Source organism: Chiloscyllium plagiosum, unplaced genomic scaffold (assembly GCF_037043375.1).
Source record: "Chiloscyllium plagiosum isolate Xiang-an unplaced genomic scaffold, Cpla_swu_hap1 HiC_scaffold_14, whole genome shotgun sequence".
NCBI lineage: Eukaryota > Metazoa > Chordata > Chondrichthyes > Orectolobiformes > Hemiscylliidae > Chiloscyllium > Chiloscyllium plagiosum.
In genome coordinates, this window is record NW_028270152.1 from 75,521,029 (window position 1) to 76,557,948 (window position 1,036,920).

General features: G+C 42.4%; 2 protein-coding genes across 5 annotated transcripts; both read left to right on the plus strand.

Annotated features, from left to right (window-relative positions):
- The first annotated feature begins 149,834 nt into the window (after window positions 1-149,834).
- Window positions 149,835-974,700, plus strand: cacna2d2a (calcium voltage-gated channel auxiliary subunit alpha2delta 2a). 4 transcript variants are annotated; one of them, XM_043708451.2, is made up of 39 exons: window positions 149,835-150,105; window positions 295,117-295,198; window positions 382,899-383,015; window positions 531,782-531,841; window positions 599,517-599,561; window positions 698,958-699,099; window positions 762,829-762,960; window positions 763,823-763,880; window positions 776,676-776,726; window positions 784,886-784,985; window positions 816,577-816,735; window positions 829,820-829,930; window positions 865,448-865,526; window positions 869,274-869,323; window positions 873,429-873,518; window positions 877,133-877,198; window positions 877,969-878,043; window positions 891,808-891,882; window positions 892,411-892,482; window positions 909,077-909,148; window positions 911,681-911,742; window positions 914,429-914,505; window positions 915,221-915,238; window positions 916,066-916,126; window positions 916,638-916,735; window positions 922,754-922,844; window positions 923,939-924,001; window positions 928,070-928,173; window positions 930,359-930,460; window positions 930,591-930,685; window positions 932,511-932,558; window positions 936,581-936,652; window positions 945,093-945,245; window positions 955,920-955,972; window positions 956,702-956,757; window positions 957,693-957,816; window positions 958,529-958,638; window positions 960,577-960,659; window positions 962,065-974,700. In XM_043708451.2, the coding sequence occupies exons 1-39, from the start codon at window positions 149,978-149,980 to the stop codon at window positions 962,191-962,193; spliced, it is 3,363 nt and encodes a 1,120-aa protein (XP_043564386.1). In that variant the 5' UTR covers window positions 149,835-149,977; the 3' UTR covers window positions 962,194-974,700. The 4 variants fall into 4 exon arrangements, with proteins under 4 accessions (XP_043564386.1, XP_043564387.1, XP_043564389.1 ...); XM_043708452.2 differs by lacking the exon at window positions 915,221-915,238; XM_043708454.2 differs by lacking the exon at window positions 816,577-816,735.
- A 23,664-nt stretch (window positions 974,701-998,364) lies between these two features.
- tmem115 (transmembrane protein 115) lies at window positions 998,365-1,022,210 on the plus strand. The gene is made up of 2 exons (XM_043708450.2): window positions 998,365-999,414; window positions 1,020,226-1,022,210. Exons 1-2 carry the CDS (start codon window positions 998,561-998,563, stop codon window positions 1,020,416-1,020,418), a joined length of 1,047 nt encoding a protein of 348 aa, XP_043564385.1. The 5' UTR covers window positions 998,365-998,560; the 3' UTR covers window positions 1,020,419-1,022,210.
- Window positions 1,022,211-1,036,920: the final 14,710 nt, after the last annotated feature.

Consider the following 1,036,920-nt stretch of genomic DNA (forward strand, 5'->3'; position numbering starts at 1 on the left):
TGCAAATTCACCCCATGAGCTTATATGTGAGTGGGCGTGCTTGAGAGAGAGAGTGTGTGTGTGTGAGTGTGTGCATGTGAGTGTGTGTGTGAGAGTGCGCATGAGAGAGTGTGTGTTTGTGTGTGTGCATACTTGGTAAAGTGTTTGTGAGTGTGATGGAATATAAGTCTGTCAGAGGGTGTGTGCGTGGGTGTGAGTGTGGGGGGGGTGAATATGTTTGTGTGTATATGAGATAAGCGTGTGTATGTATATGAGATGAGCATGTGTATGAGAAAGAGTCTGCATGAGTGTGTGAGTATGTAAAAGTGTATGTGTGTGTGTATGTGTATGTGTGTGTGTTTAGTGTAGTGGGGTCACTTGTACTGTGACATGAACCCAAGATCTTGGTTGAGGTCTTACTCATGGGTACCAAACATGGTTATCAGTGTCTGCTTGGCCACTCTGCATTGTTGCATATCCCATTTGCACCACTGAACTGGACTGTTCCCACCCATTCTTGGTCGGTCATCCACATTCTTTCGTCTGTGGACTGGAAGCATCTAAAACGTATTGTGTCTTCAATCAAACCAAGTCTTGTTCACCCATTACCTGTGTGGCCACTCACCTGCTCTGATTCCTGGATAAACAAAGGCTTGATTTTCAAATTCTAACCATTGGTTTCAAATTACTCCATGACTTCACCCCTCTCTCGCTCTGCAAACTCCTCCAGCCCTCAACCCTCTAAGATAGTTGCATCCCTCCAATTTTGGCCTCTTTCATGCCCTCCCAACTTTATTCACTCCACTATTGTTCACTGATGTCCAACAGCCAAAGTCCCATGCTCTGGAATTCCCTTCCTAATCCTCTCTGTCTCTCTTTCTTGATTTTAGATGCTCCTTAAAAGCCTATTTCTTTGAACAAGCTCTTTATCACCTGTACTTGTATGGTTTCTTGTAGTTTGGGATCAAATTTTGTTTGATACTGATTCTGAGAAGCATCTTGGATTATTCTATTTCACGAAAACTATATAAATTCAAACTATAGGTTGGTATTGTTATTGCAACCTCTTTTAATTGCCTTCACCCTGTTTTCTGCACTAGCAACACTATTGAACCTTCCGAACTGTTTCTTGAGAAAAGGAAGTCCTTTAGTAAGGCCAGTATTTATTGCTGACGCCTCGTTGCCTTTGAAAAGGTGGTGATGGGCTATTGTATTGAGCCATTGATTTTCATGTGGCGCAGGGTCACCAATGCAGATTTCAGGATTTCCAGGATTTTGACTCAGCGGCAACAAAGAAGTGATGATATGTGTCCTCAGAGCTGATGTGTACATTCATGTATTGCCTTCACTCTGCTATTTTTTGAGGTTGCAAGTTTGCGAAGTGCTGTTCAGGAAGTCTTGATCATTGCAAATTTTCAAGGACCATCATTTCTGTTAGCCAGATTGTTTTTGAGTGCTGTGGTTAGTTAGTTACTGATGATTTGGAGGCTTGCTCTGTCACATGAGGAAGAAGACAAAGCACAGGCTTATGCTATAGTGGTATCCCTCATGGGAAGGATGACAGTGCACTTTTGCTCATCACTACAGCATAGCACATGACCTGAGGGTATAAAGGTCTCACACCCCAGCACCTTGGATTATTTGGGGCATGACACTTGGCTGGAAATATACTGCTTTATTGTAGCTTGATTGTATAATAGCAGCCTAACCGAGTGGATTGTTTCTATGGGTGGGTTTAGAGTAACGTGTAGGCCACACCCAGATAAGGGTGTCAGATTTGCTTCTCTAATGCCCTGGGTGAACTCATTGAACTTTTTTATCATAGTCAACAATGGCTGCCATGAGGTGAACTTTTGATTCCAAGTTTTGTTGAATTCCAATTTCACCATTTCCCTCATCCGCTATGGTGAAATTTGAAGCAAAGCTCATTTCTCCCACGTGAACATTAACTTGGAGTTCTGTATTATTTGTCCAATGACATTATTGCTATGTCCACACCTCTGTCTTTCCTGTGAGGCCCAGCAGCACACGGTTGGTGATTTTGTGATATGCCTGCTCTCGCTGAATAGCTGGAGGTGGGTGAGGCTGACATCAGTGATGGATGTGTGTGGGTGAAATGGCATATCTAAATGTTAGCAAGAGCCCTAAGTGCTATTGAGTAGAGGGGTTGAGAGTGGGTGTACTGTTGAGCTTGCTGGTTTGGTAAATCAGGGATTTGTGCATCTGGAGATACAAACTACTTTTAGTGTCAGTGCTTAGTCCTTTCAGGTGTTGGCATGAGGGGTGTCTTGGACCTCCTTTAGAAACATGGATGCTATTGTCTCTGGTGTGCATCTGGAAATATTGGAGACCTCTCCTTACCCTCTTGTTCAGTGTCCCGTCACTTTCACTTCATGAGTTATTTTCAGTATTCAGTGATCCAGAGCAGCTTGGTTTTAAAAGGCACGGTCCACCTTTAAGATCTGCAGTCTAACTGGAACAGTTTAAAGGACTGAGCCATTCACTCCAGTATCTGTCAGCATTCATCCTTTAAATAACACTAACACATATTATCTGGTCATTTTCTCTCAATTTGTAAATTGGTGATTGTGTTTCCAACAATACAATAGTGACCAGACTTCAAAAATGCCTTGATTTCCTGTATTAAAAATAAAGGGGTGGCACAATGTTGAAGCTAAGTATATAGTAATCAATTTAGACTGGTATTCTGGCGATTGTCCTTGTTAAAAGCAAACCGATATGATTCCTTGACACTGAGTTGAATTAATTTCTGATGGGTCCTACCTTCCTTTGAGATTTTTCATAACAGGCACGGCTTAAAGTCTCCTCCTTTGTTTGGCCCAGGCAGGCTATTGATTAATAATTGGAAAACAATAAGTGATTTGTATTTTCCTTAACAAGGTGTGCCACAGGGATTAATACTGGGCTCAGAAGATATGTTTGTAAATTTTCTGATGAAGGAAGGAAAATGGTTTATTTTTAATTGGAGATAGTCTGCAAAGGAGCATGGACTGGTTAAGTAAGCAGGCTGAAAATTGGCAGGTGGAGGATAGTGTGAGAAAATATGAACTCCTTGAAGAATAAATAGAAAAACATCATATTTTGATGGAGAGATTGCTGAACTGATAGAGGGGTTCTTGTATTCTGAAACATGAATCACAAGCTGTTTGCAAGTAATAGCAAGTGATTAGGAAGGCAAAGCGCTTGCATTTATTTCAAGGGAAACGGAATTTAAGAATAGGGACACTTTACTGCAGTTGTGCAGGGAAATGCTGAGACCACATCTGGAGCACTTTGATCTCCTCACTGGGCGGGGAGAAAACCTCACAGGATTACATTTGAAGTATTTCAGAAAAGGTTCGCTTCATTGATTCCTGGGATGGAAAGTTATCTTAGAAGGAAAGATTGTACAGGTTGGGCCTATATTCATTGTCGGTCTTCTGAAGTTTGGATCTCGTGATTTTATTGAAATGCAAGTTTGACAGAACTTAACAGGTTGAAGATTGAGGGTGGAACAGACGAGAACTAAGGGACACTGTTCAAACAAAAAGGCCTCCCATTTAAGATGAACAGAAGTTTTTTGAGTCGACAGAATTCTCTTTCCCAGAGAGCAGTGGAAACTGAGTATTTTTAAGGTTGAACTATAGAGTCATTGAATCATAGAAATGTACAGCATGGAAACAAACCCTAGTCCAACTAGTCCAGGACAACCAGATATCCCAAACCAATCTCGTCCCACCTGCTAGCATCCAGCCCATATCCCTCTAAACCCTTCCTATTCATATACCCATCCAGATGCCTTTTAAGTGTTGCAATTGTACCAGCCTCCACCACTTCTTCTGGCAGCTCATTCCATACATGTACCACCCTCTGAGTGAAAAGGTTGCCACTTAGGTCTCTTTTATATCTTTCACCTTTCACCCTAAACCCATGCCCTGTAGTTCTGGACCACCCCACCCCAGGGAAAAGACTTGTCAGGTAGATATCTACGTGGAAATAATACCTGGGACCTTTCAATGGGTATTACCAGACTCTCTTGGCATACCAAATAACATTCTATCGACATTTTAGTGCCTGGATTCTATGGAGCTGACTGTGTTCTGCTGCTGATGCACCATTGCAGTATTGACTACCATTTCCACAGACTGATGGAACAGTTACTCGGCCAAGTTGGATTTGTCCTCTTTTCTGTGAAGGTATACCTGGGAAACTTTCTAGAGACATCTGACAATCTTGCAGTTGTACTGGAACATTTTGGCTAGTACTGAGAAATAATATTGTTCTTCTATTCTTCCCACCCAAAGTGAACAACTCTCACATTTTCCCACATCGTAATTCATCTGCCAATATTAAATTGGCTACAATATAGTCACCCAAGTCATTAATATTTTAAATATTTATGATCCCACACTAACCCCTCTGCAGCACTCTGCTAGTTAGCTTTTCAACTCAAAAATGACCTATTATTCCCTACTTTTTCCCAATGGTTAACCAACCCTCTATGCCAATAGATCACTCTGTCAAGAACTCCTACTATGCAGTAAGCTTTTACATGGCACCTTATAGAGTGCATCTTGTGAATCCAAATATATATCTACTGGTTTATCTTTATTCATGTTACTTGGGGAATTCTTAACAAATTCTAATAGATCTAAAACTTACCCCTTCTCCCAACTGTAATGGTTCCAACAGATTAAACTGAATTTCTTGCCATTGTCTCCTTTAGTAACGAATGGGAATTCTCCCAATGCCAGACTTTAGATTAACTGCCCTATGGATTTCTATTTTCTCCCCAGCCCCCACAGATTTTTTTATTTTCTGATCTGCTGAGATTTTGTCAGTATCTAGGGGTTTTTCTTTCTCTACTTTTCATGGGTGTAGATGTCACTGTCCAAACCAGAATTTAGCACTCTTTAAAGTGAGACATTTTATGAACTGCTCTAGTCAACACGCACAATGTTAGGGAAGTACTTCCAAGATTTTGACCATGGATGTTGTCCAAGTCCTGCTGCCTTTGGACATGGGCTGCTGGAGTATCTGCGTATGAATGGGACTGAACATTGTGCAATCATTGGCAAACATTCCCCACTCTCACCTCACGATATAGGAAGTGTGTTTGAAGCAGCTGAAGGTGGTTTGGCCGAGACATCTCACTGAGGAACACCTGCAGAGATGTCCTAGGACTGTGGGCATTGACCTCCAACAACCCCAACCATCTTCCTATGAAAGGTATGACTCGAACCAATGGTGAGACCCCCCCGATTCCCACTGACTTTAGCTAGGGCCCTCAATGCCACTGTCAAATGGAATGTTAATATTGAAGCCAATCTCTCATCACCTCAGGAGTTCTATTCTTCTGTTCATGTTGGGACTAAATCTACAATTAGACCAGCTCAGTGGCCCTGAGAAACCCAAACTGAGCATCATTGTTGTTAAGCAAGGGCTGCTTGATATAACTGTCAACAATATATATTCCATCATCTTACCGATTGATGGAGGAATAACTGGTGGAGTTATATTTGTTTTACTTTGTGTCTAAGACATACTGTTGGGTCGATGCCAGTATTGTAGCATTGTTATTGTATAGTAACAGGTAAAATCTTATGCATTTGTCCCAGACTACTTCCAGCGAGGAGGTGCTATACGTAATGGTAATTACCAATAATATGTTCTGATTCTCCCAAATCTCCTATATTTGACCACTGCATCTTTCCCTGTGGCTAAGTCCACAGCCAACTTTCATTTCACTCACTTAGCTTATCTCCCCACTTTCTCTCCCACTGAATTTACAGATGACTGTTGACACTGGGAATGATTTATCGTCCTCACTATGAATTAAATTGCTCCTTTAAACAATAGCATTTAGTGTACCTGCAGAGAAAATAGATTAGAGACAAGGTCTACAAAAGGTTGATGGGAAGATTATCTGTAATTTTACTGCAGAAATGTAGAAAGGCAACTCTGCTGAATTAAAACATGTGAAAACTCCAACTGTTGTCTAAGTATGACAAACTGGTGCATTAATGACCTCAAGCCAGTGTTGTTGATCCCTACTGTTGAGTGTGCAATCTGTTACAAGAAATGTTTTAAGTATTAATTAATGCAATGCAACCTGAGCTAACTGGAAAATCTGTTCTCTTCCAAACCAAGAAATGCACTTACTGATATTGAACAAGTGTACATTCAGACTATTTGCCAATGTTAAGTTACATTTTGCAGATCTTAGTCTTTTAGGAAAAATTAACGTATCTAATATTGAGTAGAAAATCTTAAATCAAACACAATTCACTTTTCAGTTTTCATGCAGAATTGGCTCAATCATTGATTCAGAAAGCAATATTAATTATTGTATGAATCCTCATAAAAGAACTTTTTCTCCATTCTTGAGAATGATCCCAATAGAGACCAACAAATTAAGCTGAAATTACCCATGGACAGATTTTCTCTCAACTTTTTACTTTTACAATTATACTAGTCAACAAACAAATCAATATTAGTCAAGATATTATAAATAGCACATTAAATGGTAGATTCAACAAAGCTGGATTTGACATTTACTAGGCAATGCACTGTATGTGTCACCTATTCAGCCACAGTCCTTCAAGACTAACCTTCTTTGTAAAAGATAACAGTTCTGAAGGAGTTATCTTGTATTTCAGTCTTTGGACGGCGAATCAAGTAATGTAGCATAATCTCTATGGAGACAGCCATGCTATCTCTCGCTCCTGATGGTTAGGATGATGCCTAACTAGTTGGTTGTACCTGTTACTAACATATAACAAACTGTCTTATGGAAGACATGTGATGCTTTAAGTTTCAATGGTCAATCCTCTATTATTAATAATGAGACAGGCCCTTGGACTCAGATCAAGCGTAGTCTGGATCACTTTAACATTTGATTCCTTTTATTCTGGACTGAAGTTGATTTTTGGAGGAGGAAAATGGAATAGCATCTTGGAAAATGGTTGTACAATAACATCTCTGAACAGGTTGTGTTTAAAAGAAAAATCTAGAGTAGGATTCTGCAATGCACTGTCTAACTTGATTAACATTTCACTGAGAGTAAGCAGAGGCTTGATAACAGCAAACTATTTTGTCCAAAGGGAACTAATAATTCATATACAAAGTTGAATGTGACAATCCTTAGGTAGGATTCCATCTCCATGTTTGCTTTCCTCTCTTCAAAGATTACATTGCCGATTGTCATCCAAAATAGTGTCCAATCAACCCAGGCTCCACAGGTTAAAAACTCAATGGCATAGCTCTCCAGAACCATCTGAGCTGTGCTAATGACCCATCTTTAGGTTGGCACAGTGGTTCATTGGTTAGCACTGCTGCCTCTCTTCCAGGGACTCATGTTCGACACCACCCTCAGGTGTCTCTGTGGAGTTTGCTCATTCTTTCCATGCCTGCATGGGTTTTCTCCAGGTGCCCTGGTTTCCTCCTGCAGTTCAAAGGTGTACAGGTTGGGTGGATTGGCCATGTTAAATTCCCCATAGAGTCCAGGGAGATGTCCAGCTTAGGTGGGTTAGCCATAGGAAATGCAGAGTTGGAGGGTGGGTCTGATTGGGAGGCCATTGGAGTCGCAACGTGGACTCAATGGCCCAAACGGCTGCTTTTGTACTGTAAGGATTCCATGATGTAGATCCATTGTTTAAGATCTAACCTTCAGTGATTGACCACTGTGTGGTCAAGTCTGGTCAGTATTTCAATTAACAGAAACCATGGTAAGACCATAAGACCATAAGACATAGGAGTGGAAGTAAGGCCATTTGGCCCATCGAGACCACTCCGCCATTCAATCATGGCTGATGGGCATTTCAACTCCACTTACCTGCACTCTCCCCATAGCTCCTAATTTCTTGCGAGATCAAGAATTTATCAATATCTGCCTTGAAGACATTTAACATCACGGCCTCCACTGCACTCCGTGGCTTTGAATTCCACAGGCCCACCACTCTCCTGCTGAAGAAATGTCTCCTCATTTCTGTTCTATATGTAATGATACCCTAGCACCGCGGATCACTGGTTGGCCTAGGATTACCGACTCCGGTCGGTGCGTAGAGCCATTCAATTCTGGTCTGGAGCATGGGCGCCGCCTTCTCCTTTAATCACACATCCTGTTCATGGGGAACCTGGTGCTAAATCATTCATAGGCAAGTCTAATTCTAGAGCGAATTATACAATGAACGGAAGAGCCTTGGGAAAAGTTGATGGGCAGAAAGATCTGGGAGTGCAGGTCCATTGTACCATGAAGGTTGCTGCACAGGTGGATAGAGTGGTCAAGAAGGCATATGGTATGCTTGCCTTCATTGGTCGGGGTATTGAGTGTAAGAGCTGGCAGGTCATGTTAAAATTGCACAAGACATTGGTTCAGCCACATTTAGAATATTGTGTACAGTTCTGGTCGCCACATTACCAAAAGGATATGGATGCTTTGGAGAAGGTTTACGAGGATGTTGCCTGGTATGGAAGGTGCTAGCTATGAAGAGAGGTTGAGTAGGTTAGGTTTATTTTCATTAGAGAAAAGGAGATTGAGGGGGGACCTGATTGAGGTTTACAAAATTATGAAGGGTATAGACCGGGTAGATAGAGATAAGCTTTTTCCCAGGGTAGGGGATTGAATAACAAGAGATCACACTTTCAAGATGAGAAGTGAACAGTTTAAGGGGGATAGACGTGGCAAGTACTTCACACAGAGGATGGTGGGTGTCTGGCAGGCATGGTAGATTCATTTAAGATGTGTCTGGATGGATGCATGAGTAGATGGGGAGCAGAGGGATACAGAGGGATACAGAATTGGGCGACAGGTTTAGACAGTAGATTTGGATTGGCTCGGCCTTGGAGAGCTGAAGGGCCTGTTCCTGGGCTGTAAATTTTCTTTGTTCTTTGTTCTTTGACCCCCTCTAATTCGAAGGCTGTGCCCACGGGTCCTAGTCTACTCGCCTAACGGACACAAATTCCCAGCATCCACCCTTTCTAAGCCATGAATTATCTTGTAAATTTCTATTAGATCTTGCCTTCTAAACTCTAATGAATACAATCCCAGGATCCTCAGCCATTCATCGTATGTTAGGCCCACCATTCCAGGGATCATCCATGTGAATCTCTGCTGGACATGCTCCAGTGTCAGTATGTCCTTCCTGAGGTGTGGGGCCCAAAATTGGACACAGTATTCTAAATGGGGCTTAACTACAACTTTATAAAGTCTCAGAAGCACATCGCTGCTTTTATGTTCCAACCCTCTTGAGATGAATGACAACACTACATTTGCTTTCTTAATCATGGGCTCAAACCTGCAAGTCAACCTTTCAGGAATCCTGTACTAGCACTCCGAGATCCCTTTGTACTTCGGTTTTATGAATTTTCTCACCGTTTAGAAAATAGTCCTTGCCTGTATTCTTTTTTCCAAAGTGCAAGACTTTGCATTTGCTCACCTTGAATTTCATCAGCCATTTCCTGGACCACTCTCCTAAACTGTCTGAATCTTTCTGCAGCCTCCCCACCTCCTCAGTACGACCTGCCTGTCCACCTAACTTCGTATCATCGGCAAACTTTGCCAGAATGCCCCCAGTCCCTTCATCCAGATCATTAATATATAAAGTGAACAAAGTAGACTGTAACAATCTTGTACTTGTCTATTGCCAGGTCCTGGATCCAACTCCCCCCTTCTCTAGCCTGCCAGCTGTTTCCCACCCCCAGTCCCACTACCCACTATGGATTCTGCAATTCATTCATTCCATCACAGGGGAAAAAGTGGGAGAGGAAACAGAATTACCAAGATAAAATAACAGGAGAGCAAAGTAAACAGCACTGACAGTGAGACCGTGTTCATTGCAAGGGGCTCATTGACCAATTTCCTGACCCCAGAAGACATTCTATAAAGATGCTCAATGTGCACTTTCAACCATAAGCTCTGGTGTATCCATGGCAACTCGACTTGAACATTCAGTGTACAAGCATGCAAAACCTTTTTTCAAATGCTTTATTAATGCATAAATTTCCAAACTAAATTTGAATAATTTATAATAAGCTACAATACAATGAAATACATCCCAATGGATTGGCAATGCATTCCCTTGGCTCCTGTTATTGCTATTCAACTTGTATGTTTTAATCTGGTATACCCACTGCAAATATAAATGCTTCTCTATCTATGGAATTAAGTCATCAAGCATGTCTGTTCTGTTTTAAGGCTTCAAACCTGGAAGTATTATAATTAAATATCCACAAGACAAAAACATCAGCTGTTGGTATCTTCAGTTGTGTTTTGGCGAATTGAAGCAGCATGGAAATCCATTATAACACGGTTCAATGCACCACAAATTCACTTTTAGCAGAGGTCTCTTGGCTCCCAATGAAAAATATGAAAAAACAGGTGGTTTATTCTTAACGTGATCCAGCTTTAATTTCTCTTTTTGAACCCCACCCCTCTCACCACCGCAGGCTGCTCACTGTATATAATTGTCTCAACAAAAAGCAAATCATAAGGAATAATGAGGCAATAGGAATACCCTGAAATAAAAGTCCATCTGTTGGAGATTGGGGTCACGTTAGAACTGAATTTTCCTCGCATTAATGGCAGTACAGTGGCTTAATGGGTAGCACTGTTACCTCACAGCGCCAGGGACCTGGGTTCAATTCCAGCCTCAGGTGACTGTCTATGTTGAGTTTGCACATTCTCTCCGGGTGCTCTGGTTTCCTCCCACAATCCAAAGATGTGGAGGTTAGGTGAAATGGCCACGCTAAATTGCCCATAGTGTTCAGGGATGTGTGAGTTAGGTGCATTAGTCAGGGAAAACCTAAAGTAATTGGGTAGGGGAACAGGTCTGGGTGTGGACTTGTTGGGCCAAATGGCTTTATTCCACACTGTAGGGGTTCTATTCTTTACAGCAGTTTGGGGACTAATAGTTGAATGCCATAATCAAAATGCACTTGTAGAAGCTAAACCATACATACATTAAGCACTCAAGCCCATGTAGAGGTAATTTTTCTGGAACTTTGTGTAATCCCTCTGTTTCAAGACATCTCTGCTATTCAAAAGATGCATCACGTCATACTTATCAGGATTAAATTCCATCTACCATTTATCAGCTGGTCAATATCAGACTATAGCTACAGATCATCCTTCCCAGTATCAACAAAACAATTATAGCTGATCTTAAATCCACTTTCCAATCTGTCATCTCCCGGCAAACTGACCAGTACACAAACAGGCAGAGAATAGAGGGATATGGACTGTATGGTTCAGGTGTCACACATCCAGGTTGTACAGGTCCCACCTCCCCTAGAAACTGCCCCATTGATTCAAAACTCTAAAACCCTCCCTCGTACACCATCCTTTCAGCAACGTTTATTAGACCTATCTTCCTATTTTTATTCAGTAACCCGTGGCACTGGAACTAATCTGGAGATAACAACCTTAGTAGAGTTCTTCTTTAATCTACAAACATAATTCTAATCTATTGCAACATTGGCTCTTTTCTTACCCAGGTCATTGCTACGAACGTGTACCATGATTGCTGGCTGTTCGCCCAACCCTTCAGAATACTCTGCAGCAGCTCTGAGACATCCTTGACCCTGGCACCAGGGAGATAACACACCATTTGACAGTCTTGTTTGCTGCCACAAATCCCCTTACAATTAAATCCCCTGTCATTAAAACTCTGCCAGGCTTTTCCTACCCTGCTGGTCAGCACAGCCAACTGTGGTACCACAAAGATAGCTACTGTTGCTTCCCCCAAGAGGCCAACCCCCAACAGTATCCAACAAGGTATATCTGTCTGAGACAGGAATGGCCACTCAAGACTGTGGCACTGCCCGTCCACCCTTCCTAATCTTCCTATTGGTCAGACAATACTTTTCTGCCTGAGTGGTCTAGTAAAACATCTCTGAACCGCTTCCAATACATTAACATCATTCTGTAAGTATGGTGACTGGTACTGTACACATCACTCCAGGTGTGATCACCTCAATGCCCTGTATGACTAAAGCATAACCTCTGTTCTCTTGTATTCCATTCCCCTCACAATAAGACATTACATTGAGTTTTCCCGATTACTTGCTGGATCTGCATATTAACCTTCTGCAATTCATGCACTAAGATACCCAGATCTCTCTGCATCCCTGATCTGCAACCTCTCACTATTTTCAATAATATGCTGTTTGTCCATTTTGGCAGAAAGAATAAATAATTTCACACTTTCCCTCATTACACTCCATCGGCCAGATCTTTTGCCCACTCAACCTATCTACTCTCACTTTTTAGGCTCTTTATTTCCTTGTCATAACTCATTTTCCTATCTATCTTTGGGTCATCAATAAATTTAGCTACCTTTAGTCTCTGCATCCAAATCATTTAAATAAATTGTAAAGAGTTGGCCCCTGTGGCACATTGTTTACAATATCCTGCTAGCCTGAAAAAGACCCTATTCTCTGTTTCCTATGAGCCAGCCAATCTTCAGTATGTTACCACTTACACCATGAGGTTTTCTTTTCTGTAAAATGATTTAATTTTTCACTTTTGTGGGAAAACAAACAAAAGCTTAGATTATTTTAATAAGGCATGTGCAAGATATTTACATATTGAGACAATGGTAGTAATCTCCAAGGAGCAATCTTCGATCCCTGGAGTTATAAGGAACATTCGTGCCCATCCCTAGCTGCCCTTGAATTAAATGTCTCGGTTGGTCATTTCTGTGAACCATGTTGCTGTGGGTCTGGAGTCACATGTAGGCCCGACTAAGTAAGCATGGCAGATTTTCTTTTCTCAAGGGTATTAGTGAATCATATATGCTTTTATAGCATTGACGATAGTTACATTTAAGGCATTATTAAGTGAGGTTTTTGCGTTTAACAGGAACCATTACTCGGACTAATCCAGATTGAATTCAAATTGCATTAGTTTTGGTGGTGAGATTTGAATGCATCCCCAGAGTATTGCCTGAATCTGGATTTCTAGTGCAGTGATATTACCACTATCCCACCATCTCCTCCCCCAATTCAGGCCCTCAAGTGGTTAATGAGTTACCACTGAAGGAACTCAACTTGACACTTCCCTGATTACTTGACTTCTGAGCAAACGTGAAATACAGTGACTAGGAAACCAGGCAATCCTGCCTATTGGATTGGTGGAGGGACTTTATTTCGTCCAATTTGCTACGCAAACTACGCACATAATCCTTGCCTCTGACTCTGCCCCCACCAACCCCCTTCTCTTGATGAGGAAGTCCAGAACTAGGGGTCACAGTTTAAGAATAATGGGTAAACTATTCAGGACTGAGATGAGGAAGGATTTCTCTCTCACCAGAAGCTGTTGGAGCCAATTCATTAGATACATTCAAGAGGTAGCTGGACATGGCTCTTGCAGCTGAAGGGATCAAGGGGTATGGGGAGAGGGTTGGAATGGGATACTGAGATTGCATGAGCAGCTATTGAATGGTGGTGCAGGCTTGAAGGGCCGAATGGCCTACTCCTGCATCTATTTTCCATGTTGTTATGAGACCCAAAAGAAAACAGCCTACTGTTTTGCCATTGGATCCCCTAAAGACCAGGGCTGATCTTTCACGCAGCGTCTGCTGACCTCATGCCAACAGCTTCTGGCAAGGTGGTATTTCAGCATTGAAGCCCATGATTCACTGAGAAACTCACTAGTTAGATCTGAACCACCTGACTGGAACTGTTGGAACAAATCTGAAGAAGGGTCATCAGACTTGACGTTAACTGCGCTTTCTTTCCACAGAAGCTGCCAGATCTGGTGAATTTCCCCAGATATTTGATTTTTGTTTTCCTTGATACCCTTACTGATTAAAAACGTATCGATCTGAGCCCTGAGTGTACTTAATGACCCAGTCTCAAAAGCACTCTGCAGTAAAGAATTCCACAGATTCTCTATCTCTGGAGAAAATAAGTCCCTCCTAATCTGTGTCAAAACTCTGTTCCTAGCATCTCCAATGGAAAACAACCCCTCAGTATTTACGCTGTCAAATCGTCTAAGAGTCTTGTCTTTCAATAAAGTCATCTCTCACGCTTCAAACTCCAGTAAGAACTATTCCAAGCTGCTCAATCTCCTCTCACCAAGATATTCATAAATGAATCATACGTGAACTGTTTAATTGTATGTAGATGGAAGGAGTTAACTAGGGAATTCTCTTTAGCAGGAGAAAGTGAGGACTGCAGGTGCTGGAGATCAGAGTCAAAACGTGTGGCACTGGAAAAGCACAGCCGGTCAGGCAGCATCCGAGGAGCAGGAGAGTCGACGTTTCAGGCATAAACCCTTCATCAGGCTAATTCTCTTCCTCCTCTACAAATGCTGGAGTTGTGAAGTAAAAGTTGTGTTAAATAAACCCCCCCTATAAACTCAGCAATCCAGCAGCGTCTGTGGAAAGAGAAACAGTTAATGTTTTGAGTCTGGTAAGGCTATTATGTGTCTTATTCTTTGAAGAGCTAAAGACAGCAAACAGCTGGAGGTTATACAGTGCAATGGATAGGATACAGTGGGGGAAACCAGGGGTAACATTGTGGGAGCAGGAACACAAGCCATTTCAGGCAATTGTTTAGATCTAATTTTAAATTTCTATGAATGGAACCAGTTGAAGCAGATACTCTCTCCCTCTCACACATCCCCCCCCTCGCCAACTGGATGACAGTGGTAATGGTTTGGAGGATGATATCGTGGTAATCCATGTCAATATCCGCAGACAGATCAGAAGGGCTGAGATGGGATCATTTACCTTTGTCACAGGCAGTTGGGATGTACTGTTTGAGACTTTGCTAAGTGTCATTTCGATACTGTGCGGCAGGGGAGGAAGCCTGGTTTGAAGGTTTGAAACATGGAGAAAACTCGTCAATGATAAAGGGATTTCAGGGACTTGAGAGAAGCAGGAGGTGGAACATGGAGCAGCAAGGGCAGTATTGGGGAAGAGCCCAGAGAGAGATTTTTAAGATCTTACTGTAGATAAAAGAAATGAGGGAGCTGAGCAAAACTTAGCAGAAGTTATCAAATATATACAAGGTGGGCAATAGTGAAGAATAATATCAGTTTAAAAAGCTTATTTGATCCATGTAAAGTGAGGCAGCAGTGGGTGGAGTTCTCTCACAGTTGGAAACCTCAAGCAAGAACTTGAACCCCTTACTAACCAAGCATCTATCTATCCCTGTCTTACCTGCACTCATTGACTTGGCCTTCACAGCCCTCTTCACAATGAGTTCCACTGATTCACCATCCTCTGGGTGAAGAAAATCCTCCTCAGTTCTAAAGAGTCATCCCTTCATGCTGAGGCTGCGCACTCGAAACCTAGTCTCTCCTCCCAGTGGAAACTCTCTTTTCTTCATGTCCAGTCCATCAGACCCATCAGTATTCTGTACATTTTAATGAGATCCTGCTTATCCTGGATGGAGGTTAGCTCGCTGAGCTGGAAAGCTCATTTTCAGATGCTTCGTCACCATACTAGGTAACATGTTCAGTGAGCCTCCAGACGAAGCACTGGTGGGTGTAGCCTGCTTTCTATTTATGTTTTGGGTTTCCTTGGGTTGGTGATGTCATTTTCTGTTCCTGCATCCAGAGGTTTACTGAAGATGTTACCTAGTATGGTGACGAAATGTCTGAAAGCGAAAGTCCCAGCTCAGCGAGCAAACCTACATCCAGAACCTCAAACTGAGCTACTGATGTTCTCAAAACTCACTAATGCTGCTTATCCTTCTAAACTCCATCGAGTACAGTCCCACAGTCCTCCAGTGCTCCTCATGAATGAAATCTAGATTCATTCTTGCAAATGTTCTCTGGAGCTCTCCTCCAGCCCAAGAATAGCAAATCCTTTCTTGGATACTGCTCACAATATTTCAAAAGCCTTTCTACCATCTACAAGGCAAAAGTCAGGAGTGAGATGAAATACTCCCCACTTGCCTGGACGGGTGCAGCTCTGACTATATTTGAAGCTTTGAAGAACAAAGCAGCCAGCTTGATTGGCACTGTATCCGCAAGCATTCAGTTTTTCCACCACTGACACTCAGTAGTAGCAGTGTACCATCTACAAGATGGACAGTGAATATTCACAAGTGCTCCTTTAAGTGACACCTTCCTTCCCTCTCGTAAAATAGGAGCAGCAGGTACATGGAACACTACCATCTGCAAGTTCCATCTAAGCCTCACACCATCCTGACTTGAAAACATTCCTTTAGTGTCGCTGGGTCAAAATCCTGGACTTCACTTCCTAATATATTTACACCCCATGGACTTTCAAGAAGGCAATATGTATACATGCCTCCTGTATTCCGAGCTCCTATCATTTTCGGAAGGCGGGTCACTGGAGCAGAAATGTTAACTTTGTGGCTTCTCTCCCCAGATGTTACCAGACCTGCTGAGTTTCTCCAGCAATTTGTTTTTGTTTAAAATTTGAAGCATCCATAGTTCTTTGTTTTGGAAGATAATGGCTGAAGGATCTGCAATTTCCTCAGCCACTTCCTTTAAAACTCTAAGGTGAAAGCCATCATCAGGGATCTACCAGTTTTTTTTCAAGTGTTTTCATGCATACGTTACCTTGCATTAATAACTGTCTTTGATTCATTTGGAAAACTGACAAAAATAATTTTCCCATTTCATTGTTTACATGTATAATATTCTTGTCTGGTTTTAACAGGCCTATATTATGATTGGCTTATATTTCTTCATATATAATGTCAAAGTTGTTCTGAATTTGATTTTCTTAGTCATGCAGTATTTTGGGGAAACTTTGCAGGGGAGTAAGTTGGAAGAGGAAGAAAATCATTGCGTCCTTAAGTTGTCCTCACTCACTAAGGCTGTTCAGTGGCTACAGAATTCTACCTAGCAATGCTTCTTCTTACCCTGAAACCACTCTGAGACAGCTTTACCTGGTGTAGGAGGCACCATGTTTCTGCCTACAAATGCTGACTTTTTAATATGTATGAGGCATTCACATTTCACACGTCTCCCAAAACCGTGGAATTAAAATAGCAGTCAGCCCCAATATGGCACAGACAGAATTAATCACCACTAATTTAACCTTCTGGATGCTCCACATTCATTGAGCAGGTTAAGTAAAAGTCAGGGTTAAAGGTTTTAATACAAAAAAGGCATTAAACTGTAGTTGATTCAGGAGAGATTTCTTAATTTCTTAAAGTGATGATGGACTAAATGCAGTCCATAAGCAATTTTTTTTTCAACTTCATTAAACTACACAGGACTGGTATTATTCCTATTGCTGTTTCTCATTAGAACGTTGTGTACAATGGCTCTGTTTGAGGTATTCATACATTTACATGGAATCAACAATACGGGGCTGAATTTTTGCCATATTTCCTGCTGTCAGCTCTGGCAATTTTTCTCATGCTATTGTCCTCAGCAGAGACTACACTAGCTGACCCCTTGGCAGGATCTGTATAAGATTCAGCAGCACGCTCTGCTGAGCACATCACTGACACATTTCCACATTCGGTTAAGGAAGACATTGCTGGCACCCAGGATCGCCAGAGACCAGGTGCCTGCTCAACCCAGACAGGAGAAAACCCATGCTGTCAGCATTGAAACCAAATGCACTGACTGTCGCCATGACTGCAGAAAGGTTGGTTGGAGATACTTGATAAACTGGATTGAAGGTTGGAGGCATCTATTGACTTGTTCAGTGCCACACTAGCTCCACAACATGCATTTGGCTCTCCATGGACCGCTGCCAGGGAGAGCAAGTTCCAGAAGAACGTTCAATGATCACCACAGATGCTCACAGACCTGCCCTCCATTGCTTTAGCAATTGGTGCTGAGCATCAACAGCAAGTCACAGGGACAACGACCTCAATCCAGGTGCCCCTTTCTCTTGAGGAGACAGGGTAATGCAAGCAGACACTCAGACATGAGAGGAGTCCCACACAAGCCCCTCAGATGTATCGGGTCTTTCCCCTCCATCCTGCCTGCAGTTTCCCCAATCCTCTGGAAGCTGAGGAGAGTGTGCCTGTGTCCATAAAGAAAATTGTCAGCATCTCTGGGCTCTCCAATCAAAGCCTCCAGGTGTCATCCATCCAAACAAGGTCAATAGACTCCACTGTGAGGCAGCCTCCTCCTAGACGCCAAACTATCATTGGACACAATGACAGACAGAGAAGGGAAAAAGAAAAGTGATTGGCCATTTCGCCCATCCATCACCTGATGAATTTTCATTATGACTGTAGTACTGTAACACTTTGCTTTTTATCTTCTCCTTTAAGAGGTGTACTTTGTCCCGTATTTTTTGAGGTTGAGACAAGCGCTGGGCAGTCTGCTCAAAGTCAGGACCAGCTTGTGGGAGTATTTGCAGACATCCCCAACCTCTCCTTACTACAATATGAAGCCCTCACCTGCCTCATCCCAGTGCCAAAGAAAAATCATGCAGTGTGCCTCAATGACCACTACCTGGTGGCTCTGACATCATAATTATGATGTGGAGATGCCAGTGTTAGACTGGGGTGGATCACACAACACTAGGTTATAGTCCAACAGGTTTATTTAGAAATACTAACTTGAGGAGTGCTGCTCCTTCATCAGGTACCTGTGGAGCAGGATTATAAGACACAGAATTTATAGCAAAAGATTACAGTGTCATGTAACTGAAATGATATATTGAACAACCCTAGATGGCTGTTAAATCTTTCATCTTTTAGGATGGGTCGCAGGTTTCGGTTCATTAATATGTAAATCCCAGAACCTCTTTGAAGTCACATTCTCGAGATAACTCGAGGTTTTATATAAAAAAAGGTGACATCTCAGCCCAGACAATGCGTTAAAGGTGTGAGGTTAGAGCCTGTCTGTATCCCAGTCTTGAGTCAGACTGGTTCTATTTCCAAAGTAGGAATTTATAAAATATTGCAGGATTGACTGCCTGCAGATTGTGTGCTTTTTGAGCAAAATAGAATGTATCTGCAAATATAATTCTGCAAATACAAATTCACTCCATAGACTTATATGTGTGCGTGCATGAGAGAGAAAGAAAAAGAGAGTGCATGCATGTGGGTGTGAGCATGTGAGTGTGAGTGCACATGAGAGAGTGTGTGTTTGCATGTGTGCATGTTTGGTTGTGTGTGTGTGATGGAGTATAAGCCTATGATAGGGTGTGTGCGTGGGTGTGAGAGTGGAGGGTGTATGTGTACGTGTATGAGAGAGAGCGTGTGTATGTTCAGAGAGGATCTGCGTTAGTGTATGAGTATGTAAGAGTGCGTGTCTGTGTATGAGAGAGAGTGTATAGTGTAGTGGGGTCACCTGTAGGGTGACATGAACCCAAGGTCCCAGTTGACGCCATCCTCATGAGTACCAAACTCAGCTATCAGCCTCTGCTCGGCCACTCTGTGTTGTTGCGTATCCTGAAGTCCACCTTGAAGGATGGTGACCTGAAGATCAGAGGCCGAATGTCCCTGACTGCTGAAACATATTATTTTAGTTGCATGACACTGTAATATTTTGCTATAAATTCTGTGTCTTATCATCCAGTTCCACATCTACTCGATGAAGGAGCAGTGGCCCAGAAGCTAATGCTTCCAAATAAGTCCGTTGGAGTATAATCTGATGTTGTGTGACTTTTAACTTCATCATAATTATGGAGTGTTGTGAGAGGTTGGTCATAGCTCACAACTCCAGCCTCCCAGAGTGCCTTGATTCCTTGTAATTTGCCTCCCAGGTTCATGGCAGACAGTCTCCCTGGCCCTACACTCATCACTGAAACATCTGGACAGCAGGCTACATCAGGACTACATCAGGCTCCTACTTATTGACAATAGCTCCACCTTCAACACCAGAATCCCAAACAAACTCCTCTCCAAATTCCAGGGCCTAAGTCTCTGCTCCCTGCTTTAACTGTATTCTTGTCTTTCTGACCAAAAGACTGCAGTCAGGTAGGGGATAGGCAACAACACCTTCTCCATGATAATCCTCAACACCAGTGCCCTGCAAGATTGTGCACTCACCTCCTGCTGTACTCATACACATAGATTGTGTGGCCAATTTTCACACCAACTCCATTGACAAGTTTGCTGACAGTACTGTTGTCGGTCAGATCTCAAACAATTAGATTAGATTAGATTAGATTACTTCACAGTGGGGAAACAGACCCTTCGGCCCAACAAGTCCACACCGACTCGCCGAAGCGCAACCCACCCATTCCCCTACATTTACCCCTTTACCTAACACTACGGGCAATTTAGCATGGCCAATTCACCTGACCTGCACATCTTTGGACTGTGGGAGGAAACCAGAGCACCCGGAGGAAACCCACGCAGACACGGGGAGAATGTGCAAACTCCACACAGTCAGTCGCCTGAGTCGGGAATTGAACCCGGGTCTCTGGCGCTGTGAGGCAGCAGTGCTAACTGCTGTGCCACCGTGCCGCCCACTTGCAGTGCATGTTCCTCCTCTGAGAAATGTGGTTGAACGCTCTCTCCACTTTTCTCACCCTGCTCTGTTAAGAAATTAAGCACCTATACTTTGCCCCTGCGCTAGTGGTGCAATTGACATTAAGAATGTACAGTGTTTAAAATGACTGTAAACACTGTCATTGCTGTTACACTATACTATGGCTTGACGAGATGGAATACAGGAAAGAAAGAAAGAAATGGCATGGCAAAAGACAACAATCTTTCCAATGTCAGCAAAGCAAAGGAGCTGGCCACTGACTTCAGGAAGCCAAGTGGAGGGCGTATCCCTGTCTGCACCAATGGTGCTGAGGTGGAGGTGTTCAAGTGAGTCACTCCCAGGAATTTGACAATCACCAATAATCTCTCCAGGTCCACCCACATTGCCACGATTGTCAAGGAAGCACGACATGTCTCTACTTCCTCCTGTAGCTGAGGAAAACTGGTAGGTCCACAAAGACTCTTACCCATTTTTATAGATACGCCAAAGAAAACATCTAATTTGGATGCATCATACTTGGTTTGGCAACTGCTCTTTCCAAAACCAAAAAAAAACTAGAGTTGTGAACAAAGCCCCGTCCATCACACAAACCAGCCTTTTGTCTATTGACTACATCCATACTTCCTATTGCATCAGGAAAGTAACCAACAGAATCAAATACTCCCCTCCCTCCCTGTTATACTGCAACACATCCCATCCACCTGGACACCCTGTGTTGGTCTCTTACCTGCCTTTGAATTCTTCATTTCCAACTGCCACCATGACATAGATCACCTCAGTTGGTCCACCACCCTCCCCCTCACCCTTACAACATGCAGCCCTCCACTCCCTCCCTCCACTCTAAGCTGGCAAAAGTGAGGACTGCAGATGCTGGAAGTCAGAGTCTAGATTAGAGTGGTGCTGGAAAAACACAGCAGGTCAGGCAGCGTCTGAGGAGTAGGAAAATCAATGTTTCAGGCAAAAGCCCTTCATCGGGAATGAAGCATCTTTCCATCACGAAACCATCATCTCACAGACCATCCACAACCTCACCACCTCAGGGGATCTCCCGTCCACAGTCTCCAACCTCATCATTTGCAAACCCCGCACCACCCAATTCTACCTCCCAACCAAGATTCACAAACCTGACTGCCACAGTCACCTCCCTCCCCTTCTGGGGCATTCCATCTGCATCTTCGGCGACCAACTAACCACGGACATCTATGTCAAACCCACTGACTCCTACAGCTACCTGGACTACACCTCCTCCCACCCTGCCTCCTGTAATAGAGCCATCCCTTGTTCCCAATTCCTCTGCCTCAGCTGCATCTGCTCCCAGGAGGACCAATTCCACCATAAAACTTCCCAGATGGCCTCCTTTTTCAAAGACCGCAATTTCCCCTCCCTTACACCCCACCAACCTCCATATACATCACATTATCTTCTGCCACTTCCGCCACCTACAAACAGACCCCATCACTAGGAATATATTTCCCTCCCCCACCCTTACCTGCGTTTTGGAGAGACGATTCCTTCTGCGACTCCCTTGTCAGATTCAGGCTCCCCCCCCACCCCCCGCAAGAAGTGCAAAACCTGGCCCACATGTGCCCCCTGACCTCCACCCAAGGTCCCAAAGGATCCTTCCACATCCGACAGAAATTTACCTGTACTTCCACAAATGTCATCAACTGTATTAGTTGCACCCGATGTGGTTTCCTGTACATCGTGGAGACAGGATGCTGAATTGTGAATTGTCTCAGAAAGCATCTCTGGGACACTGCACCAACCAACTCCACCACCCCATGGATGAACACTTCAACTCCTCCTCCCACTCAGTCAAGGACATGCAGGTCTTGGGCCTCCTCCATCGCTAAACTCTAACCACCCGATGCCTGGAGGAAGAACGCTTCATCTTCCACCTTGGGACCTTGCAACCACACAGGATTAACGTGGATTTCACCAGTTCCCTCATTTCCCTTTCCCCCTCACACCTTATCCCAGTCCCAAGCCTCCAACTTGGCAATGCCCTCCTGACCTGCCCATTTATCTTTCCCACCTATCCATTCCACCTTCCTGTCCGACCTATCACCTTCTCCCCCCACCTTGGTCTCCTTATCACATTCCCAGCTACCATCACCCCATCCCCAACCCTCTCCTAATTATCTCTCAGCTCTCCCTGACCCACAAACCTCATCCCTGATGAAGGGCTTATGCCCAAAATGCTGATTCTTCTGCTCCTCGGATGCTGCCTGACCTGCTGTGCTTTCCAGCACCCCACTCTCGACTCTGATCTCCAGCACCTGCAGTCCTCACTTTCTCTTCATTTGACCAATTAAATTATATCTGGAATGCAGTGCCTCACACTTAGGGTCTACATTGTCTTAATATATTTTGAGGGGGCTTGCTGTAGTCCACCACAGCAGCTATCGTTCTATAATGCATATAACATTTGAACTCTGAATGAAGAAGTGCTATTCCTCCCCTGACACCCATCATGACACAACATGTTGCCATAGATGCTGTGAAGGTTTCAAACTATTGTTAACATTAGCACTTATTAAACAACAGGAAACAAAGTTGCATTTGATTCTGGGGCAAAATGGGGTCTGCTCACCCTTTGGGGGAACATCGAATCTGCAGTCAGCAAATGTCACTTAACCCTGCTCTCCTCAAAGTCCCAGCTGGATTGTTGCATTGAACACTGCATCACTTTCTATTGTGCAAAAGGGGATATTCCTCCTGCTCACTGTTCTCATCTTGCTCCTCAAAAACTGCTGCTTCTCTCCCAGCTGTTCAGAGTCCATCTCTTATGCAGTGCACGGCATCTGGACTGTACGCTGAGGTCCCGCCCCACCTCCTCCCAACCAATCCAAGCATCAGAAGCTCATCGGCCCTCGTGGAAGAATGGACTACATGATTGATGCTTGGCCTTGGTCAGGGATTGCATCATTGAGTTATCAGCCCTGGTGAGAAGGTACCCCTTGTGTCTCAATAACTGACCTTGTCAGGCATTCCACCTTTGGAATAGAGCTGTGACTGTCGAAGTACAGGGTAGATGAGAAACAATTTTTTAAAAATCCCTTCTTCAAATAGAGAATCCAAATCGATGACTAACTATATAGAAGGCTACAGCAGTTATTCAATCTTGCTGGAGAAGGATTTGAGTTTCCCTTCTAAGTTTAATGAAAGCGAAGTGGGGTGGGGGGGTGGGGGGGGGGTAGGTGCAGTGGAATTAGAGTTCATTTGGAATGTGACTTCTTGGGACTAGTGGTGGTCAGGCTAGTTAAGAAATTCCATGTGGATGGTGTTTATTTACTTTTGGAGAATGATTTAGTAAGAGTGAAAGATATAGGTTCACCTAAATCAGTTCATTAGGTTAGATTCCTTACAGTATGGAAACTGACCCTTCAGTCCAACAAGTCCACAATGACCCTCCGAAGAGTAACCCACCCAGACCCATTCCCCTACCCAATACTTACCCCAGACTAATGCACCTAACACTATGGGCAATTTAGCATGGTCAATTCACCTAACCAGCACATCTTTGGATTGTGGGAGGAAACCAGAGCACCCAGAGAAGACCCACGCAGACACGGGGAGAATGTGCAAACTCCACACAGACAAGTTCCCGAGGCTGGAATTGAACCATGCTATGAGGCAGCAGTGCTAACCACAGAGCCATTGTGCTATCCCAATCCTTCTCCAGCAAGATTGAATAACTGCTGTATTCTTCTATAGTTAGTCATCGATTTGGATTCTCCATTTGAAGAAGGGATTTTTAAAATTATTGTCTCGCATCACCCTGTTCATTGAGGCTGAACAATTACAGGAACAGGATCTGGGTATTTTTCCCAGTGTGGTGACCAGAGCAATGGCTAAACAAAGTCCAGGGTCAGAGCTCACAATGATACCACAAGCAGATGATAGAGTTTCATCTACTTCAAAAGAAGTGTTTGTCACTTTTTTGTTAATTCAAGTTCAGGAATCAGATCCAGAATTAAGTTGGGTGGTAAACACACTGAAGCTGATGCTGAAGGGTTTCTGGAGTGGCGTTATATTAAAAACAGTTCTGATGAAATATTCATCAAATAGTGCCACCATTCAATCCAGCTCTCCAAATGGTTTACTCAGCCCATTCCTGGGATGAAGGGTTTTCGCTTAAGAATTATTGAACAGGCTGGACCTTTACCTGTTGATGTTGCTCATGGAATTTCTTACGAGCAAAGTCTCCTTTTTAAGATGGAGACAAGATTTATTTTCTTTCATAGGGTTGTTGGTAGAGACTGTATTATGTAATTTATTCAAGGCTGGATTAGATCAATCTTTGATAGACAAGGGAGTCAAGGATTAAGTGGGAAGATGGGAAATTGGAGTTGAAAGCATAGCCAGATCATCATGACTTTATTGAATGGAGCAATCTCAAATGGTCAACTGGCCCTCTCCTGCTTCTAATTTGCATGCTCCTATGTTCCAAACAAGTGCAGAACATTCCATCACAGTCCTGACTTGTACCTTGCAGATGATGGACAGGTTTTGAGGAGTCAGGACGAGGTTTACTCGCAGCAAAATTCCCATTCTCTGACCACATCTACATACCCTTCTCTTTTCACTGGTTTTAAGTGTAATATAATCTGCAATATTTCATTTTGCCCTATCTGTGGTTGTTTCAATTATCCCCGTTAATGCTATTTTCCTTTTGACTCTGATTGTTGCTGATGCCCAGTACATTGTTATAAAACAAAATTTACACACCCCTACTTTTTGCCAGGTATTTCATTATCACCTTCCATAACCTTTCCTGTTCCATCAACACTTTGCTATCTTTACCTTTGCATTCTGAATTTTTCTCTTGTCTTTTTTCTTCCCATGTTATTTATGTTCATATTGCATTCAGAAACTGAGAATTTAAAAGACATAGCAGCATGGTGAGGGTGAAGCAGCAACATTTCAGCATATGTATCTCTCTAAAAGTTTCTTACTGCTTTATTGTAATAGCAGAAGACATAATGTTTTAATACTTTTACAATATTCTGTTTGACAGTTCTTTAGCTAAATTACTGACCCTGTAGGTTTATGTCTTCTTTCTGTGGAGAAATTCCTCCACTTACTAATGTTTTAAAAAAATCAAGATTAAAATATGGATTATTTTAAGACATTTCGACATCAGTATGAATCACCACTGAGGGTAAAGTCTGCTGTCCTATCCTCCCCATTGATGATCGTGCCCTCACGCAACATTTAAAAACTGCACATATGTTGAAGTGTTCATTGAGTTTTCCAATGAACAACGAAAATTGAGATCTGGGCACTTTTTCAATGTTCAGTATCAATTGTGAGACTTGGTTGCAATACCAGACTGAGATACTTGTTTCAGATTTTAATGCATTTAAGATGTTCTGAGGTGATTGTTTTGGTTGTGTTGATAAATGAAGGATTCAGTTGCAGTAGGATTCTAATTGCAATCTATAATGAAGACAAATCCTGTCTCAAGCTGAATACGAGTGTTGAAAGCTTCAGGATTACTCTGTATTCTGATCGTTTAAAATCAGTTTTTAAAAAAAGCATGATGGGGATTATTTAGTATTCCTGTGCAGTCTTCTCTGCCTGACAATGTTTTGCCTGAAACAGAGTGTGTTCCTTTCAAACACACCACAACCTAATTAAATGGCAGAAGAAGCTGGAGGGGCTGAATGGACCTAATTCATGCCCCCATGTTCCTGTTAGCTCCACACATGATTAGAGTTTATATATGCATCCAGATAAAAGAACACTGTCAACAATTACTTGTTAAAGAAAATCTGATGTAAAACACGACTTGTCTAAACAATATTTAATAAGGCAAGTGATCTGACTCAATAGCCTGCTGAGTTATAGTCTCACATCACAGACCAGAAGAACCCAGTCTTGAATTCTAATCTGGACAGTGATTTCTGAATTAGGTTTGTCGGGGCAGGCAAGAGGCAGATGACATTTAATACAGAAAAGTGAGCAGAGGCATTTTGGCAGAAAGAGAGGGGAGATTAGAAGCATGTGTACAGGACAATAACAGGATTGGCGAAGATAGGCAAAGGAAAGTTCCCATTAGCTGGTGTAAAGTCGAGGAGATTGATATTTAATGCTGTGGCTGGGGCAATGTGAAGAAACCCTTTGTACAGAGTGAGGCATTATGACCTGGAGCTGACCGTCTTTAAGCATGGTGAAATGGGAGATGATGAACGATTTCAAAAGGGAATTGAGCAGCAGTTGAGTGAAACACACATGCCCTGTGAATGCAACCCCAACACATGAACTGTTGGCATATTTCATTGCAACCGTGAGGCTACAAGTGGGTCCCAGGTCCTTGTTATATATATAGGGTGCACTACAATGCACACTCTTGAGGATATCATCCATCATTTTCTCTTCACACAACCTACAACTCCAGAGAAGAGCAGCACTGGAGCCAGAGATGGACACTGAGCCACATCCTCAGAAGAAGAGGATGAGCATGAGAGATCTCAACAGCTGCTAACAATGAAGGTAAAGCTCATTGGCCAGTGATGAGCTTGGCTGAGAGATTCATGCTTCTGATCAAAGGACATCTCACTTGAGGTCAAGGCACCAAAACAAGATGTTCTCTTTCATCAGAAACCCTTATTTTCCTGTACCTGTTAGTACTCTATACCCCCTGCCAACTCAGACACTTAGGGTCTCTCTCCTTTATACACCATCCATATACATATATTTAATTCCACATCTGATCACTATCAACAACTAAAGCACAAAAATAAATGCTTGAGTCCTCATACATTGACTGGCAAGATGTTTAGCCATCACCCAGTGAAACAGGTGCCAATCCATCCATCCAATCACTTATGTTAACTTTTCCGGGGAGTTGCCCCTGTGCCTGGAAACAGCCTGCTGTCTTTCTTGCTCCTGTGTACAAGACAGATACAGATGTTGCCATCTGGGTCTCTGAGTCTCCCTCACTCAGGTACACCTATAACCATGCAGGGGTGGCCTCAGTTACACAGATCAGCAGGCAGTATTGCAGTGTCACTATCAAAGAGAACCTGGATTGGCTTTCAGCAACCAAAGTATCTAGAGAGGAGTTACCATTGCCCAAAGCTTGTCCACCATCTACAGAAATGTGATGGAAAACTGTCACTTGCCTGGGTGGATGCAGCTCCAACAACATTCCAAGTTTGACACCTCCCAGGACAAAGTAGCCCCCTTGATTGGTACCACATCCACAAACATCCACTCCCTCCACCACCAACGCTCAGTAGCAGCCGTGCATCTACAAGATACACTGCAGAAATCGTTAAAGATCCTGATTCAACACCTTTCAAACCCATGACCACTTCCTTCGCAAAGAACAAGGACAGCAGACATATGGAACACCACCACCTGCAAGTCACTCACTGTCCTGACTTGGCAATATACCACTATTCCTTCAGTGATGCTGAGTCAAAATCCTGGAAATCTTTCCCTCAGGACATTGTGGGTCAACCTACTGCACATGGACGACAGCGATTCAAGAAAGCAGCTCACCATCATCATCTGAAGGGACGTCAACCAAGGACTGGCAATAAATATTGGCCAGCTGGCTTTCCTCACATATCAAGAGTGAATTTAAAAAAATCAGGGCTGATACTCCCATCACTGCTTGCTGAGGTGTCTACAACCCAAGCTCAGACATTTTAAATTGATTTTTTCACAGGCGGTGGACTGGCAATGTAATTTTAATATTCATTTTTGTGATAAACTCACTTTCAACTGTATTACTCAAATGTTACCATTATTCAATACATCATGGAATATTTTTAAAAGCAAAGCTTTGGAAGCACTGTTCGTGGCAGGTATTGCTTCTGGCAATTTAGAATGGCTGAATGGAACCTGGTGTACTAGAGGAGAAAATACTTGCCAGAACAGGTGCAATTTGTTCTGAATTCTCAGCTAAAGCCGAAACTTTAACTCTGTGTTCAGTTCAAGAGCGAGCGACTTGGGCTGTTTTTCTATGTTAAAGGTACCCTATTAATGCAAATGGATATCATTTTATAACGGCTGATCGGGTCCAGACTCCACCGAGTAGTGGAGATATTAGGTTAGGATAACAAAGAATCATAGAATTGTTACAGTACAGAAAGGGGTCATTTGGCCCATCATTTCTGCACCAACTCTCCAGGCATTTTAACCTTGTGCTAATCTCCTGTCTTTTCCACATAACCCGGCATGTTTTTTGGATTTAAAGAATCATCTAATGACCTCTTGAATACATCAATTCTACCTACTTCTGCAACACTTTCCAAAGCAAATGTTCCTTCTCCAAAATGCTGTTACAGTGTACCCTTTGATACTCTTTCCTTTTACAAGCAACAACAGTTACTCCTTATCCACTTTGTCCAGACTCCTCATGATTTTGATAAACTCTGTCAATCTCCTCTCAGCCTTTTCCTCTCCAAGGATAACAGTCTCAGCTTCTCCAATTTATCCTCATAACTATTCCTGGAAACATTTTTTTGTCATGCACTTCTTTGCTCTGTCTCTGTCTCTCTTGCTCTCTCCCTCTCCAGTCCTTTCATACTTTACCTGTAGTGGAGCAGTCAGTTCTGGACAGAGTGCTCTGGCTGATGTCTAACCTGAGTACCATAAATGTTGAGCATAACCACTCTGCATTCCCTACTAGTGAAGCCTAGAATACTGTAGGCTTTCTTAACAGCTCATCGACCTGTCCTGCCGCCTTTGATAAACTTGTATACTTATATACGCAGGTTTCTCTACTCCTGCACAACCTTTAGAATAATATCTTGTATTTTATCCTGTCTCTCAATGTTTTTTGCACGAAAATGTATCACTTCATATTCCTCTTCATTGAACTTCAGCCACATACCTGCCCCATTCCACCAACTTGTCAATGTCTTTTTGAAGTTTCTGCTCATAGTTAACAGTTCTTCCAAGTTCGATGTTGTCCACAAACTTTAAATTGTCTCCTGTACACTAAAGTCTAGACCCACACGTGTTAGGAAAAGCAAGGGTGTCAATTCCAACTGCTGGGAAACGCCCAAAAAATACCCATTAACCACAATTTTTAGATATTAGATATTAGATTCTCTGCTTCCTATTGCTCAAGCAATTTTCTACTCACTTTGCTACTGTACTCTTTATTTCATGACCTATTATTTCAGAAACATTGATTTAGGAGCAAGAGTAGGCTTTTCTGCTTCTTCATTCACCATCATTCAACATGATAACAGCTGATTCTCTATCTCACTCTCTCCCAATACCCCTTGACACCTTTAGCCTCTGGAAATCCATTTATTTATATATTTCTTAAACATATCCACTGAATTGGACTCCACTGCCATTTTCGTTTTGGTGGCGAATTCCACAGGTTCATTAATCTTTCAGTGAAGACCGTCCTCTTCATCTCAGTTCAAAATGGCCTTCACATATTGTGACACCATGACTCCTTGCTCTGGAGGGAAACATCATCCCTATGTTCAGTCCATCCTCAATGTCAGAACTGTATATGTTTCAGTATGATCCCCTCCCATTCTTCTAATGAAGACAGGCCCAGCGACCCCAATCACTCTTCATAGGAATTGGGAATATGGGATGGTTCGGTATTGGAATTGGTCCTCCTGGGAGCAGTTTGGTATTGGAATTGTACCTCCTGGGAGCAGTTCGGTATTGGAGTTGGTCCTCCTAGATCTCTCCATTTCTATCTCGGGCGACCGACTCAACAAAGACATTTACTATAAACCGACCGACTCCCACAGCTACCTAGATTGCACCTCCTCCCACCTTGCCCCCTGTAAAAACGCCATCCCATATTCCTAATTCCTTCGCCTCCGCCGCATCTGCTCCCAGGAGGACCAATTCCAATACCGAACAACCCAGATGGCCTCCTTCTTCAAAGACCACAATTTCCCCTCAGACGTGGTTGACAATGCTCTCCACCGCATCTCCTTCACTTCCCGGTTCTCTGCCCTTGAACCCGCCCTCCAATCGCCACCAGGACAGAACCCCACTGGTCCTCACCTACCACCCCACCAACCTCCAGATACATCGGATCATCCTTCGTCATTTCCGCCACCTCCAAACGGACCCCACCACCAAGGATATATTTCCCTCCCCTCCCCTATCAGCGTTCCGGAAAGACCATCCCTCCACGACTCCCTCGTCAGGTCCACACCCCCTACCAACCCAACCTCCACTCCCAGCACCTTCCCCTGCAACCGCAAGAAATGCAAAACTTGCGCCCACACCTCTCCCCTCATTTCCTTCCAAGGCCCCAAGGGATCCTTCCATATCCATCACAAATTCACCTGCACCTCCATACACATCATTTATTGCATCCGCTGCACCCGATGTGGCCTCCTATACATTGGGCAGACAGGCCGCCTACTTGCGGAACATTTCAGAGAACACCTCTGGGACACCCGCACCAACCAACCCAACCGCCCTGTGGCTGAACGCTTTAACTCCCCCTCCCACTCCGCCAAGGATATGCAGGTCCTTGGCAACATGACGCCTGGAGGAAGAGCGCCTTATCTTCCGCCTAGGAACCCTCCAGCCACAAGGGATGAATGCAGATTTCTCCAGCTTCCTCATTTCCCCTCCCCCCACCTTATCTCAGTCCCAATCCTCGGACTCAGCACCGCCTTCTTGACCTGCAATCTTCTTCCCAGCCTCTCCGCCCCCACCCCCTCTCCGGCCTATCACCCTCACCTTAACCTCCTTCCACCTATCGCATTCCCAACGCCCCTCCCCCAAGTCCCTCCTCCCTACCTTTTATCTTAGCCTGCTTGGCACACCCTCCTCATTCCTGAAGAAGAGCTTATGCCCGAAACGTCAATTCTCCTGTCTCATAAGTCCCAAATCAGCTAATTTCTGCACCAAATCCAATTCTCACCTTCTCTGAAAAATTTAGATGGTGCTCATTCTTACACAAAAGTCTGAGTGGGTCCCTGATAGTTGTAGTTCACTGCTTGCTTGGACTAGCCTTCAGCACGGAATCCCTGATGTGCAGAAAGAGACTATTTGGCCCATCGAGTCTGCATCCCACCCACACCCGGACCCAAACTCAAATCCCCACCCTCCCCTGTGACCCAGCATTTACCATGGCTAATCCTAGCCTATATACCTTTGGACTGTGGGAGGAAACGGAGCACCCAGCAGAAAATCACGCTGGGAGAACATGCATACTCCACACAGACAGTCAGACAAGGCTAGGATCAAACCCCGGCATCCTTGGTGCTCTCTCTCTCTTTTTTAATGTATGCATAAAAACTCTTGTTGTTTGTTTTTATATTCCTTGTCAATTTACTTCTTTGATTCATGTTCTTCCACTTCATTAGTTTTTATTCATCGCTGCTGGTTACTAAAATATTCCCAATCCTCTGCCTGCCACCAGTTTCTGCCACTTTGTTTACCTTAGATTTTGATTGGATACATTCTGTGACTGTCTTTGTTAAGCATGGTGGTTCACCCTTCTTTTTAACCTAAATAAATTTTCACTGAACACGACGAAATATCCAGTCACTGTCCATTCCCTGACTTTTCTCTTAGTCTATTTTCCAAGTCCACTTTAGAAAACTCTTTCAACACACCTCAGTAATTGTCCTTATTTAAGCTGAGGACATTGGTTTGAGATCAGAGTTGCGCTCTCTCAAACTGCATATGACATTCTATTATGTAGTGATCATTAACTACACGATCAGAAGGGGCTAGAAGGAGAACTCGGATATTTTAGCATTCCAAAAGTTAGCATCATTTTCTGTCCTCATTTCAGACACGTTCCTGCTGCCGCACATTGTTACACTGTGGCCAATGAACTCATGAGAACAGCAATTAATACATCTTCGATATTAGTGAATCACTGCTCCATGATTCTTCCTGGCTGATCCAGAGTGGCTTATCTCCACACAATTTTCAGGATGCACCATGTGGTTTATTATATAAAGATTCTCCCTGCTGGTGCACTTTTACTTTTGTTATCGGCTCCCTTCTTAGAATTCAGTGCTGGCAGATGTTTCACTGTCTGGTGATGCTGAAATGTCAGCGTGCAGTCTAGAGGGAGAATTATCACATTACATGCATCAGGCAGTTTTGTTAAACGGAGCATTTATTTTGCCCTGAACCTCTCCAAAGGTCCGAGTTACAACACAATCCGTGCAGTGCAGGTAGAGGTCATTTGGCTCATCAAGTCTGCATCAACCCTCCCAAGAGCATCCACCCAGACCTACTCCATCACCCTGCATTTAATCACATCTAATTCACCTAGTCTACACATCCATGGATACGACAGGGCAATTCAGCATGGTCAATCCACCCAACCTACACATCTTTGGACTAAGCACCAAGTGGAAAACCTTGAGAGAATATGCAACTTCACACAGAGGGTCACCCAAGGTTGAATTAAACTCAGGTCCCTGGTGCTGTGAGGCAGCAGTGCCAGCTACCATGCTGATGTCAGCTCTTATAGAGGTATCCGGTGCATGGTATATTGAATGGATATTCATGGCAAGCATAGCAGACGATAAAAGAGTAAATACAAGTTGCTTAAAATGTTACATCTATGACATACTATGTTACATTGCTCAGTTTGGCAAGATTCCTTCAAAAAAAGTTCGAGATACACGAGGTGTTGGTTAGGTTATTGACATTGATGTCACCCTAGCCATTCCTGTTCTAGTTGGAAAAGAAGAATTTTTCTGTGTCCTATATAACGTCATGCAGTCATGTTTCCAACACAACAGGAAGCTCAATGCCTGTCTTTTTAAAACACAGCAGAGACAAAACTTAATTATACAGATGGATGTGATGTAAATTGCTGTCAAGGTTCACAGCTCATGAGAATTTCAATTCTGTACGTTTAGTTTTTGTTTGGTTAAATTAGTTCTATCATGGAGGTAAATGTCTCTCAATTTTCATTAAATATTAAAAAGTGCCTCATGGTTATTTTGGCTCATGTAATTTTTTGATGTATCTGATATTATGAAATTTTTATATGTAACATAAACTGAAGTTTTGTTATGTTGCAATCCAAATGCCATAACTATGTCCCTCTCAGGATATTTGACCATACATTGATATTAAAACAACAGCAGGAAATCTATTGGTTTTTAAAAAATGAATAGGATTTTTGTAATCATGACCTTTTCACGTTAAATGACTTAAAAGTGACTTCAAGACTGACATTTACAATTTTCACGAATGGAGAAAATAGTATATTTTTATAATTCATTGATACAGATTCTGTTAAAACACATTGGATGAAAATTCCGCTTGGACAGCGGTGCAAATACATATATTGGCTGCTTGTTTTGTCCTGTGAGCCAAGATGAATTATTCCTCCTGCAAATCTAGTATTTGGGGTTTTCACATTTCTCTCAAATCAGTCTCTTAAGTTCTTTCAATCTGACATCGATTTCCAGGTTACATCCATAAATTCTGCTTCTAAAATTGGTTTAATGTGTATTTATAAAAAGTAACTATTGTGAATATTGAAGACTTGATTATCTTATTGATTATTTATCTTGGGAATTCCAAGCCAAAGTTGGGTTATATCAGGTAAGGCAGTGGTAGTTAGTGTGAATATTAAATTAGACAACTTGCACCAATTCTGACTTGGGTGGGAAGTCTTACCCTCCAGTTCATCAAACATATGGTATACTTTTGATGCAAATTGGCTTTACAAATTTATGCTTAATGAAAGCTTTGGTGTATGATTTTCCTCATAGAGTCGGAGTCTTGGGCATTGGACACCTCCTAACCAGTAAAAGACAGTAAAAGTTTAGCCTCAGTTATGTTGGATTTGTTTATAATGTTCTGAGATGATATCAGAGTGCCTTAAACAAAGTTTCACAACTAGTTCAGCCACATCTTAATCTCATGGGTACAGTATTGTTGTGATTCATTTACTGTGTGAATAATACAAAGATTAAGAGTTCAAATCCAACTCTCGGTTTTGGAATTTGAACGTAGCTTTCGAAAACAATCTGGAATTAAGAGCTGTTATCAGTAGAAGCAGTTAAACAGCTGTTAAATCATTGTAATTGTAAAGCAATTCTGAAATGTCATTTTAGGGAAGTAAACTTAATATCTTTACCCAATTTCACCTCTACATAGTTGACATTTAATTTCTTCCAATTTCCCTCTGCTTTGTGGGGCCTGTCCCCTGCTCTGTACACTTTTTTTTAAAATTGCCATATGATTGCACAATTTGTGAATCTTAAAGGGAACACCTGCCCAGCATTCCTGAATAGTGCAGGGTCACAGATATGCACATCTCAGAGGGAGCATTACCTCTTTACTATCCGTGAAATGTCTTTGCAGTTTATCAAACCATTACAACAATGGTTCAAGAAGGTAGTCTTCCTGTCATCTTCATAGGGCGCCCAGGGAAAGGCAGTAAGTGTTGACCTAACCAGCAACACTGCTCTCCTGAACAGAAATAACAAGGAAAACATTGTCCAATGAGACTTCTACCCAGAAAGATTATGATTTGGAGGAAAGCTCCTCGTCAGCAGCTATTTACCAGAGTGTTTAGTAACTGTTTAGTACCTGACTACTTAAAGTGACATGTTAAATTTGTTCTCATCTACAGTCCACAGTGATTTAGAAAGAGGTAATCATCAAGCAGTGTGCATTGTGTTAATGAAGTATAAAATGATGAATAATTCCAAGCATTATCTCAAAATAGATTTCTTCTCTCTGAATTTCCTCTGATCCTCTTCCCAAGTGGGTAAGGACTTTGATGTGCTCATTGAGCCTTCAATCCGGTCTCACATTCTCGGGTCGAGGGCATTTAAACATTTCAGGTAAGCCACTGTCATTTCAAGCGCAGCTGGACCCAGCAGTTTTGAAGGACGTTTTTAAAAAAAAAACAGATTAAGTGAACAAGACCGAAAGTGGTTTTTCAAATTTGTATCTCCCGTCAAATCCCAAGCAATGTAGGATGCACAAATGGATAGGTATCCGTCGAGTCTACTGTTGTTAGTGTACAAATGCTGCAAACTACCTTGCATGTAGTACCATAAAGCATGCACCTAAATGTAGAGGGGGGGGGGAAGGGTGTCATTCCATGCATAATCATAAAACAGAGAAATTTAAATCGGTGGTAAAAGGCCTGGCCATGTATTTTTGGTGCTAGGAATATTCAGGATAGTGTATTTAGGATAGTTTCCTAGTACTATATGTTATGGATCAAACTAAGGATCGGGCTATTTTGGATCTGGTAATGTATAATGAGCAGGCTTAATAAATGATATCAGAGTAAAAGATCCCCTAAGGAAGAGTGACCGTAACATGGAAGAATTTGGCATTCAGTTTAAAAGTGAGAAGCTTGGGTCAGGAATAACTAAACATGCGTGCAAAACATAAATAATGGAACAAGGGCAGAGTTGGTGAGACTGGGAAAGGAGTTTAGCAGGAAGCACAGTTGAGGAACAATGACAGACGTTTAGGACGACAGTTCAAAGATCACAGCAAAGAGAAATCCCAGAGAGGAAGAAGCATTCTGGAAAGGGAATAAATCAACCATGGCTGACCAAGGAAATTAAGGACAATGTCAAACTGAAACAAAAAGCCATACAATGTGACAACAATTCATGGTAAATCAAAAGATTGGGAAAGTTTTAATAGCCTACAAATGATGACCCAAAAACAATAATGAGGGAGAAAATAAACTATGAGGTCAGACTAGTAAATAACAAAAATAAAGATGGAAAGACCTTCTTTAAATATATAGAAAGGAGAGGGAATGAAGATAAGCCCTTTTGAGAACAAGATTGGGGAAATAATGAGAAGCTGGGAAATGGTAGAGGACACTAACACTCCAAAAATACTCAGTAATCAAGGGGCTAATGGCAAGGAAGGAAATAAATGCAGCAAATAAAGTAAAAAATCCTAGCGAAACTAATAGGGCTGAGGGCCAGTAAGTTCCATCGTAGGATTTTAAAGGAAGCAACTGCATATATATTCAATGCACTGATAGTAGTCGTCTAAGAATCCTTTGATTCTGGTGAAGTCCAGAAGGTTGCAAAGCTGCCAACGTAGCAACCTTATCCAAAAAGGACATGGACAGATGACGGAACAAAACAGGTAACTATAGGCCAATTAACCTAACATCTGTTACAGTCTATTATAAAGGATGAAATAGCAGAGCATTCAGAAATAAATACTTTAATCAAAGGTTCATGAAGTCAAAATCATACTTGACAAATTTATTACAGTTCTTTGAGGAGGTAACAAACAGGATAGATAAAGGGGAATGCATAGATGTAATACATTTGAATTTCCAAAACATGTTCAATAAGGTACCATACATTAGGCTGTTTAATAAGATAAGAACCCATGGTATTTGAACTATATTAGCATGGGTAGAACACTGGCTAACTAGTAGAAGATAGACTGCCACAGGGATCAGTTCTGGGGTCACAATTATTTACAAAATATATTAATGACTGATGACAGAGGTGAATAAACTATAACCATGTGAATAACACAAAAATAAGTGGGAAGGCAGGTGATGAGGAGACACAGAGTCTACAGAGGGAAGTAAACAGGTTATCTGAGTGGGCAAAAATTTGACGATGGAATATAATGTGGGAAATGTGAGGTTATACACAGAAGGAAGAATAGAAGAGATGAATATTAATTAAATGTAGAAAGACCGTTTAAAGTTGCAGCACCCTACCGAAATTCATGCGATTCTTAGGGGGCTTGAAGGTTAGATACGGAGACGTAAATTCCCCAGAGGATATTAATCTCAGAATAAGGGATCATCCATTTGTCAGTGGTGGCACGGTGGCTCATTGGTTAGCACTGCTGCCTCAAAGCACCAGGGTCCCAGGTTCAATCCAACCTCAAGTGACTGTCTGTGTGGAGTTTGCACATTCTCCCCGTGTCTGCGTGGGTTTCCTCCGGGTGCTCCGGTTTCCTGCCACAGTGTTAGGTGCATTAGTCAGAGCGAAATGGGTCTGGGTGGGTTACTCTTCGGAGGGTCAATGTGGACTTGTTGGGCTGAAGGGCCTGTTTTCACGCTGTAGGGGATCTAATCTAATCAAACCTTTGACCCCCTTGGCAATCAAGAACCTATCTATCTCTGTCTTAGATATACTCAATGACCTGGCCTCCACAGCCCTCTGTGGCAACAGATTCACCACTCTCTAGCTAAAGAAGTTTTTCCTTATCTCCATTCTAAAGACGTGCTCTCAGGTTCTCATCTCTCATGCCAGTGGAAACATCTTCCCAAAGTCCACTCTGTCCAAGCCATTTAATATTCTGTAGGTTTCAATCAGATCTCCCAACATCCTTCTAAATTTGATTGGGTAGAGTCCCAGAGTCCTCAAACATTCTTCATATGTTAAGCCTTTCATTTCTGGGATCATTCTCGTGAACCTCTTCTGGATCTGCTCCAGCGCCAATATATCCCTCCTGAGGTATGGGGTCCAAAATTGCTCACAATACTCTAAACGTGGTCTGATCAGAGCCTTATAAAGCCTCAGAAGTACATCCCTGTTTTTATATTCTAGTCCTCTCAAGATGAATTATAACATTGTATATGCCTTCCTAATTACCAACTCAACCTGTAAGTTTACCATAAGAGAATCGTGGACTAGGGCTCCCAGTCCCTTTCAAATCCAAATTTCTGAATTTTTTTCCCTTTTAGAAAATAGTCCCTGCCTCTATTCTTCTTACCAAAGTGCATGATTTCACACTTTCCCACAATTTTCTATATCTGCCATTTCCTTGCCCACTCTCCTAACCTGTCCAATTTAATCTTTCTGCAGCCTTCTCACCTCCTCAATACAATCTGTCTCTTCACCTATCTTTGTATCATCTGCAAACTTAGCCAGAATGTCCTCAGTTCCTTCATCCAGATCATTAATGTATAAACTGAAAAGTTGTGGTCGCAACACTGACCCTTGTAGAACATCACAAGTCACTGACTTCCACTCTGAGAAGGACCCTTCTATCCCCACTCTCTGCCCTCTGCCAGTCAGCCAGTCAGCCAGTCTTCTATCCATGCTAGTACCTTGCTTTGAACACTATGAGCCCTTATCTTACTTAGAAGCCTCCTGTGTGGCACCTTATCAAAGGGCTTCTGGAAGTCCAGATAGCTAACATCCATTGGCTCTCCTTGGTCTAACCTGCTTGTTATTTCCTCAAAGAATTCTAACAGATTTGTCAGGCATGACCTTCCCTTGATGAAACCATGCTGACTTTGTCCTATTTTACCATATGCTTTCCAGTATTTATAAATCTCATCCATCACAATGGATTCCAGGATCTTACCCACCATTGAGGTCAGGCTAATCAACCTATAATTTCCAGTTTTTTGCCTTACTCCCTTCTTAAACAGGATGGTTACATTAGCAATTTTCCAGCCCTCTGGGACCCTCTCTGACTCCATTGATACAAGAAAGATCACTACTAAAGGCTCCACTATCTCTTCAGCTATCTCCTTCAGAACTCCAGGGTGTAGCCCATCTGGTCCACTTTCAGACCTTGCAGTTTTCTTGGACCTTCTCTTTGGTAATGGCCCCCAACTCTCTTAAATGTTTGTGATATTATTCGTGTTTCTGCAGCTCACCAAACCTCAAGAAACTCATGTTATCAATAAATAAGATCCTGACTTTTATTTTTGGGATTACTTGGGTCTAGAGTCCTGGTGCTGACCACAACCATCTTTCTTTGTCTCAGACATGACTCTAACCACTTGACAGCTTTTCCTCAATCCCTATCAACATATTTAATCAGATGCTGCCTTGAAGACTTATCTCCTATCACCACACTGCTGGATTCAGCTCTTTTGTCTATACATGTAGCAAGGTATTTCTGCAGTTGAGTGTTGTGATGAAACAGAACGTCACTGAGCAGTTATTGGTGTTGCTTGAAGCTGTGAGAGTATATTGATCAAACAGTAATTGGTTGGATTGAATTTGCTTTGCATTTGGTGGATAAGCTGTGACCGGGCAATCTTCCAGCGTTGTAACTATATTGGAACAGCTTGGCTGTGATACAGCTTGTCCTGGAGGATAGGTCTTCAGTGTTACAGCTGGGATGCTGTCAGGAGTTCTGGAGATTATGGGTAGTGCTTCCTCGAACATCCACATAGCTATAGCATGATTATAGACAAAGTTTTATAAGCAGAGTTTTTGTGTGGCATGGTGTTGCCTCACAGTGCCAGGGACCCAGGTTCAATTCCATCCTCAGGCGACTGTCTGTGTGGAGTTTGCACATTCTGCCCGTGTCTGCATGGGTTTCATCCAGGTGCTCTGGTTTTCTCCCCCAATCCAAAGATGTGTAGGTTCGGTGAATTAGCCATGCTAAATTGCCCATAGTGTTCAGGAATGTGTATGTTAGGTGCATTAGTCAGGGGTAAATGTAGAGTAATAGGTTAGGGGAATGGGTCTGGATGGGTTATTCTTTGGAGGGTCGGTGTGGATTTATTGGGCTGAAGGGCCTGTTTCCACACTGTAGGGATTCTGATTTTGTAATCCAAAGCGGGGGTGTGGAATGGAACATTTATGGGTGGCACGGTGGCACAGTGGTTAGCACTGCTGCCTCACAGCGCCAGAGACCCGGGTTCAATTCCCGCTTCAGGCGACTGACTGTGTGGAGTTTGCACATTCTCCCCGTGTCTGCGTGGGTTTCCCCCGGGTGCTCCGGTTTCCTCCCACAGTCCAAAGATGTGCAGGGTCAGGTGAATTGGCCATACTAAATTGCCCATAGTGTTAGGTAAGGGGTAAATGTAGGGGCATGGGTGGTTTACGCTTCGGCGGGTCAGTGTGGACTTGTTGGGCCGAAGGGCCTGTTTCCACACTGTAATGTAATCTAATCTAATCTAATCTAATCATAGGGAAACCTACTGGGTAGCTTTAGTGGGAAAGCGATTTCCTCATGGTCACAGTTTTGAAGGCTGCTTGAACCTTCTTGAGTTTATTACTGTTAGAATCATAGGTATGGAAAGGGTAAAAATGCCACCATCAATATGATCTTCTGAGTTTCTGTGCAACAAGGGAAATGCTGTGATCAAAGAATGTCACTCCATATTCCCTTCACCGATCTCTTCAAAACCTTTAACCAGGTAAGCATAGGTGGTCTATTTAAGCTGCTGAAGAAAATTGGCTGTTTGATGAAGCTGTCAATGGGACCTCCTCTGACCATGTCAATGTGTTGGATACGTTCAGCTATGATGGGACAAGATCAGAACACTCTGACATCTGCAGTTGCATCAAACAAAGTTGTGTCTTGGTACTGACATTGCTTAGCACATTGCTGCCTTTGCTGCTGTCATATGCGTTCAGTTTCTCCGCAGAGGGTGGCTGTTTACATATGATCTCAGAGAAAGATGTGCAGCCATGGTCACCTGAGTCCATACTAGCTAGTTCCTCTCTGCTACTGATTCTGGGATAACATTTCACACTGTGGAAAACCTGCAGCTGCAAATGGACAGACTCACTCACATCTGCCTGACCATGACCATCAGGAAGACAAATGAGTAGCCCAGCATGTTGCCATTGCGGCATCTATCAGCATTGATAATGTGACACTGAAGGTTGTTCAATAGCTTCACATATCTAGGCTCTACAATCACTAGCAATCTGTTTGGTGATACTGAAATCAATACAACATTACAGACGCTGCAGATGGTATTTCTAAGCTGAGTAAGAGACTGCGGAACAATTTTTCTAAGAAGAGCAAACTGGTAGGTGCATTCCATTGGTACTCCTGTATAGTAGCCAGACCTGGGCAACATCTGCTTCATTGGAGATTGCCACGTCAGAGCCACAAAGCATAACCTCATGACATGGAAGACAAACCTAAGTACCACAAGGAAAGATTCATTTATTGAATCTTTATTGAACATGCATGCAGATGTTTTCCTAAATTGCAAATTTGATCAACATTGTGGAAAAGATGACAGCGCTGATTGGAATGACTGCTCATTGCACACTTCGAAGACATCTCTAAACTTCATTCTGCGTTCCAATAATTCTGGATTACCTAAAGAATCCCACACTCGGGGGAAGAAGAAAGCAGCACACGAGTTATATAAATTCATTACTTTTTTGTTATGCTGTTTGTGAGACCATAGTTGTAGATGTAGCTACCTAGCCTTGACTGAAGGAGGTGCAGTTTGGTATTTAAACCATCTTTTGAAAAGTTTGACCACAAGATAAGAGTTTTGCGAATGTTATGAGCATGGATAGAGGATCAGTAAGCTCAAATCAAACCGAGGATATTCTTGCCTTCGAAGCAGTACAGAAAGGCTGACTGCTACAATGAATAGATTACCTCAAGAGGAAAAAGTAATCAGGTTTGGCTTCCTCCTTGATGTTTAGAAGACTGTGAGATGATCTTATTGAAACATAGAAAGTTCTGAGTAGCTTAACAGTGTAGAAGGTGTGATGAACTGTTCCATTTATAAGCATCCTTTATGCAGTAGAAGCCAGAATTCTACTGATACGTTATGGGTTTTATTTTGGCTAAGTGCAAGCTTTGCAGGTTTAGCAGAGTGATCCTCACTGCAAGGCTGAGCAAGTTTGTTCACTATATCTTACCAAAGATGTGCATTAGTTGTCATTCTCCCCATTATGGTGTGTACCATATCCAATTTCTGTCCCATCGTACCATACATTGTTCCTGAAAGAACTCACCACTCTGTGGAAATTCAGTGAAGACCAGCATTCCTTGCATCTATACCATCTTTGAACACCTGCCACTTACCTGGAGGAGTGTTGACATTTGCCAGCTGTCCTGCTCAGTCTTGCAAGCAGAGAAATGACAGAGAAAGGAAGGCTGGCACTGTGTTTCCCTGAGACAAACCTGGAGGTTCTGCTGTATGGGGTGATGCAGTGTCTTGCTAGAAGACCATCAGAGGAGGCTGTGCGACCAGGCGATGCCAAATGATCAGAGATGCCAATCTGAGCCAGTGCTACCTTGAAGGTGTGGAGGACTGGTTCACCATGCAGGCCCTGATCAATGGCCTTCTCTGTTTTGCCAAGGGGTCAGTGCTCTCTGCTTCCTCACACTCACTCCAGCTCTGCCACTGCACCTTCCTCCCATTAAGACACATGCCCTGACAGCCCCTCTGTTGCCTATAACACTTACCTTCACTAGCTCCCTGATCCCCAATCTCCCACACTAATTACCCTCCAAGCCCTGTGCACTGCCTCCTCACTTCCTCGGTACACCTCAACACCTTGACCCTCACATGTACCAGCATTAACAGCTGTCAGTAACACTAACAATGTCTGCTTACATCTTACTCTTCATGTCATTGCAGAAAAAAATACCCCCTATAACCAGCGGGGGAATTCCAGGCATCTGTGTCCTAGTCTCCTACACGGAGAAACTTCTTGTCCTGAAAGGAGATGGGCGGGACCACTCCTGCAAGCTCCAACAGCCAAATAAGGACCACACTGACATTAACCATGGTGTCAGTGCCCTGTGAAACATCTAACTACTGGCCATAATGCCAGGATGCCCAGCACCCCAGGGAGATGCTAGGGAATCGCCCACTCTGCTGCCCCAGACATTATTCCTCAGGACCGAAGGTAGAAAGGGGAGGGCACTAGGAGTGGTAGCAGGGAGTCTCGATTCCAGTCTAGGTGCCAGGTCCTCATACGCAGGCACCCAGCCAGACATGGAACCATACATAGGCATCCCAACCGTTTCCACTCAGGGCATTGCAACTCCACTTCCACTTTCCTAAGCCTTGGAGGTTCAGCCTGAGAAGGGGCATCATACCCTGGCGCTAAGATCCTCTACCCAAGTGGCCCAGATCTCCTGACCAAATTCCAAGGCCTCTGGGTTTCACAATGACACAGGATTCTACCAGCTGTTCATGTGCCTTGGTGTTGGTTTTAGATACTGCCTTGCTATATCATTCCTTGGGCAGTAATGGGCACAGTGGCTGAGGGTCTATAATAAGCGCCAACTAAATCATGTAGGACAGGGGTAGCAATGCCTGCACATGGCATTGACACACTCTAATATGGGGCGCGCACGCACACACACACACCTTCAACATTTCCCACTGCGGAGCTGCCCTGTGTGGACAAGTGACCCAAGTGACCCACAAGTGACAAATGGTGCCAAAGAGGTGTAACACATGGAGAGGGCCAATGCTGCAAGATGGCCAGGGTTGCAGAAATATCATGTGTTAACGGGCTGCTGTTCTTCTGCTGTGAACGCCCATTGAACAGTTGTAGATGCATTCACCTCCCTCACATGTCAGCTCACTTACCCCACTTACTGACTTTCTGTATTAACCTTCCACTGATACCAATGACATCACCCTCTCCTTCCGAGGCGCCCATTCTGTGAATCCCACAGGGTTATCCCAAGTCATTCCCCAATTTCTGTGACAGAGACACAATGGAATAGGTTAGTTGGATGGGCAAAGCAGTGTTAGATGGATTTTAATATAAACAAATGTGAAGTTATCTATTTCAGGTTGAAGAAAGGATTTTTTTTTAGAAGGCACAAGTTAAATACAGTGGATGGCCAATGAGATTTGGGGATGCGAGTGCACAGCTCTTTAAAATGTCATGAACAGCTGCAGAAAGTAGTCAAGAAAGCTAATGGGATGCTGGCCTTCATATCTAAAGGGGTGGGGCATAGGATTGCAGATATTATGCTGCAGTTACACAAAGTCCTCGTTAGATCCCACTTGGAATCTGTGAGCAGATCTGGGCACCACACATGGGGAAGGGTGATTTGGCCCTGGAGGGGGTTCAATGCAGATTTACAAGGATGAGATCTAGACTTCTAAGTTATGGGGAGAGATAATACAAACTAGACCTTTAATCTCTAGAATTTAGAAGGTTAAGGAGTTATCTAATCAAAGATATTAACAGGGAAATACAGAATAAATAAGGATAAACTATTTCCACTGGTTGAAGATTCTAGAACCAGAAATCATCGTCTAAGAATTTGGGCCAGGCCATTCAGGAGAGATCCGACCTTTCAGGCAAAAGCCCTTCACTTGATTCTCCTGCTCCTCGGATGCTGCCTGACCTGCTGTGCTTTTCCAGCACCACACTCTCGACTCTAATCTCCAGCATATGCAGTCCTCACTTTCGCTATTCAGGAGAGATGTTAGAAAGCAAAGAGTAGTAGAGGTTTTGAACTGTCTTCCTCAAATGGCTGGCAATGTTAGTTCAACTGTTAAATTTAAATTTCACATAGACAAGTCTCTATTAAACAAAGGTATGAAGAGATACGGGTACAAAGCAGGTATATGGAGTTAGGCCACAGATCAGCCATGATCCTCTTGAATGGTTGAGCAGGTTTGAAGGGCCGAATGGCTTATTCCTGTACCTAATGCCTCTGCCCCACCCCCTGGCAGTGACCTGACATGCCTGCACCAGCAAAGATGACTAGATCCCTGACTGATAGTCACTATTGTTCCTGACTGTGACAGAACCCAGCTCCCCCACCCACATCCAGACTAGCCCATATGGAGACAGAGGACTCACCGTTATGTATACAAGGTAATGAGAGGCATGGATAGAGTCAATAGCCAGAGACTTTTCCCTAGGGCAGGATTGACTTGGACAAGGGGTCATAGTTTTAAGATATTAGGAGGAAGGTATAGAGGAGATGTCAGAGGTAGGTTCTTTACGCAGAGAGTTGTGAATGTATGGAATGCGTTGCCAGCGGTGGTGGTGGTAGCAGAGTCATTAGGGACATTTAAGTGACTGCTGGACATGCACATGGATAGCAGTAAGTTGAGGGGTGCATGGGTAAGGTTATTTTATTTTACAATAGGATTCATGCTTGGAACAACATCGTTGGCCGAAGAGCCCGTTCTGTGCTGTACTTTTCTATATTCTATGTTCTATGTTACCCATTTCCTCTAGCAATGAGGCATGGAACCCCTGTACAAAGCCACACGTGACTGAAGCCATTGCTGGTACTGGAGACTCCCCTGACTGATGGGGACCCCCCTGTAGATTTCACTGCGGACTAAGATTTCAGACATCTCAGACTGCTGGCTGCTGGTGTCATGTGTTTGCCATGAATGTTATTGCCACCTGGTACAGGTGCTAGTCTGACCTAGCACAATGATATGCAACAAGATACATATGCCATTGACCAAAGACTGCTACATATCATGGCCATCTACCTGCCACGGCAGTAGAAGGTTTGGTCTGCATGTTACAGGCGTGCTAGTAGGCACCAAACGAATGCGCACTGAAAAAGTAAAGAGCGATCCTAGTGGGCAGCCTGATCCATGTCATGGATTGGGAGACTGTTCTTGTCCAGTGGAGTCATAGAATCATAGAGAGGTACAGCATGCAAACAACCCATCCATGCCGACCAGATATCCCAACCCAATCTAGTCCCACCTGCCAGCACCCGGCCCATATCCCTCCAAACCCTTCCTACTCATATACCCATCCAAATGCCTCTTAAATATTGCAATTGTACCAGCCTCCACCACATCCTCTGGCAGCTCATTCCATACACGTACCACTCTCTGCATGAAAAAGTTGCCCCTTTGGTCTTTTTTATATCTTTCCCCTCTCACCCTAAACCTATGCCCTCTAATTCTGGACTCCCCGACACCAGGGAAAAGACTTTGTCTATTTATCCTATCCATGCCCCTCATAATTTTGTAAACCTCTATAAGGTCACCCCTCAGCCTCCGACGCTGCAGGGAAAACAGCCCCAGCCTGTTCAGCCTCTCCCTGTAACTCAGATCCACCAACCCTGGCAACATCCTTGTAAATCTTTTCTGAACCCTTTCAAGTTTCACAACATCTTTCCGATAGGAAGGAGACCAGAATTGCACACAATATTCCAACAGTGGCCTGACCAATGTCCTGTACAGCCACAACATGACCTCCCAACTCCTGTACTCAATACTCTGACCAATAAAGGAAAGCATACCAAACGCCTTCTTCACTATCCTGTAAATGTACAAGATGCAGCCAAACCCTGCTGGTGCTATTGGGTCATGCGAGACAAGTCTATGCTTACAGAGGACACTCTCAGTGCATCAGATATGTGCCAGGATGTTGACCGTAGCTTCATAAATATCTACTGTCAGTGTCCATAGTGGAAGGGTTCAAGCAACTGGTGCTCGTAGGTTATGCCCTCCTCTTCAGTTTGGCTGTGGGCAAGATGGAGGCTGTTTGAAGCAGGCAGTGAACTGGATGCACCCAACACCCACTCTAATTGCCACATTGGGTTTTTCTGACAACTACTTTGTTTTGTGGGTTTGTAAGCTCACAACTGGAATATTAATGAGGCTAAATTTTGGGAAAAGTTTTGAAGCTGTGCCAGTGGGGAGGGCTTGAGAAAAGCCGTCTGCCATTAATAGTTCAGCGTAATTGAGAGCAACGGCGAAGGAAGGGCACAAGCAATATTGGCTTTGTGCAGCTGAACCAGATTAGAGATCAGAGAAAAGCAGGGCCTTGCAGTCTGTGGATATGGTCTAGTTCTTCTGGTGAGTAGTCTCTAGAGTGTGGTTTTGGAGTCCAGGGGAGTGCAGGCCCAGAAAAGGAGGGTTAATGACAAGAATGGGAGCAGTTGCCTCAGGCCATCCATGATAGATCAGCTCTTGAGAGGGGCTCAGAGAACAGATCAGCAAAGTGAAAAATTGCAAGCCCTTGTGAAGTTTAATGAGGTTTGATGACTATGTTAGTAACATCTGGAGGAATTATTGAAAAATCTATTTCATCTGTTCTGATCACATTTTCCATTTTATGTGTGTTGTGGGATGTTTGATCACAGTCTATTACACATATTTATGACACATTAGTTTTGTGTGTTAGAATATAAGTTGTACATGTATTGAAGATTTTATTACTGTTGTAATACTACATAGTAAAGTTTATTATTCTTTGTTTGAAACCATTCAATCATGTGTCTTTATTGACATGGTGAGTCATAGAATTCCTACAATGTGGAAACAGACCATTAGGCCCAACAAGTCTATACTGACTCTCTGAAAGGTAACCCACCCAGTCCCATTCCCCTATCCTATTACTCTACATTTGCCCCTTACTAATGCTCCTATTTGACACATCCCTGAGCCAATTCACCTGACCTGCACATCTTTGGACTGTGGGAGGAAACCAGAGCACCTGGAGGAAACCCACGCCGACACTGGGAGAATGGGCAAACTCCACACGGACTGTCGCCCGAAGCTGGAATCAAACTCAGGTCCCTGGCACTGTGAGGCAGCAGTGCTAACCACTGAGCCACTGTGCTGCTTCTGGATTTCATGCGGTGTCTACTTTAAACTAACTAGCCCCTAGACAGTTTGTAATGTAATAGTAGACAAACAGGAGGCTAGAAGAACACAGCAAGCCAGCAGCATCAGGAGGTGGACAAGTCGACATTTCGGGTCGAGACCCTTCATCAGGATTGGGGGGGCAGGAGGGACAGCAGAAATAAATAGAAGGAGTGCCGTGGGGCTGGGGGAAAGGTAAGTGGGATAGCAATAGGTGGATACAGGTAGGGGTTTATTGTCATGGGTCAGAGGGAAGGGTGGAGCAGATAGGTGGGAAGGAAGATGGACAGGTAAGGAGGCATGGAGGAGAGTAAGGGCTGGACATGAGATGAGGTTAGGGGTGGGGAGATAGTGAAGCAAGTGAGACGGGAGGTGGAATGGAAGGGAGAGGGTGGGACTGGAAAGGGAGATTTGGGGATGGTTGGGAAGGCTATTTGAAATTGGAGAAATCAATGTTAAGTCTTCTGGGCTATAGGCTGCCCAAGTGGAAGGTGAAGTGTTCCTCCAGTTTGCGGTCTGATTCACTGTGGCAATGGAGGAGGCTGAATATGGACTTGTCACAGGGGGAGTGGGAGGGAGAATTGAAATGGGCAGTGACTGGGTGGTCAGGCTGGCCATTGAAGACCCGGCAATGATGATCGGTGAAATGGTCAACTAGTATACGTTTGGTCTCACCAATGGACAAAAGGTAACATTGGGAGCACTAGGTGCAGTAGGCTAGGTTGGAGGAGAAGCAGTTGAAACTTTATTGCTGGAACAGCACAGCAGGTCAGGCAGCATCCAGGGAACAGGAGATTCGACGTTTCGGGCACAGGCCCTTCTTGGATGCTGCCTGACCTGCTGTGCTCTTCCAGCAATAAAGTTTCAACTTTGATCTCCAGCATCTGCAGACCTCACTTTCTCCTCCGAGGAGAAGCAGGTCAACCTCTGTCTCACATGGAAGTACCTGTTTAGGGCCCTGGATGGAGGTGAGGGAGGTGGAATTGCCTCTTTTTCAGTTACTCTGGAAGGTGCTGAGGGCAGTTTGAGGGGTCGGTGGGGGAATGAGGCGCGAACCAAGGAGTGGCGATGGGAATTGTCCTGGTGGAAGGCAGAGAGGGGTGGGAGGGGAAGATATTCAGAGAGGTAAGATCTAATTGGAGTTGGTGGAAGTGTTTGAGGATGACATGTTGGATGCGGAGGCTGGTGAAGCGGAAAGTGAGGACAAGGGGGACAGTATCTTTATTATGTTTGGGGGCTGGGTTTAGAGCAGTGGAGTGGGAAATGCTGGCGGTGTGATGGAGAGATGTCTGAATGAAGGCAGGGGGGTTAACAACGTTGATGAAAATAGGCGCACATGCAGGCCACATCCAGAACCGGGCTTCTCCAGTCCAATACCACTTCCAGTTTGGATGCCGTTTACAGTTCTGGTCTGTCACTTAGGCCACCATCGACTGGGACCCACAGGAACTCACCTTTAACCCCTGATTGCACTTCAGCTGACTCCTTGAACGCTGGCCTAAATTCCGTCAATGAAATTCCACCTCCACTCCGGACTCTACTCACTCTCCAATCAAGACACGGACTGCGATGCCCAGAGTCACTCCCGGGTCCAAGTGCCCACCTGCAGCTAGTTAGCACACCTCTCCCTCCTCACATGTCCACCCCACAACACACCCATCCTTCCACCTCTCCTCCCTCCTCTTTACCCCATCTCCCCCACATCCCTCCCCACATCTAATCCTCCATCTTATCTCCCAGCCCACCACCTCCCACTCTCCTTTACCCTCCCACAACTACTCCCTCCCACCGCACCGCATCCAACGTTTACCCATCACATATTATCGCACTTCCTGCTCCCCTTAGCCTCCTCGAGAAACCCCAACCCCAACACCCCACGCCTGAGCCTTGCTGCATATTCCCCATCCCCCCACCACAAACTCTCTGAAGCTGAACGGTCTGTCCTCAGGAAAGGGCTCACGTTCTTGCCCCTCCACCCCCAATGAATTCTGTGCCTGCCACAACATGGAGCTCTTCTTCCACTGCCTTCTCCTTAATGCTTCCTTCTTCAATAAAGACTCCCAACCATCCTTCATTGACCCATTCTCCCACCTCTGACCTTTCACTTCCTCTTGGAGACCCGCTCCTGGCCTTTTACCCATCCTAGACCTTTTTATTGCTGACAGCCAACATGACAGAAACCGTCTCGATTTCTCTATCCAACCACCCACTCCAACCCCACCGCATCAACCCCCCCGTTTCACCATCAAATCCCCTGACAAAGGGGATAATCTGGAGGACGGACCTCTATGTCACAGAGGCCAAATGCGAGCTCTCCAACATCATGTCCTACCTCCCCCTTGCCCACAACCCCACCATAGCCCACCTAGCCACTATCTCACACACTGTCTGTAACCTCATCGCCTCTGGTGATCTCCCCGCCCACAAATTCACTTGGTCCATCTCAGACACCTTCCTCCCCTTTCTTGACCTCTCCATTTCCATTTCTGATGACAGTTTACGGACTGACGTTTACTATGAACTCACAGACTCCCATAGCTACCTGGACCACATCTCCTCCCACTTTCTATCCTGCAAAAGCTCCATCCTGTTTTCCCAATTCCTCCATCTCCACCGCATCTGCTCCGACAAAGAGACGTTCCAAGACCGAGCATCCCAGATATTCTCCTATTTCCAACAACGTTCTTTCCCCTGCTTCATCCAGACAGCCCTCCACTGCACCTTCACCATTCCCTGCTCCACAACTCGAAACTCAACCCCCAAACATAATAAAGATAGGGTCCCCCTTATCCTCAGCTTCCACTCCACCATCCTCCACCTCCAACCTAAAATCCTCAAACACTTCCATCAACTCCAATTAGACCTTACCACCCAGAATATCTTCCTCTCCCCACCCCACTCTGCCTTCCACAAGGACCGTTTCCTTCGACAGTTCTCACCACACACCCCCACCTATCCCTCCAACCACACCCCCCCCACACCTTCCCCGTAACCAAGAAAGATGCAACACCTGCCCACACACCTCTTCGCACACCTCCATCCAGGGCCCCAAACAGTGCTTCAACATCTCCAACCTGGTCTACTGCATCCAGTGCACCAATGTGAGCTTCTCAGCATTGGCGATACCAAACGTAGACTATGTGACTGTTTTACCGAGCACCATTGCCGGGCCCTAAACAGTCAGCCTGACCTCCCGGTCACTGCCCATTTCAATTCCTCTTCCCACTCCCCCTCTGACATGACCATCCTCAGCCTCCTTCATTGCCATAGTGAATCAGATCGCAGATTGGAGGCACAACACCTCATCTTCCACTCCTCCAGCCTGCAGCCCGGAGGACTTAACATTGTCTTCTCCAGTTTTAAATAACCTTCCCACCCATCCCCCATCTCCCTTTCCAGCCCAGCCTTCTCCCTTCCATTCCAGCTCCCACCCTAACAGCTTCACTATCTCCCCACCCCCAATTTCATCCCATGTCCAGCCCTTACTCTCCTCCCCACCTCCTTGACCTGACCTTACCTGTCCATCTTCCATCCCACCCAACTGCTCCAACCTTCCCTTTTAGCTATGACAATAAACCCCCACCTGAACCTATCGCCAAACCACCTACCTTTCCCCCAGCCCCATGGCCCTCCCTCTATTTATTTCTGAGCTCCCTCCCCCTTCCCCAATCCTGATGAAGGGTCTCAATCCGAAACGTCGACTTCGCCATCTCCTGGTGCTGCCCGGCTCGCGGTGTTCTTCCAGCCTCCTGTTTGTCTACTTTGGATTCCAGCATCTGTAGTGTTTTTGACTCTAACCAAGCTTGTAATGTAAACTTGTTAGCTTGCTTCAGGATTGCAACAATGCTGAATCAGTATTTTTCATTTTAAGGGAAACATAGAACCTAGAGGCACAATTTCAAAAATAAGAAGAATTTATTTCCTTAGACGACTTCTGATCTTTGAAATTTTCTTTTCCAGAGACAGGATCACGGAATATAATCAAGACTGAGTTCAAATGGTTTGGGTTCTACAAGGAAGTTGAGGGCTATGGTGAGACAGGCAGGAAAATAGAGTCAAGACTACGATTAAATCAGTCACCATTACAATGAATAGCAGAGCACACTCAATGGGGCCAAATGGCCTATTCCTAGCTCTTATTATCTTATAATCTGGAGACCAGTGAAGTCCAATAAGACATTTTATCTATGTCCTGGTGTGTGAAAGTTGTCAGCATGATTCCCCCTCAGCCTGATTCTGTTGTGACTGGTGCTGTTTGCTTTCTGACACATCTATTAGCACTTGCACAGAGATGCCTGATGGACCAGATGCAGTGTTTATTTGAAAGACAGCTGTCTTATCTGTTCCTACTCGACATGCTCCTGCTGGTAAACACTTGCATTAGCACGTCATGTAGCCTGAGAGCAGCAATGAGATCTTTGAATCCTTGCCTGAAGGTTACTTGTGGTCATACAGCACAGCAGAAATCGGGAAAGTGGCACTAACTGGATTGTTCTCTGAAAGAACTAGTGCTGAATCGATAGGCTGAATGGCCTCCACCCTGGGCTATATTATTGCAGGCCTTTGTGTTAAAAAAAGGAACAACTCTACTAAAATTTGGGCTTCATGCCTTTGTAATTTGTAGCAGCCTTTATGAAAATATTCCCACTGCATCAGTCAGGCAATTACTGCAGTTGGCACACGTTATGTGAGGCACTGCAACAGAACCATTTTCCCGTGGTTAAGGTGGTGCAGCTTTCTCATATCCTCAGTCACACATGCATTTTTCAGGGACACAGATGACATGCAGACAATGGTTCCTCTAATTTCTTCCTCAATGTGAGACCCAAAACCAGAAGTCATCATTATCACACTGAGCAGAATGAGTGGAACCTTGCAGTGTCTGTGTGGCACACCGCTGTGCCACTTCGAGGGAGTGTTGACTGTAGATATTCCTTCAGCCTGCAGCATCTGAAGTTTAGTTACTACAGCAGATAAAGGAAGCTGAAAATGTGTTGCTGGAAGAGCGCAGCAGGTCAGGCAGCATCCAGGGAACAGGAGAATCGACGTTTCTGGCATAAGCCCTTCTTCAGGGCTTATGCCCGAAACGTCGATTCTCCTGTTCCCTGGATGCTGCGCTCTTCCAGCAACACATTTTCAGCTCTGATCTCCAGCATCTGCAGACCTCACTTTCTCCCCAGCAGGTAAAGGAACCCTACTACATGACCAACAAACACCTTCAAGGCTGAATTAGACAGATTCTGGATTGAAAAGGGATCAAGGGTTAGGAGGGGTTGGATTTGGGAAGGGCAGTAAAGTGGACCTGAGATTATGATCAGACCAGGAAGTAGATAAAATGTCTGCATTGGACTTCACTGATCTCCAGATTATAAGATAATAAGAAATAGGAATCCTATTGAATGGCAGAGCAGGCTCCAAGTGCCAAAGAGCCTACTTGTGCTCCTATATAATATGTTCTCCTGTAGAGCCGTGTTAGTGTGAAGGAGAGGAACCGCAAAGGATGCCATTTTGTTTCTGGTTTGTAGCCATTGTGAGAAGCGAGATGGGAGTGTAGGGAGGATGAGAAAGATTAAATCATAGGACCTGCAATCTCGAGACTGACGAAACTTGGTGTATATCTTGGAAGGAACAATTCCGATTGCGTGTCCTCTCGGACTTGCAATTTGTGTTTTTATTCATTCAAGGGATGTGGGAGTCTCTGACCATTTATTGTCTCTGCCTAATTGCCCAGAGGGCATTTAAGAGTCAACCACATCGCTGAGAGTCTGGAGTCACAGACTTCCTTCCCCAAAGCTTATTAGCGAACCAGAGGGTTTTCCCAACAACTGACAATGGTTTCATGGTCATCATTAGACCATTACTTTCACATTCTTTATTCAGTTCAAATACCAACATTTGCAATTGCAGGATTTGAATCCAGGTTGCCAGAACCGAGTTTCTGGATGAACGCCAGCTCCAACACCACCAGGCCATTGCCTCCTACTTTCAATTTATGTCTGCATGCAAGGTAAGGAAGAGGTTGAATGGTAAATAGCTTCTGGGAATGGGCTGAAGCACAGACGGGAGACATGTATCATGAAACTGAAAGGTGGCTTTGAGGTGGAGGACACACAGGGACACACAGCCGACATCTTGTTTACCAAAGATGCTATTCACCAAAGAGGGTGTACCACCACGGACTTTGCTTCCTGAAAACGTTGGAATAGTGATCTTGTTGACGATTGTTCTTCTCCAGGGAAAAGATGACCGAACTGCACAACCATGATGGCAGAGGATCTGAGTGCAATAGAGAGTGCTGGGGTACCTATTGCCTGTGAAGTTGAAGGTCATGCTAGTGCTGAATGTTTATGCCTTGGGATCATTACAAGGATCTTCTGAAGAGACCTGTGCAGTTTCCCAGCCTGCACTTCATTGCTGTTTCAAAATGGTTGTGATTAAATATACAATAAACCCAATCCAGACAGACAGGTCGAGAAGTTTATTGGTCATTATGGATTTCTCCAGTTTCCTGGCATTATTGATTACACACATGCAACCATCCAGATTCAAGATCTTCCATAGATCAGACTGCAGCCTCCATCAACAGGAACGGCTTCCACTCCTGAGTTTTTTAGTGTTTTGTAAACATCATCAAATATTTCTTTCATGCTATGCAGAGTTTGCAGGGAACTGTTAAACATCTTCAAGTGATGGCAATCCCAGGTGCTTAAGCTTTTCATACTCCCTGCGCATCTTTTAGGGCTGGATTCTGGCTGATGATGACCACCCACTGAAGACATGGCTCCTCGTTCCTGTGCAAAATCCCAGCACAAATACAGAGTGAATGTACAACAGCTGTCATGTGACAACTGCAATGGCCATTGAGCAGGTTGTAGGGACCTGGAAAATGCAGAATGGACACTGGTTCAGATCTGTTTGAGGCCTTCATTATTTCCCAGCCAAGCACTTGCACATTGTGGTAGCAAGCTGTACTTTGCATTTTTGGTAGTATAGAGAGGAGAAAAGTTCAACAATGAGGACTTCTTAGTGCACACCGACTCCCTCAAGAGTGAAGCTTTAGATGGGACAACTGATCAGGTGGAACACAATGAAAGAACAATGGAATACATGCACAGGAGGCTTAATGGTAAGGTCCTCGGGAGTGTTGCCAAATGACGAGACCTTGGAGTACAGGTTCATTGTTCCTTGAAAGTGGAGTCGCAGGTAGTCAGGGTAGTAAAGAAGGTATTTGGTATGCTTGCCGCTATTGGTCAATGCATTGAATATAGGAATTGGGAGGTCATATTACAGGTCCACAGGACATTGGCTAGGTCATCTTTGGAATATCACATTCAATTCTGGTCTCCCTGCTATAGGAGAGATGTTGTTTAACTTGAAAGGGTTCAGGTTGCAAGTGTTGGAGGGTTTGAGCTATATGAAAGAGGCTAAATAGGCTGGGATTATTTTCCCTGAAGTGTCGGAGGCTGAGCAGTGACCTTATAGAGGTTTGTAAAATCATGGGGGCATGGATAGAGTCTTTTCCTGAGGGTAAGGCAGTTGAAAACTAGATGACATAGGTTTAAAGTGAGGGGGCAAGATTTAAAAGGGACATAAGGGACAATGGTTCCTCCAGCAATTCATTCCCTACATGAACCACCCACAACATAGAGGCTGGTATAATTATAACATTTAAAAGGCATCTGGATGGGAATATAAATAGGAAGGGTTTAGAGGATATGGGCCAAATGCTGGCAAAGGGGACTAGATTAATTTCAAATGTCTGGTCAGCTTGGATGAGTTGGATCGAAGAGTTTGTTTCTGTGCTGTGCATTACAAGGTCTTTATTAATCACATATATAAACATGTTTCTAGTGATTTTTCCTTAGACACCCATATAAGCAATTAAATCCTCTACCTTCAATAGTCTTGTTGCTCTCCTCTTATCATCATGGCATAAGGCCAATGCATGGACAATACATTGACTAAATGTGATTTGGATCTTCTCACCACACCCTTTGCAAAAGCAATCAAACTGTTAATGGCTCACTGGTGCAGAAGTAAATGATTCATTTTTGGTCCAGTATATCAGAATTCATTAAGGCCATTCAACAACAAGGTGTCAACAAACCACACACCAATTCCCTGTAAAACTCAAATGCAGCTAGATGGATTATCTCAAATGCCTGTGAGCTCTCCAAGATAGTGCTGCTTTGGTGTTGTCAACTGGGGTAGAGGCAGACTGCTTACCTGTCTGTTCAAAGGATTCTGGTGGATGTGGTGGCTACCTCAAGTTTCCTAAGGCCTAGAGAGCCTAGAAAATGTTGCTCCTATGTGGTAGCCACCTTTGATTTCATGGCTGTATTAGGGTGTCACCTTTAAAGGGGAACATAAGGAATACAAGAGCAGAACAAGTAGGAGCCAGGATAGGCCATTCAGCCCCTCAGGCCTGCTCCAGCATTCATTAAGGTAATGAATGATCTCACTGTGGCCTCAATTCATCCCTCTACCTCATAAACCATGACTTAGGGCTCTGGAAGTCTAGGGGTGGGGGGGGAGCAAATGAATTGTAGGCCATAATCAAATGATCCTGATCTTATTGAATGGTGAAGCAGTTTGAAGGGGCAACATCCTCTACTTTTATGATCCAAAATTTGTATCGACCTTGAATATAATCAATGCCACTGAATGCCTGTGGAACTCTCGACCACAGAAAGCAGTTGAGGCCAAAATGTTGAATGTTTTCAAGAAGGAGTTAGATATAGTTCTTAGGACTAAAGGCTGAAGAAGACTGGAAAGAAAGCATAACAGCTTACTGAGCTTGATGATCAGCCATGATCATGATCACATTTAGTTGCGGAACAGGCTATAAGGGCCAAATGGCCAATTCCTGCTCCTGTTTTCTATATTTCTATCTCTAGGTTTGAGAATTTCAAAGATTAACAAGCCTTTGAGAGAAGGAATTCCTACTCATCTTTGTTTTAAATGATGGACCCCTTATTTGAATCAGTGTCTTGAGTGTGAGCCCGAAATACCTCAGAATTTACCGTCCCGAGCTTTTTCAAAATGTTTCAAAAAGAACACGGCTCATTCTTCCTAACCTCAATAGGTATCAGCCCAACTTGCTCAATCTTTCCGTTAAGGTAACCCCTTCATCTCAGGAATCAACGTGGTGAACCTTCTCTGAGCTGCTTCCAATGTAACCTCATCCTGCCTTTAGCAAAGAGAATAATACAGAATGCTACGCCAGGCCAAGGTCTGCAGTGGTTTCACCAATGCCCTATATAATTGTGCAAGACACTTCTATTTTTATGTTCCATCCTCACTGCAATAAGCGCCAAATTCCATTTGCCTTGCTGTACTGATATGCTCCTATTTTTGTGATTCACGTGCAAGGATACCCAAATCTCTCAACACTACAGCATTCTATAGTCTCTCCCCCAATTTAAAAAGTCACCTGTTTTTCTATTCTTCTTGGCAAAATGGCCAATCTCACATGGTCCCAAGTCATATATTGCTTGCTATCTTGACATTTCTATATCCCAATGCCCACTGTCCTCCTCATAACATTTTGGACTACCTAGCTTTGTATTTGCTAGCAAGTTTGGCTAAAATACAATCGGTCCCTTTATCAAAGTCACCTCAGCATTAATAGCTGCATTTAATTAGCTACATTTTGCTACTTTATTAGCTACATTTTGCCAATTTGGAAAAGTCCCATTTATTCTGTGTTACTGGTTAGCTATCCAATCTTCTACTGATGCTAATATATTACCCTGCAGACCGTTTGCTTTTATCCTGGATGGTAAGCTTTAATGGGCACGAATCAAATGTGTTTTGGAAATCTAAATACACTACTAATCTCCCTTTATTCACTTCACTCATTAATCAAAGAACTCTAATAAAGGAAGATGCTGATACTCTGATGAAGGGCTTATGCCTGAAGTGACAATTCTCCTGCTCCTCAGTTGCTGACTGACCGACTGTGCTTTTCCAGCACCACATTCCCGCCTCTGATATTGTTGCTGAATTAGTAATCTAGAGATCCAAGTAATGATCTGGGGACCAGGATTTGAATCCCACCAAGGCAGATAGTCAAGTGGTGGAATCTGAATCCAGTAAAATCTGAAATTAAAAGTCTAATGATGACCATGAAACCATTGTTGGTTGGTGTAAAAGCCCAACTGTTTCACTAATGCACTTGAGGGAAGGAGAACTGCTGCCTTCACCCAATCTGGGCAACATACAGCAACATACAGAATGCTATATTGTGTCTAGGTCTCCAGTGGTTTCACAAATGCCCTATATAATTGCCCTATGTAAGACTCCACATACAGTGCCCTTTGAAATGCTGACAAAGCTTTCAGTTATTATCAAAATGCTAGAAAGTCTCAAAAAGGAACAAACGTCATGTACCAGCTGGCATCAAGCTCGGCAACAGAAATGATAACAGCAAACTCAGTCCTAACAACTCTGCAAAATCCTTCTTACCAACATCTAGGGGCATGTGCCAAAATGTTCAGAGGTGTCTCACAGAATGGTCAAGCAATGGCCTGACATAGTCATGATCACAGAATCACATCTTATAGTCAACACCATCACCATCCCTGGGTATGTCCTGATCCATCAGTTGGATGGACCAGCAGAAGATATAGGAAGATATATGGAAGATATAGACTGTAGGGAAATAGATGGTGACATCTTGCAAAATGTCCAGATTACAGAGGAGGAAGTGCTGGATGTCTTCAAACGGTTAAAAGTGGATAAGTCCCCAGGATCTGATCAGGTGTAGCCAAGAACTCTGTGGGAAGCTAGAGAAGTGATTGCTGGGCCTCTTGCTGAGATATTTGTATCATCGATAGTCACAGGTGAGGTGCCGGAAGACTGGAGGTTGGCAAACTTGGTGCCACTGTTTAAGAAGGGCGGTAAAGACAAGCCAGGGAACTATAGCCTGACCTCGGTGGTGGGCAACTTGTTGGAGGGAATCCTGAGGGACAGGATGTACATGTATTTGGAAAGGCAAAGACTGATTCGGGATAGTCAACATGACTTTGTGCGTGGGAAATCATGTCTCACAAACTTGATTGAGTTTTTTGAAGAAGTAACAAAGAAGATTGATAAGGACAGAGCAGTAGATGTGATCTATATGGACTTCAGTAAGGCGTTCGACAAGGTTCCCCATGAGAGACTGATTAGCAAGGTTAGATCTCATGGAATACAGGGAGAAATAGCCATTTGGATACAGAACTGGCTCAAAGGTAGAAAACAGAGGGTGGTGGTGGAGGGTTGTTTTTCAGACTGGAGGCCTGTGACCAGTAGAGTGCCACAAGGATCGGTGCTGGGCCCTCTACTTTTTGTCATTTACATAAATGGTTTGGATGTGAGCATAAGAGGTACAGTTAGTAAGTTTGCAGATGACACCAAAATTGGAGGTGTAGTGGACAGCGAAGAGGGTTACCTCAGATTACAAAGGATCTGGACCAGGTGGGCCAATGGGCTGAGGAGTGGCAGATGGAATTTAATTCAGATAAATGCGAGGTGCCGCATTTTGGGAAAGCAAATCTTAGCAGGATTTATACTCGAAATGGTAAGGTCCTAGGGAGGGTTGCTGAACAAAGAGGCCTTGGAGTGCAGGTTCATAGCTCCTTGAAAGTGGAGTCGCTGGTAGATAGGATAGTGAAGAAGGCATTTGGTATGCTTTCCTTTATTGGTCAGAGTATTGAGTACTGGAGTTGGGAGGTCATTTTGTGGCTGTACAGGACATTGGTTAGGCCACTGTGGAATATTGCGTGCAATTCTGATCTCCTTCCTATCAGAAAGATGTTGTGAAACTTGAAAGGGTTCAGAAAAGATTTACAAGGATGTTGCCAGGGTTGGAGGATCTGAGCTGCATGGAGAGGCTGAACAGGCTGGGACTGTTTTCCCTGGACCGTCGGAGGCTGAGGGGTGACCTTATAGAGGTTTACAAAATTATGAGGGGCATGGATAGGATAAATAGACAAAGTCTTTTCCCTGGGGTTGGGGAGTCCAGAACTAGAGGGCATATATTTAGGGTGAGAGGGGAAAGATATAAAAGAGACCAAAGGGGCAACGTTTTCACACAGAGAGTGTTACGTGTATGGAATGAGCTGCCAGAGGATGTGGTGGAGGCTGGTACAATTGCAACATTTAAGAGGCATCTGAATGGGTATATGAATAGGAAGGATTTGGAGGGATATGGGCCAGGCGATGGCAGGTGGGACTAGATTGGGTTGGGATATCTGGTCGGCATGGACGGGTTGGACCAAAGGGTCTGTTTCCATGCTGTACATCTCTATGACTCTATGACTCTATAAGTATCAGCACAGTGGTATACAATTGGGAAGGACTTGTGGGGGAAGTCATTCATGTTGACTCCAGACACCATTAAGTCTTACAACATCAAGTCAAACACATAGGTAATGAAATTTCCTGCTGATTACCGAATAATTACCCACCCCACCATCACACAGTCATTTGGCTGATGAATCAGCACTCCTCCATATTGAACATGACTTGGGGATGCCCTGAGGGTGGCAAAGATAAATAATGTCCTGTGGATGGGCAATTTGAAGGTCCAACACTAAAATTGGCTTGGCAGAAGCACTGCCGACTGAGCTGGTCAAGTCCTGAAGGACATAGCTATTCAACTGGATCTGCTGCTGGTGGTGAGAGAAAAAAATAGGTTCTCATCCCCATCAATGTTCCTGCTATTATGTATCTGTCCATGACAGCATTAATAAGATTGACCACTAAGCAACCCTTGAGGATACGGAGTCCTTCCTCACAATGAGGATGCCAGCTATTTTGTTGTGTGACACTATCACTGTGTTAAGTAAAATAGACTCTGAACAGACCTAGCAACCCAAGACTGAGCAGCCATGAGGGTCTGTGGTTCATCAGCAACATTGGAATTGTATTCAAACCCAATGTGCAACCTCATGGGCCAGTATCTCCCCCTCTGCAATTGCCATCACGTCAGCAAGTTAACCCTGGTTCAATGCAGAATGGCATGCTTCCAGCAGCACCAGGGCATAACTACAAATTAGGTGTCGACCTGGTGAAGCTACAATACAGGACTATCTGCATGCCAGACAGTGGAGGCATAGAGTAATAGACAGTATTAGGCAATCCCACAACCAATGGATCAGATCTACACTGTGCAGCGCTGCCACATCCAGTCATGAGCAATGACGGACAATTAAATAACTCACTCTATGCTGCTTTAATATTTTCCCTGAAAATGTCATTCCCACCAATGTGTACAATTAAACAACTCACTGGAGGAGGAGACTCCACACATATTCTCAAGCTCGATGCTGATCCATCTTGGCATCCTCCACAGGTCCTCTGGATGACAGACATCAGAGTTCAGTCAATTTGACTGACTCCATGTGATGTCAAGAAATAGATGAAGTCTAATAGATGCCAAGGCTACAGACACTGACAACACATCAGCAGCAATACTGAAGATAGGTGCTGTGAATTTGATGTGCCCCTGTTATTCTAGTACAGCTACTACAATGCTGTATACCCAATAATGTGAGAAATTCCAAGCAATACTGAAATAACTCCACACAGGCTGGTGCCCCTTTACTGAAACATGAGAGTCATTGAGTAGATTCCCAACAGTGTGGAAACAGTTGACACTGATCCAGATCTCTCAGAGCCAGTTCTCAGAATGAGTAGAACCTCTGACACTCCTGTTTACACCTATCAGCCAGGGCTACCTGACTGAACCAGATTAACAGCCTCAATTAGGGAACTCATATTCTATGAGGTCTACCTGGCTGACCTCATTACGATCACTACATCCCTCCCCATTCTGAGTCCGACGACATAGGCTAGTTCCTTTTTTTTGTGCTCCTCTTCGGGCATTTCAGCACCAGGTCAGGATTCTCCAATTCTGCCTCTGATACGGGTGGCATGTAATGCACAGTCCCTCACCTCTTGCACCAAGGTATCTTAGAAGAGATTCATTTTCCTCTTCAGGTGGCAAAGGCGACACTTGCTGTGTCCACCTCAGATTCCCTGGCATCTTCAACACTCAACAGAGACGGAGAACCCGTGGGTTCCCGAACAGTCAGAAAGATGGTCGAGGAGCCAGGCACGTTTTGTTCCTGCACCGTTTGCGAGTTAAAAGCTTTTATTTGGTCCACGTGCTTGTTCAGGAACAAAGCACTCACCTGAACTCTCACTGAGCAAGTCTCCGATGGCAGGATCAAATGAGTCAAGCTTCCCAAATAACGGCGTGATGCCAGAAATTCTTACCTCAACTCAAACACACCTGCTGTGAGTGAATTTCTTCCGGAGTGTGTTTTTCTCTCACTGCCACTGAAACAACCCCACAGAGGTTTGTGTCTCATCACAAAATCACTCAGACGTGGAGAGCCCTTGACACTGATCCAGCTCTCTCAGCGCCAGCTCTCAGAATGAACAGAACCTCTGACAGTCCTGTTTATATCTATCAGGCAGGGCTCCCTGACTGAACCAATACAAAAAGCAGGACAAACACGGGAAGGATATTCCGGATGCTTGGAAAGTCCAGAACCATTTAGTGACATGGGGAAGACCATTTAGGATTGAGAAGAGAAGTCTCTTCACCCAGAGAGTGGTGAGCCTGTAGAATTCTGTGTCACAGAAAGTGGTTGAGGCCGTGATATTGAATGATTTCAAGAAGAAGTTGGACATTAATCTGAGGGCTAAAAGCATCAAAAAGTATGAGGAGAAATACGAAACAGGGTACTGAGTTAGATGATCAGCCACGATCATATTGAATGGTGGGTGGAAGAGGCTCAAAGAGCTGAATGGCCTCTCAAAGTATCATAGAGTCATACAGCACGGAAACAGACCTTTCGGACCAACCAGTCCATGCCAAACATAATCCCAAACTAAATTATTCCCACCTGCCTGCACCTGGCCCATATCCCTCCAATCCTTTCCTATTCATGGATCTATCCAATTGTCCTTTAAACGTTGCAACCGACCACTTTCTCAGGGAGTTCCTTCCACACAAACCACCCTCTGTGTAAAATATTTGCCTCTTATGATTTTTTTAAATCTCTCTCCTCTCACTTTAAAATATATCCCCCAGTCTTGAGATCCTCTATCGTACGGAAAAGAGACCAACCATTAACTCTATCTATACCTCTCATTATTTGATAAACATCTATCACATCACCTCTCAACCTCCGATGCCCAGTGAAAATGTCCCAGCTTATCTAGCCTTTCTTTATAACTTAAACCTTCCAAACCCAGCTACATTCTAGTAAACCTCTTCTGAACCTCTCCAGCTTATACCCTTCCCTTTCACTGGGCAAATAGAACTGGACACTTTTTAATTAATTACTTAATTATTTTTAAATCTTCTACCTAACCTCTTAAATTCACTCTGTACTGCTTTAATCTTTTCCTTAAAAATGTCATTCCTACCAATGTGTACAATAATTACTGCTTCTCAATCTCACCTTTAACAATATGCTTGAAACATTTAGGTAAAAACAATGACTGCAGATGCTGGAAACCAGAGTCTAGCTCAGAGTGGTGCTGGAAAAGCACGGCAGGTCAGACAGCATCCGAGGAGCAGGAAAATCACCATTTCGGGCAAAAGCCCTTCATTCCTGATGAAGGGCTTTTGCCCGAAACATTGATTTTCCTGCTCCTCGGATGCTGCCTGACCTGCTGTGCTTTTCCAGCACCACTCTAATCTTGAAACATTTAGAGACATCCTTAATTCTAGCACCAGGAAAACATCCTAAATTTACGCTCACTGCCACAGAATTTCTGTGCCCGACAGGAGACTTTCTGATCACAATAATTCTATTAAATCTTGTCAAATGCTGCCTAACATAATAAGCATTCAAGTGGCCAATAACTGACTGTCCCTTCCATTTTCTTCAGAGCGACTATCCCCTTCAACAGTTCTAAAAACTGAATATTTATTTGATAGAGGAAAAGCCACTAGAGACATTTGAACTACCTTGTTCCCTTTCCCAACAGTCACCCATCTATCTGAGTGATCCTACAGTGTAATAAGTTTCTAAATCTACTAGCCATCTCACTCAGTATTTCACTTATGCCCTTTATAATAAGCATTTAAAAATTCAATAACCCCAATATATAAAATAAGCTGCCTCTCATTACCTACAGAAAATAATGTTAAATTGAAAAAAATTTAAAATATGAATCAAACATATAAAACTTAAATAAAATTAAATGCTTAGTTGATAAACTGAATAAAAACTGACTCCTATTTAATACATTCATAAACTATAGAACATAGAATAGTACAGAGCAGTACAGGCCCTTCAGCTCTTGATGTTATACCGACCTTTTATCCTACTCTAAGATCAAACTAACCTACATACTCTTTGTTGTACTATCTATCATCCATGTGTCTATCCAAGAGTCACTTAAATGTCCCCAAAGTATCTGACTCTACAACCACTGCTGGCAGAGCATTCTATGCAGCCAACACTTCCTGTGTATAGAATCTCCCCTAAATCTTCCTCCAATGACCCTAAAATTAAGCCCCCTCATTTCCGCCCTCGGGAAAAAGTAACTGGCTATCCACTCTATCTAGGCCTCACATCATCTTGTACACCTCTATCAGGTCACTGTTTATCCTTCTTCACTCCAGTGAGAAAAACCTTAGCTCTCTCAACCTTTCTTCACAAGACATGTCCTTCACTCCAGGCAGCATCCTGGTAAATCTCCTCTGCACCCTCTTTAAAGCTTCCACATCCTTCCTATAATGAAGCGACCAGAACTGAACACAATATTCCAAGTGTGGTCTAACCAGGGCTCTATTGAGCTGCAGCATAACCTCGCAGCTCTTATACTCAATCCCCTGCTGATGAAAGCCAACACACCATACACCTTGACAACCCTATTAACATGGGTGGCAACTTTGAGGGACCTTGGATGTAGACCCCACGATCCCTCTGTTCCTCCACACTGCCAAAAATCCTGCCTTTAACCCTGCATTCTGAATTCTGAACTCAACCTTCCAAATTGAATCACTTCACACTTTTCCAGGTTGAACTCCATCTGCCACTTCTCTGCATCCTGTCAATGTTCCGTTGCAACCTATAACAGCCCTCCACACTATCCACAATTCGACCAACCTTCATGTCATTGGCAAACTTACCAAGCCACCCTTGCACTTCCTCATCCAAGTCTTTTAAAAAAATCACAAAGAGCAGAGGTTCCAGAACAGATCCCCATGAAACACTACTGGTCACTGAGCTTCAGACTGGATACTCTCCACCTACTACTACCCTCTGTCTTCTATGGGCCAGCCAATTCTATATCCAGACAGCCAAATTTCCCTGTATCCCATGCCTCCTTACTTTCTGAATGAGCCTACCTTATCAAACGCCTTGCTAAAATCCATGTACACCACATCCACTGCTCGACATTCATCAAATAAAAGAAGTTTTCTCCAGAGCCAACCACATGCAGGACTCTCCAGAACAAAAACACAACTCCTTACTTTAAAAAGAATTGTCTGGATTTTCAAAAAACAAAACCCTTTGCAATGTAAAACAAAAACCTCTGAACACCTATAGACATTTTTAACTTCTGAATTTTAAATTTAAAAAAAATCTCAGGTGTTCATTGTAGTCCCTGGAAAGCTCATTTTTTAAAAAAAATCTCTTTAAAAACAAATCATGATTTTTTTTGTTCGGATTATTTGTTTTTTTTTGAATGTTAATGAATCAAGATGAATACAATTCTTATATTAGTAACCTATAATGACTGTACTAACTTAAAAAAAACATTATAAATCTTTAACTAAGCTTGCAATCCCAGGAGCAGCTGCAAGATCAATGCTGCCTCTCTTGATGAACAGTCATTCATAGAATTTAGGAAAGGCCTTTATGAGCTTTCAGAAGCAATTTGTCTATCTGAGGGACATCCTGTTCAATTTTTTTTTCTATACTTCTAAGTTTCTAACAGACAGAAAAGAGACAGTAGGAATAATTGGGTCTTTCTCACATTGGCAAGCTGTGACTAGCCATGTACCTCAACAATCATTACATAGACCCGACGTGTTCCCAATACCACTGTGCACAGCTACAACACAGACATCTACCCAACAATGTGGAAAATCACCTAGATATGTCCTGTACACAAAAAGCAGGAGAAGTTCAACTCAGCCAGTTTATATCCCATCAGTCTTCTCTCGATCAGCACTAAAGTGATGGAAGTATTACCTACTGTGCTATAAAGCAGCACCTGCTCAGCAGTAACTTGTACAGTAACACCAAATTTTAGGTTCTGCCAGGGCGACTCAGCTCCTACCTTCATTACAGCCTTGGATCAAATGTGGAGAAAAGAGATGCATTCCAGAAGTGAGGTGAGGGTGACAGCATCAGGGAGCCTGAGCAAAACTGGAGTCAACGGAACTCAGGGAAATCTCTCCAGTGGTTGGAGTCATACCTGAAACATTGGAGGATGGTTATGATTGTTGGAGGTCAGTTATCTCAGCTTCAGGACATCTCTGCAGGAGTTCTTCAGGATAGTGTTCTATGTCCAAACATCTTCATTTGTTTAATCAATGACTTTCCCTCTACCCTAAGGTTAGACTAGGGGATGACTGCACAATATTCAGCACCATTTACATCTCCTCAGATACTGATGCAGTCTATATACACTAAAACCTGGGCAATATCCAGGCTTGGGCTGACAAAGGACAAAGAACAAAGAAAATTACAGCACAAGAACAGCCTGCACCAAACCAGATCCTCTATCTAAACCTGTCGCCTATTTTCTAAAGATCTGTATCCCTCTGCTCCTTGCTCATTCATATACCTGTCTAGATACACCTTAAATGATGCTATCATGCCTGCCTCTATCACCTCCGCTGGCAACGCGTTCCAGGCACCCCCATCCTCTGTGTAAAGAACTTTCCATGTTTATGTCCCTTAAACTTTGCCCCTCTCACCTTGAACCCGTGACTCTTAGTAATTGAGTCCCCCACTCTGGGAAAAAGCTTCTTGCTATCCAATCTGTCTACACCTCTCATGATTTTGTAAACCTCAATCAGGTCCTCCCTCAACCTCCATCTTTCTAAAGAAAATAATCCTAATCTACTCAACCTCCCTTTATAGCTCAGGCCCTCCATACCAGGCAGCATCCTGGTGAACCTCCTCTGCACCTGCTCCAAAGCATCCACATCCATTTGATAATGTGGCAGCCAGCACTGTTCGTAGTTCAGGTTATGTGACAAGTGCAAGTAATATTCATGCCACACAAATGCCAGGCAATGACAATCTCCAGTAAGAGATAATCCAAACTCCACCCCTTAATATTCAATGGCATTACCATCACTGAATCTACCATTATCAACACCCTGGTGGTTACTGTTGACCAGAAAATGAGGCTGCCAATACTGCATTGAGTAACTCACCTCCTGACTTCCCAAAACAAATCCACCATCTTCAACGCACAAATTAGGAGTGTGATGGAATACTCCTGACTCGCCTGGATGGGTGCAGCTCCAACAACACTCAAGAAGCTTGACACCATCCTGGGCAAAGCAGCCTGCTAGATTGACACCACGTCCGCAAACATTCACTCCCTTAATCACTGATGCTCAGTCATAGCAGTGTGTACCATCTACAAGATGCACTGCTAAAATTCACTGAAGCTGCTTAACAGCACCATTCAAAACCACCACAAACTGGAAGGACAAGGGCAGGAGATATATAGGAACACTACCATGTTCCATTCCAAGTCACTCAACATCCTGATTTAGAAATGTATATAACATTGTCATTGGGTCAAAATCCTGGAACTCACTCCCAAACCCTATCCCATTTTAGGGGTACTTACAAAATGTGAACTGCAGCATTATTTTTCACCACAATCTACTCCAGGGCAAATACCAATTGGTAATGAAAGCTGATCTAACCAGTCGCTGCTACATCCCATTAATGTCTTATCGAAAATAAACTTGTCAACCATAATTTCCCTTTCATAAATTCATGTTCCCTCTGTCTGATTATATTTTTTAATAGTTGATTGAATAATTTTCCCTGTGACAGGTGTTAAGTCAGTTGGTTTACAGTTTCCTGTTTTGTCTCCTTCCTCACTTGAATTGTGTTGTACATTTGCAGTTTTCCAAATCATTGGGTTTATTTCAGAAGCCATGGAATTCTGGAAAATTATAATTAATGCATCCACTACCTCTACAGTCACTTATTTTAAAAGTCCATGATAAAGGTCATCAGAGTCAGGGAATCTGTCAACTTTCAGGCTAATTAATATATGTAATTATCATTGACTATCCTAAATTCACTAATAATGGCTTCTCAGAGTTGTGAGCTTCTGCCATTGGTCTTCAGGAGCCTGAACAGACTGATTCACAACCAGCAGATCATAGAACCCCTACATAGTCTTTTGGCCCTACACTGACCCTCCAAACAGCATCCTGTTCCTGTAACTAACATGTGCAATCCACCTAAACTGCACAACTTTGGACTATAGGAGGAAACCAGAGTACCTGGCAGAAGCCCACACAGCACAGGAACAACATACAAACTCCACACACACAGTCACCCAAGTCCCTAGCACTGTGAGGTAGCTGTACTAACCACTGCATCACTGCTGGTTTTTGACCTCTCCACTCTCCTCTGCAGCACACATGAACCACTCTTTAGAATTATATTTTCTAATAGCCAACACAACACACATTATAAATAGAGGATTTTTACTTCCAAACTCAAATTTCATGTTTGCTTTTGAAGAAATGAACTCAAAATTAATGAGGAAATAATCACTCTCTCTCTTATTCCCACAAATATAGACACAAAACCCATTCCTACTTTTATAATATCATTCAGTTTAAGGGTGACTTCAATAAAGCTTCAGATGATGTTTCAGATAAATACTTCCTTTTTGTCTGCAAAGAATGCAGATCCAAGAGGCAGCACACACTTTGTTTAATTTGCTAACTGATTAAAATAATAGAGTCACACTTTCAACTTCAGTGTGTGAACTGTAATCTGGTGAGTAGATCGGCAAGCTGTACTAGTTGACTTTGGTTGACCTGTGTGCCGCTGAACTAAAACCATGTGATCTTTTCAGTCATATTACCACCCATGTGGTGAAGAACCTCATGCTTCTGAAAAATAGTGAGTAGAATTTGCAATACTCTCGGCAGGCAAGGCTCCACACTGGGAATACAATTTCATAAAATGACCCTTTAATGGGGGATAGAGGGTTTGGAAATCTGAATCAGTAGCAGCATGCCAGCTGCATAAAGACACATTTTATGTTCAGTTTGCCTCATGCAGAGGTCTTGGATAAATGATACCGACAAAAATAGAATTCTTACTTCAGTTGGCTTTTGAATTTAAAAGGCAACAGTAAAGTTGCTTACACCACAGCTTTTATAAAAGATGGGATTTTATCCAATTTTTTTTTGAGTACTACTGCTAATCTTTGCAAATACACGATTAGCCAATAGAGTCTTCTGTTTCACTGGGGCCATGTTGAAAAGAAAAATGGTCCTGGCAACCTTTGTTAGAAACTGAGTTGCACACTGAGCAAAAGGTGGCACAAGGCTCCTCATAATTGCACATATTCACAAAAGGTATGTGTTGTTCTGGATGCTTTGTAACAACATATTTTGGAATACATTTTCTCCCATATAAGTGCTTATAAGAATTTGGTCAACACTTAACAGAAGAGTTTAGGGGTTATTAATGTTGCAAGTCTTGACTTAAGTATTACAGAATCATCAGGTTAATGGAGTTGGAGCCTGTAAGAGGATTAATAGAAGTCATCTCTTTTATTCTAATTTGGATAGCCAAGATTACTTTAAAGGATGCCTTGTAGAGGACCAAAGATTTGATATGCAGCAATCACTAATGATACCACTGTGGGATATGATTTGAGTACCATACAAAATTGCCAAGCACTCAGCAGATTCAGAGCAGAACCTTCAAACTGACCAGGGACTATTTGGGAGGTTCATCAGATTAGATGCAAAAACATTGAAATATAAACTGTCATAATTTGTAAGTGTTAAGAAAAGATTATTTTCTAATTTTGTTGAAACTCGATAGAATCCCTGTTGTGTGGAAACAGGTCCGTCCACACCAACCCTCTGAAGAGTAGCCCACCCAGACCTATTCCTTGACATTTACCCCTGACTAAAGCACCTAACCTACACGTCCCTGAACACTATGGGCAGTTTAGCATGGCTAATTCACCTAACCTGGACATCTTTGGACTGTGGGAGGAAGCTGGGGTGCCCGGAGGAAACCCGCACAGACACGGGGAGAATGTGCAAACTCCACCTGAGGCTGTAATCGAGCTGGGGTCCCTGACGCTGAGTCAGCAGTGCTAACCACTGTGCCACCGTGCCACCCCTGTTCTCTGGCAGGTTATGTTGGGCAAATGAGGTTGAGCATTTGTGGGAGCTGATGGTCAAATACACTCAATGGATGGAAGGATTTTCTTATGCAAGAAGTTAAGAACATTATTAAATGTTATACCCTGCTGGAAAAGATCATTATTAAAATGTTTGTGCTATTAAATCATGTCCAATGATTGAAACAGATTTTGAAGTTCATCCAGCCAATAATTCTGTTCCCTTGTGTTTAATCTCATTTTTATTTTGCCAGCATAATTCTGCCTTTATTTTCCAAGTAGTTCCATTAGCATTTTCTACATTACAACAGTGACTACATTTCAAGAGTATTTCATTTGCTGTAAAGTGTTTTGGGATGTCAGTGAAATGTGCCATATAATTAGACCCTTTCTCAGGTCAAATTTTTAAGCACAGCAGCCAGATGGGCTATGCAGAAGTAATGAGCTATAATGCAGAAACCTCTGGTCACTTCAGCAATGTAGCTTTCAGGCGAGACCATAAGTTCTGCAACGAATCCAGTGGATGCTTGGCAATTTTGTATCTTTCCTGCACTCCAATCAGATACCACGTTGGTAACACGAGTGATGGCTGTAAATCAAATCTTTGGTCCTCTAAAATACATCCTTTAAAGTAATCTTGGCTATCCAAGTTAGAATAATAGAGGTGATTTTCATTAACCCTTTCAGTTTATGATGTAGTTTTTGATTCAATGCTTCTTTCTCCTAATGCACTTTCTTCATTCTAACCTGGTAATTCTTCCAAGTGATCCCTTTAAGGACCAAGGAAGTGGCGTATGTCTGTGGTGTATCAGTATTGTTAGAAGGCGTGAAAGACAGCATCACAGCTTCTAATGAAGTGGCTGTGCTAATATGAGTTAGTGTTTAGGTGAATTAGAGAAGTGCTATTTTTCCAAGAGACAACGTCATTATCCATACTAATGTAAGTGATAACTCTGCCACATACCAATGTAGGGGGTAATTCTGGGCAACAATGGGTAATTAATGTCCTTCATAATGACTGTCTCAGTTTGATCCTTCAACATGGTTACTCCAGAGGATGCTATTTGTTACAGACAAATGCTCAAGATCTTTGAAGTCAACTTGGCTATCCAAATAAGGATAATTGAAGTTAAATAGAAACAAAGAAAATAGGAAGCAGGAATAGGCCATTCCATATTTTGAGCCTGCTCCACCAATCAGCACAGGTCGTTCTGTTATAACACGCGTTTCATCAACGCAAATTCGCTGTAACGCGATTGACGAATTGGGGACGTTGCTTCTAAAGTTCAAACTTTTAAAATGTGTGTTGGCTACAATGTGATTACAGTGCCAACAATTTTAAGCGCTGTTTCTAAAGCACGATTTTTCTATAATATAGGGTTATACAAGATTGTAACCATTGTGTTATTGAAGAACTGGCTGTATAATCATGGTTGATCAACCCTGCTCCCACTTTCTTTTCATACCCTTTCAACCCTTTAACCTTAAGATCTACATCCAACTTCTCCTTGAAAACATTTAATGTTGTGGCGTTAATACTTTTTGTGGCAGTGAACTTGACAGATTCACCACTCTCTGGGAAAAAAAATTCTCCTTATCTCAGTCCTAAATGATCATTCTTGAATCTTTGAACTGTGACCCCTGGTTCTGGACTTCCCCTCATCATCAGGAACATCCTTCCTATATTTATCTTGTCTAGTCCTGTTAGAATTTTATAGGCTTCTCTGAGATGTCCCCTCATTCTTTTGAACTCATGTGAATATAGTCCTAAACAACCCAGTCTCTCCTCATACATCAGTCCTGACATCCAAGCAATCAACCTGATAAACCTTTGTTGCACTGCTTCCATAGTCAGGACATTCTTCCTCAGGCAAGGAGACCAAAACTACCCATAATACTTCAGGTGTGGTCTCACCATGACCCTGTATGATTGCAGCAAGACATCCCTGTTCCTCTACTTGAATCCTCTCACTATGAAGGCTAACATAGCATTTACCTTCTTCACTACCTGGGGCACCTGCATGCTTACTTTCAGCGACTGGTATACAAGGATACCCAGATGTCATTTCACATTCCCTTTTCATAATCTATCACTATTCAGATTATAATCTGCCTTCCTGTCTTTGTTACCCAAGTGAATAACCTCACACTTATCCACACTATACTTCATCTGCCATGCATTTGCCCACTCACTCAGTTTATCCACTTCACAACAGAGCATCTTTGAAACCTACTTACAGTTCAACCTTCCACCCAGCTTTGTGAGATCTGCAAAGTTGGATATACTAGATTTAATACACTCACCTAAATTATTAATAGAATGTAAATAGCTGGTCTCAAAGTTCTGATTCCTACGGTACCCTACTAGTAATTGGTTGCCGTTTGGAAAATGACCAGTTTATTCCTAATCTTTGTTTCCTGTCTGCCAACCAGTTCTCTGTCCGTGTCAGTAGAATACCCCCAAATCCCATCCAATCAGTTGATAGAATAATGACATCGTCAGTCATTTTGGACAGAAAACAGTTTAGTCTAACGTTGCTGCCTGCAGAGTGAACACCTCCTTAGTAAAACTCCTGCCGTTCAACACTTTGGCCTCCTGGTTCTTCCTGGGAACTTAACACAAGAAGAAAACTGGCAACTGCTTCAGGATCCACCCAATTAATCCACTAATTTATCGAAGAGAAATGAATCGCAGTTCTTACTGCAAATCTTGGTGGTGATTTGATAAAAAGAGGAAAAGAAAGCAAAACGATGCTATTGCTGCAATGAAGCAGGTACAGTGAGCAAACCTTTAGAAAATTTCACCCCAGTGAAGAAACGAACTGCACAGAAAAAGCTCACTGTGTGCTCCCTGCTGAAGGATTACTGGGAGTTTTGAATACCCTACATGGAGAGATATCTTGAGCTAGACTTGGAATGAAACAGGCAGCTTCAAGAATACCTTCATTTAAACAAGAGAAAACAGCAAGGTAGTGATAAAGATTTTATGACACATTACATTTCTAAATTTCTTTCCATTTTAAAAAAAAGTGAGAAATGTTGGTGCTGGGGAACCTTATGATGATAATACAGACAGTTGGAACTCCTGCACGGAGAGATTCTATTATTTTGTTCGGGGCTACAAGATTGAAGAAGATACAGTCATTCCTGATAAAGTTTTAACTTCCTGTGGAGTCTGGTACAACAAGAGAAGTTGGGTTCCAAAACTTACAAAGAACTAGCAGGAACCATTTTGCACCAAAACCATTGGTGATTGCCGAAAGGTTCAAATTCCTCAAACACGATTCAGCATGATGGTGAATATATCTCCTAGTTTGCAGCAATTTTTAAAAAGTTAACAGGATTCTGCAAATTTGGAGACAACTTAAGTGATGGTATCAGAGACAGGCTGGTGTGTAGTTTAAGCTGTGAAGCAGCCCAGAAGAGATTACTGATGGAAAGAAACCTAGACTTAAAGAAAGACTGGTATAAGCAGTCTCAAAATAACTAGAGATTGACAGGGTAGTTACAGGTGAGATATTTACCCTAGTTGAATCGAGAACAGGTGATACAACTTAAAAACGCCTAGATGAGGTGAAATACTTTTACTCAGAAGATATGACCCTTTGAAATTCTCCACCATATCAAGACTGTGGAAGTTCAGTATTTCAGTACAGTTAAAGTTAAGATTGATGGATTATCCGTGGTACACAGAGTTATGGGGATGAGGATAAAGTGGGTAAAAAGCACTGAAGAGCTCGATCAGCAATGACCTTACTGAATAGTAGGACAAGCCTGATGGGCTGAATGGTCTGATCCAGTTCCTATGTTCCTGTGGATAAAGGAGAGCCTGTTGTCATAATATCTTCGAAGACATTTGATAAGGTGCCACATCAAAGGTCATTGAGGAAACTAAAAACATGTGGCATTGACTATACTATATTAGCATGGATTGAAGCTTAGTTTGCAGAAAACAGAGATTATGCATAAGTGGGCACTTGTCTGATTGGCAGGATGTGATGAGTAGTATCCTAATGGGGTCTCTGCTGGATCCTCAACTTTATCTAATTAGATCAATGACTTAGATAAGGGGAATGAAGGCATGGCAGCTATATTTGCAGAGGACACAAAAATAGGTAAGAAAGCATGTTTTATCGATGACGTAAGAAAGATGCAGACAGATGTAGTTAAGGTGAATGAGCAAAATTGTGTCAGATGATGAACCAATGCAAACTTCCAAGGTGCAGAAGGATCTCGGTGTTCTAGGTGCATGAGTCACAAGTTACGTAGGAAAGTATACTGTGAATAACATAAACAAGTTTGCAGCTAGATATAGATAGGATGAGTGAGTGGGGGAGCGCCTGGCAGATGGAGCATAATGTGGGAAAATGTGAAGTTGTTCATCTTGGCAGGAAGGATAAAGCATAAAAATTGCAGAATGAAATAAACTAGATCATTAGCAGCTCAAGAAGGCCCACTGGAATACAAAACCAAAACAATGCAGACACAAAGTCATTAATGATCCAACAAAAAAATTATAATGTATACTTAAGAATAAAGGCTTAACGAAAGGAATATTCCTTCCTAGCAGTGCATGATTTCTACAGCCTGTCTCTCATTTCCATTGCTGGGAGGTTTCCTCATTTAAATTAAATTGTAAGTTCCAGTGAACCTTGCACAGTTCGTACAAATCCTCCATAATATAGCCATCTGGATACATCAGATGCAACACCAGACTTCTGCATTACTGTTCATTAATAGGAAAACTTCCTTCCCTACAGTAACATATTGTATTATTGGGCTCTGTATTTAGTGAAGAAAAGCACCTGGAATCCGAAGAGGTTATTGGTGTAAGCTTGTAGGAGCAAATTATTGCAGATGCTAGAACCAAAAATGGTGGAGATCACAGCAGATCAGGCAGTATCCATGGAGAGAAAGCACGCTAACATCTCGAATCTAGATGACTAGATGACATTATGATGAAGAGTATTCTAGACTTGAAACATTAATTTGCTTACTCTGCATGGATGCTGCCTGACCTGCTGTGATCTCCAGCATTCTCTGTTTTCATTGGTGTAAGCTTCTTGGATAGTTTGTTTCTATCTAGTGTTTTTATTCCTAAAAAGATTAAATTAATGTCATCTGGACTGCTTCTAGGTCTCATATGTAGTATGCTGTGCTGTACAATATTTTGGCCGTATTCTTCTATAAATCATGTATTTAATTGTAAATTCAATTAGTAATTGTCAGTATAAAGTCAGTATAGATTTCTGGATTGCTGAAAAGTTACTGTGCTGTACAATATTTTGGCCTTATTCTTCTATAAATCATGTATTTTATTGTAAATTCAATTAGTAATTGTCAGTATAAAGTCAGTATAGATTTCTGGATTGCTGAAAAGGTTAACTGAATAAAAAAAGTTTCAGATTACAGAGAAAAATATGGTGTGCATTAGAGAAAATGTTATCAGGCTGCTTGAGTGAGGAAATGGCATTGGGAAAATCTTCAAGTATAATAAGACACCTGCTAAGGATTTCAATACAGTTAGGAAGAATAGCACATTTTTACTGTATTCTGTTCTCTAAACTAAATTGTTTGGAAGTACAGTCTTTAAGCACAAAGAACAACATATACAGCCTGCCCCACTGGATACCAGTAAGACAGAGAATAAAAATGTTGCCATAGAAATCGAGATAGAGAAGGAAACCGAGAAATAAAGAGAGAGAGAGAGAGAGTCAGGAGATCAAAACAGGAAGGGAGAAACAGAAAGTAAGAGATAAAGATAAAGAGAGAAAAATAAATAGAGAAAGAGGGGGAGAAATAGTGAGAGAGGAAGCAAAGTCTTAACTAATTAGAGTCTAAGTCAATGACTTGGATGAAGGGGTTGAAAGTATGATTGACAAATTTGCTGATGACACAAAAATAGATAAGAAATTAATTTCTCAAGACAACTTTAAAAGGCTTACAATGGGTTATAAATAGATTAAGGAGAGGGCAAAAATGGCAGACAGAATACAATGTGGGAAAATGTGAACTTGTCCACTGCAGCTGGAAGAATAGAAATGCTGTATATTACTTGAATGGAACAAGACAGCAGAAATCTGCTACAGAGCGATATGTTCGTCCATTTATGAATCACAAAATGTTGGTCTGCAGGTGGAGCAATTGATAAGGAGGGCAAACATTCCAACGGCCTTTTGATTATTGTCTTTACTTGTTGATGACATTTAAATAACCTGCGCACCAGGACATACAGTCTTTTGGGATCTCCGCTGTTTCTGGCTTCCCACCATTTAGAAAGGATTTCATGCTGTCTATTTTAGGTTTTCACATTTGCCAATATTGAAATCTAGTTCCCATGGTTATGCCCATTTAAATAATTTATGAACATCTCTTTGTAACTTTATGGTCCCATTAGCACTGCCTTCCAAGCCACCCAACTTGGCATCATAAGCAATTGGCATCATAAGCAAATTTGGATATGTAGATTCTATCCCATTATTTAAGCCGTTCATAAATACAGAAAATAGTTGAGTCCAGAATACTAATCCTTGAGGTATACCATTAGACACATCCTATTAAGTTGAGTACCTGACTATTGTCTTTAGTACTTATCTCGAAATGCTCAACCAATTTCAAAATAGCTCAATAACCTTCAATTCCATGGGTTTCTATTTAGCCTCTTATTACACACCTTCCAGACGCCCATATAGGTGATTTTCCTCTGTCCACCAGACATTTTCAAGATGTTCAGTCACTCTATACATAATGAAAGCAATGTACAACTTTCCAGCAATAGATGTTATGCAAATTAATCTGATTTCCCTCTGTCACCTTCTGTAAATAATGGAGGGAAAAGCACAATTTCCTAACCTAAAGGAACAGCTCCCAAATAAAGAGAACTTCGGAAGAATATAATTAAGGCATGTGCAAGACCTTCTTTCTTTTAAATTCTGAAATGTCATGCCATCATTTTCTTTCTTATTATTGCTTAGCTTACATTAATTTTGGTGAGTTGCATGTACTACTTATTTCTTGATTTTCATAGTATCTCTAACAGGCTGATTGTTTCCTCAATAGTACATATTGGTATTAATAATTATTAAACATCTCCTCCATTCCTTATTCAGTAGCAATGTCACTGTCATCAGCAGAACCAAATTTCCACAGACCACTCTCTTACTCCTAATACAATTGGAAACGATTTGTCCAGGTTTAGATATCACTTGCAACTTTCTTTACATACCCATTTTTTGTAGATCATCCTGTTTGTTTTGTCCTGTTTTGCTGTTTGCATTTCGTTTTACTCATTATTGAAAATTAAGAAGATTGGCAAGATCAACATTTGTTGCCCATCCCCAACCAACCTTGATAGAATCATACTCTTGAACTCCTACAGTCCATGTAGTATATGTACACTCTACTAGGGAGGCAGTTCCATGTTTTTAATCCATCAACATTGAATGAATATTGATATTGTTCCAAATCAGAATGGTTTGGGGCTTGTAGAGGAACTTAAAGATGGCGGCATTCCATTGCATATGCTGCCCCATGATTTTCCTGGTGATGTAAGTCATGATTTTGGAAGGTGCTGTTAAAGGAAGCTTGGTGAGTTGCTGCAGTACATCTTTTAGATAGTACACACTGATGTTGATGGTGAAATGAGCAAATTTTTAAGGTGGTGAATAGGGTTCAGAGTCATAGAGTTACGTAGCATGGAAACAGACACTTCGGTTCAACTTGACCAGATATCCTAAATTAACCTCGTCCCATTTGTCAGCATTTGGCCCATATGCCTCTAAATCCTTCCCATTCATATATCCATCCAGATGCCTTTTAAATGTTGTTATTGTACCATTCTCCACCACTGCTTTAGACAGCTCATTCCACGTTGGTTGCTTTGACCTGGATAGCATTGATTTTCTTCAGTGTTGTTGAAACTGCATTCATTCAGGCAAATGAAGAGTATTTTGTCATATTGCTGACATGTGGCTTTTAGATTGTGGACAGACTTTGGGGAGTTAGCCACATAATTTCAAACCTGTGACTTGCTCTTCAGAGTAATTAAATGGTAATTCTAAGGATAATCCCCAGGATATTGATACTAGGGTTCCAGCAAAAGCAATATTGTTGAATATTAATGGGAGATAATTGCTTCTCTATTGTTAAAAGTGGTCACTGGTTACATTTCTATGGCACAAATGTTACTTGTAACATATCAACCCAAGGCACAATGTTTTCCAACTCTTGCTGCATGTGGGCATCAACTAGTATGGGGTCTGAGGTGATACTGAACATTGTGTAATCGTCAGTTGACATCCTCACTCCTGGCCTTATGATGGGGGAAGTCATTGATGAAGGTGGTTTGGCTGAGGACTGTGTCATAAGGAACACCTGCAGTGACGTCCTAGGACTGATATGGTTGATCTGTGCCTACCACAATTCCTCTGTGACAGGAATGACTCTAATCAGTGGAGAGTTTTCCCTGATTTACACTGAATTCAATTTTATTAGCTCTTCATGAAATCTGTTTGGTCATAAGTTGCCTTGGTGTCAAGGGCAGTCATTCTCAACTCACCCTTTGAAATCAAGCCTTCTGTCCAAATTTGGATCAATGCTATGATATGGTTTGAAACTGAATGGTTCCAGCAGAATCCAAATTGAGCAGTGGTGAACAGTATTTGTTAGCACTGTTGACAACACTTTCCATCACTTTGCCAATCAATGAAAGCAAGCAGATGGGATGGTATTTAGATTTCTTTTAGATTAAATTTGCCCAGCTTTTACTGTGCAGAACAAACCTTTTGTATTTTATTTTGTATTGTATTTGATTCAGGAAGGGGCATATTGATGTTTACCAAACAAAAGCATGTAGGGCAACCATTTTGATAATGATACCCAGAGTGGGGCAGGATGGCACAGAGTATAGACAAAAACAGCAGAAAATAGGCTTAAACGGGGAAACAATGGTAAAAGGGCAAGAATAGTGGCTCTACATAGTATTCAGAATAAAACAAAAGAGTTACCAGCTCAAATAGAGTTTAATTAGTCTGAGCTTATAGCTACAGATACACAATCCTTTATACAAAATCCTTGGGGCTAGTTGTTTTTGGAATTTGGAATTTTTTGGATTTCAGAATAAATGACAGTTTCACAGTGAAGTAAAAAAACTTATCTCAGAGCAGATACATGTGTGAATAGTACGAACACTGAGACTCAATTGACGCCTGCCATTGCTGGGCTACACTACCATGTCACATCCGAGTGACGTGGTTCAAGTGGGTGTGGAGTTGGGTCATCTGTTCACACATCAAAATGACAAAACACCACACTCCACGAGAAAAAAATATTGGATTTCAGAGCTTTTCGGATTTCAGAATTTCAGGTAAAGGATTGTGGACCTGTATTATGGACAAAATCAAAAATCACACGACACCGAGTTATAGCCCAACAGGTTCATTTGAAACTATAAACTTGCAGACCCCCAGTCCTTCTTCAGGTAGCTCCTAAAACTTGTAGTTTCAAAGACACCTGTTGGACTATAACCCGATGTTGTGTGATTTTTGACTTTGTCCAACCCAGTCCAACATCAGCACCTCCACATCATAACTATCATGGAAACATTATTACAAGAAGATTGAAGTTAAGCACTAAATATTTAGAGTAAGTGACTTTTTAAAAGTACAGGCAGGGAGGAAAGGGAGGCAGGGTAGCTTTGTTAGTATGAGATGGAACTAGAACGATAAAAAAGAAATGATCTTGCAACACAATATACATAATCATTTAGATAATTTTATTATGTAGAGTCCATATAGAACATAGAACAATACAGCTCAGAACAGGCCCTTCGGCCCTCGATGTTGCGCCGACCTGAGAACTATTCTCAGCTCGTTCCCCCTACACTATCCCAAAATCATCCATGTGCTTATCTAAGGATTGTTTAAATCTCCCTAATGTGGCTGAGTTAACTACATTGGCAGGTAGAACATTCCACGCCCTTACCACTCTCTGCGTAAAGAACCTGCCTCTGACATCTGTCTTGAATCTATCACCCCTCAATTTGTAGTTATGCCCCCTCGTACAAGCTGACGTCATCACCCTCGGAAAAAGACTTTCACTGTCTACCCTATCTAATCCTCTGATCATCTTGTATATCTCTAACAAATCCCCTCTTAGCCTTCTTCTTTGTAATGAAAACAGGCCCAAGTCTCTCAGCCTTTCCTCATTCATTCCCTCCAGACCAGGAAACATCCTGGTAAATCTCCTCTGCACCTGTTCCAATGCTTCCACATCCTTCCCTAAATATGGCGACCAGAACTGTACACAATATTCCAAGTGCAGCCGCACTAGCGTTTTGTATAGTTGCAGCGTGATATTGCAGCTCAGGAACTCAATCCCTCTACAAATGAAACCTACCACACCGTATGCCTTCTCAACAGCACTATCAACCTGGGTGGCAACTTTCAGGGATCTATGTATATGGACTCCAAGATCCCTCTGCACATCCACACTACCAAGAATCTTTCTATTGACCCAGTACTCTGTTATTCTCCCCAAAGTGTAATATGTAATGAGGTAGGTTTAATAAATGATCTCAGAGTAAGAGATCCCCGAGTGACAAATAAAAAAAATTCAGTTTGAGAATAAGAAACTTGTGTTAAACATAATTTCTTATGTTTTTCCATCTGGATTGATTGGAGTGGACTGTATTAGCATGGATTGAGGATTGGTTAACTAACAGCAAAGAGTGGGGGTAAATGGGTGCTTTTCTGGTTGGAGATCAGTGGCTAGTGGTGTGCCTCAGGGATCAGTGTTGGGACCATAATTGTTTACAATTATATAGATGATTCAGAGTTGGGGACCAAGTGCACGGATGATACAAAGTGTGCAGAGGACACTGAAAGTCGGCAGAGGGATATAGATAGGTTAATTGAGTGAACAGAGATCTGGCAGATGGAGTACAACGTTCGTAAATGTGAGGTCATCCATTTTGGTAACAATAACAGCAAAATGGATTATTATTTAAATGTGAAAAATTGCAGCATGTTTCTATGCAGAGAGACTTGGGTGTCATTGTGCATGAATCACTAAATGTTGGTTTGCAAGTGCAGCAGGTGATTAAGAAGGCAAATGGAATATTGTCCTCCATTGCTAGAGAGATGGAGTTTAAGATAGAGAGGTTATGCTGCAGTTGTATAGGTTAAGGGTAAGGCCACACCTGGTGTACTGTATACTGTTTTGGTCTCCAAAAGGAAAGGATGTACTGGCATAGGAGTGCTTGCAGAGAAGGTTCACTTGGTTGATTCCAGAGTAGAGAGGGTTGGCTTAGGAGGAGAGATTGAGTAGACTGGAACTATACTCATTGGAATTTAGAAGAATGAAGGGGGGGATCTTAGAGAAATGAAAATAATTATGAAGGGATTAGATAAGATAGAAACAGGAGGTTGTTTCCACAGACAAGTAAAACCATAACTAGGGGCATGGCTGATTTAGGACTAAGTTGAGGAAGAGGTTCTTATCCCAGAGGGTTGTGAATCTGTGGAATTCCCTGCCCAGTGAAGCAGTTGAGACGACTTCGTTGAATGTTTTTAAGACAAAGATAGATAGATTTTAGATCAGTGAAGGAATTAAGGGTTATGGTGAGTGGGCGGGTAAGTTCACAAAAAAACCCACCAATGGTCTTATCGAGTGGGGGAACAGGGTCAAGGGGCCGGAAGGCCTACTTCTGCTTATGTTCTTATGTAGAAGCACTGAACGTTATTTAAATGAAAGAGACTGCAGAAATCTGTAGGACAGAGGGATATTGGGGGGAGGGGGTGGTGGTCTTCATGTATTAATCATAAAAGGATCCAAAGTCAGCAGATAATAGAGAAGACAAATGTATTGCTGGTCTTTATTTCAAAGGGAATTTAATGGGAAGGTCTTGCTACAACAATACAAGGCACCAGTCAGACCAGATCTGGAATATTGTAAACACTTTTGGTCCTGTTATCTAAGGAAATATTTACTGCCATTGGGCGTAGTTTAGAGAATGCTCACTAGGTTGATTCTGGGTAAGGGGGGGGGGGGGTTTCATATGAGGAGTGATTATGTAGATTAGGCTTGTGCTCATTGGAGCTTAGAGTAAGACTGGACTTATTGAAACATGTACGATTCTAAGCAGGTTTGACAGAGTACATATGGAGAGGTTGTATCTCTTGAGGGACAGAAAGGAACCGGAGGGTATAATTCCAGAGTAAGGGGTCACCCTTTTATATCAGAGATGAGGAGGATATTTTTCTCTCAGAGTAGTGAATCTGCAAAATTCTTTACTATGGAGGGCTATTGAGGCTGGGTTATTAAGTACTTTCAATAGGATAGACAGACAGATTTTTAAATCAGTCAGTGAATCAGGCTGGAAAGTGAAATTGAGTATTTTCAGATCATCCATGATCTCATTGAAAGGTGGAGAAAATGGGCTCAATGGTCTGCATCCTACATCTTATGGTCTTATTTTATTTATATGTTAAACCTTGGTTTGCTCTCAGATTTTTTTGTTTCCTATCCAACAATTTGCACAAATCATTAAAATACTGAACACATTGATTGCTAACAGAGATAAGCAAAATGACAGAGGGGATGCAGATATTGTATTGTGGCATTTTTGGCAAGGCACCTTTGGCTGTGCTCTGGAATGATCGAAACTTGCGCATATGTCTTAGCTCCAACAGAAATACAGTAACTGCATTTTGATTGCGTATTTGAGGTATTTCGATCCTGATACCTGACAAAATGACATGTAATTTTAAGATAGTTTTTGACTCTTACTAGTCCAGTTAGGACTCTTACAGATGCTCTCTTGCATTTGGAGTTATCATATTCCTAATGTCTGATTGGAATTCTGAACAGATAATTCTAATTAAGGTAAGTAAAGAAAACATCTCCACTAATTCTCATTGTCCTTGAACTGTGGAACCATGTGCCTTTTCAAGAACCCTCTCATTGTGATGACATCATATTAGTTGATATTGACCTCATTTAATACTCTTTACCTTCGGATGTAAAGACTGTTTTACTGCTCAAAACTTACTTTCAATGAAAATCCGGACCATACAACTGTAATACCTGATCAACTTAATACACACTCTCACCTCCTAGATCCAAGACAAAGTATGTTGGAGCTATAAAATAAAAGTCTGTCTCTCTCTGTCTAGTTGTGATCATCAATGTTTCAGAAATAGAGATGACAGTATCCATCCAAGAACAGCTTTTCTGTGTTGTTTCATTTTAAATTAAGTAAAAGGATAAGTAAGCAAATATTTATAGGCTATTTCAGGAGTGACAAGACTCACTATGTGGTAAATGTACTCTTCACGATATCCCTAATGTGAAAATCAACAACAGCTGTGCCTGTGCCTCTTCAATTATTAATACACATTGCCTGGATATTATCTGTGCATTTGTCCCATACTGGTTATTATGACTTTGTTTAACCCTCCAATGACCTCCCTATAAAGAGAATAAATGAAGTAATCAGCGATGCTGTCAGGATAATTGTGCCTCATCGATAATAATTATTGTGAGACTCTTAAAGATTGAAAATATAATTTTATCGATAGAGTTATAGACAGTGATTCTGTACATGGGATATCTGATGGTTTTGGTTGCGTGGTGATAATGAGCTGGTGTGAAATGTAAAGGCATTCCAACAGGGCTCCCCCATGTACATAGAAAACTTACCCATCACAGTTCACCAATAATAACGTCGCTTTCATGTTTAAATGGTGAATATTTTGTTCAGGCTGTGGAGCTTTATAACTGTTCAATGTGTAAACAGATGTTCTGTCTGAAATAAGGAGGTTTTAACAACAGAGCCAATTTGAGGTCATGCTGCAGGACTGTATTCTTTACATGCTGTGCTTGTAAATAGAGCTAAAGATTAACTCCTGCTATACAGTGAGGTCAGTTAATTTTTGTAACTTTGCAGCAATCCTGGTGCACATTGGATAATAAATTGTGAACCCACCTGGGTCAGCTTCTAAAGCCATACTGAAGAGGGAGAAATAGCCCCAGGAGCTCTTGTTCACAGTCCATCGCAAAAAGCTGCTTTTGTATGAAGCAATAGGTATAACCTTTGTCAAAAAAAAATTAGACTACTGACTTTAGTAAATATATCATTAAGTGAAGTGATCACGGGGGCAGGCAAGGAAGAAATTTGCAGGCAATTCAAAAGGAGCCACATTCATCAGTTATACCTATTAAGCATGTCTACAGGACTTCAATATAAAGCAGCGTAGCAGTTTAAGCAAAGACTGCACTCTGGATGCTGTTCATTTATTTTCCAAGTGCACAGATGTATCCATGATTCTGCATTGGCACCACACAAGCCAGGATAGCAATGCACAATGTTAATATAATTTGAGGAGAGGCTACTCCAAATTCTGGGTATGGAGGCATTAGAAGGAGGGAGAGAGGGATAGGTCGATGCCTTCGCCCAAGCCCATGTGGCCCTCAATGTTGTGCCGACCTGTGGAACTAATCTGAAGCCCATCTAACCTACACTATTCCATTTTCATCCATATGTCTATCCAATGATCATTTAAATGCTCTTAAAGTTGGCAAGTCTACTACTGTTGCAGGCAGAATATTCCACAGCCCTACTACTCTCTGAGTAAAGAAACTACCTCTGACATCTGTCCTATATCTATCGCTCCTCAATTTAAAGCTAGGTCCTCTTGTGCTGGCCATCACTATCCAAGGAAAAAGGCTCTCACTGTCCACCCTATCTAACCCTCTGATTATCTTATACGTCTCTATTAAGTCACCTCTCCACCAGCAGTGATTAGCACTGCTGCCTTACAGCGCCGGAGATCCGGGTTCAATTCCCGCCTCAGGCGACTGACTGTGTGGAGTTTGCATGTTCTCCCCGTGTCTGCGTGGGTTTCCTCCGGGTGCTCCGGTTTCCTCCCACAGTCCAAAGATGTGCAGGTCAGGTGAATTAGCCATGCTAAATTGCCCGTAGTGTTAGGTAAGGAGTAAATGTAGGGGTATGGGTGGGTTGCGCTTCGGCGGGTCGGTGTGGACTTGTTGGGCCGAAGGGCCTGTTTCCACACTGTAATGTAATGTAATCTAATCTAATCATCTTCTCTCTAATGAAAACAGCCTCAAGTCCCTCAGCCTTTCCTCATAAGACCTTCCCTCCATTCCAGGCCACATTCTAGTAAGTCGCCTTTGAACCCTTTCCAAAGCTTCCACATCCTTCCTATAATGCAGTGACCAGAACTGGGCACGATAATCCAAGTGTGGTCACACCAGAGTTTTGTACAGCTGCAGCATGACTTCATGGCTCCGAAACTCAATCCCTCTACCAATAAAAGCTTACACACCGCCTGCCTTCTTAACAACCCTATCAACCTGGGTGGCAACTTTCAGGGATCTATGTACATGAACACCAAGATCTTTCTGCTCATCTACACAACAAGAATCTTACCATTAGCCCAGTACTCTTTATTCCTGTTGCTCCTTCCAAAATGAATCACCTCACACTTTAAACTCCATTTGTCACCTCTCAGCCCAGCTCTGCAGTTTATCTATTTCCCTCAGTAACCTGAAACATCCTTCGGCACTATCCACAACTCCACTGACCTTCGTTTAATCTGAAAATTTGCTTACCCATCCTTCTACGCCCTCATCCAGGTCATTTATAAAAATGACAAACAGCAGTGGCCCCAAAACAGATCCTTGCGGTACACCACTAATAACTGAACACCAGGATGATCATTTCCCATCAACCTTCACCTTCTGTCTTCTTTCAGCTAGCCAATTTCTGATCCAAACCGCTGAATCACCCTCAATCCCATGCCTTCGTACTTGTGCAATAGCCTACCGTAGGGCACCTTATCAAATGCTTTACTGAAATCCATATACACCACATAAACCGCTTTACCCTCATCCACCTTTTTGGTCACCATCTCAAAGAACTCAATAAGGTTTGTGAGGCACAATCTACCCTTCACAAAACCGTGTTGACTATCCCTAATCAACCTATTCCTTTCTAGATGATTATAAATCTTATAACACTTTCCAACACTTTACCCACAACCAAAGTAAGGCTCACTGGTTTATAATTATCAGGGTTGTCTCTACTCCTCTTCTTGAACAAGGGAACAACATTTGATATCCTCCAGTCTTCTGGTACTATTCCTATAAACAATTATGACATAAAGATCAAATCTAAAGGTTCTGCAATCTCCTCCCTGGTTTCCCAGAGAATCCTAGGATAAATCCCATCTGGTCCAGGGGACTTAGCTATTTTCAAACTCTCCAAAATTGCTGACACCTCCTCCTTGTGAACCTCAATCCCATCTAGTCTAGTAGCCTGTATCTAAGTATTCTCCTCTACAATAGTGTCTTTTTTTACAGGGTGAATACTAATGAAAAATGTTCATTTAGCGCTTTTTCTATCTCCTCGGACTCCATGCACAACTTCCCATGACTGTCCTTGATTGGCCCTAATCTTACTCTAGTCGTTCTTTTATTCCTGATGTACCAATAGAAATCTTTAGGGTTTTCCTTGATCCTATCTGCCAATAACTTCTCATGTCCCCTCCTGCCTCTTCTTATCTCTCTCTTTAGGTCTTTCCTGGCTAGTTTGTAACTCTCAAGTGCCCTAACTGAGCCATCACATATCATCCTTACACATACTATGTGCTGAAAATGTGTTGCTGAAAAAGCGCAGCAGGTCAGGCAGCATCCAAGGAACAGGAGAATCGACATTTTGAGCATAAGCCAATGGACATACTATGCCCATACTATGTGCCCATGGACATTGGCATCTGAAATGCGCCAGGGACTATGAACCTTCATGGCACATCTCCAATCCACTAACAGGATTTTTTTGCACTTCAGTTGGCAACTATCACTGTAATGTTACAAAATGGACTTCCTACACTCAGGGGCATGCACTCAGGAACATGCAACGGATCAAGGTGCACCTTCTTCACTTACTCTGATTGTGCTCACTCACTCTGAGCCTGCCTGGATGCTCCCTGCCTTACAGTGCCTTGTTATGCATTTTTGTGCTGTGCCTTCTCAGCCAGAAACACCAGGCTCAAAACAGACACAACTTAGACACAAAATTAGGATGTTTGCATAGTGGGCAGCAGGCCTCAGTCCAGTGAAGCAAATAATCTTTGCACAGTATCAAGTCAATGGCAGCCTCCACTACCAGTCTAGGCCCTGTGGACAAATTCAAGATCCTCTGCACAAAAGTGGAGAGGAACCAAATGATAGTTAGCAAACTACCCACCTTGCTTCTTTCTGCCTTTTGTGGGCTGTTTTCCTCCCAGAATGAGACAGAAGCAGGTATTACGGGAGAGGAAAGTGGGTGGCCCGGTTATTATTGTTGGTGCAGGTGGAAAGGTGTCTTGATTGAACGAGTATGCAGTGCAGAGGACATGCAGGATAAGGTTGGGTTGGGAAGGGTGAGAGCAAGAGGGGAAGATGTTGTACGCAATAGTGAGAACGGTAGAGCGCAAGCCTTGGGAGGAAGTAGGTCAACAGCAGAAATCGAGTGAGCGTGAGCTATCGGAGAGAAGATGGTGGCACTTATGCTGCTGAAGCAGAGAAGGTCACTGACCTTTTTCCTACAGCGCTGGACTTTCCTCAAGGTGGCTGAGAACAGTGTGTGGTAAACTGGCAGGGAAATCAGATGTGAGAGATGCCATAACTGGACGGTAGATTATTAATGAGGTGAGTTTAGAAAGATCAAGTGAGAAATCATGCTGGGCAATAAGCCTGCCAAAAAACCTGACTACTCAGAGAAAAGAGCTGACGTTTCGAGTCTAACTGACCCTTTGTCAAACAGTCAATTAGACTCGAAACGTCAGCTCTTTTCTCTCCTTACAGATGCTGCCAGACCTGCTGAGATTTTCCAGCATTTTCTCTTTTGGTTTCAGATTCCAGCATCCACAGTAATTTGCTTTTATTCTGACACTACTCAGACTTAGCGAATGTCGTAAGATTCAACCCATAATCTTTTTGACATGTTTTAACAAGTGTATCACTTTTAGCTTTGGAAAACAATATTCTTTAGGTGCCGAAGAGGAGACCCTGCCTTCCACAAACTTTTTTTAACTGTTCGCTCTCTGTTACAGTGGGAGTCAGAGCCCATGCCGAACATGGAATTCCAGACACCTTGAATTTTGAGTTTGTATCAGTTTGTTTGTTGTCCCCTTTTACTTTGAGTAGTTCAACTTAAAAATAACCAGTGGCACAGCTTTATGTTTTAAACAAGATAAAAGGTTAGTTTACTGTGCAATTATTGTTGAAAGTTGTTTAAATGGGAAATAATAAAATTATTAGCAAAAATGCAAAGATTTAAAGTAAGGATGAGGGTGAAAGTGCAATCAGTACTAACTATTGTTGCAGGCTTGACTTGCTTGAAGATTCTCTTTCCGAAGTAAAGGGGTGACAATCCTAGAATTCAGCAACTGTGATGGCTTTTGTAGTAAAATTCCTGGAGGTTGCTCCTACAGAACAAGATGACAGTAAGCAGACTCTCCATTGCTTTGGGCTTTGATAGCACCACGTGTTGTGGATCTTGCTAGCCTTGTTCGGTTCAACAGGCCTGGATACCCTCCTCCTGTCTCCCTGTTGAGAAGCAGTGGCTGCTTCAAGATATTTCTCGCATGATCTCCGTGCACAAGTGGTTGCTCACAGCCAGACTTTTATACAGATCAAACCTTAAAATAGTTGCTATCTCCAAACTGTTGAATCATACTTTCATATTAAGTATTGGTTTATTTTAGTAGGCTGGGGTATGAACCTATCTCTTTTCTTTTAGTCAAGGGAATTGACCATCTGAGCCATTAGCTCCACGACTCCAGGGGAAACCCCCCTCAAGGGATTTGTTTACTCTTGGAACACTCATTGACTTTCAAAAGGTCTACTGTGATTTCTTGAGAGAATTACTCACTGGTACCTATATCAATTTCAACCTTAAGGATGTTCATATGACTTCTGAGAAAACAATATTCTTTAGGTGCCTAAGAGTGACCCTGCACAGTTAACTAACCGTTCATCACAGAGTTTTGGGGGGTGGGGTTGGGGTGTCTGTTAAGGTGGACGACAGAGATTCCAAGGAAGCAGGGGAGTGAGTGAAGAAAGAGGCTGCAAGCAAGGTGGGTAGAGGCTGCAAGAGGGGAAGAGAAGAAGCAGGAGTGGTGGGGAGATAGGAGGAATCTGCAAAAGGGATGAGAAGAGGGAGAGAGAGGCCGCAAGGAAGGTGGGACAGGAGGCTGAAAGGTGGGGAAAGGAGGCTGCAAGAGTGAAAGAGAGGATGATTGCAGGTAATAGGAGGGAGAGGTAGGCATGGAGAGAGGAAATCACAAAGGAGGGAGATATGTCTTAAGTAACTGTCTGGTTAAAATGTCCCAGTATTGAGCATATATGGCAAAAGTGCATTAACTGTGATCTCGCCAGTCTGTAGGAGGCATGCTTAAGACAATGACTTTATCTCTATCAAAATGGGTGTCAATAGGATTGAAAAACTTTTGTCTGTGCCAATTTAAGTACCATGGTATCTCAGAAATTAATTCTTTCCGTATGTCTTGTGAACTTAATTTTAATGGATAGTTCATTATTTTGAGGATATTGATAATTCCTTCTGCTTTTGCTTCAAATAACCGGAGGTATTTTGACTGTCACCGCATCACCCATGAGTTAGTAAGAATGAAAATGGAGGCCCTGAAACCCAGAACGTAGACCCAGGAAATCAAAATGTAACCCTTTTCAAAGAAATCTCAAGACGAGCCCTCAGGGAAAAAAAACATTCCCCCGCCACTCAGCCTTTCTGCAACCGCTATTTGGATTGTTGGAACTACAGAATTGGACAGCATAGAGGGAAGCTGTTTGAAAGAACTATCCTATATGTCCCACATCACTATTCTTTTCCCACAGTCTTGCTGTTGTTTCTCCTTCAGAACATCTCCAGTTCTTGTATTGAAAGTTACTGTTGTATCTGCTTCCACCAACCCTTTTTGAGCAAATACATTCAAGATCATGATTGCTGCATAAAAAGGTCTGCAGACCACTGGCTCCTATACACTTCCACTACATTGCCTGCAGCACCACAAAATTATATTATTTGACCATTCTTTGTAGCAGGGTATCAGCTCACAACATTTCAGGTGCACATATCTAAGTGCAGCAATTAAACTTCACTACTATGAAGCTGCATTATCCACTTTTTTGCTAATACATTATTGTCTAAGGATTTCAAAAGATCTGTACAATCATTAACCAACTCGGAATGGGCAACATTTTGTTTGCAGTTTTCTTATATTGATTTCACACTGAGAACAAGAATAGCAGTAAAGGTCAATTATTGGTTTCTAATGATCATTTTTCATACTAGTTTTCTTTGGATTTGCATGCAGATGTGTCTCAAACTATTTTTTCGTATGTCATCAGTTGCTTGAAAAAACAATCTGTGTATTTATACTCACCATCAGGAAGAACAAGCTGTAGCCATGGCAACTCCCTCAGACTGACTGCCCCAAAGCATTCTGCAGCATTAACAGTGCAAATACTACAATGCACTAAACATTTAACCTACAAAAATATGTTTACCATCACAAGATGTTCATATAAATCCCATTGAAAGCCAAAACAAAAATTAATAACTCCAGCTTTATAAACAGCACAAACAGGCAATATTCGACTCTTTTATGTTCCATTTAGTCAGCTCACATGAGCTCATTTACTGTCTATTATTCCTAATAGCTAGAGTCTAGTCATACCTTTGCTGTCTCTTGTTCTTAATAGGTAACACATATGTACTCATTCACTGTCACTTCATCTTAATAGCCAGTGTCCATATTCATTCTTCCCATTATATTATCAGCACGTAAAATCATTGTGTCCCAATTCTAATGGTCAGTATCCATATTAATTTCTTTCCTATATCCTATTTCTAATAGATAACAGACATCAACTCATTTGCTGCATCCATTTAGTTATTGCTGATAGTCACTTTCTTTTGTTTATTTGTTTTCCTATTCTTAGTAGTCAGGGAGCCAGGTATCAAATTTGAGGATTAATAAGAATAGTGTAGGAGTAAACCACACATTTCCAAAACAATAGTATGTTTTGAGTGGAGTGATGTAAAATTAGTAGTTGGTCCTCAGCTATTTACAATCTTTACCAGTGACTTAGGTTAAAGGTCTGAGTGCTATATCCAAGTTTGCTGATAGTGCAAAAGGGGTGGGAAAATAAGCTGTAGAAAGGATGTGAGAAACTGTTAAAAAAAAACGTCAGTGAAGTGGTTAAGCAAGAAGATAGCAGATTAAGTATAATAAAATGAAATGTGAAATTATCTATTTTGGTAGGATGATTGAAAAGACAGATTTTTTTTCTAAAAAATGAAAGATCCATATATACATACAGACAAAGAAGGACACCATTTTGATTGGGACAACACACACATCCTAGAACACGCGAAACAAAGACACGCACAAGAATTCTTAGAGGTATGGCATTGTAACCAGAACTCCATCAATAAACACATCAATTCAGATCCTATTACCTTCCCTTGAAAAAAAGAACTGAAAATGGCATTGCTCACCATAAGAAACCAAGACCTATAAATAGAGAGGCAGGACGTACCACCAGTGCTTCACCAGAGACTCTTACTGATGATGTTACCTAGTATGGTGATGAAACGTCTGAAAACAAATCTTCCAGTTCAGCGAGCTAACTTACAGACTGATGAAAGATCCTTTAAGTTCCATTAATGAAAATTTTAAAAGTTGGTATTCAGATGAATTTGGGAGTCCATGTACTCAAACACTGAAATTCATTTGTCGATAAAGCAAACAATTAGGAAGACATGTGACATGTTCACATTTATGATATGGGGAGAAAATATAAGAATAAAAAGTCTTGCTGCAATTACATATGGCGTTGGGACTCCTTGTTGTATAATGGTACAAGTGTCTGAAAAAGTTAATACTGAGAAGTACATTAAGCACTGCCCAATAAAATGATGTCACATAGACCCAGGGTGGAGAATGTTTGGACCTCAAAAGGAGTAAGATCTAACACTGAAGTATCCCTCACATTTCCAATGACAATATCTATCATCTAATGGAACATATACAAAGTTGCTATCATGAAACAGACTGCTTCATTTTAAAGACAAGAAGCTCTTCTTGAAAGATTACCAGGTGAATACCGTCTTGCCACGAGACCAAGCTGGTCCCAAAGATCCCCACTAGGAAAGATAATGGTGGTAAAAAATCGGTCAAATGGATCTTTTCTATGTTGAGCTGTAATGAGGATTGGTCTATAATATGGAGACAAGCAGAGTGGACTTCATTTGGCTATACCAAACAAAACACTGGAGCCTGTGGAGCTCAGAAGATGTCTTCAGACGTAGCTTTAACTGGCTACTTAAAAGCAGACAGTCAACAGATCAAAGTGTTGAGGAGTGTAGGAGAGGCTTTGCACCCCAGGAACAAGTCTGGTGAATTTTTGTTGCACTTCCTGTATGACGATAATATCTTTCCTCAGACAAGGAGACCAAAACTCCCCATAATATGCTAGGTGCATCGTAACCAAACACATATACAACTTCACTACTCCTGTTCTCAAATCTTCTTGCAATTAAAACTAACATTCCAGTTGCATTTTTAGTAGGTTGCTAAACCTGCTACCTTTACTGACTTATCAATAAAAAATCTAGGTTCCTTTGTACATCTACAATTTCCAACCATAATCTGCACATCTGTTTCTCCTACCTCACACTTTTCCACATTATATTCCTTTTGACAGGTTCTTGCCCATTCACTAAGCCTGTCCGAATCCTCCTGAAAAGGATCCTTCAAAAAACAACTCCAAGAAATTCATCAAACATAGTTTAATAGTTGCAAATCAAAGGTGACTATGCACAATAAGATCATTATCAACCAAGTCCTTTGTAATGGGTTCCTAGGAGTTTTCATACTATTGATTTAAGGTGAACATGTCTGCAGTACCCTTTTTTCTCTCTCACTCCTTTCTTTTTTTTTAATAGATATTTTTATTAGAAATTTAACATTTTCACAAGTTTACAAAAATAAACAAAACTCTCAGATATAAACATTGATATACAATTAGCTCAAATATACAATAGCCAAAATTTGACAAAAAAAACCAAACAACAAAAAAAAAACCCAAAAAGAAAAAAAAACAAACAAACAAAACTCAACTATCTACTAATCTAACCTACAACTAACTAGGGTGTATATTTAAGTCTCTTACATGCTCGGGATGTATTAGCATCAGATATAATAAAACCCGTATTCGTGCGGGATTCCTCCCCCGAGGGGCCGCGGACCAGCCAGGTTTGTAATCTCAATTAAATAAAAGCCCTTGTTAGGATAGCCGAAATATCTGTATTTATGTAATTCAAAAAGGGCTGCCATATTTTATAAAATAATTCGGTCTTTCGGTGCACCATATTTGTAAGGAAGTCAAGGGGAATACATTCCATAATTAGTCTGTGCCAATTTGAAAGTCCAGGGGGGCCCTCCGCCGCCCAGTTCACCAAAATATTTTTCCTTGCACAGAAAGAAAGAATAGAAAATATTCTCTTCCCATACGTGTCCAGGGAGGGAAAGTTCGAAAAGCCCAAGAGGAGAGATACGGGGTCCACTTTTATTTCCGTTCCTAAAATTTCTGTCAGGGTACTTGCTACTTTAGTCCAATATCTACGGATCTTATGACAGGTCCATAGGCAATGTACAAGAGTGCCCACCTCTATTTTGCATTTAGAACACATTGGAGATGCTCCTGGCTTAAATTTTGCCAGTCGAACCGGTGCTATATGGGCCCTATGAAGTATCTTCAGCTGGATAGCCTGGGTTCTGTTACAAATAGTAATTCTTCTCTCACTCCTTTCTTAAATAATCGCCAGTGCATTGACTATCTCGACAAAACTTCAAAACTCTGAGATGTAGATCTTAAGATCATGGTATTTATCATCTTTCAGACCCATTCATGTGTCCAGAAACCTCCTACTAATACTAATCTCCTTCAACTCATCATTCTCCCAACTACCTTGAATCTCTAGTTCTGGGAGATTTCTTGTGTCTTCCTCAATGAAGACAGTCACAAAGTAATCATTTAGCTTCTTTGCCATTTCTCTATTCCCCATTACAAATTCTTTTGACTCTACCTGTCATCCATTTTACAGACTTATACATGCTTTCACGGTTCATTTTGATGTTTTCTGTTAAATTACATTCAAATTGTATTCTTTCTTATCAGTTTCTTATATTCTAAAAACATCCCAATCCTAAAATTTACTGCTAATTCTGTCAACTTTATAGGCCTTTTTTTATGACCTTATACAATCCTGAACAGCCTATGCTAGCCATGGTTGACTGATAGTTTTTGAGTTTATGCACCTTGAAGGAATGGATAGTTGCTGTAATTTATGTGATAGATTTTTTAAAGACTATCCATTACCAGTTCAACTCCCCTTCCCACTCCACCAAGGACATGCAAGTCCTGGGCCTCCTCCACTGCCAAATCCTAGCTACCCTCATCTTCCGCCTTGGGACCCTCCAACCACATGGCATCAATGTTGATTTCATCAGTTTCCTCATCTCCCCTCCCCCCACCTCATCCCAGATCCAACCCTCCAACGCAGCACAGCCCTCTTGAACTGTCCCACATGTCCATCTTCTTTCCAAATTATCTGCACCACCCTCCACTCCAACCTAGCACCATCACCTTCATCTACATCTACCTATCACTTTCCAAGCTAGCTTCCCCCAGCCCCACCCCCTCCTATTTATCTCTCAGCCCCTTCCCTCCACCTCCCCCCCGACATTCCTGATGAAGGGTTTATGCCCAAAACATCGACTCTCCTGCTCTTCAGATGCTGCTTGACCTGCAGTGCTTTTCCAGCGCCACACTTTTCAACTCTGATCTCCAGCATCTGCAGTCATTGCTTTCGTCTATGTATAGTCATGTCTTTTAACATATTTTCCCAATCTGATTCAGTTAATTAATGGGTGGCACGGCCACACAGTGGTTAGCACTGCTGCCTCACGGCGCCAGAGACCCGGGTTCAATTCCCACCTCAAGCAACTGTCTGTGTGGAGTTTGCACATTCTCCCCATGTCTGCGTGGGTTTCTTCTGGGTGCTCCAGTTTCCTCCCACAGTCCAAAGTTGTGCAGGTTAGGTGAATTGGCCATGCTAAATTGCCCGTAGTGTTAGGTGAAGGGGTAAATGTAGAAGAATGGATCTGGGTGGGTTGTTTTTCGGCGGGTCGGTATGAACCTGTTGGGCCGAAGGGCCTGTTTCCACACTGTAAGTAATCTAATAAAATAAAAATCTAATAAATTTGTGTGTTGTGGTTTCATAACTTGTCTTATTCAAGCTTTAGAATGAATTACAATCACTTTCAAAAATAATGTGAACTTTGAACATATTGTGGTCTCTTATCCCAAAAGGTTTATTTGAAAAAACAAGATTGCTCATTCATCTTTTTTCATTACATAATTCTAGATCTAAAATAACATGTGCTCAACATACTGCTCTAGAAAGCATAATAGAGTCCAGAAACTCACCTCCACAGCTTTAGCGCTTGATTGATTTTTCCAGTCTATCTGCAGATTAAAGTCACCATGATAACTGTGTTGCCCATGCTAAATATATTTCTTATTTCTTGATTAATACTATGCCCCAATGCAAGCTTTACTATTTGGTGGACTATAAATATCTCTTTTGGTGTTTCTTAGGTGTACCCAAACAGATTCCATTCTTTTCAGTGGTGTTGATCTTACATTTTTTAAGCAGGGTGAAAAAGAAAATGAATGATCTGCTCGCTTCCACTCCTACCATTTCAGCATCGTGAATTAAACATTGGACAGCCAAGTAGTGGCTGCCCGTTTGGAAGGCTACCAATTCAGGACATGGATAATTTTCATTTAGGAATATTTGATGTTTTGGAGAGATAGATGGGATGGAAAAGTTGGTGGCGTTAATAGAAATTAAATGAGGACAGTTGAGAGAGATGATCTAGATCGGGTGGAGGCAAAAAAAAAGGTAAAGATGATATTGATAAGAATATGAAGGGTTTAGAGGGATATGGGCCAAATGTAGCAATTTGGACTAGATTAGTTTAGGAGATCTGGTCAGCACGGAAGAGGTGGACAGAAGGGTCTGTTTCCATGCTATACATCACTATGACTCTTTGATCTGAGATCTTCTCTTCCTAATAATGTACTGTACTGATCCCATCCCTTATTATCGGCACATGTGCACCAGATATGTTTCTCTTCACGTCTGTCTTTCTTAAACATCGAACATCATGGGATGTTTGGCTCCCAGTCCTGGTCAGAATGCAGCCACATTTCTGTAATGGCAATTATATCTTAACCTTTTACCTCTTCAGACTTTCAATCTTGTTGAGAATTCTGGTGCATTCAGGTGCCTTGTACTTAACTTCGTCTTTTTGACATCATTCTGCATTCAAAGCAGAGTCAGTGCTTGGCTATGTGTTCTCCTGTCTGTTAATTTCCCTAACATTTTTTCAACCTCCTGTGACCAACTTTATATCCTTCCAATTTTGATTACCCCATGATCCCTCCCTGACAAACTAGTTTAAAACCACCCTGACAATACTAGCAAAACTCCCTGTGAGGATCAGTCCAAGTCCTTTTAAAGTGTAACCTGTCCAGCTTGTACAGGTCCTGCCTGCCCTGAACTGGACGAATTCCTTAAAGGTTTAGTGCCTTCTCTACTACACTACTTCTCTAGCCACATGTTTAATCAATCAATCCTACTTTTCTTATGCTCACTAGCACACAATACTGGGAGTAAACCTGAGATTACTGCTCTTGAGGTCCTGCTTTTATTGTCCTTCCTAACTCTCTGAAATCTACCTTCAGGACCTCAACCCAATTTCTACCTATATTGCTGAGACCAACATGTACTCTGACCTCTGTCTGAATAACTCTCCCAAAAGGAGATTGTGCAGCTAATCTGTGAAATCCATGACCCTGGCACCAGAGAGGCAATCCTGGAATCAAATTTAATGCCACAGAAATGCTTGCCTGATTCCCTGACTATGGAGTCCCTCCTAACTATTGCTCTTCCATTTTTCTTCCTCCACCCTTGTACGCCTAGGTTGCCTGTGGTGCCATAGGCTCGGTTCTGACTGCACTGCCCTGAGAAGCCATCACAAAGTTCCAAACTGGAATACTGATTAGGAAGCAAGATAGACTCAGGGGACTCCTGCACCACCTGCCTGGGTTTCTTAGTCTGCCTGGTAGTCATCATTCCTCCTCTGCCTGAATGCTTTTATTCGAATCTACCTGTATGTGCTATCCACATAGTTCTCTGCATCACAGACACACATCAGTGACTCCAGCCACCAATCAAGTTCCAAAAAACTGAACTCAACGTAATGAAGCCAGTGACTTCCTGCTGATCTGTTGATCTGGGTTACATGATAATTCCATGATTTCAGACAACTTGCAGGATGCACATAGTCCTTCTGACCTACCGTCCTGTAACTAAAAAATTATTTGTTAACCTTAGAATAAATGTGAACTTAGTACGAAAACTGAAAATGTTATTTCTCAGAAAAAAACTACTCTCCAATAAGTTACTTTCTTAAGATCATGATATCACTTTGCCCTTGGTCTCAGTGGAAACAGGCCTCTCCATCTGCACTAAATTTCTCTCTCACTCACCAGGCTATATTTCTTCCAGTCATCCTTAATTGAAGCACTTCTTGACCCTTCTACCATGAAATCCCATTTTGAATAAAAATCTTAGATGCTCGGTCTCTGTCTCACTCTGGCAAAGTTTCCCTCACTCTGACCATGCGCTTTGACCAATCACTTTGAAATAACTACACAGACTATATCTTTTCTCCAAGGCACCCTTTATTTACACATGGAAAGTCCTTGATGCTGATCCAGCTCCATCAGAGGAGAAAGTGAGGTCTGCAGATGCTGGAGATCAGAGCTGAAAATGTGTTGCTGGAAAAGCACAGCAGGTCAGGCAGCATCCAGGGAACAGGAGAATCGACGTTTCGGGCATAAGCCCTTCTTCAGGAATGAGGAAAGTTTGTCCAGCAGGCTAAGATAAAAGGTAGGGAGGAGGGACTTGGGGGAGGGGCGTCGGAAATGTGATAGGTGGAAAGAGGTCAAGGTGAGGGTGATAGGTCAGACTGGGGTGGGGGCGGAGAGGTCGGGAAGAAGATTGCAGGTTAGGAAGGCGGTGCTGAATTTGATGGATTTGACTGAGACAGGGTGGGGGGAGGGGAAATGAGGAAACTGTTGAAATCCGAGTTCATCCCTTGTGGTTGGAGGGTTCCTTGGCGGAAGATGAGGCGTTCTTCCTCCAACCGTCGTTTTGTTGTGGTCTGACGATGGAGGAGTCCAAAGACCTGCATATCCTTGGTGGAGTGGGAGGGGGAATTGAAATGTTGAGCCACAGGGTGGTTGGGTTGGTTGGTCCGGGTGTCCCAGAGGTGTTCTCTGAACCGCTCCGCAAGTAGCCGGCCTGTCTCCCCAATATAGAGGAGGCCACATCGGGTGCAGAGGATGCAATAGATGATGTGTGTGGAGGTGCAGGTGAATCTGTGGCGGATATGGAAGTTTCCTTTGGGGCCTTGGAGGGAGGTGAAGGGGGAGGTGTGGGCGCAAGTCTTGCACCTCCTGCGGTTGCAGGGGAAGGTGCCGGGAGTGGAGGTTGGGTTGGTGGGGGGTGTGAATCTGACGAGGGAGTCACGGAGGGAGTGGTCTTTACGGAATGCTGATAGGGGAGGGGAGGGAAATATATCCTTGGTGGTGGGGTCCGTTTGGAGGTGGCGGAAATGACGGCGGATGATGCGCTGTACATGGAGATTGGTGGGGTGGTAGGTGAGGACCAGTGGGGTTCTGTCCTGGTGGCGGTTGGAGGGGCGGGGCTCAAGGGCGGAGGAGCGGGAAGTGGAAGAGATGCGGTGGAGGGCATAGTCGACCACGTCGGGGGGGAAATTGCGGTCCTTGAAGAAGGAGGCCATCTGGGTTGTGCGTTTTTGGAACTGGTCCTCCTGGGAGCAGATGCGGCGGAGTCGAAGGAATTGAGAGAATGGGATGGCGTTTTTACAGGGGGCAGGATGGGAGGAGGTGTAGTCCAGGTAGCTGTGGGAGTCGGTTGGTTTGTAGTAGATGTCCATGTTGATTCGGTCGCCTGAGATAGAAATAGAAAGGTCGAGGAAGGGGAGGGAGGAATCTGAGACTGTCCAGGTGAATTTGAGGTCGGGGTGGATATGCAGGCCCCTCCCCCAAGTCCCTCCTCCCTACCTTTTATCTTAGCCTGCTGGACAAACTTTCCTCATTCCTGAAGAAGGGCTTATGCCCGAAACGTCGATTCTCCTGTTCCCTGGATGCTGCCTGACCTGCTGTGCTTTTCCAGCAACACATTTCCAGCTCCATCAGAGTCAGCCAACAGGGCCATCTCCATTCAGGGAACTCATACTCTATAAGGTCCACCTGGCTGACCTCATTACAGACACTACACACTTGTGATACATTGAGCTCAGATGAGTCACTGTAACCTTCGGCTAAGGTAATCAAAGCCTAATTCAGACAAAGAATTTCAGGTATATGATCAGATATTGCCTGTTGAACTAAACTTTTTTAACATCCTTAAAGGCTATTGGTTCTGGGTCTAATTCTGAATTTTACTCTAAATCTAAACTTGCAAATGATTTATCAGTTGCATTTGACCCAAATAATCACAGTCTCTGTCTCACTCAGCGAGGTCTACCTCAATTTCACTGTGCAACTTACACTGACTATGTGGTTTGAACAACACTTCTTCTATAGAGCGTTCTGATGAGTCACTTCTCTTTCTTAAATTCCTGCTATGTAACACCATGTCGATATTGCTGTGACCGAGAAGCTATAATTAAAGCAATAAAGGGGAAAATTAGAAGTCCAGACAGACAAAGACTAAAGGAAGAAGAAATTTGTCTTAGTAGTGTCTTAGACCACAGAATAGGCAGGAGATAATTACTTCAACCATGTTAAAGGGTCATTTCTTTAAACCCATAACATTGCGACTCATTCAGGACAACAAAAAAAATCAGGGGAATTATTAATAGTGTCACAAATATCAGGAATCATCCAGGAAAATCTGTTAAGGAATTGGGATTCATATTATAGTGTTACAAAGAACAGGACTGATTCAGGTATTGTGATTAAAAGTAGCATGATTCATACAGTAAAGCTGAGAAGAGAATGGGAAACATTTATTAAGGTTGTGACGAATGAGATTCATCTTGAGAAACTGCAGAAGAAGGGGGAAAAATCATCTATTTCTCTTTTATTTTATTCATTTGTGGGACATGGTAGTTAGCTCCCTCCTTAAGCCACTGTTGGTTGACCCACATGCATATAGGGAGGGAATTCTAGGATTTTGACCCAGCGACAGTCAAAGATCGGCAAAATATTTCCAAGTCAGGATGGTGAGTGGCTTGGAGGGGAACTTGCAGGTGGTGGTGTTCTTGTCATTCTAGGTGGAAGTGATCGTAAGATTGGAAGATGCTGTCTCAGGATCTTTTATGAATTTCTGCAATGCATCTTGTAGATATGATTTGGAAATGTCGGCGTTGGACTTGTGTGTACATATCTTGTAGGTAGTGCACACTGCTGCTACTGACCATTGGTGGTGGAGTGAATGGACACTTGGGGATATAATGCCAATCAAGCGGGCTGTTTTGTCTTGGATGGTGTCAAGCTTCTTGAGTGTTGTTAAAACTGCATCCACCATGGTATGTGGGGAGTATTTCATCATGCTTATGACTTGTTATAGAGTCATAGAGTTCTACAGCACCGAGACAGGCCTTTGATCCAAACTGGTCCATGCTGACCAATGCTGGTCAATGCTAAATCCATTTCCCTGCAATTAGCCCATATTCTTCTAATCCTTTCCTATCCAGGTATTAGTGCAAATGCCTTTCAAATGTTGTGAATGTACCCGGCTCAACTACTTTCACTGGCAGCTCATTCGATATGTGTACCACCCTCTGTGTAAAAAAGTTGCCCTACAGGTTCCCCTTCATTCTTTCCCCTCTAACCTTAAACTGATGCCCTCTGATTCTCGATTCCCCAATTAAAATGGGAAAAAGACTGAGTGCATTCACCCTACCCATGGCTCTCATGATCTTATACCCCTCTATAAGGTCCACCCTCAGTCCCCTGTGCTCTAAACAAAAAACGTCCGAGCTTGCTAAATCTCTCCCTATAACTCAGAGCATTTAGTACTGGCAATATCCTTGTAAATTTCTTCTGCACTCTTTCCAGTTTAATAACGTCCTTCCTATAGAAAGGTGACCAAAGCTGAACACAAGTGCAGCCTCACCAAAGCCCTGTACACCTGGAATATTACTTCCCAACTTCTGAACTCAGTGCGCTGACTAATGAACAAGGCCAGTGTGCCAAAAGCCTTCTTCACAGCCCTGTGACTCCACTTCCAGAGAACTGTGAACCTGAACTCCAAGGTCCCTCTGTTCCACTCCACTCACCATTCACCATAAAACTTCTACTTGATTTGACTTTCCAAAATGCAAGACCTCACACTTATCTATATTAAACTCTATTTGCCATTTCTTGACCTACTTCCCCAGCTGATCAAGGTCCTGCTGCAATTTCTGGTAACCTTCCTCACTGTCCTCGATACTGTCAATTTTAGTGTCATCTGCAAATTTACTAATCATGCCTTGTATATTCTTGTCCAAATAACTGATATAGATAACAAACAGAAACAGCACTGACTTCTGAGGCACTCCACTAGTTACAGGCCTCCAGTCCTTCCACTATTACCCTCTGCTTCCTACCATCGAGCCAATTATGCATCCAATTTGCCAGCTCCACCTGGATTCCATGCGATCTAACCTTCCAGAGCAACCTACCATGTGGAACCTTATCAAAGGCCTCACTGAAATCCATATAGAGTACGTCTACTCCTTGCTCTCATCAACCTTCCCGGTCACTTCATCAAAGAACTCTAACAAATTTATGAGGCATGATCGCCCATGCATAAAGCCAAGCTGACTATTTCTCATCAAACCCTGTCTTTCCAAATACATGTATATCTTATCTCAGAATCTTTTCAAGTAACTTACCCACTGCAGATGGCTTACTTGTGTACAGTTCGGTTTTTCTTTGCAGCCATTCTTGAACAAGAGCATAACATTCGCTATCCTCCAGTCTTTTGAGACATCACCTGTGGCTAACAATGATGCAAAAATATCAGCCAGCGCCCCTGCAATTTCCTCTCTAGTCTTTTGCAGCGTTCTTGGAAATATCTGGTCAGGACCAGGAGATTTATCCACCGTCACATATTCTAATACATCCAACACCTCCTCTACTGGGCGGCATGGTGGCACAGTGGTTAGCACTGCTGCCTCACAGCGCCCTGAGACCCGGGTTCAATTCCCGCCTCAGGCGACTGACTGTGTGGAGTTTGCACGTTCTCCCCGTGTCTGTGTGGGTTTCCTCCGGGTGCTCCGGTTTCCTCCCACAGTCCAAAGATGTGCAGGTCAGGTGAATTGGCCGTGCTAAATTGCCCGTAGTGTTAGGTAAGGGGTAAATGTAGGGGTATGGGTGGGTTGCGCTTCGGCGGGTCGGTGTGGACTTGTTGGGCCAAAGGGCCTGTTTCCACGCTGTAATGTAATCTAATCTAATCTACTGTGATATGGACTGTCCTCAAGACATCACCACTAACTTTCCCAAGTCTTCATAGCTGAAAATGTGTTGCTGGAAAAGCGCAGCAGGTCAGGCAGCATCCAAGGAGCAGGAGAATCGACGTTTCGGGCATGAGCCCTTCTTCAGGACATGAGCCCATTCCTGAAGAAGGGCGCATGCCCGAAACGTCGATTCTCCTGCTCCTTGGATGCTGCCTGACCTGCTGCGCTTTTCCAGCAACACATTTTCAGCTCTGATCTCCAGCATCTGCAGTCCTCACTTTCTCCTCTCCCAAGTCTTCATGTCTTTCTCGGTAAAGACAGAGGAGAAATATTCATTGAGGACCAATTGTGGTTCTATACATATATATCCACTTTGGTCCTTGAGAGGTCATATTCTTTCCCTAGTTAGTCTTTTTCCTTTAATATACTTAAAGAGCCTCTTTGGATTAATCCTAATCTTGAACCGAGGTCTGAGGAAGGGTCACCAGACCTGAAACATTAACTCTGATTTCTCTTCAAAGATGCTGCCAGATCTGCTGAGCTTTTTCAGCAATTTCTGTTTTCGTTTCTGATTTACAGCATCTGCAGTTCTTTAGGTTCCCATTGACTTCAGATTAATTAAGGTTCCTCAGTGCCACACCTAGCCAAATGCAGCCTTTCACCTCACCTTAGAATTGAGCACTTTGTCCATGTTTGAACCAAGGGTTGTAAAGCGGTCAGGATTTGAGTGGCCCTGATGGAACCCAAACTGAGTTTCAGTGAGCAGGTTACTGCTGTGCAAGTACTGCTTGATAGTGTTGCAGAGGACACCTTCCATCACTTTACTAATGCTTGAGAGTAAACTGATCAGGCAGTAATTGGGTGGGTTGGGTTTGTCCTGCTTTTTGTGTACAGGACTTACCCAGACAGTTTTCCAGATGTCAGGTAACTGCCAGTATCACTGTACTGGAACAGTTTGGCTAGGGACGCAGCAGGTTCTGAAGCACAAGTCTTCAACACATTTGCTGAAATGTTGTCAGGCCCATAGCCTTTTCAGTATCTAGTGCCTCCAACCATTTCTTGATATCACATAGAATGAATCAAATTGGCTGAACATTGGCATCCAAGATGCTGGGGACTTCTGGATGAAGCTGGGATGGATTGTCCACTCATTACTTCTGGCAGAAGGTTGATGCAGTTGCCTTATCTTTAATACGGATGTACTGGGGTCTCCCATCATTAAGGATGTGTATATTTGTGAAGTCTCCTCCTCCAGTGAGTTGTTTAATTATCCATCAATATTCACAACTTGATGTAGCAAGACTGCAGAGCTTAGAACTGATCTGTTCATTATGAAATCACTTAGCTCTGTCTACTTATAATTCTTGGTATCCATGGAGTCCTATGTTGCATCTTGACAGGTTAACACCTCATTTTGGGATGCTCTTCTGCACTCTTTGAACCAAGGTGGATTGTTTGACTTGATTGTAAGGTAGAGTGGCATAAGCCATGAAGTTGCAGAATATGTTGGGGAATAATTTGGTGCTCTTGATAACTTCAAGGATGCCCAGTCTTCAGCTGCTAGATCTGTTCAAAATCTAGCCCATTTAATACTGTGGTAGTGCCACACAACAGGTTGGAGAGTATTCTCACCATGAAGACAGGGCTTCACGATAAGGAAAAAATGCAGTGGTCACTCTTACCTATACCCTCATGTTCAGATGCATCCTCTCAGGCAGACTTGAAAGGATGAGGTCAAATATGTTTTTCCCTCTTGTTGGTTCCCCCACCACCTGCTGCAGATCCAGACTAACAGCAATGCCCATTAGGATTCAACTTGGTCAATGGTTTGCTGCTATTATTTGTGTTGGAGTTACTTGTGAATATTGAAATCCCCAACCCTGAATATATTTTGCGACTTTGTCACCCTCAAAACTTCCGCCAAGTGGTTTCCAACATGGAGGAGCACTGATTCCTCAGGACCGGGTGGACAGTATGTGGCAATTAGCAGAAGCTTCCTTGCCCATGTTTGATGAGATGCCATGACACTTCACAAAGTCTGCAGTCAATGTTGAAGACTCGTACGATAACCCCTAACTGACTATATAGCACTTTACCCCACTTCTGCTGAATCTGTCCTGCTGTTGGAACAGGACATAATTAGAAATGGCGATGTAGAACATAGAACACAGAATATTGACCATTGAATATAGAACATTACATAGAACAAAACAGTACAGGCCCTTTGGCCCTGTGGAACCAATCTAACATACGCTATTCCATTTTCATTCTTATGTTTATCCAATGATCATTTAAAATGCCCTTAAGGTTAGCGAGTCTACTACTATTGCAGGCAGTGCATTCCACTACCTTACTAATCTCTGAGTAAAGAAACTACCTCTGACATCTGTCCTATATCTATCACCCCTCAATTTAAAGCTATGTCCCCTCGTGCTAGCCATCGCTATCCGAGGAAAAAGGCTCTCACTGTCCACCTTATCTAACCCTCTGATTATCTTAAATGTCTCAATTAAGTCACTTCTCAACCTTCTTCTCTCTAATGAAAACTGCTTCAAGTCCCTCAGCCTATCCTCATAAGATCGTCCCTCCATACCAGGCAACATCCGAGTAAATCTGAGTGCGAGCAGCAGCTAAGGTAAGACAGTTTGTTTTAAAATTACTTATCGGTAGCGGGCAGCGGTGTGTTTTTCTCTCTTTACAGAAAGAGCGGGAGCAGCAGGGGGAAGTGACGAAGACCGGAGGGGGAGCCGGGAAGGAAAGCAGTGAGTATAAATACTCACCCTTCGACGCCAACGGTCACTTTGAGAGCGAGCAGCAGCTAAGGTAAGACAGTTTGTTTTAAAATTACTTACCGGTAGCGGGCAACGGTGTTTTTTTCTCTCTTTACAGAAAGAGCGGGAGCAGCAGGGGGAAGTGACGAAGACCAGAGGGGCAGCCGGGTCGGGTTTTTTTCCCTTTTCTCCCTTTAAAAGCGCGCAGGAGAAGAACCCGAGGCACTACAGAGGTAGTGTCTCCCACCCGCCCTCCTCCTCTAACCTAAATAAGAAGACCCGTTGTGGTAAGTAGGTAAGTGCTGCATTTTGCTTGTTGTATTCTTTAGACCCAGTTTTTTTTTTATAAAACGTTACTTTCAGAGGGATGGCAGTGAAGGCAGTGCAATGTTCCTCTTGCAACATGTTTGAGGTGAGGGATGCCATGGACGTCCCTGCTGATAACACTTGCAGGAAGTGCACCCATCTCCAGCTCCTCCAAGACCGCGTTAGGGAACTGGAGCTGGAGTTGGATGAACTTAGGATCATTCGGGAGGCAGAGGGGGTCACAGATCGGAGCTTTAGGGAAGTAGTAACTCCAAAGATTGCAGACAGATGGGTGACAGTGAGGGGGACTGTGAGGAAGCAGCCAGTGCAGAGACCCCCTGCGGCCGTTCCACTCAAGAACAAGTATACCGTTTTGGATACTTGTGGGGGGGACGACTTACCAGGGGTAAGTAACGGGGCTCAGGACTCTGGCACGGAGTCTGTCCCCGTTACTCAGAAGGGAAGGGTGGAGAAGAGCAGAGCAATAGTAATTGGGGACTCGATAGTTCGGGGCACAGATAGGCGGTTTTGTGGGAACGAGAGAGACTCACGTTTGGTATGTTGCCTCCCAGGTGCAAGGGTACGTGATGTCTCTGATCGTGTTTTCCGGGTCCTTAAGGGGGAGGGGGAGCAGCCCGAAGTCGTGGTCCACATTGGCACCAATGACATAGGTAGGAGGAGCGCTGAGGATGTTAGGCAGGCTTTCAGGGAGTTAGGTTGGAAGCTCAGAGTTAGAACGAACAGAGTTGTTGTCTCTGGTTTGTTACCCGTGCCACGTGATAGAGAGTCGAGGAATAGGGAGAGAGAACAGTTAAATGCGTGGCTACAGGGATGGTGCAGGAGGGAGGGATTCCGGTATTTGGATAACTGGGGTTCTTTCTGGGGAAGGTGGGACCTCTATAAACAGGATGGTCTGCACCTGAACCTGAGGGGCACCAGTGTTTGCTAGTGCTCTTGGGGGGGGTTTAAACTAACTCTTCAGGGGCATGGGAACCCAGACTGTAGCTTTAGGGTGCAGGACCTGGAGTGTAGGGAGGTTAGGAACACGGCATCAATTTCAAAGGAGGGTGCAAGTAAACAGGAAAGTGCTTTGAAGTGTGTATACTTCAATGCAAGAAGTATACGAAATAAGGTAGGTGAACTTGCAGCGTGGGTTGGTACCTGGGACTTCGATGTTGTGGCTATTACGGAGACATGGGTAGAACAGGATTGGCTGTTGCAGGTTCCAGGGTTTAAATGTTTTAGTAGGGTCAGAGGTGGGGGTAAAAGAGGGGGAGGTGTGGCATTGCTTGTCAAAGATAGTATTACAGCTGTGGAAAGGACGATGGATGAAGACTCGCCATCTGAGGTAGTTTGGGCTGAGGTTAGGAATAGGAAAGGTGAGATCACCCTGTTAAGAGTTTTTTACAGGCCTCCTAACAGTCCTAGAAACGTAGAAGAAAGGATTGCGAGGATGATTCAAGAGAAGAGTGAAAGTAATAGGGTGGTTGTTATGGGGGACTTTAACTTTCCTGATATTGATTGGGAAAGCTATAGCTCAAGTTCGTTAGATGGGTCAGTGTTTGTCCAATGTGTGCAGGAGGGTTTCCTGACACAATATGTAGATAGGCCAACAAGAGGTGAGGCCATACAGGATTTGGTTCTGGGTAATGAACCAGGCCAGGTGTTAGAATTAGAGGTAGGTGAGCACTTTGGGGATAGTGACCACAATTCGGTGACTTTTACTCTAGTGATGGAGAGGGATAAGTGTGCACTACAGGGCAAGAGTTATAGCTGGGGGCAGGGAAATTATGATGCTGTGAGGCATGACTTAGGATGTGTGGCCTGGAAAAGTAAGCTTCAAGGCAAGGGTGTAATTGATATGTGGAGCTTGTTCAAGGAGCAACTATTGAGTGTCCTTGATAAGTATGTACCCGTCAGGCAGGGAGGAAAGGGTTGTGTGAGGGAGCCGTGGTTTAATAAGGAATTGGAATCCCTTGTTAAATGGAAGAGGGCGGCCTATGTAAAGATGAGGCGTGAAGGTTCAATTGGGGCGATTGAGAGTTATAAGGTAGCCAGGAAGGACCTGAAGAGAGAGCTAAGAGCAGCAAGGAGGGGACATGAAAGGTCCTTAGTTGGTAGGATTAGGGAAAACCCTAAGGCTTTCTATAGGTATGTCCGGAGTAAAAGAATGACTAGGGTAGGAATAGGTCCAGTCAAGGATAGTAGTGGGAAGTTGCGTGTGGAGGCTGAAGAGATTGGGGAGACACTGAATGAATACTTTTCGTCAGTATTCAATCAGGAACAGGACATTGTTGTCAATGTGAGTACTGAGTCACAATTAAGTAGAATGGATGACTTTGAGGTATGTAGAGAAGAGGTGTTGGAAATTCTGGAAAGGGTGAAAATAGATAAGTCCCCTGAACCTGATGGCATTTATCCTAGGATTCTCTGGGAAGCAAGGGAGGAGATTGCAGAGCCATTGGCCTTGATTTTTATGTCCTCGTTGTCTACAGGAGTAGTGCCAGAAGATTGGAGGCTAGCAAATGTGGTTCCCTTGTTCAAGAAGGGGAATAGGGATAACCCTAGTAACTATAGGCCGGTGAGTCTCACTTCTGTTGTGGGCAAAATCTTAGAGAGGATTGTAAGGGATAGGATTTATGAACATCTGGATAGGAATAATGTGATCAAGGATAGTCAGCATGGTTTTGTGAAGGGCAGGTCGTGCCTCACAAACCTTATTGAATTCTTTGAGAAGGTGACTAAGGAGGTGGACGAGGGGAAAGCAGTAGATGTGGTGTATATGGATTTTAGTAAGGCGTTTGATAAGGTTCCCCATGGTAGACTACTGCAAAAAATACGGAGGTATGGCATTGAGGGTGAGTTGGAGGTTTGGATTAGGAGTTGGCTGGCTGGAAGAAGACAGAGGGTAGTAGTTGATGGCAAAGGTTCATCTTGGAGTGCCGTCACTAGCGGTGTTCCGCAAGGATCTGTTTTGGGACCATTGCTGTTTGTCATTTTTATAAATGACCTGGAGGAGGGTTAGAAGGTTGGGTGAGCAAGTTTGCGGATGATACGAAAGTCGGAGGAGTTGTAGACAGTGAGGAAGGATGTGGCAGGTTACAGCGGGATATAGATAAGCTGCAGAACTGGGCAGAAAGGTGGCAAATGGAGTTCAATGTAGCTAAGTGTGAGGTGATTCACTTTGGTAAGAGTAATAAAAAGATGGGGTACTGGGCTAACGGTCGGATACTTGGTAGTGTGGATGAGCAGAGGGATCTTGGTGTCCATGTACACAAATCTTTGAAAGTTGCCACCCAGGTAAATAGTGCGGTGAAGAAGGCATATGGCGTACTGGCTTTTATTGGTAGAGGAATTGAGTTCCGGAGTACTGAGGTCATGTTGCAGTTGTATAAGACTCTGGTGCGGCCGCATTTGGAGTATTGTGTGCAGTTTTGGTTGCCATACTATAGGAAGGATGTGCAGGCACTGGAACGGGTGCAGAGGAGGTTTACCAGGATGTTGCCTGGTATGGTAGAAAGATCGTATGAGGAAAGGCTGAGGCACTTGGGGTTGTTTTCATTGGAGAAAAGAAGGTTTAGGGGTGACTTGATAGAGGTGTATAAGATGATTAGGGGTTTAGATAGGGTTGACAGTGAGAATCTTTTTCCACGTATGGAGTCAGCTATTACAAGGGGGCATAGCTTTAAATTAAGGGGAGGTAGGTATAGAACAGATGTTAGGGGTAGGTTCTTTACTCAGCGAGTCGTGAGTTCATGGAATGCCCTGCCAGTAGCAGTGGTGGACTCTCCCTCTTTATGGGCATTTAAGCGGGCATTGGATAGGCATATGGAGGATAGTGGGCTAGTGTAGGTTAGGTGGGCTTGGATCGGCGCAACATCGAGGGCCGAAGGGCCTGTACTGCGCTGTATTTTTCTATGTTCTATGTTCTATATAAATCTCCTCTTTCCAAAGCTTCCACATCCTTCCTATAATGCGGTGACCAGAACTGTATGCAATATTCTGATTATCTTATATGTCTCTACTAAGTCACCTCTCACCCTTCTTTTCTCTAATGATAACAGCCTCAAATCCTCAGTCTTCCCTCCATACCAGGCAACATCCGAGTAAATTGCCTCTGAACCCTTTCCAAAGTTTCCACATTCTTCCTATAATGCAGTGACCAGAACCTTATGCAATACTCCAAATGCGGCCGCACCAAAGTTTTGTACAGCAGCAACATGACCTCGTGGCTCTGAAACTCAATTCCTCTACAAATAAATGCTAACACACCATATGCCTTCTTAACAACCTTATCAACCTCGGTGACAATTTTCAGGGATCTATGTACATGGACACTGAGATCACTCTGCTCATCTACATTACCAAGAATCTTACCATTAGCCCAGCATGCTTTATTCCTGTTGCTCCTTTCAAAGTGAATCACCTCACACTTTTCCACATTAAACCCCATTTGCCACCTCTCAGCCCAGCTCTGCAGGTTATCTATGTCCTCTGTAACCTGCAACATCCTTTCACACTATCCACAACTCCACTGACCTTAGTGTCATCTGCAAATATACTAACCCATCCTACTACGCCCTCATTCAGGTCATTTATAAAAATGACAAACAACAGAGGCCCCAAAACAGATCCTTGCGGTGCATCACTAGTAACTGAACTCCAGGATAAACATTTCCCATCAACCACCACCCTCTGTCTTCTTTCAGCTAGGCAATTTCTGATCCAAACTGCTAAATCACCCTCAATCCCATACCTTTGTATTTTGTGCAATAACTCCTTACTGAAATCCATATTCACCACATAAACCACTTTACCCTCATCCACTTGTTTGGTCACCTTCTCAAAGAACTCAATAAGGTTTGTGAGGCACAACCTACCCTTCACAAAACCGTGTTGACTATCCCTAATCAACATATTTCTTTCTAGATGATTATAAATCCGATAACCCTTTCCAACACCTTATGCACAACTGAAGTAAGGCTCACTCGGCTATAATTACCAGGGTTGTCTCTATTCCCCTTCTTGAACAAGGGGACAACATTTGCTATCCTCCAGTCTTCTGGCACTATCCGTGTAGACAATGATGACAAAGGATCAAATCCAAAGGCTCCCCAATCTCCTCACTGATTTCCCAAGAATCCTAGGATAAATCCCATCCAGTCCAGAGGACCTATCTATTTTCACATTTTCTAGAATTGCTCACACCTCCTCCTTGTGAACCGCAATCCCGTCTAGTCTAGTAGCCTGTATCTCAGTATTCTCCTCGTCAACATTGCCTTTTTCCAATATGAATACTGATGAAAAATATTCATTTAGCAATCCTCCTACCTCCTCAGACTCCACGCACAACCTTCTACTACTGTCCTTGATTGGCCCTAATCTTTCACTAGTTATTCTTTTATTGCTGATATACCTATAGAAAGCTTTAGGATTTTCCTTGGTCCTATCTGCCAATGACTTCTCATGTCCCTTCCTGGCTATTCTTAGCTCTCTTTAGGTCCTTCATGGCTAACTTGTAACTCTTAGATCTTTGTGTCTGGGACATTGCGTGTAAGGTATAATTGCATTACAATGACTGTTGGGCTGTTGCTTGACTTGTCTGTGAGGCATAGCTCTCAATTTTGGGACTGTCCTCCATATATAGATTGTAACAAGATCTGCCAGATGGTCCTCATAGAATAAGAGTTCCTTGATTGGGGCTGCTAATCTAGGCCAACTAGGGACCCCTAGCTGACAGATTTTAACAGGAATGTGGGTTGGAGGGTGCTGCACGCAGCAGTCCCCTGCAACCGCAGATTGCAGTGGTTCACGGACTCCCAGCCCAACTGCTTGTTCTGTGGCGCTGTGGAGTCCGTGGACCATGTATATATGGGTGTGGGTGTTTGCACTCCCTTTTTGATTTTCTGAAAAACCTCCTCCTCTGCTTTTGGTTGCACTTCAGTCCCACGCTCCTGATCTTCGGGCACCCGGTATGGAGGAGGGAGGGCAGGTCTGAAGACCTTCTCGTGGGTCTGCTCATGGGCCTGGCCAAACTGGCCATCAACAGGTCCAGGCAGCGGGCCGTGGAGGGGGTCGTTAGGGCCGACTGCCTGCCCCTCTTCCGCGGTTACGTCAGAGCCCGGGTGTCCTTGGAGAAGGAGCACGCGGTGTCGACCAACACCCTGGAGCTGTTCAGGGAGAGGTGGGCGCCACAGGGAGTGGAGTGCATTATTTCCCCCTCCAACTCTATTTTGATTTAATCCCTACACTCCCCTTCACTGTTTTGATCACACAGCGCTGCCCTTCGATGTGAAGGGCAGTGTTTGTCACTGGCCACCCGGGTGTTTTCCTATCTTCCTGGTGGCGGAAATTGAATAATTATTCGTGCACTTTGTGTCTTTCACTGTGTCTCACACCTGCACACACACACTCCAAGGGTGCTGGGGAAAAATAAGCATTACCGCGGTTAGGCGGTAGTGTGGGGGTTAAAAAAAAATAAAAAAATAAAAAAACAGAAAAAAAAGAAAAAAAATGAACAGGAGTGCTATCACACAGCATTGCCCTTCGATGTGAAGGGCACTGCTTGTCACTGGCCACTAGGGTGTTGGCCTATCTTAAGAGTTGGAGCAGTGTGAGTGAGTGTGCACACGTGCAAGGACTCTCCTCCTTGAAGGGGACTGTCCCTGGATAAAAAAAAAATTAACAGGAATGTGCCGTGTACTCGGCAGCGTCTTCCGCTAGGATCAACTGGGCCAAATGTTCCTGACTACTGGTCGGTCCGTGGCAGGTGGACTCTCTGCCGGAGGAGTTACTGGGGTTCAGCTGGAGTACCACCCATCTCCTCTACCTGGGGGTCTACCTCAGCCCGGCTGAGGAATCCTGGCCGGCCAACTGGCAGGAGCTGGAGGCCAAAGTCTCAGCTCGCCTAGGCCGGTGGACAGGACTGCTCCGAGTGCTATCTTACAGGAGTCGAGTGCTGGTCATAAACCAGCTGGTGGCTGGGTCGCTGCACTGGGTCGCTGCGCAGATTCTGAGTCTCCCTATTGAGGAGGGCGGTCAGTCGCTGGTGTGCGTCCGCACCCAGGTCGCGACGTTCCGCCTTCAGACACGCAGCTCCTGTTCATCGACCGTGACGGTTTGGAGGTCGCCCTCAAGACGCTGCCTGTCTTTTACCAGGACCTGATCACTGTCTGGAACATGGTCGGATCGCGTCGCGCCTACCCTCCGGTTGGAGTAGCGGCTGTCGTCAGGGAGCCGTTGCTCAGGAATCCGCACCTCCCTACTCGCGGGTTCGAGTGGCTGTCGGAGGGGAGGGCCGTGGCGGCGAGGGTGACCAGGGTCGGGGACATGCTGGGTGCTGGGGGCCTGGGCTGGACGCTGCCGCAGGACATAGCGAGCAGGGCAGCGGTCACTGCCATCCGACGCCTTAAAACGGCGGTGCTCGGACCCGACATAGTGCACCAGTTGGAGGACACTCAGGTGTGCGGTGGGACCCCGTCCGCGCTCACCCCAGCCCGGACGGAATTTCACATTGGCCGCAAGGTCCCGTACTTCCCACGGGAGCCTGTGCCCCACAACCTGAGCCGCCTCCGGAATTGTAATTTTGTTCCTTTCCAGGCGGTTAAAAAGCCTGGCCCAATATAGACTGCTGCTGCACACCATCCACCTCTTCTCCCTCATCCACCATCCGGACACGCCTTGACGTGCCCATTTGCCACCGGGCGGTGGGCATCCCCAGTGGAGGGCTCTCTACGCGGGAGTCCTCCCCCTTTCTCTCGGGGATCTGCAACCGCAGATTGCGGTGGTTCACGGACTCCCAGCCCAACTGCTTGTTCTGTGGCGCTGTGGAGTCCGTGGACCATGTATATATTGGGTGTGGGCGTTTGCACTCACTTTTTGATTTTCTGAAAAACCTCCTCCTCTGCTTTTGGTTGCACTTCAGTCCCACGCTCCTGATCTTTGGGCACCCGGTACGGAGGAAGGAGGGCAGGTCTGAAGACCTCCTCGTGGGTCTGCTCCTGGGCCTGGCCAAACTGGCCATAAACAGGTCCAGGCAGCGGGCCATGGAGGGGGTCGTTAGGGCCGACTGCCTGCCCCTCTTCCGCGGTTACGTTAGAGCCCGGGTGTCCTTGGAGAAGGAGCACGCGGTGTCCACCAACACCCTGGAGTTGTTCAGGGAGAGGTGGGCGCCGCAGGGAGTGGAGTGCATTATTTCCCCCTCCAACTCTATTTTGATTTAGTCCCAACCCTCCCCTTAACTGTTTTGCTCTTTGATATGAACTTGTCACTATAAAAAGAAGAAGAGGAAAAAAAAATTAACAGGAATGTGCCGTGTACTTGGCAGCGTCTTCCACCAGGATCAACTGGGCCAAATGTTCCTGACTACTGGTCGGTCCGTGGCGGGTGGACTCTCTGCCGGAGGAGTTACAGGGGTTCAGCTGGAGTACCACCCATCTCCTCTACCTGGGGATCTACCTCAGCCCGGCTGAGGAATCCTGGCCGGCCAACTGGCAGGAACTGGAGGCCAAAGTCTCGGCTCGCCAAGGCCGCTGGACAGGACTGCTCCGAGTGCTATCTTACAGGAGTCGAGTGCTGGTCATAAACCAGCTGGTGGCCGCCATGCTGTGGTACCGGCTGGTCACTTTGGTCCCTTCTCCTGGCTTTGTCGCTGACATCCAGAGAACATTGGTCGACTTCTTCTGGGACAAAAAGATGCACTGGGTCGCTGCGCAGGTTCTGAGTCTCCCTATTGTGGAGGGCGGTCAGTCGCTGGTGTGCGTCCGCACCCAGGTCGCGACGTTCCGCCTTCAGACCTCGCAGCGATACCTTTATGTCGAGCCTCCTCCTAGGTGGTGCGCCTTAGCGACGTATTTTTTCCGCCAGGTGCGTAACCTCAACTACGACACGCAGCTCCTGTTCATCGACCGTGATGGTTTGGAGGTCGCCCTCAAGACGCTGCCTGTCTTTTACCAGGACCTGATCATTGTTTGGAACATGGTCGAATCGCGTCGCGCCTACCCTCCGGCTGGAGTAGCGGCTGTCGTCAGGGAGCCGTTGCTCAGGAATCCGCACCTCTGTACTCGTGGGTTCGAGTGGCTGTCAGAGGGGAAGGCCGTGGCGGTGAGGGTGACCAGGGTCGGGGACATGCTGGGTGCCGGGGGCCTGGGCTGGACGCTGCCGCAAGACATAGCGAGCAGGGCAGCGGTAGACGTCCGGTACGTGGCCACTGCCATCCGACGCCTTAAAACGGCGGTGCTCGGACCCGACATAGTGCACCAGTTGGAAGACGCTCAGGTGTGCGGTGGGATCCCGTCCGCGCTCGCCCCAGCCCGGACGGAATTTCACATTGGCCCCAAGGTCCTGTACTTCCCATGGGAGCCTGTGCCCCACAACCTGAGCCGCCTCCGGAATTTTAATTTTGTTCCCTTCCGGGGGTAAAAAGGAGGGCCTTCTATAGACTGCTGCTGCACACCGTCCACCTCTTCTCACTCATCCACCGTCCGGACACACCTTGGCGTGCCCATTTGCCACCGGGCGGTGGGCATCCCCAGTGGAGGGCTCTCTACGCGGGAGTCCCCCCCCTTTCTCTCGGGGATCTGGGGTGGAGGGTGCTGCATGCAGCAGTCCCCTGCAACCGCAGATTGCGGTGGTTCACGGAACCCAGCCCAAATGCTTGTTCTGTGGCGCTGTGGAGTCCGTGGACCACGTGTATATTGGGTGTGGGCGTTTGCACTCTCTTTTTTTTCTTAAAAACCTCCTCCTCTGCTTTTGGTTGCACTTTAGTCCCAAGTTCCTGATCTTCGGGCACCCGGTACGGAGGAGGGAGGGCAGGTCTGAAGACCTTCTCGTGGGTCTGCTCCTGGGCCTGGCCAAACTGGCCATTAACAGGTTGAGGCAGCGGGCCATGGAGGGGGTCGTTAGATCCGACTGCCTGCCCCTCTTCCGCGGTTACGTTAGGGCCCTGGTGTCTCTGGAGAAGGAGCACGCGGTGTCCACCAACACCCTGGAGTTGTTCAGGGAGAGGTGGGCGCCGCAGGGAGTGGAGTGCATTATTTCCCCCTCCAACTCTATTTTGATTTAATCTCTACCCTCCTCTTCACTGTTTTGATCACACAGCATTGCCCTGCGATGTGAAGGGCAATGTTTGTCACTGGCCACCTGGGTGTTTTCCTATCTTCCTGGTGGTGGAAATTGAATAAAGATTCGTGCCTTTGTGTCTTTCACTGTGTCACACACCTGCACACACACACCATGGGTGCTGGGAGAAAAAATAAGCACTACCGCAGTTAGCCGGTAGTGTGGGGGTTAAAAAATATATAACCAGGAGATTCACACAGCATTGCCAAAAACAAAGAAAGAATTAACAGGAATGTCAGACATCCTGACACTGAGAGCTGGCTATGACAGAGTTGGATCAGTGTTGTGGGATCATGTTCAAGTAACAATTGAAAACGGTGAGTAGCGAATATAGCCTCTTTATTCAGCAACTGCAGTGGTACAGTTCAAGGTGGTGATAGAATTCCAAAATGCAGTTGTTATAGTAGCTTCTTTATACACAGTTCTTACATACATTAAAATTCTACCACTAGGGCCCCCCTGGACTTTCAAATTGGCACAGACTAATTATGGAATGTATTCCCCTTGACTTCCTTACAAATATGGTGCACCGAAAGACCAAATTATTTTATAAAATATGGCAGCCCTTCTTGAATTACATAAATACAGATATTTCGGCTATCCTAACAAGGGCTTTTATTTAATTGAGATTACAAACCTGATGGTCCGGGACCCCTGGGGGGAGGAATCCCGTACGAATACGGGTTTTATTACATCCGATGCTAACCCATTCCGAGCATGTAAGAGACTTAAATATGCACTCTGGTTAGTTGTAGGTTAGATTAGTAGATAGTTGAGTTTTGTTTGTTTTTTTTTCTTTTTCGGTTTTTTTTTTGTTTTGTTTTTTTTTGTTAAATTTTGGCTATTGTATATTTGAGCTAATTGTATATCAATGTTTATATCTGAGAGTTTTGTTTATTTTTGTTAACTTGTAAAAATGTTAAATTTCTAATAAAAATATCTATATATAAAAAAATTCTACCACTATGCTTTTACATTGTTTTATCTATTATATACAAAGGTTTGCATGACCTTGGTGCTGGGGAAACAGGAGATGGTTTGAACATTTGTTAAATGGCAGCTGATACAGTCGGTTCTGCTATAACACGTGTTTCTTCAACGTGCATTGGCTGTAATGTGATTGAAGAATTTCGACTGCTATTTATAGAACATGAACTTTCCTTACCTGCCTTGGCTATAATACGATTCTGGTCCCATTGCTTTAAATGGCACTGCTATTATGTCGATTTTTTTTATAATGCAGGATCGCATGGGAACAGAACTATCGCGTAACACTATAACAGACTGTACTTCTGATGTGATTAGAATATCTGTCCGGTCTGAATTTGCATAATTAAGAGTCGTTAGTCCTTTTCTCTTTTAAGTTAGTAAATGTTAGTAAAAGTACTAGACATATATGCTCTAAATAAGTTAAAAATTATAAATGTACTTAAGAAAAGAATAAAGGATATTAAACTGATGACGGCAGCTGGGTTGTGAGATTTGTTTATTATTTGCTGGTGTGAGTTTCATTCATTCATGCAGTTTCACGGAAGTGCTATTTTGACAGTAAAGAGGATAGCGGCCCTGTTTAATATATTTAGTAAGTACCCACAAGTCGGGGAAACTGTTTGATATTCAGGTTCTGAGAGACGGTTGGTAAGGGCTGATTAATATTATAATCTTGCCATAGTTTTGAGTGGGTCGTGGGACCCTATGACGGTGACGGTATTGTTTCTGAGTAGGTTACTAGTCTTTGATATTTATTCAGAGATAGCTTTTGATGGAAATAGATCTGATAAGGGTTGAAGGTGTGAAGGAGCAGTAATGGATTTGGAAGTAAGGTTTTAATTTAGTCTATATTGCAATAGTAAAATGCACTACAAAAACACCGTCTTATGAATGAATCAATGAAAATGCATTATCATAAACAACAGATTAGTAAAGGGTTATGAATGAGTGAATGGGAACACCCTATTAATGAATATCGTGAGGTGGTGAGTGAGTTAGTAAAAATACCTATAACACAATATCTCACAGTGTCAAGGACTCTCCATGAGTAAATAAAGGATGACTTGGTGCCAGGTTACTGGCCTCCGTAGACTTATTTCAGTACTGAGAGCAAAGCACACTCCTGAAGAAATTCATTTGCAAAAGTTGTCTTTGAGTTGAAGTAAGCTTTTCTGGCATCATGCTATTATTTAGGAAGCTTGACTCATCAATCCCACTGTCAAAGACAGGGCTCAGGGTATGGAAAGAATAAGTTATTTTCTCCAGGCAAATGACATTGGGGCAGATGAAAAGCAAGAGTAATTCTCCAACAGCTTGTGGACCTATAGCTTTCTCAGTTGTTAGGAGCCTTATTTTGTCTGAGGCAGCAGATAACAAAACATTTCAAGAGTTGGCCAATTTACTTCAGGAAAATTATGAGCCCAAGCTGCCTCTAATTCTGAGCTGTTATCATTTTTACTCAGCAATTCCAGAACCGATGGGATCCGCATCAGGATTTACGACTAGGTTAAGATGACTGGCAGAGGCTTGTGACTTTGGTTTAACCCTTGAGATGCTGAGAAACCATTTTGCATTTGGGATTAATAATGTAACTATGCAAAAGCACCCCCTAGCTGAACCCCAACTGGGCTTCAAACAGGTGCTTCAACTGGCTTTATCATTGGAAAATGCGGCAACTGGAGCATGTGGAGCAGGGTATTCTGATGGAAGTGGACACCCCTGTAAGTCCCACTGAGCTTCCAGAATACAACTTGCACGAAAGCAATTGCATAGCCTTTTCTATTGGTACATACCTTTATCGGTATTAATTGGAGCATATGTCTGGGATTCCTCATCTAAAAGCAAGTGCAAGTATACATGGCTCATGTCTAGCTTCATGAAGGACAGCCCTGTGCCGGCTTTATGTGGAAAACCTCTATGCAAGGATTGTATATTTATCCAGCTGCAGAAAATGGGTTGCCACTTGTTTAAAATCCCCACAAACTTGAACGGATCCATTTGGCTTCACAATAGGTATGATTAATGCTGTCCATTCTGCAAAACGGACATGCTTGATGGTTCCTTCATTTTCCAGCCTTCTGATTTCTGCCTCTACTTTTGTCCATTAGTCAAATGGCACTGGGTGGGCTTTATGATCTTTCGGGTTTCCAAAATGGATATGTTGGCGCAAAGTTAAGTCTTGTTGCCAGGATTGGATGGAGACATAGCTGCCAAGGTGCCCAGAGTGCTGACAAGGATAAAATTACTGCCAACAGCTCCCCCACATTCATGGGAATGGCCGGTTAAACCCTGGACTTGGTTACACATCAACTATGCAAGTCCTTTCGTGGGCTCAATATTTTTAGTCATGGTGGATGCCCACTCAAAGTGATTGGATGTGCATAGAGTTCAGTCATCAAACACGGGGATGACGTTAGAAGAACTGCATGCATCTTTTGCAATACTCAGACTCCCAGAAGTGTTGGTCACAGATAATGGGCTGTCACTTATCAGCAGAAATTTGAGTAGTTCTTAAAGTCAAATGGTATTCAGCATATGTGGGCGGCACGGTGGCACAGTGGTTAGCACTGCTGCCTCACAGCGCCAGAGACCTGGGTTCAATTCCCGCCTCAGGCGACTAACTGTGTGGAGTTTGCACTTTCTCCCCGTATCTGCGTGGGTTTCCTCCGGGTGCTCCGGTTTCCTCCCACAGTCCAAAGATGTGCAGGTCAGGTGAATTGGCCATGCTAAATTGCCTGTAGTGTTAGGTAAGGGGTAAATGTAGGAGTATGGGTGGGTTGCGCTTCGGCGGGTCGGTGTGGACTTGTTGGGCCAAAGGGCCTGTTTCCACACTGTAATGTAATCTAATCTAATATAAGGACAGCTCCATCCATCCATCGTCCAATGGTCTAGTGGAAAGAGCAGTCCAAAATTTGAAGGCAAGCTTAAAGAAACAGCCTACAGCTTCACAAGATACAAACTGTCCCAGCTCCTTTATGATTCAAGGACCAGCCCTCATGCAATGACAGGGATAGCTCCAGCAGAGTTGCTAAAGGGGAGAAGACTTTGCACCAGGTTCAATCTGATCTTTGCTGACCTGGGCCAGAGGGTGAAACAGCATCAGGAATAACAATGCTGGACACAAGACTCCATGAAGTGAGGGAGGATGTTTGGTGTAGGAACCATGGGATGGCCCTGCATGGATAAGAGGCATGGTTGACGTGAGGCCAGGTCTCGTAACATAAAGTTCAGGTAGGTACAATGGTCCTGAACAAATACGTGGACCATCTGAAAGTTGCCAACTTGCAAAACAGGATGGAAGCAAAACCTGCCCAGCTTCTCAGAACAGTCAGAAAGGTTAGATGAATCCATGGGTTCTCCCACTCTGTCAAGCATTGAAGAGACCTTGGAATCTGAGATGGACACAGTGGATGTTGCCACCTGAAAAAGAGAATGAATTTCTTCTGCAACACTCCAGACACAAGAGGTGTGCTACCTTGCCCGTAGCCGAGGCAGAGTCATAGCAACCAGCCTATGTCCTCAGACTCCAAGGGGGAGGGATGCAGTGATTGTAACCATATCAGGCAAGTGGACCTCATAGAATATGGGTTCCCTGATTGTGGCTATTATTCTGCTTGAATCAGGAAGCCTTGGTTGACAGAGAAGGACAAGAGTGTCAGACATCCTGTTCACTCTGAGAACTGGCTCTGAGAGAGCTGGATGGATGCCAAGAACTTTCTACATGAAAATGAAGGGTGACTTGGAGATGGCATACTCTGTGAAATTATTTCACTCCAGATGTTAGTAAACAGGACATTGTAAGGTCAACAGGGTTGTCTGCTATGATTGTTTTCAGTGCCTTAGTTGATGTCAGATTTTTTTTAGTTTCTAGCAGTTGATAAAACTTTAGTGACTTGTTAGGACATTTCAGGGACAGTAAAGAATAGGTCTGGAGTCACATTTAGTGTAGAATAGATGGCAGTTTCCTTCCCCAAAGGGAATTAATGAAAAAGATTAAATTTTACCACAATAATCATTGGTTTCCGGGTCTTTTTAAGTCTCTTTAGACTTTTAAATCCAGATCTTTTATTGAATTCAAATTTTACCATCTGCATGGTGGGATTTGAACCTGAGTACCCAGGCCCCGAGTAATAATGTCATTAGCCATCAACTCCCCATTGCTTCCAAACTAAATACAAAATCATTAGATAAATAAGGCATAATTTGTTTGAGCCATAATGTTATTATCTATAGTTCCAACAAATGCTAAAAAAAGTAACATACTTTTGATCAAATTCTGCAAGCCTTTGATGATTATTTTCAATTCAGTACAAAGTATTGAAGAAACAAAATTCAAAAGATGAGTTCTCTGTTCATCACTGGAATAGTGGGAATATGTGTAGTGATAATAGATTACTAATATAATATAAAGCCCTGCCGTGTTTTCACCATCCCTCCAGAACTACCCCTCTCTGAGGATGAAAGATCAGTCCTCAGCAGAGGCCTCACCTTCATTCCCCTACGCTCTCGGATCAACGAGTTCAACACGCAGTGAGACATCGAACAATTCTTCCTCCGCCTTCGCCTCCGTGCCTACTTCTTCAACCAAGATTCTCGCCCACCCTCTGACGACCCCTTCTCCTGCCTCCAACACACCCCATCCACCAGGACACCCAGGGCTGGCCTCTTACCTGCCCTCGATCTCTTCATAGCCAACTGCCGCCGTGACATTAACCTCCTCAACTTCTCCACCCCTCTCACCCACTCCAACCTCTCACCCTCGGAACGTGCAGCCCTCCACTCCCTCCGTTCCAACCCCAACCTCACTATCAAACCAGCAGACAAGGGAGGCGCGGTAGTAGTTTGGCGCACCGACCTTTACACCGCTGAGGCTAAACGCCAGCTCGCGGACACCTCCACCTACTGCCCCCTTGACCGTGACCCCACCTCCCACTACCAAACCATCATCTCCCAGACCATCCAGAACCTCATCACCTCAGGGGATCTCCCATCCACCGGCTCCAACCTCATAGTCCCACAACCCCGCACCATCCGTTTCTACCTCCTGCCCAAAATCCACAAACCTGACTGCGCCGGCCGACCCATTGTCTCAGCCTGCTCCTGCCCCACCGAACTCAAGTCTGCATACCTCGACACGGTCCTGTCCCCCTTAGTCCAAGAACTCCCCACCTATGTTCGGCACACCACCCATGCCCTCCACCTCCTCCATGATTTTCGCTACCCCGGTCCCCAACGCCTTATCTTCACCATAGACATCCAGTCCCTGTACACCTCCATCCCCCATCACGAAGGACTTAAAGCCCTCCGCTTCTTCCATTCCCGCTGTACCAACCAGTACCCTTCTACTGACACCCTCCTTCGACTGACTGAACTGGTCCTCACCCTGAACAACTTCTCTTTCCAATCCTCCCACTTCCTCCAAACCAAAGGAGTAGCCATGGGCACCCGCATGGGCCCCAGCTATGCCTGCCTCTTCGTAGGATATGTGGAACAGTCCATCTTCCGCAGCTACACTGGCACCACCCCCACCTTTTCCTCCGCTACATCGATGACTGTATCGGCGCTGCCTCGTGCTCCCACGAGGAGGTTGAACAGTTCATCCACTTTACCAACACCTTCCACCCCGACCTCAAATTCACCTGGACCATCTCAGACTCCTCCCTCCCCTTCCTAGACCTTTCCATTTCTATCTCGGGTGACCGAATCAACACGGACATTTACTATAAACCGACCGACTCCCACAGTTACCTAGACTACACCTCCTCCCACCCTGCCCCCTGTAAAAATGCCATCCCATATTCCCAATTCCTTCGTCTCCGCCGCATCTGCTCCCAGGAGGACCAGTTCCAAAAACGTACAACCCAGATGGCCTCCTTCTTCAAAGACCGCAATTTCCTGCCAGACGTAGTCGACGATGCCCTCCACCGCATCTCTTCCACTTCCCGCTCCTCCGCCCTTGAGACTCGCCCCTCCAACTGCCACCAGGACAGAACCCCACTGGTCCTCACCTACCACCCCACCAACCTCCATGTACAATGTATCATTAGCCATCATTTCCGCCACCTCCAAACGGACCCCACCACCAGGGATATATTTCCCTCCCCTCCCCTATCAGCGTTCCGAAAAGACCACTCCCTCCGTGACTCCCTCGTCAGGTCCACACCCCCCACCAACCCAACCTCCACTCCCAGCATCTTCCCCTGCAACCGCAAGAAATGCAAAACTTGCACCCACACCTCCCCCTTTACTTCCCTCCAAGGCCCCAAGGGACACTTCCATATCCGCCACAAATTCACCTGCACCTCCACACACATCATCTATTGCATCCGCTGCACCCAATGTGGCCTCCTCTATATTGGGGAGACAGGCCGCCTACTTGCGGAACGTTTCAGAGAATACCTCTGGGACACCCGGACCAACCAACCCATCACCCCGTAGCCCAACACTTTAACTCCCCCTCCCACTCCACCAAAGACATGCAGGTCCTTGGACTCCTCCATTGCCAGACCATGGCAACACGACGGTTGGAGGAAGAGCGTCTCATCTTCTGCCTGGGAACCCTACAACCACAAGGGATGAACTCAGATTTCTCCAGTTTCCTCATTTCCCCTCCCCCCACCTTGTCTCAGTCAAATCCCTCGAACTCAGCACCGCCTTCCTAACCTGCAATCTTCTTCCTGACTTCTCTGCCCCCACCCCACTCCGGCCTATCACCCTCACCTTGACCTCCCGCCACCTATCGCATTTCCAAAGCCCCTCCCCCAAGTCCCTCCTCCCTACCTGTTATCTTAGCCTGCTGGACACACTTTCCTCATTCCTGAAGAAGGGCTTATGCCCAAAACGTCGATTCTCCTGTTCCTTGGATGCTGCCTGACCTGCTGCGCTTTTCCAGCAACACATTTTCAGCTACTAATATAATCAGTAATTGTCACATTTGTAGATGAATGTATGCTTTGTCTAGAATCTCTTCAAACGGCAAGAGTTAAATAAGTTAAAGTCATCAAACCACTGTTCAAAAATAGCAAGTTAGGGAACAACTGGTTGAGGAACAGTCAGGGAGCAACAAATTTTCATTTGTACACAATCCTTGGTTCCAGTTCATTTGCAACTAGACCTTCCCCTAATACTTGCCCAAACAGCTTTGCAAATCCTGCCTCAGGCGACTGACTGTGTGGAGTTTGCACGTTCTCCCCGTGTCTGCGTGGGTTTCCTCCGGGTGCTCCGGTTTCCTCCCACAGTCCAAAGATGTGCAGGGTCAGGTGAATTGGCCATGCTAAATTGCCCGTAGTGTTAGGTAAGGGGTAAATGTAGGGGTATGGGTGGGTTTCGCTTCGGCGGGTCGGTGTGGACTTGTTGGGCCGAAGGGCCTGTTTCCACACTGTAATGTAATCTAATCTAATCTAATGTAATCTAATCTAATCTAATCTAATCAAATAGCTTTTACAATGAGTGTCAGGTAACTTGCTTTTATAAAATGCAGCAACGCTTTAACAATCCTTGGCTTTAAAACCACTCCTTTTCACATTTCTGTCCAAAAATAAACTACTGAAAAATAAAGATGCAGACTTTATATTTTGTAGACTATGGTTAGCATGTATCTACCATCACTTCTGGTAAGCCTTTTCTTAATAGAACAGAAATATAGATTACAGTAATATAGATTATAGCACAGTTCTTGTACCCATCTATTAATTTGCTGTATAATCTCCCAAGTTTCAGATTATCCAAAGGAATCCCTATTACCCCCAGCCCCAAAACCCAATCTTTTTTGTTTCCTTCTAATACGTTTTTCAATACACGTTTCTGAGCTCTCTCAGCATGTATCCAATTCAATTGATTTTTCTTTTTCAGATGGAAAGCTATGTTACTCTTGCAATATTGCTAGCACTTCCTCAATCCACTTTAATTTCTGCATGCATCTTCAAAAGCACATGTCAAAGATCTCTAGATGCTCAATTTTCTCTTTCCAGAGTCCATCAGCATTGTATAGCACCACACTCTTTTTTTATTCACTTGTCAGTTGTACAGAAAATATTCTCTCCAATTAAAAATAATTTTCTTCTTGAAATCATAACTCCTCTCGTGGCACGTCATTTTCTAATATTATACTTCGCAAGTATTTAAATTCACACCTGATCCAAAAACTGATTTAATTACCAAAATTTGCATTTTTCAGTTATATTATTGGAAATCTTTATAATCAATTGGTTATGATTTGCTGGAACGGACCATTTCACAACATAGTTTTTTTCTGCACTTGTTCACTAATATTATTAGATTACATTACATTACAGTGTGGAAACAGGCCCTTCGGCCCAACAAATCCACACCAACCCGCCGAAGCGCAACCCTGGGGCGGGAATTAAACCCAGGTCTCTGGCACTGTGAGGCAGCAGTGCTAACCACTGTGCCACCGTGCCGCCCACTAGTTATGGTGCTGTGTAAGTTATTTGAAGCAAGAGGAAGGTCTAACAGGAAGGTGAATTCAAGGGTGGGTGACTTCAATGTCAAATCAAGTAATGAAAGGAAAATAAAGTGGAAAGACTGGATTAAGAGAAGGGTAAACTGTTGAGACAGAACCAGCATTTACAAAGATTCAGCATATAGTCTTTGCTTTTTTACTCTCTCTCTCTATTTATAAAATCTAAGATTCTGCCTGCCTTTGTGACCTTTATTCAACCTGCTTTGACACCTCTAAACATTTGTTCATATGTACCATCCAGGTCTCACTGTACTTGAACCCTTTAATTTATATTTAAGTTCTTTCTTCTTATCAGAATTTATCATTACGCATCTCCCTAAATTAAAATGCCATGTTTCTACCCATTCCACAAGCCTGTTTGTATCGAAACCTCCTTACAGTTCAAAATACTACCAAGTTTTCTGTCATCTGCAAGTATTGAAATTGTACCCCAGGTCATTAAAAAATCAAGAAGAACAGCAATCTCAGCACCAACCCCTGGAGAACACAACTATCTACACTCCAATGTTTTTTTCCTATGACTCTCTACAATCGCATAGCACATTTTGAATCACCATTGTCCCGTTCCCTTGTTTACCATGACCTTCAACCTTGCTGGCAAGGCTACTGTGGCATCTTTCAAAGACCCACATCAACTGCATTTCATCAGAACGTAAGAAACTGGAGTAGGAGTGGGCCATTTGGGCCTGAGCCTGCTCTTCCATTCAAAGATTGTGGCTGCTCTGAACTTGGCCTCCTCTAAACCTCCCTGTCTACCCATCATATCCTCAACCTCCTTGCAGATCAAAAATATGTTTCACTGAGCTTTGATCATATTTAATGAGCCAGCTTCCACTACTCACTAGGTAAGAGAAATACAAAATGCTAATAATCCCGAAGAAAGTAAATACATAGCCATTTTCAGCTTAAATGGAAGAATCCTTACTCTGAAATTGTACCTGTTAGTTCTATTCCTTCAAAGAGGAAGGAATCAGCATCTATCTTGTCAAAAATACTCAACATTTTATATGTCACTTCACGATCATTTCTCATTCTTTGAAATTCCAATGTGTATTGGCTTGCAATGCTGAATCTTTCTTCATAAGACAAATCTCTTAATCCCATGAATTAACCCACAGTGACCCTTTTGTGAACACCTTTCAATGCAAGTATATCCACCCTTAAATAGGGAGTTCAGGGGGAATCCAAGATGGCGGCAACACAGCAAGTCTGAGTCTACAGTGCTCCCCCCAAGACTTGGGTAAAGTGGGTCACCCACCCCCACCACACTCACCAAATCATTTAAAATAGCTGTTTAATTTAATTAATTGCTTAGTATTAAATTTAAACAATCTAATCTTTAGTAAAAATGACCAAAGGGAAGGGAGCCCACAGCTCTCAGCAAGCAGGATCCCCTCCCCCACCCTCTCCAGCTGCAGCAGAGGCGTCCGCAGCCGCCCCGGGGGACTTACCTACAGTGGCAAGCCTCGTGGAAATCATCTCTAAACTCGATGCGAAGATCGACGCTTTCATCGAAGAATCCTGAAGTCGATGGGACTCACTCTTGGCCGAGCTGCAAAAGCACGACCGAGACATTAAAGAAATCGAGCGCCGAGTCGGAGAGGCGGAGCTAAAGGCCGCGACCTCCAAAACTACAGCACAATCGGCCGTGGATCAGGTCCGGACTCTGGAGCAGCGAGTCCGGACCTTAGAGAATCACATTGACGACCTCGATAATTGAGGTCGTCAAAAAAATATTTGTTTGCTGGGCCTTCCGAACGGGAAGAGGAAGGCCAGCTTACAGCGTTCCTCGAGGAGTGGCTGCCACAGCTTTTAAATCTGGAAGCTGGATCAGGCGAGGTAAGGGTAGAATGAGCCTACCGGGTTGCAATACGTGGGCCCGGCTCGAACCAGCGTCCCCGCCCGGCCCTGTTCCGGCTGCAGAGCTATAGGGAGAGGCAGATATTCCTAGAAGCTTCTAGAAATCTTGGAAAAGATTCCCAAGCTATGATCTATAAAGATCCAAGATCATGTTATTCCAGGACTTTTCTCCAGCTCTGGTCCGAAAGAGGAAGGCATTCGATGAGGCGAAGAAGCGTTCAGTATTCCTTACGCTACCCAGCGACGCTACACTTTAACCATGAAGGATCCGTGTATAACTTTGGACCGTCAGAAAAGGCTAAGGAATTTTTGGACTCTCTTAGATAAATTGTAAGAGATAATGGATGTTGGTTTGCCTTTCCCCCACTCCGGTTTATATCCCCCCCCTTTTTCTTTTTTCTTACCTTACTGTTTAATATTATCTTGGGGAGTGGGGAGAGGGATTTATTTATTTGTTCTCTATTTAACGATTTTCTCCTTGGGGTTTTTTTTTATTATTCTATGTATTATATATATATATAAGCAGGGGGTTTAGTTAATGTTGGTGGGGGGAGGTGGTTACCTTATTCTATTTTACCTCTGTCTCTAGGAGCAGGGTTGTTTTCCCTTGTTATTTTGTATTATTATATTTAATTATTATTTGTTGAGGCTGTAATTTTATAGTTATGTATGTTTATACATGGTATTAACATTACCAAATATATCCAGGTGTTGGTGTGGGGGGGGGGGGGGGGGCGTGGGGGTAGGGTGCTCACTGTTAACTCTAGCTTTGTATTATATCTGAATTCTTCTCATCCTATTGAGGAGTGCCTGGGTCAAGGGTGGGACATAGGTTGGGAGAGGATACGATGGACCTTTGGAAAGGAAGTGACACCCCCTGGGAACAAGAGTTGATATAGCTCTCCTACAGGAGGCACACCTGTCGGATAAAGAACACTTGAAATTACGACAGGGTGGATTTGATCAGGCCTTTTTTTCTACTTTTAGCTCAAAAAGTAGGGGAGTTGTTATTCTTGTTCGGAAGAATTTCCCTTTCAAAATCCTAAATCAGATAAAAGACAAATCTGGACGATATATTTTGATTAAAGCCCTTATAAATGGAGAGGAATATGGGATTTTAAATTTGTACTGCCCTCCGGCACACCCCTTTAAATTTATAAGGGAAGCCTTTTCAAAATTGATGGCTTTTGGTGCCCGTCATACAATTATAGGGGGAGACTTTAATTGTATTATGGATCCGGAAATAGATAGGATTCCCAAGAGTACTGCAGGAGTATCTCCCAGATCTCGGCCTTTTGGCTAAGATCAAGTGTAGTATCTAGACAATTGGTGGATCCGAATAAAGAATTAGGATTAGTAGATGTATGGAGATGTCTTCATCCACAGGGCAGAGATTTTTCTTTTTACTCCAATCCACATAAATGTCATACCAGAATTGATATGTTTTTTGCCCCCTCGATTTTTTTAAATTCCATATCATCCTGTAAAATAGGTAGTATAGCAATTTCCCACCACGCTACTGTATATATGGAAACCAAGGCGAGGAACAATGGGACATCCCCTCGGCATTGGCATATGGACCCCTTCCTAATGAAAGATAGTAAATTTGTAAAGTACTTCTCTCAAGAATTTAAAACTTTTTTAGAAATTAATTTAGGTACGGTTAGCAACCCATCAATGATGTGGGAGACCATCAAAGCTTACGCGCGAGGTTTGATCATCTCCTACTCAGCGACCCAGAAAAAATTAAAGGGAGAACAACGGAGTCTGCTCGAAGCTCGCTTAAAAGCGGCTAAAACAGCATACGCTGATAGACCTTCTATTATTAAATTGCAAAGGATTACGGCCCTTAGGACAGCTCTAAACACTACGCTTACCCAAACGGCTAGAAGGGAAATATTATTTGCAAAACAAAGGTTATATGAATTTGGCGACAAACCAGGTAGATACTTAGCATTTCTTGCAAAGGAAAAAAGGCCCCTCAAACTATTACGTCTATCAAGGAAAGTACGGGTATTTTGACTCATGATCATAAAAAGATTAATGCAATCTTTAGAAAATTTTATTCTGATTTATATAAATCGCAGGATTGTGAAGACAGGACTAGGAGGATGCAATCATTTTTTAAAAATTTGACCTTTCCAGGCCTAACTCCGGAACAGGTTTTGGTCTTAATTGCTCCCCTAACAGTCCAAGAAATACTTGATGCAATTAGGCAACTTCAGAGCGGTAAGACACCGGGCCCAGATGGTTTTCAAGCTGAATTCTATAAAGAATTTACAGAAATATTGGTTGGTCCACTTATGGACATGTATAACTATGCATATAGTCAGGGCTGTCTCCCACTTCGCTGAAAGAGGCAAATATCTCTCTTATCCTTAAAAAAGGAAAGGATCCAGAAGATTGTACATCATATAGACCAATATCCTTGCTAAATGTAGATTTTAAAATCCTTTCTAAAACGTTAGCATTGAGACTAGAAAGGGTACTGCCACATATTATAAAGGAGGATCAGACGGGGTTTATTAAGGGCCGTAGATCATCCAATAATATTAGAAGGTTTTGAATATGATTCAAGCCTGCCATCAGGGAAAGATACCAGGAGTAGTAGTTTCATTAGACCCGGAAAAGGCATTTGATAGGGTTGAATGATCATATTTGTTTTACACATTTGAAAGGTTTGGCGTTGGAAAGGTGTTTACCAAATGGGTCTCAACATTGTATAGTGATCCCAAAGCAGTTGTGGTTACCAATGGATTAGGTTTGGACAGCTTCAGTGTGGGTAGGGGCTGCCGTCAGGGATGTCCTCTCTCGCCATTGTTATTTACGCTAATAATTGAACCACTAGCAGAAGCTATACGAGCTGATCCTAATATAACGGCTCTGAGGATTGGTACAGGTAAATATAAAATCACCCTTTATGCAGATGATGTTCTTCTATTCCTCAGTAATCCTCTGATGTCCGTACCTCGCTTAATCCAAGTTATTAATACATTTAGCGCATTCTCAGGCTATAAAATTAATTTCTCAAAATCGGAGGCTATGCCAATGGGTGGCCTTGCTATGATACCCCACTTAGTGGATGGATCCCTTTTTCCCTTTCATTGGTCCCTGGAGGGTTTCTTATATTTAGGCATTTTTATTACCCCAGTATTTGGTCAGTTGTACAAGGCTAATTTTGTGCATTTACTGGAAAGGATAAGGCAGGACCTCCAGCGATGGGGAGACCTCCCAATTTCCTGGCTGGGTAGAATAGTACTAATTAAAATGAATGTCCTGCCCCGTCTCCTATACCCTATGAGAATGCTTCCGGTGATGTTGCCGAGACTGGCACTACGTAAATTATATGGCTGGTTGGGTTCCTTTATCTGGAATCATAGACGACCCCTCATTAAGCTGAAGAAGCTACAGCTTCCACAGGCAAGGGGAGGATTGGACTTCCCAGATTTTAGGAAATATCAGTTAAGTTCCCTATTAAGTTACATAGCTGATTGGGTCTTGTCTGATCCACAATCAATCTGGCTGGACATCGAGGCTTCTCAAGTAAAATACCCACTTATTAACCTTTTATTTTCAGACAAGAGGAAAATCATTACGGATCACTGTAAAAACCCTATAATACTAAACACAATTAAAGCTTGGAATATAATGCGGCAAAATGAAGGCAACTCACATAAAACATCCCCCTATGCGCCGATAGTGGGAGCATGGGGATTCCAACCGGGTTTTACAGATGCCAGTTTTAAACTCTGGAGATCCAGGGGTATCTCATGTCTAGGGGACCTATTTAAAGATGGGGTTTTGATGTGTTTTGAACAGCTGCGTCAGAAATTCGGATTACCTAATGGAGACCTCTTTCGATACTTCCAAATTCGAGACTATATACAGAAGAAGACTACGTTATTAGATAATCTTTATAAATCAGATAGAGAATGTAGAGTGCTACGACCAATGGGGGTATCTTCCGACAGTACTATTTATCATTTACTACATGATGAAGTATCAGGAGATATGGACAATCTGCTTAAAACATGGGATCAGGATTTGGGACTAGAAATCTCTATAGAAACATGGAATGATATTTGGGAAAACGCTAGAAGAATTACCATCTGTAACAGAACTCAGGCTATCCAACTGAAGATACTTCATAGGGCCTATATAGCACCGGTTCGATTGGCAAAATTTAAGGCAGGAGCATCTCCAATGTGTCCCAAATGTAAAATAGAGGTGGGCACTCTTGTACATTGCCTATGGACTGTCATAAGATCGGTAGATATTGGACTAAAGTAGCAAGTACCCTGACAGAAATTCTAGGAACGGAAATTAAAGTGGACCCTGTATCTCTCCTTTTGGGCTTTTCGAACTTTCCCTCCTTAGACATGTACGGGAAGAGACTATTTTCTATTCTCCCTTGCTGTGCAAGGAAAAATATTTTGGTAAACTGGGTGGTTGAGGGCCCCCCTGGACTTTCAAATTGGCACAGATTAATTATGGAATGTATTCCCCTTGACTTCCTTACAAATATGGTGCACCGAAAGACCGAATTATTTTATAAAATATGGCAGCCCTTCTTGAATTAATAAATACAGATATTTTGGCTATCCTAACAAGGGCTTTTATTTAACTGAGATTACGAACCTGGTTGGTCTGGGGCCCCTTAGGAGAGGAATCCCGCACGAATACGGGTTTTGTTACATTTGATGTTAACACATTCCGAGCATGTATCTCACTACCCAATTTCTATGTTATCTGTTGTTTTGTTTTTGTTTTTGTTTTTTTTTCTCTCTCTCTTATTTGAATAATGTAAGAGACTTAAATATACACTCTGGTTAGTTGTAGGTTAGATTAGTAGTTAGTTGAGTTTTGTTTTTTTTTCTTTCTCGGTATTTTTTTCTTTTGTTAAATTTTGGCTATTGTATATTTAAGATTTAATCGTATATCAATGTTTGTACTTGAGAGTTTTGTTTATTTTTGTAAACTTGTAAAAATGTTAAATTTCTAATAAAAATATCTATAAAAAAAGGGAGTTCAAAACTGTACGCAATATTCTCAGGATGGTCTCATCAATACCCTGTACAATGTTGAGATTATTGGTCGGTTTGTCGACCTGGTTGATTTTTCATCACCCGATTGGATGACATCTTCAGTGCTGTGCAGCCTCCATGCTGTTGTTGTGACACGATTCTATCTGTGAAGACAGGTGGTTCTATTTCCAGTTTTGTGCTGTAGTGGTCTATTGATGGGGTATTTTTCAACATGTTTGCTTATGGAACCAGTGCATGAATACCTGGCCTCCAGGAATTCCCGAGCTTGTCTTTGTTTTGTGTGTCCCAGTATCGTAATGTTGTCCCAGTTGTATTGATGTCCTTCATTGTATTGATAAGAAAAAGAACTGGTCGTGTTGTTTTGTTGCAAGCTGATGCTCATGTATTCTGGTGGTGAGTTTCCAGCCCTTTTGTCCTATGCAAGTTTCCCGCAGTTGCTGCATGATAGTTTGTATACCACATTAGTCTTGCATGTTGTGGGTATGGGGTCTTGGATAGTAGCTGGCGAAGTTTGGCTGTTGGTTTGTGTGCTGTAATTATTCTTAGCCTGCGACAAAATGATACGACCAGTTCTCCCTCAAATCGAGGACACCAATTCACCTGGGACAAAGTTATGATATTGGGATTCGCAAAACAAAGACAAAGCCGGGAATTCCTGGAGGCCTGGTACTCATCCACTGGCTCCATAGACAAACACGTTGAAATAGACGTCATCTACAGATCACTACAATACAAAACCAGAAATAGAACCACCGTCGTGACAGATAGAATGGGATAAATTCTGGGCAGATCAAAACAACAGCGCTTCATCTAGAGGCTACGCAGCACTGAAGATATCACCCAGTCAGGAGATGTTTGCAGAAACATCAACCAGCTCGGGGAACCAACCAACAACTTCAACACCCCAACCCTAGCTGCAGATCTTCACAGAAACCATAAATCTGTACAATATAGCAAGACTTCCCTATTTTCATATTTCCTCTTGCCTGCAACAATGATCAACATTCCATTTGCTTCCTAATTATTTGTTGTACCTATATTGTACCTTTTGTGATTCATTGGGAAAGATGATCATTTAATGGCAACGCTTTTGGATGACTAATCTATAATCCGAGGCCAGCAAACACAAAAATTGCTACAAACACTCAGCAGGTCTGATGGTATCTGTGGAGAGAAAGCAAAGTTAATGTTTTGGGTCCAGTGACCCCTCTTCAGAACACCTGGCCAATGTGTTTTGGACATGATTTCAAATCCACCATGGCAGATTAGTATGTATTTGTCACACATTTGTTCTTTTCTCCTCCTTAGTTGCTGAATTTTTTGCTGTTTTTCTATCTTCTACAAACATTTTCTATCTCTCTTGGTCCCCATTGTTTCTCTCTTCCCATAGATGTTTTGTTTTCCTCACTGACTTATTCCTTACATATTTGCTTATTCTTAATCTTTCACTTTGTTCCCCCTTGCTCCTTGTTTCTCTTGAATGTGGAAAGTGAACATTAATTGGTTCCCAATGTGAGAAGCCACTGTGCGTATCCGAGACTGTGAAGAACTATGGCAGAGCAGGCTTGAAGGGCTGAATGGCACATGGCTGTTCCTAGGTTTTATGGAACTCGTCTGTGAAAACCTATTGTGAAATAAAATCTGGAGAAGGCCTAGCTGGGACCATCTTCCATAGTGCAGAAATGCTCGATGCAACAATCCAAACATTTACGAAAGAACACTTTTAATTTTCCTCCCAAATTTCTCTCTAAGTTATGTTTTATTTTTAGCCTTGCTTCTAATGTTTCTCATTTAGAACTCACTTTCTGTGCCATTTCCTTTCTCTTTCTAAATAATTATCTTTTTCATTGTATCTTATAATTTCTATTTGTTTGACGTTCCTTTTTTCATTGTCTTTCCCTCCACTTAATTTCTTTTTGTTTTTCTACTTTTCATGTTTCTTTTCTGATGCCCCTACTCCTCCTTTCTTGCCATTCACTTATTCTCTATGCTGTCATCCTCTCTATATCTCACCAAGTTTCTTAGTTATTTTTTCTCTGCCACTTATTTTCTATCTTTATTTCTGTCTTTTGCTATGCTGTTATGGCTTTCTCTTCCCTCCTTCATTCTCTTTTCTGCTGGCACTGCTTTCCTATTTCTTGCACTTCCTTTTACTTTTCTTTCTGTCCTTCAATAAACCTAAAGAGGTACTTTAAGAATATTAATGGAAAGAGAGTAACTAGAGAGCGAGGAGGGCCCCTCCAGGACCAAAGTGGACGTGAATGTGTAGAACCGCAGGAGATGGGCAAGGTCCTCAATGAATATTTCTCCAATGTGTTTAATATGGTGAAAGACATGAAGACTTGGAAACTTGGGGAAGTTAGTGGTGATATCTTGGGGTAGAGGAGGTGTTGGATGTATTAGAATGTATGAAGGTGGATAAATCTCCTGGTCCTGACCAGGTATATCCAAGAACATTGCAAGAGGCTAGAGAAGAAATAGCGGAGGCCCTGGCTGAAACTTTTTATATCATTGTTAGCCACGGATGAGGCGCGGAAAACTAGAGGGTAGTGAATGTTGTTCATAATTCAAGAAAGGCTGCGAAGAAAAGCGTGGGAACTACAGACCAGTAATCTGTGGTGGGTAAGATACTTGAGAAGATTCTGAGGGACAAGATATACATGCATTTCGAAAGACAGGATTTGGTTCGGTGTAGTCAGGATGGATTTGTGCGTGGGAGATCATGGGTCTCAAATTTATTAGAGTTCTTTGATGAAGTGACCATGGTAGGGTGGTAGAAGTAGTCTATATGGATTTCAGTAAGGCCTTTGATAAGGTTCTACATGGTAGGCTGCTCTGGAAGGTTAGATCACATGAAATCCTGGGCAAGCTAGCAAATTGGATACATAATTGGCTTGATGGCAGAAAGCAGAGGGTAATAGTGGAAGGATGCTTGTCGGACTGGAGGCCTGTGACTACTGGTGAGCCTCATGGGTCGGTGTTGGGTCCATTACTGTTTGTTATCTACATCAAAGATTTGGAAGGGAATGTACAAGGCAGAGTCATTGGGGACACTTAAGGGACTGCTGGGCATTAACATGGATAGCAGTGAGTTGAGGGGTGCGTAGGTTAAGTTGCTATATTTTACATTAGGATTAAATCTTGGCACAACATCGTGGGCCAAAGGGCTTCTCTGTGCTGTACTTTTCTAAGTTCTATGTTCTATGATTAGTAAATTTGCTGATGACACAAAAATAGGCGATATCGTGGGCAGTGAGGAAGGTTGTCAGAAATTGCAGCAAGATGTTGATCAGCGGGGGAGGTAGGCTGAGAAATGGCAAATGGAGTTTAATATAGATAAGAGTGAGGTCTTGCATTTTGGAAAGTCGAATCAAGGCAGGAGTTTCATTGTGAATGGTAGGGCCTTAGGAATGTAATGGAAAAGAGGTATCTTGAAGTTCAGGTTCACAGTTCTCTGAAAGTGGAGTCATAGGTAGACAGGACAGTGAAGAAAGCTTTTGGCACATTTAATCAGTCAGGGCACTGAGTATTGAAGTTGGGAAGTTATGTTGCAGTTGTACAAGACATTGGTAAGGCCTCACTTGGAGTATCGTGTTTAATTTTGGTCACCTTGTTACAGGAAGGATGTTATTAAATTGGAAAAAGTGCAGAAGAAATTTACAAGGATGTTGCCGGCACTCAACGATCTGAGTTATTGGGAGAGGCTAGACGAGCTAAGACTTTTTTCTTTCGAGCATAGGAGACTGAGGGGGGACCTTATAGAAGTGTATAAGGTCAAGGCAGGCATGGATAGGGTGAATGCACTCAGTCTTTTTCCCAGGGATGGGGAATCGAGCACTAGAGAGCATCAGTTTAAAGTTAGAGGGCAAAGAATAAAAGGGAACCTGGGGGGGTGTCTTTTTTTACACAGAGGGTGGTATGCATATGGAATGAGCAGCCAGCAGAAGGCGGAGGCAGGTATATTAACAACATTTAAAACGCATTTGGACAAATACATGGATAGGAAAGGTTTAGAAGGGTATGGGCTAAATGCTGGTGAATGGGGTTGGTGTGGACAGACATTTTGGTCAGCATGGACCAATTTGGGCAAAGGGCCTGTCTCCGAGCTGTAGGACTCTATAACTATAATTATTTTGTGTTTCACTTGCCTCTTTTCATTCTATTTCACTCCCTATCCACTTCGTTGAAACTTTCTTACAGCCACTGGGGCAGATTCATAGCAAAAGTTAAGGAGCAGATGAGAAGCCTCAATTCTGATCCTTTCTAAAAGCAGCAACCAAAAAAATATATTCCCCAGCCTTTTTGTAAGTGCTACCTGAAGCTGGGGAACTCTTCCAATAGAATGAGACTTCTGGGGATATGGCCAGATGACAAAGGTGGCAGGAGACTGTAGGAGAATTTAATTTCACTCAGTCAAGTAGAAATACTTGGAATTTATTCAGAAAGCTGGGAGCCATTTTATCCACTCAGTATTAATTTTATGAAAAGTCAGCTAATGCTATTTCTTCTAAAATGCTATTTCTTCAACTCTAACCTTGTCTCAGTGAAGGAAGCTTGCCATAAAGTTTGGAGGGAATTCTCCAGGACTTTTCATCATCTCTTCCCACATCCCTGCTCTCTTCTTCCTACACTAGAACTGACAGGCTTTTCCTTCACTCAAGCAAGGCTGCAAGAATCGATGACATCTGTCTTGAATTGCTGAAGAATTTGGGATCCAATTGACTTGACTGGTTGGCTTTGCTCTTTACTGAAATCTGTACACTGGTGTAATTCCATGAATCTATAAACAGGCTAAAGTCATTACTATTCTCAAGTCAGAGAAACCTGCTGATCCAGCTAGTCAGAGGCCGATATTTTTGCTATGTATCTCTTACAAACTGTAAAAGACTCTTTCTGTGGAGGAGCCCAAACTTCAAACTGGTTTCAGGCATTGTAGAGTCATGTTAATCAAGTACTCATATTCACCACCCGGATAGAGACTGGCTGCCAATGCATGCCCAAGCCCGATGTTATGTTCATGAACTTCTCATCAGCATATGATACCATGTGGCAAAAGTTTTTTTTGTCGAAAGCTTTTATATGTTTTCATTGTCAGGCCAAATTGTATGTCTTTTCTTCAATGCTTAGGAATTAAAGGTATGAGGTTTCAGTTAGAGAGTAAACAAGTTCCATAGCCTCAAAAGGTGGACTTCTCCAGGCTCTGTTTGAGCTTCAGTTTTTCCTCTATGTGAGCAAAGTACCTCCCATTACCTTTCAAAGTACACCGGTGCAGATGATCTGGCTCTTGTGACCAAGCAACCAACCTCGAGGCCCATAGCAGCAGCTTGTCCCAAGACCTTAAAAACAACTGGAATTTTCATCAAATCCAATTACGATTGTGTTACTGTTTTCCATCTCAGCCACTGACCAGCATATAGCAAACTCCAGATCACCTTTTGTGGCAAATCTATCAAGAATGAACCATACTCAAGGACTTTGGATTGCAGCTTCACGTACTGCAAGCTTTTGAAAAAGGTCACAGAAAAAAAACAAGACCAGAACAAACATCGGGGGTGAGCTGGAGATATACTGTTCAGATTATTGTTAGTCAGTTCTATTGTCTACAGCAAAATACTGCTCCCGTGTGGGGGAGTTACCACATAAAATGTTTAGATACCATCCTCAACACATCAATTTGGATAAATAATGATATACCGAAATCAACAGTTGTACACTGGCTCCCAATCCTGTCCAATATCCCACATCTTGATGTGTCCCAGAAAGCAAAAATTGTGGATGAGTTTAACTACATTAAAATCAAATCAAATCCCTCGAACTCAGCACCGCCTTCCTAACCTGCAATCATCTTCCTGACCTCTCCGCCCCCACCCCACTCCTGCCTATCACCCTCACCTTGACCTCCCTCCACCTATCGCATTTCCAAAGCCCCTCCCCCAAGTCCCTCCTCCCTACCTTTTATCTTAGCCTGCTGGACACACTTTCCTCATTCCTGAAGAAGGGCTTATGCCCGAAACGTCGATTCTCCTGTTCCTTGGATGCTGCCTGGCCTGCTGCACTTTTCCAGCAACACATTTTCAGCTCTGATCTCCAGCATCTGCAGCCCTCACTTTCTCCTCGAAGATTTTAACTACATTAAAGCCAACCCAGAACTGCTAATCCATTGAGATCTACGAAATCTACCAAATATGTGACACAATCATGAAAACCTTTCAGGACCTCTGTGAATATTTCGAATGGTACAGATTTGGACAAAAAGGATAAGAGCACATCCTCTGGGCTGATGCCAATATCACAAAGATTTGGTGAGCAATCCAACAATAGAGTCTTTAGGGTTCAACTTTACTTGAAAAGAGCAATGTACTGTCATAAGGAACCTGCATTCTCCATGCCAGGACATAATACCTCTATCTAGGAGAAAGTAAGGACTGCATATGCTGGAGAGTCAGAGTCAAAACGTGTGGTGCTGGAAAAGCACAGCAGATCAGGCAGCATCTGAGGAGCAGGAACATTGATGTTTTAGGCGTAAGCCCTTTATCAGGAATGTGGAGGGGAAAGGGGGCTGAGAGATAAATTGGGGAGGTGGGGGTAGGTCTGGGGAAAGGTAGGTAGGATGATAATAGATGGATGTAGATGGGAGGTAATTGTGATAGGTTGGTGGGGAGGGTGGAGCAGATAGGTGGGAAGGAAGATGGACAAGTAGAATGGGTCAAGAAGGCGATGCCAAGTTGGAGGGTTGGATCTGGGATGAAGTGGTGGAGGGGTGATTTGGAAACTGGTGAAGTCATTGTTGATGACATGTGGTTGTAAGGTCTTGAGGCAGAAGATGAGGCGTTCTTTCTTCAGTTGGCAGGTGGCTTTGATTTTCTGGTGGAAGATGCCCAGGGTTTACACATCCTTGGAGGAGCTGAAGAGGTTAGCTACAGGGTGGTGGAGTTTTTTGGTGTGTGCAGACCAGCAATATTTCCTGAACCACTCCACGAATTGGCATCCTGTCTCCCCAATGTAGAGGAGACCACATCTAGAGCAACGGATGCAGTAGAAGAGGTGGAAAATGTGCAGGAAATGATCCTTTAGGGCCTTGGACAGAGGTGAAGGGGTAAGTAGGGGCACAGGTTTTGCACCTCGTGCAGTGATGAGGAAGGTGCTGGCTGTAGAGGGTGGGTTGGTGGAGGAGCGTGGACCTAGCGAGGGAGTCTTGGAGGGAATGGTCTCTGCGGAACACAATTAGGGGTGGGGAGGGAAATATATTTTTGGTAGAGGGGTTTGACTGTAGGTGGCAAAAATGGTGGAGGATAATATTGTATCTGGAGATTCATGGGGTAGAAGGTGAGGACCGCGGGGTCCTATTCTTGTTGGAGTGGGAAGGCTGGGGTTCAAAGACAGAGATGCAGAAAGTGGAGCAGATGCAATAGAGGGCATTGTTGATCACACGGGAGGGGAAATTGCGTTCCTTGAAATAGGAAGACATCCGGGATGTCCTGGAGTGGAATTGCTCCTTCTGGGAGCAGAAATGGTGGAAGTGGAGAAATTGGGAGTCAGCGATCACATTTTTACAAGCGGGGGGAGGGGGGGTGGGAGGTGGTATAGTCAAGGTAGCTGTGGGAGTCATTGGGTTAAAGTAGATGTCCATGTTGAGTTGGTCGCTGGAGACAGAGGCGGAGAGGTCCAGGAAGGGAGGAAGGGGAGGGAGGTGTTAGAGATGGCCCATGTGAACTTGAGATCAGAGTAGAAGGTGTTGGTGAAGTTGATGAACTGTTCAACCTTCTTGTGGAAGCACGAGGCGGTGCTCATACAGTCATCGATGTAGGGAAGGAAAAGTTGGGGGATGGTGCTGGTGTAACTCTGGAAGAGGGACTATTCCAAATAACCTACGAACAGGCAGGCATAGCTGGGGGCCATTCAGGGGCCCATGACTACCCCTCTGGTCTGTAGGAAGTGGGAGGATTTGAAGGAGAAGTTGTTGAGGGTAAGGACCAGTTTCACCAATTGAATGAGTATATCTGTGGAGGGGCACTGGTTGGCTCAGTGAGATAGGAAGAAACAGAGGGCTTGTCGGCCTTTGTCACGGGGGATGGAGATGTATAGGCACTGGATGTCCGTGGTGAAGATAAGGTGTTTGGGGTCAGGGAATTGAAAGTCATGGAGGAGGTGCAGGGCATGGGTGTTGTCCAAGATGTATGTGGTGAGTTCATGGACCAAGTGGGACAGGATGCAGCCAAGATTATGAAGAGATGAGTTCAGTGGGGCAGGAACAGGCAGAAACAATTGGTCAACTGGGGCAGTCAAGTTTGTGGATTTTGGGTAAGAGGTAGAACTGAGTGGTGAGGGGTTGGGGGATAAATCCTGGGCCTCTTCCACTGCAAACTCAAAGTCACCTGCCAACTGGAGAAAGAATGCCTCATATTCTGCCTCGAGACCTTACAACCACACGGCATCAACATTGACTTCACCAGTTTCCAAATCTCCCCTCCCCCTACCACATCGCAGATCCAACCCTCCAACACGGCACTGCCCTTTTGACCTGTCTCACCTGTCCATTTTGCCTCCCACTTATTTGCTCCACCATCCCCAACGACCTATCACAATTACCTTCCACCTGCATCCAAATATCACCATCCCATCTAGCTTTCTACTCAATTTCTGCAATTCTTTCCAGTGTTTTGGTAATTTTTGAGAAGGTAGGAGAGAGGGTTGATTGCAATGTTTAAAGTATCAGCGGCATCATGAAGACAAAATTGGCTAAATGAAAGAAAACAGATTCTTGGGAAATGATTGTTCTTTTTGGAAATGAGAGTTTTCAGGTGGGTTCCTTAGGATCATTGCCTTTTCTTGCAGAGAATATTAATGACTTAAAATTGAATTAAAAGGCACAATTCAAAATTTTCAAATATTACAGAACTCAGAAGTATTCTGAAACAACAAGGAAATTAGTTATATTCACCAAGTGGACACAGATTGTGTGAATGGGTGAACGGGAAACAGATGATGCAAAAAGAATGCAAAGTGTTATATTTTGACAGGAAGAAGCAACAGAAACCAAAGGGTACAATTCAGTTGCCCTTTCTCCACATCCTTTTACATTCCATTTTCTTTTCACTGAATTGCTATTTCTTTATCTTTTTCATCATTTAGTTTCACTGTCTCTCACCTTTTTTCCTTTTAGCTCACTCCTTTTCCGAACAATTATCAATTATATCGTCTTTAACATAGGAAAACCTCCCAGGATGTTTCAGAGGAACAGTGTCAAACAAATCTTTTGGCCTAGTCCTGATTTTTTTTCCCTTCAATCAATGGTTGTATTTTCTCATTTTTCTGAATCTCGATCTCTTATTTTCTCTTTGGCCTTTGATCTTTTTCTCTATCTCTCTACCTTGTTGCTCACTCATTTAATATTTCTCCACTTTGTGTGACAATCTCTATTTGACATTTTTGAACTTTCACCCAGTTATTTTCTTCCGTGGTTTTGTCAACCATTTTTTTCAATAATTTTATCTCCAGGTCTCTATCACATTCTAAATCTTTCTACTTTCCACTTATCATCTCTATTCCTCCTTTTCAATATCTTTCACTTTTCTTTGCTCCATTTTAACTCACTTATTTTCTTACTTTTTTTTGCAGGGTATTACTCCTATTTTCCCTCTTACTCCATTCATTTCTCATTCTTCCTTTCTCATTCTTATGGAAGTCCTTCTCCCCTTTTATTTCCCATTTTCTCATTCCTTTCCTTTCTCTAGATAGATTTCCATTTTCATAATTTTCTTCACTCGTTTATTTTTGTTTTTCTTTCTTTTATGTGTTCATTTTCTCATTGATTTGCTGTCATCCTTTGGTTTCAACTAATCTTACTCCAATGCAATCTGGCTCTTGCACTTTTTCTGTTTCACACTTCTCTTCTATTTCCCTGTCCCACTTCTGCTTTGCTAATTAGTTGTATCTTCCAACAGAGTCACAGAGAGCTGTACGGCAGGGAAACAGACCCCTCCATCCAACTCATCCATGCTGACCAGATATCCTAAATTAATCTAGACCCATTTGCTAGCATTTGGCCCATATTCTTCTAAGCCCTTCCTACACATATACCCACCCAGATGCCTTTTAAATGTTGTAATTGTACCAACTTCCACACTTCCTCTGGCAGTTCATGCCGTACACACACCACTCTCCTCTCACCTTAAACCTATGCCTTCTAGTTTCAGATTCTGCTACCCTCAGGAAAAAGATATTGGTTATTCACCTTACCTATGCCCCTCATTATTTTATAAACTTCTATAAGATTACCCCTCAGGCTCTGACCCTCCAGGGAACATAGCCCCAGCCTTTTGAGCCTCTCCTGATAGCTCAAACGTTCCAACCCTGCAACATTCTTGTATATCTTTTCTGAACCCTTTTGAGATTCACAACATCACAACATTCACAACCCCTCTCCCAAGTCCCTCCTCCCTATCTTTTATCTTAGCCTGCTGGACCAACTTTCCTCATTCCTGAAGAAGGGCTAATGCCCGAAACGTCGATTCTCCTGTTCCCTAGATGCTGCCTGACCTGCTGCGCTTTTCCAGCAACACATTTCCATCCCAATACCTATACTCAATGCACTGACCATTAAAGGCAAGTGTACCAAATGCTTTCTTCACCACTCTGTTTGGCTGTCACTCCAATTTCAAAGAATTATGAACCTGTACCTCAGGTTGTCTTTGTTCAGCAACACTCTCCAGGACCATACCATTAAGTGTATATGACCTCTCCTGATTTGTCTTACCGAAATGCAACACCTCACGTTTATCTAAACTCTATCTGCCACTCCTCAGCCCATCTGATCAAAGTCCCACTGTGCTTTGAGATAACTTTCTTTACTGCCCACTACACCATCAATTTTGGTATCAGCTGCAAACCTATCAACCAGTCCTCTTATGTTCACATCCAAATTATTTATATAAATGACAAAAAGAAGTGGACCCAGTTCTTATTCTGGCAGCACATCGCTGATCATAGGCCACCAGAACAAAAAAAAACAACCCTCACCACCACCACACGCCTCCTATCTTTTATCCTATTTCATACCCAAGTGGCTATCCCTCCCTGGATTCCATATGATCTAACCTTGCAAATCAGTCTACCAAGTAGAACCTTGTCGAACACTTTGCCGAAGTCCATACAGGTGTTTACCACTCTGCTTTCATCAATCTTCCTACGTTGACTATCCCTAATCAGTCCTTCCTTTTTGAAATACGTGTAAATCCTGTCCCTCAGAATCCCACCACACAACTTACCCTGGTGTCACTACCTAACACTGGCATCAGGCTCACCGTTCCCTGGCATTTCTTTACTACCTTTCTTAAGTAATGGCACATTAGGCATCCACCAGTCTTCTGGCACCTCACCTGTGGCTATCAGTTATACAAATATTTCAGCAAGGGGCCCAGCAATCACTTCCCTAGCTTCCCACAAAGTTTGGGATACACCTTATCTGACCCCGGGGATCAATCCACCATTGTGCATTTTAAGACATGCAGCATATCGTCCTCTGTAATATGGATACTTATCAAGATATCACTATTTATATGTCCAAGTTTTATAGCTTCCATATCCTTCTTCACAGTAAATACTGACGTGAAATACTCGTTTAGTATCTCACCCATCTCCTGTAATCCAACGTGGATGGCTTGTTGATCTTTAAGGGGCTGTTCTCTCCTAGTCACTCCTTTGTCATTATTGTATTTGTAGAATCTCTTCAGATTCTCCTTGACACTATTTGTTAAAGCTATCTCTTGTCCCCTTTTTGCCCTCCTGATGTTCCTCAAGTGCATTCCTACTGCCCTTACACTCTCGGGATTTACTCAGTCCCAGCTGTCTATCCCTGACATTTGCCTTCTCCTTTTTCTTGACCAGAGCCTCAATTTCTCTAGTCATCCAGCATTCCCTACATCTACCAGTCCTGCCTTTCACGCTAACAGGTACATACTGCCTTCTGAGTCTTGTTATTTTTGAAGGCCTCCCACTTTTTAATTGTCCCTTACCTGACAATAGCTTCTCCCAATCAACTTTTGAAAGCTGTTGCCTAATACCGTTAAATTTGGCCTTCCTCCAATTTAAAACTTTAACTTTTAGATCAGATCTATCTTTTCCATAACTATTTAAAAACTAATAGAATTATGATCACTGGCTCCAAGGTGCTCCCCCACTGACATCTCAGTCACTTGCCCTGCCTTACTTCCCAAGAGTGAGGCAGCGGCTGAAGGCGTGGATTGAGATTGTGGCAGTCTGAGATGCCAGGAGCAAACCCAACACAACGATGGAGGTTCCTCCTACATCTGCAGTGAAGACGAGAGCATGGGGGATCAAGCCAGTGTGGGGAAAGCGTGCCAAAGTGGAGGAGATCAATGCCCTTATACGAATTGCAGTACAGCTGAGCACTTAAGAAAGACCGTAATGTTTAACTTTTAACTTGATTTCTTTTTTTTAAAAAGTTATACCAAGAGTGACTATAATGTTTTTAACTTTTAATTGTGTTCCTTATTTCTTTCTCTCTAGCTCTTAAGTTTTTGTATGCAGGTACTTGTACCTAAGATGGAGCGGTGTATGGCAACATCGAAAACTTCTCACTGTACTCCCATACTTTTGTACTTGAATATGCTACTCAAGAAAGTCTGAATTGAAATAGTTTTGCTCCTTTCCTAGTGGGTATACACACATGCTGAATAAGAAATTTTCTTGTATATACTTAACAGATTCCTCTCCATCCAAGACCTTAACACCATGGCAGTCACAGTCTTTGTTTGGAAAGCGAAAATCCTCAACCTATTATTCTTATAGATATTTGAGATCTCCTTTCAAATTTGCTTCTCAATTTCCCACTGACTATTGGGGGGCATATAGTACAATCCCAATTATGTGATTATCTGTTTCTTGTTTCTCACTTTCACCCAAAACCTTCACTGGACAATCTCCCAGGAATAGCCTCCCCAAGTACAGCTGTAATTTTATCCCGAACCAAAAACGTTACTCCCCTTCCTTTCGTGCATTCCTTCTATTCTCCTATATCATCTATACCCTGGAACATTAAGCTGCCAGTCCTGCCCTTCACTGAGCCACATTTCTGGAATAGCTATGATATCCCAGTTCCATGTTCCCACCTATGCCCTGAGTTCATTTGCCTTACCTGTCAGACTTCTGAAATAAATGCAGTTTAATTTGTAAGTCAAATCAGGGCAGGACTTGTATACTTAATGGTAAGGTCCTGGGGAGTGTTGCTGAACAAAGAGACCTTGGAGTGCAGGTTCATAGTTCCTTGAAAGTGGAGTTGCAGGTAGATAGATAAGTGAAAAAGGCATTTGGTATGTCTTCCTTTATTGGTCAGAGCATTGTATATTGGATTTGGGAGGTAATGTTGCAGCTGCACAGGACATTGGTTAGGCTACTTTTGGAATATTGTGCACAATTCTGATCTTCCTCCTATCGGAAGGATGTTGTGAAACCTGAAAGGGTTCGGAAAAGATTTATAAGGATGTTACCAGGGTTAGAGGATTTGAGTTATAGGGAGAGATTGAATAGGCTGGGACTGTTTTCCCTGGAGCGTCGAAGGCTGAGGGGTGCCCTTATAAAGGTTTATAAAATCATGATGGGCATGGATAGGGTAAATAAACAAGATCTTCTCCCTGGGGTGGGGGAGTCCAGAACTTGAGGGCATAGGTTTAGGGTGAGAGGGGAAAAATTTAAAAGGGATCTAAGAGGCAACTTTTTCACACAGAGGGTACTGCATATATGGAATGAGCTGCCAGAGGAAGTGGTGGAGGCTGGTACAAATACAACATTTATGAGGCATCTGGATGGGTATTTGAATAGGAAAGGTTTAGAGGGATATGGGCCAAGTGCTGGCAAATGGAACTAGATTAGGTTAGGATATCTGGTCGGCATTGACAAGTTGGACCGAAGGATCTGTTTCCGTGCTATACATCCCGATGACTCTAAGTCCTGTCTCTTTCTCTGCCTTGCTCTTGACTATTTGACTTGCTCCTGTTCTCAACTGCACCAGCCTTAAAATTATCTCTTTTCTATCTCTTTGGGTTCCCCCAGCCCCACTAGTGTAAAGCTTCCCGAGTAACACTAACAAATCTCTCTGCCAGGATATTGATCCTCTACCAATTCAGGAGCAACCTGTCCTTTTTATACAGGTCACATCTGTCTCACAATAGATTCCAAAGATCCAAAAATGCAAATCCTCACACCAGCATCTCAGCCACACATTCATCGGCTCTATCATCTTATTCCTACTCACTGGCATGTGGCACGTGTAATCCAGATATTACTATCCTTGAGGACCTACTTTACAACTACTTGCCTAAGTTTCTATATTCTCCCTTCAGAATCTTGTCCCTTTCTCTTCCTGTGTCATTGGTAACAATGTGCACAACAACCCCTTTCGAAATATTCTGCACCCTCTCCAAGACATCCTTGACACTGGCACGAGGGAGGCAACACAGCATTCTGATGTCCGCTGTCAGCTGCAGGAACATCTACTTGTGCCTCTGACTAGAGTTCCCGATTGTAATTGATCGCTTGGAACTTGACATACCCCTCATCACAGTAGAGCCAGTCTCAGTACCAGAAACATGGTTATCAGTGTTACATTTCCAATAGTCCATCACCCCTACATTTTCCATATATGCATACTTGTTTGAAATGGGGATAGCCAAAGGAGACTCCTGCATTACCTGCCCATCTTTCCTAGAAGTAACCCATCTATTCGACTGTGCCTGCGGTTTTTCTTCCTTCCTGAAACTGCCATCCATCACATCCCCTAGCTCCTGTAAATTCCTCATTGTCTATAACTGCTGATCCAAACAAACTATGTGATTCAATAGGACTCACAGCCAAACACACTTCCCACAGACATAATCATCATGATCTTTTAAATTCTCCCTAATCTCCCACATCCGACAGGAAGAACATCTCACTCTAATAAAGGCTATCTCTGCACCTTAAACAATCAACAGACTCAGAAAATATACTCTCATCTGCTTCTTCTAATTTCTCCTGTGCTTTTCCCTTGCTCCTTTTGTCATTCATATTCTATTCTTCCTATTGCTTCACTTTCTTTATTTCATAGCCCTTTCTTCTTTTCAATCATTATTTATCTCTGTCCCACCCCCTTACTCATTCTTCTCCTGTTTGTGCTGTTTCACTCTTCCAGAAAACATTTATAACCTCACATGTCATAAACAACTTTACAGCCAATTATGTAATTTTTAAGCAATTGCTTTAATGTAGGAAACGTGGCACACAATCTACACACAAGACACTCCCATTTTTAGTAATATTGGTTGAGGAAGGAGTATTGGCTAGGACACCAGACAATTCCTTCTTAGCCTAAAAGGGGGCAGATGAGGCCACAGTTTAATTTCTCAACCAAAAAGGTATCTCCAACAGCTTTGCACTCCCTGAAAGTTTTACTGGGAAGTCTGTGATCAAGCCTCTTTCGTGGGACAGAGACTCTCAATCTTCTAACTCAGGGCCAGCACCTGAGTCAGGGCTGATAAAGGTCCTGCTGTCTGTCTCAGGTTCTCTTTCTCTTCCATTCTCACTTGCCCTCCCAGCCTCTCATTCCTCCTTTCTTCTCTTTCATTCCCCCTTCCTCTCATTTTCCACTTTCTCCCCTTCTTATTCCACATTCCCCACTCACTCCCTTTCTTCTTGCTGTCTCTTCCCATCTCTTCTCATCTCGCTTTCTTCCATCACCATCTCATACCCTTAATCCCTTTCCCTCTTATATCCCCTTCCCCTCCTTCCACTCTTATTCTCCATTCCTCTCTAGATGTCTTTTAAATGTTGTAATTGTACCAGCTGCCATAATTTCCTCTGGCAGCTCGTTCCATACATATATCTCTCTCGACTAGAAAATGTTGCCCCAGAAGTCCTCACTCTTTCTTGCCATTTGAGCCCTTGCTCCTTCTTACCACGCTTCCCCTCTCATTCCCATGGTCCCCTCACCATCCCTCTCATTCATCTAATCCACCTCCCCTCTCCTCCCTCTTTGCCCCAAATCTCCCTTCCCTCCCTGTCGCTTCACTCCCTCCCTCTACAGATGTTTATTCCTCATGCCTCTTACTCTTCACACTCTTCCCTCTCCACTCCCCCTGATCTCACCCTCTCACTTTCTAGCTACCTCCATCCTCACTCCATACTCTCAATCCCCCACCCTTCCCCTTCACACTCTGCTCTTCACTTGCACTGCCATTTCATCCCTCCCCATGTATCACTCATCCCTCCTCCTTTCCCTCACTCATTTTCTGCCCTTATTTCTTGCTCACCTACAGCCAAACCCCTCCCTCCTGGACTCCATTCTTCCCCACTGTCACTCATCCCATTTCTCTTCCCTCATTCCTGTACTCACTCCCTTATCTTTTCCTCCCTCCCTCTCTCTTCCAAGGCTGCTCCTGCTTCCACCCTCACCACTTCCCTCCCTCTGTTCCTATTCTTCTCCCAAATGAGCTCCCCTCCATCCCTCCCCTATCCCTTCCTCCCTCAACATCTCTCATAACCCTTCTTCACTCGCCTCAGTCACCTATACCTTCCGCACACACTCAATTCCCCAACTACCCCCACTCACCCCTTCGTCCATCAATACTTCCATCTCTCAACACCTTTCACCCCCAGCCACTGCACCTCCCAAAACACCTCTACTTCCAAACCTCCCTCACACCATACCCTTATAAATGCTCTGTCCTCACCCCCTCCCCCACACTAACTTCACCCCCTTCACACTAACCCTCAACTTATTCATTCAGCACTTCCCTCAGACCCTTCGCATCAACTCATCCCCTCCCTCACACTAACCCTCAACTTTTCCTCACTCTCTAACATCAACCCTCATCACCTGCTTCATCCCCTTAACACCAAGCCTCATCCCATCCCTTGCCCTCTCCACCAACCCTCATCCAGTCCTTAATACTTTTCACAGCAACCCTCACTTTCTCCCTTACCCTTTCACGCTAACCCGTCCCCCTCCCTCACACTAACCCTCTCCCCATAGCCTCACCACCTTCATACTGACCCTCATGCCCCGCCGCCCTCACTGTCTTCACACTGACCCACCCCCCCGCCCACACTCTCTTCACAGTAACCCTCACCCTCCTTCACACTGATCCTCATCTCCCTCCCTCAGCCTCTTAAAACTGACCCTCATCTACCTCCCTCATCCCCTTCACACTGACCGTCATCTCGCTCCCTTATCCCCTCCACATTGACCCTCATCTCCCTCTTTCATCCCCTTCACACTGACCCTCCTCTGCCTCCCTCATTCCCTTCACACTGACCCTCATCCCCTCACCCTCACTCCCTTCACACTAACCCTCATCCCCTTGCCCTCACTCCCTTCACACTAACCCTCATCCCCTCGCCTTCACCCCAACCCTCAACACCCCCCCCCCCCACTCCCTTCACACTGACCCCCACCCCCCTCCAACCTCACTCCCCATACCCTCCCCTCCCCGAACACAGACGGTTGCTGACCAATCAAGTTGTGGGGGGGGGGGGGGGGCGGTTGGAATGGCACACACGGCGAACGGCCGCTCGTGTCAAGTGGGCACGCGCACTAGCTGGTGTCCGTGCCGCTTGCCCCTCGCGCGCAACCACAGGTGGGCACGCGCGCTGGTCGGTATCCGCGCCGCTCGCGCCTCGCACGCACCGACAGGTGGGCACGCGCGTTGGCCGGTGCCCGCGCAGTCCCTCTCCCTGAGCCTGAATGGAGCGCTCTGTCCCTCACACTCAGGGTGTGGAAATGGCGGCGGTTGGCAGCGCCGTGTGTGTGGCGGTGCTGCAGCTCGTGTTGCTGGACGGAGTCGCCTCTTACAGCTTCCCGGCGAATTACACGTGAGTAACCGGGGGGGGGGAAGAAGGTGTCCAAATAACGAAAATGATCTCAGTGTGGGTGGGGGGCGGTGAAACCGAGATTCGCGCAGTTTTCAGGAGGGGTCTGGCCCCGGTCTCGGAGCGGGGCAACTGCTGACAGATTGCCTCCTTGCTGCCTGAGATAACGGGAGAGACGAGCAGGCGGCTCTTCGCATCCCCGCAGGTGGCTGAGGTGGTTCCGGCTGCTGCTGCTGTCCCGTTCCCGGAGAGGGGACTGAGCCCGGGAACCCTGTGTGGGTAGACCCCAGGGAGACAGACTCTCATGCGCCGAGGATTCCGGGGCTCAGACACCCGCCTCGCCCTCTCTACCCCCCCCCCCCATCTCCCTTCTACCCCCCCCCCCCCCCCCCCATCTCCCTTCCCCATCTCCCTTCACTTAGTTTAACGGCGACTCGGGAACTTTCTCCGTCGCGAGCGGGTTCCAGTGGCCGAGCCAAGGCATCCCGCCGGAGTCGGGGGTCTCCTCTACGCCGCACCTCACTCCCCTCACGTCTGTTCTCCTCCCCCCCCCCCCCCCCGGGTCAGGATCTCTTCCCTCCACCCCCCACCACCGGGGTCAACATCATTCACCCCCCCCCCCACCTCCGATCAGGATCTCTTCCCCCACCCACCCCATCCCAGCGCATGGAACTGTGCCTCCCCCCTCCCCTCGGATCTGGATCTCTTTCCCCCTCCACCTCTTCTCCCCCCCCCCGATCTGGATCTCTTTCCCCCTCCACCTCTTCTCCCCCCTCCCGATCTGGATCTCTTTCCCCCCCCCCCACCTCTTCTCCCCCCCCATCTGGATCTCTTTCCCCCCCCCCTCACCTCTTCTCCCCCCCCGATCTGGATCTCTTTCCCCCTCCACCTCTTCTCCCCCCCCGATCTGGATCTCTTCCCCCCCCCACCTCTTCTCCCCCCCCCATCTGGATCTCTTCCCCCCCCCCACCTCTTCTCCCCCCCCGATCTGGATCTCTTTCCCCCCTCCACCTCTTCTCCCCCCCCCCGATCTGGATCTCTTTCCCCCTCCACCTCTTCTCCCCCCTCCCGATCTGGATCTCTTTCCCCCTCCACCTCTTCTCCCCCCCCCCATCTGGATCTCTTTCCCCCCCCCCACCTCTTCTCCCCCCCCGATCTGGATCTCTTCCCCCCCCCACCTCTTCTCCCCCCCCGATCTGGATCTCTTCCCCCCCCACCTCTTCTCCCCCCCCCCCGATCTGGATCTCTTTCCCCCTCCACCTCTTCTCTCCACCCCCCCACGATCTGGATCTCTTTCCCCTCCACCTCTTCTACCCCCTCCCGATCTGGATCTCTTTCCCCCTCCACCTCTTCTCTCCCCCCCCCCCCCCCACGATCTGGATCTCTTTCCCCCTCCACCTCTTCTTCCCCCCCCCTCCCCCCCGATCTGGATCTCTTTATCTCTTTCCCCCTCCACCTCTTCTTCCCCCCCCCTCCCCCCCGATCTGGATCTCTTTATCTCTTTCCCCCTCCACCTCTTCTCTCCCCCCCCCCCCCACGATCTGGATCTCTTTCCCCCTCCACACCCCCCTTCCCGGATCTGGATCTCTTTCCCCCTCCACCTCTTCTCCCCCCCCCTCCCCCCCGATCTGGATCTCTTTCCCCCCCCCACCTCTTCTACCCCCCCCTCCCCCGATCTGGATCTCTTTCCCCCTCCACCTCTTCTCTCCCCCCCCGCCCCCCCCACGATCTGGATCTCTTTCCCCCTCCACACACCCCTTCCCAGATCTGGATCTCTTTCCCCCTCCACCTTCCCCCCCCCCCCCACCCCCGGATCTGGATCTCTTTCCTCCTCCACCGGGTCTGGATCTCTATTTCTCCTATACCCCCTAGTCTGGATCTCTCTCTCTCTCTCCCCCTGGATCTGCATCTCTTAACCCCACTCCCCTCCCCATCTCCCTAGTCTGGATCTCTTTCTTCCCCCGGTAAGGATCTCTTACGCCCCCGTCCCGGCAGGTCAGGATCTCTTTCTCCTTTCTCATTCCTTCCCCCCCCCCCACCCAATCAGGATATCTTACTCTCCCCCACTCCCCCAAGCAGGATCTCTTTCTCTGCCCCCGGGTCAGGATCTCTTTTCTCTCTCTCTCCCCCCGCCACCCTGGTGCGGGATGTATTCTCTTGCGGACTGTGCTGGCCCCACCGCGCTCGGAAATGCTGTGCCTTGTTATGTTCGGTCTTGTTGAGTTTGTTATCTGGAATACCTAGGCTCTTCGTGCCCTGTCCTGAGCTTTTACTTACAGCCTCTGGCAATGCTGGGTTGGGCTGATCGCCACCCAAGCTTGAGGTTGGAAACACCAGACTGAAGTCTCCCGGCTTACTGGGGACGTGCCACCAGGTTTTGAGAGTCGATCGCAAGCTGTCAACAGTTTGTACCGGCGCTATGTGCAGTGAGCTGTGCAGAGCCTTATGGCAGCTCTGTGCAGCCTGACCTACTCACCTAAACCATGGGGATCAGGAAAATTATCTGCCTGCACATAAATTTCAACTTTTTGCGACTGAGTGGCCATTATCTTAGATTCTCAAGTCACTTAATGCTTTGTGGTTACCAGTAATTGTTCTTTATAATTAATTACCTAATGTTTTAAAAATATGGTCAAGATCAACATGTAATGCAACCAATATGAACAGTAGTGAGAACTGAGATTATGGGGTTTGTGAGCTCAATTGGCTGCAGATTTCAGCAAGGACACAGCATGGCGTCAGATGCACAGCTAACAAACTAGCTGAGGAAATAATAAAGGAGGTAATATAGAACAGGCACTAAAGCTTTCAGTGAGGGAGGAGGGAGACCCTATTGCTGGGGAGTTGGTATGACCCTGTGGGAAGATGACTGCCCTACGAGGGGGATTGAACATACTAAATGGAGGAGGGGAACCAGGAGCTCTGCTAAGAACTGTCGGGGGGAGAAAAGCAGTTCCATGAGAGGAGTTTGGGGTTAGCAGTGGGATGGGGATAGATATGGGGTGGTGCATAGGCAAGAATAGGTGCACCAGGAGTGGGCTACAGGACGACTCCATGTTTTGGTTAAAATGGACCCCTATGAGGAATAGAGAAGGCAGGGAGACGCTGAAGGAGCTTTACTCTGATATTAATAACAGAAGTATATCCAAATGCTAGAAATAGAAATTGAAAGTGGTGCAGATATTCGGGCTATTTGTGAAGTTATATGGATTTGTACCCCCAAATATTCACCTGACATTTGCAGTGTTAAAAATCTGCATTATACTTGTAGCATTTTCTGTGCGAACACAGCAAGTGAGAGCTGAGCTCATATTTTGATGAGATCAGTTTTAGATGTTCTCTACTTATGATCTCTGGTCACCAGAGTCATAGAGTTATAGTCAAGGTAACTCATCCATGCCAACCAGACATCCCAATCTGACCTATTGCCATTTGCCAGCATTTGGCTCATATCCATCTAAACCCTGGGTTAGAGTGGTGCTGGAAAAGCATAGCAGGTCAGGCAGCATCCGAGGAGCAGGAAAATTGACGTTTTGGGCAAAAGCCCTTCATTTCCTGATGAAGGGCTTTTGCCCGAAACGTCGATTTTCCTGCTCCTCGGAATGCTGCCTGACCTGTGCTTTTCCAGCACCACTCTAATCTAGACTCTGATTTCCAGTACCTGCAGTCCTCACTTTTGCCTAGTCCATCTAAACCCTTCCTATTCATATACCCATCCAAATGCCTTTTAAATGTTGTAATTGTGTTTTAAGATTAGATTAGATTCCCTACAGTATGGAAACAGGCCCTTCGGCCCAACCAATCCACACCGACCCTCCGAAGAGTAACCCACCCAGACCCATTTCCTTCTGGCTAATGCACCTAACACTATGGGCAATTTAGCATGGCCAATTCACCTGACCTGCACATCTTTGGTCTGTGGGAGGAAACCAGAGCACCTGGAGGAAACCCATGCAGACATGGGGATATTGTGCAAACTCCACACAGATAGTCACCCAAGGCTGGAATCGAATCTGGGACTTTGGTGTTGTGAGGCAGCAGTGCTAACCATTGAGCCACTGTGCTGCCCCTATTTTTGGCACTTGGGCATCTCTGAAATAATATGGAGAGAAGAGAGGGGGTGTCTTCGAGGGCAATCTGCACTCTATATTGAAAAGCACACAAAGTAATGCTAGTGAGAGGTCCTGCTTAAAGTACTTGTTGTTTTCCAAGAACTTTTTGTTACAAAGTTTGGATTAACCTCACAGGCATCTCATTCACATTATACCTGTATCTCTCTGCATTTATCTGCCTGTGGACTTGAGTACCTGATGGCTGTTTCTGATCCTCAGCAGCTTACTTTTTACAATGTCAAAGGATTCTCTGTCCCTGATTGTGTCAGTAAAGCAGCAGTTAGAGACACAGGGGGCCCCATAATGTGACACTATTACCTGTGTTAGTGTACAACCTTTATCACTTTCCTTAAACAGCTCCAAAGAGCAGTGAATAACAGAAGTAGAATTTTCTGTAACTGGTGCATTGCTATCTCCAAGTCCTAGAGGAGAAAGTGAGGACTGCAGATGCTGGAGATCAGAGCTGAAAATGTGTTGCTGGAAAAGCGCAGCAGGTCAGGCAGCATCCAAGGAACAAGGATCCAAGGATTCCTGAAGAAGGGCTTATGCCCGAAACGTCGATTCTCCTGTTCCTTGGATGCTGTCTGACCTGCTGCGCTTTTCCAGCAACACATTTTCAGCTCCTATTTCCAAGTCCTACCCAAAGTCTACCATTTCTAAATCTGTAATTTTAATAAAAGCACCCCACTCTAAGATTGGCAACACTCCATTAATATTGATCACACCCAATTTAAGAGGTGTTCTGCTGGGGTTATGGATCTCTTAACAGCTATCTGAAACCCTGCCACTTCAATTCCACTATTACATAATGGATGCTGCATGCCAGCTTCTCTGTTTCATACAATGGGTGTTTTGTAAATTATCACAAGGCTGAATGGATTGGATTTCTTTGCACTAAAGGCAACTCCACATTTAGAGACATGACTTCTTAATTTGTGCGTGTGAGAAAGAAAATTCAGAAGCCGATAGGCTCTGTTTTGTGCAGTTTGGGTGTAAATTTACTGCAGTACGTTTTATTGTCAGCCCCAAGCCAGTATCTACATTATTATCTTTTCCTTCATATGCTAGTTTAAATACAATGCCATTCTTTTACTTTGACACTGTTTTATGTCTAGAATTCAATACTGGAAGTAACTTGCCATTCATTGTAATTTTCTATAATTTTGCATCCTAAGTCATTTGTGGTTGTGTAGATATAATGTCACAGGAAGAAAGTGGGCCAGTGGATCCAGGAGCAAAATTCCATTGTTTATAACAGGAGAATGCTTGCTTTTCCGCATAATAAATGCCACCATGTCCACTGAAACACCCCGCTCCCCCGCCTCAAACAAATCATAGAAGTTTCTGTTTATTGTTGTTGCATTGGGAAGCTGTGGAAGTTGGATGTCTAGCCAGTTTTCTTCATAATCTAAAGGAGTGATTGAAATTGTCTTTGCAGTTAGAGAAATGGAGTTAAAGATGGTATATCCTTCATCATAATTACGAGTCCTCTTTCAACATTCCTATGAACCTGATATCAGGTTGTGCAGTCGAAACCTTTGGGCCAGAAACTTTGGGCAAGTTCACGTACAATATCAGGACTCGATAGCAATGAATCCACTGCAGTACTTTGCCAGTTGTAGACCAGTCCAATTGCAGCCAATGACAGTTAACAGTTACTTAAGGTTTAGTACTTATAGAGAAAGAATGGGTAAAGTGCTGGTGGTGCTGGACAAACAACCTAGACATTGGTGATTAACCGACAAATCATGAAAATCAATGAATAAATCTGTTAATTTGTGACTAGTGTCATAAATTTTAAAAAACTATGAATATTGATGGAGTTTGAGGAAAAGGTAATCTGCTAACCCTGCTGGGTCTGACCTACTTGTAAACATGTAAACCCAATATTGTGATAGTTGACTTTCATGTTGTCTGAAGGGGCGAAGCAAACAGCTCAGCTGTAAAAATGAATGTGCTTCTTTGGGTTGCTAGGGATGTCAGTGAAGCCTATCTTTGTTGCTGCTTTTCTCTCACAATGCAGTCTGGTGAATGATGTGCATCTGGTGCTAAATCCTCTGGAACCTTGTATAACATTATGTTCTTACTTTGGCGCCTTTGTTTTATCCTTCATTTGCTCACTTGCAGTGCCCTTTTTTCACACTTCAACAATTTTCATTTATATAACATTTTGATGGTAGTAAAATGTCCCCCATGGCATTTCACAAGTACATTTGTCAAATGGAGCCTTCTACTTGGCAGACAATCAAAATTTTGAGGAAAAACTGTGGGGTTTTAAGGAGCATGTTAAGGGAGAAGAGAAAGGCAAGTGGGTCTGGGGAGGACACTTACAGAACTTAGATCCATGGTCATTGAAGGTAGTGGATATTGGTGGTGGTGAGATTAAAATTGGAATGCACATAGGGCAGATTTGAAAGAGTGTAGCAAACTCAGATGGTTGCAGATCTGGAGAAGGCTGCAAATGTAAGGAGGAGTTGAGACCATAGTGGAATTTGAAAATAAAGATGAGAATGTTAAATTGAGACATTATCATTGTCGTTTAGAGCAAGCACAGATAATGCATAAATGTATCATGATTTGGGATATGGGCTGCAGAGTTTTGGATGAGTTCAAATTTATTTTAGGTGGATGATGGGAGACTATTTAGGAAAATGTTGAGAGTCACAATGAAGCTTGAAGATAGCAAAATCATGGATGAGGATTTCAGCACCAGATGAGCTGAGCCAGGGGAGTGTTGGGTGACGCTACTGCCATGGAAGTACCGGATTGGATTTCTGTTTGGAATCCAATCTGTGTATCAGTTATAGATATTGCCAATGGTCTCAAATAACTGCTGGGGAGAAGTCCACAGTCAATGGCTAGGGAATGAAGAGGCAATTACTTCAGTCCTCCTAAGTTTAAATTGGAAGAAATTTCAGCTTACCTCCTGTATGGCTGTTAAGCAGATATATCAGACGTTGAGAAGGCCAGAAAAGTGGTGTTGAGGTAGAACCATTAGTCGGTGTATGGAACTTGAACATTTTTTTTGTTTAAAGTTTTTGCATAATTTCAAAGAGCTCTGTGTCGATGTGGAAGGGACACCAGAGGTACAGGTGCAGCAATGAAAAGAGAAGCCATGGTAGTTGATTCTCTAAGTCTTACTAAATAGAGTAGTTGCAAGTATAATCCCACTAGCTGGATGACAGAGAGAGGCTTTAGAGGAAGATGGTGTGACCATTGTGTCAAAGGCTGCAGCCAAATAAAAAAGAATGAAGAGGAAAAGTTTACCTGTATCAGTCTCATAATGATTTGTGACTTTGTCCCTGGGAAATCATGGAGGGCGGCAACGCAGAACTAAGAAAGTTAGACACACAGTGAGATTAATTTTCAGCTGTCAAATGTAAGATCTAACTGTATTATTAATTCGTGAAATATTCAGTATTGCCTCCAAATGAACGTTGGAGAAGCAAAGCCATCTTAATTAATCTCTGACAAAATTCGTCTCCCACTTGAGAAACTCCCTCTTGCTCTGGTTGTGATCTATCAGTACATTCTGTCTGATTCTGAGCTGAAATTGAAACGTCGTTGTCTTTAATTCCAAAATTTTCCAGTGCCATCTTTGTTGCTCTCTTGATCTCTATATGATATAAACTCTTAATTGTCCAAACCTGCCCTTGTCTCACATTAAGCATGTTGGACCAGTATCTCTGTTCACACTGACTGCACTTGATTTCTGTCTTTTCACTGTTGCTTACAAATGTATTCACTTAGTTCTATGGGTTTGGCACATTTTATCTCCATAATCTTTTCCAGCCTCTCATTTGCTTTTGCTGACTTGCTTTGTGTTTTCCTCCTCTCAGCCTTGTTTCATATTTTATTAGTCAGGACACATGGATAATTCCCTGCTGTTTTTTAAAAATTCTGATAAAACTTTTGCATTCACTTTCAAGGAAAGACAGTCTTTTTGAGGTTTAAGGTCTTATCCATAAGCTAACTCCTCTGATGGTGCCAATCCCTTGATACCAATCTGGAGTGTCAGATTGATTGAGATTTGAACCCACAACTTTCTGATTCAGTGATGTGAATGCCATGAATTGTGCCACAGCTGATGCTAAAGAAGAATGGGAGTTTGAAGTGAGCTACTGGTCTTTTGATTCTGCTTCACCATTCAATACAATCATAGATTATGTACTTCAGCTTCAATGTGCCACACTGTCCCCATTCCCCCTTAATTCACATAAATTTAAAAATCTATCTACCTCTGCCTTGAATGCACTGAATAATCGACTAAACATTCACTGCTTTCAAATTGAGAATTCCAAAATTCACAACCCTTTTGAGTGAAAAAATTTCTTCTCATTCATGTTCTAAATGGTTACTCCTGTCCAATTTTAGACTCCCTCGAGGATGGGAACAGCTTTTCCTATGTAATTCTTGCTGTAGCTTGATATATTTCATATCATGTTTATATTCCTATTATCCTCAATGATGCCTTAGTTATGATAATTACCATTCATGAACTTAAGTATGACTCTAATCTTTCCATGTTAATGTCTTCTTTATTTAACAATCTATGTGAACATTCATGTACTCCTTGTAATTCTCACCATCTCGCTAACATACTGCGGCTTCCCAGTTTACATTTCTGGGTTCCAGCTGGCAGCTACACATCTCTGTTACTTTGCAAGACTCCGATTGCTATTTTCACTGTACATAACACATTCAGATTGCAGGTCCCAGCTGCACTGTGTATGTAGTGTTAGTAGACACATGACTGTTCCCTCAGGCCAATCAGAGGCACCATTAGAGCTCTAAATTACTACATTTAGTGCACCCTGTATCTTTGCCCTTGTCCTCAAGCTATATTTGGTACATTTTAAATGAAATTATTGAGAAATGTAGAGCATTAAATTCTTAGCGATCTCCACAGCCCACTCAAAACCATTATCAAAGGTGTAGAACTCTACCTAGTACCACAGTATGCAGTTCAGCCCTTTCATCTTGTTCTTTTATTCAGTTGGATCATTCTGTACCTTCTTTACATTCTGTTGCTCCAGATTCCTGATATATCTACCCAACAAACATCTATCAATTTCACTTCTCAAAATTTAATTTGCTTTCCAGCATCCACAGTTTGTCATGAGTGGAGTAAGATTAGATTAGATGATTAGATTACTTACAGTGTGGAAACAGGCCATTCGTCCCAACAAGTCCACACCACCCGCCGAAGCACAACCCACCCATAACCCTACATTTACCCCTTACCTAATACTACGGGCAATTTAGCATGGCCAATTCACCTGATCTGCACATCTTTGGACTGTGGAAGGAAACCGGAGCACCTGGAGGAAACCCACGCAGACACAGGGAGAATGTGCAAACTCCACACAGACAGTCGCCTTAGGCGGGAATTGAACCCGGGTCTCTGGCGCTGTGAGGCAGCAGTGCTAACCACTGTGCCACCGTGCTACCCAGAATTCCAAAATTCCACTCTACTGTGGTGAAAAAATACTTCTGATTTTGATCCTAAATTGGCCTAGCTCTAAATTTCTTCTGGATTTCTCTTGAGAGGAAATAGTTTCTCTGTACCTATCCTATAAAATGTTCATTTTAAAGTCTCAATTATTACTGCCTCTCAAGGGAATACACTCCAAAGTAATGTGACGTTTTCATAATTTAGAACTGAAAAGTGTGTTGCTGGAAAAGCGCAGCAGGTCAGGCAGCATCCAAGGAGCAGGAGGATCGACGTTTCGGGCATAAGTCCTTCTTCAGGAATGAGGAGGGTGTGCCAAGCAGGCTAAGATAAAAGGTAAGGAGGAGGGGCTTGGGGGAGGGGCGTGGGAATGCGATAGGTGGAAGGAGGTTAAGGTGAGGGTGATAGGCCGGAGAGGGGGTGGGGGCGGAGAGGTCATGAAGAAGATTGCCGGTCAAGAAGGCGGTGCTGATTCCGAGGGAGGGGAAATGAGGAAGCTGGAGAAATCTGTATTCATCCCTTGTGGTTGGAGGGTTCCTAGGTGGAAGGTGAGGCACTCTTCCTCCAGGCGTCATGTTGCCATGGTCTGGCGATGGAGGAGGAGCACCGCCTTCTTGACCTGCAATTATCTTCCCAACCTCTCCGCCCCCACCCCCTCTCTGGCCTATCACCCTCACCTTAACCTCCTTCCACCTATTGCATTCACAACGCCCCTCCCCCAAGTCTCTCCTCCCTACCTTTTATCTTAGCCTGCTTGGCACACCCTCCTTATTCCTGAAGAAGGGCTTATGCCCGAAACGTCGATTCTCCTGCTCCTTGGATGCTGCCTGACCTGCTGCGCTTTTCCAGCAACACATTTTCCAGCTCTGATCTCCAGCATCTGCAGTCCTCACTTTCTCCTAGTCTTCATAATTTAACCTTCTACGTTCTAGTATTATTTCAAGGAATTTAAGCTGCATTGCAATGTAACCTCCTTGAGTTGCAGTGCCGAAGACAGAGTGCAGTATTGCAGATGGCGTCTGCTCAAGACGAGTCATGATGCTCAGTTACTGTAGTGTCTTCCAGGTTTTTGTGGACGTACCTAGTAGAATAGATTGAGGGAGAACCAGTGGATGTGGATTTACATTTTCAGAAATTATTTGATGAATTATGAGAATAGTGTGCAAAATCAAAACAAAAAAAAAACCATCATGAATTGAGAATTGGTTAGTAGCTAGGATATTTTTTGGAATGGTAATTGATGACAAGTGCAGTATTTCAAGGATTTATGTTTGAGCTCAAACTACTCAAAATATATGCTGAAAATGTGTTGCTGGAAAAGCGCAGCAGGTCAGGCAGCATCCAGGGAACAGGAGAATCGACGTTTCGGGCATAAGCCCTTCTTCAGGAGTTAATTTTCAGCGAGTCAGGTCTATACATCTTTAAAGAAGGGCTTATGCCCGAAACGTCGATTCTCCTGTTCCCTGAATGCTGCCTGACCTGCTGCGCTTTTCCAGCAACACATTTTCAGCTCTGATCTCCAGCATCTGCAGACCTCACTTTCTACTCAAAATATATATCAAAGATTACCTGATGAAGGAGCGGCGGTCCGAAAGCTCATGTGCTTCCAATTAAACCTGTTGGACTATAGCCTGGTGTTGTGTGATTTTTAACTCTGGAATTAATGTAATATTAAAGAGTTAAACTGCGCTGTCTTTGGGTGGGGACGAAAGCCATGAAAGAATGCGGATGACTATCCATTGTAATTTCAACTTCATTTAGACATTACTCCCCTGCAGTTGTCAAGTTAAACTATCAATTCAATCTCTTCCATTCAGAAGTGCTTTCTGGCCAGAGGTATGTTGCACCTGTATTGTCTTGGAATCACTGAGTCAGGAAATCGTCTGCATTATGGTTCCCCAGGATTAGGACATTAGCATTATCTCCGAGGATGATCTCATCCTGCCATTGTTACTGGGGTAACAGGTGACTGTGAGTGACAGGGGGTTGTCTAGCATGGCTTGTGACTGTGGGGGAGCGGCTAGAGTATCTGTCAACATTTTCTTTGTTGAATACTTCACTTTGACCAAATTTCGCATGAGGGGCTCACCTTGCTTGTACAAGCTTTAATAAATTTTAACTGTTTCCTTTGTTCAGAGAGAGCTTTTTGCCACGACCCCGTAAGCTCTGCAAGGTGTGTTAAAGGTTCCTCCAGAAAGCCTGTACTGTGTTTAATAAATTTGGTTGCTTGTGTGTAAGAAACTCAGGAGTAAAAGAACTTAACACAAGTTTGCTGACAAATTCACAACTAGGTGGGAATATGAATGATGAGGATGCAAAGAGGCTTCCAAGGAATTTAGAGTGGGCAAGTACGTGGCAGATGCAGCATAACGTGAAGTTCGATTAGATTAGATTCCCTACAGTGTCCTTCGGCCCAACAAGTCCACACTGACCCTCCAAAGAGAAACCCATCCAGACCCACTTCCCTCTGACTTAAGCACCCAACACTATGGGCAATTTAGAATGGCCAATTCACCTGACCTGCACATCTTTGGACTGTGGGAGGAAACCGGAGCATCTGGAGGAAACCCACGCAGACTTGGGGAGAATGTGCAAACTCCACACAGTCACCCAAGGCTGGAATCGAATCTGGGTCCTGGCGCTGTGAGGCAGCAGTGCTAACCACTCAGCCACCGTGCCGCCCCTTCGGTAGGAAAACAAAATGATAGTATTTAAATGATAATAGATTGGGATAGGTTATGTACAGAAGGATCTAGGTATCCTTCTGCACAGGTCATTGAAAGCAACCAAGCCAGTGTAGCAAGCACTTAGGAAGTCAAATGATATATTGGCCTTCATTGTAAGAGTGTCATTCCATTTCCCTACCCTCGTATCAGCCGAAGCAAATACTCAGAGACACAGTATGGCTTAATCTCCTCCATCTTTATTCTGGGCCTTGGAGAGAGAGAGAGAGAGAATGATCACACATGTGCACAGAGATACAAGTTCTCGGTCTTCTCTCAAACAGCAGATTCTTAAGGAATTATGTAGTCACTTACAGGGAGCAGCATCCAAATAAGGCAACATCTATATTGACTGGGTGACTGTTAGAATCAGCGAGCATCAACAGTCAAGATCAAGCCATCTGGCATTATACAATGGATGTTCTTAACCTTGTTAACTGGCATTACACAATGGATGCTTTTCACCTTGTTAACTGGCATCATGTAATGGATGCTTTTTTACCTTGTTAAACCACTACCCTTGCCTTCAGCACCTCATTGTTTACTGCAAGTTCTTATCTGGTCAAAATCGTGCTAGCTGAGCCTTTGTCACACAACCCAAACTTAACTCTTTCCCTACCTGCTCATACCTTATACACTTTCTCATTCCCTCCTTTTATCATTTCATGATACCACCTAGATGGCACTACCAGTTTTCATAAGACTCTGATAGCCAGTTTTTAAGCAAATTATTGACACACTGCATACCATGATTATAACAACAAAATTACTAGTCCATGCAGTAAATAGAATTTCTAGGATTCTCCCACATGGGAAATAATTCACCAGTAAAATTCTTTAAATCTAGGGTCCTTAGTGACTACTGCATTTCCTCCAGGTCAAGTGGAAATGAGCTAGTTCTCCAAAATCTCCTTCAGTAAAGTTTAACCTGAAAACAAAATCCAGTCTGTCCTTCTGCATAATTTCACGGGGAAATCTGAATTCATAGAAAAGGGCCGTTAAATATTTAACAAAACTGACGAGACTTCCATCCTTCCGGAGATGCTTCAGATGGAGGATACAAATGCATCTGAGTATGCAGCTGCAGCAGCAGGCTAAGTGAATGCAGCATTCTTTGCTGTTTCTGCTCCCGCTCTGCTGTCAAATGTAACAAAGTGAACTGACTGTTGTGGCGTTAGCTTAATCAGTGAACCTTCATATCCCTTAAATGATTGAAAGGGAAGGTAAAGCTCACGTGGGTTAATGTCCATAGGAAGGCAACTGACAAAAAGTGTACAGACCTCCTCTTCACTATTGTATGTTTCTTCACTTTTCGTGCTCATGACTGGGGAGCTGATTGAATCCGTTGGATCAGGTTGTGGAGGGGTGGGTAGTGGTCCGAAGGCATGCTTTACCTGCAAATGGAGAAACTCTAGAGGAAATGTTAGCTGTTGAAAGTATCTTTGCATTTCTTCTCTCCTTCCTTCCATGCTAAGGTGGTTATCAGTATGAAGACAGTCACACATTTGACCACACGAAATTGTGTTTGCCTATTTCAACATTCTTAGTCATCTTGAAGTTTATTACTCTGTTCACTATTTATGACATTATCTAGATTTATACAATCTATAAAACGTCTAAATTGTACTGCCCAAACAATTCAGTCAATTATAAACAACAATCAGCGGACCTCAAATCAAACCCTTGGGGGACCCTATTCAGGTTATTCAAATATTATTTTCCTTTAACAAATTAATATCTGGCTAATGTGAAAGCTGTCAGGAAAGATATTTCTAAAATCTAGAACAGCACAAAAACAACAAAATGTTTCCTTTTTCTCTCGCAATTGAAGAGCCAGTTTCAATTCAGATTTAAATCTCAAATATTCGTGGGAAACAATGCAGAACATTTTAAAATATGTTCTCCAAATGAAACATCCCAAATAAAACATTCGAAATTACATTGGCGATTTTGGTAGAGATGAAACAGTCTTTGAATTTGCATTATGAAGGGGGCCAATGAAGTCTTAACAATAATTGAAAGAATTTAAGCAGTTCAGCCTCAAGTCGTAATATTCTCTAAAATCTTAACAAAACTTCAAACTAAAAATGCACTGTTCTTTTTGTGAAAACTCTGCATTAAAAACACAGCCGCAAAGACATTTTAATACAGTAATCTCATCTGCTAAAGCATGAACACCAATCCAATTTTTTTTTAAACAGGCATTGTAGAATTTCAAACAAATCAGAGGCTCAAGGTCCTCAATCAATTTGTTTAAGGTTACAAGTTTGATAATTTTAAAAAGGACACCATGTTATACAATTTCAATGTAAAAACAAAATCTGCCCCATTACATAGCCCACAGAATACATTGAATCGAGATCCTGATTCGAATAAGGCAAAACAGTTACTTAAAAAGATTTTCTGAACCAGAATTTTAACAAACCACAATATTTAAATATCAAACACTCACAGCATGGCACAATTTATATTGAAACTTCCTTTTCTGACCCACGTATTAGTACAACCTTAATTGCAGCATTTATAGAATCATAGAATTCCTATTTCTCATTTTCTTTTCACATTCTCTCAATTAAATTACACTTATAAAATGAGAGAGGCCTCACAGCAGACCACATGGTGCCGTGGTCCATGCTGCTCTCTTCCCCTAGAACAAGGACTCGCAGAGTCAAGTTCACAGCACAAAAACCCAAACAAAGCTTCCCCAGCAGTCAGTGCACTTTACTGTTGGGACCCGAGCAGACTGGCTCCACTTTCTCCTCCTTTTCCCAGTGATGCCATGTTGTCTCAGAGTACTTCTAAGGGGAGGTGTGGGGGACAAAGGTGATAACTTTAAGTACCAAATTCTACCTTTTTCTTTGGAGTCTCAAATTTTGCCACTCAGGGATGTTAACCCCCTTTTTACCGAGGCCCCCCTTTCTCACTTGACTTCTCACTGGAACTCAAACCCCTTTTCTTACTCTGTATGTCCGGGAACTTGAACCCTGATTAAATCCCAGGGGACTCAAACCCCAATTAAAACCCAGGGGACTCGAACCCCTGTTTGTCAGGATGTTTACGAACCTGTGTCTTTTGACTGATTTAATGACCATTCAAGGAGTCTGTAAACTAGAAAGTGATTGAACGAGGGGACTGTTTCCGACATGGGAATATTGCGAAGGACCAAGGTTTAAAATCTTACCATGTGGGCCCATATGTCTCACGATACCGGTGTTCCCAGCGATCACTGACACTGTCCGATCGTAACTATTTGTTTGGACTCCTGCCTGACTCGCCATATTGTCGTCCCATTTCTCTATCCCCATATCAGTCGAAGCAAACACTCAGACACAGTATGGCTGTATCTTCTCCATCTTTATTCTGGGCCCTGGAGACAGAGAGAATAATCGCCCATGTGCACAGAGATATAAATTCTCGATCTTCTCTTGACAGCAGATTCTTAAGGAATTATGCAATTACTTACAGAGAGCAGCATCCAAATAAGGCAATATCTATATTGATTGGCTGACCGTTAGAATCAGTGAGCATCAACAGTAAAAATTAAGCCATCTGGCATTATACAATGGATGTTCTTAACCTTGTTAACTGGCATTACACAATGGATGCTTTTCACCTTGGAGCAATCTTACTCTAGCACAATAAGGCTTTGCTGAGACCACTCCTGAATTATTGTGTGTGATTTTGGTTTTCTAACTGAAGAAAACTGGGCCTGTATTCACTGGAGCTAAGAACAATGAGAGGAGATTTCATTGAAATATGTAAAATTCTGACATGGCTGGATAGAGTGATGGTCCCCTAGCTACAGGGTCCAGAACAATGTATCTTGGTGTCAAGGTTTATGGTAGGCTATCTTAGACTGCGCAGAGGCAAAATGTCTTCACTTGGATATTGGTGAATTGATGGAATTCTCTACATGGCTGATTGTGCAGGCTGAATGAATTAAATAAATAGATTTCTAAAAGTCAAGGTGTATGGAGAAAGAGTTGGGAGTATGGCATTGAGATAGACGATCAGCTGTATTCGTGCATCTGTTTCTCGAAGATTAAAAGTAAGTTGGATGGGGTCTGTTGCATTTCTAAGCAACTGATGACCAAGTTGTACTGATTGTAATGTCAGCTATCTGGAAATCATAGAATATGAGTTCACAAACAAAAACACAAATTCCTGGAAAAGCTCAGCAGGTCTGGCAGGATCTGTGAAGAGAAATCAGAGTCAATATGACCCTTCAGTCTGGCAACCCTTCCTCAAAATATGAGTTCCCTGATTGGACAGTTATTTGGTCCAATTAGGGAGCTCTGCCTGCCAGATAAAAAGGGGAGTGAGAGAGATACTACCATTTTGATAGCTGACTCTGAAGAGGCGGTACTGTTAATGTTTATATAAAGGGTGACTTAATGATGGATATCAGCCTTTGTGGATTTATTTCAGTGGTGACGAGAGTGTGTTTAATGATGTAACTATGCAAAAACTAGCCTACGAGCTGAAGCCCAACTGGACTTTAAATAGATGCTACAACTAGCTTTATCATTGTAAAGTTTGGCAAGTGAAGCATGAGAGTTTCAGAATATTCCCTTAGAAATGGACACTCTTGCCAGTCTGATTGACCTTCAGATAAACCACTTGAGTGGAGGTCATTACATAGCCTCATTCAGGAAATATCCTAATCAGAGGGACTTCATATCAGCCCACAGTGAAACCCCTCAAAACAAAAAGCCAAGCCTTGGCCAAACGGTTGAAATTTTCGTCAGGATTCTGACCGGCAAACCATTGTAGTTGCAGCAGGTTTGCAGATTTGAGACAGCAGAAGAGATCTACTGGACCTAAACTAAGAAAACTCATAGGTTGGTGTCCAGGAGAGTTCATACCATAGTAAGTCCACCAACATCAGATTTGGAATCGTTAAATTGCTTAGCAGCACCTAAATCGGAGCCAATCAAAATAAATGTCTGGTTAAATGGCTATCTGGTTCTATTAGATATTGATACTGAAGGGCTCATGCCCGAAACGTCGATTCTCCTGTTCCTTGGATGCTGCCTGACCTGCTGTGCTTTTCCAGCAACACATTTTCAGCTCTGATCTCCAGCATCTGCAGTCCTCACTTTCTCCCAGCAGTATCAGTATTCGCTTGTGGTGAAACGGTTAAAAATTATGTCCCAATACATGTGTGAATCTAACCGGAATGGAGGTGTTGCTTAGTCCCGTGTGAATCTTATTACACACCTCCCCGTGTGAATCTTCTTATCTGTATGTAACCAGAATGGAATGTGTTTTTTAGCCTTGCTCTGCTGTTCACATGAATGTTTATATCTGGAAAAGAGTATATCAGCTGGAAAAGTCTCCAGTTCGGTGAGTCTGCTCCGGGGTTACGTTTAACCGCCGAGCGTGGGTTGTTGGCAACCGCTCTACGAGAACTGACGGCTCCCAGTTCCGGTAACATGTAGAGTGAGTATAAGCCAGACCCCGTGAGTCTGCTCCGGGGTTACGTTTAACCGCCGAGCGTGGGTTGTTGGCAACCGCTCTACGAGAACTGACGGCTCCCAGTTCCGGTAACATGTAGAGTGAGTATAAGCCAGACCCGTTGTAAGTATGAGACCTGGTTGTGGCGACGCTGCGGGGAATAAAATGCTCATATTCTAGCAGACTCGCCTCTTGGTCGTTTGTTCTGTGTCAGACTACTCTCCTACGAACCTGACCTTGAGAATTTTTTAAAACATTTGGCGCTGCGAGCAGGGTCAATCGCAATTGAGGAGAGATTTTGATACAGAACAATGTTTTGGAAAAAGACTAAGAAACCAGAAGAACAAACTGTGGAGGTCCCGACCGTCCCGGGATGGCATGGACCGTGGCATGACGTGGCAGTTTGTTTGAGAAATGGTGGGGGGCGACCGGAGGAACCCCAGGGTCGCTGCTGTCCACCCTTGAGAGGATCCCAGTCCTGCCGAAGAACCCCTTGCCTGGGGTACAGCGGAGAATGTGGGCATGTCCAAAAAGCTGAAGCGGAGTTAACAGAATTGAATGGGATTGAACTGAACTGAACTGAGTGGAACTGAAGTGAATCAAATTGAACGGAACAAAATGGAACTGAGCTAAATTGAATTGAAATGGACGGAACTGAATTGAACACAATTGAATTGAACTGAACAGACCTGAACTGAGCTGAATTGAACTACACTGAATTGACTGAACTGAAATTAACTGAAACGAATTGAACTGAATTAAGCATAATGTAACACATGTATTGGGCCAAGCAGTGGAATGTGGTGTAAAATTATGTCCCAATACATGTGTGAATCATAATGTAACACATGTATTGGGCCAAGCAGTGGAATGTGGTGTAAAATTATGTCCCAATACATGTGTGAATCATAATGTAACACATGTATTGGGCCAAGCAGTGGAATGTGGTGAAACGGTTAAAAATTATGTCCCAATACATGTGTGAATCTAACCGGAATGGAGGTGTTGCTTAGTCCCGTGTGAATCTTATTACACACCTCCCCGTGTGAATCTTCTTATCTGTATGTAACCAGAATGGAATGTGTTTTTTAGCCTTGCTCTGCTGTTCACATGAATGTTTATATCTGGAAAAGAGTATATCAGCTGGAAAAGTCTCCAGTTCGGTGAGTCTGCTCCGGGGTTACGTTTAACCGCCGAGCGTGGGTTGTTGGCAACCGCTCTACGAGAACTGACGGCTCCCAGTTCCGGTAACATGTAGAGTGAGTATAAGCCAGACCCCGTGAGTCTGCTCCGGGGTTACGTTTAACCGCCGAGCGTGGGTTGTTGGCAACCGCTCTACGAGAACTGACGGCTCCCAGTTCCGGTAACATGTAGAGTGAGTATAAGCCAGACCCGTTGTAAGTATGAGACCTGGTTGTGGCGACGCTGCGGGGAATAAAATGCTCATATTCTAGCAGACTCGCCTCTTGGTCGTTTGTTCTGTGTCAGACTACTCTCCTACGAACCTGACCTTGAGAATTTTTTAAAACATCGCTGAACCAACTTTTAACAAAATATGATATGAATAGCTTTCTCTAATGTCAGGCCTGCTTTGGTCTGTGTTTTGAAGACTTGACTGGCCTAGTTATACAACTACCTCTTTAGGATAAAAAGCTTAAGTTGGGTGGGAGCTGTTGACTTTGGAAGCAACTGATGACCAACTTGTAGTGATTGGAATGAGGTCAGCCAGCTGGATATCATAGAACATGAGTTCCCTGATTGGGCTGTTAATCTAGTCCATCCCTTCCCCACTCATCGATTGTACTCTATGCTACTTTCTCCCCACCCCCACCCTCCTCTCACTTATCTCTCCACCCTTCAGGCTCTCTGCCTGTATTCATGATGAAGGGCTTTTGCCCGAAACGTCGATTTTACTGCTCCTCGGATGCTGCCTGAACTGCTGTGCTCTTCCAGCATCAATAATCCAGAATCTGGTTTCCAGCAGTCATTGTTTTTACTTTGTTAATCTAGTCTAATCAGGAAGCCCGGCTGACATAAACAGGGGACTGTCAAAGATGATGACGCTGTCACATAGACAAGCCCTAGCTTTTGGTGGAATAAAGATACAGTTGTCATCCTGTAAGATGTTGGCACGCTATGATCCTAAGGAAGATTAGAATTAGCTTTATTGTCGCATGAGTGCGATGAAAATGTTACAAGTCACCATTTATGGCACCACCTTGGGTACAAAGGTACCCAGGTAGAGATTCATAAATGCAGATTCTTAGGAATAAATTAGAAAAATACAAAATCATAGGAATGAAACAAAAATAATTGGATAAAAAGTTCAGAATTACAGTTCTTCCATCCCAGTTTAACATAGGATACCTCTCTGTATTGCATTGGGGTTGAATTAGCTTATAGATGGCCCAATGGAAAGGAACGCCCAGGACTTTGGCTAATATAGACCGTAAATATGACCATATAGAGAAAGAAGGATTGGCGGTCATGTTTGGAGTCAGGAAGTTTCACCAGTACCTTTTATGGATGAATAATTTGTGATAATCACAGATCACAAACCCCTAAATGATCTGCTTAAAGAAGACAAGACAGTGCATTGTATAGCTTTGGGCTGAATGAATACTAAATGCTTATAATTACAAGTTGGAACACTGGGAGGATGAATAGCGAGTGTCGATCATTGAGCCGCTTCCCATTAGTAGATACACCACTGGTGGTATCACCAATGGAAGAGTCTGTAATGATATTACATTTTCTGGACAAGCTCCCAGTCACAGCTGACAATATTAGACTTTGGACACAGAAAGATCCAGTCCTTTCAAAATGGAAATTACTGGTGGTGATGGGGGAAACCTCTCATCATTACGAAAATTGCAAAACGGCATTAGGAGCACCAATACCAGACACAAGACTCCACCAAGTGAGGGAGACGGTTTACACGAAGCTTGTTGTAAGAATCACAGAAATGGCCTTGCATTGGTAAGAGGTTTGATTGACATGAGGTCAGAGGCTAGTGACATATAAAGTTTGGGAAGTGTGACAGTCTTGAACAAGAAAAAGTTGAGCATGTGAAAACCAGAAATTCACGAACGGTGCGGGAGCAAAACATGCCCTGTCCCTTGGAACAGTTTGAAAGGCTGCCGGAACCCAGAGTTCTTAATGTCCTTCAAGGATTGACAAGTCTGGGAATTGGAGACAGACGTGACAAATGTAGTGCATTGGCGCCTTTGCTGCTGGAAGAAGAGAGTAAAATTCTACCAAGGCATTGCTGCTGCAAGAGGTAAGCTCCCATGTATTACATGGTGTCTATATAGGACGCTGACTTTGAGGAACCTGACCTGGTGCTAAAACGCCCTAGGAGGTTCTTGAAGAAAAATGACCAGCCTATGTCCTCGGACTCAGAGGGGGAGGACTGTAATGAGGTCAGCCAGTTGGACTTCAGTATGAGTTCTCTGTTTGGGGCTGTTAATCTGGCTGACATAAAAAGGGAGATTCCGCTGTTCTGATCGCTGACTCTGAGTACTGAAGTGAAGGACTATTCATGTGTAAATAAATGGTGTCTTGGTGACGGGATACCAGCCTGTGTGGAGTTATTTCACAGACAGGCTCATTATGATGATTAGAATTGCTGTGACATGAACCTGTAGTGTATGCTAAGAAGCTACTTTGTTGATATAGATACACAACCCTAATTTTCTTTTCTGATTTCTTTTCCTCTTCTCCTTTGAAAGCATTGCACCCTGCAAATGTATGGTACTGCGAACCAAGTGGAGACTGTATTGACATGTCTTATATGGGTGAGGCATTGCTGCAGAACCCATCCTGCTCTCCTCAGTTATCCATCCAGCTCGTTTCTGTGAGGATAGTGACCAGGAGTAAGAAACCAGGCTGGTTTCCTCTTCTTTAACTTAGCCATATGTTAGATTGTGACTGAGATTGACTGGCTCAGCATGGCAAAATATCCTCAAGCTCCTTAACAAGGTGAATCTAATCAACTCAGTTCATTGCACCAGCTTCTCTTTCCTTCAAGCATATATTTGTAGATGACGATGAGATATTGACTTTTATTATGTGTTAGACCAGCATGCTGAGTTGTCAGATTACTAACACAGTTGTGCTTGCTTGGAATATGGAGTATAGCATCTCTTTCATAGTAGTTTATTAATGGTATCTTTGCAGACTGGACTTCACAGGAATGTGAGATGGAGTGATGTCGCTGGAATGATTCCCACCTCATTTGTTTAGCCAGCTGTGGGAGTTAGGGCCTCTTTCTCTGGAAAGTGGTTCTGTTTCTTATTCATACTTTTACTTGACTCCTATGGAGAAGGTCCATACCTCCATGCAGGAGAATTAGAATTAGATTTTATTGTCACGTGTACTCTCATGAGTATAGTGAGAAGTTTACAAAGTCACAATTTAAGGCACCATCTTAGGTACAAAGCTACCTAGGTACGGGATCTTAGGAATAAAATTAGAAAAATAAATAAAAGGTTCAGCATTACAGTCGTTCAAGCAGACCTCACTGGGCCTCACCTCTAGTCCATATCAAACTTAACTTTATACTGCATAAAGGATGTTGCCCTACTCCAGGCACCAAGCTTCAGCGTAGGCAATGACCCGCCAAGCATATTTACACTGCTGCAGCTGACAACCCATTTGTCCCTGCTGTTGGAATGCTGCAGACCAAGTACAGGCTTTGAACCTACTGAAGGCAGGAGTCCTCGATCCAGGCACTGCCACCGCTGCTGATGACTCTTCAACGTGGCTTCCCCACGACATTAGAAGATGAAAGGAAAGAGAAACAAAAAGACAGAAATGGAAGTCATTCGGTACTCATTTCCCTACTTTAATTTACTCTTTGCCTTGATAAATTATACTTAGAAGTCAATACGTTACATTCCTTGCTGTGATGTAGTGCACACACTCCTCCCTCACCCATTTTTACACATCTATCTTACACAATTAAAAAGTTGCTTTTTGCGGAAGTAGAGTTGAGAGCTCAAGTGAGATTTTGGAGCTGTCAGCTGATATTTATTTTCCAAAGGGCAGTCAGAAATGGAGATTGCAGGATTCCAATGAAGCAGCAGCATGCTAGGACATCTGACAGCATTCTGTAAGTTAAACCAAACAAGATATGACCATGATTAGGACATTCAGTGTTTGAAACCTGTTCCTGCTGTAGGTTCAGTTATGGCTGATCTGTACTTCAACTTTTTTATATTCCTTAGATTACATTAGATTCCCTACAGTGTGGAAACAGGCCCTTCGGACCAACCAGTCCAAACCGACCCTCCGAGGAGTAACCCACCCGGACCCATTTCCCTCTGACTAATGCACCTAACACTATGGGCAATTTAGCATGGCCAATTCACCTGACCTACACATCTTTGAACTGTGGGAGGAAACTGGAGCACCCAGAGGAAAGAGCTGAAAATGTGTTGCTGGAAAAGTGCAGCAGGTCAGGCAGCATCCAAGGAGTAGGAGAATCGACGTTTCGGGCATGAGCCCTTCTTCAGGAATGAGGAGAGTGTGCCAAGCAGGCTAAGATAAAAGGTAGGGAGGAGGGACTTGGGAGAGGGGCGTTGGAAATGCGATAGGTGGAAGGAGGTTAAGGTGAGGGTGATGGGCCGGAGTGGGGGTGGGGGCGGAGAGGTCAGGATGAAGATTGCAGGTTAGGAAGGTGGTGCTGAGTTCGAGGGTTGGGACTGAGATCAGGTGGGGGGAGGGGAAATGAGGAAACTGGAGAAATCTGAGTTCATCCCTTGTGGTTGGAGGGTTCCTAGGCAGAAGATTAGGCGCTCTTCTTCCAGGCGTCGTGTTGCTATGGTCTGGCGATGGAGGAGTCCAAGGACCTGCATGTCCTTGGTGGAGTGGGAGGGGGAGTTGAAGTGTTGAGCCACGGGGTAGTTGGGTTGGTTGGTCCAGGTGTCCCAGAGGTGTTCTTTGAAACGTTCCGCAAGTAGGCAGCCTGTTTCTCCAATATAGAGGAGGCCACATTGGGTGCAGTGGATGCAGTAAATGATGTGTGTGGAGGTACAGGTGAATTTGTGGCGGATATGGAAGGATCCCTTGGGGCCTTGGAGGGAAGTAAGGGGGGAGGTGTGGGCACAAGTTTTGCATTTCTTGCGGTTGCAGGGGAAGGTGCCGGGAGTGGAGGTTGGGTTGGTGGGGGGTGTGGACCTGACAAGGGAGTCACGGAGGGAGTGGTCTTTTCGGAACGCTGATAGGGGAGGGGAGGGAAATATAACCCTGGTGGTGGGGTCCGTTTGGAGGTGGCGGAAATGACAACGGATGATACAATGTATATGGCGGTTGGTGGAGTGGTAGGTGAGGAGCAGTGGGGTTCTGTCCTGGTGGCGATTGGAGAGGCAGTGCTCAAGGGCGGAGGAGCGGGAAGTGGAGGAGATGCGGTGGAGAGCATCGTCGATCACGTCTGGGGGGAAATTGCGGTCTTTGAAGAAGGAGGCCATCTGGGTTGTTCGGTATTGGAACTGGTCCTCCTGGGAGCAGATGCGGTGGAGACGAAGGAATTGGGAATATGGGATGGCGTTTTCACAGGGGGCAGGGTGGGAGGAGGTGTAGTCTAGGTAACTGTGGGAGTCGGTCGGTTTATAGTAAATGTCCGTGTTGATTCGGTCGTCCGAGTTAGAAATGGAGAGGTTTAGGAAGGGGAGGGAGGAGTCTGAGACGGTCCAGGTAAATTTGAGGTCGGGGTGGAAGGTGTTGGTAAAGTGGATGAACTGTTCAACCTCCTCGTGGGAGCACGAGGCAGCGCCGATACAGTCATCGATGTAGCGGAGGAAAAGGTGAGGGTGGTGCCAGTGTAGCTGCGGAAGATGGACTGTTCCACATATCCTACGAAGAGGCAGGTATAGCTGGGGCCCGTGCGGGTGCCCATGGCTACTTCTTTGGTTTGGAGGAAGTGGGAGGATTGGAAAGAGAAGTTGTTCAGAGTGAGGACCAGTTCAGTCAGTCGAAGGAGGGTGTCAGTGGAAGGGTACTGGTTGGTACGGCGGGAAAGAAAGAAGCGAAGGGCTTTGAGTCCTTCGTGATGGGGCATGGAGGTGTACAGGGACAGGATGTCCATGGTGAAGATAAGGCGTTGGGGGCCAGGGAAGCAAAAATCATGGAGGAGGTGGAGGGCGTGGGTGGTGTCCCGAACGTTGGTGGGGAGTTCTTGGACTAAGGGGGACAGGACCGTGTTGAGGTATGCAGAGATGAGTTCGGTGGGGCAGGAGCAGGCTGAGACAATGGGTCAGCCGGGGCAGTCAGGTTTGTGGATTTTGGGCAGGAGGTACAAACGGACGGTGCGGGGTTGTGGGACTATGAGGTTGGAGCCGGTGGATGGGAGATCCCCTGAGGTGATGAGGTTATGGATGGTCTGGGAGATGATGGTTTGGTAGTGGGAGGTGGGGTCACGGTCAAGGGGGCAGTAGGAGGAGGTGTCCGCGAGCTGGCGTTTAGCCTCAGTGGTGTAAAGGTCGGTGCGCCAAACTACCACCGCACCTCCCTTTTCTGCCGGTTTGCCCGATGTGGCCTCCTCTATATTGGAGAGACCCCGATGCGGCCTCCTCTATATTGGAGAGACCACGATGTGGCCTCCTCTATATTGGAGAGACACCTCCACACACATCATTTACTGCATCCACTGCACCCGAATGTGGCCTTCTCTATATTGGAGAGACCCCACAACCCCGCACCGCCCGTTTGTACCTCCTGCCCAAAATCCACAAACCTGACTGCCCCGACCGACCCATTGTCTCAGCCTGCTCCTGCCCCACCGAACTCATCTCTGCATACCTTGACACGGTCCTGTCCCCCTTAGTCCAAGAACTCCCCACCTACGTTCGGGACACCACCCACGCCCTCCACCTCCTCCATGATTTTTGCTTCCCCAGTCCCTGTGTGGAACGTGTACATTCCACACAGACAATTGCCCGAGGCTGGAATTGAACCTGGGACCCTGGTGCTGTGAGGCAGCTGTGTTAACCACTAGGGGCGGCACGGTGGTTCAGTGGTTAGCACTGCTGCCTCACAGCGCCAGGGACCAGGGTTCCATTCCTTAATATCCAAACACCACAAAGATCTATCTGGAGAGAAATAATGGGAATCCTGAAAATCTTAAAAGCTGAGAATGCTGGTGATATTGAACAAACCTGAAAGCATTTATAGAGAGAAACAGAGTTAATGTTTCATATCAGTGATATTTGGTCAGATTGGATTACAATATTAAAATTTTCATTTCACTTAATCTCGTAACATTTTACAGGAGAGGGAATTAAATTCCAGTACCACTCCACTACAGGAAAGAAAATCTGCCGGGTATGCACGCCTGCATATCCTTTACCTAATTTTTAAGGTTATTCTCCATTGTACTAGATTCTCCTAGCAATGGACAAAGCTTTTTTGTATCTGCTATATTGAATTCCTTTACGATGTGACTCAATTGGGAAGTAAAAATTGCTAATTGAGCACTACTACTTCACAAGCCATCTTAAATGCATAACTACCCAATTAAACCACCAAGATGATCAATTTGCCTTATTGAGGACAAAGTTGATTCACATACGAGGTTTCATTATTAACAGGAAAATAATTCTAGTTATTGTAAACAAACATTTTCTTTAACAAATGGCAAAAGAATTACTTCATTACTACTGTATTATGTAAACTATACTACTTTACAACCTGCACAAACCCATTCAATAAAACAGACGAAATAGATGATTTGACAAATTTAATGGATGGAAAATTTAACCAGGAATCTATACATCAAAAGTCCAGACTATTAGGGTGGAGAATTATTTTTCAGTTCTTTTGCTTTTTGCATTGATGACATGATGTCATTTCTGGAGTGTTACTCAATCTTCACTGAGATCTTTTGAGTTAGAATTCTTTCTTTTAAGTCTCTGGGTTTCTTTTCTCACTCGCAGAGAAAGGAGAGACAGAGAGCGAGGTTCACATCACTGCACTCGCTTGTTGCTTAGTAGTTTTTCCATAACTCAAAGACTGCTAGTCTCACCTCACTGCTGCAAAAATCAATATTGTGTTGTATAGCTAAAATGTGTACCAGGTGATTCCTCTTGATCTTCATGTTGCAGAAAGAAGAAAACTTTTGCTTATCCAGTACTACATGTTGGATAAGACATCTGATAATTTAGCAACAATGAAGGAGTCAAGAGATGTGACAGTGTGGTGGAACTGGGCTTTATCAGTGTTCTTTTGGAAACATACTGTGCTGTCGCTAAGGGGACGCATTTTTGTGAGGAGTAGGACAAGGCAAAGCATAATCTTTGGGAAACAGCAGAAGTAATGTTATGGGAGGTGGAAGAGAAGCCATTGCTGGTGATATTGTGCTAAATAGCAAATGAGAATGGAACCTGAGCAGTGCAGTCCCATCTAGCTGAACAACTGTGGAGAGGTGTGGCAGGAGGATGCATTGTTAAATGTGGCAAATGTGGTTTTACAAGAATGGAGAGGGGATTCTTTTTCTCACAGTCACTAACAATTCTGACAGTGAACTGTTTTGAGCAGAAGTCTGTTTGGAGAGATTCATGGAGTTCAAGGAAAGGCAGGCACAAGTTAATGCGATGACAGCACCTTTAAGAAAGGAAGGTTCAATATTTGTAGGCATGATGGGATCAGGGATTTTTTTATCTAAAGAGAATTGATGACAGCAGATCTAGAGAAGAGAGGACTGGTGCTTGAGAGTTGAAAAGATTATCCTGACTTTTTCTTCCTGGGTCCAAAGTGTCAATCTCCATTTGCCAAAAATGTGATTACTCACTGAGTCTTATTTATATAAAAAAAAACTTTTTTATTCAGTTGCAGGACATGGGCTTCACTGGCCAGGCCAACCCTTATTGCTATTCCAAAATGATCAAAGGTCAATTAAGAGTCAGCCACATTGCTGTGTGTCTGGAGTCACCTGTTGGTCAGTAATTGACAGTGGTTTTATGATAATCATTGTACCTTTAATTCCAGATTTTTCCTGAATTCAAATTCCACCTGTAAGAACAGAAATTGCTGGAAAAACTCAGGTTTGGGCAACTTTTACGAGAAAGCAGAGTCAGCATTTCAGACCTCATGACCCTTCCAGAATCACTGGACCTGAAATGCTGACTCTGCTTTATCTCCACAGATGCTGCCAGATCTGCTAAGTTTCTCCAGCAATTTCTATTTTTGTTTCAGGTATCCGAAATCCACTGTACTTTGTTTTTTAGTTTCCACAGAAAGTCTGTAGATCAAATGTCTAGTGATAATATCACTGGGCCTTTACCTCCCCCGTCAGTGTTCCTTTTCCCATTTACACGTCATAGTGTGCTGTTACCTGAATGATGTCAGCAGGGCATTAGGTCCAGATGAGTTTTATCAATAGATAAATATACCAGTGCTGATATTGATGACCCTATGTGATGTAGCAGCCTGGTTTCGACTTGGTCAGAACATAATATGTTAGGACATAGAACATAAAAAAATACAGCGCAGTACAGGCCCTTTGGCCCTCGATGTTGCGCCGATCCAAGCCCACCTAACCTACACTAGCCCACTATCCTCCATATGCCTATCCAATGCCCGTTTAAATGCCCATAAAGAGGGAGAGTCCACCACTGCTACTGGCAGGGCATTCCATGAACTTACGACTCGCTGAGTAAAGAATCTACCCCTAACATCTGTCCTATACCTACCACCCCTTAATTTAAAGCTATGCCCCCTCGTAATAGCTGACTCCATACGTGGAAAAAGGTTCTCATGGTCAACCCTATCTAAACCCCTAATCATCTTGTACACCTCTATCAAGTCACCCCTAAACCTTCTTTTCTCCAATGAAAACAGCCCCAAATGCCTCAGCCTTTCCTCATACGATCTTCCTACCATACCAGGCAACATCCTGGTAAACCTCCTCTGCACCCGTTCCAGTGCCTCCACATCCTTCCTATAGTATGGCGATCAAAACTGCACACAATACCCAAGATGAGGCTGCACCAGAGTCTTATACAACTGCAACATGACCTCAGGGCTCCGGAACTCAATTCTTGTACCAATAAAAGCCAGTACGCCATATGCCTTCTTCACCGCACTATTTACCTGGGTGGCAACTTTCAGAGATCTGTGTACATGGACACCAAGATCCCTCTGCTCATCCACACTACCAAGTATCCGACCATTAGCCCAGTACCCTGTCTTTTTGTTACTCTTACCAAAGTGAATCATCTCACACTTACCTACATTGAACTGCATTTGCCACCTTTCTGCCCAGCTCTGCAACTTATCTATATCCCGTTGTAACCTGACACATCTTTTCTCACTGTCAACAACTCCACCAACTTTCGTATCATCCGCAAACTTGCTCACCCAATCTTGTAGCCCCTCCTCCAGGTCATTTATAAAAATGACAAACAGCAGTGGTCCCAAAACAGATCCTTGCGGAACACCGCTAGTAACTGCACTCCAAGATGAACCTTTACCATCAACTACTACCCTCTGTCTTCTTCCAGCCAGCCAATTCCTAATCCAAACCTCCAACTCACCCTCAATGCCATACCTCCGTATTTTTTGCAGTAGCCTACCATGTGGAACCATGTTATTGACCAATTGATCTTCCAATAGCCTTTCGATGAGAGGAGGTGTGCTTTGCCTATCTTTTTAGTCTGACTTTAGCAACATGCCAAACTTTGATTTCCTAGTTCTAGTTGCAGTGGAAAACAAGGCAAATCCATAAGTGGAAGTGTCATATTTTATGTAGCAGTCTATCAAATGATTTGGAATGATTTGTTGGACATTGAGTAAGCTGCCTTCGATTAACAGAACTGATCAAAACTGCTATTGTCATTTATTAATTTGGAACCTAACTCCTCCTCATTGACTACAGTTCCGCCTTCAATACCATAATCCCCTCCAGACTGATCTCAAAGCTTTGAGACCTAGGTCTTGGATCTGCCCACTGCAACTGGGTCCTCAGCTTCCTGACCCATAGACCAGTGAAAATAGACAACTATACCTCCTGCACAATAACTCTCAACATTGGAACACCCCAAGGATGCATTCTCACCCCCTACTGTACTCCCTGTACACCCACAACTGTGTAGCCAAATTCCAAACGAATGCCATCTGCAAGTTTGCTGACAGTACCACCGTGGTACTGAAATCAAATGGACAGATATCAAACAACGATGAGTCAGAATACAGGAAAGAGATAGAGAGCTTGGTGTCGTGGTGCAATGATAACAACCTCTGTTTCACTGTCAGCAAAACAAAAGAACTGATCATTCTTTTCAGAAAGAAAGGAGGAGAACACACACCCTTCTACATGAACGGAGTGGAGGAAGAGAGGGTTGAGAGTGTCCAATGAGTGACGGTAACTGACAGCCTGTCCTGGACTTCACATGTAGATGTGACGGTCAAGAAGACACAACAACTTCTCTTCTTCCTCAGGTGGATCAGGAAATTTGGCATGTCCATATAGATCCTCACCAAACCTTTACAGAAATACCATAGAAAGCATAGTATCCAAGTGCACAATGGCCTGCTGTGGCAATTGCTTTGCCCAGGACCATAAGAAACTACAAAAGGTTGTGTGCACATTCCAGACCAACACGGAAGCCAACCTTCCATCCATGGAGTCCATTTACACTTCTTGATGCCATCAAAGACCTCTCCCAGCCTGGTAATACTGTCCTACAACTCTTCTGTCAGGCAGATGATACAGAAGTTTGGACCAACAGGTTCAAAAACAGCTTCTTCCCTGCTGTTATTAGACTGATGAATGAACTCTCTTACTTCAAATAATGTTGATCTTGCTTTGCGCACTTTCAGTGCAGTAACCTGTATGCTTCATTCTGTGATCTGTTTGTCCTTGCTTTCTGTGATCTGCCTGTCCTGCTCGCAAACAAAGTTTGTGACAACTTAAGTACATGTGACAACAATAAATCAAATCAAATCGAATAATCCAATCATGGTTGATATGCTCCTCACCCTCATTTTCCTGCTTTCTCTTCAATGTCCCTTTACACCATGACCAATTAAAAATCTGTCTAACTCCTCAAGTTTACTCATTGTCCGAGCATCCAATGCACTTTGGAGTAGTGAATTCCCCAGATTCACAACCCTTTGGGAGGAGTAGTTTCTCAATTCTGTTTTTAATTTGCTGTCCCTTATCCTATCACCTCCCATCCTAAAATGCCCTTTCAAGAGGAAGCATCCGCTCTATGTCTATTTTATTCACATCTTCTATCGTCCTGAATACCTCAATTTGATCTCCCCCATTCTTCCAAATTCATGAGCTTGTCGGCCTAAACTGTTCAATCTCTCTTCATACGACAAAACCCTCATCCCTGGGATTAATTAGTGAACCTCCTCAGAACTGCCTCCAATGTCACTACATTTTTCCTCAAGTAAGGGGACCAAAATTGTGTACAATACTCCAATTGCAATAATATTTCTGACCTTTATATTCTGTTCCTTTAGCTACAAAAACCAACATGCCATTCACTTTTTTGGTTATCTGCTGTACCTGCATGCTAGTTTTCTGTGACTCATGAACAAGTACACCCAGATTCCTCTGGACTGGAGCACCCTGAAGTCTCTTCCCATGAAGATAATAGGTTGCCTTCCCATTTTTATGACCCAAATGCATGACCTCGCACTTATCCACTTTAAACTCCATCTGCCACATTTTGGTCCACTCTCCTAACCTATTTATATCCATTTGTAAAGTTCTTATTTCCTCATTGCAATTTACTGTCCTGCCTATTTTTTGTGTCATTTGTGAATTTGGCTAAAGAGCCTTCTATTCCTGTTATTAATGTAAATTGTAAATAGCTGGGGTCCAATGATTGAATCCTGTGACATCCCACTAGTTACATCTTGCCATCCAGAAAAAAAACATTTATCCTAACTCTGTCTTCTGTCCATCAGCAGTCATCTATCTAGACTAATAAATTATCCCTCATCCCATATGGTTCAACCTTGTGAATTAACCCATTTGTGCGGCACCTTATCCACCTGATATTGCTTCCTTGATAATTGATTCTAACACTGTTCCAACAATAGATGTTAAACTAACTGTAATTTCCCACATTTTGCCTCCCTCCTTTTTGAATAAGCACATTATATTAGCCATTTTCCAATTCACTACAATCTTTTCTGTGTCCAAGGAATTTTGGAATATTGTAACCAATGGATCTACTATCTCTGCTGCCACTTCCTTTAATACCCGAGGATGTAGGCCATCAGACTTGGGGGACGTGTCTGTCCTCACTCCTATAGCGAGTTTTGAGAAGATTTGTAGCTCAGGTTGAGGTTCTGGATGTAAGTTTGCTCGTGAGCTGGAATGTTCGTTTTCAGATGTTTTGTCACTGATGAAGGTGGTATGGCCCACTTTTTAATTTGTGTTTGTGTTTCCTTGGGTTAGTGATGCAATTTTCCATGTGATGTCATTTCCTGTTCTTTTTCTCAGGGGGTGGTAAATGGAATCCAAGACAATGTGTTTATTGATAAAGTTCCAGTTGGAGTGCCATGCTTCTAGGAATTCTCACACGTATCTCTGTTCGGCTTGTCCTAGGATGGATGTGTTGTCCCAGTTGAAGTGGTGTCCTTCCTCATCTGTATGTAAAGATACGAGTGAGAGTGGGTCATGTCTTTTGTGGCTAGTTGATGTTCATGTATCCTGGTGTCTAGTTTTCTGCCTGTTTGTCCAATATAGTGTTTGTTATGTTTTTTGCAAGGCATTTTGTAATCCAGTGGCTCCTAATAGCTTGCTTCGTACCTCTTCCCTGTCGATGTTGATTGTTCTAAGTTCTACCTTATCTATTGCCTCTGACTTGCCTGTTCTAACAGGAATGGTATTATTGCCCTCACCCGTGAAAACTGAGGCAAAGTATTAATTCAACATCTTTGCCATCTGTGTTCCCCATTATTAACTCACCGGTTTCATCTGTCAAGGGACCAACATTCACATTAGTGGCTCTCTACCCTTTTATATACCGATAGACATTTTTGCTATCCTTCTTGATATTTTGTGCTAGTTTTCTTTCATAATTTACCTTGGCTGTTTTTAATAATTTTTTTTAGTAGTCCTTTGTTTATGTTTGAAAGAGACCACCGTCACAGACTTTATCAGCAAGTGTGTGAAGGACTGCATACCGAGGAAGTCAATCCTGGTGTTCCCCAACAGGAAACCCTGGATGAATCAGTACGTCCGTAACCTGCTAAAAATCAGGGGTGAGGCCTTCAGATCAGGGGACCCACTCAAAAATAAGGAATCCAAGTATGACCTTCATAGGACCATTAAGACAGTCAAGGACCAATGCCAATCCAAACTAAAGACCTGGACAGACACCTGGTGACTGTGACAAGAACTGAATGACATCACAGGTTCTAAAAAGAGACAGTACAAGATAGCAGACGATGACACATCCCTCCCAGATTGGCTCAACACTTTCTATGCTCACTTTGAACAGAATTTCAGCGGATATGTAATACCTATTCCGACAAATCCTGACGAACCTATTCCAACACTCACTGCATCAGAGGTCAGATCAGTTTCCCTTTGTGTGAATCCAAGGAAAGCGATGAGACCAGACGGAGTACCAGGCTGTGCACTTAGGGCATGCACAGATCAACTGGCAGAGGTCTTCTCGGACACCTTCACCTCTCCCTGCAGCAGGCCACTGTCCCTGCCTGTTTCAAAAGGGCAAACATCATCCCTGTGCCGAAGAAGGCTCATGCAGCATGTCTCGTTGACTACCGCCCAGTGGCCCTAACTTCGGTGCTCATGAAGTGCTTTGAAAGGCTGGTCATGGCATTAATCAACTCCAGTTTCCCCACTACTGTTGACCCACTCCAATTTGCCTATTGGACCAACAGATCACATTCCTCCCGAAAAACATCTTGACACCAAGAACAGCTACATCAGAATCCTACTCATTGACTATAGTTCAGCCTTCAACACTGTTATCCCCTCGAGACTGATTACTAAACTTAGTGATCTCGGACTAAGCCCCACACTCTGCAACTGGATTCTCAGTTTCCTGTCCCACAGGCTGCAATCAGTGAAGATTAGGGACGATAATTCATCATCACTAACACTCAACGCTGGAACCCCCCAGGGGTGCGTACTCGGCCCCCTACTGTACTCACTGTGTACCCATGACTGCATTGCCAAATATCAGACTAATGCCAATTACAAGTTCGCTGATGACTCCACCATAGTCAGTCGAATCTCAGATGGCGACAAAACAGACTACAGATGGGAGGTGGAAGACCTGGAAAAATGGTGCACGGAACGAGTGGAGAGTGTCAAGCTTCTGGGATTGGTCATCTACAACTTTCATGGACTCTTCATGTGGGCACACTGGTTACAAAGGCCCAACAACGTCTCTTCTTCAAGCAGCTGAGGAAATTTGGCATGACGGTGAATACCCTTGCCAACTTTCATAGGTGCGCTATTGAGAGCATTCTGTCTGGATGTATCACTACCTGGTAGGGCAACTGTATCTTTCAAGATCGGAGACAGTTACAGAGAGTGGTGAACTCGGTCCGGACAATCACAAATGCCAACCTCCCATCTATAGAATCTATCTACCAGGCCTGTTGTCAAGGAAAGGCTGCCAGCATTCTCAAACATCCATCCTACCCTGACAATGCTTTTCTACAAACTCTGCCATCGGTAAAGAAGCCTGAACACATGCACCAGACGGTTTCAAAATAGTTTCTACCTTACTGTTTTTAGAATACTGAATGGCCTGACAAACTCTTAACATTTGCCTGTACCTATGTTTTTCTTTTTGCTACTGTTTACCTATTATTTACTTATCTATGCTACTTAACTGTATTGCTTACAAGACAAAGCTTTTCACTGTGCCCTGGTACACGTAACAATAAATTCAATTCAGTTCAAGTTTCCAATCTTCCAATCTGCCAGTTGCCGTTTTATTTTTGTTTAGCCATGGATTTTTTTTACCGCCCCCTTACCACCTTTCTTTCTCCAGGCAACTCTGTACCCCTCCTTAATGTATTCAGATGTCTACATCTCAGACTTGGAATTAACTCGTTTACACTAACTCTTACACGCAATCATGGGATGCCATATGTCCCGTCTTTCTTATCTATACTTGTTTCATATGTTTATTTAAGCCTTTTATTAAATTTGTATTACTCATAGGACATAGAACATTATAGCGCATTACAGGCCCTTCAGCCTCGATTTGTGAAACCACTGTAAAGCCTATCAAAACTACACTATTCCATTATCATTCATATATTTATCCAGTGACCATTTAAATGCCCTTCATGTTGGAGAGTCTGCTACTGTTGCAGGTAGGGCATTCCACACCATTTCTACTCTCTGAGTAAAATATATAATATATTATATATATGACAGATTTCAGAGGTAGAGAGAAGAAGGTTAAGAGGTGACTTAATAGAAGCTTACAAGATGATCAAAGGATTAGGCGGGGTGGACAGTGAGAGCCTTTTTCCTCATATGGTGATGGCTAGCACGAGAGGACATAGCTTTAAGTTGAGGGGTGATATATTTTATATTCCAGTTTTGTTCGGCTGCAGCATGACCTCATGGCTCTGAAACTCAGTCCTTCTCCCAATAAAAGCTAACACACCGAATGCCTTCTTAACAACACTATCAATGTGGGTGACAACTTTCAGGGGTCTATGTACATCGACACTGAGATCTCTCTGCACAAGCACACTACCAAGAATTTTACCATTGTCTTTATTCCTGTTACTCCTTCCTAAATGAATCACCTCACACTTTTCTGCATTAAACTCCATTTGCCACTTCTCAGCCCAGCTCTGCAGCTTATCTATGTCCCTCAATAACCTGCAACATCTTTCCACACTGTCCACAGCTCCACTGACTTTAGTGCCATCTGCAAATTTACTAACCCATCCATCGATACCCTCATCCAGGTCATTTATGAAATTGACAAACAGCATTGGCCCCAGGTACCCCACTAGTAACTGAACTCCAGGATGAACATTTCCCATTAACTAATTAGTTCATCTAATTTAGTTTGTTGGTCTAATAGCTTCCCAATTCTTGAATTGAACCAGGTTTAAAGATCAGAAAGAGGAAACATCTAGCTGCTTTCCTGTCATAATCCTTGATGATGTTTTATCTCCACTCCTCCTTTTATCACCCTTGGTCGCCTGATGCTTTCTTGCTGTGTTCTCTGAATTCCAATTCTATTTACAGTGTTCTGCTGATCCTAGTTGCTATACTTTTTTTCTCTCTCATTTTGTTCTCTGGCTGCCCTCGGTAGTGGTCACTCTCTTGCTGTTCTTTCCTTTGGTGGTCCTGCTCTTGCTATGTTATCATATGCCCACTTTTCCTTCCTGTTCCCCCTTCTCGTTGTGCTGTGGGTTTCTGGTTGTGTTCTTGCTGTGTTCTTGGGCGGCCTCTGTTGATCACTGGTATGGCTTATTTTTAATTAAGTTATTATATTTGCTGTTTCCTGCATTCATTTTAAATAATTTCATTTCAAGCATTTCTTATTCTTTATTGATTTGCAGTCCTATTACTTGGCTGGACCACTGGAGAGCATTCTGAATTCTGGACATGCAGTGCTAGGAGCTTAACATATGCTAAACTCTTACATTAGCTGGTGTAAAGGGTAGGATGGAGCTTCTGTTAAAATTAGCTGGGTTATTTTGTGATTTTACAGGGAAGTATGTAAAAGATTTCTTATTAAAAGGTTTGAATAAGAGACAGTGGGGAGATAAACCAAAGTGGTAAAGTTAAATTTAGTATGAAGAAATATGGTGTAGCTATTCTTACACTGTAGCAATTAGTACCAATTCTTTGAGAAAATCTAGGACACCTATCATTAAAATTTGACATTAATATCAGGTATGGTCCACTTACCTAACCATATTTGGAAATTTCTAACATTAACCCTTAGAATGCCTGCTGCATTGTGGTACTTTGTACCCTTGGTCTTTGTAATAATTGCAGACCATCTGTGCCAGTAATTATTGTGATTAACCAGTGCCACCCATTATCATAATTGGAGAACTGAAGTGTTATAATTGACTCTTCTCATTATTAAAATATTAGTGTAATGTATATTACGAAAATCTGCAGACTGTTAACATCTGTGTGACTTGGTTTTTGTTCCCAATCTGTTGATAATTCTTCCTCAAAAGTTCCTGAATGCTCAGACATTAAAAGCGTTCAAGATGGAGATTGATAGATTTTTGTTGGGTGAGGGTAATGCAGGGGTTGGAGCAAAGTTTGGAAGGTGGAGATTGGGTGCAGATCCATGAGAAGTTAAACAGGGTCAAACAGCTGAATGATTGTCTCTTGTTCCTATGCAGCATCTACCACAGTGCAAAGCGCATGTTGTGGGTTTGGGAGCAAAAGACTATCAGAGATTTACAAGGGTTTGACTATAAATCTGTAGTTTAGCACAAACATCAGCCTTGCCCTTTCCAAATCCAAATTTCAGTGGGGTCTGTTGAATAGTACTCAATAGTTAGACTACATATTTAGTAGCGAAACATTTCTTGAGTAAATATTTTAGTAAATTTCATCGGAACCCACTGAAATCTCCAATTGCCCAGCAATTATTGATTACTAATTAAACCTCCATCAGACCCCTTACACTCCACAGACCCTGCTAGACTCTAGACCTGTGTTTATGGGTTAAATGATGCTTCTCGGGTGTGGTATTTTTAAATAAGTGTAATTTTGTTAACAACCGATTGCTGATTTTCTATTGGCATTATATTGGAAAATGTTTGAGCATGTTTATGATGCTTTTCTGTGGGGATCGTATAAAAGACTTTGAAGAAGAGATATACAATTGAACTAGAAGAGAATTTAAAATTGGCAGTCAAGTAATAGTGAGAATCTGAGTTTTTTAATGTATGTATTTATCCTTGCATAATTTTGTTTTCTTAAAAGAAATGTAGTCAGTCAGAGTTAGAAATGCATGTCCCTTTAAGTCTCCAACAGAACAACTCTAAAATTCTTTGTGTGAGAGAGTGATACTGATTGGATTTTGTATTAGAGGCTCTTGTGGTGCAGTGGTACTGTTCCTACCTCTTGTTCAAGTCTTGTCTGCTCTGGAAGCATATGATAATATGTTTGAGAAGATGTGTAGCTCAGGTTAAGGTTCTGGATATACGTTTGCTCCCTGAGCTGGAAGGTTCGTTTTCAAATGTTTCGTCACCATACTAGGTAACATCATCAATGAGCCTCTGGATGAAGTGCTGTGGTATGACCTGCTTTCAATTTATGTGTTTGAGTTTCCTTGGGTTGGTAATGTCATTTCTTGCGGTGATGTCATTTCCTGTTCTTTTTCTCAGGGGGTGGTAAATGGGCTCCAAGTCAATGTGATTGTTGGTGGAGTTCTGATTGGAATTCCATGCTCCTAGGAATTCGCGTGCATATCTCTGTTTGGCTTGTCCTAAGATGGATATGTTGTCCTAGTCGAAGTGGTGTCCTTCCTCATCTGTATGTAAAGATACTAGTGAGAGTGGGTCATGTCTTTTTGTGGCTAGTTGATATTCATGTATCCTGGTGACCAGTTTTCTGCCTGTTTGTCCAATATAGTGTTTGTTATGGTTCTTGCAAGGTATTTTGTAAATGACATGAGTTTTGCTAGTTGTCTGTATTGGGCCTTTCAAGTTTATTAGCTGCTGTTTTAGCGGGTTGGTGGATTTGAGGGCTACCATGATGCCAAGCAGTCTGGCAGTCATTTTGAAGATGTCTTTGATGTAGGGGAGAGTGGCTAAGGTTTCTGGACATGTTTTGTCTGCTTGTTTGGGTTTGTTGCTGAGAAATCGGCAGACTGTGTTCATTGGCACCCTTTCTTTTTGAATATACTGTATAGGTGATTTTCCTCTGCTCTTCGCAGTTCCTCTGTGCTGCAGTGTGTGGTGGCTCATTGAAATAATTTTCTAATGCAGCTTCGTTTGTGCTGCATTAGAACATTATTTCAATGAACAACCACAAACAGCAGCGCAGAGGAAAATCACCGGTACAGTGTATTCAAAAAGAACGCATGGGTTCAAGACCCACTTGCTTTAGAGATGCGTAATAGCATCTCAGAACATATTAATTAGAAAATGTCTAATAGGCTCTTATGGTGCAGTAGTAGTGCCCCTGCCTCTGAGGTTAGAAGCCGAGATTCAAATCCCACCTGCTATTTTCCACAAAAGAGGGGAGCTTCTCAGTTTTGAAATTATTCTGCTCGAGGCTCCCACAGAAATATGGAACCGTATTTCGTTTTCGACAATTGGTTTGTAGCATTGAACATTTTGAGGAAAGCAAACCTCCTCCCACTTTTCACAGCAGTCAGCTGCCATATACAGTCATGGAGATGTACAGTATGGAAACAGACCCTTCGGTCCAACCCGTCCATGCCGACCAGATATCCCATATCCCTCCAAACCCTTCCTATTCATGTACCCATCCAAATGCCTCTAAAATGTTGAAATTGTACTAGCCTCCACCACTTCCTCTGGCAGCTCATTCCATACACGTACCACTCTCTGTGTGAAAAAGTTGCCCCTTAGGTCTCTTATATCTTTCCCTTCTCACCCTAAACCTATGCCCTCTAGTTCTGGACTCCCTGACCCCAGGGAAAAGACTTTGTCTATTTATCCTATCCATGCCCCTCATAATTTTGTAAACCTCTATGAGGTCACCCCTCAGCCTCCGACGCTCCAGGGAAAACAACCCCAGCCTGTTCAGCCTCTCCCTGTAGCTCAGATCCTCCAACCCGGGCAACATCCTTGTAAATCTTTTCTGAATCCTTTCAAGTTTCACAACATCTTTCCGATAGGAATGAGACCAGAATTGCACACAATATTCCAACAGTGGCCTAACCAATGTCATGTACACCACAACATGATGTCCCAACTCCTGTACTCAATACTCTGACCAATAAAAGAAAGCATACCAAACGCCTTCTTCACTATCCTATCTATCCGCGACTCCACTTTCAAGGAGCTATGAACCTGGACTTCAAGGTCTCCTTGTTCAGCAACACTCCCTAGGACCTTACCGTTAAGTGTATAAGTCCTGCTAATATTTGTTTTCCCAAAATGCAGCACCTTACATTTATCTGAATTTGCCACTTTTCTGCCCATTGGCCCATCTGGTCCAGATCCTGTTGTAATCTGAGGTAACCCTCTTCACTGTCCACTACACCTCCAATTTTGGTGTCATCTGCAAACTTACTAACTGTACCTCTTATACTCGCATCCAAATCATTTATGTACATGACAAAGAGTAGAAGATCCAGCACTGATCCTTGTGGTACTCCACTGGTCACAGGCCTCCAGTCTGAAAAATAACCCTCCACCACCACCCTCTGAGCCATTTCTGTATCCAAATGGCTAGTTCTCCCTGTATTCCATGAGATCTAACCTTGCTAATCAGTCTCCTGTGAGGAACCTTGTCGAATGCCTTACTGAAGTCCATATAGATCACATCTACTGCTCTGCCCTCATCAATCCTCTTTGTTACTTCCTCAAAAAACTCAAACAAGTTTATGAGACATGATTTCCACGCACAAAGCCATATTGAGTATCCTTGATCAGTCCTTGCCTTTCCAAATACATTTTACATTTTTTTTTTACATTACATTACATTACAGTGTGGAAACAGGCCCTTCGGCCCAACAAGTCCACACCGACCCGCCGGAGCGAAACCCACCCATACCCCTACATTTACCCCTTACCTAACACTACGGGCAATTTAGTATGGCCAATTCACCTGACCCTGCACATCTTTGGACTGTGGGAGGAAACCGGAGTACCCGGAGGAAACCCACGCAGACACGGGGAGAACGTGCAAACTCCACACAGTCAGTTGCCTGAGGCGGGAATTGAACCCGGGTCTCAGGCGCTGTGAGGCAGCAGTGCTAACCACAGTGCCACCGTGCCGTACATGTACATCCTGTCCCTCAGGATTCCCTCCAACAACGTGCCCATCACCGATGTCAGGCTCACTAGTCTATAGTTCCCTGGCTTGTCCTTACCACCCTTCTTAGACAGTGGCACCACATTAGCCAACCTCCAGTCTTCCGGCACTTCACCTGTGACTATCTATGATGCAAATATCTCAGCAAGAGGCCCAGCAATCACTTCTCTAGCTTCCCACGGAGTTCTAGGGTACATCTGATCAGGTCCTGGGGATTTATCCACCTTTATGCGTTTCAAGACATCCAGCACTTCTTCAAGGAAAAGCTCTTGTGTGTCCTCGATAAGTATGTACCTGTCAGGCAAGGAGGAAGCTGTAGAGCGCGGGAGCCGTGGTTTACGAAGGAAGTGGAATCTCTTGTCAAGAGGAAGAAGAAGGCTTATGTTAGGATGAGATGTGAACGCTCAGTTAGGGCGCTTGAGGGTTACAAGGTAGCCAGGGAAGATCTAAAGAGAGAGCTCAGAAGAGCCAGGAGGAGACATGAGAAGTTGTTGGCGGATGGGATCAGAGTAAACCCTAAGGTTTTCTATAGGTATTTATGGAATAAAAGACTGACGAGAGTAAGATTAGAGCCAATCAAGGATAGTAGTGGGAAGTTGTGTGCGGAGTCAGAGGAGATAGGGGAAGCACTTAATGAATATTTTTCGACAGTATTCACTCCAGAAAATGACAATGTTGTCGAGGAGAATACTGAGATACAGGTTATTAGACTAGATGTGATTGAGGATCACAGGGAAGAAGTATTAGAAATCCTGCAGAGTGTGAAAATAGATAAGTCCCCTGGGCCGGATGGGATTTATCCTAGGATCCTCTGGGAAGCCAGGGAGGAGATTGCCGAGCCTTTGGCATTGAACTTTAAATCGTCATTGTCTACAGGAATAGTGCCAGAAGACTGGAGGATAGCAAATGTGGTTCCCCTGTTCAAGAAGGGGAGTAGAGACAACCCTGGTAATTATAGACCAGTGAGCCTTACTTCAGTTGTTGGTAAAGTGTTGGAAAAGGTTATAAGAGATAGGATTTATAATCAACTAGAAAAGAATAAGTTGATTCGGGATAGTCAGCACGGTTTTGTGAAGAGTAGGTCATGCCTCTCAAACCTTATTGAGTTCTTTGAGAACGTGACCAAACAGGTAATGAGAGTAAACCGGTTGATGTGGTGTATATGGATTTCAGCAAGGCGTTCGATAAGGTTCCCCACAGTAGACTATTGTACAAAATGCGGAAGAATGGGATTGTGGGAGATATAGCAGTTTGGTTCAGTAATTGGTTTGCTGAAAGAAGACAGAAGGTGGTGGTTGATGGGAAATGTTCATCCTGGAATCCAGTTACCAGTGGTGTACCGCAAGGGTTGGTGTTGGGTCCACTGCTGTTCACCCTGGATGAGGGCGTAGAAGGATGGGTTAGTAAATTTGCAGACAACACTAAGGTCGGTGGAGTTGTGGATAGTGATGAAGGATGTTGTAGGTTCTTGGTAAGATTCTTGGTAGTGTAGATGAGCAGAGAGAACCTTGAAAGTTGCCACCCAAGTTGACAGGGTTGTTAAGAAAGCATATAGTGTTTTAGCTTTTATTAATAGAGGGATCGAGTTCCGGAACCATGAGGTTATGCTACAGCTGTACAAAACTCTGGTGCAGCGGCACTTGGGCTGTTGTGTACAGTTCTGGTCACCGCATCATAAGAAGGATGTGGAAACTTTGGAAAGGGTGCAGAGGAGATTTACTAGGATGTTGCCTGGTATGGAGGGAAGGTCTTACGAGGAAAGGCTGAGGGACTTGAGGCTGTTGTCGTTGGAGAGAAGAAGGTTGAGAGGTGACTTAATAGAGACATATAAGATAATCAGAGGATTAGATAGGGTGGACAAGAAGAGCCTTTTTCCAAGTATGGTGACGGCGAGCACAAGGGGGCTTAGCTTTAAATTGAGGGGTGATAGATGTAGGACAGATTTCAGAGGTAGTTTCTTTACTCAGAGAGTAGTAAGGGTATGGAATGCTTTGCCTGCAACAGTAGTCGATTTGCCAACTTTAAGTACATTTAAGTTGTCATTGGACAAGCATGTTGGCGTACATGGAATAGTGTAGGCTAGATGGGCTTCAGATTGCTATGACAGGTCGGCACAACATTGAGGGCCGAAAGGCCTGTACTGCGCTGTTAGGTTCCATGTTGTGTAATTTGGACATTTTGCAAGGTGTCACCATCTATTTCCCTACGGTCTATATCTTCCATATCCTTTTCCGCAGAAAATACTGATGCAAAATACTCGTTTGGTGTCTCCTCCATTTTCTGCGGCTCCACACAAAGGCCGCCTTGCTGATCTTTGAGGAGCCGAATTTTCTCCCTTCTTACCCTTTTGTCCTTAACGTATTTGTAAAAACCCTTTGGATTCTCCTTAATTCTATTTGCCAAAGCTATCTCATGTCCCCTTTTTGCCCTCCTGATTTCCCTCTTAAGTATACTCCTACTGTCTTTATACTCTTCTAAGGATTCACTTGATTTATCCTGTCTATACCCGACACATGCTTCCTTCTTTTTCTTAACCAAACCCTCAATTTTTTTAGTCATCCAGCATTCCCTATACCTACCAGCCCATTATTCTTAATGCTGAGATCTCCTTACAAATTTATTTCTCAATTTCCCTTTCACTATTAGGAGGTCTCCAATACAATCCCAATAAGGTGATCATCCCTTTCTTATTTCTCAGCTCCATCCAAATAACTTCCCTGGATGTATTTCCAGGAATATCCTCCCTCAACATAGCTGTAATGCTACCCCTTATCAAAAATGCCACTCCCTCCTCCTCTCTTGCCTCCCTTTCTATCCTTCCTGTAGCATTTGTATCCTGGAACATTAAGCTACCAGTCCTGCCCATCCCTGCCATGTTTCTATAATTGCTATGATATCCCAGTCCCCTGTTCCTAACCATGCCCTGAGTTCATCTGCCTTCCCTGTTAGGCCCTTGCATTGAAATAAATGCAGTTTAATTGATTAGTCCTACCTTGTCCCTGCCTACCCTGACTGTTTGACTCGCTTCTGTTCTCAACTGTATCAGTCTCAAGTTGATCTCTTTCCTCACTATCTTCCTGCTTCCCACCCCCACACCTTACTAGTTTGTTTTTATATAGGTAGAAAAAAGGAAATTTTTAAAGGTTTTTTTTACAAAATTTCAAAAGTAATACAAACAAGTATAAACACCAATATAAAATTAAGTAAATAAAAAAGAAAAAAAAATAACCGAAACAAGAAAAAGAGAAAAATCCAACTACTGATCTATCCTACAAACAACCAAAACATATAATAGGATGTCATACATTACTAGCGATAAACAACAGAATAATTAAATAACTAAGTACATGCTCAAAATAGATTTGCATCAAGTCAGAATGAAACTCGTCTTTATACGGGATTCCTCCTTCCGGGAGTCCCCGGACCAGTCAGAACCACTACCACAGCCAGACAAAAGCCCTGGACAATATGGCCGAAATATCTGTGTCGATATAGTTTAAAAAGGGCTGCCGTACTTTATCGAATAATTCAGTTTTTTGGTGCACCATATTTGTGAGGAAGTCAAGGGAGATATATTCCATGATTAACCTATGCCAGTTCGAAAGTCCTGGAGGGCTTTCAGCTGTCCAATTCACGAAAATATTTTTCCTTGCACAAAAGGAGAGAATGGAAAATAGTTTCCTCCCGTGCACGTCCAGGATGGGAAAATCTGAAAAGCCCAAGAGTAGAGACACTGGATCCAATCTGATCTCCGTACCCAAGGTCTCTGTCAAGGCATTCTGTCCTAATACGTGTGGATCTTATGGCATGTCCATAGGCAATGCGTGAGAATGCCAACTTCTATTTTGCATTTAGGACACATTGGGGCTGCTCCTACTTTAAATTTTGTCCAAACTTCTGGTGCAACTGCTGAAAAGACATCATAACCTCCCCATCGAACAAGTCCCCCAAGCAAGAGATACCTCTGGACTTCCAAGTTTTAAATGTAGCGTCTATCAGCCCTGGCTAAAATCCCGATGCTGCCACTATAGGAGCAGGTTACCCTCATCTTGTCGCATTATCCTCCAGGTTTTAATTGTATTTTATACAATTTTTTTAAGTAGTCCATAATAGCTCTCATCTTATCCATAAATAAAAGATTGATGAGGGGACACTTTGCGTGGGAGGTCTCAATGTCTAACCAAATTGATTGTGGGTCACAAGAGACCCAATCAACTACATAGGACAATAAAGAGCTCAAGTGATACCTCCTAAAGTCTGGGAAGTTCAGTCCTCCCCTTGCCTGTGGAAGCTGCAGCTTTTCTAATTGTATAAGGGGCCGTCTATGATTCCAGATAAAAGAACCAAGCGGTGGAGCTTACGCAATGTCAATATCGGCAACATCAGAGGGAGCATTCTCATAGGATATAGAAGACGAGGTAGAATATTCATTTTAACTAGGGCTACTCTGCTTAACCAGGATATTGGGAGATCTCCCCAGCGTTGAAGGTCCTGCGTTATTTTCTCTAATAGGTGCACAAAATAGCTGACCAAATACTGGTTAAGCCCGGAAAGGCCAAGCTTTTAAAGAAGTACTCCATCTTCTCAGTTCTATCCTTGCAGTCCTGCGATTTATACAGTTCAAAATAGAACTTTCTAAAGGCTGTATTGATCTTTTTGCGATCACAAGTCAGAGTATCAGCACTTTCTCTAATGGACGTAATAGCCCTAGGAGCCTTTTTCTTTCTAGCAAGATATGCTAGGTATCTGCCAGGCTTATCGCCATATTCCTATAATCTCCGTTTTGTGAATAATATTTCCCTCTTTGCTGTTTGAGTAAGTGCGGTATTCAAAGCTGCCCTAAGGGCTGCGATCCTTTGTAGCTTAGTAATAGAGGGCCTATCAACATACGCTATCTCAGCTGTCTTCAAGTGAGCCTCAAGCAGGCGCTGTTGTTCTCCCTTTTGTCTTTTCTGGGTCGCAGAGTATGAGATGACCAAACCTCATGCATGAGCCTTAATGGTCTCCCACATCGTCGACGGGTTACTGGCCGTACCTGAATTAATTTCCAAAATGGTTTTGAATTCCACACATCTATTAGCCCTAGCTCCTCAATCAGATCTGCCAGTTGTCGAGATCTAAGAGATATGACGATAGTGCTGTTATGTATCCTATCTGTCTCTGAATCCATAATACAGTTAAAATCTCCTCCTTTAATTGTATGACGGACCCCAAAAGCCATCAACTTAGAGAACGTTTCTGTTGCAAATTTAAAAGTGTGTGCCGGGGGCAATAAAGGTTCAAAATTCCATGTTCCTCTCGATATGTTCAGGCTTTGATCAGTATGTACCGTCCAGACTCATCTTTTATCTGACTTAACATTTGGAAAGGAAGATTCTTCCGAATGAAAATGACTACTCCCCTACTTTTTGAATTGAATGATGAGAAAAAAACCCGATCAAATTCACCCTGTTGCAGCTTTTAGTGCTCTTTGTCACGCAGATGTATCTCCTGTAAGAGAGCTGTGTCAACCCTTTCTTTTTTGAGACTTGATAATATCTTTTTCTTTTTGATTGGTGAATTACTCCTCTTGACATTCCAGGTGTACCACCTAAGTGAATGGCTAGCCATGATCATCCAGGCAAGCCAGAGACCTCCCAGGAGGAAGAACCCCACCCAAAACACCTTGAATAAAACCATAGAAAATTCACAAATGCAAAAATTCTTTAAAACAATTACACCAACACAATTAAAAACTATTCCTAAGTTTAAAAAAAACGCAAAACACATTTGAAAGGAGACTTTCCCCCTTGCTCCCAGGGGGCGTGACTACCTGTCAGTAACCCCACAATAACCTCTCCTAACTAGGGCCTTGCCCTCAGCCCAGGCATTATAGAATGGAGTAGACAAATTCAAGTATTCTATAAAACCAGAGTTAAAAGTGAGTGACCCCCACCCTAACACAACGCCTAGGTGTGTTTAGCAAGCATAATTTAAAATATAAATATATAAAACTACAAAGTTACAATCCCAGCAAGTATTAGGTAACTAAGTAAAATGACAAAAGATGAAAACCCCGCTCTAAAGAGAGGTAGAACAAAACAAAACCCCTTTCCCACATAAATCGAATAAGCCGCACGACCTGTAAAGAAGAAACCAAAGAGAAAATAAAGAATAAGCCCCTCCCCACCCCCAGGGAAAGATAATAGAAAAGAGATGAAGAAGGAAAAGAAGGGTAAACAAGGGGGGGTAGTATGGGGCAAAATAACATCATTATCCATACGGTTTAAGTCCCGCAGTCTATTTAAGAGAGTCCAAGAATTCTTTAGCTTTTTCTGGTGATCTAAAGTTATATATGGATCCTTCATGGCTGAAGCGCAGCGTTGCTGGGTAATGCATGGAGTATTGAATATTTAGGTCTCTTAGATGCTTCTTCGCCTCATCGAGTGGCCTCCTCTTGTGGACTACGGCTGGAAGAAGTCCTGAACTAACATTGTCCTGGAACCATTGAGCATCATGGCTTGGGGATCCTTCCCCAGGACTCTGGAGGCTTCCAGGAGCATTTGTTTTTCTCTATAACATTGGAGTTGGAATAGAATGGGGGAGGGGCGCTGGTCCGACCTGGACCTGCGTACAGCAACCCGGTCAGCCCATTCCACCTGCATCCGGCCTGGTCCTGACTCCGACTTTAATATTTGTGGTAGCGATCGCTCCAGAAAGTCTACAAGCTGGCCTTCCTCTTCCTGTTTAGGAAGGCCCAGCAACCGAATATTTTTTCGATGGCCCTGATTGTTGAGGTTGTCGATGTGCTCCTCCAAAATCCAGGTTTGCAGCTCGAGAGCCCGGACCCGACCCACGGACGACTCGGCAAGTCTCCGAGACCGCGGCCCGTTGCTTCGCCCATCTGACGCGCTGTTCAAGTTTTTCAATTTCTTGGTCGTGCTTCTGCAGCATGACCGAGTACTACTCCCACCTGGACCTGGACTCTTCAATAAAGGCGTTGATCTTCTCTTGAAGTTTGCTGATCTCAGAGATCAGGCTCGTCTCCGCAGGTAAGTCCCCCGACGTGGCTGCGGACATCTCTGCTACTGTGGGAGGGTGTGGGGTAGGGGTCTCTGCAGAAGTTTTTGCCCTTAGTCATTTTAAAAACAACACCAAACTGTCCAAGTTTGATGTAAAATGACTAACTACGCTGGGCAAAAGCTATCTTAAATGATTTAAAGGATGTGGTGAAGGCGGGTGCCCACTTTGCCCGAGTCTTAGGCAGAGCACTACAGACACAGACTTGCTGGGTCACTGCCACCTTGGTAGTTTAAATCCTCCCAAGCAGCTCTAGCAAATTTCCCTGCCAGTCTCTTAGTCCCTTTCCAAATTAGGCACAATCTGTCCTTCTTGGACAGGTCTCTTTTACCCCAAAAGAGATTCCAATGATCCAAAAATATGAATCCTTCTCCCATACACCAGCTCCTCAGCCATACATTCATCTGCTCTATCCTCCTATTCCTGCCCTCACTAGCTCGTAGCACCGGGAGTAATCCAGATATTACTACTCTCGAGGACCTCCTTTACTCTCTGTAATCTCCCTTTGGACTCTCAACCTTTTCTCTTCCTATGTCGTTGGTTCCAATGTGGACAATGACCTCTTGCTGGCCCTACTCCCCCGTGAGAACATTCTGCGCTCTCTCTGAGACATCCTTGATCCTGGCACCAGGGAAGCAACACATCGTTCTGATTTTTCACTGCTGGCCACAGAAACGTCTGTCTCTACTTCGGACTAGAGAATCCCCTAACACAACTGATCTCTTGGACCCCGACGTACCCCTCGTTGCATGAGAGCCAGTCTCAATAACATAAACTTGGCTGTTCGTGCTATAATCCCTTGATAATCCATCCCCCCGCTACATTTTCCAAAACAACATACTTGCTTGAAATGGGTATAGCCACAAAAGACTCCTGCACTAGCTGCCTACCTCTCTTACTTTCCTTGAAGTTAACCCATCTATATTTGCCAGGGATTGGTGTTGGAGAGACTGTTAGGTCTGAAGGTTGATAAGTCCCCGGGGCCTGATGGTCTACATCCCAGGGTACCGAAGGAGGTGGCTAGAGAAATCGTGGATGCATTGGTGATTATTTTCCAGAGTTCAATAGATTCGGGATCAGTTCCTCCGGATTGGAGGGTGGCTAATCTTGTACCGCTTTTTAAGAAAAGTGGGAGAGAGAGAAAGCAGGAAATTATAGACCAGTTAGTCTGACTTCAGTGGTGGGAAAGATGCTGGAGTCTATTATAAAGGATGAAATTACGACACATCTGGATGGTAGTAACAGGATGGGTCAGAGTCAGCATGGATTTATGAAGGGGAAATCATGCTTGACTAATCTTCTGGAATTTTTTGAGGATGTAACGCTGAAGATGGATGAAGGAGATCCAGTAGACGTAGTGTACCTGGACTTTCAGAAAGCTTTTGATAAAGTCCCACATAGAAGGTTAGTGAGCATAATTAGGGCGCATGGTATTGGGGGCAAAGTACTAACTTGGATTGAAAGTTGGTTGGCTGACAGGAAACAAAGAGTAGTGATAAATGGCTCCATTTCGGAATGGCAGGCAGTGACCAGTGAGGTGCCGCAGGGATCAGGGCTGGGACCGCAGCTTTTTACAATATATAAAACTACAAAGTTACAAAGTTTCACAGCGCCAGAGACCCGGGTTCAATTCCCGACTCAGGCGACTGACTGTATGGAGTTTGCACGTTCTCCCCGTGTCTGCGTGGGTTTCCTCCGGGTGCTCCGGTTTCCTCCCACAATCCAAAAATGTGCGGGTCAGGTGAATTGGCCATGCTAAATTGCCCGTAGTGTTAGGTTAAAGGGGTAAATGTAGGGGTATGGGTGGGTTGCACTTCGGCGGGTCGGTGTGGACTTGTTGGGCCGAAGGGCCTGTTTCCACACTGTAAGTAATCTAATCTAATCTAATATTAATGATATAGAAGGTGGTATTAGTAATAACATTAGCAAATTTGCTGATGATACTCAGCTGGGTGGCAGGATGAAATGTGATGAGGATGTTAGGAGATTATAGTGTGACCTGGACAGGTTAGGTGAGTGGTCAGATGCATGGCAGATGCAGTTTAATGTGGATTATCTACTTTGGTGGCAAGAACAGGAAGGCAGATTACTACCTAAATGGAATCAATTTCGGTAAAGGGGCAGTACAAAGAGATCTGGGTGTTCTTGTACACCAGTCAATGAAGGTAAGCATGCAGGTACAGCAGGTAGTGAAGAAGGCTAATAGCATGCTGGCCTTCATAACAAGAGGGATTGAGTATAGAAGCAAAGAGGTTGTTCTGCAACTGTACAGGGCCCTGGTGAGACCACACCTGGAGTATTGTGTGCAGTTCTGGTCTCCAAATTTGAGGAAAGACATTCTGGCTATTGAGGGGGTAGGTTCACGAGGTCAGTTCCTGGAATGGCGGGACTACCTTACGCTGAAAGGCTGGAGAAACTGGGCTTGTATACCCTTGAGTTTAGAAGACTGAGAGGGGATCTGATTGAGACGTATAAGATTATTAAAGGATTGGACACTCTGGAGGCAGGAAACATGTTTCCGCTGATGGGTGAGTACTGAACCAGAGGACACAGCTTAAAAATACGGGGTAGACCATTTAGGACAGAGATGAGGTGAAACTTCTTCACCCAGAGAGTGGTGGCTGTGTGGAATGCTCTGCTCACAGAGGGCAGTGGAGGCCCAGTCTCTGGATTCATTTAAGAAAGAGTTGGATAGAGCTCTCAAAGATAGTGGAATCAAGGGTTATGGAGATAAGACAGGAACAGGATACTGATTAAGGATGATCAGCCATGATCATATTGAATGGTGGTGCAGGCTCGAAGTGCAGAATGGCCTACTCCTGCATCTATTGTCTATTGTATCTGAGACTTTTCCCCCCTTCCTATAAGTGCCATCCATCACATATTGTTGCTGTTGCAAATTCCTCATAGGTTCTAACTGTCTTTCCAACCGATCCATTCGATCTGATAAGATTCGCAACCAACAGCATTTATGGCAGATATAATCTGCTGTAACCCTTAAACTCTCTTTAAGCACCCACACCTGACAAGAGGCACATATCACTCTACTAAAGGCCATTTTTGCTTCTTCACAATCTACAGACCCAGAAAATAACACCCATCTTATTCCTCTACAAACACTGCCCCAGGTTAAATTAATAGTTATGGCTTATATTTTAAGTTTAATAAAGATACATATCTCCAAAACCATATAATCAAGAAAAAACCCACTCTACTCACTACTGCAAACTTTCTGTAGGTCACACTTAAATCAACAATACACTTATCTGATTCTGTGCTGTGAACTTCACCCAATAGTTCTTCCAAGATTTGTTGTGAATTTCACTGTTTGTTAATTTTCCCAGACGCACTCCGATGTACAGCGATACATGAATTCAAACAGCAAAGGCAGTGTCAGTTTCTTTCTTTCTTTCTCTCTCTCTCTCTCTCTCTCTCTCTCTCTCCTGCACTGACCTCATCATGTGCTTCCTTTGTCTGTTCTTCTCCCTTTTAAAACTGCTGTCGTTTTGACTTTTTTTCCCCAACGTTCCAAAACAATGCAACAGCATATAAAACAGTAATTGTTGCTCCTGGAATTTGAGGAAATCACCTCCAGCACCTAAGATACCTCAAAAAAGGAGCAGCTGTTACAGCCAGAAATTTTTCCTGTCCTCAATTTTGGATTACCCAGAAACCTCATTCTGAAATTTTAAAGGTTCTGACAGCCATTTTGACAACTGTTGTCAAACTGTAGGTTACATAAGGTAAGTGTGATGTCAGGGTGCTGGGAAGATAGGGTGTCAGAGTAAAAAGGGTGCCAGGTCAGGAGTAAGTAGGATGCCAGGGATAAAGTGCCTACAGGACCTGACGCTTCTCTAATCTCTATCTTTGCCTACATATCTCTTTATGCCTCCAGCTATCAACCAAGCATTGTCCTTGTCCTTTTTCATACAGATCCACTTACGTGATACAACAGGTTGATCACTATCATGAACTTCTGAATACTGTATACTAACTGATATTAGCTACAAAACACCAATTTCCAATTCCCCCCACACCCCCAACTATCTGTAATGAGTTTTTTGCATGTATTGTTGATGCAAGCACAATTTGTAATTTACAGTGAAGCTAATCTATCAGTATTTTGTGCACCATCTTGGCTTCTTTTGCACAAGCCATTGCTGACTCTGCAGCAGTATGTATTCTTACAATATTTAAGTTTTTACACATCCCAATATCATTCTCGAATTTGCCTCCATTATCCATTAAAATTTCTTTGTTGGTTACTCAAGGTCTGAACCACTTTTCCATGACTTTGTCTCCTATTGTCTGTCTGTTGTCATTGTTTTCATGTGGATATGTTAAACCTGGTTATCATATTTACAAAACGTAATAGATGGGTATTCCAATCTCTATCCCATATCTTCAGATTCATTCATTAAATTTCCAAGAACGCTTGCAACTTGGCATGGTTGTTTGCATTGATATTTAATACATGTCACATTGCAGTGCTCTCTTTACTACAAGAGATTCTGTTCTTTATTGATAATTCTGGCATCTTTTAATAGTAGTGTTAATTTTTCTGAGGAGATTAAGAAAATTGTTTATTCAATTTGCATATAAATCTCTTATCAGCCAGGTTCCTATCTGTAGAGTTCAATTACATTTCTTGGACCCCTGAACAAGAAACTCTGTTACTTCAATGGAATATAACAATGTTCAGATCCTGTGAATTGCAAGTTTACCACTTTTCTGAATATAGATGGTTTATCATCCTCATGTCCAAAGATAGTTTTGTTTTTTTTTTATCAAAGACTAACTCAGTAATAATGGAATTCTCTGGATGGCATCAGTGTTTATGAAATGGTACAATCCTGTAATTTTGGGGGAGATGGAATCATTGTTTTAATGATGGTAATGAATTATCATTCCTGAATTGAAAACAAATAGAGCTTTTATACTCTTTGACCCTATTTTTGTTTGAATTGTTCAGGGTTTCCAAATAACAGTTCTACCAATTGCTCCACACACTGTTGAGGTGCATCCACGTTCAAATTCGTATCATATTCGTATTCAGAACCAGCTTGACTTTCTTCAAATACTTGACTCCTTATCCTTGGGAAAACCCCATGAAGTCTCATGGCTTCAGGTTAAACACAGGCAAGGAAATCTCCTGCTGATTACCACATACCATCCTCTCTCAGCTGATGAATCGATACTCCTCCATGTTGAACAACACTTGGGGGAGGGAGAGCAGCCAGAAGTTGTGGTACACATTGGTACCAATGCCATACCTAGGACAAGGGATGAGAATCTGAAAAGTGAATATAGACAGTTGGTTGGAAGCTAAAAGGCAGGACGAGCAGAATAGTAATCTCAGGATTGCTACTGGTGCCATGGGCTTGTGAAGTTAGGAACAGAGAGTGAGTGCAGATGAACATGTGGCTGCAGAGCTGATGTAGGAGTGAGGGCTTCAAATATATGGATCATTGGAGTCCCTTCTGGGCGAGGTTGGACCTGTATAAGAAGGATGTGTTGCACCCAAAATGGAGGGGCACCAATTGGGAGGTTTGCGAGAGCTCTTCAGGAGGGCTTAAACTATTTGGCAGGAGGATGGGAACTGAAGTTACAGGTTTGAGGATGGGGTAGCTAGTGAACAGCCAGATACAGCATACAGCGAGTCTGTGAGGAGGGATAGATATTTGTTAAGGTAAAATGCAGTCGTGTGATTGATTGAAGTGTGTCTATTGTGGGATTATGTTCAAATAACGACTGGAATCGGTGAGTGGTGAAAATAGCCGGTTTTATTCAACAATCACAACACAAGTTCGAGATGGCAATAGAATTCCGAAATACAGTTCTTACAAGTCAGTTTATATAGAGTTCTTACATATATTAAAATTCCATTACTAAGGTGTTTTTTTTTATTGGTAGTACACAAAGGTTTGAAGGCCTACTGTCCTGGGAGACAGGAGATGGGCTAAATGCTGGCTGCTACTTCTGATGGGCAACCTCTCAGCCGGCCCTGCAGAGGCCGACCGGACCTCCTAGTCATCGTCCATTTTAATTCCCCTTCTCACTCCCTTTCCGACATGATCATCCTTGGCCTCCTTCATTGCCACAACGAACAAACTGCAAATTGGAGGAACAACACGTCATCTTCCTGGACAGCCTACAGCCTGGGGGCCTCAACATTGAGTTCTCCAATTTCAAATAGCCTCCCTTCCCACCCCCCGACTCTCTTCCCAGTCCCTCCCCCTCCCTTCCACTCCTCCCAGCTACATACCGGATTAATTTCTCCCATTGACCAACCAGGTCGTACCCTCTGCCTGTCTTCACCTCACCACCCTGCCCCCGCCACCTCCTTTATCTTCTGCTCCCCTTACACCCACCCCAGTCCTGAGGAGGTGTTATGCCCGAAAAGTCGACTTCTCCACCTCCTGATGCTACCTAGCTTTTCTGTGTTCTTCCAGCCTCCTGCCTCTCCATTTCTGATGGGATGTGTGTCTGCCTGGTCTGCTTGGTGTTAGCTCTTGTTTTTTAAGTTAGTAAGTGCTACTAAAAGTACTAGGCTTATGTGGTCTAAAAATTGTGCCTATACTTAAAAAAGAATAAAGGATATTAAACTGATTACTGCAGCTGGGTTGTGAGATTTATTTACTATTTGCTGGCATGACTTTCATTCATTCTTGCAATTTCATGGAAGCGCTTTTTTGTCAGTTAGTTTCGTAAAGGGATAATGGCCCAGCTGAAAGGTATTTAACAGGTACTTACTAATTGGAGAATCTATTCAGGTCCAGGAGATGGTTGACAAAAGCTAATTAATATTATACTATTTTGTGTAGACTTGATGGGGATCTTGTTTTGTATGCTACACTTATTCAGAGGTAAACACTGCTTGTAGCAAGGGCAGAAAAGGTGTGAAAATGTAGTAATGTTTGAAAGGGCTGGTTTGATTAGAAAGGGTTGTTTTAAATTTGGATAGTAAATATACTACAGGATCGCAGTTTTATGAATAAATAAATGAAACCATATTGTAGTAAATAATGGGGTCAAAAAGCGTGCTGCTGGAAAAGGACAGCTGGTCAGACAGCATCCGGGGAGCAGGAAAGTCGACATTTCGAGCATAAGCTCTTCATCAGGAATGTTGGGGGAGGGGGAGGGGGAGGCGGGGGCAAGGGAGCTGAAAGAAAAATGGGAGGGGGTGGGGCTGAGGGAAGATAGCTGAGAATGCGATAGGTAGGTGAAGGTGGGAGGGTGATGGTGATAGGTCAGAGCGGAGGGTGGAGCGGATAGGTGGGAAGGAAGGTTAATAGGTAGGACAGTTCAAGAGGGTGGTGCTGCGCCGAAGGATTGGATCTGGGATAAGGTCAGGGGAAGGTCATGAGGTAACTGGTGAAATCGACATGGGTCCTGTGTGGTTGGAGGGCCCCAAGGCGGAAGATGAGGTGTTCTTCCTCCAGGCATCGGGTGGCTAGGCGGTGGAGGAGGCCCAGGACTTGCATGTCCTTGGCAGAGTGGGAGAAGGTTTTGAAGTGTTTGGCCATGGGGCGGTGGGGTGTTTAACGGGTTAATAAAAGGTTATGAATGAATGAACGGGAAGCTGGTATTAATGAATATAGCGAGCTGGTGAGTGAGTTAATAAAGATAACCTGTAACACAATATCTCATAACACAATACCTCACACTATTTTAGCGCAAGACGTATAAGGAATAAGAGTAATGAACTTAGAACATGGATCAGTACTTGGAACTATGATGTTGTGGCCATAGCGGAGACTTGGATATCACAGAGGCAGGTATGGTTGTTGGATGTTCCAGGGTTTAGATATTTCAAAAATAATAGCTGGGGGAAGTAAAAGAGATGGAGGAATGGCATTTCTAATCAGGGATAGTATAACAGCTGCAGAAAGGGAGATCGTCAAGGAGGGTTTGTCTATTGATTCATTAAAGGTGGAAGTCAGATACAGGAAAGGAGCAGTCACTTTATTGGGAGTTTTCTACAGTTACCTCCAAAAGCAACAGAGACACGGAAGAGCGGATTGGGAGGAAGATTTTGGAAAGGTGCAAAAGTAACAGAGTTGTCATGGGTGACTTCAACCTCCCTCATGTTGATTGGCACCTCCTGAGTGCAAATAGTTTGGATGGATTTTTGTCAGATGTGTCCAGGAAGGATTCCTGACTCAATATGTAGATAGGCCGACTAGAGGGGCGGCCATATTGGGTTTAGTGCTTCGCAACGAACCAGGCCAGGTGTTAGATCTCTCAGTGGGAGAGCATTTTGGTGATAGTGATCACAAATCCCTGACATTTACTATAGCCATGGAGAGGCACAGGAGCAGACTGTATGAGAAAATATTTAATTGGGGGAGGAAGAATTACAATGCTATGAGACAGGAACTGGGGCGCCTAAATTGGGAAGAGTTGTTCTCAGGAAGATGCATGACAGAAATGTGGAGGTTGTTTAGGGAGCACTTGCTGATAGTACTGGATAGGTTTGTCCCACTGAAGCAAGGAAGGAATGGTAGGGTGAAGGAACCTTAGGTGGCAAGAGATATGGAACATCTAGTCAGGAGGGAGAAGGAAGCTCAATTAAGGTTGAGGAGGCAAGGATCAAACAAGACTCTCGAGGGTTACAAGGTAGCCAGGAAGGAACTGAATAATGGACTTAGGAGAGCTAGAAGGGGGCATGAGAAGCTTTGGCGGGTAGGATTAAAGAAAGCCCTAGGGCATTCTACAGTTATGTAAGGAGGAAGAGGATGGACAGAGTGAGGGTAGGGCCTATCTGGGATAGTGGAGGGAAATTGTGCGTGGAGTCGGAGGAGTTAAGAGAGGTCCTTAATTAATATTTTGCTTCAGTATTCACTAGTGAGAGAGACCTTATCATTTGTGAGTACAATGTGAAACAGCCTGATATGCTCAAACAGGTTGATATTAAGAAGGAGAATGTGCTGAAAATGTTGAAAAACATAAGGATAGATAAATTCCCTGGCCAGATGGGATATACCCAAGTTTTCAACAGGAAGCAAGGGAAGAGATTTGGTGATGATCTTTGCATCCTCACTGTCTACTGGAGCAGTGCCAGATAATGGGATGATGGCAAATGTTATTTACATGTTCAAAAAGGGGAATTGGGATAATCCTGGGAATTACAGACCAGTCAGTCTTGCGTCTGTAGTGGGCAGATTATTGAAGAGAATTCTGAGAGACAGGATTTATGATTATTTGGGAAAGCATAGTTTAATTAGAGACAGTCAACATGGCTTTATGAGAGCCAGGTCATGCTTCACAAGCCTTACTGAATTCTTTGAGAATGTGCCAAAACACATTGATGAAGGTAGAGTAGTGGATGTGGTGTACATGGATTTTAGCAAGGCATTTGTTAAGGTTCCTTATGGTAGACTCATTCAGAAAGTAAGGAGGCATGGGATACAGGGAAATTTGGCTGTCTGGGCATAGAATTAGCTAGCCCATAGGAGATAGAGGGTGGTAGTGGATGGGAAGTATTCAACCTGGAGCTCGGTGACCAGTGGTGTTCTGCAGGGATCTATTGTGGGACCTCTTTGTGATTTTTATAACTGACTTGGATGAGGAAGTGGGTTAGTACGTTTGCCGATGACATGAAGGTTGGTGGAGTTGTGGGTAGTGTAGAGGGCTGTTGTAATGGGGCATTGACAGGATGCAGAACTGGGCTGATGAGTGGAAGATTGGGTTCAACCTGGAAAAGTGTGAAGTCTTTCACTTTGAAAGGTCGAATTTGTATCCAAATAACAGGGCTAAAAGCAGAATTCTTGGCACAGTGGAGGAACAGAGGGATCTTGGGGTCCATGTCCATAGATCCCTCGAAGCTGTCACCCAAGTTGATAGAGTTGTTAAGGCGTATGATGAGTTGACTGTCATTAGCAGGGAGATTGATTTTGAGCCACGAGATTATGCTGCAGCTCTCTGGAGCCATGGTTAGACGACACTTGGAATAATGTGTTCAGTTCTGGTTGTCTCATTATAGGGAGAATGTGGAGTGCAGAAGAAATTTACCAAGATGCTGCCTGGACTGGAGGGCATGTCATAGAGTCATAGAGATGTACAGCATGGAAACAGACCCTTCGGTCCAACCCGTCCATGCCGACCAGATATCCCAACCCAATCTAGTTCCACCTGCCAGCACCCGGCCCATATCCCTCCAAACCCTTCCTATTCATATACCCATCCAAATGTCTCTTAAATGTTGCAATTGTACCAACCTCCACCACACCCTCTGGCAGCTCATTCCATACATGTACCACCCTCTGTGTGAAAAGGTTGCCCCTTAGGTCTCTTTTATTATCTTTCCCCTCTCACCCTAAACCTATGCCCTCTAGTTCTGGACTCCCTGACCCCAGGAAAAGACTTTGTCTATTTATCCTATCCATGCCCCACATAATTTTGTAAACCTCTATAAGGTCACCCCTCAGCCTCCGACGCTCCAGGGAAAACAGCCCCAGCCTGTCCAGCCTCTCCCTGTAGCTCAAATCCTCCAACCCGGGCAACATCCTTGTAAATCTTTTCTGAACCCTTTCAAGTTTCACAACATTTTTCCGATAGGAAGGAGACGAGAATTGCACGCAATATTCCAACAGTGGCCTAACCAATGTCCTGTACACTGCAACATGAACTCCTGTACTCAGTACTCTGACCAATAAAGGAAAGCATACCAAACACCTTTTTCACTTTCCTATCTACCTGCAACTCCACTTTCAAGGAGCTATGAACCTGCACTTCAAGGTCTCTTTGTTCAGCAACACTCCCTAGGACCTTACCATTAAGTGTATAAATCCTGCTAAGGTTTGCTTTCCCAAAATGCAGCACCTTGCATTTATCTGAATTAAACTCCATCTGCCACTTCTCAGCCCATTGGCCCATCTGGTCCAGATCCTGTTGTAATCTGAGGTAACCCTCTTTGCTGTCCACTACACCTCCAATTTTGTTGTCATCTGCAAACTTACTAACTGTACCTCTTATACTTGCATCCAAATCATTTATGTAAATGACAAAAAGTAGAGGGCCCAGCACCGATCCTTGTGGTACTCCACTGGTCACAGGCATCCAGTCTGAAAAACAACCCTCCACCACCACCCTCTGTCTTCTACCTTTGAGCCAGTTCTGTGGCAAGTGGCTAGTTTTCCCTGTATTCCATGAGATCTAACCTTGCTAATCAGTCTCCCATGAGGAACCTTGTCGAACGCCTTACTGAAGTCCATATAGATCACATCTACTGCTCTGCCCTCATCAATCTTCTTTGTTACTTCTTCAAAAAACTCAATCAAGTTTGTGAGGCATGATTTCCCACGCACAAAGCCATGTTGACTATCCCGAATCAGTCCTTGCCTTTCCAAATACGTGTACATCACGTCCCTCAGGATTTGGGAAAAATTTCTGCTGCTCATTGTTTTGAGGTATTTTGAGGTATTGAAGTATTATGGCTTCTGACAACACTCTGGCAATAGTATCGAAGACCTATTCTCCAGAACCTGCTGCTCCACAAGCCAAGCTGTTCCAGTACAGTTACAACACTGACATCTACCCAGCAATGTGGAAAATTGCCCAAGTACATCCTGTACATAAAAAGTAGGACAAATTCAACCCAGCCAATTACTGCCTCCATCAGTCTAGTCTTGAACATCGGTAAAGTGATGGAAGGTGTCATCAACAGTGCTATCAAGCAGCATCTGCTCAGTAATAACCTGCTCAGTGATGCCCCTATTGGATTCCTCCAGGGCCACTCAGCTCCTAATCTCATTACAGCCTTGGTTCAAACATGGTTATTCTCATTGTGAAGGCAGGACTTTATCTCCACTAGGAGCTAAATCCTAGAGATGAGATGAAAGTGACTGTCCTTGACATCAAGGCTGCATTTGACCCAAGTATGGCATCAAAGAGCCCTAGCAAAACTGGAATTAATGGGTATCAGGGTAAACTTTCTAGTGGTTAGAGTCATACTTGACACATAGAAAGGTGGTCACGGTTGTTGGAGGTCAGTCATCTCAGCTCCAACATATCTCTACAGGGGTTCCTGAGGATGGTGTCCTAGGCTGAACCATTTTCAGCTGCTTCATCAATGACTTTCCCTCCATCATAAGTTCAGAAGTGGGGAGGTTCGCCAATGATTGCACAATGTTCGGCACCATTTGCGACTCCTCAGACACTGAAGCAGTCCATGTACAAATGCAGCAAGGTTGGACAATATCCAGGCTTGGGTTGACAAGTGGCAAGTAACATGCCACGCAAATGCCAGGCTATGACCATCACCAACAAGAGACAATCTAACCACATCCCCTTGACATTCAATAGTGTCACCACCACTGAATTTCCCCACTCTCAACGTCCTGTGAGTCATCATTGATCAGAATCTCAATTGAACTCACCACATAAATGCAATAGCTACAAGAACAGATCAGAGACTAGGAATATCTCATTACTCCTGAAAGCCTGTCCACTACCTGCAAGGCACAAGTCAAGAGTGTGAAGGAGTACCCCTCAGCCTGCCTGGATGAGTGCAGCCCCAACAACACTCAGGAAGTTTGACACCATCCAGAAAAAACAGCCCGCTTGATTGGCATTGCATCCACATTTCGCCATTGATGCTCAGTAGCAGCAATGTGTACTATCCACAAGATGCACTGAGAAGTTCACTAAAGATCGTCAGATGGCAACTTCCAAACTGACAACCATTCCCACCTAGAAGGACAGGGGAGCAGATATGTGGGAACACACCACCTTCAAGTACCCCTCCAAGCCACTCACCATCCTTCCTGACTTGGAAGTATAGCGCTGTTCCTTCACTGTTGCTGGGTCAAAATCCTGGAATTCCCTACCTGATGGCATGGTGGGTCAACCCACATTAGGTGGACTACAGCAGTTCAAGAAGGTAGCTCACCACCACCTTCTCAAGGGTAACTACGGACAGGCAATAAATGCTGGCTAGTCAGCGACCTCCACATCCCACTAAAAAGTGAATAAATAAAAAAAAAGGTAATATTATAAATATTTATTAATTATTCCCTATGCATTTCTGGGATTCAATCATTGTTGGCTGTCATCACAATCTTGCATTTGCCCTTGATGTAGAAATGCATGAAAGGTACCATCCTCATCTGCAATGATCTTGAATGGCGGAGCAGGCTTGAGTGGCTGAATGGCCTGTTCCTATGTTTCAAACAGAATAGATGGGCAAAAATTACACAGGGTTCATTACCCTTCTGAACCATGTGCTGGTAATGGATGTATTGGTGTTGAATCAGAACAAAGCTAGGCTTGGTTGTGATAGTTTGCACAATTGAAGCTCCCATCCGAGTTTACACTGAGAAATAGCCATTTGGATGAAGTGCTGGAAGTCTGCTGCCAATGTTTTGGATGCATTGCAACATCATGCTTTCAGAGTGGATAAAGTAATAATAATTTTATTCTAGTGTGATTGCACGGCAGCTGGATAGTGACCACACAATATGTTTATAAGTAGAATAATGACTTTCTGAATGCTACATGAGCAGTCTTGGGTAACCTAGCAACCACAAATCGATTTCTGAGCCATATTACACTTCACATTTTTCTGATCTATAACAATTTTATTAGGAATGTTGGATGGTCTACACCTGGCCGGACTAGAACCAATGTCCTTGCAGGTCCTTTTGCTAACGCTGTTGGGGACTGTTTAAACTAATGTGGCAGGGGCATGGGAACCAAATGAGGACATTAGTGGATAGGAAGGAGGTATTAACTAAAGCCTGTAAGGAACTAGATAATGAAGTCAGCGTATTAAGGGGGAAGAGTAGGCAGGAAGCGGCGGATGAACGCAGAGGGACTGGTGGTCTGAGGTACATTTGTTTTAATGCAAGGAGTATAGTAGATAAGGCAGATGAACTTCGGGCTTGGGTTAGTACCTGGAAGTATGATGTTATTGCTATTACTGAGACTTGGTTGAGGGAAGGGCATGATTGGCAACTAAATGTCCTAGGATATCGATGCTTCAGGCGGGATAGAGAGGGAGGTAAAAGGTGTAGAGGAGTTGCATTACTGGTCAAAGAAGATATCACAGCTGTGCTGAAAGAGGGCACTATGGAAGACTTGAGCATTGAGGCAATATGGGCAGAGCTCAGAAATAGAAAGGGTGCGGTAACAGTGTTGGGCCTGTACTATAGGCCTCCCAAACGCGAACATGAGATAGAGGTACAAATTTGTAGAGAGATCATAGAAAGATGTAGGAGCAACAGAGTGGTGGTGATAGGAGATTTTAATTTTCCTAACATTAACTGGGATTCACTTAGTGTTAGAGGATTGGATGGAGCAGAATTTGTAACGAGTATCCAGGAAGGTTTTCTAGAGCAGTATGTAAGTAGTCCAACTCAGGAAAGGGCCATACTGGACTTGGTGTTAGGAAATGAGCCCAGCCAGGTGGTTGAAGATTCAGTGGGGGATTACTTTGGGGATAGTGATCACAATTCTATAAGTTTTAGGATGCTTATGGACAAAAACGAGAGTGGTCCTAAAGGAACAGTACTAAATTTGGGGAAGGCCAACTATACCAAAATTCAGCAGGAGCTGTGGGATGTAGATTGGGAGCAGCTGTTTGAAGGGAAATCCACATCGATATGTGCGAGGCATTTAAGGAGAGGTTGATTAGAGTTTAGGAGAGATATGTTCCTGTGAAAATGAGGGATAGAAATGGCAAGATTAGGGAACCAGGGATGACAGGTGAAATTGTGAGACTAGCTAAGAGGAAAAAGGCTGCGTACATAAAGTCTAAGCGACTGATTCCTCTATTCCTGAGGAAGGGCTTTTGCCTGAAACGTCGATTTTCCTGCTCCTCGATGCTGCCTGAACTGCTGTGCTTCTCCAGCACCACTCTAATCTGGAATCTAAGCAACTGAAGTCAGACGAAGCTTTGGAAGAGTATTGGGAATGTGGGACAAATCTGAAACGAGGAATTAAGAGGGCTAAAAGGATTCATGAGATATCCTTAGCTAGCAGGATTAAGGAAAACCCCAAAGCCTTTTATTCTTATATAAGGAGCAAGAGGGTAATGAAGGAAATAGTTGTCCCACTCGAGGACAATGGAGACAGAGGGACATGCTGGATGTTGAGGTTAGGGATAGGTCTTTGAATACTCTAGGTCAAGTCAGCATAAGGAGGGAGGAAGTGTGTATTCTAAAAGGCATTAAGGTGGACACATCCCCAGGACCGGATGGGATCTATCCCAGGTTACTGAGGGAAGCGAGAGAGGAAACAGCTAGGGTGTTAACAGATACCTTTGCAGCATCTTTGAAGTCTGGAGGTCCCAGAGGACTGGAGAATTGCTAATGTTGTCTCCTCGTTTAAGTGTAGCAGGGATAATCCAGGTAATTACAGACCTGTGAGCCTGATGTCAGTAGTAAGGAAGCTACTGGAGAAGATACTAAGGGATGGGGTATATACCCGTTTGGAAGGAAATGGGCTTATCGGTGATAGGCAGCATGTTTTTGTGCTATTCGTGTCTTACAAACCTAATAGAATTCTTTGAAGAGGTGTCAAAGTTGATTGATGAAGGAAGGAATGTCGATGCAATATACATGGACTTTAGTAAGGCATCTGATAAGCTTCCCCATGGTACGCTGATGAAGAAGGTGAAGTCGCATGGGCTCCAAGGTTTTCTACCTATATGGATAGGGACTGGTTGGACAAAAGCAGACAGAGAGTAGTAGTGGAAGGGAGTTTCTCAAAACGGAGACCCACAGAGATCAGTGCTGGGACCACTGTTGTTTGTGATATACATAAGTGATTTGGAGGAAGGTGTAGGTTGTCTGATTAGCAAGTTTGCAGATGACACAAAGATTGGTGGAGTAGCAGATAGTGAAGGGGACTGTGAGAGAATACAGCAGAATATAGATAGATTGGAGAGTTGGGCAGAGAAATAGCAGATGGAGTTCAGTCCCGACAAATGCGAGGTGATGCATTTTGGAAGATGCAATTCCAGAGTGAACTATACAGTAAATGGAAAAGTCCTGGGGAACATTGATGTACAGAGAGATCTGGGTGTTCAGGTCCATTGTTCCCTGAAGGTGGCAATGCAGGCCTGTAGACTGGTCAAGAAGGCATACAACATGCCTTCATCAGACGGGGTATTGAGTACAAGAATTGGCAGGTCATGTTACAATTGTATAAGACTTTGGTTCGGCCACATTTGGAATACTGTGTACAGTTCTGGTCGCCTTATTACCAAAAGGATGTGAATGCTTTGGAGAGGGTGCAGAGGAGGTTTAACAGGATTTGCTTGGTACGGAGGATGCTAGCAATGAGGAGAGGTTGAGTAGATGAGGATTATTTTCATTGGAAAGAAGATGGTTGAGCCTTAAAAAATCATGAGCGGTGTAGACAGGATGGAAAGCAAGAAACATTTTCCCAGAGTGGAGGACTCAATTACTAGGGGTCACAAGTTCAAAGTGAGAGGGGAAATGTTTAGGGGAGATATGTATGAAAAGTTCTTTACATAGAGGGCGGTGGGTGCCTGAAATGCGTTGCCAGCGGAGGTGGTAGGGGTGGGAACGATAGCGTAATTTAAGATGTACCTAGAAAGATACATGAATGGGTAGGGAGCAGAGGGATACAAATCCTTAGAAAATAAGTGGCAGATTTAGATAGAAGATATGGATTGGCCGTGGCTTGGAGGGCTGAAGTGCCTGTTCCTGCACTGTAATGTTCTTTGTTCTTTGTTCTTGTTCTTGTTCAATACTTTTTGACTGGCTTAGGAAAGCAGGAAACAACTTGCTTCACTGGCATCAACTTTGCTTAATTGCAATCCCACTGGTTTATGTCACTTCACTAAGTTTAGGATTGCTCCTTGAAGCCAGTGTATCTCCTGTGTCAGTATGCAAAGAAAGGTAGATGATGTCTAGGAATTGGATTTCGAAACCATGTGCTGCAGATTGCATATTTTGAATGCATCTCTTTATTAATGTTGATCTCTCTCTGCACCTTCTTGGTAGCTGTAACATTGTATCCTGCACTCTCTTCTGTTACCCTGATGCACTTGTTTAGTATGAACTATCTGTAAAGCGGGTAAGACAACTTTTCACTGTACTTTGGTACACATGACAGTAATAAATCAAATCAATCATTGACCTATCTGAATTCATCAAGTAAATGCCAGTTACAATAAATCCTGAAGCTGTGAACCACAGACTTTGAGAGAAAAGTGTTTGAGGAATTTAAATGTAGTGAAATACGTAAATAGTGTTAACACTCATAAAGTAACAAAGATGGTTGTTCAGCCCATTATAGCTCTTTGAAAATATTATCCAGTTATTTCCATTCATTTATGGTTTGCTGAAAGCCCTGCAAATTTCCTCTTTGAAAGTTTCTACCCAATTTCCTTTTGCAAACTACTATCAATAATGAGAGGGCAAGATGAATTATGTTACCTGTTCTCCGTGCAATAGAGGTGTTTTTAAATTTGTGTTTTTCTTCCCTTTTTAAAAAGTAGATGGTGGTGTATCTCCCCAAACCCTGTATATAAAATTCAATTAAACCCTGTATATAAAGTTCAATTAAAGAATTATCCACTGAAAATTAGGATTAAAACAAATTAGGCTTTATTAATACATTGAAAACTTAAGGAATGATTGTGATGTGCACGCGCGCGCACACAAAAAATACAGGGAAAAGCGAAGAGAAAGGAAAGTAAGGTATGAATAGTAATTACAAAAAACACACTGACATTAATTTACATGAATTAGATTCTAGAAAATCAATATATAGTGAAGTTTTAAAGTTGTTGGGTCTGGTAGAATTTCTTTTTGCAGGAGCTCAGTTCCAAATGGATTGCAGTTGAAGGTGTTGTGATGTAGTTTTGTATGCTGGGAAATTAGTTTACGTAGCTGGTTTATCTGCAGACAAGTTTTGACAAAGGTTGAAACTGGATGCAGCCTTTCAGCTGAGCCTTGATCTGCTCTTGCTGGTTTTTAGTCCTGTTATAAAGAAAGACTAGAGAAAGACTAATTGAAGGCTATACAAACAAACCAGCAATTTCAGTCACCTGAAGGTGTATTTGTGAAAGTGCTACTTGGAGTCCGATCATATGTTATAATGAAGTCATTAGCTGTTTTCTATAGACAAACAGTGCTCTCTAAGCTTGTCTGTATGAACATCTCCATAATAAATCTCTTGCTGTTTAATGCTTGGCCTCCTGATTCTTCTTGGAACTTATCAGGCTTTCACTTCAGCCACGCAGTTAGTAAGGGGATTTTCTGTCTTTTGACAGAATTATTTGTATTTTAGGAAATAATTTCAGAGGCTATTAACTCTATTTCTACATAATGCATTTAAAAAAAAATCATTCATGAGAATTGGGCATTACTGGCTGGGCCAGCATTTATTACCCATCTCTATTTGTTCTTGAAAAGATGGTAATGAGTTGCTGCCTTGAACCACTGCAGCCTGTTGAGGGTAGGTAGATCCACAAAACCCATTTGGAAAGAAGTTCCAGGATTTAAACTTAATAACTCTGAAGGAACAGATATATATTTCCAAGTTACGATGGCAAGTGGCTTGGAGGAGAATTTGCAGGTGTCCCCATAAATCTGCTGCCCTTGTCTATCTAGATGGTAATGGTTGTAGATTCGGAACATGCTGTCCAAAGCAGTGATGAATTTCTGCAGTATATCTTGTGGATGGTACGATTTGCTCTTAATCAGCGCCATTGATGTTGTGAGTGAATGTTTGTGGATGTGGTGCCAATCAAGTGGGCTGCTTTATCCAGAAAGGTGTCAAACTTCTTCAATGTTGTTGGTGCTGCACTCATCCAGTTGTGTGAGGAATATTCCATCAGAATCCTAATTTGTGACTTGTAGATGTTGGATAGGTTTTGGGGAGCCAGAATCCTACTGTTGCAGGATTCATAGCCTTTGACCAGCTCTTGTATGGCCAATTCAGTTCAGTTTCTGGTCAATGGGAACCCCAAGGACGTTGATGGCAGGGGATTCAGCAATGGCATTGTTAAGAGGCGATGGTTACATTTGCACTTGGAGATCTTCTGCAATTTTCCAGCCCAAACCTTGACATTATCTAGATCTTACTGCATTTGGGGATGGCTTGCTTCACTATCTGGGAAGTTGCTAATTGTTCTCAACATTGTGTACTCATCTGCAAATATCCCCACTTCTGACTTTTATGATGAATGAAAGGTCATTGATGAAGTAGCTGTACATGGTTAATCACAGAACATTACCCTGAGGAACTTAAGGCTCTTATGGCTGTGTGGTAGTGTTCTGGCCTTTGAATCAGGAGGCCTGGGTTTAAGTCCCACTTGCTCCAGAGGTGTGTAATAACATCTCGAAACAGGTTGACTTCAAAATATATACTGTGGTGAAATCCTGCGGAGATGAACTGGAGCTGAAATGACTAACCTTCAACCACCATTACCATCTGCCTTTGTGTAAGATATAACTGCAAACAGCAGTGAAAACTCTCTCTAATTCGCATTGACTCCAGCTTTGTTCTTGATATCATACTTGATCAAGTGCCTTCAATGTCAAAGACAGCACACTCACCTCACCTCTGGAATTCAGTTCTTTTGTATATGTTTGAACCAAGAATGTAACGAGTCAAGAGCTGAGTGGTCCTGGCAGAACCAAACTGAGCATCACCGAGCAGGTGATTGCTGAGAGCAGGTACTACTTGATGATACTGTTGATGACGTCTTCCATAATTTTACTGGAAATCGTGAAGACTGGAATGGTAATTGGGCAAATTGGAATCATCCTGCTTTTTGAGCACAGGACATAAACGGGCAATTTTCCACACTGGTGGATGTCAGTGTTGGAGCTGTACAAGAGCAAGGTCTGGACCAAAATGTATTTAGTCGAGTGTTGGAAAACCCATCTAGTTCGCTAATGTCCTTTAGGGAAGGAAGCTAGTGTCCTTACATGGTGTGATCTACATGTGATTCCAGATCTAGAAAACTGGCTAACCGGTCGAAGTCAGAGAGTGGTGGTAGATGGTAAATATTCAGCCTGGAGCCCAGTGACAAGTGGAGTTCCGCAGGGATCAGTTCTGTGTCCTCTGCTGTTTGTAATTTTTATTAATGACTTGGAAGAGGGAGTCGAAGAGTGGGTCAGTAAATTTGCAGACGATACGAAGATTGGTGGAGTTGTGGATAGTGAGGAGGGCTGTTGTCGGCTGCAAAAAGATTTAGATATGATGCAGAGCTGGACTGAGGAGTGGCAGATGGAGTTCAACCCTGTCAAGTGTGAGGTTGTCCATTTTGGAAGGACAAATAAGAATGCAGAATACAGGGTTAACGGTAGGATTCTTAGTAAGGTGGAAGAGCAGAGGGATTTTGGGGTCTATGTTCATAGATCTTTGAAAGTTGCCATTCAGGTGGATAGAGCTTGTAAGAAGGCCTATGGTGTATTAGCGTTCATTAGCAGAGGGATTGAATTTAAGAGTCATGAATAGATGTTGCAGCTGTACAGGACCTTGGTTAGGCCACATTTGGAGTACTGTGTGCAGTTCTGGTCGCCTCACTTTAGGAAAGATGTGGAAGCTTTGGAGAGGGTGCAGAGAAGATTTACCAGGATGTTGCCTGGAATGGTGAATAGGTCGTACGAGGATAGGTTGAGACTGCTAGGCCTTTTCTCATTGGAACGGGAAAGGCTGAGGGGTGACTTGATAGAGGTTTATAAGATGATCAGAGGAATAGATAGAGTAGACAGTCAGAAACTTTTTCCCAGGGTACAACAGAGTGTTCCAAGGGGACATAAATTTAAGGTGAAGGGTGGAAGGTATAGGGGGGATGTGAGGGGTAGGTTCTTTACCCAGAGAGTGGTGGGGGCATGGAATGCGCTGCCTGTGGGAGTGGCAGATTCAGAATCATTGGCGACCTTTAAGCGGCAATTGGATAGGTACATGGATGGGTGCTTAAGCTAGGACAAATGTTCGGCACAACATCGTGGGCCGAAGGGCCTGTTCTGTGCTGTATTGTTCTATGTTCTATGTTCTGTCTACAGCAGTGTGGTTGACTCTTAACTGTTTTGTGGCAATAAGAGACAATAAAGGCTGGCTGAGCCAGTGTACTTCTTTTGAATGAATAAAAAAAAGTACTACGGCCAAAATGTTGTTAGGGCCTGTAGCCAGAGTCCAGAGCCGTGTCCAGAGCCTCCAGTTGTTTTTTGATATCAGTGGAGTGAACCAAATTGGCTGCAGATTAGCATCTGTCATGCTGGGGACCTGCGGAGGAGTCAGAGGTCACCCATTCTGCACTTCTGCCTGAAGATTGTTGCAAATTTAGGATGTGCTGGACTCTCCCAATATTGAGGATGGAGGCTTTATTTTTTGTGGAGCGTTCTCTTTAGTGAGCTAGAATCATAGAGACGCACAGCACGGAAACAGATCCTTCAGTCCAACTCATCCATGCCAACCAGATATCCCAAATAAATCTAGTTCCATTTGCCAACATTTGGCCAATATCACTCTAAATCCTTCCAAGATAACCTTGGCTCAGATGTTTAGGGTGAATCCAAAGAGGCTCTTTAAGTATATTAACAGAAAAAGAATAACTAGAGAGACAATATACCCATCCAGATGCCTTTTAAATATTGTAAATGTACCAGCATCTACCTCTGGCAGCTCATTCCATACACACACCACCTCTGCATGAAAAAGTTTCCCCTTAGACCCCTTTTAAATCTTTCCCCTCTCACCTTAAGCCTATGCCCTCTAGTTTTGGATTTCCCCACCCCTGGGAAAAAGCCTTGCCTATTCACATTATTCGTGCCTCTCTTGATTTTATAAACTTCTTTCAGGTCATCCCTTGGCCTCTGACGCTCCAGGGAAAATAGCCCCAGCCTATTCACAGCCTGTCCACAGGTTCAAGTTCTAAACTTGGGCAAGGTGAGTTTTGATGGAATTAGACAGGAGCTTGCAGGCGTTGATTAGAGTAGTTTGCAGGAAAAGGGATCTTTGGCAAGTGGGAGGCATTTAAAAATGAGATAGCTAGAGTTCAAGGTCTATATGTTCCTGTGAGGGTGTAAAGCAAGGTTGGCAGGAATAAGGAACCCTGGATGATAAGAGATATTGAGGCATGGTTCACATACAGGCAGCTGGGATCAAGGGAATCCCTGGAGGTATAGATGGTATACAGGAGTTTACTGAAGAAGGAAATCAGGAGGGTGAAAAGGGGGCATAAGATAACCTTGGCTCAGATGTTTAGGGTGAATCCAAAGAGGCTCTTTAAGTATATTAACAGAAAACGAATAACTAGAGAGACAATAGGACCCCTGAAGGACTAAAGTGGGTATGTAAGTGCAAGAGATGGGTGAGGTCCTCAATGAATATTTCTCCTCTGTGTTTACCGTGGAGAAAGACATGAAGACTTGGGAACTTGGGGAAGTTAGTGATGATATCTTGGGGACAATCTATATCACTGTTGGATGCATTAGAATGTATGAAGGTGGATAAATTTCCTGGTCCTGACCAGATATATCCAAGAACACTGCAAGAGGCTAGAGAAGAAATTGCAGGGGGCCTGGCTGATATATCTTTGTATCAACGTTAGCTACGGGTGAGGTCCTGGAGGTAGTGAATGTTATTCAAGAAGGGCTGCAAAGAAAATCCTTGGAACTACAGACCAGTAAGTGTAACATCTGTGGTGGGTAAGTTACTTGAGAAGATTCTGAGAGATAAGATATACAAAACAACCTCGATTATCTGAATGAGACGGGCGTGTGTATTTGTTCAGATAACTGATTGTTCGGGTAACTGATCCAATGCCTCCTGTCTGGGACTCAAGAGTTTTCTGAAATTTCCTTTTTCCTCTCTCAGCCTGCCTTACTCCCTCTCTCTGTCTCAGGGTTTGTTCCTGAGCAGACGCAGACAGGCAGACACAGAGACACACGCACACATACACAGAAAGTGGTAGGGGTGTCTCGAACCCTAGAAAGCCCCAAGAGCTTGCTGTGACCTCCTGGTTAGAGAGAGCCGCTGTGTTATCTTAAAAAAAAAGCAATGTTTGAAAACTCGCCTCCTTTCATATCTGGAGACTTCAAAGGCGCTGTCGAGAACCTGGAAAGTACAAACCGAGCCAGGGAATTCCAGCCTCTGGTGTTTTATTTTCCATTTGTTTGCTGCTCAGAGGCATGTGTCGGAGTGGTGTGAATCAAATGGAGATTTTTGTAAAACCCATCTTCCTATTTCCTCAGAGAAAGCTGACAGTTTTCACATCTGCCAGTTGCAAAGTTAGGGGACTGCAGCAAAGCTGCTCTGGGTGTGTGGCCCAGGTATTCGTTTTATTTCCTTTTATTCCTGAAAAACTCTGATAAAGAACAAAAACAGTTAGCTTTTAGTGTTCTTGTGAGGGCAGGCCTGTTATTTTCGAAAACTCGGATGTGAAGCCGGTGTGTTCTTTATTTGAGAATATTCAGCACTCTGAATTTGCCCAGATTGTCATTCTAGGAGAAAGTGAGGACTGCAGATGCTGGAGATCAGAGCTGAAAATGTGTTGCTGGAAAAGCGCAGCAGGTCAGGCAGCATCCAAGGAGCAGGAGAATCGACGTTTCGGGCATGAGCCCTTCTTCAGGAATGAGGAAAGTGTGCCAAGCAGGCTAAGATAAAAGGTAGGGAGGAGGGACTTGGAGGAGGGGCATGGTGGAAGGAGGTTAAGGTGAGGGTGATAGGTCGGAGTGGGGGTGGGGGCGGAGAGATCAGGAAGAAGATTGCAAGTTAGGAAGGTGGTGCTGAATTCGAGGGTTGGGAATGAGACAAGGTGGGGGGAGGGGAAATGAGGAAACTGGAGAAATCTGAGTTCATCCCATGTGGTTGGAGGGTTCTTAGGTGGAAGATGAGGCGCTCTTCCTCCAGCCGTCGTGTTGCTATGGTCTGGCGATGGAGGAGTCCAAGGACCTGCATGTCCTTGGTGGAGTGGGAGGGAGAGTTGAAGTGTTGAGCCACGGGGTGGTTGGTTGGAACCCTACAACCACAAGGGATGAACTCAGATTTCTCCAGTTTCCTCATTTCCCCTCCCCTCACCTTGTCTCAGTCCCAACCCTCGAACTCAGCACTACCTTCTTGATCTGCAATCTTCTTCCTGACCTCTCCGCCCCCACTCCCACTCCGGCCTATCACCCTCACCTTATCACCCTTACCTTAACCTTCTTCCACCTATCGCATTTCCAATGCCCCTCCCCCAAGTCCCTCCTCCCTACCTTTTATCTTAGCCTGCTTGGCACACTTTCCTCATACCTGAAGAAGAGCTCATGACCGAAATGTCGATTCTCTTGCTCCTTGGATGCTGCCTGACCTGCTGCGCTTTTCCAGCAACACATTTTCAGATTGTCATTCTGTCTGTCTTTGTTTGAAGAGTGAGAGAGAGAGAGAGAAAGGGAGGGAGGGATGTTAGTCATTTAGAGAGGGTACCTGGGCTCCCATCGATGTCCAGGACTGTTTTTGGCAGAATTTCAGTAATCCAAATTCACTTTTAATCATTGTAAACAAAATTGTTGCACCAGTGTCAGTAAAATCTCTTTGATGTAACCTTTTTCTGGGACCTTGAGATCTTATTTGGATAATCCGAAATTTGGATAATTAATGTTTGGATAAGTGAGGTTGTTCTGTATATATATTTGCAAAGAGAGGGTTTGATTAAGAGCAATCAGCATGGCTTTGTGCATGGGAGATCATGCATCACAAATTTGTTAGAATTCTTTGATGAAGTGACCAAGAAGGTTGACGAGGGCAGGGCAGTGGACATAGTCTATATGGGCTTCTTTATTAGGTCCACACCCCCCACCACCCACCCTCCACTCCCTGCACCTCCCCTTGCCACTGGAAGAGGTATAAAATCTGTGTCCTCACCTTCCCCCTCACCTCCATCCAAGGGATCCTTTCATATCCAACAGAGATTTTCCCACACCTCCACACACATCATCTGCTGTGTCCATTGCTCTCGATGTGGTCTCCTTTACACTGGGGAGACAGGATGCCAACTTGCGAAATGTTTCAGAGAACGTCTCTGGGACACACGCACTAAACAACCCCACTGACCAGTGGCCGAATACTTCAACATCCCCTCCTACTCCGCCAAGGATATGCAAATCCTGGCCCGCCTTCACTGCCAAATTCTAGCCACCTGACGCCCAGAGGAAGAATGCCTCATCTTCCACCTTGGAACCCTCCAACCACGCAGGAACAATGTCGATTTCACCAGTTTCCTCATCTCCCCTCTTCACACTTTATCCAAGATCCAACCCTCCAACTCGGCATTGCCTGTTGTATTGTTCTACCTGTTCATCTTCATTCCCACCTATCTGCTCCACCCTCCACTCCGACATGTCACCATCACCCACCACCTTCATCTACCTATCGCATTCCCAGCGACCATCCCCACCCCCCTCCCATTTATTTCTTAGCCCTCTTGGGCTCCCCCACATTCCTGATGAAGAGCTTATGCTCAAAACGTCGACTCATCTGCTCTTCGGATGCTGCCTGACTAGCTGTGCTTTCCAGCACCTCACGTTTTGACCCATAGTCTATATGGGTTTTAGTAGGGTCCACATGGTAGGTTGCTCTAGAAGGTTAAATCGCATGGAATCCAGGGGGAGCTGGCGAATTGGATACAAAATTGGCTTGATGTTAGGGAGCAGAGGGTAATAGTGGAAGGATGCTTATTGGACTGGAGGCCTGTGGAGTGCCTCAGGAGTCAGTGTTGAGTCCATAGGAGAAAGTGAGGACTGCAGATGCTGGAGATCAGAGCTTAAAAATGTGTTGCTGGAAAAGTGCAGCAGGTCAGGCAGCATCAAAGGAACAGGAGAATCGACGTTTCCAGCATATTTCCTGAAATTTCCTGAAGAAGGGCTTATGCCCGAAACGTCGATTTTTAAGTGTTGGGTCCATGGCTGTTATCTATATCAATAATTTGGAAGAGAATGTACCAGGCATGATTAGTAAGGTTGCAAATGGCAGTAAAATAGGTGGTATTGCGGGCAATGAGGCAGGTTCTCAGAAATTGCAGCAGGACCTTGATCAACTAGGGATGTGGGCTGAGAAATAGCAAATAGAGTTTAATATAAGTGTGAGGTCTTGCATTTTCGAAGGTCAAATTAAGGTAAGAGTTTCATGTTGAATGGTAAAGCCTTAAGGAATCTATTGGAAGAAAGGGACAGTGGAGTTCAGGTGTACGGTTCTCTGAAAGTGGAGTCATAGGTAGACAGGGCAGTGAAGAAGGCACACTGGCTTTCATCGGTTAGGACATTGAGTATTGAAGTTGGGAGGTTATGTTGCAGTTGTACAGGATGTTGGTGAGGCCGCACTTGGAATATTGTGTTCAGTTTTGGTCACTTGCTATAGGAAGGATGTTATTAAACTGGAAAGCGTGCAGAAGAAATTTACAGGGATGTTGCCAGGACGCAACAGTCTGAGCTATATGGAGAGATTGGACAAGCTAGAACTGAGGGGGAATCTTATAGAAGTGTATAATATAAGGAGAGGCATGGACAGGGTGAATGCACTCAATCTTTTTCCCAGGGTTGGGGAATCGAGGGCATCAGTTTAAGATTAGAGAGGAAAGAATAAAAAGGAACCTGAGGGGCAACTTTTTTACACTGGGTGGTACACATATGGAATGAGCTGCCAGTGGGTGTTGTTGGGGCAGGTACATTAACAACATTTAAAAGGCATTTGGACAAATTCATGGATGGAAAATGTTTAGAGGGAAATGGTGTTAGCAAAGGTGGACGTTTTGGTCGGCATGGACCAGTTCGGGCCAAAGGACTTGTCTATGTGCTATAGGACTCTATGACTCTATCTTTCTATTTAGCCTCTCCCTATATCTCAAACCCTCCAACCCTGGCAACATCCTTGTAAATCTTTTCTGAACTCTTTCAAGTTTCACATCATCCATTCTGTAGCAGGGAGATCAGAATTGTGTGCAGTATTCCAATAGTAGCATAACCAATGTCCTGTACAGCCACAACATGACCTCCCAACTCCTATAATCAATGCACCTGACCAATAAAGGCAAGCATACTAAAAGCCGCCTTCATTATTCTGTCTATCTTGTTTAATTGTTTACTGCCATTCACAACTGGATATGGCAGAACTGCAGAGCTTGGTTGTAGAATCACTTAGCTCTGTCTCGCACTTACTGATTATGCTGTTGATGTGTAAGTGGTCCTGTTGTGTAACTTCACGAGGTTGACACCTAATTTTTAGTTCTGTTTGATGCAGCTTCTGACATGCTCTCCTGCACTCTTCATTGCACCAGGATTGATCCTCAGGCTTGATGGATGATGGTAGAGTGTAGAAAATGCCAGGTAGATTTGTATCAGAGTGTTTGAATGCTTTCCTTTTTTTTGCGAACTAGTTGAGGATAGACATCTTTTATGTGGTTCCTTAGTCTTGATTTGATCGGCATACTTATTCATTGTAAGGAGTATGGTATTCCAGAAGGATGATGTAAACTTTTGACCTCTGGTTACTGCATATCTTTGCGTAATTAAAAATCATGGTCAGCTGGTATTAGGTGATCGGTGGCAGGCATTTTGTCACGTCCAGTAATGTTTCAGTTTTAAAGAAAATTTAAAACTATATTTTTACAGGAAAACAATCTCTTTATGCCTCCTTTGAAGTACAGGGCAAGAAATTATTGCTGCCGTTTCATTGACACGTTCAAGATGAGGTGAGGTCAGGAAAGTTGTAAGAGCAGTCTCATTTCCGCTATGGTATGAAATCCTTCATGAAACTTGCAAAAATCGACCCAGACAATTTCTAATTAAACTTTAGCCCCACGTTTCTCTAATGTTAAAACAAAGAACAATGTAGCACAGGAACAGGCCCTTCGGCCCTCCAAGCCTGCACCAACACATTTTGCCCTTCCCCATACTAAAACTGTCTTCCCTTACAGGATCCATATCCCTCTATTCCCTTCCTATTCATGTATTTGTGAATTCTGCTATTGTGTCTGCTTCCATCACCTCATCTGGCTATGCCTTCCACGCACTCGCCACCCTTTGTGTGAAAAATGTGTCTTGCGCATCTCTTTAACTCCTCCTCCACCCCCAGCCCACCCAACCCCGTAATTGACTCCTCCACCTTGGGGAAAATGCCTCATACTTTCCGTGAAGGCTAAGGTTAAGAAAATTTGCTGCAGTTGAGTTTCTGTTTTCAACATAATTTCAGAAAATGTTTCTTTCCCTCCCTTTGCTTCTAGTTATTAATTTTTCTTAGGAACTGATTCGAGTTTGTTTCTTAAATTTGGTCAGATTTTGTGCACTTGGGTCAAGTTTGGTTCATTTTAATGACTCTATCCTGAACAAGCTATCCACAAAATTATTTTACCATTCTCTTCTGACTGTAACAAGTGTTTTCAGCATGTTTCATATTTCTTTTAACTTTTAAAAAAATACTGTGGTGTTTCCTGAAACTCTGTTTGTAAAGTACAATTTAAATTGACAAAGCAAATTCTTTAAAGTTGAAACACAAAATTTACTAGTGCATTCAGAATCTGGAGGAATGGTTCACAACATACTTTCTCACTCAAGCACGCAGGAAAGGAAGAAATGATAATGAAGAAAGTAAATTGTAATTATGAATCAATTTTAAAAGAACAAAAACTGATTTTGGCATTAATTCATATGGTTTTGAGGCTAATAATTGAATGACCAGTGAAGTTTTCCTGTTTATTGATCTGTTAGTATTCCTCTTGATGGAAACTTAGATGCAGGTGTGTTGCAATTGAAGGCACTATAATACAATAATGAGAAATTAGGAAATTAATTCACTTTCCTGGCAAAATATAGCATTGGTCACTAAAAGATGTCGAGACTAGCTAAGCCTGGAGCTGTTTTCTTTATCCTGATTTTAAAAGCAAACTACAGAAGAGAAGTTAAAACTGTATAACTAAACACTTAAGAAAAAACTAGTTTCAGTAATGTGGGCGGTACGGTGGCTCATTGATTAGCACTGGTTAGCACTGCTGCTTCACAGTGCCAGGGACCCAGTTTGATTCCAGCCTCTGGCGACTGTCTGTAATGAATTTGCACATTGTCCCCATGTCTGCGTGGGTTTCCTCTGGGTGCTCTGGTTTCCTCCCACAATCCAAAGATGTGCAGGGTAGTTGAATTGACTGTGCTAAATTGCCCATAATATTCAGGGATGTGTGCGTTAGGTGCATGAGTCAGGTGGTAAATGTAGAGAATAGGGTAGGAGAATGGGTTTGAGTGGGTTACACTTCAGAGGGTCGGTGTGGACCTGTTTGGCCAAATGGCCTGTTTTCCACATTGTAGGGATTCTATGTGACTTCGGTTCCCAGTTGAGCCATTCAGTTAATGAGGTAGATTTGATATAGTTTATCCAAATCATTTTGTCTTGTAGGAGGTAATGGCAGAGACCAATAGTACCATTTCATGTTTCAGAGATTTCCTTTTTTCCTGGACAGACTGAACATTGGCATTTCACCTAATCTATGTTGTTACGAATAGAACATCGATATATTGCACGGATGGTGACATTTCAGGAGACTCATATAAAGTTTTGTCCCATAATTCATTTTAAAATTCATTTGTGGGATGTGGGTGTTCGTGGCTGGCCGGCATTTATTGCCCATCCATAGATGCCCTTGAGAAAGTGGTGGTGAACTGCCTTCTTGAACCACTGCAGTCTACCTATTGAAGGTTGATCCACAATGCTATTAGGGAGGGAATTCCAGGATTTTGACCCAGCGGCACGGCAATATATTTCCAAGTCAGGATGGTGCGTGGCTAGGAGGGGTACTTGAAGTTGGTGTGTTCCCATATATCTGTTGCCCTTGTCTTTCTAGAAAAAGTGATCGTGGGTTTGGAAAGTGCTATCTAAGGATCTTTGGTGAATTTTGCAGTGCATGGTGTGGATAGTACACACTGCTGCCACTGAGCATCGGTGGTGAGTGGAATGGATGAGTGTGAATACAATGCCAATCAAGTGGGCTGCTTTATCTTGGATGGTGTCAAGTTTCTTGAGTGTTCTTGTGGCTGCACTCATTCAGGCAAGTGGGGAGTATTCCATCACATTCCTGACTTGTGTCTTGTAGATGGTGGCTCAGTTTTCAGGAGCCATGAGGAGAGTTACTCATCGCAATATTCCTAGCCTCTGACCTGCTCTTGTCGCCACTGCGTTTATGTGGTGAGTCCAATTGAGTTTCTGATCAATGATAACTCACAGGATATTGATAGTGGGAGATTCAGTAATGCTAACACCATTGAATGTCAATGAGTGGTGGTTAGATTGTCTCTTATATGCCTAGCCTGGCATTTGTGTGGCACGAATATTACTTGCTACTTGTCAGCTCAAGCCTGGATTTGTCCAGATCTCGTTGCATTTGAACATAGACTGCTTCAGTATCTGAGGAGTTGCAAATGGTGCTGAACATTGTGCAGTTATTGGCGAACATCTTCACTTCTGACCATATAGTGGAGGGAAGGTCATTGATGAAGCAACTGAAAATGGTTCGGTCTAAGACACCATCCTGAGGATCTCCTGCAGAGAGATCCTGAAGCTGAGATGACTGACTCCCAACAACTATGACCATCTTTCTATGTGTCAAGACTCTAACCACCAGAGAGTTTGCTGCTGGGACCCATTGATTCCAGTTTTGCTAGGGCTCTTTGATGTCATACTCGGTCGAATGCAGCCTTGATGTCAAAGGCTGTCACTGTCACCTCACCTCTGGAATTCAGCACTTTGTCGATATTTGAATCAAGGCTGTACTGAGGTCAGGAGCAGAGTGGCCCGAGAGGAACCCACACTAAGCGTCACTGAGCAGGTGCTGCTTGATAGCACTGTTGATGACACCTTCCATCACTTCACTGACAATCAAGAGTAGACTGATGGAGCAGTAATTAGCTGGGTTGAATTTGTCCTGCTTTTCATATACATGACATACCCTGGCAGTTTTTCACATTGTCAGGTAGATTGTCAGTGTTGTAACTGTACTGGAACAGCTTGTCTAGATGACTGGTAAGTTCTGAAGCATAAGTTTTCAGTACTATTGCCGGGATGTTGTCAGGCCCCATAGCCTTTGCAGTATCCCGTTTTTTGATATAATGTGTAGTGAATCGAATTGGCTGGGGACTAATGTGGTGGACCGAGATGAATCACCCATAGTTAGAGATGATCATAACTTTACAATAGCATTATTTGATTAGCAACAATCATATTGTCAGTCCAGCCAAGTGTCTATTTAGAAGAAAATTGACAAGTAAAAGAGTTTAGGACTTCTCTTGGTGCCTTCTGAGCATGACCGTTAGTACCTTGTAAGAGGTGAAGATTATGAAACTTGAAGAAAAGTGTATTTAGAGGTAAGGTTTAAAATTTCCCTTCTGGAATAAGGTCAAAAAGGTTGGGAGCAAACATTTACCATTGTGACAACAGATAACTGCCATAGAAGAATTGAATAGGAAATGTAGATATGTAATTTACAATAGCAAAAGATAACGCAAAAAATGTGACCAAGAAACTTGACAAAATGGAGGTAATGAGTCGAGAGTGTGGTGCTGGAAAAGCACAGCAGGTCAGGCAGCATCCGAGGAGCAGGAGGTGCTGCCTGACCTGCTGTGCTTTTTCAGCACCACACACTCGACTCTGATTTCCAGCATCTATGGTCCTCACTTTCTCCAAAATGGAGGTAATGCTGTAGACAGACTGTATGTACAGATGTAAACTAATTTATGTCCATGTATATGCCCTGCTGTATTGCTACTTTTCATACAATTCTGTTGAGTTGTTGTTATTCTCCTAAAAAGACAGAACAGACCAATAATATCTGAGAGAGGGAAATAGTGAGGATTTGTAGTGTGACTCTTCATTTGAACCTGACAATTGACTAAACTGCTGAGCATTTCTGGCATTTTTGCTTTTTATTTAAGAATAATATTTTCAACATGTGCTGAACCAAAAATTGATGTCTCTGTGAGCACGTTGGGAATAAACGGCATGAAGAACTAATGGGATAAGAAGCATGAAGAGGTGACAATACAGGGTCTGTGCAAGTATACCAAGTATACTTGCTGAATAGACAATCAAAAACTGAATTGGAGGTAAGACTGAGGTTTGCGGTGAGGTACTGAGTGAAAGAGTGCTGGTGACACTGGCAGTCTCGAAATTTTATAACAAGTGTTGTGTGGTTAAGTTGTTTTTTTTTTACCCAAGTACAGAGAAAAGTAAACTCTCATGTTGGTCAAAAAGCAATTAGAATTATTTTTGGCATATCTGGTTGCATTTCCCCAACTGAAATCTGCAAAGTTGGGATATAAGCAAATGGTGAGGGCAGATATGGTATCTGAAAATATTAATATGGATTTTCAAAATTTGTGATGTTTTTGTTTAGCTCCATCACTGACACATTGAATTACTTGTTAGTGTTGCAAAGTCTGACCACGAGCCCATTCCTATGCCTTCATATTTTCTTTGTATTGCATTATATGCTGTGATAATCACTGTAATTACACAGATTTCTGCATTAGAACTGTATTGACACCAATTTTTGTTCTTGATTGTGTTGACACAGTTTCTACTGTCTTGCTATCTTTACTGAATTTGCTGTGCTCGCACTGTACATACTGCAGTTGCAGTGCTCACACTATTCCTGCCAGTCTCCTCACTCGCATAAGTTTTTGTGTCCTCACTCTGTTTTCACAAGTTTCTGCAATTTGGTTGCATTTATACTAGTTTCTGTATTTTTGTTCTTTTCACACAGGCCATTTGGTCGGTTAGAATAGAATAGAATAAAATATCCTTTCGTTTGTGCCTGGAGTGACTATAAATGAGCATTGTGACTTATTGCCATTTTTCTCATACCTCTGAATATTGTTTCCATTTGAATAATCATCTATTGCTCTTTGGACTGGCACCGTTGAACTTGGCTCCATTGCACATCCAGGGAGTGCATTCCAAAGCCTAATTACTTGGCTTCTGAAACAGTCCTTTTTCACATCACATTTGCTTATTTTACAAATTTCTTCATATTTGTGCACAGAAACTCCATTGCAAACCTTCCTGCAGCCCAAAATGTATCCATCGACTATTATTCAATTCAACAGCTTGTTCTTGCTCTTGCTATGTCCTTTGATCCCTTTAGCCTCTCTTGCTATATCCAACTCTTTCTTGAAATCATATGATATTTTGGCCTCAACTGCTTTCTGCAGTAGTGAATACCTCACCTCTCTCTGGGTGAAGAAATTTCTTCTCATCTCAGTTCTATAGCACAGTTCCCCCTTATCTTCAGACTGTGACCCCTGGTTCTAGACTCCTCCACCATTGGAAACATCCTTCCTGGGTTTACTGTGTCTAGTCAAGTTAGAATTCTGTAGGTTTCTACAAGATCCCCCTCATTCTTAGCTCCAGCAAATGCTGGATGATTCTATCTATTTTATAAATATAGTTCTAACCGACTAAACTTCTCCTCATATTTCAGTCCTTCCATCCCAGTAAACTTTTGCTGTACTTTGTCTATAGCAAGACATCCTTTCTCCGGTAAGAGGCCGCTAACCTTCAAGTTGCACAAAAATCTGGTACGGTCACATTCAACTTCTATTTTCCAACTTTCAAAAATATGCGATCCCTTACAATCCATGGTTAATTTTCTAATTGAAAACCTCTTGAGATAAATCTCAGTAACACCAAAATTCATATTTTAGTACTTCCTGTATTTTAGTGACAGATGCATTTGGCATGTCATAGCAAAGCTGTTAGTGTTTGAACGGATTAGTGAGATTAAGGCTAGTACTGTCTTAAACTTGGCAAGGATCCAAAATTGACTAAGTTTGGTCTCTGTCTGCAGTTGTTTTGGGGTTCCATCATACTGTTAGGGGAGGCACTGCTTATTGCTATACTACTAATCCAGTGACCTAGATAACGTTCTGGGGACTTGGTTGGAATCCTGCTGCAACAGATGGTTGGAGTTTGAATTCAATAAAAATTTGGAATTAAGAGTCTAATAATGACCAATTGCTACTTGTCAGGGAAAAACCTATCTGGTTTGGGGAAGGAAATTGCCATCCTTACTTGACCTGTTCTGTGCCTCTTAATTGCTCCTTGGAATGGGCAGGAAATGCTGGCTGAGATGATGATCCCCTCAGCGAATGAATACGTAAAAAAATTCTTTGTTCTTGGGTATGAGAAGGCCTACAAACTCTGACAGTACATTTTCCACCTTTGCTAGCAGCATTCCTTGTTTGTTCTGTCAGCCATCTCTTCAGTTCTCTGGAATGAGGGTGAGTTTGGCATAGTTGAATGGTAATAGCAACAATTTAGGAGATAACTGCCTCACTCTTACCTCCTCTTCCTTTGCCAAATCCAGCTGATAACTAAGGATCCATATGGGGAAAAAGAAATAGATATGGAATGAGCTGTCAGAGGAACTGGTGGAGGCTTGTACAATTATGACATTTAAAAAGCACCCGGATGAGTATATGAATAAGAAGGGTTTAGAGGAATATGGGCCATGTGCTGGCAAATGTGACTAGATTAATTTAGGATTTTGGTTGGCATGGAGGAGTTGGACTGATGGGTCTGTTTCCGTGCTGTGACTCTGACTCTAATTGCAAGGTCTGTTGTCCAAGGCTTCCAGTTTATTTCTATCACATTCTACTCTGTTAAAGCAATCTCATCAAACAAAATTAATGTAATTAGCCTTGGAATGAAAATTGAAATAACAAAATAAATTGATCTAATTTAAATCCCTGTCCCTTTCTCAGCTGGCCAGGAGGCCTTCCAAAATTTGTAATTTTTAAATCTCAATTGTTATCATGTTATCTTTGAGCATGCTTGTATCTGTCATTTGGACCTTTTCCCCCTAGAACAGGAAATCTTTTGCAAATCATTGTTAAGTATTTTGAGAAACATTAAGTAGCATTTTGCTTTAATGGCACCAAAGCGACAATAGCAAGTGACACAAATATTTTCACAGCAGCTAGCCCAAGGACTCAAAATAGCAGTCTTTACAGTCGTTGAAAAAGTGTAAGGGGGGTATAATCAAGAATATTTCAGATGATGTGAAAATTGGTAGGGTCTTAAATCATGAAGAAAATGGTTGTAAATTGCAGAAGAATATCAACAGACTGGTCAGCTGGGAGAAACAATCAGAATTCAACCTGGAAAGGTGAGAGGTAATACATTTAGGATGGATAACAAGGCAAGGGATTACACTATGTAGGAAAATACTGAAGATCAGAGGAAAATTAGTGTGTGTATCCATAGATCCCTGAAGATAGGAGGTCACGTAGGTAAAGTGGTTACAAAAGGATATGAGATTAAACTTATTAAACTGGGCATAGTAAACAAGACCAGGGAGATCTATTTTTTAAAAATTGGTTAGTCCACAATTGGAGTTCTCATAGAGTCATAGTCATAGAGATGTACAGCACAGTGTGTGCAGTTCTGGTGACCACCTCAGAGGAAGGAAGAGGTAAAAGGTTAAGAGGAGAATTTGGTTTCATTTGGAGGTTGGAAGTCTGGGGCTCACCGTCTGAAAGTGAAGCTGAGTAAAAACTCTTGTAATGTTCAAGTAGTACACAGATATTGACCTGAATTGCCCTAAGCTCAAGGAATATGGGTCAAAAGCCATAGAATTGGATTTATGTAGTCACATCTCTGTTGACTCACACAGACATGATGGAATGAATAGGCTCCTGCTGCACTTAAATGTCTATGAGGTGTCAACTGATGAAGATACAACACAAAACTATTTGTGCACCAAACAGCCTAAGCAGCAAGTATTGGACACGGATAAACAAACCCAAAACCAACAGATCAGACCTAAGTTCTGCAGTACTGCCACGTCCAATCGTGAATGATGGTGGACAATTAAACAACTCACTGTGGCATTTTGGAAAATCAGATCACAACATTGTGTTCCTCTTCCCGCCTTACAAGCAGAAATTGGAACATGAGAACCCAGTACAGAAAACAGTGCTATGTTTGTCTGAGGCAACAGAAGGGCTCCTACAGGACTGCTTAAAGTTGGTGGACTACTCGATATTCAAGAACTCAGTGGCCAACCTAGATGAGTATTCCGCTACCTTAGTGGACTTCATTAGTAAATGTGTAAAAGACTGCATGCTGAAGATGTTAATTTTACTTTTCCCCAACTGAAACCATGGACGAACAGGAGATCCACTCTCTCCTGCAGTGCAGATCTGAGGCATACAAGTTGGGCAACCCTGACCTATACAGGAAGTCCAGGTACGACCTTCGCACGGCCATCAGAGATGCCAAGAGGCCACGTTTGAGATCCAGACCAACCACACAGACACCTATAGTTTGTGACAAGGCTCATATGACATAACTCGCTACAAAGCGAGGTCTAATGGAATCATGGGCAACAGTATATCCCTATCTGATGAGCTCAATGTATTCTATGCTTGCTTTGAACAGGTCAGTGAAATGATGAAATCTATCCCAACAGCCTCTGATACACTTGTATACAGAGTCACTGCTATAGACCTTTGATCAGCCTTCTTGATAATGAACCTACAGAAAGCAACTGGCCCAGATGGAGTCCCCGGCTGTGCACTCAGATCCTGTGTGGACCAGCTGGTGGGAGTACTTACAGACTGTATGGTAGGTGCAGGGAATGCTGGATGACTAGAGAAATTGAGGTTTTGGTCAAGAAAAAGAAAGAAGCATATGTTAGGTATAGACAGTAGAGATCAAGTGAATCCTTAGAAGAGAATAAAGGCAGTAGAAGTATACTTAAGTGGGAAATCAGGAGGGCAAAAAGGGGACATGAGATAGTTTTGGAAAATAGGGTTAAGGACTTAGTGAGTTTTGAGAAGATTTGTAGCTCAGGTTGAGGTTCTGGATGTAAGTTTGCTCGCTGAGTTAGAAGGTTCATTTTCAGACATTTCATCACCATACTAGGTAACATCATCAGCGAGCTTTCGGTGAACATAGAACATAGAAGAATACAGCGCAGTACAGGCCCTTTGGCCCTCGATGTTGCGCCGATCCAAGCCCACCTAACCTATACTAACCCACTATCCTCCATATACCTATCCAATGCCCGCTTAAATGCCCATAAAGAGGGAGAGTCCACCACTGCTACTGGCAGGGCATTCCATGAACTTACGACTCGCTGAGTGAAGAACCTACCCCTAACTTCAGTCCTATATCTACCCCCCCTTAATTTAAAGCTATGCCCCCTTGTAATACCCGACTCCATACGCGGGAAAAGGTTCACACTGTCAACCCTATCTAACCCCCTAATCATCTTGTACACCTCAATCAAGTCACCCCTAAACCTTCTTTTCTCTAATGAAAACAGCCCCAAGTGTCTCAATCTTTCCTCATACGATCTTCCTTCCATACCAGGCAACATCCTGGTAAACCTCCTCTGCACCCGTTCCAGTGCCTCCACATCCTTCCTATAGTATGGCGACCAAAACTGCACACAATATTCCAGATGCGGCCGCACCAGAGTCTTATACAACTGCATCATGACCTCAGGACTCCGGAACTCAATTCCTCTACCAATAAAAGCCAGTACGCCATATGCCTTCCTCACCGCACTATTTACCTGGGTGGCAACTTTCAGAGATCTGTGTACATGGACACCAAGATCCCTCTGCTCATCCACACTACCAAGTATCCGACCATTAGCCCAGTACCCCATCTTTTTGTTTTTCTTCCCAAAGTGAATCACCTCACACTTAGCTACATTGAATTCCATTTGCCACCTTTCTGCCCAGCTCTGCAGCTTCTCTATATCCTGCTGTAACCTGCCACATCCTTCCTCACTGTCAACAACTCCTCAGACTTTCGTATCATCCGCAAACTTGCTCACCCAACCTTCTAACCCCTCTTCCAGGTCATTTATAAAAATGACAAACAGCAATGGTCCCAAAACAGATCCTTGCGGAACACCGCTAGTGACGGCACTCCATGAAGAAACTTTGCCATCAACTACTACCCTCTGTCTTCTTCCATCCAGCCAATTCCTAATCCAAACCTCCAACTCACCCTCAATGCCATATCTCCGTATTTTCTGCAGTAGCCTACCATGGGGAACCTTATCAAACGCCTTACTAAAATCCATATATACCACATCTACCGCTTTCCCCTCATCAACCTCCTTCGTCACCTTTTCAAAGAATTCAATAAGGTTTGTGAGGCACGACCTGCCCTTCACAAAACCATGCTGACTATCCTTGATCATTCCTATCCAGATGTGCATAAATCCTATCCCTTACAATTCTCTCTAAGGCTTTGCCCACAACAGAAGTGAGACTCACCGGCCTATAGTTACTAGGGTTATCCCTACTCCCCTTTTTGAACAAGGGAACCACATTTGCTATCCTCCAGTCTTCTGGCACTACTCCAGTAGACAAAGAGGACATAAAAATCAAGGCCAATGGCTCTGCAATCTCCTCCCTTGCTTCCCAGAGAATCCTAGGATAAATGCCATCAGGCCCAGGGGACCTATCTATTTTCACCTTTTCCAGGATTTCCAACACCTCTTCTCTACATACCTCAAAGCTATCCATTCTACTTATTTGTGACTCAGTATTCACATCGACGACAATGCCCAGTTCCTGAGTAAATACTGAAGAAAAGTATTCATTCAGTGTCTCCCCAATCTCTTCCGCCTCCACACGCAACTTCCCACTACTATCCTTGACTGGACCTATTCCTACCCTAGTCATTCTTTTATTCCTAACATACCTATAGAAAGCCTTAGGGTTTTCCCTAATCCTACCGACTAAGGACCTTTCATGTCCCCTCCTTGCTGCTCTTAGCTGTCTCTTCAGGTCCTTCCTGGCTACCCTATAACTCTCAATCGCCCCAATTGAACCTTCACGTCTCATCTTGAGATAAGCCGCCCTCTTCCATTTAACAAGGGATTCCAATTCCTTATTAAACCACGGCTCCCTCGCACGACCCTTTCCCCCCGGCCTGACAGGTACATAATTATCAAGGACACTCAATAGTTGCTCCTTGAACAAGCTCCACATATCATTTACACTCTTGCCTTGGAGTCTACTTTTTCAAGCCACACATCCTAAGTCATGCCTCACCGCATCATAATTTCCCTGACCCCAGCTATAACTCTTGCCCTGTAGTACACACTTATCCCTCTCCATCACGAGTGTAAAAATCACCGAATTATGGTCACTATCCCCAAAGTGCTCACCTACCTCTAATTCTAACACCTGGCCTGGTTCGTTACCCAGAACCAAATCCAGTATGGCCTCACCTCTTGTTGGCCTGTCTACATATTGTGTCAGGAAACTCTCCTGCACACATTGAACAAACACTGACCCATCTAACGAACTTAGAACATAGAACATAGAACATAGAACAATACAGCACAGAACAGGCCCTTCGGCCCACGATGTTGTGCCGAACTTCTAACCTAGATTAAGTACCCATCCATGTACCTATCCAAATGCCGCTTAAAGGTCGCCAATGATTCCGACTCTACCACTCCCACGGGCAGCGCATTCCATGCCCCCACCACTCTCTGGGTAAAGAACCCACCCCTGACATCTCCCCTATACCTTCCACCCTTCACCTTGAATTTATGTCCCCTTGTAACACTCTGTTGTACCCGGGGAAAAAGTTTCTGACTGTCTACTCTATCTATTCCTCTGATCATCTTATAAACCTCTATCAAGTCACCCCTCATCCTTCGCCGTTCCAACGAGAAAAGACCGAGAACTCTCAACCTATCCTCGTACGACCTCCTCTCCATTCCAGGCAACATCCTGGTAAATCTTCTCTGCACCCTCTCCAAAGCTTCCACATCTTTCCTAAAGTGAGGCGACCAGAACTGCACACAGTACTCCAACTGTGGCCTAACCAAAGTCCTGTACAGCTGCAACATCACTTCACGACTCTTGAATTCAATCGCTCTGCTAATGAACGATAATACTCCATAGGCCTTCTTACAAACTCTATCCACCTGAGTGGCAACCTTCAAAGATCTATGTACATAGACCCCAAGATCCCTCTGTTCCTCCACCTGACTAAGAACCCTACCATTAACCCTGTATTCCGCATTCTTATTTGTTCTTCCAAAATGGACAACCTCACACTTGGCAGGGTTGAACTCCATCTGCCACTCCTCAGCCCAGCTCTGCATCATATCTAAGTCCCTCTGCAGCCGACAACAGCCCTCCTCACTGTCCACAACTCCACCTATCTTCGTATCATCTGCAAATTTACTGACCCACCCTTCGACTCCCTCATCTAAGTCATTAATAAAAATTACAAACAGCAGAGGACCCAGAACTGATCCCTGCGGAACTCCACTTGTAGCTATCCCTGCGGAACTTGAGCTATAGCTTTCCCAATCAATATCAGGAAAGTTAAAGTCCCCCATAACAACCACCCTATTACTGTCACTCATCTCCTGAATCACCTTCCCTATCCTTTCTTCAATGATTCTAGGACTATTAGGAGGCCTGTAAAAGACTCCTAACAGGGTGACCTCACCTTTCCTATTCCTAACCTCAGCCCAAACTACCTCAGATTGCAAGTCCTCATCCATCGTCCTTTCCACCACTGTAATACTATCTTTGACAAGCAATGCCACACCTCCCCCTCTTTTACCCCCACCTCTGACCCTACTAAAACATTTAAATCCTGGAACCTGCAACAGCCAATCCTGTCCCTGTTCTAGCCATGTCTCCGTAATAGCCACAACATCGAAGTCCCAGGTACCAACCCACGCTGCAAGTTCACCTACCTTATTTCGTATACTTCTTGCATTGAAGTATACACACTTCAAGCCACTTTCCTGTTTACAGGCACCCTCCTTGGAAATTGATGCCATGTTCCTAACCTCCCTACACTCCAGGCCCTGCACCCTGAAGCTACAATCTGGGTTCCCATGCCCCTGCAGAGTTAGTTTAAACCCCCCCCAAGAGCACTAGCAAACCTCCCCCCAAGGATACTGGTGCCCCTCAGGTTCAGGTGTAGACCATCCTGTTTATAGAGGTCCCACCGTCCCCAGAAAGAACCCCAGTTATCCAAAAACCGGAATCCCTCCCTCCTGCACCATCCCTGTAGCCACGCATTTAAGTGTTCTCTTTCCCTATTCCTCGAATCTCTATCACGTGGCATGGGTAACAAACCAGAGACAACAACTCTGTTCGTTCTAACTCAGCTTCCAACCTAGCTCCCTGAAAGCCTGTCTAACATCCTCGGCACTCCTCTTACCTATGTCGTTGGTGCCAATATGGACCACGACTTCGGGCTGCTCCCCCTCCCCCTCCAGGACCCGGAAAACACGATCAGAGACATCACGTACCCTTGCACCTGGGAGGCAACATACCAAACGTGAGTCTCTCTCGTTCCCACAAAACCGCCTATCTGTGCCCCTAACTATCGAGTCCCCAATTACTACTGCTCTGCTCTTCTTCACCCTTCCCTTCTGAGTAACGGGGACAGGCTCCGTGCCAGAGACCTGAGCCCCGTTACTTACCCCTGGTAAGTCATCCCCCCCACAAGTATCCAAAACGGTATACTTGTTCTTGAGGGGAACGGCCGCAGGGGGTCCCTGCACTGGCTGGTTCCTCCCAGTCCCCCTCACTGTCACCCATCTATCTGCCATCTTTGGAGTTACTACCTCCCTATAACTCTGATCTATGACCCCCTCTGCCTCCCGAATGATCCGAAGTTCATCCAACTCCAGCTCCAGTTCCCTAACACGGTCTTGGAGGAGCTGGAGATGGGTGCACTTCCTGCAAGTGTAATCGGCAGGGACGTCAATGGCATCCCTCACCTCATACATGTTGCAGGAGGAACATTGCACTGCCTTCACTGCCATCCCTCTAAAGCTAACTTTTATTTTAAAAAACTGGGTCTAAAGAATACAACAAGCAAAATTCAGCACTTACCTACTTACCAAAACAGGTGTTATTATTAGGTTAGAGGAGGAGGGCGGGTGGGAGGCACTACCTGTGTAGTGCCTCGGGTTCCTCTCCTTCGCGCTTTTAAAGGGGAAAAAAACCTACCCAGGTAAGCTTACACTAACTGCTTCCGGGTCTCGGCTGCCCCTCTGGTCGTCGTCACTTCCCCCTGGTGCTCCCGCTCTTTCTGTGAAGAGAGAGTGAAAGAGAAAAAAAAACACCGCTGCCCGCTACCGGTAAGCACTTTTAAAACCAAACGGTCTTACCTTCGCTGCTGCTCGCACTGGAACTGACCGACCGCTTCGAAGGGTGAGTATAAATACTCACTGCTTTCCTTCCCGGCTGCCCCTCTGGTCGTCGTCACTTCCCCCTGGTGCTCCCGCTCTTTCTGTGAAGAGAGAGTGAAAGAGAAAAAAAAAACACCGCTGCCCGCTACCGGTAAGCACTTTTAAAACCAAACGGTCTTACCTTCGCTGCTGCTCGCACTGGAACTGACCGACTGCTTCGAAGGGTGAGTATAAATATTCACCGCTTTCCTTCCCGGCTGCCCCTCTGGTCGTCGTCACTTCCCCCTGGTGCTCCCGCTCTTTCTGTGAAGAGAGAGTGAAAGAGAAAAAAAAACACCGCTGCCCGCCACCGGTAAGCACTTTTAAAACCAAACGGTCTTACCTTTGCTGCTGCTCGCACTGGTGTTAGCAACCCTCTTTCAATTTATGCCTTTAGGTTTCCTTGGGTTGGTGATGTCATTTCCTGTAGTTATGTCATTTGCTCTAGTGACATCATTTCCTGTTCTTTTTCTCAGAGGGTGGTAAATGGGGTTCAAGTTGATGTGTTGTTGATAGAGTTCTGGTTGGAATGTCATGCTTCATGGAATTCATGTGTATGTCTCTATTTGGCATGTCCCATGATGGATGTGTTGTCCCAGTCAAAATGGTGTCCTTCCTCATCTTATGTAAGGATACCAGTGAGCAGTTGGTTTGAGTCTCTGCGTTACTGCCTCTGGTAAGAACTCTGATATTGGAGATCCCATGAGTATTCTGTTGGTTTGTCTGGAGCTTTTGTTATTGAAATTGAATTGGGTGATAAGGCATAAGTCCACTAACTTGATGATGTTGCCCTTGCTGGTGAAGTTGGTGGTGTTTGGTGTATGTGTCTTTGGTTCTTTTAATAGTACAGTCAGTGATTCCTTTGCCAGGTTGATGGTGTTGGATGTGAATAGGCATGTTATGTCAAAAGAGACCATTATTTCATCCTCTTCTATCTTAGTGTCTTTGTTGTTCAGGAATTCTTGGAGTGGCGTGCGTCTTCTCCTCAGCCTTTTAGTCTTTGGTATAGTACCTTGGCTAATCTGTACATTGGTGTTCTAGGTAGCGAAACTGTGGGCCTGAGAGGGGCGTCCAGGTTTGTGAATTTTGGGCAATCCATAGAGGCGTGGTGTGTTTGACCCATCTGGTTTCATTTTTTGGAAATTTGTTTTATTTAATTCTCCAGATTTCTGAAGTTTTTTGAGTAAAGCTGTGATTTGGTTTTCTAGTTGTGGGGTCAGGTCTGTCGCCACTGTTGGAAAGTGTCGATATCTGCAAGCTGTCAAGCATCCATAACAATTTCACTTTCAATAACGAAACCTACAGACAAACCAACGGAACACTTATACATTCTCCAATGTAAGGGTTCTTAGCAGAGGCAGTAATGCAGAGACTCGAACAAACTGCTCTGCCAACCATCCAAGCCAACCTTTGGGTCTGCTACGTGGATGACACCTTTATCATCACTAAACAAAACAAATTAGAGGAAACCTTCAAGACAATCAATAATATCCTTAGTGGCAATACAATTCACCGAAGAGGAGGAAAACAACAACAAACTGCCATTCTTAGATGTCACAGTAAAGCGAATAGCCAATGGGGAACTTCAAACCAGTTTCCACAGGAAAACAACACATACAAAACAGATACTGAATTACAGAAGCAATCATCCCAACATCCACAAACGAAGCTTCATTAGAACATTATTTCAATGAGCCACTACACACAGCAGAACGGAAGAACTACAAAGAGCAGAGCAAAATCACCTATACAGTGTATTCAAAAAGAATGGATACCCAATGAACACAGTCTGCCGATTTCTCAACCCAAACAAGCAGACAAAATGCATCAAGAAATCCTAGCCACTCTCCCCTACATCAAAGACATCTCTGAAATGACTGCCAGATTACTCAGACCACTTGGCATTATGGTAGCCCTCAAACCCACCAATACACTAAAACAGCAGCTAATAAACTATACAGACAACAAGCAAAACTAATGTCATTTACAAAATACTTTATAAGAGCTGTGACAAACAGGCAGAAAATTAGACACCAGGATACATGAACATCAACTAGCCACAAAAATACATGACCCACTCTCACTAGTATCTTTACATACAGATGAGGAAGGACACCACTTCGACTGGGACAATACAGCCAACATAGGACAAGCCAAACAGAGACATGCATGCGAATTCCTTGAAGCATGGCATTCCAACTGAAACTCTATCAACAAACACATTGACTTGGACTCTATTTACCACCCTCTGAGAAAAGGAATAGCAAATGACATCACTACAGCAAATGACATCACCAACCAAGGAAACCTAAATACATAGATAGACAACAGGTCACTAACATCAGTGCTTTACTGGATGCTCAATGATGATGTTATCTAGTGTGGTGACAAAACATCGTGACAAAACGAACCTTCCAGCGCAGCGAGCAAACTTACATCCAGGATTAAGCAGAATCCAAAGGGACTTTATAAATATATTAAGGAAAAAGGGTAACTAGGGAGAGAATAGGGCCCCTCAAAGATCAGCAAGGCAGCCTATAAGAGATGGGGGAGATGCTAAACGAGTAGTTTGCATCAGTGTTTACTGTGGAAAAGGACATGGAAAATATAGAATGTGGGGAAATAGATGGTGACATCTTGAAAAAAATGACCATTATTACAGAGAAAGAGGTGCTGGATGTCTTAAAAAAACACATAAAGGTGGATAAATCCCCAGGATGTGATTAGGTATACCCTACAACACTGTGGGAAGCCAGGGAAGTGGTTGCTGGGCTCCTTGTTGAGATATTTGTATTTTTGATTGTCACAGGTGAGGTGCCAGATGACTGGAGGTTGGGTAACGTGGGTGCCACTATTTAAGAAAGGTGGTAAGGAAAAGCCAGGGAACTATAGACCAATGAGCCTGCCATCGATGGTGGGCAAGTTGTGGAGGGAAGCCTGAGGGACAGGATTTACATGCATTTGGAAAGGCAAGGACTGACTAGGGATAGTCAGCATGGCTTTGTGCATGGGAAATCATGTCTCACTAACTTGATTGAGTTTTTTGAAGTAATGAATAGGATTCATGAGGGCGGAGCAGTACATGTGATCTATGTGGACCTCAGTAAGGAGTTCAACAAGGTTCTTCTTGGTAGATTGGTTAGCAAAGTTAGATGTTATGGAATATAGGGAGGACTAGCCATTTGGATACAGGTCTGGACTCGAAGGTAGAAGACAGACGGTGATGGTGGAAGGTTTCTTTTCAGACTGTGCCACAAGGATCAGTACTGGGTCCACTGCTTTTCATCATTTTATATAAATGTTTTGGATGTGAAATAGGATTATGGCTAGTAAGTTTGCAGATGACACCAAAATTGGAGGTGTCGTGGACAGAGGAGAAAGTTACTTTGGAGTACAATGGGATCTTGATCAGATAGACCAAGGTTTGACAGATGAAGTTTAATTTAGAAAAATGGGAGGTCCTGCATTTTCGGGAGAAATTAGGTCAAGACTTGTACAATTAATGGTAAGGTCCTGGGGAGTGTTGCTGAATGAAGAGACCTTGGAGTGCGGGTTCATAGTTCCTTGGAAGTGGAGACACAGGTAGATAGGATAATGAAGAACGCATTTGGTATGCTTTCCTTTGTTGGTCAGAGCATTGAGTCAAGGAGTTGGGAGGTCATTTTGCGACGGTACAGGACATCAGTTAGGCCATTTTTGGAATATTATGTGCAGTTTTGGTTGCCATCCTATAGTAAGGATGTTGTGAAATTTTGAAAGGGCTCAGAAAAGATTTATGTGGATGACGCCAGGGTTAGAGGGTTTGATCTGCAGTGAGAGGCCGAATAGGCTGGGGCTGTTTTCCCTGGAGCATTGGAAGCTAAGGGATGAACTTAGACATTTATAAAATCATGAGTAGCATGGATAAAGTAAATAGACAAGGTCTTTTTCTTGGGGTGGGTGTGTCCAGAGCGAGAGGACGTAGGTTTAGGGTGAGCGGAGAGATTTAAAAGTGACCTAAGTGGCAATGTTTCACACAGAGGGTGGAATGAGCTGCCACAGGAAGTGGTGGAGGCTGGTACAATTACAACATTTAAAAGGCATTTGGGTGGGTACATGAATCAGAATGGTTTAGAGAGATATGGGCTAAATGCTGGCAAATGGGATAAGATTAATTTAGGATATCTGGTTGGCAAGGAGTTGGACCTAAGGGTTGGTTTCCATGCTGTACATCTCTATGCTTCTATGACATCTTTAACTTCTCCTTACTACAGTCTGAACTCCCAAACTGCTTCAAGAAAACGACCATCATCCTGGTGCCAAAGAAAAATAAGTAAATAGAAAGATAGGTGAGGACGGTTCTGAATCTGAAAAGAACAAGTTAATTAGCAAAGACAGATAAGAGTAAGTCAGAACACAAAGTTACGCTGAAGAATTAAACTGCATTGATTTTGATGCATGGGGTTTTACAGGTAAGGCTGATGACCTCAGGGCATTTTTGGGATCGTGGGATTGGGACAGCATAGCTATAACCAAAACTTGGCTGAAGGATGGACAGGATTGGCAGCTTAATATTCCGGGTTTCAGATGCTGCAGGAAGGATCGAACAGTAGGCAGGGAGTGGTTGGCATTTTAGATAAAGGGAAACATTACTGCTAGAGAAGATATTTCGAAAACCTCATCCAGTGAAAGTATATGCATTGAAGTTAGGAAGAAGAAATGAATGATCACCTTGATGGGATTGCATTACAGCACTGCCCAACCCCCCATAGAAGGGAAATTGGGGAACAAATATGTAGGGAGATCTTAGATAAAGGTATAAACAATAAGGTTGTACAGGTGACTTTAATTTGTAGGGAGAGGCTGAATAGTTTGAGGCTGTTTTCCCTGGAATGTTGGAGGCCGAAGGGTGATCTTATAGAGCTTTATAAAACCGTGAGGGGCATGGTTAGGGTAAATCAACAAGGTCTTTTCCCAGGGTTGGGGAAGTCCAGAACTCAAGGGCCTAGGTTTGGGGTGAGAGGGGAAAGATTTAAAAGGGACCTAAGGGGCAACTTTTTCATGCAAAGGGTGGTACGTGTATGGAATGAGCTGCCAGAGGAAGTGGGGGAGGCTGGTACAATTAGAACTTTGAAAAGGCAACTGGATGGGTTTATGAGTAGGAAGGGTTTAGAGGGATATGGGTCAATTGCTGGCAAATGGGGGACTTAGAAAGTCTGAGGAAGAGTCACTCAATCCGAAATGATATGTCTGATTTCTCTCCACAGATGCTGCCAGACCTGCTGAGCATTTCCAGCAATTTCTGTTTTTGTTTCTGATTTACAGCATTTGGAGTCCTTTCAGTTTTTAATTAGAATGAAGGATAAGGCAGATAAGATTAGGGAACAATGGACGAATAAAGATATTGAGATTCTAGTCAAGAATAAAAATGAATCCGACATTAGTGATAGACAACTAGGTTCAAATGAATCTCTTGACCAGTATAAAGAGGGTGGGGACTTTCTTAAGAGGAAGTTTAGTAAGGCAAAGAGAAGATATGTTTAGCGTTGGCAGATAAGGTCAAACATAATCCAAAGAGATTCTACAAGTACATTCCAACTCTTGGAAAAAAGTGCTGACCTTCAACTCTATCTATTTATCTCGTTATTTGATAAACTTCTTTCATGTCTCTCTTTAGCCTCCGCTGGTCAAGAGAAAACAACCTGAGTTTTTCAAGCATCTCCTTATAGCTCTTATGCTCTAATCCGAGCAGCATCCTGGTAAACCTCTTCTGCATCCTCTGCAAAGCCTCCATCTCCTTCCTGTAATGTGGTGACCAGAGTTGAATGCATTACTCGATAAGTGTAGTCTAACCAAAGTCTTATAAAGCTTCAACATGACGTCCTGACACTGCACACAATTCCATAATCAATAAAGGCATGCATGCCATATGCCTTCTTTACCATCCTACAACTTGCGTGGTCACTTTCAGTGAACTATGGACTTGGACACCAAGATCCTTCTGTACAGCAATGAAATTCAGAGTCCTGCCATTAACTATATACTTTTCCTTAACATTTGATCTCCCAAAGTGCAGCACCTCACACTTACCTGGATTAAATTCCATCTGCCATTTCTCCGCCCATATCTGCAACTGATCTGTATCCCATTGTATCCGTTGGCAAACTTCTACACTATCCACAACTCCATCGATCTTTGCATCGTATGCAAACTTACTAACCACCCATCTACATTCTCTTCTAAGTCATTTTTATTTATTATATTTTTCTATATATATATAGATATATATATATGAGTGTTCCTAATTAGATCATGTTTTTCCAAATATACATAAATTCTATCCCTAAGAAATTTCTCCAAAAGTTTCCCAACCACTGATATGAGACTCACCTGTCTAACTTCCAGGATTATCCCTATTTCCCTTCATGAACAAAAGATCATCATTAGCTACTCGCTAGTCCTCCGGGACCTCTCTCGTGGCTAGCGAGGGTATAAAGATCTTGGTCAAGGCTCCAACAATCTCCTCTCTTGCTTCTCTCAAGAACCTGGGCTGAACACCGTTAGGGCCTGGAGACTTATCGAATGCTCTTCAAGAGATCCACTTCTTTCTTGATCTCAAAATGCCCTTGTATGTTAGCATGCTCCATACAAATCTCACTATCCTCCATATCCTCCTGCCATTTAGGATCTCACCCACTTCTTCTGCCTCCAAGCACAAGTTCCCTCCTTTATCCTCGAGTGGTCCTACTTCTTGCTGGTTATCTTCTTGTATTTTATGTATGTATAGAATGCCTTGGGATTCTCTTTAGCCTTATTTGCCAACATCATTTCATGGCCCCTTCTTGCTCTCCTAATTCCCTGTTTGAGTACTTTCCTGCTTTCCTTGTATTTCTCACGTGCCCTGTCCATTTTTAGCGTCTTAAACCTTACATGTGTTTTTTTCCTTTTGATAAATTCACAACCTCCCTCGTTATCCAAGGGTCCATTACGTTGCCATCCTTGTCCTTCCTCCTTATTGGAACATGCCGGTCTTGAACTCTCATCAGCAGGTCTAAACAGTTTCCACATGCCAAATGTGCACTTGCCTGATATCAGCTCTTCCCAATTAACACTGCCTAGCTCCTCCTAATACTGACGTAATTTGCCCTCCCCCAATTTAGTATCTTCCCCCAAGATCCTGACTTATCTGTGTTCGTAGCTATCTTAAAACTTAAGGAGTTGTGATCACTGTTTCCAAAATGCTGTCCCACTGAAATGTCAGTCACCTGGCCAGGCTCATTAGCCAATACTAGGTCTTTTATGGCCCCTCTTCTGGTTGGACTGTGTACACACTGTTTCAAGAAACCCTCTTGAATGTACTTAACAAATTCTGCCCCTTCTAAGCCTCTTACTCTCCGGGAGTCCCAGTCAATATTGGGGAAGATAAAGTCACTGTTTTTAATTGCACCGTTCAATAATCTGCCTATGTATTTGTTCCTCAATCTCTTGGTGGTTATTGGAGGCCCTAATTTTATCAGAGTCATTGCACATCTTATTTTTGAGCTCTCTACCCATATTACTGCAGTGGATGAGCCCTCCATCATGTCCTCTCTAAGTGCAGATGTAACATCCTCCCTGATTAGTAATACAATTCCTCCACCTCTTTTACCTTTCTTTCTGTCTCATCTAAAACAACAAAGCCCTGGAATGTTGAGTAGTCAGCCCAGTCCCCCTGGCAAGCAGGTCCCACATAGTGATCCAGGCTCTAAGCTCATCTGCCTTACTCCTTGCCTTGAAATAAACACACTTAAGCCCATTAGTACCATCATTTCATTTACCTGTCTCAACCTGTCCTTTCTTTGTGATTTACTGATCATAACATCTACCTTCCCTTCCATCCCTCTACTTGCTGACCTGCTGCTCTGATTCCCAGCCCCCTGTTGTTGAAAGGCATCCCTGCTCCTGTACTTTAGTCCAGTTTTTGCTATTTCACTATGTTGGCACCAATTTGTGTTGTCTCACTATGTTTACACCGGTTTCTGTGCTGTCTCTGTAATTGCACTAATTTCTATGCTCCCTTTATAATTGCAGTACTTTGTATGTGTCATTGTATTCAGGCCAGTTTCTGCTGTTATTGCGTCGACATCATTTTCTGCACTCGCACTGTTTTCATACCATTTTCTGCACTGGCACTGACTTGGTGCCAGTTTCTGCTACTTTGCAGTGTTCATGCCAACTTCTGTTATTGTATTGATGCCTGTTTCTCTACTTGTGGTATTCAAGCCTGTTTCTGTATTTATACCAATTTCAGTGATCTGACCATATTTGCACTGCACTTTTGACATTGACATCAGTTTCTCCGCATTACCAATAGTTTATGTTGCTTTTGCTGTATTTACACCATTTTCTGCACCCTAACAATAATTATATCAGTTGTGCTATATTATTGTAATTGCTCACATAATTGACTTCACCTGACGAAGCAGCAGCGCACCGAAAGTTTGTGGTTTCAAATAAACATATTGGACTACAATCTGGTGTCATGTGACTTCTGACTTTGTATTAATATGGCGAGTCTTGTTTAGATTCTGTATTCTTGATTATTTGACTATTATTTGAACAGTAAAGTATTGTAGTATATTGCTGTGCTGAGGGACCTGGGTGTGCTGAGGGACCTGGGTGCCCTTGTGCATGGTTTGCAGAAGTTGGTTTGAAGGTGCAACAGATAATTAAGAAGGTAAATGGAGTTTTGTCTTTCATTGCTAGAGGGATTGAGTTTAAAAGCAGGCAACTTATGTTACAACTGTATTGGGTGCTGGTGAGGCCACACCTGGAGTACTGCATATAGTTTCTCCTTACTTGAGAAACGATGTACTGGCATTGGAGGAGGGTGCAGAGGAGATTTACTAGGTAGATTCTGGAGTTGAGAGGGTTGGCTTGTGAGCAGAGACTGAGTAGACTGGAATTACACCCATTGGAATTTAGAAGAATGGTAGCGGGAGGATCTTATAGAAACATAAAATTATCAAGGGAGTAGATACAAAAGAAGCAGGTGTTTCCACTGTTGGGTGAAACTAGAACAAGAGGACCTAGCCTTAAAATTAGGGGAAGCAGATTTAGGAATGAATTGAGGAGGAACTTCTTCTCCAAAGAATTGTAATCTGTAGTTTTCCCTGCACAGTGAAGTAGTTGAGGCTTGCTCATTGAATGTTTTTAAAGCTAAGATAGATAACTTTTTTGAACAGTGAATGAATTAAGGGTTATGGTGACCTGAGGCCACGAAAAGATCAGCAATGATCTTATTGAATGGAGGAGAGGGCTCAAAGGGCCAGATAGCAAGCCCCTGCCATTGGTTCTTACAGAGTTAAAGAATCTTAGAGATGTAAAGCTTGGAAGCTGACTCTTCGGTCCAACTCAACGATATCCTCACCTAATCTAATCCCATTTGCCAGCACTTGGCCCATGTCCCTCTAAATCCTTCCTATCCAGATGCATTTTAAATGTTGTAATTGTACCAGCCCCCACTGTTTCCTCAGGCAGTTCATTCCATACGTGCATCACCCTCTGCGTGATAAAGTTGCCCCTTAGGTCCCTTTTAAATAATTCCCCTCTCACCCTAAACTTGTGGCCTCTAGTTCTGGACTCCCCCACCCCAGGGAAAATATCTTGTTTTTTTACCCTATACATGCCCCTCATGATTTTATCAACCTCTATAAGATCATTCCTCAGCCTCTGACGCTCCAGGGAAAACAGCCCCAGCCTATTCAGCCTCTCCCTATAGCTCAAACCCTCCAACCTTGGTGACATACTTGTAAATGTCAGCACGGTGGCACAGTGGTTAGCACTGCTGCCTCACAGAGCCAGGGACCCGGGTTCAATTCCCGCCTCAGGCAACTGTCTGTGTGGAGTTTGCACATTCTCCCCGTGTCTGTGTGAGTTTCCTCTGGGTACTCTGGTTTCCTCCCACAGTCCAAAAATGTGCAGGTTAGGTGAATTGGCCATGCTAAATTGCCCATAGTGTTAGGTGAAGGGGTAAATGTAGGGGAATGGGTCTGGGTGGGTTGCTCTTCGGAGGGTCGGTGTGGACTTGTTGGGTCAAAGGGCCTGTTTCCATACTGTAAGTAATCTAATCTAATCTAATCTAAATCTTTCTGAACCCTTTCAAGTTTCACAACATCTTCCTGATAGGAGGGAAACCAAAATTGTGCACAGTATTCCAACAGTGGCCTAACCAATATCCTGAACAGCCTCAACATGACCTCCCAACCACTATACTCAATGCTTTGACCAATAACTTCTGCGTTTGCACAGCATGTATAATAACTTCTGTGCTTGTACTTCATTTATGCCAGTGCTCTCCCTATATTCACACATGTTCCTGCACTCTGTATTCACACCATTTCTGCTTTTATTGCAATGACACAGGTTTTTGTGCTCTGTCTCTCTCTGTCTCCCCATTACCACCAGTTCCTGCAATCATGCATTCCCATCAGGTTCTGTAATCATGCTGTTCTACCTACCACCCGTTTCTGCAATTGTGTTGTATTATTACCAGTGTCTGCAACCACTTTGCATTACCACAGGTTCTGTTAACTCGCTGGTTCCTTCACTTGTACTGTATTTGCGCTGGTTTTTGTGCTCTCATTGTATTTCCACCAGTCCTTGCAATTGCACAAAGAATGCCCAAATTTCAATGAACAAGCTGTATTAGTGCTGGTTCTTGCTATCTCCTTGTGTTCACATCAGCTCAGAGACTCAGAATTGTTATGTTGCAGGGGAGGCCACTTGGGCCATTCTGTCTGCACTGACTCTGTAAATGAGCACTGCAAATTTAGTGCCATTTTCCCCATAATACTGAATTTTTTGGTTCCATTTGAATAATGATTGAATGTCTTTGATTGCCTCAATTTTACATGCCTCCACCACACACTCGGCTAATTACCTTATATCTTTGGCAAATTACCTTGTATCTGTGTTTCCTCATTCTCAATCATTTTATGAGAGCAAATGGTTTCTCTACAGTATCCAGTACCTTCATAATTTTGAAAACTACTTTTGGATTTCCTCTTGGCCTTCTTTTCAAGGAGCACGCCACCAACATTTATACTCTACTTTCATAACTGAAGTGTTTAATCCCTGGAACAATCCTTGTATATGTCTTCTGCACTCACTCAAATATTTTCACATCCTTCTTCACCTCTCTGTATTTACATTAATTTCTGTTAATTCAGTATTTACATCAGTTTCTATATGCACAATGTATTGGCGCCACTTTCTGCTGTTATGAATATCTATGAGCTAGTTATTAATGAGCTCCATATTATGGAGTCATACAGTATGGAGAACTTTCAAAGAGAGTTTACCTGGCCCAGTTTATAGGTGGAATAAGACTATTGCATTTTTTATTAGAAAGATTAAAGACCAACAGCTGACCTTTTCTCTCTCTTTGCAACACTTGTTAAAAATGTGTAACCGCTGAAAACCCACCAGAAGTTATCTTTATCACGCAGGGAAGATTTCTGGGGAGGATTACTTGGAGTCTACCCCATTATTTGAAGAAAAGTGAATTCAGTCAGTTACATCTATTTCAATGTGTCTCCAACCACCTGTGTATGCAGAGTAACTCCAAATTCAGATTGGGATATGCTTTGATTTATCCTTTTGTCTTGAGTTTAACTATTGCTTGACTGAAGTGGTTTAGTAATGTTTTCAATTTCGTTTCTCTTCAGACTTGCATGGATGTGTGCATTGGCTTCTTGGAAGGATAGATATGTTTGCATAATCAAAAGTGGTTTGCATCTTTGAGTCAATTTGTTTTGTGGTAATAAACAAATAAATCATTTGTTGACTATAGAAATCTGGTGAACTTGTTTTTAACACTGATGCTGGCACAATCAGAGATTTACATGATTGGCCATGTAATTAACCTGATTGCATTTAATCATTGTTGTTGCCAGTAGAGGAGTGGGAGAACAGAAAGAACAAATGCACCCTTCCAACATCTGTTTAAACATATGTATTGGGTGCCTGTTTAACACTGAACCCACAGACAAATGTTTATTTGGAAGTCAGCTCTTTGTTTTTAGGAAATGAAGATGTTGGTACAGGGTCCCCGATTTATGAACATCTGACTTACAAATGTGACCTCGTACAGGGGTATAATTTTAAAGATCTGGCACATCAATGTTTCCTTTACTTAATGAACAGCTCCTTTATATTGTCTTGCATTGTGTTCTGACTTGCATACAAATCAACTTGTGAATGAAACCCATTCGCAGCCTGAGGATTACCTGTACGTGTTTCTTGTACTTTGGAGTAAAGAATATACTAACCAAGATGTCTAATATTGAAGCAAGTGTGTTTCAGCAGTATAGAATATATTTTAGTGTTTTAATGGCATTGTCCATGAGCAAAGTAAAATCTGTGGTTGTGATGTTGAAGACAGTTTTAGTCTAAGATCTAAGAAATAGGGAATTATCAAACTAATAGCCAATGATCTGGGTATTGAAGGAGACCAAGAGGGAAGTGTACAGCTGGATGTAGACAATAACACCAGCAAAGATGCAGTTAGAATAAGAGAGGCTATTAAGGTGCCTCACACCTTAATATTTAGCTGCTCCACTATCAGAGTTGTTACAGATGGAAATGACGATAGTTTGGTCAGGGAAGGGCCAAGCATCTTTTTAGAAGTTGAAAGCTATTTTAGTCAATGAACCATTGCTGGCTGCCTCAAATTTCACTAAGCTAGTCAAGGTTGTGATTGATTCTAGTGACCTGGGTTAGGTGCTTTCTTTCTATGACTTAAGCATGGAAACAAACGATGTTCTCCTAAAAGATATCTTGATAATAAGAAGAAAACCCTTGGTCTGATACTGGCTCTTAAAAACTTTGCAACATGTGTCCATCATGTTTACAGGAAAACACTGGTATAGACTGATCGTAACTCCCTAACGTTTGTGGAGAAACTCAAAACATACTGCCAGACTATTTTGATGGAATTTTCTATTGCAGCCTTATCACTTAAAGATTATTCACATAATAGGGAAAGCAATATGATAGCTAATATTTCGTTCCAAATTGCCTAAATGCCAAGATGAGATAAAAGCTTAACTGTATTAGATGAACTTTGAGCGTGTGGAATATATTTCCTATATTTTTTATTCCCTTATGCTTTGACACCTTGTAATGAAATGTGTCTGATCCATATTTAATTTTTTCTAATGGTGGTGATGCTATGAAGATACATGATCCAATTTATTTTAGAATATTGTGTGATCTCATATAAATATATCTTGAACTTTTAAACGAAGGACACCTTGCAAAGGAAATGGAGCAAAGAGCTCAGACAGAGTCAAACAGTCTGAGGACCTTTTAGGAAGAGATCACAGTGTAGTTTGTGGTGGACGAAGACAGTTGCATTTTAAGCTCTACGATAGAGGATTTGACCTGATAGAAGAGCAACAATGAGTTCCCTCTCTCTTTGTAACTCTTTTCAGAAATGAATGTGAGCTGAAAACTCATTAGAAATAATCTGTATCACTCATAGTGGATTCTTGGAGAGGATTTATTTGAACCTATCCCACCATAGGAAAGAATGTGACTTAGTGCTAACAGCTTGTATATGCATAGTAAATTTGGAATTTGAATACAGTTTAGGACAACCCATGAATATCCTTTCTTCATGAGATTAACTATTACTTGGCCGAAGCCTTTTAAAGTTAATACTGCAGAGTTTGCATTGATTTATTTTCATTTCTCCTCAGGTTTTTGTGTGTTTTTTTAAGTGTAGACAGGGCATACTCCAGAACAGAACAAACAAAAACTCCAGATGTTGGAGATCAGAAACAAACAAAAACAGAAATTGCTTGAGAAACTCAGTTGTATCTGTGGAGATGTTAATCTTTCGAGTCCAGTGAGTTCTGAAGAAGGGTCACTGAGTGACTGGAAATATTAACCCTGTTTTCTCTCCATGGATGTTGCTAGACCTCTAAGTTCCTTTCTGAAAATGTGTTGCTGGAAAAGCACAGCAGGTCAGGCAGCATCCAAGGAGCAGGAGAATCGACGTTTCGGGCATGAGCCCTTCTTCAGGACATGAGCCCATTCCTGAAGAAGGGCTCATGCCCGAAACGTCAATTCTCCTGCTCCTTGGATGCTGCCTGACCTGCTGCGCTTTTCCAGCAACACATTTTCAGCTCTGATCTCCAGCATCTGCAGTCCTCACTTTCTCCTCTAAGTTCCTTTAGCAGTTTCTGTTTTTGTTTGGTGAATAATCCAAAATGTTTGTCAATAACCTTGCATATTTGTTCAAGTTTGTTTTTGGTGATAAATGAGCTATTTGTTGACTTAGGAAGCCTGGCTGGTTTGTTCTCAATACTGAACCTGGCACAGTCTGAGACCTGTATGATTAGCTATTATCATAAAGCTGATTAAATTTAATATTTGTTGGAATCAGCGGAGGAGGGGAACCAAAAGAGGAATAGTGCACTCATCTAACCTCAGTCATAATATTGCCCTCTTATTATATTTACACCAATTTGTGTTCTTGCAATAATTGACCTCCAGTTGCTAAGTTTCTTCCTTTCCTCTCGTTTTAAACAGGACTGTAACATTTGCACCACTTCCATATCCAAACAGGATTTAAATTTTGTGGTCAGAGCTTCTGTCTTCCATCTTGTTTTTCCACAGTTATCTAGGATGCATTCCATCTGAACTGGGTGATTTGTTAACTTAGTGTGAAGTCAGTCTTATTACCACCTCCCTTCTGTCTATTTTGATCTAATCTAACATCCCTCTTTTCCCTTCACTACCACAAAACTTTTGCAAAGACATGCAAATTACTCAGTAATTCCTCAGTCTCACCCATTGTCTCCTCAAGGACACTTACCTTGCTGTTCTAAACAGCTTCAATATCATTCAAACTATATTTTGCCTTCAAGTTTTGTATTATGTTTACCAGCTAATTTTTCACATAGTCTAGCTTTGTCCTCGTACCTTCTTTGCATTTTATCCAGATTGTAAAGGAGAGAACCAAAACATAATCTTTCCACGTTTCTAAGAAAATTATAAACAGCACCTCCAAGCTCAACAATCACAGTTTCACACCGTTCCTTTTACTATTTTATGATTTCATGGTATAAAGCACAGAAGGAAATCATTTGACTCTCTGCATCTGTTCCCCTTCCTCCATTATTTCCATGTAGCTCTGTAATATTTTTCTCTTTGGGTGTTTTTCAAATCCCCTTTTAAAACTGTAATTGACTCTGTGTATCTAAGACATCCTTGATCAGAATCACTTGTGTTAAAAAAACTCACATAATCTTTGTTTGTTTTGCTAGCCACTTTACATTATTGTCCTCTTGTTCTTGATCCTTCTCCCATCTAACCCATCTCTTCTATCCTAATGATGTCAAATTTTCAATTGTCAAATCTTCTTTCAGACAATTTTGAGTGCAACCCTAGTTTTTCACATACTGAAGTTCCTCATCCCTGAAGTGATCTTATAAATGTTTTCTACACAGCCTCTTAAGTCTTCACAATAATATTAAAGTGCTGTATACAGAATTGGACAAAATATTCTAGTTGAGGTTGAATCAATATTTTATAAAGGTTCATCATAATTTCTTTGCTTTGGTACTCTATGCTTCTGTTTATGAAATCCAAGATAACCTCATGCCTTTAGATTGGGGACAAGTGAAACCTCAGTTAATACCTAAAATCTAAATACAATTAAGCATAGTGAACTTTCACTGGCAATAACTTCCCAGATTTTGTGTTGTATTTTGCACTGACTTTTGTCAGATACCTTTTTCAGTTTTATTTTCATCTCCCTTTCTTTTGTTGCTTAGAAAAACCCATCATTGTTCCTCACGGAAATGTGCTTGTTTTGTACTTGCCTTAGTTTTCAATTTGAAGGTCTACCATTGATCACAAACTGTTTCCTGGTCTGTCTTTGACCCCTGTACTAGCAACCTTCCCAAATCACTGAAATTGGTTCTCTCCAAATTGAATATTTTCACTTGGTAAAGTAGGTACGTTTGCAGCTATTTATGACACTGACCATGTAATTCTCCATGTCAGCTGCATTTCCACAGTTTCTTACGCTTTCATGTGAAACTGAATGTCCCTCAGTGATGTGAATTTATTCTGACACCACTTCCCCCAAGGTGTCATCACCCTTGCTGCTATTCAGCACTGGTTACTGATGTGAGTTCTACATTGCCAGGGATTCCTGCGATGTCTGTCTGTTTCTCAAAGTCTACCTGGTGGTTACCCATTGTCTCTTTTCCTGAAATCTTCGTAACTGTGGAGTGATAAGCCCTTGGCATGAGCTGCCCTGTCTCATGGATGAGTGCTGGGAAGAATTAAGTAATCATTGCTGATCCTAATTATACTCAATTGAAACCAAATTTCAAGTGGTTCCACTTGTTAGATCCCTAAGCAAGGAATCTGAAACAGTAGGAGTAGGTTAAGCAATGGCAGTTAATTCAGCACCAGCTTGGTAGTGAAGTCAGGCAACTTTACACTTATTTGACTCAGATTGGTTGCAACTGGCTGGAGTGAGAGTGGGATTGTGAGAGTGCTTTGGCTTTTGTGTTGTAAGCCTCACTTGTTTGTTCCTAGTTCTGCAAGGGAGGAATTTCAGATGAGACCTCTTTGTAGGGGGAGATGTTCCCTTTAAATGACTAAAAACGCTGTTGTAGCAGATAGAAAAATAACCTGAGCTGTTTCAGGCTGGCAGGGGCACTTTTAATGAATATGGTGCAGAGAAGGTCTCTGTTAGAATCATACAATCATACCATACAGAAGAGGCCATTCGACCCGTTGAGTCTGTCCTGCCAAAAATATATCACCACTTCATCCAACTACTATTTAAAGTTTGTGAGGCTTACTGCCTCAACTATCCTCTCAGACAGTGCATTCCAGACCCCAACCACACTCTGGGTGAAAAAGGATTTTCCTCAAATCCCCACTAAGCTTCCTACCTTTCACTAAAAACTATCCACCCTTGTTACTAACCATTTGACTAAGGAGAACAACTGCTTTCTATTCACCCACTCCATGATCCTCATAGTTGTATTTGCTTCTCAATCTTCTCTGCTCCAAAGAAAACAACCTGAGCTTATCCAGCCTTTCTCCATGTCTGGATGTTAACAAATGGGAGCATTTCTCTGCTCTTTTTGTTGCATGAATGCTGTACTTCTGTTTCATCGTTAATTAGTACTGAGTTATGAACCTGGTTCCTTACAAATCTAGTCTTTTATTAGATTATAGTTGGTATTTTGAGTCAAATATTTGTTGCTGTATCAACCTGAGGTACTATAGGTACATAAGTAGGCCATTCAGCCCCTTGAACCTCTTCTGCCATTCAGTGTGATCATGGTTGATCTATGGTCTAACTCCTTTTACCTGCCTTTGACCCATATTCCTTAATAATTTTGCTTGACAAAAATGTATCTACATCAGATTTAAGATTGACAGCATTCCAGCATTCACTGCTGTTTGTAGAAGAGGGTTCCAAACATCTAGCACACTTTGGTGTGTAGAAGTGCTTTCTGACATCTGTTTTGAATGGTCTGCCCCTAATTTTCAATCTGTGTCCCCTGGTTCTTGAATCCCCAGCAGTGGATAAAGTCAGATCACCTCTTGGTGTTCAGTTACCCCATCATTATTATAGACTCCAACAACTTCCTCACCACAGATGTTAGGCTACCTGAACCGTTCTTTCTTGCACAAAAAGTGAAGATACTGAAAAGCTTGTTTTTGTGTGCATCTAATGAAAGTGAATTAACAAAGCCAAGAAGAAGAGATACCGGGTCCATCTCCACCTCCATCCTCAAGGCCTTCTCTATTTCGCCCACCACAGTGCTCCAGCATGCCCACAGTCTGTGGCAGGACCAAAGACAATGAGTAAGTGTGCCCATGCTCACTTTACATTTAGGACACATTGGAGATGCTCCTGCTTTAAATTGAGCGAGGCAGTCTGGGGTCAAATGGACCCTGTGGAGAATCTTCAGTTGCAAGGAGTGGATCCTGTTGCAAATCCTTCTTGCATTTTCCCAGATATCCTCCCATATTTCAGAAGAGATCTTAATGTCCAGCTCCCTCTCCCATACCTTATAGACCTATTCAGTCTCGTCCGAGGGGCCCTCTCCCAATAGATGATAAGCGTTGCTAACAGATAATGTACCCTCAGCATTCAACACCCTCTTCTCCGTAGGCGAAAATGAGGACTGCAGATGGTGGAGATTAGAGTTGAGAGTGTGGTGCTGGAAAAACACAACAGGTCAGGCAGCATCTGAGGAGCAGGAGATGAAGGGCTTTTGCCCGACCCTCTTCTCCATGTTGGACCTATAACAATCAGTTTGAAGTGTGGTCTATTTTTGTATGAAATTTCAAATTTGAAAGAAATGAAAGAGGTAACGAAAGAAACTGGGCAATTCATATTTCCAAGCCAGCTGGTCAAAGGACATCAATGCGTCCCCTTCAAATAAATCACCCAGGCAAGACGTGCCCCTAGCTGCCCATAGTTTAAACCTAGAGTTCGTCATCCCTGGCTGAAAGCCCGGCATACCAACTATGGGTGTCAAAAATGATGTTTTGGCAATAATGCCCTCACCCTGACATTGCCCTCCATACCTTGACAGTATTAATGACTATTGGGCTACAGCAGTATTCTTTAACTGTTCTCATTTTGTCTAAGAACAGCAGGCTAATAAGGGGGCATCTTGCCTGAAATGCTTACATGTCCAACCAAAGTGAGTGAGGGTCCTCCCCGGCCCCAATCATTCACGTAAGATAGCAATGAGCTTAATTGGTAGTTTTTGATATCTGGGAGGCTCTTTCTTAACTGCAGTTTAGTCAATTTAATTATGGTTGCTTGTAATACCAAATAGGAGAACTGAACCAGCTGTTCAGTCTTCTAAATATTTGCTTAGTAAAAGGTAGAGGATACAACAGGTGGGGTAGAATGTTCATTTTAATGAGGGCTAGCTGACCGAACCAAGAGATCGGAAGCGCCTCCCATTACGAAGGTCCAGCTTGATTCTATCGAATAAATGGGAAAAATTGACTTTAAATAACCGATCAAAAATGGGAGTAATAATATACCTAAGTAGAGAAAGCCCTCCTGCGACCATCTAAAGGGAAACTGAGATGCACCCTCGGGATCAGGCACTTTCTGGAGACCACCCATGGGTATGGCCTCTGATGTCCCAAAGTTGATCTTATTACTCAAAATAAATCGATGCATTGTATCAGGTGTGGCACTGAGACTGTTAGATTTGATAAGACAAGAACATCATCCGCATACAATGCGATCTTATGTGACTTTGTCCCCACTTCTGGAGCGGTTATATTGGGATCTCTATGTATTGCCTCCACCAGTGGTTTGACCACCAATGTGAAAAGCAATGGTGACAAGGGACAACCCTGTCAACTGGCCCTATAAATAGTAAAATTGCTTGATCTTACACCATTGGTGAGGACCGTGGCAAGAGGATCACTATACAAAACCTCCACCCAGCTGATGAAGGTCTTGCCCAGACCAAACTGCTTTAACGTATATGAAAGATATGACCACTTGACCCTGTTAAAGGCCTTTTCCGTATCTAAGGAGATCACCAATCCCTGTACCAATTGCTGTTGAAATAATTGGAGCATGTTAAGTAATCTCCTGACATTATCCCTCGATCTGTGACCTTTTATGAACCTCGTCTCGTCCTCCTTAATGATGGAGGGCAGTATAGTTTCTAGCCTTAATGCCAGAGTCTGGCATAGGATTTTGAAGTCGACATTCCGGGGTGAAATGAGCCTATAGGAAGCACAGTCCTCCAGGGCTCTCCCTTTTTTTATGAATGAGAGAGATGTTTGCCTCTCTTAGAGATGGTCATGACTATGTGAGTGATTAAACATACTAAGCATCGGCCCTCTCAACATACTTATAAATTCCTCAGAGAACTCACTGGGGAGCCCATTAGGACCTGGCATCTTTCCATTCTGGAGCTGTCTCACAGCCTCCTGCACCCCTTGCTCTGACAACGGGGCATTGAGGAGAAACTGTTGTTCAGGGATCACTCCTCTAAGGTCCAAATCCTTAAAAATAAACTCCATCCTAACCCACCCACTCTCACAGCTTTCAGATTGGTATAGTCCAGAGTAAAATTTCTGAAATGCTGCATTCATCCTTTTTGAATCTTAGGTTTAATTTCCAGTGTCCTCTCTGATCGAGGTAATGGTTTGGGGGGCACTTCTTTTCCTGGCAAGGTATGCTAGGTACGTGTTGGGCTTATCCCTGTGCTCAAACAGCCTTTGACTTTCTAATGTAGGTTCCTTCTTGGCTGTCTGTGTGAGCATGGAGTTCAGCACAGACCGAACTGCTGTGATCCTCTGCAGTTAAACCAGCGAGGGTCTGTCAAAGTATGCCTTTTCAGCTCCTTTCAGACGCGTCTTGAGCAAGCGTTGCAGCTCATCCATCTGCTGCTTCCTACTGACTGAATAGGAAATAACCAACCCCCTAGCATAGGCTGTAGCTGTTTCCTAAAAAAATGGATGGGCTTCTGGCTGAGCCTAGATTAATATCTAAAAAAGCCCTGAACTCCGTAGAAAAGAATTCAATAAACTTGCTATCCTTGAGGATGAATCGCCAGTGCCTTGAGCCTACCACAGTATCCTTACTCTTAACCATTAAATACATGGGGGTGTGATTGGAAATAGTGATATTGCCAGATGTAAATGACACCACCGAGCCCAGATTTGCTGCTGGGGTCAGAAAAAACAAATCAATCATGGGATGGTATTTATGTGGGTTTGAAAAGAACTTGAAATCCCTGCCAGTAGGGTGAAGCTGCCTCCAAACATCTACCAACCCCAGTTCAGCACACAAATCCCTTAATTCTTTAGATTGCAAAGAAGATGTCGGTGGGCCTTTGGGCAACCTGTCTACCGTAGGGTCTATTAGACAATTGAAATCCCCTCCATCGATTATATGTTGAGATGCAAGATTAATCAGTCTAGAAGGTGCGCCTCAAGAATTTAAGGGGGTGAGCCAGGGGACAGTAAACATTTAAGATCCTGTATTCTTCCCCATGTATCAAAACTTTAAGGATTACAAATCTCCAGCGCGTGTCTTTAATGCATTCTAATAACGTAAATGGGAGATTCTTTCTAACTAAAATGGCCACCCCTCTACTCGTATCGAAAGATGAAAATAAATCCAGTCATACCCATTCCGTTGCAGCTTCAAACGTTCTGCATCATCCAAGTGTGTTTCTTGCATTAAGGCAACATCCACACTCTCCCTTTTAAGACTGGAAAGTACCTTTTTCCACTTGACAGGAGAATGACTCCCCTTAATATTCCAGGTGCACCGCTTAAACACATCCTTAACCATAACCTTCTATAGCACCATTTAGACTCCAGAGAGGAAGAACCTGAACTTCAGATTGCTGAGCTTAAATGCAAAAGAGTCCACAAAACCCAAAAACTACACACTAAAATAACTATAGCCAAAAATCTACAAAACTTACAAAAACTATATGTAGCAAAAACAAGAAAACCAAAAAACAATCGCCAAAGGCTCTGATTGGTGGAATTTACCCCCATTTAAAGGGGGTACCTATACATCCCACAATCCTATTAACCATCCCAACCATTCTCTTAACTCCTACCAGTTAGGGTTGCGCCACATACACCAACCACTTGGTAGAGAAAACAACACCAAGAGCAAGGTAAGGACTGTAGACAAGTAATCTAAAAATAAATATGTCATCCATTCCCTAACATAACTTCGAGATTAAAGATAAATACTCTATCCATCTCAGACGTCATTTCACGCAACTAATTACCAGAAAGGAGACTCCACCAAGTCTTCTACGCCTGTTCGGCTGTTTGACTGAAGTCAATGTGTCCACAAAGTTCTTCGTTTTCTCTGGTGAGTCGAACAAATGTATGGATCCATTGTGATTGATTCGAAGCACCACTGGATATCTCAGAGAATACTGGATCCCAAGCTTTCACAATCTCTTCTTAATGCCATCGTAGAACTTCCTTTTCTGGACCACTGCTTCCGAGAAGTCTTGAAAAAATGACCCTGGAGCTGCCACATACCAACGCCCTTCGGTCCCTCCCTGGGCTCTAGAGGTTTCTGTGACCCTCTGTGTGTCTTTATAATGATGGAACCTAACCAGGACTGGGTGTGGGTGCTGTTCTGCAGCTGGCTTTCGTGTCGCAATCTGGTGGGCTCTCTCATTGTTATCCTTCCCTTCTCAGCCTCTAAACCAAGGAATTCCAGGAACCACTTCTCGGAGAACCCCACCGGCTGCTCACCTTCCGTCCCCTCCAGTATGCCAACAACACACAGGTGCTTTCTTCTGCCCCTGTTTTTGAGATTGTCTACCAGATCCAACAGGAGAAAGTGAGGGCTGCAGATGCTGGAGATCAGAGCTGAAAATGTGTTGCATGGAAAAGCGCAGCAGGTCAGGCAGCATCCAAGGAACAGGAGAATCGACTTTTTGGGCATAAGCCCTTCTTCAGGCCCGTACCAGATCCAACAGACCACCGACCTGTGTTTCCAGGGATTCAATCTGGCTCATGGAGGAGTCAGTCTCTGCCTTTATCCCTGCAGCCTGGCGCTCAAGTTTATCGGTCCTTTTTCCCAGGTTCTGCAGCATAGCAGATACAGGAGCCAGCTTCTCTTCAATTTTATTCCATGATCTGCACCCGCAGGAACTCGTAATATTTGGTCAGCTGCTCAATCAGGGTCTAGTGAGTAAGCAAGCCCACTGCTTCAGTGGGCTGTACCATGGCCCTGGCCCTGGGCAAGTTTCCTCCTTTTCTTCGGCATTCTTCAGCTGCAAGGACAAAGGTAAGTCGATTTTTTTTAGGTTTCTAGCTCCTTTCCTATATTTTTACTCACAGTAAAGTGTATGGGATGGGTTCTAGCTCTGTTGGGTCTGTGTTGCAGAGCCCAGCAAACATGATCCTAACAGGACGCCGCTGCCTTGGATTCCCCCACCAATACTTTTTAAAAAACAAAGAACAATTCAGCACAGGACCAGGCCCTTTGGCCATCCAAGCCTGTGTCGACACCTTTTGCCCTTCCATGCTAAGATTGTTTTACTTTCATGATTTGAATCTCTCTATTCCCTTTCTATTCATGTATTTGTCCAGGTGCTTCTTGAATGCTGCTATTGTGTTTCTTCCTTACATTAATTTCATTCAGTCTTTGTCCCCAATTTGCTACCAGTTTCCTTGGGACTTTTGGCAAGCGATCCTCCTTTTCTACTGTAAATACTGAGGCAAGGTCATTATTTAACATGTCTGCCAACAGCCAAATGATTCAACATGTCTCTAATATAGGGTACTGTTAACATACTGCTTAATCCGTCTACTTATATACAACACCAACTTACTTTTGTTAAAAATCAGATTTTGCCAAAATATTTCACCTGTCACTAATAAATGAATTATATTTGCTACTTTTTAGCCCATTTTGGTATTACCTGCAAATTCTGATACCACTTCCTTTAGGACTATGGCCAAATTATTAATTTATATATTCACTGAACGACCATCTTTACATTACCATTCCCTGCATTCATGTTAATTTTAATTTCTTCCTTGTGCATGTCTTAGTTTCCCTTCCTTAGCTTTGTTGTTTTGGCATATGCTGATGTTCTTTTCCTCCCCATTTTAGCTGAATAGTGTTCTCGTCTGCTGTTCGTCAACCATTTTGTAGTCTTGGTTGTCATGGTGACAAAATTGATGATATTAACTTATTCCTCAAATTGCATTCAGTAAATGTTTAAGCTTATATGAGTCACGTTTAATGAGCTGCCTCCCTGGGTAGTGATTGATGGGAAAGATGTGGAATACTTTGATGAATATAATCACTATTTTATGAAGTTCTACATTTGTAGGCTAACAGTAAATATTTATGGGTTTGTTGTGACCTGGGGATGCTGTGGTACCATGGTACCTGTTAGACTTGATCGTGCAGTCACGTACAAGAAAGTTCATGCCTGATGCACTGCATCTGATTGGGATATGGCATTCTGTGTTGCAACAAGCATTCTAATTTGTTATATTCTTAGTAAAGAAAAAATAACTGATATAGCAGGGGTACCACATTTTACCTCTGTACTACCTAATGTGCCCAGTAACAGTGTATTAGTCAACCAGCCTCATGGAGAGCTGAAAAAGTGTAAAGCTCTGGTGTTTTGAATATAAAGTGTGTTTATTTGTATCTTATCGCAACCAGAAGACATAACATAGTGGCAGCGTATGTCTAAGAGGAAGAACCCAAGCATTTTAAGCAAATCTAATGCTGAATTTGCTTGAAAAATCAATCCTAATTAGCCTTGCAGAGACAATGAATACTGGAATGAAACATGCAAAAATAAAGTGGCTGCTACCACATAATAAAGACATGGCTCTAGTTTGTGGTGAATTGGGAGGCTGATAATATTGTAGAGGCATTTAAACAAGAGTACACTGCTGACTTTCAGGGCAGAAAGAAAGAGCTAAATCTGTTTAATAGCTTGTATGTAAAAACCCATATAAAACTTGAAAAAAATCCAGCACACACCTAATCAAAGTCAACTATTATATCCACCTATTTAAATTACAATACCTGAGACACGGATCAAATGAGCATGTCATAAATTTCATTAGATTGAAAAATGCAGCCAGAAAATGTAAAAATAGGGGCACAGATTAAAGATTGCGAGATGAACTTACTTAGGGGTCGGCCAGGTCGTGTTGGACTCAAGGGTCTGTTTCTGTGCTGTACATCTCTGTGACTTTGACATTCAATTGTCATGCCACATCTGGTTGAGAATGGTGGAAAATAATTAACTAAGAGAAGGAAGAGACTTTCCAAACATTCCCATCTTCAGTGATGAGAGGAGCCCAGTACATCAATAATAAATGAAAAGGTTGACGCATTTGCAACAACCTTCTGCGAGAAGTGCAAAGTGAGTGATTTTTTTCAGCGGCCTCCTAATGTTACCAGCACTATTGATGCCTGTCTTCAGCCAATATGATTTGGTCCGCATGATATCGAGGAATGGCTGAAGGCTTTGGATATTGTAAAGGCCAAGAATCCTGACAATATTTTGACTGAAGACTTGTGTTCTAGAACTTGTCATACCCTTAGCCAAGCTGTTTCTGTACAACTACAATGCTGGCATATACCTGGCAATGTGGAGAATTGCCCAGGTATGTTCTGTTCACAAAAAGCAGAACAAAATCCAAACTGGCAATAACTGCCTCATCAGTCTATGTCAAAGAAATACAGTTGATGAAATTCCAGTATCTGAATCCAAATGTGATTTTTTAAAACTTTTGGGAACCAAAAGACATAACACGGGTAAGTACTCAGCCTGGGAACTAAGTAATAGTTAGGTTGACCTGTTCTGTATAATATAGACCACAAGAACTTCATGTTTACAGCATAGAAGGCCGCCCGTTCAGCCCATGATATCCACACTTGTTAGGAAAGATAAAACTATACTAATTCTATTTTTGATTTTTAATCTGTAGCCCTGGAGGACATGGCAGCACAAGTGAATATTTAAATGTTATTTAAATGTGACAAGAGTTTGTAATTCAATTACCTTTTCAGGTAGTGAGTTCCATAACCCATCCATCCTTTGAATAAAAATATTCTTCTCAACTTTCCTCTTAGCTTTTTGCCTCTTACCTTAAATTAGGGCTTGTTGTTCATCTCCCCCCTGCCCAATTGGGTCATCGGTACCACTGCATAACATAAGAAATAGGAGCACATGTGCCCTGCCATTCTGTAAGATCATGACTGGGCTGCTCGACTCCTCTACTTCTCTTTATGTGAGGCTGCAACTCCTCTAATTCAAAACTCTACCTTTTCTTTAAATACTTATAGTAATCTAGTCTTCACAACTCTCTTGAATAGAGAACCCAGACATTCACTAACCTCTGGGAGAATAGAATTCCTTCGTATCTCAGTTTTAAATGAGTGCCCTCTTATTCTATAACTATCTCTGATAGTCCAAGATTTGCTCTTGAGTCACCCCCTTCATCCAAGGAGTCAGCTTAATGAATCCTTTTTGAACCATGTCTAATGTCAGTTTATCCTTTCTTAAATATGGGGACAGAAACTAGACATAGTGTTCATATTTGGCGTCACCAACAAACTCTACTGTAGTAACAAACTTTTTATTTTCAAACTCAAACCCCCTCGCAATAAAAGCCAAAATTCAATTTATCACCTTAATTGTTGAGATTTGGGGTCCTCATGCATGGATCGCCAAACGCTAGTATCCAGGTTCAGCAGGTAATAAGGCAAATGGAATGTCTTTATTTCAAAGGGAATGGAGGATAAAAATAGGGAATTTTTTGCTGAAATTGTAGCAATTGTCCAGACTGCAGCTGGATAATGTGAAAAAAAATTTCATAGGTGGCAGTCTAGAGAAGGTTCACTAGGCTGATACTAAAGTATGGAAGGATAATATGGAAAATGCAGTAAAATGAAGTTGAGGATTATCAGATCAGCCCTGACTTCATTGAATGACAGGACAGATTTGATGGACTGAATGGTCTACTTTTGTTCCTATGTCTTATGGTCTTATTTACTTCACCTATTTTGTGTTTCATGCACTGATTTCTCTCTGCTGCACTTTTTGGAGTCTCTCTCATTTATTTAAGTAATAGTCTGCCTTTTGATTCCTTCCGCTGAGGTGCATGACTTCTCATTTTTCTACATTAAACTCCAATTTAGTAAGTTATTGCTTATTAATTCGATCTTGCAGATTCCGTATATCCTCAAGACCGTATGTTGTCCCAACAGAGTTCTCTTGAATGATTTTTTTCTGTTGTGCAAAGCTTTTGAGGCCAGTGTAAGACAGCAGCTTCTGGAAGCAGAAACCAAAGTGTTGGCCTGCTGATTTATCCCAACTGGTTTACACACACAAGACAATCTTCAATCAATCCCCAATAATTCCCAAAATCATGAACTCCTAACTTGTGCAACAATCATTATTGAGGTGCCTTCTGAAAATCCAAATGCACTACACCTAACAGTTCCTCTTCATCAGCTCTGCTTCTTATATCCTCACAGGACTCGAACAAATTTGATAAGTGTGATCTCTCTTTCACAAAACTGCGTTGACTGTCTTTGCATTAAGCTTTTCTTGGGACTCAAGTTACTTTCTTTCAAACTGAATTTCAAATTCTATGCCTGTTGTAATTGCTAATTATAGAGGATCCTTAACTGAGATATTTTCTTAATCCTTACCCATTTCTAGATCTAAAATAGCCTGTTGCCAGACATGTTGTGCAATATACTATTCTAAAAATCAATCCATGATGCATTTTATAAATTAATTTCCGTGTTACCCTTGCCTATCTGATTTGTCTAGCGAATATGCAGATTAAAAACACCCATAGCAACTGTAGTTCTATACATTTTTCACACATGTCCATTATTTCCTGATTTCTACTGCACCCTGCAATGAGTCAATTCCTCCATAGCCTATAGATTAGATTAGATTAGATTAGATTAGATTACTTACAGCGTGGAAACAGGCCCTTCGGCCAAACAAGTCCACACCGACCCGCCAAAGCGCAACCCACCCAGACACATTCTCCTACATTTACCCCTTCACCTAACACTATGGACACTTTAGCATGGCCAGTTCACCTAACCTGCACATTTTTTGGATTGTGGAAGGAAACCGGAGACCCGGAGGAAACCCACACAGACACGGGGAGAATGTACAAACTCCACGCAATCACACTCCTTGTACCACATCAATTTAAAGGACACAAAACCAATTGTTTCTATTGTTGCCCACAGAAAATTGTTCCAAATATTTATTCGTCATTGATTTATTAGTTCTGCATATTAGTTATAAATGCATCCTTCTTCAAGCCTAGGCCAAGTCTTTGGCTCTACTTTCAGGTCAAGGTGAAACAGGAGAATTACTAAGATACTCCTTGAGCTGAAGGATCAAAACTATAAAGGAAAGATTGGATAGGATAACATCTTTTTCTGGGGATCAACAAAGGTTTACAGGAACCTGATAGCGGTATATAAGGTTTTGAGGGATGCAGAGGGTGGATAGGAAGATACTTTTTCCAATAATACTTCATTAGTAGCTCAATAATTGAATTGAACTATGTTGGGATTTGTGTCCTAGAGAATTGTATAGCTAGGAGTATTGATAGAGCTTTAAGCTTGAGTGAGTGAGTGAATGCATGCATGTGTGTGTATGTGTGTGTGTAAGAGAGAGAGAGAGAGAGAGATCAGAACAAACAAGAAAACAGAGATGTAAGATAGTGAAGAGGTAAGCTGTGATCAAAGTGCCAAGGAAAGGGCAGAAAATAAAAGCTGAAAAGTGCAGCAGAAATTAGAATCAGAATCAATAACAATAATAATTACAAACTCAATATTAAAGAGTATTTATTTTCCAGAAAAATAGGCAAAGAAAAGCATTGTTAATAAAGGAAAGTAATGTGGTGGTAAGCAGTGATACAGATGCAATAGACTAAGCTGTGGAATTGGTTTGGATGGAAATAAGGAAAGCAAGGAAAGAAGTCGACTAATAAATCAATGATGAATAAATATTTGGGACAATTTTCTGTGGGCAACGATAGAAACAATTGGTTTTGTGTCCTTTAAGTTGATGTGGTACAAGGAGTGTGATATGTGACATCCTCTGTGGAGTATCTTGGGGAAAAATAGGTGACATTTGACTTGTAGTTTCCAAAGTTCTTCACCACTGAGGTTTTTCCACATGATAAACTGGAATAGCATGAGTTGGGAACCCTCAGCAGGGTGACAAGGTGAAGAGAAACAAAGACACTAACAAAAGAAAGAACAGTAAAATGCAAAAACAATCAGGTTATTCAAAGGAGAGAGGCAAATAGGCTCAGATTACAAGGAAAAGTTCGTATAATGAAAATGGCAAGAAAGCAAACCTAAAAATTTTTTACCTTAACACATGAGACATTCAGAATAAAATAGATGAACTGACAGTGTAAATCAGGGAAATAGATATGATCTCATTACCATTATGGATACATAGTTAGAAGGAGGTTGGAATTGGGAAATCAACATTCAGGGATACTTAATTTTTTTGTAAAAACAGGAGGGAAGGAAATGTTGGTGGGGTTGCGCTAATAATAAGAGTTGAAATGACGACCATGGTGAGAGGTGTTCTAGACTTGAATGATGGTAGAGTCTATTTGGGTGGAGGGAAATAACAGTAAAGAAGACATTAGTGGGAGTATTGTATAGTCATATGAGCAAATCAACAAATAATAGCATGTAAGAAGAATAGAGCAATAATTATGGGTGACGTTTTTTTGGGTCAATAAATAGAAAATAAACTACGAGGGCAAACTAGTGAATAATATGAAAACTGACAAGGCGAGCTTTTTTCAGTAATATAAAGGGGAATAGAGAGATCAAAGTGAATGTAGACCCCTCCAAAAATGAATCTGGTCAGATAATTATGGGGAAAAAGGAAATGGTAGAGGAGTTAAACAGATATTTTGTATCAATCTTTAAGGTGTGAGATACTTCAAACACCCCATTAATACTAAAGAATACTGTGGAAGAATTAAGTGCCATCACTATATCAGAGAAGGTATATTCAACAATTTAATGAGACTAAAGGCAGTTAACTCCCTCGGTACCTGATCGTTTGCCTCCTAGAACCTTCAGTTTCAGAATTAATGAATGCATTGGTTACAATTTTCTAAAAATCCTTAAACTCTGGAGAAGTACCAGAAAGCTACTGGAAAGCTGCCAATGTGACACCCTAATCAAAAAAGGTGGGAGGCAAGAAACAGATAACTACTGGCTGATTAACCTAACGTCTATTGTTGGAAAAATGTTTAAATCAATTATTAAGGAAGTAATAGCAACACATTTGGAAAATTATAACCTGATCAGCCAGAATCAACATTGCGCCATGAAAGGTTAATAGTATCTGAGTAATTAGTACAGTTTTTCAAGGAAGTCTCACCCATGTTGGATGTGTTGTATTTCGCTTTCCAGAAGGCATTTGACAAAGTACCTCACGAAAGGATAAATCATAACGGTGGCTCAGTGGTTAGCATTGCTGCCTCACAGCACCAGGGTCCCAGGTTCGATTCCAGCCTCGGGCGACTGTCTGTGTGGAGTTTGCACATTCTCCCTGTATCTGCGTGGGTTTCCTCTGGGTGCTCCGGTTTCCTCCCACAGTCCAGAGATGTGGAGGTTTAGGTGAATTGGCCATGCTAAATTGCCCATAGTGTTAGGTGCATTAGAGGGAAATGGATCTGGGTGGGTTACTCTTCGGAGGGTTGGTGTGGACTGGTTGGGCCAAAGGGCCTGTTTCCACACTGTAGGGAATCTAATCTAATCTAAGAGCCTGTGGTATTGGAGGTAGTACATTGACATGGATTGAGAATTGGCTAATGTGCATGAAACAGTGAGTGGGTGAAGGGGTTCTTTTTCAGATTGGCAATCTGTAACCAGTAGGGTTCCAAAGGGATCAACTCTGGGATCACAAATGTTTACGATATTTATTAATGACTTGGAGGAAGGAAGCAAATGTATTGTAGCCAAATTTGCTGATACCACAAAAATAGATGGAAAAGCAAGATGCGAGATGGATACAGTTTACAGAGACATATTGATAGGTTAAGGAAGTGGGGAAAAATGTTGGCAAATGGAGTATAATGTTGGAAAATGTGAAGTTGTTCATTTTGGAAAGAAGAATAAATGAACAGTACTATTAAATGGGGAAAACCACAGAGAATTGCAACATGAAAGGACTTGGGGGTATTTGTGCATGACACTGAAAGCTAGCACACAAGTGGAGCAGGTAATCAGGAAGGCTAATGGAATGTTGACCCATATTTCAAAGCAGTTGGACTATAACAGTAGTCTGACTGCAATTATATAAGTTGTTGGTGAGATTGCATCTGGAGTACTGAGGGTAATTTTTGGTCCCCTTATTTTGGGGAAATATAGATCATAGAACACCACAGCGCAGTACAGGCCCTTCGGTCCTCTATGTTGCACCAACCTGTGGAACTAATCTGAAGCCTGTCTATCCTACACTATTTCATTTTCATCCATAAGTTTATCCAATGACCATTTAAGTTGGCGAGTCTACTACAGTTGCAGGCAGTGCGTTCCATGTCCCTACTACTCCCTGAGTAAAGAAACAACCTCTGACATCTGTCCTATATATTATTTCATTGGAAGCAGTTCAGAGAAAGTTGGCTAGGATGATCCCTGGTAGGAAAATCAGAGGTGATCTCATTGAAAATGTTGAATTCCTAAGGGGCTTGACAGGGTAAATCCTGAGAGGATGTTGCCCCTCATGGGAAGACTAGGGCCAGGGACCATCATGTTAGAATAAAGGAGTGCAAATTTAAGACAACAATGAAGAGAAATTCTCTCAAAGAGGATTGAATGTCTTTGGAACTCCATGCCACAGAGAGCTGTGGCAGCAGAGACCTTGTAGATATTTAAGGCCTAAATGGATTCATGATCAATAGGGGAATTAAGAGCTCTGGAGAAATCAGAGGAAAGTGGATATGCGGAATGTCAGATAAGCCATGATCCTATTTATTGGCGGAGGAGGCTCGAGAGGCTGAACAAGCTACTCCTGTTCATATTTCTCTTGGTCTCTGGAGCTACCATCAATTAATTCATGAAGATTGACCGTTTATTTGACATAACGGTAGGAAAAGAACATTGGAACAGGAGGGTGCAATTTGGTCCCTTGAAACTATTCCACTACTTAGTGAGATTGTGGTTGATCTGTGACCTAAAAGCCCAGGTCTAAAGTAATTTATTCCTCCCCAGCATGCTATTCTTGCTGCAATTTCAAAGTTTACAAAATTGTTATATATTAGGACAGTATTGTTAAATTCAAAATGAGTTCATGAGGGTCTTGCAACCTATTCTGCAGTCTGCCTGATTATGCACCTGGGTCATTTCCTTGAATGTCAAAGGTAGACCAATGTTGTTTTACTGAGAAGGAGGAGCAAGGTATTCGTACTTGGAAACAACAGCAGCAATCTCTGAATTTGCAATGAATAGACTGACAGTCCCCACAGTCCTAGCAAAGGATTGAGAATGTCAGATTGTAAACAGTTGTCCTTTAAGCTTTCAAGAAAAAAGGAAGTTAACGTCAACGTAGCTAATTAGCATTTATACCTGGACACCAGGCTAGTGTATCAAAAAAGAACCTTCCAGCTCAGCAAGCAAACCTATATCCAGAACCTCAGCCTGAGCTACAAAGCTTCTCAAAACTTGCTACCAGGCTAGTGTATTTCATGTTTCCATAGACAAGGGAGCAGAGATCCCATTTATGAGATCAAATATAGGCTTCAGTAGGAATTCATACATACCGCAAACTGCAAAGTCATTATGGTTTGTTATGGACCAGACCAAATTTCTTCAAAATACATTAAGAAGGAAGTCTGGACCCTAACTTTATCTTATTTTAAAGGTAAGGCATTGTGTTCTGGGTGAAATTTGATTGGTCAAACTATCTGCTTGAAACAAAACACACTTTATTCATACACAATAACTAAAATACAGACTAGATAAAAATAAAAGAACTGGCTTAATTGTAACTCTATCAAAATACTTAACAAAGTAGTATATATTAACTGCTTCTCATTAACTTTTCCAATATAGTAAAATCCTATAAACACACCCTTGGCAAAGACAAGTTCAGTAAAATAGATTGTCTTGCATGCAATTCTAGCAATAGGAAGAGAACCGCCACTTTTAGTTGTAACAGAGAGAGGAATAAGAGCTTTCACATACAGCTTCAAGATCCCACCAACTGCTACTGAAGGCTAAAACCAAAACAAAATCCTGATTCTGCGGGAGCTTGACCCCACCCATTCAAGCTGGTCCTATTATTCCAATTTTAAAAGAAAACCCCTAGACTTCACAAACTGTTCACTTTATTGGATTTGAAGCAGACTATTTGACACTTCTGTCTCCATCTTTCTTTCATAAAACAAAACCAGGACAAAATACACCTCTTCAAGCCATAGTATCATCACACCTCCTCACCCCACCTTTACAAAAAAACCCATCAATATACGAAGATGGCTTCATTTTTGCAAAGCATCAGAATTATTCTATTAGTACATTACAATACATATGTATTACATTGATTCTAAGCATGAACACATTCACTACTACGGGCCACTTCATTCCATTTTTTCAGCCACTGAATGCCTTTGTCGCCCTTCATCAAAGTGGCGACAATGCATTAGTAATTATGTTCTCTCGTCCTACCATTTGTATAATTTTCAAATTGAATGGTTGCAAAAATAAGCTCCCAACTAAACAGTCTGATGTTTTTATCCTTAAATTTTTTCCCAAAACTTTAAGTGGTTATGATCAGTATATACAATTGTCTCAGTCACAAAAGTTACATTCGAAACGTCGACTTCTCTACCTCCTAGTGCTGTCTGGCTTGCTGTGTTCTTCCAGCCTCCTGCCTGTTTACTTTAGATTTCAGTATCTGCAGGTTTTTTTTGTCTCAGACACGTTACTGGCAATCTAAATGTGGAAATTTTGCAACACCAACACAAACCCAAGGTCTCCTTCTCAATCGTGGTTTATTTCTGTTGATGATTATTCATTATTCTGGAAAAATACCTAATAGATCTTTCTAACTTCCCAACATCATATTGCAAGAATACAGTAGCGATATCGACATCACTTGCATCGATAGCCACCTTGAATGGCTTTGCATAATTAGGTGTGGCTAACACTGGGGCAGTGGTTAACACAGCTTTCAGACTGTCAAATGCCTTCTGACAATCTGCCGTCCACTGAACTTTTCTGACTTCTTCAACAAGTCAGTCAGTGGAGCAACCATGCTATGAACTTCGGATAAAAACTACTCAGTGCCAGGAAATGTAGTACTTCTTTCTTCATCAGTGATATCGGAAACTTCCCAATAACTTTTGTTTCCGTGTCCAGTGGGGCCATTTGTCCATGAGCAATAAGATGGCCCAGGAATCTGCCTTGGGCTTTTGAGAATTTACTCTTAGCCAGGTATATTACCAAGCCCACCTCCCAAAGTCAGACGAACAATTCTGATAGATGCTTCAAATGTTTTTTCCATGTGTGACTAAAACAATCACCAGATCATCATTGTATACCACACAATTGGGTAATCCAAATTGACCTTATTGGTTAGTCTTTGAAATGTAGCTGGCATATTTTTCATACCAAATGGCATGACTTAAAACTGTACAGTTCATTCGGCATCATGAAAGCCAAAATTTTCTTTGCTGTTTCAAATAAAGGTTCCTACTAGTATTCTCTGAATATCTTTAGAAATATAAGTTGCTTGTCCCACCTTCTCAATACTGTCTTCCAAATGTGGAATAGGATATGAATCAGATTTTGTGACTGCATTGACTTTGTGATGGACGACGCATAATCATTGGATACTATCTGGTTTTGGCACCATTACTATGGGTGAACTCCATTTGCTGCAATTAGAGTCGTAGAGATTTGCAGCACAGAAACAGACCCTTCGGTCCAACTTGTTCATGCCGACCAGATATCCCAATCTAATTGAGACCCATTTGCCAGCACTTGGCCCTTATTCCTCTTAAACACTTGCTGTTAATATACCCTTCCAGATGCCTTTTAAATGTTGCAATTGTACTAGTCTCCACCACTTCCTCTGGCAGCTAATTCCCCCACCCCAGGGAAAAGATCTTGTCTATTTATCGTATCGATCCCCTCATGATTTTATAAACGTCTATGAGGTCACCCCTCAGCCTATAATGCTCCAGGGAAAACAGCCCAAGCTTATTCAGTTGCTCCCTATAGCTCAAATCCTCCAACCCTGTCAAAATCCTTGTAAATCTTTTTGGAACCCTTTCAAGTTTCACAACATCCTTCACACAAAAATGGCATAATCAACATTCTGTACAGCCGCAACATGACCTCCTAACTCCTATACTCAATGCTCTGACCAATAAAAGAAAGCAAACCAAATGCCGCCTTCTCTATCCTATCTACCTGTGACTCTACTTTCATGGAGCTATGAACCTGCACTCCAAATTCTCTTTGTTCAGCAATACTCCCTAGGACTTTACCATTGAGCGTATAAGTCCTGCTAAGATTTGTTTTCCCAAAATGCAGCATCTGACATTTATCTAAATTAAACTCCATCCGCCACTCCTTAGCCCATTGGCCCTACCTTATATTGTCCTTGAGCATACATTCAGTCTCTTTTCGAACCTGTGCCAGCTTTAGGGTTAAGTCTATAAGGGTATTGCTTAATGGGAACTGCATTTCCTATATCTGCATCATGTATAATCAGATTAGTCCTTCCCAGCTTTTTTGTACATATCTCCCCTTGTGTTTGTAATAACTCTTTCAGGTCATTTTGCTTTTCCTCTGGAAAGTAATTCAATAATTTATCTGAACTTTTGAGAACTTTCTCATTGTCCAATTTAATTTCAGGAATGTCCAATTCAGAATCCTCTGAACTTCATTCATTGTTGTAAACAGTAACACATTCTCCTTTTGCTTTCCTTCTCTACCAAAATACCTTTAGAGTATATTAACATGACTCATTATGAAAGATTTTTTCCTATCTGGCATTCTTATTAAATAACTTATCTTGCTTAATTTTCTTTTAATATGATAAATCCCAATAAACCTTCTGGATGTAGGCTTGCTTGCTGAGCTGGAAGGTTCATTTCCAGATGTTTCGTCACCCTACTTTCTATTTATATGTTTGGGTTTCTTTGGGTTGGTGACATCATTTCCTGTTCTTTTTCTCAGGGGATGGTAGATGTTGTCTAACTGGATGTGTTTGTTGATAGAATTCTGGTTGGAATGCCATGCTTCTCGGAATTGTCATGCGTGTCTCTGTTTGGCTTGTCCTAGTATGGATGGATCTGTAAGGAAGGATAGGGAAGGATACCACTTTGACTGGGTCAACACATAGATCCTGAGGTTTTCCAATTACCTGACATATATCATGTCCAGCAAAATTCAACCAATCCTTACACAGTTTAGGCCAATAAAAATATTTTTGTACTTTGGCTTGAATTTTCCTTACTCCCAAATGATCTATTGGAAATGCATGTGCTACCCATAACACCTTCTTTCTATAACCCACCAGTAATACAACTTGATTAACTTCTTCCCATTTTTCATCCACTTGAATATGTGATGGTCTCCATTTCCTTATCAAGACTTCATTTTTAAGATAGTAACATTCTGAGATACATTAAGATTCTTATTCTGTGCATGCTTTTTGATATAACTGCTTTAGTTTTTCATCTTCCTGTTGTAACTCAGCCAATTTCTCAGAACCAAAAGTACCCACTATATGCTCCAACTGTCCTTGTTTTCTGTCAGCCATTTGAACATAGTTTCTGATAATTAAATTTCAACTTCCTTAACTTTATTCTTTGATTTCTCCACCTGCAGTTTTGTAACCTTCTATCACACAGTCAGGGAAACTCCTAGGATATACTTCCTGTAACACTGCAGTTGCTTGATGTTCCACTGGCTTTTCAATCACAGTAAACATCACTCCCACCTGTGATCCAGCTTTATTATTACCAAAGATAAATTGTATTTCCAGAACCGAGAATTTCTCTATTAATCCTATCACCACTTCTCACCGGACTTTCTAACCTCATTTTATATAATGCAACACTTTGAATTCCACATATTACCACTTTTCCTGGCATTAGTGGGCGGCACGGTGGCACAGTGGTTAGCACTGCTGCCTCACAGCACCAGAGACTCGGGTTCAATTCCCGCCTCAGGCGACTGACTGTGTGGAGTTTGCACGTTCTCCCCGTGTCTGCGTGGGTTTCCTCCGGGTGCTCTGGTTTCCTCCCACAGTCCAAAGATGTGCAGGTCAGGTGAATTGGCCATGCTAAATTGCCCGTAGTATTAGGTAAGGGGTAAATGTAGGGGTATGGGTAGGTTGCGCTTCGGCGGGTCGGTGTGGACTTGTTGGGCCGAAGGGCCTGTTTCCACACTGTAAGTAATCTAATCTACTCCGTGTGAATTACATACGTCCTCAATTTTCACCATCAAAGGTTGACTTCCTCCAGTATCTCATAAAGTCTTAATTTCTTTATGTAATCTTCCTGGTTTACATGAGTAAACCGTACTCATGTACCTCCTCTGATAGTGATACAATTATCTCACTACCTCTACCTACCAATTTTGTTTGGATCAACAATATGCACATGGTCACTGGTCGTTTCATTTGTTTAGCCATTTTTTCAAATGAAATGAAAAAGGCTTCTACATCCGTCTTGTCAAATTTTGTCAACACTTAAACATATTTAAACAGATCCCCACTAGGTCTTTGGCTCTGATGGGATTACTTTCCATCACTGTCCTCATCACTCTTCCTACTTTTCACCCCTACCTCTGCCATTTTAAGTTGACTTTGAGTTTTCAGTTCCGATAATCATAGATGTCAAGCTATTACTGCAATTACCTCCCCTTTTTGCATGGACAAGAGCAATCCCAACTCCAACCTATCTGCCAATTGCAAATGCTTTGCCTTGCTAACTTTATGTAAAACCCCCGAAGGGACTTCTTCCACCCCCAGGAAACTCTTTGTAACTGAAAGAGCCATTATTACACAAGGCACAGACTGCTTAAACTAAGTACCCAAACACCCAAAAGATTTCAACACCCAAAAAGAGAACACCAACACTCACCACTTACTGTCGACTTTGAATCCAATAAATTTGAACATGACCTAAAATTAGAGATTTTGATTCTAACAAGAGCCCAATTTGTTACGGACCAGACAAATACCCTCAAAATATATTAAGAAAACATTCTAGACCCTAACTTTTTCTTATTTTAAAGATAAGTGTAAGGCATTGTGTTCTGGATGTCAGACTACTAGATTTGAAACAAAGCACACTTTATTCGTACACTGTAATTAAAAATCAGACAAAATAAAAGAATTAGCATAACTGTGACTCTACCTAAATGCTTAAGAAAATAATATATATAAAATAACTGCTACTAATGAACTGTTCCAATATAGTAACATCCCACTCTTAGCAAAGGCAAATTCAGTAAAATAGGTTGTCTCACATGCAATTCTAGCAGCAGGAAGAGTACCCCAGCTTTTGGCTGAAATAGAGGGAAGAGTAAGAGCTTCTACGTTCAGCTTCATGATCCTAGAAACTGCTAGAGGGCTAAAACTAAAAAAAAATCCTTGTTCTGTGGGAGCTTGACCCCACCCATTCAGGTTGTTCCTATTGTTCCAACTTTTAAAAACATCCCAGGGGATCTAAGATAACGGCGATCTGAGAGGTCTGCTTTGCTGAACTCTGCTTTGAACCTACAAACCTTACATAAGTTCTTTTACAAAGTCTGCTTGATCAAAGAAACATGATTAGAGGTAAAGGCTCCAGCAAATCCCAATACATGGGACACTCACCTGAAAAGTCGGACACGTCCATGCTGCAGCTACAGTTCCCTCTACCAGTCCATCAGAGTCGTTCATTCAACAAGCCCTGGCTGCGGAGTTTGCAATGTTGTGGGAGATGAGCGAGTTGTCGATTGAAGAGAAGTTCTGCACTAGACTGGACCCGGTCACGGGCCATGTTGCACAAGCACGAGAAGCAGTTGGAAGGCCTAGGATGCAGAACAGAGGAAATTGAAAGGAGGACCGTGGCTTCAGGAACCAAGATAGATTTTTCAAAAGGAAGAATTCAAATACTGGAGAAGTAGGTATTTACCTTACAGGAGCAAGGTGACGACCTTGAGAATAAAGGTAGGAGGAAGAACGTCTGCATTGCGCGGCTGCTGGAGTGGGTAGAAGGTGACCAGCCAACGAGCCTGTATGAAAGCTGGTTATCTTGATTTCTAGGCCTAGAGGCTGCATTGACCGGGTAAAAGTTGAGAGGGCCCATTGAGTTGCGATGCGCAGGCCTGGCTTAGATCAGTGCCCTCACGTGGTCCTAGTGTGATTCCACAGCTATTGGGACAAAGTTTAAAATTATGGAAGCCTCGAGAATAAAGGGAATAGGTCCTCAGGCCTTTACTTACCAAGGCTCCGAGATTATGTTCTTTAAGGACATCTCATGCAGCTGTAATTTGTAAAAGGAAGACCTTTGATGAAGCCAAGAAAAGACTGAGAGACCTTGGTATCCAGTATTCCCTGAAGTATCCCGGCAGTGCTTCGCTTTATGTATGATGGGTCTGTGCGCTTTTTTGGCTCTTCAGAAAAAGTTAAAAACTTTTTGGACACTTCAAAACAGATCAGATAACTTAAAGGATGTGGACAATAGTGTTTGTTTATCCTTTTTCTCTCTTCTTTGTTTGTTTAGGAAGAGATTGCTGAAACATTTTTTCTGATATTGATGAGTGATAATGTGTATTTGGGATGGGTCAAGTGTCTACTTTTAATTTCCTTGTTAAGATTTTTTTAATGTCTCCATTTTTTGGCCTGAGTCTGCGTTGCAGCTCAAACTGGAAGGAGATATGAAGGTGTTTTTGTGATATGTTAGTACTCCCTGTGGGCAGGGAGTAGAGCCCCGTGTTAAGTGTTTTGTATTTGGTTTAGTCTGTTGGTCTTTTGTAGATGTAATTATGAGAATGTTAGATGTAGTAGTTTTAGCTTATGTATTTTTTAAGTTTTGTGAATTTTTTTTGGCGATACACAGCAGTTGATGAGTTGAATTCTTCCTTTTTGAAGATTAAATAGAGAGTCATGGCTAATTCTGTCCTCAAATGATGTCCCTGGAATGTTAGAGGGATCCATTTGCCAGTTAAAAAGAGAAATGTGCTTTCTAGTCTCCGAAAGGAGAGGGTGGACATTGCCCTTTTGCAGGAGACTCCTCTCAGTGATCAAGAACATTTAAAATTGCAGCAGGGTGGGTTTGATCGGGGTGGGTGTGGGGGGAGAGGGTGGGGGGGGGGAGGGTGTGGGGGGACTTCTCTTCCTTTAATACTAGGAGCAGGGGTGTGGCCATACTCGCTAGAAAGAATCTTCCATTTAAGTTGCTAGAAGAGATTAAAGATGAGTATAGGTGGTTTGTCATTCTTAAGACCTCAGTATATGAAGGAAAGTATGGTATCTTGAATGTATATTTTTCCCGAGCACATAGAGTCATAGAGATGTACAACACGGAAACAGACCCTTCGGTCCAACCCATCCATGCCATCAGATATCCTAACCCAATCTAGTCCCATCTGTGAGCACTTGGCCCATATCCTTCTAAACCCTTCCTATTCATATACCCATCCAAATGCCTTTTAAATGTTGCAATTATACTAGCCTCCACCACTTCCTCTGGCAGCTCATTCCATACAGGTACCACCCTCTGGTGGAAAAGTTGCTCCTTAGGTCTCTTTTATATCTTTCCCCTCTCACCCTAAACCTATGCCCTCTGGTTCTGGACTCCCCCACCCCAGGGAAAAGACTTTGTCAATTTATCCTATCCATGCCCCTCATAATTTTGAAAACCTCTATAAGGTCACCCCTCAGCCTCCAACGCTCCAGGGAAAACAGTCCCAGCCTGTTCAGCGTCTCCCTATAGCTCAGATCCCCAAACCCTGGCAATATCCTTGTAAATCTTTTCTGAACCCTTTCAAGTTTCACAACATCTTTCCGATAGGAAGGAGACCAGAATTGCATGCAATATTCCAACAGTGGCCTAACCAATGTCCTGTACAGCCGCAACATGACCTCCCAACTCGTGTACTCGATACTCTGACTGATAAAGGAAAGCATACCAATCGCCTTTTTCACTATCCTATCTACCTGCGACTCCACTTTCAAGGGGCTATGAACCTATGCTCCAAGGTCTCTTTGTTCAGCAACACTCCCTAGGACCTTACCATTAAGTTTGTAAGTCCTGCTAAGATTTGCTTTCCCAAAATGCGGCACCTTGCATTTATCTGAATTAAACTCCACCTGCCACTTCTCAGCCCATTGGCCCATCTGATCAAGATCCTGTTGTAATTTGAGGTAACCTTCTTCGCTGTCCACTTTCCCTCCAATTTTGGTGTCATCTGCAAACTTACTAATTATACCTCTTATGCTCGCATCCAAATCATTTATATAAATGACAAAAAGTAGTGGACCCAGCACTGATCCTTGTGGCACTGCACTGGTCACAGGCCTCCAGTCTGAAAAATAACCATCCACCACCACCCTCTGTCTTCTACCTTTGAGCCAGTTCTGTATCCAAATGGCTAGTTCTCTCTGTTATTCCGTGAGATCTAACCTTAGATCTCCCATGGGGAACCTTGTCGAACGCCTGACTGAAGTCCATATAGATCACATCTACCGCTCTGCCCTCATCAATCCTCTTTGTTACTTCTTCAAAATCCTCAGTCAAGTTTGTGAGACATGATTTCCCATGCACAAAGCCATGTTGACTATCCCTAATCAGTCCTTGCCTTCCAAATACATGTACATCCTGAGCCTCAGGATTCCCTCCAACAACTTGCCCAACACTGAGGTCAGGCTCACTAGTCTATAGTTCCCTGGCTTATCCTTACCACCTTTCTTCAACAATGGCACCACGTTAGCCAACCTCCAGACTTCCGGCACGTCATCTGTGACTATCGATGATACAAATATCTCAGCAGGAGGCCCAGCAATCACTTCCCTAGCTTCCCAAAGTGTTCTAGGGTACACCTGATCGGATCCTGGGGATTTATCCACCTTAATGCATTTCAAGGTGTCCAGCACTTTTTTCAAGGTGTCATAATCTATTTCCCTACATTCTATATCTTCCATGTCCTTTTCCACAGTAAATACTGATGCTAAATACTCGTTTAGTATCTCCCTCATTTTCTGCGGCTCCACACAAAGGCCGCCTTGCTGATCTTTGAGGGCCCTATTCTGCCCTAGTTATCCTTTTGTCCTTAATGTACTTGTAAAAACCCTTTGGATTCTCCTTAATTCTATTTGCCAAAGCTATCTCATGTCCCCTTTTTGCCCTCCTGATTTCCCGTTTAAGTATACTCCTTCTGCATTTATACTCTTCTAAGGATTCACTCGATCTATACCTGACATATGCTTCCTTTTTCTTAACAAAACCCTCAATTTTTTTAGTCATCCAGCATTCGCTAAATCTACCAGCCTTTCCTTTCACCCCAACAGGAATATACTTTCTCTGGATTCTTGTTAGCTCATTTCTGAAGGCTTCCCATTTTACAGCCGTCCCTTTACCTGCGAACATCTGCCTCCAATCAGCTTTTGAAAGTTCTTACCTAATACCGTCAAAATTGGCCTTTCTTCAATTTAGAACTTCAACTTTTAGATCTGGTCTATCCTCTTAAATATTTGATAGACGCATTTTCCAAATTGATTGCTCTTGCACCGCGGCAGCATGTTATAAGGGGAGACATTAATTGCCTTATGGAGCGAATGCTTAAAGGCCCCTCAGCACATTCTCCACAATCTAAACAGCTGGCGGTCTTATGTGTGGAATTGGGATTGGTGGATGTTTGGAGGCATCTTCACCCCACCGTTTAGGATGTTATGTTCTTTACTAATCTGCACAAGGGCCAAACAAGGATTGATCTTTTTCTAACCCCTGCATTATCCTTGGATTCACTAACATCCTGTGTAACTGGAAATATTACTTTCGGATCATACTGCACTATATCTAGAGACTGAGGTGAAGGGCAGGTTCTCGGCACTGGTGGATGGATCCCTTTATTCTTAGGGACAGTAAGTTCATTGAGTATTTTCTCGATGAATTTAAGGCATTTTTATCCATCAATTCGGTCACAGCCAGCAACCCGCCTACTCTTTGGAAGATGGCTAAGGCTTATGCCAGGAGGATAATCATTTCTTACACTGCTAATCAGAAATGACAGAAGGGGAATCAACAGCACCTGCTTGAGGCATAGTTAAAGACTGCTGAAAAGGCGTATTTTGATAAGCCATCATTGATTACGCTGCAGCAGTTTACGGCCCTTTGGTCCACCTTGAATTCTGTGCTTACGCTGACAACAAGGAAGGAACTTCCCTTTGTGAACCAACAACTGTTTGAACATATTGACTAGCTGGGCAGGTACCTAGCACATCTTGCTAGAGGAAAGAATGCCCCCAATCCATTACCTCAGTTAGGGATGGGACTGGATGGTCACTTGTGACTCTAAAAAGATCAGCATTTTGGAAATTCTGTTTTGAGTTATACCAGTCTGAGTTTTGTGAGGGTAGATGGGCTAAGACGGAGTCCTTTTTTTAAGAAATTGGATCTTCCAAGTGTCACTTCTGAACAGGCATCTTTCCTTAATGTCCCTTTAACAGTACAGGAGGTGCAGGAGGCTGTGAAACAGATGCGGAGTGGGAAAGCACCTAGCCCTAATGGTCTTCCCAGTGACTTTTGCAAAGAATTTTTAAGTATACTGTTGGGACCAATGTTAGACATATATAATGACTCATATAGCCATGATTGTCTCCTGCCATCCCTGAGAGAGGCTAATATTTCTCTCATTCTTAAGAATGGGAAGACTCCAGCGGAATGTGCTTCCTATAGGTCCCTCTCCCTTCTGAATTCTGATTTCAGGATTTTGTCTAAGACTCTTGCGTTAAGCTTGGAAGCTGTGCTGCTTTCCATTGTTAAGGATAACCAGATTGGTTTTATAAAAGCCTTCTAATAATGTCAAAGGTTGCTGAATATGATTCAAGCTTGTCAGCAGTAGTTAGTTCAGGGATTAGTTGTTTCCTTAAATGCAGAAAGGGCATTTGATTGGGCCACATGGCCATACCTTTTTTACACCCTTGAACAATTTGGACTGGGGGGGGTGTTTATTTAGTGGGTGAGGGTCCTTTATGCTGATCCTCTAGCGGCTGTTCTCACCAGTGGTGAGGTCGAGTTACTTTGATATTTGTAGGGGCAGTCGGCAAGGATGTTCCTCTCGCCATTACTTTTCATGTTGGTGATTGAGACGCTGGCAGTGGCAATCCATAGGGATCCTAATATAGCCGCCCCAAAAGTAGGTTCTAAATCGCATAAGATCTCATTATACGCAGATGATGTTCTGGTTTTTCTGTCGAATCCACAGGTCTCTGTATCCCATCTTACATAATGCATCAACCCATTTGACTCCTTTTCGGATTATAAGATTAATTTCTCAAAATCAGAGGCCATGCCTATGGGGGGTGTCATAGGTGAATCACGGTTCCCCTTCAAATGCTCACAGGAGGGTTTTTTTAACCTAGGCTTCTTTGTTACTCCTGTCTTTGATCTGTTGTTTAAGGCCAATTTTGCCTATTTGCTTGACAGGAGTAAGCTAGATCTTCAGCGATGGGAGGCACTTCCAATATCCTGGCTAGGCCCAGTATCTTTTGTCAAAATGAACGTTCTCCTCCTGTATGCTCTATTCTATACGAATGCTCCCTTTGATTTTGCCTAGGCAAACATTCCAGAGCCTTAGTGGATGGTTTAGTTCCTTTATGTGGCTTTGCAGGCATCCTTTTATCAAGCTGTCTAGATTACAGTTGCCTCATGGGTTGGGGGGAATGGATTTCCCGGATATTAAAAGATACTAATTAAGTTCCCTTCTATCTTTTGTTTGTGATTGGACATGTAAGGACGCGGCATCAGTGTGGGTAGATATTGAGGCCTCCCAGGCAACATGCCCCCTCATTAGTCTCTATTCTTAGATAAAACGAAGACAGTCATGGAATATTGCCATAATACGATAATTATTAATACTGTTAAGGCATGGAGGGTACTGCGGCAGAGGGAGGGTATTGTGTCCAAAATGTCCTTTCTTACCCTTTAGCAGATATGTCTGGTTTTCATCCTGGAGTTCTGGACCCTGGATTTAAGCTCTGGACAGCTAGGGGAAACTCCTGTTTGGGTGATTTATTTGAAGGTGAAATAATGATGTCCTTTTACCAAATAATCCGTAAATATTATCGAGCTAGCAAAGACCTTTCTCACTTTTTTCAGGTCAGAGATTTTATTCAGAAATGGACCATGCTTTTGACTGACTCCTGCATATCTGTTATGGAAAAGAAGATGCTTCATGCTAAAAATACTTCCTCTATTAGTATGCATTATCATATGTTAGGGGGTGATCTTTCAGAAGATGCTGAGCGGCTTTGCGGGGTCTGGGAGAGGGAATTAGGGTTGAAATCTTTATGGAGGCAAGGAGGATATTTGCGAGAATGCGAGGAAGATCTCGATTTGTAATAGGACCCATGCCATGCAGCTAAAGATTTTGCATAGGGTTCATCTGGCCCTAGACCATCTCTCAAAATTTAAGGTGGAAGTATCTTCCTTATGCCATAAGTATAAAATAAGCATTGGTATTCTCACTCATTGTTTATGGTTTTGCCGCAGGCTCCATATGTACTGGAGTTCTGTGGCAAGGATGAAAGAGAGGGTCTTGGGGGCTGAGGTTAAGATGGACCCTATTTCTTTTCTCCTGAGCCTATCCAATATATCTTCTCTGGTTGCTCATGGGGAAAAAAAACTTTTTAATATTCTCACATTTTGTGCAAGGAAAAATATTCTAATGTGTTGGGTTTCTGAAATGCCGATGACCTCCCCCTCCCCACCCGAAGAAAGGCTTCTTAACTGTTATCATAACCTACTATCGATTGCAGGAGATATGTCCCAGCATGTCCAGGGGGAGGAAGAATTGTTGAAACAGGCTTTAATGCTTGCAGTTGATTTAAGAATCTGTAGAAATGGAATAAACATTTGGAGATGGTTTCTTGAAGTTAAATCTTGATGAAGCAGACACAAGAGAATCCATGAGAATTTGGATTGTCGGCTATAAAGACTGTATATTTCCCAGTGTGTGACTAGTTTCAAATGGGATTTTTTAAAATTTCAGTTTAATCTATAAGCTCCCTCCAAGAGTCAAGTACCATCATTAAGCATTATTTTGGTAAAGTTTTGAAACTTGAAAGCTTGCCATATCAATCAGCTATCAACTGGAAGTTTGAATTTTTAAAAAAGTTACGGTTGTTGTGAAGATGTATGTATGTGTCTGTCACATATCAAATTACTCATTCCCTGTTTATTTAAGAGATCGTGGATGAAGTAATGATTCAATGAGGAAGACTATTTACCACTCCCCTTTCCAGTATCAGTTATTATTTCTATTGGAGAAGTATAAACTCCCAACCAAGATGGCAAGCTTTTTCGTGTTTTTAGTCCTGAAAGACCCAATTCTAACTATTTAATTATATCCCTTATCCTGGACTCCTAAACCAGCGAAAAGAATTTTGAGTCATACAGCAGTGAAACAGACCCTTCAGTCCAACTCAGCCATGCTGACCAGACATCCCAATCTGACCGAGTCGCATTTGTCAGCATGTGGCTCATATCTCTCTAAACCCTTCCTAGTCATATACCCATCCAATATACTTTTAAAAGTTGTAATTGTACCTGTTTTCATCACTTCCTCTGGCAGCTGGTCCAATACACGTACCATGCTCTGTGTGAAAAGGTTGCCTCTCAGGTCCTTTTTAAATCTTTCCCCTCTCATCTTAAACCTATGTCCGTTGGTTTTGGACTCCATCACCCTAGGTAAAAGACCTTGTCTATTCACGCTATCTATGCCCCTCATGATTTTTTAAAACCTCCATAAATTCACCTCCTCAGTTTCTGATCCTCTCTATTCCTGATGAAGGGCTTTTGCCCGAAACATCGATTTTCCTGCTCCTCGGATGCTGCCTGACCTGCTGTGCTTTTCTAGCACCACTCTGATCTAAACTCTGGTTTCCAGCATCTGTATTCCTCACTTTTGCCTTGCAAACCTACTAACCATACCTCAGTATTAACATCCAAATCATTTATATAATTGACAAAAAACAACGGACCCAACACTGATTCTTGTGACGCATCACTGGTTATGGGTCTTGAGTCCGATAAACATCCCTCCACCACCACCCTCTGTCTTCTCCGTTCAGGCCAATTTTGTACTTAATTGGCTAGCTCCCTCTGGATTGCATGTGATCTAATCTTACCAACCAGTCTACCATGCAGAACTTTGTCAAATGCTTTACTGAAGTCCAAGCAGACAACGCTAAGCCTCTACCTAATCAATCTTCTGTATCACCTCTTCAAAAAACCCAATCAAGTTAGTGAGACGCGATTTCCCATGCATAAAGCCATGCTGACAATTCCTAATCAGTCCCTGCCTTTCCAAATGATGTAGATCCTGTCACTCAGAATCTCCTCCAACAACCTACCCACTGCTGACGTAAGGTTCTATTGTTCTCTGGCTTTTCCTACCCACATTTCTTAAATAATGGCACCACATTAGCCAACCTCCAGTTTTCAGCTCCTAACCCAGGGCTATCATTGATAAAAATATCTCAGCTAGGGACCCAGAAATTTCTTCCCAAACTTCCCACAAAGTTCTGGGAAACAACTGATCAAGTCCCATGGATAACATGGAATTTCCTCAGTGGACACTCATATTTGTTAGTGAGTGATCACTGCCTCTGCTGATAACATTGTAAACTTCACATTCAAGGTAGTGGAGATTAAATTGTAACCCTGTTGCAGTCTATTTGAGTAAACACAACTTTATTTTATGTGCACGCTGGACATATGAGTATTTTAGTCAGCTATACTGAGCACTATACTCTTGTTCCACCCCAGGTTAGAAGTTTGTATTACTTTCATACAGTTGCTCAGGTTATTTTGGCTGGACATTTTTTTTACACCGTACAACTAGACAATCTATCATAGCTGGACACACCCACATGCCCGCATGTGATAAGACCGTCGTTTTCTAACTGCTAAATTCTAGGAGCAGTATTCCAGTGTTCCAACAAAATTGTCTCTGCCAAGCCTTGAAAATGTACAGTCTATCTCCTTCTTGAGATCGTCCAATTTCTTCTCGAAATGATGGTACTGCTTTGTGCTGTCATACAAGGAATTCTTTAGAGAGACTGAGACACAGTCAGAATTGCAGATGCAGGAGAGTCAGAATTGAAAAGTAGGATGCTGGAAAAGCTCAGCAGGTAAGGTAGCATCGGAGGAGCAGGAGAGTTGACGTTTGGGCATAAGCCCTTCATCTGGAAGGGGTGGGGGGGGGGGGGGGGAGCGTGTGTGTGTGGCTGAGAGATAAATAGGAGAGTGGGGATGGGACTGGGGGGAAAGTAGCTGGGAAAGCGCTAGGTGGATGCAGGTGGGGGACTGATTGTGATAGGTCAGTGGGGAGGGTGGAGCGGATAGATGGATCAAGCCAAGAGGGTGGTGCCCAGAGATGTACCCTGAAACATTCTACAAATTGGTGTTCTGTTTCCCCACTGTAAAGGAAACCACATCGAGAGCACTGGACACTGTAGATGAGGTGGGTGGATGTTGAAGAAAATTTCTGCCGAATGTGAAAAGGTCCTTTTGGGCTTTGGACTGAGGTGAGGGGGGAGTTGTAGGCACAGGTTTTATACCTCTTGTGGCAGCAAGAGACGGTGCTGGCTGTGGAGGGTGTGTTGGTGGGGGGATGTGGGTCTAACGAGGGAGTCACGGAAGGTATGATCTTTGTGGAAAGCAGATAGGAGTAGGGAGGAAAATATGTCCCTGGTAGTGCGATCTAATTGTAGGTGACACATTTCTGGGTACACGCACCCAACAGTCCCACTGCCCTGTGGCTGACCACTTCAACTCGCCCACCCTGTCCGCCAAAGACATGCAAGTCCTGGGCCTCCTGCACCCCCAAATCCAAGCCACCCGACGTCTGGAGGAAGGACTCCTCATCTTCTGCCTCAGGACCCTTCAACTACTTGGCTTCAATGCCGCATTCACTAGTTTCCTAATTGCCCCTCCCCCAACTTCATCTCAGATCCAGTCTTCCTACTTGACCTGTCCTACTTGTCCATCTTCCTTCCCACCTATCCAATCCATCCTCCCCACTGACCTATCACAGTCCCCCCCACCTGCATCCATCTATTGCCTTCCCCACAGCCCCACCTCCATCCTCCTAATTATCTCTCAGCCTCCATTCCCCTACCACATTCCAAATGAAGGGCTTATGCTCAAAACATTGACTCTCTTGCTCCTTGAATACTGCCTGACCTGCTGTGCTTTTCAAGTGCTACATTTTTCAACAAGGAATTGTTTAGGTCTTCCAAATCCAGTCTTACACAGGGATTGATGCTGCTATGTTCTCTTCATTTTCCTCCTCATCTGTTTTTATCTAATTTGTCATGTTTGAGTCTACCATTTTCCTAGAATGTATGTCAATTATTTGGGCTTTTCCATTACCAATAAGTACTGTACTTGAGGGGCGAAGCAGAACTTTGGCTTTGATATATCACAGTTAGTTTCCCATATTTAAACTATCTTCCACTTTTCAGCCAATTCTCTAACCAGGTTAATGATTTGCCTTCAGTTCTTTGAGCTTCAGCTTTAACTAGCAGCGTGTTTTTTTGATTAGATTCCCTATAGTGTGTAAACAGGCCCTTCGGCCCAACAAGTCCACATCAACCCTCCGAAGAGTAACCCACCCAGACCCATTTTCCTCTGACTAATGCACTTCATACTATGGGCAATTTAACATGGCCAATTCACCTGAGCTGCACACCTTTGGACTGTGGGAGGAAACCGGGGCACCCAGAGGAAACCCACGCAGACACAGGGAGAATGTGCGAACTCCACACAGTCACCTGAGGTTGGAATCGAACCTGGGACCCTGGCTCTGTGAGGCAGCAGTGCTAACCACTGTGCTACTGTGCCGCCCGAATATGAAGGAATTTATCAAATATCTGTGGAAGTCTATAACTAACATCCTCATGAAAAATAAATATTTTTCAGCCAACTAATTTTACCTTTCCAAAGGCTCAAGAGCCCATGACTTACTGTTTACAAATAAATGTTTGGTCTCTCTGATCAGCTGAAAATTCTCAAGCTGTTCAGTCAGTCTAACCTTAATTCTAGGAATTACCCAACAGTGGATATTTGTTAAACTGCTTTATTGTTCCTGGGTTTTGGCCTGTCATTATTCTAAAATAGTATGTTAGAACAGTCAGCTTGAGTACTCTGTGCAGTCTAGTTACTCCACAGGAAGGATATGATTTCACTGGATAGGGTGTAAAAGACATTCACCAGGATGTTACTCAGGCTGAGGCGTTTCAGCTTTGAAGAGAAATTGCAGGGATTAGGGTTGATTTCCCTGGAATCAAGAAGGCTTAAGGAGCACCTGCTTGAGGTCTACAAAATTGAGGAGCACAGCAAGAGTCAATAGGGATAAAGTTTCCCTTTGATAGAGAGTTCAATTACTACTGTGCATAGGTTTCATTTAAGGGGCAAGAACTTTAGATGGGATTGAAGGAGAATAACCTTTTCAACCAGAGAGTGGTGAGTATTTGGAATTCATTTCCTGAAAGGGTGGTAGAGATGTGAATCATTACAACATTTAAGAAATATTTAGATGAATGCTTGAAATAATATCTTACAAGATAGCCAAGTGTAAGGAAATCCACAGGGTTATCCAGTTCAGTTGGAAAAACTGTGTGGTATGGTATTATTTAAATGATGATAGACTGGGAAATGTTCATGTAGAAATTTCTTGAGGGTCCTTGAATACTGGTCATTGAAATCAAACATGGGAGAGGTGATAGCCGAGTATTACTGCTGGACTGTTAAGACCCTAGTTTTGGGGGACCAAGGTTCACATCCTGCCACAGCAGATGATGAAATTTGAATCTAATAGAAATCTGGAATCAAAAATCTTGCAATGGCCATGAAATCCATTGTCAATTGTTGAAAAAATCCATTTGGTTCACTGATGTCCTACAGGGAAGGAAAGTGCCATCCATACCTGGTCAGAGTAGACAGGCAGGAGGCTGGAAGAATATAGTGAGCTAGGCAGGATCGCGAGATGTAGACATCGATGTTTTGCGTGTAAACCTTCTGGACGGGGGGTGGCCTACCTGGTCTGGCGTACATGTGACTCCAGACCCAAATGAAGTTGAGTATTAACTGCTCTCTAGGCAATTAGGAATGGGTAATAAAAATTAGCCTAGCCAGAAATGCCCATAACCTGTGAAAGAACTAAACACAGGCATAGGATGGTACTGCATGGATCAGTAATTGGGGCTACGATGTTGTGGCCATAACGAAGATGTGGGTTTCACTGGGGCAGGAATGGTTGCTTGATGTTCCAGGGTTTAGAAAATTTAAAAAGAACAGGGAGAGTGGAAAAAGAGACAAGGGTGTAACATTGCTAATCAGAGAATGCATCAAAGCTACAGAAACAAAGATTGTTGAGGAAGGTTTGTCTACTGAGTCAGTATGGGTGGAAATCAGGAACAGCAAGGGAACAGCCACCTCATTTGGGGTTTTCTACAGACACCCTAATAGCAGGAGAGTGATTGAAGAACTCATAGGTGGGCACATTCTGGAAAAATGCAGATGTAGCAGGGTTGTTGTTATGGATGATTTCAACTTTCCCAATATCGACTGGAACCTCCTAAAGTGCAAATGGTTTAGATGGAAGCCGTGTTTTTCAGGTGTGTTCAGGAGGGTTTCCTTACTCACTATTATGTAGACAGACCGATGAGGCAAGAGGCCATTTTGGATTTGGTGCTCAGCAATGAGCCCAGGACAGGTGTCGGATCTCGCATTGGGAGAACACTTTGGTGACATTGATCATTTACCATAGCTTTGGAGAGGGAAAGAAGCAGTTACCGGGGAAGATATTTAATTGGGGAAAAGGAAATTATGATGCTATCAGATAAGAGTTGGGAAGTACAGACCGGGAGCAGTTGTTCCACAGAAAGGGCACAGCAGACATGTGGAGACTATTTAAGGAGCAGTTGTTGTGAGTGATGCACAAATTTGTTCCTTTGAGACAGGTAAGAAGGGGTAAGATTAAGGAACCTTGGATGATGAGAACAGAGGAGCTTCTCGTCAAAAGGAAGATGGCAGCTTACATAAGGTGGAGGAAGCAAGAATCTAGCACAGCTTTAGAGAATTATAGGCTTGCTGGAAAGGAGCTCATAAATGGACTGAGGACAGCCAGGAGGGGGCACGGAAAAAGCTTGGCAAGAAGGATAAGGAAGAACCCAAAGGCATTTTACTCATACGTGAGGAATAAGAGAATGATTAGGGAGAAGGTAGGGCCGATCAGAGATAGCGTAGAGAACTTATGCATGGAGCCTGAGCGGATAGGGGAAGCCCTAAATGTGTTTTTTGCTTCAGTTTTACTAAGGAAAAGGGACCATGCTGTGATTGGAACTTTGAGGAGCTGCGATACAGTCTTGACCAGATCAAGATTGAAGAAATTGATGTGCTGGAAATTTTGGAAAACATTAAAATTGATAAGTCCCCAGGGCCAGACCAGATTTATCCTAGGCTGCTCTGGGAAGCAAGAAAGGAGGTTGCTAAGCCGCTGGCAAAGATCATTGCCTCCTCACTCTCTGGAGGATTGAAAGGAGGCGAATGTTGTTCCTCTTTTCAAGAAGGGTAATAGGGAAATCCCTGGAAATTACTGACCAATCAGTCTTACGGGGAGAATGCGGGTAAATGGCGTTGATATGCCCATCAGCCATGATTGAATGGCAGAGTGGATTCGATGGGCCGAATGGCCTTACTTCCGCTCCTATGTCTTATGGTACGTCTGTGGTCAGCAAAGCTTTGGAAAGAATTCTGAGGAATAGGAATTATGACTATTTGGCAAAGCATAGAGTGATTAAAGGCAGTCAGCATGGCTTTGAGAGGGGCAGGTCATACCTCACGAATCTTATTGAGTTCTTTGATGAGGTGAAAAGACAGGTCGACGAAGGTCGTGCAGTCGATGTGGTGTATTTGGACTTCAGCAAGGCATTTGATAAGGTTCTGCATGGTAGGCTCATTCAAAAAGTCAGGAAGTATGGGATATAGGGAGATTTGGCTATCTGGATTCAGAATTGGTTGGCTGACAGAAGACAGAGAGTGGTTGTAGATGGAAAATATTCTGCCTGGAGTCAGTGTTGAGTGGTGCCCTGCAGGGCTCTGTTCTTGGGCGCCTGCTGTTTGTGGTTTTTTATAAATGATTTGGATGAGGAAGTTGAGTGGTGGGTTAGTAAATTTGCAGATGACACAAAGGCTGGAGGTGCAATCGATAGTGTCGAGGGCTATTGCAGACTGCATCATGACGTAGACAGGATGCAGAGCTGGCCTGAGAAATGGCAGATGGAGTTCAACCTGGACAAATGCGAAGTGATGCATTTTGGAAGGTCAAACTCGAATACTGAATATAGGATTAAAGACAGGATTCTTGGCAGTGTGGAGAAACAGAGGGATCTTGGTGTGCAAGTACGTAGATCCCTCAAAGTTGCCACCCAAGTGGTTAGGGTTGTTAAGAAAGCATATGGTGTTTTGGCTTTCATTAACAGGGAGATCAAGTTTAAGAGCCGCGAGGTTTTGCTTCAGCTCTACAAGTCCCTGGTGAAACCACACTTGGAATATTTTATTCAGTTCCGGTTGCCTTACTATAGGAGAGATGCAGAGGCTTTGGAGAGGGTGCAAAGAAGGTTTACCAGGATGCTGCCTGGACTGGAGGGCTTGCCTTATGAAGAGAGGTTGAATAAGCTCGGACCTTTCTGGAGAGAAGGAGGAAGAGAGGTGATCTGATCGAGGTATACAAGATATTGAGAGGCATGGATAGAGTCAATAGCCAGAGACTTTTCCCCAGGGCAGGATTGACTGGTACGAGGGGTCATAGTTTTAAGATATTAGGAGAAAGGTATAGAGGAGATGTCAGAGAAAGGTTATTTATGTAGAGAGTTGTGAATGCATGGAATGCGTTGCCAGCTGTGGTGGTGGAAGCAGAGTCATTAGGAACATTTAAGTGACTGCTGGACATGCACATGGATAGCATGAGTTGAGGGGTGCTTAGGTTAAGTTATTTTATTTTACATTAGAATTAACCCTTGGCACAACATTGTGGGCCAAAGGGCCTGTTCTGTGCTGTACTTTTCTATGTTCTATGTTCTATGTAGCAGGCAATTAAAAAGATAAGTTGTGTGTTGACCTTCATTACAATAGGGTTTGTATACAGGAACAAGGAAATTTTACTGAAACAGTAAAGGGCCTAGGTGTGAGTAACAAAACCAAATATAACATCTTTCTCACACTCTCTTGACTTGGTGTGAACAGTGCAGTTGATCAGCCCTGTTTAAGAGGTCCTTAAGTCTGGTGTCACTTTTATTTCTCTCCACAGGTGCTGCCTGACATACTGAGTACTTCCAGCATTTTCCTTTTTATTTCTGATTTTTCAGGATCTGCAGTACAGTATTTTGCTTTTTTGTTGCTGATTTAAATGCTGCTTTGCTGTGATCTGCAACATGGTGTTACAACCATCGATGGAAAAACAGTAAAGGGAAGAGCAAGGAAGACATTTCAGAGACATACCTTGCGAGGAGTACTGTAACCTCTATCCACCTGTCAATCCAGGAGCTAGGGTTTAAAATAACTCGCTTGCCATGTTTTAATGGAGATGCTACAGATGATTCCATACCTATTTAGGGAAGAGGTTACTAATTTTCAATTTTCTCAAAACACTAAAACCCGAACCTAAAACCGCACACGTTTTACTTTCTATTACATTCATTATTCTTCTAAAAATGGGAACTTTAGTTGTCTCTCTGGCAAGTTGTCTACCCTTTGTACTAAACTTCTAAGGTACACTATTCAGAATTTTTCAATCTTTGCTTTTACCAATTTATACTTTGGCACTCTGCTCTTTCTTTAATTGCAATATGTTCCGTTGGAGAAAAGGTACACTCTGATTAGGCAAGCTGAATCTTCTCTTTACAGTCGACTGATTTATAGGCTTTTACATATGATTGGAATTTTTTAAACAACTGTAATATTTCATTTAATGTGCTTCATTGTATGCGAGCAAACTGAACTAAAATTGCTGGCCGAGGTTAGTCGTATTGTGATAATACTTGATGACTTAGTCACAGTCTTGGTCAAAGTGTGAGGTTGATTAAACCACTGCAGTTTGGCGTTTAATACAGTTTGAGTATAGTTCTGAAGAAGATTGTTAAAACACTAAAAATTGCCACTTTTCTCTTAAAGAACTGAAGGATTTTTTCATTGCTAAATTATAGTGCTTTGCATAATTAGATTCTTATTGTTACAACTTTGTTTTCTCATCTTAGGATTCAGTACTGGGCAGGGAGGATTGAACAAGAGCTGGATCGAGTAGTGCGACAAGTCAGTGGGATTCAACAGCTCAAAGCAGTAAGTGTCATAAATTTAACACCTGTACTGGGTGGAATGTTATGTGGTGTGTGATACCCACATTAAACCAGAGACTATACGTCAAAATCACTTTTTAACTGAAAGGCATATATAACTACTAAAACAAACAAAATAAGAAATTGCTTGAGAAACTCAGCAGATCTAGCAGCATCAGTGGATTAGGGAAACAGAGTTCTGAAGAACAGTTACTGGACTTGAAACATTAACTCTGCTTCTCTCTCCACAAATGTTGTCAGACATGCTGGGACATGTCGTCATAAATTTCTGTTTTTATTTGTTTCAGATCGCTAGCATCCACAATGCTGTTTTTTTTTTGGAAGTATATGAATACTAGTCTGACTTCCTTTATATTGGCTAGCTTGTCAAGACATTTTGGCTGAAATATGAACTGATGTATGGTGGCTGGCATTGTGGGTACTGAATGCTGACTGAGGCCACGCAGCAATTGTCTGTTTGGCCAATGTGATGGTTTTTGTGTATCACTACAGCATATTATAGATGTACTATAATTACATAATTAGTGAATATTAGCTCAAATAACTTCTCTGCTTTTACATTATTCCAAGATTTAAGTCATGAACTGTGTCTTTTCTCCAGTGAAATGCAGTTATTTTGAGTCTTCCCTCTTTAAAGCACTGAATCAAGAAAACATCATTGCCTTTATGAGGAATCTCTTCAATGTATCATTCTCCTTTCAGTGGCAAGGTGCCAATGATTTCTCATAAGGCTCACGTTTCACCTAATAACTATTTATATGTAAATATCTAAGTGGATAGATATAGTTTGAATGGTCAGAAATCATGCCTTGATCTTTATCTTCCACTGTTAATGAAGTAGAGTAAGAAATGATCTTTGTCTATTCACTGAAAGTTTTAAGTTCTTCACTTGTCTTCAGTTCATCATTCGTGAACACATTCATACTTAAATCCCATATGCACATACATATCCCCAAGCACATTTGCATATCTACTTTAACATTCATTTGCCATTGATCTGTTTGCTTAATTAGTTGAGATGCTGTTAATTCATTGAGATGCTATTAATTAATTTACAATGCTCACCTGGTCACTTAGCTTGATTTAGTATGATAAATAAATGTTTCAAGATTGCTGGAAGCCACCATAGCTTCTATAGTCACTTCTAAAGAAGATCTCTGCAGAAGTCCATTGCTCTCTATTTTGTATATACACAGTGATTCATGAATAGATAGCAGAGAATGATGTGAATGCATAAGCCTTTTTTGAACAAGTTGGCTAAACATTATTGGCAATAATCATTTAAGAAACTTTATCAAATAAATTATCTGGTTCATGTTACATGGTCCCAGGTGATACTGACAGGAGGTATAGTGATAGGAATATGAGTCAATATGTTCTTAGTTGCTGCACACTTTGATGCATGCTCAGATACAGCCACACATAGCACAGATTTTATATTGCTAGTGGGTGTGCAAACTGGTGGCTTATCCTATTTCTCCCAACTTTGCCAGCAGCTCTATCACCATGACTTCAACTTGCTGATTCAACATGCAGTAGATGAAGACTTCCAGGTCACCGTGCATTAACCCACATTAGGAAATTGTGCTATCTATGCTGGCAAAGCAAAGATAGTTGCCATCTGCTATAGGTTTACAGATGAAAGATGGTCTCTCAGTGGGATCTGACATTTGCAGTATGAACACCAAATGTTATTGCATTTAAATATCTTCACCATTAATTATTGTGGAATGTTTCCCTTGTATCTTATTAATGTGTACTTGCTGATGGGCTGCTGATTAACAACTTATCTGATTAATTAAATACCCAATGTTATAAAACTCTCAATTGGGATTATGGTTGTGGATATTTACATACAACAAACACCGTGCTTTTCATCTTCACATGTAAATCTATCTGCTTTCAGAAGTAGAAGTTCTAAGATGCCATCCTAATATTTAGTGTTCCAGTTCAAGTAGCCTTTTTCTGTTTTCCCTAATGCTCCTGCAATGCACTGTTGTAAGATTACGTATCTGTGATCCGAAGACCAAGGACATATGCTCAAAAGATATGAAAGTTCATATCTCACCATGATGGTTGAGGAACTTATGGTCAATTAATAAAATAAATCTGAAATAACAGCTAATTGGTAATGGTGACTATAATGTTAGTAATTTGCTTTTGTTAAAACAATGTGCAACTTGTTCACTAATATCCTTTGTACGGAGAAAACTGCTATACTTTTCTCATATGACTTGTATGTAATACTAGATGTGTAGCAATGTCACTCATTCTTAATGATCTTCTGAAACCTTTTAGGAAGTGACACAGTTGCACTGTAAAATCAGCTAACAATGTCGGAATATCTTCACCACATCGTTTGCAGCAATTTAAGAAGTTGGCTTACTGTTACCTCCTCAAGGGTCGTTTTGGGTGGTCATCAAATGATCTTGCTAATGATGCCCATATCATATGAATTTAATAAAATGCACTGACTGAGTTTATGGATCTTTCAGTAGTTTGGCTCAGTCACAGAATATATAGAGGGAAAAGATGGAAGTCAGCTCAACCTTCAGGATTATTTGCAACTTTGATTGGCCAATCAGAGGTGATGGATTTTGTTTTCTAACAGAGGTAGACTATTCATATCATTGAGCTTGCACTTATTCAGTTAGATTATAGCATTATTTGAATTCCCTCCAGCTGCTTTGGTAACCCTTATTACCATTACTTACCAAGAATTTGAAATTTTTAGCCTCAGCAGTTTATTGAGGATAAGTGTTCCAGATTTTCACTAAAATAAAGGAAAGAACTGCGGATGCTGGAGATCTAAACAAATGAAAATAGAGAAACTCAGCAGGTCTGACTGCATTTGTGGTGGGCAAAACAGAATGGAGGATTCTAGTCCCGTAATCCTCCTTCAGAACTTTCTGAATAAGAGCCACGTGTCTGGGAAAGCTAAGTGTTTTTTCTCCGCAAATATGTGCTGAGTTTCTTCTGCAATTTCTATTCTCGTTTACTCCAGATTTCCAGTACCATTTGTGTAAAGTTGCTGACCTCAGCCCAGAACAGGCTGGCTAATCTTAGATGTAAGCCCTTGTGCTAGTCACCCATGAAAGGATGGATCACCTTCTGTCTGGATGGTGTTCTGCCTCAGTAAAATGACCAAACTGATATATGTAAGTTTCTTGATACTCAAAGCTAGGAAATTGACAATCCTGACTGATGTCAGAATTTCTGGTGTGCAGTAACTCCTTGAACTTTTGCAAAATAAAGTGATGATTGATGATAATTAAATCTGATCACTGGCATTGGATATGTATAGCAGGCTTTTCAGGCACATGGTCCTAAGGTCATTGCTCATTGCTTCTGATCTGAGACTGGATAAAATATGGGCAGTACAACTCTACTTGTCTTCATATAGGAAAGTTGACCAGTATTTATGATTTTAGTTCGGCCACATTTAGAGTATTGTGTTCAGTTCTGGTCGCCAATTATTGGAAGGATGTGGAGGCTTTGGAGTTGGTGCAGGGGAGGTTTACCAGGATGCTGCCTAGATATGAGTGTATGAGCTATAAAGGAGAGGCTAGAAAACTCGGGTTGTTTACTCTGGAGCAGTGGAACCTGAGGGGAGACTTGGTGTAGTCAAAAAATTATAAGATACATAGATAGGGTTGACAGTTAGAATCTTTTTCCCAGAGTTGAAATGTCTACTACTAGGGGGCATGCGTTAAAGGTCAGAGGGGGATGTTCAAAGGAGATGTGAGGAGCAAGTTTTTTTTATACGCAGAATGGTAGGAGTCTGAATCATGTGCTGGGGTGATGGTGAAGGCAGGTATCATCGGATGTTTAAGAGACTTTTAGGTAAGCACATGAATAGGCAAGGAACGGAGGAATATGGACCATGTGCAGGCAGAAGGGATTAGTTTAATTTGACATCACGTTTGGTAAAACATCATGGGTCGAAGGGTCCATTCCTGTGCTGTATTGTTCTATGTTCTATGATTTCTAACCTGTGATACTTGGTAAAAGTTTTGTGTGTGGCGGATGTCAGGTGAGGACAAGATAAGATCTTGTTCTGAAAATACCTGTGGTCAAATAGGCTGCAACGCTTGCTATAGACATTTGCAAATGTTAACTGGTTGGTTAGCTGAGATCCCATGGATATATCCACTGAATTTTAACAATCAATTTAAGAAAGGCAGGGGAGGAAATTCCCAGGAAAAGTTCCTCAGAAGATAAAACTTGATGCCAAAGCAAAAGTGTGGTCCTCAAGCTGCCACTTACAACATGCAGAACCTTGAACTTGTGTTTGCACGCTGACCTTGCAGATTGCTTCAATCTTATTTGTTACCTGCACAGATGCTGCTGGCTGCCTTGAAATATGGCCCATGTTATATTGCTGTACAACCACTACTGATGTTGAAATGAGGAAACCACAAGAGCTTCCTTGTCGCTCTTGTATGTCGTCGCAGTGAGAGTCATAAAGTCATAGAGATGTACAGCATGGAAACAGACCCTTTGGTCCAACCCATCCATGCTGACCAGATATCACAACCCAATCTAGTCCCACCTGCCAGCACCGGCCCATATCCCTCCAAACCATTCTTATTAATATATCCATCATAATGCCTCTTAAATAATTGAACAGTCTTACCACTCGTTTTGCCAGATCAGGTCTTACATAAACGCTGCCACTTCTCAATAGTTCTGCTAAACCTTGGACATTTGAGTTCAGTAGCATCTGGCCACTAACTAGGCAAGTCAGGTGTGTCTGGAAGTGGCAGCATGTAGCAGATGGCAGATTTTTTCTGCCTGGTCTGTTAATTTAATGATTCAGTGATGATCTCCCTTGCTGTTGCTCACTAAGCTGCTGCTCTATGCAGTATCAGATTCTCTTCAGTCTGGCAATAAACCAGTGCTAATATGTCTAGAAAAGCTTGTACACCAGGCTGCACCTCAGTCACTCTACACATGCAGCATGCCACTGCTATGTACTCTCATGTTTTTCTTCAGTGGTCATATGTATGTTTCTGTTACTGTACCTTTTGCTCCAGACATGTGAACACAAAATCTCTGCACTGTTGTGCAGTGCTGAATACTGTTTGATAGTGGAAGTATTCCAGGCAGTTCTAATCCTTTCAGCTCAGTTCAACAAACAAGCACCTTTACAGATTCTCCAGATAGCAGTAAGGAGCAGGAACCCTTGGCTGACTTTAACACTGAACTACTCTCCATTGCATAGTGTCTGCAACATCCCTTTTACTGTTCTGACCAGGATCACATAAATCAAGTGCAAACTTGCACTTAAAATTGGACCATGTCAGTTTGTGTGGTTGAGTATCTGATTTGCCTGCTGGGTATCTCTTGATTTGTATGCTTAATTCAACACTTGCACAGTTGGTTAAACTATTTTCAAAAATGTTCACATTTACAGTGGTTTAATTACATCTGTGGTAAGTTTTAGAATTCTCTTCCTAACCCTCTCTGACTCTGCTCCTTTAAGAAACTCCCGAAAATCTACCACTTTGAAGATTCTAGTTACTTGTCTCAATACTTCCTCCATGGGTTCTTGAATCAATATTTGTATAATTACAATCCTGTGAATCGAGTTAGAATGCTTTATTGCCATACATATGTAAGCCTTCTTGGGCTTGAAATTCTGATTGTACTTTAACAGAGAAAAATTATGGGTTGGTCAGCACAGAATTGAATTTTTTTTTAAGCCAATGATTTCTTGTTTGTAGTTGGAGTTTTGGTTAATTGCAGTACAGTCTGCAGATTTGAATCAGCTGGCTAATGGTGAGTGACTGTGCACACAGGCTCGTAAAAGGGGACGAGAGGTGGTGGCACAGTGATAGTGCCACTGGACATGTAATCCAGAAGACTGTTATAATGTTCTAGCGAAAGGAATTCAAATCCCACCATTTTACATGGTGAAATTTGAATTTAATAAAATCTGGAATTAAAAGCTGTCCAAACAGTGACCACGTTACTAATGCCATTGAGGGACGGAAATCTAGTGTCCTGACCTGATCTGGCCGACATGTGACTCCAGACCCACAGTAACATGGTTCATTCTTAACTGCCTTCTGAAATGACCTAACAAACTCAGTTCAGGGCAAAAACAGAAGATGCTGGAAAAGCTCAGCATGTCTGGCAGCATCTGTGAAGAGAAATCTGAGTTAACGTTTTGGGTTTGGTGACCTTCTGCAGAACTGGAGTGTCACTGGACCCAAAACGTTAACTCTGATTTCTCTTTGCACATGCTGCCAGATCTGCTGAGCTTTACCAGCAACTTTTGTATTTATTTTTGATTTACAACATTTGCAGTTCTTTTGGTTCTCACTTAGTTCAGGGAATTTGGGGATGAACAATAAATACTGTCCCAATCAGTGACACCTGCTTTGCATGAATAAATAAAGAAAACCATAAGTATTATTGCCAGACTGTTAATCCAGAGATCCTGGTAATGTTCTGGGGACCTGGGTTAGAATCCTGCCATGGTAGATCACCATTTTAAAGGGCAGCACGGTGACTCAGTGGTTAGCACTGCTGCTTCACAGAACCAGGGACCTGGGTTCGATTCCTGCTTCAGGCGACTGTCTGTGTGGAATTTGCACATTCTCCCTGTGTCTGTGTGGGTTTCCTCCAGGTGCCTTGGTTTCCTCTCATAATCCAAAAAGATATGCAGGTCAGGTGAATTGGCCATGTTGAATTGCCCAAAGTGTTAGGTGCATTAGTTGAGGGTAAATGCAGGGAAATGAGACTGGGTGGGTTACACTTCGGAGGGTCGGTGAGGACTTGTTGGGCTGAAGGGCCTGTTTCCACACTGTAGGGAATCTAACCTAATCTAAAGTTCAGTCTCTCTGTCTCTCTCTGTTGAGATTGATTGATCACCTTTTGGTTTGTTAATACAATTGCAGCACCGCTTTGCCACTGAAAGGAAAATTAGATAAGGTTCCTGCTCCCAATTACTTTCCTGCTGGCGTTGCCAGGAACATGAACAAATCTGCGTTGTTAGGAGACAAAAGAAAGATTCTACAAATCCCAGTTAAAATACACTTGCATGGTCTGTGGTAGCCAGGGATTGAAGAAAACCTCATGCCTCCCCACTTTTCTTCTTCCTATTGCAGTGTTGAGAGGATTAAACAGGGTTATATTGAGTAGAATATGCATAGAAATACAGACTATGTAGGAACACTGACAGATGGAAAGCAGCAGGAAGCATAAGCTGCTGTGTATCACAGCTACATCAAGTGAGAACTACTTAAACCAATTAATTAGATCATCTGTCAGTCTCTTTGTCCCCTTGGATCATGTTCTAACTCTGGATTCAGGTTCCTGCTTGTGTAGGTGTAAGTGAGAAAGTAAACATACTCAAGTGGTAGTGAGCTACAACAGCTCCGTCCTTCTGCTGTTTACCATCTGGATCTTACATAATACTCATTGCAGTCCAGCAGTGAGGTTGCCTTTGAGACACCCAATTGAAATATCTGTTGCAGGGATATCAGGAAAGCACAGTTTGAGAAATGTTAAAATCTGAGAGCTGGTATATAGATGTGATTTGCACAGCAAGATCAATAGCTGGAGAGGCTTGACAGAACTAATGGGTGATGCAGGCTCTGGTGCTGGGACTTTGCTTAGGAGTATTCCCATAGTAACAAGCATTCAGTCCAAGGGCAGTTAGGGATGGGCAATAAAAAAGTTATCTAAGGAATGTTAGTACATCTATGACAATCTATGTGTCACCATTTGAATAGTTTTTAATTCCAAATTTTATTGATTTGAAGTTTTGCCATCTGCTGTCTTGGGAGCTGAACCCCTGTCCCTGGAACATTATATGATGATTGGTCAGAGGTAAGTCAGTTCATATGGTTTACTTGAACTTGCAGAAAGCTTTCGATAAGGTCCCATTTAAACAATTAATATGCAAGATTAAAGTGTATGGGATTGGGTTAATGTAGGCATGAATAGAGAACTGATAGCAGTCAGGAAACAAGAAATATAGGAATGAATGAGTCTTTTTCTGAACGGTATCCAGCAGCTGGTGGCTCTGTAGAGATTACTGCTTGGACCCCAGCTATTCATGATATAGAATCATAAAATCAAACAATACCTACAGTGCAAAAAGAGGTCATTTGGCCCATTGAGTCTGCATGGCCTGTCTAAAGAACATCCCACCTAGATCTACAAACCCACTCCATCCCATCCTTGTAACCATGCATTGGTTCTTTTTTTTTACCATGGCTAACCCATCTAACCTGTACACCTGTGGACACTACAGGGCAATTTTTAGCATGGCCAATCCACCTAACCAGCACATAGGAGTTATTACAGGACAGAAACGGACCCTTTGGTCCAACTTGTCCATGCTGACCAGATATCCTAAACTGATCTAGTCCCATTTGCCAGCATTTGGCCCAGATCCTTTGAAACCTTTCTTATTGATGTACTCCTACAGATGGCTTTTAAATGTCATAATTGTAGCCACTTCCACCACTTCCCCTGGCAGCTTGTTCCATACACGCACCAGCCTCTGTGTGGAATAGTTGCCCTTCAGGTCCCTTTTAAATCTTTTCCCTCTCACCTTAAACCTGTGCCCTCTAGTTTTGGACATGCTACCCTGGGAAAAGACTTTGACTATCACCCTATCCATGCCCCTCATGATTTTATAAACCTTTATTAAGTCACCTCTCAGCCTTTGGACATTTTTAGATGAGGGACTAAGAATAATTTCTACATGTTTACAGATGACACAAAACTAGGTGGGAGGTTGATTTGTGAGGAGGATGCAGAGATATTTCATTGTGATGTGGACAAGTTGAGTAAGTGGACAATGCTTGGCAGATGAAGGATAAAGTGGATGAATGTGAGGTTATGCAGTTTGGTAGCAAAAACAGGAATGCAAATTATTATCTGAGTGGCGATAGATTAGAAAAGGGAGAGTTGCAATAATACCTAGCTGTCCTTGTACACCATTATCCCTTCCTGATGAAGGACTTATGCCTGAAAAGTTGATTCTCCTACTCCTTGGATGCTGCCTGACCTGCTGTGCTTTTCCAGCACCACTTGACTCTCGACTCTGATCTCTCGCATCTGCAGTCCTCACTTCCTCCTGTACACCAATTGCTAAGTAGCATGCAGGCATGCCAGTTTTCATAGTGAGTGTATTCAAGAACAGGAGTGGAGATGTCTTACTGCAAATGTACAGGGAATTGGTGAGACTGTATCTGGAGTGTTGTGTGCAGCTTTGGCCTTATCTGAGGAAGCATGTTCTACCTGTGAAGGGAGTGCAATGAAGGTTTACTAGGCTCATTCCTGCGGTGGCAGGACTAACATATGAAGGGTGACTGGATTGGTCAGGATAATGTTCACTGAAGTTTAGAAGAATGAAGGGGCAATCTCATAGGAATCTATAAAATTCTCTAAGGACTGGATGTTCCAGAAGACTGGGGAGTCGAGAGGCAGAGTGACAATATAAGAATATGTGTGGGTCATTTAGGACTGAGCTGAGGAGAAATTTCTTCGCCCAGAGAGTGGAGAACCTTTGGAATTCTCTGCCATAGAGTTGTTGAGATCAAATTTTGAATATTTTTAAGGAGTTAGATTTATTCTTGGGCCTAAAGGGATCAAAGGGTATGAAGAGAAAGCAGGGACAGGTACTGAGTTGGATGATCCGCCATGATCATATTGAATAGTGGAGCAGGCTTGAATGACTGAATGGGTTCTTACTGTTCAAATTTTCTATTTTTCTGTCTTGCGTGCATCACAATAATTCACAAGAATGTCAGTTGATGGGAAAAACCAATATTTATGTTGCAGGAGAGGAGAGTGCTGATTATTTAGCATTTGGATTCTGTTTGGTAGATGCATTGGTATGGAGAACCAACCAATTAACTTTTAATCATTAATTAGTCTGTTTCCATGGCAGTGCTTCTACCAATCAATCCACTTGTCAACCAATCTTCTGCAGTGGGAAGGTTGACTCTTCCCCTTGAATTGATTCTTACAAAATGTCCTGAAGTGTAGTAAAACTTCAATAAACTGTATCTTTTTTCAGCAATACTCAATTTCTGTATTATCAAACAAGTTGTTGATATTCTTTTTGTGAACTTGTTCAGATGTGTTATATGAGTCAGATGGAATCTGAACCAGGACTTTTTGACCCAGAGGTCGGGGCACTATCATTGTGTCACAAGAGGCCTACAGCCGTTTTCCCTAGAGAGAAATGAATCTATGGAATTCCCTGCCCAAGGAAGCGGTAGAGGCAGTTTCATTAAATATATTCAAGACACACAGTTGGATGGGTTTTTACATGGTACAGAAATTAAGGGTTATGGGGATCATGCAGGTAGGAGGAGCTGAGATGATGATAGTTTAGCCATGATCTTAATGAATGTCAGAGCAGTCTCGATGGCCAAATGGCCTACTCCTGCTTCTATTACCATGAAACTATGAAACTTCTATTGGCAGCTCATTCCATATGCATACCACCCCTTGTGTAATAAAGTTGCCCCTCAGGTTCCCTTTTATTCTTTCTCCTCTAACCTTAAACTGATCCATCTAGTCCTCGATTCCCCAACCCTGGGAAAAAGACTGAGTGCATTTACCCTATCCATGCCTCTCCTTATCTTATATACTTCTATAAGATTCCCCGCTCAGTATCATACGCTCGAAAGGAAAAAGTCCTAGCTTGATCAACTTGTCCCTTTCATGCAGACCGTTAGCCCTGGCAACATCCTTGTAAATTTCTTCTGCACTCTTTCCAGTTTAATAACATCCTTCCTTTTACAAGGTGATCAAACTTTCAGAGAACCGTGCACCTGAACTCCGAGGTCCCTCTGTTCCATTACACTCCTTAAGGCCCTACCATTCACCATGAAACTCCTACCTTGATTTCATTTTCCAAAATGCAACACCTCACATTTATCTTTATTAAACTCCATTTGCTATTTCTTCACCCACTTACCCAGCTGATCAAGGTCCTGCTGCAATTTCTGATAACCTTCCTCACTGTTCACGATACCACCTATTTTAGTGTCATCTGCGAACTTAATAATCATGCCTTGTATATTCTTGTTCAAATCATTGATATAGATAACAAACAGTAATGGATCCAGCACTGATCCCTGAGGCGCACCAGTGGTCACAGGCCTCCAGTCCGACAAGTATCCTTCCACTATTACCTTTGGGTTCCTACCTTCAAGCCAATTGTGTATCCAATTTGCCAGCTCCCCCTGGAGTCCATGCGATCTAACCTTCCAGAGCAGCCTACCATGTGGAACCTTATTAAAGGCCTCACTGAAATCCATATAGACCACATCTACCGCCCTGCTCTCGTCACTTCATTAAAGAACTCTTTAAAAGATTTATGAGGCATGATTTCCTCTGCACAAATCTACACTGACTACTCCTAATCAAACTCTGTCTTTCCAAATGAATGTATATCTTATCCCTCAGAATCTTCTCAAGTAACTTACCTACCACAGATGTTAGGCTTATTGGTCTATAGTTTCCAGGTTTTTCTTTGCAGCCTTGAATAAGGGGACAACATTCGCTACCCTCCAGTCTTCTGGAACGTCACCCATGGATAACTCTGATGCAAACGTTTCAGCCAGGGTCCTGCAATTTCTTCTCCAGCCTCTTGCAGTGTTCTTGGATATATCTAGTCAGGACCAAGAGATTTATCCACCTTCATACGTTCTAACACCTCCTTGAATGTGACATAAACTGTCCCCAAGATATCACCACTAACTTCTCCAAGTTCCCAAGCCTTTACGTCTTTCTCCATGTTAAACACAGACGAGAAATATTCATTGACAACCTCGCCCATCTCCTGCGGTTCTACACATCCATGTCCACTTTGGTCCTTGAGGGTTCCTTTTCTGTCTCTCGTTATTCTTTTTTCTTTAATGGACTTAAATAACCTCTTTGGATTCACCCTAATCTTCTCAGCCAAGGCTACCTGGTGCCCCCTTTTGCCCCCAGTTTTCTTCTTCAGTAAACTCCTGAATCCCTTATACATGTTCATGGATTCCCTTGATCCCAGCTGCCTGTACCTGAGCCACACCTCCTTTTTTCTGGTCATTGCCTCAATTTCTTGTCATCCAGGATTCCCTATTCCTGCCAACCTTGCCCTTTACCCTCATAGGAACATATAGACCTTGAACTCTAGTGATCTTATTTTTAAAGGCCTCCCACTTGTCAGGGGTTCCTTTGCCTGTAGACAAATTACTCCAATCAACTCCTGCAAGCTCCTATCTAATTCTGTCAAAATGTGCCTGCCCCAGTTTAGAACTTGAAGCTGTGGAGAAGTTTTGTTTCTTTCCATAACAATTTTAAAATTAATAGAACCATGGTCACTGGTCCCAAAGTGCTCCTCTACTTTCACCTCCATCACCTGTCCTGTCCTATTTCCCAAGCGTAGGTCAGGTTTTGTCCCAATCTGAGTAGGACGGTCAGTATACTGCTTGAGGAAACCTTCCTGAACGCATTTAACAAATTTCACCCCATCTAAACGCTTAACGCTCTGGCACTCCCATATTAGGAAAATTAAAATCCCCTGCAATGACGACCCTATTGCTCCTGCAAGTCTCCCCAATCTCCCTACATATTTGTTCCTCTAATTCCTGTTGATTATTTGGGGCCTATAGTACAACAACAATAACGTCACTATCCCCTTCGTATGTCTTAGCTCCGAACACAAAGCCTCACTGGATGATCCTTCAGTTATTTCATCTCTGGGTCCACTGCTGTTTGTTATTTTTATAAATGACCTGGGTGAGGGCGCAGAAAGATGGGTTAGTAAATTTGCAGATGACACGAAGGTCGGTGGAATTGTGGACAGTGTGGAAGGTATGTTTCAGGTTACAGGGGGACATGGGTAAGCTGCAGAGCTGGGCTGAGCGGTGGCAAATGTGGTTTGATGTGGAAAAGTGTGAGGTGATTCACTTTGGAAGGAGTAACAGGAGTAAAGAGTACTGGGCTAATGGTAAAATTCTTGGCAGTGTTGATGAGCAGAGTGATCTCGGTATCCATGTACACAGATCCCTGAAAGTTGCCACCCAGGTTGATAGGGTTGTTAAGAAGGCATAATATTGGTAGAGGGATTGAGTTTCAGAGCCATGAGGTCATGTTGCAGCTGTACAAAACTCTGGTGCGGGCGCACTCGGAATATTGCGTACAATACTGGTCATCGCATTATAGGAAGGATGCAGAAACATTGGAAAAGGTTCAGAGGCAATTTACTAGGATGTTGACTGGTATGCAGGGAAGGCTGAGGGATTGAGGCTGTTTTCATTTGAGAGAAGGTTGAGAGGTGACTTAATAGATATATAAGATAATCAGAGGATTAGTTAGGGTGGGCAGTCAGAACCTTTTTCCTCAGATGCGATGGCTAGCACAAGGGGACATAGTTTTAAATTGAGGGGTATTAGATATAAGACAGAGGTCAGAGGTAGTTTCTTTACTCAGAGAGTAGTAGGGGTGAGGGATGCACTGCCTGCAACAGTTTTAGACTTGCCAACTTTAAGGGCATTTAAATGGTCATTGGATAAACATATGGATGAAAATGGAATAGTGTAGGATAGATAGGCTTCAGGTTGGTTTCACAGGTTGGCGAAACATCGAGGACTAGAGGGCCTGTAGTGCGCTGTAATTTTCTATGTTCTATGATTACTGCTTGTGATACTCGCTTTAATCAAAATGTAACTTCTCCTCCCCTCCTCTGACCACCTCTGTCCTGCCTAAAGTATCTGTGCCCTTGCACATTAAGCTGTCAGCCCTGTCCCTCCCTTCGCCTTGTTTCTGTAATGGTATAATGTCCCAGTCCCATGTACCAATCGATGCCCTGAGTTCACGGCCTTACCTGTTAGCCCTCTTGCCTTGAAATAAATGCAAGTTAATCCAACAGTTAATCCCTGCATTTAACCTGTCTAGTCCTTTTAAAATTTTATAGGTTTCTACAAGATCCTCCCTTTTTCTTTGAAACTCCAGTGAATACAATGCTAACTGACTCAACATCTCCTCATATGTCAATCCTGTCTACCTAGGAATCAGTCAGGTAATCCTTTGTTGCACTTCCTCTATAGCAAGAGCACTTTTCCTCAAATAAAGAGACCAAAACTGCACATGGTATTCCAGGTGTGGCCTCACCAATTCCCTGTCTAATTGTAGCAAGGTATCCTTATTCTTATACTCAAATCCTCTTGTTATAAAGCAAGTAGACAGTTTGCTTCCTTTACTGCCTGATGCATCTGCACACTTACCTTCAGTGACTGGTATACAGAGACACCCAGGTCTCGTTGAATATTCCTTTCTCTTAACTTGTGGCCATTCAAATATTAATCTACCTTCCTTTTTTTTTATCAAAGTGGATAATCTCACATTTATCCACATTGGGCAAATGCATGACAGATGCAGTACAATCACTCAACCTATTCAAATCGCACTGAAGCATGACTGCCTCCTCCTCACAGCTCCCCCTTCCACCTAGATTTGTGTCATCTGCAAATTTAGTTCTCTCATCTAAATCATTAACACACATTGTGAATAGCTGGGGTTCTGTGGTATCTCATTAGTCAATGCATGTTATTCAGAAAAAAAACCTATTTATTCCTACTTTTTGTTTCTTGTTTGTTAGCTAAATTTCTATCCATCTCAACACACTGCCCCTAATCCCATGTGCTGTAACTTTGCGCATTTATCTTTTATGGGGACTTTGTCGAAAGCCTTCTGAAATTCCAAATAAACTGCATTCACTGGCTCCCCAATCAACTTTACTCGTTACATCCTCAAAGAATTCCAGTAGATTTGTCAAGGATGATTTCCTTTTTATAAATCCATGCTATTTGATTCTATTACTGTTTTCTAAGCATTCTGCTATAAAATCCTTGAAAGTGGACTGTAGCATTTTTCTGATTAATGCTGTCAGTCTCATTGATCAATAATTCCCTGTTTTATCTCTACCTCTCTTAAATATTTGGGCTTCGTTAGCTAACCTCCATTCTGTAGGAACTGCTCCAGAATCTAAAGAATTTTGGAAGAAGATTGCCAATGCATCCTCTGCTTCTCGGGTCACTCAGTTATGGTGAGATATTGGACAGTCTTGGGCTGTTTTCCTTAGAGCAGAGGAGATTGAGAGGGGACATGATTGGGATGTGTAAAATTATGAAGGACACAGGGTAGACAAAAAGAAGTGTTTCCACTTGTTGGAGGGAAGGTATAGGACAGAAGGTTTATAGGAGATGTGAGCTCTTTTTCACCCAGAGATGAAAGGAATTTGGAACTTAACTGTTGTAAAGGTGGGAGAGGCAGATTAGAATTGTTAATGTGATTATTTTTGACAGGTGGGGACATAATAGGCTGAAGGCCCATTTTCTGTGCTGCAAATCCTTACGGCTGTTTGGCATTAAGGCTTTGTTACAATTGGGCCAATGTCTCAGTAAATGCAAAATGTGTTCTAGTCTTCCAGCCTTGCTACTAGCTGCATGCATTGATGCCTCAGTTCTGCCTCCAGATTTTGCAGGCTTGATTTCATCTTGTTTTGCCTCTGTGAGGACCTTTTCAGAAAGTTGGATTTGCTGAGTCTCAAAGTCTTCCTACTCAATCTTCTCGCCTCCTCCACAAGAATCAGACCTTTAGTTCAGATAACTGCTGCCACAAGTGCAAGAAGAATCCAGCAGCCGTGTATGATGCAAACTGTGGGATTTATGTGTATAATTTGTAATGACATTTGAGTTGTGTCTGGGTCTGATTTTTGAGTTAGGATCTGGTTTTTCAGTGTCTGAGATTTATAGTTAACTTGTAACAACTTCTGTAACTATGCCAATTTCTTTGAGAAATAGTTTGTGAAGCCTTACTTGAGTTTGTGCACTACATGAGTTTGTGCATACTTACATGAGTTTGTGCACTAATGAACTTTTGTTTATTTTAGATTATTTGCCACCTAGCATAATAAATATTGAGTATATAAGATTTGTTAGTGTGTATTCTGGAATCTGTTTTCTTTTAGATGGGGGAAAGCATCCTTGGTTGAATGAAAGAAACTCTTGGTTTCACTTGTTTTAACTTGGTAGTTGGTCCTGGGAAGATCTTGGAACAGGATGGCTGTATTAGAAGGGACATTTTTGAATTAGATCTTCGGATTGAGAAAGTATTATTAGTCTTACACCAAAAATGTTAGAATGAGAATTTAGAAAAAGTTATTTAAGATGAGTACATTGAAACTCAGATATATGATAACTCCAGGAAGAAGCTATTGCAGTTCCAGTTTAACAATTAAAGTACCAAGTGACTAAATTTAACAAATATTAGTTACAAGGATATTGGTGTGAGTATTAGATGAGTGGTGTTTTGAGAACTACCAGAGTGCTTTGGGTACTGTGCAAACCTGTTTTTTTCTCAATTTAAAAAAGTGTGTTTTGGGATTAATGGAATTATACACTTACTCAGTGTTTAAAACAGTCGAATTTGTGTTAAGTGAATAGTTTGGATTATTGCATTTTATCATGGTTTCTTTTGCAATAAACCTCTGTTCTGCTATTAATGCAAAATCTGCAGCATTGCATGCTCAATGTTTCAGCAAGGGACAGTTTTGTTAAAGCTAAAATAGATAATGTTATGATCTAGCCAGGTTCTTGTCCAGCAATCAGCAGGGATTGCAACAAATGCATTTGTTGGTGAGATTTTGACTAGATGGTTGACGCAGTTATCCTTTTTTGTTAACATTTAGCCGGTGTGTCTAATTTAAAGCATTATTTTATAGCTTCGGTATAACATGTTTCTCCCACTTAGGTTTTTGACTGAAACAGTGCGATATTTCAAGAGCAAGTTTTCTACTGTGATAACAAGTAACCTACCTATCTGAGTTACATTTGCTCTACATTACAATAATACAGTACTCAGGCACACTGCTATCTCTGAACCTTTTAAGGGCACTCACCTTCTGCAGTATTTGATACCATTCATTAATATCCAGAACACTTTTTACAACTGCATAAATGTCACAATATTTAATAGTCTCCGTACCAATGGGCGTCATCTTGAATTATGAGTAAAATAATTATGCAAATATATCTACTGATCCTTTTACCAGAGTTTAATGCAGCCTGTAATTAATATCAATTCACAGCTTTTATCCACTTCATCTCCTATTCATGAGAGAAAATAGTGATCTGCGTTCTTGGATAGACATTTTGTGACATTCCGAATACTTTTTCCACTTTCTACAATGTTTTAAAAAAATGATTTCAGTACTTTCTCTGAGAATCATTCTGTTCACATAATTCATTTTGAAAGCATGAAAAGTAAGCAATATAAACCTTAAATAGTCTGGTCAACCTCTCAGGAGGAAAAATTCTGCTTGAGCCACGAGTGCAGTTATGTCTGTCTGATTTGTCACTGTCATGACAGTGCCTTTGGAGCCATGCTTACTAATGATACGGGCCATACGGCAGATAATCGTGTGCAGTGCATATTCAATAAGAGACCATGAATGAGATAGAATGAATGGTGGAGCAAGCTCAAAGGGCTTGCGTTCTATGTTTATGTTTTTATAAACACCACCCACAATCCCTCCCTACTGGAATAATTCTGATATATCCCATCAACCCTTCTCAAGAACCATGATAACTTTTATCATGTGGTGACCAGAATTGATGAAATATTCTAGTTGTGGCCTAACTCAAACTTTATACAGGCTCTAATAACCTTCCCTGCTTTTGCGCATAATACCTCTATTCATTCTTATGAGCCTATCCTAATTGTTCAATGTATGCTCATCCTGTCTCTTGGGCTCTGCTATTATTAATTACTAACCTGCAAAAATTGGAGGTTGAAAGCTGCTGGGAAAAACAAAAGTCTATCTGAGTTGCTCACCTTGCCACGGTTGCCTGAAAAATACACACTTTTCCGTTATGCTCACCATCTGCACTCCTCTATGCACTTTTGAATAAATGTCAAACTTTCATTTGAACTCACTTAGCGCATACTAAGTTGGTGCATTCTCAATGCTGTTGTGTTATTTGTGTGATATACAATACCTTCTTCTGCTCCCGTGGTCTGTGAGGGGAATTTACATGGTGTTCCCAAACACCTGTTGTCCTCATCTTTCTAGTTGCTTGAGATTGAGGGTTTGGAAGATGATGTCAAAGAAACATCTCGTGAGTTGCTGCAATGCATCTTGTAGATAATAAACAGTGATGTCCACTGTGCACCGGTGGACGAATGTTAATGGCTGTGTATAAGATGCTAATGAGCTGAAAATGTGTTGCTGGAAAAGCACAGCAGGTCAGGCAGCATCCAAGGAACAGGAGAATTGACGTTTCCGGCATGAGCCCTTCTTCAGGAATCCTTCAGAAACACATTTTCAGCTCTGATCTCCAGCATCTGCAGTCCTCACTTTCTCCTCCTATATGATGCTAATGAACTAGACTGCTTTGTACTGGGTGATCACAGGCTTCAGGAGTGTTGTTCAAACTTTTTATTTTCTTTGTTCATGGGGGTGTGGGAATTGATGGGCTAGAATTTGTTGCCCCTCCCTAATTGCCCAGATGCAGTTAAGAATAAATTTAATTGCTGTGTGTCTGGAATCCCAAATAGGCCAGACCAGGTCACAATGGTAGTTTCCGTCTCTGAAGGACATCAATGAATCGCAGGGTTTTTTTTGACAATTGACAGTGGTTTCTTGGTCATTGTTAAATTGTTCATTTCAGATTTTTGTTGACTATAAATTCTACCATGTGTCATGGGTCCACAGAACGTTACCCGGATCGCTGGAGTAATGGGCGAGCGATAAAAGCAGCAATTCATCACTTTCCCATCTAAAAAATAGTGAATGTCCCATTGAAATTCTGATCTTTACCTTGTAGCTGGCCAATGGTCTTTACACATTTTGAAGGTGGCTTGCTTAACGATGAATGTCTAACCTTTCACCTGTTCTTACAGCCACTATTTATACGCTATTCCAGTTACTGGACAGAGAGGCCTGTTTCTGTGATGTGTGACACTGTGACTGTCTCTTGAAAATGATAACCCCAGGAAGATTATAGGAGATTCAGTGATTATAATGCCATTAAACATCAAGGGATTTTGGTTTGATTTTCTGTTGTTGGAGATTATCGCAAGAGGCTTGTGTAGTACGCAAGTTACTTGCCACTCATCAGCCCAAACCTGGATGCTGTCTAGGTCTTGCTGCAGAATGGATACAGATTGTTTGAGTATCTCAGAAGTTACAAATATTGTTGAACATTGTGTAATCATCAGCTAACATCCCCAATTCTAACCCTATCATGGAGGAAAGCTCATTGACCTGGTTGGGCCTATGCTTAAGGGCTGATGAGATGGCTGAAAGCTTAAGGAGATAGACTGCTAATCCATTGTGCTTTGGGGCGGTACAGTGGCTCAGTGGTTAGCACTGCTGCCTCACAGGGTTCAATTCCAGCCACAGGCGACTGTCTGTGTGGAGTTTGCACATTCTCCCCTTGTCTGCGTGGGTTTCCTCCTGGTGCTCCGGTTTCCTCCTACAGTCCAAAGATGTGGAGGCTAGGAGAATTGGCCATGCTAAATTGCCCATAATGTTAGGTGCATTAGTCAGAGGGGAATGGGTCTGGGTGGGTTACTCTTCAGAGGGTCGTTTGAACTTGTTGGACCGAAGGGCCTATTTCCACACTGTAGGAATCTAATGTAATTTAATCTAAAAGTATCCTGAGGAAGTCCTGTCTCAATGACCTGAGAATGAGATTAATGGCCTTGAACAACCAAATCTACCTTCCATTGTCTTAGGATTGACTGTGGAGATTTTTCATTTGATTCTCATGTACTTTGGTTTCACAAAGGCTCCTAGATGGCACACATGGTGTGGTGGCTTGATATCAAGGACTTGATATCAAGGCTTGATGTTCATAGCTCACCTCTTGAATTCAGCTATTTTATCCATGTTTGGACCAAGGGAGTAATGACGTCAGAAGCTGACTAGCCCTAGCAGGATTCAAACTGATATCAGTGAAAAAGTTAATGTTGAGTAAGTACTGCTCCATGGCACTGTTGACGACCTCTTCCAACATTTTACTTGTAGCCAAGTATGGTCTAATATGGCAATACTTAGCTGAGTAAGATCTGTTCTGCTTTTTAAACACAGGACACTCTTGGACAACATTGCATATTGTCAGGTAGTTTTGTAGCTCAGGACAAGTCTGGTTCTGAAACACAAGTCTTTGGTGATATTACCAGAATGTTGTCAGGATCCATAATCTTGGTGTGTTCACTATTCACTAACTATTTAACCTCATGGCGTAAATTAGATTTGCTGAAAACTAGCACTTATGATGTTGAAGATCATGAGAGGAAATTGAGATGCTTTTTAAAAAGAAATCACAGGGTTTTTTTAGCATCACTGGAATTGGATGGAAGCTTATAGATATTGGTATCCCCATGCACCTGCTTCCTCTGTTTGAAATCTGTAGATTTCGAAAATTTAGAAGGTGCTGCTAATAGATGGCACACAATGCTGCCACTGTGTGTCGGTGGTTGAGGAAGTGAATATTGAAGGTCTTAGATGGGTGCCACTCAAATGGGCTGCTTTGTCTTGGATTATGTTGAGCAGCACAAGCATTGTTGAGCTGCGTGTATCTCGAAAAGTAGAGAGTTTTCTATAATACTGTTGACTTGTTGTCCACTTGACAGTTATGACTGTAGATGGTTGCAAATGTGACTTTTTTTTTGGCACAGGTGTGCTGGGGTCCCTGATCATTGAGCCTGGAGATTTTCATAAAGTCTCCTCAACCAGCTTAAATCTTCTATTGTTGCCATTTCAGAGACATGAATAGAGCAGGGACAGGGACAGTTGTTGCATTTCCAGGGTTTAGATGTCTCAGTAAGAACAGGGCAGATGGTAAAAGATGTGGCATTGTTGGTCAAGGACAGTATTACAGTGGCAGAAAGAACATTTGAGGGCTTGTCTACTGAGGTAGTATGGGCTGAAGTTAAAAACAGGAAAGGAGAGGTCATCTTCTTGTGAGTTTTCTACAGGCCTTCGAATAGTTCCAGAGATGTAGAGGAAAGGATAGCAATGATGATTCTGGATAGGAATGAGAGTAACAAGGCAGTTGTTACGGGGGTCTTTAACTTTCCAAATATTGACTAGAAATATTATAGTTCAAGTACTTTAGATGGGTCAGTTTTTGTCCAATGTGTGCAGGAGGGCCTCCTGACACACTATGTAGACAGGCCAACAAGGGGCAAGGCCACATTGGATTTGGTACTGGGTAATGAACCTGGCCAGGTGTTAGATTTGGAGAGAGGTGAGCATTTTGGTGATAGTGACCACAATTCGGTTATGTTTACTTAAGTGATGGAAAGGGGTAGGTATATACCACAGGGCAAGAATTATTGCTGGGGGGAATGGCAATTACGATGCGATTAGGCAAGATTTAAGATGCATAGGACAGGGAAGGAAACTGCAGGGGATGGGCACAATTGAAGTGTGGAGCTTATTCAAGGAACAGCTACTGTGTCTCCTTGATAAGTATGTACCTGTCAGGCAGGGTGGAAGTTGTCAAGCAAGGGAGCCGTGGTTTACTAAAGAAGTTGAATCTCTTGTCAAGAGGAAGAAGAAGGCATATGTAAGGATGAGACATGAAAGCTTAGTTAGGGTACTTGAGTGTTACAAGTTAACCAGGACAGACTTGAAGAGAGAGCTACGAAGAGTGAGGAGGGGATATAAGAAATTGTTGGCTTCTCGGATCAGGGAAAAACATGATGTTTATCAGGAATAAAAGAATGACTGGATTAAGATTTGGGCCAATCAAAGACAGTAGTTAGAAGGAGACAGGAATCAGAGGAGACAGGAGAAGCACTAAATGAATATTTTTCATCAGTATTCACATTGGAAAAAGACAGTGTTGATGAGAATACTGAGATACAGGCTAATAAACCTGGAAAAGCACAGCAGGTCAGGCAGCATCCGAGGAGTAGGAAAATCGACATTTCGGGCAAAAGCTCTTCATCAGGATTGCAAATCAGGAGGATACCCTTCTTCAAGAAAGGGAGTAGAGACAACCCTGATAATTATAGACCGATGAGCCTTACTTCGGTTGTGGGTAAAGTGTTGGAAAGGATTATAAGAGATGGGATTTATAATCATCTAGAAAGAAATATGTTGGTTAGGAATAGTCAACACGGTTTTGTGAAGGGTAGGTTATGCCTCACAAACCTTATTGAGTTCTTTGAGATGGTGACCAAACAGGTGGATGAGGGTAAAGCAGTTGATGTGGTGTATATGACTTTCAGTAAGGAGTTTGTTAAGGTGCCCCACGGTAGGCTATTGCACAAAATACGGAGGCATGGGATTGAGAGTGGTTTAGTGGGTTGAATCAGAAATTGGCTAGCTGAAAGAAGACAACGGGTGGTGGTTGATGGGAAATGTTCACCCTGGAGTTCAGTTACTAGTGATGTACCGCAAGGATCTGTTTTGGGGCCTCTGTTGTTTGTCATTTTTATATATGACCTGGATGAAGGCATAGAAGGTTGGGTTAGTAAATGTTAGTGTAGATGAGAAGAGAGACTTGAGTGTCCATGTACATGGATCCCTGAAAGTTGCCACCCAGGTTGACAGGGCATACAGTGTTTTATTGGTGGAGGGATCAAGTTTCAGAACCATGAGGTCATGTTGCAGCTGTACAAAACACTGGTGTGGTCGCACTTGGAATATTGCGTACAGTTCTGGTCACCGCATTATAGGGAGGATGTGGAAGCATTGGATAGGGTTCAGAGGAGATTTACTAGGATGTGGCCTGGACTGGATGGAAAGTCTTATGAGGAAAGGCTGAGGGACTTGAGGCTGTTTTTGTTAGAGAGAAGAAGGTTGAGAGGTGCCTTATTTGAGACATAAAAGATAATCCGAGTGTTAGATAGGGTGGACAGTGAAAGCCTTTTTTCTCGGATAGTGATGGCTAGCACGAGGGGGCATGGCTTTAAAATGAGGGGTGATAGATATAGGACAACTGTCAGAGGTAGTTTTGTACATCTAGACCCCTGGGAGGGGCCTCTCGCTTCCATGATCAGTCAAGTAAATACTAGCAGCTCGGTCTGATTTCAGCAAGATTTAACAATTTATTATGACGCCAGGCATAGGTAATCCAGCAACACAGGGGTTAAGCACCTCTGGAGTATCCTGGAAAAGCTGCACACAATCTTAAAACACAGGCAACTTTTATAGGTCTCTTAACAAACAGAACAGCCTTAATTGCAAAATTAATCCAGTAAAATGAAATGATATGGCAAATAGACATAAAACTAAGCCAATGATATTTCCTGGGAACTAACTTGTTTCGCATTTTTATCTCTTGTCACCTGGTTTCCAAGGACAATTTGAATACTCTAATAATGTCCTATCTTGCTTAGTTAATTTATACTATGAACAGGGCATTGTTTGCTAATCTCTTTCAATTAGTTAAAGAATGCAGTTTTCAGCAGAGTTAGATGCCATTTTAAACAAAATTGTTAATTTGCTCCAAGAAGCCATTTTGTTATATTATTTTATGTTATTTGCATTAAGAAACCATTTTGTAGTTCGTAAAAGCATGCATTAAATGGTTGCTCCTGACGACAGCCTAAATCCAGATTTTACATCCTCTGTTTCTTCACTTTGAGAGTAGTAGGGGCGTGGAATAACCTGCCTACAACGGTAGTAGACTTGCCACCTTTAAGGACATTTAAATGTTCATTAGATAAATATATGGGTGAAAATGGAATAGCATAGGTTAGTTGGGCTTCAGATTAGTTTCACAGGCGACATCATGGGCCGAAGGGTCTGTACTGCTCTGTAATGATCTGTGTTATATATAAATGTCCATCATCATTCATAGCTGGATGGGGCAGAACTGAGGAGATCAGATCTGAACATTTGATTGTGGTACTGCTTAGTTCAGTCTACTGCATGCTTTCTTCTGCAGTTTGATATGTAAGGAGTTCTGTGGTGTAGCTTTGCCAGGTTCATGTTTCATTTTTGGATATTGCTGTTCTTGACATGCTCTCCTGCATTCTAAATTGACAGAGGCTTAATTTTTGCGACTGATAGTAGTTGTAGAGTCAAGGATATGCAAGGTGATGAGGTTACAGATTGTGTATCAATACTGTTCTGCTGTTTCTTATAACGCACAGGATATCATGGATGTCCATTTTTCAGTTGCTAGATCTATGTTGAATCTACCCTATATATCATAGTGATAATACAGTTATCATTATGACATGGAGGCAGAGCAGAAGAGTCGGACATCGCACAGAGCCTTGGTAATAGGGGACTCCATAGTGAGAGGAACTGACCGGGGTTTTTGTGGCAGCAGGCAGGACTTAAGGATGGTGTGTTGCCATCCTGGTGCCAGGGTTAAAGACATCACAGACAGAGTGCAGGACATCCTCAAGGACGAAGGTGAAGAGCCAGAGGTGGTGGTACATGTCGGCACAAATGATGTCGGGAAGAAGAGGAAGGAACATACTACAGCGGGACTTTGGAGAACTAGGAAGAAGGCTGAAAAGCAGGACATCCTGGGTGGTTATCTCCGGTTTGCTTCCAGTTCCTTGGGCTGGTGAGGCCAGAAACAGGGAGATAATGGACTTGAACATGTGGCTGGGGAACTGATGCAGGAAGCAAGAATTTAAATTCTTGGATCACTGGGGTATGTTTTGTGGTAAGCATAAATTATATAAGAGAGACGGTTTGCACCTTAATAGGTTAGGGACCAGCATTCTGGCAGGCAGGTTTGCTACTGCAACACAGCTACGTTTAAACTAAGTAGCGGGGGGGGGGGAACAAACTGGATGTTTAAGAAGGAAATTGAAGGGAAAGTTAGAACAAGGGAAGTCAAGAAAGACAACTATATCAATGAGGCAGAAAACTCAAAAAGGGATTATGCTGTAAGGTTGAGTGAAATAGGAGTTGATGAGAAGGGTGAGGGCAGTAACAAATTAAAAATACTATACATGAATGCATGAAGCATTAGAAATAAGATGGATAAGCTTGAGGCTCTTTTGGAATTGGCAGATACGATATTGTGGGGATAACAGACGTGGCTTCAAGTGGACGGGGCCTGGGAAATGAATATTCAAGGCTACACGTGCTTTTGTAAGGACAAACTGACGGGCAGAGGGGGTGGGGTGGCCATGTTGGTAAGGGATGATATTCAGTCCCTTGCGCGGGGCGACCTAGAATCAGAGGATGTAGAGTCAGTGTGGATAGAGCTGAGAAATTCTAAGGGTAAAAAGACCTACTTGGGAGTTACCTACAGGCCCCCAAACAGTAGTCTGGATGTCGGATGTCAGTTGAATCAGGAGCTGAAATTGGCCTGTCGCAAAGATGTTACTACAGTTGTTATGGGGGATTTCAACATGCAGGTCGACTGGGAGAATCAGGATGGTATTGGACCTCAAGAAAGAGACTTTGTGGAGTGCCTCCGAGATGGATTCTTAGAACAGCTGGCGCTGGAGCCGACCCGGGAGAAGGCAATTCTGGATCTGGTATTGTGCAACGAACCAGAATTGATCAGGGACATCGAAGTGAAGGAGCCATTGGGAAGTAATGACCATAATACAATAAGCTTCAATCTGCAATTTGAGAGGGAGAGGGTACAATCGGAAGTGACAATATTTCTGTTGAATAAAGGGAACTATGGAGCTATGAGGGAGGAGCTGGCCAAAGTTCAATGGTGCAATACCTTAGCAGGGATGACAGTGGAGGAACAATGGCCGATATTTCTGTGTATAATGCAGAAGATGCAGGATCAGTTCATTCCAAAAAGGAAGAAAGATCCTAGGAGGAGGCATGGGATGCCAGGGCTGACGAGGGAAGTAAAGAAACATATAAAGTTAAAAGAGAAAAAGTATAACATAGCAAAGATAAGTGGGAAAACGGAGGACTGAGAAGCTTTTAAAGAACAACAGAGGATTACTAAGAAGGAAATACGCAGAGAAAAAATGAGTTACGAAGGTAAACTGGCCAAAAATATAAAGGAGGATAGTTAAAGCTTTTTTAGGTATGTGAAAGGCAAATAAATGGTTAAGACTAAAATTGGGCCCTTGAAGACAGAAACAGGGGAATATATTACAGGGAACAAAGAAATGGCAGAAGAATTGAATTGTTACTTCAGATCTGTATTCACTGGGGAAGACACAAGCAATCTCCCTGAGGTAACAGTGGCTGAAAGACCTAGAACATAGAACATAGAACAATACAGCACAGAACAGGCCCTTCGGCCCACGATGTTGTGCCGAACATTTGTCCTACCTTGAGCACCCATCCATGTACCTATCCAATTGCGGCTTAAAGGTCACCAAAGATTCTGACTCTACCACTCTCACAGGCAGCGCATTCCATGCCCCCACCACTCTCTGGGTAAAGAACCCACTCCTGACCTCTCCCCTATACTTTCCACTCTTTATTTTAAATTTATGTCCACTTGTAACACTCTTTTGTACCCAGGGAAAAAGTTTCTGACTGTCTATCTATTCCTCTGATCATCTTATAAACCTCTATCAAGTCACCCCTCATCCTTCGCCGTTCCAATGAGAAAAGGCCTAGCACTCTCAACCTATCCTCATACGACCTATTCTCCATTCCAGGCAACATCCTGGTAAATCTTCTCTGCACCCTCTCCAAAGCTTCCACATCTTTCCTAAAGTGAGGCGACCAGAACTGCACACAGTACTCCAAATGTGGCCTAACCAAAGTCCTGTACGGTTGCAACATCACTTCACGACTCTTGAATTCAATCCCTCTGCTAATGAATGCTAATACACCATAGGCCTTCTTACAAGCTCTATCCACCTGAGTGGCAACTTTCAAAGATCTATGAACATAGACCCCAAAATCCCTCTGCTCTTCCACCTTACTAAGAACCCTACCGTTAACCCTGTATTCCGCATTCTTATTTGTCTTTCCAAAATGGACAACCTCACACTTGGCAGGGTTGAACTCCATCTGCCAATCCTCAGCCCAGCTCTGCATCATATCCAAGTCTCTTTGCAGCCGACAAGAGCCCTCCTCACTATCCACAACTCCACCAATCTTCGTATCATCTGCAAATTTACTGACCCACCCTTCGAATCCCTCATCCAAGTCATTAATAAAAATTACGAACAGCAGAGGACCCAGAACTGATCCCTGTGGAACTCCACTTGTAACTGGGCTCCAGGCTGAATATTTACCATCTACCACTACTCTCTGACTTCGACTGGTTAGCCAGTTTTCTATCCAATTGGCCAAATTTCCCTCTATCCCATGCCTCCTGACTTTCCGCATAAGCCTACCATGGGGAACCTTATCAAATGCCTTACTAAAATCCATGTATACTACATCCACTGCTCTACCCTCATCCACATGCTTGGTCACCTTCTCAAAGAATTCAATCAGACTTGTAAGGCAAGACCTACCCTTCACAATTCCGTGCTGGCTGTCCCTAATCAAGCAGTGCCTTTCCAGATACTCATAAATCCTATCCCTCAGTACCCTTTCCATTACTTTACCTAGCACCGAAGTAAGACTAACTGGCCTGTAATTCCCGGGGTTATCCCTATTCCCTTTTTTGAACAGGGGCACAACATTCGCCACTCACCTGCACTTAAGGGAATTTATATTTGCCAGGAATTGGTGTTGGAGAGACTGTTAGGTCTAAAGGTTGATAAGTCCCCGGGGCCTGATGGTCGACATCCCACAGTACTGAAGGAGGTGGCTCGAGAAATCGTGGATGTGTTAGTGATTAATTTCCAGAGTTCGATAGATTCGGGATCAGTTCCTGCGGATTGGAGGGTGGCTAATGTTGTACCACTTTTTAAGAAAGGTGGGAGGGAGAAAGCAGGAAATTATAGACCAGTTAGTCTGACCTCAGTGGTGGGAAAGATGCTGGAGTCTATTGTAAAGGATGAAATTACGATACATCTGGATAGTAGTAACAGGATAGGTCAGAGTCAGCATGGATTTATGAAGGGGAAGTCATGCTTGACTAATCTTCTGGAATTGTTTGAGGATGTAACTCTGAAGATGGACGAGGGAGATCCAGTAGATGTAGTGTACCTGGACTTTCAGAAAGCTTTTGATAAAGTCCCACATAGAAGGTTAGTGAGCAAACTTAGGGCGCATGGTATTGGGGGCAAAGTACTAACTTGGATTGAAAGTTGGTTGGCTGACAGGAAACAAAGAGTAGTGATGAACGGCTCCATTTCGGAATGGCAGGCAGTGACCAGTGGGGTGCCGCAGGGATTAGTGCTGGGACCGCAGCTTTTTACAATATATATTAATGATATAGAAGATGGTATTAGTAATAACATTAGCAAATTTGCTGATGATACTAAGCTGGGTGGCAGGGTGAAATGTGAGGAGGATGTTAGGAGATTACAGGGTGACCTGGACAAGTTAGGTGAGTGGTCAGATGCATGGCAGATGCAGTTTAATGTGGATAAATGTATGGTTATCCACTTTGGTGGCAAGAACAGGAAGACAGATTACTACCTAAATGGAATCAATTTAGGTAAAGGGGCAGTACAGAGAGATCTGGGTGTTCTTGTACACCAGTCAATGAACGTAAGCATGCAGGTACAGCAGGTAGTGAAGAAGGCTAATAGCATGCTGGCCTTCATAACAAGAGGGATTGAATATAGAAGCAAAGAGGTTGTTCTGCAGCTGTACAGGGCCCTGGTGAGACCACACTTGGAGTATTGTGTGCAATTCTGGTCTCCATATTTGAGGAGAGACATTCTGGCTATTGAGAGAGTGCAGCATAGGTTCACGAGGTCAATTTCTGGAATGGCAGGACTACCTTACGCTGAAAGATTGGAGCCACTGGGCTTGTATACCTTTGAGTTTAGAAGACTGAGAGGGGATCTGATTGAGACATATAAGATTATTAAAGGATTGGACATTCTGGAGGCAGGAAACATGTTTCCGCTGATAGGTGTGTGCCGTACCAGAGGACACAGCTTAAAAATACAGGGTAGACCATTTAGGACAGAATGAGGAGAAACTTCTTCACCCAGAGAGTGGTGGCTGTGTGGAATGCTCTGCCCCAGAGGGCAGTGGAGGCCCAGTCTCTGGATTCATTTAAGAAAGAGTTGGATAGAGCTCTCAAGGATAGTGGAATCAAGGGTTATGGAGATAAGGCAGAAACAGGATACTGATTAAGGATGATCAGCCATGATCATATTGAATGGTGGTGCAGGCCCGAAGGGCAGAATGGCCTACCTATTGTCTATTGTGTAATGGAGGATATCTTGATTAAAAAACAGGACTTCATCTCCATAAAGACTCAGCTGTGTTCACTATTGCCAGTCGTTGAAAAGCTTATGAATGGAACGTAACTCTTCTGCTTCTTGGATGCTGCCTGACCTGCTATGCATTTCCAGTGCCAGCCTTTCGACTCTGACTTTCCAGCATCTGCAGTCCTGACTTACTCCTCGTCACTGTTCCCATTACTGTTATGATACATGCAGTTGCTACACATAGATTGATGACGAAGCGAAGTTGATTTTTCCCTTTTGTTCGCTTACCAACTGCCACAGACACAGAGTAGCAGCTATGGTCAGTGGGGATGCTCGATGGTGCAAGTCCCTATTCAGAGTACATTCTGTTCTCTTATCGTCCCCCATGCTTCTTCCAATTGGCCTTAAACATAAAGGAGCATTGATTATGAGCTGTTGGGGGTGGGGGATAGAGGATAATCAGCAGGTGGTTCTTTTGCCCTTGCCTGAAACTTTGTAGGGTCTGGGGATCCAGAGAACTTGTAGGTCAACTTGAATGAAATGGGAAGAGTATCTGGCCCCTTGAGCCTGCTCCACCATTCAATAGGATAATGGCTGATCCTGGATTGTTTACCACTGTGCTGCCACCTCTGTTAGATCTATCCTGCCAAAGGCACAGGACATACCTGGGGACGGTGATTGTCCAGAATATTGCCTGAAAGTATGTCTTAGTTACTATGATTATGTCATGCTTCTGCTCTCAATTTTGTCATAAGATCTCAAGTGTTAGTAAGGGGATTTTACAGGGTGGATTCGGGTGAGTATGCTATTGTCATGTCCAGTGCCCAAGCTGATGCTACGTATTCTGTCCAGTTTTATTTCATTTTGACTTTCATGCAGTGATTTGGTAAAACTTGGTGACTTACAAAGGGCACTTATGTGTTGTGCATATTGTTATTGAACAGAGTCACATCTAGGCCAGACTGAGTAAAATTGGCTGATTTGGTGCCTCAGAAGGACAACAGTAAAGCTAACTGTTTTTTTACAACAACTTTCTCACGAGGGCAATGTGTGTGTGTTTGCACCTGAGAATGGAGGAGTAAGTATGTGCATGTGTAAATGTGTGTGTGTGTGTGAGCACATACGAGCATGCACTGTTATGGGAAGACTTAGATTTTTACAGTATTTTCCACAACTGCAAGCACTTCTGAAAATATTTTATAGCTAATGAAAAACAAAAGGAGTGTTGCTGAACAAAGAGAACTTGAGGTGCAGGTGAATAATTCTTTGAAAGTGGAGTCTCAGGTAGACAGGGCAGTGAAGAAGGCGTTTCGCATGCTTGCCTTCATTAGTCAGTTCATTGATTATAGCAGTTGGGACATCTGTTGTGGCTGTACAGGACATTGGTGAGGCTGTTGGTTTTTTCTCTGGAATGTTGGAGGCTGAGGGATGACCTTGTACAGATTTTATAAAATCATGAGGGGCATGGATAGGGTGAATTACCAATGTCTTTTTCCCAGGGTAGGGGAGTCCAAAATTAGAGAGCATGTATTTAAGCTGAGAGCAGGAAGATTTAAAAGGGACCCGAGGGGCAACATTTTTCATGCAGAGGGTGGTACACGTATACAATAATTTGCCAGACGAAGTGGTGAAGGCAGGTACAATTACAATATTTAAAAGGCATCTAGCTAGGTTCATGAACAGAAAGGATTTAGAGGGATGTGGGCAAAATGCTGGCAAATGAGTCTAGGTCAGTTTAGGATATTGGCATGGATGAGTTAGACTGAAGGGTCTGTTTCCATGCTGTATAACTGTATAACTCTATAAATCAGAAATTGCTGGAAAAACTCAGCAGATCTGTAGAGAGAAAGCAGATTGGGTTTTGGGTTCAGTGATCCCTCCTCAGTACAGTTTTATATCTATACCTAATGAAGTAGTTTAAAAGTAAGATTGCTGACGTGGTGTAAGAAATGCAGCTACCAGTTTGTACAGTCAGTGCCTATGCATTGAGGTGTTATTTGAAGGATAAACTTTGACCCAAGAAAAGAGGAATATATGCTTCTTTTAGTGCCAGATAATTCTTAACATCCACCGATGAGAGGTGACTGAGCCTTGATTTAAAGTCTCATCCAGAAAATGATACCTCTGCTGGAGTAGCACTCACTTCATTGATAGTGCTGGCCTAAATCTCAGGATCACTGAAAAGGGCTTTCTGGCCTATTGTGTTTCTGTGCCAGCTCCGCAAAGTAGCACTTTACCCAGTGTCACTCCCTTTTGCTTTCTGTCCATAGCCCTGCACATTCTTCCTCATCAGATAATAATCCTTTTGAAAGGCTCAATTAAACCTGCCTCCACCATATTCTTCAGCAGTGCATTTCAGATTCATTTCTCCCACTGAATGAAAACATTTTTCCTTGTGTAACCATTGCTTCACTTGGTAATTACATTAAATCTGTACTCTCTGGCATTCCACCAATGGGTGCAAATTCACCTTAACTATTCTGTCCAGACCCCTCATGAGTTTAAATATTTCTTTCAAATCTATTGGTAGGTAGGGTTTATCTCTGGCATTTGCTTAGCATTTATCTCTCTCTCACCTTATCATCACCAACTCTTTCCTTGCCTATCCTTTCCTTCTCTCCTCTATCTCTCTCTCACACACACATACACACACACTCTCCCTATCTCTCTCTCTTTCTCTCTCTCTCTCACACTCTCTCTGGGCCCTTCTCCATACACTTTGTTCCCCCCCTCCACCACCACCACCACTACCAACCCAATCATCAGCATAAATAACAGTGTTCTCAGCTATTTTCCATTCTAGTAAAAAGTCACTGGAGTTGAAATTATAATTCTGTTTTTCTCTGTACAGATGCTGCCAGAGTTTCTCTACTAGTTATTGTTTTGATTCACACCCCTTAGCTGTTCAGCCACCTAGGAGTTAATCACATAGTTGTCGGGAGGGAGAATAATCAATAGTTTGTCATAGCCATGTCACAATCTAACTTGTTGCTGGCCAAATCTCTGTTTGTATATAGCTCCATGGCTCCAATTCGCTTTCCTTCTTGCTTGAACCAAGAACCTATATAAATAATGCCATGAAGTGTTAGGTAACTTGCTTTTAAACTGTCCAGAAATCTTTCAACAATCCTTGGCTTTTAGACTAGTCCTTTTCACATTTTAATCCACAATCAAAAATACGGAAAAATAAAAAAGATACTTCATTTATAAAATTGAGAACTAAATTCCTGTGTTCCAACCATGATATTTTTGCTATCACAGAGACATGTTTGAAAGAGAGACATGATTGGCAGCTTAACCTTCGCGGATATCGATGTTTTAGATGAGACAGTGGAGGAAACAAAGAGGCGGGGGAGTTGCATTACTGGTTAGGGAGCCTATCACAGCTGTGTTGAGGGAGGATGCCCTGGAAGGATCTTGCAGCAAGGCATTAAGGATGGAGTTTAGGAGTAAGAAGGATGCGATCACAATGCTGGGATTGTACTGTAGACCTCCCAGCTACCAGCAGGCGATAGAAGAAGACATCTACAGTTAGATCCTGGAAAGTTGTGAAAATAAAAGGGTTATTGTGGTGGATGAGTTTAACTTTCCTGACATTGACTGGGATTCCCTTAGTGCTGCGGTTTGGATGGGGATCAATTTGTTAGGTATGTCTAGTAGAATTTTTTGAAACAGTAAATGAATCATTCAGTGGGGGGCGGGGAGTGCTATACTGGACCTGGTATTGGGAAATGAACCTGTCCAGGTGATTACAGTTTCTGTGAGTGAGTATTTTGGGAATAGTGATAATAATTTTGTAAATTTTTGGATACTTATGGATAAGGACAAGAGCGGAATTCAGACGAAGGTTAGGGGGAGTCCAACCTTAACTGAATTAGGCAAGAATTAGCGAATGTGGATTGGGAGTATCTGTTTGAGGGTAAATCTGCCGACTTGAAGACCAGGTTGGCGGCATTCAAGTCAGCTGACCCAGATCCATTCAGAAAATCCAGGTTTACCTGTGCAAAGCCATCAGATATGCCAAGAGGCAGTCATCCACCTGTGGCAAGGCCAACACAATGTAATGGGATACATAGAGTCATAGCAAGATAGCAGACAAAAACACATCCCTCCATAATGCATTCAATGCTTTCCATGCTTGGTTCAAGCAGAATGCAAATAGGTTGGTGTTATCTCCCCTGACAGCCCCGGACACACCTGTTCCGTCTGTCACCACTGCAGACATGATGCGGAGGAACCGGTGTTTACTGGGTTTGACAAAGTTAAAAATCACATAACACCAGGTTATAGTCCAACAGGATAATTTGGAAACATGAGCTTTCAGAGCGCTGCTCCTTCATCAGGTAGCTGTGCGTCAGCATCATAAGATACTGAATTTATAGCAACAGATTACAGAGCCATGCAACTGAAATGATATATTGAACAAACCTAGATTACTGTTAAGTCTTTCGTCTTTCAGAATGACTTGCAGGGTTTGGTTCATTAATATGAAAATCACAGAACTTCTTTTAAGAAACATTCTCAAGATAACAAGGTTTTATAGAAAAAGGTGACATCTCAAATTAGACAATGCATTAAAGGTGTGAGGTTAGAGCCTGCCTGTATCCCAGTCTTGAGTCAGACTGGTTCTATTTCCAAAGTAGGAATTTATCAAATATTACATGGATTGACTGCCTGTATTCACTGCCTGCAGGTTGTGCACGTTTTGGCAAAATATCTGCAAATATAGTTCTGCAATTGCAAATTCACCCCATAGACTTATATGTGTGTGTGAGACTGTGTGTAAGAGAGAGAGAGTCTGCCTGAGTGTGTGTGTATTTGTGCATGTATGGTGTGTGAGAGAGAGCGTGTATAGTGTAGTTGAGTCACCTGTAGTGTGACATGAACCCAAGGTCACGTTTGAGGCCATCCACATAGGTTCTGAACATAGCTATCAGCCTCTGCTTGGTCACTTTGCTTTGTTGTGTATCCCAAAGTCTGCCTTGGAGGATGGTCACCGAAAGATCCGAGGCCGAATATCCCTGACTACCGAAGTGTTCCTCGACTGGGAGGAAACACACCTGTTTGGCAATTGTTGCATGGTGTCTATTCATCCGTTGTCATAGCATTTGCTTGGTCTTGCTAATGTACCACGCCTCGGGGTATCCTTGCTTGCAGCGTATGAGATAGTCAACATTGGCCAAGACACATGAGTACCTGCCGCGTACATGGTGGGTGGTGTCCCCATGTGTAATGATGGTATCCATGTCAACACTCTAACATGTCTTGGAGTGGTTGCCATGACACTCATCCCTGGAATAGCTGAATAACAAGGACATCTACATCAGGTTCCTACTTATCAAGGTAAAAAGGGATATAGCAGTTTACTGAAGAGGGGAATCAGGATGGCAAAAAGAGGGCACGAGACAGCTTTGGCTGAAGAGGTGAGATGAATCTAAAGAGTTCTTTAAGAATATTAAAGGAAAAAGAATAACTAGGGTGAAAAAATAGGACCTCTCAAGGACCAAAATGGATAAGTATGTGTGGAACTGTAGGAGATGGGTGAGGTCCTCAATTAATGTTTCCCCTCTGTGTTTGGAGAAAAATACGAGAACTTGGGGAAGTTAGTGGTGATATCTTGGGGCAGTCCATATCACAGTAGAGGAGGTGTTGGATGGTCTTCGAATCTGTGAAGATAGATAACTCTCCTGGTTCTGACCAGATATATCCAAGAACAGTGCAAGAGGCTAGAGAAGAAATTGCAGTGACCCTGGCGGTATATTTTCATCATTGTTAGCCATGGGTGATGTCCCAGAAGACTGAAACGTAGTGAATGTTGTGCCCTTATTCAAAAAGGGCTGCAAAGGAAAACCTGGAAACTATAGATCAGTAAGCTTAACATCTGTGGTAGGGAAGTTACTTGAGAGGATTCTGAGGGATAAGATATACATGCATTTAGAAAGTCAGGGTTTGATTAGGAGTAGTCAGCATGGCTTTGTGTGCAGGAGATCATAGCTCGCAAATTTGATGGAGTTCTTTGATGAAGTGACCAGGAAAGTTGATGAGGGCAGGGCGGTAGATGTAGTCTATATGGATTTCAGTAAGGCCTTTGATAAGGTTCCACATGGTCGGCTGCTCTGGAAGGTTAGATCACGTGCAATCCAGGGAAAGCTGGCAAATTGCTTGATGGTAGGAAACAGAGGATAATAGTGAAAGGATGCTTGTTGGACTGGACGCCTGTGACTCGTGATGTGCCGCAGAGATCGGTGCTGGACCCAATACTGTTTGTTATCTGTATCAATGATTTGGATGAGAATATACAAGCCATGATTAGTAAGTTTCAGATGACACTAAAATAGTTGGTATCATGGGCAGTGAGGAAGGTTATCAGAAATTGCAGCAGGATCTTGATCAGCTGGGAAGGTGTCTGAGAAATGGCAAATGAAGCTAAGTTGTGAGGTGTTGCATTTTGGAAAGTCAAATCAAGGTAAGCATTTCATGGTTAATGGTAGGGCCTTAAGGAGTGTATTGGAGGACAGGGACCTTGGAGTTCAGGTGGACAGTTCTCTGAAATAGTTTGGATGGAGCTGACTGTCAGGTGTGTCTACGAAAGATTCAATTTGTAGATTGGCCAACTAGAGGGGAGGCTATATTGGATTTGGTGCTTGGCAATGAACCAGATCTGGTGTCAGATCTCTCGGTGGGAGAGCATTCAATGGTAGTAATCACAATTCTCTGACCTTCACTAGAGTCAAGGAGAAGGATAGAAGCAGATGTTATGGGAAAGTATTTAGTTGGGAGGGGGAATTACAATGCTGTTGGCAGGAACTGTGGAGCATAAATTGGGAACACATATTCTCAAGGAAATGTACAACAGAAATGTGGAGGTTGTTTAGGGAGAACTTGCTGTGAGTGCTGGATAGGTTTGTCCCACTGAGGCAAGGAAGGGATGATCTGATGAAGGAATTAGATTACATTACAGTGTGGAAACAGGCCCTTCGGCCCAACAAGTTCACACCGACCCGCCGAAGCGCAACCCACCCGTACCCCTACATTTACCCCTTACCTAACACTACGGGCAATTTAGCATGGCCAATTCACCTGACCCTGCACATCTTTGGACGGTGGGAGGAAACCGGAGCACCCGGAGGAAACCCACGCAGACACGGCGAGAACGTGCAAACTCCACACAGTCGCCTGAGGCGGGAATTGAACCCGGGTCTCTGGCGCTGTGAGGCAGCAGTGCTAAGCACTGTGCCACCGTACCGCTGGATGACAAGAGATATGGAAGATCTAGTCAAGAGGAAGAAGGAAGCATACTTAAGGTTGAGGAAGCAAGGATCAGACAGGGCTCTAGAGGGTTACAAGATAGCCAGGAAGGAACTGAAGAATTGGCTTAGGTGAGCTAGAAGGAGGCATGAAAAAAGGCTTGGTGTGTCAGATTAAGGAAAACCCTAAGGCTTTCTACACTTACATGAGGAGGAAGAGGATGGCCAGAGTGAAGGTAGGGCCGATCGGGGTAGTGGAGGGAACTTGTGTGTGGAGTTGGAGCATGTAGGGGAGGGAGGTCCTTCATGAATCTTTTGCTTCACGAGTGAAGCAGGTTTTTAGTTCCTTGAAAGCGGAGTTGCAGGTAGATAGGATAGTGATGAAGGTATTTGGTATGCTTACCTTTATTGGTCAGTGCATTGAGTGTAGGAGTTGGGAGGTCATGTTGTGGCTGTACAGGACATTGGCTAAGCCATTGTTGGAATACTGTGTCCAATTCTAGTCTCCCTGCTATAGGAAGGATGTTGTGAAACTTGAAAGGGTTCAGAAAACATTTACAAGGATTTGTCAGTGTTGAAGGATTTGAGCTCTAGGGAGAGGCTGAATAGGCTGGGCCAATTTTCCCTGGAGCATCGGAGGCTGAGGTGTGACCATACAGAGGTTTATAAAATCACGAGTGGATGTATAGGGTAAATAGACAAGGTCTTTTCCCTGGCATGGGGCAGTCCAAAACTAGAGGGCATAGCTTTAAGGTGAGAGGGGAAAGATTTAACAGGCACCTAGGGGGAAGCTTTTTCAGGCAAAAGGTGGTGCGTGTATGGAATTGAGCTGACAGAGGAAGTGGTAGAGGCTCGTATAGTTAGAACATTTAAAATGTATCTATATACCGGGTGCTCCGGTTTCCTCCCACAATCCAAAAATGTGCAGGTTAGGTGAATTGACCATGCTAATTTGTCCGTAGTGTTAGGTGAAAGGGTAAATGTAGGAGTAAGGGTCTGGGTGGTATACGCTTCGGCAGGTCGGTGTGGACTTGTTGGGCCGAAGGGCATGTTTCCACACTGTAAGTAATCTAATCTAATCTAATCTAATCTAATATTTGAATTGGAAAGGGTTAGAGGGATATGGGTCAAATGCTGGCAATTGGGACTAGGTTTATTTAGGATATGTGATCGGCATGGATGAGTTGGACTGAAGAATCTGTTTCCATGCTGTATATCTCTATGACTCGATGAAAGTGGAGTCACAGGTAGACAGGGCAGTAAAGAAGGCTTTTGGTACACTGGCCTTCATCGGTCAGGGCCTTGAGTATAGAGTTGAGAAGATATGTTCTAGTTGTATAGCACATTAGTGAGGCCGTGCTTGGAATATTGTGTTTAGTTTTGGTCACCTTGTTATAAGAAAGCTGTTATTAAACTGGAAGGAGTACAGAAGAAATTTACAAGGATGTTGCCAGGACCCAACTGTCTGAGTTAAAAGTTGAGATTGGACAAGCTAGGACGTTTTTCTTTCGAGTGTAGGAAACTGAGGCGGGATATTACAGAAGTGTATAAGATCAAGAGAGACATCGATAGGGTGAATGTACTCAGAGTTGGGGAATCGAGGGCTGTAGGGAATCAGTTTAAAGTTAGGGGGAAAGAATAAAAGAGAATCTAAGGGGGATCTTTTTTCCACAGAGGGTGGTACGCATATGGAATGAGCTGTCACCGGAAGTGGTTGAGGGGGTACATTAACAACATTTAAAAGGCATTTGTACAAATACATGGAGAGAAAAGGTCTAGAAGAATATGGGGAAGTGCAGGGAAATGGGGTTCACATGGATGGACATTTTTTTATCTGACCATGGAAGATGGTGGAATTGAATTTTAATAAAAATCTGAAATTGAAGGATTATCATAAATACATGTAGTTCTCTAATGTCCTTCATGTAAAGAAGTTTGTTGTCCTTACTGAGTCTGGCTTTCATCTGCACCCAGACCCATAGCAATGTGGTTAACTGTTAACAACCCTCTGGAATGACCCAGTAAGACATTCGATTTATCAAAACTACTAAAAAAACACTTGAAGGAATTAAACCAGATGGACCATCAATTTAGGCACTGGAAATGACCATGGCAAACTCAAACCTGTTCATCCTGTAAAGTCGTCCTCACTAAGATCTAGGGGCTTGGATGATAAAGTGAGAAATCTGTCTCTCAGACAGTAATTGAGCAATAGCCTAATGTTGTCAGAGTCCTTTTCAGGAAATCATGCCTTAGACACTGTCTGGATAGACCCAAAAGTAGTGGTAGACAGCCAGGAGGAAGTCGGCCTGGGAGACCTCAGTGCTGACTCCAGACACCATGAAGTGTCAGGTATCTCGTAGCATTTGGTCAAATATGGACAAGAGAGCCTACTAGAACCTACATCTCACTCTCATTTACTCTACTTTCTCACCAGCTCCTCAGATAAAAAAAAAATGGCCTCCCAAGCTCATCGAGGAAACAGAACACCAGTTGGCAGAGCATTTCTCTGTACAAAACAACCCACTGTCCTATGGCCGACTACTTCAGCTCTTCTTCCCCTCCCTCCCCCCCAACACCCCCAAGCTCGTGCAAGTCCTGGATCTCTTCCACTGCCAAATCAAAGCCACCTGCCAATTGGAGGGTGAACTCCTCGTCTTCCACCTTGGGACCCTTCAACCACACGGCATCAACATCAACATCACTAGATTCCAAATCTCCCCTCCCCCCATCTCATCCCAGATCCAACTCTCCAACTCGGCACCGCTGACTTGACCTGTCCTACCTGTCTGTCTTTCTTCCCACCTATCCTTTCCATCCTTCCCATAAACCTATCACAATTACACCCCACCTGCATCCACCTATCTCAGCTATCTTCACCTCCATCTCTAATTTATCTCTCAGCCCCCTTCCCCCTCCACATTCCTGATGAGGGCTTATGCCTGAGATGTTGAATCTCCTGCTACTCCTGATGCTGCCTGACCATGGAGGATCTGAGTAGCAGGAGAGTCAACATCTCGGGTATAAGACCTTCATCAGAAATGGGTCACACTTGTTGACGCTAAAGAATGAAGTACTACTCTATGTTAAGCACTACTCGGAGGATGGCATGTATTCAGGGTGGTTGACTTAATGTCTGTCCCCAAGAGTTGCTCAACAGTATCGTTACCGACTGATCTGATCAAATCCTGAAGATCATAGCACGAGACTGGGTATGCAGCAGGTAGAGATTGAACTAGCAGGAGTGAAAAAAACATGTTTGACTTCATTCTTATTAAACTGCCTGCCATAACTGCATCCATCTATAACAGCAACGGACCACTCCACAGTTCTTGAGGAGACAAAGTCATGTTCAAGTTCACATTGAGGAATATCCTCTATCATATTCTGTGATATTACTACCATGCTAAATGGGATAGATTTTGAAGAGACCTAGCAACTCACAAATATGTATCCATAAAAAAGAGCAAGGATTCCAATTTCATAAACAACACGAGAGAGTGTGGTCAGGAATTCACAAGCAATATGGGAGCACAAGAAGAGCAGTTATATAAAGAGAAAAACAGGTCTGCATGAGGAGGTCAACAGTAATGGAAGATAAGAACTGGCAGCAGGGAGTCCCTTCAACCTGTTTCCAACTGACACAACTGATACATCACACTGTGATGTGTAATGTCACAGGAGAACACAGGTGATTATTGGGTATTTCTTCTATGTCTCTTTTAAACTGAAATGATTTAAATCAGGAAACATTATTGCAGCTAAAGAGTGCAGTTAAGGAGTTGAATTTTAAAATACTTATGTTCAAATTTGTTAATTAAATAGAATGGAGACGGCAGGGCAGTCAATGTCACAGTTGTAGCAAGTGGAAACTGATGGATGCTAGTGCTTTCCATGGTGACCACAGCTGCAGAAAGTATTGGATGCTGGGGGAACATTGGCTCAGGATTGATAAGACCATATGACATAGGATCAGAGTCAGGCTGTTCAGCCCATCGAGTCTGCTTCACCATTCAGTCATGGCTTATATGTTTCTCAACTCATTTCCTGCCTTCTCCCCATAACCCTTGATTTTCTTACTAGTCAAGAAACTATCTATCTCAGTCTTAAGTACAATGGCTTGGCCTCCACACCCCTCTCCGCCAAATTCCACACATTAAATACCCTTTGGCTGAAGAAATTTCTCCTCATCTCAGTTCAAAAAGGTCATCCCTTCATTCTGAGAATATGCCCTTGGGTCCTAGTCTTTCTCTGAAGTGGTAACATCTTTTCCACAGTCCATTCTCTTCAGGCCTGTCAGTATCCTGTAGGTTTCAATCAGATTTCTTTTTTACTCCTCACCCGTTACCCCCATCCCCAACCCCAACCCTTCTAAACTCCACTGAGCACAAACCCAGAGTCCTCAGCTGCTCCTCATATGACAAGCCCTTCATCCCTGGGATCATTCTTGTAAGCTTCCTCTGGATCCCCTCCCGCTCAAGGGCATTGAAAATAGATCAAACACATCTTTTAGAGAGATGATTATTTTAGGGGAGTTCAAAAATTCACTTCCTGAAGTAGTGAGAACTTAACTATAGTTTCCAACATTGTTGACACTCCAACAGCAACTAATGTTGAATCTCAAAGCTAAAAACGAAAATCTAGAAATCCTGATCTGTGAGAACTGACTGCACCCATCCAGACTGCTTCTTTTGGCCTCACAAGTTGTTTACTAGCTTTCCAACTAGACAGCTATCTACTTCTGTCTTAAAACCTCTCTTTAAAAAAAAGGACAAAATAATTTCTTAAAGCCACAGCATCGTCACACTCGAGTTATTTGAGAATGTAACAAACAGGTTTGAAGAAGGAGAACCAGTAGATGTGGTGTAGTTGGATTTTAGAAGCAATTCAGTAAGTTTCCACATAAAAAGGTATTCCACAGGATAGGAGCCCATAGTATTTAGGATACTGTATTAGCATTGATTGAAGATTGGTTCATACACATGAGAGAGAATCGGGATTAATGGATCTTTTTCAGGTTGGAGTAGGATGGAATGCCACAAGGATCAGTCTGAGGGTCTCAATTATTTAGTGTCCGTATTCATGATTTGAAGAAAGAAGGCATGTAATGTTACCAAATTTACTGCTGATACAAAAAAAATAGATGGGAGGGCATGTTGTGGTGAAGACATAAAGGAATTTGGAATGGATGGTTTTTCTTCTGAGAACTTGGACAGGCTAGGCTTGTATTGCCTAGAGTTTAGAAGAATAAGAGGCAACTTGATTGAAGCATATAAAATTCTGAAGGGCCTTGGCAGGGTAGATGTGAAAAGGATGTCTCCTTTTATGTGAGAATTTGGAACTAGGGATCACTATTTAAAAATCAGGGTCACCCATTGGAAACAGAAATTTGGCATTTCTTTTCCTGAAAGCTGAGAATCTTTGGAACTCATTGCTTAAAAAGGTGGTGGAAGCAGAATCCTCGAATATGTTTAAGGCAGAGGTGGATAAATCCTTGATAAGCAAAGGGTTGAAAAGTTATCAGGAGTAGACAGGAGAGTGAATTTGAGATTATCAATAGATTAGCTATGTTCTGATTGAATGGTTGAGCAGGCTGAAGGAGCTGAATGTCCTACACTGTCAGGGATAGTCAACATGGCTTTGTGCATGGGAAGTCATGTCTGAGTAACTTGATTGAGTTTTTTGAAGAAGTAATGAAGAGGATTGATGAGGGCAGAGCGAGTGATCTATATGGACTCAGTAAGGTGTTCAACACGGTTCCTCATGGTATACTAGTTAACAAGTTTAAATCACATGGAATACAGGGAGAACTAGCCATTTGGATATAGAATTGGCTCGAAGGTAGAAGACAGAGGGTGGTGGTGGAGGTTTGCCTTTCAGACTGGAGGCCTGTGACCCGCAGTGTACCACAAGGATCGGTGCTGGATCCACTTACTTTTGTTATTTATGTAAATGATTTGGATGTGAACAGAGGTGGTCTGGTTAGTAAATTTGCAAATGACACCAAAATTGGAGGTGTAATGGACATGGAAGAAGTACCACAGAGTACAATGGGCTGTTAATAAGATGAGCCAATGGGCTGAGGAGAGGCGGATGGAGTTTAATTCAGATAAATGTGAGGTGCTGCATTTTGGAAAGGCAAATCAGGGTAGGACTATTATACACTTAAAGGTCCTGGGGAGTGTTGTGAGGAAAGAGAACTTGGAGTGCAGGTTCATAATTCCTTAAAAGTGGAGTCGCAGGTAGATAGGATAGTGAAGAAGGTTTTTGGTATGCTTTCCTATATTGATCAGAGCATGGAGTGTAGGTGTTGGGAGGTCATGTTGTGGCTGTATAGGACATTGGGGAAAAACAAAGCTCCAACCGGATTTCTTCCATTTCTTTTACAGAATGATAAACGCATACCCAAGCACAAATATTTATACATACTACAATTGTTTAAATTAGGTTAGTTTGTCCACAAAGTTTCTTGCCTTCTCCGATGTGTCAAAGAGATGCATGGATCCATCTAAGGTGATCCGAAGCACTCCCGGATATCTCAGGGAGTACTGAATCCCGAGCTCCTTCAGTTTTCTCTTGACACCATCATACGAATTTTGTTTCTAGATCACCGCTGCTGAAAAGTCCTGAAAAAGCATGATCTTAGACCCCTCGTAAATTAGGGCCTTTGGCTCCTTCCCCTGGAGTCTGGAAGCCTCCATGACTTTCTCCTTATCCCAGAGTACCTGGGCTAGGGAAGTAGAAAGGTAATGATGGAACCACACCAGGAAAGGACAAGGGCGTTGACCCAGACCCGAACTCCGTGCTGTGACCCGGTGAGCTCTCTCTATCTTCAATCCTCTTATGCCAGTCTCCAAGTCAAGGAAGTTCGGAAGCCAATCTTCAACAAATTCCGCAGGCCGCACACCTTCCTTACCCTCAAGCAGACCGATGATCCGAATGTTTTTTATCCTGCCCCTGTTTTCAAGATCATCCACTTGGTCACCTAAATTACGAACCTGCGAGTTCAGGGCTTGGATCTCTCCTTTGAATGAACCGGCATCAGCTTCCACCACTGTGACCCTGTGCTCCACCTCATCCATCCTCTTCTCCAGGTCTCCCAGCTGCTGCTCATGCTTCTGCAGCATGAGAGAGACTGGAGCCAGCTTCTCTTCAATCTGTTTCCCCAACATCTCGCGAGATTTCGAGAGCTGGTTCACCAGGTCCTAGAGAGTAATCGGCTCCAAGGCTGCTGCTGGCTGAGCTGCAGGCCCGGCCTCAAATGCTCCTCCTCCCTTTTTAGGCATTTCTGAACAGCTGAAAATACAGGTAAGTCAATTTTTAAATGTTTCTTGGGGCTTCACAATCTTTCCAACGTCCCAAGAAATCCTGATGACTGGGGTTGGGTGGGTTAAAGAACCGTCCTGCTCCTGCAGTGTGATCTTCTCAGATCGCCGTCATCTTAGATCCCCTCCTGTGTATTTTTTAAATACTGGATATTACATTAAGCTTGTGACCCTTCTCTTCAAACCTTAAGATCAACAACCATGTGAGATGACCAAAACAGACAATAGTACTCAAGTAAGGCCTGATGAAGATCTTGTACAGGGAGGAAATAGACTTGTAATACAACTTCCTATGAATGCAGCTCAAAGTTCTCTTTGCTGTAGCTATCACTTCATGCCATTGCTAGTGTAACTATTGATATCTAACCAGTAGAGCACCAATATCTCCTACTTTCTTCATTTGTCATAGTGCTTTTTCTGAGAAGTGTATATCTGTTGAGTATTTTCTCTCTCACATGCATGGCACTGTATCTATTCAAATAAAACTTCATTTATTAGTTATTAATTTAGTTTCCATCTGAAATATACCAGCATCATCTGTTGACCTTATACTTACCACAGATCGAAAACTTGTGGGTTGTGTCTATACCATCTACGTTCATAGATTAAAAATAGTAATTGATAAAAATAGTGACAGCAACAGTTCCAACAAATCACAGTAGCTCCATATTGTGATGTAACTATTCTTTGCCTACATCCTTGTCAGTTCTCAGTCCAGTTCAACATATTACCGTAATTTTGTGGAGAAGCCTCTTATACAGTAACTTTATTAAAAGCTTTATGGAAGTCAAAATAAAGAATTTCTCTGGAGCTGTCTTCATCCAACATCTCAGTAAACTGTTCAAAATATACAATTATATTTGTAAGACATGACCTTTCCATAAATCCATGTTGGGAGTCCCTAATACTCTGTTGCTTAATATTCAAGCAACTACAGATTGCATCCCTAGAGAATCACTCAATCATCTTTCCCATTACTGATGTCAAACTGATAGAACAAAAATAGAAATCATTGGAAAAGTTCGAGTAGGTCTGTGGAGAAAAATCAGTGTTAATGTTTCAGTTCCAGTGACCCTTCCTCAGAAATGATGGAACTACACATGCCTGCATTTGTCCTTGCATCTGTTTAAAGAATGTGGATTACGTTGGCTTCCTTCCTGTGTGAAGTTTATAGGAACCATCCCAGTGACTTATCAAAGATATGGACTAGACCTTTTTAAAGCATATATCATATTTTAATGAGATTTATCCAGTGCATAGCATCCACATCAGTTGGGATGCTCAATTGTGTTCAGAGTACCTGGGCTAGGGAAGTAGAAAGAATCAGACAGAATTCAATCCCTACCCAGTGATCCATAGTTAGAAAATATATGTATGTTGGATGAAAGTAGCATTGGCTGCATATTCAAATAGTCTTTAAACACTTGTACATTAAAAAAAAGGCAGTTACTTTGACATGCTCATTGGTTACAGCACTCATCATGTTGTATCCAGACGTCAGGCAGCACCTTCAGGAGAGAAAGTGAGAACATTTTTGAAAATCCTTCTTGCTCTTGTCAGAGAATGGAAAGAATAGTTTATTTTACTTGTTCTGCTACATAGAAGTGAACTCAATCAGTGTTGTGCTCCAAGGGGCAATACTAATTAGCAATCTGCTAAAGCCCTTGGAAAGTTTTGAATTTCAAATATTACTCCTGTGCCCTCGCTGAATCACTCCAGGGAATTTTTTGAAAGTTCTTCAAAGCAATTTTGAAAAGGTTCATTTCATCTGCAAAGGGTGATTTGTCCCTTTAGCACTAAACTAAAAACACTCAGACTAATATTCCAAAGCAGCAAAATTCTTTCAGGTGTGATTAATCTTTCTATGATTACCTTCTTTATGATGCTGGACAACAATTCCTGTGTGTTTAATGAGTAGCTACACAGCAGGATTATTGATATGCGGAGTTAAAGTACATGTAGGTTCTCACAGGCCCAAAGTAATATTTGGACCATGAAACCCAATACAACCCATTCTTCACACAGTTACCCTCACACTAACCAACCTATTCTTTATCTTAAACAATCCGATCTCCCACTACCAACTAAACAACCCCATCTCCAACCCATTACCCTTAATGCCTCAATCTCCAACCCCCAGGCCCTATAATGCTTCGCTCTCCAACTCTCCCACCCTCTCACACCCCGTTCTCCAACTCCCTCTCCTATAATGCCATGCTGTCAAATTCCATTGCCACAGAACACTCTACTCAACAACGCACCTGCCCTAAACGCCCCCTGTCCATCTCCCCAGACCTATAAAACCTTGATCTCCAACTCACCCACTCTATAACACCAGGCTGTCCAACTCCCCTGACCTATAATACCCCACTTTCCAATGCCCCCAACCTATAACACCCTGACTGCCAACTCCCATGCTGTAAAATGTTCTCCACCTTATAACGCTCCACTCACCGGTCCTAAATGCTTCGCTCTCCAACTCCCCTACCCTTAAATCCCCTGATCGCCAGCTCCTGTGCCCTATAACTCCCTGCTGTCCAACTCTGCTGCCCTACAGCACTCCAATTACCAATTCCCCCGCCCTAAATGCTTTACTGTCCAACTCCCCTGCCTTATAACACCCTGATCTCCGAATCCTCCACCCTAAACATACCAGTTTCCAACTTTGTATCCTAAACATCCCGATCTCCAACTCCCCACTCTATGAGCCGATTCATCGCCCCTTCTCTCCATCCATCCACTCTACATGACCTAGTCTCCAGCTTCCCTGCGCCCCCCCCCCCAACTCTAAACAATCAGATTCCCAAACCCCATTCTAAATGATTCAATCTCCAGCTTTCCATTCTAAATGAGTGGTTCGCCAAACTCGTACTTCAACTCCCTAAACAACTTGGCATATGAAGGTGCAAACCAATGGTGACATCTCACATCACACATGAACGTCACACATGAACGTTTTAAATTTGAGTTGTTGTGGAATTCAAAGTCAATGTTTGTGACTGGTAGCACGGTTACTGAGTTTATGGATTGTGTTACAAGAATGGATGGATGCAGTACGTTACTGGAACCTCTGACTCCTACTGCTGTGACCCTTTGACTCCACCCTGACATGATCAAATTCTGCCCACACCCCATTATATCCAGATTACCACAGCCTCTTCATGACTGCTCCCTCTGACAATCCCCTGTTCACCCCATCTGACCCAGAACCACCGGATCTGACTAACCCATCTATGTCTAGCACCCGGACTAGTCTATATCACCTGACACCATTGATATCCCTTACTATTCATCTGACCTGACTCTACTCCATGCCACTACCTGATTATTCCCCTAATTCTCCTAATTCCCCTAACCACACTATTCCCTCAGCCATTTGTTACCCTAATCACAGCTGGTCAGCTGAGAGGGAGTGGAAGAGCTAGGAACCCATCTCATTCTTTCTTGATCTCTGCCACTCTATCTCCTTACCTTCCTGCTGCCATACCTCCTTACCTTGCTGTTGCCTAACCTGCTGTATCCGCCATCTTACTATCACACCTTACCTTTGTGCTACCCTTATCCCCTCTTATCCTACCTGGTGTGAGGCTTCCTATCTTGCATCCATTCTACGGAATCCTCAAGCAGATCAACAAGAAGTAAGTATCTTCTCGTTTGATCTGCTCAGTAGTGATGAATTCAGCCTAAGTAGCAGATTTAGACCAAACTGTCAGTGTTTCTTTATTAATGCTGATTTGAAATCCTCGCGCTTCCTATTGAAAAGTATCGTGTGACTTCTATTCATGAGAAAGTTTAAATCACTTTAGCCCTAGAGGGTCATAGGACTGCTCTCTCATTCGAGAGAGACGACTGGTGGGTGTGTTTAACTTGAAGGTCACTGTGTCAGGGGCGAGATTGAGAAGATCAGTGTGGGAATTGGTTCACTGTACAGGCTGCAGGGAAATGAAAATACTCACAAAAGCCATTTTAAGTAAAATTTGGATATGTGATTTATGGTGGCCTTCCTGGTAGCATCACCAAATCCCAAACATGTATTAAAGGCAATTTCATTGTTTAGTTTGAGGGCTTTATAACTATGCTATTTAAGCAGAATAATAGTATGGAAGCAGTGGATGGGCTGGGAGATGTTGTAGAGAGCTGATTGGAGTGGTAAAGATGTACATGCGGAACTTGACCACATTTGTGGTCAATAATGATTGATTTAAGATCATCTTATGATACCATCTGAAACTCTGATGTTTTACTCATCTTTGACAAAGCATCTTTGAAAGTCTGAATCCAGGATTTACCTTCTTACCATTACTTGCTCCAACTTCTTGACAACATCATGATGTGATGGTCAGAAATCTGACTGAAATTTGTCTTAACAATATGCAGATTTTTCTTCAAGACAAACAGGTTGAATTGTGAGGCCCACTGCTCGGTCCTGTTTTGAAATATTTCCTGATATCAGCAATCAGCTGGCAATTTCTAACTGGGGAGTCAGGAGGTGAGGTATTTGCTGTAGTATTACCTTCCCTTGTAGCCACAGTATTTGCAAGGCTAGTCCAGTTCAGATTCTGATGACTGGTAACCCATATGATGTTCACAGTGTGGGCTTCAGTGATGGTAATGCCATTCAATGTCAAAGGACAAAAGTTAGATTCCCTCTCGTTGGAGATTGTATTGCCTAGCATTTGTGTGGCCTGAATGTTAGATTAGATTACATTACAGTGTGGAAACAGGCCCTTTGGCCCAACAAGTCCACACCGACCCGCCGAAGCAAAACCCACCCATACCCCTACATTTACCCCTTACCTAACACTACGGGCAATTTAGTATGGCCAATTCACCTGACCCTGCACATCTTTGGATGGTGGGAGGAAACCGGAGCACCCGGAGGAAACCCACGAAGACACAGGGAGAACGTGCAAACTCCATACAGTCAGTCGTCTGAGGTGGGAATTGAACCCGGGTCTCTGGCGCTGTGAGGCAGCAGTGCTAACCACTGTGCCACCGTGCCGCCCAAATTGGTTACTTGCCAGTTGTCAGTCCAAGCCTGGGTGTTGTTGAAGTCTTGCTGCAATAGCCTTGGTGATATATGAGGATTCACGATTAGTGCTAAACTTTGTACAGTCATCAGTGAACATTCCCACTTCTGACCTTATTACGGTGGGAACATCATTACTGAGGAAGGTTGGGTCTAGAGCTCTACTTCAGGAACTCTCTTAGAGATGGTGAGCTAAGATTTGTATCACCGTAGCCACAAGTGAGATGCTGAAAGACTGGAGGTTAGCTAACGTGATGCCAATATGTAAGAAAAATGGTAAGGAAAAGCCATTCAGATCAGTGAACCTCTCATCCCTGGTGGGCAAGTTGTTGATGGGGATCCTGAGGCACAATATTTCCATGCATTTAGAAAGGCAAAGACTGATTAGGAATGGTCAACATGGCTTTACACATGGGAAATCGTGTCGCACTAACTTAATTGAGTTTTTTGAAGAAGTAACAAAGAGGATTGATGAAGGACTTCTGTAAGGCATTTGATAAGATTCCGCATGGTAGACTGGTCAGCAAGGCTAGATCTCATGGAATACAGGGAGAACAAGCCGGATAAAGAATTGGCTTGAAGGAGGCTTGCTGTTAAGACTGGAGACCTGTAACCACAAGAATTGGTGCTGGCACCACCACATTTTGTTCATGTTTATAAATGATTAGATGTGAACATAGGTGGTATGGTTAGTAGGTTTGCAGATGACACCAAAATTGGTGCTGTAGTGGACAGCCTAGAAGGTTACCTTGGAGTATAGCAGGACCTTGATGAAATGGGCAGGTGGGCTGAGGAGTGGCAGATAGGGTTTAATTTAGATAAATATGAGATGCTGCGCTTTTGGAAAGGCAAATCAGGGCAGGATTTATACACGTAATTGTGGAGTGCAGATTCATAGTTCCTTGAAGATAGAGTTGCAAGTAGATAGGATAGTAAATAAAACATTGAGTGTGCTTGCCTTTATTGATCCGTGCATTGAGTATAGGAGTTGGGAGGTCATATTGCGACTGTACAGGACATTGGTTAGGCAACTTTTGGAATATTACATGCAATTCTGGTCTCTCTTCTATAGAAAGGATGTTGTGAAACTTGAAAGAGTTCAGAAAAGATTTACAAGGATGTTGCCAGGATTTGAGCTACAGGAATAGGCTGAATAGGCTGAGGCTGTGTTTCCTGGAGCATCAGAGGCTGAGGTGTGACAATATAGAGGTTTATAAAATTATGAGGGGCATGGATAGGGTGAATAGCCAAGGTCTTTTCCCAAGTGTAGCAGAGTCCAAAACTAGGGGGCATAGGTTTAAGGTGAGAAGGAAAAGATTTAAAAGGGACCTGAGGGGGTGCAGAGGGTGGTGTGTGTATGGAATGAGCTGCCAGAGGAAGTGATAGATGGTGGTACAATTACAATATTTAAAAGGCACCTGGATGGGTATATGAATAGGAAGGGTTTAGAAGGATATGTGCCAAGTGCTGGTAAATGGGACTATATTAGTTTAGGATATCTGGTTGGCACGGAGGAGCTGGATGGAAGGGTCAGTTAATGGTGTACAGCTGTATGACTCTAAGATAATTGACTTACAACAACAACAGGGATCTTCCTTTGACCTCGGTATGAGATAAACCAACAGAGCTTTTTCCCTGATCTCCACTGACTCTGATCAGTCCTAGCTGAAAATGTGTTGCTGGAAAAGCTCAGCAGGTCAGGCAGCATCCAAGGAACAGGAGAATCAACGTTTCGGGCAATAAGCCCTTCTTCAGGAATGAGGAAAGTGTGTCCAGCAGGCTAAGATAAAAGGTAGGGAGGAGGGACTTGGGGGAGGGGCGTTGGAATTGCGATAGGTGGAGGGAGGTCAAGGTGAGGGTGATAGGCCGGAGTGGGGTGGGGGCGGAGAGGTCAGGAAGAAGATTGCAGGTTAGGAAGGCGGTGCTGAGTTCGAGGGATTTGACTGAGACAAGGTGGGGGAGGGGAAATGAGGAAACTGGAGAAATCTGACCTCCACCTATCGCAATTGAACTCAGATTTCTCCAGTTTCCTCATTTCCCCTCCCCCCACCTTGTCTCAGTCAAATCCCTCGAACTCAGCACCGCCTTCCTAACCTGCAATCTTCTTCCTGACCTCTCCGCCCCCACCCCACTCCGGCCTATCACCCTCACCTTGACCTCCCTCCACCTATCGCAATTCCAACACCCCTCCCCCAAGTCCCTCCTCCCTACCTTTTATCTTAGCCTGCTGGACACACTTTCCTCATTCCTGAAGAAGGGCTTATGCCCGAAACGTCGATTCTCCTGTTCCTTGGATGCTGCCTGACCTGCTGCGCTTTTCCAGCAACACATTTTCAGCTCTGATCTCCAGCATCTGCAGTCCTCACTTTCTCCTCTGATCAGTCCCAATCCACCATTGTCCTTCTTTGCCTTGCTGAAGTCATTCTTAAGTTGAGCAACTTCTCCTTTAACTTGTCTCACTTTCTCCAAGTCAGAGGTGTGGTTTTGTGTATCCACATGGGTTTCAGTTATGCTTGTTTCTTTGTATGTGGAACATTCCTTGTTGTAGTCCTGCACGCATCCCCACGGCACCTTCCCATGTAAATGGAGAAGGTATAACATTTGTTCTTTTATCTCCATCCTTCTCACTGTCCAGGATCCCAAATGCACTTTCTAGGTGAAATGGTAATTTACTTGTATCACTTCCAAACTAGTCTACTGTATTCAGTGCTTAGCAAAATCTCCTAGAAAGTGGTGAGACCAAATGTAGACTGCATGACGTGTTGCCGAATACCTGCGCTCTCTCCGAAAGAGTAGTCCTGACCTTCCAGTTGCTTACCATTATAGTGCATTGTTTTGCTGTCATGCTAACATATCTGTCCCATGACTGGTGCAATGCTCCAGTGAAAGTCAGTGGAATCTGGATGAACAGCACATCATTTACTGCTTAAGCACTTCACGCTCAACATTGTATTTAAAAACATGAACACTGCCTTTCATTGTGATTACACATGCTCCCTCCATTATGTTGTTTGCATGGCTTTGCTGTCAGTAAAGATGATCTGTTTTCAACTAATCTCACCCATAATTAAGACTCGTTTTGCATCATATATCTTTTATCAGAGTTAGCACTCCCTCTGGCTCCGGGAACCCTCACCATCTGTTCCACTTGTCCTTCCTCCCACTCAAGAGTAATTCTGTTTCATCTTATTGACTCTAGTTTTGATAGTGTTCCTTGATGCCACACTCAGATAGATGCAGCCATGAGCAGTCAAGAGCAGTCACTCTCACCTCACCTCTGGAATTCAGCTGCTTTGTCCATGATTGAACTAAGGTAATTATAAAATTAGGAGCTAAATGCCCCTGAAGAACCCAAACTGAACACCACTGAGTATAAAGTTAAAAATCACACAACACCAGGTTATAGTCCAACAGGTTTAATTGGAAGCACACTAGCTTTCGGAGCGTTGCTCCTTCATCAGGTGATAGTGGAGGGCTCAATCCTAACACACAGAATTTAAAGCAGAAATTTACAGTGTGATGTAACTGAAATTATACATTGAAAAATTGATTGTCTGTTAAGTCTTTCATCTGTTTGAATACCATGATAGTTTCACTTCTTTCATGTGTAAATCACAAAACCTTTTTTTAAAAAGTTGCTTTCTCAGGTTAGCTGTTAACAATGATGATAACTAGACAATATGTTGAAGGTGTTAGCTCCCTGTGTTCTCTGTCTATGCCATTATGTTTAGGTTGATTCTAATCTAAAAAGTGAGATAACGGAGTACTTTGTACTTTGTATTACATTGTACTTTGCTCAAAAACTGCATGAATTCATGTAAAACTCCGTTATAACACACGGGTGTCTCCGCTCACTAGCATACCTCTTTTTATGAGAAGAACCAGATTTGCAGTTGTTTTTGACTCCTTTTGTTCTATTCCAAAACACAAAAGAAATGTCTGCGTGAGGTATTTTACTGTTGGGAGGGAGTGTACAGTTGGCCCCCTTATTATTCCTTCTCTCTCTCTCTTTTTTTCTCTTGGTGTCTCTCTCTCTTTAAATATGTGTGTATAAAATTTCCTAGACACTCTAGAGGTGCAACATTCTATGGATCCCACACTTTGCCAGACAGAACTGAATTTATATCCTCAGTCTTTTTTGTTTGTAGTTTTTCTTTAAAGACACAGTTTGGAATTAGAAGTGAAAAGGGTCACTGGACCTGAAACATTAACTCTTGTCTCTCTTTGCTGCCAGACCTGCTGAGCTTTTGCAGCAATTTCTGTTTCTGTTTTTGATTTCCAGCACCTGCAGTTCTTTTGGTTTTTATTAATGATATTCAATAGCTTTGGGAGTGTGGCTATTAGGTACCTTCAAGCCTTTGGATCAATGCATACTCTCATCTTTCCAAGTTGTTTCGCTGTTACCATGTTGTTTATCCATTCTGTAAGAGTATAACTTAATTCATTATTGTTTCTTTTCCAGCTCTTCCATTTTGACTTTGAGGCTGACCTTGAGGGCAGCTGGAACTTCCCTCAGCAGATGCTGAATTGGGCTTCCATCCCATCTACTTCATGATGGGAGACATCTGGACATTACGAAGACGCCCTAACTTGTAAACAAATCATTATACTCCTCTAGTGTCTATTCTGCAATCAGTGATTTACTCTGCTTCAAACACTGAAAATATCTTGCAGCATTTCAAAAATTACCAGGCAAAACCTTAGAATTATTTTAGTTGAAATGAGTGGCTTTTGCTTGCCATTTATAATAAAACTCAGAGCTTCATTCTTGTCATTGCATTGGGCTCATAGAGCAGTTTGCTCTCTTGGCATGAGTATTATGCCATCATAAAACTTCAGTTTTACTTTTGAAGCCTTCTTTTTCAGATAGGCACATTCATACACAGGTCTTTAAAGTTCATGATGTTGCCTGAAGCATTGATGTCTGTCAACACTTCATGTTGACCTGATGTTCTCATTCTGCAATCACCATTTGAGCAAACGGTTTTCCAGCTTTAATCTGTCTGAACCAATATGTTGTATTGTGATTGGTCAAAATCTTTAGCTGATATCTCTTCAGTGACAAAGTATACCTTCTTGTTGTACCTCCTTCTGGTCATTTTGTGTGCAAAATGATTCAGTTTCTTGCAGTGGGAACATTATTTTCCACATGCTGAACTTGCCTTCTAATCTGTTGTGTGATGTCTTCTGCAGTATTTGTATCCTGTGCTTTGCCTGTGATTTTTCTCCCATTTGAACTTGGAGTATTTGTCAGTGTAATGCATGACATGGTTCTATATGCCATGACTGTCATCCAGCTGCTGATTTACAAACTTAGCAGTTTTGTATATGTCAAGTATTTTCTTGCGAGGCAACGGCATCCTTTCTCAGATGTGCTATTACTGTGGGATCTTTTATGTCTAATATAATTCTGTCTTTAATTAGATCATCTTATACTTGCTCAAAGTTACAAGATTTTGAGAGCTGAGTTCATGAAGTCACGTTAATTAAAGGATGGCTAGTTCAGTTGGCTAGGCAACTACTTTGTGACGCAGAGTGACACTACCTGCATGGATTCAATTCCCACACCATCTGTGGTTTCCATGAAGGACCTATCTTCTCAACATCTCTGCTCATCTGAGGCATAGTGACTCTCAGGATAAACTGCCATCAGTCGTTTCTCTCTCTGATGAGAGAGCAGCCCAAAGTCCTCTGGGACTAGGGTGACTTTACATTTTCTTGCTTTTTTTAAAAGCACACTTTGCTTATTTTCATGAAGTTCAAATAGTCCCTTAATTGTGAAGGGAACTTTTAAAATGTATTTTCTTTCAAGGATGACCAATTAGAATCGAGAAAATTCTTCCCTGATTGAATTTTGAGCATCAGCCGGTGTATAAGCTGAAATTCCAGAGATGCCTGTCATTTTTCAGAAGTGAGAACTCATTTCTTAGATCATTTACAACAACCTGTGTAGTTTTTCAAATTGGTTCACATAAACTGAACCCTTGCTGTGTTCTGTTGTGATTTCAGCAAAGCCTGTTAGTTTATGTGTTTAATTTTATTTGCTGGCACTGTTGTTGTGTAAAATGATTTAACAGCCGTTAACTGACAGTCAGTTTACAGTGGCATCTAGCCATGGAATAGTGTCACATAAGTAAATGTGGGGGAGGTTCATTTGTATTTGAAGATGGTCTTTTTTAGATGTGTTACCTTTTATGATGCATGCATTGTGCCACACATCAGAAGCACAAGCTGATGAGCCCCATTAAGCAATGAAATGAATGTCTTTCCATCATAGCTAATGTACAAGAATAAAGTGAACTGCTTGAGGACAGGTTGTTATTCACTGCTGAGCATTTTCCACACATGCTATTTAATTGGGTGAAGTTCTTTCAATTGTTTGCCAATGACAGTGATCATTAAAAGTCTGCATGTCTTTACTCACACCTGAGTTATATTCATAGTACTAGTATATTAACTTGAAACACTGGTAACCTGACCCTCAAAGTTCTGCCCAGTCCTGTTTGCACTTGTATTTATTTCTTGCTTCATCTGTCTGAGAGACTGGCAGTTTGGAAGATGCATTGGATGATTCCAGATTAGAGATATTGATATAAATGTTTGAGGGACACAAGTCAGTAGATACATGAACTTTAAACTTTCAAATAAAAGCAAAAAAAACTACTAATCTAGAAATCTGAAACAAAACCAAAAAATGCTGGAGGAATTCAACAGGTCTTGCAGCATCTGTGAAGAGAGAAACAGAGTTACTGTTTCAAGACTGATATGCCTCCTCTTCAGAACTGAATGGAGGCTAGAAAATGGTGGCTGAAAAATACTGTTGACAGAGCAACTGTGTTGACTAGGACTAATTGACTTCATTTCCTCATATTCTGCTTCCTGCAAGGACTCCATCCATTCTCTTCATCTCTGTTGGCTGTATTCCACTGATCAGCCATGTCCTCTTTCTTTCCGCGGGGTTGATGAGGTCATCAGTTCCATTTTTTCTGCTTGTATGGCTTTACTCACAGCAGTGTGACCCATTTTCTCTTTTCACTCTTATATTGGCACACATTTTACATGTCAGTTGCTCTGTTGCCACCATTAGCTTTGTCTTTTGCTCTGGGTACCCTTAACTTCTGTTTCTTTTCCCCTTGAACAGCAGCATTTCTAGCCCCTTTCAATTCTGAAGAAGAATCGAATAAGATTTGAAACATCTGTTTCTCTCACCACATATACTGCCAGATCTGCTGAGTTTTCTGAGCATTTTCTGTTTTTGTTTATTAATTTAAGATTTATGATCTCAATATCTGACCTATGTACCTCTGCAACCGACAAGGATATAATGCATATGTAACGCAGATTAAACATCCTTGCCAATAACAACTGTTTAAATTCATGTAATTTTTCAATCTATTCAAATGTGCTAAGACGATCAAAGCAATGTCAAAGGAAGTCAGGATGATGAGTGGCTTGTAGGGGAACTTGAAGGTGGTGGTGTTTCTATATATCTTCTGCCCCTGTCCTTCTGATTGGAAGCAGTTATGGGTTTGGAAGATGCTGTCTGAGGATCTTTGGTGAATTTCTGCAGTGTATCTTGTAGATACTACATAATACTGCTTTGTCCACAAGACAATCCCTTCCTATCAGCGATCATCCTACTGAAACTTCTCTGTGTTCCCTGCACTAAAATGATATCGTTCCTTAAACAAGGGGAAGAAAATTGCTCTCAGTGCTCTAGATGTGGTCTCATCAGCATCTTATGCATTTGCAGTAAGACTTCCCTACTCTCGCATCCCAACCATGAAATGAGGGCCAACAGTCCATGAGCCCTCCTGATTGCCTGTTGCATTTGTCTGTTAGCTTTCTGTGTTTTGTGCACAGCTCCCTCCAAGTCCCATTGTGTTGCAGCTGTCTGCAGATTTTCTCCATTTAAATAATATTCTCTTTTTTTTGTTCTCCCTTCCAAAATTAACAACTTCACATATTCCCATTTACCAAAATTTAGCCATTTCCTTAACAACTGGCCTTTTCACCTGTTTTAGTGTGATGTACAACATTTATTTCCTTCAAGTATTTGATGTACATTGTAACCAGTTTTGATTCCAGCTCTGATCTCTATGGAACCCCATTGGTGACAGGGTCACCAACCTGAAAAAGAATCCCTTATCCACACTCACTGTTTCATGCCAATCAGCCAATTCTGTATCCATGCCAAAATATAACTTGCAACAACTATGGGCTTTTATGATAGCTTTTTGTGAGGTAGCTTGTCAAGCATCATCTAGAAGTCCAAGTACAACACATCTGGTTCCCCTCTATCTGATTGAGGTATCATTGGAAAGCTCTAATAAAGTAGTCAGGCATGATTTCCATTTCGTGAAGTCATGTTGACTCTTTTTGATTAGGTTATGATTTCCAAATGTTTTGCTGTTACTTCCTTAATAATAGATTTCAATACTTTTCCAACAATAAATGTTAGGCTAATTGTACTATAGTTACCTGCTTTAGCGTCTTTTTAAATAAGGGTGTCACATTAGCAGTTTAGTATCCAACCCTCAGTATCCAGTGAGTTTTGGAAAATTATACCAATGTATCCACTGACTTTGTAGCTACCTCTTTTAGGAATCTGGGATATAACCCATGGGGCCAGGGGACTTATTTGCCTTTAGCCCATTAGTTTATCTAATACCACTACTTTAATGATAGTACTTTAGTGATTCCCCCCCTTACACAATGATTTTACTTTTAATTGCATTTACATGATAGTAACCGTTATGCAAAAATGTATTTATGTATGCATACACACCCTCCAATGTATATGTTAGGACTCTTGCCTGTGGATGTTGATGGGATCTGATAATACTCTTCTGAAACAGCATACTCTTCCGTACCGACGATATGATATTGAGAGAATACTGAACTGTTGGAGGTGTCATCCTTTGGATGAGATCATCAAAAGAATGATCAAAGGTGTTGTATCGATTAACATTTCCTTGATAATAACTTGTTCAAGTACACTCAGTTTGAACCACTTCACCTCACCAAATAAGGACCAAAGAGCTGAATTCCAGCGGTGAACTAGAGTGTCTGGTCTGGACATCAATGGGATATTTGACATATGGCAGCAAGAAGTTCTTGTAAAATTAGAATAGGAATCCAGGTGAAAACTCTTCACAATCTGGCATCAACCTTGCTTAAAGGAAGGTTCTTAGAATTATTACAGGCCAGTCACCTCTTTGCTGTTGGAGTTTCTCAGATTTCCACAGCCCAATTATCTTCATGCCAATAATTGACAAAGAGATGAAGGTAGCTGAAGACCTGGATAGACAAGTCTCCTGGCCCTGATGGAATGCATCCCAGTGTCGTCCCGTTACCCCCTCAGTCGAAGCAAAATGCTCAGAGACACTGTATAGTTTCACCTCCTTCATCTTTATTCCAGGCCCTGAATGGAGAGAGAACAATCACCCATGTGCACAGAGACCATGAGTTCATGGTCTTCTCTGGAATAGCAGTCCCTTAATGAATTTTATAATCATTGTACAGGTAGGAGCATCCAGATAAGGCAATGTACATATTGATTGGGTGACCGTTACAATCAGTGAGTGTCAACAGTAGAGATTAAGCCATCTGCTGTTGCACAATGAATGTTCTTAACCTTAACTGGCTTGACATAATGAATACTTTTCACCTTGTTAACTGACCTTGCATACTGAATGCTTCTAATATTGTTAAATGGTTCTACATAATGAATGCTTTTCTACCGTGTTAACCCATTACCCTTCCTTCAGCACCCCATTGTTAACTGCAAGTTCTTATCTGATCTCAGTTATGCTCAGCTAAACCTCCTGTTTCACAAAACATAGAACTTAACTCTTTCCCTACCTGCTTATACCTTATACACATTTTCATTCTTTTCTTGTATCATTTCATGATAACCAATAACATTACCAGCTTTAATAAGACTCTGACAGCCCGCATCCAAGTAAGTCATTGACACACAGCATTCAATGATTATAACAACAAAAATTACTAGTCTGTAAATACAGTAAATAAAGATTGAAGAATCCTCCCATATGGAAAAAAATTCACCAGTAAAGTTCTTAAATCCACAGTCCTTAGTGACCACTCCATCCCCTCAAAGTTGAGTGGAAATGAGCTAGTTCTCCAAAATCTCCTTTAATAAATTCCAAACTGAAAACAAAATTCAGTCTGTCCTTCTGCATCACTCCTTGGAGAAGTCTGAATTCTCGGATAAGGGCAGTTAAATGTTTCACAAAACTGTTGAGACTTCCATCCTTCCGGAGATGCTTCACCTGGAGGATATCAGCGCATTATCAGTGTGCAGTGCAGCAGCTGCAACTGCAGACTAGGTGAATGCAGCATTCTTTGCTGTTTCTGCTCCCGCTCTGCTGTTAAATGTAACAAAGCCAATTGGCTGTTGTGATGTTAGTTTGATCAGTGAACCTTCATATCCCTTAAATGATCGAAAGACAAGGTAAGGCTCACGAGGTTTAATGTCCATAGGAAGGCCACTGACAAAAAGCATACCGACCTTCTCTTCACTGTTGTTAACTTCTTCACTTTTCATGCTCATGGCTGGGGAGTTGAGGAATCCATTGGATTAGGTTGTAGAGGGGCAGGCGGTGGTCCGAAGGTATGAATGGAGAAACTCTAGAGACGATGTTAGCTGCTGAAAGTATCTTTGCATTTCCTCTCTCCTTCCTTCCTTGCCAAGGTGGTTATCAATATGAAGACAGTCACGCGTTTAACTACAAGAAATTGTGTCTGCCTATTTCAACATTCTCAGTCATCTTGAAGTCTGTTATTCTGTTCACTATTATCAAGTTTTATACAATCCATAAACTTCTAAATTGTACTGCCTAAACAATTCAGTCAATTATAAACAACAATCAATGGTCCTAAAATCAAACCCTCGAGGGACCCTATTTAGGTTATTCAAAAATTATTTTCCTGTAACAAATTGATACTTGGCTAATGTGAAACCTATCGGGAAAAATATTTCAAAAATCTAGAACAGTAAGAAAATAACAGAAGGTTTCTTGTCCTTTAGCAATTGAAAAGGCAGTTTCAGTTCAGATTTAAATCTCAAATATTCGTGGGAAACAAATGCAGAACATTTAAAAATATTTTCTCCAAATGAAACTTCCCAAATAAAACAGTCGGAATTACAGTGGCAACTTTGGTAGAGATCAACATTCTTTGAATTTGCAACATGAAAGGGGCCAATGAAGTCTTAACAATAATTTAAAGAGTTTAAACAGCTCAGCGTCAAGTTCTAATATTTTCTAACATCTTAACAAAACTTCAAACTCAAAATGCACACTTCTTTTTGTGAACACTCTGCATTAAAATGACAGCAGCCGCAAAGATATTATAATAATACTCTCATCTGCCTAAAGCTTGACCACTGACCCAACTGTTTCTTTTTAAACAGGCATTGAAGAATTTCAAACAAATCAGGGGCTCAAAGCACTCAATCAATTAGTTTTAAGGTTACAAGTTTGATCATTTTAAAAAGGATATTATGTTGTACAATTTCAATGTAAAAACAAAATTTGCCCCACTATATCGCCCACAAAACACATTGCATTGAGATCCTAATTCAAACGAGGCAAAACAGTTAGTTAAAAGGATTTTCTGAACCAGTATTTTAACAAATCAAAATTTTTAAACATCAAACATTCTCAGCATGGCACAATCTACATTGAAACTTTCCTTTTTCAACCCAAGTATTAGTACAACCTTAATTTCAGCATTTCTCATTTTTCTTTTGCATCCTCTCAATGAAATTATACTTAAAAAAAGGGAAAGCCCTCGCAGCAGACCACATGGCGTCGCAATCCAAGCCACTCTCTTCCCCCAGAACAAAGACTTGCTGAGCCTCAAATTTTGCCATTGGGGGTTTATTCCCTTTCTCACTTTACTACTCATGGAGGCTGGAATCCCACTTAAACACAGAGAACCCGAATTCCGCTTAAACACAGAGAACCCGAATCCCAATTTAACACAGAAAACTGAGTCCCAATTAAATACAGGGAGCTCAAACCCCAATTAAACACAAAACTTGAACCCCTTTTAAACACAGAGAGCTCAAACCTTGCTTAAATACAGAGAGCTCAAACCTCATTCAAACACAGGGAGCTCGAGCCTCACTCAAGCACTGAGAGCTCGAACCCCAGCACAGTGTGGAGGACTCGAACCTCATTTACCCTCCCAGGGGATTTGAACCCTACTACTGCGCAGAGGACCTGAACCTCAATTAACCCACCCAGGGGACTCAAACCCCAATTACACCTCCCAGGGGACTGCAACCCTAGTACTGCATAGAGGACTCGAACCTCAATCAAACCCATCCCTGGGGACTTGAACCCCAATACCACACAGAGGAATCGAACCTCAGTTACAGCCCCCTCCCCCCAATGCGCTGCACAGGACTTGAACCTCTGCCTGCCAGCGCTCTTGTGAAACTGTGTATCTTGTCTGAGCTCATTACTGTTCGAGGAATCCGTAGAATAGAGCGCAGTCAAGCGAGGGGACCATCTCTGGCACACAGGAATATCGAGAGGGACCAAGATTTAAAATCTTACCTTATATGCCCGTCCCTCTCAAGATACTGATGCTCTGGGCAGCTGCTGACACTGTCCGATCGTAACTATCCATTTGGATCCTGCCGACCACACCGATATTATCATCCCGTTTTCCCCCTCAGTCGAAGCAAAACGCTCAGAGACACAGTATAGTTTTATCTCCTTCATCTTTCTTCGTGGCCCTGGAGGGAGAGAGTACGATCGCCCATATGCACAGAAATATGAGTTCAGGGTCTTCTCTGGAATAACTGTTTCTTAATGAATTATATAATCATTTTACAGGGAGGAGCATCCAGATAAGGCAACATCTATATTGATTGGGTGACCGTTATAATCAGCGAGCATCAACAGTAAAAGTTAAGCTATCTGCTGTTACACAGTGAATGTTCTTAACCTTAACTGTTTCACATTATAAATACTTTTCACCTTGTTAACTGAGCTTGCGTACTGAATTCCTCTAATATTGTTAAATGGGTATACATAATGAATGCTTTTCCACCTTGTTAACCCATTATCTTTGCCTCCAGCACCCATTGTTAGCTGCAAGTTCTTATCTGATCTCAGTCATGCTCACCTGAACCTCCTGTTTCACAAAACTCAGAACATATCTGCTTATACCCTATGCACGTTCTCACCAGGGTACTAAAAGAGGTGATGGGAGAAATAGCAAGTTACTTATGGTAATTTTTAAAAATTTGCTGGACTCTGGGGTACTTCCAGCAGATTGGAAAACAGCAAATGTGACACCACTGTTTAAAAAGGGCGGTAGATGAAAGATGCAAAATTATAGACTAGTTAGCTTAACTTTCTGTTGTGGGGAAGATGCTTGAGTTTATTATCAAGGAAGAAACAGCAAGGCATTAAGATAGAAATTGCCCCATTGGGCAGATGCAGCATTGGTTCATGAAGGGCAGATAATGCTTAACCAATCTTTTGGAATTCTGTGAAGATATTACAAGCACAGTGAACAACAGGGACCCAGTGGATGTGATGTACCTAGATTTCCAAAAGGCCTTTGACAAGGTGCCGCACAAGAGGCTGCTGCATAAGGTAAAAATGCACAGTGTTATGGGTATTGTATTAGTATGGATAGAGGATTGGTTAACTAACAGGAAGCAAAGAGTGGGGATAAATAAGTGCTATTCTGGTTGGCAATCAGGAACTAGTGGTGTGCTGAGGGATCAGTGTTGGGACCACAATTATTCACAAATAGATGATTTGGAATTGGGGACTATGTTATGGTGTGTCAAAGTTTGCAGATGACACTAAGATGAGTGGCAGAGCAAAATGTGCAGAGGATTGTGAAACCTTGCAGAAGGACATCAATATTTTAAGTGAGTGATCAAAGGTCTGGCAGATGGAATACGATGTTGGTAAATGTGAAGTCATACATTTTGCTAGGAGTAAAAAGAACTATTACTTGAATAGTTCAAGGTTGCAGCATGCTGCTATGCAGAGGGACTTGTGTCCTTGTGCATGAGTCACTGAAGGTTGGTCTGCAGGTGCAACAGGTAATTAGGAAGACAAATGGAATTTTGTCCTTCATTGCTGATGGGACTGAGTTTAAAAGTAGGGAGGTTATGTTGCAGCTGTATAGAGTGCTGGTAAGGCCACATCTGGAGTACTGCATGCCGTTTTGGTCTCTTTACTTGAGAAAGTATATGCTGGCACTACAGGGGGTACAGAAGACATTCACTAGGTTGATTCTGGAGTTGAGGGGGTTGGTTTATGAGGAGAGACTGAGTAGACTGGGATTATATTCATTGGAATTTAGAAGAATGAGTGGGGATCTTATAGAAACATATTAAATTATGAAGGAAATAGATAAGGTAGGCATAGAGAGGATGATTCCACTGGCAGGTGAAACTGGGACAAGAGGGTGTAGTCTCAAAATTAGGGGGAGCAGGTTTAGGACTGAATTGAGAAGAAACTTCTTCACCCAGATGGTTGTGAATCCATAAAATTCCCTGTGAAATAGTTGATGCTACTGCAGTAAATGTTTTTAAAGCTAAGATAGATTTTTTTGAACTATGAAGGAATTAAGGATTACGGTGAGAGGGTGGGTAAGTGGAGCTGGGTACACGGAAAGATCAGCCATGATCTTATAGAATGGTGGAGCAGGCTCGAAGGGCCAGATGGCCTATTTCTGCTCCTAGTTCTTATGTTCAGCTGTTTTTCATTCTTTAATAGTTTTTCGGCTGTGGGCTAGACTGTTTAACAGAGTTGCTTGTTTAGCTATTTTGGAGAACAGTTAAGAGTCGACCATGTTGCTATGTATTGGAGTTGCACCTAGACCATACCATGTAAGAACGGCAGATTTACTTCCCTAAAGGATATAAATGAACCAGTTGTTTTTTTCTCACAATTGATTATACTTATTACTAGCTTTATATTCCAGATTTGTACCAGATTTTAATTTCCATCATCTGACGTTGATATTTAAACCAATGTTTCTAGAGCATTAGTTCGTATCTCAGGATGACTGTTTTTGATGAAATCACAGCAATGTCGCCATTTTGCCATGTTTCATCAATAACCTACCCTCCATCGTGAGGTCAGAAGTGCAGATCTTCACTGATGATTGCACAATGTGCATGTCAGTTTACACCACCTCAGGCAATACAGTTTATGTCTGCATGCAGGAAGACTTTGCAACATTAAGGCTTGGCCTGTTAAGTGGTAAATAATATTTGTGCCACAGGGCCATTTCCAACAAGAGAGAGTCTAGCCATGTTACTTTACGACCAATTTTTGAACAATGTAGAATTCAGTGGCAAAGTTGTTCTAAATGCTTCATTTAATATCCTAAAATTGTGCTACATTATTTCATTAAATTGTGTTTTATTGAGATCTTTTCTCAGTCCCTATTTTGCAGAAACTTCTGTCACACTGTGCTAACGTAGAATCCATTGATACCAGTGCTGGTTTGTGACTGTCACATCAGATAAATGCAGATCGCATTTACTAATTTTCTACAAACGCTGATTACTGAATAAATGATTGGGACTTTTTTGGAACAATAGGTTTTTCTTAAAAATACAATTTGATTTCAATCTGTCAGTAATTCAAGAGAATGAATTTCTTTATCAGCACACATTCAAGTTTAGATATTGACTGCTTTCCTTAGAAATCACAGGCCCATATTTATGATGGTTATGTGGTTCGTTATGCATGGCGAGTTTCTACTTCCTGCAGTTACATTGACCCTAACCTCCGGAATTTGCTTCCTAAAACTCTGCCACTGTATATCACCTACATTCTTTAAGAGGCTTCCAAAAATGCAAATGTTGGGAGAAGTTTTTGGTCACCTGTTCTCATATGCCTTCTTGTGATTCTGTGACAAATTTTGTTCAGTAATATCTCTTTGATTTGCCATGGGGCATTTTTCTCTTTTATGAATGCTATAAAAATGCAAATTGTTATTATTGTACACCAATTGTAATGAACCGTGAATGTTTGGTGGCATTTTTCATCAGTACAGGCGAAGATTCTCTACTAAAACACTAACCTGCTGTTTACTTTCCATTCCTATTATTAATTTTTAGCATTTTCTGTTTTAAATACAGATTTTCATCTCATTTATTCCTGCCTGCTTTGTTCTAGTTTTGTTATGAATGCTTTATGTAATTAAGACCATAAGACATAGGAGCAGAAATTAGGCCATTCAGCCCATTGAGTCTGCTCCACCATTCAATAATGGCTGATAGGTTTCTCAAACTCATTCTCCCATTTGCTCCTGTAACTCTTGATCCCATTTATGATCAAGAACCTATCTCAGTCTTGAATATACTCAATGACCTGGCCTCCACAGCCTTCTGTGGCAATGAATTTCATAGATTCACCACTCTCTGGCTGAAGAAGTTCCTCTGTATCTCCGTTCTAAAGGGTCTTCCCTTTACTCTAAGGTATTGTAATGAATTCTGGGCATTCCACCTATATTGCAAGAAGCACATCATTAAATTCCATGATTCAGCACAAATTGACTCTGTGTCTCAAGCTGCTGCGATCTTCCTGAAAAAACTTCAAATCTTTCCTATTATGGCTATATGAGATGAGTCTGCCTGAGTGTACGATCTTAATGTTAATGCTATATCTGTAGTGGGCTTTGTGCTTTTATAACAGATTATTCCTTTCTCTTTGCTGCTATTTTCACATTGTCTGTTATCAATGCGCTGCAGTTTTCTGCAGTGAAATGAGGTGGCAGGATAATGTGGGGCTCTGAGGAAGCGATGTCTGATTGTACCTGCTTGTGCTGCATTGTTTGGTGTGTCGGAGACAGCTGTTTGTGATCTCTGCATTTTACGTGTGCATTGCAAAGAGATTAAAATGCAGACTTTGTTTTTCTTTTTACATTTGTATTTAGATGGACTATCATTGTTTTGCTAATCTGCTGCATTCCGCATTAGATTCTTCTGCAGAATTGACCTTTGTTGGAGGTTAGAGATAAAATGAGCAATCAGAGTATGTAGGGCAGGGTAAGAACAAATTAATCAGCCCAGTGTTCACAAGATAAACTCAAAGGCTCATCTATTGAAAAAGCCCTTACTGTAGCCACAGTGCTATTCTAGTTATCACAATACAACACATTCTTGAATCTACTATTGGTATGCTGGAAACTTACTTTTAAAAGAGAGGACCCAAACTCCATTGGACTTGTGCTTCATGGGTGCACCTTGTGGAGTTGTTCAGAGGTGGGTATTCTGAGCAAGCTGTTCAATTTCTGACTCCCAAAACCTCTCCACTATTTAACAGACATAAGTTTGGAACATGAAGGAATGCTGTCCAATTTCCTGGATGGAAATTGTGTGACTGCAACAGTACTCAATACCAACAAAGTGTTGTTTTTTGGACAACACATCTATTTCCTCAACACCCCACTCCATCCACCACTGACCTATAGCATCTGCATCTATGAGGGTGCACTGCAATAACTCACCAAGGCTTCTTGTTAGTACCTTCTAAGTCCTCTTTTTTTCAAAATCTAGAACAATAGGTACAGCTGTAATAGAAATGCTACCTTAAGACCATAAGGTTTCGGAACAAAGTTAGGCTATTTGGCACATTAAGTCTGTTCCACCATTTGACCATTACTGAGTTGTTTCTCAACCTCATTCTCCTGCCTTCTCCACATAATCCTTGATTCCCTTACTATTCAAGGACCTAGCTATCTCTGTCTTAAATACACTCATTGACTTGGCCTCCACAGCCTTCTGCAGCACTGAGTTCTACACATTAACCAGTTGAAGAAATTCCTTCTCATCTGAGTTCCAAAGGATTGTCACTTCACTCTGAGACTCTGCCCTTGGTTTCTAGTTCCTCCTACTAGTGGAAGTAGTAGGAGTTCACTGTGTCTACAATATCCAGGCCTTTCACTGTTCTGCAACTTTTAATGAGATTCCCCTTCACCCTTCATCTCAAATTCCCCTTGAAGTCTTATGCTGTTCTGACTTACAAATATATGACTGGAGAAATCCTGGAAGCCCTTATAGCACAGTGGGAGCACCTTGGCCATATTGTCTACAAAGGTTCAAAAAGAAGGTTGACCATTGCCTTCTCACAGGTAACTGGCCACAGCAATGTATACAGGTCTTGCAATTGATTTCCACATCCTCTGAATTAATAAATTGAACAGAAGATATTTTCTACAAAGTTACATGCAGTATTTTGCTGTGTGTCTCCCAAATGATCCAGAGGGTGATTTTTGATTTCTGCAACCCTAGACATGGCTGATATGGGCTCTCATTGATGCGATGGCAAGTGGTATGTCACCTGAAAGTCAGTTCTATCGATTTTCATCATTGGGTTTAAATATATTCATTATGTTATGAGATTATCTTCTCTCTATCATAGTTCTGTTCTGCACTGCCAGTTTTGTCTCTAATCCTAACTCCCAAATGACTCAGTAAGTCTTACAAGTAATTAGTTAAATCATATGGACAATCAAGATTCCTAGTTCAAGCTCCAGTTTGTGCTTTTTAAGCTCAGAGGCAAAATCATTAAGTTTCCTAAATGCTTATCCTGAAAGCTGCTGTTATGTGTGGCTGTATCAAGATCCTTGGTTCACAAACACTAAATGCCGTGTTTCTACCTGTCCCATCATTGTGAAGGATGGGTCTGGCCATGTTGCTGCAGAAGGTTCCATTCAGGTGGACATACTATGCCACCCATTCCTCATGAAAAAGACAAACATGCTTGACCACTAGTCCTTCAGGCAGTGTATTGCATATAATATTGTCTGGGTTTGCAGGAAATGATGATCCTGTTGAGTGGTTCCCTGTCCACACTGTCAATCATTTTATAGAATGCTTCATCACCAGAACTTGGAAAAGAGCACCAAGGCATAACTTGGCTGATGCTAAGAAGGGGCCACCTTTCAGATCCTTCCACATTATCCAAATCTCATCCCCTCTGCATATTTCCTTTGAGGGAGCTGTAGTATAAAAAAGATCATTGTCAACTTCCTGTTAGATTGTGTCTTTTCAGAAGACGTCTGTAAGATGATGTAGTGGATTTTGTTGGGGTTCATCTTGACACAGGACTCTGCGCTAAATGATGTTCTTGGGGGACACACTAAAATAAACAGCAATTACTGTTGGAAGACCATCATCTGGTGAAAGGTATGCTTTGATCTACCTGAAGTGTTTTTTGTCTTCCAGCACAAAAAGTCATCCGTGACAAAGTGTTGCAAGTCCTCACATTCCAAGATCCAAGATCACATGCTGGAGTATGTACTGGAGCTTAGGGCAGTTGTACAAATGTGGAATAGCCACCATGAGGTCTTTTAATGTATGATCAAATAGTCAGACATCGATGGCAGGAAGATGGGTGCATTTTGCATTGGAATCATTTGGAGATGCCTGTGTTGGACTGGGGTGTACAAAGTTAAAAATCACACAACACTAGGTTATAGTCCAACAGGTTTAATTGAAAACACACTAGCCTTTGGAGGGCTGCTCCTTCATCAGGTGGTTGTGCCTGGTGAAGGAGTGGCACTCCGAAAGCTAGTGTGCTTCCAATTAAATCTGTTGGACTATAACCTGGTGTTGTGTGATCTTTAACATCAAAAGTTAGACATTCCTGCAGCTCGGGAATACGTCATCAGATAAGGTGTTGTGGAAATCTGAAATACTGTATCCCTGTTGTAGTTACTGCGTTAATTGAAGTTTCAAAGACAGATAATTTTGAAATGAAGATATTTAATGATACGTAGAAAGGATAGACAGACTGAAATAATCCATGTTCAAATGTGACAAAATCTGGACAATATCCAGGCTTGGGCTGAAAAGTGGCAAGTAACATTCGCACCATGCAAATGCCAGGAAATGATTTTCTTTAACAGGAGACAATCCACACATTGTCCCTTGACAGTGTTACCACCACTGAAATCCCCTACCATCAACATCTTGGATACCATTGACCAGAAACTCAACTGGACTTGCCATATAAGTGCTGTGCCTACAAGAGCAGGTCAGAGGCTAATACTGCAGCAAATAACTGAACTGAAAACATTTGTCAGGACACTGATTGAATACTCACTACTTGCCTGGATGAGTGCATCTCCACCAACACTCAAGAACTTGACACCATTCAGGATAAGCACCACATACTCAGTCATCTGCTCCCTTCACCACCAACACTCAGTAGCATGTGCATGCACTGTCTACAAGGTGTAGAAATTCCCCAAAAATTCTTAGGCAGCACCTTCCAAACACCTGACCATTTCTATCTAAAAGGAGTAGAGCAGCAAATACATGCAAACACCACTACCTTCAAGATATCCTCCAAGCCACTCATCATCCTGACTTGGAATTATATTAGTTCTTCACTGTTGCTGGGTCAACACTCAGGAACTCCCTCCCAATGTGCATTGGGGGTTTACTTACAGAATATGGACTACAGTGGTTCATGATGGCAGCTCACCTTCACCTTCCAAAGTCAAAATGTGTGGTGCTGGAAAAGCACAGCTGGTTAGGCAGCATTTAGGAGCAGGAGCGTTGATGTTTCGCGCATGAGCTCTCCCTCAGAAATGTGGGGGTGGGGGTGCACGGGAGCTGGGAGATAAATGGGAGGGGGTTGGGTTTGGGATGAAGGTAGCTATGAATGCGATGGATAGATGAAGGTGGGGTGTGATGGTGATACGTCGGAGTGGAGGGTAGAGCGAATAGGTGGGAAGGAAGATGGACAGGTAGGACAGTTCAAGATGGCTGTGGCGAGTTGGAGAGTTGGATCTGGAATAAAGTGGGAGGAGGGGAGATGAAAGTGGTGAAATTGACATTGATCCCGTGTGGTTGGAGGTTCCCAAGACGGAAAATGAGGACAAACATATAAATAGAAAGCAGGAGACAACAGCTTTGCTTCACTTGGAGGTCGCCACTGATGATGTTACCTAGCGAGGTAATGAAACGCCTGGATAGAAAACCTACAGCTCAGCGAGCAAGTCTACACCCGGAAAATGAGGTATTCCATCTCCAGGCGTCGGGTGGCAAGGATTTGGCAGTGGAGGAGGCCCAGGACTTGCTTGTCCTTGGCGGAGTGGGAGGGGGAGTTGAAGTGTTCAGCCACAGAGCAGTGGGGTTGATTGGTGCATATGACCCACAGAACATCTCCAGAACATGCAAGTCCTGGGCCTCCTCCACCACCAAATCCTAGTCACCCGACGCCTGGAGGAAGAACTCCTCATCTTTCACTTTGGGACCCTCCAACCACATTGGTTCAATGTTGATTTCACCAGTTTCCTCATCTCCCCTCCCCTCACCTTATCCCAGATCTAGCCCTCCTACTCGGCACCACCCTCTTGAACTGTCCTACCTGTCCATCTTTCTTCTTTCCCTCCCACCTACCCGTTTCACTCTGCATTCTGACCTATCACCATCACCATCACCCCCCCACCTTCATCTACCTATCACATTTCTAGGTACCTTTCCCCAGTCCCAACCCCCTCCCACTTATCTCTCAGCTCCCCCCACAATTCCTGATATCGAAATGTCGATTCTGCTGCTCATCGGATGCTGCCTGACCGGCTGTGCTTTTCCAACGCCACACTATTTGACTCTGATCTCCAGTATCTGCAGTCCTCACTTTATCCAAGTTGATTATCACCTTCTAAAGGATAACTAGGAATGGGAAAGAAATTCTGGCCAGCCAATATGTTCTATGAGTGAAATTTAAAAAAAACGTAAGTAGGATAATATGGTTGGCATGCAAATCAACCATAATCTAATTGATTGATTGAAACATTCTTGAGGGCCAGAATGTCTACTCACATCCAAATATTTTCTTTACTGTTAGGCATATCACTCTCGCTTCTGTTTTGCTTGTCTTTTCTAAATGTTATACTTAATTTTCAAACTTAGTCATCATGCAGTCACATCTCTGTTATGGCGGTTGGATTGATTCCATTTGTGTACTTTTTTTACCATTCCTTTGTAACAGGCTTGAAGTACTGGTTGACTTTCCCTTATTTTTGTGAGAGACTCATGGGATTGAACAGCCTCCCCTTATTCTTATATGGTTAAGGGCTAAATGGGCTCCCCTACTCATTTGTAAAAGACTTCAGATTCAAGGGTGGCACAGTGGTTCAGTGGTTAGCACTGTTGCCTCACAGCACCAGGGTCCCAGGTTCGATTCCAGCCTCAGGCAACTGTCTGTGTGGAGTTTGCACATTTGCCCTGTGTCTGCGAGGGTTTCCTCCTACAGTTACAAAGCTATGCAGGTCAGGTGAATTGGCCATGCTAAATTGCCCATAGTGTTAGGTGCATCATTTAGAGGGAAATGTGTTTGGGTGGGTTACTCTTCGGAGGGTCGGTGTGGGCCGAAAGGCCTGTTTCCACACTGCAGGGAATCCAATCTAATCTAAACTGCCTTCACTCCCAGTTCCTATGTAAAAACTTTCAGACACTTGAGTGTCTGAAAAATCTATTCTTTCTTCTCTGGTCATATGTTTTGCAGATTTATAGTGCAGTTCTTACATGTTTTACTGGAGGAAACCTGAGCTAAAGGATGTGCTCTACACTGTATGAAGTGTCTTCTACTGATACATAAGCCAAACTGAAAAATCTGTGCCATTGACTGTTATCTGGACAATGGGAGATGACAAGAGGTCCACTGGCAGTGAAGAAGGTGTTGAGAAATCTGTCAAGACTGATCTGTGAGATGAAATCTTAGTCTGTTCTGTTCAGCAAGCAACTGAAGGATTTTGAATAGATATCTATGGGCCAGACTGCCTTGTGTCTACGCCAGTATGTGGTCTACATTTTTTCTTGCGGAAAAAATGTAGCATGAGCCACTGTTGTTATGACAACTGAATCCTTGCCCATAAGCATGCTCAACAAAAAAGAAAATACTGAAATATTTGGAAATACTTAAAGTTTGATTATTTATTTGATTCCACTTGTAAACTGACTACATATTGTCTCACACAAATCCTAAGTTTTGCCATTAATGTGGAATGTGAGGTTTGACTAAGCCTTTACGACATGTTATTTAGGATGCACTGCAAAATGTCTGACTATTCCATTTGTCTATTTGATGCTTTGATTGCAATATAAATACATAATTTGTGTTTAAAAAGCACATTTTGACAAGAATACATAATTAAATGGAATTAAGTATTTATAAAGTCAGACTCAGTTCAGTTGATAGAATAGTGTAGAATATGATGTAGGCCTTGTTTCACGAACTTAGCTTGGAATTGGAAATTAACATTTGGCTGCTAACCAAAGTACTTCTGTTTGTATTTTACATTCTGTGTTCTAAGAGCAGTTTGATACCTGTTTGGATACACATTTAGCAGCTGATCGTTTTAGTGATACTTCACAATTGAAAATGTATCCACTTATCAAAGATAAGTCTGTTTAGTCATTTTTCGTGCTCAAAGTCAGCTTGTGAGCAATAGAGGTGTATTACAAAGCTTAATTTAGAATTACAGTTTAGAATTAGAAAGTTATGTGCAATAAATAATTTCGCTTTCATCCTGGAATTTCAGCATGAAGAAGGATGGAAAAGTCCTGAAAAGGCTGGAAACAGTTCAGCAAATCATGATAATGGCAAAAGAGTGGCAATATCAGCAGAAGGAGATGGGAGTTTTTTTTAACTTTTCTGATACTAACATGCCTTGCTGTGTATTCCTAGCACTTTCTACCATCTTTTCATGTAGAATTCCACATTTGAGCTTAACAGCAATGATGAGTTGACTACTGAATCTATTCCCCCCACCTCCCCTAACACACACACACAAACTCTCACTGTAGCCAGCTGCGCAGTTTGGAGTCTGACCAATATTGTGCAGAGATCACTAATTTATTCAGTTTTCTATGCACACAGTTTAGATTATATTGCTGAATAAATTATGCCACAAACTAGAGAATAAACATTTACAAATGGCCTATTTTTATCTGCAGTTAATAGAAATCCTGAAACCAGCCCATATTTCGATACAAACCAATAGTGTGTTCCTGAAAATTCAGCTGCAGCATTAAGCAATCTTTAACTGGATTGGGAGGCGTCACTAGTTCATCTTTTGCATTCTTATCTGATCATAGTGCTAGTTAGTGCTTTTCAAAATCAATAAATGCCAGAGGAACTCAGCAGGTCTGGCAGCATTCGTGGAGAGAGAAAACAGTTAATGTTTCAAATCCAAAGACTTTTTTTGGAACTGGAACTCTATTAATGTTCAAACATGCAATTTCTGACTGCAGAAATATATCACTGTACAGTAATTAAACATTTCCCTTGTGGCTTTTTCTACCTGACATTACAATAGAGCCAGTCATGGGACCAGAAACCTGGCTGTCAGTGCTATATTCACCTGAGAGGCCATTCCTCATCACAGTGTCCAAAATGGCATATGTATTTGAGATGGTGATGGTCACAGGAGATCCCTGCACCACCCAGTGACTTCTCTTGCTATTCCTAGCGGTCAACCTAGGAACCTAGATACAATCTAACTATATCTACATTTTTTCCACCTTCCTGAAACTGCTATCCATCGCTCTCCCTTGCTCTTGTAAACTCCTCATTGTCTGTAACTGCTGCCACAACCAATCCTTGTGGTCTGATAGAATTCGCAAATAAGCACACTTCCTGCAGACATAGTCTTCACGAACATTCAAATTCTCCCTGATCTCCCACATCCTATTAAAAGCTATTTCTTGCCCCTTTAACAATCTACAGACCCAGAAATTACCTAAAAACAATCATAATGCACTTTGCTGAAAAACATGGCGTTAGCATATTCCTTCTGATCAAAAACTCTGCCCTGGGATAACTGAATACTGATTCCTAATATTGAAAGTGAGTCAAGAGAGATCAAAGTATAAGCATAAGAAAAAAATGCTCTCACATTACTTTGTATTATAGATTTTTTTAAAAATTAAGATTTAGAAGTTTTGTAAGTCTTAAAATCAAACACTTCACTCATCAGGCTCAAAAACCAAAGCTGACCTCTTCCTCTGTAGTATCAGGCAGTGATTTAAAAACATTAATACTACCTCTGCAGCTGCACCTGAAGCTGGATATTAGACTTCCCACATCAACTATGAAATTTCAATGCTTGTTTGTTATTTCAGTGAAACCTCATTTATCAGGCCAGATTCCTTTCTGGGACCTGACTTGTCCAGTGGCACAATCGGCTGGGGTCATAATGCTGTAGTCTCTGGTCAATAACTAATTTCTTAAGTCATTCATATTGTAATTGTGCCTGGTCAGGATGTTTTTTGAGTGTGTGGAATGTTCTCAGGTGAGAGAGTTTTTAAAAAGATTCTGTCATGGGGTGTGGGCTGAGCTGAAGCTTTTGGAGTCACAGAGATGTACAGCATGGAAACAGACCCTTGAGCACAACTCATCCATGCCGACTGGATATACTAACCTAATATAGTCCCATTTGCCAGCACCCGGCCCATATCCCTCCAAACCCTTCCTATTCATATTGCATCCGGATGCCTTTTAAATGCTGCAATTGCACCAGCCTCTGGCAGTTCATTCCATGCATACATCACCCTCTGTGTGAATAAGTTGCACCTTAGGTCTCATTTATATCTTTCTCCTCTCATCCTAAACCTATACCCACTAGTTATGAACTCCTTTACCCCAGGGAAAAGACTTTATCTCTTTACCCTGTCCATGCTCCTCATGATTTTATAAACCTCTATAAGGTCACTCCTCAGCCTCCAACATTCTAGGAAAAACAGCCCCAGCCTATTCAGCCTGTCCCTGTAGCTCAAACCCTCCAACCCTGGCAACATCCTTGTAAATCTTTACTGAACCCTTTCAAGTTTCACAACGTGTTTCCGATAAGAGGGAAACATGAATTGCACGCAATATTCCAAAAGTGGCCTAACCAACATCCTGTACAGCCGTAACATGACCTCTCAACTCCGATACTCAGTACTCTGACCAATAAAGGAAAGCATACCAAACGCCTTCTTTATTATCCTATCTACCTGCAACTCTACTTTCAAGGAGCTATGAACCTGTACTACAAGTTCTCTTTGTTCAGCAACACTTTCTAGGACCTTACCATTAAGTGTATAAGTCCTGCTAAGGTTTGCTTTCCCAAAATGCAGCACCTCGCATTTATCTTTTTTAAACTCCTTCTACCACGCCTCAACCTGTAGCCCATCTGATCAAGATCCCGTTGTAATCTAAGATAACCTTCTTCACTGTCCACAACACCGCCAACTTTGGTGTCATCTGCAAACATATTAACTATATCTCCTATTTTCACATCCAAATCGTTTATATAAATGACGAAAAATACTGGACCCAGCACTGATTCTTCTTGCACTCCACTGGTCATAGGCCTCCAGTCTGAAAAACAACCCTCCATAATCACCGTCGGTCTTGTACTTTTGAGCCAGTTCTGTATCCAAATGGCAAGTTCTCCCTGTATTCCATGAGAGCTAACCTTGCTAACAAGTCTCCCATGGAGAACCTTGTTGAACGCCTTACTGATGTCCATATAGATCATGTCCACCGCTCTGCCCTCATCAATCCTCTTTGTTACTTCTTCACAAAACTCAATCAAGTTCGTGAGACTTGATTTTCCAAGCATAAAGGCATGTTGACTATCCCATACCAGTCCTTGCCTTTCCAAATACATGGAAATCCTGTCCCTCAGGATTCCCTCCAACAACTTGCCCACTATTGACCTCAGGCTCACCGGTCTACAACTTCCTGGGTTCTCCTTACCACCTTTCTTAAATAATGGTACCATGTTAGCCAACTCCAGTCTTCCAGCATCTCACCTGTGACTGTTGATGATACAAATATCTCAGCAAGGGGCCCAGCAATGATGTCCCTAGGTTCCTACAGAGTTCTAGGGTACACCTGATCAAGTCCTGAGGATTTATCCACCTTTATGCGTTTCAAGACATCCAGCAGTTCCTCCTCTGTAATATGGTCATTTTGCAAGATGTTACCATCTATTTCCATCCATTCTATATCTTCCATGTCTTTCTCCTCAGTAAGCACTTCTGTAAAATACTTGTTTTGTATCTGTCCATGAGCTTTGGTAAGATACATGGACAGTCACAGAGTCAGAGTAAGTGGTGGCTTTGAGAATGTGAAATAGCAGAGAGAAGGTGGTGGCATTTATTCTTGGTGTATAGAAGACCACTGACCACCTTCCTTCACTGCTGAGCATTGGTCAAGACTGGCTGAATCTAGTGGCATGGCCTCATTTGCTAGTCTGCAGGAAAAAGCATAGCCTTCCTCATAACCATTCACCAGTGCCTTCAGGTCTCTGTTGTTGAATTGAGGAGCTAACTTGCACATTCTGAGTCATTTCCTTTGGGAAAACAGTGCAGGACCATAGTGTGAAGGGCAAGTCCTGGCTTGCAGTGTCTGAAGACATATGGAGCTACGGCTTAAATATGGTTCCAGCAGGGTGAACATTTTTCCTGTATCTTGCTGCAAGATTCTAAGAACCAGATGCCTTGGTGGCCAGTTAATTAATGAGAGGAAAATTTTGTGGGAAAAATCGACATCAGCAGTGGTGGGCGGCTGCGATGTGAATCTTATCAAGAAGAACCCTTGACCAAAAAAAGGGAAATATTCAAGTTCCATATACTGACTAAAAGAATGGATCCAGAGGATTCAGTGATTCAAAACAAGATTTTTTAATGATACAGTAATAAACCTACATAAATACTAAAAACTATCTCTCCTTTATTTTAAATCACAAATTAACACGAGTGAAATGTGAAAAGTGGGAAACTTGTGGTTGAATATAAACTCTGCATGCAAATGGCAGAGAAATTGCCTCAGCAGTTCACTCAGATTTTGTAGATCACACTCAATCACAAAGTCGTTCAAACCTCTGTCTTCCTTTGGAAGAATTTCTGCTTCTCCTAGGAGCCTAGTATCTATATCATGATCTTCACCCTTCTGTCGGACCTTTCCAACTCACTCTAGGTAGAGTATATCCACAATGTTATCTTAAAGCAGCAGAAACAGTTGCAGCAACTTTTTTGCAGCTCCTCTTCTGGACTCTGCCTTCTTCGGTTTGTCTGTTCTGCACCAGTGCGTTGCTTAGCTTGGATTTGCCTGAAATTTATACTTTTTAAGTCAGTCCATTCTGCCAGATGTTTTTGTTTCCAAGCCTGTTTGATTTTGTTTCGGTTAAAACTTGGGAGGTTGGGTTTGCTTTCTTTGTTTACCTGTTCTTGCCCTTTCTGTTTTGTTTCTGTTTTAGTTGGGGTCTGCCTCAAAAACTATGAATTACCTTTAACGATACAGATTCCCCCCACCTTTCCCCTTAATAGGTAAAGCTTCACAGTTCCGGAAGTTTCTTAAAATCACTTTGTAATACAGTGTTACGACACAGTGGTGAACCCTTCAATTAATTAAACTAAACACCCAGAAAAGCACACCTCGCCTCGTAATCTGTTAAAATATAAGTGACAGAGAACTCCCAAATTCCACTATTTAAAGAAAATAATATCAATTTATTTCTTTATCTAAAAATGAACATTTAGCAACAAGTGCTCACAACTCTAAGCCCCCCTTTGTTTTAACTGCTTGTTATCTGCCTCCATCTCTATAACAATATACTATTCCAATTTAAAAAAAACTTTTACAATTACATCAACTTTATTTCAAAACCATACTGCAGCTGTCATCTTCGATGTCTGTCTTCTTTTGGCTGAAGATCTTCCTGGGTCGTCTTTTCTTTTACTGCAAAAGGTATGAAAAAGGTACCTTTATATTTGGATGGCAGTTACTCTCTCGATGGCAGTTGCTCTGTCTGACTTTCTTTTATACCCCAACATCAGATTGTCTCATTGGTTCGATGTTGACAAAAACAATAAATTCAAGCTCAACTGGGTTTTAGTATCCTGGAACATAATTTAAACTGATTAAATTCCAATTGTTGTCAAAACAGCAACCAACTCAGGTATCTATTTCACCGCCAAAGGTTCCATATTTTCAATTTTCCAGTACACTCTGAGACTGCTAGTTGACAGGTGCTTGTCAGCTCTCAGTTCAGAAAGCATTCACTCTCTCTTAAAGGTACAGTACATGCCTTCAACTTCAGAATAACAGTAAATTCTTACATTAATAAACATTTTGGCAAATACCTTATTTCATACTGGTCAGACGGTCTTTCATATTTCACAACTGCACAAAATGTATGTGTGAAGTTAACCAAAGTCTGTGGCTTAACTAAAGAAAAGCCAAGACAATGTAACAAGTAGGATATGAACATCATAGAATTGTCATACCTCAGATTTCCATTACTCCATATGTTTTCCTTAAACTTTGGATAGAACATTAGCAATTACCAGTGTATTGTTTTACTGGCTCAATTTTTATGCTTCAGTATCATCTCCAGTGAAAGATCCAAAGATTCTTTATTTGGAACTTTTCCAAAGACACTGGTAGATTATGTTCAGTGTAACATAATTCTCTCTTTCGTTATTCAACACTGTTCCAGAAGGTAGTCACACTCCTTAGAGCAGGGCCTTCTGACATGGTCACTGACCAGTGAAAGGAGGGTGCTACCACAAGTGAGGCAGTTAAAGGGAATCAGAGGGCAGGCATGTAAGAGCCTCAGATTCTGCAATAACCCAATGATTTTGAGGTTCTTTCAGCTTATATGAATGATGGTGACAGCTGCATGGAGAATGAATTATCTGACCATTGTACATAAAGCCATTCAAAGTAAGTGGAGCAAAAAGGAATATACTGATAGTAGTGGAAAGGGTAGTGATGAGGATTGATATTGTCCTCTGCAGCAAAGGTTGAGAGTCTAGAAGATTTTTTGCCTACCAGTGCCAGCATTTGGGACATTTGCACAAGTTGCAAAGGAACAGAATGAGGAAGGATTGGTCATCATGGTCTATGGAAGTATCAACAACGTAGGCAGGACGAGGATAGAGGTTCTTCAGTCAGTATGAGGAGCTAGGTACCAAATTAAGAAGCAGAACCTCAAAGGTAATGATGTCTGGATTATTACCTGACCAATGTGCAAATTGGAATATGACAAATAGAAAATATTAGATCAAAAGAGATCTCGTCTAATGTTGCTGGGGGAAGTAGCTAGCCTGAGGATTGACAGCAGTTCATATTTCAGCAAAGTAGGTTGATCAAGAGATTAATTAAGAGGATAAAAATCAAGTAAGAGGTAAATTTGGAAGAAGCATAAAAGTGGACTGTAAAATCTTCTATACTAATGTAAAAAAAATGGTTAGTGAAGACAATTATTGGGAAATTGATAATGGATGACAAGGAAGTATTTGAGCAATTAAACAATGACTTGAATTCTTTCTTCGTGTAAGAAGATTCAGATAATTTTCCAGTAATGCTGGGGGGGCAAGGATCAAATAAGGAGAAATTGAAGGAAATGTGTATTCGTGAAAAAAAAGAGAAATCAATGGGATTAAAAACCGATAAATACACAGGGCCTGATACTCTCCATCTCAGGGTACTAAATGAGGACCATAGAAATATTGATACATTGGATGGAATCTTCCATAGTTCTGTAGATTCTGGAACAGTCCCAGCAGATTGTTTGGTGGCAAATGTGACACTGCTATTTAAAAAAGTTAGAAGGAGAAAACAGGGAATTACAGACTGGTTAGCTTAATATAAGTAGTAGAGAAAATGCTACATTAGAATCCCTACAGTGTGGAAACAGGCCCTTCGGCCCAACAAGTCCACTCCGACCCTCTGAAGAGTAACCCACCCAGACCCATTCCCCTACATTTACCCCAGACTAATACACCTAACCTACACATCCCTGAACATTATGGGCAATTCACCTAACCTGCATGGAAACAGACCCTTTGGTCCAACCCGTCCATGCCGACCAGATATCCCAACCCAATCTAGTCCCACCTGCCAGCACCTGGCCCATATCCCTCCAAAACCTTCCTATTCATATACCCATCCAAATGCCTCTTAAATGTTGCAATTGTACCAGCCTCCACCACATCCCCTGGCAGCTTATTCCATACATGTACCATCCTCTGTGTGAAAAATTGTGGGAGGAACTCCATACAGACAGTTGTCAGAGGCAGGAATTGAACCTGGCTCCGTGCTGCTATGAGGCAATAGTGCTAACCACTGATCCACTGTGCTACTAGAGTGTTTTACTTGTTGATTTATTTATTCATGAGATATGGGCAGCACTGGCTATGCAAGAATGTTTTAATCATTCCAAATTGCCAAGAGGGCAATTAAGAGTAAACCACACTGCTGTGGGTCTGGAGTCCACATGTAGGTCAAACCAGGTGAGGATGACGGATTCCCTGCTCCGAAGGATGCTAATGAACTAGGTAGACTTTTAAGACAATCAATAATGGTTACATGGTCGCCATATTAAATTAGCTTTTTAATTCAAGGTTTTTGTTTGATAGAGTTTGAATTTCAATATCTGGCATGGGAGGATTCAAATCCATGTCCCCAAAGCATCAGTTTGGCATTCTGCATTACTGGTCCAGTGGCATTAACATAATGCCACTGCATCTCCCTATGAAGATTGTGATAACAGGATACTTTGATATTTTCTATAGGATAAATCAAAGTCAATATGAGTTTATGAATGGAAAATCATGTTTGACAAGCCTGCTTAATTCCTTTGAGATGGTAACTAATACAATAGATTCATTAGAACCAATCAATGTGGTGTATTTGGATTTTTCAACAGCTTTAGTTAAAGTCATATATGAAAAGTTAGTGTATAAGATCAAAACAAGTGGGACTGGGATAATATCTTCGAGGAGAAAGTGAGGACTGCAGATGCTGGAGATCAGAGCTGAAAATGTGTTGCTGGAAAAGCGCAGCAGGTCAGGCAGCATCCAAGGAACAGGAGAATCGACGTTTCGGGAAGGGCTTATGCCCGAAACGTCGATTCTCCTGTTCCTTGGATGCTGCCTGACCTGCTGCGCTTTTCCAGCAACACATTTTCAGGACTGGGGTAATACACTGGTATACGTTGAAAATTGATTAGCAGACTGGAAAGAGAAATCAGAATTTAAATCGGTCATTTTCAGTATGGAACGTATTGCGGTAGCACAGGCAGCAGTGCTTAGATCTGAGCTTTCGCAATATATATCAACAGTATGGATAAGGAAACCAAATGCAATATTTCTAAGTTTGTCAAATCTAGATAAGATTGTGAATGGTGAGGAGGATGTGATAAGTTGGAAGAATGGGCAAACAAAATATATGGGAAATGTAATGTAACATGGACAAGTTATCCACTTTGGTAGAAAAAACAGAATGGTAAAGTACTATTTAAACAGTAAAAGATTGGGAAGTGTTGATTTATAATCAGACCTGGATGTCCTCATAAACCAGTCACTGAAAGCAAACAAGCAGTTAGTTAGGTAAATGGTATGTTAACCATGATTGCAAAGTAATTTGAGTACAAGGGCAAGAATGTTTTACTGCAGCTGTACAGGATCTTTGAGAGACTACAACTGGTGTATTGTACCAATTTTAGTCTCCGTCTATGACAAGGGTGTACTTGTCATAGACGGAGTTCCGTTAAGGTTCACCAGACTGATTCCTGGCATGACAGGAGTGTCACATCAGGAACAGATTGGGTTGACTCAGTCTCTGTAGACTGGAGTTTAGAGGAATGAGAAGGTATCTTATTGAAACATTTAAAATTCTGACAGATGGTCAGACTGGATGCACGGATGATGTTTCCCCTGTCTGTGATGTCTAGAATAAGATGTCAGGATACGGCACTGAGACCTGAAATGAGGAGAAATTTCTTAATTTAGAGGCTGGTGATCTGTGGAATTGTCTACCACATAAGGCTTTGGAAGCAAAATTACTGAACATGTTCATGCAAAAATAGATAAATTTTGAAGAACTAAAAGAAAATCAATTGCTAATAGTTATGCATCTGAAGGGCTATGCATCTGAAGGCATGTAGCATTTGAAACAAAACAGATGAACGGATGAAAATAAAAATACAGAAGTACAGTTTTACAGCAGTACAAAAACATGGCTACAGAATGACCTAAATTGGGAACTGAATATTGAAATGTGTGGGACATGTGGAAAGGTCAAGAAATTAGGAAGAGGAGGAGGTTTGGCTGTTAATTAGCACAATACAGAAGGTACTTAAAGTTCAGGAAGTAGAAGTCATTTGGGCAGATATGAGAAATGCTGAGGACAAGAAGTCACTTGTGAGAATAGTGTACAGGCTCCTTAACAGTAGCCAGGTTGGATGGAATATAAAGGAAGGAAAAAAAACGAGAGGATGTTGAAAAAGACATAGAGCATTTTAATCTCCAGGTAGACTTGCTAGGAAGAACAGATGTACAGAATATTCTCAAGTAGTAGGAGGCTGCAAAATATACAAGGAAGCTAGATGTAGTTTTTGATGACACTGCAGGCTAAAATGCAGGCAAATCAGGGATGCTAGAAAGACAAATGGAATGTAAGCCTTGATTGCAAGAGGATTTGAGTACACGAGTAGTGATGTTTTACTTCAGTTGTGTAGGAGCTTGGTTAGCTTACAACTAGAGTACTGTATGCACTTTCGTTTTCTCATCTCAAGAAAGATATTATTGCAGTAGAGGGAGTACAACTAATGTTCATCAGACCTGTTCCCAGGGTAGTGGGACTGTTTTATGAAGAGAGATTGGTCAAAATATTCTCTAGAGTTTCAAAGAATGAGAGGTTTTATTTAAACTCACAAAAGACTTAAGACTTACAGGGCACAATTTAAAAACAACACAGATGGCACTTACATTTGAGATGAGAATTTATTTACTCAGAGGGTCACAAACCATTGGAATTCCCTGCCAAAGAGAGCTGTGGAAGCTCATTCTTTGAATATGTTGTTACACTTGCCGCACAGTGTGTTTTAACTTTTATATCTAACAAAAGGAGTGCAAGTCAACTCGTAATAATAATAAACAATAATATTATTTATTTAACAATTATTACTATAACAACAAATTACACTATAAACTAACAATTTACGTTATAAATCTATCTTATGCTTTAACTTAACTCTGGTTGATCATGTACCACCACTAGAACTTGGCTGTGCTCCATATGGTGATGTCATCTGGTCTTCTTCTCCTCATGGTCTCAGGGGTACCTTCTCTTCTCAGCGGTTGGTCTCGAGTTACCGTGTTCGAGTTACTGCCCTGAGCGTGGTGTTGCGGCGATTCTTATACTCCAAAGTCCTTGTACCTTTTTGGGAGGGTCTTCACCATTCCCAATGGATCGATCAGGCTTGATTACCCTGATCAATCAGATCCAATCAGGTGTTGGCATGTTGATGGCAGGGTGGCCCTTAGGCATCCATTCCTGGAGTTGCTGGGAGCAAGTAACCTCCTCCACATAAGGGTGTGAGATGCCTCCATGTCTAGTGTACACCTCGATGTTTCTGAATGCCCTGAGCATAACATTTCATTGACTCCATTCAGACCCAAATTTGGTGTGTTATGTAGGGTCTGCAGCTACCGGGTTGATTGCAAACTGTCTGTTGGTAGCTGCAGCCTGCAGTATATTTATTAGCACAATTATTTTGGTCAAGGCTTGCCTTAGTTTCCCAGCATCCCTTATTCATTGTCTAATCTTTGTAAATCCATCATAAACTCATCAATTTGAGTGGCCTGTCTGGCCATAAAGTTTAAGATAGAGATGGCTAGATTCTGATTACCAATGGTGGTACAAGCTTATGGGAATGAGGTGGGTCAAAGGCATTGAAGTGTTTAATCAGTTATACTGAAAGGCAGACAGGCTCATCAGGCTGAATGGCCTGCTCCTGTTCATTGTTTCTAAAATATTACTAAGTGGAGTGACTTTCAGTAAGAGCATAATGTATCATTAAGCCAGGAGATCAAACATAGCTCAATGAATAGTGTAGGTGAGCTTGTCAGGAGCACCACCAGGTATATCTAAAATTGAGATGTCAACCTTGTGAAGGTACAACACAGCACTGTTTACATGTTAAGAAGCAAAAGCATCCTGGAGCAGATAGAGCTAAGCGATCACATAATCATGAATCAGTTCAAATCTCTGTTCTACCACAACGATTAACCAACTGGAAGAAAATATTCTACAATATTTCCATCTTCAGTGAGAGAAGCCCAATCTGATGCATTGCTGAATGAATGATCTATCTCACTTTCCTTGTGAGGTTCTCAGTATCATAGATGCCAATATTAGTCAAGCCATTTTATCTCACATGATGTCAAGAAATGGCTGAAGGCAGTGGATACTGTAACGGTTAGAGCCCAACATGCCTGAACTGGTTCTGTTACCTAGTGTAAATCTCCTACCTTTTCCCCATAAGCATATGCACCGTTTCTATCCAAATAATCATTCATTGTTCTCTTGAATGCCTCAATTAAACCTGCCTCAACCACATTTCCAGACAGTGCATTGCATGCTCTAATTACGCATTGTGTGAATAAATTATTTTCTTTCATTGCCCTTGCTTTGTCTGCACATCTCTTTAAGTCTGCCCTCTCATTCTTTTTTCTTTTATAAGTGGGAAAAGCCTCTCGTTTCTCATACCTGGAACCATTATGTTTGATGAAATGGGTACTGGCATGAGAATGGCTGAATCAGAGGAGCACTTGATGTCAGCACTTCGCAATGTTCATTGGGAGTCTTACAAGTGGTGATGGATGTTCTCTCTCTGTCTAATGATTAATTTGGATTTATTTTCATCTGTTATGGATGTTGCTAGCTAGGCCAGCATTTATTGCCCAGCCCTAATTGATAAGAGAGCAGCTAAGAGTCAACTGCATTACTGCTGGTTTGGTGTCATATTTAGGCCAGACCAGGCAAGGACAGCAGATTTCTTTCTTTCAATGACATTATTGTAATAGCAGACATTGTAAGATCAAAAATATAACACCGCTGTTCAAGAAAGTGGGAGGGAGAAAGTGTTGAATCACAGGCTTGTTAACTTGGCATCAGTCCTTAAGAAAGATTTTGGAATCCTCTGTTAACCAAATGGTAACAGCAGCCTTAGAAAATCATATTATGATGAGACAAGGTCGATGCAGTTTTATAAAAGAGAAACAGAGTGCCCTTGAACATGAAACAACGAGGATGAACATAGATGAGTAGTCAAGAAGGCAAATGATATTTTGGTCTTTATTGCAACATGGTTGAAGTGAAGAAAAAGTAGCTTTGCTGAAGTTGGTGCAGGGTTTTGGTGAGACTTGTCAAATCACAGACTTGTTATAGTGCAGAAGAAGGTCATTCAGCTATCATGTTTGCATCTGCTCTCTGAATGAGCGTCATAACTTAGTGTTATTCTCCTGCCCTTTGCTATAACCTTGCATATTATTTCTACTTAAATAAACATCAAATGCTCTTTTCATGCCTTTATTGAAGCTGTTTCCACCACACTTCCAGATGGTGCATTTCAGAACTGAATGATTTGCTGTATGAAATGTTTTTTTGTCGCGTCATATTTAATTCTTTTGCAAATCATTTTAAATCTGGCCCTTTTGTTCTTGATCTCTTTCAGAGAATGTGAACAGTTTATTCCTGTCTACTCAGTTCAGACCTCTCTTGATTTTGAAAACTTCAATCATTTCTCCTCTTGGCCTTTTCGTGTCCAAGTCCCAAGTTCTCCAAAATATCTTCATAACTTGGACCCTTCTGAACTCTCTCCATTGTTAAGTACAGTGCTATACTCTAGCTGAGGTTTGATGAGCATTTTATGAAGATTCAACATAACCACCCTGCTCTTATACTCTTATGCAATTACTAATAAACTCTGGAATACTATGGTTTATTAACTGCTCCCTCCACTTGTCCTGCTACCTTCAATAACTTAAGCAAGTGGACAGTTGAAACTTTATTGCTGGAACAGCACAGCAGGTCAGGCAGCATCCAGGCAACAGGAGATTCGACGTTTCGGGCACAGGCCCTTCTTCAGCAAGTGGACATCCAGGTGTCACCATTCCTGTGCACTCTAAAAGAGTGGTGCCTGTTATTTTATACTCTTTGTTCTTTCTATCAAAATGTATCATCTCACACTTCTCCAGATTAAACCTCTTCTGCCACCTATCCATCCTATATGGATAGATTTTGGTCTCCATGCCCAAGGAAAGATATATTTACCTGAGAGCCATTGATAGATTGAGTTTTGGATTGAGAGTGGATTGTATGAGAGATTGAGTATAATGGCGTATATTCTGGAGTTTACAAGAATGACATGATTTTATTGAAACATGCATAATTCAGAAAGGAAACTGAGAAACTGTTTCCCATGGTGAGTGTAGAATCAGGTCATATATTTTTAAAGTAAGGTTACAGCTATTTCAGACTCTGATGAGGAAACTTTTCCACCAAATGGTGGGCTCTGAATCTTTAGAATTCTCTCTCCCCAGAGAGCTATAAATCAAGTATATTCATGGCTCATATTAATAAATTCTTATACTCAAAGTTATTGTTAAGGATTTGAGAATCGGGTGAGAGAGTGAAGTTGACATTCAAGATCAGCCATGATCTTGTTAACTGATGGAGTAGGCCCATGCAGCAGGGACTGTACGGACTACTATTTTTTTTTTCTAATCAATCTGCTCAGAGATGTTATTACACACCTCTGCAGTAGGTGTGACTTGAACCTGGGCTTCTGAGTTCAGGGGTAGAAGCACTACCACTGTGCCACAATAGGGCCCCAAAGTTGAATTCACATTTCACCATTTGCCATGGTGGGATTTGAAACCAGCTCCCCAGAATATTACTTGGATCTCTGATTAATATCACTAGGCCATTTCCAAAGACAACGAGAATTTTAAAATCAAGGTGTTGTCTGTTTGAGAGCCAATATAGATTGAAAGGCACACGGGTGATGGGCGAATATCTACCTTTACACAAATACAATAAAGTAGTCTAAAATCATCATTAAATACTTTTTACATTCGCATGTTATATTAAAGGCATTCTTACTTCTCAACACCATGCATGACAGCTTCAAAGTAGTTTTATTCATAGTGTAATAGAAGCAGAACTAGTTACAAATATCGCCAGCAATTGTTCATACATCTCCTTGTGTCTGAGAATGGCAGAGAAATTTGTGGAACAATAATCAATAATGGAAAAAGAGGGGATGACTTTTGAATCACCAAGATTGGTAATTTTATGGGGTGCTGAAAAGAAATTAGTGTTGGTAACAGCTCATATGATTCCTCCCAGCATATTATCATACACTAAGTTACATTTTAGGAAAATGCAAATACTTACAAGACAAACAAATTTTTAATATAGATTGATATTTACTGCTGAGCTCTTTTAACCTCTCTCTGCAGAGAACTGTCATTTGTTTCTCCCGTCCATTCCTGTTTTCTGCTTCCCTGAGATTACACTTTAAAAGAAATATTCTGCCCTGATTTCCCTCCTTACTTATTTATAACTACTGTCCCGCATAATTCAAAGAGTTTGCCTTCTTTCAACCTCCTTTTTTGTCTTGTGTAGTTGTATGCTTGAAAATTGTCATTGGAACCCTGCTATCCTTGATCAGACCAGGATCTCTGAATCAGTCAGTTCTAGTATTCCAGTTGAAACTTCAGTTGAGCTCTTGTAGGCAGAAAACTAAGCTCCTGAAGATCTCAAATCATTAGTTCTCTATTTGGTTTCACTGCAAGTTCCTCTGACTCTGCTAGTGATGGAGACTGGGCTGTTTTGTTGGTTGAGTCCTCAGTTCTTCCTTGTTTATTAGCTTTGTTCTGTCTGCATTACAGTTGGCTGGGGTTATTTGTCAATGTCTGTGATTTAGTCTCTGAAAATGTTCCCTTGATTCATCATCTCCATTCATTTCTCCCATCAGCTGTATGATGACCATAAACATCTATTTGATATCAAAGAGAACATGGCCTCCACACTGGTGGAAAGAGTGGCTGGTGATATCGAGAAGCTCTTGGACAAGAAAGTGGAAGCTCTGGAGGTAAGGATTTTTGGATACTATCTTCTTCAGCCTCAACAAAACTTGTTTCATTTATTAATTAAGAGTTTTTAGTGTGTTGTGTAAATTTGAGAGTTGGTGATTCGGACAACCTGTGACATTTTGAGATCAAAGTCACTGAGTGGTTCATAGGAAGATGGTGGACTTTGGTTTGTGGTGAATTCTGAACAATTCTTCCCTGGAGGCTCACATTTTACAATCATTCAGAATTTTCTTTATATTAACAAGTTACAAAATGGAGTCAATAGCCCATCAGAGTTTTGAAGTCTTTTAATTGTCTGGAGTGCCTGTAATTCTCTTTGCTGGCATGTAAATGTACTTGCATTGGTTACTGCCTTGAATACTTTTCAAATGCAGATGTGCCTGTTAATGATGATCAAAGACTATTGGATGTATGTGTAACAGAATAATGATAATATGTCCTCGGCATGAAATGCTTGCTAATCTTTTTAATCTTCCATTACCTGTTGAGGCAAATATTATTGTTTATTTACTCCTATCACCTTGTCCTGATTGAATTTTCTTGACCTGAATGCTTGTGACAGCTTGAATATTTAGAGGTATGCGATTCTGTTTATAGCTGGTTGTATCTTTCTGGGGTTGGAGAGACTCATTTGAAGCATAAAATATTTCTGGACAGGAAAGATGTTCCAAGTGCTTGGAGTTTCTATTGCAGATTTAACATCTGATTTTAGAAGACCTTTTATTTCTGTAACCAACACCTTCAGATACTCTCAGTGGTCCTGAAATTTCTCTTGGGGTCTTACTAACCCTCACTATAATTCCACCAGGGATTTCACAGAAATGACAAAGAGCCAGGTTGTTTCTATTAGTTCCTGCATTGGCTTTCCATTGCTTCTTAGAAAGCAATTTATGGTTAGTGTATGAGAACGGAATGGGGGTGAGGAATCCCTAAACTGGGAGTTCTTTGCCCTGGCCATAGAAAGGTAGCCAACTGTTTAATGGCAGCCACTACATTCAATACAATGTACCTTAGCCTCACTTACAAAGGCAAACGTGGGCCCCATTGACATGCTTTAGGTCAGACAAATAACTCAAGGAAACATAGAAAATTGGAGGAGGAGTAGGCCGTTTGGCCTGTTGAGCCTGCTCCACTATTCAATATGATCATGGCGGATTTTCCTACTCAGTATCCTGTTCCTACTTTCACCTCATACTCTTTGATCCCTTTAGCCCTAAAAGCTACATCAAACTCCTTGAAAACATCTAATGTTTTGGTTTCAACCTTTTTTTTATGGCAGAGAATTCCAGAGCTCACAACTCTCAGTCCTAAATAACCTACCCTGTATCCTTAGACTGTGACCGGTGGTTTGGACTCCCCAGTTAATGCAAACATCTTTTTTGTGTTTAGACTGTTTTGTCCTGTTAGAATTTTATAGGTTTCTATGAGAACCCTATATTCTTCTAAATTCCAATGAATATAGCCCTAATAAATCCAATCTCTTTTCACACAACAGTCCTGCAATTGTTGTACTACCTCTGTAGCCAAAGCATTGCTCCTCAAAATAAGGAGACTAAAAACTGCAAACAATACACCAGGTAGGGTCTTACCATGGCCCTGTACAATTGCAGCAAGGCATCCTTGCTCCTGTACTTGAATCTTTATGCTACAAGGCCGACATACCATTTACCTTCACTGTACCAGCATGCTTACTTTCAGCAACTGGTGTACACTCAGGTCTTGTTGCTTCTTCCCCCTTCCCAATCTATTCCTATTCAGCTGAGAACCTGCCTTCTTGCTTTTGTCAACAAAGTGGTCATCCTCACATTTATCCACACTGTATTCAATCTACTATGCATTTGCCCACTCGCTCAACTTAGTCAAATCACAATGAAAGCATTTCTGTATCCTCCTCACAGTTCAAACTCCCACACAGCTTTCTGTTGTTTGAAAATTTGGAGGTATTACGTTGACTTCCCTCATATAAATATTTAGTGAATAAATAGGGTGCAAACACTGACCCCAGAAGTACACCAGTATTCACTGGCTGTCACATGGAAAATTACCAGTTTATTCTTTCTTTTGTTTCCTGTCTGCCAGCCAGTTCTCTACTAGTGTCATTGCAATACTTCCAATTCCATTTGCATTAATTTTACACACTAATCTATTATATAGGATCTTAGTAAATAACATCCCAGTAGTTTTCCCTTATCAGCTCTGCTATTTACATCCTTGTAAAATCCCAGAAGATTTGTCAAGCATGATTTCCCTTTTGTTTATCCATGCTCACTCTGACCAATCCTGTCACTGTTTTGCAAGTGCTCTGTTATTAAAACATGGCTGTAGATTTTCCTGACTACCAATGTCAAGCTAACTGGTCTGTAATTCTCTCTTTCTTTTTACCTCTTCCTTTAAATTGTGAGATTATATTAACTATTCTCCAGTTTATAGGAACTGTTCCAGAGTCTACAAAATCTTGAAAGATGACCACTAATGCATCCACTATTTCTAAAGCTGCTTCCTTAAGTATTCTGAGATCTACATCATTGGGCCCTGGGGAACTGTCAGCCTTTTAATCCCATCAATTTCCTCAAGACTCCACAGCAACCTTGGTTATCTGAACATCAATTATCCGAACTTCGGATTATTCGAACAAGATCTCAAGGTCCTGTAAAAATGTTACGTCAAAAAGATGTTACCAACACTGGTATAACAATTGTGATCGGGAAATCTGAGTGCATCAGCAAGGACGGTGATGAGTTGACTGCAACAGTGTATGGGATTTTAAATGGTCTAATGTTTATCGAGTAGGTCGGGTGTGTGGTCAGGACAGCGTTTCAGTAATCAAATAAGATTGCAAATGAATGGATAGGATTTCACCTGATCTGAAATGGTGAGAGTGTTGTCAGAATTGCGATGAGAATTTTGAATGATGTTTCAATTTAAAAGCTGGTGAATGAAATGAAATCAGGATGAGTGTGGAGTTTGTATTAGGTGATGAAAAGACTGGTTTTGGTATTTCCAGTGCTTAAATTGTAGGAAATTATGGCTAAGCAAAATTGCCAAAAATATCCATATTTCTCAGTTGTAACTACTTTTAAGATAGTAAGTATTTAAAATTAAAAATTACTTAATGTTAGATATAATTATTTTAACTCTTATACCTGCATAATTCTGCGTCTAAAGATATATTCGCCCAAGATTGATAAAATTGACACCAACAATGTATATTTAATAGATGCTTCATTTGAAGCTGTGATTGGAGTAGTGGAACAAAGAAACTCAAGCACCTCAAGCAACAGTGACTGGATAGCTTCCTTTGTTTACGATCAGATCGGTTATCTGAATAATCAGTTAACTGAACAAAATACTCCCCACCCGTCTCGCTCGGATAATCGAGGTTGTTCTGTATATCCCTGGAAATACTGATTTCCTCCAGTTCCTCCCTCCTACTAGGCCCTCTATTTGCAACAGTTTTGTGGCATTATTTGTGTCTCCCTTTGTGAAGGCAGAACTAAAATATGTATGGTTTTCAATGATAACCTCCTGTTTCTGACTGTAAGGAATCTACATTTATCTTCACTAATCCTTTCTATTCACATTCCAGGAGAATCTTTTACAATCAGTTTTTGAATGTTCCCCGCAAGCTTACACATGTCATTGAGATGTACAGTACAAAAACAGACCCTTCGGTCCAACTCGTACATGCCAACCAGATATCCCAACCCAATCTCATCCCACCTGCCAGCACCTCCAAACCCTTCCTATTCATATACCCATCCAGATACCTTTTAAATGTTGCGATTGTCCGAGCCTCCATCACTTCCTGTGGCAGCCCAAATACTCTATTTATTCCAAGTTTGCAGGCACTAATTGGTGTAGTATTCCAAGATCACTACTATTTATAATCTATATTGATGCCTGCACTTCAATACTCTGTTTCTTTGTCTACGTTTGTCAATGGTATCAAGCAAGATTGGATTGCAAATGGTGAGGAGGGCTGCAAAGACACTGCGTTTTTTTCACTAAACTAGTAATGCAAAGACCAAGGTAAATCTGAGCACCTTGGATTGAAATCCACCACAGGTGTCCATTCTTAACTGGGAAGAAAACTTCTATCCTTATCTAGCCTGCCATACATATGACCCCAGACCTAGAGCAATACAGGATTGAAACTGGATGTACTACAGTATCAACTAAAGCACTAGAAACAACGGTCTGACAGTCATACTTTTAATCACACCTTATACACTACGTCCCAGACACCAACACCAGTGGCGGTGTCACTGAAGTATTTTAGTCAAGGGAGTAGCCCTGGAAGCCCTCAACATTGTCTTCAGATCCCATAAAGTCTCATGGCATCTAGTTAAACATGATCAAGGAAACCTCCTGATTACTATGCATATTCCTATCTCCTGATGGATAGATAATGTGGAGCAACATTGAGGTAGCATGAAGGGTGACAAGAGCACAATGTTCTCTGAGGTGTGGGATTTTAATGTCCATTGCTAAGACTGGCTTAGTACCTGTACTGACCAAGCACAAAATGGCATAACTGTTAGGTTGAATCTGCAGCAGGTAGTGATGGAACCAAGAAGCAGGAAAAACATAATTGACTACATGTTCAATGAACTGCCTTACATAAATGCAAACGTCCAAGACCGAATGGCTAAGAGTCACTATCTCCACAAGGATTAGAAAGTGAGGGAACACTCCATGTTGTTTGACACTAACACCACGCGAAATTCAAACAGATTGGGCAACTCACGACTGAGCATCTATGGGGCCTATCAACAGCAACAAAAAACTCCAATCTATAACCTCATGGCATTGCATATCCCACTCTACCAACATCATCAAGCCAGGGGATCAGCCCTACTTCAATGAACAGTGCAAGAGAGAATGCCAGAAGGAACACCAGACACACCTTAAAAAAGGGTTGTCAGCGTGCTGTCATAGCACAGTGGGAACGCACTGATCTTTGAACTAGGAAGTCTGGGTTCAATGTCTCACCTGCTATAAAGGTGTGTAGTAACACCTCTGAGCAGGTTAAACAGGTGAAGCCATAAAGAGGCTACTACTTGTATGCCAAATAGCAGAAACAGTAAATGATAAGTAGAGCTGAGCAATTCTGCAACCACTGGATCAGATCCAAGCTCTGCAGTTATGTCACATCAATGTACTCTATTATTCCCCGTCTTGATCAGTCCCTTTGTGCTTCTTTGCTGAAATCTAAACTGTTCCCAATCCTTAAGTCTGTTGTTGTTTTTTGCCCAATTTGTATGTCCCTTCCTTGGATCTTATGATATACTAATTTCTCTTGTCAGTGATGGTCAGGCCAACTCTCCTGTTTTATTTTAGTGCCTGACAACAATCTTTTTTAAATGTTTGTGATTGCCTATCACCATCATCCCTTTAAGTAACATTCTTCAATTTATCAGAGCCAGCTTATGCCTTTTACCATCTAGTTTTCTTTATTTAGAATCTGGACCCGAGTTTTGGAATCAACAGTCCCTATTGTTTTCTGCCCTTTGGTGTTTCTAACTTCTATCCGTACAGATTCCATTTTACCAGAGCTAACATTCTTTCTCACTATTGTATTAATGTCCTCTTTAACCAACACTGCTATCTCCTTTTCCTCTTTGTCTGTCCTTCCTAAAATCTAAATATCCCTGCATGTTCAGTTCCCATCCCTGGTCATTCTGCGGCCACCTCTCTGTAATCCCAACCATCAGTTTGTATTTATTGTGTGAAAAATCCATGCACTTTATTGTGATGCTCAAAGCACGTTAAGTCTTGACATTTTCAGTTCCAGTCACATTATTCTGTACTGTGGCCCTTATACTAAATATCATACTAAAAGAAAACTACTTTCTATTTTCTGTAAGAAACCAATACTCAGTCTGTGGGAATAGATTACTCTGTAATATCATACACTTAACTAAAACAAAATGATCTCTTGGTAACACCTTAAGAGTGCTTTTAGAAAATACTCAAATACTTTATCTATAGATTCCCAGTTGTCTAAGTTTTATCCTCATAACATTGAGCAGTCAGAAATCTTGGTACACATTGGTAGCGAGGAAAGCGGATGACGACCTGAAAAGTGATTATGGGGAGTTAGGTTGGAAACTAAAAGGTAGGATGAACAGAGTAGTAATCTCAGGATTGCTATTGGTGCCGTGGGTGAGTGAGGCAAGGAACAGAGAGCAAGTGTTGCTGAATGTGTGGCTGCAGAACTGGTGTAGGAGGGAGTGCATCAGATATGTGTATCATTGGGTTACCTTCTGGGAGAGGTGGGACCTATACCAGGAGGATGGGTTGCACCCGAACTGGAGGGGTATCAATATCCTGGGAGGAAGATTTGCTAGAGTTCTTCTGGTGGATTTAAACTAATTGGCAGGGAGCAATGGATCAGAGGATGGAGAAGCTGATGAGCTGGCAGATACAGCATGCAGAGAGTCTGTGAGGAAGGATACAGTTGAAAGGGAAAAGTTGCAGTCAGTGTGATGGGGTGGTGTGTGTCTATTTTAACACAAGAAGTGCCAGGAATAAGGGTGATGAACTTAGAACATAGTTTAGTACTTGGAGCTACGATGTTGTGGCCATTGCGGAGACTTGGATATCGCTTGGGCAGGAATCGTTATTGAATATTCCAGGGTTTAGGTGTTTCAAAATTAATAAGGAGGGAGATAAAAGAGGTGGGGGAAATGGCATTGCTAATCAGGGATAGTATCACAGCTGCAGAAAAGGATGTCATCTGGAAGGGTTTGTCTACAGAGTCAGTATGGGTGAAAGTCAGAAACAGGAAAGGAACAGTCACTTTACTGGAGCTTTCTACAGACAGCCCCACCTCCCCTCCCCTCCCCTCCCCCACAATAGCAACAGAGACAGGGAGGAGCAGATGGGAGGCAGATTTTGGAAAGGTGCAGAAGTAACAGGGTTGTTGTCATGGGTGATTTCAACTTCCCTAATATAGATTGGAACCGCCTTAGTGCAAATAGTTTGAATGGAGCTGATTTTGTCAGGTATGGGAAAGTATTTAATTGGGGGAGGGGGAATTACAATGCTATTACGCAAGAACTGTGGAGCATAAATTGGGAACAGATGTTCTCGAGGAAATGCATTACAGAAATGTGGAGTTTGTTTAGGGAGCACTTGCTGATAGTGCTTGATAGGTCTGTCCCACTGAGGCAAGGAAGTGATGGTAGGGTGAAGGAATCTTGAATGTCGAGATGTGGAGCAACGAGTTAAGAGGAAGAAGGAAGCAAGAATCAGACAAGGCTCTAGAGGGTTACAAGGTAGCCAGGAAGGAGCTGAAGAATTGACACAGGAGAGCTAGAAGGAGGCATGAGAAAGGCTTGGCAGGTAGATTTATGTGAGGAGGAAGAGGATGGCCAGAGTGAGGGTAGGGCCAATCAGGGACAGTGAAGAGAACTTGTGTGTGGACTCAGAGGAGGTAGGGGAGGGCCTTAATGAATACTGTGCTTCACAGGTGCAGCAGGTTCATAGCTGCTGGAAAGTGGAGTCGCAGATAGATAGGATAATGATGAAGGCGTTTGGTATGCTTGCCTTTATTGGTCAGTGCATTGAGTATATGAGTTGGGAGGTCATGTTGTGGCTGTACCAGGACATTGGTTAGGCCACTGTTGGAATACTGTGTCTAATTCTGGTCTCCCTGCTATAAGAAGGACATTATGAAACTTGAAAGGGGTCAGAAAGGATTTACAAGGATATTGCCAGGGTTGGAGAGGCTGAACAGGCTGGGGCTATTTTCCTTGGAGCATCGGAGGCTGAGAGGTGACCTTATAGAGGTTTATAAAATCATGAGTGCCATGGATAGGGTAAACAGACAAGGTCTTATCCCTGGTGTTTGAGGTGAGAGGGGAAAGACTTAAAAGCCAACTAAGGGGCAGCCTTTTCAGGCAGAAGGCGGTGTGTTTGTGGAATTGAGCTGCCAAAGAAAGGAATAGAATCATAAAGATGTACAGCACGAAAACAGACTCTTCGGTCCAAATTGTCCATGCCAACCAGATATCCCCACCCAATCTAGTCTCATTTACCAGCACCCGGCCCATATCCTTCCAAACCCTTCCTATTCATATACCCATCCAGATACCTTTTAAATGTTGCACTTGTGCCAGCTCCACCACTTCCTCTGGCAGCTCATTCCATACATGCACCATCCTCTGCATGAAAAGGTTGCCCCTTAGGTCTCTTTTTATATCTTTCTCCTCTCACTCTAAACCTGTGCCCTCTATTTCTGGACTCCTCCACCCCAGGGAAAATACTTTGACTATTTATCCTATCCATGCCCCTCATGATTTTATAAACCTCTATAAGGTCACTCCTCAGTCTCCGACGCTCCAGGGAAAACAGCCAAGCCTATTTAGACTCTCCCCATAGCTCAAACCTTCCAACCCTGGCAACATCTTTGTAAATCTTCCTGAACCCTTTCAAATTTCACAACATCCTTCTGATAGGAAGGAGACCAGAATTGCACGCAAAATTCCAAAAGTGGCCTAACCAACGTCCTCTACGGCCGCAACAAGACGTTCCAACTTCTACACTCAATACTCTGATCAATAAAGGAAAGCATACCAAATGCCTTCACTATCCTATCTGCCTGCGACTCTACTTTCAAGTAGCTATGAACCTGCACTCCCAAGATCTCTTTGTCCAGCAACACCCCTCGGACATTACCAGTAAATGTATAAACCCTGCTCTGATTTGCTTTCCAAAAATGCAACACCTGACATTTATCTAAATTAAACTCCTTCTACCACTCCTCAGCCATGGCCCATCTGATCAAGATCCTGTTTTAATCTGAGGTAACCTTCTTCGCCGTCCACAACACCTCCAATTTTGGTGTCATCTGCAAACTTACTAAGTATTCTTTCTATTTTCACATTAAATAAATGACAAAAAGTAGTTGACCCAGTACCGATCCTTGTGGCACTTCAATAGTCATAGGCCTCCAGTCGGAAAAACAACCCTCAACCACTACCTCTGTCTTCTACCTTTGAGTCAGTTCTGTATCCAAATGGCTAGTTCTCCCTGTATTCCATGAGATCTAACCTTGCTAACCAGTCTCCCATGAGGAACCTTGTCAAATGTCTTACTGAAGTCCATATACACCACGTCCACTGCTCTACCCTCATCAATCCTCTTTGTTACTTCTTCAAAATACTCAATCAAGTTCGTGAGACATGGTTTCCCATGCACAAAGCCATGTTGACTATCCTTAATCAGTTCTTGCCTTTCCACATATGTGTAAACTCTGTCCTTCAGGATTCCGTCCAACAACTTGCCCACCACCGACATCTGGCTCACCGGTCTATAGTTTCCTGGCTTATCCTTACCACCTTTCTAAAATAGTGGTACTACGTTAGCCAACCTCCAGTCTTCTGGCACCTCACCTTGACTATCGATAATACAAATATATCAGCAAGGCGCCCAGCAATCACTTCCCTCGGTTCCCACTAGTATTATAGAAGGGAAAGTAGAAGATAGGTTAGAGGAAGGAGTTGTAACTAGTTGTTGGTTAATTATTCTCTGTTATACTTTAAGAAATAAAGTTGTTAATTTTTGCTTTAAATAGTTCTTGGCCTATTGGATTTTCATAGATAACTGCATGGGATAAATCTTTTCTGTGTTGCTGGTTTAAATTAAGCAGGGGTTTTACCCGTGTTGTAACACATGTCCTTCTCCACAGTAAACACTGATGGAAAATACTTGTTTAGTATCTCCCCCATCTCCTCCAGCTCCTCACAAAGGTCGCCTTATGGATCTTTGAGGGTCCCTATTCTCTCCTCAGTTACTCTTTTGTCCTTAATCTATTTGTAAAAACCATTTGGATTCCCCTTAACCCTATTTCCCAAAGCGCTCTCATGTCCCCTTTTTGCCCTCCTGATTTCCGTCTTACGTATACTCCTACTGCCTTTATACTCTTCCACGGATTCACTCAATCTATTCTGTCTATACCTGACATGTGCTTTCTTCTTTTTCTTAACCAAACTCTCAATTTCTCTAGTCATCCAGCATTCCCTATACCTACCAGCCTTTCCTTTCACCCTAACAGGAATATACTGTCTCTGGATTCTCGTTACCTCATTTCTGAAGGCTTCCCATTTTCCAGCCGTCTCCTTATCTGCGAACATCTGCCCCAAATAAGCTTTTGAAAGTTCTTGCCTTATACTGTTAAATTAGCCTTCCTCAAGTGGTGGAGGCTGATAAAATTACAACATTTAAAAGGCATCTGGATGGGTATATGAATTGGAAGAGTTCAGAGGGATATGGGCCAAATGCTGGCAAATGGGACTAGGTTTATTTAGGATATGTGGTCAACATGGACGAGTTGGACCGAAGGGTCTGTTTCCATGCTGTATATCTCTATGACTCTGAGTGTTCATGAGTGAGAGGGAACTTGCCATTTATGAGCACAGCATGAAATAGGCTGATATGCTGAAACAGGTTGATTAGAATTAGAATTACTACAGTGTGGAAACAGGCCCTTCAGCCCAACAAATCCACACCGACCCTCCAAAGAGTATCCCACCCAGACCCATTTCCCTCCCCTACATTTCCCCTGGCTGATACACCTAACCTACACATTCTTGAACACTATGGGCAATTTCACTTGGCCAATTTACCTAACCTGCACATCTTTGGACTGTGGGAGGAAACTGGAGCAGCCGGAGGAAACTTATGCAGACACAGGAAGAATGTGCAAACTCCACACACACAGACAGTCGCTGGAATCGAACTTGGATCCCTGGTGCTGTGAGGCAGCAGTGCTAACCACTGAGCCACTGTGCCGCCCACTGTTAAGAAGGAGAATGTTCTGGAAATTTTGAAACACATGAGGCTAGTTAAGTCCCCTGGACCAGATGGGATATACCCGAAGTTACTATGGGAAGCGAGGAACAGATTGCTGCACCTTTGGCGATGATCTTTACGTCCTCACTGTCCACTGGAGTAGTACCAGCTGATTTGAGGTGGTAAATGTTATTCCCTCATTCAAAAAAGGGAATCGGGATAACCCTAGGAATTATAGACCTGTGAGTCTTACATCAGGATTGCGCAAATTATTGGAGAAGATTCTGAGAGACAGGATTTGTGATTATTTGGAAAAGCATAGTTTGATTAGAGATAATTTAGCATGGCTTTGTGAGGGGCAGGTCATGCCTCACAAAGCCTGAATTCTCTGAGGATGTGACAAACACTTTGATGAAGATAGAGCAGTGGATGTGGTCTGTATGGATTTTAGCAAGGCGTTTGGTAAGGTTTCCCACGGTAGGCTTATTCAGAAAGTAAGGAGGCATGGGATACAAGAAAGTTTGGCAATCTGGATACAGAATTATCTTGCCCATAGAAGACAGAAGGTGGTAGTAGATGGAAAGTATTCAGCCTGGAGCTTGGTGACCAGTGGTGTTCCACAGGGATCTGTTGTGGAACCTCTGCTCTTTGTGACTTGTATAAATGACTTGGATGAGGAAGTGGAAGAGTGGGTTAGTAAATTTGCTGATGACATGAAGGTTGGTGGAGTTGTGAATAGTTTGGAGGGCTGTTGTTGATTGCAATGGGACATTAATAGGGTGAAGAGCTGGGCTGAGAATTGGCAGATGGAGTTCAACTTGGAAAAGTGTGAAGTGATTCATTTTGGAAGGCCGAATTTGAATGCGGAATACAGGGTTAAAGGCAGGATTCTTGGCAGTATGGAGGAACAGAGAGATGTTGGGATCCACGTCCACAGTTGATAGGGTTATTAAGAAGGTGTATGATGTGCTGGCTTTCACTAGTGTGGTATTAATTTTAAAAACTGTGAGGGTATGCTGTATCTCTGAAAAGCCCTGGTCAGACCACACTTGGAATATTGTGTTCAGTTCTGGTTGTCTCATTATAGGAAGGATGTGGAATCTTTAGAGAGGGTGGAGAGGAGATTTAGTATTATGCTACCTGGACTGGAGGACATGCCTTATGAAGAAAGGTTGAGGGAGATAGGGCTTTTCTCATTGAAGCGAAGAAGGATGAAAGGCGACTTGATCGAGGTGTATAAGGTGATGAGAGGCATAGATAGAATGAATAGTCAGAGACTTTTTGCCAAGATGGAAGTGGCTATCACACGGGGGCATAATTGTAAGGTGATTGGGGGAAGGTTTAGGGGAGATGTCAGAGGTTGGTTCTTTACACAGAGAATGGTGGGTGCGTGGAAGGAATTTTAGCAGAAGTCGTAGAGTCAGATACATTAGGTACATTTAAGCGACTCTTGGATAGGCACATGGATGAGAGTAAAATGAAGGGTATGTAGTTAGTTTGATTTTAGAGTAGATAAGAGGTCGGCACAGCATTGAGAGTCGAAGGGCCTGTACTGAGCTGTACTGTTCTATGTTGTAAATGTAAACCTTGTAAAATTGAAAAGTATCTTTGTATTTGGAGTACCGTTTATTTGTTAATTCATGTTTAATTTATGACATTTCTGATTCCTGATAAAATAACAGTTACAAAAAGTAATTTTTGCTGGTAATTTCTACTTCGAGGTAATTTGTTAAACTTGATTATTTTGTTTTATGGCTCCCCACTACGTGGATAATAACAAAATTGAAGGCTTCAGTGCAGAATTGAATGCGGATGGTGTAAAACGTGTTCACTGGAACTTTCTAGTGTTTCAACAAACAATATTTAACATGTGGTTTTGCTGTATTTTGTTGTGAAATTAAGATGGGTACCTTTGAGGATTGGCTATCTAACAGAAGGCAGAGAGTTGGGATAAAGGTTCTTTTTCAGAATGGCAGCCGGTGACGAGCGGTGTCCCGCAGGGTTCGGTGCTGGGGCCACAGCTGTTCGCATTATATATTAATGATTTGGATGAGGGAACCGGGGGCATTCTAGCGAAATTTGCCGATGATACGAAGTTAGGTGGACAGGCAGGTAGTACTGAGGAAGTGGGGAGGCTACAGAAGGATCTAGACAGGTTGGGAGAGTGGTCCAGGAAATGGCTGATGGAATTTAACGTGAGCAAGTGCGAGGTCTTGCACTTTGGCAAAAAGAATAAAAGCATAGACTACTTTCTAAATGGTGAGAAAATTAATAAAGCCAAAGCAGAAAGGGATCTGGGAGTGCTAGTCGAGGATTCTCTAAAGGTAAACATGCAGGTTGAGTCCGTGATTAAGAAAGCGAATGCAATGTTGTCTCTTATCTCAAGAGGGTTGGAATATAAAAGCAGAGATGTACTACTAAGACTTTATAAAGCTCTGGTTAGGCCCCATTTGGAGTACTGTGTCCAGTTTTGGTCCCCACACCTCAGGAAGGACATACTGGCACTGGAACGTGTCCAGCGGAGATTCACACGGATGATCCCTGGAATGACAGGTCTAACATATGAGGAACGGCTGAGGATACTGGGATTGTATTCGTTGGAGTTTAGAAGATTAAGGGGAGACTTAATAGAGACGTACAAAATAATACATGGCTTGGAAAAGGTGGAAGCTAGGAAATTGTTTCAGTTAAACGAGGAGACTAGGACCCGTGGACACAGCCTTAGAATTAGAGGGGGTCATTTCAGAACAGAAATGCGGAGATATTTCTTCAGCCAGAGAGTGGTGGGCCTGTGGAATTCATTGCCACGGAGTGCAGTGGAAGCCGGGACGCTAAATGTCTTCAAGGCCGAGATTGATAGATTCTTGTTGTCTAGAGGAATTAAGGGCTACAGGGGGAACGCTGGTAAGTGGAGCTGAAATGCGCATCAGCCATGATTGAATGACGGAGTGGACTCGATGGGCCGAATGGCCTTACTTCCACTCCTATGTCTTATGGTCTTATGAAGCTGAAGACTTTGTAGAGAGAGATGATCAAAGATTTGAAATTATTGAGAAAAAGATGATTAAGAACCACTAAGAGGAGAGAAATCCTTGAAGAATTGGCTAGGCACCTGTGACTTGAGGAAGAAAGGACCAGTTCCATTTATGTTTGAGCACAACCACCAAGAGTGGAAAAAGAAATTGGAGTGATATGGTGGCTCAGTGGTTAGCGTTGCTGTCTCACAGGTTCAATTCCAAACTTGGATGACTGTCTGTGTGGAGTTTGCACATGTTCCCCGTGTTCGCATGGGTTTCCTCCAGGTGCTCTGGTTTCCTCCCACAATCCAAAGATGTGAAGGTTAGGTGAATTAGCCATGGTGAATTGCCCATAATGTTCATGGAGGTGTAGGTTAAATGCATTAGTTAGGGGAGTGGGTCTGAGTGGGTTACTCTTCAGCGTATTGGTGTGAACTTGTTGGGCCGAAGGGCCTGTATGCATACAGTAGGGATTCTGTACTCTATTAAAATGGAACCAAGGACCAGATGGGCTTCATAAAGGACCGCAGATCCTCCAATAATTTTAGGAGGCAGCTTAATGTAATTCAAGCATGTCAACAACAGTCAATGCAGGGCTTGGTGATTTCTGTAAATGCAGAGAAGGCATTTGATCGAGTTGAGTGGCTGTACCTTTTCTGTACACTGGAGCGGTTTAGCTTGGGCGAAGTCTTTGTAAGTTGGGTAAAGGTTCTCTACAGCGACTCTATCAGTGCGGTCATCACCAATGGGGTGCGATCCAGGAATTTTAACATTTTTAGGGGCAGCCGGCAGGGCTGTCCCCTTTCGCCACTGCTTTTTACATTGGTGATTGAACCATTGGCAGAGGTCATTCGTAGGGATCCTAATTTATCATCTCAAGAAGTGGGGTCAAAATTACATAAGATTTCGTTGTATGCGGACAATGTCCTAATTTTTTTGTCAAATCCGGCAGTTTTGGTGCCTCACCTGACACAATGCATCAGTGCGTTTGGTGCCTTTTTGGAGTATAAGATTAATCTTGCAAAATCAGAGGCTATGCCTGTGGGTGGTCTTATGAAGGTGCTAGGTCTTAAAGGCGAATATTGATTCCGATTTAAGTGATCATGCTGGGTTGTGTGTATTTGGGCATATTTATTACTCCAGTTCTGGATCGGCTGTTCACAGTCAATTTCGTTCAATCATTTGACAAAATCCAACAAGGCCTTCAAAGATGGGAGGTGCTTCCGGTCTCATGGTTGGGTCAGGTAGCGCTTATTAAGATGAATATTATCCCCCGTTTATTATACCCTATACGGATGCTCCCCCTGATTTTCAATAAGCAAACATTCAGGAGACTGAACGGCTGGTTCAGCTCTTTTATTTGGCATCATAAGTGACCCCTCATTAAATTAGCTAAACTGCAATTGCTTCACAGATTGGGTGAGTGAATCTCCTGGACATTAAAAGGTACCAACTAAGCTTGCTTTCATCCTTGATGAGTGATTAGGCCTGTGGGGACCCTCTTTCAATATGGTTAGATATCGAAACCTCCTAGGCAAGGTGCCCCATTACTAGCTTGCTGTTTTTGGACAAAATGAGGATAATTAGGCAATATTGCCATAACCCAATTGTTATCAATACTGTTAAAGCATGGAGGGCAATTCAGCAGAGGGAAGGCAATATTGGCAACACATCTTCTCTTACACCTATAGTGGGTATGCTGGGTTTTCAACCGGGGATGATAGATTCAGGATTCAAACATTGGGCAGCTAGGGGTGTGTCTTGCATGGGCGATTTATTTGAGGGAGACACAATGATGTCCTTTGACCAGTTAGCATGGAAATATGAGCTATCTAATAGGGACGGCTTTCATTTTTTTCAAGTTAGGGATTTTATTGACTGATCCCTACAAATCCGACATAGAGAGGAGGGTGCTCAGTGCTAAGTGTACACTTTCTGTCAGCTCTTTATATCATCAATTGGAGGGTGCCCCCTCAGATGAGTACAATCGACTCTGCAGGATATGGGAGAGAGAGCTAAGTGTTGAGGTCTCTTCAAAGGCATGGGAAGATATTTGGGAAATGCAAGAAAGATATCAATTTACAATAGGACCCATGCTTTACAGTTGAAGATCCTCCACAAGTTCCACTTGGCTCCGGACCGTTTGTCAAAAATTAAGTCAGGGGTATCTTCAACATGTCCCAAGTGCAAGGTTTGTATGGGCGTTCTTACCCATTGTCTCTGATCCCCTGGTAGGCTTCAAACATACTGGAGTGCTGTGGTAGGTGCAATGGAGAGGATTTGGGTGTAAGGGTGGAGAATGACCCGATCTCTCCTCTTCTTGGCCTGCCCAGTGTGTTCCCTGCAGATGTGCATGAGAAAAATCTTTTCAATATCCTCACTTCCTGCGCAAGAAAGAAAATCTTGCTAGGTTGGGTAGCTGAAAACCTCCCTGGGCCGGTCGGGTTGGTGGAAGATTGTTATGGAGCATATCCCCTTGGATTTTCTCACAAGTATGATACATCACAAAACTGAGGATTTCTATAAGACATGACAACACTTTTTGGAATACCTGGACACAGATTTATCTGCTACACTAATAAGGGCTTTTATATAGCTGTAACAATTGTAATTTACCAGTCCAATATCCAGGGAGGAGGAATTGTGAATGTATGATTTTCTTGTTTGGCTGAGTTGAGTTATTACTATCTATTAGTTTGTTGTTGGTTATTATTTATTTAGTTAAATAGTTCATTGGGTTTTTTTATTCTGTATTTTTCTATATATATTTATACATTTGTACATGAGGGCGGGTTGGGTTTTTAAACTTTTTTTGTGTTCTTTCTTTGTATTGTTTGAATTGTATTGTTTTGTATTTATTGTAAAGTTTAAAAAAATTATTTTTTCAATAAAAATATATTCCTAAAAAATGGAACAGAGAAAGGTTGATTTAGAAAGAGAGAAATTAGCAAAACTTAAATTGGGGCATGAGTTGTGATTATGCAAACTTGAGTTGATGAGGGAAAGTACGGATGACTCTTATCGAAGACCAACTAGATTTGGTCTTGAATTGCCAATAAGTTGCCTAAATTTAGTGAGGTTGTAATGGAGTTTCACTTTGAGAAATTTTCTATGAATCTGAATTGACCGAAAGGCCATTGGACTACACTTCGATGACATGATTTTACAGGGTAGAAAAGTTCTGTATATATACTTATCTCCTTTACCAGGACACTTTGTGATTTCAAGGATGTAAAGAGTCCTGTGTTCGATGCTTATGGGTTGGTACCAGAGGTCTATAGGCAGAAATTTAAGAATTTGAGGAATTTAACAGGCCAGATTATGGTCGAATTCGCAAGTGAAAATGATACAACATTCGATTGATCAATGAAAATGGAACAGATTTGATGTTTATGAAATAAGTCAAAGTGGTGTCCCTTTTCGGGTACGGTCTTCTGCCATGGCAGATGATTATGAGTTAACTCATAAGCTTGATTAATGACAGGCCTCTTGTTAGAGCCTTGCACAGAGACCAAAATGAGAGGAAGGTCAATGATGAGCAAATGTCAGGTCTTGCTGAGAAAGCTCTTGCCAGGTTGGTAGAAGTGAGGATTTGGTTTCCCTCAAGGGAATAACTAACCTACTGTAGTACCAAGAAAATGTACATTGAAGTTGAATGTTAGGACTTTAAAGATATGTCCATAGTGTTATGGCAGTTAGACGGTCGTTCCACCAGAAAGGGATTATGACAAGCAGATAGTTTGCCTTATATTTGTGAAAGACAGTGAATCAAGATTTTTTTTTAAGTTCACTCACGGGATGTGGGCATCGTTGACCAGGCCAGCATTTATTACCTATCCCTAATTGCCCAGAAGGCAGTTCAGAATCAACCATATTACTGTGGGTCTGTAGTCATATGTCAGCCAGACCTGGATGACACATGTTTTTCTCTAAAGGGCATTAGTGACCCAAATAAGTTTTTCTGACAATCGGCAATGGTTTCATGGTCATAATTATCCCCTTAATTCCAGATTCTTTATTGAATTCAATTTCCACCATCTGTCTTGTGGTATTTGAACCCGAGTCACTAGAACATTAGCTGAGTTTCTGGATTAATATTCTCGTAATAATACCACTAAGCTATCGCCTACTCCGATGTAGAAAATTATAGGCATTTTATCCTTGAAGGTAAAATGCGCCCCCCTTCTATATAGTGAGGCAGGAAATCTATTGTTACCCTTAGGAATCTAGGTATGTGATGGTCACTGATGTTCAATAACATGACTTTCCTCTCCCAGATGGATTGATAATCAGTTTGGCTAATAAGAGGAATATACTAAGTGTTAGGTAATGACTGACTCCCAAACAAGAGAATCATACCAATGTCTTTTGATGTTCAATTGCATTACCATTGTGAATCCCCCAGTATCAATGTTCTTGGGGTTAGATCAAGACCAGAAACTGAACCAGCATATAAACATTGGCTACAAGACCAGATCAGAGGCTATAAACTCTGCAGCATGTAATTCACCTCATGTCTGTCCAATTCCGCAGTATCTGGCCATGACTAACTTTCTCCTACATGATCTGTAAGAGACAAATGAGGAGCGTGATGGAAAATGTTACTTTCCTGCATGAGTGCAGCTTCAGCAACACTCAAGAATCTTGCTACCATGCAGGATAAAGCAGCCAACTTGATTGTCACACATCTTTCATCTTGGCATTCATATTGCATATTATCAACGCATAACTTCCATCACCTGGAAAGACCAAGGCAACAGATACATGGGAACTTGCATCGCCTGCAACTCTTGTCTGAGCCACTCGTTATCCTGACTTGGGATCTTTGCTTCACTATCACTGGACTAAAGTCCTGGGGCTCTCTTCCTAAAAGCACAAAAAGGACTGCAGCAGTTCAAGAAGCAGTACCTGCAGCGAAAATAGGGATGACCAATAAGTTCTGGTCTAGCCAGCAAGACTCTCATCCCATGAATGATTATAAGAAAAAACAAGGTATTAGTTCAAGGATCAAAAGAAATTGAACTGTGTTTATTTTTATTATTTTCTTTATTTTGACATGGGACATGGGTGTTGTTGGCTGGCCAGCATTTATTGCCTGTTCCTAGGTGCCTTTGAGATGGTGGTGCTGAACTGCTGCCTTGAACCGTTGCAGTCCATGTGCTGTAGATAGATACACAATGTCATCAGGGAGAGAATTTCAGGATTTTGACCCAGTGACAGTGAAGAAACAGTAATATTTTTCTGAGTCAGGATGGTGAGTGGCTTGGAGGGGAACTTGCAGGTGGTGGTATTCCCATGTATCTACTGCCCTTCTTCCTGTAAGTAGAAGTGGTCGTGGGTTTGGAAGATGCTGTCTAAGGATCTTTGAAATTCTGCAGTGTTTCTGTTGATAGTACAAAGTGCTGGTACTGAGCGCCTTAGGTGTAGTGAATGGATGATTGTGAATATGGTGGCAATTAAGCGAGCTGCTTTGTCCTGAGTGGTGCCAAGTATTTTGAATGTTGTTGGAGCTGCACTCTCTTTGTAAATGGGGAATATTCCATCACATTCCTGATTTGTGCCTTGTGGATAGAGGGCATGGAAATAACTCCATAGAAGTCAGTATTCCAACACCAAGTCACCCTTGATTTACACATGGACAATCCTTGACACTGATCCAGCTCCTTCAGAGCCAGCTCTCAGAAAGAACAGATGTCTGATGTTTCTGTTCTATCTGTCACTCAGGGCTCACTGATTGGGGCTGTTGTTCTAGTTCTTTCAGGGAACTCCTATTGAATGAGGTCCACCTGGCTGACCTGTTACTACTTCCCTCCCTGTTTTGAGTCCGAGGACATAGGCTGATTTTAAAATTTGTAGCTTCTCCTGGGGTGTCTTAGCACTGTGGGTCAGTTCCTTCAGCTCTGCCTCTGATAAGGGTGGTGTTTACGTACAGTAGCTCACCTCTTGTGCCCTGTCTGTCTCAGGGCAAGACGAAATGTCTTCATGCTTGATAGAGAGGGAGAGCCTGTGGGTTCTGGAAAAGTTGAAAAGGCAGTTAAGGAGCCACGCACGTTTTGCTCCCACACCATTTGCAAGTTTGCAGCTTTCATATCATCCGTGTGCTTGTTCAGGACCGTTGCACCTACCCAAAACTTATACGTCATTGGACCTGATTTCGTGTTAAACATACCTCTTATCCAAGCAGTGCCATTCCTGTGATTCCTATGCCAAACCTGCCTTCTGAACTGTCTCTCTTGCTTAGTGTAGTCTTGTGTCCAGCATAGGCATGTCCACCACCACCCTCCGCAATCAGGTCTGGGAAGTTCAAATTTAACCTGGTGTGAAGTGTTCACTCCATTAACAACGCTGCTGGTTTATCCCTGTAATTTCATGAGGAGTGGACCGATAATCAAATAGGAACCAGGATAATTTTGTATTTACTGAAGCTTTAGGCTGTTTCTTTAAGCCTGCCTTCAATGTTTGGACTGTTCTCTCTGTCAGACTATTGAATGATGGATGGTGTGGACCTGTCCTTATATATTGAATACCATTCAACTTCATGAAATACGCAAACACCCTCCTGATAAACGATGTCCTGTCATCTGTGACCAACACCTCCAGGAGTCCGTATATTGAAGAGATGTCTGCAATTTTTCTATCATCGTCCCCGAGTTTAACAAATGAACTCTGTGCACATCCAACTACTTTGAGTGGGCATCCACAATGACTAAGAGCATTGAGCCCCTAAAAGGATCTGTATAATCAACGTTAACCAAGTCCATGATTGACCCAGCCAATTCCATGCATGTGAAGAGCAGCTGGCAGTAACTTTTGTCATTGTGGATACTTTTGCCCCACCATCGCAACTATGTCTGTATCCAGTCCTGGCCACCAACATGCTTTTCGTCAGCATCTTCACTTTGGAAACCCTTGGATGACCTTGGTGGAGTTCAGCTAGTATCCAGCAGCGACCATTGCTTGGTACAATCATTCTTGCTCCCATAATAATATACCATCCTCTACTATGATCTAATCTCTCCGGGTCCAAAAAGGCTTCAATTCTGGTTGTGATGGCCGTTTGGTTTTCTCTATTACCACGAGCTGTTTCAGTTTTGCTATGACTGGATCTTTCTGTGTCAGCCATGACTGGAAGTGTGACTAAAAATTTAAAACCACTACTCTTCCAATGGCAATACCGCCGATTGTGTGTGTGCGAGCAGGAGGTGCATCCAAATTTGCTACTTGGCATCCTGGTGTTCCAACTTGTAATTATACACACTTAGTATTAGAGCTCACTGCTGAACTCAGCCTGAGACTATGGGCGACATCAACTTGTCACCTTTAAGTAAACCTAGCAGGAGTTTGTGGTCTGTTATTATTGCAAATTTACATCTGTAAGGGTATTGGTGGAACTTCCTGACTCCCAATAAGACCGCCAAACCTTTCTTCTGCATCTGGGCGTATTTATGCTATACATTAACCAAAATCCTCAATGCATATGCAATTGGGCGTTCCTCTTCATTGGGCCATCTATGAGCTAATACTACCTGACTGCTGTACGGGAGGGCATCACATGTCAATACCACATCTTGCTTGGGATCATTGTGTGCCAACATTGTAGAGGATGATAGCTGTTTCTTCAGTTGCCTAAGAGCTATTGCTTGTTTATGTGATCATTTCCAAGGCTGAGCCTTTTTTAAGAGTTGATGCAAAGGTGCCAGTATGGAGGCCAGGTTCTGTATGAACTTTCCATAATAATTAACAGCCCAAGGAAAGACCTAAGCTCTGGTACAGATGTGGGAATCAGGCCATTGATTGCCCTCACTTTATCTTCCAACAGATGTAACCTGATCTTGTTAACTCTGTAGCCCAAGTAGGACACTTCTGGCGTCTGGAACACATTTTTTCCCTTCTATTGCTCATGCCAGCCAAAGAGGAACATCTAAGGACTGTGTCTAAGTTCTCCAAGTGCTCCTTTGTGTTCTTCTCTGTTATTAGCACATCATCTAGACAAATGGCGATCTTGTAACATGTTCTCATTGAAAAATTGCATAGGCTGGCGATACCCCAAATGGCAGTCTCGTATATTGGTACAAACCCTTATGGGTATTAATTATAACAAATGTCTGGAAATCCTCAACTAACCGCAATTGTGAGTGTGCATGTCCAGCTTCATGAAGGACAGCCTTTAGAATGAACAGGATGTTTGACACTCCTGTTCCTATCTGTCAGCCAAGGCTCCCTGATTGGAGAAGATTAACTCATATTTTGAGTCCACTTGGCTGACTTCATTACAGTCACTACCGATATGCTTTGAGGTGACTTACTCGTTGCAATCTTCCTAGCCTCTGACTTGCTTTTGTAGCCACTGGGTATGTATAGTGAGTCCAGCTGAGTTTCTGATAAATGGTAACCCCTTAGGGTGTTGATAAGTGGATTTATTGATGGTAACATCATTGAATGTTAAGGATTAGATTGTATTGTATTGGTTATGGCTATAGCCTGGAATTTGTTTGGTGCAAATGTTATTTGCCATTTATTAGCTCAGGTCTGGTAATTGTTTAAGTCTTGTTACATTTGAGTATGGGCTGTTTCGGTGTCTGAAGAGTAACAATTCAGTAACTGATTTCAGTTTAGCTAGGGCTGTATGATTTTACTCTCGGTTAAACGCGACCTTGATGTCAGGGGCAGTCATTCTTAGCTTACCTCTGGCATTGAGCTCTTGTCAGGCTCTAAGCAAGGCTGTAATGATGATAGGAGCTGAATGACCAACTGGTCAGCTTTGTATTAAGGTAATATGCCTCACTGTAATTTTTAGTGGTATTTCTAATCTGACTATTGATGGTGTAAATTATTTAATAATTAAATGCCTTGGCTGACAGAATGCATGTAGTCCTCACCTTCCACCCCATCAACCTTCGGATATAACGCATCATCCTCTGCCATTTCCGCCACCTACAAATAGACCCCATCACAAGAGATATATTTCCATTCCCACCCCTATCTGCATTCCGCAGAGACCATTCCCTTGTTAGGTCCATGCCCTCCACCAACCCTTCCTCCACTCCCAGCACCTTCACTTGCCACCAAAAGAGGTGTAGCACCTTAGCTCACATCTCCCCATTCACCTCCATTCAAAGCCCCAAAGGATCCTTCCACATCCGACAAAGATTTTCCTGCACATCCACACGCGTCATGTACTGTGCCTGTTGCTCTCGATGTGGCCTCCAACGGGGAGACAGGACACTAACTTGTGGAACGTTTCAGAGAATATCTCTGGGACACACACTAAACAGCCTCACTGCCCTGTGGCCAAACACTTAAACTCCCCCTTTCGCTCCGCCAAGGACATGCAAGTCCTGGGCCTCCTCCACTGCCAAATTGTAGGTCCCCTGACACCTGGAGGAAGAATGCCTCATTTTCCGCTTTGGGACCCTCCAACCACACAGGATCAATGTTGATTTCACCAGTTTTCTCATCTCCCCTCCCCCGACCTTATCCCAGATCCAACCCTCCAACTCAACACCGCCCTCTTGACCTGTCCTACCTGTCCATCTTCTTTCCAACCTATCTGCCCCACCCCCCGCTCCGATCTATCACCATCACCCACCACCTTCATCTACCTATCATATTCCCAGCAACCTTCACCCCCAGCCCACCCCTCTCTCCCATTTATCTCTGAGCCCCCTTCAGCACACCCACATTCCTGATGAAGAGCTTATGCTCGAAATGACGACTCTCCTGCTCCATGGAGCAGCCTAACCAGCTGTGCTTCCCGAGCACCACACTTTTTGAACTTAAAAGAATACAAAGGAATTTTTTTTGAATCTCGTGGTGAAGGAGCAAAGGAGAAGCAATAACTTCTTGGATTCCAGTTCTCAAATGACAGCACATGGCTTGCCACCAATCAGGAAAGTTGTTCTTGACGCAGTTGACCAAATAATCCAAATTGTAGGACTTTTGGTCACATCGAGAATGTTAATTGAGATGATACAATATAGGTCAAAATTAGGCCATTCAGCTCATTAAGTTTTCTCCAAAATTTGATTATCATAGAATCATAGAGTCCCTACAGTGTGGAAACAGACCATTGGGCCCAACAAGTCCACACCGACCCTCTGAAGAGTAACCCACCCAGACTTACTCCCCTAAATTTCTCTTAACTAATGCACCTAACCTGCACATCCCTGAATGCTATGGGCAATTTACCATGGCTGATTCGCCCAACGTGCACATCTTTGGACTGTGGGAGGAAATCGGAGCACTGAGACAAAATCCACACAGACCCGAAGAGAATGTGCAAACTCCACACAGACAGTTGCCCGAGGCTGGAATTGAATTGGGTCCCTTGCAGTGTGAGACAGAAGGGATGCCCTTGTGCTGCCGTTATGGTTGATATGTTTCTTAACTCCAGGGCCAAACTATTCCAGAATTGCACACAATCCATTACAGGTTTTCAAAACAAATATGAAGAATGCAAAACCACAATATTGGTCTATCCATATCATAATGCTGATGTTTCTAGAAAAGTTCAAAACCAAAAACAATGGCTAGTTGCAGTGAAGTTTAATGCTGCAGCAATCTACACTGAAATTTGTGCATATTGCCAACTAAAATGAAATGATTATGATTGTCTAATTAACAGTTTAAAGAAAATGAAGCAATGACAATTTCTTAAAGCTAGGTGAGTGTGATGAGTTTTATGTAATTAAATTCAAATTTTACACTGAAGAGGCAATTGCTGTTGCCTGAAAGGAATCACTCAAAGCTAAAATTCCATAGCAATAAGAAATGCAAGAAAATCACAAAAATTAAAGATTAAAGAGTAAATTAGTTTTATTGCAAAATAAATCTTATTGTAATGAAATTATTTTACACGATGTTTCATGTTATTTGTACAATATGTAAAATGCTAGCTACTAAAATATATATCATATTAAGAACGTGCTGTAATTTGAACATTTGTTTCCAGGATGGTTGAGCCCAGATACAACACAGTAAAGCAATTTGTAATGTCTTCAACATTTGTAGAAAGTTATGTTTTAAAACGACTTCAAAGAAGTTGTGTCCATTGTAAAGGTATCAATTGCACGTTTTTGGTTAATAAGAAATGCTGTTTAATGTGGCCTGGCCATCCTTGGCCTGGAGAAGGTATCAACAGGAATAAAGTTAAGATGGTGTGCAGGAGAGAAAGTGTGTGATGTGTTGATTTTTATTCTCTGTCCAACTGTGTGCTGGTTATTTCTCCTTATTCATGTTTTTCATTGAAGATGTTAACTCTTCATTGGGATAGTTTCTCAGTAAAAGTTCTCTGCACTTTAAGTGTCAATTTCCGGGAACGGAACTTCAGTTTGCTATGTGCTTGTTGTGATATTTCATACCGGGTATTATAGATCTAAATTGCATTCAAAAATTTATTCAAACCTCTATTTGAAGGTTATCTCTGACATCTATTGTCGTTTCACCTAATGTGTGTTGGTTACTCCTGTGGTGCTTTTTAAAATAAAAACCAATACTTTCAACTGTGGACAGGTTTACTCTTTGTTTCTCATTGTTTTCTCCCACTTTACTATTTATGATCGTAGAATCCTACTACAGAATTTGACTTGTGTGATCAAACAATTCGTAGCCAGCATTTCAAAAAATCACATGCAGACGTTTTCACTGACACTTCCTGGTTTTGTTTCCTCCCACAGAATCACAAAAGGCTCGTCTCTTGCCAGTTGTTAATCCCTAAACACCGTTGGCATGGAAAGGGATTATTTTGTAAAGCATAATACGTAACACCCCTGCCACACTAAATATAAACAGTTGTTATTAAATGCAGTAAATTAATTTCCAATACTTTCCACCTTTTACATTTTTTGAGTAAAGCACACTTGACCTGGACTATCTGTCAATCGTTGGCCCGTGAATGCTGAGATAGATTCTACTGGTAGTAGGGGAGTCCAGAGTTATGAGTAATGGGCAGGAAAGTGATATGAGGAACGTTAGATCAGCCATGAATGGTGGTACCTTCTTGAGGGCCCAGATAGCCCACACCTCTTCCAATTTTTTCCAATATTACATCTTTCCTTAGGTAAGGGCCCAAAACTGTTCAAAATGTTCCAGCTGTGATTTAACTGGTTCTTAGACCCTTTGACTCAAACTGGTCCATGCTGACCAAAATGTCCATCCATGTTAACCCCATTTCCCTGCACTTGGCCCATATCTATCTAATCCTTTTCTATCCATATGTTTATCCAAATGCCTTTTGACTGTTGTTAATGTACTTGCCTCAACCACTTTCACTGATAGCTCATTTCATGTGCATACCACCCTCTGTAAAAAAAAAAGTTGCCTCTCAGGATCTCTTTTATTCTATCCCCTCTAACCTTAAACTGATACCTTCTAGTCCTCCATTCCCCAACACTGGGGAAAAGACTGAGTGCATTCATCCTATCCATGTTTCTTATGATCTTTTACACTTATTTAAGATCCCTCCTCCGTCTCCTACACTCTAGAGAAAAATTCCTAGTTTGTCCAACCTCTCCCTATAACTCAGACTGTTGAGTTCTGGCAACATCCTTGTAAATTTCTTCTGCACTCTTTTCAGCTTAATAACATTCTTCCTAAAGCAAGGTGACCAAAACTGAACACTATACTCCAAGTGCCCCACCAACGTCTTGTACAGCTGCAACATAATGCCTGACTTCTATACTCAGTGTCCTGACCGATGAAGGCCAGTGTGCAAAAAGCCTTCTTCACTGCCCTGTCTACTTGTGACTCTACTTTCAGAGAACTGTGCACCTGAACTCCAAAGTTTCTCTGGTCCAATACATTCCTTAATGCCCTACCATTTACTGTGAAACTCCTACCTTGATTTGAGTTTCCAAAATGCAAGACCTCGCATGTATCTATACTAAACTCCGTTTGCTATTTCTGAGCTGATGTCCTCAGCTGATCAAGGCCTTACTGCAATTTCTGATAACCTTCCTCACTGTCCACGATACTGTCTATTTCAGTGTCATCTGCAAACTTTGTAATCATGCTTTGTAGATTCTCATCCAAATTATTGATATAGATAACAAACAGTAACAAACTAGTCACAGGCCTCCAGTCCGACAAACCACTATTACCCTCTGCTTCCTACCATCAAACTAATTGTGTATCAAGTTTGCCTGCTCTCCCTGGGTTCCATGTGATTTAACCTTACAGAGCAGTCTATCGTGTGGAACCTTATCAAAGGCCTTACTGATATCCACATAGACTACGTCTACTGTCCTGTCTCATCAACATTCCAAGTCACCTCATCAAAGAACTCTAAGCATGATCTGCCACCTACAAAGCCATGCTGACTGCTACTAATCAAACTCTGTCTTTCCAAATGCATGTATAACTTGTATAGTTTTAGCAAACCACCCTACTTTTATAAAAACTGCAAATCAGAAACAAAAACAGAAATTGCTGGAAAAGCTCAGCAGGTCTGGCAACATCTGTGGAGAAAAACCAGAGTAAACATTTTGGGTCCGGTGGCTCTTCTTCATTATCCAGTTCTGAGTAAAGGTCACTGGACCCATAAGATGTAGAAGCAGAAATTAGGCCATTCAGCCCATTGAGTCTGCTTCACCATTGAATCATGGCTGATAAGTTTCTCAGCCCCATTCTGCTACTTTCTCCCCATAATCCTTGACCCCCTTTACAAACAAGTGCCAATCTCTGTGTTAAATATACTCACTGACCTGGCCTCCACAGCCTTCTGTGGCAGTGAATTCCATAGATTCACCACTGTCTGGCTGAAGAAGTTTTTCCTTATCTCTGTTCTAAAAGGTCTTCCTGTTAAGGCTGCTGTATAGAAATAGGTGGACCTGGATATTGTGTAAAAATGAGTCGGGGAGTCAGAGTCGAACACATTGTTGATCTCCTGAAAAGTTAGAGGCCAGCCTGGTCTTAAACCTTTGAAGGATTGGTGACTTGCCGCAGGACCGTGCTCCTCAACTATTAGCAATGCCACTTTAGTGGTAAATAAACTAATTGATTGGAACGTAATTCCATCTCAATACAAGTAGAAAGCTTACAGGTAATGAAACGCTTAATAAAGTATGACTGTGCACAGGTCCCTGCACAGTAAATCTTATCTTCAGCACTCCAGCCCTGCTCTGTGCCCCCTTGACCTCTGTCACCTGATTTAAAGTCTGGCTCAGACTGTTGGGTTGAGAGTCTCCGTCTGCTGCCTACAAAGGTCTAATGTGGAATGAGTTTGAGTCATAGTCTCATTGTTAATGGGCCCATGGGTTCAAACATAATTAAGCACTAAATATGCAATTGCACTCTGTGAGATGACAGTTTTGAATGGAATGGGAAATAGAAAATGTTATTTTTGTGCAGCCAGCATGTCTTCTGAACTACTGACTGACCTGTCTGGTTAAGGTGGAGCTGAGGAAGCTTTATTTTGCTACTAATCTGCCATAACTGAAATAGGAATACATGATGCTTTGGAATGTTTTTGTTTTTCAGTACTGAAATCACTCACTGTGAGAAGAAAAAAGGTGCACAATAACCAAAAAAAACCAAGGCTGGTGAGCAGTTTTGAATAAAGATAACTCAACCAGTGTACCATGTTATGAAGATGTTACCGAAAGTCTTCGCATGTATTATCATTGACTGGACTAATATATATCTTGAACATTTTCACAAAGAACACATAAAGCAAAAGACACTGGCTACATAACCAACAGTGTTGCAAAAAACCAACTGCTTCAATAGAGGCATTGAGACTAATACTTTGAGAAAGCCAGTTTGTGGCTGTTAAACAGAGCATTGGTTTTGAAAAGAGACAAAGAATTCGCCACAAAGGAAACAAACTTTGCCTTCTATCTCTTCTTTGAAATTGCTTATCAAAGTTTGTTTTGAAATCCCATTGGAAGGCTTTATTTCCAAAAGAAATCTGAATTTACTGTACACTGTCTGGAAAAAAAGAATTCAAAATCTGTGTTCTTATCAAGTTGTTCAGAGATGTTTTACACATTTCTAAAACAGATGAGACTTGAACATGGGCACCTGGCTCAGAGGTCGGGACATTACCACTGCACCACAAGAGACCTTTTTCCCAGCAGTACAGTCCCAAAGACATTTTAGTCTGTCATAACTGATCCAAAAGCCCAGTACCAACAAGTTGTCTGGAAAATTACTTCAGCTGCAGACCAGCATTTTGAGAAAGTTAATATTTTTAAAAATGTGACTATTACTTGGCCAAATTACTTCGAAGATAACTTCTAACCTCCTCTAGCCTTGGAGGTTAGATTAGATTATTTACAGTGTGGAAACAGGCCCTTCGGCCCAACAAGTCCACACCAACCCTCCAAAGACCAACCCACCCAGACCCTTTCCCCTACATTTACCCCTTCACCTAACATTTCGGGCAATTTAGCATGGCCAATTCACCTAACCTGCAATTTTTGGACTGTGGGAGGAATCCCATACAGACACAGGGAGAATGTACAAACTCCACACAGACAGTTGCCTGAGGCAGGAATTGAACCCGGGTCTCTGGCGCTGTGAGGCAGCAATGCTAACCACTGTGCCTGTGTAGTTGTGTGGGTTATCTTCTTTAACAGTTGAAGTTGACTATGTATGATTATTTTAAACCTTTCATTAATGAACTTTGCTTAAGTTTTTTCGAATAAAGTAGTTTATTATTTGCAATCGTCAGGAAGCCGATTGACTTGTTTCTGATGCTGGGCTGTATTCTGTTGATTAATGGCAATATCACTTTACTTTTTAAATTCAAACTTTGTTGTTGTGGTTAGTGGATGAGTGGTATAAGAAAAACAATTGGTCCATCTGTCCTAACTAGGTCGGAACAACTACTGAATGAAACAATATTCATGTGAAGGTATATTGCTTCAATATCACTAAATAAATTGAATACTTCTTCATTAAAGATCCTTTTATTTAAGACACAAGAATGCATGCAGTACCGTGGGAGTATAGTGAGATTACCATTTGTCATGAACAATCTGCATCTACATCCAGTGTTGCACCAGTGTATTGTGAGAACCCCACAGAATCACTTCGCTCATGTGCTTAGTATGGAATTGATTACAAATGCACCTTCTGTTATCTTTGTTCCTCAAGAGTCAATTCACAGCATCACTTCATTTAGAAAAATGGATCCATCTAGAACCAAACAGCCTCATAGAGACAGTGAGCCAGGAAGTTACCAAGTTCTTAAATGGCCATCTTACCAATCCTTATGCGACTTCAAACTGTACATACCTCTTATGACAGATCAACACACACACGCACTCACACACACACACCCCTGCACCCACTCCTGTAGTGGAGAAGAAAGAGAATGTTCAAGCCGAACTGGATCAGGAATCAGGAGGCTGAATGGGCTTGCATCACTTTTACAGATCTAAGATCATTACTTCAATAAGTCATGTGGAGCCAAAGAAATTTGCTCTAAGTATTCTAGCACCTTTCGTCCTGTGCTAAAAGATGGAGGGGCACATAGATTGCTTGGTGAGTGTAAGGAGAATCCTGGTGTCTGAGTGAAGAATAATGGAGAAAAGAGAAGAATGGAAGGAACTGGTGCGGTTTTGGATGGACTTAAAGCTGAGAAGCAACCGCCTGAGAAAAAAAAGGAAAAGAGGATTGCTCACTTTCAATCCTGGTTTTATAAAATATTTGAATTTGTCTACTCCATTCTATAATGCCTAGGCTGAGGGCAGGGCCCTAGCTAGGAGAGGTTATGATGGGGTTATTGATAGGTAGTTATGCCCCCTGGGTGCAAGGGGGAAAGTCTCCTTTCAAATATGTTTTGCGTTGTTTTTTTCACTTAGGAATAGTTTTTAATTGTGTTGGTTCAAATGTTATAAAGAATTTTTGTATTTGTGAAATTCTTATGGTCCTTATTCAAGGTTTTTTGAGTGGGGTTCTTCCTCCTGGGGAGTCTCGGGCTTGCCTGGACGATCGTGGCTAGCCATTCGCTTAGGTCGTGCACCTAGAATGTCAAGGGGAGTAATTCACCAATCAAAAGGAAAAAGATATTATCGAGTCTCAAAAAAGAAAGTGTTGATGTAGCTCTCTTACAGGAGACACATCTACTTGACAAAGAACATTTATGATCAGGCTTTTTTCTCATCTTTCGGTTCAAAAAGTAGGGGAGTAGCCATTCTTATTCGGAAGAATCTTCCTTTCCAAATGTTAAGCCAGATAAAAGATGAGTCTGGACGGTATATATTGATCAAAGCTCTAATACATGGAGAGGAATATGGAATTTTGAATCTTTATTGCCCCCCGGCGCACCCCTTTAAATTTGTAATGGAAGCTTTCTCTAGGTTGATGGCTTTTGGAGTCCGCCATACAAATATAGGAGGAGATTTTAACTGTATTACGGACTCAGCGACAGATAGGCTACCTTAGAGCACTACGGATATATCTTTGAGATCTAGACAACTGGCGGATCTGAATAAGGAGCTTGGGCAAGTGGATGTATGGAGGTGCCTTTACCCCTAGGGTAGAGACTTTACTTTCTACTCTAACCCACACAAGTGCCATACCAGAGTTGATATGTTTTTTGCCTCCACGACCCTTTTGAATTCTATACTGTCTCGTAAAATAGGTAATATAGCTATTTCTGATCATGCCGCAGTATATATGGATGTCAAGATTAGGGACGATGGGATAGGCCCCCGATATTGGCGTATGGATCCCTTCTTTTGAAGGATGGCAAATTTATAAAGTATCTTTTGCAGGAATTCAAAACCTTTTGGGAAATTAACTCAGGTACGACCAGTAACCCGTCGATGATGTGGGAGACCACTAAGGCTTATGCGCGAGACTTAAACATCTCATATTCTGCAACCTGGAAAAGGGAAAATGGAGAGTAACAGCATCAGCTCGAGGCTCACTTGAAGGCAGCTGAGACAGTGTATCTTAACAGGCCTTCCATTACTAAGTTACAAAGGATCGCAGCCCTTAGAGCAGCCTTGAATACCGCACTTACTCAAATAGCAAAGAGGGAAATATTATTCGCAAAGCAGAGACTATAGGAATATGGCGATAAGCCTGGCAGATACCTAGTATATCTTGCTAGAAAGAAAAAAGGTTCCTCAAGCCATTACGTCCATTGTAGAAAGTGCTGGTACCCTGACTTGTGATCGTAAAAAGATCAATACAGCCTTTAGAAAGTTCTATTTTGAACTAAGTTAAAAATCACACAACACCAGATTATAGTCCAACAGGTTTAATTGGAAGCACACTAGCTTTCGGAGCGACGCTCCTTCATCAGGTGAAGGAGCGTCGCTCCGAAAGGTAGTGTACTTCCAATTAAACCTGTTGGACTATAACCTCGTGTTGTGTGATTTTTAACTTTGTACACCCAGTCCAACACTGGCATCTCCGAATCATAACTATTTTGAACTGTATAAATTGCAGGACTGTGAGGATAGAACTAAGAAGATGGAATCTTTTTTAAAAAATCTGACCCTTCCGGTCTTAACCTCGGAACAAGTGCCGATCTTGAATGCCCCCCTGACAACCCAGGAAGTTGTTGACGCGGCAAAGCGCCTGGACCAGACGGATTCCAGGTTGAGTTCTATAAAGAACTTATAGGGGAACTGGCCAGGCCACTCATAAATATGTATATTTATTCACATAGTCAGAGCTGCCTCCCATCTTCGTTGAGAGAAGCAAATATCTCTCTTATTCTTGAAAAGGGAAAGGCCCCAGAAGATTGCTCATCATATAGACCCATATCCTTACTAAATGTGGATTTCAAAATTCTTTCTAAAATGTTAGTATTAAGATTGGAGAGGGTCTTACCATAAAAGAGGACCAGACGGGGTTTATAAAAGGCCGCAGGTCAACTAATAATATCAGAAGGGTCTTAAATATGATACAATACCGGGTTTAGCTGTCTCCTTGGACACAGAGAAGGCATTTTATTGGGTAGAATGGCCATATCTTTTTTATACACTAAAGGTTCTGTGTTGGAGAGTTATTTAGTAAATGGGTTTCAGTGTTATATAATGATCCCAAAGCAGCGGTGATCACTAATGGTCTAAGTTTGGATAGCTTTAGTGTTGGCAGGGGATGTCGTCAGGGATATCCTTTTTCACCATTATTACTCATGTTAGTGATTGAACCACTGGCAGAAGCTATACGTACTGACCCTAATGTAATGGCTCCGAGGATTGGATCGGGCAAACATAAAATCACTCTATATGCGGATGATGTCCTCTTCTTAAGTGATCCTTTGATATCTGTGCCCCACCTAATCCAGCTTATTTGGTATGTATAGATCAGAGTGGTGCTGGAAAAGCACAGCAGGTCAGGCAGCATTCGAGGAACAGGAAAATCGACATTTCGGGCAGGAATCCTGATGAAGGGCTTTTGCCCGAAACGTCGATTTGCCTGCTCCTCGGATGCTGCCTGACCTGCTGTGCTTTTCCAGCACCACTCTGATCTAAACTCTGGTTTCCAGCATCTGCAGTCCTCACTTTTGACTTATTTGGTATGTTCTCAGGCTATAAAATCAATTTCATGAAATCTGAGGCTATGCCATTGGAAGGTCTTGCCAGTGTATCTAATTTACCGGACGGATCTTGTTTTCCCTTTCGGTGGTCACTAGAAGGTTTTCTGTACTTAGGTATTTTTATCACCCCAGTATTCGCACAGCTGTATAAAGCTAATTTTGTGCACTTATTAGAGAAAATAAGACAGGACCTTCAAAGTTGAGGAGATCTTCCAATATCCTGATTAGGCAGAGTAGCCCTAGTTAAGGTGAATATCCTATCTCGTTTTTTATATCCTATGAGAATGCACCCCCTGATGCTACCAAGACAGGCATTGCATAAGCTTGACGGCTGGCTCAGCGCTTTTATTTGGAATAATAGACAGCCCCTTATTAAATTAGTAAAGCTGCAGCTTTCATAAGCAAGGGGAGGATTGGACTTTCCAGATTTTAGGAGGTGTCAATTGAGTTCCTTATTGTACTATGTAGCTGATTGGGTCTCTTGTGACCCACAATCAATCTGGCTAGATATTGAGACCTCCCAAGAAAAATGCCCCCTCATCGATCTTATATTTATGGACAAGAGGAGAGCTATAATGGACTATTGTAAAAACCTATTGTATTAAATACAATTAAAGCCTGGAGGATAATGCGACAAGATGACGGTAACCTGCAAAAAACCTCTCCTTATACTCCTATAGTGGGGGCATGCGGATTTCAGCCAGGGGTGACAGATGCTACATTTAAAACTTGGAAGTCCAGAGGTATCTCCTGCTTTGGAGATCTGTTCGATGGGGAGGTTGTGATGTCCTTTGAGCAGCTATATCAGAGGTTTGGATTGCCTAACAGGGACCTTTTTCGGTATTTCCAAATATGAGACTATATACAAAAGAAGACCACACTGATAATTAACCCCTACAAATCGGATAGGGAAAGGAGAGTGCTATGGCTGATGGCAGCCCCCCCCCTCGGTTAGTCCTCTTTATCACTCATTATATAATAAAGTATCTAAGGACATGGAACGATTATTTAAAACCCGGAATCAAGAATTAGGGTTGGAAGTCTTATCAGAAATGTGGGAGAACATCTGAGAAAATGCCAGAAAGATCTCTGTTTGTAATAGAACTCAGGCTATTCAATGAAAGATACTCCACAGGGCTCATATGGCACCTGAACGACTCGCAAAATTCAAGGCAGGAGCATCCCTAATGTGTCCTATATGCAAAATAAAAGTTGCCACTCTCACGCATTGTCTATGGAAGTGCCATAAGATCCGGAAGTATTGGGGATAGAGTAACGAATGTCTTGACCGGGATCTTGGGTATGCCGATTAGATCGGATCCAATGTCTCTGCTTTTGGGCTCTTCAGATTTTCCCTCCTTGGATGTGCATGAGAGGAAATTATTTACCACTCTTTCCTTTTGTGCAAGGAAAGATTTTAGTGAACTGGGTAGCCCTCTAGGACTCTCGAACTGGCACAGGTTAATCATGTAATATATCCCCCTTGACTTCTTTACAGATATGGTGCACCAAAAAACTGAATTATTCTATAAAACATGGCAGCCCTTTTTGAACTATATTGACAAAGATATTTCAGCCATACTGTCCAGGGCTTTTGTCTGGCTGTGGTAGTGGTTCTGGCTGGTCCGGGGACCTCCGGGAGGAGCAATTCCGTATAAATACAGGTTTTATAATGACTTGGTGTAAATCTATTTTGAGCATGCATCTAGTTATTTAATTATTTTGTTGTTTATTGCTGGTAATGTGTGATATTCTGTTTTATGTTTTGGTTTGTAGGATAGCTTTGTAGTTAGTTGGATTTTTCTTTCTTGGTTATTATTTATTTATTTTTTAATTTACTTAATTTTATATTGATGTGCATACTTCTTTGTATTACTTTTGTAATTTTGTAAAAAATCTTTAAAATGTTCTTTTTTCAATAAAAATATCTATTAAAAAAAAAGACTTGAAAATGTTCTTTGTTCAAAAGTTAGGTCAAGAATCTGTGTTGGATCATCACATATGAGATTTGTAACATGGAGGCTACAGAAATAGATGCAATTGAGAACCTCTATTTTAATAAGCAATAACTGTGGGAAACATGAGGAAGCTTCTTGGGTTACTACTGTTAATGCAGTTCTAACTTCTCAAGCATTGCTAATATTCTGTACCAACTGCAAAGAAATCTCACAAAGCATTAAAAAGGCACTCCTGCCAATGATGACAAATCTTGGGGAAAGGCAGTGAGCCAACAATCAAGTTCCATCATACCAATGCATCAATTGGATAGAATTCCTGTAAAAAATGACTCGAAAGATTTTGCTGAACCACCTTATATGGATTTCTTGTTACCAATGATCAGAACAAAGGGTAATACAAGTCCAACTATATTATCTCGGGGAGTGTCCTGACTACCTGATCTTTAAATATAAAGGTCCAATCTCTGCTCCCTAACCATGATTCACCTGGAAGGAGATAAGGGAGATAAGGGACAAGATCCATTCGTCATTGTCTCAATACTCATGGCAAAATTGCAGGGTTCATCCATCAATATGATTGGGAGACATGGATTTCTTGAAAGGCTATCAAACACCTTCATGAAGAGGAAGCACTTAGAAGTTGATTATAATGACAACTTACAACATGAGCTCTGGAAAACCATCTACAACCAATGCATCCAGCTGAATACCAAAATCTTGTCCTTCAACAATATGATCAAATAGGAGACCTCTGAGCCAACTAATTTGTTTATACTGACCACAGAATGCAGCAAAATATCAGTTATCTTTCTTAAGCTAGTATCCATCTAAAACAACAAAAAGCTGAAACCCCTCCAAAAGCTTCCTTTAACCCAATTTTCACTGTGGATCCCTTCAACCCTATCTCAAACATTTTTCTATCGGGAGATTTATTGTCAAAGAGCAATTATAGTTCTCTTCGGAAGATAAAGTATCAATTTTGAATAATTTGTCGAAATTGGGACAGGTACACTTTTACAATCGCTTGTCAAAACTGGGGTCATTCTTGATTTATATGCTATAAAATGTGAAGTACAGACAATGTCAAAGATTAGTGCCAAACATGTTAATATTTGGGATGCTTCACCAGTTTTTCCTGGGTCCCTTCTAATATGTGGAGGTAGTGACCAAAATATGGTAGAATTTAGCATTCAGTTTGAAAGTAAGAAACTTCGGTCAAGAACAACTGTTTTACATTTAATTAGGGCTAATTGCAAAGAGATGAGGGCAGAGGTGGCTGGAGTGGATTGGGAAAGGTGTTTAGTAAAAAAGGCAGTTGATGGATAATGGCAGATGTTTAAATAGTTCATGGCTCATAACAAAGATATACCTTAGTGAGAAGAGGGATTCTAGGTTGAAAGAAAATCAATCATGTTTAAGCAAGTTAATGACTGTATGCTTTCCATTTCAACTTTGCACTATGTGGCAAAGATTAGTGGTAAACTAGAGAATTGGGGGTGAATATTTGTGGATATGATACTAATCGAGCAGACGGCTTCATCCTGGATGATATCAAGCTTGTTGTGTGTTTTGGAGCTGTACTTATTTAGGCAAATGGAGCGCATTGCATCACCCTCCTGACACAAGTCTTATAGATGGTGGACAGGCTTTAGAGAGTTCAGGAGGTGAGTTACCCACTGCAGTATTCCTAGCCTTTGACCTGTACTTGTAGCTACAGTATTTATATGATGAGTCCAGTTCAGTTTCTGGTCAATGGTAATTTATGAATAGTGTTAGACATTGAAAGTACCCACATCTGATTTATGATGGGGGGGAAGGTCCTTGGAAACAACTGAAGACACTCAGGCTAAGGACTTCCCCGAAGGACCTCTGGAGAGAGGTTCTGGAGCTGAGATGACTGATCTCCAACAAGCATAACTATCCTCTTTTTAGTTGGGTATGATAGAGTGGAGAGTTTTCCCGATTCCTATTGACTGGAGCTTCACTAAGCCCTCTTTATGTTACACTTGGTCAAATAGTGTATGGACGCTAATAACAGTCACTGTCATCTCCTTTGTGGAGTTCAGGTCTTCTAACCATATTTGAACTAAATCTGTGTTGAGGTCAGGAGCTGAGTGGCCCAGGCAAAACCTATGTTGAGGAGTCATTGAGTATGTTATTACAAGGCAAGGGCAACTTGATAGCACCATTTATGACTTCTTCCACCACTTCATTGATAATCAAGAGTAGACTTTTGGGACAGTAATTGGCTGGGTTGGATTTGTCTGATCTTTTGTGTGATTTGTGTGCATTTTGTCAGATTATAACCAGTGTTCTGGCTATGCTGGAGTGGCTTGGCCAGGAATGAGGCAAGTTCTGTCTCACAAGTCTCTGTTCTATTGTTGGAATTTTGTCAGCCCATAATAATAATTGTTATAAAGAATTTAGAATTAAGAATTATTATTATTATTCCCAAACTGAGAATAAACTTCTGTTCGGTTGGGTACCAAAGGCCATGGAATTATAGTGGACAGATAGGGTTAATGTATAAAAAAAGACAGCCATGATCTAATTGAATAGTTAAACAGATTTTTGCTTAACATGTGACATTAGGAAAATGATAGAGCTTAGTATTCAGGAAAAAAAAGGACATTCAGGAAAAACATAACACAGTCCAAATGAGTGAACATAGTTTTGTGAAAGGGACATCATGTTTGCAAAAGTTTCTAAAGTTCTTTGAAGATGGAACAAGCAGGGTTGTTAATGGGAAGCCAGTAAATGTAGCATATTTGGATTTCAGAAGGCATTCAGTAAGGTATTGCACAGGATGGGACCTCATGGTTTTCGTGCAATGTATTAGCAAATTGAGGTTAACAGAAAGAAGACAGAGTCGGGACTAATGGATCTTTTTCAAGTTGGAAAGATGTAACTAGTCGGGTGCCACAAGGATCAGTGCTAGGTGCCCAATTATTTAGTCATAGAAACTGCATCACAAAAAAAGTCTGCTTGGCCCATCACATCTGCGCTGGCCAAAAACAGCCACGGAACTATTCTAGTTCCATCTTCCAGCACTTGGCCCATAGTCTTGTATGCCTTGACTTCGCAGATACACATTTATATATTTCTTAATTGTAATGAGGGTTTTTGCCTCCACAACTCTTACAGACAATGACTTCCAGGGTCCCACCATCCTCTGAGATACAAAATAATTTCTTCTTCCAGACAGTACTAAATGTCTGGAATTCTCTATACTAGAGAGTTCTGGAGGTTAGATTGCTAAGAGAAATTAGATCTTTGAAATATTGGGGAGTTGACGTTTATGACTTCTTCCACCACTTGAGTTGGAACAGAAGAGAAGTTTTAGGCCTTGGGTAAATAAGCCATCATCTTATTAATTCGGGGTACTAAATGGGCCTCCTGCCTGTCCCGTTTCTTATGTTATTATGTTTGCTCTCATTCTAACTTCCTTTATTACTAAGCTCAGTAGAGATAGTTGTGAAAGTGTGACAGGGGGAATGGTACAGTCCTCTAACTTCACTGCAGTCATGGTGACAACTGAGAATCAAAATGACCTGTGCAGGAGCTTGAGACTGTCACAGAGTAAGCTAGTGTGAAGCTTTCATGCTGCAGGAAGGTCAGCTTGAGGAGACCTGTTTGTTTATTGACTATGGCTAATGAGTTGCTGAGGATTTAGGCTGCCAACACAATTTCACGCTTAATCACTTGTTAGACTTCTGTATCGGGAGAATGGTTCCATGGACCCTATTACTGTGGGGAAGGGGCCCAGTTTGAGCTATAAATTAATCTGAGGGTGTTCACAAAGGACTGGAACCAGCCGCCCAGCTCCTGAATGCAGTACATTTTCAATGTGTCAGTACTGTCAAGAGTTTCATTAACTTAAACGAGGCCATTTACTCTGCAGCAGAACCAGTTAACATTTCTTACATTTATGTGGTGGTAGCATAGAGATGAGGTAGAAAAGCGGAGTCATTTATTTATTCCACTCACTTAAGTGGCACACCTTCTGGTAAATGAGTGTGAGATGTGATTTTTTTCAGTGAAAATCATTTTGCACTGACTAGTTCTTCCAATAACAAATGTTTACTGCAAATTATAAATTGCCTATTAACAGGGAAATTTGTTTCCTTGGCATTTGATAATTATGTCAAATGAATTGAAATTAAATATGTATCATTTTAATTTGATCAGTAATGCAGTGTGGGTAGGGTGGGGGGTTGAGGCAACTTTGGTGAAACTGGTCTCTGCCAAAATTGGCAGCAGTGAAGTGGCAGTGTATTTTATATTCCTGTGCTCGCTGTTGAGGTCAAGTTGTCTTTGCTTGCTCCATATCCCAAAACTAATTTAATCCCTAAGGTAGATATTTGTTTTTGTCAGTGCATGAATGTACCACCTAGACAGTTGTTTCTCAGATGGCAAGGCTTCAACTAAGTGCTGTGTTCCCCTTCTAATAATTTGTGTTGCTCACTGGAGGATCATGCTGTAGCTGCGGGAACGGCTGCTTCCCTTTTTAACCATTTTTATTTTATCTTCAGCAGCTTCAACACACTTCAACAAAATGAATTGCTAAATGATGAATTTAGAGGACTATGGAGATAGGGCTTGAGAATAGTACAAGCTGGGCAGCTTTTTGGGAACCGGCCTCTTGTACTGTAAAATTCTATGATTCTATAAGTGTTGCTACTAACACGCATCATCCTCTGCATTTAATGAGAGCTGTCATTAAAACTCCATTATTTTTTGGTTACTGTTACTGACTGCTGGATTAAAACTTCAAGATACTCTGCTGTTACTGGAACTGTCATGAATATGCCAACATTCTCTATTATCAGTAAATGCTGCTGCGACCAAGTCTGGTCATTAATTCTCCAAAATTCTCTTGTTGTTACTGAACACTGAGATAAATACTCCCAACGTTCTCTACATTCAAATGTTCAAACATCCACTCTTGCTATTGAATGTTCTTATTAACTATCTTACACTCTTTGCCAAATAATGAGTGGCATCATTATTTGTCCATATTGTCTGCTGCTTTTAGTGAGTGCCTTCATTAATATTAGCTAATATTCTCTGCTTTTTTTTGAGTACTCCTATTGATACGCAACATTTTCTATTGTCTCTGTATGCTGTCGTTAATAATCCAACACTTTCTGTTACCACGCACTACGTCATTAATACTCCATTTGCTGCTATTTCTTAGCACTGTCATTAATGTTGTTATCATTGTTTTGCTGAAGTCTGTCATCAATGCACCAGCATCCTCTGTTACAATTGCATCATGGCATCATTAATTATTTGCTGCTTTTAATGAGTGCTGTATTTGATATCCCAAAAATACTAAGTTACACTGAGCCCTGTCATTTATAAACCAAAAATGCATGCTTGTTATTAGTTTATAACAATATTACTTATCTTTTGGGAGAGGCGAGAAACCAGACCTGTGGGAGACAGCTTAATTCAGGAGCAGATAAAAGAGAGGGTAAGACTCCAGTGTTTCATTTGCCTTGTGGAAGCAGAGGCAACTGGACCTGAGGGTGAAAGCTGTACTTGGAATCATTTTGAAGCAAAAAAAAATCAGTGAAACATTACAGAAAAATCATAAGTTAATAGTGAAAAATCTACCTGTAAGGGGTATCTTTGAATAGCTGAAAATGAGAAAAGTATATTATTTTTGAAGAATTACTGATTAGAGTGACCATGTGGCATAGGAGTAGAAGTTCGCCATTCGGCCCATAGAACATAGGACATTACAGCGCATTATAGGCCCTTTGGCCCTCGATGTAGCGCTGACCTGTGGAACCAATCTGAAGCCTATCTATCCTACACTATTCCATTTTCATCCACATGTTTATCCAATGACCATTTAAATGCCCTTAAAGTTAGCAAGTCTACTATTGTTGCAGGCTGTGCGTTCCATGCCCCGACTACTCCTGAGTAAAAAAACTATCTCTGACATCTGTCCTATTTCTATCACCCCTCAATTTAAAGCTATATCGCCTTGAACTAGCCATCAGCATCCAAGGAAAAAGGCTCTCACTGTCCACCCTATCTAACCCTCTAATTATCTTGTATGTCTCTATTAAGTCACCTCTTAACCATCTTCTCTCTAACGCAACAAGCCTCAAGTCCCTCAGCCTTTTCTCATAAGACCTTCCCCCATATCAGGCAACATCCTAATAAATCTCCTTTGCACCCTTTCCAAAGCTTCCACATCCTTCCTATAATGCAGTGACCAGAACTGTACACAATACTCCCAAGTGCAGCTACACCAGAGTTTTGTACAGCTGCAGCATGACCTCGTGGCTCCAAAACTCAATTCCTCTACCAATAAAAGCAACATGCCTTCTTAACAACCCTATCAACCTAGGTGGCAACTTTCAAGGATTTACGTGCATGAACACAGAGATCTCTCTCTGCTCATTTACGCTGCCAAGAATCTTACCTTTAGCCCAGTACTCTTTATTCTTGCTCCTTCCAAAGTGAGTCACTTCACATTTTTCTACATTAAACTCCATTTGCCACCTCTCAGCCAAGTTCTGCAGCTTATCTATGTCCTTCTGTAACCTGCAACTATCCACAACTCCACCAACCTTACTGTCATGTGCAAATTTACTAACCCATCCTTCTATGTCCTCATCTACGTCATTTATAAAAATAATAAACAGCAGTGGCGCCAAAACAGGTTCTAGTAAGTGAACCCAGGGTGAATATATCCCATTAACCATCATCCTCTGTCTTCTTTCAGCTAGCCAATTTCTGATCCAAACTGCTAAATCACCCTCAATTCCATGTCTCCATATTTTGCGCAATAGCCTACTGTGAGGCATCTTATCAAGCGCCTTACTGAGATCCATATACTCCACAACACCGCTTTACTCTCATCCACTTGTTTGGTCTCCATCTCAAAGAACTCAATAAGGTTTGTGAGGCACCACCTACCCTTCAGAAAACCTAATCAACTTATCCTCTCTAGATCATTACAAATCTTATGTCTTATAACCTATTCCAATACTTTACCCACAACCGAAGTAAGGCTAACTGGTCTCGAATTACCAGGATTGTCTCTATTCCCCTTCTTGAACAAGGGAACAACATTTGTTATCCTCCAATCTTCTGACACTATTCTTGTAGACAATGATGACATAAAGATCAAAACCAAATGCTCTGCAATCTCCTCCCTGGCTTCTAGGAGAATCCTAGGATAAATTCCATCCGGCCCAGAGGACTTATCTATTTTCACACTTGCCAGAATTGCTAACACGTCCTCCTTGTGAAACTCAATCTCCCGTCTAGTCTTGTAGCCTGTATCTCAATATTCTCCTTGACAACATTGTCTTTTTCCAGTGTGAATACTGTCAAAAGATATTCATTTCATGTTTCCCCTATCTCCTCGGACTCCACGCACAACTTCCCACTAATATCCTTGATTGGCCCTAATCTTTCTGTCGTCATTCTTTTATTCCTGATATACCATCTAGGCTGCTTTGTGAATTCAATCAGATTATGACTCGTTTGATAATCTTCAACTCCACTTTCCAGTTTTTTCCTCTGCTGATTCCCTTACTGATTACAAATCCGTCTATCTCGGCCTTGAACACACTTATGATTCAGATTTGACAGCCCTCTGCAGTAAAGAAATACACACATTCACAATCCTCTAAGAGAAGAAATCCCTCCTTATCTCTGTTTTCAAGGGGAAGTTTTGAGATGATGCCTTTGGCTGTATGCCCTCCCATGAGTGGAAACAACGTATCTGCATCTGACCTGCCAATCTCCTGAAGAATTTTATAATTTCAAGAAAGTCATCTCATTCCTCTCACTCCATTGAGTACAAGCTCAACTTATACAACCTCTCCTCATGAGAGGATCCCTTCATATTCAGATTAAATTAATAAATCTTCTCTGGACTGCCTCCAATGCCAGTATATCTTTCCTTAGATAACAGAATTATTCATGGTATTCTAGGTGTGGTCTAACTAGTTCCTTATACAGTCTTGGCAAGAATTTCTTGTTATTGCAATCCATTCTGTTATGGAGCAGGTCAGATTCCCTCAAAATATTTTAAGGTAGCTGAGACCCTAACTTTCTCGTTTTTAAAAGGTAGATGTGAAGTAGGTGTTTCACTGGGTGGTGCAACTGGTTAAACCGTTCGGCTTTAACCAAAACAGAATTAGTTTAAACACTGCATTTGAAACACAAACAAAAAGAAGTGGAATTTAGAATAACTTAATTGTTGGCATACTTAGCTGACCCGATACAGCTACTTTACTAATTAACTGTTCCAATATAGTAACATCCCAGAAACACACTCCTTGGCAAAGGTAAGTTCAAACACAGATTCTTATAGACAGGAAGGAACAACATCCACAGAAATTTCAGAGAATCCTTTACTGAAGCTTGCAACCCTCTGGACTCCAATATCTTGTGATTGCTACAGCTCAAAAAAAAAACTAGAAAACTTTGAACTGGGAGAACTGGCCACTCCCCTTCCGTTCAACTTTATTAGCTTTCTTGCTCCGTAGACTCTTCGGCACTTCTGCCTTTACAATTTCTGTCAAAAAAACCAGGATAAAATAACCTTTTTAAAGTGATAGTATCGTCACAATTCCCTTGAAAATAAAGACCAGCATTCTACTTATTCCCCATCTAACTCGTGCTGGCTTTATGCAATGTCTGCATGAGGATTCCCCAAATCCCTTTGTGACACTGCTTGCTGCAGTCTTTATCAATTTAAGTAATATTCAGTGTCTCTATTCTTCCTGCCAAAGGAACCTCACATGTTCTCACATTATTTTACATGTTCCAAGTTTTTACTCATTCACTTAACCTATCAGTGACCCTCCATTGACACTTACAGTCATCATCATCACTTGCCTTTCTACCTATTTTTGTGTCATCTGCAAACTCAGCGAAATTAGTGCATTCAAAGTAGTGCATCCAAGTCAGTCATACATATTGTAAATAATCGTGGCCTCAGCACTAATCCCTGTGGCACTTCATGAGTTACAAGTCACTATCTTAAAGATGGCCCCTTTATCTCAACACTCATGTTTTTCATAAGCTAGTCCTCTAACCATGGTAGCACACTATGCCCTACACCAGGGGCTCTGATCTAATTAAGTAACCTTGTGTTCAATAAGGTACTGTGCACTTTTTGGAAATTCAGATATGAGTACTAGTTGCTTTTATCTATCTTGCTTGTTAATTTGTCAAGGAAGTCCAATAACATTTTCAGGCATGATTTCTTCTTCATGGAACAATAATAACTCTACTTGATTATATTTTGTATTTCTAATTGTTTTGCAATCCTTTATCATAGATTCTAAAATTTTCCTGATGACAGATGAAGTGCACGATCTGCAAGTTACCTTTTTTTGTCTCCTTCTGATTTTGGATAAGGTGTAACATTGGCAGTTTTCTAATCATCTGGACCTTTTCCAAATTCTGCGGAGTCTTGAAATATTACTACCAGTGCATTCTCTGTCACTATGGCTACTTCTGTTAATATCCAATGATAAACCCATCTGGAGCAAGGGGCGTATTGGAATTTTGCGCTATTAACTTCTCTAGAACTTTTTCTTAAGTAATATATTAATATTCCCACATTAATTCCCTGATTATTTAGTACATTTTGAAGGCATGTCTGCTGGCATGCTCAACTGCATCAACTGTTCATGTGTGCTAAACCAGAAATGCTTATGTGCACAGTTCCAGACTCAATATGTCATTGTGTAAAATTTTTGAGATGTCCTTCACAACGTCTGCACTGTACATTGAAGTAATGTTTTCAAATGGAATTCAGTGGCAGTGAGTTTGACTTGGGGGAGAATGGGAGACAGTGTTGGGAAAGGGGAGGACCTACCCAATCACTCCTCCTCCCACTTCCCCCATTTTCCTCTTCCTCTGCGGCGTACCTTGCTCCCCAGGTATCCCTCCAGCCGCTGTCAAGCTGAATACTAAATTCTACTGTATTATAGTCATTGTTTCCTCAGATTTTTTATTTAACTCTGGGATCATTCATTAAACCAGCCTCATTACACATTAGTTGCTTTGAAATCTCAATGTCCCCACTGGCACTCAATGCTGGCATCCTCCATTAAATTACATTGCACTTCATAGCACATTGAGATAAATTAGTTTCTTGCCACTCTTTCATTTTGTTTTGGGAAGCTTTCAGATGTTCCTGTCGAACCCTACATATTCCTGTCAACCTCTTTAGAAATGTGACGCTTAGTCTAACATTGAAGGTTCATTTTTCTCGGCTTAATAATTTAACTCCAATAACTTTTATCAGTCCAGTAATTTCATGACCACTGTAGTGATTGCAATGAGCCCAGCCAGGTGGACCTAATAGAATATGAGTTCTCTGATTGGGCTGTTAATCTCCTCCAATCAGGGAGCCCTAGCTGACAGATATAAACAGGAACATCACACAGCATTGCCCTTTTGTGAAGGGCACTGCTTGTCACTGGCCACTCAGGTGTTTCCTATCTTCCTGGTGGTGGAAATTGAATAAAGATTCGTACAACTTGTGTCTCTCACTGTGTCTCACACCTGCAACACACAACATGGGTGCTGGGGAAAAAATAAGCACTACCGCAGTTAGGCGGTAATGTGGGGGTAAGAAGAAAAAAAAGAAAAGAGAAAAGATAAAAAGATAAACAGGAACATCAATGGTTCTGTTCACTCTGTGTGCTGGCTCTGAGGAAGCTGGATCAGTGTCAAGGACTCTGACTTGGTAATTGGATACTGGCCTTTGTGGAGTTGTTTCAACCGTAAACTAATCCAAACGGGCTAAAGCCAATAGATTTATTTGGAAAATCTCTGCTGACAGATAAGAGAAAATCTAATTCTTTTCCCCAATACTTTGGATACTGTAAACAATAGGCTTTGATCATGGTTTTCAGAGATTGATGATACCTCTCCAAAGTACCTTACGTCTGTGGATGGTACACAGACGATGTTAGTTGTTTAATCTCCAAGCTACTGATAACAATGTCCTGAAAAGCTTTTGACTAAAATTTGATACTTGACTGACTGTTCTTCCATTAGCAGGCCATACCGGGTGAAAATTAGTGTTAATTTTTCTACTACCAATTTAGCTCTGATTGTTCTTGAGGAATAGCTTCTGGGAATTGAGTGGTCATATCCATAACTGTAAGAATATGGTCATTTCCAGCTTTTGTTGTAAGTAATTGTCCTACAAGTTTAAGTAATACATGACTGAATGATTCCTTAAAAGCCTGTCTGGGAATAGCGGTGAAGACATAAAAGTGCTGCAGATCACAATGGGTCGGGCAGCGTGACCTGCTGTGATAGCCAGCGTTTTTTGTATTCCATATAGATTGCAGCATCTGCAGTAATTTACTCCCAAATGAGAATAGGAATGCCAGTTTAATTACATGTTGAAGTTTGTCAACAACTTTACAAGTAAGCTTTACAAAACTGCACAACATCTTTATGCAGTTTTGGCCAGGTTAATTACCTTTTTACAGACAAAAACGGAAAGATAGACTGAAAGAAAGACTAACCAAAGGATAGACTAACCACCAACATCCACTATAAATCCACCGAGCTACCTGGACTATACATCCTTGCACCCTGTTTCGTGTAAAGATTCCATTCCGCTCTCCGAGTTCCTTTGTCTCTGTGGCCTATGTTCCGATGAGGCGAACTTTGATAAGGGAACCTCCTAAATGTCCACCTTTTTCACCCGAGAATTCCTCAGCACCGTTGTCAACAGGGCCCTAAACCGTGTCTGACCCATCTCCCACACTTCCACCCTCAGTCCTTTCTTCCCTCCCACAACAGCGATAGGGTTCCCCTTGTCCTTACCTACCGTCCCATCAGCATCCACATCATTAGCAGCCATTTCAGCCCACCTCTGGCGAGGTGCCACCACCCTAGACACATATTCTTGTTCCCTTCCTTGTCCGCCTTACGCAGGGGCTGTTCCCTCTTGGGCACCCTGGTCCACACTTACTTCACTCCCAACATCCACCCACAGTCCCGCAGCACTTTCCTCTGCAACCGCCGAAGGTGTAATACCTGCCCATTTGCTTGCACCCTTCTCAGTATCCAAAGGCCCAAACACGCCTTCCTGGTGAAGCAGTACCTACCTACATTTCTCACAATCTAGTCTACAGCATTCACTGTTCACAATATGGTCTCCTCTACACTGGGGAAACAAAGCGTAGACTCAGTGACTGCTTTGCAGAACATCTACTTTCTGCCCACAAAAAAGACCCCGAGCTTCCAGTTGCCTGCCACTTTAACACACCACCCTGTTCCTTGGTCAACATCTCTGTCTCAGGCTTGCTGCAGTTTTCCAGTGCAGCTCAGCATAAGGCGGAAGAAGAACACCTCATTTTCCGCTTGGCGAACCTGCAGCCCTCTGGCCTCAATACCGGGTTCAGTCATTTTAGGGCCTGAACTTCCCTCATGTCCTAGCCCCCTACCCCACACACCAGGTCTTGTTATCACATAGTCTGCCATTACACATTACCCATTGTTAGCCACTAACAGTCTCCATTCACAGCAATTCACTCTCAGCAAAATCATTATTGACTCCTTTGTCCAATTGTTCTTCTTTCTCTATGGGCTCTATCCATACCTATATTTATTCCATACCATGTTTCCCCGCTGCCCTCATCCTATCTTCTGCATATAAACCGATATTTTCCTAGCTACCATCAGTTCTGAAGAAAGTCACCGGACCTGAAATGTTACCTTTGATTTCTTTCACAGATGCTGAAGTCAGACCTGCTGAACTTTTCCAACAACTTTGTTTTTGTTACCTTTTTATGGATGCCTGAGTGTTTCAGGTCTCCACATCCTGTATCGGAATTTCATGGGCTATTTGCAATATTTCTCTACAATAGTTGGATGATGCCACTGTTTACTGAACAACAATCCATTCTTCATCATCTCTGGATATGAGAGGGGATCACCACTTCCTTTTAATTGCTGTATTGTCAAGGTTATAGCATTCCAGAACTCCTTCGGCCTCCACCTACAAATATATCTGATTTATTTAATTCATGATCTGATTTCTGAATCTTGATTAGTGATGTCCTACCAAATACTCTGACTGTATTATCTTCTCCTTTCAGGAAAGATTCTGCAATCCTTCAATTTTTTTTGTGGTGTCATATCAATGTTTATTGATCGATTTTGTCTAAAGTTTTGTCTGGTTACCATACCTGATGGGAAAATACCTAGAACCTGTTCCTGCAGTTTCTTTTTCTTGGGCCTCCTTTTGGAATTCTGTAATGATGGACAAAACTTTGATCTTTAGTCCCGCCAAATTGTTACCCAGAAGTAAGTCTACTCCATTGATAGTCTAGCAAGTTTCTTTTAGTTTTTTCATTTCTCTACTTAACTTCTGAAGGGAGCTTGCTTGTGGGGGCAGCAGCGGTGACAGTAGTGGCTGGGGGCTTTGGCGGTTGACCAGAAGGCCATTGGTGTGCCTGCGCAGAACTCTGGTGGTTGACAATGTCACAGCTTTTTTGAAGTCCACAGTGGGAGTGCAGGATCAGACAGCCCAGGGTTGGCTGGTGGCTGGAGCGGGAGTAGGCAACCTGGGGCAACTAGCTATGAGAGCTGGAACAGGCAACCTGGGGCAGGTGGTGGCGAGAGTGGGAGCAGGCAGCCTGTGGCAGCTGGCTATGAGGTCTGAAGCAGGCAGCTTGGGATGGGTGGTGGCAAGAATGGGAGCTCTGTCAGTCTTTCTGTAGTAAAAATGATTGTGTAGCCCCGGCATCTCTTAATATGGTTCTGGGTTTAACTAACTCACTGAAAGAAAAAGGAATCACCCTCCCTTTCAATAGAAACCCAGTACAGAGTCATAGTAATTGAATTATAGAGATCTACAGCACAGAAAAAGACTCTTCAGTCTGCTCTGCTTATGCCGGCTACCAGCTGGCTACCAGCTAACTATTCTAATCCTGTTTTCCAGCAGTTGGTCTTGTATACCTCGGCATCTCAAGTGTACATCTAAATGCTTCTTAAATGTTATTAGGTTTTCTGACTCTACCACCCTTAAAGCATTGAGTTCCAAATTACCAATGCCCTTTGGGTGAACACATTTATCCTCATATCTCCTCTAAACCTTCTGTCCTGTACCTTAAATCGCTGCCCCCAGTCATTGATTCCTCCATTAAGGGAAAAGTTTTCTTCCAGTTTGCCCGATCTGTGCTCCTCACAATTTTATATATTGCAATCATGTGTCCCTGCAATCTCCTCTGCTTGAAGGAAAACATTTCCACTCTGTCCAATCTCTGGCCCATGCTACATTCTGGTAAATCTCCTCTGTACCCTCTATAGTGCAGTGACACCCCTCCTATAATGTGGATTCCAGAACCTCACACAATACTCCAGCTATGCTTCATACTGTTCCAGTATAAAACCCCTTGCTTCTAAACCCGTTTCATCAAGTGTTCCACACACCTTCTTAACTAATTTATCCATCTGTCCTGATACCTTAAGGAACAAGTGGGTATGCACACCAAAGCCCCTCTGACCTTTGATTCCTCCCAGGGTCCGATACACAAAAACAGAAATTGCTGAGAAATTCAGCAGGTCTGGCAATGTCTGTGGAGAGAAAACAGAGATAATGTTTGAGTCAAGTGACTGTTCTTCAGAACTCTCAAATGCTGCCAGACCTTTTGAGTTTCTCCGGCAATTTCTGTGTTGTTTGTTTCAGATCTCCAGCATCTGCAGTTCTTTGTTTAATTCAATTGCTTTGATATTAAATCAATAATGACTGCTCCTTAATTCACTCAGGCAATTGTGTTTCTATTCTGCCAGTTAACTCTATCAATTTAGCTTTAGCTATGATCTACAACATATGGATATTCACCAACATCTTCAAACCCTCCCTCCTACAAGAAGTCCCCATCTGCTTCAAGAAGACCACCAATATCCCTGTACTTAAGAAGGTTCTGACCTCAATAATCATGAAGTGCTTCGAGGGGCTGGTCATAGCCCACATTAACTCCAGTCTCCCAGCCTGTCTCAATCCCCTACAGTTTGCCTACCAAAGTAACAGGTCCACAGCAGATGCTATATCCCTAGCCTGCAATCATCCCTGGAACAGCTGGACACCAAGGACACCTACATCAGACTCCTGCTCATTGACCAAAGCTCCGCCTTCAACATCATAATCCCCCCCAAGACTTCAACATCATAATCCCCCTGAAGAAGGGCCTGTGCCCGAAACGTCGAATCTCCTGTTCCCTGGATGCTGCCTGACCTGCTGTGCTGTTCCAGCAATAAAGTTTCAACTTTGATCTCCAGCATCTGCAGACCTCACTTTCTCCCCCCAAGACTGACCTCAAAACTCCGTGACTTTGGTCTTGGCTCTGCCTTCTCCAACTGGATCCTCAGGTTTCTGACCCACAGACTGCAATTGTGAAGGTAGGTAACTACATCACCTCCACAATACCCTCCCCCGCATTCGATGTCAGCCCCCTACTGTACTCATTGTTCACCCACGACCCTGATCCCAAATTCCAAACAAACACCAACTACAAGTTCACTAATGACACCACCATGTAGGGAAGGATATCTAATAATGACCAATCAAAACACAGAAGGGAGATAGTGGTATAACGGGAACAACCTGTCTCTCAATGTTGGCAAAACTTAAGAACTGATCATTGACTTCAGAAAGAAAGGAGGAGAACATGCTTCCATCTATATCTCCACCTCTGAACTGAAGTTCAGAGGTGGAGAGCGTCAAGTTCTTCAGAGTGATGATAACCGATAACCTGTCCTGGACTTCCCACATAGATGTGATGGTCAAGAAGACTCGACAATGCCTCTTCCTCAGGTGGCTCAGGAAGTTTGGCACGTCCATAAAGACATTGAGCATATTGTCTGGGTGCATAATGGCCTGGAATTGCAACTGCTCTGACCAGGACCATAAGAAACTATGGAGGGTAGTGTGCATAGCCCAGACCATCACGGAAGCCAATCTTCCATCCATGGACTGTACGTACAAGGCTCACTGCCACAGAAAGGTTGCCAACACAATCAAAGACCATTGCACCCTGATAATGATCTCCTACAACCTCTTTTGTTGGACAGGAGGTACAGAAGCCTGAACACAAACACCAGCAGGTTCAGGAACAGCTTTGTCTTGCCTGATATTAGATTGGTGGATGGACTCTCGAGCGTCAAATAATACTGACTTTGCTAATGCTGATCTTGCCTACTGCACACCCTGTACAATGTAACCTGTACAATGTTCCAAGTTCCTGGATGACAAGACCTCAATTAAGTCATGACACAGGGATTGCAAGCCAAAACAAATGAGCCTCACAATTACTGAATGTTTTAATTTAACTTTATTATGAATCCAATGACCCTGAAACTGACTATTTTTCCCCAACCAGACCTTATGAATGATAGATCTTAGCCACCAAGTTTATAACTTAAACAAAAAAAAGTGACTCTTAGTAGAACACAGATGAATAACAAGTAATTTAATTAATATCTATGATTAAAGCATCTAAAATTAGTCTTTGACTTTAATCTCTATGTCCTTAAAGACAGACAAATACAGTTAAGGGATGTGATGATGCTGCCCCTTTTGCAAGGTTATTTTGCCCTTGTTTTCTTCGAGAGGGGTCATAAAGGCAGAGACACTGATATATCTGAACTGGCTACTTTAGTAACGGCTAACAGATACTGCCTAAGACAACAATCAAAAGAAAAGGCTTTTAGGTTTGTGTTTTTTTAAAACACTTATACAATAAAATGGGTGTCTTTCTGACATCTCTCGTATAAGAACCTGTCTTTGAATTTACCGTTTCGCTAAGGGTGTGTTTATGGGATGTTGCAGGAAATTGGAACAACTCTTTGTTAAGTTGCAGGGGTATCTTGTTGGTTGGGTTTTCAGGTAGTTGTTATTTAAAATTCTGTTATCTTTTGCTTGTGTTTCATTCGGTGTCTGTAAACAAGTTCTGATTTATTTAAAAATGAGTTATTTGACCAGATGCATCACTCCTAGATTATCCACCATAAAGCTGTTTCAAACAACTAGAAATGTTAGGTCTGGGCTACCTTCTGGAGATGTTTTGAGAGGGTCTGGTCTGGTCCATAACAGGAATAAGTTTAAAAATAAGAAGATCAGTGATTTGCCAGTTCAGTAATTGATTTCCAGTGATTGATAATAGCCTTTCACAAGATCCTTGGAAAACGGTTGTTTATAGGCAAGTAGAAATGAATATCTTATTTTAATTCCAAAGTTACTCAGTTATTTTTGCAGTTTTTTATTGGCCTATTAAAGATCTGGATTCTTTGTGTGATTAAAAAGGCATTTAGCACGCTTACATTCATTGCTCAATACTTTGAGTATCGGAGTTGGCAAGTCATATTGACGTGTTACAGGTCATTGCTGAGCCCACTTCTAGAGTATTGTGTCCAGTTCTTGTTGTCCAGTTATAGGAAGGATATTATTAAGCTGGAGGGGGTTCAGAAGAGATTTACCAGGATGTTGCTGGGTTTGGAAGGTTTGATTTATAACGAAAGGCTGGAACTTCATTCACTGGAGCGTAAGAGGTTGAGTAATCACCTTAGAGGAGACCTTATCATGAAGGGTATAGACAGGGTTAATGGTAGCTGTTGTTTTCCGAGAGTGGGGAATTTCAAGACAAATGGGCAAATGTTTAAGGTGAGAGAAGAGAGATTTTAAAAAAGGCATGAGAGACAAATCTTTTTCACAGAAGGTGTCTCAATATGGACTGAACCTACTGAGGAAATGGTGGATGTGGGGACAATTACAATGTTTTAAAATGGGTACAATTACAATGTTTGGATAATTATATGAATAGGAAAGGTTTCGAGGGAAATGGGCCAGGAGCATGCAAGTTTGGAGTTATGTTTGGCGTGGACTAGTTGGACTGAAGGGTTTGCTTCCATGCTGTATGACTCTGATTAAAGCTGATGTTTTGAGGCTGCTTGATGATCAAATCCTGTTGAGGTAAAGTATTTTAACATTACTTGAGGAAGACAGAGTTGTGAAGGACTTTATGACTGCATGTGGTGCTAAGCATATGCTAAGGGAACTGCTAGTAAATCAGTGAAATTTGTTGTTGTATCAGTTAGTTATAGTTTCTGTTGAATATAATTTGCTTGTTCATTCATGAGTAGTTTATGTTGATTTTGCTTTGATGGCTAAAGTAAAAATTATAAAAGTGAAATCTTGTTCATTGATCAGCCCCATGGGATCATTTTTTGCAGTTGCTGAGTATCGATAGTAACACTCAATAATCTTGATTACTAACTGCGCGTTAACTCCAGAATTTCTAATATTACTATGTGCAGTGATTGTACAGTTTTGTTAATAATTCAACATTTGCTGTAATGACTAAGTTGTCATTAATATTCCAGCTTTATTTGCTGATGTTACTGACTCCTACTTCATTGTGTTGTTACTGACTGCTGTTATTAATACGTCTACATTCTCTCCTGTTGTTATTGATTGCTGTCAATAGTTCTTCAGCACTCCTTGCTGGCTATTGGAGTGCTGTCATTAATTGTGCTACATTTTCACTTGCTATAGAGTACCTTTAATAAGAACTCTACATTTCCTATTGCTCCTAAGTGTTGTTCGAAATATTCTAAATATTCTGCCGATGTTATTTAACATTGCACTTGTTGCTTCAACATTCTCTGCTAATAATGAATGAAGCCATTAATTCTGCAACCTTTGCTATAGCCACTGAGTGTTCTCAATAATACCGCAACATCTCTACTATTACCAAACAGCAGCTGGAATCTCCAGGACTCAGCAGCACCAGTCTTGGAGGAGGCCATGACTGTAGTCAGTAATCCATCATCCAGGTTCCCAGGATGGAGGAGTGATAGCATAAAACACAGATTTGGTAGTTGTAGGGGGTTGGAAGCACATGGGATGGGGAGCAGGGAGTAGAGATTCATGGGAGTCTGAAGCAATACCAAAAGTTGGCTGTCTGTTGCCTTCACCCTGTCTAACTCCTCAACCATGCACAATTAGTGCAGATCGAGGGAACTCCTAGCAACTGACATGGTGTCTGCCCTCACCGGTCGGTTAGTCCAACAATTTTTCATCCTGCGTGGAATTGAAATAATTGCAGCCTAAGAGGGGATATTCCAGTAAATGGTCATTAATTGAACCACGTATAAGCCTCAACCAGTGGTGAGGCAAAAAGATTGAGCTGAGCTTTCTCACTCGAAACTTAATTCAGTCAGAGGTTGGAATGCAGTAGGGTTTTGATTTGCTACAAGTCCACCTGATTAACTTTGCTTCCTGCCTTTGGACCTAAATGAAATCTAGAAACATTGGAAATAGGAGGCCATTGGCTCTTTGAGCTGCTTCTCCATTCAACATAATCATGATTGATCATTCAACTCAGTACCTGTTCCTGCTTTATCCCCATACCATTTGATCCCTTCAGCCATAAGAACAATGTCTCACTCCTTCTTGAAAATATTCAATATTCTAGCCGCAACCGCTTCCTGCGTTTACTCTGGTTCATATAGTTTAAAATTTTATAGATCTCTATGGGATTCCACTTTGCTCTTCTAACCTCCACTTTCTATGGTGCTAACTGATCCAGTCTGTCTTCATATATCAGTCTTGCCATCCTTAGAATCAGTATGGTTTTGTTTCATTTCTGCTCAGTCTTCATAGCTGTATACTACCTATCAAATATCATTTCTTTTTCTGTACTGAATTCTGAAAAAGTCTGATTTTGTTTCTTCCTTAAATTTTAAAACTTTTGCTTGTAACCTTCTGAGACAAGCTAAGGGGCATATCATTGTTGTCACTTCATTGATCATGGTTTAAATTGAGAGTTGCCATACCTCAGGTGAAGGGAGAGGTTAAGAAGGAGACCTCAGCTGGTGTGGGAATTGTATGTTGCCATCACTGCGTATTGCAAACCAGGTGAAATGTCAGTCATTGTAGCTCCAGGGTATCACTGCAGGCGTTTCTCAGAGTTGTGTTCAAAGTCCAACCATCTTCAGCTGCTTAATCAATTATGCTCCCTCTACTATAAGGTTAGAAGTAGGAATATTCGCTGGCAGTTGCACCATTTACAACATCCCAGATATTGAAGAAGTTGGTACTTATATGCAGCTGGAGCTGGACAGTATCAAGGTTTGGGCTGATGTGTGGCACACGTTATTTGTCACTTAAGTGCCAGGAATGACCATCTCCAATAAAAGAGAATCTAACCAGGACAAATTAGTGCCTTCAACACCTAATGAAGCACAATGTCACCAGTGTATACCATCTACAACTTGCACTGCAATAACCAAGACTCTTTAGACAGTACTTTCAAACCTGCAGCTCTACCATTAAAAGGACAAAGGCGGCAGGTGCATGGGAACACCTCTACCTGCAAGTTCCCCTTCAAGCCATACACTACCCTGACTTGAAACTGTATTGCTATTACTTCATTGTCATTGGGCCAAAATCCTGGAACTCCCTCACTCAGAGCACTGTAAATGTTCCAAGGACTACAGCATTTCAAGTTTGCAGTTCATCACCCCTTCTCCAATGCCAATGCAAGGATAATGAATGCACGCCCCATGGTTGAGAGTTTTAAAAAATTATATGTTTGAGAAGCAATTCTGAGTCTTTCATTCACTGGGAACAGAGTGTCAACTGGTGCTCCCCAGCCCTCTTCTTCCAATAAACAATCAAAATGAGCCCATTATCAAGCAGCTGCTCTCTCTACTGTAAGTTACAGACAATTTGTCATAGATATGTACTTGACTAGTTAATTTATTACTTCTAAAATAAATAAAACAGTCTAGATTGTGCAGTCACTGTCCGCTATCTAGTCAGGTAGATTCAGTTTTGTGCTTATTCCATTTGCTACTCAATACCATCTCTGTCACAGCCAGCTATTATTTTCGCATTTATGTTGAAGTGTTTTGAACTCAGATCTTCTAAAGCTGCTTTTGATTCTCAAATTTTAAATCTCAGCATGCCAAATACCATAGTGTCCTGATTTTGGTGAAATGTCTAACTGATATTTAGTGCTCCAGTGGGCAATATGGTTGAATATTTCTAAGGTTTGACAGTGTCTTCTCTAACATTAGATCCCAGTGAAGAAGTGATGGCTGAGGTGGTCAAAACGTTACAACAGATTGCAAACCAGCATCACTCTTTGGTCCTTTGTCTGGGCTTTGCACAGTGATTGTTGCCCTCTACCAAATTTATGCCAGTGACAACGCTTCAAAAGTATTTTATTCATAGCAGAGCTCTTTTAGATAGCTGTTGGGAATGAAAAACAGTACATAAAAGCAAGTCTTTCTTGTTCTTTACTTTCAACAGGTTCCTGATCCTCTTGCCTTGTTTCTGACAAACTTTTCAGCCACATAGGCAACTCAATATTATTTGGATTTGAGTCCGGATAAACAGGATGCTTTTTTCTTGCAGCCTGGAGCCATTAAATTGTAGACGCTTCCTTTGTCCATCTTATTGGTCAATTTGTGTGTGGCCAGCACTTCCCACCACCCACAGCTGATCATTGCTGCTTTACATTTATTAACATTGGAATTTTAGATAAGGAAATACTATACAACTCATAGAAAAGGCAGTTACTGTGGTGTATCTTGTGTCTGGTACACACTGCTACTACTGTGTCCTGGCGATGGAGGGAGTGAATGTTTAAGACAGTGGGTAGTGGCTAATCAGATGAACTGTGTTATTCTAGAAATGTACTTTTGATTTTTGTTAGGCCTACTTGTGTCCAGGGAAATGGCAAGTATCACATTCCTGACTTGTACTCTGATAGACAGCTTTTGGGGTATCAAGGGGTTTTCTGCTCCTTTGATCGTGCCTTTCAAATTCAGGACCTCAATTATGTAGATATTTATGCTATGAGATACCACTGAAACAGGTGAGACTTGAATCCAGAGCTTCTGGCCAATCAGTAGGGACACTAACAGAGCACCACTTCTATGTATGAAAACAAAGGCAACAGCCAAACAGTAGCAGCACCACCTCCAGGTTCACCTTATATGCTTACTTTATCTCAAAGTTAAGGGGAAGTAATAAATGCTAGCCTTGTCAGTAATACCTACACCCCATTAGTATTTTTGAAAAGGTTATTGAGGCTAAAATTCCACTCTGGTATTAAGGGAGTGCTATGCTGTTGGAGGTACCATCTTTAATATGCAAGATTAAATTGAGGTCTAGCCTCATATGCAGGTGTTAATAAATGATCCCATCAAACTTTTTAATGTGCAGGTAGATTCATATTTATTCCTCAGCTAATTTCCCCGAGAGAACATCATTTATATCACTTGCACTATCTTGGGAGTTTGCTGCACACAAATTGTCTACTGATTCTCTGCTGAAAAATAGCACAGACAATTCTGAAGTTGATTATAAAGCACAAAGCTGAATATATGGAAAGATAGCATAAATGCAAGTTCATACTGTGTCTTTATTTTTCATGAAAAGTTGCCAAGTGAAAGACTCTTACAGTTTTACACTGTCTTAAACATGTGTACATTGCAGAAGATCTTATGATTATTATTTCAAATGAATTAATCAATTTGCTAAATGAAAAATATTATGGAAAAAACATATGGATGTTAGAACTACAATGAAAGTTGGAGCAAGAATTTGTTATCAAAAGGGTAATCAAAGTGTAGGCTAATGATCTTAGTTTTTAAGAGACCACATATTTTATTTTTGTTGGATTATGTTGGAAAAGGAAATTGGATTGCTCTATAACTGAAAATCAAATTTTTTGAGCTGTGTGGTACCTTGTGAAGACTGTGTGGCGCAGAGATTTTTCTGAGTTAGGGAAATTCTGCCTGGTGACCGCCCTATGGTTGAGCTGCAGGGTATTAGAAACTAAATGTGCCATCACAATAAGGGGATAAAGAGCTTCCAAAGCCTGCAAAAGAAATCATCTAATTCTTCTTTCTTTCTCCTGAAAGGTAGAGAAATGCAGAATAACAAATAAAGCCTAAAAGATAGACTATGAATAAGAAGAGACCTGGGTCTACCTGATCAACTATCTAACTGAAGAATTACAATCATTCTGGTGTGGCACAGTAGCACTGTGGTTAGCACTGCTGCTTCACAGTGACACGGACCTGGGTTTGATTCCACCCTCGAGCAACTGTCTGTGTGGGTTTGCTCCGGTATTCTCCCACAGCCCAAACATGTGCAGATTAGGTAGATTGGTCATATTGCCCATAGTGTCCAGTGATATGCAGACTAGGTGGTTTAGCAATAGGGAAATGCAGGGTTACAGGGATAGCGTGCATCTGGGTGAGATGCTCTTCAGAGGATCAGTGTGCACTCAATGGGCTGAATGCCCTGCTTCCACACTGTAGGTGTTCTATTGTATTCTGTTTAACCTTCCTTTGAAATCTGGACTTGAGATCTATGGATTATTTTTTCAACTTTATCTCTATTTTCTTCCCGGTTGTTAATATCTGTGTCAATGGTTTCTCTTTTCTCTGCCTTAATTGTGAATTGGGTGTGCAGGTATTGGGGTTTTGAAAGGATATTAGTTGTTACATTGTGATAGATTAAAAATCCTTTCTTTTCTTTCCTTTTTGATAAAGCAGTGTGCTATAATAAATATTTTTTCAGTTAATGCTGAAATCTAATGAGAGTGGCTTTTGTCCTCAATAGCAGTCAGTCAGGCAAATTGGTCATTTTGGTGGTCTGGTTGAGATTTTATACATTTTGTGACAGTTATGGAATAGTGGTGGAAGATTATTGGCACACTCTTCTCAGTTAAGTCATAATAAAGTGAATAGTAACATAGATAGGGTCAGAATTATACATTATTGAGACTTCTAGCTTTTGAGAGTTTTTTTGGCATTGCAGAGTTGAGTTCCAACCGGGCTAAAATGTACTGGTGAAAGTATGAAGTTAGTTACTGGCTAGATAGGGCCAAGAGGCAGCGATAAACTGTTGGCGGCTTCATTTTTCATGACACAAATCTACCTTTTTGTTTATTAAGCAAAATTCTGAGGACATGATATAAACATATGAATTAATGAAGTTGACCATTCATTCGTGTCAGCCGGATCCATTCAGTAATATCATTATTGATCTGTTTGTGTTTTGAATTCCACATTGCAATCTACCCAATAATCTTTGATTCTCTCTTCTAAAAAACTTGCCTAATTCTACCTTAAAATTATTCAGTGACCCTGCCACCACTGCCTTCAGAGGCAAAAAGTTCCAAAATTGAACTAATCTGTGAGAAAAGAAAATTCTCCTAATTTCTTTTTTGAGACTATGATCCCTAATTTTAGAATAGTGCCCCCTAGTTCTCACTCACAAGAGTAAGCATCCCTCCTATGTCCATCTTGTCAAGACCATTTAGGATCTTATAAACGTCAATTGAGTCTCTCTTTGGTCTTCTAAACACAGGTGACAACAACTACAGCCTGTCCAATTTTACTTCATAAAACAACTGGCTGATGCCACTTATCAATCTAGTAAACCTCTTCTGAACTGCCTTCAATGTATTTACATTCTTTTAAATGAGGAGACCAAAACTCGATACATTATTCTTTTAAAAACTTACCTCGTAGGATTAGCAACCTCAATTTTTGCAGCAGCAACGGAGTGCTGAGAGCGAGGACTGGAGGCTGCCGGGAAGATGAATTAATCCTTTAATAACTTACCTTGTGAATAGATGGAGCGCACGCTGAGCAGGAGCGGACACAGGACTGCTGAGTAAGTGAGGTAATATATTTGGGCGGTTGCTTTACGCGAAGCATTATTTAGGTGGTGTCTCCCATCCATCCTCCTCCAGCAAAAAAAAGGTTCTGTGCACCGATTCAGTAAGGTTACTATTTTTTTTCAATAGTTTCTTATGGAAATCAGAACAGTGGGAATGGATGTTAGGGCGTTTGCATGCTTCTCCTGGAGGATGGGATGTAAGGGTCACCACTACTGTTGCCGCTGACTTCTTCTGCGGGAAGTGCACCCAACTCCAGCTTGGAAACTTTAGGGAACTGGAGCTGGATGAACTTCAGATCTTTCGGGAGGTAGAGAGGGTAATAGAGAGGACTTCTAAGGAGGTTGTCTCACCTCAGGTACAGGAAAAAGGTAGATGGGTTACAATTGGGACAGAACAGGAAGAGGCAGACAGTGTGGCTGTTCCCCTCTAATAAGTATAACGTTTTGGATACTGCTGGGCCCTTCTGCTAATTAAACTGAATGCCCATTACTTCGCCTTGTAATCTGTTAAACTATGAGTGACAGAGAACTCGCAGATTCTACTATTTAACGAAAAATAATATCAATTTATTCCTTAACTCTAAAAGTGAACATTAAACAACAACTATTTACAACCCCCCCTTTCTCTTAACGGCTTGTTATCTTCCTTCAGCTCTATAACAATACACTGTTCCAATAAAAACCCATATTAAAATTACATAAACTTAATTTCAAAACCACACAGCGGCTGTTGTCTCCGGCTTCCTCCTCTTTTCGGCTGAAGATCTCCTCGGGTCATCTTTCTTTTACTGCGAAGATGTTTCATATGAAAAAGGTACCTTTGGTAGAGAGCTTTTTTTGAATGGTAGTCTTTCTCGATGGCGGTTACTCTCTGTCAAAGACAGTTGCTCTCTCTGACTTTCAAAATGCCTTTTTTTTATACCCCAAATATCAGATTGTCTCATTGATTCAAAGTTTGCAAAAAACAATAAATTCAAACTCGATTGTGTTTTAGTATCCTAGGGCATAATTTAAACTGATTAGTTAAATTCGAATTGTTAAAACAGCAACCAACTCAGGTGTCTAGTTCATAGCCAAATGTTACATATTTTCAATTTTTCAGTACATTCTGAGACTGCTAGCTAGTCATCACAGGAGCTTGTCAGCTCACGGTTCAGAACAGTATTCACTCTCTCTTAAAGGTACGGTTCACACCTTCAACTTCATAACACCTCCCCCCCCCGAAAGAAGAAATGAACCATCATTATGAAAAGAAGACTTCATTTTTTTCTAATTCTTAACCCCATTGCAATGAAATGCATAGGACATTAATCTAACTTCATATTAATTTCTGCACACATATACAGAGGAACTTCGATTATCTGGCATTTGATTATCTAAATGTCAGATTATCCGACAAGATCGCAAGGTCCCACTGCTTGGGTAAACTGTTATGTGGAGTTCGATTAACTGAATGAAATACTCCCCGCCCGTGTCTTTCCGATAATTGAGGTTTCTCTGTATATATAAAACATTGATATCTGTTCAGTCTTAGCTATACTTCATTCTTTAAATCTGTGATATCTGCTATCACATTTTTATGACCCGCAGCATGTACAGTTTGTAAATTAAAAGTATGTAACATAAGACTCCAACGAAATGGCCTCACATTCTTGTCTTTAAATCGTTCCAAGAATGTAAGAGAATTGTGATCTGTGTACACAACTGTCTCCGATACATTGTTTGTCACATAAAATTTAAAATGTTCTAAGGCCAGTACAAAACTCAGTAATTCCTTTTGATGGTAGAGTATTTTCTCTGGTTAGTGTTGTTTCTTTGAAAAATAGCCATTTGGCTGTTCAATTCCATCATCACCTTCCTGTAGCATTACAGCTCCAACTCCTATATTGCTAGCATCGATTGCAACTTTGAAGGGTTTCAAAACATTTGGTGGAACTAAAACTGGTGCAGTGGTTAATACTGCTTTTAACTTGTCATATGCCTCCTGGCATGGTTCTATCCACCGAAAGTTTGTGTTCTTCTTAAGTAAATCTGAAAGCGGTGCCACAACACTGCTGAAGTTTGGCACAAACTTCCTTGTAGAATCTGCTTAGTCCCAAACCTCGAAGTACCTCTTTTTTTGAGGATGGTTGTGCAACTTCCTCAATGGCATTCGTCTTGACATTCCTTGGGGTCAACCGTCCATGGCCAATGTTATTTCCCAGGAAAGCTATCTCTGCCTTCGCGAATTCTGTTTTCTGTAAGTTTATTACCAGTTTTGCTTCTTGCATTCATTCAAGGAGCTCTGCCAACTTTCCATGACTTGCTAAAGATCACTACAGCATACACATAAAATGCACAGTTTGTTAACCCAGCCACAACTCTGTTCATGAGTCTTTGGAATGTGGCTGGTGCGTTCTTTGTTCCAAAAGGCATCACTCTGAATTGGTATACCCTATTTGGGGTTACAACTGCAGAAACTTCTTTCACTTTTGCTAATAAAGGTATCTGTCAGTAACCAGACAGTAAGTTCAACTTTGTGATGTGAGTGGCTTGTCCAACTGTCATTCCGTTTCCCCCCGCAGTAGAAGTAAAACGCTCAGAGACACAGTATAGTTTTACCTCCTTCATCTTTATTCCGGGCCCTGGAGGGAGAGAGAACAATTGCCCTTGTGCACAGAGACATGAATTCAAAATCTTCTCTGCAATATCAGTTTCTCAATTAACTATATAGTCAGTTTACAGGGAGGAGCATCCAGATAAGGCAACATATATATTAATTGAGTGATTATTACAATCAGTGAGTGGCAGTAGCAAAGATTAAGCCATCTTATGTTTCATAATGAATATTCTTAACCTTGTTAACTGGATTCATACAATGGATACTTCTCCCCTTGTTAGCTGACCTTGCATACTGAATGCTTCCAATATTGTTAAATGGCTGTACATAATTACTGCTTTTCCGCCTTGTTATCTGATCTGAGTCATGTTCAGCTGAATCTCTTGTTTCACAAAACTCAGAACTTAACTCTTTCCCTGCCTGCTTATATCCTATACACATTCTCACAGCTTTCTCTATACAGTCCTCTAATCTTGGTATTGGGTATGAGTCTGACTTTGTTACGGCATTGACCTTCCGATAGTCCACACAAAATTGTTGAGTCCCATCAAGTTTGGGAACTAACACGATCAGTGAACTCCACTCGCTCTGGCTGGGTTGAATGATATCTTTGCTGAGCATCACATCCACTTCCTTCTGGAACTGTGTGGCTTTGAAAGGATTAAGCCTGTAGGGGAGTTGTTTTATCAGACCAGCATTCCCTACTTCTACCTCATGCACAATAGCATTAGCATGTAGGGGTATGGGTGGGTTGTGCTTTGGCGGGTCGGTGTGGACATGTTGGGCCGAAGGGCCTGTTTCCACACTGTAATGTAATCTAAAAAAAAAGTCCTCCCCATCTTATTCCTGCATATGTCCTCATACTACTGCAACAAACCTTTAAACTGGGTTCTTTGCTCCTGGGGCAGATAGTTCACCAACCTATCTCGCGCCTCAAGGAATTCCTCATTGTTTAACGATTCTTGAGGCACATCAAACTCCATGAGATCTGGATTTGATTTGTCACTCTGCGGGGCAGTAACTAACACCTGTTTCTCCAATTCCCTCTCTCTATTATGATAAGGTTTCAACATATTCACATAACATACCCTATACAGATTTCTTTCTATCTCATGGATAGCTTACCTGACTTAATTTTTTTTCTCAATTTGATAAGGACCACTAAACCTGGTTTTGAATGGATCTACTAATATGTCATCCCCACAGGAAAATGTCTGAATTTCAGACTTTTTTTTTGCCACCTGCTTCATTTTATGTTGTGCCCTCTTCAGGTGCTGTTTAGCTAACTCACCTACTCAATTTAATCTCTCCCTCACCTCAGATACATAATCCAAGTGTGAGATCTCAAACTTTAGTCCTTCAATTTCTGTTTAATTAATTTTAAGGGCTCTCTCAAAGGAGCATCTCTAATGGCAAACAATACAAATACGTTGCCAGCAGTGGTAGTTGACGTAGGCATGGTAGATTCATTTAAGGTGCATCTGGACAGATGCATGAGTAGGTGGGGAGCAGAGGGATACAGATCCATAGGAATTGGGTGATAGGTTTAGATAGTGGACTTGGAAAGGGCTTGGAGGGCTGAAGGGCCTGTTCCTGGGCTGTAAATTTTCTTTGTTCTTTGTTCTTTGAATGGGATACCTTTATCCCAATAATTTAGGTAATCCTGACAGTAACCTCTCAACATGGTCTTCAAGGTCTGATACCACCTTTTCAAATCTCCCTGGAATTCAGGATGATATGGACTTGATTTAAAGTGCTGTATGCCTAAACTATCCATGACTTTCTTAAACAGCCTAGCAGTAAAATTAGACCCTTCGTCTGATTGAATATCTCTGGTTAGCCCATACTGCATGAAGAAAGCTACTAACTCCTCTACCACCCTTTTTGCCTTAATACTCCATAATTAGAGTGAAAGGAGCCTTTCACCTCCTTTCCACTCCGTTGGGCTTCCTTTTCTACCTGTGGTAAACTGTTACCAGTGTGCTCTAATCTTTGTTTTGTGGTGTAGGATGTCCCCTTCTCCCAATTTCTATCCCTCATACGATGCAATTCTTTCTGGAAGCTACATTTTGCCTTATGAACCAATGCATATTCATCTGCCATCTCTGCTGCTCTTCTCACTTCTTGAACTTTCTGTTCATCCACATGGATTCTTATCATCTCAGGAAATGACTTTTTAAATTCCTCCAGCAGAATAATCTCTCTTAGAGCCTCATAGGTCTTATCTATTTTTAAGGCCCGCACCCATCTATCAAAATTATTATGTTTAATTCTTTCGAACTCAACATAGTCTGACCTGGTTCCTTCTTTATATTTCTGCACCACTGTCTGTATGCTTCTGGTACCCATTCATAAGCACTCAAAATAGCCTGTTTGACATCTGCATCATCTCTTGACCCCTCATCTGACAGCACTGCCAATACCACACTAACTCTGCCTACCAGCTTAGTCTGAACTAGCATTACCCACAAGTTCTGTGACCATTCCATCTGCCTAGCCAATTTTTCATGCAAAATAAATAAGGCTTTGACTTTTTCTAATCAAAAAGTGACAATGTTTTAACATATTGTATAGATTACTACTTTTTCTCTTCATCTCCATCCTGTTAACTTGCCTTTCCTGACTAATTCACAACTTCTGAAGTTCAAATTCTCTCTCCCTTTCTCTTTCTCCTTTTTCTCTCTCTCTTTGCTCAGCTAAGAGCAACCTTTTCTCTCTTTCTTTTTCCTCTTTCACTCTTTCTTTTCTCTCTCTTTCCTTTTTCTTTCTTTCTCTCTCTCTCTCTCTCCGTTTCTTTTCTCTCTCTCTCTCTCCTCTCATGGCTGTTCTTTCCCTTTCTTTATTTTCTAACTTCATTTTCCTCAATTGTAATTTAAGTTTTTCTAACTCTACTGCACTTGTCTGTTTCTCTGATACACCTAAATACTTGACTAACTCCCTTACAATGTCACTTTTCCTTTTGTCCCTGGTTAAACCTAATTCTAACCTATTTGATAATTTTACATGTATGGCCTTTCTCTGTCTTTCTAAGCTTTCTTGGCAAATTTGGGAATCATCTTCAAACCCCAGAACCTCTTTAGCAATTTTAAGAGCCATTTCTCTCACTTTTAATTTAAACAAACACAAGTACCCGAAATTAAACAAATTGTCTCACCTATGTTTTATTTAAAGATCTAGGACACTAATTGGCAAGTGTTTAAATTTACTGGGATCTTTTGTACTTCAAATCTGTCTAAATCTCAGACTGGATCTGTCTAAACCTGTCCAAATCAAGGACCTGAGCCCTCAAACAGATATGACACGGAGGTCAACCCCTCTGTTAATTAAACCAAGCACCCAGAAAAGCTCACCTTGCCTTGTAATCTTTTAAAATATGTGTGACAGAGAACTCCCAAGTTTAAAAAAAAGTATCAATTTATTCTTTAACTCTAAAAGTGAACATTAAACAACAACTATTCACAACTCTAAGCCCCCCTTTATCTTAACTGCTTGTTATCTGTCTCCAACAATATGCAGTTACAATAAACACTTATTAAAATTACATCAACTTAATTTCAAAACATATAGGTGCTGTCATCTCCAGTGTCTTTCTTCATTCGGCTAAAGATCTCCCTGGGTCATCTTCTGTCTTTTACTGCAAGGTGTTTCATATGAAAAGGTACCTTTGATAAAGAGTGTTTCAATCTTTTGGGTCTCTCTCTCTCTCTTTCTCTCGGTGGCAGTTACTCTGTTTGATTTTCAAAATGTCTTTTTTATACCCCCAAAAATTTTACATATTTTCAAGTTTCCAGTACTCTCTGAGACTGCTAGCTAGTCTCAGAGGTGTTTGTAAGCTCTCAGTACAAAACAGCATTCTCTCTCTCTTGAAGGTATAGTCCACAGCTTCAACTTCATAACACCTACCACCACTACATACCTATTTGATCCCCCCACTCCCTTCCTATTTCCTCATTTTCCAGCACTTGCTGCTAATCTCCAACCCTAGATTTGAGGGGAAGATCTGCTATTGATCTGTTAAGTATGTATTTGCCCATGACGTGATTGGCCCTCCTCATGCTGATTCTTGAGATGTCGGCTAGGAGCCTGCTCTTTTCCTGGATCAGTGGTGCTGGAAGAGCACAGCAATTCAGGCAGCATCCGAGGACAGGCAAAATCGACGTTTCGGGCAAAAGCCCTTCATCAGCCCTGATGAAGGGCTTTTGCCCGAAACGTCGATTTTGCCTGTCCTCAGATGCTGCCTGAATTGCTGTGCTCTTCCAGCACCACTGATCCAGAATCTGGTTTCCAGCATCTGCAGTCATTGTTTTTGCCTGCTCTTTTCCGCCTGGTTTTGCCCCATGGTTTCCACATCTGATACATACTCTGCTCTTTGAAGGCTCCAACCTCTACCAAGCAACTGAGGCTGAATTCGACTATATGCAAACATGGTGTCGTATTGTCCCTATGTGAACCTCCATCTATATAGTCACATCACCAATGTCTTCCAATTTCCACCTAAGTAACATTGGCCTGCTTTGCTTCTGTTTATCAATTCTTGAAGCCCTCATCCGTTTCTTTATTACTTTAGCTTGGCTGTTCCCTCGCACACTTGGATGGTCTCCTGCTTTCTATCCTCCATACATTTGATCTTTGTTTACAAATCAACCTTGTGCTTGCTGACCTGTAATGGCTCCTAGGTAAGGCCTAGGTTTACAATTTTTGATTTCATATTGCCACTTTTATCTCTGTAATCTTCTTCACCCCTTCAATTCTGGCCTCTTGATCATATAATTGTTTTAAACCTTTTAATTGAAGGGGGAGGCAATGGCCTAGTTGTAGTATCTCTGTACTGTTAATTCAGAGACTCAGGTAATATCCTGGGAACCTGGGTTCGAGTCCCACCATGGCAGATGGTAGTCATGATTTGGAGATGCTGGTGTTGGATTGGGGTGTACAAAGTTAAAAATCACATAACACCAGATGGTCCAACAGGTGTATTTGGAAGCACTAGCTTTCAGAGCACTGCTCCTTCATCCAAATAAATCTGTTGGACTATAACCTAATGGCAGATGGTAGGATTGGAATTCATTAAAAATCTGGAATTGAGAGTCTAATGATGACCATGAATCCATTGGCAATTGCTGGAAAAAAAACATCTGGTTCGCTAACGCCCTTTAGGGAAGGAAACTGCCATCCTTACCTGGTCTGGCCTGGATAGAGTAATCGAGGCCTACAGTACGGAGACAGGCCCTTTGCCCAAATGGGTCCATGCTGAACAAAATGCCCATTCACGCTAACCCTATTTCCCTGCACTTGGCCCATATTCTTCGAAACTTTTTCTATCCAATTATTTGTCCAAATGCCTTTTAAATGTTGTTAATGTACCCGCCTCAACCACTCACACTGGCAGCTCATTCCATATGCGTACCACCCTCTGTGTAAAAAGGTTGCCCCTCAGGGTCCTTTTTATTCTTTCCCCTCTAATCTTAAACTAACCAGATATCCTAACCCAGTCTATTCTCATTTGGCCCATATCCCTCTAAACCCTTCCTATTCATATACCCATCCACATACCTTTTAAATATTGTAATTGTACCAGCGTCCACCACTTCCCCTGGCCGCTCATCCTATGCATGCACCACTCTCTTTGTGAAAATGTTGCCACTTAGGTCCCTTTTAAAATTTTTCTCTATCACTCTAGACCTACGCCCTCTAGTTCTACCCCAGGGAAAGGACCTTGTGTATGTCCCTTATGATTTTATAAACCTCTATAAGATCATCCCTCAGCCTCCAACGATCTAGGGAAAGCAGCTTCAGCCTCTTCAGCCTCTCCTTGTAGCTCAAATCCTCCAATCCTGGCGATATCCTTGTAAAGCTTATGGACAATTTGGACCGAAGGGTCTGTTTCTGTGCTGTATAACTATAACTCGATGATGTCTTCGATTCCCCAATCCTGGGAAAAAAACTGCATGCATTTACCTGATCCATGTCTTTCATGATCTTATACACTTCTATAAGATCCCCTCAGTCTCTTATGCTCTAAAGAAAAAAAATCCGAGCTTGTCCAACCTCTCCCTTTCACTCAGGCTGTTGAGAGCTGGCAACATCCTTGTAAATTTCTTCTGCACTCTTTCCAGTTTAATAGCATTCTTTTTGTAGCAAAGTGACCAAAACTGAAAACAATACTCCAAGTGTGGCCTCACCAAAATACTGTACAACTGCAATATAACTTCTCAACATCTATACTTAATGCCCTGACTGATGAAGGCCAGTGTGCCAAAAGCCTTCTTCACTGCCCTGTCTATCTGTGACTCCACTTTGAGAGAACTGTGCACCTGAACTCCAAGGTCCCTCTGTTTCACTGCATTCCTTAAGACCTGACCATTCACCTTGAAACTTCTACCTTGATCTGACTTTCCAAAATACAAGAACTCGCACTTATGTATATTAAACTCCATTACGCTCGGCGCATTTCCCCAGCTGATCAAGGTCCTGCTGCAATTTCTGATAACCTTCCTCACTGTTCATGACACTGCATATTTTAGTGTCACCTGCAAACTTATGAGTCATACCTTGTCTCATGCAAATTATTGATATCGATAATAAACATCAATGGGCTCAGCACCAATCCCTGTGGCATACCATTAGTCACAGGCCTCCAGTCCAATAAGCGTTCTTGCACTGTTGCCGTCTGCTGCTTACCATCAAACCAATTGTGTATCCAATTTGCCAGCTCCGCCTGGATTCCCTGTGATCTAACTTTACAGAGCAGGCTACTATGTGGAACCTTATCAAAGGCCTTACTGAAATCCATATAGACTACATCTACCGCCCAGCCCCCGTCAACCTTCCTGGTCACTTCTGGGACATCATCCACGACTGATGATAATGCAAATTTGTGCTGCATGATCTCCCATGCACAATGCCATGCTGACTATTCCTAATGAAATCCTGTCTTTCCAAATGCATGTTATCCCTCAGAATCATCCCAAGTAACTTACCTACCATAATTGTTAGGCTTACTGGTTTGTTGTTCCCAGGTTATTCTTTGCAGCCCTTCTTGAGTCAGGACACAACATTTGCCACCTTCCAGTCTTCTGGGACATCATCCGCGACTAATGATAATGCAAAAATATCAGCCAGGGCCCCCACAATTTCCTCTGTAGCCTCTTACAGTGTTCTTGGATATATCTGGTTAGGACCAGGAGAATTATTCACCTCCATAGATTCTAAAACATCCAACACCTCTATTGTGATATGGACTGTCTGAAGCTGTCACCACTAACTCTCCCAAGTTTTCATGTCTTTCTCCACAGAGGAGAAATATTCATTGAGAACCTCGCATATCTGCGGTTCTACACATACAAGCATACTTTGGTCCAGATATGTGACTTCAGACCCATAGCAATGTGGTTGATCCTTAACTGACCTCTGGGCAATTAGGGATGGGCAATAAATGTGGACGTAGCTAGCAACGCCCTCATCCAAATAGCGCATTTTTTAAAAAATCCTCCAGAGGTAGGATTTATTCCCTTTAACAAAGAAGTTGGTAAGCATGGGACATGGAGTTAAAATATGTGAGGGATGGATGAGAGGGAGAAAATGTTAAAAATTCTGATTGTCATAGCGACCTGGTATCAACACCTGAAAAGGTTGAGGCAAGAAAGCTTTGTCATATTTAAGAAGGCTTTGCGCTTGAGTGCTGTAATCTACAGGTCTAGAGCAAGATTTGCAAAGTGTAAGTAATCATGGATTTTCAGCTGGATTGAAACAACTGAGAACATGAGGGGCCTTGATAGGCTGATGTGGCAAAGATGTTTTCCTGTGGAGAATCTAGAACTATGAGTTCCTCTTTAAAAATTAAGGGTCACCATTTAAGCCAGCGATGAGGAGAACTTCTTTTCATCCAAGGGATTGAGTGCCTTTGGAACTGTTCTTCAAAACAGAGTGGAAGAAGTATTTTTGAATATTCTTAAGGCAGAGATAGCTGCATTCCTGATGTGGTACAAATACTGACTTTAAATTGCACATGCTCACATTCTGTGAATAATTTTTTTGTAAAAGAGCTTTGAAAACTTTTATACAAGTGTAAAAAATGGGTGGAGTAGACTGTTCAGCACTCCACACACACTCCGTCATTCAATGGTCATGTCAGTACCAATTTCCTGCAATATCCACATGTCGCTTGATAATTTTAATATGTAAAATCTGTCAATCTTAGTGCTAAATATACTGAATGACTAAGCCTCCACTGCTCTTGCGGTAAAGAATTCAAAAGATTCATCACTAAGTGAGTGAAGAAATGACTTCGCATCACAGTTTTAAATGGCCTACATCTTATTTTGAGACTGTGTCCCTTGGTTCTAGTTCCCACAGCCAGAGAAAATATTTTTCGGTATCTACCATGTCAATTGCTGTACGAAGTTTGCATGTTTGAACGAGACAATCTAAAGTCATCTAAATTCTGGAGAATATGAAACCAGTCTATTTAATCTTTCCTCCTGGGGTATTTCTTCTCTCCCAGGAATTATTTTGGTGAACTTCCTTTATACTCTCTCTACTGCAAATGTATCTTTGCACAGGTAAGAACGTCAGCACTGCACCATGATACGCAAGTTGCGCCAATCCTTTATACATTGTAGCAAGATATTCAAATTTCAATAAACTCAAACAGTTTCAAATTAAAACAAAGTGTTATATAAATTCTTTTCTTTTGGTTTTAATTATTTATTCTGTCGCAAGATTGCTAGTCATTTATGTTTAGAATCTGTGAATTCCTGCTAATGTATTTTTCAAAATTATTGAAGATAAGCGGGAAAATAAATGTTTAAAACTGTATTCAGATAAAATGTATATGTTGTGCCTGTAAATATGAGTGAAGAAGAAAGCATGTGAAAATTAACATAAGACCTGTTTGAGGTTTTTATAAACCCTTTTGAGGTTTTGCTGTGAGTTCGGAGGGAACAGTAGACTTGAGAGGGTTAGATTCATTGGGGCAGAGTTCCTTTGGAGTTGCGGTGAATATTGTCAGCCACTTGTGAATCAACTGAAATTCCACAATACTGTGAGCGTGGTACAGCATGGGCAGTGAGGGTATAATGTTAAAAGATTACATTGTACTATTTCTTTGGACATTAATGTAATGTTAAAGGGTTAAACTGTACTTTGTCCAATAAGCTGAACAGTCTGGAAGTGGATGGGGGCAACATGCAGGAATATGGATGACTCACACTTCATTTGGGCTGCCATTTATTACTATTCTACTGCTATTATCAAATTAAATTCTCATTCAGTCCCTTCCATTCAGCAATGCTTTCATAACCATCTCCCGAAGCTAGGACATATCACACCTACATTGTCTTGGGGAATCACGGAGTCAGGAAATTGTTTGCATAATGATTGCCCAAGATTAGGTCATTTACATTAACATTATCTTTGAGGATGTCCTCATCCTACCATTGTACCTGGGGTAACATGTGGTTATGTGGGGGAGTGGCTGGAGTACCTGTGAGCATAACCAACCGACCTGTATAAAGGGGATGTTTCCTTTGTTTGGGGCCTCTTTTGTCTTGACTTCGCACGCTTGCAAAGAGTGTCAAAGGGGGTCGCCTAGCTTGTACAGTCTTTAATAAACTTCAACTGTTTGCAGAAGCTGGTGTGCGCGAATTGCATCTCATGCGTAAAACCTTGGGAAAAGAACCTAACATGGGGAAGCAGCCCCAGTGCATCGTACAGGTGGCAGGTTCTGGGCAGAAATCAGCATGAGGGAGGTAGTCCTGGCACGTATCTTATCAGCTGAGTGTCTGTATGGACCGATCTGTATGGGGCTTGGAGCGGGAGTGGAGATGGCTATTGGACTGGGGTCTAGTGCGGGTGGTCAGACCACGTATGAGGCTGTGTGCTAAGCTGTTGCACTGTAAAATACTTGAAACTTTCTACCTTGCTATAATGTCAATTCTTGAATGTTGTCCTATTTTCAACTTATTTTTTAACTCTCTAAATAATACTTTTATTCTTCTGTATCCCCAAGAATTGTGCCTGGGTACTTGTGTCTAAGATGTTGCCATAAGAAGGCAAGTCATTGTAAAAGCTTTTCACTGTACTCCTACAATGGAGTACACGTGACAATAAAAGAATATTGTATTGTATTGTAAAATTGTGACCCATTCCTGTGGTTGTGAAGAACTATATAATATGTATGAGATTAAAAAAACTGCATATGCTGGAATCCAAAGTCGACAAGCAGGAGGCTGGAAGAACACAGTTTCGGGTGTTGACTTCTCCACCTCCTGATGCTGCCTGGCTTGCCTGTTCTTCCAGCCTCCTGCTTGTCTACTATATAATATGCATGACAATCTTTCAGAGTGAATTCAGAGTGTCTGACTATAAACTTGTAAGCTGCAGTGGAGCAGTTAGGGCAGCAATGAAAAAAGCTTGCAAGGTGATGTTCAAGATCAAAGATCATGAAAGAAAATTCAGTTTCTCAGCAAACTCATCAATGAGTGGGCACTAGTAGAGAAGGGCTACTGGGGTTGAAGAAAGCCTGTAGAAAGCCCTCTGCTCTGATGGAAGGCTTTTAAAGCCTCTGTCGCTGTACATTTATCTTCTACTTGATCATTCCAGGAAGCAGGAATATTTCAGCCTAAAAGTTTTTCACATCCTGATTTTAGAAAATAATTAGTTGAGCTTTGAATGAAGCAGACATGGTGAGTGACACTTGAGAGACATGGGGTGAAGGAGGGGGAGTCCTTCATTCCAATTTGTTCTTTTCTTTCAAGTAAAGATTAGATTAGTCACATTTTGAAAGAAGATATAAAAGCCTGTAATCACCTGTGTTTTGTTAATTAGAGCATTTACATTTCTTACAGCTGGGAAAGTGAAAGACGATCATCAATAGACACAGATGTACCTATCCAGGTACCAATTAAAAAAAAGTCTGAGTTTTTCCAAAGGCCGGTTAGAAAAACCCATATTGCTAGACGTGGAATTCTGAGTTTGTGCCCTAGTCTACCCTCTACTCACTGCAGCCAGACCCATTCTTCACCCTCAGTTATATAAAACCCTTGTTAGGCCACATTTAGAGTATTGTGTGCAGTTTTGGTTGCCACACTACCAGAAGGAGGTGGAAACTTTGGAGAAGGTTCACCAGGATGTTGCCTGGTCTCAAGGGCATTGGCTATGAGGAAAGGTTAAACCTTCTGCTCTTATTTGGTCCGTATTGCTTTCACTGGATTGCTTTCACTGGAAAGATGGCAGCTGAGAAGAGCTCTGATAGAGATCTACAAAATTATGAGAGGCATAGAGGGGGTGGATAGTCAGAGGCGTTTTCCCAGTGTTGAAGTTTCAATTACAAGGGGAAACAGGTTCAAGAGGAAAAGAGATGTGCAAGGGAAGTTTTTCATGCGGAGATTGGTAGGAGCCTGAACCACACTGCTAGAAGTGGTGGTAGAAGCAGGCTATTCAGCAACATTTAAGAGGCATCTGGATGGTTACATGCATAGGGAGGATATAGATGGATACGGACCAAATAAGAGCAGAAGGTTTAATTTTTAGTTTAGTTAGGGCATGATGATCGGCACAGGCTTGGAGAGCTGAAGGGCCTGTTCCTGTACTGTATTTCTCTTTGCTCTTTGTTCTTTGTTCTCCCATCCATTTCTGTGGCTACTGATAGATTCCAGGAATACACCAGTTCCACTGCAGTAACGTCGAATACCCAATTTGCAGTTACATCAAACACAAGCATATTTCCTAGCGTTCACAAAGCCAGAATTGTCACACTTTGACAATGACAGGTTGCCCCTCCCCTACCAAATCTCATTCCCCACCCTTCTCAAGTAAATCGCATTCAATTCACCAATGAGGACATTTTAAAATGTAGTTACTTGTAATTAAAGAAATGCATGGCAAATTTGCACTCAGCATGCTCCCACACACAATAATATGACAATGCACAGGACTCCTATAATAAGTCAGGAAGCCCGACTTGGAAAAAGCATAATTTATTATTGAATACTGTGGCATTGTGTTCAGTAACGACCAAGATCAGTGAATGGCAAAAATAGCCTCTTTATTGAGCATCTGCAGTAGCACAGTTCAAGGTGTTAATGGAATCTAAAGTACAGTTTTACAGTAGCCTCTGCTATACACAGTTTTTACGTAAAGTAAAATTTTAGCATTGTGGTGTCACATAGTTGTATCTATTGTACACAAGTTTATGTGACATCTGTTCTGGAGATGCAGGAGATGGTTTCAGCACTTGCTAAATGTTACTCCTGATGGGATTAGAATGTCTGTCTGATCTGAATTTGCATAATGAAGAGGTGTTAGTCCTTTTGTCTTTAAAGTTAGTGATGTTAGCAAAAATCCCAGACCCGTATGATCTAAATAAAAGTATAGAGGATATTAAATTGATCTCCTGGAGCTGGGGTGTGAGATTTCATTTACTATTGCCAGTTTTGACAGTTCTTACACATTCATGCAGTTTTATAGAAGCGATGTTTTGATAGAAGGTTCCTTAAAGGAGGTTGTGGTCCTATTTAATGTGTATTTAAAAGTTATAAATCTGTACATTAGTACAAGATGGTAGTCCTAAATAAAAGTTAGAAATAGGTACTACAGTGTTATAGAAATAGGTAGTGTATAAGGAAATTTCAGAGAGTAAAATGCAGCAGATTCTAGAGACAAGCTCGTGAAGGAAACTGTTTGATGTCCCACAAGCTGTTCAGGTCGAGTTGCTTTATAGTGAATTTGCATTAATGAAACACGCATTATAGCAGAACGACCTTTATTATAATCTTTCCATAGTTTTGAGTGAGTTGTGGAGACACAATGGTGGAATTGGCATTGTTCTGAGTAGACTACAGTATTAACACTATTCATTTGAATAAATCCCATCTATAGAATCCATCTACTAGGACCGATGTCAAGGAAAGACCGCCAGCATTCTTAAAGATCCATTCCACCCTGGCAATGTCTTTCTACAACCTCTACCATCGGGGGAAAGTACAGACGCCTGAACACACGCACCAGCCGGTTTCAAAACAGTTTCTACCCTACTGTTGTTAGAGTACTGAATGGACTCACAAACTCTTAACATTCGTCTGTACCTGTGTTTTTGTTTTTGCTGCTGTTTACCTATTATTTACTATCTATGCTACCTAACTATGTGACCTGCCTGTATTGCTCGCAAGACAAAGCTTTTCAATATGCCTCGGTGCACATGACAATAAATTCTATTCAATTCAATTGATACAGAAACAGCTTTAAAAGTTCCTTGCAGCTTGGGGCCAATATAAATTGAAAATTATAAAGAAACTGTAATAGATTGGAAGGGATGTTTGATTTAATTCATCTTGTAAGAGTAAAATGTACTACAAAAACACGGTTTATGAATGAGTGAATGGAAATGTGATATAGTAAACATAGAGTGCTTGCACGTATAAAGAGAATCATGATACAATACCTCACAATCCCAAATTAGAGCCGCTACTTGTGGTATAAATGGGCTAGTCCCAGCTTGGGACAGATAGTTCTGCAGATCCATTCCTGCTTTATAAAGGACTCAGGTGATGAGTTCAATGTCTGTTACCAAGAGAATTCATACTCAGTGAATTTCATAGGGAGATTAATTAATAATTTCCTGTGGGCTTTAAAAGAGTTATCACATCCCTCTCCCTATGAACGTGAGGGTTCCCCTGCACTCCTGGGAAAATGGGGCCTTTTGCATCGTTTCACCTATGGCCCCATTCCTGTTGTTTTACAAGTCTATTCGAGGGGTGTACAATAAAAAGCTTTTGGTGAAGACCGATGAAAGATCACTGCAGAGTGCTCTCCTGTGGAGGATTCCCAGCGCGGATGTTTGATATGTGTGTTTTTTTTTGCAGGCTTCTTCCCAGTTTTGACCATATGCTATAAAAGATCACCTTTCTTTACTAGGATAACTTCCGGGATCCATGGAGAGCTGTCACTGAAGTTCCTTATATTCCCCCAGTAATTGTTGAAACCTAGGAAAAACTTGGACTTTGATGTGTTCCTTGGGGTGGAGCTCCTTTTTATAGCTGACATCTTCTCTTCAACAGGGAATAATCCATCCTTGTCAATCCTGTACCATAGGTATGTTACTTTGTTTATCTGGAACACACATTGTTCTTTTTCAAAGCCAGATGCCAACTTCAGAAAAGCACTGTAAACCTCATCCAAACTCTCTTCAAGTTCCTTTACAGTCACTTCTGAGTTTAAAACGTTATCCAGGTAGACTGCCATTCTGGATGTCCCATGGATGTTCTCCATTACCCTTTAATGGCGGAACCTGAAAATACTCCAAACAGCAAATGAGTGCAAAGATGTGCGGGTTGGATGGATTTACCATAATAAATTGCCCTGTTGTATTCAAGGATGTTCAGATTAGATGGATAAGCCATGATAAAATGGGGGTTATGGGGTAGGGTTAGTGGGGTGTTGTGGGTCAGGGTTAGGGCGGGTTTTGTGGGTCAGGGTGAGAAGCTCTTTGGAGGGTTGGTGCAGAATTGATGAGTCGAATGACCTCTCTGTGCTCTGTAGAGATTCTGTGATTCTCTGATTATACTCATACAGTCCTTTGTGAGTATTTATAGTAAAATACTTGCTAGATGACTTCTCAAGCTTCAGTTAGAGGTAATTATGGCTCATATTTAATTTACAAGATATGTGACCCCCAGCCAGGTTTTCATACCCTATGCCATGTGTAGAAGACTTGTATCTGTCTGAGCAGGAAACTCTGTTTCTGTCAGCTAATAATCCTCAAAGAGATGGACTCAGTGCTCAGGTTTTATAACTGGGATTACTGGCATGGTCCAATCAGCACATTGCACCTAATGCAAAGTTCCTCTTATATGTTCCAATTTGGCCTCTAATTTGGCATGTAGGGTATAGGGAACTGGCCGTGCCTTGAAATATTTAGATCGGGCCTCTAGATCTACATAAATTTTGATCCCTCCTCCAGAGGTCCTCTTGAACACTTTGGGATACTTACAACACTTTGTATGGATCGATGTTATCTATTTTAAAGATCTGTTGCCATTGCAGGAATTTTTTTTGTAACCAGTCCAATTCAATAGGTTGGGACTTGGCCTTTCCAACATCATTAAGGGAAATCAGACTGTTTGCTGTTGTAACTGGGGTTGTAGTAGTTCTAGTAATAGGTGAAGTCTCCCCAGTGCATGTGGCCAATCTAGCCCTGGTACCAGAACTGGACAGGAGATTTCTCCTCAATACAGTGAGGAGCAAGAACATCCATGCAACATTTGTGGTCAGAAGGTTCACCCCAGATAAGGTGTCAAAACAGGCAAATACGTACCGCCAGGCCAAAGCGTGAAGTAACCTCAAGACAGAGATTTGTAAATAAATCAGCCCGAAGATGAGGAACAGCTAAATTGCATTTCTACTCCCAAAGTGGTAGCAATTAAGGCAAGACTCCAGGTAAATGGCCACGCCTAGACATGGAGGTAGACACAGGTACCATTATATCTACTGTTGGGGAGCCTGTCTCGGCACCCTTGTCTGGGGTGAACCCTCTGATCACAAATGTGATATAGATGTCCTTGCTCCTCACTGTATTGTGCAGAAACCTCCGGTCCAATTCTGGAACCCAGCGATTTATGACTCTGATTGCCCTTCCCCGGCTACCAATGGGAGTTATGAGTACTGTCTGCTGGGGACTCGATTCTGTGGTATGGCAGTATCCCAAAGCTGAGAATGGAACTCTTTTTGGACCCCTGAAGCGTCAGAACCCCTTCTTCTGTGTTTTCACAGGAAATGGTCATTTCTGTGGTCCAAACCTGATTTGTTCAGCAGCTTCCTTCGGGATGCAATGAAGCCCTTACTTGTACCACTAATTTCTACAGTCTGATCAAGAATTCAATAACTGCTTCCAGGAAGTATAGAATAAGTAAAAGAAATATAGTATAAGTGTTAAACCTGTAACGCTGCAATATAACAGATCTTTTGGGGTCATAGTGGGCCGTTATCATATCTAACAGTTCGTCAATAAATTTTGACTCTGGGGTTGCCGGGTAGTTTAAACAGTTCGTGAGACTGAAAGTCAGGGCTGTGAGGAAAGTGATTTTTTTTGTCAGTGGTCCCCTTTTTTCGCATTTGCTTGAAAAATATATACATTAATTTGGCATATTGGGGCCAATCTTTCAGACCTGCATCATTGGTTTCTGTTTCCCAAATAGCAGCATTTCCAGTATTTCTCTTACCGGGTTCATTGAAAGGCAAGGCTGTCTGAAACTCCTGACTTTTGTTGCCAATGTGATAACTCATGAGACCTGATTGGAAAGGAACATCATTTATTGTTCAAAATAGAGCCACTACTTCTAGCATACATAGATTTTCCCCAGCCTAGGATAGACAGTTCTGATCGATCCTAGGTCTGCTTTATTTATTTTTATTACCCAGAAGTGCTATCACACGCAATCAAACAATTTTTCTATCACTAAGTCACTGACTTTTTTTTGTTTTTAACTACTAACCACTACCACTCAATCACTTGTGTGGCCAATTTACTGTTACAAGCAATGCAAACCATCAAAGGTGAAGACGAAAACAGAAAGGGACTAAATCAGGATGGTGTTAGATGGAAAATAAAGCACCTCTCCAAGGCACCAAGAATATTGATGATATAACCACATGCTCCCTCCTAAAGAACACCTGGGCACAAATGTAGCAGCAGAACAAAGGCAGACAGTCAGCAGAAGCAAATCCCTCCACAATCCACTTCCTAGACCTGTTAATACTGCGAGAAGGTGAGGACTGCAGGTGCAGGAGATCAGAGTCAAAAGGTATGATTCTGGAAAAGCACAGCTGGTCACGCAGCATCCGAAGAGAAGAGAGTCAATGTTTTGAGCATAAATTCTTCATCAGGAATGTCTGGGTCTGTTTGTTTTTTAATATCCAGAAGTGTTCTTACACACAAATGAACATTTTTTTTCCCATCACTGTGATTTTTGTTTCTAACTATTAACCACCACCAGTGAATCACTCGTGTAGCCAATTATTTACCATAAATGAAAAGCCCGTTAAGGGCAATTTAATGGTCTGCTTTTTTTATATATCCAGAAGTGCTCTTACACACAACCAAATGGCTTTCCCACCAACAAATGTGTCCCCTTTTTTTGTTTTTAACTATTAGTTGCCACCAGTAAATTACCCGGACAGCCAATTAGAAATTTAAATGCAAAGGCCATTAAAGGCAATGCAAATCATCGCAAGTGAGAGAGGGCTAGGGAGGGTGGGAAGAGTTAAATCAAAATGGAAAGGGTCTGATTTATTGATTTTATTTTTTAATCAATATGTGCAGATTTGTTACAATACACCTCTGGAGCAGGTGGGACTTGAACCTAGGCTTTATTGCTTAGAGGTAGGGACACTACCAAAGGTCCTCTAAGGATCTCCTTTGTTTTCAAAGATGTTATTACACATCATTGGAGCAAGTGGGACATAAACCCCGACCTCTGGCTCAGTTAGGGAGACTACCACTACACAACAAGAGCCCTAACAGTTTGCTTTGCATTTTTTGATTTTGTGATCTATAAGTGCTCTTAAAGTCAACTGAACAGGTTCCCACCACTAAATCACAGTGAGTTTTACTTTGCTTTTAACAATTAGCTACCACCAGTAAATCACCTGTGTAGCCAATCAGACATTTCCATGCAAAGACCATTATGGGCAGTACAAAGGTCTTTGTGGACGGCACGGTGGCTCAGTGGTTAGCACTATTGCCTCACGATACCAGGTTCGATTCCAGCCTCGGGCGACTGTGTGGAGTTTGCACATTCTTCCCGTGTCTGCGTAGGTTTCTTCTGGGTGCTCCGGTTTCCTCCCACAGTCCAAAGATGTGCAGGTCAGGTGAATTGGCCACGCTGAATTGCCCATAGTGTTAGGTGCATTAGTCAGAGGGAAATGGGTCTGGGTGAGTTACTCTTCAGAAGGTTGGTGTGGACTGGTTGGGCTGAAGGGCCTGTTTCCACACTGTAGGGAATCTAATTTAATTTAATTTATATATCCGAAAATGTTATAACACACAACCAAGCAACACTTGCATGACCAAATCGCAGTGACTTTATTTGCTTTTAACTGCTAACCACTACCAGTAATCACCTGTGTAGGCAATTAAAAATCTGGGTCTGCTTTTTTGATCACATACAATTGAATGACTTTTCCAGTACCAAAATCACTGTGACTCATTTATGTTTATTTTTTTGTTTTCCTTTCTAAACATGAACCACCATCAATAAAACATTTTTGTAGTCAGTTAAATATTTATAAACATAGCCCATATGGGCAGTGCAAGCTATCAAATGTAAGGGGGTAAGGAGAGAGGGAAGGGGCTAATCAAAATGGAGTTAGAAGGAGAAACTGAGTCTGTTTTACATCTATCACACATAATTGAGCAACCTTCCCTTCAGTAAAATTATCTTAACTTTTTTTTTGTTTTCTAAACATGAACCACGACGAGTAAAGTAACCTTGTAGCTAATTAGAAGCTTACATGCAAAGCCCAATGTGAACCATTAAAAGTGAGGGGGTGGCAGGGAGAAAAGAAAGGGGCTAAATCAAAATGGAGCTGGAAGAGGAGATAAAACACTGACTCATGGTGATCACCTCTTTCTAGAGGTATCAAGAGCATTGATGGACAATGCATGCTCCCAGGCTATGCTTTACAAAGGGCTCAGGTGATGAGGTCTTCCAGGGTAGGCCATTCCCTGTTACTAAGGGAACTCATATTCAATAAACTCCACAGGAATATTACTTAGTGATTCTCCATGGGATTATCACAACTCCCTCGCTCATTTTTAAATTGAGCCACAGGATCTTTCACATCTGCCTGGTTGGGTCAATAAGGCCTTGTACTTAATGTCTCATTCAATAGATGATATCTCTAACATTGTGAGAGGTTATGGATATTGCAGATAGCTGTGGTAAGGATTGGCAGGAATACATATATCTAAACTAGTTGTTAACAAAAACAGAAAGTGCTGCAGAAACTCAGCAGGTCTGGCAGCATCTGTGGAGAAAGTAACATAGTTAACATATTGAGTCCAAAGACTTTAAAACTGAAAGGAGCAGGAAGTGGAAGTTGTTAATGCTGTTTACTGGAGGGAGCGGGGAGCTCAAATGGAACAGTTGATGAGGGTGTCCGGAGCAAGAGATAAACTTACTATCTTTTCCACTTGCTCCTCCTCCATCTTTGTCAGCAGCATATAAACCATTATTGAAGGAAAGTCTTCGGACTCAAAAGATTAACACTGTTTCTTTCTCCACAGATCCTGCCAGGCCTAATGTGTCTATCCATCATTTTCCATTTTTATTTCAGATTTTGGCTAATTGTTGTTTTTCCACTATTCTGAAAATATTGACTCATTGCTGGGTCCCATGTGCATCACCCAAGTAACTATTATTCATGTTTGAACATTAATAATTTCTGCTAACAAATGATTTCAAAGCAATTTGCATTGTATATTGCAGCTTTATAGAATAAATGCCCCAGAATTCTTCATGTTAAGTACAAGCAGTGGTTTGCTGCAACAGGATTAGAACAATGAGAAAAAGCGTAGAAAAATATCTAAATTTTGAGAGAGCTGTTGAAAACAGCAAAAAAGTAACATGCTGAAGAGCTTCAAACAGGCAGATGTAGAGAACAAAACATAGTGTGTGTTGGAGAAACTCAGCAGGTCTGATAGCATTTGTGAAGAGAAACATCAGAGTCAATGTTTGAGTCTGATATGACTTTTGTTCAAATGCAGAGAGCAGGCTGGAGTGTCTATGTAAAGGTAAAGTTGTCATTGTCTCAGCACACCATAGGGTTGCTCTCTAATTGGAGAGAGACAACTGGTAGTGCGTTTAACCTGAGGGTCACGCTTCATCTGAGGGATGAGGTTGAGAAGGCAAGCCTGTCGTTGTAACCTCATGGAGAGAGGGGAATTTGATAGGAAGCCAGACTTTTTGTACTCTAATTTCCTTTCAGTGGTATTCTGCCAACTGATAATCTACTTCAAGCTTTTGTTTGCAATCGTTGGCCTGTGCTACAATGTTCTACGTATAATTATACCTCACTGTCCTCTGTTATGCATTCTGTAATAATTTCACTTTATTCAAGTCTTGAGCCTATGATGTTCCTTTTTTCCAAACTTTAATCACTACTATAATTATGTGCTTTACTTCAATCATATTACTGTAAAACTTTATTCACTGTAATCCAAACTCCTGCCTATAATACTGTCACACTGTACTCCAATCTCACTCCTAATTTTGTGCTTAATAGTGTGTTTTATTTAACATTTTTTCCTTCAGAACTAAAAAAAATTGAGTTGAATTTTGAAAGTAAACCGATATGTCCTAATTATCATATGCTTTTGTTGATAATTAAAATGTTTGCATTTTATTACAGCTGAGAGCCAGTCTCATAGAGCCAGGACTAATTATCAAATAGCAAGTTTCATGTTTAGAGATCTTATAGAAAGTTACAAGCCAATGTTTCCAGAGGTTAGATCCATACACATATTAGATAAGTCATCTATTTTTCCACAAACTGTTGGCATGCAACTTCATGCCCAAACTTTGCTTTCCCTTCCACAAGGAAAGTAGATCGAAGAAAGCACTCATCTAGCCATGAGGTACTGTCCAACTCCAGGATTCCCACCCCAGTTTGTCGAATCCCAAAACATTCCCGAATGCCTCACTAGTCTGGGACATTTAACATATGTAATTAAAGCCACCTCTGTTCCTCATCCTCAATCCTGCTGAATACCAGGGCCGAGAGATTCCGACTAGTTTAAATCAGAGTTTAAAAAACTCTTTAATGACGTCTGGTCTGGAGATTCCTTGACTGGATTCCTGCTCCAGACCTTTCCATGAATCCTCAAATCCAGCAATACAGAAGATCATTGTAAAAACTATGCCACACTTTACTTCGCTGAGTACCATATTCTGCAGTTTAAATGGCCAGCAAATGCTATGACAGCGACTCGGAAATGATAAGCATGTAAGGCAATTGGAAAGTTAGGGTGTCAGGTGGATGATGGGAGAAGGGTGCAGCCAGGTGGGTGGAACGTTAGAGCTTTGAAATTCTCCGAATTTAAGAGGCATTTTTGGATGGACCCAGATTTGAAATGATTGCTGTTCAGAATTTTCACTTCCCTGGTCATATACCTTGTAGACAGCTGCATCAGATTTCTGCATAATTTCAATGTGCAACTCCATAATCTATATTGCTGGCATGAGTTTCTGGCCATTGGAACATCAGGGCCATTACCTAGCTCCAATTATTATACCGTGTGCTTCATCCTGTCAGTTTTGAGTTTAGTAAGGGATAAATATTAAAAATATAGTTAAAAGAGAGGATCTCATTCATTATGGAGTCATGGAGGTGTACAGTGTGGAAACAAGTCCTTCGGCTTAACTGATTCATTCCAAATTGGATTTCTATCCAAATGTCTTTTAAATATTGTAATTGTACCCACATCTACCACTTCCTCTGGCAGCTTGTTCAAATACGCACCAGCCTTTTTGTGAAAAAGTTGCCCCTCAGGTCCCTTTTAAATCTTTCTCCTCTCACCTTAAACCTATGTGCTCTTATTTTGGACTCCCTGACCTTGGCACCTTATATGCACTCCTCTTGATTTTATAAACCTCTATAATGTCAGCCTCAGCCTCCAGTGCTCCACAGAAAAAAACATCTCCACTTTGCAGTTGTGATGGCTACCTCTGATTTGCTTGCTGGAACAGAGGAATCCAATTTGGGGGACTATTTCCTGAGGAACATGCAATAGGCTTGGAAAGTTTTCAACTTGTGCTCCCCTCTGTGGAAATCTGATGATAAACCTTAAGAATACCTACTTCCCACATATACCCACACTGCTGGGACCTGAGGTAATTTGCTGTGAAAACCTTCACAAGTTTTTATGTTGCTGTTCCAATACCTGTCTGACATCCCAGCCTCCATAAATGAAACTAAAACTTTACTGTCTTCATCCTTACTTGCACCCATCATAGCTGAGCTCACTGATTTATACTGGCTACAGGTTAAGTAATGCCTTGATTTTAAAATCTGCATCTTTGTTTTCAAGTTCCTCTATGGCCTTGGTCCTCCCTATCTCCATGATTCTCTCCAGCTTCACAGCTCTTCAAGGTATTGTTATGAAGTTGAAGGCATGTACTGTACCTTTAAGTGAATGCTGTTCTGAACTGAGAGATTACAAACATCTATGTATACAACTGGATGGCAGTCCCAGAATGTCCTGGATAATTGAAAATCTGTATCATTTGGTTGTGAAATGGATACCTGGGTTTTGGTTGCCGTTTTGACAACAATTCAAATTTAACCAATCAGTTTAAATTATATCCCGGGATACAAAAACCCAATCGAGTTTGAATTTATTGTTTCACCAACATCAAACCAATGAGACGATCCGAAGTTGTGGGTATAAGAATCCGGACATCTTGAAAATTGCTCGGAATGCAACTGCCGTAGAGAGAGAAACTGCTGGAGAACTAACTGCCAATCTAAAGTCTTTCTCTGAAAGAAATTAGAAAACACTCTTTATTGAAAGTACTTGTTCATGTGAAACATACTCGCAGTAAAGGAAAGATGACCCAGGGAGATCAGCAGCCAGAAGAGTGAAGACATAGAAGAAGACAGACACTGTGTGGTTTTGACCCCCAAACTGTTATAAAGCAGAAGGTCGAATCCCTCTGTTAATTAAACCAAACATCCAGAAAAGCTGATCTCGCCTCATAATCTGTTAAAATGTGAGTGACAGAAAAGTCTCAAATTCCACTATTAAAGAAAAAATATCAATTTATTTTTCTAACTCTAATAGTGAAATTTGGGAGTTCTCTGTCACTCACATTTTAGTAGATTACAAGGCAAGATGAGCTTTTCTGGGTGTTTAGTTTAATTAACAGAGGGGTTTGATCTTCCGTGTCGTAACAGTTTGGGAGGCTTGTCCAGAATTTGGACAGATTTGAACCAATTTGGAGTACTAAAGATCCCAGCAGATTTAAACACTTGGTGGTTAATGTCCTAGATCTTTAAATAAAACTTAGGTGAGAAAATTTGTTTAATTTCAGTTAGTGGTTGGTTAAATTGATAGTGAGGGAAATTGATAGTGAGGTTCTGGATTAGATTACCTACAGTGTGGAAACAGGCCCTTCGGTCCAATGTTTGGTTTAATTAACAGAAAAGGTTTGCTTCCATGTCGTAACAGTTTGCTCATCTAACTTATGCCTCTTGAACATTTCCAATTGTAATTGCTCCACTGTTGATGGCCGTGTGTTCAGCTGCTGAGCCCTAGGTTTCGCGTTCCCTTTCAAATTGTCTCTGAATACTTCTCCTTCTTCCTTTAGGACACTGATAAAAACCTAATTCTTTGTCCAGGGTTTTGACTAACTGTCTTGGCATTGCCTTGTGTGACTTTATTTAATGTATTGCCTAGTAATGTTCCTGTGAAGCACCTTAGATCATTTTATTGTGCTGAAGGTTCTATATAAATATCAATTGTCTTTATCTCAACTGATTTAAACAACTACCCATTTTAAGCATGAATCTTTTGAAATGATGGAGCTTCTTTTATACTCTGCATTCATCACTCTGGATTCCTCAAGTCAATATCGCACTGGTTAACATTTTTGTAATTGGTTAACAGGGTTCAGCAGACAAAGATTTAATGCTTTGTCAGAATGTATATTCCTGTGTGCCTGTGTGTGCCAAGTTCTTGTCATGGAGATGAGTCTTGTTATTCAATCAACCTTGTCTGGATCTGATGTTTCATATTTTTCCAGATCTTCAGGGTGACGGCACTGATCCATTCTGCTGTCTCCTGAAGAGTGTCACCATAAATTCTTTAAATGGTTGCCCTCTTTTCTCTCACCTGTCACAGAATCACATCCAGTGGCCGGTTTGTCGATCATGCAGAATCACTACCTTTCTCTGCTTTGTGCTACTAAAGGAGTTTAAATGACTGCTTAGTGCTGTTTACAGGTTTTGGTTTTCATTGTTGATATATTGCTCCATCAGCTAGGTGGCACAAACAAATTAAAGCATACATTATTATTGCTATATGTTACTGTGAAATCTTGGATTAATTAGTGACCTTATTAATTCTCAGAAACTATAAACAATACTGCATTAATCTTTAACTGAGGCTGAATTTCCAGGGTTGAATTCTCCCCTTTTCCTTCAAAAACATTTGGCCTCTCCATTGTGGCTTGAATGGCCTAGGAAAGAGTTGGACCCATGAAGGACCACAACTGTAATTTGATCGTGGAGCTAGAGGATACAGGTGGGGTTTTAAATGAACACTTTGGGGTGGTGTTCATTAGTGAGAAAATAATTGACAATTGATAAAACTAGCACAACCAGAAGAGGTTCTGAGTGGTCTGGCAGGCTTATAAGTAGTCAAATCGCCAGGGCTGGATGAAATGTATCCTAAATTGTTGAGTGAGGCATGGGAGAAAATAAAAAGGGTGCTTGCAAAAGCGTTCAGTTCCTCTATGGCCACAGGAAAGGTGCTGGAGGACTGGAGGATAGCCAAAGTGATACCAGTATCTGAGAAGTGACCAAAGGGTATACTATGAAACTACAGGCCAATTGGTCCAACCTCAGTGGGAAAGTATTGGAAGCAATTCTGAGGACAGAATTAATCTGCAATTGGGGAGGCAGGGATTAATTAAGAAGAGTCAGCATGGTTTTGTGAAGGTGAGGTCATGTCTGACCAACCGATTGAATTTTGCGGTGGTGACCAGTTGTGTCGATGAGGACAATGCTTTAGATGTAGCCTATTTGGATTTCAGCAAGGCTAATGATAAAATCCCACATGGGAAATTGATAGAAAAGATAAAAGCTCATGGGTTCCAAGGATATTTGGCAAGTTAGATGCACAGTTGGTTGTGTGGTAGGCAACAGAGGGTGATGGTTGAGGGATGGTTTAGTGACTGGAAGCCTATACCCATTGGGGTTCTGAAGGATCAGTGTTAGGCCTTTGCTATTCAAGGTATAAATAAATGATTTAAACTTAAATGTAGGAGGATTGATCAGCAAGTTTGCGGATGATATATAAATTGACACGTGCTGAACAATGAGGAGGATATGGATGGGCTGATCAGTGGCAAATGGAATACAATCCAGATAAATGTGAGGTGATGCACTGAAGGAGGAGAAACAAGGCAAGGGAATTATTTATTAATTGTACTGCAGATATTCATCCTGATCTGTGTACCCACATTATCCCTCTCACTAATGATCACTGACCCAAAGATGTACAGGTTAGGTGGATTGGCCAAAATACATTTCTGGAATCCATATCCATATCTGACAGCAGTGGAGAGGGCATAGAAGGAATTTACCAGAATGTTGCCAGGGGCTGGAGAGTTTTAGTTATGCAGAGAGAGATTAGATAGACTGTCGTTGTATTGCTGAGAGCAGAAAAGAATAAGTGGGGAGCAAGATTAGAACATCGAACATTACAGCACAGTACAGGCCTTTCGGCCCTCGATGTTGCGCTGACCCGTGGAACCAATCTGAAGCCTATCCATCCTACGCTATTCCATTTTCATCCATATGTTTATCCAGCGACCATTTAAATGCTTTCAAAGTTGTCGAGTCTGCTACTATCGCAGGCGGTGCATTCCACGCCCCTACTACCCTCTGAGTAAAGAAACTACCTCTGACATCTGTCCTATATCAATCACTCCTCAATTTAAAGTTATGTCCCCTTGTGCAAGCCATCATGATCCGAGGAAAAAGGCTCTCACTGTCCACCCAATATTACCCTCTGATTATCTTACATGTCTCAATTATGTCACCCCTCAACCTTGTTCTCTCTAACGAAAACAGCCTCAAGTCCCTCAGCCTTTCCTCACAAGTTCATCCTCCATACCAGGCAACGTCCAAGTAAATCTCCTCTGCACCCTTTCCAAAAACTTCCACATTCTTCCTATAATGCAGCGACCAGAACTGTATGCAATACTCCAAGTGCGGCTGCACCAGAGTTTTGTACAACTGCAGCATGACCTCATGGCTCCAAAACTCAATCTCTCTACCAATAAAAGCTAACACACCGTATGCCTTCTCAACAGCCCTATCAACCTGGGTGGCAGCTTTCAGGGATTTATGTACATGGATACCGAGATGTCTCTGCTCATCTAACTACCAAGAATCTCACCATTAGCCCAGTACTCTTTATTCATGTTGCTCCTTCCAAAGTGAATCACCTCACACTTTTCCACATTAAACTCCTTTGCCACCTCTCAGCCCAGCTCTGCAGCTTATCTATGTCCCTCTGTAAATTGCAACATCCTTCAGCAATATCCACTACTCCACTGACATTAATGTCATCTGCAAATTTACTAACGCATCCTTCTACGCCCTCATCTAGGTGATTATAAAAATGACAAACAGCAGTGGCCCCAAAACAGATCCTTGTGGTACACCACTAGTAACTGAATTCCAGGATGAATATTTCCCATCAACCACGGCCCTCTATCTTATTTCAGCTAGCCAATTTCTGATCCAAACTGCTAAATCACCCTCAATCCCATGCCTCCATATTTTGTGCAATAGCCTACCGTGGGGAACCTTATCAAAAGCCTTAGTGAAATCCATATCAACCACTTTACCCTCATCCACCTACCCTTCAGAAAACCATGTTGACTGTCCATAATCAACTTTTTCCTCTCAGGATGATTATAAATCCTATCTCTTATAACCTTTTCCAACACTTTCACTGACAACCGAAGTAAGGCTCACTGGTCTTTAATTACCAGGGTTGTTTCTACTCTTCTTGAACAAGGGGACAATACTTTCCACTTGCTATCCTCCAGTCTTCTGGCACTATTCCTGTAGACAATTATGACATAAAGATCAAAGTCAAAGGCTCTGCCATATCCTCCCTGGCTTCCCAGAGAATTCTAGGATAAATACCATCTGGCCCTGGGGACTTTTCTATTTTCACACTTTCCAGAATTGTTAACACGTCCCCCTTGTGAACTTCAATGCCATCTTGTCTTGTAGCCTGTATTTCAGTATTATCCTCAACAGCATTGTCTTTTTTCCAGTCTGAATATTGACGAAAAGTATTCATTTAGCGCAAATCCTATCTCCTCGGACTGCACACACACAACTTCCCACTACTATCCTTGATTGGCCCTAATCTTTCTCAAGTCATTCTTTTATTCCTGAAATACTTATAGAAAGCTTTAGAGTTTTCCCTGATCCTATCTGCCAACGACTTCTCGTCCTCTCCTGGCTCTTCTTAGCCCTCTCTTTAGGTCTTTCCTGGCTAACTTGTAGCTCTCAAGCATCCTAACTGAACCTTCATCTCTCATCCTAACATCAGCCGCCTTCTTCCTCTTGACAAGAGATTCAACTTCTTTAGTAAACCACGGCTCCTTTGCTCAACCACTTCCTCCCTGCCTGACAGGTACATACTTATCAAGGACCCGCAGTAGCTCTTCCTTGAATAAGCTCCGCATTTGAATTGTGCCCATACCCTGCCATTTCCTTCCCCATCCTATGCATCCTAATCTTGCCGAATCGCATCATAATTGCCTTTCCCCTAGCAATAACTCTTGCCCTGCAGTATATACCTGTCCTTTTCCATCACTAAAGTAGACATAACCGAATTGTGGTCACTATCACCAAAGTGCTCACCTACTTCCAAATCTAAAACCTGGCCAGGTTCATTACCTAATACCAAATCCAATGTGGCCTCGTGTGGTGTAAAATTCCAAGCAGTGGAATGTGGTGAAACGGTTAAAAATTATGTCCCAATACATGTGTGAATCTAACCGGAATGGAGGTGTTGCTTAGTCCCGTGTGAATCTTCTTATCTGTATGTAACCAGAATGGAATGTGTTTTTTAGCCTTGCTCTGCTGTTCACATGAATGTTTATATCTGGAAAAGAATAAAAAGCTGGAAAAGTCTCCAGTTCGGTGAGTCTGCTCCGGGGTTACGTTTAACCGCCGAGCGTGGGTTGTTGGCAACCGCTCTACAAGAACTGACGGCTCCCAGTTTTTGTAACATGTAGAGTGAGCATAAACCAGACCCGTTGTGCGACACTGCGGGGAATAAAATGCCCATATTCTAGCAGTCTCGCCTCTTGGTCGTTTGTTCTGTGTCAGACTACTCTCCTACGAACCTGACCTTGAGAATTTTTTAAAACATTTGGCGTAGTCGAGCAGGGTCAATCGCAATTGAGGAGAGATTTTGATACAGAACAATGTTTTGGAAAACGACTAAGAAACCAGAAGAACAAACTGTGGAGGTCCCGACCGTCCCGGGATGGCATGGATGTGGGCATGTACGTGGCAGTTTGTTTGAGAAAGGATCCCAGTCCTGCCGAAGAACCCCTTGCCTGGGGTACAGCGGAGGATGTGGGCATGTCCAAAAGGCTGAAGCGGAGTTAACAGAATTGAATGGGATTGAACTGAACTGAACTGAGTGGAACTGAAGTGAATCAAATTGAACGGAACAAAATGGAACTGAGCTAAATTGAATTGAAATGGACGGAACTGAATTGAACACAATTGAATTGAACTGAACAGACCTGAACTGAGCTGAATTGAACTACACTGAATTGACTGAACTGAAATTAACTGAAACGAATTGCATAATGTAACACATGTATTGGGCCAAGCAGTGGAATGTGGTGTAAAATTCCAAGCAGTGGAATGTGGTGAAACGGTTAAAAATTATGTCCCAATACATGTGTGAATCTAACCGGAATGGAGGTGTTGCTTAGTCCCGTGTGAATCTTCTTATCTGTATGTAACCAGAATGGAATGTGTTTTTTAGCCTTGCTCTGCTGTTCACATGAATGTTTATATCTGGAAAAGAATAAAAAGCTGGAAAAGTCTCCAGTTCGGTGAGTCTGCTCCGGGGTTACGTTTAACCGCCGAGCGTGGGTTGTTGGCAACCGCTCTACAAGAACTGACGGCTCCCAGTTTTTGTAACATGTAGAGTGAGCATAAACCAGACCCGTTGTGCGACACTGCGGGGAATAAAATGCCCATATTCTAGCAGTCTCGCCTCTTGGTCGTTTGTTCTGTGTCAGACTACTCTCCTACGAACCTGACCTTGAGAATTTTTTAAAACACCTCGCCCCTTGTTGGCCTGTCTACATACTCTATCAGGAAATGCTCCTGCACACATTGGACAAAAACTGACCCATCTAAAGTACTTGAACTTTCGTATTTCCAGTCAATATTTGGAAAATTAAAGTTCCCTATAACAACTACCCTGTTACGCTCTCTCCTATCCAGAATTATCTTTGTTATCCTTTCCTCTACATCTCTGGAACTACTTGGAGGCCTATAGAAAAACTCCCAAAAGGGAAATTGAGATACATAAAATTAGTGGAGTGATCGGGTAGACAGGAAGAAGTTTTTTGCCTTGGTGAAGAGATTAGTGGTTGGGGGGGGGGCGGTGCATAGACTTAAGATAAGAGACAGAGGTTTAGAGGGGATATGAGGAACAATATTTTCACCCAGAGGTTGTGGGAATTGGAACTCACGGCCTGTAAGTATGGTAGAGGCAGAACCTCTCATGACATTTAAGAAGTGTTTAGTTGGGCACTTACACAATCTTAAGAAATAGCAATTTGGCTTCTCAAGCCAGCTCCATCATTTAATACAATCATGATCTTACCTCGGCCTCAACTCCACTTAATTCAAAATATGTCCCAGCATCCACTGCACTATAGGGAAGCAAATTTCACAAATTCATGACCCTTTGAGAGAAGTAATTTCTTCTTCTTCTATCTGTTTTAAATATGCATGACCTCGTTTTAGATTGTCCCAGAAGAGGAAACATCCGCTCTCTATCTATTTTGCCAAACTCATTGAGCGTTTTCTATACCTCAGTTGGATCTCCTTTTGAAATTCTATAGAGTACAAGCCTGAACTGCTCAATCTCTGTTCATAAGGCAAACCCCTCATTTCTGGAATCAATGTGGTGAACCTCCTCTGAACGCCCTCCAATGCAATTATGTCCCCCCTCAAGTAAGGTGCCCAAAACTGTACGTAGTATTCCAGGTACTGTTTCACTAATGGCTTGTACATTTGCAGCTTTATATTCTCTTTTTTAGCAATAAATGCTAAAATTCAATTTGCTTTCCTTATTACCTTCTTCATCTGCATATTAGTTTTAGAACATAGAACATAGAAGAATACAGCGCAGTACAGGCCCTTTGGCCCTCGATGTTGCGCCGATCCAAGCCCACCTAACCTATACTAACCCACTATCCTCCATATACCTATCCAATGCCCGCTTAAATGCCCATAAAGAGGGAGAGTCCACCACTGCTACTGGCAGGGCATTCCATGAACTTACGACTCGCTGAGTGAAGAACCTACCCCGAACTTCAGTCCTATATCTACCCCCCCTTAATTTAAAGCTATGCCCCCTTGTAATACCCGACTCCATACGCGGGAAAAGGTTCACACTGTCAACCCTATCTAACCCCCTAATCATCTTGTACACCTCAATCAAGTCACCCCTAAACCTTCTTTTCTCTAATGAAAACAGCCCCAAGTGTCTCAGTCTTTCCTCATACGATCTTCCTTCCATACCAGGCAACATCCTGGTAAACCTCCTCTGCACCCGTTCCAGTGCCTCTACATCCTTCCTATAGTATGGCGACCAAAACTGCACACAATATTCCAGATGCGGCCGCACCAGAGTCTTATACAACTGCATCATGACCTCAGGACTCCGGAACTCAATTCCTCTACCAATAAAAGCCAGTACGCCATATGCCTTCCTCACCGCACTATTTACCTGGGTGGCAACTTTCAGAGATCTGTGTACATGGACACCAAGATCCCTCTGCTCATCCACACTACCAAGTATCCGACCATTAGCCCAGTACCCCATCTTTTTGTTATTCTTCCCAAAGTGAATCACCTCACACTTAGCTACATTGAATTCCATTTGCCACCTTTCTGCCCAGCTCTGCAGCTTCTCTATATCCTGCTGTAACCTGCCACATCCTTCCTCACTGTCAACAACTCCTCCGACTTTCGTATCATCCGCAAACTTGCTCACCCAACCTTCTAACCCCTCTTCCAGGTCATTTATAAAAATGACAAACAGCAATGGTCCCAAAACAGATCCTTGCGGAACACCGCTAGTGACGGCACTCCATGAAGAAACATTGCCATCAACTACTACCCTCTGTCTTCTTCCATCCAGCCAATTCCTAATCCAAACCTCCAACTCACCCTCAATGCCATATCTCCGTATTTTCTGCAGTAGCCTACCATGTGATTCATGCATGAGGACGGCCAGATCCCTTTGTTCTAAGGTTTCTCTCCACTTAGATCATAAGTTATCTTTCTATTCTTCTGATCAAACAGTAACCTCATACTTATCCATTTTAAACTCCATCTGCCAAATTTGGCTCATTCACCTAACCTATCCGTAAACTTGAGATGGGCATGTTCCCATATATCTGCTGTCTTTGTCCTTCGAGATGGAAGTGTTTGTGGATTTGGAAGGTGCTGTCTGAGGATCTTTGGTGAATTTCTGCAGTGCATCTTTTACATGCTGCTGATCACCAGTGGTGGAGAGAGCGAATGCTTGTGGATGTAGTGACAATCTAGCAAGCTACTTTGTCCTGGATGGTGTCAAGCTTCTTGAGTGTTGTTGCACTCATTCAGGCAAGTGGGGAGTATTCCATCACACTGCTGACTTGTGCCTTGCTTTAGACAGGCTTTGCGGAGAGAGCAGGTACATTACTTGCCGTAGTGTTACTCGCCATAGTATTCCTAGCCTTTGACCTGCTCTTGTAGCCACTGTGTTTATTTGGTGAGTCCAGTTAAGTTTCTGATCAATGATAACTCCCAGGATGCTGATGCTGGGGTATTTGATGATGGTAACACGATTGAATGTCAAAGGACAGTGATTAGATTGTCTCTTATTGGTGATGGTCATCAACTGGCATTTGTGTGGCACGAATGTTACTTGCCATTTGTCAGCATGAGCCTGGATATTGTCCAGATCTTGTTGCATTTGGACATGGACTGCTTCAGTCTCTGAAGAACCGTGAATGGTACTAGACATTAGCAATCTTCGACAAACACCCCACTTCTGACATTATGGTGGAGGGAAGGTCATTGACGAAGCAGCTGAAAAAGGTTGGACTGAGGACAGTACCCTGCAGGAACTCCTGCAGAACTTCTGACCTCCAACAACCACAACCATCTTCCTGTGTGTCAGGTATGACTCTAACCACCAGACTTGATGCCAAAGGCTGTCACACTGACCTCACCTCTGGAATTCAGCTCTTTTGTTAATGTTTGAACTCAGGCTATAATGAGGTCAGGAACTCAGTAGTACTGGCAGAACACAAGCTGGGTCTCACTTAGCAAGTTATTGCTGAACATGTGCTGCTCAATAGCATTGTTGATGACACCTTCCATCACTTTACTGCTGATGAGAGTGGACTGATGGGGTAGTAATTGGCTGGGTTGGATTTGTCCTGCCTTTTGTGTACAGGACATACTTAAGAGCAATTTTCCACATTGTTGGATAGATGCCAGTGTTCTAACAGTACTGGAGCAGCAAATTCTGGAGCACACGTCTTCGATACTATCGCCAGAAAGTTGCGATGACCTGCAGCCTTTGAAGTATTCAATGTCTCGAATCATTTCTTGATGTCACGTGGAGTGAATCGAATTGGCTGAGGACTGTTATCTGTAATGCTGGGGGCCACTGGAGAAACCTGAGGTGGATCATCCACTCGGTACTTGTGACTGAAGGCTGCTGCAAAAGCTTCAGCATTATCTTTTGCACTAATGTGTTGGGCTCCCCTATCATTGAGGGTAGGGATATTTGTGGAGCCTCCTCCTCCTCCAGTGAGTTGTTTAATTGTCCACCACCATTCAAGACTGGATGTCGCAGGACTGAAGAGCTTACATTTGATCTGTTGGTTGCAAGGTCGCTTAGCTCTGTCTATCATTTGCTGCTTATGCTGTTGGCATTCAAGTACAGTACTTCTGTTTGGTAGCTTCACTAAGTTGTCATCTTATCTTCAGGTATGGCGAAACTGAGGACTGTAGATGCGGGAGATTAGAGTCAAGATTAGAGTGGTGCTGGAAATGCACAGCAGGTCAGGCAGCATCCAAGGAACAGGAAAATCGACATTTCAGGCAGGAGCCCTTCATCAGGAAACCCTTCATAGCCGTCCTGATGAAGGGCCCCTGCCCGAAACGTCGATTTTCCTCATCTTGTGCTGCTCCTGGTATGCTCTCCTGCACTCTCCATTGAACCAGGGTTGATACCTGGCTTGATGATAATAGTTGAGTGAGGGATCTGCTAGGTCATTGTGGTTACAGATTGTGTTGGAGTACAGTTCAGCTGCTGTTGATGGCCCACGGCGCCTCATGGATGCCCAGTCTTGAATTGCTAGATCTGTTGTAAGTCTGTCCATTTAGCATGGTGATAGTGCTTCACAACCATGATGGAGATCATTCTCAACATGAAGGTGGGACTTCGTCTCCCTAAGGACTGTATGGTTGTCACTCTTACTGATACTGTCATGGACAGATGCATCTGTAGCTGGCAGATTGGTACGGATGAGATCAGTTATGTTTTTCCTTATTGTTGATTCTGTCACTATCTGCTGCAGACCCAGTCAAGCAGCGATGTCCTTTAGGACTGCATCAGCTCGATCAGTAGTGCTGCTGTCAAGCCAGTCTTGGTGGTGGACATTGAAATCCCGCACCCAGAGTACATTTAGTGCCCTTGCCATTCTCAGTGCCAAGTGTTGTGCAACGTGGAGGAGTACCACTTCCTCAACTGAGGGAGGATGGTATGTGGTAATCAGCAGGAGCGTTCCCATGTTTAACCTAAAGCCTTGGCACTTCATGGGGTCCAAAGTCAATGTTGATCAGTCTTAGGACAACTCGCCTGTGACTGTATACCACTGTGCTGCCCTCTCTGCTGGATCTGTCCTGCTGATAGGACAGCACATATTCTGGGTTGGTAGTGGTGGTATCTGGGACGATGTCTTAAGATATGATTCTGTGAGTACGGCTATGTCAGGCTCTTGCTTGACTAGTCTGTGAGACAGCTGTCCCAATTTGGCACTAGCCCCCAGAGGGGAGGACTTTGCAGGGTCGATAGGGCTGTTTCGGCAGTTGTCTTTTCTGGAATCTAGGTTGATGCCAGGTGATCTGTCTGGTTTCATTTTTTTTGAGACTTTGTTGTGATTGGTACAACTGAATGGCTTGCAAGGCCATTTCAGAGGGCAATTAAGAGTCAACCACATTGCTGTGGGTCTGGAGCCACATGTAGGCCAGTTCAGGTGAGGATGATAGATTTTCTGGCCTGAAGGACAATTGACAATGATTTCATGGTCATCAGTAAATTCTTAATTCCATTTTTTAAAATATTGAATTCAAATTCCACCGTTTGCGGAGGCTATTACCTTCCCTTTATTGTAACACCCGACAAGTATCTCCTTTGACCACTGAGATCTAGAACTATAAAATATCAGTGGACTTTGTGTGCAGGATTCTACTGAGGATGGTGACCATCACATTGTAGGACTACGTGGGGACACATTCAGTGTAAGAAAGCCTAACTCAACTGTAGAATAAATTCAAAAAGAAATCATAGAACAGGGCCTTAGTATACTCTGTGGTTCAATGGGTATGCTTGCCTTTGATTTAGAAGGTCAATGCATCAATCCTATTTGAGACACTTGACCACGCTAATGATGCTCCTGTGCAATTCTAAAGGAGTATCACTGCCGGGACAGTACAGTAGGAGACTGAAAACCAACAGAGCATTGTTCTGTTGAAGGTGTTATATTTCAGGTGAGATTTAAACTCAGGCTCCCTGCTCTTTCAGATGGATGTAAAGTATCTCACAGCCCTAGTATGATGGCATTAATGTTATTCCCAATGTTCTGGCATATATTTCCTCACTAAAACAGATTATCTGGTTATTATCACAGGACTATTTGGGGTATTTGTAGTTCCGTGACAATTATAGAACCTGACAAATAGTGTTCATTCATGGTGGCTCAGTGGTTAGCACTGCTGCCTCACAGCACCAGGGTCCCAGGTTCAATTCCAGCCTTGGGTGACTGTGTGGAGTTTGCACATTCTCCCCGTGTCTGCGTGGGTTTCCTCCGGGTGCTCCGGTTTCATCCCACAGTCCAAAGATGTGCAGGGCCATGCTAAATTGCCCATATGCCCATAGTGTTAGGTGCATTAATCAGAGGGAAATGGGTCTGGGTGGTGTGGACTGGTTGGGCGGAAGGGTCTCTTTCCACACTGTAGGTAATCTATTCCTGAAAATATCATTATTGACAGCATTAAGAAGAACTGAAATGAAAACAAGTTAGGGCTTAGTAGTAGCACTTTCACCTTGTAGAAGATACTTGTTGAAACTCCATTGAACAAGCTTGAGACATAATCTAATACAACTCTGCATTGTAATCCTGACGGAGTACTTTACTGAGGGAAAACTCAGGGAACACTGTCAAAGCTGCTGTCTATTGAATTAGATCTTAAAGTCCAGCCCCATCTACCTTTTTGAGTGGATGTTAATGATCCTATAATTCTGTTTGAGGAAGAATAGGGGCATACTCCTCCAAATCCTGCCTAACGTTCATCCCCTCAAACAACCTTTGAAAAGATGATCTGGTCATTTATTATTTCGCTATTTTTTAGACTTTGTCTCATTTTGGCCACCACTTCTCCTGCATTACAATAGTGATTATGAGATTCTGAAAGATGCTATACTGATGGAAGTTTATAGACTCTACTTTGTATTCACTGTGCAGTTCTCATATTTATCACCATTGCTTCAATACAGATTTATCATTTAGGTACTTAGTTCCTCCTTATGCTCAGCTCTTCTACTGTTTAACCCTTCAGTTGGTAATACTAGCAAATTATACGATTTATGTGACTCTGTGTTAAGTAATATTGAAGCAGACCTGTACAGTTTTTAAGCTGCTGGTGATATTATCTCCCTATATGAAGCTTAGCAAGCTGGAGGTTCTCAGGCTGTATTCTTGTTGTAATTGAGACTCATTGCCATCATGTTTACTCGTTACATGTGGGAAAAACTTGGAATGGATCCGGTTAAACAATTAATACGCTGAAAGCAAAGAGCAAACCATTACCCGCACAGATTAATGTTTCTCTGGAGAATGACAGAGTGGAGCTGAAGTGCCTGCGTGAATGGAATTTTTTTTGCACAAATGCAGTGAATTCTTTTCATCCTCAGTGCCTGCTTAGTAAAGTCATGTTGAGCTGACAGCAACCAGCCGTTTAATGAAGAGTATTTAAAGGAGACTGTTTGTAATCAGGACAGCACACTTCCATTTCAAATACATGTACTAGACTGCTGATAAAAGGCTGCAATTTGCAGCAGTGGTAAGCTGCCATTCTTTAGAAAGCTTCTGTCTGGAGAGCTGCCTCATTTTCAGCTGAACACTTTCTGCTGCTGCTCACTTGTTCTTGGAAGAGTAGACTCTGTATTCAAATGGGAATTTGTTGGATTCATGTTTCTTGATCGTTCAGTAAACAAAAGCTTGCTTGAAATCAGGAAAGAAAAGGGCACTGTTGAGGCTGGTCTCTGTCTTCTCTGTGGTTCCCGTTCTCTCTGGTCTCTGTCCTCTCTTACCTCTGTTCCCCTTTTGGCCCCTGTTCTCTTTGGCCAAGCCCTTCTGCCTACTGTCGTATCTGCACTGGCCACTGACCCTGACAGCAATTAACAACCTTGTCAATATTTGAAAAATAGTTGAAAATTATAGTTTGTGTCATTGTATTTTTCTTAATTTTTATGATAGTATTTCCAAATTTGAGCTGGAACAGTGAATTTCCTGGGCCTGCAACAGTGAATTTCCATATGAAAGCAGGGACCAATTGCTTTGACTACCAGAATGTGAAGCCTTTTTCGTACATTAGCCTCAAGCTCTCCTTCAGCTACAGGATTCAGTATCATTTAGTTTGCTACAAGGAATAGACTTGAAAGTCATGCAGTTTGATTGTGTGAGGGAGAACGTCACGGGTCATTTTCTCATCCCAATTCAGTAGCGTCACTCAGTATGGCATAACATGAACTCCTGATGTCAACACTGTCAGATTTATTTTCCTCAATTAAATCCCACAAAGCATAATCCATTGTGAGTGATGTGTAACATTTTTCATGAATATTCAAAACTATATAACAAGAAAAGGATAGCAAAAAGCAAAACAACATATAATCCACATTTAAATAAAATGCCATTTAGAAATGCAAACATAATACTTTGAAGAACTAATGTGGTAGATTTTGTTTGTGTACTCTGTCAGTCTAATTGTTGTGTGATAACTCAAATTCTTCACATTTAAGTAACTCCATTAAATGTTATTGTTATGATGACTATTGAGATCAATGACTTAAAACAAATCAAGTTGCAGATACTAGCTGAAAGAATGAAATGTCAGAATTTCACATTTTAAGATCTTTACTGTAATAAGTAACTCTCTATTAACCGAACACGGAGGGAGACAAAAAGTGGTAACTATAGGCTCGCTGTTTCAGTACAGCTACAATACTGGCATCTGTCCAACAATGTGGAAAATTGCCCAAATCTGTCCTGTGCAGGACAAATCCAACCTGGCCAATTACCACTCCATTAGTCTATTTCGATCATCAGTAGGGATAGAAGGTGTCATCAACAAAGCTACAAACAGCACTGGCTTAGCAATAGCCTGCTCAGTGATGCCCAATTTGGGTTCCACCTGACTCCCCAAAGTCTTTTGACCAAGTTAGGAATGTGATGGAATAATGACATTTAGCTCTGCCTGCAGCACATGGACTGCAGTGGTTGAAGAAGACAGCTCACCATAATCGTCACACTTGCCTGATAAGTGAAGCTCCAACAATACCAAAATGTGTGACACCATCAGGCCAAAACAGTCACTCGATTGGACCCACATCTATAAATAGCAATTTCTTCCATTCGTGGTGCTAAATAGCAACAGTGTGCACCATCTACAAGATGCATTGTAGAAATTCACCAAAGCTCCTAAGATAGCACATGCCAAACCCACAACAACAACCATCCAGAAGAACAAATGAAACTCCACTTGCAATTTCTCCTACAAGTCACTCACCGTCCAGACTTGGAAATGTATTACTGTTCCTGTAACATTGCTGGGTCAAAATCCTGGAACTCCATCCCTGACAGCATTGTAGGTTTACCTGCGGCACGTGGACTGTTGTAATTCAAGGCAGCTCAGCACTTCTCAAGAGCAAAAAGGGATTAGCCAATAATGCCCAGATCCCATGAATGAACAAACTAATTAGCTTACCATCTGTTATGATAAAATGTTCGAGTCATTTATAAAGGATTTAAGAACAGAACATTTAAAAGTACACAATATAATCAAGCAGAGTCAGCATGGCTTCATGGAGGGGAAATCATACCAGTCATACTTATCAAAATGTTTTGAGGAGATAACAACAGGAAAAGTAATGAAGAACTAGTAGATGCAATATTTCTGGTTATATGAGACATTTAATAAAGTACCATACCTAAGATGACTTAATAAGATAGGATCCCGTGACAGGCACGGTGGCACAGTGGTTAGCACTGCTGCCTCACAGCGCCAGAGACCTGGGTTCAATTCCTGCCTCAGGCGACTGACTGTGTGGAGTTTGCACGTTCTCCCCGTGTCTGCGTGGGTTTCTTCCAGGTGCTCCGGTTTCCTCCCACAGTCCAAAGATGTGCAGGTCAGGTGAATTGGCCATGCTAAATTGCCCGTAGTGTTAGGTAAGGGGTAAATGTAAGGGTATGGGTGGGTTACGCTTCGGCGGGTCGGTGTGGACTTGTTGGGCCGAAGGGCCTGTTTCCACACTGTAATGTAATGTAATGTAATAAAAAGGCAACAAGAGCACATGAAGGCAACCCATGCAGACAGTTGCCTGAGGTTGGAATTGAACACTGATCCCTTGTGGTGTGAGGCAGCAGTGCTAACCACTGAACCACCATGCTGCCCCTAATAACATGGACCTTGTATCTAGGGTGCTAACCCAAACAGTTAAAGAAGGGACTTTCTAAGCGATGTGACTTGGAAAAGAACTTGCAACAAGTGTTCCCAATCATTTGCTGTTCTTTACCTTTTGGTAGTAGAGCCTGTGAGTTGATTTAAGGAGAATATTGATGCATTCTGATTTTGTAAATCAGAATGCATCAAGTAGATGGTTTATTCTGTTGCGATCATGTATTGGTGGTGGAGGGAGTGAATGTATTAGATGTTAGAGGTGGAGCCAATCAATCATTGGTTGGTGTCATGTCTCTTGTGTGTTGTTGGGGCTGCACTGATCATTGCAAGTTGGGAGTATTCCATCACATTGCTGACTTGTGCTTTATAGATGGTGGACAGACTTTAGTTAGTTCAGTGGGTGAGTTACTCACCACAGAATCCCAAGTCTCCAACCTGCTCCTGTAGCCACAGTACTTGTTTGGCTTATATAGTTCAACTTTCGGTCAGTGATAACCCTTAGTGTTCAGCCATGGTAGTACCATTGAATGTCAAGGTAATGGCATTGAATGTCAGTGATTGAATTCTCTCTTTACAGAGATGGTCACAGCCTAGCACTTGTGTTGCGCAAATATTACTTGCCACTTATCAGCCAAAGCCTTGATACTTTCCAGGTGTTGCTGCATTTGGGCATGGACTACTTATGTGTCTGAGGAATGACAAATAGTCCTGAATGTGTGCAATGATCAACTACTTTCAAACTTTATGATGGAGAGACAAGTCACTTATGGTGAAATTGAAGATGGTTGGGCCCAGAACTTGTGCAGCAATGTACTAGGGCTTAGATGAGTATCTCCCATCAACAACATATATCTTCCTCTGTACTAGGAATGACTCCAACCAGCATAGAGTTTTCATTGATTCCAGCAGGACCCTAGTACCAGCTTCTGGAACCAATATGAACTCTGATACAAACCAGCATGACTCAATCTTCTTGACCAACTAGACTTTTGTAGGAGTACCCAGCCACAGTCAGAATTCAGAACCTATGATAACAGACACTGACCCATGATAACTCAACCTCACGATGCACCAGTTATAATCCCTGTTGCTTCCAATATTATATTGAAGGAAAAATCTCAATTTGACTTTTTTTAACCAAAGAACATTGAGGAAAGGTTTATTTGTAATCAGATAACATTATTATTTTGTCCTGAGAAAAAAACAACTTTGAATTAAAGGATTTTATTTTATTCTGAATGGAATGGAGCATTGCTGGCAAGACCTATCATCTCTAACTGCTGTCATGGAGATAGTTCCCCATCTTCTGGAACCGCTGTCCCTCTGGCAACTGTAGCAGGTTGGTGCAACTGAGTGGTTAAGAGTCAACAATGTTGGTGTGGATCTGGAGTTACATGTAGGACAGACTTCCATTCCTGAAGGACATTAGTGAACCAAATGGGTTTTTTCCAACCTATCACTGATTGTTTCATGGCATCAGTAATTAGACTACCTTTCAATTCCAGTTTAGTCTAAATTCCACCAACTGCCAGAGTAGGATTTGAACTCTTGGATTTCTGGATTACTTGTCAAGTGATATATCCCACTTGATTTAGGGTGCTAAGATTCAAGAGTGTGGATCATAGGGAATGTCTCCTGAACTTATTTCTTTATTCATTCATGGGATGAAGGTGTCACTGTTTAGGCCAGCATTTATTGCCCATCCCTAATTGCCCAGAGGGCAGTTAAGAATCAACCACATTGGTGTTGGAATGTGGAATATGAACTGATGGAATATGCCTTCAGAATACACTCTCATGCTTAGAAAGGCTTTTCTGATTAAATATTTAACAGTGTCCAAGCAAGCTCCCACTCTGATTATGGCTGACTCTCAGGTTAGAGTGGGCTAATTAGAAAAAAGATTCTCAACAAACAAGACTGAGTGTTAGAGAGGAGATACAGCATAGATTCTCAGGTCCCTAATGAAGTACCAGCTAATCAGTAAATTGTAAATGTCCTGATTGTTGATTAGTACTAATGTAATGAGATTCCAAATCTTATTTGGAAGTGGCATTTCAATTTGATGAGAGCGAAGGTTGTGTGCAAGGAGTGCCATGAATAGATGTAATTAGTGTTGGTGGTGAGAAATCAGGTGCAGTTTTTCTGCACAGTGATGATTATAATGCTTATTTATATAATTTCAAAAATATTGCCATCTTTCCCAACAACTTTGACCCTGTAATACTATTTATGGCTAGTTGGTAGCTAATAGAAATATAAATAACATTTGTTCAATAATGGCTGTGAGCTGTTGTGAAAACAGTAAGTGAAAGGTTTATTTAAGTTTTAGCTGAATCCAACATTAAGATCTGTACCCACTATTATTGCAACCTAAATTGCTATACTCTGTACCCCAGTGTTAAATGGTATCAGATCTGCTCAAATACCATGTGCCCATATTATAGTTTAACAGACCACCATTTCTGTACTGTAGTGCTTTGTGTTCATATATCAGAAGTTGAGCAGTACAGTAACCCATGTTACATAAAGACTGGTGTATTTTCATTATTCTCCCTTTACAGAGTTGTAGAGTGACAACCTGCATCCATCCACATGTTAAGGGAAAATTGATAGATTAGGAGAAACTATTTTTACTAGTTAGGCAGTCGAGGAGTAGGACAAATACTCAGAAAAGGAGAGTCTGACCTTTCTGGAGTAAAATTAGTGTTCACTTCTTCCTAAATATGTCGGTATATATTTGGAACTCTTTCCTGCAAGTATCAATTGACACTCATGTTGTACAGCAATATGTATGCTTCAGAGCTATTACTTAATATTGTACAGGGATCTATCTGTACCAAGCAACACTGTACTTCAGTGTTGCATAATAATCAAGTTAATCAGTAATAATGGGAACTGAAATAGTGAACAGAGAATGCCCATTGGAGGTTATCTATATGGACTTGCAGAAGACCAAAAGTCTTTCACAAGAGTCAATAAGCTAAAATTGAAGCTCTTGGAATGAAATGTAAGTTATTAGAACATAGAAAAATACAGCGCAGTACAGGCCCTTTGGCCCTCGATGTTGCGCCGATCCAAGCCCACCTAACCTACACTAGCCCACTATCCTCCATATGCCTATCCAATGCCCGTTTAAATGCCCATAAAGAGGGAGAGTCCACCACTACTGCTGGCAGGGCATTTCATAAACTCACGACTTGCTGAGTAAAGAATCTACCCCTAACATCTGTCCTATACCTACCACCCCTTAATTTAAAGCTATGCCCCCTCATAATAGCTGACTCCATACGTGGAAAAAGGTTCTCATGGTCAAGCCTATCTAAACCCCTAATCATCTTGTACACCTCTATCAAGTCACCCCTAAACCTTCTTTTCTCCAATGAAAACAGCCCCTTGTGCCTCAGCCTTTCCTCATACGATCTTCCTACCATACCAGGCAACATCCTGGTAAACCTCCTCTGCACCCGTTCCAGTGCCTCCACATCCTTCCTATAGTTTGGCGACCAAAACTGCACACAATACTCCAGATGTGGCCACACCAGAGTCTTATACAACTGCAACATGACCTCAGGACTCCGGAACTCAATTCCTCTACCAATAAAAGCCAGTACGCCATATGCCTTCTTCACAGCACTATTTATCTGGGTGGCAACTTTCAGAGATCTGTGTACATGGACACCAAGATCCCTCTGCTCATCCACACTACCAAGTATCCGACCATTAGCCCAGTACCCCATCTTCTTGTTACTCTTACCAAAGTGAATCACTTCACACTTACCTACATTGAACTCCATTTGCCACCTTTCTGCCCAGCTCTGCAGCTTATCTATATCCCGCTGTAACCTGCCACATCTTTCCTCATTGTCATCAACTCCACCGACTTTCGTATCATCCGCAAACTTGCTCACCCAACCTTCTAGTCCTTCCTCCAGGTCATTTATAAAAACGACAAACAGCAGTGGTCCCAAAACAGATCCTTGCAGAACACCGCTAGTAACTGCACTCCAAGATGAATCTTTACCATCAATTACTACCCTCTGTCTTCTTCCAGCCAGCCAATTCCTAATCCAAACCTCCAGCTCACCCTCAATGCCATACCTCCGTATTCTTTGCAGTAGCCTACCATGGGGAACCTTATCAAACGCCTTACTAAAATCCATATACACCACATCTACTGCTTTACCCTCATCCACCTCCTTAGTCATCTTCTCAAAGAATTCAATAAGGTTTGTGAGGCATGACCTGCCCTTCACAAAACCATGCTGACTATCCTTGATCACATTATTCCTATCCAGATGTTCATAAATCCTATCCCTTACAATTCTCTCTAAGACTTTGCCCACAACAGAAGTGAGACTCACCGGCCTATAGTTACTGGGGTTATCCCTACTCCCCTTCTTGAACAAGGGAACCACATTTGCTATCCTCCAGTCTCCTGCCACTATTCCTGTAGACAACGAGGACATAAAAATCAAGGCCAATGGCTCTGCAATCTCTTCCCTTGCTTCCCAGAGAATCCTAGGATAAATGCCATCAGGCCCAGGGAACTTATCTATTTTCACCCTTTCCAGAATTTCCAACACCTCTTCCCTACATACCTCAAAGCCATCCATTCTAATTAATTGTGACTCAGTATTCAGATCGGCAACAATGTCCTGTTCCTGAGTGAATACTGGCGAAAAGTATTCATTCAGTGTCTCCCCAATCTCTTCAGCCTCCACACGCAACTTCCCACTACTATCCTTGACTGGACCTATTCCTACCCTAGTCATTCTTTTATTCCTGACATACCTATAGAAAGCCTTAGGGTTTTCCCTAATCCTACCAACTAAGGACTTTTCATGTCCCCTCCTTGCTGCTCTTAGCTCTCTCTTCAGATCCTTCCTGGCTACCTTATAACTACCTTCAATCGCCCCAATTGAACCTTCACGCCTCATCTTTACATAGGCCGCCCTCTTCCCTTTAACAAGGGATTCCAATTCCTTATTAAACCACGGCTCCCTCACACGAGCCTTTCCTGACAGGTACATACTTATCAAGGACATTAAATAGTTGCTCCTTGAACAAGCTCCACATATCAATTGCGCCCTTCCCTTGAAGCCTACTTTTCCAAGCCATGCATCCTAAGTCGTGCCTCACCGCATCATAATTTCCCTGCCCCCAGCTATAACTCTTGCCCTGCATTGCACACTTATCCCTCTCCACCTGGTTAAAGAATTCACTTGGAAAAAACAAATGTATTAATAACGAGCAGGTAAACTATCTAATTGGCTAGAAATGACAAGTGTGGTCAGCAAGGATTTGTGCTCAGTTTTCAGATTTTCACTGTTTATTAACAAAATTGGTAGGATAGGATGCTATACAGTATATCTAATATTGCCAGTGAACAAAAATAGATACTATTGTAAATTGTATATGGAAGTGTAAAATTACAAAGCGATATTGATGGATTAAGTGTACAGACAAAGCTTGTAAATTAATTTCAATGGAGGAGAACAGATACAAATTTTGGCAAATGTGAAATATTAATCTTAGATCATGTTCTGGTCTTTGTAGGTGGTGAAATTTTAAAGATGTTGGAGATCCAAAGAGAAAGGGATGAGGGTTCAGGTGAGCAGTTCTGGATTCACTCTTTAGGAAGGAGAAAATGCAGCATAGATATATCCTAATGATCTTCTGAACTCTTGGTTTAATGAGTGACTAAACAAAATATTCCTCGGAATATAGAATGTGAAGGGGTGATTTAAATGAAGTCTTCAAAATATTAAGAGAAAATTAACTGATTGAGAGAAACAATTTTCACTAGTGAGGCATTCTAGGAGTAGGACAAACATTCAGAAAATGAGAGTCTGACCTTTCTGGAGTGAAATTAGTGTTCACTTCATATATATGTCATGGAGTCATAAGAGTCATAAGATGTACCGTATGGAAACATACTGTTCGGTCCAACTCGTCCACGCCAACCAGATATCCCAACCTAATCTAGTCCCATTTGCCAGCACTTGGCCCATATCCCTCCAAACCCTTCCTGTTCATATTCAGTAGATGTTTGGAACTCTTTTCTGCAAATAGCAATTTATGTTTAATCAGGTTTTACTTTTTAAATGGACATTGATAGATCTTTGCTATCCTTAAATTATAAGAGATATGGAGCAAAAGAGGAATATGGAGTTAAGTCTATAATTGCCCATAACGTCAATGAATGACAGGATGGGCTCAACAGCCTAACAGATGTGTATGACTGGACTACGTGACTACATTCTAATGCTTGCATTTCACCCCTATTTTTAACTACATAAAACCCAATACTTTCCCACCTCTCAAATTATGAAGAAGAGTCATATTGGACTTGAAACTTTAACTCTGTTTCTCTCTTCACCGATGCTGCCAAACCTGCTGAGTTTTTCAGTACTTTTCCTGAAATGAAATGAAGTATCCTATATAGCATCTTGACCACCTTATTTATCTATCCTATGACCACAGGGAGATGTAGACGTATTCTCCAAGGTCCCTCTGTAACTCTACATTTCTCAGAATATTGTGTTGTCTCATTTATTATTCCTGAAATGCATAACCTCACATTTTACCAGATTGAATTCCATGTGACAATCTTCTGCCCACCTGATTCGGCTATTAATATCCTGCTGCAACTTTCAGTTTTCTTCCTCACTATTAACTACAGCTTTTGTATCAACTTCAGATTTCTTAATCATGCCGACAATTAAGTCAATGCTATTGATAACTATGATGGTCAGTGAGGAAGTTCTCAGGAATGCCCTGAAGATATTTTCTAATCAAACTGTTCAGAGATGTTATTACACAGTTCTGAAGCAGGTGGAACTTGAACCTGAGTCTCCTGGCTCAGAGGTAGGGGCACTACCAGTGCACCACAAAAGCCCCAACGCTCCCCATTGGAAATAACCTGCCAGTCACAAAAGCACCTTTTCATAGTTGTTCTTTGCATGCTGTCACTTAGCCAATGTTGAAGCTGACTTCCATTTTTCCTGGGCTTCCATGAGATTTACTAGGCTGTTCCATTGGAACTTGCCAAAATCTTTACTAAAATCCATATAGATCACCTCAAACACTCAACCTTCATTGACCCTCAATGTTAATTACTCAAAAAGTTCAATCAACTTAAATAGACATTTACTTTCCTTAACAAAACTGTGCTGACTACCTTTGATTAACCTACATCTTTTCAAATGATGATTTATGTTCTCAGAACATTTTCCAATACTTTGCCCATCACTGAGATTGACCTGAGAAGTCTGTAAGTACCTTATCTATCCCTTTTTCCTTTTTAGTGAATGGTACAATGTTGACAGTCTGCCAGTAACCAGAGAGGATTTGTAAATGGTGACCAGAACTTCCATTATTTCTTCCCAGTCCTCTTTTAGCACTCTGGTATACTTTTCATCTACATCTGGTGATCCACTTACAAGGGTACAAAACATCTTAATAATTCTTTGTTCGCAATGTTTATCCCATTTGATACTTCACATTCTCTTCCTGACCTACAATGATTGCTTCATCACTTTTCTTTTGTAAATATAGGTGTAATATATTCATTAGAACCATGCCCTCTTAGCACATAAGTCTTTTTTTAGGTTTTCAATTGATGCTACATTTTCCTTAGTTAGTCTCGAGTGCTTAAAGTATACATAATAAGTTTAGGTTTTCATTGATCTTGCTAATCCTTTTATGTCTTCACTTTGTCATTCATCCTTCTGATCTTTTGTCTTCAACCTGGCTACCAATCTCCTTCTTCTCTGCCCATCCAATATCCTGTCCTCTTGCCCATTCCTTTTCTCTCTGCCAACTTCCTAAAATTCTGTCCTCTTCATATCTCCAATTTCCTGCATGCCTGCACCACCCCCCCCCCCCCAACTTTGTCTTTTCCCATCCTGAACCACAATTGGCTATCTGTGTTGGGATAAATGGTAGGAAACAGCTGATTACAGGCATTAATTAAACTGCATAATGTTATCATTTTAAATGTATCAATAGGCAAAAAGAAATTCTTGAAGGATTAGACCCTAAAACATTGCTCCATTGCATCTGATCCTGGCAGATCTTGCTCATGAGTTTGAGTAAAAACATGAGATAAACATACTCCTCAAGATTAGAACAATCTACATTGAATGTTGCACTTGGATGGCGCTTGCACTAAAGTAAATATTCTACCCATAATCGTAGGGGCTATGTCCAGTTTAGCCTGATATTCCAAGCATAATTCCAGCCAGTAGATGCCCATCCAGATTCCAGAAGACATTGAGCCATCATGGAATACTGTCTTCAAGTCAACCATCATACAGTGTTCTATTCCAATGAACAAAGTTAAAAATCACAGGACGCCAGTTCAACATGTTTATTTGGAAGTTCAAGCTTTCGGAGAACTGCTCCTTCGTCAGATAGCTCGTGGAGTAGGATCATATGACACAGAATTTATAGCAAAAGATCATAGTGTCATACATTGATGCAATACATTGAACAAACCTAGATTGTTGTTAAGTCTTTCATCTGTCAGAAGAGGTTCCAGGTTTTGATTGATTAATATGTAAATCCCAGAACTACTTTCAAGTCACATTCCCGAGATAACTTAATGTTTTATTAAAAAAAAGGTGACATCTCATCTCAGGCAATTATTAAAGTTGTAAGGTTAGAGTCTGCCTGTATTCCAGTCTTGGGTCAGACTGGTTCTATAGCTTGTAAGTTTGCTCACTGAGCTGGGAGATTTGTTCTCAGACGTTTTGTCACCATGCTAGGTAACATCAACATTGAGCCTCTGTTGAAGCTCTGGTGTACTATCCCACTCTCTATTTATGTATCTTGGTCTGTCATGGTGGGTGATATCACTTCCGTTTTTTTTTCTGAGAGGTTGGTAAGTGGGATCTGAATCGATGTGTTTGTTCATGGAGTTCCGGTTTGCATGCCAAGCCTCTAGGAATTTCTGTGTGTGTCATTGTTTAGCCTGTCCCAGGATGGATGTATTGTCCCAGTCGAACTGGTGTCCCTCATTGTCTGTGTGTAAGGATACTAGTGATAGTTGGTCATGTCTTTTGGTAGCTATTTGGTACTCATGTGTAGCCTGGTGGCTAGTTTCCAGCCAGTCTGTCCGACGTAATGTTTGTTGTAGTCCTTGCAGGGTATTTTGTATATGAAGTTTGTTCTGCTGGTTGTTGGCACAGGCTCCTTTAAATTCATCAATAGCTGTTTCAGTGTGTTGGTAGGTTTGTTGGCTACCATGATACCAAGGGGCCGGAGTAGTCTGGTCGTCATCTCCGAGATATCTTTAATGTATGGTAGTGTGGCTAGAGTCTCTGGGTGTGTTGTGTCTTCTTATTTAGGTTTGTTGTGCAAAAATCTTGTACTTATTGGGTACTCATTGTTCTTGAATACATTGTATAGGTGTTTTTCTTCTGCATCTCGCATTTCCTGGATGCTGCAGTGTGTTGTGGCCCGTTTAAATAATGTCCTATTGCAGCTTCATTTGTGGATGTTGAGATGATTGCTCCTGTAGTTGAATATCTGGTCTCTGTGTGTTGCTTTCCTGTAGATGCTGGTCTTCAGCTCTCCATTGGCTTTTCGTTCTACTGTGATGTAGGAAGAGGAGTCTGTTGTTGTTTTCTTCTCTTTGGTGAACTTTATACCAGTAAGGATGTTGTTTATGTGTTTGTGGGTTTCTTCTAGTTTGTTTTATTTCATGATGACAAAGGTCTCAGCCACATAGCAGATCCAAAGCTTCAGCTGGTTCGTGGCGAGGGCTGCTCATTTCAACCTTTGCATAACTTCTTCTGCCAAGAATCCTGATGTTGGTGATCCCATGGGTGTTCCATTGCTTTCTTTGTAGGTCTGGTCATTGAAGGTGAAGTGGGTTGTGAGGCACAGGTCTACTAGTTTGAGGATGCTTTCCTTGCAGATGAAGTATGTGCTGTCTGGTGTTTGTGTCATTGGTTTGTGTAGTACTGTGGCCAGTGTTTCTTTGGCCTGGGTGATGTTTATTGATGTGAATAGGGCCACCACATCGAAGGAAATCATGATCTTGTCATCCTCCACCTTGGTGTCTTTGGTTTTCAGGAATTCCTGGGTGGAATTGATGGAGTAGTATGAGTCTTCTACTAGGTATTTCAGTTTGCTAGCCTGTATGTCGGTCTGCTGGGAGGTGAGACTATGGGTCTAAGGGGGGGGCCCTGGTTTGTGTACCTTTGGTAATCGAAACAACAGGGTGTGTTGACTCCTTCAGGTTTCATTCTTTGGAGGTCTGTTTTGTTAATTTCACCTATCTTGTGGAGTTTCTTCAGTGCTACTGTAATACAGTTTTCGGGCTGTGGAGTCGAGTCCATCGCCACCTGTTGGTAGGTGTTGGTATCTGCAAGTAGTGGTTTGCTTTTTCCGTGTTTTGTGTTCTGTTCAGGATGATGGTCATGCACCATTTGTCTGCTGGTAGGAATACGATATTTCTGTCTTTTGTAAGTACTTCCAGGGCTTTCCTTTCCTGTGTGTTGAGGGTGTACCCTTCTTTCTTTCTGCTTAGTGTTGGTGCTACTGTCTGTCTGATGGCCTGCTAAGTTTCTTCAGTAAGTCTGTTATCTTTGAGGGTTGATTCCAGTGCTGCTAGGAAGTCCTTTTTGTCCCTGTCCCTGTGGTTGACGTTCATCCCTCATACGAGGACGGCTTTGTCCGTGTCTGTGACTGGCGGTCCAACAGGTTCTTTATCCAAGCTTCTGTGTGTGTGAGCTTGTCCAGTTTTTCTTGTAGGGCAAGTCTTTTCTTTGTCGTGGTCCACTGTTGTTCAGTGTTGATGGTGCATTCTAGAGTGCTTGTCCGTTCATGGTCAGTCATGTTGGTGTACAGAGTTTTTTGGCACGAAATTTCCCGTTCGTATTTTTGGAGTCGCTTGCGGGCATCATTTAGCATTTCTCATCATATTCTGTGACCATTCTGTTCTGCTGTTCTTCTGGCTTGTGGGGTGTTGAGAAGTGTTTTGTGGTAGTATCTGTTTCCTGAGGCATTCGTGTAGGAAGTACTGCTTGTGGGTGGCACTCAGTCAGGACAGACTGGCAGGAAACTACCCACCTGGATACATGAGCACCAATTAGCCACCAAAAGACAGGATCAACTATCACTCATATCCTTACATACATACAATGAGGGACATCAGTTCAATTGGCATTCAATCCAGAACTCTATCAACAAACCATCGATTTGGACCCCATTTACCCTTTCTGTCAGAGAAAGAACTGGAAGTGATATCACCCACCACAACAGACCAAGACACATAGAGAGTGGGACAGTACACAAGCGCACCAACAGAGGCTCACTTATATTGTTACCTAGCATGGCGACAAAACATCTGAGAACAAATCTCTCAGCTCAGCGAGCAAACTTACAACCTGAACCACAACCTGAGCTACAAATCTTCAAAAAAAATTGCAACAGACTGGTTGTATTTCCAGAGTAGGAATTTATAAAATATTACATGGATTATAAAAAATATTGACTGCCTACAGATTGTACAATCTGCATGTGTGGGACACAATTCTGCAAATGCAAATTCACCCCATAGAGTTATATATATATATGTGTGTGTGTGTGTATGTGAGAGAGAGAAAGTTTGAGTGTGTATGTGCACATGTTTGTTAGAGTGCGTGCATGAGTGTGATGGAGTATATGCCTGTGAAAGGGTGTGTGCATGAGTATGCGTATGGAGTGTGTGTTTGTGCCTGAGAGAGAGTGTGTGTATGATCGAGGCTCTGCATGCATGCATGTGTGTGTGTGTGCGCGTGCGTGTGAAAGAGTGTATAGTGTAGTGGGGTCACCTTTAGTGTGACATGAACCCAAGGTCCCGGTTGAGGCCATCCTCATGGGTACCGAACTTGGCTATCACCGTCTGCTTGTCCACTCTGTGTTATTGTGTATCCCAAAGTCTGCCTTGGAGGACAATTACTCAAAGATCTGAGGCCAAATGTCTTTGACCGCTGAAGTGTTCCTCAACTGGGAGGAAACATCCTTGTCTGGCAATTGTTGCGTGGTGACCGTTCATCTGTTGTCGTAGTGTTTGTTTGGTCTCGCCAATGTATCATGCCTCAGGGTACATTTGCCTGCAGCGTATCAGATAGATAATGTTGGCCGAGTCACATGAGTACTTGCTGCGAACATGGTGGGTGGTGTCCCCGTGTGTAATAGTAATATCCATGTCGACTCTCTGATACGTCTTGCAGTGGTTGCCATGACAGGGTTGTACGGTGTTGTGATGGATGTTGTCCTGAAGGCTAGAAAGTTTGCTTCGAACAGTGGCCTGTTTAAGGTTTGGCGGTGGTTTAAAGGTAAGAAGTGCATATGTGGGGAAGATCTTGGACTTCTCACAAGCATTTACCCCATCTCACGCGCACACACACATATAAGTCTATAGGGTGAATTTGCATCTGCAGAATCATATTTGCAGATACATTCTATTTTGTTCAAAAAGCACGTAATCTGTTGACAGTCAATATTTTTATAATCCATGTGATATTTTGTAAATTCCTATTTTGGAAATAGAATCAGTCTGACCCAAGGCTGGCATACATACAGACTCTAACCTCACACCTTTAGTGCATTGTCTGAGTTGAGATGTCACCTTTTTTTCATAAAACATTGTTATCTTAGGAATATGACTTGAAAGAAGTTCTGGGATTTACATATTAAGCAACCAAAACCTGCGCCCATTCTAAAAGATGAAAGACTTAACAGCAATCTAGGTTTGTTCAATATATTGCATTAGTGTATGACTCTCTGATCTTTTGCTATAAATTCTGTGTCCTATGATCCTATTCCACTAGCTATCTGATGAAGGAGCAGCTCTCCAAAAACTTATACTTCCAAATAAACCTTTTGATATAACCTGGTGTTGTGTGATTATGAACTTTGTCCACCCCAGTACAACACCGGCACCTCTATGTCTCCTCTAGTGAGTGCTCTCCTTTAATGACCCATCATACAGTGTTCTGTTGCAGTGAGCCAATAGACATTGCTGTCCTCCATGCGACGTTAAAGATCCATTAAGGCATTGTTTGGTACGATGAGGTGCTGATATCTAGGAATTATTGCATCCAATAAAGTTAACTAGGAAATCATCACCACAAGGCAGCAATAGATGATTTAGATCTTGTTACAGTAGCTGTTGAGGACATCCAGGCTAACCATTTGACAAGGCATCTGCATGTCGTATGATGGTCAATTATTTTTCTTATTCAGTGGTGAATCAAAAATGGTCAATAACTTGGAGGCATTGGAACAGACATGGCATAAGTGATGATAATATGTTAAATTTTGAAATAATTATGAGATTAACATGGTAAAACAACAAGATGAACACGACACAATTCAAAAGTGGTTGCAAACAGGAGAGGAGCTGCAATTATAAAGCTGGTTTGATGATAGTAAACAGCTGTGAATAAACTTCTGACAAAGATGTAACAAAGTTTTCATTTGAAAAAATATTGAGACTCAATTAATATTGAGACGTCAGGTTAGAATACATTGAAGAGTGATAAGACAATGAAAATGCTACACATCACCAAGGTACCCTTTATTTACACATTAACAGTCCTTGACAGTACTGTTTCTTTGAGAGTGGCAGTATCTCTGACATTCACCATTTTTTTTCTTTTTTTTAAGTTTGTTTTTACCCCCACCCTACCTCCTAACTGCAGTAGTGCTTATTTATCATTCACCATTTTTATATGTCAGTCAGGGCTTCCTGACTGGACCAGATTAACAATCCCAATCAGAGAACTTATTCTATGAAGTCAGGCTGACTAACTTCATTATAATCAGTATATTCCTCCCTCTCTGAATCCACTGATATAACCTGGTCCTTTTCCTTGGAGAGCCTTCTTTGAGCAGCATGTAATGCTTGGGAGCTCACCTCTTGTTCTAGGAGCACCTCAGCAGAATTTTACTCTCTTCTTCCGGTGGCAAAAGCATTGAAGCAGCTACTTCCGTTATATCCATCTCGAATTAACAGGACATGACAACACTTGAAGAAGAGGGTGAATCCACAGCTTCCCGCGGTATTTTCAAATATACCGAAGAGTAGGACACGTTTTGCACCAACTCAGAATTCGTGGCTTTCTTTTGGTCCACATCCTTGCTCAGGACCATTCCAACGACCCAAACTTTATGTTACTTGTCCTGACATTGCGTCGACCATGCCTCTTACGCATGTGGGGGCATTTCCATGATTCTTACTCCAAACCTCCCCCCACCTCCAGGTCCGGGAGGATCAGACTTAACCTGGTGGAGAATCTTCTACCCATTAGCATCTCTACCAGTGCTATCCTTCAAGTTGCATATGGAGTGGTCCGATATTCAAATAAGAAACATGGCAGCTTCGTATCTAGTGAACCTCTGGGTTGTTTCTTCAATTCAGCCTTCAAGGTTTTGTGGATCATGTTCAAATAAGAACTGAAATTGGTGAGTGGCGAAGAAAGCCTCTTTATTCAGCAACTGCAAGGAGCACAAGTTCGGGTGGCAATAGAATCCTGAAATACAGTTCTTGCACTAGCCTATACATGCAACCAAGTCTATATTAAAATTTCATTACTATGATGTGACTTTTTTTATCTATAGTACACAAAGGTTTGAGGGGCATCTGTCCTAGGAGACAGGAATTGGGTTAAAACATGTGCTAAATGCTGGCTGCTACACATAATAGGATTAAGAGTGTCTGTTCGGTGTGCTTGCAGAATTAAGGGGTGTTAATTCTTTTGTCTTTTGAGTTAATAAGTGTTAGTAAAACATACTAGGCCTATATGCTCTAAATAAGTTAAAAATTGTACCTGTACTTAATGAAAGAATAAAGGTTATTAAACTGATTACCGCAGCTGGGTTGTGAGATTTGTTTACTATTTGCCTGTGTGAGTTTCATTCATTCATGCAATTTCACATAAGCGCTGTTTTGACAGTTTCTTAAAGGGATAGCGGCCCAGTTAAAAGGTATTTAACAAGTACATACTAATTGGGGAAAATGTTTGGTATTCTACTAGATTACCTGGTAATCTATTCAGGTCCAAGAGACGGTTGGGAAGGGCTGATTAATGTTATAATCTTTCGTGGAGACATGATTGCAAAAAGGTATTGTTCTGACTATGTTACACTTATTCAGTGGTAAATAGATCTAAACACTGCTTGGACAGGGGCTGATAAGGTGTGAAAATGCAGTAACAAGTTTGAAAGAGTTGTTTTACTCAGAAAGGGTTGTTTTAAATTGGTCTATAATATACTACAGAACTGTGGTTTTACGAATGAATGAGTGAAATCATGTTATGGCAGGGAGTTATTAATGAATGAAATGGGAACATGGTGTTCGCTTGTGAGTGGGTTCGTAAAGGAGTTATGAATGAATAAACATAAAGCACTTGTGAATGGGAAATATAAAGTGTTTGTGAGGGGACCTAGAATGCAATTTGTCACAGTTTGGATTGCTGTTTCTGCTAGGCCATTGGATGATGTGAGATATGGAGCTGTCCTTATAAGTCGAATCCCATTAGCCTTTAAGAAAGAACTAAATTCATTGCTGGTAAACAATCCTGTTACCTGTGACCTGCACTTCTGAGAGTTTGTGTATTACAAAGGATGTGCATAGTTTTTCTAAAGTCATTACCATGTTTGACAAATGCACCCTTTGTACATCCACACATTTTGAATGGGTGTCTACAATGTTGAGCCCATGAAAGGACCTGCACAGTTGACATGCAACCAAGTCTAAGGTTTACCTGGCCATTCCCTTGGATATGGGGGAGTGCTGGTTGTAATTTTTGTCCTTGATGACATATTGCGCACTGCCACACCAACGCAGCCATGTCTACATCCAGGCCTGGCCACCAGGCATACCTTCTCACCAACATCTTTTTTTCGAGACTTCTGGATGGCCCTGGTGGAATTCAGCCAGTATTTGAAGGTAACCTTTGGTTGGGTCAATAACTGTCACTCCCCATAACAATATGCTATCCTCTATCGTGAGTTGGTCTTTCCAGGTCCATAAAGGTTCCAGTTCTAGTTGTGAGGGCCCTTTTGGTTTCTTGCTTTAATACCAGTTGTTTCAGTTCTGAAAGGATTGGATTGTTCTGTGTCCACAGTCTGATATTGTCAGCAATGACTTGGAGTGTGTCCAGAAAATTTAATATCATTGCAGACTCTGCTAGTTGGGGGACCACCAATGCTATTACTGCTAATAGGAGGTGGCTCAAAGCATCCACATTCACTACACGTCCTCTGGATGGTGTTCTAATTTATTATATTAAATACTTTGTATTAGAGCCCAGTGCTGAATGTGGCCTGAAGCTATGGGCAATACTGCCTTGTCTTCTTTAAGCAAACCTAGTAGGAGTTTTTGGTCAGTTCATTATCACAAATTTTCATCCATAAAGATATTTGTGGAATGTCTAGACTCCAAATATGACCAGCAGTCCTCCTTGTTTGATCTGAGCTTATTTGTACTCTGCATTTACCAAAGTCCTGGATGCATATGCTATTGTGTGTTCCTCTCCATTGGGCCATCTATGAGTTAATACCAACAGAGGCATTGCATGTCAACACCAGATCTTTCTTGAGGTCATTGTGTGCCACACCTTAGAGGATGATAGCTCTTTCTTTGCTTCATTGAAAGTAGGGCTTGTCTATATGACCATTTCCAAGGCTGACCCTATTTTAGGAGTTGATGCAAAGGTGCCAGGATGGATGCCAGGTTAATAATGAACTTTCTGTAATAATTTACCCGAGAGATTACCTCAGATTCTAGGCAGATGTGGGAGCTGAGACACCTTTGATTGCTTTCATTTTACCTTCCAACGGGTGCAACCCGGTGTTGTCAACTCTGTAGCCCAAGCACTTGGGGGGCCTGGAAGACACATTTTTCTCTTCTTAGGCGTACACCTGCCTTGAAAAAGATTGCCTTAGGACTATGTCCAAGTTCTCTAAATGTCCCTTATTAGTTTTCTCTGTTTTTAGAATGTTATCTAAATAAATGGCAACCTGAGGTAGATCTTACAAAATGTTCACCATCATCCCTTCAAAAATTGAACAGGCTTACAATACCACAAGTGGCAATCTCAGATATTGATATAAGACCTTATCAGTATTAATTGTATCATAGGGAGTCCTGGTCCAAATGCAATTGAAAATACGTATGTCTCATGTCCAGCTTTGTGAAGAGCAGTGCCACCTGCCAGCTTTGCATATAAATCCTCTATCTGGATTAGGAATTGATGCAAAGGTGCCAGGATGGATGCCGGGTTATGTATGAACTTTCTGTAATAATCTACCAAAGAAATTACCTAAGCTTCTAGGCATCCATGGTAATTTATACGGAGACCCCTAGGCACCTAATCCAGCTGTGAAAATCAGTTTACTCTTTGTTTAAAATCCCACAAAGGTGAACTGACCCGTCAAGCTTCAAAATCGATATATTCACTGCTGCCCATTCTGCAAATTATAATGTTTTGATTATTCCTTCACTTTCCAGCCTTCTGATTTGTGTCTCTACTTTTTCCCAGTAAGGCACTGGGCGGTCCTTGCAAAATCATCCAACTGCTTCCTGGTCAATATGCATGGTGGCTTTGACTCATCTGATAGTCCCTAGATGTACCTGGAAGACTCTTGGGTATTTAGTTAGGAATTCACTCATGCAGCCGTTTTCCAATTGGAAAAATGTTGACCCAGCTAGGTGAATTTCTCACAGACAATGTCGCCCTATCAATCTTGGGCCAGAGCCTTTCACTACAAGCGGTAGTAACAGAACTAGCTGCTTTTCATAAAGACCGGAACCAAAGTTGGACCCTTAATCTGTAAATGTTCCCAGTATAGGTTCTCAACCTGTCTTGGTCAAACTTAAGGACTGGATTCCAGAGCAAACTTTATTGAACCTTGTTCTGCAATCACTGGTGTAGCCATGCCAGTTTTGACCTCCATTAGAACCGATGATCATATAATCAGACATTTATCTTGTTTGGTTATATTTTGATGTTGCTAAGTGTTTAACTGTTCCACAGCAGATGTAGGTGAATCTTTCAGGACATGAACTCTCTTGGCCTATGAGTCACCTTATTCAATTTAGGTCTAGTAGGACTCTTTTGATGTATTGAGTCTGCTTACTGGCAGCAACTACAATGGCTTGGGCCAACCTTGAAATGTTCTGATCCGATATGTCCTGAATGGCTCTGCAACTCAAATGGTTTTCCCCAAACTCATTTGGACTGGTGAAAGTGTCCACTTCCATCGGAATACCTTGCAAATCATATGCTCCACTTGCTGCATTTGCCAATGATAAAGCCAGTTGTAGCAACTGTTTGAAGTCAGCTTTGGCTAGTTGGTGATTTTGCATTGTTATATCATTAATCAGACGGTCCCTCAACATCAGATTGAGGGCTAAATCAAAGTCCCCGATGTGTATTGCGCTGGTTCTTGAATTGCTGAGTAAAAGCAATTGCGTCTCAATTAGAGGAGGTTTTGGGATCGTAATACGCCTTAACAATGTATGTCAGTTCTTGAAAGGTTTTAATATCTGGTGCCTCAGAGAAAGTTATGCTCCTAATGACAGAAAAAGCTGTGGCTCCACAGGCTGTCAGCAGAATTATTCATTTCTCGTCTGCAGCAATGTCGTTTGCCCGGAAAAAATAATCCATAATTTCCACGTATTGGGCCTAGTCCTCGATGGCAGCATGGAACGAGTGAAACTTCCCAACCAAAGGCATGATGTAAGAAATGCTTACCCCAATTCAGAGAGACTGTTGTGAGTGGGTTTCTTCAGAATCATGCTTTAATAACATCACCACTAAAATAACTCACCAAGTCACCCTTTTTTTTACACTTGAACAGTCCTTGATTATAGTACTGCCTCATTCAGAGCAAGTATGAGAGTTGTCAGTATCTTTGACACTCACCATTTTCATATGTTGGCCAGGGCTCCCTGATTAGACCAGATTAACAACCTTAATCAGGGAACTCATATTCTATGAAGTTTAACTGGCTGACCTTGTTACAATCATTACATTAAACACTGAATAGAGCAATATGATTCAATAAAGTAACTGGTCTGTTCTTGATCTGAGTTAGAATTGTAACTGAATCTGAATTTATTTTTTTTAAAACGTGCCTCTCTTGTTATTTCTTGAAAAGAATGTGTTTACTTGAGCAAAAGGTGGCTTGGAATGTTTAGAGTAGATTGGGTACTGATGATATCATGGAGCAAATTCATATTCTTCTAGTTCGTCGAGTGATGGCTCAGTGGCTTCCTGTATTCTTCCACATATATTCAATACATATCAAACAGATCCCCTTTCAAAACTCACCGAGCACTGCATCCTAAGATCTTGTTCCACAGAGAGATCCTGCTGTACTCTGACATCCTATTCTAAAACAAATATTATTTCATAGAAATGTCCTGTTTTAAATTCATAGAGTGATCCGGTTCTTAATCCACCCTCCGCTCCATACTGAAATGTGATTGCAGGCATGTTTAGGCATTGGTTCCAAGATGGGCAAGCACATTTGTGGCTGCCACTATCATTGCTGCTTGGTCTTCAGTGTTTCTGTATCTGTCTGAGCATTGGCACATAATGTATCTTAGCTTTCTGTCTGCAATGCATATTTGCAATGCAGGTCACTGGTGCAATGTTTGCCCAGGAAAATGAACACACGAGAAACAGGAACAATGTGTAACAGTACTACGTTTTTATTGTCTGGAATCTCCAAAATACATTAATGGTGATATATCATCCTCTCTGTGGACAAGAGGATTTCATTCTTGAGTGTATAACTTGTCTGTGATTGCTAGTACAGAGGTATGCACGTAGATACCTGCCACTTTGGCAGTTAATATGATTCTATCATGTTATGCCAGTTTATGGTGTACCTTTTGAGACCATGGAGAATGAAAGAGTGGCTGACTGGGATGGAGCTGTGACTATTGTTATGGACCGATAAGACCCTCTCAAAATATTTTAAGAAAGTAGCCTGTACTCTAACTCTTCCATTATTTTAAAGGGAAATGTGAAGTGCTGTGTTCCAGCTGCAAGTAGGAATTTATAAAATGTCACATAGACTGACTGCCTGCAGATTGTGTGCTTTTTGAACAGAATAGAATAAATCTGCAAATGCCATTCAGGTCCTGACCTTATAATAGCCTTGATTCAAACATGGACAAAGCAGCTAAATTCCAGAAATGAGGTGAGGGTGGCATCAAGGCCACATTTGACTGAGCATAGCATTAAGCCATAGCAAAACTAATGGGAATTAGGGTGACAACTGTACACAGGCTGTAGTCAAAGGAAGATGGTCGTGGAGGTCAGTCATTTCTTCTCCAGTAAACCTCTGCAAGGAGTTCCTTAAGGTAGCATCCTAGATCCAACCATCTTCAAGTGCTTCGTCATAGACCTTCCCTCCTCTTTCAGGTCAGAAGTGGGGATGTTCACTGATGACTGCACAATGTCCAGCATCATTCACAACTCCTCAGGTACTAAAGCAGTCCATGTTCAAATGCAACAAGATCTAGACAATATCCAGGCTTAGGCTGAAGTGGCAAGTGACATGTGTAGCACGTAAGTGCCAGGCAATGACCATCTCCAACAAGAGGCGATCTAACCATTGTCCCTGAAAATTCAATGGCATTATCATCACAAATAACATCCAGAGATTACCAATGATCAGGAACTGAAATGGACTAGCGGCATAACGGGACTTGTGGCTACTTGTGGAACAAACATAGAAAGCTAGCACACAGATGCAGCAAATAATTAGGAATCCATGTCATGTATATGGATTTCAGTAAGGTGTTTGATAAGGTTCCCCACGGTAGAATATTGCAGAAAATATGGAGGCATGGGTTTGAGGGTGATTTAGTGGTTTGGATCAGAAATTGGCTAGCTGAAGGAAGACAGAGGATGGTGGTTGATGGGAAATGTTCATCCTTTAGTTGAGTTACTAGTGTACTGCGAGGATCTGTTTTGGGGCCACTGCTGTTTGTCATTTTTATAAATGACCTAGATGAGGGCGTAGAAGGATGGGTTAGTAAATTTGCGGACGACACTAAGGTCGGTGGAGTTGTGGATAGCGTCGAAGGATGTTCCAGGTTACAGAGGGACATAGATGATCTGCAGAGCCGGGCTGAGAGGTGGCAAATGGAGTTGTATGCGGAAAGTGTGAAGCGATTCACTTTGGAAGGAGCAACAGGTATACAGAATACTGGGGTATTGGTAAGATTTTTGGTAGAGTAGGTGAGCAGAGAGCTCTCGGTGTCCATGTATACAGATCCCTGAAAGTTGACACCCAAGTTGATAGGGTTGTTAAGAAGACATACGGTGTGTTAGCTATTATTGGTAGAGGGATTGACTTTCAGAGCCATAAGGGCACGTTGCAGCTGGTGCGGCCACACTTGGTGTATTGTGAAAGCTTTGGAAAGGGTGCAAAGGATATTTACTAGGATGTTGGGAAGGTATGGAGGGAAGGTCTTATAAGTAAAGGCTAAGGTACTCGAGGCTGCTTTCGTTAGAGAGAAGAAAGTTGAGTGGTGATTTAATTGAGACATGTAAGATAATCAGAGAGGTAGATAAGGTGTACAGTGACATCCTTTTTCCTTGGATGTTGATGGCTAGCATGAGGGGACATCACTTTAAATTGAGAGGTGATAGATAAAGGACAGATGTCAGAGCTGGTTTCTTTACTCAGAGAGTAGTAGGAACATGGAACGTTCTCCCTGCAACAGTAGCAGAATCGAAGGGCTCATGCCCGAAATGTCGATTCTCCTGTTCCTTGGATGCTGCCTGACCTGCTGCGCTTTTCCAGCAACACATTTTCAGCTCTGATCTCCAGCATCTGCAGCCCTCACTTTCTCTCGCCAACTTTAAGGGCATTTAAATGGTCATTGGATAAACGTATGCATGAAAATGGAATAATCTAGGATAGATAGGCTTCAGATTGGTCCCACAGGTCGGCGCAACATCTTGGGCTAAAGGGCCTGTACTGTGCCATAATGTTCTAAGTTCGATATATTTTATTTCCAAATGTTGGAGTATAAGAGTAGGGAAGTCTTATTGCAACTGTACAAGGCATTGGTGAAATTACGTCTGGAGTATGGTGAGTGATTGTGGACCCCTTATTTAAGGGAAGATATTATTTCATTGAAGGCTGAGAGTTTAGAATAATGAGAGAGAATCTCATTACGACCTATAGGATTCTTAAGGGGCTTGACAGGGTAATGCTGAGAGGATTTTTCTGCTAATGGGAGAGTCTAGGGCCAGAGGGCAGAGTCTCAGAATAAAGAAGCACTTGTTGAGGAGTTTCTTTTCTCCACATTTGAGAGAACTTGGAGTTTCTTGCCACCATGAACTGTCAGGACAGAGTCCTTCTGTATTTTTAAGGTTGATATAGCTTCTTGATCTGTAGAGCAATCTAGGATTATTGGGAAAGGGCAGGAAAGTAGATGTGATGAATATTGGATCAACCATGATGCTCTTGAATGGAGCAGGCTTGAGAGGCTGAACAGCTTACTTCTATTCCTATATCTTATGTTCTTATTCTAAGAACTGTGGGTATAAGAGCAGGTCAGAGGCTAGGAATCTTGCAGTGAGTAAGACTGATATGCACCATCTGCAAGACACTTGTTTGGATGAGTAAAACTTCAAGATTAAAGAAACTTGGCATCATCCAGCTCAAGACTTCTCACTTGATTGGCACCACATCTGCAAATATTCATTCCTACATCACCAATGCTCAGTAACAGCAATCTGTACCATCTACAAGATGTACTACATAAATTCATCCAGTCTCCTTATGCAACACCTTTCAAATCCATGACCACCACCATCTAGAAGGACCAGGGCAACAGATACAAGGGAACACCACTATCTGAAAGTTCCCCTCGAGCCACTCAACATCCTGATTTGGAAATATATCACTGTTCCTTCAGCATCACTGAGCCAAATTAAGGAACTCCCTACGTCACAGCACTATGGATCTGTCTGCAGCATATGGGCTGCCATGTTCAAGAAGGGAGCTCACCACTACCTTCTCAAGGGCAACTACTAATGGGTAATTAATACTGGTCCATTCAGTGATGTCCATACCCCTTGAATGAAAACTAAAGGAAAGAGTGTTGGTGAATGGGATTTGGTATAAATTTTGGTATTGCAGAGTTTGAGATGAGCTAGATTTATGTGAGTCAGTAGATGGATGGAAAAGTGAGAACATATTGTATGAATTAAATTGAGAAGCTACAAATATTGTCATAGTCCATTGGTCTACACCAAGACCCATGAATACAATGGCCTTATTTCCTAGTATCTAATTTTGCCTCATACCAAATATATTTGACTTGTTAGCCCAACTTCATTCAGCTTAACAGTGCAGAATGAAAGTGTGTTTGACACCCAACATATGTGATTGTTGCTTTTTTAATTCTTTTGTTTCTATAATTAACAATTAGCAACTAAACTGCAGCTGTGGACGAGCCCAGCATTCTGATTAATAGAGCTTAGTAGTTGAAGAACATCTTGAACTGGTTACTTATCCAGCAGGATTCAGTTATTTCAGTTGTACTTGTGCTGACTTCTCCTCAGGTGTGCTATATTTTCCACTAACTCATCAACAAATATTATGGAATTAATATCAGTATGCACTGGGCTTTGCTTTGTGTTTAAGTGTTCTAAGTGTTACTGTTTATTTGTGTTTGAGGATCAGTGTATATTTTTTCAGAGATTTGATGTGTGTCTGTCTGGTTTGGAGGTTAGGATCGTAGAATGGCAGTAGCATATGAGGCTATTAAATTTTGCTGGGCAAAATCCTCACAGCCCCTGAATGACATGGGCTTTCCTAAAAAAGTTGGGGGCAAATGTTCACAGATAAATGAATGGCTAGAAAATGGAAAGCCTTTAGAAGTGAAATAACGAGAGTCCAGAGGTAGTATATTCATGTTAGGGTGAAAGGAAAGGCTGGTAGATGTAGGGAATGCTGGATGATGAGAGAAATTGAAGGTTGGGTTAAGAAAAAGAAGGAAGCATATGTCAGGAGAGACCGAGTGAATCCTTAGAAGAGTATAAAGGCAGTAGGAGTATACTTAAGAGGGATATCAGGAGGGCAGAAAGGGGACAAGATTGCTTTGGCAAATATGACTACGGAGAATCCAAAGGGTTTTTACAAATTCAGTCAGAACAAAAGGGTAACTAGGGAGTGAATAGGCCCCTCAAAGATTAGCAAGGAGCCGCCAGAGATGGGGAAAGATACTAAATGTGTATTTTGCTTCAGTGTTTCCTGTGGAGAAGGACATGGAAGATATAGAATCTGGGGACATAGATGGTGACACCTTGAAAAATGACCGTATTACAGAAGAGGAAATGCTGGATGTCTTGAAAAGCTTAAAATGGATAAAGTCCCAGGACTTGATCAAGTATACTCTAGAACTCTTTGGGAAGATAGGGAAGTGATTGCTGTGCCCCTTGCTGAGATATTTGTATCATCACTAGTCATAGGTGAGGTACCAGAACTCTGGCGGTTGGCTAATATGGTGCCATTCTTTAAGAAAGGTGGCAAGGATAAGCCAGGGAACTATAGACTGGTGACCCTGACATCGCTGATGAGCAAGTTGTTGGAGGGAATCCTGAGGGACAGGATGTACATGTATTTGGAAAAGCAAGGACTGATTAGGGATAGTCAACAAGGTTTTGTGTGTGGGAAATCATGTCTCACGTATTTGATTGAGTTTTTTGAAGAAGTAACAAAGAGGATTGATGAAGGCAGAGCGGTGGACGTGATCTATATGGACTTTAGAAAGGCATTCAACAAGGTTCCCCATGAGAGACTGGTTAGCATGGAATTTGGGGAGAACTAGCCATTTGGATACAAAACAGCTTGCTGGTTGCTAAAACCAAATGAAGTCAGGGTAAAACTGAGCTGGGAGAACTGGCCACTCCCCTTTCATTGTATAAGTGTTTTTTTTTAACTTTTAAGTCTTTTGCCTGAAGCAGTATCTGTTAGCTATAATCAAAATGCCCCTAAAACCCACCCGAGCCAGACCTCTTGGCAACTCTCCATTTATGATCCCTCTGAAATAAACACCAAGGGCAACAACCTTGTTGAAGGAGAGCATCATTGCACTCAGGGTCTCTGAATAAAAACACCAACATCAATAGGTTCCACTGTAAGACACACTCCCTCCACCCCAGTTGCAGCCCCTCTTCCGCACCAAGACACAGCAAAGGGAAGAGATGACAGCAACTTTCTCAGGGAACATAGGTTGTATGGGTGCTACTTCATTTTAAATACATTCCTCCTTTAGTAAATATATGTTCATTATTCAGTTTCTGGATTAGTGGTGCTGGAAGAGCACAGCAGTTCAGGCAGCATCCAAGGAGCACCAAAATCGACGTTTCGGGCAAAAGTCCTTCATCAGGAAGGGGCTTTTGCCCGAAACGTCGATTTCGCTGCTCCTTGGATGCTGCCTGAACTGCTGTGCTCTTCCAGCACCACTAATCCAGAATCTGGTTTCCAGCATCTGCAGTCATTGTTTTTACTTCATTATTCAGTGTCAGTTATGTGAATGAATGCCTTTCTAGCCACAACTACAAGAATAAAGATGCAGACCCTTGCCATCCTTCACCCAATATGACAGGGCATACTGTTACTGCCCTGTTTCCAATTAAGGAAGGGCACCTGGAGTGAGTTCAAGATCCCTTGTCTCCCTGTGACCTTGTTTTTGTTGCTAAGCACCAAAACAAGAAATGGAATGCAGATATATTCAGCAGACCTGACTCTCCATGGGTCTGGTAACTTCCTTATGGAGGTAGTCAGATATATGCATGCCAGTGGCAGCGTAGTACAAACAGCATAGGTACAAACTATAGGTCAGTTGCCTTATGCCTTTGTCAAACCTGCCAGCTGCTGTTGTGTTTCCTAGACAATAGCAAAATAGGTGGCGTAGTAGACAGTGAAGAAGATCTCAGAGTACAACAGGACCTTGATCAAATGGGCCAGTGGGCTGAGGATTGGCAGATGAGTAGCATTTTGGTAAGGCTCAGTGGTTAGCACTGCTGCCTCACAGCGCCAGGGACCTGGGTTCGCTTCCAGCATGGGGCGACTGTCTGAGTGGAGTTTGCACATTCTTCCCTTGTCTGCATGCGTTTCCTCCAGGTGCTTAAGTTTCCTGCCACAATCCAAGGATGTGCAGGTTAGGTGAATTGGCCATACTAAATTGCCCACAGCGCTCAGGGATGTGTAGGTTGGGTGCATTAGTCAGGAATACATGTAGAGTAATAGGGTAGGGAAATAGGTTTGGGTGGGATACTCTTCGGGCGGTCGGTGTGGACTTGTTGGGCTGAAGGGCCTGTTTCCACATTGTAGGGACTCTATGATTCTATGAAACTAAAGCAGGATGTATACAGTTAATGGTAGAACCTGGACAGTGTTGCCAAACAGAGACTGCGGGGTGCAGGTGCATAGTTCCTTGAAAGTGGAATCGCAAGAAGACAGGGTGGCGATGAAGGCATTTGGCATGTTTGCCTTCATTGTCAGAATACTGAGTATAGGATTTGGGATGTCATGTTGCTCCTGTACAGGACATCGGTGAAGCCACTTTTGGAATACTGCATACAGACCTGATTACCCTTCTATAGGAAGGACATTATTAAACTTGAGAGAGTGCAGAAAAGATTTACTAGGATGTTGCGGGACTGGAGGGTTTGAGTTATATGGAGAGGCTGGGTTTTTTTTCCCCCATCGCATTGGAGGCTGAGGGTTGGCCTTATAGAATTTTATAAAATCATGAGGGTATTGATAGGAAGTATAGCCCTTTTTCTAGGAGGGGGGGATTCCAAAACTAGAAGACATAGGTTTAAGGTGAGGGGGAAGAGATTTGAAAAAGACCTGAAGAGTAATGTTTTCATGCAGGGGGTGGTGCATGAATGGAATGAGCCACCAGCGGAAATAGTAAGGCAGGTACAATTACAACGATTAAAAGGCATCTGGATATATGAATAGGAACAGTTTAGTGGGATATGGGCCAAATGCTGACAAATGGGACTAGGTCAGATTGGGATGTCTGGTCAGTGCGGACGAGCTGTCTGTTTCTGTGCTGTATGACTGTATCAGTCTATTTGTATGGAGTTCTGAATTGCTGACACCATGGGGTCCTCTATCTGTGGGATTAAGCAGGTGCCAGACATCTAAGGTATTTCTTCTTTCATCAGCTGTGGAAACAGGGCAGTAATATGCTCATTAGCATGCCCTCCTTATTCCAGTTTAGCACACACGACTAACAAGGTATCAACATCTGAACTGGAGGAAGGTGAGCTTGTTGGTGCATCCTTTGATGGCTCTGTGACTTTCCCTTAGAGGTGGAGGACAAGGAGTCTTGAGGAGCCAACCTCTTGGCTGCTGAGACCTTACAGATGCCACTTATTAATGCAGGAACAGAAGAGGGAAAGTTTTTCAAGCAAGTGGCAGATTCAGAGAGGCACTAATGGGTGAGTGACACAGCAATGGGCAGTAATTCTTACTTGCCTGCCACAGCATAGAGGTTTTAGCTTCACCATATGAACAGTCATGGTACTTACAAACCAAGGCCAGGAGCAATGGGCCAAATGTTGAGCAACCCACCACCGATCTTGCCTCTTCTCACCCTATTATGATATTTTTTTCTGAAATCAGACAAAGGGGAGGATTGAGTGAGATGAAAGTGACTGACACAGCTGTTAGTTTGGCTGGAGGTGGGGAAAGGTGGTGAGGTGATTTGTCTGAATGAGTAGGCAGCAAGAAGCCAGGCAGAACTAGTAGTGTGGAGGGATTGGGTGGAAGAGAGTGACTGAGGGAAAATGTTTGGAGATGGGTGTGGTAGCTGAGTTACAGTGAGTGTGAGATAGCAGAGAGAAGAGGATGGCAGCGGAGGAGATCACCAACAATCTTGTGGTATTATGGGGCATTCCTCTGGACCATGGATACCACACTGACTTGAGTGACAACCTCATATCAGGTTGTCAGGGTCTGGTGGTATGATCTCCTCAGCTGGTCCTAGAGGAAGAGGATGGCCCTCCTCTACACAACCCTGTCCAAGACCTCCAGGTCCCTGTTGGCAAAGTGGTGTGTCAACTTCCCTTTTTCCAACATGTCATCTGGGCCAATTGACAAGAATCACACTGGGTGGCTCTGACCTACTGGGGCTTGATCTGGTTGTACAACTTTGTATTAAATATGGTGCTTTGGCTGGGAATCCCAGTTCCAAGCAGCGGCAAGTACTGATGTCTGCAGAAAGTGGAACAGTGCATAATAAGGGAGTGGTACACAGCTAAAGAGGCGAGTTTGCAAATAGGCATGAGAATTCTCACTAAGCCTCATGGACAGAAATCCCCCATGAAACTTGGCAAAATTGACACTTTGCTAAATTCCTATAAAAATCAGCAAGTACTGCCTGTGTCAGCTCACCACAAAAGCAACTCAGCTAGTGTCACGTTCTGCCCTTTCCCCATAAACCTATGTTTTTTTTCTTTTCAGGTGTTTATCCAAATCTTCACTGAAGCCACAATTGAACGTGGCTCTACCATACTGTCAGAAACTGCAGGCGACATCCCAACTGCTTGCTTCTTAAGAATGTTTTTCTTAGTGTGTCTTTGCTTCCTTTGTCAATCGCTTTAGCATTTTCTTAACCAAAGTCCAGATCATTTCTGATATTGAATTCTTTCTGACTTCCTTGGTTCTCTCCATGTCTCATGACACAAGGGCAGACAAAGCAGATGTTTAGAGTTTACACACCAGATTTCTCCTTCAGTCACCAGCCTACCACCAGCTCGAGGGGCACAACTCCACAAAAGCATGGCTGAGAAGACTTTCCCACTCTTACTGCCTGTCATAAGAAAATTGAAAGTATAATGTTATAAATGTATGCTTCTTGCTCATTAAGCCCCAGACTGGCAATAACATTCAGAGCTTCTGGCTCAGAAGAAGAGACATTATCCACTGTGCCTCAAGACTCATGGCTTTGAAAATCATGATTGAGTCCTCTGTTTACCTGTAATCTCTACTGCTCTTAACTGTCAGCTTTTAACAGTTTATCCATATGCGTTGAGGCACATAGGTCTGAATAACTTAATTAATTGCACTGTCAATGAAAATATCAGAGGGACAATGACAGCCCCTGTTAGTAGTGTTTTGGAAAGCTTGGTGATTGGAGCTGAGAATATTTTCAGTCTGATTCAGAGACAGTAGGAGCTACACAGATTGCGAATCCATCTGTCTCTGCTATCTCACTTCAGCCTAAGGAAAACCGTGGAATAAAACATGAGAGAACTGTGAAGGGGTGAGGGAGATTTGTCAGCACAGTGTCACCTCAGGCAACATTAAAATTCATTAGAAATGGGGCTTGGTTGAGTATTTGGTTTTCTGTCCTTTGATGTTACGTTGACTAATTTGAACATGATTCGTTTCACAATGTGCATTCATACACAATTACCTATCGTTGGGTTTAGATTGAGGAATGTGAGTTAAATTTCTGAATTGTGCTCATTATTAACACATAAGTTTCTGTAGTGAGTCTTCCCAGTACATGCTGCCTTCCTGGATCCGAAGACATCAGGTAGTAACCATGGCCGTCTGGCTAGCTCCTGTTTGGGCTAGAGGTTGACTTTTACCTGAGCAATGTGATCACTCAATGAAAAAATGCAAACTAAGGGGAGCTCTGAAAGAAGGGTTCAAATTCTGAGGAGTTTTGAAAAGTCAAGCACAACCATTTCCACTTGAAGCAGGACCATTAACTAGACATCTGGGATTTAAGATAATTAGCAAAAGAAGTACAAGAGAAATATCATTACAATGGTTTTCTTTTTTTTAATTTCAAAAATATACTTTATTCATAAAATGATTTTGATATCTGTACAATTGGTAATGCCATACACACGCATACATTCCATTTCTTTACATACAGAGATCGGAATTAATCATTTGTATGTGCAAATCTTTACATTGACTATCCAGATGTTCTGCTGAGGCGTCAGCGGAGCCCAATTACTGGGTGGGCCTCCTGTTCTTCTTAGGCAGGCAGACCTTACACGATAGTCTTTCCCCATCGCACCTTGGCAGCAGCTGCCCCAAGCCCGTCCCTCTGCACCTAGTCCTGGACCTTGGAATGTGCCAGTCTGCAACACTCAGTCGGGGTCAACTCCTTCAGCTGAAAATCAACAGGTTTCAGGCAGATCAAAGAGCGTCCTTCACCGAGTTGATAATCCTCCAGGCACAGTTGATATTCGTCTCTGTGCGCGTCCCGGGGAACAGACCGTAGAGCACGGAGTCCCATGTCACAGAGCTGCTCGGGATGAACCACGACAAACACCACTGCATTCCTCTCCAGACTTCCTTTGTATAGGCACATTCCAGAAGGAGGTGTGTGACAGTCTCGTCCCCTCCACAGCCGCTTCGAGGGCAGCGTGCAGTGGGGTAGAGAGTCCGGGCGTGCATAAAGGATTGCACCAGCAGAGCCCTTCTCACCACCAGCCAAGCCATGTCTTGGTGCTAGTTGGAAAGTTCTGGCGATGAGGCATTCTCCCAAATGACTTTGACAGTCTGCCCAGGGAACCGCTCAATAGAATCCGCCCACTCCTTTTCCCGAAGGGTCTCAAGGACCCGACGTGCTGACCACTTCCTGATGGACTTGTGGTCAAAGGTGTTTTACTTCATAAATTTCTCCACGAAGGACAGGTGATACGAAATGGTCCAACTACTTGGAGAGTTCCGCGGCAGCCAGGCCAGGCCCATCCTTCGCAATACCGGGACAGGTAGAACCTCAGTACATAGTGACACTTGGTGTTTGCGTACTGGGGATCCACACACAGCTTGATGCAGCCACACACAAAGGTGGCCATCAGAGTGAGGGTGGCACTGGGTGTGTTTTTCCCCCTGTTGCCAGATCTTTGTACATTGTGTCCCTTCAGACCCGGTCCATCTTTGATCTCCACATGAAGTGGAAGATGGCCCGGGTGACTGCAGCGGCACAGGTTCTGGGAATAGGCCAGCCCTGTGCCACATATAACAACACTGACAGTACCTCACACCTGATGACCAGGTTTTTTCCTGCGATGGAGAGCGACTGTTGCTCCCATCTGCCTAGTTTCTGCCTCGCTTTCCTGATTCACTCCTCCCAAGTCTTGCCGCTGCAGTCACCCGGGCCATCTTCCACTTCATGTGGAGATCAAAGATTAACTGGGTCCGAAGGGACACAGTGTACAAAGATCTGGACAACAGGGGGAAAAACACGCCCCAGCCCCTCTGAACCAAATACCCAGCACATTCAGGTGGTCAGGCCTGACGTTGAAGGGGATCGAGGATTAGTCAGCCCAGTTCCCGAAGAGCATGGCCTCGCTCTTGCCTCGGTTGACCTTGGCTCCAGAGGCCCGTTCGAACTGGTCACATATACATATGAGTCTGTGCACGGACAGCGGTTCCGAGCAGAAAACGGCGACGTCATCCATGTACAGGGAGGCCTTAACCTGTAGGCCCCAATGCCAGGAATAGTCACCCCGCTCAGCTCGCATCCTTCCTGATAGACTCGGCAAATGGCTCTAAGCAGCACACAAACAAGGCAGGAGAGAGAGGGCAGCCCTGCCTGACTCCAGATCTGATTGAAAAGCTGATTGGGAATCTGATTCCCACCCATTGATTGAGACTGCACTGACAATATTGGTGTACATCAGTCTGATCTAATTGCAGATTCCCTCCACAAAGCCCATTTTGGAGAAAACTGGTCCAGGCTGATGAGGCAGGTGTCCAACCCCCTGTCCTGCACATAGGCGATCGTATCCCTGAGGAGTGCGAGACTCTCAGCGATCTTGCTGCCTGGTACAGCACAGGTTTGGTCAGGGTGGATCACCAATCCCAGAGCAGACCTGACCCGGTTGGCGATGACCTTTGACAAGATTTTGTATTCCGCGCTTAATAGTGAGATTAGTCTCCAATTTCTGATTTCCTCCCTATCCTCCTTCCGCTTGTAGATGAGGGTGATGATGCCTTTCCTCATGGATTCACTCATGGTACCTGCCCGAAGCATACTGACATACAACTCCAGCAGGTCCTGGCCAATCAAGTCCCACAGAGCGGAATAGAGCTCGACCGGTAAGCCGTTGCTTCCGGGAGTTTTATTCTTTTCGAAGGACTCGAGGGCCTTGGTCAGCTTATCCAGAGATAACGGCTGGTCCAGCCTCTCCCGTGTTCTGTCGTCTAAGACCTCCGTGATAGAAGACAGGAATGATTGGGAGGCTGTGCTCTCATATGGCTTCGAGTCATACAGACTGGCATACAAGGATTTGCTGATTCTCATGATGTCAGCCTGAGATGACGTTACCGAACCATCTTCTTCTTTCAGTCTGCTGAGCACGGAGCTCTCTTTGTGTACCTTCTGGAAGAAGAAACGTGAGCACGTCTCGTCCTGCTCCACCGAGCGGACCCTAGACCAGAAGATTATCTTGGAGGTCTCCGGGGCAAAGAGCGAGGCTTGCTGGCCCTTCACCTTCTGGTGGTCCTCCGTGATATCGACCCCCATCGTCTGCAGCAGGAGCAGGTTCTGCATATTTTCCTGGAGTTAGGACAGTTTTCCCCACCTCTCTCTCACCTGAACACCTTTGAGGATGATGAACCTCTTGATGTTCCCTTTTACTGTTTCCCACCAGTCCGCTGGAGACTCAAAGAGAGGCGTTGCGGTTCTCCAACCTGCGTAATCCTTCTTGAGCTCCTTAATGTTTCCTGGGGTCAACAGCTTGGTGACAGTCAGCCAGCAGGAGGCAGTAGTCAGAGAAGAACACCAGCTTGACGTCGGTGGATTTGACGGAGAATATTCGGGACACGAACAGGTAATCTGTCCTTGAGCAGGCAGTACTTTTTTTTTAATTTCAAAAATATACTTTATTCATAAAATAATTTGATGGTCTGTACAGTTGGTCATGCCATACATACGTAAACATTTGCATACAGAGATCAGAATTTATCATTTATATATACAGGTCTGTACATTTATCAATCATATGTCCATATATTTAGCAGGTCCTGCAAAAGATTGCGTGGGCGCCCTGTTCCTCTTAGGCAGGCAGATATTACACAGTGGTCTTTCCCCACCTCGCCTTGGCGGCAGCTGCCCCAAGCTTCAGCGCATCCCTCAACATGTAGTCCTGGACCTTGGAATGTGCCAGTCTGCAACACTCAGTCGGGGTCAACTCCTTCAGCTGGAAGATCAACAGGTTTCGGACTGCCCAGAGAGCGTCCTTCACCGAGTTGATGATCCTCCAGGCACAGTTGATGTTCGTCTTGGTGTGCGTCCCGGGAAACAGACCGTAGAGCACGGAGTCCCGCGTCACGGAGCTGCTCGGAACGAACCTCGACAAACACCACTGCATTCCTCCCCAGACTTCTTCTGCATAGGCACATTCCAGAAGGAGGTGTGTTACAGTCTCGTCCCCTCCACAGCCGCTTCGAGGGCAGCGTGCAGTGCGGCTGAGAGTCCTTCGGGAAAAGGAGAGGGCGGATCCTATCGAGTGGTTCCCTGAGCAGACTGGCAAAGCCATTTGGCAGAATGCCTCATCGCCAGAACTTTCCAACAAGCACCAAGACATTGCTTGGCTGGTGGTGAGAACGGCTCTGCCTGTGAGATCCTGATGGATCAGTACATGTTTATTTTTATTTCAAATATCTCCTTTATTCATAAAATAATTTGATGGTTTGTACAGTTGGACATGCCATACATATGTAAACATTCCATTTCTTTGCATACTGAAGCAGAGTAATCATTCCTATTTACAGGTCTGTACGATTACATTTTTAGCTGAGGCGTCAGCAGAGCCCAAATGACTGCGTGGGACCCCTGTTCTTCTTTAGGCAGGCAGACGTTACACGGTGGTCTTTCCCCACCGCACCTTGGCAGCAGCTGCCTCAAGCTTCAGCGTGTCCCTCAACACGTAGTCCTGGACCTTGGAATGTGCCAGTCTGCAACACTCATTCAGGGTCAACTCCTTCAGCTGGAAGATCAACAAGTTTCAGACCGCCCAGAGAGCGTAGTTCACCGAATTGATGATCCTCCAGGCACAGTTGATGTTCGTCTCGGTGTGCGTCCCAGGGAACAGGCTGTAGAGCATGGAGTCCCACTTCACGGCGCTGCTCGGGACAAACCTCGACAAACACCACTGCATTCCTCTCCAGACCTCTTCTGCGTAGGCACATTCCAGAAGGAGATGTGTGACAGTCTCGTCCCCCCCGCAGCCGCTTCGAGGGCAGCGTGCGGTGCGGCTGAGAGTCCGGACGTGCATAAAGGATCTCACAGGCAGAGCCCTTCTCACCACCAGCCAAGCCATGTCTTGGTGCTTGTTGGAAAGTTCTGGCGATGAGGCATTCTGCCAAATGGCTTTGCCAGTCTGCTCAGGGAACGGCTCGATAGGATCCGCCCTCTCCATGTCCTGAAGGGTCTCAAGGACACTACATGCTGACCACTTCCTGATGGACTTGTGGTCAAAGGTGTTTTTCTTCATAAACTTCTCCACGAAGGACAGGTGATACGGAACGGTCCAACTACTCAGAGCGTTCCGCGGCAGCGAGGCCAGGCCCATCCTTCGCAACACCGGGGACAGGTAGAACCTCAGTACGTAGTGACACTTGGTGTTTTTGTGGATCAGTACACATCTGCTGCATCAAACCCACAGCACTCGAGCAGAATCTTCTTGATGAACACTGCCCGATCGATGGTGTATGCTCCTCCACCTTCTTCACAGTAACCCTGACTATGTTGTGAATGCCCTGGCCTGCGCTGCGGGCGGGTGCTGAGGCCATAGCTCCTAGGATGGCTGGTCCCTGAATTGGCATTAGACCGAAGCCAGCATGAAGATCCATCAAGAGCAGGTCAGCACAACCAAACGATCCTCCAACTTCCAATCATGATCCAGTGATCTTACAGAAGGGGCACTAGGTGAGCAGACAATTTATAGGTGGAAATGTCCGAATGTGTTTTGCCTGCTTCTGTATATGCACTGGTTAGTATGAAAAGGTTAGTGCTATGCTGTGAGGTTGGTTAGCTCAGTTGGCTGATTCGAACTGAAAATGTGTTGCTGGAAAAGCGCAGCAGGTCAGGCAGCATCCAAGGAGCAGGAGAATTGACGTGAGCCCTTCTTCAGGAGCCCTGGATTTCTCTAATGAGAAAGCAGACCTCTGGAACTATGGCGATTTATCTTTGCAATGACTGTAGTTCACACCCCTGCAGATTGCTTAATTTTGGAGCCATACTCTGGACATAACAGGAATGAGTGACAAAGGACTTATGTAAGATTTGAGAGTTTGTGATCACATTTACTTAATATTACCATTTGTAAGGAAATTTCATAGTTTGAGTTTGTTAGATAGCAGCAATTTAGATATGATGCATTAGTCAGTTAGACAAAGTATATAGTTCACTGAAATCTGAGGATAGACAGGCTATGGGCAGAGAATGTGTCTGTCTTGTTAAACTTGTGAGGGCAGCATCCTGCTTGCCAGTTCAAGTATTAGAGAGCTCTTCCAGGGGTCTTCCTCCTCCTCTTCATCTTCCAAATGGAAAAGACAGTTCCTCAACAAGGAGCGCTGCCCACAACTGCCTAATGAGAATTGCCCTCTGCCCCTGAGCACTTGCTGGCATACCCCATTTCTAGCAGCTGGTAGCTTACACTGTGTCAAACAGTTGTTTGAATCCTTGTAGCGAATGACAATGGGCACCTACTCATAACATTGGGTGACTTTTGTCCATTTGAAGGTTAGTTTTCAATTCTTCAATGCTTTCTCATATTAGAGTAATGTGGTGCCTAGTGAATCTTTTATTTGTAACAATTAAATAAGATCTCACGCTACACTGGAAATACTAAACCTGGATTACAAAAATAACTCAGTTTTAAAGGGACAACAATTTCCAAGACTTCGGCTTCATTAAAGGGATAGATAGGCTAGTTGCAGGTAAGATATTGCCCAGGGTTTGAGAGAGGCTATAGGATGCTACTTAGGTCTGATGAGGAGAAATTATTTCACTCAGGTGGTGTGGAACTTTTGGAATTCTCTACCACAAGGGGTTCAGTCATTATGTATATTTAAGGCATAAGTTAACAAACAGGTTTCTGATTAGCAATGATATACAAGATTATGGGGAGAGAGTGAGTAAAGGGCTTTGAAGTGTTCGATCAGCCATGATTATACTGAATGGCTGAGCAGACTTCTGTTATGTTTCTATATACGAAAATGCTAAAGTAACCCCAAATTAATTAAGTATCTAAAATAGTGAAACAATCTTCGGCATATACACACCGTGTCTCCAACTTTACATGTGGAGTTGGGAGGCGGAGGAGATCTTTAGTCAGTCACTCCATCAGTGTCCCTTCCCTCTGTATTCTTCAGTGGTTGACTTTTGACCCTTCAACTGCAGCAGCACATTGGAAGCAGTAAGCCTTGAAGCCAAATTTCTGGCTCCATTCCAGCCTTTCAAATCTCCCATCCCAAGTTTCCCAAACTATAATTTTTGAACAAAGCGTATGTCTCTGTTGCTTTCCAAAAATCTCAGATTGTTAATCCATCCTTGATGACGTCTCAAATGTATACTATCCATCAATCCAACTCTATCTCATTGATTGCTCCATTTAAAACTATTCAATGTCCTGTGTAATATAAGGGTCATTATGGTTAATACAATAAAGGACAATTGTTCTTTTTCAAAAAAAAAAAAGAGTTAAAAAAAAAAAACAAAACTTTGGCATAAACATTTAGGGGCAGAACAGTATCCAGCCAAAACACAGATATCCTTGGGAAAAGGACTAAAATCTGTGGCTTTAAAACACTGCTACTAAGTACATAATTGATGAATTTTGACTTAATCAAAGTGCAGTTCCTCTTGGGTCGAAGTTAAAGTTTACAAAGTAAGAATCCATTTCAAGTTTATTTAAAGATTAAGACAAAGCTGAAATGGGATATGAAAAAGATATAATTGCAAAAAAATTAGTGATTTCTGCTGCAGGCTTCCCCACTATATCTACTCCAAATGTTTAATCAGCTTTTGACTGTGTCTTGAAGTATTTCACTCATTACAGAACTAATATAGCTGGATGTATCATAATGTGTGTAAGCAACGTGAAATTAGCATTCAAGAAGACAGTTGCCAGAGTTTTACCACATTGTCTTGAAAGCTGTTGCAAACTGCTTGGATTTTAATGAGTGAAAGCATTATTTATTTATTGAAGACTGTCAGGTGCAGACTTCCTGCTACCTCAACACTACTGGTCCCTCCACCTACCTTTGTGTTATCTGTAAAGTTAACAACAATACCTTCTATTCCTTCATTCAGATCGTTAATGTGTGATATGAATAGTTGCATACCACTGACCCCTGTGGAACTCCACTAGTCACTTTGTCATCCTGACAAAGACCACTTTATCCCTACTCTGCTTTCTACCAGTTAGCTAATCCTTTATCCATATTGGTATCTTGCCCCTAACACCATGGGCACTTACCATATTTAGCAGCCTCCTATGCAGCACCTTGTCAAAGGCCTTCTGGAAATCCAAATAAATGTTGTCCATTGGCTATCCTTTGTCTTATTGCTCATTACCTCCTTAAAGGATTCTAACAGATTTGTCAGGCATGACCTCTTCTTGAACAAGCCATGCTAACTCTGCCCTATTTTACCATGCACTCCCAAGTACTCTGCAATCTCATCCTTAATAATGGACTCCAATCTTACCAATGACTGAAGTCAGGGCTAACTGGTATCATGTGAAATTTCTTTGGCTCTCCCATAAGAGGTGCTGGATGACTTTATGTACTGCCCATGTAATCCAATTTCAAGTCCTACCCGGCAAAAACGACCCAGGTTAATGAATTCTGGGTGTTTAAAAAGGCAGCTGTAAATTAGTGCCACTATTTGAGCTGAGGTCCTACACATTTAATCTCTAACAATGATAATGAAATGTACCTGGACAATGAAGAACCTCATTACAAGACTTTAGTCAATCTTCTATGGACCTTCGGACTCTGCTGCTTCATGTCTGCTGATAGTCTGGGTTTGCTAATCTGTACACTGGCAACAGAAGTAAATTTATGAGCTTACCATTGTTAATTGGACTTGAAGTATTGATGATGCTGGCTTGTACAGTTTAGAATGAAAAATCAATTGGAAAATATTTGCAATGCACCAGTTTAAATCTATAGACCCATCATTATGTCATAAATAATGAATACTGAGCCCTATGTAATTGACTCAGAATGTTGTAGCATCAAAACCGACTGATCAAATCTCCAACAGTCTGCTCCCTGCAGGAGTTCTTGTTTGATCCCATAATCTTTAATGTGCCTTGTTTTCAATTCACAACTTTAATCTCTTTTAAAACATTTTATTGCAGCTTCTGCCTCAACACTCTGCCACCTGGGAAGGGAAGTAGATATACGTTTGGAATAATGGAAGATGTAAGGGTTTGAATTATTGCACCAGAGTTTGGTGGGCTGTACAGATTTCCTTTCTAGATCTGCTCTTCCACTAGTAATAAATTTTAAATTGAACCAGGGTGATAATATTATAATTTGCCTTTGAGAAGATGCCTATTTGAAGTACGCTGTCCATGTGCTATGGGTCAATTCATATTGATGTTATGGCAGGAATCCTGGGATTTTGATGCAGTGACACTGAAGGAACAACAATATATATCCATGTCAGGGTGGTCAGTGTCTCTGAGGGAAACCTGCCAGGTGATGGTGTGTTCCCCTGTATCTGCTGTCCTTGTCCTTCTAGATGGAAGTGGACTGGAGTTTGGAAGGTGCTGTATAAGAACCTTGGTAAATTCTGTAGTGCATCTTGTAAGATGGTACATCATACTGGTACTGAATGTTACAGTGGGAGGAGTGAATGTTTGTAGATGTGGTACTAATCAAGTAGGCTGCTTTGTCCTGGATGATGTCAAGCTTCTTGAGTGTTGTTAAAAATGCTGTCTTTCAGACAGGTGGGGAGTATTTTATCACACTCCTAGCTTGTACCATGTGGATAGTGGACATTTGGGGAGTCAGAATGAGAGTTATCTGCTGCCCAATTCCTAGCCTCTGATCTGCTCTTGTAGTCACTGTATTTATATGGCTAGCCCAGTTGAATTTCTGGTCACTGGGAATCCCCAGGCTGTTAACAGTGAGGGATTCAGTGATGGTAATGACTTGGAACATCAAGGGATGATGGGTGGATTTCCTTATACTAGGGATCGTCATTGCCTAGCAGTACAAATGTTACTTACCATTATTCAGCTCAAGGCTGGATATTGTCCAGGTCTTTAAGTATACGAATGTGGATTGCTTCAGTATCGGAGGAATTGTGAGTGGTGCTGAACATTGTAATTCTTGGTGAACATCCTGACTTCTGATGTTACTACAAAGAGAAGATTGTTGATAAAGCAACTGAAAAGGGTTAAGCAGAGAGTTTTCCTGCTGATTCTCATTGATTTCAGTTTTGCTAGGGAACCTTGATGCTATACTTGATCAAATATGGCCTTCATGTCAAGGTTAGCCTTTTTGTCACTTAATCTCTTGAATTCAGCTATTTTGTCCAGGTTTCAAGAAAGACTGTAATGAGCATACTGTATGCTTTACTTACTGCTCTCTTTACCGGTCCTGCCACTTTAGATTTTTGCACATTTGTACCCAGGTTCCTCTGCTCCAGCACCCCCTTTATAATTGTTCTTCCCACTAAAATGCATCATGTCTGCATTGATATTCATCTGTCACTTATTTACCCACTCTGCCAACCTTTATGCCTTTCTGGAGTTCTACACTGTGTTCCTCGCAAAGTACAATTCCTCCAAGTTTTGTGTCACCTACAAGCTTTGAAATTATCTTCTGCACACCAAACTCTAGATCACTAATAAGTCTGAGGAAAAGCCAGAGTCCCAATACTGACCATTGGGAACTCTACTACATGCTTTTCTCCAACCTGAAAAATTATCTATTGTCCATTATTGTCTATTTCCAATCACTCAGCCAATTTTGTACCCAATGTGCTATTGACCCTGTTATTCCATGATCTATAACTTTCCTCACAAGTCTATTGTGTGGCACTGTATCAAATACCTTCTGTAAGTCCTTGTACACTATATCAAGAGTGCTACCCTCAACGACCCTTCCTGTTTTCTTCAAAAGATTCCAGCCAGTTTGTTAAACTTTACCCTTTAGAAATCCATACGGACTCTTCCTAATCCACCTACTTTTTTTCCATTAAACTACTGATTCTGTCCCGTGAAACTTCCTCACTTCCAAAGTTAAACTGACTGGAGTGTAATTTCTGGGCCTATCCTGAAAACCTTTCTTGAACGAGTCTATAATATTTACAATTTTCCAGTCTTCTGGCACCTCCCCTGAGTCTAGGGAAGATTGAAAGATTGAGGCTAATCCCTGTTAGTTTCCACTTTCACTTCCTTCTAAATCCTTGGTTGCATCTCATCCTGTGTCTTTTTAATGCCTTGTCAACTTTAAGAACCAAAAGTCTATCCAACACTTCTCCCCAATCAATTTTGGACCTTTTTAGTGACCGAGTCCCTCCTGTGTCACCTAGGCCTGGGTAGTATCTCTCTCTTTGGTAGAGACAGATGTAAACTGTTCATTTAACACCACGGCTATGTGCCCTGCTTCCAGGTATCAATCGATTTTTTGGTTCTTCATCAGCTCTTCTTCCCCTTTTACCGCCATTTGAATAGTTGTGTAGCTGTAGAAGACTTTGAGACACCTCTTTGTTGGATGCTAGTCTTTTCAAATAATTCTTCTTGACTTGTTTGCTCTATCATCTCATCTTTGAACCTCCAATATTCCTCTTAATTGTATTTTCTACCTGGCACTTGTCATAAGCACACTTTTTCTTCATGTTAATGTCTGTATATTAATTTCTATCTCTAAACTGTGCCAAAATAGATTTTTGTTTTAATATCACAGAATTAACATAAGGCAAATACAGGTAACAGACAAACTATGATCAAACACCCCACCGCTTCCTATGGAAATTCTTTCCACACATGAAATACTGTGAAAAAGTTGCACCTCATGTTATTTTTAAATCTTTCTCCTCTCACCTTAAAAATATGCCCCAGTTTTGAACTCCCGCACCCAAGGGAAAAGACTTCTGTCCTTCATCTTATCTATGTCCCTCATGATTTTATAAACCTCAATATGTTCACCCCTGAACCTCCCAGTCTATTTTTGTATCTCAAACCCTCAATTTCCAGCAGCATCCTGGTAAATCCTTCCGGAACCTTCTCCAGTTCAACAATATCCTTCCTATTACAGGGCAACCAGACCTGCACGTAGTACTCCAGAAGAGGTCTCCCCATAACCTGTACAAACTCAACATGATGTCCCAACTCCTTTGCTCAAAGGTTTGTTCCTGGAAGAGCAAAACAAAGGAGGAAGTGCCAAAATTGGGAGAGTTCTCACACAGATGAATCAAGCAGCAGTCTGACATAGTCATACTCAGAATCATACCTTAAAATGGTGAATATCCCAAATACCACCATCACAGACTGACCCAGTAGAGTTGCAGCACAGTGGTATACAGTCAAAAGGGAGTTGCTCTGGGACTCCTCAACATTGACTTTGGACCCCATGAAGTCTTATGGATTCAGGTTAAACATAGGCAAAAAAAACCTCCTGCTGATTACCACGTATCATCCTCCCTTGACTGATGAATCAGTACTCCTCCAAGGAATGAATAACGAAAAGTCACCTCTGATACACTATGTAGATTATCAAATCCAGACAAGAATACAGAAATGTCACTAGACTTAAAAGTGAAAAGTAATGGACATAGGAGTGGAAGATGTACTTTAAGTCAGTCTGATGATTTTTGGTCAGCACCAATGAAATGAAGTTCAGCAAGAAAGAGCAAGTGATCCACAACTGAATTCGCAATGAAATGTTATCATTGAAGGATGGCTTGACATTGAAAGGTGCCAGGAACACTCAGATGTTTTTGACTCTACAGAGTGTAAAGACCATGGGGCCTTTTTATTTTTAAGTGGTTTTGATTGTGAACTGAAGTTAGAAAAGAATTTTCTCAAAAGCCATCATTGCTAAAGGATTAATGAAGATTTAAAAAACAAGTAACCTGGTATTCACTAAGCACAGCTGCTAGGTCAAGCAGTAGCTGGAGTGTTGTTTGCAGATAAGCTGAGAGGTATGTACAATTGGAGATTCATCTCGCAACAAGTAGCTGATTGGTTTGTTTACTAGTGACTAGTTATTGATGACAAACACCTTCTGTCTGCAAACAACTATGTGATCAGTTCCTAGGTAGCGTACAAGCTTAGAGCTGTAAAGAAGATAGGGAGAAGCTTTCAGATCTCCACTATCTCAGGAGCTCTTTCTGTTCTCTTCAGTAAAAGCTATGTTAAGTATGAAGAAAGCCACTATACTTTTCTTTGAGCAGTTGCTAGAAGTTGTGATGTTTAATTTGTAAATCAGGAGTCTCTATCAGGAGGAACCAGTCACCTGTGCCTCCCACAAAGAAGTGAAATTTTCTGGAAAAAGAAGATCAAGAAACAGTGCTTTGGTCAGAAAGGGATCACCTCAGTAAATCCTGTTGGCAAGGATCACTGAATTGCTTTCCCAGAATTATCCCTAACCCATAACATTTTTTTTCAATGCATGTTTGACTATGTCTGTCTGTATTCATTTGAAGAAGTGAAGAACTTGACATGAGTCAACCTGGAACAAAAAGACAGGCAAATTGTGGAATTCAGTGTATAATTTGAAATCTTTAACTTTAGTGATATTGTGGGAACAACAGAACTTGTTTTCCCCAGAAAAGTACTACAGTGACTTGTGACAATAGCCATACTGACCCAGTATGTTTCTATAAGGTGCACACACTGATCCATTACTGTGGAATGTGTCACTTGAACTCAATGCAGTACACCAGAACAGAAAGACTGATTGAATACATAGCTGCAAAACAATACAACTTAACCTAGTATACCCTTATACAATGCAGTAGAACGGCCCAGTACGTTACTCTAGAACACAAAGCTATTGATCCAGCACTTTAATGTGAAACCTGCCACACAGACCCTACATTACAAAACACTAGACACAAATGCTGCATTTCTCAGTAAACCATACCACACTGACCCTGCACTTTACTGTAAAACAAACCACAGTGATCCTGCATGTTTATGTACAACACACCACACTCTCAGGGTACTTTGCTGTGAAACACACCACACTGAGTTTACTTTGCAGGGAAACCTGCCACACTGGCCAAGTATTCCCCTGTAAATCACAGCAATCTGACAATGTGCTACAATGTACAATGCACCAAACTGGCCCAGAGTACACCATATTAAACCTGAACTGCAACATAAATACACACGACACCCACCCCACACTAGTGTAAAAACTGCACACTGACCAAGCACAACTGTAAAACACATAACTGACCCTGCATTCTAATATACAAAACACTATACTGACTTTATACTTTACTGTAAAACACACTGCACTTACCCTATATTATGATATAAGCACATCACACTGACCCTGCACTGAATTGTAAAACACAGTATTCTTATCCTGCTGTAAAATGTAAAACACAGAGCACTGACACTGCACTGTTCTATAAAATAGAGTTGAACCCTGCACTTCTATGTAAAATCCACCCATACTGACGCTGCACTCTACTATAAATCAGACCACACTGATCATACACTGTAATGTAAAGCACAGTATAATGAACCTACAGTATAATGTAAAACAAAGAATACTGACACTATATTGTAGTATAAAACACACTATACTGAGCCTACATACTAATGTAAACAACACCACACTAACTATGTATTCTAATGTACAAAAGACCACATTGACCCTACACTTCAATGCAAAACACACTTCACTTACCCTGCACTTGACTGTTAAACAAACCACAGTGACCCTGCATGTTAATGTACAACAGACTACACTAACTTTGCTGTGAAACACACCACATTGACCAAGCAATCCACTGTAAAATACAACAAAGGACCCAGTACCACTTTGTAAAAACACCATACTGATCCTAGAGATTAATGTACAACACAGCATACTTACCCTGCACAATAACATCAAATGCATTAGGCTGACCCTGCACTTTAATGTAAAACATACCACACTGACCTTGCACTGTGATATAAAATGCACTACACTGACCCAATTGATGTACATTTGCTTGCTGAGCTGGAAGGTTCATTTTTTTTGAGACATTTTATCACCATACTAGGCAACATCTTCAGTGATCCACCAAATGAAACACTAATGGTGTAGCCTGCTTTCCATTTATATGTTTCAGTTTCCTAGGGTTGGTGATGTCATTTCCTGTGGTGATGTTATTTCCTGTTCTTTTTCTCAGGTGGTGGTAAATGGGATCCAAGTCAATGTGTTGGTTGATAGAGTTCAGGTTGGAATGCCGCGTGTCTAGGAATTCTCATGTGTGCCTCTATTTGGCTCGTCCTAGGATGGATGGGTTATCCCAGTTGAAGTGGTGTTCTTCCTCGTCCGTATGTAAAGATACTAGTGAGAGTGGGGCATGTGGTTTTGTGGCTTGTTGATGTTCATGTATCCTGGTGGCTAGTTTTCTGCCTGTTTGTCCTGTTTACAGTTCTTGCAAGGTATTTTGTAAATGACGTTAATTTTACTTGTTGCCTATATAGGGTTTTTCAAGTTCATTAGCTGCTGTTTTAGTGTGTTGGTGGTTTGTGGGCTACCACGATGCCAAGTAGTCTGAGTAGTTAGGCAGTTATTTTGGAGATGCCTTTGATATAGGGGAGAGTGGCTAGGGTTTCTGGGTGTGTTTTGTCTGCTTGTTTGGGTTTGTTGCTATGAAATTGGCATTCATTGGGGACCCATTCTTTTTGAATACACTGTATAGGTGATTTTCCTTTGCTCTGTGTAGTTCTTCTGTGCTGCTGTGTGTGGTGGCTCGTTGAAATGATGTTCTAATGCAGCTTCGTTTGTGGGTGTTGGGATGATTGCTTCTGTAGTTCAATATTTGGTCTGTGTGTGTTGCTTTCCTGTAGACACTGGTTTGAAGTTCCCCATTGGCTGTTCACTCTACTGCGACACCTATGAATGGCAGTTTGTTGTTGTTTTCCTCCTCTTTACTTAATTTTATGCCAGTAGGAGTATTATTGTGAAAAACAAAAAAACTGACAATGTGCTGCAATGTAAAACACAACATACTGACCCTACATGTAACGTAAAACACACCACATAGGAATTTATATCTATGGGGGACATAGATATAAGGTAAGGGAAAAGAGGTTTAGATGGGATTTAAAGACTTGTGTTTTCATTCGGAGGATGGTGGGTATCTGGAACTCACTGTGTGCAAGGGCAATGGAGACAGAAACCTTCACAATATTTAAGAAGTAATTAGATGAATACTTGAATTGCTGGTGTATGCAAGGCCAAGTGCTAGAAATGGGATTAGAGCTCAATAGATACTAGATGACAGACGTGGACACAATAGGCTAAATGACCTCTTTCTATGCTATAATATGGTATGACCCTGTACCAGTATGTCACTGTAAAACACATGACTGGCTCAGTACTTTGCAGAACATTACATTAAATATTACATTACACTGAATACATATTTTGCTGAATACATACATTGTTGCAAAACACTGGCAACTAACCCAGAGCATTACTGTAAAAAACAACACACTGACATAGCATTTTATTGTAAAGCACGCAGAGTGACCCAGCACAACATTGTAAAGCATGCATACTAATCCAATACATTGCAGTTGAACACACAAACTGACATAATACATTATTATGAATCACTCTTTCTGACTCAATAAACAATTCTCCCTCGTCATGGTTTTTTGAGCCAATGCATAACCCACCATGGAAATATTATCTCATCCTATCCAACATGGTGTACTTTGTGGCCCAGTCAAGTGTTTTTATTAGGTAATTTATTTCTCATATGTCCAGTTGGAAATATGCAGAAATGTTAATTGATATATGTAATTTTAAAAAATTAAAACAGGAATGGAAATTATAAATTCCCATTATTCCAAAATTGTTTGTTTACATATCAGTACAAACAGATGCATCTTGTATTTGTAGTAAATTATATCTGAAAATATAGAAGGTGTTAAATTGAACTTGTAAATTTGATCACATTCAGAAATTTTTCACTTTTCTTAACATCTTGTGCTCAAATTGTGGAAGACATCAGTTATAATTGTAACCTTGGAGAGCTAAACTACATCAATAGCTTTGTGTTCAAATATATGGTTTGTTTTATGCTGTCCTGTTACATTGCCCGTTAACTATTTCAGTAAGAAATATTTTCCTGCTTGAAACAATATGATCTGATCTATTTTTGGTTTTATAACTTTGTGTAAGGACAAATGCTGTGTCATAATATGTAATCTCAAAATTTAAAATTCAAAATTCACTTAGTAATTTCTTACAAGTGAGGCCACAAATCAATAATATACAGTATATTGTGCATTAAAAATGTTGAAGTCTGGCTATACTTGTCAATTTCGATGTGCTCACATTTTTATTGGAAACCATGAGCATAAATTTAACTTGCTATTGTTACTGTAGTGCCAGGGTTGTTTGGGAGGATGTAATTACAGCATGACAGGTTTATGTTTATGCACTAACTGTTGATATAGGAATTTGACAAAGAACAAGAGCTTGATTTCTTGGCACTAGAAGGTGCCAGCATGTTTCAGAGCCAGTAAATTGACATGCAGTCATTGTAATGCTATCATTGAACTTTTCACTGCTTTTGTTATCGTGCCTTCACTGTTCACAGTTCAACATTTCTGTTACTAACTTGTGTTCAAGTCTTCCCTCAAAATTCTAAGCTCGTTCTCCAGTATAATACTGCAGGAGAGCTGTCCAATTGGGTGTGCCATCTTTCAGATGAGATGTTAAACTGAGGGCCATGAACTATTTTCAAGAAGAGGAGGTGGCAATTTTCCCTGGTGTCCTGAATATTTATCACTTAATAGTAGTCACTTAAAATAGATAAGCTTGTTATCATCATGTTGCTGTTTGTGGTAGTTCTTAGTTCTACTTTATGTATCTGATTGTCAGTCCTCATTCTGAATCTTTGTTTTCCTGTAGAGACTGGCCAAGGCCGCAGAGCAGTTTCAGAAGGAGCACCGTTGGCAAGATGACATTAAGGTATGATCCTTTCAGTTTTACTTGACTGCTGCAAGGGATCTTGATGTCCTAGTTTACTTTAAGGGTGATTAGCACCTCACATCCAGATAGGTTTATCCAAAGTGAAAGCAATTGCTTTGCGTGTTAAATGGATGTAGACATGTTGTTTAAGAGTCGCTTTATCCAGTATTACAAGGACCAGGACAAATGTGTGGCAACAGATTTATGGCAGAGAATGAAATAAGTCATTTGTTTTGAGTGCTGATGATTTTTGCCAATGTTTTCTGGCATTTCTCACTATTTCCCAGTGAGTGCTGGTGTTTGTCAGTTGGATTTGTTGCCTTCAGGTTCAGTTGTTTTCTTTTTATGAGGTAAAGGTCATTGCATTATTTTCTACACAGAACTTGGTAGCTGTAAATATTTTTTAGCAGAATATTGAAAATTGTTGCTGTATTTAGCAGTCAAAACTATAGCAGTCTTCCTATATTAATGTCACAAGTGCAATATACTTTCAATAATTAAACGATAACAAAGGTTATTCGGTTGATATGCAGTTGCTGTACTCTGCTATCTCTCTCTAATTTAGATTAGATTCCAAATCATAATTTAGATTCAGCACATCAGGTACTGAAAACAGAATCTAATCTCTTTCAGAGCCAGCATTAAAAAGACAAACAACAATTTTCAATTCGAGCTTCCTCATCCTTCATGACAAATTCTCAAAGCACAAATTTACCTGTATAATGCAAATACCTGTATATGCATAGGTCTATCTTTGGGCACAGACTCTGATGCAGGATGCTACTAAATCAGATGGAATGGCATAGAAAGAGGAGCCTCTTGTCTTTCAGATTCCACCCCCCCCCCCCCGTTATGTTCAGGATGGTGGAGCCAATTAAGAGCCCAAAGAAAGCTGTAAAGCTGTCAGTCAAGGACCTGATTGTGCTGCTGGTGATGGTACAGTGAAAGGTAGTTGTCTGCCGGCTGGTTGTGGGAAGGAACTAATCGGCTGCCCAGTGGGCAAGGAAAGGCCCTGCTCATGGCAAGACTTCCCCAAGGAAGACATCCCAGCTGTTCAAGTTGACGCTTCAACTCCAACACCCCTCCACTCTCCGACTGGTCCCAGTGAGACAGGCTCACTCGCATGGGTCCCACCACTTTCAGTTCCTGTCCTCCTCTTGAATGTCCTATGTTCCCTCAGTGGTTCTTGCTACCAGCGGCACTGATGATAATCATCAGATCATAAGAAATATGCAGCACTAGGCCACTCTGCCTTTTGAGCCTGCTCTGCCTTTCAATGAAATCATGGCTGAATGAATGTGGCCCCATTATCATTTTTTTTCTCATAACCCTTGAATCACTTGTTAAATCAAGAATCTACAGGAGCATCCTGAGAGGAGCTCACTGACACACGTGTTATCCCTCCCTGCTCAGCTGAACAGCATGATCACCTGGCAATGTCTCATCTCCCTTTTGCTCAGCCATTACTTCACAAAACTCGTGAATGAATTGATATATTGTGAAATACGCTAGATGTAGTTATCCAGTGCAAGCAATCTCTCGATGTAGGAAATATTTAAAAATAACACCTCCTCTGCCCAGCTCAGTTGCAGAAAAAGTACAGTGCCTTAACTTGTATCCTATCAACGTCCTGGGGTTACCATTGACCAGAATCCTAAACTGGACTAGCCATATAAATATTGTGCCTTTAAGAGTAGGTCCAAGGTTAGGAATCCTCAAGCAAGTAGTCACCTCCTGACTCCCCAATGCCTGACCACTATCTATTCCATCTGTGATGGAATACGTTGCATTTGCATGTGTGCAGCACCAAGAAGCTTGACACCACCCAGGAAAAAGCAGACTGGTTGGCATCAAATGCACAAACATTCATGTTTGAGTGATACTATGGTCCCAGTGGCAGCCACTTAATGAGTCACTGTCAGAAAAACATCTGCCCTGAGTGGTGCTGCTGGACAAAGCGAGACCTCCTTGTACTTTCATCTCAGAGATTTCTGCCATTCTGGAAAAATCAGTCCATAATGTTTAATACTCCTGTTATTTGTTTTAGGTTGTACATTTAAATTAAATATGAGAATTTTATTTTTTCCTGTTGAAAAAAGTCCTGTAGCAAGATTGTTGGGTGAACTTGGAGTGATCACTTTAAAACTTCATAATCCATTTAAATTCCATCTTATCGCCCAAACACCTGTGGCCCCACCCCACTGCCGGCCAAAGAGGGAGTGACTCTTATCAAAGAGAAAGAAGCCATCAAACTATGCTGGGGGAGACCTCAGAGACCTCCTCAACCAGGGCTGTATCATCGATCCGAGTATCCTTGACCGTATCCCACAGTACACTGCATGCCACAGGCTCAGCAGTGCCTCAGCCCCAAACAAAGTAGAGAAGACCATCCACCAGCTCAAGAACAACGGGGTTGCTGGAGCACAGAGTGTCCCCACTGAGGCATTGAAGTGTGAAGGCAAAGAGCTCCTGTTGCAGTTACACACCCTTGACTGCCTAATCTGGAAGGAGGAGAGTAACTCGGGAGGGCTCTGAGATGCTACAGTCAAGAGCATTTTAAAACAAGGAACAATATAAGAAAGATATTGTGAAACTTGAAAGGGTTCGGAAATGACTTACAAGGCTGTTGCCATGGTTGGAGGGTTTAAGCTATAGGGAGAGGCTGAATAGGCTGGAGTTGTTTTCCCTGTAGCTGCAGAGTGACCTTGTAGAGGTTCACAAAATCATGAGGGGCATGGATAGGATAAACAGACAAAGTCTATTGTCATGAGGGAGGGATAGGAGCAGACAGTATGAGCCAGTATTTAATTGGGGTGTGGGAATTGCAATGCTATTAGTCAGGAACTGTGGAGCATAAATTTGGAGCATAAATTGGGAGCAGATGTTCTCAGAGAAATGCACTACAAAATTGTGGAGGTTATTTAGGGAGCACTTGCTGCTAGTGCTGGATGGGTTTGTCCCACTGAAGCAAGGAAGTGATAGTAGGGTGAAGGAACCTGGGATGACAAGAAATGTGGAACATTTAGTGAAGAGGAAGAAGGAAGCTTACTTAAGGCTGAAGAAGCAAGGATCAGGCACTGCTCTAGAGGGTTACAAGGTAGCCAGGAAGGAACTGAAGATTGGACTTGGGAGAGCTCGAAATGGGAATGAAAAAGCCTTGGCGGCGAGGACTAAGGAAAACCCCAAGATGCTCTACATTTGTGTGAGGAACAAGAGGCTGCCACGAGTGAGGGTAGGGCTGATCAGGGATAGTGGAGTTGGAGGAGGGAGGGGAGGTCCTTAATGAATATTTACTTCAGTATTCACTAGTGAGAGGAACCTTATTGTTTGGGAGGACAGCGTGAAACAGGCTGATACACTCAAACAGGTTAATGTTAAGAAGGAGGATGTGCTGGAAATTTTGAAAAACGTGAGGATAGATAAGTCGGCTGGGCCAGACAGAATATATCCATAGTTATTACAGAAAGTGAGGGGAGAGATTGATTTGCCTTTGGTGATGACCTTTGTGTCCTCGTTGTCTGCTGGAGTAGTTCCAGGTGATTGGAGGGTGGCAGATGTTAGTCCTTTGTTAAGGAAAGGAATAGGGATAATTCTGGGAATTACAGACCAATCAGTTTTACTATGTCGATGGTGGGCAAATTACTGGAGAAGATTTTGAGAGACAGGATTTATGATTATTTGGAAAACCACAGCTTCATTAGAGATAGTCAGCATGGCTTTGTGAGGGGCAGGTCATGCCTCACAAGCCTTATTGAATTCTTTGAGGTGTGACAAAACACTTGGATGAAGGTCGAGCAGTGGATGTTGTCTATATGGATTTTAACAAGGCATTTGATAAGAATTGGCTGGTGCATAGAAAACAGAGGGTAGTAGTGGATGGAAAGTATTCAGCTTGGAGCTCGGTGACCAGTGGTGTTCTGCAGGGATCTGTTCTGGGACATCTGCTCTTTGTGATATTTATAAATAACTTGGATGCGGAAGTGGAAGGGTGGGTTGGTAAGTTTGCCGGCGTCGCGAAGGGTAGTGCAGTTGTGTATAGTGCGGAGGGCTGTTGTTGGTTGCAATGGGACATTGACAGGATGCAGAGTTGGGCTGAGAAGTGGCAGACGGAGTTCAACCTGGAAAAGTGTCAAGTGATTCATTTTGTAAGGTCAGATTTGAATGCAGGTTACAGAATTAAAAGCAGGATTTTCATCAGTGTGGAGGAACAGAGAAATCTTGGGTCCACATCCATAGATCCCTCAAAGTTGCTACCCAAGTTGATAGGGTTGTTAAGAAGGTGTATGGTGTGTTGGATTTCATTAGCAGGGTAATTGAGTTTCAGAGCCATGAGGTTATGCTGCAGCTCCATAGACTCCTGGTTATACCACACTTGGAATATTGTGTTCAGTTCAGGTCACCTCAATACAGGAAGTATGTGGAAGCTTTAACGAGGGTGCAGAGGAGATTTACCAGGATACTGACTGCATTGAAGGGCATGTTTTATAAAGAAACGTTGAGAGATCTAGGGCTTTCCTTATTGGAGTGAGGGAGGATGAGAGATTACTTGATAGAGGTGTACAAGATTTTGAGAGGCATAGATACAGTGGATAGCCAGAGACTTTTTCCCAGGGTGGAAAGGTTTATCACAAGGGGGTATAATTTTAAGGTGATTGGAGGAAGGTTTAAAGGAGATGTCAGAATTAGATTAGATTAGATTAGATTAGATTAGATTAGATTAGATTAGATTAGATTAGATTACTTACAGTGTGGAAACAGGCCCTTCGGCCCAACAAGTCCACACCGACCCGCCGAAGTGCAACCCACCCATACTCCTACATCTACCCCTTACCTAACACTACGGGCAATTTAGCATGGCCAATTCACCTGACCTGCACATCTTTGGACTGTGGGAGGAAACCGGAGCACCCGGAGGAAACCCACGCAGACACGGGGAGAATGTGCAAACTCCACACAGTCAGTCGCCTGAGGCGGGAATTGAACCCAGGTCTCTGGCGCTGTGAGGCGTCAGAGGTAGGTTGTTTACACAGAGAGTGGTGGGTGAGTGGAATACACTGCCAGCAGTGGTGGTAGAGTCAGATACATCAAGGACATTTAAGCGACTCATGGATAGGCAAATGGATGATAGTAAAATGTAGGATATGTAGGTTAATTTGACCTTAGAGTAGGATAAAAGGTCAGCACAACATCGAGGGCCGAAGGTCCTGTACTCTTCTGTGTTCCATGTCTTTTCCCTCGGTTGGAGGAATCCAGAACTAGAGGGCATAGATTTAGGGTGAGAGGAGAAAGATTTGAAATTGACCTAAGGGGGCAATTTGTTCATGCAGAGGGTGATGCAGGTTTGGAAAGAATTGCTGGAGGAATTGGTGGAGGCTGGGACAATTTCAGCATTGGGAGAAAGTGAGGACTGCAGATGCTGGAGATCAGAGCTGAACAATGTGTTGCTGGAAAAGCGCAGCAGGTCAGGCAGCATCAAAGGAACAGGAGAATCGACGTTTCAGGCATAAGCACTTCTTCAGGAATGAGGAGGGTGTGCCAAGCAGGCTGAGATAAAAGGTAGGGAGGAGGGACTTGGGGGAGAGGCGTTGGGAATGCAATAGGTGGAAGGAGGTTAAGGTGAGGGTGATAGGCCGGAGAGGGGGTGGGGGGGGAGAGGTCGGGAAGAAGATTGCAGGTCAAGAAGGCGATGCTGAGTTTGAGGGCTGAGTTTGAGGTGGGGGAGGGGAAATGAGAAAGCTGGAGAAATCCGCATTCATCCCCTGTGGCTGGAGGGTTCCTAGGCGGAAGATGAGCCGCTCTTCCTCCAGGCGTCGTGTTGCCATAGTCTGGCGATGGAGGAGGCCAAGGACCTGCATGTCCTTGGCGGAGTGGGAGGGGGAGTTAAAGTGTTCAGCCACGGGGCGGTTGGGCTGGTTGGTGCGGGTGTCCCAGAGGTGTTCTCTGAAACGTTCTGCAAGTAGGCGGCCTGTCTCCCCAATGTATAGGAGGCCATATCGTATGTGGAGTTCTAAGTATATGGAGCTCTCCACCGCATCTCCTCCACTTCCCGCTCCTCCGCCCTTGAACCCCGCCCCTCCAATCGCCACCAGGACAGAACCCCACTAGTTCTCACCTACCACCCCACCAACCTCCAGATACATCAGATCATCCTTCGTCATTTCCGCCACCTCCAAACGGACCCCACCACCAAGGATCTATTTCCCTCCCCACCCCTATCAGCATTCCGGAAAGACCACTCCCTCCGTGACTCCCTTGTCAGATCCACACCCCCCACCAACCCAACCTCCGCTCCCGGCACCTTCCCCTGCAACTGCAAAAAATGCAAAACTTGCGCCCACACCTCCTCCCTCACTTCCCTCCAAGGCCCCAAGGGATCCTTCAATATCCATCAGAAATTCACCTGCACCTCCACACACATCATTTACTGCATCCGCTGCACCAGATGTGGCCTCCTATACATTAGGGAGACAGACCGCCTACTTGTGGAACGTTTCAGAGAACACCTCTGGGACACCCGCACCAACCAACCCAACCGCCCCGTGGCTGAACACTTTAACTCCCCCTCCCATGCCGCCAAGGTCATGCAGGTCCTTTTCCTCCTCCATCGCCAGACCATGGCAACACGACGCCTGGAGGAAGAGCAGCTCATCTTCCGCCTAGGATCCCTCTAGCCACAGGGGATGAATGCGGATTTCTCCAGCTTTCTCATTTCCCCTCCCCCCACCTTTTCTCAGTCCCAGCCCTTAGACTCAGCACCGCCTTCTTGACCTGAAATCTTCTTCCCGACCTCTCCGCCCCCCACCCCCTCTCCGGCCTATCACCCTCACCTTAACCACCTTCCACCTATTGCATTCCCAACGCCCCTCCCCCAAGTCCCTCCTCCTTACCTTTTATCTTAGTCTGCTTGGCACACCCTCCTCATTCTTGAAGAAGGGCTTATGCCCAAAACGTCAATTCTCCTGTTCCTTTGATGCTGCCTGACCTGCGCTTTTCCAGCAACACATTTTTCGGCTCACAATTACAGCATTTGAAAGACATCTGGATGGGTGTATGAAAAGGAAGGGTTTAGAGAGATATGGGCTGACTGCTGGCAAATTAGACTAGATTAATTTAGGATATCTGGTCGGCATGGACATGTTAGACCGAAGGATCTGTTTCTGTGCTGTACATCTCTATGACTCTCTGACTCTAAGTATGTGGTTGTTATAACTAAACTTCTGATTTTAATTTACTGCATGCTTCTTGTTCTCTTTCCATCTGTGTGTCCTTTCTCAGACTTTTCAGAGTTTATTTGTTCAAAATCTTTAGTTCAGTGGAATGTGATTTTTGACAGTTTGAATGAATTTGAAGAGCTGAGTGTTCTTTTTCTTAAAAGCGTTCTATTTGTGCTGTCTGAACAAAGACAAACACTCTGCTGTCCTAGTTGTCAGCTGTTACTGTCATCAGATGCCCTGGTGAAAAACAGCCAGGAGGCCAGCCAGGACAGAATTGCAATACCCAGTCTGCTGGTAGCAAAAGAACAGATAATGGTGACAGGGAGGAGAAAGTGAGGACTGCAAATGCTGGAGGTCAGAGTCGAGAGTGGGATGCTGGAAAACCACAGCAGGTCAGGCAGTATCTGAGGAGCAGGAGATTCGACATTTCGGGCATAAGCCCTTCATCAGGAATGAGGCTTGTGGGTCAGGGCTGAGAGATATTCGGCAAAAAAAAGGAGCGGCACGGTGGCTCAATGTTAGCACTGCTGTCTCACAGCGCCAGGGACCTGGGTTCAATTCCCGCCTCGGGCAACTGTCTCCCCGTGTCTGCGTGGGTTTCCTCCAGGTGCTCCATTTTCCTCCCACAGTCCAAAGATGTGCAGGTCAGGTGAATTGGCCATGCTAAATTGCCCGTAGTGTTAGGTGCATTTGTCAGAGGGAAATGGATCTGGGTGGGTTACTCTTCGGAGGGTCGGTGTGTACTTGTTGGGCCAAAGGGCCTGTTTCCATACTGTAGGGAATCTAATCTAATCATAAGTGGGAGGGGGTGGGGTTTGTGGGAGGTGACTGGGAAAGCAATAGGCGGATGAAGATGAGGGAGAAGGTTATAGGTCAGAGGGGGCGGTGATATACGGGTCCGGAGAGGGATGCCGAGTTGGAGGCTTGGGACTGGGATAATGGGAGGCTTGGAGGGGTAATGAGGAATCTGTTGAAATCCATATTTATCCCGTGTCAGCACAGAAAGAACTGACGCGGGGCAGGGCATTGAGCAGGGGTGCACAAACCACCAGATCTAATCAACCAGGAAAACAAAGGTACACCAGAACACTAGAAAGTATAGATAGCATCAGAATAGAGATTAGTAAAATATTTAGATGGTGGAGATCAGAATAAGGGCGAATGTAATGAAGTCTAAATCGGGGTATTGTGTGTGTGTATGGAAAAGCATGAAGTTTGTAAATAGGACTGGTAAGTTGCACGGGCAGAGTACCAGGTTTAGGAATGATAGAACAAAGAAAATTGCAGCACAGGAACAGGCCTTTCGGCCCTCCAAACCTCCGCTGATCCAGATCCTCCGTCTAAATCTGTCACCTACTTTCTGAGGGTCTGTATCCCTCTGCTCCCTGCTCATTCAAATATCTGTCTAAATACATATTAAATGACGCTATCGTGCCCGCCTCTACCACCTCCGCTGGCAACGCGTTCCAGGCACCCACTACCCTCTGTAAAGAGCTTTCCATGCATATCTCCCTTACACTTTTACCCTCCCACTTTGAACTTATGACCTTTAGTAATTGAGTCCTCCATACTGGGAAAAAGCTTCTTGCCATCCAACCTGTCTATACCTCTTATGATTTTGTAGACCTCAATCAGGTCTCCCCTTAATCTCGGTCTTTCTAATGAAAATAATCCGAATCTACTCAACCACTCTTCATAGCTAGCATCTTCTATACCAGGCAACATCCTGGTGAACCTCCTCTGCACCCTCTCCAAAGCATCCAAATCCTTTTTGGTAATGTGGCTACTTGAACCTTATGCAGTACCTGTGTTCCAAATGTGGCCAAACCAAAGTCTTATACAATTGTAACATGACTTGCCAACTCTTGTACTCAATACCCTGTCTGATGAAGGAAAGCATGCTGTATGCTTTTTTGACCACTCCAACAAGCTGAGTTGCCACCTCAGGGTAAAATGGATCTGAACTCCCAGATCTCTCTGGACATCAATTTTCCCCAGGACTTTTCCATTTATATATAATTGGTTAAATTATATAAATTGCAATGCCTCTCATTTGCCCAGATTGAACTGTTATCTGCCATTTCCCTGCCTGACACTCCAATCTATCTATATTGTGCTGCATTCTCTGACAGTCCTATTCATTATCTGCTACTACACCAATCTTGGTGTATTCCGCGAACTTGCTGATCAGACTACCTATACCTTCATAGAATAGAATCATATAATCCCTTCAGTGTGGAAACAGGCCATTTGGCCCATCAATTCCACACCGACCCTCCGAAGAGTAACTCACTCTGATCCATTCCCCCACACTATCACTGTACATTTACCCCTGACTAATGCACCTAACCTACACATCCCTAAACGCTCTGAGCAATTTAGCATGGCCACTTCATCTAACCTACACATGTTTGGAGTGTGGGAGGAAACCAGAGCACCCGGAAGAAACCCACGCAGACGCTGGGAAAATGTGCAAACTCCACACAGTCACCGCGGTTGGAATTGAACCCGGGTTCCTGGTGCTGTGAGGCAGCAGTGCTAACCACTGAGCCAGGTTGAAACTTTATTGCTGGAACAGCACAGCAGGTCAGGCAGCATCCAGGGAACAGGAGATTCGACATTTCGGGCACAGGCCCTTCTTCAGGAATCTGTGCCCGAAACAGGCCTGTGCCCGAAACGTCGAATCTCCTGTTTCCTGGATGCTGCCTGACCTGCTGTGCTGTTCCAGCAATAAAGTTTCAACTTTGATCTCCAGCATCTGCAGACCTCACTTTCTCCTAACCACTGAGCCACCATACTTTCCTCCAGATCATTTACGTATATCACAAATAACAGTGGTCCCAACATGGATCCCTGTGGAGCACCACTTGTTACAGTTTTCCATTTTGAGAAACTCCCTTCCACTACTACTCTTTGACTGCTGCTGCCCAGCCAGTTCTCTATCCATCTAGCTAGTACACTCTGGATCTTCACTTTCTCCATCAGCCAACCATGGGGAACCTTATCAATGCCCTTACTGAAGTCCATGTATATAGCATCCACAGCCCTTCCCTCATCAGTCAACTTTGTCACTTTCTCAAATCATTTTATGAAGTTGGTAAGACATTACCTTCCCTGCAAACCATGCTGCCTATCACTGATAAGCCCATTTTCTTCCAAACGTAAATAGGTCCTATCCCTCAGTATCTTCTCCAGCAGCTTCCCTACCACCGAAGAAGGGCTTATGCCCGAAACGTCGATTCTCCTGCTCCTTTGATGCTGCCTGACCTGCTGCACTTTTCCAGCAACACATTTTTAAGCTTCCCTACCACTGATGTCAGGCTAACCAATCTATAATTATCTGGATTATTCCTGCTACCCTTCTTAAACAAGGGGACAACATTAGCAGTTTTCTAGTCCTCCAGGACTCCACCCGTGTTCAAGGATGCTGCAAAGATGTGCATTAAGGCCCCAGCTGTTTTCTCTCTTACTTCCCTCAGTAACCTGGGATAGATCCCATCCAGACCTGGGGACTTGTCCACCTTTTAGAATACCCAAAACACTTCCTCCCTCCTTATGCAGAATTAACCTAGAGTAATCAAACATCTATCCCTAACCCCAACATCTGTCATGTCCCCCTCTTTGGTGAATACCAATGCAAAGTACATATTAAGAATCTCACACCTTTTCTCTGACTTCACGCATAACTTCCCTACTTTGTCCTTGAGGGGGACAACCCTTTCTCTAGGTACCCTCTTGCTTCTTATATACGAGTAAAAGACTTTGGGTTGACTTCCTTAACCATGTTTGCTCAAGATATTTCATGACCCCTTATCGCCCTCTTAATTCCTTGTTTCAGATTGATCCTACTTTCCTGATATTCTTCCAAATCTTCATCTGTTTTCATTTGCCTAGACTTTACGTATGCTTCCTTTTTCCTCTTAGCTATTCTCGCAATTTCACCTGTCATCCATGGTCTCTAATCTTGCCATTTCTATCCATTATGTTCACAGGGACATGTCTGTCCTACACTCTAATCAATCTCTCTTTAAATGTCTCACATATTTCAAATGTGGATTTACATCAAACAGCTGCACCCAATCCATATTCCCCAGCTCCTGCCAAATGTTGCTATAATTGGCCTTCCCCCAATTTAGCACTTTTCCTTTAGGGCCACTCTTGTCTTTGTCCATGAGTATTCTAAAACTTACGGAATTGTGATCACTATTCCTAAAGTAATCCCCTGCTGAAAGTTCAACAACCTGACCGGTCTCATTCCCCAACATCAGGTCCAGTTTGTTGCCTTCTCGAATTAGACTATTTGCATACTGTTCTATATAACCCTCCTGGTGCGTCTTACAAACTCTGCTCCATCTAGACCTCTAACACTAAGTGAATCCCAGTCAACGTTTGGAAAATTAAAATCTCATGTCACCACTGCCCTGCTGCTTCTCCATCTTTCCATAATGTGTTTACATATTTGTACCTCTGTCTCATGCTCCCTGTTGGGAGGTCTGTAGTACAGGCCCAACATTGTTACCGCACCCTTCCTATTTCTGAGCTCAGCCCATATTGCTTCACTGCTCAAGTCCTCAGTAGTGCCTTCCTTCAGCACAGCTGTGATATCCTCTCTGACTAGCACTGCAATTCCTCCACCCATTTACCTCCCTCTCTAACTCACCTGAAGCATCTATCTTATGGGATATTTAGTTGCCAATCATGCCCTTCCCTCAACCAAGACTCAGTAATAGTAATAACAACACAATTCCAGGTACTAATCCAAGCCCTAGGGTCATCTACCTTACTTACTACATTTCTCGCATTAAAACAAATACACTTCAGACCACCTGTCCCTTTGCGTTCATCGTCTGCTCCCTGTCTACTCTCCCCCTTCGTCATGCTGACTTCATTATCTAGATCCTTTCAGGCTTTAGTTATGACTTCCTTACTCTCCACTAACCTCCTCATTTGATTTTCATCCCCCTGCCACATTAGTTTAAACCATCCCCAACAGCATTAGCAAAAGCACCCCAAGAACATTGGTTCCAGTCCTGCCCAGGTTTTTTACAGTTCAATTTGTAGTAGTCCCACCTCCCCCAGAACTGGTCCCAATGTCCCACAATCTGAACCCCTCCCTCCGACACCATCTCTCAAGTTACTAATTCACCCTGCCTATTCTTCCATTTCTACGCTGACTATCACGTGGTACTGGTAGCAATCCTAAGATTATTACCTCTGAGGTCCTACTTTTTAACTGGCTCCTGACTCCCTAAATTCTGCGCATAGGACCTCACCCAGTGTATTATAATAAAATAAAGAAAAAGAATAAAACAAGGAAGAGGATGTCCTAGAGGGTCAAGGACAGAATTAATTGGGTTAGAGCTATGGAACAAGAAAGGTGCAATCATATTGCTCAATATAGGCTGTTGGGCACAACCAGTGTGAAGAATATAGAAGAACAAATCTGCAAGGGAATTACAGAGGTACAGAATTATGGAATATGTTTAATAGGGGACTTTAATATCCAAATATAGAATGAGTTGGTGGTTGTGTAAAATACAAAGGTGGATAAGAGCACCTTGAGTGAAATTTTCTGCAGATGTCTGTTTACAATCAAGTAAAAAAGACTCTGGTTATGGACTAGACCTAAGCTCCTCAAAATATATTAAGAAGATAGCATAGACTTTTATCCTTTTCATGTTTTAAAGATAAGTGTAAGGCGTTGCATTCGTGATGCAATTCGATTGGTCAGACTACTCGATTTTAAGGTAAAATACAAAAAATAAAAATAAAAGAATTGTCTTAACTGTAATTCTATTGAAATATTTAATGAATAATATATCTAAACTATGACTAATTAACTGCTCCAATAGAGTAGCATCCAATACTATATAGGGGACAAAGGCAAATTCAGTGAAATAGATTGTCTGACATATAATTCAACAGAAGGAAGAGAACCCTAGCTTTTAGTTGTAACAGAGAGAGGAAAAAGAGCTCCACATCCCAGCCTCAAGACTCCAGCAAACGCTGAAAGCTAAACCTAAAAATCCTGGTTCTTTTGGAGCTTGACCTCATACATTCAGGCTGCTTCTATTGTTCCAACATTAAAAAAATCTGAGGGCCTCAGAAGCTGTTCACTTTGAGCAGACTGCTCTCCTCCTCTGTCTCATCCTTTCTTCTTAAAATAAAAGGACAAAATACACCTCTTAAAGCCATCGTATTGTCATACATTATTACATGTGGTTCTTGAGAATGAGCGGCCAACTAAATGAAGTATCAGTGGAGGAACATTAGGGAATAGTGATCACTCTATCATAACGTTTGGGGTAACTATAGAAAAATAGAATGAACAATCCAGAGTAAGAATAATTAATTAGTAGAAAAGAAACTTCAATGGAGTAAGAATAAATGTGAATGAAATAAATTGGAGTCAAAAGTTGGTTTAATAAACGGTAACTGAACAACAGACATGTTCAAAGTATATTTCCTCAAAAGTGAATGTTGGACAAACAAATCCAGAGTTTCCTGGATAACAAATGAGATGAATAACAAATGAGGTAGAAATGATGCTAAAGAAGAACATGTGGTTAAAACAGATGTTGGGTCAAAAATTCAATTGAGAACCCGGGCTGAAAATGGAACATTCGGACAGAAGATGTAACAGCAAATAAAAGGAGGAAAAATAGAAAGTGAAAAGAGACTAGTAGCTGACATGAAAGAGAATTCCAAAATCTTTTATATGCATACAATTAGTAAAACAATGATAAAAGGAGTAATAGGCTATTTAGGGACTAAAAAGGTGTTTTACATGTGACAGCTGAGGGCATGGCTATAGTATTAAATGAATAGTTTGTATCTGTCAATACCACAAAGGATATGACACCCAGATCATAGTGAAAGAGGAGGAAATTCAGTGGCTAGCAGGGTTTAAAATTGATAAAGAGGTATTAGATAATCTGTCTATGCTGAAAGTTGACAATGTACTAGGACTGTAGAATACATCCAAGGATACTGAAGGAAATGAGAATGGAAAATTCAGGTCCATGTCAATAATTTTTCTGTCTTCCTTTGTCTATGAAGTGGTACCAAAGGAGTAAAGAATTGCAATTGTCATGCCCTTGTTCAAAAAAGATTATAAGGATAATGCAATCAACCACAGACTAGTCAATTTAACTATGGTGGTTGAGAAATGTCTGGAAGTAATATCTCGAGACAAAATAAATGGTGACGTGGACCAATGTGTGTAAATACTTTAAGGGGAAATCATGTTTCTGACTTACTGTGGCTTTTTGATGAGATTTAAAAAAGAGTTGATCAGTATGCTCATGAACCTCCAAAATGCCTTTGACCTAGTGCTGCAACACAGACTTGTGAGCAAAGTGAGAGCTCATGGAATGAATTGGACAGCAACGTGGATACAAAATGCAAAATTAGCTAAGTGTTAACATATAGTATTGGTAAGGCATTTTTATTTGGTAAGGCTGGGGGAATTGAGTTTCCAAAGTTCATTGTTGGGATCCTTGCTTCGACATACAAAGGACAATTTCAAAATTTGCATATGATACAGAATTTTGAATTGTTGTAAACTGTGAGGGTAGTTTGGTACTTGAAAAGAACTAAAGTAAGTTGGTGGACTAATGAATATGTGGCAGATGAAGTTCCATGCAGAGAAGTGTGAGGTGATATATTTTGGTAGGAAGTACATGGACAGTCTATTAAACTAAAGGATGCCACAGTAAAATTGTTACAGGAGAACAGATATCTAGATGTATACATGCATAGTCGTTTTAAGTGCAGATGAACCCATGGCTGCAGGGCTGATGTAGGAGGGAGGGCTTCAGATATGTGGGTCATTGGGATAACTTCTGGGGAAGGTGGAACCTATACAAGAAGGAGGGGTTGAACTGGAGGGGCATAAATATCCTGTGTGGGAGGTTTGCTAGAGCACTTCAGGAGGGTTTAACGTAGCTTGGCAGGGGGCTGGGAACCTGTGCTACGGACCAGACGATGGAGTAAGCGGTGAACAGCGTACTGAGAGTCTGTGAGGAGGGATAGGCACTTGATAGGGTAAGGATGCAGTCAGTGTGTTGGGTTGAAGTGTGTCTATTTCAATGCAAGAAGTATCAGTTTTAAATGTGACATACGCAGAGCATGGATCAGTACTTGTAAATTTGATATCCAAGTCTCCATAATGGCCACAATATCACGGGCAGGAATAATTGTTAGATGTTTCAGGGTTTAGATGGTTCAAACAGAATGGGGGAATGTAGAAGAGGTGGGTGAGTAGCGTTGCTCATCAGGGATAGTATCACAGCTGCAGAAAAGGAGATCATTGAGGTAGGTTTGTCTACAGAGTCAAAATGGATGGAAGTCAGAAACAGGAAAGGAGCAGTCACTTTATTGGGAGTTTTCCACAGACTCCCCTCCCCCAATAGCAACAGAGACACTGAGGAGCAGATTGGGAGGAAGATTTTGGAAAATGTGTAGAAGTAACAGAGTTGTTGTCCTGGGTGACTTTAAGTTCCCTAATATTGATTGAAACCTACTTAGTTCAAATAGTTTGGATGGAGATTTTTTTGTCAGGTGTGTCTAGGAAGGGTTCCTGATGCAATATGTAGATAGGCCAAATAGGTGGAATGCCATATTGAATTTGATGCTTGGCAATGAACCATGCCAGGTGTCAGATCTCTCGGTGAGAGAGCATTTTGGTGATAGTGATCACAACTGCATGACCTTTACTGTAGACATGGAGAGGGATAAGAACAGACAATATGGCCAAGTATTTAATTGGGAGAGGAGGAATTACAATGTTATTAAGCAGGAACTGGGGTGCCTAGATAGAGAACGGATGTTCTCAGGGAAATGCACAATAGAAATGTGGAGGTTGTTTAGGGAGCACCTGCAGATAGTGCTGGATAGATTTGTCCCACTGAGGCAAGAAGGAGGGGTTGAACTGGAGGGGCATAAATATCCTGTGTGGGAGGTTTGCTAGAGCACTTCAGGAGGGTTTAACGTAGCTTGGCAGGGGGCTGGGAACCTGTGCTACGGACCAGACGATGGAGTAAGCGGTGAACAGCACTGAGGCAAGTAAGGGATGGTAGGTTGAAAGAACCATGGGTGACAAGGGATGTGGAACATTTAGTCAAGAAGAGGAAGGAAGCTTACTTAAGGTTGAGTAAGCAAGGATCAGATGGCTTTAGAGGGTTACAAGGTAGCCAGGTAGGAGAGCTATAAGGGGGGCATGAAAAAGCTTTAGCGGATAGGATTCAGGAAAAACACTGAGGTGTTCGGCACTTATGACAGGAGCAAGAGGATGGCCATAGTGAGGATAGAACCGATTATAGATAATGGAGGGAACTTGTGCTTGGAGGAAGTAGGGGAGATCCTTAATGAATTCTTTGCTTCAGTATGAACTACTGAAAGGGACCTTGACGTTTCTGAGGACAGCATGAAACAGACGGATATACTCGAACAGGCTGATGTCAGGAAGGAGGATGTGCTGAAAATTTTGAAAAACATAAGGATAGATAAATCCTCTCTGCCAGATGGGATATACCCTAGGTTTCTACAGGAAGCATGGGAAGAGATTGCTGTGTCTTTGGTGATGGTCTTTGCATCCTTTGTCCACTGGAGTATTTCCAGGTGATTGGAGGGTGACAAATGTTATTCCTCTGTTCAGGAAAGGGAAGAGGGATAATTCTGGGAATTACAGACCAGTCAGTCAGACATCAGTGCTGGAGAAAGTATTGGAGAGGATTCTGAGAGACAAGATTTATGATTACTTAGAAAACCATAGTTTGATTAGAGATAGTCAGCATGACCTTGTGAGGGGCAGGTCATGCCTCACAAACCTTAATTGGATTATTTGAGGATGTGACAAAACACATTGATGAAGGTATAGCAGTGGATGTGATGTATATGGATTTTAGCAAGCCATTTGATAAGGTTCCCCATGGTCAGCTCATTCAGAAAGTAAGGAGACATGGGAAACAGGAAGATCTGGCTGTCTGGATACAGAATTGGCTGGCCCATTGGTGGTTTAAGATGAAAAGTATTCAGTCTGGAGCTCGGTGACCAGTGGTGTTCCTTAGGGATCAGTTCTGGGACCTTTACTCTTTGTGATTTTTATAAATGACTTGGATGAGGAAGTGGAAGGGTGGATTAGTAAGTTTGCCAATGACACAAACACCGGTGGAGTTGTGGATAGTGTGGCGGGCTGTTGTAGGTTGCAACAAGGCATTGACAGGATGCAGAACTTGGTAAATGACAGATGGAGTTCAACCTGAAAAAGTATGAAATTATTCACTTTGGAAGGTTGACTTTGAATGCAGAATACAAGGTTAAAGGCAAGATTATTAGCAATGTGGAAGAACAGAAGGATCTTGAGGTCCATATCCATAGATCCCTCAAGGTTGCCATCCAGGTTGACAGTGTTGTTGAGGCTTATGGTGTGTTGGCAGGGGGAATTGAGTTTAAGAGTTGTGAGGTTATGCTGTAGCTGTATAAAGTCCTGGTTAGACCACACATGGAATATTGTGTTCAGTTCTGGTTGCCTCATTATAGGAAAGATGTGGAAGCTTTCGAGACGGTGCAAAGGAGATTTAGCAGAATGCTGCCTGGACTGGAAGGCATGTCTTATGAAGAAAGGTTGAGGGAGCTAGGACTCTTCTCATTGGAACAAAGAAGGATGAATGGTGATTTGATAGAGGTGAACAGGATGTTGACAGGCATAGATTAAGTGACTAGCCAGAGACTTTTTCCTATGACTGAAATATCTATCATGAGAGGACATAATTTTAAGGTAATTGGAGGATGGTTTAGGGGAGGTATCAGAGGTAGGTTCTTTACACAGAGTGGTGGGTGCATGGAATGTACTGCCAGCAATGGAGTGGAGTCAGATATATTAGAGACATTTAAGCGACTCTTGGATAGGTACATAGAAATTAGTACAATTAAGGGTCGTTTGATCTTGGAGTAGGATAGAGGTTGACACAACATCGAGGGCCGAAGTGCCTGTACTGTGCTGTACTGTTCTACGCTCTAGATGAATGCAACAATTGGCTCTTAAATGGATACCTGAGTTTTGGTTGCTATTTTGGCAACAATTCAAATTTAGCCAATTAATTTAAATTATGCCCAGGATACTAAAACCCAGTGAGTTTGAATGTATTGTAATGGCAACATTGGACCAATGAGAGGGAATGATGTTGGGGGTATGAAGAATACAGGCATTTTGAAAATTGGTCAGAGCAACTGCAGAGGGTGTGGTGGTAGCTAATTCATTCAATGCATTCTGGAGAAAAGCATGCTGTCCAGACAACTCCGTCTGACAGCACCTCAATGGAGCTAAAGTTATGTGTCACAGCATGGAAGTTGATCGCAGATCTTGATGATTTTGTCAATTTGCAAAGGAGGGCCAAAGATTAATTAATGATGCTGTTGGGAGAAAATGCAAGAGGCCATTCACTCACTCTGATCAGGATTGAAGATTGCAACCAACAGTGGAAAACAGCTGTTATAGAATGATGATGCAGCCGACCACGTTAAAATATGGAGGCACCATAATCTATGACTTTACTTAGAATGGTTTTGTGCTGTTGGATGAATGGAAGCTTATGAAGAATTCAAGCAGCAAGAAGCATTAGATACAGGCTCAGATTTGTGAGGTGGTAACGTGTTCCAGAATACGGAACAAGATAAAGAGATTGGAGATAGGGCTGGTGTGAAGAGAGAGAGAGTGAGAGAAAGAAAGAAAGAAAGAGTGTCATGAATGTAAGGAAGAGTCTGCAGTTTCTGTCTGGGAGATTGTGTGTGTGTTTGTGTGCATGTGAGAGAGCTTAGATTATCTCCCAACTGTAACACTAATAATGTATTACATTGATTAATCTCAGCACTATGCTTTCAATGTCTGTATACCAGTATCCTCTACACCAACAATGACCTCTCTGGTCATTGCTGCAAAGTTGGACTAACTCTCAGCTATAATAATAGTTATATTTTATTTACATGGTGACAACAAACATTCCTGAGATATCTACAGAAGATTTGACTTGCAACATTTGTACTACACAAGTTGCATCTAAACAACAAATCTGGAATGTACATGTTATAGGTTTTATATTCAGATCATATGATCAGAAGAAATAGGTACGTTTGGCCCCTTGAACCCGCTCTGCCATTCAATAGGATCACAGCTGATCCAGTATTCCTCATATTCACTTTCTTGCCCTTCCCCATAAACCTTGATTCCTTTACTGGACTTTGTCCCCACAGCTCTCTGTGGCAAGGAATTCCAAAGATATCAAAGCTACTCAACCCTCTAAGAGAAGTTCCTCGTTATATCAGTCTTGCTCCAAACTTTGTTCCCCAACCACCAAATCCATTCAAGGTTCAAATCATAGGTACACAGTAATTAGGAGCGGCAATAGACAATTCAGCCCTTCGGGCCCCTCCACTATTTAACATGGTCATGGCTGATTTTATTTTGGTTTCAACTTCACTTTCCTACCTGTTCCCCAAATCCCTTTATCCTGCTTTTCATCGGAAACATTTTGATTTCTTTCTTGAGTTTGTTGATTCTACTTTCACTTCACACTGGGGCAGAGTTCCACAGATTCACAACCCTCTGAGAGAAGTAGATTTTTTTTTTGTCTTGGTTTTGAGCCTACCTCCTCTCATTCTACATCTGTGAGCTCTTTTCAAGACTGTCCCACAAGGAGGATCATCTGTTTAACATTCAGCTTATCAATCCCCTTTAGCATTTTATATACCTCGAATCAGACCCTCCTCTCATTCAGCTGAACTCCAGTGAGTATAAGCTCAAGGTATTCAACTGCTCCTCTTACGATAGCCCGTTCATCCCTGATGAACCTCCTCTGAACTGCCCCCATTTCCACCACATCCTTCCTCAAGTAAGGAGACCAAAACTGGACACTGTATTCCAGATGTGGTCTCACCAATGCCTTATATAATTGTAGCAACACTTCTTTACTTTTATAATCCAATCCTTTTGCAATAAATGCAGGGTTCCATTCACAATCTTGGTATCATCTTTCTTTCTTATTTCTATGAATATGATGTGTAAGTTTTCAACTCTGTTAGACAATACAACAGAAACTTCTCGATTTTACAGTTCTCAAAACTCCAGTATTTCCAATGGTTGCATGAATCTTACAGTTTGAAACCAACATTTCTGAATCTGGTTTCACTCATGATTTTGTGATTATTTTTGGCAATTTTTAAAACTCTCCCTACATACACGCACACAATACACACCACACTCTCCCCTAAAACAGATACAGGCACACTGTTCATTATACATACATACAGCCACAGACCAGCCACCCTGAAACCCATACACCCCTACACAAATTTCTCACACTTTGCAACCCACACAATACTCCAGTCCTCACACACTGCCCCCCCCCCCCCACACACACACACACACACACACTTCTCACACACTCCTTATGCACGCACACACTTCCACACCCCCCAATATAATCCCCTGCACACAACACACTGTTCTACACGCACGCTTGCTTGCACACACCTCACAACTCCCCCAAACCCCTCCACACACACCCTCACACACTCTCATCATATACTCCACACATAACAAACGCCACACTCTCCCTATCCATGTACGCCATACTCTCCTGCACATGCCCATGCACTCCCCTATAAGTGCACACCACAAGTTCCTCATACATACACACCGTACACTCTCAGACACAGTCCTCCTACACATACACCACACACTCATCTCACATGCATACATACGAGACTCGTCTCATGCACACCCCACAAGCTCCCCTATGTGCACACCACAATATCCCCTACACGTATGCACCTACACCAGACTCTATCCTCCACACACATACATACCACACTCTCCCCTAGACACATGCACACGCATATATGTATAAACAGACACACCCCTCACACAAAAACGGACGCTCAATACACTCTCCCCTACACACAGGCACAATCACCTACATACTGTCACCTACATGTTCTCTCCACACACCCCCATACATACCTCTCCACACACACACAAATTCACATGTGCATAAGCACACATATTAACATGCACATCTCACTTTATACACACACACACATATAAATCTCCACATGCAGTTTTTCCTGCTGTCTACATACACATACTGTCTCACCACTTAACCTTGAAATACAAAAACATTTTAACATTGCTTCTATCTCTCACCTCACAAAGCAGCCCCAAAGCAGATTCCCACACGCAACAAAACTCACCAAACATCTCCCCCATACACCATGTCATTCGTGCACATAAAATCACACCCAATATTCCCCTCAAACACTGCCTCAACCACCACGCACACATATGTTCATCATTCTGTAAGCACCGTGCCATGTTATTTTACTGTACTTTTAATTATAAACTGAAATCAATGAAGAACTGACTTAAAATCAAGAATTGCTCAAGGATTCCTGCATTATATAAAACAAGTAACCTGGCAGTCATTATGAACACTGATGGTTCCATCAGTATTGAGGTATATTCTGACAAGCTACAGTCAAAGGATTGTGTACAAATGGTTTGCAATAATTAATTGATTAGTCTGTGGACACATGATCAATTATCCACAAACACCACACACGCACACACAAAACACTCAACCCCCTCCCATATACACACACCACAAACTCCCCTACAAATACCTTATGCCTGCCAATAACTTTGAGGTTAGCTGTCAGATCTCAGGTAGTTGACCGGCTTTGGGCTGTGAACAGGGTACAGAGATGTCATTAGATCTTCACCAGCTCTGGTGGTGCTGTGTCTGCTCTCTGCAGCAGAATCCACTGAAAGCCTGGATAGAACCAGCTTTTTTTTCCCCTCACCAGTTGCTGTAAGCTGTGATGTTTAATTTTTAAACCTGAAACATTTAATAAATCTGAATGAGCCATGCCGTGCCTCTTGGGAACCAGAGAAAATACCAGGAGAAGGAGTATCAAGAAGCAGCATTCTGATTACCACAAGAACTGTCTCAACCAATCCTGTGAATAAAGACCAGTGAACTGCTTTCCCAGTTTTTCCCTCTGTTCATAAGAACAGTTTATTTTTCCTCCTGTGTGTGTAATGGGGAGTTTATAAAGCGATTCAAATTTTAGCTATTGACGTAATTGTTTATCTGCAGATAAAGTCTATTTACTTGGCATGAATTCATCTTAAGTCCAGAATCCTGGCTCAAATCTGGGTCAAAAAGAAAAGTAAATTCAAGAATCCTGCATACATTTTAAAAATATTTAACTTTAGAGATGACTCCAGGAATAAGGAGGCTATCTACCCCAGTAACACTGCTGTGTGGGGATAAGAGGCTGCTCTCTTGCTTAGGTGGTGTTGACATATATTGTTTTGAAGAATGAAAGAACACAGACATGCTTTACTGCTTCAGAGTCAGGTCAGTGTGTACTTGGCAAGAATTGTGTCTCTGTATCCTTTATATGACAGTGTGTTCACTCTGAGTTGAGCAAAGTATCTGTCACATCCAGTACCTCTCAGGAGATTTTGATGCTTGTCTTCAGTTTGCTCAATCCTGTCATTTTTGAAGTTTGCATTTAACAAAAAAATGAACACGCAACATTTACAGTGAGACACTGAGGAGTTGATTGCATTTGTTTTGTTTCATTTGTTTTTCTTCATTCTATGAAATAAACATTTAAAAATTAATCTGAAGAATTCTAGCTATTCAAACAAAACACCGTTGTCTATCTCCTATACATTAGTCCTGTACAAATGTCACTTCTGTCTTGGTTGACCTACATTGAATCAACAAATAAGTGTAAAGCCTGCATCCCCATATACAAATCATTTTCTGGCTGTATCCCAACTTAGTTCTAAACCTCCTTTGGCCCATTTGTTTTCTTATGCAATAAAAAGAATTCCCACCATTGGAAGTTAATTAAACCCTAGGTTCTGCAATTCTCTTTCTAAACTATATTCCATGTCAATTCCCACATTTTCTTTATAACCACCCTTAAAATGTACTGATTTGACCAAATTAATAACCTTCTTTGGCTTGTTAATTTTTGATTGATTATTAATCTCTCTAGAGCCACAGATTTTTCTCTGTGTTAAAGAGACTTCTGTCAAATGCCTACTTACAAGGCCCCAGGAACATTTTACCAAAAATTATATCTGTTTATGATTGGTTGATCTATAGGTGACTGCATTCGCTGCTTTTTCATGGAGTATTTTCTATATTCCAGCTCAAAGTACTTTCTTGAAACAAATTTGGCCATCCTGAGATTGTGAAAGGTGCTATATAAATGTTCATGTGTTAATACTTTTGTATTGACTGGGCGCTGTCTTTCTGGCTTACTGTCATTGGACATCAGTGACCTTCTGTAATTGATGGATAGTAATTGGTCATTAGATATCTATGTTTGTCACTTGACTGTTCGGTTCATGTAACTGGATGATTGTTATGATATCTTTTAGCAATTTACAAGACTGGATGATATGGGCACTGTATTCCGCAGGACTAAATGGCACAGTAGCTCAGTGATTAGCACTGCTGCTTCATAGTGCTAGGGACCTGGGTTCGATTCTACCCTTGGGGGTTTGTCTGTGTGGAATTTGCACATTCTCCCATTTTCAGTGTGGGTTTCCTCTGGGTTTTTACAGTTTCCTCCCACAGTCCAAAGATGTGCAGATTGGATTGATTGGCTATGTTAAATTGCCCAGTATTGTTTAGGGATGTGCAGGCCAGGTGGGTTAACCATGGGAAATGCAGGGCTACAAGGATAGGTAGGGGCTGGGATACTGTTTGAAGGTTGGTGTGCACTTGTTGGGCTGAATGGCTTTCTTCCACACTGTAAGGATTTGATGATTCTGTAAACAATCAGAAACAATATTCAGACAGGGTTGAACAACACAGGCACTGTACTTCACCAGGACTGAACAGTGTCACTAGTCAACAGCCCAATCAATATGGGCACTACTTCCACAGGACTAAACAATACAGAAACACTAGTTTCACAAGAGTAAACAATACAGAAACACTATTGAAGTATGACTGAAACATACTCACATTGTACTTAGGCAGATCAGAACAATACAGAAGTAGTATTAACACAGGACTGAATAATAATGTACGGTACTTAGAATGGAACATGTTGGCCCTATCTCCATTTTGTATCTTTCTCCACTCCCCTTAAAAATATGCCCTCTAGTTCTGAACTCCCCAGCCTGATTCATTGATTTATTTATTGTCACACAAACTGAAGTACTGTGAAAATCTTGGTTTACGACCAGTACAGGCAGATCATTGTAAGCAATGATATACAGAACAAAAAATTTAGACAAACGCATACAGGTAACATTGCACAGGGCATACAAGAGAGATTAGCGTTAGCAAGATCAGCATTATTTGAGGCTAAAGAGTCCATTCAATAGTATAAAATCCGGGAAGAAGGTGTCCTTGAACCTACTGGTACGTGTGTTCAGGATTCTGTATCTTCTGCCTGACAGAAGAGGTTGTAGAAGATCTACCTAGGGAGAAGACCCTTATTATTCTTCTTATCTATGCCCCTCATGACTTTATAAACCTGAATAAAGTCACCCCTTAATCTCCTACGCTTCAGTAAAAAATGTTCCAATCTTTCCAGTTTATTATTATATTTCAAGCTCTTCATTCCTGGCAACATCCTGGTAAATCTTTTCTGAACCCTCTCCAGTTTAATAATATCCTTCCTATAACAACCTGACTAGAACTGCACACAGTATTCCACAAGAGACCTTACCAATGTCCTGAATAACTTCAACATCAGGACTGAATAATACTGATACTGCACTTACACAGGACTGAACAATAGAAGAACATTGCTAACAGAATTGAAAAGTATTGATACTGTATATAGAGAATTGAACAAAAGAGAACCGTTACAATAACAGGGCTGAAAAATACTGACATTATTTATATTACACAGGGCTAAACAATAGTGACAATACAGTTACTCCTAACACAGAACAGAACACTATTGGCACCGTGTTAATACTGGATTGAACAATACTGACACTGTAGCACATGACTGGATAATACTGACACTGTAGGTGCACAGCACTGACATGATGCTTACACAGGATTGAAAAACTTAGAATCATTATTAATAGCAGACTGAACAACATTGATACATTCACAAGACTGATCACCGCAGAAACACTGTATTGAGTAATACTGATATTGGGTTTACACAGGACTAAACAATAATGAAACATTATTAACTGAACAGTGCTGACATTGTAAATAAAAAAAGACAAAATAACAATTATACTGTGAACACAGGACTGAACAAGACTGACATTTTAGCAACACAATATTGTGCAATACAGAAAGACTCTTACCGAATTCCAGAATAACATTGACACTCTTAATGCAGGACAGGACAATATTGACATTGGAGCTACATAGTACAGAATAATCCTGATAATATGTTGCAAAGGACTGAACAATTCAGGAACACTAATCAAACAGAAATGAACCATACTGATGTTACTAACATACAACAGTACAGTATTAATACTGTACAAACTGAGATTGGACAATATCAGTACTGTAGAATACAGGTGTACTGCTAACATAAGACTGAAATATACTGTCACAACATACATAGGACTGAACAAGACAGATTCAAACTAAGACAGGACTGAAGTATACTTTTACACTGTACTTACACAGGACTGAACTATACTGATAATGAACTTACACAGGATTTAAAAATACTGGTTTTGTAGTTATAAAACACTGAAAAATACAGAAATCTTATTAATACAGAACAGAAAGTTACTATGTTAACATAGTATGTAGTTATACCTTCCTCCAATCATCTTAAAATTATGACCCTTCATGACAGCCATTTTTGCCCTGGGGAAAAGTCAGTGGCTTTCTACTCGATCTATGCCTCTCATTACCTGGTACATCTCTATCAAGTCAACTCTCTTCTTTCTCTCCAGTGTGAAAAGCTCCAGCTCACTCAACCTCTCTTCATAAGACAAGCCCTCCAGTCCAGGCAGCATCCTAGTAAATCTCCTCTGCACCCCCTCTAAAGCACCTACATCCTTTCTACAATGAGGCGACCAGAGCCGGACACAATATTCCAAGTGTGGTCTAACCAGGGTTTTAAAGAGTTGTAACAAAACCTCGGGGCTCTTAAACTCAATTCCCCTGTTAATGAAAGCCAAAACACCATACGCTTTCTTAACATCCCTATCAACTTGGGTGGCAGCTTTGAGGGATTTATGCACATGATCCCGCTGTTCCTCCACACTGCCAAGAATCTTGTATTTAACCCTGTATTCAGCATTCAAATTTGACCTTCCAAAATGAATCACTTCACATTTATCCAGGTTGACCTCCATGTGCCACTTCTCAGCCCAGCTCTGCATCCTACCAATGCCTTGTAGCCTGCAACAGCCCTCGACACTATCTACAACACCACCAAACTTTGTGTCATCGGCAAACTTACTAACCCACCCTTCCACTTCTTCATCCAGTCATTTATAAAAACTACAAAGAGCAGAGGCCCAAGAACAGATCACTGCAGAACACCACTGCTCACCAACCTCCAGGGATTTCCCTATTCCCTTTCTTGAATTACTTTTACATATCACCCCATGTGATAGTAATAACCCTTTTTTTGGTCATTTCGATTTTTCGCTGGAAGGTAACTCAATAATTTGTCCCAATTTTTGACAACTTTCAAATTTTCCAATTTAGTTTGAGGAATATTCAATTTCAGAATTCTCTGTACTTGGTTATTCACTCTATGTTGTAACCAACAACAGTCTCCTTTTGTTTTCCTTCCCTGACAGGATACCTTTTGAGCATATTCACATGATACACTTTGTGAGGTTTCTTTCTGTCTAGGGTCCTTATCAAATAGTTCACCGCACTCAATTTCCTTTCGATTTGATTAGGTCCACTAAACCTTGCTTTTAAAGGTTCACCTATCACTGGAGGTAATGCTAACACCTTATCTCTTGATAGTGAAATTGTGGGTTTTTGATATCTTTCTTGCTTCCTGTTTCATTGTATGCTGTGATACTTTTAAGTGCTGTCTAGCCAACTCCCCTGTTCTATTAAATCGTTCTCTAACATTGAACATATAGTCCAAATATGTGGTCTCAGAATTCTGACTTACCAATTTCTCCTTAATCATTTTTAGTGGTCCTCTCACGTCATGCCAAAAAATTAACTCAAATTTACTTAATTGGGTTGATTCATTTGGTGCACCTCTGATTGCACAAAGTACAAAATGAATTCCCTTATCCCAGTCATCTTGATAGTCTTGACTTGAAGCCCTCAACATGGTCCTTAACATCTGATTGTATCTCTATGGGTATACAGCATATCTAGTGAAAGATTTGAGTAACTCCTCTACGATCCTTTTAGTTGTAATACTGTGTAATGGAATGGCATCTGGAAATCTAGTGGACAGGTCCATTATTGTTAACAAATACGGATTCCCACTTTTTGTTTTAGATAGGAGTCCTACGTAATGAATTAAGACTCTTTTAAAAGATTCCTCAAATACAGGAATAGGTATTAAAGGTGCGGGTCTGGCAAAATTCAGCTATATCGTTGTGCAGTACAGGCCAGTAAAAATGTTTTGTGTTTTAGCTTGGGGTTTTTTTTAACCCCTAAATGACCCTCTAGCTCATGTGCCACTTGCAACACCTCCATTCTATAACCCACTGGCAACATGACTTAATGAACTTCTGCCCATTTCTCATCTGCCTGAATATGTGATTGTCTTCCTTTCCTCATTAAGACATCATTGTTCAGAACGTTCAAAGAGAGAGGAGTTGGGAGGTAAATTTCCCACTTAAAAGGAAGTTGCCTCGAGAGTCAAGCCTCCATTTTTTTGGGAGCAGCAAGGTGAGAGGGAGAGGGGCTGCCGGGAAGGTAAATGGCAGCTTTAAAAACTTATCTCGTGAATAGGCAGAGCGCATGCTGACCAGGAGTGGATGCGGGACTGCTGAAGTCATATATTTGGACGGTTGTGTTACCTGAAACATTACTGAGGTAGCGTCTCCCACCCATCCTCCTCCACTAACCAAAAAAAGAGGTTCTGTGTGCCATATTGGTAAGGTGACTATTTTAAAAAATTCTTTATTTTTCAATAGTCTCTTACGGAATTTAGAATAGTAAGAATGGTTATTAGGGCAGTTGAAGGAGGGTATAGGAGGGTGGGTTAGTAAACTTGCAGATGATACTAAGGTCGGTGGAGTTGTGGACAATGCCGAAGGATGTTGCAGTTTACAGAGGGACTGCAGAGGTAGGCTGAGAGATGGCAGATGGATTTTAATATGGAAAAGTGTGAGGTGATTCACTTTGGAAGGAACAACAGGAATAAAGAGTACTGGGCTAATGGTAAGATTTTTGGCAGTGTAGATGAGCAGAGAGATCTCTGTATCTATGTACATAGATCCCTGGAAGTTGCCACCCAGGTTGATATAGTTGTTAAGAAGGCATATGGTGTGTTAGCTTTAATTGGTAGAGGGATTGAGTTTCAGAGCCATGAGGTCATGTTGCAGCAGTACAAGATTGTGGTGTGGTCACACTTGGAGTATTGCGTACAGTTCTGGTCACTGCATTATAGGGCGGCACAGTGGTTCAATCTCACAGCGTCAGGGACCCGGTTCAGATTCCAGCCTCTGGCGACTCTCTCTGTGGAGTTTGCACGTGGGTTTCCTCTGGGTGCTCCGGTTTCCTCCCACATTCCAAAAGATGTGCAGGTGAGGTGAATTGGCCATGCTAAATTGCCCATAGTGTTAGGTGCTTTAGTCAGAGGGAAATGGGTCTGGGTGGGTTACTCTTTAGAGGTTCGGTGTGCACTTGTTGGGCCAAAGAGAGTGGTGGCTGTGTGGAATGCTCTATCCCAGAGGGCAGTGGAGGCCCAGTCTCTGGATTCATTTAAGAAAGAGTTGGATAGAGCTCTCAAGGATAGTGGAATCAAGGGTTATGGAGATAAGGCAGGAACAGGATACTGATTAAGGATGATCAGCCATGATCATATTGAATGGTGGTGCAGGCTTGAAGGGCAGAATGGCCTACTCCTGCACCTATTGTCTAATGTCAAATGGCCTGTTTCCACACTGTAGGGAGTCTTTAAAAAAAAAAGGGAAGAATTTGGAAGCTTTGAAAAGGGTGCAGAGGCGATTTACTAGGATATTAGCTGGTATGGAGGGAAGGTCTTATGAGGAAAGGCTGAGGGACTTGAGGCTGTTTTTGTTAGAGTGAAGAAGGTTGAGAGGTGACTTAATTGAGACATATAAGATAATCAGAGGGTTAGATAAGGTGGACAGTGAGAGCCTTTTTCCTCAGATAGCGATGGCTAGCACGAGGGGACATAGCTTTAAATTGAGGGGTGATAGATATAGACAGATGTCAGAGGTAGTTTCTTTACTCAGAGAGTAGTAGGGCTGTGGAATGCCCTAACTGCAACAGTAGTAGACTCGCCAACTTTGTGGGCATTTAAATGGTCTTTGGATAAACATATGGATGATAATGGAATAGTGTAGGACAAGTAGGGTTCAGATTGTCCACAGGTCAGCGCAACATCGAGGGCACTGTAATGTTCTATGTAAAGATACATTTAGATTATTTTTCTGTGTATGCTTTTTTGATACGATCACTTTAAATCTTCACCTTTCTGTTTTAACTCAGTTAATTTATCTGAGCTAAAGATGTCTGCTTTGTCATCTGTCTGCTAATTCCACTTCAGCTTTCTTATTTATACTCTTTGATCTTCCTTTTTCAACTGATCACTTTTGGACTACCACACAGTCGGGAAAAATCTCAGGATATGTGTCCTGCAATAGTTAAGTTGCCTGAGTTTAGAGTGGCTTTTCAACCACAGTTGACAGCACTCCTACCTGTGAACCAGCAATATCGATAGAGCTGACAGTTTTTCTAGTAGTCCGATTGAGACTTCTCCATTCTTCACTGGACACTTTTACCACACTCTACTGGGTGCTTCTTAGCTCACCATGAATTCCCGTTACTCATACCTTTTCTGGCAATAGTCCTTCTTGAGGTACACATCTCCTCATTTTTCAACCTTGTTAAAGGAGCAGCATCATCACACTGGCCGTGCACCTCATAATCTTTTACATAGGTCCCTTCTCTGCTCCAAAGAAAACAACCCAAGCTTATTCAGACTCTCATTGTAGCTGAATTGCTCCCTCTCAAGCAATATCCTGGTAAATCTTTTTGCATCTCCTTCTGTTCAATCAAATCCTTTGTATAGTATAGAGACCAGAATTGCACACAATACTCCAGCCATGGCCTAACCAAAGTTCTATAAACGCCAACATACCCTCTGTGCTCTTGTAATCATTGCTTTGACTGTTGAAGACAAGCTTCCTGTATGTCTTCTTACTACGCTAATAACCTGTCCTGTCACCCTCATGGATTCTTGGATAAGCACCTGTTATGACACAGATCAGACAGCCCAACCAAAACTGGCCTTTATACCTCTGATTTTGCAACACAGTAAAATTCAAATTTGAAGACCTCAATAGTTATTTCCAATAATTCGTAACCAGACTTTTGGATAACTAGTCCCAGACTTTGTTGATAATTCCAGTTTTTAATCTTAATATATATTAAATATGTCTGCATTGTAACAGAGGAAAATGAAACAAAAGGTAATCTTATTAATGTCTATGCTTTAAACTTGAAACATTTGTTTCCAGCTCCCATTCACACAAAAGACAGACAAATGAACATAGTCATAGAGTCATAGAGATGTACAGCATGAACAGACCCTTCGGTCCAACCTGTCCATGCCGACCAGATATCACAACCCAATCTAGTCCCACCCGCCAGCACCCAGCCCATATCCCTCCAAACCCTTCCTATTCATATACCCATCCAAATGCCTCTTAAATGTTGCAACTGTATCAGCCTCCACCACATCCTCTGGCAGCTCATTCCATACACATACCACCCTAAGTGTGAAAAAGTTGCCCCTTAGGTCTTTTTTATATCTTTCCCCTCTCACCCTATGCCCTCTAGTTCTGGACTCCCCAACCCAGACTTTGTCTATTTATCCTATCCATGCCCCTCATAACTTTGTAAACCTCTATACTGTCACCCTTCAGCCTCCGACACTCCAGGGAAAACAGCCCCAGCCTGTTCAACCTCTCCCTATAGCTCAAATCCTCCAACCCTGGCAACATCCTTATAAATCTTTTCTGAACCCTTTCAAGTTTCACAACATCTTTACGATTTGTGCGTGGGAAGTTATGTCTCACAAACTTAATTGAGTTTTTTGAAGTAGTAACAAAGAAGATTGAGGGCAGAGCAGTAGATATGATCTATATGGACTTCAGTAAAGCTTTCAACAAGGTTCTCCATGGGAGACTGATTAGCAAGGTTAGATCTCATGGAATACAGAGAGAACTAGTCATTTGGATACAGAACTGGCTCAAAGATAGAAGACAGAGGGTGGTGGTGGAGGGTTGTTTTTCAGACTGGAGGCCTGTGACCAGTGGAGTGCCACAAGGATCGGTGCTGAGCCATCTACTTTTTAGTATTTGCATAAATGATTTGGATGCGAGCATAAGAGGTACCGTTAGTAAATTTGCAGATGACACCAAAATTGGAGGTGTAGTGGACAGTGAAGTGGGTAGATGGGCCTATGGACTGAGAAGTGGCAGATGGAGTTTAATTCAGATAAATGCAAGGTGCTGCATTTTGGGAAAGCAAATCTTAGTAGGATTTATACACTTAATGGTAAGGTCCTAAGGAATGTTGCTGAACAAAGAGACCTTGGAGTGCAGGTTCATAGCTCCTTGAAAGTGGAGTCGCAGGTAGATAGGATAGTGAAGAAGGCGCTTGGTATGCTTTCCTTTATTGGTCAGAGTATTGAGTATATGAGTTGGGAGGTCATGTTGTGGCTAGACAAGACATTGGTTAGGCCACTTTTAGAATATGGCGTGCAATTCTGGTCTCCTTCCTATAAAAGGAATAACAATACTGGCTGGATTTCAGGACATATTATTTCACAGGCATAAATGTGGACTCTTTGGCTGCTTTTCTGGAAATGCCAATTTGAGTCACCTTCTCAATTCACATAGGTTCAAGTCGTAATATTTCTTTCTTAACTTTTTCTCTTTGGGCTTCCATAAGCTGAAGAGAGAGATTAGGCAGAGAGCTTTCAAGTATTCATGCTGTGACACCTGAACTCACCACTCCTGAGAAAATAGTTCAAAAAACCTACTTCAACTAGGACCTGTCCTGATAAGCTGTCTGTCTTTTCCTGTGGACTGAATTACCATTTAACATCTACCATCTTCTTGGTCAGAGGGTATCTTCCAGAGTTGCAGAAACAAATTCCTAGGTACTGACCTTGATAATAGACAATTTCTTCTATCTGTACACAGTAAACATAATGCTGTGTTCTTCCTTGGTTGCTGTGTCTGTAGGATCCCTTCTATTTAAGAATCAGCCCGCAGTTAACCTCTAGACCAGGCCTAATAAACAAACAAAAGTAGTTGAGTTGTGAACTATGACAGCATGTCGTAAAAGGAATAGAACAGAACAAACAAATAGTTCACAGATCCAAACTAAAATTGATAAAAGAATAAAATTAAAATAATAAAAAATCAGTGAAAGTTCTAACAATCTCAAGATCCCTCTGCTCCTCTGAGTTTTCTAGTATCCTGCCATTCATTGAGTATGCTCTTATCTTGTTACTTCTTCCAAAATGCATCACGTTACATTTATCACGGTTAACTTCCATCTGCTACTGACCTACCCATTCGTTTATATCCTCCTGTAGCCTAAGCCCTTCCTCCTCCTCACTGCCCAATCTTTGTATCATCCATAAGCTTACTTCTCAACATCCCCCATCTTCCCTCCATTTCTCATCTCTATTATCTATTTACATCAGAGAAAATAGGGGACCCAGCACTGGTCCCCTACTTCTACTTACATGAAGACCTTCTGCAACCACCCTCTGTCTCCAACATGAAGCCAATTTTGCATCCAACTTGTCAAGTTACTGTGGTTTCTGAGGTTTTGCATCTCTATCAGCTTCCCATGTGGGACATTGTGAAAGGCCTTTCTGAAATTTATATTAACCGCAGCACCTCCTAATCCTCATCCATATGCTTGGTCACCTCCTTGAAAAGTTCTACTAGATTAGTGACCTTCCTCTGACAAAGCCAAGCTGACCTATCCTTGATCAAAACTCACTTCTCCAAATTGAGATTAATTTTTTGTTTCATTATTTTCTCCAATAATTCCCTAATTGCTAATGTTACACTCAATAATCTTTTTAGTTACCTGGCCTGTCATTACCACCCTTCTTGTAAAATGGAACTTTATTAGCTGTCCTGCAGCCCACTAGTACCTCCCCTGTGCCCAGAGATAATTCAATAATTGGGATCAAGGTCTCAGTAATTTCCTCCCTTGTCTCCCACAGCAGCCTGAGATACAACTCATCAGGACTTGGGATTTGTCCACTCTTAAATCGATCAAAACCTCTAGGAGTTTGTATGTTAAAATCAAAATGCTTTCTTTTCCTCCCCTAAACTGAAGTGGATATTCCACTTCAGTACTCCAGTAGAGCCTCGCCTGTCCACCCTTGCCTCATAAGGCAATCCTCTCCTTCCAGGTATTAGCCTGCTAAACTCTCTGAACTGCTTCCAATGCATTTAAATGCATCCTTAAATGAGGTACCGATTCTGACCTCCAGATGTGGTTTCACCACTCTTTTGTACAATTGATGCATGATTTTTGCATTCAACTCTCCTGAAAATAAATGATAACTTTTTCTATCAGCTTTTGACTGTAAAAATGTCTGCATAATAATTTTTTTGTGATATATACTCCAGGACACACTGATTTCTCTGCATCTCAGGTCTCTGCAATCTCTCTCTATTAAAATATCTTTATTCTTCTTGCCAAATTTTACATATTCACACATTATGCTCCATTTGCCATATCTTTTTCCCCAATCACATAACATATCTGCAGCCCTCTGTATCATTCTTACGTCCTCTTTACAACTTAGTTTAACATTTAGTTTTATGTCATCGGCAAATGTAGCACAGATACCATCCATTCCTTCATTCATGCCATTTATCTAAATTGTAAACACATGAGGATCCAGCACCGATCCTTTTGTCACATCACTTGCCACATCTTGCGAACCTGAAATAGTCCGAATTATTCCGACACAGGGCTTCTTGTTAGCCATCCAATCCTCTGTCCATGTCAATATGTTATATTCTACACCCGAGGCTTTCAGCCACTGTGTGCGCCGCAGTATGGTGAGAAGTGTGCCATGAAATTCGCAGGAAGAAGCACTGCTTTGTATAGGGTTCCAATACCACGCAAGCACAGGAACATAGCACTTTGCACAGCTGTGGGCATTTGAGACAGCGCATGCATGCAAGATGAGAAATTACTCATTGTGCAGCTTATTTACACATCTGCAGGCCCAAGCATTCCATCCAAGCATGCACAATGATTTATTCTCCTGTCTGGGATGAGAAGAAACTGTACAGCATGCGCAATAAGTACCAGGGTCCAGGTTCGATTCCAGCCTCAGGCGACTGTCTGTGTGGGATTTGCACATTCTCTGCGTGGGTTTCCTCCGGGTGCTCCGGTTTCCTCTCACAGTCCAAAGATTTGCAAATCAGGTGAATTGGCCATGTTAAAATTGCCCATAGTGTTAGATGCATTAGTCAGAGGGAAATGGGTCTGGGTGGGTTACTCTTCGGAGGGTCGGTGTGGACTTGTTGGGCCGAAGGGCCTGTTTCCACACTGTAGGGAATCGATTCTTAAAAAAATAAGGACATTCACAATTGTTGGATGACTCAAACTCACCTGCTGGACATGTTAGCATTGATTTTAAGGGGAATGTATTTAGAATTTCTTGTAATTAAGCCCTGATCTAAGTCTTAGAATAGATTTTAAGAAGAAATGATACATTCCTTGTCAAAAGAAGCGATTCCTCTGCTACTTCTATTGATGAAACCTTTGAACCTGAAGCATAAAAAGCATAACTGTTGAGTTGAACAGATATTGTGAATGTGACTGTGTTCAAAGTCAAAGATGGTGTATTTTGCACTATGTTGCAAACCTTTCTAGTAAAGCCATAACCATTATACATGCAAGTAAAAATGATGTTTATGAACAAACAGTTCAGAAAAAGTGGGTGTACTGTGGAATTGTTTGTATTATTGAAGTTGGTCTTGATAGTACAAAGGTTGGGAACCACTGCTTTACACTGTGAGCTTTTGTTCTCTGCAATAATCTTTGATGTGTCACTTAATGAAATACTTTCTGGAAATCCAGATTCAGTACATCCATCGGTTCTCCTTTTTATCCACAGCACTATCAGTGGTCCTAGTACAGTCCCAGGTTTGATTTCTTAGACACTCGGTATGCAGATTAGAGTACACACAACTCTCAGATGTTTTTAGCATCCATCACTACATTTGGTTAGACTAAATGAAGGACTAGAGGACCTCATTCTTCTGTACCAAAATACTCAGTATTCCAGAACCTGCTTGCCGTCAAAGATAATTTTTGGTTTCCTTTCACTAACAATTTCTACTATCCAGTAGTAAATGTAAGATCATTGAGTTTTTTTTCGTTTCCAAAATTTAGATCACCGATTCAGTTACCCTTATTCAGCAAACTTTGTTTTAATCAGCACCTTATGAATTGGCATTTTTGAGAAACCAGCAAACATTATGTACCTCAAATACCTTGAAATTTACTGTATTATCATGATCTCTATGATGTCCAATCATCAATCGAAGGTGCAATTGAAAAGGCTGTCGGCTGGTAAGTTTTATTCAATGCAAAGTTGCATTATTATTTAGATTAGATTAGATTAATTAGATTCCCTACAGTGCGGAAACAGGCCCTTCGGTCTAACCAGTCCACACCGACCCTCCGAAGAGTAACCTATCCAGACCCATTTCCCTCTGACTAATGCACCTAGCACTATGGGCAATTTAGCATGGCCAATTCACCTAAGCTGCCACATCTTTGGACTGTGGGAGGAAATCAGAGCACCCGGAGGAAACCCACGCAGAGACTGGGAGAATGTGCAAACTCCACACAGACAGTCACTCAAGGCTGGAATCGAAGCTGGGACCCTGGTGCTGTGAGGCAACAGTGCTAACCACTGAGCCACTGTGCCACTCCAGCATAAGTGATTTATGCTATAAAAAATATATAACAGTGATGTGTATACTCTCTCTATATCAAGTTTCTATGAATTAATGTGTGTTTCTACATTGATTATATGGACGTCTTCATCAACTGGAATATTTGATCAACCTGCACACTCCAAGTTCCATAGGTGTCGGTCAATAAAAAGTTTGCTGTCGTTTCCCCCATCTTCATTTTCCATTCTAAGTCGTTTCTTTGTCTTCAGTACTAGCCACCACCTCCTTTAAATCACATCATCCCACCTTGTTTAAACTCTACTGCTACTCCTCTAACCTTATGATGTCAGCTACATTTCTGATTTTCCCTTCTCCAGATTTGTTGAGTATATTTTTGCCTCTGAAATATGTGTTCATTTTTCTTACAACTCACTGTTTGTATTTCTCTCAATTGAATTCCGTCCATATCACAGTTGTCTTAACTATAGTGAAACCATTCTGAGATTATAGATGGAAGCAAGGTCTGTCCTCATACCCGTGAACAACAATGTTTATCAACTGTATTACAGTATATACGTAACTGGGTGGGAGAGATCATTCTTAACACGCTGCAGGCTCAGTCCTAGCTCCAGCTATCACCAGCAGGCATCATGGATTATGTCATTCATTATCATATTAGGACTCACCCTCTGTTCTAAATTAACCAGATAGATTCTGTCTCTCCAGTGCCGTTATGGTTCTTTGATGAATCCTACTGTTACAATCATGTTAAAAATGGACTACCAATTTTCATCATTTGACTTTAATACCTGGCACTTCCATGGACTGAAGAAAGAGTTGCAAAATGGCTGCAAAGATCACCTGGCTAGGTTGAACAAACTTATCATGAACCCTTCAGGAAACAAATGGCAGACTGGGCCAAAATTAACATAATTATAAAAGAACATTGAGACTCAAATCCAATGTATTTCTCAGTTGATTGATACTTTTCTGATTGTTAACACTTTGAGATGAAAGGCTGTCTGCAGAGTAAAGGTATTTAATTTGGGAATATGCAAATCCACTTTTATCAATAGCTGCTTCTGGGAGCAGCATGGGAGATGGTGGAAAATGGATCTGTGGACAAGAATTGGATGACAATACTTATATATGTCTGTCTCTCTCTCAATCTCCCTCAAGCTCAATATTACCCAATGCAAAGTAACTGAACAATAATAAACATTCATTGCCATAACAAAGGAAACAAGACAACAGCTAACATTGGACTCGTCTTTTCATTATACTCTTCAAGAGATTCAATTGATCCCAGTTGTCTATACCTAGTATGATTCCTTCTTATTCTTGACCAGAACCTCAGTATCTTTTTTCATCCATTGTTCCCCACTCTTACCAGCCTTACCCATCACTCTAATAGAAATGTAATGTTTTGAACTCTCGTTATCTCACTGTTGAAAGCCTCCCACTTGCCAGTTGCCCTTTTCCAGTGAACAGTCAACTCCAATCAATTTTTGAAAGTTCTACTCTCTTACCATCAAAATTTGCTATACTCCAATTAAGAACTTTAACTTTTATACGAGAACTATACTTTTCCATAACAATTTTAAAACTTAGATAATTATGATCACTGGTCCCAAAGTGCTCCCCCACTAACCTTTGTCAAATTCTAAGCAGTCTTTACAGAATGATGTAATTTGGCAAACCTTTATAAGCAGCTTGAAGCACATGATTACTTGTAAATGAATGCATAACATTTTTGATTCCTAATCAAACAAAATCAACATTTTCTAAATGATTTAAGTGAAAAATTGTCTTTGAGATGATGAGAACGTCCAGTTCTTAAATTCCTCAATTATGAACTCAATTGAGCATCAAGTTTCCAAAGTCATATGATTACTAAAGAGAAATTGTCAGTAAAATTTCAGTATTTTCATTGGAAAGGCGATGACTGAAATATTGCCATAACAATACCATGTATTAAATTTCTGAAATTATGACATTTTTATTCTTCGGATTGAGAGGGAGGTTAACAATAAGTCCAAATTGATAGTGATAATTGCTTGTTGTCACTTGACGCACATCGCTGTCCATCGCTGAACTCTTTATTACCAGATGTAATAGGAACACCATTTTTCATATTGGCAGTCAACCCAGTAATAGTGCGCATATGGACATTTTTCAGTAAGTATTCTTCACTAGCACATGCACAAGTGACTTCCTAGAGCATACTGCGCATGCTTCTTGGTGTCAGCAAATGCAGCCATTTTCTAAGTCTGTCCAGATTGGAAATTCAGGACAGTCATCTATTTACCTCTACACTACCTTTCTTCAGATGGTTCTATTCCTATTGACTGCATGGATATTCTCCACTTGGCCACTTATTCCAAAGGCCAAAGTGGCCTGAAGAAGGGCCTGTGCCCGAAACGTCGAATCTCCTGTTCCCTGGATGCTGCCTGACCTGCTGTGCTGTTCCAGCAATAAAGTTTCAACTTTGATCTCCAGCATCTGCAGACCTCACTTTCTCCTCACTTATTCCAAACGTCAAAGAACTTAACTTCATAGTTAAATAGCAGCATTTTCTGTCAGCAATGTAATAATACTGCTGCACCAATAATTCTGTATTTAGCAAAATCATTACATTTCTAAGGTTAAAAGAACTAAATTACGAGGACTGATTTCATAGACAAGGCAATTAGATAATTAAGGAGTAGTAGAATTGAAGTGTTTAAGGTAATTAGGAGGAGTTCATACGGTGGATAAAGAGAAAGTTCGTGGGGAGTCCAAACAACAGGGCATAAAATTAGCTTGTTCTGAAAAAGCATCATTAAAGTGACATGTTAACTCTTCTTCTCTACAGAAGTTCTGCCAGACATGCTGAATATTTTCAGCATTTTCTGTTTTTAAGCTATAAAATTAGAGTTGGGCCATTCAGAGGTAACGTCAAGATGTATTCTTTCATTCAAACAATAGTGTTCCTGCCCCCACCGGGCTACAAAACCATGAAACATCTGAAGTTGAAGGTCAGTTGAAAATTTCAGAACTGACATAGATTATTTTTAGGAAAATGTATTAAGAGCTGCAGACCAAAGGCAGTTATATTAAGTTAGTATACAGGTCAGCTAATTGAATAATAGTACAGTCTCAAAGGGACTGGGTGGACAATCTTCCTATACTCTTGGAATCCTGACTGTTGTAAGGTAATTTTCTGCCTATCAAAGCACTCAGAGCAGCTCACATTACTAGCCATGTGAGAAGTGTGAAATCAAAATGCATCTGTTCCATTGTGCCACATGAAAATTATGATCGTATAACCTGTTTTTGAAGTGATATTTGATTTCCCACCCCCCAAATGTCAGCCTTCCATTTTCTCCCTTGAACACTCGGGATTTTGTTACTGATCTCTGCACTCTCTACAAAAAACCAATACTATATAACGTGATAAAAATGTGTTATTTTTCTATTTATTTCCCTTCCAAACTACATATGCATGATAATTAAATGGTGTTTGCTGAAATGTCAAATACAAGCAATCTGTATTAGACTATTTAGCTTGGCAGTCACAAATAATCAATAAAGAACATCAAATGGAATAGCCATGTGGCTGCTAGCTATATGGGACATGGATAAGTGATATAAAAGCAAAATGCTGCCAACACTGGAACCCTGAAACAAACACAAGATTGTTGGAAGCTCAACAGGTCTGCCATATTTGTGGAGAGAGAATCAAAGTTAACATTTTGAGACCAGTTTGACTCTTCTTCACAAATGGTACTGAAAGGCACAAGAGGCTTTTAGATATTAGGAATGTAAGAAGTTGCCAATTGGATGGTAGTGTTTTCTCTGTCAGATATAAGCTACACCTATATGGTTAAAACTGACAACTGGCTAAACTTGTTCCTTTGAAATACTTTATTCTAGTTGTTTTCCTGTCAAATATTATTTTTTTTGACATCAATTTAGATTGACAGAACTATTGAAGGAGTTCTGTGGAAGGATTGTTCTGACAGTGGATTGTAAATGAGAGACACTGCCCTGTAATTTATCCTCCATTTTGTGCTGATTTACAGGCTTTAACTACAGAACCTTTTGCCCTGGGATCCCAGCCAACTTTCAGCAACATCTTCAATTAGGTTGTCCACTCTTCAGGATTGTCCTGGTGTCTGCAGGATTTAAAAATTAACCTTTGGTTAATCTGTTAGCCTTTTTGATCTGTCTGAAGTGCCAATACGCTAACAGGCAAGGCATGACATGGATGTTGCAAATATGCAGGAAAACACTAAGTACTCGAGGTGTAAAAGAACAAGCAAGCAGCTTTGAGAGGCAGCCTGGTCCCATCCATGAGCTGGATGCCTGTCCCTATGTTCATAGTATCCTTTCAGCCCTACTTGATGGGTTCCTGAAAATGGTCTCAATTTCCTAAGTGACCTGCAAGTTTATTCAAGACATACCATGAGGCTTCTGAAGGTTTGATGATTATGGCACGTGAATATCACTGGAGGAGGGGGTACGATTGCTTGGTATCATGGATTGCATCCTGAGGAACATGGCGACTCTTCGCAGTTAGCGGTCAGCCTAAGTCACTAGCTGCTTATTGCAGATTTTCAGTGTCTACTGTGTTTTTTGCATGTGATACAATTGGGAGTTGCTTATTAATGAGACAGTATGCATTTAATAGGTTGTTAATAATTAATAATCCCCTTTAGTAGTCAGCTCTCCGCTTTCTAGAGAGAATCTCACCTTGACACCTGGGACTTACTTAGAAGATGCAACCAGTTGTTCACAATGTCCAGATAGGCCTTGGAGAATTTTTAATTGTTCCACATTTCTTGCCATAGCCCATGACCTTCAGATACCTATTAGATTCTGCCTATCTCTTTGAGATGCCAAAAATGGAGAAAGTGAGGTCTGCAGATGCTGGAGATCAAAGTTGAAACTTTATTGCTGGAACAGCACAGCAGGTCAGGCAGCATCCAGGGAACAGGAGATTCGACGTTTCGGGCACAGGCCCTTCTTCAGGAATGAGCAGAGAGTGTTCAGCAGGAGAAGATAAAAGATAGGGAGGAGGGACTTGGAGGAGGGGCGTTGGAAATGTGATAGGTGGAAAGAGGTCAAGGTGAGGGTGATAGGTCGGAGTAGGATGGAGGCGGAGAGGTCAAGAAGAAGACTGCAGGTCAGGAAGGCGGTGCCGGGCTGGAGGGATTCGGCTGAGACAAGGTGGGGGGAGGGGGGATGAAGAAACTGGTGAAGTCCAAGTTCATCCCCTGTGGTTGGAGGGTTCCCAGTCGGAAGATAAGACGCTCCTCCTCCGACCGTCGCGTTGTTGTGGTTTGGCGGTGGATGAGTCCAATGACCTGCATATCCTCGGTGGAGTGGGAGGGGGAGTATGCAGGTCATTGGACTCATCCACCGCCAAACCACAACAACGCGACGGTCGGAGGAGGAGCGTCTTATCTTCCGACTGGGAACCCTCCAACCACAGGGGATGAACTTGGACTTCACCAGTTTCTTCATCCCCCCTCCCCCCACCTTGTCTCAGCCGAATCCCTCCAGCCCGGCACCGCCTTCCTGACCTGCAGTCTTCTTCTTGACCTCTCCGCCTCCACCCTACTCCGACCTATCACCCTCACCTTGACCTCTTTCCACCTATCACATTTCCAACGCCCCTCCTCCAAGTCCCTCCTCCCTACCTTTTATCTTCTCCTGCTGAACACTCTCTGCTCATTCCTGAAGAAGGGCCTGTGCCCGAAACATCGAATCTCCTGTTCCCTGGATGCTGCCTGACCTGAGATGCCAAAAATGCCTATTACATTCCCAACTATCTATTTTCAAAAAATAATATTTGAACCACTTTGATTCCCAATGATTTTCAAATAACTTAAGTCACTTAGGCAGCAGCAGGTTGGTGCTACTTAATTTTTTTCCTGTCTCAATGAGTGAAATTACTTGTTTAAGTGATGTATGTAATGGCGCTGCAGTGATTGTAATGAGGTCAGCCAGATGGACTGCATAGACTGAGTTCTCTGATTGGGGCTGTTAACCTGGTCTAATCAGAGAGCCATGGCTAACAGACATAACCAGGAATGTCAGACATCCTGTACCTCTGAAAGCTGGTTCTGAGGAAACTAGACAAGTGTCAAGTATTATGCATTTGTAAATTAAGTTAAAAATCACACAACACCAGGTTATATTCCAACAGGTATATTTGTCAAAACTTGGTGTTGTGTGATTTTTAACTTTGTTCACCTTGGTCCAACACTGGCATCTCCACGCCGTGTAAATTAAGGGTGACTTGGTGACAGGGTACTGCCTCTGTTCTGTTATTTCAGGCACTTACTATGTCAGTGTATGAGGAGCACAGACCAGCTAATCACTCATAGCTGTCTAATACAAAACTTGCATTTGTCCAGCATATTTAGAATAATAAAATTCCCAAGATACGTCACAGTAGCATTATAAACCAATATCTTTATAGAGACATAAAGCAATATTAGGTCAGATGACCAAAAGGTTTCTCAAAGAGACAGAGCTTTTTAAATGAAGAAAATGAGGTTGAGATGTAGAGAAGTGCAAGAAGGGATTTCCCTCAGTTAGGGCCCCAGAAACTGAAGGTATGGAAAAATTAAAAAATACTTAGAATCTGAGTTAAATAGACACACATATCTCAAAAGGTTCTGGGATTAGAGGCGTATACGGGGATAGGAAGGGGCAAAGCCATGGATTTATCTGAACAAAGAATAAGAATTTTGTAATTACAATGTTGCTTGACCAGGAGCCGGTATAAATCAATGAGCACAAAGTGATTGGAGAATATGACTTGGGGTGATTTTTAAAACAAGCAGCAGATTTTTGGATGACTATAACATAACAAAGAGTCAAATGTGAGAAACTGACTGTAAATGTTGGAATAGTTGATTCTACAGGTGACAAAGGCATGAATGAGGACTTTCAGTAACCCAGACAGGCAATGTTTCAGAGGTTAAATAGTCACTATGATTAATGAATTAGCTGGTTCCCCCACTGAGGCCTCTTGATGTTCAGATCCCAGCTGAAATATTGACTTCAATTCTGAGCAAAACACTCCTATGAAATAGTGCAGAATAGATTTACCGGTGCCAGGGTGAGGTTTTCTGACAAGATGGGAGAACCTGGTGTTCTTCTTCTTAGAACACAGAAGTTTCTGATTTGTCCTGGACAATGTTGTTGAAGTGGCTAGTGTTAAATATGCCATAACATTTCTGGCTTGTGCCTTGTAGATGGTGGACAGGCTTTGGGGAGAAGTAGGTGAGTTACTCGTTGCAGTATTCCTAGCCTCTGAACTGCTCTTGCGGTTGCAGTGCTTACTCATCAGATACTGTTCAAAAGTAGTAAGACCTGGATAAAATCAAGACTTGGACTGATAAGTGGCAAGTAACATTTGTGTCACACAAGTGCCAGGCAATGATCCATAGAGTCATAAAGATCTCCAACACAAAAAGGCTCTTCACCCATCTTGTATTCACTGGTTAAAAACATCATCTAACTATTGTAATCCCATTTTCCAGCACTTGGACCATATCCTTGTATGCCTAGGCATTGCAAGAGTACATCTAAATGCTTCTTAAATGCTATGTATTCCCTTGCCTTGTTTGTCCTGCTTAAGTGCATCACCTCACATTTGTCCGGATTGAATTCCATTTGCCACTGATCAGGCAACCTGTTGTTGAATCATCTGTAAAATGATTAATAAATCCTTCTACATTCAAATCTAAATTATTTATATAAATCAAACAGCAATGACCCCTGTGGACCCGCATTGGATACAGACTTGCAGTCAGAAAAAGACCACTCAACCAACAAACTCTACTTTTTGCCACTCAGCCAATTGTGAATCCTTTTTACCAAATTTCTTTGAATCCCAAAAGCTCACTATGCCTCATAATCTGTTAAAGTATGACTGACAGAGAATTCCCAACTTCCACTATTTAAAGAAAAATAATATTAATTTATTCCTTAACTCTAAAAATGAACATTAAACAACAAATATTAACAACTCTAAGCCCCCCTTTCTCTTAACTGCTTATTATCTGCCTCCAACCCTATGACAATATACTGTTCCAATAAAAACCCGTATTAAAATTACTTCAACTTAATTTCAAAACCACATTGCGGCTGTCGTCTCTGATGTGCTCCTTCTTTTGGCTGTATCATCTTCTGTCTTTTACTGCAAATATTTTTCATTTGAAAAAGGTACCTTTGATAGAGAATGTTTTTTGATTGGCAGTCTTTCTCAATGGCAGTTGCTTTCTGTCAATGACAGTTGCTCTCCCTGACTTCCAAAATGCGTGTTTTTTATATACTCCCATCATCGGATCATCTGATTGGTTCGAGGTTGGCAAAAACAATAAATTCAAATTCTATTGGGTTTTAGTAACCTGGGGCATAATTTAAACTGATTGGATAAATTTGAATTGTTGTCAAATCAGCAACCAACTCAGGTATCTATTTCGCAGCTAAATGTTACATATTTTTAATTTTCCAGTACACTGAAAACTCTCAATGCAAAAGAGCATTCACTCTCTCTTAAAGGTACAGTACACACCTTCAACTTCATAACATTTACTATCAGTCTCCCATGTAGGACATTATCAGATGCCTTGCTGAAGAACAAGTAGACCATGTCAAATGTGTTGCTATCATCTATATACTTGGTCACTTCTTCAAAAAATTCAGTCAAGTTGGTCAGACATGACCTCCACTTAACAAAACAATGTTGATTGTTTTTGATTAATCCCTGCCTCTCCAATTGCAAACTAATTCTGTCCCTCCATTAAGGTTAGACTAACTGGCCTGTAGTTTCATGGTTTATCTCTTACTCCCTTCTTGAATAACAGTACTGCATTGGCTATCCTCCAGTCCTCTGACACCTCTCCTGTGGCCAGAGAGGAATTGAAAATTTTTGCAAGTGCCCCTTGCCTCTTTCAACAACCTGGGATGCATTTACAACAGCCCTCGAGATTTTTGTACTTCTAAGCATACCAGACTGGTCAGAATCTTATTTCTGTCTGTGCTAATTTTTTTGATTGTATCAGAGACCTTCTTCCTGATTTCTATACCTATATCATCCCTCTCACTAGTGAATATTGATCCAAAGTATTTATTTAGAACCTGACCGACATCCTTTGGATCCAAACACAACTTACCACTGTGGTTCTTAATGGTCCCTACTCATTCCCTCGTTATCCACTTAATATGCTTACGTACCTCCGACTTGAAATTCAATAACAGTACTATCACGGATTCTTTTACTATCAATGTTGTGGGATTGCCACTTAACAAGAATTAAACTGGACTGACCATCAATGCTCCTCCGATTTCTTTTTTCCTATGAACACTAACGAGTTCTGTTCATAGTTTGTTTAAATGGAAACAGAAATCATACATTGGAGGATGACTGATTGTGTGCTTGGTTTACCCACAGCAGTGGGACTGCGCAGTTTGCAGGAATGTTGCTCATCAACACTGTGGGTCCAAGATAAGGTCAAAGTCAAGGTATCTCACAGAAGGTAATTCACATCCTGACTCCGCAAAGTCAGTCCACTATCTACAAGGCACAAGTTTGGAGTGCGGTGGAACACTGTCCACCTGTCTGGAAGTATGAAGATCTAACAACACTCAAGAAGCTAGACATGATACAGGATGAAGCAGCCCACTTGATTGCCACTGCATCCACAAGCCTTCACTGCTGCCATAGACGCTCAGTACCAGTAGTGTGTTTTACCTACAAAATTCACTGCACATATTCACCAAACTCCTTAGATAGCACCTTTTAAATCCTTGACCACTGCCATCTAGAAGGACAAGAGAAGCTGATATTTGGGAACACACCTTTCCTTCAACGTCCTATCCATGCCACTCATCATCCTGACTGAGATATTTCACTGTTGCTTCACTAGGGCTGGGTCAACATCCTGGAATTCCTGAAGAAGGGCTTATGCACGAAACGTCGATTCTCCTGTTCCCTGGATGCTGCCTGACCTGCTGCGCTGTTCCAGCAACATATTTTCAATCCTGGAATTATATTATGGGTATACGTCCACCAAATGCACTGCGGCAGTTCAAATTGGCAGCTCACCATCAGTTTTTCAGGAACAATTAGGGATGGGCAATAAATATTAGCCTATCCTGCGCAGTCCACATGATTGGAGTTAATTAAAATTAAAATATATTTATGTTTTTGGTGAATATATGCAGAAGGGGAGGTTGGTGAGGAGGGTTTGTCTACAGAGTTAGTATGGGTGGAAGTTAGAAACAGGAAGTGTGCAGTCACTTTATTGAGAGTTTTCTACAGGCCCCCTAATAGCAACAGAGACATGGAGTAGCAGATTGGGAGGCAGATTTTGGAAAGGTGCAGAGATAATAGGTTTGTTGTCATTTTGGGCGGCACGGTGGCACAGTGGTTAGCACTGCTGCCTCACAGCGCCTGAGACCCGGGTTCAATTCCCGCCTCAGGCGACTGACTGTGTGGAGTTTGCACGTTCTCCCCGTGTCTGCGTGGGTTTCCTCCGGGTGCTCCGGTTTCCTCCCACAGTCCAAAAGACGTGCAGGGTCAGGTGAATTGGCCATGCTAAATTGCCCGTAGTGTTAGGTAAGGGGTAAATGTAGGGGTATGAGTGGGTTTCGCTTCGCCGGGTCGGTGTGGACTTGTTGGGCCGAAGGGCCTGTTTCCACACTGTAATCTAATCTAATCTAATCTAATCAGATGACTTTAACTTTCCTAATTTGATTGGAACCTACTTATTTCGAATAGTTTATATGGAGCAGTTTTCGTCAGCTGTGTCCAGGAAGGGTCGCTGATGCAATATTTAGATAAGCTGACGAGAGGGAAGGCTGTATTGGATTTGATGCTTGGCAACAAATCATGCCGGGTGTCAAATTTCTCGATGGTAGAGCATTTTGGTGATAGTGATCACAACTCCCTGACATTTACTATACTCATGGAGAGGGATAGGAGCAGACGGTATGGGCAAGTATTTAATTGGGGGAGGGGGAACTGCAGTGCTATTAGGCAGGAACTGGAGCACCTGAATTGGAAACAGATGTTCCCAGGGAAACTCACGACATAAATGTTTAGGAAGTACATGCTGATAGTGCTGGACACTGAGGCAAGGAAGGAATGTATTTTGAAAGAACCTTGGTTGACAAGGGATGTGGAACATCTAATCAAGAGGAAGAAGGAAACTTAATTAAGGTTGAGGAGGCAATGATCTTTGTGTCGTCACTGACCACGAGTGTAGTGCCAGATGATTGCAAGGGGGCAAATGTTATTCAAGAAAGGGAACAGGCATAATCCTGGGAATTACAGATCAGTCAGTCAGTTGTGGGCAAAGTATTGGAGAGGATTCTGACAGACAGGATTTAGGAGTACTTAGAAAACCGTAGTTCGATTAGAGATAGTCAGCATGGCTTTTGAGGAGCAAGTCATGCCTCACAAACCTTACAGAATTCTTTGAGGGTGTGACAAAACACGTTGACGAAGGTAGAGCAATGAATGTGGTGTATATGGATTTTAGCAAGGTGTTTGATATGGCTCCCCATGGTAGACTCATTCAGAAAGTAAGGAGGCATGGGATACAGGGAAATCTGGCTGTCTAGATACACAATTGGCTTGCCCATAGAAGACAAAGGGTGGTGGTAGATGGAAAGTATTCAGTCTGGAGTTCAGTGACGAGTAGTGTTCTGCAGGAATCTGTTCTGGGACCTCTGCTCTTTGTGATTTTTATATATGACTTGGATGAAGAAGTGGAAGGATGGGTTAGTCAGTTTGCTGATGACATGAAAGTTTGTGGAGTTGTGGATAGATTAGATTAGATTAGATTAGATTAGATTACTTAGTGTGGAAACAGGCCCTTCGGCCCAACAAGTCCACACCGCCCCGCCGAAGCGTAACCCACCCATACCCCTACATTTACCCCTTACCTAACACTACGGGCAATTTAGCACGGCCAATTCACCTTACCTGCACATCTTTGGACTGTGGGAGGAAACCGGAGCACCCGGAGGAAACCCACACAGACACGGGGAGAACGTGCAAACTCCACACAGTCAGTCGCCTGAGGCGGGAATTGAACCCGGGTCTCTAGCGCTGTGAGGCAGCAGTGCTAACCACTGTGCCACAGTGCCACCCACTAGTGTGGAGGGTTGTTGTAGGTTGTAATGGGACATTGACAGGATGCACAGCTGGGCTGATTGGTGGCAGATGGCATTAAACCTGGAAAAGTGGTAAGTGATTCATTTTGGAAGGTCGAATTTGAATGCAGAATATGGGGTTAAAGGCAAGATTCTTGGCAGTGTGGCGGAACAGAGGGATCTTGGGTCCACATCCTTAGATCCCTCAAAGTTGCCACCCAGGTTGATAGGGTTCTTAAGAAGGCATATGGCGTGTTGGCTTTCATTGGTGGGGGGGGTTGAGTTTAAGAGCCACGGGGTTATGCTGCAGCTCCTTCGAGCTCTGGTTAGACCACACTTGGAATATTGTGTTCAGTTCTGGTCGCCTTATTGTAGGTAAGATGTGGAAGCTTTAGAGAGAGTGCAAAGGAGATTTACCAGGATGCTGCCTGGAGTGGAGGGCATGTCCTATGAAGAACATTTGAGGGAACTGGAGCCTTTCTCATTGAGCGAAGAAGGATGAGAGGTGACTTGATAGAGGTATACAAGATGTTGATAGGCATAGATAAAGAAGATAACCACAGACTTTTTCCCATGCCGGAAATGTCTATTATGAGGAGGCATGTCTATTAATTTTAAGGTAATTAGAGAAAGGTTGAGAGGAAATGTCAGAGGCAGGTTCTTTACACAGTGATTGGTGGGTGCGTGGAATGCCCTGCCATGCAGGGCATTGGTAGCAGAGTCAGATACATTAGGGACGTTTAAGTGACTCTTGGGTAGACACATGGAAGATAATACAGTGAAGGGTATGTCGGTTAGTCTGATCTTAGAGTAGGATAAAAGGCCAGCAAAATATCAAGGGCCAAAGGGCCTATACTGTGCTGTACTGTTGTGTTCTATGTTGTGATGCATTCATGGTTGTACAGTGATCTATTGTTGACTGCATTGGTGATGGGTTTATGCTCATATGCTGATTGTGAGGCTTTGTAGTTCACAGGTTGGCAATTAAGATAAAACCCATGTCAGTTTTTAAGAATAGGTTAGCTACATGATTGAAGGAATGGATTTTTGAGAATAGGAACGGGATTGTACATAGGATCAGAATACAGCTTATGGAGAAGGTCTGTCAGCATTGATTGTAGGGCCAAATTTCCAAATTGTTTCTACTTTAACTTCAATGCAATTCATTTTCTCCATCCTATTTTATATTCTCTTTTTTCAAATACAAAATCAATTGTTTTCAAAATTATTTTAAAGTCTTTCCTCAGTAATCCCTTGTTGTAAAGCTTTCTTATAAACGTCCACCAACAACAGTCCCCAGTCTCAGTCCCCTTATTACTGACTCATTGTTTATTTATTTCTTTCATAATCAGTGCACATCTCTGTTACATTCTTTCCTTAGCCTTCCATGTTCCATCAAGGCCCAAATGAGAGTCCTTCACTCCTGATCACCATCTACTTGAAGATACGCACATGGAGATTGATTTGATATACTTGGAAAGTCTGTGTTGTGAATTTATCAATGCTAGCTAGCCAGGTTTTCAGATGAAATGAGCACACTTTAATGGAGACAGAAAGATGTCTCAAATCTGTCAACTGAACCATAGAATCAGCAATAGTCAATATCCCACAAAAGGAGAGAATGGGAAATTTGTCAATAGTTTATTTTAAAATATCATTTCAGATATTGTTTGTTTCAGCTATATTTTGAGCAGAGAAAAGGATTCGCCACTTTCTAGAGGATAGGAAGTGACCAAAATTGTATGATACAGCAGGGCATCCTAAATTGCTTCTCCACCTGCACCTCCACACACATCATCTACTGCATCCGCTGCACCCGAATGTGGCCTCCTCTATATTGGGGAGATAGGCCGCCTATTTGCAGAACATTTCAGGGAACACCTCCGGGACACCCGCACCAACCAACCCAATCACCCCGTGGCTCAACACTTCAACTTCCCCTCCCACTCCACCAAGGACATGCAGTCTTTGGACTCCTCCATCGCCAGACCATAGCAACACGACGGCTGGAGGAAGAGCGCCTCATCTTCTGCCTAGGAACCCTCCAACCACAAGGGATGAACTCTGATTTCTCCAGTTTCCTCATTTCCCCTCCCCCCACCTTGTCTCAGTCCCAACCCTCAAACTCAGCACCACCTTCCTAACCTGCAATCTTCTTCCTGACCTCTCCGCCTCCACCCCCACTCTGGCCTATCGCCCTCACCTTGACCTCCTTCCACCTATCGCATTTCCAATGCCCCTCCCCCAAGTCCCTCCTCCCTACCTTTTATCTTAGCCTGCTTGGCACACTCTTCTCATTCCTGAAGAAGGGCTCATGCCCGAAACGTCGATTCTCCTGCTCCTTGGATGCTGCCTGACCTGCTGCGCTTTTCCAGCAACACATTTTCAGCTCTGATCTCCAGCATCTGCAGTCCTCACTTTCTCCTAAATTGCTTTACAGCCAATTAGAATACTATGACTCCAAGATTTAGATTACTTTACTTACAGTGTGAAAACAGGCCCTTCAGCCCAACAAGTCCACAACGACCCGCTGAAGCGTACCCACCCAGACCTATTCCCCTACACCTAACACTACGGGCAATTTAGCATGGCCAATTCACCTAAGACTCTGACTCTATGATAAATGATAATCTTTTCCAGTGATGTTGGTTACGGGACACAGCAGTCAGGAGACCATAGAGAACTCTCTTGAACCTTTATAAGTTTATTAATGTTACTCAAGAGGGTAGACAGAGACTTAGTTTAATGATTCACTCAAAAGACTGCACCTCCGACAGTGTGATCATCCCAGATTATGAACTGAATTCCATTGAGTGGGATTTGAAACCAGGACTATCTCACATAAAAAAACAAGAATGCTACCAAGTGAGCCAAGTTATCATCAGGTACTGTAAAGAGACCATGTGAAAGTGACACATTGTAGATCATTCTTTATGGTAATCACAATGCCCAAACAACTGCTAATAGCAGCTAATCCAATATTATGGATAGTTAGCAGAGTTACAATATTGACAATCCTTTTTTTTTCCATGTTTCTACTGTTCCAACCATAACTTTACCAACCCCATAGTTATTTGCATCAATGACACTAATATTTCTCACTAGCAGAATTAAGGGTATTTTCAGTTTAGAATTAAATACATTCACCAACCTACCATTGCTTTAAACTGCTGAATGTTTGATTAGGCACTGAATTAATGTATTAACATCTCTGCAGCTATGTAATTCAAACATATTTCTTTGCTCCCTGGTGATCCTCTTCAACTACTTGCTACAATGGCTTTGCTTAATTGTGTGATTCTAAGTGATTATTCACTAAGACAATATGGAATTGAACAAATCAACATACCAGTAAAGCTAATCTTAACAATTTTCATATAGGTTAAGACAGCAACCAGGATTTTTTTGTGTGTGTGCAGATGATTTAAGTTTGCAGCCCCTTATTTCCTCGTGGTGATCGGTTAATCCGATGGTCGGGGAGATGCAGCAGCATCCAGACTGGATTTATGTGTCAAGAATGTGGAATTCCAGATGCAGCAGACCTAAAGGGAATTGCCCAGTAAAATTGAAGATTCCAATGAGTAATTTCACTGCATCTGAACACTCTGTAAAAATCCCTTAACAAGAGAGAATTCAGCGAGTTCAGCTACTATTAAGTTTTGACAGCTAAAATCCTAGCCTAATTCCAGGGTAACTATTAATCTGAAATCCAACTCACCATGCATACCCTCACATCTTAAACCACAGTATCTCTGATTAAACTGCCCGCTAACCCACCACAATCCCATCTACCAAGGGGACTGACACCACTCCTGTCTCTGGCCTGAACCCACATGACCTGACCACTGCCCTGCTTTCTTGGCTGGTCACCCCTGCTGGCTCTGACACCACTCACTTGCCACCGCTGCCAATCCCTATATTCCTATCCCCTCCCCTCCATCTTGACCTACCCTCGGCATTCCGAAATTTACCTGGCACTCTACTTATTCAATACCCTAACCCCTTAACCATCTGGCACCTTAATGCCATATTAGCTAACATCCATTTTTGCAACAGCTATTGAAGTGATTATGCTGCTGGAAGAATATAGTATATTTCAAAGTGCAGGGTGTGGTTTGACTTCTCCCAACTATCCTGTACTATAGGGGAACTGTTGATTTAACACTCTACATTTCTGAGGGAGGCAGAATTCCTGGCTAGAAATGCAGATCTCAGTATTAATGTAAAAAAAAATTAAAGGAGTAGTAATCTGACTATAGTTGCTATAGTGATTGTGGGGCCACTCTTCCCAGTCTGCCTCACTGTGATGCTGACTGCGGGATTCTCTTCCCAGACTCACTGCACTAAACACATGAAATTAGAATGCATGTCTTTCTTTTTCATTTCTTTTCAATCCACTTGCCAACAAAGCCCTTGCTGACTATTTCAGAGAATCTACAGCCCAAGATTTCTGTTTTGCTAGGGATTAACTCGCCTCCTATCCTCCCAAAGTATGCCCACTATGTACAACGTTCAAGTCAGAATTGTGGTGGAAACTGACTTCAGCAGCCCTGTCCGGGACAAATCAGCCCATTTGATTAGCATCACATCTAGCACCTTCAAGATTCATTCCCTTCACCACTGACACTCGATAGTAGCAGTGTGTACAAATTACAAGATGTATTGTACAAATTCCCCAAGTCTCCTAAAAAAAGCACCTCCCAAACCTGGGGCGGCACGGTGGCACAGTGTTTAGCACTGCTGCCTCACAGTGCGGAGACCCGGGTTCAATTCCTATCTCGGGCAACTGTCTGTGTGGAGTTTTCACATTCTCCCTGTGTCTGCATGGGACTCCTCCGGGTGCTCTGGTTTCCTCCCACCGTCAAAAGATGTGCAGGTTAGGTGAATTGGCCATGCTAAATTGCCTGGAATGTTAGGGGTAAATGTAGGGGAACGGGTCTGGGTGGGTTGCTCTTTGGAGGGGGCCTGTTTCCACACTGAAAGTAATCTAATTTCTAAAACAAACCCAACGACCACTTTCATCTGAAAGAACAAAGGCAGTAGATACGCAGGAATATCATCAACTGCAAGTTCCCTGCCAAGCCACTCAGCATTCTTTCTTGGAAATATACTGCTGTTCCTTCAGTGTTGATGAGTCAGGTTCCTGGAAGTCCCTTCCTAATGGCAGTTCATGGTGACAGTTAACCACCACTTTAGAATTGGGCAATAAATGCTAGCCTTGCTAGCAATACCTACAACCCATGAATAATTTAAAAAAAAATACTCATGTTCAAGTCATTAATGTATTAAATTTTCTCTTAACCTCTGTGTTCTAAGGAGAACAACCCCAGCTTCTCCAACAAAGTGTCACAAAACCTCATCCCAGACACCATTCTGGTAAATCCAATCTGCACCATTTTCTACAAGTGTCTGGCTCAGAATTGAAGACAATACTTCAGCTGGGGTCTAAACATCAAGATCCAAACTGGGGCATCAGTGGTGGAACCAACTAATTAATTATGGTGTTCAAACTGCCTATTTACGCCTACGAGATATTGTTGGAGCTGCACTCATTCAAGGAATTGAGGAAGACCTCCGGAACAGGTTGTGCGGATCATCCACTTGGCACTTGTGGCTGAAGGTTGTTGCAAATGCTTCAACCTTGACTTTAGTACTTGATGTTGCTGGGTTCCTCCATTATTGAGGATAGAGGATATTTTTGGCAATTCCTCTTCTAGTAAGTTGTTTAAATGTTGGATTCATGACGGATATGACAGCTCTGCAGAGCTTGGGACTGACCCATTGTTTGTAAAATTGCTTAGTTATATCACTTGCTGTTTATTCTGTTTTACATGCATGTAGTCCTGTTTTGTGGCTTCATCAGGTTGACACTCACCATAAAATTGCCAACATATCAGCCATCCATGCAACATAATATAATCACGAACAAATTATCTTATAATCACCATCACATCAATCTTGCATCATCAGCCACATCACCATCACATAACCACATCATTATCAACTCACACATTTTAGAAATACAAACTCATTACCACAGAATCACTACAATGTGATAGAATAAAAATACATCACTTTAAGCTTATTAACACAACAACTGTATAATCGTCAACACATAAGTCAGTACGCCATAAAAGGAGACCATTTGACCCATCAGGTTCATGCTGACTTGCTGTAGCATAATCCAGTCAGTCTAATTTTCTTGCTCTTCCCTGTAGCTCTGCAAATCTACTTTCTTCAAGGGCCCATACAGTCTCTTTTATAAATAAGTTACTGTGACAAGAATGGTGGAATGGAAACAATGCATTGAGGTCATTACCACTCAATATGTAAAAAAAAGTTCATTCTTGTAATTTTTCCTGCATCTCTTGCCCCAGATTTTAAATCTATGACCCCTGATCCTTTTAAATCTGACAAATGAGAATAGTTTTTATCAAATCTCCTCCAAATTTCATCTGGTCTAAGGGACCAACCTCATCTTTTCCAGTCTAATATTGTAGCTAAAATGTCTCATCCTTGGAATCATGACAAATTTTTTTTCTGCACAGCCAAGGATCATCATTTCTTTCCTATACTGGATGCAATGCCATTGTTGTAGCCTAAGCAGAGTTTTATAAGATAGATTATAACCTTAATAGTTTGGTACTTGATACCACTGTTATGAAGCCCAAGATTCCACAGCGTTCCCTCAGCGTGCCACTCCTCCTCTGTCCCTGTATGCTGTTTAATATATTTTATGCCTTTTTCATGTTGCCCCTCCCTATCCTTTCTGCCAAAATGCATTATCTCACAATTCTTATTAGCATAATCTCTACCGTCTGCCACATCTCGTATTGTGGTATCATCAGCAAATTTTGAAATTTTACTCTCTATTCCAATATTTAAATAACTTACATACATCAAAAACATGAGTGTCCTAGCACAGAACCTTGGGGAAACACCATCCACCGGTCTGAAAGCAACCACATAAAATGACTTAGTTTTCCAATGTTATGTTAATTTCTTATCCAACTTGACAAACCTTCCTATTTTCATGAGCCTCAATTTTGTTAACCAGTTTTTTATGTACCACTTTGCCAAACATGTTCTTAACACCTATGTGGCCAACTTAATTGCTTTGCCTTCTTCAACCACTGTTTACCTATTATTTACTTATCTATGCTATTTAACTATGCAATCTGCCTGTATTGCTTGCAAGACAAAGCTTTTCACTGTGCCTCTGTACACGTGATATAAATTCAATTCGATCAAAAATTCCAAATCGATTAGACAAATATGATCAGATACATTCAAATCCATGCTAGATATCCGTTATTTATTCAACTCTCCAAATTATTTTTCTTTCCCCTTGATCATTGTTTCTAACAGCTTATCTGCCAGTGATGTTAAATGGCCTTGGGCTCTTGTTTTTGAGTAATGGTTTAATATCTGTCACTCTACAATCTTCTAGCAAGCCACCTAAACCAGGTGGTCACCAGTCTAGGCATTCTCAGTTTTGAAGAAGGGTCATATTCAACTAAACTGTTTGTCTCTACAGATACTGTCAGACTTGCTGAGTATTCCTAACACTTACTATTTTTAGTTCAGATTTTCATTGTCTGCAGCATTTTCCTTAAATTTCAGTGTAGCCAGCTTTTCCTGTACCCCTGCTCTCCACTTTCACCCTGTTCATTACCCCTACTACCCCCACTTCTGTTGATATTTTCTCAGTTTTCTCTTTGCTAGTAAAAACTGATTCAAAGTAGTCATTAGGTAGTTTGGCTAGGGGACATGATTTAGCTTTTTAGGAAGGCAATGCAAAGGGAATGTGAGGGAAAACTTTTTTTAATGCTGCAAGTAGGGATAATCTGGAACTTGCTAAGTTAGGGGGTGCTGGAAGCAGAGACAGTAATGATTTTGAAAGTAAGTTTAAATGGACTATAACATAGAACAGAACAATACAGCAAAGTACAGTACAGGCCCTTTGGCCCTCTGTTGTGCTGGCCTTTTATACTACTCTTAAGATCGCACTAACCAACATATCCTTCATTGTACTAATTTCCATGTGCCAATCCAAGAATCGCTTAAAAATGTATCTGATTCTGGTACCATTGCTGGCAGTGCATTCCATGCACCTACCACCCTCTGAGTAAAGAACCTACCAGTGACAACTCCCCTAAACTTTCTTCCAATTACCTTAAATTTTTGCCCCCTTGTGATAGACATTTCCGCCATGGGGAAAAGTCTCTGACTATCCACTCTATCTGTGCCTCTCAATATCTTGTACACCTCTATCAAATCACTTCTCATCCTACTTCACTCCAAAGAGAAAAGGCCCAGCTCCCTCAACCTTTCTTCATAAGACATGCCCTCCAGACCAGGCAGTAGCCTGGTAAATCTCCTCTGCATCCTCTCTAAAGCTTCCACTTCTTTCCTCTAATGAGGTGACCAGAAGTGAACATAATATTCCAAGTGTGGTCTACCAGGACTCTATAGAGCTGCAACATAACCTTGTGGCTCTTAAACTAAATCCCCAGCTAATGAAAACCAACACACAATACACTCTTTTTAACAACCTTATCAACCTGGGTGGCAACTTTGAGGGATCTATGCACATAGACCCTAAGATCCCTCTGTTCCTCCACACTGCCAAGAATCCTGCTTTTAACTCTATATTCTGCATTCAAATGTGACCTTCCAAAATGAATCACTTCCCACTTTTCCAGGTTGAACTCCATCTGCCGTTAACCAGCCCAATTCTGCATCCTGTCAATGTCTCGTTCCAACCTGCAACAGCCCTCCACACTATCTACCACTCCACCAACCTCTGTGTAATTGGCAAACTTACTAACCCACCCTTCCACTTCTTCATCCAAGTCACATATAAAGATCACAAAAAGGAGAGGTCCCAGAACCGATCCCCGCGGAACACCACTAGTCACCGAGCTCCAGACTGAATACTTTCCATTTACCACCACCCTTTGTCTTCTACGGGCCAACTAATTCTATATCCAGACAGCCAGAAATTTCCCTGTATCCCATGCCTCTTTACTGTCTGAATGAGCCTACAGTGGGGAACATTATCAAACACCTTGCTCTAATCCATGTGCACTACATTCACTGCTCTACCTTCGTCAATGTGTTTTGCCACATCCTCAAAGAATTCGATGAGGTTTGTGAGGCAGGACCTGCTCCTCACAAAGCCGTGCTGACTGTCTCTAATCAAACTATGGTTTTCTCAGTAATCATAAATCCTGTCTTTCAGAATCCTCTTCAGTACTTTCCCCACCACTGACATCTGTAATTCTCAGGAATATCCCTGTTCCTTTTCTTGAAAAAGGCAACGACATTTAGCAACATTTAAAAGGCATTTGGATGGGTTATGAATAGGAAGGGTTTTGAGGGATATGGGCCGGGTGCTGGCAGGTGGGACTAGATTGGGTTGGGATATCTGGTCGGCATGGACGAGTTGGACCGAAGGGTCTGTTTCCGTGCTGCACATCTCTATGACTCTATTTGCTAATCTCCATTCATCCCGCAGTACTCCAGTGAACAGTGAGGACTCAAAGATCATTGGCAAAGGCGCAGCAATCTCTTCCTTCGCTTCCTGTAGAAACCTAGGATATATCCTGTCTGGCCCATGGGATTTATCTATCCTTATGTTTTTCAAAATTTTCAGCACATCTCCTTCCTAACAACAACCTGTTCTAGCATATCAGTGTTTTTCACACTGTCCTCAGAGGGACTTCAAGTTCCCTCTCAGTAGTGAATACTGAAACAAAGTATTCATTAAGGACTTCTCCTACCTCCTCCAACTCAAGTTCCCTCCACTATCCTTGATCGGTCCTACCCTCATTCTGGCCATCCTCTTGTTCCTCACATAAATGTAGAATGCCTTAGGGTTTTCTTTAATCCGACCGTTAAAGCTTTTTCATGCCCCCTTCTCGCTCTGCTAAGTCCTTTCTTCAGTTCCTTCCTGACTACCTTGTAATCCTCTAGAGCCCTATCTGATCCTTGCCTCCTCAACCTTAAGTAAGCTTCCTTCTTCCTCTTGACTCGATGTTTGACATCCCTTGTCACCCAAAGTTCTTTCATCCTACCATTCCTTCCTAGTCTCAGTGGACCAAACCTGTCCAGCACTATCAGCAGGTGCTTCTAAACGACCTCCACATTTCTATTGTGCATTTCCCTGAGAACATCTGTTCCCAAGTTGGGTGCCCCAGTTCCAGCTTAATGACGTTGTAAATCTCCCTCGCCCAACTAAATACTTTCCCATACCGTCTGCTCCTATCCCTCTCCATGACGATAGTAAAGTTCTTGGAGTTGTGATCACTGTCACCGAAATGCTCTCCCACCAAGAGATCTGACACCCGGCATGGTTCATTGCCAAGCACCAAATCCAATATGGCCTCCCCTCTCCCAAGAAATGAACTTGCGGGGGAATGGAACTGTTGGGGATGATATACAGAGAACTGGCATGGAGTCAATGTGCTGAATGGCATTATTCTATAAATTACTGACTTAATAACTGAATGATTAGGTCTTGCTTTCATCACATTGGCGTGATTATTCCAAAGCTCTCACAGCTGGTTCCTCCCCACACTATCCTTTGTAGACTTGTAGTCATCCAAGACACTGATACCCGTGCCATCCTTTAGACCAATCTTGTCCTATCACCCCTCTATTTGCTAACCAATATCGTCTCCAAGTCCAACAACATTTTGATTTGAACATTCTCATGCTTGTTTTCAAAATGTACCCCCACCCAATCCATGGTCTTGCTTTTCCTTATCTCTTTAATCTCCTCCAGCCCCACAATGCTTCAAGATTTCTGCCCTTGTTTAGTACTTGCCTGTGGGCAGAACGGTGGACATGATCTATGTGGACCTCAGTAAGGCATTCGACAAGGTTCCTCATGGTAGACTGGTTAGATCACATGGAATGCAGAGAGAACTAGGCATTTGGATACAGAAGTGGCTTGAAGGTAGAAGAGGTGGAGGGTTGCTTTTCAAACTGGAGGCCTGTGACCACTAGTGTGCCTTAAAGATTGGTGCAGGATCCACTGCTCTTCATCATTTATATAAATGTGAACATAGGAGTTATAGTTAATAAGTTTGCATGTGACACCAAAATTGGTGGTGAAGTGGACTGCCAAGAAGGTCATCTCAGAGTACAATGGGACCTGATCAGATGGGCCACTGAGCTGAGGAATGGCAGATGGAGTTTAATTTACATAAGTGTAAGGTGCTGCAATTTGGAATGGCTCACACACTTAATGATAAGATCCTAGGGAGTGTTGCTGAACAAAGATTCCTTCGAGTTCAGGTTCATTGAAAGTGGAGATGCAGGTAGACAGGATAGTGAAGAAGGCGTTTGGTATGCTTGCCTTTATTGGTCAGTGCATTGAGTATAGGAGTTGGGAGGTCATGTTGCGGCTGTACAGAATATTGGTTAGGCCAGTTTGGGAAGACTGCGTGCAATTCTTGTCTTCCTGCTATAGGAATGATGTTGTGAAACTTGAAAAGATTAGAAAGGATTTGCATAAATGTTGCCAGGGTTGGAAGGTTTGAGCTATAGGGTGAGGCTGAATAGACTGGGGCTATTTTCCTTGGAGCGTCGGAGGCTGAGAGGTTTATAAAATCATGAAGGGCACGAATAGGGTGAACAGCCAAATTCTTTTCCCAGAGTCCAAAACTAGAGTGCATGCATTTAAGGTGAGAGGGATAGGAGTTAAAAGGGACCTAAGGGGCAGTCCTTTCACACAGAGGGTGATGCATGTATGGAATGAGCTGCCAGAGGAAGTGGTGGAGTCTGGTACAATTACAGCATTTAAAAGGCCTCTGGATGGAGATATGAATAGGAAAAGTTTAGAGGAATATAGGCCAAATACTGGCAAATGGGACTAGATTAATTTAGGATATCTGGTGTGGATGAGTTGGACCAAAGGGTCTGTTTCCATATTGTACAGCTATTTGATTCTATAACTCTATCTCTGAATCTGATTTCTGTACCATAGGTTGTCAAGACTACAAGATCTGGAATCAGTGCATGCACTTCTCTATCTTTCTAATTTGCTTTCTTCCTGAGACACACTTATTAAAACCTCAGAGAAAGTGAGGACTGCAGATCTAGAGAATCAAGGTCGAAAAAGGCTAGAGCTGGAAAAGCACTGCAGGTCAGGTAGCATCCGAGCAGCAGGAGAGTCAATGTTTCAGGCATAAGCCCTTCATCAGAAATGTGGCGGGGAAAGAGGGATGAGAGATAAATGGGGGACTGGGGGGGGCAGCTGAAGGAAAGATAGTTTGGAAGGCAAAAAGTGGATGCGGTGGGGATAATTGTAATAGGTTGGTGGGGAGGGTGGAGTGGATCAATGGGAAGGAAGATGGACATGTAGGACAGGTAAAGAAGGTAGTACCAAGTTGGAGAGTTGTATCTGGGATGATGTGGGCAGAGAGGAGATTTGGAAACAAGTGAAGTCAATGTTGATGCTGTGTGGTTGAAGTGTCCCAAGGTAGAAGGTGAGATGTTTTTCCTCCAGTTGGCAGGTGGCTTTGAGTTGGCAGTGGAGGAGGTCCAGGACTTGCATCTCCTTGGGGGAGTTGAAGTGGTCAGCCACAGGGCAGTGGCATTTTTTGGTGCTTGTGTCCCAGAAAAGTCCCCTGAACCAGTCTGCAAGTTGGCGTCCTGTCTCCCCAGTGTTGCGGAGACCACATCGAAAGCAACAGATGCAGTATATGAGGTGGGAGGATGTGCAGGAAAATTTCTGCTGGATGTGAAAAGATCCTTTGGGACCTTAGACGGAGGTGAGGGGGGGGAGGAGGGGGTGTGGGTGTAGGTTTTATACCTCGTGAAGGTGCCCGGTATGGAGGATGGCTTGGTAGGGGTGCGTGGACCTAATGAGGGAGTCGTGGAGGGAATGATCTCTGCAGAACGCAAATATATCTTTGGTTGTGAGGTCTGACTGAAGCTGGCAGAAATGGCAGAAATGTGCTGCATCCAGAGAGTAGTGGGTAGATTAGATTAGATTAGATTCCCTACAGTGTGGAAACAGGCCCTTCGGCCCAACCAGTCCACACCGACCCTCCAAAGAGTAACCCACCAGTTACATTTCCCTTTGACTAATGCACCTAAAACTATGGGTAATTTAGCATGGCCAATTCACCTGACCTGCACATCTTTGGACTGTGGGAGGAAACTGGAGCACACAGACACGAGGTGGGAGAAGAATGTGCAAACTCCACACAGACAACCACCTGAGGCTGGATTTGAACCTGGGACCCTGGCGCTGTGAGGCAGCAGTGCTAACCACTGAGCCACCGTGCTGCCAGGTGAGGACCAGGGAGGGTTCTATCCTTGTTGCAGTTGGAGAGTTGGGTTCCGAGGGCATAGGTGTGGGAAGTGGAGAAGATGTTTGTCATTTTTATCTGTTTGTCATTTTTATAAATGACCTGGAAGAGGGGTTAGAAGGTTGGATGAGCAAGTTTGCGGATGATACGAAAGTCGGAGGAGTTGTTGACAGTGAGGAAGGATGTGGCAGGTTACAGCAGGATATAGAGAAGCTGCAGAGCTGGGCAGAAAGGTGGCAAATGGAATTCAATGTAGCTAAGTGTGAGGTGATTCACTTTGGGAAGAATAACAAAAAGATGGGGTACTGGGCTAATGGTCGGATACTTGGTAGTGTGGATGAGCAGAGGGATCTTGGTGTCCATGTACACAGATCTCTGAAAGTTGCCACCCAGGTAAATAGTGCGGTGAGGAAGGCATATGGCGTACTGGCTTTTATTGGTAGAGGAATTGAGTTCCGGAGTCCTGAGGTCATGATGCAGTTGTATAAGACTCTGGTGCGGCCGCATCTGGAATATTGTGTGCAGTTTTGGTCGCCATACTATAGGAAGGACGTGGAGGCACTGGAACGGGTGCAGAGGAGGTTTACCAGGATGTTGCCTGGTATGGAAGGAAGATCGTATGAGGAAAGACTGAGACACTTGGGGCTGTTTTCATTAGAGAAAAGAAGGTTTAGGGGTGACTTGATTGAGGTGTACAAGATGATTAGGGGGTTAGATAGGGTTGACAGTGTGAACCTTTTCCCGCATATGGAGTCGGGTATTACAAGGGGGCATAGCTTTAAATTAAGGGGGGGTAGATATAGGACTGAAGTTAGGGGTAGGTTCTTCACTCAGCGAGTCGTAAGTTCATGGAATGCCCTGCCAGTAGCAGTGGTGGACTCTCCCTCTTTATGGGCATTTAAGCGGGCATTGGATAGGTATATGGAGGATAGTGGGTTAGTATAGGTTAGGTGGGCTTGGATCGGCGCAACATCGAGGGCCGAAGGGCCTGTACTGCGCTGTATTCTTCTATGTATGTGCTGGAGGGCATTGTTGATCACGTGTGAGGGGAAATTGCAGACTAATTAAAGCCTACCTGTTTGACCAAGCTTTTGGTCATCTGACCTAATATCTCTTTATTTTGCTTGCTGTCACAATTTGTTCTATAATGCTCTTGCAGTGCACTGTTGGGGCTCTTTATTGTGCTAAAGTTGCAACATAAATATAAGTTGTTGTCCTAGAATAACTATAACACAATTGTAATAACTGTTTTGAGTATAAATGGAGGGGGACATGTGACCCATTCTGCAATCTGCCTGGCATTAAATCTGGGTGTTTTGATTGTTAGGGATCAAAGGACGGCTTAGATTTATTAAGAAGGAGCAAGCTATTTTTGCATGCAGTCAACAATCATTAAGTCCACTCGCTGAAAACGCTGTCTCCCAAAATTCCAGAAAAGTATTGTTGGTATTATGTTGTCAACAGTGGTTCTGTAAATGGTCCATTTATGCCTCAATGAAACAGAATTGGGATTGAATTAGCATCTCGACCGCGATGCAGAATTATTATATTTCACTTTGCCACTGGAGAAAAGAGTTGAGGCAGTTACTTTTGAGATCAGGTTACAGAGCCTTCAAATCACTGGAATATCACAGCAGAGCTTCTGTGTGGTCAGCAGAGGATAGGCAAGCTACCACAGAGGTGAAAATGAGGACAGCAGATGCTGGAGATTAGAGTTGAGAGTGTGGTGCTGGAAAAGCACAGCAAGTCAGGCAGCATCCAAGGAGCAGGAAAATCGACTTATTGGGCAAAAGTCCTTAATCAGGAATGAAGTGCTTTTGCCTGAAACGTCGGATTTCCAGCTCCTTGGACACTGCCTCATCTGCTGACCATGACAGATGCAAATGAGACGATCTCCATTGCAAGAGACACATCCTGCAACCATCTAAGGATTCTGGGTTATTCAACCTGGAATGGGCAGGAGGGAGAAAAATAACTGCAACATTGGAATTACTGCTGGCGGTGAATTTAAGGAACTATCTGAAAACTGAGGAAAGCATTGGGAGCTGGTCTCTTGAAGTTAAGACTCAGCAAAATGGGGAAATAAAAACCTGTTGGCAGCTGAGAGTAACAATGAACTGTTTGCAAAGAAGGCTGGAATTCTATGGAGAGTGCAGTGGGTTACAAGTCAAAGTCAGGGATTTATGGTGCACAGAAAGGCCCTTTGGCACAACCATCGAACTATTGGAATTCCATTTTCCAGTCCTTGGCCCATAGCCTTGTACCCCTTGACATCATAAATGCACATCTGAATACTTTTAAATATAAAATTTCTGCCTCTACCACCCTTGTAGTGAGTTCCAGATTCCCATCACCCTCTGGGTGTAAAAGCTTTTCCTCACATCTCTTCTAAACCTCCCGCTTTGCCTTAAATCTGTACCCCAATCATTGATTCCTCCACCAAGAAAAAAGTTGCGTCTTGTCTACCCGATTTTTGCCCTTCTGATTTTGTACATCTCAAATAATATCTCCTCTCAATCTGTTTTCACACTGAAACTCCCTCTCAAACAACATCCTTGTAAATTTTCTCTGCACCCTGTCCAGTGCTATCACAATCCTCCTATAATGTGAAATCCAGAAATACACACAGTACTCTAAGTGTGGCCCACAGAGAACATTCCACAGTTCTAGCGTAATCTCTCTGTTCTTAAACTCTATGCCTTGATTAATATACCATATGCCTTCTTAACCACTTTATCCACCTGCCTTCTACCTTAAGAGATGTTAAGTACCTCTGTTCCTCGGTACTTCCTAGGGTCCTACTATTCATCATATATTCCCTTGCTTTGTTTGTCATGCCCAAGTGCATCACCTCCCATTTATCTGTTTTGAATTAGCATTTGTCACTGTGGAGTTTGCACATTCTCCCTGTGTCTGTGTGCTCCGGTTTCCTCCCACAATTCACAGATGTGCGGGTCTGGTGAATTGGCCTTGCTAAATTGCCCATAGTGCTAGGTGCATTATTCAGGGGTATATATAGGGAGGGGAAATGGTTGGGTTGCTCTTCAGAGGGTTGGTGTGGACTTGCTGGGTCAAAAGGCCTGTTTCCATACTGTAGGGAATCTAATCTATCTATATCTTCTTGTAATCTAAAGCTATCCTCCTCACTGTTTACCACCCCCATCTTTGTATTGTGTGCAAACTCCCTGATCAATCTTTTTCCCCACCATTGAGGCTAGACTGACAATGGGCAAGTGTACAAGGGGAATGTTGCTCTCTGTATTTTGAATTATAGTTGCCTACAAAAAGAAAATAATGTTTAATTTTTGTTACAATAAAAGTTTAAAATATGAAATCCTGCAAACCGATCAGTGAGAGTTCAAATCTCTTTAAAAGTTGTCACTCTCAACAGAGATCACAACATAGTTATGGTTGATTATACTTTGGTGATTATATGGTAATATATTATGATTACGTGGTGTGATTCTTGATAATCATAAAGTAATACTTTGATAGTTATATGGTGGTTGTGTTTGTGATTATATAGTGGTATATTGCTGATTATGTCACTGGTGTGTTGGTTACAGACATTCCGGCAATGTGTTGGTGATGATATAAGTCTTAGTAATTAGATTAGATTAGATTCCCTATAGTGTGGAAACAGGCCCTTCGGCCCAACCAGTCCACACTGACCTTCCGAAGAGTAACCCACCCAGACAGTTCCCTCTGACTAACACCATGGGCAATTTAGAACGGCCAATTCACCTGACCTGCACATCTTTGGACTGTGGAAGGAAACCGGAGCACCTGGAGGAAACCCACACAGACGCAGGGAGAATGTGCAAACTCCACACAGACAGTCGCCCGAGGCTGGAATCGAACCTGATGTTGTGAGGCAGCAGTGCTAACCACTGTGCCACCTTCACAATAAGCTTGGAGGTGGCATTACATTAGCTTATTCCTTATAGGTTTCTGCATTCTCTTAAACTTATGTTTATTCTTCTGTTTGAATGTAGCTTTGAAATTAATTTATATTGTTGATAAAATTAGTCACAAAGCAGAACAGATTTAGTAGACTCTTCTACAAGGAACTTTGAACTTCAAACTTGTTTGATTGAAAGTAATACAACATGCTTACTCAGTGTTGTTTGTAAATATTCAAAGGTTAAGTATTCAATTATTATTTATGAAATGCTGTTTTACTGAATTAAATCACTCTACCACTAATAGCACTCTTCTATACATATGTATATATAATATATACACTGACCACATTCAAATCATTTGTTGAAAAGCCTAATTTTATAATAATGCTGAAATATTTTCAGATCTAAGCAGGTGAGTTGGTAATTTTGGATTCATTGTTGTCCACAAGTTAGCACACTTACTGAGGGAGCTCCAAATTTCCAAAATCAACACACGGACGCAGAAGGAACATGACAGACTCATTCTGAGGAAACCCTGACACACTCACACTGGGGGACCCCTAATATATTGACTCGGAAAGGAACCCTGACACACTGAGACTAGGGGACCCCTGACATACGCACTCTGAAGGGAACCTTGACACACTCCGACTGGGGGACTCCTGACATATTTATTCTGAAGGGAGTCTGGCACACTCACTCTGAAGAGAAACCTTACACACATGGGGGAGTACAGACACATGCTGGGGGAGCTCCTGACACACTGATACTGGCATACCCCTGATGGGGCATGGAACCTCTAGCATCCTCACTGTGAGGAAACTCTGACGCACTCAATCTAAGCTATCCCGATACTCATTCTGAGGGAAGTTTGGCACACACTCACACTGAGGGACCTCTAACATACTCTGAGGGAGCCCTGGCATACTCACTTTAGGACACCCCGACACACCGACTCTAAGGGAACCCTGAATCACTTCACCCTAACGCACCCACTTGAGGGATCCCTGGTGCATTCTCACCGAGGGGCCCCGGCACTCTCACACGGGGAAACTGGTACAATCACACTGAGGGACCCCAACCTCATGCGAGGGAAATTTGGTGCATCATTCAGCAGCAAGCCATGTAACAATAACATGCACCCTCTTATCTCCATTTCTCTTTAATATGTACTATTACTTTTCTGACCTGCAGTCAGAACATTAATAGTGTCTGTTAGTCTATTAGTTTTCCTTCTAACAGCAATTAACTGTTAACTGACCTTATGATCTCCAACTTGTAAAATTTAGTTTGTTGTTGCAAAGGAACAAGCCTGTACAACAGCTGGATATCTACTCAATTTTCCATATTGCTACTGAAAAGAAAATAAATGGACATTTTAATGTTACCTATTAAATGTAACAGAAAGTGATATTGATGTTACACTTACCAATAAAAGGTAGGTGTACTTACTATCAAAAAATTACAGAATCATGGATTAATCTTGTTGTAAAATGGCGCATCCCCTTAGTTCCCTGGAGGAATGCCATGATGAATTCAGATATTCTGGTTAAAGCTATTCTGCACTCTGCTGGATATTCACTGCAGGACAATATTTCACAAAGTGAAAGATCTAAACATTTAAACTTAGCTGAGGACTAACAGGAAAATAAGAATTTGGTTCAGGGTGTGAATTCTCATTGTAGGGTGGTCTTGGTTTCTGATCTTGAAACAAAAATGTAGCATTAATGGGTGGTGAAGCTTGTTTCAACTGCATGTGACTTTGGAAATGCAGCTTTCTGTTAGAGCTGTTGAGTGCAGGCACAATCATTGTCGCTTTGATATCAACGTCCAAACTACAATTTGGCCATCAATGGCAAGGATACACTAATCTGAAGCCTCTTCTTTTATTTATTTTTATATTTTTTTTAGGAGCGAGACGTTTTATACTTTGATGCAAAAGCAGGAACATCTGATGTAAGTCCAGAAGTTGAATATTCATTGCATGTTTGACTTATTCAACTTTCGGCTGTTCTGTTTGTGTCTTTGCTGTTGTACCAAGGTCCTGTCTCATTGTGATGAGGGTAGCTGAGAAATGCAAAGAAATGAGTGGGGCAAATTTCATGGTCATTTGTGGCTAGGAGCTACAATCACTGCATGGTGATTTAATGGGAAGAATCAACTGGGATCATCTGGCCCTGTCTTCCCAACCTTAGCAAAACTGCTAGCTCCCCAACCCACCTGGGATGTGCTCACCCAGTTTAGTTAATGATTGTGCCATACACACCAATGAAGTTATTCCCCTGTCTGTGTCAGTTTAGCTGATCTCATCTTCAGTAGCAACAGGACTAAATAACCTCAGTGCCACTGATATAGGAAGGTGTAAATCAGGGAGGATGACCACTACTAACACTAAATATGAATACTCAGCTGGTAGCACGTGTGTTGGGTGTAGTGAAAGCTCATAAAACTTGATAATTTGCCAACGGTTATAGCTGAGGCTCATATATCTCAAGCCTGACCTGAGTGGAGCATAAGAGACTGGCTGGGATCTGGCAAACTCTATCCCAACAAGGAGTTGGCATCCACACAAAGATAATAGGGTTATATGTTGAATGAAACCATTTGAAGAATCCTGTCAAATTTCAGCTCCATTAGGAACAGTCATCCTAATATGAGAGACAATGGATTGGAATGGAAAGGTAATACAGATAAGATATAAGATTGGAGAACAGGGTAAGACAGCTGGTCCATTGAGCCAGTCCAATGCTAGGTGACTGTGGTTTATATATATCAGTGCCCCAATAACTGTCTTCCTATAACGTACCAACTGTCATGCAATCCCCTAAGGAAGAAAAACACGCTAGACAAATTTAGGATTAAAATCCTGGGAGATTCCTTCTCTGCCCCCCAAAACTGTAATTCAGTCTACAGGAGACTACAGTTGTGATGGCATATTGTAGTTGGTGTGTGTTGTATGCTTTTGTGCTATATTTACTGTTGTGTGTTTGTATTGTGATAGTTCCCTACAATTAAACTTTCTTCCACATTGAGAATACCATAGAAATGTCACGTGGTCCTGTTACTTGAAAAATGTAATGTCTGCATTGTCATGCTAAAGAAATTACTGTTTAAGGTCATTTTATTTGAAAAGAATTTCACTGGCCTTCAAAGTAAGAAGTGTTTGAACACATTCCATTCTTGGCACTCATTATTAGCATCAAATATTCCCTGATCAGGCACTGTATGAAGGAAGTACAGAAAAATCGCTCCCTTTGTCCACTGTTCCAGCTCAAACATGAAAACCACTTTGCTGTTTGATTCCAATTCCCTGGTTTCCTTAGATTCAGTTTCAGCTCTCTTGGACACACAGTTTCGAACATTGTAAACCATCTATGTGAAAACCTTTGTGCTCGTCTCCGTCATAGATAAGCCCTTTGCCTATGTCTCCATTTTTTAGAATCTCCAGCCAAGAGAAACAGTTTCCCAGAATCTACTTTGTTAAGCCCTTGCAGACTCTTACATACTTCAATGAAATCGTTTCTCATTTTTCTGAACTCCACAAAATATAGGGCCAGTTTACTCAATCTGTCCTCATTGGACAGCCCTGACATTCCAAGACTACTTCTTGTTGTTGTACTCTTCTAAGTATCACCTTCCTTAAGACTGAATGATAAAATTATGCACACTGCATGGTCTTAATAAAGCCACGTGCAATTGCAGCAAAACTTCAATATTCTTTATACTCCAAATTCATTCCAATAAAGACTTACATACAATTTATCTACCTAATTGCTTGCTGAACCTGCATGTTAACCTTCAGTGTTTTATAGTCAAGGATACACAATTCCACTGAAATATTCGTCTGAAATTCAGATATTCATCTGAAAACAATCGAGGTATTCACCATTTAGAAATTCTCCTAACTTGCTAGTCGTACTCTGGAACTCTGCCTGTAAGGGTGGTAGAGGAAGAAAACCTCATAATATTTAAGAAGCATATTATTGTGCATTTGCGATGCCAAGGCATAAAGGCTATGAGCAAAGTGCTGAAAAATGTGATTAAAATAATTAGGTGATAGTTTTGATCAATGTGGACTTGATGGGCTGAAGGGCCTTTTTCTCTCCTCTGACTCTCGTAGCCTTCACCACAATCCATTACTGCCATAGGGCTTGGGCTGTGCATCAGTGACTTATAAGAGCACGAGAGAAATTTTATCAGCAATATGTCTGCAGCATCCACAGGAGTCGATGGAATAATCACTGGTCTCCTGCTTCAAGCCAGTTCCATGGTATTCAGGCAAACCTCCTGTAAAATTAACTATGTCTGAATGGCTGAAAAGCATCTTTCCACCAAATCAATTTTCTTATCTCTCAAATGGCCAGTGTACCAGGGAAGATAAACAAAACTGCTTCAAAGGCACTTTGAAGAAAACCTCGAAGCATGGCAGCATTGATATTGATGAGTAAGCTGAGTATATAACCTACCATTAAAGATGGTGACAACATTTCCATTAAGAGGCATCACACTTTGTAGGCCTTAAGGATGAGACAGAGCAGTTGCAGAAATGGAAGGAAAAAGAAGCAAGATCTACACCCCAGATCGAACAACTTCATGAGATCTCCTGCCCATGACTGTAGAAATCTATTAGTCAAGAATCTGGTACATAGTCACATGGAACCCATTGACAGAGGTTCATGACCTTGAGTAGGTGCCAAAACTGAATTGACAGCAGCTAAGGACAATGACAATAACTCTATCTGCTACTGCCTTCCGTATTCATGTAACCTATCAATGTTCCTTTGCAGTCTCTTTGTGTCCTCTTGCAGTTTGCTTACCCACCTAGTTTTATACATATTTATAAGCAACCCATTCAGAGATATAATTACACACGTCTACAGCAGGTGGAACATGAACCCCCGACTCCTGACTCAGAACTGCACCACAGGAACCCCTCACCTCGCTTTATATCAATAGTGAACTTTGACACGTTACACTCAGTCCCTTTATTCAAGTCATTAAAATATATTACAAATATCTGTCTTTCCAACAGGAGCCTATTACTAATAGCCTGCATCCTGAAATTAACCTATTTATTCTTATTCTTTGCACTTTGTCCTTTAACCATTCATCAATCCATGCTAATATAGTATCCTCAACCACCTGCACTGTTGTGCAACAACGTAGCAAAATGAACACCATTCTTTTATCAATCCAAAAAGATACATGCTTGAAAAACTCTTATTTATCAAACACTTTCCCTCCCACAAAGTTGAATTAACTCTGCCTAATCACCATATTATGATCTTCCTAGTGCCCTGTTGCCACCTCCTATGCCAGCATTTTCTTGAGAGCTGAGGTAAGTTACAAGATTTGTAGTTTCCTGTTTTCTTTATCTCCCTTGTTTCTTCAACAGCAGGTTTACTATTTTCCAATCCACTGGAACTGTTGCAGAATCTACGGAATTTTGGAAGATCCTTTTTTTCATCACCAACATCTTTACAATCTTAGGGTGCAGACTGTCAGATCTAAGGGATTTTTGTCTTTTAGTCCTAATTTTTTTTCTTTAGCAGTAGTAATCCTCCCCAGAGGAACAAATCAGTAAAAAGAACAGCATAAGTGGGAAATGAATGCACTCAGTAGTCGTACTGAAATTCCATTTTCAGATATAGAGGTTATGTCAGACGAGCATGTGTAACTTTCAACTTTTATTCTTTTAATTTAAGCATATTAGACTCTTAAACTTCTCTATTATTGCCAATATAGTTTTTGTGTTTTCTACAGTAGGTACAACAGAAAATATTTGTCTTTGCCTTTTTTAATCTCCTTGATAATTTCTACTGTTTTAGCTTTGAAGAAGTAAGGTTACCACAAGCAAACTTCTGCAAATGCTGAAAGTCTGAAACAAGCAGAGTACTGAAGAAACTCATCAGGTCTGTCAGCATTTGTGGTGAGAGAAACAGAACTGTTTTATAAAAGAGTCACACCAGACTCGAAATGTTAACTTTGTTTCTGTCTCCACAGATGCTGCCAGACCTGCTGAACTTCTCCGGCACTCTCGGTGTTTGTTTTGCTTTTCTTATTGTTTCTTTACACATATTTGCGGAAGCTGTTACTATTTCATACAAGTGTACCCTCATATTCTTCCTCTTTGTCAACTTTATGATCAGTATTTATTTTGAAACTTCTCCCAATTCTCGAGCCAATTATTAATCTTGGCAACATTGTAAGCTTTTTCTTCTAATGTAGTACTACCTGTAATCTCTTTGGTTAATAACACTTGGCCTATGGGGGTTTTTTTTCTTTTACAAGGGAATGCATATTAGTAGTTGTTTAGTGATATAGAATTTGAGTATTGCTAAAAAAGAACACATTTTATTGAAATTGTTCATCTTGCACTTGTCAGGATATTTCACAAGAACACAGAGTTCAAGAACCAGATCAGCAGTGTTCTTGGATGAGCAGAGAGTGTTGATTCATTAGCAAGTGGCCTCTGATTGTAGAGGTGTGTAATGGAGGATGCGCCCATTAATGCTGATTGATAGTTAACAGCCAAGCCTTGTTTAAGTTTTAAACCAGACAATTTAACTCACACTTTAGTCAGTCAGGATTTTCTCTGGGTCTGGTTTAAAGTACAAAAAGCCAGGCTGTTAACTATCAATCAGCATTAAAGGGGAGCATTCGCCATGACACACCTCAACAATCAGAGGCCACTTGCCAACAAATCAGGAAATACAAATAAGCTACATCCACCAGCTCCGCTTTATCAACGCTATTAGCTACATCCTCCGAAGAATCCATGCTGATTCTGACAGATCCTCAAGCTGTTTTCTAAGTGCTGCAATTAAAACCTCTTTCATATTCTCTGCCATGTATAGCAAAATATGATAAGGAACAGAGTAGATCACTCAGTCCTGCTCCACCATTCAACAAGATAATGGCTGATTTTAAGTTCAACTCCATATTCCTAATAATATTTCATTTCTTGGTAATCAACAATCTATCTACCTCAGCCTTAAAAATATTTAAAGATTTTGCATCCGCTCCCGTTTGAGGGAGTTCGAAGACTCACAACCTTCTGATGGAGAAAGATGTTTCCTCATCTGTATTTTAAATGGGTCCCTCCTTATTTTTAAACTATGATGCCTACTTCTAGATTCTCCCACAAAAAGAAATATCCTTTCAGCTTCCACCTAGTCAAGTTCCTTTAGGAACAAAAACAGAAATTGATGGAGAAACTCAGGAGATCTGGCACTGTCTATGGAGAGAAAGCAGTTTCGAATCAGTGAAGTTTTATAGAAGCATTTTCTGTTTTTGTTTCAGATCTCCAGCATCTGTATTTCTTTGTTGATTCACATTTGTTCAGGATCTTCTGTGTTTCAACTAATGTGTGATTCATTTAAATTTCCGAGTATACAAGCTTAACCTGTCTAGCCTTTCCTCATATGGCAATCCAATCACTCCGGTTATTAATCCATAAACCTTCTCTGAACTGTTTACAACTATTACTAAAATTCTATATGTACAGTGACCAGTACTGTACATGGTACACCAGATGTGATTTTAATAGTGCACTTTATAACTGAAGTATAACCTCCCTACTCCTGCACTCAGTGTCCCTCGCAACAAATCATACAATTCTATGAGCTTTCCTGATTACTTGCAGGACCTGTCTACTAACCTTCTGCAGTTCATTCATTAGGATACCTGGATCTTTCTGCATGTCAGAGCTCTGCAACCTCTCACAAATTAGATAAAATGCTTCTTTTTTATTCTTTCTGCCAAAATGGGCAATTTCACACTTTCCCTGATTGTATTCCACTTGCAAGATTTTTTCCCAAGCACTTAACCTATCTATATTAGAAACAAAAACAGAAATTGCTGGAAAAATTCAGCATTTATGGAGAGAAAGCAGAGTTAATATTTCAGGTCCAGTGACCCTTCTTCAGAACCAGTTTTAGCTAGGAAATACAGTATATCCACTGGCTCTCCTTCACCTACAGCACAAACTACTTTTTAGAAGAACACTAATTAATGAATTAAACAAAGTTTCCCTTTTACAAGGGAAATTTTACTCTGTCTAATTACCTTGAACTTACCTGAGTGCCCTATTATAACATCTTTAATAACAGCTTCTAATATTTTCCATATGACGTCTACTGGCTTGTAGATTCCTGCTTTCTGCTTTACACCCTTTTTGAAGAAAAGGAGTTGTGTTAGTTATTTTCCAAAGGAACTTTGCCTGAATCTAATGAGTTTTGGAAAATTTAAATCCAACGCATCAAATCTTTCACTGATTGTTTCTTTTAAAACCTTAGGATGAAATCCATCAGGAATGAAGAGTTATATACTCGCAGTTCCAACAACTGATGCATTCCACTTTCCTCATTTTCTTGAGTTTCTCTCTCTCTTTTTTTCAGTTGTGGATTCATAAGTGCTTTTATCCTTTTTCATGAAGACTAATACAAATTACTTGTTCAGATACTTTCGTGTTTCAGATCTTCCCCACTACTAATGTACGATTAACTGATCTAAAATTCAGTTATCTCCTTTGGTGGGATTGTATTAGCTACAGTCCAATCCATAGGCCCTGCCTTAATAGGTGTATTTTCCATTGTATTGCCTCTACCGAGCAGAAGTCACACGTCCTCGGATTATAGTCCAACAGGTTTATTTGAAATCACAAGCTTTCAAATACCGGATGAAGGAGCAGTGCTTAGAAAGCTTGTGATTTCAAATAAACCTGTTGGACTATAATCTGGTGTTGAGTGACTTCTAACTTTGTCCATTTAGTCCAACAGTGGCATCCCCAAGTCATGTCTACCAATCAGAGTCAATACTCCGATGTTCTACCATGTTACGCTCACTCTTCCTAAGAGAATCCTTTACTATTGCATTACTAACTAACCCTGTCTTATTGCCCAAGTTAGTCTCTTTTCTGGCAGTCCTCTTGAAAAATATGGCAAGTAATTTCATGAACTCATCCACCAAAGTAATTTTACCAATTTAATTTATCTTGTCTACATGAAGATTAAAATTATTCACAATTATTTAACTGTCTTTGTTCCTTTTAATTCCTATTTATCCAGCTGTACAGCTACATTAGGGGGTCAGTAAACTTCTTTGACCAGTGTTTTCTATGCCATCTTATTTCCTGTCTCCACCCATACTGATTATACTACCTGCTTCTCTGAGTCAACATCCTTCCTTATAATTATCCTTGTGTCATCCATTATTATCAGTGGAAGCCCCCAAAACTTCAAGTACCTGGACCTTTCCCCTAACTTTGGTCATCTTGCAACCATGTGCCTTTAACTGCTGTAGGATCAAACCTGGTTATCTCTCTCTTGATATGCCTTTAATTCACCCATCTTGTGGAGAATGTCTTCTGTATTCAAATAAAGTACTTTTAATTTTTCCTAATTAACCTGTATCTGTCAGCAGTACGGTTTCAGTTCCTGTCATCTCTGCTTAACCTTACCCAAGATACTACATTGGTCTATAACTTTGTCCTTTCTCATTAAATTTCGAATTGTCCCCTCACCTGAAACCTTCCACATTTACATACTTATTAGTTTGAAGTGTATGTTATTTGATTCATAGCACACTTATTCCAGCTTGCTTAAATTAAGCATGCCCTAACATGACAACTCCCTGATTCCCTAATATTGGTGCCTGTGATTTATGACTCTAAACCATCATCTTCCATATCACACTCCAAGCTACGTATTCAATTCTTTCATGTGTTTGGCCTGTGCTAAATTATGTGTGACTTGAGGTAGTAATCCATAGGTAACTACCTTTTGAGGTTTTGCTTCTTAACTTAAACTCTAGCTCCTCAAACTACCTCAACAGAACCTCAATCTTCATTCTACCTATATAATTGGAACATAGGCGGATTATGATATCTGAAATCTTCCCTTTCCTTGCTAAGTTCTTGTTCAGCCATGGGGGCAATATCCTTCAGGTACCACAACCTTCAAAATTCTCTGTCTCTCTTGCGAAGAACAGAATTTATTCCCTTAAGTATGGCTTGTCAAAGCGTTACCATGTTCATTTCCACTCATTTCACTAATTGGCCTCCTATACTACAATGCTATGTTTAGCTCACTCACTGCAGATTTTGCTGCCATCCATACAGGAAGCTAGTACCTATTGTAAAGTAAAAAAGCTAGGGATCCTGCAGCACGATACTTGATAAAATCCTTGGCTGTCTGACTGACAGTCGTGCCCTCCTTGTATTACCATTAACTAACACTTCCTAACCTAAAGGAACAAAATGGCTCTTGGAACAAAACGTCACAGTAGCTGTCCACCTCTTCGAAGCCTTGGAATCCTCCAAAACGTTTCCAATCCCTACGTAATTTCCAATTGCAAGTTGCAATTCGCCATCCTTTCATCTTGATTTTAAAAAGTAGCTTATTCATTTTGAGGCAATTATGTATGTAATTCCTTTTATATTATGATCATTTTATATTTTTTCCTCAAACCAAACTAATCAATGGTTATTTATTTGAACTTAAAATCGCTGATATCTCAAAGGACTTAAAAATAGATATCTAAATACTTAACCTCTAGACTAATTTCAGCATCCTCCCATTCTGTGACTATACGTTCTGTTTATCGTCTATTCTGATTGCGACTCATCCAGTGTCAATGGAGAGTAAAGAAGTTAAGGGAGGAAGACCCTCTTCCGATTTGTCATTCATATTTGCAATTTTGGGAACAAGAGGAAAGTGTTTGGAACACATATAGTTAAGGAATATCAGTGGATGGAGGAAATGAGCAGAGCTATAATAGAAACAGAGGTTGCAGAGAAAAGGTAAGACAGAAATCAAGTTATGAGTTTTCTCTTGTGCCCTCATCGGTGAGGAAAGGACATTCGAGGACTCTTTGCAGATGCAAACTGATGTCTCCCAGACCTTGCTTGTACATGGCAATTATAGGGCCTTTGGTGTCCATCTGTTATTGCTGAAAATGTGTTGCTGGAAAAGCGCAGAAGGTCAGGCAGCATCCAAGGAGCAGGAGAATCGACGTTTCGGGCATGAGCCCTTCTTCAGGAATGAGGAGAGTGTGCCAAGCAGGCTAAGATAAAAGGTAGGGAGGAGGGACTTGGGGGCGGGGCGTTGGAAATGCGATCGGTGGAAGGAGGTTAAGGTGAGGGTGATAGGCCGGAGTGGGGGTGGGGACGGAGAAGTCAGGAAGAAGATTGCAGGTCAAGAAGGTGGTGCTGAGTTTGAGGGTTGGGACAGAGACAAGGTGGGGGAAGGGGAAATGAGGAAACTGGAGAAATCTGAGTTCATCCCTTGCAGTTGGAGGGTTCCTAGGCGGAAGATGAGGCGCTCTTCCTCCAGCCGTCGTGTTGCTATGGTCTGGCGATGGAGGAGTCCAAGGGCCTGCATGTCCTTGGTGGAGTGGGAGGGGAAGTTGAAGTGTTGAGCCACGGGGTGGTTGGGTTGGTTGGTCCGGGTGTCCCAGAGGTGTTCTCTGAAACATTCCGCAAGGAGGCGGCCTGTCTCCCCAATATAGAGGAGGCCACATCGGGTGCAGCGGATGCAGTAAATGATGTGTGTGGAGGTGTAGGTGAATTTGTGGCAGCTATGGAAGGATCCCTTGGGGCCTAGGAGGGAAGTAAGGGGGGAGGTGTGGGCGTAAGTTTTGCATTTCTTGCAGTTGCAGGGGAAGGTGCCAGGAGTGGAGGTTGGGATAGTGGGGGGTGTGGACCTGACAAGGGAGTCACGGAGGGAGTGGTCTTTTCAGAACGCTGATAGGGGAGGGGAGGGAATCCCTGGTGGTGGGGTCCGTTTGGAGGTGGCGGAAATTAGCGCCTCATCTTCCGCCTAGGAACCCTCCAACTGCAAGGGATGAACTCCGATTTCTCCAGTTTCCTCATTTCTCCTCCTCCCACCTTGTCTCAGTTCCAACCCTCAAACTCAGCACCGCCTTCTTGACCTGCAATCTTCTTCCTGACCTCTCCGCCCCCACCCCCACTCCGGCCTATCACCCTCACCTTAACCTCCTTCCACCTATCGCATTTCCAATGCCCTTCCCCCAAGTCCCTCCTCCCTACCTTTTATCTTAGCCTGCTTGGCACACTTTCCTCATTCCTGAAGAAGGGCTCATGCCCGAAACGTCGATTCTCCTGCTCCTTGGATGCTGCCTGACCTGCTGCGCTTTTCCAGCAACACATTTTCAGCTCTGATCTCCAGCATCTGCAGTCCTCACTTTCTCCTTTTGTCCATCTGTTATTCCAAAACTATGACTGTTTTTGCAAGTATGTTAGCAAGCCAATACTTGCTGATGTCTGATTATGTTGGAGCAAGTGCTCCATCATTCTGAACAAAATGTCCAGTTGTCAGCAAAAATAATGCAATGTATTTCATCCAATCAGGTTTATGTATTAAAATATTCCAGAATATTTATAAAATAATTCTGTTTGACCTGGATCAATTATGATCCCTGGAAAAGCAGCATTTATAATATAAGTAAGTTTGGTTAGGGATATTGATTGCTGTTAAAGCATTTTGCCTTTGGCACCAAATTGTGTCTCGTTTAGAATTATGTGAGATCAGGTTGGAATTTCCTCTCAAGTAATCCCATCTTCTGCAGGTTTTGAGATGACAAATGGAATAAAATGAGCTATATATCTGTATCAGAGCTGCCCATGTAAGTATATGCTAGATTATCCTCATAAAAGAAGATACTAGTGATCGCAGGTGTTTGACCTGCCCTTGTTTAAATTCTATCAAGTGAGTGAAGATAGCTCTTCTGCCTATTGTTCCCAGCTTTTGGTACATGTTACTGTTGTTACACTATTCCTGTAACCACTTGTATAATAAGGCGCTGCATCGAGGAGATCATTTCATTTGAAAGCTTTCCTACATTTGGTAACTTGTACATATTTACGATATGAGATTTTGATAGTTTTATAAGGGCTACAGCTTTGATTTGGGAATGTGTATTTCTCAGCGACAATTGTTTTATTCCTATATTATGAAGCCATGATGTGGAGGAGCTGGTGTTGGACTGGGGTAGATAAAGTTAAAATTCACACAACACCATGTTATAGTCCATCAGATTTATTTGGAAGCACTGATGGTGGTTGATGAAGGAGCAGCGCTCCAAAACCTAGTGCTTCCAAATAAACCTGTTGCACTATAACCTGGTGTTATGTGATTTTTTAATTCTATTATGAAGAGGGTTGAGGCACATCAATTCTCTGAAGACACTGGAGAATCTGCATTGTTGACCTTGTAATGGAGAAGTTACAGAGAGATTAGATTGAGGCAGTCAATCGTATATGTTTTAATAGAGCAAAGAGGGAGAATTATTTTTTGTTTGTAGTAGAACAGACAATTGTGAAAAAACCAAAGGGGATGTGAATTTTTTTTTAATGCAATGATCTTGAATATTCCACCTTGAAATGATGGTGGAAGCAGACTGAGTAACAACTTTTGGAAGAAGATCAAGGATATATGTGTAAAAGAAAAAAAAAGTCTCGGGAGGAAGACCATAGAAAAGAATAAATTGGAATAATTTAGAATGAGACTTTACAAACCATGTTTGCTTCCCACATATAGCTATCTACTCAACAGATCAAGGTTTTGACTCAAAGCAATATCTGCCTGCCGAAAACAACTGGAGGTATATATTAACTGCCAGCAGTCTATGTCCACCAAAGTGTCATTGGTATCAGTCACGGATACTATTCCTATAAATTCTTTGTTGCTAGATCTTTCCAGGCTGCATTGGAGATCTTTTGTGATTTGACAAGCTGCACCCTGCCATTGTGCACATGCTGCGCAGTTCTTTACTGTATCAGTAGAGTCAGACAGATTGACAGGATTCTGCAAGGAGCAATTAACAGAACATGTGCACCACTTTAAACCTTAATGAGAACCCCCTCAATTCCCTGAATAGGAAAGGCTTTCAGTCTGTTAATGTGCACCTATTATGCTTTGCCAATTATCTAATCCAGTGCATGAATGTTCACCAGGTTAGAAGCTGCCATGATGCTTTTATATATATTCAACCATCTAAGCATTGACTCAAAAATCCACATAGCAAAATGATTAACTAGCATTATGTTAATGCTTATAAATGTAACAGCTGCAACAAATGCAAAAAGCAGCCTTTAAGCTTCTGAAATTTTACCACATATACTTGAGCAATAGGTAGAAGTGAGGACTGCAGATGCTGGAGATCAAAGTCGAAAAGTATTGTGCTGTACTTGAGAAATATTCAATTTCACATAAAATTCGATCCCCAACTTTTGGTCAAAATAACCTAAATTTTTCATATATACATATATAATTTGATTCTTTACTTGTATTGGAGGGATAGCAGGGGTAAATAAAATCTATAAATAGAAACTCTTTGTGGAATTAGTGGTCAGGAAGATAATTGAAACCATAAATTTAAAACTGCATCGAATAGAAACAAGCTTGAATTGAAGTTAATTATTTCATGGCAATAATGTGATGATCTGCTGATTTGGGAATTTGAATTGAAATACATCAATGGAAATGAAATGTGCGTCATTCACCCGGAATAATAAGTAATAATGCAAAAACACGCCATGGATGCAGAACGACAAGAAGAAACTGGAACATGAAAGAAAAGCTTCCAGCAGTAAATGTTAATGGAAATCTTTAGCACTCACTGTTACTGTTGCTCTTCTCATGAGCTCTGTCCATCATGCCATTCAGCAGCACCCTTAGGGGGAAATCTCTATGTTTACAGTAGAGTCTGTTTGGGTTCTTGAATGACTTGACAGTCAACAGGCTTGTGCCAGCATCAGGAAGGGTGGTCAAAGAAGTTATAAGTTGGATGGAGGGTGAGGAGATGGATGGAGCATCGGTAGAGGGAGAGGGAAGCTGAAGACAAACTAAGGAGAGTGAGGAACCAAGCAGGAATGAGGAAGGAAGTCTCAGGAACCAGGTGACACTGCTCCAAAATGGCACCCAATTGGATCATGCACACTGCACTGACCCTACTGCCAAACGATGCTAAAGTGAAGGTCACAAAATGCATCATCATACTCAAGAATATGTATGGCTTTCAGCCCCTCAAATACAGTACTCCTAACCTACACCCCTCCAAAACTAGCTGCCATGTCTCCCTACCACCTTCCTGCAAGCCTCCTTCCCTTTCTTGACAAACACGAATTGTTTCATTCAGTTATGGGAAGTGGGAACAGCAAGCATTTAATCTCCATTCTCAATGCGTTTGTGAGTCACTGTTTTACAGCACTGCCATCTAGAGATAAACCTTGATGTTTGGGAAGGAGTTTTCTGGATTTTGATCTGGCAACAATGAAGGAATAGTGATGTAGTTCCCGGTCAGGATGAGTGTGTAAATTTGAGGGGAGCTTGCAGATGGTAATGTTCTAATGTGCCCTCCACCATTGGCTTCCTGGTTGTGGGTTTCAGAGGAGTGAATTGGATTAATTAAAGATGGTCTTTAGGTGGGGATCTCAGAATGCCTGATTTTTTTTGGCAGGCTCGCTCTAGCTTCCTACGCATCTCCTGCCTATTCTGACTGGGAGATGGAGCAGCATCATTTTAATGGGAAGGTAAAATTACTTGGGTAATTTTCTACAGCAAGTAGTGAGTTTCTAACTGGTTGTTCTCCCAGCTTTAATACTCAGTGATGATCATGGAAAAACAAGTTCCTTTGGAATGAGAGAACACAGATTTCCTGACTCATGAATCGCAACCATGAATCTTTGAGAGGTAACAGTTTTTGATTCATTTAATCAAATGTCGTTGAACAACAGCAGAACTTCCTTTTGATAGGCATTGAGAATTGTTGAGATTGTTTGGAATAATTAATATGTTTAAATGCCTACAGAGGTTGTTATTTGAGATCTTGACACCAAGATGGTAAAAGAGAAAATATGGAATAAACGGTGGTGAGTGAAACAGTATGAGTGGTGGAGATTGTGTATCCATACCCGTGCCTTGACTTAACTTTGTCACCAATGATCTGGCCGACCTCTCTTTCTCTCGAAAAATAGATGGTTTGAGTGTCTCTGATTGGGTAGATTATTCTTATTCCACTGATGAAGCATCTCTGACTGGTGAATCACCAATGTCATTCTGGATGGGTGAGTTACCTATGACTCGCTGGCTGGATATATTATTATGGTCTCCCCGAGTTGAGTGACCATTCCTGCCTCTTTGGATGGTTAGGTCCCCATGTCTCTCAGGTCTATTACTATTGTCTCTAGTCAAAAGATTATTCATCTGTCTCTTTGGTCTGTGATGTAACTTGGTTTAATTTGAGAGGAGTTTTAATAGATAGTAACTCGCTCATTCATTTCAAGATTATACAAACTCAATGCAATCTGTTCAATCTCCCAAGCCCACAACCTACATAGTTCTCTTCAAAGTCTTAGCCAGCCTAACATATACCACCATTCCTTCATCTTCACTGTTTCAGCAACCTTGAACTTCTATCTACACTGCATAGATGACAGTAATGCAATATATGTAATAACAGCTGGGGTGAATTATTTGAACCTTTGAGCCTGTTCTGCCATCGTCTAAGATCATGGCTGGATCTACCTGGACAATATCCCCATATCCCTTAATTTCTCCTCATCCTGTCTCTCCACATCATCGATAACTGATCATCCACAGTTTTCACAGAATTCCAAAGTTTCTCAAGTGACAACATTTCTTCTCAATTCACTACTTAATGGTCCAATGTCATATTTTAAGTCTATGACCATATTTTCTACATTCTCAAGCCAGGAGAATCATTTTTGCATAATCTACCCTGTCAGCCCCTGAGAAAATTTAGTGTTTTTCAGTCACATCACCTCTTATACTTCTAAATATAGGCTTCGTCAATTCTCTTCATAAGGCAATTGTCTTATCCCAGGAACTAATCAAGTGAAGCTTTGCGACATCCCTCTCGGGCATATATGTCCTTTCTTATCATCACCACCTTCCTCCGGGGATGATCAGGAAAGGCAATAAATTCTTGTCTTGCCAGTAATGCTCACATCCCAAGAATGAATAAATAACAAAAAAGCAGCAGTATGTATTCAAGCATGAGAGTATGAGGGAGCCCAGGGAAGCATTAACCTCCCAACAGTTTGGTGCCTGGGAGTGACAGGTAAATAGAAATGTCTTGGTTCTGGGAAACTGCACATCAGTTGCTGCAGGTTAACAGGATGTCTGCCAATATATCAGTGAAGCAATTTGTGAGAGAGCCCATGGGGCAACCGTGCAGCACTTAACTAATGAAACTTGCAAACACTCAGCACTCAGCTTATTTAGGCAGCAGTGTTTCACAGGTTCACAGTATAGGCCTGAACCAGTGTCGATAGAGAATCTTGGACCTGTATCTGTGTTGCATTTACTGCACAATTTCTTATCTAAAGTTTCCTGGTAGATGTGACTGAAAGCTTCAGTACCTAGTATTAAGAACTGCAATCAGTTCCATTGTAAGCACAGAGTTAGATAGGCATAAAGATACATAGAGATAGAGAGATAGGCGCAATGACAGAAGCTGCCAGAGCAATAGAAAGATAAGAGTATGCGGATACATGGCAAATGACAGAAACAGACTGAGAGCTATAGAATGAGAGCCATGTAGAGTAACATGCAAAAAATGCAAAGAATAAAACAGAGGTCGCTAAGAATGATTGATAGGGGCAGGGGCAGGCACAGAGGAATGGGCAAAATAACATTAACAGAAATAAGTATGAACAATGATAGTCACTGACAAATAGAGAGATGAATATAAATTAGCAGAGAAATGGACACAAGTAAATGAAAACAGTGTTAATAATGAGTGTAAAATTCTGATGTAAACAAATTTGTACGCACTTTGAAAGGGATTTCACAGAGAACAAGGAATGAAGGACTTAAAAAGCAAAAGTCTAAGGGATGAATGGTGAACAGGTGTTTAGAAGCTTTTTAAAGATCAAAAAAAGCTGTTAGTGCTCTTGTAGTGGATTGAACAGGTTGGGGGTGAAGGAGTAGAAGATGCCATGACATCTTCTCTCTGTCGCTTACAGATGCCTATCTACTTCCCATCATTTTCTTTCTGACCTTAACTGCTACATTGAACAGCTACTCAATTTTCAATAATGCACATACTGCTTGCTGACAGAGCTGAATTGGGAAGAGGTAATTAATTTTGGTGTGATGACCTTTTAATGAGCATGCGTATCATAAAAATGCAAACAAAAGGGCTTCTCGCTATTTGGTGTCAGGACCTTTGACTTGCCATTAAATTCCAAGTGGATCTTTGAAGGAAAGACCATTACCTTCCTACCCTTAGCATACTTCCAGCATGTGGATAACATGTTTGCATTATTTCAGTCCGCAGTGCTGAATAAATTCCATCCTGCACTCAAATTTAGTGTGGAAATAGAGCAATCAAATGAGCTTCCCTTCCTGAATATATTAATTGAGCTGTTGGAAAATAGATTCCAAACTACTATCCACCAAAGGGCTACTCTCTAACATCAATATACACATTGGAATTCCTACAGTTACATGGCTTAAGATCAATTTTATTGGCAACATTGTGAATGGAGCCCTAGCTACCTGCTCATCATGTAAGCATGATGCTGAGATTGGATATATCAAAATTATTCTGTGCGATAACAAATTCCCTGATCAAATCATCACTAACTGTGTATTTCACAAACTCATAAAAGGGCCTATACCCACTACTTCTGGTGCTGAATGATGCCCATTCTACCTCAGATTACCTCGGATACACGCCGGTGAGATGTCAGGTATGTAGATTGTACATCCCAATGTCTGGAGGCCATGGAATACACTTAATATAACATAACTACAGGATAGCACAATGGGATAACATGTATAGAATAGATACATTCCAAAGAAAGAAAAAAAATTCAAAGGGGAGGACCCAGTATCTGTGGTTAGATAAATGTTAAAGATAGTTTCAAAATTAAAGAATAAGCATGTAATTGTACAAGGAAAAGTGGACAAGTAGAAGGTTAGAAATAATATTTAAAAAGTAAAGAATTACTGAAATATATATAGTGAAAGAAACATTGGAGTATGAGGAAAGCTAACTAGAAATATAAAAGCAATTAGTAAAACTTTCAATGTGTATTTAAGAAGAGTTAGCACACTAATTGTTAGTTCTATAGAAAGTGAATCCGGGAAATTAATAATGAAATATAAAAACATGCAAGTGAATTGAATATTGCACATTAAACAGCACAATAGAGGTTGCAAGTAACATCCTAGAAACAATACTAAATCATGAAATGGATGTGGAGAGGAACTTGAGAAAATTAAAATCACCAAAGAAGTGGTTCTGAGTACCTCCTTGGAGCTGTGGACTGACCAGGGTCCAGGTCCTCATAGAGTTCACCTGAAGATCTTAAAAGATGTAGCTTGTCATGATGAGATAGTTGATTTTAATATTCCAAAATCCCCTAGATGTGGGAAATCTTCCATTAGATTGGAAAATAGCAAATGTAACTTTGTTATTCAAAAAGGAAGAAAGGCAGAAAACATGAAATGATAGGCCGGTTAACTTAATGTTTGATATAGGGAAGATGTTAAATGCTATTATTAAAGATGTTATAACAAGGAACTTAGAAACATTGAAGGTAATCAGGCAGAATTAACATGGCTTTGTGAAAGGAAAATAATGTATAATCAATTTATTGAAGTTCTTTGATGATAAGGCAGAACCAGTGGTTGTACTGCACTTAAACTTCCAAACGGCATTTGATATTATGCCACATAAAGTTTTTTTGCGAAAAGTAAAAGCTCATGGTAAGGGGGGAAACATATTGTTATGGATAGAAGAAAGTGAGGACTGCAGATGCTGGAGATCAGAGCTGAAAATGTGTTGCTGGAAAAGCGCAGCAGGTCAGGCAGCATCCAAGGAACAGGAGAATCGACGTTTCGGGGATGAGCCGAAATTCCTGAAGAAGGGCTCATGCCCGAAACGTCGATTTTCCTGCTCCTTGGATGCTGCCTGACCTGCTGCGCTTTTCCAGCAACACATTTTCAGCTGTTATGGATAGAAGACTGGCTAGCTAATAGAAAGCTGAGACTAGGCATAAAGGGTCATTTTCTAACTTGAGTATAGCTCGTATTTAAAAAATGTTATTTGTATCATGTAATAATGAGCACAGCTGCAAAGCAGTATCTCAGTTCTCATAAATATATCCTGCCTGTCTGTTGCATTGACACCACAGCTTCACGCTATCTGACTTCAATAAATAAGTCGCAAAGCACAGAGCTCTCAAAAAAAATCTTCAAATACATGGCTCTTTCTTTTTTAAAGTATGAAAACTTCCTGTACCACTAGCTTCAGGTGTACCCTTTCACTTTGCTACTCTTTCGGTACAAGACCCTCACCTTATGCCTTTCAGTGAGGGAAGTTCAATAACATGGCAGTGCCATTTCAAGAAGGTGTGACTTTAAGCTAGCTTTTTAGTGAGATTTTCCCAGTTTGCTTGCTGATTTCGTATTTTGAGTTGTGAACACTTTCCATTGTTCTTGTTACTCATTCACTAGTCAGAGAAAATTTCCAAATAGTCCCTTCCAATGCTATTGTTTTATCTGTGAGTATTAACTAGCAGCTGTCAATCATCTTGCCTTTTCCTCTTCATTGCTTATCAGCCAGAGCAGTCTTCATTTCCCATCATTCACTGTCGCTTCTGGAAGTAATCAGTAAGCAAATACTGATGTGCTTCGAACTGGAGCCTTTTCTGTACTATTACTTAAGGAAAGCTTCTAATGCAGGCTACAATTTGAAACAGGTTCAGGGCTGATTGGACCATGTTGAACTTGGCTCAGTTGCTTGGAAAAGAAGAGCTGATTCTGATTGCTCAATTTTCTCACTCACTGGCACACATAATAGTGAGGTTAAGGAATGGGAATTATACCAAGGGGTTGGCTATTAAATGACAATGAGATGTCAAGGTGACTTGCTGAAAATGCTTGAAAGTTCTGAAGGAAATCAACAAAGTTGGTCAAGGTGAGTTGTTGATTATGGTGATGGAATCAATTATAGGCTTGAAGTGAAGAAGTTAAAAGTCAAAAGTAGAACAGAGCCAAATCCATTTCAACCAAGAGAAATAATATATTATTTATATAATTGATTTGGATGTGAGCATAAGAGGAATCTTTAGTAAGTTTGCTGATGACACCAAAATTGGAGGTGTAGTGGACATTGAAGAAGGTCACCTCACATTACAACGGGATCTTGATCAGATGGGCCAATGGGCTGAGATGTGGCAGATGGAGTTTAATTTAGATAAATGCGAGGTGCTGCATTTTGGGAAAGCAAATCTTAGTAGGACTTATACACTTAATGGTAATGTCCAAGGGAGTTGCTGAACACCGAGACCTTGGAGTGTAGGTTCATAGTTCCTTGAAAGTGGAGTCGCAGGTAGATAGGATAGTGAAGAAGGCATTTGGTATGCTTTCCTTTATTGGTCAGAGTATTGAGTACAGGAGTTGGGAGGTCATGTTGTGGCTGTACAGGACATTGTTTAGGCCACTGATTGAATATTGCATGCAATTCTGGTCTCCTTCCTATCGGTAAAATGTTGTGAAACTTGAAAGGGTTCAGAAAAGATTTACAAGGATGTTGCCAGGGTTGGAGGATTTGAGCTATAGGGAGAGGCTGAACAGGCTGGGGCTGTTTTCCCTGGAGCATTGGAGGCTGAGGGGTGACCTTATAGAGGTTTACAAAATCATGAGGGACATGGATAGGATAAATAGACAAAGTCTTTTCCCTGTGGTGGAGGAGTCCAGAACTAGAGGGCATAGATTTAGGGTGAGAGGGGAAAGATATAAAAGAGACCTAAAGGGCAACTGTTTCACTCAGAGGATGGTATGTGTATGGAATGAGCTGCCAGAGGATGTTGTGGAGGCTGGCACAATTGCAACATTTAAGAAGCATCTGGATGGGTATATGAATAGGAAGGGTTTGGAAGGATATGGGCCTGGTGCTGGCAGGTGGGACTAGATTGGGTTGGAATATCTGGACAGCATGGATGAATTGGACCGAAGGGTCTGATTCAGTGCTGTACATCTCTATGACTATGACTCTACAATAGCCTGTGCACAATGATTCACAGGAATGATACTGTGGAGAGTTTGAGATGTAAAGAGGTGGATATTAAGTGCGACAATGTGAAACATCTCTCCTGATTTTAAATCCTATTGACTTCAATTTAAATAAATGTCAGCAAACATGCAAAATATGCTTCTGGCTCACTCACCCATTTTACAGTATCACATATAAGTTATGTCTATCCCATGTAGTCTAGAGAACGATGCGACTAAAAGGCTGATTGCACTCATGGGTAGTTAGAATCGATGTAATAAAATTCAACTTGAAGTTTGTGCTATTGAATACTACTCTGTACTGGAATTGCTGATTAAGCTTTGTGAAATAAAATGATTTGACCTTGGTAGGATAAGCATCATAACATGACTTGTTTGAACTGAACGGCATGTGCATTTATTTAAGGCTGAACAGCAATGTCTATTTGTGCAGCGCAAGTGTGATCTCTAACATCTGATCGCTTCATCAACACCTTTTCGATGCCAGTTTATTTCAGGGTTTATTATGGCACATTTATCCAGTGCCATCTCCAAGTGTAACTCTTACACCTTGGGCCAAAGCAGAATCCTGAAAATTTATCTCAGACCAAAAAGTCCCCTCAAAAACCTGAGCTGTTCTGTTAGTAAATGCTGACTGTAAATAGTTCACTGTGATTTTTCACGTCCAGTCCCATTCATCAGCTTTCCCATCCACAATACTTATAATATAGAGATGGTGTAGGCTGAAGCACCCTCTGACTGTCCCACCACAGTTTCCTGAAGTGAGTATACAATCCTTTTCTAGTTGGATTTCATTCAGTTTTGTTTTAACATTGCCATCACTACCTGTTTCAACACCTCCCAAGATCTGCTGCACAATACACAATACTTTAAATAATTTCATGGTAAAAACAATTTGACTAAATTTTCTGTTTTCTTCTTCTAGTTTTTAACTTTAAGCTGTACAGTCTTAGAGCCATAGAATCCTACAGTACGGAGACAGGTCCTTTGGCTCAAGGTGGTCCATGCTAGCCAAAATGTTCATCATTGCTAACCCCATTTTCCTGCACTTGACCCATATCCTTCTAAACCTTTTCTATGCATGTATTTGTCCAAATGCCTTTTAAATGTTGCTAATGTACCTGCCTCAGTAACTTCCAATGGCAGCTCATTCTATATGCGTACCACCGTCTGTGTAAAACTGTTGCCCCTTAGATTACCTTTTATTGTTTCCCCTCTCACCTTAAACTGATGCCCTCTAGTCCTCGATTCCCTAACCGTGGGAAAATGACTGAGTGCATTCACCCTATCCATGCCTCTTATGAGGGATCCCCCTCAGTCTCCTACGCTCTAAACAAAAGGGTCCTAGCTTGTCCAACCACTCCCTGTTACTCAGACCATTAAGTCCTCGCAACATCCTTGTAAATTTCTTCTACACTCTTTCCAATTTAATAACATTATAGCAGGGGAGTGGTGTTTTTGATAAGGGATAGCGATTACAGCTGTGCTGAGGGAGGATATTCCTGGAAATACATCCAGGGAAGTTATTTGGGTGGAACTGAGAAATAAGAAAGGGATGATCGCCTTATTTGGTTTGTATTGTAGACCTCCTAATAGTCAGAGGAAAATTGAGATACAATCTTGTAAGGAGATCTCAGCTATCTGTAAGAATAATAGATAGGGTGGTTGTGGTGGGAGATTTTAACTATCCAAACGTAGACTGGGACTGCTATAGTGTTAAGGGTTTAGATGGAGAGGAATATGTTAAGTGTGTACAAGAAAATTTTCTGATTCAGTATGTGTATGTACCTACTAGAGAAGGTGCAAAACTTGACATACTGTTGGGAAATAAGGCAGGGCAGGTGACTGAGGTGCCAGTGGGGGAGCACTTTGGGGCCAGTGACCATAATTCTATTAGATTAAAATAGTGATGGAAAAGGATAGACCAGATCTAAAAGTTGAAGTTCTAAGTCAGAGAAAGATCAATTTTGACGGTATTAGGCAAGAACTTTCAAAAGCTGATTGGGGGCAGATGTTCGCAGCTAAATGGGCGGCTGGAAAATGGGAAGCCTTCAGAAATGAGATAACGAGAATCCAGAGAAAGTATATTCCTGTTAGGGTGAAAGGAAAGGCTGGTAGGTATAGGGAATGCTGGATGACTAAAGAAATTGAGAGTTTGGTTCAGAAAAAGAAGGAAGCGTATGTAAGGTATAGACAGGATAGATCAAGTGAATCCATAGAAGAGTATAAAGGCAGGAGGAGTATACTTAAGAGGGAAATCAGGAGGGCAAAAAGGGGACATGGGATAGTTTTGACCAATAGTATTAAGGAGAATCCAAAGGGTTTTTACAAATACATGAAGGACAAACGAGTAACAGGAGAGAATCGGGCCCCTCAAAGATCAGCAAGGCGGCCTTTGTGTGGAGCCCCAGAAAATAGGGGAGATACTAAATGAGTATTTTGCATCAGTATTAACTGTGGAAAAGGATACAGAAGATATAGACTGTAGGGAAATAGCTGGTGACACCTTGCAAAATGTCCATATTACAGAGGAGGAAGTGCTGGATGTCTTGAAACACATAAAGGTGATAAATCCTCACGACCTGATCAGGTATACCCTAGAACTCTGTGGGAAGCTAGAGAAGTGATTGCTGGACCTCTTGCTGAGATACTTGTATCATCGATAGTCACAGATGAGGTGCTGGAAGACTGAAGGTTGGCTAATGTGGTGCCACTGTTTAAGAAGGGTGGTAAGGACAAGCCAGGGAACTATAGACCAGTGAGCCTGACGCCGGTGGTGGGCAAGTTGTTGGAGGGAATCCTGAGGGACAGGATGTACATGTATTTGGAAAGGCAAGGACTGATTAGAGATAGTCAACATGGCTTTGTGCGTGGGAAATCATGTCTCACAAACTTGATTGAGTTTTTTGAAGAAATAACAAAGAAGATTGATGAGGGCAGAGCAGTAGATGTGATCTATATGGACTTCAGTAAGGCGTTCGACAAGGTTCCCCATGGGAGACTGATTAGCAAGATTAGATTTCACGGAATACAGGGAGAACTAGCCATTTGGATGCAGAACTGGCTCAAAGGTAGAAGACAGAGAGTGGTGGTGGAGGGATGTTTTTCAGACTGGAGGCCTGTGACCAGTGAAATGCCACAAGGTCGGTGCTGGGTCCTCTACTTTTTGTCATTTGCATAAATGATTTGGATGTGAGTATAAGAGGTGCAGTTACTAAGTTCGCAGATGACACCAAAATTGGAGGTATAGTGGACAGCGAAGAAGGTTACCTCAGATTATGATTTGGAGATGCCGGCATTGGACTGGGGTGTACAATTGAAAGTTTTACTAATTGCTGCGCTTTTACAGCAACACATTTTCAGCAGTAAAAAATCACACAACACCAGGTTATAGTCCAACAGGTTTAATTAGAAGCACTAGCTTTCGGAGCTCCGCTCCTTCGTCAGGTGGTTGTGGAGGACACAATTGTAAGGCACAGAATTTATAGCAAACGTTTACAGTGTGATGTAACTGAAATTATGCATTGATAAATACCTTGATTGTCTCTTGAGTCTTTCATCTGTTCGAATACCATGATAGTTTCACTTTTTTCATGTGAATATCACAAAACTTTTTTTTAAAAGTTGCATTCTCAGGTTAACTGTAACAATTGGTGTTAGCAAAAGTTTACAGTGTGATGTAACTGAAATTATACATTGAAAAATTGGCGTTAGCTAGATAATATGTTGAAGGTGTTAGCCCCCTGTGTTCGCTGTCTGTGCCATGATGTTTAGATTGATTCTAATCTAAAAAGTGAGATCAGAGTTTTACATGAATTCATGCAGTTTTTGAGCAAAGTACAATTTGTACTTGCAGAGTTACATTGTACTTTGCTCAAAAACTGTATTAATTCATGTAAAACTCTGTTATCTCACTTTTTAGATTAGAATCAATCTAAACATCATGACACAGACCGAGAACACGGGGGCTAACACCTTCAACATATTATCTAGCTAACGCCAATTTTTCAATGTATAATTTCAGTTACATCACACTGTAAACTTTTGCTGTAAATTCTATGCCTTACAATTGTGTCCTCCACAGCCACCTGATGAAGGAGCGGCGCTCCGAAAGCTAGTGTGCTTCCAATTAAACCTGTTGGACTATAACCTGGTGTTGTGTGATTTTTTACTGCTGAAAATGTGTTGCTGTAAAAGCGCAGCAATTAGTAAAACTTTCAATTGTACACCCCAGTCCAATGCCGGCATCTCCAAATCATAATCTGAGGTAACCTTCTTCGCTGTAAAAGCGCAGCAGGTCAGGCAGCATCCAAGGAGCAGGAGAATCGACGTTTTGGGCATGAGCCCTTCTTCAGGAATTTCGGCTCATGCTCGAAACATCGATTCTCCTGTTCCTTGGATACTGCCTGACCTGCTGCGCTTTTCCAGCAACACATTTTCAACTCTGATCTCCAGCATCTGAAGTCCTCGCTTTCTCCTTGTGTGATTTTTAACTTTGTACCTCAGATTACAACGGGGTCTTGATCAGATGGGCCAATGGGCTGAGAAGTGGCAGATGGAGTTTAATTCAGATAAATGTGAGGTGCTGCATTTTGGGAAAACAAATCTTAGCAGGACTTATAAACTTAATGGTAAGGTCCTAGGGAGTGTTACTGAACACCGAGACCTTGGAATGCAGGTTCATAGCTCCTTGAAAGTGGAGTCGCAGGTAGATAGGATAGTGAAGAAGGCGTTTGGTATGCTTTCTTTTATTGGTCAAAGTATTGAGTATTGTAGTTGGGAGGTCATGTTGCGGCTGTACAGGGTATTGGTTAGACCATTATTGGAATACTGCGTGCAATTCTGGTCGTCTTCCTATCGGAAAGATGTTGTGAAACTTGAAAAGGTTCAGAAAAGATTTACAAGGATGTTGCCAGGGTTGGAGGATTTGAGCTATGAGAGGCTGAACAGGCTGGGGCTATTTTTCCTGGAGCGTTGGAGGCTGAGGGGTGACCTTATAGAGGTTTACAAAATTGAGGGGCATGGATTGGGTAAATAGACGAAGTCTTTTCCCTGTGGTGGGGAAGTTCAGAACTAGAGGGCGTAGGTTTAGGGTGAGAGGAGAAAGATATAAAAGGAAACCAAGGGGCAACTTTTTCACGCAGAGGGTGATATGTGTATGGAATGAGCTGCTAGAGGAAGTGATGGATGCTGTTACAATTGCAACATTTAAAATGCATTTGGATGGGTATATGAATAGGAAGGGTTTGGAGGGATATGGGCTGGGTGCTGGCAGGTGGGACTAGATTGTGTTGGGATATCTGGTCGGCATGGACGGGTTGGACCGAAGGGTCTGTTTCCATGCTGTACATCTCTATGACTCTATAACTGAACACAATCCTTCCAAGTGCAGGCTCACCAATGTACAACATAACTTGCCAACTTCTATATTCACTGCCCTGACTGATGAAGGCTAGTGTGCCAAAAGCCTTCTTCACTGCGCTGTCTACCTATGACTCCTCTTTCAGAGAACCATGCATCTGAACTCCAAGGTCCCTCTGTTCCATTACACTCCTTAAGGCCCCACCATTCACCATAAAACTCCTACCTTAATTTGACTTTCCAAAATGCAAGACCTCACACGTATCTATATTAAATTCCATTTGCCATTTCTCGGCCCACTTCCCCAGCAGATCAAGGTCCTGCTGCAACTTCCTCACTACCCACAATACTGCCTATTTTAGTGTCACCTGAAATTTACTAATCATGCCTTGTACCTTCTCCTCCAAATCACTGATTTAGATAACAAACATCAATGGGCCCAGCACCTCCACTGGTCACAAGCCTCCAGTCCAGCAAGCACCCTTGCACTATAATCTGCTGCTTCCTCCCATCAAGTGTATCCAGTTTGCCAAATCTCCCTGGATTCCATGCAATCTAACATTCCAGAGTAATTTATTATATGGATCCTTATCCAAGGCCTTACTGAAATCCGTATACACTACATCTACCACCCTGCCCTCATCAACCTTCCTGGTCACTTCATCAAGGAAATTTGAGACGCATGATCTCCCATGCGCAAAGCCATCAAAACCTGTCTTTCCAAATGTTTGTATATTTTACCTCTCAGAATTGTCTCAAGTAACTTACATCTCAGATGTTAGGCTTACTGGTCTATAATTTCCAGGTTTTTCTTTGCAGTCCTTCTTGAATAAGAGCACAACATTTGCTATCTTACAGTCTTCTGGGACCCTCAACCGTCGCTAACAATGATGCAAAAATATCAGTCGGGGCCCCCACAACTTCTTCTCTAACCTCTTGCAGTGTCCTTGGATATATCTGGTCAGGACCAGGAGATTTATCCACCTTCAGACATTCAACATCTGCTGTACTGTAATGTGGACCAGCCCCGAGACATGATCACTAACTTCCCCAAGTTCCAAGTCTTCATGTCTTTTTCCACAATAAACACAGGAGAAACATTTATTAAGGACTTTATCCTTGAAAATAATGTTATTGAATGCAAATAATGCTTTCACCTCAGTCAATTACAGCATGCTTGCCAGGAGGGGGTGATGTTGGATTTGTTCCCAATCATTGGGGATTTTCTTTCCTACATGTGCTACAGATTAATTGCTTGAGATTCATTCCTCTGGTTAGTCAACAACTCTGTTACTTTTGTTACCAGGTGAACTAGATGGGCCTTGGACCTTCCTCTTCCTTCATGTCATCATGCCCCTATCATTATGTTTTCAAGGAAACTAAGCCTAATGCAGTGGTGTCATAGTTTCCACTTCCATGAAAGTAACACAGCCAAAATTATGCTTCCAGAAAATTTTATTTTCTACAGTTTTGGTATCCTTACTTCCCTTTACGTAATTTGCAATAAAGGTTTTTAGATTTAGATTACTTACAGTGTGGAAACAGGCCCTTCGGCCCAACAAGTCCACACCGACCCGCCGAAGCGCAACCCACCCATACCCCTACATTTGCCCCTTACCTAACACTACGGGCAATTTAGCATGGCCAATTCACCTGACTTGCACATCTTTGGAGTGTGGGAGGAAACCGGAGCACCCGGAGGAAACCCACGCAGACATGGGGAGAATGTGCAAACTCCACACAGTCAGTCACCTGAGGCGGGAATTGAACCCGGATCTCTGGCGCTGCGAGGCAGCAGTGCTAACCACTGTGCCACCGTGCCGCCCACATAAATTGATTCTGGAATGTAGAGGATGGTGCTATTTTCTCTGACTTTTCTTTGTTTAATGGGTCAGTTGTCACCAATCCCTGGTTTTCCTTTTTACTGAGTAGCTGGCCATACCAAAGAGTCGACCTAATCATAGGTAGCCTGGGTAAAGATGGCAGATTTCCTTCTTTAAAGGACATTAGTGACCCAGATGGATTCTTACCATGAGATGAGTTTTATGACTCCACATGTATTAATTAAATTTAAATTCCATCATGGTAGAACTTCAACATAGATCCCCAGAATATTGGCCTGAGCCTCTTGATTGCTGGTCTAGTGACATTACCACTATGTCACCATCTCTCTCTGGAGCATTGAAGAATCAGAGGGGATCTTGCACAGAATGTTTAAAATTGTTCTGATGTTTAAACTAGGTATTGTTTAGAGGTATTGTTTCCCCTGGTTGTAGATTAGGGATCATAGTCTCATGATAAGAGGGCAATTCAGAGAGTTGTGAACTTTCGGCGCTCTCTCCCATAGAGAACTGTAGATGCTCAGTCTGTTGATTCCTCCACCTATAACGATGGAGCCACACCAAGTTGTAGAACATTGTTAGTCCCACTAATTATTTCCTAATCTTCTCAAAGTCTTGATTCAAATCACAACTTGATTATCAGACACGGCAGGAATCAAAGTTAATTTTCTGAGGTTCTGTTGCAACCTTTTGAAGGCATTTCTAATTATTCTCAGTGCGATCTGCTTTGTGTTTTCAGTTACTTTGAATATATTTTTACAGCATTCGTGTAACTCTTATTAAAAATGGGAAGCCACCCTGATTGCAACTCCTTATTAACATGCTATGTTCAATTTGCATGAGTGGTGTTTGACTGATTTGAAACTGTAATTTTCATGCTTAGAGGAGCAATGTATTGGTGTATGTTCAGCGCTGTCCTTGAGCTTTGATTATTTGAGCTGATTTCTACACATTTTTATGTTTTACGGTTGTATAATGACAATGTGAATGCAACTTAGCATTAACTGTGGGGTGACCACAGTTTTAGGCGAACTTCAGGTTGGAATCAGTGGAGAGAAGTCCAAGTTCAGTGTTTTGTTGGAGGCTGGTAGCCAAAGAGAGACAAGTCTCACAAGCCACCATTTGAGGTTGTAAAGACATCTTAGTCAAGGGGTGCATCTTGGACAATGAGAAGAATCGGTCAAAAATCTAATTTTAAAATAAAAGAATCAGCCTCACAGATGGATGCTGACTGGAGTTTAGAGGGGTAATGGTAGCTCTGGGATACTCCCCACATAAAGACAAATGCACATAATACAAGTGTATCAGGCCAGTGGCAACAGTGAATAACTACACATTAATGTTTCAGTTAACTGAGATGTTTGTTCACTGCCTTTGCAAACTGCTAAGGGCTCAGCACTGGAGGCAGCAGCAATTGAAGTCCGAGTGACCAAAGAGAGATAGAGGGTCTCTGAGTTTCAAGGCTAGATTGCTTTGACAGCCATGCAGGGATTTGCAACATATAAAGGGACTAAATACCTTGATACAGATCCTTGTAGAAGTCTACCGTGGATAATATAATTTCTGTTCTGATGGGACGAAGGAGATATGACTTGGCAGATTGCTACTGACTTGTGTCTGAGTGAACACGCGCCATTGCTTGTTGTCTAAGACTCTTCCAACCCAACTCCCACTATCCACATAATTTGTAATGCAGACAACAAACCACTGTATGTGATTACAATAATGGAAAATATATGACAGCTACTTACCACAGAGAGTAGTATGAGTATTCTAGGCTATCCCACATGAACACCTCCAAGGCATAAGAAGAGTAAGACTGTCACTTTCTTCCATCATTAGTTCAAAGAGAATTTTAACCTGTGAATGGTAGAGATCACAATCTGGGATTTTGACCTGTTTTCTAAATTGTCAATGATGCTTTATCGTCATCTTCGTGCTTTATCACAGATCGTCGACTGAAGGTGGTGTAATGGATTTACTTGAAATGTCCACTGACTGCTGACACTAACTCACTGGAGCCCTCCAAGAAAAAGGCAGGAGCCTGATAACTCAGGGGCCTGACATCTTGGCCATCTTCTGATTACTAATGACTGGACTGGACTACCCATGTAAAGGACTGGACTACCCATGTAAATACTATGAGTCAAAAATACAAAGAGCTGATCAGACTCTGGTGAATAACTCATCTCTTGCTTTCTCCCACTGTCTCCACCATTTGCAAGGCACAAATGTGATGGAATACTCTCCACTTGCTTGGATGAGTTTACTCCAACAAATTCGACACCATCCAGGACAAAGCTGCCGACTTGATTGACACTACATCGACCACCTTCAACATTCACTCACTTCACTCATGCACAGTGTATACATCCACAAGTAGCACTGCAGCAACTCAGCAAAGCTCCTTTGAAAGTGTCTTCCAAACACATGAATTCTATCACTTAGAAGTTCAAAGGCAGCAAGTACATGGAACAGTAGCAGCTACAAGTTCCTCCCAAGCCAAACATCTACCGAACTTTGAACCATTTCTTAACATAAAAAAAAGCCACTGACCTCCAGACTACTGCATTAAAAACTGAGTGAGGATGTAACCTAGGACTGATTCTCCAACTCTATAAATAGATTTATAGATAGATTCAATCTTCCTGACTCTAAGTACAGGACTTGGTGGAAAACAGAATTCTGACCCACAGGTGTGTAAAAGCTGGAATAAAGATTGGAAAGACCAGAATCCACATGGCATCAGTTTCAGACTCATGTAGTGTACAAACAGGTAGTGTTTGCCAGTTTAGTCACTTTCAGAAGAATCTCAAACTCTGTGTGCAAATTCTTACAATATTTTGCCTGTCAATTTCATTGAGTTTCTTGTGGAGTTTCTGCCTGTGAGGTTGACTGGGATTTCATACTGCATCATCATAAGCTACCACATTAACTACCTATCTACGTCTGTGGTGTACGTCTCATTAAATGCTCCCACTTGCCATAGTAGGAAGAACCCACTGCTCACTGGATATCCCAGAAAAGAACCATCATTCCACAACAGCTTTAAAAAAACAGCCAAGCACTGGCGTTCTGGAGTCGCCCTTCACTAGCAATGTAGTGCCCCAAACATATGCCATTCACAAGACATTTCTGGCATGGCTAACATGTACATGCTATGTACAGTTCCACTTTACTTTCCTCAGTCGCTCTCTAAGTACCAATATACCTGTCCTTAGCCACGTCCAATCACTTTCTCTGTCACAACTATTCTATCCCTAATGCCCACTGAGTGCCAGCACTTTATCATTGTCCAGTGGAAAGTCTGTCACAATTTGGACAATTCTAAAGATGAGATTTTATTTATAGTCCTCAAACAAGTGTAAACAAAATGAGTAGGTGACTTTAAGTCAGAGGTGACTTTAACTTCCCTAGTATTGATTGGAACTTCCTTCGTTCAATTAGTTTGGATGGGGCAGTTTTTTTGTGTCCAGGAAGGATTTCTGACTGAATGTAGGTAGGCCGATGAGAGGGGAGGCCATATTGGATTGGGTGTTTGGCAAAGAACCAGGCCAGATGTGAGACCTCTCAATGGGAGAACATTTTGGTGATGGTGATTACAACTCCCTGACCTTTACTATGGTCATGGAGAGAGATAGGAACAAATGGTATGGGAAAGTCTTTAATTGGTCGATGGGGAATTACAGTGCTATTAGGCAGGAACTCGGGTGCCTAGATTGGGAATAGGTGTTCTCAGGAAAATGCGCAATAGAAATGAGGTTGTTTAGTTAGCATTTGCTGATAGTGCTGGATAGGTTTGTCCCATTGAGTCAAGGAAGGGATGGTAGGGTGAAGGAACCTTGGGTGACAAGGGATGTGGAACATCTGGTCAAGAGGAAGAAGGAAGCTTACTTAAAGTTGAGCAGGCAAAGGCTGCAGAGGATTACAAGGTAGCCAGGAAGGAACTGAAAAATAGATTAGGAGAGCTAAAAGAGGGCATGAGAAAGCTTTAGTGGATACTATACTATACGCATTCTATACTTATGTGAGGAACAAGAGGATGGCCAGAGTGATGGTAGGACTGATCAGGAATAGTGGAAGGAACTGGTGCCTGGAGTCTGAGGAGTTAGGGGAGATCCTTAATGAATACTTTGCTTCAGTGTTCAGGACTGAGCAGGACCTTGATCTTTGTGAGGACAGTATGAAACAGGCTGATATGCTTGAACGGATTTATGTTAAGAAGGAGGATGTGCTGAAAATTTTGAAAAACATGAGGATAGATAAATCCCCTAAGCCAGACGAGATATACCCAAGATTACTACAGGAAGCAAGGGAAGAGATTGCTGCACCTTTGATGATGATCTTGGCGTCCTCACTGTCCACAGGAGTAGTGGATGTTTGGAGCATGGCAAATGTTATTCCCATGTTCAAGAAAGGGAATAGGTGTTATAGACCAGGCCAGACCCCTCAAAACATTTCAAGAAGGTAGCCCAGATCTTAACTTTGCTAGATTTTCTTTTAGCAGGTATAAAGTGAGTGTTCCAGGAGAGAATCAGCTGGTCAAGGCACTTAGTTTTAAACAAAACAGAATTTATTTACAAGATTACTGAATGAAACACCATCAAACGAGAACAGAATACCGAATAACCTATCCTAAACCCAACAGACTATCGCAACTTAATGGTGCTGTTCCAAATACTTGCAACAATCGCCATAAACACCATTTGGCATAAAAGGAAAAATCAAACACAGGTTCTTACAGGATAGAAGTCTGAGAGAGAGTACTAGCCTGGAACTGCATCTTTGGGTCCAGCAGCTTTTTCTACACTTCTGCTAAAATCCAAATCAAACCAGAGAAAAGCAGAGCTGGGAGAACTGGCCACTCTCCTTTCATTGTACAGGTGTTTTTTTCTTTTGAAAACTTGAAAGCCTTCTGTCTGAGGCAGTCTCTGTTAGCTATTATAAGATTGTCCCTAAAACCCTTCATCTCCAGACTTTTCAGAGTCTGTGCTGTTTTAGACCTCTCTGGAAAAAAAAAGTCAAGGACAGCATAACCTTGTTAAAGGAGCAGCTTCATCCCATAGGGATAGTCCTGGGAATTACAGACCAGTCACTCTTATGTCGGTGGTGGGCAAATTATTGGAGACGATTCTGAGAAACAGGATTTATGATTATTTGGAAAACCGTAGTTTGATTAGAGATATTCAGCATGGCTTTGAAAGGAGTAGGTCACTGCCTCACAAGCCTTATTGAATTCTTTGAGGATGTAACAAAACATTTGATGAAGGTTGTGGTGTGGTGTGTATGGATTTTAGCAAGGTGTTTGATAAGTTTCCCCATAGTAGGTTCATTGAGAAAGTAAGGAGGCATGGGATACCGGGAAATTTGGCTATCTGGATACAGAACTAGCTGACCCATAGAAGACAGAGGGTGGTAGTCAATGGAAAATATTCAGCCTTGAGCTCTATGACCAGTGGTGTTCCACAAGGATCTGTTCTGGGTCCTCTGCTGTTTGTGATTTTTATAAATACCAAACAGCAGAGGAACTGGGTGAGGAACTGGGCTGACAAGTGGCAGATGGGTGTTCAACCTGGAAAAATGTGAAGTGGTTCATTTTGGAAGGTCAAATTTGAAAGCAGAATATAGGGTTAAAGGCAGAATTCTTGCCAGTATTGAAGAACAGAGGGATCTTGGGGTCCATGTCCATAGATCCCTCAAAGTTACCACCCAAGTTGATGGGGTTGTTAAGAAGGTGTATGCCATGTTGACTTTCATTTGCATGGGGATTGAGTTTAAGAGCCATGAGGTTATGCTGCAGCTCTATAGAGCCCTGGTTAGACCACACTTGGAATGTTGTGTTCAGTTCTGGTTGCCTCATTATCAGAAGGATGTGGAAGCCTTAGAGAGGGTGCAGAGGAGATTTACCAGGATGCTACCTGGACTGGAAGGCATGTCTTCTGAAGAAAGGTTGAGGGAGCTAGGGCTTTTCTCGTTGGAGCGAAGAAGTATGAGAGGTGACTTGGTAGAGTTGTATAAGATGATGAGAGGTATAGATAGAGTGAATAGTCAGAGTCTTTTTTTTTCCCAGGGCAGAAATGTCTATCATGAGGGGTCATAATTTTAAGGTGATTGGAGGAAAATTTTGGGATGATACCAGGGGTCACTTCTTTACACAGAGAATGGTTGGTGTGTGGAATGTACTACCAAGTGGTGGTAGTAGAGTCAAATACATTGGGGACACTTAAGTTACTCTTGGATAGGCACATGGATGATAGTACAAAGAGTTTGATCTTAGAGTAGGTTAAAAGGTCGGCATAACATCAAGGGCTAAAGGGCCTGTACTGTGCTTTACTGTTCTATGTTCTATGACAAACAAGTCATTCATTGTTTCCTGGATGAAGTCGGTCACATGAAACTTGAAAGCAGCTGTCACCTTCACAGTCACCGGGAGACAGTGGCCCATCAATCCTGCACTTCTCAGGTCCCAATCCAGCATCCTGGACATACAGAGCCTGAATTAACAGCATACTTCATAATCCTGAGCAAATGGATTCAGAGACTACAGACTTCTGACCCTCCTGTGACCCCAGTAGATGCGGCATTGCCCTACAGATTTCACCTCTGCCTGAGCTGTAATGGCTTGCTGCTACAGGTGCTCTGCCTACATCTGTCTTGTTGCCTTCTCATTGCAACCAACATTCCAATTGTAATTGGATCCACCATTCCTGCTAGCAGTGACCTACATTGGGAACATAAGTAATAAAACAGGTTTATGGCTCAAAGAAGGATCAGTGCTGACATACTCTTCAGATGAAAGCTGTATGTGCTTCTCCATACAATGAGGCATGCAACAGCCTGAAAATAAGGAGCATGTATGAATTGCTCATGGATTTTTTGGTATAGCCGTTTACTTGTTTGATGTGTTTCACTAGTTGAGTAACCAGCACACAAATGTCGGACATGCTATTAATCAGGCAATGAGAGAAGCATGTAGTATGGGAAAAATATTATGATGGATGACTTTAGTCTTCAAATAGACTGGATAAACCAATTGAACGCTAAGGCTGTGGAGGATGATTTCTTGGAGGGCATTAGAGATCGTTTTCTATAGCAGTATGTTCAGGACCCAACTCGAAGATGTTCTGTTTTATATCTCGTATTATGAAATTGCAAAGGACTAAGAAGCAACCTTGTCATAAATGCACCATTAGGGGTGTGTGAGAACAATGAAATTTCTCATTATATTTGAAAGTGAGGTAATTCATTCTAAGACAAGAATGTTAAATTTGAATCTGGAAAATTATGAAAGCATTCGGCATAAATTGGTTGAGATGGATTGGGAAAGCACATTCAAGATATGGATGTGACATAGGCAATGGATCGTCTTTAAAGAAATATTGCATGACTTACAACAGCTATATGTTTCTTTAAGTGTAAAAGCTCAATGGTCAGGGAAAGGTGACTAATAAAGGAATTTTACGAGTGTAAAAGGTTAAATGTAAAGACAAATATGAAGTCTGAAATACCATTAATTCTGAGGATTTGGGAGGTTTACAGATTGTAATAAAGCAGGACCAAGAAACTCTGAAGGAAAGAGAGAATAGAATATGAATGCAGTTAGCAAAAAAAGAGTTAAGTACGTAAAAAGAAATGTTTGGCTAAACAAGTGTGCATCCATTAAAGGCAGATTTAGGAGAACTTATTACAGGCAACAGAGAAATGGCAGAAAAGCTGAATAATTACTTTGTGACTGATTTTACTGGGACATCTCCCTGGATTAGAGATCAGAGTAGCTGGGGAAATGAGGTATTGAAAAGAATTATAATTTTTAAGAAGTTTGTGCTGGTGCAATGAATGAGGCTAAAAGCTGATACATCCCCAGGACCCAATGGTCTAGATCCCAAAGTGTTGAAGGAGATGGGAACAGAGATAGAAGTATTGGTGATTTTCCTCTAAAGTTCTATAGATATTGGAATGATTCCTGCACATTAGAAGGTAGTGAATGTCACCCACCTTTTGAGAAAGGAATAAGAGAGAAAACAGGTGGATTTGTTAGCTTTACATTAATAGCAGGGAAAATGCTAGAATCTAATATAAAAGATGGGATAAATGGACACCCGATTAGCACTGATCTGATTGAGCATGGTCAGTATATTGACTTTAAAGGTTCAGATCATGCACAAGTTTTAGTTTCAACACACTCTTTATTTCAGCTCAGCCGGTGAGAGATCTAGAGTCAACACCACAGAGTAGCCTTCAAGCTCTCTCTTGGTGGACTCTCAACCGATCTCTGCATAGAGCTTAAAAGCAGTATATTTTATAGCCCTCATGTGCATGACTAGTACACATTTCCCAAGCCCCACATGATAAGTCAAAATAGTAGTGTTTACATAAGTCAAAAGTAGATAAACAAAGCAGTTAATAATGTTCTATTAATTAAAAGAAAAATAGCCTGGTTCAAAGACAGGGGAGAAGGTTTGACAGAAACCGCTCCAAGGTTAGGTAATGACGCCTGCAATCTTTTAATTTTTGATTCCCACAGCCACTGCGACCTTTAGTCTGTCATGTCTGCAAGCACCTAGTTCGAACTTTCAAGGCAAATCATTATTACAAATAGATACTTTTAACGGTTGATTCCCCATTACTTTATCATTCCCTCTTTTTGATCATTTTATGATCAACCAGGCCATTCCTAAAGTCTATAACAATAGCAATCAGATATCAGTGGCCATAAGCATCTGAATGCAAGAATGCAAGTGATTACAGTAAATACAATAATCCCGAAATGTAACAACATGCCCCCAATATTCCTGAAGAGACGCCCAAACGGTCACCATCCTGTGTAACTACAGAACCCATGTAGGCTATAATCAACTTCTCGGATTTTCTGGATCTCCTGGGTAATGTGCTCAGATAGATCAGTAATATTGGTGGATTTGTCAGGAATGTAGGTACAACATTCCTTTCCTACAATAGCATAAGTGCCACCCTCCTTGGCTAGTTTTTTAGTCCAAGGCCAAGCGATTCTGAAGGGTCACTGTCCTCACCATGACTAGTTGAGCATTGATTTCAGTCAGGACAATTGCAGTATCATTGGCGACAACTCCAATATTGTCTTTAATTTACTTAATTCTTAGGCATGTAAATGGATTCCAATAGGAGGGGAAGACATCCCAGCCCAGGAGAGGAATCCAGCGAGGGATTACTTGAGAATAGGGGCTGAAGATAACTCATCTAAAATCTGAATGTGAGGCACAGCATATCCAATATAACATTATCCCCTCCAGTCTGAGGGAAGCCATGGATAGGACTTGAGTCTGCAAATAAAATAGGTGCCATTGTAGGAGGTTAGGCTGTCTGCCCACCCCCACCTCAACGACTTGGGAGCAGGCTTATTCTAGAGGGAACCTGATGTCTTATTAAGGTCGGCAGACCAATCAAACAAAAAGTAACCAAATTTCATCAAATTCTGGTTATGTTCAATCCAGACGATAATAAAGAATCAACTCGACCCCATATAAATGCCACCGGAGAAGTTCCCGTCTTGACTAAAGCAAATGGTGTCGTTAATGTTATTGTTAAGGACCACCAGAGAAGGGGGTAGATGGGGTCTGTTATAGTCGGGTTGGCACTAATCTCTGAATTGGGTCATACCCTGCCGACTGCCATTCCTGCACGTCCTCAGTGTTTTCAGGATCACTGGAAGAGTTCCAGTGTATTAACCATTCAGCCACTTTGGGCCAGCTAAAGGAGACAGGCCACAAAGGGATACCGTCCTGTGAATAGGGTGGCACATGAGCACATACCCAACAATCAGTTTCTTTTCCCATCATATGGACACTTTGATAAGCCAAATACAAAAAGGCATTATGATGTATAGATCATCTTAGTCGCCTTCCCAGGGACAAAGAGGTGTCAGTCTGAAATTCTTCTGCCCCCAAAGTAAAACCCCTCAAAGTCACTACTATCCAATGCATGTTTCTTTCTTAATCCTTGTCTGTTCCTTCACTGACTCATTTACAGTCAGTTCTATGAATCCAGCGGAGTTGTCCTTGCACTTTTACAGCCATGGGGGTGGTCAGCAACCGGTAAAACGTTCCTTTCCACCTTGGCTCGAACTTCCCCCGGTCCCAGTTCATAATCAGGACAAAGTCTCAAGGTTATACAATAGGGTAGTATCCTTCAGACAGATCATCACCCTCTTGATAGGCTTGGCATAACTGTGAATGTAAACTTTGAAGGGTTTTGCTTACCTTTTACAGGTATTTCCCCACTTCCTCCTCTAGAGTGTACATATCCAATCTTTCAGGAAGGGGAGGTCGGAGTACCCCAGCTCCCCATAGGGTCCGCATGGGCCTCCCATAGGTAATCTCAGTGGGGATAACCCTGTTCTACATGAGGGGGTAACTCTCATATGGTAACCAGTTCACTCCTGTCTCCTGTGTTAACTTGGCCAACTTATTCTTTAGAGTGCTGTTTGCTCGTTCCACTATCCCTTCGGATGGTGAGTACAGTGGAACTGTTGCTTTATGGCCAACTCTTTGCAGATCTCTTTGTTTACTTTAGCTACAAAGTGTACTCCATTGTCCGAGCATATCATTTCAGGAAGCCCGTAACGAGGAATAATTTCCCTCAGTAACATTTGCACCACTGTTTTAGCAGTATTATCAGTCGGTGGGATGGATTCGATCCATCTACTATTACTAGACAATATTTATAACAATGTACTCTAAGTAATTCTATAAAATCAAGTTGTATTCAAGCAAAAGGCCCACCAGGCAAGGAGGTGGTTCCAGAAGCGCAGATCATCCTTTTTCCAGCATTCGTCTTTTCATAAATCAAACATGCTTTAGCTTGTTTCTCAGCTGCTTTCTGGGAGTTTGTAATAAAGTACTAACCATTCCCTCCTTGCTCAAGTGTGTACAATTATGCACATAATCAACTAAGATTGTTAGGAGCAAAGAAGGAACACAAACTTTCCCGCAGGAGTCACCCATAGCTTGGTTTGAGTGTCATGGAAGCACCCCATTTGAGACCATAGTTTGTGCTCCTCAGTAGGGGCGTCACCCCTGTTATTTCTGTATCTCACCCAGATCTGGCATACTCGTCCTTAAACTGTTTCTCACCAGGTTTTGCTGGGAGCCCAATGGAACCAGAAGCAGGTGGTGTAAAGCCGCCTGCTTGGCTGCAGCATCTACCTGCTCATTGCCTTCGGAGACTGTATCTGTTGCACCAGTGTGAGCTGAACATTTGATTACCGCTAGACTGGTTGGCAATTGCAAAACCTGCAAGAAGTTACGAACAAAAGCAGCATTATTGCTAGGCTATCCTGTGGAAGTTAAAAATCCCCCATGTTCCCACAAGGCTCTGTAATTGGGGTCACGCTAAAAGCATAGAGGGGGTCAGTATACATATTAGTTGTTTTTCCCTTTGCTAATATGTGGGCACAAGTGAGGGCAAACAACTTGGCTTTCTGTGTCGAAAGTTGGGTTTCAAAAGCTGCTTGCTGTACAATCTCAGAGTTGGTGGCATCCAATTTCCTGAACAACGTTGTTCTGTTGGTGCAACAAAGGAGCTTCCATCTACATAGAGGATTAATTCTGCATCTGGAAGTGGCATGTCAGCTAAATCCTCACAAGCAGTGGTAAAAAGGTGTTGAGAAGGGCTGTCTCATATTTATTTTGACGAGCCTGAGTTAAATGCTGGGTCTGCTGGGATGTGAGAAATTCAACAATGGAATGTGGAGACAGAACCACAACCGTCTGATGTCAGGTTATATTTGAGGCCACTGATAAGAGGGCGTGTAGTGCTGGAATTACTTGTGAGCTGGGGGGGAGCCCAGCCACCACCGGCTCAAGCTTAGTCAAGTAATATGCTACCAGTCTTTTCCTATTTCCATGTACTTGAGTAAGAACAGCAGTAGTGCAACCAACCTTAATAGTAACGTATAACTGGAACGGTCGATCATATAAGGGTTGACCCAGGATGTTGCAAGGTGCCACAGAAGATTTTGTAAGATCCCATATCCCTTCTTCTGCTTCTGGCTTTAAGGGGTATTGTGGAATTGAGGGGAAAGTCTGATTGTCCTTTAGTTTTATCTGCAGAGGAGAGCGTGGGGTAAAGCCAACCTCATGGCTAGAGGCAGCCCATAACTGGGTTCAGTTTCTTTTGTTTGGTCCATACAGGAAATATGATGAATTAGGTACTTGGAATGGGAGAGGAAGGATCCAGTTGCTGTGGTCCAAGTAGGTATCAGGAATATAGGTAAAAGAGAAAAGAGGTGCTGCTGAGGGAATTTGAGTAGCAAGCAATAAATTAAAAAGCAGAACCAAAAAGGTAATAGTTTGTGGATTACTACCTGTGCCACAAGCTAATTGGCCCAGGGTCTACAAGATTAAAGAGGTTAAATGTGTGGCTGAAAAATGAGTGTGGAAGAAGCAGGCTTGAATTCAGGGGACATTGACAGCAGTACTTGGGAAGGAATTAGCTGTTCCAATGGAATGGGCTCCACCTGGATCATGCTGGGACCAGAGCCCTGGTGAATCACATAACAAAAGTTGTGTTTAGGATTTTAAACTAAATAGTGAGGGGGGGGGGGTGGATCCAGTTGCATGGAAAACTATTGAAAAGTTAAAGGGAGGAGGGTTCAGAAGAGGTTATCAATGTTTCCAGGACAAGTAATAGGAAAAAGAGTGTGAAAGGCTCAGGAATCGAACTTCAGGCATAGCAGGTAAGGGGACAACTATGGCAAGGAAGGTGGTTAATGCAGAACTGAGAGTGTTATACTTAAATGCACACAGTCTATGGAACAAGGTAAATGAACTTGTAGCGCAGATTGAATTTGCTGACTACAATATTGTGGGTGAAATGTAGCTGAAAGGGGATCAAGACTGAGAACTAAATATCTGAGGATACAAATCCTATCGAAAGGACAGGGAGAACAGAGGAGGTGGGGTTACCTTGTTTGTAACAAGTGAAATTAAATTGATAGCAAAAAGTATTATGAGGTCAGAAAACATAGAATTGAGGAACTGCTAAGGGAAAAAAGACCCTGATGGCTGTTATGTACAGGTCTCCTAGCAGTAGTCAAGATGTGAACGAACTCCTTGGGAGCAGTAACCACTTCACTCTGCTGTTTGACAGGGAGAAACTGGAATCAGATGTAGTGGCATTACAGTTGAGCAAAGGTAACTACAAAGACTTGAGGGAGGAGCTGACGAGTTGATTGGTAGGGGAGCCTAGAAGAGAAGAAGGTAGAGCAGCAATGGCAGGAGTTTGTGAGGTAATTTATGAGCAACAGCAGAAATTCATCCCAAGAATGAAGAAAAATACCAAGAGGAGGCCAAGGCAACCATGGCTGACAAGGGAAGTCAGGGATAGGATAAAAGCAAAAGAAAGCAAGCAATGTGGTGAAGATTAGTGGGAAGCCAGGGGATTGGGAAGCCTTAAAAATTGGCAGAGGATATGTAAAAGATAAGAAAGAGGTCAAAGGTGGACATTGGACTGGTAGAAAATAAGGATGGTGAAGTAGTAATGGGGAACAAAGAAATGGTGAAGGAACTGAATAGGTGTTTTACATCAGTCTTCATTGTGGGAGACACCAACAACATTCCAGAATTTCAAGAGAATCAGGGGGCAGAGGTGAATGTAATGGCCATCGTTAAGGAGAAGATACTGGGGAAGCTAAAAGGTCTGAAGGTGGTCTGGATGGACTATATCCCACAGTTGTGAAAAAGATAGCTGAGGAGATTATGGAGTCAATTGCGGTGATCTTTCAGGAATTACTGGAGGCAGGGAATGGCTAATGTAACACCCCTGTTTAAGAAGGCAGAAGGTGGGAAATTATAGACGGCTTAGCTTTACCTCAGTTATTCTAAGATTTTGAGTCCATTATTAAGGCTGAGATTGCAGAGTACTTTAAAGTGCATAGTAAAATAGGACAGAGTCAGCACAGCTTCATCAAAGGGAGGTCATGCCTGACAAATCTGTTAAAGTTCTTTAAGGAGGTCAGTGGATGTGATCTGTTTGGATTTCCAGAAAGCCTTTGAAAAGGTGCCACACAAGAGACTGCCAAATAAGATAAGAACCCATGATGTTAGGGTCAAGGTACTGCCATGGATAGAGGATTAGCTAACTGCCAGAAAGCAGAGACTGGGGATAAAAGGGTCTTTTTCAGGATGGCAGCAGTGATTAGTTGGGTTCCACAAGGGTGAGTATTAGAACCACAACTATTCACATTATACACAGACTCAGAGTGAAGGGACAACCTTTCACTACTGAGATAAGGAGGAGTTTCAACAGCCAGAGGGTGGTGAATCTGTGAAGTTCTGTAGATGCCAAGTCACTGAGTGTATTTAGGCAAAGATACAGAGATTTTTGATTAGTAAGGGGATCAAAGGTTATAATCAAAAGCGGGAAAATGTGGTTGGGAAATACATCAGCTATGATTGAATGGAGGAACAGACTCAATGGGCTGAATGGATCTGCTCCTATATTTTGTTGTCTCCGTGATGTTTTACGCTCACCCTTGGGGACCATAGTGGTGGTCACCAGCGATAACTCCATTCCAGTGCCCTCCCAATCTGTACTGTTTACACTCCGTATATCTTGACTTGGCATCACTGTCCTGTCTCCAACCCAATATATGCTTCTACTTTTCCACTGCAGCCTGAAAAGTCCTGAATTGCACGCAATATTCCAAAAGTGGTCTAACCAATGTCCTCCACAGCCACAACATGACCTCCCAACTCCTATCCTCAATACTCTGATCAACAAAGGGAAGCCTACCAAATGCTGCCTTCACTATGCTATCTACTACCGACTCTACTTTCAAGGAACAATGAACCTGCACTCCAAGGCTCCTTTGTTCAGCAACACTTCCCAGGACCTTAGCGTTAAGTGTATAAGTCCTGCTGTGATTCGCTTTTCCAAAATGCAACACCTGGCATTTAACTAAAGTAAACTCCATCTGCCGCTTGGCCCATCTGATCAAGATCCCATTGTAATCTGAAGTAACCTTCTTTGCTGTCCACTCCACCTCCAATTTTGGTATCACCTGCAAACTTACTAACTATATGTTCATATCCAAATCATTTCTATAAATGACGAATACTAGTGGGCCCAGCACTGATTTTTATGGCACTCCACTGGTCACAGGCCTCCAGTCTGAACAACAACCCTCCTCCACCATCACCCTCTGTCTTCTGCTTTCGAGTCAATTCTGTATCCAAATGGCTAGTTCTCCCTCTATTCCATGAGATCTAACCTTGCTAACTGGTCTACCATGAGGAACGTCTAGATGGAGCAGAATTTGTAAGGTGCATCCAGGAGGGTTTTATAGAGCAAAATGTAAAAAGTCCAACTTGGGAAGAGGCCATACTGGACCTGGTGTTGGGGAATAAGCTGGGCCAGGTAGTTGAAGTTTCAGTAGGGGATTACTTTAAGAATAGTGATCACAATTCCATAAGTTTTAGAATACTCATGGACAAAGATGAGTGTGGTCCTAAAGGAAGAATGCTAAATTAGGGGAAGGCAAACTATAGCAAAATTCGACAGGAACTGGGGAATGTGGATTGGGAGCAGCTGTTTGAAGATAAATCCACATTTGATATTACATGCATATATTCCCTATAGTGTGGAAACAGGCTCTTCGTCCCAACAAGTCCACACTGACCCTCCGAAGAGTAACCCACCCAGACCCATTTCCCTCTGACGAATGCACCTAACACTGTGGGCAATTTAGCATGGAGAAAGTGAGGTCTGCAGATGCTGGAGATCAAAGTTGAAACTTTATTGCTGGAACAGCACAGCAGGTCAGGCAGCATCCAGGGAACAGGAGATTCGACGTTTCGGGCACAGGCCCTTCTTCAGGAATGCCAATTTAGCATGGCCAATTCACCTGACCTGCACATCTTTGGACTGTGGGAGGAAACCGGAGCACCTGGAGGAAACCCACGCAGACACAGGGAGAACGCGCAAACTCCACACAGACAGTCGCCTGAGGCTGGAAACGAACCTGGGACCTTGGTGCTGTGAGGCAGCAGTGCTAACCTCTGAGCCACCATGCCGCCCCTACCAATATCTGGTAGCCTTTTAAAGAGAGGTTGATTAGAGTGCAGGACAAACATGTCCCTGTGAAAATCAGAGATAGAAATGGCAAGATTAGGGAACCATGGATGACAGGTGAAATTGTGAAACTAGCTAAGAGGAAAAAGGAAGCATATGTAAGGTCGAGGTGACTGGAAACAGACTGAAAGAATATCAGGAAAGTAGGACTAATGTGAAATGAGGAATTAAGAGAGCTAAAAGGGGTCATGAAATATCTTGAGCAAACAGGGTTAAGGAAAATCCCAAAGCCTTTTATTCATATACAAGGAGCAAGATGGTAATAGAGAAAGGGTTGGCCCACTCAAGCACAAAGTAGGAAAGTTATGCGTGGAACCACAGAAAATGGATGAAATTCTTAATGAGTACTTTGCATCGGTATACCCTGAGGAGAGGGACATGACAGATGTTGAGGTTAGGGATAGATGTTTGATTACTCTAGGTCAAGTCGGCATAAGGAGGGAGGAAGTATTGGGTATTCTAAAAAGCATTAAGGTGGACAAGTCTTAGGTTCGGATTGAATCGATCTGAGGTTACTGAAGGAAGTGAAAGAGGAAATAGCTGGGGCCTTAACAGGTATCTTTGCTGCATCCTTGAACACGGGGGAGGTCCCAGAGGACTGGAGAATTGCTAATGTTGTCCCTTTGTTCATGAAGGGTAGCAGGAATCATCCAGGAAATTATAGAGTGGTGAACCTGATGTCAGTGGTAGGGAAGCTGCTGGAGAAGATACTGAGGTGTAGGATCTATTTAGAAGAAAATGGGCTTATCAGTGATAGACAGCATGGTTTTGTGCAGGGAAGTTCATGTCTTGCCAACTTAATTGTCACTCCAGAGGAAGTGACAAAGTTGATTGATAAGGGAAGGGCTGTAGATGTCATATACATGGACTTAAGTAAGGTGTTTGTTAAGGTTGCTCATGGTAGGCTGATGGAGAAAATGAATTTGCATATGCAGCAGGAGACAGAGAGTAGTAGTGGAAGGGAGTTTCTCAAAATGGAGAACTGTGACCAGTGGTATTCTACAGGGACCACTGTTGTTTGCGATATACATAAGTGATCTGGAGGAAGGTATCGGTGGTCTGATTAGCAGGTTTGCAGATGACACTAAAATTGGTTGGCGTAGCAGATAGTGAAGGAGACTGTTAGAGGATGCAGCAGAATATAGATCAATTGGAGAGTTGGGTGGAGAAATGGCAGATGGAGTTCAATCCAGGCAAATGCAAGGTGATGCATTTTGGAAGATTCAATTCAATAGCTAACTATACAGTAAATGGGAAAGCCCTGGGGAAAATTGATGTACAGAGAGATCTGGGTGTTCAGCTCCATTGTTTCCCGAAGGTGACAATGTAGATCGATAGAGTGGTCAAGAAGGCACACGGCATGCTTTCCTTCATCCTCCTTATGCCAACTTAACCTAAAGTAATCAAACCTGTACTCCACCAAAAGAATGTGGATGCTTTGGAGAGGAAGAGGAGGTTCACCAGGATGTTGCCAGGTATGGAGGGTGCTATCTATGAAAAAAGGTTGAGTAGATTAGGATTATTTTCATTCGAAAGACAGAGATTGAGGGGGGATCTGATTGAGGTCCACAAAATCATGAAGGGTACAGACGGGGAGGATCGCAAGAAACGTTTTCCAAGAGTGGGCAACTCACTGACTCGGGGCCACGAGTTCAAGGTGAGAGGGGAAAAGATTAAGGGAGATACATGTGGAAAGTTCTTTACACAGAGGGTGGTGGGTGCCTGGAGCAAGTTGCCAGCGGAGGTGATAGAGATGGGCATGATAGCATCATTTAAGATGTACCTAGACAGATACATGAATGAGCAGGGAGCAGAGGGATATAGATCCTTAGAAAATAGGCGATAGAGGATCTGGATTGGCGCAGGCTTAGAGGGCTGAAGGGCCTGTTCTTGTGCTGTAATTTTCTTTGTACTTTATTCTTGATACATTGAGTACAGGAGTAGAGAGGTCGTGTTGCAGCTGTTTGGGACATTGGAATATTGTGTGCGATTCTGGTCTCCCTACTGTAGGAAAGATTTTATGATACTTGGAATGATTCAGAGAACATTTACAAGGATATTGCCAAGGTTGGATGGTTTGACCTATAAGGAAAGACTGAATAGGTCGGGGCTGTTTTCCCGAGAGCATCGACTGCTGAGGGGAGACCTTATAGAGGTTTGTAAAATCATGAGGGGAATGGATAGGGTAAATAGAGAAGGTCTTTTCCCTTGGGTGGGGGAGTCCAAAACTAGGCTTAGATTTAGGGTGAGAGGGGAAAGATTCAAAATCTGTGTGTATGGAATGAGCTGCCAGAGAAAGCTGGTACAATTACAACATTTAAAAGCTATCTGGATGGGTACATAAATAGGAATATCACCATAAATAGGAAGGGTTGAGAAGGATGTGTGCCAAGTGCTGGCGAAAGGGACTAAATTAATTTAGAATATCGAGTTGGCATGGACGAGTTAGATGGAAGGGTCTGTTTCCATGCTGTACATCTCTGTGACTGTGAGAAACCTGGTTTCTTCCTTGATTATGTGCACTAACTCCAAATATAATCTTGTATTATGCTCATTCAAAAGATCCCACAAATTTTTGTCATGATTTAACTGGGAAGAGTTTGTTGATAATCATGCCCTATTTTTCCAAAAACGGTCACAAAATATGTAAATGGCTAGAGATTCTGGATGTTTCTTCTCTGGCTTGGCACTTGCAACTTTATTACTCGACAGCTCAACCAATCTGATCCTCATTGTTGTCTAAGGACCTACTGTTCATCATGTATTTACTTGCCTTGTTTGTCCTGATCAAGTCCATCATCTTGCACTTTTCTGGATTGAACTACATTCCAGTCCAACCTCAATTTCAGTTTATAGTTCCAAAAAATACAAGTGGGAGGTCTTTAATAGTGAGATAGCTAGAGTTCAAGGTCTATATGTTCCAGTGAGGGTGAAAAGCAAGGTTAACAGGAATAGGGAACCCTGGATGATGAAGGATGTTGAGGCTTTGACGAGAAAAAAGGAGGTATGGCTCAGGTACAGGCAGCTGGGATCAAGTGAATCTCTAGAGGTATATTGGGGATAGAGGAGTTTATTGAAGAAGGAAATCAGGAGGGTGAAAAAGGGGGCGCAAGATAACCTTGGCTGAGAAGGTTAGGGTGAATCCAAAGAGGTTCTTTAAGTTTATTAAAGGAATAAGAATAACTAGAGAGAGAATAAGACCCCTCAAGGACCAAAGTGGACATGTATATGTAGAACTGCAAGAGATGGGCGAGATCCTCAATGAATATTTCTCCTCTGTATTTACCATGAAGTCATGGGAACTTGGGGAAGTTAGTGGTGATGTCTTGGTGAGTGTCCACAGTAAGAGGAGGTGTGGGATGTTTGAGAATATATGAAGGTGGATAAATCTCCTGGTCCTGACCAGATATATCCAAGAACACTGCAAGAGGCTAGAGAAGAAATTGTGGGGCCCTGGCTGATATTTTTGTATCATCGTTAACCACGGGTGAAGTCTCAGAAGTCTGGAGGGTAGGAAATGCTGCGCTCTTATTCAAGAAGGGCTGCAAAGGAAAACCTGGGAACTATAGACCAGTAAGCCTAACATCTGTGATAGGTATGTTACTTGAGAAGATTCTGAGAAAGAAGATATACATGCATTTGTGAAACAGGGCTTGATTCGGAATAGTCAGCATGGCTTTGTGGGTGGGAGATCATGCCTTACAAATTTAATGAAAAGACCAGGAAGGTTGACGAGGACAGGACAGTAAAAGTAGCATCCGTGGATTTCAGTAAAGCTTTGGAAGGTTAGATTGTGTGGAATCCAGGGAGAACTGGCAAATTGGATATACAATTAGCTTGAAGGTAGGAATCAGGAAGGATGCTTGTCGGACTAGAGGTCTGTGACTAGCCGTGTGCCTCCGGTGTCGGCGCTGGGCCCATTGCTGTTTGTTATCTATATCAATGATTTGGATGAGAATGTGCAAAGCATGATTAGTCAGTTTGCAGATGAGATTAAAATAGGCGATATCGTGGACAGTGAGGAAGGTTACCAGAAATTGCAGCGCGACCTTGATCAGCTGGGGAAGTGGGCCGAGAAATGATAAATGGAGTTTAATATAGATAAGTGTGAGGTTATTTGGAAAGTCAAATCAAGGCAGGAGTTTCATGGTGAACGGTAGGGCCTTCAGGAGTGTAGTAGAACAGAGGGACCTTACAGTTCAAATGCAAGGTTCTTTGAAATTGGAGTCACAGGTAGACAGAGCAATGAAGAAGGCTTTTGGCACACTGGCCTTCACCAGTCAGAGTATAGAAGTTGGGAAGTTATGTTGCAGTTGTGCAGGGCGTTGGTGAGGCCAAATTTGGAGTATTGTGTTCCATTTTGATCACCTTGCTATAGGAAGGATGTTACTAAACTGGAATGAGTGCAGAAGCAATTTACAAGGATGTTGCCAGGACTCAATAATCTGAGTTATAGAAGAGGTTGGACAAGCTCAAACTTTTTTCTTTTGAGCGTAGGGGACTGAGGGGGGAATCTTATAGAGGTGTAGAAAATCATGAGAGGCATGGATAGGGTGAATGTACTCCGTCTTTTTCCCAGATTTGCGGAATTGAGGACTAGAGGGCTCAGTTTAATGTTGGAGGGGAAAGAATAAAAGGGAACCTGAGGGGCAACTTTTTTGCACAAAGAGTGGTACACATATGGAGTGTGCTGCCATCGGAAGTGGTTGAGATGGTTACATTAACAACATTTAAAAGGCATTTGGACAAATGCGTGGATAGGAAAGGTTTAGAAGGATATGGATCAAGTGCAGGAAAATGGGGTTAGCGAGGATGGACATTTTGGTCGGCAAGGACCAGTTTGGGTCCAAGGCCATGTTTCTGTGTTGTAGGACTCTATGATTGAGAAGTAGATGTTGATTGGCAGAGTGTAATATAGGGACATTTATAGGACTAGGACACTGACTATCAGTGTGTGCCATAGGGCATCTGTGACTGGTGCTATCTGCTTAAGGGACAAATAATGCAAGTGGAATTTGAGAAACATGACTTTGAAGGTACTCTTTCACCTCAGTTAATAAAGTATTACTGTGAGGAAGGGAACAACAATTCAGGAATTATTTATCCTGTATTTTAAAGGTCACACCCAATTTCAAATTAATCAAGTTAGTTGGAAATTGTACAATGATTACATATATGCATTAACCTTATTATGGAGTAGCCATTATATATGCAACTCATTTGCTCAATACAATCAAGCTGTCTGGTCAGATTGGCTGATCAGTGGCAAATAGAATTCACTCCAGATAAATGTGAAGTAATACATGTGGACAGGACAAACAAGGCAAAGGAATTCATGATGAATGGTAGGACTCTGGAAAGCACTGAGGATCACCAGGGTGTTTAAATCAAAAACAGAAATTGCTCAACAAACTGAGCAAATCTGGTAGCATCAGTGGAGAGAAAACAGTCAATGTTTTGGATCCAGTGACCCTTCTTCAGACTTTTTTTTCAGATAACTGGACCCAAAATGTTGATTCTCCTTTCTCTTCACAGATGCTGATAGATTGTTTAGTTTCTCCAGCAGTTGGTGTTTTTGTTTCATACTTCTAGCATCTGCAGTTCTTTGTTTTATTTTAACCAGGATGTTGCCTGGGCTGGTGAGTTTCATTTATTGAAAAGATTGAATTGACTGGGATTGTTTTCCTTGGAGCAGAGGAAATTCAGATGGGCATGATTGAAATGTATAAAATTGAGGAACACAGATGGGGTCGACAGGAAGAAGTCTTTCCCCTTGGTGGAATAATCAGTGATTGGGGGCATAGGTTTAGAGGAGATGTAAAGAAAGGCTTTTTCACCAAGAGTGGTGGGAATCTGGAACTCACTGCCTGCAAGGGTGGTAGAGGCAGAAACCTTCGTCACATTGAAGAATTATTTAGATGTGGTCCTTGGCATTGCAGGTGCACAAGGCAATGGGCTAGGTGCTGGCAATGGGATTAAAATAGTTAGCTGCCTGATCTTAATCAGCATGGACTCAACGGGCAGAAGGCCCTTTTGAGATTTTGCAGAAGATTTGTAGCTCAGGTTGTGGATCAGGTTGTACGTTTGCTTACTGAGCTGGTGAGTTTGTTCTCAGACGTTTTGTCACCATGCTAGTGAGCCTCCAGTGAAACATTGGTGTTCTGTCCCACTTGCTATTTATGTATCTTGGTTTTTTTTGTGGTAGGTGATGTCATTTCCAGTTCTGTTTCTGAGAGATTGGTAATTGGGGTCCAAATCTACACGTTTTTTAACGGCGTTCCGGTTTGAATGCTGGGCCTCATGGAATTTCTGCGCGTGTCTTCGTTTAGCCTATCCTAGGATGGATATATTGTTCCAGTTGAACTGGTGTCCCTTTTCATCTGTGCGTATAGATACCAATATATGACATGTGTCCGTTGCTCCTGATGCGGTCTCCTCTACATTGGGGAGACAGGACGCTTACTTGCAGAGCACTTCAAAGAACATCTCCGGGATACCCACAGCAATCAACCCCACCGCCCTGTGGCCGAATACTTCAACTCCCCCTCCTACTCCGCCAAGGACATGCAGGTCCTGGGTCTCATCCATCACCACTCCCAAACCACCCGATGCCTGAAAAAAGAATGCCTCATCTTCCACCTCAGGACCCTCCAACTCCATGGCATCAATGTGAGTTTCACCAGTTTCCTCATTTCCTCTCCCCCTACTTTATCCCAGTTCCAACCTTCCAGCTCAGCATCGTCCTCATGACTTGTCCCACCTGTCAATCTTCCTTCCCACCTATCCGCTCCATCCTCCTCTCCAGCCCCTTTACCCCCACCTCATCCACCTATCGCACACTCAGCTACCTTACCCCCCAGGCCACCCCCTCCCATCTATCTCTCCACCCCCGATGAAGGGCTTTTGCCCGAAACATTGATTTTCCTGTTCCTTGGATGCTGCCTGACCTGCTGTGCTTTTCCAGCATCACACTCTCAACATGTAATCTCCAGCATCTGCAGTCCTCACTTTTGCCTTTTTGTTCTACTACAACATCCAGGAAGGGAATTCGGTTATTGTTCTCTTCCTCTTTGGTGAATGTTGTACCGGTAAGACTGTTGTTTATATGCTTGTGGGTTCCTTCTAGTTTCGTGATGACAAAAGTGCCATCTACGTGGCAGACCCAAAGCTTGGGCTGGATCATGGGAAGGACTGTTTGTTCTAACCTCTGCATAATTGTTTTCACTGTAAATCCTGATATTAGTGAAACCATAGCATCCTGTTGATTTGTTTGCAGATCTTGTTGTTGAAGATGAAGTGAGTTGCGAGGCACGGATCTAGTAGTTTGAGGATGCTATCCTTGCTGATGGAGTTGGTGCCATCAGGTGTTTGTGGCATTAGTTTATGTAGCAGTGAGGCCAGTGTTTGCTTGGCTAGGATGCTGTTTATTGATGTGAATAGGGCCGCCACATCGAAGGACACCATGACCTCGTCGTCCTATACCTTGGTGTCTTTGGTGATAGTAAGGAATTCATGGGTTGAGTGGATGGAGTGGGTTGCGTCTTCTACCAGGTGTTTCAGTTTGCCGTTTTGGTTCCTTTGCTAGCCTGTATGTCAGTATGCCAGGAATTGAGACTTTGGGTCTGAGGGGGGCCCCTTGTTTATGTACCTTTGGTAATCCGTAGAAATGGGGGGTGTTGGATCCTTCTAGTTTCATTCTTTGGAGATCTATCTTGTTAATTTCACCTGTCATGTGTAGTTTAGGTTTGATTAGATTACTTACAGTGTGGAAACAGGCCCTTCGACCCAACAAGTTCACACCGACCGTCTGAAGAACAACGCACCCAGACCCATTCCCCTACAATTACCCCTTCACCTAACACTACGGGCAATTTAGCATGGCCAATTCACCTAACCTGCACATTTTTGGACTGTGGGAGGAAACCGGAGCACCCGGAGGAAACCCACGCAGACACGGGAAGAATGTGCAAACTCCACACAGACAGTTGCTTGAGTCGGGTTTCCTCAGGGATCCTGTAATGTGGTTTTTCTAGCTACGGAGTCAAGTCCAATGCCACGCGCCCTTTGTCTGCCAGTAGGATTATGATATTTCTGTCTTTTTGATGTCCTTCCAGTGCTTTCCATTCCAGTGTGTTGAGGGTGTTCCCTTCTTTCTTCCTGCTTAGTGTTGGTGCTACTGTCTGTCTGATGGCCTGAGTTTTTTCTGTAAGTCTGTTGTCTTTCAGGGCGGATTCCAGTGCTGCCAGACAGAAAAAGGGCCTTTTTCTGTGCCATAGATCTCTATGAGTCTAAATTGTATCCTCTATATTGCCTTTTATATCTTTATGGACTGCTATTGTTTGACCTTCCTATTAATAGAAAATCTTTTAACAGTTTGTGATCTCTTTCAATGGCATGTTCACTGTCAGACACTGAGCATTACCCTGTGTTTTTTTGCCTTCTATCTTTGTACTTCATGTTCCAAATCCATAGGCCTTGCCTCCTGACCCTCATTCTATATATTCATCCTGCTTTCAGTAGTCTTCCCTGCTCTACCTATAATAATCACATTGTTTTATAGACTAGCCCTTTTGCAAATATTGACTTTTGTACTCACTTTTCCTTTGGGACCAATGCCTCATATTGACTAATGCCTCAGAACTGACTTAGGATGCTGGAGAGTCAGAGTCAAAAAGGGTGGTGCTGGAAAAGCACAGCAGGTCAGGCAGTGTCTGAGGAGCAGGAGAGTTAAAGTTTCGGACATAGGCTCTCCATCAGAACTGATCTATTTCTTCTTAGACAAACTGTCAATTGTGATTGTTTGATCCTCATTGTAGTGCAGCATTTGGGTATGGGAGGTACTTGGCTGCATACAGTTTTCTATAACTCCTTCCAAATCTGCAAGTTTGTAATCCATATCAGGCAGTCTTGAAGAATGTACCCAAATAGTCTGATTCCCATGCTGTGCTATTATTATTTTTCTGTCTTTACCAATAACTTGGATGTAGGTTGCTCGCTCAGCTGGAAGGTTCATTTTCAGACGTTTTGTCACCATATTAGGTAACATCTTCAGTGAGCCTCTGGATGAAGCACTGGTGGTGTAGCCCACTTTCTATTTGTTTTTGGGTTTCCTTGTGTTGGTAATGTAATTTCCTGTGGTGATGTCATTTCCCGTTCTTTTTCTCAATATGTTTGCTCATAGAGTTCCAGTTGGAATACCATGCTTCTAGGAATTCTCATGCATGTCTCTGTTTGGCTTGTCCTAGGATGAATGTGTTGCCCCAGTCGAAGTGGTGTCCTACCTCATCTGTATGTAATGATACTATTGAGCGTGTCCTTACTATTATGGTGATGAAACATCTGAAAATGAGCTTTCCATCTCAGCGAGCAAACCTACATCCAGAATCTAAACCTGAGCTACAAATCTTCTCAAAACTTGTTACCAATAACTTTTACTGGACTTCTCAATTTTCAAAGCCCTCTCTCTCATAATGAACCAAGTCTCCAAGATTGAAACTGGTTTCCAATGCTCTTAGCTTAAGCCTCACCAAAAAGTAAAACTAATTATAACCCTTTCCCAAGCCAAGGCTGATCACTTATTACTGATAGAATCTTCAGGATTCATACTAAATGCTAACTGATATGGACTATATCCACCCACCATCTGCATTGAATTCTCAGCGTTGACAGCCCATGCAAGTGTAGTCGATAACTTATAGTTTTGATGACCTGCAAAAATTTTATGAACCATTTAATCTATTTCTGCATGGTTCCTTTCACATACCTGATTGCTGAAAGGGGTTTCTGCTATTATGTTCATATTTTCATACATTTCTCTGAATTGATCACAAGCAATCTGTAATACTATAATCTCAAATAATTTTTATGTATTATTGTTAACTAACCAAATCTGGTTACCAAATCTTCAAAATTAAAATTCTTTTTTTTCCTTCATCACGTACCTTTAAATTTATTGCAACTACCTCATTGAAATCTCATGCTAAGAGCTCGCTTAATATAAGCTGTAACAGACTCCTTAAATATTTCTTACAAATCTCACATGTATCACATCTCTTCTAAGCATTCTGGACTCCCATCCCTTATTCTTACATGCTTTAGTAAAAGTTTTAATCTTTGAGAAGATGGATGAAAATACTGCCTGAGTAATTTCAATATAATTGACTTTATGACGTTTGGATAAGTACATGACTAGGAAAGGTTTGGAAGGATATGGGCCTGGAGCAGGCAGGTGGGACTAGTTTAGTTTGGCATTATGTTCAGCATAAGGGTTTGTTTCCGTGCTGTATGAATCTGTCTTTTAAATTTCTACCTCTGCTGTCAGAAATCTCTTCAATTCCTTGAACACGGAGACAATGTTCCATTAAAGAAGTGCAATATTATCCTAATTATGGAAATTGCAGAATTGCTTTGTCAATTTCCATACCCTTTTTCATCTGTATTTTCTTCATTGACGGTCTACTTAATCACCAGTGTAACTCATTGCACATTATCTCTGTGTTAATTCTTTTTTATTCACTCATGGAATGCGGGCATTGCTGGTTGACTAGCATTTAATTCCTGTCCCTAGTTGCCCTTGAAAGATGGTGGTGAGCTGCCTTCTTGAACCACTGCAATTCGTGTGTTGTAGGTAAACTAACAGTGCCCTTAGGGAGGAAATTCCGGTATTTTGACTTAACAATAGTGAAGGAACAGTGATATATTTCCATGTCAGGAGTGGCTTGGAGGGGAACTTGCAGGAGGTGGTGTTTCCATGTATCTGCTGTCCTTGTCCTTCGAGATGGAAGCATTCATGGTTTTGAAAGGTTATGTCTAAGGATCTTTAGTGAATTTTTACAGTGCTTCTAGTATAGCATGGGTGGTGGAAGGAGTGGATGCTTGTGGAAGTGGTGGCAGTCAAGTGGGCAGTTTTGCCCTGGATGGTGTCAAGCTTCTTGAGTGTTGTTGGAATTGCGCCCATCCAGGCAAGTGGGGAGCATTCTATTGCACTCCTGATATTGCACTCCTTGTAGATAATGGAATCAGGCTTTGGGGAATCAGGATTTATTATATTTAAATGAGGAGTCCAGTTGAGTTTCTGTTCAATGGTAACCTCCAGGATGTTGTTAGTGGGGTTTTCAGTGACAGGAACACCATTGCATGCCAAGGGGCTGTGATTAGATTGGCTCTCCTTAGAGATGAACATTTCTCGTATTTATGTGGCAAGAATGTTTGTGTGACTTGTTGGCATAAACCTGGATATTGTCCAGATCTTGTTGCATTTGAAAATGACTTGTTTCAGTATCTGAGGAGTCATGAATTGCGCTGAACATTGTGCAATCATTGGCAAATGTCCCCACTTCTGACCTTCTGATGAGGGAAGATCATTGATGAAGCATCTGATAGTTGGGCCTGTTTCACTACCCTAAGGAACTCCAACAGAGATATCCAAACTGAGATGATTGACCTCCAACAACCACAACCACCTTCTTTGGTGCCAGGTATAATGCCAACCAGCAGAAAAATTGCCCATGATTCTCATTGATTCCAGTTTTTCTAGGGCTCATTGATCCCATACTTGATTAAATGAGGCCTTGGTGTCAAGGGCTGTCACTCTCACCTCACCTCTGAAATTCAGCTCTTTCTCCATACTTGAACCAAGGCTGGAGAATCCAAGCTGGGTGTTACTGAGCAGGTTATTGCTGAGGAGATACTGCTTGATAACACTGTTGAGAACACCTTCTACCACTTTACTGATGATCGAGACTGGACTGATGGGGCACTAATTGGCCAGGTTAGAATTGTCCTGCTTTGTATTCAGGACATACCTAAGCAATTTTCTATATTGTCTTATACATGGCAGTGTTGTAACTGAACTGGAACAGCTTGGCTAGGGGAGCGTCAAATTCTGGAGCTCAAGTCTTCAATACCATTGCCGGAACCTTGTCAGGGCCCATAGCCGCTGCAGTCTCCACACATTTCTTGACACCATGTGATGTGAATTAAATTGTCTAAAGGCTAGCCTCCCCAGTGAGTTGTTTAATTGTCCATCGCCATTCACGACTCACTGTAGCAGAACTACAAAGTTTAGATCTGATCCGTTGGTTATGGCATCGCTTACCTCAGTCTATTACTTATGCTGTTTGACATGAGTGTGTCCTGTTCGGTAGTTTCACGAAGTAGACACTTCGTGAAGTAGACCAAGTAGACACTAGATGGAAATGTGTTGCTGGAAAAGCGCAGCAGGTCAGGCAGCATCTAGGGAACAGGCGAATCGACGTTTCGGGCATTAGCCCTTCTTCAGGGCTAATGCCCGAAATGTCGATTCGCCTGTTCCCTAGATGCTGCCTGACCTGCTGCGCTTTTCCAGCAACACATTTCCATCTTTGATCTCCAGCATCTGCAGACCTCACTTTCTCCTCCAAGTAGACACTAGGTATGCCTAGTGCTGTTTCTGGCATGCCGTCCTGCAGTCTCCATTAAATCAGGGTTGATCCTCTGGCTTAATAATAATGGTTGAGTGGGAGATATGTCAGGTCATTAGGTTGAAGTTTGTGTTGAGTATAATTCTGCAGCTGTTGAAAGCCCACAACGCATCATGAATATTCAGTTGTGAATTGCTGGATTTGTTGAACTCTGTTCCATTTAGCATGGGGATAGTGCCACACAACACAACAGAGAGTATTCTCAATGCAAAGGCGGGACTTTGTCTCTACAACGACTATGTGGTGGTCACCTTTACCAATACTGTCATGGATCGATAGATTTACAGTCAGCTGATTGGTAAGGATGAGGTCAGGTCTGTTTTTCCCTCTTGTAAGGCACCTTAATCCCTTACTATGGGCCTAATCTAGCAGCTATATCTTTAAGAACCCAACAGCTTGATCAGTAGTACTGCTGCTGAGCCACTGTTGGTGTTGGGCATTGAAATCCCCCACCCAGAATATATTGTGCACCCTTGCTACCTTTAGTGCTTTCTCCAAGTGTTGTTCCATATGGATGATTCATCAGCTGAGGGAGGAGAGTATCATAATCAGTAGGATGTTACCTTATTCACATTTAATGTGAAACCTTGAGTCTTCATAGGGTTCAGAGTCAATGTTGAAGACTCCCAGGGCAAGCAGTTTCCTCCTGACAGTATACCACTGTGCTGCCACCTCTGCGAGGTCTCTTCTGCTGCAGTGATACACTGGAACATATCCAGTGATGGTGGTGTCTGGGACATTATCTGTAAAGTATTGAGTATAGCTATGTCAAGCCGTTGTGAGACAGTTCTCCCAACTTTGGCACAAGCCCCGAGGTGTTAATAAGGAGGACTTTGCAGGGTTGATAGGGCTCTTTCATTTCCAGTGCCAAGGTCAATGCCAGATGGTCCGTCCGATTTCATTTCTTTGTTGAGTCTTCGCAGTGATTGGTAGAATTGAGTGGCTTGCTAGACCATTTCAGAGGCAGTTAAGAGTCAACCACATTGCTGTGGGTCTGGAATAATATGTAGGCCAGACCAAGTGAGAATAGTAGCTTACTATAATTCACAAATTTTCTTCACCTCTCAAAATTATCTATAGCACTTTATTCCTCATTTTTGTTCATTGCCGTTTTACTTTTGTACTGTTGCCTATGATCTGTATCTAGATAATCTTGTTAATTTATTAACAATGTGTCCACTATTTTCTAATGGCATTGCTAATTGCCCCCTTTGTGCCTCAAAATTCCTGGAAAGAAATGCTTTTCTAGGAATGTTTTTCTGATTCTATCATTTGTTCTAGTAGTGTTTGTTTACCTGCAAATTTAACTTTTGTCAAAGCTAGAAGTCTCTCATGCATACTTTGGCACAGATTGGAGAACTTCCAAATCAAATTTCTAAAGTTTTGTACAAAACCTACTAAATTCCAGCTTATACTGCTTCCCAGTACTGTCTTCAGTCTTTCCAAATATCAAAATCGTAACGTGACTGATAGCAGCCAATTGATAATTAATTTTATAAACTTTTATGCATGAAATTTAATTTGTCCGTACCTTCACCAGTGTTCAAATCATCAAACATTGATTTTGAAAACGAAGTTGCTTCTTGTCCTGCTTCTGTGTGGTAATGAAAGTGCTAAGGCCATTTTCTTCCACTGGTCATGGGGTTCATTTTCAGAAAACAGGAGTTGGTAATCGTTCTCTGTAACTTTACATTTTGACCCAACCATCCCCTGCCACTAATGTTATTCTCCAATAGATAATTCTGTTAAAACAGAATTCAAGTCCTCACTTGTATCTAAGAACTTCATTTTAGTCACAGTCCATTAAAATGACATCCCACTGATTATTAGCTCCCTATATTTATAGACAATTCAAACTCAATTAATTCTTAATTAATATATTCATCAATTGTTTCTTCATTCCATTAGTGCTTGGGCATTCCTAAAGACCATATTAAATGATGAGGGATGCTCCTGTGACTGATTTAACCACATGCATAAATTGTTACTTGACTTGAAACTCAGATTGTGTCTGAAGATACTAAGGTGCATCCATGAAGTTCAGAGCTACATAGATAGCACTTTCAGAGAGTCATAGAGATATACAGCATAGAAACATGCCTTTCAGTCCAATTCGTCCGTGCCAACCAGATATCCTAAATAAATCTAGTCCCATTTGCCAGCATTTTGCCCATATCACTCTAAACTCTTCCAATTCAGATACCCATCCAGATGCGTTTTAATGTTGTAATTGTACCAGCCTCAACCACTTCCTCTGACAATTCAATTCCATACACACACCACCCTCTGCCTGAAATAGCTGCCTCTTAGATGTTTTTTAAATCTTGCCCCTCTCACCTTAAACCTATGCCCTCTAGCTTTGGATTGCCCCACACCACTTTTACTAAAGACCTTTGGAGAGAGAGAGAGAGAGAGAGGATTGCAGATGTTGGAGATCAGAGTCAACAAGTGTGGTCTGGAAAAGCACAGCCGGCCAGACAGCACCCAAGGAGAAGGAGAGTTGATGCCTCGAGCACAAGCTCCCCATCAGGAATGTGGTTAGGAGCCAGGAGAGAGAAGGGGAATGTATGACCACCCAAAATGATCATCAGTCCAAGAAAACGAGACAGGCAGTTCAGGAGTCCATTGAGATCAACATTCCCTGTAATGCTGTGCTTACAACTATTCCAAGACTCCATGCATGGCAATCAAAGTTGGCTCGCCGGTCACAGCTTTGACGTTTGGTTCTAGAAGCGAATGCCTTGGAAGCCTGCGCAGCGAGAAAGGAAAGTGGAGAGAACACTGACTGCGATCCCAGTTTCTAATCACTTTTCCACTTGGATACTGTTGTAGCATTGGATCCTCAGAGCAGTGCAGTCAGACCTGAGTTTGTGGCACCATGAGTGGCTCAACAGGAAAGGAGTCAAAAGAGGGGAAGAGCATTTATGATTTGGGTAGTTAGGGGAACAGGCTTGTGTTTCTGTGGCTGTAAATGTTATTCCAGAATTGAATATTGCCTCCCCACCAACCCTAGGGTCACAGAACACCTGTAGGACAGGGAGCATAGCCCCTGTTGGTGCTAGTGACTTAGGTAGGGAGGGGTCTGAGATCCTGAAAGCAGATTTCAGGGATCTAGAAAGGAGATTGAAAAGCAGGGCCTCTAAAGTAGGAATCACAGGATTATATCCAGTCTCGTATGCTAGTGAGCATCGAAGTAGGAGAATTGAACAATTGATTAAGAAGGAAAAAGAGAATATGAATGCACGCTAATAAGGAACATCATGGGAAATGGTGCAAGCTTAGAATCATAAAGTACAGAAAAGGCCGTTTGGCCCATCGTGTCTACACCAACTCATGAGAAACACCTGACCTTCAACTTAATCCCATTTACCTAAACTTGGACCATAGCCTTGAATATTATGATAGTAAGATTATCTTGGATAAATATAGGAGAAAGTGAGGACTGCAGATGCTGGAGATCAGAGCTGAAAATGTGTTGCTGGAAAAGCGCAGCAGGTCAGGTAGCATCCAAGGAGCAGGAGAATCTATGTTTTGGGCATGAGCCATTCTTCAGGAATCCTTCTATCCCTTCTAAGTCAGGCTCCTTGGATAAATATAGGCCAGTTACAGGTGGGGATAGGACAATTTATAGTGGAGACCATGGAATAGGCTTGGGATCTCTTTATTCCTGATGAAGGGCTTTTGCCCGAAACGTCAATTTTGCTGCTCGTCGGATGCTGCCTGAATTGCTGTGCTCTTCCAGCACCACTGATCCAGAATCTGGTTTCCAGCATCTGCAGTCATTGTTTTTACCTTGGTATCTGATCTGTTATGTTGTGCCTGTTTTTACAGGCAAATACAGAAAATTCTCTAGAAATACCAGATGATTTGTGACACTGAGGAACCAAAAGAAATAAATACTATTAAAAGGCAAGCTATTGAAAAGTTAATGGTTTTGGAAGTTGATAAATCCCTGTCCTTTTTCACACATCGCTAATATCAGGCATGCAGCAAGCAGATAGGATAACAAATGATATTTGTGACCTTTGTCACAAGGGGTTTCAGTGCAGGAATAAAGATGCCTTGATACAGTTATTTCAAGCTGTGTGTGAGATCTCACCTGGAGTAATGTGTGTAGTATTAATCCTCTTATCTAATCCTCCTAGGGAGGAATATACCTGCTATATAAGATGTGCCACAGAGGTTCACCAATTAAGTGTGGGATAGAAGGATCCTGGTATGAGGAGGGAGGCTAGGTCTGTATTTTCGAAGAACAAAAGTTGACCTCATTGTAAGTTACAAATTCTACAGGGCATGACAGTGTTTCCCCTAGCTGCTGAGTCTAAAACCAGGAGACATAAGATAATGGGGTAGACCATTTAATACTGAGGATGAGGAGGATCTTTGTCTCTTGAGGATCTTTGGGATCTACAACCCAGAAGGTTGTGGAAGCTCAATCATTGAACATGTTTAAGACCAAAGTCAATCTCAGCAAGGGGTAGAGATCGAGCCCTCAATGGGAAACCCAGCATGGAGCGACAGCTGGCTCATAACTAAAGAAGGACTGTAATTGGGAACTTATAGCTTCATTTCTTATTTACAGTTTTATACTGACAAGGTGTTGAACTTTCAATTTACTTCTTTATTTTTCTCCTTTTTACTAAAGATTTTGTACCTAGTTACCTTGTACTAAGTGGCACCATTAATGTATCCCTATACTTGAGTGCACGTGACAATAAAACCTAATTCTAATCGATTTCTGGAGACTAATGAACCAACGGTTATGGAGATTGTACAAGAAAATGATTTTGAGGAGATGATCAACCATAATCCAATTGAAATATGGAGCAAGCATGATGGGCTGAATGGTCTACTCCTGATCCTGTGTTGCTTCAATAGAGGTGTTCAGCAAAGCAGTCACCCAGCCTGTGTTTGGTCTCCCCAATGCACCACATTGTGAGCAGTGAATATAATGTACTAAATTGAAAGAAGTGCAAACAAGCTGTTTCACCTGGAAGGAACATTTGGTGAGAAAGGAGGAGTTAAAAGACAGATGCTTCATCTCTTACAATGGCATTGAAAGGTGGCATGAGGAAGGGAAGTGAGCTGTTAGATGTGACTGGGGCGTGACCTAAATTAGAATATTGCTGAGGGAATGGTCCCTGTGGAGTACTGAAAGTGGGAGGTTGGAAAAGTGTGTATTTGGTGATGGTACAGTGCTGAACCTAATGAAAAATAGTGATCCATAGAATATGAAGTCTGATGTGGTGGTTGATGAAGACAAGAGGAACTCTATCCGAGTTCTGGGAGGCAAGGGAAGACATAAGTGCAGAGATGATTGAAATGGGTTGGGCACACTAATTGAAGCCGCATGAGTCTATTGAGTTAAACTCTTATCTACCTTTGTCTGCTCACTGCATTAACAAGCAAGTATTTTGACGTGAACTATTTGCACAATTAAAAATTTTAACAGAAAAGGTGTGACCAGGTCAATAATGCAGCTGAGAGTAATGGTGTGAGTAGGCTATGAGGATGTGAGGAGAGATGCACAAAAAGATGGAGTTCAGTTGCAAGTGTTTTGTATATGGCTGTATAAACCGATACTCTCTAGTACTTTACAAGCTTATTGTTGACTCAGTGTTATAGGTGAGTTATGTGACTGTTAAAATATTGCTCATTTTCTTACAACAGAATTTCAGCTACAATGTCAGCCAATGCTGTCCAGGCTGTCTTGTGCTTAGTATGGTGGTGTTTATATTTAGAGCCTGTTGGTTTGTCTGTCACATCTGGATCCTGAATATTGTCTTTAAACTTGCAGTCTGTGATTGCTGACTGCTAGCTTCTCATTCCTTCATGTGTATTTCATTTTGCTGTCTCAGCATTTAGTTAATATCTTGTTTGCTGGTCTATACATTGAATTCCAAATCATGCACATTTGTACAATATGATTTGCTCCTAATTGTGAAGTCCTTGCTGCATAAACTATACTCACCTCATTATTATCCTGTACGAGAGTGGGCAATGCATGTACAGTGAGTTAGCAGGTGGTAAATTGTAGTTGCTAAAAATGTAAATGGTTTGTATGTTTGGCACACATGCTTGCATATTGTGCAGTCAGGGCAGTACTGTGTTCCATTCTTCCTGTTATCAGTTAAATGCATTCTCTCTCTAATTTCTTCCTGCCATATTCAAAAAGCAGTCGCAAGAGGAATATTAACTCTAGAATTGGTATCACCAAGTCTGGTCTGTTCAGGCTCAGTGCCATTGGTTACAAAGTACTAATCCATCAACCACAGCTACACAATGCACCTATAATACTGAGTCAACAATACGCATGTAAAGTACTAGAGTGTGTAGGTTTATACACCCGTATACAAAACACTGCAACTGAACTCTTACATTTTTGTTCATCTCTCCTCACATCCTCATATCCTACTCACACCATTACTCTCAGCTATATTATTGACCTGGTCGCACCTTCTCCATTATCCTTTCTCAGATCCTGCTTTTAATCTGTGCTCTCAACCCTATTGGCACAATACTCTCCTGAAGAAGGGCATGTGCCCGAAACGTCGAATCTTCTGTTCCCTAGATGCTGCCTGACCTGCTGTGCTGTTCCAGCAATAAAGTTTCAACAATACTCTCAACCTCACCCTATCTCTGCTCACATTGCTGAGCATTCCACAAGGACAACTTGCTTTTATGTTATCTTCAACCAATATAAAACCAGCTAAGGCAATTCACATGGAAGATCAAAGGACTTGCTAAGTCAGAAAGGGACTCATTACCAATGAGGACAATAACCTGGTCGAGTAAATAAATTTTATGGAGGATCTCCATGTTCTCAACAAAGCAAATATTATTCTGTGTAGATTTCCCAGTGAGGAAGCACAAAACATTGAAAGTTGACTGGAATTTTGTTGGGTACATTTCATCATGGCACCAAACCAGAAAAGACATAATCAGAACTGTTGGATTTGGGGGGGGGGGGGGGGGGTGTTTGCCAATTTTTTGGTATTAAGGAGAGTCAGAAATGGTTTCTGATTTGCCTGCATTGTGAACTTCAAGCCTAATAGTCCCCTGGACATACAATAAGTTCTTGGTTATTAGGGCCTCTCTCTTGAAAACCATGTTTCACTGCTCCCTTGTCAGTGCCCTGGAGCAATAGTGGATTGCTCATCAGAGGTAAAGCATTGGGTCTGGAACAAATGGAAAATTGAAAGTTGTGTCAGATGCAACAACGAAATGCAATGATGGGGTATAATAGTTCAGGGCTCAGGTAAATGTATTGTGTTCTTGATTATATTGAAGGCTTGGTTTTGCATTTAGGTACTAAGCCTGGACGTTTCACAGAAATTGCTGTAGCAGTACATTGATGTGTGTCAATTTGGGTGGGAGCTTACCCAACTGGTTAACCATTCTCCAAAGTCCTAAGGTTTGTTGACCATACAAGGCAGTTGAAAATTCTTGATGACTGCCATTCTTTAGGGATCTGCTTGACCCAATTAGGCCAACAATGTTAATGTTATGAAAATGCTTGGGTTACTTGAGAAGATTCTGAGGGATAAGATATACATGTATTTGGAAAAGTAGCGTTTGATTAGAAGTAGTCAGCATGGCTTTGTGCATGGAAGATCATGCCTCACAACTTTGTTAAAGTGCTTTGATGAAGTGACCAGGAAGATTGATCAGGGCAGGGCCATAGACTACATAGATTTCAGTAAGGTCTTTGATAAGTTTCTATATGGTAGGCTGCTCTGAAATGTTAGATCGCATGGAATCCAGGCAAATTGGATATACAATTGGCTAGATGGTAGAGTGCAGAGGGTAATAGTGGAAGGATGCTTGTAGGATTGGAGGCCTGTGATGAGTGGTGTGCCTCAGGGGTCAGTGCTGGGCCAATGGCTGTTTATTATCAATATCAATCATTCGGATGAGAATGTACAAGGCATGATTAGTAAGTTTGCACACGACATTAAAATAAGCAGTATCATGGATAGTGAGGAAGGTTTTCAGAAATTGCAGCAGATAACTTGATTAGCTGAGGGAGTAGGCCGAGATATGACAAATGGAGTTTAATAGAGGTACGTGTGAATGTTGCATTTGGAAAGTCAAATAAAGGTAGGGGTTTCATAGTGAATGGTAGGGCCTTAAGGAGTGCTGTGGAACAGAAGAACCTTGGAGTTCTGGTGCACGGTTCTCTGAAAGTCAAGTCACAGATAGACAAGACTTTGAAGAAGGCTTTTGGCATACTGCTCTTCATCAGTCAGGGCACTGAGGAGAGAAGTTGGGAAGTTATATTGCAGTTGTACAGGACGTTGGTGAGGCTGCACTTGGAGTATTGTGTTCAGTTTTGGTCACCTTGCTGTAGGAAGGATGTTATTAAACTGGGAAAGAGTGCAGATGAAATTTACAAGGATGTTGCCAGCTCTTAAGGGACTGAGTTAGAGGGAAACGTTAGACAAGCTAGGACTTTTTTTCAAAGCATAGGAGACTGGGGGGAATTTATAGAGGTGTATAAGATCATGAGAGTCATGATTTAGAGATGCCGGTGATGGACTGGATTGACAAAATTAAAAATTACACAACACCAGATTATAGTCCAACAGGTTTATTTGGAAGTGCTAGCTTTCGGAGTGCTGCTCCTTCACATGCACCTGATGAAGGAACAATGCTCCGAAAGCTAGTGCTTCCAAATAAACCTGTTGGACTATAACCTGGTGTTGTGTAATTTTTAAGACCATGAGAGGCATGGATAGGGTGAATGCAGTCAGTCTTTTTCCCATGGTTGGGGAATTGAGGACGAGAGGGCATCAGTTTAATGTAAGAGGAGAAAGAGTAAAAGGGAACCTGAGGGGCAACATCTTTTACTCAGAGGGTGGTACGCATCTGGAATAAGCTGCCAATGGAAGTGGTTAAGGCGTGTACATTAAGAATATTTAAAAGGCATTTGGACAAAGACATGGAGGGGAAACGTTGAAAAGGACGTGGACCAAGTGCCAGGAAATGGGGTTAGCGTGGATGGACATTTTGGCCACCATGGACCAGTATGGGCTGAAGGGCCTCTTTCCGCATGGGACTGCTGAATAAGTGAAGTAATATATTTGAGTGGTTGCGTTAACTGAAACACTAATTAGGTAGTGTCTCCCACCCATCGTCCTCCTCTAACCAAAAAAAAGGTTCTGTGCACAGAATTGGTAAGGTTTTTTTAATTCTTTATTTTACTACATTTTATTCTTTATATTTCTTTCAGAATTTAAATAGTGGGAATGGCGGTTAGGACAGTTGAATGTTCCTCCTGCAGAATGTGGGAGGTCAGGGTCACCACTAATGTCCCTGCTGACTTCCTGTCCGGGAAGTCGACCTAACTCTAGCTCCTCGATAATCGCATTAGGGAGCTGGAGTTGGATGAACTTCAGATCATTCGGGGGGCAGAGGGGGTTATTGAGAGAAGTTACAGGGAGGTAGTCACACCTCAGGTGGAAGAAAATGGCAGGCGGGTTACAGCTAGGGACGGAAAGGGAACCAGCAGGCAGTGCAGGGAACCCCTGTGACCGTTCCCCTCAATAACAAGTATGCTGTTTTGGATACTGTTGGGGGGCACGACTTACCAGGGGTAAGCAATTGGGTACAAGTGTCTGGCACAGAGTCTGTCCCTGTTGCTCAGCAGGGAAGTGAGGAGATGAGAGAATGTTGCTGGAAATGCACAGCCAGTCAGGCAGCATCTGAGGAGCAGGAGAATCAACGTTTTGGGAAAAAGCCCTTTATCAGGAATGAGGCTTGTAGGCTAGGGGACTGAGAGATAAATGGGAGAGGGTGGGGCTGGCAGGGAAGGTAGCTGAGATTAGAATTGATAGATGAAGGTGGGGGAGAAGGTGATAGGTTGAAGAGGAGGGTAGAGCGGATAGATGGGAAAGACGATGGGCAGGTCAAGAGGGCACTGCTGAGTTGGAGGCTTGGGACTAGGATAAGGTGGGGGGAGGGGAAATGTGGAAACTGGTGAAATCCACATTAATCCTGTGTGGTTGCAGGGTCCCAAGGCGGAAGATGAGGCATTCTTCCTCCAGGCGTCGAGTAGTTGTCTACAGGAATAGTGCCAGAAGACTGGAGGATAGCAAATGTGGTTCCCCTGTTCAAGAAGGGGAGTAGAGACAATCCTGGTAATTATAGACCAGTGAGCCTTGCTTCAGTTGTTGGTAAAGTGTTAGAAAAGGTTATAAGAAATAGGATTTATAATCATTTAGAAAATAATAATTTGATTAGGGATAGTCAGCACGGTTTTGTGAAGAGTAGGTCGTGCCTCACAAACCTTATTGAGTCCTTTGAGAAGATGACCAAACAGGTAGATGAGAGTAAACTGATGTGGTGTATATGGATTTCAGCAAGGCGTTTGATAAGGTTCCCCACAGTAGGCTATTGTACAAAATGCGGAGGAATGGGATTGTGGGAGATATAGCAATTTGGATCAGTAATTGGCTTGCTGAAAGAAGACAGAGGGTGGTGGCTGATGAGAAATGTACATCCTGGAGTCCAGTTACCAGTGGTGTACCGCAAGGGTCGATGTTGGGTCCACTGCTGTTCATCATTTTTATAAACGACCTCGATGAGGGCGTAGAAGGGTGGGTTAGTAAATTTGCAGACGACACTAAGGTCAGTGGAGTTGTGGATAGTGATGAAGGATGTTGTAGCTTACAGAGAGACATAGATAAGCTGCAGAGCCTGGCTGAGAGGTGGCAAATGGAGTTTAATGCGGACAACTGTGAGGTGACTCACTTTGGTTGGAGTAACCGGAATGCAAAGTACTGGGCTAATGGTAAGATTCTTGGTAGTGTAGATGAGCAGGGAGATCTCGGTGTCCAGGTACACAGATCCTTGAAAGTTGCCACCCAGGTTGACAGGGTTGTTAAGAAAGCATATACGGTGTTTTAACTTTTATTAATAGAGGGATCGGGTTCAGGAACCATGAGATTATGCTACAAAACTCTAGTGCGGCCGCACTTGGAGTATTGTGTACAGTTCTGGTCATCACATTATAAGAAGGATGTGGAAGCTTTGGAAAGGGTGCAGAGGAGATTTACAAGGATGTTGCCTGGTATGGAGGGAAGGTCTTACGAGGAAAGGCTGAGGAACTTGAGGCTGTTTTTGTTAGAGAGAAGACGGTTGAGAGGTGACTTAATAGAGACATATAAGATAATCAGAGGGTTAGTTAGGGTGGACAGGGAGAGCCTTTTTCCAAGTATGGTGACGGCGAGCACGAGGGCATAGCTTTAAATTGAGGGGTGATAGATAGAGGACAGATGTCAGAGGTAGTTTCTTTACTCAGAGTAGTAAGGGTATGGAATGCTTTGCCTGCAACGGTAGTAGATTCGCCAACTTTAAGTACATTTAAATCGTCATTGAACAAGCATATGGACGTACATGGAATAGTGTAAGTTAGATGGGCTTCTGATTGGTATGACAGGTCGGTGCAACATCGAGGGCCGAAGGGCCTATACTGCGCTGTAATGTTCTATTTAGGGTTTGGCGCTGGAGGAGGACCAGGACCTGCATGTCCTTAGTGCAGTGGAAGGGCGAGTTGAATTGTACAGCCACGGCAGGTGGGGTTGGTTGATGCGGGTGTCCCAGAGATGTTCTCTGAAACTATCTGCAAGTTGGTGTCCTGTCCCCCTGATGTAGAGGAGACCACATCGGGTGCAACGGATACAGTAGATGATATTGGTGGAGGTATAGGTACCCTTGGGCCCTTGGACTGAGGTGAGGGGGAGGTGTGGGTGCATGGATTTGACAAGGGAGTCACACAGCGAATGGTCTCTCCGAAACGCTGAGAGGGATGGGGAGGGAAATACAGCCCTAGTGGTGGGGTCTGTTTGTAGGTGGCAGAAGTAACGAAGGATGATGCGATATATACGGAGATTGGTGGGGTCGAAGGTGAGGATCAGAGGGGTTCTGTTCTAATTGCATTGGGAGTGGTGGGCTTCAAGGACGGAGGTATGTGAAGTGGAGGAGATGTGCTGGAGGGAATCGTTGACCACATGGAAGGGGAAATTGTGATCTTTGAAAAAGGAGGGGCCATTTGGGATTTTCTATGGTGGAGTTGGTCATCCTGTGAACAGATGCGGCGGAGGAATTGGGAGTAAGGGATAGTGTTTTTACAGGAGGCAAGGTGGGAGGAGGTGTTACCTGTGGGAGTCGGTGAATTTGAAGTAGATATCTGTGGTTAGTCAGTCGCCAGAGATGGAGCTGGAGAGGTCCAGGAAGGGAAGGGAGGTATCCAAGATGATCCAGGTGAATTTGAGGTTGGGGTGAAAGGTGTTAGTGAAGTTGATGAACTGTTCAACCTCCTCGTGGGTGCACGAGGTAGCACCGATACAGTCATCGATGTAGTAGAAGAAAAGGTGAGGAATGGTGCCAGTGCAACTGTGGAAGACAGACTGTTCTACTTACCCGACAAAGAGGCAGGCACAGCTGGGGCCCATGCGGCTGTCCATGGCTACCCCTTTGGTTTGGTGGAAGTGGGAGGATTAGAAGGAGAAGTTGTTAAGGGTGAGGACCAATTCAGCCAGCTGAATGAGGGTATCAGTGAAAGGGTACTGGTTGGGACGGCGTGACACAAAGAAACAGAGGGCTTGGAGGCCTTCATCGTGGCGGATGGATGTGTAGAGGGACTGGATGTCCATGGTGAAGATAAGGTGTAGGGGACCAGGGAAACAAAAGTCTTGAAGGAGGTGAAGGCCGTGGGTAGTGTCCAGAATGTAGGTGGGGAATTCCTGGACTAAGGGGGACAGGATGGTGTCATGGTACGTAGAGATCAGTTCAGTGGGACAGGAGCATGCTGAAACAATGAGACAATCTCCATCATATGAGACATCGGTTCTCTTTCCGGATCCTCCACTCCACACTTGCAGCCATGTGCCGCCACCTAGTTACTTTACAGTCTGACCTGCCTCAACTCAGGGCCACACTCACCCAGACCTGCAAAGAACTTCCATTATTTTACATCCCCAGAAGAATTCACACACTCAACAAATGCTTTTTCTCCACCATATCAGACATACGACCCATTGTCTCAGCCCGCTGATGTCCCAGGAGATAGGGGAAGTGCTAAATGAATATTTTTCGTTGGTGTTCACACTGGAGAAAGACAATGTTGTGAAGGAGAATACTGAGATCATGCTACTAGACTAGACAGAATTGAGGTTCACATGGAGGAGGTGTTAGCAATTCTGAAAGTATGAAAATAGTAAAGTCCCTTGGGCCAGTTGGGATTTATCCTTGGATTCTCTGCGAAACTAGGGAGGAATTGCAGAGACTTTGGCTTTGATTTATATGTCATCATTGTCTACAGGAATAGTGTCTGAAGACTGGAGGAAAGCAAATGGTGTCCCTTTGTTCAGAAAGGGAGTAGAGGCAACCCTGGTAATTATAGACCAGTGAGCCTTGTTTTGGTTGTGGGTAAGGTGTTGGAAAAGGTTATAAGAGATAGGATTTATAATCATCTAGAGAGAAATAAGTTGGTGGGATAGTCATCACGGTTTTGTGAAGGGTAGGTCGTACCTCACAAACCTTACAGAGTTTTGGAGCCACAAGGTCATGCTGCAGCTAGTCTAACAGCCCTTAGGGTCACAGTATTGAACAAAAGTACTCTTTTGAGATACTAATAAATGTCTTTACTAAATCAGTTGCGGCCACACTTGGAGTATTGCGTACAGTTCTGGTCACTGCATTATAGGAAGGATGTGGAAACTTTAGGAAGGGTGCAGAGGAGATTTACCAGGATGTTGCTTGGTATGGAAGGAAGGTCTTAATGAGGAAAGGCTGAGGGACCTGAGGCTGTTTTTGCTTGAGAGAAGAAGGTTGTGAGGTGACTTAATTGAGACATATAAGATAATCAGAGAGTTAGATAGGGTGGACAGTGAGAGCCTTTTTCTTCGGATGGTAATGGCTAGCACGAGGGGAAATAGCTTTAAATTGAGGGGTGATACATATCAGACAGATGTCAGCAGAAGTTTCTTTACTCAGTGAGTAGTTGGGGCATAGAACGCACTGCCTGCAACAGTAGTAGACTCGCCAACTTTACAGGCATTTAAATGGTCATTGGATAAACATACAGATGTAAATGGAATAGTGTAGTATAGATAGGGTTCAGATTGGTTCCACAGGTCAGCGCAACATCGAGGGCCGAAGGGCCTGTACTGTGGTGTAATATTCTATGTTCTGTGCTGTAGGACTATCAATCGATTCTTTAGGTTTAATACGACATAGTGGATTTATGTTTTGAAGGATTATGGAAAATGGCTTTATTTCAGCTTAGTTATACAAATCTGATTAATTTCTTTAAACAGAGTAATTGGAACTGTGATCATTGGATACTTTGTTTAACAAGGCCTCCTATACTTTACATGATTGGTGATAACTGTAAGCTCCAGTTATGCTACACATACTGGTATATCAGTGTAATAGACTTTGAAAATCCTATGCGTTATCCTTTTGCCTTCAAGAATAACCCATTGGCCACAGTGCTTTTTTTCTGCAAGTTAATCTCTGCAGAGATAACCTCAGGGAAAAAAAGGTATGTGTGTGTGGTTTGTGGATGTTTAGAGGACTTATCATTCATACAGCTATATTACTGGCTCTTTATGTTAACCAATTTTTTTATCTTTACTTGAATCAGTTTTGTTTTGATTTTTACAAAATGAAAGCTGGTTGGAAGATCTTGACTAAAACCTGATTTAGTAAAAATATTTATTGGTATCTCAAAAGAGTACTTTTGTACAATATTGTGACCCTTAGGGTAGTTGGACGAGCATGACCGTGTACTCCTCCAGTCTTAGTTGTAACAGGCCCAGGAATTTGAAAATGTATGCTTGGAGAACTCACATTTCCGGTTGAGTATGAGAGCCTGTAAATGGTCATAACACCAACCACAAACTTATATCCTGCTCCACCATAGTGGATTCATGAGTGAGAACATCATCCATGTGGCAAATGACTCTTGTGGAGTCTTGATGAACTGCTTGAAAAAACCCAAAGCCATCATATCGGAGCACCAAGGAGCAGGCTGGATAGTTGGTGATCTATGGTTTCAGCCTCTTTTCTGAACTTGGTATGAGAATGGGGTGAAGTGATACACCAGCTTAATAGTTAAAGAGCCATAGAAGCCTACACACCACAGGAAAATGTGATTCAGCCCAACAAGTCTGTGTCAGTCAAAAGTAACTGCCTAACTATTCTAATCCCATTTTCCACCGCTTGGTCCATAGCATTGTATGTCTTGGAATCACAAGTTTACAACTAAACACTTCTCCAGTGTTATGAATGTTGCTGCCCCTACAGCCCTTACAGGCAGTAGGTTCCAGATGCCCACTACCCTCTGGATGAAAAGAGTTTTCCTCACATCTCCTTTGAACCCTCTGCCTCTTACCTTATACTTATGCTTCATGGTCATTGATAAAGGGGAAAGGTTCTTTCCTGGCTAACCTATATATGCCCCTCATTATTTTATACAGCTTAATTATGTCCCTTCTCAATCTCCTCTGCTCCAGAGAAAACAACCCCAGTCTGTCCAATCTTTTTTCATAACTGAAACTCTCGAGTTCAGGCAACATTCTGGTAAATCTCTTCTACACCCTCTCCAGAGCTATCACATCCCTCATATAATATGGATTCCTGAATTACGTGCAGTTCTCTAGCTGTGACCTGACTAAAGTTTTATTTGTTAGACAGCACTCGGGACCCAGGTTTGATTTCAGTCTCTGGCAACTGTGTGGAGTTTGCACATTTTCCCTGTGTCTGTGTGGGTTTTCACTGAATGCTCTGGTTTCGTCCCACAATTTAAAGATGTGCAGGCTCGGTGGATTTGCCATGCTAAATTGCCCATATTGTCCAGGGATGTATAGGCTAGGTGGATTAGCTGTGGGAAATATGGGCTTACAAGGATAGGGTAAGGGTTTGAGTGTGAGTAATATGCTCTTTGGAGCGTTAGTGTGGACTTGATAAGCCAAATAGCCTGCTTCCACAATGTATGGATTCTGTTCTATTCAGTTCCAGCATGACCACCTCCCTTTTAAACTCTGTGCCTCAGCTAATATGCCGCCTTAACCACTCCATCTACCTGTCCCACTACCTTAAGTAACTGATGTACATACACGCTAAGATCCCTTTGATCTTCAGTGCTTTCCAGGGTCCTACCGGTCATCATGTATACCTATACCTTGTTTGTCTTGCACAAATGTATCGCCTCTCGTTTATCCAGATTGAATTCCATTTGCCACTGATCAGCCCTTCAAAACTCTCTTGTAATCTAAAGCTATCCTCCTAACTGTTTGCCATCCCACCAATGTTTGTTTCATTTGTGAACCAATATGGTAAGCTTTGTCAGTTTTGTGATTATTTCCAAATTCTCTTTTGCAGTTGATTGGGCAACTCTGCTGTTCAGCTCACGTGTCTTGCAGATAAGCTGCAAGACCATGCAGGCTCCATAGCTTAGATGTGCACTCACAATGCCAAAGAATGCAAAACTATGGACCAAGTGCTGGAAAATATCATTAAAGCAGTTAGGTGCTTGCTTTGGCTGGTGTATACTCAATGGGCCAAGGGCTTTTTTGTATGCTGCTGACCTCAAAGACTAAGACAGTGACTCCAGAAAAGCATAAAGGACTGCAGTAATTTTCCTTCCTTTGTAATGAAAGTGGCAATCATCTGGCATTGTGACTTCAGTGAGATGCCCTCACACCTGAAAGTCGAAGGATAGATGGCTATAGAAATGCAATGTATTATTAGAAAGCAAAGAGACGTGCTCTTTGGGCTGCACAATTTACAACAGTCTTGTGGCCTTTGACCATTCTATCAGCAGTCCAAATTTGCCATTTATAATGCTGTCTTCTACTGTAAATTGCTCAGAAATGCTCTCTCCTGCAGCAGAATTGGCACTGTGCATCAATGGAAGGACAGGCTTGGCAGATTTTCTTGCCACAAGGCAGACATTGATTAATAGTGGCTACCATGCATTCCCTCGAAGGGCTCTTTCATTTCCACTTGTAACTAATGCCTAATAGAAAGAATTGCCAAAGGAATATAAAAGTTGCTGCAGAGCCCTGGCCATCTCTGAATATTTCCTGGTCTATGAGAGGCTCCTTTTATGTGCAGATATTTAAATTAAGAGCAAAAGTAACCAATCGAACTTTCAATCTGTCCACTATTCAATAAGATCATGACTTACCTGTTGTTTTGTTTCGAATGCCACGTTCCCATTTACTTCCATAATCTTTTGATTCCCTTATCTCCCAAGTATCTTTTACTACCACCTTAAACAGATTAAAGTCTCTACCACCACTGCCTTCTGAGGCAGAGAATTCTAAAATCATATAACCCCCTGAAAGATAAAATCTTTCTTTATCTCCATCCGAAAGGGGTGACCTAAAAGTGTTCCCTAGTTCTGGACTCCCTTGCAAGAGTAAACATCATTTTTAACATCCTTTCTGCATCCACCTTGTCAAGATCATTCAGAATCGTAGAAATTTTAATCAGTTCACCTCTTGGTTTTCTAAACTCTTGTGAAAACCAGCACAGAGTTTAGATCAGAGTGGTGCTGGAAAAGCACAGCAGGTCAGGCAGCATCCGAGGAGAAGGACAATAGACGTTTCAGGCAAAAGCTCGACGTTTCGGATGCTGCCTGACCTGCTGTGCTTTTCTAGCACCACTCTGACCTAAACTCTGGTTTCCAGCATCTGCAGTCCTCACATTTGCCCTGAAAATAAGCACAGCCTGTCCAAACTTTACTAATGACACTCCCTGCTCATTCCAGTTATCAATATAGTCAATCTCCTCTGAACTGACTCCATAACATCTGCATGCTCCCTAACTAAGGAGAATGAAACTGCACACAGTATTCAAGGCATGGTCTCACCAATGCCCTGTGTAACAAAAGCATAATATTCTTCCAGATGGGTATCCAAGGAAGAGGCTTGAGGATAGTAGAGACTGCAGATGCTGGAATTCAGAGTCAATAAAACGTGGAGTTGGAAAGGCATATCCTGTCGGAGGAGCAGGAATGTCGATGTTTCAGGTCAGGCCCCTTCACCAGTCCTGATGAAGGGTCCCAACCCGAAATGTTGACTTTCCTGCTCCTCCAATGCTGCCTGACCTGTTCTGCCTTTCCAGCTCCACATTATATCAACTATAATATTCTTCCTATATGTTCAGTTCCTCTCCGAAGATAAGATAATCCCATTAGCATTCCTAATTCTGCCTCCTGATCTTTTGTGATTCATGCACAGGAACACACAGATCTCACTGTACTTCGCAATTCTTTACTAATCCTCTGTTGAAGTAATACTTTGCTTTTTTGTTTAGATACAAGAAGGTTCTGATGAAGGGTCACTAGCCCCAAAGCATTAATCCTGCTTTCTCTCCACAGATGCTGCCAAACCTGCTGAGTTTTTCTGGCAATTTCTGTTTCTGCTCTGCTTTTTTAAAAATTCTTCTTGCTAATCCATCCCTAACTAGGTGTAGCTAAACTGAACAGACTACAGCAGGTCAACAATGAAATTTGCCATCACCTTCTCAATGTCGATTAGGGATTGGTAATAAATGCTGTCACAGCCAGCAACGCTGACATCCTGTGGGTGAATAAAAAAAGTTGTCATATTATACTCCATCTGCCAAATTTTTGGCCACTCGTTTAACCTATCTAATATCAGTCTGCATCCTTGTTATGTCATTTTTCACAGCATACATTCCTAACTGTGCACCATCTGTAAATTAAGCCACTATATCTTCAGTAACCTCATCCAAGTTATTGATATAAACTATGAGAATTTGAGGACCCAGCAGAAACTCCTATGGCACCTCACATTCTGTCTTTTCTGCCAGCTAGCCAAACTTTTGTCCATGCCAGTATGGTAGCCTCCACACCATAGAAACATAGGACATAGGAACAGGAGTAGGCCATTCAATGGGACCATGGCTGATCTGTGGCTTAATTCCATATACTTGCATTCAGCCCACATCCCTTTAATATCTTTGCTGAACAAAAATATATCTATCTCGGATTTAAAATTACCTGATCTAGCATCCACTTCGTCTGTGGAAGAGAGTTCCAAAACTTTACCATCCTTTGTTTGTGTCTACTATCTTAGACACCTCTTCAAAAAATTTTCAGTTCATGATTAACTGAAAACTTTTGTGGTGCTCAGTTACTCCATCCCTTGATTATAGTCTCCAGTAATTTCCCCACCACAGAGGTGAGGCTAACTGACTGTAATTTCTGGTTTTCCTCTTTCACCCTTCTTAAAAAATGGAATGACATGCAATTTTCCAATCCAGATAGACAATTCCTGTATCAAGGGATCTTTGCAAGATTATAGTTAGGGCATCTACAATGTGCTCCCCTTCCTTGAATATCCTTGGATGGAAACCATCAAGTCCTTGCGATTTATCACTCTTTAATTCCATTAAAATTTTCTCATTGCTGATGTTTTACTGAGGTAAATTTTATTCAATCACTGTCCCTGGTCAAATATTCATTTCCTTGTGATTTCTAACAAGCGATCCTCCTTTTCTATTGCAAATACAGAGGCAAAGTAATTATTCAACATACCTGCCATTTTCCATAGTCAATTACGATATCCCCACTTTCAGTCTTTACTCGGCCAACATTGCTCCTGAGCACCTGCTTTCCTTTAATATAACTGTAAAATTTCTTCTTAAAACTTGCAAGTTTCCTTTCATAATTAATTTTAGTTGCTCTTATAAGCTGCTTTATGACCCTTTCCTTATCATTGTATCTTACTTTCGAAATTTGAAAGCCAGATTTAGGAGGAGTGTTTTGAATGGAAAAATAATAGCGTTTGACTTAACTCTGTGTGATCAAATACCACCACAGTAGATCTTGGCCTTGATCCACGTGGTGATGATCAACTGGTACTCTCCCAGTGGTCCCAGGGTGTCTTCTCTTCATGGTGGTTGGTCTCAAGTTACTGCCCTGAGGGTGGTGTTGCGACAATTCTTATACTTAGAAGTCTTTGCGCCCTTTTGGGACGGTCTTCAATATCTATCAATAGATCGATCAGGGCTCAATCACCCTGATTGATCAGACTGAACTAGGTGTTAACATGTCGATGGGCATGGAGGTGTTGGGGGCATGTAGGTCAGGTAGCCCTTTCCAAATAAGGGTGTGAGGCGCCCCTTCATCTAGTAAACAACTCGTTGTTTCCGAATGTCCTTGGGATGGCATTTAGGTCAATTCCATTCAATTCAAATTCAAGTGTATATTGTATTGTCTGCAGCTGCTGAATCAATTGTATACTGTCTGTCTGTAGCAGCAGCCTATCTGGATTCTGCAGCTTGTTTATTTCAGTGCCTTTGAGCACAAATACTTTTGGCCAAGGCTTGCTTCAATTTCCCAGCATGCCTCATTTATTGTCCCTTTCCGCATAAGTCCATCATTTTGAGCAGTTCAGATAAGTATTTTGCAGCTCCTGGCATGCTCTCTCTCACTGCCCATTGAGTCAGGAGTGATGCATTGGCTTGATGCAGATGGTAGTGGGGGATATAAGATCACAAGAGGTAGGAGCGACTCATTGAGTCTGCTCCGCCATCATGGCTTCTCAACCCATTTTCCTGCCTTCTCCACCTATTTTCCTACCTTCTCCCATAGCCCTTGATCCCTTCTAATCAATAACATATTTATCTCTATCTTAAATACACTCAATGACTTGGCCTCCTGAGGCAATGGGTTCCACAAATTCACCACCCTCTGGCTGAAAAGATTCCTCTCATTACAGTTCCACTTGTTGGTCCAAATGGCCTGTTTCCGCGCTATAGGGATTCTATGTTCTTGTCAAAGGAAAAGAAATCTGAAAATCAAATTCTAACGATTACGTTTAAAAGAACTGCAACCTTTTCAACTTTTGGATAAAATCTTTTATTAGGGTTCTACTCTTGTCCTTCAGTTGATGAATGACCTGCATTCTTTGTATTTGTTTAAGATAGGCAGGATTCATGTTGCCTCCTGTCTATCTGTACCATGAGACAGCTGCTTTCTCTTGCGATGGAACTTTCTCATTTTCTGTTTGTTTGGGGTACAGCTCTAGAGAGAACAGCCTTCTGTGTGAGATCACAGTGATGGAGTTAATGAAGCCAGGCAGCCAGTATTGAGCAGTTCGATAAGAGACCGGACAGTGTCTGATTTACTGTTGTTTGTGCTGGTTATTGACTTTTCTTGAACTTGGCTCAGCTTCCTAAATTTCAGCTGCCTTTTAATAATCTGCTTGTGACAGTAATTGATTTGTGGCTTTTGTTTGATGTTAAGCAGTATGAAAACAATGCATTGTAAAAGAATCACAAGTGAACTCGGAGATCCTCCAACCCATGTGACATGTATCTTTCCCCACTTGTTTTAATTAATTTTCTGCCATCCTTCTCGCTAAATGGCATCGACTTTAACCAGGATGTAATCCCATAGATAGCTTCTAAGCAGTCTCTGTCTAGGCTTCATATAATGGGTGCTGTGTCGATTCTGGGTTGATGGGCATGATCCAGGCTCCAGTACACTGGGCTTTTGTCTGGCTTTGCTCCCACAGGTATCTGCTCCAAAAACTGAGCCTGGCCTCTGTTACTTCATTTAGTCATTTGACCAGTGAACCCCCCTGGTTCATTACCAAATATTTGAAAATATTCCTATATAATTAGACATGTCACAAATCAAAAATGTTACAAAGTATTGGAGCTTGATGAAAGCAAATGCAGAACATTGGAACATTTTGAAAGCAGCAATCCAGATAATAGCAAATTTTGAGTTAAAAGAAAATCATATCGAAGATAGCATCTAGGTATACGTTTGATGGAACCAAAACCTCCAGAACTAAGGACAGAAGATAAACAATTTTATTTGCAGTGAGGGCAGAGAGAACGAGGACCGGGGGCTGCGGGGAAGATAAGCAAATCATTTAAAAAGCTTACCTTGGGAATCTGCGGCCTCCATTTTATTTGCAGCGAAGGCAGAGAGAACGAGATCTGGGGGCTGCTGGGAAGGTAAGCAAACCGTTTAAAAAGCTGATATATTCGGGCAGTGGCTGAACTTGAGACACTACCTGTGTATTGTCTCCCACCCGCCCTCCTCCTCCTCCCAGCAAAAAAGAACTCTGTGGTTTGTTGATAACTTAAGTATTTTCTGTTCTTTATTTTATCATGTGATTGGTAAAAAAAAGTCTGTTTCCTTTCTCATAACATTAGTTGCAACTTAGGTAAAGCTTAAGATTAAAAATGGCAGGAGATCTCAGACATATTACGTCCTCTTGCTCAATGTGGGAGCTCAGAGACAAGCTGATGTCCCTGGCTCTGTCACGTGCAAGAAGTATGTCCAGTCGCAGCTCTTGTTAGACCGCATGATGGCTCTGGAGCTACAGATGGGCTCACCTTTAGAGTATACACAATGCTGGGGGAAAAGTGGATAACATGTTTAGTGAATTGGTCACACCACAGATTAGGATTGCTGAGGGAGAAAGGGAATGGGTGACCAAAAGGCAGAGAAAGAGCAGGAAGGCAGTGCAGGTGTCCCCTGCAGTCATCTTCCTCCAAAACAGGTATAACGTTTGAATACTGTTGAGGGAGATGACTCACCAGGAAAAGGCAGCAGTAGCCAAGTTCTTGGCACTGTGGTGTCACTCTGCTGTTCAGAAAGGCGGGAAAAAGAGTGGAAGAGCTATAGGTATAGGGGATTCAATTGTAAGGGGAGTAGATAGGTGTTTCTGTGGTCATAAATGAAACTCCCAAATGGTATGTTCCCTCCCAGGTGCACGGGTCAGGGATGTCTCAGATCGACTACAGGAAATTCTCAAGGGAGTCGTGGTGGTGAATGTAGGCACCAATGATATAGATAAAAAAATGGAATGAGGTCTGGCAAGAGGAAGTTAGGGAGTTTGGAAACAAGTTAAAAAGTAGGACCTCAGAGGAAGTAATCTCAGGATTGCTACCAGTGCCACCTGCTAGTCAGAGTAGGAATGATAGAATATTCAGGATTAATGCGTGGCTTGGGAGGTGGTGCGGGAGGGAGGGGTTCAGATTTTTGGGATATTGGGACCGATACAGGGGGAGGTGGGCCTATTATAAATTGAATGGTCTACATCTGGGCCGGACTAGAACCAATGTCCTTGGGGTGTTTCTGCTAACGCTGTTGGGGAAGGTTTACACTAATGTGGCAGAGAAATAGGAACCAAATGAGGAGTTTGGTGGACAGGAAGGGGATAGTAACTAAAGCCTGTAAGGAACTAGATAATGAAGTCAGCGTGACTAAGGGGAATAGTAGGCAGGAAGTGGAGGATGAACGCAGAGGGACTAGTAATCTGAAATTTGCAGTTTTGGGTTGTGTTGTTTTTAGGTGGTTTCATGACTGCTCTCCTATCATGGCTCACAGTGAATTTTCTCACTGTCTTCCACTTACTCATTATGCATCTTCTTCACCCAGAGGGTTGTAAATCTATGGCAATCCCTGCCCAGTGAAGTAGTTGATGCTACTTCAGTGGATGTTTTTAAATCTAAGATGGATTTTTTTGGCCAATGAAGGAATTAAGGTATGAGGACAGGTAAGTGGAGCTATGTCCACGAAAAGATGAGCCATGCTCTTATTGAATGGCGGAGCAGGCTCGAAGGGTCAGATGACCTACTCCTGCTCCTAGTTCTTATGTCTGTTAATCTAAGTTTAGCAATGCCCATCTCGTGGGAATTGTGCAGAAGCAGTCCAAAGTGCTAATTGCTGCTGGGACCTTCTGGTGTTAATGATGCCAACATCATATTTAGAGCTGGAAATGTGTTGCTGGAAAGGCGCAGCAGGTCAGGCAGCATCCTAGGAGCAGGAGAATCGACGTTTCGGGCATGAGCCCTTCTTCAGGAAGGGCTCCTGCCCGGAACGTCGATTTTCCTGCTCCTTGGATGCTGCCTGACCTGTTGCGCTTTTCCAGCAACACATTTTCAGCTCTGATCTCCAGCATCTGCAGTCCTCACTTTCTCCTACAACATCATATTTAAACCACTTGCATGAATCACTTTGAGCACTGGCTTAACATTGTTGTGCTTCACATTATCACATAGAACACATCTCAGAAAGGGAGCCTGGCACCTCGTTTCACTGACAGGAACCTGGAAGTGCTGGTGAATGGGATGATAGTGGGGAGGGAACTAGCAAACGAGTCCACACCACCAAACCCAGTCAGCTTGTTCCCAGATAACGTTCTGGGTCAGTGTCACTTCTCAGACCAAGCAACACACCCAACCATGTGCGAAGAAAGTCAACGATCTTCAGCGCTCCTCAGGGGAATGCTACCATCTTCATACCACTACCTTGTACTCGATCTAACTGTGTTACTGCACAGTAACATCACCAGCCTAATGGTCACAACTCTTATGCAGCATTCCACTCAATGGCTGACCTCCACTTCAAGCCCCTAACCTACTGAGTATTCCACTCCTCCGTGTTTTCTATTCACTCACTGGAGCTAGCTCATCCACTTGTCCTGTTCCTTCACCACCAGTTACAACCCTTGCACTCATCTTCATCTCACTGAACTCCTCCTTTTGTCACCGTGCAGAAGGAACTATCTCATAACTGGACAGACAAGGCCAGATGGGCAGGGCAATTGCTGACATACAGCTACCCAACTCCTATGTGAAGCAGATGCTCATAATGTCTGGAGAAGACTGAGACCAACTATTAGTGAGAATATCACCAGAAATCTGTCTTGGTGCATCCACATACTGCCTCACAGTGCCAGGGACACGAGTTAATTTCCAACCTTGGGCTACTGTGCGTGTGGAGTTGCATATTCATCTAGTGTCTGCTTGGGTTTCTGCCGGGTGCTCGGTTTCCTCCCACAGTTCAAAGATGTGCAAATTAGGTGGAATGGCCATGCTAAATTGCACAAAACATTCAGGGATGTGTAGGTTAGGTACATTGTCCACTGGAAATGCAGGATTATAGGGTAGGAGGATAGGTCTGAGTGGGATACTCCTCAGAGGGTTTGTGTGAACTTGTTGGGCCAAATGGCCTGTATCACACTGTAGAGATTCTATATCGATGCTACGGTCAAGAAAGCACACCATTGCCTCTACCTTCTCAGAAGACCAAGGAAATTTGGCATGTCCACTATTACCATTTTTAATAAATGCACCATGGAAAGCCTCCTTATAAGGAGAGGTTGGATAGACTGGGGCATTTTTCCCTGGAACATAGGAGATTGATATGCTAGAAGTCTATAAATTCATGAGAGGCAGAGATAAGGTAGATAACCGACAGCCTTTCCCGATGGTCAGGGAGTCTAAAACTAGACGACATCGGTTTAAGTTGAGAGGGGAGAGATATAAAATGCTGCAGAGAGGAAATTCTTTCACACAGAGGGTGGTAAGTGTCTGGAAAGGGCTGCCAAAGTTAGTGGTAAAGCAATTACAATTTTGTCATTTAAGAAATATTTGTACAGATACATGGATGGCATTGGTATGGAGAGATATGGACAAATGCAGTAAATGGGACTAGTTTAACTGTGACAATTGGATGTCATGGGCAAGTTGAGCCAAAGGGCCTTGTTCCAAGGTGTAGACCTCTATGACTTTGTGACAATCCAGTTGCGTTACAACTTAGAATGGCAACTGCTGTGCACATGACTGCAAGGAATTACAGAGAATTGTGAATGTAGCCCAATCCATCAGGAAAAGCAGCCTTCCTCACATTGACTCCATCTATACTTCCCACTGCCTTGGGGAAATAGCCAGCATAATCAAATATTCCACCCGGTTATACTGTCTTCCACCCTTTTCCATTGGGCAGAAGATACAAAAGTTTGAAAACATGTATCAACAGATTTTAAGAATAGCGTCTTCCCTGCTGTTATCAGACGTTTGAACGGACCTCTCATAAAAGAGAGTTGACCTTTATCTGCACCTCCTCTGTAGCTTTAACATAATGTTCTATATTCTATTCTTATTAACCTGATGGAGTTATGTAAGATATGATTTGTCTGGATACTTTATCTGTATCTTGGTATATGTGACAATAATAAATCAAATCAAATCAACTCCATGTCCATACAATCTAGTAAACGTCATTGTGCTGTGCTACGCTGTTCTTTCTTACTACAGTAGTTAACTTATTCTTAAGATGCTCAGCTTCTACACCATAGCTCAATGAATGGCCTCTCTTTTAAGTAGGTAGCACTAGCGCCAATACAGTTTCTGTCCTAAAGAGTTCAGCCATCAGCTCCTCTTCCTCCACTGAGGAAGAAAATCCCTCAGGAGATGGATCAACGAGACTATCTCCTGAACCTCCATCAGCTCAAATACTTGCACCTTGGTATGTTCTAGCAAAGGTTCAAGAGCGTAGTGTCATTGAGCTATAAACATGGAAGCAAACCCTTCTGTCCAACTCGTCCACGCTAACCAGATGTCCTAAATAAATCTAGTCCCATTTGCCAGCATTTAGCCCATATCCCTCTAAACCCTTTCTATTCATATACCTATCCAGATGCCTTTTAAAAGTTGTAATTGTATTTTCCTCTGGCAGCATATTCCATTCATGCACCACTCTCTACATGAAAAAGCTGCACCTTAGGTCCCTTTTAAATCTTTCCCCTCTCACCCTAAACCTATGCCTTCTAGTTTTGGACTGTGCTATCCTGGGGAAGAGACCTTGTCTATTCGCCCTATCCATGATTTTATAAACCTCTATAAAGGTCACCCCTCAGCGTCTGACACCTAAGGGAAAATAGTCCCAGCCTATTCAGCCTCTCCCTACAGCTCAAACCCTCCAACTATGGCAATATCCTTGTAAATCCTTTCTGAACCTTTTCAAGTTTCACAACCTCCATCCTATAGCAGGGAGACCAGAATTGCACAAAGTATTCCAAAAATGTCTTGTACAACCACAATATGACCTCCTAATTCCTATACAACACAATCTGCTGAGCACATCACTGTCACATCTTCATAGCTAGCCAAGGAAGAAATGCCCGAGATCACTGGCATTCAGGATTGTCAGAGCAGCTGCTCAGACCCAGGCAGGAAATGATCCTTTGGTGTTAGTCACTAATAACTTTGTCCAGATACACAGACAGGTACAGCAGTAGTTGAAGGCTTGGCAGAGACACTCAATAAGCTGGTATGCTCATCTGCACTCCATCACTATAGCTGTTGCTGTTCAGTGGCAAGATGAGAGCAGGTGAAGGGACCTCAAGTCCTTGACTTCACTCCAGTTGACACTTCATCCATCAGGGTGGTGCCAACATAAATCTAGACAGGATGAACCACACACAGGCCCTCGGAGGTTTCTTCTCAGGACACTCCAGAAGGGTGAATGATAGGGGGAGGGTCAGAAGAATCTACCTTGGGATACCTCTTGAAGCGTTAATATTCATAGGATAGTTTTTGGATACCAAATCACAAATTAAGCCTCAAGCAAAGTTGCCCTTGTGCCATTGAATATTATGACACTCTTTGAGTAATTGCTTCTCTCTCTGGCATCTTGTGCTCAACAATAGATCACTTTATCCTGCTCAATGTGATGTTCCTTCTGGTAGATATCCTTATCTGTATCCTTAGAAAACTGCCAGCTTCTCAGCACCTAAAACATCCATTGTCTCTCTGCTCCACTTATGTCAAGTTTGGAGTATAATGCAGAGCCCCACCTGAACCTGATGAGCCCTATGTTTAGTTTCTCGATGATCCTGGTAGGTGAAGTGGTCAGTATTGTATCTGAATTCTGGATCAGTCAGTTGGTTCCATTAAAGTGTCCTCAACTATTTTGGAGAGGATAATACTTGTTTTCCAGCAGCCAGCTGCATATGGCATGTGGTCCTTGAATTGAGGCAAGAACTTTTGATTAACAAATATACAGACAGTTCTGAGGACACCTGACACAGCCCTCCAAGACATCACCATGTTAATAACAATTGAGCTACACATTGATTGAGTGGAACTCTTTGTTGTTACTAATTTCAACAGAATTATCATATGTCGGTGGTATAGATATGGTGGACTCAGCACCGACTCAATGGGCCAAAGTGCCTCTTCTGTGATATTTGACTCTTTTATGTCCTGCACCTGGGGGAGCTACTGGAATTGCTAAATGCTGCTGCTTGAGCTGCTGGCTGTTGCACTAGAGGAAAATGAATGAAGAGCTATGATCTTGAATAATTCATTCATCACCTCTTCCACTCTCAGGGTGAATCTCTCAGCAGCTGTACAGACCGAGGCAGCTACTGCAGGCTGTGTTGTGCTTGGGGCAGAAAGTGGACATAGGAAGGAGTGGGTGTGGCAGCAGACTACTTTCACTTTTTTTGCCTGGCTTCTGCTTTTTCCTGACAGGAAGTCTCGAGTTGCTCAGCACCTTCCCAGATACACCCCCTCCATTTTGTGCTTGGGCCAGTGATTCCCAGGTGTCTGTGGGAATGTCGCACTTCGCCGGTGATGCTTTGAGAGTATCACTGAAGTGTTTCCTTTTTCCACCAGGGACGCTACTGTTTTGAAGCTGGGAGTAGAGCACCTGATTGGGGAGTCTTGTGCCTATGATGCGGATGATGTTCCCAGCCCATTGTAGCCGATCAGGGTGGTCAGTGCCTCAAGGGGACTTTGGCCTGGTTGAGAGCACTGGTGTTCGTGCGTCTTTCTTCCCAGTGGATTCACAGGATCTTGCGCAGGCAGCATTAGTGGTACTGTTCCAGTGCCTTGGGTATCTGTTGTAGACAGTCCACGCCTCAGAGCCTTATAGGAGTGCAGGAGCCACCACAGCTCTGTAAACCATCTGATGTTGTTATTCTCGAACACCCTTTTCCTCAGGTGGCTGAAGTCTGTGCTGACACATTGGAGGCAATGCTGGATATCTTCATCAATAGGCTCTTTGACCAACAGGACACTACCAAGGTATTGAAAGTGGTCAATGTCCTCTAAGATCTCCCCATGGACTTTGATGATCGAGGGTTTACTCCACCATGCCAGGCCAGGTTGGTGGAGGATCTTTGTCTTACAGATGTTCAGGAAGAGACCCATGCTCTCAAATGCCTCCATAAAAGTGCTGACAATGTTCAGGAGTACATCGTCTGAGATTGCACGCACACAAGCATCATCTGCATACTGCAGCAGGATGACACTGGTTGAGGTAGCTTTGATTTTGGCTTGAAGGTGGCCAGAGGTTGAATAATTTCTCACAGGTTCTGTAAGTTAGTTCCACTCCAGTGGGGAGCTTGGCGGTGAGGTGAAGCATTGTAGTGAGGTAGATTGAAAACTGTATTGGGGCGATAACACAGCCCTGCTTGACATCGGTCCGAAGGGGAATGCGTCAGTAGTAGAGCCCTTTGTCATTACCACGACTTTCATGTCATCGTGGAGCAGGCAAAGGATTGTGACATGGTATAGCCAAAGTGGAGAAGGATGTTCCGTAATGCTTCCTGATTGACGGTGATAAAGACGTTTGTAAGGTTGAAGAAAGCTATATACAGTGGTAGGTTCTTTTCTCTACATTCTTCTGCAACTATTGTGCAATGAAAATTATGTCTATTGTGCTCCTCCGTGCCTAAAAGCCACACTGCGACTCCGGAAGGAGTTCCTCAGCCACAGAGAGGAGATAGTTGAAGAGAACCTGGGCGATGACTTTTCTGAGGGTTGACAACAGAGAGACTTCCCTGTAGTTACCACAGTTGGACTAGTTTCCTTTTCTTAAAAATACTCACTTCTGTGGCATTTCGGAGCTCTCCTGGAATGCTCTCCTTCCAGATAAGGCAAATAAGGGTGTGCAGCTGCAGCAGGAACTCTTTACCTCTGCACTTCAACGCCTCAGCAGGGATACTGTCTGCTCCAGCAGCTTTGTTGTTCTTAGGCTGGTGGACAGCCTTCTCTACTTTGTGTAAGCCTGGGATATTGCTGAGCTCATGGCATGTAACATGCTGTGGGATGCTACTCAGATCGATGACAGAGCCCTAGTTGAGGAGGTTCTGAAGTGCTCCCTGCAACATTTTTGATGCCTTCTTTATCTTTGATAAGAGTCATTCTGTCCTTTGCCAGCAGTGGAGTGGGGTCTTGAGTGTTTGGTCTGTATGTGATCATGACAGCACAGAAGAAACTGTGCGTGTCATGATTGATGCCCATACATTGGGCCTCCGGTGCTTTCTCCACGACAACCTGTTCTTTATATTATGGATTTGCTTTTGGACCACTGCATTCAGTCACCTGTAGGCATGCCTTTTTTCTTCCAAGTGCAGTTGTCATTTTACACTCAGAAATGCCATGCACTTCCAGCTTAACAGTTCTTGGATCTCCAGATCATTATAATCAAACCTATCGTGGTGTTTCCTGGTTGAATGGCTGATTCAAGTTTTGCAGGCATTAATGATGAAGGTCGTAAGAGTGGACTAGAGGCTATTGGGTTCCTGCAACTTCGTGTCACTCAGGGTCGCTAGATTTGTGGACAGGATTTGGTTGCATGAGACTATGTTTTGCTGGTCTTTAAGTGCCTCAATGTTGAACATTTTACGGCAGTGCTTCTGTTGTCTCTGCTCCAGCCGGGCTTTATTTACGTTAATCCCGGTTGGGATCAGGCAACGATCCGTCCAGCAGTTGTCGACTCCTGTCATGGCACGTGTGATTTTAACATCTTTTCGATCCCTCGTTCTGACAGCGACATAGTCAAAGAGGTGCCAGTGTTTGGAGTGTGGGTGCTGCCATGTTATCTTGGATTTGTCCCCTTGACGGAACAGTGTGTTGGTGATGAGGACATTGTGTATGATCGATGATTTTGAATAAATTGCACTTGTGACCTACCTAATACTTTTTTTAAAGTTCCTGGGATATGGCACAGCTGGCTCGGTCAGCATTTATTGCCAATCCCAAATGGCTCAGGGGCCAATGAAGAATCAAGCACATTGTTATAGGTCTGGAATCATATGTAGGCAAGTCCAGATAAGAGCATCCGATTTCATTCCCTAAAATCATTAATGAACCAAATGCATTTTTACAACTATCAACACTATTTATATGGTAATCATCAGGTTAGCTTTTAATTGCATTTTTTTGTAGATTCATATTTCGCCATCTGTCAAAGTGGGATTTGTACCCGGGTCTCTACAGCATTAGCCTGGGTTTCTAGATTCCCATGCATCACCACAATGCTACTGCCTCCCCGTTTGTGGGTTGAGGATTGGGAGCTGCTGCATAGTTCCTGTTGGCTCCTTGGACTGAGCCTGTAACATAAAATTTAAGCAGTCCTGTAGCCTTGACATCCGCCTTCAGAGCACAGCTCCTGTGTAAGATGACACAGTTCCGTTTTGGTATCTCTGGGCATCCTCAGTCTAAACTGAGCTTTGGGCATCTGTAGGAAACTACAGTTAGGACAGTTGATTCTGGCTTTCTTCATCAGCTTCAGCTTTCTGAGAGGATGTTCTGCAGCTGCTGCTTCTGCCTTCCAAAGGTCATGCTGGAGGTTGTTCTTGTTCCTGGGAATGCTGAACCATTTGTAATTGTCGTCTCCTGAATTGTCTGTAAAGGAATATAATAGCGATGACAGCACCAGCCTTAGAGCATCCATTCTGGATGGTAGGCTGTTGCTATGTGGTGTAATTCAGATCCAGTGCATCTTCTCATTGATTCCTGGGTAGTCATAGAAAACAGGAATGAGCATTTATTTTGGCTACAATGGGCTATGGCAGGGAGGCCTCCCAGGATGAGGGCTAAATCCCCTTGTCTTGGAGATAAGATGGCAAAGAACAGATCTCATAAACATTTTCAAAATTGTGAGTAGGCTTGATAGGGTAAACAAGGGGGAAACTGTTTCCAATTATAAAAATATCAACAACCAGTAGTAAATATGAATTGAGAAATATCTTTTCCATTACGTGAGAGTTTGAGTCTGGATTGCATTGCCTGGAAATGTGGAAGAGGCAGATTTCAGTTGAAGTATTCAAGAGGGTATTGGATGATTATTTGGATAGAAATTATGAGTAAGGGTATGGGGAGAAAGGAAGTTGGAAGTGGGTAGTGATGCTTACCTGAAGTGCCAGTGCAAATATGATGGGCTGAATATCCTCTTTTTGCACCATGACACTTCTGTGTTTCAATGATAATATCACTACATGAACCATTAACTTATTCAGATGGATTCAGCACAATCCATGTCACCAAACAACATTACTTTGGCAGGTCTGCAACCTCATTGGCCCACAATGCACCCAAGAAATACACTATTAAATATAACAGACTGTACCCTTACACATTTACAGTTTAGTGTGCAAGTTTAGCAGCTCCGAGGTGTTGTGCAACACTGAAACATGTGGAATCTCTTTCTGAATAAGCGAATGCAGGTGACATCTTTAAGTTTACCTGTGGTCACATCAACCTTGCAAAGATGACAAACTTTCAGTTGTTATCGACAACAGAATGATGAGCACATGAATTGTATTTTGATCAAAGATGTCTTGCATCACTGAATCAAATGATGCCTGATAAATGCCTGAATCAGTTTCTCCCAGCAGGATCTTACAATGCAAGTATGCCCCAACCCACTCCACAGATAAAAATAAAATAACTTACTCCCACCATTATGAATGTGTTGAAAGTAATTTCACTTCCTTATTGTGCACTTAAGGTTTGGTCAAAAATGAGATGTTATCCAGAAAGTGCTCTTGTGAGTGGGTTACAGGATCTACCTGATTGGCTAGATTTCTAACCCTCTACCCACCTTTCATGTGTTACGATACTGACCTCTTCTTTTAATTCATTCCTGGGTTATGAGTATCGCTGGCTGGGCCAAATTTCATTGCCCATCCCTAGTTGCCCTTGAGAAGCTGGTGGTGAGCTGCCTTCTTGAACTGCTGCAGTCCATGTTCTGTAGGTAGATCCACATGCTGTTAGAGAACATTGAAAGAACAGTGATATATTTCCAAGTCTTAAGAGTGAGAGGCATATGCAAAGTGTTTGCTGTCTAAGTTGATGACACATGCTGCAGGTGTAACCTTGATGCAACACAGTGCTTTACAGCAACATGACCTCCCTCTTGACTGTTCGGTGCTCTGGATAGAGACAAACAGCCTGCCTTACTGTCTGCACAAAACACAATGTGAGCCTTAGGTGCTATGAGCCTCCACGGAAGTACAAAGTGAATGAACATTAAGAAACCAAGCCAAAAAACAATGAAATGCATCTTGTCCAGATGAATGAAATAGATATGTGTCTCTGTATGCAAAGTGACCTGAGTATTGCAACATAAGGGCTTGGTAAACTTCAAAGCATAGTGGATGATGTGCTGATTTTTATTTGGATTTGGTTCAAGATCAGCCTTTGTGATGTGATGAGACAGGCAGTTTCTCGATGCTGACTTCCAGAGAAGAGAGTTGAAAGCAGACACTTTCCAAGGAGCAGTGAGATGTTGGCAAATGGAACACACTGGCTACAAGTGTGGTGGAGGCAGTTTCAATCAAGGCATTCAAAAGGGCATTAGGTGTCAATTTAAATAGAAACAGTGTGCAGGATTATGGGGCAATGGCAAAAGAATGGCACTAAGTCATGATGCTGATTTGAAGAGCAAGTATAAACATGATGAGCTGAATGGCCTAATTTCTCACTAAAATCCTGAGAGTCTGATGCTTCGTAATATTAGAATCTTCTCTTCCAATCTAAAATTTGTTACACCTCACTGGGGAGCATGCTGGAAATCAAACCTTGCGATTCCTGGAGTATTTAGAAAAGGTAAAGATTTTAAGAACTACACGGAAATCCCTAATTTACCTGTCTGTCAGAACGCAGGTTGACAGAAAGCCTGGGCCAAGTTTCTATACATAACAAGAATAACTTTATTAAAATAGTCTGTATCTACAGGTAAACAATTATGAACTGTTCGCAAATAACTCTGCTAGTAACATCTCTAATTCCCTTAAAAGCGCCCACTTACAACACAGATAAGGGATGAGGAGACATGGGTGTTATGACTGAAGGAAAAACTGAGAAAGCAGTTCAATGACCTCTGTTCAGAGAATCTGCTGAGATGGTCCTTGTGCTCATTGGTACATTATTTCTTAGTGCTCCTTCTCTGGATGTTTTCATTATTATGTAGGAAATGCGTGGGGCTGGTTCACACTCTTTAAAAAAAGGTCTCCGATCCATTACTTAAAAATCACAGCTTATAACATTGCAGGAGCAGTGAGAGTGAGGACCGGGGGCTGCTGGGAAGGTAAATTCATCCTTTAATAACTTACCTCATGGGATCAGCGGTCTCCATTTTGCAGCAGCGGTGAGAGTGAGGACCATGGGGCTGCTGGGAAGGTAAATTAAGCCTTTAAAAACTTACCTTGTGAATAGGCAGAGCACCTACTGAGCTGGAGTGGACACGGAACTGCTGAGTAAGTGAGGTAACTTATTGGGCAGTTGCTTTACCCGAAACATTATTGGTAGTGTTTCCCATCCATCGTCGTCCTCGAACCAAAACAAAAGGTTCTGTGTGCCGATTCAGTAAGGTTACTAGTTTTTTCAATAGAATCTTTTGGGAATTCAGAACAGTGGGAATGGATGTTAGGATGGTTACATGCTTTTCCAGTAGGATGTGAGAGGTAATGGTCACCACTGGTGTCCCCACTGACTTTGTCTGCAGGAAGTGCATCCAACTCCAGCTCCTTGGAAACCGTGTTAAGAAACTGGAGCTGGATGATGGAGGGGGGTAATAAAGAGGCGTTACAGGGAGGTAGTTTCACTTCAGGTACAGGAAAAAGGGTAGATGGGTTACAATTGAGACGGAATGGGAAGAGGCAGACAGTGCAGGGATCCCCTGTGACCTTTCCCCTCAATAATAAGTATACCATTTTGGATACTGTTGGGGGGGCGACCTCTCGGGAAAGCCGTAGTGGCCAGGTCTCTGGCAATGAGCCCTGCTCTGTGGCTCAGAACTTTGACCTACGATGTTGTAGCCATTACAGAGACATGGATTTCACAAGGGCAGGAATGGTTGCTGGATCTTTTAAAAAGAGCAGGGAGGGGAGGTAAAAGAACAGAGATGGGGAGGTTGCATTGTTAGTTAGAGATACATCACAGCTGCAGTAAAGCAAGTTGATGAGGGTTTATCCACTGAGTCAGTATGGGTGGAAGTCAGTAACAGGAAAGGAGCAGTCACTTTATTGGGTATTTTCTATTGACCCCCCAATAGCAGCAGTGAGATGGAAGAACAGATTGGACAGCAGATCTTGTAAAGGTGCAGATGTAACAGAGTTGTTGTTATGGGTAACTTCAACTTCCCCAGTATTGATTGGAACCTCCTTAGTGCAGATGGTCTGGATGGAGCTGATTTTGCCAGGTGTGTCCAGGAAGGATTCTTGACTCAATATGAAGATAGCCGACTAGGGGAGAGACCATATCGGATTTGGTGCCAGGCAACGAGCCAGGTCAGATGTCAGATCTCAACTGCCTCACCTTTACCATAGCCATGGAGAGGGATAGGAACAGACAGTATTGTAATTAATTGGGGAAGGGAAATTATACTGCTATTAGACAGGAGCTATGGAGTATAAATTGAGAACAATTATTCTACAGGAAATATACCATAGAAATGTGGAGGCTATTTAAGGAGCACTTGTTGTGAGTGTTGTATAACTTTGTCCCACTGAGACAGGCGAGGAATGGTAAGGTGAAGGAGCCTTGGGTGACAAGAGAAAAGGAGCTTCTCATCAAAAGGAAGAAGGAAACTTACTGAAGGTGAGGAAGCAAGGATCTGGCACAGCTGTAGAGGATTACAGGGTAGCTAGGAAAGAACTCAAAAATGGACTGAGACGAGGGGGCATGAAAAAGCCTTGACCGGAATGATTAGGTGAAGACTAAGAGAATAATCAGAGGGTAAGGCTGCTCAGGAATTGTGGAGGGAACTTGTACCTGGAATCTAAAAAGGTAGGGGAGGCCCTAAATGAGTTTTTTTGCTTTGGTATTCACTAGAGAGAGGGACCTTGTTGATAGTGAGAACACCGTGGACCAGGTTAATAGGCTTGAACAGATTGATATTAAGAAAATAGATGTGCTGGAAATTCTGGGAAGCATCAAGATAGATAAGTCCTCAGGACTGGACTAAATATATCCAAGGGTACTACATGAGGCGAGGAATGAGATTATTGCACCTCTGGCGATGATCTTTGTATCCTCACCCTACACAGGAATAGTACCAGATGATTGGAGGGAGGCGAGTGTTGATCCTGTGTTCAAGAAAGGGAATAGGGAAATCTCTGGGAATTATGGATCAGTCACTCTTACATGTGTGGTAAGCAAGGTACTGGAAAGGATTCTGAGAGATAGGATTGATGACTATTTGGAAAACCATTGATTAAAGATAGTTAACATGACTTTGTGAGGGACAGGTCATGCCTCTCAAGCCTTATTGAGTTCTTTGAGGATATGACGAGACAAATTAACCAAGATCGGGCAGTGGATGTGGTGTATATGGATTTCAGCAAGGCATTTTATAAGTTTCCCCATGGTAGGCTCATTCAGAAAGTTAGGAGGTCTGGGATACAGGGAAGTTTGGCTGTCTGGATACAGAATTGGCTGGCTGAAAGAAGACAGCGAGCGGTAGTGGAAGGAAAGTATTCTGCCTGGAGGTCGGTGACCAGTGGTGTCCTGCAGGGATGTTGTTGGGCCTCTGCTCTGTAATTTTCAATAAATGACTTGGATGAAGAAGTGGAAGGGTGGGTTAGTAAGTTTGCTGATGACACAAAGGTCAGTGGTGTTGTAGATAGTGTTGAGAGCTGTTGCAGGCTACAACAAGATATTGACAGGTTGCAGAGCTGAGCTGAGAAGTGGCAGATGGAGTACCTGATTAAATGTGAAGTGTTTCATTTTGGAAGGTTGAATTTGAATGCTGAATACAGGATTAAAGACAGGATTCTTGGCAGTGTGGAGGGACAGTGGGATCTTGAAGTCCATGTACATGGATCCCTCAAAGTTGTCACCCAAGTTGATAGGGTTATTAAGAAGGCATATCGTGTTTTGGCTTTTATTAACAGGGGGATTGACTTTAAGAGCCGGGAGGCTTTGCTGCAGCTCTATAAAACCCTGTTTAGACCACATTTGGAATATCGTGTGCAATTCTGGTCACTTCATCATAGGAAGGATGTCGATGCTTTAGAGAGGGTGCAGAGGAGATTTACCAGGATGCTGCCTTGATTGGAGGGCTTGTCTTATGAAGAGAGGTTGAGTGAGCTAGGGCTTTTCAAACTGGAGAGAAGAAGGAAGAGAAGTGACTTGATAGAAGTGTACAAGGTAATGAGAGGCATAGATAGAGTAGATAGACACTTTTCCCACGGGCAGAAATGGCTGTCATGAGGAGTCATTAATTTAAGGTGATTGGAGGAAGGTATATATGTCAGAGGTAGGTTCTTTATGCAGGGAGTGGCATGTATGTGGAATGTACTGCCAGCGGTGGTAGTAGAGTCAGAGACAGAGTTAGGGACATCTAAGCGACTGCTGGACAAGCACATGGACGGCAGTGAATCACGGAGTGTGTAGGTTAGGTTGATCTTAGATTAAGATAAATGCTTCGCCCAACATCATGGGCCAAAGGGCCTGTACTGTTCAGTGTTCTATGTAACGATAAACTGGTGTTCTTCAGGTTTAAATCTTCCTTTACTACAGTGAATAGAGAAAGATCCTGAGCTGGTGGATGTTGAATGCTTCTCACTATCCGTTAATATTCCTAAGGTGGTCAGCTACCTGAGAACTAGTTACATAGTTTATGGTAAGCAGAAGGCCTTTGTCATCAATAAGCAGTCACTATTTCACAGACCAAACAGCTACTTAATACAGGTTGGGTTTCCATTTGTACACAGTTCTTGTCTGCAGTTCATCTGCAGCATCACCTGTTACTGCTGGGACCAATAGCTACATAAACAGTGTCTAAAATGAGTTAAAACCAAAAGAACTGTGGCTGCTGTGAATGAGAAACAAAAACACTGCAGTTCTGAGGAAGGAATACTGGACCCGAAACATCTACAATGAGTGACTTGTTACTTGCTTTCAAAAATGCAGTAATCCTTTAGCGACCTTTGGTTTTTATAAGTTTTCCCATTCCACTTCACAGTCAAAAATATAAGAAAAATAAAAAGATATATATCTTTAACTACTTTTGTGAAATAGAATCGTGCAGCCCTGGAATAGACCCTTTTGTCCAATTTGTCTATGCCAAACAGATATCCTAAATTAATCTTGTCCCAATCGCCATAATTTGGCTCATATCCTGCTAAAACCTATTCATTGAAAGTTGTTATCCCAGATGCCTTTAAAATGTTGTATTTGTAACAGCCTCCAATACATCCTCTGGCAGCTCATTCCATACATGCATCACTCTTTGTGCCTTCGGTCTGTTTAATGTCTTTCTCCTCTCACCTTAAACCTATGCATTCTAGTTTTGGACCCCCATACCCTGGGAAAAAGACTTTGGCTGTTCACCCAATCCATGCCCTTCATGATTTTGTAAACCTGTATAAGGCCACCCCTCAGCCTCTGATGTTCCAGAGAAAACAGCCCCATTTAGTTATTAATAGAAGTAGATACTTTTAGTCAAAGTTAATACTTTTTTCGGGGGTGTGGGGCAATGTTGTGGAAGACTTTAACTGGCAGAGAGGATAAACTTTCTTTCTGCTGTAGCCATTACTTGCAAGTTCCTCTCCTTCGCTGTTGCTGGGTCATTATCATGGAACTCTGCCTTTGCAGCACTGTGGGTGTACATGTATCCACATGGATATCTGCTTTTCAAGATGGCAGTTCACCATTACATTTTCAAGGGCAATTAGTGATGAGCAATACATGCAGGCCAAGACTGTGACACCAAGTTCCTGTGAAATCGACAGCGGTAGATGCTCTAGGTAGACAATATTAGATTAGATTCTCTATAGCGTGGAAACAGGCCCTTCGGTCCAACAAGTGCACACCAACTCTCCCAAGAGTAACCCACCAGACCCATTTCCCTACATTTACCCCTGATCAATGCACCTAACACTATGGGCAATTTAGCATGGCCAGTTCACCTGATCTGCACTTCTTTTGGAATGTGGGAGGAGACCTACCCAGACACGGGGAGAATGTGCAAACTCCACACTGACAGTCGTCTGAAGCCGGAATCGAACCCAGGTCCCGTGAGGCAGCAGTGTTAACGACTGAGCCACCGTGCCGCCAATATATTGTTTGCAATGAAGAGAATGTGTCACTTGGGAATTAATGTGAGCGTCTGATGAATATTGCATTACAAGTGGAAGCAATAGTTCAACAATTCATATTTTAACCAGGTGTGTGAGATCAAGTAAACAAGAATCTGAATAACCACACAGAAAACTGTAGCATTCATTAGCAATTCTGGAGACTTGTATGAATCCTTAATAAGAGACATGATCTTCTGTGAAATGTAAGAGTCACACTTGAATGAGAGAAGCGTAATAAAAAAATTAAGATTGATCAAAATGATGACAAAGATGACAGTAAATGTGACGAGAGATTCATTCTGACTGCTTATTTGACTTTAACTGAGAACTGAAGGATAATGGCAAGACAATGAGACAGAAACTAAAATTATAGTCTAATAAAGTCAGTTCCTTTGGAGCAGTATACAGGACGATGTTATCAGAACCATGACAGTCATAGAGGAAGGTTGTGAGGTCTCTAGTACGTGTACAACAAGGAGCAACCTAATGTAAGAAGTGGAGCAATTGAGGTACAGAAATATTGTCTCTAACACAAGAGGTATTGACATGAGAAGAACTAAATAAATCAGGCACACTGAATAGAGCCATATGTCATTCAATGACCATGGCAGAGAAAGGGCAAATATCAGCTCACTCTAATTTGGAGGTGGAAACAATGACTTGCAAGGCTAACTCAAAGATCAAAATGAGAAACAAATTCAGCTGAAGACAAACAGATGCAGGAATCAAGCCACTGCACCTGGGAATTCGCCTGCCAATCAACAATAAATAAATATGTCAATCTAGGCCATGTGGTTATCCTCTTGCCTCTGAGTCAGACAGTTGTCATATTAAATTCCACTGCAGTGACCTAATTACAGAACGTAGTCTGGCAGTACTGTACAGAGATTACAGAGGGAGTGCTGCATGGTTGGAGGTACCATCTTTTGTAAGGGGCATTAGTCAAAAATATCATCAACTCTCTCTCTGGCAGCTGCAAATCATTCCCACATCTCTCTTCACAGAAGAGGCTGAATGACTCTGAAAGCCCTGTTAAATATTTATTCCTCAACTGAGATCATTACATCAGTTCACCTAATCAATTCCCTTGGCTGGATTTCCTGAGGAGTAGCAATCATACATAAGTTGCCTCTCTGCTCTTACTTCTTTCCATTAAGACCAGGCTTGCATTTCCAGTAAGAGATTCTGATCATTGTTCCTTCAGAAATACATACTTATCTGAAATCCAACAGTGTCATCATATGTAAGATTTCAGGGAATGGCAAAGCGAATGCCCACTTTAATGGCAGTTATTGCTGTATTCTGTGATTTAAATATCCAAGATTTCACCAGACATTTTGACAGCCCCTGTAAAATGGTAACTGCATAAGGTAAGTAGGGTGAGAGGTGGGTAGGGTGGAAGGGTGCCAGGTGTACATAGGTGCCAGATACATTATAGTGTGTTTAGGGAAGGTCAGTGTGGAAAGGAGTTTTGGCTTTGTTTGGGCAAAAAAGTGTGTCTGTCTACAAACAGAATAGGATCCTTGGGGGAAGGCAGATGTCAGGTCTTGGGGAGAGAGGAGTGGTCTCAGGTCCCACAGTTGATGGGGGGTCCTGGGGCGAGAGGAGTATCCCAGATTGGAGAGGCTGGTGTCAGTCTTGGGGAGCAAGGAGGATGTCATCCAGCAATGCAGAAGGGGGAAGATATTGGATTTTGTTGGAGAAGAGGGTCCGAAGGAGAGAGGAGAGTTTCAGATCCAGCAGCAGGGAATAGGGGTGTGGTCTCAGTTTCTGTGGGGGGGGGGGGGGGTGGAAGAGAGAGAGAAAGAGACATCCAGTGACAAGGAAAGGAGCAGTCTCAGGTTTTGGCAGGAGAGGGGCTCCCACAGAGAGCAGAGAGGAAGAGGGTATTGTCACATCTCGTGGGGAAGGGTCGTTGTTGGGTCAGAGTCCAAGGGACATAAGGACTCTGAGGCAGATGCAATTAGGGGTTCAGTCTGCTAGTTACCCAGGAGTTAGCCTAGGTTTTGAATTGCCCAATTTCTTTTTTGAGGAAAATATTTACTTAACAGGAGCAGAACCCTCCACATTCTCCAATTTAAATGGATACAGGCTAATTGTCCATCAGAATCTTCAGCTTTCCAGACAATTTCCCTGGACTCTGTTATATTGGTATTTTTAGAGCCCTGACACACAACACAGATCTATTCAGCAGAAGAGACTACTGGCCAAAGTTATGGGTGGGAACATAATATTTAAAAACTTCAGGTCAGATTTTCTACAATAGAACAGTGACTATATATTCTGAAAAGTGCTTTTTGGCTGTGAAGTACTTTGGGTCTGTCTGAGATTACGATTAATGCTATAAAATCCAAGTTCTCCTCCTTAAACCTTGAAAATTGAAACTCTGCATCAGTGTTCTCTGTTGCTGGATACTTGGGCAGAGCTTCAGTAAGAAGTTAAGGCCAGAATACTAATGAGGAAGTATTGTTAGATTTTAAAGATAAGGCATAATGTAAGAAAGACACAGATTAGTACAAGATGAATTCCTGTAGCATCAATTGCAATTTCCTAAAATAATGCCATCTGCATCAAGAAAAAGAAACATTGTGTGATTATCTCTGCACTCAGTCATTGAGGCAGCTAGTAGTAAAACCTGAAGTTGCAAAGAAAATGCACCTGTTTAGTAATGCAACCTTTTGACTTCCTCATGATGACTGTCGATACAAAGTATGCCATGTCAATTGAGAATAGACTGACAACTTCCAATCTATGGTGAGAAATTATGAATTAAGAGTACCACATACTGTTTCTTTTAATTGTGATTATTTTGCTTTGTGTTATGGAAACAATAGCAACAACTTTTGTTTATATATCATCTTCAGCATCAAGAGTTGGCGGATTCCTAGGTAGTTCACAGACAGTTACCCTGAAAACAGACTTTGGCAGGAGATGAGCGATTCAAAGTGTGAATTAAGGCTATGCTAAAATGATGGGTTTGGAGGAGGTTGGGGATAGAGATGCAAATGGTTAAGGAGTGAGCTTCAAAGAGTATGATCAAGGGGACTAAAGGAGCTGACATCGGGTGAAGGGAATGGATGCAGAAAAGAATCAGGAAGAAGAGGAACAGAACATGGTGGGTGGAATATAGGAATAGGGTGAGAGAAAGCTTTGAGTCATTTCTGGTTGAGAATTAAAATTTTGACCTGAATATTGAGACGCTGAAAGCCAGTTTAGGTAAGAGAGCAGGAGTGTTGATTGAGCAGTACCTGATATGAAACAGAATTCATGTGGCAGAGATTTAGGCATCTGGAAGTTTATGAAGGATGACAGACTCAAATGTAATGTCTCGAGTGGAAAGTCTTGAGTTAAGTATACAGGTAGAAATGGAGTTTAAAACTCATCTGAGTTTGTAGGTTGTCCTGCTTGGGATTAAGCCAGAGGTGACACAGAAGTGGAGCTTGTGATGGGCTTGCAGCTAACCATTTTGGCCTTTCTGATATTGAACTTAAAGCAGAAGAGGGATACAGAGAGATGGCAGACAGGCCAAGCAGTATGACAGCATACATGTGAAAGCTGACTCTTTCTTGACCGATATTGCTATCAAATGGCAATTTTAAGATAACATGTGAATCCAGCTATTAATCCTTGGGGAACCTCGAGAGTAACCGTGCAGCGAGGGGAAGCCAATACTTTTGATGGATTAACTACGTTCAGAGAAGTCACAATGGAACTGTGGGAGGGCAGTCTCACTGGGTGAATGATGAAAAGACACCTTGAATGAGGATAGTGTACTTCAGCTTTATTGAACACTCGCAAGCTTGAAAAAAAGGAGAGATAATGGAATCCTTATCAAAGCACCAGAAGTTATGTGTTATTTTTACTCGTGTTTTAATGGTGTGAGAGGAGTAGAAGCTAGATTCAAATAAACTGAGTGACAACAGCTTTTAACGGCTGGTTCTCATTAGTTTGGGTTCACTGAATAAGAAGTACAGTGTGTGGTGAAGCCATTTAACATATTTGGCCTAAGCGAGTTCCACATCTTTAACTTGAGCTGTCTTGTTTAATCCCATGCAGGTTGGAGTATTGTAACTGTTCTGACCACTCAGCTTTGACCCCATTATTCATGTCAGTAGTGTTCGGAATAATGCTGAGAGTTGGTCCTGTAAATCTTGTTACAATGCATCTAAGTGGGATGAAGAACCTCATGGAGGAAGCAAATATTGTGAAAACTAAAACCTTTTTGGCCTTTTCTCAAATTTATGATTCTGCCTTACAGGAATAAACTGCTGAGGCCCGTACTGGAGTTTCCCATTGCCATCCTCCTTAGCGTTTCTCATTCTGTCTTCTCTGTTTCTTATAGGGTGGTGAAAGAGATGATGAAATCTCAGATGGGGAGCAAATTAATCCTCTCCAGTTGGAGTTTGTGGATGATCCGAACTTCAAGGTCAAAGTCAATTATTCTTACATGGCAGTACAGATCCCAACAGATATCTATAAGGGCTGTGAGTATTATGCAGAATTACACACTATGTACAACAGAGCAAAAGGCCATTTGGCCCTAAAACGCTGACGCTGTTCATATGCCACATAAATAATTTCTTACATCCCAATCTACCAACATACTGTGCCTTTTATTGTTGCCTATATTTTGTCCAGAATCAATTTTAGGCCTCCTTCAGTATTCCAATGTGCAATCTGAACCTCGTAATGAGATTGTTGATCATAGAAAATAATTCAGAAGTTTGTACAACTCAAAGCACCTTGTCGCTGGAAAAATGGTGTAAGAGGTTTTTCATTTCTGGAGTGTTAGGACAAACTTTGGGGCTGGTGGGACCGGCAAAGGTGGATGTTAAACACCTCAGCAGATCTGGGTTTAATATCCTTGCAGGGAGATTTACTAGTCCTGTTGGAAATGAGTTAAACTAGCTTGCCAGAGACATGTCACCCAAAAAGGAGTTCAGATAGAATGCAAGCAAAGCTGACTGTGAGAAGCAGGAACATTCTAATTCAAAGTGGACATTGGGCCACTGGAAAATGACGTAGAAGAGATAGTAGTGGGGAACAAAGAAATGGCAGAGGAACCAAATAATTACTTCGCATTAGTCTTCACAGTGGAAGACAAGAGTAGTATCCCAAAAATTCAAGAGGGTGAGGGGGCAGAACTGAGTATGGTGGTCATCACCAAGGAGAAGGTGCTAGAAAAATTGAATGACCTGAAGGTGGATAAATCACCTGGACCAGATACTCCAGAGATCTAAGGGAGATAGCTAGAGAGATAGTGGAAGCTCTAGTGGTAATCTCTGAGGAAGGAGAGATAATGGATTTTATTTACCTGGATTTCAAGAAGGCCTTTGACAAGGTGCCACACAGGAGACTACTGAGTAAGATAAGGGCTCATGGTGTTAAAGGCAAGCTACTAGCATGGATAGAAGCTTGGCTGTCTGGCAGAAAGCACCTCAGGGTGGTGGCTGGTGACAAGTGGCATCCCACAAGGCTGTGTTGGGACCACAACTTTTCACTTTATACCTTATTGATCCAGAAGAAAGAACTGAGGCATTCTGGATAAATTTGCAGATGATACAAAGATAGGTAGAGGGACAGGTAACATTGAGGAGGCGGGGAGACTACAGAAGGATTTGGACAGGTTAGGAGAGTGGGCAAAGAAGTGGCAGATGGAGTACAACATGGGAAAGTGTTAGGTCATGCACCTTGTTAGGAAGAATAGAGGCATGGAGTATTTTCTAAATGGGGAGAAAATTCAGAAGTCTGAAGTGCAAAGAGACTTTGAGGTCTAGTCAAGGGTTCTCTCAAGGTAAACTTGCACGTTGAGTCAGTAGTTAGTAAGGCAAATGCAATGATGACATTTATTTCGCGAGGACTTGAATATAAAAGTAGGGAGGGATGTACCTCTGAGGCTCTAAAAGGCTCTGATCAGACCACATTTGGAGTATTGTGCGCAGTTTTGGGCCCATATCTTAGGACAGATGAATTGGCCCTGCTGTGTATTTAGAGGAGATTCACGAGAATAGTCCCAGGAGTGAACAGCTTAACATATGAGGAACATTTGAGGACTCTGAATATGCAGAGGAACCTCGATTATCCGAATACCAATTATCCGAAAATTAGATTATCCGAAGGAGATCTCGAGCTCCCAGTAGAAACATTACATCAAAGATGTATTTTCAACAATTGATCGTGTCTTTTGTTTACAATGATTAAACAGGCACCATCTCCAAATGACTAACTTGCCACCCTCACTCTCCCCTACAGTTTCCCTGGAGTTCTACAGAGGGGTGAACCCTAAACCTCCCTTCCCCAGATAATCTGACCAACATTGTCCTGTACAAAGAGTGTGTGTGTGTGTGCGCACGCTATTTAGAGACTTACTTCACAAAGGCAGCAGCAGCAACAGCAGTCTTATTGTTGGTGTCCAGTCTGGCAGCCCTGGGGGGGGCGGTGGTGGGCGGGGGCAGTGCTGGATGGGGTTGGGGTCAGGCGGGGGGCACAGGGCAGGTGGGGGGCGGTGTTGAACGGGGTTGGGGGTGGTGTCGGATGGGGTGGGGGGGCGGTGTCGGGTGGGGTTGGAAGGGGCGGTGTTGGGGGCGGGGTCTCACACACTGTGTGCTGCTGCAGTGTCCTGAATAGGGAGCAGACTTTAAAAACTCCAAGCCCCAGAGAAAAGGCATTAAACCAATTAACCAAATAATCGATTATCTGAACAAAATAGTGCCCGCCCATCTCGATCGGATAGTCGAGATTCCCCTGTATACTTGATGGAGTTTAGAAGGATCTAATTGAAACTTACAGGACACATTCCTTTGGAAGGGCTTATGCCCAAATTATTGACTCTCCTGCTCTCAGCTGCTGCCTGACCTGCTGCACTTTTCCAGTGCCACACATTTTGACTCAGAACACTGAATGGCCTGGACAGAACAGATGTTGGGAAGATGTTTCCATTGGTATGAGAGACCAGGACCTGAGGGCATAGCCTTAGAGTAGAGGGAGGACCTTTTCAAAAAGAGGTAATGAGAAACTTCTTCATCCAGAAAGTGGTGAATCTAGGAATTCTCTGCCACAGAAGGCTGTGGAGGTCAGGTCATGAGTACATTTAAGATGGAAATAGATAGGTTCTAGATTGTAAAGGGGATCAAGGGTTACTGGGGTAAAGTGGGAGAATGGGGTTGAGAAACTTACCAGCCATCATTAAATAGCGGAGCAGACTCGAAGGGCTGAATTGCCTAATTTCTGCTCTTATATCTTATTGTCTTAACAAAGGACAGTACAGCACAGGAACAGGCGCTTTGACCCAACAAGACTGCACCAACATACAACGCTTTCTAAACTAAAAAGCTTCTGCCTCTCTGCAGTCTGTAACCCTCTATTCCCTGTCTATTCATTCATCTGTCAAAATGCCTCTTAAACATTGCTATTGTATCCACCTCCACCTCTCTGGCAGCACATTCCAGACACTTACCACTCCTTGTGTAAAACAAAACTTGCCTCTCACATCTTCGTTAAACTTACTCCCTTTTACCTTCAACCTGTATCCCCTAGTAATTGACAATTTTTACCCTGGGAAAAAGACTCCAACTATGCTTCTCATAATTTTGTAAACTTCTATCAGGTCACCCCTAATCCTCTGACGTTCAGTGAAAACAAGCCAAGTTTGTCCAATTTTTCCTCATAGCTAATAGTATCCAAACCAGTGTAGGAGTAAATTACTGCACATACTGGAATCTGTACTAAAAACAACAAATGCTGGAGATCGCAGTGGGTCAAATTGCATCCATGGAGAGAGCAAGCTAACGATTCTAGTCTAGATAACTCTTCATCAGAGCTGATCTTAGTAAACCATCTCTGTCATCCATTCAAAGATGTTCAACACTCAGGAAGGACAGGAATGAAGAACAAAGAAGTGGAGCAGTGTTGACAATCAGGGATAGTATCATTACATTCATGAGAGGATCTTAGATTGGAAAAATAAGAATCTGTTTTGGTAAATTTAAGAAGAAGGAGTAGTGGACAGCAAATATTGATTGGAGATGTTTTCAGGCCACCAGTGATCATGTATGGAATGATGTAGATCAGGAAATTAGAGGTAGCAAGGGAATGTATTAATCATGGGTAACTTCAATGTACTTGTAGACTGATTAAATCCAATGAGCGTCAATGCTGTATAATTCCGAGAACATAAGCTTCTGGATGCAGCTCTGATGTTGATATAGAACAATGACATATTCACCCCCTTTCTGACTGATAGTGCACTCACTATCCTGAGTTCCCAGCGTCTTCCACTTTGCTGAAAAATAAGTTCAAGTCCAGATGGTTTCAGCCTTTAACTCAGTGCTGAAGTCAGTCACCATCAAGAAAGGAAGCTAGGAGCTGTAAAATACGTGTGTCCATGTCAGCACAAAACATCCTGTGTGGATGCATGTGATGCATAGCTGTCTGTGTGTGCAAAACAGCCTGACAGAAGCATATAAGCTGTAGGTGCAGTCAGCTCCAAAGTAAGGTGATCTAGGCCTAAAGTGGTGCCTGTGTTGTTCTCTGAGCAGGCATGGTGATGTGATGAAGCTGGTGGTTTGCTGATTTGGAGTTGTGAGGGTCAAGAGTAAAGGAGAATGTTAGCCATGGTACACAAGTGGATGTTGGGCAGCTGAAGCAGTGGAATGACAGCCAGACACGCATTCACTAATTGCAGCCATTCTGTTTTACCTTTTGGGAGTTTGGGCTGTCTACTTTTTTGGTGGAGTGGGGGAAACTTGAAGTAGGATCTAAAAAGAGTGAGTTGGGGCTTTAATGAGATGCAAATGCATAGAAATAAGGCCGTCATCACTAAGTGGTGAGATTCTGAAGTTTTTATTTAAAGCTTGAAGGGAAATTGAGAGATTTTCTTCTTGAAGTCAAAAATCTCATTCTTTTATTTTTGCCCTATTTTGTCACTTCACTTGCCATTACTCTTGCCACATCAGGGAATGAAACATCTCACCAATTAAATATACTTCACAAAAGCATATTGTCGTAGACAGCGTGACCCCCTGCTATTCAAGATGCAATGTACAAAATCCAGAGAGGCTGTTTTTAATGGGGCTTCAATTATTGATGATTAAAGTGACTCACCTCCCTTCTTGCTTACATTTAGCTGAAGGTTGGAGAAGCATGCCAACTGTCCAGAAGGGGTGGGGACTCCTTCAGATCCAGTGGGGATCCAAGTTGTCCTCTTGTTCCTCCAGTGCCACTGATTACTAGTTTGCGTTTACGTCCAGTCAGGTTCGAACTTAGTTACACCCAAATAATATATCACCTGCTCTCGCAGTTAGATCACATGGAATGCAGGGGGAGCTGGCAAATTGGATACACAATTGGCTTGATGGTAGGAAGCAGAGGATAATAGGACCTAGTTAGTTTAATTACCTACTGCTTATCAGACTGGAGGCCTGTGACTAGTGGAGTGCCTCAGGGGTCAGTGCTGGGCCCTTTACTGTTTGTTATCAATGATTTGGATGATAATGTACAAGGCATGATTGTAATTTTGCCGATTGCATTAAAATAGTCAGTATCGTAAACAGTGAGGAGGGTTATCAGAAATTGCAGCAGGACCTTGATCAGCTGGGGAAATGGGGTTTAATATAGACAAGTGTGAGGTCTTGCCTTTTGGAAAGTCAAATCAATGTAGCAATTTCATAGTGAATGGTAGGGCTGTTAGAAGTGTATTTGAACAAAGGGACCTTGGAGTTCAGGTGCATAGTTCTCTGAAGATGGAGTCACAGGTATTAAAAAAGGCTTGTGGCACACTGGCCTTCATCAGTCAGGGCATTGAGCAAAGAAGTTGGGCAGTTATATTGCAGTTGTACAGGATGTTAGTGAGGCCGCAGTTAGAGTATTATGTTCAGTTTTGGTCACCTTGTCATAGGAAGGATGTTATTAAGCTGAAAAGAGTGCAGAAGAAATTTACAAGAATGTTGCCAGGACTCAATAGTCTGAGTTGTAGGGAGAGGTTTGTCTAGCTAGGACTTTTTCTTTAGAGCGTAGGAGACTGAGGGGGGTATCTCATAGGGCTTATGCCCGAAACATCGATTCTTCTGCTCCTCGGATGCTGCCTGGCCTGCTGAGCTTTTCCAGCACCACACTTTCCAACAGGGGTATCTCATAGAAATGTGCAAGATCTTAAGAGGTATGAATAGGCTGAATTCACTCAGTCTTCTTCCCAGGGTTGGGGAATCAAGGACTAGAGGCTATCAGTTTAAGATTAGAGAAGAAAAAATAAAAGGGAACCTGAGGGGCAACGTTTTTACACAGTGGGTGGTATGCATATGGAATACACTGGTAGAGGAAGTGGTTGAGTTGTGTACATTAAGAATATTTAAAAGGCATTTAGACAATACATGGATAGGAAAGGTTTAGAAGAATTTGGGTCAAGTGCAGAGAAATGGAGTTAGAGTGGATGGATATTTTGGTCGGCATGGACCAGTTTGGGCCAAAGGGCCTTGTCTCCATGCTGTAGGACTCTGACTGTATAACCAAAAGTTGGTCCCAAATTCTACTTGGCCGCAGGTATCCTTGCCATATTCTACTAAATAAGCTCTTTGCTGTTTGTTATGCTGTTTGCTGTTTGTTATCTCTTTCAAAGAGCTCGTACAGACAAGATGGACTGAATAGCTTTCCTGTGCACCAAAACAATTCAGAAGTTCTTTACAGATTGTTTGACAATCCTTCCTCATTTCTTGATGGTATAACTTACTAGAGATCTCGACTTTGCACTTGGATGTGTGTATGTTGATCTTTTACACGTTGCGAGAGCTGTTTGTTGTCATGATGGTCCTCCACACATTCATTACCTGAGCAAAGTTAAAAATCACACAACACCAGGTAATAGTCCAACAGGTTTAATTGGAAGCACACTAGCTTTCGGAGCAACACTCCTTCATCCGGTGATAGTGGAAGGCTCGATCGTAACACAGAATTTATAGCAAAAATTTGCAGTGTGATGTAACTGAAATTATACATTGAAAAATTGATTGTCTGTTAAACCTTTCATCTGTTAGAATACAGTGATAGTTTCACTTCTTTCATGTGTAAATCACAAAACCTTTTTTTAAAAGTTGCATTCTCGGGTTAGCTGTTAACAATGGTGATAGCTAGACAATATGTTGAAGGTAAAAACAATGACTGCAGATGCTGGAAACCAGATTCTGGATCAGTGGTGCTGGAAGAGCACAGCAATTCAGGCAGCATCCTAGCCCCCTGTGTTCTCTGTCCATGACCTGATGTTTAGATTGATTCTAATCTAAAAAGTGAGATAACAGAGTTTTACATAAATTCATGTAGTTTTTGAGCTCAGAGTTCTACATGAATGTATGCAGTTTTAGAGCAAAGTGCAATGTAACTCTGCAAGTACAAATTCACCCCACAAAATATATGTGGGTCTTTGTCTGTGTGTGTGTGTCTGTCTGGGGTGGGGGTTGTGAATGTGTGTGTGTGTGTGTAGTAAGTGCAGAGTGTCTTAAGTCTGTGAGGGGGTGCGTGTGGGAGTGTGTGTGTGTGTGGGTGTCTGTGTGCGCGTCTTTGTGTACCTGTGTCCTTGTGTATGTGAGAATGTGTGTGTGTGTGTGTGTAAGAATATCTGTGTGTGTGTGTAGTGCAATGATGATCACCTGTAATGTGACATGAACCCAAGGTCCCGGTTGAGGCCCTCCCTATGGGTACCGAACTTAGCTATCAGCCTCTGCTCGGCCACTTTCCTCTGCTGCCTGTCCCGAAGTCCACCTTGGAGGATGGTCACCCGAAGGTCCGAGGCTGAATGTCCTGGACCACTGAAGTGTTCCCCAACTGGGAGGGAATCCTCCTGTCTGTTGATTATTGTGCGGTGCCCATTCATCCGTTGTCATAGCCTTTGCTCGGTTTCCCCAATGTACCATGCCTCCAGGCATCCTTGCCTGCAACGTATAAAATAGACAACATTGGCTGAGTCACATGAGTACCTGCCATGTACAAGGTGGGAGGTGTTCCCACGTGTAATAGTGGTATCTATGTCCACAGCTGAAAATGTGTTGTTGGAAAAGCGCATCAGGTCAGGCAGCATCCAAGGAGTGGGAGAATCGACATTTCGGGCATGAGCCCTTCTTCAGGAATGAGGAAAGTGTGTACAGCAGGCTAAGATAAAAGGTAGGGAGGAGGGACTTGGGGGAGGGGTGTTGGAAATGCGATAGTTGGAAGGAGGTTAAGGTGAGGGTGATAGGTCGGGGTGGGGGCGGAGAGGTCAGGAAGAAGATTGCACGTTTGGAAGGCGGTGCTGAGTTCGTGGGATTTGACTGAGACAAGGTGGGGGGAGGGGAAATGAGGAAACTGGCGAAATCTGAGTTCATCCCTTGTGATTGGAGGGTTCCTAGGCGGAAGATGAGGCGCTCTTCCTCCAACCGTCGTGTTGCTATGGTCTGGCGATGGAGGAGTCCAAGGGCCTGCATGTCCTTGGTGGAGTGGGAGGGGAAGTTGAAGTGTTGAGCCACGGGGTGGTTGGGTTGGTTGGTCCGGGTGTCCCAGAGGTGTTCTCTGAAACGTTCTGCAAGTAGGCGGCCTGTCTCCCCAAGAAGACTATGTCCACAGTCTGACACGTCTTGCAGCGTCCACCATGACGGTTGTATGGAGTTGTCCTGAGAGCCGGGCAGTTTGCTACGAACAATGATCTGTTTGAGGTTTGGCGGTTGTTTAAAGGCAAGTAGTGGAGGTGTGGGGAAGGTCTTGGTGAGGTGCTCATCCTCATTGATAATTTGTTGCAGGTCACGAAGAACATGGCGTAAGTTTTCAGCCCCTGGGAAATACTGAACAACGAAGGGTACCCAGTCAGTTGCAGCACGTGTCTGTCTCCTGAGGACCGTAATGATCTCCTCAGGAGACAGACACGTGCACACTCACACATGCACCCTCTCACAGACTTAAGACACTCTGCACTCACTACACACACACACACACACACACACACAAATACACACACTTTCACACACTCACAACCCCCACCCCAGACAGACAGACACACACAGACAAAGACCCACATATATTTTGTGGGGTGAATTTGTACTTGCAGAGATACATTGCACTTTGCCCAAAAATGCATACATTCATGTAGAACTCTGAGCTCAAAAATGTGGGCATGAATTTATGTAAAACTCTGTTATCTCACTTTTTAGATTAGAATCAATCTAAACATCATGGCATAGACAGAGAACACAGGGGGCTAACACCTTCAACATATTGTCTAGCTATCACCATTGTTAACAGCTAACCCGAGAATGCAACTTTAAAAAAAGGTTTTGTGATTTACACATGAAAGAAGTGAAACTATCACTGTATTCTAACAGATGAAAGGCTTATCAGACAATCAGTTTTTCAATGTATAATTTCAGTTACATCACACTGCAAATTTTTGCTATAAATTCTGTGTTACGATCGAGCCCTCCACAATCACCTGATGAAGGAGCGTCGCTCCGAAAGCTAGTGTGCTTCCAATTAAACCTGTTGGACTATAACCTGGTGTTGTGTGATTTTTAACTTTGTACACCCAGTCCAACACCGGCATCTCCAAATCATGATTACTTGATCATGTCTTGATGTGTATTCTGTAGATAGTTGGAGTACAATACCATTCTCATGTATGGGCTTCTGTTTCTCCTCAATGCTATTTGAATCAGTGTTCTAACTTTGTAGGATTTAGGTTCACTGCACACTTTGAAGACAGCTGCAGATAACCAGGTTCCTTGATTAATATTTGAGTCTGACCTTCTGTCCTACATATTCATTGGTTAGTTCTGCAACTGCATGTTGGTCATGTAGTATCTTTATTCTCTCTTGCATTTTGAAAAGTTGTCCCATGTTTCTGAGAACTTGGCAAGCGATGAATTTGCAGAGTCATTTTTGCTTGCCTTCCACAAGTGATCTGTGTTTGGGATGATAAATTCATATCTCGATGTATAGCTCTTGGGTATAGCATAGCAAAACAAAATTATTAATTATGATTTATATACATATATGCAAGATAAATAAATATACACACAGCTCCTCACACAGGTATGCCATGATTAACATACAACACTCACCTGTCACCTAGTTCCATTTGATTAGATTAGCTTCGATTCCCTACAGTGTGGAGACAGGCCCTTCAGCCCAGCCAGTCCACACCAAACCTCCAAAGAGTAACCCACCCAGACCCATTTCACTCTGACTAGTGCACCTAACACTATGGGCAATTTAGCATGGCCAATTCACCTGACCTGCACATCTTTGGACTGTGGGAGAAAACCGGAGCACCCGAAGGAAACCTATGCAGACACAGGGAGAATGTGCAAACTCCACACAGACAGTCACCGGAGGCTGGAATTGAACCTGTGACCCTTGTGCTGTGAGGCAGCGGTGCTAACCACTGAGCCACCGTGCTGCCCCAAATCCACCATTTGGTCTTGGGTATCCCTGCCAGACCCTTCTGCTTGATAACACCATCTACGAGGACTAGTTCTGCCTGAGGTCTAGTCACACAGAGATCTTCAATTGATCCTAACTTGTTCTCACTGAGTCCTGATAGAACCTAGTTAATTTAATTACCTACTGCTGCACCAATGCTGCACTTGTAACGTTGAGTCCGCTCTCTGTGCACTTACTGACTTTTAGTCCTTTTAAGCAATCTTTGAATATCTCTTCAATGACTCCTGATGGTAATACAGTGGAAACTCGATTCAGCTAAACAAGATGGGCAGGCAGTATTTCATAGCAAAGTAGAAAGAGAGGACTGTAAAAGGTTGGAGTTCAGAGCTGAAAATGTGTTGCTGGAAAAGCGCAGCAGGTCAGGCAGCGTCCAAGGAGCAGGAGAATCGACGTTTCGGGAATGAGCCCTTCTTCAGGAATGAGGAAAGTGTGCCAAGCAGGCTAAGATAAAAGGTAGGGAGGAGGGACTTGGGGGACGGGCATTGGAAATGCGATAGGTGGAAGGAGGTTAAGGTGAGGGTGATAGGCCGGAGTGGGGGTGGGGGCGGAGAGGTCAGGAAGAAGATTGCAGGTTAGGAAGGTGGTGCTGAGTTCGAGGGTTGGGACTGAGACAAGGTGGGGGGAGGAGAAAAGAGGAAACTGGAGAAATCTGAGTTCATCCCTTGTAGTTGGAGGGTTCCGAGGCGGAAGATGAGGCACTCTTCCTCCAACTGTCGTGTTGCTATGGTCTGGCGATGGAGGAGTCCAAGGCCCTGCATGTCCTTGGTGGAATGGGAGGGGGAGTTGAAGTGTTGAGCCACGGGGTGGTTGGGTTGGTTGGTCCAGGTGTCCCAGAGGTGTTCTCTGATACGTTCCGCAAGTAGGCGGCCTGTCTCCCCAATATAGAGGAGGCCACATTGGGTGCAGCGGATGCAGTAAATGATGTGTGTGGAGGTACAGGTGAACTTGTGGCGGATATTGAAGGATCCCTTGGGGCCTTGGAGGGAAGTGAGGGGGGAGGTGAGGGCGCAAGTTTTGCATTTCTTGCAGCTGCAGGGGAAGGTGCCGGGAGTGGAGGTTGGGTTGGTGGGGGGTGTGGACCTGACGAGGGAGTCACGGAGGGAGTGGCCTTTTCGGAACGCTGATAGGGGAGGGGAGCGTAATATATCCCTGGTGGTGGGGTCCGTTTGGAGTTGGCGGAAATGAAGACGGATGATACGATGTATATGGTGGTTGGTGTGGTGGTAGGTGAGGACCAGTGGGGTTCTGTCCTGGTGGCGATTGGAGTGGCGGGGCTCAAGGGCAGAGGAGCGGGAAGTGGAGGAGATGCGGTGGAGAGCATCATCGACCACGTCTGGGGGGGATATTGCGGTCTTTGCAGAAGGAGGCCATCTGGGTTGTTCGGTATTGGAACTGGTCCTCCTGGGAGCAGATGCAGCGGAGACAAAGGAATTGGGAATATGGGATGGCGTTTTTACAAGGGGCAGGGTGGGAGGAGGTGCAGTCTAGGTAGCTCTGGGAGTCTGTCGGTTTATAGTAAATGTCTGTGTTGATTCGGTCGCCCGAGATAGAAATGGAGAGGTCTAGGAAGGGGAGGGAGAAGTCTGAGATGGTCCAGGTAAATTTGAGGTCGGGGTGGAAGGTGTTAGTAAAGTGGATGAACCGTTCAACCTCCTCGTGGGAGCACGAGGCAGCGCCGATACAGTCATCGATGTAGCGGAGGAAAAGGTGGGTGGTGGTGCCAGTGTAGCTGCGGAAGATGGAATGTTCCACATATCCTCCGAAGAAGCAGGCACAGCTGGGGCCCATGCGGGTGCCCATGGCTACTCCTTTGGTTTGGAGGAAGTGGGATGATTGGAAAGAGAAGTTGTTCAGAGTGAGGACCAGTTCAGTCAGTCGAAGGAGGGTGTCATTGGAAGGGTACTGATTGGGAAAGGAAGAAGCGGAGGGCTTTGAGTCCTTCGTGGTGGGGGATGGAGGTGTACAGGGACTGGATGTCCATGGTGAAGGTATGGCGTTGGGGACTGGGGAAGCGAAAATCATGGAGGAGGTGGAGGGCGTGGGTGGTGTCCCAAACGTAGATGGCGAGTTCTTCGACTAGGGGGGACAGGACCGTGTCGAGGACCCCACCACCAGGGATATATTTCCCTCCCCTCCCCTATCAGCGTTCCAAAAAGACCACTCCCTCCGTGACTGCCTCGTCAGGTCCACACCTCTCACCAACCCAAACTCCACTCCCGGCACCTTTCCCTGCAACCGCAAGAAATGCAAAACCTGCGCCCGCACCTCCCCCCTTACTTCCCTCCGAGGCCCCAAGGGATCCTTCCATATCCGCCACAAATTCACCTGCACCTCCACACACATCATTTACTGCATTCGCTGCACCCGATGTGGCCTCCACCAAGGACATGCAGTCCTTGGACTCCTCCATCGCCAGACCATAGCAACATGACGGCTGGAGGAAGAGCGCCTCATCGTCCATCTCGGAACCCTCCAACCACAAGGGATGAACTCAGATTTCTTCAGCACCCGGAGGAAACCCACGCAGACACGGGGAGAACGTGCAAACTCCACACAGTCAGTCGCCTGAGGCGGGAATTGAACCCGGGTCTCTGGCGCTGTGAGGCAGCAGTGCTAACCACTGTGCCACCATGCCGCCCACGAAATGGTTTTTATGTTAGACTCGATGTTAGAAGTACTGTATTGCCGGGAATGCAATTAAACGAACCAGGTTATATAAGGATTCAGCAAGAAGAAGTTAAGAGCAATTGAAGACTTCTATTCTACTAGAAATCTCAAGTTGATCTTTCTACCCATATATTTTCACTGGATGATTTTTCAGAAATATCTTCTCTCATTACAGCAGTAATATATTCCTTAATCAAAAATGCCACCCCACACCCCACCTTTCTTGCCTCTTTTCCTATCCTTCTTATAGTATCTAAAACCTGGAACTTTGAGCTGCTAGTCTTGTCCATCTGTCAGCCAAGTTTTAGTAATAACTATGATTTCCCATTCTCATGTTCTTGAATGTGCTCTGAGTTCATCAGCCTTACATGTAAGACCCCTTGCATTAAAATAAATGCATTTAGTTCTTCAGAGTTATTACATACTCTGACTCTCTTGTCTTTCTTTTCTAATTAATGTGCCATCTTCACATTGAGAACCTTTTCCATCAATGTTTCTGCAAGGTTTGTAGCTCAGGTTGAGGTTTAGGGTGTAGGTTTGCTCGCTGAGCTGTAGGTTTGATATCCAGTCGACGTCACAGTCGAAAGAACGGACAACGGAGAACTACAAACCTGCGTATATAGAAAATCGACAAACACTGACCAAATACTTAACTACACCAGCAACATCCCAACACACACAAACAAAGCTGTATCAGAACACTATTCCAACGAGCCACCACACACTGCAGCACAGACAAACTTCGGAAAACAGAGGATAACCACCTATACAACATATTCAAGAAGAACGGATACTCAAAAAATATAGTCCACAGATTCCTCAAGAACAAACCACGACAAGCAGACCAAACACAGCTAGAAACCCTAACCACCTTACCATACATCAAAAAAGTTTCAGAAATGGCAGCCAGACTGCTAAAACCCCTCGGACTCCTAGTAGCACACAAAGCCACCAACACTCTATTCCAACAAAAACTAACAAACTTAAAAGACCCAGTACATCCCATGGACAAAACCAACATCGTCTACAAAATTCCATGCAAGGACTGCCACAAACACTACGTAGGACAAACAGGAAGAAAGTTAGCCATCAGGATACACGAACACCAGCTAGCCACAAAAAGACACGACCCTCTCTCCCTCGTAGCCCTACACACGGATGAAAAAAAAACCCACCATTTCGACTGGGACAACACATCTATCCTGGGACAGGCTAAGCAAAGACATGCCAGAGAATTCCTAGAGGCCTGGCACTCCAACCACAACGCCATAAACAAACACATAGATCTAGATGCCATCTATCAACCCCTCAGAAAACGAACAGGAAATGACATCACCACAAACCCCAGGAAACCCATCCAGGAGAAAGATATAAATAGAAAGCAGGAGACAACAACTTCGCTTCACTTGGAGGTCGCCACTGATGATGTTACCTAGCCAGGTAATGAAACGTCTGGATATCAAACCTACAGCTCAGCGAGCAAACCTACACCCTAAACCTCAACCTGAGCTACAAACCTTCACAAACCTTGCATGATAGGGAAACAGATGGTGACATCTTGAAAAATGCCCATATTACATTAGAAGCGATGCTGGATATCTTAAAAATCATGAGGTTGGATAAATCCCCAGGACCTGATGAGGTGTTCTCTCAATCTCTTTAGGAAGCTAGGGATGTGATTGCTGAGATGGATATCAAACCTTCAGCTCAGCGAGCAAACTTACACCCGAAATCAATGTATCTATTTACGCTACTATTTAGAGAGGGGGAGTGGAGGAATTCTATCAGTATCGTCTCCATTAATAGATATTGGTTCCTTTCCAGTTCAGGTTAGACCCATCCTTTTTGAACATGTCTTTGCTGTACCAAATGATATTCCAGTTGTCCAAACATCTGAATCCCTGAACAATACACCAGCTCTTCAGCCACTGATTTATCTACTTTACCTTTTTGTTCCTTCCCTTGTTTGAGTTTGTCATTGGGAGTAAACCAGAGATTACTACTTTTAAGGTTTTATTTTTTAATCTTCTACCTAACCTCTTACATTCATTCTATACTCCTAATAATTTTTTCCTAAAAATGTCATTCCTTCTAACTTGTACAATAATTTCTGGTTTCTCAATCTCACCTTTAACAATATGCTTGAAATGTATAAAAACATCCTTAATCCTAGTACCAGGAAAGCAACAAACCATCCTAAACTTACACACACTGCCACAGAATCTCCTGACAACAGAGCCCCCTATAACCATAATTCTATTAAATTGAGCATTGCCTAACATAAGAATCATTCCAAGTGTCCAATAGCTAACTGCCCCTTCCATTTTCCTCAGAGAGACTATCGCTTTCAACAATTCCAAAAACTGAATATCTATTTGATAGAGGAATAGCCCCAGGAGACTGTTGAACTACCTTCTTACCTTTCCCAACAGTCACCCATCTATCCGACTGATCCTGCTGTGTAATAACTTTCCTAAATCTACTCGCCATCTCACTCTTTACTTCATATCTGCCATTAATAACATTAAGCCTTAGAAAAAGTTTCAATAAGACTTGATATAAAATAACCTATATTTCATTATATACCGAAGATAATATTAAAATGGAAAGAATTAAAAAATATATCTCAAACATTAAATAAAATCATGCACTTAGCTGATTAACTGAATAAAAGATGACTCCTCTTCAATAAGTTCCTTGAAGGAAAAGATCTTCTCCAGAGCATGCCTACCACGTGTAAAACTCCCCGAAACGAAAACACGACTCCTTATTTTTAAAGAAACTTAGACTTTTCAAAAAAATCTGCAATGAAAAAAATCCTTTTAAATACATATAGTTTCTTTTAACTTTTAAATTTAAAATAAAGAAGGCCTCTGAAAAGCTCAGAAAAAAAATTCATAGTGGGGAAAAAATATCATGATCAGCTCCTGCAATTTGAAGAAAAAAAAAGCTTTTTTTAATGTGTATAGGTTTTCTTAAGCTCTAAAATTAGAATTTAAAATAATCTTCAGCCATTCACTGTAGACACTGAAAGGTCTATTTTAACCACCCTATTTATATGTGATACAAACTTCAAAGAATTTTGTACCTGAACCCCTAGGTCCCTCTACTCTACAACACTACCTTAAGCTGTACCATTAACTGTGTAATCCCTACCCTTGTTGTACCAAAATGCAATACTTTGCATTTTGCATTATCAAAATGCAATAAAGACATTCAAATAAAAGGTCCATTTGAAAATAATCTTAATTTTTTTTTGTTTGGTTTAATTAATATTAATGAAACAAAACAAATAAAAATCGTATTAGTGAGATATAATAACTAATAAAATTGCAATGAATCTTTAACTAAGCCTGAACTCCCAGGAACAGCAGCAAGATCCATGCTGGTTCTCCATTCTGGCATATTTGTGTGGGAACGGGGTACATATTTATATACCTCGAATACATAAATGTATAGTCGATTCTGCTAGAATGTGAATTGGCTTTAACATGATGAAAGAAATTGAAATAAAACTCTGACTAGAAAAGTAGATACATGGAGTCTCTCTGAACAGCTTGAATCTGTGGTATTTAACAGTAGTAGCAGAGGATGGTTAGCTGTCTGACCAATATTGAAAACTAAGCATTATTCTTGCCAAAGAGTGATTCAGAGGAAACCTCAGAGAAATGGCTGTATCAAAATCTAAAGTTTCAGGGCTTGATTATCTGTCCCTGTTTTCCAGATGTGAGTTGAATGACCAGTAGGAAACTGGTTAATTCATTACTAAAGTGGAAACAAGGTATGACCTTGGCTTTCTTACTACCATATAAACACAAGATGAGAAGCAAAGTTTGTCAGCATTGGAGATTGATGATATAGACACTTGAAAAAGGTTTGAACAAGTTATTAACTTTCATTGATACAATTTATCAAAAGATGATTTACTAATTTCTTATGAAAAGTAGTCAGGTTTTGACAAATTCAGAAGTGTGGCAATAGTTCTACAGAACAGTAAATAATGGAATTCAATAAATTGTGTGCAAACCTTCAGAAATTCTATTTGGAAATTCCCACATCTGTTCTGGCATTTACTTTATTGGATGGTATTTATCAAATTTAGATAGAAATATTTTTGGACGGGAGTTAAAAATCTGTTTTGGACGGGAGTTAATACTGCAGATAAACACATACTGCAATAATAAATGTTGGAAGCACTAAAAAAAAATTATTTGGAAAGCATTCCTTTCCTGCAGCAATTGCAATGCAAGTGGAGTAATTCGTTATATGACAGAAAATGGAGGACACAAAGCTAACAGGCTGGTGAGACTGTTTAGATACTGGTCATAGGTCAAAGAAGAATTTTAATTAAATGAGGAAAGAAATGTTTTTGACAGTTTTGAGAGTGAGAGGAATTTAGGGCTTACAGTAGAAGAGAGAATCACAGAAATGACCAGGGAGTAATGAATCGATGTTTCAGCAGCATTCAGAAGTACCATTACTTCACAGATTGTTTGAAACAGAATATTGGAAGAATTTTAATCGCTTGTGAAGTTTAATGGCATTTGATTACCAATCATATCATTAACATGTGATGGCAGTTGCGGAGAAATGTATAGATTCTTTCTTGATTGCAGTTGCTATTTCAATGTGCGCTGTGGGCTGCTTGATCACAGCATATTTTCCATGTTTGCAATGCATTAATACTTGGTGTAAGAAGTTGTACATGTATTACAAATAGTTTTATTGTTATAGCGTGTAATGTAACATTTATTGTTGTTTGTTCAACTGTGGAATTGTGTAGCTTTTTTCGAAGTTTCCAGGATCTTGTCTTCTGTCTATTGGAGAAGTAAAAACTTATTGGTCTCTAACAAGATTATAACAATGTTGGCAAGCTGGTCTGGGTCATGACATAATTTGATGATTTCCTTCGGAGATCAAAACACTGCCACTGTGTCTTCATTAGCTGTTTCTTCCTGAAGAAGTTTGCATTGGTGTTGACCAAAATTAATCAACTCAACTCCACTTTGGGGTCAATACTGTCTACATACATGTTCAATGGAATTTCTACATCCTTGTTCAGATTTGCTAATCTGCTCAGTGTGTCCGAGTAACCATGTTGGTAACTAGTGTGTGTCAGTACTTTTTGGAGAAGTCATTGTAATCTATGCAGTGTACCTGTCAGGGGTTTGCTCCAAGTCATTTCCAATGGTTTATGATTGGTTCCCAAGGTGAACTGCTTACTAAACAGTGTGATACTAAATTCCAGAGCACATGTTTCATACTATATGTTGGAATAATTTGATTGCACTTGAAATAGATTTTTGGATCCAAGCATAATTAGTTTGTCGTCTTACATTCTGCATGCACCTAGTTCTTTCTGAGATGCATCAGCTCCCAGAATTATTGTCTTCTTTGGGTCATAGTACTACAGTATACAAATTTCTGACAGTGCTTGTTTGAGTGATTCCGTCACGTATTGATGGTCTGCCTGCCATACATATGAGATAATAAAACAAACAACTACAGATGATAGAAATCTGAAAAAAATACTTAAATTTCTGGAGAAACACAACAGATCTGACCTCATCTCAGGGGAGAAAACGAAGTTAATATTTCAAGTTCAGCGACTCTTCATTAGAGAGGATGTCTTTTGTTAAGAGTTCTTTTCATGATAATGCCTTCGCAGAGACATTTGGTATGTATGGTGCTAGAAAGTTATGAAAACTAAATATCTCTGCAGGTCCTCTTTGTCACGGGTTGTAGGTTGTGTCATATATCTTGCCCTGGTAAGCATGGATCCTATACCTGAATAAATCGAGCCATAAAAGTTGATCTGACATACGTTCATCTGGCACTCTTGCCTTCAATCAGATGTCCTTAATGACAATCTGCCACTATCAATAAGTGTAGATTGTGCTTGTGCTCATCTTTGATTTGTGCCTGTCACTGCATTACTATCAGCGATCTGTACACATCCAAGAATACTCCATGGCACAGTCCCTGCTTTTTTTTTGTTGCCTCCTATTGTAGCCTCTAGTTGCAACTTTAGAGCCCAATGTCTCTTTGCACTACAGAACTTATAAAACTCTTATAAAGAAGAGGCCATAATTCCAGTATAGCTTGCCTTCTTTCTGCATTCTAGTTATCATGCCAGTTCTAATAACAGGACATATTGTTCGCAGATGGTACTGCCTAACTGATATCTTCATATTTTTTTCCATCTCTTACAATGTAACTATGCATTACCTTTCTTTTTCTCAGAAAGGTCCTTTCACAAAGTTTCAAAGGGTGTTGCAGCTATTACTACTCCATTATCCATTTAAACAACTCGGCCTCTGAGACATCACAGTCCTTACCATTGTCGCAGCACCTACTGATGGAATTACTAATTGATTGTTGTGTCTGTTGCCTGTAAGACATCTGCTGTAGTTGGTCAATTCTAAAGTTCAGTTTTATTATTTCCCATTGCTTAGCCACATCTCTCTGGACCTCTTCAGACAGCTCTGTTGACACTGCCTTGCAACCCATTTTTCCAAATCACTACCTGTATTTTTGCTGCTTGCTTATCCAGTTCTTGAATAACCAAAGCTAAACTCATAGTTCCGTCCTTTGTTTAAAAAAGCCCAAACTCACTTAGGACAACTGTGGCTTTCCAATTCATACTGGGGAATTTGTTAGTCATCATGCGGGTGTTTCCTGTGTTTTGTAAAAGGTATTGCTACGTAAGGGAAAAGCCTTCTGTATGTGGAGATTCAGCATTATAGGTGCTTTGCTATTTTTTTGGATTTCCCTGTGCTGTGTTCGGCTGCATCTCATTTTTATTTTGCATACTTTTTTTTTTTGCCTGAAAATGATATTTGAATTTCCTCAAAAGCCCAGCAGCCTCTAGAACCCGACTCAGAACTGACTCACTACACCCATAGACAACTGATCTTCTAGTTCACAAATAAAGTACTCGCAGTTCAGCCTTTTACATGTTTCTCTTTTGTGTAGTTTGTGGTATAAATATAACTCTTGCACTGTTACAAATTTTGCATAAAACATTTTGCTATGATTTTGAAATTCAGAACACTGCTTTTTTCGTGTGTGTTATTTTCTTTAATATAGACCTACCATTCTTGTACTGGATTGGTAAGTGTTGTAGGAACCATTTACTTGAAAATCTCAACAGTCTCAACTTTCCGTTACAGAGCAGCATATGCACGTAATCTTAGTCTGTCATATTGCTGCTTGGAACCCTCATGGCTGTTTCCTTGGCCTGTCATCCTTGTCCTTGGCATACTCGACCCTTAGAGCAGCAGCACAACCGTGATTGCCTGAAATGCTGTCCACTGACTGGATTGCGAGGATCTTGTGAGGTCTTGGACAGATGAGAAACAAATTGGTCCATATTTATAGACCATGCACTGACTCACATGCACTACATTATGGCATTCACCCAGTATGGATACGCTCTGTATTACACTACGTGATTCTTGTGCACGCATATATACACAATGCTTCTCTCACTTGCACATACTCATACATAATTATGTACACACTCGTAAATGTACACTTTCTCACATGCTTTCTCATGCTCACTCACGCACGTATGCTCAGTCACTGACACAGAGGCACTATCCCGCACACAAGCTCTTCCTCTGAGCATACTTCAGAACCCAACAATCTGGGGTGGGGCTTTTGGAAGTTTGCTGTATTCAAATCACAGTTGGAACACTGTGCTCAGGCCCAGAGTTGCATGAAGGCCCATGATTTCTGTCCTTGCTCTTGCTGTCTTCCAAGTAGCCTCTTAGCCACACACTTGAATACTCTCTCTCTCTCTCTCTCTCTTTCTCTCTCATGCTCTCTCCGTCTCGCTCTGTTTCTCACACACACACACACATATGAAAACATTCTCATGTACACATGGGAACATATGCACTTATACATACACCAGTGTAAATTCAAGTGACCATGAACTTTTTTTCAGTGGTAGATGTTCAGTAATTTTGAGAATTTGATTTTTTGTGAAGATCACCGGTGTGCAGAACACATCTCAAAGTCTTTGTACAGCCCACATTTAAAGGCACAATTGGTCCTGTTTTGTACTTTAAAATCCTGAGCAGCATGAGAGCTGTGCTGTATTGTGTTAATCCCTCTCGCATGCTGAAAACAACAAGCTGTCTGTGGACACTGCATTGAAGGATAGGCAGACAGACTCAGGTTTCTAACACACTGAATCCCAGGACTGTGATTTGGAGCACGTGATGGACATCAGGTATACAGCTGACGTCAGAAAACTGCTGATTGATCATCTTCCTGATGCAGTAACTATATTGATGGATGAAACCCTTTCAAATTAATTAACATTTAAATTACAAATGAAATATTGGACTGCTGGAATTTACTAAGGGGCAATTGTGCTAGATTTGTCATTTTCATGTCATATTTCCCCCCCCTCACTTGCCAGGCACACCACATGTTCCAAGTGATGGCAGACACTGCTTGCCTTGATTGCCACACGTTCTGTGATAATTACTGCAATGAATCTTTGCAACAGCAGAACCTGCCAGCCTGCCTTTAGTCATCTGTAAGCTGACATGATATTGGCTCCCGGTATTCCATCTTTCCGAGTAACTAATACAGCTGAGAGCGTGGAGACAGGGATCCAACTAAAACTCTGCACACGTTTTCCACTCTGACAATATACCTCTATCTGAGTAATGGGCAGTGATGTAAAGCTTTACAAGATGCTTGCTGAAGGACAATTGAAACTCCATTATAGCTTTTCTTCCAACAAGTTAGCTGAAAGGACGGGATTCAGTGTGCACTGTAAGCAGGGAGGAATTCAATATACAGCCCACCATAAAGTGGCAGACATATATATATAGCCCATTCCATGGAGAGTCTGATACTGAGCCCATTACACAGAGGGTTTGACACTGAGCGCATTACACGGAGGGTCTGATACTGAACCCATTACAGGGAGAGTCTGATGCACAGCACCTTACACGGAGGGTCTGGTTCTGAACACATTACGCCAAGGGTCTGATACTGTGCCCATTATTCAGTGTGTCTGATACACAGCACTTTTGATAGAGTGTCTGATACTAAATCCATTTCATTGGGCATGTAATACTAAGCCGAATACACAGACATATGACACATAGCCCTTGACACGGAGGGTCTGATACGGAAATGGACCATTACATAGCCTATTACACATAGAATCGGATTCACAGCCAATTCTGTGACATGAAAATCTGATACATGGGCTATTATGTGGAAAGAGTTGATATACAGCCCATTAAACAGCAAGAGACTGACTGACTGAGTTCAGAACATAAACCATTATACTGGAAGGAAGAAGGATTTTGAATACCCCACTTATTTTGAACATTCCTCTCTTTTTCTATGAATTTTAACACCTGGGCCAATCAACGTTTTGCAAGTGAACCTTGTTACGTGGGAACTAATTGATTATGTATCAGACACCTCTGTGCAATAGACTCTTAATGTGTCATAGTCTGCTAATGGACTTACTTTCCTGTGGGATATTACAGCCAGACTTGGTCGTGAAATCTACAACAATCGCATTTGACATTTAGGATTAGGATTTCCATCCAATTCTGCTTGTTCTTTAATAAAAGGATATGATTGAAAGTGACCATAGTCCCAGAGGACCATAGGCTACACCCTCATTCAAGTAAGAAGGCAAGAGATGTGTATAACCCAAGAGTCACCAAGCCTTAGACAAGATTGAGAAGGTGGAGCATTCACGCCTACCTCAGCCAGTGCAGAAATGAAAATGACCTCTGTGTCACTCTGGATCACAAACCATCCATTCAGGTAACCAAGCTAAGCACACCCCAGTAGGTCTCCAATTAATTCATTTGCTGTGCGCACTCAGTACAGCACCTAAAGACAGCCTGAGATTATTCCTAACCAGTGGGTTGATTGAGTTATGCTTGTATGAACTTGTATGAGCCACCAGAGGCAAATTAAGTTACTCAGAGATAAAGAGAAAGAACAGCTCTATTTATACATGCAGTAGTTTCTGTTCAAAGGTTTCCAACTTCGTTATAGAGGACTACATTGGATATCCTTCTAACCTTCTTCATCAACACGTCATTCTAGCCCTTCTCCATTCTGTGTTTATCAAGCTTTTCCTTGAAGGTAACTTCACTTTTTCTATAATGGCTCCCTGAGGTAGTCTTGACACATTTTCGCCACTGTTTGGGTTCAAGTTGCTCCTGAATTCCCTTCTGACTCTATCTTATACTAATGACCTGAAGCATTATGATAAATACTTAATTTCCAGGTCCCTTCTGAGAGAGTCTCTGCTTTCCTCATTTTTTTCCAATTTAAATACATTTGAATAAATGATTGGCATTTTGGACCCTGCCACAGTCTTGTGGTTGCAATATTAAAACTGGTACTGAATCACAGGAAATCAAGAGTGGAGAATAAATGCGAGTTATCTGAATATTTTCCATATAAGATTCTAATTATCTGAGGTAGATTCTGGGGCTTTAATGAGCACAAGGCTATAGTAATCTGACAGACACTGACAGCCAATCAGTGCTGATGTGTATCGCCTGTGCCTGAAGCAGAAGCGCGTCTCTCAGAGCTGATCAGGAGTGTAAAATATTCCAGCAGCTCTGAGTGATATCAGCAGAAAACTACTGAAGGTTGTTATCAGCATAAAGTCTGTTAGTTAGTACATTTAATACGGCTTTATTTACTTCACTCACGACTAAACAGCCAAATTAAATGTTATTTGCTTTTTATTTACTATGTCATCTTTAATTAAAACTCAATTTGGTCGAGAGAACACGTGGTCTAGAAACTGCAGCCTCCCTCCTTATAAGTAGAATCATTATTTTAACACCATGACTATAAAAATAGCGTCAAACAACCATTTTTGCGAAAGCAATCCCCACCATAGTTCATAATATTGTCTGAAGTTGTCTGCACTATTATTCACCATGCCATGGTTTGCTGTCATCAGGCCTGGTTGGTTGGGGATCCTACTAGTCTAATGAGAAGAAACTCTTGTCTTTTTTGCATGTTACCAACTAATTACACTGGTGTAACGGACAGGGAGGAATCATCCCAGCCATTAAGCATCATGGACATTAGAGAGTCGGTTGGGAAAATTGAGTGAGGTTGGCTGAAATCAGATTTTTAATATCAAGAAAATAAAGCCCAATTCACCAAACAAGTTTTGAACAATGAGATGAGAATCTCACTGGTGGAAAGTGGAGTTGCAGGCAGACAGGGTAGTGAAGAAGGCTGTTGGCACGTTTGCAATTATTGGTCAGTGTATTGAGTGTAGAAGTTGGGAAGTCATGTTGAGGCTGTACAGAACATTGATTAGGCCACTTTTGGAATACTGCATTCGGTCTGGTCTCCCTGCTACAGGGAAGATGTTGTTAAACTTGAAATGGTTCAGAAAGGATTTGCAAAGATGGTTGTGGGCTAGGGGGTTTGAGCTATAGGGAGAGGCTGAATAGACTGGGCTATTTTCCCTGAAGCATCGGAGGCTGAGTGATCTTACAGAGGTTTACAAAATCAAGAGGGGCATGGATAGGGTGAATAGCCAAGGTCTTTTTCCCAGGGTAGGAGAGTCCAAATCTAGAGGACATAGGTTTAAGGTGAGAGGGTAACAGGGACCCAAGAGGCAACTTTTTCACGCAGAGGGTGGTTCATGTGTCGAATATGCTGTCAGAGGAAATGGTGGAGGCTGGTACAGTTATTATATTTAAAAGGCAACTGGATGGGTATATAAATAGGAGGAGTTTAGGGATAAGGGCCAAATGCTGGCAAATGGGACCAGATTAATTTAGGATATCTGGTCGGCCTAGACGATTGGACCGAAGAGTCTATTTCCATGCCATACAAGTTTATGGCTCCTTGACTGTAATGGGAGAGGCCTATTTGCATGCCATTGTTATCATTTCATTGATATGTTGTTTGCTTTTCTCCCATCCTCCAGATTGAAAATAGATGGCCCCAATGATATGAAAGTCACAGTGATTACCCTGGCGACTCCAGCCTGCCATTTCTTTCTCCAGGCCTCTATCTTGGACATCAATCACCAACATCTAAGGACACATACTATGGACAGTGAATGTCCATAAACCCTTCACAGAGGTTGTCATTGAACAAATACTAGCCTCACCACATCATCATGGTACAACTTATAGCATAGTTCTGCACTTCAGAGCGCATCAACATCTATCATTGCTGCCAGGACACAATGCATCAGGGACAGGCATCATCTTACGGATTCAACCGTTTTGCACTTTAGAGGTCCTTGGTTGCTGTCTGAGCACTTGTTCATTTTGCACATCCTTGGATACACTCAGCATCTCTGTGTTGCGTTGCTATTTTGCATTTTGTCTCCTCATTTCAACCATGATTACTCTGTGCATAAAATCATCTCAGGTCTACCTCCCAGCTCTCCTCTCCTCTCAAAATACGCTCATTTTTACTCTCAAAGTTGGAACATCATCAAGTCATAGAGTCATAGAGATGTACAGCATGGAAACAGACCCTTCGGTCCAACCCATCCATGTCGACCAGATATCCCAACCCAATCTAGTCCCACCTGCCAGCACCTGGCCCATATCCCTCCAAACCCTTCCTATTCATATACCCAACCAAATGCCTCTTAAATGTTGCAATTGTATCAGTCTCCACCACATCTTCTGGCAGCTCATTCCATACACGTACCACCCTCTGTGTCAAAAAGTTGCCCCTTAGGTCTCTTTTATATCTTTCCCCTCTCACCCTAAACCTATGCCCTCTAGTTCTGGAGTCCCTGACCCCAGGGAAAAGACTTTGTCCATTTATCCTATCCATGCCCCTCATAATTTTGTAAACCTCTATAAGGTCACCCCTCAGCCTCCAACGCTCCAGGGAAAACAGCCCCAGCCTGTTCAGCCTCTCCCTATAGCTCAGATCCTCCAACCCTGGAAACATCCTTGTAAATCTTTTCTGAACCCTTTCAAGTTTCACAACATCTTTCTGATAGGAAGGAGACCAGAGTTGCACGCAATATTCCAACAGTGGCCTAACCAATGTCCTGTACAGCCGCAACACGACCTCCCAACTCCTGTACTCAATACTCTGCCAATAAAGGAAAGCTTACCAAACACCTTCTTCACTATCCTATTTACCTGCGACTCCACTTTCAAGGAGCTATGAATCTGCACTCCAAGGTCTCTTTGTTCAGCAACACTCCCGAGGACCTTACCATTAAGTGTATAAGTCCTGCTAAGATTTGCTTTCCCAAAATGCAGCACTTTGCATTTATTTGAATTAAACTTCATCTGCCACTTCTCAGTCCATTGGCCCATCTGGTCCAGATCCTGTTGTAATCTGAGGTAACCCTCTTCACTGTCCACCACACCTCCAATTTTGGTGTCATCTGCAAACTTACTAACTGTACCTCTTATGCTCGTATATTTCTTGCATTTCTCAACATCAAGGTAACTGCTGAAATGGTTAAATTGTTTATATTATATCTAACTAAAGCAGATTCACAACTGACCTTTATAATTCAGTGAACAATTTTAGATTCTGGCATGGCTTGTTTTCACATCACACCCTCCGTGACCTGACCCAACTATTTCCATGATATCCCAATCAGCCTCCAACCTCCTGACGTAACACCTCTGAACACCTGATCATTCCAACCTAACTAATTCTGAGTGTCCAACCACTGATATGTCTCTACCCAACTAACCACCCAACTATCCCCCCTACTCCCACCCCCTCTGCTATCCAACTAGTTCTGAGTTGTATAATGTTATGACTTATTAACAACATTTAAAAGGCGTTCGGACAAATACATGGATAGGAAAGGTTTAGAAGGATATGGAGAAAGTGAGGACTGCAGTTTCTGGAGAGTCAGAGTCGAAAAGTTTGGCTCTGGAAAAGCACAGTAGGTCAGGCAGCATCCGAGGAGGAGGAGAGTCAATGTTTCATGCATAAGCCCTAGAAGGATATGGGCCAAGTGCAGGGAACTAGGGTTAGCATGGATGGACATCTTGCTCAGCATAGACCAGTTTTGGCCAAAGGGCCCCCCTCTGTGCTGTAGGACTCTATGACTTCAAGTTATAGTATTATTGGACAATCAGATCCCAGAGTGAAACCTTTCTTGGCAGAACATACGTCGTTTCTTTGCGGTTTGGTTTCCATGTCATCACTCACTGAACATACTCACAAGAGGCTGCTAATATACTTCCAACAAAAGTGCATCCATGTTTATTACACACAAAAGGAAATAAAAAACACACAAACTATTCTTGAACTAGTTTCTCCTGCCCTGACAGTGGAAACCTACACACACTGTCTGTGCAAGATACCTTCACATCACTGTTCTCCTGGATAGTTTACACTTTTTCTAAAGGGAAACCGTCCGTATCTAGTTAAAAATCACACAACACCAGGTTATAGCTGAAAATGTGTTGCTGGAAAAGCGCAGCAGGTCAGGCAGCATCCAAGGAACAGGAGAATCGACGTTTTGGGCATAAGCCCTTCTTCAGGAATGAGGAAAGTGTGTCCAGCAGGTTAAGATAAAAGGTAGGGAGGAGGGACTTGGGGGAGGGGCTTTGGAAATGCGATCGGTGGAGGGAGGTCAAGGTGAGGTTTATTTGGAAGTGCTAGCTTTCGGAACGCTGCATGTCTGTATCTTGTGAGTTTTGAGAGGTTTTGTCTGTATCTCTCTATGGAAAGGACACATTATTGCAAGGCAATAGCCCAATTTATGTTTCTTTTCTATTCTTGTTTATGAATGCACTAAACTATTCACTAAAGGGTTTCTTAAAAGCCTAATCTACACAATGTAAACAAACTCCAGGCATCTTGGTACAGCTTACAGGACTCAAAGTGAAACTAAAATGTCCTTCTTAATGTGATGTGGAGGAGTTGGACTGGAGAGGACAAAGTTAAAACTCTCACAACACAAGGTTATAGTCCAACAGGTTCATTTGGAAGCACTAGCTTTCGGAGCGCTGCTCCTTCATCAGATAGCTGTGGAATGGGATCATAAGACATAGCGAAAGATTATGGTGTCATGCAACTGAAATGATATATTGCACAAACCTAGATTGCTGTTACTTAACTGTTTGTTCAATATATCATTTCAGCTGCATGACACTGTAATCATTTGCTATAAATTCTGTGTCTTATGATCCAGTTCCACAGCTACCTGATGAAGGAGCAGCGCTCCGAATGCTCGTGCTTCCGAATAAACCTGATGAACTATAACCTGGTGTTGTGTATATTTTAACCTTCTTAATATGCATATTATACAATTACAATCAAAGATACACTTACATGTGCTCTGTCCACTTCAGAACTCAAGTTTTCAAATGAAATATCATGAACCTTCATCACAACAGGTATGGTTTTGTAAGAGTTAATGTTGTGCACTGCATTAAACTCTGTGCAAGTCCACTTAAATCACTGTCAAACAGTCTTGGACCTCAAAAATGTATCATCTGTGTCTTCCAGTAGTCTCAGTAATGAAGTTTAACCAACCTATGCAACTTGTACCTAAATGCTATTTTGCAATAAACTACATCTTGTTACGACAAGAGCCCCTTGTTAAAATTCTTGAGTGGTTGTTCCTCTATCAATATAAGCCAAATGGTTGCTTATACCCAGTCAGAGAAAAAGGAATAGTGGTTCCAACCTTGTACTCACAAGTACCACAGGATGACCAGTAATGTGCATTGTTTCTTAATACCAAAAGATGGAAAGAATCCACTGGACCCAGAGAAAGACAAAGTGAGCTTATAGTCTTAAAGACTTTTCCCCTTTAACAGCTTTTCACACAGATAGTCAGCAGCCACAAGCACTTGAATAAACAAGCAGTAAGCAGGACCTCATGGAAACACTAAAAATAGAAGTTAGCATAAAACCTTTACTTCAGGCATGGTAAAATGTGATGAAGAAGCAGTGTGGGCTACAAAGAACCTATAGACTAGTCACACCTTGTAGGAAGTCAGGATCTGTTGAAATATTCCTGATTAAAAGTTTGACTAGGAAGTGACATAATGGAGTTCCATGACTAAAGTTAAAAATCTCTTTGTGTCTATCAGTTTTTCAGCTTTTTCCTTGGCTTCTTGCATGTTGTATTTCCTCTTTTAATCTCACCATTGTTTCTTGTATTTTGTTATTCTTGCCCAGGACATCATGTTGAGTTTGTACATGATGTTGGTGAGGCCTCTTCTGGAGTGCGGTGTGCAGTTCTGGTTGCCCTGCTAGAGGAAAGATATTAAATTGGAGAGAGTTCTGAAAAGATTTATCAGGATGTGGTCAGGAATGGAAGGTTTGAGTTATAAAAATAGGCTGGGATGTTTTTTCATTGGACCCGAGGAAGTTGAGGAGTGACCTTTATAGAGGTTTCTCAAATCATGAGGGGCATATATAAGTGAATAGCAAAAGTCTTTTCCCTAGGGTGGGGGAGTTCAAAATTAGAGGGCACATTTTTAAGGTGAGAGGAGAAGGTTTCAAAAAGTTTCGTGAGGGGCAGCATTTTTTACAGAGTCGTTCATGTGTGGAATGGACTGCCAAAGGAAGTGGTTGATACAGGCACAGTTACAACATTTAAAAGACCGTTAGATAAGTATATGAATAGGTTTGGAGGGATATGGCCAAATGCAGGCAAGTGGGACTTGTTTACTTTGGGAAGGGTCTGTTTCTATGCTGTATGATCTATGAATTCTCTGGCTGTGAAATTGTGTTAAGCTGAATCTGTGGTTCAGAAGCTTGCTATCCGAACTCAGAACTGTTATTTTTTCATTTTCAAGTTGTTATACTTGATGAACATGATGTTGGAAGATTTGAACAGAGGGTCAGGCTCTTTGTCTTTGATACCTTCTCTGCTCGCTATGCAGCATGGAGTTTCTCTTCCATACGTTCCTTTTCAGTTTGCCACATTATGGGTATGGCCCGCTCAGCTTTCAGTCATTCCAGGTCACTTAATTAATTTGCTTATTCTAACTTTTCATCTTGAAGTGATTTTAGTTTCTGGAAATCTTCTTTAACTGTGTGAACTTTCTGATTGAGCTCTTTTTTTCCCCTTTTCTGTCAAGAGATCTTTTTGCCTTTTAACATTAAGCTTGTGAATTTCTGTATCTGACTGCAACCAATTCATTTGACTTTACACATTATCTCTCATAACACTGGGATTTACCCAAATTGTGGGTTTCTGACTCTGGCAGTCGCTTCCATGCTTTTGACTGGAGGGTGCTTTTCAGTGAGTGTATTACCTTCACCCCTCAATGATGTCTCCTTCAGCCTTGTGTGGAGCCACAGAAAATGGGGGAGATGCTAAATGAATATTTTGCATCAGTATTTACAGTGGAAAAGAATATGGAAGATATAGACTGTAGGGAAGTAGATGGTGATATCTTGCAATATGTCCAGATTACAGAGGAGGAAGTGCTGGATGTCTTGAAACAGTTAAAGGTGAATAAATCCCCAGGACCTGATCAGATGTACCCGAGAACTCTGTGGGAAGCTAGAGATGTGATTGCTGAGCCTCTTGCAGAGATATTTGTATCGTCGATAGTCACAGCTGAGGTGCCGGAAGACTGGAGGTTGGGAAACGTGGTGCCACTGTTTAAGAAGGGCGGTAAAGACAAACCAGGGAACTATAGACGGGTGAACCTGACCTCAATGGTGGGCAAGTTGTTAGAGGGAATCCTGAGGGACAAGATGTACATGTATTTGGAAAGGTAAGGACTGATTAGGGATAGTCAACATGGCTTTGTGCGTGGAAAATCATGTCTCACAAACTTGATTTAGTTTTTTGAAGAAGCAACAAAGAAGATTGATGAGGACAGAGCAATAGGTGTGACCTGTATGGACTTCAGTAAAGATTTTGACAAGGTTCCCCATGGGAGACTGATTAGCAAGGTTAGATCTTATGGAATGCAGGGAGAACTAGCCATTTGGATACAGAACTGGCTCAAAGGTAAAAGACAGAGGGTGGTGGTGGAGGGTTGTTGATCAGACTGGAGGCCTGTGACCAGCACAAGGATCGGTGCTGGGTCCTCTACCTTTTGTCATTTACGTAAATGATTTGGATGCGAGCATAAGAGGTACAGTTAATAAGTTTGCAGATGACACCAAAATTGGAGGCGTAGTGGACAGCGAAGAGGGTTACCTCAGATTACAACAGGATCTTGACCAGATGGGCCAATGGGCTGAGAAGTGGCAGATGGAGTTTAATTCAGATAAATGCGAGGTGCTGCATTTTGGGAAAGCAAATCTTAGCAGGACTTAATACACTTAATGATAAGGTCCGAGGGAGTGTTACTGAACAAAGAGACCTTGGAGTGCAGGTTCATAGCTCCTTGAAAATGGAGTCGCAGGTAAATAGGATAGTGAAGAAGATGTTTGGTGTGCTTTCTTTTATTGGTCAGAGTATTGTGTACAGGAGTTGAGAGGTCATTGTGGGCGGCACGGTGGCCCAGTGGTTAGCACTGCTGCCTCACAGCGCCTGTAGACCCGGGTTCAATTCCCGACTCAGGCGACTGACTGTGTGGAGTTTGCACATTCTCCCCGTGTCTGCGTGGGTTTCCTCCGGGTGCTCCGGTTTCCTCCCACAGTCCAAAGATGTTCGGATCGGGTGAATTGGCCATGCTAAATTGCCCGTAGTGTTAGGTTAAAGGGGTAAAGGTAGGGGTATGGGTGGGTTGCGCTTCGGCGGGTCGGTGTGGACTTGTTTGGCCGAAGGGCCTGTTTCCACACTGTAAGTAATCTAATCAGTCATGTTGCAGCTGTACAGGACATTGGCTAGGCCACTGTTGGAATATTGCATGCAATTCTGGTCACCTTCCTATCGGAAAGATGTGAAACTTGAAAGGGTTCAGAAAAGATTTACAAGGATGTTGCCAGGGTTGGAGGATTTGAGCTACAGGGAGAGGCTGAACAGGCTGGGGCTGTTTTCCCTGGAGCGTCAGAGGCTGAGGGTGACCTTTTAGAGGTTTGCAAAATTATGAGAGGCATGGATAGGATAAATAGACAAAGTCTTTTCCTAGGGATCGGGGAGTCCAGAACTAGAGGGCATAAGTTTAGGGTCATGATTTGGAGATGCCGGTGTTGGACTGGGGTGTACAAAGTTTAAAATCACACAACACCAGGTTACAGGTTTAATTGGAAGCACACTAGCTTTCGGAGCGACGCTCGTTCATCAGGTGATAGTGGAGGGCTCGATCGTAACACAGAATTTATAGCAAAAATTTACAGTGTGATGTAACTGAAATTATACATTGTAAAATTGATTGTCTGTTAAGCATTTCATCTGTTAGAATACAGTGATAGTTTCACTTCTTTCATGTGTAAATCACAAAACCTTTTTTTTAAAGTTGCATTCTCGGGTTAGCTGTTAACAATGGTGATAGCTAGACAATATGTTGAAGGTGTTGGCCCCCTGTGTTCTCTGTCTATCCCATGATGTTTAGATTGATTCTAATCTAAAAAGTGAGATAACAGAGTTTTACATAAATTCATGCAGTTTTTGAGCTCAGAGTTCTACATGAAAGCATGGAGTTTTTGAGCAAAGTACAATGTAACTCTGCAAATACAAATTCACCCCACAAAATATATGTGTGCATGTGGTCTTTGTCTGTCTGTGTGTGTGTCTGTCTGTCTGGGGTGGGGGTTGTGAGTGTGAGAAAGTGTGTGTGTGTGTGTGTAGTGAGTGCAGAGTGTCTTAAGTCTGTGAGAGGGTGCATGTGTGAGTGTGGGAGTGTGTGTCTATAAGGGTGTGTTTGGGTGTCTGTGTGCACGTCTGTGTTACCTGTGTGTGTGTATGTGTAGTGCAATGGTGATCACCTGTAATGTGACATGAACCCAAGGTCCCGGTTGAGGCCCTCCCTATGAGTACCGAGCTTAGCTATCAGCCTCTGCTGGGCCACTTTTCTCTGCTGCTTGTCCCGAAGTCTACCTTGGAGAATGGTCACCCGAAGGTCCGAGGCTGAATGTCCTGGACCACTGAAGTGTTCCCCCACTGGCAGGGAACCCTCCTGTCTGTTGATTGTTGTGCTGTTCATCCGTTGTCGTAGCCTTTGCTCGGTTTCCCCAATGTACCATGCCTCCAGGCATCCTTGCCTGCAATGTATAAGATAGACAACAGTGGCTGAGTCACATGAGTACCTGCCATGTACAAGGTGGGAGGTGTTCCCACGCGTAATAGTGGTATCTATGTCCACAGTTTGACACGTCTTGCAGCATCCACCGTGACAGGGTTGTATGGAATTGTCCTGAGAGCCGGGCAATTTGCTATGAACAATGATCTGTTTGAGGTTTGGCGGTTGTTTAAAGGCAAGCAGTGGAGGTGTGGGGAAGGTCTTGGTGAGGTACTCATCCTCATTGATAATGTGTTGCAGGTCACGAAGAACATAGCGTAATTTTTCAGCTCCTGGGAAATACTGAACAACGAAGGGTACCCTGTCAGTTGCAGCACGTGTCTGTCTCCTGAGGAGGTCATTACGGTTCCTTGCTGTGGCACGTCGGAACTGGCGGTCGATGAATTGAGCATCGTACCCTGTTCTTGTGAGGGCATCCTTGAGTACTTCCAGGTGTCCGTCATGTTCCTCCTCATCTGAGCAGATGTGGTGTATGCGTAGGGCTTGTCCATAGGGAATGGCTGTTTTAATATGTTTTGGGTGGAAGCTGGAAAAGTGTAGCATTGTGAGGTTGTCTGTGGGTTTGCGGTAGAGTGTGGTGCTGAGGTGTCCATCCTTGATGGAGACGCATGTGTCCAAGAATGAGACAGAGAGTTGAGAGTAGTCCATAGTGAGTTTGATGGTGGGATGAAACTTGTTGATGTTACTGTGTAGTTTTATCAGTGACTCCTCGCCATGGGTCCAGAGGAAGAAAACGTCATTAATGTACCTGGTGTACAATGTCGGTTGGAGATCCTGCATAGAGAAGAATCTCTGTGCAGTATCTCCAACCAACATTGTACACCAGGTACATTGACAACATTTTCTTCCTCTGGACCCATGTTGGTGCAGAGCAGTCTGATCCAATTGCAGATTCCCTCCCCAAAGCCCATTTTGGAGAGAACATCTCTCATATACTTGTGTGATATCCTGTCAAAGGCTTTCTCCTGGTCCAGGCTGGTCAGGCAGGTGTCCAACCCTCTGTCCTGCACGTAAGCGATCGTATCCCTGAGGAGTGCGAGACTCTCAGCGATCTTCCTGCCCGGCACAGCACAGGTTTGGTCAGGGTGAATCACCGACCCCAGAGCAGACCTCACCCGGTTGGCGATTACCTTTGACAGAATTTTGTAATCCGCATTCAACAGTGAGATTGGTCTCCAATTTTTGAGTTCCTCCCTCTCCCCCTTCCGCTTGTAGATGAGGGTGATGATGCCTTTCCTCATGGATTCACTCATGGTACCTGCCCAAAGCATACTGACATACACCTCCAGCAGGTCCTGGCCAATCAAGTCCCACAGAGCGGAATAGAGCTCGACTGGTAAGCCGTCGCTTCCTGGAGTTTTATTCTTTTTGAAGGACTCGAGGGCCTTGGTCAGCTCGTCCAGAGATAGCGGCTGGTCCAGCCTCTCTCGTGTTCTGTCGTCTAAGACCTCCGTGATAGAGGACAGGAACGACTGAGAGGCCGTGCTGTCGGTCGGCTTCTTTTTTTTTCAAAAATATACTTTATTCATAAAATAATTTGATGGTCTGTACAGTTGGTCATGCCATACATATGTCAACATGTGCATACAGAGATCAGAATTTATCATTTTTATACAGGTCTGTACATTTTTCAATCATATGCCCATATAATTAGCTGAAGCGTCAGCAGAGCCCAAATGGCTGCATGGGCCCCCTGTTCTTCGTTAGGCAGGCAGACTTTACACAGTGGTCTTTCCCCACTGCGCCTTGGCGGCAGCTGCCCCAAGCTTCAGCGCGTCCCTCAACACGTAGTCCTGGACCTTGGAATGTGCCAGTCTGCAGCACTCAGTCGGGGACAACTCCTTCAGCTGGAGGATCAGCAGGTTTCGGACCACCCAGAGAGCGTACTTCACCGAGTTGATGATCCTCCAGGCGTAGTTGATGTTCGTCTCGGTGTGCGTCCCGGGGAACAGGCCGCAGAGCACGGAGTCCCGCGTCACGGCGCTGCTCGGGACGAACCTCGACAAACACCACTGCATTCCTCTCCAGACTTCTTCTGCGTAGGCACATTACAGAAGGAGGTGTGTGACAGTCTCGTCCCCCCTGCAGCCGCTTCGAGGGCAGCGTGCGGTGCGGCTGAGAGTCCGGGCGTGCATAAAGGATCTCACAGGCAGAGCCCTTCTCACCACCAGCCAAGCCATGTCTTGGTGCTTGTTGGAAAGTTCTGGCGATGAGGCATTCTGCCAAATGGCTTTGACAGTCTGCTCAGGGAACCGCTCGATAGGATCCGCCCTCTCCTTTTCCCGAAGGGTCTCAAGGACCCGACGTGCTGACCACTTCCTGATGGACTTGTGGTCAAAGGTGTTTTTCTTCATAAACTTCTCCACAAAGGACAGGTGATACGGAACAGTCCAACTACTCGGAGCATTCCGCGGCAGCGAGGCCAGGCCCATCCTTCGCAACACCGGGGACAGGTAGAACCTCAGTACGTAGTGACACTTGGTGTTTGCTTACCGGGGATCCACGCACAGCTTTTTGCAGCCACACACAAAAGTGGCCATTAGGGTGAGGGTGGCATTGGGTGTATTTTTTCCTCCGTTGCCCAGATCTTTGTACAGCGAGTCCCTTCGGACCCGGTCCATCTTTGACCTCCATATGAACTGGAAGATGGCCCGAGTGACTGCAGCGGCACAGGTTCTGGGAATAGGCCAGACCTGTGCAACGTATAACAGCAATGACAGTGCCTCACACCTGATGACCAGGTTTTTTCCCGCGATGGAGAGCGACCGTAGCGTCCATCTGCCCAGTTTCTGCCTCACTTTGCTGATACGCTCCTCCCAAGACTTGGCGCACGCCCCAGCCCCCCCGAACCAAATACTCAGCACCTTCAGGTGGTCGGTCCTGACGGTGAAGGAGATCAAAGATTGGTCAGTCCAGTTCCCGAAGAGCATGGCCTCGCTCTTGCCTCGGTTTACCTTGGCCCCCGAGGCCCGTTCGAACTGGTCATGTATGCACATGAGTCTGTGCACGGACAGCGGATCCGAGCAGAAAACGGCGACGTCATCCATGTACAGGGAGGCCTTAACCTGCAGGCCCCCGCTGCCAGGAATAGTCACCCCTCTCAGGCTCGCATCCTTCCTGATGGACTCGGCAAATGGCTCTATGCAGCAAACAAACAAGGCAGGAGAGAGAGGGCACCCCTGCCTGACTCCAGATCTGACTGGGAAGCTATCTGATTCCCACCCATTGATTGAGACTGCACTGACAATGTTGGTGTAGAGCAGTCTGATCCAATTGCAGATTCCCTCCCCAAAGCCCATTTTGTAGGGAACATCTCTCATATACCTGTGTGATATCCTGTCAAAGGCTTTCTCCTGGTCCAGGCTGATCAGGCAGGTGTCCAACCCTCTGTCCTGCACGTAGGCGATCGTATCCCTGAGGAGTGCGAGACTCTCAGCGATCTTCCTGCCCGGCACAGCACAGGTTTGGTCAGGGTGAATCACCGACCCCAGAGCAGACCTCACCCGGTTGGCGATTACCTTTGACAGAATTTTGTAATCCGCATTCAACAGTGAGATTGGTCTCCAATTTTTGAGTTCCTCCCTCTCCCCCTTCCGCTTGTAGATGAGGGTGATGATGCCTTTCCTCATGGATTCACTCATGGTACCTGCCCGAAGCATACTGACATATACCTCCAGCAGGTCCTGGCCAGTCAAGTCCCACAGAGTGGAATAGAGCTCGACTGGTAAGCCGTCGCTTCCAGGAGTTTTATTCTTTTTGAAGGACTCGAGGGCCTTGGTCAGCTCGTCCAGAGATAGCGGCTGGTCCAGCCTCTCTCGTGTTCTGTCGTCTAAGACCTCCGTGATAGAGGACAGGAACGACTGGGAGGCCGTGCTGTCGGTCGGCTTCGTGTCATACAGACTGGCATAGAAGGAGTTACTGATCCTCATGACATCAGCCTGAGATGACGTTATCGAGCCATCTTCTTTTTTCAGGCTGCTGAGCACGGAGCTCTCTTTGTGCACCTTCTGGAAGAAGAAACGTGAGCACGTCTCGTCCTGCTCCACCGAGCGGACCCTGGACCGGAAGATTATCTTGGAGGCCTCCGAAGCAAAGTGCGAGGCTTGCTGGCCCTTCACCTCCTTGAGGTCCTCCGTGACATCCACCCCCATTGTCTGCAGCAGGAGCAGGTTCTGCATACTTTCCTGGAGCTGGGACAGTTTCCCCCGCCTCTCTCTCGCCTCCTGAACACCTTTGAGGATGAAGAACCTCTTGCCGTGCTGTCGGTTAGCTTCACTGCTTCGAACCCGCAGCACTCCAGCAAAATCTTCTTCACGAACACCATCCGATCGACCGGTGTGTGCTCCTCCACCTTCTTCACAGTCACCCTGACTGTGTTACGAATGCTCTGGCCAGGGCTGCGAGCGGCTGCTGAGGCCATAGCTCTGAGGTTGGCTAGTACCTGAATTGGCATTAGGCTGAAGCCAGCATAAAGATCCACCAAGAGCAGGTCAGCACAACCAAACAATCCTCCAACGTCCAATTACGATCCAGCGATGGTCTCCAGCAGCTCCGACAACTCGCAACACGATTCCCGTGGTTTCTCCCCCGCCAGCACTCGAGCAGAATCTCTTCCTCTGGTCCTTAGAAACTACACATATTCCGAGCCAAAAGGCCGAGAAGCGATAAACAGGGAAATATGGACCACAAAAGAAACCTCAGTGACAGCTCACCATGGATTCTGAGAGTTATCTTTAAAAGCAAAAGTGACCAGTATAAGACATGGTTAAAACCAGGAAGAAAATTGCAAAATCATGCTGGCACCTCTGTTGGCAGGATCCCTTCACAGAGGCAATTACTTTGACAGACCCACCACCATTGGTATCTGCGATGGGAAACTCTGCTCACTCAAAGCTTGAGAGCCAGTCCTAAGGACTATGAGGACTCAGGCTTGGAGATGGAGACAGAGACAGCAGAAGCTCAGTTGTAGGTTTCCACCCGAGGTCAAGTCCCCTGCGGCGGCTGCTTGATGCTCTTCACAAAAGTTTGCCTATTTATTTTATGCCCTCTGACTAGCACTGGAAAGCCACAGGAATGAGATCATGGGCAATGCAAAAGGCCCCATCAGCACAGCAGTGAGGAGGAACATTTGGACTCAGAATGGGGGGGGCAGGGTTTGGATATGATAACGACTAGAAGGCTCATGAGGAATCACTAATTAATCTCCCTCTGGAACTCACCAAGTATGCAGGGTAACAGGCAATGGTCTCCACAGTTAGACAGGCATAGCTGGGGCCCATACGTGTGCCCATGGCTACCCCTTTGGTCTGGACGAAGTGGGAGGATTCAAAGGAGAAATTGTTAAGGGTGAGGACCAGTTCGGCCAAACGAATGAGAGTGTCGGTGGAAGGATACTGTTGGGGACGTCTGGAGAGGAAGAAACGGAGGGCTTGGAGGCCCTGGTCTTGGCGGATGGAGGTGTAGAGGGATTGGATATCCATGGTGAAGATGAGGCGTTGGGAGCCGGGGAAACGGAAGTCTTGGAGGAGGTGGAGGGCATGGGTGGTGTCTCGAACGCCTGTCTGTTTGTTGGCTACGTAGAACAGTTGATCTTCCGTAATTACACCGGCACCACTCCCCACCTCTTCCTCCGCTACATTGATGACTGCATTGGCGCCACCTCGTGCTCCCGCGAGGAGGTTGAGCAATTCATCAATTTCACCAACACATTCCACCCTGACCTTAAATTTACCTGGACCATCTCTGACACCTCTCTCCCCTTCCTGGACCTCTCCATCTCCATTAGTGACGACCGACTTGACACTGACATTGTTTACAAACCCACCGACTCCCATATCTACCTGGATTACACCTCTTCCCACCCTATCTCTTGCAAAAATGCCATCCCGTATTCCCAATTCCTCCGCCTCCGCCGTATCTGCTCCCAGGAGGACCAGTTCCACCATAGAACACACCAGATGGCCTCCTTCTATAGAGACCGCAATTTCCCTTCCCACGTGGTTAAAGATGCCCTCCAACGCATCTCGTCCACATCCCGCACCTCCGCCCTCAGACCCCACCCCTCCAACCGTAACAAGGACAGAACGCCCCTGGTGCTCACCTTCCACCCTACAAACGTCCGCATAAACCAAATCATCCGCCGACATTTCCGCCACCTCCAAAAAGACTCCACCACCAGGGATATATTTCCCTCCCCACCCGTTTCCGCCTTCCGCAAAAACCGTTCCACCGTGACTACCTGGTCAGGTCCACGCCCCCCTACGACCCACCCTCCCATCCTGACACTTTCCCCTGCCACCGCAGGAACTGTAAAACCTGTGCCCATACCTCCTCCCTCACCTCTATCCAAGGCCCTAAAGGAGCCTTCCACATCCATCAAGGATTTACCTGCACATCCACTAATATCATTTATTGTATCCGTTGCTCCCAATGTGGTCTCCTCCACATTGGGGAGACTGGGCGCCTCCTAGCAGAGCGCTTTACGGAACATCTCCGAGACACCCGCACCAATCAACCAAACCGCCCCGTGGCCCAACATTCCCACTCTGCCGAGGACATGGAGGTCCTGGGCCTCCTTCACCGCCGCTCCCTCACCACCAGACGCCTGGAGGAAGAACGCCTCATCTTCTGCCTCGGAACACTTCAACCCCAGGGTATCAATGTGGACTTCAACAGCTTCCTGATTTCCCCTTGCCCCACCTCATCCTAGTTTCAAACTTCCAGCTCCGCACTGTCCCCTTGACTTGTCCGGACTTGTCCGACCTGCCTAGCTCCTTTTCCACCTATCCACTCCACCCTCTCCTCCCTGACCTATCACCTTCATCTCCTCCCCCACTCACCTATTGTACTCTATGCTACTTTCTCCCCACCCCCACCCTCCTCTAGCTTATCTCTCCACGCTTCAGGCTCTCTGCCTTTATTCCTGATGAAGGGCTTTTGCCCGAAACGTCGGTTTTGCTGCTCGTCGGATGCTGCCTGAATTGCTGTGCTCTTCCAGCACCACTGATCCAGAATCTGGTTTCCAGCATCTGCAGTCATTGTTTTTACCTGCCTTACAAGGATGACTGTTAGAAGACCCATTTGAATATGGCTGATGACTCTAGATGGATCTCTCGACTGAAGCTGAGTGTAGCTACAATGCAGCCTATCTTTCCACCAGAGTCATCTTGAAGCAGAAAGTAGGCCTATTGAAGATGAGGTTCCTATGGTCGATTTACCTGGAAGCGCATGCAGTACACTCCAGTCAGAATCTCACAAATAAAGCTCAATGAGCATATAATCGAAAGTACCCTTCACTTCTAAATTCAAAGAATGTGCACTTGGAACCTCTTTCCCACCCAAACAAATCACTATAAAGCAGAGTTTGGATATTAATGCAGGGTTGGACATCACCCATCCTTAAAGGTCTTGTAAGACACATAGCTAGATTGAAGATTTGTCTGCAGAGACGGTGCTCTCAAATCATGAGAATCACACATACCTTACCTGCAGCATATGAATGGAGGCAAGACCTACTAGAAGGTATTCACATTATCTTTGCAATCATTAGTCTCCTCAGCAAACTACTACATCTTGACTGAAGTCATGAATGAAAAGGTAGAAGGATTTGTGCCATTTGTGATTCTTGTCTAATATCTCTCCATTATAACTTCTGCTTGTCTTTAGGAAATGAGGAAGCTGCTATATCAAACATAATAGCTGCTTAAATAAAAGCAAATTATTGCGGAAGCTGGAATCTGAAACCAAAAGAGAAAATGCTGGAAAATCTCAGCAGGTCTGGCAGCATCTGTAAGGAGAGAAAAGAGCTGACATTTCGAGTCTAACTGACCCTTTGTCAAAGCGCTTTGACAAAGGGTCAGTTACACTCGAAACGTCAGCTCTTTTCTCTCCTTACAGATGCTGCCAGATCTCATGATAGTTGCTTAGCTTAGTCCTACTGCTAAAATAACAGTTGGTCAGACAGATGATGATTAAAAGTGCATACATATCTACAGATGCGATATTCTATTTATATTGAAATGGCACCAATGCCAAGTATTTGCCCTCAGACATATTTGCTTTTTTTTCTCACTCTCACTCTGGAGAGGTATTGCTTATTTTAGACAAGAATCGCAAATAGCAGAAATCCTCCAACTTTTTCATTCATGACTTCAGTCAAGATGTAGTACTTTGCTGAGGAGACTAATGATTGCAAAGATAATGTGAACACCTTCTAATAGGTTTTGCTTGCACTATATCAAGCGGTTGACTCAGCATCCAAAGCTGGTGAGTCTGCTGTATAGTACAGCCTGCTAACCTGGCAGATTTGGGTAGATGACCCCTGTGTTTTGTGGCTAGAGAGCCCAGGCATGTTGGGAGTACCCTGATCAAACACAAGCTCATCCTCAGTTTCAACCTTCACAGGACTGGAGGTCAAAGGCAAAGTGGAAGTAGAGGGGCTCGGCAACTTTGGAGTGTTGAGTGGAAACCTCTAAGGACAGGGGTCTGTGCATGATTGTTCCTCTAGCTGGGTGCCTATGGCACCATACTGCCTCCTTGAGAGGGAGTTGTTAATGGCTGGACATCTTCTATCTGGTGGCGATTAGGAGACTGGTCGCTATAAGTCCTGAGTGCCAGTGACCTGCGGCATTTCTTGCTCCACAATTGCGGAGACATGCCAATGATGTGCTCACTAGAATGTGCTCCCAACTCTAATCAAAATAGAAAACCCATTGACAGGTGAGTAGCTGAGCTTGTGGAGGCTGCAGGAGAAAGCCTTGCAAGTGCATCTTTTGGAGGAATTCTTTAGAGGTGGTGAAGGAGCCTCTATGGATGTGGAGGTAGTGTGGGTGCCAATGGGAAGAAAAACATGTTCAGAATTTGCTCACCATTGTGGTAATGGGCCAACAGAACAATGCAGAACAAAGAAGCTCACTTAGTTTCCAGCACTGGAGCTCTTGGCATCCCTATGAGAAGTCATGGTCTTCTCCCACGAGTTCAAGGATTTACTCCATATAAGACATAAGATACAAATGTTGGCTACCCTGCAATTTGCCTTGGCAATTTTTGGTCCTGTTAAGGCATTTTCTTCTGCAATGAGGCAAATGGAGAGATTGAGTGAGATGAAAATGGTTGCAAGAATTGTTAGTGATGGTGCTGCAGCAGTATGCAGTCCCCACTGATTGAGTGGGAAGCACAGAGAGCAGGCAGACTTAGTAGTTTGGGAGGGTGAGGTGGACGAGAGCAACTGAGGGAAGATGCTGCACTCTGAGTGGGACATGGGTGTAGTGACAGAGGTAGAGAGAATATGAGGTAGCAGAGAGAAGTTGGTAGTACTCAACCTTGTAGAAGGTCATTTCTATGGCAAGTGGAAAGAGCAGTGACCTGGGGAGCTACGTGTGAGGCTAGTAGCGTGATCTCCATTGGAGGTCCTAAGTGAAGAGGATGGATCTCCTTGTCCAACAAATTCTTGTCTGCAAGCTGGAATGTTAACTTCTTTTTTCCTGCCAACTCCTTATGCGCTGTGGTTATGCGACATAGAAGAAATCATAGGTCCTGGCTTGCAGTGTTTGAAATGAGGTGCAGCTGGGGTTCAAATTTGGTGCCAGCAGTACTAACACCAGAACACCTAGACACTGGTGAGCACACAGCCTCTGCTAGCTGCAAAATTGCACGAGAGGAGTCCAGAGATGAGCAGTGAAACCTGGCATGAGAAATGTTACCAAGGCTCAGGGAAGGAAAGCCTCCATGAAACTCCCAAAACCAACACTTAGCTAAATTGCAGGAAGATTCGGTTCATTGGGTTGATGAGGAATAAATATTGCCATTAATTGGTCAGTCTATGACTAGGATGCATTGTCTAAGAGTTACAACCAAATCTTTCTGGGGTAAATTAAGAAACATTTCTACTTGCAAAGAATGACAGATTTTTGGAAATCTCTTGTGCAAATGGCAATTGATGCTAGAGCAATTCTTAACTTTAAAATTGAAATTAATAGATTTCTGTGAATCAAAGGTATTAAAGGAATATGGGAAAAAGGTGTGTAGAGTTAGGTCACACATCAGCTGGTAGAACAGACAGGGCTAAATGGCTTCTTCCTGTTTATATGCGAACATGGGAAATATTTGTATGGATGTGTAAATTAGTCAGCTGAAATAATGGTTACACTCCAGGGATTAGGCATTTGATCTGAATCTCTGGCTTGATTTCAGACACAGTGGTGATAATTTTCCCCATCTGGTGTCTGTCAGATCCAAGATATATTGCTAATTCTGCCTGGGTGTGATTCTGTTAATTACATTCAGATTTACATAATCATTCACAGATCTGTGGAAAAACCTAAGTATGGAAACAAAACAAATGCTGGAGATCACAGTGGGTCAGGCAGCATCCATGGGGAGAAAGCAAGCTAATGTGTCGATTCAAGATGACTCTTACTCAGAGCTGAAGAGAAGTGTGGAGAGAGCAGCTTTATGCAATAGCTTGGGATGGGTGAAAAAGAATGCTGATAGTTCAGACTAAGTGATCAGAATTTAGTTCAAGAGTGGAAAATTACATCTGATGAAATTCAAAAACTGAGGATAATTAAAAGAGAATGTCACAAAGAGATGGAGGATGACCCTTGTTATTCACAGCTCCTCTGATCGGTGAACCGGAATTGAGATGAATCAGCAAATGCCTGCACAGAGCTAGTTGTTATCTTAAAATTTCCATTTTATTTCTCACAACTAAGACTGATAATCTTTGTTCAACAAATGTATCAAGAAATATGAATTCAATACTGATGTTACATGGTTATGCTGCTTGTAAAGAGTTAGAAAATAATTGTTAGGAAACTTACATGCAGGTGTCAGACTTCCTGCTGAACTGCAGCCAGGTGCTGATCAACAATGTATCAGTTCGACAGCCACAGAACAGCAAAAAATATATTGAATGGAGTTCCAGCATTTTGAGTCTTAAGTGTGATAATTTAAAATAGAAGATATACATAGCAGCAAAGAGAAAAATACTAAATGTTTAAAACATATTTTATACCGAATTAGATTGAAAAATCAACCCCAATTAATGGCAGAGAGGGAGAAAAACTAAGTGAGGAGGAAATTGTAAGGTGCATCCTTTTGGTAGGAGAGAAAGGGTTAAATTGTTTAAAAGCTAGTTGGTAAGTGTGCATAATAGTAACAACACAGACAAAATGTTTGAAAAATTCAGCATACACCTCTAGCCACTGTTAAACACTGTTACAAATTTCAGAGTTTGAGGCAGGGACCAGGTGATCCCATTGACAATTTCTTCGCAAAACTGAAAACTTCAGCCAGATGCAAGTTCAGGGAATAGATGGAAGTCTGATAGATCAGCTTATTTTGGGTCTGCACATTTTGAAGTTCAAATTATTTGATTGGAAAGGACAAGCTCATAATATCTGCCAGGGCAATGAATCTCCAAGTAGGCAGATTAAAATGCTGACTATCCAACAAGCTTTCAGTTAATTCAAGAGAAAGGGCAGCGGAACTAATGCAGTGAAACAGCAGTAAACAAATGCACACCAGAGAGGAAACTTGCAGAGGCTGCGAATAATTGCAAGTTCACAGGTAGAAAGGAATGTCTCAAATCTAGATCAAATGGCAGAGCTTGTAGACACAGAAAAAAATACGATAACAAGTTATCAGAGCAATAGGGTGAACGAGAAGGAAAATAAATCAAAACTTTCATACCTTAAAACATCAACAGTTAACCTAAGAACACAATAGCAAAGAACTATGCTACTGCCTGAAATGTCTGAAGGGGACAGTTTCCAGAGATAAAAAAAATCATGCAAACATTGTGGGCGGCATGGTGGCACAGTGGTTAGCACTGCTGCCTCACAGCGCCAGAGACCCGGGTTCAATTCCCGCCTCAGGCGACTGACTGTGTGGAGTTTGCACGTTCTCCCCGTGTCTGCGTGGATTTCTTCCGGGTGCTCCGGTTTCTTCCCACAGTCCAAAGATGTGCAGGTCAGGTGAATTGGCCATGCTAAATTGCTCGTAGTGTTAGGTAAGGGGTAAATGTAGGGGTATGGGTGGGTTGCGCTTCGGCGGGTCGGTGTGGACTTGTTGGGCCGAAGGGCCTGTTTCCACACTGTAAGAAATCTAATCTAATCTAATCTAATCATTCCGCTCAGCAAGATGGTGTAAAATTAACTCACAAACCAGATCAAAGTCACATCATCCCAAACTGACTGATCAAACGATCTTGCTGATAATCTGAGAGCAAATGATTATGCAAAGATGGATGTTCTGAAACTGAGCAATATGAGACTAAAGGCATAAGGAAGAATTGAGATTGGACAGCACGGAACAATCTAAATCTGAACAGCATACACAAAGGAAATGGTGTTTACTTTATATTCCTTGCCACAAAGTGATTCTAGCACTCCTGGGTTGAACCATTGTGAACAGATGCAGCTTATGTCTGTAAACCATAGAGTCATAGAATCATTGAGATGAACAGCATGGAAACAGACCCTTCAGTCCAACCTGTCCATGCCGACCAAATATCCCAACCCAATCTAGTCCCACCTGCCAGCACCCGGCCCATATCCCTCCAAACCCTTCCTATTCATATGAGCGTCGCTCCGAAATCTAGTGTGCTTCCAATTAAACCTGTTGGACTATAACCTGGTGTTGTGTGATTTTTAACCCTATTCATATACCCATCCAAATGCCTCTTAAATGTTGCGATTGTACCAGCCTCCATCACATCCTCTGGCAGCTCATTCCATACACATACCACCATCTGCGTGAAAAAGTTGCCCCTTAGGTCTCTTTTATATCTTTCCCTCTCACCCTAAACCTTGTTAAAAATCACACAACACCAGGTTATAGTCCAACAGGTTTAATTGGAAGCACACTAGCTTTCGGAGCAATGCTCCTTCATCAGGTGATAGTGGAGGGCTCGATCGTAACACAGAATTTATAGCAAAAATTTACAGTGTGATGTAACTGAAATTATACATTGAAAATTTAATTGTCTGTTAAGCCTTTCATCTGTTAGAATACAGTGATAGTTTCACTTCTTTCATGTGTAAATCACAAAACCTTTTTTTTAAAGTTGCATTCTCGGGTTAGCTGTTAACAATGGTGATAGCTAGACAATATGTTGAAGGTGTTGGCCCCCTGTGTTCTCTGTCTATCCCACGATGTTTAGATTGATTCTAATCTAAAAAGTGAGATAACAGAGTTTTACATAAATTCATGCAGTTTTTGAGCTCAGAGTTCTGCATGAATGCATGCAGTTTTTGAGCAAAGTACAATGTAACTCTACAAGTACAAATTCACCCCACAAAATATATGTGTGCATGTGCGTCTTTGTATGTGTGTGTGTGTGTGTGTGTGTGTGTGTGTGTGTGTGTGTGTGTGTGTGTGTGTGTGTGGTGAGTGTCTTAAGTTTGTGAGGGGGTGCATGTGTGAGTGTGGGAATGTGTGTGGGTGTCTATAAGGGTGCGTGTGGGTGTCTGTGTGCGCGTCTATGTGTACCTGTGTCCGTGTGTATGTGAGAGTGTGTGTGTGTAGGAATATCTGTGTGTGTGTGTAGTGCAATGGTGATCACCTGTAATGTGACATGAACCCAAGGTCCCGGTTGAGGCCCTCCCTATGGGTACCGAACTTAGCTATTAGCCTCTGCTGGGCCACTTTACTCTGCTGCCTGTCCCAAAGTCTACCTTGGAGGATGGTCACCTGAAGGTCCGAGGCTGAATGTCCTGGACCACTGAAGTGTTCCTTCACTGGGAGGGAACCTTCCTATCTGTTGATTGTTGTGCGGTGCCCATTCGTCTGTTGTCGTAGCCTTTGCTCGGTTTCCCCAATGTACCATGCCTCCGGGCATCCTTGCCTGCAACGTATAAGATAGACAACATTGGCTGAGTCACATGATACCTGCCATGTACAAGGTGGGAGGTGTTCCCACACATAAGTGGTATCTATGTCCACAGTCTGACACATCTTGCAGCGTCCACCGTGACAGGGTTGTATGGAATTGTCCTGAGAGCCAGGCAATTTGCTACAAACAATGATCTGTTTGAGGTTTGGCGGTTGTTTAAAGGCAAGTAGTGGAGGTGTGGGGAAGGTCATGGTGAGGTGTTCATCCTCATTGATAATGTGTTGCAGGTCACGAAGAACATGGCTTCTCGGCCTTTTGGCTAAGATCAAGTGTCTGTTCTTATCAGGACAGGGGTCGAGTTGCGAGTCATCAGAGCTAGTGGAGATCATCGCTGGATCGTGATTGGACGTTGGAGGATCGTTGGTTGTGCTGACCTGCTATTGGTGGATCATCATGCTGGCTTCGGCCTCATGCCAATTCAGGGACCAGCCAACCTCAGAGCTATGGCCTCAACAGCTGCCCGCATCCCGGGCCAGGGGGTCCGAAACACCTTCCGGGTGTCTGTCAAGAAGGTGGAAGAGCGTACACCAGTCGATCGGATGGTGTTCATCAAGAAGGTGCTGTTCGAGTGCTGTGGGTTCGCCGCAGCAGATGGGTACTGCCTGCAGGATTTCCCTGGGGCAGGCTACTTTGACGTCACCTTCAGGAGCGTGAAGCAATGCAAGCAACTCCTGAAGGTCTTCAAGGAAAAGGAAGGGGAGCCTCTGTTCTCCATCTTGTCGGCGGTCCCCTTGTGTGTGCTTCCTGCACAGAGGAGTCGGGTTGTTACAATCCACATGTACAACCCCTACGTGCCAGCAACCGATGTCCTGACGTTCCTGGGAAGATATATGCAGGTCGAGGGACAAAGCACCGATGTGGTTGACCCTTTCGGGATCTGGACCAGCAAACGACAGGTCAAGGTAACCCTGAGGGTTGACGCCAGCGGGAATATCCTCCACCCACCCTCCAGCTTTGCTATCGGAGGGATCAGAGGGTACCTGACTTATGCAGGGCAGCCGAAAGTGTGCCGAACCTGTGGGAGGTCAGGCCACATGGCGGCGGACTGCAAGGTCACGATCTGTCGGAACTGCAAAAAGGAGGGTCACCCGACCAAAGAATGCAAGGAGGAAAAGAACTGCAATCTGTGCGGGGAGGCGGGCCACATGTACAGGGCCTGCCCAAGACGAGGGGCCGCCACCTACGCGCAGATGGCCGGAGGTGGGCCACAAAAGGACGGCAAGGCACTGCAAACTGGCAAGGAAATGGTGTCTGGGGGGACGCAACAGGAAGGACAGGCCGGAGCAGAGCAGATGACAGCTACTGGAGAGGTACAGCTGCAGAGCGAAGCTCCGACAGGACAGGCGGAGGAGGAGGAGGTGGAGAAAGGAACGAAGGAGGCAGAGGAATGGACCGTGGTGCAAAACAGGAGGAGGAAAACCCACCCCGCTACCTAGACCTCCCAGAAAAAGGAGAAAAGGCAGCTGCATGGGGAAGACCCGGACAGCTGTTCGGAGGGTGAGGACGGGCGTAAGGAGGGTCGTCACCAAAAGAAGAGGCAGAGCGCTGCGAGGAGAAAGGAGAGCAGCAACTGCCAACCAAGGGACGAACCTCCTGAGGAAATGGGAAACCATCACCCCCCACCAGGTGAAAGCCAGGAGGGCCCCACCGCCACACAGCTCCAGGTTACTGGGAGCAGCGACCCTCTGACAGCCCCGCTGTCAGATATAGAAACAGACAGCGTGTACCCTGGTCTCGGCCCGATGACACCGAAGCGGGCAAATGGGCCGAGTGGGGAGCTGGACAGCCACCTCAGCCCTGCGAGGGTTCAGCAGTTCGTGTTCTGCATGGGGATGCAGACAGCTACCCCAGAGGGGCAGGACCAGCGACAATCGGACATGGGTAACTCTACAACCTGTTAACAAAATAGGGTTTAAAATTGCAACTATCAATGTGCGCAGCATAAAATCTGCTGCGCGATGTGTTTCAACACTGGCCTTCCTGGCCAACGTGAAAGCCGATGTTCTGTTCCTGCAGGAGTGTGGGATACCCACCTCAGCAGTTACAGGAGATGGTCGAGCTTGTGAGCCCATGGGCCGTCAGTGTGGTCGGGGGGCAACGATAACCGCTCCTCAGGCCTGGGTATCCTGTTGCGGAGAGGCAACTTCACCATCTCCGAGGTTAAGGAGGTGGTGGGCTGATGTGACATACAGAAACGCTCCCATGAGACTAATCAACGTGTACGCCCCAGCGGGTAAGAGTGAACGGTTGGCCGTCCTGCAACAGCTTCCACTGTTGCTGGCTATGTCCAGGCCGGTCATTCTGGCCGGAGACTTCAACTGCATCATTGATGCAGAAGGACGATCCGGCGGGTGGGACAGCAAACTGGACGCCACATCCAGAGCCCTGATGGACACGGTCAAAGATGCCAAGCTGCACGACGTCTTCAGCACCCCTGCAGATGGAGCGCAGCGTAGATACACCTGGTCACAGGCAGACGGGTCTATCCGCTCAAGGATAGATTACCTGTTTGTGTCCCGAACGCTCTCGGTCAGATCCACCAATGTCAAGCCGGTGTTCTTCTCTGACCACTGCCTCCTGCTGGCCGACTGTCACCTACAGGACAAGCAGCGGGCTGGTAAGGGAATGTGGAAGCTGAACACAAAGCTGTTGACCCCGGGAAACATTGAGGAGCTCAAGAGGGACTACGCAGGTTGGAGAACCGTGAAGCCCCTCTTTGAGTCCCCAGCGGACTGGTGGGAACCAGTAAAAGGGAACATCAAGAGGTTCTTCATCCTCAAAGGTGTTCAGGAGGCGAGAGAGAGGCGGGGAAAACTGTCCCAACTCCAGGAAAGTATGCAGAACCTGCTCCTGCTGCAGACGATGGGGGTGGATGTCATGGAGGACCTCAAGGAGGTGAAGGGCCAGCAGGCCTCGCTCTTTGCTTCGGAGGCCTCCAAGATAACCTTCCGGTCCAGGGTCCGTTCGGTGGAGCAGGACGAGATGTGCTCACGTTTCTTCTACCAGAAGGTGCACAAAGAGAGCTCCGTGCTCAGCAGCCTGAAGGAAGAAGATGGCTCGATAATGTCATCTCAGGCTGATGTCATGAGGATCAGTAACTCCTTCTATGCCAGTCTGTATGACGCGAAGCTGACCGACAGCACGGCCTCCCAGTCGTTCCTGTCCTCTATCACGGAGGTCTTAGACGACAGAACACGAGAGAGGCTGGACCAGCCGCTATCTCTGGACGAGCTGACCAAGGCCCTCGAGTCCTTCGAAAAGAATAAAACTCCCGGAAGCGACGGCTTACCGGTCGAGCTCTATTCCGCTCTGTGGGACTTGATTGGCCAGGACCTGCTGGAGGTGTATGTCAGTATGCTTCGGGCAGGTACCATGAGTGAATCCATGAGGAAAGGCATCATCACCCTCATCTACAAGCGGAAGGGGGAGAGGGAGGACTCAAAAATTGGAGACCAAGTTCACAGTTGAATGCGGATTACAAAATTCTATCAAAGGTAATCGCCAACCGGGTGAGGTCTGCTCTGGGGTCGGTGATTCACCCTGACCAAACCTGTGCTGTGCCGGGCAGGAAGATCGCTGAGAGTCTCACACTCCTCAGGGATACGATCGCCTACGTGCAGGACAGAGGGTTGGACACCTGCCTGATCAGCCTGGACCAGGAGAAAGCCTTTGACAGGATATCACACAGGTATATGAGAGATGTTCTCTCCAAAATGGGCTTTGGGGAGGGAATCTGCAATTGGATCAGACTGCTCTACACCAACATTGTCAGTGCAGTCTTAATCAATGGGTGGGAATCAGATAGCTTCCCAGTTAGATCTGGAGTCAGGCAGGGCTGCCTTCTCTCTCCTGCCTTGTTTGTGTGCTGCATAGAGCCATTTGCCGAGTCCATCAGGAAGGATGCGAGCCTGAGAGGGGTGACTATTCCTGGCAGCGGGGGCCTGCAGGTTAAGGCCTCCCTGTACATGGATGACGTCGCCGTTTTCTGCTCAGATCCGCTGTCCATGCGCAGACTCATGTGCATACGTGACCAGTTCGAACGGGCCTCAGGGGCCAAGGTAAACCGCGGCAAGAGCGAGGCCATGCTTTTTGGGAACTGGGCCGACCAATTCTCGATCCTCTTCACCGTCAGGACCCGACCACCTGAAGGTGTTGGGTATTTGGTTTGGAGGGGCTGGGGTGTGCGCCAAGTCTTGGGAGGAGCATATCAGCAAAGTGAGGCAGAAACTGGGCAGATGGAAGCTACGGTCGCTCTCCATCGCGGGAAAAAACCTGGTCATCAGGTGTGAGGCACTGTCATTGCTATTATACGTGGCACAGGTCTGGCCTATTCCCAGAACCTGTGCCGCTGCAGTCACCCGGGCCATCTTCCAGTTTATATGGAGGTCAAAGATGGACCGGGTCCGAAGGGACTCGCTGTACAAAGATCTGGGCAACGGGGGAAAAAATACACCCAATGCCACCCTCACCCTAATGGCCACTTTTGTGTGTGGCTGCATCAAGCTGTGCGTGGATCCCCGGTACGCAAACACCAAGTGTCACTACGTACTGAGGTTCTACCTGTCCCCGGTGTTGCGAAGGATGGGCCTGGCCTCGCTGCCACGGAACGCTCCGAGTAGTTGGACCGTTCCGTATCACCTGTCCTTCGTGGAGAAGTTTATGAAGAAAAACACCTCTGACCACAAGTCCATCAGGAAGTGGTCAGCACGTAGTGTCCTTGAGACCCTTCGGGAAAAGGAGAGGGCGGATCCTATCGAGCGGTTCCCTGAGCAGACTGTCAAAGCCATTTGGGAGAATGCCTCATCGCCAGAACTTTCCAACAAACACCAAGACATGGCTTGGCTGGTGGTGAGAAGGGCTCTGCCTGTGAGATCCTTTATGCACGCCCGGACTCTCAGCCGCACCACACGCTGCCCTCAAAGCGGCTGCAGGGGGGACGAGACTGTCACACACCTCCTTCTGGAATGTGCCTACGCAGAAGAAGTCTGGAGAGGAATGCAGTGGTGTTTGTCGAGGTTCGTCCCGAGCAGCGCCGTGACGCGGGACTCCGTGCTCTACGGCCTGTTCCCCGGGACGCGCACCAAGGCGAAAATCAACTGTGCCTGGAGGATCATCAACTCGGTGAAGGACGCTCTCTGGGCGGTCCAAAACCTGTTGATCTTTCAGCTGAAGGAGTTGACCCCGACTGAATGTTGCAGACTGGCACATTCCAAGGTACAGGACTATGTGTTGAGGGACGTGCTGAAGCTTGGGGCAGCTGCCGCCAAGGTGCGATGGGGAAAGATCACTGTGTAAAGTCTGCCTGCCTAAAGAAGAACAGGGGCCCGCACAGTCATTTGGGCTCTGCTGACGCTTCAGCTATAAATGTAATCATACAGACCTGTAAATAGGAATGATTACTCTGTTTCAGTATGCAAAGAAATGGAATGTTTACATATGTATGGCATGTCCAACTGTACAGACCATCAAATTATTTTATGAATAAAGTATATTTTTGAAATTAAAAAAAGTGTGTATCTGTCACAATCCCCCGTGACAGTGTGTATCTGTCTCACTCCCCGTGACAGTGTGTATCTGTCACAATCCCCGTGACAGTGTGTATCTGTCACACACCCCTTGAAGCGTGTATCTGTCACACACTCCGTGAGTGTGTATCTGTCATGCTCCCCCCGACAGTGTGTATCTGTCACGCTCTCTGTGACAGTGTGTATCTGTCACGCTCCCCGTGACAGTGTGTATCTGTCACACTCCCCGTGACAGTGTGTATCTGTCATGCTCCCCGTGACAGTGTGTATTTGTCACACTCCCTGTGACAGTGTATATCTATCACGCTCCCCGTGACAGCGTGTATCTGTCACACTTCCCGTGACAGCGTGTATCTGTCACACTGTCCGTGACAGTGGGTATCTGTCACGCTCCCCGTGACAATGGGTATCTGTCACGCTCCCTGTGGTAGTGGGTATCTGTCACGCTCCCCGTGACAGTGGGTATCTGTCACGCTCCCCGTGACTGTGTAGCTGTCACCCTCCCTGAGACAGTGTGTATCTGTCACACACACCCATGACAGTGTGTATCTGTCACGCACCCCCATGACTGTGTATCTGTCATGCTCCCCGTGACAGTGTGTATCTGTCACGCTCCCCGTGACAGTGTGTATCTGTCATGCTCCCCGTGACAGTGTGTATCTGTCACGCTCCCCGTGAAAATGCTTTCTGTCAAGCCCCCCATGACAGTGTGTACCTGTCGCACTTCCCGTGACTGTGTGTATTTGTCACACTCTCCGTGACCATGTGTATTTGTAACGCTCTCCGTGACCGTGTGTATTTGTCACGCTCTCCATGACCGTGTGTATCTGTCACGCTCCACATGACAGTGGGTATCTGTCACCCTCCCTGAGACAGCGTGTATCTGTCACGCACTCCCATGACAGTATGTATGTGTCACGCACCCCTTGGCAGTGTCTGTCTGTCACACTTCCCAGGACAGTGTGCATCTGTCACGCTCTCCGTGACAGTGAATCTGTCACATACTCTCCGACAGTGTGAATCGATCAGACTCCCCATCACGGTGTAACTCTGTCTCACTGTCCACATGACAGCGTGAATCTATCACTTTGTGTTGAATTGTTGCTGATCTGGTGGATGCATCTCTGTCATTTTAAATTGTGATTCAGTGGTAGTAGGTCGTATGTAACCTTGTCCAGTATATATAAATGCTGGCGTTGCCTTCTATGTTTTGACATACTCCTTGAGATGTGAACTTGAATGTTCCTAAAGAAAATGGCCATGTTGCCAAATACACAATGTTACACTTCAAATGATCTCAACAGTTTTAATTCAGAAGAACTGGTTGCCAATTTGTCGGCATGTTGTTTCTGGCCATAGATGTGCTATTATGTAAGCAATTGGTAACTGTAGGCTGTTAAAGCTCCCAGGGAATTTATAGAAACCACAGAGTATATTACTTTCCTTTGTACTTTGTGGATCACTTTATATGAAATGTGGCTCTTCTAGAATGTCTAAAAGGGTCACTTTGAGTTTGACAGATTATTCTAGTTTGGTTGTTATAGTAGATGTTAGTGTACTCTGAGTTCTACACCAAGTACTACCAATTTGTGAAATTGCTTCTAATAGCCAATAGTTTGTTGTGGATTTTACAAGTGCAGGTTGGTTGAGAACGGTGTTTCCTTTGCCTATTACATAACTGAAGGAAAATGCCATTTGATTCCATCAGCCACTTTCTGGAATATGCAGTCTATATATCTGACATGACACCAACACTTGAATTCGTACACCGTGTTGCTCAATTGTGTGGTAGGCATAAAGCCTCACTGGACTTACGGAAGCATCCTATGCAAGGATAATACCACCCATGTAACCATTACTTAGTAGTACTGTGAATTGGCTTGCTTAACCTATTGCTCAAATTTTTGAGATTCTTTGTCTTTCCAGGGAAATTGCTGTAGACCAAGCACTTTCAGATCCAAAAGTCTTGGTCTCCTAGTTCATTTGCAAGTTTGTGCAATATACTGTGAACACTGAATTGAACAGGATAGTCATTGTCCTGCAAGACAGCCTTGCTGTGCTCCTGTGGTGTGCAAGATGGAATACTTTGGCAATTTGTCATTTTCTTTCAGCAGTATTCAAGTTCCGTACAACTAAGTGACAGAGATTTAAACATATGGCATTTTTTCACATGGAATCCGATTAAATGACAATTAGCCACTGTTTAAAAACGTCTTGTTATGACACCAAAACTTTAATCAGATATTTAATTTTGTTTTCTAGTGAAATGACTAACTTCATTTATAAATTAGAGAACACAAAAGAAGAAAAAGGATTTAAAGCATTTTCAAACAAGTAATCCTGCTGTAATGTTTCTACATTACTGACTCCAATGAGAAAACCAAATCTACTGATTCAACAAGAAATATCATTGCTATAAGCAACTTCTGAGTAAAATTTTTGTGCAATTTTGATTTTTAAGTGTATGCAGTAATTTATACAAATGTGGCATTAAAGTACATTCACTGGTTGCCAACTGCTGATGCCTGAAGCCCAATTTTAATGACATGACACTTTGTTTTCGGGGAAAACTCCATGGAGTCATTACAACCCAGAGGAAAGCAATTCAGCCCATTAAGGATGCTGGCTCTCTGCACAGCAATCCAGTCCACCCTGTTCTCATAATGTATTTTTGCAGCTCTGCATTTTTATTTGTTTCAAGTATGCATCCAAAAATTTTTTGAAGTCTCCACTTTCACCACCCACATAGACAGACATAGATCATTGCCACTCACTGCATGCATACTGTCGTCTTCGCTGTCTCTTTATCTCTTGCCCAGAAACTTGTAGCCCTGTCTCCTAGTCCTTTTGCCATAAGCTAATAAGATAATGTTGTCCTCATCTACATTTTTTAACACCTCAATCAAATCTCCTCTCAATTACCTTTGCTCCAAGGAAAACAGTTCCTGCTTCTGCAGCATATTCTTGTTGTGAAAGCCCCCGCCCTGGTAGATATCTTTTGCATCTGCTCAAGGGCCCTCAAGTCCTTCCGTAGAGGAATGCAATATTCCATTTGTGGCCTAACCAGAACATTATAAAGATTTGGCATAACTTGTCTGCTTTTGGACTCATCAACACAATTTATGAAGTCCAGGATAGCATTCCATTCATATTTCCTGCTAATTTCAAAGATAGATGCACATAAACTCCCACGTCCCTGTGTCCCTGCACACTTAAATTATGCTAATGCATCTATTTTACCTTTCCATACCAACTTTGCCAAAAATGTATAACATTTTACATAACATTTCTCTGTATTCAATCCTATCTGTTACTCATCTGTCTGTTCCACAAACTTATCAATTTGCTGTCACAGTTGATATGGTGCTCACTGCCGGCCATAACTCCAAGTTTTATAACACGGGCAAATTTTGAAATTTTGACTTATTCCAGTATCCAAGTAATTTAAATCTACAAACAGTAATTTAAGTTTGTTGGGGATTTTTGAATTAATATTTTATTCAAGTTGACTTTGTGACTCGTGGCTACCATGATTCATAATTTTGTTAACCATCCTTTTACATGGAAACTTGTCAAAAGCTGCCTGGAATAAGCACAGCAATTGCATGCAACATCCCCAACTTTGTGCTTTTCCCATGTTTCCTTGGCTTCTATTGTCATCTCTCTCCTACTGTTCTAGTCCAGCTTTTGTTATGAGCACCTTAATCCTGCTGCAGTTGCTGCAAGAAATACAGGAACTTGCAAGCAGCAATAGACCCTATATCCTATGGATTACTGTCTACCAGGGGAATCACAAATAGAAATGCAACAGTTGCTGCAGCTATGTGATAACATGGGATGAACTGTAATTTGGATCCATCTATTTCATTTGAGAAAAGATCTTGTCCAAAGGCTTAACATGCAGCCTTAGCTAGGGTCTAGCATGTGAGTGAAAGTCCTTGGGTGGAAAAATTTGCCTACTTAATTCCAGTTCCACAGTATGGAAGGCAATTCACCAACTTCTTTTGCCATCTTCTAAATATCTGACAATTCTAAACATATGACAGTGCTCTAATGCCCTTAAACAAAGGATAGATAATAAAACATGGAGTAGGCTTGCTCCTTACTCTGGTTCTATTGTTAACGTGAACAACATTAAAGTAGCAGCTGCACAATGCCATTTGCACCAATGCACCAAGCCCAGTCCCAGCCTGAGAACTTACATTTTATACTGAACTATCTGACCTCAGAAAATTCCACAACATCAGAGATATGTACTTATCATACTCTGAGAATACACCACTCCAATGCCACATCCAGATAATTTACGTGCCTCGTCATATTTTGAATAATTTAAGGCAGAGCATGTCCCATTACTTTTTTTCAATTCACTGATGGAATGTGGGCATTGCTGGCTCGACCAGCATTTATCACCTATCCCTAATTGCCCTTAAGAAAGTTTTGAGCAATCACTGTCTTGAACCACTGCAGTCCATGTGGTGTAGGTGGATCCACAGTGCTGTTCAAGTGGGAGTTCCAGGATTTTGACCCAGTAAAATAATGGCAATCCACAGGTATTCCCAAGTCAGGATAATGAGTGGTTTGGAATGGGCCTTGCAGGTAGACGTTACCATGTATTTTTTGCCCTTAGTCCTCCATGTGGTGAAGGTAGTGGTTTTAGAATGTGTCATCAAAGAATCCTTGGATAATTGCTATAATGTATTTTGTGGATAGTATACTTTGCTACCACTGTACCATGGTGGAGGAACTAAAGGTTTAAGGTGGTGAATGGGATGTCAACCAACTTGATTGTATTAACTTTGATGTTGATTGTGTAAACCTGATTGAATGTCGTTGGAAGAACACTCATTCAGGCAAGTGGAGAGTAGTCAACCACAACCCTGACTTATGCCTAATAGATGGTGAACAGACTTTGAGGAGTAAGCAGGTGAATTATTCAAACTAGAGTATCCTGCTCTTGCAGTAACAGCACTTATGTGGCTGATCCAGGTAAGATTCTTGTAAATGGTTTGCTGTGCTTGAGTCTGGAATAGAATTGGTAAATTCTGTAGGAATCTTTTGATATTGGATCAAACATTGCCTTTTTATTTAAACATCATAAATACAAACTATATGCAGGTCACTACAATACCTCTGCCCTTTCTAATTACAATGTCAATTCCATTTCTAGAGATAGGTTGGCCACTAATATCCAATACAAACCAACTGATTCCCACAGCTACGTTCACTGGACATCTTCATACCCTGCTATTTGTAAACACTCTATTCCATTCCCCCAGTTCTTCCTTCTTCATTGCATCTGTTCCGATGATGCCAACTTTAACAAGGATCTTCTGAAATATCCACCTTCTTCCTCAACTGAGAATGCCCAGCACTATGGTTGAAAGGGCCCTCAGCTGGGTGTGACCCATCTCCTGCACTTCAACCCTCACTGCTGCCGCTCCCACAGCAGCAATAGGGTCCCCCTTGCCCTCACCTACCATCCCACCAGCATCCACATCCAGAGGATCATTTGCTACCATTTCTGCCCCAGCCAGTGGGATAAAAATAGCAGACAGATATTCCCCTCCCTCGTCAACTTTCCACAAAGACTATTCCCTCCAGGATAATCTGATCCATTCCTCCTTCACCCCCAACATCCCCCACGGCACCTTTCCCTGACACCATTGAAGGTATAACACCTGCCTGTTTACTTCTTTCCTCCGAAGTGTCCATAGGCTCAAACACATCAGGTGAGGTAGCATCTTACCTGCACTTCACTCAATATAGTCTACTGCATTCACTGCTCACAATGTGTTCTCCCTTACGTTCGGGAAACGAATTATAGACTGAGTGACTGCTTCAAAGAACACCTACATTCTGTCTGCAAAAAAGTCCCTGAGCTTGTTGTTGCTTGCCATTTCAACAAACCACCATGTTCTGGCCAACATTTGCATCTCAGGCTTGCTGCAGTGCTCCAGCAAACCTCAGTGCAAATTGGAAAAACCGCACTTTGTTTTCTGCTTCAGAACTCTACAGCCTTCTGGACACATTATCAGGTTTTAGGGCTTCAGCACCTTCCCCCAACACCTCAGACTAGGCCTTGTCATCACATGAATTAGTAACACAATCCATTGATAGCCACTAATAGTCCCCATTAGCAGCTATTCATTCGCCTACATTCTACTCCTTTGTCTGTTCAACTGTGTTTCTCTCTCTTTGGACTGTATCCCCACCTATTGCTTACTCCTCCATCCTCCCCCCACCCCATCTTCTGCATAAGAAGGATCTGAAAGAAGGGTCACTGGATCCTAAATGTTAACTCTGATTTGTCTCCATAGCTGCATCCAGACCTGCTGAGTTTTTCCAGAAATTTCTGTTTTTGCTTACAATGTCAACTATCTTATTTACATATTCACCTCATCCCTTTACATTACATTTGCCCTCAAGTCTCTGACTCACAAAGATAACCACTGTGGCAGTTTCAGCAGCGTATCTGACCATGCTCTGCGCTCTCAGAGGAGATTGAGAAATTAAGCACTCCATGCCTTCTTTCAAATTCTATGAGACACAATGAAAATTGTTATCAGTTTAACATTCAGACCATTTTTAGAAATTTTGTAGAAGTTTGCCTCCTCTTAGACGCCAGTGCACTCCTATTTCTTTGCACTATATTATTTTCTGTCCCCACATGTTGGGTTGTGGTTATAACGTTTCTCAAGAACTAGACTAGAACACATCTGGAAGTCTGGTAATTAGCATACTTTGTAGTGATTGGAGGACAGTAGGACTGTTCTTTCATTAAAAAGATGGTGTTTTAGTTTGATTGTTACCAGCCTCAGGTGAGATTGAGAAGGAGCATCTTCATGGTAACCTCAGCTGATGCAGGAATTGAATCCACGCTGTTGGCTTCGCTCACCAACCATCCAGCTAACTGAGCTAACCAAACCCCTTGAGTGTATGGATACAGTCGGTTCTCCAAAACATGTGTTTCTTCAACATGAATTGGCTTTCACGCGATTTGAGAATTTAGACCATTATTTGTAGAATGCGAACCTTCCTTTCCTGTATTGGCTATAACGCGATTCTAGCCCTATTAGTTTAAATGGCATGGCTATTGCGCGATTTTCTTATAACGTGACATCACATAGAATGGAGCTATCGCGTTATATCAGAACTGATTGTACAAGAGATAAAGATTAGTGAAGACAAATGTTACAGCTAGAAGTGCCCTTGGAAACAGTAGATGTACTGGCATAATCTTTCAAGGTACTATAGACACTGGAAACATTATTTTCGATTATAGGGTAGCTAACTTAACTCCACTATTTACAAACGAAGTTGAGAGAAAACCATAAATCATTGACCAGTTAGCCTGAACATCAGTAGTTGGGAAAATGCAAGAGCCAATTATAAAAGATTTGAGAACAGAGTACTTGCAAGACAGAGTTAGCGTGAATGTATGAAAGGGAAATCACGCTAGACAAATCTACTAGAATTTTTCGAGTTTATATTTTGTAGAATTGTTCAGGGGGAGCCAGTAGATATAGATTATTTGGACTTTCAGAAGGCTTTCCATAACATCCCATATAACAGATTATTGTGTTAAACTATAGCACATAGAACTTTGGGTAGTGTACTAATGTAGATAGAGAGCTGGTTGGCAGGCAGGAAACAAAGAGTTGGAACAAATGGGTCATTTTCCAAATGCCAGCCATTAACTAGTGGTGTGCTGCAGGAGTTAAGAGTTTAGACCCCAGCTATCCACAATATTAAATTAAGGAATGAACTAAATAGTTTCAAGTTTGTAGACAACAAAAAGCTGGTGGGAGGGTTAACTGCAAGGAAGGTGCAGAAATGCTTCAATATGATTTGGATAAGCTGTGTGAATGGGCAAATGCATGGCCGATGTGCTATAAATGTGAGGTTATCCACTTTTGTAGTGAAAACAAGGCAGAATATTATGTGAATGGTGATAGGTTTGGGAAAGGGCAAGTGCATTGAGATGTGGGGTGTCCTCGTACACCGGTTGCTGAATGTAAGTATACAGGTGCAGCAAGCAGTGAAAAAGGCATAATGAGAGGATTTGAATACAGGAGCAGGGATGTCTTGCTGTTGTTATGCAGGGCCTTGGTGAGACCAGTCCTGGAGCACTGTGTATAGTTCTGGTTTCCTTATCTGAGAAAGGATGCTCTGACTATGGAGGAAGGGCAGCAAAGGTTTCCATGGCCTTGGCTGTTTGTAGACCACAATACTTTGTATTATAATGTTGCTGCTTTCAATTTGTCTTGGAATAGCCCTCAAGACATGAAACTATCAAAATGAACTTGAGTGAGTTGGCAAACTCATGGCACATGTAATATAATGTGGATAAATGTGAAATTACACACTTTGATGTGAAAAAAGGAAAAAAATATTTTAAATGGCGATATATTGGGAAATGTAGTTGTACAATGAAATCTTGGTGTCTTGTACACCAGTTAAAGAAAGTAGTACAACCCTCAGGAAGGCATAAGTTATATTGACTTTCATTGCAGGAGTATTAAAATTCAGAAGTTAGGAATGCCGTACTGCAGTTATACAGCATGCTGCAGTTGGCAATCCCTCAATTAGAGTTTTATGTGCAGCTTTGGTCTCCCTAACTGACAGAGGATATACTTCCATAGGAGAAATGCAACAGATACTCATGAGGCAGTCAAGGTATGGAGCAGAGAAAGTAAGAATAAGGAATTGAGGTAGGGTATCAACCATGATCACATTGAATGGCACAGATGGCCCAAAAGGCCAAATGGCCTATTCCTGCTTCTAGTTTCTACATTCCAGTCTCTATATCAGGAAAGGATTGATGCTGGGTCTACTGCTTTTTGTCATTTATATAAATTATTTGGATGTGAGTATAGGAGGAATGGTTAATACGTTTGCAGATTACACCAAAATTGGTGGTGTAGTAGTTAAGTGAAGAAGATTATCTCAGAGTATAACGAGATCTTGAATAGATGGGCAATGGGCCGAGGAATGGCAGCTGGAGTTTAATTCAGATAAATATGAGGTGTTGCATTTTGTTAAGGCAAATCAGGGCAGGACTTATATCGTTAATGGTGGGACCCTGCGGAGTATTGCCCAACAAAGAGATCTAGGGATGCAGGTGCATGCTTCCTTGAAAGTGGAGTCACAGGTACACAGGAGGACAGTGTTTTGAGTATAGGAGTTGGTCATGTTGCAGCTGTACAGGACATTGGCGAGGCCTTTAGGTAGTGTACAGATGTGGATAGAGAGCTGGTTGGCAGACAGGAAACAAAGAGTTGGAACAAAAGGGTCATTTTCCAAGTGCTGTGTTCAATTCTGGTAGCCCTGCTATCAGAAAGGTGTTGTTAAACTTGAAAAGATTCAGCAAATATTTACAGGGATGTTGCAGAGATTGGATATTTTGAGCTATAGGGAGAGGCTGAATAAGTTTTGGCTTTTTTCCCTGGAGTGTCAGAGGCTGAAGGGTGATCTTATAGAGATTTATAAAATCATGAGAGGCATCGATAGAATGAATACCCAAGGTCTTTTGCCCAGAGTAGAGGAGTCTAAAATTAGAGGATATAGATTTAAGGTGAGAGGGGAAAGATTTAGAAGGGACCTGAGGTGGATCATTTTCATGCATTGGTGATGCGTGTATGGAATGAGTTGCCAGTGGTAGTGGTGTACGCAGGTAAAATTACAACATGTACCCATCCAGAGGCCATGTAAATGAATAGGAAGGATTTAGAGAGATATGGGACAAATGGTGGCAAATGGGACCAGATCAGTTTAGAATATCTGCTTGATATGCTGAAAATGTGTTGCTGAAAAAGCGCAGCAGGTCAGGCAGCATCCAAGGAGCAGGAGAATCGATGTTTCGGGCATGAGCCCTTCTTCAGGAATTATCGACGTTTCGGGCATGAGCCCTTCTTCAGGGCTCATGCCCGAAACGTCCAGGACACTCATCCATTCCAGGAAAAAGATCCATTCCAGGATGTTTCCATTGTCTGCGCAGAAGTGAAAATGCCATCAGTAGTTTCATTCTTCCTGCTGATGGAAAGCACATGTGATGCAATTGACTATTAATCGTTCTGTGATGGGATTCACCAACATTGAGAATGGTGACGATCGTGGTGCCATATCTCAGGAAGGAAGTTCTGGTCCTGGAGCGTGTTCAGAGAAGGTTCATGAGAATGGTTCCAGGAATGCAAAGCTTATCATATGAGGAACGTTTGAGGACTCTGCATTTATACTCAATGGAGTTTAGAAGGATGGGGGGGGGGGGGTCTAATTGAAACATATAGAATACTGAGTGTCCTGGACAGAGTAGATGTTTGGGAGATGTTTCAATTGTTAGGAGAGACGAGGACCCGAGGGTACAGCCTGAGAGTAAAGGGAAGACCTTTTAGACTGGAGATGAGGAGAAACTCCTTCAGCCGGAATGGTGACTCTCTGGAACTCATTGCCACAGAAGGCTGTGGAGGCCAGGCTATTGAGTATATCTAAGATGAAGACAGATAGGTTCTTGAGTATCAAGTGGATCAAGGGAGAAAGTGGGAGAATGGGCTTGAGAAACTTATCAGCCATGATTGAATGGCAGAACAGACTTGATGGGCTGAATGCTAATTTCTGTTCATATATTTATGGTGTTATGATTTATAAAGCCTCTTCTTAGCATTGCTACTTTAATTGTCCATCAATATTCATGGCTAGGTACAGAGACTCCAGAACTGTCGGTTATGAGATCACTTGACACTACTGACAGCTTGTGGTTTCTGGTTTTTGGCATGCATCTTGTGTTGTGGTTTCACCAAGTTGGCACCTCATTTTTAGGCAGGCCTGGTACTATTTCTGGCATGCTCTGTTCTGCTCAATATGCTTTGGACCCTGTGTTAATGGTAATGGTAAAATCAGGCACAGCCAAACCATGAAGTTACATATTTTGGTGGAACACAATTCAGCTTCTGATTGCTCACAGTGCCTCGTGAATGTGCAGTTTAAGCTGCTAAATCTGTATTGAAGCTAGCCCATTTAAAATTCTAGTAATGTCACAAAAGTATGAAGACAGGCTTTCTGTGCACAAGGACTGTGTGATGCTCCCTCCTACCAGTACTGTCATGGAGAGAATCATCTGCAACGAGCAGAAAGTTGACGATGATGTCATGTAGGTTTCTCCACACACCTGGATCTCTCACACCTGTTTCAGGCCTAGTCCAGGAGTTACGTCCTCCAAGACCAGGCTAGCTCTGTCAGTGGTAGTACTAGTGAGCCACTTGGTGACTGTCGGTGAAGTACCGACCCAGAATAAATCCTTTGCTTCTTCCAAGTGATGTTCAACATGGAACTTCAGGGTGTGCAGTCAGTGGTAATCACATATCAATGAGACCTTTATTCCACAATTGCTGCTTATGATTGTTTGTAGAATTAAAAAAGTTGTTGTTTTTGAAAAGGATGGCCTTTGTTATTTTGGTGGTTGGTGAAGGGAATAAGAACAGTCCATATGTCACATCTTCTTAAGCTGCATCATGTTTTCAATGTCTTTTGTGTTTTCAGCAACTGTTATCCTTAATGAGTTGAACTGGACAGCTGCTCTGGAGGATGTATTCAAGCGTAACCGAGAAGAGGACCCCTCACTGCTCTGGCAGGTTTTTGGTAGTGCCACAGGTGTGACCAGATATTATCCAGGTATGTCAGTGACACCAGACTACAGAATGAAGCCCATGTAAAATTCAGAAAGGAACCCTGCATTTAAAGATTAAATATCTCTTTGTCTGCTCCATAAGCTGGGACTCTGAACAGTTAGGCAATTGTAACACTCAAATAAGTAATCATGAGCAGAAGCACAGTACATATCACGTTGGCGTTCTTGTTGTTCAATCAGGAGGTGATATGCTCAAGCCTATGTTGAAAAATGTTACTTTGCATATTTGGAAATTAAATGTGAGCCCATTGAAGCAGAAAAGCTGACATCTGCTCCTGGCTCCATCACAGGAGGTTCTATAGTGAGAATAATCCAATGATGTTCGGTGCTAGCACTTGAGACCCTTCTGGTCATCCCTCAAAGCACAGGACACACACACACGAAGGATCTGTACATGGAATCTTTAACAGGGGGAGCGAATTGCTCTATGGTTACAAAACTAATCTAGCTGAACATGAGACCGTCCTGCTCTCATGACCTGCCATGGGTAAATTGCCAGGATTTTCAGGTTGATAATCAACTTCTTTGACTATGTCAGGAACACACTTTTCATGGCAATAAATCCTGCGAGGAGACCCAAACTCGGCTTCTGGCTCAGAGCTAAGATGCTATCTACAGTACCACACAACAATCAGAGTTCCAACTGGTACTAACTTGGTTTGTGGCATTAACTTTGCTACATTGAATGTTCATTGAAAGAATGCAAAGTTTAATTTGCAGAGGTTCACACCTTCATTAAAAAATGTGGAATTAAATGCATGTCTCAATTCAAATTTTCTTATTCAGTCCTCATCACAGAATTACTTATCACAGAAAGACTGTTTAACTTTTTTGTGTTCTTTGCAGCAACTCCTTGGGGCCTTCCCAATAAGATTGATCTGTACGATGTACGACGGAGACCCTGGTGAGTGAGGGGTTAATGGGAATGGTGTGCTGCAAAATCATACGCAATTAATGTTCGAGATTTCAATAAAATGAAAATGACCTGTGTAATGGAAAATTAATTTAAAACACATCAATAAACTCCTTCCTCAGCTTTACATTACTCATATATCTTATAAAGATTTATTGAAATGTGTTTGCTGATTAGATCAGAGCCAATTACCAGGTCAGGTAAATCTCTATTCATTAGAGTTGAGCTAGTTAATAGTAATGAGTCAAAAGAAAGGGGAATATCGAAATGTGGGGACACGGGTTTGCACGTCCTGTTGCAGATAAACACAGACATGACTAGTTGGGGCAAACTAAATATCTTTGAGATGAATTCAAAGTGGAATCAGTCGGTGTTTATTATCTTGGTTACTGCAGATAATTAATCAGTTTTCACGCAACGTGCCAGAATAAATTCTTCACAACTTCCCAAACACAACACCAAAACACTTGTGAAAGAAGAAAGCCATTCAGCCCTTCTAAAGTATTCTGTCCAGAGTCATTTTATGTTTCCCACTGCTTCATGGAGTTGTTTTGAAGATGATTCCAAGGTTTCCCTTCCATCACTCTGTCCTCCATTCACTCCCAGTCTTAATCACTATTTCTGTTTGAAGATGGAATTCTTGATATCAATATGAAAGTTGGCTGTTACCAGTGTCAATCTCTGTCCTTTAGTTCTGCTGCTGCAGCTGAATTCAAAACGCTGTCCTGTGCTTATCTTTTCATCTCTTTGATACCATTTTCAAGGCTGAAAATATCCAAGGGTCTCTAGTTTTTTCTCTCAAACCTCAAAGCCCTATATTCAGGATCAACTTCAGTTATCTTCTCTGCATTATCTCTTAATTATCATGTTTGTCAGTGATCAGAACTCGACCCAAGGTACACTGAACTCTGATCAGAGTTATATATGGTTTAATAATAGTCTTTCCTCTTCCCTCTGGCTATGTTGTTTAACATACCATAGCTTTGTTGATTATTCCAAAAGCCTGAAATTCAAGAGGAAGTGTGGGAAGCTTAGGATTAGAGATATTATAAAAGATATTCGAGAGAATGCAGAGAATGTTGAGGAGTGGTTCTGTACTGCTGGGGGAAGCCCAAGAGTCACTGATAGTGTCATGGTTGATAAGGACGTGAGTGGGACGTAATTGAGGGCAAGGCAAAGATGTTGCATTGAAGTCCAAGGGTGTTGAAGGAAGCTTGGTAATAATTGAATGAAGGAGCACAGTCATGGCTTCAATTTCCAGCATCACTGGACATGGCTGCAATCTCAGTAATCATTCTCCAAGATAGTTTTGATCATAGTGGAGGGGATAGAGACCATGGCCTTCCCAATGCTAGGTTTAGGACTTTGCATTGTGAAAAAAATATTAAGGACAGGAGAGAGGAGGCCCGCAAAGGAGATGCCACTAAATTGTTCCAGATAATATGTTCAGATCAGCTCTGCCAGAAATGTTGATGGGTTAAGTTGGCTGAGTGATTCTGCACCTGCAGAGGAACCAGCTGTAAGAGACTCAGAGCAAGGCTGAACAGTGGCCAGAATATCAGCAAGAAGCAACAGCAGAAGGTCAAAAATACTGCTGATAGGAGAAAGTGAGGTCTGCAGATGCTGGAGATCAAAGTTGAAACTTTATTGCTGGAACAGCACAGCAGGTCAGGCAGCATCCAGGGAACAGGAGATTCCCTGGATATATCCTGAGCATTACTTTCATGGAGATGGAGATTGGTGGGGTGGTAGGTGAGGACCAGTGGGGTTCTGTCCTGGTGGCGGTTGGAGGGGCGGGGCTCAAGGGCGGAGGAGCCATCTGTGTTGTACAGGAGGACCAGTTCAAAATACGTACAACACAGATGGCCTCCTTCTTCAAGGACCGCAATTTCCCCCCCGACGTGGTCGACGGTGCCCTCCACCGCATCTCCTCCACTTCCCGCTCCTCCGCCCTTGAGCCCCACCAATCTCCATGTACAGCGCATCATCCGCCGTCACTTCCGCCACCTCCAAACAGACCCCAGCACCAAGGATATATTTCCCTCCCCTCCCCTATCAGCTTTCCGTAGAGACCACTCCCTCCGCGACTCCCTTGTCAGATCCACACCCCCCACCGACCCAACCTCCACTCCCGGCACCTTCCCTTGCGCCCAAACCTCCCCCCTCACTTCTCTCCAAGGCCCCAAAGGAAACTTCCATATCCGCCACAGATTCACCTGCACCTCCACCCACATCATCTACTGCATCCGCTGCAGCCGGTGTGGCCTCCTCTATATTGGGGAGACAGGCCGCCTACTTGCGGAGCGATTCAGAGAGCACCTCTGGGCCACCGGGACGAACCAACCCAACCACCCTGTAGCACAGCATTTCAACTCCCCCTCCCACTCCACCGAGGATATGCAGGTCATTGGACTCATCCACCGCCAAACCACAACAACGCGACGGTCGGAGGAGGAGCGTCTTATCTTCCGACTGGGAACCCTCCAACCACAGGGGATGAACTTGGACTTCACCAGTTTCTTCATCCCCCCTCCCCCCACCTTGTCTCAGCCGAATCCCTCCAGCCCGGCACCGCCTTCCTGACCTGCAGTCTTCTTCTTGACCTCTCCACCTCCATCCTACTCCGACCTATCACCCTCACCTTGACCTCTTTCCACCTATCACATTTCCAACGCCCCTCCTCCAAGTCCCTCCTCCCTACCTTTTATCTTCTCCTGCTGAACACTCTCTGCTCATTCCTGAAGAAGGGTCTGTGCCCGAAACGTCGAATCTCCTGTTCCCTGGATGCTGCCTGACCTGCTGTGCTGTTCCAGCAATAAAGTTTCAAATACTGCTGATAGTTTACCTCAGCTTTGAACTGCTTTGCCAGTGCCTCTTTTCAAGCTTCCAATGTGTTTACATTCCAATTTGGTTAAATTCAAATCAGCCTGAAAGAACCAGGCAGATACCATTCAGTAGCACTGCAGCATTTCCAGAGCTGCAAGGGGAGTGTGACTACAAACATGTCCTTGTGAGCTCCCTGGAATCAGCAGCATTCTTTAATGAAAACCTTCACTCTGAATGTACAACTAGGCTGTGATGAGCAGAAACAATCCCTTCACACTATCCAGAAAGTTCTAATTATTCATAGATCCTCCCTAACTCTTGGGTGCCAAAATTGTTTGCTCCCCCTCACCAACTGCAAGAGTTTGTCTTATTGGGGACAGGGGATACCCACCAAAACCCTGACTCGATGACTTCAGTGTGGTACCATAAAGTGCAACTGAGGATAAGTACAATGCTGCTCTTGCCTCAGTTAAGGCCGTAATCAAGCACACCATTGGACTGTTGAAGATAATTACAATGCTTGGACCACTTGGGCAGAGAGCTGCAATACTCAATTGAGAGAGTCTTCAAGATTGCTGTGGTCCGGTGTTTCTAATACAACCTTGGTCAGTAAAATGTAGACGAATTTGCAAAGAGGGAGATGAAGGGGCCAGCCGTCACTTCTGAAAAGAAGTAAGGAAGGATGATGCTGCTGCTGAGGAAGTTTCTGGATGCAGTGGCATATTCCGGAACAATGCCATGAGATAGCGGACAGCCTTATTGTCATCAGCTTCTGAGCGGACTGCAGCATCTTGACAGCACTAAAGGTCGTCATCATAGAGGAGACAGTGGCCTTGTGGTATTATTAGGCAGTCAATCCAGAGAACCAGATAATGTTCTGAAGACTCGGGTTTGAATCCTGCCATGGTAGATGGTGGACTTTGAATTCTATAAAAATTTGTAATTAAGAGTCAAATGATGACAAATTAAAACTGAAAGAACTGCAGATGCTGTAAGTCAGAAAGAAATAACAGAAATTGCTGGAAATGCTCAGCAGGTCTGGCAGCATCAGAAAAATCAGTTTCGGATCAAGTGACCCTGCCTCCAAACGCTGCAGTGTTGATCTTGTGGGCAGCGCATTCTTAAATATTGTGCATCCTACTGGCGCGAAAGTAATGCTCAGGCAAAATTACAATGTCAGTGCCAGCCAGACCAGAACACCAGAACCAGTATGTTGTATTCGAAGTTACATTCACTTGTTATTTGGGACGGAGTCGCACATGTCTCAGTAACACAGTTAGCAAATGTTGCCAATAATTTATAAGGAACTATATCATAGACATGCCAGAAAGAATACATACACTGCCCAGGCAACAACCTCAGTCTGATGATAATCAGGTGAACACTAACTACTGAGTTGCCAGCTGTGTTCCAAGTCCCCAGCTTTAAACCAATTAATATCATGTAATGTGGAGGTGTCAGTGTTGGACTAGCATAGACAAGGTCAGAAGTCACATGAAGTCACACTGCTAATGAAGGAGCAGGGCTGCGAAAGCTTGTGATTTCAAATAAACCTGTTGGGCTATAACCTAGTATCATGTAACTTCTGACCATATCATGTGAGTCAGTGATGCCATTTCTGACCATGTAATGATAAATATTGCATCCCAAATACTTTTAAACTTAACAGAAAATTAAATGCCACATCTTTAAACAACCATTGCAGCAACTAACAACATGACACAATATAACATACAAATAAAATGAAATTGAATGCATATTTAAAGAGTGTTTCATCTGTACAACATACCTGTGGCACCTTCGTTAATTGATCCTGCCACTGTGCTTAGGTGCAACCTAATAGCCACCGCTTAAATGAAGGCAACCTGCTGGCTCTTATGCTCTGTTGATTGTGATGACTTTGGTGGATGTCCTGTGGTAGTCCAGGACTAGATGTTCCAGCTTGCTGAGGGTTCTTTGAGAGGTAAAAGAACCCTCCTCAGCCTGACCTACTGGAGGCAGTAGGGTCACAATGAGAAGTGGAGTTGTAGGGCACTCTTGGAGTCCCCTGGGATTTAGTCCAGGTGGTGCCTTGCTGGTGTTCCTTCTCCTTAATAGGCATGAAATGTTATCCCCCTAACTTATTAGGAGAATGACCACTTAGGGGGATGTTGATGTTCTCCATCACCCTTCTGCCTAACCACAGCTGCATTGTACCCATAGCAAGCATTATGAGTGTAGGTCCGATCACATATCCAACATTCCAGACATCACAGATTTGTTATGGTTCAAAAACATGTCATTCGGTGATGACGTGTGCACTGCCTCTCTGAGCCTTGTGACTTAGTATAAATGTCCTGCCTTTTCCCCTGAACCTGCACATTTGTTTCTGTTCAAATCATCAAGTGGTTCCGAATTCACCACATTTCCAGGCAGCTCATCTCAAACCCAAACTACTCACTTTATGAAGACGTTTTTCTGTCTTGCATTTACTTCCTTTGCAAAACATGTTAAAACTGTGCCCCCAGTTCTTAATCATTTTAGAAGTAGGAACAGTTTCTCCTAATCCACTCTGAAATCTTCTCTCAAATCTCCCCTCGGCCTTCTCATTGTCGAGGAAAACTGTCCCAACTTCTCCTAGCTAACCTGATAACTGAAGTTTTGCATTCTTGGAACCATTTTCCAAAATCTCTGCTGCACCCTCTCCAATGAATTCACATCCTTCCTATAGGTGCAGAGCCCAGAACTGTGCACAGTACTCCAGCTGAGGTCTGACCAGTGTCCTGTATGGGTTCAGCAGAACCTCCTTGTTCTTATCCTTTAAAGCCTAGAATACTGTTTTGCTTTATTAACAACAGCTCTCTCTCTCTCTCCCTGCTCTGCCTACCATAAGCACCTATGTGCACCATTTAGAACAATACACCCTATTTTATTTTGTCTTTCCATGTTCTTTGTGCCAAAGTGGATCCACCTGTCTGCATTAAATTTCATCTGCTACCTATCCACCTGCTCCAGCGGTGTCAATTTTCTTTTGAACTTCTTCACTGTCCTCTTTACAGTGTATAATTCTCCTAGATTTGGTGTCATCCACAAACTTTGACCCATGCACACCAAGATCTATATCATTAATGTGCATTTGGAAAATCAGTAGTTCCAATACTGCCCTGCGGAATTCCACAATAAACCTTCCTCCAATATGAAAAATATCCATTGACGATTACTCTTTTTCCCTATCCCTCAGCCAATTTATAGCAAAGCTTCTACTGATCCTTTTATTCCATGTGTTATTACTTTCCTCACACGTCTGTTGTGTGGCACTAAATTGGGCACCTTCTGAATGTCCATGTACACCAAATCAACTGCCTTGCCCTCATCAGTCACCCTTGTTACTTCAAAAAAACTCCAGCAAGTTTGTCACACATGATTTTCTCTTAACAAATCTGACTCTTCTGAATTAACCTAGATTTTTCCATATGACTGTTAGTTTTATCCTGAGTATTTTTTTTCTAGATATTTCCTCATGACTAAAATGAAACTGACTGCTCTGTAATTGCTGTACCAAATTTTTGAACAAGGCCCTAATGTGTCAAATTCTCCAGCCCTCTACGCCATTCCTGAATTCAGAGGAGATTGAAAGATTATTGCCAGTGCCTTTGAAATTTCAGCTCTCACTTCCTCCAGTATTCTTGAAGGCATCTGATCCGGTTCCGGTGGCCTTGTCAATTTATAGCAGTGATGCTTATCAAATACATTTTCCTCATAAATTTTAATCCCTTTTAGTGATTGAGTTTTCTCCTCTATAATAATGGCCTGGGCAGCATTTGTCTTCTAAGTAAAGATAGATGCAACATATTCATTTAATGCCGCAGCTATGCATCTTTCGTGCATGTGTAAAGCCCCATTTTGGTCCCTAATTGGCTCGACGTTGATCCTGTATTTTTGATGCTGAATGGAGAATAGTCAAACCCACGTTACAATATCACTGCATCCAGTTAGTAACCAAAAACTTTATTTTCCTGCATGGTTTTAAAAATGTCTGATTGCAAAAGAATGAAAAAGTGCCCATCTTTTGTTGGGAAGCTTTATTTTCCTGCAGATCAAGTTAATCAAAAGGGATTAAAATTTCGGAAAGCAATGAATAGTTTTTGCTAACATGTCACTCTGCACCCAGCAAGCTGTTAGCTGCAGCAGAATAGTTTCTATGCTTTGCAAATTCTGACAGGGGAGAAGTCAGTATTATGTTTTCTCAAGATCTCCAAAAGGTCAGAGTGATAGCATGGACTCAGCATCAGTGCACTTGGCCTTCACATTGCCAGAGAAAGTGAATCAACTAAGTTAACCATGGCGGTACAGTCAGGTTAATGTGGAGTCATGCAATATTATCACAGGCTGAGTGGTATCCTATGTTCATAGTGTTAAAGCTTGATTTCTTCTCCCCGATCTTCATAAACTTATTCTTTCCCAGAGCTTTAAGGCACTCCTTTCAGTTGCAATACATAAGAGGTGATTTTACAAGCTCTTCCTTTCAGGGAGGAGTGGGGATAGAAAGTGGCCTTACTACAGAGCTGTACACTACCCCCATTAAGGGTGGTCAGGATTATGCTTGCTCTAGTTCGTAGTCAAGGGGAAAGAGGTTGTTTGCAAGCAAACATGGAAAAGTATTTATGGCAGCAATCACAATGCCCTCAATGACAGTTTGTATTTGTATAGACAGTTTATGATATCCTGAAGTTCACAGGAATATCATCAAATAAAATCTAGCACAGAGCCCCATAGAGAGATAATGGATCTGATTTCTGCTCACAGGGTGAGGGATAGCAGGAGTCAGAACACTTCCTGGTTGGAATAGATGGACAAAATTGGTTCCAATGCTTTTGGACCCACATTGGAGGCTGCTGACACGGTCTGTTTAAAAAGCTGACATTATTCTCTGGGATCTCATCCCAGTTGTTTTGTTAAGATTTATGCCCTTTTGCATTTACCCCTCACACCATATCAGCCCGTATTCATTCACATGACCCCATGCTCACTTACCCCGTAGCCCTTAATTACTCCCATGCACTTTATAGCCTGATTGTCAACTTAATGCAAATTCATACAGTTGTGGCCAAGCCCCATACAGTCCCAATTGCTAAATGTCACAAAACCGACTAAGGGCAGACCTCAAGCAAGGATGTGGTAAAATAAGGATTTAGATATACCCATTCAAAACTTGTTGAAAACCTCATCACTATATCCAATCCTTTGGATGTACTTCATCCTAAAGTAGATGAAAAAGATATGTCAGAATCACAGGTACATAAATCTTAGTGAGGTCTGAAGCACAACTCCAAACGCATTATACATTTGTGCCATCATTTTCACTTTATTTGAATTCTTCATCAACCCTTATTAGTTGCATTTAATGATATTTTGGGATTTTCTCTCCCTCTTTTCTTCTGAATACTTTAGTTTCTTCACTGGGAGACTTACTACTTACCTTCTGGAGACCCGGATATACTTCCAGTGAGCCGAGGATAACAAATTTTTAGAAATGATCTGTAAATTATTTTGGCAATTTGTCCATCCTATACATCCTAAGGACCAACTTTCAATCTTTGAAAAGCAGCAGAATATCACATCATTAGATTTTTTTTCAGATTTTAATTATCAAAATTAATTAATTGCAACACCATTTACTTGTAGCCAGTCACATCAATAAAAGCAATACCTATTTAACACATATTAAAAACCTTTAAGAGGTTATTTTTCCTTTTTTTTAAAAGAGAGGTTTTAAGACAGAGGTGCCCAGCTGTCAACTTGGCAAGTCAGTAAAGTAAACCGCCTGTGAGGCCTTGGGTTTTGTTTTAAAAGTTGGAACAATAGAAACAGCCCTGATGAATGTAACCAGCTGTCACAGACTTAGATTTCTGGTTTTTCTTATAGTTGTGGCTTTAAGCAGTTGCTGTTGGAGTCACAACAGGGTAGAATCTGCTTGAGTTTTCAAGAAGTAGAAACTATCTTTTCACTCTCTCAGTTACAGCTAGAAACTGAGTCTTATCTCTGTCACTGGGTTCATCTGTGAGACAATTCTGTTTTTCTGAATTTGCATTTTTGCCAAGGGGTGTCTTTATGGGATGTTACAATATTGGAACAGTTAATTAATGATAGTTACTCTATCTATTATTATGTTAAGTTTTCCATATATATAAAAAACACACTGTATATTTGCAATAACTTTTACAATAAGCATCTCAAATATAAATGTAAAAGGTTTATAATCAATGTGATACATTTCATTTTTACTGATACAATATTTACTCTAATAATCCTCCAAATCTGGGAATTAGATAGCTGAGAGTTTTTTTTTATTAATATCTGTCACATGAACCCAGGTTTGTGAACAGAGGGGGTGGAATCTTACAGGATGACGTGGGCTTTGGAAAGAATTGTGACATAATTGAACAGGAGGTCTAACGAGGCTAATCTCAACATAAGGAGTATCTTGCTTTACCTTTTAGAGTTTGGTGAGTTTGGCAAGCATTTTCTAATCAACCTATTCTGAGATATTATTGCATACTTCAGGAGTAAGTGAGATATGAACTCAGACGTTCTGGCTCGGAGCTAGCGACACAAGGGCCCTCTTGCTCTGTCATCTCACTTTTCACAACTGTTGTGGTGAGTTTCTGGCTAGGCAACAATAAATTGCCACTGAAGAGTAATTATTCTTTGTTAAATGCCTTGTTCAGGGCCCTATCTATATAATTTATCTTCAGCTTTTTATCTTGCAAACTCACCAAACAAGCTAGATACCAAAAAGACTTTCTCTGGAAACCAGAAGTTTGTGTTGGATTCACCTACCATTTGTACTGAATGAGTACCAATATTCAGGGCTCGGTCACTGGTCACACACATCTCACACCCACTGACACTAGGATCCGATATGCGCCAACATCATTGCAGTCAGGTTTGCTAGTGCTACAAGGAAGAGTTTAAATTAGATTGGCGGGGGTGAGGGTGGGATCCTCAACAGAAGAGAGGGAAGTGCAAGGCTGAAAGGAGATACAGTAATCAGAAATAGTAAAGTGAGGAGATGGGTCAGGCTGGAAGATGACAGGATTCTGGATTAGTGATGCTGGAAAAGCATAGCAGTTCAGGCAGCATCCGAGGAGCAGTAAAATTGACGTTTCAGGCAAAAGCCCTTCATCAGGATTAATTAATACAACTATGGCCACCAGTCCCAAAGTGCTCCCCTACTGTCACCGCCGTAACGTGTCCTGCCATATTTCCCAAGAGTCGGTCAAGGTTTGACCTCCCTGAGTAGGACCCTCTATATACTGCTTGAGGAAATTTCACTGAATGCAGTTAAAAGATTCCATCCCAGCTAAGCCCTTAACACTCTGGCAGTCCCTGTCTATGTTAGGAAAATTAAAATTTCCAACTATGACAACACTATTCTCCTGCCTGTCTCCCCAGTCTCCCTGCATATTCGTACCTCTACTTCCTGTTGACTATTTGGGGGGCCTATAGTATGATCCCACTAACGTCACCAGCCCCTTCTTATTTCTTAGTTCCATCCACAAAGCCTCAATGGATGATTCTTCAGTTATTTAGTTTCTGATTACTGCTGTGAAACTCACCTTAATCAAAAATGCAACTCCTCGTCCCTTCTTTCCACCACCTCTGTCCCACCTAAAGCACTTGTACCTGGTACATTAAGCTGCCAGTGCTGTCCCTCCCTTGGTCATGTTTCTGTAATGGCTACAATATCCCAGTCCCACATCCTATCCATGCCCTGAATTCACCAGCCTTACCTGTCAGCCCTCTTGCATTGAAATTGATGCAATTTAATCCCACAAGCATTACTTGCTTCCTGTCATCTTCCAGGTAAAAACAATGACTGCAGATGCTGGAAACGAGATTCTGGATTAGTGGTGCTGGAAAAGCACAGCTGTTCAGACAGCTTACGAGGAGCAGTAAAATCGACGTTTCGGGCAAAAGCCCTTCATCAGGAATCACTGGGGAGACTTGTGTGCAATTCTGGCCTCCTTCAAGTCGGAAGGATGTTGTGAAACTTGAAAATGTTCAGAAAAGATTTCCAAGAGGATGATTTGAGCTGTAGGAAGAGTTTTCCCTGGAGCGTCGGAAGCTGAGGGGTGACCTTATAGAGATTTATAAAATCATGAAAGGCATGGATAGGATAAATAGACAAGGTCTTTTCCCTGGGATGGGGGAGTCCAGAACTAGAGAGCATAGGTTTAGGGTGAGAAGGAAAATATATAAAAGGGACCTAAGAGACAACCTTTTCACACACAGGGTGGTACGTGTATGGAATGAGCTGCCAGAGGAAGTGGTGGAGGCTGATACAATTACAGCATTTAAAAGGCATTTGGATGGGTGTATAAATAGGAAGGATTTGGAGGGGTATGGGCCAAATGCTGGCAGGTGGGACTAGATTAAGTTTGGATATCTGATCAGCATGGGCAGGTTGGACCGAAGGGTCTGTTTCTGCGCTGTACATCTCTATGGCTATGACTCTAGAGGGCATCAGTTCAAGGTTAGAGGGGAAAGAATAGAAGGGAACCTGAAGGGCAACATTTTTACACAGAGGGTGGGTATGCACACAGAATGAGCTACCAGCAAAGGTAGTTGATGTGGATACATTAATGACATTTAAAAGGCATTTGGACAATTGCATGAATGGGAAAGGTTTCAGAATGATATGGGTCAAGTGCAGGGAAATGGGGTGTGTGTGGATGGAAATTTTGGTCGGCATGGACCAGTTTGGACCAAAGGGCCTGTCTCCATGCTGTAGGACTCTATGACTCTATAAAGACCCTCATGGCACTTCTCAGATTACTTGCAGGACACTTCTGCAAATTAATGCTGCACTGTGTCTGCACCAGTAACTTGCATTGTCATGGTGCAGCAAGGACACTGCGCTCAGGGACACATACCCAGTTTGTGGACTGGAAGAGGCTACATCTCAGGCTCTTTGCTCACTGTTACAGCATTCAGTCACTCTGACCATATGTGGTTGCTCATGGCAGATGTTACTTTGTCTTTTTGTGCTTTGCTGCTTCAGCCAGAGAAGCAAAGCTAATATTACTTCTGTCTTGCATTGTCATGTGGCACATACACAAAGGAAGGAGCTTAACATGGTTGTCAGCTAGCCTCAGTCAAGTCGAGGGACAAACCTTCACTCTGGTTCCACCTAGTTAATCAATAACAGACCAGTGGTTTTTGATTTGGCTAGTGAACTAGGGGTCCAGGTCAAGATGCTGAGTTGTGGAGGTAAATGTTGAGCAACCCAACATCCATTTGACTCTTCTTGTCCTGTTGGGGACTGCTTTCCTTCTCAAATGAAATGAACCAGGTTTTAAGAGCGATGAAAGCGGGTGGCACTTTTACTGTTACCTATTAGTTTTGGTGCAGGTGGGGGTGAGTCAAGTGAGTGACTGAGCAGCACAGAGGGCATGGAGAGTTGTCATGTAAGAGCAAAATGTGTACTGCAGACTTGAGTGCAGTGTATACTGCAGGGGGTGTGAGTGCAGAATGTGCACTGTATACTCAGAGGTGTGAATGCAGAGTACGCCTTACAGACCCAAGGGTGTGAGCACAGTGTACGTACCACACACCCAAGGGTGTGAACCTAAAGTCTGCTAATATTACTGATCAGGATGTGCATGCAGCAGGTTGTGTACTTTGCTGCAAAATGCTCATAATGGGACTGTATATTTAATTGATCTTGATGTTTCATGTGTGGTATGAAAGCAGATGCTGGAACTGTTCCTAATAATGATGCAGCATTCACAGGCTCCGTTTTGGAAAGATAAATTATTATTCAACTCGTCAGTGCAGTAGCTAAATCTATTTTTCAAAGTAATTGGTTTCCTCAACAGAACTATTGACCGCAAGGTGCCTCACATAATTTTCATTGACTTTGTTGAACTGAAGCTTTTGGGGACTAAGCAGCCTTTTTCTGACTTCATTTCTTTGTAGGTATATTCAAGGTGCCTCATCCCCCAAGGACATGATGATTATAGTAGATGTGTAAGTACTCATTGGTTTAACCCACACTTTCTGTTGAAGGATCATATTCAACTAAAAAAAATTGTAAACTCTGTTTCCTTCTGCACAGTTTCTGCCATACTTGTTGAGTATTTCCATTCCTTGCTGTTTTAATTGCAGATTTCTGACATCCAAAATTTATTTTTGCTTTTTAACTTAGCTGGGCACACTGTCTTTTCCTGACAGTGAACCAGCATCCACTGGTTCAGCCTGTGTGTGCTTTGTGCACAACATTATGTTGTCATTGATTTCACATTGAATTGTAATTTCTGATACATTAATTCACACCAAAACTAGCCATTTAACCCAGAAGAGTGTGGGGAATAGAACTGGAGATTCAATGGGGCCATGTCTGATTTTAAGGTGCAAAACTGACACATGGTCATTGTGTAGTGGAAGGGAGTGTATGTGCTTGTTATACACACCAGATGGGTACTCGCATTATTCGCAAAGGCAGAAATTTCTTGAATTGATTTCTGCATCTCTTGAGAGCTTCTCTTCATAGTCCATTTTTGTAGCTCTTAATATCTGCTTTGTCACCGTTTCTTGTTCTTTGCATCTCTTATAATTACTTGAGGTTCTGCAAATATTAACATTGTTGAATGCTTTCCCTTTTAGTTTCATATTGTTCCTCACCCGTTTTATTTGTCATGGTTATCTTTTTTAGCAAGTATAATTCTTACCCTTTAGTGGTATAAACTTGTTCCTTATTACATTCAGTTTTGTTATAAACACTTGCACTGATTTTCGGTTGTTTCACACATATACATATTTGTTCAGTTTACAGTGAACAGTGTCTGTCTCATTCTTTTCAAGTTAGATTCCCTTTTTTCAAACATAATATTGAACTTAATTGTATTATGATCACTGTAAGGTAAATTTTCATGCACCATTAGGTTGTAAATCAATTTGGTTAATCACTCAGTATTAAATCTACTATGATATCATCTAGTTCGTTCATAAACATGCTGCTTTAGAAAACTATCCCGCATGTAGCAATTCATTACCTTTCTGGCATGTGCCTGTCTGCTTATCCCACTCTGTTTTACTACATGCTTAAACTCAGCATTTATGCAAACTACCAATTTACAGCTACTCCTGCAGTACTTGCACACAATTCTCAGTACAGTACTGAATACTTTTTGATTTCATAATTCTACCCATAAAATCTCCAAAACCTCTCATATCCTTGCTCATCATTGAGTTGATACATTCCTTAAGCATTAAAACTAATGCCTCTTCTATCTCTGGGGTGACAGTTGGGAGCATTTTAGTGAAAGCAGTCACCACACAATACATTTTAAGTTTATTATAGAAATGGAGTAAGATGGTCTGGAAAAACAGATTTTGGATTGGAGTAAAGGAGGTTTTGTTAAAATAAGGTAGGAACTGGCAAAAATAGACTGAGTGCAGATACTTGAGGGTAAATTATAGCAGAACATTGTGACACATTCAAAAAGGTACTGGGGAGACTACAGGCTGAACATATTCCCTTTAGGGTGAAATGTAAGAATAACAATCGCAGAGAACCCTGAATGTTTAGGAATATTTGGGACTGGATTAAAAAAAAACAATAGGGAGATGTATAACAGGTGAAAAAGGGAACAAAACAACAAAGACCCTTGGAGTATGGAAAGTGCAGGGGGATCTCAAAAACAAATAAGAGAGCAGGGAGGGGGAAATGAGAAAATGCTGATGGACAAGATTGGATAGAATTCCAACCTCAAGTGTATCAAGGGGAAGAGAGTAATCATGGAAAATGTAGGATCCATCAGGGACCAAGGAGGAAATCTGTGAATAAAGACAGAAGACATTGCAGAGTGTTAAATGAGTACTTCACATCTGTCTTTATTGGGGAGGAGGTTGCAAGTACAGAATTTGAAAAGATGGACCGTGAGGCTCGTGAACAGTTTGATTTAGGGAATGAGGAGATATTGGAGATTTAGCAGGTTTAAAAGTGAACACATCTCCAGGTCCAGATGAGTTGTATCCTAAACTACTGCGGGAGATGAGGAAGAAAATTATAGAGTCCCTGACTCAAATTTTTAAATCATCTCTGACCACAGAGGAGGTACCAGAGGACTGGAAGACAGTTAATTTGGTTCCACTTTACAAAAATGGTGATTAAGATAAACCTGGGAACTGAGAGTCTAACATCAGTAGAAGAGGAACTATTAGAGAAAATAGGGAAGGGGAACATTAATCTCCTTTAAGGAAGCAAGGTTTGTTCAGGGATAGTCAGCCTGACTTTGACAGAGGGAATCTGGTTGAATTTTCCAAGGAGGTAATCAAGTGTAGAGATTAGATTAGTTTACTTACAGTGTGGAAACAGGCCCTTCGGCCCAACAGGCCCTTCGGCCCCACGCCAACCTGCCGAAGCGCAACCCACCCAGACCCATTTACCCCTTCACCTAACACTACAGGCAATTTAGCGTGGCCGATTCATCTAACTTGCACATTTTTTGGATTGTGGGAGGAAACCGGAACACCCGGAGGAAACCCACGCAGACACGGAAAGAATGTGCAAACTCCACACAGTCAGTCGCCTGAGGTGGGAATTGAACCTGGGTCTCTGGCGCTGTGAGGCAGCAGTGCTAACCACTGTGCCGCCCATAAGGGTAGGGCATTTGGTGTACTTATATGGATACCAGTAGGATCTTTGACTAGGTCCGACATGGGAAACTGGTAGAGAATGTAACCGTTCATGGGATCTAGAGTACTTAACAAGCTGGATCAAAATTGACATACAGATCATTCTACTTTAACGCGTGTTTCATCAGCACAAATTGGCTATAATGCGATTGATGAATTATGGATGTTGTTTGGAGAACGCGAGCTTTCTACTGAACAGGTGTAGTGATTTCCTATTAGCAACCTTTGTTAGCATGATTTTCTATAAGTTTTCCATAACATGATTTTGTATAGCACGAAGTTGCAGAGGAACACAACTGTCGCATTGTAGCAGAACGACCTGTAGTAGCAAGAGACAGAGAGTAGTGGTAGGCTGTTTGTGTGACTATAGCCTGTTGTACAATGGTGTACCACAGGGGTCAGTGTTGCGTCCCCTGTTGATCGTGATATATATACAGAGGAACCTTGATTATCTGAACGACACGGGCGGGGAGTATTTTGTTTGGATAATCGAATGCCGGATAACACAGTTTAGCCAAACATCGAGACCTTGTGATTTTGTTCGGATAATCTGAAATTCAGATAATCAAATGCCGGCTAATTGAGGTTCCTCTGTAAACAATATAGATAAGAATTTGGAAGTGATGATTAGTAAGTTTGCAGATGACACAAAGATTGGCTGGGTAGTTGGCAGTGAGGAGCATTGCATTAGATTATACGAGGATATAGGAGGAGATTGATCAGATGGGCAGATCAGTTGTAGATGGAATTTAACCTTGATATATGTGAGGTGATGCACTTTAGAAAAACTAATAATTCAAGGGAGTCCGCAATTAATGGCAAGACACTAAGAAGTTCAGAGAGATCTTGGGGTGCTTGTGAACTGTGTGCAGTTCTGGTCAGCACAGGAAGGATATGCATGCACTGGAGAGGCTACAGAGTAGATTTACAAGAACGTTGCCAAGGATAGAGCATTCCAATGATGAAGAAAGGTTGCACAAGCTCGGATTGTTTTCTTTAGAGCAGAGAAGGTTGTGGTGGAATCTGATAGAGTAGAAAGTGAGGGCTGCAGATGCTGGAGATGAGAGGTGAAAATGTGTTGCTGGAAAAGCGCAGCAGGTCAGGCAGCATCCAAGGAACAGGAGAATCGACGTTTCGGGCATAAGCCCTTCTTCAGAAATCTGATAGAGTATACAAGATTGACGGACATGGACATGGTGGACAGAAAATAGCCGTTCCTCTAATTCAAGGGTCAGTACCAAAGGGGCATAGTTTTAAAGTGAAAGGTTTAGAATAGAATATCCTTTATTGTCATGTGTACCCTATTGTTGAAGTACAGTGAAAAGCTTTTACCTTATCTGCTTCTTATGGTGTCATTGTTAAATAGGACATCATTAAAGGATTGACATCACAGTCAGGTAAAAAATTTCAAATAAGCATGACATTGTAGCAGCTCAGCACAGGGCCTCCACACATGGTGAGTCTGCCCATGCTAGACCCCATTTCAAAGCCCATCCCCACAGCATTCCAAGACTGCTCTGTACCAGCATTCAACTGCTCCAAGATAAGTTCCAGAATTTGATGCCCTGCACCCATCTCCACCTAGGACTCGCTGCCTACATGCTGCTCTAAGACTTACTGCCGGTGTACTACTCCGGGCCTCACTCCCCATGCACTGCTCGCTACCCTCAAGCTCCTCAGGTGCTCACTGCCCTCGTGTTTATCTGGAACCCACTATCCACATGCGCCTCTGGGGCTCACTGCCCTCTGTGCTCCTCTGGGGCCCACTATCCTCACGCGCCTCTGGGGATCACTGCCCTCACACTCACTTTCCTCACATTCACTGCCCTGACGCTCCTCTGGGCCTCACTGCTCTCGTGTTTACCCGGGGCTCACTGCCCTCACGCTCCTCTGGGGCTCACTGCTCTCGTGTTTTCCTGGGGCTCACTGCCCTCACGCTCCTCTGGGGCTCACTGCCCTTGTGTTTACTCGGGGCTCTCTGCTCTTATGTTTAGCCAGGGCTCCCTGCCCTCATATTTACCCGGGGATCACTGCCTTCATGATTACCCTGGACTCACTGCCCTCACAATGAGAAAGAAAGAAAACGGAATAGGAAAGAAAAAGAACAGGAGGAGCAGAGGACCTCTAGCAGGAGCATTTAGAGGAAATTGAAGAAAATCTTTCCACCAACAGGGTCATGAGTGTCTGGAATGCACTGCCTTTGAGGACAGTTGAAGCAGATAACCTCATAAACTTGAAAAAATGTTGATGTGCAGATGAAGTGTCATAACATTCAAGGCTATCAGCCTGGTGTGGGAAAGTGGGGCTAGTGGAGGTAGTAGTGTATAGATATAATGGGCCAAAGGACTTCTTCTATACTGTATAATTCTGTGATTGCTTTCCTTGTATTCCTTGTCATTTTTATGTCTGAGTCCCAAAGCCTTTCAGGCACGTCTGTCACAGTTGCTCGTAACAGAAGTGGAACTTTGTGAAGCTAATTTCCCAGGGGTCATCCAAGTCTATAGCTGAGACTCCATTTTGCTCAAAAATAACCCTCTAGGAAAAGATTGGAATGGTCATTTTGGAGACTGGAACAGTTGGAAAGGGAATTTGGAATGCAGGATAGAAATGAGAAAGTCAGAGGGGAAGATAGATGTGTCTGTAGAGAAGATCTCACTTTCCACGAGAGTAGTATCGGCTGATTGGAGACAAGCGAATGTTATTCCTGTGTTCAAGAAAGGGAGTAGGGAAATCCCTGGGAATCACAGACCAGTCAGTCTTACATCTGTTGTAAGCAAGGTACTGGGAAGGATTTTGAGAGATAGGATTTATGACTATTTGGAAGAACAGAATTTGATTAAAGATAGTCAGCATGGCATTGTGAGGAGCAGGTAATGCCTCACAAGCCTTACTGAGTTCTTTGAGGATGTGACAAGTTGACAAAGGTCGAGCAGTGGATGTGGTGTATATGGATTTTTTCAGTAAGGCATTTGATAAGGTTCTCCACTGTAGGCTCATTCAGAAAGTTAGGAGGTATGGGATACAGGGAAATTTGGCTGTCTGGATACAGAATGGGCTGGCCAAAAGAAGACAACGAGAGATAGTGAGTGGAAAGTATTCCGCCTGGAGGTCAGTGACCAGTGGTGTTCTTGGGCCCCTGCCCTTTGTAGTTTTTATAAATGACTGATGAAGAATTGGCAGGATGGGTTAGTAAGTTTGCCAATGACAGAAAGGTTGGTGGTGTTGTTGATAGTATCGAGGACTTTTACAGGCTACAACAAGACACTGACAGGATGCAGAACTGGGCTGACAAGTGGCAGATAGAGTTCAATCTGGATACATGAGAAGTGATTCATTTTGGAAGATTGAATTTGAATGGTGAATACAGGGTTAAAGGCAGGATTCTTGGCAGTGTGAAGGAACAACGGGTTCTTCAGATCCACATGTATAGATCCCTCAAAGTTGCCACCCAAGTTGATAGGGTTGTTAAGAAGGCATACGATGTTTTGGCTTTCATTAACAGGGGGATTGAGTTTAAGAGCTGCAAGGTTTTGCTGCAGCTCTATAAAACCCTGGTTAGACCACACTTGCAATATTGTGTCCAGTTCTAGTCGCCTCATAGGAAGGATGTAGATGCTTTAGAGAAGGTGTGGAGGAGATTTATCAGGATGCTGCCTCGATTGTAGGGTTTGTCTTATGAAAAGAGGTTGAGTGAGCTAAGGTTTTTCAAACTGGAGAGAAGAGGGAATAGAGGTGATTTGATAGAGGTGTTCAAGGTAATGAGAGGCATAGATAGAGTAGATAGCCAGAGAACATTCCCCAGGGCAGAAATGGCTATCACGAGGGGTCATAATTTTAAAGTGATTGCAGGAAGGTATATGTGTCAGAGGTAGGTTCTTTATGCGGAGAGTGATGAGTGTGTAGAATGCACTGCCAGCGTTGGTAGTAGACTCAGAGATATTAGGGACACTTAAGTGACTGCTGGATAAGCACATGGATGGAAGTAAATCGAAGGGTGTGTAGGTTAAGTTGATCTTAGATTAAGCAGCATCCAAGGAGCAGGAAAATCAATGTTTTGGGTAAAAGCTCTTCATCAGGAATGAGGCTGGGAGCCTCGGGGGTGTAGAGATAAATTGGAAGGGGGGGGGGGCTGGGGCTGGGGCTGGGGCTGGAGGGAAAGTAACTGAGAGTGCAGTAGGTGGTTGGAGGTGCGGGTAAAGGTGATAGACCGGAAGGGAGAATGGAATGGATAGGTGGGAAGGAAGATGGACAGGTGGGACAGGCCATGAGGGGGTTCCTGAGCTGGAAGGTTGGAACTGGGATAAGTTGGGGGAGGGGAAATGAGGAAACTGGTGAAATCCACCTTGATGCCATGAGGTTGGAGGGTCCCAAGGCGGAAGATGAGGCATTCTTCCTGCAGGCGTCGAGTGGTAAGGGAGTGGCAATGGAGGAGGCACAGGCCCTGCATGTCCTTGGCAGAGTGGGAGGGGGAGTTGAAGTGATTGGCCACGGGGTGGTGGGGTTAGTTAGCGCAGGTGTCCTGGAGATGTTCTCTGAAGTGCTCTGCGAGTCGGTGTCCTGCCTCCTCAATATAGAGGAGACCGCATCAGGAGCAACGGTTACAGTATATGACATGTGGAAGTGCAGGTGGAACTTTGACAGATGTGGAAGGCTCCTTTGGGGCCTTGGACGGAGGTGAGGGGGAGGTGTGGGTGCAGGTTTTGCAGTTCCTGTGGTAGCAGGGAAAGGTGGCAGGAGGGGAGGGTGGTTTGTTGGGGGAGTGTGGACCTGACGAGATAGTTGCGGAGGGAACGGTCTTTACGAAAAGCGGATAGGGGTGGGAAGGGAAATGAGGTAGTTTGATTATAATGTTTCAATTACCAGGTTGGCTTCCTGCAGTCAGATTGGCTGCCCAAGCCCTGTCTTGCCTTGGTTAAAAGTTGCATGATGGCTTTGTGGTTTCGATTCTTGCACATTTTAACATCACACCTCATCCAGTCCACCTTATTGGAGACTGTTAAAACTCCTCCAAAGTATTTACATGTTATAGTGTGCTTGTTTGAATTAGTTGAGATATTCTGGTTATGATGATAATTGTTTCATTGTAAAAATATTTTAGATAATAAGAAATAAAGGTAATTGAATAAGTGATTTGAGAATTCTCTGGATCTATTAGTAGACTGAGTCCGTCAAGTTTGCGTACAGATCTATATTTCAGTGTAATCTAGACAATGCATAGATCTGGAAAAAAGTGTGTGTGTAGCATACAGCAAATGTCTGCATCTGTGTGTAACTTTTTTATGTGACTGTGTATATATCTGCATATTTGTATGCATAACTGTTTATGTGTCTGTGTGGATGTGTGCGCATACTGATATATATGTGTGGGTGGGTGTGTCTATAGATGCATCTCTGTCTCTGTGTGGTGCCTATCTCGTATGCACATGAATGTGTATGCGTGTAAGTGTCTATTCCGAGAGGTCACTGCCCTGTGTTTTGTCTGTTGTTAGGAGCGGTAGTGTCAGTGGCCTTACGCTGAAGCTAATGAAGACATCTGTCATTGAGATGCTGGACACACTGTCCGATGATGACTATGTGAATGTTGCATCGGTAAGTACTGAATCTAACACAAAATACATGCCTTACCAAACTTGGATAGAATATCTTTACGATCTGTTTATTCTGTAAGAGATTGTGTGGCTGGTTTGCAATTGGTGGATGTAATGGTGACTGAAATGTCCTGTCATCTCCCTGGATCACAAAGTCCCATCAGCTTGTCCAGCCTGTGTCAAGTTTTGCCCGATGTAAGACAGTTACAAGCCATGATATTATTCTAGAAAGACCTTCTGGAGTTCAGATAGATGGAGGTTGTGTAATCATTTGGAGAAGTGATCTTATGTCAATCTTTAACTCTGCTTTGATGTTATGGATACAAATGTTGTATTGAACACATGTAGAGTTTTGAACCCAGCAGAATCTTTTTAGAATTTCCCAGTGTGTCATCCCCAAGCACCACTCCCCTGCTCATCTTTCCCTGTGCTCACTGACATCATTGAAATGCTTTAACCTCAGTGAGGTCCAACTCCACTGTGATCGGTGATATCCGGTGGGGAAGGTGTAAAGAGTCAGCACTTTGAGTCTCTCAGCATTTGAAGGTGTCACTAAAAAGAAGCAAACTTCTTCTTCCTCCCCTCCATCAAACCCCCCCCGCCATCTGGTTCTCCTCTTCTATATCTGAGTTTTGTATATCCCACTCCCTCAGTTTCCCCTCACCCCCTGCACAAGGGAGGCCTTTCTGGTTCTGGGAACTTCTCTCACAACAGCTGCAGCCATGAAGTTATACAGTGTAAGATTTATGGAGGTCATGTGTTCTCATGCCTTGGAGTCAGGCATCATGTGGTTGGATTTCACGCAGACAGAATGTTACATGATCAAGCCTTCCAGATTGTCTGTCATTTAACAATTCATCATAAATGCAAAACATCTGCTCCTTTCAAGAAAGTGAGAGAAAACTAGATACTTTTTTGGAGCTTGAAACACATTTCAGAGCCACAAATTCCTTGCCCAAAGTACTTTCAAATTCTAATTGATTTCAGCCAGTGTTTACTTAACAACAAATAAGGCATCATAGCTCCACCTTACTAGTGGGTTTAAGTAGTATGTGGTTGCACTGAAGGTAGACACAGGACTGCAGTCAGGTGATCAATCTCACAGCACTAATTTTTTATTTTATTCAGGATTTTGAAAGGGGTGTGAAATGAAATAGTGATGGAGATCTTATTCATATTCTGAGATTAAATGTGAATTTGTTGAATGAGAGAATTCGAGCGGGTGAGTGCAGCAGAGAGCCTAAGATGGCAAATACCTCTATCAAAACTATCTGAGGGCCTCTTCTTCTTCCAAGACTAGAGATTCAGACAGATCCCATCCACCACCAGTTTCCTCTGCCTGGCAGAGCTCATTCTAACACTGAACAACTTCTCCTGTATCTTGCTTCACTTCCTCCAAATAAAAGGTATGGATAGCTGCATGGGTCTCAGCTCTATCTGTCGTCTTGTAGGATATATGGAATATTCCTTCCAACCCACCCCACCCTTCAAATAATTCATTCTTAATGACTGAATCAATGCCACTTCTTGCTCATCCAGAACTGGAAAAAAATACTTCTTTCCAATTTCCACTCTACTCTCACATTTACTTGGTGAATCTCTGAGTCTTCCTTTCCCTCCCTTAAGTACCTTGTCACATTTCCAGAATAGATTGTCCAGTAATATCCATCACAAATCCACAGACTCCTAAAGCTACATTTCTTCACATTCTGCTCCTACAAGAACTCCATTCCAATCTCCCCGTTTCTCTGTCTCTGTCGCATCTGTACCAATGATGCCAACTTATCACAAAGGCAGTTTCAATATGACTTCTTTTTTCCTCAATCAAGAATCTGACCCTTCCCACCGATGTGGTTGATAAAGCTCCCAGCAATTTCCAACCCATTGACACACTTCTGTCTCTCCCATTCTCCTTCATCCTAGAACAACAATATGGTTCCACCAGTCACAAAGTCATAGAGTAATACAGCATGGAAACATGTTCGAAACTGCTCCATGCTGACCATCGTGTCCACTCAGCTAGTTCTAATTGCCCACATTTGGTCTATATCCCTCTAAACCCTTCCCTCCATGTACCTATCTAAATGTTGTTTTAAATGTTGCTATTGTATTTGCCTATTGTACCACCAGATGGTACCAATAACCTGGGGGGGAAATTTGCTAATGCTCTTCGGATGAGTTTAAACTAATTCAGCAGGGGGATGTGAACCTAAACTGTAGTTCAAGTACACGGGAGGTTGAGAGTAGTGAGGTCAGAAATAAGGTGTCAAGGTCGCAAGAGAGCACTGGCAAGCAAGAAGTTGGTTTGAAGTGTGTCTATTTCAATGTCAGGAGCATTCAGAATAAGGTGGATGAACTTGCAGCATGGATTGGTATCTGGGATTTCAATGTTGTGGCCATTTCGGAGACGTGGAGAGAGCAGGGACAGGAATGGTTGTATAGGTACTGGGATTTACATGTTTCAGTAAAAACAGAGAAGATGGGAAAAGAGAGGGTGGTGTGGCATTGTTAGTAAAGGACTGTATTATGGTTGCAGAAAGGACGTTTGAGGACTCGTCTATTGAGGTAATATGGGCTGAGGTTAGAAACAGGAAAAGAGGGGTCACCATGTTGGAAGTTTTCTATAGGCCTCCGAATAGTTCCAGAGATTTAGAGGGTAGGATAGCAAAGATAATTCGCAATAGAAGTGAGAGTAACAGAGTAGTTGTTATGGGAGAAAGTGAGGACTGCAGATGCTGGAGATCAGAGCTGAAAACTTGTTGCTGGAAAAGCGCAGCAGGTCGGGCAGCATCCAAGGAACATTCTCCTCGTGTCTGCATGGGTTTCCTCTGGGCGCTCCAGTTTCTTCCCATAGTCCAAAGACTGGTCAGGTGAATTGGCCGTGCTAAATTGCCCATAATTTAGATGCATTAGTGTTAGATGCATTAGTCAGAGGGAAATGGGTCTGGGTGGGTTACTCTTTGGAGGGTCAGCATGGATTTGCTGTAGGGAATCTAATCTAATTTGGTTATGTTTACTTTAGCGATGGAAAAGGATAGGTATGTATCTGGTTATAGCTGAGGGAAAGGCAATTATGATGCGATTAGGCAAGATTTAGAATGCATAGGATGGGGAACAAATCTGCAGGGGATGGGCACAGCTGAAATGTGGAGCTTATTCAAGGAACAATTACTGCAGGTCCTTGATAAGTATGTAACTGTCAGGCAGGGAGGAGGTGGTTGAGTGAGGAAGCTATGGTTTACGAAAGAAGTTGAATCTCTTGTCAAGAGGAAGAATAAGGCTTATGTTAGGATGATTTGTGAAGGCCCAGTCAGGGTGCTTGGGAGTTACAAGTTAGCCAGGAAAGACCTAATGAGAGAGCTATGAAGAGCCAGGAGGGGACATGAGAAGTCATTGGCAGATAGGATCAAGGAAAAACCTAAGACTTTTTATACGTATATCATGAATAAAAGAATGATGAGAGGAAGATTAGGGCTGAAAATGTGTTGCTGGAAAAGCGCAGGAGAGGAAGATTAGGTCCAATCAAGGATAGTAGTGGGAAGTTGTGCATGGAGTCAGAGGAAATAGGGGAAGCGCTAAATGATTATTTTTTTGTCAGTATTCACACAGGAAAAAGACAATGTTGTTGAGGAGAATACTGAGATACAGGCTACTAGACTAGATGCGATTGAGGTTCACAAGGAGGAGGTGTTAGCAATTCTGGAGAGTTTGAAAATAGCTAAGCCCCCTGGGCCAGATGGGATTTATCCTAGGATTCCCTGCGAAGCCAGGGAGGAGATTGCAGAGCCTTTGGCTTTGATGTCTATGTCACCATTGTCTATAGGAATAGTACCAGAAGACTGGAGGATATCAAATGTTGTTCTCTTGTTCAAGAAGGGGAGTAGAGACAACCCTGATAATTATAGACCAGTGAGCCTTACTTCGGTTCTGAGTAAGGTGTTGGAAAAGGTTATAAGAGATAAGGCTTATAGTCATCTAGAGAGGAATAAGTTGATTAGGGATAGTCAACACGGTTTTCTGTAGGGTAGGTCATGCCTCACAAACCTTATTGAGTTCTTTGAGAAAGTGACCAAACAGGTGGATGAGGGCATGGAGGTTGATGTGGTGTATATGGATTTCAGTAAGGCTGATAAGGTTCCCCATGGTAGGCTATTGCACAAAATGCGGAGACATGGGATTGAGGGTGATTTAGCAGCTTGGATCAGAAATTGGCTAGCTGAAAGAAGACAGAGGGTGGTGGTTGATGGAAAATGTTTTTCCCAGGGATTTAGTTACTAATGGCGTCCCACAAGGATCTATTTTGGGTTCACTGCTGTTTGTCGTTTTTATAAATGACCTGGATGAGGGCGTAGAAGGATGGGTTAGTAACTTTGCAGATGACACTAAGGTCGGTAGAGTTGTGGATAGTGTCGAAGGATGTTGTAGGTTATAGAGGGTCATAGATAAGCTGCAGAGCTGGGCTGAGAGGTAGCAAATGGAGTTTAATACAGAAAAGTGTGAGGTGATTCACTTTGGAAGGAGCAACAGGAATGCAGAGTACTGGGCTAATGGTAAGATTATTGGTAGTCTAGATAAGCAAAGAGATCCCAGTGTCCATGTACATAGATCCCTGAAAGTTGCCACCCAGGTTGATAGGGACGTTATGAAGACGTACGGTGTGTTAGCTTTTATTAGTAGAGGGATTGAGTTTCGGAACCATGAGGTCATGCTGCAGCTGTACAAAACTCTGGTGCAGCTGCAGTTGAAGTATTGTGTACAGTTCTGGTCAGTGCATTATAGGAAGGATGCGGAAGCTTCGGAAAGGGTTCAGAAGAGATTTACTAGGATGTTGCCTGGTATGGAGGGAAGGTGTTATGAAGAAAGGCTGAGGGACTTAAGGCTGTTTTCATGAGAGAGAAGAAGGTCGAGAGATGACTTAATTAAGATATATAAGATAATCAGGGTGGATATTGAGAGCCTTTTTCCTCGTATGGTGATGGCTAGTAGGAGGGAACATAGCTTTAAATTGAGGGGTGATAGATATAGGACAGATGTCAGAGGTAGTTTCTTTACTCAGCGAGTAGTAGAGACGTGGAATGCAGTGCCTGTAACAGTAGTAGACTCACCAACTTTACAGGCATTTAAAAGGTCATTGGATAGACATTTGGATGAAATTTGGAATAGTGTTGGTTAGATGGGCATCAGATTGGTTTCACAGGTCGGCATAACATTGAGGGTCGAATGGCTTGTACTGCGCTGTAATGTTCTGTGTTCTAACCACTTTATCTTGCAGCCCATCCCATATATGCATCACTATCTGCATGAAGCAGTTGCCCCTCAGGTCCTTCCTAAATCTTTCCCCTCTCACCTTAAACCTATGTCCTCTAGTTTTTAATCCCCATCCCTGGGAAAAAGACTATATGCATTCATCCTTTCTATGCCCCTTATGATTTTATACACCTCAATAAGTTCTCACTCATTTCCCTACATTCCAAGGAATAAAGTCCTATCCTGGCCAACCTCTCCCTATAATTCATGCCTACTTGTCCTGGCAACATCCTTGCAAATCTTCTTTGTATTCTTTCCAGTTTAACTATGTTAAAAATCACACAAGACCAGGTGATAATCCAACAGTATATTTGAAAGCACTAGCTTTCAGACCGCTGCTCCTTCATCAGGTAGCTGTGGAGCAGGATCATAACTGTGTCTTTCCTATAACAGGGTGACCAAAACTGTACACAATACTCCAAGCGTGGCCTCACCAATGATCCATACAACTGTAACGTAATAACCCAACTCTTATACTCAATGCCTAGACTGATTAAAGCCAGCATTCCAAATGCCTTCTTCACCACCCTGTCTACCTGTTCACCACTTTCAACAATCTATGTACTCGAGGGAATCCTGGAGGACAGGATATACAATGTATTTGGATAGGCGAGGGCTGATTAGGGATCGTCAACATGACTTTGTCCATGGGAAATCATGTCTCATGAACTTGATTAGGTTTTTTGAAGAAGTAACAAAGAAGATTGATGAGGGAAGAGCAGTATGTGTGATCTATATGGCATTCAGTAAGGCATTCGACAAGATTCCCCATGGGAAACTGGTTAGGAGTTGAAATACAGGGAGATACAGGCCATTTGGATACCGACCTAGCTCGAAGGTAGAAGACAGAGGGTGGTGGTGGAGGGTTGTTTTTCAGACTGGAGGCCTGTGACCAGTGGAGTGCCACAAGGATCGGTGCTGAGTCCACTACTTTTCATCATTTATATAAATGATTTGGATGCGAGCATAAGAGGTATAGTTAGTAAGTTTGCAGATGACACCAAAATTGGAGGTGTAGTGGACAGCGAAGAAGATTACCTCAGATTACAATGGGATTTTGATCAGATATGCCAATGGGCTGAGAAGTATCAGATGGAGTTTAATTTCGAAAACGTGAGATGCTTCATTTTTGGAAAGCAAATCTTAGCAGGACTTACACACTTACACACTTAATGGTAAGGTCCTAGGGAGTGTTGCTGAACAAAGAGACCTTGGAGTACAGGTTCATAGCTCCTTGAAAGTGGAGTCGCAGGTAGATAGGATAGTGAAATGACACTTGGTATGCTTTCCTTTATTGGTCAGAGTATTGAGTACAGGAATTGGGAGGTCATGCTGCGTCTGTACCGGACATTGGTTAGTCCACTATTGGAATATTGTGTGCAATTCTGGTCTCCTTCTTATCGAAAAGATGTTGTGAAACTTAAAAGGGTTCAGAAAAGATTTACAAGGATGTTGCCAGGGTTGGAGGATTTGAGCTATAGGGAGAGGTACAATAGGCCTGGGCTGTTTTCCCTGGAGCATCAAGAGGCTGAGGGGTGACCTTATGGAGGTTTATAAAATCATGAGGGGCATGGATAGGATAAAGAAACAAAGTGTTTTCCCTGGGGTGGGGGAGTCCAGAAGTAGAGGACATAGGTTTAGGGTGAGAGGGGAAAGATATAAAAGGGACCCAAGGGGCAACTTTTTCACGCAGAGGGTGGTACGTGTATGGAATGAGCTGCCAGAGGAAATGGTGGAGGCTAGTACAATTGCAACATTTAAAAGGCATTTGGATGGGTATATGAATAGGAAGGGTTTGGAGGGATATGGGCCGGGTGCTGGCAGGTGGGACTAGATTGGGTTGGGATATCTGGTCGGCATGGACAAGTTGGACCGAAAGGTCTGTTTCCATGCTGTACGTCTCTCTGACTCTGTTCCATAACACTCTTCATGACCTTACCATTTATTGTATAAATCCTACCTTGGTTTGACTTTCCAAAGTGTAACACATTACACTTATCTGTATTGAATTGCATTTGTCAATCCTCAGCCCACTTTCCCATCTGATCAAGATCTCTCTCTCTAATTTTTGATAACCTTCCTCACTATCCGCAAACTTACTAATCACACCCTGTACATTCACATCAAGATCATTTATGTAAATAACAAATAACAAAGGTCCCAGCAACGACCCCTGTTTCATACCACTAGTCACAGGCCTGCAGTCCAAAAAACAACCTTCAACCATCACCCTCTGCTTCCCATTATCGAGCCAATTTTGAATCTAATTAGCTAGCTCTCCCTGGATCCCAAGTGATCTAACCTTCATGACTAGCCTGCCATACGGGACCTTGTCAAAGGCCATACTAAAGTCCATACAGACAACATACACAGTCCTACCCTCATCTACCTCTTTGAAAAACTCTAAAAGATTTGTCAGACATTACTTCCCACCCGCAAATCCATGCTGACTATCCCTAATCAGACCTTGACTATTCATTATCTCTCCACCCCGGAAGCTCCCAACCTCATTCCTGATGAGGGGCTCCTGCCCGAAACATCGATTTTCCTGCTCCTCGGATGCTGTGCTTTTCCTGCACCACTCTAATCTTGACTATTCAAACGTTGGTTGATCCTGTCCTTCAGTATCCTCTCCAACAACTAGCCTACCAGTGATGTCAGGCTCACTGGCCTGCAGTTCGCTGGTTTGTCTTTGCTACCTTTCTTAAACAATGGAACAACATTAGCCATCCTACAGTCTTTCGGAAATTCTCCAATGAAGCAAAAATGTCTGCAAGGTCCTCTGCAAATTCTTCCCAAGCCTCAGAAAATGTCCGAGGATGTACTTGATTAGGCCCTTTTTTCTATTCCACCAATCTCAGATACAAGATATCATCATTCATCAATTCCAGCACAGTGCCACCACAAAACACACAATGTGGTTATTCCCTTCACAACGTGTTGTTAGAGAGAGTAGCTTTTATTTGTCAACTAATCCAGTAAAAACGAGACAATTTTCCTCCAAGACCAAGGGTGCTACATGGACAGCACAACTACACAATTCTACACGGGATAAAGTGCATTAGAAGTGCAAAACACGTAAGTTACAGTGTAATAGAAGAATGATAAATAATAGGTATTTTTCTAGCAGCAATTCTAAGTCATGCAAAGAATTTCAGATGGGAATGGGTCCGATCATACTGTGTTAAGGAGCCTGATAGCCTGAGGAAGAAACTGGTGCACAGTCTGGCCACGAGAGACTGAATGCTCCGGTATCTTCTGCCAGACGGCAGGAGGGAGAAGAGTTTGAGTGAGGGGTGTGTGGTGTCTTCCACAATGCTCTTAGCCTTTCGGATGCAGCGTGTGGTGTAAATGTCTGTAATGGAGGGAAGAGAAACCCTGATGATCTTCTCAGCTGTCCTCACTATCCATTGTAGGGTCTTACGATCCAAAATGGTGCAATTCCTGAACCAGGCAGTGATGCAGCAGCTCAGGGTACTGTATGACCCCTCTGTAGAATGTGGTGAGGATGGGGATTGGGAGGTGGGCTTTCCTCAGCCTGAACAGAAAGTAGAGACGTTGCTGGACTTTCTTGTCTATGGAGCTGGTGTTGAGGGTCCAGATGAGATTCTCCGCCAGGTGTACACCAAGAAATTTGGTGCTCTTCATGATCTCCATGGGGGAGCTGTTGATGTCCAGCGGACAGTGGTCGCTTTGTGCCCTCCTGAAGTCAACAACCATCTCTTCCGTCTTGTACACATTCAGAGACAGGTTGTTGGCTCTGCACCAGTCTGTTAGCTGCTGCACCTCCTCTCTGTGTATGTTGACTTGTTCCTGCTGATGAGACCCACTACACTTGTATCATCAGCGAACTGTGATTTGACCTGTGCTTCGCTGCACAGTCATGTGTCAGCAGGGTGAACAGCTGTGGACTGAGCATAGAGCCCTGGGAGGCCCCTGTGCTCAGTATGATGGTGTTGGAGATGATCTTCCCAATCCAGACTGACTGAGGTCTCCCAGTCAGGAAATCCAGGATCCAATTACAAAAGGAGGTATTTAAGTCCAGCAGACTCAGCTTTCCAGTCAGGTGCTGAGGAATAATAGTGTTAAATGTAGAACTGAAGTCTATGAATAGTAGTCTGACGTAGGTGTCTTTCTTCTCCAGGTGAGTGAGAGCCAGGTGGAGGGTGGTGGAAATGGCATCAGCTGTTGAGCATTGGGTTGATGAATGAACTGCAGGGTGTTCAGTGAGAGGGAAGGGGGCAGCAGGGTCTTAATATGCCTCATCACAAGCCTCTCGAACTCCTCCATCCTCAAAACCTCATCTCCCTCCCATGGTAGCTTCCCATGCAATTATAGGAGGGATAAGACTTGCACTTTTCTGTCATAGTCAGAGAGTCATACAGCATGAAAACAGATCCTTCGGTCCAACCAGTCCGTGCCGAACATAATCTCAAACTAGGTGAAAGTGAGGACTGCAGATGCTGGAGATAAGAGTCAAGATTAGAATGGTGCTGGAAAAGCATAGCTGGTCAGGCAGCATCCGAGGAGTAGGAAAATCGATGTTTCGGGCAAAAGCCCTTCATCAGGAATGAGGTAGCAGGAAAATTGACATTTCAGGCAAAAGCCCTTCATCAGGAATGAGGCAATTTTTTTTGCACAGAGGGTGGTTCAGGTGTGGAATTAAATTTCTGACGAAGTGATGGATGCGAGTGCAATTACAACGTTTTGAGCTCATTCCTGATGAAGGGGTTTTGCCTGAAACGTCGATTTTCCTGCTCCTCAGATGCTGCCTGACCTGTTGTGCTTTTTCAGCATCACTCTAATATTGACCATAATCCCAAACTAATCTAGTCCCACCTGCTTCCTATCCATCCCAACCTTTCTTAATCATGTATCCATCCAAAAGTCTTTAAACGTTGTAATTGTACTCGCATACATCACTTTGTCTGAAGGTTAATTCCACACCTGAACCTCCCTCTGTGCAAACATATTGCCTCCGATGTCTGTTTGAAATGTCTCTCCTCTCACCTTAAAAATGTGTTTATGACCAAAACACTCCATCCACGTGCGGCAGGAATTTACTTACTTTTCTTTCCTTTCTTTGAATCTAGTTTATTATATACACAGCATACACTGAAGTATCTTCTACATTAGGGATGCCAAACCACGCCTGGGTGACACTTTTGTGGAACACCTCCACTGAGTCTGCAAGCATGACCTTGATTGTCCAGTCACTTGCCTTTTCAACTTATTTTCTCATTGTCTTGCTCACATTTCTGTCTGACGCCTCCTTCAGTGTTGTATTGAAGCCGAATGCAAGCTGCAAGAACTGGACCTAATTGCCCAATTCAACATTTTGGACACAATGTTGAGTTGAGTTCAAAATCCTCAGGCCACCAAATCTCTCCTGCATTCTGAAATTGCCCCCACTGGCACTAGCACAAAATACTGTCTGTTGCGATATTGCTTTCACGCAGAGCTGACCTTTATTTCTGCTGTTAATGCATTCTCTGGGCTAATGCTTCTTCACAACGGGCATTCTCACTTCCTTTATCTTTGATTCTAAGACACTTTTAATCTCTTTTGCCATTTAAACCTTCCCAGATCTGCCCTTTTGTTCCACTAAACTCAGTCCTGTACTGCATATCAACATGATACTCATCACATTTCCACTTCTGTTTCGTTCTGAAGAATCATATTGGAATTGAAATATGAACTGCATTTCTTTCTCCACAAATGAAGAATGTCTTCACTATCCCTGACTGGGGGAGTACTGTTACCAGTTGAAACCGAGCAAAGGTAGTAGCACAGTGGTATACAGTCAGGAAGGATTTGCCCAGGCAAATGTTGACTACAGGCCCCAAGAACTTTCATGGCACCAGGCCAGACATGAGCAAGGAAACAAGCTATTGATTACCATATTCCCACTGATGAGTAATAAGACCAGAGAACCATAAAATGTTGGAGCAGAAGTAGGCCATTCAGCCCAGGGTGGCTGCTCTGCCATTAAATGGGATAATTGTTGATCTGACAATCCTTAGCTCCACTTTCTTGTTTTTTCCCCATAATCCTGATTCTCTTATCAATTAGACATGTCTATTTTAGCCTTTAACACCTCAGTCTCTACAGCCCTCTATAGTAAAGAATACTGGTAAATCACTACTTTCTGAGAGACGAGATTCCTCTTCATCCCTGTCGTAAAGTCATCGAGTTGTACAGCATGGAAACAGATCCTTCAGTCCAACCAGTCCAGGTTGACCATAATCTCAAACTAAACTAGTTCCACCTGCCTGCACTTGACCCATATCCCTCCTAACATTTCTTATTCATGTACTTATCTAAATGTCTTTTAAACACTGCAACTGTACCCGCATCCATCGCTTCCTCTGAAAGTTCATTCCACACATGAACCACTCTCTGTGTAAAAAAAACTGTCCCTCACGTCAGTTTTAAATCTTTCTCCTCTCACTTTACAAAAGAAAAATGCTCCCTAGTCTTGAAATCCCCAACCCTAGGGAAAAGTCACCTGCCTTTGACCTTATTTGCATACACCCCGTGTTTTTTTATAAACCTCCATAAGGTTACCTCCTACCTTCTGGTGAAAGAAATCCCAGCCTATCCAGTCTCTCATTATAACTCAAACCCTCCATTCCCAGCAACATCCTGGTAAGTCTCTTCAGAACCCTCTACAGCTTAATAATATCCTTCCTATAATAAGGAGACCAGAACTCCAGAAGAGGCCTCACCGATGTCTCGTACAACCTCAACGTAATATCCCAATTCCTATTCTCAAAGTTCTGAGCAATTTCTTATGTGTGCAACTCTTTACTCTGAGATTATGCCCTCGGGTCCTAGACTCTTCCATAACAAGACATTTAACCTGTCAAGCCTCTTAAGAATCTTAGATGTTTCAATTAGGTTGCCTTTCATTTGTTTAGATGCCAAAGTGTGCAAGCCCAATCTACTCCTCACAAGATGTCCCTCCATACCTGGTATCGACCCAATGAGCCTTCTGAAGGCTGCGTATATTGCCAGTATATAATTTATTTGAGAAGGTGTCCAAAGCTGTTTACAGTATTTGAGCTAAGGTTTAACCTGGTGCTTTGAAGAGTCTTGGCAAGATCTTGTTAACTGTATACTTCATTCTAAAATAAAGGCCAACATTATGATAGTCTTCCTTATTACATGTTTAATTGATGATTCTCCACTTTGAACGCCATTTTGAGGCAGTACTGAGGATGGACAGGGCATACAGTGTGCTCTGGATGGGGGACTTCAGTGTCAATCACCAAGAATAGCTCAGCAGCACCATTACTGATAAAGCTGATGGGGTTCTAAAGGACTGGGTCTACTGCAGGTGATGAGGGAACCAACAAGAGAGAAAAACATACTTGACCTCATCTTCACCAATCTGCCTACCGCAGATGCATCTGTCTGTGACAATTATCGTTAAGAGTGACTACTACAGAGTTGTTTGTAAGACAAAGGCTTCATATTGAGGATGCCTTCCATTGTGTTTTGTGGTACTGTCACTGTGCTAAATGGGAAGGACTTTGAACAGCTCTAGGAACTCAAGACTAGGCATCCATGAGGCACTATGGGCAATCGGCAACAGCAGATTTGTATTCCAGCATAATTTGAAACCTCATGACCCGGCATATCCCCATGACATGGCAAGGCACAACTAACAAAGGGGTGTCAACCAAGTGAAACTACGTAACAGGACTATTTGTCAAAGAACATAAACAGCAAGTGACAGACAGAGCTAAGTGATGACACAACCAATGGATCAAATCTCAGCTCTCCAGTCCTGTCATATCCAATTATGAATGTGGCAGGCAATTAAACAGCTCTCTAGAGGAGAAGGCTCCACAAGTACCCCCGTCCTCAGTGATGGAAGAGCCCAACACATTAGAGCAACATATAAAGCTGACACATTTGCAACATTCTTCAGCCAGAAGTACTAAGTGGATGATCAACCTCGGCTTTTCCAGAAGTAACAGCATCATCGATGCCAGTCTTCAGCCAGTTGATTCACTCCGTGTGATACCAGGAATGGCTTAAGTCAAAGTCTTTGGGCCCTGATATTTCAATTCCCCTTCCCATTCCCTTTCTGACTTAACCATCCTCCATTGCCACAACAAATCAGAACGCAAATTGACAGCCTACAGCCCAGAGGACTCAGCATTGAGTTCTCCATTTCAAATAACCTCTCTTCCTATCCCCTGACTCCCTTTCCAGCCTCTGCTCCTCCCTTCCATTCCTCTGACCGACCCTTCCTTCAAGCTACCAACCAGCTTCATTCCTCCCATCGACCAACCAGGCTGTATCCACTAGTGTTCACCTATCACTACCTCACCACTCTGCCCCTCTCCCCACCCAAAACCCTCTCCCACCCCCCCCTTTATCTGCAGCTCCCCTTACCCCCACCCCCAGTCCTGAAGAAGAGTCACACCCAAAACTTTGACTTCTCCACCTCCTGATGCTGCCTGGCTTCTGTGTTCTTCCAACCTCCTGCTTGTCTACCCTGACAATATTCGGCAATGGTACAGAAGACATGTAACCTTCTTTAAGCTAAGCCCTAGCATAGCTGTTTCAATGGAGCTACCACAATGGTATCTACTCAACAATCTGAAAAATTGACCAGGTATGTCCTGTACTGAAATAGCAGGACAAATCGAATCCAGCCAATTACTGATTTATCAGTCTACTCTTGATCATCTGTAAAGTGATGGAAAGTTTCATCAACAGTGCTATGAAGCAGCACCTGTTCAGCAATAGCCTGCTCACTGACACCCATTTTGGGTTCCACCAGAGCCAATCAGCACCTGACCTCATTACAGCCTTGGTGCAAACATGGACAAAACAACGAAATTCCAGAGGTGAGATGGGAGTGACTATCCTTGACATCAAGGCTGCATTTGACTGAATGTGGCATCAAGGGTCTGTAGCAAGACTCGAGGAGGAATTCCTCAGGGTGGTATCCTAGGTCTAACCATCATCAGCTGCTAAGTGATAGGTGAACCTTCCCTCCATCATAAATTCAGAAATGGGGTTGTTTGCTGATGACTGCACAATGTTCAGCACTAGTTGAGACTGCTCAGATACTGCAGTAGACCCTGTCAAAATGCAGCAAGATTTGAACAATGCTCGGGCTTGGGCTGACAACTGGCAAATAGCATTCACACCACACAAATGTCAGGCAATCATCGTCTTTGAAAAGAGGAAATCTAACCATCGACATTCAAAGGTATTATCATCACTGAATATCCCATTATCAACATCCTAGGGGTTACCATTGACCAGAAACTGAACTGGACCCACCATAAAAGCACAGCAGCTCAAGAATAGAGATCAGAGGTTAGGAATCCTACAGCAAGTAACTCGCCTCCTAAAGCCTGTCCCCTACCGACAAGGCACAAGTCAGGAGTATAATGGAATAGTCCTCCTTTACTTGGATGAGTGCAGCTCCAATTACATCAAGAAGGTTGACACTGTCCTAGACAAAGCAGCCTATTTGAACAGCACCACACCTACAAACTTTCACTCCCTCCACCACCGACGCTCAGTAGCAACAGTGTTTGCCATCCATAAAATGTACTACAGAAATTTAATGAGGTTGTTTAAACAGCACCTTCCAAACCCATGACAGCTACCATCTGGAAGGACAAAGGACAACAGGTACTTTTTCTTCTCAATTCATTCCTGAGGTGTAGGAATATCACAGCCTGCAAGTGCTTCTTCAAGACACTAACTATTCCAACTTGGAAATATATATTATTGTTTTTTCAGTGTCACCACATCAGAAGTCTGGAATTCTCTAACAGCAGTGAAGGTCTACAGCACATGGACTGCAGTAGTTCAAGAAAGCAGCTCACCACCACCACCTTTTCAAGAACAACTAAAGATGACAATAAATGTTGGCCCTGTCAGTGACACTTTTATCCCATGAAAGAAGAAAAATGTGCTGCCTGACCTGCTGAGTTTCTCCAGCACTTTGCTTTCAATTCTCGTAGATATCAGTAAGATAAGCAATGAGATAATCTGTTCTTAGTGGAGTTGCAGTCTAGATTATGTGCTCAAGTCTCTGGAGGGAGACCTGACTCCACAACCTGTAACTAGAAGTGTGGGCAAGCTTTTCTCTACAGCAGTGGTACACTATCTTATCTGCTATTACTCTGCTTTAAATACTCATTTCACTTGCTTACAGGCTACAAATCTCCAAAGTACAATTTGACAAAATAAGTAGATACAGTAAGTAAGCTTTCTGAGGTAAGCAGTTTCCACACTGTTCAAGGAATCAACAGAATGAGAGAAACTCTTCACAAAGTCTAAATATTCTACTTTCACTTGCAGCCACTTACTGAAATATTTTAAATCCATGTTTGGGATATTTTGAGGATCTGTTCGATGATGAACAAATTCTGTTGCTACAGATGTTATCATGAAGTATAATTACATACATCTCATTAAACAACCTTTTACCATTTTTATTCACTTGATTTAAGACTCTGCATCGGAAGGTTAATAACTCCTGACCCTCTCACTAATTGCTATTTACCAATTAAATGGTATCAGCTTGGCCATTTCAGTCTATTTACTGACTAAAAGCACTCCAGTGACCTAGCCTACTACCTCAGTTAGTGACTTCCTAAATTGTGAGTTTTTGATTTCTTGTCTGTTATCTGTTTCATAATATGCTGTGATATTTTTAAATGCTGTCTAACCAACTCCCCAACTCTATTTAATTTTCCCTAAAATTTAGCACGTAGTCCAAATTACCTATAGAAAGCTTTAAGGTTTTCCATGATCCTATCCACCAACAACTTCTCATATCCCCTCCTCACCCGTCTTAGTTCTCTCTTTAGGTGTTTTCTGGTTACCTTTTAACTCTCAATCACCTTAACTGAGCCATCACGTCTCATCCTCACAAAAGCCGCCTTCTTCTTCTTGACAAGAGATTCAACTTCCTTTGCAAACCATGGCTCCTGCGGTTGACGACTTCCTCCCTGTCTGACAGGTACATACTTCTCAAAGGCACACAGTAACTATTCCTTGAATAAGCTCCACATTTCTATTGTGCCCATCTCCTGCAGTTTCCTTCCCCATCCTATGCATCCCACTTCACCACTGAAAATGGGAAGTATAACAAAGAGCAGTGAATACAGATTTCAAAAGAAAGATCATGTTTGACCAACTTTACTGAGTTGTTTAGGGAAGTGACAGAAAGAGTAGTTTAGAGAAATTTAGTAGTTTTTTTTCCAAAGTAGCCTTTCATGCTATACCACGTAGTAGGTTTATAAGTAAGGCCATAATGTGTAGAGGGACAAATAGGTGATGGAATATAAGTTAACTTCCAAAAAAAACAAGAAGAGGGTTTTCAGATAGTTGATTTGAATGGCGTACAATGGGAAGCAATGTTCTTCAGGATCCGTGTTGGACCTACTGTGTTCACAATTTTTGTACATGATTTAGACTAAGGAATTGGAAGTACAATATCAAAATGTTCATAAAGCACCAAATTTTGAGTGTAGTTTTAAGTGTTAGAAAATATATGACAACATTAGCAAACTTGCAGAGTGGTCATGTAATTAGTTTCAACAAAGGTACATGAGGTTGTATATTTGGGCAGGAGGCCACATACTCCTAGAAAAACAAGTGTCTAAACATGGTTGAGAAACAGAGACAGCATGTTAATACTACACTAAAAATGCAAACCCAACAGCCCTGGACTTCATTTCGAAATGGTTAGAATTGAAAATCAGAGATGTTATCTGAAACTTATGTTGATTATATTGCATTTTGATTATATTGCATTTTGGTCCCCAGATTATAAAAAACAGGAAATCGGAGCAGTAGTAAAAGTACAAGCAGGATTCACAAGAAATTTACCAAATCCCTGTTCAAATTGAACAGACTGTGCCTGTTTCATCCAGGAAAGAGAAGATTGTAGAATGACCTGATTGACATGTTTAAGATTATAGAAGTGTATGATAGAAAGATGTTTCCATTTACAGGCTAGACTAGAACTGGAGGTGATAAATACAGTTTAGTCAGAGTAAATCCAATAGAATTTCCTTGCCCAAATAGTGGTTAGAATGTGCAATTCACATTTGAAGCAAGATAAGCAAATTAGGGGAGACAGGAATCAATTAGATTACATAAGGAAGAATAGGTGGGGGTTCATGTGGAGCATAAGCACAGCATGTACCTGTTAAGCTTAATGGCCTGCTTAGGAGTACTTTGTAATATTTATGAATAATCTGATGTGTCTTTTAGTATGCAAAAAGCATGCTGAAAAGCATGCAAGTGTTTGAATATATTGGGATTCAACACAATACATGTCTCATTTTTATTGTGTGATTAAGATGACCTGAAAGGGGCTACACTTGCGTGTGGCCAAACAAAATTTGATGCCAAGTCATATGAAACCATATTCGGGCAGGTAACAAAAGCTAAATTGTGAGGCATGTGCTCAAGGAGAAGAGAAAGTATAGAGGTCTTTATAAGTTTAGGGAGAGAACTGCAGAGCTTGAAACCTTGGCAATTGAGGGCACGGCTGTCAGCTCTATAAAGATGAAAATCGGACATGTGCAAGTGGCCAGAATTGGAAGTAAGCAGAGAAAGTTCATGTTAAGTGAGTAGAGATGAGATTGTTCTCATTACTATATGAGTATGTATGTATTGGTTCTGAGCTTATGAAGGGTGTCAGTACAGTTAGTAGTCAGAGCATACCGCTATCAAGGTCAGAATAACTGGACTGTCAGTGGTACTGTGCTTCAGGCTTGATTTGGGCCGACAGAAGTAGAGCGAGGTCAGGCAGCAGTCAGTGTGAGATAAGGTGCCTTTGGGTCTGATTGCCAAATGGTAAAATGAGATTTTTCTGTTCTTTATTACACTGTGGAGAAAAGTAGATAACCGTGCTAATCAGAAGCACAGTGGGAAAAGGTTTGTGCTCTCTACACAGTTAATGTGATATAGGAGCTTATCATCCTGTTGAAAAGATTGGATTTCATTCCATTGTTCTCTGACTGAAAGGAATATGTGTCAACCGTTGCAGTTTGAATTCTAAATCACAGCTTTTGAGACACTGGAAATGATATTCAGGATACTGTCACTCACTGGATCCCACTAGAATTACAGCTCATTCTGAGTAGACTGCATGTTACTAAACTGAATTATCACTGAACCTTTGTTCTTGAGTACAGTTTGTCTATTTTTCACTTTAGGAAGTGTGTGTTCTGGAACATGTCAGGATTCTGAACAACAGGATCGAGTAACTAGTAACTTGTTTCTTGAGAGTTATTTGAGTTTGATTTCTGACTGGCTGCCTAGTTGATTGGCTATTTTGTTTTGATACATAGGACAATTCACTGATTTTTGGATTTTTTTGATTATATTCTTAGTTGAGGATCTAAACCATGATTGCCAGTTGATAGACCTGATAAAGGTTTATCAAGAATTTGGAGCTTCAGCTTTTGATTATATGTATCAATTACCTAACTGGACAGATTTTGAATGATTAGTCAGGAGAAAGAAATTAGGTTCTGAGGAAGGGTCACTGGACCTGAAATGTTAAATCTGATTTCTGTCCACAAATGCTGCCAGACCTGCTGAGCTTTTCCAGCAATTTCTGTGTTTATTTGAAAGAAATTCGGATATGAGAGAAAGCTAGCTTGAAATGTAAAAAACAGACAGCGAGAGTTTCCACAGGGACTTAAGAGGAAAAAAGTTAAACAAAATAGTTAAATTACAATCGCTAGAGAAGCAGTATTGAGACTGATGGAACTGTGTGCTATTAAGTTCCTAGGTCACTGACGGACTGTTTATCCAAGGGTCTTAAAAGAGGTGGCCAAGAGGTAGCAGATGCTTTGGTGTTAATTTCCAAAGTTTGTTTGATTCTGGAATAGTAGCAAAGACTGGAAAGTGGTAAATATATTCAAGAACTGAGGAAAGGAGAAAACGTGAAGCTGTAACCTAATATATCAGTGTGATATGTGTTGTGGGGAACTTATTAAAATTGAATATTAAGGAGGTTGTAGCTGGGTAGTAAGAAAAATTTAAGGCAATCGGGAACTTTGCATGGTTTTGTGAAAGGGGAAATCATGTTTAACCAATTTTTGAAGTATTTTGGTGAAGTAACATGCATTTTGGATAAAAAGAGTTTGTACATATAATACTTCAATTTCTAGGAGTCATTTGACAACAGTCCACTTAATAAGTTATTGCATTTCATCTGGGCTCATGGTATATGGTAGCATACTGGCATGGATAGAAGATTGGCTGGCTGGCAGAAAACAGTGAAAAACCATAAATGACTCTTGTTCTGACTGGCAGGATGTCCCTCATGGGTCTGTTCCGGTGTCTCAGCATTTTGCAATTTATATCAGTGTCTTAAATGAAGGGAGTAATGGGGTGGTAGTGAAGAAAACAGTGAGTGGGCAGATATCTGGTAGGTGGAATATAATAGGAGATGATATGAAATTGTTTACTTTTGCAGAAAGAATAAAAAAGCAAAGTATTGCATAAGTGGAGAACTGCAGAACTCTGAGGTGCAGAAGGATTTAGGTGTTCTAGTCCATGAATCACAAAACATTAGTATCAGGTACACCTTCCACTTGAGGAGTATCCGCCGTATCCTGGGCATATCCTGGCGAGACAGTGTATCCAATGCAGCGGTCCTATCTCACACTGGCCTTCCCAGCTTGTACACTCTGCTCAGACAGCGGAGACTGTGCTGGCTGGGCCACTTCCACCGCATGGAAGATGGCCACATCCCAAAGGATGTCCTCTATGGAGTGCTTGCATCTGGGAAGAGACCCACTGGGCATCCTCAGTTGTGCTACAAGGACATCTGCATGAGGGACATGAAGGTGCTTGGTGTCGTTACGGAGTCCTGGGAAAGGCTTGCAGCTGACTGTGCGAGATGGAGAAGCACCCTGGACCAACACCTCAAAACAGGGGAAAAGAAGCTAATGAGCGCTGCAGCAGACAAGCGGGCACGAAGGAAGAAGTGCAGCAGCTCTAGCAGTTCAGCGACCACATACTGATGTGACCTCTGCAACAGGGACTGTCACTCCAGTATTGGAGTGATCATGAAGGGCTTTTGCCCAAAACGTGGATTTTCCTGCTCCTCGGATGCTGCCTGACCACCTGTGCATTTCCAGCATCGCTCTAATCTTGACTCCAGTATTGGTCTCTTCAGCCACAAGCGACATTGCTTCAGGGAAGCAGAAAGCTAGAACAACAAGGATGCAACCCATGGTCATCCATGAACGAAAGGGGCCTCAGATGCAGCAGGTAGTAAAGAATGCTTATGCCGTGCTACTCATTGTTATGCAAGGAATTGAACAGAAAGGTAAAGATGGCATGCTTTTTTAATACAGAATATTAGTGAAACCACAAATTGAATGCAGTGTGCAGTTTTAGTTTCCTTATTTAAGGATGGATGTTAATCCTTGGACATGATTCAGAGGGGTTTTTTTTCGACTGATTCCTAGGATAAGAAGATTGTTTTATGAGGAATGGTTGGACAGATTGGGCTTGTTTCTGCTGGAGATTAGGAGGCTACGATGTGATTTGATTGAAGTGCATAAGGACCTAAATGGTCTTGACAAGGTGGGTGTAGAAATGATGTTTCGTGTTGTGGCTGAGTCCAGAACGGGGAGCACATTTAAAAAGTAGGTGTTGCGCTTTTAGGACAGAGATGGGGAGATTATTTTTTCTCTGAAGGCTGTGCAATTTTAAAATCCTGCACTTCATTGAATGTTCGTTGGGCAGCACGGTGGCTCAGTGGTTAGCAGTGCTCCCTCACAGCGCCAGGGACCTGGGTTCAATTCCAGCCTCGGACGACTGTGCGGAGTTTGCACATTCTCCCTGTGTCTGCATGGGTTTCCTCTGGATGCTCCAGTTTCCTACCACAATCCAAGATATGCAGGTTAGGTGAATTGCCTGTGCTAAATTGCCCATAGGTTGGGTGCTTTAATCAGGTGTAATTTTAGGGTGTGGGAATGGGTTTGGGGGGGTTGCGCTTTGGAAGGTTGGTGTGGACCTGCTGGGCTGAAGGGCCTGTTTCCAAACTGTAGAGATTCTAATTCTAATTCTAAAATATGTTTAAGGTGGCAGTCCCTTGACTTGCTATATCATTCAATACAATCATGTTTGATCTTCATTTTCTCACCATTTCCCATGTCATTTGATTCCCAGCAAAATCTTTTTCAAAGGATGCTTATTTAACGTTTTGTGGTAGAGAATTATAAAGAGTCACAATCCTATGAGTGATGCCAGAAAAAACAGCAGATTATCTAGTTAAACTTATAAAATTATAAATAGTCGTGACAGGCTAGGTGATATGAGGATACTCCCCCCCAGGCTGGAGAGTTTCAAGCATTTCAAGAGTTTTACTCAAAGGATTACGAATAGTTGAAATTCTCTACTCCAGAAGACAGAGATAAATAGATGTCTTGGATACTAAGGGATTCAAAATTTATAGGTGAACCTAAGATGGAGGATCAGGAATGGTAGATCAGATTTGAAGGATTAAGTCATCCACACATGCTCCCAATTATTATGCTTAACATTTTTATATATTCCAGTTTCCTTGAGATAGAGACTTTTGAACTTTTTCCATCAGTCTATTACTTTTTAGCAATTTCTGTATTTGGAGCCTCAAGTTCTTTTGACCCTCCACAGCTCCTGGTTTCTCACCATTAAAAACACACTGAACTATCTTTCTTGGATCAAAGTGGGAAACCTCCTACTTCTCCCTAAAAAAAACTCAATCTGTCTTAGAATAACAGCATCTCATGGTAACTTTCTGTTCCAAACTACACTGCTGACTGTGCCACTATATTTGGGTTACATACAAGTGTACAAGTTAGGAGTCGAAATAGACCATTCGGCCTCCTTAATCTTACCACCATTCAATAAAATCGTGGTTGATCTGTTTATTGTTCAAATTCCACTTTCACACTTACTCCCAATAGTCTTTGATTCCCTTACCTAATAAGAACCTGTCTATAGAGTTTATGTTTTGAGTCCAGTGATCTCCCCATCTGAGGAACAATCACTGGATTTGAAACATAAACTCTGTTTTCTCTCCACAAATGCTGCCAGACCTGCTTAGTTTCTCTAGCAATTTCTGGTTTCATTTCAGATTTCCAGTCTCCGCAGTTCTTTGTTTCAGGATTCTGTCCATCTCTACCTTAAAAATATTGAATGACCCTACCTTCTGAAGCAGAGGGTTTTAAAGTTGCACAGCCCTCAGAGGAAATAAAAATCATTATCTCTGTCCTAAAAGGGCAACCCCTAATTTTTCAACAGTGCCCCCACTTTTGGACTCAGCCACAAGAGGAAACATCATTTCTACATCCTACATGTCAAGACCATTCAAGATCTTGTGTAAGATCTTCAATCAAGTCATCCTTAGCCTGCTAATATCCAGCTACTTTTTCTTACATTATTAATGATATGTTTAAGATGATTAAAAGATTTGTTAGGCTAGAGAGAGGGAAACTAATTTCACTGATGGGCAGTACTTTTCTATGTTCTATCATAAGGTCATCAACTCCCTCATTTATGGCTGGAGCATGTAACCTTTGTCACCCTTGATTCTGCAGCGAGTAACTCTTTTCCATACTCCCAAAGTCTCTCCAGCATCCAAAGCACAGGTCAAGAGTGTGATGAAATATTCCACACTGTTCTGGATGAATACAGCTCCAACAGGTCTCACAAGGCTCACTAGATTAGCATCTTTGTTCTGAAGAATGGCCACTGAACCTAAAATGTAAACTCTTGAGTTCTCTCCCCAGATACTGCCAAACCTGCTGAGTTTGTCCAGCAGTTTCTGACCTTTTTCTGATTTCTAGCATCCACAGTTCTTTCAGTTTCACTAGATTTCCACTCTACCCATCATTCAACATTTTCTCCCTGTACCATGGGTGCATTGTGTGACAGCAGTATCTAACACGGTGCATGCAGCAACTCACCAAGTCCCCTTCAAAAGAATCTCACAAACCCATGACGTCTACCATCAGATGGGCCACCAAGCCTACAGGATGTCTATATCCTAGTGAATATCCTAGGCGGAAGATGAGGCGCTCTTCCTCCAGCCGTCGTATTGCTATGGTCTGGCGATGGAGGATTCCAAGGACCTGCATGTCCTTGGTGGAGTGGGAGGGGGAGTTGAAGTGTTGAGCCACAGGGTGGTTGGTTGGAACCCTCCAACCACATGGGATGAACTCAGATTTCTCCAGTTTCCTCATTTCCCCTCCCCCCACCTTGTCTCAGTCCCAACTCTCGAACTCAGCACCATCTTCCTAACCTGCAATCTTCTTCCTGACCTCTCCGCCCCCACCCCCACTCCGGCCTATCACTCTCACCTTTACCTCCTTCCACCTATCGCATTTTCAACGCCCCTCCCCCAAGTCCCTCCTCCCTACCTTTTATCTTAGCCTGCTTGGCACACTCTCCTCATTCCTGAAGAAGGGCTTATGCCCGAAACGTCAATTCTTCTGCTCCTTGGATGCTGCCTGACCTGCTGCGCTTTTCCAGCAACACATTTTCAGCTCTGATCTCCAGCATCTGCAGTCCTCACTTTCTCCTAGAAGATCACCAATCTGTAATCCATCTGTGGATAAACCCTTATGCTCTTTCCTTGCTCATCATTCACTCTGCCATCCGTAGCAGATGAGCCTGAGGACTGTTTCAGTTCAGCATCATCACACTATTGGCTGCACTTCAGTCACCAGTTAATTGAGGTGAAAGGTCAATGTTTCAGAGGAAAATTATTGTTAGCCTGAAGTTATTGCCTTCATTTCCTATAATTATGGACAGCAAAGGGACCATTATCACAAATAGACAAATATCTCGACTCAGATCAATGATTTGGAGAATTGCAAAGAGGGCAAAGGTATAGTCAAGCTAGTACCACAGTTATAATTCATACTGACGACAGTGGAAGGTGCACTGCCTAGATTAGAATTCAGAACTCATAATTATTTCTACGTATTTGACAACGCTAAATTGTATTCACAAATTTAATGACCACAAAAAGTCTGTGAAGGAAGGCTGCATCAGATATTTATGTGAGATGTGTTTCTGTGAGAGGAATTTAATACCCACCCTGGGGATAAGTTTGATGGCAGGGCGAATTTAATCAGGTCCTTCCTGCCTCTATCCTCATTAAGTCTGTGATGGGAGGGTCCACAGGTGGTCTTCCCACTAGCCTGCCAGTTCAAGCCTTTATTTTCCACTTAAGGGTCTCACCCCATCAGCACTGGTATGAAGCGAGTAGTAGGCAAAAGTTAGAAAGGCTAAATTTTTTTTTTACTGGTGAGAGGTTAGGTGAGTGCGAGTGTTGAAAGGGACTTGGGTGCCCTTCTCCTTGTGTCACTAAAAGCTAGCATGTGGGTGCAGCAAGCAAAAAGGAAGGCAAATAGTATGTTGGCCTTCATCGCAAATGGATTTGAGCACAAGATTGAAGATATTTTGCTGTAAATGTGTAGAACCTTGCTGATACATCACCTGGTGGGGTTTTTCCGGGTGCTCCAATTTCCTCCCACAGCCCAAAGATGTGCAGGTTAGGTGCATTAACCATGTTAAATTGCTCCATTATGTCCATGAATTTGCAGGCTAGGTGGATCAGCCATGGGAAATGCAAGAATACAGCGATAGGGGAGGGTGCTGGGTGGAATGCTGTTTGGACGATCAATGTGGACTTGATGGGATAAATGGTCTGCTTCCACACTGTAGGGATTCTATAGTTCTATAAAAGTAAAGGTTCACCAAATTAATCTTTGAGATGACAGGATTGTTATGTGAGGTGTGATTGAGGAAACTGGGTCTGTATTCCTATGAGTTTTGGAGAATAAGGGATGACCTCATTCAAAATACTTAGAGTATATGACAAGTTGGCTGGTGAGTCTAAAACCATGGAACATAATTTCAAGATTAGAGCTTTGCCTTTTAGGACTGAGGTGAGAAATATCTTTTCTCAGAGGTTTGTGCTTTCTGGGATTTTCTACCACAGAGGAAGCTCAATCATTGAGCATGCTCAAAACAGAAATCAAGCACAACAAAGAAACCTGTACATTGTTGCTTTTGGTCTCTGTTGGGGTCGCTCATTCAAAGGCACTCAATTTCCATCCAAGAGATCCAACACCATGATGAGGTAGCCTGTTGAGAGCCACGCCCTACTGTTCTGCTGATCTATCTCCCTTGCAACTACCTTTTGCCATCACTCCACTCTTGCTATCACTCATCTGTTGGCTTAAATCCATCAACAATACCAACCTCTGAGTGTGCCTCAACAGCAGGAGTCAGTGCCTTCCTGTTGACACTGCTACATCATGGACCCCCCCCCCAATTATATGTTAATACTGTGAATGACTGATATCAGTAACTGTGCATAAGGCAACCTTTGATCCGGAATCAGTACATTTAGGAAAATACCGAATTTCTTTCAAATGTCTGTGGACTCAATAGTTGTTTTTAAGCATGTTTGAAAAACATGTTGAATAGTTTGCATCAATTGTAAAGAGTCAGTTTTATTTTTCTTGAATAATAAGGGATACTGGTTGATGTGACTTGGCATTCCTTGACATGGAAGCAGTACCAACAGAAAAGAAGTTAAGATTAGATGCCATGTGATTGACAGAAACAAAAGAATGGTGGAGGCAAAGGAGAACCACGACTGGAGGAACTGAAGTATGAATGCACAGATAAAGTCACAAAGAGAAAGGAAACAGAGACAGCAAGAACAGCTCATTTTTTTGTGAAGGCATTACAATATTATGATCTGAATCTCAGATTGGAGTTTAGGGTTGGTAGCACAGTTACTTTATACAGGCAGTCAACCTTTCATAAGAAATGTTCATAATTTATTAAATTTGTTAAAAAGCAGCACTTCAGATTTTGTACATTAATTAATTACGCATAAAAATGAAACAAACCATGACAATTGAAGATGGTTCACTGATTACCAGAGGATGAGAAGGCAGTTGGCATGGAGTGTGATTTGTGAAGGCAGCATGTTGCTTGCTAGCCAAAATGTTAGAGAACTTTTGCCTGGATTTTCCCACAATCTCTTCTGGCCCACCTTCCATCCGAAGAAGACAGCTCTACCTAACAAGGATCACATAACAAGGCCCCAAGCCCAAGGCCCCCAGGCCTCTAACCCCAAGCACATGCTGATGCACACTATTTCTAGAGATTGCCAATTTAGGAGATATTCATAGTTCCCTAAAGGTGGAGTCACAGGTAGACACGGTAGTGAACAAAGCATTTAGTACGCTTGCCTTTATTGGTCAGTGCATTGAGTATAGGTATTGGGATATCATATTGCGGCTCTACAGGACAATGGTTAAGCCATGTTGGCATGCTGTGTTCAGTTCTGGTCTCCCTGCTATACAAAAGATGTGGTAAAACTTAAAAGGATGTAGAACAGATTTACAAAGATGTTGCTGGAGTTGGAGAGTTTGAGCTATAAGGAGAGTCCGAATAGGCTGGGGCCATTTCCCTGGAGTGTTGGAGCCTGAGGAGTGGCATTATAGATGTTTATAAAAAATGAGAGGCATGGATAGGATGAATAGCTGAGGTTTTATTCCCAGGGTAGGGGAGTGCAAAACAAGAGGTCATAGATTTAAGGTGAAAGGTAAAAGATACAAAAGGGATCTAAGGGGCAACTTTTTCATGCAAAGGGTGGTGTGTGTAAGGAATGAGCTGCCACAGGAGGTGGTGGAGGCTGATACAATTCCTGTATTTAAAAGGCATCTAGATGGATACGTGAATAGGAGGGATTTAGAAGGACATAGGCTAAATGCTGACAAATGGGACGAGATTAATTTAGGAAATATGGTTGACATGGGCAAGTTAGACCCCAAAGGTCTGTTTCCGTGCTGTACGTTAATATTACTCTGAATGGATAATGCTGAGGAGGGCAACTTGGGAATGCTCGTACTTATCCAAATGTACTGTGGCCTTTTGAAGATGGCATGAACACTACGGGTTCCATGCTTTTAGTGGATATTTTCTGAGTGGGGAGTTGTTCCATGAATGGCATGCAGTAAGATGGGATGCAAAATGGACACACTAGGGTAGGGGTTGATAATAATGTGGTGAGTTTGATACAATACAGCAAGAAGACTTACTAGCCATGCAGCAAGCAAGCCTTCAAAAATCTGGTGCAACTCAGACTTAAAGCAAACAAGTTCTAGATTAAAGTGGTGCTGGAAAAGCACAGCAGTTCAGGCAGCATCAGAGGAGCAGGAAAATCGACGTTTTGGGCAAAAACCCTTAATCAGGAATACAGGCAGAGTGCCTGAAGGGTGGAGAGATAAATGAGAGGAGGGTGGGGATGGGGAGAAAGTAGCATAGAGTACCATAGGTGAGTGGGGGTGAGGATGAAGTTGATAGGTCAGGGAGGAGGGTGGGGGAAGGTAGCAAAGAGTACAATGGGTGAATGGGGGTGGGGATGAAGGTGATAGGTCAGAGAGGAGGGTGGAGTGGATTATTGGAAAGGAAGATAGGCAGGTAGGACAGGTCATGGGGACAGTGCTGAGCTGGAAGTTTGGAACTGGGGTGAGGTGGGGGAAGGGGAAATGAGGAAACTGGTGAAGTCCACATTGATGCCCTGGAGTTGAAGTGTTCTGAGGTGTGGTGAGGGAGTGGCGGTGAAGGAGGCCCAGGACCTCCATGTCCTCAGCTGAGTGGGTGGGGAAGTTGAAATTTTGGGCCACAGGGCAATGTGGTTGATTGGTGCGGGTGTCCCAGAGATGTTCCCTAAAGCGTTCTGCTAGGAGGCGTCCAGTCTCCCCGTATCAGGAGCAACGGGTACAATAGGTGATATTGGTGGATGTGCAGGTAAAACTTTGATGGATGTGGAAGGCTCCTTTGGGGCCTTGGATGGAGGTGAGGGAGGAGGTGTGGGCGCAGGTTTTGCAATTCCTGCGGTGGCAGGGGAAGGTGCCAGGACGGGAGGGTGGGTTGTTGGGGGGCGTGGACCTGACCAGGTAGTCATGGAGGGAATGGTCTTTGCGGAAGGCGGAAAGAGGTGTGGAGGGAAATATATCCCTGGTGCTGGGGTCCATTTGGAGGTGGTGGAAATGTCGTCAGATGATTTGGTTTATGCAAAGGTTGGTAGGGTGGAAGGTGAGCACCAGGGGGGTTCTGTCCTTGTTACGGTTGGAAGGTTGGGGTCTGAGGGCGGAGGTGCGGGATGTGGACGAGATGCGTTGGAGGGCATCTTTAACCACATGGGAAGGGAAATTGCGATCTCTAAAGAAGGAGGCCATCTGGTGTGTTCTGTGGTGGAACTGGTCCTCCTGGGAGCAGATACGGCGGAGGCGAAGGAATTGGGAATACGGGATGGCACTTTTGCAGGAGGTAGGGTGGGAAGAGGTATAGTCCAGGTAGCTGTGGGAGTCGGTGGGTTTGTAAAAAATGTTAGTGTCAAGTCAGCATCTGCAGTCCTTGTTTTTAACCAAAGCAAACAAGTTTCAGTTCATAACCTCCATCACTGCAGCACATCTTTTGTTCTGTCTGCCTTAGTTTTTGCATGTCAAACTCCCTATAAATTGGTCCCTATTATATATTGATGCCATTGTAACTTCTGGTTTTACTAAACAGCTCTACACATGTTTAACTGCAATTTAGAGCTACTGCTAAAAATTTAGAACTAATTAGACCTTGACTTTTGCGAAATAACACTTATGACACTAACTGTTAGAGTTTGGGGTTTTTGAACCATAGTTCCCACTACAGGCAGTGATGTGAATGTTTAGGTAGTTTATTAAGTGAAAGTGGGTATTGCAGATGCTGGAGATCAAAGTCAAGATTGGAGTAGTGCTGGAAAAGCTCAGCAGGTCATACAGCATCCAGGGAGCAGGAAAATCAACGTTTTGGGCCAAAGCCCTTCATCAGGAATCTTTCCTTACTTTACCTTCATCTTCTATCGAAACGAGACAGTTCCTTGATGAGAACTTCCCTCTACCCCTCAGCACTTATTGATATATCCCATCTCTGGGGACTGATGATTTACCCTGTGTCCATCAACCACTTGCATTCCTCTAACCAGTCGGTATGTAACTAGCTGCTCAGTATGTCAGAATAACAGTTATGCCCTTGACTACCTTCATCTGAAAGATAGTTTGATTCTTTCTGGGAACAAAACTTTTATTTTCCTTCACATTGCACTATAATAGAGTAAACATGCTGCTAGATAATTACTTGATGTCAGCTTATGGATCATAGCGATCCTGTTGATATTTATTGTCACTTTCATTTTGTCATTTCTTAAAAAAAACTTTGGTGGGAAGGAAGTAACTGCTGTAACAACCATTACAGGAGACCTCGATATAGAGGAGATACCAAAAACAACCAAATATAGGGAAAAAGAAGAGGTCAGTTCTTCTGTTTAGCAGGAAAAGCGTCAGAACCTCTTGGTGGTACTGTGAAACTGTTGAGTATCTAAAACTGGAATTCACTGTGAATACCTGAGGATATTAAAACCTGGGTATTACTGGTTAGCTAGTTGAAACATAACTCAGGAAAGCCACACAGAATTGCCATGAGCTGAGGAGGAAAGAGTTCATAGAAGTGTGCCATATTAATAATGATTGTACATTTTTATGACACAAAAATAGTTGGAAAAGCAAGTGCTGCAAGTTCACAGAGGGATATAGACAGTTAAAGTGAGTGAGCAAAAACTTGGCAGATGGAATATATTGTGGGAAAATGTGAGGTTGAGCCAAGTTTATTGAAATGGGGAAAGACTGCAGAAAGCTGAACCAAACAGAGACTTTGGAGTCCTCATCCATGAATCACTTGGATCCATGAATCCAAGTTCAGCCGACAATAGGAAAGGCAAATGAAATGTTGGCCTATATTGCAAACAAGATTGTAGTATATGAATAAGGAGCTCTTAATAAAACTATACAAGGCATTAGTCAGATTACAGTTGGAATTCTGTGAACAGTTTTGGTCCCCTTATTTAAGGCAAGATATACTGAAATTGGAAGTTCAGTAGGTTGATCCCAGATAGGGAAAGACTGTCTTATGAGGAGCAGTTGAGTAGGTTGGGCCTGCACTCTCTCAAATTTAGAAGAATGAGAAGTGACCTTATTGAAACAGACAAAAGTCTTAGAGTCCTTGACAGGGTATATGGGAGAGGTCATTTCCCCTTGTGGTGGAGTCTGGGCATAGTCTCAGAATAAAGGGTCTCACATTTGAAACAAGGATGAGGAGAATTTTTTATTTCTCTCGCAGGATAGTGAATCTGGGATTCTTTACCACAGAACTATCGAACTGAATCATTAAGTATATTTCACACATTGGCTGTTGTAATTCATTCTTGGGATAGAAGTGTTGTTGGCTAGTCCTACATTTATTGTCCGTCCTTAATTATCCTTGAGAAGGTGTCTATTCGTGACCCGATGTATTTCATGTGGTACCCTAAATCTTGCCTTGGCTGTGCTAACTCTTCAGCCTGTGTTGTCGAAGATTGGTGACACTGAAGCCAGAGGTGAACAGGCCAAGAATTTCATGCTGTTGTCCATCAGGCCAGTTTACTGTTATAAAAACAGAAATTGCTAGAGAAACTCAGCAGGTCTGATGGCATCTGTGGAGAGAGAGCAGAGTTAATTTTTAGCGTTTAGAGAGTCTTCTTCAGAAGGCCAGTTTACTGGCAAGGTCCTACTCCAGGTGGTTTCCGAAAAGGTGAGCAGTAGATAGCCAATAAAGCAAGTAAGCACCCTGTTAGGTCTGTATCCTAGACTAATTAGAAATTCCTAGTGGATCTCTATAGTGACCAAAAAACATGGACAGCAAGTGGAGGCGGTCTTAGGCAGCAGGCTCAGGTGAGGGTTTGGAGGTTCAGCTGCCCTCCTCACTTTTTAAATTATGCCCCATGGTCGTCGCTTCAAGACACTCACAGCAGTCACTGGCCACACTGTGGATGGGATCTCCCTCCACAGGATGAGTCCGGCACTCCCTCCATCTTGAAGTGTCATCTTTTTGTCTCTGTTACATAAATCTCTAGGCAACTATGTAATTGAAAGATGTAATTCACCAATTGACTAGTTTGCGTTTAGATTTTGATGACTCAATTGGCATGCAATTGGTTGCTGAATGGCCCCTTGTTCTTCACAGGCCTGTGGTTGGTTGAAGATTGGCCCTTGGTCTGTCTCTGGCCTTTGGTTGATGAATAATGTCCTGACTTGTCATTGGTTAATTAATGGCCTCTATTGTTAGCACCCGGATGTTGCTGTTCTTTGACTGCCTTGTGACTGGCTTTTTCCCTTCTGCAGTTCAATGACGAAGCCAAACCAGTGGCCTGCTTCAAGCATTTGGTTCAAGCCAATGTACGGAATAAGAAGGTCCTCAAAGATGCCGTGCAAGACATGAATGCCCAGGGAGTGACAGAATATAAATCAGGATTCAATTATGCCTTTGATCAGCTACTCAATGTAAGCACATTGAAATATGCCAACCATCCTGATAAGATTCAGCTTTTTGAACTGATGTGATTGTACAGGTAGTTCTGGAATAACACAGTTTCGGCACTGCGATTTGGCTATAATGTCGCTGAAGAATTAGGGAACATTATTTTGGAGAATGCTTACCTCAGCTAGCAATATTGAATTCCAGCAGGGATTGGTTCGCATGCTTCATTCTGTTCATTCGCCCATATTTGTACCAAAATCTCCGCACCATTCTGTGCATGAGCCGGTGTTTTTGCCGTTCTACACATGCGCTGGGGTCCGCTCCGTTCTGCGCATGCATGATGTCAGCTGCCAAATGTGAGAGCAGCTTTCTGTGAGAGGTACTGTATCGAGTGCAGCTTTCTTACAATTTTTAAATATATTGTGATAAATTTACTTTTGTTAATAAATATGATTTCAACCTTCATTCAGGCTGTGCTATACTTTGCGTTAGATGTCCGGGTGATGTTTAAGCGATCATGAGTGACATTTTTCCCATAGGCCTCACAGTGCCAGAAACCCGGGTTTGATTCCTGTCTCGGGCGACTGTGTGTGTGGAGTTTGCACATTCTACCCATGTCTATGTGGGTTTTGTCCGGGTGCTCCGGTTTCCTCCCACAGTCCAAAGATGTGCAGGTTAGGTGAATTGGCCATGCTAAATTGCCCATAGTGTTAGGTGCATTAGTCAGGAGTAAATATAGGGTAGGGGAATGGGTCTGGGTGGGTTACTCTTCGGAGGGTTGGTGTGGACATGTTGGGTCGAAGGGCCTGTTTCCACACTGTAGGGAATCTAATCTAATGATACAGAAATGTGGAGCAACTACATTAATAAATCAGTTCCCTTGTTATTACCATAAGATGAGAAGATGTCAAAGAAGTGTAGAAATAGAAATCTTACTCTTTATTCTTTCATGCGTCACAGGTAAGACCAGAATGTTTTGCTGATTCCTAATTGCTCTTGAACTAAGTGGCTTGCTTGGCTATGTCAGAGGGCAATCAAGAGTCATCTACATTGCTATAGGGTCTGGAATCACATATTGGCCAGTCCAGGTAAGGAAGGCTGATTTCTCTTCCTAAAAGACAGTAGTGAACCAGAAGATTTTTACAGCAATAGATGGTAATTGTCATGGTCACTAATACTGAAACTAGCTTTATATTCCTAATTTGCTACTTGAATTTAAATCCTACCAGATGCAATCGTGTCCCCTGTTTCATCACTGGTCTATGATGATTAGCATTTAGTCATCTCAAAGCATTAGCCTGGGCCTCTGGATTACTCATGCAGTGACAAATTGAGAAGAGCAAACTTCTTTCCATATCATCAAAAATGGTAGCAAACATGGGGATTAAAATTTGTCTCAGTGTGTTCCAATCGATGGCACAAACCAGGACTGATTGATCATTTGGCCACTTTACAGACCCTGATAATCCTTGGCTTATGAAAAGTTGCTTGTTCAATACCACCTTTTCTGTGCCATCTTCAAGTTAAATATCTACCACCTGGTCATTTTAATAATGCAATCAACAGACATGTTTGTTAGTTAAGTTGTGGGGTCAGCTCCTTTCATTCTCAAGGTAGATCTAAGTCACAGTGAACATGAGCAAATGGGACAGGAGGATGCAGGCCTCCACTGAGGAGTACATTCCAGCCCAGATTGATTTTTCAAATCTTAGCCATAAAATTGAGCAGCTGACCCAAATCATCAAGATGCTCATAATTTGCTTCTAATCAAATGATGCAAGAAGGAGCAGAGATCAATGATGATATAATAACATTTCAAATTGTAAGGTAGCAGAGAATAAATGACAAACTAATCAAAGTTATAAGGGTAAAACCTCTCACCTCAAAGGGTTGTCTGCGCTTCTCAAAGCACTTTGTACGGAGACATTAGAAGCATTATTAGCATAAAAACAATTCAAAATAGGAAGAGTGCAAAAATGTAATGCAATTACAGCTAATGTAATTCCTGAGTTTATAGAGATGGAAAAAATGCTGTTCATGTCCTCATGGGCTGCCGTCAATTCAAGGATTACATATTTCTGCCATGGGTTTATATGTGTCAGAACAGGCCAGTTTTCAAGCCACAGATATCTACGCACATCAATCAAGATGTTCTGTATGGTATTGGGATCCAGATAATTTCAGCCTGATCTAGTAGAGGGAAGAATTAAATCAGTACTTTAGTTGCTAAGTTTTTAAATACAATTGGGACGGAATACTCCCACTGTGAACTTAGAAGTGATAAATTCTCATCCAGAGGATAATGGTAGATTGTAGGAACAGTTGCTATTTTGATGAAGAAATAATGAACGACAGTGTCGTTAGATCAGAGTAACGTGGATCAAGGAGACGGTTATGGTTGAACCTTGGGACATGCTCCTGTTGACCTTGACTGATAATCCATTAGAGCAGTTTCTGAGGTTTGGACGAAATAGTTTCACAGGGAATGAGATGGTGTACATGACTACTGGTTGTTTTACGATGCATTGAATCAGAATGGGACACGGAGAAGTTGGACAGAGAGAAAGAGGAAGTGTTAGAGACAGTGAAGTTGATCAGTTGAGTTTGGAAAACAATCATTTGAAGTTGGATGTGAAATGGAGAAGAATAGTAAGGTCCAAGAAAGTGGTTAAGGTATGTAAAGTGGAATATTTGTGGCCTTCCTTACAGATAATTTTAATTTAATACAATTTTGTTTTCAAGATGAAGAGCTGATGTTACCTAATGTGGTCAAACTGGATCTCAATATGAATGACCAAACAGGTTAATGCCATGTGCTCTAATGCCACAGAAGTTGCTGAGGAATGATGGGATAGAAGATCTGGGGAAATTGTAGTTGATGTTCCTTATATTGATGTCCCTTGGAACTCAATCTATCCACCAATGGGAATAGAGACTTTTTAAAAGAAATTGGATAAACAGTTAGAGGGAAAAGATATGAAGAGAAGCAAGGAGAGGTTGAGGTTTGTGTGACTAAGTAGATAGCTCTTACAAGGAGCCATCATGGACTTAAGGCTGAATGTCTTGCTGTGCTTTAACCATTCAGAATGAGCACTGGACCAGGAGAAAGGTATAAAAGAGTTTAGAGGATGCTAATTTGTAACCTTGGAATTAAGGTGTTTTATTAGTTCTGTACCGATAATCCATTGGTTTGAGGCAAGGAGCTAAATATATGATTTCAAATGGCACTGTTAAATTATAAAATCTCAGAACTAATATTTGTAGGAGATCAAATGAGGGCAAGATAATGGGGAAGTCAGAGGATAGAGATCACAGAGAATCAAGTGTAAGTTAGAATTACTCAGTCCTGTCACTGAGTGTGGTTGATTTTAACTTTTGCTGATGTGAGGTCACATTTTTTTGAACAGAATCAAGTACAATTCTCTTCAATGGGAGATCTCTGGAAGGTAGAATTGGGAATGTGGGAGGAGAATTACTTTCTATGCTACATCATACTATGATTTTATATGTGTTTAAACCTGCACCACCTCCCTGAGGAGTTTGAGGTCAGTACAGGATGGGTTCTAAAGATGACAACTGTCCCATTACCATAGGATGTAGAGATACAGCAATGGTTATTCATGTTTATGGACTCAGTAAAATAAAAGAGAATGTTTCACAATTAGGAAACTAAGCAAGCAAATGGCACGGTTAGAAAGCTTCTTTCTTCAGTTCTCTGCCTGAGGGTAGGCCTGACCCACAATGCTTTGGACTCCTCCAAAGGTCAGGTGAGGAAGCAGGACATATATCCACTCTAGCTGTAACAGGGATCAAACTTCGTGATGCGGGCACCAATCTAATTCATACCTGCCATCCAATTGATTGAGACAACTGGCCCTTTGCAGTGCTCCATCCAACAAATCTCAGTTCTGACCCTGTGTGGTTTTGAAAATGGGGATTTGCACATAACATGTTTCCACAGTTAATCAAAGTAATGACTGGCAGCTTGCTGTGCAGCTTGCTGATGCACAGATCACAACAGAACCCTTGGTCCTTCTTTGAAAAGTATCACATAAGTTTTAAAGTATACATTGACATAACGTAATGACTTAGTCAAAAGATGACCAGGATAATGAAGCACTTCCGCAGTACTACCATCTTACATTATTTACCGAAATTCTGCAGTAGGACTTGAACGCAGAAGCTCCTAACTCAGAGGTAACGCTGCTGCCACCTGAGCCAAACTGATTCACAAAATGATATAACACAGAAGGCAGTTTAACCCAGCATACCTATGCCAGCTATTGGAAAGAGCTCTCCAAATACTTCAGTTCTCTTTTCCCATAGGTCTGCACAATTTTCTCTTTTGTAAGTTACAATTGCAACTGTTTTTATCGCCTTTTCACGCACTGCATACAATATCATAAAAACTCACTCTGTAAAAAGATTTCTTATCATCTGTCCCTGGTTATTTTACTAATTATTTTAATTTATTTCCTCCAATTACAACCGTCCATCTAATGAAAGTTTTTTTTTAATCCCCCTAGATACTCAATCTAAACTTTAGCTTTGTACCATGATCATAAAGTGCCTCCACAGTTTTCACATTGAACAGTGAAAGTTTAGTGTAAAACTTTGCTGAAAGTCACTAAGTTAAAATGCAATGCAATTATGAGATAAAATACAAGATTAGAAGTAAATATTTATAAAAATACTAATAATTTCAAAAATAAATTCAGTTGACATCTCTGACCAGTTACTTGCTTAAGGATTTTTCTTATCCAACTGGTACGGTTGAAAACTTGAAGTCAGACTCAGCAGCTGTGATAGCTTCTGTAGTTAAATATTTGAAGTTTGCTAGCACACGTAGTCTCAGTGAATAGGGCACACTTTTCTGAAGAGACAATATTTATTGATTTTTCACAAGTTCTGTGGTTGCAGATTGCCTAGCCCCTTTCAGCAATATTGTGGTTGATTTCTAAAACAAAGCTTCTCTTGCATTCAAAATTCTCTAATCTGAAAATGTTGCCTCAGATCTTCCTGTGCAATTCTGAATTAAAATGGAGCCTTGCAGTGTTTTATACTTAGGATGGCTACTGTGTTAAACTTTGATGAATCATTGTCCGACAAATAAAGATAGTGATGCTAAAATTCCCTTTGGAGGTTTCTTTCAATCTGTTGCTGTTCTGAGGAGCTTTTTTGAATTCCCACACTTTTAAATTAAAAAAAAGTGTGATTTCTTCCACTTACTAGTATTGAATGTCACATGTCCATTTACAGATCTTACCTGATTCCTTTTGATTCTTTATTTTGTTCCTGATGCAGGCATGCTGTCATCATAGATTTTGTTTTGCTTTAAGACAGCATAGGTGGAAAATGTTTAGTTGAATGTTCAAGCTCTAGGAGGAAAGCATTATTGCTGGCTGTCGAACTGAAAATGAAGATAGATACAGCCAAAAGAGAAGCCAGATCATTCGTGTTGGTGGTGTAATGCTGGCAGAAAAGGAGACATATCTGGGAACAAATCCTAGGCTAAAAATCATAACATTAACCAGTCTGCTTTAAGTTCTTATCGAAAGTAACATATTAAATCCATAAAATAAAACTAATTGATATTATTTTCAAAACAATTCAGAACCACTTTGAACCTTTATATATACATATTAATCTCTCACAATCTCATGGATGTAAACGTCTAAAATTTAGTTCCTGACCTGTGCCATGTTAGTTGATCTCAGCCAGAGCACCAGAAGAATTTGGTACAAATATCTTCAAATCCCTTCTCATGTGATGATGAAAAATAATCTTGTTGAAGGGGTTCTGTGTTGATATTGATGAAACTATTCAACAATGAGGTGGTTGGAGAGGAGAAAATGATAAAATTGACAAAATCAGATTCCAACATGCCCATGTAAGGGTGTATCAAGGCTGTTTGACTATGTGCGAATATTTCTGCTTGCCAGAGGAGACTAGATTAGTTTAGGTCCCCTACAGTGTGGAAACAGGCCATTTGGCCCAACAAGTCCACACCGACCCTCCGAAGAGTAACCCACTCATACCCATTCACCTATCTTATATTTACCCCTGACTAATGCATCTAAGACTATGGGCAATTTAACATGGCCAATTCACCTGACCTGCATATTTTTGGATTGTGGGAGACAACCGGAGCACCCGGAGGAAGCCCACGCAGACGCAGGAAGAAAGTGCAGACTCCACACAGACAGTCGCCTGAGACTGGAATCCAACCCAGGTCCCTGGTGCTGAGGCAGCAGTGCTAACCACTGAGCCACCGTGCCACCCACATACATCATACATTATCTCAAGCAAGTCTGTACATGGGGTTTATCAGTATCATGGAGAGCTGATGAATATCATAAAATTATAAGTTCATAAGAAATAGGAGCAAGAGTAGGTTATTCACTCATTGAGGCTGCAATGCCTTTTGCTTAGATCAGGCTGATCTGATTATAGCCTTAACTCAATTTTCCTGCCTGTCTCCCATAATGTTTGCCCCCATTTTCAATCAAAGGTCTGTCTAACTCAGCTTTGAGTGCGGTCAATGACCCAACCTTCACTGCTGTTTCTGAAGGAAAATTTCAGCATCCTAATGATCCTATGAGAGAAGAAATTCTGTTCATGTCTTATCTTAAACCAGTATTTTTAAATTATAATTCTGTTTCCAGGCTTCCTTATGAGGGCGAATATTCAGCATTAAGCCAGTGATGCCCCGTAAGAATTATATATGGTTAAGCAAGGTCTCCTCTAATTCTCCTGCACTCTAATGGGTTTAATCCGAATCTACTCAATCTTTTTTCACCCCTTCATCTCAGGAATCAGTCGAGTGACTCTTCACTGAAATGCTTCTAATGCAAGTACATCCCTTCATAAATGAGGAGATGGTGAGTGCAGTGCCATAGCAATTGTGTTAAAAATAATCCAGAGGTCCTGGGTAATGCTGTGTGGAGTTTGCACATTATCCCCGTGTCTGCGTGGGTTTCCTCCGGGTGCTCCGGTTTCCTCCCACAGTCCAAAAATGTGCAGGTTAGGTGAATTGGCCATGCTAAATTGCCCATAGTGTTAGGTGAAGGGGTAAATGTAGGGGAATGGGTCTGGGTGGGTTGCGCTTCAGCAGGTCGGTGTGGACTTGTTGGGCCGAAGGGCCCGTTTCCACACTGTAAGTAATCTAATCTAATCTAATCTAAACATGCGACTGCAGACCACAGCAATGTGGTTGACAAATAAGTACCCTCCAAATTGACCCAGCATGACCCTCAGTTCCGGGATAATTATGATGAGCATTAGATGCTGCCCTTGCCAGTGATGCCCACATCCCATTAAAGTGTGAAGAGAAACCTCCTAGCTGCTCCAAACCAACATTTGCATTGTTGTTTAAGTACTTGAATAGATTGATTAGTAGATTCAAGATCACATAGAATGAGCAAGCAATATGCCCATTATAAGCTGGATGACCCAAAACTCAGAAAGAAAATATCATATCAATCAACTTGAAACTGGAGATTCTATATTACTATATCTACTTTAACTTTGCATGTACATAACCTTGCTGCCTCCTCCAGGTAAAAGCCGACCATTGCTTGTATATGAGAGGCTATTGGCTACTGAATTTGTAAGTGGCCCACCTGCTGGATTCTGTGCCTTTGGGAAGGGTTGGGGAGGAATTACTTCTGTGATGTCTCTCACTGTGACCCAGTCATGGTTAGGATGGTGAGCATTCAGAAACAATCAGTCGAGGATGTAGCATAGTTTTCATGTCACTAGATTAGTAATCCTGAAACTCAAGATAAACTTCTGGGGACAACAGGTTGAATCCCAGCAAGTGATAAAATTTGAATTCAATAAATATTTGATTTATCCATTCTTGATTGTTGGAAAATCTCTTCTGGTTAACTATTGTCCTTCAGGGAAGGAAATCACACATCCTTTCCTGGTCTGGCCTACATATGACTCCAGACCCATTGCAATGTGGTTGCTCGCTGGGCAGTTAGGGATAGGCAATAAATGCTGAAGCAGCCAGCAACATTCACATTACACTAACGAATAGGAATAAGCCTTAGGGTGATGAATATTGATTCCCATTCACTGTTGGTGCAACAAGAGCTTGTATCTAATTAACACCTTTAGTATATTAAAACATCTCAAAACAAGTTTGTCAAGATATAGGAACAGAATTAGGTCATAGAGTCATAGTCATAGAGGTGTACAGCATGGAAACAGACCCTTCGGTCCAATCTGTCCCTGCCGACCAGATATCCCAACCCAATCTAGTCCCACCCGCCAGCACCCGGCCCATATCCCTCCAAACCCTTCATATTCATATACCCATCCAAATGCCTCTTAAATGTTGCAATTGTACCAGCCTCCACCACATCCTCTGGCACAGTTCAATCATGCCTGATATATTTCTCAACTATATACTCCTGCTTTTTACCCGTAACCCTTGATTTCTTTAATAAAGCCTTCACAAGAGTATTATAAATCAAAGTATAGCACTGAACAGTGTAAGGAAACATAGGTCAGATCAGCAAAAAGCTTTCTTGACCTGGTCAGGTGTACCCTGGAACTCTGTGGGAAGCTAGGGAAGTGATTGCTGGGCCCCATGCTGAGATATTTGTATCATTGATAGTCATAGGTGAGATGCTGGAAGACTGGAGGTTGGCTAACGTGTTGCCACTGTTTAAGAAAGATGGTAAGGAACTATAGACCAGTGAGGTTGACATTGATGGTGGGCAGGTTGTTGGAGGGAATCCTGAGGAACAGGATTTACATGTATTTGGAAGAGCAAGGACTGATTAGGGGTAGTCAACATGGCTTTGTGCATGGGAAATCATGTCTCACGAACTTGATTGGATTTTTTGAAGAAGTAACAAAGAGGATTGATGAGGGCAGAGAAGTGGGTGTGATCTATATGAACTTAGCAAAGCGTTTGACAAGGTTCCTCATGGTAGACTGGTTAGCAAAGTTAGGTCTCATGGAATACAGAGAGAACCAGCCATTTGGATACAGAACTGGCTCGAAGTTAGAAAACAGAGGGTGGTGGTGGAGGATTGCCTTTCAGACTGAAGGTCTGTGACCAGTGGTGTGCCACAAGGATTGGTGCTGGGTCCACTGCTTTTTATCATTTATACAAATGATTTGGATGTGAACATAGGAGGTATAGTGACAAAATTTGCAGATGACACCAAAATTGGAGGAGTAGTGGACAGTGAAGAAGGTTACCTCAGTTTACAATGGGATCTTGATCAGATGGGGCAGTGGGCTGAGAAGTAGCAGATGGAGATAATTGAGATAAATGTGAGATATTGCATTTTGGAAAAAAAAATCAGAGCAGGACTTATACACTTAACAGTAAGGTTCTGGGGAGTGTTGCTGAACAAAGAGACCTTGGAGTGCAGGTTCACAGCTCCTTGAAAGTGGAGTCGCAGGTAGATAGGATAGCGAAGAAGGTGTTTGGTATGCTTTCCTTTGAGTATAGGAATTGGAAGGTCATGTTGTGGCTGTACAGGACATTGGTTAGGCCACTTTTAGAATATTGCGTGCAATTCTGGTCTCCCTCCCATCAGAAGGATGTTGTAAAACTTGAAAGGGTTCAGGAAAAATGTAAAAGGATGTTGCCAGGATTGGAGAATTTGAGCTACAGGGAGGGGCTGAATAGGCTGGGGATGTTTTCCCTGGAGTATCAGAGGCTGAGGAGTGACCCTGTAGAGGTTTATAAAATCATGAGGGGCATGGATAGGGTAAATAGACAAGTTCTTTTCTCTGGAGTGTGGGAGTCTCAAACTAGAGGGCATAGGTTTAGGGTGAGTGGGAAAAAATTTAAAAGGGACTTGAGGGGCAATGTTTACATGGAGAGTGTGGTGCATGTATGGATTGAGCTGCCAGAGGAAGCGGTAAAGGCTAGTACAATTGCAACATTTAAAAGGCATTTGGATGAGTATATGAATAGGAAGGGTTTAGAAGGATATGGGCCAGGTGCTGGCAAATGGGACTAGGTTAAAAATCACACAACACCAAGTTATTGTCCAACAGGTTTAATTGGAAGCACACTAGCTTTCGGAGTGACGCTCCTTCATCGGGTGATTGTGGAGGGCTCGATTGTAACACAGAATTTATAGCAAAAATTTGCAGTGTGATGTAACTGAAATTATACATTGAAAAATTGATTGTCTGTTAAGCCTTTCATCTGTTAGAATACCGTGATAGTTTCACTTCTTTCATGTGTAAATCACAAAACCCTTTTTCTTTTAAAGTTGCATTCTCGGGTTTTTAAAAAAAAGGGTTTTGTGATTTACACATGAAAGAAGTGAAACTATCACTGTATTCTAACAGATGAAAGGCTTAACAGACAATCAATTTTTCAATGTATAATTTCAGTTACATCACACTGCAAATTTTTGCTATAAATTCTGTGTTACAATCGAGCCCTCCGCAATCACCTGATGAACGAGCGTCGCTCCGAAAGCTAGTGTGTTTCCAATTAAACCTGTTGGACTATAACCTGGTGTTGTGTGATTTTTAACTTTGTACACCCCAGTCCAACACCGGCATCTCCAAATCGGGACTAGGTAAGGTAGGTAATCTGGTTGGCATGGACGAGTTGAGCTGAAGGGTCTGTTTCCATGCAATACATCTCTATGACTCTAAAAAGTGAAATTTCAAATGCAGAAGGCTTTAGAGTTGGATTACCATGGTTTAAGGCCTGGGAAGTTTCAAGCCATCGTCGGCTGATGATAAATGGGTATACACAGGAAGCCACAAGTAGACGAGTGCAAATGTCTTAGAAGGGTTTGTGGAGAATATAAAGATAGGGAAGAGAACACTGCCAGAGAGATTTGAAAAAAATAGAATTTAACATCTAGTTGTTGCTTCACCAGGACACAATATATATCAGGAAATACAATGCGACAGGGGAACAGGACCTGCTGAGGGGTAAGATATAGGCAGCAGAGCATGAGATGACCCCAAAATTATATAGGATAGAATATGACAGACCAGCCAGGATGTTGGAATAGCCAAGTGTGGAAATAATGAAGACACTTGTATAGGTTTCAGCAGAAGGTAAGTTGAGATGGGAAAGTTATGAGCAGGGAAATAAATCAAAAGCTCTTCTTTAGATCTGTGTGACACCAAGGTGACAAATACACAGATTTGATCAGAATATTGCCAGGGAGAGGGAGCAGTCGCTAGGAAGTGAGGTTTAGAGTGGGGACCAAAAACATTGGCTACAGTCTTCTCTATACGTAATGGAATGGTAGCATCAATGGCTAGTTATTTTTATAAAGGTGAACATTTATAGCTGAATGTATTAGAGTTAGAATATACTTTATTGTCAGGTGTATTCAAGTACAGGAATACAGCGAAAAGCTTACACCGTCGCCTGATATGGCGCCATCTTAGGTACAAAGTATCTAGCTACAGTTCTTAGATACGAGATACAGAAATAAAAGAAAAAAGAAAGGAAAAAAGTTACATTGTTCACAGTTGTATATTGTATAAGTTTGAAAAATGGGAATAAAGTTAAAAAGATAAGTATTACAGTCTTTCAGTAGACCTTCCAGACGTGGTCTGCCCAGACTTGCAAGCCACTGAACACCTGCACTAGTCCCCAGCCCCACAACTGTCCCCGTTCTGCTCATGCCTCCATCCCGCTGGCTGTCCCCACTCTGCTCAGGCCTCCATCCCGCTGGCTGTCCCCACTCTGCTCAGGCCTCCATCCCGCTGGCTGTCCCTACTCTGCTCAGGCCTCCATCCCGCTGGCTGTCCTCACTCTGCTCAGGCCTCCATCCCACTGGTTGTCCTCACTCTGCTCAGGCCTCCATCCCGCTGGCTGTCCCTACTCTGCTCAGGCCTCCATCCCGCTGGCTGTCCTCACTCTGCTCAGGCCTCCATCCCACTGGTTGTCCTCACTCTACTCAGGCCTCCATCCCGCTGGCTGTCCCTACTCTGCTCAGGCCTCCATCCCGCTGGCTATCCTCACTCTGCTCAAGCCTCCATCCCGCTGGCTATCCTCACTCTGCTCAGGCCTCCATCCCGCTGGCTATCCTCACTCTGCTCAGGCCTCCATCCCGCTGGCTATCCCCACTCTGCTCAGGCCTCCATCCCGCTGGCTGTCCCCACTCTGCTCAGGCCTCTATTCTACAAGCTGTCCCCACTCTGCTCAGGCCTCCATCCCTACTCTGCTCAGGCCTCTATCCCGCTGGCTCTCCCCACTCTGCTCAGGCCTCTATCCCGCTGGCTGTCCCTACTCTGCTCAGGCCTCCATCCCGCTGGCTGTCCCCACTCTGCTCAGGCCTCTATCCGGCTGGCTGTCCCCACTCTGCTCAGGCCTCTATCCCGCTGGTTGTCCCCACTCTGCTCAGGCCTCTATCCGGCTGGCTGTCCCCACTCTGCTCAGGCCTCCATCCCGTTGGCTGTCCCCACTCTGCTCAGGCCTCCATCCCGCTGGCTGTCCCCACTCTGCTCAGGCCTCCATCCCGCTGGTTGTCCCCACTCTGCTCAGGCCTCTATCCGGCTGGCTGTACCCACTCTGCTCAGGCCTCCATCCCACTGGTTGTCCCCACTCTGCTCAGGCCTTTATCCCGTTGGCTGACCCCACTCTGCTCAGGCCTCCATCCCGCTGGTTGTCCCCACTCTGCTCAGGCCTCTATCCCGCTGGCTGTCCCCACTCTGCTCAGGCCTCTATCCCACTGGTTGTCCCCACTCTGCTCAGGCCTCTATCCCGTTGGCTGTCCACACTCTGCTCAGGCCTCTATCCCGCTGACTGTACCCACTCTGCTCAGGTCTCTATCCCACTGGTTGTCCCCACTCTGCTCAGGCCTCTATCCCGCTGGTTGTCCCCACTCTGCTCAGGCCTCTATCCCGCTGATTGTCCCCACACTGCTCAGGCCTCCATCCCGCTGGCTGTCCCCACTCTGCTCAGGCCTTCATCACACTGGCTGTACCCACTCTGCTCAGGCCTCCAGTCTGCTGATTGTTCATAACTATTCATTGTTTGGTTTTTGACGATTGATGAGACCATTATTATCATCACTTGCAATGACTGCCAATCATTGGTCATTGGACAATCAAACAAAAAGATTAACTGTCTTCCCTGTTTGTCTCCTCCAGTCCAGCACAAACATTCGAGCAAACTGTAATAAGATGATAATGATGTTCACAGATGGAGGAGAGGATCGAGCCCAGGATGTCTTTGAGAGACACAATTGGCCCAATAAAACAGTGAGTAATGTGCGTAATTGGCAATTCTGTTTTGCCATCACAACAGGCTGCCAGCAGTGTCAGCAGGGTGAGTGATCTGCTGAACAGTGGTGTGATCCCAGTGTGAGTGAGGATAGCAGTGTGAGACTGGAGTGTATGTGAAGCAAGATGGTTATGGGCAAGTCTGGTTAGCACAATGCAATTGCGAGATCTTGGGCCAAACCTGCCCATCCTATTTCACTTTATCCTCCAAAAATTGTGTGTTTTGCTGCATGATGGAGTTGTGGCATATTACTATGGTGACTATTTTAAAATGATCTGGGCTGTGGAAAGGTTGAATTTCTGTCAGTGGAATATTATCCTGAAGGAAATGAATTATCTTTGTTTCCCTATGGCCGCTGAACAGTCTCCCATCAGGCCAGTATGAAATAACTATTTTAATAGGGTGTTGTGGCAATTTTTGATGTTTATAGATCTATCTTGCAATGGTTGTACCCATCCAGTTTATTTATGTGAGGGTAATGGTAGTGATCCCCACTTATCATCTGTTTACAACCATAAGTATGAATTGCATTTAAAAAGCACTTTTCAGAATTTCAAAAGTCCCACAGTAAGATGCAGCCAATGAAATATCTCTGTCAGGGTTGCAATTAGAACTTCTCACTTCTGTTATTATTCTTGTAAATGGATTGACGCTTTTTCCATTACATTGATAACCTTTTGACAGAACAATGATTGGCATTGTGTGCAGTTCTCCAAGTGTGGTCAAACCAAAGTATAATATTACAACTTGTTGTACAATGGTAGAGTTCCTACCCTTGGACCAAGAGATACAGGTTCAAGTTCCACCTGTTCCAGAGGTGTGGAATAACATCTCTGAACAGGTTGATAGGAAAAATAGGTGTAATATTACAGCATTGACAGAAAGGAAGTGAGCAATTATCTGACGCTTCTGCAAATCAACACTCCATAAACAATGATCATTCCAGCCCAGAAGGTGAAGACTTCAGTCTGCATTTAAACTGTGATTGGATGAATGGTGTCTAAGGCAATGATTTGATTAGAGATAAATATGGAAAATATAAACTTCTGTCCTATAGTCATACCTCTGGGAAAATATACACATATTGAAATATATTTTTCAATATATTTGAGTCTAAAAGCAACAGGAGGAAATGACTGGACAGTATTTAAAAATATTGACAACTTCCTTAATATTCTATGTAAAAGATGAGTAATATTGGAATCATTGACTGTTCCGAAACAAGAACAGGTCCTTCTACCTATACAATGTCTTCTCCACATCCTAAATTTCATCGTCCTGCATGTTGCCAATACGTTTTAATATCCCACCAAGTCTAATCCCACTCTTCTCCTCTCTCCACATAGCCTTCAATATCCTAGCTAAATCAATCCCATTCTGCTTCTTATTCCCCATATCTTTTAATAGTCCAAAAGCAATCTATTATGGATGCTGGAAATGTACAGTTGGATCCAGAAATGCTGGAAACACTCAACAGGTCAGCGGATTCTCTGCAGCGTAACAGAGTTAATGCTTCGTGTAAATGACCTTCCATTAGAACAGTGAAAAATCGTAAATCTAATAATTAAAAATTGGAAATTGGGGAGGGCTTGCAGGTAGAAAAGAATAAAAGAAAAAGTATGTGATGGGGTGAAAAACAGAAGAGATTAAATGCCAGAAAATTTGGAGGGGTGGTGCCAATGGGAGTGATAAGAAGACAAGTAAAGAAGCAGATGATCTGTCCAGAGGAGATGTGAATGGTATGATAACAATGGTCTTTCAGGTAAAAATCAAGAATAAAACCAGAGTAAAACTGAAACCTTCAAAGAAAGAAAACAAAACGGAGACAGAGATTATGTGAAAATGTTGACCCCCACCCATATTATGTCCTGATGTGGAGAAACTGGTGTTCAACTGGGGTGGACAACGTTAAAAATCACACAACACCAGGTTTATTTGGAAGCACTAGCTTTCAGAGTGCTGCTTCTTCATCAGTGACTTGTATGCATCCTATCTATGCCTCACTTTATTGAGACATATGCAGAGCATTTCTTCTCCCAATTTTGCTTAGTCCCCCCAGCCTGGCCCATTGATGATTATGTGGATACCATTTCCTGCTCTTGCTCTGAACTAGAAATTTTCATTAGCATTGGTTCAATTTTCCATTCTTTTACCTCCAACCTCAAGTTGGGACTGGAATCTTACATGATCAACTGAAAACTAAAAGTCCTTTCATTTGATCATCATTCAAGCATTGCAAACTCTTTCTCCCTTCCCCTGTTTGAGAGGAGCAGAGAAATATCTGCAACATTAGTCACTCATGTCAATGAAATTGCAAATTGATACTAGCCAGTTCAATGTCTTAAATATTGTACGTAGAAAGTTCATAGAGAAATAAGGTAATAATGTTTTTGGGCTCACATTCTGTGGAGATATTTCTAACCTTTAGGCAGACTTGATATTTTGTACACTCTCATATTTGATTTCAGTTCATTTTTTGGTTTGCTAAAGGAAACCGAGTAACTAATTTTTAGAGTTTACTTAATTCTCTCCCTCCTCGATATGTGTTCTCATTTGTGAGCAGCTCCTCTTCTTTCTCATTCATATGCCTTTTCTAAGGTAGGCAATTCAGTCAAGTGGGGCTTCCATCATTGCTGAATCCAAAACTGTCTTCACCAAACAAGTATTATGAGATTCCCTGATCTGATATTTCCATTACCTTAGCTGTTGTGAGCTGGGGATATGGCCCGGGTGTGTATGTGGATTAACTCAGGGACTCTGAATGTTTTCAATTTTCTCTTTGCCAGCCCTAAGGTTCGTAGGTCAAGCCTGTCAAATGTGTGGAATTTCTAAAACAGTCCAGTCTGATCTTTGACGGCTCAACCTTCACCCATCCTTCTGTGGTTGGTGGTATTGATTTAGTATCAAACAAAGTTTCTTTGGTTTGAATAAATTGCTTTTCCAAAATCAGTATCATGCTGCAGCAAACATTATAATCAGGACTATGCATTGCTATTAATATTGAACCTATCTGTTCAAGATAGTGTATTTGAATACTTTCAATTAGCCATTAGCTATCCCCATGCTCCTGCAAGGGAGGTTAACAATAGCCAGCTATTTCACTGAAAGCAGTTGGAGAGCAAAGCAAACTGTTGTAGTATTTGCACTCCCTATAAATCACTGTTACCACCTCCCCCCACGCACCCCCGCTTCATTTCCTGAATCTCCCACACTAACCCCCCCGCCATGTTGTTATTTTGCTGCCAGACACAGTCAATTGTTCTTGACTGTCAACAAAGTGTAAATATTTGCTTTGCGTTATTCTTTGTATTTGGAAGACATACAATACTGTGATGTTTTTCAATACACTTGTATTTCAGAGGTCCAGGAAATGTACTGGGGGTTGGGATTCAAATCCCACAATGGCAGATGATGAAATTTGAATTTAATTGATATCTGGAATCAAGAGCTGAATGATGACTGTGAAATCATTGTTGATTTACTTAAAAAAGACAGACCTGGTTTACTGATGTCCTTTATTAACATCTTATGCCAAAATTGGGAGAGCTGTCCCACAAACTAATCAAGCAACAACTTGTCGTCGTCACACTTGATGCAATCACCATTCCTGGCTATGTCTTGTCCCACTGGCAGAACAAGCCGAATAAAGGTGGTATCACAGTGACATACGCTGTTAATTCAGTTGCCCTGAGAATCCCCAATGTTGGACCCCATGAAGTCTTAAGATGTTAGGTTAAACATGGGCAGAGAAACCTCCTGATTACAATGTACAATTCTCACTTGGATGATGTACCAATCTATATTAGACAACACTTGGAGGAAGCACCCAGGGTGGCAAAGGTGCAAAATGTACTCTGGGTGAGAACTTCAGGATCCATCACTGAGTGGCCTGACAGCAGTATTACTGATCGAGCTAGTGGGATCCAAAAGGACCTAGCTGCTAGACTGATTTTGCAGCAGGTGATAAGGGAACCAATAAGGGAAAAACATACTTGACTTCATCCTTAGCAATCTGCCAACTGCAGGTGCATCTGTCCATGACGCTACTCATAAGAGAGACCACCATGTGGTCCTTTAAGGAGATGATGACCTGTCTTCACATTGAGCATACCCTCCATTGTGTTTTGTACCGCTATCGCCGTACTAAATGAGATAGACTTCAAACCGATCTAACAACTCAAGACTGGGCATCTATAAGGCACTCTAGGTTATCAGCTGCAGCTGGATTGTACTCCCAACACAATCTGCAATCTCATAGTACACCATATCCACCCCTTCTACTGTTATCATTTAGCTTGGGATCAACTCTGGTTCAAAGAAGAGTGCAGAAGGGCATGCCAGGAGCAGCACCAGTGTCAACCATGTGAAGCTGCATAAAATCAGGACACTTGCATACCAAGGAGCATATGCAGCATTAGTGATCCCCCAACCAACAGATAAGATCTAAGCTCTGCAGTCCTGCCACATCAGTTGTGAATGGTAGTGGACAATTAAGTAATTCCCCGAAGGAGGAGGCTCCATAAATATCCCCATCCTCAATGTTGGAAGAGCCCAGCTCATAAGTGTAAAAGATAAGGCTGAAGCACACACAACAATCTTCAGCCAGAAAGGCTATGTGAATGATCCATGTCATAGAGAAGTACAGCACGGAAACAGACCCTTTGGTCTAACTCGTCCATGCCAACCAGATATCCCAACCTAGTCTACGCCCATTTGCCAGCACTTGGCCCATATCCCTCCAAACCCTTCCTATTCATATACCCATCCTGATGCCTTTTAAATGTTGCAATTGTATGAGCCTCCACTACTTCCTCTGGCAGCTTATTCCATGCATGCACCATCCTCTGCGTGAAAAAGTTGCCCCTTAGGTCCTTCTATATCTTTCCCCTCTCACCCTAAACCTATGCCTTCCAGTTCTGGACTTCCCCAGGGAAAAGACTTTGTCTATTTACCCTATCCATGCCCCTAATGATTTTATAAACCCCTGTAAGGTCACCCGTCAGCGTCCGACATTCCAGGGAAAACAGCCCCAGCCTATTCAGCCTCTCCCTATAACTCAAATCCTCCAACCTTGGCAACATCCTTGCAAATCTTTTCTGAGCCCTTGCAAGTTTCACAACATCCTTTCAATAGCAAGGAGACCAGAATTGCACAAAATATTCCAAAAGTGGCCGAACCAACATCCTCTACAGCCGCAATATGACCTCCCAACTCTTATACTCAATACTGTGACCAATAAAGGAAAGCATACCAAACACCTTCTTCACTGCAGCTGTACGTTCAAGGAACTATGCATCTGCACTCCAAGGTTTCTTTGTTCAGCAACAACCCCTAGGACATAACCATTAAGTGTATAGGTCCTGCTAAGACTTGCTTTTCCAAAACGCAGCACCTTGCATTTTTCTAAATCAGACTCCATCTGCCACTGCTTAGCCCATTGGCCAATCTGATTAAGATCCTGGTGGAATCTAAGGTAACCTTCTTCGTTGCCAATTACATCTCCAATTTTGGTGTCATCTGCAAACTTGCTAACTATATCTCCTATGTTCACATCCAAATCATTTATATAAATGATAAAAAGTAGTGGACCCAGCATCGATCCTTGTGTCACTCCATGGTCACAGGCCTCCAGTCTGAAAAGCAATCCTCCACCACTTCCCTCTGTCTTCTACCTTTCAGCCAGTTCTGTATCCAAATGGACAGTTCTCCTTGTATTCCATGAGATCTAACCTTGCTAACCAGTCTCCCATGGGAAACCTTATAGAACATAGAAGAGTACAGGCCCTTTGGTTCTCAATGTTGCACCAACCTGTGAAACCAATCTGAAGCCAATCTAACCTAGGCCATTCCATTTTCATCCATATATCTATCCAATGACCATTTAAATGCCCTTAAAGTTGTCAAGTCTACTACTGTTGCAGGCAGTGCATTCTACACTCGTATGACTCTGAGTAAAAACAACTACCTCTGATCTGTCCTATATCTATTGCCCCTCAATTTAAAGCTAGCCATCACCATCTGAGAAAAAAACCTCTCACTGTCCACCATGTCTAACCCTCTGATTATCTTATATGTCTCAATTAAGTCACCTCTCAACCTTCTCTCGAACGAAAACAGCCTCAAGTCCCTCAGCCTTTCCTCGTAAGACCTTCTCTCCATACCAGGCAGTATCCAAGTAAATCTCCTCTGCACCCTTTCCAAAACTTCTACATCCTTCCTATAATGTGTACACAATGCTCCTAATGTGGCCACACCAGAGCTTTGTATAGCTGCAACTATACATGGTTCCGAAACTCAGTCCCTCTACCAATAAAAGCTAACACACCATATGCCTTCTTAACAACCCTACCAACCTGGGTGGCAACTTTTAAGGATCTATGTATCTGGACACCGAGATGTCTCTGTTCATCTACACTACCAAGAATCTTACCATTAGCCCAGTGCTTTGCATTTCTGTTACTTCTTCCAAAGTGAATCACCTCACACTTTTCTGCATTAAACTCCATTTGTCAACTCTCAGCCCAGCTCTGCAGCTTATCTGTTTCTCTCTGTAGCCTACAACATCCTTCGTCACAATTCGCAACTCTACTGACCTTAGTGCCATCCACCAATTTACTAACCTTCAACGCCCTCGTCCAGGTCATTTATAAAAATGACAAACAGCAGTGGACCCAAAACAGATCCTTGCGGTACACCACTAGTAACTGAACTCCAGGATGAATATTTCCCAACAACCAGCACCCTCTGTCTTCTTTCAGCTAGCCAATGTTTGATCCAAACCGCTAAATCACCCTCAGTCCCATGCCTCCGTATTTTATGCAATAGCCTACCATGGGGAACTTTATCAAATACCTTACTGAAATGCATATACCACAACAACCACTTTACCCTCATCCACCTCTCAAAGAACTCAATAAGGTTAGTGAGGCACGACCTACCCTTCACAAAACCATGTTGACTAACCCTAATCAACTTATTCTTTTCTACATGATTATACATCCTATCTCTTATAACCCTTTCCAACACTTTACCCACAACCAAAGTAAGGCTGATAGGTCTAGAATTTCCAGGGTTGTCTCTACTTCCCTTCTTGAACAAGGGAGCAACATTTGCTATCCTCCAGTCTTCTGGCACTATTCTTGTAGACAATGATGACATAAAGTTAAAAGTCAAAGACTCGACATTCTCCTCCCTGGCATCCCAGAGAATCTTTGGATAGATCTCATCACGCCCAGGCGACATAATTATTTTTACACTTTCCAGAATTGCTAACACCTCCTTATGCACCTCAATCCCATCTAACCTAGTAGCCTGTATCTCAGTATTCTCCTCGACATCATTTTTTGTTGAGTGTGAATACTGATGAAAAATATTCATTTTGTTCTTCCCCATCTCCTCGGACTCCACACACAATTTCCCACCACTATCCTTGATTCGCCGTAATCTTATTCTAATCTTTCTTTTATTCCTAATATACCTATAGAAAGCCTTAGGGTTTTCCTTGATCCTTTCTGCCAACAACATCTCATGTCCCCTCCTGGCTCTTCTTAGCTCTCTCTTTAGGTCATTCCTGGTTAACCTGTAACTCTCAAGCATCCTAACTGAGCCATCACATCTCATTCTAACATACGCACATAAGCCTTCTTCTTCCTCTTAACCCAAGATTCAACTTCCTTAGTAAACCATGGCTCCCGCGCTCGACAACCTCCTCCCTGCCTGGCAGGTACATGCGAATCAAGGATCTGCAGTAGCTCGTCCTTGAATAAGCTCCACATTTCAATTGTGCATCCTAAATCTTGCCTAATTGCATCGTAATTGCCTCTCCACCAACTATAATTCTTGTCCTACAGTACATTCCTATCCATTTCTATCACTGAAGTAAACATAACCGTATTGTGGTCACTATCACCAAAGTGCTCACCTACCTCCAAATCTAACACCTGGCCGGGTTCATTTCCCAGTACCAAATCTAATGTGGTCTCCCCCTTATTGGCCTGTCTACATATTGTGTCAGGAAACCATTCTGCATACATTGGACAAAAACGGACCCATCTAAACTATAGTATTCCCAGTCAATATTTGGAAAGTTAAAGTCCCCTATTACAACTACCCTGTCACTCTCGCTCCTATCGAGGATCATCTTTGCTGTCTTATCTTCTACATCTTTGGAATTATTTGGAGGCCTATAGAAATCTCCCAACAGTGTAACCTCTCCTTTTCTGTTTCTAATCTCAGCCCATACTACCTCAATAGTCAAGCCCTCAAATGTCCTTTCTGCAACCTTAGTACTATCCTTGACTAATTGCCACACGACCTCTCTTTTATCATCTTCTCTGTTCTTACTGAAACCTCTAAATTCCAGAAACTGCAATAACCATTCCTGTCCCTGCTCTACCCATGTCTCTGAAATGGCCACAACATTGAAATCGCAGGTACCAACCCATGCTGCAAGTTCACCCACCTTATTCCGGATGCTACTAGCGTTTAAGTAGGCACACTTCAAATCAACGTCTTGCATGCCGGTGCCTTCTTGCAATCTTGAAATTTTATTTCTGACTTCGCTACTCTCCCATATACTTGAACTACAATTTTACTTCCCATCCCCCTATTGAATTAGTTTAAACCCACCCTAAAGAGCATTTTGAAAATGCCACTGTGCCACCCATTGCTGCCTGACCTGCTGGCTCACTCCACAGGGCCTGACCTGCTGCGCTTTTCCAGCAACACATTTTCAGCTCTGATCTCCAGCATCTGCAGTCCTCACTTTCTCCCCGACTTCAGAGTCTGGGTCATTAAGTATATTCAGTGCTGAGCTAAACATTTTTTTTATCAGTAAGGGAATCAAGGATTATAGGGAAAAAGCAGAAAAATGCAGTTGAGGGCTATCAGGTCAACCATGACCTCATTGAGTGGTGGAGCAGGCTGGATGGACTAAATGACCTACTTCTTATGCTTATTCGTATTGAAGTTGAGGACACTGGCTTAAGTTCAGAGTTGCTGCTTTGAATTGAATTTGAAATTCTGCCATGTTGTGATTGCTACCCTCTAGAGAATCCTTAACTTTGAGGTCTTCTATTAATCTCATTGCACATTACTCGACCGAAATGGCCTGTACCCAGACAGGTTGTGTCATGTACCACTCTAAGAAACAAATCCAGGTGCACTCAATAAATTTAGTTTTTATGTTACTCTTGACCATCTAATTTATCTAATCAATGTGCAAATTAAAATCACTCATGACAATTGTAGTGCCCTTCTTAAATGCCACGACTATTTATTGATTTGTGCTTTGTTCTACAGTGAGGCAACTCTTCACCTAAAGGCCGAAACAAGACTATAGTCACCTGTGCTTTCTTTCCCTTGCTATTCCAAGCTGACTCCATATCACAATCTATTTCACCTATATCACTACACACCACCGAGCTGATACCATCCTTTATTAACAAAGCTATCTCACCTCATTTCCTTTTTTTCTAATTTTCTGGAATGTTGAATACCCTTGAATTTGAGTTCCCAGTCCCAATCATCTTGGAAACACATCTCTGTAATAGCTGTCAAGGCATATTCATTTCTTTCTATTTGTGTTGTTGCCTTAACTATTTTGTTACAAATACTTCATGCAGTCAAAGGAAGTGCCTTAAGCTTTGTCTCTTTTTCATTATAACTTTGATTAGATTAGATTACTTACAGTAACAGGCCCTTCGGCCCAACCGGTCCACACCGACCCGCAACCCGCCCAAACCCATTCCCCTACATTTACCCCTCCCCCTAACACTCCGGGCAATTTAGCATGGCCAATTCACCTAACCTGCACGTTTTTGGACTGTGGGAGGAAACCGGAGCACCCGGAGGAAACCCACGCAGACACGGGGAGAATGTGCAAACTCCACACAGAGAGTTGCCTGAGGCGGGAATTGAACCCGGGTCTGTGGCGCTGTGAGGCAGCAGTGCTAACCATTATGCCACCGTGCCGCCCTGGTTCTGTTTTCTGCCCATTACTGTCACACTTTTGAGTATTGTTCACCTCTTCAGTATCCTGAACCTCTGCTGTCTCATTTGATCTTGACTTTTTAAACACCCCTTTAATTGAACTTCCTCCCCCCCCCACCACTCTCCACTACTACTGCATTTCACTAAAATAGTGTCAGTTTCTCTCTGTAACGTAGACCTGGGAATACGTTATTGTTTGGTAATAACATTATTATTTGTGTTTATTTCACTGTAGTCCTGGTCTTTGCTTTATAACATAAATATTGAGACATATATTGTGGCAAAGCTTTATTTTTAATACTCTCACAGACTGCCCTGCTCATCATTTATAACTAGATGGTAGCTGTGCTTATTATACTGTGGTAATGTAGCATGACACTATATGGCTGGGCTGACTGCTCAAACTGTACATTGTTTCTCACAGTCAGTATAATCTTATGCCTGTGAAATTCTCCAGAGAGCAAGAGTTCGTCTCCAGTTCAATTAGAATATTTGGCTTCAGTCTACAGAGTGAGATTTGTAGCATGTTCTCCCCATTGTGACCTGATGCCTAATTAGGCACTTAATCATAGCAGCAGGTATTGTACACACTGTGACAGGTTAGCTTCGAATCATTATCGTACTGTACAGTGAGAACTGTAACTAACTGACTGAACTGGTCCCTGGGTATGGAGCTAAGAGGAAAGAGAAGAGAAAAGGGAAGGGGTTATTGAACTAATATTATGGAGGCTGTCAGATCCATTTTAAATGACATTGCCACTGTTGCAAATCAGGAAATTGCTGATTGGTTGGAGCAAGGGTTAAACTATCCAGGCAGGAAGAGAATTGAGTGATGGAAACTACTTCAGTGGAAATACAAAGGGAGCAGGGAAGAATTTGTAGCCTAGTATCCTCAAGTATTTAGTAAAACTGGCCACCCATTTCATGGCTAACACATTGCCAGGAACGTCAGGCCATTTCCTGTAGATCTTGTCCAGTGTGCAAAGTTCTAAGAGCAAGAGCTGAAAAGATTGGAGATGGAGAACATTATCACAGAACAGTAATTGGGCTACTCCCATTGCGATAGTTCCAAATGCAAATCATAGTATAAGATTATGTGGGGATTATAAAGTAGCTGTAAATCAGGTCTTAGAATGTAAGCTATCTGATAATTTGTCAAATACTGTGACACACTGAGCAGGAGCAAACATGGGACTACTGAGTAATTCAGGCTTTATATTTGGGCTGTTGCTTTACCTGAAACACTACTCAGGTAGTGTCTCCCAGCCGTCCTCCTCCTCTAACCAAAAAAAAGGTTCTGTGCGCCAGATTGGTAAGGTGACTAGTTTTTTTTATTTTTTAGTATTTTAGTAATCTCGTTGGAATTTAGGTTATGGTTTCTCTTGCAGAATGTGGGAGGTCAGGGTTAACATTAGTGTCCCTGCTAACTGCATCTGTGGGAACATAGAACATAGAACATAGAAGAATACAGCGCAGTACAGGCCCTTGGGCCCTCGATGTTGCGCCGATCCAAGCCCACCTAAACTACACTAACCCACTATCCTCCATATACCTATCCAATGCCCTCTTAAATGCCCATAAAGAGGGAGAGTCCACCACTGTTACTGGCAGGGCATTCCATGAACTAACGACTCGCTGAGTGAAGAACCTACCCCTAACTTCAGTCCTATATCTACCCCCCCTTAATTTAAAGCTATGCCCCCTTGTAATACCCGACTCAATACGCGGGAAAAGGTTCATACTGTCGACCCTATCTAACCCCCTAATCATCTTGTACACCTCAATCAAGTCACCCCTAAACCTTCTTTTCTCTAGTGAAAACAGCCCCAAGTGCCTCAGTCTTTCCTCATACGATTTTCCTTCCATACCAGGCAACATCCTGGTAAACCTCCTCTGCACCCGTTCCAATGCCTCCACATCCTTCCTATAGTATGGCGACCAAAACTGCACACAATATTCCAGATGCGGCCGTACCAGAGTCTTATACAACTGCATCATGACCTCAGGACTCCGGAACTCAATTCCTCTACCAATAAAAGCCAGTACGCCATATGCCTTCCTCACCGCACTATTTACCTGGGTGGCAACTTTCAGAGATCTGTGTACATGGACACCAAGATCCCTCTGCTCATCCACACTACCAAGTATCCGACCATTAGCCCAGTACCCCATCTTTTTGTTATTCTTCCCAAAGTGAATCACCTCGCACTTAGCTACATTGAATTCCATCTGCCACCTTTCTGCCCAGCTCTGCAGCTTCTCTATATCCTGCTGTAACCTGCCACATGCTTCCTCACTGTCAACAACTCCTCCGACTTTCGTGTCATCCGCAAACTTGCTCACCCAACCTTCTAACCCCTCTTCCAGGTCATTTATAAAAATGACAAACAGCAATGGTCCCAAAACAGATCCTTGCGGAACACCGCTAGTGACGGCACTCCATGAAGAAACTTTGCCATCAACTACTACCCTCTGTCTTCTTCCATCCAGCCAATTCCTAATCCAAACCTCCAACTCACCCTCAATGCCATATCTCCGTATTTTCTGCAGTAGCCTACCATGGGGAACCTTATCAAACGCCTTACTAAAATCCATATATACCACATCTACCGCTTTCCCCTCATCAACCTCCTTCGTCACCTTTTCAAAGAATTCAATAAGGTTTGTGAGGCACGACTTGCCCTTTTCTGGGAAGTGGACCCAACTCCAGCTCCTCGAAAACCACATTAAGGAACTGGAGCTGGATGAACTTCAGATCATTCAGGAGGCAGTGGGGGTTATTGTAAGGAGTTACAGAGAGGTAGTCACACCTCAAGTAAAAGAAGAAGGTAGATGAGTTACCGTCAGGGGACAGAGAGGGAACCGGCAGACAGTGCAGGAATCCCCTGTGGCCGTTCCCCTCAACAACAAGTATACTGTTTTGGATACTGTTGGTGGGGGGTGACTTACTAGGGGCAAGAAATGGGGCACAGGTCTCTGGCACAGAGTCTGTCCCTGTTGCTCAGAAGGCAAGGGATAAGAGGAGCAGAGCATTAGTCATTGGGGACTCCATAGTTAGAGGGACAGATAGGAGGTTCTGTAGGAATGACAGAGACTCATGGTTGGTGTATTGCCTCCTTGGTGCCAGTGTTTATGATGTCTCTGATCATGTTCTCAGGATCCTTGAGGGGGAGGGAGAGCAACCCCAAGTCGTGTTCCACATCGACACCAATAACATAAGTAGGAAAAGGGATGGGGATTTATGGCAAAATTTCAGGGAGCTAGGGTGGAAGCTTAGAGCTAGAACAAAGAGAGTTGTTTCTCTAATTTGTTGCTCTTCCACGAGTTAGCAAAACGAGGAATAGGGAGAGAGAGGAGTTGAACACGTGGCTACAGGAATGGTGCAGGAGGGAGGGTTTTGGATTCCTGGATAATTAGGGCTTTTTCTGGTATAGGTGGGACCTTGCACAAACAGGACGGTCTTCACCTGAACCAGAGGAGTACCAATATCCTGGGGGGGATCATTTGCTAATGTTCTGAGGGTGGGTTTAAACTAAATCAGCAGGCGTATGGGAACCTAAATTGTAGTATACAAGAGGTTGAGAGTAGTGAGGTCAGAAATCAAGTTTCAGGGTCGCAAGAAGGCACCGGCAAGCAAAAAGTCGGTTTGAAGTGTGACTACGTCAACGCCAGGAGCATCTGGAATAAGGTGGGTGAACTTGCAGCATGGGTTGGTATCTAAGATTTTGATGTTGTGGTCATTCCGGAGACATGGGTAGAGCAGGGACAGGAATGGTTATTGCAAGTTCCGGGATTTAGATGTTTCAGTAAGAACAGGAAAAATGGTCAAAGAGGGCGGGTTATGACATTGTTAGTCAAGGACAGTATTACAGCTGCAGAAAGGACGTTTGAGGACTCGTCTACTGAGGTAGTATGGGCTGAGATTAGAAACAGGAAATATGAGGTTACACTGTTGGGAGTTTTCTATAGACCTCCAAATAGTTCCAAAGATGTAGAGGATAGGATAGAAAAGATGATGCTCGAAAGAAGCAAGAGTGACAGGGTAGTTGTTATGGGGACCTTAACTTTCCAATAATCAACTGGGAATGCTATAGTACAAGTACTTTAGATGGGTCAGTTTTTGTCCAATGTGTGCAGGACGGTCTCCTGACGCAGTATGTAGACAGGCCAACGAGGGAAGAGGCCACATTAGATTTGGTACTGGGTAATGAACCCGGCCAATTGTTAGATTTGGATATAGGTGAACACTTTGGTGATATTGACCACAATACCGCAATAGGTATATACCGCAGAGCAAGAGATATAGCTGGGGGAAAGGCAATTATGATGCGATTAGACAAGATTTAGGATAAATACAATGGGGAAGGAAACTGCAGGGGATGGGAACAATTGAAATGAGGAGCTTATTCAAGGAACAGTTACAGCAGATCCATTATAAGATTGTACCTGTCAGGCAGGAAGATAGTTGTCGAGCGTGGGAACAGTGGTTTACTAAGGAAGTTGAATCGCTTGTCAAGAGGAAGAAGAAAGCTTATGTTAGGATGAGATGTGATGGCTCAGTTAGGGCGCTTGAGAGTTACAAGTTAGCCAGGAAAGACCTAAAGAGAGAGCTAAGAAGAGCCAGGAGGGGACTTGAGAAGTTGTTGGCGGATAGGATCAAGGAAAACCCAAAGGCTTTCTATTGGTATATCAGGAATAAAGAATGACTGGAATAAGATTAGGGCAAGGATAGCAGTGGGAAGTTGTGCGTGGAGTCCGAGGGAATAAGGGAGGTGTTAAATGAATACTTTTCATCAGTATTCACACTAGAAAAAGACAACGTTGTCGAGGAGAATACTGAGATGCAGGATACTGGACTGGATGGGATTGAGGTTTGCAAGGAGGTGTTAGCAATTCTGGGAAGTGTAAAAATAGTTAGGTCCTAAGGCTGATTGAGATTTATCCTAGGATTCTCTGGAAATCCTTTGGCTTTAATCTTTATGTCATTATTGTCTCCAGGAATAGTGCCAGAAGACTGGAGGATAGCAAATGTTGTCCCCTTGTTCATGAAGGGGAGTAGAGACAACCCTAGTAATTGTAGACATGTGAGCCTTACTTTGGTTGTGGGTAAAGTGTTGGAAAGGGTTATAAGAGATAAGATTTGTACTCATCTAGAAAGGAATAAGTTGATTAGGGATAGTCAACATGGTTTTGTAAAAGGTAGTTCATGCCTCACAAACCTTATTGAGTTCCTTGAGAAGGTGACCAAACAGGTGGATGAGGGTAAAGTGATTGATGTTGTGAATATGTATTTCAGTAAGGCATTTGATAAGGTTCCCCATAGTAGGCTATTGCACACAATACAGAGGCATGGGATTGAGGGTGATTTAGTGGTTTGAATCAGAAATTGGCTTGCTGAAAGAAGACAGAGCGGGTGGTGGTTGATGGGAAATGTTCTATTGAACGAACTCTTGTATTGGACAAAGGAGTGTGACAAAACATCAGATTTTGTAAAAATAAATTAGATGGTACAATGCTTGTACATTACAGCCTAAAAAAGATCAAGCTAACATTTGATGCTTCTCAATGTCATTAAGTGTAAAGAATTGGAAAATCATTGTAATATTGATATGATGTCTAGATTACAATCCCAATCTGACATAGAACATGACGGGAAGGCAGTATTTCTCTTTTCACATGTAGATGAATTGCCAGTGACTGCAAATGATATTGATAGAACAACTCACAGTAACTCTGTATTGTCAAGGATGTATGACTATCTCACAAATTTGTAACTAGTATACATTGTGGAATTAGTACTCAGGGCACTTTATTCTTAAGAACAAGTTGCCAGTTGATAAAGGTTGTTTTATGTGGGGAGCCAGCATTACAGTTGTGGAAAAGTACAGGTCTCAGATGTTATGCAACTGTCATGAGCAAAGCGTCTATCTTGGTGGGAGAATGTGAGGACAGTAAATGCTGGAGATCAGAGTCGAGAGCTTGGTTCTAGAAAAGCACAGCAGGTCAGGCAGCATCCGAGGAGCAGGATCAGGAAAGATGAAGGGCTTATGGCTGAAACGTCGATTCTCCTGCTCCTCGGATACTGCCTGACATGTTGTGCTTTTCTAGCACCACACTCTCGACTTCTATATTTGGTGGCCAAGATTCTATAAGGACATAAAAAGTACAGTACAATAGTTTAGAGTATGTAAGGCTACTGTTGGCACCTTCATAACAATGGAAATGGTGAGCTAGAGTGTGGCAGAGGCTACACATTTATGCTACAGAATTGAAGGCAACATCTGTTCATTGTGATAGTTATTCAGTAGAGGGGGGTTGAGGAGTTTCCAATGAATCACATGACAATTGGCAAAGCTTTAGAGATTTTACATAGTTTGATTGCTGCTTAAGTGTTCCCACAGAAAATTATCTGATATTTGTTCAGAAAAGTTTTCAAATTTCACGTGAATGAAAGGAGGGTTCCACTGTATTATCCTGCTTCGAATGAAGCAGCAGAGTACACAGCACAAATTGTTAAGCCTGTTTTTGTTAAGGAAGTTCAGGATGCAAGCTGGAAGGAATACACAGATTGATTTTTTTTTGCTGTTTATTATACCCCCTCATTGTACTATCAGTAGAACACCAGCATTTCTTAGAAGGCAGCCTCGATCACTTTTTTTTAATTGCTGAAGAGAGTAGAAAAAACATTGCAAAATAAAGAGAAGTCTTGATCAGGATAGAGTAAGAGAAAGAAATCTGGATTTGAACCAGAACATTGAAGTGAAAGAACATTTTCATACTTGGTTAAAGTGGCTACAGGGCAGTCATAAAAATATGTGGTCTTCATATTTAGTCAAGGTGATTAGTAGCGGAGAGGTTAGGTTCTACATGTGGATCAGGTTTTACCTTCAGAAATTCATGAAGAAACGGGTTGGGAGGAATCAGATGAGTCTAATGAATTGGACTGTTGGCATACAAGTAAAGTCATAAGCTGTCACTCATTAATGAGTATGATTGTCTACCTAGAAACTCTGTGTCACTTGTCATGGGTTCTGTGCATCCTTGCGTGGCTGATGAGCCTGATGCTGGAGCTACATCTCTGACCACACATTTGGCAGATATTTACAAGAAGTGGAAGTGTTTCTCGGCCTTGAGATTACTGGCATTCCTTTCTCAGATTCCTTTTTTGTACTTCGTCTTGCCAATGAGTGTTCTCAAAGTGTCCCTTCATACAAAAGGTTCCTCTGAGTCAGTTCCCTCTGGATGAGAGTGTCTCATACATTGACATGTTGCATTTCTTGAGAGAAGCCTTCAAGAATCTTTGCTTCCTTGGTTCTTCTCCAGTTCAAGTGCCTTCCTTGGGCTGGGCAAAGAAAAGTTGCTTTGGTAGTCGGAACTGAGCCATCCTACATATATAGGCGGCCCAGCGGAATTGGTTTTGGATGATCATGGCATCAGTGTTGGTGCTGTCGGCTCCTTCAAGGATGATGATGTTAGTATGCCTGTTCTTCCAGCTGATGTGGAGAATCCATCTGAAACTGCTTTGATGGTATTTCTCAAGGGCCTTAGTGTCTAGCATTCATTCAAGTTTCAGAGCTATCTCGAAGAGTTAAAAGGATGACTGCCTTATACACAAGGATCTTAGTATCAGCACAGATATTGCAGTCATCGAAGACTCTTGTCCTTAAGTGTCTGAAGGTGATTCTCATGGATTGGTTGCAGAGTTGAATCTCTGCATCAATGTCAGCCTTAGATGAAGTGTAGCTTCCAGGTAGAGGAAATGTTTGATGTTTGGGAGGATTTCTCCATTGAGTTTAATGAAGGGACGGACTAGAACTTTCCTTGGAATGGATGAGTAAAGAACTTTTTGAGGTTGAGGCTGAGACCAATTCTTCAATTCAGAAGTATGGTCATGATTTTCATTGTTTGGCAATTCCAAAAGGAATGCCAGGAACAACACCAACACTCTACAAATCTAATCAAGACGTTTGACTCAGACAATCAGGAAGTGTTGTGGAAGATCCTGTTAAAAATTCATCAACATTTTCCATGACATAATGCCGATGTCAGTACTCACCAACTGTAATTTGACAAGTAGTGCGCCAATAGTTATCCCAACACCAGTTGTGTCTGAATCAAATTCGGGTCTGTGTCTGTTTTGTCTGATGAGGGGAAGATTTAATTCTCATCTTGAAACCAGCCCCCACCATTTTAACTGGAGGGGGTAATGAGTGAGCAAATTGTCTAAAGCTGTTGGAGTTATTTGGAAAAGTAGGGTTTCCTTTTGGAGAGATCTAGGTACTTCTTTGGGAGAAAAAATGCCATTGAGAGAGATTAGTTTCTTCATTGGAAGTATTACAATAGATATGAATGTGTGCAAACATGGGCTCAGCAAAACATTCAAGCTTTCAAGGCATTTAAACCACAAACTCTTGGAATTTTATGCGAAACAATACTGTGCAGTTGAAAAACATCAGTGCTTGCAATTTCACAAAGTTGTCTGTTGTTGTAAGCCTAACAGCTATTGTTTTGGAAATAGTGTTGCATGATTGAGTCCACAACCTTTCATTATCACAATTATGTTTATAAATTCAGAATTGAATTAAAAACTCCAAGACTTTGATATGGGGCTTGATTACAATGTGTGGTCTTAAATGTCTGTTTTTATTGAGATATTCAGTACTTGACTAAATTTAAACATAGTGAACAGATTTTTATCAATAAGTTTTTTTTTAAATGGTAAAGTCACTTAGACTTCATTTCATCTCAGCATTGCTTCTGAAGTCTACACTATATTGGATACTACGTGAATCGGCGTAGAATGTGTAGGGGAAAGTGAGTTAGATGGTTTTTTAAGTTGGCGTGATGTAACACTAATTTTGGTCTGGAGGCTATGAGGGACCATGAGAGGTAAGTTGGAGGTATGAGTGGGCTCAGATAGACTGGAGAGTGTGTTTGGGAGACAGTAAAAGTGTAGTGAGCAGGTGGTGACAGGAGTGAGGGCTAAATGGCTGCTTCTTCTTTTAACATATATGTTGGACTCCTGGATCACTGAGGTGGGCTTTCACAGGCTATAGCTGTGCTACCTCTGCACTGATTCTCGGGTCAGCAGGCCCAATTCCCATTTCATCTATCTCTCTAGAACTAAATTCTGACCACCTGGGACACTTTCTCTAAATTCTAGGTTTGCAGACACAGGAATGTTCAAGACTGTGTGCTTCTGACCCAAGAATGAACAGTCAGTCTTCAATTTCTTCTCACTTTCTCCTCAATTTATCTCTCTCTCTTCCAATCTGACCACTTCATTTAATCTTATTTATTTGCAATGTCTTACTTGCAGTTGCATCTCTAGTGCTGTCTTTTTATTGCGGTTTGTTAACCCCACTAACACACTTTTTAACTGCTAATGACTTTAACTCATTCTCTTTCTTGTGTTGCCATTCACTGTCATTCCATTCCATTTGTCTGCTCTCTTAATTCAACTGTCTCTCACATTGTTGCCTATAATGTTGCCCTCTCATTCACAATTATTTTGCTCTGTCTCTTTCTTTTCGTTCTCTAGATTATAGAACAGGATATCTTTCAGGGTTCCCTAATGTTGGTTGTCAGGAAAATGTTGCAGTCCAATTAAGGAAGTGGTAATAGAATACTTGGAAGGTCAAGATATGACTACACCCAGTCGACCAGTTTGTGAAAAGGATATTTTGTCGACAAATTTTTGATTGTTCTACTCATATAACTATATTTTAACAAGGTTCCATGCAAACTGTTGTGCACAAGATAAGGGCCCCTGTGGTTAGGGTAATACATTCACATTCTTAAAAGATTGATTAAGGGACAAAAACAAACTTCTAATAGATCTGTCATTTTCAGATTGGCAGGTATGGTGGGCTGCTGCAAGGATCAGTGCTGGGACTTCAATTATTTACAATCTATGTCAATGACTTTGATGAAGGGATTGAGTGTAATCTATCTAATTTATGTCACAAAACTAGGCAGAAAAGTTAACTGTGAGAAAGATTCAAAGAATAAAACTTGCCTCGCCCAGAGGAGGCGGATTCAGGAACATGTGGGGTAATTAGATAAGGATCCAGGATTTGTCTATAGCAGGATGAAAGAAGAGTAAAGAACCTCTTCAGATCTGTCAGGTAAGTAAGACGTTGTTGCTGTTGTCAAAAGACAGTCATGAACTGTTTTAACCTTGATTTATGGATTTTCCCATCAGAAAGCCTGTTTCCCAATGTTTTAGCAAGTCACCAGTGTCACTGAGATGAGAGCACAGTGGAAAGAACCTGTTTAGTGAAACTGATAAGCTGGTCAGACTTTGATCAATTACAGTGAAGAGCTCCAGTCCTGGCTACTGAGAAACTGCTGTTCAAGTACTTCCCTTGGAGAGGGTTATCTCTGCTTGACGGGTGATTGCCAACCGCTTGCAAGGCACTTTACCTGTCTAGCAATTTACTCGACTTGAACTCCACTTTCCTGTTAGCCATCTTGGCCACAGCATGGGAGCAGATTAGACAGTGGCACCTTCCACCGTGGCTGAGGGCCAAGAGTAGAGGCCATCCCTCTGCCAATTGCTCCAGAAACAAAGGAGTTCAACACTAGCTGCTTCCCTCAGTGCATGCTCTCCCACATGGCAGATGAAATGAGTACAAATGAAACTGGTTAGTTGAAAAGAGGTGATACCCACAACAAAGGGTTGACAAATGATTCAATATCCTTGATATGCCCAAACAGCAATGGCTCAGGCTTTCAAAGTATGTCATTGCTAACATCTCCAAACTCTTGGAAGGAGGTCTCCTTCCGAGTTCAACAAGTGAGCATGCATTTCCAATGGCCAAAAAGGTAACTAACTGTCACAAAGGGTCAGCTCCTTCTTCCCAACAGGTCTCAGCATCTTGCTAAATTGTATGCTTTCTTTTTCTGACAAGAGAGGAAGCAGAGTATTAGTGGTTGTAATGGCATTATGTGGAAAGGAGAGATGGAAAGTATTTATGGAGGATGACTGTGCGGCATGGGTGCAAGAGGGCAATATATTGAGAGTGAGTGCAAAGTGTCTGCTGTTCAAATAATGGGGATGTGTGAAATTTGTGGAGAGAAATGCATGAGAGAAATGCAAAATGTGTTGGCCTGAGAGTGCTGTGCCGGAGAGTACTGGATATGTCAAGTAAAGAATGATGGAACCGTAGGAAGGTTACAGCACAGAAAAGGGCCATTCAGCCCATTGTGTCCGCGCCAGCCAAACAAAAATCAAGCTGCCCATTCTAATCCCACCTTCCAATACCTGGTCCATAGTTTTGCAGATTACAATGCTTCTGGTATAGATCCCGGGTCCTTATTAACAGGTTGAGATGTTTGGCCTCCACTACCACCACCATGCAGTGAATTCCAGACACCCACCATCCTCTGGACAGAACAGTGTTTCTTCATGTCCTCTCTAATTCTTCCACCAATTATCTTAAACCTATGCTCCTTGTTAACTGACCTTTCCAGTAGGCAAAACTGTTCTTCCCTGACCCCTATTCAAGACTATCATAAATTTGTACACCACAATTAAGTAACCCCTCAGCTTCCTTTGTCCTCAGGAATCTTTCCTCATAGCTGCAATTTCTAAGCACCTGGAAGTGCTTAAAATAATTATAAGGTTTGAAGTCTTGTCAGGTACACAAGTTTTCTGTTTTATAATTGCAAGAGTCCTGATAGGGAGAAATTGCATTGTGAAGGGTATGTTGAAGAGGTTTCTTCCTACCTGATTACCTGATTCTGACCTCAAATTGACACATCTTAGTAGTACAAGCTTTTGCTTTCAAATCTCCCAGTTCATTTCTCACTCATACCACAGTAAGATGGCAGTCTTCTGAGTGAGAGTCTGGATTCAAATCCCACTCCTACACTGAGAAACTGCCCTGTCTGTGATTCTGTGTTTTCAGTGCATCATTAAATCAAGTCTCTATTTGTCCTCATGGAAGATGTATGAAATCCTGTGGTAGTTATTTCTGGAATGCTGCTAAATATCTATCCCTCAATTAACATCTTAATAATATCATCATTGCCTGCTTGTTATCTCATTGCTGTTTATGGGAGCTTCCTGTGCACAAATTGGTTACCACTTTTCTTACATTACGATAGTGACTACATCAAAAGAATAATTTTGTAATGCTTTGAGAAACTGATCATGTGAAGATGCTATATAAATGCAAGTCTTTCTTTCCCTGAACTCTGCCACAGCTGTTTTCCTGCTCCCATATGTATTCCCTCAACTTTCACTGCAACCATTTCCTCTTCTGGAGCAAATGCCAAAGATTACAGGAAAATTGGGTTAAGAAACTTATCTGCCATGATTGAATGGTGAAACAGACTCGATGGGCTGAATGGCCTAATTTTTGCTCCTATGTCTTATGATCTTATTACTAACTGGTTTTCTGTGTATTAGCCTCTCATGTATTTCTTCTTTCAAATGATACACTATTGCACTTGGATCATCTAGTACTTTAATACTGTAATAATGTTGCAATATTATTCAATTTTGTGGACTCCTTTCCCTTGGAAATAAAAGCCAATACTCTGATTTCATTCCCACTAACTGCTGAACATCAATGCTAGCTTTTTGTATGATAAATGCACAATGTTGAGTATAAGAGTTGGGAAGTCGTATTGAGGTTGTGCAGGATATTGGTGAGGCCTCTTCTGGAATAATGTGTCCAGTTCTGGATCGCCCAGTTGCAGGAAGGATATCATTAAGCTAGAAAGGCTTCCAAAGAGATTTACCAAGATATTGCTAGGTGTGGAAGGTTTGAGTTATAAAAGAAAGGCTAGGTAGGCTGGACATTATTCACCGGAACATGGGAGGTTGAGAGGCAACCTTACAGAAGTTCATAAAATAATGAGGGTTATAGATAGGGTTAATGGTAGTTGTCTTTTTCCTAGGAACAGGATTTCAAAACTAGGGGACACAATGTTAAGGTGAGAGGACAGAGATTTAAAAAAGACAAAGGGCAAATGTTTTACACAGGGTGGTTCCCAGGTGGAATGAATTTCCTGAGGAAGTGGTGCTGTGGGTACAATTACAAAGATTAAAAGATATTTTAATAAGTAAATGAAAAGTAAAAGTTTAGGAAGATATGGGCTTGGAGCAGGCAGATGGGACTAGTTTAGTTTGGGATTATGTTTGGCATGGACTGGTTGGACCAAAGGGTTTGTTTCCATGCTGTATGACTGTATGATTCTGACTAGAAATTGCTGGAAAATCTCAGCAGGTCTGGCGGCATCTGTGGAGAGAAAGCAGAGTTAATGTTTTTGGTCCAGTGACTTCTTCAGAACCGATTGTGGCTACAAAAATGTTGGTAGATATGCTGAATGGCGGGGGGGGAGGGAACTTGGGGGGAGTAACCAAAAGTTGGAGATGGAGACAAGAATGAGAAAAACAGTAGGGCAGACAAAGGCCAGCCTGGGATAATGGAGACCACGGGTAACTGATAATGGGCTGTTTGTGGTAGCAACCTGTGTGATGACAAGGCCTGATGTGTGGGCGTTCATGTGAGGACATGGGAGAAGGTGCTCAGGTGCTAAAATCATTGAATTTGATATTGAGTCCTGAAGTTTGCAGTGTACCCAAGTGGAAAATAACGTGCTGTTCTCCCAGCTTGTGCTCAGCTTTGCTGGGATACTGCAGCAGGCATGAGACAGACGTTAAAAATGTGTTGCTGGAAAAGCGCAGCAGGTCAGGCAGCATCAAAGGAGAATCGACGTTTTGGGCATATGCCCTTCTTCAGGAATGAGGAGGGTGTGCCAAGCAGGCTAAGATAAAAGGTAGAGAGGAGGGACTTGGGGGAGGGGCGTTGGGAATGCGATAGGTGGAAGGAGGTTAAGGTGAGGGTGATAGGCCGGAGAGGGGGTGGGGGCGGAGAGGTCGGTAAGAAGATTGCAGGTCAAGAAGGCGGTGTTGAGTCTGAGGGTTGGGACTGAGAAAAGGTGGGGGGAGGGGAAATGAGGAAGCTGGAGAAATCTGTATTCATCCCTTGTGGTTGGAGGGTTCCTAGGTGGAAGATGAGTCGCTCTTCCTCCAGGCATTGTGTTGCGATGGAGGAGGCCAAGGACCTGCATGTCCTTGGCGGAGTAGGATGGGGAGTTAAAGTGTTCAGCCACAGGGTTGGTTGGTTGGTGCGGGTGTCCCAGAGGTGTTCTCTGAAACGTTCCAAGTAGGCGGCCTGTCTCCCCAATGTAGAGGAGGCCACATCGGGTGCAGCGGATGCACTAAATGATGTGTGTGGAGGTGCAGGTGAATTTCTGATGGATATTGAAGGATCCCTTGGGGCCTTGGAGGGAAGTGAGGGGGGAGGTGTGGGCGCAAGTTTTGCATTTTTTGCGGTTGCAGGGGAAGGTGCCGGGAGTGGAGGTTGGGTTGGTGGGGAGTGTGGATCTTTGAGAGAAAGTGAGGGCTGCAGATGCTGGATGATCTGACGAGGGAGTCGCGGAGGAGTGGTCTTTCCGGAATGCTGATAGGGGAGGGGAGGGAAATATATCCTTGGTGGTGGGGTCCGTTTTGAGGTGGCGGAAATGACGAAGGATGATCCGATGTATCTGGAGGTTGGTGGGGTGGTAGGTGAGGACTAGTGGGGTTCTGTCCTGGTAGCGATTGGAGGGGCGGGGTTCAAGGGCAGAGGAACGGGAAGTGGAGGAGATGCGGTGGAGAGCATCGTCAACCACGTCTGAGGGGAAATTATGGTCTTTGAAGAAGGAGGCCATCTGGGTTGTTCGGTATTGGAATTGGTCCTCCTGGGAGCAGATGCGGCGAAGGCGAAGGAATTGGGAATATGGGATGGCGTTTTTACAGGGGCAGGGTGGGAGGAGGTGTAATCTAGGTAGCTGTGGGACAGACATTGGCCAGGAAACACAATGGTGTGTTGAAGTGGCAGATAACAGGAAGCTCAGGGTCATCTTTGCAAACAGAACATAGGTGTTCTCAAAGAGGTCACCCAGTCTGCATTTCATGTGTAGAAGAGACCACATTGTGAGCTGTGAATACAATAGACTAGATTGAGTGAAGTGCAGGTAAATCGCTGCTTCATCTGGAAGGTATGTTTGGCACTTGGATACTGAGGAGTGAAGAAGTAAACGGGCAGGTGTTACACCTTCTGTGATTGCATGGGAAGGTACTATGGGGTTATGAGGATGTGTTGGGGGTGAAGGAGGAGTGGACCAGAGGGAATGATCCCTGCAGAAGGCTGACAAGGTTGGGGATGGCATCCCACTACAGATGGCAGAAATAGCAACTCATCATCCTTCAAATGTGGATGCTGATGGGGTGGTAAGTGAGGACAATGGGGACCCTATGGCTCTTGGGAGAGGGAAGAGAACTGGTGAGAGGGTTGGACATGGCTGAGAGCCCTGTGAACTGCAGTGATAGAAACATAGAAACACAGGAAATCGTTGCAAGAGTAGGACGTTTGGCCCTTTGAGCTTGCACAACCATTCAATACATTCATGGCTGATTATGCAATTTCAGTATCCCACTCCCACTCCATATGCCTTGATCACTTTAGCCGCAAGGGCCATGTCCAGCTCCCTCTTGAATATATTTAATAAACAATTTGAGCAAGCAACAATTTGATTTCAGATAGTCAACATGGTTTCGTCGAGGGCAGGTCGTGTCTCACAAACGTCATTGAGTTTTTTGAGAAGGTGAGGGTAGGGCAGTTGACGTGGCATACATGGACATCAGTAAAGCCTTTGATAAGGTTCCACATGGTAGGCTGATGGAGAAAATGCAGAGGCATGGAATTGAGAGTGATTTAGCAGTTTGGATTAGAAACTGGTGTTCTGGAAGAAGGCAGCAAGTGATGCTTGATGGAAACTATTTAGTTGGAGTCCAGTTATTAGTGGTGTGCCACAAGGATCTATTTTGGGACCACTGCTGTTTATCATTTTCATAAATGACTTACACAAGGCATAGGTGGATGGATTAGTAAATTTGCAGACGACACTAAAGTTGGTGGAGTAGTGGATAGTTTGGAAGAATGTTACAGGTTGCAGGGGGACTTGGATAAACTGCAGAATTGGGCTGCGAGGTGGCAAATGGAGTTCAATGCAGCTAAATGTGAGGCGATACACTTTCGGAAGAATAACAGGAAGGCAGAGTACTGGGTCAATGGAAAGATTCTTGGTAGTGTGGATGTTCAGAGGGATCTTGGAGTCCATGTGCATAGAACCCTGAAAGTTGCCTCCCAGGTGGAAATTGCTGTGAAGAAGGAAAACGGTGTGGTAGGTTTCATTGGTAGAGGGATTGAGTTCCGGAGCTGCAATATCATGCTGCAACTATACAAAACGCTGGTGCGGCCACACTTGGAATATTGTGCACAGTTCTGGTCGCCCGATTGCAGGAAGGATGTGGAAGCATTGGAAAAGGTGCAGGGGAGATTTACCAGGATGTTGCTTGGTCTGGAGGGAAGGTCTTATGAGGAAAGGCTGAGAGACTTGGGTCTGTTCTCATTGGAAAGAAAGCGGCTAAGGGGGGATTTGATAGAGACATACAAGATGATCAGAGGATTAGATAGGGTAGAGAGTGAGATGCGTTTTCCTAGGATGATGATGTCAGCTTGCACGAGAGGTCATAACTACAAATTGAGGGGTGATAGATTTGAGACAGATGTCAGAGGAACGTTCTTTACGCAGAGAGTGGTAAGGGCATGGAATGCTCTACCTGCTAATGTAGTCAACTCAGCCACATTAAGGAGATTTAAACAATTCTTAGATAAGCACATGGATGATTTTGGGATAGTGTAGGGGACGAGCTGAGAATAGTTCATAGGTCAGTGCAACATCGAGGGTCGAAGGGCCTGTTCTGCACTGTATTGTTCTATGTTCTAACTAGCCCCAAAAGATTTCTGTGGTAGAGACCATGAGAACCATAATACAACCATGAGGATGATGGGGAATCCTTGATTGAGGAAGAAGGTGGGCATTTGAGAGGCCCCCTTGTAGAAGCGGGCATCATCGGAACAGAAGCAATGGAGATGGAATTGTGCCTTTTCAGGAAGCACGGAATGAGGATGCATAGTCAAGGTAACTATGGGACCTGGTGGGTTTGTAGTGGGTATTGGTGGCCAACCTATCCCCAGAAATAGAAACAGAGATGTCGAGGAAAGAAAGGGAAGGGAGGAGTCAGAGATGGACCAGATGTAGGTGAGAGCAAGGTGAAAATTGAAAATGAAATAGATAAATCTTTCTCGTTCCAGACAAGAGAAAGAAGCAGTACTAATAATGTCCAGAGAATATACCAGAGAAACAGTTGTGGGTATGGGTCAGAGTAGGACTGGAGGAAGGAACATTGCACGTGGCCCACAAAGAGACAGGCATTATGGGGCTCATGTGAGTCCCCATGGCCACATCTAGGCTAGGTGGAGGAGTATGGTGGAGGATGGGGAAAGTTCAAATCTTTTTTCCAAGAGAAAGCGGAGAGCCCTGAGACGATCCTGATTGACGTGTAAAAGGATTGCAAGTCTATGGTGAAGAGGTAGAGTTAACTGAGGCATTCAAGAGGACTTTGGATAATTATTTAGTCGTAAATAGTGTGCAAGAGTATGTGGAAAATGCAGGAGATTTGCACTAGGTAATGATGTTTATTTGAAGACCCAGTATAGGCTCAATGGGCTGAATAACCTCCTTCTACACTGTAACAATTCTGTGAACTGTTTTGAGGTCACAGCTGGAATGCTGTGAATAATTTTGTTAAGTGTACATAAGGAAGAATAAATTTCCATAGATAAGGTAGAACGATGGTGCACTGATTCTGGGATGAGAAGGTTATCCTGAGGAGGGTTTTACTCAAATGGCCCCGAACTAGTTGCAGTTTAATAGAATGAGAGTAGATCTTATTGTAACATAAGTCACTGCTGCGAGGTTGTTTTCCATGGATGGAGAGTCTTGGAACAAAGGAAATCATTTCATAATTAAAAGAACATGCATTTAAGACTGAGGGAAAGAGAACTTTTTCGCTCAGAGGATCTTTGGGATTCTCTACTTCAGAGAATTGTGGACACTCAATTATTGAGTCCGTTCAAGGCTGAGAATGAAAGATTATCGGACTGTAACAGAATCAAGCGATATTAGAATCAGATCGCAAAGAAGAATTGAGGTCAAGGATCAACAACAATTTTATTAAGGGAGGTTACAGGCTCTATTGACCAGATAGCTTATTGCTAATCCTATATCTCATGCCAGTGGGAGAGAGTTCAAAACAAGGGGAGGTGTTTTTAAGGTGAGAGGAGAAAGATTTAAAAAGGGCATGGGGGCAACTTTCTTTTACATAGAGGGTGGTACTTATGTGAACGAGAGTGGTAGATGTGAGTATGGTTGCAACATTTAAAAGACATTTGGATAAGTTCATGAATAGGAAAGGTTTGGAGTGACATGAGACAAGCATAGGCAGGTGGAACTGGTTTAATTTGGGAACATGGTCAGCATGGACTGGTTGGGCTGAACGGTCGGTTCCATTTTCAGTGACTAAGGAGTGACACTGGTGAAATTGTTGTGCATTTGAGGCCTAGAGTAGAATTTCTTGTACCCTCTCAGCATTTGACATTTGGTGTCAAGGCTCACACAAAACAAATGACCACGTGAAAAGGGTCCTGGAGGGTGTCTTCCAGTCAGGGACCCACATGTAGCACCCCAAGACCTGCCAGGCATTTACAGGGGCGTACTTCTATGGAAGATTTGACCTTGAAACTGAACACAGCACCAATGGAGTCACACTAAAGATTCTAACCATCCCCATGGAAGAATACTTTAAAGGAATGGGTCAAACTTGAGCAAAGCTAGAAATGAAATACAACATTTTCAGCCTCTGTGGCTTCTGTACGATTTGCTGATTTTTATCTGTGTGCAGACTGCATTCTGATAGGATATAAAATGTTTAGGGGTCACTGGAAGACCACCATTCCAGTGCACACCATTGCCTTGTTGAATAAGCTGGACAGGTGAGTTGTTGATTTCAGTAAGTGGGTGGCACGGTGGCACAGTGGTTAGCACTGCTGTCTCACAGCGCCAGAAACCCGGGTTCAATTCCCGACTCAGGCGACTGACTGTGTGGAGTTTGCACATTCTCCCCGTGTCTGCGTGGATTTCCCCCCGTTTCCTCCCACAGTCCAAAGATGTGCAGGTCAGGTGAATTGGCCATGCTAAATTGCCCGTAGTGTTAGGTAAAGGGGTAAATGTAGGGGAATGGGTGGGTTGCGCTTCGGCGGGTCGGTGTGGACTTGTTGGGCCGAAGGGCCTGTTTCCACACTGTAAGTAATCTAATCTAATCTAATCTAATATCACCTGCTACAGAGAGCTGCATGACCCTCCCTCAATACATGTCCTGATAAAGATGACTTGGCCTACAGCTCAGTATCTGGAGCAATGATAAGCTGTCCTCTGAGGATCTAGATATAAATGGGTTTTAAATAATAGTACAAATAAGATCAGATTTACATTAATAGTTACAATGAATGTTATATCATGTGATATTCAACGGAGGGTATTGAATAGGAAATCGAGACTGTCAATGGTATTTGCTGTATTTGTACAAAATCAGTATATTTCCTAAATTACATATCAATATGGAACCTTCTTCATTTTTATCATAGAAGGCACTGAACTTTGATACAGAATCTTTCCTTAATAGGGGCATGAAATTAATAGATTTTTCAATGAAATTAAAGTATTTTACACATAATAATCAGTAGTTTTGTGTATCAATACAGATAAATGTAAGCACTAAATATTAACAGTATTTGGTGGCAGTGAGCAAGTTTTAACACTAATCCAATAGTCAGTTGTATTTCTTGGTCTTTCCTAAGCATAAATATAAAGTAAAATAATGGTAAATGTTGAAAATCCCAAACAAAAGCAGGAAGTGCCGATAATATACAATCAGCACCTGTAAAGACAAGCATCTTTTGATGGAATTGGGAAGTGGATGACATTCATTAGACTAAAAACTGGAGGGGACAGAGAGAAGTGCAAGTGAACAGACGGTGCATACTGACCTCTATCACTGAGAGAGACCTGTGGATTAATGGTCATAAAGCAGGGCATCAGGGAGAAGGAGATGTAAATTAACCAGCTGAATGTAACAATGAAAGGCATTAAGAAACAAAAAGACACTAAAAATAACTGGTAATTTTGTGAAAAGCCACAGCAAAGCTCAGCACACGGTTTAGAAACATCAAAATGAATTAAGTAAAGAGAGAGATAGTTGATGCGGCATTACCAGTACAGTACTGGAGTCAGCAGGAATATTGCAATTGCAAGCAATTCTGGAGAAAGATCATACAGGGATTTGAAAAGTGTTTCTTTTCACTTTTCGAACATTTATTAGTTAAAGTTTTGGAAGTGGGAAGACATGATTCAACTATGTCAGCTATCATCCAATCAATTTTCGATTAATAAAGGGAAGGTGAGATTCCTTGAGGATGTACATGATTTGTCAGCAGGAATTAGAAGATCAGAAGGATGAAACCTCAAGGAATATACCAAACTAGAGTTGGCAACCTAATACAGACAGACTGCTCAAACCAAAGTGAGACAGACTGATGGTGTACACCAGCTTATGACACAAAGGTCCAGATCTCCCAGTCTCTGGTTGGTTCGAGACCAGACATAACCATCAAGACCCCTCAGAGGCTCCAAATCTCTGATTCCCTGGGAAATTTAAACTTTCGATGGGAATTCCCCAGATCTCTGCTGAAATATCTCACTGTGAGTTAGAAACAAAGTTGGGAGACACTTACTTGGATAGCTACACGGAATTGTAGAAAGATAACCACCTGATGAAGGAGCGGCACTCGGAAAGCTAGTGCTTCCAAATAAACCTGTTGGACTATAACCTGGTGTTGTGTGATTTTTAACTTAGAAAAATAAAAACTAAGTCAAATTCTTGGCCAACAACTGACCTTTGCCTCCCCACCCTGACCCCTCTCTGACATCTACCTGACTCCACAACCCCTCATTACTGATCCCCGCTAATATACTGACCTCTCCAAACCCTGAATTTACCCAGCCTCACCACTCTTGTCCAGTTGCCAGCATACCATGTTAGCACCCTGCCATCCTCCACCTTTACCAATCTTCCACTCTATCATGCTAACATCCTATCACTCAACCCCCCTCCCACCCTGAGTTTGGAATTCCCAGCTGGCAATGGGGAGCTCAGTCACAGCCTTTATAAAGAAAGCAGGAGCAGAAATCCAAGGATTACTGTTCCCTGAAAATTCAGTCCACAATGTTCAAACGAGAGTGAGATACAGACTGGGAATTTCACCACCAGGACAGAAGCTTCATTCTAGAAATCTCCCAACTCAGCATATTAGGATCATTGCAAATGATCCTCACATGTACAATTTTCACCTCTGTAGATGTTGGCAAGGGGTGTGATTTGATAGTATGATATAGCCTCAGCAGTTGTCTTTAGATGCAATTCGGAGGAGGCCACAGAGCTGCTGAGTTGAGCCGATTGAATGGCTCGGCTCATCTTGGTTTTCTGGCTTTGGTCCCATTGTGTAAAAGTTGTTAGGCCCTCTAGCCCTTTCCTATCAAAGTATGACTTCTCAGACTCCCATTACCACTCACCCAGTTTCCACCATGGCCAGACCACAGGACCAATGACCAAATAAAAAAAGCTTGTAAACTCTGAGAGGCCTAACTTATACACACTTGATACTGAAAAATCTCTCCATCATGAACACCATTCAAAATTGTAAATCCTCTGAAATGATTTATAAAAACAAATTTCTACTCAAAATTACATCACAGATAGCTAATCAACCTGTTAAAGCTGTAAATTAAGATGTAAACCAATTTTTGAAACCGATCTAAAATACTTAATAGGTTGAGCTGACAGTCATTGGGAAATGTCAACAACTGAAATTGCAAAACAATTGGCTAATACAGGCTGTCCCCACATTGTGAACAGGTTTCCTTCTTGTGTCCATTGTCTATTTGTGCACGAGTTGAAACATAATGTAAAATATTTGTTTGTAAGTACAGAAAACATTCATATGTTGAATCTTTAAACTATTATCAATAAACCCTTGAATGGGACCGCATTCACGAATAAAAATATTCATAAATCGGATATTCATAAATTGAGGACTCCGTTTATTTTTGCATTTCAGAAGATGGCCTGTCACTGAGTGAACTAAGGAGAAAATGTGGACTGCAGATGCTGGAGGGCAGAGTCAAGAGTGTGGTACTGGAAAAGCACAGCCAGTCAGGCAGCATCCGAGCAGAGGAGAATCGATGTTTCAGGCGTAAGCCCTTCACCATTCATTCCTGATGCTGCCTTTTCCAGCACCACACTCTCGACTCAATGAACTAAGTCCATGAGAGTGTACTTTAGCAAAGGTTGTCTTCTCCTTTATTCCCACTACAAGTTACAAATTATTTTTGTTTTTCTTTTCATTTTTATAGTGCTAAGAATTAAAATATCTTAAGATCACGACACTTAAACAGACCTTCACCTTCAAGCATCTTTACGGCTCTTCCATAAGTTTCTGATTCCCTTCCTATTGTTTGAAACCTTTGAAACAATAAAAATGGGGCTTGATTGATTGAAATAATCAGTAATTTTAAATGGTCCTTCTTAGTTTGGTTTCACACTGTGATTCATGCCCTATCCCCTTCCCACTGATGGTAAAAATGGGATCATCCACATCTGGGTCCCACCTGCCATTTTTAAATGTGTCTAGAGTCAGTCTGATTCACAGAAACTTCACTGTACGGTGTTCATTCCGACTGGTAGAAAGACAATACAAAATTCACTGAAAACAAATACAACAAGCATTTGAAATGAAGGAAACAGATCTTAATTATTAAAAACTCTATACAGTAGTCGTTGGAAATGGCTCATTTGTTTCTGTCTGCAGTAGCCTATTTCACCTTATGGGATTGTTATTAATATCCTGATTAACATTTTAATATGTCAAAGCTCATTGTTGGTTCCTTTTCCAAAATAACTTCCCTCTTCCCCCGCAAAATATGCATGGCAAACGCAATGCAGTATTTTGAGATGTAATGCTTGCTTGCATCGTAAATTATGATAATCTTTGATTAGAAACAGCCTTTTCGCTCTCAGAATAATCTTGATGCCGCAATGATTAATCCACCACCTCTTCGCTGTAAATACATAGGTTGAAGTGAAAAAGAACGCAGAATTGTCTGCGTAGTGAGCTATGAGTGACCTCTGCTGGCTGATTCGGGAATAGCCCATTCAGTCCCACAGGCTGAAGGTGCCATGCCATCTTGCATGCTCACCTGAGGGGCACACGGGGCTTCAGTTTACCAGCACTCATGTTCGGAACTCACTCTAAAGACTCTCACCTACTATCATTGAGCTATGGCCAGCACACTGCCTCTGAAAATGAGGAATAGAGGCCAAACACATCAGGCAGGGGTACATTTATCTTAATATTGACAATGTATTCACCAGCGACTTTTGTTGATATTTAATCAGACACTGTCCAAATGGATTCTGCGGAATAGTTTTAAAAATGGACACCAAAAGTGGTGTAAGTATGAGTGTGGCATGTTGTGATCCAAAAAATTTGAAGCTTATTGATTAATGAAAACAGACTATCTGGTCGCCACATTACCAAAAGAATGTGGATACTTTGGAGAGAGTGCAGAAGACGTTCACCAGGATGTTGCCTGGTATGGAGGGTGCCAGCTATGAAGAGAAATTGAGTAGATTAGGATTATTTTCATTAGAAAGATGGAGGTTGAGGGGGGACCTGATTGAGGTCTACAAAATCATGAGAGGTCTAGACAGGCTGGATCGCAAGAAGCTTTTTCCCAGAGTGGGGGACTCAGTTACTCGGGGTCATGAGTACAAGGTTGGAGGAGAAAAGTTTACAGGAGATATGCGTGAACAGTTCTTTAGGCAGAGGGTGCTAGGTGCCTGGAACACATTGGCACAGTGGAGGTGGTAGAGGCGGGACTGATAGTCATTTAAGATGTATCCAGACAGGTACATGAATGGGCAGGGAGCAGAGGGATACAGATCCTTAGAAAATAGGCGATAGGTTTAGATCGAGGATCTGTATTGGTGCAGACTTGGAGGGCCGAAGGGCCTGCTCCTGTGCTGTAATTTTCTTTGTTCTTTTTCTTCATTCTTATTGCAGAGTCAAACATGGTTTTCATGAATGCAGTTGATGGTCATTGCATAATTTGCTGGTCTCAAATTAATTCCAATTTTAACGGATTAGACCCCATTTTCTCAAAATGTGGTGCTCTTTTGAAAACATGATTGAAAATATTCTGATTTATTTTTCACCTGTATTGGCTTTCATCTGATTTTTGAATTCAGGTTGACAAGGTGGGGAGGAGACAGAAAATCAATAATTGAAGCTGCCCTCTGCTTCATATACGGTCAGGCCAATATCTTATTATGATCCACTTGAGTGAGTGAGGGTTTAAGCAGCTGACTGGCTCAGGCAGAGTTCGAGATTCAACAAATAGGTCAGAATTTTGTATCATGCAGGATGGCAATCGAAAGCCAATAGGTACAGGTTAATCTACCAAGCCAGCACATCTCTGGATAGTATGGGCAATTTAGCATGACCAATCTACCTAACCTACACATCTTTGGACTGTGGTAGGAAATCGGAAGAAAGCCACAGGGACATGGGGAGAATGTGCAAACTTCAGCAGACAGTTGTCCAAGAGTCGAATTGAACCTGGGTCCCTAGTGCGGCAAGAATGCAGTGCTAACCACTGAGTCATCATGCTGCCACCATGAATAGCTCAGGTTCTTCCCATGTACACATTCCCAAATAACTTAATCCATTCCCATTCCAATAATATTAATGCACAAAGCACTCTCCTATTCACTCCATTGCACCTAATTTCAATGAATCGAACCCTTCATTGTAGAATGCCAATGGACAAAACTTCTTTGCATCCAATCACAATTACATGAAATCTCAATTAGCCAAATGTTTTCCATTCATTACCATTGTAGAATTCTGCTGTATAAAGTCCCTTTCTTATAATGGTTCCTAGATAGAATCCTAATGGTTGACTTAATTTTCCATTCATTGACATACATTTTACATCCAGGTCACTTTGAAAATGGTCTCAATGGATTAAATCCCTTTTTCTGCTCACGCCCTTTATACAGAATCCCATTGTGTCTCACTCTTTCTCTTTCTGTAACATTTTATAGAATTCCAATGAACCAAATCATTTCATTTCCACCTCCTAATGGAGCAAATTCCTTCACATTCACTTCCAATGCACTAAACCCCTTTAAATTCACTTCCCATCTTCAGAAGGATAAATATCTTCAGTGATACTAACATGAGAGGATGACAACACAAAAAAAATCAACTGAAGATCATTAACAAACAGAGCATACATGTAGATAACATTATTGACATCAAAACATCTGGAATAAGAACAGGAAAAGCTGGATTGAGAGATGTAACTACAATATTTAAATGTACCCTCCAGTCACATTTTCTCTCTTTCGCTGTCTCTACTCTTAGGTCCGTGTCTTTACTTTCTCAGTTGGACAGCACAACTATGATGTCACACCTCTACAGTGGATGGCTTGTGCAAATAAAGGTACGAGGAACATCACTGTACACTTACAGGCACAGGATATTAGTGCAGTTAAAGCTAAGAGGAATATCAATGCAGAGCTACAGGTGAGGTATGTTAGCATAGTTGAAGCAATGAGGAATATCACTGCACTTACAGGCATGGGATGTTAGCACAGTTAAGGCTATGAGGAATAGCCTTGTGGAATTACAGGCACAGCATGTTAACACAGTTAGAGGCACAACAAAAATCACTGCACTTAAAGGTGCAGGATATTAGCACAGTTAAAACTATGAGGAATATCACTGCAGTTACAGGTGCAGGATGTTAACACAGTTAAAACTATGAGGAATATCACTGCAGTTACAGGTGCAGGATATTAGCACAGTTAAAACTATGAGGAATATCACTGCAGTTACAGGTGCAGGATGTTAACACAATTAAAACTATGAGGAATATCACTGCAGTTACAGGTGCAGGATGTTAACACAGTTAAAACTATGAGGAATATCACTGCAGTTACAGGTGCAGGATGTTAACACAGTGAAAACAATGAGGAATATCATTGCAGAGTTACATGCACAGAAAGTGAACACAGTTAAACTTATAACTTTGAAATTATAGCCAGAGATGTAGGATGTTGACCCAGTTGAAGGTATAAGAAATATCCGTGCGCAATTACAGGCACAGGATACTAGCACAACTAAAGCTACGAGGTGTATAACTACAGAGGTAGAGGTACAGGATATAGACATATTTAAAGATAAAAGTAATATCACTGCACTGTGGGTACAGGATATTAGCAAATTAAAGCTATGAGGAATATTAATGTAGCTGCAGGCGCAGGATGTTAGAATAGTTAAAAATATAAGAAATATCATTGTAGTTACAGGTATAGAATGTTAGCAGGTTAAAGCTATGAGGAATATCATAATAGCACTACAGAATGTTAGAACAGCTAAACCTAGAGGAACATCACTGCAGAGTTACATGCATAGGATGTTAGCACACTTAAATCTATGAGGAATATCACTGCACAGATACAGGTGCAGAATGTTAGCACAGTTAAAGGTACGAATAATATCACTATATATGAATCCAGAGCCACAGCAGTAAGATTGACTCTTAACTGACATCTGAAGTAGCCCCAGAAAGCCTCAGTCATGCTCAGTCCTTGAGTATATCCTGTCCAACAAGCATTATAGACTGCGTAAAGGTGGGAGTGACGTGTTCTGATGTTGAGTTGCAATTGCACCCGGACTCCTGACTGACTCCATGATGTCTCATGACATCCAGTCAGACATGGGCAAAGCAACTTCCTACTGATAAGCACTTAAGCCCCTAGCCCCCTCAGCTGATGAGTCTGTACTCCTCAAAGCTGAACATCAATTATAAAAAGCATAGAAGTAGTTGAGGGTAGAAAGGCCACAAATGTAATCGAGGTGGGGGACTTCATTGGCCATTATCAATAGTAGCTTGGCAGCAGTGCAACTGATTGAGCTGGCTGCGTCTCAAAGGACATGAGTGCTGGACTGCAGCAGATAATGAGGAAACCAACAAGAGGGAAAATGACCTCATACTTACGAGTCAACCTGTCGCAACTCTGTCTTTCCATGACAGTTTCGGTGACAGTGACCATCACACAGTCCATGTGAAGACAATGCATAATACATTAGAACAGTCACAGGAGCACTGCAATAAACAGTCACGTGTACAGTGTATTGGAACAGTCATAGGAACGTTGCATTAGAACATCACAGACACAATGCACTAGAACAGTGACAGGCACAGTGGCATTAAAAGAGTAAGAGGCACTATGCATTAGAACAGTCACAGGTACGGTGCATTCGAACAGCCACAGGCATGCCTCAGAATAGCATTAGAATTAGACTTTATCGTCACATTTACCCAATGAGTCTAGTGAAAAGTTCATACGTCGCCACAACAGCATCATCTTAGGTACAAAGGTGATCATAAGGCTGGGTTGATCGTTTCAGGCTGTTACACCAGGCCAGGAGTTTTCGCTGGGAGGCCGCTACAATAGGCATTAGAGCAGACAGAGTCAGGGTGCATTACAATAGTCACAGGCAGATGCATTGAAACAGTCATAGGAACACTGCATTACAATAGCTGGAACGGTGCAATAGAACAGTCACAGGCACGGTATATTTGAGCAGTCACAGTCATGCTGTATTAGAACAGACACGGGCACGATGCATTACAACAGGCACAGGACGTTGGAATACTGCATTAGAACAGCCAGAGGAACAGTACATTAGAATGGTAAGAAGAACATTGCATTAGAACAGTCAAGGCATGGTGCACAAAAGAACAGTCGTAGGCATGGCGCATTAGAATAGTGATAGGCATGGCGCATTAGAATAGTGATAGGCGTGGTGTATTAGAATATGATAGGCATGGCGCATTAGAATAGTGATAGGCATGGCGCATTAGAATAGTGATAGGCATGGCGCATTAGAATAGTGATAGGCGTGGTGCATTAGAGTAGTGATAGGCATGGTGCATTAGAATAGTGATAGGCATGGTGCATTAGAATAGTGATAGGCGTGGCGCATTAGAATAGTGATAGGCATGGCGCATTAGAATAGTGATAGGCGTGGTGCATTAGAGTAGTGATAGGCATGGTGCATTAGAATAGTGATAGGCATGGTGCATTAGAATAGTGATAGGCGTGGCGCATTAGAATAGTGATAGGCGTGGCGCATTAGAATAGTGATAGGCATGGCGCATTAGAGCAGTGATAGGCATGGCGCATTAGAATAGTGATAGGCATGGCGCATTAGAATAGTGATAGGCATGTGCATTAGAATAGTGATAGGCATGGCGCATTAGAATAGTGATAGGCATGGCGCATTAGAATAGTGATAGGCATGGCGCATTAGAATAGTGATAGGCATGGCGCATTAGAGCAGTGATAGGCATGGCGCATTAGAATAGTGATAGGCATGGCGCATTAGAATAGTGATAGGCATAGCGCATTAGAATAGTGATAGGCATGGCGCATTAGAATAGTGATAGGCATGGCGCATTAGAATAGTGATAGGCATGGCGCATTAGAGCAGTGATAGGCATGGCGCATTAGAATAGTGATAGGCATGGCGCATTAGAATAGTGATAGGCATGGCGCATTAGAATAGTGATAGGCATGGCGCATTAGAATAGTGATAGGCATGGTGCATTAGAATAGTGATAGGCATGGTGCATTAGAACAGTCACAGCCACCATGCATTAGAACAATCACAGGAACGTTACATTAGAATGAAGACAGATATGCTACATTTGAAGTCACAGGAACGTTGCATTAGAACATGCTGCATTAATACATAACACATGTTGCATTAGAATAGTGATGGTCACCTTGCATTAGAACAATGAAAGGCACAGTGCATTAGAACAGTTTCAGGTATCTTTGTTCATGTCATTCAAATACTTTTTATTTTGGACAATAGATTCTGCAAGAATAAAGCTCCAAGATTTCTTTTACATTTAAAATCACAATTTCTTTAGAACCTTGTATCGATTCTCACATTGTGTGGGAGAATCTAATCATTTCTTAGATCCTCTCCAGTGATCAGATATAAATTCAGATTTTGATTACATCTTACTAAATTAATAAGTACTTTAGATTTATGGAGTTTCAGGTTTGATAAAATAGTAACTGTTTTATTAGGATGCTGATGTCTCTGAGATTTTTCTGTGTATTTTATCATTCACATGGATTTCATTACTAATATCTTTTTCTCTTTGTAGGATATTATTTTGAAATCCCATCCATTGGAGCAATTCGGATCAATACTCAGGTGAGTGACTCCTGCTGATTTGGAGAGTTACAGAGTGGCGTCAGAACATCGTGGGGCAAACTGTAGAAATATCATAGGGATCAACATTGTTCTGCGCAGGGCCTGTTATTTCTTCCCTTCTGATGATCCTGTGACTTATCGTTTACCTATTATGCTTTCTCCTGACAATGATAGCCATTTTGTACTCCAGACTCTGCTATTTTACTTCAGAAGAACTAGGAGTGGGACTGATAAAGATTCAGGTATTGATTGAACCATCTAAGTACAAGAAGGATATTTTGTCTACTAAAGGCAGCCATCTAATAACAAGGTGATTTTATATCACTTCCTAATGATGATGTTGGCTATCATATTTACACATTCACATTAACCGTTTACATTTCATCTCCCCCAGAATCTTTCACTCTCTCCAGTATATCACATCTTATTATTTACATCTCCTTATCTCACAATGAGTCATATGGCATAAGCTTTTCAAATTTAAGGTTGATTAGGCAGCCTTCAGAGGCTATATTGCTTCATTTGTTATGTTATTTTCACAAACATTCTCATTCATTTAGTCTTCTTATTGATTCTGTTGATTCCCTGTAATTAAGTCTAGGCTAATATACATGTATGTGCTTGGATCTATTACGGTTACCCTTGAGTATATTTGCCAACTCCCGGTGTGGAAATATCTACCAGTGTTCACTAATTTTTTTCAATAGTACTTCATTGGTGCAGGTGTGTTCAGCTGCTTGAGCCTGTTTTGTTCCTTTGTTTAGTTATGGATAATCTGTGTCTCAAAATCCATTTTCATTCCTCGGTTTTGCATTACTTGATATCATCTACCTATCAAAACAATCCAGCAGTCTCAGTATTGTAAGTTTCAGTTGACACCAGGATTGGAAATCATGTGGAAGAGTGTTCCACATTTCTACTATCTTTCCTGATTTCACAAGCAAATAGATTAGTTTTAATTTTAAAAATGTTTCCTTTTTTCAGATTTACCAGAGCAAATAATTTCAATGTGTTTAGTTTATTGAATCATTTTATCTTTCTGAACACATCAATTAGATTGACTCTCAATTTATTCAATTCAGGAAAATGCAAGCCTGTACATTTTAATTTGTGCAGCATCTTCAAGGGCAAAATAGTTTGCATGAGATAGCATTGGTGGAGTTGCAAAAAGCATAAGGGACTGTCTGAGAATACAGGCAGATATAGATAGACCGGAGAGTTGGGCGGAAAAGTGGCAGATGATTTTCAATCCAGACAAATGTGAGGTGATGCATTTAAGCAAGACTAATTCTAGAGCGAATTATACATAGAACGGAAGAGCCTTGGGAAAAGTTGATGGGCAGAAAGATCTGGGAGTGCAGGTCCATTGTATCTGAAAGTTGCTGCACAAGTGGATAGAGTGGTCAAGAAGGCATATGGTATGTTTGCCTTCATTGGATGGGGTATTGAGTATAACAGCTGGCAAGTCATGTTAACATTGTACAAGACATTGGTTCAGTCGCATTCCGACTACTGTGTACAGTTCTGGATGCCACATTACCAAAAGGATATGGACGCTTTGGAGAGGGTGCAGAGAAGGTTAACAAGGATGTTACCTAGTATGGAAGGTGCGCGCTATGAAGAAAGGTTGAATAGGTTAGGTTTATTTTCATTAGAAAAAAGGAGATTGAGGGGGGACGTGATTGAGGTTTACAAAATCATGAAGGGTTATAGACAAGGTGGATAGAGACAAGCTTTTTCCCAGGGTGAAGGATTCAATAACGAGAAGTCACGGTTTCAAGGTGAGAGATGGAAAGTTTAAGGGGAATATACGCGGCAAGAACTTCACACAGAGGGTGGTGGGCGTTTGCAACGCGTTGCCAGCAAAGGTGTTAGAGGTATGGTAGATTCATTTACGATGCATCTGAATAAATGCATGAGTAGGTGGGGAGCAGAGGGATACAGATGCTTAGGAATTAACCGACAGGTTTAGACAGTACATTTGGATCAGCTCAGGCTTGGAGGGCTGAAGGGCCTGTTCCTGGGCTGTAAATTTTCTTTGCTCTTTGTTCTTTGAGATTATTCATCTGTGTGGATGTGGACATATGTGTCTAGGTGTCTGTGTATTTGTGTGTATGTCTGTTTGGAATTTAAATGTGTACATGTCGGTGTGTGAGGATGTGTGAAGAGATCTATATGTCTAGCTATCTACATATGCACATGTTGCACTTGTGAGGATGTGAATGCTTAAATGTGCCATGTAGGTTGAGATGCCTTCATGCATTCAACTATCAGCATGGATATACTTCATGTTGTTCTGTCCACATGAATTCAGAATGCCATGAACTTTGGGGTTAGACTAAACTGCTCCTGCTCCAATTCTGCTGCAGCTTTATTTCTGCCTTTTTAGATTAGATTAGGTTCCATACAGTGTGGAAACAAGCCCCTCGGCCCAACTAGTCCACACTGACCCTCCGAAGAGTAACTCACCCAGACCCATTTCCTTCTGACTAATGCACCTAACACTATGGGCAATTTAGCATGGCCAACTCACCTGACCTGCACATCTTTTGGACTGTGGGAGGAAACCCATGCAGACACGGGGAGAGTGTGCAAACTCCACACACAGTCACCCGAGGCTGGAATCGAACCTGGGACCCTGGTGCTGTGAGGCAGCAGTGCTAACCACTGAGCCACCGTGCCCCCTTATCTAATGTGCCCTGATAGTCTGGAATTCTTATAAACATTTTTATATATATTGTGTTGTACAGAATATTGGTCCTTGTATTACAGTTCTGCAATACTTTTGTTCCATTGGTCTCTTCTGAGAGCCTCAATAGCATGTGACAGCTGTTGTCAGTGTCACCATCCCACACACCATTTTTATACTACAGCGTGTGAGCATGTCTGTGTAGCTGTCAGCTAGAGACATTGAGGATTTGTGAGAGATTGTTATCCTGAAAATATCACTATCAATTGCCCCCTTCTCACTGTACATGGCTTTCAGTAGCTTTGGAAACAGATTTTAGAAACCGTGGCATTAATTTTATAATTTGTGGTCTAATTTGTGGGGCAGCTGTGTTCAGTGGCAACAAACTCGCAACACTATGAAAGCTCACTGAAATAAGCTCCAGTCAGCTTGTTAAGAGCTGATCAATGAGGTTCTCTGCCAATTGCAAGCTTCAGTAATGGAGACCTACCCCACAAACCTTTGGACCCTAGAGATCAATGATAGGAGCCTCGTCTTAAAGGTGAGGCTTTATCTTTTGCTTCTCGTGATGTGGGGTTTGCAGGGACAGGAGGACCAAGGAGCCTGAGGTAAGAGCAGGAGGATAGCTTTAATCGAGGCAAATGGAGTTTCTCCACCCGTAACCTGGCAGAAAGGTCACCCTTGTTTCCCAATCAGGAATCCAGCCACTTTTCCTGCCTGGTGAAGGGGGTAGGCTGTTGGGGTGGTGACAAGTTGACACTCTTAAGTATCGATGAGAAGAGCCAACCCAGCTAATTATTTATCCTCTTGTCCCCTTTCTTGACTTCTCCAAGAAAGGGTAACATTGGACCTGTTGTGTATGACTTGATTCCAATTTTGGGAGTGACAGGCTGGCAATAAAGCTGCTTGTGTTTAGGGTTTCCATTTGGCTTCCAAGAGGACAATGTGCTTTCATAAAGTAAACTATTGTTTCATGCGTTCAGGACAAACCATAAAATAAGAATGCACTGAGAATTAATTTCTTCAGAAAATTCCTCCCAAACAACTTCTATGGCTTTCCAGTGTGGAAATTCTGCACACATTATGAATCATCAATCACTCTAGCCCTCACATCAACAGACATGTCCCAGAGGTTAATATCCCAGGAACTCTTCCGGAGATGGAATATGGGGTGCAGTGAGGAGAGTTTATAGAAACAGTCACTACTTTGTCTCTGAGGTCACGTTGAACACACAAAGGATATTTTTGTTTAATTTTCTTTGAACAGTATTCTATCCATTCACTGTTGAATGGAATCGAAGTATTTGCATGATTTATTCGATTTGAAGATACTGCGAAAAGATCGGAAATGATTTAGACTGTATCAGAGATGAACCAGATGGCCATTTTAATGCAGCCCATGTTTTCATGTTACAGGAGTATTTAGATGTTCTTGGTCGTCCTATGGTGATGGCAGGAAAGAAAGCCAAAAAGGTTCAATGGACTAACGTTTATCAGGATGCTTTGGTAAGATTACTTTGGAATGGAATGTAGATCAAATGTCTACATGGAATCTTCCTTTCTTTTGGAATGTTGCATGGTTAAAATTTGTCGTGAATGCTAGAAGAATTGTTCACCATTTAACACCCCAGTTCACTTTCTCTTCCATTGAAGCGTATCACTTCCTCAGTACCATACTGTCAGTGCAGAGTATGTGTCCAAGCTTAGGACTAGGTCTTGTAATCACAGTATTCAGTATCAGGAATAGGAATCTAGCCAACTGAGTCAAAATGACACAAGTCTACTGAAATGAAATGCAATGTCAGGTATTCCCAGTCAGTGAGGAGCAAAACTTTCTTCATGTCCAAAGGATTAATTAATTACAGGCACAAAAACAACCCTGAGATAATTGAATAGCAAAGTAACCTGTTCCAATACTATACCTAACGTGACAGCAGAGACAATGCAGTGAGACTAGCACAGTACCAAATGTTGAAGATTTGCAGAAGGCAGATTTTATATGTCACAAAAACTGGCACAGCAAATTGTAGGCAAACCGATAGCATGGTGTCAGAGTATATGTATCATAGGTCTCATAGATTTCTGTATTTACTTGGGAAATGTGGTGACAGATGGGGCTGAGCTGCTGGAGTGTACATGAAGTTCAAAATGATTCCTTATTTAAATTGTTTACAAAGGTATTTAATTTCTATGACAAAGATTGATTTGTTTTCATCAGTTGACTGCCAGTTCCAACCAATGGAACAGCTAATAGAATGTGACAGTGGTACAGTGGTGATGTCAGTGGACTAGTAATCCAGAAGCCCAGGCTAATGCTGTGGCATACAGGTTCATATTCCACTGTGGCAGTTCATCTGGAATATAGTCAGTGATGGCGAGCATGACAGCAATCGGCAATTGATGTAAAAGCCTATCTGGTCCAGTAAGGGAAGGAAATCTGTTCACCTTACTTGGTTTGTCCTTTGCTATAGATCCTTCCAGATCTATAGCAATGTGGTTTCCTTATAACTGTTGTCAAGGGACGTTTCCAGTGATGCCCAAATACTATGAAAGGACATTTAACACAAGCAACACGGAATTAAAATGGAAAAGATTTACCACGATGTTGCCGGCACTGGAGAATTTCAGTTATAAGGAGAGACTGAATAGGCTGGGACTTTTTAAATTGGAGAGTAGGAGGTTGAGGGGTGATCTTGTAGAGGTTTATAAAATCATGAGGGACATAAATAAGGCGAATAGCAAAGGTCTTTTCCCTATGTTGGGGGAGTTCAAAACCAACGAACATGTTTTTAAGGTAAGAGTAGAAAGATTTAAAACAGACTTGAGAGGCAAGTTTTTCACACACGGTGGTTTGTATGTGGAATGAATTGCCAGAGGAAATGGTAGATGCAGGTACGGTTACAACATTTAAAAAATATTTGGATAGGTAAATGGATAGGAAAGGTTTAGAGGAATATGGGTCAAATGCAGGCAAATGGGACTAGTTTAGTTTGGGAAACTTGGTCAGCTAGGACAGGTTGGATATCAGAAGTCTTTGCATTGTCTCTATGTCAGTGCTGAGTTAGCTGACTTTAGCTGAGGTGTCCTGGGCAGACAAATGGAAAATTGGCTGGTCCTCCTGCTTGTGATACCTTGCTGAAGATTCAATCTATCTGGACTTTGGGCTCAGCTGTGATAGCCTCCTTGGTTGAATATCCTATTAACCTTTTGTGAATCATGTGTGGAATAGTAATCTGTTGATGGAGACAAAAACACAGAAAGACTGGAAACAATCAGCCTCAATGGAGAAATGAAGCCGGTGATCATTCATGCAAACTGAATGGAACTGCTCTGCAAAGCGATCTTCCAATTTGATTTTGGCCTCCCCAATATAGAGGATTCCTCCCTTCCTAATTTTCTCTGTCTCCATTGCTGGGGATAAGCTGTCAACTAATGTTCCTTGTAAGCTCACTAAACCCTTGTAAGCTGCAGTCCCTCGTACTCCACAGGCAAGAGTTGTGCTAGCTTCTGTGCCAGAAGTTTCAGTTTCAATTCTCATGCCAAGATTTGATGACCACAGAAGGTGTATCATAAAGCAGCCAATTTGTTCACATAACAATGTATAATTCCTTCTGATACACCTTTGGAAGTGATAAAAGAAAAGAGTTTACTGGTCAGCCAGAATCATGTGATTGCTGCAGCCCAACAGCCTCTATATGTTGAAATAATGATGGACAGGTTGTTGCCACGAGCAAGTGTCATCCCCATTTTGAGGAACATTCTCAATCGAAGATAACCCTGAATCCTGGTTGCCAGTCCTCAACCTGGTTGTCTGCCACCCTTCCAGCACATGTGAACACAGACACACCTTCCCCTCCCTTCTTTTAGAATTCCAAAGAGTCCATTCCTTCAATGTTGGTCTGGTCCACACCTCAATTACCCCCAACATCTATCCCCTTGACAAAAGAAAATTTCAAGCAAGTGCATAAGATGTTGCAAGTGCCCTTTTACCTTCTCTCACCTAATCTTCCATGCTGACAAATGCTCATTTCTGCTGAATCAGAATTACTTGTACTTGTTTTCAATCTATATTATGTAATCACTGTTCACAATATGCTCTCCTCTATAATGGAAAGATCAAATACTTACTAGGTGACTGCTTTGCAGAACATCTTTGTGCAATCTGCAAGCAAAAGCCTAAGCTCTGGTACCCTTTCATTTTAATTCTCCATGTTGCTGACATCTCTGTCCTTGACGTGCTGCACTATTTCAGTGATGATCACTGTAAACCTGACAATCAGAAACACTCTTTCAATTAAGCCTTCTGGACACAACATGGTCAGAGAGTCATACAGCACAGAAACAGACCCTTCAGTCCAACTCATCCCCACCAACCAATCTGACATAGTCCAATGGGTATGGAGCCACACATCACAGAAACGCACCCAACTCATCCGTGCTGACCAGACATCCCAATCTGACTTATGTGTTCAACAATTTCATTTTGATTCTTTTTCTTGACATTCTTCCACCTTTCTCTCTTTCTCTTAATTTGCTTCTCCTTTCCATTATTCGATCTCTCCTGCCTTCCACCCTATGACAGGCCTTCCTTTTGTCTTTATCCCACTCACCCTTTGGTCAAAATCTGTTTATCTGTAACTTTTCCCCATTCTGATGAAAGTCCTGAGAAGTTAGCTCTATTTTTCTCAACACAGATGCTGCTTAACCTGTTGAGTGTTTCCAGCATTTTCAGTTTTTATTTAAGGTTTACAGCTTTTGCAGTACACTTTTTGATTAGCAAGCTTTGGAAGTGCTGGCTGATATATCTCACTCCTCTCTGCTAACTAGAGTGCAGTCCCTGAATATCTGCCACCGTACAGTATTATCTACAAAGGTAATAAAACTCTGACGTAAAGAGGCAGGAAGGGTGTGCAAGCATGTTTGGTGCAGGGTCTGAGATCAAAGTCCTCTATGATTACAGTCAAGAAGTAAGTAATAAGAGTACAAGAGAAGTGATTTCAAGACATGACTCTCAAAAAGGATCACCATTTAATGTGGACTGTTAGAGAGAATAAGGAATATCATAGTGCTTGCTCAAAAAACTGAAATGTAACATGATGAGTCTGATTTGCTTTTCCTAGAGCCTTGAGCTGGTGATTACAGGAACAATGCCAGTTTTCAATGTCACTGTGGAGAATGGCCAGCAGGTATGTGGTTTGAATATGAATGCCAATCTTTCAGTTTAATGACCCTATATGAACTGAGTGAATAGGCGGATATGACAAAATTATTCCCATTTCCTGGTCATTTCCTACTCATCATATAACACATTACCACATGCTGTTGTCTATCATATGACAAGACCTTTTTCAATGTTCAAGAAAGCTGTTGTTAATTGTTCATCCAGCCTCTCATTTGGCTCCAAGTAACACTACAGATAAGTCAGTATCATAAAGAATGGAGAGACCCCTTTGCAGTGCTGGCAAGCAGTGCAGTTTAGATTTTACCAAAACCTCTTTACTGATTTGCTGGCCTCTCTAACCCTCGATATGGTTTTGCTCAGTTTCTGGAGATACTGACTTATTTCACCAATGTTCCTGAAAGAGTAGATCTGTCATTAACTGTTGGGATTTTTCCAGATACGACTGCAAGTCAATATGCTAAAGGATATAGTAGTATGAGTAGATAAGTAAGGAGCTCAGTACGTCACCAAAAACATTGTACCTACTTGGAGGTTAATGGTTCTTGCCAGCTCTCTGAATAGATTACAAGTGGCATGTCCCTGTGTACGTAAAGGACAGTGTCCATGTTGAGCATAGACAAATGCTTCCCATACACTGTTATGACTGGCTTGCTTTAGAGAGGAGTTTCCAGCAGGGTGTGAAACGCATGGCTGATGAGGTGATCCTGTTGCATATCCTCTGTGTCCACGACTTTGGTCACTTCCATATTCTATATAGACCATTTCCTTTTACAGAACCAGCTCATGCTCGGAGTTATGGGGATTGATGTTGCTCTCGATGACATCAAGAAACTCACCCCCCGCTACAATGTAAGTACAAGTTGCAAACTACATGTCCATGACACTGGAGAGGCTGCTACAATCACTTGTTTGACTTGATCTCAGACAGAAAAATAGAGGGAAATTACTGCATGATAGAGGTGGGATATTAAACATTCATAGACACTAACTGTCTGTTTAGAGGTGGTTGAGTAATTGTAAGTGATCCCCTGTTCAGGCACACTCGGTGCTTTAAGGTTGGATAATAATGACTGCCCATCACATTTTGGCTTGTTTCTACCACATAACAAGGATTTTCAACACTTACCACAGCAAACTGTGTTTCCCAGTGATGTAACTTGTGAGCTTATTTAAGTCAGACTTGTATTAAGTGTGCTGCTTATTTCATGATCAACACTGGGTGCTAATAACGTCAAGGTTGTGGGTTCAATCCCCATACTGGCTAGGTCTGTGTGGAATTTGCACGTTCTCCCTGTGTCTGTGTAGGTTTCCTCCGGGTGCTCCGGTTTCCTCCCACAGTCCACAGATGGGCAGGTTAGGTGAATTGGCCATGCTAAATTGTCCATAGTGTTCGAGCATGTGTAGGTTAAATGCGTTAGTCAGGGTAAATGTAGGGGAAATGGGTCTGAGTGGGTTACTCTTCACAGGGTCAGTGTGGACTTGTTGAGCCGAAGGGCCTGTTTCCATGCTGTAGGGATTCTATGATTCTAACACCTCATATAACTCATGAGGGAAAGCTCACCAAAGATTCCCATCAATTTTGAAATGAAAGAATACCCCAGGACTTAGTTTCATTATTTTGATTAAAATTACTTGCTCAAATGTAATTTATTTGCAAACTAATATATAAAAAGAGAAGGATATGGTAAATGCACAGTATCAGGCCCATACGAAGTACTAATTCCCACACAGTCCCATCAGCCATTATTATTCTGCACAGCCTCAGAAGCACTAGAAATATCTCCACAACATAAGGCTGTTGTTTGATTGTGTTGTTGTGTGGATTCAGACCTTAAGACAAATCAGGGCAAACTTCTCAGAGACTATTGAACAATGTTTGTTATAATGCTGTCCTCGATGGTAATGCTACAGAGCAACATGCTCTGCGCTGTGTGGGGTCCAACATAAAACACTAGTGCATGACCACTGACCTCACAGTGACCTCCAGCTTCACTCAATACACATTTACATATTCACCAATCCGTATCACTGCTCCCCTACCCAGGTATCTTTCAAGTTTCTGACTAAAAGAACTTTCATAAAATTATTAGCTAAAATGTTTAACTAAGGATATTCTCCTTAAGACTCAGTTGAATGGATTTTTAACATCACCCATCTCCTAGCAAGTCCATTTTTCACAAATAGGCAGCTTATTATCACCTTCTCAAGGGCATTTATGGTGAGCAGTGAGTGGTGGCCCAAGCAACAATGCCCACATTCTGTGTATGAATATATAACAAAGAGTAAAGTGATCCAGGAATCTCAGAATCCCTTCTGAACTAGTCAGTAAAATGGCATAAGAAGATTATTGCTGGAAAGCTGCTCAGGAACTGTGCTTACAGCAGCTGAAACTAAAAGAACAAGATTTCGAACAATATACTAAAGCTCATTACACGAAAAAGACTAGTAAGTGACTGCGTCAGAAAAAGAGGCAAATGTTCTTTAAGACTTCTTGAGCGGGCGCTGATTACTTGTATCTCTTTCATGGTACCTTCTAGTAAAGAGAAGATCTGACAATGAAAGGCTTGTTGAATAGTGAAACTATACTGACAAAGAAGAGCTGAGGAAGATAACCATTTAATTTCATCTGGAGGAAGCAAGACAATGATGTCTTGAGATTCCTGCACCATATTTTCGATTGTAAGGTATGAGTGAATCATTGGGAAGATTGCAAATCAGAGATGAATTCCTTCCAAAGACTCTCACAAGGACTGCAAAGAATCAATGAAAACCTCCTCAGAGATTGCTGCTTTACTAGAAAGAGTTAGAGACAGGACTGCTAAGACTGCAGCTGGAGCCTCCTTGTAACATTCAGGACGAAAAGAGAATAACGGAAGTTCAGGATTTCCAACTGTCACATCCAACAGCACCTTTGAATCACTAGATAAAACAAAAAAAAACACTCTGGGCTCTCATTTAGAAGTAGGACATCATTCTCATGCATCAATCCTGCTAAAACATTTATCTGCATGTGCAGAGGTTCCTGTCCTCTGTATTCTAGGACAAACGCATGAGGCATATCCTATGTGCTACCAAACTAAACGCTACTGTGATCACCCCTGCAGCTGAAAGTATTAAAATTCCATCACGCCTTCAGTATGTAGTGCTTCATCATTTGCATTGCCATCACACAGGTTGGCTTAAACTCCAGACTAGGTGGAAGAATTCTGATCTGGAAGAGTAAAAGAGAAGTCTTGATATATTGTATCAGTAACTGAGGAATCCAGTACCACAGATCTACTTCTGTAGAAGGTCAAACTAGGCTTGATAATAGCATGTATTCAGCTTCATCCTGAGTGCATCTTCTGGTTAGAAATCTTGAATATGAAAGAAATTTGTCCTTTGCTAATCCGATTGGAAAGGATTCGCAACACTAACGAAATTTTTGAAAAAGCTGAGAAAATTTCTCACAAAACATTTATTGTCTTCTTAGTATGGAATTTTAATGGGCTGAAAAAGCTGTGGGAAATCTTCACAAAATGATGTCCAGTCTTCTTTAGAGAAAAGCCTCCCTACCTGAAAAGGCTGAGGTAAAGCCTCACAAAGCGAAATGTAATTGTATGGCCACGGCACTTCGTCACAGAGTTGAATGTCGCATCATCTTAATTTAGAATATTTTCAGTCTGGGTTGGAACATCTGGTCACTACTGTAGAAGACATAGACATATACTTGCTAACACAACAAGGATTTGTTCTGATTCTGCCATACATAAATAGGCTCCTTAATGACTTTATCTTTGCAGTTAAGTGTTAATTCAAAATGTCCTTTAACGGGAAAGATGTGACCTCCCTGAACCTTTCGATAGTTGAAGGCATGCAGTGAGAAGCTACCCTAAACTGTTTGGGAAGCTACCCTAAACTGTATGCTTTACAGTAATCGTTGCTCCTTAGCCAAGGAATAAATTATTGTAAAAATTCATAATTTCCAATATTACTGACCAATAAATTTAGTCCGTCTCATCATTTTGTGTTGTAGGGCTGATATTTACTTGATGGGGAAATATGTTATTGACCAGAGCAGAACCCCTTAAAATATTTTAAGAATGTTTCCTAGATTCTAACTTTGTCTTATTTTAGAGGTAGATGTGAAGTGTATGTTCCAGATGTGATGTGACTGGTCAAACTTCTCAATGTTAAGCAAAACAAATTATTTAAACACTATAGTTAAAACACAAACAAAAGTAAGAGGAATTTAGAATAACTTAACTATTGGAAAACTTAACCAAATAAAAGATACAATGTCTGTTGCTAATTAACTGTTCCAATGTAATAACATTCCATAAACACATCCTTTTTGCAAAAAGGTCAATTCAGACACAGATTCTTACATTCAATTCTCCAATCCAGAAGGAAACAGCATCAAGAGATTTCAGAGAAAGTAGCAGCTAGGAATCGTTCACTGAAGCTCTAACAGCTTCTGACTACTAAAACTGAAAAAAAACAGAGCTTGGTCAGTGAGAACTGGCCACTCCCATTCAAGCTGCTTCCATTGTTCCAAGTTAAAAATCACACAACACCAGGTTATAGTCCAACAGGTTTAATTGGAAGCACTAGCTTTTGGAGACTGCTCCTTTATCAGGTGGTTGTGGAGGACACAATTGTAAGACACAGAGTTTATAGCAAGTATATAGTGTGATGTAACTGAAATTATATATTGAAAAATACCTTGATTGTTTGTTAAGTTTCTCATCTGTTAGAATGGCCATGATAGTTTCACTTCTTTCATATGTAAATCACAAAACTTTTTTTTTTAATTTACATTCTCGGGTTAACTGTAACAATTGGTGTCAGCCCAGATAATATGTTGAAAGTGTTAGCCCCCTGTGTTCTGTTGTCTGTGCCATTATGTTTAGACTGATTCTAATCTAAAAAATGAGCTAACAGAGTTTTATATGGATTCATGCGGTTTTTGAGCAAAGTACAATGTAACTCTGCAAGTACAAATTGACCCCACAAATGTATGTGTGTGTGTGTGTGTATAGTGTGGTCACCTGTAGTGTGACATGAACCCAAGGTCCCGGTTGAGGCCCTTCCTATGGGTACTGAACTTAGCTATCAGCTTCTGCTCGGCCACTTTTTGCTGCTGCCTGTTTCGAAGTCCGCCTTTAAGAATGGTCACCCAAAGGTCCGAGGTCGAAGATCCTGGACCGCTGAAGTGTTTTCCAACTGGGAGGGAGCCCTCCTGTCTGTTGATTGTTGTGCAGTGCCTGTTCATCCGTTGCTGTAGCCTCTGCTCGGTTTACCAAGGTACCATGCCTCAGGGCATCCTTGCCTGCAGTATATAGATAGACAATGTTGGCTGAGTCGCACGAGTACCTGCCATGTACATGGTGGGAGGTGTCCCCACACGTAATGGTGGTATCCATGTCCACACTCTGACACAGCTTGCAGCGTCTACCGTGACAGGGTTGTATGGAGTTGTTCTGAAAGCCGAGCAGTTTGCTACGAACAATGATCCGTTTGAGGTTTGGCAGTCGATTAAAGGCAAGCAGCGGAGGTGTGGGGAACGTCTTGGTGAGGTGCTCATCCTCATTGATAATGTTTTGCAGGTCACAAAGAACATGGCATAGTTTTTCGGCTCCTGGGAAGTACTGGACAATGAAGGGTACCCTGTCGGTTGCAGCACGTGTCTGTCTCCTGAGGAGGTTATTACGGTTCCTTGCTGTGGCACATCGGAACTGGCGGTCGATGAGTTGAGCATCGTACCCCGTTCTTATGAGGGCATCCTTGAGTACTTCCAGGTGCCTGTCACGTTCCTCCTCATCTGTCCATAGGGGATGGCTGTTTGAATATGTTTTGGGTGGAAGCTGGAGAAGTGTAGCATTGTGAGGTTGTCTGTGGGTTTACAGTAGAGTGTGGTGCTGAGGTGTCCACCCTTGATGGAGATGCATGTGTCCAAGAATGAGACAGATGGTAGAGAGTAGTCCATGGTGAGTTTGATGGTGGGATAAAACCTGTCGAGATCAATGTGTAGTTTTATCAGTGACTCCATGTCTGGGTCCAGAGGAAAAAAATGTCATCAATGTACCTGGTGTACAATGTTGATTGGAGATCCTGCGTAGAGAAGAAGTCTTGTTCAAACCTGTGCATGAAGATGTTGGCATATTGGGGTACAAATTTGGTCCCCATGGCTGTTCCATGTCCATTGTTCCAACTATTTTAAAAAAACCTAAAGGCATCCAAAGCTGTTTACTCAGTTTGTCTCCAGTGTTCAGTTTGGGACCTCTGCCTTTACAACCTCTCTTCAAAAAAACCCAGGACAAAATAACCTTTCTAAAGTGCCTGCATCATCACATCTCCCCCTTAAAATAAACCATTAATATACAAAGATAGCTTCATTTTAAAGCCCTTAGTTCTACTCTATTAGTACCCTACAATATATATGTAATTACATTGACTCAAAGCATGTGAACATTCACTACTACGTTCTATTTAAATCCGTTTACTCCCACCACAAAATGGCTCTATTTTTCTTCATCAGCATCGTGATAATGTGTCAACAATTAAGTTTTCACGTCCTGCCACAGATATAATTTTCAAATTCAGAAGTCACATGACACCAGGTTATAATCCAACAGGTTTATTTGAAATCACAAGTTTTCAGAACATAGCCCCTTTGTCACATTGAATGGCTGCAGTAATAAGCTCCCATCTCAGTAGTCTGGAATTTTTGTCCTTAAATTTCTCCAAAAGCTTTAAGGCGTTGTGATCAGTATATACAATTGTCTCAGACACATTACTGGCAATATAAATGTTGAAATTTTGTAACACCAACACCAAACTCAAGGCTTCCTTCTCAGCCATGGAATATTTCTGTCGAATATTCAGTTTTCTGGAAAAAATACCTGCTAGGTCATTATATCTTCTCATTGTCTTCTTGTAGGAGTATAGCAACAACACCCATATCACTCATATCAACAGCCACCTTGAATGGCTTTGCATAATTAGGTGTGGCAGTGGTTAACACAGTTTTCAGACTCTCAAATGCCTTCTTACAGTCCGCCATCCACTGAAATTTTCTGCACTTCTTCAATAAGTCATTGGTGGAGCAAACACTCTGCTAAAATTTGGTGCGAGTGACTGATAAACCCACTTGATCCCAGGAACCCAAAAATTGTAGTACTACTCTCTTCGTCATTAGTATGGGAAACTCCCCAATAACCTTTGTTTTCACATTCCATGGGGCCAGGAATTCCTGGGTTAACATAACCCAGGAATATGATTTAGGCTTTTGCGAATTTACCAAGTCTGCCTCCCAAAGTCAGTCAAGCAATTCCAAAAAAATGTTGCAAATATTCCTTCCATGTGTGACTAAAAATCACCAGATCATCGATGTACACCACACATTTGAGTAATCCAGAAATGACTTTGTTGGTTAATCTTTGAAATGTGGCTGCCGCATTTTCCATACTAAATGGCATGTCTTTAAATTGGTACAGTCCATTCGATGTTACAAAAGCCAAAATTGTCTTCACTCTTTTGGACAAAGGTACCTGCCAGTATCCTCTGAGCAAGTCCAACTTAGAAATACAAGTTACTTGTGCCACCTTCTCGATGCAGTCTTCCAAATGTGAAATAAGGTATAATTAGATTTTGTAACTGCATTGACTTTGCTATCGTTCACACATACTCTTTGAGTACTGTCTAGTTGTGGCACCACTACTATGGGTGAGCTCCAGTCACTGCAACTTTGATTATGTTGTCTTTGAACATACATTCAATCTCTTTTTAAGTGCCAACTTTAGAGGGTTAACTCTGTAAAGATGTTGTTCAATTGGAACAGCATTTTCTGTATCTACATCATGTGTAATTAGATTAGTACTTCCCAGCTTATTCCCATATCTTCCCATGTGATAGTAATAACTCCTTCAAGTCATTTCAGTTTTCCTCCAGAAAGTAATTCAACAATTTTGTTTGACAACTTCCCCATTGTCCAATTTAATTTGAGGAATGTCCAACTAGAATCCTCTGAACTTGGTTCTTCACATTCTCCTTTTGCTTTCCTTCCCCGTCAAAATACCTTTTGAGCATATTCACATGGCACACTCTGTAAGATTTCTTTCTATCTGGCATTTTTATCAAATAATTCACCTCACTCAATTTCCTTTTGATTTGATAAGGTCCACTAAACCTTGCTTTTAAAGGTTCACCTATTACTGGAAGTGATGCTAACCTTTTTCTCCATTAGCAAAATTGTGAGTTTTTCATTTCTTGTCTGCTTTCTGTTTCATCATATGCTGTGCTACTTTTAAATGCTGTGTAGTCAACTCACATGCTCTATTTAACCTGTTCCTAAAATTTAATACAGTCCAAATATGTGATCTTTGAACTCTGACTCACCAATTTCTCCTTAATTAATTTCAGTGGTCCTCTCACTTCATGCCCAAAAACTAATTCAAATGGACTGCATCTAGTAGATTTTTTGGTGCATCCCTATTTGCAATAAAGTACAAATGGAATTCCTTTACCCTAATCATCTGGATAGTCTTGACTATAAGCCCTCAACATGGTCTTTAAAGTTTGATGCCACCGTGCAATTCTGGATGGTACACAGTAGGTTTGAATACTTTTATTCCTAAGCTATTTGTAACTTGTCTGATAATTTTGATGTAAAATTTTACCCTTGATCTGATTGTGTCTCTGTTGGTAGTCCGTATCGAGTGAAAACTTTGAATAACTGTTCAACAATCCTTTTTGCTATGATATTGCATTATGAAATGGCCTCTGGAAATCTAGCGGACATGTCCATTATTGTTAACAAATACTGATTCCTACTTTTTGTTTTAGATAGGGGTCCTATCCAATCAATTTAAGACGCTTGTAAAAGGTTCCTCAAATGCAGGAATGAGTAGTAAAGGTGCTAGTTTTATCACTGCCTGAGATTTTCAGATTATCTGACATGTATGACATTTCTGGCAAAATTCAATTACATCCTTGACTTGCAGTCCAAGCCAAAAAAATGTTTTTTTTATTTTGATTTGAGTTTCCTTTGATCCTAAATAACCTCCTACTGGTAATTCATGTGCTACCCGCTACACCTCCTTTCTATAACCCACTGGTAATACAACTTGATGAACCTCTGCCTTTTTCTCATCTGTCATATTCAACGTGATGGTCTCCATTTCCTCATCAAGACATCATTTTTAAAATAGTAACATTCTAGAATACACTCAGATTCTTCTTCTGTGTATGCTTTTTGATAGAATTGCTTCAACTTTAATTTTTCTGTTGTAACTCAGTTAATTTCTCTAAACCAAAACTATCCACTTTGTCCTCCAACTGTTCTTGTTTTGTCTCAACCATTTGATCAAACATCGTCTCTGATAATTCTACTTCAACTTCCCTTAACTTTATTCTTTGATTTATCCTTCTGCTTCAACGTGTGGCTTTTTGACTTTGTTATCACACAGTCAGGAAAAATACCTCAGCAGCCTGGTTTTTCACTGGCTTTTCAACCACAGTAGGTGGCATTTCTATCTGTGATCCAGCTATATCATTACCATGGACAAATTGTATTCCTGGAGCTGAGACTTCCTCCAGTACTCCTACCACGATTTCTCCACTTTTCACCAGATACTCCAACCTCACTTTACATAATGGAGCACTTTATATCTCACCATGAATTCCACATATTATCACCTTTTCTGGCAATAGACCTTCTGAATTACACATCTCGTCATTTCACAACATAAAGGATTGACATGCTCCTGCAGCTCTTAAAAATGTAATTTCTTTACCTGCTCCCCTGGCATATGCGAGTAAACCTTACCCTCACAAGTAACTGGTTTAAGAAGATCTAGCACTTTCTTCTCAACCAACCTCTGACCAGGTTACACATTCTGGTGCAGCCTTTTAGCTTCCACTATGATTTCCTTTGCCACTTCAACAAAATTCACTGCCTTATCCTATTTTCCTATACCGGTCTTCCCAGTGCTTTTTCTAAACCACCAACACTGTGGCTTCATGTGGCCTACTTTATTGCAGTGAAAACGCCTGAGCTTTTTTTTTTCCTCCTCTTTCCCCTTCATAAGTTTCCTTTAAACCTTTGATAAATATCTTTATTATCTTGGATGAGACCTCCTTTTCTGTTACCACCTGAGGATTTCTCTTTTCCCCAATTTCTATCCCTCACAGATTGAAATTGATGTCGGAAGCCTAACTTTGACGAATGAACCAATCATAATCATTAGCTTTTTCAGCTGCAAATATTGCAGTTTTAGCTCTCTGCTCTTCAACATGAGTTCTCAGTACTTCAGGAAATGAATTTCTGAACTCCTCCAAAATAATGATGTGTCTAAGAACATCATATGTTTTCAATGGCCTTCTCTACCTATCAAAATTACTTTGTTTGATCCTTTCAAACTCGATGTACGTTTGACCAGCGTCCCTTCCTAGATTCCTTAAACATCTGTAGGTTCCTCTCTAGCTCATATGCACTTAAGAAGGCTTTCTTCACCTCGTCATACTCCCAGATACCTCCACTGATAGTGATGCAAATACCTCACTAACTCTACCTACCAACTTTATATGGATCAGTAAAACTCACATGGACACCAGTCACTTCATTGGTTTAGCCACTCTCTTAAATTAAATGAAAAAGGCTTGTACATCCTTCCCGTCAAATTTAGCCAATATTTGAACATATTTAAACAGATCTCTATCAGGCCTATGGCTACAAAGGGTTTGCTCGTCATCACCATCACTAAGCCCACGTTCATCTCTACCCTTTTAAATTGACCTTCCTCTCTAATTGCCAACTTCTGAAGTTCAAACTCTCTCTCTTTCTGATTTTCTTCTCTCTCTTTCTCTCTTTCTTCGGCTAGGGCCTTCCTCTCCTTTTCTTTTTCCTCTGCTTTTAATCGTAATGATGGACAAACTGTTTCATTTCCTTTACATGTTCAAGTTATTTCATCTGCAATTGAATTCTAACCTTTTCTAAAGATTCCAAAGGCATTTCCAGTATATTTAAATGTCGAGCTATTGCTGCAATTACCTCTCCATTTCTCACAGACAAAGGCAAACCCAACTCTAGCTTGTCTGTCAGTTCCAACAGCTTTGCCTTGCTCACATTTTTGTAAAACTCCGGAAGTCACTTCTTTCCCCCCCCTCCCCCCCCCCCACCGAGAAAACTCTTAGTGACCGAATGAACCATTACGACCAAAGCACACCCTGTTTAAACCATACAAAATTAACACCTGAAACAAAAGGAACTAACACCTATCACACACAGCCTTTGGGTCCAACAATCCTAAACCCAACTTGGAAGTATAGATTTCGATCCCAGATAAGCCCCCGATTTGTTTATGGGCCAGATCAGACCCCCACGAAATTTCTATTGCCTAAACTTAAAATATTTCTTATTTTAAAGGTAGATGTGAAGTGCATGTTCCGGATGTTATGTGACTGATTAAACTACTCAACGTTAAGCAAAACACTATTTATTTAAACACTATAGTTGAAATACAAACAAAAGAAAGAAGAATTTTGAATAACTTAGCTATTGGAAAACTTAACCACATAACAGTTACAGTACCTGACTGTTCCAATATAGTAACATCCTATAAACACACCCCTTGGCAAAAAGATAAGTTCGGACACAGATTCTCACATGCAATTCTCCAATCCAGGAGAAAAACAAATCATTCACTGAAGCTCCAACTCTTATGGGACCCCAAACAACTTCTGACGACTAAAACTAAAAAAAACTAGATGGCAAGGTTTGTGAAGGTTTGTAGCTCAGGTTGAAGTTTAAGGTGTAGGTTTGCTCATGGAGCTGTAGGTTTGATATCCAGGCGTTTCATTACCTGGCTAGGTAACATCATCAGTGGCGACCTCCAAGTGAAGCAAAGCTGTTGTCTCTTGCTTTCTATTTATATCTTTCTCCTGGATGGGGTTCCTGGGGTTTGTGGTGATGTCATTTCCTGTTCATTTTCTGAGGGGTTGATAGATGGCATCTAGATCTATGTGTTTGTTTATGGCGTTGTGGTTGGAGTGCCAGGCCTCTAGGAGTTCTCTGGAATGTCTTTGCTAAGCCTGTCCCAGGATAGATGTGTTGTCCTAGTCGAAATGGTGGGTTTTTTTCATCCGTGTGTAGGGCTACGAGGGAGAGAGGGTCGTGTCTTTTTGTGGCTAGCTGGTGTTCGTGTATCCTGATGGCTAACTTTCTTCCTGTTTGTCCTACGTAGTGTTTGTGGCAGTCCTTGCATGGAATTTCGTGGGCGGCACGGTGGCACAGTGGTTAGCACTGCTGCCTCACAGCGCCAGAGACCCTTACAGCGCCACAGGCGACTGACTGTGTGGAGTTTGCACGTTCTCGCCATGTCTGCATGGGTTTCCTCCGGGTGCTCCGGTTTCCTCCCACAGTCCAAAGATGTGCAGGTCAGGTGAATTGGCCATGCTAAATTGCCCGTAGTGTTAGGTAAGGGGTAAATGTAGGGGTATGGGTGGGTTGCGCTTCGGCGGGTCGGTGTGGACTTGTTGGGCCGAAGGGCCTGTTTCCACACTGTAAGTAATCTAATCTAAAAAAAACCCCTCAGAAAACGAACAGGAAATGACATCACCACAAACCCCAGGAACCCCATCCAGGAGAAAGATATAAATAGAAAGCAGGAGACAACAGCTTCGCTTCACTTGGAGGTCACCACTGATGATGTTACCTAGCCAGGTAATGAAATGTCTGGAGATCAAACCTACAGCTCAGCGAGCAAACCTACACCCTAAACTAGAAAGCCTGGTATGTGAGAACTGGCCGCTCCCATTCAAACTGGCCACTCCCATTCAGGCTGCTTTCATTGTTCCAACTTTTATTAAAAAAACCTAAAGGTCTAACCTGGAGATAACCTAAGTTGGTAGGTATTCCCCAGTAGTTAGTTCGATACCTTCACCTTTACAACCTCTTCAAAAAAAAACCCAGGCAAAATAACTTTTCTAACGTGACAGCATCATCACACTTTCATGTCATCATCATCTTGTTCAATTTACCGAATTCTTCTTTTCTCTGCAAGTGATCTGTGTAACTTAGTTTAAGAATACTTTACTGCAAACTTGTTGAAAGTGATCAACAATGCCATAATTAAGGCATTGAACACCCTCTGCTTGACAGTTGTATTGTCTTTGTAGACTCCTTGCAGCACAACAGCAGCTTATCAAAGTGACAGCTAGTATCTTTCTTAATTTCTGACAGGTTTTGTTTTTGGGCCAAGCAGCTATCTTGATGCCTAAGTCACTCACAGGCTCAGACCAAGTCCAAGCCTCATGTCAAATTAACTGATTAGTTTGAGAAAAACACATTGTACCTTAGATTGATGTGTCCATCATTATCACTATGTTTGATTGTATTCTGGCCTGAGTTCTTTGTGCATTAATACAAGCTCAATTCAGACTTCTTACTAACTGTTAAACAATGTATTTTTACACTGTAAATAATGATAAGGCTGCAGAGCAATATGCTCTGAGATGTAAAGGATCCGGTGTTCTAATAGAACATGTGGCCATTGAGCTCACAGAGCAGCACTAGTTACAGAGAGCCTCATCTACTTTTCCTTCAATTCCTATCTCTCCATCTGTGAATGACTTGGTTCATCATTCTCCCCAGAAAACATTCCCCTGCACTTTTAAACTCATGGCGCCCATACTCTAGGCCCTGTCTCCATCTATAGATATGGCTCTCGCAAGCCTGATCTCCATTAATCTTCACCTAAACTTCAATGCCCTCATTTCCAGCAAAATCCCTGGAGCTGAACTGCTCTAGCTGTTCGAGTAGAATCTCATACCAATTTATTGATTGATTAAAGCAGATGATTGGATGAATCAAAGTAATCTATACATTAGAGCAAACTAGCTCTTTCACAAGTATGGAACAAAGCTGTGAATTAAATCAATACCACACATGCACTTTGTCAATTAGACAGCAACTCGATTGGTATTTTGGAAGCTCACAATTTGTTTTATAGTGTCTGAGAAGTACTAATGCATTTGGTGTCGCTGGTGCTGTTGCTTTGTGTGACCATTACTCTGAGGTTCTGTCATGTGTAACTATTATCCTGAAGATATTTCCCTGTATGACCATTTCCCCTCGAGTTACTGCCCTGTATGATGAATATTTTTGGTCCCTGTATTCATTACCTGTTGATGTCATGATAAACATATGAGTTGAATTTTAATCTTCAGTCTCTGGATATAGATATCTCTGAGTGGGTCAGCTTTTATTGCTCATACCCAGGTGATACAGTACCCATGCAGATGCTGGCCATATTCTTTTAGATTGTAGATGTTTGCTGAACAGTCTTTGATGAACTGCTACACTACACCCTGTTGATGATTCAGCCTTTTGTCACTATTTAAGGTAAATGTTTAAGGTAATGGATGAGATGCAATAATATTTTAGGATGATTTTTCTGAGTCTATAACAGAGTTTTTAAAGTTTCTTAATCTTACTGCTCTAATTTTTTCACGCACCACTGAAATCTGCAAACACACCAATTGCAGGAAGGAGCTACTGTGCGCTAGTGCATTTTGTATTGAAATTTCTGCACGTGTTTCTTGGTAATATTCACTGTTGGTTTCTCCTCACAGTTAGGTGGCAATGGGTACTTTTTCGCTATCGATCCAAATGGGTATGTCCTGTTCCATCCAAACCTACAGCCAAAGGTAAGAGATTTAGAAGTGATCCACTCCGATGTCTCCAACAGTCCCTGAACTCAGCTGTAAAGATATATGAGCTTCTTAAACATTTACCCACTTGGATAATGAGTTTATAACGAGAGGGTAGCATTTTGGACTCCATTCAAATTGCAATGACCAATGATTCACCCTGTGACCTGTTTCTCAACTGAAATGTATGGAGTGTGTCCATCATCAGTACTCTTCTGACAGTTGGATTTTGATAGTGGTTATTGAAAGCACAATAAAGGTGGTGATATTCTCCCTGTGACTGATGCTTCTTACTGGCTCATGACACCTTTACTACCTGACACTTATGATAGAGGAAAACATTTTAATGCAAATGCCTGATCCATCCCTTCTTGAGGAAACACATAGAAACCTAAGAATAAACCACAGCAGGAAGTACCTATATAATCAAAGCAAGATGGCAGAGACACATTCACTTTTAACTCTCTATGATGTGGTTGTCAATATCATGTCATACATAATTTTCTTCCTGGTTCTCATTTCTAGATTATAAATTTTCGAGAGCCAGTGACTCTGGATTTCCTGGATGCAGAATTGGAGGACGAAAACAAAGAACAGGTAAGGAATGACCTCTTTGTGAAGTCTCAAGTGAAATGTAAAAACACAATATAGAGAATAAAGAACATTACAGCTCAGACTGTTTGGCCCTCCAACCCTACGCCAATACATTTGCCCTTCCATACTAAAACTGTCTTCACAAACAGGACCCATATCCCTCTATTCCTTTTCTATTAGTTTTTTCATTCACATGCCTCTTGAATGCTGCTATTATGTCTGCTTCCACCATGTACTATGGCAGCATGTTTCCTTTATCTGAAAAACTTGCCTTTCGCATCTTTCTTAAACACCCCCCACTACACACCTTGAATCTGTGTCCCCTAGTAACTGACCCCTCCATTTTGGGAAAAAGCCTCATACGTTCCACTCTATCCATGCCATTCACAATCTTATAAACTTCTATCACGTTGTCCCTTGACCTCCTGCGTTCCAGTGAAAGCAAATCCAGTCTATCCAATCTTTCTTCAATGCTAAAATCCTCCATACCAAGCAATATTCTGGTAAATCTTTTCTGCACCCTCATTAAGGCATCTACATCCTTCTGGTAATGTGGTGACCAGAACTGTAAGCAATATTACAAGTGTGGCCGAACTAAAGTTCTGTAAAGTTTCAGTATAAGTTACCTATCCTTACACTCAGTGCCCCTCCCAATGAAGGCAAGCATGCCATAGGCCTTTTCTCTTACCTTATCTACCTGTGCTGCAACGTTCAGCAAACTCTGGACCTACACACCTAGATCCTTCTGTATAACCAATGCTGCTAGGGTACTGCCATTCATTGTATAATTTCAACCTGTACTTGACCTTCCAAAGTGCATCACCTCACATTTGTCTAGATTCAACTCCATCTGCCATTTTTCTGCCCATGCCTACAACTGATCTATATCCTGTTGTATCCTCTGACAGTCCTCCTCACTATCAGCAACTCACCAATCTTTGTATTGTCCGCAAACTTACTAATTAGACCAGCTACATTTACCTAGGAGAAAGTGAATACTGCAGATGCTGAAGATCAGAGTCAAAACGTGTGGTGCTGGAAAAGCACAGCTGGTCAGGCAGCATCTGAGGAGCCAGAGAATTGACGTTTTGAGCATAAGCTTTTCATCAGGAATGAGGCTTGTGGCCCAAGGGGGCTGAGAGATAAATGGGAGGGGGTGGGGCTCGGGAGAGGTAGCTGGGAATGCGATAGGTAGATGAAGGTGGGGGGTGAAGGTGATAGGTCGGAAAGGACGGTGGAGCAGATAGGTGGGAAGGAAGATGGGCAGGTAGGACTGTTCAAGAGGGCGGTGCCGAGTTGGAAGGTTGGATCTGGGATAAAGGTGGGTGATGGGGAAATGAGGAAAATGATGAAATCCACATTGCGTTCTTGTGGTTGGAAGGTCCCAGGGTGGAAGATGAGGCGTTCTTCCTTCAGGCATCAGGTGGTTAGGGTTTGACAGTGGAGGAGGCCTAGGACTTGCATGTGCTTGTTGGAGTGGGAGGGGGAGTTAAAATATTCGGCAACCGGGCTGTGGATTGTTTAGTTCATGTGTTCTAGAGATGTTCTCTGAAACATTCTGCAAGTTAGCGTCTGTCTCCCCAATGTAGAGTAGACTACGGACACAATAGATGACTTCTGTGGAAGTACAGATAATTCTTTGTCAGATGTGGAAGGATCCTTTGGAGCCTTGGTCGGATGTAAGGGGGGAGGTTTGGGTGCAGGTTTTGCACTTGTTGCAGTGGCAGGGGAAGGTACCGGGATTGGAGGGTGGGTTGGTGGGAGGCCTGGACCTAACAAGGGATTCGCAGAGGGAATGGTCTCTCCAGAATGCCGACAGGGATTGGGAGAGAAATATATCTCTGATGGGGAGGTCTGATTGTAGGTAGCGGAAATAGCAGAGGATGATGTGATGTATCCGGAGGTTGATGGGGAGGAAGGTGAGGACCAAGGGGTGCAGTCCTTGTTGAGATTGGAGAGGTGGGGTTCAAGGGCGGAGGTACGGGAAGTGGAGGAGATGCCCTGGAGGGCATTGTTGACCATGTGGAAGAGGAAATTGCGGTCTCTGAAGAAGGAGGCCATCTGGGATGTTCTATGGTGGATTTGGTCCTCCTGGGAGCAAATGCAGCTGAAGTGCAGGAATTGGGAATAAGGGATAGTGTTTTTACAGAGGCAGGGTGGGAGGAGGTGTAGTCCAGGTAGCTGTGGGAGTCAGTGGGTTTGTAGTAGACGTCCGTGTTGAGTTGGTCACCGGAAATGAAAATCGAGAGGTCCAGGAAGGGGAGGGAGGTGTCCGAGATGGTCCAGGTGAACTTGAGGTTGGGTTGGAAGGTGTAAGTGAAGTTAATGAATTGTTCAACCTCCTTGTGGGAGCACGAAGTGGCACCGATACAGTCATTGATCTAGCGGAGGAAAAGGTGGAGAATGGTGCTAGTGTAGCTGCAGAAGATGAACTGTTCCACATACCTGACGAAGAGGCAAGCACAGCTGGAGTCCATTTGGGAACTGATGGCTACTCCTTTGGTCTGGAGGAAGTGGAAGGATTGCAATTAGAAATTGTTGTGGGTAAGGACCAGGTCAGCCAATGGAGAATGAGAGTGTCAGTGGAAGGGTACTGGGTGGGTCAGCGTTAGAGGAAGAAACAGAGGGCCTGGAGGCCTTCGTCATGGTGGATGAATGTGTATAGCGACTGGATGTCAATGGTGAAGATGAGACTTTGGGGACCAGGGAAACAAAAGTCCTGGAGGAGGTGGAGTGCATGAGTGGTGTCCCAAACATAAGTGGGGAGTTCCTGGACCAAGGGAAACAGTCATGATTTGGAGATGCCAGTGTTGGACTGCAGTGTACAAAGTTAAAAATCACACAACACCAGGTTTAATTGGAAGCACTAGCTTTTGGAGCGCCACTCCTTCATCAACCACCTGATGAAGGAGCGACGCTCCAAAAGCTAGTGCTTCCAATTAAACTTATTGGACTATAACCTGGTGTTGTGTGATTTTTAACAAGGCGAACAGGACGGTGTCTTCATATCACTTATTTAGCCCACAAACAGCAGAGGTCCCAGCACTGATTCCTGTGGAACACCACTAGTCACAACCCTCCATTCCAATACACATCCTTTCAATGCTACCCTCTATCTCCTATGACTAAGCCAGTTCTGTGTCCATCTTACCAGCTTTACCTTTTATACCAATCTGCCATGAGCAACCTTGTCAAAGGCTTTACTGAAGTCCATGTAGACACTTTTCCTTCAACAATTATCTTCGTCACCTTCTCAAAAAACATGAACAAGTTAGTGAGGCATGACCTCTCTTGCACAAAACCATGCTGTCTATCCTAATAAGTCCATTTGCTTCTAAATGTGTATAGATCTTGTCCCTCAGAATTTTTTCCAATAATTTCCTTACCACTGACATGAGGCTCACACGCCTGTAATTTCCTGGATTATCCCTGTCACTCTTTTAAAACAATGGGACAACATTGGCTATTCTCCAGTCCTCTGGGAACTCACCTGTGGTCAAGGAGGATATAAAGATGACTATCAATGCTCCAGCAATCTTTCTCTTGCCTCCCTCAATATTCTGAAATAGGTCTAATCAGGACTTATCTATCTTAATACTTTTTAAGAGGTGCACAACACCTCTTCGTTTTTAGTAGCAACTTGGCTTAAAAATTCAACACTTCCTTCCCTGAGATCATCCTCTACCAATTCCTTCCCCTTGGTGAGTACTGACACAATATATTCATTCATGACCTCACCTACCTTCTCTGGCTCCACATATAGAGTGGGCCAACCCTTTCCCTGGTTACCCACTTACTTTTTATATGTGTAAAAAGCCTTGAGATTCCTCTTAATCCTGTTTGCTAATGACATTTCGTGATCCCTTTTAGCCTTTTTAATTCCTTGTTTAGGTTCTATCCTACTTTTCTTATATTCTTCCAGGGCTTTGTCAGTTCCCATCCTCCTCGTCCTTATGAATGCTTCCTTTTTCTTTTGGACCAAGGTCGTAACATCTCTGGTTATTCAAGGTTCATGTGACTTGCCATACCTATCCTTCATTCTTGCAGTGCTGCTCCTGAACTCTTATCAATTGCCATTTGAAATGCTCCCATATGTCTGATGTGGATCCACCCTCAAACAGCCGCCTCCAATCAGAATTCTCTAGTTCCTGTCCAATACAGGGGTACCTCGATTATCCGAACGTGATGGCCAGGCACTATTTCGTTCGGATAATTGATTATTCGGTCAATCGATTAAATGCCTTTCCTCTGGGGCTCAGAGCTTTTAAAGTCTGCTCCCAGTTCAGGAGACTGCAGCAGCATACAGCGCATGAGGAAAACGTTGATTTTCCTGCTCCTCAGATGCTGCCTGAACTGCTGTGCTTTTCCTGCACCACTCTAATCTAGAATCTGGTTTCCAGCATCTGTAGTCCTTGTTTTTACCTTACACATTCTGCCCCATCCAAGCCCCTAACATGAAATGAGTCTCAGTCAATATAGAGGAAGTTAAAATCACCACCACAACAACCCTGCTGGTTTTACATCTTTCCAAAATCTGTCTACGTATTCTCTCCTCTTTCTCCCGTTGGCTGTTGGAAGGCCTGTACGCCTCTAAGCCCAGTGTTGGGTTTCACTTTTCCTGTTTCTGAATTCTATCCATAGTCCCTCACTGCACAAGTCCTTTGATGTATCCTCCCTCAGTACAGTGTGAGATATGTCTTTACCAGTAATGCAACTCCCCCACCTCATTTACATCTCCTTCTATCCCACCTGAAACATCTAAATTCTTGGGCATTCAGCTCCCAGTCCTGTTCCTCTTTTAGCCAAGTCTCCGTAATCACATAGTTCCAAGTACTAAGCAAAGCAAAGCTCTAAGTTCATTTACCTTGCTTATTATACTTCTCACATTGAAACACACGTATTTCAGACACCACCCCTCTCCTGCTCCTTTCATCAGTGTTTCCCTGCCTGTTCTTGTTCTTAGTCCTGTTTGCCTTGGTTTCTACCTCTCCCTTAGTTCTGCATCTACTGTCCTACTCTTCTGGTTCTCCTCCCCTGCCACACTAGTTTAAACCCTCCCAAACCACTCTACCAAGTACCCACCACCAAGGACATAAATCCCAGTCCTTCCCAGGTGTGCCCCATCCAGTTTGTGCAGGTCCCACCTCTCCAAAACCTGTCCCAATACCCCACAAATCTGAAACCCTCCTCCTGCACCGTCATTCAGCCACCTGTTCATCCTATATATCCTGCTGTTTCTACTCTGACTCGCTCGTGGCACTGGTAGTAATCCTGCGATAACTATCTTTAAGGTTAACGTTTCAACTTTCTTCCTCGTTCTCTATATTCTGCTTTTAGGACCTCATCCTTTTTTTTCACCTATGCCGTTAGTTCATGTACCACGACCACTCTACAAAGTCGTGCAACTGCTCCGAAACATCCAGGACCCGAGCACCAGGGAGGCAATGTATCATCATGGACTCTCGTTAACAGCCACAGACACGCCTATCTATTCCCCATACAATTAAATCACATATGGCATTTCTATAACTATTTCATCCTCCCTTCACAGCAGAACCAACCATGATGCCATGAATATGGCTGCTGCTGCTTTCCCCTGAGAGGCCATTCCCCTCAGCTGTATCCAAAACAGGAATAGCCACAGGAGATTCCTGCACTGCCTGCTTAGCCCTCCTGTTCTGCCTGGTGGTCACCCATTCCCTTCCTGTCTGTGGAGTCGGAGTCAGTGGTGTGACCACCTCTCTATACATACTATCCATGATATTCTGTGTCTTGCAAATACTCCACAGTGTCCCCAGACCCGCTCCAACTATGAAATCCAAGCTTCCAGGAGCTGCAGCTGGAGCTACTTCTTGCACATACGCAGGTCCCGGGCACTGGAAATGTGCCCGGCTTCCTTCATCAAGCAAGAGGAGCAGACTATGATTTGGAGCTTGCCTGCCATGGCTTATCCCTTTAATTTAATTAATCTTTACAAGGTAAATACTTTTAAAACTAAATTGAAGCTGCTGTTGCTCTCTGCTCTGATAATGATTTCTCAAAACTTATCCACTACTCACCAACAACAGTTTCCCGAAGCTGTTTAGGCTCGCTCTTGAACTCCTGCTGCTGAACTTCATCTCACATTGATCTGTCTCATCTCCTCCGAACCTTGCCTCTTTTTTTTTGGTTAGTGGAGGAGGAGAGAGGGATGGAAACATGGTGGCTCAGCGGTAATCACTGCTGCCTTGGAAATGCAGGGTTTTAGGGTAAGGGTCTGGGTGGGATGCTCTTCAGAGGGTTGCTGTGGGCTTGATGGGCTGGGTGGCCTGGTTTCATGATTCACTACAGTATGATAACGTTTGGGGCTGGGAGAAAGTGAGGACTACAGACGCTGGAGATCAGAGTCGAAGAGTGTGGTGCTGGAAGTGCACAGCCGGTCAGGCAGCATCCAAGGGGTAGGAGAATCAACATTTCGAGCATAAGCACTTCATCACGAATGTTTGGGGCTGACCGTTCTTTAATTGACAGATCTTCTATGATGTCCTTCACACCCATGCTGACTGTGAAGTCCACTCCCAGAATGCAAACCAGTGATGTCTCAGCAACCTCTGACTATATTCCAGACTTTCAGGCAGCCTTCACATTTCACCATTCCACAAATACAGAGAATTGTTCTTTTAGATCTTTCCTGATCCCTGCTCTGAAAGAACCAAAGAGAATTCTATATTTGATTACTCTTTCTTCCTCCTCTGATAATATGATGGATATTCTTTTGACACTCTGTCCCTTACCATCAACAAAGTCCAACCTGCCTGTGTAGTGACCAAGACTATTTTGGTACTTACCATGCATATCAACTGACAATTGTGGACTTGTATTTTGGAGGTTCAGTAACATGCCACTGGATGGGGACAGTGGGGCAAAAAAATCAGAAAAGATGAATAGAGAAATAATTCACTCATTCCATCTGCTCCATACTGGTGTTTATGCTTCAGGGGAACCTCCAACTCTTTTTCTTCATCTAACCTTATATATTCTGTTTCATTCTTCCTTTTGAGTTTATCCAACTTTCCCTTAGATGTGTCTCTTTGAATCACTTAATTTACCTAATGTAAATTCTATAAGAATATTAGAAGTAGGTGAAGGAGGAGACGTTTGGGCCCTCAAAGCTGCACTGCCATTCAATAAGATCAGGAAACTCCACTTTCCCTGTCCTCCCCTCAAACACTCATCTCCTTTGCAGATCAAAAATTGGTCTAGTTCATCATTGAATATATTCTATTACCTAGCTTTCACTGTTGTTTGGAATAGTAAATCCAAAGATTAATGATTGTCTGAGAGAAGAAATTCCATTTCATCTCTATCTTAAATAGAAGACCCTTTATTTTGAAACTGCAACTCCCCAGTTCTAGATTCCTCAAAGAGGAAACATCCCTTCAGCATCTACCTGGTCAAGGCACCTCAGAATATTATTTTCAATTAGATCACTCCTCATTCTTTTAAACTCCATTAGATTTAGACCAAATCTTCTCAAACTTTCTTTATAAGGCAATCTCTTCATTGCAGGAATCCATGAAGGTCAACATTGTATTTGCCTTCCTAATTACAGAGGAACCTCGATTTTCCGAATGAGATGGGCAGGCAGTATTTTGTTCGGATAATTGATTGTTCGGTTAATTGATTCAATGCCTATCCTCTGGGGCTGGAAGTTTTCTGAAGTTTCCTTTTTCCTTGCTCTGCCTGCCTTACCCCTCTCTCTGTCTCAGAGTTTGTTTCTGAGCAGAGACAGGATTTGTTTCTGAGCAGCGACACACTTATGTGTAAGGGACCTGCAGCACTGCTGAAGGCTTCCCCCACTCCCACTCAATCAGTTTAATGGATTGACACAGCTAAGCACTTGCTAAGTCCGCTCCCTGTTCAGGAGACTAGGCAGCAGCACACCACGCATGACTCCCCCACCCCCGTCCACCTCCAACCTGCACCTGCTGTCCGCCCACCCAACCCCGTCCAACACCGCTCCCTGTCCGACCTGGCCGCCACACCACACCTCTCCACCCACCCCATGCACCCCTGTCCACATCAACTCCCATGAGACCCTGTCCGCCCCCTTCCACCCCATCTAGGGCAGCTGGACTGGACACCAACAGCAAGACAGTTGCTACCTTTAGGGGATGAGTCTCAAAATAGCGCACACAGCCACGCACACAACTTTTTACTGCAACGTTTTGACAGGTTCTACCTTTGCCATGTATAGGACAATGTTGGAAAGATTATCTGGGGAAGGAAGGTTTACAATATACCCCTATGTATAACTCCTGGGAAAGTGTGGTGGAGAGAGAGAGAGAGAGAGAGAGGGCAGGCGGTCAGTCAGTCATTTGGAGATGGAACCTGGGCTCCCATTGATGTCCAGGACTGCTTTCAGCAGCATTTCAGTAAGCTGGGTTCATTTTCAATCATTGTAAACAAAAAATGCGATCAGTGTTGAAACATCTCTTTGATGTAATTTTCTATTGGGACCTTGAGATCTTCTTCCGATCATCCAAATTTCGGATAATTAGATTAGATTACTTTTACAGTGTGGAAACAGGCCCTTCGGCCCAACAATTCCACACCGACCCGCCGAAGCGCAAACCACCCATACCCTTACATTTACCCCTTACCTAACACTACGGACAATTTAACATGGCCAATTCACCTGACTTGCACATCTTTGGACTGTGGGAGGAAACTGGAGCACCCGGAGGAAACCCACGCAGACACGGGGAGAATGTGCAAACTCCACACAGTCAGTCGCCTGAGGCGGGAATTGAACCCGGGTCTCTGGCGCTGCGAGGCAGCAGTGCTAACCACTGTGCCACCGTGCCGCCCACAATTGATACTCGGATAATAGAGGTTCCTCTGTACTTGTTCCACCAGCATGATAACCAAGATCGTCAGATTTCTCTGTCCCTCAACATTCTACAGTCTCGAGTCAACAAGTGTGGCACTGGAAAAGCACAGCCGGTCAGGCAGCATCCGAGGAGCAGGAGAGTCGTGTTTTGAGCATAAGCTCTTCATCAGTCATTCCTGATGAAGACGTTATGCTCAAAATGTCAACTCTCCTGCTCCTCGGATGCTGCCTGACCAGCAGTGCTTTCCTAGTGCCACGCTTTTTGACTCTGACCTCCAGCAATTGCACTCCTCACTTTCTCCTAGTTAATCCTACAGTCTTGCTCTAATTAAATAATATTTTGCTTTTTTCTATTCTTCCTGCCAAAGTAGACAACTTCATAAATTCTCACATTATAGTTCAGTACTAAATTTTTTGATCACTTACTTAACCTATTTCTGTCCATTTGTAAACTCTTTCAGTCCACACAACTTGTTTCCAACCTGCTGATGTATTATCAGAAAATGTGGCAGTTAGTCATTAACTCAAGTCATTACTATCGAACATAAATCGTTGAGATTGCTGCAGCACTCTACTAATTGCGGCTTAACAAGCTGAAAATGGCATGCATCCACTTCTTTTAAGATTCTTGGAACCAGGCCATCCGATCAGGGGACCTGTCAGCTTTTAGTTCCCTTGGTGTATCTAGTACCATTTCTCTAGTGATTCTGATTGGGATTAAATTCCTCCGTCCCCTTTACCTCATGTTATTCTACTATTTTTGTCATTTTTTTCTTTGTAACAATACCAAGGCTTTAAGAGGTATATTTTGTCCTTTTTCTTAGGAAAGAAGGTTGAGACAGAGCTACTGAGCTGTCTGCTCCAAAACTTGTGAGGCCTTGGGTTTTTTTTTCCTGCTGTTTCAATTTTTCATTTTGTTGTATTTTAACTATGGTATATGAATATGGTATATGAGATATTTTAGGTGCTGGAAGTGATTTCCTCGAATTCCAGGAGCAGCAATTACTGTTTTATATGCTGTTGCATTGTTTTGGAACTTTGGAAAAAAATAGTCAAAACGACAGCAGTTTTAAAAGGAAGAAGTACAGACAAAGGAAGCACATGGTGAGGTCAGTGCAGGAGAGAGCGAGAGAAAGAAACTGGCAGAGCAGTGAACCTGCACAATTACTGCCTTTGCTGTTTGAATTCACATCTTGCTGGACATTGGAGTGCTTCTGGGAAAATTAGCAGACAGTGAAATTCACAACTGATCTTGGAGGAACTGTTTGGGTGAAGTTCACAGCACAGAAGCAGATAAGTGTATGGTATTGTTTTTAAGTGTGACCTACAGAAAGTCTGCAGTAATGAGTAGAGTGGGTTCTTTCTTGATTATATGTTTTCTGAGATATGTCTCTTGGATAAAATTAAAATATAAGCCATAACTATTCATTTAACCTGGGCAGTGTTTTGCAGAGGAATAAGATGGTGTTATTTTCTGGGTCTGTAGATTGTGAAGGAGCAAAAATGGCCTTTGGTAGAGTGATATGCTCTTCTTGTCAGAGGTGGGAGTTTAAAGAGAGTTTAAGGGTTACTGCGGATAATATCTGCAATAAATGCCATTTGTTGCGAATCTTATCAGATCGAATGGATCGCTTGGAGAGACAGTTAGAAGCGATGAGGAATTTGCAACAGTAACAATATGTGATGGATGGCAGTTATAGGAAGGGGGGAAAGTCTCTGATACAGTCACATAGATGGGTTAACTCCAGGATCAGTGTACCCGAGAATTCTGTGGGAAGCTAGAGAAGTGATTGCTGGGCCTCTTGCTGTATTATCGATATGTGTATTATCGATAGTCACAGGTGAGGTGCCGGAAGACTGGAGGTTGGCAAACTTGGTGCCACTGTTTAAGAAGGGTGGTAAAGACAAGCCAGGGAACTATAGACCGGTGAACCTGACCTCAGTAGTGGGCAAGTTGTTGGAGGGAATCCTGAGGGGCAGGAAGTACATGTATTTGGAAAGGCAAGGACTGATCAGGGATAGTCAACATGGCTTTGTGCATGGGAAATCATGTCTCACAAACTTGATTGAATTTTTTGAAGAAATAACAAAGAAGATTAATGAGGGCAGAGCAGTAGATGTGATCTATATGGACTTCAGTAAGGCATTCGACAAGGTTCCCCATGGGAGACTGATTAGCAAGGTTAGATCTCATGGAATACAGAGAGAACTAGCCATTTGGATACAAAACTGGCTGAAAGGTAGAAGACAGAGGGTGGTGGTGGAGGGTTGTTTGTCAGACTGGAGGCCTGTGACCAGTGGAGTGCCACAAGGATCGGTGCTGGGTCCTCTACTTTCTGTCATTTACATAAATGATTTGGATGCGAGCATAAGTGGTACAGTTAGTAAGTTTGCAGATGACACCAAAATTGGAGGTGTAGTGGACAGCGAAGAGGGTTACCTCAGATTACAACAGGATGTGGACCAGATGGGCCAATGGGCTGAGAAGTGTCAGATGGAGTTTAATTCAGATAAATGCGAGGTGCTGCATTTTGGGAAAGCAATTCTAAGCAGGACTTATACATAAGGTCCTAGGGAGTGTTGCTGAACAAAGAGACTTGGAGTGCAGGTTCATAGCTCCTTGAAAGTGGAGTTGCAGGTAGATAGGATAGTGAAGAAGGCATTTGGTATGCTTTCCTTTATTGGTCAGATAATTGAGTACAGGAGTTGGGAGGTCATGTTGCAGCTGTACAGGACATTGATTAGGCCACTGTTGGAATATTGCATGCAATTCTGGTCTCCTTCCTATCGGAAAGATGTTGTGAAACTTGAAAGGGTTCAGAAAAGATTTACAACGATGTTGCCAGGGTTGGAAGATTTGAGCTACAAGGAGAGGCTGAACAGGCTGGGGCTGTTTTCCCTGGAGCGTCGGAGGCTGAGGAGTGACCTTATAGTGGTTTACAAAATTATGAGGGGCATGATTAGGATAAATAGACAAAGTATTTTCCCTGTAGTCGGGGAGTCAGAACTAGAGGGCATAGGTTTAGAGTGACAGGGGAAAGATATAAAAGAGACCTACACAGAGGGTGGTACGTGTATGGAATGAGCTGCCAGAGGATGTGGTGGAGGCTGGTTCGATTGCAACATTTAAGAGGCATTTGGATGGGTATATGAATAGGAAGGGTTTGGAGGGATATGGGCTGGGTGCTGGCAGGTGGGACTAGATTGGGTTGGGATATCTGGTCGGCATGGACAGGTTGGACCGAAGGGTCTGTTTCCATGCTGTGTACATCTCTATGACTCTATGAAAGGTAAGAGAGGTAGGCAGCTAGTGCAGGAGCCATCTGTAGCTATATCTGTTTCAACGAGAATGCTGTTTCGAAAATGCAGGGTGGTGATGGATTCTCAGGGGACCGTAGCATGAACAGCCAAGTTTCTGGTATTGAGACTGGCTCTAATGCAGTGAGGGGTAAGTCGGGCTCCAGGAGATCAATTGTGTTAGGTGACTCTCTAGTCTGAGGGACATACAGAGGTTTCTGTGGCCAGCAGCGAAAAATCAGAATGATGTGTTGCTTCCCTGGTGCCAGGATTGAGGATGTCTCAAGAAAGGGTGCAGAATGTTCAAAGGGGAGAGGGGCCAGCAAGAGGTCATTATCCACATTGGAACCAATGACATAGGAAGGGGAAAGGTTGAGATTCTGAAGGAAGATTACAGAGAGTTAGGCAGGAATTTAAAAAGGAGGTCCTCAGGGGTAGTAATATCTTGGATTACTCCCGGTACTACGAGCTCGTGAGGGCAGGAATAGGAGGAGAGAGCAGATGAATGCATGGCTGAGAAGCTGGTGTATGGGAGAAGGATTCACATTTTTGGATCATTGGAATCTCTTTTGGGGTAGAAGTGACCTGTACAAGAAGGTGCACCTAAATTGGAAGGGGACTAATATACTGGCAGGGAGATTTGATAGAGCTATTTGGGAGGATTTAAACTAGTAAGGTGGGGAGATGGGACCCAGGGAGATAGTGAGGAAAGAGGTCAATCTGAGACTGGTACAGCTGAGAACAGAAGCGAGTCAAACAGTCAGGGCAGGCAGGGACAAGGTAGGACTAATAAATTAAACTGCATTTATTTCAATGCAAGGGGCCTAACAGGGAAGGCAGATGAACTCAGGGCATGGTTAGGAATATGGGACTGGGATACCATAGTAATTACAGAAACATGGCTCAGGGATGGGCAGGACTGGCAGCTTAATGTTCCAGGATACAAATGCTACAGGAGGGATAGAACGGGAGGCAAGAGAGGAGGGGAAGTGGCGTTTTTGATAAGGGATAGCATTACAACTGTGCTGAGGGAGGATATTCCTAGAAATACATCCAGGGAAGTTATTTGGGTGGAACTGAGAAATAAGAAAGGGATGATCACCTTATTGGGATTGTATTATAGACCCCATAGTAGTCAGAGGGAAATTGAGAAACAAACTTGTAAGGAGATCTCAGCTATCTGTAAGAATAATAGGGTGGTTATGGTAGGGGATTTTAACTTTCCAAACATCAACTGGGACGGCCATAGTGTTAAGGGTTTAGATGGAGAGGAATTTGTTAAGTGTGTACAAGAAACTTTTCTGATTCAGTTTGCGGATGTACCAACCAGAGAAGGTGCAAAACTTGACCTACTCTTGGGAAATAAGGCAGGGCAGGTGACTGAGGTGTCAGTGGGGGAGCACTTTGGGGCCAGCGACCATAATTCTATTAGATTTAAAATAATGATGGGAAGGGATAGACCAGATCTAAAAGTTGAAGTTCTAAATTGGAGAAAGGCCAATTTTGACGGTATTAGGCAAGAACTTTCAAAAGCTGATTGGGGGCAGATGTTCGCAGGTAAAGGGGCGGCTGGAAAATGGGAAGCCTTCAGAAACGAGAATCCAGAGAAAGTATATTCCTGTTAGGGTGAAAGGAAAGGCTGGTAGATTTAGCGAATGCTGGATGACTAAAAAAATTGAGAGTTTGTTCAAGACAAAGAAGGAAGCATATGTCAGGTATAGACAGGATAGATCGAGTGAATCCTCAGAAGAGTATAAAGGAAGTAGGAGTATACCTAAGAGGGAAATCAGGAGGGCAAAAAGGGGACATGAAATAGCTTTGGCAAATAGAATTAAGGGGAATCTAAAGGCCTTTTACAAATACATTAAGGACAAAAGGATAACTGGGGAGAGAATAGGGCCCCTCAAAGATCAGCAAGGCGGCCTTTGTGTGGAGCCGCAGAAAATGGGAGAGATATTAAACAAGTATTTTGCATCAGTATTTACTGTGGAAAAGGATATGAAAGATATATAAAGTAGCAAAACAGATGGTGACACCTTGCAAGATGTCCATATTGCAGAGGAGGAAGTGCTGGATGACTTGAAACACATAAAGGTGGATAAAGCCCCCAGGACCTGATCAGGTGTACCCTAGAACTCTGTGGGAAGCTAGAGAAGTGATTGCTGGGCCTCTTGCTGAGATTTATATCATCGATAGTCACAGGTGAGGTGCCAGAAGACTGGAGGTTGGCTAACGTGGTGCCACTCTTTAAAAAGGGTAGTAAGGAGAAGCCAGGGAACTATAGACCAGTGAGCCTAACATCGGTGGTGAGCACGTTGTTGAAGGGAATCCTGAGGGACAGGATGTACATGTATTTGGAAAGGCAAGGACTGATTAGGGATCGTCAACATGGCTTTGTGCGTGGGAAATCATGTCTCACAAACTTGATAGAGTTTTTTGAAGAAGTAACAAAGAGGATTGATGAGGGCAGAGCAGTAGCTGTGATCTATATGGACTTCAGTAAGGCATTCGACAAGGTTCCCCATGGGATACTGGTTAGCAAGGTTAGATCTCATGGAGTAAAGGGAGAACTAGCCATTTGGATACAGAACCGGTTCAAAGGTAGAAGACAGAGGGTGGTGGCGGAGGGTTGTTTTTCAGACTGGAGTCCTGTGATCAGTGGAATGCCACAAGGATCGGTGCTGGGTCCTCTACTTTTTGTCATTTACATAAATGATTTGGATGCGAGCATAAGTGGTACAGTTAGTAAGTTTGCAGATGACACCAAAATTGGAGGTGTAGTGGACAGCGAAGAAGGTTACCTCAGATCACAACCGGATCTTGATCAGATGGAGTTTAATTCAGATAAATGCGAGGTGCTGCATTTTGGGAAAACAAATCTTAGCAGGACTTATACACTTAATGGTAAGGTCCGAGGGCATGTTGCTGAACAAAGAGACCTTGGAGTGCAGGTTCATAGCTCCTTGAAAGTGGAGTCGTAGGTAGATAGGATAGTGAAGAAAGCATTTGGTATGCTTTCCTTTATTGGTCCGAGTATTGAGTACAGGAGTTGGGAGGTCATGTTGCGGCTGTACAGGACTTGATTAGGCTACTGTTGGAATATTGCATGCAATTCTCGTCTCCTTCCTGTCGGAAATGTGTTGTGAAACTTGAAAGGGTTCAGAAGAGATTTACAAGGATGTTGCCAGGGTTGGAGGATTTGAGCTACAAGGAGAGGCTGAACAGGCTTGGGCTGTTTTCCCAGGAGCGTCGGAGGCTGAGGGGTGACCTTATGAAGGTTTAGAAAATTATGAGGGGCATGAATAGGATAAATAGACAAAGTGTTTTCCCTGGGATGGCGGAGTCCAGAACCATAAGGCATAGGTTTAGGGTGAGAGGGGAAAGATATAAAAGAGACCTAAAGGGCAACTTTTTCACGCTGAGGGTGGTACGTGTATGGAATGAGCTGCCAGAGGAACTGGTGGTGGCTGGTACAATTGCAACATTTAAGAGGCATTTGGATGGGTATATGAACAGGAAGGGTTTGGAGGGATATGGACCAGGTGCTGGCAGGTGGGACTAGATTGGGTTGGGATATCTAGTCGGCATGGACGGTCTGTTTCCATGCTGTACATCTCTATGACTCTATTAAAGTGTATTCAGTTTCAAGACCGGTAGTTTGACCAAACAAATTGCTTCTGCAATGCAATGTCTGGCACTTGTCTTTAAAGTAAGAAAAAGTCAGGGTCTGGGCTATCTTCTTAATATACCTTTGAGCAGGTTTGGTATGGTCCATAACACTTTTGCACCTTCTATCATGAAGAGTGATACAAAACTCTTGTTTGAAGTCTCTGCCGTTTCTTTGTTTCCCAGTATTATTTCTCCAGTCTCATCCTGTGAGAGACCATCATCTACTTTAGCACTCATTCTCACCCTCTCTGCAGGGAAAGATTTCTGCTAAATTCCCAATTGGATTTATTTGACTATCTTATACTTATGGCCCTTAGTATCTCCTAAAGGAGACATTTTTCCTCTATCTACTTTACCAAGCCACATGGTACCATTCATGCAAATGTCTATTGCACTTCTTCTAATCTATCACTATCCTCCCTCTGATATTGATGTTAACAAATTGTCAGTTGTTCTTATGTTTTCCAATCAAATGACGCCATGCTTCAAATATGTTCTGAAAAATACATGTTATTTCCCATTTTAATCACCATTGTTTTCATCATGTTACAATCAGGCAAAATTCTGCGTGAATCACAGTTAAACATTGGAATTGACAATAATTTACAATTCATCCATCCCATTATGTGACAATTCTAATGCCATCAACAGCCATTTCCTGTACTGACTGTGTGTTCCCATTCCATCACTTTGGAGGAAATTACGGTTTCACGTGCTGTTGTTTCTTTTTGTTTGCTCTGTTCATCACTGGTGATGCAGATAAGGAGGAACATGATTGATGGGAAGAGTGGTACAAGTGACATCCGAACTCTACTCAAATCCCTGGATGAGGTAATAGATTATCGCCTGTAACAATTTGTAATTCCATGTCTTCTTGATAAACTTCAAAATGGTGAATAATGCCCATCCAATCAAACAAAGACCAAAACCTAGCATGCATAAAATGGTCTTAGGTATTTATGGAAATTAATTTTCACGCAGAGGGTGGCACGTGTATGGAATGAGCTGCCAGAGGATGTGGTGGAGGTTGGTACAATTGCAACATTTAAGAGGCATTTGGATGGGTATATGAATAGGAAGGGTTTGGAGGGATATGGGCCGGGTGCTGGCAGGTGGGACTAGATTGGGTTGGTATATCTGGTCGGCATGGGCGGGTTGGACCGAAGGGTCTGTTTCCATGCTGTACATCTCTATGACTCTATAACTTATGTAAAAAAAACAATTCGAAGATATGGACAGAGCTCTATTTTTTGGGCCCATCTTTCCAACTAGCCTATAATAAGTGAAAATGTACGCCTTCCTTGTGTATCAGCTTTACCGAGTAACAGTCCAATCAATAGCTAACCTAGGCTGATGCTGCATTGTGCGGTGGTAATGCTAACCTTCAGTAGGAACTGACGAACCTTTCTTCTTTCCTAGCAGTACATAAGAAAATTTTAAATACGCCAAACATTATGGCTCAGTTTGGTAAAACAATCTTGAAATATTCAGCAATCTGATCGCATCTATGGTGGGAAAATAGAGTTAACATTTCAGGCCATTAACCTCTTGTCAGAACAGGGAAAAGATTGAGATTTAAGAGGCTTTAAGTAGAAGTAAAGATAGTGTAGATGGCAGGAAAGATTAAATAGCAAAAAGGATGTTGGTGGAAGGCAAAAAGAATGCTAATGGGACAAGAAAGACAAGATGGGTCCAAAGTCAATCAGTTCATACCAGGAGTAGATTGGCACACACCCAGAGTAAGTCAGTTCACATCTAATGCCCAGAGGGCAGTTAAGAGTCAACCACGTTGCTCTTGATCTGGAATTACATGTAGGCCAGATGAGTTAAGGAGGGCAGTTTCCTTCCCTGAGGATATAGTGAACTCGATGAAAATTTTCCCAACAGTCAACACTGGCTTCGTGGTCATTATTCAACTCTTAATTCTAGACTTTTAAAAATTGAATCCAAGTTGCACCATCTGTCATAGTGGGATTCGAACTTGCATCCCCATGGTCTCTGGATTAATAGGTCTAGCAATAATATCACTAAGCCAACGCCTCCCAATAAGAGACTCAGAATGTTAACTCTGTCTCCAACTTCATTGATGTTGTCAGGTTTCAGAATTACAACATCTATAGATTAGATTAGATCCTCTACAGTATGGAAACAGGCCCTTTGGCCCAACCAGACCACACTGACCCTCCGAAGAGTAACCCACTCAGTCCCATTTCCCGCTGACTAATGCACCTAACACTATGGGCAATTTAGCATGGCCAATTCATCTAACCTGCATGTCTTTGGACTGTGGGAGGAAACTGGTGCACCCGGAGGAAACCCACGCAAACAAGGGGCGAATGTGCAAACTCCAGACAGACAGTCACCCAAGGCTGGAATTGAACCTGGGACCCTGGTGCTGTGAGGCAGCAGTGCTAACCACTGAGCCACTGTGCCTCCCCAATAGTATTTTGCTTTTATTAATGGAGGCTGGTGGATAGGGCCTGGTTGGGTCGGGCAAAGCAGAACTCCTTCAGACTGTCCTGGTGGAACTATAGAATGATTGGAATCCCATTGTGAAAAGAAGACAGTTCGGAAACTGGTCTTACTCCAAGTATCCTCTTTGCATTAGATCAGTTGGCTACTGCTGATTGTTGAGTCCACTTTCTGTGTAAACAACTGCTGAATATTTCACATAGCTTTGAAGCCCCAAGTGTACGAAGGGTTGAGTTTTAATGAGACCTGTGACAAAATGCTTTATAAGTCATATCTTTCTTTCTCACCATCCCTATGATGCACAGCTTGACAGTAACATATCTAAATGAGGTGGTTGACTCAGTATGATCAATATTCTGATATTTTTAACCAAATCTCCACCTGAAAAATAGTATTCAAGGGGAAGGAAGGAGCTGGGTTAACAACATGATAATTTCCTCAGTGATAGACAGCTTATGCTTAAAGATTCCATTCTAAGGAAATGTAGCATTGATTTCTTGGGGAATGTGAAGCTTTACATGCCACGTGGAGTGAACTAGAACTTTTGGGATAACTGTCCATAACTTTGCATTCCCTTGTGAAAAGAACTGAAAATACTAAGAGAAAGAAGGGATGTCATGTTATGATAAGGGATGGATCAGTGACTGGTTCACAGCTTGGATGAACACTTGAAGTATCATAGCATTCAAGGCCATGGGCCTACTGAGAGAATGTGGGACTAGTGTAGGTAGCCTTTATTTTTGGCCTCTTCTATACTGTATGATTCTGTGACTCTCTGCTTATTGTCAGAAATTGTCTTAAAGATTCAAATAACTTGTGTGAAGTCTAATGTGTTGCCAAGTTAAAATCTCACATTTAAGTATACGTCTATCACTATCTTCCTCTTTGCAGAGATATATTGATGAAGTAACTAGAACATACACATGGAGCCCAGTGCAAAGTGCTGATTACAGGTAATAAATCGATTATAATACATCAAGCTGGGATTGCACATTCACAGTAGTATTACAGTCACAGTTTGCCTGTAACCTTCCCCTTTTGCAAAAGCAATGATGTAAGTTGCAGCGGTTGCCTGTTCACAGATGTCTGTAATACTTCTCAATTTAATACTTATCTTTTTCCCGACATATTTCATTGTTAATGAAACAAATAAATGTGATATCAGAGTCAGTGTGAGACTTCAGAACTTCCATTATTGGATTGTGGGAGAAATGGTGTTAATTAAGAGTTATGTAACAAAGGTAAGTGGGATAAACTGTTGTATTGGAGACATATGAACAATAGGCATCTGCTTTGAAAATAGGATGAGTTACACTGGATATTTAAATATAATGTGAGATGGTACAAGACAGAAAAAAAGATAATCAGCAGTTTAGTTAACTTTGATGCCTTCCGTCAACATAGTCTTTCCAATATGATATCCCTGCTCAATTGGCAAATTGAACCCAATCATTGAGTTCACACCATCGATAACCTAAGTCTAACACTGTCCATCCTTCAAATCATTGCAAGGGTAATCTGAACTCTGCATTATCCATCATTAAAATCATATAGCACAGAAGGAGGCCACTCGGCCCATCATGTCTGTGCTAGCTATTTGTAAGAGTTGCCTGAGTAACCATGCACCTCTTTTCTCATAGCCCTGGCAATATTCTGACTTCAAATATTTATCCTGTTTCCTTTTGAAAGTTACAATTGCAACAACTCTCAGTGTAAAAAGAATCTCCGCAGAACCATTTTGCTCTTTGCCGATTTCCTTAAATCTGTGAATTGTGGTTGGTTACTGATCTTTCTGTTGCTAGGAAATCTTGCCTTGAATTGCCAATGGAAAATCGTCATAATATTGAATACACCTATTAAATCTCCCCTCTACCATCTCTGCTATAAAGAGAACAAACTAAGCTTTTCCAGGTCCTTCACACAATTGAAGCATTTCATCATTAGCACCATGCCAATGGATCTCCCTTTGGAACCAATTCTAAACTCCTGATCTTTTTCTGTATGCAAACTCACTAGACTTAGCCCCAATACTCTTGTTGGGTATGATCAGTCCTTTGTAAAACTTTAATTTTAATTTCCTCGTTTCTTTCTCCTGTCTGTTTGTAAAAGTAAGGACTCTGTACGCCTTTTTAACAGCTTTCTCAAATTGTCCTGTCAGCTACAAGTCCTGTGTGTATGTACACCTGCAAATTCCTGCAACCCTTTAACGTGTTCCCATGGAAGCTCATATTGTTTCTCCTCATTCTTCTTCCCAATAAACATCTCATTACTTTTCTCTGTTAAATTTCATCTACTATCTGCCTCTCCATTTTACCAGTCTATTTGCATCCTTCTGAAATCTGCTACAGCCCTCCATGTTACTTACTGTTTTTCTGAATTTTACTGGGTTACCCAAGCTCTACAATCTTAGATTAGATTAGGTTAGATTCCCTACAGTGTGGAAACAGGCCCTTCGGCCCAACCAGTCCACACTGACCCTCCAAAGAGTATCCCACCCAGTCCATTTCCCTCTGACTAATGCACCTAACACGATGGGCAATTTAGCATGGCCAATTCACCTGACCTGAACATCTTTGGACTGTGGGAGGAAACCGGAGCACCTGGAGGAAACCCACGCAAACAAGGGGAGAATGTGCAAACTCCAGACAGACAGTCACCCAAGGCTGGAATTAAACCTGGGACCCTGGTGTTGTGAGGCAGCAGTGCTAACCACTGAGCCACTGTGCCGCCCCCTTTTTTCAAAATGAGTCTAAGCACCATGCCAATAGATCTCCCTCTGGAACCAATTCTAAAATCCTGATCTTTTTTCTGTATGCAAACTCACTAGAATTAGCCCCAATACTCTTGTTGAGGATGACCAATCTTTTGTAAAACTTTAATTTCCTTGTTTCTTTCTATTGTCTGTTTGCAGAGCTTCTAGAGGCTTCTCCGAAAATATTACTTAAATTAAAATAACTTTAAGTTAACAGAGATATATAACTTTAATCCAAAATGTTGACACAATTCCTTATTACATAAATATTTTACTTAATGGCATTGTCCCACATGAGAAAGTTTAGAAGATGGTCTGTATTGTAAGAGATGTTCTTAGCTAACATCTAGTTCTGCTGTTGCTTCTTTGGAATAAAAATGCTGCCAGTGATCCCTCTTCTAAAGGTTTAGTAATATAATTTGGTGATGGATGACTACATGGAAGCCTCAGAAGAAGAGTCACGATCTTGAATAACACTAAAGGTTTACTGTGTATTCGTAAAATAGCACATTACAGTAGAGTAAGACCAGTTAACTACATTCATTGATGCAAAACATGTGTATCTCCTATAAGACAGAAGCTAGATGGTTTAAATTACATAGTCTAACTATAGACTGGAGCAGACAGCAGACACACGCAACAGATAATTCTCAGACAGGCCAATTGTCTTGTACAACAATCTGGATCCTTGATTATCTGGGTTGACTGGGGTGCCACATACCAGCACTAGTATTGTTAGTAAGGACATTTGTTATGCCTGAACATTGTGAAATACTTTAGAAATTGCTAAATTCTCCTCACATGTTAATCCCAGATCTCCAGTGAAACAAACAGAAATTGCTTAGACCAGTTTCACATGTGATATTGCCTCTTCATTCCCTTTGCAGCTTGGCCTTGGTGTTGCCACCATACAGCAGATATTATATCCAAGCAAAGTTGGATGACCAAATCCTTCAAGCTCAGTGTAAGTACCTGTTGTCCAATCTATCCTCTCGTTTGACCTTGAAGCTGCAGATACCCCAGCTGTCACTTGGCTGTGGAAAACTTTACTGCACTGACAGAAAGCAAGTTTCCCTAATCAGAATCAGAGTTTAACCAATTACACCACAGTCACCTTTCTGAAATTGGTGAAACTCTATATTTTGTTCAGCAAAATAAACCTGCAAAGTCAAAATAAAATTAATAAATGATCTAGCTGGCTATGAAGCAAAAGTCGAGCTTTCCTTTCCTTGCTTTCTTCTGGAATATACGATGATTCTGAAGCAGCAAACCACGCAGAGACTGTGAAAATGTGCATGCTTTTCACTATGTTCTACTTGGATTTCAGTTTCTTTCTTGCATTTTTGTTTGATTCTGTTGTTTTGTTTTCTTTGGTTTTTCTTTTTAATTTCCGGATTATTTGGACTTGCCTTGTTCTGTTTGCTGAAGCTTTAGAATCATTTGCCCCTGGCTATCGCATGCTAGCCTCGTGTGCAGAGCACCTAGAGCTATCGGTCTAGATGTTTGCAACTGTTTGTTTGCTCTTTTGATATATTTTTATTTTGTCAGTTGCAATATTCTCAGTATATTTATACACAATATTTTTATTCAAATAGTAATTGAATAAAATATTGTTTGTGACCCCCTTCCTACCCAACCCCTTTTTTTCTGCTTTCTCTCTCTATGATGGATTCACACAGTCCAAAACAACAACAAGGGCAAGTATCTGAATATTGGTCCCCTCCCCCCCACCCTCTTTGTTCAGTGCCTATCCCCCACTGTACCCAGCCTGCTTGCCCATTTACCTGCCCGTCTGACCCCTTCTCAAATTCCCTATCTAACCCTATTGATGCAATGTCTTGTTATGTCCACAATGGCTTACAAATTTCCTTTGCATTGCTCTGAATATCTTCCTCTAGATATCTGCTTCCTATTGTATCCAACTTTAATGTCCTGCTTTCTCTGTTTCTCCCCTCTTTTTCTTCCTTTCTCTCACTTCCTTCCTCACTAACTAACCCACCCCTCCTCAATGATACTGAAGAGATATCGGTGCTGTTTGGACCCCACCTATCCACTTCCTCCCTATTAGCCTGTAATTGGACCCTATGCTCCATCCTTTCAAAACAGAGTTTGATTGTCTCCATGTAATTTAAAGAGTTTGGCCATGTTGGTGCCTTATGAGTGACGTTCAGTTACTGACTATAATCGGTGCAGTGGAAGATGTTGAAAAAATGCAATTGGTAATCAACTATTTCAAGTATTTCTAGTCTTAAAAAAAGAATTACCTCTTTTATTGGCTAGTATTTTGGACTTTCCATGTTCCAGAATGTAAAAATTGTCTGTTTTTGGGCAACATAGTGGCTACAACTACTCTCCTGAGATGTGCTTCGACCCTGCAGATCAACCTCTTGATCTTCTCATTTTTAAGAGTTGTGTAGTTTCTTCTCCGCTCCTGTGCTAATGATAACATGTCTGAGACGCTGCAGGTGTGAGCTGCACCTCCCCCTCGCCAGTAGTTCCCAGATAATGTTCCTTTTTATTGCAGATTTTGAATCCTTGTTACCCAGCTCCTTTGAGACCGTGGGACATGTATTCATTGCTCCCAGGTAGCTGTGTGTGTGTGTGCGCTTGCCCATTTGCTTCATGCTGTATGCTCATTGTGCCATATACATCACCCTGCTGCCCAAATCTGACGTGAATCAGTCAATACTCCTCCTTACCACCATCATCCTCCAACCAGCCCCACACCAACCTGAGCTGCGGCCTCTGATTGCACCTGCTATGTCTGCCTTTGTAATGAATATCTATTTCTCTGCTCTGGCATAGTCTCTTCCCATTATGAAATCACTGATAATGCATGAGCTTCCAGGCTGTGATGGCCCTTGTCTGAAGGCTCCTACCACTGCATGGCACTCATCTGTGGCAGTATAACTCCCGGCTGTCTGTGTGTTAAAGGATAGGGATCTTCCTGCAGCATGATTCCTTTTCATGTTACTGTCCCATCCTCGTACAGGAGTGACACCCTAGGGGTTTGAGGATAAGGGCTTGTCACTGTCTCTTTCACCCAGTGTCCACTTTACCCTCATGGAATGTGTTTACACTTGGATTTCCTCCTAGGGAATACTGCAAGGATCTTGTCAAGTCAGACAACAACACAGAGTTGTTATTCAATTTTATCAGTCTGATGGATAAGAACACTCCTGACTACAAGAACTGTGAGTACAGCAACAGTCTCCAGGGGCAGGACCCCTCAACTACCTGTCAGCTCATGGAAGCTTCATTTTCTGGTTCAGTTATGACATTATTTAGATGTTGTAAAAGATGCAGGCTTGCTATTGCCTGCAGGGATCTACTGTACTGTGTTTCACTGGTTTTTAAATAAAGATTGGATGAAAACATCGTAAAAATTCTCATGAAGAGAATTTTCTTATGGAGAGTCAAGTCTAGATTTTAAAGGGAAAATTTTTTAAGGTACTGATGCTAAATATGTGGATGGGATATTTTCTGATATTTAAAATTTCAGTAAAATCTTGAACAAGCATTGAACAAGATGTGGAATTTAGGATATCATTTTTAAGTAATGTGTCAGCATGTTGTTATGATCTCCATGGAGACGAGTAACCTCCCTACCAGAAAGTTTTGACATCGATTACTGTGTTTGATGCCACTCCAAATGTAACAATGCTTCATTTGAAATCAAATTTATTTTGAGGTTTAATTTGGAACGAGTCCTGATTACAAGCAATTATAATTCTGGAGTCAAAAGTAATCACAGCTTCTTTAATTTGTGTAAGCATGCATATAGGCATCCAAATGCAGCTTCCTATAGATTATGATATAAACAAAAATAAACAAATCCTATCACATATTTTCCAAACTTTTTCACAGAAGTGTCCCTCACCCTTTCCATTTCAACTGGTAGGTTACCCTGCCTTCTGATCATTCTCCAGGGCTTGTGCCCATAGAGTCACCAACTCTGCGAGAAAAAGCAAGAGACACTTTGCCATGATGATGGGGGAGATGATAAAAAACAATGTGAATGCAGCAACACTGGGAGAAAGTGCAGTGAAATTACGTTTAAAATTAAAAAATAGAAAATACAAGCCAGCAACTCACCAACTTCCTAAGGCTACTTCGATCTTCCAACCCATGATCTCTACCACCTAAAAGGACAGGGTCAGCAGATTAGATTAGATTAGATTACCTACAGTGTGGAAACGGCCCTTCGGCCCAACAAGTCCACACCAACCCACTGAAGCACACCCACCCAGACCCAATTCCCTACGTTTACCCCTGCACCTAACACTACGGGCAATTTAGCATGGCCAATTCACCTAACCTGCACATTTTTGGACTGTGGGAGGAAACCTGAGCACCCGGAGGAAACCCATGCAGACACGGGGAGAATGTGCAAACTCCACACAGTCAGTCGCCTGAGGCAGGAATTGAACCCGGGTCTCTGGTGCTGTGAGGAAGCAGTGCTAACCACTGTGCCACCGTGCCGCCCACTTTTTAAAAAATATGCCCCTAGTTTTGAACTCCCACATCCATGGGAACACCATCACAGACACGTTCCCCTTCATGTCATACACTATCTGACTTGAATCGCCATTTCTCCAATGCCACAGGGTCAAAATTCTGGAAGTCCCTCCCTAACAGCACTGTGGGTGCATCTAGTAACCAGGGCACACAGCAGCTCAAGAAGATGGGTAACCACCACTACCTCCAATGCAGTTAATGATGAGCAATAAAAGCTTGCCTGGTAGTGATGCTCACCATTACATGAATGAATTTAAAAAATTACAATAGTACCATATCAACTGTAATAAATTATTATAATCATCTAAAGTAATATAGCTAACAATAATAGCAGTATGATAATTGCTGCAGTGTTTATCCATCTGTATGCGGTTGAGATTTAGAAAAGTGGCTAACACTCTTTGTAATGTCTAGCCAGTGTTTTTTGGCTGAGGAATTGCTTTTGTTTGCTTATTTCAGCTTAGTTGCTTGTAAATAGATTCTGAATAATTTCAGTCAAACATTGCTGACAAGTCTTACAATTGTTGTTTGAGCAGTGTGTTTTCATTTCAGGGTTGGTGATTTAAATGGATCACTGTTAACTGTCAAATAATGACTAGACGATCGCTTTGGAGCATGGATTATCGAAAATGAGTGTTGTCAAACATTGAATGATGTCAAAATTGTTTGGTGGAATTGTTTGGGTAAAAAAACCAAACTTATCAAACAACAAATGGAAGAAAACAAGAGAAAAGATTTCACAGTTTTAACTTTAACAATCAAAAAAGAATTAAGAATGAAGTAACATGTAAATTGTGTTCAGTCAAAACTATAAATTACTTTAAATAATTGATACAACAAAGGTAGATTTCACAGATTTACTGGCAGTCCATTTAAAATCTTTAGCGTGTACAGCCAAAAGAAAATCACAACCCTATCTTCCTCAGGTAGAGTTTGACACTACTTCTTGTTTGGTCATTTGATCCGTGTTTGGCCTTCAGTGGCAGCTTTACCTAATCCAAGTAATCACCAAAATGGCACACTTCTTATCTTGGTCAAAATGGTGTTCATGATATGGATAACTGAAGCGGTGACAGTAACTCTTATTACACTATCCCTGCTGCTAAATCCAGTCTTCAAGTTTCATTCCTTTCAACTGTCACGCGCACACAACTTTCCACAGACTTCTTGCTTTGACCTGAAGTCAGATCTCTTTGTGTTTTTTCTTTTTAGATTCAATCAGCCTTCATTTCCCAAGTAAACTCAGGTCACGATTTGATTTCCCAGCCAGGATTTCAAAGTTACCACACCACTTATCCAGAACCTGATGTCGTGGTTTCTCTTTCAGTTGAGGATTATGCCAAACAATACTGGCTTTGAATGCAAACTAATCGCAGACAGCAGCTCAGACATACTTTTCCCCAGTTTCATAAATTGTGCATTTGAAAAGTGTGAGTGAGTTTGATAGAGTAGATTGGAAGAAACTGTTCCCACTCATAAAAGGATTGAGAACCAGAACTACAGGTCTAAAGTTATTTGCAAAAGAAGCAAATGTGAGGTGCAAAATCCATGTTTTACCAGCTAATAATTAGTGTATGCAGTGCACTGCCTGGAAGTGAGATGGAGGCAGATTCAACTGAGGCATTGGATGATTGTTTATATAGAAATAATGTGCAACGGTATAGGGAAAAAGCATGAGATTGGCACTAGGTAATGGTGTTCATTTGTAGAGCAGGCGCTGACAGGATGGTCATAAAGGCCGCTTCTGCACCAGAATACTCCTGTGATGTTTTAAATACCATATTTGCCCACATTTTTCTGAGGTCCAGATAATTGGCTTATAACTTTAGCAGGCCAAGTAATCAGGAGAACGTGTCAGTGGCATTCATGTCCTTTTCACTCAGAGCAAGGCTCAGTGATGTGAACATTATTGTAAGGTGGCCCTTGCACTTGAAAATCAACATAATAGTATTAGTACAACATAATAAAGAAGGAGCGTACATTGCTGGTAGATGCGTATATTGTTCACCAAATAGGCCAATACCTGCTCGGCGTTGTCTATGATAAATTTCTAATAATTATCTCCCTCTATGGAGTATTCAACTGATTGGCTAAACCTGACACCTCTTGTACTTTGTTAACCCAAAGTGCTTTACCCCACCTTTTCTTAATTCAGAATCCTTTTGCCATTTGTTAGTGTCCTGTGTTAATGAAATAAATGATCGTTTTGTACTGATCGTGGTGTCATAAAGTAAATATTGTGCACTCCAGAAGCACTGATTATTCTTATCGTAGACAGGGCAGTTCTATCTTTCATCCACATGAGCTTAATCTCCCAAAATAAAAACTCAATAAATTGCACAAACTACAGCTGTCAATATGTTATGCATTCTAAACAAAATAAAATTATTTAACTCTATCTTTGTTAGACTTCATACAGTGTTCACTCATTTAGCCCCATCTCCTGAATTTTCGTATCACAGCTGATCTGGAATCTCACTGACTCGATTGGTAAACTGAGCTATAGAGAGTCCAAAGATCCTGATGTGTCTGTGTTTAACTGCCTCCCTTCTATGATCTAAGCATTCAAAGTTGAACCAGGTAATTTGTAAGATTTTTTTGGGTTCACTGTAACTTTAATTATGAGATCTAAATTAAATCTGAACGGGACCCTTTACTATCCCAATAACACACTATTGCCTTCATGAATCATGCCCTAGCCAGGTCTCAGTGGTATTTCACAATCAATGAGGCCCCAGCACAGTGAGGTATCATATTAGTCCAAACCAGTTCAAGCAGAGAATTCTGAAAAGACCAATGAAAAGAAGCTCACCACAAATAGTAAGGCTCAAAATAAAGTGCAGGAACAGTGAAAGGAAGAAAAACAAATCCTGCATTTATATAGCATCTTTCATGACCACAGGCTCTAAAGTGATTTACGGCCAATCAAATACATTTGAAATGAATGATGTGGGAAACAACAAGCTCCCACTAGCATCTATGCAGCCAGGTGTTTTTCTAATGATAAACAGTGGCCAGGAGAAACCCCCTTCTTCTTTGAAATAGTTAGAATGGGATATTTTACAACCACCCAAAGGTACAAAGGTGCAAAAGGATATGTGGGTTTCTGGAGATAGAGAATAGAAGAGCAAGAATGTGAAAAGAGTCATAGAGATGTACAGCATGGAAACAGACCCTTCGGTCCAACCCGTCCTTGCCTACCAGATATCCCAACCCAATCTAGTTCCACCTGCCAGTACCTGGCCTACATCCCTCCAAACCCTTCCTATTCATATACCCATCCAAATGCCTTTTAAATGTTGCAATTGTACCAGCCTCCATCACTTCCTCCACCACGTAGCTTTCCCAAAAGGTGACTGTCCAGGTTATTCTCAAATCTTAAAGATCATGGAAGGATAACCAATGGGGTTAGGTACGTACTCCAAGCATACCTGACCTTCTGTGTCGCTTAGCTTTTCCTTATCTTCATCTAGATAGTGAAATTGTGAAGCAGTGCTTGCTGGGAGCACACACCCTGTTATTAACATCCTGACATTAAATCCTCATCGTTATTGTGGACATCCCTATTAATATCAGCTCTTGCAGTTGTTCAAGGAGTTCTACTATTTACTGCTTTGTTCAAACATCAAATCATGTCTTATAATACATCCTTTGTCCATGTGGAATACAAAGTGGTACAACAGTAAATGCACTGAGTTTTATTTAGAGATGCCATGCTCATCTAGCCTAAACATCTCAACACATGCAAGAGATTGGCTGCTCTGATTGAAATGTCCCCAGTTCCCCACACTTCCTCAGAGCCAAATAATCAGTTGATATGTGCTGTCAACAATCTGGACAGATAACTACAGATACCTCCACCATAAATAACTTCTATTGTGCTGTGTTACTGCAGTATCTGACTTTGTGCTCTTGATGACTACAGGAAGAAAAGGTTTGTTCTAAAGATGTATGTATAGTGACTGGAATACCACTGTCTTCCCATTTCACTGGTTAACCATAATCATAATCCTAATTGTAATCTCACTGATCAATATAACTCACCAGTGTCTCTGTAAACTTACTGCTTAACTATTACTGTATTTCCTCTTGAATACTTTGTGTGGGTCAGATTCATTTTACACTGATCTTCATTTGAAACTCATGATAACTTTTCCCGTGTGTGGATTGACTATTCGGAAGTGCAGTCTAGGTGGATTGGCCATGGGAAATGCAGGGTTACAGGGTTAGAGTAGGGGGGCAAGTCTGGGTGATATGCTCTTCGGAGGGTCAGTGTGGACTTGATGGGCCAAATGGCCTGCTTCCACAGTGTAAGGGTTCTATTTTGTAAAATGTTTGGAAAAAAAAGACATCCGCGGTGGAATTATAAATCTGATCTCACCAATTTAGGATCTAATTTCACCTTGCCTGCATTCACCAAGTTTCGCCTGTTGGTGGATCTCTATTCAGTGAAGTTACTGCATATAAATTTGTCAGCTGCACAATATATTCAAAGCAAGGCCTGGGCTCTCCTTGTATAAACTCATAGTAATTAGTGTTGCTGTTCCTGATCATTTTGTAGGCATAAAGTTATAATTTGATCAATGATGAGTTAATGTGAGAGGCTGAGGACTTCATAACGTCCGTGAAAATTCCATCAAGGCCAAGTCCAGCAATGTCGCACTAGCAGTCACCTTGTCTCCATGTTTTTCTAGGTGATTCAAGTCTGATCTATAATCTGATCCTGGATTCAGGGGTTACTGCCAAACTAGTGGAGAAAGTTTGGAGGAATCACGACTTGCACACGTAAGTTCCTGGATCTGCTCGGATTATTGAAGCAGTTGACAGTAATCATTCAGTCATTGCCACAGCAGAGGTGAGAGTAACAGGGTTCCAATGTGTGATAGTCAGTCCAATAGTAACAGCAACAGGAGACAAGAGGACTGGAGTAAAAATGCTTTGTTTAAATTCCTTGATTACTTGGCTGTTTGTCAGTTTATAGAAAGTTCCCAATATGTTTTCTGTACTTGTAGGTGTCAAGTTGTCAAAATTACAGAACAAAACAAAACTCCAATTATACAACACCTTCAACATAGTAAAATATGCCAAGGAGACTTTTTTTCTCCTCCCTCTGCAACTGCAGCACAGACAATGCCATATCTGAATCTCAGTTACAGCAGATTGCTGATGTATTGGACCAAGGAGATTTTTTGAATTATATCAATTGTGCTCTGAACTAATATAGGATGGAATTTGTCAGACTTCGGTCCTCATCATTACAACAATCAATTCTTCAGAAAGTAATTATCTTAATCTTTGATTGAACTTGCTTAGGCAGTCAACAGGGATAATTTTGTTTTTTCTGTGTTTTTAACCCAACAAATAAACAAGAATTTATATTTTCAGTGATGTGAGCTCACTTTGTATACATTTTAGACCAGGGAAATAGTGATTTAAAATCATTTGGTAGAAGGGGACTCCAGTGAGGCACATACAGGAAAATTTAATAGGAATTTTGGAACTGAGAATCCAGTGATGAATGTAAAGTTGTTGAATTGAGCACTAACTTGATTTGTTTTCATTCCCCTTCTCTCTCTTTCTCAATTGCCCCCTCCTCCTGGGTCTTTCTCTCTGTTATCTTGTTTTCTTTTCAATATGTGTGTCTTATTCTCTATTTTCATATCTCACATGTTCTGCATATGTTGTGTTTCACTCCCTGATTTTCTATCTGCCTCTTCATTTTATTGCACCAAATTTTTTATCTTTCTGTCTTTCTTTCTCTCTGCTTCATGTTGTTACGCTCATTATCTTTTCTGTGTCTCTTTCCCTATTAACTCACTTTCTCCCTATTGCTTCCACTCCTGGTTTTTGTGTCTCTCGGTCCCTTTTCCTGATTTTAGGCTAGGTCTCCTGGCAGTTTTTGTGGCCACCGATGGAGGAATTACGAGAGTTTTTCCAGCCAAGTAAGTATCCATTTCCTCTTAAAGCGGGCTTGTTATTGTGTAAATGGTATGGAGTCCAAAGCAATATATGGGCAAAAAACTTAAAAAGCAGAAACGAGATTCTAAAGGGGAAACATTTGGAGTTAAAAGCATTTTGTCCCTCACAGATACCAACAGTAGGAGACTATCCCATAGAGAGACACTGTCCTTCATTACCAATGAAAAATGCCTCTTGCAGTCAAGCTGCTCTGTTATGCTGCCCTTTGGACTTGCACCTATGCCTCAATGTTATAGTTCATAGGTATCTGAGGATTATACTGTCTCTTGGAATAATTGTACCTCTCAGAATTAAAGTGGTGGACTATTAGGTGTTTCACTGGTATTGCATTAAACTGGCCAATGGCATTCCAGTCCTTCTTGAAGGTACTGTATAATTCTTGGAGTTGCAGCACACAGTCCCTCAGAATTTTACTGTCCCTTGGAATTGTAGTACACTGTCCTTTAGTATTTCACTGTCCCTTGGAGTTACAGCTTACTCTCCTTGAAAATTTTACTGTCCCCTTGGAGTTACAGCACACTGTCCCTCCCAGTTATACTGCCTCTTGAAGTTGCACTGTTCTTCGAATTAAAATACTCTACCCTGGCTTGGAGATTCAGTGCTGAGTCTGTTCAATTTCTAATCGTCAGTCAGAGAGTGAGGGAAGGAGGTAAAAAATATTTACATATGAATTACTGTTGGAATGTGGAATGCTTTGCTTTGGTAATATATTGATCCAGTTAACATTACATCATTTAAAGGAGCACTGAAGGATGGAAAAGGAAAGTGGGCTTAGTTTTGGAATTCTGGAGCAAAGAGATGATACAGGCTTAAGTGCTGGTTTTGAATGAGTTGTGTTCACTTAGTCATTTCCTTGATCCCACCATCCACTGAACAATGTAATGTCCCCTTCATTTTTTTTTTGCATTCATTCAAGAGATATGAGCTCATTAATGCCATACTCAATGAAATGTGACCTTGATGTCAAGGGCAGTCACTTTCACCTCACTTCTGGAATTCACTCTTTTTATCAATATTTGGACCAAGACTGTAATGAAGTCAGGGCTGGGTGGCCATATTTCAGTCTCTCTCAAGCATGCACACACATACACACTCTTTTTCCCTCACACACACACACAAGCACGCACACTTGTATATCTATGGGATGATTTTCCATTTGCAGATTTGTATTTGCAGATACATTCTATTTTGTTTAAAAAACACGCAATCTGTAGGTAATCTTTCAATGTGAAATTTTATAAATTCCTACTTTGGAAATAGAACCAGTCTGACTTAAGGTTGAGATACAGACACATTCTGACCTCACACCTTTAATGCATTGTCTGAGCTGAGACGTCACCTTTGTTTAGATATTGATAAAACATTAAGTTATCTTGGGACTGTGACTTGAAAGACATTCTGGGATTTACGTATTAACCAATCAAACCTGCATTCCCATTCTAAGTGATTAAAGACTTAATAGCAATCTAGGTATGTTTAATACTTTGCATCAGTTGTATGACACTACGATCTTTTACTATGATCCTGCCTACAAGTTACCTGACAAAGGAGCAGTGCTCCAAAAGCTTGTATTTTCAAATAAACCTGTTGAACTATCAACTGGGCGTTGTGTGAATTTTAACTTTGTCTACCCCAGTCCAACATTGGCACCTCCACATCATAGGGGACACAGGTTCAACGAGGGGGCAGTTTAACAGAGATGTGCAAGGCAAGTTTTTCCACACAAAGGGTGGTGAGTGCCATCAACTTGTGCTGCCAGAGGTGGTGGTGGAAGCAGATACAAAAGCAGCATTCTGGACAATACTTGAATAGGAAGGGAATAGAAAGGTATGGATCCTGTAAGTGAAGACAGTTTTAGTATGGAAGGGCAAAACATGTTGGCACAGGTTTGCAGGGCCGAAGGGCCTGTTCCTATGCTGTATTGTTCTTTTCTCTCTTCTGTGTTCTCTTTACAAGTATGTCATATTTGGCAGCTTCACCAGGTTGGCACTTCATTTTTAGATATGCCTGATGCTGCTGTTAGAGCAGGGATGTCTTGCTGCAGTTAAACAAGGCCATGTTGAGACCACACCTGGAGTACTGCAGAGTAGTTTAGGTCTCTTTATCCGAAGAAGGATGTTCTGGCTATAGAGAGAGCGCAGCGAAGGTTTACCAGACAGATGCCTTGGATTGTAAGACTGACATATGAGGAGTGACTGGAGTTTTGAAGAATGAGGGAAGATCTCAGAAACCTATAAAACTCTAACAGGACTTGACAGGATAACACAGGAATGATGTTCCCAATGACCAGGGAATTCTGAACCCGGGTTTACAGTCCAAGGATACAGGGTTGGTCATTTAGGACTAAGGTGAGGAGAAATTTCTTCACTCAGAGAGTAGTGAAGGAATTCTCCGACACAGAAGCAGTCAAATCTAAAATATTATATGACTTCAAGAAGCAGTTGGATATAGGTTTTTGCCTAAAGAGATCAAAGGGTATAGGGATAAAGCAGAAACAGGAGACTGAGTTAGTGGCTCCGTGGTTAACACTGCTGCCTCACAGCACCAGGGACCTGGATTTGGTTCCAACCTTAGGCGACTGTCTATGTGTGTTTCCTCCAGGTACTCCAGTTTCCTCGCACAGTCCAAAGATGTGCAGGTTAGGTGAATTGACCATGCTAAATGCGGGGCTGCAAGGATAAGGTTGGGGGCTGGATCTGAGTGGGACATTCTTTAGAGGCTTGGTGCAGATTCGATGGGCAAAATGGCTTCTTTCCACATGGCAGGGGTTCTATAATTCCATAATCATATTGAATGCCAGAGCAGTCTCGAAGGGCTGAATGGCCTACTCCTCCCATTTTCTATGTTCACAGGCAACATTCCTTCTGACTTCCTTACCAGCTGTGGTCCTCTTCTGGAACCGTAAATCAATGCTGCATTCAGTGTGCCAACACAATCACTGTGCACAGAATATCATTACAGCTGCATGCTCAGCCACACAGCCTAGAGGAATTGTTGTTGTGGCCCACAGCTTATCATGAGTTGCAAGATCTGTTCAGAATCTATCTGAATCAGCACAGTGGTAGTATCACATTACACGATGGAGGGTATGCTTAATGTTTTGATGAGAATGTGCAGCAATCAATGCCACCAATACTGTTTTGGATACTTTGGATAGATGCATCTCAGACAGGTCAATTTGTGAAGATGAGGCAAAGTAGGATTTTCCCATTTAATTCTCTTACCATCTGCCACAGGCCTAGTGTAGCAGATAATTCCCTTAGGACTTGGCCAGCTCGATCAGTATGGGTGTTACCAATGCACTTCTGATGATGAATATTCAGGACATCACCCAGAGTACGTTCTGTGTTTTTTTCACTCTGTTTCCTCCTGTTGAGGGAAAGGATGTGGTAAGTAGTAATAAGTATGTTTCCTTGTCCACATCTGACCTGATCCTATGAGACCTCATAGGGGTTAACATGGAGCACCCCCAGAGGAACTCCCTCCCAAGTGTATCCCACTATGCCTCTACCTTGGTGGGTATATCCTGCCAGTAGGACAGAACATGTTGATGAAGGGATGAAGATGTTGGTGTCTGGGACATTATCTGTAAGGTATGATTCTATGAGAATGACTATATCAGACTGTTGCTTGATTAGTCTGTACGTAGATGTTAGTAGGAGAACATTGCTGAGTAAACAGGACTGGGTTTGCTCTTGTCATTTCCAATGCTGCATGGTCAACTGTAACATCTTTTCTAACTATTCTCTCTTAATCTACTAAATGTTTTAAAAAATAATGATCTACATGAGCTACTTTTGCCTGAACATTGCTTGAAGATTCAAGGCTTAACTACCAACGAAATATTTACAGTTAGCTGTTAATAAGCTATTCAGGGACTATTAACAGAGATTTCCAAATCAGACTTCCAGTTAGTAAATGATTTAATATCCACAAATTGCCTGTGAAACATATTTCAGGAGAGGTTGGGGATGTTAAGTATATTGCCACTATCAGTTGTTGACCACTTAGTGATCAATATGTATTTACAGAGCGGCAGAAGAGTGGAATGAAGACCCCGAGCCCTTCAGTGCAAGCTACTACAGGAGAAGTCTGGATAACAGTGGTTTCCTTTTCCATGCACCATATAGGGAACGTATGTATCCTGTGTATTTGCATTGTGTTCTAAACGAAGCATATCTCGTGTTAGTTACTTGCAAACGCTATCCTTGAAGCTACTCAAACATAGTGAGTGACTTGAGGGTTCAGCATACTGAGTTTCACATTCTTGTCAATTATGTTTTACTCTGTATACCATCCAATTGAGATACTACCAGGTCTCAATGTGACAGCGTAATTGAAAGGCCCTCAATATCTTAGCCTGACATATTAGATTAGATTTCTTATAGTGTGGAAACAGGCCCTTCGGCCCAACAGGTCCACACCGAACCTCCGAAGAGCGACCCTCCAAAGAGCAATCCACCCAGACCCATTCCTCTACATTTTATTTTACCCCTTCACCTAACGCTACGAGCAATTTAGCATGGCCAATTCACCTAATCTGCACATTTTTTTTGGACTGTGGGAGGAAACCGGAGCACCCGGAGGAAACCAACGCAGACACGGGGAGAATGTGCAAACTCCACACAGGCAGTTGCCTGAGGCAGGAATTGAACCCGGGTCTCTGGCGCTGTGAGGCAGCAGTGCTAACCACTGTGCCACTGTTGCCTGATATTAAGAGTCACAGACGACTCAATGAAACATAGATAGATGGTTTGTGTCAGACCTGGTAAAATCAGATTAAATGATGGCTCCTTGGGCTTTCAATGTTAAATGAATAGCTATTTCCATAGAATCTCAGCAAGACACATACAGAGACTTCAATATTGTCTCATTGTTAATGCATAAATGTAAGTTCCCACAGGTTTTTAGTGCAACGTCGTGAGATAAACAACAGAAGGCCCTGGTTGGTAACTTTAAAACAGGGTCCAAGAAGATGGAAAATATGCATTGATGATCCAACATGCACTGACTGCAACAGCTTAATACTGGGTCCTGGTCCTAACCCTAACCCTAGAAGGAGGCCACCTGGCCCATCATTTCCATGCCACCTTGCCATGGTGCAATCTAGTTCTTTCCATTTGCCTGCTCAGTCCTTGTAGCTCTGCAAGTTTGTTTCCTGTATCCACCCAATTTTCCTTTAAAAATCGTTGATTGTTTCTGTTTGCGTCACCCCTGTTGGCAACAAGTTCCATGTCATTACAAATTACTACATGAAAAGGATCTTCGCAACAGCATCTTGACCTTAAATCTGTATCCCATAGCCCTTATACCATCAGAAAATTAGACCTTCTTTGCAAAACCTTCTGATCTTCAAAATATACTGCATCCATTAGTTCCCTTATCTATTCCATAGGACCATGAGTCATAGGAGCAGAATTAAGCCATTTGGCCCATTGAGTCTGCTCCGCCATTCAATTGTGATTCAAACCCTTTTCTTGTTTTCCAGTTACCCTTACCAATCAAGAACCTACCTATGTCTTAAATACACACAATGACTTGGCCTCCACAGCTCTCAATGGCAGTGGGTTCCGCAAATTAACCACCCTCTGGCTCAACACATTCCTCTTCCTCTCAGTTCTAAAGGATAGACCCTTCACTCTAACAATGTGCCCTCGGATCCTAGTCTACTAGTAGAAGCATCTTCTCCCCATTAACTATATCCAGGAGTAATCCAGAGATTACAACCTTTGAGATCCTGTGTTCTATTATGCTCAATGTGAACCACAATCTCTGACTATTTGCCCTCTGCCTTCAGACTGTACCACAATCATTCAGTGATATCCTTTAAACTGGCCCCAGGGGGGGCACATCCTGGAGACACTTCTCAGGCTATAGAAATGCCTGTCTGTAGCCCTCACTACTGTATCTCGTATCATTACTGTTCTCATTCTCTTTCTGCTCCTATCTTGTGCAGCTGGACTTTGGCTTCTGTATGGTTGATATGAATGTGTTCCTGTATATGATGCAGATGTGTTTCTGCATGTGATTTAGATGTGTCTGCGTGTGTGATGTGGATGTGTGTCTCTGTGTGTCACGAGTTGTCATCACACCTCCTTTGAATTGTGTATGTTACTTCATTCTTAAAAATGGCAGTATTTTGGGAGCCAAGGCATCTTGATTCTCTTTATACACATTTGGATTTATTAAATAGTTTTTTTGTAGTTTCTGTACGAGTTGCTAATGCATTTGTAAAGCATGTTTCTGTTTTCTGAACTGATGCTATAAAATTAAATTATAACATGGACAAGTTCTAACTTTATATTCTCATTGATCCTCAGCAAATAGTATGATTAACATGGACCTCATAAACAACAGTATCGGGATTCTGGTGAGTGCTGCTGTGGACCTTCGCATCTATGGAAAATCCCTGAAACCTGCAGGTAGGACAATTTGTTCCATACACTAGCGTATCCACTTACAATCCACTTACAATCCTGAAACTCAAGAGTTTCCAATTTGGCAGCGCGAGTGCCTAATTCACTATTCTTTTATTCGGTGTATTTTTTTCAGTGGTTGGAGTGAAGTTGGACTATGAAGCCTGGGTGTCAAAGTTTAAAATTCTAGCTAGTAACCAGACTAACAGAGACCAGGTGGAACCACGCAAGGTAATTAAATGAAGCTCAGTAAATACGCCTGTGGGACTTAACATCCCAGCCAGAGCAGCACATCACCAGTAGTTCAGAGACATTAGACACGATATAGAACAGAGTATGTGTGTTATTGACGTCTTTACACTGACACTTTGTTCTGCTATCAGTTTGAAATAACTGAATAACTTGCTAGCCATTTCAGAGGGCCATTGCATGTCAAAATACATGATGTTCTGTGCATGTTGTGTGTTGAGATGTATGTTTTCCTTCAGCTGGCAGCCTGTTCTGCTATCAAACCATGTGTATTTGCATGTTTGTTAGCAATGATCCTTCTGCAGACACTCTGTCTTATTGGTTTCATACAACTAAGTGGCTTGTTTGGCCATTTCAGAGGAAGATGAGGTGTCAGCCTATGTTTCATGCATGTGAAATTTATGTGTGTGTAATTTTTTGGGGTATGTCTGTGTGTGATATGTGCATATGTGTCTGTGTTTTGGAAAGTAGGTCCGCTTTTTGTATTTATCCCATTCATGGGATATAAGCTGGCAAGGTAGCCATTCATTATCCACTCCTAAATGTGCATATATGAATATCTAGCTGTGTGCATCACATTGGAGATGAATATGTTTGCATGTGTATGTTGTGGGAGTGAATTGTATATTAGGATGTATATATGTATTTTAATTCTTTCAGAGAACTCGGCATTGTTTCAGCCTTGACTTGAGCGTTAATTTGCTGAGCATCCATATCATTGAGGATGGAGATATCTCTGAAGTCCCTTCGTCTCATTACTTGGAGCTTCACCCAGGGCAATTAGGAATGGGCAATAAATGTTGGCCCCCATCCTACTGGATTTTTTTTTTAAATCATGATTTCCTAATCACAATTACTGATACCAGCTTTTTATTGGAGATTTGTTTAATATATTAATTTTAAATTCCCCAGTTGCCATAATGAAACTTTTACTCGTGTCTCCAGATCATGAATCCAACCTTTGGATTATAAATTACACCTCCCTAATCCAACCCTAATTCTGGTCTGGTCCCCTTTGTGGTCTAGCACCCTTCACAGAAGAACCTGCAGTATGCCTGATTTATTTTCAGAATCTGTAAATAAGATCAATGTTCATAGTTCAGATAACATAGAGAATGTTGTGTAAATGTATTCCTGGTTCCAACTTCAAGAAGAATAAAAATTATTCCATGCTGACAAACAAAATAACTGATAGGCAATGTCAGTGATAGGATGTGGAGGAGACCCTCTTGAGGCTTCTTGCCTCTCTAACTGGTCACACCCCTGGGGTGTACACTAGCAGCCACTGAACACAAAGCAGACTCTGACACATGATCTTTCGTGGTTTGGCAAATTGTCTGATCCAGCAAAGGCCCAGCATTGAGACTGCCAGATGAAAGAGGTACAGCCTGTACCTACAACAGAATCATATTTCTCCAGGCAGTGTTGCGGGATGTGTTTTTGTTTGAATTTATTGGTCTGTGAGTTTTGATGATGAGATGTGTGATCCTTATACTGACCCCTATCCCGTTACTGGACAGTGTGTGTGTCAATGACAATCCTTATACTGAGTCTTGCACAGTTATTAGACTCTGTGAGACCCTTGTGTCCCTGCAACCAATCAACTGATTTTTTTTCCCACGCATTGCTGTTTGTCATGTCAGCATTATTTAGGTCAGATTCATCAGCCTGGATTTGAGAATGTGAAAGGTAAAGCTGTTAGTTTCCAGGGTGCATCAGAGCATACTGTGAGAGAGACCACAGACACATTCCGTGTAAATACAGTCAGAGGAATACGCTGACACTCTCTTCTATTTGTTTTGCACAGTGTATGCCAACTTCCAACTGTGAGATGGACTGTGATGTGAACAGTGAGGTGGGTATAAAGGGGATTTGGCAATAAACTGTTGGGTACAGTCACTGTAGCTGGAAATACAGTTAGCATAACACAAGGGACTATTAGAATGCACATGATATTTAACAGCACAGTATCTGAGGTTCACTTCTCTGTTCTATTCACAATAAGCTGACTGTGCCATAGGTGGTTTTATTTGGCCTCAGTGCCAACAGGGAGGGAAAACTCAATTGCTAACTCTTGCCAATGACTCTCAGAGGCTTTTGTAAGTGGCGATACTATCTAAGGACTGTATTAAGCAAGCTTAGGATTTCTTGTATATAGATTTTACCAGGAGAAAGTAAGGACTGCAGATGCTGGAGATCAGAGCTGAAAATGTGTTGCTGGAAAAGCGCAGCAGGTCAGGCAGCATCCAAGGAGCAAGAGAATCGACATTTCGGGCATGAACCTGAAGAAGGGCTCATGCCCGAAATGTCGATTTTCCTGCTTCTTGGATGCTGCCTGACCTGCTGCACTTTTCCAGCAACATATTTTCAGCTATAGATTTTACCAGTCTGACCACAATTAATCCTTTGTTGCCTCTCCTCCTCTTTCTAGCTGGGTGGGACTGCTCACATCTGGTTCTACAGTGGTAATGTAAGCGGATGAGTAATCCAGAACCTCAATAACCTGGGGCCTTGGATTCAAATCCCACCATGGCAAATGGTGACATTTAAATTCAATACAATCTTCAAAAGAAAACTAGCCTAATGGTGACCAAACAACCATGGTTGATTGTCATAAAAACCCAGCTGTTTACTAATGTCCTTTTAGGGAAGGAAATCGACCAACCTTATCTGTCTGGTCTACATGTGGCTCCAGATCCACAGCAATTGAGTTGACTCTTGACTGCCCCTTGGGTTTGTAGGCATGTAGAATACATGTTGACCTAGTCAGCAATGTCTACATTGATTCATTCATAGAAAAATAATTGTAGCCAAAGAACCACCATTTTCTTTTTCTTCCTGCTCCTGTGCCATTACCTCAGGTGTCCCCTAAGGACTATCTTTGGGCCCCCTCCAATTTTTCATCTACTATCCCTGAACTTCTACTTTTCTCAGGTTCTCTCCTTTCTCCCCACATTCTAACTGAGTTTGTGTTGTCCATGAGAACTATTGCGGTTCCCTCAACCTTATTACCACGAAAATGCCAATCATCCACTTTCCTTTTGTGGTTCCCACATTAACTGATGTTGTTCATATTTCTTGCTCCTTAGTTGCTATGCCTCTCCTTCACATCTGGGATCATCATCCTTCTCCACTCAAATACTTCCATCTTTAGAAATTACTGCCTCATCTCCAACTCCCCTATTATTCCAAAGTTTTTGAACAACTTATTCCCTCCCAAAACCATCCCCATCTTTCCCAAGGCCGAGACATGGACTCATGCATGTCTCTTTGGTCCAACCAGACCCTTTGGTCCAACCAGTCCATGCTGAACATAATCCCAAACTAAACAAGTCCCACCTGCCTGCTCCTGGCCCATTTCCCTCCAAACTTTTCCTATTCATGTACTTATCCAAGTGTCTTTTAAACGTTGTACCCATCATTTTCTCAAGGACCCGAACCACCCTCTGTGTAAAAGATTTGCCCCTCATGTCTTTTTTAAATCTCTCTCCTCTCATTTTAAGTGATTCACTCTCGTCTTGAAATCCCCCATGCTAGGGAAAAGACAACTACCATTAACCCTGTCTCTATCCCTCACAATTTTATAAACCTGTATAAGTTCACCTCTCAGTCATCTATGCTCAAGTGAAAAAGTCTCAGCCTTTCTTTATGTCTGAATCCCTCAGTTGCCAAAGCACTCAAAAAGATGTTACCAAATCCTTGTGTAACATGATAGCTGAAGCATACAGATGGCCCTAATATGATGAAGCAAGGATTCTTTCTTCCACTGGCATTAGGACATTACAAACATGCAGGGGAATTAAGATTAAACCAATATTTACATGGAACTAATTCTATGCTTTACATCTAGTGGAGGAAATCCTTTGACTATTTAATTCATCTGCCCATGAAGTCTTCTCCTCCCTAAAATTTACCCCTTCTGCCAGCTGCCCTGCTTAGCACCCTCCCTCACTGATGCCACCTGTTTCTGGAAGTCTCATGACACACAAATGACATCCTCTGTGATTGTGACCAAGATAAGCATTCCCCTATCGTTCTTCCTGACTACACCAGAGCCCCTCGTCCACCTGGGTGGAATTGCATTCACCTTTAGCTATCTAATTGTGGCTAAAGTGTCACGTGGCTTCTCTTACTGCTCCCACCCAGTTACCTCTGGCATTTCCCCAGGATCTCAGCTTCGCACTCTCCTATTTCTCATCTTCCTAATGGCTCTCAGTGACATCCTCCAAAAGCACAGTGTCAGTGTCGACATGAACACTGATTATATTCAATTAAACCTTGCCCCTATCCCAAACTCTCCATTATCTTCAGTGGGAGCTTGGATTTTAACACTCCAAAACGGTTAGACTTAGAATCATACAGTATAGAAGAGGCCTTGTGGCCTGTCAAGTCTACACTGCCAAAAATATCCTACTACCTGCACCAGTCCCTCTTTTCTGCCAGCACCATTGCCTTGAATGTTATAACACTTCCACTGCTTATCCAGATACTTTTTAAGGTTGTGACATTTCCGGTCTCAACTACCCTCCCAGGCAGTGCATTCCAGACCTCCAACACCCTCTGGCTGAAAAGTGTTTCCTCAAACCCTCTCTGTACCGTTAATCTTTCACTTTCAAATTCTTCTCGCTTGTTATTGACCCTTCATCTAAAGTGAATAGCTGCTTTCTATTGACCTCATCCATGCATCTCATAATCTTATACAACTCTATCTGGACCACCTTTGACTTTCTCTGCTTCAAAGAAAACAACCTGAGCTTATCCAGCCTGTCATCACAGCTGAAATGCTCCATTCCAGGCCACATCGTGGTGAATCCCGTCTGCATCCTTTCCAGTGCAATCCCATCCTTCTAATAGTGTGGTGACCAGAACTGCATACTGTAATCCAGCTGTGGCCTAATCAAAGTTCTGTACAGCTCCAACATAACCTCCCAGTTCTTATAATCTACGGTACAGTTGATAAAGGCAAGTATCCATATGCTTTCTTAACTACCTTATTAATCTGTTCTGCCACCCTCAGGGTTCTGTGGCACCCCAGGATCCTTCTGTTTCCTGAACTTGCTAGTGTATTTCCATTCATTGAGGACTACCTTGTCTTGTTCCTTCTTCCAAAGTGCATAGTTCACATTTCAGAGAATTCCTTACAGTGTGGAAGCAGGCTGTTTGACCCATTGAGTCCACACCAATCCTCCAAAGATTACCCTACCCAGAACTACCCCATTGCCCTAATCCAATACCCTGTATTTCCCATGGCTAATCCACCTCGCCTGCACACTATGAGCAATTTAGCACAGCCAATCTGCCTAACTTGCACATCCTTAGACTGTGGGAGGAAACTAGAGCACCCAGTGAAAACCCATGCAGACATGGGGAAACTGTGCAAACTCCACACAATTTCCCAAGGGTGGAATCAAACCTGACGTTATGATGCAACAGTACTAGCCACTGAGCCACCATGCCACCCTGTGGCACCATTTTTCAGGGTTAAATTCCATCAGCCATTGATCTGTCCATCTGACCAATTTGTTTATATCCTTCTGTAATGTAACACCTTCCTCCTCACTGTCAACAACCTGGCCAATCGTTGTGTCATCCACAAACATATTTATCCTTCCCCCTCCATGTTCCCAACTAAACCAGTTTCAATTGCAGACTTGTATCTCTGTTAACAGCAATTATTAAATATTTTTTGGTCAGTTCAGTAATCATATTACATCTTGTATTCTGCTAATGCTGTGAGTCTTCACATACTGAGAACTGTATAAAATTAGCAAATTGAGCTAGGTTAAACAGAGATCTTCATCCAAACAGATTAAACTGTTGATTGTCTGAGAGATGCTCACATAACTTATTTCACCACCTAATGTTATTGATTTTCAGGATCTGTTGTGTGTGTTAATTGATGACGGAGGTTTCCTGATCATGTCCAACCAGCCTGAACACTGGAGCCAGGTAACATGACACTGCAGAGACAGAGACAGAAGGTCTGTAACGCACTTTTGAAAAAAGATGACAAGCAAGTGTTGGGATTTAAAAACCTGAAGAGTAATTAACAATATTTTTTTTGAGGGTATGAGTCTCAGTGGCCTAATGGATAAGGCATTGACCTCCTAAGCCAGGGATTGCAGGTTCAAGTCCCATCTTGAGTGTTTGGTTTTCGGGTCATACAGTATAAACAGTAAGGGAAAGACAAGACAGATTTTTGGCAGCACAGGGCTCGGTGGTTAGCACTGCTGACTCTCAGTGCCAGGGACCTGGGTTCGATTCCAGCCTTAGACAACTCTGTGGTGTTTGCGCATTCTCCCGATGTCTGCGTGGATTTCTGTCCAGTGCTCTGGTTTTCTCATCACTGTTTGGGGGAAGACCCGTCCCTCTTAAACAGGTCCCATCGTCTCCAGATATGGTCTGTTATTCAGAAATCTAAAGCCCTCCTCTTACATCACTCCCCCAGCCATGTACATTAAACTGCCTCATTTGACATAGGTCTTGATCATTGTCCTGATTTTCAAGGGTGTTGCCAGGACTGAAGGGTTTCAGCTATAGAAGAGTTCTGAATAGGCCGGGACTTTTTCCCTGGACCATCGGAGACTGAAGGGTGACCTTAAAGAGGTTGGTAAAATCATGAGGAGCATAGAAAGGATGAATACCAAGGTCTTTTTCCTAGGGTGGGGGAGCCCAAGACTAGAGGACATGGATTTGAGATCAGAGGGGAGAGATTTAAAAGGGTCCTGAGAGGTAATGTTTTCATGCAGAGTGTCATGCATGTGTGGAAGGAGGAAGTAGAGGAGCCAGGTACAATTACAACATTTAAAAGGCATCTGGATGGGTTTATGATTGGAAAGGGTTTAGAGAGATATGGGCCAAATCCTGGCAAATGGGTCTAGGACAGATTTGGATATCTGGTCGGCATGAATGAGTTGGACCAAAGGGTCTGTTTTTGTGCTGTTTGACTACCCAGAGTCTATTCACCATCTACAGGGCTCAAGTCATGAGTGTGATGGAATACCCTTCTCTTATCTGGAAGGCTACTACTCCATGAACTCTTTCAAAGCTTAATAACAAACAGAAAAGATTAGCCCAATTGATTGGCACTCCATCCATTATTTTAAACATGAATTCCCTCCACCACCATTACTGCAAGCTGCAGTGAGTACCACCTCCAGGATCATTACACCACCTCATCAAAGCATCATCAACAGCATGTGATAGACCCTCCAGCAACGTGAAGTAATAGATTTTTTGGCAAAAGGATAATGAAAAAAGTGTAAATATGATAAGGCAACGCTTAGAATGCAAAACAAACAAACGTAAGGTGCAGATTCATTGATCTTTAAGTCTGGGCATAACATTTTGCCTTTATCTGGTGTTTTGAATGTAGTAAGATTCCCCAGTAATTGAATAGAAGAATTGACGGTGAGGAATTTAAATGCATGTTGTTCTTTTCACAAAGCCAATGGCAAAGTGACACATTAATTAATTTGCAATCTGCAGGGTCTCTCTTCTTTACTAAAAATTGTTGCCAATTTGTGTATTAGTAATGGCTGTTGTTGTTCCATCCTGTCACTTTTTCATCATAATCCAGCCCCGAGGGTTTTTTATTCAAACAGGGAAGATTAAGACGGAATGCAAAATAGTTTTTCAAAATGTTGAATGATGATCTGATTGTACAAGATTGTAATGAGGTAATCAGTGAAAAAAAATCATTATTTTAGTTGTCAAATTGATAATGTAGGAGCCTGGACTGAAGGTTATCACTATCAGGACAAAGTGAAATCTTGGAAGAATGTTTTTAATACAGAGAATTAAAACAATGAATGCTTGAGGCAGATACTATAATACACCAAGGGGAATTGGATAGAACAAATCATAAGAAATGAAATATAAATAACTAACTCAATTTTAAGAGCTAGCTGTGGCAGAGGCAGACCAACCAAGTGGGCTTCTTCTCCAGGTTGATATAAGTACTATCATGAACTATCAACCTTGTTTCACACCCATATTTCCTCTGTTTTGGCTCCTGTCCTGAAAACACTGAGGAATATTTCAACAGGTGCCCAAGAGCCCCCTTGATAAATCTCCCGAACAAGACCATAAGATATAGAAGCAAAATTATGCCATCAGCCCATCGTGTGCACTCCACCATTCAATCATGGTGTTTCTCAACTCCACTTTTCTGCTATCTCCCGTAACTCTTCATCCCTTATCAGTCAAGAACCTATCTATGTGTCTTAAATTCACTCAACACCTTGGATTCTACTGCCTTGTGTGACAATAATTTCCACAGATTCATCACCCGCTGACTGAAGATATTCCTCCTCATCTCAGTTCTAAAGATTGTCTCTTCATTCTGAGGCTGTGCCTTCAGGTCTGAGTCTCTTATAGTGGAATCATCCTTTCCACATTCACTCTATTCAGGCCTCTCAGTATTCTGTCAGATTTCACACACCCCACCCATCCTTCTAAATTCCATCGAGTACAGTCCCAGAGTCCTCAACCATTCCTCATACGACAAGTCCTTCATCCAAGGGATCATTCTTGTAAACCTCTTTTGGACCCCCTGCAAGGCCAGTACATTCCTCCTTAAAAATGGGGCCTGTACTAAAACTCCTAAGTCCCTTTGTGCTTCAGATTTCCAAAGCCTTTCCCCATTTAGAAAATACCCTAAAACCTCTGTTCCCCACTAGCGACCTGATGAAGGAGCAGCGCTCCGAAAGCTTGTACTTCCAAATAAACCTGTTGGACTATAACCTGGTGTTTTGTGATTTTTAACTTCCTAACAAAGCACATAATGTCATAATTTCCCAATTTAAATTCTATCTGCCAGTTTAGTCTACGCAGGCCACTCTCCTGGCCTGTCCCTCCACCTATCTTTGTGTCATCTGAAAATTAGTAACAATGTCCTCAGTTCTTTCACAGATTGTTAATGTACAACATGAATTGTTGTGGTCCTAATATTGACCCCTTTGGAACTTTGGCGGTCGGCCACAGGACAGCTCATGTGCCCAGGCAGAATTCTGGCAGTTGCTGCATTGGGGAACAGAGGTTTTAGGGTATTTTCTAAATGGGGAAAGGCTTTGGAAATCTGAAGCACAAAGGGACTTAGGAGTTTTAGTACAGGCCCCATTCTTCAAGATACCATAGTGGGACTCTAGTGGGAGTGTAGGAGCAGATGGCCCAGGGACAGCGTAAGTGGAGCAGGCAGCCCAAGAATGGCGAGACCGGTCACAGGTAACCCAGGGGCAGCAAAAGCGGGAGCAGGAACAGGTTGCAAGGCGGTACGAACAGGCAGCCAGGGATGGAGGTGGGGCAGAGATCGAGCTCGAAGTAAGGGAGGTCAATCCCAGCACAGCCAGGTGCTTATGGACTGTGGTGTTGAACGGTTAACTGTGTTTCTTTGTTTTTCCACATTTTAGTTAGAAGGACTGTAAAGTTTAACTTGTGACATTTTTTCCTTACATTTCTGCTTTGTACCTAAGATGGTGCCGTAAGTGGCGACTTGTAAACTTTTCACTGTACTCATGTGAATGCATATGACAATAAACCTCATTCAATTCAATTCCACTGGTCACCAGCTGTCATTCTCAAAAGGATGCATTTACCCCCACTCTCTGACTTCTGCCAATCAACCAATCCTCTCTCCATGCCAGCACCTTGCACCCAACACTTTGGGCTCATCTTATATAGCAGCCTCCTGTGTGGTACCTTGTCAAAGGCCTTCTCAAAATCCAAATAGCCCACATCTACTGGTTCTCCTTTGTAACTTGTTTGTTACCTCAAAGAATTCTACCAGATTTGTCAGGCATGACCTTGCCTTGAAAAAGCTGTGCTGGCTCCACAGCTACCTTCTTCAGAACTCTAGGGTGTAGTCCATCTGGTCTGGGTGATTTATCCATCTTCAAACCTTTCAGCTTCCTCAGCACCTTTCCCTTAGTTATGGCCACTACACTCACTATGCCCCCTGACTACTTTAATAACCTATACAGCTTCACGTGCATCAGAACAGAACCCAATGTTTTGCTTATCAGACAACAATACACATATATACTCAACCAAAGAATTCACTGGATATTGATCAAAAGCAGGAAACACAACAAATTCTTGAACACTTGCCCACCAAACCCATGATTGCAATATTTATCACCCCCATAATAAAATTAATATTAATATATTAATTCATTATGGAGTAATAGAATATTATAGCATAGAAATCTTTTGGCCCATGATGTCAACAGAGGTCATCAAGCTCCTACCTACAAAATTCCATTTTCCAGTACTTGACCTGCATTTTCACCTTTTTGATTAGATGCCAAGAGCTCAATATTGCAGACCACAAATCCATCTGGTTCACTACTGTATTTAGGGAAGAAAATCTGCAATCTAGTCTGGCTTACATGTTGACTCCAGACCCACAATAACATGTTTGTCTCTTAATTGCCCTCTGAAACAGCTGACCAATGAGTGATGAGCAACATCTTCCCATGAAAAAATTAAAAGCAAATTAATATCACAACATTATGGGAAAGTGGAGTTGCGATAGAAGATCCGCCTTGATTTTATTAAGAGGTCATGCTGCCTACTCCTTTTCTTATGTTCGTACCAGATCTAGATCTTTTAAAACCAGACTAATGTTGTATTAAAATTATTTACTTCTAATTACTCCTTTGCCAAATGATTTCCAAATTGTAACACATTTGGTGTTATTCAACCAATGTTTTCACAGACCCTCCAGCAGCACAAACAGGAACCCGTATAAATTTAAAAGTCCTAATAACATAGCCAACCTGCTTGCAAAAATACCATCTTGGCTGTGATTTCACAATAACTAATGTGCTCAACTAAAGTAGCCACTGATGTTGGACCATGTGAAACTTATATTAAATTGATCCTCACCAAGTTACTTTTCCCATAACAAGTGCAACTTCCTTGAAGAAAGTCCCTTAGACAGTCGCTCACCAGTTAACTCAATTGATGTACCCAGGCACAAATCAGCATTGTACCTTTAAAGGCATCAAGGGTTATGCAGAGAAAGCAGAAATATGGAGATAATATATTGAATGACAGAGCACGCTCAAAAAAACCAAATGATCGACTGTTGCTCTAGTTTCTGTTTCTATAGTCAAATGAGCACTCACATGGTTGCAGAAAAGGAATGCGGGTCTGCTACATATTGTCCCTCCATCCTCAGTCCAGTTCGCCATGCTCCTCAGCACTCAATCCATAATGCTGTTTCATACCATTACTCCAGATCTCTCCTAGTTTTGGTTGGACAAATAACTATGCATCCTGATTCCTACACTTACAGCTTGATTTAATTTCATAATCTTAATACACTCAATAATCAGGCACTTCGTAGAAGTAGAAAACAGACTGGGGGAACAGTGAGAGAAATACGGACAGAGTGATCTGTTCTCTATTTGAGTCTCACCTGGCCAAGCAGCTTTCTTCTGATCCTGCAGATTCCTGATAATTGGCCACACTAAATTGTCCACACTCTTTCTATAAAAGGCCTAAAGAAGAGCAAGTACAAGTTAGAGTCTTACACATATACAGCACAGAAACAGACCCTTCAGTCCAACCTTTCCATGCCAACTAGATATCCTGAATTAATCTAGCCCCATTTGTAAGCATTTGGCCCATATCCCTTTAAACCATTCCTATTCATGTACCCATGCAGGTGCCTTTTAAATGTTGTAATTGTACCACTTCCCCAGGCAGCTCATTCCATATAAGTACCACCCTTTTTCACCACATGAAAATGTTGCTCCTTAGGTCCCTTTTAAATCTTTCTCCTCTCACCTTAAACCTAATCTCTCGAGTTTTGGATTCCGCTACCCTGGGTAAAAGACTTTGGCTATTCAGCCTATAAGACCGTAAGACCTAGGAGCAGAAACTAGGCCATTCAGCCCTTTAAGTCTGCTCTGCCATTCAATCATGACTGATAGGTTTCTCAACCCTATTCTCCAGCTTTCTCCCCATAACCCTTGATCCCCTTGATACTCAAAAACCTATCTATCTCAGTCTTAAATATACTCAATAACCTGGCCTCTGCAACCTACTGTGATAATAAATTCCATAGATTCACCACTCTCTGGCTGAAGAAGTTTCTCCTTATCTCTGTTTTAAAAGGTCTTTCCTTTACTGTAAGTCTGTGCCCTCCAGTCCTAGTCTTTCCTACAATGGAAACATCTTTCCAACATCTGCTCTGTCCAGGCCATTCAGTATTCTGAATCAGTATCTATGCCTATCATGATATTATAAATTTATAAGATCACCCCTTAGCTCCAGCCTATTTAGCCTGTTCCTATAGCTCAAACCCTGCAACCCTGGCAACACCCTTGAAAATCTTTCCTGAACCCTTTCAGTTTCACAACATCCATCCTTTGGCACTGAAACCAGAACTGAATGTTCCATAAGGGGCCAGCACAGTGCCTCAGTAGGTAGCACTGCTGCCTCATAGTGCCAGGGATCTAGGTTCACTTCTAACCTCAGGTAACCATTTGTGTGGAATTTGCACATTCTCCCCGTGTCTGCGTGGGTTTCCTCTGGATGTTCTGGTTTCTTCCCACAATCCAAAGATTTGCAGGTTAGGTAAATTGGCCACACTAAATTGCCCATAGTGTTCAGGGATGTGTATTAGTCAGGGGTAAATGTTGGGTAATAAGGTAGGGGAATGGGTGTGGGTGGGATGCTCTTCAGAGGGTCGGTGTGCCAAATGGCCTTTTTCCACACTGTAGGGATTCTATAATGATATTCTATGATGAAGTGACCTAATCAATGTCCTGTATAGCTGTAACATGAACTCCAAACTCAATGGAGATATAATTTTCAGAAGTCACATGACACCAGGTTAAATTTAACAGGTTTGTTTAAAATCACAAGCGTTCAGAGCACTGCTGCTTCATCAGATGAAGGTGAATTCACCTGACAAACGAGCAGCACTCTGAATGCTTTGGATTCCAAATAAACTTGCTGTCATGTGATTTCTGACTTTGTTCACTATAGTCCAACACTGGCACCTCCACAAATAATTGATACACAGCTGCAGGATTGGAAAGGATGCTGGAAGCTTAGCTAAATGGGAGTATGTGAGGGTTGGGGTGAAGAGAATGTTGAAGAAGCTGAGTGTAAAAAAGATGGAGTTCTGTGAAAGTTTCAGTCATTGTGAAACAGTGCCTAAAGTCATGCTTGGTGGGTGGGTGGGGGGAGGTGGTTGCTAGTCTTTGAAAGTAAACTTTCTGTTAAAACAGGCTACCAGCACCTCACATCTTTGAACCCAATCAAAGAAAACAGTCAGACCTAGGGTAGGAGCCAAGGCTAGGGTGCAGGATCTTGGCAGCTTGAAGTTGAAGAAAGCTTACAGCCACAACTCAATGTCAGACAAGTAGTCAGAGAGTCACAGTTGCTGGGTCAGAACTCTAAAGTACTACCAGCATATTTAACCCTTAATTCCAAAATTGCTTTTAAAAGAAAACTGTTGCAGAGACAAAATAACTGCTGGTATAAGTTCAGTGGCTGGCTGGCACAAGTTCTGCGAGGGAACAGTAGGATGAATACCTAAAGGTGTCAAAGAAACTTCAAACAGTTTGCAATGTTATCTGGTGTGGCTACAAAGATTTTAAGGGGCTGATGACCCTCTCAACAGCAAACCCTTTGAAGAAAACATTAAGACATAGATTATAAAACCACTCTCACCTCTTCTGTGTTAGTGAGACTAAACCTTCTTGTGTTTACCAGTCTAGTTTGAACGTAAAGGTCACAGTGAAAGAGCTGCCTTCTAGTCACCCCTATGTTGTAGGAAAAGATAATGCCCCACTCTGAGTGGTAAAAGTCAGCTAGCTAGTAGCTCGGCAAAAGACAACAGGACAATAAAATACTCTTACCCTGAGTTCAGGAATTCATTCATAGTTGAAAGGAATCCAAACAATACAATGTCAAGTAATCTGCAAAACTAAGGATTATGAAACTTTAAAACTGTTGAACTATCATTGTCAATAATCTCCACTGCAACAGGCCACTGTATTCAACTATCCACTCTTCATGAACAATTCAGAGACTGGTCTGTATATCTTTGTATAACTTTTATCTTTATGGACTCATGTCTTACTTTTAATCTATGTTTATGTGTTTGTAGTATTACTAGTTCTTCTCATGTTTAGTAATTAATAAATTCATTCCTTGATGACTCCAGGAAGTCTGGCTAAATTGGTTCTTTTCAAAAACTAAGTTCATTTGGGTCTGGAAGAAAAGTATTCAGAAGGAAGGGGATTCTTTTTAAGCCATCTTTGTTGCAGCTGGGGAACCTCACCTGGGGTCGAAGTGTAACACTATTCTCATGTCACTAACCATGCAGAAAAAGCTCCTAAATGTACTTTGTATTTGGTTCATCCTTCAGATTGGTATGTTCTTCAGTGAGGTAGACGCCAGCTTGATGAATGCACTCTACAATGCTTCATTCTACATGAGAAAGGAATCATATAACTATCAGTCAGTATGTGGACCACCATCTAACACTGACACAGGAGCTGCACCCAGGTCCATTTTTATTGTAAGTTTACTCTTGAAGTCAACAACCAAAGAGAAAAATCTTCGGGATCATTAACAATATGTTGTGTTCCTTCTCATTTTCTTTGAAATCTTTTAATTATTGTTATAAAAATATTAAATTGGGAAAAGGTCTGTGTGACTAAGCAGTTCGGGGTGGAGGTCTGTCATAATACATCTAAACAGGTTGTTTAAAAATGTCTATATGTGGGATTTTAGGGTATCAGGAGAGTAATGTGCCAACTGGGAAGAGCTTTATGTTTAATAGTCTAACATTTCCTGAGTAACTATTTTACTTAATTTTGTCAGAACCAACTAAGGTCTTCATTTTTATGGAGATTTTGAATGGGATCCTCATGTAGAGATATTGCCCAATGAAAATATCAATTTCCCAGAAAATTCTTTCAGAAGATTCTGCAAGGTCCCTATGCAGAATTCCTATCTCAGCTGGAATAACGACAGTGGAGAGTATTCTCCATTATTAATATTCTGAAGACATAATCAGTAAACACCTAATGCAAATAAAGCAAGAGCAATGAAAGATAAATGTATAGTAAATTTCCTAATGAGCAATACTCAGTGGAAAAGCAAAAAGATGAGTGAATTGAGGACAATAATTCAAACTGAAGCAATAGATGTAATAGGGATATTAGAAACAGTGTACAGGACAGGACTGACCGTTAAATATTACAGCTTATGTTGTATTTCAGAATGGTAGGCGAGAAAGAAGGGCTGATGGTGGTGATGTTTTCATCAAAATAATTATCAGGAGTAAAAATGGAAATTAATAAACAGAAACAAAAACAGAAACTGCTGGAAAAGCTCAGCAGGTTTGACAGCATCTAAACTGAGGAAGTGTCACCGGATCTGAAGAGTTAATTCTGATTTCTCTCCATAGATGCTGCTTTTCCAATACTTTGTGTTTTTGTTTCTTTCGGTTTTTAAACTCACAAGCAGAATCCATTAAGATTGTTATAATGGACTGGAAGGATTCAGTCACATTATTAAGTGTCTACCACAGACCAGAAAAGGAAGTAAAGGGACAAATATGTTGATAAATGTATGAAAGAAATAAGAAAATGGTGCATCGTGGGAATTGAACTTTCCTTAACAGATTTGTGAAGAATGACTGTGCACTATTTGTGTTAGAAGGCACAAAGAAGAGCAGGCTTATTGTTCACTGTCCTCGTGGGGATTTGCGAAGGTGCCTAGAGAAAATGAGTGGGACGGCAAAGTGAGTGACTTGTACAGATGATTGATGCATAGGAGATTTCTGGAAGAGTTTGGGTCTTGGCACCCAAAGATACAATGCTGATTAGCTTTCCCAGTCCCCTGAGGGTCTAAAATCCTGTCGGTGCACTATCTCCAGGTTTGGAGAGACCACAGTCCATGCACACCTGCTTGTTCTGAGAAACTGGTTTCTTCCTTCTGTCCTCAGTAAATATCAGTCCCTCAGAGCTTCAGTTAATTATGGAAGCAACTACCCTTCCCCCTCTCCATTCATTTGGTTTAATCAACATTGGGTATCAGCATGCAGCTCAGCATTCTAAATCATGCCTGGGCATCTTTAATTAAAATCTTTCCTTTGATAGAATGAAATGCCAAATCTATCTGATCTTTCTGATTAATTAGGAAACGCAGGTGCTGATACTGTGGCTCCAAGGACCATAATAAATAGAATCAGAAGTAGGTCACTTGACGCCTCAACATTCACCACCATTCATCTAGATCGTGGCTGACCCTTCAATTCAGTCCCATTTTCTTGCACTAACCCTTTAATAACTTTAATATCTAAAGTTCTATCAGTCTCGGTCTTGAGTATGCTACCGAGTTACTACAGCCTACGAGAATACAGAATTCTCTGTGTGAAGAAATTCCTCATCTTTGTCCTAAATCACCTGCCTCTTAAGTTTACACTGTGTCCACTGAATTTAAGACCCCAGCCAAGGAAATAGCTTTGTTGATCCTCAAAAGAATTTTGTAAATTTCAAGATCACCTTTTAGTCTTCTTAACTCTCGAGACTCTAGGCCCAATCTCCTCAATCTCTCATCAGACAGTCCCATATCCCAGGAATTAGTCTGGTGAATCTCCACAGCATTCTTCCTTCAATAAGGTCAGAACTGTATATAGTCCTCCAGATGTGGTCTCACCAATGCTCTATGCAGTTGTAGCAATATCTCTTTCTTCTCTACATAAAGTCTCTTGCTGTAAAGGCCAATGTACCATTTTCTTTTCTAATTGCTTGCAGTACCTGCATGCTAGCTTTCAGTAACTGGTGTACAAGGATATCAGATCCCTTTGAATGTCTGCATTTCCCAATCTCTTACCATTTTAGAAACACTCTGCGTTTCTGATTTTTCCAAACCAACTGGTAGCTTCATATTTTTTCACATTTATATTCCATAGGCTATTGTCTTGCCCACTCAGTGAACAAGTCCAAATCCTCTTGAAGCCTCTTTGCATCCTCCTCACAACTCAAATTCCCACCAGGTTTTGAACTGATGACAAATTTGAAAGTTAGGTCACATCCAAATCATTGGCATAGATTGTGAACTATTGAAGCCTAAGCACTGACGTTTGTATCCCACTGGTCATGGGCTTCCAAACTGAGAAGAACTTGTTTAGTCCTGTTCTATTTTCTGTCCATAAGCCAGTTCAGTGCATAACCCCCAACTCCAAGTGCTCTAATGTTGTTGTTTTTTATTTATTCCTGAGGTGTAGACATCACTGGCTGGGCCAACATTTTTTACCATCCTTAGTTGCCCTTGAGAAGGTGTTAGTGAGCTGCTTTCTTGAACCGCTGCTGTCCACATGCTGTACATAGATCCACAATGCTATAAGGGCTTTGTCCAAGCAGCACTGGGAGAGGAACTTTCAGATGTTGGTGTTCCCATTTATCTGCTGCCCTTGTTCTTTTAGACAGAAGTGGTAATGTATTTAGAAAGTGCTGTTTAAGGAACTTCTGATAAATGTCTGCAGTGCATCATGTAGATGGTACACTGTTGCTGCTGAGCATTAGTGATGGAAGGAGTGAAGATTTGTGGATGTGTTGCCAATTAAACAGGCTACTATGTCCTGGCCGGTGTCAAGATTCTTGACTGTTGTTGAAGCAAGTGGGTGTATTCCATCACACTCCTGACTTATGCCTTCTGGATTCTGACAGTCCTTTTAGAATCTGGAGGTGAGTTACTCATTGTAGGATTTGTAGTCGAAGAGTGTGGCGCTAGAAAAACACAGCAGTTCAGTTAGCATCCGAGGAGTAGGAGAGACGACATTTCAGGCATAAGCCCTTCATCCTGGTGAAAGGCTTATGCCCGAAACGTCGATTCTCCTACTCTTCGGATGCTGCTTGACATGCTATGCTTTTCCAGTGTCACACTTTTCAACTCTGACTCTCCAGCATCTGCAGTGCTCACTTTCTCCTAATTGCAGGATTTGTAGCCTGTGACTTGAATTGGTCGCCACTGTATTTATATGGCTATTCCAGTTCATCTTGTGGTCAATGTTAACCCCCAGAATGTTGGTAGTTGAGGATTCAGTGATGGTAGTGCCATTGATTATCAAGGGACGATGGTTGAATATCTGTTATTGGTGATTGTCATTGCCTGACAGTTGTGTGGTGCAAATCTGGATATTGTCCAGGTCTTGCTGCATTTGAGTATGGACTGCTTCAATATTTGAGGAGCTGTGAATGGTGCTAAATATTGTACAATCATCGGTGAACATCCCAACTTCTGACCTTATGATGGAGGGAAGATCATTGATGAAATAACTGAAGATAATTGAACCAAGACACTATCTAGACCAGGAGGCATGGGTTATAGAGTCAGAGCTGTACAGCATGGAAACAGACCCTTCGGTCCAACTCGTCCATGCCAACCAGATATCCTAAATGAAAGAAACTAGTCCCATTTGCCAGCATATGGGCCATATCCCTCAACTCTTCCTATTCATATACTCATCCAGATGCCTTTTAAATGTTGTAATTGTACTAGTCTCCACCACTTCATCTGGCAGCTCATTCCATACATGCACCACCCTCTGCATTAAAATGTTGCCCCTTAGGTCCCTTTTAAATCTTTCCCTTCTCACCTTAAGCCTAAGACCTCTAGTTTTGGAGTCCCCTACCCTGGGAAAGACCTTGGCAATTCACTCTATCCATGCCCCTTATGATTTTATAAACCCCTATAAGGTCATCCCTCAGCGCCAGGAAAAATAGCTTCAGCCTACTCAGCCACTCCAAACCCTCCAACCCTGGCAACATCCTTGTGAATCTTTTCTGAACCCTTTCAAGTTTCACAACATCCTTCCTATAGCAGGGAGATCAGAATTGCACACTGTATTCCAAAAGTGGTCTAACCAAAGTCCTGTACAGCCACAATATGACCTCCCAACTCCTGTACACAATACACTTACCAATAAAAACAAACATACCAAATGCCTTCTTCACTATCCTATCTACCTGCGACTCCACTTTCAAGAAACTATGAGCCTCCACTCCAAGGTCTCTTTGTTCAGCAACACTCTCCAGGACCTTACCATTAAGTGTATTAAGTCCTGTCCTGATTTGCTTTTCCAAAATGCAACTCCTCGCATTTATCTGAATTAAAATCCACCTGCCCCCAGCCCATTGGCCCATCTTGTACTCTGAGGAAACCTTCACTGTCCACTACACCTCCAATCTTGGTGTCATCTGCACACTTACTAACTATACCTTCTATGTGCACACCCAAATTATTTATATAAATGATGAAAAGCAGTGGAGCCAACATTGATCATTGTGGCACACTGCTGGTCACAGGCCTCCAGCCTGAAAAGCAACCCTCCACCACCACCCTCTGTCTTTTATCTTTGAGCCAATTCTGTATCCACATGACTAGTTCTCCCTTTATTCCATGTGACCCAACCTTACTAACCAGTCTACCATGAGGAATCATGTCAAACACTTTACTGAGTCCATACCAATCATGTGCACCACTCTGCCCTCATCAATCCTCTTTGTTACTTCCTCAGAAACTCAATCAAATTCGTGAGACATGATTTCCCATGTCCAAAGCCATGTTGACTATATTGATCTATTTTTATTGTCTATCAAGTAAAGGTTGATTTAAGAACATCTGCCCTGAGGTACTCCTGCAGAGGTGTCCTGAAACTGAGATGACTGACCTCTAACAAACACAACCATCTTCCTATGTGCTATGTATGACTCCAACTAACGAAGAGTTTGCTCCAATTCCCAATGATTGCAGTTTTACTACAACTCCTTGATGCCTCATTTGACCAAGTGTGACCTTGAGTGACAGCCAAAGACTGTCACTCTCACCTCACCTATGGAATTCAGCCCCTTTGTCCATAGTTGAGCCAAGGCTATAATGAGGTCAGGAGGCAGGTGTCCCTACCAGAACCCCAACTAAGCATCAGCAATCAGGTTATTGCTTCCATCACTTTACTGATGATCAAGAGTACGCTGATGGGCAGTAATTGGTAGATCGGATTTGTCTTGCTTTTTATGGACAGGACATCCTGGTCAATTTTCCACATTGTCGAATAGATGTCAGTGTTGTAGCTGTAGTGGGACAACTTGGCTAAGAGCAAGTTGGTAGTACTATTGCCAGAATGTTCTCAAGAACTATACCCTTTGCAGTGTCCAGAGCCTCTAGCTGGACACTGGAGGGAATTGAAATAGCTGAATTAGAAACTCTGAAGGAGGCTGAGAATGAATCATTCTGACTGAGGATTGTACTGAAACATTCAGCACAATCTTTTGCACTTATGTTTGGGCTCATTGAAGATAGGGCTGTTGGTGGAGTGTCCTCCTGCAATGGGGTTTTATAGCTATAGACAATGTTTTGTGGTCAAGTCCAGATTTAGTTTTTAATTTAAATTCCATGAATCCTTGTTCCCAATGATTTGGTGTGGTACTTTTAGCATATCCAGGATTCTGGGTCATACAGCATGGTGTAAGGATAATGAAAGCAGGTCAGTTAGCTCATTTGGCTGGATGGCTGGGTTGTGGTGCAGAGTATCACCAACAGCGTGGATTCAATTCCCTGTACAAGCTGAGGGCACCATGAAGGTCCCGTCTTCTCAACCTCACCCCTTCCCTGACCCCTCACCCCTTCCCTGACCCCTCACCCCTTCACGTTAAACTATCACCAGCCATCTCTCTTTCTAATGAGAGCCCTGTGGTTCTCTGGGACTGAAGTGACTTTAGTAATGGCCTGGTCAGTTTGAATGTAGTGTTCAGTTTAACACTACGCTGCTTCCAAACCTGATTGAGGATTTAGCCATAGTCAGGACTTGCTGAATGGATGTTTGCACAAATATCTTCATAAATAGTAGCATTCCCAGAGATATCAAGGTAGGAGAATAGTTTCACAACAATGAGTCTAGAACCATTAATAGTTGTATCTGGTGCTTCTTCTCATGTTCCTGGTGCTCTCTGAAGCATTGTCTTGTCTTTGAGATGCTGATTTGGAGACCAAGGTTTTGGCTGCCTTTTGAGAATTTGTTTGCTGTTGTCCAGATGTACTCCTTGTTGTGGGCAACCAGAGGCTGTGTGATCACTGTCTCTGTGACTTCGATGGAGACACATTGTCTGGAGATATTAAAGAGCTTTTTTGAGTGATCAAGGTGATAGAGATAGTTGAATCAACCAAATGAGACAAAACTCCTGAAGCAAGGGGCATTCTAGCAGTTTGGAAGTATTATATGTTTTCTGTTATGCAAGTGTAATATGTTTTTTCCAAACATGCAGTCACCTTCAAGAGTATTTGGAACCAAGAAAGTTTTCCACAGATATTACAGCCTTGGTTCAAAGTCCAATGGTGCATTACCTTAGCAGGGATGACAGTGGAGGAATAATGGCTGATATTTCTGTGTATAATGCAGAAGTTGCAGGATCAGTTCATTCCAAAAAGGAAGAAAGACCCTGGGAGGAGGCATGGGTGGCTGTGGTTGACGAGGAAAGTTAAGAAATATATAAAGTTAAAAGAGAAAAAGTATAACATAGCAAAGATAAGTGGGAAAACGGAGGACTGGGAGGCTTTTAAAGAACAACAGAGGATTACTAAGAAGGAAATACGCAGAGAAAAAATGAGGTACGAAGGTAAACTGGCCAATAATATAAAGGATTCTGGATTAGTGGTGCTGGAAGAGCACAGCAGTTCAGGCAGCATCCAAGGAGCTTCGAAATCGACATTTTGGGCAAAAGCCCTTCATCAGGAATAAAAGAGGATAGTTAAAGCTTTTTTAGGTATGTGAAAGGCAAAAAAATGGTTAAGACTAAAATTGAACCCTTGAAGACAGAAACAGGGGAATATATTATGGGGAACAAAGAAATGGCAGAAGAATTGAATTGGTACTTCATATCTGTGTTCACTGGGGAAGACACAAGCAATCTCCCTGAGGTAACAGTGGCTGAAGGACCTGAACTTAAGGAAATTTATATTTGCCAGGAATTGGTGTTGGAGAGACTGTTAGGTCTAAAGGTTGACAAGTCCCCAGGGCCTGATGGTCTACATCCCAAGGTACTGAAGGAGGTGGCTTGAGAAATCGTGGATGTATTGGTGATTATTTTCCAGAGTTCGATAGATTCGGGATCAGTTCCTGCGGATTGGAGGGTGGCTAATGTTGTACCATTTTTTAAGAAAGGTGGGAGAGAGAAAGCAGGAAATTATAGACCAGTTAGTCTGACCTCAGTGGCGGGAAAGATGCTGGAGTCTATTATAAAGGATGAAATTACGACACATCTGGATAGTAGTAACAGAATAGGTCAGAGTCAGCATGGATTTATGAGGGGAAATCTGATTGAGACATATAAGATTATGAGAGGGGATCTGATTGAGACATATAAGATTATTAAAGGGGAAATCATGCTTGACTAATCTTCTGGAATTTTTTGAGGATGTAACTCTGAAGATGGACGAGGGAGATCCAGTAGATGTAGTGTACCTGGACTTTCAGAAAGCTTTTGATAAAGTCCCACATAGGAGGTTAGTGAGCAAAATTAGGGCGCATGGTATTGGGGGCAAAGTACTAACTTGGAATGAAAGTTGGTTGGTTGATAGGAAACAAAGAGTAGTGATGAGTTAGGTGAGTAGTCAGATGCATGGCAGATGCAGTTTAATGTGGATAAATGTATGGTTATCCACTTTGGTGGCAAGAACAGGAAGGCAGATTACTACCTAAATGGAATCAACTTAGGTAAAGGGGCAGTACAGAGAGATCTGGGTGTTCTTGTACACCAGTCAATGAAGGTAAGCATGCAGGTACAGCAGGTAGTGAAGAAGGCTAATAGCATGCTGACCTTCATAACAAGAGGGATTGAGTATAGAAGCAAAGAGGTTCTTCTGCAGCTGTACAGGGCCCTGGTGAGACCACACCTGGAGTACTGGTCTCCAAACTTGAGGAAAGACATTCTGGCTATTGAGGGAGTGCAGCGTAGGTTCCTGGAATGGCGGGATTACCTTACACTGAAAGACTGGAGTGACTGGGCTTGTATACTCTTGAATTTAGAAGACTGAGAGGGGATCTGATTGAGACATATAAGATTATTAAAGGATTGGACACTGTGGAGGCAGGAAACATGTTTCCGCTGATGGGTGAGTGCCGAACCAGAGGACACAGCTTAAAAATATGGGGTAGACAATTTAGGACAGAGATGAGGAGAAACTTCTTCACCCAGACAGTGGTGGGTGTGTGGAATGCTCTGCCCCAGAGGGCAGAGAAGGCCCAGTCTCTGGATTATTTAAGAAAGAGTTGGATAGAGCTCTCAAGGATTGTGGAATCAAGGGTTATGGAGATAAGGCAGGAACAGGATACTGATTAAGGATGTTCAGCCATGATGATATTGAATGGTGGTGCAGGCTCGAAGGGCAGAATGGCCTACTCCTGCACCTATTGTCTATTGTCTATAACATGGACAAGAGAGCTGAATTCCAAAGGTGTGGTGAAAATGACAGCATATGACCCAAACGTAGGCATCAAAGAATGCTAAAGAAAATTGGAATCAAGGAAAACTGTCAGCTGATTGGAGTCAAATTTAGATGTTTGTGGTTGGTGAAAGTCAGTCAATTCAGCTCCAGGACATCGCTGCAGGAGTTTCTCAGAATAGTATCCTAGGCTCAACCATCGTCAGCTGCTTCCTCAATGACCTTCCCTCCATCAAAGTTAAAAGTGAAGATGTTTGCAATTACTGCATGGTACTTGTCATCATTCACAGCTCCTCAGATACTAAAATAGTCCACATTCAAATGCATGAGACCTGGACAATACCCAGGCATGGGATGAAAAGTGACAAGTCACATTTGCACCCACAAGTACCAGACAATGATTGTCTTGAATTAGAGACAAATCTAAGCATTGTTCCCTGACATTCAATGGCAGTAAATAGCCCACCTCCTGACTCACCAAAGCTGGACAACTGTCTATAATACAAATGTCAGGAGTGTTATGGAATGCTGCTCACTTGTCTGGATGTGCAGGTTCAACAACACTCGAAGCAAGATATCATTCAGGACAAAGCAGCCCACCTAACTGTTTTTACCTCCAATGTTCAGTAGCAGTAATACCATCTACAAGATTTTCTGCAGAAATTCACCTAAGATTCTTTGGCAGAACCTTCCAAACCAACAAAGCTACCATCTTGAAGAACAAGGGCAGCAGATACATGGAACACCACAATCTGCAAGCCACTCACCATTCTGTCTTGGAAGTATGTCATTGTTCTTCCAGTGTCACTGCGTCAAAATTCCTGGAATTCCCTCCCAAAATGCATTGTGGGTCTACCTACTTCAGAAGTTCAAGAGGCAGCTCAGCACCACCTTCTCTAGAGCAACTAGGGATGGACAATAAATACTAGCCCAGCCAGCAATGCTCAAATCCCTTGAATGAATTTCAAGGCAGTACCTCATAATCAGCACCCAGTGGTGGAAAGGATCCAAAATGTGTGGCATTTACTGAGGAGTAAGTCCTCTCTCAATCACAGGAAAGATTCTCACAAGGATCCTGTTGCACTGTCTACTAAACTTTGTAGATGATTTCCTTCCAGAATTACAGTGTGGTTGAGGATTAACTGTGGGACTGCTGATATGATGTTTGCAACAAGACAACTACAAGAAAAGTGCAAAGAGCAATATCAGGATCCATGTCCACTCTTCATAGATCTAACTAAAGCTTTTGAAAATATGAGTCAATCGGGTCTATGATGTCCAAACACATTTGTCAAAACCCTGTACCTGCTGTATCATGTTTTTGGATGTGTTTGTGCCTGTGGGGAGATACCTGATTTCTTTGTGATCATTAGCAATATAAAGCAAGGGCAGGTCAACTCTTCAATCTCTACTTTTCTGCAATACTTAAGGAATCTGTCAGAGATATTGTTGCAAGCATCAACATTAGGTTGCAATCAAAGAAGCTGTTCAATCTCTCCTGTAAACATAGTTCAATTAATTATTAAATATCTCAAAATCAGTGGCCCTCGTATCAACCCCTGGAGAGTTGTAATCTCTCCAATCCAAAAAAACCATTTGTCAGTATTGGCTGTTTCCAGGTGTTTAGCCTTCTAGAAATCTGCATGGTGATCAGAAATTTGCTGTTTAAGGGGGTAGTGGAAAGCTTAGAGCTATATCTTTCGATATTGAAAACCTCTGACATGGATGTTGTGTTTTAATTAAGCCTACAGTTGCTGATTTCCTGAACTTGGCATGGTGGAGCTCAGCTGCTGCCTGGTAAGATAATGCTCCTCTCTTTATCACTGTCTCACCAGAAAAGGAATGTGAAAATCTTTAGAGGCGATCTCTTATTGTGTAATACCGCAGTGCTCTTTGACAGTATAGCTGATGTGTGGTCAGAGTAGTGTCTGAGTACGTGTATAACATTGGGAGTAAGCCAGTTGTTTGACAGTGAGTCTGAGGCAGAGCAAGGGTCTTATGAATGTTCCATCCTACTTGTATTTTGTACTAAGAATGTATCTCTGAGGATTTAAAATTGAAATACTATCTCTCCTTGCTGTTTTTTCCCGTCTTCAAAATAATGACCCAATTCCATCAGCCAGATCATCACAAAAGACCTTTGGGAAGGAAAGCTTCAACATTTCCAATCTCAGGGTCTTTGTGAACCCACTCCCTTGTCACTAAAATTTCATTTAAATGACTGGGATCACATTCTTTACAGACTGCACCATGAACCATTGGAAGGAGTGTTCTTTCTCACCCTTTTGGTATTGGGTTGAGGAAAGTTTCCAATGCAAATCCATGAAATGAGTAGCTCTATGACGGGTTTATCAATGAGTAATGTTGATGCGGTTTTTAGCAAATTCAGTGTGGGTGGAGCAAAGGCACTAAACTGGAATTCACAGTCAAAACACAACAGTGCCAGAGATAATGCCCCATCTTTAGTGATGATTTTCAATTTCACTGCTCACATTATCAATCTCTATGGTTTTATTCATTTCCCAGGTCTTTATTGCAGCAATTGCTATACACCCTGACCTTACAATTCAGCTTCCAAACAGGTAAGAGCCTCTGGTATCTCTGAGGGTGGGACTATTTAGAAAGAAAAATTAAACAGATCAGTTGGGCTCTGGTTTATTTCTGCTTCAGATCACACAATTCCACCCAAAACACAACTTTCCTGTAGTTTAGACAAGACTGGTAGTTGCTTGTACAACATATGCCGAAGGGCCTGTTTCCACACCGTAGGGATTCTAACCTCTTGCTATCAAAATCCAGACCTATGGTTGTCTGATGTCACCTAATTAATGAGATCTTATTTAGATCCATTGCTACATGTGAGATAAGACAGTACACATTTCTCACACAAAAGGGCCCAGTTTTCTCAGATTTAAGTGCAGGTTGAACATATTCCATAACTGAGACCTTTATGGTGCTCAGGGACCTTTTGGCCTTCCTGGAGGAGGAAGGTTGGGACAGAGTGTGAAAGTTGTCACCTAACTCAGGTGGGAGCAGATGTTTGCACACCTGCCTCAATTCCTTTGTTGGATCACCCTGAAGAGGTGGACCATGGGCTCTACACTCAGCCCTTCTCCAGTTAAAGAGATACAGGGTCAGCAAATATGCAGAAACCAACATTAACAGAAATATCAGCCTAGATGAGTGCTACTGAGGGAGATGGGTGGATGGGAATTTCATTTGAGCAGTAAATGGACAACGGTCCAACCACATTGTCGCTATTGGAGGCTTTTGGCCTGTGAGATGCTTTATGTATCAGAGGACATGGAGTCAGTGAAATGACTGGGGCCATTGAACCTGAAAATGTCAGCTAATCCACCTCACGATAAATGTAACAATAATGTCAGTCTTTAGATCTTAACTGCAAAACATTAATTCTGGTCCATAATACTGTGTAATATGCTGGTATTTTCAGGTAAGTTATTTGAACTAATTGCCAGTATGATTCTGTTAATTCTCCTTATTCTTTTGTTACTAGATGATACCTTTGCAGACGGTATTGAACTGAAAGAGACGAGCTGTGTCACCAAGCAGACACAATACTACTTTGGCAACAACAGTAGATCCTACAGCAACTTAATTGACTGCAGTAACTGCTCCAGGTTAGCAACTAATACAAGGTTCAATCCCCATTGAACTGATGTTAAAAGAAAGGAGTGTGTTGCTAAGTCACCACAGTTAAACATGGTTTCCCTGTTGGCCCAGTACAGGCACCGGGTAGAAGGGGAGAACATTTTCAGAGGGAAACAGCCAATGCAGATGTGGCCTATGAATGGAAAAATTACTGTTGTAAACCATCAAGGCAATATAGAATCATAGAAAGGTCACAGCACAGGAAGAAGCCATTCAGCCTATTATATCTGTGCTCAAACTGCAAAGGAGCAAACATTTTGATGGCTGCTAGAGTGACCCCTTAAAATCAGTTTTATGATTACAATTTGACACATTTTTAGAATTACCTTACAACAAGTGCCCAGTTTATGTCTCAAGCCAACCCACTGTGCAGGACAGTCAGCACCAGCTGGAGTTGAGGCTCAGGAAAGAGTTCCACTAGATCATTACAGCAGGAAAATTATTTCATAAGCCGAGAAATCTAAAGAATTCTGGAGGGCCTCGTATGCCTTTTGGATAATCAAGATCTCAACCATTCATGGTCAAGATGGCTCAGATTAATTTTTCAGGTTTTCAATGTGACAGAGATCTTTTCATCACTGGTTTTGTTCCACTTGGCTAAGTTTCAAAGTCAACTTTTATATGTGGTTGTATCAGGACAACCACTGCAGATTGTCAATGAATCTTTCTGTCTTGTCACAGGTTTTATCATGCACAGAGACTGGCTAACACCAACCTTCTCTTTGTGGTTGCCGAGAAGCTAACTTGTAGTCAGTGTGACCGAAGCAAACTGATCCAGTCTGAGGTGCGATGTATCCTGTCCTTGAATAATTGTACATAGCTCCACAATGAGCACGTGAATTCACCAAGCCTTAAGGAAGTCTGTTGTGAGGAGGGTCAGTGATCTGGAGTGGAGGGAGTGGTCAATGAGCTGGAGTGGGGCAATCCAATGCTTTGTTATAAACTATGCTGTAGATTTTCACAATGTCTGATTCCAGGTAAGTTTAAATTAATAAGAAAAAGTTCCTGATCTAAATCATTAATTTCCGTTGTTACGTATTTCCCAGGTCTTGTTATTAACCTGACTCCTCTTCACTAGTCATATATTCACTTTTTTTCTCTTCCGGAATAGGCAGCATCACCTCAGTGTAGTACAAGGTGATTGAGTCATACAAAATTTTAATCATACATGTGAGTTGTACATTACTATTTGTTCCTGAATTGTTCTGTCCTTTGTTTGTTGCTTTACTGAGGTTCTGAGAACACTTGACCCAATTCCTGTACAGTTTGAATGTTGGGTATGTCCAGCTCTTGCACCTATCAGAGCGAAGAGGTTTGAGTGCTTTTTAAATAATACCCATTTCCGGTCCACTTCTTTCAAATTATGTCTCCGTTTAGAGAGCTGGGTGTTCCCTAGTTTAAAACTTATACCTTCATCTATTTCTATTCTTTCCTGTAACTCCAAAATCTGGCTGAATTCCAACTAGTCGTATAAGGAGAAGAGAGGAAAAAAGGAAGCAAAATTAGCCTGCCAAATTGTGAATTAAGTATTACTATCTGAGATGAAAATTCACCTCTCTCCATTTATTGTACACAATGGTTCAGGTCGGGTCTACCTGAGCATCTTGATCCAAAGCTCCCTGTAGATTCAGGGTGCAGAATACTCTAACATGTGGATGATGAATTCCCACAGCCTCATTGCAAATGTGAAAGTGTTGAATTAGAATCAAATTTCACCAACTCTACATTTACCAACAGTTGTTTTGGTTTCCAAAGCTTCTAAACTGAGTTATTTTTAATTCAGTTGAACACCAAAGAATTCTAAGTAGTTGAGCTGTACTTTGTTCCTTGTTGTCCATCAATCAATATTTAAATTACTGAAGTGCAGTGAATTGAACAGAAATGTTACAACATTTGCAGAAAACTCTCATGCATCAAATTACAAGAGATCTGAAGATAAATTTAACTGTATTTTTTCCATGGTGCAATAGTTCAGTGAGCTTTCAAATCAATAAAGATTACACTGTAATGTGATATGGATAATTACCCATTGACATATTGTCAGCTCCACCAATCCAACCAGCCAAGCTTTCAGATTAAATCAGCCTGGCTTTAAAATGTTATATAATTTTGCAAAGGTTGGTTCAACTAAAGCCTAACTACTAATTAGAGCATATCACATTTCTTCAGATGTGAGAGAGTACAGTTAATGACTTTCTAAAGAGAAATCAAAAAAATCCAAAACAACAATGTAGACCTCAACAAAAAATAGATTTGATTAGCTAAATAGCCTATTTGTGCTCCTACTTGTGTCAAATGGCCATTTTGCTTGTTGTGTGCATGAAAGCTCTTTGTATGAGCAAATCAGCTAGTGCCATGCTGCCACCCTTTCCACTTAATCCTGCATTTTGTTCTTTTCATTTGTCTAGCCAAATTCCTTTGAGTGCTATAATTGAATCTGCCTTTATCACCCTCTTAGGTAGTGTATTCCAGATCTTAAACACAATCATTTTGTAAAGAAGATGTTATCTTTGTACTTCCGATGCTTATTTGCCTAAAATCTTAAATGATGTACCCAGATTATCAATCCTCTGCCAAGGCTAATAGTTCCTCTCTGTCCACCCTGGACAGAGTTTGTTTGAATAATGTGGTCCAGTCCTGGCTAGTTTTGCCTCTGTGGGATTGGCTGCAGTTTTGCTTTGCATGGGACCCAGTACAGTGCACTAGTTCCTTAACATTTTCACCCTCAGCTGATGGACCAGATCAGTGTGAAGAGGTGCTGAAGCCTAGGTATCGGAAAGCACCTGAAGACTGTTTTGATTACAATGCAGCAGTAAGTGTCACCATTCATCTTCGTTCGTGGGATAATAGAAAGAGAGGATTTTCTGTATGTCTCCTTCTCCTGAACACATACCAATTGCTTCACATTGTGTGATGGTTAGTTTGGCATGGTTACGATCAAGATAACCAGGTAGATGTGAGAGAAAGACAGGGTATTTAACAATGCAAACTCACTCCAGAACTTGAAATTGAGGCCTGAGGAAATCGTGGGTAACACTACACTGAGTATTTTCTTTTTGAAGAGTCTTGAGAGAGGTTATAATGAAATGTTTTATAATCTTGAAAGTTTAACCAAAGAGAACCTGTACCTGAATGTGGATGTTTCTGAACTCTCTGAATAGCTATAGCTGGAAATTATAAGATTATATTTCTTGCAACTGTAGATATCTTTTTAATCAACCCATTCAGAAATGTTATATACCTCTGGAGCAGGTAGACTTGAACACAGGGCTCCTCGCTCAGAGATGAGAACACTCTCACTGTATCGCAAGAGATACATTGCAACTGTAAACACTGCTTTTAATAGGAAATGGTGTTGAACCCACTTTCATTTATAATTAGAATAATCTCCCATTAGTGACATTGTATGAGACTAACATTGATTGTTTTATCAGTTATCAACCTCCCAGTTCTGTCTTAAATATTTTTGTATCTTTTTGATCTCGTTGTCTAACGCCATGCTCATCGATTTCGAAGCTCCTTGGATGCTGCCTGAACTGCTGTGCTCTTCCAGCACCACTAATCCAGAATCTGGTTTCCAGCATCTGCAGTCATTGTTTTTACCTCATCATGTTAGCTTCCCTGGTTAATAAGGAGGGAAAGTAACTGTTCAATATATTTGTCATTTCCCATGCCACTTTATCTTGTACTTGCCTCAGTGATTCATCCCATCCTAGTTATTCTGTTACTACTTATGTCTACAGAACACTTCACTCGTTATTTTTGTAGTTCTCGACAATGAATTTAATTTAATTTCTTTTCTAACCTCTTTGTAGTCCCTTTAGTTAACTATATTTGAGGTGAAAAGTATAGATTTATTTAGGGAAGCTCGATGAGTACCTCAGGGAGAAAGCAACAGAAGGCTTTGCTGAAGGGGGTGGATGAAGTCTAGTGGGAGGAGGAACGTGTAGAGCATAAACACCAACATAAATTGAAAGTGCAGGGAGGCTCAGCAGGTTTGGGAGGATCAGTTCCAAAGAAGTGTTGAATTCATCTCAGTCTTTCTTATTGCATTCTCAGTCCTGGATGCTGCCAGGACTGCTAAATATTTCCAACATTTGTTTTTCAATTCAGGTTATACCAGTTAATCTGAATGGCCTGTTCCTTTGTTGTAAATACAATGTAATGTGCTATGTTATTTATTGGGTCTTGCTAAGGTGTCTTCATCATTGTTGCAGGAGAATACCTCAGACTGCGGTGGTGGAACCATGTTGACGTTCTCCATCTCCCTCTTACTAGCCCTGCAGTTATTTCTCCTGCCTTGGACTGCCGATCTGAATCTCTTTCCCTGGGCCAGCAGTCTTTGATTTGGGACCTTATGTAACTAGATGTCAGCTGTGCAACTCTCACGGCTGAGGACTTCCCTTCCCCCGGAAGCCTAATTCCTCATTCCAGTCTCACATCTCCGTGTTGTCGTGTGGTGGAGCTGCAAACTGTGTGTGTGTGTGGAGCTGGTCTATTGTGGTCGTTTGGACAACCAGTACTTTCCTGACAAGAACTTATGGGGAAAGCAGGATTTCATGGATCTGCTTTGTGGAAGACCCTTTACATGAATACGAAGTTGGGAAATACAAGAGGAGCCTATCGTCCCCTTGTGCAGAACCCATTGCTTTCCCAGACTTTCTCTTTCCATTTAATAGGAGACCCTGGCAGTTTCAATGTTACTGGATAGCATTACTTCTGTTGGTATATTCAGCTTCTATCTGCTATTGAAGCGGGTTGCATTTATTTATGCACTATTTAGTTTTGATTGACAACCAAGTCACAGGGCAACTTCCTAACAGACGTGACTGTAACTGTAATGTAATTACATAAGCAGTCAGGATAGCATGTAACTCATTAGCACCTTGGAGTTGGCAGCTGCCTTCCTTTTTATACTGCTGCTTCCATTTTTATTCAGGGCAAACTCTGTCCTCAGTAGTGAACTATGTACCTCAAGTTATTTTAAACTCATTTTAAATGTTCCTTTGTCTGAGCACAGGGACTGCGACCAGGCAGAAACCCCTCAAAGGTCCAGGATCTCCAGCTGTTGTCTGCATCCCACTCCCAAACTGGGCTGTAGCTGTGGAACAGATATGCAGGCACAAGTCACAGGTAACATTAGACAGGTCCAGATGAAACCAAGTCAGTGTTAACAGTTGTTTTGCACACTTTGTACATGTGAGGTAAGTGAGGAGAAAAGCAGAGCTGGGAGGGGAAGTGAGATTGGCTTTCACCGGTGGTGAAGGAGCTTTGTTGTGCACTCCTGTTTCACTGTGTTCTGCTTATAGATAACTGTAAGTGAGCTACAGTGATTTGAGAATGTGTGTAATATGTTATTGAAGTTGCTTGAGAGTATTGTCAAGTTCCCAACAAGATGTTACTTGGAATTAAGAGAGTATGTTACGTTATTTGTAAACTGAAAGGGTGTTGCCTACAGACAGACTCATTATTTGTGCATCTGTTCCGTAAGGAAGATCAACACTTTGAAAGAATAATATCCAGGAAATCATTGAACAAAATTCAATAAGTGTAGCATTTATAAGACATGTTACGTGCTGTGATCTTGTGAAACTATAGACACTCTAGATGCCTATAGTGGTTGAAATCTCAACACCTGCTAGATATCAAACCTCCGTGTGAATACGATTATCGCGATTAGGGATTTTTAAATCTCTACCATCAGCAGTGGACATTATTCTTTAGATATGTTACTTAGACACAGTTGTTGACTCATAAAATAAACTTCACATCCAAACACTATTTATCGTCTGTTACTCTTGCTGTCCTCCCTAGTCCTATGTTCATGTAAATAACTCAATAAGGAACATTTTGCCTCTCACTAAATGTCTCTTAATGTGTTCAGACTGTACCTGTCATGATGTATAGAACTCACTTGTCAATGACACATTTTAAATATTTAGACTGTTGAAGGGTAAATATCTGTGCTTCCAGAAAGTTTAAATGAACTGCAAAGAATTTTTGTTTTAAAAAACAAAGAGCTAGGAGACAGAGTATTTTCAAACTATATCTGACCCTGCACTCATTGCAGTCAAACTCAAATTGTGCCAGACTGCCCCTCCCAGAGGTATTATATATGCTGCTCTGTTCTGAAGTGAAAAGGGTTAGGCCTGAACATCAGCAGAAACCAACATTAGGAAGTCAGTGTATCAATAAACCTTCATCAGCAAACATCCTGATACTTTACTTTGTTTACAGTATCAAAGGCACTTATATAAGTTGTTCCTATTTTGTCTTTTTGCTTCTGTTTACTAAATACCTCTATCTCAACAAAACTATCTATCTCAACAACTCCTATCTCATTAGGAAACATCCACATCTTGAGTCTCACTGAAAAAAGGTGCACTTTGTTGAAGTGTTTTTATTTTGCACACATCAGGACAATTCACAAATACCAATTCAAGAGAAAAACCAACATTTATACTGCATTTGAGAACAGTACATATTGATCAGCAAGTGGACCCTAATTGGTAGAGGCATTGCCATGGAGAATGTATCAAATGATGATTGATGGTTAATTGCTAGTGTTTGAGTTTAAAATTTACGCAACCTGCTAATTTTAAATTCAATGCTAATTGGTGTAGGCATTGCTATGGAGAATACACCAGTTAATGATGATTGATGGTTTTAAAAGGCAGATTGAAATTTAAAGAAGTTTAAAATCTATACAAGCCTGGTAATTAACCATCAATCAGCATTAATTTTTCACACAGCTAGGAGTTAGGGTATGGAGTGCACTGCCGGGAAGAGTGGTGAAGGTACATTCAACTGAGACAATCAAGAGGGCATTGGATAGAAATGGTGTGTAGGGATATGGGGAAAAGGCAAGAGACTAGCAATAGGAAGTAGAGCCAGTGCACGGACAATGGGCCAAATGGCCTCCTGCACTGTTCTTTAATTGTGTGAATTGCTGTGTTCTCCATATAGCAACACTAATACTGATCAGAATCTACTTGCCAACCAATCAGTAGTCTCTTTTCATGCAGTATAAATGCTAGCTTTCCCTTCAGTTGGTACTCCTTGTGAAAGTCCTTACGAGTGCCAAGACAAAAAGCTTCGACAAAATATGCCAATAAAATGGAAAGATTCGGAGAGAGAGAGATAAACCAACCCTGGCTAATCAAGAAAATTAAGAATATAACATTGAAAGAGAATATGAGGAGGCAAATGTCAGTGGCCACAAAAATTGGGATAAATTCAGAATCAGTAAAGGAGGACTAAAAAGATTGACAAAGAGGGAGAAAGTAACTATGAGGACAAACTAAAAAGAAATATAAAAACTGACACTGAGCTTCTTAAAATATATAAAAAGGAAGAGAGAGGTCAAGATGAATATATATCCCTTAAAACATGAAACAGGGAGATAGTTATGGAAACTAACTTCATCAACACCCTTATTCAATTGGCAAAACTGGTCCTCATTCTCAACAACTTCACCCTGATCTCAAGTTCACATGGGCCATCTCCAACACCTCCCTCCCTTTCCTGGTCGTCTCCATCTCCATGTCTGGCGACCAACTCAACACGGACATCTATTTAAAACCCACCAACTCCCACAGCTAGCTTGACTACACCTCCTCCCATTCCCCCCTCCCCCCCCCATGTAATTACACTATCCCTTACTCCCAATTCTTCTGCCTCTGCTGTGACTGCTCCCAGGAGGAGCAATTCCATTCCAGGACATCCCAGATATCCTTCTGTTTCAAGGACCACAATTTTCCCTCCCACATGATAACAATGCCCTCCAGCGCATCTCCTCCACTTCCCACACCTCTGCCCTCAAACCCCACCCCTCCAACCACAACGAGGACAGAGCACTCTGGTCTTCACCTTGCACCCCACGAATCTCAGGATACAGCATATATTCCTCCGCCATTTCTGACACCTACAGTCAGACCCGACTACCAACGATATATTTCCCTCCCCATCCCTATCTGTGTTCCACAGAAACTATTCCCTCTGCGACTCCCTTATTAGTTCCACAACCCCCAAACAAAATACCATCCACACCCAGCACCTTCCCTTACCTGTACAAGAGGTTTTAAACCCTCGCCCACACCTCCCCAAAGGATCGTTTCGCATCCGGTGGAGATTTTCCTGCACATCCACCCACCTCATATGCTGCATCCGTTGCTCTCAATAGGTCTCCTCTACATAAGGAAGACAGGATGTCAACTTGTGGAACAGTACAGGGAACATCTCTGAGACGCACATGCTAAATAACCCCACCGACCTGTGGCCAACCATTCCCATTCCCCCAAGGACATACAAGTCCTGACCAAACAAGAGCCGTCCGACAAGTGGAGGAAGAATGCCTCATCTTCCACCTCAGGACCCTACAACCAAACGGCATCAACATCGACCTCACTAGTTTCCTAATCTCCCCTCCCCCCACCTCATCCCAGATCCAACCCTTCAACTTGGCATCGCCCTTTTGACCTGTCCTACCTGTGCATCTTCCTTCCCCCCCACCCCACCCCTGTATTTATCTCTCAGCCTCCTTCCACCTCCACATTCCTGATGAAGAGTTTACACCCAAAACGTTGACTGTCCTGCTGCTCGGATGGTGCCTGACCTCCTGTGCTTTTCCAGTGCCACACATTTTGACTATAAGCTGATTAGCGTAATACCTATAATTGGAGAAGTATTGGAATCAATTAAGGAAGTAAAGCAGCAAATTTTGAAAATCAAGGAGAGTCAGCATGCCTTCATTGAGTTATTGAGTCATAGAGAAACTGAAACTGACCCTTCGGTCCAACTAGTCCATGCCGACCAGATATTCTATCCTAATCTAGTCCCATTTGTAAGCACTTCGCCCATATCCTTCCAAACCCTTCCTATTCATATATCCATCCTAATGTCTTTTAAATGCTGTAATTGTACCAACCTCCTCTAGCTGCTCATTCCATTCATGCGCCACCCTCTTGAGTGAAAAAGTTGCCCCTTAGGTCCCTTTTAAATTTTTCCCCTCTCACTCTGAACCTATGCTCTCTAGTTCTGGACCCCCCCAAACCAGGAAAAAGACTTTGTCTATTTACCCTATCCATGCCTCCCATGATTTTAAAAACCTCTAAAAGGTCAGCCTCTGAGCTCCAGGAAAAACAGCCCCAGCCCATTCACCCTCTTCCTATAGCTCAAATCATCCAACCCTGGCAAAATTCTTGTCAATCTTTTCTGAACGCTTTTAAGTTTCATATTATCTTTCCAATAGGAGAGAGGCCAGAATTGCACACAATATTCCAAAAGTGCTCTAACCAATGTCCTGTACAGCTGGAACATGACCTCCCAACACTGTATTCAATATTCTGACCAGTAATAGAAAGCATACCAAATGCCTTCTTCACTATCTTATCCACCTGCGACTCCACTTTCAAGGAGCTATGAATCCTCACTCTAAGGTCTCTTTGTTCAGCAACACTCCTCAGAACCTTGCCATTAAGTGTACAGTGTATAAGTCCTCCTCTGATTTGCTTTTCCAAAATGCAGCACCTCACGTTTATCTAAATTAAAATCATAAAAGAGAAATCATGTCTGATTAATTTATTAGAGTTTTTTTTCTGAGGATGTTTCAACCAGGGTGAAAAGGGGGGAACCAGTAGACTTATTATATTTGAACTTCCACAAGGCATTTAAAAAGGAACCTCACAAAATGTTAAGTCATAAGTGGTGTTGGAGTAGTATATTGACATAGTTAATGGGCAGGAAACAGCAAACAGGGCTAAGAAGTTCTTTTTCAGGTTAGCAACCTGTAACCAGTGGAGTTCCACAGGGATCAGTGCTGAGACCACAACTATTTACAATATACATCAATGACTTGGAGAAAAAGTGAATATTGTCAAATTGACAGGTAACCCAAAAATAGGTGGAAGAGCAAGTTGTGAGTGGAATACACATGGTTTACAGAGAGATATTAATAGGTTAAACATGTGGCAAATGGGTATAGCCTGGGAAAATGTGAAGTTCATTTTAGAAGGGAGAACAAAAGAATAATATTAATTATATGGAGAAAAGCTACAACCAAAGGGACTTGGGAGTACTTGTGCACAAAATACAAAACAAACACAGGTGCAGCACATAATCAAGAAGGTTAATGGAACACTGGCCCTTATTTCAAGGGGGTTGGAGAATAAGAGTCAGGAAGTTTTAATGCAACTGTACACATCTGAGTACTTTGGGCAGTTTTGGCATTGGAGAAGGTTCACTAGGGTGATCCCTGGTATAGAGGGAATGTGTTAGGAGTAAAGGCTAAACAGGTTGGGGTTCTACTCACTGGAATATAGAAGAAGGAGAGGTGACCTAATTCAAACATTATTTCATTCAACATTATTAAGGGGCATGACAGGGTAAATGCTGAGAGGATGTTCCCCCTGGTGGGAGATTCTAGTACCAGAGGGCATAGTCTTAGAATAAAAGGGCACCAATTTAAGACTGAGACATGGAGGAATTTCTTCTCGCAGATGGTTGAGAGTCTTTGAAACTCTTCACCACAGACTCCTCATGTATGTTCAAGGATGAGATAGACTTTGCAGGGATCGTACCCTCTGGGGCACGTGAGTACATTCCTCAACCACCAACACCACTCCCTTCCCCACGGCACTTTCCAGTGTAACCGCAGAAGGTGCACCACCTGCCCTTTCACCTCCTCCCTGCTCACCGTCCAAGGACCTAAACAGTCTTTCCAGTTGTCGCAGCATTTCACCTGTACTTCCTCCAATCTTGTGTATTGTATTCACTACACGCAATGTCACCGACTCTACATTAGGGAAACTAAATGCAGACTGGGTGACCACTTTGCAGAACACCTCCAGTCTGTGCACAATCATGGCCCCTATCTTCCCACAGCCGGTCATTTTAACACAGCATCTTGCTCACTAACCAACCTGTCTGTCCTCAGATGCTGCAATGCTCCAGAGAATCACAGCGCAAAGTGGAGGAGCAACATCTCATCTTCAAACTGGGCAGTTTACAACCTTCTAGGCTCAACATTGAGTTCAACACCATCAAATTGTGATACCACTCGTTCCCTTTTAGCTTTGCTTATTACATTCTCTGTCACCCTCTCTCCCCTTCCCCATCCCAGTGGGAGTGTCTTCCCAGTCTGGCAGTTAGACACACCATTTTTCTGCCCTTCTCACATGCCGATCACTTAATCTGAACTATCAACATCTTTTCTCCTCCAGCAATCCAACCCCTCCCTTCCCACTACTGCATAAATGATGCCCCCTCCACATTTCACCTTAGCTCTGATGAAGAGTCATTAAGACTCGAAATATTAGCTTGCTTTCTCTCCATGGATGCTGCCTGACCCACTGTAATCTCCAGCATTTTTTGTTTTCAGTTCAGATTACGAAATCTGCAGTAATTTGCTCCTGTAGATAGCTTCTTGACCAGTCCAGAAATCAATAGTAACTGGGACGGGACAGCAGAGTGGAGTTGAGGAATGACAGATCAGCCATGATCCTATTGAATGAAGCAGACTGAAAAGGCTCAAAAAGCCACCTCCTATTCCTATTAGTCTTTCGCCCCTATACCAAGGTCGGACGACCGATTTGCACGTCAGGACCGCTACGGACCTCCACCAGAGTTTCCTCTGGCTTCGCCCTGCCCAGGCATAGTTCACCATCTTTCGGGTCTCTTTTCTCAGCAATGCTCAGGTTTTGTACATCCACATCTAGAATTCAGAAGAACATTGATCTTATTGAAATATATACGGTTCTGACAGAGATTTACACGATCATTGCTAAGCGGCATGGAGGACCAAAATGAGAGAAATTTTCTCACTCAGAAATTTAGGAATTTTCGGAATTCTCCAGTCTTGGGTATATTCAAGGCTGAGATCATTAATTTTTTGCTTGAAAGGGAATCAAGGGATATTGCGATAGGCCAGAATGTGAACTTGAGATAAAGAATTGGACATTAGTTCCGTTATTACCATTAAATGGGGAACAGCTTTGAAAGGAAATATGACTGACTTATGTTTCTATTTCCTTTGTTAAACTCTGCATGATTTATAACCCAAGCAGACAGCTGTTCTGTGTAATTTTTTATGATTTTTAAACAAGTTAGGGTAAGAGTGTAAACTTGTTGAATGACAGTTGTAATCACCAGTGATACTTAGGTACTTGTATCTCATGTTGTTCTGCTACCTTCATAGTTTTGAGTCCTGTGTCTATCCCACAGTTCACAATTACAAGAATTTAGGTCCACTCCCAAATTAGTTATACATTTACATCAAGGGACTGCAAAATGGGGGGAAACCAGGACAGGAAACAAAGTGAGAGAATGTTACTACAGACCTGGACAGCTGAACGAATAGAACAGAAATATAAAAAAAGCAAAACAGAAAAAAGCAGAGGGATAAGAGAACCAAGGTTGGAAAAAAGAGTTGATAGACTGAACTCGACAAGACTGCAACTGTTCCTTATCAATTTGACACTTATGTTTTAGTTCACTTCAATATTCTCAAGTCATCTATTTCCGTTAGTCCAAAATTTGGGATCATCATAAATATTGTTTGGAACTTCACAGTCTCGCGTTGAGTTAGTTTTTGGTGTTAGAGACTTCACTGTCCATTTTTCATTGCAAGTAATATTGGCAGAACCTGTTGGACTTTGAGCAGACAGGATATCCCTAGTCTGGTGCAATGGAGTCAATGCCAACACTTGTACTCTGGAAGTTTTCTGACAGTTCTCCTGTTCTTTGTTCACCAATCTTAGGATGATTTTGTCATCTGAGTGCTGGATGTGAGGTGTTCAAGTATCAAAGACTGCCTTTTAGTCAAAAATAAAATACACGTGGATTTGTGAGAGTGTGTGACATTCAAACAATGAAAACAAACAAAACACATGTCACTCCCAGCAAAGCTATTCAATAACACCAGGATTTGGTAAACAGCAGGTCAAAGCCAAAACACTCAACCCAAGCGATAAGTCTGCCATGCCCTGACACACAGAATATGGTGTCCAGGATCAGAGAAGTATTTTCTGCCCTTTATTTTACAATGCCATTCTCAGAGACACTGGTCAAGTATCTTTTGTGTGAATGAATTGGGAAGTGATTTAAAGTATCCTCTTTATGTAGCATATATACCACAGCAATATTCCTAGCTGTTTTGTGTACCATCAGGCCTTGTTTTGATCAATTGAGTGTAGGCATTCGATTAGGAATGTTCCATCAAAGATGGGGCATTGCATCAGCCCGACAAAGACATGCAGGAAATGTACAAGCCTCTAAGGCAAGAATAGAAAGCTGAGAAATCACTCTGACTAACCAAATATTTTTTAATGATATCAGCATAAGGGATGGATTGCATTTGGCTGAAGAGGGCAAGGTTGGGACTGGGGCTAGTTAGTGGAATACGTTAAGGATTGGTGCATCAATGGGTCACATACACAGGATGAGGTAGGTGGATAAGTGGGTCACGTACACAGGGTGGGGTAGGTGGATCAGTGGGTCACAGACGCAGGATGGGGTAGGTGGGTAAGTGGGTCACAGACACTAGGTGGGTAAGTGGGTCACAGACACAGGGTGGGGTAGGTGGGTAAGGGGGTCACAGACACAAGGTGGCGTAGGTGGATCAGTGGGGGTCCTGTACACAGGGTGGGGTTGATGCATCATGAGTCATCCGCACAGCGTGGGGTTGGTGAATTAATGGGTCACATGCACAGAGTTCATTGACTATCATCACACCTCAGGCAAGAGGAGAGGTTGAGAAGGAGAATCCTTTATGGTAATCTCAACCAGTGTGGGAGCTAAATCCACATTTTTGGGATCATTCTGCATTGAAAATTTGCTAACAGACCCCTGAACAGAACAAGGGGGCTATATTTGGGATTCCAAGAAATGGATATGGGGATTGGGTATCGCAGGACTAACTCATGCCTATTACATCCAGTGCAGGCAGTACGCCAACATTACGGTTAATGCTGCTGCTATTTGGGAATGCTAGGGATGCTTGAAGTGGAGATTTTTTTTCATTCCTAAAGGATTTTAAGAGAGTAAAGAGGGAAAATGTTGTCTTTGTTAGTGAGTTAATGACAAAGGACCATCAGTTATTAACTTAAAATTTTGCACAGTGAACATATAGATCAGGAAGAATTTCATTGCACAAAAAATTGTTGTATCATTGGAATTTTTTGTCCACATGATTCAGGCCTAGCAAATTATCTCTTTTAAGAAAAAAAGATATGGTTATTCGAAGCAGTGACAAATCGAGTTATGTGGGACTAGGAGTATCTTTTCATTTTTTTCAGTAAACAACCAGATTTGATCGGCTGAATGGCCTCTTTCTGTGCTGTAATTCTTCTAATTCCATTAATCAGGCACTTTCAGGCCCACGATGTTGTGTCGAACATTTGTCCTAGCTTAAGCACCATCCATGTACCTATCCAATTGCTGCTTAAAGGTCACCAATAATTCTGACTCTGCCACTCCCACAGGCAGCGCATTCCATGCCCCCACCACTCTCTGGGTAAAGAACCGACCCCTGACATCCCCCCTATACCTTCCACACTTCACCTTAAATTTATGTCCCCTTGTAACACTCTGTTGTACCCGGGGAAAAAGTTTCTGACTGTCTACTCTATTTATTCCTCTGATCATCTTATAAACCTCTATCAAGTCACCCCTCTTCCTTCGCCGTTCCAATGAGAAAAGGCCTAGCATTCTCAACCTATCCTCGTACGACCTATTCTCCATTCCAGGCAACATCCTGGTAAATCTTCTCTGCACCCTCTCCAAAGCTTCCACATCTTTCCTAAAGTGAGGCGACCAGAACTGCACACAGTACTCCAAATGTGGCCTAACCAAGGTCCTGTACAGCTGCAACATCACTTCACGACTCTTGAATTCAGTCCGTCTGCTAATGAACGCTAATACACCATAGGCCTTCTTACAAGCTCTATCCACCTGAGTGGCAACTTTCAAAGATCTATGAACATAGACCCCAAGATCCCTCTGCTCCTCCACCTTACTAAGAACCCTACCGTTAACCCTGTATTCCGCATTCTTATTTGTCCTTCCAAAATGGACAACCTCACACTTGACAGGGTTGAACTCCATCTGCCATTCCTCAGCCCAGCTCTGCATCATATCCAAGTCCATTTGCAGCCGACAATAGCCCTCCTCACTATCCACAACTCCACCAATTTTCGTATCATCTGCAAATTTACTGACCCACCCTTCAACTCCCTCTTCCAAGTCATTAATAAAAATTACAAACAGCAAAGGACCCAGAACTGATCCCTGCGGAACTCCACTTGTAACTGGGCTCCAGGCTGAATATTTACCATCTACCACCACTCTCTGACTTCGACCATTTAGCCAGTTTTCTATCCAACTGGCCAAATTTCCCTCTATCCCATGCCTCCTGACTTTCCGCATAAGCCTACCATGGGGAACCTTATCAAATGCCTTACTAAAATCCATGTACACTACATCCACTGCTCTACCCTCATCCACATGCTTGGTCACCTCCTCAAAGAATTCAATAAGACTTGTAAGGCAAGACCCCCCCCCTTCACAAATCCGTGCTGGCTGTCCCTAATCAAGCAGTGTCTTTCCAGATACTCATAAATCCTATCCCTCAGTACCCTTTCCATTACTTTGCCTACCACCAAAGTAAGACTAACTGGCCTGTAATTCACGGGGTTATCCCTATTCCCTTTTTTGAACAGGGGCACAACATTTTCTGGGAGAACAGATCAGAACACAGGCTGCAGTGACCGTGACTATGTTGAAAGTACATGCCAACATTAGAAAACAAATCAGACATTTTGAGCAGAACTGAAACTGACAAATCAGCAAGTCGAGAATATGCAGGACAGGAGATGATCCAATCAAAGAGGCAGGTAACATGATAGATGTATTTCCAGCTTTTTGAGGAAAAAGATTTGGGGAGCACAGTTGAAGGCTTAATTTTCAGAAGTAGTGGTTGTTGTTTTCATATCCTGACCCATATCATGTGCAACCAACAGCTGGACTCTGTGCTCAAAAGATGTAATATCAAATGAAACTGTAGTTTATTTAAGGAACAGTTTTTATCACTGGGAATGCACATCTCAATGTGAGTGACAGTGGTACACTTCAGTATCCTTGGATTTCCATTCATTTGCCTGAGTGCATGCAGTGCCATTGCTAGTGTTTGATGAAGATGATTCAGTGCCGTGTCACAATCGGCAGTTGTTGTTAATCACTTACCCCAGTCCCTTAAATGCTCTAGAATAAATATCACCCTCGAACATCTATGGGATCTGAATGGTAAATGTCCTTCATCCCCAGCATTCTTCTGTATTTACTGTTCATTGTGCACAGTTTCCTGTCCTCCCAAGTATTTGCAGCACACTTCCTGGAAAAATCACAACAACAATATGGTGAAAATTAGAGTGAGAGAAACATGATGGTTTCTCCTGAGTTTGTGTTGGCACCGATTGATATTGTTACTAGTTCTCGTACTGCTCTCTTTCTGTGTGACATCTTCAATCAAAGCAGCATCATGCAGTATAACTAGCATCTTTGGTGAAGATTTGTATCTGCTCAGCCTCCTGTGTGGTGATCCACTGAAACTGATTTTATTGGACTGTGTTTAGCTGATGGGATGTCTGTGGTGATGTAGTGTGTAGTCAGTGTTCTGTAAAAGCAGCTACTGTCTAATGATGTCTGGGGGAATATTTGCATTTCACTGTCTGCAAACTTTAACTCCACATGATTTTGTACAAAAAATGTAAAATATTGTGTCTGTCATTACTTGTAAAATATTTTCAAATTGTTTATTACAGATAATCAGTTAATAAATGATGTTCATATTTTTCACCTCATTCCTGGACTGTGGTGAATCAAAAGTCTCTTGCTCATTTTTTTTGCTCACCAAATGAAAACAAGATTCATCATAACCCATTACAAACATGCCCAATAGTATACTATCAATTGGAACATACAATATCGCAGCATAATATCAACTCATTACAAACAGACACAGTATCACACCAGTCAGCAGTTTGATGGATGGCTGATTTGCAATGCAGTGATGCCAACAGCTTCAATTCCTGTACCAGCTGTGGTTAACCATGAAGAACTCTCCTTAACTTTTCCTCTCACCTGAGGTGTGAGGAACCTCAGGTTAAACCATCACCAATCAACTCTTGGTATGATTGGACAGGATATTACTCCCCACCTGCAGGTGTGATTCTGCAGGATGCACCCCCTCTCGCAGTGTGGGATATCCATCTGGTGTGATGATATAAAGACCCTGTTTTTTTGATCACGGGAGAATAGCGCACAGGAAGGGAGATTTCTAAAGAACTGCGGATGCAGTAAATCTGTGGGGAAAAAAAGGTTGTTGGAAAAGCTCAGCAGGTCTGGCAGCATCTGTGAAGAGAAATCAGAGTTAACATTTTGGGTCCAGTAACCCTTCCTCAGAACTGATGGTAGCTAGGAAAATATTGGTTTGTATGCAGGCGAAAGGGTTGGTGGGGAGGAGTTAAGGAATAAATGAAAGATAGGGATAGAGCCCAAAGAGAGAGCAGTTGGAATGACAAATGAGTGGCTAACAGTCTGGCTACGAGCAAGAATAGCTATTAATGGAGACTGTTAGTGACTAATAATGGGTAGTGTGAAATGGTAGACTATGTGATAAGATCTGGTGTGTGCGGTAGGGGGCTCAGACATAGGAGAGTTCAAGCCCTGAAATTACTGAACTCGATATTGAGCCCAGAGGGCTGCGGGGCCTCCAAGTGGAAAATGACGTGTTCTTCCAGTTGCTCTGAAGCACTGCAGCAAAACTGAGATGTTGGTCAGGGAGGGGGGTGGGAAGGAAAAAGGGGGAAAACAGAGAGGGGAAGTGGTAGAGAGGAGGGAGGGGGAAAAGAGGGATGAAAGGGGGTGGGGGAAGGAAGTGAGGGAGAGTGAAGGTATGGAGGCGGAGGATGGATAGGGACAAACCGAGGATGGTCACTGAGCAATGACCAAAGAATTCAACAAACTGGCAAAACCTATGGGTATCTGGGTGGTACTCAAGTTTCTAAAACATTGGATAGTTATTAGTAAAGTTGTTAAAGATAAAACTGTATAGTCTAATTCTTTCCTTTGTTGTCTTCAAACAAAATTACAATTCTCCTCACTGACTGCTGCCGGCTGGTGCTCCTTTCCCTGATACATGCAAAGGTAACAGGTAACTAGGTAAATTCATAGCGTGTATACTGGTTGAGGAATCTGCAGGGTCTTAGACATGACCCATGCCTCACAATACCATATTTGAATTAATTATGATCCAGACCCCCCTCCACCTACCATGTCAACCCACCGAGCATCCTCTAGTACCCAAACAATGAGTCATAGAGTCGTTCAGCACAGAGACAGGCCCTTTGGCTCAAACTGGTCCACGCTGACCAAAATGTCTGTCCACACTAACACCATTTCATGGAATATAAACCCAACAGTGTGGAAATAGGCCATTTGGCGCAACAAGTCCACACCGACCCAGACCCATTCCCCTACCCTATTATTCTATATTCCCCTGCCTAATGCACCTAACCTGCACATCTTTGGATTGTGGGACAAAACCCACGCAGACACGGGGAGAACATGCAAACTCCACACGACAGTCACCCGAGGCTGGAATCAAACCCGGGTCCCTGGTGCAGCAGTACTAACCACTGTGTCCCTCCTGTCCCCCAATTTGCACACTCCGGATCCACTGCCACAAGATGTCAAAATCAGACTTTGTTGGAGGTAGGTGGCGATTTAAACACCCAACTGCCTCCATAAAGTATGTATGTGCAAAACCCAGTTTGACACAACGCCTATCCCTTGTGAAAATGTAAAGTGCCATGTTTTAAGGGTGGGAGATGTGCAATTTCAGACCATGATGGAAAATTGGAAGTTTCTAATGACGTTTACACAGCAGTTACTGCCCTGAGACCGTCAGTCTCATGACATGATTTGGAGATGCCGGTGTTGGACTGGGGTGTACAAAGTTAAAAATCAGACAACACCAGGTTATAGTCCAACAGGCAGCAGCAAAAAGTGGCCGAGCAGAGGCTGATAGCTAAGTTCGGTACCCATAGGGAGGGCCTCAACCGGGACCTTGGGTTCATGTCACATTACAGGTGATCACCATTGCACTATACACACAGACACTCCTACACACACAGGCATTCCTATACATACATACACACGGACACACGTATACACATACGCACACACAGACACCCACACTCTCACATGCACCCTCTCACAGACTTAAGACACTCTACACTCACTACACACACACACTTTCTCACACTCACAACCCCCAACTCAGACAGACAAAGACCCACATGCATACATATATTTTGTGGAGTGAATTTGTACTTGCAGAGTTACATTGTACTTTGCTCAAAAACTGCATGCATTCATGTAGAACTCTGAGCTCAAAAACTGCATGAATTTATGTAAAACTTGGTTATCTCACTTTTTAGATTAGAATCAATCTAAACATCATGGCATAGACAGAGAACACAGGAGGCTAACACCTTCAACATATTGTCTAGCTATCACCATTGTTAACAGCTAACCTGAGAATGCGACTTTTTTTAAAAAGATTTTGTGATTTACACATGAAAGAAGTGAAACTATCGTATTCAAACAGATGAAAGACTTAACAGACAATCAAATTTACAATGTATAGTTTCAGTTACATCACACTGTAAAGTTTTGCTATAAATTCTGTTAGGATTGTGCCCTCCACTATCACCTGATGAAGGAGCAACGCTCCGAAAGCTAGTGTGCTTCCAATTAAACCTGTTGGACTATAACCTGATGTTGTGTGATTTTTAACTTAGTCTCATGACAGACATTGAAACCTCTATCAGGCCAAAAAATCCCCAAAGCCAGTAACCATATCAGAGGAAGAATAGCCTGCCATTCAGCCCATCAAGCCTGTCCTGCCATTTAATACAATCATGGCTGATCAAATACTTTAACGCCTTTTATCTACCCCATTCCCATAACTGCATACACCACTGGGGGAATCAGAAATCTATCAATCTTTGTACTCAAAAGTCTGAGCTTCCACAGCGCTCTGTGATAAAGAATTCCAAAGGTTCACAATATTCTGAATAAATTAACATTTCCTCATTCAAACATATATGGTATCCTCCTTGTTTTTAAATTGTGCCCCCTAGCTTTACACTCCTCAATCAGGGGAATCATGTTACTTGAATCTCTTCTATCAAAATATTCTGTAGGTTTCAATGAGATCACCCATGAATCTTCAAAACTCTAAACAATACAGAAGCACTAACAGAAATTTCAGGAAAAGCTGAGCAGTTCTGACAGCATCTGTGAAGAGTTATGAGAAAGGATCATCAGACCCAAAACGTTAACTCTGATTTCTCTGCACAGATGCTGCCAGACCTGCCTAGCTTTTCTTGCAATTTCTGTTTTTGTTTCTGATGTACAGCATCTGCAGAGTTTTTTTTTCCAGTTTTTATGTAGAGAATACAGGCTCAGTTCACCCAATCTCTCTTCACAGGACAGTCCTGCCATTTTAAGAACAAGTCTGGTGAAACCTCATTGCACTCCCTCTGTGGCAATAATATCTTTCCTGAGATAAGGAGACCAAAACTCCAGGTGCAGTGGTTCCCACTTTTGTCAGGTGCATTGCTTGCTCATAAACATCACAACAACTTGCACTTAGGAACAGAAGTAGTCCATTCAGCCCCTTGAATCTATTCCACCATTCAATATGATCATGGCTGATCTTTGATCTAACTCCATATATCTGCCTTTGACCCATAACCCTTAATACTTCTGTTTAACGAAAATGATCCTTCAAATTTAAAGTTAACAACTGATCCAGCATTTGTGGAAGAGAGTTCCAAACATTTACCGCCCTTTGTGTTTCCTAACATCACTCCTGAATGATCTGGCCCTAATTTTCAGATTATGTCCCTTTTCTCTAGAATCCCAAACCAGTGGGATTATCTACCTTGTAATTTCCTGTTGATATCTTGAAGATTTATATCTTGGACGCTTCTAAATTTTAGAGAAAACAGGTCACATTGTGTGATCTCTTCTCATAACGTAACCCCTGAGGTCCAGGTATCATTGCTGTAAACCTATGTTGTACTCTCTCCAAGGCCAATATACCCTTCATAGGTGTGGTGCCCAGATCTGCTCACAGTACTCTAAATGGGATCAAACCTAGGTTTTTGTACAACTGCAGCATAGTTCCTGCATCCTTATGTTTCCAGTCTTCTAGATGTAACTCCATTAGCTTTCTTGATTATTTTCTGCACTTATTAATAACATTTTAAAGTCAATATACCTAAACTCCCACGTCTCTTTGGACACCCACTGTATTTAACTTCATACCATCTATAAAGTACCCTGATCAGTCCCTTTATCAGTCCAAAATGGATAACCTTACACTTGCTTACATTAAAATCCATCTGCACATAGTTTTTCCCATTCACTTATTATATCAATATCCCTTTGTAATTTTATGCTATTGTCTAAACATACACAATGCCACCTAATTTTGTGTCATCAGCAAATTGGATATATGACTTCCTTTGCCAAAATCCATATCATTAATAAATAATGCGAATAATCAAGGCTGTAACACAGACCCTTGTGAACACCAGTGGTCACATCCTGCCAATTCAAGTACCTACACATTGTCACCTGCCACTCAACCAGTTGCCAAGCCATGTCAGTAATTTGCCCTCACTTCCATCAGCTTCTACTTTGGTCAGCAATCTCTGATGTGAGACTTTATTAAGTGCCTTCTGGAAGTCCATATAAACAACATCCATAGACATCCCCATGTCCACTATCTTAGTCACATCTTCAAAACATTCAGCGCAGTTTGTCAGACATGGCCTACCTGTCAGAATCCACATCGGCTCTCCCTGATTAACTGAACATTTTCAATGTGTTGTATTTACCCCATCCTTACTCATAGACTCCAAAATTTCCTCACCACAGATGATAGGCCAACTGGTTTATAATTCCCTGGTGTTCCTCTTTTGCCTTTCTTAAAAAGTGGAGGAATTTTCCGATACAAAGGGATAAGTCCTGTATCTTGGGTAAATTTGCTACAGTCCTACTGGACCATAGGGTTGCTCTTTCATTCGTATGGGATGACTAGTGATGATATAACCTGAGATTCACCACATCAGAAGCGAGGGAAAAGGTTGAGAAGGAGAGTAAGTCCTTCATGGTAACCACTGATGTGGGAAATGAACCCAAGCTGTTGCCATCACTCTGCGTTGCAAATGAGCCACCCAGCCAACAGAGCCAATCAAATGAAAGTCTACTTTTTAATCATTCACTATGGGTAAGTCCTTACTAGAGACGTTTGTAACACTGTGTACAACAAGCTAAAAAAGGTTCAAGAGTTTCAAATCCACCAACAAAAATGTACCGTCTTCAACTTCAAAATCAACTATTTCTAATTTTTTGTGTACATTGGGTCAAAGCAAATCACAAAGTAAATTACAATTTACTGGGGACATGGGAAATTGGGGCCAGCTGGTGGTCACCAGCGTTTTTGATCCAAGAAGAGTCAGCCACATATCTTGCTCCACTAACAAGTACTGCCTCACATTGGTGTTCATGTACGCCATTGTTGAAAATGCAAACTCCCAAAAGAATGTTGTCAAAAATGGCAAAAGCAGAATAATAGTGTGGTCAGGGATTGTTGTATATTCATGTACCAGTCAACGACATCTCTTCAAACATCAGCTTTAATGTGTGATCCATTCATAGCTCTGTGTATCCCGCTTTCCCTTTTAACATCAACTCTTGTGATGAATCAGAACTAAATGGATCATGTATCCAGTCATGGCATTCCACATTTGTTGAGGGGAAGTAGAATTTGAATGACTCTTGTAGTGTTTTGAGATGTTTGACCATGAGGTCTTGACAGTTGTGTCTGTCGCTGACAATCACCCCTTTTGGCAAGAAGCTTATCAATTTCTTCTTAGATTTTTAAGAGTTACTTCAATGACATAACTGAAAAAAAATCCAAAATATTCACTTAAAAATTTGTGCTAACATAGAAACATTTATTCCACTTTACTATACATGCACAATACCTTATCACACTGAAAATATGATACACAATCATTGTGCATATCCACATTGAATGTTTGGTCTTGCACATGCACAAGGAGACTATGTAATGGAGTACCCTTCTCCTTTGCGTGTGCAGTATCGGAAATCTGCACATGCACAGCTCTGAAGGTTTGCTCATGCACAGTCGCTATGGTTTCTGGTGTCAGCAGATACTTCCTTCAATAATTGATACTGAGGCTCTGGAAGAAATCAGAAGCACAAATGCAGACTAGATGCTCAGGTCAAGCGACATTGCATCCCAAACATTTTGTAGCACACCTTTCGCCTTGTTGCAGAATACGTACCAATTCAAAACCATTAGTCTAATCGAACTCCTACACAATTGAAACAAGACTTCATTATTCTGCACTCAAATCCTCCAGAAACAAAGACTAGCATTACATTAAGTTTCTTAATAGTTTTCTGCAACTGCATATTATTCAGTGACTTGTCGACTAGAACACTTAGATCCCCTTGTATATGTCCATTTTCCAACTTCACTATTCAAGCAATATTATTCACATCTGTATCTTCTACCAAAGTTGATAACCTCATACTTTTCCAGATTATATTCCATCTGCCATGATCTTGCACATTCACTAAGCTGTCCAAATTCTCCTCAAGCTATTTTACATCTTCCTCACAACACACATTCCCAATTTTAAAAAAACTGTACACCACAGGAATAGGCCCTTTGGCCCACAATATTGTGCCAAACATGACACCAAATTAAAGTAATCCCTCCTGCCTTAGTTCATATCCCTCCATTCCTTGCATACTCATGTGTTTATCTAAAAGTCCCTTAAATGTTCCTAATTGCATCTACCTCCATCAATCACCCCTGGAAATGCTTTCCAGATTTCTATTATTCTCTGTGTACAAAACCTGCTCCTCACATCTCCATTGAACTTTCCCCTAACCTTACATAGCAGTAAATAGAATTAGGCATTTCAACTCTGGGGAAAAAAGATTCTGACCTTCAACCCTATCTATGCATCTCATAATTTTAAAAAGTGAAAAGTCACACAACACCAGGTTATAGTCCAACAGGTTTAATTGGAAGCACACTAGCTTTCGGAGCGACGCTCCTTCATCAGGTGATAAGTGGAGGGCTCGATCGTAACACAGAATTTATAGCAAAAATTTACAGTGTGATGTAACTGAAATTATACATTGAAACATTGATTGCCTGTTAAGCCTTTCATCTGTTAGAATACAGTGATAGTTTCACTTCTTTCATGTGTAAATCACAAAACCCTTTTTTTAAAGTTGCATTCTCGGGTTAGCTGTTAACAATGGGTGATAGCTAGACAATATGTTGAAGGTGTTGGCCCTCTGTGTTCTCTGTCTATGCCATGATGTTCATGGTCCAGGACGTTCAGCCTCGGACCTTCGGGTGACCATCCTCCAAGGTGGACTTCGGGACAGGCAGCAAAGTGGTCGAGCAGAGGCTGATAGCTAAGTTTGGTACCCATAGGGAGGGCCTCAACCGGGACCTTGGGTTCATGTCACATTACAGGTGATCACCATTACACTACACACACACACACACAGATATTCCTACACACACACACTCTCACATACACACAGACACAGGTACACACAGACGCGCAGACACCCACAACACACCCTTATAGACACCCACACACACTCCCACATGCACCCCCTCACAGACTTAAGACACTCTGCACTCACTACACACACACACTTTCTCACACTCACAACCCCCAACTCAGACAGACACACACAGACAAAGACCCACATGCACACATATATTTTGTGGGGTGAATTTGTACTTGCAGGGTTACATTGTACTTTGCTCAAAAACTCCATGCTTTCATGTAGAACTCTGAGCTCAAAAACTGCATGAATTTATGTAAAACTCTATTATCTCACTTTTTAGTTTAGAATCAATCTAAACATCATGACATAAACAGAGAACACAGGGGGCCAACACCTTCAACATATTGTCTAGCTATCACCATTGTTAACAGCTAACCTGAGAACGCAACTTTAAAAAAAGGTTTTGTGATTTACACATGAAAGAAGTGAAACTATTACTGTATTCTAACAGATGAAAGGCTTAACAGACAATCAATTTTTCAATGTATAATTTCAGTTACATCACACTGTAAATTTTTGCTATAAATTCTGTGTTACGATCGAGCCCTCCACAATCACCTGATGAAGGAGCGTCGCTCCGAAAGCTAGTGTGCTTCCAATTAAACCTGTTGGACTATAACCTGGTGTTGTGTGATTTTTAACTTTGTACACCCCAGTCCAACACCGGCATCTCCAAATCATAATTTTATAGACTTTCCATCAAGTCTCCCCTCATCCTCCGCCACTCCAGAGAAACAGCCTGAATGTTTCTAGCCTCTCTTTACAGCTCATACCCTCTAATCCAGGCAGCATCCTGGTAAACCTCTTCTGCACCCTCTCCAAAACCTTCCTGTAATGTGACGACCAGAACTGAACACAATACTCTAGGTGTGGCCTAACCAAAATCTTACAAAGCTGTAACATGACATCCTGACTCATGTATTCAATTCCCAGACCAATAAAGGCAAGCATGCCATATGGCTTCTGTAGCATCATATCTACTTGCATCGCCACTTTCAGTGGGCTATGGACTTGAACCCCAAGATCCCTCTGTACATCAATGCTATTCAGGTCCCTGCCATTTACATAGAACATAGAAAAGTACAGCACAGAAGAGGCCCATTGGCCAAGATATTATGCCAAGGGTTAATCCTAATGTAAAATTAAATAACTTAACCTTCGCACCCCTCAACTCACTGCTATCCATGTGCATGTCCAGCAGTCGCTTAAATGTCCCTGTATACTTTTCTTTAACATTTGATTTCCCAAAGTGCAGCACCTCACACTTACCTGGATTAAACTCCATCTGCCGTTTCTCCACTCATATTTGCAACTGATCCAATTTAGATAAATGTGACATGCTGCATTTTGGTAAAGCAGATCAGGGCAGGACTTATACACCTAATGGTAAGGTTAATGCCCGTAAGGTTAACAGCCCGTTCCTGTGCTGTACAGTTTTTTTTAAGTGGGAATGAGAAGGATGTAAAACAGCTCGAGGAGGATTTGGACAGGCTTTGTGAATGTGCAAGATCATAGCAGACACAATATAATGTGGAAAAATATGAGATCATACACTTAATGATAAGGGAGTGTTGCTGAATTAAGAAATCTTGGAGTGCAGGTTCATAGTTCCATGAAAGTGGGGTCGTAAGTAGAGAGGAGAGTGAAGAATGCTTGCCTTTGTTGGTCAGTGCATTGAATATAAGAGTTGGGAAATCATGTTGCAGCTGTAGCCAACCTTGGTTCAGCTGTTTTTGGAGTAGTGTGTGCATTTCCGATTTCCTTCCTCTCAGAAGAACGTTGTGTAACTTGAAAGGGTTCAGAAAAGATTTACAAGGATGTTACCAGAGTTGGAGGGTCTGAGCTGTATGGAGAGACTGAATGGGCTGAAGGTATTCTCCCTGGAGCGTTGGAAGCCTGAGGGATGACCTTATAGAGGCTTATAAAATCATGAGGAGCACGTAAATAAGCAAGTCTTTTCCCTGGGTTGGAGGAGTCCAAACTAAAGGGCATAGGTTTACGGTGAGAGGGGAAAGATATAAAAGGGACCTAAGGGGTGTGATGCATGTATGGAATGAGCTGCCAGAGGAAGCGGTGGAGGCTGGTACAATTACAGCATTTAAAAGGCCTCTGGATGGGTGCATTAATAGGAAGGGTTTAGAGGACTATAAGCCAAATGCTGGCAAATGGCAATAGATTTCTATAAGATATCTGGTCGGCATGAAGGAGTTGGACTGAAGGGTCTGTTTCCGTGCTGTATATCTCTATGATTCTATGACTGTATGATCTATATGCTGCTGTATTCTTTGACAACCTTCGACACTATCCAAAACTCAACTGATCTTTGTATCACCTGCAAACTTACTAACCGACCCAACTAGACTTTCATTCAAATCATTTAGTTATATCACAAACAGCAGAGGTCCCAGCGCAATAACACTAGTCGGATTTAAAGCCTGAATAACACTCTTCCACAAAAATCTTCTGCATCCTAAGCTAATTCAGAATCCATGCAGCTAGGTCCCCATGGATCCTGTTCATCCTGAGCTTCTGGATGAACCTACCTTGTCAAAAGCCTAACTAAAATCCATGCCAACAACATCTACTGCTCTATCCTCATCGATCACCTTCGTCACCTCCTCAAAAAATTCAATCAAGTTAATAAGACATGACTTGCCCTGCACAAAGCCATGCTGATTGTCCCTAATTAGGTCATGCTTTTCCAAATGGACATAAATCCTCTACCTAAGAATTCTCTCCCATAAGCTCCTGAAGAAGGGCATGTGCCCGAAACGTCGAATCTTCTGTTCCCTAGATGCTGCCTGACCTGCTGTGCTGTTCCAGCAATAAAGTTTCAGCTCCCATAAGCTTCCCAACCACCAATGTGAAACTCACTGGTCTAAAGTTTCCTGGATTATTCCTATTTCCCTTCTTGAACAAAAGAATATTAGCTACTTACCAGTCCTCCAGTGGCTCGTGAGCACGCAAAGATTCTGGTCAAGGCTCCAACAATCTCATCTCTTGTCTCTCTTGATAACCTGGGGTAGATACCATCAAGCTCTGGGGAGTTACTCAAGAAACCCAACACCACTTCTTTCTTGATCTCAAAATATCCTATCACATTAGCAAGCTCCACACAAATCTCAGTATTCTCCATATCTTCCTGGGTGAATACCGATGCAAGGTACTCATTTAGGATCTCGCCTACATCCTCTGTCTCTAAGCACAAGTTCCCTCCTTTATTCTTGAGTGGTCCTACCTCCTCCCTAGTTATCCTCTTGTTTTTAATGTACGTATAGAATGCCTTGGACATCTTGCCAAGGCGATTTCATGGCCCATTCCTGCTCTCCTAATTCCCTGCTTGAGTTCTTTCCTGCTTTATTTATATTCCTAATGGGCCCTGTCCAATTTTAGCTTCCTAAATCTTGCATATGCTTTTTTTTAACTTTTTGACTTAATTCACAACCTCTCTCAATATCCAAGGGTCCCTACCTGACCAACCTTGTCCTTCCTCCTTACATGCCGGTCCTGAGCTCTGAATCACAGACCAGTTATCCAGCCAGCTGAGCTACCCAACCACAGCTGGTCATCGTATATACCAATAATTTGGAGGTGTGGATCAAATGCAATATTTCCAAACTTGCAGATGGTACCAGCTAAATTGTTTAAACACCTGCTGATGAGAGGGATGCAACAGTGTGGGTTCAATTCCTGCACTGGCTGAGGTGACCAGAAAGGACTTTGCTTCTCAACCTCTCCCCTCATCTAAGGTGTGGTGATCCTTGAGTTAAACCACCATCAATCATTTCTCTAAAGGGAGAGCAGGACTATGGTGACTTTACCTTTTTAATTCATGCCATTACATTACCTCTTATCCTAAGTGCTTAAACTTTATTAACCAGCCTCATGTGAGGGATGTCATCAAAAAAGTTCTGAAAGTCTACTATGTCCTTGGCTTTTTTTTTCAATTCTGTTCATAACATCTTCAAAAATTCCTGCAGGTTTATCAAATGCATTTGCAAATCCCATTTGCAAATCCATGCTGAGCATACCCAATCAGGTCATTATCAACCAGGTATCTATTTACTCCATCCTGCAGGAGATGCAGCAACATTCCCAAAAGCGAGAGGGGGACTGAGGACCAGGCTCAGGTTGCCAGGATGGTTAAACACCTGAAAAGTCACATTAGGTTAGAGAGCAGGTCTGTCCTCCCTCACCTCCAGCTTTTATGTGGATGGGTTCGCAGTCAAGCTGAAAAGTAAGAAATATAATTAAATCTTGGACTGACTGGGGAGTTCACACAAAAGTCTAGCTTTCACAACCAGTACACGTGTCCAGAGCTATGTGAACTTGCTGTTGACCAGCTTCTTTTCATGTGCTCCAAAGAGATCCCAGACACGGACTACAGAAGGCAGACTATCACTTCTTTCGACACTTGCAAACACCAGGGCCTCAGGAGGCTCAGGCTGTCATAGAATCCCTACAGTGCAGATAAAGGCCATTCAGCCCATCAAGTCTGCATCAACCCTCCAGAAAGCATCCCGCCTTTACCAATAGTTAACCCAGCTAGTCTGCATATCCCTGAACACCACAGGGAAATTTAGCATGGCTAATCCATCTAACCTACACATCTTTGGACAATGGTAGGAAACCTGAGCACCTGGAAGAAACTGACACAGACATGGGAAGAATGTGCAAACTCCACATAGAACAGTTGCCCGAGGCTGGAATTGAACCTGGGTCCCTGGAGCTGTGAGGCAGCAGTGCTAACCACTGTGAACCATGCCACCCCTTGTTGATTGTCAATGTACAGTAGTGTTCTCTTTTGCTGTACATTGGTACATACACTCTTCACATTGTGTAGATATTTCCCCCATCAATCTGTTCAAAGATGGTTTTACACAGCTCCAGAACAGCTGGGACTTGAACCCAATCTCATTATTCAGAGGTAGAGGTACTAGCACTGCTCTGCAAGATAAAAACCAAACAATGCTGTGGATGCTGTGTAAATCACAAACAAAAATAGAAATTGCTGGAAAAGCTCAGCAAGTCTGGCAGCATCTATGGAGAGAATTAGATTAACGTTTCGGGTCAAGTGACCCTACCTCAGTTCTGAAACGTAAACACTGATTCTCTCCACAAATGCTTCAGACCTGCTGAGCTTTCCCAGCAATTTCTATTTTTATCACTGCACCACAAGAGCGTGGCACAATTACAACTAATCATGGGATGTTGTTTGAAAGATTCCACCTTGTTACACATCACCAGATCCCTAGTTGGATCAACATGGCATTCAATGGGATTCTTAAAGTAAGGTAGAGGCACTGCTAGGATTTGAACCTGGACATCCTGTTTATTACTCAGGCACTTTAACCAGGTTTGTTGCTGATACCTACAAGCCTCCTGTGACAAGACCTTCTTCCCCGTGGAGTAGGTGAGTATCCATTGCCAGCATTCATCAAGACAATAAGCATGAAAAACCCTTCCCCACACCCTGGCTCTCTGTCTCTCCTCAGCTGCACAGAGCAAAAGCAGGTGGTTATGGGTCTTTGAAATGGTTTAGATGGAAAAGTGGGGATGACATTTGAGGCATTCAAGACATAGACAAGGATTAATACATAAGGAGGACAATAACTGTCACATTTCACTGGCCTGGAGAGAATGCATAGAGCTGCACAGTGTATTGTTTAGGCAATTGCTGTTCAGAAGAATTCTGGAAAAGAGTTCACATCTTAACACCAAAAAAGATAATGCTGCTTAGCTTTCCCATCCTGCTGAGGTTTTACACCCTGTGGGTGCACTGTCTCCAGGTCGCAGAGACCACAGTCCATAATGACTTCCATGCACACTTCTTGCTCTGAGAAGTTGGTCTCTTCTTCCTGTACTCAGCGAACATCAGTCTCTCAGAATATACAACAGGAGCTCACGTTAATTGTGACAGCAAGTACCCAGCCTCCTGCACCGCTGAGTTAATGTGCAGCTCATCCACTGACTGACAGATTTGGCACAATACAGATTTGGCACAATACCGCTCTCTGGTTGGTTTGGGTAGGTTAAAGTTAAATTGAAGATCTGGACACCGGAGGTGTGGGGGCAGAGTGGGGTCCTCTTGGTTCCATTATTGGTCAATAAACACACCGGTAAACGAGTGTTCTGTGAGCCTGTATTAATAAGTAGGCGATCCCCCACCTGTCTCTCCTCTTAGTTCAAGTATCTGTAATAAGAATAGCATTAAAACAACAGCAAAATTCAAAAACCCAAATGGACAGAATCCCAGTTTCCTAGGATTCCAGTATCCTCTCCTTGTATTCCCCTTTGATTGGCACGGCCAATCAACTTACAATGGTGCAGGTGGACCCAAGTCGAGCGACCAGTGACTTTGACCACCGTACGGGTGGTAAGTAAAACCTGGAAGGAGCCATCCCAATGAGGTTGGAGACCCTTGTGAATCCATTTCTTGACTAGCACACACTCATGACGAGGCTGAAAGGGAGTGAAAGACACACATAACGTTAGTTAGAGCAAGAACATGACCAATCATTGCTTCGGTCATGTGGTGGAAGTGGACTGAGGAGAGAGCCTCAAGGAGTGTGGAGCAGGTGATCGTAGAGCATCTCAGCTGGAGACAGTCGTGTCTTGCCCGCAGGCGTGGATCACATCTGGAATAAGGCCATAGGGAGCAGCATAACCCAGGAGAGGACAGTCTCAGTCATTACTTTGGCAAGTTTAGTCTTAAGAGTTCAACAAGGCCAGTAGCCTGAGGATGATAAGCACAATGCAGTTGCAGACAAATAGAAAGCTGGGAACAGAGTTCTTCATTAATATTAGCAAAGTGTGGTCCATAGTCCAAGTTAATGCACGCAGTTATACTGAAGCGGGGAATAATTTCCTGAAGCAAAATCTTCACTACAGTCTCAGCAGTAGCATTAGTATTAGGGTAGGCTTCAATCCACTTAGAAAAGACATCAATGATAATCATTCGCATTTACTCAACTCAATGTAGTCCAGTTGGAGTATCTCAAAAGTGCTGCCAGGCAATGGGTATCTTCCCCTGATCACAGGGAACGCTCTTGCCGGGGTTATGCTCCAGACAGATCAAGCATTGGTCAATAACCCTCTGAGTTAATAAACTGCAGGCGGGGATGCCACCAGGGTACTCAGAGGAAGTCACTAACCACTCTGGCACCACAATGAGCTGCGCAATGAACACATTCAATAACCCATTGAACAAGTTAATCAGACATACAAGTTTGACCCACGGGAGTAGTCCAGAGTTGAGCATCAGGATCATATAAACAGCCCAACTCAGACCATAACAGCTTCTCAGTGTCAAGGGTGTCCCCCTGAAATTAACAACATCTTGGATGGTTGGCATTAATACATCCGAAGTAGACTGGTTCTTGTTAGAATTTGTAGGCTGCCTCATCATTCTGGGCACAACTATAAGATCCCCCTTTAGAGGCAGCTTTTGCTGCTGCATCTACCAAACAGTTGCCAATGTCAACTAAACCTTTGCTATTACTATGGACAGGAGAAAGTGAGGACTGCAGATGCTGGAGATCAGAGCTGAAAATGTATTGCTGGAAAAGTGCAGCAGGTCAGGCAGCATCCAAGGAGCAGGAGAATCGACGTTTTGGGCATGAGCCCTTCTTCAGGAAGAAGGGCTCATTCCTGAAGAAGGGCTCATGCCCGAAACGTCGATTCTCCTGCTCCTTGGATGCTGCCTGACCTGCTGCGCTTTTCCAGCAACACATTTTCAGCTCTGTTACTATAGACAGTACATTTAATAAATTTATCAACTATAAAATTTGTTTATTCATTTGATCTGTAATGTCATCAAATCTATTGCTATTATCCTCACTTTACTTATCCATTGGATTCACTTTCTGCTCCTTGCACCCCTTTCTAACTTCACAGACAATTCCCTAATGTCTCCCATGTCAACTGATGTGCAACACTGCCTCCTCCAACAGCCTCCTAACTTGTCCACTCTCTGTCTATACTGCTCGACTACTATTCCAAAATGTAGTGTTGAGTGACCCAGAATTTCTTCAAATCAAACTTTGGACATTTTAAGCTATCGAGGAGAAAGTAAGGTCTGCAGATGCTGGAGATCAGAGCTGAGATCAGAGATCAGAGCCATCATCCACTGTCAGGCTGCAGTTTCTATCTTGGTACTAGTTGGAGTTTGAATTGAAGTCCCAGCTTCACATCCTTTGCTCAGAGGTTGTTTACTTGCACCTCTGCCTCCTTCTCAGTAATTTGTCACTGAAACTGCTGTACATTACACCTTTGCCACTTGCAGACTTGACTGTTTGATGCTTTCCCAGATATGGTGTCACCTCAGCAGTGAGTCCTAGTTGACTATCAACAGTATCCCCACTAAGCTACATTGTCTTTTGACTTAAATGGAATTTGATGGGACCCTCCATGTAGATTCACTTCCCCCTTTTTGAATTATTGATGTCCAATAATTAAGATCTGCATATTCAAAGTCTCCCTCGTTAATTTAAGGCCAACCATTGAACTGTGCAGTTCTTTAGTATTGTTATACGCATTTACATAGGGATCTCTCAGATTGTAATCTTTTCTCATGTGCATGTTCTTTTCTAAGAACTTCAACTGGTTTAAGAATACCTCCTTTGGTCAATTTGATGCCCAATTTAGTGGCATTTTCATACCAAGAGGCTAGTAAAAAGGTATCTTTAAATTCCTGACAATATTGATGCCAAAGTCCAATTAATTCTTTAGTTTTTGAGCCCATTTTGTTTTGTCAAATTTGCTGTTGGGCTGACTTTACCATGTCTAAAATCTTCAGACCTCACAATGGCTATTGTTCATCGCCTAATGTTTTGTATGGGTCATCCATCGGACTTCTGTTTGGGAACCCAAACCACCTATTCTCTCGTCTTAATTTATCACAGAGTCAGTGAACCCCTGCTGTTCATATTATATATCAGTGATTTGGAGGTGGGGACCAGAAGTAACATTCCCAAATTTGCAGATGTAAAGCTAAGCAGGAATTTGTGTTGGAAGGAAGGTGTAAAGGGGGTTCAGAAGAACCTGGACAGGCTTAGTGAATGGACAGATGGAATATAATGTGGAAAATGTGGGGTTAGCCACTGTAGTAGGAGATTCAGATGTGCAGAGTATTTCTTAAATGCTGAGGGTTGAAATGTGTACATGTACAAGGGGACATATGCGTTCTTCATGATAAGCCACTGAAGGCTAATGTGTAAGAAGCCATTAGGAGGCCTGAATTACAAGAAGGTTTTATTGGAGGGGCAGTGAAGTCTAGCTTAGGAGTAGTATGTACAGTTTTGGTCTTCCCTCAGGAAAGATATTATTGCTATGGAGAGAATGCAACAAAGGCTCACCCGACGTTCCCAGGATGGTGTGACTGTCCTGTGAAGAGAAATCAGACAAACAGGGCCTGCATTCCCTAGGGTTCCAAGAATGAAGTGATCTCATTGAAACATCCAACATCCTTAAGGTGATAGACCAGGGTAGAAGCAGCTAAAATGTATCCTCTGTTCAGGAGGCTCCCCAGAACTAAGGGCAAAATATTAAAATATCGACGATACCACTTAGGACCGAAATGAAAAAAGCACTTTTATTGAGAGGTTCATGAGTTTTTGAAATTCTCTACATGACAGGCCTCTGAAGCACAGAACATTACAGCACAGGAACAGGCCCTTCGGCCCACTATGTCTGCACTGACCATGATGCCATTCTAAACTAATCCCGCCTGCCTGCACATGGTCCTTATCCCGTTATTCAGGACTAAGATGAGGAAGAATTTCTTCACTCAGAGCTGTAAAACCTATCGAATACTCTACCACAGAAAGCTGTTAGGGCCAATTCATGAGTAAATGCCTCTCAAAGCTCAATCTTCAAGTATATTTAAAGTAGGGGTTGACTGGAATCAAAAACCTATCTCTGAAATTTTGTGAGGATACCATAAGTGAAAAAACGCTGAAATACTCAATCAACCAAGATTGTATTAAATGGCTCAATGGACTGAATTGCTTTCAGCTGTACTCCCTGCACACCCCATCAAATAGATTCCTTTTCAATTATTTATTTCATGTTTTTTAGAAGTTACCATTGGAATCTGCTTCCAGTGCCTGTTCCAGCAGAAACACAGAATATTGGAACATAGGATTAAGGAACAGAGTAGACACTTTTCATAGTGCTCCAGCATTCAATAAAACATTGGCTGATCTGGCTGCGATCTCAGCTCCCTTTTCCTGCCTGCATCCCATAACCCTTGACTCCTTTGTCTATCAAAATTCTAGTTATTGAATAAGTTTAGAGATCCAGCTGCCCACTACCATCTGCGGAAGCGAATGTTACTGTCTAACAACCTGTTGAAGGAAACCATTTCTCCTCATTTTCAGTCTTAAAAAGGAGACCTCTTATTCTTAAATTATGCCCTCCAGTTTTAGTGTCCTCCTTGAGAGGAAATGTCTCCCAGTATCCACTCTACACAGTCCCCACAAGGTCTTCCATGTTTCAATGGGATCACCGCTCCATCCTCTAAACTCTAATGGATACAGGCTTAACCAGCTTGAATTTTCTTCAAAGATAATCCTTTCATCCAAGGAATGGGTTGAGTGAATCTTCTCTGAACCCCTAATGCAATTATACCCTTTTTCCAATAAAGAGAATTAATTTGTACACATTATTGTCGTTGTGATCCCACCAACAGCAATAAAACATCCCTCCTTTAACATACCACTCCCTTGCAATAACTAGCAATGACAATCCAGATAGCAGTAAATTGCGGTGTAAAAATAATTCTCATCACTTCCCATCCAAGATTTTCTGAGAGTGAGACAGAGAAATAGCATATGGGGTGATTATAACAAACTGACCAGCTCTTCCAAAGGGCTGGCACAGGTTTGATGGGGCAAATGCTTCCTTCTGCATGGAATGATTCTCAACCTTTTCTTTTAATCAACCAGTTCAAACATGTGATACATTTCTGGTATCTATGGGACTTAATCCCATATTTTCTGATCCACGGAAATGATTCTGTGACCACATTTGTGTACACCATTCAGGACTGAAATGGGGAAGAATTTTTTCACTCAGAGAGTTGTTGACTTGTGGAATTTTCCCCCATGGGAAGCTGTTGAATATATCATTAGATATATTCTAGAGGGAGTGGGATGTTGCCCTTGCAGCTAAAAGGATCGGGGATATGGAGAGAAAGCAGGAACAGGATACTGAGATTGCATGATCAGCCATGATCATATTGAAGGGCCAAATGGCCTATTCCTGCACTTATTTTCTCTGTTTCTACATTTCTTTTGGGGGCGATTTGAAAACAATTTGTTGAGGATGCTTCACACACAGCTGAAGAGATCCTTTTCCATCTTGCTGTCTGCTAACACTACAGCAGTAGTAGCAACTGTTGGGAAGAAGGAAGAGTGTGAACATCTCAGTGAGACTGTATAAATTTGCTTTCATTTGATTGTGATATTGTGGCACCATTTCACTGGGACTAAAAGGGTTAAATTACAAAAGCAGGTTGGATTGACATGGCTTGCACGCCTATAACTCCAGTAATTTACCAGTTTAATCTCTGCTCCCTCCTCAGCTTAACTTCACGACACTCCTTTTCCCTATTTCAGAGGCCAAGTGTCAGTATTCCGAAATAAGCAAATTAATTGTTATGTATAATTTTTTTCAAGCAGTTTTCCCAGTTTAAAAATAAAATGAAATTCAATTCTCACTAAACAGTTCGAAAGCAGTTGAAAAATACAGATTATATAAAAGTTAATACAAAAGTTCAAAGTTACTTCATTGCATAAGTAGTGTTAGTAAAAATGTTGAATCCAGGTGTGTTCTACATGTGGGTCTATGGTACTTGTACTTCAAATAATGACCCTTTCCCCTGGAGTCTCTTTTAATGCAACATATGTTTTTAATGTGTAAAGTCAGCCTGGGATTTAGTTACAATCTCATGGACCCAGGGCCCAATAATGCCTTTGCCATTTTCCTTTACATGTTTCAAGTTTTGAAAATGCTCAGCATTAATTAAAGAGCACTTTTTTAGAACACAAAAAAAAAACATGCACCGCCAGGTTATTTTCAAAAGGTACCCTCTCTCCCTCAAATAGCCGTCTGATTATTCCTTCAACTGAACGGTCTACCCATCAAATAAATCTCTTCTGCTTGTAGAAATAAATCTGTAACAATTTAATCAGAAAATGTTGTGAAAATATCAAGATAAATAGAATTAAAAGGCACTGAGTCTTGGGAACAACAGGTTGAAGAAGCTTCCTTAAAGATGTAGAGGTGTTGGTGTTGACTGTCTGTATTGACGTGCGCGCGCACACACACACAGTCTCTCTCATTCACACACACATACACATATGTCTACAGGGTGAATTTGCATTTGTAGAATTGTATTTACAGATACATTCTATTTTGATCAAAAAGCACACAAGCTGCAGACAGCCAATCGTGATAACATTTTGTAAATTCCTACTTTGCAAATAGAACCAGTCTGACTCAAGATTGGGATACAGAGACTCTAACCTCACATCTTTAATACATTGTCTGAGCTGTTAAGGTTTTATTTAAAAAAAAAAGGCAAGTTATCTTGAGGATGTGACTTAAAAGAAGTTCTGGGATTTTCATATTAATGAACTGAAACCTGTGACCCATTCTAAAAGATGAAAGACTTAGGTTTGTTCAATGTATCATTTTAATTGCATGACAGGGTGATCTTTTGCTATAAATTCTGTGTATTATGAATCTGCCCCACTAGTTACCCAGTGAAGGAGCAGCATCCTGAAAGCTAGTGCTTCCAAATAAACCTGTTGGATTATAACCTGCTGTTGTGTGATGTTTAACTTTCTCCTTTAAGGGAGAAAGACGACCACAGTTTAACTTTGTCATGCAGGTGATTGTGTTGCTCAGTAACACTGTTTCATCAATCATCTCACAGTTCCGCTGATCTGGAGACTGGAAGGTTGAAGATTCCGGAGGCTCACACTCCACAGGCAGACGGATATAATCCTGCTCCATGAATACACTCCTCAGCTTATTAAATCAGCTTCACAATCTGATCAAAGGTTGACTAATCCATGGGCTCAAGACTCCAGCACTTCATCATGTTGTACAATCCTGGAGTTGCAGAACTGGGCCTGTCCATCTGGAACCCACTTTTTAATCAGATGGAAAAAGGAACTTCCTCCAGCTTTATTGGATGCGTAACATTCTAACAGGGAATCGGGCTTCACCTTATGGACTGATAGCACACTCGCCACCTCTGTCCGTCCATACAGAGTCTCAGAAACATTGGGCGTCTTCGTTTGGGGTATCAGGTTGTGGAGGTTGATGGTTCCATTTCCCGTGCCCCTGTCTCTGTGCACTGGACACTGGTACCAGTGAATGGTTGGAATAGGAAACCCACTGGCAAGGCAGCGAAATGCAACAGCCTTCTTGTCACCCGCAGTAATTTGTTCCTTCTTAATGGTCACCGTCGGCTTTTGATTTATCAATAAATGGAAGGTCAAGGGTGAACTTGCTTCTCCATTAGATGCAAAAAAAAAAATGTGTATGTGCCACTCTCACCTTCCTTCAACCACACCAAAAGGAGAGAACTCTCATTGCTATTGTGCTTCACAAGAAATGTTGACTTGTGATCAGCACTATTGTTCATGGTCTCATAGATCCAGCAATGCTGCCTTAGTGCAGGGTAGGCTTCAATTCTCACTTGGGGCTGGAGGCTGTCCCCATTGTCTGCTTCCAGGACAGTCTCCTGATCAGTAAACATTTGCACGTAACCTTTCTCAACAACCCGCAGCATTGTTACAGCAGTTCGTATCTCGTCTGCCCTTTCACAACGCAGGTGAAATTTCCTTAATCATTTCCATTCACAGCATCAATGCACAGTGTTGCTGTCTTTATGTACAGATTATGGAATTTACGAGAGTAGGAGACAACAGGAAAGTGTTGTGGGTGAATACATTGCCCCGACAGGTGCAATGTTTCAGCCTGTCCAATGCTGTCATAGTGTCATTGAGATGCACAGCACGGAAACAGACCCTTCAGTCCAACCTTTCTATGCTGACCAGATATCCCAACCCAATCTCGTCCCATCTGCCAGCACCCTGCCCATATCCCTCCAAACCCTTCCTGTTCATATACCCATCCAGATGCCTTTTAAGTGTTGCAATTGTACCAGCCTCAACCACATCCTCTGGCAGCTCATTCCATACACATACCACCCTCTGCATGAAAAGGGTGCCCCTTAGGTCTCTCTTATATCTTACCCCTCTCAGCCTAAACCTATGCCCTCTAGTTCTGGACTCCCCCACCACAGGGAAAAGACTTTGTCTATTTATCCTATCAGTGTCCCTCATGAGTTTGTAAACCTCTAAGGTCACAGGTCAGTCTCCGACACTCCAGGGCAAGCAACCCCAGCCTGTTCAGCCTCTCCTTATAGCTCAGATCCTCCAACCCTGGCAACATCCTTGTAAATCTTTTCTGAACCTTTTCAAGTTTCAGCAAGCCATTCAACAAGGTTCCCATGGGAGACTGATTCGCAAGTTTAGATCTCACAGAATACAGGATGATCTAGCTATTTGGATACAGAACTGGCACAAAGTTAGAAGACAGAGGGTGGTGGTGGTGGACAGTTGTTTTTCAGACTGGAGGCCTGTGACTAGTGGAGTGCCACAAGGATCGGTGCTGGGCCCTCTACCTTTTGTCATTTACATAAATGATTTGGATGCGAACATAAGAGGTACAGTTAGTAAGTTTGCAGATGTTCCCTGGATTTTCCTTACCGCCTTAAACAGTGGCACCACGTTAGCCAACCTCCAGCCTTCCTACAGCTCACCTGTGGCTATCGATGATACAAAATGCCTCAGCAAGAGGCCTCAGCAATCATTTCTCTAGCCTCCCACAGAGTTCTAGGGCACACCTGATCTGGCCCTGGGGATTTATTCACTTTTATATGTGTGTTTCAAGACATCCAGCAGTTCCTCCTCTGTAACATGGACATTTTTCAAGACATCACCATCTATTTCCCCACATTCTATACCTTCCGTGGCCTTTCCCACAACAGCACGGTGCTCACCTTGCAGTCTCACTGCTCCCTGGTGTCCAGTTGAAGCTGCCACACAGGCCACACAGGCAGGGGAAGTATAGCTACACTGTCAACTCCGTTATCCTCAACGTCAGCGCAGAAATCCCAGTTTAGTTACAAACTGCCACCCGTCCCCCAGCCTGGCTGTGCTGACCTCCTGGACAGTGATTACCGCGGAGAGAGCAGGGGGGGGGGATGGGATTGACTGGATTACTGTGCAGATAGACAGTGTGAACTCGATGGGCTGAATGGCCTTCGGCTGTCTAAATACCTTTGGCCCTCATTGCCCGGGGCTACAATCGCTATCTCGCCGTTGGAGAGTGGAACGGCTCCGGCCCCCCGGCCCCCCGGCCCCCCGGCCCCCCGCGGCCTCACTCGCCTGAAACAGGCCGCGGTTGCGGATCACTCTCTGCCCCTGGCCCTTTCGGCAGGGCTCCCCGTGCCTTGGGCGCCTATTTATGATGTCAGTGCGGGGCAGAAAGTGCCCGATTGCAAAGTCAATGTGGGGCTTCGGGCGCCCGATGATGATGATGATAATAGCAGGGCGGTACCGCGGTCACTGATGAAGACACCCGGGCGCCCGGTGATGATGTCAGCTCGGGGTAAATCGGGCACCCGGTGATGATGTCGGCTCGGGGTAAATCGGGCGCCCGGTGATGATGTCGGCTCGGGGCAACGGGCGGGGCAGAGAGTGTTTGCCGTGGCGAGGCCGCTGGGTTGTGTTCTGGGCACGGTCCCGGTGTTGGCCTCAGGACCACTGAAGGGGCAAGGGGCAGCGGGCGGCGGGCACTGACCAGGCGGGCGTTGCGGGGCCTGAGCTGAGCTGGGCTGGTCGGTGCGGCTCCCGCCGGTTCCTGGGCCCCGCCATGAGCCGCTTCGTGGCGGCGGCCCGGCAGCAGCTGGTGGCGGCGGCGGGCAGCAGCAGCGTGGTGGTGAAGGCCCTGTGCGGCTCCGTGCTCGCCTTGTACGGCCTTTCGTTCCTGACTGACACGGGACACGGCCTGGCCGTCACCCCGGGGTACCTCTTCCCACCGAACTGCTGGCTCTGGACGCTGCTGACTCACGCCGTGGTGGAGCAGCACGTCTGGGATGTGGCGCTGGCTCTGGGGGCCGTGCTGCTGGCCGGGGCGCTCCTGGAACCCCTCTGGGGCGCCCTGGAGCTGCTCATCTTCTTCACTGTCCTCAATGTGGCGGTAGGCGTCCTCGGGGCCTTCTCCTACCTCCTCACCTACATGGCCACCTTCAACCTGGACTACTTATTCACTGTGCGCATCCATGGCATGGGGGGCTTCGCTGGTGGGGTGTTGGTGGCTTTGAAACAGACCATGGGTGACACGGTGGTCCTGAAGGTGCCCCAGCTGCGGATGAAGGATGTCCCCATGGCGGTGTTGGTGGCTCTCGGGGTCCTGCGGCTCACCACGGTTCTCAGCAGCCCAGTGCTGGCATCTTACGGGTATGGAGTCCTCTCTAGCTGGGTCTACCTTCGATTCTACCAAAAACACAGCCGAGGCCGAGGGGACATGTCTGACCACTTTGCGTTCGCCACCTTCTTCCCTGAGATTCTGCAGCCACTTGTCTCTGTGGTGGCCAATGTGATCTACAGTGTCCTGGTGAAGATTAGAATATGTAAGAAGACAGTCAAGCGATATGATGTTGGGGCACCATCATCCATTACAATAAGCCTGCCTGGTACTGACCCACAGGATGCAGAACGCAGAAGGTACTTAAAGAAAAGTTTCCATTTCCATTCTCTAATGTGATCTTAGGAAGGTTTTACGGTGTTAAACATGCATTGATAGTGCTTCACTTGCATTATCTGGCCGGACAGAAACTTAAGCAAAGAATTGTTAGAGTAGGGAAGCCTGTTATGTATGTCTGTACCAGTTTACCAAATGATTAATACGTGTGATTTTGTCAGAGGGTTGGGATTGTGTAATACACATGACATTTCAGTGTTTTGATGTATATGGGGAGATTGAAAACCAGCTAAGTACCAGGGGCACTGATAGTGACTAGTTCAGTTCTATGAATCTAGCGTCTAACCTTGAATTCTGCTGACTAATTTGAGCCAGATGGCTGTATTAATGTTACATTTGATGTTGGTGCCTCCCAACTAAGGGAGGAGATAATTGACCAGTTCAATCCAGTGATCCTATCTAGAAATATAGAGGTGTCAGTCAATATTGGTCAGGATTGGACAGGAGAACAGAAAAAAAGTATGAGAGAATTGGTAAATATTTGAATTGCTGAAAACGTGTTGTGTAACACTGCAATAAAAGTTTTTAGAAAAGGGAAAATTCAGCTCATGGAGGCGAGGTGCCAGGTGTTGAAAAAGTACATCAAAGAATTCTGGAATACTAGTTGAAGCTAATTAGTAAAACATCTGGTGGAAATTCTAAAAACATTTGTTAATAATCTAGTTAAAGAGAAAATAATTGAAAGTAAAGTATGAGTTTTTGAAAGAAAGCTTGCACTTGACAAACATAACCATGTTTGCCAGCTACATGCTGACAATTGGTGACACAATCTGAAAATACACGGTCTGTTTTTACATGTTTGTACTGAACTCAGACAGTGTCCAGTTCTATATCATCGGAATTGTCAGTTCTGCTTGTCAAATATTTCTCAAGCTAAGTATTCAGAAATGAAAGCAGTTGTCTGCAGAGCCTACAATGAACTATGTTCCCTCCCTATGTTCCACAGGGCTCTGTTCATGGGCCTCCACTCTTTGTAATTTTTACTAATGACTTGGGTGAGGAGATTGAAGGTTGGGTCAGCAAGTTTGCAGGTGACACAAAGGTTGGAGGTGTTGACAGTATAGAGGACTGTTGTAGCTGCAGCGGGACATTGACAGGATGCAGAGATGGGTTGAGAGGTGGCAGATGGAGTTCAACCTGGATAAATGCGAGTTGATGCATTTTGGAAGGTCGAATTTGAAAGCTGAGTACAGGATTAAGGATAGGATTCTTGGCAGTGTGGAGGAACAGAGGGATCTTGGTGTGCAGGTACATAGATCTCTTAAAATGGCCACCCAAGTGGACAGGGTTGTTAAGAAAGCATATGGTGTTTTGGCTTTCACTAACAGGGGGATTGAGTTTAAGAGCTGTGAGATCGTGTTGCAGCTTTATAAAACTTTGGTTAGACTGCACTTGGAATACTGTGACCAGTTCTAATCGCCCTATTATAGGAAAGATGTGGATGCTTTGGAGAGGGTTCAGAGGAGGTTTACCAGGATGCTGCCTGGAATGGAGGGCTTATCTTACGAAGAGAGGTTGACTGAGCTCGGACGTTTTTCATTGGAAAAAAGAAGGAAGAGAGGGGGCCTAATTGAGGTGTACAAGATAACGAGAGGCATAGATAGAGTCGATAGCCAGAGACTTTTTGCCAGGGCAGAAATTAACACGAGGGGTCATAGTTTTAAGCTGTTTGGCGGAAAGTATAGAGGGGATGTCAGAGGTGGGTTCTTTACGCAGAGAGTTGTGAGAGCATGGAATGCGTTGCCAGCAGCAGTTGTGGAAGCGAGGTCATTGGGGATATTTAAGAGACTGCTGGACATGCATATGGTCACAGATATTTGAGGGTTCGTACATTAGGTTTACCTTACATGAGGATCAATGGTCGGCACAACATCGTAGGCTCAAGGGCCTGTTCTGTGCTGTACTGTTCTATGTTCTCAGATTATGCTCTGTAAAAATGTGACATCATTTAAACTTCTGCTACTTATATCCTTCATTGTCCCAAGTTCTTCCATGTGCTCACTGACCTATATTGGCTCCCAGTGTTTTCATTTTAAAATTCTCATCCTTCTGTTCAAATTCCTCAATTTCTTCGCATTATAGAGTCATACAGCTTGGATACAGACCCTTCGGTTCAACCAGTCCCCGCCAAACGTAATCCCAAACTAAACTAGTCCTACTTACCTGTTTGTGGCCCATATCTCTCCAAACTTTTCCTATTCACGTACTTATCCAAATGTCTTTTAAACATTGTAATTGTGCCCACATCCACCACTTCCTCAGGAAGTTCATTCCACATGCAAACCACCATCTGTGTAAAACAAAACATTGCCCTCATGTCTTTTTTAAATATCTTTCCCCTCACCTTAAAAATGTGCCCTGTAGCCTTGAAATCCCTCATCCTAGGGAAAAGACACCTGCCATTAACCCTGTGTATACCCCTCAAGGTTTTGTAAACCTCTATAAGGTCACCTCTTTCTAAGACATCTGCATTTATCTATTTCTCTCTCTCTTGGGGCAATCTAGAATGAGAGGTCATAGTTTTAAGATAAGGGGTAGCAGATTAAAAAGAGATGACTCGAAATTACTTCTCTCAAAGGGTCATAAATCTGTGGAACTCACTACCCATAGTGTGGTGAATGCTGAAACATTGAGTAAATTTAAGAAGGAGGTAACCATTTTTTTTAATAGTAATGGGCTGAAGTGTTATTGAGAGTAGATAGGAAAAGAGAGTTAAGGCTGACATGAGATCAGCCATGGTTGTATGAAATGGCAGAGCAGACCCGAGGGGCTGAATGGCCTACTCCTGCTCTAAAGGCTTATGTTCAAGTGTCCCTCAATTTTAAAGTTGTACCCACTGGTGACTGTGCCTTCAGTTGCCTAGACTGTAAGCTTTGAAATTCCCACCCTAAATCTTTCAAAATCTCTTTATTCTTTCAGATGCACTTTAAAAGCTACCAACCTGATCAAGCATTTGATCATCTGGTCCAGCATCTCATTGTGTGGCTCAATGTCAACTTGCGTTACAGCTCATCTATGTAGTGCCTCAAAATAGTTTACAGTGTCAGAGGTGCTGTGTTAATACAAGTTGTTGGGTAATTGCAAGTTTAGTGATTGATCAACTAAGAGTGAGGGTACATTTTTACTTTTAAATGTAGTTTTGATGAAAGGGAGTTAGTGGCTACCTAAGTGTAGCAGTATTTGGGGAGCTAGGGTTCACCAGAGTTAAATATGGAACCTAAAGTGGATGAGGCTGATAAAGAAAAAAGATGTACGGAATCCAAAAGTTAAGATGTGATCTGTATCAAACCCTTAATTAGCCACAATTGGAGTACTGAGTGCAGTTTTGAATTGTTTACTTACGGGAAAGATGTTGAAAATGCGGCACTAATGTCCTTTAGGAAAGAAAAGCTGCTGTCCTAACCTGGTCTGGGCTATGTGTGATTTTCGACCCACAGAAATGTGGTTGATTGTTAAACTGCCCTGATATGCACTGACCCAGCCAGCAACAGCCACATCTCATGAACGAATATAAACAAAAACCAAGAGACAGCTTAATGTGAGCAAACTAAAAAGAAACTTATAAACTGTCTTTTCCAACAGAAGATGGGAGGTTACAGACTGACATTTACATTTACAGGATGTGGTAGGATAGAAAGAAGAAAACTTTCCTATAATTGAAAGGTCTGGAATGAAGGAGGGAATATGGAATGAAGGAGTGAATATAGAATGATACACAAGAGATTTAGACCAAAACTTTACTACCATAGTGCCAGAAGCAGAGGTGAGGACAATATTTAAGAACAGCTTAGAAAGCTATCTAAAGGAAAGTGGAACAGAAAGAGCTAGTACACCAATTGTGTGATTTGATTTGATTTATTGTAGTCACATCTACCTAAGTAAGTGAAAAGGTTTGTGTTGCAAGCCCCATGGGAAGCGAGGGAAGTGATTGCTGGGCCCCTTGCTGAGATATTTGTATTGTCGATAATCACAGGTGAGGTGCCGGAAGACTGGAGGTTGGCTAACGTGGTGTCACTGTTTTAAGAAAGGTGGTAAGGACAAGACCGGTGAGCCTGACATCAGTGGTGGGAACGTTGTTGGAGGGAATCCTGAGGGAAAGGATTTACATGTATTTGGAAAGGCAAGGACTGATTAGGGATAGTCAACATGGCTTTGTGCGTGGGAAATCATGTCTCACAAACTTGATTGAATTTTTTGAAGTACCAAAGAAGATTGATGAGGGCAGAGTGGTGGACATGATCTGTATGGCATTCGACAAGGTTCCTCGTGGGACACTAGTTAGCAAGGTTAGATCTTATGCATTACAGGGAGAACTAGCCATTTGGATACAGAACTGGCCCCAAAGGTGATGGTGGACAGTTGCTTTTCAGACTGGAGGCCTGTGACCAGTGGTGTGCCACAAGGATCAGCGCTGGGTCCACTGCTTTTTTCGAAATTTATATAAATGATTTGGATGTGAATGTAGGAGATGTAATTACTACTTTTTCGATGATAGCAAAATTGGAGGTGTAGTGGACAACGAAGAAGGTTACCTGAGAGTACTATGGGATCTTGATCAGTTGGGCCAATGGGCTGAGGAGTGGCAGATGGAGTTTAATTTAGATAAATGTGACGTGCTGAATTTTGTAAAAGCAAATCAGAGCATGACTTAATGGTAAGGTCCTGGGGAAGAGTTGCTGAGCAAAAAGACCTTGGAGTGCAGGTTCATAGTTCCCTAAAAGTAGAGTTGCAGGTAGATAGGACAGTGAAGAAGATGTTTTGGTATGCTTTCTGTCAGAGTATTGAGTACAGGAGTTGGGAGGTCATGTTGCAGCTGTACAGGACATTGGTTAGGCCACTGTTGGAATATTGCGTGCAATTCTGGGGATTCAGAAAAGATTTACAAGGATTTTGCCAGGGTTGGAAGATTTGAGCTATAGGGAGAGGCTGAACAGGCTGGCGCTGTTTTCCCTGGAGGGTTGGAGGCTGAGGGGTGACCTTTTACAGGTTTATAAAATCATGAGGAGCATGGATAGGATAAACAGACAAAGTCTTTTCCCTGGGGTGGGAGTGTCCAGAACTAGAGGGCATAAGTTTAGGGTGGGAGAGGAAGATATAAAGGGAATGTTTTCACACACAGGGTGGTGCGTGTATGGAATGAGCTGCCAGAGCAAATGGTGAAGGCTGGTACAAATACAGCATTTCAAAGACATCTGGATGGGTATGTGAATAGGATATGGGCCAAGTGCTGGCAAATGGGACTAGATAGGTTAGGATACCTGGTCAACATGGATGAGTTGGACCAAAGGGTCTGTTTCCATGCTGTAAATCCCTCTGAAAATGTGTTGCTGGAAAAGCGCAGCAGGTCAGGCAGCATCCAAGGAGCACGAGAATCGACGTTTCGGGCATGAGCCCTTCTTCCGAAACGTCGATTCTCCTGCTCCTTGGATGCTGCCTGATCTGCTGCGCTTTTCCAGCAACACATTTTCAGCTCTGATCTCCAGCATCTGCAGCCCTCACGCTCTCCTCTGTAAATCTCTCTGACTCAGTTCAGGCAGATTATAGCAAACAAGAACATACAGATCACAGGGCTCTTAGTCAGAGCGAGGCATTCAAGGTTACATTGCACAGGAGGTACACAAACAAGATCAACATTATTTGAAGTTAGAGAGATCAATTCAGCAGTCTAATAATGGCAGGGAAGAAACTGTTCTCAAACCTGTTGGTGCATGTGTTCAAGCTTCTGTATCTTCTGCCTGATGAGAGGTTGGAAGAGAGCATTACCGGGGTGGGAGGGGTCCTTTCTGCATCAACAAGAGGTATAAATGGAGTCCATGGATCGGATGTTAGCTTCCAAGACCATCTGAGCTGTGCATTCAACTTTCTGTATTTTCTTACCATCCTGGGCAGAGCTGTTGTCATACCAGGCCATTATGCACCTGAATAGAATGCTTTTCTGTAGTGCATCTGTAAATGGTGCTGAGGGTTCTCATTGATATGTCTAATTTTTTAAGCCACCTGATGAAGAAGAGGCATTGTTGTGCCTTTTAGACTGTGGCATTTATTGGCCAGGTCCAGGACAGATTGTTGGTTCAACGGTCTCACTAAATTGAATGGACCCTGTTCCCATTTTTTAGTTCTTATGCACTGTGCTATCTCCACTCTCACCTTGCTGCAAAGTTGTTGAGAAACTTGGGTATCAAAGCACCTGGGTCTTTCTCTCAAAATGATCCTGGAACATTGCTCAATTTGGGTTCAATCAAATCTATCCAGCTCCAAATCTCTTTACCAAACACTGAAAAAAAAAGACCTGAATCCCACAGATGAGATTTGACAGCATTTGATTAACTGTGATGTTAAGAAGCCCAAGCAAAACTAGGATCAGTGTGAATTGATGGCGAAAGATGGGGTGATCTCAATGCTGAGAACGAGAGAGAGATGGTTGTGGTGGTTGAGAGCCAAATCTCCCAATCCCAGGATATCAATAGAGGAGTTCCTGGGAGCAGTGTCTTGGGTCCAACCATCTTCAGGTCTTCATGAATGTCATCATAAAGCCAAAAGTGGGGATGTTCAGCACTGCTCACAACTCTGTGAGTAATGTTCTGTGTCTCTGGATTATGGGTCCAGAAACATAACCACTTTGTTTCAGTTCCTTACACCGCACTGAAATACCCAACTTGATTATGTGCTCAAATCCCTGCAGAATGGATTGCACCTACAATGATCTAACTTAGAAGTAAGCAAGCTGAGTAGCAGAGGCTGGTCCTGTCTGTTATACTCTATGATGATGAGGTATTAAGGCTAGATAAGTGGATATCTAGATTGAAGGTGAATGAGGATGGGCAGACTGAAGTCTCTGGATGAGCGTTAGAGGTTTATGGTGATACCAATTAACATAAAAGCAAATCTTAAATTTTTCTATAGGCACATACATACTTGTTAAAAGTGGTGATTAGGGGAGGAGTGGGCAGCTCAGGAACCAGAAAAGAAGAGAGGCATAACTGAAGTATTAAACAAATAGTTTACACTGTCAATATCAAGGGAGAAGGTGCTGAGCAGGTAATTGTGAAAGAGAAGGTAATTAAGACACTGGAAGTGCCGTCCTGGTTCCCCCCTCAGTCGAAGCAAAACGCTCAAAGACACCGTATAGTTTTATCACCTCCATTTCCTGTGCTTTCACAATTGAAGAGGCAGTTTCAGTTCAGATTTAAATCTCAAATATTCGTGGGGAAACAAATGCAGAATATTTTAAGATATGTTCTCCAAATGAAACTTCCCAAATAAAACAGTCAGAATTACAGTGGCAACTTTGGTAGAGATCAACACTCTTTTGAATTTGCAATATGAAGGGGCCAATTAAGTCTTAACAATGATTAACAGAACTTAAACAGCACAGCTTTAAGATCTAATATTCTCTAAAATCTTAACAAAACATCAAACTCAAAATGTACTCATTTTGTGAATACTGTGCATTAAAAACACAATAGCAAAGATATTTTAATACAATACTCTCATCTGGCTAAAGCATGACCACTGACCCAACTGTTTTTTTTAAACAGGCATTGTAGAATTTCAAGGCATAGTTGGGGGCTCAAGGTCCTCAATTAATTTGTTTTAAGGTTACAAGTTTGATAATTTTAAAAAGGACATAATGTTATGCAATTTCAATGTAAAAACAAAATCTTCCCCATTACATAGCCCACAAAATACATTGAATCGAGATCCTGATTCAAACAAGGCAAAACAGTTCCTTAAAAGGATTTTCCAAACCAGTATTCTTAAAAAAAAAACCAAGATTTTTAAACATCAAACAATCTCAGCATGGCACAATCTACATTGAAACTTTCCTTTTTCAACTCAAGTATTGGTGCAAACTTAATTGCAGCATTTCTTTTTTTTTGCATCCCCTCAATGAAATTACATTTATAAAAAGAGAAAGGCTTTGCAGCAGACCATATGGCGCTGCAGTCCATGCCACTCTCTTTCCCCCAGAACAAAGACTCGCAGAGCATCAAATTTTGCCACAAGGGGACTTTAACACCTTTCTTACTTTGCTCGAACCCCAATTAAACACAGAGAGCTCGAACTCCAGCACAGTGTGGAGGACTTGAATCTCAAATGAATCTTCCTAGACTCAGGCCACACTACTGCGCAGAGGACTCAAACGTCAACACAAACCCACCCCACGGGACGTTAACCCCAGTACCACGTAGAGGACTCAAACCCCAGTATCACGTAGAGGACTCAAACCTCAACCTCATTCCTGAAGAAGGGCTCATGCCTGAAACGTCGATTCTCCTGCTCCTTGGATGCTGCCTGACTTGCTGCGCTTTTCCAGCAACATATTTTCAGCTCAAACCTCAATCACCCCAGCCCCCTCCCCCAGGATCCAAACCCTAGTACCGCACAGAGGACTCTAACTTCAATCACGTCCCCCCACAGGGGACCCAAACCCCAGTACCGCATAGAGGACTCGAACCTCAATCACGCCCCGCCCCACAGGGGACCTGAACCCCAGTACTGCACAGAGGACTCAAACCTCAATCATGCAGCCCCCCCAGGGGACCCGAACCCAGCACCACACAGAGGGCTCGAACCTAAATCACACCCCCCACAGGGGACCCGAACCCCAGTACCGCACAGAGGACTCGAACCTCAATCACGCCCCCCAACCCCAGTACCGCACAGAGGACTCGAACCTCAATCACGCCCCCCCCCCAACCCCAGTACCGCACAGAGGACTTGAACCTCTGCCTGCCAGCATGCTTGCAAAGCTGTGTCTCTCGACTGAGCTAATTACTGTTCGAGGAATCTGAATTCTAAAGAGGAATAGAGGCAGAGTGCCTGCAGGGTGGAGAGATAACGAGAGGAGAGTGGGGGCCTCTATGCTACTTTCTCCCCACCCCAACCCTCCTCTCATTTATCTCTGCACCCTCCAGACACTCTGCCTGAATTCCTGATGAAGGGCTTTTGCCCAAAATGTCGATTTTCCTGCTCCTCGGATGCTGCCTGAACTGCTGTGCTTTTCCAGCACCACTCTAGAAACTTGTTTGCAGCATCTGCAGCCCTTGTTTTTACCTAGAATTCTAAAGAGACACAGTTTGTGGGTAGACACAACTGCCAGATGAAATTTGTTGCAGATTTGTTGCAGTGATAGGAAGAATGCAAAGGTAATACAAAATACGAGGTAAAATGTTAATGGGGTTACAGGAACAGAAGGAACTTGGTGTATATGTACATAAATAATTGAATGTGACAGGACAGGGTGAGAGCTTGGTTAATAAAATAGACACCACCTGGTGTCGATGCAGGTTTACCGAATATAAAGACCAGGAAATCCTGTTCTAGCTTGTATAAAACATTAGTTCAATCTCAACTAGATTACTGTGTCCAGTTTTGGACTCCACATTTTAGGAATAATATGAAGAAATAATATAAAGGGACAACGGGGAAAAAAACACATGAATAGTTCCAAGGATGAGAAACTTCAGTTATATTAAAAAATTGGGGAAGTTAGGACTATTTTCTTCAGAAAACAGATAGTTGAGAAGAGATTTGATTGAGGTGTTCAAAATCTTGAAGGGTCTGGATGGAGCAGATAGGGAGTAACTGTTCCTATTAGTGGAAGAATCAATAACCAAAGAGTTCAGGTTTATGGTGATTGAAAGAAGTAATGGAAATAAAAGGAAAATCTTTTTTTGACAAAATGAGTGGTTAGGATCTCAAGTGCACTGCCTAGTGAGTATGGTGGAGGTAGCTTCCGTTGAGGATTTCAAGGGGAAATTGGATTACAATCTGATGAAAAAAAATATGCTGGGCTTTGGGGAGACAGTAGGGGATTGGTACCAGGGGAACTGTTCCCCTACAGAGGGTCAGCACTGGCCTGGTTGGCTAAACAACCTTCTGTGCTGTGTAACCATCCAGATGGCTTGTGCATCACAACATTTTCAAACCTCAGTCCATTTAAAATGTAAATATCTAATTTAATGACTTTGTTTTCCTTAAAGGGCAGTGAATCAATGAGCCTCACACCCTCCTGCACATTGGGGACCCCTCAATCAATGGCTGGTCTGGAGGCTTAGGTTGTTCTTGATACTGTTTGTGATTCCAGTCTGAAGTGAAGTCCAACAACTTGGAACAAAACACTCTCTCATACAGTGTAACAAACAGATGCAGAAGCCAAAGCTGCTTGCTAGTACAGAAGACAAGTCTGGATTCAGAGGACTCATTCAAGGTCATGCAGCTGTCGAACATCATCGTTAACTTTTGGCCCTTCGGCCCATCCTGTACACTATCCCAAACAGGATTCCCCCCCCCCCCCCCCCAACCACCAAAACACTGAATTTTCCATGACTGTTCTACCTAGCCTGCACATGCTTAGATGCTATGGGGCAATTTGCCATGATCAATCCACTTTGGACTGTGGGAGTAAACCAGGGCACGTGATGGAAGTCGACAGAGACATGGAGAATTTGCGAACTCCACATACTCATCCAAGGCTGTAATCAAACCTAGGTCCCTGGTGCTGTGGGGCAGCAGTGCTAACCACTGTGCCGCCAAGCACTTGCCCGCTACCATTCATGTGTCTTGTGGAGCTGTTGATGAGGCTAGATCGATTCACTAATGGGGGAATTTTGATAGAGTTGAAGTGGTTGGGCTTTGTCTAGAAAGAAGTGGTCATTGTCTGACATGTGTTTGAGTGCTTCATAAGCAGCCATAACTGGGGTTACTTAAACAGAACACCAACAAAACGACTGACTTCAGTGTTTATGGATTGTGAATGGAGTGGAACCGTTTTTAAATTATGGTGGCTTTATGAAGGAGGAAGCTCAGTGATGGTGACACGGGAGCACCTGGAACAATAATCATTGACCTCTGTCTTCTCGTGTATAACTTATGAGTCCAGCCATGAAGGTTTTCCAAATGAACTCAGTTTTGCTCAGTTGTCCACTGCTGTATTTGGCTCAATAATATTTGTTGCAGACAATTATTTTTAAACCTCATCTGGAACCATTTGACTCTCTGAAGGACTGGAGGAAAGTCATTTGAGCAGATTTTTATTAAAAAGGCACTGCTGTAATCGATGAAGCAAAAAAGAGCAAGTTGTTCTGATTTCTGCAATTGCAGGATGGGTGCCAATGTTATAGTTGCACTGGGCCAGCTTGGCTACAGGAGAACGCTAATTCTGGGAGCGCAGATCTTGAGCAAATAGCTGTGATGTCGTAAGGACCTACCCCAGTTAGTGAAAAAACTAAAATAGATTAGACGGAGCATCTATAATGGTGAGAAGAAAGGATAAAAGGACAACAGAAAAAATTTAAGGCCAAGCTAATCTGTGGAATATTGATTACTTGTGAGTGAGTTACAGGCTGGAATTTATTCGAAGGACTTAAATGATTTTTCGAATATCCTGTATTATCCGAGCATGTTACTGGCTGGAACCATTCCATTGATTATTTAACCCAATGGAGAGATTATTCACTGTCTCCACAGGACCTCTCCTATCTTCAGCACCTATTAGAGCATCATAACATTGGACCTTATTTAGTTTAGTAATCATATTTATGACCAGATAAGAACTTGCAGTAAACAATGAATGCTGGAGGCAAGGGCAGTGAGTTAATGAGGTAAAAAGCATCCATTGTGTAATGCCAGTTAACAAGGTAAGGAACATCCATTGTGACTTAATCTTTACTGTTGATGCTCGCTGATTGGGTCACCATTACAATCATTATGGATGCTGCTCCCCCTAAGTGACTATATCATTCCTTAAGAATCTGCTGTTTGAGAGAAGTCCGAGAACTTGTGTCTCTGTGCACATGGGCGACCGTTCTCTCTCTCCAAGGCCTGGAATAAAGATGGAGAAGGTAAAGCCATACTGCGTCTGAGTGTTTGCTTCGACTGATACGGGGATAGGGAAATGGGATGACAAAAGTAGGTTGGCTTCTCTCCCTCTGCTTTGCAGACAGGTACTTGAAACTTTTGTATGGAGTTTGTTTAGTGTAAGATTATAGCAGATTTATTTCAAGTGTATGGCCTGTGACTGTATTAAAGGGTTAAAATGAAACTGAATTGCTGCATTTTAAGACTTGGTTTTTGCTTTTGAGGTTGATGCTCCAGTGGTTCCTTGCATTTTTGTGAAATACATGCATCCGTTAATTCTGTTCTATCCTTGCAGGAAATGGTTCTTTGCAACAAATAAGTATTTGTGTTATGAGCTGATTTTAATTGTACTCCATTGTTCTGGTTAAAAAATATTATTCTCTCAATTCTGTGAAGTACACTTGAAGGTTTCAAAGAGTTTTGATGACAATGTAATACTTTTCAGCTGTAGTTATTTTACACAAGTGAATCATCATTCTCATGTAATATACTTGGCTTACACCAGTGCTTTGTGATAAACATATCTTTTGAAAGAGAGGCTTGCATTTATGTAGAATTTTTAATAATCTCAGGATGAACCAAAGCCCTTCACTTTCAGAAGCCTAGTAATTTGTATTGTAGGAAATATGCACTGCAGATTCCCACTGATGCTTTTAAGGGTTAGTTAAGTGATTAATGTTGACCGGAGCACTGGGGAGAACTCCCTCCCTGCCTCCCTCCCTCCCTCTCTCTTTAAATAGTGTCAGGGAGTCTTTTATGTTCACTTGACAGGGCCTCAACTTAATGTTTTACCTAAAAGGTAGCACCTTCATTACTGTAGTATTTAACTATTCTCACTGTAGTGAGAGACCAGATTATCTGCTTCATCTTTGGAGTCAGACAGCCTTTTACTTGTATTTAGTGGCAGCACTCTCACTTAAGCTGACACCTGGAAAACTTCAAGATTGTCAGAGCAAACTATAATGGGATGTCATTATTTTCTCCCCCAGAGGATCATAATTTCATCATACAGCATGGTACATGGGATTGAGGATAACCTATTAGCATGAATAAAGGATTGGTTGATGGACAAAAAGAGTTGGAACGAATAGATCATTTTCAGGTTGTCAGCTTGTTTCCAGGGGACCAGTGCGATGATCAGCAATGAGATCTCAGCTATTTACTGTTTAGTAGTATGTAAATTGTGTTGTTAAGATCCTGTGAATCCGCTGAGAAGTAAGATGCACAACACCAGCATCCTCAAACAGGTTAACATCCCCAGTATTGAGGAACTGACTACTTTTGATCAGCTACGATGGGCTGGGCACATCATCCGCATGATCGACACGAGTCTCCCCAAGCAGGTGCTGTACTCCCAGCTTCGAAACCGCAGGTGAGCCCCAGATGGACAGAGGAAGCACTTCAATGATATGCTCAAGGCCTCGTTGGTAAAGGGCAGTATTCCTACAGACACCTGGAAATCACAGGCCCAAGACCTCCAAAGTTGAGGTGGAGCATCCAGGAAGGTGTTGAGCACCTCGAGACTTGCACCGGAACGAAGTGGAAGCCAGGCGAAAACAGCAAACTGAGCATACTGCCCACATCAATGCCCCATCTATTTGTTCCCATGACCACCATCTATCCCAAGTGTAACAGAGCTTGTGGCAGCTGTAATAGTCTGTGCAACCACCTACAGACTCATCTTGAGAGTGGAAGAGATTCATCCTCATCTGCATGGGACTGCCGAAGATGAACAATATTGTTAAGATACAAAGGTGAAGATGTTGTTTCATGAAGTACATAGTGCCTGCTGGGACACAGCTAGTAAAAAGCAGATATGTAGCATCCTATTAATAAACCTAACATTAATCAAACAAAAGTATTCATGTCCAGTTTTGTACTTCAGCTTGCTTGGGATAGGAATCACATTTGCAATCTGTGTTAATAATTTGATGAATAGACTGAGCGTAGTATATAGCTTTGTTGATGTAAAGCTAGGTTGGAAAGTAAGCTGTGAGGAGGACACAGTCTGTTAATGTAGACAGTTTAATTAAGTGGACAATGAGCTAGTTAGGAAGAATAGGAATATTCACAATATTTTTGAAATAGAACATAGAACTGTACAGCATAGAAATGGACCAAGTGTTGTGCTGAACATGACGTGAAGTTAAACTAAACCCTTCTGTCTGCCCTTGGTCCATATCCCTCCATTTCTTGCATATTCATGTTCTTATCTAAAAGTCTCTTAAACATCCCTTTCATAGAACACAGAACATTACATTGGCCTTGATGTTGTGCCAATTTGTGGAACCAGGCTGAAGCCCATCTAGCCTACACTATTCCACTTTCATCCATATGTATATCCAATGACCATTTAAACGTCCTTAAAGTTGGCAGGTCTATTACTACTGTTGCAGGCCATGCATTCTACGCCCCCTACTTCTTTCTGAGTAAAGAAACTACCTCTAACATCTGTCCTATATCTATCGCCCCTCAATTTGAAGCTACGCCCCCCCTCGTGCTAGCCATCACCATCTGAGGAAAAAGGCTATCACTGTCCACCCTATGTAACCCTCTGATTATCTTGGATGTCTCAATTAAGTCACTTCTCAACGTTCTTTTCTCAAACGAAAACAGTCTCAAATCCTTTAGCCTTTTCTCATAAGACCTTTCCTCCATACCAGGCAACATCCCTAGTACATTTCCTCTGAACCCTTTCCAAAGCTTCCACATCCTTCCTATAATGTGGTGACCAGAACTGTACACAATACTCCAAGTGCAACCGCATCTGACTTTTGTACAGCTGCAGCATGACCTTGTGCCTCCAAAACTCAGTCCCTTTACCAGTAAAGCGAACACACCATATGCCTTCTTAACAACCCTATTAACCAGGGATCTATGTACATGGATACCAAGAGCTCTCTGCTCATCTACACTACCAAGAATCTTCGCATTAACCCAGTAATCTGTATTCCTGTTACTACTTCCAAAGTGAATCACCTCACACTTTTCCACTTTAACTTTAGGTAATTTCATGGCCCCTTCTTCTCTCCTAATTCCCTCGTGTTCTTTCCTGATTTCTTTATATTCCTCTCACGTCCTATTCCGTTTTAGGTTCCTAAACCTTTATTTTTTTTCCTTTTAACTAAATTCACAACCTCTCTCGTTATCCAAGGGTCCCATAATTTGCCATCCTTGCCTTTCCGCCTTACTGGAACAGTCCTGAACTCTGATCATTAGGTCTTTAAACAACTCCCAACTGTCGGTTGTGGACTTGCCTGATAACGGCTCCTCCCAATTAATACTCCGTAGCTCCTGCCTTATATAGGCCTAATTTGTCCTCCCCCAATTTAATACCTTTTTGCAAGGTCCTTCTTCTTATTCATAGCTATTTTAAAACCTAAGGCATTGTGATCACTGTTTACAAAATGCTTCCCACTGAAAGGTCAGTCACCTAGCCAGGCTCATTAGCAATACAAGATCCAGTATAGCCCCTCATGTAGTTGGACTATCCAAATACTATTTCAAGGAAGCTTTCTTTGATGCCCTTAACACATTCTGCCCCATTTAAGCTGCTTGCTTTGAGGGAGTCCTAGTCAATATTGGGTAAGCTATAGTCACGTACTATGATAACCTTGTTGTTATTGCATCTTTCCATAATCTGCCTACATGTTTGTTCCTCAATATCTCATTAACAATTGGGGCCCCTATAGTATAATCCTATCAGAGTGTCTGCACTTATCCTATTTTTGAGCTCTACCCTTATTGCCTCAGTGGATGAGCGTCTCTGGGTGCAGATGTGATCAGTGCAACAGCTCCATTCTCTTAATCTTCCTATCTCCATCTAAAACAATGAAACCCTGGAAAGTTGAGTAGCCAGATCTCAACTTAGTCTCTGTAATGGCCACAACATTATTGTACCTTTTACTGATCCAGGTTCTAAGCTCAGCTGCCTTGTCTATAATATTCCTTGTGTTAAAATAAACACACTTCAGCCCATTAGTACTGTTGCACTCATTTACCTGTCTGTGTTTGTCCTTCCTTTCTGATTTACTAGTCCTAATGTGTACCTTCCCCTCAATCCCTCCATTTGCTGACCTGCTTCTCTAGTTCCCAGTCCCCGCCACTCAAGTTTAAACCCTCCTGAGTGAGTAATAAGTTAGAGTCAGGGAGGTGTACAGCACGGAAACAGACCCTTCGGTCCAACCCGTCCATGCCAGATATCCCAACCCAATCTAGTCCCACCAGCACCCAGCCCATGTCCCTCCGAACCGTTTTTATTCATATACCCATCTAAATGCCTCTTAAATGTTGCAATTGTACTTAGCTTCCACCACAGCCTCTGGCAGCTCATTCCATACTCGTACCACCCTCTGAGTGAAAACGTTGCCCCTTAGGTCTCTTTTATATCTTTCCCCTCTCACTTTAAACCTATGCCCTCTAGTTCTGGACTCCCCAACCCTAGGGAAAAGACTTTGTCTATTTATCCTGTCCATGCCCCTCATAATTTTGTAAACCTCTATAGGGTCACCCCTCAGCCTTTGACGCTCCAGGGAAAACAAACCCAGCCTGTTCAGCCTCTCCCTATAGCTCAAATCCTCCAACCCAGTCAACAACCTTGTAAATCTTTTCTGAATCCTTTCAAGTTTCACAACATCTTTCCAATAGGAAGGAGACCAGAATTGCGAACAATATTCCAACAGTGGCCTAACCAATGTCCTGTACAGTCACAACATGACCTTTGAACTCCTGTACTCAATACTCGGACCAATAAAGGAGAGCATGCCAAACGCTGCCTTCACTATTCTATCTACCTGCGACTCCACTTTCAAGGAACTACGAACCTAGACTCCAAGGTGTCTCTGTTCTGCAACAGTCCCTCGGACCTTACCATTAAGTGTGCAAGTCCTGCTAAAATTTGCTTTCCCAAAGTGCAGCACCTCACGTTCATATAAATTAAACTCCAACTGCCACTTCTCAGCCCATTGGTCCATCTGACCAAAATCCCGTTACCGTCTTCGCTGTCCACTACACCTCCAATTTTGGTGTCATCTGCAAACTTACCAACTTTACCTGCTATGTTCACATCCAAATCATTTATATAAATGACGAAAAGTAGTGGACCCAGCACCGATCCTTGTGGCACTCCACAGGCCTCCAGTCTGAAAAACAACCGTCCACCACCAACCTCTGTCTTCTACATTTGAGCCGGTTCTGTATCCAAATGGCTAGTACTCCCTGTATTCCATGAGATCTACCTTGCTAACCAGTCTCCCATGGGGAACCTTGTCAAACGCCTCACTGAAGTCCATATAGATTACATCTACCGCCCTGCCCTCATCAATGCTCTTTGTTACTTCTTCAAAAAAACTCAGTCGAGTTTGTGAGACATGATTTCCCCTGCACAAAGCCACGTTGACTATCCCGAATCAGTCCTTGCCTTTCCAAGTACATGTACATCCTGTCCCTCAGGATTCCCTCCAACAACTTGCCCACCACTGACATCAGGCTCACTGGTCTGTAGTTCCCTGGCTTGTCCTTACCACTTTTTTTAAACAGAGGCACCATGTTAGCCAACCTCCAGTCTTCTGGCACCCCTCTCCCATTTTCTTCGGTTCCACACAAAGGCCGTCTTGCTGATCTTTGAGGGGCCCTATTCTCTCCCTAGTTACCCGTTTGTCCTTAATGTGTTTGTAAAAACCCTTTGAATTCTCCTTTAATTCTATTTGTAAAAGCTATCTCATGTCCCCTTTTTGCCCTCCTGATTTCCCTATTAAGTATACTCCTACTGCCTTTATACTCTTCTAAGGATTCACTCAATCTATCCTGTCTATACCTGACATATGCTTCCTTCTTTTTCTTAACCAAACCCTCAATTTCTTTAGTCATCCAGCATTCCCTATACCTACCAGCCTTTCCTTTCACCCTAACCAGAATATATTTTCTCTGGATTCTCGTTATCTCAGTTCTGAAGGCTTCCCATTTTTCAGCCGTCCTTTTACCTGCAAACAACTGTCCCCAATCAGTTTTTGAAAGTTCTTGCCTAATACCATCAAAATTGGCCTTTCTCCAATTTAGAACTTCAGCTTTTAAATCTGGTCTATCCTTTTTCATCACTTTTTAAAATCTAATGGAATTATGGTCGCTGGCCCCAAAGTGCTCCCCCACCGACACCTCAGTCGCCTGCACTGCCTTATTTCCCCTGAGCAAGTCAAGCTTTGCACCTTCTCTAGTAGGTACATCCACATACTAAATCAGAAAATTTTCTTGTACTCACTTAACAAATTCCTCTTCATTTAAACCCTTAAATGGCAGTCCCAGTCTATGTTTAGAAAGTTAAAATCCCCGACCATAACCACCCTATTATTCTTACAGATAGCTAAGATCGTTGTTAAATATTGGTGTTCTGAAGGATTTGGGTAACCTCGTACGTGAAATAAAAAGTTAACATGAGTACAATATTCAATTGAGAAGGCAAATGGCATCCGTGTCCTTCATTAAAGTTGGAGTACAAGAGTAATGGAGTTTGCTGCAATAAAATGAAGCTTTTGTGAGAGCATGCCTGAAATTTCTTGTACAGTCTTGGTGTCTGAATTTCAGAAAGGATATACTTTAGAAGAGGTGCAATGAAGATTACTGGAATGGCAGAACTGACCTATGGAGAGAGATTGAGTATAGAGAGTCCGTAGTCCTAGAATTTAGAACTTAAGCAAGTTTCGTTTAAGTGTAAAATTTTTAAACAGTTTGACAAGATAGATATTGAGATATTGTTTTACTCTGGCTGCAACATTTAGCATTAATCATTCTCAGGATAAGGAAGTTGCATTTCAGGTTGAGATGGTGAGGTTTCACTTCATGACATGAATCTTTGGAATTCTCTATCCAAAGGTCTCTGGGTGACCCATTATTGAGTATATTCAAAATTGTGTTGAATATTGTAAAATGATTCAGGGATGTGCGGCCAAGAATCACCAATGATCTTATGAAATAGCAGAACACCTCAAGATCTACATACAGCCTCCTTTTGTTCCTATTATGTTTTAATGCCTTGGTTCAGTTAAGTGTGGAGCCAATTTGTTCAACTCTGAGTGAATCTTCAGTAACAGCCCAGCTGAGGCACAACCATGTTTATGTTTGTTGACGAACTCCAAGCATAGTGGTCTTTATGGTTGTCTCAACAGCCCTCAGGTTGCACTATAATCTCCGCCTAACCACAATCCTTATTTCAGTTAATGTCTTGCCTGAAAGATGCCCTTCTGAAAAGATTCTCTCCATTGCACTAAAGTGCCACCTAGATTGTGGCCAAATCCTCAAGATTTTTTTTTAATTACCAAAACTAGCTCACTCCATCACCATTGCTCTTCTGAGAGCTCGAAGCTACAGATTATGCACTGAATATCTGGCTTGGGCAGGTAAGTAGTAAGTAGCAACACAGGTGCCAGGCAATGACTTTCTCCAACAGGGGAAGTTTCAGTGGCAATGGCTCAGCCTTTCACCATCCTGGGGATCACTATTCTGACCACATGATGAAAGGCTGTGTTCCTTTAAAACAAAAGTCAGGAACATGATGGATTACTGCTAGTTGGAGCTGTGCATCTCTGATAGCTAGAGTATTCTAAATTGCCTGAATATTTTGAAATAGTTTCTCAGTATCCAAAGCTAAAATCTACAATATCACATCACAATATCTGATACATTTAGATCCAATTCTAAATTGGATGAGTTTTGAAAGAGGTGTGAATGCCTTTTGGATGCTTCCCTTAACCCAGCTAAAACTAACTGGGACAATATGATAAGGCACCAGATGTTGTCTCCTATGGTTCTCTTCTCAGCCTATAAACATTGATCATTTTATTTTATCAATTTTAGAAGAACCTAGCATTTAGATATAAGCATATACTTAAATTTTGAAACTGAGCTACCTAATCTGTGTTAAGACAGGAAAAAAAACACTGCTGGAATTCAACGCTCAACTCATTGAGCTAACTGAGCTGTGCCAGGATCAAATTATTACTGCAGTGGAATAGTATAGCCTGTATTCAAACTGTTGTTGTACTTGGCCTCTCCGATTTTAATTCCAGGATTCTAGAGGTGGGCCAATGTTCCATGCTTGCTGACTTAGAAAATGATTGATAGACTGAGAAATGGAACATTTCTCCACTTCTTTCAGCAGATGATGGCGTTGAGCCTTGCAGATCAGGTATCACATTTGCAGATGTAAAGTAAAACCTCAGTTGATATACGTGCCTCTTACGATGCCAAATTAAAATCTTCCACCTCTTACAGACTCGATGCAGTATCATTAAATGTACTGTGGTGCTTCTGCCTAGGAACTGAATTAATCCAAGCAAATTTTGTTGAATTCTTGTAGCCAGAGGAGGAAACTGGTCACTGAGATAGTATTTCAAATCTGCCTCTGCATTCTACTGTTTTCCTTAAAAAAAAAACTTGCATTTGTGGAAAACTGGTGGCAGTGTAGTGTTATATGAGATGGAGTGAGAGTTCCAAACTTCTTTTATTTCTTTGCTTCTGACTAAAGATGGATTGAATTTGAAGACGTGAACTGGAACACCTGCAATGGATGAATGTGAAGATGTTATTTTTAATCTTGGGTAGTGTGTGTAACCTCCTTGAATACAAATTAGGCAGAAGCAAGTGACTTCTGAAAAATGCATTTCTTAGAAATCAAATGCAGAAAATGGTTCTTGCTATCAGTTATTTTGTACATTAATGGCTCTGCATTTGCAATGGGTACTGGACAATTAACGGTACAGGTAAGAATAATAGTCACTTAACAATAAAAATCAGTAGCATTTAAATGTGCTTAGTATAACTTACTAGATTTGAAATGCTTTTATTTTTGGTGTGTGGTGAATGTTTGAACTGATTTGCACATTGAATAATTTTTTTTACTTTCTGCTCTTTACCCCCAGACAGTTGGCGTTGAAGGCTTTGAATGAACGGCTGAAACGTGTTGAAGATCAAGTAGCTTGGCCTAGTATGGATGAAGATGACAAAGAAGACTTGTCTGATATGCCTTTACTTCCAGAGAGCAGCAAAAGCGATGGAGATGATTCTGGAGCAGCAGAACACATTGCATTCCAAGGTCTTTCATCAGGATCTTAAGAGACCATCAATTGAGTGGGAATGAAATTGACTTTACTGCTGCAGGTATCATCAGTAGTACTTCAAACTGTTTAACTGCAGCACCTTCAATTTGTTTGGAAAATAAGCGTGGCAGAAAATAGAAGATTATAAAGGCCTGTGCAACTGTGGTGCTCATAGCCCAACTTCAGCAAGATTTAATGTTTCTTTAACTCAAGGTGGTGGCTGTAACAATTAGAGGAGGAATTTGAACTGGTGATGAATTAGATGCAATTTTTGCTGTTTGTTCAGAAAATTCATTAATTTGCAGTCATTTTTTGAAGTGTCCTTTTTGAATAAAGTAATTAATTAACATAATTGAAATGTAAAGGAAGCTCAGCAAGGGGAGGTATGCTACCATTGAAATCAGATCAGAAAGAACTGTCTGAAAATAACATCTTGGCTCTCAAGTTGTCCTTTTCGGATAAAGTGCCAAAAAGCGAATTATTTTACTTTATGAGACCATACCATCTGTGGGGTATTGAAAATTGGCACAAGTGAATCAGTTTCAGTAGTTTTCTACATCTGGAGATTTGTTATTGCGTCTGACGTTATCACATTCTTACTTTAATGAACTCACCTTTTGCAATTTTTTTCTTCTCACTAACTTCCTACCATCACGTGTCTGAAAGATTTGTACCATTCCAAATTATATGTGATTGTAAGGGTGAACCAAATCCAAAATTCAATCATGTTGGGTAATTTGATGTCCCTCAGTATTTTCCTCCATGCTCCCTTTATTCTTCCATCAAAATGTGTAAATAGTATGATTACTCAGTAAAAATTGCTTCAATTTGATGATTTTTGATAGAAAGCAAAAATGGGCTCTTCTCCCACTTCACTATTGGACAGGTTTGGGAGATTGCATTCTCAAAAGGCTGACAAATTACTGGTGCTGGTCCTGATTCTTCTGCATATAAGCTGTACATGCAGTTTCTACAAATGTACTTGGAGTGAACTGATTTGGTTATATGGTATTTTGTATCCTGTATAATTGTAAAAGGAACAGTGAAGATTTGTGAAAATATTCACTTCAAACAACCACTGATTTCCTTATAAGCTGCTTGGCTTGTTTTCTTTTGTGAAATATATAGATCTGACAAGGCCTATTTCCATACTTCTGTTCTTCGCTGCTACCACATATTGCAAGAGTCAAGAGTTTCTACCCAAGCCCAGGCTTGTTCAAATACTTGACTCAAATGGCAAACAGAAACTGGACAAAATTCCATAACCCATCTATGATTGGACTTTTTTTTTTTTACTGAACCCTCTACGAAATGAGTTAAGAAATCAGTACAATAAATGTCTTAGTGTTTTTTTGGAAACCCCATTTAAAGGTGTGCATAAAGCTAACTCCTTTATAATCATCAGTTTCTGCAGGGTGATTGATGTCAGACAGTGCTGAATGTGGTCAGCATTTTGCTGTGTAGACACCATTCTAGTTTTGTCTCAGAGTTTGATAATGATTATGGTAAACATAAAGCAGATATCATTTTTAATACATTTAACTGTACAAGATACTTTAATGTAAGATTGTTTTTTAAAAAACACAAGTATTAGTTGCATCTAAGTAATTTAATGTTATCTTGATTATCTGTGGGTGAAGTGTCATTGTCATAATGCTGTGCTGTGTACCTTACCAGAGTAGCATTTACCAACAGACTAATCTCTTTTACTGGGCTTCACTTAAATTGTAGGTTTCTTTTCGATTCTCCCGATGTATCATAGTTGCGCAGGTCAGTACAATAAACTTTGCAATCTCATGTGTTCACTTCTCATAACCCCAAAAAAGGATTGTTTCAGTTGTATTCATCAACCAGGTAATTTTTTTGTTCTTTTTCTTGTGCTTGCAAGTCATGGTGAATAGGATTAATAATTCAGAAAATATGAATTCAAATCCCACAAGGCAGTTTTTGAATTTGAATTTGTTTTTCTTTAATTTGGCAAGTGAAAATTGTTTATCGGTGAAACATTATGAAAGCGCAACCCCTGAAGCTGTCAGATTGTCATAAAACCTCAACTGATTCACAGAAGCTCTTTGGGGAAAGAAATCTGCCATTTTTATCTATAGATATCCATATGTAACCCCAATTCTGCACCTCTAGTTGACAATTAGCTGCTGTCTGAAGCGACTTGCAAATCACTCAAACTGCTATACTGTACCATCAAAATAAAATGGCCACTGCCAGCACCACCATAAGGCAGCTCTTGTCTTGCCAAAAATGTCCACAATCTTAGGATAATTATTTTTTATATCAACCATTTCATGAAGAAGACCAAAGTTATTTTAATTAATATAAAAAGATAAGCAAAAGCAAACCATTCAGAATTCCAGATAAGCAGAAGAATGAATGTGAGAAGAGTCATACCCTATGCCAATCACCTGAATGGGGACATATCATCTCGCTGTAGGAGCTGGTCTTGAATTAGCTTAATTTTATATAGATCCTATTCAAAGCCTTGATACCAAAATGAGGAGATTTTCATAGAACAAGGAAGTTAAGAGGAAATGTCTCAAATGATTTATACTTCATGACTTGCTCATCAAATTGCATTCGTGGAAGTTGGACATCTACTGCAGTTTTCTTTGGGTTTATACGTTACCCTTATTGGAGATTTCATTCCATTTTAAACTATTGTAACTGGGAGGTGAGGAACAGAGCAGGAGGTCAGTATGTGGAGTAACTGAGTAAATGGTCAACGTTAAGTTAATTAAGTCTAATAGGAAGAACTGACAGGACCAAGTTAATGAACACATTGTATTTAGCTAACAGTCTGGATTAGTACATGGAACGACAATGTTGTAGTCATTACAAAAGATTGGTTGAGAAGGGCAGGACTGGCAGCAGAACGTTCCAGGGTTTAAATATTTCATGTGAGATAGATGTGTAAGGGGGTGGGGGAAGTTGCAGTACTGATTAAGGAGAACATCATAGCTGTGACAAAAAAAGACATCTTGACGGACTCGTCCACCAATGCCTATGGATTGAATTCAGGAATAATCGAGGCACAATCACTCTGATGTGGCTACACTAGCAGTCTTCCAATAGGCACCAGGAGATAAAGTAACAGATATGTAAGTAAATCAATGGAAGATGTGAAAACAAAGTTGTCACAGTGGGTGATTTTAACTTCCCAATATTGACAGAGACTCTCTTAGTGCCAGGGACTTAGATGAATGAGGTTGTTGACTTGCTCACTGAGTTGGAAAGTTTGCATACGTTTCCTCATCATAGCAGGTAACATCAGTGCACTTCCGGTGAAACGTGTTCTATCCAGCTTGCTATTCAAGTGTCCAGGCTTGCTGGGTTGGGTGGTATCATTTCCAGTTTTGTTTCTTAGTGATTGGTGTATTGGGTCTAACTCGACATATTTCTTAGTGGAGTTCTGGATTGTGTTTATTTGGCTTGTCCTAGGATGGATATGTTGACCCAGTTGAATTGGAGTCCTTCTTTGTCCATGTGTTTGGACACAAGTGATAGTTGATCATGTCTCTTGGCGGCTAGTTGGTGTTCATGTGGGACAGAACACCAATGCTTCACTGGAGGCGGACTGATGATGTTACCTAGTATGGTGACAAAATGTCTGTCTGCAAACAAACTTACCAGCTAAGTGAGCAAGTCAACAACCTCATCCACAGCCTGAGCTACAAATCTTCTCAAGAATTTCAAACTTGTATGAATGACAGGAGATATTGAAAGGGTAGTCAAAAAAAGGGAAGTATCTGTAAGGTTTAGAAAGCTGAAATCAAACAAAGCCCTTGAGAATAAGGGAAGCAGAAAAGAACTTAAACAGGAAACTAGGAGAGCTAGAAGAGACCATAAAATGTCTTTGGCAAGATGATTAAGGAGAAGGCATTTTACATGTATGCTGGGAGCAAAGGGTAAATAGGAAAAGGATAAGTCCACTCGGATGAAAGAAGGAATTTATGTATGGATCCAGAGGAAGTGGGTGAGGTCCTTTAATGAGTATTCACCAAGGAGAAGGACATGGATGATAAGATTAAGAGAAGATTAGGGAAGGGTACGTTGATACTCTGGGCCATGTCAATATTAAGGAGGTGGTGATGGGTGTCTTGAAATCATTAAGGTAAATAAGTCCCTAGGGCCTGATGAGATCTATCCCAGGATTCTGAAGACGACAAATGAGATTGTTGGGTCCTTGACAGACATCTTTACATCTTTAGCCACAGACAAGATCCCAGAAAACTAGAGAATAGCCAACTTTGTTCCTTTCTTTAAGAAGGGCAATAGGGAAAATCCAGGAAATTATAGGCTGGTGAGCCTTATGACAATAGTAGGGAAATTATTGGAGAATATTCTTACAGACAGGATTTACTCACATTTAGAGAATAATTGACTTATTAGGGATTGTCAGCATGGCTTATAGATGGGAGGTCTTGTCTCTCAAACTTCGAGTTTTTTGAGGAAGTAAAAAAAATAATTGAGGGTAGGGCAGTGGATTGTGTCTACATAGACTTTGTTTGAGAAGGTCCCTCATGGTAGGTTGATCCAGAAGATTAAGTCACATGGCTTCCATGGTGCGTTGGCAAGTTGGATACAGAATCGGCTTTGTCATAGAAAGATAAAGGGGGTAGTTGTGGAGGGGTGTTTTTCTGATTAGAGGCCTGTGACCAGTGTTTTGCAAGGATCATAGAGTAATAGAGTGGTGGAATCTCTGTTTGTAATATATGTAAATAATTTGAATGAAAATGCAGGTCGTCTGATTAGCAAGTTTGCAGATGACAAATTGTTGGGAGTTGTGAATAGCGAGGAGGGTAATGAAAGGATACAATTGGATAAAGACCAGTTGGAAAGTTGGGTGGAAAAATAGCAGATGGATTTGAATCCTGACAAGAGTGAGGTGATGCATTTTTTGGAGGTCAAATGCAAGTATGGAGAAAATGGCAGGATCCTTAGGAGCATTAATAAATAGAGGGATCTTGGGGTGCAAGTAAAAGTGGCAACACAACTGGATATGATGAAAAAGGTGTATGGCATGCCTGTCTTCAATCGGGCAAGTTACATACAAAAGTTGTCATGTTGCAACTGTATAAAATTTTAATTTGGAGTATGGTGTGCAGTCCTGGTCACCACACTATAGAAAGGATGTGAAGGCTTTGGAGAAAATGCAAAAGAGGTTTATCAGGCATGTTTTATCCCCCGAGCCCCCATCTCATTGAATTTCAGGCATGACAATGTTGAACTCTTCTTCCTTCACTTCCATGACCATTTCTTTGGACAAAAGTCCTCTCCCAATCCACAAACACTTTCACCTGCCTCCAACACTGCCTCTATCTGGAACCCTCCCTCTGGCCTTTTACCCACACTCAACCTGTTCATCAAGAACTCCCAATGTGACATTGGCCATCTTGCGGAGTAGCACACTTCAGATGGAGCTAGTCAGTTTCCTTTTTTTTCCCTTTTCTTTCCTCCTCCTTCCTTCTCTTGGCCATGGACTTCCAGCCCTGGACTCAGCAGAGATCTGCTGAAGCAGCTTCCTGGCATGGCAGGGAGGACTCTTGGTGGTACATGGCAGTCTCTTGGCCCAGCATGGACTTCTAGTCTTGAGGTGATTCCTTTACATGCTGTCCCATCAAGGCTAAGCACTTAAGAAGATTTTAAAAATACTTAAAGCTAAGGTTTCGCTGTACCAAAATCATTGCAATGTTTAACTTTTAACTTCTTTCTTTCTTTCTACCTTGTTCTTGAGATTCCATACCTAGGTACTTGTACTTAAGATGGTGCCTTTTGTGGCAACATTATACACTTTTCATTGTACTTTTGTACTTGAGTACACTTGACAATAAAATCAAAATCTAATTTCTCTGGCTCCCTTACCCATTTGAACCTATCCCCCCTCCAAATTGACTGTACTCTGCTCTCAATCCAACCCAACTTTGTAATCAAGCCTGACAAGTGTGGTACTTCTTGTTTGGTGTACAACAGAGGCAAAATGCCAGCTCTCTCACTTACCCTTTCTCCCCACAGACCATGACTCCACGATTGAACCATTGTGTGTTCACAACAGACAGTAATCTCATTTTATCTCAACTGAGGTGGCCAATATAGATTCCTTTACTAAAATGGTTTCATCTTCTCAAGTAACTCACTTGGAATTTTGCTGACCATATCATCATTGTCTTTTTTTTTTTGAAAAATCTGTTAAAGGTACAGCTGATCTACTAAAGTTAGGCACAGATTTCCAATAAAATCCACACAATGCCATAAATCTGTTGATTTCCTGATAAGTCTTTTTTTCTGTCATTAACTCAGTAGTATAAATACCTAATCAATTAACAATGTAGATATCTGGCTAGCATCTCACTAAGTCAAATGTCTTCATGGAAATGATGTATTTTTATCACTTCTCCAACTGACTTGCTGACCTCTTAAAAAAAATTCTTCATAGAACTGAAAACAAAGCCCACTGCCTAATTTGAAAACTCAAGTTTTCAAATTACAGTATTACAAACTCCAATGGGTACAGCTGAACTTTTCCTCTGGACTGCACATGTACGCAGCTGCTCCAAGAATCCTTGCACGGCAATCCGTTTCAGGTCACTGATTGTGGTGGCAGAAGTGCTGGAGACTCGTGCAGCCAGGAAGAAAATTTAAAGGGTATGATGATTCAGCTCTAACCTCTGAATTTTTTCCTCTTAAGACCTTCATCTCAGAAATGAATAGTGTGAACCTTCTCTGAACTGCTAATATATTTATATACATGTTTTTGAAATAAGTGGAACAAAACTGAATAGTGAACAGATTAACAAATTGGGGGGAATAAAAAGGCCTTTGCCTTGATAATAGAGAATGGGTTAGAGAAAGTACAGAATTTAGCTCAGAAAATCAAGAAGTGGAATTTGGTGAAGATAAAGAAACAACAAGGTGGGGTGACATTTAACTGTTTATTGACCCCAAGCAGTAGTCACTCTCAGCAATGCCCTGTCCAGCTGGAGGAAAACTTCACTGGCTTTTATATTCTTTTCCCTTGAAATAAAGGCTGTTTTTATTTGTAATCTCTTGTAATGTATGCATTATATCTGTTTCTCATGGACCAATCTTGACATTTCCCAGATTTCAAGAGTCTTATTGGCTTTGAAACGTGTACACCTCTTGATGGAGGTGTTACAAGATGATGACGGGCATGGGTAGAGTGAGTAACTAGAGACTTTTCCCATGCTGGAAATGTCAGTCACGAAGGGACATAAATAAGGTGACTGGAGGAAGGTTTAGGAGAGATGTTAGAGGTAGGTTCTTTCCACAGAGAGCGGTGAGTGTGTGGAATGCACTGCCAGCAGTAGTAGTAGAGTCAGATACATCAGGATCATTTAAGCGGTCTTGGATAGGCACATGGAAGATTACAATGAAGGGCATGTAGGTTAGTCTGATCTTAGAGTAGGATAAAAGGCCGGCACAATATCGAGGGCCAAAGGGCCTGTACATACAACATTGAACAGTACAGCACACTACAGGCCCTTCGGCCCACGATATTGTCTCATTTATTTTAATCTAACAATAACCTAACCTATACCCCCCTCGATTTACTGCCATCCATGTGCTTGTCCAGCAGTCGCTTAAATGTCCCTAATGTCTCTGACTCTACTACAACCGCTGTCAGTGCATTGCATGCGCTCATCACTCTGTGCAGAAAGAACCTACCTCTGACATCTCCCCTATACCTTCCTCCAATCACCTTAAAATTATGGCCTCTCGTGACTGCCATTTCTGCCCTTGGGAAAAGTCTATGGCTATCTATCTTGAACACCTCTATCAAGTCAGCTTTCTTCCTTCTTTTCTCCAGTGGGAAAAGCCCTAGCTCACTCAACCTCTATTCGTAAGACATGCCCTCCAATCCATGCAACATCCATGGTAAATCTCCTCTGCACCCTCTGTAAAGCATTTACATTCTTCCTGTAATGAGGCGACCAAAACTGGACACAATATTCCACATGTGGTCTAATCAGGGTTTTCTAGAGTTGCAACGAAACCTCTCGGCTCTTAAACTCACTCCCCCTGTTAATGAAAGCCAAAACACCATACACTTTCTTAACAACCCTATCAACTTGGGTGGCAACCTAGAGTAATCTATGTACGTGGAGCCCAAGCTCACACTGCCTCCACACTGCCACGAATCCTGTCTTTAACCCTGTAATCAGCATTCAAATTCAACCTTCCAAAATGAATCACTTCACATTTATCCAGGTTGAACTCTATCTACCACTTCTCAGCCCAGCTCTGCATCGTCAATGTGTTCTTGAAGCCTGCAACAGCCCTCGACACTATCAACAACACCAACGACCTTTGTGTCATCGGCAAACTTACTAATGCACCCTTCCGCTTCTTCATCCAAGTAACATAATACCTACAAGCAGAGACCCAAGAACAGATCGATGTGGGACATCACTGGTCATCTACCTCCAGGTGGAATACTTTCTATCCACTACCACTCGCTGTCTTCTATCGGCCAGCCAATTCTGTATCCAGACAGCCACATTTCCCTGTATCCCATACCTTCTTACTTTCTGAATGAGACTACAATGAAGAACCTTATCAAAGGGCTTACTGAAATCCATATACACCACATCCACTGTTTGACATTTGTCAACTTGTCACATCCTCAAAGAACTCAATAAGGCTTGAGACATGATCTGCCCCTCACAAAGTCATGCTGACCACCCTTAATTAAATTGTTTTTTCCAAATAGTCATAAATCCTATCTCTCAGAATCCTTTCCAGTGCCTTGCTTACCACAGACATAAGACTGACTGGTCTGTAATTCCCAGGGATTTCCCTATTCCCTTTCTTGAACAGAGGAACAACATTCACCTCCCTCAATCACCCAGTGCTACTGCCTGTGGAGAGTGAGAATGCAAAGATCATCGCCAGAGGCACAGAAATCTAATTCCTCACTTCACATAGTACCCTTTGATTTATCTGGTCCAACACTGGGGACTTATCTATCTTGATGTTTCCTCGAATTTCCAGCACCCAGATTTCTTAATATCAATCTGTTCAATCTTATTAACCTGGTCCACGGTGTTCTCACTATCAACACAGCCCCTCTCTCCAGTTTTGTGAATCAAAAAACTAATTTAGGGCCTCCCTGATCTCTTCAGACCCCAGGCACAAGTTCTCTCCACTATCCCTGATCAGTCCTACCCGCTCTGATCATTCTCTTATTTCTCACCTAAGTGCAGAACACTTTTGGGTTTTCCCTAATCCTTCCGGTCAAGGTTTTTCATGCCCCCTCCAAGCTCGCCTCAGTCCATTTTTGAGTTATTTTCTAACTACCCTGTAATCCTCTAAAGCTGTGCCAGATCCTAGCTACCTCAACCTTAAATAAGCGTCCTTCTTCCTCCTGACGAGAAGCTCCTCTGATCCTATCATCCAAGGCTCCTTCACATTACCATTCCTTGTCTGTCTCAGTGGAACAAAATTATACAACACTCACAACAAGTGCTCCTTAAATATCCTCCATATTTCTTGTTGTACATTTCCCGTAGAACAACTGTTCACAATTTATACTCCCTAGCTCCTGTCTAATAGCAGTATAATTTCCCCTCCACCAATTAAATACCTTCCCATACTATCTGTTCCTATTCCTGTCCATAGCTATGGTAAAGGTGAGGCAGTTGTAGTCACAGACACCGAAATGCTCTCCCACAAAGAGATCTGACACCTGGCCTGGCTCATTGCCTAGCACCAAATCCAATGTGGCCTCCCCCCAGTCGTCTGTCTACATGTGGAGTCAGGAATCCTTCCTGTACAAAATCGGCTCCATCCAGACCATCTGCACCAAGGAGATTCCAATCAATACTGGGGAAGTTGAAGTCACCCATAACATCAACTCTGTTACATCTGCACCATTCCAAGATCTGCTATCCAATCTGTTCCTCCATCTCTCTGCTGCTACGGTTGGTGAGGGGGATCTATAGAAAACACCCAATAAAGTGACTGCTCATTTCCTGTTACTGACTTCCACCCATACTGATTCAGTAGACAAACCCTCCTCAACACCTCCTGCAGCTGTGATGCACTCTCTAATTAACAATGCTACTCCATCTCCTCTTTTATCCCCCTCCCTGTTCTTTTTAAAAGATCTAAACCTTGGAACATCCAGCAACCATTCCTGACCCTGTGAAACCCATGTCTCCGTTATGGCCAGAAGTTTGTAGTTCCAAGTACTGATGCAAGTATTCTAAATGTTTCTAATCTGATAGGATGAGCTATTCTGGTCTTTAAATGATAGCTGACGGAATAAACATCTTCTTTAACGATTATCTGTAAAAGGAGATACATATCAAATATTCTTGATTGGCTTAAACCATTGTTAACTGTGAATAGAATCGTTTTGTGACCAGAGCGCATTGATTACTGTAGAAGATGGGAAGGGACGGTGGCGGGGGGAGACTTTATGATGGAATCAACAGAAAGTAAAATCAAGCGGGTTACAATTAAATGCCTTCTGACTGAAAAAGTCGGGGTTCACAGGTGCATTTGGAACACAATTTACTGACAACAAAACAGACTTAAGGTCTGTTATGAGGTCACAATACACCAGTCTGGTTTATCGTATTGATTTGGTTGTAAGATGCCTGTCTCCAGTGAATACCTCATGGTAGAAGACACATTTACTACAGGAAGTCAGGAGGAACATTGTATTGCATTCCTCTCTCAAACATGCCCCTTTCCATACAAACAACTGCATGTTACCAGTTACATTGTGAGTTACTCAAATTACCCATGTTGCACACAACTGCCCTCATTTGATTTGATTTATTGTGGTCACGTGTACCTAAGTACAGTAAAAAACTTTGTTTGCAAGCAGTACACGCAGATCATAATGCTTAGACAGAGTGAGGCATTTAGATTACACTGCAGAAAGGGTGCACAAAGCAAAATCAACATCAACAAGATCAACATTATTTGAAATTAAAGAGTCCATTCATCAGGGAAGATGCTGTTCTTGAACCTGTTGATGCCTGTGTTCAAGCTTCTGTACTTTCTGCCTGACAGAAGACTGTTCTATATTCTATGAAATATTAACTGTTTGCACTTCTCTACAGATGCTGCTGGACCTGCTGAGTTTCTCAACAACTTTTTTTGTTTCCAATCTCTAGCATCTGCAAAGTTTTACTTTTTTGACAATTCCTCTCCATTTCTGAACCTCCCATTTCCTGAACCTACCCAGCCCCCTTTTTTTTCTTAAAAGCCCAGACCACGGCCTTAGTTTTTCAATTTGCTTGTACATTGGTCCCCCGGCCTAGTTTAAGTGGGTACATTCTTTCTCCAAGACGAGTGCTAACGGACCATGAACCTGCCTCCCATATCATTCCTTAAATTTTAAATTTTAACCTTCCATTTATTCTCATTCTCTAACTTGAACTTACTCAATGCCTGAACATCCACGAAATCACAACACTTTGAGATCAGATTTATCTTCCTATCATTAATGTATAAAGTGAAAACTTGTGTTCGCAATACTGACCATTGTGGAACACCACTTGTCACCAGCTGCCATCTTGAGAAAAATCCTTTTATCCCCATTCTCTGCTTTCTGCCAGACAGCCAAACATCTATCCATGTTAGAATCTTGCCTCTAACACAATGAGCCTTTATCTTACTCAGCAACCTCCTGTGTGGCACCATTACTTCTTCAAAGAATTCTGGCAGATTTGTCATGCATGGCCTCCCCTTGATGAAACCATGCTGACTTTGCCCTATTTTACCATACACTTCCAAGTATTAGGAAATCTCATCCTTCACAACGGACTCCAAAATCTTACCCACGACCAAGGTTACGTTAATCGGCCTATAATTTTCCATCTTTTGCCTTACTCCTTCTTTAAACAGGGGTGTCACATTAGTGATTTTCCAGTCCTCTGGGACCCTCCCTGACTCTAGCGATTCCTGAAAGATCACCGCTAATACCTCCACTATTTCTTCAGCTATCTCCTTTAGAATTCTGGGATGTACTCCAGCTGGTCCAGGTGATTTATCCACCTTCAGGCCATTCAGTTTTTCTGGCAAATCTCCTTGGTGATGGCCACCATACTCAGCCTGCCCCCTGACTCTCTTGAAGTTTTGGGATATTATCATATCTTCAACCGTGAAGACTGTCACAAAGCAATTATTCAGTTTCTCAGCCATTTCCTTTATCCCCAGTGTCATTTCTAAGCGATCCAATGTCCTCTTTTGCCCTTTAGATATCTAAAAAAAACTTACAGTCTTCTTTTATATTACTGGCTAGCTTACCCTCATATTTGATCTTCTCCCTCCTTATTTCTTTTTTGTGGCCATCTGTTGGTCTTTGTAAGTTTCCCAATCCTCTGGTTTCCCATTGCCCTTCGCCACATTATATGCTTTGTCTTTTGCTGTTATTGCTATCCCTGATTTCCCCAGTCAGCCATGATTGTCTCATCCTCCTGGTACCATGCTTCTTTTAGCTAAGGACAAATTTTGTTGTGTCTCCTGAATTACTCCCAGAAATTCCTGCCATTGTTGTTCCACTGTCTTTCCTGTTAGGCTCCTCTCCCAGGCAATTCTGTACAGCTCCTCCTTCATGCCTCTGTAGTTGCCATTATTCAGCTGTAATACCATTGCCTCTCATTCTATCTTCTTCCAATCAAACTGCAGAGTAAATTCAATTATATTATGATCACTGCCTCCTTGTTGCAAGTGTCCACTGAGGCAAGGAAGGGATGACAGGGTAAAAGAATCTTGAATGACAAGAGATGTGGAATATCTAGTCAAGAGGAAGAAGGAAGCTTACTTAAGGTTGGGGAAGCAAGGATCAGACAGGGCTATTGAGGTTTACAAGGTAGCCAGGAAGGAACTGAAGAATGGACTTAGAAGAGGTACAAAGGGGCAAGAAAAAGCCTTGGCAGGTAGGATTAAGGAAAGTCCCAACGTGTTCTACACTTATGTGAGGAGTAAGAGGATGGCCAGATTGAAGGTAGGGCCAAAAAGGGTAGTGGAGGAAACTTATACCTGGAGTCTGAGGAGGTAGGGGGAGTCCTTAATGAATACTTTGCTTCAGTATTCACGAGTCAGAGTGACCTTGTCATTTACACTGTTCATACGGCTTCTTAACAATCCTATCAATTTGGGTGACAACTTTAAGAGATCTAAGGATGCGGACCCCAATATCTCTGTTCCTCCACATTGCCAATAATCCTGCCTTTAACCCTGTAACCTGCATTCAAATTTGACCTTCTAAAATGAATCATTTCACACTTTTCAAGTTGAACTCTATCTGCCACTTCTCAGCCCAGCTCTGCATCCTGTCAATGTCCTGTTGCAACCTACAACAGCCCTCCCTACACACTATTCACAATTCCACCAACCTTCGTGTCATTGGCAAACTTACCAATCCACTCTTGCATTTCCTCATTCAAGTCAGTTATAAAAATCATAAAAAAGAGTTCCCAGAAGTGATCCCTGTGGAATACAACTGGTTTCTGATCTCCAGGCTGAATACGTTCTATCTACTACCACGCTTTGGCTTCTATGGACCTGCCAATTCTGTGTCCTGACAGCCAAATTCCTTGTATCCCATGTCTCCTTATTTTCTGAATGAGCCTACCATGAACCTTATCAAAAGCCTCACTAAAATACATATACACCACATCCACTGCTGTACCTTCATCAATGTGTTTTGTCACATTCTCAAAGAATTAAATGAGCCTTGTGAGGTATGACCTGCCCCTCACAACATCATGCTGACTATCCCTAATCAAACTATGCTTTTCCATTCCTGTCTCTCTGAATCCTCTCCAATAACTTTCCCACCACTGATGTTTGACTGACTGGTCTGTAATTCCCAGGGTTATCCCTCCTCTCTTTTTTGAAAAAGGGAATAACTTTTACAACCTTCCAATCACCTGGTACTATTCCAGTGGACAGTGAGGATGCAAAGATCATCCCTTGCTTCCCGAAGTAACCTTGGGTATATCCCATTTGGCCCAGGGGATTTATCTATCCTCATGTTTTTCAAAATCTCCAGCACATCCTCCTTAACATCAACCTGTTCAAGTGTGTCAGCCTGTTTCACGCTGTCCTCACAAACAACAAGGTCCCTCTGCGTTGTCTTTTATTAGCTGGGGGATTACAAGAGCCACACAGTTATTCTGCAGCTCTATAAAGTCATGGTTAGACTACATTTGGAATATTGTGTTTAGTTCTGGTTACCTCATTATAGGGATGAAGTGGAAGCTTTAGAAAGGGTGGCAGAGGAGATTTATCAGGATGCTGCCTGGACTGTAAGGCATGTCTTCTAAAGATCGGTTGGTGGAGATAGAACTTTTCTCATTGGAGTGAAGAAGAATAAGCGGTGACTTGATGTACAAGATGATGAGTCATTTTTATACAGAGTGGTGGCTGCATAGATGCACTGCCAGCAGTGGTAGTAGAGTCAGATGGACATTTAAGCAACTCTTGGATCATAAAATTAAGGGTACATAGGTTAGTTTAAGTAGGATAAAAGGTCAGCACAACATCGAGGGCCAAGGGGACTTATGAAGTGTGCGTCATTGCACAACACTAAATCCAGTATTGCCTGTTCCCTAGTGGGCTCCGCCACAAGCTGCTTCAAAAAGCCTGTGAGTTACGCATTTTAAACTCCTCAGATTCTTTCATCAGAACCTCATTTCCATGTCATTGCTACATGGAAGACGTTAACTAGGATCATTCCCTCCAGACTCTCATTTCTTCTGCAGTCGTGAGATGTTCCTGACGCTGCAGCAAGTTCTACCACCTTCATGTCCCATGTTTGAATCCTCTCAGCCCGTTACCATTACCCAATGCCTATCTCCCGAGTCGTACAGGTGCAGAGTGTTTCTGCCCTAACAATATGTTCATTGGACTTTTAAATATCTTGCATGAAACGGACTGTTTTAAAGCAAGATATAGTTGTGAATCTTGCTGCTGTTTTAGACGACGAACCTTGACACTTGACTCATCCCGGTCCCAGCCACGCGGACCGTCTCACTTTCCGACCAATCAGCAGTGACCCCGCCCCTTCTGTGACATCACAGCGGCGGGAACTGGAGCGGCAGTTATCAGAAAAGGGCGGGAAACATTCGTGGAGAGTGAGAGGAGCGCGAGGTGAGGGGGAGGGAGTGGGGGGGGAGAGGGAGAGAGGGGGGAGAGGGAGAGGGAGTGGGGGGGGGGAGAGGGAGTGGGGGGGGGAGAGGGAGGGAGAGAGGGAGAGGGAGTGGGGGGGGGAGAGGGAGTGGGAGGGAGGAGAGGGAGTGGGGGGGGGAGAGAGAGTGGGGGGGGAGAGAGGGGGGGAGAGGGAGTGGGGGGGGGAGAGAGAGTGGGGGGGGAGAGAGGGGAGAGGGAGTGGGGGGGGAGAGGGAGTGGGGGGGGGAGAGGGAGTGGGGGGGGGAGAGGGAGTGGGGGGGGAGAGAGGGGGAGAGGGGAGTGGGGGGGGGAATGAGGGAGTGGGGGGGAGAGGGAGTGGGGGGGGGAAGAGGGAGTGGGAGGGAGAGAGGGGGGAGAGGGAGTGGGGGGGAGAGGGAGTGGGGGGGGGAGAGGGAAGTGGGGGGGGAGAGGGAGTGGGGGGGGGAGAGAGGGGGGGAGAGGGAGTGGGGGGGGGAGAGAGGGGGGAGAGGAGTGGGGGGGGGAGAGGGAGTGGGGGGGAGGAGTGGGGGGGAAGAGGGAGTGGGGGGGAGAGGGAGTGGGGGGGAGAGGAGTGGGGGGGGGGAGAGGGAGTGGGGGGGGAGAGGAGAGTGGGGGGAGAGAGGGGAGGGAGTGGGGGGGGGAGAGGGGGGAGAGGGAGTGGGGGGGAGAGAGGGGGGAGAGGGAGTGGGGGGGGAGAGAGGGGGGGAGAGGGAGTGGGGGGGGAGAGAGGGGGGAGAGGGAGTGGGGGGGAGAGAGAGGGGAGAGGGAGTGGGGGGGAGAGAGGGGAGAGGGGGGGGAGAGGGAGTGGGGGGGAGAGGGGGAGAGGGAGAGGGGGGGAGAGGGGGGGGAGAGGGAGTGGGGGGGGAGAGAGGAGAGGGGGAGAGAGGGAGGGAGTGGGGGGGAGGGAGAGGGAGGGGGAGAGGGAGTGGGGGGGGGGAGAGGGAGTGGGGGGAAAGAGAAGGGGAGTGGGGGGGAGAGAGGGAGAGGGGGAGGAGGGAGTGGGGGGGGAGAGGGAGTGGGGGGGGAGAGAGGGGGGAGAGAGAGAGGGGGGAGAGGGAGTGGGGGGGGAGAGGGAGTGAGGGGGAGAGGGAGTGGGGGGGAGAGAGGGGGGAGAGGGAGTGGGGGGGGGAGGAGAGGGGGGAGAGGGAGTGGGGGGGGGAGAGAGGAGGGAGAGGGAGTGGGGGGGAGCAGAGAGTGGGGGGAGAGAGGGGGGAGAGGGAGTGGGGGGGGGAAGGGGGGGAGAGGGAGTGGGGGGGGGAGGGAGTGGGGGGGGAGAGAGGGGGGAGAGGGAGTGGGGGGGAGAGGGAGTGGGGGGGGGAGAGAGGGGGGAGAGGGAGTGGGGGGGGAGAGAGAGTGGGG

Excerpts from the sequence above, each read along its gene's own strand:
- cacna2d2a (XM_043708451.2), top strand. The coding sequence starts at position 149,978 with ATGGAGCGCTCTGTCCCTCACACTCAGGGTGTGGAAATGGCGGCGGTT. Across the intron at positions 909,149-911,680 it reads TACTCAAATCCCTGGATGAG|AGATATATTGATGAAGTAAC; the intron begins GTAATAGATTAT and ends TCCTCTTTGCAG. Across the intron at positions 957,817-958,528 it reads GACTGCAGTAACTGCTCCAG|GTTTTATCATGCACAGAGAC; the intron begins GTTAGCAACTAA and ends GTCTTGTCACAG.
- tmem115 (XM_043708450.2), top strand. The coding sequence starts at position 998,561 with ATGAGCCGCTTCGTGGCGGCGGCCCGGCAGCAGCTGGTGGCGGCGGCG. Across the intron at positions 999,415-1,020,225 it reads CAGGATGCAGAACGCAGAAG|ACAGTTGGCGTTGAAGGCTT; the intron begins GTACTTAAAGAA and ends CTTTACCCCCAG.